General features: G+C 38.9%; 2 protein-coding genes and 4 pseudogenes across 7 annotated transcripts; 3 read left to right on the top strand and 3 right to left on the bottom strand.

Annotated features, from left to right (window-relative positions):
* The first annotated feature begins 39,412 nt into the window (after window positions 1-39,412).
* Window positions 39,413-699,811, top strand: CPQ (carboxypeptidase Q). 2 transcript variants are annotated; one of them, XR_013994760.1, is made up of 9 exons: window positions 39,422-39,571; window positions 223,241-223,703; window positions 284,568-284,775; window positions 372,624-372,831; window positions 484,867-484,978; window positions 519,927-520,018; window positions 583,103-583,304; window positions 641,150-641,226; window positions 698,948-699,468. XR_013994760.1 is itself a non-coding variant. In XM_081070557.1 (8 exons), the coding sequence occupies exons 2-8, from the start codon at window positions 223,274-223,276 to the stop codon at window positions 699,109-699,111; spliced, it is 1,416 nt and encodes a 471-aa protein (XP_080926683.1). In that variant the 5' UTR covers window positions 39,413-39,571; window positions 223,241-223,273; the 3' UTR covers window positions 699,112-699,811. The 2 variants fall into 2 exon arrangements, 1 of the variants encoding a protein (XP_080926683.1); XM_081070557.1 differs by lacking the exon at window positions 641,150-641,226 and having other exon boundaries at window positions 39,413-39,571; window positions 698,948-699,811.
* Window positions 188,604-189,446, bottom strand: LOC308506544 (large ribosomal subunit protein uL10-like; annotated as a pseudogene). Its single transcript has one exon. The product of its transcript is annotated as a large ribosomal subunit protein uL10-like (transcript).
* Window positions 414,246-416,724, bottom strand: LOC308506627 (UDP-GalNAc:beta-1,3-N-acetylgalactosaminyltransferase 1-like; annotated as a pseudogene). Its single transcript has 3 exons — window positions 416,100-416,724; window positions 415,416-415,570; window positions 414,246-414,536 (listed from the first exon to the last, which is right to left on the bottom strand). The product of its transcript is annotated as a UDP-GalNAc:beta-1,3-N-acetylgalactosaminyltransferase 1-like (transcript).
* An 87,820-nt stretch (window positions 699,812-787,631) lies between the features above and the next one.
* LOC308506543 (large ribosomal subunit protein eL18-like) lies at window positions 787,632-789,506 on the top strand (annotated as a pseudogene). The gene is made up of 2 exons: window positions 787,632-788,223; window positions 789,471-789,506. The product of its transcript is annotated as a large ribosomal subunit protein eL18-like (transcript).
* A 41,517-nt stretch (window positions 789,507-831,023) lies between these two features.
* TSPYL5 (TSPY like 5) lies at window positions 831,024-835,175 on the bottom strand. Its single transcript, XM_081070645.1, has 2 exons — window positions 832,837-835,175; window positions 831,024-832,007 (listed from the first exon to the last, which is right to left on the bottom strand). Exon 1 carries the CDS (start codon window positions 835,055-835,057, stop codon window positions 833,810-833,812), a length of 1,248 nt encoding a protein of 415 aa, XP_080926771.1. The 5' UTR covers window positions 835,058-835,175; the 3' UTR covers window positions 831,024-832,007; window positions 832,837-833,809.
* Window positions 835,176-951,654: 116,479 nt separating this feature from the next.
* On the top strand, window positions 951,655-952,518 carry LOC308506637 (large ribosomal subunit protein eL6-like; annotated as a pseudogene). Its single transcript has one exon. The product of its transcript is annotated as a large ribosomal subunit protein eL6-like (transcript).
* The last annotated feature ends 54,940 nt before the right edge of the window (window positions 952,519-1,007,458 follow it).

Here is a 1,007,458-nt window from a genome sequence, read left to right as displayed (position 1 = left end):
ATTCTTTGGGGATTCTTTTCTCATTTTGCTCTTCTGACTGGGTGGGTTCTGCTACCTTGTCTTTCAAATTGCTGATTCAATTTTCTTCATTTAATCTGCTCTTAATTCCTTCTAGTGCATTCTTCATTTCAATTGTTGTATTCTTCACTTCTGACTGGCTCTTTTTTATAGTTTCTGTTTTTTTGTTTTTTTTGTTTTGTTTTGCTTGTTATTTCCTTGTTGAAATTCTCCTAAATTCCCTGAGCATTCTTATAACCATTGTTTTGAACTCTGTTTCTGGTAGGTTGCTTACCTCCGTTTTGTATAGTTCTTTTTCTGGATTTTGCTCATTTTCTTTCATTTGGGACACATTTCTTTGTTTCCTCATTTTTGGCTTCCTTTCTGTGTTTGTTTCTATGTATTAGATAGATCTGCTATGTCTTTCAGTCTTGGCCAGGTTGTCTTATATAGTAGTTGTCCTGTGGGGCCCAGTGAAGCAGTCTCTATGTTCACCTGAGCTGGGTGCTCCAGGAGTGTCCCTTTTGTGGGTCCTGTGTGCCATCCTGTTATAGTTGAGCCTTGAGTGCTATTGGTATGTCAGTGGCTGGGATTAACCCTCAGGGTAATTGGCTGTGGGATTTGGCCACGTCCACAGCTTATGGGGTGCTTACCACATGGTACAGGATTTGCCTCAGCAGGCTCTGGTGCCTATTGAGACCACCTTTTGTGTGTGACACTTGTGGGGTAATTAGGCTGTGTTCTACTGTGGTTTGAAGCCAACCTCCAAGAATGTTGTTCTGGGGCCTCTTGCAAGGGGCTCTGGTGCAGGCCAAGGTCACCTACTGCCTGTGACCAGCCACGGACTAACTGGTAGGAGCTATAAAGCGATCCACCATTGTTCACTGCCTGTGCTAAACCATAGAGGTGTGGGAGAGGCCTCATTGTCGACCAAGGTCAGCTGCCACCAGTATCAGGCCTAGGGTTACTTTCCAAAAAGCCAGGACACCCAGAGGTCTACTGCCATCTGCTGGCTCCCTTAAGGTTCAGCCACAGATAAAATCTTGTGTGGTATGCAAGTTGGGTGAGGCAGGGTCTCAGGGAGCCACTAGAGTGGGAAGAGTTGTGGATACCAAGTTAATATAGATTCTGGTTTGGTGCCAGTGTTGGTCCTGGAACGCATCAGCAAAAGTCTGAGAGCACGTCAAGGCCAGTTGCTGCGTGATTGGGACCTGCTGGATTCTAGTAGTTTTCCAAGAAAGAGTGAGATGTGGGTGGGGCTGGCTTCTCATGAGAAAGTGCCTTCAGTAGTGCGTGAGTTGTGTGAGGCGGGGTCCCAGCTAAGTCAGCAGGACAGATGAGCATTGCTCATCAGGCCAATCAGATTCAGATTTGGCCTGTGGGAGGAGGGCTTAAAACAGGCAAGATGGCACCCACCTGATGGCTGCACAGAAACAGGATCCCCCACTGGCAAAATGCCAACTCTCTTCCAGTTCTTTTCCCACAGCCTCACACCTCAGTCTTCTCCCTCCCTACCATACGTGTTCGGGGCTACCGAATCACCGTCCCTCCACTGGAGCCCAAGTTGAACAAGTGCCTGTGAACAAGTGCCTGTGAACAAGTGAGTCTATGGGCTGGCCATTTAGGAGGACATCTGGGTTTCCAACAGCTTTCCATCCCACCTGAACAGTTTGAATCCCCACTGTTTTTCACAGCCAGTTGTTGTGGGAGCTCTTCTTCCCAGCACCAGTACTCTGGGCTGGGGAACTCAGTGTGGGAAGCTGTGGTCCCTCACTCCTCCAGGAAGCCCCTCCATGGCTGAGATATCCCTCTTGATTCTCAACTGCCACAGGGAGGTTTGGGTCCTATTCCACTTGGTTCCTATTCCACTTGGTTCCTATTCTACTTGGTTCCTATTCCAAGTTTCTGCCTTTTCTACCAGTCTCAAGGTAGCTTCTTTATATTTTCAGTTGTAGGACTTCTGCTCAGCTAGACTTCAGATGGTTCTCCAGTTTGATTATTCTATAATTTTGTTGTAATTTTAATGTATTTATGGAAGGATGCAGGCACAGTGTTTATCTATTTTGCCATTGTGTTCCTTTTACCTCAGGATTTCTTTGGTCTCTTTTGGTATGGAATATTTTTCAATCTTTTCTTGATTTTCATGACCTTGACATTTGTTCAGATTAGAGGACAGTTATTTTGTAGAATGCCCCCCCATTTAGATTTGTCTGATGTGTTTTCATAACTAGATTCAGTCTATGCATTTTTTTCAGAAATATCACAGAACTGATGCTTATTCTTCCTGTTGCATTCCATTAAGTGGCATAAGATTTAGATTTGTCCTATTACTCATAATGTTAACATTGACCATTGACTAAGGTAATGTCTGCCCAGTCATTTTTCCCTTTTGTAATTAGTAAGTACCTTATGGGGAAGTACTTTAAAACTATAAATATTTTATGATTTCAATTTGTTATTTATTTATTTATTTATTTATTTATTTATTTATTTATTTACATCAGTATAGAATCATAGATTTTTATTTTTTAATGGGTTATAGTCTGTTGTTATATTTATTTTCATGCTTATATTGTTCCATACTTGGCTAGTGAGAGTCCCTTCAAATTGGTGTCTGTGTCCTTTTGATGTGACATGTTTCTAAATTCTTTAATCTATTTTTTACTTTCTGGTACAAAGGAGGTCTCAGGCTTATCTTGTACTTTTCCTAGCCACTGCTCTGGAATCAGCCATTTATCAGAGGATCCCTGATGTCTTTTACTGGAGAACAGTATTTAGAAACCAAAATCTAGGCACTCAGTATGCTTATTGCTATTGGAGTATCACTGCTCCCAGATCCTCTCTGTGCATAGAGTAGGGAATGTGCATATATGTATGTGTACGAGGTCAGATAATTAAGTTCACGAACTTGTTGCAACAATGTTGCTAACCTTTTTTTTGATATCAGAGTGATTATTCATTATGAATTTGTACCAACTGAACAAATAGTTAACCAAGTTAACTATTTGAAAGTGCTGAAAAGGCTGCATGAAAAAGTTAGACAATCTAAACTTTTCGCCAACAATTCATGGCTCTTGCATCACGACAATGCACCAGCTCACATGGCACTGTCTGTGAGGGAGTTTTTAGCCCATAAACAAATAACTGTATTGGAACACCCTCCCTACTCACCTGACTTGGCACCCAATGACTCCTTTCTTTACCCGAAGACAAAAGAAATATTGAAAGGAAGACATTTTGATAACATTCAGGACATCAAAGGTAATATGAGGACAGCTCTGATGGCCATTCCAGAAAAAGAATTCCAAACTTGCTTTGAAGGGAGGGCTAGGTACTGGCATCAGTGCATAGCTTCCCAAGGGGAGTACTTCAAAGGTGACCATAGTGATATTTGGCACTTTTTCTAGGATGAGTTCGCAAACTTAATTGACCTTGTACACTTTTATATTTATTTTTCTATTATCTATCGTCTATCTATGTATCTATGTACCTATCTATGTATCTATGTATCTATGTATCCATCTAGCTAGCCATCCATCTACCTTCTATCTTAATAACTATGTGTTTACACCATCATCTCCAATTCTAATCTAACACCATAGGGTTCATTCTAGTTTTCCCCATTCCATATTTGTAATTTACTTCTCCGACAAGGAAACACCTAGCTCTCATTGTCCTGAATATAATCAGTCACTTCTATGAAGCCAATCTCCCATCTTCCCTCTTCACACCATTTGGGCTTCAACACCCCACACTAGACAAACCTACCATGTGGATGCCCTATTCACCCAATTCAAGCTCTGTCACTTCATACAACCCCACGCTTCTATGTGGGTATCCTCCTTACCACACTGGGGAGCTAACACATCATGCCAGTGCCACCCCACACCTCTATCTTCTGACACCATGCTGAGCCACCAGCTATATGGATTTCTTCCTCATTCTGCTCAGACTTCAATGTCTTATACTGAGTTGCACCCCTGTGGGGAAAAGATATCCTCTTCACCCTGCTCCTGCTATGACACCACACAAAGTGTTGTCCTGCTACATGGAGACTCACCTCACCCTACTTAGCTTTCGTCTCCTCACACCAGGCTCCCTATCTACAGAAATGCCTTCCTCACCCTTCTAAAGCCAGGCTACCCTGTGCTAGGTTCAGCCCTTTTGTGGATACACACTCAGGCTTCAGCATCCCATTGTTGGCCACTGCAACTTACCGCCCACGCCTCACACACACACACACACACACACACACACACACCCTTTACTTGATCAGCTCCATCTAATGACTTTTGCACAAATTGTTCAGGAAGGAAAGAAGAAAGGAGAAAAGCAGAAGAGGAAGAGGAGGGGTCATAACTGACTCTGCAGAAAAAGAATACTGGTGCTTTACCACTAACCTCTCCCACCAATGACTGAGACCCAGGTTCATTCTTTAGTTGCTAGCTGAATAACAAAGTGCTTAGTGGTAATTCCACAAATACCATGGGTTTCTTTTCTATGGATATCTCTTTTTGAGAGAGAGCCAGAAAGAGATTTCTGTTGTTCTTTCCCAAAGGATTTGGTAAGGAGAGAAGCCAGTTTGCTAATAAGTAGTAGGGGACTGCATTAGTTTCCAATGACTTCTATAACAAAGTACCAGAGACTAGGTGTCGCATCCCGCACAACATGGGCAGTGAGGGTGCGAGAAGGGATGGTTTGGGTTAAGGTTTTAAGAAAGAAACAAACAGAGACTTAATGCAGTTAAATCTCTCCGAAGGCCAGGGGTCTCTCAGTCTCAGAGGACTGGAGCCCAGAATAAAGCCGACTGGAGGCTTTTATTGATGAGTATGCGAGGGAGTAACAGTGTTTTATGGCATGGACTGTGAGACTTTCTTATCATAGAAACATCCCAAGCCAATTATTTTAATCTTTAAACAGCCGAAGTACAAGGTCCCACAATATCTTACCTAAGGTATATATCTTCTCAATGTCAAGTCTTTCATATATTAGAGATAACTGGTCTTTGTTCTCCTCATTATTTTTCTAAGTGACAGCTGTGAGGGAAAAGCCAGAGCCGGCAACAGACTTTCCCAAGCAGGGGCCAGAGGAGGCAAGGCTCCTTCCCATATTTGTCTAAGGCAGCTCATTGGGGGTCCCCACTCGTTCCGCCTGGCTTAGGTTGTATCTCCCGTGAGATAGCTTACCCGTCTTTGACTGCAAACCATCTTTTGGGGACCAGACAGAAAGACATAAGGTGTAAGCACGAGGATGGAACAGAGTCCCAGAAAGGCACAATCTCACAAACTCTTCTTTCCTTAAGGAAAGACATGGAGGAACAGTTGGCTAGGCTGTTGTGCGACTACAACTAGGTAGCTTAAAGAACAGATATTTATTTTCTCACAGTTCCTGTAGGCTAGAAGTTCAAAATCAAGGTGTCTTTGAGGGCTGGTTTCTTCTGAGGCCTCTCTTCTTATCTGTAGATGGCTGTCATCTCCCTTGTGTTAACATTATCCTCCCTCTGTGTATTTGTGTTCTAAACTCTTCTTCCAATAAGGACACCAGTCATGTTGGATTAGGGCCCACCCTAATGACCTCATTTTAACTTAATTACGTCTTTAAAGATTCTGTCTCCAAATATGGTCTCATTCTAAGGTACTGGGGATTAGGACTTCAACATGTGAATTTTGAGGAGGCACAATTGAGTCCATAATAGGAACATACTCCTATAAGGCTGAAAGTCTTACATTCTTCTTTGTGTGGCCAGAGTGCCTTATGCAATATAGATTTTTTAAACACATCCTTATTTGAACGACTAACCTTTTAATAAAAGCGTATTTTTCTTATTTTTTTTCTATCAAAAATTCCTATTACCAAATCTGGGGAAAATAGTCAAATATTTGGTGGGCTATAGAGAAGGTTTTGTCCTTTGAGTTTCCTGAATAACATAAATTAAAGCCTATGGCAACAACATCAAAAGAAAGTGAACAGGTATTAAAGGTACCTGGAAGATTTTCTATAAGGCCTATTGAAGGAGACAAAATTATTCAGTGGTTCTTACTTATGAAGAGATGTCTGGCTTAAAGGTCCTGGGCTGGGTGCAGAAGATGGAGACACTGGCCCATGGGATAAAAAGTGTGCAGTCCAGAGTTTTTGAAGGAACCACATTCAGTGTGATACCTGAAATAGAAGCCTAGGCTTGATGTACCATGAAGTGTGAATCCAAAGAGATCCAAGCACCCGATCACAGGACAGAAGTAGAGATAAAAAACCAGAACAAGAGGGTTTAGTGTGGAAAGTACAAACTGGAACCTGAATCAATTTTCTAAACCACAGGCACATAAAAGTAAGAGCTGTTTATAGGTACTCAACAATCTTAGCCATACTGATGAAGGAGTTCTTAGGGTAGCCAAACCAAGTCAGGTACTCTGTCAATCAGGACTCTCTTGAAAAGCAAATAATGGAAACTCTAACTCAAATAAGCTTAAATAAAAAGGGAATTTATTGGCACATGTAGCTGAAAGGGGCAAATCTAGCTTCAGTCACAGCTGGGTGTTTGGGTTCAAATGGTATCAGTACTTTCCATCTTATGTCTGCTCAACTCTGCCTCTCTCTTTGGTTTGGCTATACTTTTCACCACATATGACCTTTCTAGGGTTAGCAAAAATGTTTTCAGATAGGACAACTTCCACTTTTCTTCATCTGTCCAGAAAAATTCACTCTTTCTCTTCCAGTGTCCCTATTAAATTTTAAGATAGACTCTTCATCATTTTGAGCTATATCCATTCAACAACCAATCAGATGGTCAGGGAGATGGCATACTCTGAGTGGTCATTCTGCATCTGGTGGCAGGTAAGCACAACTGTACCAGATTAATGTGGAAAAGGAGAGCACAGGACCCCTAAAAGGGCAGCAAAGTAATGTTAACAGGAAAAGGGAGAATGGATACATGGTAGGCAAAACTGTGCATCTATCACAGACACGTATATAAAAGCCAGGGAGTGGACACACTTTACCTTCCCAGGACATCTACTATCCTGAAATACTCTGTGTGCTAGATTATCCCTAACATGAAGGAGAATAACCTGAAAGGCTAGGTCTGAAGACTCCATCAGACATTCTAGTTTCTTAATGTGTATGGCACTGGCCTCCTTCTGAGTCAGGACCTGTCTCTGCTTGCTAAAGCAATGTCTACTCTATGATCCACTTTTGTGTGTCATTTTAGTGTCCCATAAGAGATCAGTAAGCAGTTAGCTTGACTGTAACATATGTAGTAGGCAAGATGCATCTAGGCTCAGCCAAGTAAAGAAATGAATCTTTAGCTCTCTGGTGAGAAGTCTACTGCCATAGAGACCTAGTGACTGTTTCTGTCTTTAGTAGAAAATTTATGATCTACTCACAAATAAGCGGGAAATATCAGCTTGTTTCTGACTGCATTGCCTCCCACCCTCCCTCTTTTCCTTCTTTCCTTCCTTCTTCCTTCCTTCTTTCCTTCCTTCCTTCCTTCCTTCCTTCCTTCCTTCCTTCCTTCCTTCCTCCTTTCCCTCCTTCCTTCCTTCCATCATCTATCTATCTATCTATCTATCTATCTATCTATCTATCTATCTATCTATCTATCTATAATCTGTCATCTATCTAGCTATCATCTATCTATATCTATCATCTATCTATCTGTTCTATCATCTATCCATCTTCTATCATCTATGACACTTATATAGCATTCACTATGTTTCAGGTACCATTTTAAGTGCTTCTTACAAATATCAATTCCTTTATTCCACATAACCTTCATATCCTAACTGTTTCATTTGTGTCCCAGTTGAGAAGAGAGGTTTTCTTCTGCAGATTTATGAAAGTATACAAACTGATCCTGAAGATTTGGAAAGTCAAAGCAATCAATAATTAAAACTAATGAAAAGAAAGTTAGCTCAGAACAGATCAAGGTTACCAGCCCCATCCCAAAAAGGAAAGAAAATGTTAAATAAGTATTCACTGAAGTACAGTTAGCCCTCACTTAACATTGTCTATAGGTTCTTGGAACTGTGGCAAAACAATGTATAATGAAACCAACTTTAGCATAGGCTAATTGACATAAACAAGAATTATGTTCCTGTGGTATCTCATCAATGTTATAATGAGATGATGTTGAATGAAAAAGCATTTGAGGACCTGCTGTATTTAGTCCCTGAGTTTTTTGAAAATTATAATTTAAGATACTCTTCTGGATTACTTTAATGTGAGATAAATAAATGGAATTCAATCAAAGTTATTAAGGGTATTTTATGTACTAGATACTATGCCAAAGATATTTTACTTATTTGTCCTCAGTGAATGAGACACAGTACTTGCTATCATAAAACTTACCGTGTAGTGAATGATCAAATATGGCAGACTGATAATTACTTCCCTGTTTATGCTATTCTTCTTCCTATTCGTAATAAAACACTCAAAATCTTTAGCTGTACATATGGCTGCTAAGCTAGCAACTACTTTCCCCAGAAACTTTTTGATAAGATTTAGTTATGAAATTATGTTTTGGTCAATTAGGTGTGAGAAGGAGTAATGCATGTAATTCACAGGTTATATTGTTTAAAGAATCTCCATTTTTTTCACTTCTTTTTTCTTCCATCCTATAGATTGGAATGTTCAGATATGGTGCTGGGTCCAGCTTCTACCACAAGACAAGAACCACATTCTAGAAGCCTATCTCACCTGGGGTTCCTGTAAGAGTTAAGTCTTACAAATAATGGTTTAAGTAACTCTTATCTCCATTATTGCAAAGAAGGTACAAAGCTATGCTATTCTAGAAACACAGGAGAAAAGTTAATTTATTACCAGGATAGATATTTTAAAGCATTAAAGCTTATTTCTCTCAAAAGAAACCTCCACTGAGAAGGGCTGTTTGGGAACGCTGGGGAAGAAGATAGAAGGATCCTGGATTCTTGGATATCTACATGGACCACAGCCTCCGACCCATTCTAGACTGCCTGCCTATCTCTGAACTATATGAAAGAGAAGTTGATGTCAATATTATTGGAACCATTATGTTTTGTGATGTCTTTTATATAGCAGCTTAGCCTTTAGCCTATTTGATTTATACCAATAGGGCTAAGAGCATTGCCACAGGACTCAAGAGGCTTGGATTCAAAGAGCTGTGTGATGTTGGGCCAGTTGGTATCAATCTGAGAAGATAAATACGAGCACTTTTGGTATTGTCTTTGGCACATTCCTTCAGCCAAGGGAGGCCATGTGGACAGAGCAGCTGCTGCAGATTCAGGGAGAACAACTCAAAGAAATGCCAAGAGGTACTTTTTTCCATTTGCCTCCCATTCAGCTTTCTCCTAGACCTTTCTAAGGTAAATAACCCTCTTATTCATGAACCAAACATTCAAGCTGCCAGGAAATAGATGTGTAAAAGAACTGTCAGACCAAATACATATTAGCAAATTGCTGAGTTTTTTTTCTGGGAGATACATCTCTTCCCAAAGACAAATAGCTATATTGTAGTTGCCAGCAGAAGAGGTGGTGTTAATAGGCATTTTAGGGGAATGCTGTATTCTGGGTTCTACTAGATTTTTATATCTCTCCAACATGGTGACTTTGCAGCACCAAAGTCCAACCACTGAGCATCCTCCTAATAGTTCTTATTAATAGAATCATGGTACAGGAACTATACCTAGTACTCCTAACATTGGTGCCCAAAGTACAAAACCCATGGACAGTATCATATGCAATTCGTGTAGTCACTTGCAAGGTGGGGGAGGTATCAGTCTAGATTTTATAAATGAGAAAACCGATGTATGGAGAATTTCATATAACTTGTGGAAGGCCAAAGAGCTATTAAGTGACAGTGTGTCTGGCTCCACAATTGGCATTCTATTATACTATGCCGCCTCTAAGTACAGTTGACTTTTGAACAACTCGGGGTTAGGGGTGCTAACCTCCTGCACAGTCAAAAATCTGCACATAACTACAGTTGGCTCTCCACATACAAGATTCCCAACCATGAAGAACATGGTTGGTTCCCGTCTTTGAACAACGTAGATTTGAACCATGTGGATCCATAGAATTGGACTGATGCAGTTCAAACCTGTGTTGTTCAAGGGTCAACAATAGTGAGTAAAAATGACCTCTGTGGTAGATTGAATTGTTGACCCCAATTTTTCACCTCTCCCTGTATCTATACTCTTTACAAATGAGTTCTAGTTTCTCTCAGTAGAGGTATAATTTACTTCCCAGTCTTTTACTTTGGCCCAGACTTGGTTTGGCCAGTTGAATGTGGAGGGTGATCACTTTGTGCCTGTTTTGAGACTAGGCTTTAAGAGACATCACAATTTCTGCCTGCTCTTTGGGGCTATTGCCATTGCCATGGGAAGAAGATGTGCTGGATGGTAAACTGCACCAAGGAGGTTAGTAAGAAGCTTCCTTAGGTAGTGCTCCCCCTTTATCCTGGTCCCCAGAATGAATACACATGGAGCAGATCTGAACCCAACCTAAAGCAAGGAATTAAGCCCAGATTGACTTGCAGATTAAAACAGAGCAACCATCCAAGCCCAGCCTAGAACTGATCTGGCTAAGCTGCAGACATGTGAGGAAGAATAAATCACTATTTAAGATGCTAAGATGGTTATTATGCATCAACAGCGGACTGAAACAATCTCTTAGAACACTTTTAGCCACTATGCAGATATCATAGCCTTATCCTGAAATTGGGATGAGAGATATCGTTATTCTGCTCATAATTCTTTAATGGTTCCCTGTAGCTTTTATTATGAGGTCCACATTCTATCTGATTCTAAACGGTCTTTGAACTGGTCTTTGCCTAACTGTCCACTTCATCTCCTCCTCTACACACTCATTACTTTGGATCATCATATAGGTCATGCTGCTTCACTCCTCCAAGCCTTTGTGAACTCAGTTATCTTTTCTTAAAATGTCTTGCTTCCTCTTCTGAATAATTCTAATCATTGTTCAAGATGAAGCTAAAACATCGCCTCTTCTAGGAAGCTTTCTCTGCCTTCCAGTGGGATTTAAATGCCCCCTAAATATGCTTACCTTTCATCTTGCCCTTATTTTGCTACGTTTAAACCATCTGTTTATATGTTTGTCTCTTTCACATGCCTCTAATCTCCTCAACAGCAGAGAGAGTGTTTCATTTATTTTTGATTCTTGGATTCCAGCTCAATACCAGGCACAAGACAAACCCCATAGGAAATGGCTTCTAGACAAAAGCATGAGATATCAAGCAATTACTTTAAACCTTCCCAAACTAAGAAATCCATTGTATCTTTTTTTGACTCTAAGAAGCTCTTTTCTCTCAATAAGAGAAGGGTTTTAACTGTGCATGGTTCCCAACTCCATCTTCTTGCCTACCAACTAACTACTTACAGTATATATATGTATATATATAAATGTTAATGTTAATTGTGGTAAAATAGACATACCATGGAATGTATCATCTTAACCATTTGAAGTGTACACAGTTCAGTGGCATTAAGTACATTCATGTTGTTTTACTACTATCATCACTATCCATCCGCAAAATTCTTTTCATCTTGCAAAACTGTTTGTACCCATTAAATCAAAACTTCCCATTCTCCCTTAACCTCTATCCCAACCCCTGGAAACCACCACTCTACTTTCTGTCTCTGTGAGTTTGATTATTCTAGGTACTTCACACGAATGGAATCATGCAGTACTTTTCCTTTTATAACTGGCTTTTCTTTACTTTTTTTTTTACTTTTAAAATTAGTTTCAGGTGCACAAAACAATGTGATAGCTAGACATTTATCATATATATACCTCACACAGTGACAGCCCCCCTCCCCTCATCCACTACCCTTCTGACATCACACACTGGCTTTTCTTAGCATATGTCCTCAAGTTTCATCCATGTAGCATATATCAAAATTTTCTTCCTTTCTAAGGAAGCCTGAATAATATTTTATTTTCTGCATATACCATATTTATTTATTCATTTGTTAATGACCACAATTTGGTTGATTCCATCTTTTGACTATTGTGAATAATGCAACTATGAACATGTGTGCACAAATGTCTGCTTTCAATTGTTTTGGATAGAAACTGCAGGAGAGGAAGAAAATATTTTTCCTCTACCCTCCTAGGTGGCTGGGGCCCTGAAAATTAAACAAGAGGCAGGTTAACAGGAGAAATAGTTTATTATGTATGCATACAGAAGACTTCCTAGAAAAGAAATGAAGACCCAAAGGAGTGGTTAGATTTGGGGTTTGTATACCATTTTAACAAAGAACAATATTCATGAATAATTGACAAGACAGAGGAAGAGAGGTTTAGGATTTTAGGGGCAGAAAATTGTAGGAAGCTAAATATATGGGGTAAACTAATGGAAAATAAGGGTTATTTTAGTAAGTATAGTCTGTGCAGGTTCACCTCAGCACCATCTCCATTTCTGGTGATGAAGGTTATTTTCCTTCTCCTGGTACAGAAGAGCACTGAGGGAAACCTTCACAAAGGGAAATCTATACTTCACCTTGAGGCAAAAAAGGTGAAGGTAGAGAGCTTTTTCCTATATTGGTTGTTCTAATTGCATTCAGCTCAAAATAATCCTTATGCCAAAGTGGCATATGTTGAAGAGGCATATTCTGATCCCCTACAGTACCCAGAAGTGGAATTACTGGATCATGTGGTAATTCTTCTTTTATTGAAGAACCTCCATACTGTTTTCCATAATGGCCATATCATTATATTCCCTCAAACAGTGCATAGAAATTTCCATTTCTCTACATCCTTGCTAAAATTAGCTTTTTTCTTTTTCTTTCTTTTTTTATTCTTTTCAATATTTTATTAAATATTTTTTAACAATTCTGTATTACATCATCTATAAATCCCATTGTGTGTTCACCACCCAGAGTGAGTTCTCCTTCCCTCACCATATATTTGATCCCCCTTACCCTCATCTCCCACCCCCCACCCCCCTTACTCTCTGGTAGCCACCAAACTACTGTCTGTGTCTATGAGTTTTTGTTTCTCATTTGTCTTATTCTTTTGTTGTTTTTGGTTTATATATCACATATCAGTGAAATCATAGGATTCTCTGCTTTTTCTGTCTGACTTATTTCGCTTAGCATTATACTCTCAAGATCCATTTATGTTGTCACAAATGTTCCTATATCATCTTTCCTTAATGCCATTGTGTATATATACCACAACTTTTTTATCCATTCATCTATCGAAAGACATTTTGGTTGTTTCCATGTCTTGGCCACCGTAAACAAACTTTTTTTTTTTTTTTTAATAGTAGTCATCCTAATGGGTGTGAGGTGGTTGCTACTGTTTTAAGTGAGATCTTATTTGGATTTATGACATATTGTTCATAGAGAATTTTGAAAGGAAGGAGAAGAGTATTGAAAACACACATTTGTTTGTCCAACCAGGGCCTAATTGGAATCACTTGCAGAGGGTATAATGAAATCATACAATATGCTTAAAATAAACTAACAAAAGACCTGTCACAGTTTGGGTTTCCCAGGAAGCAGACTCTATGACAGAAGTTACCATGCAGAAAAACTTTAGGGGAGTGCTAGAGGAGTCAACAACTACGGCAAGGAAGGACAGGGGAGAAAGCAGGATTAGATAGAAGCTAACCCTGTGGGAAGCTCGGAAGCTAGGATGGCTCTTCCACGTAGTCCTCCTTTGAGATGCAGTCTTGAGAGGGGCAACTGTTTTCAAAATGTGTATTTAATTTTGTTGAAGGTGACATCTACTTGTTCCAGAACCCAAGGGACTATGTTGTGATTCTTTCATTGGGACTTGCCATGAATTTTCTATGGTGTATTTTCCCACCACTGATAAATCTAATATCAGAGGGTCTGCCTGGCTTTGTGGCCAAACTTCAGAGTAATGTTCCAAGCACTCTGGGTCTTATGAAGAGTCTTTTCCTTCTGTGAACACACTCAAACCTGGCAGGGTTTCCTGACCCTCAGTATATAAGTTAGAGAATCTCCAGGTGTGAAATACTGACTCAAGAAAGAAAAGAGGCTTATCAAGCATTGTGCTTTCTTCTTTGTTGTGGGGGATGCAAGATACAATAATTTGCCTTTTACTTTAAAGAAAAATTTCATGCCCTAGACCACTGATGACTAAACATCTTACTGATGTAGTGGATCCCTTCATCTTTGTTGGGTTTATTGCCCACTATCTGCAGCTCATGTGCCTAACAGTATTGCTACCTCTGTAAGTCGTTTTTTCGCTCACTCACTCTAATTAGCATCATGTAATTGATATACTGGACCAGTGTAATATTCTATGAGATATCCAGCTGGCCCCGATCTTTTTGGACTACATTATGAGAGAGGGTGGTATAATTAACATGGCCCTGAGGTTAGACTGTCCATTCCAAGTGAATGTCACTTGTTTCTTTTTTTTCAATATTTTAAAATTTTTTTTAGTCACAGTTGACATACAATATTACATTAGTTTCAGGTGTACAACATAGTGATTAGACATTTATATAACTTACAAAGTGAACACCCGGATAAATCTAATACCCATCTGACACCATACATAGTTATTATATTATAGATTACATTCCTTATGCTATACTTTATATCCCCATGACTATTTTGTAACTAACAATTTGTACAGCTTAATACCTTTTTCACTCAACTTCCCAACCCCCTCCCAGCTGGCCACCATGAAAAAGTTCTCTGCATCTATCAGTTTTTGTTTCATTTTGTTTTTTAGATTCCACATATAAATGAACTCATATGGTATTTCTCTTTCTTTGTCTGATTTATTTCACTTAGTGTAATACCTTCTAGCTCTATCCATGTTGTTGCAGATGGCAAGACTTCATTCTTTTTTTATGGCTGAGTAATATTCCATTGTACCATCTCTTCCCTATTCATTCATCCATTGATGGACACCAAGGTTGCCACCTTATCTTGGCTACTGTAAATAATGCTGCAATGAACATATGGATGCACATGTCCCTTTGAGGTAGTGTTTTGGGTTTCTTCAAATAAATACCCAGAAGTGGAATAACTGGGTTCTTTGTCTCTTGTTATAGCCTTTGTTTTAAAGTCTGTTTTGTCTGGTATAACTTCTGCTACTCCAGCATTTATTTATTTATTTTTACATTTCCCTTTTCATGAAATACCTTTTTCCACCCCTTTACTTTCAGTCTGTATGTGTCTGTCAATCTCGAGTGAGTCACTTGCCGGCCTTTATAAAGGTCTTATTTTCTTATCCAGTCAGCCACCCTATGTCTTTTTTTTTTTATTAGTTTCAGGTGTACAAAACAATGTAAAACCATGTTTCCCTGAAAATAAGACCTAGCCGGACAATCAGCTCTAATGTGTCTTTTGAAGCAAATATTAACATAAGACGCAGTCTTTTTTTACTATAAGACCAGGTCTTATATAATATAATATAACATAACATAATATAACATAATATAAAACCGGATATAATATAATATAATATAATATAATAAATATAATATAATATAATATAATATAATATAATATAATATAATATAATATAATATAATATAATATAATATAATATAATAAATATAATATAATACCGGTCTTACATTAATTTTTGCTCCAAAAGATGCCTTAGAGCTGATTGTCCAGATAGGTCTTGTTTTCGGGGAAGCACGGTGTGTATATATATATATATGTGTGTATACACACACACACACACACACACACACACACACACACACACATATAAAACCACAGGCGACACCCATCACTATTCAGCTTCAGCTTCAGATGCACACCGCAATAGTCCGACACCTTCACTGTCCATGAAGTGGTCTCCCCAATAAGACAAGTGTCTATCAGATACACTACAAAATCTTTCCAACATTACTGATTATACTCCCCAAACTGTCTTTTGTATCCTGGTGGCAATTTTGTGATTACCGACTATGTCTTCTAATCCCCTCACCCTCTTCCCCATCCCCATCTCCTCCCATCTAACACCCTCAGTTTTTTCTCTATATCTCTGATTAGTTTGTTCATCTATTCTATTCTTTAGATCCCACATATATGTGACATCATATGATATTTGTCTTTCTCCATCTGACTTATTTCACTTAGCATAATGTTCTCTAAGTCCATCCATATTGTTGCAAATGGTAAGATTTCATTCTTCTTTATGGACAAGTAATACTCCATTATATAAATGCACCACAATTTCTTAATCCAGTCATCTACCAATGGGCATTTCAGTTGTTTCCATGTCTTGGCTATTGTGAATAGCACTGCAGTAAACATAGGGGTGCATAAATTTTTTCAATTAGCATTTTGGATTACTCTGGATAGATACCTAAGAGTGGAATTGCTGTCATAAGGTAGTTCCATTTCTAGTTTTTTGGGATACTACCTCCATACTGATAACCCTAGTGGCTGCACTAATCTGCAATCCCACCAGCAGTGCACAAGGGATTCCTTTTCTCCATATCCTCACCAGCACTTTTTGTTTGTTGATTTATTGATGATAGTCATTCTGGATTGAGGTGGTATCTCATTGTGGCTTTTATTTGCATTTCTCTAATGATTAGTGATGTTGAGCATCTTTTCATAGGTTTCTTTGCCATCTCTATGTCCTCTTTAAAAAAATTGTGGTATATATACACAATGAAGTACTATTCGGCATTAAGGAAAGATGATATAGGAATATTTGTGACAACATGGATGGATTTTGAGAGTATAATGCTAAGCGAAATAAGTCAGACAGAAAAAGCAGAGAACCCTATGATTTCACTGATATGTGGTATATAAACCCAAAACAACAAAAGAACAAGACAAACAAATGAGAAACAAAAACTCATAGACACAGACAATAGTTTAGTGGTTACCAGAGGGTAAGGGGGTGAGGGGAGGGAGATGAGGGTAACGGGGATCAAATACATGCTGATGAAATTATAGGGTTCTCTGCTTTTTCTGTCTGCCTTATTTCACTTAGCATTATACTCTCAAGATCCATCCATGTTGTCACAAATGCTCCTATATCATCTTTCCTTAACGCCGAATAGTATTCCATTGTGTATATATACCACAACTTATGTGGTATATAAACCAAAAACAACAAAAGAACAAGACAAACAAATGAGAAACAAATACTCATAGACACAGACTGTAATTTAGTGGTTACCAGAGGGTAAGGGGGTGGGGGGTGGGAGATGAGGGTAAGGGGGATCAAATATATGGTGATGGAAGGAGAACTGACTCTGGGTGGTGAACACACAGTGGGATTTATAGATGATGTAATACAGAATTGTACACCTGAAATCTATGTAAATTTACTAACAAATGTCACCCCAATAAATTTAATAAAAAAAATATATATATATGGTGATGGAAGGAGAACTGACTCTGGGTGGTGAACACACAATGGGATTTATAGATGATGTAATACAGAAATGTACACCTGAAATTATGTAATTTCATTAACAATTGTCACCCCTATAAATTAATTAATTAAATAAATAAATAAATAAATAAATGTCTCTTCATGTCCTCTGCCTATTTTTTAATTGGGTTGTTTGCTTTTGTGGTGTTGAGTTAAATGAGTTTTTTTAAAATAAATTTTGGATATTAACCCCTTATCAGATGTATTATTGACAAATATCTTCTCCCATTCAGTAGGATACCTTTTTGTTTTATGGATGGTTTCCTTTGCTATGAAAAAGCTTTTTAGTTTCATGTAATCTCATATGTTTATTTTTTCTGTCACTTTCCTTGCCCTAGTGGATATATCAGTGAAAATATTACTAAGGATAATGTCTGCAAATTTACTGCCTATATTTCTTCTGGGACTTATATGGTTTCAAATCTTATTTTAAGTCTTTAATCCATTTTGAATTTATTCTGATATATGGTATAAAGAGGTGGTCCAGATTCATTTTTTCGCATGTGTGTATCCAGGTTTCCCAGCACCATTTATTGAATAGACTGTCTGTACCTTAACGTAAATTCTTGCTTCCATTGTTGTAGATTAAATGATCATATAGGCATGGATTTATTTCTGGGCTCTCTATTCTGTTCTATTGATCTATGTGTCTGTTTTTATGCCAGGATCATTCTGTTTTAATTACTATAGCCTTGTAGTATGATTTGATGCCAGGTATCGTGATACCTCCCACTTTGTTCTTATTTCTCAAGATTGCCGTGGCTTTTAGGGGTCTTTTATGGTTCCATATAAATTTTAAAAATATATGTTCTATTTCTGTGAAAAGTGTCCTTGGTAGTTTGATAGGGAGTGCGTTGAATCTCTATATTGCCTTAGGCACTTGGATACTTTAACTATATTAATTCTTCCCATTCATGAGCATGGTATGTGTTTCCATCTATTTGTATCTTTTTTAATTTATCTTTTCAGTGTCTTATAATTTTCTGAGTACAGGCCTTTTACTTCTTTGGTTAAATTTATTCCTAAGTATTTTGTAATTTTTGAAGCAATTGTAAATGGGTCTGTTTTCTTAATTTCTCCTTCTGATAGTTTATTATTGGTATATACAAATGCAGCTGATTTCTGAATATTAATTTTGCATCCTGCTACTTTGCAAAATTCATTTATCAGTTATAATAGTTTTTTGGTGGAGTCTTTGGGTTCTCTAAATATAGTATCATGTCATCTGCACATAATGACAATTTTACTTCCTCCTTACTGATTTGGATGCCTTTTATTTCTTTTTCTTGTCTGATTGCTGTGGATAGAACTATGAGCAACCTTGTCTTGTTCCTGATCTTAAGGGGAATAATTTTAGCTTTTTCCCATTGAGTATGATGTTAGCTGTGGGTTTATCATATATGGCCTCTATTATGTTGAGATATGATCCCTCTATTCCTGCTTTGCTAAGAGTTTTTTTTTTTATCATAAATAGCTGTTGGATTTTGTCAAATGCTTTTTCTGCATCTTTTGATATGACCATATGATTTTTATTTTTCATTTTTTTAATGTGGTGTATCGCATTAATTGATTTGTGTATATTCAACCAACTTTGCACACCAGGAATGAATCCCACTTGATTGTGCTGTATGATCTTTTTAATGTATTGCTGATTTCTGTTTGCTTATATTTTGTTGAGGATTTTTGCATCTATGTTCATTAGTGATATTGGCCTGTAGTTTTCCTTTTTGTAATATCCTCATCTTATTTTGTGATCAGAGTGATTGTGGCCTTGTAAAGAGTTTGCGAGACTTCCCTCCTTCTGGATTTTTTTGGAATACTTTGAGGACAATAGCTGATAATTCTTTCTGAATGCTTTTAAAATTCACCTGTAAAGCCATCTGGTCCAGGGCTTTTTTTGGAGGGAGACTGTTGATTACTGATTCAATTTCACTGGTAGTAGTCAGTTTTCAGACTTTCCGTTTCTTCTTGAGTTAGCCTTGGAAGGTTGTATGCTTCTAGAAAATTATGCATTTCTTCCAGATTGTCTTATGTTGGCATATAATTGCTCATAGCATTTTCTTAATCTTTTTTGTATTTCTGTGCTGTCTGTTGTCACTTCTCCTCTTTCACTTCTGATTTTATTAATTTGGGTCCTCTTTTTTTTTATGAGTCTGACTAAAGGTTTTTCGAGTTTGTTTAACTTCTCAAAAATCAGCTCTTTTTTTCATTGATCTTTTGTATTGGGTTTCTTTCTTTTCTTTCTTTCTTTCTTTCTTTCTTACTTTTTTTTGTCTCTATTTCATTGACTTCCACTTTGATTTTTATTATCTCCTTCATTTACTCCTTTGGGCTTATTTTGCTGTTATTTTCCATTTCATTTAAGTGTAAGGATAAACTGTTGATTTGAGATTTTTCTTGTTTTTTTAGGTAGGCCTGCATTGCTATGAATTTCCCTCTTAAGAGTGCTTTTGCTGCATCCCAAAGATTTTGGGTCATTGTGTTTTCATTTTCGTTTGTCTCAAGGTATCTTTTGATTTCTTCCTTTGTTGGCCCATTATTTATTAACATGTCATTCAGCCTCCATGCATTTATGTGTCTTTAATTTTTTTTGTTGTAATTGATTTCTAATTTCATAGCACGGTAGTCAGAGAAGACGCTTGATATGATTTACATTTTCTTAAATTTATTGAGACTTGTTTTGTGGCCTGACATATGGTCTACCTTGGAAAATGTTCTATGTGCACTTGAGAAGAATGTATATTCTACAGTTTTGGGGTGAAATGCTCTAAAATATTGAGTAAATCCAACAGCTCCAACGTGTCATTTAAGGCTGCTGTTTCCATATTGATTTTCTATCTGGAGAATTTGTCCCTTGTTGTCAGTGATGTGGTGAAGTCCCCTACTATGATAGTGTTATTATTGGTCTCTGTGGTTATGTCAGTCAATATCTTTTTTATATATTTAAGTGCTCCTATGTTGGGTGTATAGATGTTTACGAGGGTTATGTCCTCTTGTTGGATCAGTCCCTTTATTATTACGTAGTGCCCATTTTTGTCTTTTACTATATTCTTCATTTTAAAGTCTATTTTGCCAGATATAAGTATTGCTACTCTAGGTTTTTTCACATTTCCATTTGTATGAAATATCTTACTTCATCCCTTTACTTTCAGCCTGTGTGTGTCTTCTGGTCTGAGGTGAGTCTGTTGTATATAGCATATGCAAGGGTCTTGTTTTCTTATCCTCTCAGCCATCCTATGTCTTTTGATGGGAACATTTAATCTATTTACATTTAAAGTGAACATTAATAGGTACATAGTCATTGTCATCTTGTTATTCATATTTCTGGTCTTCATTAGTTAGATTGTTTTCATTTTTCTTCTGCTTAAAGAAGCCATTTTAACATTTCCTGCAATGCCTCCTTTTTGGTAATGAATTCCTTTAGCTTATTTTTTTCTGGAAAGCTCTTTATAACTCCTCAATTTTAAATGATAGCCTTGCTGGATAAAGAAATCTAGGTTGTAGGCTTTTGTATTTCATCACTTTGAATACCTCCTGCCACTCCCTTCTGGCCTGAAAAGTTTCTATAGAAAAGTCAGCTAATAGTCTTATGGGAGCACCCTTGTAAGTAACTCACAGTTTGTCTCTTGCTGCTTTTAGGATTCTCTCTTTGTCTTTAACTTTTGCCATTTTAACTACAATGTGTCTTGGTGTGGGGCTGTTTGGGTTCATCTTGGTTGGAACTCTCTGCATTTCCTGGCCTTGTATGTCGATTTCCTTCACTAAGTTAGGGAAGTTTTCAGTCATTATTTCTTCAAATATGTTCTCGATTCCTGTTCCCTTTCTTCTCCATTGTATTCCTATGATGCGCATATTGTTGTGCTTGATGTTATCCTACAGGTCTCTTAAACTATTTTCATGTTTTTCATTCTTTTTGTTGTTGTTGTAGCACTTGGGTGATCTCTGCTATCTTGTCTTCTAAATCACTGATTTGATCCTTTGCTTCATCTAACCTGCTGGTAATTGCTTCGTGTGTGTTCTTTATTTCAGTTATTGTATTCTTTAGTTTTAACTGCTTGCTTTTTATGACTTCTCTCTCCTTCTTTTTGTTCTCACTAAGTTCCTTAAACATTCTTATCATTAGTTGGTCTAAACTCTGTTTCTAATGGGTTGGTTAACTCTATTTCACTTAGTTCAAATTCTGGAGATTTTTTCAGTTCCTTTATTTGGGACATACTTCTTTGATTCTGCATTTTGGCTGACTCTCTGTGTTTGCTTCAATGTACTAGGTAGAAGCCTTAGGTTTCTCAATCTTTGCAGGGTGGACTTATGTAGTACGTGTCCTTTATATTTGAATTGCACAGTCTCTCTATTCTCCTGTGTGTGTGTGTTCCAGAGATGTCCCTTGTGTTGTGTGTATTTTCCTGTTGAAGTTGAGCTTTAATTGCTTTTGGCTCATCAGTTGGTGGGATTGACTCCTAGGCTGACTAGCTGTGAGAATTGGCTATGCCCACAGTATATGAGCTGCTGTTTGATGATTGACCCCTCAGATGAGGTTTAGCCCCTATGGGCTCTTGTGCCTGTAGAAAATTCCCTTTGGATGTGTCACTTATAAGTCAAACCCGGTAATGCTGTGGTTTGTTCTGGAGTTGGTTCTGGGTGTGTTGTTTCTTGTGTCTCTTAGGCTTGGTCCTGGTGCAAGGCGATTTCAGAATAAAACAAATCAACAAGCACAGCAACAACAGCAAAAACAAAATACACTCATGTAAAAACAACCAACTACCAACACTCAACACAAACAAAAATATCAAAAACATAAAGAAACAAAAGAAAAGAAAGAAAACAAAAAAATAGCAAAGCCCCCCCTGCAAAAAAAATCAGTACAGAAAAATGAGGAAAAATAGAGCGAGGAAAATAAAAAAGAAGAGATAGAGAAAGGGGAAAATGTGTGTGTGTGTGTGTGTGTGTGTGTGTGTGTATGTATACTAAAAATGATAATAACACTAAAATAAAACAAAACAAACAAAAAACTCAGTACCAGTCTTGGCTTAAACCCACCAAGCTATCTCCAGGTTATCCTCTGCTATACAAAAACTCCTCTGAGTCTTGTGGAGGCAGAGCCAGCCACCTGGCACTCAGAGTGACACTGACAATGCAATTCTAGATGAGTGGGGCTATGGGGTGTGCTTGGTAGGTTTTACAAAGCCAGTGCAGTTTCTGCTGTAGCCTGCACAAACGCACGCTGAGAGCACCACAACCAGTCATCGGGAGGTGGGCTTCTTCTCTGTGCACAGGTCTCCTGGGTCTTACGGTACCTCTTCCGTTAGGAGGTGTGGAAGGTGTGAGATTTCTGAGCTGCTGAAAGCCCAGAGCTGCCTCCGCCCCCTGCTGCTGACCCCTGCGTGTGTCTCAGCTGCCCAGAAAAGGTGGGGGCTGGTTAGGCTGGTGTCTTCGTCTCTCTGCTCAGCCGCTTCCTTAGGTTGTAGGTGCAAATAGGCTTTTTCTAGTTCTTGAGAGCTACAGCTCCTCTGTAGTCTGACACTACTCCTTTCTTTGTTCAAGTACTAGCCTAAGACTCAGGAAAGGCTGGGGTAGGGTTGCGGTAGGAGAGTGGGGGAGGGGTCTGGGTATGGAGTTTGCTTTCTGTCTAATCAAGAATGCCCAGCCGCAGTTCTGAGCTGAGGTTTCTGCCTCGAATGCTGGGCACTGCAGTCCTCTATGCTTATCTCTTGGCAGGACTGTTGGGTGCAGGGAGAGAGCCCACTGCCTGGCTGTTGCAATCTCTGGTCTGCATCCTGGGACCCTCAGTCCCTGCAGCCCCAGATGCGGGCCAATCTCCACACCTGTCCCTTCCCTCTTCCCACGCTCGCCTGGCTTGCCCACCTTCAGGTAATCCTCCTGCGAGTCTCTTAGCTGTTCTGTGTGATGAGCAGAGAATCCTTTGATGAGTTGTAGATGTTCAATTTGGTAACTTCCAGGGGAGAACTCAAGAAGCCCACCTCACTGTCCCACCCTTTGTCTTTTGATTGGAGCATTAAATCCATTTATATTGCAAGTAATTGTCGATGGATATGTAGTTATTGCCATTTTATTATTCATATTTAAAAAAATCTCTTCTCCTCCTTCTCCTTCTCCTTCTCCTTCTCCTTCTCCTTCTCCTTCTCCTTCTCCTTCTCCTTCTCCTTCTCCTTCTCCTTCTCCTTCTCCTTCTCCTTCTCCTTCTCCTTCTCCTTCTCTTTCTTCTTCTTCTTCAAGTCCCTTTAACATTCCTTGTAAAACTGGTTTGGTTGTGATGAATTCCTTTACCTTTCTCTTGTCTAGGGATCTCTTTATCTGTCCTTTGATTCCAAATGATAATTTGCTGAGTAGGGTAATCTTGGTTGTAGGTCCGTGCTTTTCTGCACATTGAGTATTTCGTGCCAATCCTTCTGGCCTGCAAAGTTTTTATTGCAAAATTGGCTGATGATCTTATGGGACTTCCTTGTAGGCAATTAACTGCTTTTCTCTTGCTGCTTTTAAGATTCTCCCTTTGTCTTTAATCTTTGGCATTTTAATTATGATATGTCTTGGTGTAGGCCTCTTTGGGTTCATCTTGTTTGGGACTCTCTGAGCCTCCTGGGCTTCTATTCACCAGATTAGGAAAGTTTTCCATCATTATTTCCTCAAATAGGTTTTCAATTCCTTGCTCTCTCTTCTTTTGGTATCCTTATAGTATACTTGATGTTGTCCCAGAGGCCCCTTAAACTGTCCTCATTTATTTATTTTTATTCTTTTTTTTCTTTTTGCTGTTCTGATTGGGTATTTTCTGATACCTTATCTTCCAAATCGCTGATTTGATCCTCTGCTTCATCTATCCAACTGCTGATTCCTTCTAATGTAGTTTTCACTGCAGTTATTGTATTCTTTATTTTTGATTACTTCTTTTTTATATTTTTGTCTCCATTTTTATGTTTCCCATATTTTTGTTGACATTCTCACTGAGATCACTGAGCATTCTTATAACCAGTGTTTTGAACTTCGTGTCTGGTATGTTGCTTGTCTCCACTTTTTTTAGTTCTTTTTCTGGAGCTTTGTTCTAATCTTTCATTTGGGACATGTTTCTTTGTTTCCTCATTTTGGCTCCCTCCTGTTTTTGTTTCTATGTATTAGGTAGGACTCTTATCTCTCCTGGTCTCGGTAGAGTGCCTTTATGTAGTATGTGTCCTTTGGGGCCCAGTGGTGCAGTCTATTTGGTCACCTGAGCCAGGTGTGGCTTGTGTGGGTTGTGTGTTCCCTTCTGTTGTGGTTGAGCCTTGATTTCTGTTGGCTCATCAATGGGAAGCTGATTGATTGTAAGGAATTGTCATGACTACAGTGGTGGAGCTATTGTTCAGGGGCTAACCCTATGGAGCAGGGTTCTGGTACCTGCCCAGTCTGCCTTTTGGGTGTGTTGTTTGTAGAGGTAGTTGAGTGGTGCTCTGATGTGGTCGAAGTGGGCCATTGGTTGTGCCGTTTCTGGGGCCTCTAGGGAGGGGCTTTGTTGCAGACCAAGTGCAGCTGCTGCTTATGCTCTGCCCAGGACCTTGGTATGAGCTACACAGTGATCTGCAGATGGTTGCCACTTGTGCTGGGCTTGGAGGTGCCTTGGATAGGCTAAGCTGTGAACTGAGGCTAGATGCCATTAGTGCCAGACTTGGGCCTACTTAGCAATATGTACAAGGCACACTGAGGCCAGATGCTTCTTGTTTGGAATTTGTGAACCTTTGAGAGATTTTATGAAAGTCTGCAGCATAAGCTAAGAGAGGACATTTATATGGAAAAGCCACTGCAAATGGCTTGGGTGGGCAAGGAATTAAGGTGGGGTGCGGTCTCAGGGAATCATCAGGGTGGGATGAATGTTGTTAGCCAGGTTAATGGAGACTAATATGGTATCAGCCTTCACCTGCAGGCTGAGTGAGGGGAGGGCTCAACAAAGGAACAGTGGCTTCTGCCAGTACTTTTATCTGGGAGAAAGCTTCTCCACCAGCTCTCACCCTAAGGCCAGACAATTCAGTTCTTCCCTGTATGTCCCTGGCACCTTTTGAGCTGCTGCCCCAGTGCTGGAAATCAGAGTGAATGAGACCGTCAGTGAGTAAGTCCATATGCAGGCCCCTTAAAAGGAATGCCTGGGAGGCTAGCAGTCCTCTGTCTCACTCATCCACAATCTCCACTGGTTTTCACAGCCAGAAGCTTGGGGACTTCTCTTCCTAGCACTGGAACCCTGGGGTGGGAAGCCTGGTGTGGGACTGGAACTCCTCACTCCTCACGAGGGACCTCTGCAGTCAAAATATTTCTCCTGATTTTTAACTGCCACATGTGGGTGTGGGACCAGACTTTTCCATGTCTCTGCCTCTCTTATCATTCTCAAGGTAGCTTCTTCTGTATGTCCTTAGTTGTAGGACTTTTGTACAGCTAGATTTCAGGTCATTTTCAATGATGGTTGTTCTGAAGCTTATTTGTAATTTTGTTGTGGTCTGTGAGGAGGTGAACACAGTGTTTATCTCTTCTACCATCTTGACTGGATGCCCTGAATGTGACTTATTTATTATCCTCCTTTCTAATGGGGATGGAAGAGAATATATTTATCAAATTAACGGCAGTGTACAATGTGCCCGAGGTCATGTTACTTTGCTCTGGCAAGGGTACCACATGGAAGAGCAACCTCCATTGGGACTACTGTTTGGCTGAAATGGTAATAATACACACCCATATTCTGCCTATATTTAATTATTGAGGGGACCAGTCTGGTAAATTAAGTGGAGATGGGGACCACCACCTCTGCCTCCTATAGATCTTTAAGTGTCACTCTGACCTTATTGCCACAATTTTTACATTATGATAATTGTAGCCACATTTAATCACCACTGGTCTCTATTATTATCTTGGGATTCTATCATTCCTCTTAGGGAGCTCAGGTCTCTAACAACACCTCCTACCATCAGCTCTGGCCCACAGAGCGTAGTTACTTCTGAGCTTCTTGTGAGAGTGCCTCTCTAATCAGTGCATCCTGATTGCTTTGGTAAATGGTTGGTTGGTGGGCTTTCCAGCTTTAGGTAGCCTATCTTGTATGTGTACCTCTCTGAGCTTTTGATCCCTTCCTCAACTTTCTGCCTTGACAGTTCTAGCATTTTTACTTGTTTTAGTGAGGGGCACCACTTTTTCCAAGATACCCAAATTGCTAACTTAGCAACATATTCATATTATCTCTTAAGATTCTTGCCAGGTATGAATTTCTGTACTGTGGCAAGAGTTACCATGTTGACAAACACTCCTTTATTCATCTCTATATTTACCCTCCTTGATCTTGCACCTTTAGGGACAGTCCCATAATATTTTCTGAATTCATACTGGTACATATTAGCCAGATCTTGTACAATGTTAGGTTACAATTTCTTATTCCCTTATAAGGCCAAGAACAGCCCCAAACAGAGTCCTGACCTTTGCATAGCAGACCATCCCAGATTGAGAATTTTACCTTTTTGGAAGAATATCTATGAAATGATTAAGGAGGGTCATCTGCTTTCTCTGCTTGTCTGTACAGTAGATGAATGTCTCCTTATATACCAACAAAGGAGCTCTCTGGCTTTCATATTTACCTTTTGATTATACATTAATCATTCTCAACCACTGTCTATTGTCTTAGACAATAGCACACTGATTCCAGTGTGCTTACAATTTCTTTCCTGTTTCTCTAATGCATCACATCCATGTTTTGTACTAAAAATTAAGGAAGAACTCAATGAATAACCCAACCTGCTACAAATGAGATTCTGGAAGAAGGCTAACAGCTGCGGGCTAATTCTCTGCCAGAAGTACTCCCAGAATTTAGTGAAATGAAGGTACAGAGGCATGAAGTGCTGGAGTATGGTGGAGGACTACAAGCAGTTTAGAATTGAAGTTAGAGCTGGAACCACGAAGTTAATACTTACTTTTAGAGTCAGAGGCCATGTCTTCTAAGAGTTAGTCTAGTTATTATCCTAGTATAATAAGCAATTTCTGTGAAAGTCAGATAAGGCAACTAGATTCCTTGCTTACATTGGGGGAAAGCCATGTGCTGTCCTCTTCTGATTCCTAATACCAACATCCCTTATCACAGGAACAGGACAGAGAGGTACTGAATAGGGGCCCTGGCAGAATACTCACAGCCTAGGCTTTATTCCAACAATTGGAAGATCTTTCAGCACCAGTTACTGATGCTTCATTGGTGTCCTCTCCTCCCTCACACTCTCATGCTCAAAGGTTCCTGTACCAGGCAACCTTTCGTGGAAATAAGAACAGTGTCAATGACTAGTGATTGCTCCCATCATCATCTCTCTTCTAAGAGGCAGATGATGCAAGGAAGCTTTACCTTCCATTTCAAGTATTGTCACCACCCACGTTTCAGCAAATATTCAACTTTATTTAGGGAATTAATCCAACTTACTAGTCTACTCGAGGAGGTAAATATTTTCAATTTAAAAGTAATAAAAATTATTTCTAGAAAATCTGGAAATTCCAAACAGGGGAAAAGAATAAATAAATACATTCATCCCATCACACAGAGAGACAACCACTGTTACATTTTGATATGTTTAATTCCCATGCTTTTCATTTCTTTTCTTTTTTACACATATAAAATCATATAGAACATTTTTCCTTCTTTAGACTTTAATTTTAATTTTATAAAAGAAACATTTTTCACTGCTTTAATCCTTGTGAACATAATATTAAGTGGACTATTACACAGCAATGAATATATTGCATAGTTAATCAATTCTTATTTTGGGGTAGATATGTATGACAAATACATATACAGTAAGCTATCGATAGGTTCTTGGAAACTATGATTTTAAGTGAAATGATATATAAAACAAAACCAACTTTCACCATAGGTTAATTTATATAAAAAAGAGTTAAGTTTCTACAGCATATTTCTGGTCACAAAAACATCACCAAACTTCTAAACAAAGACACCAAACTTCTAAACAAAGACTCCAAACACTTCTAATATTAAACATTGAAATAAATGTGAGTTATATTTAAGAAACATTAATAAAAACAGGTAAGATAATTGTTTTCTAACCTGCTTAATTGTTTTCCAGTTCAGGGTTGTGTCTGGAGCCAATTCCAGCAGCTCAGGGCACCAGGGAAAACCCTGGACTAGACGCCCTTCCATCACAGGGCACACTTACATACACACATCCACATCCACACCCACACCCAGAATGGGACAATGCAGACACACTAATTCACCTTACATGCACATCTTTGGGATGTGAGAGGAAACCAGAATTCCCAGAGAAAACCCATGCAAACATGGAGAGAATGTACAAACTCCACCGGTAGAGGCTCCACCTAGGAATCGATTCACCCTCCCCCCATGAACATTAACATGAAATGACTTTGAATGAAATGATGTTGTTGAAGGACTTGCTGTATTTATATAATTAAAACACTGTAAATATGACCCTGTATTAAGCTTTTTAATTTAAAATTATATGCTAACTTTTTTCATGTCATGAAAAATTATTTGTAAGCCTAATTTTTTTTTTTAATTAATTTTATTGGGGTGACAATTGTTAGTAAATTCACACAGATTTCAGGTGTACAACTCTGCACTACATTGTCTATAAATCCCACTGTGTGTTCACCACCCAGAGTCAGTTCTCCTTCCATCACCATATACTCAATCCCCCCCACCCCCATCACCCACCCCCCACCCCCCCACCCTCTGGCAACCACCAAACCATTGTGTCCATGAGTTTTTGTTTCTCATCTGTCCGTCCTGTTCTTTTTGGTTTATATACCACATATCAGTGAAATCATAGGGTTCTCTGCTTTTTCTGTCTGACTTGTTTCACTTAGCATTATTCTCTCGCGATCCATCCATGTTGTCACAAATGTTCCTATATCATCTTTCCTTAACGCCGAATAGTATTCCATTGTGTATATGTACCACAACTTCTTTATCCATTCATCTATCGAAGGACATTTTGGTTGTTTCCATGTCTTGGCCACCGTAAACAAAGCTGCAATGAACATTGTGTAAGCCTAATTTTTAATTGCTGCATATTTCACTATGTGGATGTACCAAAACTTATGAACCACTATAGTATTGTCATCTGATGTATTATTAGTATTTTGCTATACTAAATGAATCTCCTGTATATATTCTTACATTTCCTTAGAATAGATTTCAGTAAGTGCATTACTGGGTACAAGAGTATGACAGACTGCTAGCTATACAGCAAACCTATTGTTCCTTCTTCCTCGGCACACAACTAGACTACATTTCTCACCCCCTCTCACTCCCCCTGCAATGAAGTTTGTCAAAATAGCTGAGTTCTAGTCAGGGGAATGTGAGCCACTTCCAGGTCTGTCCTACTTCCAGGTCTGTCTATACTCTTTCTACTTCTGTGGAATGACCCTGGACTTCTCTATTGAATCTGGCTAAGGATCCATTAATTTCTAGGTTCCTGAATGATTTTTTAGAGCATCTTTCTTCTCTCTCTCTCTCTCTCTCTCTCTCTCTCTCTCTCTCTCTCTCTCACACACACACACACACACACACACACACACACACACACACACACACCTGAGACCTGAAACAGTACAGGAATATCATATGAACAAGAAATAAACTTCTCTTTTGTTTGAACCATTATAATACATTTTAGGGATAATGTTTCAGCAGCTACTGTTATCACAACTAATAAAAGATACACATTTTAAAATACCTTTGTAAATTCTGTTATTTTTGTACTTATTTTTAAACTGCTGTCTAGAAAGGTACTGCTAATGTATATTCTCACCTGCAATGTATGTGAAAGCCCACATCACTGTAAGCATTAAAAATACATTTGCTATCTTGAATGAAAAGATTTATCATCATTAATTTTGCATGTTTTGATTACTAGTGAAGTTGAATATTTTTCTATTTCAAGTCATTTGAATTTCACGATGCTTTCCAAATATGGAAGTTGTATAATTTTTTAAAAACCACTCAAATGTATCTTTCCTCTGTGATACATTTCATTGTTTTAATCTACATATTTATAAACAATTTGAAATTAATTCTATTGACCTGAAGAAGCAGGTTTAATTTTTTGGCTAATATTTTAGAGGATCCCAAGCTATCACCATATTTTAAAGTTATAGTAGAACTGCCTGACCAATGAAACCAAGAAAATAAACTGGATTTGGTCCTGCAATTCTGGGAAAACTAAATTGTTAATCAGATAATTACAGAATAGAACAATCAAAACAAATATCAAGCAATTCCTTTGAAATATTGGTGTTGGAAAACAAGGCCACCACCTGGTATATTCTGTATTTATTTGGTTTTGGGGAGTGTAATTTGGCTGCAATTCACTATAATTAGGAACAGTATAATAATGGAGTTTAGCTCAACTCATATATTGGCTTTGACTTAACATGACATGTTACCATATTGGGTTTCTTTCATGAGCTGAACATTTTATTTCAAATATGGTCTCTACCCTAGTGCTAGTCTCTGATGGGAGGGAATGGATGGTGACCAGGATTCTGGAAGTATAACCCATTCCTTATACTTACTTTGACCTCTCTGTTCTTATGTGGCTCTGCAAGTCACCTTTACCTTACCCTCCTGGTTATCTTGGCCAGCTTGGTCTCAACTATTATTAGAACTTACAATACAAATATTTATTGAGTGGCTACTATGTGTCAGACACTGTTCTAGGTGTTGGGAATACAGCAGATAAAAAAGGAGGAAAGAAAAAAATCCCTGCCCTTGAGGAACTTTCAGACAGTACAAATACAATAAATACATAGGTCTGAAAATTAAGTTTGTGAACTTGTTGCGATGATGCTGTTAAACTTTTTTGATATCAGAGGGGTTATTCATTATGAATTGTACCAACTGGACAAACAGTTAACCAAGTTTACTATTTGGAAGTGCTCAAAAGGCTGTATGAAAATATTAGACGACCTGAACTTTTAGCCAATAATTCATGGCTCTTGTATCAAGACAATGCACCAGCTCACAAAAAGTGCCTGTGAAGGAGTTTTTAGCCAGTAAACAAATAACTATTGGAACACCCTCCCTACTCACCTGACCTGGCCCCCAGTGACTTCTTTCTTTACCCAAAGATAAGGAATATTGAAAAGAAGACATTTTGATGACATTCAGGATATCAAGGGTAATATGAGGACAGCTCTGATGGCCATTCCAGAAAAAAAAGTTCCAAAATTGCTTTGAATGGTAGACTAGGCAATGGAATCAGTGCATAGCTTCCCAAAGGGAATACTTCGAAGGTAACCATAATGATATTCAGCAATGAGGTATGTAGCACTTTTTCTAGGATGAGTTCGCGAACTTAATTGTCAAACTTCATAATTACTATTGCATAGTGTGTTGGAAAATGTTAAGTGGTATGGAAACAGAATTAGAGTAGGGTGAAGGTGATTAAGAGTTTTAGGGTGGGGAGGAGCTGGTTGCAGTATTAAACAGCTCGTCAGGTTTAGTCTCATGGAGAAAATAAGATTTGAGTAAAAACTTAAAAGAAGTGAAAAAGAAGAGTTGATCAAGTTGATATGTAGGGAAGAGAAGCCAAGCAGCAGGTAAAAGCAGATTTGAATAAGTTTGTGATGTCTGTTAGATATCCAAATGGAGAAATTAAGTTAGCAGTTGGCTATACAAACTGAACATGAGGATGGAGGATATTTTAACCGGTTTAAAATATATTATCAGTACTCTATGAATGCCGCCTAAGCCCTAAAAATCTGGTAAGTTTTTATTTTCGTCATTTTAAAATGCTATGTATAGCACTAATTACAATAGCCACAAACGATAATTCCCAAATGTCTATCAACAGAATGGATAAATATATTGTGGTACGTATATGCAAATAATAGAATACTATATAGCAATGAGAATGAATGAATCATGGCTATGCACAATAATATGAATGAATCTCTCAAACATATTTAAATTTTTAATTTGGGGAAAAACATGTAACAAAATTTATTAAGTGTATATTTTTAAGAGTATGGACCATACTCTTAAGTATAGTCACATTGTTATACAACAGATCTTCAGACCTTTTCAACCTGCAAAACTGAAAAACTATACCCATTAAACGACAACTCTCCATTTCCCCCTTCTATTGACCCTAGGCAACCATCATTCTACTTTCTGTTTCTATGAATTTGACAATTTTAGATACCTCATATAAGTGGAGTCACACTGTTTTTGGTTTCTTGTGATTGGCTTATTTTACTTAGCATAATGTCCTCAAGGTTTATCTACGTTGTAGTATATGACAGGATTTCTTTCCCTTTTGAGGCTAAATAATATCCATATTTTGTTTATCAATTCATTCATTGATGGCCATTTGGGTTGTTTCCACCTCTTGGCTCTTGTGAACAATGCTGTTATGAACATGACTGTGTAAATACCTCTTCAAGACTCTGCTTTCAATTCTTTTTGATTTATACCCAGAAGTGAGATATCTGGATCTTATGGTAACTCTATTTTCACTTTTTTTGAGAAACCACCATACTGTTTTTTTATAGTGACTGCACCATTTTACATTCCCACAAATAGTGCACAAAAGTTGCAATTTCTTTATATCCTTACCAACACTTACTTTCTGTTTGTTTTTTTTTTTCCAATAGTACCTATCCTAATGGGTGTGAGGTGGTATCTTGTGGGTTTGGTTTGCATTTTTAAAATGATTAGTAATGCTGAGCATCTTTTCATATGCTCATCAGTCATTTGCATATTACATTTGGAGAAATATTTCTGCAAGTCCTTTGTCCATTTTGCTTTTACCAGTTATTTGTGTTTTTGCTATTGTTGTTGTTGAGTTGTAGTTCTTTATATGTTTTAGATATTAGCCCCATATCAGATATATGATTTGCAAACATTTTCTCCCATTCTTCAGAAATTTTCACTTTGTTGATTGTGTCTTTTTATGCACAGTTTTTATTTTGATGAAGTCCAGTTCATCTATTTTTGCTTTAGTTGCCTGTGCTTTTGGTGTCATACCCAAGAAATCATTGCCAAACCCAATACCATGAAGCCTTTTTTCTGTTTTCTTCTAGGCATTTTATAACTTTAGGTCTTATATTTAGGTGTTTAATCCATTTTCAGTTAATTTTTGTATTTGGTATAAGGTATAGGTCCAATTTTATTCTTTTGCATATGGATGTCCAGTTTTCCCAACCTAATTTGTTGAAGAGAATTTCCTTTTATCACTGAGTGGTCTTGGCATCCTTGTCAAAGATCACTTCACTATATGCATCAAAGTTTATTTCTGGGATCTTTACTCTATTCCATTGGTCTATGTGTCTGTCAATGTGATCAAACATATTTTTAATAAAAGAAGCCAGACAGAAAATAATATAAAATGTATGATTTCATTTATATAACATTTAGAAAATAATTAAAACTAATCTGTTTTGGTAGAACAAACTAATCTGTTTGTTAGGCTAGGGGATATCCTTGTGGGTGTAGGTGGTTGAAAGGGGATAGGTCAGGGGCTTTTGGTGGTACTGGTAATACTGTTTCTTGGTCTGTGTGCTTATTATACAGGTGGGTTCACTTTGAGTTATACAGATATTTAGCATTCATGCTATCAGAATCTTTATAGTATTTAATGTAATCTGAATCAAAAACTGTTGCATAGAAATAGAGAAATATGATCAAAATTCACTGATCCTATATTGCCTTTAATTACTATGACATGTGTGTTTTCTCATCTATAATTCATAGAAACTACCTCATAGAGTCATGTGAGAATTAAATTGCATTAACTCCGTGCTTACTATATAGTTAGTATCAAGAAATGTTAGCTATTAGTAACATCGAATACCACTAAGTAACATTTATTCAGTACAAAGCTTGAGTGCAAGGCTTGCTAGGAATTTTTATAAAGTTTATTCAGTTTAATCCTTAGGTTTTATTATTTCCCATTTTATAGATAAGAAAATTATGCTTAGGTCAAATGACTAGTCCATGTCTACACAGCTAATAAACAGCAGAGCCAGACTTTAACTACTATTATAGATCATGTAAACCCATAGTCTTCAAACGTTTTTGCTAATATATTCTCGAGAACATTAAAAAAAAATGCTTCTATAATTGTCAATGTAAATTTAATAGTTGCAAAGAATAAAAGTTCCAGCATGTTGTAAATATTGGCATGTCAAAATACAACTATTGTATCACTCTTCCAAATGTATCCAATGAGATTTTATATTCCAAAATGAACACTCAACATGATGTGATTAAAAAATACTTGAAAAAACTCATAGTGGTGAAAAATACTGCACTGTTCCTTTCCTTCTGTGAAGTTATTTTTCCATTCCAATGCCTCTCATCCAGGATTTTATCCTTCTGGGTTTTAGGCTTCATTATATTTTGTTGATTGCCCTACCATACTTCTCCACAATAAAACATACATGTGTAAATTTAATTTTTAAAAATTTCCTGTTAAAAGTTTTCTCCAATTTATTATTTACTAGTAGTACATAATTTATTAAAACATTAATATATGACACATTTAATAAATAATTATTGAACATAAATGTAAAATATTAGAAACGAATTTTCATGAGATAAATGGGGGGTCACATTTATGGAATGCTGATTAAACAAATTATCAAAATGTCCTTTGGTTTGGTTTCTGCGTCATCTTTCCCTTCAGGGCATTGCGTTTTAGAGAGGTGAGGGACGTGTGAGAGGAATTCTTTCATTTGGAAAGTAGAATAAAGGCAATTAATTATAAAAGACACCTTTCAAGTAAATCAATTTTTGAAGGAGGCAATATGACCTTTGAGGTTCTGGATCTTGAAACTGGTGCCTTAAAATTCTCTGTGCCTGTCTGCCTCTTGGAAAGTCCGTGAGCATGAAGATAATCACACTGCAGTTTATGCCTGTTGTCCTGGTGTAATTATTAACAGCACCCCTGTCACTCTCTAAGTATGACAGTTTGGATTTGGATGATATTATTGGTCACTCCATCAAGTATCCCTTCTGATTCCCCGAGGGAGCACATATTCAGGTTTGAAGAGCACTTTTCAAAGGGGTGCCTGATTTATTTCCTATTTTTTTGCCTACTAAATTTTTAAAATATTTATTATTTACCTGTTCTGTGCCACACACTATAAATTTGACATGTATTATCTCATTTTATCATCAGAATTATCGTGTGAGGTGTTTTTATCGAACCCGCCTGCCCCTTTTATAACAGATAAGAAAACTGAAAACTGCTAGAAAGTGGCTAAACCAGACCCAAGCCCTGGCCTCCCTGTTTCTAAAGCCTGTGCTTACAATCAAGTCCCCATTGGGTCTCCAGGGCAGGGCACTGCCTTGTGTTGGTTTCATTCCCTGAGGTGTGAGATCCCACCTCCTGAAACTAGGGTCTTAGTTTAAGGCCTGCTCACTGCCAGACTGCCATTTTGCTCAAATCTCCCTGTGAAACACCTACCAGGCTCCCTTTCACAGTTGTCTGTACTTTCTCTTCATCTCTGTCTTGGTTCTGTTCACCAGCATTTCCTTTCTAAGTAGCAGCACAGTGCCCAATCCATTGGGCAAAGGCAGCCAGACCAAACTCTCCAAAATGCTAATTTCACCATGTTCCTCACCTACTTAAGCCAGTCCAGTGCTTCCCCTAGGATAAAGTCTGAACCTCTTATCAAGATTAACAGGGCTCTTCTTTTCAAATGTACACATTAGTCCTATTGACTTTCTCCTCTTCCTTCTCCAACCCCCACAGGCCTCAGCAATTGTTTGTCCCACACATCTGTACTTCCCAAATCAGTCTTCTATTGAAACTGCAGATCTGAGCTTAGATCTTTGGGCTGCTTGCCTGGGCTTTGTGTGCCAGTCTCTGCCCCACTAACTTTGGTGCCCTTCCAGCAGTGTGCTGGAGCCAGCTGGTATAGGCTTTCAAAGCCGATTGCTCACATCACATCCCAACTCCAGCATTGCATGACTTCGTGTTGGCATTTCAAATCTGGCCATCGTGGAAGTATTTACATCACAGAAATTGGCAAATGGTACAAATGAGGGCTTAAAAACAAAACAAACACACAAAAGAAACTGGCTGGTAAACATTTACCAGCACAACACTGTGCCTGCTCTTCTTATACTTTCACAACCTCTGAACACCATTTATTTCTACATTCATTCAATGAATGTTTACTCACCACCTACTAAATGTCAGATACTGTTCTAGTTGCTGGGGATATAAAGGTGGGCAAATAAGATAGTCCCTGTCATCATGAGCTTATGTGTTGAAAGGGGGAACTTACTATAGTAAGTTCACATAAATATTCACACACATAAAATATAAAATTATAATTATGTTAAGAACTGAAAATTCTTTTAATGGGATATTTGTTCTCGTCTAGGAAGGTTTTCCTGAGCTAATATCTAAAAGGTAATTTTGGGTTGAAGAAGGAACAAGGTGAGGGAAGAGCATTGTAGGCCAAGGGACTGACATGTACTGTTGTCAGAGGGAGCATGGCTCTCATGAGCAAGGGAAAAAAGAGTGGCTAGAAGGGAGCCAGGAAGTGTGGTGGGAGATGCAGCTGCAGAATTAAGGCAATACAGAGTTTTATATTCCCTGCAAAGGAGTTTCACCTTTATCCTAAGAGCAGTGGAAACTCATTGAAGTGTCCTCAGCAGGAAGAGCACATGGTGTAAGGGAAATCAGCACAGAATGGTAGTTCAGAAATCAACTCTAGAGCCAGGTTGCCTGGCTTGGAATGCTAACTCTGCGACTTACTAGCATCTTACTAGTAACTTCTCTGTTCCTCAGTTTCCTCATGGGTTAAATGGCGATAAAATAATACCTACTCTAAAGGGCTGTTTAGGAGATTTTAAAGGCTAAACCTTAAACTTGAACCTTAAAGGAGGTTCAAGTGCTTAGAACAGCACTTGGCACATCATAAATGCTATGGAAGTGTTTGTTCAATTAAATAAATGAAAACATCTTTGGTAAGATAACTGGATATAGCAGGTGGCCTGTTTTCTAATAGGAGATGCAGACATAATCATAACGTAACATGACGTAAGAACAAAAGATAGTGAACACAAGACGAGGGTGAGGTTGGTTTCTAGTGGTTATTATGAGCAGAGTTCAGGGCATAAAGGCTGTTGCAGTTGGACAGAGTAGCACTAAGAGCTGTGGAGATACACAAATGCCATTATAGTCAGAAGCCTAAAGTCTAGTGTAGAAAACAGACATGAATGAAAACCAATGGGGAAAAAAATCTTGTGGTGGAGGTACAAGTAAGAGGTAATTAGTGTCCACTAGAAAGCAAATGGGGAGGCTTCATGGAGGAGGGCCCATCATCACGGTTGACTGCATGAGTTCTGGAAGCAGGCTGGCTCAATTAAGAATGCAAACTTTGTACCTCACTAGTTATGTGATTTGAGTTCTCTGATCCTCTATGTCCTCTTCTGTAAAGTGGAAATAATAATAACAACAATGACAACACCTGGCTCATAGTGTTGACAAGAATTCACAGTTAAAGCATGTAGTTCTAGTATAAATCATTCAATAAATTTTAAGCTATTATTTTTAGTACATTATGAGTTGAACCTTCAGTGAGAAGAACTTTGATCAGCACTAAAGGAATACCATGAGAAAAGCCACAGAAGTTGAAAAGCATTAGATACACTTAAAGAACATCAAGTCAGTGACACTTAAAGTATGGATATGAATGCCAATCTATGAACTGTTTTCACTGGTCCATGACTGAGGTAAAATTTGAAATTTTGAAAGGAAAACAAAAATAAATTGACAAAGTTTTTCTTGTATACTAGAAATAAAAACTACGGTTTGTAGATTATTTTTTTCTAGCAAGTTTTTGATTGTAGCTTACAGAAATAATAGTCCATGACAGAATGGAAATAAGAAAAACTTGTCCTTTATCCCAGATAGTTTGAGAAAAAAGTAATTCAGTGGAGGTGGATAGCACCACAGAGATGATCCTGGAAAGGTGGGACAGGATCACATTGCGAGGAGCTTAGGAATCTTGATATCTCACAGTTCATACTTTATTCGTGGGCAACAAGGTTAATAAAAGTTTAGTGAGACTGTTAACTGTAGGTTATGTGTATGTAAATAAATGAACATTGCACGTTTTGTATTATTTCCCCCAGTGAGCATGTGTAGCTGCTGTTTTTTAAATTAAAAGGTTTTCTTTTTCTTTTCTTTTTTCTGGTTCAGAAGAGAGACCTGAATTGTTCTGCGTTTCACAAAGATAACTGTTTGTATTTGATAAGAGTGTGGTTAAACAAAGGAATTCAAACTTATCAAAACATAAAACATTGAAAATACGTGAGCACACTCTGTGACCAGCAATGCGTGTGACTTGTTGAGATAAGCTACAGCGGGTAATCAGATGAGTCTCCTTTCTTCTTGGGCACCCTCATGTAATTAATGCATAAACTAAAGAAAAATGACTCTTCCTGGTCTCCCAGTTTGGGTCATCTCCGCCTTTCATCATCATGGCCTAACAATCCTGCACCCACTGGATGGGAAAATAGCGGTTTAATAATTGCTTACCCGTGGGCGGCGTTTGACAGCTCACAAAGCTTGGAGTTTCCAGACACCGTTAGCCAGACTTATGGAGGACCAAAACTTTCCCGTTTTCCTTTCAGCTTTATAACCCCTTGCTTCTCTACCTGCAGGGACACTCATTAAAGCACACAATATCTCTGCCAAGGCTTTCGCCCGCCTTGAGGCTGCAGCTTCTGGAACGCACCGCGGCCCAGAAGCCCAGGCCATGCGGACCCGCAACGGTATGAGGAGTACCTTTAGACCCTATATAAAGAGCAAGGTCAAGGGGCTCAGAACCTCGGGGGTGACACTAAATTTTCCACTGGGGGCGGGAACCCAGAAGGTGAGGAGCCATCCGGTCCTCTGAGTCCCGGCTAGGACCCACGGGCATGCTGGAGGTGGCTCCCCGACCCCTCCCGCCTGGTAGGTCTGGCATGCCCTCAACACCCCCGCCCCGCCCCAGGCGCCCAGGCACGCCCCTCCCGGCGTCCCGCGTCCCGCCCTCCGGCCCGCGGCGCTGGGAGCAGGGCGGCGGTCGCCAGGCTACGTGAAGGACCTTAGCCACGTTGGGGGTGTGGCCGCCGCCACCTGCAGGCTGGGCTGCCTGCACCAGGGCACCGCCTCTTCCTCCGCCGCATCCCGAGGAGCCGGACCAGGTTCGTTTGCCGCCGGCCGGGTTGTGCCCGCTGGCGGCTGGGCCGAAACCCTGGCTCCTCCTGGCGGGCGGGCTGAGGCGGGTGCCGGCCCCAGGGATGGACTTCCGAAGTTGCTCATTCTTGGGAATCACTGACGGGTGGGGCTGGAAGGCCATTGGAAGATGGGCGCCTGCGGCTTCCGTGAGCCGGGAGGCACGGGGCCCAGTACTGGGGAAGTTGCGTGCGGGCATTGGGATGGAGGAGGAGGCTGCAGAACCGCAGCGAGCGGGGCCTGGGTTGTTCCTTCGGCCCGGCCGCCGCCTATTCCTCGTCGTCTCCCAGGTCCAGCTCCAAGCCGCCAAGGAGAGTCCCTCTCCCCGCCTCTGGAACAAATTCCTAGTCCCCCCCCCCCCCCCCGGCTTTATCGAGGGCTCCTTTGAGGTCCCCCCCCCCCCCCCCCCGCTTTTTAGTTTGTACTTTCACTTTTACATGAACGTCTAGGCTCCACTCAGACTCAGGTACTCGGAAGTACTCAATAAGTAACTGAAGAATGAGTGAGTACCTGTGAAGTACAGCTGGTGAATTAAGGAATGAGGCAGTGAATGTGTACATATGAAGTAGAGCTGAGTGAAGGAATACCTGTATGGATGTAAATACATACGAAATGAAGGCAGTGGAGACATAGGTTTACAATTTTTATCTTCTGGTAGATAGTTTCCAAAAAGTTATAAATGTACTTTTGTAAACGAAGGCATTCTATGGTGGCTACTTAAAAGGAGTTCTAGGCTATGCTGTTCTCATAATAATCACAGAAGCACCCCATCATATTTCCACTTAGGGTACATTTTCGTATGTATTCCTTAAAACAAAATATGCCTAGGCATTTTCTTGCTTGTGTTTTGTTTCCTATTTCAGACTTTTGGAGAATCATTGATGCCATAATATTTAACATATTTCTGAAAAATAAGGGTGAATCTAAAGGTAGAACCACATGGCTGTGTTTAAGTAACTTGTTTGTAAAACCAGACATTTCTCTTGAACTCAGGATTGTGGAGAATCTTGTTTGTGTTCCTGAGACAGGTACTGGCTGATTTGTGGGTGACTGAAGAAGGCTGATTATAGACCGGACAGGAAAATAGAGACATTTGTGTGTGGATGCTTTGAAGTTACATAGGTTGAGACTGCTTTGATACAATTGGTCATTGCATCAGTTCTAGGTTTCCAGACCCAGGTTTCAGAAAGGCTGGATGACTTTGGACTTGTCACTTGATCTCTTTAGTTCTCCGTTTCTTAATCTCCAAAATGAGAGAGGTGATGTGGGACTTCTTCCTGAGACAGATTCTAGGATTCCCACCCCCCTAAAAGATTTTTATTACAATATAGCTAACATACAATATTATATTAGTTTCAGGTGTACACAGTTGTTATTAAACATTTATATATCTAAAGAAGTGATCACTATAAGTCCAGCAACAATCTGACACCTTACTCTGCTATCACAATATTACTGACTATATTCCCTATGCTGTACATTACCATGACTTACTTGTTTTATACCTGGAAATTTGAACCTCTTACTCCCTTTCACCTTCCCTCCCCCACTTTAAATTTTAATTATGGTTGACATTCACTATTATTTTATGTTAATTTTAGGTGTAGAACATAGTGGTTAGACATTTATATAATTCAAGAAGTGATTCCCCTGACTAGTCTAGTACCGACCTGACACTATACATAGTTATTACCATATTATTGACTATATCCCTTATGCTTTATTTTCCTGTGACTGTTTTATAACTACCAATTTGTACTTCTTAATACCTTCATCTTTTTACCCTGTCATCCAACCCCCCCTCCCAGCTATCACCCCAACAAATCCAGTACCCTTCTGACACCATACATAGTTGTTACAGTATTATTGACTGTATTCCTTATGCTATACCCTATGTCCTCATGACGACTTTGTAACAACCAATTTGTACTTCTTCATCGCTTCCCCTTTTTCACCCATTCCCAACCCTGCTCCTGTCTGGCAACCATCAAAATGTTCAAATGTTCTCTGTTTCTATGAGTTAGTTTCTGTTTTTTTTTTTTTTTTTGGTTGTTGTTGTTTATTTTTTTCTTTAGCTTCAACATATAAGTGAAATCACATTGCATCTGTCTTTCACTGCCTGACGTACTTCAATCAGCACAATACCCTTCAGGTCCGTCCATACTGCTACAGATGATGAGAACCCATTCCCTTCCCTGGCCAAACAATATGCCACTGTATATATGTACCACCTCCTCTTTATCCCTTCATCCATCAACAGATACCCAGGCTGCCTCTACATCTTTGCCATTGTAAACAATGCTGCAGTGAGCACATGGGTGCACTTGTTCCTTTGAAGTAGTGTTTTCGTTTTTTTCGGATAATTACTTAGAAGGGGTATTACTGGGTCCTTTGTCACTTTTTATAGACTTTGTTTTAAATTCTGTTTTGTCAGCTGCAAGTATTGCTACCACAGATTTTTTGTTTTTTAATTTCCATTTTCATGAAATATGTTTTTCTCATCCCTTTACTTTAAGTCTGTGTGTGTCTTGATCTGAAGCGAGTCTCCTGTAGGCAGCATATGCAAGGGTCTTGTTTTCTTATCTATTAAGCCATCCTGTCTTTTGACTGGAGCATTTAATCCATTTGCATTGAAAGTAATGAAAGTAATTGTTGATAGATATGTAGTTGTTGCCATTTTATTATTCATATTTTTGACTTTTCTTTTTTTTTTTTTTTTTTTTTTTTTTTTTTTGGTCTTAAAAAAGTCCCTCTTACATTCCTTGTAATACTGGTTTGGTGGTGATGAACTCTTTTAGCTTTTTCTTGTCTGGGGAGCTCTTTATCTGTCCTTTGATTTTAAATGATAGCTTTGCAGGTAGAGTAATCTTGGTTATAGGTCCTTGATTTTCATCACATTGAATATTTTGTGCCAGTCCCTTCTAGCTTTCCAAGTTTCTGTTGGGAAATCAGCTGATAATCTTATGGGAGCTCCCTTGCATGTAACGGCTTTCCTCTTGCTGCTTTTAAGATTCTCTCTTTGTTTTTACACTATGGCATTTTAATTATGATGTATCTTGGTGTGGACCTCTTTTGGTTCATTTTGTTTGGGACTCTGTGCTTCCTGGGCTTGTATGTCTATTTCATTCACTGGATTAGGGAAGTTTGCTGTCATTATTTCTTCAAATAGGTTTTCAATTCCTTGCTCTCTTCTCCTTATGGTACCCCATATGATGCAAACATCAGTACACTTGAGGGTGTCCCGGAGGCCTCTTAAACTCTCCTCTGTTTTGTTTTTTTGATTCTTCTTTCTTTTTCTGTTCTGATTTGGTGTTTTTTGCTACTTTGTCTTCTAAATCACTGATTCGATCCTCTGCTTCATCTAATGTACTGTTGATTCAGTCTAATGTATTCTTCATTTCAGTTAGTGTAGTCTTTATTTCTGACTGGTTCTTTTTTATGTTTTTTATCTCCATTTTTATGTTTCCTCTCTCTTTGTCGACGTTCTCCCTGAGATCACTGAGCATCCTTATAACCGAACATCCTTATATCTGGTAGATTGCTCATCTCCATTTTGTTTAGTTCTCCTTCTGGAGCTTTGTTCTGTTCTTTTATTGGAATATGTTTCCTTGTCTACCCATTTTGGCTGCCTCCTTGTGTTTTTTTCTATGCTGGGCTGCTATGACTTCCGGTCTTAATAGAGTGGTGTTATGTAGTAGGTGTCCTGTGGGACCCAGTGGTGCAGTCTCCCTGGTGACCAGAGCTGGGTGCTCCAGGTGTGTCACTAGTGTGGGTTGTCTGTCCCTGTTGTAGGTGAGACTTGATGCCTTTTGCACGTCAATGAGAGGGATTGATCCTCAGGCCGATTAGTTGTGAGGACTGGCTGTGAGTATAGTAGATGAGCTGGTGTTCAGGGGCTGACCCAGAGCAGGGTTCTCTTTGGGTGTGTTGTTTTTGGAAGTGGCAGGGTGATGCTCCTTCCCTGTCTGAAGTTGTCTAGTGGGCCTGCCAGCCCCAGGGTCTCCTGGTAAGGCACCTGCTGCAGGCCAAATCAGCTGCCGTCTGTGCCCTGCCTGGGGCCCTCTGACTTGAGCCAGAAAGCAATTCAGAGATGGCTGCTTCCCATGCTGTGCTTGAAAGGCCAACCCAGGAACGAAGTCTGACTATTGCTAGTGTCGGGCTTAGGGCTACTCAGCCAAAGGTACGCGACATGCTAAAAGCCAGGTGTTGCATTTTTGGGTTTTGTGAACCTTTGAGAGATTTTAGGAAAGTTTGCAGCATGAGCCAAGGCAGGCCACTTATACAGAAAAGCCACTAAAAACGTCTTGGGTGTGCCAATTACTATGGTGGGACAGAGAAAGGTGATAGTTTGCTGGAGATCTAGATATGGTGTCTGCCTGCCTCTGTATGCAAGGCGGGGGGGGCTCAACAAAGAAACAATTGCTTTTGCCAGCTCCTCCATCTGGGAGATAGCTGCCCCTCCAGGCCTCACATTGAACCTAGGCAATTCAGTTCCTCCTTGTATGTACCTGGTGCTTTTCAAACTGCTGCCCCAACACTGACGCTCAGAGCAAGTGATTTCATCAGTGAGTAAGTCTGTGCCTGGTTCCTTTAAGAGGAGTGTCTAAGATTGCACCCACCTATGGCTCACTCAGCCATAATCTCTGCTGGTTTTCACATCCAGAAGTTATGGGGACTTCTCTCCCTGGCACTGAAACCGTGGGCTGCGGAGGGGCTGGAACCCCTTGTTCCTTTGGGGAGGGGACCTCCACATCTGAGATATCCCTCCCGATTTTTACTGGACACATGAGGGTGTGGAAGCAGCCTGTTCCACATCTCTGCTCCTCCTACCAGTCTTGAGGTAGCTTCTTCTGTATATCCGTAGTTGTAGGGCTTCATTTCAGCTGGATTCCAGGCAATTCTCAATAATGGTTCTTCTGTGGTTTAGTTGCAATTGATGTGGTCCTGAGAAGAGGTGAGCACAGTGTTTACCTACTCTACCATCTTGACTGGAAATTAGGATTCTCTTTTATTAGGGGTACAAGGTAAAATTGTAGGTGATTAAATGGAATTCTACTTACTTCCGTTGTTCTGCTTGGGATTCTGTAGAATCTTGTCCCTCTTTTCTTCTCTGCAAATTGCAGTTCATTCCTGTTCCTTTCTACATCTGCTTCAACAGATCTGGGAGCTCAAGATAAGAATAATAGACTCTGGGCTGGGAGGAGAAAAGAGGGCAAGATTTTACTGTGCATTACCACAGACTCCTGGGTCTAACTTGTTAATGATACAACCTAGCCTGACAATACCATATATTTCCATTATATTCAGGGAATTATATCACTATTAATTTGCATTTGAGATTAGTTATAGATCATAACATTTTTGAGCTGAAAAAGTCATTTTCTCTACATATTAAAATACATTTTGTATGCTACATTTAACAACACAAAGTCCCAAACATTTAAGTAAAATAAAATTAATGTTACCTACTTCAAGTCTTTTGGGAGACAAGTTGCCAAACGTGATACTGGGTGAAACAAAACTGTCTTGAACTCTTTTCCTTAAGACCCTCTTATGGGGTCATGTGTTGTTCATACATGGAATGTAACAGTTGATATTTATGGGGCACTGTGCACCAAGCACTGTCATATTTAATTTTTTTACTTATATTGCCCCATTTAATCCTTAATGTAAACCAAGGAGGTAGATGCTATTGTAATTCCTATTTAACCTACCTAAATAGAAACAGTGCTTGAAAAATGGGTAAGTATTCAGAACACAGGAAGATGGAGGCAGGGTTTTTCCCAGAAATAGACAATCCAGGTATAATCTGTGTGATGTTGGGGAATATGATCTCTGTTTGTACTCCAGAGTGTATACAGAGTGTGCAAAAAAAGTGTACACATTTTAAGAAATGAAAAAACTATTAATATATACCGATAATAAAAGATGAATACAAGTCATGTTGGACTTCTGCAGTTACAAGAGGTTCTCAAAGCATCCAGACACTTCTGATTGTGGCGAAGTACTGTTGAGCAACGTTGACCAAAGTGTTAATATCTCTTAAAATGTGTATACATTTGTTTGGCACCCTAGGTATATGAACTCTGGGGCATTGTGGGTAAGTGAATTTAGGATGGGAGCCCAGGGGTGGAGTGATTAAGATCAAACTACAGAGAATTGGTTCTTATGTCATTTTGAAAATTATTGCATTCCACTGGGACTCGGGTAGACTCTGATACTTTGACCTAGATGCACATGCATGCTAATTTGAAATGTGTTCAGATTTACCAATTTAAGTAGTATAAAATGGGTGACATCAAGAGCTGTCATTAATATGCGGCACTTAAGGGCTGTGAACTATGAGTACCAAGCAGTGTTGTTTCTTGGGCTAGCTAGCTTTGTGTCCATGGTATGGCACTGCCCTGCCCCCATTCCCCCAACCTCTTTTTTTCTTTTATAAGAACAACAGCTCCTAATGCAGACAAGGTACATTGCTGGCATCCCTGTAATGCAGGGACAAGAATGCAAGACGCATTCCCAGGACCTTTATAGTTAATTGACAAGAGCCAAAAGAGAGGCCCATAAAATAAGTGGAAAATTATTTTGTTTCTTCTTTGTCAGTCAAGTTTAGCCTTGTGGAAGGCAGAGACCAGTTGTGGCCGCCTGAAAAACTGAAACCTGATGCCAATTTGACTTAGTTCAGGAGGCTGAAACTTTGTGCCCTGAAGGCTGTTGTGATGGAATAGACCTTCTCATTGCTCACAATATTATGAAAAAAACATTAAAGCAACATTTTTTATTACTTGCCCTGGAGCCAGAGCTTTAAATGTACTTTCTTTCCCCCCATACCCTCCCTAAACCACTTAGCTTTTAAAAACAAACAACACATTCATGTATTTGCTATAGTCAGATTATTAGTCCTTTTTCTTTATTTCTGTACCCTGTTTCTTTAATGCAGCAAAGAAATTGGACTTGTGTGCTTTTAGGTCTCTGGACTTTTTTTTTAGTTATTTTATTCAGCACATAGTAATTTCAGTAACCATTTATTGATTGTGTACTCTGTGCCGGATAAAGGTGAATGAGATAGTGAGTGTAAGTAGGAAAGGAAGGTGACCCATCCATAAATAATGGTACCATAGGATGATGTGGAAATAGTGGCTAATCATTCTCCCAGGAAAGAAGTATGGTTAGAGCTGAGAAAGATTTCACAAAGAAGGTGAATTTTGAACTGAATTTGGAAGCCTGAAAACCAAGGGAGAGAGAAGGGTGTTTCAAGTAAGGAGAACTACATGGGCAAGGAAAAGGAGGTGAGTGTGAGTGTGACACTCCCAGGAAGAAACAGGGCTTTAGTGTGGCTGCAGTAGAGAGATCTTGTGAGGCTGGGGCCAGAGAATGAAGGTCCTGGAATGCCATGTTATTTAGACTTTATGACAGTGCATAATCTTTTTTAAAATGAGTTTCTTTAAGCTGCATTTTTAAAACAAGATGCTATGTTGGATTTTATTTAGGAAATAGCTCCACAAATAATGTTTTGGAGGAACTGGAGAGGGAAAAGCCAGGATGCCAGAAGAAAATGAGACTGCTATTTCTGTAGCCCAAATGAAGTAGGATAAAGGTCTAAACTAACACAGGTTTGAGAGATACTCAGAAAATAGAGAGGATAGGATTTAATGACTAGCTGAATGTAGGAAATAAGGTTGAAAATAATTTTGAGATTTTGGAATTGCTTGACTAGGTGAATAGAGATGCCACTAAATGAGAATAACACATATAAGATGCAGAAGAAGTTTTGAGAGAGAGATAGTAGAGTAACTGTGGAACATCTAGGGGAGATTTCCAGGATACAGCTTGACTGTAGCTGTACTGTGACATCATACAGTCAACACCTGCCAAAGGTTCTGACATGTCCTCAGTCTAAAAGGATAAATCAATTCCACAAATCACTTAAAAAGAAGGAAAAATGCCACTTTAGACTTGATTAAAGACATCACATCATATTTCAGGTACGTTTCTTTTCTTTACATCTAATTGTTATGTAAATTCCAGTGAAAGAAAAAAGGATAGACACGCAAACAATAAGGCGCTATCATAAGCCACCAAGAGAAACCAAAATAGAGCAATATAGATGGGAGTGGTTGAAAGAAACAAAGAAGAGGCGATGGCAGCAGTGTAGCAGAGAGGACTGATGGCTTGAAGACACAGGTACAAGCAGATGTGGAATACAGAGAAGAAATTTGAGCTGGCTCTTCCAAATAACTATAGTAAGAATATCACAAGCTTTGATTTCTCATCTTATTCAACGTGTCAGGAAGAGACGCTAGGAGATTGTTCTGAAATACTGGACAGAGGGTTTGATGTTATTTTGCAGAGAAAGTTGGGAGACTTTGAACCATGGGGTAAAAAACAGGTAGAGTAAGGTTCAATGAAAAGGATAATGATCAGAAAAAATTTTCAGAACACTTACCGGATTCTATGACAAATAGTTGTTAACAAAGAAGGTGTTCTGTTAGCGTTGTGTCACTGGACTTGCTTGGAAAAAAGAATTTATCAGCATAGCACCTTATATTTAAAAATAATTTTTTTTATATTTTCTTGATAAGTTATATTGCACTTTTTTTTTATTGGGGAAGGGGAACAGGACTTTATTGGGGAACAGTGTGTACTTCCAGGACTTTTTTTTTTTCCCAAGTCAAGTTCTTGTCCTTTCAATCTTAGTTGTGGAGGGTGCCGTTCAGCTCCAGGTCCAGTTGCCGTTGCTAGTTGCAGGGGGCGCAGCCCACCATCCCTTGCGGGAGTCGAACTGGCAACCTTGTGGTTTAGAGGACGTGCTCCAACCAACTGGGCCATCTGGAAGCTCAGTGGCAGCTCAGCTCAAGGTGCCATGTTCAATCTTTAGTTGCAGGTGGCACTGCCCACCATCCTTTGCGGGAGTCGAGGAATCGAACTGGCAACCTTGTGGTTGAGAGCTCACTGTCCCATGTGGATATCAAACTGGCAGCCTTCGGAGTTAGGAGCACGGAGCTCCAACCGCCTGAGCCACAGGGCTGGCCCCGAAAAGAATTTTTACATTTGATAATTACATACCCCTCAGCAGTAGGTGCATCCAGTCACTATTTTCGTTCTTTTATAAACTAAAAATCTGGGTATTTAGGAGCCTGAGTTTGCCTCAGATCCCATGGCTGGCAATTCTTTGAGTCCACTACTCTGTTTATTGTATCAGAGCCTTGTTTTGCCTTGGAACCTTGGCCTTTTATAGTGTACTCCTCCCGCCGCCAACCGTGTCACATTATGTGCAAGTAAATTGGATAATATTTGAAAGCAACAAAGCCAAGATCTCCAGGGAAAGAGGCAGTGATGGAAAGAATGCTTAGCACCAACTCTGCTGTGTGCAGTGGGGATGGTTATGAAGCGTTGCATATAGATAATATCTGTGGAAATCAAATGACACTTTCAATACAATAGAAGCATGTACAATGTAAAACAATCTTATGATTAAATCTTCTATGAGGCATTTATCCCCTATTTATAAAATAAACTTAATCACTCCTTTATATATTGTCTGGATAAACTTAGATTTTTAAATATGGGGTTTTCTTAAAGCAAGATATATTTGCAGTAAGCTACATCTATATTGATTATGTTATATGAATACTTTTTGAACTTGAGTATCAAATCTGAAGATGGGGATCTGGAGCTGGATCCCCAAATCATTAGAGACCATTAAAAGATATTGAACATAATGATTTGTAGTTAAATCCGTCTAGCTATCTTTACTACTTACGAAGCATCTATAAGTTGGACATTGGGTGATACGAAGCTCAGCTGGGAAATGGAGAGACAAACCTCCACACTAGTACAGCCCCTGGCCTATGGGTGGGTCTGATCGTGGAACCCACAAAAGGTAGTGATGAATGTAAACTCATCAACAGAGTGGGTAGGGGGTATAGAACCCAGAAACTTATAGGCCTTGAGTTCCAGATTGTTATTAAAATGAAACCAAGTATAATGAAAAGTGAAGTATTATTATGCTAGACCAAGTTATTTTGTATTGGTAAAAGATAAAATCTATAAGGAAGACAGGACAGTTGTGACTTTTTATGGGCCAAGCATTTAAAAATTCTTATCCTCAAAATATATAAAGGAAATGGTCAGAAATGTGACAAAATGACCAAAACAATTGGTAGGAGACCTTAAGATCTGTTGTTTACATGACAAATCAAATAGACAAAAGCCAAATGGTAATATACAAAAGACAAATGGTAAGATTTGAATAACTAATGAGGTTGAATAATATAATTCATAAGGGTGAACAGGGATATAGAACATTTCAAAAACATGTTTAATACTAATCAAATTATTACATATGAATATATATTTTTACAATGTATCTATATGTATATATACAGTATATGTTTGTATATGTGTGTGTATGTACACACACATCCACACAAAATCAATTATTGGTAGAAAATTTATTTCTTCCTTGGAACATTTATGAAAGATTGTGAAAAACAAGTCAAATGAAGACTTCAGCGAATTCCAGAGTCCTTCTGGTCTTGTGCCTCAGTCCTCTGGTTTAGCTCACATTTTTAGTTAGCTTTGTAATAGGTTGAAATAATAAAAAGAAAACATCCTCTCTTTTTCATGATGCTTTCAAGCCACTCATATAATTCATCTCCCACATTCAGATGCATGTGTCCTTTTTGTGCCTAGAATATCATTTTGAGATTCTTTTACTATTATCAAAATACTCTGGATCTATGTTATCTGTGACTAATTTGAAGGTACATTTGTTACATTTGATTAAATGTTGTAAATCATTAATGCCATATGTATTTTATTGCAAAATTTACTGTCCAAACATCTGGCTGTTCTTTTATAAAGATTTTCTTTTTATTAACTTTTCTGAGCTAAAGCTTAAAGAAAACTGGTGGCCATAGGAAGACTAGAGAATGAATGGAGGATCACAAACCCTAATTAAGTTATTTGAGAAGCAGAGGGCAAGTCATGGAATTCATCACTGCTGACTCCATTACACTACCTACTCAGTTCAAATTTTAGGGTTTACCACTTAAACTAATCAACCACTAGCACTCTCTGTTCTTTATAGTTTAATGGTTAAGAATATGGGCTTTGAAGCCAGTTTGCTGGGCACAAATCTCAACTCTGCCACCAACACCTGAGTAACCTTGGATCTGTTACATGTCCTTTCTATGCCTCAGTCTCTTCATCTGTGAAATGAGGATAATAATTATAACTGGCTGTGATAGGCAGAATAATGTCCTCTCCCAAAGATATCCATGCCTTAATACCTGGAACCTGTGAATATGATAGGTTATGTGGCTGGCAAAGGAGAATTAAGGTTGCAGGTGGAATTAAGTTTGCTAATTATCTGATCTTAAAGTAGGGAGATTATCCTGGTTTTTCTGGGTGGGTCCAATTAACAGTGGAAGAGGGGGAACAGAAGAGGAGTCAGAGAGTTAGGGAGATGTGACCATGGAAGAATGGCAAAAGAATGCAGTGTTGCCAGCTTTGAAGATGGAGGAAGGAGGCTGTGAGACAAGGAATGTGGGTAGTCGCTAGAAGCTGGAAAAGGCAAAAAGTCTCCCTTTGGAGCTTCCAGAAAGGAATGCAGCCCTGCCAACAATTTGATTTTACCTGGTAGGGCTAGTTTTGGACTTCTGATCTACAGAACTGTAAGATAATAAATAAGATAATATTATAAGTAAGATAATAAATTTGTTTTGTTTAAGCCACCCAATTTGTGGTAATTTGTTCTAGCTGCCATAGAAAACTAATATGTCGTCCTGTGGGTTTGTTGTTGGGGTAAAGAAATGTGGGCATTTGGGATAGGCCTGCTGCATGCTCAGTGCTCAGTCAGTAACAGCCACTATTGTTATTCATTGGTACTTTAATTTCCCTCCTGTCTTTGCCCCTTTTTCATAGTTGTTTTGTGATTACCCGAAATTGTGCCCCAACACTATGACCCCAGGAGTTTCTCACTCTCATGGTAGTCCATACTCAGTCTCCAGCAATTTGTCAAATAGCCACGTAACTATTCCTACTAGTTTATGGCTCCAGAAGCATCTGCACAAGGTAAGCAGACCTGTGCTGTGACTCTGGATTTGCCTATCTCTCCAGATTTTAGCATGGTGGTTTGCTCTATACGCGCAGTTCTCGGCTGAGTCCAAGGAAAGTTGTTTGTTTTCAGTTTGTTCAGTTGTATTTGTTGTGATAAGGACAGGAGTGATGACGTCCAAGCTTCTTACATGTTTGGGCTGAAATTGGAAGTGAGGGCAATGCTGTTACTACTCTATGGCTTTAAGGACTACCTCTATACTCAAGAGCTCTTCATCTCTACACTTGACTTCTTTCTGATGTTTATTTTCTGGTTTTCAATTCATCAGTTTGATTCACAGACATGCTTTTTCTGTGTTTTGTGTTTTTGATTAATAGCACTCAATCTATGGGATAGTGTAACAGATAATGTGATGTGTTTGAATTATGTGGTTCAAGACAGGCTCAAAATTGGGAGGCTATCCTTAACTCTACCGTTTTCCTCATCCTCCAAAATTACTGTTACCAAGTGCTGTTGTGTCTACTTGTGACAGCTCCTGAATTTTTCTGTTTTTTTTTTCCCTCTTCATCCATTCTCTCATTGTCCTAGTCATACCCCTTATTGTCTTCTGCCTTGGTAGGCAGAATCTTTTAAACTACTTCATCCTCCACACTGACTCAAGAGTTTGGTCATAGACTGGATCATATTATTTCTCTTCTCAAAAGATCTGCATTTTAAGAATTCTGGAATAAAGTCTATAAACTCCTAATATGGCATTTGAGGTTCTTAATGATCTGGCATTAAAATATATATCTAGGAGCATTCCTTGTACATTCACTTACTGTATTCATTTACTAGGGCTGCCATAACAAAGTACCACAGACTGTGCATCTTAAATAACAGAAATTTATTTTCTCAGTTCTGAAGGCTGGAAGTCCAAAATCAAGGTGTCAGCAGCCTTGGTTTCTTCTGAGGTCTCCTTTTTTGTCTTGCGGATGGTCATCTTGTTGCTTTCTCACATGGTCATTTTTCTGTTCACACACATTCCTAGTGTCTCTGTGTTCAAATTTCCTCTTCTTATAAGGACACTAGTCAGATTGTATTAGGGTTTACCCTAACACCCTCATTTAACTTAATTATATCTTTCAAAAGGCCCTATCTTTGCATATAGTCACATTTCAAGGTACTGAGGGTTAGGACTTCAACACATGAATTTTTGGAGTGTGGGACTCAATTCAGCCCATGACACTGACTATATCCCTCATGTATTCCTTATGTGTGTATCATATCACATCATGAGTGCACATTTAATCTGGGAAGGTTTTAAAAATACTGATTCCTGGTCCCACCCAGCTCTGTAGGTTGTGAGTCACTAAGTCTGAAATGGTACTGGACATATATTTGGTTGTGTGTGTGTGTGTGTGTGTGTGTGTGTGTGTGTGTTTAAATTTCTCCTTAGTGCTTTATAAAACCTCAGCTTACCTAGACGTCTTACCATTTCTGGGAAACATTTTATAAATGTTTATACCTTTGCTCATGGTTGTTCTTTCACTAGAAATACCCTTACCACCATACAGCTATGAAAGTTTGTCTATCCTGCAAGGCAGAGCTGAAGTACCATCTTCTCTGTTATTTCTTCCTTATTCTCTCCTGTGATAATCCTGCAGGGCTTTATCCTTGTTGTGTTATAAGTACCTGAGAATTTATTTCCTTCTGTTTTGTATGATAGTCATTTGCCTTCCTCTTTCACTGTTTTTTGAGTCCAAAGATGACATATTCTTTATCTCTGTATATCTGAAACAGTTACAATTGCTCTGAGCATAGGAGGTAATCAATCTGTTTATAATATGAATAAATTAATGAATTTACTAATTCATGCTAGTAATCATCTTATGACTTTTTATACAGAGGAGCCCATTGGATAAAAAAGCTTATCAAATATAAAACAAGTGGCAGAATTTTTATTCTTGTATTAAATATACTTAACATGATACATGAGCAATGTTTCTAATGTGTATTTCCAATTTAGGACTTTGAATATTTAAAAATTTCTCTTGAAGAGGGTATTTGATATGAGGAAGAAGATATAGTGAAGGCATCATATCAATTTGTGGTAATGGCATCTATTGTTTTTTTTTTTTTTGCATCGCATTTTTCAAAGCAGAGTATGGTCCAGTACTTAAAGTTGAATGGATTCCCCATTGTCTATTTGTGGTATATCCTTGATACCCTCCCATTAAAAGTACTTCCTTATATCTGGAATGTTAAGGTGGGCTTGTCTGATAGTGAGGTAGTAAGCTGTATTTTGCTGGGTCAATGAATAGCCCAGGAAATAACCCAATGAATAACCCAAGAATAACCCAATTCTCAATTATATCAGCTAAGGTGTAGTTTCTGGGCAGGGATCTAGAGTACGGCATTTGCTTTTTGTGAGTTTTCCAAAAACTACTAAAATTTCAACCCTACACTGTCTAGAGATGGAGTAATTACCTCTGAAATAATTTCTCCAAAGCCCTTTCTGAACCATGGCAGGCAGTAACAGAGATTGGCAGGGAAAGGACTGACATCTACTCATGGGGGAAGAAGGACTCTGCTTTGAAAACACATATGAGTCTTTAGATGTGGAAATTTACAAGGCTCAGAGAGCCCTGGAACAATATTTAGAGCCCAGCAGAATAGTGGGAGGCTGTGTGATGGCTTGGCATTGGAGCCTGTCTGGCACGAACTACACTGTAAACAGCTCTTCAAACATTTGCATCTGCATACATGATATTAGATTCTCAAAATTTCCAATTAAACACTTGTCAGTGGAAGAAATGTTTGTTTCCTCAGCTGACCTGGTATCAGCTTGGCCTTTGTGATAGGGAAGCAGTTTCAGCTGATACTGTTGTATGCTCTTCGTTTGTGGACCCGATCTTGTCCTTCTTGTGCAGAGAGAATTCTTCTTGGAAGCCACAGAGACTGTGCCAAGCTGTGGACCATGGGATTAGGTTAGGTAACTAAAGAAAAATATCCAGGCTGTGAGCACTTTTCAAACCCAAGAAAGCCTATTCCAGGCTTTAGTTTATTTTTTACAGTTTTAAACTCTTAGCGCTTAAAAATTATAAAAGTGATAGCAGCCAAGAAAAAGTGAAAAAGGCTGCACTGATGTATTTTTGAAAATAAAATTCTTGTAAGGACTGAATTCATTTTTCAACATTTGAACAAACATATATTGAACCAGTGTTAGTAGTGCTGTTTGTGTACAGTGTATGTGTGTCCCTATCTTTGTTGACTGACACAGAAATACTCAATTATAAGTCACTGTGATTGGTACAACAATGAAGCGTTTAGACATGATATACTCATAGAAACATAGAGGAAGAGAGGAAGGAAATAAGGGAGAAGAATCCAGTTTAGATTATTCTTTGGAAAAGTTCTAGTGTATGAGGAAGTAGAAAGCTGTGTGACCTTGAGTAAATTTTGCAATTCTGCTAGCCTGAGTTTCCCAATCCATTAAATAGGGCATATAATAATAGGAACATCAAAGTTTATTGTCAAGATTAAATAAAATGATCTATGTAAACTGCTTACAATAGCACTTGCCACGTTGTAAATGCTCAGCAAATGTTAGCAGGAGGGTTAAGCATTCCTCTGGTGAAGAAAAGGAGCCAAAGAGAGGGAAAAAAATTAGATAATCGGTACAGTATGGGTAGAAAATTTGGCTTTGGAAAGGAGGGTGAGCAATTCTTTCACCGGGGCATGAGCTGAGAAGGACTGTATAGATAAAGGTATAGAAAAGTTTTGAGGTTAGGATGAAGAAAGCCAAGGCCACAATATTGGTCACAATATTTTCTCCTCACTTATGTAGATGAGAAGAGCTTTTGCTGAGCATGAGGGGTGTAGGGGTGGGATTTGGGGCTTAAGGAGAGTGGAAAAACTGTAGCAGCTGCTCTGGGAAATTTGATAGGGGTCAGCTGAAGATAAATGTAAGGGTTGCCGAGCAATGCAGAGGACCCAGCTGAGATCAGACAGCTTCAGTTTATGGTGAAGACATTTGGGATGATTATATAAATGTTGTTGGTGGTATTATGCACCCTGGAGCAAGGACAGAAAATTCAAAATTAGTTTTGAGGAATAGGCAAGTAGGTAATGAGGAAAGGCAAAAGGTTTTTAGTGTGCTAATGAAAGCATTATTGGATCATTAACTACTAAGTAAGGTCGTGAGCCATGATTAATTTGAAATGGTGAACTGGTTGGATAGATGTACAGACAGACTGGAGATGACGAGTTGTGTTAGTCAGTTTGGGCTGCTATAACAAAATGCCACAGACTGGGTGACTTACAAACAACAAATTTATTTCTCATAGTTCTGGAGGCTGGAAGTCTGAGATCATGGTGCCAGCATGGTCGGATTCTGGTGAGGATCCTCTTCTGGGTTTGTAGATTGCCATCTTCTCATATCTTCACCTGGCCAAAAAACGAGGGTGCAAGAGCTCTCTATTGTTCCTTTTATAAGGGCACTAATCCCATTCATGAGGGCTCCACCTTTATGACCTAATTACCTCCCAAAAGCCCCACTTCCTAATACCATCACATTAGGGTTAGCATTTCAACATAAGAATTTGGGTTGGGGGGATACATTCTGTCTATTGCAGGAGGCTCTTCATTTAGACATCCAACGTCAGTCTAGCTGCTACTCTGTGCCACATGGGTTGAGTGATAGGGATACAAGGATGAAGGAAACACGATTTATTTTAAAAGCTCAAAGCATTTCTTGAGTTCCTGCTATATACTGGGCAGATCATTCATATGATATCAATCTTTTCCTTGAAAAGCTTTAAGCCTAGTGACTTAATATGGATAATTTAGATTCTGACTGTGGTAAACTTTGAAGGAGGTAAGCAGAGGGTGCTAGGAAATGGAAGAGGACATTGTGGGGACAAAGCCCCAGAAAGCAGTTTCCAGGCTCTCGGCCTCACATAGAAAGGTGCTGGCTCAGGTAGTAAATGGCCATCAACTGTGATCAGATGGCAATCAACTATGGCTAGTTGGCCGTCAGCTGTAACCAGTGAGCCATTGGCCACTAATGTAACTACTGTGGCTACGCTCACAGGAAGAATGGGGGCTAGCAAGAAGATGGTGGCTGGCAAGCGTGGACTGCTGTTAGGATGGTGGATTGCAGATTATGTAGATCCTTGTGGGGACAGAGCCCCAGAAAGTGGTTTCCAGGCTCTCGGCCTCATGTGGAGAGGTGCTGGCTCAGATAGTGGATGGCTGTCAGCTGTGGCTGGTTGGCTATCAGCTGTAGCCATTAAGCCATTGGTCACTGATATAACTGCCTTGGCTACCGAGGGGAGCCGAGGAGAGTGAAGGAGGAGACTGAAGGAGAGTAAGGAGAGTCGAGGACAGTTTGTCGGTTGGCAGCAAAGCGGACGGCAGATAGCACGTCGTGTAAACGCAGCCTCCAGTGAGACCATAGTGGTATGACTCCCCTACCTATGGCTCCGTGGGTGTTCCTTTTTGTCCTCACCATGCTCTGCGTTCTTATGTGGGGAGCGGGAGCAGAGACCCCGCAGGCTGCCCCGCCGGACACCCCGCACGACACATGGCGTAGTCGGCAGGATATGGTGTCGGCTGAAACTCTAAGGAATATACTGGAGCAGTTTACACGTATAAAAGCTCAGTTTCGTAAGCAGCCTACAGTCCCAGCCAAAACCTACCAAAGCATGGTGGAGCGGTTTGTGCGTGTGAGAGCCCAGCTTCGGGAGGCCCATGAGAAGCAACACCGGGAACGGGAGGCGCGGTCTGCCTGGGAGACTCAAGCCTCCAGCTGGCACACCACCATCTTGGCCATGGAAGGCGTTGTCCTTATTTTGGTGATCTGCTGCGGCCTTAGGCTCCGAGGCTTGTGGACATCTTCCGCGGAGGCCTCCACCCACTCAGACACCTGGCACGATGAGCAAGACTCCGACCAGGTAGGAATGGAGTCTGACTCTGGGCAGGAAGACGTGTGGCCCCCGCACAGTGTGTGGTGCTCGGTGGCCACTGTTCTCAGGAGTTGGACTCCCAATGAGGGGTGGGAGGACATGGACGGCTCTCCGGCCAGCATGGAGAGGGCCCTGCAAGCTCTGACTGAGCAGTTGCCAGAGGAGGAGAAGGCTACAGCTGGGCACGTGGGCTGGATGTTCCTCAGGGCCTAGAGTCTTAACACGGAAAATGCGCTTAATGAAATGGCCTAGGTGCCAGACCAGGTGTCCCGGTTGGAGGCGCTGGAAGAAGCCCGGGTCCGCCTGTTAGAAGAGAGGCCCCACAGTGGAGACAATGTAGCTCCCAACCCCCAAGCCCGGCCAATCTTGAAGCAAAGGGTAAAACGTGAGCAACCTTTGGGCCCTGGGGGCGTTGCTGCCGGCAACCCAGCTGTAACTGAGTTCACAACCTATACCCCTTACACTCCCACTGAGTTGCAGGAGCTGGGGGGGCGGTGCCGACAGCGCCCTGGAGAGCCAGTCTTGGCTTGGCTACTACGTTTATGGGATGAGGGAGCAGACAACATTCTCTGCTCCCCAGGCGAGATGGAAAAGCTAGCCTTTGTGACAGTGCATCCATCCCTGCGACAGAGGTTACAGAACTGCCATAGGTTGACCCACGACCAGGGCAACCACTCTCTAATGGAGTGGCTCACTGCTGCAGTACGCACAGTATGGGGACAGGCTAGTGAACTGCCAGGTGCTGTGAGTGAATGGCATTCATACACAGATCTCATGCAAATTGTCCGTGAAATGGGTATGAGAAATGCTATTTTTAACCTTAACATGCAGGGGCCGGATGACGAGCTTTTTACAGCCAGCATGAGAGATCTGGTTTTGGATACTGCACCTGAGAGTGCTTTTGGATCCTCGGTTGCTATTCTAACACCTTATGTAGGGCGACGGATCCATGAAGTTACAACTGCCATGGCCACCCTAGGGGATGTTGAAAGCCGGAGGCGAAGAAAGTTAAGACAGGAGGTCCGCACAGTTGAGACCTGGAAGCCCAAACCAAAGGTAAAGGGACAAGGTCGCGGGCCTCAGAGAGTAACACGTGCACAGATGTGGCGTGATCTCCTAGCAGCAGGGGTTGATCAGGAGAAAATAGACCAACAACCCAATGCACTGCTGCTGGAACTTTGGAAACAGCTGCGTCCAGAACAGCAATTCCGAAGCCAAAAGGAGAAGTCTGGGAAAGCACGACCCGTGTCCCTCCAAGACTTCATGCAGCCGCTTGAGGACGACTCCATTCAGCTTGATTAGGGGCGGGGCCAAGGTACCCGGTCTGAGGGGCGAGCAGGGACCGGAGGCCCCATGTGGAACTGTCCATACATTGGTCCCCTTCTAATGTGCAGAGGGTTTTGGCCCTAGTTGACACTGGTGCAGACTGCAGTCTTGTCTATGGGAACCCAGAAATGTTCCCTGGACCAGCAATCTGCATTGATGGCTATGGGGGAAAGACTGTGACTGTGAAAGCCGTTTCCTTGCCACTGGGTATAGGAAGGCTTCCCCCTCGTACCTACAAGGTTTATGTCTCCCCCGTTCCGGAGTATATTCTAGGGGTGGATGTGCTACATGGCCTCAGCTTACAGACGTCGGTAGGAGAGTTCCGTCTCCGGATCCCGGTGGTGAAAGCGGTAACATGCGGGCATGCTCACCACCCTCCTCAAGTGTTGCCACAGCCCTGGCGCGTGGTTACAGTGCGACAGTACCGCCTGCCAAGAGGGCAGGAGGAGATTGGTCGCACAATAATGGAATTGGAGAAGGCACATATTATGAGGCCAATGCACAGTCCTTTTAACTCCCCAGTATGGCCTGTCAAGAAGCCAGATGGGACCTGGCGAATGACTGTGGACTATAGGGAGTTAAATAAAGTGACACCACCCTTGCACGCTGCAGTGCCTTCAGTACATGATTTAATGGATTGTCTGACTGTCAGCCTGGGGACATATCACTATGTAGTGGACTTGGCCAATGCCTTTTTCTCCATTGACATTGCACCCGAGTGTCAAGAGCAGTTTGCTTTTACTTGGGACGGGTGGCAGTGGACTTTTCAAGTCCTTCCACAAGGATACTTGCACAGTCCTACTATCTGCCACGGGCTCGTGGCCCAGGATTTGGCACAGTGGGATCACCCGTCCTCTGTGGCCTTGTTTCATTATGTCGATGATATTCTATTAACATCAGATTCTCTTCCTGATTTAGAGAAAGCAGCTCCCTCTCTTCTCCACCACCTGAAGTCACGCGGCTGGGTGGTGAATGAGGAAAAGGTCCAAGGCCCTGGCTTAGCCGTCAAATTTTTGGGTGTTGTGTGGTCGGGCAAGACAAAGGTTATACCCGAGGCAATTATTGATAAGATACAAGCCTTTCCCCGACCAAGGTCTTCCAACTGCAGACATATTTGGGTCTGCTAGGATATTGGCGGGCGTTTGTACCCCACATGGCGCAAATGGCAAGGCCCTTGTACAACATGATTAAAAAGGGGACCTCATGGGATTGGACAGAGGCTATAGAGCAAGCCTTCGTTGCCACGAAACGGGCAGTGCAGCAGGCACAGGCTCTGCAAGTACTGGACCCTGGCCGCCCATTTGAACTTGATGTTCACGTAACCCAAGAGGGGTACGGATGGGGCCTCTGGCAACAGCAGGAGCGTCTACGTTTGCCAGTGGGATTTTGGTCCCAATTATGAAAAGGAGCGGAGGTCCGCTACTCTCTGATAGAGAAACAGCTGGCCGCTGTGTACGCAGCCCTAGTGGCCACAGAAGCCATTATAGGAACGGCACGGGTAGTGGTTTGAACAACCTATCCTGTCCAGGGCTGGGTGCGTACGTGGACCCAGGGACCAAAAACGCGGGTGGCACAGACCATGACCCTCGCCAAGTGGGGTGCCTACTTGGAGCAACGTAGCACCCTTAGCTCAAGCCCTTTGAGCACAGAGCTACAACAGGTCGTGGGGCCTGTAGAGCTTGTAGCCCAGGCTGAGCCAAGCGCTCTGCCTAGAGGGGAGGACTTGGAGCCCTCACCCTACAAAGAAGGACAATCCTCAGTACCTGAGGATGCCTGGTTTACTGATGGTTCTAGCCGAAGGGCTGCAGCTGTTTGGACGGCTATTGGTGTGCAGCCCAAAACAGACACCATTTGGTTTGATACTGGGATAGGCCAGAGTAGCCAATGGGCTGAATTACGGGCTGTGTGGATGGTAATCAGCCATGAGCCTGGGCCCCTGGTTATTTGTACTGACAGCTGGGCGGTGTTCCGGGGCCTAACGTTGTGGTTCCCTACATGGAAACACCAAAACTGGTTGGTAGGACACCGTCTACTGTGGGGTCAAGCCATGTGGCAGGACCTCTGGGACCTAGGGCAGAGAAAGGAGGTAACCCTAATACATGTCACAGGTCACTCCCCTTTAGTGTCCCCAGGTAATGATGAAGCAGATGCCCTAGCACGGGTCCGATGGTTAGAACGGGCTCCTGCCACTGATGTGGCCCATTGGCTGGACAGGAAATTGCAGCACGCTGGAAGCCGAACCATGTGGCAGGTGAGCAGACGCTGGGGTCTGCCTTTGAAATGGCAGGAGATAGCAGATGCCTGTTATGACTGTGCCGTCTGTGCCCAGGACAGTCCCCAAAGGCGGAGGCTCCCCTGGGAGACACAGCAGATAACGCGAGGGAGGGTGCCCCTCACTCGCTGGCAAGTGGATTACATTGGACCCCTGCCTAAGGCCCACAATGCAATATACGCATTTACAGCAGTGGACACTGCTACGGGATTGATGTTTGCTTGGCCATGTCCGGCCGCGGATCAGCGGCATACAGTCGTCGCTCTTACACGGTTGTGCGCCCTTTATGGGTGCCCCCAAGTCATTGAAAGTGACAGGGGTACCCATTTTACGGGGCAAGAGGTGCAGTGCTGGGCTGCCAGGATGGACATGCAATGGTTGTTTCATGCTACGTATAACCCACAAGCAGCTGGCATGATTGAACGTTATAATGGCCTTTTCAAGCAAGGTCTCTGGGTGTCAAAACACCCTCCCACGATGCGTGACTGGGCCTCGCGTCTATGGGATGTCCTGAGAGTCCTGAATGAGAGACCACGGAAGGGAGGACCGGCACCAGTAGAAACTCTGCTACATCGAACGGCCGCTCCCATTCAATTACAAGTTACCACCAGTGAGACTCTGTTAAAGCCAGGCTATGGCAGAAATGGAAACATTTTGCTGCCAGCACCCACATGCTTGAAAGCAGGGGAACGGCAGCAATGGACTTGGCCCTGGCAAGTCAAAAGCCCCCACTGTCGATGGTTGGGCCTGATAGCCCTATGGGGGGCCGGTTTGACTCATGATTTGCAAGTGATGCCAGGGGTGGTGGCTGAGTGGCCACCGCAAGTGACTGTAGTATACAGAGGTCCCGATACCGGGATGATTTTGCAGGGAACCTATGTGCTCTCACTATGGCCTATTATGGGGTCCCCTGTACTGTTACATGTTGAAACTATGCAAGGGACCCCAAGCACTGCCATAAAAGTCTGGTACCACAAACCGGGAAAGGTGCCAGTGGCAGCGACCCTCCTTTCCCAGGACAAAAAGCTAGTGTGTATCCTCCCAGATGGAAGGGATTTGCCATTATTGGTTCCTAAGACTACCGTTTCTTTTCGTCCATAGGTGTCAATAGTCTAATATGGCACAGGGACCCTCGCAGAAGACGCTTGGTGTGTAGATTATGAGGCGAGAACCTGTGGGGGTGGAGTTTGGGGAAAGAGCCCCAGAAAGCAGTTTCCAGGCTCTCGGCCTCATGTGGAGAGGTGCTGGCGCAGATAGTGGATGGCCGTCAGCTGTGGCTGGTTGGCCATCAGCTGTAGCCATTAAGCCATTGGTCACTGATGTAACTGCCTTGGCTACGGAGGGGAGCCGAGGAGAGTGAAGGAGGAGACTGAAGGAGAGTAAGGAGAGTCGAGGACAGTTGGTCGGTTGGCAGCAAAGCGGACAGCAGATGGCACGTCGTGTAAACGCAGCCTCCAGTGAGACCATTGTGGTATGACTTCCCTCCCTATGGCTCCGTGGGTGTTCCTTTTTGTTCTCACCATGCTCTGCGTTCTTATGTGGGGAGTGGGAACAGAGACCCCGCAGGCCGCCCCACCGGACACCCTGCACGACAATCCTGCTTCCTGTGTCTCCAGCCCAGACGCCAGCGAGAATATATTGGTTTGACTTCCCTATCTATGGTTCCGTGGGTGTTCCTGTTTGGCCTCACCGTGTCTTGCATTCTTATGTGGGGAGCGGGAGCTGAGACCCCGCAGGCTGCCCCTCATGACAGACATTCATCACAACCTGTGAGAAGAGGACCCAGGTTAGGAAAAGTATCCTGGAAAAGACTGTGCCTGACTTGACTCAAGATGATTGTAGAAGAGTGGGGGTGTGGGCACAGAGCCCCAGAAAGCAGTTTCCAGGCTCTCGGCCGCACATAGAAAGGTGCTGGCTCAGATAGTAAATGGCCATCAACTGTGATTGGATGGCCATCAGCTGTAACCAGTGAGCCATTGGCCACTAATATAACTGTTGTGGCTACGCTAGCAGAAGAATGGGGGCTCGCAAGAAGATGGTGTTTGAGCCTGCAAGCGGTCCAGTGAGGGTTGCGAACATTGTGGCTCCTGCTCCCTGTGTCTCCAACCCAGCCACCAGCGAGAATATAGTAGTATGACTCCCCTATCTATGGCTCCGTGGGTGTTCCTTTTTGGCCTCACCATGTCCTGCGTTCTTATGTGGGGAGTAGGAGCTGAGATCCTCAGGCTGCTCCGCATGACAGGGGGTTAATGAATGGCAGAAAGGAAGAAGAAAAAACAGAGTGAGGGTGTGGGGACAGAGTCCCAGAGAGCAGTTTCCAGTCTCTTGGCCTCACGTGGAAAGGTGCTGGCTTGGTTATTAGATGGCCATCAGCTGTTACCGGTTAGCCATTAGCCACTGATATAACTGCCGTGGCTACGCTAGTGGGGTTGGTTGGTTGGCAGAGAAGCAATGCGCAGATAGCAGCTAGCAAGTGTAGTTAGCAAGTGGATTGTGAATCTTGTGGATCCTACTTCCTGTGTCACACCCGGCTGCCAGTGAGACTGGGGTGCAGGAAGACCCCTCATTGGGGTACTGGTTGATGTTTGCTTTTGTGTCTCGACCAGCCACCATCGAGAATATAGTGGTATGACTCCCCTACCTATGGCTCCGTTGTTCCATTTTGGCCTCACCATATCCTGCATTCTTGTGTGGGAAGCGGGAGTTGAAACCCAGAATGACAGAGGGGATTGATTTGGCCAGGGAAGATAAAAAAAGTTTTTAGAGAGAAGGTATGTAAGATTTTGACCACCAATTCCATCATGTATGGGTTTACCTTCGCACATCCAAGCAATTCTGACACCAGCTGGGTGTCTTACAATTCAACTCAATTCTGATACTATTGCTAAAAAACAAAATTCAACGAAGGAAATTTAAAAATCAAATTGGAGTTATTCAACCATTCATGAATTGGGCAGCATCCCATTTAGCAAATACAAAGAAGCTCTGAAGAGCTTCAGAAAAGGAAAGGCTTTTAAAGGCAGAAAAGGGGTGGCACAAAGATGTTGTTTAGCAAAGAGTAGATTGTTTCAGTCAAGGTCACTTTTTTCTGGGGGACAACAGAGGTCTATCAAGCAGATGACCTCACTAGTGCTGACCAGGAAGTTCCAGACTAAGATTATATTTCTGGGAGATGCTGCAGTTAGGTTAGGTATTAAGTCTTAGTTTGGTGATACATCTTAGCATAAGTGACTCCATTTGGGGATTGTAGTCTCTCTTTTTTAACACTGTTTACCCAGAGATAGCATCAGTTCCCACAGGTTGAAGGCTCCACCTGATGTCAATTACACATCCAGGTTATTACCTGTACTTCTGACTGACTGGCTGTAGACCAGAGGTTCCAACAACCCCCTTCTTGGATTTGATAATTTGCTCACAGAACTGAGAGAAAAATTTTGCTTATTAGATTACTGGTTTATAATGAAAGAATATAATGTAGGTACAGCCAGTTGGAAGAGATGCACAGGGCGAGGTATGGGGAAAGGGCGTGGAGCTGCCATGCCCTCTCAGAGAGCATCACTCTCCCTGCATCTCCATGTGTTTGCCAACCTTGTAACTCTCGGAATGATGTCCTTTTGGATTTTTATGTGGGTTTTGTTACATAGGCATGAATGATTAAATCATTGGCTGTTGGTGATTGAACTCAATCTCCAGGCCCACTTCCCTCCCTGGAGATTGGGGGGATAGCACTGAAAGCTTCCAAACCTCTAATCACAGGGTTGGTTCCTCTGGCAACCAGCCTCATCCTTAGCCATGGTCCCAAAATCACTTCGTTAATATAACAAAAGACATGTTTGTTGCTCTCATCACTTAGGAAAATTTCAAGGGTTTAAGGAGCTCTGTGCCACAAATGGGGATATATAGACCCACTTCATATTATGCCAGAGGTGCCAAAAATTGTATACACATTTTAAGCGATGGTATCTATGTATTTTCGAAGTTGAATTGACCTTGACACTTTTGATGAACACTGACTAGTAGAATATAACGTAAAATATAGCGTAGAATATAATGTAGTATATAACAATTTGAGTTACTGGTATATATTGAGCATTACAATTTTAATATTTTTTTTCGCTTTCTTAAAATGTGTATGCATCATTTTTTTGGCACCCTCTCTCTATATATTTTTGTTTGTTTGTTTCTGTTTTGTTTATTTTGTTCTTTAGATTCCACATGTAAATGAGATCACATTGTATCTGTCTTTCTCTGTCAGACATACTCTACTCAACACAATACCCTTCAGGTCCATCCATGCTGCTGCAGATGGCAAGAATCCATTCCCTTCCCTGCCAAGTAATATTCCATTGTAAATATGTAACACCTCCTCTTTATCCATTTGTTCGTTGGTGGACTTCCAGGCTGCCTCCACATCTTGGCCATTGTAAACAATGCTGCAATGAACATGTGGATGCACATGTCTCCATTGAAGTAGCATTTTGGGTTTCTTCAGATAAATACACAGATGAGGGATTTTACTGAGTCCTTTGTCTCATGTTTCAGCCTTTGTTTTAATGTCTATTTTGTCTATTATAAGTATTCCAGCTTTGTGTGTGTGTGTGTGTGCGTGTGTGTTTTGTTTCTATTTTCATGAAATGTCTTTATCCCATCCCTTTACTTTCAGCCTCTGTGGGTCTTTCAATCTGAAGTGAGTCCCTTATAGGCAGCATATGTAAGGGTCTTTTTTCTTACCCATTTAGCTAACCTACCTTTTGATTGGAGCATTTAATCCATTTACATTGAAAATAATTGTTGATAGATATGTAGTTATTGCCATTTTGTTATTCATATTTTTTATCTTTTTTTTTTCATCTTAAAGAAGTCCCTCTGCGATTCCTTGTAATTCTGATTTGGTGTTGATGAACCCCTTTAACTTTTTCTTGTGAGGGAAGCTTTTTATTTGTCTTTTGATTCTAAATGATAGCTTTCCTGGTTAGAGTAATCTTGGTTATAGGTCTTTTCTTTTCATCACTGAATATTTTGTGCCAGTCCCTTCTGACCTGCAAAATTTCTGTAGTCTTATTGGACCTCCCTGCTTTACTCTTGCTACGTTTTAGATTCTCTTTTTGTCTTTAAGCTTTGTCATTTTAATTATGTGTCTTGGTGTGGTCTTCTTTGGGTTCATTTTGTTTGGGCATCTTTGTGCCCGAAGCATGAGCAAAGACTGGTGTTTGTAAGCCAATGGAAGTGGCTTGTGTGTGTCTGAATGTTGGGTTCAGTCGGGTGTCAGAATCAGTGAATAAACTATATTAGTCATCTTGGTGGAGACTCAGGTCTGAATCTGCATGCCTGGCAGCAAAGAAACAATGGCTTCTACCAGCAACTCCATTCGGGAGAAAGCTGCCCCTCCAGACCTAACCCTGCAGCCAGAAAATTTAGTTCCTCCCGTATGTCCCTGGCACCTTTCAAGATGCTGCCCCTGTGCTGGAGCTCATAGTGAGTGAGTCTTTCAGTGAGTTAATTTCATGCACAGTCCCTATAATGATCACCTGGGACTACAGCTGCCTTCCATCTCACTCAGCCACAATCTCTGCTGGCTTCATAGCCAGAAGTTACAGGGACTTCTCTCCCTGGCACTGGAGCCCAGGGCTGGGGATCCAAGTATGAGTGGGACCTTTCACTTCTCTGGGGGAACCTTTGCAGCTGAGATACCCTCCCAATTTTTTTTTTTAATTTAAATTTATTTATTGGGGTGACAATTGTTAATGAAATTACATAATTTCAGGTGTACAATTCTGTATTACATCAACTATAAATCCCATTGTGTGTTCACAACCCAGGGTCAGTTCTCCTTCCATCACCATATATTTGATCCCCCTTACGCTCCTCCCCTTCCCCCCACCCCCCTTACACTCTGGTAACCACCAAACTATTGTCTGCGTCTATGAGTTTTTGTTTCTCATTTGTTTGTCTTGTTTTTGGTTTATATACCACATATCAGTGAAATCATAGGGTTTTCTGCTTTTTCTGTCTGACTTATTTCGCTTAGCATTATACTCTCAAGATCCATCCATGTTGTCACAAATGTTACTATATCATCTTTCCTTAACACCGAATAGTATTCCATTGGGTATATATACCACAACTTCTTTATTCATTCATCTATTGAAGGACATTTTGGTTGTTTCCGTGTCTTGGCCACCGTAAACAAAGCTGCAATGAACATTGGAGCACACATGTCTCTATAGAGAAATGCTTTCAAATTTTTTGGGTAGATACCCAGGAGAGCGATTGCTGGGTCATATGGTAATTCTATTCATAATTTCTTAAGGAACCTCCACACTGCCTTCCATAGTGGCTGCACCAGTCTGCATTCCCACCAACAGTGTATGAGGGTTCCTTTTTCTCCACAGCCTCTCCAACACTTGTTACTATTTGTCTTGTTGATGATAGCCATTCTGACTGGGGTGAGGTGATATCTCATTGTGGTTTTTATTTGCATTTCTCTGATGATTAGTGATGTTGAGCATTTTTTCATATGTCTATTTGCCATTTGTAAGTCCTGTTTGGAGAAATGTCTCTTCAGGTCCTCTGTCCATTTTTCAATTGGGTTGTTTGTTTTGTTGTTGTTGAGTTTCATGAGTTCCTTGTATATTTTGGATATTAGACCCTTAGCGGAGGAACTGTTTGCAAAAATCTTCTCCCATTCAGTCGGTTGCCTCTTTATTTTGTCGATGGTTTCTTGTGCTGTGCAGAAGCTCTTAAGTTTCATATAGTCCCATAAGTTTATTTTAGCTTTTACTTCCATTGCCTTTGGAGTCAAATTTATAAAATGCTCTTTGAATCCAAGGTCCATAAGATTAGTACCTATGTTTTCTTCTATGCAGTTTATTGTGTCAGGTCTTATGCTTAAATCTTGGATCCATTTTGAGTTAATTTTGGTACATGGTGACAGATAACAGTCCAGTTTCATTCTTTTGCACGTGGCTATCCAATTCTACCAGCACAATTTATTGAAGAGGCTGTCTTTCCTCCATTGTACGTTTTTAGCTTCTTTGTCAAAAATTATCTGTCCATATTTATGTGGTTTTATTTCTGGGTTCTCAGTTCTATTCCATTGGTCTATGTGTCTGTTTTTCTGCCAATACCATGCTGTTTTGATTATTGTAGCCCTGTAGTACAAGCTAAAGTCAGGCAGTGTGATACCTCCAGCATTGTTCTTTTTTCTTAAGATTGCTTTGGCTATTCGGGGTCTTTTGTGGTTCCAAACAAATCTGATGATTTTTGTTCTATTTTTTTAAAAAATGCCATTGGGATTTTGAAGGGGATTGCATTAAATTTGTATATTGCTTTGGGTAATATGGCCATTTTAACTATGTTGATTCTTCCAATCCATGAGCACGGAATATCTTTCCATTTCTTTGTGTCTTCTTCAATTTCTTTCAAAAATGTCTTATAGTTTTCAGCATATAAATCCTTCACATACTTGGTTAAGTTTATTCCTAGGTATTTTGTTCTTTTTGCTGCAATTGCAAAGGGAATCGGTCTTGTATTTCTTTTTCTGAGATTTCATTGTTAGTATATAGGAATGCAATGGACTTTTGTACGTTGATTTTGTAGCCAGCAACTTTACTATATTCGTTGATTGTTTCTAATAGCTTTTTGGTGGAATCTTTAGGGTTTTCTATATATAGCATCATGTCATCTGCAAAGAATGATATTTTAACTTCTTCATTCCCAATTTGGATGCCTTTTATTTCTTTCTCTTGCCTGATGGTTCTGGCAAGGACTTCCAACACTATGTTGAAAAGCAGAGGTGATAGGGGACAGCAGTGTCGTGTTCCTGAACGTAGAGCAAAGGGCTTCAGTTTTTCACCATTAATTATGAGATTAGCTGAGGGCTTGTCATAGATGGCCTTTATCATGTTAAGGTATTTTCCTTCTATACCTATTTTATTGAGTGTTTTAATCATAAATGGATGTTGTATCTTGTCAAATGCTTTTTCTGCATTAATTGATATAATGATATGATTTTTGTCCTTTATTTTGTTTATGTGCTGTATCACATTGATGGATTTGCGGATGTTGAACCATCCTTGTGCCCCAGGTATGAACCCCACTTGGTCATGATGAGTAATCTTTTTTTTAATTAAATTTATTGGGGTGACAATTGTTAGTAAATTTACATAGATTTCAGGTGTACAATTCTGTATTACATCGTCTGTAAATCCCATTGTGTGTTCACCACTCAGAGTCAGTTCTCCTTCCATCACCATATATTTGATCCCCTTTATTCTCATCACCCACCCCCGACCCCCTCACCCTCTGGTAACCACTAAATTATTGTGTGTGTCTATGAGTTTTTGTTTCTCATTTGTTTGTCTTGTTCTTTTTGGTTTATATACCACATATCAGTGAAATCATAGGGTTCTCTGCTTTGTCTGTCTGACTTATTTCACTTAGCATTATACTCTCAAGATCCATCCATGTTGTCACAAATGCTCCTATATCATCTTTCCTTAATGCGGAATAGTATTCCATTGTGTATATATACCACAACTTCTTTATCCATTCATCTATCGAAGGACATTTTGGTTTTTTCCGTGTCTTGGCCACCGTAAACAAAGCTGCAATGAACATTGGAGTACACGTGTCTCTATAGAGAAATGCTTTTATATTTTTGGGGTAGATACCCAGGAGAGCGATTGCTGGGTCATATGGTAATTCTATTCGTAATTTCTTGAGGAACCTCCACACTGCCTTCTATAGTGGCTGCACCAGTCTGCATTCCCACCAACAGTGTATGAGAGTTCCTTTTTCTCCACAGCCTCTCCAACACTTGTTACTATTTGTTTTGTTGATGAAAGCCATTCTGACTGGGGTGAGGTGATATCTCATTGTGGTTTTCATTTGCATTTCTCTGATGATTAGCTATGTTGAGCATTTTTTCATATGTCTATTTGCCATTTGTATATCCTTTTTGGAGAAATGTCTCCTCAGGTCCTCTGTCCATTTTTCAATTGGGTTGTTTGTTTTTTTGTTGTTGAGTTTCATGAGTTCCTTGTATATTTTGGATATTAGCCCCTTATCAGAGGAACTGTTTGCGAAAATCTTCTCCCATTCAGTTGGTTTCCTTATTATTTTGTCAATAGTTTCTTTTGCTGTGCAGAAGCTTTTCAGTTGCATATAATCCCATTCGTTTATTTTAGTTTTTACTTCCATTGCCTTTGGAGTCGAATTCATAAAATGCTCTTTGAACCCAAGGTCCATAAGTTTAGTACCTATGTTTTCTTCAATGCAGTTTATTGTGTCAGGTCTTATGCTTAAGTCTTTGATCCATTTTGAATTAATTTTGGTACATGGTGACAGATAGCAGTCCAGTTTCATTCTTTTGCACGTAGCTATCCAGTTCTGCCAGCACCATTTATTGAAGAGGCTGTCTTTCCTCCATTGTAAGTTTTTAGCTTCTTTGTCAAAAATTATCTGTCCATATTTATGTGGTTTTATTTCTGGGTTCTCAGTTCTATTCAATTGGTCTATGTGTCTGTTTTTCTGCCAATACCAAGCTGTTTTGATTATTGTAGCCCTGTAGTACAAGCAAAAATCAGGGAGTGTGATACCTCCAGTATTGTTCTTTTTTTTAAATATTGCTTTGGCTATTCGGGGTCTTTTTTGGTTCCAAACAAATCTGATGAGTTTTTGTTCTATTTCTTTAAAAAATGCCATTGGGATTTTAATGGGGATTGCATTAAATCTGTATATGGCTTTGGGTAATATGGTCATTTTAACTATGTTGAATCTTCCAATCCATGAGCACGGACTGTCTTTCCATTTCTTTGTGTCTTCTTCAATTTCTTTCAAAAATGTCTTATAGTTTTCAGCATATAAATCCTTCACATCCTTGGTTAAGTTTATTCCTAGGTATTTTATTCTTTTTGCTACAATTGCAAAAGGAATTGTTTTTTCTATCTGTATTTCTGAGATTTCATTGTTGGTATATAGGAAAGCAATGGACTTTTGTACGTTGATTTTGTAGCCAGCGACTTTACTGTATTCATTGATTGTTTCTAATAGCTTTTTGGTGGAGTCTTTAGGGTTTTCTATATATAGCATCATGTCATCTGCAAGGAGTGACAATTTAACTTCTTCATTTCTAATTTGGATGCCTTTCATTTCTTTCTCTTGCCTGATAGCTCTGGCGAGGACTTCCAACACTATGTTGAAAAGCAGAGGTGATAGGGGACAACCTTGTCGTTTTCCTGAACGTAGAGCAAAGGGCTTCAGCTTTTCACCATTAATTATGAGATTAGCTGAGGTCTTGTCGTATATGGCCTTTATTATGTTGAGGTATTTTCCTTCTATACCAATTTTAGTAAGTGTTTTAATCATAAATGGATGTTGTATCTTATCAAATGCTTTTTCTGCATCAATTGATAGAAATATATGATTTTTGTCCTTTATTTTGTTTATGTGATGTATCACATTGATGGATTTGCGAATGTTGAACCATCCTTGTGCCCCGGGGATGAACCCCACTTGGTCGTGATGAATAATCTTTTTAATGCATTGTTGTATTCGATTTGCTAAAATTTTGTTTAGGATTTTAGCATCTGTATTCATCAGAAATATAGGTCTGTAGTTTTCTTTTTTTGTGTTGTCCTTACCAGGTTTTGGTATCAGGGTAATGTTGGCCTCATAAAATGAGTTAGGGAGTACTTACTCTTCTTCAATTTTTTGGAAGAGTTTGAGCAGGATTGGTATTAGATCCTCTTTGAAGGTTTGGTAGAATTCACTGGTGAAGCCATCTGGTCCAGGACTTTTGATTTTGGGAAGGTTTTTGATGACTGATTCAATTTCGTTACTGGTGATCGGTCTGTTAAGATTTTCCAGTTCTTCATGATTCAACCTTGGAAGGCTATATGTTTCTAAGAACTTGTCCATTTCTTCTAGGTTATTAAATTTGGTGGCATATAGTCCTTCATAGTATTCTTGGATAATTCTTTGTATTTTTGTGGTGTCTGTGAAAACTTCCCCTTTTTCATTTCTGATTTTGTTAATTAGTGTCTTCTCTCTTTTTATCTTAGTGAGCCTAGCCAAGGGTTTGTCGATTTTGTTAATCTTTTCAAAGAACCAGCTTTTTGTCACATTAATTTTTTCTATTGTCTTTTTGTTCTCTATTTCATTTAGTCCTGCTCTGATTTTTGTTATTTCCTTTCTTCTGCTGACCTTGGGTTTCGCTTGTTCTTCTTTTTCTAGTTTTTTAAGGTGTAACATGAGGTTATTTATTTGGGATTTTTCTTGTTTCTTGAGATAGGCCTGTAATGATATAAATTTCCCTCTTAAAACTGCTTTCGCGGCATCCCGAAAATTTTGGTAGGATGTATTTTCATTGTCATTTGTTTCTATGTATCTTTTGAGCTCTCCTCTATTTTCTTCTTTGACCCAGTCGTTCTTTAAAAGTATGTTGTTTAATCTCCATGTATTTGCGTTTTTTCCTGCTTTCTTTTCGCAGTTGATATCCAATTTCAAATCCTTGTGATCAGAGAATATGCTTGGTATGATTTCAATCTTCTTAAATTTGCTGAGGCTGCTTTTATGCCCCATTATATGGTCTATCCTTGAGAATGTTTCATGTACACTTGAAAAGATTGTATAGTCTGATGTTTTAGGATGAAGTGCTCTATATATGTCAATGATGTCCATTTCATCTAATGTGTCATTTAGGGCCAAATTTCATTATTTATTATCTGTTTGGATGATCTGTCCATAGCTGTCAATGATGTATTTAAGTTTCCTAGTATAATTGCGTTTTAGTCAATTTATCCCTTTAGTTCTGTTAGTAGTTGCTTGGTATATTTTGGTGCTCCCTGATTGGGGGCATAAATATTGATGACTGTTATGTCTTCTTGTTGTATAGTCCCCTTTACCATTATGAAATGTCCATCTTTGTCTCTTGTTATCTTTTTCACCCTGAAGTCTGTTTCATCTGATATCATTATGGCTACACCTGATTTTCTCTGGGTACCATTTGCTTGGAGTGCCAATTTCCACCCTTTCACTTTGAGTCTATGCTTGTCCTTGTAGCTGAGATGTGTCTCTTGGAGACAGCATATGGTTTGATTTAGTTTTTGATGCAATCTGCTACTCTGTGCCTTTTTATTGGTGAGTGCAGTCCATTTACATTTAGGGTGATTATTGATATGTGAGGATTTCCTGTCATTCTATCTTTAGTTTTCTGGTAAGGCTGTGACTCTATTGTTTCTTTGCTTTTTTGTTGTTGTCTATTATTTCTGTGTGGTGGTATTCTATGATGTTTCTCTCTGTTTCTTTTTTTATTACTGTATATATTTCAGTTCTGGATTTTTTTTGAGTGGTTACCCTGAAGATTATGTAAAAGAAAGTTTGATATTTAGAGTGTTCCATTTTGTTCAGCACGCTTACTTTCTCCATTCCCATATTTTGGTTCAGGCCTTTACGCTCCCCCTTTTTATGTTTTGGTTGCCACAAATTGTCCCTGTTGATGGTGGTCGAATAGCCTCCTTTAGTATTTCTTGTATTGTAGGTCGTGTATTAGAAAATTCCCTCAGCTTCTGTATGTCTGGAAAGGTCTTTATTCCTCCTTCATATCTAAAGGATATCTTTGCTGCATATATTATTCTTGGCTCATGATTTCTCTCTTTCAATAGTTTCAATATTTGGTTCCACTCCCTCCAGGCTTGTAGAGTTTCTGCTGAAAAATCTGATGATAATCTAATGGGCTTTTCTTTGTAGGTTACTGTCTTCTTTTCCCTGGCTGCCTTGAGGATTCTTTCTTTGGTGTTAATTTTAGACAGCTTCAATACGATGTGCCTTGGAGAAGGCCTGTTGGATTGAGGTAATTAGGTGTTCTATTTGCTTCTTGGATTTGAGGATGCAGTTCTGTCCACAAATTTGGGAAGTTCTCGTTAACAATTTCTTTTAGTATATTCTCTGTTCTCTTCTCTCTTTCTTCTCTTTCTGGTATGCCCATTATTCTTATATTGCTCTTTCTGATGGAGTCAGAAAGTTTTTGTAGAGTTCTTTCATTTCTTTTAAGTCTCAAGTCTCTTTCTTTTTCCATCTGTGTAATTTCCAGGTTTCTATCTTCGATGTCACTGATTCTTTCCTCCATCTGGTCAACTCTACTACCTAAGTTGGTTATTTTATTCTTTATTTTTTCTATTGAGTTCTTAATCTCCAGAAATTCCATTTGGTTCTTTTTTAAAATTTCAATCTCTTTCGTAAAATGCTCGTGTTGTTCTTTGATTGCGTTTCTGAGTTCATTAAATTGCCTTTCTGTGTTTTCTTGCATCTTTTTGAGGTTTTTCAGAACTGCAATCTTGAATTCTCTATCATTTAAGTCACATATTTCCATATCTTTAAGTTCCTTTTCTGGAGACTTTTCACTTTTTCTCTGAGCTGTCTTGTTGCCTTGGTTATTCATGGCCATTACTGATTTGTTATTTCTCTTCCTAGACATCTACAGGAGTGGCTTCTGCTATAGGTTGATAGGAAGAGGTCTTTCTTTGGTTTCTAATACTTGTTGGTAGAATGTTTTATTTTCTCTCTGACTGCAGCCTATTTTTTTTTTTTCTCTCTGACATAGTAGTGCTACATTTTCTCTACACTTTTCCAGCTTCTCACACAAGGGAGGGATTCCCTGGGAGACGGGTTTCTCCTCTGTTAACAGTTCACCTGGGTCATAGGGCACCATGTCCCTGTGGGGGTGCGGAGAGCTTTTGAAGTTCCAAAGCTCTTTCTGCACCCAATTCAGAGCCGGTATGTTTCAGCAGTTCTGTTTACTCCTGCAGGGATCCGCCCAGATAGGTGGGGCCAGGGGTGTGGTGAGTTGTAAGAGGTGGCCCAGAGCAATGGCGGCGACCACCACCACAGCCAGTCCTGCTTCCACAGCTTTCTCCCCTTTGCCGGAACTAGTTGGGCTGCGAATCTGTTTCTGTGGTCCACAGTTCTCAGAACAGCAAAAATCCTGTCCTTTTGATCTGACTGCTACTTTATCGCTTCTAGCACCGGGCAGGTGGGGGTGGGGCGAACTCTGGGAGGGTAGGCAGGGGCGGCTAGTCTCAGTGCCTAAGTCTTCCATTCTCCGCTCAGCAGTGAGGGCTTAAACCACAGTTTTGAGCCTTCTTCCCTCAGTCTTTGCTCTGAGGTGTCTGCCGGGAGCGTTGGGTTCAGCCGTCTTCTGTGCTGTCCCCTTAGCCCTGTGTGCCGTAAGCGGAGCCCTAGCAGTCCGAGTCCTTTCCTCTCCCGCAGCTGCGGTAGTTCCGGGATGCAGCGAGCTCGGAGCCCTGAGCTAGGTCTGCGTCCTGCGCCCGCGAGGCTCCCTCCCTGCACTTCTCCCTTCCCTCCTCCCCCGCTCGCTCGATTCACCCACCTGGAGGTGAATTCAGTAGTGGACCTCTTCTTGCCTGTCTGCTGTGCAGGGAGTCCTTTGTGGAGTTATTGTTGTCCGATTAGTTGTAAATTCCAGGAGAGCTTTACAGAGGCTCATCTCATGCCGCCAGTTTGATCCGGAATCCCAATTTTTAATTGTCACACATGAGTTAGGGATTCACTTGTTTTGCGTTTCCACCTCTCCTATCAGTGTTGAGGTGGCTTCTTCTGTACATCCTTGGTTCAACTGGACTTCAAACAAGTTTGATTCAACTGGACTTCACACAAGTTTCAATGATGATGTTTTTTTATAGTTTAGTTGTAATTTTGATGTGGTTGTCAGAGGAGAGCACAGTGTTTACCTACTTCATCGTGTTGACTGGATCTATATTTCTAATTATAAATCACTGTATCACAAAATGATGCTGTTGCTAACTGAGAGCAATAAAGAAGACATGAATTGAAGTCATAAAGATTTTATTGGTAGGGACAACAGAAAGAAATGTAAGAGTATAGAATGATGAGATTTAGTGACAACAAATGAGAGTGAATAGATGATTTTATACTTTTAAGCCTGAATAATGGTGACAATTATGGTTTTATTAACAGAAAGAGGGAAATTCTCTTTTTGAATTGGAGACGATTTGGAGGAAGAGATGAGTTTAGAGATGTTGAATCAGAACATTTGGTTGTAAGTGAAAGTAATCCAAGTAAAATGAGATTAAACCAAAAGACAAAATATGTAAATTTCACAACTGGAAAGTTCAGAGATACAGTTGGCTTTTGGCAAGGCTGCATCCAGGGCTCAACTTATATGATATATGATATGATATGATGTGATATGAGCCCATCTCATTCCTTGTTGTTTGTATCTCTTGATTCAGCCTGTCTTCTTGGTTTTATTCTGCAGACAGACTCTTAGCATAGGGTATGCAAAATGGGTACCCAAAGCTCCAAGTTCACATCCTAGCAATCCCAGTGGAAAAGGTTTTATTCACAATATCCACGTTTTAGAGTTTACTTTATTATTATTCAGGTGTGGTGAGGCCAATAGATCAGGAAATGATTGCCACTGAAAAGATAGTGTTTTACTCACAGTTGCCAAGAGCCATGCCATGCAGAGCCACATGAGGAAGCATCAGGGTCAGCTAGGAGGCAGAAAGAGTGAGGGAAAAGCATAGGCAGACTTTATTGTAATTTTGGTGAGAAACAATGGGTGAGGCAAGGTAAGCAGTCAAATTTACCTCATTGGGGAAAAAATCACCCCACACCCTCTGAACACCCCTGCTATTTGAACATTACAAAGAGAAAGATTTGTATAAAGTACAAGGGTCAGTGTCAGAAGATCTACATTCAAGTCACTTCACATTCCTCTTCTGCATTTCATCAAGGATATTTGGTGGCTTAAATGAGAAAATGCATGTTTGAAAAAAAATCCTTTGTAAGTTGTAATATAATTCTGATGATGGTGATTTCTTTATTTCTCATTCTATACTGTATGAATTCTAAGTCTTTTTCCAAACTCGAATTTTCAGCCTTATCTTCTCTTTTTAAGTGAATTCCTCTCTGTCCTGTTTGTTTCTATTATGTCTTTGTGTACTGTTCCCAAACCTGAAATACCCTTCTCTGTTCTCCGCTGTCAACTAAATCTTAACCATCCTTCAAAGTCTGACTGAAGTGCTGCATCTTTTATGAAGTCCCTTTTATTTATTCATATCACCCATATTTTTTTACACTTCCTTTTTATTACTGATCATTTACTCTTTAATTTTTGCACATATATTAGTCTCCACAATGTATTTTATACTTTGAAGTCAGTAATTCTGACTTTTACTTCTTTTGTACTATACACAGTTCTAGGAATATAGGTTTAAATGAATAGTTGCTAATCAATTAATTGTCTATTGGGAAAAAGCACTGATATGAAATAATTTCACTTTGGATATACTTTGTGAGCTTTTCTTTTCCCCATGGAAAGAAATAATTGTTTGATTAGATTGAAATAATTATTTGATTAGATTGACAGGTGATGAAACAATTTAATTCAATTTTACAAACCTTTACTGATTTCTGGAACATACGCACAAGTGCTATTCATTTTTTCACTTATTCAGTTAACAAATATTTACTGAGTAGACACTATTTGCCCTACACTGTGAGTTATTGTAATAAACTCATCCTATTAGATATTCAGACATTGAGAATCCAAACATGAACATGACATGGCCCTCATCCTTAGTTTGCCTTACTTACATGACCAATGAATGACACCATTGGATGATTATAAGCTATTTTAGAAAAGTACATGATAATGCTGTGGATACACAAGAAAGAGTAATTCACCTGACTTGGATAATTCAGGAAAGGATTCTGAGGAGATAACATTTACGAAAAAAAGAAAGCATGAGAAGGTAGCATTGACACTCATACTTGCTTTGTGAAATTTTTGTCCTTTACACAGTGTTTTCAAAATTAACATCTGGAGAGTTTTATTTTTTGGCATGATGGAGTAGATATGCTTTTTCCTATTTATCCCACTAAGTACTATTAAAAACTCTTGACACAAATATGTGTCACATAAGAAGACTCTGAGAGGTGGAAAGAAGAAGGCAGATCACCTTGGGATCTTTGGACCTGAGTTCCATGTTTTTTTGTTTTTTGCCTCATATGTCTCAGATTTGAAGGTGAAGAAGGTGGCAACTTAGAAATGCTAATGAATACAGGCAAAAAAAAAATCCCCCCGTAGCCCACTCCGTCTAGCTAAAGGACCAGGAAAGAGATAGTCTAAGAAGACAGAAAACTTAGAAAGTAACCACTCTACTCCACTCAAACATTATAGAAAAAACTGTGGCCCCACTGTGACCGATGCCAACAAAAGACTGAGTGGGGTATTTTAGACTTCCACCCTCACAAGTCTCTAACAAGGTGTCTCAACATCCTGCCAGGGTCGTGTCAGAGAAGGGAGCCAGAACTTTCATGCCCACCAGCTGTTAATGATCCTCCTCACCCCAACCCCACGTGTGAAGTCAGTAGAGACTATGTGGGGAGCTTGGACTTGTGGTCCAATCAGTAATAATGCACCCTTTCCCTTCCCTGCAACCTTAGTGTCATAGGAGATCTAGTGGAGATTCAGGACTTTCACTGTTGCCAGCGGGAGACCATCCTGCTGCAGTGTCAGTGGAGATCACATGAGAGATCTGGAATTCTCACCCTCACTTGGAATTTATAAAGAGACCCTCCTCCTTGAGTATCAATGGAGGCCAAGTGGGGAACTAGGACTACTATCTCTACTGGCAGTGATGAGGCAGCAGCCTTCCCCACTTCTATTACAGTGGTATCAGGGAAAGCCAGTTAAACTAGAAGATTTAAATAAGATCAGGAGTCTCTTAACATACTTCAAAAACATCTCTTTTTCAATTGAAAATCACTTATCGTAACAGAAACCAGGGAGACCTCAAACTGAATGAAAGAAAAGACGATATATATCAATGCCAAGATGGCAGAGATTTTAAAATTATCTGACGGAATAAAACTTTAAAGCAATTAGATAAAAATGCTTTAATGAGCAATTACAAATATACTTGAAGCAAATGGGAAAAAAAATAGCCTCAGGAAAAAAATATAAAATCTCAGCAAAGAATTAGAAGATATAAAGAAGAAAATGGAAATTTTATAATTGAAAAATGCTATAAGCAAAATAAAAATCTCAGTGAATGGGTTCAACAGTAGAATGGAAGGGACTAAAGAATCAGTGAATTTGATAATATAGCAACAGAATTGCCCAGCCTGACCAACAGAGAACAAATAGACTGGAAAAACAATGAACAGAGCCTCAGAGAGACTATAAGAAAATATTTAACATTCATGTCATAAAAGTCTCAGAGGGAGAGTCCTAAGAGATCAAGGTTGGAAAAAACACTCAAAGAAATAATGGCCGAAAACTACCCAAATTTGATATGGTATATAAATCTACATATTTAAGAAACTGAGCAAAATACCAGCAAGATAAATTCAAAGAGATCTCTGCCAACACACATCATTATTAAACTTCTGAAAACTAAAGACAAAGGAAAAAATCTTGAAAGTAGCTGGAGAAAAATGACATGTTACCTACAGGAGAAAGTACAATTAGAATGAAAGTGGATTTCTCATTCAGAAACCATGGAGGCCAGAAGATGGTGGCACATTTTTCAAGTGCTGAAAGAAAATAACTATCAACCACAATCATATACCCAGCAAACATGTCCTCAGGGATAAAGGGGAAATCAAGACATTCTCAGAGAAAAGAAAACTTTTAAACAGTCTGTTTAGGGTAACCTAACAGGATGGCTAAAATTTCTCTGAACATTTCCTGAACATAAAAGAAATGATAAAAGAAGGAACCTTGAAACATTGGGAAGTAAAGAAAGAGCATGGTAAGCAAATATATTGGTAAATACAATTAACTTTCCTTTTACTCTTGAGTTTTTTAAATTGTGTTTGTTGGTTGAGGGGAAAATTATAATACTCTCTAAATGTAATTCTAAATGTATGTAGACAAAATATTTAAGGAAATTATATTGTAAATATGGAAGTGTTAAGGGTTGTAATAGGAGTTAAGGTTTCTACAAGTCACGCAAATTGGTTAAAATGATGACACCAGTAGACTGATGTTTTATACATAAATGAGTATATAAAAATTAACCCCTACAGCAACCACTAAAAATGCTATGCAAAGAGATATACTAAAAAGTATTATAGGTTAGTCAAAATGAATTATAAAAAAATGTTCAAGTAACTCACAGACAGGCAGGGAAAAAAGGTAGCAGTACAGGCAGGTTGAAAATAAAAGGATGAAAAAATAAGGAGTTGATTCTCATTATTTATGATAGCTATGTTCTATAGTCACCATGAACACTGTATTAGCAAATAGTGAATTGCTGCTCCTAGGGGAAATATAGGGTTAGATTCTTGTGAGCCTCTGTTCATATTTTATCAATTGTTCAATACATATTGTTTTATGTGTGTTTCTGTTTAAAGACACCTTATTGAGTATATATTGTTGATTCATTAACTTTGAACTGACTGCAGCAACACTATAACTCATGTCTAATCAAAGCTTGTCTAACACATGTTTTTTCCATAAGGCACATCACAGCCTTCTTGCACTTAGGAACACTAGACAGCACTTCAGCACTATACTTAAGGCCATTTTAAGCAATGAACTCACCTCCCAAAAGGCACCAAAATGAGAAAAATGTAGCACCAAATAGAATGTGAAAAGGATATTTGTTTACAGCTTGAGAGCTGAGATAAGAAGGCAGAAGATTGCCTTGTTCGACTTTAGGTAGGAATGTGTATGTTGGTCAACTCTCTATTTTTTTTTTCCTCTGTGCATGTCTACAAATGACCATAAATGACTGTAAAATTACCACAAGTATTGATTTTGGGGTTACAAATAAATTTTAGCAAGTAGGTGAATTAGCAAATATAAAACCCACAAATAATGAGAATTGATGAGATCATGTAAATATTAATCAAAGGAAAGAAAGCAGGAGTAGGTATATTAATATCAGAGTCAGTCTACTTCAGTGCAAAGAAAATTACCAGAGATAAAGACATTACATAATGATGAAAGGGTTAATCTATGAAGACATAGAAATGCTAAATATTTAGGCACCAAAAACAGCTTCAAAACCTGTGAAGCAAAAACTGATAAAAATGAAAAAAGAAAAAGACAAATTCAAGTTATAGTTGGAGACTTTAATATCTCTCTCTCAACAGTTGATAGAACAACTAGGCAGGTAATCAGCAAGGACATAGCAGAACTCAACAATACCACCAAACAAAAAGATCTAATAGAGATTTATAGAACACTTCACCCAACAACAGAATACACATTCTTTTCAAGTGCCCGTTGAATATTATATCAAGATAGATAACATCTTAGGCCATAAAATAAACCTCAACATTTTAAAAAGAATTGCTCTCAGACAAAGTGTGTTTGACCACAGTAGTATCAAACTGGAAATGAATCAAAGAAAGATAACAGGAAAAATCTACAAACGCTTGAAAACTAAACAACACATTTCTAAGTAATGCATAAAGAGCAAGTCTCAAAGGAAACAAAAAATACATTGAAGGAAATAAAAATGAACACAATGTCAAAATTGATGGGACACAGCTAAAATAGTGTTAAGAGGAAGATTTATAGCACTAAATGTATACATTGGAAAAGAGGAAAAATCTAATATCAGTCTAAATTTGCACTTGAAGAACCTATGAAAATAAAATCAAAACAAACCCAAAGCAAGCAGAAAGAAGGAAATAACAAAGATTAGAAACAAATGGAACTGAAAGCAGAAAAACAACAGAGAAACTCAATGAAACAGTTAATTTTTTGAAACAATTAATAAAATTGACAATTCTCTAGCAAGATTGACAAAGAAAATGAGAAGACACAAATACCAATATCATGAGTGAAACAAAATCACCAACTGCAGCCACCAAGAGGTTAATAAATGACTACTACAAACAACTCTACATACATAAATTTGACAGCATAGATGAAATAGACAAATTCCTTAAAAAACACAAACTAGTACAACTCACCCAATATGAAATAATTTGAAAAGTCATATAAGTATTAAGGAAATTGAATTTATAATTTAAAAACATCCAAAAAAGAAATCTCCAGCCCAGATGATTTCACTAGAGAATTCTACCAAATGTTTGAAGAAGAATTAACACCATTTCTGTATAATCTAATTCAGAAAAAAGAGGGGGAACATTTCCCAGTTCAGTTTATGAAGCTGATATTACTAATACCAAATGGCAAAAACAATACAAAAAATAAATAGAACTACAGACTAATGTTCCTCATGAATATAGACATAAAAATCCTTAACAAAATATTAGCAAATATAATTCAGCCATATAGAAAAAAGAACTGTATACTCAATATAGTAAAGAACTACTTGATTCAGGGAGTTTATTCCAGGATTGCAAGGTTGGTTTAATATTTGAAAATCACTCAGTATAATCCACCATATTAACAGACTAAAGGAGAAAAATCACATAATCATATCAACTGATGTGGTCAAAGCATTTGACAAAATTCAGCATCTTTCCATGGTTGAAATCTCAGAAAGATAGAAGCAGAGGGGAGCTTCCTCAATTTGATAAAGAGCATCTGCAAGAAACCTACAGCTAACATTTTACTTAATGGTGAAAAACTGAATGTTTTTCCCCTGAGTTCAGAATAAAGTGGGAATAATCAGTTTACTTGATTTCAAGCCTTATTATAGAGGTACAGTAATTTAGACTGTGTCGTATTGGTGGAGTGATAGACACATAGATAAATAGAGCAGAACAGGGAACAAGGAAATAGATATATGTAAATACACAAATGGACACTTTGGTCAACGTTGCTCAAGCAGCAATTTGCCATAATCAGAAGAGTCTGGATGCTGATGGTAACCACTTTGAACACCTCTTGTAATTGCAGAAGTCAAATGTGACTTCTTTTGTTCATCTTTTGTTACCAGTATATATTGAGCAATGCAATTTTAATACAGTTTTCCTTTTTAAAAATGTGTATACATTTTTTCGGCCCCATCTGTATGTCGACGGATTTTCCACAGAGGTGTCAAAGTAATGCAATGAAGGGATAGCCTTTCCAATAAATAAATGCTGAGCATTTGAGCACCATCAGTGATATATGAGCATTAACTCAAATCTCACACCTTATATGAAAATTAACTCAAAATAGAGCATGGCCTTAAATATAACATGTCAAACTACAAAACTTTTAGATAAAAACAGGAGAAAATCTTCAGTAACTAGGGCTAGGCAGTTTTTTAAAAATATATTTTTATTTTTCAATTACAGTTGACATACAATATGTATTAGTTTCAGTTGTATCACACAGTAATTAGACATTTATATAACTTCTGAAGCAATCACCCTGATAAATCCAGTACTCGTCTGCCACCATACATAGTTATAACACTACTGACTATATTCCCCATGCTATAATCCATATTTTGTAACTACCAATTTGTAACTCTTAATACCCTCCTCTCCCTTACCCATGCCCATAACCCCACGCCCCCCCAAATCTGTCAGTCATCAAAATGCTCTCTGTAGCTGAGCTTGTTTCTGTGTTTGTTCATTTATCCTGTTCTCTAGATTTCACATATAAATGAAATCATATGACATTTGTCTTTTTCTGTCTGACTTCACTCATCACAATGCCCTCTAGGTCCATCTATGTTGTTACAGATGGCAAGATTTTATTCTCATTTCTCTCTGAGTAACGTTCCATTATAAATATGTACCACCTCTTCTTTATCTATTCATCGATTGATGGACGCCCACGTTGCCTCCATATCTTGGCTATTGTTAATAATACTGAAAAGAACATACGAGTATGGATGTACATGTCCCTTTGAAGTAGTGTTTTGGATTTCTTTGCATAAATACCCAGAAGTAGGATTACTAGTCCTTCTTGGTCTCTTCTAACAGCCTTTGTTTTAAAGTCTATTTTGTCTGGTATAAGTATTACTACCCCAGGTCTGCTGTTTGTTTGTTTCCATTTTTGTGAAATATACTTTTCAACCCCTTTACTTTTAGTCTCTGTGTCTGTCGATCTGAAGTGAGTCTCTTGTAGGCAGCATATATAAGGGCTTTGTTTTCTTATTCTTCCAGCCACCCTATGTATTTTTTTCACCTTGAATTGATTTGATTTATTTTTTTATACTTTTCATTTATTTTGACATTCAGTAGTATTTTATATTAATTTCAGGTGTACAGCATAGTGGTTATACATTTATATAATTTAAGAAGTTGTCCCCCTCACTAGGCTTGTACTTACCTGGCATTATGCGTAGTTATTGCTATATTATTGATTATATTCTCTCTGTTTTACTTTACATCCCCATGACTGTTGTATAACTACCGACTTGTACTTCTTAATCCTTTCACCTTTTTCACCCTGCCATGCAAGTCCCCTCCCACCTATCACCCTGGTAAATCTGGTGTACATCTAACACAAAACATAGTTATTACAATATTATTGACTGTATTCCTTATGACATACCCTATATACGCATGACTACTGTGTAACAACTAATTTGTACTTCTTTTTTTTATTATTTTTATTTTTATTTATTTTTATTTTTATTATTTTTATTAGTTTCAGGTGTACAAGACAAGGTAAATACTTAGACGCCCACCATCTACATCCCTCACACTGTGAACCCCCCTCCCCCCACACACCATCCCTCCGACCTCACACCCGGCCATCACATCACACACATAAAATTATAGTTGACATTCATTAATGTTTAGCCTCTGGTGCACAACGCCACGATCAGGCATCCACACCATCCCTGAGGTGGTCTCCCAAATAGGACGCATGCCCATCGGATACCCAACAAAACCCCTACAACATTATTGAATAAGTTCCCCAAATTAATTTCCAGAAAACCCTGAGGCCATCTTGGGGCTACCAGCCGCCTCCCAATCCCTTCACCTTTCCCCGTATCCCCAACCCCCCCCCCACCCCCGCCCATCTAACAACTCTCGGTTTTTTCTTTGTGTCCTCAAAACTGTCTCTGATTAGTTCATTCACATATTCTTTTCTTTAGATTCCGCATATAAGTGAGATCATATGGTACTTGTCTTTCTCTTTCTGACTTATTTCACTTAACATAATGTTCTCTAGATCCATCCATGTTGTTGCAAATGATAAGATTTCTTTCTTCTTTATGGCTGCGTAATACTCCATTGTATAAATGTACCACAGTTTCTTAATCCAGTCATCTACCGATGGGCATTTCGGTTGTTTCCATATCTTGGCTATTGTGTAAAGTGCTGTAATAAACATAGGAGTGCATACTGATTTTTGAATTGGAGTTTTGGATTTCTCCGGGTAGATGCCTAGGAGTGGAATTACTGGATCATAGGGTAGTCCCATTTTCAGATTCTAATTTGTACTTCTTAATCCCTTCCAATTTTTCACTCCCCCACAAACTGTCTCCCATCTGGCAACCATGAAAATGTTCCCTGTATCTATGAATGTTTCTATTTTGTTTGTTTATTTCATTCTTTAAATTCCATATATAAATGAAATCACATTGCACATGTCTTTCTCAGTCAGACATACTCCACTCAGCGCAATACCCTCCAGGTCCATCCATGCCACCGCAAATGGCAAGAACCCATTTCCTTCCATGGCTGAGCAACATTCAATTGCATATTTGTACCTATTCTTTATTCATCCATCAATAGATACCCATGCTACCTCCACATCTTGGCCATTATAAACAATGCTGCAGTGAACATGTGGCTGCACTTGTTCACTCAAAATAGCATTTTGGGTTTCTTAAGATAAATACACAGAAGAGGGATTACTGGGTCCTTCTTCATCTTTTGCTTTAGCCTTTGTTTTAATGTCTATTTATTTTGGTATAAGTATTACTATGCAGCTTTGTTTGTTTCCATTTTCATGAAATATCTTTTCCCCATCCTTTACATTTAGCATGTTTGTGCCTTTTGATCTGAAGTGAGCTTTTGTAGGAAGCATATATAAGGGTCTTGTTCTCTTATCCATTCAGCCACCTTATCTTTTGATTGGAGCATTTAATCTATTTACATTGAAAGTAATTGTTGATAGGTATGTAATTATTTTCATTTTATTTATATTTTTGATCGTTTTTTTTTCCTGTCTTAAAGAAATCTCTCTAAAATTCCTTGTAATACTGGTTTGGTATTGATCAACTCCTTTAGCTTTTTTCTTGTGTGGGAATCTCTTTATCTGTCTTTCGATTCTAAATTATAGCTTTGCTGGGTAGAGTAATCTTGGTTGTAGGTCCTTGCTTTTCATCACATATTTTGTGCCAGTCCCTGCTGGCCTGCAAAGTTTCTGTTGAGAAATCAGCTGACAGTCTTGTGGGAGTTCTTTTGTAGGTAACTAATTCCTTTTCTCTTGCTGCTTTTAAGATTTTGTCTTTGTCTTTAAGCTTTGGCATTTTAATTATGATGTGTTGGTATAGACCTTTTTAGGTTCATCTTGTTTGAGGATCTCCAAGCACTTCCCAGGCTTGTATATCTATTTCCTTCCCCAGGATTGGGAAGTTTTCTGTCATTATTTTTTTAAATAGGTTTTTAATTCTCTCTTTTTCCCTTCTGGTATCCCTGTGATGCGAATGCTGGTACACTTGATGTTGTCCCAGAAGCCCCTTAAATGCTCCTCATTTTATTGGATTCCTTTTTTTTTTTTTTTTTTGCTGTTTTGATTAGGTGTTTTCTGCTACCTTATTTTCTAAGTCACTGATTTGATCCTTTGCTTTATCTAATCTATTGTTGATTCCCTCTAATGTAGTTTTTGTTTTAGTTATTATATTCTTTATTTCTGTCTGGTTCTTTTTTGTATTTTCTATCATCATTTTTTTTTAATTAATTTTATTGGGGTGACAATTGTTAGTAAATTTACATAGATTTCAGGTGTACAATTCTGTATTACATCGTCTATAAATCCCATTGTGTGTTCACCACCCAGAGTCAGTTCTCCTTCCATCACCATATATTTGATCCCCTTTACCCTCATCACCCACCCCCCACCCCCTTACCCTCTGGTAACCACTAAATTATTGTCTGTGTCTATGAGTTTTTGTTTCTCATTTGTTTGTCTTGTTCTTTTTGGTTTATATACCACATATCAGTGAAATCATAGGGTTCTCTGCTTTTTCTGTCTGACTTATTTCACTTAACATTATTCTCTCGAGATCCATCCATGTTGTCACAAATGCTCCTATATCATCTTTCCTTAACGCCGGATAGTATTCCATTGTGTATATGTACCACAACTTCTTTATCCATTCATCTATCGAAGGACATTTTGGTTGTTTCCATGTCTTGGCCACCGTAAACAAAGCTGCAATGAACACTGGCGTACACGTCTATCACCATTTTTATGCTTATCTCTTTCTTGAAATTTTCCCTGAGATCATTGAGTATCTTTATAACCAGTATTTAGAACTCTGCATCTGGTAGATGGCTTGTCACCATTTTGTTTAGTTCTTTTTCTGGAGGTTTGTGCTGCTTTTTTTATTAGGGACATATTTCTTTTTCTCCCCATTTTGGCTGCCTTCCTGTGTTTATTTCTATGTATTAGGTAGGGCTGTTGTGGCTCCCAGTCTTAGTACAGTGGCCTTATATAGTAGTTGTCCTGTGGAACCCTGTGGTGCAGTCTCCCTGGTCACTTGAGGTGGATGCTGGAGGTGTCTCCCTTGTGTGGGTGTGTCCCTCCTTTATAGTTGAGCCTTGGTTGCTGTTTGCATGTCAATGAGGGATTGACCTTCAGGTTGATTGGTTGTTAGGACTGGCCATGACTACAGTGGAAGAGCTGTGGTGCAAGGACAGAATCTACAGTGCAGGGTTCTCTTTAGCAGTTCACTGATGCATACCCAGTCGGCCCTTTAGGTGTACTTTAGTCTGCCTTGGAGGTGGCAGGGTGATGCTCTGGCTTGGTCTGAAACAGGCCACTAGGTGTGCCAGCTCTGGGACCCCTAGGCAGGAGACCTGCTGCTGCTGGCCAAGTTTAGCCAAAGCCTTTGTCCTGCTCTGGGCCATCTGGTATGAACCACAAAGCAACTGGCAGATGGCCTCTGCCTGCACTGGGTTTGGAGGTACCTCAAGAAACCAAACCTGTAACCAAGGTTGGCCATTGGTAGTGTTTGGCTAGGGGCTGCTCAGTCAGAGGTACAAGACACACCAAAGCCAGATGCTGCTTGTTTGGGTTTGGTGAACCTTTGAGAGAATTTAAGAAAGTCCACAGCATGAGCTAAGGCAGCTGTTTGTATGGAAAGCCCCTGGAAGTGGCTTGGGTTGGCCCCAAAGTTGGATGGAGCAGGGTCTCAGGGAATCACTAGGTTCAGATAGACGAAAAGTGATAGTTTGATGGAAACTCAGATATGGCACCTGCCAGTGCCTTTATGCAGAGAGCAGGAAGGCTCAGAAAGAAACAATGGCTTCTGCCAGTTCCTCTGTCCAGGAGAAAGCTGCCCCTTCTGCTATCACCCTGATGCTAGATAATTCAGTTCCTCTTGGTATGCTTCTGGTGTCTTTTGAGCTGCTGCCCCAGCACTGGAGCTCAGAGCCCGTGAATCCGTTAGTGTGTGCATGGGTTATTTAAGAGGAGCTCCAGGACTGTAGCCACCTTCATCTCACTCAACCACAGTCTTTGCTGGTTTTCACAGCCAGAAGTTGTGGGGACTTTTCTCCCCAGCACTAGAACCCTAGGCTGGGGACCCTGATGTGGGTCTGGGACCCCTCATTCCTCTGAGGGGGACTTCCATAGCTGAGATATCCTTCCCTGTTTTTAAGGGTCACATGCGGGTGTGGGACCCACCCATTCCGTGTCTCTGCCATACCTACCAGTCTTGAGGTGGCTTCTTCTGTGTGTCCGTAGTTGTAGGGCTTCAATTCAGCTAGACTTCAGGCACTTCTCAATGATGGCTGTTCTGTAGTTTAGTTATAATTGATGTGGTCCTGAGATGAGGTGAGCCCAGCGTTTACATATTTCACTGTCTTGTCCAGAAATCCATACCCTATGTGTTTGACTGGAGCATTTAATCCATTTACATTGAAAGTAATTGTTGATAGATATGTTGTTATTGCCATTTTTCAATTTATGTTTTTCATCTTTTTTTTTTCTTTCTCGCCTTAAGGAAGTCCTTTTAAGATTCTTTGCAATTATGGTTTGGTGTTGATGAAGTCTTTTAGCTTTTTTTTTTTTTTTTTTTTTTGGTGTGTGTGTGTGTGTTTGTGTCTGGGAAGCTCTTTCTGTCCTCAATTCTAAATGATTGGCTGGGTAGAATAATCTTGATTGTAGGTTTTTGCTTTTCATTACTTTGAATATTTTGTGCCAATCCCTTTTGACCTGTAAAATTTCTGTTGAGAAATGAGTTGACAGTGTATTGGATCTCCCTTGTAGGTAACTGACTTAAGTAGAGTTCTTATATTTGACACGAAGAACATGATCCTTAAAAAGGAAAAGTGATAAATTGGATTAAATCAAAATTCAAAACTTTTGCTTTGTGGAAGATCCTGTTAAAAGGATAAAAATACATGATACAAATTGAGAGAAAATATGTGCAAATTACATAGCTGACAAAGGACTAGTATCTAGAATATATAGTTTCAAAACTCAACAGTTAGAAAACAAACAATTTAATTAGAACTTGAAGAAAAGATAATGAGAAACATTTTACTGAATAAGATATACAGATGGCAAATAAGTACCTAGAAAAATGTGTATCATTTTCCACTTGGGAACTTCAAATTAAAACTATGAGATACAACTATATAGCTATCACAGTGCTAAAATTAAAAAAAAAATAGGCTAAAATAAAAAAAAATAGACAGTAACTGCTGGCAAGGGTGGGAGAACCTAGATCACTCATACATTGTTGGTGAGAGTGTAAAATGTCACAGCCACTCTGGAAAACAGTCTGGCAGTTTCTTTAAAAATTAAACATGCACTACCATGCAATCCAGCAATTGCATTCCTGAGCACTGATCCCAGAGAAGTGAAGACTTAGGTTCATACATAATGCTGTGCAACTTTACTTGTAATAGACGAAAACTGGAAACAACCAGATGCCTTTAATGGGTGGATGGTTAAAAAAATTTTGGTATGTCCATACTATGGAATACTACACAGCAATAAAAAGGAACAGACTATTGATATGGGAAATGACCTAGATGAGAAAAGCAAATTCTAAATGTTATATACTGTATGATTTTATTTATATAACATTCTTAAAGTGGCAAAATTATAGAAGTGGAGATGAGATTAGTGGTTGCTAGGATTTAAGGAGATGGTGGTGGTTGCAGAAGGTGGGAGGAGGTGTGGGTATAACAGAGCAGTATGAGGGGTTCTTGTGTTTGATGTAAATGTTCTGTATCTTAATTGTACCAATGTCAGTATCCTGGTTCTGACATTGTACTATAGTTTTGTAAGATGTTACATTGGGGAAAACTGGGTAAAGTGTACAGGGTATCTCTCTACATTCTTTCTCATAACTGCATGTGAATCTACAATTATCTCAAAATAGTGTAATTTAAAAAGCTTAGTATTCTTTAGTGTAACTTCCTTCCTGGTGTCTGATAATCAAATATTTTTTGTCAACCATTGATACACTGGTCTACAAATACTCATTCTGAATTCTGGCATTGCATTCAGCATTATTGTGGTTGGAAGTTAGGAATACAATTATAGAGGCATAAGGTTTAGAGTACATGCAAATTAAAGTGTGTATGTGTGTGTGTGAAAAGCATGTGGAAATATGTGTAAGGGGTGGACATAACTTTCTTTTAATATTTCTAATGTTTCATTGTGTATTATAGGACTATAGTGTAAAGTGGCATTTGTAATGGTATTCAACTCTTTACTTGCCAAGAAGAATATACTGTCAGGATATGTAGCTTCACTACACTACTAACCCTTTTATTGTCAAATTTATGTAAATTATGCAAAACAAAAGAAAAACAAATGGCATCGATAAGGTTTGGCAGCTGCCACAAGAAACCTATCAATTTGAGGTTTGTTTAATGGAGTACATTTAAATATTATTTAAAATAATTCTACTGCGTGGAATGAATGAAGAATCACATGACGAATCTTTAACTCATTTTCAAAAATTGGGAAAAAATTAAAATTTTTGCCAACTTTTTCTTGGTTTGTGTTTATAGAATATATGAAAGTTGAGCATTTTAGATTCTTTTCTAATTAGCAGTTAATTTGCCTGTAGAATCTCTTTGAAGAACTATTTTCACACCCAAGTTTTAACTAGAGTAATATAGTTCACTAATATGGTTTTCAGGGATCTGGCAGAAAAATAGAGTCTATCGGATTTAGGGGAAATAGATAAAGACTTCTTTTTTTATAGAATCAGGTAATTCTTTCTATACAGCATCCAATAGTAGCTTACTATGTAATAAAACCATAAAAGCAAAATGAAACTCTAAAAGCAAAAAAAGGCAAAAATGAAGCTTCATGGTCATCTCAGACCACTTGTGAAAGCTGCTATATATATTACAGATCACAAAGCAGGTTGTTAACAAATACTGGGTACCTTGACAGAGCTGCACCATTGTACCACTCCCATACCATCTGAATGGTGTCCTCTGGAGTCGTGTGGTACAGTTAGACCAGTTTGATGCAGCAGTGCTAGCACCCACCATGTGCCTAACACTGTTCCAGGTATTGTGTGTACAGCAGTGAACAAACCAGATGAAAATCCCTGCACTCATGGAATTTCCATTCTAGACTGGAAATATGGGCAACAAACTAAATGGGAAAGTTAATTTTATAGTATGTTTGGAAGTGACATATTGTATGCAGAAAAATAAAGCAAGGGAGGAGAAAAAGGACTGTTAGTGTGAGTAGAATTGTTACAACTTAAATATGGTGGTCAAGGAAAAATTGACTATGAAGTCAATTTTGCGCAAAGCTTTGAAGGCACTATGTTCCCTCTGAGTAAGAGTGTTGGAAGCAGAGGGAACAGTACAGAGGTTCAGAGTTGGGCACAATGCACTTCAGCAAGGAGGCCAGAACTACTGGAGTAGAGGGAGGGAGTAGTTGAGATGAGATATAAGTGTAGCAGGGGGCTTATGGGCCATCCTAAGGTTTTTGGCTCTTACTCTGGCAGAGGTGGTGAGCAAGTGGAGGGCTCTACACGGAGGAGCACATGATTTGACTGGATAGCTTTGGTATGGGTACTACATTGTCTCTCTAGTTAGGAAGGGGCACAAATACCATATTGAAGCAATTCCAGAAAATGCTAAATTGGGGGCTGCAACTGGGGAAAAAGGTGGTTAGAATGAAAAAGAAAACAAAACATCTTGATGAGACTTTTCTGTTACTTTTAAGAATGTGGAGATGAAGGAATGGGAGAAATAATCTTATAAAAATAAAAAGTCTTATTTTTAGTGAGACATCATCAAAATGGCAGCGTGAGGTGAGCCTCTGTAAATCTCCCCTGGAATTTACAACAAATGGAACAACTATAACTCCACAAAGGACACCCTGTACAGCAGATAGGCAAGACGAAGAGGCCCACTGCTAAATTCACACAAAGGTGGATGAATCACACGAGTGGGGAGGTGGGAAAGGAGAAGAGCGGAGATGGAGCTGCGTGGGCGCAGGACGCAGACCTAGCTCAGTGCTCCGTGCTTCATCCAGAAGTACCGCAGCTGTGGGAGAGGAAAGAACTCGGATGGCAAAGGCTCTGTTTATGGCCCATAGGGCTGAGGGGACAGCATTGGGACGGCTGAACCCAATGCTAACGGCAGAGACCTCGGAGAAAAGACTGAGGGAAGAAGACTGAAAATGGTGGTTTAAGCCTTCACTGCCGAGCAGACAATGGAAGCCTTAGGCACTGAGACTAGCCACCACTTCCCTACCTTCCCATAGCTCACCCTGCCCCCACCTGACTAGTGCTGGAAGCGGAACAGTAGCAATGTCAGATCAAAAGAACAGAATATTTGCTGTTCTGAGAACTGTGGTCTGCAGACAAAGAATCGCAGCCCAACTAGTTCCAGCAAAGGATGGAGCTGTGGAAGCAGGACTGGCTGTGGCGGTGGTCGCCGCCATTGCTCTGGGCCACCTCTCACAACTCACTCTGCCCCTATCCCCACCTATCTGGGTGGATCCCTGAAGGAGTAAACAGAGGAGTAAACAGAAATACATGGGCTCTGAATCTGGTGCAGGAAGAGCTTTGGAACTTCAAAAGCTCTCCTCCTACCCACATGGACACTGCGCCCTGTGACCCAGGCAAACTGTCAACAGAGGAGAAGACCGTCTCCCAGGGAATCCCCCCATTGTGTGAGAAGATGGAATAGTGCAGAGAAAACATAGCACTACAGTATCAGAGAGAAAAAAGGCTGTAGTCAGGGAGAAAATAAAACATTCTACCAACATATACTGGAAAAAAGGACTCTTCCTATCAACCTGTTGCAGAAGCCACTCCTGTAGACATCTAGGAAGAGAAATAATAAGTCAGTAATAGCCACGAATATCCAACGCAACAAGACAGCTCAGAAAGAAAGTGAAAAGTCTCCAGAAAGGGAACTTAAAGATATGGAAATATGTGACTTAAATGAGAGAGAATTCAAGATTGCAGTTCTTAAAAAACTGAATGAGATGCAAGAAAACATAGAAAGGCAGTTTAATGAACTCAGAAACACAATCAAAGAAGAACATGAGCATTTTACGAAAGAGATTGAAATTTTAAAAAAGAACCAAATAGAATTTCTGGAGATTAAGAACTCAATAGAAGAAATGAAGAATGAAATAGCCACCTTAGGTAGTAGAGTTGACCAGATGGAGGAAAGAATCAGTGACATCAAAGATAGAAACCTGGAAATGACACAGATGGAAGAAGAAAGACACTTGAGACTTAAAAGAAATTAAGAACTCTACAAGAACTTTCTGACTCCATCAGAAAGAGCAATATAAGAATAATGGGCATACCAGAAGGAGAAGAAAGAAAGAAGGGAACAGAGAATATATTCAAAGAAACAGTCGATGAGAACTTCCCAAACTTGTGGACAAAACTGAATCCTCGAATCCAAGAAGCAAATAGAACACCTAATTACCTCAATCCCAACAGGCATTCTCCAAGACACATTGTATAGAAGCTATGTAAAATCAATGACAAAGAATCATCAAGGCAGCCAGGGAAAAGAATACGGTAACCTACAAAAGAAACCCCATTAGATTATCATCAGATTTTTCAGCAGAAACTCTACAAGCCAGGAGGGAGTGGTACCAAATATTCAAACTATTGAAAGAGAAATTATGAGCCAAGAATAATATATCCAGCAAAGATATCCTTTAGATAATAAGGAGGAATAAAGACCTTTCCAGACATACAGAAGCTGAGGGAATTTTCTAATACACAATCTGCACTAAAAGAAATACTAAACAGGCTATTCGATTTCTTTTTTCTTTATGGCTGTGTAATATTCCATTGTATAAATGTACCACGGTTTCTTAATCCAGTCATCTACCGATGGGCATTTTGGTTGTTTCCATGTCTTGGCTATTGTTTATAGTGCTGCAATAAACATAGGAGTGCATACAGATTTTTGAATTGGAGTTTTGGATTTCTCCGGATAGATGTTTAGGAGTGGAATTATGGGATCATAGGGTAGTTCCATTTTCAGATTTCTGAGAAACCTCCATACTGTTTTCCATAGAGGCTGCACCAATCTGCAATCCCACCAACAGTGCACAAGCGTTCCCTTTTCTCCACATCCGCGTCAGCACTTGTTGTTTGTTGATTGATTTTTTACAACAATAATGTAAAGATTTTATAGGGTATCTGATGGACACGTGTCCCATTTGAGAGACCACCTAAGGGAAGATGTTGATGCTTGATCACTGTACTGTACACCTGAAGCTGAACAATAATGAATGCGAACTATAATTTTATATATATAATGTGATGGCGCTGTGCGATGTCGGAGGGATAGTAAATGGGGGGATGAGGGGATGGGGGTACACAGTGTGAGGGATATAAATGATGAACGTCTAAGTATTACCTTGTCTTGCGCACCTGAAACTAATAAAAAAGAAAAAAAAAGAGGCTGTTCAACCACCATCAACAGGGACAATTTATGGCAACCAAAACTTAAAAAGGGGGAGAGTAAGGCCTGAACTGCAATATAGGAATGGAGAAAGTAAGCGTGCTGAAGAAAATGGAATACTCTAGACATGAAACGTTCTTTTACATAAACTTAAGGGTCACCACTCAAAAAAAGTCCAGAACTGAAATATATACTGTAATAAAAGAAGAAACAGAGGGAAACATCATAGAATACCACCACACAGAAATAATACACAACAACAAAAAAGCAAAGAAACAATGGAGACACAGCCTTACCAGAAAACTAAAGGTAGAATGACAGGAAATTTTCACATATCAATAATCACCCTAAATGTAAATGGACTGAACTCACCAATAAAAAGGCACAGAGTAGCAGATTGGATCAAAAAACTAAATCCAACCATATGCTGTCTCCAAGAGACACATCTCAGCTACAAGGACAAGCATAGACTCAAAGTGAAAGGGTGGAAATTTGCACTCCAAGCAAATGGTATCAGGGGAAAAGCAGGTGTCGCCATACTGATATCAGCTGAAAGAGATTACAGGGTGAAAAAGGTAACAAGAGACAAAGATGGACATTTCATAATGGTAAAGGTGACTATACAACAAGAAGATATAATAGTCATCAATATTTATTTTCCTAGTCAGGGAGCACCCAAATATACCAAGCAACTACTAACAAAAGTAAAGGGAGAAATTGACCAAAACACAATTATATTAGGGGACTTCAATACATCATTGATAGCTATGGATAGATAATCCAAACAGAAAATAAACAACAAAATAGCAGCCCTAAATGACACATTAGATGAAATGGACATAATTGACATATATAGAGCACTTCATCCTAAAACATCAGACTATACATTTTTTTCTAGTGTACATGGAACATTCTCAAGTATAGTCCATATATTGGGACATAAAAGCAGCCTCAGCAAATTTAAGAAGATTGAAATCATACCAAGCACATTCTCTGATCACAAGGCTTTGAAATTGGACATCAACTGCAAAAAGAAAGCAGGAAAACCCACAAATACATGGAGATTAAAAAACATACTTTTAAAGAATGACCAGGTCAAAGAAGAAATTAGAGGAGAGATGAAAAGATACATAGAAACAAATGACCATGAAAATATATCCTACCAAAATTTTTGGGATGCAGCGAAATCAGTTTTAAGAGGGAAAGTTATATCATTACAGGCCTATCTTAAGAAACAAGAAAAACCCTCCCAAAATAACCTCGCATTACACCTTAAAGAACTAGAAAAAGAACCAATGAAACCCAAGGTCAGCAGAAGAAAGGAAATAACAAAAATCAAAGCAGAACTAAATGAAATTGAGACCAAAAATACATAGAAAAAATTAATGTGACAAAGAGCTGGTTCTTTGAAAAGATTAACAAAATTGACAAAACCTTGGCTAGGCTAAGATAAAAAGGAAGAAGACACCAATTAACAAAATCAGAAATGATAAAGGGGAAGTTATCACGGACACCACAGAAATACAAAGGATCATCCAAGAATACTATGAAGGACTTTTGCCACCAAATTCAATAACCTAAAAGCAATGGACAGGTTCTTAGAAACATATAGCCTTCCAAGGCAGAACCTTGAAGAACTGGAAAATCTAAACAGACCAGTCACCAGTAATGAAATTCAATCAGTCATCCAAAACCTTCCCAAAAGCAAAAGTCTGGGACCAGATGGCTTTATTTGTGAATTCTACCAAACCTTCAAAGAGGATCTAATACCAATCCTGCTCAAAGTCTTTCAAAAAATTGAAGAAAAGATAGTACTCCCCAACTCATTTTATGAGGGCGACATTACCCTGATACCAAACCTGGTAAGGACAACAGAAAAAAAGGAAATTACAGATTAATCTCTCTGATGAATACAGGTGCAAAAATCCTAAACAAAATTCTAGCAAATCGAATAGAACAATGCATTAAAAAGATTATTCACCACGACCAAGTGGGGTTCATCCCTGGGGCACAAGGATGGTTCAACATCCACAAATCCATCAATGTGATACATCACATAAACAAAATAAAAGACAAAAATCATATGATTCTATCAATTGATGCAGAAAAAGCATTTGACAAGATACAACATCCATTTATGATTAAAACACTTACTAAAATTGGTATAGAAGGAAAATACCTTAACATAATAAAGGCCATCTATGACAAGCCCTCAGCTAATCTCACAATTAATGGTGAAAAACTGAAGGCCTTTGCTCTACGTTCAAGAACACGACAGGGCTGTCTACTATCACCTCTGCTTTACAACATAGTGTTGGAAGTCTTTGCCAGAGTCATCAGGCAAGAGAAAGAAATAAAAGGCATCCAAATTGGGAATGAAGAAGTTAAATTGTCACTCTTTGAAGATGACTTGATGCTGTATTTAGAAAACCCTAAAGACTCCTCCAAAAAGCTATTAGAAACAATCAACGAATTACAGGAAAGTGGCCGGCTGCAAAATCAACATACAAAAGTCCATTGCATTCCTATACACTAACAATGAAATCTCACAATTCCTTTTGCAATTGCAGCAAAAAGAATAAAATACCTAGGAATAAACTTAACCAAAGATGTGAAGGACCTATATGCTGAAAACTATAAGACATTTTTTAAAAGAAACTGAAGAAGACACAAAGAAATGGAAAGACTTTCCATGCTCATGGAATGGAATAATCAGCATAGGTAAAGTGGCCATATTACCCAATGTAATATTTAATGGTATCCCCATCAAAATCCCGATGGCTTTTTTGAAAGAAACAGAACAAAAAAATCATCAGATTTGTTTGGAACCACAAAAGATCCTGAATAGCCAAAGCAATTTTAAGAATAAAGAACAATACTTGAGGTATCATACTCCCTGACTTTAGCTTATACTACAGGGCTACAATAATCAAAACAGCATTGTATTGGCAGAAAAACAGACACATAGAGCAATGGAATAGAATTGAGAACCCAGAAATAAAACCACATAAATATGGACAGATAATTTTTGACAAAGGAGCAAAAAACGTACAATGGAGAAAAGACAGACTCTTCAATAAATCGTGGCAGCAGAATTGGATTGCCACGTGCAAGAGAATGAAACTGGACTGCTATCTGTCACCATGTACCAAAATTAATTCAAAATGGATCAAAGACTTAAGCATAAGACCTGAAACTATCAACTGCATAGAAGAAAACATAGGTACTAAACTTATGGATCTTGGGTTCAAAGAGTGTTTTATGAATTTGACTCTAAAGGCAAGGGAAGTAAAAGCTAAAATAAATCAATGGTACTATATGAAACTTAAAAGCTTCTGCACAGTAAAAGATACCATTGACAAAATAAAGAGGCAACCAACTGAATAGGAGATTTTTGCAAAGAGTGCCTTTGATAAGGGGCTAATATCCAAAACGTACAAGGAACGCATGGAACTCAACAATGAAAAAACAAATAACCCAATTGAAAAATGGGCAGACGACCTGAATAGACATTTCTCCAAAGATGACTTACAAATGGCAAATAGACATGAAAAAATGCTCAACATCACTAATCATCAGAGAAATGCAAATAAAAACCACAATGAGATATCACCTCACCCCAGTCAGAATGGCTATCATCAACAAGACAAATAGTAACAAGTGTTGTAGAGGCTGTGGAGAAAAAGGAACCCTCATCCACTGTTGGTGGGAATGCAGACTGGTGCAGTCGCTATGGATCGCAGTGTGGAGTTTCCTCAAAAAATTACGAATAGAATTACCGTATGACCCAGCAATCCCTTTCTTGGGTATCTACCCCAAAAATCTGAAAACATTTATCCATAAAGACACGTGTGGTTCAATGTTCATTGCATCTTTATTTACGGTGGTCAAGACATGGAAACAACCAAAATGTCTTTCGATAGATGATTGGATAAAGAAGTTGTGGTATATATACACAATGGAATTCTATTTGGTGGTAAGAAAAGATGAAATAGGACCATTTGTGACAACGTGGATGGATCTTGAGATTATAATGCTAAGCAAAATAAGTCAGACAGAAAAAGAGAACCATATGATTTCACTGATATGTGGTATATAGACCAAAAACAACAAAAGCACAAGGCAAACAAATGAGAAACAAAAACTCATAGACACAGACAATAGTATAGTGCTTACCAGAGGGTTAGGGGGGTACAGGGTGAGAGACGAGGGGGAGGGAGTTGGGGGATGAGGGTAAGGGGGATCAAATGTTTGGTGATGGAAGGAGAACTGACTCTGGGTGAACACACAATGGGATTTATAGATGATGTAATACAGAATTATACACCTGATCTCTATGTAATTTTACTAACAATTGTCACCCCAATAAACTTAAAAAAAAAGTCTTATATTTAAAATCATTGTTGGACCCAAAACAATGAAAGTGATCATAGGAGATCTGTTTTATTAGGTAATGTAATACAGTAACCATTATCATGGTATCTTAAAATTTTAATCATTGCAATACAGCCAAAGCTGGCATTTCAACTTGGATTCCTCCCTGTGGAACAACCAGTTGCAAAGAGAAAAGATTTAGGAGATAAAGGGAGTCTGAGAAGTCTAAATGACTCAAATGCATGTAGTTTCTGATCTTTGTGTCCTTTCCCTAATGATGCTGTGTTTAAAACACTTTTGTGGGTTTATTGAGACTTTTAAATAAATATACTCATTTACATGTCATTAAAGTCAAATCTACGTGGCTGAATATTATAGTTTTGTAGTCTCTAATGTGTAAGACTTCATGACCTAAGTAAACTTTAATATTACTCTGAAGTAGTATTACTAAGGGTATAAGTCTCCTTAAGAAATGCTTGTGGAGACCTTAAAGTAATGAAAAAATATCCAACACACCTGACTAAGAATTATTATATTTGGTTCACATTTTTCTGGATAAAGGTTTATCAGCATGCTTTTTAAAGGCCCACATTTTCAGGTTGAATCTTGGTATAGCAGTTACAAAGAAGAAAGTCATATAAAACATGAAGAAAGTCTTTTTGTTTGTTTGTTTGTTTGTTTGAAGAAGACATTCTCTTTGTACCCAGATACAGCTACATCCCACAAAACTTTGGGAATCTTTGTGTTTTCTTTTTAGTAAAATAAGAAGTGCTTCAGAAAATCAATGTTTCTTTGCATACAAAGGTTGGAAAAAATCTTTGATGTTTGGTAACAGATTTTCTTAAGAACAGAAATTATTTAAAGGGGTTTACAAAAAAAAAGGTAATGTTAGCTTTTTTTTTACCCTGGAGATCATAATCACACTGAAAATTGAAACACTGATACCTTTAAAGGCAGAATATTTATCTTGCTTGTCCGAGCAACAAAACATGAATGCCCATAAGTGTGACACCCTTTTTGGAAGAATGGATACTAAGTACATATTTTTTGAGAATTTGATAAGATACATGAGTCAGATAAAAGAAAGCATATAAAATTTTTTTATCGGTTTTGAAGTAATACATGCAAATGGAACACCACTCAAAAAGAGTGTGTAATGAAAGTAAGTAAGTTTTCCTCTTCCTCCTTGCCCTAAGCTTCTGCGTTATTCTCCATGGAGCCACCCCCTGTGATCAGTGTTTGAGAGAGTGTATCCTTTCTTCTTTGTAATTAAATGGTAGGTTACTATATATGTACATTTGGTTCTGACCTTGTTTTGTTCATCTAACATTTCTTCTTGGAGGTTGTTCATATTTGTTCACAGAGAACGCTTCATTCTGTTTAATAGTTTATGTTCTGTCTTATGGATATACCATAATTTACTTAATCAGTCTGCTGTACCCAGGCAGTTAGGGTTTTCACACTTTTTGTTATTACAAACTAACAATGAATATCCCTGTATGTAGATCATTTTGTTTATCTTTAGGAAAATTTCTAGAACAGGAATTTTTGTGTTAGAAAGTATATGCATGTATATAGTCTGATCTCCATAGAAATTATATGCTCCTAGCGATAAAATGCTATTGTGCCTATTTCCCTATTCTCTTGTCACCACAGTGTGTACCAAACCTTAACGATCCTTAGCAATCTGATGGAAATAAGTGGCATCCTGTTTTTAGTATGCATTTCTATCAGGAATGATGTTGATCATCTTTTCCTGTGTTTAAGAGCCATTTGTATTTTTTGTGACCTGTGTGTTCCTATCTTTTTGTTTGTTTTTGAAAGCATTGGTCTTTTCTTATTGATTTGTGAGAGTTCATCATGAATTTATAAAGTTAACTCAGTGTTTTATGATATGTAAATGTTTTTTCTTAGTCATTTCTTGTTTTTGTTTTTTGCTATGAAGAATTTGTTTCTATTTTTATTGGTCAAATTTATCAGTCTTCTTTGGATTTTGAGTTGTGAGACATAACTAAAAAAATCTACAACCACTCTAAGACTATTTTTAAAACATCTTGTTTTAAGATGTTAATGGCTTTTATATTTAAATCTTTAATCTATCTGGGATTTATTTTGGCATTGGTGTGATGTAGGGATCTAATATAATTTTTCTCTCATTTAGCTGTCAGGCCCTTTTTAAAAATAATTATTTTTTAGTTATACTTGACATACAATATTAATTTCAGGTGTACAACATAGCAATTAGACATTTATATACCTCATGATGTGATTACCACAATATATCTAGTATACGTCAGGCACCATACATGGTTATTAGAATATTATTGACTGTATTCCCTATGTTGTACTTTACATCCCCCACAACTATTTTTTATAATGAGCAATTTGTACTTCTTAATCCCTTTCACCTTTTCACCCATCTTCTTAACCCACTTCCCATCAGGTAACCATCAGTTTGTTCTCTGTTTCTATGAGTTTTTGTTTGTTAACTTTGATTTTTTAGATTCCATATGTACATAAAATCATATGGTATTTGTCTTTCTCTGTCTGACTTATTTCACTTAGCATAATACCCTCTAGGTTTATCCATGTTATCGAAAATGGCATGATTTCATTCCCTGTCCCGACCTGCAGGATCGACAACGGAAGACCTGGGGGAGAAATAGGGGCTGGGGGAACAGGGGTACGCGAGAAATGGAGACAAGACAGGAATCTGATCAAGTCTCTCTTTATTGAAGGTAACAGCTTGTATATATAGATTTAGGCACATCAAAGAAACGCCTGGTCTCCCGATATGGGGACCGACCAATCAGAGGGTGCTTCGTCATTTCAGCATAGCGGGCGGGGAAATGGCGGGCTGGCTGAGAAATCGAAACTTAAACTTAAACAATAGAATGGAAACTTAAGCTTGGCCCAGGGGCAACCAGGTGCCAACATGTCCGGGCATGTCTGGGTGGGTCCGGGCAGGCCAGCCCCGGACAGGTCCTCCTTTTTTATTTTGTTTTGAGGAATAGAGAGATGGCCCCTCGGGGACTGCGTCTGTCTTAGGTTGCCAGGATGTGAGGTGAGCAGTGAGTCAACCATGACTTTTAGCATTTATGTGACCCTGTCACCAGACATCACCGTGAACCCGACTCCTGGTCTTACCCGTCGTTGACTGTCCAGTCCATCTCACAGGGGAAGGGGGTCTTATCATATATCATTCAATGACAAATATGAGCCACCCTTGTTTCTCATTTCCAAACGGTGGTAATGGACCTGTATGGGTTTGGCCTGGATGGCTTCAATCTGTTGTATAATGAAGGCTATAAATTTGTTAAATAAGAAAGGCCCAAGCGAGGCAATCAGCAATAGGGATAGTAACGGGCCCAAAAAGGGGAGGAGATATGGCAATAGTCCATTCAATCCCGTCCATAGTGGATTGGCAGCCAATTCTTTTCTTCTTCGCTCTAGGTCATCTTGCAGCTGTCTGATCTTGTCTCTGACGATCCCGGATTTATTCGCGTAGAAACAGCATTTCTCCTGTAATGCTAAACAGATGCCTCCCTGTTCGGCAGTTAATAGATCTAAACCCCTTCTATTTTGTAAGGTTACTTCTGCTAAGGAATCTACCTGGTCTTGAAGGTCCTGAATGGTACTAGATAAGGTCTGGATATCTGAGATAAGTTGTCTAGATATTTTGGTGTACTGGGTTAAGGAGACCCCCAGGCCAGCAGTCCCGGAGGCTACAGCTGTACTAACTCCCAGGCCTACAAGCAAGGGGATAATTTGTACTGCCCGTTTGGATCTCCCAAACATATGATCTATGGCTGGAATCGGGACTGGCTCTTCCCCAGGGATGATGTCTATGTCAGGTAGAAGGGAGGCTAATACACATAATCCTGTCCAGTTGCTAGGTAGCTGCGTATAAGCTCTATTATTTCCACAGACAAAAACTGAACCATTAGGAGCACACAAGGACATAGATATATTGATTGTTTTTATGCAGTTAGTGAAAGCTACGAACCCTACATCAAGCATAAAGGAATCATTAGAGGTGGGGGAACTAAAGCAAGTGGAGTTATAGAACTGGACTGGTTGGACTAAAAGAGGGGCAGTGAGCGGGCAACTGTCGTTTATGGAATAGTTTCCAGGGAGGCTGGGTATGGCAAGGGAAACAGGGTACCCCATCTGCATGCAAAGCCAGCACTCTTGTGCAAGGGCCAAATTAGAGGTGTTAAGCAGATTGTAAGTTGTAGTCACACAGCAACCTAGCAGTCTGTCCTCTCCAATCTTTCCTTAGGGAAAGGTGACCCTGTGGGATTGTCCCTCATTGGGGTTGAGTTTATGCTACCCTAAGTCTCCATGTTTGGTCCTTGTAAGCAGGGTCTGCAGTCAAAGACGGGTAAGATTTCTCACGGGAGAAACAACCTAAGCCAGACGGGACCCCCCTAGGACCCCCATGAGCTAATGTAAAGTTAGGAGGTAGCTGTGTCCCTCCTCTTCTGAGAAGCTGCTGACGCATGCCTCAACTGTTGTCCTTTACCCTCAGGTGTAATGGACCCATTAGAACAATAGCATCTCGCCCCTCCTGTTAGGCTCATGGCATAATCTTATCTTGTGAGACTTGTATGTACCACACCTTGGTCATTTGGGGGATGGTATGCATCAGTTGCTTTGGGACGATTATGGGATTTGGAATGAAGGATTATTGTGTGGTGTAAGAGTTTCGCAGACCCTGCCCCTTACCAGGGCTAAACCCCTGTGCTAGCATTTGTGCAGTAACAACTTCATTGGGGCTACACATCATAACTTTCATTTGGGAAAGCAAGTCTCTACCCCAGAGATTGACGGGCAGTTGAGGAATGATGAAGGGCTTTATGAGGCCTGAATTGCCTTCTCTATCCTTCCAAATGAGATATTTGGAGCTTTGTCGAGGATTGCTACTTTGTCCAATTCCTCTCAAATTAGTTAATGTCTCTGAGGTGGGCCAATGGGAGGGCCAATCCTCTGATCTAATAATAGTTACATCAGCCCCTGTGTCTATTAGACCAGTGAAGGGTTTATCATCTAGCCATAATATCAAAGAGGGCTTTTGACTTGTAATTCGTTGTACCCAATAGACATCAGATGACACAAAACTACCTGTTTCTCTTTTGGGCCGTTGGCTTTTGTGGGCCGTCTTGACCAAAGGCAACAAGACTAGCTGGGCAATTCTTTCCCCGCGTGGGATAGAGAGAATATTACTGTCAGCTTTAGCCATGATCTTAATTTCCCCAGTATAATCATTATCAATAACTCCTGGGTAAATTTGGAGGCCTCTCATGGTAACACTGCTCCTTCCTAGAATTAATCCAAATGTTTCAGGCGGTAAGGGGCCATATACGCCTGTGTTTAAGGCTTGTGTTCCCATTTCGGGGGTTAATACTGTGTGGGAGGTGGAACAGAGGTCCAGTCCTGCGCTCCCTGGGGTTGCTCTACTAAGTCCTGAAAAGGATTGTTGGGTGTTGCTGGAACAAAGCTGACTGCCCCATAAGCTTGTTTCGGGGCCTGAGGCTGGCCCCTCCTCCCGTTTCCCGACTGCTGTGGCAAAGGCTGACCTTGGGCGTCGGTCTTGGATTTACAATCTCGAGCCCAATGTTTTCCCCGCTTGCATCGGGGGCAGAGGCCAGGGAGCTTAGTGGGGGCCGTATCAGGGGAAGATCCATTGTTTGATGGGCATTCTTTAGAATAATGACCCAGTTTTGCACACTTGAAACAGCCTCTTTTAGTTTCTGTCTTATTTTTTATGTACTCTGTGACCGATTGGCCGCTAAATGCAGCTGCCATGGCAAGCCCTTGTTGGTAAGAAGGATCAATCTCAGAGCAAATACGAACAAACTCAGTTACATCAGTAGTTCTCTTTTTGAAAGGCCTGATAGCGGCTTGGCAAGCCGGGTTAGCATTTTCAAAAGCCAGCTCTCGGACCAAGTCCGTGGCGGCAGCGGTGGTGCCGAGGGACCGCTCTGCCGCAGTCTGTAATCTATCAACGAAATCGGAAAAGGCCTCGTTGGATCCCTGTCTAATCTTAACAAGAGAAACTCCAGTGTTCTCCTTGGAGGGGAGTTTTCTCCAGGCCCTCGTGGCTGCAGATGAGATTTGTGCAAAAAGCCCTGGGTCAGCCTGAAGCTGGGCATTCATGGTGGCATAAATTCCAGTACCAGTGAGCATTTCAAAAGTCCAGGGGGTGCCTGCCCTAGCATTGGCTCGGGCTAAATCTCGGCAAAGGTCTTGGAACTCTGTTCTCCACAGGAGGTGATCACCTCCAGCGAGCACAGCCTTTACTAAGGTCTGCCAATCTTGGGGGGTCAGCCATTGTTCAGCAATAGAGTCTAAAATGGTAAGGGTAAAAGGGGCACTGGCACCGTACTGAGAGACGGCTGATTTTAATTCCTTCAGGTGTTGGTAGTTATGTGGTTGGTGGTAGCGTTGGGGCTGTCCCTGAGCATCTTGAGCTTCAACAACCGGGTTGGCGTCGACGCCTCCCAGCGTGCAGGACTGTCTCTCAAAGATGTTCGAGACAGGGGCATCGGGTGTAGGGGGTACAAAAGGAGGCAGGATGGTGATGGCCTGATTACAGGCTGTAACCTGTCTAGCATTGTTATGATCTTTTAGATTCATCCCTCTCAGTTGTGCCACTAAGGACTGGCGCCTGGCTTGGAGGCGGACCCTTTCTTCCAAGGCTACAATCTGGGTTTTTAGATCTCGATTAGGATCCATCGGGGCCGCAGGCGGGGCGGAAGCCTCATTGTAGGAGGGAGGGCGGAGCGGCCAGTCAGGGTCATGATTTTTTGCTGCTCTATCAGCCAAATCATCCCAATGTACCTCAGAAGGGTCGGGATCTACCTCCCGTGCTAGGAATGTCTGAGGCGATTGCTTATCTCTCCTCTTCTCTTTATTTTGTTGTCTACGGATTTTTGTCTTATGGGAATGTCTCTTTTGTCTCTTTTCATCACCAGAAGAGGAGGAATCCTGTAAGTTTGTTTTAGTCTTGTATGCCCCTGACCTCTTTACTTCCTCCTCTGAATCATTAGCGATAGTCTTTAAAGGGGGGTAAAGTTTGGGTCTAACATCCACTGGCGGGGTATCTTTACTAGGAGGAGGGTTGGCTTTTGCCCCCTCTGTATCACTTTCTAAGGAGATCAGGTCTTCCTCGGCCTTGACCGAGGTTTCACCGGGATCGTTTCCGGGGTCCTCCTTTAGCAATTTTTCAGTGTGATGAATAGCGTTTTCAACCTCCGGACAACCTTCCCTTTTTCCTATCATTTCACTAATTAAATTCCAATATCAGAAGGCGATTACAGGAATTTTTTCAGGTCCAAAGACCTTATAATAATCATTGAGTGCATCCCCTACTCTCCTCCATCGTCTACAGTCAATGGTGCCTTCCTGAGGACACCAAGGGCATGTCTCCTTAACAAAGTCAAAAAGCTTAGAAAGATCCTGACTCTTAACCTTTACTCCTCGCGTCCTGAGCGCATTTTTAACTGCTTAACATAGACCTCATGATGACTTAATTCCTGTCCCATTTCGGACGCTTATCCTCTTACCTTCTGTCTCGGCGCGGCAGGCTCCCGCGGCGGCAGAACGGTTTACTTTCGATTCGCCGGCCTTGATGAGGCGTCCTCTTCCTCTAGGGATTTTCTCGTACCCAGGCCCCACGTTGGGCGCCAAGTTGTCCCGACATGCAGGATCGACAACGGAAGACCTGGGGGAGAAATAGGGGCTGGGGGAACAGGGGTACGCGAGAAATGGAGACAAGACAGGAATCTGATCAAGTCTCTCTTTATTGAAGGTAACACTTGTATATATAGATTTAGGCACATCAAAGAAACGCCTGGTCTCCCGATATGGGGACCGACCAATCAGAGGGTGCTTCGTCATTTCAGCATAGCGGGCGGGGAAATGGCGGGCTGGCTGAGAAATCGAAACTTAAACTTAAACAATAGAATCGAAACTTAAGCTTGGCCCAGGGGCAACCAGGTACAAACATGTCCGGGCATGTCTGGGCGGGTCCGGGCAGGCCAGCCCCGGACAATTCCCTTTTTGTAGGGCTGAGAAATAATCCATTGTATATATGTACCCATCTTCTTCAATCATTCATCTATCAGTGGATACCTAGGCTGCTTCCATTTCGTGGTTTTTGTAAATAATGCCGCAATGAACATAATGGTGCATACATCTTTTTGAGTTGGTGTTTTTGATTTTTTATTATTATTAATTTCAGGTGTACAAAACAAAGTAATAGTTAGACATTTACACCCCTCACAAAATGATAACTCCCCTCCCCAAATTTGCTACCTCTCTAACATCGTCCATAGCTGTTACAATTCCAATGACTCTATTCCCTATGCTGTACTCCACTTCCCGTGACTCTATGTGTATATACATACATACATACATACATACATCTATCTATCTATCTATCTATCTATCTATCTATCTATCTATCTATCTATCTATCTATCTTATTGATTATAAGTGTCTTATTGATTATATTCCCCAAACGGTCTTTCATATCCCTGTGGCAGTCTTGTGGTTACCAGTTGTGCTTTCTAATCCCCTTACCTTCTCCCTCATACCCATCCCCTGCCATCTAGCAACCCTCAGTTTTTCCTCTATGTCTCTGAGACTGTTTCTGATTAGTTTGTTCATTTATTCTATTCTTTAGATTCCACATATAAGTGAGATCATATGGTATTTGTCTTTCTCTGTCTGACTTATTTCACTTAGCATAATGTTCTCTAGGTCCCTCCTTATTATTGCAAATGGTAAGATTTCATTTTTCTTTGGGGCTGAGCAATACTCCCTTGTGTAAATATACCACAGTGTCTTAGTCCAGTCATCTAACAATGGGCATTTTGGTTGTTTCCATGTCTTGGCTATTGTGAGTAGTGCTACAATAAACATAGGGATGCATATATTTTTTCAAATTAGCATCTTGGATTTCTCTAGATAGATACCTAAGAGTGTAATTGCTTGGTCATAAGGTAGTTCCATTTCCAGTTTTTTGAGATACATCCATATTGATATCCATAGTGGCTGCACCAATCTGCAATCCCACCAGCAGCGCATGAGGGATCCCTTTTTTTCCACATCCTTACCAGCACTTGTTGTTTGTTGATTTAGTGATGCTAGCCATTCTGACCTTAGTGAGGTGATATCTCCTTGTGGCTTTTATTTGCATTTCTCTAATGCTTAGTGATGTTGAGCATTTTTTTCATGTCTGTTTGCTATATCCTCTTTAGAAAAATGTCTCTTCATGTTCTCTGCCCTTTTTTAAATTGGGTTATTTGTTTTTTGGTGTTGAGTTGAATGAGTTTTTTATAAATTTTGGATACTAACCCATTATCAGATGTATCATTGACAAATATCTTCTCCCATTCATGAGGATGTCTTTTTGTTTTATAGATGGTTTCTTTTGCTGTGAAGAAACTTTTTAGTTTGATGTAATCCCATCTGTTTTGTTTTTCTTTTGTTTCCATTGCCCGAGGGGATATATCAGTTAAAACACTACTAAGGGTAATGCAAATTTACTCTCTATATTTTCTTCCAGCAGTTTTATGGTTTCAGATCTTACATTTAAGTCTTTAATCCATTTTGGGTTTAGTCTCATATGTGGTATAAGGAGGTGGTCCAGCTTTGTTTTTTTGCATGTGTCTGTCCAGTTTTCCCAGTACCATTTATTGAACAGACTGTCTTTACCCAGTGTAAATTCTTGCTTCCATTGTCACAGATTAAATGACCATATAGACATGGATTTTTTTCTGTGCTCTCTCTTCTATTCAATTGATCTATGTGTCTGTTTTTATGCTAATACCATGCTGTTTTGATTACCACAACTTTGTATTATGATTTGATGTCAGATGATGACACCTCCCACTTTCTTCTTATTTCTCAAGATTGCCATGGCTATTTGGCATCTTTTATGGTTCCATACAAATTTTAGGATTATGTGGTCTATTTCTGTGAAAAATGTCCTTGGTAGTTTGATAGGGATTGTGTTGAATCTATATATTGCCTTAGGTAGTATGGACATTTTAACTATATTAATTCTTCCAATCCATGAGAATGGTATGTGTTTCCATTTTTTGTATCTGCTTTAATTTCTGTCTTCAGCGTCTTATAATTTTCTGAGTATAGGTCTTTTACTTCTTTGGTTAAATTTATTCCTAAGTGTTTTATTAGAGTTTTTGAAACAGTTGTAAATGGGACTATTTTCTTAATTTCTCCTTCTGATAGTTCTGATTGGTGTATATAAGTGCAGCTGATTTCTGAATATTAATTTTTTATCCTGCTACTTTGCTAAATTCATTTATCAGTTCTAATAGTTTTTTGATGGAGTCTTTGGGGTTCTCTATATAGTATCATGCTATCTGCATATAATGACAATTTTATTTACTTCCTACTAGATTCTATGGCTTTCATTTCTTTTTCTTGTGTGATTGCTGTGGCTAGAACTTCTAGAAATATGTTGAATAAAAATGGAGAAAGTGGGAAACGTTGTCTTGTTCCTGATCTTAAGGGGAATGGTTTTAGCTTTTCCCCATTGGGTATGATGTTATCTGTGGGTTTATCATATATGGCCTTTATTATGTTGAGATATGGTCCCTCTATTTCCACTTTGCAGGAGTTTTTATCATAAATGGTTGCTGTATTTGTCAAATGTTTTTTCTGCATCCATTGATATGACCATATGATTTTTATTTTTCGTTTTGTTAATGTGATGTATCACATTAATTGATTTACGGATATTCAGCCAACCTTGCATACCAAGAATGAATCCCACTTTGATTGTAGAGTATGGTCTTCTTAATGTATTGCTGAATTATGTTTGCTATTGTTTTGTTGCTGATTTTTTCATGTATGTTCATTAGGGTTATTGGCCTGCAGTTTTTTGTTTGTTTGTTTGTTTGTTGTTGTTTTTTTTGGTAATGTCTTTGTTTGATTTTAGGATCAGGGTGACAGTGACCTCATAAAATGAGTGGGAGCTTTCCCTCTTTCTGGATTTTTTGTAATTGCTTGAGGAAAATAGATGATAATTCTGTTTTGAATGTTTGATAAAATTCACCTATAAAGCCATCTGGTTCAGGGCTTTTGTTTGTTGAGGGCTTGTAGATTACTGATTCAATTTCACTGGTAGTAATCAGTCTATTCAGATTTTCTGTTTTTTGTTGAGTTCACTTTAGAAGATTGTATGCTTCTAGAAAATTATCTGTTTCTTCCAGATTGTCCAATTTGTTGGTGTATAGTTGTTCATGGTATTTTCTTAAAAGTTTTGTATTTCTGTGGTGTCTGTTGTCACTTCTCCTCTTTTATTTCTGATTTTATTAATTTGTGTCCTCTCTCTTTTTTTTAAATGAGTCTGGCTAAAGGTTTGTCTATTTTGTTTATCTTCTTCAAAAAGTAGCTCTTGGTTTCTTTGATCTATTTTTTGTCCTTTGGTCTCTATTTCATTGATTTCCTCTCTGATCTTTATTATCTCCTTCCTTGTACTCCCCTTGGGCTTGTTTTCTGCTCTATTTCCAGATTCCTTAAGTGTAAGGATAAACTGTTGATTTGAGATTTTTCTTATTTCTTTAGGTAGGCCTGCATTGCTATGAATTTCTCTCTTAGAACTGCTTTCACTACATCCCGTATATTTTGGGTCATTTTGTTTTAATTTTCTTTTGTCTCAAGGTACCTTTTTATTTCTTTCTCAATCTCATTGTTGACCCATTCATTATTTAGTAACATGTTTTTCAGTCTCCATGCATTTGTGTATCTTCGTGTTTTTTTTTTTTTTTTTTTTTGTAATCGATTTCTAATTTCATAGCACTGTGGTCAAAGAAGATGCTTGATATGATTTAAATTTTCTTAAGTTTATTGAGACTTGTTTTGTGGCCTGACATGTGGTCTATCTTGGAAAATGTTCCATGTGCATTCGGGAAGAATGTATATTCTACAGCTTTGGGTGAAATGCTTTAAAAATACCAACTAAATCCAACTGGTCTAATGTGTCATTTAAGGCTGCATCCTTCCATTTTCTGTCTGGAGGATCTGTCCCTCGTCAGGGGTGTGTTGAAGTCCCTACTATGATAGTATTACTGTTGATCTCTGTGTATATGTCAGTCAATATCTGTCTTATATATTTAGGTGCTCCTATGTTGGGTGCATAGATGTTTACTAGGGTTATATCCTCTTGTTGGATCGATTTATTGTTATGTAGTGCTTCTTTGTCTTTTATTATATTCTTTTAAAGTCTATTTTGTCAGATACAAGTATTGCTACTGTAGCTATTTTCTCATTTCCATTTGTATGAAATCTTACTCCATCCCTTTACTTTCAGCCTGTGTGTATCTTTTGATCTGAGGTGAGTATGTTGTATACAGCATATGCAAAGGTCTTGCTTTCTTATCCACTCAGCCATCCTATGTCTTTTGATTGGAGCACTTAATCCATTTACATTCAAAGTGATTATTGATAGGTACATAGTTATTGCCATTTTGTTATTTGTATTTCTGGTCTTCATTAGTTATATTGTTTTCATTTTTCTTCTGCTTAAAGAAGCCATTTTAACATTTCCTGCAATGCTGGCTTGGTGGTAATGAATTCCTTTAGCTTATTCTGTTCTGGGAAGGTCTTTATATCTCCTTGAATTTTAAATGATAGCCTTGCTGGATAAAGCAATCTAGGTTGTAGGCCTTTGTTTTTCATCACTTGAATACCTCCCACGTCTCCCTTCTGGCCTGCAAAATTTCTGTAGAAAAGTCAGCTGATAGTAACTCAGTGTCTGTCTCTTGCTACTTTTAGGATCCTCTTTGTCTTTAACCTTTGACATTTTAACTATAATGTGTCTTGGTGTGGGCCCGTTTGGGTTCATTTTGGTTGGAACTCTGCACTTCCTGGGCTTGTATGTCGATTTTTTTCACCAGATTAGGGAAGTTTTCAGTCATTGTTACTTCAAATATGTTTCTGATCCCTTGTTCCCTCTCTTCTCCTTCTAGTATTCCTATGATGTACATGTTGTTGCACTTGATGTTATCCCACAGGTCTCTTATACTATTTTCATTATTTTTTATTCTGTTTTCTTCTTGTTGTTGCACTTTGGTGATCTCTGCTATCTTGTCTTCTAAATTGCTGATTCCATCCTCTTATTCATCCAATCTGCTGGTAATTCCTTCGAGTATGTTCTTTATTTCAGTTATTGTATTCTTTAGTTCTAACTGGTTTTTTTTTTTATGATTTCTCTATCTTTCTTTTTTTCTCACTAAGTTCTTTAGACATTCTTGTCATCAGTGTTTTGTCTGGAGTTAGCCTCTGTGTGAGTTGATTCTTGTGCCTCTTGGGCTGAGCCCTTGTACGGGGTGATTTCAGAACAAAAAAAGCCAACAAGCACAACAACAACAACAACAAAACCATACACAAATATACTCACATGGGAAAACAATTGACAACTAATACTCAACACAAACAAAAGTATCAAAAATAGAAAAAAACAAAAGAAACAAAAGTTAGCAACAGCCCCCCTCCCCCAAATCAGTACAGAAAAATGGAAAGAATGAGGAAAAGTAGAGCGAGGAAAAGAAAAAAGAAAAGAAGGGAAAATGAAAGGGAGAAAAAATATATATCTAAAAATTATAACAACAGTAAAATGAAAAAACAACAAAAAAAATGCCAATGTTGGCTTAAGTCTATCAACATATGTCCTCTGCTGTACAAAAACTTTTCTGCGTCTTGTGGAGGGAGAACCAGCCACCTGGTGCTGAGAGTGACCCTGGCAATGCAGTCTAGTAGATGGGTGTGGTTGGTCATTTTTACAAAGTCAGTGCTTTTTTTAAAAATAAATGTTATTGAAGAATATTAGGGAACAGCGTGTTTCTCCAGGACCCATCAGCTCCAAATTGTTGTCTTTCAACCTAGTTGTAGAGGGCACAGTCCAGCCCAAGTCCAGTCGCCATTTTCACTCTTTAGTTGCAGGGGGTGCAGCCCACCATCCCATGTGGGAATTGAACCAGCATTGTTGTTGAGAGCTCATGCTCTAACCAGCCGAGCCATCTGGCCTCCCCTCCGGAAGCTCAGCAGCAGGTTGTTGTCTTCAGTCTAGTTGTGGAGGGCAAACCTCACTGGTCCATGTGGGAATCTAACCGATAACCCTGTTGTTCAGAGTTTGCGTTCTAACCAACTGAACCATTCGTCCTCCCCAGTCAGTGCTGTTTTTGCTCTTGTCTGCACAAGTGTGCACTGGCAGCACCATACCCAGCCACCGGGAGGTGGGCTTCTTCCCTGTGCACAGGTCTCCTGGCTGTTAGGGCACTTCTTCCGTAGGGGGCAGGGAAGAGGGGAGGGGAGTGGTGGAGGGCATAAGATTTCTGAGTTTTTGAAAGTAAGGGCTGCGTATGTCACCTGCAACTGACCCCTGCGTGTGTTTCAGCAGATGTAATTGCCCTGCCAGGAGCAGCCCAGAAAAGGTGGGGGCTGGGTAGGAAGTGCCTTTGACTCCCTGGGCAGCACAGCAGTGTCATACTATTCCCAGCCTCTTACCTACATCGCCACTGCAAAATGGATTTTTCTAGTTCTTGAGGGCTGCATCTCCTCTGTAATCTGACACTACTCATTTCTATTCAGGGACCAGCTTTAGACTCTGGAAGGGCGTGGGTCAGAGAGCTGTGGGAAAGTGGGGGTAGGGCCCTGGGTATGGAGTTTTCTCTGCTTTCTGTCTGACCCAGAGAGCTCAGCTGCAGTTCTCAGCTGAGGTCTCTGCCTCTAGTGCTGGGTATCGTCGTCCTATGTGCCTGGCTGTTGCAATTTCGGGTCTGTGACTGGGGCCCTGTGTCTCTGGCTGCAGGTCACGTTTAAACTCTTCTCACTTCCCTCTTTCCCCACTTGCCAGGTTTGCCCACCTTCAGGTAATCCTCATGCAAGTCTCTTAGCTGTTCTTTGTGATGAACAGAGACTACTTTGATGAGTTGTAGATGTTCAGTTTGTGATAACTTCCAGGGGAGAACTCAAGAAGCCTATCTCACTGTGGCCATTTCTATGATGTCCTGTGTTAACTTTCAATACTTTAATTATGATATGTCTTGGTGTGGGTATCTTTGAGTTCATCTTGTTTGGGACTCCCCGTGCTTCCAGGACTTGTATATGTATTTCTTTCACCAGGTTGGAGAAGTTATCAGTCATCTTTTCTTCAAATAGGTTTTCAATTCCTTGCTCTCTCTCTTCTCCTTCTGATATCCCTATGATGTGAATGTTGGTATGTTTGATGTTGTACCAGAGTCCCCTTAAACTATCCTCATTTTTTTTTTTTTTGATTCTTTTTGCTGTTCTGATTGGGTGTTTTCTTCAATCTTGTCTCCCAGATTGCTGACTTGTCTAATCTGCTCTTGATTTCCTTTCACGTTATTCATTTCAGTTATTGTATTCTTCATTTCTTACTGTTTCTTTTCTATGGTTTCTATCTCTTTGTTGACGTTCTTACTGAGTTCATCTATTTTTCTTCTAAGTTCATTAAGCCTCATAACCTGTATTGGGTAGGTACCCAATACTCTGTATTGGGTAGATTACTTATCTCCATTTCATTTAGTTTTTTTTTTTTTTTCTGGATTTTTTTTGTAGTCTTTCATTTGGGACATGTTTCTTTATCTTCTCTTTTGGCTAATTCCCTGTGTTCGTTTTTATGTATTAGGTATATCTGCTGTCTCTCAGTCTTGGCAGAGCGGCCTTATGTAGTAGTTGTGCTGTGAGGCTCAGTTGCATAGTCTCCCTGGTCACTTGCTCTAGGTGCTCTAGGTACCTTCTTTGTATTGTCTGTATTCTCCTGTTGTAGTTGAGCCTTGGTTGTTGTTGGCTCATCAGTGAATGGTATTTACCCTCAGGCTAACTGGCTGTGAAGGCTGGCCTTGACTACAGTGAACAAGCTGTTGTACAGGGGCTGGCAGAACCCATTGAGTTGAAGTTGCTTTAGCAGAGCTCTGGTGCCAGCTGAGTCCAGTCTTCAAGTGTGTTGTTTGTGAGGGTGATTGGGTGGTGCTCTCATGTGGTCTGAAGACTGCCACTGGGTGTGTTGGTTCTGGAGCCTCTTGGGAGGGGCTCCAGTGCAGGCCAAGTTCAGCTGCTCTTTGTGCTCAGCTTGGGGCTAACTGGTGGAAGCTACAAAGTGATCTGAGTTTAGTTGCCACTTGTGCTGGGCTTCGAGGTGCTTGGGAGGGGCTATGCTGTAAACAGAGGTTAGCTGCCTCTAGTCCTGGGCTTGGGACCTTTTGGTGTGCACCATAATGCGTGTTGAGGCCAGCCACCATTTGTGTAGGGCTAGAGGCCACTAAGTTGGAGCTACATTTTAAGCCAAGACTGGTACTGCTTGTGCTAGCTTGTGACCATTTGGTGGGAGTTACAATGCAAGTCAAGGTCAGCCATCACTTGTGCTGGGCTTGGGACTGCCTGACGGGACCTACAATGTACATTGATGCTGGGCACTGATGGAGTGGGATTTGTGGACCTTGAGGGGATTTGCAGTGTGAGCTGAGGTAAGTCCACTCATGTGGAGGAGCCCCTGGATGAGGCTCGGGCAGGGTGAGTGGTTTGAGTGGAGTGGTCTTTCAGGAATACTCCAGGTTGGGGTTAACTATGTTAGACAGGTTAATGGAGAGACAGATTTTGTACGCACCTGTGCTGGGCTGGCTGGGTGGAAGGAGAGCTCTACAAAGGAACAATGGAGCCTGGTAGTATTTTGGTTGACTGAAAGAATTCCCCTAATCCTTGCTTCTTTAGCTCTTGCATTAGGGTTAATCAATTTAGTTTGTACCTGTAAGTCCCAAGCACTTCTTGAGCTTCTGCCGCTGTGCTGCAGTTTAAAGAGAGTGAGTTTATGCATGGACCCTTTAAGAGCAGTATCTTGGTCTCCCACAGCCTTTGTCTTCTTGGGACATAATCCCCACTGGTTTTCAAAGCCAGACGTTAGGGAACTCTTCTTCCAGGCACAGGTGTCCCAGGCTTAGAAGCCTAGTGTAGGACTGGGGACCTCTCACTCCTCTGTGGGGGCCTCCATAGCCAACCTATCTCTCCTGTCTATTAATCACCACATCACGGGCATGGGACCTACCCGATCCATGTCTCTGCCCTTCCTACCTGTCTGAAGTGGCTTCTTCTTTATATCTTAAGTTATAGGGTTTGTGTTCAGCTAGACTTCAGGTGATTCTTAGTGATGATTGTTTTGTACTGTAGTTGTAATTTTGATGTGTTCATGGGAGGAAATGAGTTCATAGTTTACTTATTCTGCCATCTTGATGCCCTCTTGACCTAATTTAGATGATCTAACTCTCGTTTTGTTGTTTTTATATTACTTATTGAATATTTCACTGCTGTTCCATGGGATTCATATTCCATTGTCACATTTAAAATTTCTAAATGTACGAGGTCAGACAATTAAGTTCACAAATTCATCCTTAAAAAAGTACTACATACCTCCTTGCTAAATATCACTACTCTCACTTTGAAATACTCCCCCTGGGAAGCTATGCACCGATGCCAGCACCTAGTCCACCCTTCAAAGCAATCTTGGAACTCGTTCTCTGGAATAGCCATCAGAGCTGTTGTATTATCCTTAATGTCCTGAATGTCATAGAAACGTCTTCCTTTCAATATTTCCTTTATCTTCGGGTAAAGATAGAAGTTATTGGGGGCCAGATCAGGTGAGTAGGGAGGGTATTCAGTTATTTGTTTACTGGCTAAAAACTCCCGCACAACAGTGTTATGTGATCTGGTGCATTGTCGTGATGCAAGAGCCATGAATTGTGCGAAAAGTTCAGGTCGTCTAACATTTTCACACAGCCTTTTCAGCACTTGCAAATAGTAAACTAGGTTAACTGTTTGTCCAGTTGGTACAAATTTATAATGAATAATCCCTCTGATATATGAAAAAGTTACCAACATCATTTCAACAAGTTCACATACTTAATTGTCTAACCTCATATTTGAATTTATTTCCGGACTCTCTATTCTGTTTCATTGATTTTTTCCCTCTATTTACAAACCATTAACTTATCATTTAAAATATTTATATTTTTATATTAGGGTTTAATATTTTGCAGTGCTAATCCCTGATCATTTTCCTCCTTTTTCATAAGGTTCCTGGTTATTCTTATTTATCCTCTGAACTTCATAATCAATTTTTCTAGTTTCAAACAGTGGAAATGTATGTATATTTGTGACAGAGTGTGTGTGATCATGTTAAGTTTATTGAATACCTTAGGGAGGACTGAGATCTCAAATATGCTGAGGTTTCTTATTTATAAACATAATTCACCTTTTAATGTGTTCAATTCTAATGTGTCCTTCAATAACACTTAAAAATTTCCTTCATATAGATTGTTTGTGTTTCTTGTTTTTTACTTTTTTCTAGCTATTTTATAACTTTTGGTTAAATTCAATTTATTTTTCCTTTGTAGCTCATAGTGTTGTGTCTCTCTTTGTGTGTGTGTGTGTGTAGTCTATATATTATGTTTATATTTATCCGTTTTAGTGAATTTCCTTCTCTTATTGATAACAGTTTTCAGATGTTTTTCTTGCATTGTCCACGTATTTAATATTTTCTGAAAATAATGATAATTTACCTTATACTTCCAAATTTTATACTAAGTATGTTTTATTGTCTAATGTTATCCAGGACCTCCAAATTTTTTTTTTGTTAAACTTTATTGGGGTGACAATTGTTAGTAAAGTGACATAGATTTCAGGTGTGCAATTCTGTAATAAATCACCTATATCTCACATTATGTGTTCACAACCCAGAGTCAGTTCTTCTTCCATCACCATATATTTGACCCCATTTACCCTCTTCAAGGACCCTCCTCCCCACTAACCCTCTGGTAACCACTAAACTATTGTCTGTCTGTGAGTTTTTGTTTCTTCGTTTGTTTGTCTTGTTTTTTTGTTGTTTTCGGTTTTATATGCCGCATATCAGTAAAATCATATGGTTCTCTGCCTTTTCTGTCTGACTTATTTCGCTTAGCTTTATATTCTCAAGATCCATCCATGTTGTCGCAAATAGTACTGCTTCATCTTTTCTTATGGCAGAATAGTATTCCATTGTGTATACATACCACAACTTCTTTATCCAATCATCTATCGAAGGACACTTTGGTTGTTTCCATGTCTTGGCCACTATAAATAAAGCTGCAATGAACATTGGAGCACATATGTCTTTAAGGATAAATGTTTTCAGATTTTTTTGGTAGATACCCAGGAGAGGGATTGCTGGGTCATATGGTTATTCTATTATTAATTTTTTGAGGAACCTCCACATTGCCCTCCATAGGAGCTGCACCAATCTGCATTCCAACCAACAATGTATAAGGGTTCCTTTGTCTCTACAGGCTCTCCAAAACTTGTTATTGTTTGTCTTGTTTATGATAGCCATTCTAACTGGTGTTAGGTGATATCTCATTGTGATTTTTATTTGCATTTCTATGATGATTAGCTTTTTTGAGCATTTTTTCATATATCTATTTGCCATTTGCATGTCCTCTTTGGTGAAATGCCTCTTCAGTTCCTCTGCCCATTTTTTAATTGGATTGTTTGTTATTTTGTTGTTGACTAGTATGAGTTTCTTATATACTTTGGATATTAGCCTCTTATTGGAGGTGCAGTTTGCAAAAATGTTCTTCCATTTAGTTGTTTGCCTCTTTATTTTGTTGATGGTTTCTTTTTGCTGTGCAGAAGATTTTTAGGTTAATATAGTCCCATTCATTTATTTTAGCTTTTACTTCCCTTGCCTTTGGAGTCAAATTCATAAAACGCTCTTTGAACCTAAGGTCCATAAGTTTAGCACCTATGTTTTCTTCTATGCAGTTTATTGTTTCAGGTCTTATGTTTAGGTCTTTGATCCATTTTGAATTAATTTTGGTACATGGTGACATATAGCAGTCTAGTTTCATTCTTTTGCACGTGACTTTCCAATTCTCCCAGCACCATTTATTGAAGAGAATATATTTTCTCTATTTTATATTTTTTGCTTCTTTGTCAAATATTATCTTCCCATGTTTATGTGGACTTATTTCTGGGTTCTCAAATCTATTCCGTTGTTCTGTGTCTCTGTTTTACTGCAAACACCATACTGTTTTGATTATTGTTGCTCTGTAGTAGAAGCTGAAGTCTGGGAATTTGATACCTCCAGCATTGTTCTCTTTTCTTATGATTGTTTTGGCTGTTCAGGGTCTTTTGTGGTTCCATACAAATCTGATGATTTTTTTCTTTTTTGTTCTATTTCTTTAAAAAATGCCCTGGGGTTTTGATGGGAATTGGATTAAATCTGTATCTTGCTTTGGGTAATATGGCCATTGTACCTGTGTTGATTCTTCCAATCCATGAGCATAGAATGTCTTTCCATTTCTTTTTGTCTTCTTCAATTTCTTTCAAAAATGTCTTATAGTTTTCAGCATATAGATCTTTCGTATCCTTGGTTAAGTTTATTCCTAGGTATTTTATTCTTTTTGTTGCAATTGCAAAAAGAATTTTTTTTAATTTCTTTTTCTGAGATTTCATTGTTATTATATAGGAATGCAATGAAATTTTATACATTGATTTTGTAGGCAGCAACTTGACTGTATTCGTTTATTGTTTCTAATAGCTTTTTGGTGGAGTCTTTATGGTTTTCTATATATAGCATAATGTCATCTGCAAAGAGTGAAAATTTAACTTTTTCATTTCCTATTTGGATGCCTTTTATTTCTTTTTGTTACCTAATTGCTCTAGCTAGGACTTCCAACACTATGTTGAAAGTAGAGGTGATAGGTGACAGCACTGTCTTGTTCCTGAATGTAGAGCTTCAGTTTTTCACAGTTAATTATGATATTACCTAAGGGTTTGTCATATATAGCCTTTATTATGTTAAGGTATTTTCCTTCTATACCTATTTTATTAAGTGTCTCAATCATAAATGGATGTTGTATCTTGCCAAATGCTTTTTTCTGCAATAATTGATATAATCATATGATTTTTGTCCTTTATTTTGTTTATGTGGTGTATCACATTGATGGTTTTGCATATGTTGAACCATCCTTTTGCCGCTGGGATGAACCCCACTTAGTTGTGATGTACAATCTTTTTAATGCATTTTTACATTTAGTTTGCTAGAATTTTGTTTAGGATTTTTGCATCTGTTGTCATCAGAGATGTTGGTCTGTAATTTTCTTTTGTGTGTTCTCATGAGTTTTTGGTATCAGGGTAATGCTGGCCTCATAAAATGAGTTAGCTAGTATTGTCTCCTCTTCATTTCTTGCTAGAGTTTGAGTAGGACAAGTATTTGATCCTCTTTGAATGTTTGATAGAATTCACTATTGAAGCCATCTGGTCCCGGACTTTTGCTTTTAGGAAGGTTTCAGATGACTGATTCAATTTCCTTACTGGTAATTGGTCTATTTAGATTTTCCAGTTCTTCATGATTATTGTTGCTCTGTAGTAGAAGCTGCAATAATTAAGCCTCGGAAGGGTACATGTTTCTAAGAAATTGGCCGTTTCTTCCAGGTTATTGAATTTGGTGGTATACAGTCCTTCATAGTATTCCTGGATGATCCTTTGTGTTTCTGTGGCATCTGTGGTAACTTCCCTCATCATTTCTGATTTTGTTTATTTGTGTCTTTTCTCTTTTTATCTTTCTGAGTCTAGCCAAGGGTTTGTCAATTTTAGTAATCTTTTCAAAGAAGCCCTTTGTTGCATTAATTTTTTCTATTGTCTTTTTGTTCTCTATATCATTTAATTCTGCTCTGATTTTTATTATTTCCTTCCTTCTGGTTACTTTGGGTTTCATTTGTTCTTCTTTTTCTAGTTGTTTAAGGTGTAATGTAAGGTTATTTATCTGGGATTATCTTGTTTCTTGAGATAACCCTTTAAGGATATAAATATCCTCCTTAATACTGCTTTTGCTGCATCTCCAAAATTTTGGTAGGATGCATTTTCATTCGCATTTGTTTCTATGTATTTTTTTATCTCTCCTCTTGTTTCATTTTTTACCCAGTCGTTCTTTAAAGGTATGTTGTTTAATCTCCACATACTGTGTTTTTTTCCTGCTTTCTTTTTGCAGTTGATATCCAATTTCAAAGCCTTGTGATCAGAGAAAATGCTTGGCATGGTTTCCATCTAGTTAAATTTGCTGAGGCTAGTTTTATGTCCCAATATATGGTATATCCTTGAGAATGTTCCATGTGCACTAGAAAAGAATGTATAGTCTGATGTTCTAGGATGAATTGCGCTGTAAATGTCAATTATATCCATTTTATCTAATGTACCATTTAGGGCTGGTATTTCTTCATTTATTTTCTGTTTGGATGATCTATCCATAGCTGTCAATGATATATTTCGGTCTCCTACTATAATTATGTTTTGGTCATTTTCTCCCTTTAGTTCTGTTAGTAGTTGCTTGGTATATTTTGGTGCTCCCTAATTTGGGGCAGAAATATTAATGACTGTTATGTCCTCTCATTGTATAGTCCCCTTTATCATTATGAAATGTCCATCTTTGTTTCTTGTTATCTTTTTACCCTGAAGTCTGTTTCATCTGATATCAGTATGATACACCTGCTTTTCTCTGGATACCATTTGCTTGGAGTGTCAATTTCCACCCTTTCACTTTGAGTCTGTATTTGTCCTTGTAGCTGAGATATGTCTCTTGGAGGCAGCATACTATTGCGTTTAGTTTTTTGATCCATTCTGCAACTCTATGCCTTTTTATTGCTGAGTGCAGTCCATTTACATTTAAGGTGATTATTGATATATGAGGATTTTCTGTCATTCTGTCTTTGGTTTTCTGGTAAGACTGTGTCTCCATTGTTTATTTGCCTTTTTGTTGGTATTATTTCAATGTGGTGATATTCTATGAATTTTCTCTCTGTTTCTTTATGTTATATATTTGAGTTCTGGATCTTTTTGAATGGTTACCATTATGTTTATGTAAAAGAAAGTTTCATATTTAAAGTATTCCATTTTTTTCAGCATCCTTTCTCCATTCCCTTATTCCTGTTCAGCCCTCTACTCTCTCCCCTTTTATGTTTTTGTTGTCTCAGATTACCCTATTTATGCTGGTCAAAAAGCCTCCTTTAGTATTTCTCGTAGTGCAGGTTGTATGTTACAAAATTCCCTGAGATTTTGTATGTCTGGAAAGGTCTTTATTCCTCCTTCATATCTAAAGGATGTCTTTGCTGGATATATTATTCTTGGCTCATAATTTCTCTCTTTCAATAGTTTGAATATTTGGTTCCAATTCCTCTTGTCTTGTAGAGTTTCTGCTGAAAAATCTGATGATAATCTAATGGGCTTTCCTTTGTAGGTTACCGTCTTCTTTTCCCTGGCTGCCTTGAGGATTCTTTCTTTGTCGTTGATTTTAGACAGCTTCAATACAATGTGACTTGGAGAAGGCCTGTTGGGATTGAGGTAATTAGGTGTTCTATTTGCTTCTTTGATTCGAGGTTCCGGTTCTTTCCACAAGTTTGGGAAGTTCTCGTCGACTATTAGGTTGAATATACTCTGTTCCCTTTCTTCTTTCTTCTTCTGGTATATTCATTGTTCTTATATTGCTGTTTCTGATGGAGTCAGAAAGTCCTTGTGGAGTTCTTTCATTTCTTTTTAGTCTCAGTGTCTCTGTTCTTCCATCCATGTCATTTCCCAATTTCTGTCTTCGATATCACTGATTCTTTTCTCCTTCTGGTCAACTCTACTACCTAAGCTGACTATTATGTTCTTCTTTTCTTTTAATGAGTCATTCATCTCCAGAAATTCTATTTGGCTTTGTTTTTTCCCCCTTCTTCATCCTCCTCCTCCCACCCCCAATCTGGTTCAAGCTGTTGTTCCTCAGTCTAGTTGTGTGGGACACAGCTCCCTGGCCCATGCTGGTATTATGAACCTTGCACTCCCTCTGGCTGAGGCAGTCGGTCGGCCACTCGCAGCAACTCATGGCATCCCTTGCCGGCTGTATGCTGCTTACTGTGGCTGCTGCCCACTCACTCTGGACACCGGCTGCTCATGGCAGCACACGGTAGCCCATTTGCAGCACAGCTCCAGGAAGATCCGTTGTTAGACGTACAGGACACAGCTCCCTGGCCCATGTGGGAATCGAACTGGCGACCTTGGCGTTAGGAGCACGGTCCTCCAATCACCTGATTCCCCACCTGCCCTATTTGGTTCTTTTTAAAAATTTCAATCTCTTTGGTAAAATATTCAGTTCGTTCTTTTTTTCTTAAAGATTTTATTGGGGAAGGGAAACAGGACTTATTGGGGAACAGTGTGTATACTTCCAGGACTTTTTCCAAGTCAAGTTGTCTTTTCAATCTTAGTTGTGGAGGGCGCAGCTCAGCTCCAGGTCCAGTTGCCATTGTTAGTCGCAGGGAGCGCAGCCCACCATGTCTTGTGGGAGTCGAACTGGCAACCTTGTGGTTTAGAGGATGCGCTCCAACCAAGTGAGCCATCCAGGAGCTCAGTGGCAGCTCAGCTCAAGGTGCTGTTTTCTATCTTAGTTGCAGGGGGTGGAGCACACTATCTCTTGCAGGATTCGAGTTGTCGAACAGGCAACCTTGTGGTTGAGAGTCCACTGTCCCGTTTGGGAGTCTAACTGGCAGCCTTCGTCGTTAGGAATGAGGAGCTCCAACCGCCTGAGCCACTGGGCTGGCCCTTCATTTTGTTTTTTTATTGTGTTTCTGAGTTTATTAAACTGCCTGTCTGTGTTTTCTTCCATCTCATTGAGATTTTTAAGAACTGCAAACTTGAATTCTCTGTCATTTAAGTTACATATTTCCACGTTTTTAAGATTATTTTTTGGAGACTTTTCATTTTCTTTCTGATCTTTCTTGTTACGTTGGTCATCCATGGCAAATTAATGAGTTATTATTTCTCTTCCTAGGCATCTACAGGAAGATACAGGCATCTTCCTAGGCATTCTGCAACAGGTTAATAGGAAGAGGTCTTTCTTTTGTTTTTAGTAGGTGTTGGTAGAATGTTTTATTTTATTTCTGACTGCAGCCTTTTATTCTCTCTCACACTGTAGTGTTATATTTTCTCTGCACTGTTCCAGCTTCTCACACAATGGGGGGATTCCCTGGAAGGTGATCTTCTGCTCTGTGAACAGTTCGCCTGGATCACAGGGCACTCCTCCATTGGGGGATTTGCAGAGCTTCTGTTCCACATCCAGAGTTCCAGAGTTCTTCCTGCACCAGATTCAGAGCCTGTGTGTTTCAGTGGCTCTGTTTAGTACTGCAGGAATCAGCCCAGATAGGTGAGGACAGGGGTTGGGTGGGTTGTGAGAGATGGCCTAGAGCAATGGCTGCGACCACCACCACCGCCAGTCCTGCACCCTAGGCTCCCTCCCCTTCTACGGAAGGAACTACCCTGTTTCCCCAAAAATAAGACCTAGCTGGACCATGAGCTCTAATACGTCTTTTGGAGCAAAAATTAATGTAAGACCCGGTATTGTATTATATTATATTACATTACAGTATAGTACAGTATAGTATATTTTATATTATATTATGCCCGGTCTTATAATAAAATAAGACTGGGTTTTATTTTAATTTTTGCTCCAAAAGACGCCTTAGAACTGAATTATTTTCAGGGAAATACAATAGTTGGGCTCCAAGTCCATGGCTGCAGGCCACAATTCTCAGAACTGCAAATATTCTAATCTTTTGATCTGACTCTGCTACCATTCCACTTCTAGCACTGGGAGGGTGGAAATGGGGCCAGCTCTGGGAGGGTGGGGAGGGGGCGGCTATGCTCAATGCCTAAGCCTTCTATTCTCTGCTCGGCAGTGAGGACTTAAACCACAGTTTTACCCTTCTTCTATGCTCTGAAGTCTCCACTGTGAGCATTGGGTTAATCCGTGTTATATGCTGATCCCTCAGTCAGGACTGTGGGCCATAAGCAGAGCACTAGCAGTCTGATTTCTTCCCTCTCCCAGAGCTGCAGCAGTAGTTCTGGAATTCAGGGAGCTTGGAGCTCTGGGTCCAACACCTGCGTAGCCCGCATCTCCACACTTTCAGCTTCCCTCCTCCACCGCTTGCCCAATTTGCCACCTTTAGGTGATTTCAGTAGTGTGCCTCTTAGCTTTGCCTGTCTGCTGCGCAGGGAGTCCTTCGTGGAGTTATAGTTGTTCAATTTTTTGTAAATTCCAGGAGAGATTTCAAGAGGCTCACCTCATGCCACCATGTTTATAATGTAATGATCATCAAAAAAAATTGGATGACGGTCAGAGTGGATGCCCTTTTATTTGATGTGACTTTAATAAGAATATTAATAGTGTTTTCATTAAGTATGGTATGCTGGCTTTTGAGATGCAATAGAGATAGTTTATCATGTTAAGGGCGAATCTATCCTTTGCATAGTATACAATAAAAATTTTTGTGAAAAAATCTGTTAAAAGTTTTTGAAAGCTTTTTTATAATCTATGGAGATGGTCCAAAATTTTTGAATTTTTGAATTTTTGAATTTTTGAATGAAATTCATTTCATTTTCTTGGTTGTAGTTTTATTCTATGCTATCTTTATTGGGATTTTGTATTTTTATAAACATAATTTTGAGACTTTCCTTGTGTTTTATATGTGCTAAATCACTTTGAGTGTTATTGGTGTTGTTTGTTTATTAAGGATTTGTCAGGATTACCCTGTGAAACCAACTGTGTTTTGAACTATTTGGGTAGGAGTAAATGTTTGACAGTTTTTTCTAGTTTTTCTGTAGCCATTGGTCTTTTAAATTTTCAATTTCATCTGTGGTGAAGTTTCTTAGAAAATAATCCATTTCATCTTAGTTGTCAAATTTAGTCACATTGAATGAGCAAAGTGGTGTTTTATGATTTTTAAAATGTCTTCTATTTCTATGATTCCCCCAAACATTGTTTCTTTCCTCCTAATTAAAGAAATTAAACAAATTAGGCAAGTTAAACATTTTTTGTTCTATTCCCTCTGCTCCTCCAAGTAAGAAACATCTCTTGTATTTACTTATTAGTATTTATGTTCTGTTTTTATAATTCATTAATTTTAATTTTAATATTTATTAGTTTCTTACTTCTTTCCTTTCTTTTATTTTAACTTCTTGACATGAGTACTTAAATCATATCTTTCATTGTTCCTGTTGTCTTAATATTTTAAGCCATATCCTATCTCCTAGATAATATAGGTATCTTGTTTTTCTGTAGTTTTAAAAAATCTATATATTGCTTTTCTTCATCATTCTAGATATCGTGCATTTTGAGTTCTGATCTTATCACTGAGGCAAAAGTTAACAGAATTTAAAAATTACCTCATGGCAGAGATCTTTTGTCTTCTAATTTTGTTATTTTTAAGTTTTACTGCGTTATGATCACAGAAGTCTATATTTGAAATTTTCTTTGTTTCCAAATAGTCAGTTTTATGGGTTTACCAGGGGATCTTGGAAAGGTGTATTCTCAATTTTCAGAGTATATCACTTAGGAATACTTTAATTTATTTTCATTTTCTATATTCTGAGATATATTTTGTCTGCCTGTTCCATCACATACTGAAAAGAATTAAAATTTCATATTGCTCAGATTTTATTTTCTACTTTAAAATTTGATTTTTTTTGTAGCTTTTTCTTTATGAATAGTGATGCTATATTATTGGGTATCATAATAATCATTTTGGCTTCTACCCTTGAACATTATAAACTGGCTTTCTTTTTTCATTTAATGCATTTTGTGTTCAATTCATATGATATTAATATGAATCTTGTTTTTTCCCCATTAAATAGATATTTGGTTTTATTTTTATTTTTTTAAAATAACTTTTTAATTGCCATTACAGTTGACACATAATACCATAGTAGCTTCAGGTGCACAACATAGTGATCAGACACATGTATAACCCATGAAGTGATCACCCTGCAAATCCAGCACCCACCTGACACCACACACAGTTGCCACAATATCTTTGACTACATTCCCTGTGCTACACTTCACATTTCCATGACTATTCTGTTATTACCAGTTTGTCTTCCCAATCCCTTCCCCCTCTTTACCCATCCCCCACTCCCCCTCCTATCTGGGAACCATCAAAATGTTCTTTGTATCCATGAGTTTGTTTCTGTTTTGTTTGTTTATTTAGTCATGAACCTTTTTTTTTGGTTTGTTTTCTACTGTCTGTTACAGCCTTTGCACTTCCTTTTACTTTCAGCCTTCCTCAGTTAATTATAGAACCTAAGGTATTCCTCTTTTGTGCAGCAGCTAGTTGGATTTTGTTTTGAGATTCAGTCTTAGCATTCTATTTTAATAGGTATGTTTAGGCTATGGGTATTTATGGAAATAAATAGTTGGTTTCAGTTCAGTCATCATATCTTACTTCATTTTTGTTGTTAAATTGACAACATGGACTATATATTTCTTCTTTGTTAGCTGTATGTGTATTTTCTGATAATTTGGAAGCTATGAATTTTTTCTATCAGGTACCTTTATAACTATATCTTTATATAGTTATGTCTGCGAGGTTAGACAATTAAGTTCGTTAACTCATCCTAGAAAAAGTGCTACATACTTCATTGCTGAATATCACTACCATCACTTTCGAAGTACTTCCCTTGGGAAGCTATGCACTGACGCCAGCACCTAGTCCACCCTTCAAAGCCATCTTGGAACTCTTTTTCTGGAATGGCCATCAGAACTGTCATCATATTACCCTTGGTGACCTGAATGTCATCAAAATGTTGTCCTTTAAATGTATTTCCTTTATCTTTGGGTAAAGAAAGAAGTCGTTGGGTTGGGGCCAGATCAGGTGAGAAGAAAGGGTGTTCTAATACAGTTACTTGTTTACTGGCTAAAAACTCCCTCACAGACAGTGCGGTGGGAGCTGGTGCATTGTGGTTATACAAGAGCCATGAATTGTTGGTGAAAAGTTCAGGTTGTCTAACTTTTTCATGCAGCGTTTTCAGCACTTCCAAATAATAAACTTGGTTAACTATTTGTCCAGTTGTTACAAATTCATAATGAATAATCCCTCTGATACCAAAAAAAAAAAAAAAAATGTTGGCAACATGGTTGCAACAAGTTTGCAAACCTTATTTTCAGACCTGGTATTCCTTACTACGAGTACTGATGAACTCAGCAATTTCACTGCCCCTACCCCCAAATTGATGGTATTATATGTCTTTGTGTGTATTTCTTTGCATTTAAATACACATATAAATCTAATACTTGATTTATCAGTTTTAAATGATATCTTTTGGGCTCTAGTGTATCTGAATGTTTTCAGTAACAAGTAACTCAAAACCCATCTAATGGTTGCTTAATCAACAAAGACATTTGCTATCTCAATAATAAGAAGTTCAGAAGTAGGTAGTTCTAGGATTTCAACAACACCGTCTGGACCCAGGTTTTTCCATCCTTCCACTTTGCCATCCTCAGAATGTAGGATTTTATCTTCATGGTTCTTCTTAGTTGCATTTATAGAACTTGCTGTATAGCTGTGGCAAGAGACTGAATAAGTGCTGTTTTGTATTCTTATATTTTTTAATAAGGGCAAAGAAATAAATATCTTCTCATGTCTCACTGGCCAGAGTTTAATCAATTGTCCATGCTAAATCAGTTATCATTAAAAGAAATAGATTTACCAAAGTTGGCTTACACTGACCAAGCCCTCCTAGCTCTACCAACAAGGAAGGTTTGAGTAGGTCCCCCCTGGTATCTGCTACCCTACATCTATAAGTTGAGGAAATCAGCAGAACTATATTACCACCAACTTTCTTGTCCCCTTGCTCTCTCAACTTCTGTTAATTGTACATTGCTATATAGGGCTTAAAACATATTAGTTTTATCCTGTAACTATAATGTCTATATTTGTTTTGGTCTTAATATAGAGAATTCAGTAATACTATTAGTTATTTTGCCAGGGTATTTCATTCTTTTCTTGATTGGCTGAAGTTAATGTACTAGCAGTTTCTTCCAGGGATGGGTTGTGAGCTGTGGTTATACTCTAACAGTTTTATTGGATATAAAATACTTGGTCTTAATGTATTTCCTTGAGAATTTTTCTCAAAGAGAAAAAAATGGATTGAATCCTGTTCCATTGATTTGATTATGCTGTTGGGGGAAAAATATGGATTGAATCCTCTTCCATTGATTTGATTATGTTTGGGAACACTAATTATCCATATGTTTGATATCCATTTTTTTTTTAACTTTCATATTATCATTTTTTTTGCTATAATCATTTTTAACTAGATCACTTTTTATTCTGATCACTTTTCTCAATTGTGTCCTTAATAATCGTTACTTTGTTTTCAGCAGTATTTAGTCTCTTTGGGCTGTCTCTAATATGATCTTCATTTCTCTGATGATTTTGTTTTTATCTTCTGTTTATAAAACCTGCTAATAGATAAGTCATGTCTTTCTATTGCTTCACTTTATTTCACTTGAGCTCTTGTTAGTTGTTTACACTGAATTTTTGTTTTGTAGAGGCATTTGCTTATTTTTGTTTTGATGGCATTATATTTGGCCACAATTTTTATCTGTTCTGTGGCAGCATTTTTATTGATTTATTTATTTTTAAAATTAATTTCAGGTGCACAAGACAAAGTAATACTTAGAGGTTTATCATTTATGTCCCTCACACTGTGTGAACACCCCTCCCCCATCCACTATCCCTCTGACATCGCACAGAGCCATTACATTTCCACTGTCTCTATTCCTAATGCTGTACTTCGCTTCTTGTAAGTATATACATACATATATACATATACATATACGTATACATATAAAATTATAGTTGACATTCATTATTGTTCGGCTTCATCTTCAGGTGTACAGTGCGGTGATCAAGCATCTACATCATCCCTGAGGTGGTCTCCCAAATGAACGTGTCCATCGGGTACCCTACACAATCCTTACAACATATTGATTACATTCCCCAAATTAATTTTCAAAACCACGTGGCCATCTTGTGGTTACTCACTGTTTTCTAATCTCCTCATCTTTCCCTTTATCCCCAGCCCCCCTTCAATCTAGCAACTCTCACTTTTCCCTCTATGTCTCAAAAACTGTTTGTGATTAGCTCATTCACTTATTCTTTTCTTTAGATTCCACATATAAGTGAGATCATATGGTATTTGTCTTTCTCTGTCTGACTTGTTTCACTTAACATAATGTTCTCTAGGTCCATCCATGTTGTTGCAAATTGAAAGATTTCTTTCTTTTTTATGGCTGCATAATACTCCATTGTATAAATGTACCACAGTTTTTTAATCCAGTCATCTACCGATCGGCATTTTGGTTGTTTCCATGTCTTAGCTATTGTGTATACTGCTGCAATAAACATAGGAGTGCATAAAGATTTTTGAATTACAGTTTTGGATTTCTCCGGATAGATACCTAGGAGTGGAATTGCTGGATCATAAGGTAGTTCCATTTTCAAGTTTTTGAGATACCTCCATAGTGTTTTCATAGTGGCTGCACCAATCTGCAATCCCACCAACAGTGCACTAGCGTTCCCTTTTCTCCACATTCGCGGCAGCATTTGTTGTTTGTTGATTTCTTGATGATAGCCATTTTGACTGGGTTGAGGTGGTATCTCATTGTGGTTTTTGTTTGCATTTCTCTGAAGGTTAGTGAGGTTGAGCATTTCTTCATATGTCTGTTTGCCATATGTATATCCTGTTTAGAAAAATGTCTCTTCATGTCCTCTGCCCATTTTTTAATTGGGTTGTTTGTTTTTTGGAGTTGAGTGGAGTGAGTTTTTAATAGATTTGTGATATTAACCCTTTATCAGATATATCATTGGCAAATATCTTTTCCTATTCAGTAGGATCCCTTTTTATTTTATTGATGGTTTCCTTTGCTGTGAAAAAACTTTAGTTTGATGTAATCCCAAATGTTTATTTTTTCTCTTACTTCCCTTGCATGAGGGGATATATCAGTAAAAATCTTACTCCGGGTAATGTCTGTGAAGTTTCTTCCTATATTTTCTTCTAGGAATTTGATGGTTTCAGACATTACATTTAAGTCTTTAAGCCATTTTGAATTTATTTTTGTACATGGTGTAAGGAGGTGATCCAGCTTCATTTTTTTGCATGTGTCTGTCCAGGTTTCCCAGCACCATTTATTGAATAGACTGTCTTTAACCCACTGTACATTCTTGCTTCCATTGTCGTAAATTAAATGGCCATATAGGCATGGATATATTTCTGGACTCCCTATTCTGTTCCATTGATCTATGTGTCTGTTTTTATGCCAATACCATGCTGTTTCGATTACTGTAGCCTTGTAGTATAATTTGATGTCAGGTATCATTATACCTCCCACTTTGTTCTTATTTCTCAAGATTGCTGAGGCTATCCAGAGTTTTTTATGGTCACATATAAATTTTAGGATTATATGTTCTATTTCTGTGAAAAATGTCGTTGGTAGTTTGATAGGAATTGCGTTGAATATGTATATTGCCTTAGGCAGTATGGACATTTTAACTATATTAATTCTTCCTATCCATGAACATAGTATGTGTTTCCATCTATTTGTATCTTCTTTCACTTCTTTCTTCAGTGTCTTATAATTTTCTGAGTACAGATCTTTTACTTCTTTGGTTAAATTTATTCCCAGGTATTTTATAGTCTTTGGAGCAATTGTAAATTGGATTGTTTTTTAAATTTCTCCTTCTGATGTTTTATTATTGGTATGTACAAATGCAACTGATTTCTGAATATTAATTTTGTATCCTGCTACTTTACTACATTCATCTATCATCTCTAATAGTTTCTTGGTGGAGTCTTTAGGGTTTTCTATATATAGTATCATGTCACCTGCATATAATGACAATTTTACTTCCTCCTTACTGATTTGGATGCCTTTTATTTCTTCTTCTTGACTGATTGCTGTGGCTAGAACTTCTGGCACTAAGTTGAATACAAGTGGAGAAAGTGGGCAACCTTCCCTTGTTCCTGATCTTAAGGGGAATGGTTTTAACTTAACCCCATTGAGTATGATGTTAGCTGTGGGTTTATCATATATGACCTTTGTTATGTTGATATATCATCCCTCTATTCCCACTTGCTTAAGGGTTTTTATCATAAATAGCTGCTAGATTTTATCAAATGCTTTTTCTTCATCTGTTGATATGATCATGTGATTTATATTTTTTATTTTGTTAATGTGGTGTATCACATTAATTGATTTGCAGATGTTGAACCACCCTTGCATACAAGAGATGAATCCCACTTGATCATGGTGTATGATCTTTTTAATGTATTGCTGAATTCTGTTCGCTAATATTTTGTTGAGAATTTTTGCATCTACCTTTATTAGAGATATTGGCCTGTAGTTTTCCATTTTTATGGTGTCTTTGTCTGCTTTTGGGATCAGGGTGATAGTGGCTTCATAAAAAGTGTTTGGGAGCCGTCCCTCCTTTTGGATTTTTTGGAAGAGCTTGAGGTAAATAGGTGATAATTCTTTTTTGAATGTTTTGTAAAATTTACCTCGTTCAGGGCTTTTGTTTGTTGGTAGATTGTTGATTACTGCTTCAATTTCCTTGATGGTAATCAGACTGTTCAGGTTTTCTGTTTCTTCTTGAGTTAGCCTTGGAAGGTTGTATGCCGCTAGAAAATTGTCCATTTTTTCCAGATTGTCAAATTTGTTGACATATAGTTGCTCATAGTAATATCTTAAAATTTTTGTATTTCTGCGGTGTCTGTTGTCACTTCTCTTTCATTTCTGATTTTATTAATTTGGTTTCTCTCTCTCTTTTTTTAATGAGTCTGGCTAAAAGTTTGTCGACTTTGTTTATCTTTTCTAAGAACCAACTCTTGGATTCATTGATCTTTTGTATTGTTTTTCTGGTTTCTGTTTCATTTATTTCCGCTCTGATGTATATTATCTCCTTCCTTGTGCTCCCTTTGGGCTTATTTTGCTGTTCTTTTTCCAGATCCCTTAAGTGTGAAGATAAACTGTTGATTAGTGATGTTTCTTGTTTGTTTAGGTAGGCCTGCAATACTATGAATTTCCTTCTTAGGACTGCTTTCACGGCTTCCCATAGATTTTGGGTCATCGTGTTTTCATTTTCGTTTGTCTTGAGATATCTTTTGATTTATTCCTTGATCTCCTGGTTGACCCATTCATTATTTAGTAACATGTTATTCAGCCTCAATGAATTGGTGTGTCTTCCAGTTTATTTTCCTGTAGCTCATTTCTAATTTCATAGCACTGTGGTCAGAGAAGACAATTGGTATGATTTCAATTTTTGTTAAATTTATGAAGACTTGTTTTATGGCCTAACATATGGTCATCTTGGAAAATGTTCCATGTGCACTTGAGAAGAATGTGTATTGTGCAGCTTTGGGGTGAAGTGCTCGGAAAATATCGACTAAATCCGAGTGGTCCAACGTGTCATTTAAGGCTGTTGTTTACATATTGATTTTCTGTCTGGAAGACCTGTCCCTTGTTGTCAGAGATGTGTTGAAGTCCCCTGCTATGATAGTGTGACTGTTGATCTCTGTCTTTATGTCAGTCAGTATCTGTTTTATATATTTAGGTGCTCCTATGTTGGGTGCATAGATGTTTACTAGGGTTATGTCCTCTTGTCAGATCGATCCCTTTATTATTATATAGTGCCCATCTCTGTCTTTTAATATGTTCTTCATTTTAAAGTCTATTTTGTCAGGTATAAGTATTGCAACTCCAGCTTTTTTCTCATTTACATTTGCATGAAATACCTTACTTCAACCCTTCATTTTCAGCCTGTGTGTGTTTTGATCTGAGGTGAGTCTCTTGTATACAGCATATATAAGGGTCTTGCTTTCTTATTCACTCAGCCACCCTATGTCTCTTGATTGGAGCATTTAATCCATTTACTTTTAAAGTGATTATTGATAGGTACATAGTTATTGCCATTTTTAAGTTTTTAGTTAGATTGTTTTCGTCTTTCTTCTATTTACAGAAGTCCTTTTAGTATTTCTTGCAATGCTGGCTTGGTGGTAATAAATACTTTTGGCTTATTCTTTTCTGGGAAGCTCTTTATCTCTCCATCAACCTTAAATGATATTCTTGCTGGATAAAGCAATCTAGGTTTTAGGCCTTTGTTTTCCATCACTTTGAGTATCTCCTGCCACTCCCTCCTGGCCTTCAATGTTTCTGTAGAAAAGTCATTTGATAGTCTTGTGGGAGTGCCCTTGTATGTAACCCTCTGTCTTTCTCTTGCTGCTTTTAGGATTCTCTCTTTGTCTTTAACCTTTGCCATTTTAACTATAATGTGTCTTGGTGTGGACCTGTTTGAGTTTATCCTGGTTGGAATTCTCTTCACTTCCTGGGCTTGTATGTTGGTTGCCTTCATCATGTTAGGGAAATGTTCGGACATTATTATTTCAAATATGTTCTCAATCCCTTGCTTCCTCTCTTCACCTTCTGGTATTCCTATGATGCACATGTTGTTGCGCTTGATGTTATCCCAGAAGTCTCTTAAACCATCTTCATTGTTTTTTATTCTTTTTACTTTTTGTTGTTCTTTTTGGGTGATCTCTGCTAACTCGTCTTCTAAGTCTCTGATTCGATCCTCTGCTTCATGTAACCTGCTGGTAATTCCTTCAAGTGAGTTCTTAATTTCGGTAACTGTTTTCTTTAGTTCTAACTGGTTGTTCGTTATAATTTTTAATCCTTCTGTATGTCGTCTCTAAGCTTCTTAAACATTCTTATCATCAGAGTTCCGAGCTCTGTCTCTGATATGTTCGTTACCTCTGTTTCATTTGGTTCCATTTCTGAAGGTTTCTTGTGTTCTTTTATTTGGGACATGTTTCTTTGTTTCCCCATTCTGGCTGACTCTCTGTGTTTACTTCGATGTGTTAAGTAGATCCCCTAGAGTTGTTACTTCTTGCTGGGTTATCTTATGTACCATGTGTCCTTTATATTTGACTTGTACTACTTCTTTATTCTCCTCTGTGTGTGCTCCAGTGGTGACTTTTGTGTTGTGTATATTGACCTGTTAAAGAAGATCTTTAATTGCTTTTTGCTTGTGAGTAGGTGGTGTTTACTAGTTGTGCCTAGTTGTGAGACTTGGCTCTGCCAAATGCAGAGTGTTCTGCTGCGTGAGGGTTGACCACTTAAATGTGTTTTGGCCTCTATGGGCTCTCGTGCCTGTAGAGAATTCCCTCTGGGTGTGTCACTTGTAGGTCCAACCTGGTAGTACTCTGGTTTGGTTTGGCGTTGGCCTCTGGGTGTGTTGAATCTTGTGCCTCTTAAGCTGGGCCCTGGTAGGACAATTTCAGAACAAAGCAAATCACCAAGCATAGCAACAACAACAATGAAAAAATCAAATACATTCACATGTAAAAACCACCGACAACCTCCACTCAACGCAGGCAAAGATATCAAAGATATAAAGACAAAACACAAGAAAACAAAACAAAAAGTAGCGCCAGTCTTGGCTTAAGCCCACCAAGTAATCTCCAAGTTATCCTCTGCTGTACCAAAGAGTCCTCTGAGTACTGTGCAGACAGAGCCGGTCACCCGGTTCCCAGAGTGATGTTGAGACTGCAGATTTAGATACGTGGGGTGAGGGGCTGGATGGTAGTTTTTACAAAGTCAGTGGAGTTTCTGCCGTTGCCTGCACATATGCACACTGAGAGTAGCACCACCAGTCCTGTGTCCAGTTCTCCTGAGTCTTATGGTACTTCTTCCGTGTGTTTGTGTGTGTGTGTGTGTGTGTGGCAGGCGGGAGATTTCTGAGCTGCTGAAAGCCTAGAGCTGCATCTGCCGCTTACTGCTGATCCCTGGGAGTGCCACTGCAGTTGTAACTGTCCTGCTGTAGGCAAGCCAGTAAGGGTGGGGACTGGGGATGGAGGGGTCTTCTCTCTCCCAGCCAGCTGTATCACACTTCCCACAGGCCAGAAAAAGTGGTGTCTGGGGTTGGAGGAGTCTCTTCTTTCCTAGCCCAGGAAAAATCACACTCTTCCCAGCCTCTTCTCTGGGTCAGAGCTGCACGCTGGGTATTCCCAGATCCTGAGCACTACAGCGTCTCTGTAATCCGACACTACTTTTTTAGTTCAGGGTCCAGTTTAAGTCTCTGGAAGGGCGGGGTAGGATTGGCAGAGCGGGGGGGAGGAGCCCAGGTATGGAGTTTGTGTCCTCTGTCCGACCTAGGACCCAACTGGAGGTCTCAGCAGAGGTTATTGCCTCAAATGTGGGATATGCTGCCTTCTTGGCGGGAGACATCAGCTGTGGGACGCAGGGAAAGAGCCCACCTCCTGGCTCTTGTGTTCTCTGTTCCATCGTGGGATCCCCTGCGTGTCCGCAGCTGCCGGCCATGTTTCCACCGCAGGAGATGTGGGCCGTGTTTCCTGCATTTCCACTGCCACACATGTGGGCTGCGACTCTGCTTCCACAGATGCGGGCCCCGTCTCCATAGCCAAAGGTGTGGGCCAGGTCCCCACAGCCACAGATACAGACTGTGTTTCCACAGTTGCAAATGTGGACTGTGTTTCCACAGCTGCAGAGGTGGACCACGTTTCCACTCTGCTCTCTTCCCTCTTCCCCTGCTCGCCCAATTTGCCCACCTTCAAGTAATCCTTACACGAGTCTCTTAGCTGTTCTGTGTGATGAGCAGAAAGTCCTTTGATGGGTTATAGATGTCCTGTTTTTTATAAGATCCGGAGGAGAACTCAAAAAGTGCGCCCTGCTACTGCCATTCCTATGACATGACTATCTGTGGCAGTATTTTTTTATGCCACTTTTCTTTCTATTCCTTTTTTTTTTTTAATTTTTTTGTGGCTGGTATGTATTTTTCTTTTCTTAGTAGTCATCTTAAATGAAGCATGGTCCTTCTGGGTCAGCTCTTTGCACAAGATTTATTGGGGAGAGGAATCCATGCTGTGTTCCAGGCTAATAGCAATTGTCATTATAATATAGGGTTTTATATATGAGTATGATTTTTTAACTTTTACTTTCCTCCCCACACCTTTGCCTTAAGCTTTTTGACAATGTGGTATATAGATGTGATTTGTTATTTATTCCTAGCTACCTGCTTTCTTTTGTGCCAAGTTTGGTCCAGGATATCTCCTGCTGTCAGCTCATGCACCTACTATCATTATTCCAAGCATGGGGTGGTTAGTTTTTCCTGTCAGGCTGTGACACTTTGGAGAACTGTCTGCTGGTTTTCTGTTGGATCTATAGCGACAGGTGTTCTCTTTGGACATCTTTATGCAACTCCATTTGAGCTGTGACATAGGGCTTACATGTCTGATGCAAGGGGAATGATGTATGCTCTGTTCTTTTGGATGCTATAGTTGTTGACTTGTTTAGTCTTCTACGGTATCTCCTGGTAATAGTAGAAATTAGGAAAAGTCAACCTAGAATCCTCTCCCCATCTATGTTTTTGGAGCCACATTATGACTTTCTGTTTTCATGATATAAAGATAGGAATACATGTGTGGTCTTTTGTGAAACACAAAATATAATATTCTTTTAGCAACTGATACCCAAAATCTAGGAGGTAACCAGAATTACTTTAGGAATAGTTAGAAATAGTTTCTCCAAGACAAGATCCATGCGTAAGACATCTTTGTATGTCTAAAATGCTTAGCACAGTGTCTATTTTGTATATCACAGCCTCTAGTGGAATATTTTCCTAATGGAAGAATAAATATACAGAAGCTAGTTGTATCAATTTCCTAGGGTTGCTGTAACAAATTACCACAAAGTTGCTAACTTAAAAATCCAGATTTATTGCTTCACAGTCTTTGAGGACAGAAATTTGAAATCAAGGTGGTTGGCAGGGCTGTGCTCCCTCTGGAGGCTCTGGGGAGACTCCTCATGCCTCTGCCAGTTTCTAGTGGCTCTAGGCATTGCTTGGCTTGTGACTGCAGTCTCTACATTAGTCTTTGCACTGGCTTCTCCTGTGTTCTGTGTCTTCTCTTCTGTCTCATATAAGGATGTTTATCATTAAATTTTGTGACCACTGGGTAATCCAAGATGATTTCATCTCAAAATCCTTAATTATATTTACAAAGGTCCTTTTCGCAGTATGGTCCCACTCGTAGGTTCCAGGGTTAGGGTATGTACATAACTTTTGGGGGGCCACTATTCAACCGAATACACTGGTGTTTCTTGTTTTGTCACTTCCTTTCATGCATTCAACTGTTGTTTACACAGCACTGCCTTTGTGAATAACACAGTTCTAAGGTTTTCAGAGTATTGACTGTTACTACTAGTATTATTAGTATTACTTCTAGTATTACTAGTATTCCTCAAGATGTTTATAATTCAACTGAGGACTCAAGAACTACATTTGAGCAATAATAAAGATAGAACTAAAAATAAAGTGGAATCATTTTGATAACTAGCGTGAGAATTCCTTTGCTGGGAAGAATATCTTTCTTGAGAAGATGCTTTGATAGCTTGGATAGGAGTTAAACTCCAAGGCCTGACTGGTCATCAGGTTTCTGAAAGAAGGAACTTAAAAGGCTGGAGGGTCAAAGAGGGTCATTTACTGTGGTATGAGAGGTGGCTTTTAGGGAGAGGCAAGTCAAATGGGGATTTTTCATGTGAAATGCTGTGCTCTGTGTAATGAGACTCTTTGTTATTATTCTACAAATATCAGTAAAACCATAGAAATCACAATGGAAATTTATTGAGTGTATTTCCTTTGGAAACTGGTAAAAGAGCTGGACTTTATTAAAACACAACAACTACATATAATTAAATGCAAGACAGTGAAACTATTAATAAGTCCTACAGTTTTGGAGAAGGACAGGTTCTCTATGGCTGGAGTTGTCTCTGGGAAATGGATCTTAAGCTGAATTCTAAAGGCTGGATTTAATCTGATTGAGAAAAAGGGTATTCCCGCAGTGAGAATGACATTGGTAAAGGCAGAAATGTACCTAGGAAAAGCTTAATACACCAAGTGAATGGTCTGTTCTCTGGCTAGACTGCTGCAGTTTCCAGTCGAGGTGCAGTATTGCAGACTTACTTATAAGAGAATAATAGGACGATCCTGAATAAAGCTGTAGTTCCTAATAAAGGGTGAGCCTGTGAGTTTCTACCATACTCCACAGTTAGGACCACCATTCATTTTGTTGTGAGACTTGGCCTTAACAAGGTTAAAACAAGTGGGTTGAAGGTAGAAAGGAGACAGAGAAGAACTGGTTAATAATATAGAAAAGAGGCCACCCCAGTTGGAAGAACTAGGATAGATTGGTGTCATTGTGGCTAAAGGAGGAGAGTTTTTGAGAAGCATGGCTTGACCCATAAAACTACATAGCTGAGAGATGTCAAGGAGAAGGGCCCTTGGTAACTTGGAGTTCCTGATTTTTAATAACATATTTCAGCACTGTGGGTGTGTGATTTGGGGTAGAGCTTTGAAAGTCACAGAGCATTGAAGGAAGAAGAGGGTAGTGAGGAAATGGAGCTATTGAGAAGTGTGGTAGTGAATGGAAGGAAAGTAATGAATGGTATGTTGAGCAGGCAATCCAGTCAAGTAATGCCATTGGGGAAGATTTGTAACCACTGGGTGAGAGTGTGGAAGGCAGCAGTTTAGAGTCGGGGACTAGAGATGCAAGAGAGAGCAGGGCCCTGATATTGGAGAAGGGTCTGGACCAAGAGTGCAAGTGGGGATGATTTAACTGGGCAGAAGAGATATTCTTCCCCTGGATGTCTCCTTTAGTAGGTGGTTCTGTGAATGAGAATGCCAGAGAAGGAGAGAACAGAATCTTGACCTCTGAAAACCAGCAAAATATGGGCTCAGTGTATTCTGTGATCTGATGTACAGGAGAGGTTTAATCTTTTGGGAGATGTGAATTCTGGCAGAAAATAGAGACAGAGGAAGATATTAAGGGAAACTGTGGGTTGAATTTATTTGATTGCTGAAGTTTTGATGCAAGAATAATTGAACAAAGAAAAAACAAAACAAAAACAAAAAGAAAAACACACAACAAAAACATTTGCAGAAGGAGCAGGCAAAAAAAAAGTGCCATGAAAGGGATAGCAAACAAATATCTATGAGGGCCAGGATAACACAAATGAATGAAGAAGACTGGTAGTGAACTGGAAAGCATGTGCCCAGGCTAAAGGGGAAAGCCAAGCAAAGTGGGAAATCTGTTTTACATGAAACCTGCTGAATTAGCAATTACTTCAAATTAAAAAAAAAGCTGTACAGCTCAAACAGAAATGCTGTTGGCAATCTTTGGTCCCTGGGCCACTAGTTTGCCACTCCTGTTAAGTTAGGGCCGAGGAAGCTCTTTGTGTGGCCACTTTGACTTTTTGATGGCTGGCTTTTATTTGGGAATGCCACTTATGATGGACAATAGGAACATTCCTCTTCATCAGTTTCAATTTGAGTGATATTCTTCTGACTGCATTGACAAATTGATGACATTAAAATACAGTTTTCTCTGAGGCACTAGACTTTCAACATCTTTTGAAATAATCTGTAACCACAGCTTCATGTTTATATGCCAGTAAGTCCAACTAAAATTTTAAAGACATGGTACTTATGGAGCAATTGGACAGAATTTATGTTGTAATTAGTGAGTGGGGCTTTTCCTATTACCTTGGAACTGGTAAGTAGGGCCCAAGATGAGGACAAAAAGGCATAAAGCACTCCCTTCTTTAAAGTGAGCTGCAAATAACTGAGGCCAGACACACAGGGCTCAGTGAGAGGTGGCCAAACTGTTCTTACTATTCTCAATTATCACTCCATGCCTCCCCCATCCCTTCCCAACTGGTAAAAGAAGATATTGCTAGAGAGGAGAAAGAAGACGTTGTTAAAGTTGTGAGTTCCTGACCAAATGGCCAAATATTATAGTGGTTCCTTCCCTTCCATCTGTGCCTTTCTGCCTACCTCAAAGCACCCATGAAATGTGGACTATTGGTCAAGAGTTTGTGGTTGTCACAGGAAACTCACTCCTGTCTAGATATTGGGTGAGATGAGGTAGCAGAGGCCCTGCTTGGTGGTGTCATTAACATGGAGTGGAGCTAAGTGTGGTGAAGGAAGGAGAGACCCTGCATGAGTCTTTGAAGTATTAGGCTTATGTGAACTTGGAAATTGGTGCCTGCCTCTTGCTTGGCTGTGGTGGTCTACCAAAGCTAACAGAGAAGGGACCACAGACTAAGGTGTCTAAGAAAACAGAGGAAATCCCCACTCCACTCAGAAGGCCTGGAAGAGAGAGGATTTTCATGGTTCCTATAGCTCCACAGAAGAAGCATAGAGTGCTGAATGAGAAGCATGAGTTTTGGGACTAATGAGGTGACATCTAGTTAGGTGGTGCCCCATTTGGCAAGATGGTTGGGGGCATGGACCACTGGCAGAGACAACAGTTGCCCCCCTCTCTGAGGGCATTCTCAGTCATTGATGGAGAGGGAGTGAAGTAGAGCATTTCTCCAAGTAAAGCACATGCACCTTCTGGTAGAAACTGCCAAATTAGTGAAGACCGCCAGCCGCCAGGAGAGCCAGATCCAGCTATAGAGGAAACTCAGCTTCCTGCCTCTCATAGGCAGCTGGTCTGATAAGTCAACCTCTGCCACCTCTCAAATTTCACCCTCCCTGCCTCCAACACACTGTGGAATTAGGCCTAGAAGGTGGAGGAAGGAGGAGGGACACAGGACACTGAGTACTTCTCCTCTTTAATTGAAGAGGGGGTGGGGAGGACAGAAGACCAGACCAGGAGACAAGGGCCCCTGCTCCATCTAAACCCAAACCTGGAGCTTTGCTGGCCCTGCGTACACAGAAGGGGAAGAGCTTTAAACTGGACATGAAACTGGAATTTAAAAAATAAATAGATTTGAGTCTTAAATACTGGAGAGTTTCTTCTAATAACTGAAATCGATTGGAAAGTCATGGACCCTCTCCAGATATTATGAAGGGACGGTAAAGTATGATTCACTATAGCACAACTAGCAGGTAGGATTGGAGTAAATAAAACCATTTCAAGTTATCCATTGAGTGCAGACCATACAATTACCTGGTTATATACAATATAGTAGTAGAAAGAATATAGCTATTAAAGTCAAAATGACTTAGATTTGGTTCTTTGTTCAGCCACTTACTTTCCACATGAGTTTTCGCAAATTACTTTCCACATAGTTCCCTGAACTGTAAAATGGGGATGGGTTATAACATCAGCCTCCCAGGGATTAGGGGGAAGATTAAATGAAATAAATTATAGGAAGTGTGTAGTGTGATGCCTGCAGCATAGATCCTTGAAAGGGAGAGTGATGATTATTTTAACTGGAGACAGATTTGTTATATCAAGGACTAATGGCCATTATAGCTATCAAAAGTAGTTAGCAATAGTTAGATGTGTCGAATCAGATAAATAGTTGATGTTTTCTAAATCCCAAACTATCTTTTTCAATGAAGGCAGTAGTACATTTTCAAAGCATTTTTCTGCTTAATTTGGAAGTTTAAATGTATCTAACTGGAAGCTAATACTATGGAAACTGAAAAAGGGCAGCTTGTCCTAATCTGAAGGATGAGGAAGTTCCAAAGAGGAAATGTGAGTCATAGTTTCTGCCAACCTCAAAATGTGCCACACACAGTCACTGGGAAGACACTCTGAATGACATACTCTCGGCCTGTGAGTGTGTTCCTTGGCAACCTTGGCAGGAGAGCATTTTCAAGCTACCAGCTAAAGCCCTGCCACTTGGGGCTGGCTTGAGTGTCTCTGCTCCTGACTCCTTCCCTATCCCCAACCCAAGGAAGTTGTTTGTTCAATGGTCATTGTATTTCTTCCCTTCTACTCATGGGCTCTGGTCCAAACTTCCTGTCCACATCCTCCAGCTCAGACAAATACATGGGAGGTTTGCTTTGAGAAGGCCCGGCTTTGGCATTATTAGTTTCTCATATGGCTACTCATCTGTCTATTTTGTGTGGAGCCTCGCTTCTTTGGTGTCCCACTGAAAACTGAAGTCACGCTGGCAAGATGGCAACTGTCTAGTCTCTTGCTGGCATGGAAAAGGGCAGATGCAGAGCTCCAGAGTTAACAATAAGCCTCCAGAGTTAACAACCAGCCTGCGGATGGTTCGTTTGTCCTTGGAGGAGCTGTTGGGTATGCAGCAGGGAGGAGTGTTCATTCTAGAAGCCGTCTAGTCTGCACTTGAAGGAAGTGCCATCTTAATTCTGGATTGAGAGCTGCTTGCCTGTAGAGAAAACTTTGTCTCTAGGTCAGCAAAGTCTTTGAGGGAGGGGAATCTCCCAGCATCCTGTGTGGGCCTCCAGGGAGTCTGAGGCATAGGCAGAAGGAAGCAGTGAGAAGAAGAAAAGAGGTAGGAGGGGAAGGGAGAATAGAAAGAAAGGTGAATGAAAGCTATAGCTATTGATATCAAGTTTGTAGCCATCCATATTTTTACTGAAAGTGTAAGATAATTTCCCATTACTTTATATTTATTTGTTTATTTTGATAGCTAACACTTACTTAGTGCTTACTATATGCCAGGCACTACAGCAAACCCTTCATTTGTATTAACTCCTTTAATGTTTACTATAAATTTGGTATGTAATATTATCTTCATTTCAGAGAAAGGGAAACTGAGGCATGGAGCCATGAAGTAACTTTTCTAAGACCACACAGCTAATAAGTGGTAGAGCCAGGTGCAAACCCAAGAATTATATATTATCCTTTTTCTTTCCTTCCCTCCTTTCCCCTCCCCGCCTCTTTCTTTTCTCTTCACTCATACTGTAAACAAATATCATTTTTGTGGTCTACTTAGTGCCACATTTTTCACATTTTTCTGCTTTTTTGGGGGTCGATTACAGTGTTTAAAATGGCCCTCGAGTGTAGTGCTGAAGTGTTTTCTAGTGTTCCTAAGTGCGTGAAAAGCTGTGATGTCCCACACATAGAAAGTATATGTGTTAGATAAGCTTTGTTCAGCCATGAGTAATAATGTTGTTAGCTATGAGTTCAATGTCACTAAACAATAAATATTAAATATCATGCTTTAAAAGAAACACACATAAAACAAGTCGTATATTGGTAAGTTGACAAAAATGTAACTTAGAGGTTCACAGGAACCTAACACTGTGTTCCCCTAGGAGCCATGGTTCAGTATTCTCTAATTCAGTGTTTGTGGTGACTTTATATAGTGTAACTACCATGAATAATGAGACTTCACTATGTATCTTTCTCTGGCAAAGATGATAATAAATATCTCCTGCCATCTAAGTTTGCCTAGATATACAGCCATCTTCCTAAGCAGTGTGGTCATTTTGCTAAGCATTGCCACTACACAGATTTTATTTCCGCGGTTCAGAAAGTCCCATACACAATATCTTACATAGTGCCTGGCATGTAGTTAGTGCTCAGCAAATCTTATTGAATGAATGAATGAATGAATAAATGAATAATTTAATGCTTCAAACCTACAAGATAATCTAGTCTAGTTTCTGCATCTTAAGAAATACATGAATGGACCTGGGAATCAATATTTTCTTCCTTTTAAAGTAAGCCATAAGGCCTTTACAGCAAGCAAGTTTTTCTAAGTTCCCTTCTAGGTGATTATATACTATTTGTTGAACATTGGCTATTAGGATTTTCTGAATGGAATTTTACATAGTTTGCTGTATAAATTGTTTATTTCCCTTAGTCATCTCTCATAAGATTGGGGTCCATCTGCCTTGGATAAGAGTGCACTATTGACTTACCAATAGCACTTTAATAAACAAAGAGGTTATTGGCCACTTGTGTGGGTATCCTGTAGTCTGTTTGGCTATAGCGGGTTAAGAGGTCAAGAATCAAGTACTTAGATTATGTGAGGGGATTTTGATCCATGAAGGACCACATATATGTCCAGGGACCTATGGAAATGGATATATTTATAAAAAAATTATTAATCTATTCAAGTATTTTAAAGATGTACTGTTGATATAATTTGTAATATAAAAATGTGACTTCCCTGAGATTGCAGCTGTTCTTTTGCATATTGGAAAATCGTCCTATTTAGAAACCAACATCTTTCATACATTTATTCCTCAGATGTTCATTGAGAACCTGTTATATCCAGGCATTTGGGATATAGCATTAGACAAAGTCTCTACCCTTTGGAGCTTATATTCCTTCAGGAAAAGCAGACCCTGAATAATCCATCTATTGCAGTACTTTTTCCTTTTGCCCTGTTCTTGACCCAATCACTCTATATCACATTATCTGTTTTATTATCCTCATATTATTATCTGAAATTATTTTTCTTTTTTTTGGTCTATTTGCTTACTGTCTCTCCTTAGCCAAGTATTTCAAGTAATCCAAGTTACAAGAGAGCAGAGGTCTTGTTTGTCTTTCCTGTTGCTGAATCTCCATCACCTAGAATAGTGTTTGGTTCAATAGTAAATGCTTAATAAATGTTTGTTCTTATTTAATCTTATTGTGGTTATGCTATGAAGCATATTCCTAGAAATTTTTACTTAATGCAGAGAATCAGGAACGCATCTTTAAGGAAATACAGGTTGAGTTGAACTCTGAAGTAAAAAATTAATTTAAGGGGGAAAGAAGGGTATATTCCAGGCAGAAGGATTAGGACAAAGCATGGCATGTTTGGAGTGTGTGAAATGAAGTCAAACAGACAAAATGTGACAATTAAGTTTGCGAACTTGCTACCATGTGCTTATATTGGCAGCACTGTACAACTAGCTCAGTAAGGTTTCATAACATTGGTGCATTAGTGTCTCACAGCTGTGTTTGTGTGGATGTGAGGTGGTATCTTGCTGAGTGGTGTTCATTATTGTTGTTGTGGGTGTTTGTGTGCCGTCATGAGAATGTCTGAGTTTGAATTAGAGTAACGAACAAACATTAAATTTCTTGTTAAACTTGGCAAGAGTGGAAGTGAAATCAGGGTCATGTTACTCCAGGTTTATGGGGATCATGCCATGAAGAAAATGGCAGTATACAAATGGATTAAACATTTTTATGAGGAGAGAGAATGTGTCACTGATGAAGAGATATCAGGGCGACCAGTAACGAGCAGAACTGATGAAAATATTGCAAAAATTCGTTGAACTGTGCGTCAGAATTGTCAGCTGCCTGTAAGAAGCATAGCAGACCAAGTAAACATCAATATAGTAACAGTTAGGAAAATCTTAACTGAAACTCTTGGCATGAGAAAGATGTGTACAAAAATGGTCCCAAAGGACCTCTTGTATCATGACACTGTACCAGCTTACCACACTGTCTGTGAGGGAGTTTTTAGCCAGTAAAGAAATAACTATATTGGAACACCCTCCCTACTTATCTGATCTGGCCCCAATGACTTCTTTCTTTACCCGAAGATAAAGGAAATATTGAAAGGATGACATTCAGGACATTAAGTGTAGTACCATGATAGCTCTGATGGCCATTCCAGAAAAAGAGTTCCAAGATTGCATTGAAGTGTAGAACAGTGTAGGCGCTGGCATCAGTGCATAGCTTCCCAAGGGGAGTACTTCCATGTTGACTATAGTGTTATTCAACAGTGAGGTATGTAGCACTTTTTCTAGGATGAGTTCGCGAACTTAATTGCCAGACTTTGGTATCTCAGGTTCGGATAGGAGAGTGTCTGAGATGAGCCTATGAAGGGAGAGGGCAATCTATTCAGAAATGAAGAGGCTGTGTGCAGATATTTGGAGTTTTATCCTAATAGCAGTAGGAAGCAATTGAAGAACTGTAAACAGGAAATCAGTCTTGTTGCTCTACAGATTGAAGGGAGACAACTGAGTTTGACTATTTGTGGTCTTGAAGAGCAGGTGTTCAATTTTGGAAATCTTGAATTCGAAGTACCTGTAAAACATCCAGTTGGTGATGTCAAATAAATAATGGAATATACATATTTTCAGGTTCAGCAAAGAGGTTTTGGATGAATATACATATTTGAGTAACAGCATTTTAGATAGTATTTGAAGTCAAGGGCGTTGATTAATTTGTCTATGGAGAGAGTATAGAGTTATGAAAAAAAGAGGGTTTCATTCAGTCTGGGCCTTGAGGAACTTTAACTTTTAAGGACTTAAAGAAGGATGAATAGGGAAGACTCTTAGAAGTAGAAGGGGCTAAATTATATATGTATCTTTTCATGGCTTCTCTAAACAGTTCTGTTGTCAGTTGTCCAAAGATAGTTTCATTCACCGTGAGCCTACCTCCATAATTCATTATTTTAATCATTAATTTTCAACTTAATTTATCATACTTTAATCATTAACTTTCATGTCTGTTCCTTGTATTATCTTTGAGAGCAGAGACTTTATCTCTTACTTACCTTCGTGCGGAAAACCCTAGCACCTAGTACACTGACTGCTTAGTAGACATGGCATGTGTCTGTGTTTGAGTGGGCATAAAGAGTAAGAACAGAAAGCAGAGTTTTCCTCACATACTGTGTTTCCCTGAAAATAAGACCCAGTCTTACATTAATTTTTGCTCCAAAACACTCATTAGGGTTTATGTTCAGGGGATGTCATCCTGAAAAATCATGCTAGGACTTATTTTCCGTTTTGGTCTTATTTTCGGGGCAAACACGGTAGCTTCTCAGTGTGATAGACCATAGACACTTTTATTTTAAGCAATTTGTCTGTAATTGTGAAATGGTGACCTTCAGGTATCAGCAAGCAGATGGGAAACTTTCTGAAAGGCAAAGAGGAAGGAGTCCAAATTCTTCATGTTGCTGTCTTCGCATGGATTTGTTTCTACTTTAAGACCTGCAGCTGCTAGAAGTTAGTCTCAGAAGCTGCTGCAGTAGAAAATTTGGTATCCACCTCACCAGTTTGGAGCCTGACCTAATCAGGTCTACCAGTAAGCCTTTCCCTCTTTTTCCTCTCCATCTTTACTAGCTACTGCCACTTCCCCCTAACTTTATCTGAAACTTTCTTTTTTCCTTGCTGAATGAATCTCAGGAGCATGTTTCCCAATTATGTTCATTATTTTACTTAGGATTTAATAATATTTTCTATGATTAGCAACTCTTCTCCATTTTTCATTCTGAAATACATTATTCTATGTCATATAATTTTTGCCTTTGACAATGAAATTTCTATATTCTTTTTCATAATGGACCTAATGTAAGTAGTGTGTGAATCAGTGAGCCCTTCTCTCCTCCCTGTCATTCCTCATTTCTGCTGGATGCCTGTGCTAGTTACGCCTGTCATTCCCATGTTTGGAAATTGCTTCTTTTTTCTGGGCTGAAGCAAACAGCTGTAATGTTGAAGACTTGCTGTCATCTGGTGATCCAGTCTCGTTGTTTGGACTCTGCTTTAATTCATAATCTTTGCTGCCTGATTTTTTTTTTTTTAAGACTTACTGTTTGTTCTTGACCTGTGGAAGGAATTTTGTGTTTACTTGATCTGTGGAATTTTTCCTTCATACCCGGTTTTGAACCAATGACTGTCATTGTAAGTCAAGTATGTGTTCTTCAACCTGTATCTGTTATCTTTTTGTGCTGCTTGTTATACTTCTTATCTCCAGGTGACTTGGCTGACTGGGCATTTTGTTAGCTTTGGGGAAAAGCATCAACATGACTTGCATGGGGCAAGAGAAGAGTGGGGCTTAGCTCCTGAGAAGTTAAGGTCAGTGCCTAGAGTGTATCAGAGGTAGAGAATATAGGTGAAATATGGACTAAGTTGGAGAAAGACTTTCAACAAAATACATTTCACTGATTTCAAAAGAATATGAAGTTGGGTCTACATGAGTGAAGACCAGTTTTTAAAACATTTGAAGGCTCACATTTAAAATGACAGCTTAATGTTAAAATGAGAAGTTATGATTTATAAGCAGTAGTATAATTGTGAATAACATGACCTCATTCATTGACACTAACTGCATTACATCTTCAGGTTTCATTATATTAGTACTGTGAAGAAAACCCAGAAAAGTTATAGAGGAGGAAGGGATTTTGATTTTTTTTATATAATAGTTATTACATATTTTTACATTTTTTGTAAATTTTCAATTGCAGTAATGGTCTTGTTATTCAATTTTCCTATTTCTTACAACTATAACATTCTGGAATAGTCACAAGTGTAGGAGTGATAAAAACCTTTGAACTCAATGAAATACCTTCCACCAAGCCCACAGCTTGACTCAGTAAAACCAGAAAATTTTCTTTTTTATAATAGGCCCACACTACGGTTTCAAGCATAATTTTAAGAGACAAAGTCCCTGCTCTCAAGGACACAGAAGAAACAGACAAGAAAATTAATGATTAAAATATGATAAATTAAGTTGAATCCCATAATAGAGATAGGCTCAAGGTGGATGAAAATATCTTTGGGCAACTGACAACAGAACTGTTTAGAGAGACCTTAGAAATAAGCATAAATACTTTAGCCCCTTCTGCTTTTAAGATTCTTTCCTGTTCATCGTTCTTTATCAAGTTTTTAAAGGTTGAAGTTCCTCAAGTCTCAGACTGAATGAACCCCACTTTTTCCCCCTTAATTCTATACTCTCTCCCTAGACAATTTCTTCAATGCTCTTGACTTCAAATACCATCTGCAATACTGTCATCCAAATATGTATATGCATCTTAGACCTCTTCTCTGAACCCAAAAATATTTGTGTCCAATTGTTCATATCCTATAGGCCCAAAAACCATTTGTTTCAACTCTATCTATGGCATTTTATTTATTTTTTCCTGGAGACATATAGCTTTTACTTTTAATTTAGGAAAGAAAAAGAGGCTTATGTCTTTAAAGATAGCCCTGCACAAAGTTATAGGCCTTAAAGCATAATCGAAGAGTTCACTGCTGTCCGATAGAAATTTCTGTGATAATAGAAGTGTTTGTCTACATTGTCCAATATAATGACCGCTAGCCACAGGTGGCTATTGATCACTGGAAATGTGGCTATTGTGAAGAATCGAAGAATTGAATTTTGATTTTATTTTAATGAACTTAATAACATGTGGATAGTGGCTAATATATTAGAGAACACAGTTCTAGTTAATTGTATTAGCTTTCAATTATTGCTACTAAAAATTGCCATAAGCTTGGACCTTGGGTTCAAAGAGCATTTTATGAATTTGACTCCAAAGGCAATGGAAGTAAAAGCTAAAATAAACAAATGGGACTATATGAAACTTCAAAGTTTCTGCACAGCAAAAGAAACCATCGACAAAATAAAAAGGTAACCGACTGAATGGGAGAAGATTTTTGCAAACAGTTCCTCTGATAAGGGTCTAATATCCAAAATATACAAGGAACTCATGAAACTCAACAACAACAAAACAAACAACCCAATTGAAAAATGGGCAGAGGACCTGAAGAGACATTTCTCCAAAGAGGGCTTACAAATGACAAATAGAATATGACAAATATGAAAAAATGCTCAACATCACTAATCATCAGAGAAATGCAAATAAAAACCACAATGAGATATCACCTCACCCCAGTCAGAATGGCTATTGTCAACAAGACAAATAGCAACAAGTGTTGGAGAGGCTGTGGAGAAAAAGGAACCCTCATACACTGTTGGTGGGAATGCAGACTGGTGCAGCCACTATGGAATTTGAAATCATTTATCCATAAAGACATGTGTGCTCCAATGTTCATTGCAGCTTTGTTTACGGTGGCCAAGACACAGAAACAACCAAAATGTCCTTCAATAGATGAATGAATAAAGAAGTTGTGGTATATATACACAATGGAATACTATTCGGCGTTAAGGAAAGATGATATAGGAACATTTGTGACAACATGGATGGATCTTGAGAGTATAATGCTAAGCGAAATAAGTCAGACAGAAAAAGCAGAGAACCCTATGATTTCACTGATATGTGGTATATAAACCAAAAACAAGACAAACAAATGAGAAACAAAAACTCATAGACACAGATAATAGTTTAGTGGTTACCAGAGGGTAAGGGGGGTGGGGGGTGGGAGATTAGGGTAAGGGGGATCAAATATATGGTGATGGAAGGAGAACTGACTCTGGGTGGTGAACACACAATGGGATTTATAGATGATGTAATACAGAATTGTACACCTGAAATTATGTAATTTCATTAACAATTGTCATCCCAATAAATAAATTAAACAAAAAAAAAGAAAAGAAAAAGGTCTTTAACCTTTCATCATCTTAGAAATTTTCATTATCTCTTGATTTGTGGATTTTAGGCTTTTGAACATTTTGGGTACAGCCTTCCTGAAACAGAAAATCTTTGCTTTCCTTGGGATTATTTGGCACATTCTAAGGGTGGATGTGGTCAGTATCAAGTTGGGAAACCAAGAAAGTACTTCATACACCACAGAGTTTTCTCTGTTCTTAAGTCAGTATCACACAGATACTTTCTGAGCCAGCCCTGTTGGTCTGCCAGGTGTGAGATTATGAATGTGGTCTCTGAGACTGAGCTGGTGGACTTCATTAGAGCACAGGGCCATGTGTTTGATCCCTATACATATTTTTTAACTTACAGGGACTTCTGGCTGAGCCAGTATGATAAACGTATGGTCTAGGGCCCCAGGAGGATTGGATTAGAGAGTAAACAAATCTATCAACACTAAGAGAAAAAGGAACTCACAGCACACGTGCTGCTAGATGTGATAAGTGATGTCATCTCTGCATGGAATGAGCACCTATATTACCTACATGTAGTGAGAACATTTGTGTCACATGTAATCTTCCAACATATGTAGTACCAGGTACACAAGTTTTAAATGACAGAAATTGATGGGAAGAAATTGATAGGAAGCTCCTGGAGCTTGGGTCGACCTCTATGGGCAAATTGGAACTCTGTGGCTATGCTGAAGAGGTCTTGTGCAATTCCTTGTTAGGTGTGAAGCCTTGCACATGCACCCCAAGGCAATGCTCTCTTCTCATTCAGGATGTGTAAATTAAGGCAGGGAGAGTTGGGCGTGGGCCTAGGATTGTAGACAATTGTCCTATAGCTGTCTTACACACTGTATATTTGCACATCCTGTTTCACAGTTCCAGAGTTTTTTCCTATGTAAATCTTCATTATAGGAAGGATGGTATTTTCTAGCTGTACCAATTTTTCAAGAATGAGAATTTTTAAAATGACTTTTTATTATGAAAAATTTCAAATGAGAATATACTATATTCAAATGAGAATACACTATAATGAGAATATAATAATGGATATCCATATACACATCATTTGGTTTAATAATTTTAAAACTTTTGCCATATTTGCTTCATTATTTGTGTTTTTTGGCTAATGTTAAGTCACCCCTACGTATTTCTCTGAAAATATGACTATTTCATGCATCTGTATGTACTATTATAACTCCTACTAAAATGAGATTGTCAGTGGTGGCGAGACCTGTACACAGAGGGCCTCTGATAATGAAAGGAATAAACACAAAAGCAGTAGGAATATTCCATGTTTACGTGTCCTACTCCCTGCCAGAGCTGACAGATACAGACTCATGTGAACACATGGGGTCATAGTCCTTTTGGAAAGAACCAGGTAATTTTTTTCTTTTTGCTGGGCCATAGCACAGAGCTTAAGGATATAATAATCCTATCCGATATGTATTTTGAATAGTTAACCTGAATAAAACAAGTTAGAGCCAAGAAGCTGGAAAATGAAAGGAAACTAAAGCCATAAGAAGGTCATAGAAAAATCTCAGTGGCCTAACAGTTTGAGTTTTGTTCTCCTTTCTTGAAGTCTACCCCTCTCTCTTGGGGTAGGACCCAAGAGGACCCAAATTTGAAATAACATCTGTAGAGTCCCAAGTGTCTTGGGAGAAGCTGATGACAGACATTAGGAGATTAAATTTGGGAAGAAGAAGACAGCCAAAGAAGGAAGCTTAGTACAGGGAGGCAAACAATGAGAGTGTCCAGCTCATTTCTTTTCTCCTTCCCCCAAAAGACTGGTTGTCAGTGGGCCCATAAAATCTTTTCTTTGGAAGACTAACTCAAGAGTTAGCATTCTTAATCTGGAGCAGGGGTTCTGAAAACTTGAATGTACATAGGTCTCACCGGGAAGCTTTAAAAGCTACTGATTTCTGGGTCCCACCCTTAGAAATTCTGATGTAATTTGTCTCAGTTGAGGCATGGCAACAGGATTTTTAAAGACTATTCTAAAGTGATTTAAAGACTCATTTTCCAAGTGATTCTAATGTGCATGAAAGTTTGAGGCCCACTGATCTAGGGCAATTAACTGTATGTCCATTACCCCTTTTTTTTAAAACAAAGATGCAACCGAATGGGAGAAGATTTTTGCAAACAATGCCTCCAATAAGGGGCTAATATTCAAAATATACAAGGAACTCATACACCTCAACAACAAAAAAACAAACAATCCAATTAAAAAATGGGCAGAGGACCTGAATAGACATTTCTCCAAAGAGGACATACAAATGGCAAATGGACATATGAAAAAAATGCTCAACATCACTAATCATGAAAGAAATGCAAATAAAAACCACAATGAGATACCACCTCACCCCAGTTAGAATGGCTATCATCAACAAGACAAATAGTAACAAGTGTTGGAGAGGCTGTGGAGAAAAAGGAACCCTCATACACTTTTGGTGGGAATGCAGACTGGTGCAGCTGCTATGGAAGGCAGTGTGGAGATTCCTCAAAAAATTACGAATAGAATTACCATATGACCAAGCAATCCCTTTCCTGGGTATCTACCCAAAAAATCTGAAAACATTTATCCATAAATGTTTTTTATCCATAAATACATGTGCTCTGATGTTTGTTGCAGCATTATTTATGGTGTCCAAGACATGGAAACAAGCAAAGTGTCCTTTGATAGATGATTTGATAAAGAAGTGGTATATATACACAATGGAATATTATTCTGCCATAAATAAAAATGAAATAATGCCATTTGAGACAATATAGATGGATCTTGAGATTATAATGCTAAGCAAAATAAGTCAGACAGGAAAAGTAGAGAACCACATGATTTCACTGATATTTGGTATGTAAAACTGAAAACAACAGAAGAACAAGAAAAACAAATGAAAGAACAAAACTCGTAGATATAGACAATAGTTTAGTGGTTACCAGAGGGTAAGGAGGAGCAGGGTGGTAGATGAGGGTAAAGGGGATCAAATATATGGCGATGGAAAGAGAACTGACTCTGGATGGTTAACATATAATGTGATATATAGATGATGTATTACAGAATTGTACTCCTTAAGTCTATGTAACTTTGCTAATAATAGTCACCCAAATAAACTTTAATTAAAAAAATATGTGCATTCAACCTCCCACTCCCCACTCCTACCATGAAACCTTATGGAAGCCCAATGCATAAAAAAGGTAAAAGTGGAAATTCTTTAGTTAATGTAGTCCTGAAACCTTGTTCGTTGGGTACCATTTGCCACCTCCATTACCCATTTCTTTTACACTATTTCATTTCTTCCCTATAGCAGCATTTTCATTGAACTAGGCTCTGAAGAGGAGAAGTACTAGGAAAAAGTCACCAGTCTAGAGTTTACTGGGCTTTAACCATCTAGACCTGGATTTGAACCTTGGCTCTATCACTTAATTTAGTAACTGTGTGACTTATTACCTGACCCTTACTTACTGTATCTCTTAATTAGAGGTAAGCTATTTCACAAGTTGTAGGGAAGACTATAAAGTTGGATATATGTGTACTGTAAGCAGAGGTTACTTCCTTCAATAGTTGAGGCTTTCCTTGAGGCCACCATGAGCTTTCAGGTCTGGGATGGAATCAATTGTTTGTTTTAATCTGGGAACCTTTAGTTACCCTTGTATTGTAGGATAAACACAGATTCTCTCTACTCATGGTGGATCTAAAATTTTTGATTGACTTACAGCAGCATAGGAACAGATGGGGAAGGGGGAGGCACTATTCACTGCTAGTGATAAAGGAGAAGCCAGGAGCTTCCATGAAATGCCACAGGAAATTCTCCATACCTCAGATGCATTGTGATAATCAATGGAGAAGGAATGAGGCATAAGTCCATTTTCATGAGAATAACTATATAAAAGAGATATGAGGGTCCGTAACTGTGATGGTGGATAGGCTGGGCGTTGAGAAAGGAAGGAGTTCTCTGTGGACCAGAGGTGCAGGTTCATGACTGATGGAGGAATTCTTGATTTTTAAATTAATTTAAAAAGAGCAATGGAATTTTAACTAGGCATGAAAAAACATGAACATATTCTTTCCCATTTTGATATTCCAATATGGTTAAATAAACTCTCAGATAATGTAGAAACCTCACTTTTCCCCTTATGAATATTTCAGAGTGTTGCTAAAAAGTGAAATTGACTGATATGAATTTAACTACCTCCTTTGTCTTCCCATCCAGACATTAGGAAGTAGTGAAATGGCTAGAGGTGTTCAGGGAAATGACAAAAAAGAAGTCAGAGGCTTGGGCAATTACAAAGATGGATGATCTATAATTGAATAATGTTGAGTAGAATACGCAAATCAATAGTGTTTAAAATATGTTAAAAGAAGGAACTCATTTGAGTTTGGCCTTATCTCCAACTAGTGATTCATGTCTAAACCTGGTCATAGGTGGTATTTCTGTTTATCTTTCACAAAGCTGACATCAATTTCCACATCGTGTTTTCTGCATACCCCCAACCTCTACAGAATGAAAAATGCCTTTTAGTTTCTTCAACATTAATAATGAAGAAACTTCCAGAGAATTTTTTTTTTCCTGGAGTCAGTATAAATGGAGGAATAGCATCTAACGGTAAGTGTTTGGACCAGGTTAGGATGTTTGTTTGGTAGGCTCAGTGTGGATTATATTTAGGTTTTTAAAATCTTTTTTGAAATTTGAATATTTATTCACATATTATTATCCAAAATATGTGGGTTAGTTGCTACTCTACCTTAATGTAGTTGCTGTTTTAAAATTTTCCATTCTTAATAGAAGAGAAAAAAAACCCACAAAAACTTCCAAGAAGTAAAGAGTGAAAAATGTTTATTTGGAACAGTAAAATCTCTTTGTAATTAGAAATTAAGACCAAGGCAATTTCTGACAAAATCGTGATACTGTTTCTACGGCAACTTCTTTCTCATATTATCCTCCTGCTATCTGGAGCCTTCTCAAATCTCAATGGATGACTTCTGTTTGAAACCTACTTTAAAGATAGGACCTATTTATGTTTTACTTTAACATTGTTAAATTTCCTTTTTGTTATACCTCAGCATTTCCAGAACATTTAAAAGTCCCTCCCCTTTCTCCCAAAGCTAAGATATTGGTGACATCCCATTCCTGACTATTTGTGACTATTGTCTGTATTGGTAGAGAGGTGAAATTTCTGGAGTAAAGGGATTTCAATTGCTCACTTTTCATTCAATTAACAAATGACCTCATTTATTATTGTCCTGAATTTTCAGCTTGAGGTACATCTGTATTTCCCTTCCACCAGTCTTAACAATGTAAAATTTCAATCCATCATTACTTAATGAAGACATAGATAATAATGAATACATGGTTCAGTTATTTCTTAACACAGTCTTGTCCAATAGAAACATAATGTGAACTCTGTACCTAATTTTAAATTTTCTAGTAACCACATTAAAAAAATAAAAAGAAACAGGTGAAATACATTTTAGTAATATATTTTATTTAATATAATGTCAAAAATATTCTCTCCACATGTAATCAATATAAATAATTAATAAGATATCTTATATTCGTTATTTCTACACTTAGTCTTTGAAATCTAGACTGTATTTTACAATTACAGCATATCTCTATTTGGTGTAGCCACATTTTAAGTTGTCAGTAGCTAAGAGTGCTTAGTGACTACCATATTCATAGACTTAGAAAATTTCTGAGTAAGAAGAGTATAGAATTGTGAATTTATGCTTAGTTTTAACTAGACTGTCTTCTTTGTGAAAAATGTTTAAATCTAAACTAATGACTTTTCTCTCCATATCTCCTTCTGTAGTGTTGTTCAGTTGAGTAATTTGTCACTGACAGGTCTGCCATCTGTGGTCTTACAGGTAGCACACTGTACACCTTTAAGAGGTACTAATTTTAATGCACGTGACTGTGTGCAGCAGTACTGTTTCAATAATACTCCTAGATGTCCATGTCAGAAAGGCAGTTATTCATGATACTTTATCTCCTTTATCCCCATTCCCCATTTTTTCCAGTCCTGTCTTTCACTAAGTTCTGTTTCTACCACCAGAATATATCTAGAATAAGACCACATCTCTCAATCTCTACTACCATCTATAGAGAGCCTGGTACCACCTGGATTGCTGCAGTAGGCTCTAACCAGCTCCCTGTGTCTGCTGTGAGTGTTATTCAGTCCATTCTCCATGCTGCAACCTGCGTTGTAAAAGGGAAGTTCAAGTATGTCTCACTCCCAGTTAAAATCCTCTAATAACTTCCCATGCTTTTAGAATAAAGCCCGAAATGCTTTGATGGCCCACAAGGCCATTTGTGATCTGGCTCCTACCTATCTACTACATTTTCTGTCTTTATTTTGCCATGCTTCTCTCTCTTCCTGTATGAGAATTTTCAAACTCTCTTACTTTTCCCTCCAGTGCTTGTTGCCCTCTCTCTTTGCCTAGCTAACTTCTTTTTGCCATCCGGTTCAATATGACTTCCTCAGGAATGCCTTCCCTATCTTCCTTGACTCATGAGCTCCCATTTTATATGTTCTCATAGTACCACTGTGTCTCCTTCATAACACTTATCACGATTCTATTGATATGGTTATTTGTGTAGTTTTAATATAGGCCTTTGTCTTGACCAATGTTACCTTTATGAGAAAAGAGAACTGCATCTCCTTTGTTCATCACTTTTATCTGAAGTACTAACCCAGAGCCTGGCATGTAGTAGTAGTAAGCTCTCAGGAAATTCTAGCTGAATCTATAAATGCAAGTGCTCAGCCTATTGTTTCTAGCAGTTTGGTAGCTTCAGGAGGCTCCTCATGGTTGCAGAACTTCTTGATGGTATGAGTCAGTGTTCTAGCTTCTGTTTCAGTGTGGAGATTCTAGAGTGTATTCTTTACGAGGCTGTTTCTTTGACAGACGACTGATAAATGAGTCTGGGAAAGTTCCACTGGGCATTGAGGTGATGATCACAGTATCATCAACTTAGCTTTGTAAACTAAGCATACCCTTATCACCAACGTCCATTGGTCCTCATACCAGCACATGTGTTTGTAGAATTGCTAGGTCATAGGTAAGTGCATGCTCAAATTACTATATAATTCCAAATTGTTTTGCAAACTAGATATAACAGTTCACACTGTTGCCAAATAATGTAGGAATTCTTCTTTTGTTCTTTCTCACACTTATTATCAGACTTTTTCTGTTTTTGTCAGTATTATGGTGTGAATGGTATCTTGTGATTCCATTTATAATTCCCTGATGACTTTATAATTCCCTGATTACTAATGAAGTTCAGGATCTTTTAATTTTTTTTATTCACTATTCTTGTTTCTCTTTGTGTGGAATGACTTTCACTATTTTTCTATTGGATTGTTCATCTTTTCCTCATCAGTTCTTTGACATTTTTATGTATTCTAGATTCTAATCCTTTGTTAGTATTTATATTGCTAATATTTCTCCCAGTTTTTGGTTTTTTATCTGTCATTCAGTGGTCATTTTATGAAAAAATATTGTTAATTTTGATGTAGTAAATTAGTCAACATTTCCTTTTACGGTTCCTGCTTTTAAAAATCTCATTTAAATAAATTCTTCCCTAATCTAAAGTTATACATCTATCTCATGCTGCATTTCACAAATTTTGATCAGCATTATTTTTGCTATCTTTCTGTTATGTGTGTTTTCTAATTTTCATTCTTCTGAAAGCTGTGAGTAATTTAGAAGTGTTTTTGAATTTCAAATACATAATTTCCTTTTGTAGTTCTTCTGGCTGCTGATGTTAAATTTTACTATTAGTTGTCAGATAATATAGTGCATGAGGTAAGAGAACCTGAAATTTATTGAGATCTATTTTATCACCTGGAATGTGGTTAATTTTCATAAACCATGCATGCTTGAAAAGAATGTATATTTTCAAGTTGTTGGATTAATTGTTTTATGGATACACATCAGATCAAGTTTGTTGTATTGTTCAGATTTTTATATCATTACTGAATTTTGTTGTTGCTTGATATGTCAGTTTCTGAAGTGTAAATCTTACATTATTGTTTGGATTTGTTAATTTTTTTGTGGTTCAGATGTTTTTTGCTCTATATACTTTTGAATGCATGTTATTAACTGTGTATACATATAAAATTTGTTATATGTTCCTGGTGAATTGAGCCATTTTTGTAGTGATTCTCTTTATGTATAGTAATCCTTTTGTCTTTAAATCTATTTTGTCTGATAATGATGCTACTTTACCAGTTTTTTTGTCTAGTGTTTTCTTAATATAATTTTTTCATACATTTTATATTAAATTTTTGTGTGTTAAGCTTCAGATGTGTCCCTTGCAAATAGCAGAGTTGTATTTTATTTTTTAATCCAGTCTGACAATGTTTGTCTTGTAACCAGATAATGAAGTCCATTCACATTGATTGTGATTAATGTTATATTTGGATTTATTTTTTCCATCTTATAATGGTTTAGACTAAAGTGTTGATCTGGATTGTATCACATCCTTGGTTGATAGATGTCCCAGTCACTGAAACACCCAGTCACCTATTCAGAGCCTATTAGATTGGAGTATTTTTATGGTCTCAACAGCATAGTGGTTTAGGATTTTATGGTACCATAAAATGATTCAGGAACTGGAGATGGTTAGCTGGGTAAAGACAAGTGTCAGGAAGGAAAAGCGTTTATCATCATCATATATGTAAAGGACTATCACATGCATATAAAAAGGAATTAAAACATTAGTAGCAAATGACAGAGCTAGAACAAGTGAGTGGGATAATTTACCTAAGTTGCTCAGTTAACAAAGTATTCTTTGTTAGGTAAATTCTTTGTTACTTAGGTAAATTACTAAGTACTTTTCACATTTAACTTAATTCACACAACAAACCACTAAGGTAGGGGCTTATCCTCGTATTACAGGTAAGGAAACTGAGGCTCGGAGAACTTTAGGAAGATACGCAAGGTCAAATAACTGGTAAATGGCAGAATTGGAAATCAAACTCAATTCTGTATGACTAAAATCACTGAATTATGTTATAGGGAAGTGAATATCAAATAAAGAACTCTCTTTTAGTGAATTGATAAAAAATGTAATAAACTATCATTTGGGGTAGTGAACATCCCGTCTTTGGACATTTCCAAGCAGATATGAGTTGGTCATATATCAAGACTTTTATAGCGGGAGTTTTTTTGAGTGAGAAGTTGTACTTTAGATCGGATGCTTGGAATGGATGACCATTAAGTTCTGTTTCAGTTTCTATCACCTCACTGAAATTGTGCCAAAGCTTAACAAATATATGCCTTTCAAAACTCCCTACTTCTTGAAGTAGCCGCAATGTGAACTTATCCTTCTTCACTCAGCCTCCTTAGCTCACTGCAGTGCTCTATGATGTAGCAGGTGGGGGCTTAATAAAATGTTATTTGATGATGCCTTGATGAAAGTTGACTTGGCCTGTCTTAGATAGGAGAAAAACAAGTCATGTATATTTTATAGAGTGAAAATATAAATACAGTAAAAGATTTGTTAATCTGGAATGCTGGAGCCAAGAAATGCAAAGGCTGAGTGACTCCATTTAATGTCAACATGCTTCCTTACGTGAAAAGCTGTAACAACAAAGCCATACTAATTTTAAATGCAAACAATGTCTTTAAAATGAAATATTATTTTGTAGATAGATTTTAGTAACTAATGAGAATTCATTGGAGGAAAAATAAAGATCTGTCCTCTATGTCTTGCTTTGTTGGTATATTTGGCCTTGTGGAGGCCAAGAGCCCATAAGAAAAAAAAAAAAAATTCTGTCAGTAGTTTCATCAGGCTGGCCCCTGTATAGACTCTGCTTCTATCCACCTTTTCTTTACCCTTACTGCCAATTTATCAGTAACCACTTCCCCTTCTTTTAAAGCCCAGCCAAAAGCCCTTCTAGATGCATCTATTGACCTTTGTCTCTCCCTGTACCTGTACATTTCCAAGTATCCAGTAGTGGCAGCTAAAGTATACAAAAAAGGATTTTGCACATTCTTTACTTTTGAGTAATCATTTTAAAACTTATACAAGCAACTTCTCAACTAACTGCTTTCGATAACACATCTCTGAGGTAGGTAGGAAAGATTTCATTATAGCCTTTTAATGCACGAAGAAACAGATGCATAAGGAGGTTGTGAATTGCCAAGTAGTTAGTGGCAGAATTTTGGCATCTTTCAGCTTCACAGCTCTAGCAGACAAATGGTGTGTTCCAAAATAATTCCCACAAGTTTCTGACTCTTAGAGTTTAATTTGTGACGTGGCAATATCTGCAGTTTGGTGCATTTGTAATTGGCTGAGTTTGTCATGTTTATGGGCCAACCAGTGCTAGCCAAAGCCTAGTAGAATGTGAACAAACTTGAGGGCCTACTTCTGAGGTGAATGTGCTGTCTCTTGCAGAGGACTAAAAACCCCCAAGAAAAATCTTTGCTTTCAGTATTTGATCTTGTGTCCTATATATATTGGTTATTTTGGTTTTATCTAGTTGGCCAATGTTGACTCTGGGTTATTTTGGGCAATTCATCACTTTTATTTTCCTGCCTAAGCTTTCTCATCTGACAGTTGGGGGACATGCAACATATCAGTGATTCTCAAAATATGGTCTTTGGATCACATGTATCAAAATCACCAGGGACCTTGTTAAAAATCCAGATTCCTGGACTATCCAGGCATACAGAATTGGAATCTCTGGGGATGCGAATCAGTTATTTACTATTAACAAGCTGACCAAGTATGTGCACTAAAGTTTAAGAACCTCTGGATGAGGTAATCTCTCAGGTTCCTTCCACCTCTGACGTCCTATGAGTCTCTTATTGAGAAAACAAAGGAACACAACAATTATGGGTTTAATTTTAGAAGAGATTTCTTTATTCTTTTTGTGTATGTAAAACTTTTTTTTGACATACAAAAAGCTGTCCATGTTTAATGTATACAACTTGATGAGTTTGGAGATAAATATATACTTGTGAGAGCATCACCACAATCAATGCCGTAAACGTATTTATCTCCTCCAAAAACTTCCAACCTCCTCCCTGCCTCTCTCTTTTTCTTTCTTCTTTCTTTGTTTGTGATAATAACACTTAACATTAAATCTACCCTCTTAACAATTTTTTTTTTAAATTCAAGTTTATTGGGGTGACAATTGTTAGTAAAGTTACATAGATTTCAGGTGTAAAATTCTATAATACATTATCTACATCTCACACGGTGTGTTCACCACCCAGAGTCAGTTCTCTTTCAATCATCATATATTAGACCCTGTTTACCATCTTCTAGAGCTCCCTCTCCCCTTACCTTTTGGTAACTCCTAAACTATTGTCTATGTCTGTGAGTTTTTTTTTTTAATTAAATTTATTGGGGTGACAATTGTTAGTAAATTTACATAGATTTCAGGTGTACAATTCTGTATTACATCGTCTATAAATCCCATTGTGTGTTCACCACCCAGAGTCAGTTCTCCTTCCATCACCATATATTTGATCCCCTTTACCCTCATCACCCACCCCCCACCCCCTTACCCTCTGATAACCACTAAATTATTGTCTGTGTCTATGAGTTTTTGTTTCTCATTTGTTTGTCTTGTTCTTTGAGTTTTTGTTCCTTCATTTGTTTGTCTTGTTCTTTTGTTTTTTTTTTCAGTTTTATATACCACATATCAGTGAAATTATATGGTCTCTACATTTTCTTTTCTTTTTTATTTTTTCATTTTTTATTTTTTATTTTATTTTAGTTTACTTATTTTTTTAATTTTTTAATTTTTCAATTTTTTTATTTTTTATTATTATTATTTTTTAGTCTCTACATTTTCTGTCGGACTTATTTTGCTTAGCATTATAATCTCAAGATCCATCTATGTTGTCACAAGTGATACTATTTCATCTTTTCTTACCACCAAATAGTATTCCATTGTGTATATATACCACAACTTGTTTATCTGTTCATCTATTGAAGCATGTTTTGGTTTCCACGTCTTGGCCACCGTAAATAAAGCTGCAATGTACATTGGAGCACAAACGTCTTTATGGATAAATGTTTTCAGACTTTTTGGGTAGATACCCAGGAGCCCTCTGGGTATTGCTGGGTAATATGGTAATTCTACTGGTAATTTTTTGAGGAACCTCTACACTGCCTTCCATAGCGGCTGCACCAGTCTGCATTCCCACCAACAGTGTATGAGGGTTCCTTTTTCTCCACAGCCTCTCCAACACTTGTTATTTGTCTTGTTGGTGATAGCCATTCTAACTGGGGTGAGATGATATCTCATTGTGGTTTTTATTTGCATTTCTTTGATGATTAGTGATGTTGAACATTTTTTCATATGTCTATTTCTCATTTTTATGTCCTCTTTAGAGAAACGTCTCTTCAGGTCGTCTGCCTATGTTTCAATTGGGTTGTTTGTTTTTTTGTTGTTAAGTTGCATGTGTTCCTTGTATGTTTTGTATATTGGCCCCGTATCAGAGGCACTGTTTGCAAAAATCTTCTCCCATTCTGTTGGTTGCCTCTTTATTTTGTCGATGGTTTCTTTTGCTGTGCAGAAGCTTTTAAGTTTCACATAGTCCCATTCGTTTATTTCAGCTTTTACTTCCCTTGCCTTTGGAGTCAAATTCATGAAATGCTCTTTGAACCCAAGGTCCATAAGTTTAGTACCTATGTTTTCTTCTATGCAGTTTATTGTTCCAGGTCTTATGCTTAGGTCTTTGATCTATTTTGAATTAATTATGGCACATGGTGACAGCAGTCCAGTTTCATTCTTTTGCATGTGGCTTTCCAATTCTGCCAGCACCACTTATTGAAGAGGATGTCTTTTCTCCAATGTATGTTTTTTGCTTCTTTGTCAAAAATTATCTGTCCATATTTATGTGGGTTTATTTCTGGATTCACAATTTTATTCCATTGGTCTCTGTCTGTTTTTCTGCCAATATCATGCTGTTTAGGTTATTGTTGCCCTGTAGTATAAGCTAAAGTCAGGGAGTGTGATGCCTCCAGCATTGTTCCGTTTTCTTAGGATTGCTTTGGCTATTCGGGGTCTTTTGTGCTTCCAAACAAATCTGATGATTTTTTGTTCTATTTCTTTAAAAAATGCCATTGGGATTTTGATGGGGATTGCATTAAATCTGTATATTGCTTTGGGTAATACGGCCATTTTAACTATGTTGATTCTTCCAATCCATGAGCAAGGAATGTCTTTCCATTTCTTTGTGTCTTCTTCAATTTTTTTCAAAAATGTCTTACAGTTTTCAGCATATAGGTCTTTCACATCCTTGGTTAACTTTATTCTTAGGTATTTTATTCTTTTTGTTGCAATTGCAAACAGAATTGATTTTTAAATTTCTTTTCTGAGATTTCATTGTTAGTATATAGGAGTGCAATGGACTTTTGTATTTTGATTTTGTAGCCGGCAACTTGACTGTATTCGTTGACTGATTCTAACAGTTTTATGGCAGAGTCTTGAGGGTTTTCTATATATAGCATCATGTCATCTGCAAAGAGTGACAGTTTAACTTCTTCATTCTCAATTTGGATGCCTTTTATTTCTTTCTCTTGCTTGATTGTTCTGGCGAGGACTTCCAATACTATGTTGAAAAGCAGAGGTGATAGGGGACAGCCCTGTCGTGTTCCTGAACGTAGAGCAAAGGGCTTCAATTTTTCACCATTAATTATGAGGTTAGCTGAGCAGAGGTGATAGGGGATAGCCCTGTCGTGTTCCTGAATGTAGAGCAAAGGGCTTCAGTTTTTCACCATTCATTATGATACTAGGTGTTTGTCGTATATGACCTTTATTATGTTCAGGTATTTTCCTTCTATACCTATTTTGTTAAGTGTTTTAATCATAAATCGATGTTGTATCTTGTCAAATGCTTTTTCTGCATCAATTGATATACTCATGATTTTTGTTATTTATTTTGTTTATGCGATGTATCACATTGATGGATTTGTGTATGGTGAACCATCTTTGTGCCCCTGGGATGAACCCCAGCTGGTGATGATGTATAATCTTTTTAATGCATTATTGCATTCGATTTCCTAGAATTTTGTTTTGGATTTTTGCATCTGTATTCATCAGAGATATTGGTCTGTAATTTTTTTTTTTTTGTGTTGTCCTTACCAGGTTTTGGTATCAGGGTAATGTTGGCCTCATAAAATGAGTTAGGGAGTATTGTCTCTTCAATTTTTTGGAATTGTTTGAGTAGGACAGGTATTAGATCCTCTTTGAAGGTTTGGTAGAATTCACTAGTGAAGCCAGCTGGTTCTGGACTTTTGCTTTCGGGATGGTTTTGGATGACTGATTCAATTTCGTTACTGGTGATTGGTCTATTTAGATTTTCCAGTTCTTCGTGATTCAGCCTTGGAAGGCTATATGTTTCTGAGAACTTATCCAATTTTTTTAGGTTATTGAATTTGGTGGCATATAGTCCTTCATAGTATTCTTGGATTATCCTTTGTATTTCTGTGGCATCCTTGATAACTTCCCCTCTTTCATTTCTCATTTTGTTTATTTGTGTTTTTCTCTTTTTATCTTCATGAGTTTAGCCAACGGTTTGTGAATTTTATTAATCTTTTCAAACACCAGCTGTTTGTTGCATTAATTTTTCAATTGTCGTTTTGTTCTCTAACGACAACTAGATTTAGATTAAATGAAATCTAAATTGATTTCATTTAATTCTGCTCTGATTTTTGTTATTTCCTTTCTTCTGCTGACTTTGGGTTTCATTTGTTCTTCTTTTTCTAGTTCTTTAAGGTGTAACGTGAAGTATTTATCTGGGATTTTTCTTGAGATAGGCCTGTAATGATATAAATTTCCCTCTTAAAACTGCTTTCGTTGTATCCCCAAAATTTTGGTAGGATGTATTTTCATTGCCATTTGTTTTTATGTCTTTTAGTCTCTCCTCTCATTTATTCCTTGACTTGGTTGTTCTTTAAAAGTATGTTGTTTAATTTCCACGTATTTGTGGTTTTTCCTGCTTTCTTTTTGCAGTTGATATCCAATTTCAGCCTTGTGCCCAGAAAATATGCTTAGTATGATTTCAATCTTCTTAAATTTGCTGAGGGTATTTTTATGTCCAAATATATGGTCTATACTTGAGAATGTTCCATGTACACTAGAAAAAATGTATAGTCTGATGTTCTTGGATAATGTGCTTCATAAATGTCAGTTGTATCCATTTCATGTAATGTGGCATTTCTTTATTTATTTTCTGTTTGGATGATCTATCCATTGCTATCAATGATGTATTTAGGTCCTCTGCTATAATTGTGTTTTGGTCAATTTCTCCCTTTAGTTCTGTTAGTAGTTGCTTGGTATATTTCGATTCTCCCTTATTGGAGGCATAGATATTGATGACTGTTATGTCTTCTTCTTGTATAGACCCCTTTACCATTATGAAATGTTCATCTTTGTCTCTTAGTTACTTTTTTTATCCTGAAGTCTGTTTCATATGATATCAGTATACATACACCTGATTTTCTCTGGATACCGTTTTCTTGGAGTATCAATTTCCATCCTTTCACTTTGAGTCTATGTTTGTCCTTGTAGATGAGATGTGTCTCTTGGAGGCAGCATATGGCTGGGTTTTGTTTTTTGATCCAATCTGCTACTCTGTGCCTTTTTATTGATGAGTTCAGTCCATTTACATTTATGGTGATTATGGATATGTGATGATTTCCTGTCATGCTATCTTTCGTTTTCTGTTAAGGCTGTGTCTCCATTGTTTCTTTTCCATTTTGTGTTGTCTGTTATTTCTGTGTGGTGGTAATCTATGATTTTTCCCTCTGTTTCTTCTTTTATTGTGTTATATATTTCAGTTCTGATTTTTTTTTTGAGTGGTTACTCTCAAGTTTATCAAAAGAAAGTTTGATATTTAGAGTATTCCATTTTCTTCAGCATGCTTGCTTTTTCCATTTTCATATTCCAGTTCAGGTCTTTACTCTCCCCCTTTTTATGTTTCAGTTGCCACAAATTGTCCCTGTTGATGGTCGAATAGCCTCCTTTAGTATTTCTTGTAGTGAAGGTCGTGTATTAGAAAATTCCCTCAGCTTCTGTATGTCTGGAAAGGTCTTTATTCCTCCTTCATATCTAAAGGATATCTTTGATGGATGTGTTATTCTTGGCTCATAATTTCTCTTTTTCAATAGCTTGAATATTTGATTTCACTGCCTCCTGGCTTTTAGAGTTTCTGCTGAAAAATCTGATGATAATCTAATGGGCTTTCCTTTGTAGGTTACCATCTTCTTTTCCCTAGCTGCTTTAAGGATTCTTTCTTTGTCATTAATTTTTGACTGCTTCAGTACAAAGTACCTTGGAGAAGGCCTGTTGGGGTTGAGGTAACTGTTGTTCTATTTGTTTCTTGGATTTGAGGATCCAGTTCTTTCCACAAGTTTGGGAAATTCTCGTTGAATATTTGTTTAAATATACTCTCTGTTCCCTTCTCTCTTTCTTCTCCTTCTTGTATGCCCACTATTCTTTTTTCTTTCACTTTTTTTTATTAGTTTCAGGTGTGCAAAACAATGTAATAGTTAGGCATTCATTGTTATGTCTCTCACACAATGATAACTCCCTTCCCCCAATCTACCCCTCTGACATCGCATAGAACCATTACATTTCTACTCTCTCTATTCCTAATGCTGTATTCCACTTTTTGTAAATATATATATATAAAATTATAGTTGACATTCATTATTGTTCAGCTTCAGTTGTACAGTGCAGTGATCAGGCATCTACATCATCCCTGAGGTGGTGTCTTTAATGAGAGAAGTGTCCATCAGATACCCTATAAAATCTTTGCAACATATTGATTACATTCCCAAATTGACTTTCCTATCCCTGTGTCAATCTTGTGATTACCAATTGTGCTTTCTAATCTCCTTACTTACCCCCTTATCCCCCTTGCCAGCTAGCAACCCTCAGTTTTTCTTCTATGTCACTGAGACTGTTTCTGATTAGTTCGTTCATTCATTCTTTTTTTTAGATTCCAGATATAAGTCAGGTCATATGGTATTGGGTTTTTTTGTCTTTCCATTATTCTTATATTGCTCTTTCTGATGAAGTCAGGAAGTTCTTGTAGAGTTCTTTCATTTGTTTCAAGTCTCTACTCTCTTTCTTCTTCCATCCGTGTCATTTCCAGTTTTCTAGCTTTGATGTCACTGATTCTTTCCTCCATTTGTTCAACTATATTCTCTAAGCTGGCTATTTCATTCTTCAATTCTTCTATTTAGTTCTTAATCTCCAGAAATTCTATTTGGTTCTTTTTTAAAATTTCAATTTCTTTCGTAAAATGTTCTTCTTGTTCTTTGATTATGTTTCTGAGTTCATTAAACTGCCATTCTGTGTTTTCTTGCATTTTGTTGGGTTTTGAAGAACTGCAATCTTGAATTCTCTGTCATTTAAGTCACATATTTCCATATCTTTAAGTTCCTTTTTTGGAGACTTTTCACTTTCTTTCTGAGCTGTCTTGTTGCCTTGGTTATTCATGGCAATTACTGATTTATTATTTCTCTTGCTAGACATCTATAGAAGTGGGTTCTGCAATAGGTTGACAGAAAAAGGTCTTTCTTTTGTTTTCCAGTAGGTATTGGTCACATGTTTTATTTTCTCTCCAACTGCAGCCTTTTATTCTCTTGCACACTGTAGTGTTATTTTTATCTGCACTATTCCGGTTTCTCACACAATGGGGGTATTCCCTGGAAGGCGAGCTTCTCCTCTGTGAACAGATTACGTGGGTAATAGGGTGCCTCCTCCATGGGGGGCTGTGGAGAGGTTCTGAATTTCCAAACTGTTCTTGCACCAGATTCACAACTGTGTGTTTTATCAGCTCTGTTTACTCCTGCAGGCATCCTCCCAGATAGGTGGTGACAGGGGCAGTGTGGGTTGTGAGAAGAGGCCCAGAGCAATGGTGGCGACCACCACCACAGCCAGTCCTGCGACCACCACCACAGCCAGTCCTGCTTCCACGGCCCCTCCTCTTTCCTGGAACTAGTTGGGCTGGAAGTCCAAGTCTGCGGACCACAGTTCTCAGAACTGCAAATATTCTGTTGTTTTGTTCTGACACTGCTACTGTTCTGCTTCTACCTACTGGGCAGGTGGGGGCGGGGCGAGCTCTGGCCAGGTAGGGAGGGCGCGGCTAGGTTCAGGGCCTAAGGCTTCTATTCTCTGCTAGGCAGTGAGGGCTTAAACCACCATTTTCAGCCTTCTTCACTCAGTCTTTTCTCCGAGGTCTCTGCAGTGAGCGTTGTGTTCAGCCGTGTTATATACTGTTCCCTCAGCCCTGTGGGCCATAAGCAGAGCCCTAGTAGTCCGAGTTCTTCCCTCTCCTGCAGCTGCGGTAGTTCCGGGATGCAGCGAGCTTGGAGCACTGAGGTAGGTCTGCGTCATGCGCCCACGCATCCTGTCTCAGCACTTCTCCCTTCTCCCTTTGCCCACTTGCGCAATTTGCCCACCTTTAGATGTTTTCAGTAGTGCACCTCTTAGTCTTGCCTGTCTGTTGTTCAGGGAATCTTTTGTGGAGTTATAGTTGTTCAATTTATTGTAAATTCCAGGGCAGATTTCAAGAGGCTCACCTCATGCTGCCATTTTTATGACGTCCCAAAATTTTAAGTGTACAATACAGTATTGTTAACTATAGGCACTATGCTGTACAATAGCTCTCTAGAACTTACTCATCTTCCGTAACTGAAACTTTGTACCCTTTGACCAACACTGCCTCGTATCCCTCTCCTCCTAGTCCCTGGGGACAGAGGGACACCTGTCGGGACAGAGTCCCAGAGAGCAGTTTCCAGTCTCTTGGCCTCGCATGGGGGGTTGCTGGCTCGAGTGGTGGTTGGTTGTTGGCTGTTGCCAGTTGGCCAATTGGCTAATGATATAACTGCCATGAATGCGTTGGTTGGTTGGCTGGTTGGCAGGCAGAAAGTGGACGGCGGATTGTGGATCGTGTAGATCCTACTTCGTGTGTCTCGCCTGGCCGCTAGCTAGAATAAAGTGGTGTGACTCCCCTACCTATGGCTTCGTTGGTGTTGCTTTTTGGCCTCACCATATCCTGCGTTCTTATGTGGGGAGCTGGAGCTGAGACCCCACGTGACACCCTGCATGACACATGGCGCAGCGAGCAGGATTTGGTGTTGGCCAAAATTTTCTGTAAGGTAATGGAGCAGTTTATATGTATGAAAGCTCACTTTCAGAAGGCCTGTGAGGAGCTGTGTCGAGAATGGTAGGCGCAGTCTGCCTGGGAGACTCAAGCCTCCAGATCACACACCACCCTCTTGGCCATAGAAAGCGTCATCTTCCTCTTGGTAATCTGCTGCTGCTGTAGGCTCCAAGGGTTGCAGACATCTTCCACTGAGGCCTCCACCCGATTGGATGCCTGGCATGGCGAGCAGGATTCCGACAAGGTAGGAATGGCATCTGACTCTGGGCAAGAGGACAGGTGGCGCCCATACATTGTGTGGTATCCGGTATCCACTGTTCTCAGAAGTTGGATCCCTGAGGAGGGCTGGGAGGACATGGATGGCTCTCCGGCCATCATGGAGAGGGCCGTGCAGGTTCTAGCTGAGGGGTTGCCAGAGGAGATGAAAGGTACAGCCGGCCGTGTGGGATGGATTCTCTCTGCGTTGTGTAATAACATGGAGGACGGGCTTAATGAAATAGCTCATGTGCCAGACCAGCAGCCTGAGGGGGAAACTTGGGACCCTTGGTTGGAGGAGGTTCTCACCCAGATGCATCATAACTCGGAGGAAGTGATTGCTGGCAGACCCAGGTGCGGGTCCAGGTGTCCTGGTGGGAGGTGTTGGATTCTCGGGTCACCTCTTCGAGGAGAAGCCCCACTGTGGAGATTTCGACGCAGAGGTGGACAATGCGAGTGGAGACAACGTAGCTCCCAACACCCACGCCCGGCCCATCTTGAAGCAAAAGGTAAAGCATGTGCAACCTTTTGGCCCCGGGGGCATTGCTGCCAGTAACCCAGCTGTGACTGAGTTCACAACCTACACCCCTTACACTCCCACTGAGTTGCATGAGCTGGGGAGGCGGTGCCGACAGTGCCCTGGAGAGCCAGTCTTGGCCTGGCTACTACGTTTATGGGGTAAGGGGGCAGATAGCATTCTCTGCTACCCAAGAGAAATGGAAAAGCTAGCCTCCGTGATGGGGCATCTGTCTCTGTAACAAAGGTTACAGAATTGCCGTAGGTTGACCCAAGACCAGGGCAACCACACTCTAATGGAGAGGGTCACTGCTGCGGTTTGCACAGCATGGGGAGAGACTGGCGAGCTGCCAGACACTGTGAGTAAATGGCATTCGCATACTGAACTTAAATCATCCGTGAAATGGGTATGAGGCATGGTATGTTCAACCCTAATATGCAAGGGCTGGATGACGAATGTTTTACAACCAGCATGAGAGATCTGGTTTTGGATACTGCCGCGCAAGTGCTTTTGGTTCCTTGGTTGCCATTCTTATGCACTATGTGGGGCAGCAGATCCATGAAATTACAATTGCTGTGGCCACCCTATGGGATGTTGAAAGACGGCAACAAAGGAAGTTAAGACAGGAGGTCCGAGAAGTTAAGACATGGAAGCCCAAGTCAAAAGTAAAGGGGCGAGGTTGCGGGTCTCAGAGAGTAACACTCAGGCAGATGTGGTGTGATCTCGTGGCAGCAGGAGGGTTGATTGGGAAAATATAGACCGACAACCCAGTGCACTCTTGTTGGAACTTTGGAAACAGTTGCGTCCGGAACAGCAACATCGGCAAAGCCTAAAGGAGAAGTCTGGGAAAGCCCGACCCGTGTCCCTGCAGAACTTCATGCTGCTGCTTGAGGCCAACTTCTTTCAGCTCGATTAGGTGTGGGGCCAAGGTACCCGGTCAGAGGGGACAAGTGGGGACTGAAGGACCTATGTGGAACTGTCCATACATTGGTCATCTTCTAATGTGCAGAGGGTTTGGCCCTAGTTGACATGGGCACAGACTGCAGTCTTATTTATGAGAAACCCTGGCTGTGCCCAGGAAGTCTGGCTGTGCCCAGAAAGACTGGTGGTACCCTGAGAGCCCTGGTTGTGCCCAGGAAGTCTGGCTCTGCCCAGAAGGACTGGCGGTGCCCTGGAAGCTCTGGCTGTGCCCAGAAAGTAGGTAGACATCGAGGGATACCCCCTGGGACATTACTTGAACTGGACTGGGACCTTTTTTTTTTAGTTAGCTGGGTTCCTGGCACAGGGCCCCTCGCGGAATATACTAGTAGCGTAGATTGTGAGGCGAGACCCTGGAGGGGTAGAGTGTGGGGACAGAGTCCCAGAGAGCAGTTTCCAGGCTCTTGGCCTCATATAGGGGGTTGCTGGCTCGGATGGTGGTTGGCTGTTGGCTGTAGCCGGTTGGCCAATTGGCTGCTGATATACCTGCTGTGACTACGTTGCTTGGTTGACTGGTTGGCAGGCAGAAAAGTGGCAGTGGATTGCGGATCGTGTGGATCCTACTTTGTGTGTCTCGGCCAGCAACTAGCAAGAATATAGTAGTATGACTCCCTATCTATGACTCCATGGGTGTTCCTTTTTGGCCTCACCATATCCTGCATTCTCACGTGGGGAGTGGGAGCTGAGACCTTGCATGAGTCCCTGAATGAGTCCTCACCTCTCTACTCTCTGTTTCTGTGAGTTTCCCTATTTTAGAGTTCTTAAGGGGGATCGTGTAGTACAGTATTTTTTCTACCGTGTGTGGCTTATTTCATTTAGCATAATGTCTTTCAGTTTCATCCGTGTTGTCGCAAATGGCAGGATTTCCTTTTTTTAAAGCAGAATAATATTACACTGTATATAAATACTACATTTTCTTTCATTCTATCATTCATGTCTTGGCTATTGTCAGTAATGTTGCAATGAACATGGAAATGCAGCTATCTCTTCCTAATCCTCATTTCAATTCTATTGGATAAATACCCAGAAGTGTGATTGCTGGATCATATGATAATTCTATGCTTATTTTTTGGAGGAACCTCCATTCTGTTTTTCATAATGGCTTCCCCAATTTACATTCCCACCTAGAATGCACAAGAAAAGTTCTTTTCTCCACATGCTTGCCAACATTGGTTACCTTTCTCTTTTTGATAATAGCCATCCTAACAGGTATGAGGTGATATTTCATTTTGGTTTTGACATAGATTTCCTTGATGATTAGTGTTCCTGAGCACATTTTTATATACCTGTTAACTATACTGATTAATCGTCTTTGATATCAAAGACCCTACTTGTTTTAAATTTGCCAGAAATCAGCTAATTAGCATGTGATGACAATATACTGTTTTCATTATTTGTGTCTGCTTTGATTCTGTTTCTTTCTTGCATAACAGTAGCCTCCAGTCCCCTCTCAGTCAAGTCCATTTTTTTATGCTATCATTAGAGGTTTTTTTGGTGTGTGTCTATAAAACAACCAACACAAAGAAGTCCCTCATACAATTATTTATTTCTTTGCATTAGAAAACATTTAATTTCTCAGCATAGCTTCCTAGGCCTTTTCTAGTATTGCATCAGACCTTATCTTTGTAGTTTTTTGTCCGAAATTTTCACCCTCATCCATGCAGGAATCCTTTGTTTCTCAAACTAGTGTAGGTAGCTGATTACCTAGTCATTTTTTTTTTTTTTGGTAATGTGTAATAGCTTTATATTTTACATTATTGTTGGATCGAGGGACAATCTTATTTATGGAAATATGCTAAAATATAAAATTATAAGCATTTATTTATAAAGAAAATTACTGGATTGAATTTGGCTCTCCAAATTCGTTAATATTTTTTGGGAGTATTTTTACTGTTTGATACTTTTTGCTATTAAAAAATTAGAAAAAATGCTGAAGAAATATTTGTTCAAGAATAACTTAAAATTAAGAATGTTCTCTACACATATAACTTTAGATAAAAAGACTTGTTGCAACAGATTGCCATTCTATGATTTAAAGAGTAAAATACCTTGACTCTGTTTGTGGAACATCAGTGTTGTCTGTGAACAGTGGTGAGCATTAGGGCCTGTGTCCTTACGGTCTCTTTCTGGACTGCCTTTTGAAAGCTTATCTTCTTAAAGAACTCCTACTCATTGTTGAAGATCCAGTGGATTTGTTACCTTATCTGCAAAGCCTTCTCTGGCCCCTACAGATACTAACTAATTACTTTCTCTATATTTTCCATGTTACTTGGGATATTTATCTATACTTTTTTTGTAGTTTGTATTGAATTATTATTATCATTACTATTATTATTTTATTTCTGTGTTTCTTGCTAGGTTATATCTCATTCATTTTATATCTCAGTACCACTATGGGGTCTGGCACAAATTTGATGTTTAATAACTGATGTTCAATGAGAGTCTTGTTATGACTAAGATATTTGTTGCTCAAGAAACTTAGCCTTATTATTATGATTATCCTGGAACACAGGATCTTATGTGCACCCATTTAGTGATAAGAGACTTGCCAGGTGATTTGGCTTCTCTCGTTGCTCTGGGAAACAGTAGAACACTGCCTAGAGCAGTCAAAAAAATTTCATACATTGAGAGCTATGTGATAATGCCCATTTGAAAAGCTTGGAACTGTCTTTTTAGTTTACTAGACTTGTGTCTATCTCAAATATGGATTAGGGCCAGTGCTTTGATATCTCAATCAGCAATGATCAGAACTCAGACATTAATGATCTTTCATTCTGATCTAAAGATTGCTGAAATGATTTATCAGTAAACAACAAAGACCTAGGACTGGTTGTTAGAGGGAGGAAGAAACCTACAGCTTGGAAGGGGTCACTTTTGTCAGCGTGAACTCTGGCCTGTGAATGAGGCTTAGTTTAGGTCTAGTAAAGAACTTGAGAATGAGGGAAATGCAAGGACACTGTAGTCAAGAAGGTATTTCAATAGTAGGGTTTGCGGGGGTGGCCGGATGGCTCATTTGGTTAGAGTGTGAGCTCTCAACAACAAGGTTGCCAGTTCAATTCGCGTGAGGAATGGCAGGCTGTGCCCTCTGCAACTAAAGATTGAAAATGGCAACTGGACTTGGAGCTGAGCTGAGCCCTCCACAACTAGATTGAAGGACAACGACTTGGAGCTGATGGGCCCTGGAGAAACACACTGTTCTCCAATATTCCCCAATAAAATTAAAAAATATATATATTAGGGGTGCCTGGGGTGTGAACAAGCAGACTTTACACTGTTGGTGAGAATAGAAGTGTAAATTGGTAATGCCTTTCTAGAGGACAGTTTTGCAATGCTTATCAAAGTTCTTAAACGTGTTTCTACTTTCTTTTCTTATAAATTCCACTTCTGTTTTTTTTTTTAAATGAAATAATCTAACAAGTGTTCCAAGAGTTTTGTATAAAGATATTATTTTGGAACCAAACTGAAGGCCCCCTATAGGGAGCTGATCAAACAAATTGATTTCTCTATACAAAGTAATTTATATAGGTGTTCAAATGATGTAGAAATATATTTATGAAAAAGGAAAGAAGTAAGTGAAATATCACATTTAAAAACCGCTGTCTTCCTTCATACACTGTTGGTGGTATTGCACATTTGCACAGCCACTATGGAAAATAGTTTGGAGGTTCCTCAAAAATTAAAGATGGAACTGTCTTATGACCCAGCAATTCCACTTCTGGGTATTTATCCAAAGAAATCCAAAACACTAATTTGAAGTTATATGCACCCCTATGTTCACTGCAGCACTATTTACAATAGCCAAGATAAGGAATTAACCAAAATGCCCATCAGTAGACGAATGGATAAAGAAGTAGTACATACGTAATAGACTAATGGTTAAAGAAGAAGTAGTACATACATACAATGGAATATTACTCTGCCATAAAAAATGAAATCTTATCATTTGTGACAACATGAATGGATCTAGAGTGTATTATGCTAAGTGAAGTTAAGCCAAAGACAAATACCATATGATTTCACTTATATGTAGAATATAAAAATCAGAATAAACAAACAAAAACCCAAACAGAAAACAGACTCATAGATACAAAGAACAAACTGATGGTTATTCTCCAGATGGGAGGGGAGTTAGAGGGCTGAGTGAGAAAGGTGAAGGGAGTAAGAAGTCCAAATTGTTAGTTACAAAACAGTCATGGGGATGTAAAGTACAGCAGAGGGAATACTCATATAGTCAATAATATGGTATTAACTATGTATAGTGCCAGGTGGGTACTAGACTAGTTGGGGGATCACTGCATACATTATATAAATGCCTAAGCACTATGCTGTACACCTAAAACTAATATAAAATTGTATTTCAACTATAATAAAAAATTTAAAAATGGGAAAAAACTGTCTATGAGACCATAGGTATATTATGATGAATTTTTATAACATATATATTTATGTATATTGGTACCAAATTATCCATGGAGACTTTTTTTTTTTTGGCTGATTTTGCTGTTACAAGATGTTTCTAGAGAACATATCATACTTGAATTATAAAGATATAACATTTTATTTTTCAAAATTATTACCCATAGACAAGATAATTCCTTCAGATTTGTATTCTCCAGAGTGAATGAATAGTGCTTGGAATAGAGTAAATATATCATATGTTTTAGCAAACTAAATGACTGTGTGAATAGACAAATAACTTTATTCCCAACTTGGCATTATTAAGTAATACTGGGCGACTTTTCTGAATTTTATTCATTCATCTTCTTCCATTGGAACTGCTTCTGTGAGGTAGCTGATTTTTGATTCCTGAGATCACCCCTCATTCCCTCGTTTTCACTCTTCAGATACTAGCATATGAGGTTACATCCTTTCTGTGGTTGTGTCCCTTCCTTTGTCTTATTGCTGGTATATTTCTGGCTGCTTATTAATTACTTTTGTTCATTTCATTAAGGGTTTTGAAAGTCAGGTTTCATGATGCCATGTCATTCCATTATTTTATCCTGTCTTTTCAGTGTTATTAGGTTTAGAAAACTCTTCCCTCTAAAATTTGGCAAATATTTACCTATAGGCTTCAAAGTATATATTTTTGTGTGGTGTGAAGTGACACCATAAGTTGATTTTTTTCTTCCAAAATGCTTAGCCAGTTTTACATAAACCATTTATGGAGTAATCCATTTTTTTCATATTGATTTATGATGTATACTTTGTCATAAATTAAGTTACAGTATATGCAGGGGTCTATTTTTTAAATATAACTGTCTTCACACACAGTGTTTGCCACATACAATGCTTAACATTATACCAAAAATTTAAATTTATTTGGGAGTAATTTACATTTTCCACTAGAATTTAGTTTACTTCTTCAGGAGCGTATTTTATCTTTTTATTTGTTTGTTTTCTTCTCTGTTTCTTCTTTCAAGGTTTTGCTTCCATAATTTATAGTTTATAGCTATTGTAAAATAGCTTCCCCTCATTACATTTTCTTACTAGTTATTGCTAATATATGGATAACTGAATCTTGAATATTTCGTAATTATCCATTTTGTTGAGTGTTATTGTTTTTAATAGTTTTTTGGTTCTCATATTTTATGGAAAAACAATCATATCATCTTGTACAAATAATTATAATTTCCATCCTGTTGTTCAAATATTTATATATCTTGTTTCTTTTTTAGAATGTTAGTAATGATGTAGGACAGGCTTAACTTTTTCTTGATTTAAATGAGAGCAACTTTAATAATTTGCTCCTAAGAGGTATTGGCAATTGGTCTAAGAAAGATTAGGAAATATACTTTACTTTCTAGTTCACTAGTAGGTTTCAAAATAAAAAAAAAAGTGTTGAATTTTATCAAATGATCTTTTGTCCTTTTTTGATAATTATGTGTTCTTTTTTATTTTACGTAGTGATGCAGTGTGTTTTATTAATATGTTTTTTCTAATATTAAATAATCCTTTTATTCCTGAGGTATTCCCTACTTGATTATGCTGGTTTATTATTTTAATATACTTTTGACTTAATTTCACAGGTTCCTCATTTAGGATTGTATCCATGAATGAATCTTGTTTGGAGTACCATTTCTTGAAGTGTTTTCTAAGAAGGAATATTATGAGGAAAAAAATGGTTCCATGGTCAGATACATTTGAGAAAGGCATGTTAAAACGTTTAAACCAAATTCTTTGTTTCAGGTATCTCTGAGACATTAATATGCTAACATAGGCTTTAAATCTCTGAAAGAGTGTTTTCCAAACTAATCCAGACTACCCCCATCAGTCACCCAGAAAATGACACTAATTTCCACAGAAACCTCTTTGGAGAATACTAGTCATTGTCATATTTTGATATGAGTTATGTTAATGACAGAAAATGAACTGGGATAGCTTTTCATTATTTCATGTGCTCTGGAATAGATTTTACAATATCGATGTTAATCAGTTTCTTTCTCAAAAAGCCTATAGCATTGTCTGGGCCAGTTTTACACATCATCCCTTGATAACATTTGCAGTGTCTTCCATGGATATTCAGCACTCCTATTCCATTGAATTAATTTTATTAATTCATATTTCTAGAAAATTATTCATTTACTGAGATTTCTAAATTTGTTAAAATACAATTTTGGGTAGAATTCTCTTTAATTCTTAAGACATGTTTATTTACCTATTTTATAAATAAAACAAAAAGAAATGATCTATGCCAAATGATTGTAACACAGTGCATGGCACTTAGTAAATGGTGAGCTCTTTTATTTCTTTTATTTCCTACCTCCTTTCTAATTTTGTTTCTTTCCTTGTTATTTAGGTTTGTCAGAATTTGGTCAGTTTAAAACTCTTTTTCCAAATACCCACCGTTTCTACTTATCTATTTATCTACCTATCTATCCATCTAGTTATTTTATTGTTTTAAAATTCATTGGTTTTCTGCTTACATTATTTTATTCTTTCTGCTTTTCATGTTTTTTTTCTTTCTAGCTTCTTGAGTTGATTTAGTAGTTCATTTAAACAAAATTCTTCATTTAGTAATGAAAATATTTAAGTCTACTCATTTGAATTAAAAATAATTCTGTATTTTGTGGTCTGTTATGCACATGGTGCAACATTCAAGGTTTACAAAAGGGTTTACAGAGAAAAGCACATCCCTTCCTTTCCCTACCCCAGTCTTCTCCGCCTGAGGTAACTGCAATTCCCAGGTTCTTACAAAGCTACTCTAAGTGGATTTGGCTTTTGAGTATAGCTTTATGAGGAATGCATATATTAATACTTAGTTATTATTTTCATTAGGGTTAAATAGCTACTTTTAATTTAAATTTCTCATTTGATAAAATAATACAAGAGTGCTTTAAAAGTCTTTTTCATGGATATTAAATTATTTTGTTACTAATTTCTATTTTTATTGCATTGTGATTAGAGAATGTAGTCTATAATTTATAGTTTTGGAAAGTCCTGAGAGTCATCATGTGATCAGTTACCTGGTCTATAAATCCCATTGTGTGTTCACCACCCAGAGTCAGTTCTCCTTCCATCACCACATATTTGATCCCCCTTACCCTCACTTCCCTCCCCCCACCCCCTTACACTCTAGTAACAGGTAAACTATTGTCTGTGTCTATGAGTTTTTGTTTCTCATTTATTTGTCTTGGTCTTCTGTTGTTTTTGGTTTATATACCACAAATCAGTGAAATCATAGGGTTCTCTGCTTTTTCTGTCTGACTTATTGCGCTTAGAATTATACTCTCAAGATCCATCCATGTTGTCACAAATTTTCCTATATCATATTACTGCCGAATAGTATTCCATTGTGTATATATACCACAACTTCTTTATCCATTCATCTATCGAAGGACATTTTGGTTGTTTCCATGTCTTGGCCATAAACAAAGCTGCAATGAACATTGGAGCACACATGTCTTTATGTATAAATGTTTTCCAATTTTTTCAGTAGATACCCAGGAGAGGGATTGCTGGGTCATATGGTAATTCTATTCGTAATTTTTTGAGGAGACTCCACACTGCCTTCCATAGCGGCTGCTCCAGTCTGCATTCCCACCAACAGTGTATGAGGGTTCCTTTTTTTCCCACAGCCTCTCAAACACTTGTTACTATTTGTCTTGATGATAGCCATTCTAACTGGGGTGAGGTGATATCTCATTGTGGTTTTCATTTGCATTTCTCTGATGATTAGTGAAGTTGAGCATTTTTCCATATGTCTGTTTGCCATTTGTATGTCCTCTTTGGAGAAATGTCTCTTCAGGTCTTCTGCCCATTTTTCAATTGGGTTGTTTGTTTTTGTTGTTGTTGAGTTTCATGAGTTCCTTGTATATTTTGGATATTAGCCCCTTATTGGAGGCACTGTTTGCAAAAATCTTCTCCCATTCAGTGGGTTGCCTCTTTATTTTGTCGATGGTTTCTTTTGCTGTGCAGAAGCTTTTAAGTTTCATATAGTCCCATTTGTTTATTTTAGCTTTTACTTCCATTGCCTTTGGAGTCAAATTCATAAAATGTTCTTTGAACCCAAGGTCTATAAGTTTAGTACCTGTGTTTTCTTCTTTGCAGTTTATTGTGGCAAGTCTTATGCTTAAGTCTTTGATCCATTTTGAATTAATTTTGGTACATGGTGAAAGATAGCAGTCCAGTTTCATTCTTTTGCACGTGGCTATCCAATTCTACCAACACCATTTATTGAAGAGGCTGTCTTTCCTTCACTGTATGTTTTTAGCTTCTTTGTCAAAAATTATTTGTCCATATTTATGTGGTTTTATTTCTGCGTTCTCAATTCTATTCCATTGGTCTATGTTTCTGTTTTTCTGCCAATACCATGCTGTTTTGATTATTGTAGACCTGCAATACAAGCTAAAGTCAGGGAGTGCGATACCTCCAGTATTGTTCTTTTTTTGTAAGATTGCTTTGGCTATTCAGGGTCTTTTGTGCTTCCAAACAAATCTGATGATTTTTTGTTCTATTTCTTTAAACAATGCCATTGGGATTTTGATGGGGATTGCATTAAGGGATTGCATTAAATCTGTATATTGCTTTGGGTAATATGGCCATTTTAACTATGTTGATTCTTCCAATCCATGAGCATGGAATATCTTTCCGTTTCTTTGTGTCTTCTTCAATTTCTTTTAAAAATGTCTTATAGTTTTCAGCATATAGGTCCTTCACATCCTTGGTTAAGTTTATTCCTAGGTATTTTATTCTTTGTGCTGCAATTGCAAAAGGTATTGTTTTTTGTATTTCTTTTTCTGAGATTTTATTGTTAGTGTATAGGAATGCAATAGACTTTTGTATTTTAATTTTGTAGCCAGCAACTTTACTGTATTCATTGATTGTTTCTAATAGCTATTTGGTGGAGTCCTTAGGGTTTCCTGTATATAGCATCATGTCATCTGCAAAGAGTGACAATTTAACTTCTTCATTCCCAATTTGGATTCCTTTTATTTCTTTCTCTTGCCTGATTGCTCTGGAAGGACCTCCAACACTATGTTGAAAAGCAGAGGTGATAGGGGACAGCCCTGTCGTGTTCCTGAACGTAGAGCAACGGGCTTCAGTTTTCACCATTAATTATGAGATTAGCTGAGGGCTTGTCATAGATGGCCTTTATTATGTTTAGGTATTTTCCTTCTATACCTATTTTATTAAGTGTTTTAATCATAAATGGATGTTGTATCTTTTCAAATGCTTTTTCTGCATCAATTGATATAATCATATGATTTTTGTCCTTTATTTTGTTTCTGTGATGTATCACATTGATGGATTTGCAGATGTTGAACCATCCTTGTGCCCCGGGGATTAACTCTACTTGGTCGTTGTATTTCATTTCCTAGAATTTTGTTTAGGATTTTTGCATCAGTATTCATCAGAGATATTAGTCTGTAGTTTTCTTTTTTTTGTGTTGTTCTTACCAGGTTTTGGTATCTGGGTAATGTTGGCCTCATAAAATGAGTTAGGGAGTACTGTCTCTTTTTCAATTTTTTAGGAAGAATTTGAGCAGGATTGGTATTAGATCTTGTTTGAAGGTTTGGTAAAATTCACTAGTGAAGCCATCTGGTCCCGGACTTTTCTTTTGGGAAGGTTTTGGATGACTGATTCAATTTCTTTACTGGTGATCGGTCTGTTTAGATTTTCCAGTTCTTCATTGTTCAGCCTTGGAAGGTATATGTTTCTTAGAACTTGTCCATTTCTTCTAAGTTATTGAATTTGGTGGCATATAGTCCTTCATAGTATTTTTGCATATCCTTTGTATTTCTATATGTATGTTATAGAAATACATGTTATATAGAAAACTATGTATTTGTATATGTATGTTATTTCTATATGTATGTTATAAGTTATCATGTATGTCCGTGATAACTTTCCCTTTTTCATTTCTGATTTTGTTAGTGTCTTCTTTCTTTTTATCTTAGTGAGTCTAGCCAAGGGTTTGTTAATCAATTTTGTTAATCTTTTCAAAGAACCAGCTATTTGTCACATTAATTTTTTCTATTGTCTTTTTGTTCTCTATTTCATTTAATTCTGCTCTGGTTTTTGTTATTTCCTTTCTTCTGCTCACCTTGGGTTTCACTTGTTCTTCTTTTTCTAGTTCTTTAAGTGTAACATGAGGTTATTTATTTGGGATTTTTCTTGTTTCTTGAGATAGGCCTGTAATGATATAAATTTCCCTCTTAAAACTGCTTTAGCTACATCCCAAAAATTTTGGTAATTTGTATTTTCATTGTCATTTGTTTCTATGTATCTTTTGATCTCTCCTCTAATTTCTTCTTTGACCCAGTCGTTCTTGAAAAGTATGTTGTTTAATCTCCATGTATTTGTGTTTTTTCCTGCTTTCTTTTCACAGTTGATATCCAATTTCAAAGCCTTGTGATCAGAGAATATGCTTGGTATGATTTCAATCTTTTCAAATTTGCTGAGGCTGATTTTATGTCCCAATATATGGTCTATCCTTGAGAATGTTCCATGTACACTCGAAAAGAATGTATAGTCTGATATTTTAGGATGAAGTGCTCTATATATGTCAGGTATATCCATTTATCTAATGTCTCATTTAGGGCTGCTATTTCATTATTTATTTTCTGTTTGGATGATCTATCCATAGCTGTCAATGATGTATTTAAGTTCCGTAGTATAATTATGTTTTGGTCAATTTTCCCCTTTAGTTCTATTAGTAGTTCCTTGGTATATTTTGGTGCTCCGTAATTGGGAGCATAAATATTGATGATTCTTATGTCTTCTTGTTGTATAGTCCCCTTTTTCATTATGAAATGTCCATCTTTGTCTCTTGTTACCATTTTCACCCTTAAGTCTGTTTCATGTGATATCATTATGGCTACACCTGATTTTATCTGGGTACCATATGCTTGCAGTGTCAATTTCCACCCTTTTACTTTGAGTCTATGCTTGTCCTTGTAGCTGAGATGTGTCTCGTGGAGAGAGCATATGGTTGGGTTTAGTTTTCTGATCCAATCTGCTACTCTGTGCCTTTTTATTGGTGAGTTCAGTCCATTTACATTTAGGGTATTTATTGATACGAGATGATTTCCTGTCATTCTATGTTTAGTTTTCTGGTAAGGCTGTGTCTCCATTGTTTCTTTGTCTTTTTATTGTTGTCTATTATTTCTTTGTGGTGTTATTCTATGATGTTTCCCTCTGTTTCTTCTTTTATTACAATATATGTGTCAGTTCTGGATTTTTTTTGAGTGGTTACCCTTAAGTTTATGTAAAAGAAAATTTGATATTTGGAGTATTCCATTTTCTTCAGCACGCTTACTTTCTCAATTCCCATATTCCGGTTCAGGCCTTTACTCTCCACCTTTTTATATTGCCACAAATTATCCTTGTTGATGGTGGTCGAATAGCCTCCTTTAGTATTTCTTGTAGTGAAGGTTGTGCATTAGAAAAGTCCCTTATCTTCTGTATGTCCAGAAAGGTCTTTATTCCTCCTTCATATCTAAAGGATATCTTTGCTGGATATATTATTCTTGGCTCATAATTTCTCTCTTTCAATAGTTTGAATATTTGGTTCCACTCCTTCCTGGCTTGTAGAGTTTCTGCTGAATAATCTGCTGATAATCTAATGGGCTTTCCTTTGTAGGTTACCATCTTCTTTTTCCTGGCTGCCTTTAGAATTCTTTCTTTGTTGTTGATTTTAGACAGCTTCAATGCAATGTGCCTTGGAGAAGGCCTGTTTGGATTGAGGTAATTAGGTGTTCTATTTGCTTTTTGGATTCGAGGATCCAGTTCTGTCCACAAGTATGGGGAGTTTTCATCAACAATTTGTTTGAATATATTCTCTGTTCCCTTGTCTCTGTCTTCTCCTTCTGGTATGCCTATTATTTTTATATTGTTCTTTCTGATAGAGTCAGAAAGTTCTTGTGGCGTTCTTTCATTTCTTTTAAAACTCAAGTTTTTTTCTTCTTCCATCTGTGTAATTTCCAGGTTTCAATCTTTGATGTCACTGAATCTTTCCTCCATCCGGTTAGCTGTACTCCCTAAGCTGGTTATTTCATTCTTAATTTTTTCTATTGAGTCATTAATCTCCAGAAATTCCATTTTGTTCTTTTTTAAATTTTCAATCTCTTTCGTAAAATGCTCATGTTGTTCTTTGATTGTATTTCTGAGTTCATTAAATTGCTTTTTTGTGTTTTCTTGCATCTTGTTGAGTTTTTTCAGAACTGCAATCTTGAATTCTCTGTCATTAAGTCACAAATTTCCATATCTTTAAGTTCCTTTTCTGGAGACTTTTCACTTTCTTTCTGAACTGTGTTGTTGCGTTGGTTATTCATGGCAATTACTGATTTATTATTTCTCTTCCTAGATATCTACAGGAGTGGTTTCTGCAACAGGTTTATAAGCAGAGGTGTTTCTTTTGTTTTCCAATACTTATTGGTAGAATGTTTTATTTTCTCTCCGACTGCAGCCTTTTTTTTTCCTCTCTCACACAATAGTCCTATGTTTTCTCTGCATTATTCCAGCTTCTTACACAATTGGGGGATTCCCTGGGAGACAGTCTTCTCCTCTGTTGACAGTTCGCCTGCGTCACAGGGTGCAGTGTCCCTGTGGGTATGCGGAGAGCTTTTGCAATTCCAAAGCTCTTCCTGCACCAGATTCAGAGCCAGTATGTTTCAGCAGTTCTGTTTACTCCTGCAGGGATTTTCCCAGATAGGTGGGGCCAGGGTGGGGTGAGTTGTGAGAGGTGGCCCAGAGCAATGGCGGAGACCACCACCACAGTCGTCCCGCTTCCAGAGCTCCCTTCCTTTTGCCAGAACTAGTTAGGATGCGAATCTATGTTTGTGGTCCACAGTTTTCAGAACAGCAAATATTCTGTTCTTTTGATATGACACTGCCACTGTTTCGCTTCTAGCACCGGGCAGGTGGGGGCGGGGCGAGCTCTGGAAGGGTAGGTAGGGGGCAGCTAATCTCAGTGCCTAAGGCTTCCCTTTTCTGCTCAGCAGTGAGGGCTTAAACCACCGTTTTCAGCCTTCTTCTCTCAGTCTTTTCTTTGAGGTCTCTGCCGTGAGCGTTGGGTTCAGCCGTGTTATATGCTGCCCCCTCAGCCCTGTGGGCCATAAGCAGAGCCCTAGCTTTCCGAGTTCTTCCCTCTCCCGCAGCTGTGGTAGTTGCGGGATGCAGCGAGCTTAGAGCACTGAGCTAGGTTCGTCCTGCTCCCCTGAGGCTCCGTCTCTGCACTTCTCCCTTCCTTCCTTCCCTGTTGCGAGTCTCCCACCTTTAGGTGAATTCAGTAGTGGCCCTGTTCGTCTTGCCTGTCTGCTGTGCAGGGAGTCCTTTGTGGAATTATTGTTGTTTGATTAGTTGTAAATTCCAGGGTAGCTTTAGAGAGGCTCACCTCACGCTGCCATTTTGATGAAGTCTCCATTTTTATTTTTTTAACTGTAGATATGTAGTGTATTGATTCTTCAATATGAAAATTATTTATACCACTCTTACCTCTCCTCAAATCCTTCCCAATTTTAATTTTTTTGGTAATCATTATAATTAAAAAAAAATTTTTAAACTTCAGCTTCTTGATTTATCAGCTTTAAACATTCTTGAATCTTTGTTTTTTAAGATGCGGAAATGAATTTACCAGTTTAACATTCTTCTTTCCTCTTTTTCTTTACACATTTACCAAAGTGATGACTATGTTTCACTTTTATTTGGGGAAGGTTTAGAGATTCTGTCTTTAATTATAATAAATCTTTCATACTTTGTCTGTGGGTTGACTTTGAAAGTTAAAAGCTGGTAATATTTGAATATAATAGTAATGTAAATATTCACTGTGTATTAGGTAGGAATATTGAATACATAGAAAAGGCAATGCAATTCAACATCTGTGCCCCTTTAAGGGGAATGTTCCAAAGGTCAAGGCTAAATGAATTATTTCTCTTTTAATATTCCATCTATTACTCAGACTCATGCTGTTATTTGACTTGTTTCATATTGGCACCATTCTTGGAAATCGTTTTTCTTTCTGGAGTTTTGAATATTCTTTTTTCTTGACACAAGAAACAAATGCCTTTCTACCATATTACCAATATTTTGTAACTGTTAGTCACAGTGTTTGTTAAATACTTTATTATGTATTGACCTATTTCTAGGTCTGTCTATAGTTGCCATCGTGTGATTTCCTTTTTTTAGTTTTATTAAGTTTATTGGGGTGACATTGGTTAATAAAATTATATAGGTTTTCAGTGTACAATTCTATAATATATCTTGTATATATTGCATTGTGTGTTCATCACCCATTGTCAGATGTTCTTTTGTCAGAATACATTTAACCCCCTTTACCCTTTTTTACCTTTCCTTCCCTCTTTCCTTATAGTAACTGCCATACTGTTATATGTGTCTGTGAGTTTTTGTCTTATTCATTTGTTACTTTCAGTTTTATATCCCACATGAGTGAAATCATGTGATTCTCAACTTTTTCCATCTGACTTAATTTTGCTTAGCATGGTATTCTCAACCTCCATCCATGACGTCACAAATGACAGTATTTCATCTTTTCTTATGGCTGAGTAGTATTCTATTGGATATGTCACATCTTCTTTATCCAGTCATCTATTGAAGGACATTTTGGATATTTCCATGTCTTGGCCACTGTGAATAATGCAGTGAACATAAGGATACATACATCTTTATGGATTAATGTTTTCAAATTTGGGGGGTAGATACCCAGAAGAAGGATTGCTGGTTTCCCCAAAAATAACCTGGGTCTTATATTAAGTTTTGCTCCAAAAGATGCATTAGAGTTTATGTTCATGGGATGTCATCCTGAAAAATCATGCTATGCTTATTTTCCGGTTAGGTCTTACTTTCGGGGAAACATGGTAATTCTATTCTTAATTTTTTGACGAACCTCCATACTGTTTTCCACAGTGGCTATACCAATTTATTAGGTTGGTACAAAAGTAATTGCGATTTAAAGATTAAAAACAGTTGGAAAAACCACAACTACTTTGCACCTACCTAATACATTTCCACCAGCAGTGTATGAGGGTTCCTTTTTCTCCACAGCCTCTCCAACACTTGTTATTACTTGTCTTGTTGACAATAGCCATTCTAACAGGTTTGAAGTGGTGTCTCATTGTGGTTTTGATTTCCGTTTCCCTAATAGTGAAGTTAAGCATATTTTTATATTACCTGTTGGCCGGTAGTATGTCCTCTTGGGAGACATACAAATGTCCATTTAGGTCCTCTGCCCATTTTTTAAATTGGATTGTTTTTGGTTGTTAAGTTGTATGGGTTCTTTATATTTTGGATAGCCCCTTATCAGAGGTGTTTGCAAATATCTTCTTGCATTCGGTTGTTTGCCTCTTTGTTTTGTTGATGGTTTCTTTTGCTGTGCAGAAGCTTTTTAGTCTGCTGTAGTCCCATTCATTTATTTTTGCTTTTACTTCCCTTGCCTTTGAGGTCAAATTCATAAAATCCTTTCTAAGACAAAGGTCCATAAGTTTTGTACCTGTTTTCTTCTTTGTATTTTATTGTTTCAGGTCTTATGTTTAGGTCTTTGATCCATTTTGAGTGGATTTTTTGTGTATCGTGACAGATAGCAGTCTAGTTTCTTTCTTTTGTATGTGGCTTTCCAATTTTCCCAGCACCATTTATTGAAGAGGATTTCTTCTCTCCGTTATATTCTTTTGGCTCCTTTGTTGAAAATTATCTGCCCATATACATAGGGATTTATTTCTGGGTTCTCAATTCTGTTCCATTGGTGCAATCAGTCTCCACAGATAACAGCAGTACCTGCTTGTATCCACTGATGATAGAATGAGGTACTGATTCAACAGTTTGGTAGTCAATCTGCAGATATATGCTGGCAACATTGCACACACCCCCCAGGAAGCAGGAATGCAAAGTTTTTTCTGTGATGTCAAGCACTTCCAGGCTGTAGATGCTGCCATTGTTAAACACCTGCTGGATGATCAACCCAAAGGAGAAGGGGAAGATGTTCAGCATGTTCAACAGTGTGGCTTCGCTGGCTCCCACTTTGTCATCAGTCTTAATCAACTGCTCATCACTCAGGATTTCAATGGTGTCTTTAGAGCTTTTAGTGGTGATGCCTCAAGCCTGGAAGAAGGAGGTCTTCTTGGGCCCCAGACCAGTGTTCTGGGCTGGCACAGTGACTTCACAAGGGGCAGTGGCACCAGCATGGACAACAGTTGGCACCTTATTGTCCAGCAGCATGTCTCTGATCTCAATGAGGTCCTCTTTTGTGAACACAAAGCCCACACTTCCCCAGATATGAGGCAGTGGTTTCTCGAGAGCTGGGTTATATTCCAGATACCCTTGCATGGCTTTGCACATCATGGTGTTCTTGCTCATCAGCACCACTGCCTTCTCACAGAGGGACATGTAGATCTGCTGCATCTGCTTGGAGTCCACATTGTCGGCTCCCTCAATGAAGCATTGTGGATAATCATCCAGAAGTTGGATGATCTTAAGGAAGTAGTTGGATTTCAGGTCAGCCTGTCTTCCCTGGGCATCATCGCAGTGCATCAGGGATTGCCATGCAGGGTTTAAAGATGATGTCTCTCTTACAATGTTGCCTGGCTAGAGGCTCCTCTATCTTCTAAATTACCGATTTGATCCATGTTTCATCTAATCTACTGTTGATTCCCTGTAATGTGTTCTTCATTTCTGTTATTATATTCTTTATTTCTGACTTCTCTTTTTTATGTTTTCTATCTCCATTTGTATGTTTCCTATCTCCATTTGTATGTTTCCTATTTCTTTGTTGAAGTTCTTCCTGAGGTTGTCAAACATCCTTATAACCAGTGTTCGGAACTTTGCATCTGGTAGATTACTTGTCTCCATTTTGTTTAGTTATTTTTCTGGAGTTTTCTTCTGTTCTTTTATTTGGCACATTTTTCTTAGTCTCCACATTTTTGCTGCCTCCCTGTGTTTGTTTCTGTGTGTTATTAGGTAGGGCTGCTATGTTTCCCAGTCTTAGTAGAGTGGCCTTATGTAGTAAGTGTGCTGTGGGGCTCAGTGACGCAATCACCTGGTCACTTGAGCCATGCATCATTCCCGGTGTGTCACTTGTGTGGGTTGTGTGTGTCCTCCTTCTGATCTTTGATTGCTACTTGCACAGCAATGGGATGATAGATTCTCAGACTCACTGGTTTTGAGGACTGGCTTTGACTACAGTGGAGGAGTTGTGGTGCAGGATTGACCCTACAGAGCTGAATCTATCGCAATATGGCTCTGGTACCTGTCCAATTTGCCCCTTGGGTGTGTCATTCTTGGAGGCAGCTGGATGATGCTCTGGCTCATTTCAAAGCTGTCCACTAGGTGTGCCAGCCTCAGGGTCACCTGAGAGGGGACCCATTGCAGGTCAAATTCAGCCACAGCTTGTGCCCCACCTGGGGCCACCCTGCAGGAGCCACAAAGCAAGTCACAGATGGCTGCTGCCTGTGCCATGCTTGGAAGTGCCTCAAGAGGCCAAGATGCGAACCAAGGCCAGCTGCCGCTAGTGCTGGGCTTAGGGCTGCTTAGCCAGAGGTACGGGACAGGCTCAAGCCAGATTTTTCTTCTCTGTGTTCAGCATACTTTTGAGAGACCCTAGGAAAGTCTGCAACATGAGTCAAGGCAGGTCGTTTATATGAAAAACCACTGGAAGGGGCTTGGGGTACCTGAAAGTTGGGTGGGGCAGGGTCTTGAATCACCACGGTGTGGCGAACAATCAGCGTTAGCCAGCTTGATGGAGATTCACATAAGGCAACTGCCTATGTCTGCACAGTGGAAAGGGGGAGGGCTAAACAAAGAAACAATGGCTTCTGTCAGCTCCTCCGTCCAGGAGAAAGCTGCCACTTCATCCCTTGTCCTGAAGCCAAACAATTTGGTTCTGCCCCCATATGTCCCTATCGCCTCTCCAGCTGCTGCCCCAGCGCTAGAGCTCAGAGCCAGTGATTCCATTGGTAAGTCTGGTGTGGTCCCTTTAAGAGGAGTGCCTGGAACTGTAGCCACCCTCCGTCTCACTCAGCCACAGTCTCCTCTGGTTTTCACAACCAGAAATTATAGAGATTTCACTGGAATCCTGTGCCAGGAAGGGGTTTGGAGCCATCGCTCCTCTGCATGGGACTTCCACAACCGAGATACTCTTCCACATGGATATAGGACCAGCCTGTTCCACCTCTCTGCCCCTCCTGTCAGTCTCGATGTCGCTTCTTCTGCATGTCCTTAGTTGTAGTGCTTCAGTTCAGCAATATTTCAGGCGATTCTCAATGATGGTTGTTGTGTAGTTTAGTTGTAATTTTGATGTGGTCATGAGAGAAGGTAAGCACAGCATTTACCTACTGTACCATCTTGACCGGATCCTGTGGTTTAGTGTGTGTGTGTGTGTGTGTGTGTGTGTGTGTGTGTGTGTGTTTTATAATGTGTGTACAGTTATGTACAGTTAGCCTGGCACCATGTTAAGAAGTCCAACCATTAGCCTATTACTAAATTTTGATGAGCTAGGTATCTCAGGTAGGTTTGTTTTTTTTTTTAATTATTATTTTGCTTTTCATGTTTTGTGTTTATTTTTGTGTTTTTAATTCATCCTCAGGGATTGAATTTTTTCCCATTTAATTCATCTTGAGTTTTCTCCTAATCTTTTTACCCCCCAACTCCTTTATCTGTCTCCTTAATGCTTCCACATCCTAGTTTACTACTTGCATTGATAATTATCTCAGGTACTGTCTCACCAATTAGACCATGAGCTACTTCCTTGAAGGTGAGATCTAAATCTTAACTCTTTGTATTCCCCATACAGTAGATATTCAATACATATGTATTGATAAGCTGCTCAGCTTCATGAAGGGGATAGGATTGAGCTCCTAGTCCTCTTTCTTCCACCAGTGCTAAACCCTGAAAAAGAAACGTCTGAGTAATACTGAGGGTGCCAAAAAATATATAGACATGACTTGTGTTCATCTTGTGTTATTGATATGTATTGAGTGTTACAATTTTAGTACAGTTTTTTCCTTTCTTAAAATGTGTATACATGTTTTTTGGCACCCTCTGTATTTTCTAACGAGAATTTGGAACCCAGACACATGCTATGGAGGCTTCATCTCCTTGCTTCCTGCTCTCTTGGTGGGGGAAATAATGTGCTGCCTAGTCTTCTCTCCTGGGACCAAGACAGTAAGTATGCTGCTCCACGGCTCTCTGCAGGATGGGCTTACTCACCTTGCTCCATCCCTGTCCTACCTTTAATCTGCCTTCCGGGGGTGCAAATTTTTCTCTTGTCTCCTTTCTTCCTTTTCTCTGAAACATCCAGTGAAAGATGAGATTTTAGTATTAGGAAAATGGGCTGTTGAATTCCAAAGTCAGAAATAGAACACATAAATATGTATGAAGCATTGAATCTCTTCTTTGAAGTGTGATTTCTTGACTGATGGATGTTTCTGGGTTCATTTTTTCTTTTGTGCTAAGTCCTATGCAGACCGACTTGCTTTTTGGATGAACTTGATAACCTTATGATTATCATCCATTAGCATTTCTATAACATTTGTATTATAATAATAACATCTTCTAAAAGTTGTACACCATATTTTTCACAGGGTGCTTTGCACCCATTATTTTATTTAATACTCCCAATAATGCTGTGAAGAATGTTGAGTCTATTATCATTCCTATTTTATAGATGAGGAGACTGAGGTGCAAAACATTTAAGTGACTTGTCCAAAGTTATTCAGTGAGTAAGGCAGCATGGTGACCAGGAGCCATGTATTTGCTAGTTTAGCAAGGCCATGGTGTCTATCACTGTTAGTAACAGGAAATGATCACTAATACTGAGTCTTTATAACATACCACCTACTGTGTTGGCTTCTTTATATACATTTTGTCATTTGAAACTCTTCATAACCCTGCAGTGCGGACCACTACTATTATTCCCAGAATCACACAAGGAAACTGCAGTTTAGAGAGGTTAGGTAACTTAGTCACGGTCACACAGCTACCGTGTTTCCCCAAAAATAAGACTGGGTCTTATATTAACATTTGCTTCAAAAGATGCATTAGGGCTTATGTTCAGGGGATGTCATCCTAAAAATCATGCTAGGGCTTCTCTTCCTGTTAGGTCTTATTTTCGGGGAAACATGATAGTACTGGTAAAGTTGCGGTTTGAAATCAAGTTTCCCTGATTTCATAATCTGAACTCATGGCCACTAAACTTTTCTGCACCTTGTTTAGGAAGATGTTCAACACAGCTGAACACAGCCTTTTAAAAGGCTATTCTGTTTCTTATGCTTTCCTGAGCTGTGATTATAAACTCTATTCTCCTCCCTATGACCCCTACAGATCTGGGGTCTGTTGTCAGGGGTAGAATTGGGAGCTTCATGGATAAGAAGGGCACAGAAAGTGAAGGGAATTAACTTTTACTGAGCACCTATTATATGCCCCATCGGGGGCTGTTTAAAACCTGTATCACAAGAACTCCATAAGTCTGGTATTATTGTTCCCACTTTATGGAGAAAGAAACACAGGTTCAGAGAGGTGAAGAAATTTACACAAGCTCATAAGTGGACAAATTGGGACCTTTACTCAGGTCTGTCAGTGGAGATGTTTTAAGGATGGATGAGAAGAACTGTTTCTCAGAGGCATAAAGAGGACTTTACCCAATAGAGATGAATTTAGCCCCTCATGGTTATAAGGCATTATAATTGATATCCTGGAGCCACATAAAGTGTGTTATGAAGGAACTCATAAGAACATCTAAAGAGAAGAAAAGCTGTGGTAAATTTTAGGCTTATATCATGGTGCCAGCAGGCCTTTGACTGAAATACATAGGAACTGGGACTTAACCCGCAAAAACACATTGGTAAGCATCATAATGACATACACATTTAGGAAAATGATGTTTTTAATTTTAAATGCTATGCAACCTTGCCTTATATAGTCAGTGCTGGGAAATTGTGGTGTACCAGGAAATAATTTGCATTTTAGCCTTAGGGCAAAAATATGGAACTTGTAATTATGTCAGAGAGAAGCAAAATCTTCTAAGAAGAAAAACTAAAGCTATAAAAATCTCAGGATATATGTCAATTAAATCATTGTGTGGCTGAGCAGTTTGCCTTAAACTTCATAGGGAATAGGCAGCTATTAATGACTCAGGTGAAAACCTCCCTCTGAATCTTCAATGATGTATTGCCAAAGTGCAGAAATTGTGAATGGCAAGCATTTTTCCATTACTCCTGAGACCTTCCTGGTCTGAGGCAGTTTTCTCAGCAAGGAACACTGGCCCGGCTGGAGTTTTGGCTCATGGGAAGGAATATACATGCACAAGCAGCCTGAAGTCTGTGATGCTGATCAGATGCAGATAACTGCCATACAGATAAGCTGCCTCACGGATGCAACTTCACCACCTCCGGGGGCCAGGGCTTTTTGTACCTGCAATTCAGTACCCTTCATTTTCCTCCCCTGGCGAGCTTTGATTGACTCCTACAATGGGGACACCCCTGTAGGGTCTATGGAGTGACCAGAGGAGTGATCGCCCTACCCCAGAGAATTGAAGTGGAAAGGTATAAAGGAGAGTTTGGAGAATTTTCCTGTTTTCTTTGCCCTTCCTCTCCCTAAGAGAGGTCGATTACAGCCGTAGTTCAAAGAACTGGCTCTGTAGTCACAGACCTGGGTGCAAATCATGGCTCTGTCCCTCATTTACTGTATGACATTGACCATGTTGTTTAGCCTCAGTAAGCCTCTTTTCCATCTATTAATATAACACTGCACTAATGATACCTAGGTCACAGAGTTGTTGTGAGAATTAAATGTGATAATGTGATATTAAATCCTTATGACCTAATAAAGATATTATAACTGTTACCTCTACTAATAGCATCAAACCTTGGGCCTAATCAGGGCGCAGTCTCTTCACTGTTTATGTGACATTAATATGTTCATAACCACTATGCTATTCTGTCCCTCGTCTAAATGAGGCTAAGTTAATTAGCTTATTTAACCCTTAAACAAATAGAAGTTATCAGCTGCAAACCCAGGGTGCCTCTTGCTTGATAGCAGCGAAGGCACGTGTGTGTCTGGAAGAGGGGGCTTGCTAAAAATCTTTGTTCATAGCTGTGTTATCATACTGTCACATGCTGGTGTGGCTTTATAGGAAATGTATCCTAGATGTTTATTATGCATTGTTTTTAGCTATAGTTTACTTTTCTAAAAAAATAGGAATTCCATTTTTTTGAATTGACAGTTCTTTCATGCAAGTGGTTCATGTCCACAGGAAGTCCAGGTTCTTATCATTCATTTATGTTTGGTTTTGAGACACTGTGTGTGAGGTGTCCTTTAACATTGGAACTCTAAATTAGAGCATGAACTTGGGGGTCAGAACTGGGCTCAGATGCCAGCTGTGATGTGTACCGGCTGGGAGACCTTTAGTTTCCTCATGTGTGAATGTAAATGATGCCTACCTCATGGGATTAAAGGAGAAAAAAATATAAGAAAGTATCTATCACACTGTGTAACACATAACAGACTCAATAAAAGTTTGTGGTTATTATTTTGGGCAGCTACAAGCATTCTGTTAATAAAATCTAGTAGTTTCCACTTTCTATTTGGTACCCTGTATTCTACAGAGACATCTTAGAGGTAAGAAAGGAAGGTGATGGGAGGACTAAGGTAACAGTACCCAGGGTCCCTGCCCCCTTCAGAGAAGTTCTGCTTGTATCTGTTCTCTACATAGGTGCTCTGCATAAGATTTTTTTTAAAAAAGGAAACAATGCTTAAAATGTGATTGAAGTCCAAATTATCAATTTTTCATTTATGAATCATACTTTTAGTGTTGTATCTAAGAAATCTTTGCATAACCCAAGGTCATAAAGGTTTTCTTGTAGAAGTTTTTCTATAATTTAAGTTATAAGTGTAAGTCTATGATCCATTTTTAGTCAATTTTTGTGTATGGTGAGATTTATGGTGTTTTAGTTTGTTAGGGCTGTTATAACAAAGCACCACAGACTGTGTGACTTAAACAACAGAAATATTTGCTCACAATTATGGAGGCTAGAGGTCCAAGGTTGGGGTAGTGACAGGGTTGGCTTTTTCTGAGGCTTTTCTCATTGTCTTGTCAATGGCTGTCTTTTGCCTGTGTCTTCATGTGATCTTCCCTCTGTGCATATCTGTGTTCTAATCTTTTTTTCTTATAAGGACACCAGTCATGTTGGATTAGGGTCCATCCTAATGATTTATTTTTTAACTTAACCACATCTTTAATGACCCCATCTCTAAACAACAGTCACTTTCTGAAATACTGGGAGTTAGGACTTCAACTGGATATTTTGGGCATATATTTGAGCCCATAACATATGGATTAAAGTGTTTTTGTTTTGTTTTCTTTTTCCCCATATGGATATCCTATTGTTTTAATACCATGTGGTGAAAACAACCTTTCTCCACTGAATTGCCTTTATACTTTTGTTGAAAAGCCACTGCCCATATAAATGTGAGTGAATTTCTGAACTCTACTCTCTTCCACTGATCTATTGTTTTCTGTCTTTATTCCATTACCAGATTGTCTTAATTACTTTAGTTTTTATAATAAGTTTTGGAAAAAATTGATAAGTTGGATTTCTTCAAAATTAAAAACTTCTTCTCTTCAAACAATTCATAAGAGAATGAAAGGACAAGCTGCAGATGGGGTGATACACATATTTGCAAATCATAGATCTGATACAGGACTTAACATCTAGAATATGTGAAAAACTCTAGGATCTAAGCAGTAAGAAAATAACCCAGTAAAGAAACAGGTAAACAAATTGAATAGATATGTCACCAGAAAAGACATGTGGATGGCAAATAAGCACGTGAAAATATACTTAACACAATCAGTCATTGTGAAGTGTAAAATAAAACCGTAATGTGACACCATTATACCTATTGTGTTACACCTATTAGGAACATAAAAAGACTGATTGTATCAAGTGTTGGTGAGGATATGGAGGAAACAGGACGCTGATATACTATTGGTGGGAAAATAAAGTGGTACAACTACTTTGGAAAATAATTTGGCAGTTTTTTAAAAAGTTAAACATACACTTATCAAATGGTCCAGCCATTCTATTACTAGAGTATAGGTCCATACAAGGAACTGTACACAGATGTTTATAGTAGTTTTATTTGTCATAGCCCTAAACCGGAGACAACCCAAATATCTATCAGCAGGTGTATGGATAGATTAACTGTGGCATATCCATATAATGAAAAACTACTCAGCAATAAAAAGGAATGAACTGTTGTTATATGTTACAACATGGCTGAATCTCAAAATAATTATGCTGGGCCATAGAAGAATACATACTGTATGATTCCATTTATATAAAATTCTAGGACATGCAAACTAATGTATAATAATAGAAAGCGGATCAATGGTTTCCTTGGGCCAGGGGTAGGAGTAAGGGATTATGATGGGGCATGCAGGAACTTTTGGGAGTGATTTATATGTTCATTATATTCATTGTAATGATGGTCTCATGGATGTAAACATATGTCAAAACATCAACTTGTACATTTTAAGTATGTGTAATACGTATATTATATGTTAATTAAGCCTCAGTAGAGCTGCTAAAATGTGATTAAAATCATTTAGACTAATGGCATGAAGAATCAAAAGAATACAATGGGAAAAAAAAAAAACAAGAGTATTAGCCATCAGCTTTCAGGTCTATTAGAATTGTTATTATTCCCAGTAGCATTCAAGTGACTATTTTTCCTGTATACTCTATAAAATATCCAATCCAAGTAGTCAGGAGAGTGAGAGGAGACCTTACAGTGTTATTAACCCTAAAATACAGCATGGAATCACACCAATGCCAAGACAAATTGAGAAAGGTTGAGCTTTTTTCATAGAGTTCAGTACCTTTGAATTAAATGCAATGCTCAGCTTTGGCTCTGGTGGCTAGAGGCTACTTTTTTCAAGTCCACAATTTGCTACTCCCATTGGGTGTGGAATTCAGTAAAACCAACTTTTGCACATGCCTTTATTAAAGTCTGTCTGTACGTAGATGTGTTTGGAACACGAACAAAAAGTAACTAGAAGCAGATTTACTGCAGTCTGGACTTAGTTGTTTGGCTGACCTCTTTTTGCTGGTTTTCTGGGTTCGTTAGACTTTGCTAATTGATGGGGCTTCAGGGGTGATAGCCCAGCAGAGCCACCCTGCTTTAGGCATGGACTCAGTACAAACATTCCTGGTGGTCAAGTTTTGTATTTTCTTCTTTGGAAACAGGCATTGAAATAGGATTGCTGGAACAGTTGCATGGGTTCTGTGGTGCAGAAGGCATAATGACTTCCAAAAACATGGGCTAAGGTAATTTAGCTCTCTTTTTGTTCCAGTCTCTAAAAGAAATAACCCACCAAAGTTCAGAACATCTTAAACATTTTGAAGTGGTGACATTAAATGTAAATAATTGGTGTCTGTGGGACTCCAAGAGTGAAAGCAGGGCTTACTAATGTTTCTCATTACTACATAGAACAGAACCTGGAAAAAAACCTATAGTCAGACATAAGCATTTCCATCTAATATTCATTTTCAACCTGGGAATAGCAAATACTACAGTGCTGTATAGTCACTTGCATTTAAACACCCTATTTTACAATTCGTAACCACGTTCCACATTGTAGCATTAGTACCATAGAGATGACACAGTAAGAGCTTGAAAGTAGGACATGTTTAGTTTTCATAGCTACTCTTTTTCATTTTGCTAAGCACTTGGTTAAGTTAAAATTCCAAACAGTATTATTCAGAGACAGCACAGAATGGTAGGCTCTCATTTCTGGCCCAGCATTCCTCAAGCACATATACACAAGACGTTGTATTTAACACTGAGGGATACTGAAGAGATAGCCTCTGCCTTCAGTCTAGAGCTGGAGACGGAGAGATAAGCAGGCAATTATAATGCAGAGAGATATGTACTGTGTTTCCCCAAAAATAAGACCTAGCTGGACAATCAGCTCTAACGTGACTTTTGGAGCAAAAATTATTATAAAACCCGTTCTTATTTCACTGTAATATAAGACTGGGTCTAATATAGTATAATGTAATGTAATGTAATATAATGTAATATAATATAAGACTGGGTCTTATATAAGACCGGGTATAATATAATATAATACCGGGTCTTATATTATTTTTTGCTCCAAAAGACGCATTAGGGCTGCTTGTCCAGCTAGCTCTTATTTTCGGGGAAACATGGTGCTATGAAGAAAGTACTTAGAACAGAGCGGTACTAGGACCTATAGGATCACCTAACCCAAACTATGCGGAAGGAAAGGCTCTTACGACCCAGGTGACAATGAGCAAATTATTTACGTTCTCTGAGCCTCCATTTTGGCAGTAATCATAACCTGCAATGAATGGTTGCATATAAGGATTAAATCAGATGACATATATGAGACTACACAGCCCAGTCACTTGCTAGGGCAATGGTCAATACTGGTTTTCTTCCTTCCTTTTTCTTTTCTTCCTGACTCCATCAAGTGAGGAATGTAACTTCTGTAGTAGACTACACAGAGGTAATGTCCAGAGGGTTTTCAAGTGTCATCTCTGTCACTTGTTGTTTATTTTCCTGCTTCCATTTTATTCTGGTCTTCTCCTTCTGAAGCCTCTCTGGGCTGTGCTCTGGGCTGGGCTGTACAGATGAGGTGTTTCATGTCCTGCCTGTGACACTTCACTGGGGAAAGGGGCCAGCCTCTGAGCAAGTTATGGAGGCAGAGGAAAATGGGAGACAAAGGCAGCCCCGCAGAGCTGTGTTCAGCAGAACACCAGTGGCCCTGTGTGTGTGTGTGGGGGAGCAGTCAGCAGCCATCATCTGCTGTCACATCCATATGTGTGCATGTGCACGCCTGTGTGTGTGCGTGTATGTGCGTGTGTGTGTAGCGGTGAGAGAGTGCGTTAGTAATACAGAGGAGAGAAGAGACGACAAATAGAGGAAAATCACCTTCAAGTATAACTCAAGTTTATTCTATATCAATGTATCTTGCAAGTAATACAGTCTTCCTAAGCTGGGCCAGGTCTTCACTGCTATAAAAGAGCATGGTGCAACTGCTTTTGGGGGACCTTCTGACTGTTCTTGGGGGATTTTCTGACTGGTCAGCAGACATTTCCAACACAGGAAGGCAATGCAGAGAAGTGCAACAAGCTAGGCTTTTGCTTTTGGCCCCTCTGTATTTCCTTTTGTTAATTTTTTTGTGCTCTATTCCCTTCTTGAGACGACTTTGAGTTTTCTAAACCCAAATCACCTTCTCAGGTTGCAAATCCACCTAATCTTCAGACATTTTTTTTTTTTCTGCACAGCTGTCACAACAAACTTCCCCTCATCTGCTACTAAATGTATCAGTCACTGGTGTGCAGGCTGCGAGTTGCGACTCATGGGGGGGGGAGAGGGGGGAGAGTGTTCCAGTAGAAACTGATGTTATCCAAAACTTCTCATCTGTTTTCAAAGGGTACAATTTCCTGCATTCTCTGGAGGGAAATCAAACACACTGCGTTTAGGAAATAGGCCCGATGCTTCACAGATTTAGTAGACCTCTAGGCAATTATGGGGTAGTTCTTCCCACTTCAGTGTTTCCTCACCTCATTTCCCATAAACATGATTTGAGTGACCTGACAATTGGCTTTTCATCTTTTGAGTGAGATATCAGGAACTAAATCAACAAAAATTGAGATAAGTGGAGGTGCCTCTTATTCTCTCTCCTCCACCCAACCCTTTTTCTTTAGTATCTTCCCTGATGTAAACAGATCTCAGTTCCTTTTTTGCTTCTGCAGTCTCTATCTGGGATCTAAGAATCTTTTTCTTAAAGTCTGTCTTCATAATCCTTTAAATTATATGCCTAGTCTTCTGATTAATGTGATTCTCTTTAAAAATTAGTTTTTTGGATTTAGAAATTGCTCATTAAGAAAAATCACTCTCAACTGTTTTCCAATGCCTCTTTTGTATTTCTTTTCCCCTCCCTTCTCACCTCTGGACTGGGATATATTTTCCACCATGGTCTTTCTTCCACACTCTAAACTCATCTCTCTCCAGTGTCTCTCCAATTCCTTTAAAATTTTTTAACTTGCCTTTTGATTTCCTGCTTTCAAACATCTGCTGTATTACCTTGCTTTCTCCACTTCCTAGAAAACTTGTTTTATGATCTTTCTCCCCAGGATTATTTTGCTGGCTGTACACTGATTTGGTGCTACAGTGGTTTTATTTTACATTCACTGATTAAGCACTTTGAATAATTGTTTTAGCTCCATTACTGTGAATCTATTTGGCTGGACTCTTTTGCTACGTTTGATTAATGTCTGACCTCTGGGACAGAGAGGAATCAGCACATTAATTTCCCCTTGACACCTTTGAGAAGAGCTCTTTTTCCTGTGCAAGGGCCTGAAGCAACAGATGTTGTGTGCTCCCATTGCAGGAGGGAGACCACACTGTTGCAAAGCAAGTAAGTGTGTGCTCTCAGCCAGTGTTTGCTAATGTGCTGTGTGGCAAAGAGCAAATGTTAGGATTTGTGGAAAAATGTACCCGCATATCAGATTTTAAAACTGAATGGTGAATCTCGGTTGAGTTAACAGTATGTAGCTAGATGGTATTTTCTTTTTAAGTTCATGAACCTTAACAGCATTTTCATATATGTCTTTTACAAGTTTAAGAGCAAATTTTTCAGTAAGTAACTTGCTAAACGGACTTGCCTGGCTTGGGCTATAAGGAGAACTGTGTTTGCAGCAAGATTCATTGAAGGTCTTTCTGCTTTTGTGTTTATGGGATGGGGGAGCCTGGCTTAGGTGAGGGAAACTGAAAGGCATGTTCCAAAGCAAATTACTAATATCTCTACCAGAGTGTTCTTTGGAATTTGTTATTAACCATTTCAGGGGAAGATACATGGGAGAAGTATGCTGTTTAGCAATAAAAACACATTAGTACAGTCAGCTTACTGTAACCCTATATTGGTGAATGGTAATTAAATCTATATATCTCTGGAAGTCTCTGGAAGACTTCTGCGCTTTGTCTGACTCGAGGAAGTATTCTCTCTCCATATTCTCTCTCCTGCCTCTGGAAGAGGCTGCTGTGCCTTGTAATAGCTTTTTAATATCACCAGATTGAAGACAAATGCTTCACTGGTTTTACTGGCAGAAATAAAACACTTCCTATTACTCTTATGTTGGGCATCCAAGTCTTGGAAAATTAGGACTTTACGAGGCTACAGTCCCATCTCCTTTCATCCCCTTTCTTAGTTTCTCTTAGACTGTAGGACCTCAAAGTTGCTAATATCAGGGTTATCCACTTTGTATGTAGCTCCAAAGAGTGTAAACTGCATTCTTCATGACTTATCTGTACTTTTATTGACTGTATGAGCTTGGTGTGGCTGCTAATTGCAGGTGTGTGGCCATGTGACAAAGTCACAGATCATAGACCCCTGTTCTCAAGATCATCTATCCTCGTGGTCAGCCTGGCATCCTCAGAGAACCAAGGGACAGAGAGCTATGTCATATCCTGTTTGAATTTCAGTGCAGATTTTGCAAGGCAAAAATACAAAGTTTGTCCTAGGGTTCACGGTTGATTTCATTTATGAGAATTTTAATCATATTATTTCACTTAAGCAGTGTATAAGGGAGTTTCATATTTACTTCTCTCTGTCCCATCACGATGTAGGTCAAAAGTTAGTTACAATTAGCTGTATGACAAAGATGTCTACTTTTGAGCAGTAGGAATTTAAGTTTCATTGTTATAGACACTCAGGAAACTTCAAAGGGATAAAGAAATCCAGAAAAAGGATTAGTAAAGTGAACCTAATTAATTTTCTTAGGAGGCAAACTCAAAACTGCTCACTAGTAAACAGTAAAATGTCAGGGACACAAAATCAGGCAGCCACTGCTGATGAGGTAAGGAGGGATAAGAGAGAGAAGGTCACTTGACATTTGTAGAGTGGAGCCATGATTCGGTGTGAGGAGAGGGGTTTCCTGGTGGGCCACTCCCAGAAGATTGTCACCCCTACACCTCCCAACCCAGAGTTCCTGGGATTCCCTCTGGGAAAGGGAGTGCCACTCAGTGTACCATTTGCCCTGCTCTCATCAACTCGTGAATCTGATGTCCCTGTATGAACTCCCAGAACCAGTGGGAGAAGAGTGGGAAAAATCATGCACTGGCTTCTTTCCCAGCTGTTAGGATTTCTCTCTCTTCCTTAAGTCATCCTCCCTTGTCCTTACAATGCCTATACCTTATTCAGGGTGACATGTTAAGTGGCAAAGACATTTGAAATAAAGCCTCCTTTTCATGGCTATTAGGAAAAATAATGGTGAAGCTGTTGGATACAGGTGAATCTTACTCAAGACGGTAGGAGAGATGGGCCTGGGGCACTCATTTCCCTATCTTGGAGTCTGATTCTAACAAACAGAACCAGTTCTGGTTTACTTCTGTGTCATTTTTTTCCAGAAGTATAAATATTAACAATATATTTTTAAAATGTTTGAAGTTTAAATGAAGTCAGGTAGGTAGGACTTATTTTTCTTTTTAGTGTCTTATTTTAAAACAATTACAGATTCACAGGATGTTGCAAAAATAATACAGAGAATCTGTTGTGTCCTTTACTCAGCTTCCCCCAATGGTAGCATCTATATAACTATAGTATACCAAAACCAGGAAATTGCCATTGGTATAATCTACAGACTTTATTCAGAATTCACCTGTTTTTATTTTCTAAGGATTTTAAACACTATGGCACTTTGCTAAAATAGCAAGTAGAATTGAAGTTGCAGTGGGAGAAGAGGTTCTTGCCTGGTCTTTTCCTTTTTTTTCTGTCTTGCCCTCCTGTCCCCCATTGTGTGAAAATAGATGCTAGAAAAGTTATATCAACAAATACAGTCTGAATGCTTAATCTGATAAACAGAACACAGGTTGCAAGGAGAACATGAATGCCATTGAGGAGAAATGGTCCTATATCTGGGAATTAATCTACTTAAACAGAAAAGTTCAGCTCAAGATAGTATATATTTACTGAGCACATGTAATATATTCAGCACTTTTCTTTGAATTATATAGAGAAGAGAGCTACTCTGTAGTCTGGCCAACCATGTGGAGTCTTGGAGTCTTCCAAAACTAATTCAAAAATCACCTCCTATATTTCCTACCTATGTTCATTCAGTACCTACTAAATGCCGGATCAATGCTGGGTCCTAGAGGTTCAAACTAGATCCTACGATTTCAAAGATGGATTCTACACCGTCCTTGCCCATGTTGAGTTTATAGTTTAGTGGGAGAGATTGATATTTTTAATATAAATATTTTGAAGAAAGATAACCACTGTAGCAAAGAGATTATATAGGAGAAGACAAGCCTAGAGTCAGGGAGATGAACTAGGAGATCGCTGTGGTTGTTCAGGTTGAGGTAATAGGGCCAGAAACCAACGTGATAAAAAAGATTTCCAGGGGAAAGATGGGTTTGAGAGCTTTTTAGGAGTTAAATTTGATAGTACTTAGTGATTAAGTGGCAGAAGGGTTAAAAGAGAGTGAGATGTCCCAAATGGTCAAGATGATGGAGTGGTGTAAACACTATACACCAAGAGTGAGGAGTTCAGGGAGAAGAGCAGACTCTGGAGGAAAAGTCATGAAAGGGTTTGGATATGTTGAGTTTGAGGTGTCTATAGGCATCCAAACTAAGAGAGCTTGTTTTAACCTCTTGATGATCTCATGCTGTAGATGGTAAGTGAAGTCTTGGGGTGAATGAAATTGCCAGTTACAATGTGTACGGGTAGTAGAAGAGGGTCAAGGAGACAGCCCTAGGAAATAGTAAACTTTAAAGGGTAGATGGAGGAAATGGACCCTACAAAAAAGATTGGGAAAGAGAGCAGTGATGTAGGTAGAAGAGTTTGGAATAGGAGAGACTGTCTATAATGTTAAATGTTTGAGATGTCAAGTATGATAGGAAATGAAATGGTTTTATTGGATTTAGAAACAAGGCATCCTTTATGACCTTTGTGAGTTCAATTTCAGTTGGCTGGTAGGAGGAGATAAAATGAAAGATTGTGTATTAATTTTTATATATGAACCAATTAAGAGTTTGGTATAAGGTGATAAATCAAGTTTTAACATGGGGTGTAAAGAAAAGTGTGACTGATATTAAATATTTAAGAAAATCCATAGTAGAATATTCGAGTTGAAATGCAACCCCTTATTTTACACACAAAGAGAGACTTGAAATATTGTTCAAGGTCTTGCATCTGGAGAGGCAGAGCCAGGACCAAGTCCTAGGTTTCTTGACTCCTTTATGAAAGGATCTTCTGAATATGCTATAGTTAAAAGGAACAAACTAATGTCTGATACAGCAGAAGTAATCATTCAAGTGATGAATCAACACTGCATACCTCTGTTGTGAAATGTAACTACTTGTTTGATGAATTAATTCATTTATTCTATAAATATTTATTGATAAGTATTGTGCTATTTGCTTAGCATACCAAACAAAACACATTCCTTGTAGAGAACATGTTGAATTTTATAAAAGTAAAATATTATCGCTATTAAGTGATTAATAGCAGGGTGACAGACACAAAAACATGTAGCATACAGTACAGTATTGAAAAGGCAGCAAATAGTTCTGCATAGGAGTTGGAAACAAATGAACTGGAATACATCATGATTTTGACTTCTCCAAATGGAGAAAGAATGAGAGGGCATTTTTTTGGGGGCGGGGGGGCAGAGGGAACAGCATGAGCAAAATTAGAGAGGGAGAAGTGTTCTATAACTTTAAGGACTGATAAACAGATTGTTGGGGCTGCAATGTAAAGTTAGGGGAACAACATAGAATGATTTGGAAGACTAGAAAGACAAACCTCATGGATTAGAAGAATCAACATAGTTCAAATGGCCATATTACCCAAAGCAATATACAAATTTAATGCAATCCCCATCAAAAATCTCAATGGCATTTTTTAAAGAAGTATAACAAAAAATCATCAGATTTGTTTCAAACCACAAAAGACCCCGAATAGCCAAAGCAATCTTAAGAAAAAAGAACAATACTGGAGGCATCACACTCCCTGACTTTAGCTTGTACTACAGGGCTACAATAATCAAAACAGCATGGTATTGGCAGAAAAACAGACACATAGACCAATGGAATAGAATTGAGAACCCAGAAATAAAACCACATAAATATGGACAGATAATTTTTGACAAAGAAACAAAAATGGAGATAAGACAGCCTCTTCAATAAATGGTGCTGGCAGAATTGGATAGCTACGTGCAAAAGAATGAAACTGGACTGTTATCTGCCACCATGTACCAAATTAATTCAAAATGGATCAAAGACTTAAGCATAAGACCTGACACAATAAACTGCATAGAAGAAAACATAGGTGCTAAATTTATGGACCTTGGGTTCAAAGAGCATTTCATGAATTTGACTCCAAAGGCAAGGGAAGTAAAAGCTAAAATAAACGAATCGGACTATATGAAACTTAAAAGCTTCTGCACAGCAAAAGAAACCATCGACAAAATAAAGCGGCAACCAACTGAATGGGAGAAGATTTTTGCAAACAGTGCCTCTGATAAAGGGCTAATATCCAAAGTATACAAGGAACTCATACAACTCAACAACAACAAAAAAAACAACCCAATTGAAAAAATGGGCAGAGGACCTGAAGAGACATTTCTCCAAAGAGGACATACAAATGGCAAATAGACATATGAAAAAATGCTGAACATCACTAATCATCAGAGCAATGCAAATAAAAACCACAATGAGATATCACCTCACTCCAGTCAGAATGGCTATCATTAACAAGACAAATAGTAACAAGTGTTGGAGAGGCTGTGGAGAAAAAGGAACCCTCATACACTGTTGGTGGGAATGCGGACTGGTGCAGCCACTATAGAAGGCAGTGTGGAGGTTCCTCAAAAAATTACGAATAGAATTACCATATGACCCAGCAATCCCTCTCCTGGGTAACTACCCCAAAAATCTGAAAACATTTATCCATAAAGACACGTGTGCTCCAATGTTCATTGCAGCTCTATTTACAGTGGCCAAGACATGGAAACAACCAAATGTCCTTTGATAGATGAATGGATAAAGAAGTTGTATATATACACAATGGAATACTATTTGGCGGTAAGAAAAGATGAAATAGGACCATTTGTGACAACATGGGTGGATCTTGAGAGTATAATGCTAGGCGAAATAAGTCAGACAGAAAAAGCAGAGAACCCTATGATTTCACTGATATGTGGTATATAAACCAAAAACAAGACAAACAAATGAGAAACAAAAGCTCATAGACACAGACAATAGTTTAGTGGTTACCAGAGGGTAAGGTGGGAGATGAGGGTAAGAGGGATCAAATATATGGTGATGGAAGGAGAACTAACTCTGGGTGGTGAACACACAATGGGATTTATAGATGGTGTAATACAGAATTGTACACCTGAAATCTATGTAATTTTACTAACAATTGTCACCCCAATAAACTTTAAAAAAAAAAAAGGTAACGCCAAACCCATAACACTGATAGTAAACAGTGAGCAAACATGTTTTAGGCAAAGAAGTAATTTTATTTGGGTTTAAGATAATCTGGGGGCAATTTGGAAGATGGATTGGACGTGGACCTGAAATTAGGGCAGGGAGATATGTGAGGAAGTGTTTCAAATGAAGGATGTGAGGTTCTGAGCTAGGGAAGTAATGATAAGGGTGAAGAGGAGGGAAGTGAGTCAAGAAAGAATTTGGAGGTGGAATTACAGGCACGATTTGCCAACTAACTGTTCACCTGTTCTCCCTGAGGGAGATGAAAGAATTCAATAACACACTGTAATTTCTAACTTACTAATGCGGTTAGAGGGGTGAGGATGGGGGACAAAGGAAAAGCAGGTTTGAAAGGAAGATTTTGAGTTTGATGTTGGATATTTAGAATTTAAGTGCATGTGGGAAGTCCGTGTCGACCTTATGCCAAATCCTAGGCCTTGCTTATTGTGTTAATTAGAATAAACAATAGATGTAATTATGGATCCCCGGGAAGCCCCTAAAGTTTTATAGTAAAGCAGTTGGAAATGTATTCACAGCTGCAAAGAACAGAAAATCCCACTAACAGTGACAGAAACAAATGGAGTTTATTTTTCTCACATATCAGACAAGTTGGCAGTGCTGGTATCGGTTCAGTTGCTCAGTGATGTCAGGACCAGTTCTCTTGGACTTGCCCTTGTGGTTTCAAAGTAGCTGATGCAGATCTAGAATTGTGACCACTTTCTCCTCAGCTGCTTCTGGATCTCTTTGGGTAGAACTGTGTTACAGGGCCTCCCCTGTCTGGAAGGTTGGCTGGAAGAATAAGGAAGAGAATTGCTAAATTACCTTAAATCACTAGTTCCCCACTGTATTAGATGCAATGACTCTTTAAAAAATTATAATGCTGGCTTTATTATCCTGAATTAAGCATCATAGATAATCTGCTGATATATATTTTCAAATAAATCAGTCTGCTATCCTAATTGCAATGTAAAGGAGGAATTAAAGGAAAGTAATTTTTAACAAAGTATGTATTTCAAAATGTAAATTCCAAGGCGTGACTGGACTAGATGACATAAGGAAGTACTCAGATGCTTGCATGGTGGAAGTGACAGCAACAAATGCAGACCGCCCCGAGGGTGTGGTGATGGTGTTTCCAGTACCAGAGGCAGCATAGTCATTGGTGTTTTACTGCAATGATGACCAGCTTTTGGTAAAGTTTGGAATAAAATTATAGCACAGTCCTTCCTTGATGGACATGGTAGTTTGTTTAAAAAGTCAACATACATTAAAGGTGTACAAAACCCATATATATATATATATATATATATATATATATATATATATATATATATATATATATATTCAGGTACAATAGAGTTAGGTTCAAAGCTCAGATAATAGATTTTTAATACTTAAAAAAGCAGTGTGGAATGTAGGAGAGTTCTTTGTATACAGGATTGTCCCCCACATAGCAGTATGGCTAGGGTCCCTGGCCAACTAATTATTAGTAGGACCACATACTCTTATGACAACCAAAAATATCCCCCACCTCCATTCAAAATGCCTCCCGGGGTAGTACCATCCATGTTGACAACAATAGACTTAAGTTAGTGGGGCTGGACACTTTGCTCTCCAAACAAAATTGGGGTTTGCTTAGCAAGAAAAAGAGAAAATGGATATTGAGTAGTAGGAACTGAGTATTGCTTATTTTTGTATCTTCTCCAAATTCTTGCAGTTTTTGGTATATAGTAAGTTCTCAATGAGCTTTCTTGAACAACTGAATGAATAAGTGGAATATTAGCTATGGAAAATAGAAGCCCAGTATTATTTGAACTTTGAATTGAATACGGAAGCAAATCTTCATTAAGGCCGTTAAGGGCTAATTATTATAAATCCAGGAACATTAGCAGGAGTTGGGAAGTGAACTTCAGTTTTAGGTCTCTGTTAGGATTTAGCATTTCTGGTCTTTTTATTTGTTACACGCTCTAGACAGAAGACTAAGAGTTAAATTTATGTCAGTAAATCCTGTTGAGCAATGGAAGAAGGTTTAGGAGAAATATTTAAGTTTTCATGTAAGTGGTATATTTAATCTTAAGAAGAAAAAGTGACACAATAAAAAGTCAGTAAGAATTTCAGTTCCTAAATCTTATTCCTTCTGTTTTTCAGCACATTCTCTTTTCATTTTGTCCTTTTCCACTTCACTTACCCTATTCATTTTGGCCATTCTATCATAGCCTGAGACATTTCAAACAATAATATTTAGGAAAAATATTTAGAAATAGAAGCAAATGGTTTTGCTTTGTTTCCTCAAAATATAAAGCTATTATTAGAGAGAATATAATTCACAGTAGGAGAAAAGTTGGTTTTGCTTTAGTTTGCTTCCAGATTTAAGTAGAAAAAAATAAAAATAACATTGTATGAAGAATTTTATCTCTTTTTGTGAAAAAGATAATCTGGACTGTGAAGACAATATATGAAAAGCAAATCTTTTTTAAATAGTGTTCCAAAGTTGCCTTTGAATATATACGTTTCTGAATTCAAAGGCATGATATAGCCTGGGTTTTAAAAATAGTTGTTTAACATTTTGAAGAGTATAACATTTAATATTTCCATATTTCCAGTTTGAATTCAAGTAAAGGAACAATGACTTCAACCTTTTGTGTGTAAGAATAGAGTATTTTGAAAAAATGTTGCACCATTTAAGTTTAAACATTTCAAATGTCCTTTAATTGCTCAAGAGTATAGATTTTTATTTTTTGTCAATTGGTTTATTAGTATTTTAGGAATTTTAAACAGAAGATTTTAAGTATCTTTGTAAATTAATTGCTTGACTAAGTATCTTTTGTAAGCATGGGTTATTTTTCCCTCTATGCAAATTCCAAGGAATAACCAGATATGTAATAAGTAGTGGCTTGTTTGGAGATTTTGAGGTACTTCATTTGCTGTCCTTGTCCTGATGTGGCATCTGGGTGAATTCTCTGTGCTAGGGAGATGGTGTAGTAAAGATCAGAAAGAAGCTTTTTTTTATACCTTTCCTGGCTGCATGAGGGGTGGTAAACGTTCCTTGTATCCCCTGTTACAGCACCTTAGGGCATTTTGTACTACTATATATGGTGTATTCATATTTCACACACTAGAGCTTTTCAGTCCAAACTTGGAGAATAATTTCTTCCTATTATTGTGTATCTTCCACCATTTCCCCCCATTTCCCATCCAACTACTTTCTGTTTTCTCCAGAGGCTATGTTTTGTTAAACCCCTATGTGTTTGCATGAGTTGTTTTTCTCTGTTAGGTTACCTTTTCTTCAGTGCCATGCCCACGTTCTTCACATGCCCAGCGGTAAATTACTGCTTATGTTTCACATCTCAGCTCCAGCATAAGTCCTCCCCTCTGCTCTCACAGAGCCTTGTAACTACCTCAGTTATAGAGGCTGGTACTTTATCTGTGTTCCTATTATACTTGGCAGCTCTTTGAGGGTGTAGTTCTTATCCTATACATTTGTGTCTTCAGTGCTTAGTATATGCTCTTAACTTTTTGTTAAATGAATGGAGAGATGAAGTTATGACCCAAAACAAAACATCTTTTACAATTAATAAAGAGGAAATGTTTGAGATGCATAATACCATTTGTCTTTGTTGATAACCATAGAATTATTTGTTCTCTTTGCAGACTATAGAAAAACAGTACTGTAGCTTGCTTCCTTTTATTTGACTGAAATGGCTGTAAGGGGACATTTGTATTTCTGAGCTATAGCAGATTAACAGTCTTTCAGATTTGCAAGCCTCCTGGTGATCCCATAGGGAACTTTACTTGGGTCAGTGTGGTGCCAATGTTTTGGGGTTGATTGAAAAGAGTTCAGCTTCTAATGACTGTGTCATTCATGATTTTATTCAATCCTCTCTTTTTTTAGGTAAATTTTTTGCAGGTTTATCACTCACTGTTAAAATTGTACATTTTGATTTCCCCAAAATTAGTTCTGATCTACTACGTAGGTACCAGTATGAGAGTATTTGGTAGTAAATCTGTATTCATCTTATCCAAACCCTTTTTGCTTTTATATACCAAGATATTTCTACTTTTGGCCTATGTCTTTTCACACTGAGGAGGGCTAGTGTTTTTAGTCCTTTTATACAAATAAACTGGTGCCTTTGGTCATCCTTCTTATTTGGATTGACTCCAGGTCTAGAAGGAATTTTTTCATGTATGGTCACCCTAAATTTGTGAATTAGGAGATAATTTCTTCAAGTTGTCCTTAATTATTGGCCTCTGTTTGGCCTTACTCTGTCTGTATACTTCACTATTTTAATTTTTATAAAAGATCTCTATTTCTTGTTAGGAATGTACAAATTATATATCAGATTATATCCCTGTTTCTAAATTACATATTATATTGTACAGTGTTTTTAAGTGAAATGTGATATAGCAATATTTTGTTCCATTTTGTTGCCTCTCCAAATACAAACTCATAGTAATAATTATTATTTTTTACTAATAATGAAAACATCCTAGTTGGGCTAATGTACCTTTCTAAAAATAACAATAATAAAAGATTATTGTAGTACTCGGTTGAAGATATATATAATTATGCATTCTAACCAAGAATTACATCAGTAATTTTCAAGGTTTTTAAAGATTTTTTATTAAAAATGTAGCTAACATACAATATTGTATTAGTCTCAGGGGTACACCGTAGTTATTAAACATTTATATACCTTAAGAAGTGATCGCCATGATAAGTCCAACAACCATCTAATACCGTACTATGCTATCACAATATTATTGATTATATTCCCCATGCTGTACATTACATCCCCATGACTTGTTTGTTTTATACCTGGAAATTTGTACCTCTTATTCCCCTTCCCCCCTTTAAATGTACTAATTATATTCAATGTTATTTTATATTAATTATAGGTGTGCAGCGCAGTGGTTTGACATTTATATAATTTAAGAAGTGATCCTCCTGACTAGTCTAGTACCCACCTGCCACTGTACATAGTTATTACCATTTTATTAACTATATTCCCTATGCTTTACTTTATATTCCTATGACTATTTTGTAACTACAGATTTGAATTTTTTAATCCCTTTACCTTTTTTACTCTGCCCGATACCCCTCCCATCTATCACCCCAATAAATCTGGTACCCACCTGACCCTATTCATAGTTATTATAGTATTATTGACTATATTCCTTATGCTATATCCTACATCCCCATAACTATTTTGGAACAACCAATTTGTACTTCTTAATCCCTTCTCCTTCTTTACCCACACCTGCAATACCCCCTCCCATCTGGCAACCATAAAAATGTTTTCTGTATCTATGTGTTTGTTTCTGTTTTGTTTGTTAACTCTGTTCTTAGATTCCACATTTAAGCAAAATCACATTGCATTTTTCTTTCTTTAGCTGATATACTCCACTCAGCACAAACACCCTCCAGATCCATTCATGCCACCATATATGGCAAAAACCCATTCCCTTCCATTGCATAGCAATATTCCTTTGTATATATGTACCACCTCCTCTTTATCCATTCATCCATCAACTCAGGCTGCCTCCATATCTTCGCTATTGTAAATAATGCTGCAATGAACATATGGATATACCCGTCCCCATGAAGTAGTGTTTTGGATTTCTTTGGAAAAATACCCAGAAGTGGGATGCTGGGTCCTTTGTTTCTCTTACAGGCTTTGTTTTAAAGTTTATTTTCTCTTGTATAAGTATTGATACCCCAGCTTTTTGTTTTGTTTTTGTTTGTTTTCATTTCCATTTTCATGAAATATCTTTTTTCATCCCTTTACTTTCTGTCTGTGTGTCTTTCAGTCTGAAGCGAATATCCTGTAGGCACTATATGTAAAGGTTTTGTTTTCTTATGCATTCAACCCTCCTATGTCATTTGATTGGACTGTTTAATCCATTTACATTGAAATTAATTTTGATAGCTATGTAATTATTGCCATTTTATTATTCATAATTTTGATTTTTTTTCTATCTTAACAATGTCCCTCTAACATTCCTTGTATTACTGGTTTGGTGGTGATGAACTTCTTTAGCTTTTTCTTGCCTGGGATGCTCTTTATCTGTTCTCAATTTAAAATGATAGCTTTGCTGGGTAGAGTAATCTTGATTGTAGATCCTTGCTTTTCATCACATTGAATACTTCCTGCTAGTCCCTTTTGGCCCACAAAGTTTCTGTTGAGAAATCAGCTGACAGTCTTATGGGAACTCTCTTATAAGTTATTAGTTGCCTTTCTCTTGCTGCTTTTAGGATTCTCTGTAGTTAACTTTTGCCATTTTAATTATAATGTGTCTAGATGTGGGCCTATTTGGGTTCATCCTATTTGGGACTGTCTGCACTTTCTGGACCTGTATGTCTAATGCCTTCTCCAGGTTCGGAAAGTTTTCCATCATTATTTTATCACATAGATTCTCAATCCCTTGCTTTCTCACTTCTCCTTCTGGTACCTCTATGATGGGAATGCTGTTATGCTTAATGTTGTCCCAGAAGTCGCTTAAACTATCCTCATTTTTTAAAAATTGTTTTTTCTTTTTGCTGTTTCAATTGGTTGTTTTCTGCTACTTGTCTTCCAAGTCACTGATTCAGTCCTCTGCTTCATCTAGTCTGCTGGTGATTCCTTTTAGTACATTCTTCATTTCAGTTGTTGTATTCTTCACTTCTCACTGGTTCTTTTTTATGGTTTATATGTCTTTATTTTATGCTTGCTGTCTCTTTGTTGAAGTTCTCAGTAGGTTCCTTGAGCATCTTTATAACCATTTTTTTGAACTCTGTGTCTGGTAGGTTGCCTGCCTCCATTTTGTTTAGTTCTTTTTCTGGAGTTTTCTCCTGTTCTTTATTTGGGACTTTTTTTAAAACAATAAATTTTATTAGGGAATATTGGGGAATAGTGCATTTCTCCAGGGCCCAGCAACTTCAAGTCGTTGTCCTTCAATCAAGTTGTGGAGGGCGCAGCTCATCTCCAAGTCCAGTTGCTGTTTTCAATCTTTAATTTCGGGGAGTGCAGCCCACCATCCCAGGTGGGAATTGAACTGGCAACCTTGTTGATGAGAACTCGTGCTCTAAGCAAGTGAGCCATCCAGCTGTTCTTCCGGCAGTTCAGCGGCAGCTCGTTGTCTTCAATCTAGTTGTGGAGGGTGCAGCTCACTGGCTCATGTGGGAATTGAACCGGCAACCCTGTTGCTCAGAGCTCATGCTCTAACCAACTGAGCCATCCAGCTGCCCTGGGATGTATTTTTTTGTTTCCTCATTTTGGCTGCCGCTCTGTGTTTGTTTCTACGTATTAGGTAGATCTGCTACATCTCCCAGTCTCAGCCATGCAAGCTTATGCAGTAGGTGCCCTGTGGTGCCTTAGTCACCTTCTCTAGGTTCTCCAGGAGTGACCCTTGCCTGGGTTGTGTGTGCCCTTCTGTTATAGTTTAGCCTTGATTGTTACTGGATGTCAGTAGGTGGGATTGACCTTCAGACTGACTGGCTGTGGATGTTTGGCCACATCCACAGCGTATGGGCTGCTGTAGAGGACTCTTGTGTGTATTACCACCCAAGTGGGCTTTGGTGCCTGTTGAGACTGTCCTTTGTGTGTGCCACTTGTGGGGCTAATTGGGTGGTACTCTGCTGTGGTCTGAAGCCAACCTCTAAGTGTGTTGGCACTGGGGCCTCTTGGGAGGGACTCTGGTCTCGGGCCAGGTCACCCACTGTCTGTGACTGGCTAGGGACTACCTGGTAGGAGCAATGTGATCTGTGGTTGGTCACTGCCTGTGCTGGACCTGGAGGCACTTTGGAGAGTCCATGGTGTGAACTGAGGATGGCTGCCACCAGTACCGGACCTGACATAGCTCTGCAAAAAGCCAGGACACCCTGCGGCCTGCTGCCACTTTCTGTCTCCGTTTAGGTTCAGCCTCTGATAAAGCCTTTTGTGGTATGCAAGTTTTATGAGGTGGGGTCTCAGTGAGTCATCAGAGTGGGACAAGTTGTGTTCACCAGGTTAATATAGATTTTGGTTTGGTGCCAGGGCTGAGCCTGGAGCTACTCAGATAAAGCCTCAGAGCACGCTGAGGCCAGTCACCATCTGCTTAGGGCCACTGGATTCTGATAGTTTCCGAAGATAGAGTGCAATGCCGGTGGGACTGGCTGGCCTCCGAAAAAGTACCTCTGGTGTTGGGGGAGTTGGGTAGGGTGGGGTCTCACGAAGGCAGTAGGGTAGAGTAATGGAGCTCACCAGACCAACTCAGATTCATATTTGGCCACGGGCATTGAGGAGGGCTTAACACAGGAAAAATGGCTCCCACCTGTGGGCTGCACAGGAGAAGGTCCCCACACAGAGAAAATGGTGACTGTCCTTCAGTCCTTACCTGAATCCACACTTTTAAATCTCCCCCATATGTCTCTGATACCCCTCAAGTCACCATCCCTTTGCCAGAGCCCAAGGTGAGTGCCTGCAAGTGAGTGAATTAATGTGCAGGTTGTTTAAGAGGATGTCTGGGCTCCCCATAGCCCTCCTTTCCACCCAGATGGTCGGAATCCCCACTGTTTTTCACAGCCAGATATTGTGGTGGCTCCTCTTCCTAGCACCAGTATTCTGGGCTGGGGAACCTGGTGTGGGGCTGGGCTCCCTTATTTTTCCAACGGGAACTGCTGCAGCTGAGATATCCTTCCCAGTTCTCAATTGCCACAGGGAGGTTTGGAGTCAGCTCATTCTGCATCTCTGCCCCTCTTTCCAGTCTCAGTGTGGCTTCTCCTTTATATCTTGAGTTATAAAAGTTATGTTCATCTAGACTTCAGATGGTTCTCCAGGTTGATTTTTCCATAATTTAGTTGTAATTTTCATATGTTCATGAAAGGTGGCAGACACAATATTGATCTACTGTTAATCCTCCAGGAAGTCTTGCTAGTTGCTCCAGTTACCTGATTGATTGTAGTTGCTGATTTATCTGCTGCCTGGGAATCACAACAAAGGCCTTGATTAACTGTTTAAAAAGCAAGGGTATGGACTAGGATCCCTAAGCTTTCTTGTATCTCCACAATGCTGTCATTGTATGATTCTAATCCATCACTACAAATGTATTGTGAAATAATGAATGTTTACAGAATGCTTAGACAATTTTTAATGAGAAGTAGATACTTGTGGTTAGTTTTAATTAAAAGATGGCTTATTCACTTTTTTTTTGTCTCAACAGTACATTGGAAAAATGTACTTTCAAGAATAAATTGCAATCTTGTGAAATATTGATTGAGTAATAAAATTTAGCTTAAAAAAACAAGCATTATTATGGTGACTGTGGAAACCAAGAACTGATGCATGTATATAGTTATAATAAAAAGGAAAACAGCAGTAATGTGGATTTTTCATAATTAAAAAATATTTTAAATATAGTAGCAGGTGTTTGTTCCTAAAGCTTTTTGTGAAGGAGGCAAGACAAGTACTCTCATACAGTAAGGAAACTAATTCCTAGAGAGTTTAAAGGCTCATTCACTCCTTAAAAATATGTTGAGTGCCTGTATATGGGTACAGTGATTAAAGACACATGATAATTTACTCTATTTGACTTTGAGAAAATGTATTAGTTGATAATATATTAATTATGGTAGAAACACAGACAATCATGCACAGAAGTTTGGGGTATTTGAAGAGGCTCCATCAGAAAAATTGATTTTTAAGTATTCTCATTAAAGAAGGAATGTAGTGATTTGCCAGAAGAAGAGGAATAGGATAAACAGAAGAGCTTTGCAGTAAAAGAAAATGAACATATGTAGAGACTCAGTTATGAAAGAGCCTGGGTATCTGAATAATAGTGTCAAATTCAATACACCTAAAGCATTACTGTCCAATACAAGTATAAATATGTAAGTTAAAACTTTCTACTAGCCATATTAAAAAGTGAAAAGAAACAGGTGAAATTCATAATAATATGTTTTATTTAATTCAATATACTTGAAATATTTATGTTGTTTTTCATACTTAAATGTGTAGTATTTGATATTAAAGATCAAATCAGATATATACTTTACAGTTACAGAACCTCTCAATTTGGACTAGCCACATTTCAAGTGATTGGTATCTAGTGTGTGTGTGTGTGTGTGTGAGAGAGAGAGAGAGAGAGAGAGAGAGAGAGAGAGAGAGGGGGGGGGGGGGAGGGAGGATGAGAGAGAGAGAGTATAAGAATATATGCACCCTAGAAGGGTAGATGGAGAGATGATGTTGAAATAGTTGTTGGAAACATATTTTTTGAACCTCTAATACCCCTTCACCTCCGCCCCATTTTTAACTTTTCAATTACAGTTGACACTCAGTATTTTATATTAATTGCAGATGTACAACATAGCGGTTAGACATTTATATCATTAAAGAAGTGATCCCCCTGGCTAATCTAGTACCCACCTGGCACTATACGTGCTTATTACCATATGATTGACTATATTCCCTATGTTTTACTTTACATCCCCATGACTATTTTGTAACTACTAATTTCTGTTTCTTAATCCCTTCACCTTTTTCACCCTGTCCCCAATGCCCCTCCCATCTATCACCCCAATAAATCTAGTACCCATCTGACAGCATACATAGTTACTACAATATTATTGGCTATAGTCCTTACATTATACCACATCCTCATAACTACTGTGTAACGACCGATTTATACTTTTTATTCCCTTCTCCTTTTTCACAAACACTCCCAACCCCTCCCATCTGGCGACCATCAAGTGTTCTCTGTATCTATGAGTTTGTTTCTGTTTTGTTGTTTATTTGTTCCTTAGATTCCACATGTAAGTGAAATCACATTGCATGTGACTTTTTCTCTCTGACATACTCCACTTATCTTAATGCCTTCCAGGTCCATCCATGCTGTAGTGATGGCAAAAACCATTTTTTTCCCAGGCTGAGCAATATTCCATTGTATATATGTACCAGCTCCTCTTTATCCATTCATCTTTCGATGGACACCCAGGCTGCCTGTCCATCTTGGCCATTGGAAACAGTGCTACAAGGAACATAAGGATGCACACTTCCCCTCAAAATAGCATTTTGGGTTTTTCTGGATAAATACTTCAAAGGGGGATTACTGGGTCCTTTTTGTCTCTTGTGATAGCCTTTGTTTTAAAATCATTTTGTCTGGTATAAATATTGCTCTTACAACTTTTTGTTTATTTGTTTGTTTCATTTTCATGAAATATCTTTTTCCATCCCTTTATTTTGAGTCTGTGTGTGTCTTTCAATCTGAAGTGAGTCTCTTGTAGGCAGCATATGTGGGTCTTGTTTTCTTATGCATTTAGCCACCCTATCTTTTGATTGGAGCATTTAATACATTTACATTGAAAGTAATTGTTGATACCTATGTAATTATTTGATTTTTTTTTTCATCTTAAAGAAATCCCTCTAAGATTCCTTGTAATACTGTTTTGGTAGTGATGAACTCTTTTAGCTTTTTCTTGTCTGGAAAGCTCTTTATCCTTTGATTCTAAATGATAGCTTTTCTGGGTCACATAATCTTGGTTGTAGTTCCAAGCTTTTCATCACTTTAAATATTTTCTGACAATTCCTTCTGGCCTGCAAAATTTTTGTTGAGAAATCAGGTGGTTGTAGGTCCATGCTTTTCATCACTTCAAACATTTCCTGCCAATTCTTTCTAGCCTGCAAAATTTCTGTTGAGAAATGGTCTTAATGGGAGCTCCCTTGTAGGTAACTAACTGCTTTTCTCTTGCTGCTTTTAGGATTCTGTCTTTAAGCATTGGCATTTTAATTATAATGTGTCTTTGTGTGGGCCTCCTCATCTTGTTTGGAACTCTTTGTGCTCCCAGGGCTTGTATGTCTATTTCCTTCACCAGGTTAGGAAAGTTTGCTGTCATTAGTGCTTCAAACAGGTTTTCAAGTCCTTGCTCTCTCTGTTCTCTTTCTGGTACCTGTATGATGCGGATGTTGGTATGCTTCATATTGTCCCAGAGGCTGCCTAAACCATCCCCATATTTTTGGATTCCTTTTTTAACCCTGTTTTATTTGGGTGTTTTCTGCTACCTTATCTTCTAAATCACTGATTCAGTTCTCTGCTTCATCTAATCTACTATTGATTCCCTTGGAAGTATTCATCATTTCAGTTACTGTATTCTTTATTTCTGACTGGTTCTTTTTTATGTTTTCTGTATCCAATTTTATGTTTCCTATCTCTTTGTTGAAGTTTTCCCTGAGATCACTGAGCATCTTCATAACCAGTGTTTTGAACTCTGCGTCTAGTCTAGTAGATTGCTTGTCTCCATTGTGTTTAGTTCTTTTTCTGGAGATTTTTTCTGTTTCGTTTTTTGGTCGGGGGAGGGAGGATGGACAAGTTTCTTTGTCTCCTCATTTTGGCTGCTTCTGTATGTTTGTTTCTATGTATTAGGTAGGGGTGCTATGACTCCCGGTCTTAGTAGAGTGGCCTTATGTCTTAGGTGTCTTGTGGGTCCAAGTAGCACAGTCTCTCTGGTCACCATAGCTGGGTGCTCCAGGTGTATTGCTTGCATGGGTTGCGTGTGCCCTCCTGTTGTAGTTAAACCTTGTTTGCTGTTTGCATGTCAGTGAGAAGGATTGACCCTGAGGATGACTGGTTGTGAGGACTGGCTGTGACTACAGTGGAGGAGTTGTTGTTCAGGGGCTGAGCCTAGGGAGCAGGATTTGCTGTAACATTGTTCTGATTTTTCTTTTTTTTAATTTATTGGGGTGACAATTGTAAGTGAAATTACATAGATTTCAGGTGTAAAATTCTGTATTACATCATCTATAAATCCCATTGTGTGTTCACCACCCAGAGTCAGTTCTGCTTCCATCACCATATATTTGATCCCCCTTACCCTCATCTCCCTCCCCCCACCCGTCTTACCCTCTGGTAACCACTAAACTATTGTCTGTGTTTATGAGCTTTTGTTTCTCATTTGTTTGTCTTGTTCTCCTGTTGTTTTTGGTTTATATACCACATATCAGCAAAACCATAGGGTTCTCCGCCTTTTCTGTCTGACTTATTTCGCTTAGCATTATATTCTCAACATTCATCCATATTGTTACAAATGTTCCTATATCATCTTTTCTTACCGCCAAATAGTATTCCATAGTGTATATATACCACAACTTCTTTATCCATTCATCTATCGAAGGACACTTTGGTTGTTTCCATTTCTTGGCCACCGTAAACAAAGCTGCAATGAACACTGGAGCATACGTGTCTTTATGTATAAATGTTTTCAAATTTTTTAGGTAGATACCCAGGAGAGGGATTGCGGGTCATATGGTAATTCAATTTGTAATTTTTTGAGGAACCTCCACACTGTCTTCCATAACGGCTACACCAGTCTGCATTCCCACCAACAGTGTATGAGGGTTCTTTTTTTTTCCACAGTCTCTCCAACACTTGTTACTATTTGTCTTGTTGATGATAGCCATTCTGACTGGGGTGAGGTGATATCTCATTGTGGTTTTTATTTGCATTTCTCTGATGATTAGTGATGTTGAGCATTTTTTCATATGTCTATTTCCAATTTGTATGTCCTCTTTGGAGAAATGTCTCTTCAGGTCCTCTGCCCATTTTTCAATTGGGTTGTTTGTTTTTCTGTTGTTGAGCTTCATGAGTTCCTTGTATATTTTGGATATTAGCCCCTTATCAGAGGCACTGTTTGCAAAAAGCTTCCCTCATTAAGTCAGTTGCCTCTTTATTTTGTCAATAGTTTCTTTTGCTGTGCAGAAGCTTTTAAGTTTCATATTGTCCGATTCGTTTATTTTAGCTTTTACTTCAATTGCCTTTGGAGTGAAAGTCATAAAATGCTCTTTGAACCCAAGGTCCATAAGTTTAGTACCTATGTTTTCTTCTATGCAGTTTATTGTGTCACTTCTAATGCTTAAGTCTTTGATCCATTTTGAATTAATTTTGGTACATGGTGACAGATAGCAGTCCAGTTTCATTCTTTTGCATGTGACTATCCAATTCTGCCAGCACCATTTATTGAAGAGGCTGTCTTTCCTCCATTGTATGTTTTTAGCTTCTTTGTCAAAAATTATCTGTCCATATTTATGTGGTTTTATTTCTGCATTCTCAATTCTATTCCATTGGTCTATGTGTCTGTTTTTCTGCCAATACCATGCTGTTTTGATTATTGTAGCCCTGCAGTATAAGCTAAAGTCAGGGAGTGTGATACCTCCAGTATTGTTCTTTTTTCTTAAGATTGCTTTGGCTATTCGGGGTCTTTTGTGGTTTGAAACAAATCTGATGATTTTTTGTTCTATTTCTTTAAAAAATGCCATTGGGATTTTGATGGGGATTGCTTTAAATCTGTATATTGCTTTGGGTAATATGGCCATTTTAACTATGTTGTTTCTTCCAATCCATGAGCACGGAATGTCTTTCCATTCCTTTGTGCCTTCTTCAGTTTCTTTCTTTCATTCTTGTAGTTTTTAGCATAGAGGTGCTTCTCATCCTGGGTTAAGTTTATTCCGAGGTATTTTATTCTTTTTGCTGCAATTGCAAAGGGAATTGTTTTTTGTATTTCTTTTTCTGAGATTTCATTGTTAGTATATAGGAATGCAATGGACTTTTGTACATTGATTTTGTAGCCAGCAACTTTACTGTATTCGTTGATTGTTTCTAATAGCTTTTTGGTGGAGTCTTTATGGTTTTCTATATATAGCATCATGTCATCTGCAAAGAGTGATAATTTAACTTCTTCATTCCCAATTTGGATGCCTTTTATTTCTTTCTCTTGCCTGATTGCTCTGGCAAGGACTTCCAACACGATGTTGAAAAGCAGAGGTGATAGGGGACAGCTCTGTCGTGTTCCTGAACGTAGAGCAAAGGGCTTCAGTTTTTCACCATTAATTATGAGATTAGCTGATGGCTTGTTTTATATGGCCTTTATTAAGATTGACACAATTTTTTTAATTGTTGGGCTTAACCAATGTATAGTTATTTTGTTATTGTCCATAGAGGTGTCTAAACAAGTGGTATCCAGTAGAACTTTTTATGGTGATAGAACTGTTGTGTCTGTGCTGCCCAGTATAATAGCCACTAACCACAGGTTGTTATATGCATTTGAAATAAAACTAGTATGACTGAGAAATCAAATATTTAATTTAAGTTATTAAAGCAGAAATAGCCGCATGGGACTATTCACTACTCTGTTGTACAAAACTGGATATATTTACTCTTAATGTCTGTATTTATCTATTGAAGACTAGTGAAAAATAGTAGTGGACTGACTTTTGTCCACAAACCATACTTTGAGTAGCACTGTTTAGAGCATGGACTCTAGAGTTAAAAAAACCTTTGTGTGTTTGGCAAGTTACTTAATCTCTTGCTACTCCAGGATCCTCATTTGTAAAATAAAAGTAATAATAGAGTTGTTGTGAAGAATAAATGTGGAGGGGGTGGTTAGGGAAAGCACCAAAAAAAGGTGACATCAAAAAGGGCCTCAAAGTATGAGTTCCATAGGCAAAGAGGTTAGCATACCATTGAAACCCATGTGGATTATACTCTGTGTAGAGGGAGGGGCAGCAGATAACTGTCCTAGCCCTATCATTGCTTCCACTACTGCTACCACTATTTCTCTCTTTTTCCTAGCTATCTTCTTATTTTAATTTTTTAGCATATTTTAAACAAAATTACAGGGTAACATGATTTTATGGTTTTAATAAATGCTGCCTTATTAATAAGGCCAATCGTTGTATCTTTATTTATTCATTTTTGGGATTTATGTTTCCTGAATTTGATGGTAGGAGTTAGGCAGTAAGAAGGGAATGGGAATCCTGTTTAAAAAGGAATCCCTGGGTTATGGGCTGATAATTGTGAGATTCTTTCCCCCTAAAATGTGTTTCTTATTTACATAGATTATTGCAGGAAGAAAACAAGCTGGAAAAAAAATGAGGTTCCTTCTCTATGCATTTGTTGGTGTTCACCTTTTATCTCTAAACTCTGGCAAAGCTATATACAGGAATGACATGTCTCAGAGGACTTTTCAAGAAATAAAAGAAGAAATAGCCCACTATGGAGATGTTGCTAAAGCAATCATAAACCTTGCTGTTTATGGTAAAGCCCAGAACAGATCCTATGAGCGACTGGCACTTCTGGTTGATACTGTTGGGCCCAGATTAAGTGGCTCCAAGAGCCTAAAAAAAGCCATCCAAATCATGTACCAAAACCTGAAGCATGATGGGCTGGAGAATGTTCACCTGGAACCAGTCAAAATACCCCATTGGGAAAGGGGAGAAGAATCTGCTGTGATGCTAGAGCCGAGAATGCACAAGATGGCTATTTTGGGTCTTGGCAGCAGCATTGGCACTCCCCCAGAAGGTATCGTTTGTCTTTTTAAGTCAATTTGCTGTGTACTTTATAAAACTAATGTCATGTGACGTAATGTATTATGGCATGCATGATTCATGTTATAATTTGGACGATAACAAGGAAAATGTAATCGTTTCCCATTGCATTGGCTTAATGAATTCTCTACTGTTATACTTTTTCTTCCTTTTTCCTGCCTCACTTTCTTCTGTATATTTTCTTAAAGAAAGGTGATTGTGTAGAGTCACTTTTGAAATGAAGAATATACAGTTATTAGTCCATGAAACTTATCAGTCCTATCACTTTATAATTTCTATTTATTATAACATTAGTATTATTCTGTAGAAAATTGAGATATATGTTAATAGGATAGAAAAAAATGACTTCTTCCAAGTGGCCTCACTGTGCAGAATTTCATAGAATTAATGAAATAGGGATCAGAGCCTTGAATTAAATTGAGTTAATTTATTTTTTTTACAGAACTTGAGGCCCTAATGCCAGGAATTATCCAGGGTGGAGTTCTACTTTTACTTATCAGCATTCTGGCTTATCTTCATTAGATGATATAAATGCATAGATCAGAGATATATAACCAGTCAAGAGTGAACTACCAGTCAGTCTTTAATGTATTCATGTAGTATTTTCCTATGGCAGAGGAACTAGTTTATAGAGACTAGTTGACCTTCTCTAAAACGTTTTTAGAAATATTTATCTAATGCCAAGAGAAAGACCTGGTAGAGAAGTAAATGATTAGTTTTTTTAAACAAAAATATCTTTATTGAGATATAATTCACATACTATAATATCCACTCATTTAAAATATACAATGGTCCACAATGTAATTGTAGACCATTTTCATCAGCCCCAAAAGAAACCTGTACTCATTAACAGTTACCTCCTCTATCTCCCTCCTAAAACCTGGCAAATACTAATTTGCTTTCTGTCTTTATGGATTTCCCTATTCTGGATATTTCACATGAGTGGAATAATATAGTATGTGCTTTTTTGTGGCAGGTTTCTTTCATGTAGCATAATGTTTTTCAGGTTTATCCATGTTCTAGCATGTATCAGTAGTTAACTCATTTTTATTGCTGAGTAACATTCCATTTTATGGATATACCACATTTTATTTATGCATTCATCAATTGATGGACATTTGGTTTTTTCTGCCTTTTGGCTTTTTATGACTAATGCTGTTATAAACATTCATGCATGTTTTTGTATGGACATGTGTTTTCATTTCTCTGGTGTATGTACCAAGGTGTAGAATTGCTGGGTTATATGAGAACTCAATGTTTAACTTCTCTAGGTCCTGCCAAACTGTTTTCCAGAGGGTCTGTACTGTACCATTTCACATTTTCACTATGTATTCTAATTTTTTGCAATTTAGTGCTTGCCAACACTAATTATGATCAGTCTTTTAAGTTATAGCTGTCCTACTGGGTGTGAAATGATATCTCATTGTGGTTTTGATTTGCATTTCACTAATGACTAAAGGATGTTGAATATCCTTTCATATTCTTATTTGTATATCTTCTTTGGAAAAGTGTGTATGCAAATCCTTTGCCCAATTTTTATTATTATGGGCTATTTGAATTTTTATTATAGAGTTGTAAAAGCTCTTCATGTGTTCTGGATGCACATCCCTTATCAGATATATAATTTACTAATGTTGTCTCCTATTCTATGGTTTGACATTTCATTTTCTTGATTGTAATATTTACGGCAGAAGAGTCTTTATTCAATTTAGTACAATGTATCTAAATTTTCTTTTGTTGCTTGTGCTTTTGATATTATAGCTAAGAAACCATTGCCTAAACCAAGGTCACAAAGATTTATTCCTATATTTTACTCTAAGAGTTTTATAGCTTTAGCTCTTATGTTTAGGTCTCTGAATTAATTTTGTATATTGTGTGTGAGGTAGGAATCTATCTTCCTTTTTTTTTTTTTTTTGCATGTGGTTCTTTAGTTGTCTCAACATCATCTGTTGAAAAGACTATTCTTCCCCCATTAAATTTGGTGTATTATATTGATTTTCGGGTATTAAATCAACCTTGCATTCCTGGTGTACATTCGATTTAGTTGTGGTGTATAACCTTTTTTTTATCTGTTACTGAATTCAGTTTGCTAGTATTTTGTTGAGTAGTTTTATACCTGTATTCATAAGGTATATTGGTCTGTAGTTTTATTTTTTTGTGACGTCTTTGGTTTGGCATCATGACAATTCTGGCCTCAAAGAATCAGTCAGAAACTTAACCTGTTTTTTTTTTTTTTTTTTTTTTCCCTTTGGAAAGGTTTGTGAAAGATTGGTATTAATTCTTTATGTTTTTGGTGTACAGAACCAGTGAAGCCATCTGGTCCTTGGCTTTTCTTTGTGGTAAGATTGTTCACTATTAATTCAATATCTTTCCTTATTATAGATCTATTAATACTTTCTATTTCTTCTTGAGTCAATTATAGTAGTTTCTATCTTTCTAGGAATTTATTCATTTTATCTAAGTTATGTAATGTGTTGGCATACAGTTATTTGTAGTATACCCTTATAATTGCTTTTATTTTTGTGAGGATAGGTATCCAAGATCCCAGTTACTGTTTGATGTCACTTGCTTTCAATCTGAATATCTCCCTTTCACTTTTTTTTTTTTTTAATCAAAGCAGGTCTGCTAGCAGAAAATTCTCTAAGCTTCTTCTATCTTTATTTCTTTATTTAATCTTCATTTTTGAAACAGTCTTACTGGATATGAGATTCGTGGTTGGGAGTTTTTTACTTTTTGACACTGAATTTGTCATCCCACTGTCAAACGGCCTTCATTGTTTCTGATGAGAAATCAGCTATAAATGTTATTGGGATTTCTTTGTATTTAATGGGTCATTTTGCTCTTACTGATTTCAAAATTTTTTCTTTATTTTTGGTTTTCAGCATTTTGACTCTGATGTAGCTAGGTGTGGATCTCTTTGCTTTTATCCTGCTTGCAGGTTTTTGAGCTTTATAGATGTATAGATTAATGTTTTTCATTGATTTGTGAAGTTTTCAGCTATTATTTCTATGAATATTATTTCTGCCCCCCCCCCCGTTTTTTTCTCTTTCTGGTACTTCTATTAAGAGTATTTTGGTGCACTGAATGGTGTCCTACATTTCTCTCAGGCTCTGCTCACTTGTTTTCCTTTCCCTCCTCCTCTGTTCTTCGGATTGTATATAACCTGTATCAATCTATCATCAAGTTCATAGATTATTTCTTCTGCTAGCTCAGATATACTACTGAGCCCCTCTGCTGAATTTTTTTCTTTTCAATTATTATTCTTTTCAATTCCAGAATATCCATTTGGTTCATTTTTATAATTTCTATCTCTTTATTGATAGTCTCTATTTGATGAGGCATTGTCATCATACCTTCCTTTAAGTATGGGTTCCTTTAGTCCCGTGAACATAATATAACAGCTGCTTCCAAGTCTTTGTCTGGTATGTCATATAGCTGGGCCCCCCAAAGCCAGTTTTTATTGCCTGCTTTTTTCGTATGTATGAGTCACACTTTCTTGTTTCAGAATTTTTTTTTTTTCCTGAAAACTGAAGATTTTAAATAATATGTCCTAGCAACTCTGGATACTGATTTTTCTCCACTCCCCTCCCAGACCCACTGGAGGGTGATACTATTTCTGTTCTTTATTTTATCCTTTATTTGTTTAATGACTTGGTTGTGTTAACTTTGTGAAGTCTATTTATTTCTCCAACCATGTACAAATTCTGATGTTCCTGTTCGGAGTGTTTTTATTTTCCCTGATTTTTACTTTTAGTCTGGCTCCTTAGGAGTCACCCCCACGTCTGCATAAGCCACGTATTGGTGAACAGTTGTGCTTAGGTTCCTTTAGCCAAATATTTTACTCTTTACTGTTTGGTGTTTATGTGGCTTGGGGCTGTTATTAAAACTTGGGGAGTTTATGTTTTTGCCCCAAGATCAGCCAGAGCTTAGTAGCTTGGAAGTTTCTTCTCCAATCAGTCTTGAGAGGGCATGGCCTTGGGCATGCACATGGCCTCTGGCCTGCTAGGATGCATGTGATTTTGTTATTAAGCCTTACTTAATAATAATTTCCCCAAATCAGAATAGCTTATGTTTCAGCCAGTGTTTGGTTAGAGGTTGTGCTTAAGCCTCTTTTGTTAGTAAGCCTTCTGCCTTTTGTTGATGTGTCTGTGTACAGCTTGGGGAGTGTTTGCAAGTTTGACCCAAGTTCTGTTTTTATTGTTCCCAAATCGGAACATGTACATAGCCTTTCGAACCACCAGGTTTTACTGTGATACCAGGGTGGATTTTCTTGTTTGTTTCTTTCCCGGGTTCTTTCTGTTAAACTTCTGAATGCTCTGCTATTTTGCTTATTACTAGCAGTATCGTGAAGCTACCAGTACCCACTTAATTGCTTTCTATCAAGTTCTCCATTGTTTTCGACAGTACTATTATGTGTGGAATTCTCTGTGTTTAGCTCCAAATAAAGTTACCCTGGGTAAGAATTGAAAAGCTCTTCATCCTCCTCATTTGCTTCTTCCCTGGGAGAACCTCTGTGCTACTGTCCAGGAGATAGCCACAGTGATAGTGGCCTGCTTCTGCAAGAGTGATATCTCTAGCGGGTGCTAGACAGAGAGGGTGGTAGTTCCTGGTCTCCTTAGCTTGCCTCTCCCTGTATGGAACTCCCCCTGTGAGTAAGCTGAGACAGGAGTGTTCAAAATCCTAGTATTCTTGGTGGCTTGGGGTAATATTTTCATCATATGGGTAGGGCTGGGTAGAGGAATGGGGCCTTATTCCACTTGCAGTAGAGTGCCCATAAACAGTTTTTATAACATAACATGGGGGTGGGAATGGGAGAAGGAAGCAGGCCATGGCCCAAATGTTACAGACTCTCATTATTCTAATTCAGATTTAGTAGGTTTTCGTGAATAAGTATTTCTCCATTTATATGCCCTTAGGACAATTGTTTATTTATTTATTTAGCTTTTTTTAAATTAAAGTTTATTGGGGTGACAATTGTTAGTAAAGTTACATGGATTTCAAGTATACAATTCTGTATTACATCATCTATATATCATGTTGTGTGTTCACCACCCAGAGTCAGATCTCCTTCCATCACCATATGTTTTATCCCTTTTACCCTCATCTACTACCCTCCTCCCTGCTTACCCTCTGGTAACCACTAAAGTATTGTCTGTGTCTATGAGTTTTTGTTTTTTTCATTTGTATGTCTTGTTCCTTTGTTGTTTTCAGGTTTATATACCACATGTCAGTGAAATCATATGGTTCTCGACTTTATCTATCTGACTTATTTCGCTTAGCATAATAATCTCAAGATCTATCCGTGTCCCTTTTGCAAATGGCACTATTTCATATGACCCAGCAATCCCTCTCCTGGGTATCTACCCCAAAAAATCTGAAAACATTTATCCATAAAGATATATGTGCTCCACTGTTCATTGCAGCTTTATTTATGGTGGCCAAGACATTGAAACAACCAGTGTCCTTTGATAGATGAATGGATAAAGAAGATGTGATATATATATATATATATATATATATATATATATATATATATATATATATATGCACATAGACATGCACAATGGAGTACTATTCTGCCCCTAGGACAATTTTGAGAGACTTTTAAGTGATTTTTTAAAAAATATTTTTTCCTAGTTAAGTATTTTGTAGGGGAGAAGATCTGCCAAGTTTCTCACTCCACCATTCTGTAAGTACTACTGCGATGGCCACTTTTGATCTCTCTGAGGCTGCATGAATAGGTGGTAGAGTCCTCTCAGGTATTAGGGAATCCCTTAGTCTGGGTTCTCTAGTGTCAACCAAGAGTTTTGTTCAATTGCCTTCTGTTATGCACTAATCTGTGTTAGGCATCAGCTTATATGATTCTTATTTTTCTTTTGAAGCCTTCCCAACTATCTTGAGGTCTAGCTTTTTTTTTTTCCTTTTTTCCAGATGTGAAAACCAAACTCCAAGAGATTAGGTAGTTGCACAACTAGTAAGAGGCCAAGTTGCTAAGTTCAGGCATGGACAATTATCAAATTCCAGAGTTTGTATTTTAGTCATTAAACTATATTGCCTTACGTATAAATATTTCAACATTATTTGCATTTCTAAGATTTTCCTTTTTAGACATTTGACTGAAGCAGATCTGTCTCAAAATCTGCTAATACCTGTAATGTGATGGCAGAATATATTGGTGTTTGTACCTTCTTTTTGGACATTTTCCCATTTCGTTCTTATCCTCATTTCCTGTTCTGTACCTGGGCCTGCTCTCCCTGGCTATCTGCCTGGTATTGAAAACTAAGCCAAGTTACTGATTGCTCCTGGGGCCTCAAAACTTAGGGCAAGAGAATTTTACTCACTGGAATCTATTGTGGTATTCCAAGGCTCACTTTCACCCCATTCTTCATTCCCTGGGGCTCAAAGGAGATAAACAGTTGTCTGGCAACTGGACTATTTTAAGCTATGAGGTAACTGGAGAGTTAGGCTGGACCATGTGTGGAAAAATTGTCACGGGAGATAATGTGAAGTCAGCATAATGGGACTTCTAGATGTAGGTAGTATGCAGCAGAGTTCATCTCCCAGGAAACTCATGTTGTATCCTTGATTTAGCTACCTATAAATGTTAGTTGTGTGACCTTGGTCTAGTCATTTAATCTCTATGGACCTTAATTTTGTTACCTGAAAAATGAGAGATGGCTGGAATATGAATCTGTAAGGTCTCTTCTTTATTGGAAAGGCTCTGATCTTTATGAGAATCCATATGGGATGAGTGAAGCTAGAGTTTGCGAGAGCAGGATTCTCCCAGGCATATGCTATGGAGCAGATTATATAATCAGAGATGATTTTTTTTAACTTTCCAATTCTAGACTTGAGTATTATAGTATCTGTTAGTTTATTTGTGTGTCAAAGTTAGGGTTCTGTGAGCTGTCTGAAGAGTTCAAAGAAGACAGATATACAAATGGCCAAATAAGATGAATGCTGAGCAAAACTTAATCTTAGAAGTAAGACAAGACAAAGTATAAACTCTAGTCAATCCTGAGATAACACAGCAGACATCAGATTTAAATGGACCAAGTGAAAGAATGAGAATCAGCAGCCAAATCCAAGAGAGGCTGACATGGGCAAGAAAGAACAACTTGGGCAGGATGTTCTTGCTCTTCTCAGTATACATAACTCTGTGGGTCTTCTCTGAACCAAACATAGCAAATCATCGAGTACTTGTCAATTCTCTATGGAGACTGACATCTCTATGCAGGTATTGAGCTTTCTCAAAATATTATGTTACCAACTCTGTGTTTTCTATTAGTGTGGGAGCTCCTGAAGGACTGGACTGAATCTTACTCATCTGTCTATCCTCAGCACCTAGCACTATACTCAGTATGGAGTAGTTACTCATTCAATGTTTGAGGAAAAGAACAGTATATTTTTTAAGGTAGCCCTTTCCTTAACATATTAGTTACTTGAATTAATGGAAAAACAGTTCTTCCTTCTACATATAAATGATGATTGTTGACCCGTTGTTGACCCATCGTCTTTTGCTTAGGTTTTTTTTCTGATTATAAAAGTAATACCTACTCATCATAGAAAACATGTACATGAATATAAAAACAATAAAAACCATCTGTCATCTTTTCCTGCAGAGTCATTGCTAATATTTGAATTCTTCCTACTGATATTTCCATATGCATGTATATTTTTATTTACAAATTTGAGATCACACTGCATATATTTGTGTCCTTTTATGCCATATATCATGAACATTTACCACATACTAATAAATATCCTTTGAAATAAAATTTGATGGTTACAAAATTCAAATATACAATAATTAATATAACCGAAGCCCTGTTATTGGACTCTAGATTATTTCGATTCTTCCTTTTTTTTTCTTCTATTTAAAATAATATGGCTATAAAAATTCTATAATACAGAAGTAAGAATGGATTTTTAAAGGAGAGTTTTTATATTTTTTGTAAATATTAGAAAAGGAGGAATGATTGGGATATTCTAAGAAGTCTTAAAAGAATTGCAAAAGATAATTTTGAAACTGCTCATATAGATAAAAAATATGCCAATAAAATTTTTAGAAACTCTCTTTTCTCTCTTAATATTTTTATTTGCTTAAGATATTAATGCAGAGGAGTGACGTCATAGGAATGGCGGCAGCGGGGCACATTTTATGAGTTCTCCTCCAGATCTTATTACAAACGGGACATATAACCCATCAAACAACTCTTTGCTCATCACGCAGAACAGCTAAGAGACTCCTAAGAGACTCGTGGAAGGATTACTTGAAGGTGCGCAAATTGGGAGAGCAGGGGAAGAAGGAAGGGAGCGGAGTGGAAACGTGCAGTCTTGTGGTGGAATCAGGCTGGCGGCGGCTGTGGCAGCAGCGGTAAACCACAGCTCTAAAGTCACAGGGAGATATAGAACACCGAGGAGTCCTTTGCTCATCACGCAGAACAGCGTGGAGGAATTACCTGAAGGTGCACGCTGATTGCGAGCAGGGGAGGAGGCAGGACAGCGAAGTGGAAGCGTGCTCCCCCCCCCACGGCGGAGCCGAGGCCGGCCAGGGACCACTGCCGCGACTCCCAGGAGGGAGCGGAGACTCGTGGAAGGTTTGCTTTGGGGTGCGCTAGTTGGGCAAGCTGGGGAGGAGCGAGGAGGGCAAGAGGAAACGCGCCGCTCTCCCCACCCCCCACGGTAGAGCTGCGGCCATGCAGCATGCCCACACAGCAGCGGCTGGCAGCACCCGGGGCTCTAGAGTCCCACGGGAGCCAAGGGTGCAGCGGAGAGTTCAGGGTCCAGGAGGTGGGCTCCTTCCCTGCGTCCCACAGCTGATCGCTCCCGCCGGGGCGGGCAGCTCGTGGGCCCTAGGGCAGACAAAGAACTCAGACGCCACACCTGGGCCCCTTACCCCACTTTTTGAATCCTCCCCCTGCCCTTCCAGAGACTTAAAATTACCCCTGAACTGAGGAGTAGTGTCAGATTACAGAGAGACATCTGTGCTCAGGCACTGGGAATATTGGCAGCCAGCTCTGACCTTTGAAAGACTCTGGGAGGAAGAGATTTTCGCTGGACTAGGAGAGAGGAGACTCCCACACCCCCAGCCACCACCTTTTCGGGCCTACGGGAGGAGTGTGACATGGCTGGCCTGGGAGAGAGAAGACACCTCCATCCCCAGCCCCCACCCTCTCTGGCTGGCCTGGGGCGGGGCAAGGGCAACCGCGGAAGCACTCCCTGAGTTCAGCAGTAAGCAGCAGACGCAGCTCCCTGCTTTCAGCAGCTTAGAGATCTCCCGCCCACCCCCTCCCACACACCTACGGAAGGAGGGCCCTAAGACTCAGGAGTACTGGGCACAGGGCTGGTAGAGCTACTCTCAGCGTGCATTTGTGCAGGAAAGGACAGAAACTGCACGGTCTCTCTGAAAACTGTCATCCAGACCCCTCAGCCCCTCGCATTTAAATCTACACTCCCAAATTCACTCTGGACACCAGGTGACCAGCGCTGCCTATGCAATAAGCAGGGAACTCTTTGTCACAGCGGAGGACCACCAGGAGATTACTTGGTGGGCTTAAGCCAAGACTGGTGCTGCTTTCTGTTTTGCTTTGCTTGGTGGTTTTTTTTTTCCTGCTTGTTGTGATTTGCTTTGTTCTGCCTTTATTTCTTTGATATCTTTGCCTATGTTGAGTGGGGATTGTCGGTTGTATTTTACATGTGAATGTACTTGATTTGTTTTCTTTGTTGTTGTTGTTGTTGTTGTACGTGGTAACTTGATTTGTGCTGAAATTGCCCTAACAGGGCCCAGCTTAAGAGGCACAAGATTCAACATATCCAGAAGCCAACTCTGGACCAAACCAGAGTACTACTGGGTTTGACCTACAAGTCACACACCCAGAGGGAATTCTCTGAGGCACCAGAGCCCATAGAGACCAAACCTCATTTAAGTGGCCAACCCTCACCCAGCAGAACATCCTGTGGTGGGCAGAGCCAAGTCTCACAACTAGACAGCCTAGAAGTTAAACCCACCTACTCACAAGCAAAAAGCAATTAAAGTTCTTCTTGAACAGGACAATATACTAAACACACGAGCCACCTGTGGAGCACATGCAGAGGAGAACAACGAAGTAGTCCAAGTCAAATATAAAGGACACATGCTACATAAGATAACCCAGCAAGAACTAAGAGATCTAGGGGATCTTCCTAATACATCAAAGCAAACACAGAGAGTCAGTCAGAATGGGGAAACAAAGAAACATGTCCCAAATAAAAGAACAGAAGAAACCTCCACAACTGGAACCAAATGAAGCAGAGGTAACCAAACTTTCAGAGACAGAGTTCAAAACACTGGTGATAAGAATGTTTAAGGAGCTTAGAGAAGATATAAAGAAGGATATAGAAATCATAAAGAACAACCAGTTAGAACTAAAAAAGGATGTAGAAATCTTAACGAACAATCAGCTAGAACTAAAGAACACAATTACCGAAATTAAGAACTCACTTGAAGGAATGACCAGCAGGTTAGAGGAAGCAGAGGATCGAATCAGCGTCTTAGAAGACAAGTTAGCAGAGATCACTCAAACTGAACAACAGAAAGAAAAAAGAATAAAAAACAATGAAAATGGGTTAAGAGACCTCTGGGATAACATCAAGCGCAACAACATGCGCATCATAGGAATATCAAAAGGCGAAGAGAGGAAGCAAGGGATTGAGAACATATTTGAGGTAATAATGTCTGAAAACTTCCGTAACCTGATGAAAGAAATCAACATACAAGCCCAGGAAGTGCAGAGAGTTCCAACCAGGATAAACCCAAACAGGCCCACACCAAGACACATTATAGTTAAAATGGCAAAGCTTAAAGACAAAGAGAGAATCTTAAAAGCAGCAAGAGAAAGGCAGAAGGTTACATACAAGGGAACTCCCATAAGACTATCAAATGACTTTTCTACAGAAACATTGAAGGCCAGGAGGGAGTGGCAGGAGATACTCAAAGTGATGGAACACAAAGGCCTACAACCTAGATTGCTTTATCCAGCAAGGCTATCATTTAAAGTTGATGGAGAGATAAAGAGCTTCCCAGAAAAGAATAAACTGAAGGAATTTATTACCACCAAGCCAGCATTGCAAGAAATACTAAAAGGACTTCTGTAAATAGAAGAAAGATGAAAACAATTTACTACAAATTTAAAAATGGCAATAACTATGTACCTATCAATAATCACTTTAAATGTAAATGGATTAAATGCTCCAATCAAGAGACATAGGGTGGCCGAGTGGATAAGGAAGCAAGACCCTTGTATATGCTGTATACAAGAGACTCATTTCAGATCAAAAGACACACACAGGCTGAAAGTGAAGGGTTGGAGTAAGATATCTCATGCAAATGGAAGCGAAAAAAAAGCTAGAGTTGCAATACTTATATCTGACAAAATAGACTTTAAAATGAAGAACATATTAAAAGACAAAGATGGGCACTATATAATAATAAAGGGATCAATCCGACAAGAGGACATAGCCCTAGTAAACATCTATGCACCCAACATAGGAGCACCTAAATATATAAAACAGATATTGACTGACCTAAAGACAGAGATCAACAGCAACACTATCATAGTAGGGGACTTCAACACACCTCTGACAACAAGGGACAGGTCCTCCAGACAGAAAATCAATATGGAAACAACAGCCTTAAATGATACTTTGGAGCAGTTGGATTTAGTTGATATTTTCAGAGCATTTCACCCCAATGCGGCAGAATACACGTTCTTCTCAAGTGCACATGGAACATTTTCCAAGATGTGTCATATGTTAGGACACAAAACAAGACTTGATAAATTAAAGAAAATTGAAATCCTACCAATTGTCTTCTCTGACCACAGTGCTATGAAATTAGAAATGAACTACAGGAAAAAAAACCCAGGAAGACACACCAATTCATGGAGGCTGAATAATATGTTACTAAATAATGAATGGGTCAAGCAGCAGATCAAAGAAGAAATCAAAAGATATCTAGAGACAAATGAGAATGAGAACACGACGACCCAAAATCTATGGGATGCTGCGAAAGCAGTCCTAAGAGGGAAGTTCATAGCACTGCAGGCCTACCTAAAGAAACAAGAAACATCACTAATTGACAGTTTATCTTCACACTTAAGGGATCTGGAAAAAGAACAGTAAAATAAGCCCAAAGGGAGCACAAGGAAGGAGATTATAAGGATCAGAGCAGAAATAAATGAAATAGAAACCAGAAAAATAACACAAAAGATCAATGAATCCAAGAGTTGGTTCTTAGAGCAGATAAACAAAATTGACAAACCTTTAGCCAGACTCATTAAAAAAAGACAGAGAGGACCCAAATTAATAAAATCAGAAATGAGGGGGTGGGGGGTGGGTGATGAGGGTAAGGGGGATCAAATATATGGTGATGGAAGGAGAACTGACTCTGGGTGGTGAACACACAATGGGATTTATAGACAATGCAATACAGAATTGTACACCTGAAATCTATGTAAATTTACTAACAATTGTCACCCCAATAAATTTAAAAAAATAAATCAATAAATAAAATCAGAAATGAAAGAGGAGAAGTGACAACAGACACCACAGAAATACAAAATATTTTAAGAAATTACTATGAACAACTATATGATAACAAATTTGACAATCTGGAAGAAATGGACAATTTTCTAGAGGCGCACAACCTTCCAAGGCTAAGTCAAGAAGAAACAGAAAGCCTGAACAGTCTGATTACCACCAGGGAAATTGAATCAGTAATCAATAATCTCCCAACAAACGAAAGCCCTGGACCAGATGTCTTTAAGGTGAATTTTCAAAACTTTCAAAACGTTCAAAAAAGAATTATCAGGGGGGTTCACGGTGTGATGGATGTAAAAATAATATAAAATAAAATAAAACTATAAAATAAAAAAGAATTATCACCTATTCTCCTCAAGCTCTTCCAAAAAATCCAGAAGGAAGGAAGACCCTCAAACACTTTTTACGAAGTCATTATCACCCTGATCTCAAAATCAGACAAAGACACCACAAAAAAAGAAAACTACAGGCCGATATCTCTAATGAACATAGATGCAAAAATTCTCAACAAAATATTAGCGAACAGAATTCAGCAATACATTAAAAAGATCATACACCATGATCAAGTGGGATTCATCCCTGGTATGCAGGGGTGGTTCAACATCCGCAAATCAATTAATGTGATACACCACATTAACAAAATGAAAAATAAAAATCACATGATCATATCAATAGATGCAGAAAAAGCATTTGATGAAATACAGCAACGTTTTATGATAAAAACCCTTAAGAAAGTGAGAATAGAGTGATCATATCTTAACATAATAAAGGCCATATATGACAAACCCACATCTACCATCATACTCAATGGGGAAAAGCTAAAACCATTCCCTCTAAGATCAGGAAGAAGACAAGGTTGCCCACTTTCTCCACTTCTATTCAACATAGTGCTGGAAGTTCTAGCCACAGCAATCAGACAAGAGAAAGAAATAAAAGGCATCCAAATTGGTAAGGAGGAAGTAAAATTATCACTATATGCAGACAATATGATACTATATATAGAGAACCCTAAAGAGTCCACCAAGAAACTGTTAGAACTGATAGATGAATTTAGTAAAGTACCAGAATATAAAATTAATATTTGGAAATCAGTTGCATTTGTATACACCAATGATAAAATATCAGAAGGAGAAATTAAGAAAACAATTCCATTTACAATTGCTCCAAAGGCTATAAAATATCTGGGAATAAATCTAACCAAAGATGTAAAAGATCTGTACTCAGAAAATTATACGACACTGAAGAAAGAAATGAAAGAAGACATAAATAGATGGAAACACGTTTCATGTTCATGGATAGAAAGAATTAACATAGCTAAAATGTCCATACTGCCTAAGGCAATATACATATTCAACGCAATTCCTATCAAACTACCAACGACGTTTTTCACAGAAATAGAACATATAATCCTGAAATTTATGTGGGACCATAAAAGACCCCTGATAGCCTCAGCAATCTTGAGAAATAAGAACAAAGTGGGAGGTATAACGATACCTGATTTCAAACTATACTGCAAGGCTACAGTAATCAAAACAGCATGGTACTGGCATAAAAATAGACACATAGATCAATGGAACAGAATAGAGAGTCCAGACGTAAATCCATGCCTATATGCCCATCTAATCTACGACAATGGAAGGAAGAATGTGCGATGGGGTAAAGACAGTCTGTTCAATAAGTGCTGTTGGGAAACCTGGACAGACACATGCAAGAAAATGAAGCTAGACCACCTCCTTACACCATATACAAAAATAAATTCAAAATGGCTTAAAGACTTAAATGTAAGATCTGAAACCATAAAATATCTTGAAGAAAATATAGGAAGAAACTTCATGGACATTACCCGGAGTAAGATTTTCACTGATATATCCCATTGCGCGAGGGAAATAAGAGAAAAAATAAACATGTGGGATTACATCAAACTAAAAAGTTTTTTCACAGCAAAGGAAACCATCAATAAAACAAAACGGGATCCTACTGAATGGGAAAAGATATTTGCCAATGATATATCTGATAAGAGATTAATATCACAAATCTATAAAAAACTTACTCAACTGAACTCCAAAAAAACAAACAACCCAATTAAAAAATGGGCAGAGGACTTGAGGAGACATTTTTCTAAAAAGGACATACAGAAGGCAAGAAGACATATGAAGAAATGCTCAACCTCACTAACCATCAGAGAAATGCAAATAAAAACCACAATGAGATACCACCTCACTCCAGTCAAAATGGCTATCATCAATGAATCAACAAACAACAAATGCTGGCGCGGATGTGGAGAAAAGGGAACACTAGTGCACTGTTGGTGGGATTGCAGATTAGTGCAGCCACTATGGAAAACAGTATGGAGGTATCTCAGGAATCTGAAAATGGAACTACCCTATGATCCAGCAATTGCACTCCTAGGCATCTACCCGGAGAAATCCAAAACTCCAATTCAAAAATCTGTATGCACTTCTATTTTTATTGCAGCACTTTACACAGTAGCTAAGACATGGAAACAACCAAAATGCCCATCGGTAGATGACTGGATTAAGAAGCGGTGGTACATTTATACAATGGAGTATTACGCAGCCATAAAGAAGAAAGAAATCTTATCATTTGCAACAACATGGATGTATCTAGAGAACATTATGTTAAGTGAAATAAGTCAGAAAGAGAAAGACAAGTACCATATGATCTCACTTATATGCGGAATCTAAAGAAAAGAATATGTGAATGAACTAATCAGAAACAGTTTTGGGGACACAAAGAAAAAACCGAGAGTTGTTAGATTGGCGGGGGTGGGGGTTGGGGATAAGGGGAAAGGTGAAGGGATTAGGAAGCAGCTGGTAACCACAAGATGGCCTCAGGGTTTTTTGAAAATTAATTTGGGGAACTTATTCAATAATGTTGTAAAGATTTTGTTGGGTATCTGATGGACATGCGTCCTGTTTGGGAGACCACCTCAAAGATACTGTGGATGCCTGATCATGGCATTGTACACCAGAAGCTAAACATTAATGAATGCCAACTATTATTTTATATATATAATATGATGGCTCGTTGTGAGGTCGGAGGGATAGTGGATGGGGTAAGGGGGTTCACAGTGTGAGGGATATAAATGATGAACGTCTACGTATTACCTTCTCTTGTACATCTGAAACTGAAAAAAAAAGATATTAATGCAGTAGAATATATAGCATTATATATAATATAAATTATTTATAATAGAAATTATACATAATATAAATTTACAATATAAATTATAATACAATGTAAAAGTATAATATAATATATTTAATGAAAAATTTAATGTAAATTGATAATTTAGGCACTTGATACACTTCATTAAATTGCTCTCCAGAAAAATTGTACACATATACTCTCCTATCAGCAGTACATCTTAATGTTCTAATCGCTGTCTCTTCATCTGCATTGGGTGCTTTTCCTAATCTTTGCCAATGCGATGGGCTAAAAGTAATATTTTACTATTATTTTACTTTCTATTCATTTGTTTATTGGTGAGGTTCATTTGTTTATTTTCATGTGTTTATTGGTTACTTGTATTTTATTTCTTTAAATTATCTGTGAATATTTCTTGGTCATTTTTTCTATAGATGCTTTAATGATTTTCTAATTGATATGTAGGAGTTCATTACATAGTAAAGATATAAATTATTTGATTGTCATTTGATTCTTATTGAGATGGTTTGTACTAATCCATCTCTTCCTTTTTTATTTCTTTTTAAGAGACCATTTATTTCTCATTTTTGAGGAGGACTGGCTGGCTATGGAGTACAGTTAAAAGATGGTAAAACAGCAAAGTTGATTAATGTATGCTCCCTCTGCTCTATCAGAGTGCTCTAAGAAACTAACCTCTTTAGCTCAGTTTACACATACTTTGGAACATCAGCATCATGTTCCATGGTTTGCAGATTTGTTGGTGACTTGCTTTTGAAACTGCACTTAACAAATTGAAGTCCCAGTCTAGCTAGACTTGGATCTTGAGCTCTGGGTTCTGATTGGTACTGCTGTGGTTCACATGAAAGTTTGTATACTTCATGGCTATTCCTTATGGAAACAATTGCATCTGATTGCATCAGAATTAAGAATTTGTATTCCATGAAGGATACCATGAACAAAGCTGTTAGACAGATCGCAACTGAGAGAAGATATTAACACTTTTTTTGTCCAAAATTGTTATGACAATTGTTAGTAAAATTACATAGATTTCAGGTGTACAATTATGTATTACATGAAACTTTTGACAATCATGGACACATAAATACTTCCTTTCTGATTAATTTATATTTTCAAATTTTTCTATAGACATGAATAAAAACCAGCACTTATCTTCAGTAAGAACTCTTTTTTTCTGAAAAGAAAGAATTTTTTAATGAATTATACATGTTCCCCTGTATTTTTTTATTCTCTTTTCTTAAACATTTTTCTAACCGTAATTTTACTAACAATTGTCACTCTAATAAATTTTTAAAAAGTTTCAGATACTGCTCTATGCCCATAAATGAATAAAAAGATTATTAAAAAGTGAAAAAAATTGTTATGAGATTAATATGTAGGTTGTGAACTACTGGCAATTAACAAGAAAAAGGCAGTAACCCTAATAGAAAAATGGACAAAGGCTCTGAATAAGCAATTGAAAGGAGAGGGAGCCTAAAAGCTAACAATTTTATAGAGAGCTCAACTCATTAGCTATCAGAACAGTGCAAATTTTAAAAATAATGAGGTAATTTCACAGCAGGAGTGTAAAATGTGTTGGTGGGGCTGTGAGGACATAGGAACTCTCATGTATTGATTGATGGGCCTGAAGCATGGTGTACCATTCTGGAGAGCAAGCTGGTAGTAGTTAGCCAACAGATAGATAGATAGATAGATAGATAGATAGATAGATAGATAGATAGATAGATAGATAGATAATAGATAGATTAGATTAATAGATAGATAGATAGATAGGTAGATAGGTAGATGATAGGTAGGTAGGTAGATAGATAGATAGATAGATAGATAGATAGATAGATAGATAGATAGATAGATGATATATTTTTATACTTAATGACCCAGTAATTCACTTCCTTGATATATTTCCCAAATAAATTTTCACACAAGTCCCTAAAGGTACATATACAAGGATGATTACGTATTGTAACCTTGTTTGTAAGGTCCACCTGGAGATTCATCACTGGGAGAATAGACATGTAAAATGTGTTAGATGCCCCCTGGGAATGTTATAGAGAAATTGGAAGTGACTAATATATGTATAGCAACCTGAATGGATCTTACATACATAAAACTGGGTAAAAAAAGGGAAAAATTGAATGGTGTGCATGATACAATTGCATGCATCTAAATACAATTTTACATACACATAGAATAATATTTAATATTTTACAAGGTAACAGATAAACAGAAAACATCTTAGAATGGTTGCCTATTTAGGACACGAGGTGGAGGTGGGAATGAGGAATGGGAATAAAAAAATAAAGTTTAGAAACAAGGAAATAAAAGAGATTTGCCTTGAATATGCCAATGATGATGATATATTGTGAACTGAGGAGTATAATTAACCCAGCACTCTGCATCTGATATTAAAAGCAAAAATATACTTGCCTGACATGAGTCATGAAGTTAAGGTAGGTATTTCAGTCATTTGCCATTTTCTCCAAGAGGGACTTCTTGGAGAAACCATTTCTCTCTTACTTTTTAAACATTATCCATTTCCCTCCTCACCCATAATCTTATGTCATTCACTTAAATTTATGCTTATACAGTGTAAGATCTTTACTTTTTACTTTTATGTTTTTAGTTTTCATGTAATACATATCTTTATCATTGTTGTCTTAGTTTCAAGGCTCCTGAAGGCAGGGATGATCTCTGTTTTCATTTGCTTTGCGTAGCCTTTAGTATAGGCAGACCTTTAGATCACATTAATGATAACCCAAGTTTATTTTTATGGAAAAATCAGAAAGAGGTTTTTGTTTTTATTTGTTTGAAATTCTAGCAGTATGAATAATGTCCCTGGAGACTTGATGATGACATAATGCAGGTTAGTAGTACCCAGGTATCCTTTTTAAACACCCTTATCTACCTCACATTTCATTTCTTCCTTCCCTTTGGTAAATCTTTCTGACTCCTTTTTCCTAGCAGAAAGTATCATTGGTTAATAACTATTGGTTTTTAATAACTGATGTTGAGGGTGAATCTAAGAAATATGTTCAGTAATCAAAAGTTTATAATTAGTATTAAACTTAATTACGTAAAACTAGGAAATGTAGGTATTTCTTCTCAATAGTTGTAATTCTCTATATATCTGTATTTTTTCTCTTTGTATCTGCCTTTGTTATTTACTCTGCTTCATCTCTCTGTGTCTCTGCTATTCTCTGTAGTCATCTCTTTATTTTACTCTTTCTTTTTCTCTCTTTCTTTGTTTTGGACTCTTTGTTCTCATTTTTCTTTCCCACCTCCTAGTTTCTAGTTTATAGCCTCACCAATAGGGTAGTTTAAGGCTGATGTATTTGCAGCCATCTTATTGCTCCAGATTTAATTGGAACTCATTTTTCTTAGTCTGTAAAAGTCCTCTTTGACAGTCTCATTGTATTCTTAGAATTGCAGTCATTTGAAGCAGCTGGTTAGTACATATTTTGTACTCTTACAGCAGTAAAGAAAAATTTTATGATGCATTTCACATTGAAAGTGGTTCCTAAGAGTAAGTGCCATTTTGATGGTTCTTGGGGAAATGCATCAATAGTATCAATCAGCTGAAGGGACTTTGATTTCTTCAGGGGCTGAGGGGACTCAATAGGCCAAGGCCTTATGGGACTCCTTACATTCTTTATATATTTTGTCATGAAAAACTGCATGTAAATTTTCCAGGAAGTATCAGAACTTTATATCATCAAATTGAAACATTTTTCTGAGGGGAAAAATAGAGAAAATTTGCCTTCTTTAGAAGTGATGGCTTAGAGGTTTTAGATCAATTACTTATAACAATACATTGGAGACTCAAGGCCTGATTAACAGTGGGTCATAAATAAACTACTGGAACTAGATGATATCTACCCAGTATTTTTGAAGGAATTTGAAGGTAAAATTGTCAAATCTTGGTTAAACTGTATTAAACACTTGTTATTTGCTATTAAGCCCAAGAATTATCAGATTTTTCTTGGGACCACTTTCCATAGGAATTCGTCCAAGAAGACCTTAAGAAGTACATTTTATTGGTGATCATTACTTATTTATTTCATACCATATATATGACAAAGTAATGTGTAGGGCATTTCTGAAAGGTACATATATATGATATGTTGGAGGGAAGATGATGTATGAATAGTGGCAGAAACCTAAGATAGGGCCAGATCAGATTTATGGTCAGCGGGAACTATTGCACACTTATAAATAGGGTAATTTTCAGATAAACATTTTTCAGAAAACGTTCTCTTGGCTCTGTGACAAATGGATGGAAAGGAGAGAGTTCAGATTTGAGGGACAAATAGTTTGGACAAATGGCCTTAGAAATGGGGAACTGAATATTATTAAAGATCAATTACCACATTTGGATGAAGAATAGGAGGAATCAAAGATTACAAAGCTTTCCAGTTTGGGTTAGTAGAAAAACCATAACAATATCATAGAGAGAAAGAGGAGGGCTGGGAAGGGAAGTTGGCCGAAGATAGTGGATAATTGGGTTAGTTTTTAATATACTGACCTTTTGAGGTTGATTCCATAGAAAGCAGTAATGTCCTTTTGTACAAGATCCCCAAATGCCACAAAGTGACAACAGTGGACCACGGTGGTCGCTGAGCCCACCCATGTGGCATTTCTTATAATATTCTATTAAATTCTGCAAACTACTGAATCCTCTGTTGATACTGCTACAACAGTGATTCTCGTTTACTTATCTGTGTACTGTGAGCTTACTTTAGACAAGGGCTGCCTATAATCTGTCTCTTCAGTTCCTAAGGTAGCTCTTACTGGCCATTGCATTGACATCCACTTTATGCACAGCACAGGGTTAGGTGGTGATGGTACACTGATGAATAAAACAAGGAGGAAGCACTGGCGTAAGTAAGATAGGAACATGCAGAAGAGGGGGATTAATTCTCCCTAGGGATTGAACAAGCCTTCAGAGTGACATGACTTTGAAGAATGAAGGATTCACTGGGGCTAAGCGGGGAGAAAGTGTATTCTTAGCACAGGAAAGAAGAACAAAGACATGAGGCTGTGAAAGTGTTAGATGTACTTGCCCAATGACTGGAGGAGCAGGTTCACAGTGAGAAGGAAGTAAGTGGATGGTGATAAGACTGGAAAGGTACAAGGTAGACTGTGAAACACCTGGCTAAGGCCAACTTATGTATTCTTACATTGCTTAGGACAAATTATTTCTAGACTGAGGGTAGAAGGTTAGGGAGATTAAATGGCAAGCTAATTTGGTATCTTTCCGTAGAAGCATAGACAACTAGGAGTAAAGAGTTTTGAATGTTAATCTTTGCTACTAACTAATGTAACTAGGACAAAGTTATAAAAATACTTTGAATTATCTGGGATCAGTTTTCTTTGGTATTTATAAATATTGTTAGTGGTAGCATAATTTATTTTTGAGATGAGAATTCCTGAGTAGTTTTTTTTGTTTGTTTGTTTTTTGTTTTTGTAAGAGATGTAGTTTTCTGATTTTTGAAAATATGATAAACCAAATAATAGCTTATACTTTCTTGATCCATCAGGATTAATGAAATAATTTCCAGTCTTCACAGGCAACTGTTAACCTCACTGCCTACTAATGGCCCCCTCCTCTATGCTTCCATTTTGTAAGTTTATTTGTCAGTCTTACTGTGACTCAAATGACTTTAAAGCTAATGTGGCTTTTAGTAACAGAACTAATCGTTTATGAAATGTGGTTTTTTGTTTGTTTGTTTTTTTTATTGTGCTGCTCAGAAACTTACTTTTCAAGTATATTTTCTCTACTTAATTCGGGGGAACTTGGCACAAAACATTAAATACTTTGTTTTCTGAGGAGGCTCTTGGCTCTCTCTGTTTAGAAAACAGGACATTTATCCTCAGACTGCACTTATGCATTATTTTCATCTTGACAAGCATTTATTAAGCACTTATTTGTGGGCACTATGGGTGACATACCTGGTCAGAACAAACACTAAATAACTAAAGATGTGCAAGTAGAAAGTGTAAGTTACATACAATCTTTTAAAACAAGATTTTCCTGATTATAAAAGCAATACGTTACTTTTCAAATGTATAAATTTGAAAAACAAAGAAAAGCACAAGTAGGAAAATAAAATCTTACTTCTCAGAAGTAAGAACTGTGAACATTTTGGTTTATATGTATACTCTATTTGTTGCTCTGCATTTGAATGTTTGTATGCATTTACAGTGTATTGTGAACATTTTCCTCTTTTTAGTGAGAGTACAGTATTACTGTTGAGGACCTGCTTTGAGGTTCAATCCTGAGCCAATCGCTAATTGGCATTGTGACCATTCTCAAATTATTTAATCTTTTGAAGGTTCTGTTTTGTTTTCAGCAAAATGGGGATAATAATAGTGTTTGCCTCATAGAGTTAGAGTCACGGCAAAATGAGACAATGCACTTAAAGCATTCAGGGCCTGGCACATAGCAATTTATTATATGAGTCCTTCATTATTGGACATTTCATTTCTATTTTTTTTTCCTGCTATGTAATGCTTGCCATGCACAGTTGGCGCCGTTAGATTTGTTACCACTCAGTTATTGATCTGTGTGTTCAAGTCAATTATAAAAAAGAATTGCTGAGCGAGATTCTTACCCAATTGTCCCATGTGGAAAGTTTTCCATTGACTTCTCTCAGTTGTTTCCTTCATATAGATTTGGTTGCATCAAAAGACTTCACCTGGCTGCTGTGACGTCATCTGTAGTGATAAAACTCTCTCATTTGCCCTCCACAATAGGACTTTGTAGGAATGAAACCAGGCTGGTAACAGAGATGCACATGACCTTCTGGGTGGGTCTAGAGACTGGATCTGAGTCACCTTTGGCAATGGGGTCAGCCATAGGATTTTATATGAGTGGCCACCATAGACCTTTTAAGTAGGGTACTGAAGTCTGGGGATGGAACCCAGTTGGGATTTAGAGTGAGGAGTCAGAGTATCACCATCGTGAGGGGGGAAGGATGAGGAGATGAAACTCACACAGCTTTAATGAATTTTGCTGCTGTTTTAGCTGACTCAGCAGCACGTTTTTCTTCTTGTGTCTTGGTGATGTCTTAGAGCCCTCATGCTACTCCTCCCCCCACCCCAACTTACGTATTTGTTGAAAATGTAATAAAATGATATAATATTTAAATTTAACAAAACTTGAAAAGTTTGAATTTGGCAAAATGCTCTGGAGCAGCAGAAACTCTAAGTGCCACCAGGAGTATTGGTTGCTACTACAACCACTTTTTAGAGAGCTGCTATGCAACTGAGCATATCCTGATTCTAGGCACACTCCCTAAAGAAACTCTCACACAGTACTTAAGGAGATCTGTACAAGAATGTTTATTGCAGTGTTGTTTGTAATATAAGAAATTATTATTACAGGAGAGTGGATAAATTGGAGCAGGTTTATACAATGGAATACTAGAAAGCAGTTAAAATGGATGAACTGGAATTACATCTATCAGCCTGAATTAATTTAACAATAATGCTGAATTTTGAGAAAATGAGTTAAGGAATTATAGGTACATATCATACAATTTATGTGAGATTAAAAAACATGCAAATAATGCTATGCTTATACATTCATAGCTAATGAAGTTCTAAACAATGCACAGTTTGAATACAACATTTAGATAATAAGTATTATCTCTGGAGAAAAATGAATGAGATGGGAGAGATAAAACATCACAAATTTACATTCTATGCATATATATTTAAGGAAAAAAGAACTGAAGCAAAGATGGCAAACTGTTGATATATTTCATTGTTTATTAAAATGGGAGAAGAGGGCAGAGAAAATTAATATATGATCACAATAAAGAAATTCTAGCAACAGAAGGGAAAGTAAGTCTTTATTGCACCCCTGATCCCTGGTCCCTGTTCCATGTGCCAGAGGAAACCACTCTTAGCAACTCCCCATGAATCCTTCCCATGACGATCCATGATATGGAAGCATCTCGTATATTCATTCCTTTTCTACCTGCACAGTTAATGCTCTTTGCTCTTTTCACTGAGCTATATCTATCTTGGTGATCATTCATTTTACAATTTTTGATAATGTCTTTTCAAGAAACTTCTGCTTCATGAGGGTGAATACAACCGTAGTTTCTTTAAAGCTCGATTTTGGAATTACTGATCTAGAATACACAGGATCAGTTTTAGATACTAAATTGTAAAGATAGATTGTGCTCAGACCGAGACCAACCTTGAAAACAGAGTATTCAGGTTTGAAAGGCTCTTTTCCCATTGCAATTTGTCAGATAGTTGAGTAAATTAAGCTTGGGACCAGAGATAATGTCAGAGTGAACACATGTGAGGGATTTACACCCTCAAAGGAAAGTGCTCTTTTTATGGACTCTGGCAAAGCTGGGATTCGGGGCCCTTGCTACTTTCACAAGTCACTCTGCTGCGACCATGACTGCATCTTGGGGTTGCTGTTGAATCCAGATAATGTTAGTTTTGTCTTCATTTGTATTCTATTCAGTTTTACCAAACTAAAGGTTTATTAGTTAATGATTTTTAGGAAGGTGGGTAAGATTGTGACAGTATCACTGTATTTTATGAAAATGGAGGCAAAGCTCCTTTTAAATTACCTAAATGTTTTTTTTGTTGTTGGTTTTTTTTTTGAGCTGAAGAAAGAAAAATAAATTTCATGAAGTAGTGAAGTGGGACTTGGTAATTGAACTGTGGCTGCTGCAGGTGTCTGGCCTGGCTCTGGGAGAGTTTGTTGTGGGATCACAATGAGCCTGGATACACAGGGCATGGAAAGTCCCTGATCCTCATCATCACAGAGTTTGGTTTACAGCCTCCCCTTTCAAAGATGGAGGCTGCTGGCATTTTTGATGTTTTTTATTCTTGCCCCTCCTTAGAGAGAGAAATCCAATGTAATTTTGCTAAAACTCTCTAGAGCTAAATTTGGGAGCATCAGAGGACAAACTCTTCATGCAAGGTCTGTGGGAGGAAAGGTACCCTCGTTATCAATCTAATTGTAGTTCAATATTTCCAACATTTACCTGTTTACTCCTTCCTGGTGCCCATAAGACGTGGAAAAGACAGGAGCTTAGAACTTCTTGGTAGGAGTTCTTTGTCCTTATGCTTTTCCAGAGTTTCATGGTGGTCAAAATTCTTAACTTCTTTGAGTCTCAGTTTTCTTGTCTTCAAATGGGGTTAGTACTACCTACTTCAAAAATGATATTCTAAATATCTGAGAGCCAGTGTGGCCTGGCCTTTGGCCGGATACACGCCATACGTGTAAGGTTGCCCCTGATACTTACCAGCTGAATGTCAATCAGGAGTATGTTATGGAATTGTTGTAAAGGTAAAATAGGACCATGCATGGAATGTGCTTTGAAAACTGCAAGTGAAATCTGTACTATTAATGCAAAATACATGCATTGGGCAGGACATTTGATAAGTGCTTTGGGCTGTTTGAGCAAAAGATTCTTTAATGAAAATAAACAATTATTACCCCACAGTTTCAACTTATTTAAAAATCCGTTTCCTACAAAGTTAAACATATGGTTATTATACAACCCAGCAATTCCACTCCTAGGTATTTACCCAAGAGAAATGAAAACAAATGCCCACTCAAAGGCTTATATGTGAATATTCATTGTAGTTTTATTCATAATAGCTAAAAGCTGTCATTGGTTCACATATCCATTACCTGATGAATGGATAAATTATACTGTGATGCATCCATATAGTGGAATACTACGCAGCAATACAAAGGAATGGAAGAATGATGGACATCACAACACAGATGAATCTCAAAAGCATTATGCTGAGTGAAAGAAGACATTGCATACCATATTATTCCATTTAAATAAAATTCTATTAAAGGCAAAAATTTAGTGACAGAAGGAAGATCTGTGGTGGACAGGAGCCAGAGATGAGAGAAGGGGTTGGTTGCAAGGGATTGAGGCATGAGGGAACTTTTTGAATTGATGGAAATACTCTATATCTTGATTGTGGTGGTTGTTACATGACTATATGTATTTATCAAAACTTATTGAATCATCTACTGAAAATTGATCGATTTTATTGTATGTAAACTATACTTAAATAAAAAGCTGATTAAAAATTGAAGTAGGTAAAAATAGTTTGTTTTTGAAAAAATAGAAAATGTGATATTGAAAGAGAAAGGAGAAACATTCTATTGCAAATCAAAATTGAACCGCTTTATAGTTTATATATTTCAGTTTCAGCTTTTAAGTAATAAATTTTTCAGCCTCATCTCTTGCATTGATCATTAGTCTCTAGTAACTTGCTAAGAAGTTCCCCATGCCCACTGTATTGTTTCTCTCTGTGCTGTCATTTGCTTATGCTGAACACTTGCCTGGAGTAGCTCTTTCCCCTTTCCTCCACTGGGACTCCCACTTCTCTCCTTTTCCTGGCTAACTCCTACTTACCCTTGAAGATTCAGTTTGGAATTCACCTTCTCCAGGAGACATTCCTTGATTTCTCCTCACCCCTGCACATTGGGACACCATTGGGTATCCCCGTCTGCTATCTTAATCATTCCATTTGCCAGATTACATCATAATTCACTCTATGGGTTTGTCTTCCCTGAAAGACAGTAATCTTTTAGAGTTTAGGTACCAGGTTTTACACACATTTTAACCCCATTGCCCAGCATGTTGCTGATGGTCAATAAATGTTTGAGAATGAATGAATGGGAGTATCTCAGGGTATTGTGGTAAGGAAGTGTGAGACTGTGAGAAAAATGGAAAAGAAGGAAGCTCTTACTGAGTCTCAATCTTTCAGTGGTTAGAGTAACTTTGTTTAATAAGTTACTTTTTGTTTAATAAGTTGTTTAATGTGTAGGCCTCAGCTTTCTCCCATAGAAAATGAGGGACAGAGTCTTATCTACTGGATAGGATCACTATGAGACATGAGTGAGAGGATGAATGTAAAAGTACATAAAAACACAGTTTGAACGTCTGAGACATTATTATATCATTGGAAGAGTGTACTTTCTCAGATCTGTGATATAGTGATGCAAAACCAAACCAAATAGGTAAGGTTTGTTTACCTTCAACTGTTTAAGCATAGCCTCAGTATTACATCAATACATTCACTTGCCTTTTTGTGGCATTTATTAGAACTTCCTCTGCTTGTGAGAGACATCTTCAGTTTTATCAAATTCATTCACCCTGTTATTTCTCACTGAAGCAACTGCCAAACCATTCTGTGAAATTTTTGAAAACTTGATCTTAGCTTATTTATCTTTGGGTCCTCTACAGAACTCAATAGACAGCAGTGCACCCAGAAATGTTAAAATGACAAACCAAGGAGTTTAACATAGAGGTCTAAAGAAATTTTACCCAGTTTTCTTTTCTTTATTTCAAAATAAAATTGTAATTACATTTCATTTTTAGAGTCTGTTCAAATAATTTTGGGTCACTACAGAATCCTTCCAAGTTTAAGCTAATAAAAATGTCCTGGATCTTTGGAAGCCTGCTGATGTCTTCATTTGGAATTTTGTAAGATGGAAGAATTCAACTGTATCTAAGATCCATTTCCAAAAGTCTTAAAGTCTGAACTACAGCATATTATCTATGTGGCATCCTTCTAGCATTTCATAGACATTTTCATTAAAAAAAAATAGTGTTTTACCTTGATTATAGAAAGAATGGGGACTACACCTTTTTAGTTAAGAAATCAAACACTAGGCCTTTGATCCACTCTAATTGGCTAGATTCATTATTATTTTTAGTTTTTACTACCCTTATTGGTATTGTTTGGAATAGAATGGGAGAAAATCTAATTAGGTATGTAAATTTTGAGATATATTTAGAATTCATCAAAATAACATTGTAGGTAATACGACTTTTTAGACATAGGATAAAAAATAAGTGAAATTGACAAGAATATATGAAAGATACTGAAATAATTCACTGGCATAGTGTGTTATACAAATATTTAAATTTATAAGATAGAATTACAATAGAAAGCAAAAAAGTCTCTATATTATACTTATTTTTAATAAATGAACTGTTTCAAGGTGATTTAAACCTATGATCTAATCTTAGTATAACTGCTATCGAAGTGAGCACCTATGATCTAATCTTGGTAAGCACTTTAAAATAATTTACTTTGTAATATACTTTGAAAACAGAAAGTGTGAAATCTCCAGCCTTATTCTTTTTTCTTTGGGTTGCTTTGGCTAATCAGGATCTTTTGTGATTCCATACAAATCTGATGATTATTTGTTCTATTTATTTAATTAATGCCATTGGGATTTTGGTGGGGATTGCATAAAGACTGCATATTGCTTTGGGTAATATGGCCATTTTAACTATGTTGATTCATCCAATTCATGAACATGGGATATCTTCAAAACAGCATAGTGCTGACAGAAAAACAGACACACAGACCAATGGAACAGAATTGAGAATATAGAAAGAAACCCACACATATACGGGAACATAATTTTTGACAAAGGAGCCAAAGACATACAATGGAGAAAAGAAAGCCTCTTTAATAAATGGTGCTGGGAAATTAGAAAGCCGCATAAAAAAATGAAACTAGACTACTATTATGTTACCATACACTAAAATTAACTCAAAATGCATCAAAGACCTAAATATAATACCTGACATAATAAAATACAGAAAAGAAAACCTAGGTACTAAACTTATGGACCTTGGTCTTAGAGAGGATTTTATGAATTTGACTTCAAAGTCAAGAGAAGTGAAAGCAAAAATAAATGAATGAGACTATATCAAACTACAAAGCTTCTGCATAGCAAAAGAAACCATCAACAAAACAAAGAGGCAACCAACTGAAAGGGAGAAGATAATTACAAATCACACCTCTGATAAGGCACTAATATCCAAAATATATAAAGAACTCATCCAATTTAACAACAAGAAAACAAATAATCTAATTGAAAAATGGGCAGAGAACCTGAACAGACACTTCTCCCAAGAAGATATATAAACAGCCAACAGATGTATGAAAAGATGTACAATGTCACTAGCTGTTAGGGAAGTACAAATCAAAACGACAGTGAGATACCACGTCACACCTGTTAGAATGACTATTATCAACAAGACAAGTAATAACAAGAGTTGGAGAGGCTGTGGAGAAAAAGGAACCCACATACACTGCTGGTGGAAATGTAAATTGGTGCAGCCTCTATGAGGAAAACACTATGGAAGTTCCTCAAAAAATTAAGACTAGAATTACCGTACAACCCAGCAATTCCTCTTCTGGGTATCTACCACAAAATCTGAAAACTTTTATCCATGAAGATAAATGTACCCCTATGTTCATTGCAGCATTATTCATGGTGGCCAAGACATGGAAACAACCAAAGTGTCCTTCAATAGATGATTGGATAAATAAGATACTGTACAGCTGTACACCTGAAGCTGAAGTAGAATAACATTGAATGTCAACTGTAATGGAATGGGTATGTGTGTGTCTCTGTGTGTGTATGATGTAAAGTACAGCATAGGGAATGCAGTCAATGGTATTGTAATAGCTATATAAGTTGTCAGAGAGGTAGTAGACTGGGGCGGGGGTTATCACTTTGTGAGGAGTGTAAATGTCTAATCATTATATTGTTTTGTACATCTGAAACTAATATTAAAAAATAAAATTAAAAAAAGATAAAAGAAAACAAAATTGTTAGGAATTATTTAAAAAAGATGATGTGGTACATACATACAATGGAATATTACTCAGCTGTAAGAAAAGATGATATACTGCCATTTGCGACAACATTGATGGATCTTGAGATTATTATGAAATAAGTTAGACAGAAAAAGTTGAGAGCCATATAGTTTCATTCATATATGGTATATAAAACTGAAAGTAACAAATGAACAAGACAAACAGAAACTCATAGACACAGACAACAGTTTAGTGGTTGCCAGGGGGTAAGGGGGGAGGTGGGGCAGATGTAGAAGAGGATAAAGGGGGACCAAATAAATGGTGATGTAAGCAGAACTGACTCTGGGTGGTGAACACACAATGCAATAAGTAGATGATGTATTATAGAGTTATACGCTTGAAATCTATATAATTTTATTAACCAATGTCACCCCAGTAAATTTAATTAAAAAATAAACAAATATGCTTTAAAACAAAAACAAAAACACTTATCAAAGAGGAAAAAATAAAATAATTTGCTGTCTAGTTGATTTAACCTTTCAAATATGCCAAGGGCCACTAATTTCTTGCAGCATTTATAGATAATTATCCAAATATGTGTTTGGTTAGGATTTGAAAATATTTGGGGAATAAAATCAGTACTTGTGCTTATTTACTTTTCATAAGTCCTAGTTCCCTTGAGTTACTGTATAAATTGGAGGAAATGGAAAGAAAGAGGAACCTGAATATAAACCAAATGTTTATTTATGGGCTTTATTTAGAAATCTATATTAGTGACTCAGATAGTTGGGATATTAATCCAATAATTCCTTATTTTTGTAGATTATTGTTTTCATGTAACGTTATATAGTCTTATGAGGCAATTCTCTTTGGAGTATCCAAAGAAAAATACTACATTTTCTCCAAAGGGGTTCTTTTCAATATTGAAATGTAGCAATGTTTGCATTTAGGAACACTATTTCAGTATACCTTTTTTTTTTTTTCTTTTGCACAGGCATTTTCCTGTTTATACTCTTCCCTTTTCCAAAAAAAAAAAGAAAAAAGAAAAAGAAAAAAGAAACCAACATCATTAGTTCTCAGAAATTTGTATGCTTTCCAGATGGTTTGTCATCCTTACTGGGTTATATGCCATAGCAAAGATGTTTTCCAGCAATTCATCTTTAATTACATTTAAATTTACGTTAATTTTTAAAAGTATTAAAAGCCTCTTCAAAAATGATGTCCCTATTTGCTAAACTTCATGTATTAATTTATAGATGTTTACTGAAAGAAATGTGGTTAGTTCATGTCTCTTGCCTCATGTATAATAAAAAAACTTTTGAAAGTAATCGCTGTAAAATATTGCTTGGGGAATCAAAATGTTACTGTGATTGGAAGGTGCTATTTTTGCACTTAGGTAGACTGTTCTGAATGTCTCAGGTGTAAACATAAAACTGGATAAGGATAGTTGAGGTCAGAGAATGCTAGAGTGGTTAGAAGAGATCCTTAGATAATGAAGTCCTTGAGAACAGAAATGGGGTGTTTTTGATCTGTCGTAAAATCCTTAAGTGCCTGTACAGCATTGTTCACACTGTAGGAAAGGATGGTGTTGCTACTAGCATAGCCAAGAGACAAATCAGAGGTTGATCGTAGAAAATGCTAAGTCTCTCTTAAGGTTTTCCTCTCAAGCTGAGCTGGCTGGTGCCTCGTTTTCTGACCATATGTTATTTCTTCTCTTTATAAAAAAGGAACATACTCATTTGAAACAAAGCTAAAATGTTTGGGCCCTCAACTCAAATCAGTGAGACTTCTTCCTGTGATTTTCATCCTGTGGTGTTAACTCCAAAGGATGTGGTTATAAAATAAACTGTGATTTTATTTTGTTCATCTCCTACTTATAAATCTCTAGTGTTTTCCCCTTCTCCACAGTGATGATAGGAAAATGTCCAAACACTTCAGTGTAGGTGGCAGGTGGAGGCCTTCTAGAATTTTTTTCCAATCTTAGCACAACTTTTACCACCTTCCAACTTAAACATCAGTGTATCTCAATCATTCTTCTATCTACTCAACAGATACTCTAGGCAGGAGAAAATAAGCTAAGCCTGGATGGGGGTGAGGCCTGGTAAAGCTAACAGAAATAAGCACCCAGATCATTAAGTTCAGGGGGGCATGGAGAACTGTGATGCTGCCCACACTGATAAACTTTCCAAGGTGAGGGAACAATGATTGTCTAAGTGACTGTGTTCAGGGAGTATGATATTTCTTGATGCCAAGATGTCATTTTACTTATAGATCAGGACATATGAGGTATGACTTAAAAAATACGGTGAATGTTTAAATTAAAAAAAAATTATTGCAGTAAGACACATTGCCTTTAATCCACCTCAAAACACTCCCTCTCATTTCAAACACACTTATCCCATCATTCTTGCCACTTTCTGAAACAGTTCTGGAAGTCCTCTTTCGTGAGTGTCTTTAGTTGCACCGTCGTTGCTGTCTCGATGTCCTGAATAGATTCAAAATATTTTACTTTCATAGTCCTTTTGACTTTGGGGAAAATCCAGAAGTCGCACAGTGCCATACCTGTTGAATAAGGTGGATGAGAACACACTGTAATGTTTTTATTTGACAGGAATCGCCATACCAGAAGTGATAATGTGACACAGAGCCTTTCCGTTGTAATCACAAAATGTGATGAATGCTGCTGCTGAGTGCCATCCATTGGAAAGGCAGGGGGTCTTCAATACAGGAAGTGGTGTGTCGAACCTTAGAAACAGTGTGTGACAAGTTTCAACTTGTTTGGTGCAGTTAGTTGGGTGTGAGCTACGATTGAGAGAAGGTGTGTTTTAAAGTGTGACATAAATCATCCTCCATCATGACAATGCTCCATGTCACACCTCACTTCTAGTATACATAAATTTCTGTCAAATAAAAACATTATGGTGTGTCCTTATCCACTTTATTCACCAGATCTGACACTGTGTGACTTCTGGCTCTTCCCCAAAGTCAAAATAATTCAGGACATGGAGGCATCTACAACAGTCCAACTAAAGACACTCACGAAAGAGGACTTCCAGAACTGCTTCAGAAAGTGGCAAGAATGATGGGATAAGTGTGTTTGAAGCGAGGGGGGATAATTTGAGGGATTAATGGCAATGTGTCTTTTACTATTAATATATTTTTTTAATTTAAACATTCACTATTATTTAATCACACCTCATAGTCTGTGTGCTGATGATGTATTAGATTCCAGAAGGAGGAGCCAATCCCAAAGACAGGTAGGAATTAGGTGAGGAACTTTAGTCTGGTGTTCAGGGCTGTACTTGAGTCCTTGAGGAAATTACCATGAAAACCGGGGCCTGAGGGATATGCAGTGAGACTGGCCTTAGTAGGTAAGGGATGGAGTGGGAGTAGGTAGGAAGATGGCAGCACACTCTGGTGCCTAGAACTCTTATTACCCCTGGCATATCAGACAGCAGATAAAATGCATCATACTATCCCAGAGATTTCTCTGGCATACTGCAAGGTCCCTGGGTAGGGCAGAGGCCATAGGTGGCTGGCTTTGAATTTTGACAGAAGGACAGGGCAAGTTCTTTAGGGACTGACATCCACCTGCTCTGGATTCTTTTAGTATTATAGCAGGCCTCTTTATGATATATGAGTAGGCATATACTACATATGATTAATTATTTCTTCATTTTCCAGTTAATTCATGTACTTCAGACTAAGAAATGTCTCATATTTATTCTCTTTAGGTCTCACCCAAGTAGTAAGTACTTCTTGAATGAATAACACATTTTTGGGCATTATTCTGTATACTTACCCTAAATCAAGGGTGAGACCAAACAATAAACCCAATGTCATTTAAATTAGTTTTTAATGGACAAAATGAATCTATTAGCTTCCTTAAGCTCTATCTCCACCACACCTAATTGAATACAAAACCGCAGGGGCTCTTTATCACTTAGATTGGGGATTATGAGTGCTGTGAAGGCAACTGTTTTTTTTTTTTTTTTCCTGATTATTTTGGAAACAACATATTTTCACTAGAAAGACTAGAAACTTGAAAGCCAAAGGCTTTTGGTATAAAACTGGGAAGGGATTCTGAATAGATACATGCTCCAGGGGAGCTTTCATTCCAAACTAGGAAATTCAGGCTATAGAAGGAAGCAATCTATTCATTTTGGTAAAATTACGTACTAGGGCTGTCTAAGGGTTAATGCATGAAATATGTTAATCTGGATCTAGATATTTGCATTTCTCTAAATGTTGCCCTCAGCATATGAATTTTTTCAATAAATGATTTTTGAATTTCTTCTATCATTTTTTCATTCATTGAATAGAATTATTGAACATGGCAGTTAGGTGCAGGTGTTGTTGATACTGAAATGAGTAATACACAGTTTCTGACATCAGAGGCTTACTGTTCTCACTGGCATCATGTGATGCACTAGGGAATACAAAGACGAATCCTTAGCACCTGATGCATGTATTAAAAAATAGTGATATATTCATACAGTAGAATATTATTTGGCAGTAAAAAAGAATGAAATATTGATGCATTCTAAAATGCATGAGCTTCATGCATTTGGATGAGCTTCAAAAGCATTAGGACAAATGGAAAAAGCCTGTCACAAAAGGCTGCATGTTGTATTATTCCATTTATATAAAATGTCCAGAATAGGCAGATCCATACAGATAGAAAGTAAATTAGTAGTTGCTAGAGACAGGGTGCATGTGGGTTGGGAATGACTGACTGCTAATGGTATGGTATCTCTCTTAGGGGTGATGAAATGTTCCAAAATTTATTGTGATGATGGTTACATAGCTCTGTGAACCTATTAAAAACCATTGAATGGCACTGGCGACTGGCCAAATAATTCTCCAGATAATCCACCAAAAGAAAATGGTTTATTCGGGGGGAAAAAGAAAAAGAAACAGAACCAAAGAGTGCGTGCACACTGTACTGGCCGATCTTGCCCTCCGGTCACCCACGTGGGAAGAAGAAGCGAGCCCAACATGGCTCCCCCCTTTTTATGCATTCCTCCCCTGGAGGTTACCATAGAGTTCAACAGGAAATCAAGACTAGAGAGTTAACAAGGGCCCAGCTACACCCATAGTCCTCCCAGCTCTATGGTTAAGCATCTTAAGATGTCAGTTTACTTTCAACAGTACACTTTAAATGGATAAAATTTATGTTAAGTGAATTTAATCTCAAAGCTGTTATTGAGAGAGAGAGACAGAGAGAGAGGGAGAGAGAGAGAGAGAGAGAGAGAGAGAGAGAGAGAGAGAGAGAGAGAGAGAGAACGAGAGACGAGAGAAATGGAAGGAGTAAATGAGTAGATAGATCTTTCCAAAAATTTGCCAGTGAGGGAAAGTAGAAAAATGGAAAGGTGATAAAGGAATTATTTCTATATTGATTATCTAATTTACACAATAAGTATACATTTTCATCTTCACAACATTGTTGTGAATTTATTATGTAGTGAACATATGAAAATTGAAGAGCTTAAGTGACTTGCCAATGAACGTACAGCCTAACACGAAGCGGAATGGGTAATTAAACTTAGTTTTCAGGAAGAAGAGCACAAGTTGAACGGTTGACTCAGAAAAGAGGGATGTATGCCTCCTGAGATTGAAGGGAAGGCAGAAAAAAGATGAAGATAGAGATACTTTGAATTGTCTGAATCCAGAAAATTTTATAGTCTGAACCACATTTACAGTACCGTTTACTTTTTTTGTAGTTTAATAATGTATTCATTTGTAGAGTAATGTATTTGTAGACTACTTAAGTACTTACATTTTGAATTCCTTGAGGACAGGGCAATGTTTGCGTCGTTCAGATCCTTCCCAGTACATTTGGGGTCTTGATTGCCCATTTGCCTTTATTGGGAAACTGTATTCTCAGGAAAATCTGAGCTCATTAGCCACCAACCAGTAGAAATATTATGGTCATGGATTCGGACATGTGTCCTTGTTAGTCTTAATTTTGTAAGAGGGTATCAACTGTCTTGTCAATATGTATTGCCCTGCCTTGAACTGACAGCATGGAACACACATTCACTCCAGATTTTTGATTGAGAATCCATTCTTTAATTCTTGGATTTTAAATTTTCATCAAAACTTTCTTTCCTTTCTCTCATTGTACTCTCTTTCTGTCCTCACATGAAATCACTCAGCAAAACCTACTCATTCTATTTCTAAAATGTATTTTAAATTTATCCACTTCTTTTTTCTCTACTATGAAATCAGGCCAGGCTACCATCATCTTTGTCCAAGCCTTTCCTTTCAACTGGTCTCACCCCTTCGAGTCTGTCTCTCACTACAAGAGCTATATTCTGCATGTGAAAATTCTATCATATACATCCCTCCAGGTCCTCCTGCCTAGAAAAATTATCATCACATAGAGATATTTTTAAAATACATGAAAATAACTCATTCAGCAAATGTTTGAGGGCCATCTATTTGCCACACATTGTTCTTCCATTGACCACAGAAGAAATTCTAACTCTTTACCATGACCCACAAGGCCCTGTGTGATGTGGTCCTTGCCTTTTCTTCAGATTTTATCTCACGCTCCTCTTTACCCTTTCCCACTACATTTCAGCCCCTATGATCTTCCGTCAGTTTCTAGAAGGGGCCTTAGAGCCTTTGGAAGGAGGACTCTTGTCTCTACTTTTCTTGGTGAGTTTAAGGAGTTTAAGGAGGTTAAGCTCTTTAGCATAATCCTTTAGTTCTCAGTTTGAATGTCTCTTCAGAGAGATCTTTTCTGATCACCAAGTCCAAAGGAGGCTTCTGTCCCCCTCATTCTTCTGTTAGCTAAGAATGACAGAAAACCCCAAATAGTAGTGGCTTAAGAAAGATAAAAGTTTCAATCTCTATCTTGTAAACTTCAACATAGGTTAGGAACCCAGATTCCTATCCACATGTTACTTTCCAACTCTACTTCATGGCAAGATGGCATGTTCCACCTCCATTTGAGTTACTAGGACGGAGTCAAGGGGAGGATTAACTAACATGCTCACACCTAGCAACAGAGAAAATGAGGTCTGTTTCTTTTTTCCCCTTGGTAGTCATGTTCCCAGAAATATTAAAAGGTTCTATTACTGGAGGAAATGGAGAAATAGACATGGGGGCAAAGGAACAATGACCCTACATATACTTGTGGTAGAAGTAGACTCTTGTCTGTTATTATAGCACATGAATGTTCTTTATGATGACCCACAAAATAACTTACTTGTAGGAAATTTGTGCTTCTCCTGAGCAAATGGTTGTTTTCCTTTTGCGGACACTGAATTTTATGCCTAATTATGTTTCACTCTTTGCTTCATTATGTTTTCACTACAAACTCAGGCAGTTTATAGCCACACTTATGATCCTTCCTGACTATTGAATAAACCCACAAACTTTATGATATGTATTTTTTTCTATAGTAGTAGCCCTGGCATTATTTTATTTTACTATTCCATTTTCTCTACTTTCTCCATTTATTTCTATTTTTCAAATGTATTTTTACAAGGCTCCTTAAATTCTTTTGGTAGTAAAGCAGGAAACAAATAAGTAAAATACAATTACGAATAAATAAATACCCTGTATTTAATGAGGATAATAAAAGTACCTACATCATAGAACTGTGGAGAGAATCAAGAATTAATAAAAGAATTGTAGAACCATGTCTGGCACATTGTAAGAACCATATAAATATTAGCTCAGAATTCTTATATCTAAATTTTCAGTGATATGACCATCAAGTAAGCCTGCTTGAAGAGACAGTCTATGCACACTCTCAAAATAGGTTAAATGAAGAGGGAAAAATAAAATTATATATTTAAGAGCTACTCATCTGTGCTGCAGATTATCATCTCTGTAGCAGCTAGCAAATACATTGTGATGTGAAAGATAATATGCTAAAAATCTTAGCAGAGATGACCTCTAAGTCATTTCTTATGTCCAGGCATCATGTAGATACAAACATATGGATGACTAACTGGATGAGGACTCAAGCACCAAACGGACTGTTGCTCTCTTTCTACTTTTTTCCATGTTAGGGTTCAGATAGGTCTGGCTTTGAATCTCAGATCTCCAATTAACCAAACTCTGTGACCAGGTCAAATCTCAGTTTTCACCTCAGTAATCAGGGACAGCAGTACCTACCACATAGAGACATAAGCGTTACATGAAATAATGCATGTGAAGAGCTTTGCAAGATGCCTTGCCAGGGTATGTATGAGTATATAACAGTTATTTCTGTTATCATTAATTTCATGTGTATCTTTTGAACTGAATCCATTTTTTTGGATTTCTATTAAATATAAACAGATCACATATTGTTTTTCTTTAAATATTTGAAAACCCTCCCTACAATCTGATGGAAAGCCTGCAAATGCTTAAATTTTTACTTTTCCATCATGAAGTTGTATAGAATAGTGACTTCTCAGATATGGTTCAAGGATCATAAATGGTCTACATGGATTCTTAGGAACCATGCAAGCTATGGGCTCCTGTTGCATTAATGTTTCAATTGCCATAGCATTTCTGCTTAAGTTTCTGATATGGATTAATAAACTATTAATGGTGTTAGATGGATGCCTGGTTTTCATTAATTGGCAGCTCTTCAGAAGCTCATCAAAAACTTCCCATTCATTTTGTTGAGTTCAAGTGGTTGGGGATGAATGACCAGATAGGCTCTTTACTCTGCCAAAGTGGATCATGAAAAATATGGTCAATTTAATTAAACTCAGCAAACATATTGAATTCAGCATATGGGAAAAGCATGGTGCTACATATTGTGGCAATATCAAGAGACCTAGCCTATGATGGTCATCTGTTGTTTGCTAAACAGCATCCATTTCCCCTTTATCGGGGAGTACGTGGCCTTTACCCACTCCCAGCCATATAGTTTGTGTGGGAGTGGCTCCCTACCCAGATGTGCGTCTTGCTTGGCATAAGGTAGTCAGCATATCCCATCCCCAAAACCATTGAGTTGGGTTCAGAGTGAGCATATAACCCCTGAGTCTTAAACAGACTTGTTACCTGGGGTTTCTGGGAAAATGAAGTTTCCTCGGTCTTTCCCATGGTAACTGGTAGAAGAGATACTCTCTCTTTTCCTGGAGAGTATAATAAGGATGTGAGGTCTGGGAGAACCTAGAGCTGTGAAGGGGCAGAGCACAACCCAGATGCTGAAGATGAAGGAGGGCAGTACCAGGAGCCAGGACCTATATGAGGTCAGCCCTACTATGAGCCAATACATTTCCTTAAGCCAACTGGAAATTTCTTGAAGCCAATTGGGGTTTTTCATCAATTACAAGTATGGGAATTCACATGTTCTTTGGCCTCAGCAATTAGGAAAAAAGATTCATGATAGCTGCAATTCAAGTGTTAACTGTTGTTCTGGAATACTGATTCATAATTCTAATAAAATTTGGTCCAGGGATTGAAATTATTATGGAAACAAAATTGACCAATGACAAGTATTTATTGACATGCCTTGAGAGGAGGGAGGGACCATATCTGTCTTATTTACTGTTGGGTTTTCTAGGACCATTCCTAGCACATACTTAAACTCTCAATATATGTTGATTGAGTATGTGAGCTCAACCCTATGCTAGGTTCTGTTTCCCACATATAGGAGACCTTCCCTATTGGGGCTTTCTTGATTATAGACTTTACTGGCCACAACCTTTTTCTTTTGTATATAAATTAATAAAATTTATTTTTAGAGCAGTTTTAAGTTCACAGCAAAATTGAGGAGAAAGTACAGAGAATTCGCAGATATCACTCCCCCTACACAAGGATAAGCTCCCCCACTGTCAACATCCCTCACCACAGTGTTACATTTGTTACAATTGACAGACCTACATTGACACATCATTATCATTGAACCTCATAGTTCAGGTTGGGGTTTACTATTGTGTTGTACATTCTATGGGTTTTGACAAATGTATAATGACAATATCTACCATTATAGTATCTTACAGAATAGTTTCACTGCCCTAAACATCTTCTGTATTTTGCCTTTTCATCCCTCTCTCTCCCCAACTCTTGGCAGCCACTTATCTTTTTACTGTCTCCATAGTTTTGCCTTTCCTGAATGTTGTACACTATACAGTCTTTTTAGATTGGCGTCTTTCACTTAGTAATACGTATTCATTTAAGTTTCCTCCATGTCTTTTCATGGCTTGACAGCCCATTTCTTTTTAATACTGAATTATATTGCATTGTCTGTAAGTACCACAATTTATTTATCCACTTACCTACTGAAGGAAATCTTTGCTGTTTCCAAGTTTTAACAGTTATGAATAAAGCTGCTATAAACATCTGTGTGCAGATTTTTGTGTGGACATATGTTTTTAAATCCTTTGGGTCAATACCAACAGGTGCAATTGTTGGATCATATGGTTAAGAGTATGTTTAGTTCTGTAAGAAACTGCCAAACTACTTTCCAAAGTGGCTGTCCCCTTTAGCAATTAATGAAAGTTCCTGTTGTTCTACATCCTTGCCAGTATTTGGTGTTGTCATTGTTTTGAATGTGGACCATTATAATAGGTGTGTAACGCTATATCCTTTTAATTTGTAATTCCCTGATGATATATGATGTTAAACATCTTACTTGCCATCTGTATATCTTCTTTAGTGAGGTGTCTGTTCAAGTCTTTGGCACATTTTTTTAAATTATGTTGTTGAACAACCTATATATTTTTTAAGTTGCAAAATAAGTTGTGTGTGTTTGTTGTAGCATTCCTCTGTGCCTTGTACACACGAAGACAAGATATAGGATATATGAAAAGTATAGCACTCTCACTTCTCAATTGACTCAAATGAAGTGAATTTTTAAAATATTTCAAACTTGGAGAAAAGTATTATATGCTCAGATTTTATAATTCTGAAATTTGGGACATATCAGCTTCATACACACAGACACATACACATTCACATAATTTTAAAAATAAATAAATAATCTGTTATCATATAGTTGAAGCTCTCTTTGTACTCACCAATTCCTTTTTGTTTCCATTCTGCCCCAAGGTAATAACTATGCTGAAGTTGGTGTTTATTTCTCCCCTGCATGCATTTACACTTTTATTTTGTATGTATGTATCACAACCTGTATATAGGATAGTATGATGTGTTTTTAAATACCACATTAATGGAAAAAATAATTCTGAAAAACACTACTTTTTGAAAACTCTCTTTGTGATTTATCCATGTTGATACATGTGGATCTAGTTCATTTCAACAGCTGTATTCTTTTGAATGAATATATAATAATTTACATGTCCTTGTCCTATTGATGGGCACTTTTGTCCATTGTTTATGTTTTGATTAAGTTTTTTACACTTTTAGTTGATTAAAAACCATGCTAAAATATTTTTGTATGTTTCTACAGTATACATGTGTGAAAGTTTCTCTGATTTCTCTGAAGTAATACTTTAGTGTGGAATTGTTAAATTGTTGGGTATTAGGATATCTTGAGCTTTACTTGTAATTGCTAAATTTTTCTATGGCATGTTTCTACCAATTTACACTACGATTAGCAATATATTAGGATTGTTGTTCCAAATCCTTGCCATCCATTAGTATTGTCAGACTTTTAAATTTTTCCTCTATTTAAGGGATGTGAAATATTATCTGTTTGTGGAATAATTAGAGGCTGAATACCTTTTTATTTACTGGTCTTTTAGGTTCTAATTCTATACATTGCCTGTTTATATTTGACCATTTTTTTGTTGGATTGTTTGTCTTTTTCTTACAGATTTCCTTACATAGTTTGGAAACAAATTCTTTATTAGTTGTATAAAGAGCAAATATACTTTCCCAGCCTATGGTACCTTAACTTTGTTTATTAGGTGTTTTTCTTTAAAATTTTTTTAAAAATTATTTTCAGGAGTACAGAACAACACAGTGATTAGACATTTATATACCTCACAAAGTGATAACCCCAATGTCTATTACCCATCTGACATTGTACATACTTATTAGAATATTATTGACTACCTTCCCTATGCTGTACTATATATCCCATGATTAGTTTGTTAATTATAGTTGGCATTCAGTATTGTTTTGTATTAGTTTCAGGTGTAGAGCATAGTGGTTAGACATTTATATAATTTATGAAGTGATTTCCCTAAGTCTAGTACCCATCTGACACTATATATAGTTTTTACAATATTATTGACTATATTCCTCATACTGTACTTTACATCCCAATGACTGTTTTGTAACTACCAATTTGTTACTTCTTAATCCCTTCATCTTTCTGACCCAGCCTCCCTAACCATCCCTCCCCCACTCCATCTGGTAACCATCAGTTTCTTTTTGTATCTATGGCTCTTTTTCTGTTTCTGTTTTATTTATTGATTTATTTTGTTCTTTAGATTCCACATATAAGTGAGATCAAAGGATATTATCTTTCTCTGTCTGACTTATTTCACTAACCATAATACCCTCTATGTTCATCCATGTTGCATAAATGGAAAGATTTCATTCTTTTTCATAGCAGAGTAATATTCCATTGTATATGTGGACCACCTTTCCTTTATCTAGTTGGTTTTTGATGGGCATTTTGGTTGTTTCCATATCTTTGCTATTGTAAATACTGCTACAGTGAACAAAGGGGTGCATATATGTTTTCAAATTATTGTTTGGGTTTCTTTGGTAAATTCCCAGGAGTGGAATTGCTGGGTCATAAAGTAGTTATATTTTTAATTTTTTAAAGAACCTCCATATTGTTTTCCATAATGACTGCACAAATTTACAATCCCACCAAGTGTATAAGGGTTCTCTTTTCTCCACATCCTTGCCCACACTTGTTGTTTGTTGATTTCTTGATAATGACCATTCTGACAGGTGTGAGGTGATATCTCATTGTGCTTTTAATTTGCATTTCTGTGATGATTAGAGATGCTGAGCATCTTTTCATATGTATTTTGGAAATCTGTATGTCATCTTTGGAAAAATGTTTATTCAGGTCCTCTGTCGATTTTTAAGTTGAATTTTTGTTTGTTTGTTTGTTTTTTGTTGAACTCTGTGAGTTTTGTAATAGATTTTGGACATTAAACCCTTATTAGATGTATCATTGGCGAATATCTTCTCCCATGTAGTAAGATGTCTTTTTGTTTTCTTGATGGTGTCTTTTGCTGTGCAAAACCTTTTTAGTTTGATGTAGTCACATTTGTTTATTTTTTCCTTTGGTTTCCCTTGCCATTATTACTGATGTATCAGTAATACTATTACTAAGGGTAATGTCTGAGAGTTTACTTCCTGCGTTTTCTTCTAAGAGTTTTATGGTTTCTGGTCTTACATTTAAGTCTTTAATCCCTTTTGAGTTTATTCTTTCATTTGGAGAAAGAAGGAGGTCCAGTTTTATTTTCTGTATGTATCTGTCCAGTTTTCCCAGCACTGTTTATTGAGTAGACTATTTTTACCCCAATGTATATTCTTGCTTTTTTTTTTTTGTCATAGATTAAGTGACCATATAGGCACGGATTTATTTCTGGTTCTCTATTCGTTCCATTAGTCTCTGTGTCTGTTTTTATGCCAATACCATGCTGTTTTGATTACTATGGCTTTGTAGTATAGTTTGACATCAAGTATTGTGATACCTACAGCTTTGTTCCTCATTCTCAAGATAGCTGTGGCTATTCAGGGTCTTTTATAGTTCCATATAAATTTTAGGATTTTTTTTTTTCAGTTCTGTGAAAAAATGCCATTGGTATTTTGATAGGGATTGCATTGAATCTATAGATTGCTTTGGGTAGTATGGACATTTTAATTATATTAATTCTTCCTATCCATGAGCATGGTATATGTTTCCATATATTTGTATCTTCTGTAATTTCTCTCTTCAATGTCTTATAATTTTCTGAGTACAGGTTTTTTACTTCCTTGGTTAAATGTATTCCTAGGTATTTTCTTTTTATGAAATTGTACATGGAATTGTTTTCTTAATGTCTTTTTCTAATAGTTTCTAATTGTTTTCTTAGTTTCACTTTATGATAGGTGTATAAAATGCAACCAATTTCTGGATATTAATTTTGTATCCTGCTATTTTAATAAATTCATTTATCAGTTCTAATAGTTGTTTGGTGGAATCTTTGGGCTTCTCTATATAAATAGTATCATGTCACCTGCAAATAATGACAGTTTTACTTCTTTCTTTCCAATTTGGATGCCCTTCCTTCCTTCCTTCCTCCCTCCCTCCTTCCCTCCCTCCCTCCCTTCCTTCCTTCCTTCCTTCCTTCCTTGTTTAATTGCTGTGGCTAGGACTTCCACTATATTATGTTGAGTAAAAGTGATGAAAGTGGACATCTTTATCTTGTTCTTGAACTTATGGGGAATGCTTTTAGCTTTTCCCTGTTGAGTATGATGTTAGCTGTGAGTTTGGCATATATGACCTTTATTATGTTGAGGTATGTTCCCTCTAATACCACTTTGATGAGAATTTTTATCCTAAGTGGATACTGGATTTTGTTAAGCGTTTTTTCTACATCTACTGATATGAATATAAAAATCATATGATTTTTATTTTTCATGTTTATGTGATGTATCATGTTAATTGATTTGCAGATATTGAGCCAACCCTGCATCCCAGGAGTAAATTGCACTTGATCGTGGTGTGTGATCTTTTTAATGTATTGCTGAATTTGGTTTGCTAATATATATTTTTTTAATTTAAATTTATTTATTGGGGTGACAATTGTTAATGAAATTACATAATTTCAGGTGTACAATTCTGTATTACATCAACTATAAATCCCATTGTGTGTTCACCACCCAGAGTCAGTTCTCCTTCCATCACAATATATTTGATGGTTTGCTAATATTTTGTTGAGGATTTTTACATCTATGTTCGTCAGGGTTGTCGGCTTATAGTTTTCTTTTTTTGAAATATCTTTGTCTGGTTTTGGAGTCAGGGTAATGATGACCTCAAACAATGAGCTTGGCAAACTCCCCTTATGTTCAATTTTTTTGGAATAGTTTGAGAAGAATAGGTGTTAAATTTTTTTTTTTTTGAATGTTTGGAAAAATTCACCTGTAAGACTGTCTGGTTCAGAACTTTTGTTTTTTTGAGCTTGTTGATTGCTGATTTGATTTCATTAGTAGTAATTGGCTGGCTCAGATTTTCTTTTCTTTTTGGAAGAATTATACGTTTCTAGGCATTTATGTATTTCTTCCAGATTGTCTAATTTGTTGGCATATAATTACTCATAGTATCTTCTTAATTATTTTTTTGTAGTTTTGTCGTGTCCATTGTCACCCTCTTTCATTTTTTATTTTATTTGTGTCCTCTCTCTGTTTTCTTTGTGGAGTCGGTTAATGATTAATCAATTATGTTTATCTTTTCAAAGAACCAGTTCTTGGATTCATTGTTTTTTTGTACTTTTATTTAGCCTCTATTTCATTTAATTTTGCTTTGCTTCTTATTATTTCCTTCTTTCTACTCACTTTGGAGTTTGTTAGCTATTCTTTTTCCAGTTTCCTTAGGTGTGAAGTTAGGTTGTTTATTTTAGATATATATATATTTTTTTTTATTTGAGGTAGGCCAGCATTGCTATGAATTTTCATCTTAGGACTGCTTTTGCTGTGTTCCATAGATTTGGGGTCATTGTGTTTTCATTTTCATTTGTCTCAAGGTATCTTTTGATTTCTTCCTTGATGTCCTTGTTAACCCATTCATTGTTTAATAGCATGTTATTTAGCCTCCATTTGTTTGTGTGTTTTTCAAGTTTTTTTTAAATTGATTTCTATTTTCATATCATTTTGGTCAGAGAAGATGCTTGATATGATTTCATCTTCTTAAATTTATTGACACTTGTTTTGTGGTTTAACATATGGCCTGTCTTTGACAGTGTTCCATGTGCGCCTGAAAAGAATGTATATACTGCTGCTTTGGGGTGAAATGCTCTAAAAACATTAATTAAATCCATCTGATCTAGTGTGTTATTTAAGGCTGCTGTTTCCTTGTTGATTTTCTGTCTGGAAGATGTGTCCATTGGTGTCAATAGGGTGTTAAAGTTTGCTACTATGATTGTGTTATTGTTAATCTCTGTCTTTATGTCAGTCAATATTTGTTTTATATATTTAGGTGTTCCTGTTTGGGTACATGGATGTTTACTAATGTTATGTGCTCTTGTTGGATTGATCCCTTTATCATTATGTTATGTCATTCTTTGTCTCTTATTATAGTCTTTGTTTTGAAGTCTATTTTGTCTTATGTAAGTATTGCTACCCCAGTTTTTTTGTTTGTTTGTTCCCTTTGGTGTGAAATATGTTTTTTCATCCCTTTACTTTCAGTCTATGTGTGTCTTTTCATCTGAGGTGGGTCTCTTATAGACAGCATATGCATGGGCCTTGCTTTCTTATTCATTCAGCTACCCTATGTCTTTTGATTGGCTCGTTTAATCCATTTACATTTAAAGTGATTATTGATAGGTACATAGTTATTGCCATTTTATCATTCATATTATTGATCTTCGTTTCTTTGTTTGCTTTTGCCCTTCTTCTTCAAGAAGTGTCTTTCACTTTTCTTGTAATACTGGCTTGGTGGTAATGAATTCCCTTAGCTTTTTTTCCTGGGAAGCTATTTATCTCCCCTTCAAATTTAAGTGATAGCCTTGCTGAGTAGAGTAGTCTTAGATGTAGACACTTGCTTTTCATCACTGAATATTTCCTACCACTCCCTTCTGTCCTGCACAGTTTTTGTTGAGAAATCAGCTGATAGTCTTACGGGAGCTCCCTTGTAGGTTACTATTTGTCTTTATCTTTGTCTTTTAGGATTCTCTTTGTCTTTAAGCTTTGAAATTTTAATTATGATGTGTCTTGGTGTGGGCCTATTTGGGTTCATCTTGTTTGGCCTCTACATTTCCTGGGCTTACATATCTATTTTCTTCACCAGATAAGGGAAGTTTTCAGTCATTATTTCTTCAAATAGATTCCTGATCCCTTGCTTCCTATCTTCTCCTTCTGGTACTCCTGTGATGTGAATGTTGGTGTGCTTGATGTTGTCCCAGTGGTTCCTTAAACAATCTTTTTTTTAAAATTCTTATTTCTTTTTGCTGTTCTGATTGGTTGTATTCTGCTACTTTGTCTTCTAAATTGCTGATTCAGTACTCTGCTTGATCTAATCTGTTGTTGATTCCTTCTAATGTATTCTTTATTTCAGTTATTGTATTCTTTATTTATGGTTTCTGTGTTCTTCTTTATGCTTACTATCTCTTTGTTGAAGTTCTCACTAAGTTCCTTAAGCATTCTTATAACCAGTGTTTTAAATTCTGTCTCTGGTAGGTTAGTTGCCTCTGTTTCTTTCTTTCTTTTTTTCCCCCCTGGAGTTTTCTCTCTTTTCTAATTTTTTAAATTTTTATTTGCAACATGTTTTTTTTGTTTTCTCATTCTGGCTGCCTCTCTATGTTTGCTTCTATGTATTAGGTAGATTTCCTATGTTTCTCAGCCTTTGCTGTGTGGCCTTATTTAGCAGGTGTCCTGTGCAGTACAGTGGCACAGTCTCTGATCTCTTGTGTGTGTGTGTTTCAGGAGTATTTCTTGTGTGTTGTGTGTATTCTGTTGTAGTTGAGCCTTAATTGCTTTTGGCATGTCAGTTGGTGGGATTGTCTCTCAGGCTTACTGGCTATGAGGGTTGCCTCTGCTGACAGTGTATGAGCTGCTGTGTGGAAGCTGACCTTTCAGAGGGAGGTTTGCCCAAGTGGGCTCTTGTTCCTATTGGTACCACCCTTTTGGAGTGTCACTTGTGGGGCTAATGGCATAGTGCTCTGATGTGGCCTGAGGCCAGCTTCTGGGTGTGCTGTTGTTTGTGCCTCTTGTGAGGGTTTCTATTGTAGATCAATTTACCCTTGCCTGTGACTGGCCCAAAGCTACCTGGTAGGAGCTACAAAGCTATATGCAATTGTTGCTGGCTATGTTGGACCTGGAGGTGTTTGGGGGTGGCCTCACTGTAAACCGAGGCTGGCTGCCACCAGTATTGGGTCTGTGGCAGCTTCTCCAAAGGCCCAGGGTCCCCCGAGGCCTGTTGCCACCTCCCAGCTACCTGTAGGGCTCAGCCGCTGAAAGAACCTCCTTCGGTGTGCCATCCAGGTTGGTTGACCTGGTGTTGAATGTGCCCCCCCCCACACGATGCCATATGAATTGGTGGTGGCGGTGTCCCAAAGAATCATGGATGTGGTTGATGGTTTTCCCAAGTTAATGCAGATTAATTTCTTGGGCCAGTATTGAGCCTATGGCTACCCTGCAAAACACCCTGAGAATGCCTCGCCTAGCCACTGCTCACCTTGGGCTCACAGATCTTCGAGAGCTGCCTGAGAAAGGTTGCAGTGTGAGCAGGGTCTGACTGCCTACCACCAAAAGTTTCCCAGGCCGCCACGGGTTGTCTGCTGCTGTACAAGCCTCCAGCAGCTGGGGTGTGGGCCTGACCACCTAGGGGCTGAGAGGGCCACTAGCTTGGCGGGGCATGGTCCCAGGGAGTCACGGGATATGACTGGTGATTTTTACAAAGTTAATGCAGATTCAGCTCTTGCATCAATGCCAAGCCTGTGGCCACACCACAAAATGCCCTGAGAATACCCCTTTCAACCACTGCTCACCTCGGTCCCACAGAGCCACCCAAGGAGTGCTACAGCGCAAGTTAGTACTGACTATCCACCACTGAAAGGTTCCCAGGCTGCCATGGGTTGCTTGCTGATGTATAAGCCTTCCACAACTTGCAGAGCAAGGCTGGCCACCCAGGAGCTAAGGGCAATGCCACACTACCTGGGTGGAGTGGGGTCCAAGGGAGTCACCGAGGTTGTGCAATCACATGTGGATTTTACCAGACCAATGTGGTCTCTGATTTAGTCCTGTGGGGGTGGGTTCCACACAGGAAAGATGGCACCCTCCTGTATGTAGGTTACAGGTGAGGCAGACTACACACAGTGATAATGGTGGCTGTCCCTCTAGTCCTTGCCTGTCAGCCACACAACTCAGTCTTTCCCTGTATGTATGTTTCTGATGCCTCTCAAATCACTGTCTCTCCGCCAGAGCCCAGCGTGAGTGCCTGTGAGCTAGTGAGTCTGTGTGTGTGCCCTTTAAAAGGACATCTGGGTTTCCAGCTGCCTTCTCTCTCACCAGGAAGGACAGACAGAATCCTCATTGATTTTCACTGCCAGATGTTGTGGGGACTCCTTTTTCTGGTACAGGACCCCCTGGGCTGGGGCATCCAGTGTGGGGCTGGGATCCCTCACTCTTCAGGGTGGACCTCTGCTGTCAAGGTGTCCCTCCTGGTGCTCAACCACTACTTATGAGTTTGGGGTCAGCTCGTTTCACATCTCCGCCCCTCCTACAAGTCTCTATGGGACCTCTTCTTTATATCCTTAGTGATTTGGATTCTGGTCACCTAGTCTTTAGATGATTCTCGAGGTTGATTGTTCCATAATTTAACTGTAATTTTAATGTGATCCTGGGAGGCAGATGGCATGGAGGTTACCTATTCCTCCACCTTGGACCTTCTCTCCTATTAGGTGTTTTTCCAACAGAGTTTTTATATTATTATATTTCACTGTAGTCAAATTTAACAAACTTTTCATTGTGGTTTGCATTTTTTAAAGGAATTATATTTCCTACTCTGATGTTATAAATATCTTTTACTATAGTTTCTTCTAAAACTTTTTTATATTGTTGTAAAAAACAGCTATCGTAAAATTTACCACCTTAACCATTTTTAAGTGTACAGTTCAGTAGTGGTAAGTGTATTCCCATTATTATGAAATGGCTCTCCAGAACTTTTTATCTTGCAAATCTGAAAAACTATACCCATTAAACAACTCTCCATTTTTTTCTTCCCCCATCAACCCCTGATAACCACTATTCTATTTTCCGTTTCGATGAATTTAACTACCTAAGTTGCCGCATATAAGTGGAATCATACTGTATTTGTCTTTTTGTTATGATTTTATTTCATTTAGTGTAATGTTCATCCATGTAGCCTGTGATAGGATTTCCTTCCTTTTTAAATCTGAATAATATTCCATTGTATGTATATACCACATTTTGTTTATTCATTCATCGATTGATGGATATTTGGGTTGCTTTCACCTCTTGGCTATTGTGATTTACTGCTGTTATGAACATGATGTGCAAATATCTCTTCAAGACTTTGGTTTCAATTCTTCTGAATATATACCTAGACATGGATTTTTAGATTATATGGTAGTTCTATTTTTAATTTTTTGAGGAATCACCATGCTGTTTTGTATTTTGGTTGTAGCATTTTACATTCCCACCAATAGTGTACAAGTGTTCCAGTTTCTTCACGTACTTACTAACACTTGTTATCTTCTTCTTCTTTTTTTTTAATACTGTGTTTTCCCCAAAATAAGACCTAACTGGAAAATAAACCTAGCATGATTTTCCAAGATGACATCCCCTGAATGTAAGCCCTAATTCATCTTTTGAAGCAAAAATTAATATAAGAGCCAGTCTTATTTTTGGAGAAACACGGCAGTAGCCATACTCATGGGTATGAGGTAATAACTCATTGTGGTTTTGTCTATTCAAATTTTTTGACCATTTTAAAATCAGGTTATTTGATTTTCTCCTTGTTGTTGAGTGCAGGAATTCTTTATATATTCTAGATATTAACTTTTTATGAGATATATGATTTGCAAATATATTCTCCCATTCTGTAGTTTGCCTTTTCACTCTCTTGATTATGACCTTGATGCACAGAAGCTTTGAAATCTGATGTAGTCCCAGTAGTCTGCTTTTGCTTTTGTTGCCTGTACTTTTTGTGTCATATCTTAGAAATCATTGCTGCGTCCAGTGCAGTGAAGCTTTCCCTCTATGTTATCTTCTAGAAGTTTTATAATTTTAGGTCTTTAATCCATTCTGAGTTAATTTTTGCATGTGATGTAATATAAAGATCCAATTTCTCTTTTACATGTGAATATCTGGTTATCCTAACACCATTTGTTGAAGTGGTCTTTGCATGCTTTTCAATGGTCATTTAACCATACACACAAGGGTTGTTTTTTTGGTGTTTTTTTTTTCCTGGGCTGTCTATTCTATTCCATTGCTCTATTTGTCTGTCTTTATGCCAGTACCACACTGTTTTTATTACAGTTGTTTTGTAATATGTTTTGAAATCAGAAAGTTTGAATTCCCCAGCTTTGTTTTTCTTTTTCTTTTGTTTTCCTTTTTGGCACTGGGGGTGCCAAAAAATGCACACATTTTAAGAGATGTTATCTATGTATTCCTTTTCAAAGTTGAATTGAATTATGGTAGCAATGTGTAGTATGATATTTCCTCAAAAGATGGCTTTAATCAAGTGAATGCTAGCATCATTCATTGTATTTCAATTTTAATAACAGTTTTTTCATTTCCTACAATGTGTATACACTTTTTTGACACCATGTATATAATTTTAATGCTCAACATATACCAATAAGAAAAGATGAATACAAGTCATGTTTGACTTCTGCAATTACAAGTGGTGCTCCAAGTTGTTATCATCAATGTCCAGACACTTCTAATTATGGGAAACTACTGCTTGAGCATAGATAACATCTCTTAAAGTGTGTATACATTTTTTTGGCACCCCCAGGATGTGTGTGTGTGCACACGCGCATACCTTGAGGTTCCAAATTCATTTGGAACCTTGGGGTTCCAAATGAATTTTAGGATGAACTTTTAAATTTCTGCAAAAAAAAAAATGCTATTGAGATTTTGATAGTGATTGTGTTGAATTTGAAAAAAAACATACAAGTGCATGGTGACTTAAGTTAAATGGGATAAGTCTATGTGGGATGGGATGAAAAGAGTATAGATTTGGAGTCAGTCTGACCTAGATTCAAATCTTAACATTGCTATGTTCTAGTTTGGTAATATATTTGAACCTTCGTCTACCTTCCTGAAACTTCTCATTTTCTCATCTATTATGTGGTTAATGTCATTATGCTTAAATCTCTCCTGCTTAAGCTGTGGCCTTCAATTGTAACTGTAATGGGACTGACATTGATATTTGGATTTATGGCCTCCCAGCCAATGGACTTTAATAAATGTCATGCAGGAAATTTTCATATACGAGTAAGTCAAATAGTTCTGATATTTCTATCATGTCTCTAGAATCTTCTTCTAGTGGCAAATTGCTATGTCAGACTGAATCATGAAACTGAGCCAGGTTTCTTTTATTTTTGAGAGCAGAAATCTGTTTTGTTACAGTATTTTTCCCCCAAGTTTTACTTCTCTAAGAAGAGTATAGGACAGTTAACATTTCAAAACATAGCTAAATAAAAAAGCCCATTTTGGAATGCCAAGCTGTCATAGAATTATGTGATATAACACTATAATAACATTATTTTGTACTTCTATACAAAAATATGCATACCAGTTTCTGTCATTTTGCCCTTGGTTTTTGAAGATAGAATTTAGAGTGAAAATGAATTTAGATATGAAATACTGAAATCTACTGAAGTGTATAAAATTACTTAACAGTACAACAGGGATTCTTGTTTCTTTTAGGAGTGACATCAGGTGGGTTAGCTAACTGAACCTGCCAGGACTGTATTTTAATGATCTCTAGAGTATACCTTCTATTTAAAATTACTTGTAATTTAGTCTTCATGTATTACATCACTGGCACTTGCTAAATTCTTCTTCAGATTTGTTTGTTTTCTACTGTTTGGTGTTGGTCATTTGATCACTTTGATGTGTGATGGGGGAAGAAAGTAGTTACCTAATTTTCCCTGAGCAATATTTCCCAAGGTATTAAATAAATTTATTCTATATCTTATCTGTCATCAGCTACAGATTGTGAAATGCTCTGATAGAAACTTTACATTCAGGGTTTCTACATTAGTAAGTTCTCACTGGTAACAAACGACCCCCAGAATCTCTGTGATATGCAACAACTAAAATTTATTTCTTGTTCTCTTTATATATATGTATGTGACCATACACCTGCCCATTCGCATTTCCTGTGTATAAAGTTGGTAGTATCTTTGCTTCTGCCTCGGGTATCTTTTTCACTCCAGGATCCAGTTTGAAGGAGAAGTCCCCATCTGGAACATGTTATTCTTGTTTGAAGGAAAAGGGCTCTTAAAGTTTCTACTCAGCTGTGACCATACACCCTGCCCATTAATATTTCATTGGCCAGAGCAAATATCTTGGCTAAGCCCTGTGTCAGTGTCTTTTGGGAGAAACACTGCAGTTTATAAGGCAATTGATGGGCATGTGTCATTCTCTTTTAGAGAAGGGGCAGAGGAAGAATAGAATGTAACATGAGTGTAATTTTAGATAGGGCCACTGGAATCTTTTTCTAGTCTCATGCTTCTCCAAAAAGTCCCTTCCCTGCTTCTCTCACCCATTTCTCCATCACTCCTTCTGTACCCTTTGCTGCCAAGCAGAGCCATGAAACCTACTCAGCTTCTCTGCCAGTCTGAGGTGGGAATATTTGTGATATAGTGCCTAAATTATTGCTTTAGCCAAAACTGACAAGAACTCATACAGCCTATGTAGCTGTCTGATGTGATCAAGAATAGCTGTGCTCTGAGTCAAGTAGGCTCCATATATACTGAAATCATACGCTCTGTTTTTTGTTTTACTCCTGGTAATTAGTTTGAAGTGAAGTTTTAAGTAAATCAGATAAGTACTGCTTATACCTAGTCAATATATGTCCAAAACCTCACTCTTATTTTCTTATACCTTCCTCTTATTATCTTATAATGTTTTATACCACACAGAACAATTTTTACGTCTATCATCTCATCTGATGCTCACAAGAATCCTGGTGGTGTCAATATTATCTTGATTCTCATTTTACAGGCTAGGAAAAGTTGAGCAACTTATTCAGGATCAAAGGCTGGTGAGCTTCATAGCCTGTATTCAAGCCAGGGTACATACTTATGGACAATTCTTGTTACTGATAAAGAAGTACCCTGTTTTAAAAGCATATTTTAAAGACTGCATAATGTAACATAGTCAATACTTTGTTCAATGTTTTAGAGTAAGATCCTTGTCTCACTGATAGGATTCACCTCAAAATTTTAAAAAATTTCAATGATCTGTTTACTAAATTTCAGTTTGCACACAACTTTCCCCAGGAAAACAATCATTACATGGATTGGGCAGTATGGTTAGTGGAGTGCAAAACTCCCTGAGGCCAGTTTCCTCAAAGCAGCGTTGCAGCAGATGGTATCCCCTCCATACTGTTGCTAAGTGGTCCACTGCCCTGCCCTCGTCCAAGCCACTCTCACCTCTCATCCAGAATATGGCAGTAGTCTCCTGAATAGCCTTCCATACCTTTTCTTACCTCCTCCACACCTATCATCATGCTAAGCCTAGTGATACTTCCAACATGTAAATCTGAATTTGCCTGACTTCTCTGTCCCCACCCAGATTCCTTAATGCAGCTACAAGGCCCCCAAATGATCTTGCCCTGCAAACTGCCAGCCTGTCATGCCATCCTGTCTCCTAGTCGTTGCTACTTGAATCTCAGTCCTCTCTTCTCCTCCTAGCCTTCCTGCCAATGTCCACAGATCTATTCGCCTTCATTGTACAGATTCTACCTTTTCAGCAAAGCCAGTCATGACCCCCAGACCATGATAATTAGTGCTGTTTTAGTCAGCTGCAACCAGAAACTCACCTCTGTACCCCGCCATCACTAAGACCTGTGGATTTTACTCCTGAAATACCACTGGAAGCTGACTGAGGTACATAGTACCTTCCGGCTGCTTACTTTAGCAGATGTACTAGATGACAGTGGTTTTTATGAAAGCCTTTACTTACCCACCCACACTAGTCACCATTACAAGGAACCACCCAGCATTTGGGGAGAAAGCAACCATGGTCAAAAACAATTATGTTTCAAAGTAACTATGTTTCAAACAATGCACCTCATGTTTTAGAGTATCAAAACTCTCTGTGATCATTGCAGAATTAATCAGGGTGCCCTAAAGTGTGACCACCTCTCGTGCTGTGCCCTTATCAGTGGAAGAAGCTTGGATTCTAAGTGATCAGATTGCTGTAGGTGGTCTGTGCTTGTGCGTGTTGCTGATGTGCGTTGCTGAGTCGGGTCTTGTATACCCTGAGTGTCTGACATCACATGGCGAGTTAAACATACTAGTCCTATGCTAGGCACCTCTCCATTATACAACCAAGTGTATAAATTCTGTATTTTAGAAGTCATAGTAGACAAGTTTCTTTGCTTGTGGCTCATCCTCAGGTATCAGTACGGCAAGTTGGCTTGTGCCATGCTGTTCTGTCAGAGCTGCCCCTCTAGAGATGATGATCATTTACTGAGCCCATGGAGGCTGATGAAGTTGGGTCTGGGTTTGCTCGCAAGGCTGGCAGACGAAGTTTAATTTGAGCCAGAACTCAGGAGACAGTTGGAGATAATGATCTCGTACCCCCAGCTATCATTTGAAATGGGCTTTGCCTTTTGCTCTTCTAACTTGCACTCAACTATTAGCTGACTTGAACATTTTTTTCCTGAAAACTGTTTCAAGGAGACTGTTCTCTTTGCTTTCTTGGAATTAGTAGAATGAGGATAGAGGTCCATAAAAATTAGAAGATTTTAGAGTGTCCCCTTGACTGTTTTGGGGCCTGGCAGGAAGCATCTTATTCACTGTAAATAAACAGATGTTTCATCTATTTTTGTTTTCCCTTTTTTGTTCTTTACCTGGGAATGCTCTTTTCTTCATTTTCTAGACTATTGAAATTTTGTAAGGCCCACTCAAAGTTTTATCTTGTAGGAAATTTCCTAGACTTCCCCCAGTTGGAGTTAGTATGGATTTAAGTCATTATTTTGTGAAATTTTGCTTTTTAGTTTAGCACTTGTGACATTCTGTGCTCTTTTTAAAGTTATTGCTTATCTATTTTTTCTCCCCCAGATTATACCAATTTAGGGATAGGACTAGAATTTACTCAAATTTGTATTGTCCCCAATGCCCAGCACAGTCTTGTCCAGTAGGAAGGCTGTAAATTTGTTGAATTAATTTCAATCTCTAAGACTTGTTCTTTCATGAAAAGTATGTTGCACAATCAAAATATTCTCCATAAACAAATGGATGCTCTGAAAGGACTGCTGTGATGTTCTTTTATCTGCCTTTCCATGAATTTTCAATCTCCTTACCACTTCAGGCCAAAACATTGAGTTTTCAAGAACAACTCTTTTCCTTTCTCCACAACTGAGTTCAGGAAAAACCAGTCATTTTATTAGTCATATTGTATAATGCACTAGGTATAAGATTACATGTTAAGGGTTAGAAGCTAGGCTTCCTTTTGAGTGGGGCTGGAGTATTTACTGTTTGGGTGTTAAGTCTTCTGAAATTATAATAATCAATTTCCTAAAACATACCACATTGAATTGAGCCCCAGAGACATGTTTTTCTGTCTTTTCCTTTCAATAGCAGAAAACACAAAATTTTCACTTCTCGAACTTCCTATTCTTAACTGTTTTGGGGAGGAATCAAGTCAGAAGACACTGAGCTTGGAGTCTCTGTCAAATTCTCCATAGGATAAATGACCTGAGCCAGTACCAGAGACATCAGCATCTGTTGTCTCTGCAAGGAGACTGCAGTAGTAATTATGCACAGGGTTGCTTAAAAATAAATTGATCAATTTTGAAAATTAGGTGTGGAGAATAAAAAGGAACCTGATGATTTTTATGCTATTTTTATGATATAATCAGCTGTAGCCAAGAGAGTCACTTTATAATAGGAATTTTCTTCAGAATTAACTACCATAATCCTTTGCGTTTTCTTCAGAATTAACTACCATAATCCTTTGCATTACTCTAAGAGAGTCTGAAGACTCTTGTCCTGGAGTGAAGCACCCTTCCTAGCTCCCCTATTAATGGATTGGGACCTAGTATGATAATAGCATCCTGATTTATGAGCAGGATCCTGGGTAGACTCAGAAGATAATTGATAACTTAGGTGGACTTTTATATACCTATTTACTTTTCCTTTTAATCCTCTTAAATGAAAATACTCTTCTTTTCATATATTTTACATTTGTGAGGAAGATAGTAATGCATTTAATAGGAGCATGACCCTTAGATTCAGACAACCAATAATTCAAATCTGGGCTTCAGCACCTACTAGTTGTATAAATTTATTTCTCTGCATCTCAGTATCCTCCTAATAACTAATTTGTAGAGTTGCTGTGAACATTAGTGTAAAAATTAGGTACTCAGATACAGTTATTGTTACTATTATCATCAGTTATTCTGACATAATACACAGAAATACACAATTTCCTTAGAAGTTCACATTTTTGGAGGATGACCAGGAATGGGTTTATTATTATACTTTTATTCTTTTGATTTCTTTTTTTTTCTTTCATTCATTCGTTCAGTATATGCATGTGTGCCTATGAGTGTGTGTGTGTGTGTGTGTGTGTGTGTGTGTGTGTGTGTGTGAATTTCACACGTTATGTTTCAGGCATCATTTCAGGCACTTTGGTACCTGAAATTGGTACTTTGGTACATTAAGGAATAAAACAGACAAACATTTCCACTGCCCACAGAACTTACATTATTGTAGTGGCTACAGCTGGAAGCTGATAAATTATGTGAAAAAATTAAGCAAGATAAGAGGGATGAAGGTTGGGAGTGGGTTGCAATTATAAATAGTGAGATCAGGGCAGACCTTACAGTGAATATGACACTGGTTTTGAGTTCTTAGAGGTTCTCATGTACTATCTTTTAAAATGGGAGAATGTGAAGAAGGGAGGTGAGAGTAGAGAAAAGAATAGGAGCCCGCTGATTTGAAGGATAGCATGAGTATTTTCTTTGTGTAACGTGTCAAAACACAAACTGATATAAAGAGGGATGTTTTCCAGATGGCCTAGTTTTATTTTATTCAATTGGAGCAAAATATCTTTCATAAGTGTTTGTACATACCCTGCCTTTTCAAACAGGATACTGAAGAAGTTCACCTGGTCTGTGACCACTGTGGGAGGTCATCTCCATGACTCTCCTGTCTGTTATGGGACTGTCCTGAAGCAAAGCCCTGAAGGCAGGCAGAGATGCGTTCAGCTATTTGTGTAACTAACAGCTGAGCTTACAGTTCGTTGTGAGATCTACATATCATGTTTCCCCAAAAATAAGACCTAGCCGGACAATCAGCTTTAATCTGTCTTTTAGAGCAAAAATTAATATAAGACCTGGTGTTATGTTGTGTTGTGTTGTGTTGTGTTGTGTTGTGTTGTGATGTGATGTGATATGATGTTATATACCTGGTCAGGTCTTATATTAATTTTTGCTCCAAAAGACGCATTAGAGCTGATTATCCAGCTAAGTTTTATTTTGGGGGAAACACGGTAGTAGCCACTACACACATATAGTTACTCAAATTTAAATATAAAGCAACTAAAATAAATGACATTAAAAATTCAGTTTCTTAGTTGCATCAGTCACATCTGAGGTTCTCAATAGCCACATGTATCTAATGGCTACTGTGTTAGCACAGCTGGGACATTTCCAGCATTGTAGAAAATCCTATTATTAATAGTATATGTTGTTTTACATATTATTTTTGGTGGTATTGCTATAGTTCCAAACGTTTCTCTTTCTTTAGATTTGTTGTTTCTCATAGTTTATAGGTTTAAATACTTGATTTAGAATTTTGTGTAAAGTAAGAGTAACTAGGTTCTAAGAGAGAGCAAAAGAGCTTTCTTATGTTCAGGTAGCTGAGTTTTCATACTTGGAGTTTGTATTCTGACTGCCCCAAGGCCTTTCTTGCCTGGTTATTGCTGTGTAGCTGTGTTCTGGGGGGTAAGAGAATCAAACTTCTAAGTTATTGTGGAAAATCGTTATCAAACTTTAAAGGTAAAATTGTACTTTTATGGAAATGTTTAGTTCCAGTCAGTGGTCCCTTATTTGGAGCAGTGCCATTGAAGGAGTATTTATTAACTGACTGCTGCATATATGCCAAGCACTGGATTAGGCCTGGGAGATAGAAACAAAAGTGAACTTAGCCCCAAACCCTGAGGAGATTACAGTTTAGGTAGTTGAAAGAGTCATAAATAGGTAGAGTTTCACTGTCCAGTGCCTCGGTATGCTCAGGACACTCCCGCAGTCCAGAGTAGGTGGTGCCTGAGCCAGTCTTCCTGTATGTGGTGAAGAGAGGATGAGACAAGAAGCCAGAGGCCAGGGAATACTCCCTAAAGACATCCTGAGGAATAAATAGATGTTTGTCACATGATGAAATTGGGAAAATGGAGTACACAAGACATGCTGTACCATAGAATGAACAAGGACACTGAGGAGTGAACTTGCATGGTAAGAGTGGCAACCTTTAACTTTACTATTGATGAGCATTTAAAAGCAAAGGGAGACTATGTCTGTAGAGATAGACAATCTTTGACTGGCACGTGTAAGCTTCTCAGCAGATGTAGATGAGGGGCAGGGGGATGGTGACAGGGGCTGATCTGATTTTTCAGCAGTTCACTCTGGCGGTTTTGTTTAATTTGAGACACCTAGGCTAGACACAGGGGCACCATTGGTGGTGGGTTGCTGGAGGAGGAGGGATTCATAGCAGTCCACAAGAGAGATAATAAGGCCTTATGTGAGAGGGTATATGGGGTGGAGCAGGCAACCTGGGATCAATCAGTATTTAAGAGATAAAATTATTAGTATTTGAGGATCGACTAGACACAGGGGATAAAGGAGACACAGGAATCAGAGGTGACTCTAAGCTTTCAGGAAAACAGATTAATTTGAACTCTTCTTCCAAGTTCATGGTGATAGGTTTTGACTTACAGCTGCTACTAGTGATTTTCATTGGCAGCTGTGGTGTCTAGGTTAGGTTTTGGCTCTTTAGGACTTCATCACTCTCTCATTTGTTAAAAGAACTTGAAGCATTTACTATAGAGAAGTACCATCCTTGCATAACTAATTTTGCAGTGGCCTATGAAAATTTATAGAAATTTGGCTTCATTTCTAGCGGCTCCATCCAGATGCCAAATTACCCACTGCTGGGACATCCCTTAGGTGAACCACAGAATCTGTTTTTTATTAGAAACAGCTGAAAACCATCAACAAAATTCCTGTAGTATGCCAACAATAATGCCAGTCAAATTTCAAGATAACTCTAGGTTTCAGAAAGTGAAAGATTCTCAAAACCCGTCTAGCTGAACACTTATTTGTATTTTTATACATGTTTATCACATGAAAAAGCTAGTGGCTTCCTTACTTTCCATAATTGTACATTGCTTTTCTTAGATACACATTAAATTCTGAGTTCTGAATGTTGTAGAGACATACTTATAGAGCTTTAGTCAAATCACTTTAAAGTAAAAGTATAAATTCAGTCTGGGTGGTGGAACCAAAAGTAGGAAAGGAGCCAGCCGAAAAGTCCATTATGATGGGGTCCATGTTGAAAGCGAGACTTCTTTTATAACTGCAGCATATTTTAAAAGGATTTTCTAAGTAACAGTTAATATTTTAATGACATCTGTTAAGCTTCCAGAAAAACCCAGTTCCCTAGATTTGCAAGATTAAGGAAGGATGCCAAATATATGTTGATACTTTGGTTTTTATTGACACATTTCACTCCTGCATGCCTAAAGCCACAGAACAGTAGGCGCCTGCCACTTTCTTTAGATTGTTATATTTAGCCACTGCATCTGGCCTTTGTTGCTAAATATTATTATTTTTTGTTACTCTATCTGCTCCATAAAATTGGATCTTCAGTGGTGTGGCCAGACCTGTGAAACCCTGTTCCCTAATCAGGAAGATCTGGGCAAGTGTTGCAATGTGAGCACAGATGACATGTCTCTTCTAAGTGAGACAATAGGGTTATAGGACAATTACACAACATCTTTAAAATTTTATCTGAAAAATAGTAATGTGTTTGGCGATGAAAAAGTACTGTAAATCAAGAAGCATGGTAAGTTTCCACATCCTTTAAGAATGTTTTGTACAAAGAAGGAAAGAACACAGGCTGACTTTTTGCGGTTCCTGAGAGAGGTTACACTATTTATTAAAAGTTAATGAAGATCGTTGGTTTCTAAGAACGTTCTTCATGAACGGCCATTCTTTGTATGATGTCAGTGAAGGTTGTTTAGCAACATGTCAAAATAGTTTTATGAAAAAATAAATATGTGTTTAATTAATCACAAGGGGAACTTCCCAAAATGCATTTTCTTTATAAACAGTGTTATTCTGTGAAATTCATGACTTCTTAGAGTGGGAAAGAAGGGGGAAAAAACTCTTTTCAAGCCATTTGTGATTTAATGCCAGCTGGTCAAATTAGTTGAAAAAGGCTATGAGTCTTATATTAGATTATTTTGAATGCCTTTTCTCTGTCTTGGGAAACTAGCTAACCTCCACAATTTTTCTCCCATGGCAAATGGCTCTAAAACTTTGATCTGTTCAAACCAGTTTCCCAGATGTAGTGGATAGATCATATGTGACCTTTTATGTGCCAACTCAACCTCGCTGATTGGAAACCGTAAGTTAATTTTGTATGACTTTTATTTCTAGGCATTACAGCAGAAGTTCTGGTGGTGACCTCTTTTGATGAACTGCAGAGAAGGGCCCCAGAAGCAAGAGGGAAGATTGTTGTTTATAATCAACCTTATACCAACTATTCCCAGATGGTGCAATACCGAGTCCAGGGGGCAGTAGAAGCTGCCAAAGTGGGAGCTTTGGCGTCCCTCATTCGATCAGTGGCTTCTTTCTCCATCTACAGGTTAGTCATAATGTTCATTTGAAATCTTTTTCAAAACACAGTGTTTTCCATGAAAGAGAAGCCCTTATGAAATAAAAACAAAGCATCCAAATGAAAATCTTATTGCTCATGAAATTTTCCCCTGCTCCACATTTGGTCTTTTCTTTGTAGTATCTTCTTTGGCCTTTTCAGAATTCCAAGCATCATTTGTGCATTCCTTTAAAAAGCTTTCCACATATGTGGTGATCCCATAACATTCCTTATATAACCAATATGTTATGTATTTTCATTGGCAGGAGAACTAAATGCATGTCTGTGTGTCATCAGAGATTCTTAATGACTTCAGAAAAAGCCAGGATTTTTCCATTGTTGCTAGAGAAGTGAAATAAAAATAAAGTGGGTAACATGGTGAGTAGCATCTGTGGTGTAGTGGAGAGAGTTGAGGAAGCAGAGGATCTTGGATATAGAGCTGGTTTTGCGCCCCAACGGCAGTGTGGCCTTGGGAATGTTCTTAAACAATCTGGGCTTTAATACTCTCTTTATTGATTGGTGATGATGAAGAGTAATAAATTTACAAAATTATTTAAGAATACATGAGGTAAACTTATAAAAGTTACTTGGTTATCTATAAAAGTCTATATAAATGTTTGGTGGTATTATTTGAGGGCAACATAACTTTTGTCTTTTGTAGTTCTGATTAAGGTAATTAAATGCAAAGTGCTTTGTTGACCCTTAGTCTTAGAATGAAATTCAACATTGCAGTGGATAAAAGGTCTAAAAATTGATCTGCAGACTTTTGGCCTAGTTTAATAGCTACATATGGTAGTGTCACACATTAAGGATAATATGTTTGAGAAATGTGCATAAAAGAACCAACATTTTAGCCTTGTAGCCTGGTCTCTCTCAGATTAAAAAAAGTAAAAATAGTTGCAAATAGGGGTTACTTGAGTCTCAAAACTAGATCTTTATTATAGTATCTATTGTAAAAGAAAGTTTATTTATTCTGCACAATTGCTATTTGGAGCTGGAGACACAGCTACTTGATCTTAATTAGTACCCTACACCTTGAAAATAAGATAACTGAGGAGGAGACACCAGTAACTAGGAAACCAAGTACAAAGGGAACAGAGAAAAAAGGAAAGGGACTTTTCTTTTACAGGGGGATAAGATATCTTCCCAGAGAAGGAAGATGGGACATGTTAAGATCACTTGTTAGAGAAAAAAATTATGAGAGAAAAACTAGTTCCACTGATGTCAGAGTGCTAAAAATAATGTCCTTTGTAGAGTCTTTAAAGGTTTGGTGACCAGTGAAATAATGATTGGGCCATATTCTTTTGGATAGTTAATCTTCCCAGGAGGGAAGTCCTAAAATGACTAGCTTACTTCCCAGAATACCTCAGTTACCCCTTAGAATAACATATGCAGCGAGCTGTGGCTATTCACCATGATTTTACTGGTCATGAGACCTAAATTATGGAGCTAGTCTGTTGCTTTGTGAAACTGGGTGACTGCCAGAAATATTTATTTAAGAACTACTACTCATAAGACTAACAAATTCCCAGATGACTTAATGCACTGCAGTCTGCAGGGTTAATTGGCATTTTTTTTTCTTTCCGGTGTAATGAAGACATCTGGAAACCCAGGCTGTAACCTAGGAGCCTGAGAAGAATTTTATCCAGCATAGGACTGAGAAATCTGTTGTTAGCCTCTAAGATTGGGGTTAGCAACTTACAGTGTGTATTAAAAAGACATTTTTCTTAATATTTCTAGGTCTAGATTGATTATATGTTTTTCTTGATTTTATAGCCAACCATATTTCATTGGAGTCTTAACTTTTATAACTTTTATAACTCCATAATTTCAACGTTTATAAATACATAACAACCATAGTACTTAGAATCTTTCACATATGTCATCTTATTTGTTCTGACAATAACCTAATGGACCAAGCAGGAGGGGCATTATTATCCCCATTTTATAGGTAGGGAAATAAAAGTTCAGAGAATTCAGCATATTTATGTCTGTCTTGTATCTTGAAAAATAAAAACCAAAATGAAACAAATTCTGTCTCTTTTTCCACTTGTAACTAATTATTTCTTAGAGCCAATTTTCCTTAAAGAATATTTTATATTCCTATCTCTAGTTTTTCACCTCTCTTTCACTCTGCTGACCATATTAACCTGGCTTTTGCCAGTACTGAAATGGAAATTGCTAAAGCCACAAATAGTTGCCTAGTTGTCAAATGTAATGGACATTTTTCAGACCATCATCTTTCTTTACCTCTCTGAAGCATTCGTAAGTACTGACTGCTTTTTCAATATTTCTTCTCTTTGGCTTCTATGACTTCTTTCTCATATGCATATTCTCTCTCTCTTTCCCTTTATTCCCACTTTCTCACTTTCCCTCTTCCCCATTTCTCTGGCTACTCACTCTGGAATATTCTACCTGAGCAATCTCATCATGCTTGTGGCTTCAGCAACCATGTATACTGTGACACTTTCCAAACCCACCTCTCTTATCCATACCACTGCCTGGAGCTCCAGGCCCAATGTCCAACTACCTGCTGATTTTTTCTTTTGGATGTTCCATAGCTATCTCAGTTTCAGTTTTTTCAAAATCACGTTCATTCTTTCATACCTTTCTATCTCTGAAGAGAATGCCATCTTTCTGCCTTTGAAGTTAGATGCTCCTTGATTACTTTTTTCTTCCCTAATCCATTATTTCTAGTAGTTACTATGTTTTATAGGTTCTGCTATTTATCAGTCATTTCAATAAATACATACATATTTAACAGCTACATTTCCCAACATCACTCTACAGTCCAGTAGTCAGGAATCACTAACACTTTCCCAGTGTACCACTTTCCTTAAAATTTCATGACTTTGCATGTGCTTTTTCCTCTACAAACTTCTATTTTCTTTCTTACTGTCTCACATTTTCCTTCAAGATTCACCTTAAGTGTCTCTTCCTTTGTGGAGCCCTCCAGCCCAGATGAGCTACCTCTTTCTGAAATTCCCATGTCATCTTGTGCTTACTCTGTATCATAATGTCTTAGAGGTAGTTTGGGCTCATGTATTGGTAGTGTAGCCAACTTGTCATAACAAACACTTCATATCTTGGTCACTTATCATAATATGAGTCAATTTCTTGTTCACATAATAGGTTCAAGAGATTGGTCAGCAGATGGTCTTCTGCTGCTTTCCATCTTGTGGTTCTATCACCTCTAAGATCTCAGAATCCTGTACATCCAGCTGGCAAATAAGGAGATAGAGAAAATTCATGATTTAAAGGGAGGTTTTCAATGGCCACATCTGGATATGGCATACCTCACTTCTACTCACGTCTCACTGGACAGAATGTAGTTTTGTGGAGGCTGAGAAATTTGTTCTATCTTTATGCCTATGGTGAAAGGTAAATGAGTTTACCGTTCTAGTTTGCCCCAATTGCCTTACTCCACACTAGACTGTAAGTTTCAGAAAGACATGGATTGTATTTTTACCTCTGCATCCCCATAATCTAGTATAGTGAGTTGCATAATATTCCCTCAGGAATTATCTATTGAGGGAATGAACTTGTCTAAGGTTGTATAGTTAATCATAGCAGGTCTCTTAGAACAAACTGATTTCAAGTGCTTTATGACCAAACTTTATGGTCTCTGTATAGTAAGCTCAAAACAACTTGAACTTTTGGGGTACTTTGCTCTGTTTTGGGAGGAAAATATCAATGTGTCCAATATGCAAGATTGTATCTTTTCTGCCACAACATTCATGAACAATGATATTTTGAGTTTGCTGATTGAATAAAACAGGTAATCTTTTTTTTTTTTTTTAGTAAATATTTATTGAGAGCTTACTAGTTGCTCAGAAGTTGCCAGTTACTAGGGTTACTAAGATGAATTCGACCTTTTTTTTCCTTTTTTTTTTTTTTTTTTGGTTTTGTCTCTCAGGAATATTCTGTCTGGCTAAAAGAGAGGAGAGTAAGCTTGAAATAAAAAAGACTAGTGTAATATATTTTCTATTTAGCGCTAAATGCGTGATGGGGGAAACAGATGCAAAAAGGAATTTAACACTTATTAAGTACCTACTTTGTACTGTGCTCTGAAGGCTTAAATAGTTTGTTTCAATTAATTCTTTGTGCTACCAAAAGAAGTGGATATTGGCATCTCTCTTACTGAACGAGAAACAGGTTCAGAATGGTTAAATAGCTAGTTAAATAGCATGGCTAAGGAAGAACTGGAATTCATACTCTGAGTCTCTGGTTCTAAGTACTGTGCACTTTAGATTATACCTGGAGAGCTGATGCTATGGAAGTCTAGAAGAGATAGTAGGAGTCTGATTAGGGCTGGCTTCATTGAGATGTGGGTTTTGGGTGTACTCAATCTAAGAGTTGAACCTGAACGAGAGAAGGGATGTGGAAAGACATTCTATACCAGATCAAGGCAAGAAGGTAGGAGTGCATGATGCACTTGGGTAATACACATGTAGACCAGTTTGGCTGGAGCCAGAAGGTCTCACAGGAGATCATTTTGGGGATATGAAGAACTTAAAGTACTAGACTGGGGAGGAGTTTTTAAGTTTAATGTGGAGGAAATGGGGAATCACTGAATGTGTTAGAGGTGTGGGGGATGATATTTTAGAGTGTTTCTCCAAGTGTGGTCTCTGGAACACCATCATCAACCTCATCTGGGAGCTTGTTGATATGCAATTTATCAGGCCCCATCTGAGACCCATTAAATTAAAAAAATGCTTGGGTATGGGGTTGTGGTTTAACCAGCCCTTCGGGTGATTTTGTGACAAGTTAAAATTTGGGAACTACTGTTTTAGAAAAATTAATCTAGTGACTGTATATAGTATGCTTTGAGGAGGAAAGACAGGACACTGGTCCAATAATATAGATGTAGCAATAGATGCAGCAATAGATGATTGCAGTGTTGCAGTGAGATGCAAAGGGACAGCAGGAGGGTAACAGGATTCATTTGAAGGGGGAAGGAGCAGGAGTCACAGTTTACAGGAAGGCAGGGATCAAAAATGATGGGATGAATCTGCATTAAAAATGATGAATTTTACATAAAAATAAGAGTGGATTCAGTGGAGTGGATTAGTCACCAAGTTTTTTTGTTGACAGGATGCATCTTCTCTAGGCTGTCTCAGTTTCCCAATTTCCCTCCACCCAGCATGGGGACTGAACAATGATGAGAAATAGATGGGCTCAGGGGAGGGAGCTGATTTGGAGGCAACATGATCAATCTGGTTTTTAGACATTTTGAGTTTGAGGTGACTAAGAAACAGCCCCATTAATCTGGTTTTTATATTTTGTAAGAAAAACAGTTAAGCATATCCATTTCTCTATTATCCACTTTTTGGATCACCCAAGGCAATTTAAAATTCTAGTCTGGCTTCCTTGCAATGCAGTCCACCTTGGGAGTTCTGCCTCCTGCTTTCTCAACATGCAAGCTCAAGAATGCAAAGTAATTTCTATATTAGCCCAAGAAAAATATAATTCGGAAAGTGATTCTAAAGAGACCAAATTGTCTATTGTACTCCCATTGCCAAATATACATTTTTTTCTAGTTGTTTTCTCCATTGCCCCAGATAATTGAACACAGACTAAGTTTTAATCAGCGAAGGAAGCAAAAGGCTGTCCCTTCACTTTACTGTGAAAATTACATCACTACACTGGGAAGAATTCATTGAGGTGTGAATGAGTTGTTGATACAACTTGGCTTTGTAAATACTACTGGGTTATGTTTTCTATCATTTGGCCTTTGTGTACTGTATTGAGAGAGTATTGCAGAGAGGAGGAGGAAGAGAAGCAATGAAGTGTGGATATGACTAAAATCTGATTAAACATTCAGCTTCAAAGAGAGATGAGTGAATACAGGTGATGTTTATGGAGTGTCAGTGAGGGAGAATGTTATACCATCTGAAGAGAGTACTGTATAAAAGTATACAAATCAATCCCTACAATGATAATTAATACAGTTGATAAATGATATAACTGAAGCACGGGTTGGGCTACACCATAGAGTTAAATAGCTTCAAAGAGGGCTCTGATTAAAGACATTACAATTTATAAAACATTCTTCATCTTTAGAAAGCATCTTGATGTAATTTAACCTGAACATTTTTGTAATCAGAAGGCCAGCTTAAAACATTCAGAGCAGAGATGAAATGTCTTAAGGGGTCTATTTTGGATGATTTTTGAAAGCCAATTGTCAGAGAGTGAAAAAGCTGTCCCACTCCCATTGTTTGTTAATGGGAGAAAATTACTGCTGCTACTTCACACTTTGTCTAGGATTTTGATGGACTGGTGTTATGCTTCTTCAGTGGGACCTTAGCATAATTAGTAATCAAGCTTGATTTTAATTGTTTTGAAATATTGTTGCACTGGGCGAGTTGGGGAGCATATGTGTCTGCTGGTGATTACAAAATAAGGGAAATACCACAGTGACTCAAAACGGTGCAGCTGGGTCAGGCTCGATTAGTAGGTTCTTTTCCTTCCTTGTTTTGTTTTTGCTGAATTCACTCCGAGGCTCCTAACAGATGCACAGTAATCAAGCAGAATGCCAATTCTCATCATTTAGGCAGGTGGAGGGCCACTGTGCTCCCAGGGGGGAAACCAGAGAAGACTAACACTGACCAGTGCAATTTCCATTCTCATCATCCTCTTCTTTCTCTCCTCTCTGGTTTTGGAAAGGCAGATTGTTTATAGACGGCCTTGGTTAGCAGTTCCAAAATGTCCTTTAATCACTAAATTGTTATTATTGCTTCAGGTAGTGTGACAGCCATAGCACTTCACAGTAGATAGGGTCAGGCAGTGTACTCCAGAGCCCCACGGCTGGAGTCGGTGCCTGGGCTTAGTTCAGCCACCTGCCAGATGTGTGTCCTTGGCAAACTGCATAAACTCTCTGGGCCTCAGCTTGATCTGTACAATGGGGGAAATAATTGTACCTTCTTCTTGGTGTTTTGTGAGGATGAAATGAGATATTATTGCCTGACATATAGTGTTACATGTAAAGTGGTATTATTATATAGTTTTGCTAATGTGACGGGATATACTTATTGAATAAAAGAGGAAGGAAGGGAAAGAAGCATGGAGTGAAGGTGGGAGGGAAGGAGAAAGAAAAGAAGAAGGCAGAAAGGAAGGAAGGAAGGAAGGAAGACAGAGAAAGACAAGCTTAATTTACTTAATACTAGTATTGGAACTGCAGCTATCTGGTTGGGAGACAACCCCTAACATCATATTGCCATTTTGATCTTCATCTCTTCAGTTTGCCACTCTGTTGGGGTTATATGTTTACTAGTCTGTTTCTCTCTCTGGATTGGAAGTTCTCCTGTACAAATACTGTGTGTTTTATTTATCTTGTTGTCGCCAGGATTGTGCACAATGCCTGACACATAGTCATACTGGAATGAATGAGTAAAAAGAGTTTAGAGGCAGCCAATCTGGTTTTCATAACATGTAAACTCAAGGTGTTAACCATTTCAAATTCATAGAAGTTTAATAATAATATAGTTGATGAGGTGACTCACCTTTTGAATTGCTACTTATCAAAAATGGAATCTGTGGAGTCTGAGAGAAGACTATATAGTTATGTAAATTTTGGTAAAATATTGCAAACTGCCTATTACTATGGTGCTTTGTGAGGCTGCTATAATTAATGGTCTGTTTGCTTTCCTAGTACGGACTGTCATTTTTCATCTACTTATAACCTTGATATAAAAATTTGTTCTTGGCTGCTATTTTGCATTCATAATTTAAAAATGTATATGAATGTTCACCTTCTGTTTTCCAGCTCTCTGATTATCAAAAGCAAAAGCTTAAGAATCATATCAGTGTGACATGTTTTTCTGAATCTTTCTCTACTGGTAAAAAGAAATAAATGCATTTTGAATTCAGGTTTCAGGATTATGTTGTTTTCTTATGCAGTGCCCTTTGAAAAATATCTAGTATAGCATATGAACCAAAATAATTTTGAGTAGCCTCAAATAGTCTTTTACTATTACATGTGCCCTCTCTCTCTCTCTCTCTCTCTCTCTCTCTCTCTTTCTCTTTCTCTCTGTCTCTCTCTCTCTGTCTCTCTCATCAAAGCTAAAGATGACTCTTGCTAAAGTCCTCTTGCATCCAGATGACGCTTCGGCTTCTTTAGCCCCCTGGAGAAAGTACCAAACAAGAAGGTACTACCAGGAAGATTTGGAGACTTACAAAGGTGATAAAATATAGAGTAGGATTGGTAATCATACAGACTTGGATCAAATGCAGGCTCTGCTACTTAGAGGTTGAGTGACCCTATGAACATCACTTAACCACTCTGTCTGTTTCATCTGTAACATGGGGATAAAACGTTTTACCTCATAGAGTTGTTGAGAGAATTAAATGAGATTAAGCACTAGCCATAGAACCTGATGCATGCAAAGCAATCAATAAATTATAACTGACCTCTTATTTTGATCATGGTCATTAATTGTCATCACCCTCATTAGATAATGGTAAGACTAAGCAGATAGGTTGATATGAAGTGACCTATCTTAAAAAACAGCAGCTGCAGAACTCTCCTCAGTGTGGGCTCCAGAGACCTTGGTTTTGTTTACCTCCTGGTTTCAGGAGCCCACTCTTGTAGTCTCCCTCAGTCTTTGGCTTAAAACTCTTCCCTGTCTTTTCCACCCTCTCTTGCCTTAAGTTGGATGCTTGATAATGTTCTTGCATGTCATGCCAAGGATGTGGTGACTCAGACCGGTGATCAGTAGCCTGCTGATCAAGATGCAGCAAATGTTCTAGTTTAAAGACCATCCAAGCTGTTTTCCACCTCACCAACCTCTCTGTCTAGAATGCTGTTTCCCCAGCTTTTTGTATGGCTGACTCCCTTTCAATCTTCAGATCTCAACTGAAAGTCTTTTTTTTTTTTTTTGGAATGTCCTTCCTGACTATCCTGAGTAGAACTCTCCCTCAAATTCTCTTACATAGCACCTTCTCTGTATGCGCAGAGTCCTAATAACATTTGGTAATGCCTTTCTATCTGCCACCTCTCTATCTACTTGTTTAGTATGTTTCTCTCTATGAGAAGATAAACTCCATAAGGACTGGCCCCTGTCTTTCCTGTACATTATATTCTCAGTATACAGTAAAGTGCAGGGCACACGGCAGCTGCTCAAGAGATATTCGTTGAATGAATAACTATTTAAAAAAATCATCTAAGGTCAAAAGGAGAGAGAATCAACTGTAAATAGATGTATACTGAATCATATCTATTGTTGAAGCCGCATTCTAAAACATCATAGATTTTTTTCTGCCAACTCATTTTTTTTTGAAAAATATCAATCTGTGGTAAAGTTGAAAGAATATTAAATGATTCATATATTCTTTAGAAGAAATTGCATAACTTTTTCCGGAGAGGTGATATCATTTTACTTTGCCACTAGCCATGTGAGAGGGCTCAGGCTGCTCCACATTTTCACTAAAATTTGATATTGTCAATCTGTTTAATTTTAGCCATTCTGGTGGGTTTGTATTGGTATCTCATCAAAGTGCTGATTTGTACTTCCCTAATGACTAATGTTGAGTACCCTTTCATCTGATGGGTCATTTCTGAATCTTCCTTTGTTAAGAGTCTTCTTAAGTCTTTGCCCATTTTATAATTGGGTTATTTTAAAATTATTGTGTAGTAGGAATTCTTCATATATTCTAGATAGAAGTTCATTGTCAGATACATGTTTTGCAAATATTTTCTCCCAGTTCGTGTCTTGACTATCTTTGATGAGAAGAAGTTATAAATTTCCAATTGATGAATTCCAATTTATCAATTTCTATTTGCTTTCTGTGTCCACTCATATACCCTTCATCTACATTCAGTGTTAACATTTTGTGCTCTCTCTCTCTCTCTCTCTCATTTTTTGAATCATGTAAAAGTAAGGTAGGTACAGCCATGAAGACACTTTACCCATAAATATATTAGCATGTATTTCATAGAAACAAAGACCTTTTCTAACATAATACAATACCATTCTCATACCTATAAAATTTAGCGTTGTCATATAAATGTACATAATGTAAAGTCTATCCATAGTCAGATTTCTTCATTTGTTCCCTACTCTCAATAATATCCCTGCTTTTTTAAAAAATTTCAGAATCCAGTCAAGAACATATGTGTCATATATCTTTAGTCTCCTTTAATCTGGAATTGTTCCCTAGCCTTTTAAATATTTTATTACACATATTTTTGAAGGCTACAGGGCAGCTGTATTGCACAATGTCCTTCAGTTTGGAGTTGGTATTTCCTTATTATTAAATTCAGATTAAATACTTAGGCAAGAATTCTGTATGGATAATGTTGTGTCCCACCTATTGCATTATATAAGGAAGCAAATAATATCAGTTATTCTTATTAGTGAGGCTAAATTTCATCATGCTTCTCAAGGCAGTCTCTCTGGATTTCTTCATTGGAAAGTTACCTTTGTAGGTGAATACAGTGTAATTATGGTGAGATGCTTTGAAACTTTGTGAATCTTATTTTCCCCAATAAAATTTCACCAAATTAAAATTTAACATGTGTTGATGATCCTTGCCTGAATTAATCATTCCATTGCTGGTTGTAAATGTTTTTCTAATTTAATCATTCTTATTACATCTATTAACAGCACACTTTTATTAAAAAAAAAGCTTCTATCCTTCTTCCTTTATTATTGTTTCATGAATTTTTAAAAGTGTATGTATTAAAATTGATTACTGTCGTGGTTTTTGATAAAGCATCAAAAATTTCAAAGTGCTTAATAAGTGTCATGCTAGCATTTTATGATAAGCTTGAACATTTGAAGCATTGAAAGAAATCCACTTTTTTTTTTTATCCAAAGGAATCCAAACTACCCCAGGTAAGTCAACTAATTAGAGGGATGTAATCAATTCCATTTCCTCTGATCTTTTTCATTAACAGCATGAGCTTTGGAGTAATAATTCCTGAGGTTATTTTCAGAGTTTACCATTACCAATGTAATACATTACATATGCAAATGAAAATCCTTTACCCATACATAATTGCTATTAATTTTTAATATAAATGAGCAAAAAATCTCAAATCCAGCAATTGCTTCTGAATTTCTTGTTGTTTTTTTTTTTTTCATTTTTTTTTTTTTTTTTTTTTTTTTTTTTTTTTTTTTTTTTTTGCTATCCATTGCTATGTTGAGGAGTATAGTTTCAAAGAGCCCTTTCCAGGAGAAATAAGTGTCTCTCTGTGGGTTTGCAGAGGCCTACAAGTATGTTTCTGTTGGGGAGAGGAGTCGGGGTCGGAAAGTTTATCTAGTATCTATGGTATAGTAAAGGAAACTATAAATTATCCACCTACTCCAACTTCCCCACATCATCAGTGATTGTGAAGGAGTAACCAGCCTTGGTTAGTGAGTCAGTGGTAATAGTTTAATAGCTCAGTGACTATCAGTTGCTATCCTGGTTGCTGCTCTATAAATTAAATATTTGACATTTAGGAGAAGAATCGAAAGTCTTTTAATTAAAATTTATTGGGGTGACAATGGTAAATAAAACTATATAGGTTTCAAGTGTACAATTCTATAATATAATACATCATCTATATATTGTATTATGTGTTCACCAAACAGAGTCAGTTCTCCTTCCATCACCATATATTTGACCGAACCTAATTTTTTGAACATATTCAAACTTTATTCATTCAGTAAACATTTATTAAGTGTCTTATATTCCAGGCCAGGGGAGGTCCCAAGTTCTGTAGGACTAGGCATGTATATAATTTTGGGACCGCTTTAACAAAATGACTACAAAGTTGCAATCACAAATATAGACATAAAATCAACATTTACTTAGAAAAGAAATTATAACAAATTAAAATTTTAAGTTGCCAAATACTGTAAACATTATAAAATACACAAAAAATATCCTAATATTTTCATTAAATAATTACCTGGCAAACTTCTATTTTCTTATTTAAAGAGTTTTTATTAAAATATAGCTAACATATAGTATTATATTAGTTTCAGGGGTATATCATAGTTATTCAAGATTTATTTACCTAAAGAAGTGATCACCATGATAAGTTCAGCAATCATCTGACACCATACTGTGCTATCACAATATTATTGACTATATTACCCATGCTGTACATTACACATCCATGACTTACTTGTTTTATACCTGGAAAATTGAACCTCTTATTTCCCTTCACCTTTTTTTCCTCCTTTAAAACATCTTAAATTACAAGTTGACATTCAATATTATTTTATATTACTTTTAGGTGTACAGCATAGTGGTTAGACATTTATATAATTTTAAGAAGTGATCCCCCTGACTAGTCTAATACACACCTGGCACTATGCATAGCTATTATTATATTACTGACTATATTCCCTATACCTTGTATCCCCATGACTATTTTGTAACCACTTTGTTATTCTTAATCCTTTCAACTTTTTTCACCCTGCTCCCAACCACCCTCCCATCTATCACCTTGATAAATCTACTACTAAGCAGTTATGCATGTTGGGTACCATGCATAATTATTAAACCATTTTTTAAAATTTTTATTGGGGAATATTGGGGAACAGTGTGTTTTTCCAGGACCCATCAGCTCCAAGTCAAGTCGTCAAGTCGTTGTTTTCAATCTAGTTGTGGAGATCGAACTGATGACCTTGGTGTTATGAGCACTGTTCTCTAACCAACTGAGCCAACCAGCCACCCCAAGTTTATTTATTTATTTATTTTTTATTGGGGAAGGGGAACAGGACTTTATTGGGGAACAGTGTGTACTTCCAGGACTTTTTCCAAGTCAGGTTGTTGTCCTTTCAGTCTTAGATGTGGAGGGCACAGCCCACTATCCCTTGTGGGAGTCGAACTGGCAACCTTGCGGAGCCTGTGCGCCAACCAACTGAGCTATCTGGCCACCCAAAACATTATTGACTATATATTTTTATGCTATATCCCAGATTCCCATGACTACTGTGTAACAACCAATTTTTACTTTCTAATCCCGTTCCCTTTTTAACCCATTTCCCAACCCTGCTTCCATCTGACAACCATCAAAAAGTTTTCTGTATTTATGAGTTTGTTTCTGTTCTGTTCATTTATTTTGTTATTTAGATTCTGCATTTAAGTGAAATCACATTGCCTCTGTCTTTCTCCGTGTGACATACTCCACTCAGCACAATACCCTTCAGTTTCATCCATGCCACCGCAGATGGCAAGAACTCATTTCCTTCCATGGCTGAGAAATATTCCATTGTGTATATGTACCACCTTTTCTTTATTCATTCATCCATCCATCAACAGACTCTCAGGCTGTCTGTATATCTTGATCATTGTAAACAATGCTGCAATGAACGATCTGAATGCACAAATCTCCCTGAAATAGTGTTTTGGATATCTTCAGATAAATACCTAGAAGTGGGATTACTGGGAATTCTCTTTGTGTCTTGTTATAACCTTTGTTTTAAAGTTTGTTTTATCTGGTGTAAGTATTGCTACCCCAACTTTTTATTGTTGTTTCCATTTTTATAAAATATATTTTTCCATCCCTTTTTTTTCAGTCTGTGTGTGTCTTCGATCTGAAGTAAATCTCTTTTAGGCAGCATATGTAAGTGTCTTGTTTTGGTATCCATTTGAGCCACTGTGTCTTTTGATTGGAGCATTTAATCTGTTTATATTGAAAGTGACTGTTGATAGATATGTAGTATTGCCATTTTATTATTTATCTATTTTATCTTTGTTGTTGTTGTTGTTAAAGAAGTCCCTCTAACATTCCTTGTAATATGGTTTGGTGTTGATGAACTCCTTTAGCTTTTTCTTGTCTGGGAAGCTCTTTATCTGTCTCTTGACGCTAAATGATAACTTTGCTGGGTAGAGTAATCTTGGTTGTAGGTCCTCCCTTTCATTTTTTTGAATATTTCATGCTAGTTTTTTCCAGCCTGCAAAGTTTCTGTTGAGAAATCAGCTGACAGTTGTGAGAGCTCCCTTGTGCAAGGTGATGAATTTCTTTTCTCTTGCTGCTTTTAAGATTCTCCCTTTGTCTTTAATCTTTGGCATTTTAATTATGATGTGTCTTGGTGTGGACCTCTTTGGATTTATCTTGTTTGTAACTGTCTTTGCTTCCTGGGCTTGTATGTCTGTTTCCTTCACCAGATTAGGGAAGTTTTCTGTCATTATTTCATCTACATTTTCAATTCTTTCTCTCTCCTTTTTCTTCCTGGTACCCCTCTGATTCAAACGTTGGTATGCTTGATGTTGTCCCAGAGGCCCCTTAAACTATCCTCAGGTTTTTGGATTATTTTTTTTCTTTTTGCTTTTCTGATTGGGTGTTTTCTGCTATCTTTATTTCCAAATGGCTGATTTGATCCTTTGCTTCATCTAATCTATTGATTCCCTCTAATATGTTTTTCATTACATTTATTGTGCTATTTTCCTTCTGACTGGTTCTCTTTTCTGTTTTCTATTTCCATTGTTATGTTTCCTATCTCTTTGTTGTAGTTATCCCTCAGATCATTGAGCATCCTTATAATCAGTGTTCTGAACTCTGTATCCAGTAGATTGCTTGTCTCCATTTTGTTTAGTTCTTTCTCTGGAGCTCTGTTCTGATCTTTCATTTGAGGCATGTTTCTTTGTTTTCTCATTTTGGCTGACTCTCAGTGTTTGTTTCTATGTATTAGGTTGAGCTGCTATGTTTCCCAGTTTTGGTGGAGTGGCCTTGTGCAGCAGATGTCCTATGGGGCTGAATGGCGCAGTTTCCCTGGTCACTTTATCCAGGTGCTCCAGGGGTGTCCCTTATGTGTGTTGCGTGTGCCCTCTTGTTTGTAGATGAGCCTTTGTTGCTGTTTGCACGTCAGTAGAACGGATTGACACTCTGGCAAACTGGTTATGAAGACTGGCGATGACTATAGTGGAGGAGCTATTGTGTACGAGTGACTCTATTGAGCAGGATTTGCTTTAGCAGAGCTCTGCCCAGTCTACTCTTTGGGTGTATCTTCCTTGGAGGTGGCCAGGTGTTGCTCTGGCTTGGTCTGAAGCTGGCCATCAGGAGAGCCAGCCCCTGTTGCCTCCTGGGAGGGACCTGCCACATGCCAAGTTCAGCAGCAGCCTGTGACCTGCTATAGATCACCTGGCATGAGCTGTAAAGCAATCCACAGATGGCCACCACCCTCATTGAGCTTGGAGGTGCCTCAAGGGGCCAAGCTCTGAACCGAGGCCCACCACCACTAGTGCTAGGCTTGCGGTTGCTCAGCTAGAGGTTTGGGACACGTTGAAGCCAGGTGCTGCTTGTTTGAATTTTATCAACCTTTGAGAGATTTTAGGAAAACAGTGGCATGACACAAGACAGGCCATATGTATGGAGAAGTCACTGGAAGTGTTTTTTTGTGCCCAAATGTTCGGTTGGGCAGAGTCTCAGGGAATCACTAGGGCCAGGCAATCAATGTTAGACAGGAGGATGGAGACTCAGATATGGCAGCCACTTGCGTCTGCACATCAGCAAGTGGTGGGCTCCACAGAGCAACAGTGGATTTTGCCAGCACTTCTGTCTGAGAGAAAGCTGTCCCTCCAGCCCTTGCTTTGAAGCCAGAGAACTCAGTTCCTCTCCATAATTCCCTGGAGTCATTTGAGCTGCCGTCCTAGTGCTGGGGCTCGAACGAGTAAGTCCGTCATTGAGTAAGTTTGTGTCTGGGCCCTTTAAGAGAAATGCCTGGGATTCTGTCTGCTTTTGGTCTCACTCAGCCGCAATCTCCACTGGTTTTCACAGCCAGAAGTTATGGGGATTTTTTTTTTATTTTCCTATCACTAGAACTCCAGGCTGGGGAGCCTGATGTGGGGCCTGGACACCTCACTCCTCTGAAGGGGACCTCTGCAGCTGAGATATATCTCCCAAATTTTAACAGTTACATACAGGTGTGGGATCAGTCCAGTGTGTGTTTCTGTTCCTCCTACCAGTCTTTAGGTGGCTTCCTCGGTACGTTCTTAGTTGTAGAGATTTGGTTCATCTAGACTTCACGTGATTCTCAGTGATAGTTGTTCTGCAGTGTATTTGCAATTTTGATGTGGTAATGAGAAACAGCAAGCACAGTTTTTACCTACTCTGCCATTTTGACCAGAAAATCCTATATTTTTTCTACATTTTTTTTGCTTGCATATGTTGATGGAAATTTAGTTTTTATTATTGATGGTTTGGGAAAGTTTATTTCAGCTTTACAGCATTTTATTGGTAATATCAATATTTATTTTTAAAACTGCTAAATTTTGGAAAGATGCTGTCGAGTTTCTTTCACATAGGAATTATATGATTTTTGGATATTATGAATTTTCTTGTAAAATGACAATGAATTGATAACGTTTGAAAATGTTGCCTATATTCTCTTTAGTGGCATATCATGACTCTGTTACCTTCATATTTGTTAGTATTTTGTGTTAAATCAATAAGAAATTTCAATCTTTTTCCAAGGTAATTTACTCTTTATTATTTGTATTATTAAATAATCTAAGATGCTATTCATTATGAATACTCCAAGCACATCTTTTTCTCTCCATAAACTGTGGTCATGTATTTTTTTTCCTTCTGCTGTTGCCACATTGATTAGGGCAATATGTGCTATATATGTCAACATGTGATCCAATATGCTGATACAAGTAAAACCTGTGACTTCATACTATGTGCACTTGCTATTTGGAGTACAATTACAGGTTTGTGTCCTAAAAACACAGGGTTTCTGATAAAATTCATTTTGTATGACTTCCTCAAGAAAGACAAATAAAACACAAAATTAGAAGGTGTGTTCATAATGGAATACTCTGAATATTTGAGTCTATCCTGGACAAAAGAGAAGTTTCATTTTAAGTAGGTATGTATTAGAGTTGAATTCTTTTTTTTATTTTTATTAAAGTTTATGGAAGTGACAATTGTTAGTAAAGTTACAAAAATTTCAGGGTGTACAATTCTGTATTACATTCTCCATAAATCCCATTGTGTGTTCACCACCCAGAATCAGTTCTCCTTACATCACCATATATTTGATCCCCTTTACCCTCATCTACCACCCCTAAACTAAACTAGACACCCCTAAACATATACTGTGTCTATGAGTTTTTGTTTCTCATTTTTTTGTCTTCTTCTTTTGTTGTTTTTGGTTTATATATGACATATCAGTGAATCATATGGTTCTCTGCTTTTTCTGTCTGACTTATTTCGCTTAGTATTATACTCTCAAGATCCATCCATGTTGTCACAAATGTTCCTATATCATCTTTTCTTACCGCCGAATAGTATTCCATTGTGTATATATACCACAACTTCTTTATCCATTCATCTATCGAAGGACATTTTGGTTTCCATGTCTTGGCCATCGTAAACAAAGCTGCAATGACCATTGGAGCACACGTGTCTTTATGTATAAATGTTTTCAGATTTTTTTGGGTAGATACCCAGGAGACGGAATGCTGGGTCATGTGGTGATTCTATTCGTAATCTTTTGAGGAACCCCCACACTGCCTTCCAAGGCGGCTGCATCATTCTGCATTCCCACCAAGAGTGTATGGAGGGTTCCTTTTTCTCCACAGCCTCTCCAACACTTCTTATTTGTCTTGTTGATGGTAGCCATTGTAATCGGGGTGAGGTGACATCTCATTGTGGTTTTTATTTGCTTTTCTCTGATGATTAGTGATGTGGAACATTTTTTCATATATGTATTTGCCATTTCGATGTCCACTTTGGAGATATATCTCTTCAGGTCCTCTGCCCATTTTTCAATTGGGTGTTTGTTTTTTTGTTGTTGAGCTTCATGAGTTCCTTGTATATTTTGGATATTAGCCCCTTATTGGGGGTGCTGTTTGCAAAAATATTTTCCCATTCATAAATAAAAACCCTCATCTCCCACCCCCCACCCCTCTTACCCTTTGGTAGCCACTAAACTATTGTCTGTGTCTATGAGTTTTTGTTTCTCATTTGTTTGTCTTGTTTTTGGTTTATATACCACATATCAGTGAAATCATAGGGTTCTCTGCTTTTTCTGTCTGAATTATTTTGCTTAGCATTATACTCTCAAGATCCATCCATGTTGTCACAAATGTTCCTGTATCATCTTTCCTTAATGCCGAATAGTATTCCATTGTGTATATATACCACAACTTCTTTATCTATTCATCTATCGAAGGACATTTTGGTGGTTTCCATGTCTTGGCCACCGTAAACAAAGCTGCAATGAACATTGGAGCACACATGTCTTTATGTATAAATGATTTCAAATTCTTTGCATAGATACCCAGGAGAGAGATTGCTGGGTCATGTGGTAATTCTATTTGTAATTTTTTGAGGAACCTCCACACTGCCTTCCATAGCAGCTGCACCAGTCTGCATTCCCACCAACAGTGTATGAGGGTTCCTTTTTCTCCACAGCCTCTCCAACACTTGTTGCTATTTGTCTTGTTGACAATAGCCATTCTGACTGGGGTGAGGTGATATCTCATTGTGGTTCTTATTTGCATTTCTCTGATGATTATGATGTTGAGCATTTTTTCATATGTCTATTTGCCATTTGTAAGTCCTCTATGGAGAAATGTCTCTTCAGGTCCTCTGCCCATTTTTCAATTGGGTTATTTGTTTTGTTGTTGCTAAGTTTCATGAGTTCCTTGTATATTTTGGATACTAGACCCTTATCGGAGGAACTGTTTGCAAAAATCTTCTCCCATTCAGTCGGTTGCCTCTTTATTTTGTCTATGGTTTCCTTTGCTGTGCAGAAACTTTTAAGTTTCATATAGTCCCATTTGTTTATTTTAGCTTTTACTTCCATTGCCTTTGGAGTCGAATTCATAAAATGTTCTTTGAACCCAAGGTCCATAAGTTTAGTACCTATGTTTTCTTCTATGCAGTTTATTGTGTCAGGTCTTATGCTTAAGTCTTTGATCCATTTTGAATTAATTTTGGTACATGGTGACAGATAGCAGTCCAGTTTCATTCTTTTGCATGTGACTATCCAATTCTGCCAGCACCATTTTTTGAAGAGGCTGTCTTTCCTCCATTGTATGTTTTTAGCTTCTTTGTCAAAAATTATCTGTCCATATTTATGTGGTTTTATTTCTGGGTTCTTAATTCTATTCCATTGGTCTATGTGTCTGTTTTTCTGTGAATACCATGCTGTTTTGTTTATCGTATCCCTATAGTATAAGGTAAAGTCAGGGAGTGTGATACCTCTAGCATTGTTCATTTCTTAAGATTGCTTTGGCTATTCGGGGTCTTTTGCGGTTCCAAACAAATCTGATGATTTTTTGTTCTATTTCTTTAAAAAATGCCATTGGGATTTTGATGGGGATTGCATTGAATCTGTATATTGCTTTGGGTAATATGACCATTTTAACTATGTTGATTCTTCCAATCCATGAGCACGGAATATCTTTCGATTTCTTTGTGTCATCTTCAATTTCTTTCAAAAATGTTTCATAGTTTTCAGCATATAAATCCTTCACATCCTTGGTTAAGTTTATTCCAAGGTATTTTATTCTTTTTTGCTGCAATTGCAAAGGGAATTGTTTTTTGTATTTCTTTTTCTGAGATTTCATTGTTAGTATATAGGAATGCAATTGACTTTTGTACGTTTATTTTGTAGGCAGCAACTTTACTGTATTCATTGATTGTTTCTAAGAGCTTTTTGGTGGAGTCTTTAGGGTTTTCTATATATGGCATCATGTCATCTGCAAAGAGTGATATTTTAACTTCTTCATTCCCAATTTGGATGCCTTTTCTTTCTTTCTCTTGCCTGACGGCTCTGGCAAGGACTTCCAACACTATGTTGAAAAGCAGAGGTGATAGGGGACAGCCCTGTCGTGTTCCTCAACGTAGAGCAACGGACTTCAGTTTTCACCATTAATTATGAGATTAGCTGAGGGCTTGTCATAGATGGCCTTATTATGTTAAGGTATTTTCCTTCTATACCTATTTTATTAAGTGTTTTATTCATAAATGGATGTTGTATCTTGTCAAATGCTTGTACTGCATCAATTGAAATAATCATATGATTCTTGTCCTTCATTTGGTTTATGTGATGTATTACATTGTTGGATTTGCCGATGTTGAACCATCCTTGTGCCTCAGGGATGAACCCCACTTGGTCATGACGATAAATCATTTTAATGCATTGTTTTATTCGATTTCCTAAAATTTTTAAAGGATTTTTGCATCAGTATTCATCAGAGATATAGGTCTGTAGTTTTCTTTTTCTGTGTTGTCCTTACCAGGTTTTGGTATCAGGGTAATGTTGGGCTCATAAAATGAGATAGGGAGTACTGACTCTCTTCAATTTTTTGGAAGAGTTTGAGCAGGCTTGGTATTAGATCCTGCTTGAAGGTTTGGTAGCATTCACTAGTGAAGCCATCTGGTCCCGGACTTTTGCTTTTGGGAAGGTTTTGGATTACTGATTCAATTTCTTTACTGGTCATTGGTCTGTTTAGATTTTCAGTTCTTCATGGTTAAGCCTTGGAAGGCTATATGTTTCTAAGAACTTGTCCATTTCTTCTAGGTTATTGAATTTGGTGGCATATAGTCCTTCATAGTATTCTTTAATGATCCTTTGTATTTCTGTGGTGTCCGTGATAACTTCCCCTTTCTCATTTCTGATTTTGTTTATTAGTGTCTTCTCTCTTTTTATCTTAGTAAGTCTAGCCAAGGGTTTGTCGATTTTATTAATTTTTTCAAAGAACCAGCTCTTTGTCACATTAATTTTTTCAATTGACTTTTTGTTCTCTATTTCATTGAGCTCTGTTTTGATATTTTTTATTTCCTTTCTTCTGCTGACCTTGGGTTTCGCTTGTTCTTCTTTTTCTAGTTCTTTGAGGTGTAACATGAGGTTATTTATTTGGGATTATTCTTGTTTTTTGAGATAGGCCTGTAATGATATAAATTTCCCTCTTAAAACTGCTTTCGCCGCATCCCAAAAATTTTGGTAGGATGTATTTTCATTGTCATTTGTTTCTATATATCTTTTGATCTCTCCTCTAATTTTTCTTTGACCCAGTCGTTCTTTCAAAGTATGTTGTTTAATCTCCATGTATTTGTGTTTCTTTTTGCTTTTTTTTCGCAGTTGATATCTGATTTCAAAGCCTTGTGATCAGAGAATATGCTTGCTATGATTTCAATCTTCTTAAATTTGCTGAGGCTGATTTTGTGTCCCAATATATGGTCTATCCTTGAGAATGTTCCATGTACACTCGAAAAGAATGTACAGTCTGATATTTTAGGATGAAGTGCTCTATATATGTCAATGATGTCCATTTCATCTAATGTGTCATTCAGGGCTGCTATTTCGTTATTTATTTTCTGTTTGGATGATCTATCCATAGCTCTCAATGATGTATTTAAGTTCCGTAGTATAATTGTGTTTTGGTCAATTTCTCCCTTTAGTTGTATTAGTAGTTGCTTGGTATATTTTGGTGCTCCATGATAGGGGGCATAAATATTGATGACTGTTATGTCTTCTTGTTGTATAATCCCCTTTACCATGGTAAAATGTCCATCTTTTTCTCTTGTTATCTTTTTCACCCTGAAGTCTGTTTCATCTGATAGCATTATGGCTACACCTGATTTTCTCTGGGTACCATTTGCTTGGAGTGTCAATTTCCACCCTTTCACTTTGAGTCTATGCTTGTCCTTGTAGCTGAGATGTGTCTCTTGAAGACAGCATATGGTTGGGTTTAGTTTTTTGATCCAATCTGCTGCTCTGTGCCTTTTTATTGGTGAGTTCAGTTTATTTACATTTAGGGTGATTATTGATATATGAGGATTTCCTGTCATTCTATCTTTAGTTTTCTGGTAAGGCTGTGACTCCATTGTTTCTTTGCCTTTTTGTTGTTGTCTATTATTTCTGTGTGGTGGAATTCTATGATGTTTCCCTCTGTTTCTTCTTTTATTACAGTATATAGTTCAGTTCTGGATGTGTTGAGTGGTTACCCTTAAGTTTATGTAAAAGAAAGTTTGATATTTAGAGTATTCCATTTTCTTCAGCACGCTTACTTTCTCTATTCCCATATTCCGGTTCAGGCCTTTAAGCTTTCCCTTTTTATGTTTCGGTTGCCACAAATTTTCCCTGTTGATGGTGGTCGAATAACCTTTTTTAGCATTTCTTCTGTTGCAAGTCGTGTATTAGAAAATTCCCTCAGCTTCTGTATGTCTGGAAAGGTCTTTATTCCTCCTTCATATCTAAAGGATATCTTTGCTACATATACTATTTCTCTCTTTCCATAGTTTGAATATTTGGTTCCACTCCCTCCTGGCTTGTAGAGTTTCTGCTGAAAAATCTGGTGATAATCTAATGGGCTTTCCTTTGTAGGTTATCGTCTTCTTTTCACTGGCTGCCTTGAGGATTCTTTCTTTGGTGTTAATTTTAGACAGCTTTAATACAATGTGTTCTGGAGAAGGCCTGTTGGGATTGAGGTAATTAGGTGTTCTATTTGCTTCTTGGATTCGAGGATCCAGTTCTGTCCACAAGTTTGGGAATTTCTCATCGACAATTTGTTTGAATATATTCTCTGTTCCCTTCTCTCTTTCTTCTCCTTCTGGTATGCCCATTATTCTTATATTGCTCTTTCTGGTAGAGTCAGAAAGTTCTTGTAGAGTTCTTTCATTTGTTTTAAATCTGAAGTTTCTTAGTTCTTCCATCTGTGTAATTTCCAGGTTTCTATCTTCGATGTCACTGATTCTTTCCTCCATCTGGTCAACTCTACTACCTAAGCTGGTTATTTAATTCTTAATTTCTTCTATTGAGTTTTTAATCTTCAGAAATTCCATTTGGTTCTATTTCAAAATTTCAATCTCTTTCGTAAAATGCTCATGTTGTTCTTTGATTGTGTTTCTGAGTTCATTAAACTGCCTTTTTTGTGTTTTCTTACATCTTGTTGAGTTTTTTCAGAACTGCAATCTTGAATTCTCTGTCATGTAAGTCACATATTTCCATGTCTTTAAGTTCCTTTTCTGGAGACTTTTCACTTTCTTTCTGCGCTGTCTTGTTGCCTTGGTTATTCATGGCAATTACTGATTTATGATTTCTCTTCATAGACATCTACAGGAGTGGCTTCTGCAACAGGTTGATAGGAAGAGGTCTTTCTTTTGTTTTCCAGTACTTGTTGGAAGAATGTTTTATTTTCTCTCTGACTGCAGCCTTTTTTTTTTTCTCTCTGACACAGTAGTGCTATATTTTCTCTGCACTATTCCAGCTTCTCACACAATGGGGGGGTTCCCTGGGAGAGGGGCCTCTCCTCTGTTAACAGTTCACCTAGGTGATAGGGCACCACGTCCCCTGGGGGTGAGGAGAGCTTTTGAAGTTCCAAAGCTCTTTCTGCACCCCATTCAGAGGCCGTGTGTTTCAACAGTTCTGTTTACTCCTGCAGGGATCCGCCCAGATAGGTGGGGCCAGTGGCAGGGTGAGTTGTGAGAGGTGGCCCAGAGCAACGGTGGCGACCACCACCACAGCCAGTCCTGCTTCCACAGCTCCCTTCCCTTTGCCGGAACTAGTTGGGCTGCAAATCTGTGTCTGCGGTCCACAGTTCTCAGAACAGCAACGATCCTGTCCTTTTGATCTGACACTCCTACTGTTCTACTTCTAGCGCTGGGCAGGTGGGGGCGGGGTGAGCTCTTGGCGGGTAGGGAGGGGCGGCTAGTCTCAGTGCCTAAGGCTTCCGTTCTCTGCTGGGCAGTGAGGGCTTAAACCACAGTTTTCAGCCTTCTTCCCTCAGTCTTTGCTCCGAGGTCTCTGCTGTGAGTGTTGGGTTCAGCCGTGTTATATGCTGCCCCACTCAGCCCTATGGGCCGTAAGTGGAGCCCTAGCAGTCCGAGTTCTTCCCTCTCCCGCAGCTGCGGTACTTCCGGGATACAGTGAGCTCGGAGCACTGAGCCAGGTCTGCGTCCAGCGCCCGCGTGGCTCCGTCCCGCACTTCTCCCTTTCCCTCCTTTCTCGCTTGGGCGATTGGCCCACCTGGAGGTGAATTCAGTAGTGGACCTCTTCATCTTGCCTGTCTGCTGGGCGGGGAGTACTTTGTGGAGTTATTGTTGTCCTATTAGTTGTAAATTCCAGGAGAGCTTTACAGAGGCTCACCTCACTCCGCCATTTTGATCCGGAAGTCTTTCACATCCTTTAAGTTTATTTCTAGGTATTTTATTCTTTTTGTTCCAATTGCAAATGGAATTTTTATTTTTATTTCTTTTTCTGGGATTTCATTGTTAGTATATAGGAGTGCTTGTTAGTAAATAGAAATGCAATGGACTTTTGCACGTTGATTTTGTAGCCAGCAACTTTACTGTATTCGCTGATTCTTTCTAATAGCTTTTTGGTGAAGCTTTAGGGTTTTCTATGTATAGCATCGTGTCATCTGCAAAGAGTGACAATTTAACTTCTTCGTTTCCAATTTGGATGACTTTTATTTCTTTCTCTTGCCTGATGGCTCTGGGGAGTACTTTTAACACTGTGAAAAACAGAGTTGATAGGGGACAGCCCTGTCTTGTTCCTGAATGTAGAGCAAAAGGCTTCAGTTTTTCACAATTAATTATGAGATTAGCTAAGAGTTTGTCATATATGGCCTTTATTATGTTAAGGTTTTTTCCTCCTATACCTATTTCATTAAGTGTTTTAATCATAAATGGATGTTGTATCTTGTCAAATGCTTTTTCTGCATCAATTGATATAATCGCATAATTTTTATCTTTTATTTTGTTTACGTGATGTAACACATTGATGGCATTGTGTATGTTGAACCATCCTTGTGCCCCTGGGATAAACCCACTTGGTCGTGATGAAAAATCTTTTTATTGCTTTGTTGCATTGGATTTTCTAGAATTTTGTGTAGAATTTTTGCCTCTGTATTCATGAAAGATAATGGTGTGTAGTTTTCTTTTTTTGTGTTACCAGATTTTGGTATCAGGGTAATGTTGGCCTCATAAATTGAGTTAGGAAATACTGTGTCTTCTTCATTTTTTTGGAAGAGTTTGAGCAGGACAAGATCCTCTTTGAAGGTTTAGTAGAATTCACTAGTGAAGCCATCTGGTCCGAGACTTTTGCTTTTGGGAAGGTTTTGGATGACTGATTCAATTTTCTTACTGGTGATTGGTGTATTTAGATTTTGCAGTTCTTGATGATTCAGCCTACGAAGGCTCAATGTTTCTAAGAACTTGTGCAATTTGTCCAGATTATTGAATTTGGTGGCATGTAGTTCTTCATAGTATTCTTGGAAGAACCTTTGCATTTCTGTGGCATCCGTGATAACTTCCCCTTTTTTATCTGATTTTGTTTACTAGTGTCTTCTCTATTTTTATCTTAGTGAGTGTAGCCAAGAGTTGTCAATTTTGTTAATCTTTTCAAAGAACCAGCTCTTTCTCACATGAATTTTTTTCTGTTGTCTTTTTGTTCTCTATTTCATTTAGTTCTGCTCTGATTTTTATCATTTCCTTTCTTCTGCTTATCTTGGGTTTCATTTGTTCTTCTTTTTCTGGTCCTTTAAGGTGTAACGTGAGATTGTTTATTTGGGATTTTTCTTGTTTTTTGTAGATAGGCCTTTAATTACATAAGTTTTCTTCTTAAAATTGCTTTTGCTGCATCCCCAAAATTTTGGTAGGATGTATTTTCATTCTCATTTGTTTCTGTGTATCTTTTGATGTGTCCTCTTATTTCTTCTTTGACCCTGTCATTCTTTAAAAGTATGTTGTTTAATTTCCACATATTTGAGATTTCTCCTGCTTTTTTTTTTTTTTTCAGTTGATATCCAATGTCAAAGCCTTGTGATTAGAGTATGCTTGGTATGATTTCAATCTTCTTAAATTTGCTGAGGCTAATTTTATGTCCCAATATATGGTCTATCCTTGAGAATTTTCCATGTACATTAGAAAAAAATGTATAATCTGATGTTTTAGGATGAAGTGCTCTATATATGTCAATAATGTCCATTTTATCTAGTGTGTCATTTAGGTCTGCTATTTCTTTACTTCTGTTTGGATGATGTATCCATAACTGTCAATGATGTATTTAGGTCCACTAGTATAATTGTGTTTTGGTCAAATTCTCCTTCTAGTTCTGTTAGTAGTTGCTTGGTATATTTTTGTGCTCCTTGATTGGGGGCATAAATATTGATGAGTGTAATGTCTTCTTGTTGTATAATCCCGTTTGCCAACATGAAATGTGCATCATTGTCTTTTGTTACGTTTTACACTTTGAAGTCTGTTTCATCTGATATCTGTAGGGCTACACCTGATTTTCTCTGGATACCTTTCGCTTGGAGTGTCCATTTCCACCCTTTCTTTTTGAGTCTATGTTTGTCCTTGTAGATGAGATGTGCCTCTTAGAGGCAGCATATGATTGGATTTAGTTTTTTTATCCAATCTGCTACTCTGCTTTTTTATTGGTGAGATCAGTCCATTTACATTTAGGGTGATTATTGATATGTGAGGATCTCCTATCTTTTTATCATTAGTTTTCCAGTAGGACTGTGTCTCCATTGTTTCTTTGCCTTTTTGTTGTTGTCTGTTATTTCTGTGTGGTGGTATTCTATGATATTTCCCTCTATTTCTTCTTTTATTACAGTACATATTTCAGTTCTGGATTTTTTTTGAGTGGTTACCATTAAGTTTTTGTAAAAGAAAGTTTGATATTTCGAGTATTCTATTTTCTTCTGCATGCTTACTTTCTCCATTTCCATATTCCAGTTCAGGCCTTTACTCTCCCACTTTTAGGTTTTGGTTGCCACAAATTATCCCTGTTGATGGTGGTAAAATAGCCTTATTTAATATTTCTTGTAGTGCAGGTCATGTGTTAGAAAATTTCCACAGCTTCTGTATATCTGGAAAGGTCTGTATTCCTCCTTCATATTTGAACGATTTCTTTGCTGGATTTGTTATTCTTGTCTCATAATTTCTCTCTTTCAATAGTTTGAATATTTTCTTCCCCTCCACCCTGGCCCGTAGAATTTCTGCTAAAAAATCTGATGATATTCTAATGGTGTTTCCATTGTAGGTTACTGTCTTCTTTTTCCTGGCTGCCTTGAGGATTCTTTCTTTGTAGTGGATTTTTGACAATACAGTGATTAGATATCCTTTTTGATTCTTGGATTCGAGGATCCAGTTCTTTCCACAAGTGTGGGAAGTTCTCATTGACAACTTGTTTGAATATATTCTCTGTACCCTTCTCTCTTTCTTCTCCTTCTGGTATGCCCCCTATTATATTGCTCATTCTGATGGAATCAGAAAATTCTTGTAGAGTTTTTTTATTTCTTTTAATTCTCTAGCTTCTTCCACCTGTATCATTTCCAGATTTCTATCTTCGATGTCACTGATTCTTTCCTCTATCTGGTCAACTCTACTACCTAAGCTGGCCATTTCTTTCTTCATTTCTCTTATTGAGTTCTTAATCTCCAGAAATTATATTTGGTACTTTTAAAAATTTCAGTCTCTTTGGTAAAATATTCATTTTTTTCTTTTATTGTGTTTCTGAGTTCATTAAACTGCCTTTCTCTGTTTTTTTGCATCTCATTGAGTTTTTAAAGAACTGCAATCTGGGGGTCTCTGTTATTTAAGTCATATATTTTCATAATTTTAAGTTAATTTTCTGGAGACTTCATTTTCTTTCTGAGCTGTCTTGTTGCGTTGGTTATTCATGGCAATTAATGATTTATTATTTCTCTTGCTAGACATCTCTAGGAGTGGGTTCTGCAACATGTTGATAGGAAGAGGTCTTTCTTTTGTTTTCCAGTCAGTGTTGGTATAATGTTTTATTTTTTCTCCTAATGCAGGCTTTTATTTTCTCTCACACTGTAGTGCTGTTTTCTTTGCACTACTCTGGATTCTCACACAATGGAGGGATTCTCTGGAAGGCAGGCTTCTCCTCTGTGAACAGTTGGTCTTGGTCATATTGCACCACCTCTGCAGGTCGATGTGGAGAGCTTCTGATGTTCCAAAGCTCTTCCTGCCCCAGATCAGAGCCTGTGTGCTTCAACAGCTCTGTTTACTGCTGCAGGGATACACCTTGATAGGTGGGGACAGGGGCAGGGTGGGTTGTGAGAGGTGGACAGAGCAATGGCAGCGACCATCACCACAGCCAGTCCTGCTTCCACAGCTCCCTCACCTTTGCTGGAACTAGTTGGGCTGTGAATCTGTGTCTGCAGACCACAGTTCTCAGAAGTGCAAATAATCTGTTGTTTTGATCTGACACTGCTACTGTTTAGCTTCTAGCACTGGGCAGGTGGGGATGGGGCGAGCACTGGGAGGGTTGGGAGGGGCGGCTAGTCTCAGTGCCTAAGGTTTCCGTTCTGTGCTCGGTACTGATGGCTGAAACCATCGTTTTCAACCTTCTTCCCTCAGTCTTTCCTCCGAGGTCTCTGCCATGAGCATTGTGTTCAGCTGTGTTATATGCTGTCCCCTCAGCCCTGTGGGCCATAAACGGAGCCCTAGCAGTCCAAGTTCTTCCCTCTCCCACAGCTGTGATAGTTACGGGATGCAGCGAGCTCAGAGCACTGAGGTAATCTGCATCCTGTGCCCGCTCGGCGCCATCTTCACACTTTTGCCTTCCCTCCTACCATGCTTGTCCAATTTGCCCACCTTTAGATGATTTCAGTAGTGAGTCTCTTCATCTTGCCTGTCTGCTGCACATGGAGTCCTTTTCAGAGTTATAGTTGTTCAATTTGTTGTAAATTCCAGGGGAGATTTCCAGAGGCTCACTTCACACCACCATTTTATGATGTCTGCTGAATTCTTTAATTTTACATATGTGATAATTGGAAGATATTTTTCTAATTAATTCCTTCTGAATATTTACCACTATCACCATATTTTCATTGCTAGGCTTGGTAGGATTTATTCTTAGCCAATATGACCTCTTGCCATGTCTCCTTGTGTTATGACACTAGTAGTCTGGCGAGCCATTCCTATACCAGGATGAAAAGAGGGCTGTGAATCATCTAAAAACGTCTTGGTAGATCCAAAGTAATGTATCTGCAAATCAATTTCCTCTTAGCTGCATCCTCAGAATGCTTGTATTCATTCCCTATGTTGTCTAGTATCATGGGAAGTATGATAGAAAGGAAGTCAGAGTGGATTAAGAGTTAACACCTGTAAAGTGCATGGATGAGTGCTGTGCTCATAAGGCATTTGTAGATTTTAACTGATAACACCATCCTCATCCTCCCCATCATCACTATATATATTTTAGTGGACTTTTCAGTTTTTGGTGGTTTGGCACTTGGAATTTTTTGTAAGCAACTTCTTCCTATTTCTACTTCCTTTCCCTTCTAGAAGCTAGATTTCAAAAGCATTAGAGCTGGATGAACCCTGAGAGGATATCTGTTTCACCCCTTCATTTTACAAATGTAGAACTTGGGGCTGAAGGTTACTTAGCTAGCTAATAGCTGAACAAGGATACATATCTTTCACCTCCTGATACCATGATTCTTTTCTTTCATGTCTCATGGGTAGATCTCTATCAGACTATACTCAGCCTCCCAAGATTAATTGTAAAATAAAATAGATTGATTTAATCTCTGTGGACCCCTCCCCTCTAAAAATTGCTATTTTTAAGAGTTAGAATCCTCGGTGCACTTCCACAATGCTGCATAACATTGTTGCTTTGCTCATTTTAGTAGGACTTTTATCCTACCAAATGTGTTCGTGACCTACCATGTCATGAACACTCTCACAGGAAATGAAAACTCGTCTTGTGAAGAGGTAGGCTTTCCACATGCTCTGTGTTTTTCTTTCCTCATCAGGGAACGAGTCTATATGTCAGCTGCCTGGCCTTCTTCTGAGGCTTAGTTTTTAATTTCCAGGGAGGCAAGGCCGATTAAATGCCATCTCTTCTGCCGCTAAGAAAAGAAGCTGCAAACTAGATCTTCATTGCTTACCTGACTCACATTGCTTAGCACCAGCTGTATCCATAACACCATGGTGTATTGAAAATACTGTTCTGTTGGAATAATTTTTTAAAGGGATGCTCATGAATACCCCAAATAGGCATTGTGATGTTATATCAATTTATCTTTAATTGGATTTATTTCCCTGAGAAAATTTGTTTATGGATATATGCCTAAATACTGCCCATTACTGATCTAGATTTTTCTGCTGTAAGTTCTAGGAGTCTCTTAATTTAAAGAGGGAAAGAGAAAAGAGCTAACATATATTCAGCAGCTTTTGAGTATTGGGTGCTTTATAAATATCATCTCAATTGAATCTTTACAAGAGCCTTGGGAGGCAGGGAGCTTTAAACACATTTTGCAATTTATAACCTAATCAAGATTGTATCCTAGGACATTTTGAAAAAGGTTTTTTGATAACTAAACTTGAAATAAAGAATAAAATATTCCCAGAAAAGGGTTTTCATAAAGTCATTTTAATAAATGTTGTAAGACCAAAGCACCGTGTTCCAATTGAGCAGACTAGGTTTAGAGAATGAAAGTATGAAAACTACCAACAAATGCACTAACATCAGTACTATCAACATTGGACAGATTTGAGGAGACCTCTGCAATCTTGGGCCCTTGGCTTAGGAAGATGGATTTTGAAGGACATCTTTAATTATTTTTCTGTGAGGCCCACTTGTTTCCTATCCTTCCCTCTTGTCCCCTTCCTTCTCTTTATTCAGTACCTTCCTGTGGCAAATAACAGTTAACAAATCAGATTTCTTCCAACTTGAAAGGCAAAGGCACAGGTAGTACCCTCCTGGCAACTCTGTATGATATCTCTCCTTCCAGAGATTTGCCCTATGGCAGCTTCAATCCATTATCATCATGTTTTGTGCCCATGTTGGCAGCTCCCCAAGACTTTGAGTAGAAAATACAGATCTGCAGATATGCTAACAGCAAAATCAAGACTTAGTTAATGAAATCACTCCTCCACTTGCCCTTGCCTGATACTGCATCCTGTTCCAGAGGGGATGGAAAAAGCATTGGTCATGCTGTCAAAAGTGGATCAGATTTCTCAACTGCTATTTCTTTCTTTCTTAACTAAAAACAGACCACACACAACAAACAGACAAAAATGACACTAGGCTAAAGTGAAGGTAGTTTGTACTATTTTCATATTTCATGTGTTCAATCATATTTGTCTCAGCAAATATGATTGGAAGTAACGCTTCTGCTTTTCTCACCTTCTGTCATTACATTTATAGGTGAAGATAAAAATACACTGACCTCCAGGAAAGAGTTCCTTCTGCTTTGCACATACCACATCTTCTTGCCTTTTCCTTGTTCCTGCTTACCTCTCACTCCTTGTCTCTCTCTCTGCCTGCCTCCCTCTTTCAATTTAGGGCTTAGATAAATCTTTCACTCTTCTTTTGACAGGTGTCACATAGACAATATGAGCTCATTTAAGCTGAATTGTCTGGAGAAAACTAAATTTGTTCAGGAGAACAGCAATTTGGATGACAAGTTCCAGGACACACCAGATGGCACGACTAGAGAAACTCTTATCAGACACCCAGCTCACCTTGCAGGTGGCCTGTCTGTCTCTCTCTCCCATATTCTTATTTGTTCATGGTTGACCCAAATGGAAACCTTGAAATACAAATGAAATTCTTCTTGGAAGTTGTCAAGAAAAGTAGTTGATAGTGATTCAGCATAATATGCCTACATCCTCCCCAAAATATAGCCAGTACTTATTTATCATTATTTATGCTTATCACTGATGCTTCCCAGATGCTTTTGGGCTCATATTTGAGGAAGCCTCTATGTTGAGCCCTGCTAGTTATTTAATAAACAATTCTGTTACCTAAGCTGCAAAAATTTTACATTTTGGACAATCCCCAGTCCTGGCTAAACTTTAGCTATTTTTGCCAAGATGTGACTGAAGTGTCCTTAAACAGTCTTCCTCATTTGCCACACACTACCATTAATTTTGTTGGCTCTCACTTGCCGGAAAGAGAATCTATTGCTGTAAATGTCATGGGAAGGTATTTAATGGAAGGTGAGATTCTTTTTGGTCCATGTAAAACGTTCTAAAATTCAAGGCCAAGGCACTGTGGCAGGCTCTAATCTATGAATCATTATATTCTTAAAATTCCCTGAGAACAGGAAGAGAGAGGTCAACCTTTAGAGACAAAGGCAGAATTTCTCCTATGAACACTGGTATTTCGAGTGACATTTGCTGTTTACTTATATTTCCAGTGAAATTCTTTCGTTCAGTCTTTTACTCTGCTGTTACTGGTCAAGTAACAGACCTCTGAAAGAGCAATACAAGTTGACCTTTAAGGCACACAAACAGAGCAGATGGTTTTAATGCTGGGCATCGATTATTATTATTTTTGGTCAATATTTGGCTCATATGAGAACCTTTAGTTTTCCAGACTGTAAGCTTTGCCTCTGAATTTACATGTTTTGGAACATTTGATATTGGTAATTCATTGATGAAACTTATTCATGAAAAAAGTTTATTATGCATGGATAAATAATGTACCAAATAGTTACAATACACATTTTTCTTTATTATTTAATTTTGTACTAAGTAATAGATGTGCTTGGTATTAGGGATCTCATAGTTGGCGCAAAATAAATTGATGGCAATGTATGAGAGTTCTTGGGAAAGAGGCTTTTGAGCAGAGGTAAAAACTATTGCAAAAACTCAGCAGGAAAAGCCATTTGGCCTCTTTTAGACACTGAACATAAGCCAATGTGGCTAGAACAGAGGAAACAAAGGAGAGAGAGATAGGAAATGTCTGGCAGAGAGGTCAATAAGGCCACATCTTCAGGAAAGGTCATATAAGCTCTAGTTTGGAGTTTGCGTTTTACCCTGGAAGAAATGGGTTTTAAGCAGAAGGGTGATTATATCTGATTTGTGCTTTAAGAAATCACTGACCACTCTGTGAGGCATAGATTGTGGGGTACAGGAATCGAATTAAGACCAGACATTTAGAACGCTGTTGCAAGAATCCAAGTGAGAATTAATGATACCTGGCGTATAGGCATAGCAGTGGAGATTGTATGCAATAGTAAGATTTGGCTGTTTTATAGACAAAGCCTTTAGGACTTGCTAATGGAGTGGATATGGGAGGTGAGGGGATACAAAGGATTCAAGGGTGACTGCTAGGATTCACTGTTTTTCTTTTTTTTTTATTAGTTTCAGGTGCACAAGACAAAGTAATACTTAGACGATCATCATTTATATCCCTCACACTGTGTGAACCTTTCTCCCCCCATCAACTATCTCTCTGACATCATACAGAGTAATCACATTTCCACTGTCTCTATTCCTAATGCTGTACTCCGCTTCTTGTAAGTATATACATACATACATATACATACATACATACATATATATGTATATATATATGTGTGTGTGTGTATATATATATATATATATATGTATAATTATAGTTGGCATTCATTATTGTTCGGCTTCAGCTTCATGTGTACAGTGCGGTTATCATTCCTGAGGTGGTCTCCCATATGGGACAACTGTCCATCGGGTACCCTACAAAATCTTTATAAAATTATTGATTATGTTCCCCAAATTAGTACTCAAAACCCCGTGGCCATCTTGTGGTAACCGACTGTTTTCTAATCCCCTCACCTTCCTTCCCCCTTATCGCCAGCCCCCTCTCATCTGGCAACCCTCAGTTTTTCCTCTATGTCTCAAAAACTGTTTCTGATTACTTCATTTACTTATTCTTTTCTTTAGATTCCAGTGAGATCATATGATATTTGCCTTTCTCTGTCTGACTTATTTCACTTAACATAATGTTCTCTAGGTCTATCCATGTTGTAGCAAATGTTAAGATTTCTTTCTTCTTTATGGCTGCTTGATACTCCATTGTATAAATGTACCACAGTTTCTTAATCCAGTCATCTACCCATGGGCATTTCGGTTGTTTAAATGTCTTGGTTATTGTGTATACTGCTGCAATAAACATAGGAGTGCATAAAGATTTTAGAATTAGAGTTTTGGATTTCTCCGGATAGATACCTAGGAGTGGAATAGCTGGATCATAGGTAGTTCCATTTTCAGATTTTTGAGATACCTCCATAGTGTTTTCCATAGTGGCTGCACAAATCTGCAATCCCACCAACAGTACACAAGCATTCCCATTTCTCCACATTCGCGGCAGCATTTGTTGTTTGTTGATATCTTAATGATACCCATTTTGACTGGGTTGAGGTGGTATCTCATTGTGGTTTTTGTTTGCATTTCTCTGAAGGTTAGTGAGGTTGAGCATTTCTTCATATGTCTGTTTGCCATCTGTATATCCTGTTTAGAAAAATGTCTCTTCATGTCCTCTGCCCATTTTTTAATTGGGTTGTTTGTTTTTTTGGAGTTGAGTTGAGTGAGTTTTTTATAGATTTGTGATATTAACCCCTTATCAGATATATCATTGGCAAATATCTTTTCCCATTCAGTAGCATCCCTTTTTGTTTTATTGATGGTTTCCTTTGCTGTGAAAAAACTTTAGTTTGATGTAATCCCACATGTTTATTTTTTCTCTTACTTCCCTCACGCGAGGAAATATATCAGTAAAAATATTACAGTGGGTAAATCTGTGAAGTCTTCCTATATTTTCTTCTAGGAATTTTATGGTTTCAGGTCTTACACTTAAGTCTTTAAGCCATTTTGAATTTATTTTTGTATATGGTGTAAGGAGGTGATCCAGCTTCATTTTTTTGCATGTGTCTGTCCAGGTTTCCCAGCACCATTTCTTGAATAAACTGTCTTTACCCCATCACACATTTTTGCTTCCATTGTCATAGATTAAAAGGCCATATAGACATGGATTTATTTCTGGACTCTCTATTCTGTTCCATTGATCTATGTGTCTGTTTTTATGCAAGTGCCATGCTGTTTTGATTACTGTAGCCTTGTAGTATAATTTGAAGTCAGGTATTGTTATACCTCCCATTTTGTTCTTATTTCTCAAGACTGCTGAGACTATCCGGGGTTTTTTATGGTCCCATATAAATTTTAGGATTATACGTTCTATTTCGGTGAAAAACGTCGTTGGTAGTTTGATAGGAATTGCGTTGAATCTGTATATTGCCTTAGGCAGTATGGATATTTTAGCTATATTAATTCTTCCTATCCATGAACATGGTATGTGTTTTCATCTATTTGTATCTTCTTTCACTTCTTTCTTATAATTTTCTGAGTACAGATCTTTTACTTCTGTGGTTAAATTTATTCCCAGGTATTTTATACTCTTTGGAGCAATAGTAAATGGGATTTTTTTTTTAATTTCTCCTTCTGACATTTTATCATTGGTATATACAAATGCAACTGATTTCTGAATATTAATTTTGTATCCTGCTACTTTACTAAATTTATCTATCAGCTCTAACAGTTTCTTGGGGGAGTCTTTAGGGTTGTCTATATATAGTATCACGTCATCTGCATATAATGACAATTTTACTTCCTCCTTATCCATTTGGACACTTTTTATTTATTTTTCTTGTCTGATTGCTGTGGCTAGAACTTCCTGCACTATGTTGAATAGAAGTGGAGAAAGTGGGCAACCTTGCCTTGTTCCTGGTCTTAAGGGAAATGGTTTTAGCTTTTCCCCATTGAGTATGATGTTAGCTGTGGGTTTATCTTATCTAGCCTTTATTATGTTGAGATATGATCCCTCTATTTCCACTTTCTTAAGGGTTTTTATCATAAATGGCTGCTGGATTTTATCAAATGCTTTTTCTGCATCTATTGATATGATCATGTGATTTTTATTTTTCATTTTGTTAATGTGGTGTATCGCATTAATTGATTTGCGGATGTTGAACCACCCTTGCATACCAAGGATGAATCCCACTTGATCATGGTGTGTGATCTTTTTAATGTATTGCTGAATTCTGTTCGCTAATATTTTGTTGAGGATTTTTGCATCTATGTTCATTAGAAATATCGACCTGCAGTTTTCTTTTTTTGTAGTGTGTCTGATTTGTGGATCAGGGTGATAGTGGCTTCTTAAAAAGTGTTTGGGAGTCTTCCCTCCTTCTGGATTTTTTTGGAAGAGTTTGAGGGGAATAGGTGATAATTCTTATTTAAACGTTTTGTAAAATTCACCTGTAAAGCCATTTGGTCCAAGGTTTTTGTTTGTTGGGAGATTGTTGATTACTAATTCAACTTCCCTGGTGGTAATCAGTCTATTCAGGTTTTCTGTGTCTTCTTGAGTTAGCCTTAGAAGGTTGTACGTCTCTAGAAAATTGTCCATTTTTTCCAGATTGTCAAATTTGTTGGCATATACTTGCTCATAGTAATTTCTTAAAAATTTTTGTATTTCTGCCGTGTCTGTTGTCACTTCTCTTTCATTTCTGATTTTATTAATTTGTCCTCTCTCTCTTTTTTTTAACGAGCCTGGCTAAAGGTTTGTCAATTTTTTTTATCTTCTCTAAGAACAAACTCTTGGATTCATTGGTTTTTTGTATTGCTTTTCTGGTTAATATTTCATTTATTTTCGCTCTGATCTTTATTATCTCCTTCCTTGTACTCCCTTTGGGCTTATGTTGCTGTTCTTTTTCCAGATCCCTTAAGTGTGAATATAAACTGTTGATTAGTGATGTTTCTTGTTTCTTTAGGTAGGCCTGCAATGCTATGAATTTTCCTCTTAGGACTGCTTTGCGGCATCCCATAGATTTGGGGTCGTCATGTTTTTATTTTCATTTGTCTCGAGATATCTTTTGATTTCTTTCTTGATCTCCTGTTTGACCCATTCATTATTTAGTAACATGTTATTCAGCCTCTATGTATTGGTGTGTCTTCTAGTTTTTTTTTCCTGTAGTTCATTTCTAATTTCATAGCACTGTGGTCAGAGAAGACAATTGGTATGATTTCAATTTTTCTTAAATTTATCAAGACTTGTTTTGTGGCCTAACATATGATCTATCTTGGAAAATGTTCCATGTGCACTTGAGAAGAACGTGTATTCTGCAGCTTTGGGGTGAAATGCTCTGAAAATATCGATTAAATCCAGCTGATCCAATGTATCATTTAAGGCTGTTGTTTCCATATTGATTTTCTGTCTGGAAGACCTGTCCCTGGTAGTCAGAGGTGTGTTGAAGTCCCCTACTATGATAGTGTTACTGTTGATCTCTGTTTTTAGGTCAGTCAATATCGGTTTTATATATTTAGGTGCTCCTATGTTGGGTGCATAGATGTTTACTAGGGTTATGTCCTCTTGTTGGATTGATCCCTTTATTATTATATATTGCCCACTTTTGTCTTTTAATATGTTTTTATTTTAAAGTCTATTTTGTCAGATATAAGTATTGCAACTCTAGCTTTTTTCTCATTTGCATTTGCATGAAATATCTTACTCTAACCCTTCACTTTCAGCCTGTGTGTGTCTTTTGATCTGAGGTGAATCTCTAGTATACAGCATATACAAGGGTCTTGCTTCCTTATCCACTCAGCCACCCTATGTCTCTTGATTGGAGCATTTAATCCGTTTACATTTAAAATGATTATTGATAGGTACATAGTTATTTCCATTTTTTAAATTTATAGTTAGATTGTTTTCATCTTTCTTCTATTTACTGAAGTCCTTCTAGTATTTCTTGCAATGCTGGCTTGATGGTAATAAATACCTTTAGCTTATTCTTTTCTGGGAAGCTCTTTATCTCTCCATCAACCTTAAATGATATCCTTGCTGGATAAAGCAATCTAGGTTGTAGGCCTTTGTTTTCCATCACTTTGAGTATCTCCTGCCACTTCCTCCTGGCCTTCAATGTTTCTGTAGAAAAGTCATTTGATAGTCTAATGGGAGTCCCCTTGTATGTAACCCTCTGTCTTTCTCTTGCTGCTTTTAGGATATTCTCTTTGTCTTTAATTTTTGCCACTTTAACTATAATGTGTCTTGGTATGGACCTGTTTGTGTTTATCTAGTTGGAACTCTTTGCACTTTCTGGGCTTGTATGTTGGACGCCTTCATCAGGTTAGGGAAGTTTTCGGAGATTATTACTTCAAATATGTTCTCAATTCCTTGCTTCCTCTCTTCATCTTCTGGTATTCCTATGATGCGTATGTTGTTGCACTTCATGTTATCCCAGACGTCTCTTAAACCATCTTCATTGTTTTTTATTCTTTTTTCTTTCTGTTGTTCTGTTTGGGTGATCTCTGCTTACTTGTCTTCTAAGTTGCTGATTCAATCCTCTGTTTCATCTAACCTGCTGTTAACTCCTTCAAGTGAGTTCTTTATTTCAGTAATTGTGTTCTTTAGTTCTAACTGGTTGTTCATTATGATTTCTACATCCTTCTTTATGTCATCTCTAAGCTCCTTAAAGATTCTTATCACCAGTGTTCTGAACTCTGTCTCTGATAGGTTGGTTACCTCTGTTTCATTTGGTTCCAGAAGTGGAGGTTTCTTCTGTTGTTTTATTTGGGACATGTTTCTTTGTTTCCCCATTCTGGCTGACTCTCTGTGTTTGCTTCGATGTATTATGTAGATCCCCTAGAGTTGTTAGTTCTTCCTTGGTTGCCTTATGTAGTATGTGTCCTTTATATTTGACTTGCACTACTTCCTTCTCCTCTGTGTATGCTCCAAAGGTGACTTTTGTGTTTTGTGTATTGTCCTGTTAAAGAAGATCTTTAATTGCTTTTTGCTTGTGAGTAGGTGGGGTTAACTCCTAGGCTGAGTAGTTGTGAGACTTGGCTCTCCCCACTGCAGGTTGTTCTGCTGTGTGAGGGTTCACCACTTAAATGTGGTTTGGCCTCTGTGGGCTCTTGTGTCTTCAGAGAATTTCCTCTGGGTGTGTCACTTGTAGGTCAAACCTGATAGTACTCTGATTTGTTCTGGAGTGGGCCTCTGGGTGTTTTGAATCTTGTGCCTCTTAAGCTGGGCCCCGGTATGGCAATTTAAGAACAACACAAAACACCATGCACAACAACAACAAAGAAAAATATCAAATACATTCACATGTAAAAATAACCGACAACCCACACTCAACACAGGCAAAGATATCAAAGATATAAAGACAAAACAAAACAAAACAAAACAAAAAAAGCATCGCCAGTCTTGGCTTCAGTCCACCTAGTAATCTCCAGGTTGTCCTCTGCAGTTCCAAATAATCCTCTGTGTATTGTGCAGGCAGAACAGGTCACCTGGTGCCCAGAGTGACGTTGGGACTGCAGATTTAGATGCGTGGGGCTGAGGGGTCTGGATGGTAGTTTCTACAAAGTCAGTGCAGTTTCTGCTCTTGTCTGCACATATGCTCACTGAGAGTAGTACCACCAGCCCTGTGTCCAGTTCTCCTGTATCTTAGAGGACTTTGTGTGTGTGTGTGTGTGTGTGTGTGTGTGTGTGTGTGTGTGTGTGTATGTGTGTCAGGCGGGAGATTTCTGAGCTTCTGAAAGCCTAGAGCTGCATCTGCCGCTTACTGCTGATCCCAGGGAGTGCCACTGCAGTTGTAATTGTCCTGCTGTAGGCAAGCCAGTAAGGGTGGGGACTGGGGATGGAGGGGGTTTTCTCTCTCCCAGCCCAGCTGTATCGCACTTCCCACAGGCCAGAAAACGTGGTGACTGGGGGTGGAGGAGTCTCTTCTCTTCTAGTCCAGCAAAAAATCACACTCTTCCCAGCCTCTATCCTGGATCAGAGTTGCACGCCCGTCTTCCCAGAGCCTGAGCACTAAGGTTTCTCTGTAATCTGACACTACTCCTCAGTTCAGGGGACAGTGTAAGTCTCTGGAAGGATGGGAGTAGGATTGGAGAGGGGGGAAGGGGCCCAGGTATGGAGTTTGTGTCCTTCTTCCAACCTAGGGCCCAACTGGAGGTCTCAGCGGAGGTTATTGCCTCAAATGCTGGATATGCTGCCCCCCTCAGCGGGAGAGATCAGCTGTGGGACGCAGGGAAAGAGCCCACCTCTTGGCTTTTGTGTTCTCTGTTCTGTCCTGGGATCCCCTGCGTCTCTGCAGCTGCGGATTCCGGCCGCGTTTCCACAGCCACAGATGCGGTCCCTGTCTCCACTCCGCTCCCTTCCCTCTTTCCCTGCTCGCCCAATTTGCCCACCTTCAAGTAATTCTTGCATGAGTCTCTTAACTGTTCTTTGTGATGAGCAGAGAATCATTTGATGTGTTATAGATGTCCCGTTTGTGATAAAATCCGGAGGAGAACTCAAAAAGTGCGCCCCTCTGCCGCCATTCCTGTGGAGCCTCCTTAGGATTTATTTCAATTGCACTTATTTTTATTTGATATTATCTTGCTTATTTATTTGTATAGTTCTTTGCTGTCCATTTTCTCTCATCATGTTATAGGCACAGCAAAAGGTGGAACCGAGTTTAACTTATCAGACACTAAGGATAAGGCTATTCCTCAGTACCTAAAACAGAGTTTGGTAACTTGAATGCATGTGTATATAAATATTTATTGCATACTTGGCATGGACCAGGTCTATTCTAAGGCTGAGATACAGAGGAGAACAAGACAGAAACAATCACTACCGACATGCAACCTGCATTCTGGTGGAGGATATGGATAATAAATACATGGTCTGACAATGAAGTTTGGAAACTCATTCTAGAAAAAGTGCTACATACCTCACTGCTATATCACAACCATCACCTTCGAAGTATTCCCCTTGGAAAGCTATGCATGGATGTCAGCACCTAGTCCACCCTTCAAAGCAATTTTGGAACTCTTTTTCTGGAATGGCTTTCATAGCTGTCATTGTATTACCCTTGATGTCCTGTATGTCATCAAAATGTCTTCATTTCAATAATTCCTATTATCTTCTAGTAAAGAAAGAAGTCGTTGGAGGCCAGATCAGGTGAGTAGGGAGGGTGTTCCCGTATAGTTACTTGTTTACTGGCTAAAAACTCCCTCACAGACAGTGTCATGTAAGCTGGTGCATTGTTGTGATGCAAGAGCTGTGAATTCTTGGTGAAAAGTTCAGGTCATTTTCATCTAACTTTTTCATGCAGCCTTTTCAGTACTTCCAAATGGTAAGCTTGGTTAAGTGTTTGTCCAGTTGTTTCAAATTCATAGTGAATAATCCTTCTGATATCAAAAAAGTTTAGCAACATCAATTTGACTCTTGATTTGGATTGACAGAACTTTTTTGGTTGTGGAGAATTGGGTGACTTCCATTGTGCACTTTGATGCTTTGTTTTAGGGTCTTATTGGTACACGCACATTTCATCACCAGTGATAACATGGCCCAAAACATCATCTTGCCTCTCCAAAAGGACTTGGGAAACTTTGACTCTCCTTTTTTTTTTGTTCATCTGTGAGCTCCTTCGGGACCATTTTTGCACACACCTTTCTCATGTCAAGATTTTCAGTTAAGATTTTCCTGTTTCTCTGTCAATGTTTACTTGGTCTGCTATGCTTCTCACAGTTGGCCGACGATTTTGATGCACCATTCGATGACTTTTTCCAATGTTTTCATCAGTTCTGCTAGTTACTGGCCGCCGTGAGCTCTCTTCATCAATGATGTGTTCTCTCCCCTCAGAAAAATGTTTAATCCATTTGTACACTGCCACTTTCTTCATGGCATTATCCCCATAAACCTGGAGTAACATGACCCTGATTTCACTTCCACTCTTGCCAAGTTTAACAAGAAATTTAATGTTTGTTTGTTGCTCTAATTCAAGCTCAGACATTCTCATGATGGCACACAAAAAAATGCAACAGTAATGAATGCCACTCAGCAAGACACCGCCACAAGTCGACATGAACATGGCTGCGAGACACTGATATACCAAGGTTATGAAACCTTACCAAGCTGTTTGTACAGTGCTGCCTATAAGTGCACGGTTGCACGTTTACGAACTTAATTATCAGACCTCATACATAAACCGAATTGTTTCAGATTTTGATAATTGTTGTGTTAAAAAAAATAGAGTGGTTAAGGAAACATCTTTTCTCTACTTGTTCTGTTGTTCTACATGTGTTCATTAGATCATAACTTCCATGAAAGCAAGGACTAGGTCCTATATTTTTTGTGTAATGCTAAGCAGATGATGGTATGTACCCAGGAAATACAAAAGGATTGGTCTCACCCAGAAGCCATGTTTGGTTTCTGGTGACTCTTAGTCACCTGGTTTGTAATCTGTGCAAGGTAACTTGCTAGGGAAATTAGCTAAACCCCTCCTTTCTCATGTAGGTTTGAATTGCCTAGACCCCACGACTTCTGCCTGGATAGGCCTGTAATTTAGCTGCTCCCCTGGCTTTGTTAATAGGCATGGGCAGTCCACCTATGGATTTAACCAGCTGCACACAGCCTTGCTGAAAATTTAACAGCAAATAGTGCTTGAAGATCAGTAGGGAAGAAATAAATATGTAGAAGTAGTGTAATATTGGATGTCAACTGTAATTGAAAAATTAAAAAAAAAGAAAACAAAAAATAGGTTACAAAACTTTAAAAAATAAATAAATAAGATAAACTTAGGCCAATGGAGTTTCAGAAAGCAACGCCCAGAGGGATCTGAGAAGCATCTGAATGTTTATTAAAAAACAAAAAAATGAAAAACACCTACTCCTCCTCTGCTTAAGGAACATATTTAGACCTCGTCTTACAATGTCATTTCTTCTGTGGCATCTGCTCCAAACAGACGATTTTCAAAAGACCTTTGTTTGCCCTTAAGTAGTCTTTTCCTCAGATAAAAATGCACAATCAGGGGAAATTTTTCACTGGGTTGTTGGTCAGCTATCAAAATGAAAAATGAGAAATGAAAAATCTACCCTGACTGGAGTAAGTGTGGAATGCTCTGGTAGCATAGCATTTTTCAGGTGTCCTTTTGTAAACTATTATACACATTTTAGCCGGAGCAGACTTTTGGGTTGTCCTGTAGTGACTAAATATTTATTATATGCTTCCTGTATGCTGGTCCTCCACTGGGCACTGTTCGTCAAGACTTGCCTGCTTGTTACTTTTCTTGCACGCTAGTTGCTTTTCTTGTCCCTGTGTTCCCCATAACTCAAGATTACAGACCCATTTAGCACCTTTAGATGGAAAGGGAAAGCAAGGCTGATCAGAAAGGCAGACAGGGAAGAGATGAGTCATGCTGTGGAAAACTGAGTTTCGCATAATGCTAAACAGACAGTAGATACTTAATTCATAATTCAGAACCAATTTTTTTATTTCTTTGGGGTTTTTTTGTTTTTTTCTTTTTTCTTTTTTCTTTTTTTTAATTTATTGGGGTCACATTTATTAGTAAAATTACATAGATTTCAGGTGTACAATTCTGTATTACATCATCTATAAATCTCATTGCGTGTTCACCACCCAGAATCAGTTCTCCTTTCATCACCATATATTTAATCCCCCTTACCCTCATCTCCTACCCTCGATCCCCCTTAACCTCTGGTAAGCACTAAACTATTGTCTGTGTCTATGAGTTTTTGTTTCTCATTTGTTTGTCTTGTTCTTTTGTTGTTTTTGGTTTATATACCACATATCAGTGAAATCATATGATTCTCTGCTTTTTCTGTCTGACTTATTTCACTTAGCATTATACTCTCAAGATCAATCCATGCTGTCAAAAACGTTCCTATATCATCAATTCTTACCGCCGAATAGTATTCCACTGTGTATATATACCACAACTTTTTTATCCATTCATCTATCGAAAGACATTTTGGTTGTTTCCATGTCTTGGACACCATAAACAAAGCTGCAATGAACATTGGAACACACGTGTCTTTATGGATAAATGTTTTCAGATTTTTTGCGTAGATACCCAGGAAAGGGATTGCTGGGTCATGTGGTAATTCTATTCGTAATTTTTTGAGGAACCTCCACATTGCCTTCCATAACAGCTGCACCAGTCTGCATTCCCACCAACAGTGTATGAGGGTTCCTTTATCTCCACAGCCTCTCCAACACTTGTTACTATTTGTCTTGTTGATGATAGCCATTCTGACTGGGATAAGGTGATATCTCACTGTGGTTTTCATTTGCATTTCTCTGATGATTAGTGATGTTGAGCATTTTTTCATATGTCTATTTGCCGTTTGTATGTCCTCTTTGGAGAAATGTCTCTTCAGATCCTCTGCCCATTTTTCAATTGGGTTATTTGTTTTTTTGTTGTTGAGCTTCATGAGTTCGTTGTATATTTTGGATATTAGACCCTTATCGGAGGCACTGTTTGCAAAAATCTTCTCCCATTCAGTTGGTTGCCGCTTTATTTTGTCGATGGTTTCTTTTGCTGTGCAGAAGCTTTTAAGTTTCATATAGTCCCATTCGTTTATTTTAGCTTTTACTTCCATTGCCTTTGGAGTTGAATTCACAAAATGTTCTTTGAACCCAAGGTCCATAAGTTTAGTACCTATGTTTTCTTCTATGCAGTTTATTGTGTCAGGTCTTATGCTTAAGTCTTTGATCCATTTTGAATTAATTTTGGTACATTGTGACAGATGACAGTCCAGTTTCATTCTTTTGCACGTGGCTATCCAATTCTCCCAGCATCATTTATTGAAGAGTCTGTCTTTCCTCCATTGTATGTTTTTAGCTTCTTTGTCAAAAATTATCTGTCCATATTTATGTGGTTTTATTTCTGGGTTCTCAATTCTATTCCATTGGTCTATGTTTCTGTTTTTCTGACAATACCATGCTGTTTTGATTATTTTAGCCCTGTAGTATAAGCTAAACTCAGGGTGTGCGATACCTTCAGTTTTGTTCTTTTTTCTTAAGATTGCTTTGGCTATTCGGGGTCTTTTGTGGTTCGAAACAAATCTGATGATTTTTTGTTCTATTTCTTTAAAAAAATGCCATTGGGATTTTGTTGGGATTGCATTAAATCTGTATATTCCTTTGAGTAATATGACCATTTTAACTAAGTTGATTCTAACAATCCATGAGCATGGAATGTCTTTCCATTTCTTTGTTTCTTCTTCAATTTCTCTAAAAAATGTCTTATAGTTTTCAGCATATAGGTCCTTCACATCCTTGGTTAAGTTTATTCCTAGGTATTTTATTTTTTATGCTGCAATTGCAAAAGGAATTGTTTTTGTATTTCTTTACATGAGTTTTCATTGTTAGTATATAGGAATGCAGTGGACTTTGTACGTTGATTTTGTAGCCAGCAGCTTTACTGTAGTCTTTGATTATTTCTAATAGCTTTTTGGTGGAGTGTTTAGGGTTTTCTATATAGCATCATGTCATTTGCAAAGAGTGATAATTTAACTTCTTCATTCCCAATTTAGATGCATTTTATTTCTTTCTCTTGCCTGATTGCTCTGACAAGGACTTCCAACACTATGTTGAAAATCAGAGGTGATAGATTACAGCCCTTTTGTGTTCCTGAATGTAGAGCAAAGGGCTTCAGTTTTTCACCATTAATTATGCGATTAGCTGAAGGCTTATTATATATGGCCTTTATTATGTTAGGGTATTTTCCTTCTAAACGTATTTTATTAAGTGTTTTAATCATAAAGGGATGTTGTGTCTTGTCGAATGCCTTTTCTGCATCTGTTAATATAATCATATGATTTTTGTCCTCTATATCGTTAATGTGATATATCACATTGATGGATTTGCAGATGTTGAACCATCCTTGTGCCACGGGGAAGAACCCCACTTGGTCGTGGTGAATAATCTTTTTAATGCATTGTTGTATTCGATTTGCTAGAATTTTGTTTAGGATTTTTGCATCTGTATTCATCAGAGAAATAGGTCTGTAGTTTTCTTTTTTTTGTGTTTTCCTTACCAGGTTTTGGTATCAAGGTAATGTTGGCCTCATAAAATGACTTAGGGAATATTGTCTCTTCCTCAATTTTTTGGAAGAATTTGAGCAGGATTGGTATTAGATCCTCTTTGAAGGTTTGGTAGAATTCACTAGTGAAGCCATCTGGTCCAGCCCTTTTGCTTTTGGGAAGGTTTTGGGTGACTGATTCAATTTATTACTGGTGATCGGTCTGTTTAGATTTTCCAGTTCTTCATGGTTAAGCCTTGGAAGGCTATATGTTTCTAAGAACTTGTCCATTTCTTCTAGGTTATTGAATTTGGTGGCATATAGTCCTTCGTAGTATTCTTGGATGATCCTTTGTATTTCTGTGGTTTCCGTGATATCTTCCCCTTTTTCATTTCTGATTTTGTTAATTAGTATCTTCTATCTTCTTATCTTAGTGAGTCTAGCCAAGGGTTTGTCAATTTTGTTAATCTTTTCAAAGAACCAGCTCTTTGTCACATTAAGTTTTTCTATTGTCTTTTCTCTATTTCATTTAGTTCTGCTCTGATTTTTGTTATTTCCTTTCTTCTCCTATCTTGGGTTTCACCTGTTCTTCTTTTTCTAGTTCTTTAAGATGAAACGTGAGGTTATTTATTTGGGATTTTTCTTGTTTCTTGAAATAGGCCTGTAATGATATAAATTTTCCTCTTAAAATTGCTTTTGCTGCATCCCCAAAATTTTGGTAGGATGTATTTTCATTGTCATTTGTTTCTATGCATTTTTTGATCTCTCCTCTTAATTTCTTCTTTGACCCAGTCATTCTTTAAAAGTATGTTGTTTAATCTCAATGTATTTGTGTTTTTTCCTGCTTTCTTTTTGCAGTTGATATCCAGTTTCAAAGCCTTGTGATCAGAGAATATGCTTGGTATGATTTCAATCTTCTTTAATTTGCTGAGGCTGATTTTGTGTCCGAATATATGGTCTATCCTTGAGAATGTTCCATGTACACTCGAAAAGAATGTATAGTCTGATGTTTTAAGATGAAGTGCTCTATAGAAGTCATTTATGTCCATTGCATCTATGTGTCATTTACGGCTGCTATTTCGTTATTTATTTTCTGTTTGGATGATCTATCCATAGCTGTCAATGATGTATTTAAGTCCCCTGGTATAATTGTGTTTTGGTCAATTTCTCTCTTTAGGTCTGTTAGTAGTTGTTTGGTATATTTCGGTGCCTCCTGATTGGGCGCATAAATATTGATGACTGTTATGTCTTCTTGTTGTATATCCCCTTTACTATTATGAGTTGTCCCTTTTTGTCTCTTTTTATTTTTTTCACTCTGAAGTCTGTTTCATCTGATATCATTATGGCTACACCTGATTTTCTCTGGGTACCATTTGCTTGGAGTGTCAATTTCCACCCTTTCACTTTGAGTCTATGCTTGTCCTTGTAGCTGAGATGTCTCTCTTGGAGACATAGTTGAATTTAGTTTTTTGATCCAATCTGCTACTTTTTATTGATGAGTTCAGTCCATTTACATTTAGGGTGATTATTGATATGTGAGGATTTCCTGTCATTCTATCTTTAGTTTTCTGGTAAGGCTGTGTCTGCATTGTTTCTTTGCTTTTTTGTTGTTGTCTATTATTTCTTTGTGGTGGTATTCTATGATGTTTCCCTCTGTTTCTTCTTTTATTACAGTATATATTTCAGTTCTGGATATTTTTTTTTTTGAGTTGTTACCCTTGAGTTTATGTAAAAGAAAGTTTGATATTTAGAGTATTTCATTTTGTTCAGCTTGCTTCCGTTCTCCATTCCCATATTCCGGTTCAGGCCTTTACTCTCACCTTTTTATGTTGCCAAAAATTGTCTCTGTTGATGTTGGTCGAATAGCCTCCTTTAGTATTTCTTGTAGGCAGGTCGTGTATTAGAAAATTCCCTCAGCTTCTGTATGTCTGGAAAGGTCTTTATTCCTCCTTCATATCTAAAGGATCTCTTTGCTGGATATATTATTCTAGGCTCATAATTTCTCTCTTTCAATAGTGTGAATATTTGGTTCCACTACCTCCTGGCTTGTAGAGTTTCTGCTGAGAAATCTTATGATAATCTAATGGGCTTTCCTTTGCCGGTTACCATCTTCTTTTCCCTGGCTGCCTTGAGTATTCTTTCTTTGTATTTGATTTTAGACAGCTTCAATACAATGTGCCTTGGAGAAGGCCTGTTGGGATTGAGGTAATTAGGTGTCTGTTTGCTTCTTGGATTCGAAGATCCAGTTCTGTCCAGAAGTATGGGAAGTTCTCATCAACAATTTGTTTGAATATATTTTCTGTACCCTTCTCTTTTTCTTCTCATTCTGGTATGCCCATTGTTCTTATGTGGCTCTTTCTGATCAAGTCAGAAAGTTCTTGTAGAGTTCTTTCATTTCTTTTACGTCTCAAGTCTCTTTCTTCTTCCATTTGTGTAATTTCCAGGTTTTTATCTTCGATGTCACTGATTCTTTCCTCCATCTGGTCAACCCTACTACCTAAGCTGGTTGTTTCATTCTTCATTTCTTGTATGGAGTTTTTAAGTTCCAGAAATTCCATTTGGTTCCTTTTTAAAATTTCAGTCTCTTTCGTAAAATGCTCATGTTGTTCTTTGATTGCATTTCTGAGTTCATTAAATTGTCTTTCTGTGTTTCTTGCATCTCGTTGAGTTTTTTCAGAACTGCAATCTTGAATTCTCTGTCATTTATGTCACAGATTTCCATATCTTTAAGTTCGTTTTCTAGACACTTTTCTCTGAGCTGCCTTGTTGCCTTGGTTATTCATGGCAATTACTATTTATTATTTCTCTGCCTAGACATCTACGGGAGTGGCTTCTGCAACAGGTTGATAGTAAGAGGTGTTTTTTTTTGTTTTTCAGTAGTTGTTGGTAGAATATTTTATTTTTTCTCTGACTGCAACCTTATTTTTCCTCTTTCACACAGTAGCACTATGTTTTGTCTGCACTATTCCAGCTTCTCACACAATGGGGGGATTCCCTGTGAGACGGGCTTCTCCTCTCTTCACAGTTTACCTGGCTTATAGGGCACTGTGTCCCTGTGGGGATGCAGAGAGCTTTTGAAGTTCCAAAGCTCTTCCTGCACCAGATTCAGAGCCTGTATGTTTCAGCAGTTCTGTTTACTCCTTGTGGGGATAGAGCGCCAGAAAGCAGTTTCCAGGCTCTTGGGTTCACATAGAAAGGTGCTGGCTTGTGTAATAAATGGCCATCAACTGTGATCAGATGGCAATCAGCTGTTGCTAGTGTGCCGTCAGCTGTATCCTGTTAGCCATTGGCCACTAATATAACTGCTGTGGCTACGCTAGCAGATAGAATGGGGCCTAGCAAGAGCTGATTGCAGAGAGGCGGATGCCGCTGGTGAGAATATAGTGATATGACTCCCCTACTTATCGCTCCTTGGGTGTTTCTTTTTGGCCTCACCATGTCCTGCATTCTTATGTGGGGAGTGGGACCAGAGTGCCTGTCACCCCACATGACACATGGCGCAGCGAGCATGGTCTCCCGCCTGAGACCCCGCAGGCCGCCCTGGGCAACACTCCTGCAGGGATCCGCCCAGATTGGTGGGGCCAGGGGCATGTTGAGTTGTGAGAGGTGGCTCAGAGCAATGGCGGCGACCACCACCACAGCCGGTCTGGCTTCCACAGCTCCCTCACCTTTGCTGGAACTAGTTGGGCTACGAATCTTTGTCTGCCGTCCACAGTTCTCAGAACAGCAAATAATGTGTTCTTTTTTCTGACACTTCTACTGTTCCGTTTCCAGCACTGGTCAGGTGGGGGTGGGGCAAGCTCTGGGAGGGTAGGAAGAGGGCGGCTAGTCTCAGTGCCTAAGGCTTCCGTTCTCTGCTCGGCAGTGAGGGCTTAAACCACCATTTTCAGCTTTTTTCTCTCAGTCTTTTCTCCGAGGTCTCTTTCGTGAGCGTTGGTTTCAGCCGTGTTATATGCTGTCCCCTCAGCCCTGTGGGCCATCAGCGGAGCCCTAGCAGTCCGAGTTCTTCTCTCTTCCGCAGCTGCGGTAGTTCCGGGATGCAGCGAGTTCGGAGCACTGAGCTAGGTCTGCGTCCTGGGCCCGCGCAGCTCTGTCTCAGCACTTCTACCTTACCTCCTACCCCGCTCGCGCTATTCTCCCACCTTTAGGTGAATTCAATAGTGGGCCTCTTCATCTTGCCTGTCTGCTGTGCAGGGAGTCCTTTGTGGAGTTATTGTTGTTCAATTAGTTGTAAATTCCAGGACAGCTTTACAGAGGCTCACCTGATGCCGCCATTTTGATGACGTCTCCGATTTTTTTCAATGAATGGTGCCCTGCAATGTGAATGTCTGTTTTCTTGCTGATAAGCACTACAGTCAGAAATCACTTGTATTTGGCTTAGATCATAAACAAGTGTAGAGCACGAACCATGTGTTCTACATGGTGAACTCTGTTAGGAATGAGGCAGGATTCTGTTATCCACTTGACACTGTTCTTTGAGGCCTTGGTGTTGAGTGCAGATGAGATGTGGACATGAAGACTGTATTTCAAGGAAGATTGTGCTAAGGTTAATAAAAAAAAATAGGAAGTCTTGTGAGAACACAGGGGAGGGAGATATGAATACTTCTCGGAGGAATCCAGGCCTTACTGGGGTTCCTTCTACACACTTTTCTTCAGTTTTGAATTTTAAGTATACCCTTGGACTATTAGTTTTCTCTAGCTTGTATCAGGCCTCATCACATGTACTTCTGTGTTTGCTTTTTATATTTTTATTTTTTTTAGTTTTTAGATGTACAAAGCAACATAGTCATTAGACGTGTATTTACCTGACAAACTGATAACCCCAAGAAGTCTATTACCCATCTGACAGTGTACATGGTTATTATAGTATTATTGACTATATTCCCTATGCTGTACTTTATGTGTCCATGACTATTTTTTAAATTATACGTGAACTTCAGTATAATTTTATATTAGCTTCAGGTGTACAGTGTAGTGGTTATACATTTGTATGATTTATGAAGTGATCCCCCTAATAAGTCTATTACCCATTTGACACTAAATATCGTTTTTAAAATATTATTGACTATATTCCTCACATTCCCATGACTATTTTGTACCTACCAATTTCTACTTCTTAATCCCTTCACCTTTTCACTCATCACCCCAAAACTCCTCCCATCTAGTAACCATCAGTTTGTTCTCTGTATCTATGGATCTGTTTCTGTGTTTACCTTTATCAGATAATCGTCTATCTACTTTTGACTTTAACCTTTGTTTCCAATTCCTTGCTTAACTTCTGAGTTCTTTGCATAGCAGTGTCAGATATCCTGAACGTTACTCCTTTTTCTACCCAAATGAAAATCACTAATGCAAAATTGTATTAACAAAATGGATATGACTGAAATCACCACTGCTGGGTTAATAAGATGAGAGCTCTCATTCCCTTTACTCCTACCAGCTCTTTTCTGTTATCTTGTCAAGGTAAATAGGTCACTAGCTCACAAATTTCCCAGTGCTTTCTTTCCTGTGATGCAGAAAGCTATGTGTACCTCTCTACTTCCAAGGTGACTTTACTTATGAGCTAGTTTTGAGAATTAATTACTTTAAAAATTAAGATGAGTTGAACAATACAGATAAATATTTCCCTTGGTTACCCATACCAGTGTATTCCATTCAGTATCCTTAGATATACTCACCAATATGAGTTTAATGTATATATATTCTTCCAGATTTTCTCTCCATCCATTGATGTATGTATGTATGCTATATATGTATGTAGTTTTTTCCCTAAAAACTCAGTTCAGGAACATTTTTATATCAGTACGTATAGCACTAACTCACTTGTTTTATTTTTTGTTTTTGTCATTTATGTTTTTCTAACTCTTTGTATGCTTAATAATTTTTGTTTCTTGGTCAGATGTTGCTTAGAAAGCTATAGAGGATTTCTGATAGACAAATCAAGTTTACGGACTGATCACCTTAGTTCAACCGCACACTAAGTAGCATCAGGACAGGTTACAATTTGGGTAAGACTTAGACTACATCTGCTTCTCCCTATTTCTGGAACATGGCCCTGCAGGGCTTTCAGATAAAAGACTGGTAGATCTTTGAACCCTTAGCACTGAGTGCATACAGAACATCTGGTTTGATTTTGATAGATTTTGGCTTAGCTCTTTAGTTTTCTGCCCTGTGCATCTTCAGAACTTGACAAATAACATGACAGAGAGACCAACTGAGGTCAAGGCGCCGCACATCTCCACTTTTGTCCCTGAAGTCTAAATGGCTGCCAGAGGATCTGCTTGTTTTTCAGCCCCAGCAGCTGTCCTCTACTGGGCCAATCCTCATTCTATCCTCTAGATCCTCTAGAGTGAACTAGCTTAGAGGAGGCAAATGTCTCCCTGCATATACTTAGGTCACCTCTGAAATCCTTTCTTTCTGGATTTTTCTTTGTTTAGTTCTCCTTGCTTCAGTAGCTCTGTAATATTTTTAAATATATGAATTTTATAATTTATTTGATTTTTGTTCTTGTTTATAGTGGGAATGTTGGCCTGACAAGAACAATTCATTATTCTCAGAAGTAGAAATTCTCCCCTTTTTTGTCTCCTGCAGATTATTTCATTGCATGACATGCTATCTTCTGTAGTTGATTTAGCCATCTCCCTATTTATGGACATGTTGGTATTTCCAATTTTTCATTGTTACAAGCTTACAATTAAAATTCAAGTGTATGCATCTTTGTGTACTTATTTATGTATGATATTTACTAATGTCTGGAATTTTTGGGTTGAAAAATATGGACTTTTAATTTTAGTAGAGATTGCTAAATTGTTCTCCAAAATGATTAAAATTTGAATCTTGGGGTTGAGGCTTCCTTTTACTTAGAACAATACTTTTTAGGTCCACGTCTGATCGAGTAGCTTGGACCTAGAACCAAATAGTTCTATTGGGAACATGGAGAGGCCTATTGACTGTTTCAGAGACACTGAAAAAACTGAGGTCTGAGTTGCCCATGCCACTCTGACCCTGATGCTCTCCTGAGGGTAATTCAGTATTTTTACAATGTGTTAGGGGATCATGCAGTGGATTACAAAAGTTCAACACATTCTCTAAGACACCAGTGGAGTGACATAAGCACTGAGGAGACATTCAGTAGAAAAAGGCAAATCACCTAGCATAGCACATTTTCAATACAGACAATTTCCCAGTTGAAAGCTTAGCTGTTATTATCCTGAGAGAATGCTGGCCACTGCTTCAAAGCTGTGGGGACTGCTCTTTATTCATAACAGTGATTGTCCCATGTGCTTACCATAAAATCAACCTTTTTAGTTCCTCAGTGTATTTGAATAGTTTCTCAGATTCCCTCAAATACCTTGGCTCAGTAGCAGTCCCTTTCCTTGCCAGGGAATGGTGAGTGAGAAGGTAGCTTTTTCTAGGCATTTGTTGGTATCAAGCGGTGGGAAGAGTTGGAACTGGTGAACATGGGGATGTGCAAATGTGTTACATCTATAGGAAACTCCTCCAGTTCATGGGGTAGATCTGCTGGTATAGTTATCTTGGGTCTCCTTTCACTCCAGGGTAGAATTAAGCTTTTGTCTAAATAGGTAGGAGGTAAGGTAGTCTATGGCCTCTGGATACTTAAGCTAAAATTCTAAAGGAAAATTTGTTTATTTTTCCTTTGCCATACCTTAGCTTTAAGCAGCATTCATATACTCTCTTGTATTGAAACAAGAAGCTGTACTGCTTATTTTCAAAACCAGTAAATGGATTTTCAATGTAAGTTTCCTGATAATAAATGTTGATTTATTCTGAATTGTAATTTAGTGATATCAGTTTAATACTTTGAAATATAGTGTGGGAGGTTCAGAAATAAAGCAATCTCTATTCTGGACTCATTCATTTATTCACTCTTCATTAAGCAGTTGTTAAGTCACTACTTAGCATCAAACATTGGGCTTTGCATTGGTGATAGAAAAATGAATAAGACTGTGATAGTTTTGTTGGTACCATGTCGTCTAGCTTTAATTCTAAGCCAGCATGAGCACTTTTGGATATAGAAAATGGGAACCAAATAAAAATACTCCAGTTAGGAGCAAAACTGTATGGCCAGTTGTGTAAGAAAGTGCTAGGATTTTTACCAGTAATTTAGAACCTTATGACTAAAACTAAGCAGAAAATTGGGAAGAACCATGAAAGGGACAAGAAGTTAATGGAATGGTGACAGAGCTGAGAGGACAGAATTTGAACAGGAGGAGGAAAAGCAACAAGGGTTGAGGAAGGTTATTTAGGTCACTAAGTTTATAAGATTTTCTATTTCCCAATCAGTACGTTGTGACACTAAAGACATAAGGATATGATGAGGATATCACTGGGTGTGATAAATTCTTCATATTCTCACTTCCCTTTGCTAATTCTGGCATCAGAGTTGTTACAAAGAACATGCTCAACAGTGTACGGAGATACATCTTAAAGAGGTGTGCCTGGTCTTAGGCAAACTCTACATGTTTAAATTCACATTTTTTCACTAACAAAATTTTGAAGATTACTCAGAATGCCTGGCACTCAGGGCTACTTACACATATTATGGTAAGTAGTTAGGCTGTCTCAGTGTTGGGTAACAGTATTAGTTAAAACCAGAAAAAACAGTCAAATTTTGGTCAAATTTTGGTTGATCTTAAGGAACTACTTTACATATAGGCATTAGAAAACTACTGAAAGTTTTTGACTAGGGAGTGATGTGATTAAAATTTAGAATTGGAAATTTTATTTCGAATTGGAAATCTAGTGCTGATGCTAGATTTATTGTAGAGATAAAATATAAAAGATTAGAACAATTAGACATAGAGAATAGTCATTGCTGGTCTCACCTGAGTCTCTGTTCTTTCCCCTTTCACAGTAATAAAAACCCTGACTTTTAGCTGTTAACATGGCCATCTAAAATAAAGAGTATATTTCTCAACTTTTTTTGTAGCGAGGTATGGCTATGTGACTATGCTTTGACCAGAAGTATCATGCAGTAGCATGTGAAAAAGATGGCTGGCACACATCCTTTTCTTCCATGCCTTCTTCTATCTTGCTACATAGATAATTGGTCATCTTCGTCTAGTTCTAGCTGCTCATTTGGATCCTGGGAATAGTGGAAGCGTGAACTAGAAGAAGCCTGAGTCCCAGAAGACTTCATGGAGCAGATAGTTCTTTAGTCTCGGTCTGATAAAACAGACCGATAAGAACTGTTTTATCAGACCGAGACTAAATTCCATAAGACTTACACATGAGGGAGGATTAAATGACCTTGTTGAAGCCACTGAGATTTTTAGATTCTGTTATTTGCAGCAGAATCTAATCCTAGCCAACTCAGATGGAGGGAATAAAATGAATAGTTTAGTTTCTAGTGTTTCAAGCCAATAACAGTTATAGGAATGTAAAGGAAACATATTTGGAACAGGGGAAGGATGATGCCTTCGGTTTGGGATCCAGTCCAGGTGATGTCAGATAATTGAAACCAATGTTAGGAGCCTGGAATAGAGGTCAGAGTTGGAGAAATAGACTTGGAATGGGAAGCAGACCTCTCAAGAGCTCTGATAATTGTCTATATGGGAAGGGATAAAATTTCCATGGGAGAAGAGTGTAGAAAGAGGGTAAAATATCTGCAAAAAACTAAAAAAAAAAAAACTAAAGCCTGATTTTTTGGGAAACTCGCTGTTCATAGAGGGGGAGGAGGCAATAGAGACAGCGAAGTTGGGTAGGAAGAGATGCATGACAATGGTAAGGGTTAAAGGGACGAAGAGTTGAAACTGAAATGATAAAGCTTATTTCTTTTGTGCATGGCAGAAAATGTGGGAGAGGAAAGGGAATTCCCAGGTTTCTGGGTGATTATATGTGTTTGTTAATGAATAAAATGCTATTTTGTTGAATGTTTCAGGGAGGACTTTGATTCCAGCTTATAGAATTGTTCCTGCTTTTAATACTTAGTTACAGCATTGCTAGGCTCTTCTCAGGTGAGCTACTACATACCATAGTGTCTCAGTGACACAATTGCCAAGGTATTCCACAGAGAATAAAAAGTGTAGTTGGAAAGTCATTTAATGGCTTATAAAACTGTGAGCAGATGATCATGCTGCTTAAGCAGCAAACTGTGAAGACTGAGAAATCATGAACAGTTTTGCTGTTGGCATCAAATAAAACTAATATCAAACTAGATTTATAATAGTAATGTTATAAAAACATACATACTTATTATTGATCTTCATGATAACAGGTCATGTAGTAACTGGCTATAACTGGTAATAGCCAGTATTACTTTTACCTGGGCCCATAGTAGACATTTGTGGCATAGCTTTAAGAAGAAAAATATTGAGAAATATAAGAGAAAGGATGATTTGGGCCAAAGGGAAGGTTGGCAGGAGGTGGACACTGTTCCTCTTCTACTTCCTAACTAGCTTGTTCTAATGCTAGAGGACAAGAGTGACTTGCCCCCACACAAACCAACCTAAGGACCTAGTGTGTCTACCTGCATTAGTCCCTACTCTCCAGGGCCAGCAAATCTGCCAATTATATTCTCTCAGTTGGAGAGAGTGAAAGATATTGTCATCAGTTTCCCTGATTTCCTGAAAGTTCTTCAAGACTTTATGCATGGACCCACCTGAAGCTTTTCTGCCTCCCCATCAGAAGAGAAGGAGACTGCAGACTATAGAAACTTCAGAAATCATGATTGTCTGCACTAAACAGGGGCAGGTCTGTGTTCATAAAGATACAGGAATCTTGCACAAGATGTTAAGCAGCAATATACAAGAAAGCTACATGTTTCATGTTTTCAAAGATGAAACAATGCAGAATGCAGGACTATAAGAAACCCAAAGGGTCACAAACCATGATAAAAAAATATCATATTTGCTGCCATACCTTCCAAACCCAGAAGAATGCCTCAATAAATTTTTGTTAAATGACTTTTGAATAAATATTTTTATTTCAGGAATATTTAAACCTGCATCCTAAATCTGCTTGTCCTGTGTATTTTCAAACATAAAGAAATGAGCACCAATAGCAAATTGGAGGGATAAGACAGTGAGAAGAGTGAGAGAAAGCATGTCTCTCTTGTAAACTATTCATTGTAGGTATTGGCAAAATCTTGGTTCAAATTTCAGTTTATTTAATCACCACTTGTATGTCATGGGGTAAATTACTTAAATTTGAGTCAGCCTGTCTTAATTTTTTAAATCTGGGTAATAATATCTACCTCATATAATTGTTGTGAAAAGTAAATAAAATTTATGAGAACTTGCTTAGTAAATTCTAAGTGACAATTCAAATGCATGATGCTATTATTGATACTAATAGTGATAGTAATAAAATAATGACAATTGCAGTACTGTTAAGAAGTGGAATCTGTGGAGGAAGTCATGAGAGGAATGTTTGTGTAGAATGTATGGGCTTTGGGCCTCTGGATATGTAGGAAGGCTCCAAAAAGTAGAAAGATAATGATGGTTATATTTTAAAATTACAGTGTGTCACACATTTTCTGTAAGGTATTCTGAAGACTCACCAACACTCTTAGCTAGATGTGATCTCCGTTTTACAGATGAGAAATCTGAGGCTAAGCCTGATTATAAATGCTGCTCTAGGTTATTCTTTGTTAATGTCAAAGCTGGATTTGATCCCTTGTCTCTGGCTCATATGATGACACTGTCTCTCCAGGATTCAATATAGAATCAGCAGTTCCCTGAATGACAGCTGCTTTCCATCCAGTTTGAATACTTCAAATGGCTGGCTCTGTTACTCAACAAGACCCTGTGAGTTTGGAGTAGAGAGGCTCATGTTGAAAGTAAGCTACCATGGTGAGCTGGCTCTGTCTTGGAGCAGAAGAACAGAGATGGAGGCTTTGCTAGGTCTGACTTAGCTTTGAGTAGCACATAAATGATATGCTAAGATACCTAGGTATCTCTTGTCTTGACAAGTACATGCAGGGGAGCCCAGCAGGACCCTTCCTGCTATTTGTGGTCGATATGTTACCCTGTGGAAGCTGACCATTTGTTGAATTTCTATTCCACTCAACTTCAGTTCATTTGACTTTGGAGCTGTTGCAACATACCCTTGCCTCTTAAACTGAGCTTTCTCTAGAGTTGCTGTGTGACTTATTCTTTGTCAGACTTTGTTAGAAATTCAGATGATATTGATTTTAAATAGACCTATGGGGTTTGAGAATAGTTAGCACAGATGAGAAGGAGAGGTTAAATTTTTTCCTAAACTCGAACCATCATTATTAAATTCATTAACCCTAATGATGAACATAATCATGGAAAAATAATCTAAATCTCATTCATTCACTCATTCATTCATCTATCAAACATGTATTAAAAGCCCTACTGTGTTTTAGGTTGCACACTTCGTGCTAACCATATAGAGATACATGTATAAACAATGCCTGTCCTAGAGAGTGGAGTGGAGAGCCTGAGGGTGGCATTCAGGTAAATCTGGAACACAAATGCTCAACAAGCTTTTGCAAAAATGTGAATTTCTTTTTTCTTAGAGGATAAGAATTGCATTTGTTTTGTTCATAGATGTAAACTACCTCCATTGCCTTAGCACAGAATCTGGTTTAGCTAAGTGCTCAAGACATTTTGTTAATTGACTTAATATTTCTAATATTGTATTATTATAATGTGACATTATGTTATGAATATTTCTAATTACATGATCTAGTGGCCAGAATAAGTTAATTTAACTCATGGGTACTTTTTACTCCCTTTAGTGAGCTACAAATTTTTGGTTGCCGAAGTCAACTTGCTAACCAAATGTTTAAATTCTGGTAATTAATGACTGCGTTTAATCACAGGTTTTATGAATGATTCATTTTTAATAAAAGCAGAAGGCTCATGAGAAACTCAGCAAATTTGTAAACAGTTTTAAGACATTATGGCAGATTGCTTAGGAATATTTCCCAGCAAACGAGACCTATTAGATTATATCATATTCTTGCAAAGTGAGTAGGAAAATAACTTTAAAACATATATCTATTTTGTTATTTAAAAACATAAATTACCTGAAAAGGGATCAGATTATGAGGAATTGATTATAGATATTTGCTGGCATTTCTTTTATTTATTTATTTAAGTATTTATTTATTTATTTATTTATTTATATAAAATTATAGTTGGCATTCATTATTGTTTAGCTTCCGGTGTACAGTGCCGTGATCAGGCATCTACAGCATCCCTGAGGTGGTCTCCCAAATGCGACACGTGTCCTTCGGATACCCTACAAAATCTTTACAACATTATTAATTACATTCCCCAAATTAATTTTCAAAAACCCTGAGGCCATTTTGTGGTTACCCACTGTTTTCTAATCCCCTCACCTTCCCCCTTATCCCCATCCCCCCACCCATCTAAAAACCCTCAGATTTTCCTCTTTGTCCCCAAAACTGTTTCTGATTAGTTCATTCACTTATTCTTTTCTTTAGATTCCGCATGTAAGTGAGATCATATGGTACTTGTCTTTCTCTTTCTGACTTTTTTCACTTAACATAATGTTCTCTAGATCCATCCATGTTGTTGCAAATGATAAGATTTCTTTCTTCTTTATGGCTGCGTAATAATCCATTGTATAAATGTACCACAGTTTCTTAATCCAGTTATCTACTGATGGGCATTTCAGTTGTTTCCATATCTTGGCTATTGTGTATAGTGATGCAATAAACATAAAAGTGCATACAGATTTTTGAATTGGAGTTTTGGATTTCTCCGGATAGATGCCTAGGAGTGGAATTACTGGATCATACTGTAGTTCCATTTTCAGATTTCTGAGATACCTCCGTACTGTTTTCCATACTGGCTGCACCAATCTGCAATCGCACCAACAGTGCACAAGCATTCCCTTTTCTCCACATGCCCGCCAGCACTTGTTTGCTGATTTCTTGATGATAGCCATTTTGACTGGGGTGAGGTGGTATCTCTTTGTGGTTTTTATTTGCATTTCTCTGATGGTTAGTGAGGTTGAGCATTTCTTCATATGTCTGTTTGCCATTTGTATGTCCTTTTTAGAAAAATCTCTCCTCAAGTCCTCTACCCATTTTTTAATTGGGTTGTTTGTTTTTTTGGAGTTGAGTTGGGTGAGTTTTTTATAGATTTGTGATATTAACCCCTTATCAGATATATCATTGGCAAATATCTTTTCCTATTCATTTTTGTTTTATTGATGGTTTCCTTGCTGTGAAAAATGTTTTAGTTTGATGTAATCTCACATGTTTATTTTTTCTCTTACTTCCCTCGTGCGAGGGGATATATCAGTAAAAATCTTACTCCTGGTAATGTCTGTGAAGTTTCTTCCTATATTTTCTTCTAGGTATTTTATGGTTTCAGATCTTACATTTAAGTCTTTAAGCCATTTTGAATTTAGTTTTGTACATGGTGTAAGGGAGTGGTCCAGCTTCATTTTCTTGCATGTGTCTGTCCAGGTTTCCCACCACCATTTATTGAATAGACTGTCTTTACCCCATCATACATCCTTGCTTCCATTGTCATAGATTAAAAGGCCATATAGGCATGGATTTATTTCTGGACTCTCTATTCTGTTCCATTGATCTATGTGTCTATCTTTATGCAAGTACCATGCTGTTTTGATTACTGTAGCCTTATAGTATAATTTGAAATCAGGTATCGTTATACCTCCCGCTTTGTTCTTATTTCTCAAGATTGCTGAGGCTATCCAGGGTCTTTTGTGGTCCCATGTATATTTTAGGATTATATGTTCCATTTCTGTGTAAAACGCCGAAGGTAGTTTGATAGGAATTGCGTTGAATATGTATACTGCCTTAGGCAGTATGGACATTTTAACTATATTAATTCTTCCTATCTATGATCATGGAATGTGTTTCGATCTATTTATGTCTTCTTTCATTTCTTTCTTCAGTGTCTTATAATTTTCTGACTACAGATCTTTTACTTTGTTGGTTAAATTTATTCCCAGGTATTTTATAGTCTTTGGAGCAATTGTAAATGGAATTGTTTTTTTAATTTCACCTTCTGATATTTTATCATTGGTATATAAGAATGCAAGTGATTCTGAATATTAGTTTTGTATCCTGCTACTTTACTAAATTCATCTATCTGCTCTAACAGTTTCTTGGGGGAGTCTTTAGGGTTCTCTATATATAGTATCATGTCATTTGCATATAATGACAATTTTACTTCCTCCTTACCGATTTGGACACCTTTTATTTATTTTTCTTGTCAGATTGCTGTGGCAAGAACTTCCAGCACTATGTTGAATAGAAGTGGAGATAGTGGGCAACCTTGCCTTGTTCCTGATATTAGGGGGAATGGTTTTAGCTTTTCTCCATTGTGTATGATGTTAACTGTGGGTTTATCCTATCTGGCCTTTATTATGTTGAGATATGATCCCTCTATTCCCACTTTTTTAAGGGTTTTTATCATAAATGGTTGCTGCATTTTATCAAATACTTTTTCTGCATCTATTGATATGATCATGTGATTTTTATTTTTCATTTTGTTAATGTGGTGTATCACATTAATTCATTTGAGGATGTTGAACCACCCTTGCATACCAGGGATGAATCCCACTTGATCATGGTGTATGATCTTTTTAATGTATTGCTGAATTCTGTTAGCTAATATTTTGTTGAGGATTTTTGCATCTATGTTCATTAGAGATATCGGCCTGTAGTTTTCTTTTCTTGTGGTGTCTTTGTCTGCTTTTGGGATCAGGGTGATAATGGCTTCGTATAAAGTGTTTGGGAGTCTTCCCTCCTGGATTTTTTGGAAGAGCTTGAGGAGAATAGGTGATAATTCTTTTTTGAACGTTTTGAAAAATTCACCTGTAAAGCCATGTGGTCCAGGGCTTTTGTTTGTTGGGAGATTGTTGATTACTGAATCAATTCCCTGGTGGTAATCAGTCTATTCAGGTTTTCTGTTTCTTCTTGAGTTAGCCTTGGAAGGTTGAATGCCTCTAGAAAATTGTCCATTTCTTGGAGATTGTCAATTTGTTGCCATATAGTTGCTCATAGTAGTTTTTAAAATTTTTTGTATTTCTGTGGTGTCTGTTGTCACTTCTCTTTCATGTCTGATTTTATTAATTTGGGTCCTCTCTCTCCTTTTTTTAATGAGTCTGGCTAAAAGTTTGTCAATTTTGTTTATCTGCTCTAAGAACCAACTCTTGGATTCATTGATCTTTTGTATTATTTTTCTGGTTTCTATTTCATTTATTTCTGTTCTGATCTTTATTATCGCCTTCCTTGTGCTCCCCTTGGGCTTATTTTGCTGTTCTTTTTCCAGATCCCTTAAGTGTGAAGATAAACTGTCAATTAGTGATGTTTCTTGTTTCTTTAGGTAGGCCTGCAATGCTATGAATTTTCCTCTTAGGACTGCTTTCGCAGCATCCCATAGATTTTGGGTCATCATGTTCTCATTCTCATTTGTCTCAAGATATCTTTTGATTTCTTCCTTGATCTCCTGCTTGAACCATCCATTATTTAGTAATAAGTTATTCAGCCTCTATGAATTGGTGTGTCTTCCTGGTTTTTTTCCCTGTAGTTCATTTCTAATTTCATAGCGCTGTGGTCAGAGAAGACAATTGGTATGACTTCAATTTTCTTAAATTTATCAAGACTTGTTTTGTGGCCTAACATATGATCTATCTTGGAAAATGTTCCATGTGTGCTTGAGAAGAATGTATATTCTGCTGCATTGGGGTGAAATGCTCTGAAAATATCGATTCAATCCAAGTGGTCCAATGTATCAATTAAGGCTGTTGTTTCCATATTGATTTTCTGTCTGGAAGACCTGTCCCTGGTAGTCAGAGGTGTGTTGAAGTCCCCTACTATGATAGTGTTACTGTTGATCTCTGTCTTTATGTCAGTCAGTACCTGTTTTATATATTTAGGCGCTCCTATGTTAGGTGCATAGATGTTTACTAGGGTTATGTCCTCTTGTCAGACCGATCCCTTTATTATTATATAGTGCCCATCTTTGTCTTTTAATATGTTCTTCCTTTTAAAGTCTATTTTGTCAGATATAAGTATTGCAACTCCAGCTTTTTTCTCATTTCCATTTGCATGAAATATCTTACTCTAACCCTTCACTTTCAGCCTGTGTGTGTCTTTTGATCTGAGGTGAGTCTCTAGTATACAGCATATACAAGGGTCTTGTGTCCTTATCCACTCAGCCAGCCTGTGTCTCTTGATTGGCCATTTAATCGTTTACTTTTAAAGTGATTATTGATAGATACATAGTTATTGCCATTTTTTAAATTTGTAGTTAGTTTGTTTTCATCTTTCTTCTATTTACAGAGGTCCTTTTAGTATTTCTTGCAATGCTGGATTGGTGGTAATAAATTCCTTCAGTTTATTCTTTTCTGGGAAGCTCTTTATCTCTCCATCAATCTTAAATGATAGCCTTGCTGGATAAAGCAATCTAGGTTGTAGGCCTTTGTTTTTCATCACTTTGAGTATCTCCTGCCACTCCCTCCTGGCCTTCAATGTTTCTGTAGAAAAGTCTTTTGATAGTCTTATGGGAGTTCCCTTCTATGTAACCCTCTGTCTTTCTCTTGCTGCTTTTAGGATTCTCTCTTTGTCTTTAAGCTTTGCCATTTTAACTATAATGTGTCTTGGTGTGGGCCTGTTTGGGTTTATCCTGTTTGGAACTCTCTGCACTTCCTGGGTTTGTATGTTGGTTTCCTTCATCAGGTTAGGGTAGTTTTCGGACATTATTACTTCAAATATATTCTCAATCCCTTGCTTCCTCTCTTCACCTTCTGGTGTTTCTATGATGCGCATGTTGTTGCGCTTGATGTTTTCCCAGAGGTCTCTTAAACTATCTTCATTGTTTTTTATTCTTTTTTCTTTCTGTTGTTCTGTTTGGGTGATCTCTGCTAATTTGTCTTCTAAGTCGCTGATTCGATCCTCTGCTTCATCTAACCTGCTGGTAATTCCTTCAAGTGAGTTCTTTATTTCATTAATTGTGTTCTTTAGTTCTAACTGGTTGTTCGTTATGATTTCTACATTTTTCTTTGTCTTCTCTAAGCTCCTTAAACATTCTTATCACCAGTGTTCTGAACTCTGTCTCTGATAGGTTGGTTACCTCTGCTTCATTTGATTCGGTTGTGGAGGTTTCTTCTGTTCTGTTATTTGGGACATGTTTCTTTGTCTCCCCATTCTGACCTACTCTCTGTGTTGCTTTGATGTATTAGGTAGATGCCCTAGAGTTGTTAGTTCTTGCTTGATTATCTTTATGTAGTATGTGTCCTTTATATTTGATTTGCACTACTTGTTTCTTCTCCTCTGCGTGTGCTCCAAAGGTGACTCTTGTGTCGTGTATATTGTCCTGTTCAAGAAGAACTTTAATTGCTTTTTGCTTGTGAGTAAGTGGGTTCAACTCCTAGGCTGACTAGTTGTGAGACCTGGCTCTGCCCACCGCAGTGTGTTCTGCTGGATGAGGGTTGACCACTTAAATGACTTCTATGGGCTCTTGTGTCTGCAGAGAATTTCTTTTGGGTGTGTTACTTGTTGGTCAAACCCAGTAGTACTCTGGTTTGGTCTGGAGTTGGATTCTGGATGTTGAATCTTGTGCCTCTTACGCTTGGCCCTGGTAGGGCAGTTTCAGAACAAAGCAAACCACCAAGCACAACAACAACAAGAAGAAAGAAAAAAAATCAAGTAAATTCACATGTTAAAACAACCGACAACCCTCATGCAACACAGGCAAAGGTATCAAAGAAATAAAGACAAAGCAAAGCAAAGCAAAACAAACAAACAAGCAAAAACAAAACAAAAAATAAAAAAACGAACAAAACAAAACAAAACAAAAAGAAAAAGAGAAAAAAAAAAGATAGAAAAAAAAAACAAAAAACAAAGCAAAACAAGAACCAGCACCAGTCTTGGCTTAAGCCCACCAAGTAATCTCCATGTTGTCCTCTGCTGTGTCAAAGAGTCTCCTGCCTATTGTGCAGGCAGCACCGTTCACCTGGTGTCCAGAGTAAATTTGGGACTGTAGATATAAATGCGAAAGGCTGAGGGGTCTGGATGTCAGGTTTTAGAGAGTAAGTGCAGTTTCTGCCCTCGTCGCATATATGCACGCTGAGAGTAGCACCACCAGCCCTGTGAGCAGTACTCCTGAGACTTACGACACTTTTCCGTGTGTGGGGGGGGGGGTGGGGCGGGCAGGAAATTTTTGAGTTGATGAAAGCCAGAAGCTGCCTCTGCCGCTTACTGCTGGTCTCCGAGAGTCCCTTTGCAGTTGCACTTGCCCCGGCCCATGCCAGCCAGAAAGGGTGGGGGCTGGGGATGTTGGAGTCTCCTCTCTCCTCTCCAGTGAAAATCCCACTCCTTCCAGACTCTTCTGTGGGTCAGAGCTGGCTGCCAATCTTCCCAGAGCCTGAGCACTGAGGCTCCTTGGTAATCTGACACTACTCCTCAGTTCAGGGGTCAGTTTAAGTCTCTGGAAGGACTGGGGTAGGATTGGAAGAGCGGGGTGAGGGGCCCAGGTGTGGAGTCTGTGTTCTTTGTCTGCCCTAGGGCCCACCAGCTGCCCACCCCAGGGGGCGAGATCAGCCGTGGTACGCAGGGAAGGAGCCCACCTCCTGGCTTTTGTGTTCTCTGTTCCGCCCTGGGCTCCCGCACTGCTGCTACTGTCGGCGATGGAGGGTCACAGCTCTACCGTGGGTGAGAGGCGCGCAGTGCGTTTCCTCTCGCCCTCCTTTCTCCTCCCTTGCTCGCCCAATTAGCGCACCCCTAAGAAAACCTTCCACAAGTCTCTTAGCTGTTCTCCTGGCTTCTGTGCTCTCCGTTCTGCCCTGGACTCGTGTGTCACTGGAGCTGTGGGTGCTTCCCCGCGGGTGCTTCCCCGCTGCTGCTTCCCCGCTGCTGCTGTTGTCAGCGCGCTGCCAGTCTGCGACTTTACTGGGGAAGTGCGCCTCTCCACCGGTGGAGTGCGCGTCTCCACGTCGTGCCCCTCTCTCCTCCCCCGCTCGCCCAACTAGCGTACCCCTAAGCAAACCTTCCACCAGTCTCTTAGCTGTTCTCCTGGCTCTTGTGTTCTCCGTTCAGCCCTGGGTCCCATGGATCCCTGGAGCTGCGGGCACCACAGGGCCGCAGCTCCGCTGTGGGTGGGGGGGCGCGTTTCCACTTCACTGTCCTGCTTCTTCCCCTGCTCGCAATTAGCACGCACCTTCAAGTAATTGTTCCACGAGTCTCCCAGCTGTTCTGTGTGATGAGCAAAGAACTCCTCGATGGGTTATATGTCCCATTTGCAACAATATCCGGAGGAGAACTCAGAAAGTGCCTTCCGCTGCCGCCATTTCTATCCGGGAGACATCTCTTGATGACAGAGCTCTGGATGCCCTAAGGGACAACAGTGTTAAATATATGTAGTCTTGGGTGGTCACTTAGCTCAGTTGGGTAGAGTGTGGTGCTAATAACACCAAAGTTACTGGTTCAATCCTCACATGGTCCACTGTGAGCTGCGCCCTCTTGTGGGGAAACAGTCAGGTCTCGGCATTTCTTTTATGATTCAAAATAGTAATATATGTTAATTTCTCACATAGTTCTTTCTAAAAGCAGAAATAATGGTTTCTATTTGTTTACTAATTTTTTTATAGTTGATTTGCATCTATTTTTTGACAATTTTAGTAACCCCTCCCTTTGAAAATTCAAACTCTATATTTAAGGCTATACTTCAACATAGTGTTTATGAAATGAATTAAATCCTATGGAATGTTCCAGTGCAATCTGAAACCACAGCAAGTACCAAAGGTTTTATGTTTGAAAAGTATTTTAATCAGTGATGAATTTGGAATTATTGCCAGCTGATTCCTGAATCTTTAAGCATAGGCCTTATGAACACATTATCCAGATGTTTATAAAATGCCATTTTACTAATGTCCTGTTTATACTTTGACTTTGTGATTTAAAAAAAATACATTTGCCTACTTCAAAGTATCAGATGAAAGTGTTTTACAGCAACTAAATATTATACTTGAGCTGCTCAACAGCCCTTCATTCCTACCCCTTCTGCCTTAAAGGGACCTATTCCTATCATCACTTATTTTCCCCATGGCATACAACAAGAAATCAGCCTGTTTTGTGGAATTTTGTGTGAACATTAAGTCCTTGGTAATGCTTCTTATACCTCAACTAGCTGTACTATTTTCCGTAAAATGTATTCTCTCTTTGAAAGAAAATTTTAATTTTTAAAATTTCTTAAGCCAGATTATTAATTGAAACTATGAAAAATGAATGAAGGAACACTCACTAATTCCCCAAAACTCAGAGGAGAATCTAATCCTTGGAGAAATCTGTCTGCTTAACTCCTTACTATTAATCAGTTTAAGATGACTTGGAAAGGTATATTGGAAGAAAAAAATAAAAAAAAAAGAGTTGAATAAGGCAATATTAAAGCTGACATTTTATATTCAGGTTGGGAGAGTAAAAAAATCACTTTTATCTTTTCATCTATTTTTGAGTCATTTTTATTGAATAAATTTACACATATACTATTGGGGTTGGAGAATACGAGGTATGATCAACTAATACAGTGAATGTTTAAATTAAAAAAATTATCACAGTTAAAGACACATTGCCATTAACCCCCCTTGAAATACGTCCCCTAGCTTCAAACAAACTTATTCCATTGTTCTTGTCACTTTCTGAAGCAGTTCTGGAAGTCCTGTTTTGTGAGTGTCCTTACTTCATTCTCCATCATAACAATGTTCTGTGTCACACATCACTTCTGGTATGGCAATTTCTGTCAAATAAAAACATTATGGTGTGTCCTCATCTGCCTTATTCACTGGATCTGGCACTGTGAAATTTCTGACTCTTCCCCAAAGTCACAATGACCATGAAAGAAAAATGTTTTGAATTTATTCAAGACACCAAGGCAGCCATGACAGTGCAACTAAGGACACTCACAAAAGAGGACTTCCAGAACTGCTTCAGAAAGTGGCAAAAATGATGGGACAACTGTGTTTGAAGCAAGGGAGATTGTTTTGAGGGGGGGTTAATGGCAATGTGTCTTTTAGTGTAATACATTTTTAAAATGTAAACATTCATGTTATTTTTTAATCACACCTTGTATGTACAATTTGAAGCATGTTTTAACCATATACTTGTGTCTTTAAATATCCTTCAAAATATGGTGTTTAATGGCTGCTGAGTTATTTGTGATGACTTTACCATCCTTTATTTGTTTTTTCCTCTCTTTATGATGCCAAGTCTCAGTCCCACGGTGATTTGCATTCACCCTTTGTCTTTCCTGAGTCCCTCTTGGCTCTCTGTGGTATTCATTAGTGCTGCTCACCAGATAGTTCTGTCTCTTTACCTTCTTCACATGAAATATCACTGTATTTCCTGGCCCCATTGGGTTTTGGTGAGACCATGTTACTTTCTCTAGCCAATGAAATGTGAACTGAGCATTTAATTATTGATTAAAGAGATCTGCCAGAATACTTTTTCCTCTTCTATAGTAACTGGCAGTTTTCCATTGTGGCTGCTCCATTAGCCTGGATCCCAGAGAGAGGGTGAGTCCAAGGTGAACACTCAGAAAATCTTGAATGGATAGGTAACATGAGCAGAAAATAAATTTTATTATTTGAGGAGTTTTGGTCAAATATGGCAACATAGGCTCCTAAATTCACCTTCTCCCACATATACATCAAATCAACAGCTACACATGGTGCGGTTCTCTCTGAAAGAAATCTCGTAGTTCAGCAACTCCTACATATCAAACAAACAAGTAAATACCCACTCTGAAATGGATAAGAAAAGCTGAGGCACACTCTGGGCAGCTGGCACCCAAAGGACAAACCCCCTCACTGCTTGCTGGCCAGGAGGGCTTGCTTTTCCTGGTTCCACAGAACTCTGGCAAACAAAGAAATAGTTCTTAACCAGTGATTTCCCCAGAGCTGAGTCCAGAAGGAGCAGACACAAACATCCATCTACCAGTCTGTCCCTGAAAGAAGTCTATTTGCACACTTCAAAAGCTACTGTCTGAGGGCCTGAATTTCAATCAGCCTTCATGTAGGTGAAGGTTGAGATCATTCCTTTGGGAAAATAACAGGTCTTGGCACAGCTTCAATTACTGGGAGCCATTATGAGCAAAGATAGCAGCTTGAACATTCACAAAACTTTGAGACACAACCAAGAGCTTGTGCCAGGCTAAATGATAAGGCTCATCACCTACATGAGAACTCTTTCAAGACTGGGAGAGGTGGATGCACAGAAACCTACAAAGAAAGTCAAGGACAATGAATAAATAGAGGAATATATTCCAAACAAACAACAAGATAAAACCCCAGAAACAGGCCTTAATGAAATGGAGATAAGTAATTTACCTGATCAAGAGATGTAAGCAGTGGTCATGAAGATGTACTCCAAGGTCAAGAGAGCAATCCATGAACAGGAAGAATTTCAAGAAATAGAGAATATAAGAAAGTATAAAACAGATATCATGGAAATGAAGAATACAATAACTGCACTTAAATTTCCAAGAGGGACTCAACAGAGAAGTGGATCAAGCAGAAGAAAGGATCAGCGAACTTGAAGACAGAGCAGTAGAATTTATCCAATCAGCAGCAAAAAGAAGAGTGAAAAAGAGTGAACATAGCTTCAGGGACTTATGAGACACTATCAAGAGGACCAATATTCATTCACCTTACAGGGTTCCAGAAGGAGAAGAAAGAAAGAAAAAGGCAGAAAGCTCATTTGAAAAAATAATGGCTAAACATTTCCCTAACCTGGTGAAAGAAACAGACACCCAGATCCTGGAAACCCAGAGAGTTGCTCTGCAGAAGATAAATTCAAAGAGACCCACACTAGAACACATTATAATTAAACTAAAAAATTAAAGACAAAGAGAGAATCTTAAAAGCAGCAAGAGAAAAACAACTTGTTATGTACAAGGGAACCCCCATAAGACTAACGGCAAATTTTTTAGCAGAAACTTTGCAGGCCAGAAGGGAGTAGCATGATGTATTCAAAGTGTAGAAAGAAAGAAAAACTACCAGCCAAGAATACTCTACCTGGCAAAATTGTCCTTCAGGACTGACATTTACTAGAGAAGCAAAAGCTGAAGGAATTCATCACCACAAGATCAGCCTGACAAGAAATGTTAAAGGGAATTCTTCAAGCCAAAATGAAAAGATGCTAATTAGTTACAGGAAAACATATGAAAGTATAAATCTCACTGGTAAAGATACATATATTAAATTTAGAAGACTTCAGTGTTGTAATGGTGGGCAAATCACTTACAAGTCTAGTTAAATAAAGTTTAAAAGACAAAAAGTAGTAAAAATAACTATCAGTACAATAATTGGTTAATGGATACACAGATAAAAAGATGTGAATTGTGACATCAAAAACAAAATGGGGACGGGGAAATGTAGAGCTTTAGTATGTGCTTGAAGTTAAGCTATTATTAGATTAAAATAGAGTGTTACCAATATAATATGTTTTATGTTAGCCTCATGGTACCAGAAAACAAAAAACTTACAGTGGATACACAAAATATAGCAAGGATTCTCAGCATACCACTACTGGAAATCATCAAATTATAAAGGAAGAAAGGAATAAAGGAATTACAAAACAGCCAGAAAATAATCCACAAAATGGCCATAATAAGTCTGTACCTATCAATAATTACTTTAAATGTAAATGGACTACATTCTCGAATCAAAAGACATAAAGTAGCTGAATGGATTAAAAAAAAGAAGAAGAAGAAAAAATAAGACCAAACAAACTATACACTGCCTACAAGAGACTCACTTTAGCTTTAAGGACAAGCACAGACTGAAAGTTAAGGGGTAGAAAAACATATTCCACATAAATGGAAACCAAAAGAAATGAGAAGTAGCACTACTAATATCAGACAAAATAGACTTTAAGCCAAAGACTATAATAAGAGACAAAGAGAGTCATTATATAATCATAAAGGGACCAATCCAGCAAGAAGATATAAAATTTGTAAATATTTATGCACACAACATAGAAGCACATACATAGATAGAGCAAATATTAACAATCCTGAAAGGAGAAATAGGTACATGAAAAGGTGCCAACAGGTACATGAAAAGCACTCAACATCAGGGAAATACACATCAAAATCTCAATGAGATGCCACTTCACACCTGTTAGAATGGCTATCATCAAACAGAGAAGAGATAACGAGCATTCATGAGGTTGTGGAGAAAGGGAATCATTATTCACTGTTGGTGGGAACATAAATTGGTGCAGCTACTGTGGATAACAGTATGGAGGTTCCTCAAAAAATCAAAATATCTTTCATATGATCCAGCAATACCACTTCTAGTTATATATCCAAAGGAAATGAAAACAGTATATTGAAGAGATATCTGCACTCCCATGCTCATTGCAGAATTATTCACAAAAACCAAAACATGGAAACAAACTGTGTGTCTGTCAACAGATGAATGAATACAAATATTTAGGTACACACACACACACACACACACACACACGACTTTTCAGCCCTGAAAAAAAAGGAAATCATGCCATTTACAACAACATTAATGGACCTTGAGGGCATTATGCTAAGCGAAATAAGCGAGAGAGAGAGAGAGAGAGAGAGAGAGAGAGAGAGAGAGAGAGAGAGAGAAAGACAAATACTACATGGTATCACTTACATATACAATCTTAAAGAAAAGAAAAAGCTTAATTGATAAGATAAAGTGATTGTCAGGGTCTGGATGGGTGAGGGTGTTTGGGAATAAGGAGAGATTGGTAACAGGTTTCAAATAAATGTTCAGCTGTAAAATAAATAAGGTCGGAGGATCTAATGTATAGCATGGTGACTATAGTTGATAGCATTGTATTTTATAACTGAAATTTGCTGAGAGTAGAACTTAAATGTTCTCACCAAAATAAATAAAGAAATAAAAAGATAAATATAAGGTGTGGATTAAATAGATGGGGGAATCCTTTCACAATGTACGAGTATATCAAATCATCTCAATGTACACCTTAAATATCTTAAATTTTATGTCAATTATATCTCAGTAAAGTTGAAATTAAAGAAACCTTTATTTTTTAATGAATAGAATCTTAGGGGCTATTTGTTATCATATAACAATATAATATAACTTAGTTATAATATATAATATATAACTAAGTTATATATAACTAATATATAACTAATAACTAAGTTATATTATGTAATAATATAACTTAGCCTATCTTGACTAATACACCGATCATGTGTTTAGATTGGGAATCTGGCTTAGACCTGGTGATCATCAAGAGGGTTCATGCTTACCTTCATTTTTATGAATTATGTGCAGGTCAGTGTACACACCTTCAGATTATCAAACAATTGGGGAACATTTTCCCCTACACATCTGTTTTCATAGTGTTACTTTAGCTGACTTCAGGCATATGTGTTCAATAATTCAGATCACATATAAATATTAGCATTCAGACCTTCATTCTCACAATATTTGATTAGCCTTGGCCATATTTTTATGTTGCTCTGGAAAATATCACTAACAACTGTAAGATAAATATTTTTTAAGTCTAAATTTTGTAGTTGAATGAGAAAGGTCAAAAGTAAAAATTCTGTCATTTCCCCTGCCATCTAAATGTATTTCTATTATTGTATATTTCCTTCTATTCCTTGTTCATGAAACTTTATTTTACTTGTCACAGTTTACATAGAACTTGGCATTTTCTCTATATCAAAAATTTTCATGTTGTTTTATAGACTTCATAATTAACATTTTAATGACTGCAAAATATTCCATTGAAATTGAACACCATAATTTATATTGCAATTTCCTTATTACTGAGCTTTTGTGTTGATGCTATTTTCAAAAAGAAATTCTGTTGGAATAAATAATTTTAAACAAATATGCTAGAACATACACATTATTGTGTTAATACATTCCAAGTGTAAACACATATTCTAGCACAGGAGCCATTGATGCAAACATGTCTGATACTTCTCTTTTGAAATTGCCTTTAAATCCAATTAGGCATACATTAAAAAGCATAATTATCATTTTATAACATATCGTGTTTGGACCCCAAACCATTAATTTATTTTGTTCATAATATTTTGGCTATTTCCCAAAATCAGTTCTAATTTTAAATTACCAAATTTTGCCTCCATTTAGACCATTTGGAAGACTGCCAAATGTTCAGAAGGCAATTGTAGAGAAAAAAGTTCCAAAAATGTTTAGAGCAATGGGCAATTACTGCTATAACTCTGCAGTCTCCCACAGTGATAACTTTGGAGGGATAACACTCCTTTTGTTGTATGAGTTTGAATAGGTTTGTTACTATATTCATTAAATCTATATGTCTATAGTCACACTTTGCATAAGACTAATAGTGTTCCAAGTAAATGTTGGTTCCTTGAGAGCAGGGACTGATTCTTCCACAGCACCTCTACTTGTATCTGCACATAACACATAACTGTGTTACTTTGTGATTGAGTCTCTAGAAATGAATACTGTGGTAAGATTGCATTTCTTCTATTGACCTATCTTTGCGTAAACACTTTCTTCTGTTGAAGGCTTGAACTCCCCAAAACTCGAGACCAACAATATCCACATCACCTGAGAATTTGCTAAAAACATGTATTCCCTGGTTCCATCCTGAACCTACTGAATCAGAAATTCTGGATATTGGGTTCAGAGATCTGTGTTTCAGTAAGCCCTTGTGTGATTCTGACACATAATACATAATCAATAAATAGTAAAGTTTGCCTTGGAAAAACTGAAAATAAAGTTCAAGGAAATACTATGATGAGAGAAAGATGGTCTCAGAGATGCATATTAGTAAAACTCAATAAATATTTTCTGACCACCTACTATGGATCAGAAATTGTAACACTGGGTACAGAAAAGCAAACAAGGTGATGTCTTTGTTCTTATGGAGCTGACGGTCTAGAAGAGATAAAGATGTGCACTGGGCATAAAATGTGTAAATAAATGCAGTGCTTTGTGAAATTTCAATGTAGAAGTACATGCAAAATATGGGTGGTGATGATGGTAATTACCATTTATATGAGGTCTGACAATTAAGTTTGCGAACTCATCCTAGAAAAAGTGCTACATACTTCATTGCTGAATATCACTACAGTCACCTTCAAAGTACTCCCCTTGGGAAGCTAGGCACCGACCCCAGCACCTAGTCCACCCTTCAAAGCAATTTTGGAACTCTTTTTCTGAATGGCCATCAGAGCTGTCGTCGTATTACTCTTGATGTCCTGAATGTCATAAAAATGTCTTCCTTTCAGTATTTCTTTTATCGTCGGGTAAAGATAGAAGTCATTGGAGGCCAGATCAGGTGAGTAGGGAGGGTGTTCCAATACAGTTATTTGTTTACTGGCTAAAAACTCCCTCACAGACAGTGCCATGTGAGCTGGTGCATTATCAGGATGCAGGAGCCATGAATTGTTGGCGAAAAGTTCAGGTCATCTAACTTTTTCACGCAGCCTTTTGAGCACTTCCAAATAGTAATCTTGGTTAACTGTTTATCCAGTTGGTACAAATTCATGAATAATCCCTGTGATATCATAAAAGGTTAGCAACATCATTGCAACAAGTTCGCGAACCTAATTGTCAGACCTTGTAAGCCACATGTTATCTGTCAGGCATAGTACGAGTGCTTTCCATTACAGTATATCGTTTCGTTCAGTCTGCGCATCAGAAGGAATATATTAATAAAAGATTAAAAGCTGCTGTATGTCATTGTGGTTTTTATTTGCATTTCTCTGATGGTTAGTGAGGTTGAGCATTTCTTCATATGTCTTCTTGCCTTCTGTATGTCCTTTTTAGAGAAATGTCTCCCCAAGTCCTCTGCCCATTTTTTACTTGGGTTGTTTGTTTTTTTGGAGTTGAGTTGAGTAAGTTTTTATAGATTTGTGATATTAATCCCTTATCAGATATATCATTGGCAAATATCTTTTCCCATACAGTAGGATCCCTTTTTGTTTTATTGATGGTTTCCTTTGCTGTGAAAAAACTTTTTAGTTTGATGTAATCCCACATGTTTATTTTTTCTCTTACTTCCCTCGCGCGAGGGGATATATCAGTGAAAATCTTACTCCGGGTAATGTCCATGAAGTTTCTTCCTATATTTTCTTCTAGATATTTTATGGTTTCAGATCTTACATTTAAGTCTTTAAGCCATTTTGAATTTGTTTTTGTATATGGTGTAAGGAGGTGGTCCAGCTTCATTTTCTTGCATGTGTCTGTCCAGGTTTCCCAACACCACTTATTGAACAGGCTGTCTTTACCCCATCGTACATTCTTGCTTCCATTGTCGTAGATTAGATGGGCATATAGGCATGGATTTACATCTGGACTCTCTATTCTGTTCCATTGATCTATGTATCTATTTTTATGCCAGTACCATGTTGTTTTGATTACTGTAGCCTTGTAGTATAGTTTGAAATCAGGTATCGTTATACCTCACACCTCAGGGATACTGTGGATACCTGATCATGGCATTGTACACCAGAAGCTAAACATTAATGAATGCCAACTATAATTTTATATATATAATGTGATGGTTCAGTGTGAGGTCAGAGGGATAGTGGATGGGGGGAGAGGGGTTCACAGTATGAGGGATATAAATGATGAACGTCTAAGTATTACCTTGTTTTGTACACCTGAAACTAATAAATAAAAAAAAATAAATTAATTAATTAAAAAATAAATAAATAAATACTACTGCAAAAAAATAAATAAATAAATAAATATTGATTGTTTATGCAAAAAAAAAAAAAAGCTGCTGTATGGCTTGAATTTGTTCCCTTGAGCCTGGCAAGAATGAAAGCTTGGTCTCAGAGCTCACTATTTCTTTCCCAGAGCACTGGAGCTATTTACGAACTCTGTGTTTGTTAGTTCACCACAGAAATGGGTATACGGGCATCTATCTCCGAAGTGATACACAGATTAAATAAAGTGATGTATAAAATTGCTTAACTCAGTATATGTCTTAATATTAAACAAATTAGTACTTACATTTGTTGCTATTAATAGTAATCATCATCACCTCCATTATCAAGATCATCTTCATTGTTACTAGCGTGGTGAGTAGCAATATAATATAGAGTCTATACAAGTTAAGAGAATGGACTGAAGTGAGACTTCCAGCAGTTAATTCTGGCTTTGTCAGCTTCTAGCTGTTAGACCATGGGTTTACCCTCTCTGTGTTTCAATTTCCTCATCTGTAAAGCAAGGACAATAAGAATCTGGCAAAGAAATTAATACATGTAAAACACTCAGAACATTGCCAGCTCTGTGACAAATGCTCAGTAAGTCAAGCTATTGTTATTATTTATTTCTTTGGAATGTTACATGGACTACTCTGTCAGAGTTTAACCTCTCTTTCTGGTGTGTTGTGATTCTGATAGAAGTGTTTATGCTTTCAGAGTCCATGGAACAAGAATATCACCTTTCCTCAAATCTGTAGGGTTCAAAGCTTCACCACTTATTTGAGTAAAGGCCTTTCCATGGTGCCTAAAAATAAGGGGAAAAAGCTGATATCACGGTAAAGCTTGAAAAAGCCAAAGAGAGGAAAATTTTAAATCAAAGTGTAGGGCATCCACTTTTATTTCATGGAAATGTATTATTTAAGGAAACTTACTGATAATAATGCACAGATACTGTTTGTAGACATTGTTGTCCTCCTCTGAAGCAACTGAGTGCTGATTTCCTAGCTGTGCCAGCAGTCTTTTCAGAATTAATTCTGTGCCCCTCTCTATCATTGTGGGAAAGAGATCTCATATATGACTTTTCTGAAGATTAAAAGACTAAAAACATGGACATGTTGCTTCAGAGGCTGAGAAGGTGTACACAAATGTGAATAAAGAGTTAAAACACTGCCAGATATACAGGAAGAGTCCTTGAACACAAATGAAATTGACATCAAGAAAATATTAGCTTTGTAATTCTGCCTAGATGGCACATTGATGGACTGGCACTACAGAAAGATTCAACTGTAAGTATTTCATGTAATTGATGGTGGAAAAAAAGTTTCAACAGACATTTTTCAATAAATTTGCCACAGGTGCTCAAATGCCTGTGACCTAGAATTTCAAGGATTCAAACTATTACTGTTATAGCTTCAGGCTTTGCTTCCAGGTTATTTTACATACTGTGGCACTGACTTCTAAGAATTTAATTCTGTTAATTGATAATGCTACAGGTCACATGATTATAGTCTTACAGGATGACTATAGTTTCTCAAAGAATCAAATGAATATTAGCTCAATTTACATCACTCCAAATTCATGTTCAGTCTTTACTATGTGCATACTGTTATTTTACCTTAACATTATTTTATTTTAACTTAACATTATTTCATCTCCATGTTTCCATATATTGCTGTTGGCCATTAACTTGTCATGTAAGTCTTTAATTTGCTTGCTAACTCTCCCAAAGTCCTCTGCTGAATTGTTTCTAGAATTTCATATTTATACCCAGAGATGCAGGGAACATCTTAAATTGTTTTTTTCTTATTTTATAATATTGCTAAGGAGTTTGTTCTCCAAAGCAAACAAACCAAAGTAAGATTTCTTATAATTCTTGCTACATATTGAGAGATCACACTCTAGAAATATCAAGCTAATTTATAGTACCATCAGCGGGGGATATATGCATACTTTTCCCCATAGTTTACACAATATTGGATTTTCTTTAGCTTATGTATGTAATGGCTTTCCAAAGTACAAATAGCATGAAATTTACCATCTTAACCGTTTGAAGTGTACAGTTCAGTGGTATTAAATTCATTCATAATGTTATGCAACCATCAGAACCATCCATCTCCATAACTCTTCATCTTGTAAAACTGAAACTTTATATCCATTAAACAATATCTCCTTATTTTCCCCTCCCCCAACCCCTGAAACCACCATTCTGCTTTTTATATCTATGATTTTGACTACTCATATAAGTGGAATCACACGGTATTTGTTTTTGTGATTGCCTTATTTCACTTAGCTTAATACTCTTAATGTTCATCCATGTTGTAGCATGTGTCAGAATTTCTTTTTAGGTTAACTAATATTACATTGTATTTGTATATCACATTTTGCTTATCCATTCACCTATTAACAAACACTAAGATGAATGATGAACACATTTTAGCTATTGTGAATAATGTTGCAACGAACATGGACGTACAAATACCTCTTTGAGACCCTGTTTTAATTATTTGGGCTATGTGCCCTGAAATAAAATTGCCAGATATATGGTAATTCTATTTTTAAGTTTCTGAGGAACCACCATACTGTTTTCCAAAGAGGCTGTACCATTCTATGTTCCCAGCAACAGTGCACTAGTGTTGCAATTTTTCCATGTCTTTGCCAATACGTGTTATTTTCTGGTTTTTGATAGTAGACATTCTAATTGGTGTGAGGTGGTACCTCATTGTACTTGGTTGGCATTTTCCTAATAATTAGTGATACTGAGCATCTTTTCATGTGCTTATTAACCATTTGTATGTCTTTGTTGAAATGTCTATTGAAGTCCTTTGCCCATCTTTGAATTGGGTTGTTTGGTTTGTTGCATTTTTGTAGTTCTCTATTCGGGATATTAATCTCTTATCAGATATAATTTACAAACATTTTCTTCTATTTTGCCTATTGCCTTTTTGACTGTTGGTGTTGTCTTTTTATGCACACAATTTTCTAATATTTGTGAAGTCTAATTTGTCTTTTTATCTTTTGTTGTCTATATCTTTGGTATCATATCTAAGAAATCATTTCCAAATTCAATGTCATGAAGTTTTTCTCTGTTTTCTTCTAAAAGTTTTATAGTTTTAGGTCTTAGATTTAAGTCTTGGATCAATTTGAGTTAATTTTTATGTGTGATATTAGGTAACTTCATTTTTTGCATGTGGAAATCTAGTTTTCCTAGCACCATTTGTTAAAAAGTCTGCCCTTTACCCATTTAATGGTCTTTGCTCTCTTATCAAAAATGCCACATATGTGAGGGTTTATTTCTGGGCTCTCTATTCTATTCCACTGGTCTACATGTCTGTCTTTATGCAAGTGTAATACTGCTTTGATTGTGGTAGCTTTGCATTAAATTTTCAAAACAGGAAATGTGTGTCTTCCAACTTTGTTTTTCTTCTTCAAGATAGTTTTGGCTATTCAGAGTCTCTTGAGATGCCATATAAATTTTAGGATGTTTTTTTCTATTTTTGCAAAGAATATCCTTGGAATTTTGATAGGTATTGCATTCAATCTGCAGATCTCTTTGGGTAATAGTATTGACATCTTAACAATAGTAAGTCTTCTAATCTGTGAACATGGAATGTGTTTCCACTTATTTATGTTTTCTTTAATTGCTTTTAACAATGTTTTGTAGTTTTCATTGTAGAATTCTTTCACCTCTTTTGGTAAGTCCTAAGTGTTTTATTCTTTTTGATGTTATTGCAAGCGGAATTGTTTTTGTAATTTCCTTTTAGATTGTTCACTGTGTATAGAAATGCAACTGATTTTATTATTGGCTTTATGTCCTGCTACTTTTCTGAATTCATGTATTAGTTCTAACAGTGTGTGTGTGTGTGTGTGTGTGTGTGTGTGTGTGTGTGTGTGTAAAATCTTAGGATTTTCTACGTATACTATCCTATCACCTATGAACAGAGATGATTTTACTTCTTCCTTTCTAACTCAGATGTCTTTTATTTCTTTTCCTTGCCTGATTGCTCTGGCTAGAACTTCCAGTGCGTGAATAGAAGCTGCAAAACTGAGCATCCTTGGCTTGTTCCTGATCTTAGAGGAAAAGCTTTTACTTTTTCACCAGTGAGAATAATGTTTGCTATATGACGTTTCGGTTTTTCATATGTGGCTTTTTTTTCATATATGGCTTTGTTTATGTTGAGGTAGTTTACTTGTATTCCTACTTTGTTTTTGTCATGAAAGGGTCTTGAAATTTTTCACATATTTTTCGTCAGTTGTTAAATTGATCACATGGTTTTATCCCTTCATTCTGTTCATGTGGTATATTACATTGATTAATTTTTGTATGCTGAACCATTCTTGAATCCGAGGAATAAATCTAACTTGGTCGTGCTATATAATTCTTTTAATGCACTGCTGAGTTTTTTGTTTCTTTGTTTTTTGCTAGTATTGATTTTTTTCATCAATGTTCATAAAGTATAGTGATCTGTAGTTTTCTTTTCTTGTAGTGTCTTTCCCTGGCTTTGGTATCAGGATAATGCTGACTTCATAGAATGAGTTAGAAAGTATTCCCTCCTCTTCAGTTGTAAAAAGTTTGAGAATGATTTGTGGTATTCTTCTTTAAATGTTTGGCAGAGTTCACCATTTGAAGCAATTAGCTCCAGAGATTTTATTCATTGGGCAATTTTTGATTACTGATTCAATTTCCCAGGTTAGTAATAGATGTATTCAGATTTTCTATTTCTATTTCTATTAATTGTTTAGTCTTTTTAGGTTTTACGCTTCTAGAAATTTTTTCATTTTTTTCTAGATTATCCAATTTGTTAGCATATTATTGTTCATAATACTCTCTTATGATTCCTTTTATTTCTGTGGCATCGGTAAAATCCCCACATTCTGACTTCAGTAATTTAAATCTTCTCTGTTTATATCTTAGTCCATCTAGTTAAAAGTTTGTCAGTTCTGTTGATCTTTCAAGGAATAAACTTTTGGTTTCATTAACTTTCTCTGTTGCTTTTCTATTCTCTGTTTCAGTTAACTTTGCTGTAATAATTATTTCCTTTCTTCCAGTTTAGTTTGTTTTTCTGTTTCTAGTGCCTTAAGTTGTAAAGTTAGATAGTTGATTTGAGATTTTCCCTGTTTTTTAATGTAAGTATTTATAGCTATAAATTCCCCCCTTAGCATTCTTTTGCTGTGTTTCTTAAGTTTTGGTATGTTGTGTTTTTGTCTTTATTCCTCTCTATATATGTTATAATTTCCCCTGTGATTTCTTTTTCGATCCAATGGTTGGTTGAGAGTATGCTGTTTAATTTCCATAAATTTGTGAATTTTCAAGTTTGCCTTCTGCTATTTATTTCTAACTTTGTTTTGATGTGGTCAGGGAAGATATTTTGTGTGACACATATTTTTTAAAAAAAAACTATTGAGATTTACTTCGTGGGCTAACATATTATCTATCCTGGAAAACATTCCATGTGAACTTGAGAAGTATGTGTATATTGTTATTGAATAGAGTGGTCTATATATGTCTGTTAGATCTAGTTGGGTTATTGTGTGAAGTCCTCTGTTTCCTTGCTTATCTTCTTCTGTCTGATTCTTCTATTCATTATTGAGAGTTGACTATTGAAGTCTCAACTTATTACTGTAGAACTGTTTCTACATTCAATTCTGTCATTTTTGCTTCAAATATTGAAGGTCTGTCATTAGGTATATAAATGTTTATTATTGTTGTATCTTGCTGTATCAATTCTTTTTTTTTTTTAAATAATGTTCTTTTCTGTATCTTGTAACCTTTATTTATTTAAAGTCTATTTTACCTGACACTAGTATAGTCACCACTGGTTCTCTTATGGTTACTATTTGCATGGAATATCTTTTTCCATTCTTTCACTTTCAATATGTTTGTGTCTTTGGCTTTAAAATGAACCTCTTGCAGATAGTACATACTTGGATCATTTAAAAAATCCACTCTGTCTTTTGATTAGAGGGTTTAATCCATTTACATTTGAAGTAATTATTGATAAGTAAGGATGTACTTCTGTCATTTTGCTGTTTGTTTTCTTTATTCTTTTTAGCTTTTAGACAGAGACTAACAATTCTTTTTAGTTTAGAAAGAGACAGCAGCATGATTCAAGATTCTATGTTAGTAAAGGGAAAGGCATCTTCTAAGAATGGTAAGAAGTCAGCGTGGGTGGAGTATATTTGGGTTTATCAGGGAGAGTGGTAAGAGATGAAAAATAATGAAAAAATAAATTTACAAAGATTTTTATGTACTATACTTAGATTTGAAACTTACTTTTTTGCTGTACAAAGATCTCTGTATTGGATGGGCTGGAAATTCTATTGCTAACATTGTTTTAATAAGCTATATTGGGACAGTTACAAACTGTATTCTTATCTTGATCCTTAAAGGAGAGTGAATCAATATTTTACAAAATGTATTTCTCAGATAAGTCTATGAGAAGATAAAAATGTTCCATGAAAAAGAGTTCTATGGTCAATTAAGTTTGGGAAATGCTTAGTCAAGCATATTTCTTAACCGTATTACTTATCAAGCTTACCATAGGCTAATGTGCTCATGACTTCTCAAAATGGCAAAATAGTGCCCAATGTTTCACAACTTCATTTAACCATGGCAACTTCTCCCCTCTTTACAAGGCTTCTGAGGCCTAATATTCTGTGGAACACCCATTGAAAACATGGTTCTATTGTTTTTCTTTCAGTATTTAACTATTGCTTCTTTTTAAAAATATTTTCTTTGTGTCAAGGAAGAAAACCATAGTTTTTACAGAATTTTAATCATTCCTGTGTCTTTATTTTGTTTCTCCTCAGATAATGTATCCTGTCTGGTTCATTTAGGCTGTTATAATAAAAATACCATAGCCTGGGTGACTTATAAACAACAAACACTTATTTCTCACAGTTCTGGAGGCTGTTGGGACGTCCAAGATCAAGGTGCTGGCAGATTTGATGTCTGTTGAGAACTTGTTTTGTAAACTGCTGTCTTTTCACGGTAACCCCACATGGTGGAAGTGTGAGGGATCTCTTTGGGGCTTTTTTATAAGGGTACCAGTCCTACTCAAGAGGGCTCTGCTTTCATGACCTAATCCCTTTCTGAAGGCCCCACCTCCTACCCTCACCTTAGCGGTTAGGACTCCAACATATGAATTGGGTTGGGGGGCAGCGGGTGATAGCTGTGCGGTGAACGTACACAGTCAATCTATACCTAGTGCCATGTTTTATATGTTCAGTTCTGTTCTAACAGAAGGATGTTGGGGCTCTGAAGTTAATGACAAATGGCATAATTGAACAGAGTTAATAATAGAAATTTAGTATATTTTTCAGTGGAAAGACAGTGATGGGGTTACATGATATTTAAATACCGTTCAGTCCAATTAATGAGAATTGTTTTGCATTGGGGCTTAAACTGAGAACAATATTCAGTGGTTAATGTTACCATCTTCATTTAAAAAATGATTTTAATGTTCTTCCATATCTCCATTATCATCTTTATTAGATAAATTATCCATTTTAACAAATTTGTATCCCAAGTTAAGTTTTCATCTTGCTTAATACATAAACACATCTTTCTTTTAAAAATTGTAAACATTAGAGGACAAAATAAGAAAAAAAACAAATTAAAATGAAATAAGTATAAGCTAGCAGAAATTGTAACTTATACAGAAGAGCGAAATCAAAAAGGGATAAAGAGACCAAATATATTTTGTGATGTTTACTTTAGGTTACAAAATATATAATTATAACAAAACTGGTATTTATGTAGTATTTTTTTAGATGAGAAAATACTAAGTATAAAATTTTTTTTTAGTCATTTTAATTCTTTTTTAAAATTTATTTCACAGATAGTTGCCTCTTTATATCTTTCAACCTTCTTCACACTATTGTGTTGTAGAGAAAAAAAGCCAAAAGTCCTTCCTGTATGCTGTGGATGTTAAAAATCACAGAGTTTTATTCCTCTAAGCATTTTGACCGTCTTCCTTTTTTCTCACACGCCTGTGGAGATGGCTGGGTCCTTCTATTTTGGAAGAAGGTATATCTGATACTATGCTTGTAATAGTCTACCTACTGAGATCTGTAGGTGAAGGTAAGGTATTAAATATGTTGGTTGAGTTTTGTTCACGTAGAGTCTTTCATTATGGAATAGAATTCAAGAATTTGACTTTTTCCTGTCTCCTCTGCTATTTCAACTGAATCATAGAAATTGGGAATGAAATTTAGTCCTACTTTTTCTCTCTTGATCAGGTTTTTTTTTCACCTGTGGGAGTTGAAAATATCTGAGTGTTTTCCTTTGGTGAAATTTGATGTAAATGAATCCTTTTGCTTTTGTTTTGTTAATGATAGTATAAATATGTGCGATAAATTTACTCTTAAGGAGGTATATCTAAAAGAATTAAAGTCAATTTTAATTTTTCTGGGAGTTATTTTCAAACTGATTTTTAAAGCAAACAAACCTTTCTAATAAACAGAATAAGTGATCTTTTAAACTTACTAATAAAGAAGTTAAAAAAAAAAACCCTCATAGAAATAAGACTATAACTTCAAAAACTCATAATTCTTACAACAGTTCCCACCTCCAGATAAATGATTTGCAAATATTTTCTCCCTTTCTATGCATTGTCTTTTCACCTTGGTGGTGTCTTTTGAAATACAAAAGTTTACAGTTTTGATGTTTCAATTTATCTATTTTTTTCTTTTGTTGCATATGATTTTGGCGATATATCTAGGAAGGAATTTCTTTTTTTGTTGTTGTTGGAAAAGGGAAAAGTATTTTAATAGCTTTTTTAGATAATTATGAATATTCTTTGATACTACACTAAAATTTGATAAGTGGTAGTTTCTTTTTTTTTAATTAAATTTATTAGGGTGACAATTGTTAGTAACTTTACATAGATTTCAGATGTACAATTCTGTATTACACCGTCTATAAATCCCATTGTGTGTTCACCACCCAGAGTCAGTTCTCCTTCCATCACCATATATTTGATCCCCTTTACCCTCATCACCCACCCCCCACCCCCTTACCCTCTGGTAACCACTAAATTATTGTCCGTGTCTATGAGTTTTTGTTTCTCATTTGTTTGTCTTGTTTTTTTTGGTTTATATACCACATATCAGTGAAATCATAGGGTTCTCTGCTTTTTCTGTCTGACTTATTTCACTTAGCATAGGAAGGAATTTCTTTATCCAAGGTCATGAAGTTTTACAGTTTAACTCTTATATTTAGGTCTATGAATTATTTAGGTTTATTTTGAATTAATTTTTGTATATGCTGTAATGTAAGGGTAAACCTTTATTCTTTTGCATGTGGATATCTGGTTGGCCCCAGCAACATGTGTTGAAAATATTTTTCTACCCCATTGAACTTTTTTGACACTCTTGTTGAAATGAATTGATCATTCGTATAAAGGTTTATTTCTGCACTCTCAGTTTTATTTTATTGATCAATATGGCTATCCTTATACCAGTATCACTCTCTGTTGATTACTATAGAATTGTAGTAAGTTTTGATATTTGGAAGTGTGAGTCAGCCAACTTTGTTTTTGATTGATTTTTGCATGTCAAATGTTGCATTTCTAGGATAAATCTCACTTTGTCATGGTGTATAACCCTTTTTATATGTTCATATGTTGCAGGTTTCAGTTTGCTTGTATTTTGTTAAGGATTTTTTGTATTTATATTCATAAGAGATGTTGGTCTATTGTTTTCTTGTGATGTCTTTTGTCTGGTTTTGATATCATCAATAGTGGCCTTGTAGAAAGAGTTGGTAAGTGTTCCCTCCTCTTGTGTTTTGCGGAAGACTTTCTGAAGAAGTGGTATTAATCTTTAAGTGTGCTTATTTTGATTATTTATGGCTTCCTTTATAGTTTACCCTTTGCTATTGTTAAAATGCAGGTGGGGCTTGTCAGTGGTGGCAGGAAGGTAGTATTTATGCTAATCATTCCCTGTAGGACAATTGACAATGAAAGTGCAAGACTCCAAATAAAACTGTCAAATCTTCATTCTGCCCACTTCTACTAAACAGTGCTGGATACTCCACCACTGGGGAACATGCTTAATTGAAGAAACAAATTACAAGGCTTTTATATCTTGAATTCAGAATCACAGTTGGAGGATGCCTTTCAATAACATTTTCCTCATTGGAGCCATGGGTACATGCCTGGTTCACTGCCCTCACTTTAAGAACCCTTGCCTGAAACTTATTAGTACATATTTTTTTAGAAAAATTATTTAAAGAGACTATTAAGAAGTGTTATACTGATCTCCTCTTGAGTGAGAGAGTCTGAGAACAAGGAGAGTTTGTTGAATCTTAGACATCACGTAAGGTAATATGAATAATAAATATTTAGATTGTCTTTCTACATGTTTTAAGGTACTTTTGGTCATGAATCACTCAACCAACTCAGTGGGAAAAATTAGCACTGAAGAAATAATAACAACTAATGTTTACTAAATAATTACTATGTGCAAAACACTGTTTTAAATCCTTTACATATACTATCTCTTTTATTCCTCAGAGTAGTCATATGAGGTCAATACTGATGTTATTCTCTACTTTACAGATATGGAAACTCAGAAACAGAGAAGTAATCTAAGTTGCTTGGTGTCATACAGATAGAGAATGGTAGAGCCAGGATTTGACCTAGGTTAAGTGACTCCATAGCCTGCCCTGAACCAGAAGTTAGATTGGGCACATTCCAGAGCAGGGGTTTAGATACAGGGTTTCTGTATTACAAATTTTGAGTTTATAAGTCATTTGTCTCTCTCTTAATGAAGAATAACATGTTCAGTAAACATTTAATAAATATTCATAAAAGGTGTACTCAGATGGTACTAAGGACTTGAGATTAGACAGTCTCTGCAGGGTTTATGTAATAAGCAAGTTAATAAAATAAAGTTTTAGCACTTATTGAGTGCTTGCTGTGTTCCAGAGTAAGTGATTTACTTGTATAAATTAATTGAATCTGTAAAATGACTCTATGGAATAGTTATTACTGTTATGATCACCTCAATTTATAGGTGAAGCCACTGAAGCAAAGATGTATAACTTGTCCAACATCAATTAGCAATAAGTGGCAGAGCCCAGATTTGAACCCATACGATTTTGCTCCTGAGTCTGTTCATAATCATTTCGCTCTGCAGTATCTCTACTAAGGACTTACATGACATATGGTCACAACAATACAGTCACACCAAGCAAGCAATAATAATAATGGTCATTGTGTTTATGCATGTGGAGGTTGGAGTCACTTCTATAGAAGAGAAATGTGTTGTGGCTGAAAGGAGAAAAACTTTCCTGTAAATATGAGACAATTTGAAACAAATATGGAAATATGAAAATAAAAATTAATTTTAAAAGGGAAGCTATTAGCTTGTGTCTTGGCAGAAGATGGGACTAAACCGATAGGATGTGTGTGCAATCAGAAGCTGTGCCTGCATGTTTCTGAGGGAGCTGAGGGTTCGGAGTTGCATCAAAAGGGTTAAAAGGGACAGTTTCAAAGAGCAATTTTAGAAAATGGGTTTGATAAACTCAATTAGCACATGGAGGTTGAATCAACAGTAGATTAATATAAACTTCAATTATAAATGTTTCTAGTAATGTAAGAAGCATCTGGAAAGTAGTAGGAAAAGAGTTGACAAGTTGGGGTACTATTTCTCCTTCAGTGCCAAAATTTTTATAACTTTCTTTTTCTTATAGTAGTACAAAGAGGGACCTGGATTTATTCAGCACTTTTCTTTATGGGAACACAAACATTTTCCATTGTCCTACAGTTTTCCTGCAGAGTTTTCTACCACCATTTCAAGGCTACATATTTGGACCTCTGTGTTTGGGTGAGAAGAGAGTATACCCAGAGCCAGTTAGTGACCAGAGAGCTGGGTCCATCTGGGCCAGCTTTCTTCCAGAAGTGTATGCTTCTGATCTGCAGCCTTGATGGACTTCAGAGCTCCCTTTGTCTTCTCGAACCAACGTGTTCACCTCTTGGTCATAAATGCACTCTTAATGTTCTTCCAAGTTTGAGGCAACTTTAAAGGATCATCCAAATTATCGAAATAGATTTCATGCAATATTTTCAATATGATGATTATTTATTTTTTTAATTAAAGTTTATTGGGGTGACAATTGTTGGTAAAGTTACATAGATTTCAGGTGTACAATTCTGTAATACATCATCTATAAATCCCATTGTGTGTTCACTCCCCAGAGTCAGTTCTCCTTCCATCACCATATATTTGATCCCCCTTACCCTCATCTCCCACCCCCCACCCCCTTACCCTCTGGTAACCACTAAACTATTGTCTGTGTCTATGAGTTTTTGTTTCTCATTTGTTTGTCTTGTTCTTTTGTTGATTTTGGTTTATATACCACATATCAGTAAAAACATATGGTTCTCTGCTTTTTCTGTCTGACTTGTTTTGCTTAGCATTATAATCTCAAGATCCATCCATGTTGTCATATGATGATTATTAATTGAACTTTCCAAGTTGTTTTTGCCAAAAAGAAAAGTTATGTTCATATCAAAAGCGAATAAAACAATATTCCCTGCTTGTCCTATTCCTCATATGTGAACAAGTTCAGTGGAAGTCAAATGTCAAATACAGACACTTCAATAAACACTTGTGGTTTAGTTCTACTTTTAAGGTAACCTGGTGGCTTATTTTCTCAAGTCCTCACACAGGTGTTCAGGAATACCGGGACGGTGTGCCAAAGATCCCAACAGCCTGTATTACAGTGGAAGATGCAGAAATGATATCAAGAATGGTTTCTCGTGGGAGCCGAATTGTCATTCAGCTGAAGATGGGGGCAAAGAACTACCCAGATGTTGACTCCTTCAACACTGTAGCAGAGATCATTGGTAGCAAGTATCCGGAGCAGGTGAGTGAATGAGGCGATAGGTTGTCTAGGAATAGGAAGTGTGGTCAAGAGAGAACATGAGTCTGCAGAGATGGTCCTTGTGGACTCAACAATGGCAGACACTCCAAATATATTTTTTCTCATCAAAAGTTTGAGTATATTGATTGAAGAAAAGTGGGACTAATTCATGTGTGGAATGGGGTTCCATGGTGTAGAAATTCAACCTCTGAAGAGCTGAGGACAATATTTGTATGTATGTGCTGTATTTATTCCATTTGGAGCCAGCTTGGCATTTAAGATTATACCAATAGTTAAGATTGTACTAATCGTTATTGTGCTTATTATGTGAATTATCTTATTTGATCCTTTCAAAGCTCAGTGAAGTAGGATCTATTTTCTTTTACAGGTGAAATTAGCATAGTGGGAAACTCACTTGCCTAAGGTCCACACAACCAGTAAGTGGCTGAGAAGGGACCCAAACCCAGGACCTTATGAATAGTAAACTGAGCTTTAAACCACAGTTTATGGGTAATTTCCAGAGACTTTTTTTTTTTAGACAAGTTTGAAAATCACATAGTTCTAGAGGCAGGTCTAGCTGAAGGTTAAATAATTTTGTCAGGTTACTTATTTTCTGAGTCTCAGAGAAAACATATCTGCATGAAAAGAGATGGTATTTATAACTAACAGGATTATTATGGGGACTACATTAGATAATGCAAATCAAATAGCCTAGTATACTGATGATCACAGGCTCTCACTGAATGTGAGTTTACTTCATATGACATTAAGTGGTCAAAAAACAGTTTTTATAAGGTTTCTGGTGAAAATTTACATTATAAGTAGTTATTGAAATTCTGAAAATAGCTTAATATTTTAAACTTATTACATAAAATAGCTTATTTTAATAAGTTAAAATAAAGTTATTCAGGAATATCAGACTTATATTTTGTTTAAGGAGATCAATGAGAGGGAGATAAAAGCAAATAGTGATGGAGTTTGGTGATGGAGAAACAAACCTTCTGCACATGTCTTGACTCAGGACCTCTCCAATACTTGTTTTATGTTTAAGGCCCTTTTCTCCTTTTCCACATTACCGGCTTCCAGGACCTGGGCATGCATGCATCAACCTCGGGGTGGTAGTTACAGGGATAATGGAAAAGCAAAATGTCAGTAGACCCATAGGGATTCAGATAGCTTCAGATATTGAGAAAACAAACAAACAAGCCCAGGCCCCTGTCCCTTTAGGAAACTGATAAGAACAGAAGAGCTAAGAGTCTATATTCCAGATACTGAATAATCAGACACCTTGAAGTGTAATCTTCAGGTAGTAGTTCCAGGATAAAGTGTTGCCATCTTTGGGTTGCTAGTCCAGGATGGGAGGGGTTAGGATTATATATTATCCATTTTCTCGGTGAGCAGGCAGTTTCTCGCTCCAAGGTTGTATGGCAGGGTGAGTGTGAGTCACTAGGAGCCTTAGTTGGAGGTAGTGGGAGGTATCGTGGTCTGAGGCTAAAACACTGAGGCAGAGGCATTCTCAGGACTGCAGCAGCCAGAGGGCTCAGACAGCTTTGGAGGGCTACTGGTGTCTTCCTGCTGAGAACCCGTGGATCTGCTCCTTAGCCCAGCCTGATTTTTAAAAAATAATTAGCTTTACTGAGGTATAATCTACATAATGTTAACTTACCAAATTTAAGTGTACAATATGATGAGTTTTGAAAAATGTATAGTTATGTCACCACTTACCGCAATCATAATCTAGACTATTTCCATCACCCCAGACATTCCCTTGTGCCCCTTTGCAGTCTATCTCTTCCTTCACTCCCCAACCCCCTGGTAACTGCTGATCTTCTTTCTGGAGCTATAGTTTTTTCTTCTCTAGAATTTAATATAACTGGAATCATAGAATGTGTAGACTTTTGTGTTTGGCTTTTTGATTCAGTGTAATGCTTTCTTGAGGTTTATCCATGTTGTGTCAGTTGTTCATTCCTTATAGTGCTAAGTAATATTTCACTATACGAATACACCACAATTTATTTATTCGACAGTTGTTGGACATTTGGGTGGTTTCTAGTTTTTGACTATTATGAATAAAGCTCAATGAATATTCTTGTGCAAGCCCCTCTGTGGACATATGTGTTCATTTCTCTTCGGATAAATGACTAGGAATGAAATTGCTGGGCTAGCGTAAATTTTAAACACTGTGATCTCTGTCAAGATGCTCCAGTCTCTATTCTGTGGCAGTAGCACCTTGTTGAAGTCGGGAGAGTCCAGAGGGGTCCTAGGACTGAGGATTAAACTTTTACCTCTACCGTAGCGTTACAAAAGTTAGGCATAAATACCTTGTTACCAAGATGTAAACAGTAGTAGATTAACGAAAGTTCTCTCACAATGAAGTGACAGCATTATGTCGAGAGAAGGAATATAGATGAGTCCAGTGAAATGAAGTCCGTGTGGCTGTGTTTTGGGGGGACTCTGTCTTACAGCCTGCCTAGAACCACAAGGGATTTCCATACAGTGAAGATATGTGGCAAGCGTGTGTTCCCCCCTCTAGATGTTAGGTGACTTAATGAACTGAGTAAGCACACTCCATCCCTCATAAATGCCATGTCTCCTGTACAGCCCCCTCTAGTAACCCTCCCCTCATCCCAACACTTTATGACATTATTATGGTGTCATCTCCCACCAGACCTTGCAAATACCCTGGGAAGATGCTCTGTTTATTTCTGTTCTTTTTTTCTTTTTTCAGTAATTCCTGTCTCAGGGCTTGGCATGCAGAAACTTCTGAACACATTTTGTTCAGTAAAATGAAGAGAAGAAGTAAAGGAGAGGATGGTTGTAGGATTTTCTTTATCTTGATTCTCTTTAAGTTAGAAGTTTTCCTGCCCATTTAGAACAATGATTGTCCATTGGCATATTGGACCTGGCCCCTAAATGCAGCTCTATATGTCCAACACTGAACAGCTCAACTCCTTCACACCTGACTCCTCACCTTAATTACTAGTCTCTGTTAAGGGAACCACAACTACCTATCAGCAGTTAGGAAACTTCTAATTGTATTTCATTCTGTCCTCTTTAATCACTGTCCTACAGCCAGGTGCTACATCCTATTTAGTCCACTTTCAGCTGGACTAAAAAAATATACATATTAAAAAAAAATCTGTTACAGGCTTACCTTTACTGCTATTATTGTCCTAATTCAGGCCCTTGCTATTTCCCTCCTGATTATTTTTCTTCTGATCTCCCCTGCTTCTGTATTTTTGCAGTGCATCTCAGAGTTATCTTTTAAAACACTGATCTCCACATAGTGTTCCCCTGCTATCAAGCCCCTTCTCCTGTTTCCTATAGGATAAAGGTTATGATAGAGTAAAAAAAAGTCGAGAACCATATGACTTCACTGCTATGTGGTATATAAAATTGAAAGCAACAAAGGAACAAGACAAATTAAGAAAAAAGAACTCATAGACAAGGACAATAGCTCATTGGTTACCAGAGGGTAAGGGGGGGGATGTTTGATGAGGGTAAAGGGGGTCAAATATTATATATGGTGATGAAAGGAGAACTGACTTTGGGTAATAAACATACAATGTGATATATAGATGATGTATTACAAAATTGTACACTTGAAACCTACGTAATTTTACTAATCATTGTCACCCCAATAAATTTTGATTAAAAAAAGATTATGATAAAGATAAATGTTGGGGTAAGTTATAAGAAGTAAGCAAAAGACAGAGGAAGAGAGAGGGGAGTTTGGGAGGTTAAATGGGATTCATAAATTAACATATAAGCAGAAAACGAGAGTGGAGAAAGAGGGAAAGGAAATGTCTGATGGAGATTCAGATACTAAGAAACAATCTTTCATTGGCTGATAAGGGAGTTCAACTCTCCTAAATTCTGACAAACTTTTTAAAAATCATTCAACTTTATTTTTAATTATCAGTAATGCTGACAGTGACGTAACATTGGTTTTGACAGTTTAGGTTGACTAACTTACCCCTGACACATCCTTGCTACTTTGCTCCATACCATACTAAAGAGTAGTGCTAAATAATGCTGAGCAATTTAGTTGCAGTGGAAACCATCTCTGAAAAGGAAGAGGTTATATTGAAATTATCATCTGCCTGAAAGTCGAACATCCTAGGTGACTTGCAGGTGGGCTAATGTAGTGTCTGATCAACACTCTTCCAACTAACACCCAGCACCACCCCTTACAGCTAATTCATTATCCATGGAAACACCTTAATGAAAGGAAAGCAATTAGCACAGAAAGAATCCTTTTGATTTAGTCTAAGAACTGTGGACAAGGTGTGGTGAATTTCAGCTCTGGAAAAGTATATGTGATTGATGAAGCATTAACACATTTCAGAATCCTACTTCACAATCAAGCCATAACCTGGACTGAATTAACCACTTTAGAAATGCCAATAATACAAAAACTTTATTGGTTTCAATATGTGAAAATGGTAGAGTAAGGGGTATTATACACATTTATCCTACCCTTTTCCTAAAGAACCCACAGTGGCATGTTTTGGCTCCTCTAAGCCTCAATTCTCCACTTTGACCTCTTCGGAAACTGCTCCTTTGTGATTTGGGCATATTCTAGGGGGTTCACCAGACCTTGAACACTTTGAGGGGATGCATTTCATTGTGAGAAAGCAGTCCTCTGGTTGCTCTGACATTAGACCTCTAAACTCCTTTCTCTCAGCTTTATCCCTAGGAAACCATCACATCTTTGAGGCCCATGGTTGAGGATGAGTCTGAGAGCGTGAGAAGGAGAGCTCTTTGACTTCTGAGATGATGGTCCCTGGTGTTAAAATAGCAATATTATTTCTACTGCCATTTATGAAGGAACTAATTTGCATTGGCAAATTCATAGGAAACATGTTGCCATCCATGAATAGGTTTTATTTTGTATTAAATCGATAGAGGTTAGCTAACACTTAAAATAGTCTTAAACAGAGGCAGAGACAAAGAGGTAAAGGTCATTGCAGTCTGGTATCAATTGCCTGAACTTCAGATGAGGAAACTGAATCCATGACTGACTTGTCTCAGGGGGCACAACAAATACATGAGAGTAACATATTTAAAATGTGACTCCAGATTTCCTGACTCCCTTTTTTTTTTTTCCACCGCAAAGATATTGCATTATGCCTGGGCATACCTTAGCTGGGTACTGTCTAAATCTGATGGATGTCAGTTAATTCAGGATAAAGGCAGTGCCATCCCGACCAAGTCATTACGTAGGAGAAACTGTGTCTTACTTTCATGCTTTTTCTCCTGACATCTCTTTCTTAGGCACAAAGAGCTCTCATTGTGTCAGATTTCCCTTAGAGCTCTCATGAGGATTGTCACCTGGGAAACCCACCTGTGCCTTGCTCTGTTTCTTCTATGCATCCTCAATCAATTCTTTCTCAAGTCTCATTCCTTTTCAGCTTTTTGTCACTTTGGAAGAGGATCTGATGGATGAAACACTTTTGTGGTACAAATGACTCTTTATGATGCCTTAGTCCCCTATGGCCCTGTTCATACTCTCAGTCTCACAAATCAGATAATCAGCTACTTTTGTTTTAGCAGAGAACCACTGACAAAGCAAAAATAGATATACTACCAATCACATCATTAAAATAAATCAAAACCTTTTTATTTTGAAATAATTGTAGACTCACAAGAAGTTGCAAAAACAGTGCCAAGAGTTTGGGTGTACCCTTTGACCAGATTCCCCAATAATAACATCTTATGTAACCATGGTGTTATTATTTCCTGAAGAGGAAACTGGTGAGAAGATACTCCTGAGAGTGCATTGCTTTCTCGTGAAGCAGGAGATGCCTTGCAGACATCCTCTATGTAGCACCATTGTAGGGAGGACCTTGTCCTGACATTACCACAAATAGTCATTTCCAAGGCTTAGTTTATGATGCTTTCAGCATATTCCACTCAAACAAACAAATAAACACAGGAGGGTTGTGCTAAAATTGACCTGACAAGAGGGCAAGTTATCTGAAATTGGAGGTTTCGTACACCTGTGGGAGAGATGTACTAATAAGATCTCTCGTGATAGCAGATTCCCCAATGTTGACTCTTGGGGCTGGCTCATTTCATTTGCTCCTCAGTGATTTCCTATACCTTATTCTGAGACTTGCTTAGTAAATGGAAGATTTAAAAAATCTTAACGTATTCAAGAATTCTTATGAGGGATTTGCGTGGAAAAGAAAATTGTTTTGGATTTTGTCTTTGGGTTGGTAATATCCAAACCCATTTTGATAAAGCCCTGATGAGTGGAATTGTTTTTTTATACATCCCTTTTTTCCTACTGCAGTTATTTTCATGGCTTTAAAAAACAATTTCAGTTTTATATGCCAGTATTATTTCAAATATAATGCAGCTCTTACACAGGCTAGTGGGAAACAATGAAATGAAAGCTCTAGTTTGTTAACTGAACAGTTCATTTTTTTCTTTTTCTTCTTTCTTTTTTTTAGTGTGGGGCAGGGTTTCTCAACATTATCATTATTGACATTTGGGTCAAATAATTGTAGTGGGGATCAGTCCTTTGTATTGTAGAATATTTAGAAGCATACTCCCTCGTCCCCTACAAAAATATCTCCAGACATTGCCAAATGTCTATGACAAAAGTCACCCCAGATTGAGAGACACTGGTGTGGAGCAGTGGAAAGAACACTGGATGGGTTTTGCTAGGTCTTGGTTCTGGTTTTATTTCTGTCACAAATAAGCCGAGTGACCTTGGGCAACTTAATCCTTCAATTAGAGAATGGGGAACTTTGTCTGAAAAAGCTAGAAGGTGATTTCCAACCCCAAAATTCCATTATTTAAAAAAAAATGCTTGAAGATTATCATCAGACTGGTGGTATACACACTGTGTATATGCTATTAGATCGTATCAAGACTTAGTAGGAACTCTTTCATTATTTCAGAGAGTAGGTAGTTTTGGTAGATGTTTGTGTTTGTTTTTGTTTGTTTTCAGATTCTTTGTGAAAATACAATTAGGAGCTCTTCCATTGAAAAAGTTAAATACATTCCTTTTTTTTTTTTTCGGTGGTACTCCTAGTTTTTAATGTGCTAATGTGCACTTTTTTTAATTTATTGGGGTGACAATTGTTTTTTTTTTGTTTTTTTTTTTTTTTTTTTTTTTTGTTATAATTAATTTATTTATTAGTTTCAGGTGTACAAAACAAGGCAATACCCAGACGTTCATCATCTACATCCCCCACACTGCGAACCCCCCTCCCCCCATCCACCATCCCTCCGACCCCACACTGAACCATCACATTATATATATAAAATTATAGTTGGCATTCATTAATGTTTAGCTTCTGATGTACAATGCCATGATCAGGTATCCACAGTATCCCTGAGGTGGTCTCCCAAATAGGACGCATGTCCATCGGATACCCAACAAAATCTTTACAACATTATAGAATACCTTCCCCAAATTAATTTTCAAAAGAAAAACCCTGAGGCCATCTTGTGGTTACCAGCTGCTTCCAAATCCCTTCACCTTTCCCCTTATCCCCAACCCCCTCCCACACACCCATCTAACCACTCTCGGTTTTTTCTCTGCGTCCCCAAAACTGACTCTGATTAGTTCATTCACATAGTCTTTTCTTTAGATTCCATATATAAGTGAGATCATATGGTACTTGTCTTTCTCTTTCTGACTTATTTCACTTAACATAATGTTCTCTAGATCCATCCATGTTGCTGCAAATGATAAGATTTCTTTCTTCTTTATGGCTGCGTAATACTCCATTGTATAAATGTACCACAGCTTCTTAATCCAGTCATCTACCGATGGGCATTTTGGTTGTTTCCATATCTTGGCTATTGTGTAAAGTGCTGCAATAAACATAGGAGTGCATACAGATTTTTGAATTGGAGTTTTGGATTTCTCCGGGTAGATGCCTAGGAGTGGAATTACTGGATCATAGGGTAGTTCCATTTTCAGATTCCTGAGATACCTCCATACTGTTTTCCATAGTGGCTGCACTAATCTGCAGTCCCACCAACAGTGCACTAGCGTTCCCTTTTCTCCACATCCGCGCCAGCATTTGTTGTTTGTTGATTTATTGATAATAGCCATTTTGACTGGAGTGAGGTGGTATCTCATTGTGGTTTTTATTTGCATTTCTCTGATGGTTAGTGAGGTTGAGCATTTCTTCATATGTCTTCTTGCCTTCTGTATGTCCTTCTTAGAGAAATGTCTCCCCAAGTCCTCTGCCCATTTTTTAATTGGGTTGTTTGTTTTTTTGGAGTTGAGTTGAGTAAGTTTTTTATAGATTTGTGATATTAATCCCTTATCAGATATATCATTGGCAAATATCTTTTCCCATACAGTAGGATCCCTTTTTGTTTTATTGATGGTTTCCTTTGCTGTGAAAAAACTTTTTAGTTTGATGTAATCCCACATGTTTATTTTTTCTCTTACTTCGCTCGCGCGAGGGGATATATCAGTGAAAATCTTACTCCGGGTAATGTCCATGAAGTTTCTTCCTATATTTTCTTCTAGATATTTTATGGTTTCAGATCTTACATTTAAGTCTTTAAGCCATTTTGAATTTGTTTTTGTATATGGTGTAAGGAGGTGGTCCAGCTTCATTTTCTTGCATGTGTCCGTCCAGGTTTCCCAACACCACTTATTGAACAGACTATCTTTACCCCATCGTACATTCTTGCTTCCATTGTCGTAGATTAGATGGGCATATAGGCATGGATTTATGTCTGGACTCTCTATTCTGTTCCATTGATCTATGTATCTATTTTTATGCCAGTACCATGTTGTTTTGATTACTGTAGCCTTGTAGTATAGTTTGAAATCAGGTATCGTTATACCTCCCACTTTGTTCTTATTTCTCAAGATTGCTGAGGCTATCCGGGGTCTTTTATGGTCCCATATAAATTTTAGGATTATATGTTCTATTTCTGTGAAAAACGTCGTTGGTAGTTTGATAGGAATTGCGTTGAATATGTATATTGCCTTAGGCAGTATGGACATTTTAATTATATTAATTCTTCCTATCCATGAACATGGAATGTGTTTCCATCTATTTATGTCTTCTTTCATTTCTTTCTTCAGTGTTGTATAATTTTCTGAGTACAGATCCTTTACATCTTTGGTTAGATTTATTCCCAGATATTTTATAGTCTTTGGAGCAATTGTAAATGGAATTGTTTTTTTAATTTCTCCTTCTGCTATTTTATCATTGGTATATACAAATGCAACTGATTTCCGAATATTAATTTTATATTGGGGTGACAATTGTTAATAATATTACATAATTTCAGGTATACAATTCTGTATTACATCATCTATAAATCCCATTGTGTGTTCACCACCCAGAGTCAGTTCTCCTTCCATCACCGTGTATTTGATCCCCCTTACCCTAATCTCCCACCCCGCAAACCCCTTACCCTCTCGTAACCACTAAATTACTGTCTGTGTCTATGAGTTTTTGTTTCTCATTTGTTTGTCTTGTTCTTTTGTTGTTTTTGGTTTATATACCACATATCAGTGAAATCATAGGGTTCTCTGCTTTTTCTGTCTTATTTCGCTTAGCATTGTACTCTCAAGATCCATCCATGTTGTCACAAATGTTCCTATATCATCTTTCCTTACCGCCGAATAGTATTCCATTGTTTATATATACCACAACTTCTTTATCCATTCATCCATCGAAGGACATTTTGGTTGTTTCCATGTCTTGGCCACCGTAAACAAAGCTGCAATGAACATTTGAGCACACGTGTCTTTATGTATAAATGATTTCAAATTTTTTGGGTAGATACCCAGGAGAGGGATTGCTGGGTCATATGGTAATTCTATTTGTAATTTTTTGAGGAACCTCCACACTGCCTTCCATAGCGGCTGCACCAGTCTGCATTCCCACCAACAGTGTATGAGGGTCGCTTTTTCTCCACAGTCTCTCCAACACTTGTTACTGTTTGTCTTGTTGATGATAGACATTCTGACTGGGGTGAGGTGATATCTCATTGTGGTTTTTATTTGCATTTCTCTGATGATTAGTGATGCTGAGCATTTTTTCATAAGTCTATTTGCCATTTGTATGTCCTCTTTAGAGAAATGTCTCTTCAGGTCCTCTGCCCATTTTTCAATTGGGTTGTTTGTTTTTTTGGTGTTGAGTTTCATGAGTTCCTTGTGTAATTTGGATATTAGACCCTTATCGGAGGAACTGTTTGCAAAAATCTTCTGTGATTAAGTCGGTTGCCTCTTTATTTGGTCGATGGTTTCTTTTGCTGTGCAGAAACTTTTAAGTTTCATATAGTCCCATTTGTTTATTTTAGCTTTTACTTCCATTGCCTTTGGAGTCAAATTCATAAAATGCTGTTTGAACCCAAGGTCCATAAGTTTAGTACCTATGTTTTCTTCTATGCAGTTTATTGTGTCAGGTCTTATGCTTAAGTCTTTGATCCACTTTGAATTAATTTTGGTACATGGTGATAGATAACAGTCCAGTTTCATTCTTTTGCACGTGGCTATCCAATTCTCCCAGCACTATTTATTGAAGAGGCTGTCTTTCCTCCATTGTATGTTTTTAGCTTTTTTGTCAAAAATTATCTGTCCATATATATGCGATTTTATTTCTGGGTTCTCAATTCTATTCCATTGGTCTATGTGTCTGTTTTTCTGCCAATACCATGCTATTTTGATTATTGTAGCCCTGTAGTACAATTTAAAGTCGGGGAGTGGAATACATCCAGTATTGTTCTTTTTTCTTAAGATTGCTTTGGCTATTCGAGGTCTGTTGTGATTCCAAACATATCTGACGATTTTTTGTTCTATTTCTTTAAAAATGCCATTGGGAATTTGATGGGGATTGTATTAAATCTGTATACTGCTTTAGGTAATATTGCGTTTGAACTATGTTGATTCTTCCATTCCATGAGCACGGAATGTCCTTACGTTTCTTTTTGTCTTCTTCAATTTCTTTCAAAAATGTCTTACAGTTTTCAGCATATAAATCCTTCACATCCTTGGTTAAGTTTATTCCTAGGTATTTTATTCTTTTTGCTGCAATTGCAAATGGAATTGTTTTTTGTATTTATTTTTCTGAGATTTCATTGTTAGTATATAGGAATGCAATGGACTTTTGTACGTTGATTTTGTAGCCAGCAACGTTACTGTATTCGTTGATTGTTTCTAACTTTTTGGTGGAGTCTTTAGGGTTTTCTATATATAGCATCATGTCATCTGCAAAGAGTGATATTTTAACTTCTTCTTTCCCAATTTGGATGCCTTTTATTTCTTTTTCTTGCCTGATGGCTCTGGCAAGGACTTCCAACACTATGTTGAAAAGCAGAGGTGATAGGGGACAGCCCTGTAGTGTTCCTTAACGTAGAGCTAAGGGCTTTAGTTTTTCACCATTAATTATGAGATTAGCTGAGGGCTTGTAATATATGGCCTTTATTATGTTAAGATATTTTCCTTCTATACCTATTTTATTAAGTGTTTTAATCATAAATGGATGTTGTGTCCTGTCAAATGCTTTTTCTGCATCAATTGATATAATCATATGATTTTTGTCCTTTATTTTGTTTATGTGATGTATCTGCACTGGGAATTTTTAAGAGGTAGTTTTGCAATATTCCCAAAGCTTTTTGAGAAACAGTAGGATAGAGGCATAAGATCCATTGGGTAGCCTATGTTTGGATGGTTTTTATATATATATTTTTTCAACTATTCATTTATTCAACAAACATTTATTGAGTATCTGGTATGTGTCAGGCATGACGGTTGTAGCTAGCCTTGGGTGGTCGGTATAGGATTGTACTGAGTTAGAAGCATAACCTATATAATTCAAATTCCACCTCTTCCATTTTGTTAGTAGGTTATTTTTCCTCTCTGACCCTCATTAAAAATCAGCCTTCTCTGGAAAGGGAGAGTTCATGCAAAAAAAAGCAAGGAAGTGAGAATGAGATGGAGTACATCAGGAAGGACAGACTATGGAGGGCCTGGCAGGCCATGTGAATGCTTGCAGCTCTGTTCTGCTGGCAGTAGGGAGTCACTGAAGGATTTTAGCAGTAGATTTGCTAAAGACTGAAATCCAGTCAGGAGATAAAAGGACTTGAACTGAGATAATTGAAATAGTCAGGTGGAAAAGAGGACAAGGGTTCAGGAAATATTTAGGAAATAAAATTGGCAGGAGTTGTTAAAGTTGAGGATATAGGAGAAAAAGAAGTAAAAGTGCAGTTTGGGTGGGTAGGAAAACTCAATTCATTAATTCTACAAGAATTTATTGAGTTTCTGCTATATTTGGGATATATCAAATTGCCCTCACAGCATTTGGGGTTTCATGGTAGAGATGGAAAAGTATTATAGATATGTAACTGCAGTAGAAGATGATAAGTGCCATAACATGGCAGCTACATGGTGTGAAGGGGGCTCATTTCAGGGGCACCGTCCTGATCAAGGACTCCAGGGAAGACTTTAGGGACCAATCCAACTTATTTCTCCAGCATGAGTAGTTAACCATGAAGAGTTAACCATGCTAAAGGTTATGGAGATGGGGTTGGTATGGGAAATTATCCAAGCAGATGGAGTAGTGTATATGAAAGCCCAAAGAGTAGTATTATATATTTTTTTAAGGAACGTGATGTAACCTCCTATAATTACTGAATCCAATGCACCCTGTTTTCATGGAGTTATGCTGTAAAATAACCTTAAAAAAGGACATCTATTTCATGTAAATATGTTTTTAAAAATAAATTATTGAAAAGCTCAGCAGTCCCTTTGGAAATGACTCTAATGTTGATGCTGTTGAGACCCTTGTTGAAGAAATGAACAAAACCTGATTGACCTGGTGGACAAACTCCTTCCACACATAATTGAATAGTCAGAGGCTGTGCAACAAATGCAGCTTTGCCTTTCATTGGAATATGATATGTAAAGCCTTCTTAATGGGTACAGCAAGTTATTCTGCCTGGGTGGGAGACTTTTTACTAACTTAAGCAGCTGTTTAAACTTTCATAAGCAAAGTAATTATTAAATCTTTCATGAACATATTGGTTGGAACATTTGTTCACATCTTAACCTTGAGTTGGAAAATTTGGGAGGGTTGGATTAAAGAGTTTTAAGCTGGCAAATTTTATTCTTTTCTCTTTCTTATTATAAACTTTTTATGGCTTAGAACTAGCCATTCTAAATCATGGAAGGAAAAATACATGTGTGGCAAGTATGAGACATTTCATTGTTTATTTTTCAAATTTCTGAAATGTGCTCGTAGCTCTGGGCTCATAAAGACAAAACATGGAAATAGCTCAAGCCAGACAGGCTGTTTTAGATAGATAGCCACCCAGGTAGGCAAGGCAAATCTTGGAAAGCACTCTCTACTATGCTCAATAATTCATGATAGTGTGCCAAAACTGGACTTGCAAACAGGAGGCTGCCATCTTTCATAGGTTTGAACAGCTTCTCCTAATTAATAATGGAGTGAGTTTATACTAATCACAATCATAAGATGAATAATAATCCACATTTATAGAGTGCTTACTATGTGATGGGAAGTATTCTAAATGCTTATCATACATTTTCTCCTTTAATCTTTACTTTGACCTTGTCAAATAAGTAGTGCTGTCATCCCCATGTTACAGATGAAGAAACTAAGGTTTGTGTCACAAATTTCTCAAAACTTCTAGGTGGAAGATCTAGGAGTTAAACTTAAGTTTGTCCTATCCCAGGACCTGTACTCTATACCAATTCATTATCCTGTACTTCTTAGTCCCTTTCTATTCTAGTTATTGAAATACTGCTTCCTTAAGAGTTTCCTGTTTTACCCTAAATGTAAAGAAAACCAGGACAACTGTCAGTGTCATAATCAACAGCAACAAATACTTATTGAATATCTACTATGTGTAGAACTCTGTTACAAGCTTGGGAAATATTCTGAGGCAAAGAGGAGAGATGACAAAGGGGCCCTGGCATGGTAGCTAAATAAAGTAGGCAGTGAATTCTGGAACTCAGGCTCTACAGCCTTGTAGCAAGGCCTGTAGCACTGCATGCTGGCTGACCCAGTGCTGACGTATCGCGTAGTACTTTCAGTTTGCAGTGTACTCTCACCTATATTATCCCATTTAATCCTGACAGCAAGGCTGATTATTACAATTTCTACTTAAAGTTGAGGAAGCTGAGATTTAGAGTAAATGACTAAACCCTCCACACATCTAATAAGTGGGAGATGAAATTCAAAGTTTGATTCCTCTGTAACTTGCTATAGTCACTGCCCAGAATCTACAGTTTAATATGGCATAAAGTAAATGCTTTATGAATGTCATAAAAAACACTCTAGATCCATCCATGTTGTTGCAAATGATAAGATTTCTTTTTTCTTTATGGCTGCGTAGTACTCCATTGTATAAATGTACCACAGCTTCTTAATCCAGTCATCGACTGATGGGCATTTCGGTTGTTTCCATATCTTGGCTATTGTGTAAAGTGCTGCAATAAACATAGGAGTGCATACAGATTTTTGAATTGGAGTTTTGGATTTCTCCGGGTAGATGCCTAGGAGTGGAATTACTGGATCATAGGGTAGTTCTATCTTCAGATTCCTGAGATACCTCCATACTGTTTTCCATAGTGGCTGCACTAATCTGCAATCCCACCAACAGTGCACTAGCGTTCCCTTTTCTCCACATCCCCGCCAGCATTTGTTATTTGTTGATTTATTTTATTGATGATAGCCATTCTAGAGAACATTATGTTAAGTGAAATAAGTCAGAAAGAGAAAGACAAGTACCATATGATCTCACTTATATGCGGAATCTAAAGAAAAGAATATGTGTATGAACTAATCAGAAACAGTTTTGGGGACACAAAAAACCGAGAGTTGTTAGATGGGCAGGGGGGAGGGGGTTGGGGATGGGAGGAAGGGTGAAGGGATTGGGGGGCGGCTGGTGAGCATAGAATGGCCTCAGGGTTTTTTGAGAATTACTTTGGGGAACTTATTCAATAGTGTTTGGGGATTTTGTTGGGTGCCCTATGGACATGTGTCCTGTTTGGGAGACCACCTCAGGGATGCTGTGGATGCCTGGTCATGGCATTGTACACCAGAGGCTGGACATTCATGAATGCCAACTATAATTTTATGTGTATAATGTGATGGCTCAGTGTGAGGTTGGGGTGGTGGTGGATGGGGGGAGGGGGGTTCACGGTGTGAGGGATGTAAAAATAAAATAAAATAAAAGAAAATAAAACTATAAAAAAAACAATCTAAACATGAAATTGTTTAATTAAATAATCACAATGTAATGTAATAAGAGCAATTGTGTCCACAAATTCTGTGATCTCCTTTTAAAAGATGGGGCTGAATCTCCTTTCCTACCTGTAACCTATACTTAGTGATTTACTTCTAATGATTAGAATGTGACAAAAATGATGGTATGTGATACCTGAGATTAGAACATAAAAAGCAATGTGGCTTCCTCCTTGCTCTTTCTCTTGGGTTACTCACTCTGGGAAAAGCAGGCTGCCATATTGTGAGGATCCTCAAGCAGCCCTATGGAGAGGTCCACATGGTGAGGGACTGAGGCCTTCTGTTATCAGCCCATAAGTGGACCAATAACTCCAGTCGAGTCTTCAGATGACTGCAACCCTAGCCAACATCGTGACCACAACCTTGTAAGAGATCTTGAACCAGAACCACGCAACTAAACTGCTTCCAAATTCTCTACCCACAAAAACTATGTGAGGTAATAAATATGTATTGTTTTGAGCCACTAAGTTTTGGAGTAAACAAATACAGCAATCAAAGAGTAGAAGATACACAATAAGGAATAATTATATCTAAACTCTCAGGAAAGCTGGCTACTGAAAGATGGGAGCAATGAGTAGGACTTTAGTAGATGGACAAAGAATTTATTAGGGGGTATTTTGGGCAAAGAGAAAAGTGTGTGCGAAAAAGTACAAAATTGTGCAACAGCAAGGTACGTTTTAGAAACTGTAAATAAAGGATAAGACAACTCACAGTCAAAAACCATAGCATTTAGGGTATGAGAATCTTCTAAGAACTTACTATATTATATGACAATGTAGCCACTAATGAGCCTAAGAGTGACCTGAGGCTGCACGACATTAAGTTCCATATGGATTATTTAAGAAGATAGGAAAGCAATTAAAATATTGAAATATATAGTTTAAAAATTAAAACAGAAATGTAGTGTATAAATCCTACTGAAAGGGAAGTCCAGGCTATCCAAAATAGCCACCTCCTTATGTTGTTACTTCACTAAAATGTCTGGGTCTGTGTTTTGAAAACTTTAAGCTTAAATGTAAGGCCAAGCTAATGAAGAACACCTGGATTTTCTCCAGGATTTCACTCTCCCACTTCTGCTACAACAATCAGGTAGAAATTAACATTTTATAACCAATTATGTGTTTTGCTTGGCATCATGCTAACTGACTGAATTTTTTAAAAAGTCAATTGCCCAAATTGACTTGTTAGTCTATGCCATATCTCATTCACTGACTATTTATTGAGTGCCAGCCATGTGTTACCCACTGTGACAGGCCCATAAAACCAACCTTCCTATTTGCGTTGCAAAAATCTCTCTGCATCCCAGGTCCAGCTCCACTGGTCTCTAGAGTTAATAGCAGCTCCTGGTAGAAAGACTACATTTATTGTTTAAGTTGGGTTTTAATATAAAATTAATACTTACTCATCTGGAAAATAGAAAAAAATGAAAAGAATTTTTACTCAGAAATACTTTAACTCAAGACAATTGCTGTTAACATCTTGCTGCATTTCCTTCCCTGCATTTTCTTCTATGAATATTTTAATATAATTATGTTTTGAAGATAGTGTCAGATCTAATTTTTGTTTAACATCAGGAAAAATAGCCTTTGGAATATAAATTTGAAATCTTTAAGTTATTCTAACAAGTGGATATTCTATAATTTACTTAACCTTTATTAGATCTTTTGATTATACACGAATCTTTCAGTAAAATGTTGTTATATATAAATAAACATTCAGCTAGGGAATTTTCAAGTTGTCTTTTGAACTGTTTATGGCCTTTGCTAAGATGGGGTAATTTCAAATAATAATCAAAGGGAAGCTCAGGAAGAGGTTAACATGGTTTCTCTCCCTGGCAACAGAACTGACTTTGGAAAGTTCTAAAATGACTATGTGGCCACATGCCGAATGTGCCGTCATTGTCATGCTCTTAGTTAAATTAAACATGAATGATTGGATGAAGAACATTATTATTCTGTGCACATTCTTGACTCTTAATTTAAGGTTAAACTAACTTAAATTAATGTCATGTGAATTTTTAGCAGCAATTATGGCCAGTTAATGCATGTTCTTTCTTAGTTATGCCTCATCTCTTTGCAAAATTACAATATTTCATCCCGAATTTATTCTGATCAGATTTGTAAGTAGCACTTTCTGCTCTTTTCTCTCAGTGTTTATATCAGAAAATTTTTGAGTTTATACTATAAACTATCATTTGCCTATTTTCATAATCCAAAAAAATTGGCCTGGATGTGAGAGCACAAGATTCAGTACAAATCAGGGTACTGGATCCAGTCCTTTCTTTATTCTTCAGGGGATAGTGTATGGACAATAGAGATGCCACCTTAACATCTCTCTTCCAGTCTTTCCTCTCCCCATTCGTCTGGTATACCACTACCCAACCAATATTCCTTAAGTAAACTTCTATGTAGAATTATGCCTCTATCAAGCTTCTATTTAAAAACAGTCGATGGAGATAGCAGAGTTGCGCAGTGGAAGTGTGCTGGGCCCATAAAAACAGTCAATGGCTCCCCACTTCCTATAAGATAATAATCAATACTCCTTAAATCTGGCCCTTAAAGCCCTGCATCTACAAGATATTATACAAACCATATCTTTTCCCACAGGTCATCTGTATTCTAGAAACCCAGAATATTCTCTGTTCTACTTCCCTGTCTCCGTTTTCCCCATACCAATCGCTTTCGGTATCCATCTGCTGAAATCTTACCTACTCATTCTTTGTTCATTTATTCACTGTGTAATTGAATGATTAAATGACGTGATTTGTTTACTAAATATTTACTCAGCATCAGTTGCATGCCAGATGCTGATCAAATGCCACCTCTTCCAAGGAGCCTTTCCTAACCACCTCAGCCGTATGTATTTTTTCTCTCTTCAGAGCTTCCATTGGTCTTTTTTATGCTTCTCTTTTGTCACAAATCTGTGCACCACTGATGTATATTAGTAGGTACTCAAAAATGGTTTTTGAATTAAAATTTTAAAGTGAATGAATGAATAGATGAACGAACTAATGAATAAAAGGAATTTTTTCTTTCTCTACCAGGAGAAGCTAATGAAAATAAAACGGTTAAACTAGAATAAAACGAAATGGTTAATAAAATAAAATGGTTAAACTAGAATAGAAATTTAAGATTATTATGGGTTTTGAGTCTATGAAACAAACCTCAACGTGATTTCCGTATAGGATCATCCCAACAGAGAAGGGAATGTGTGGAATCCCCATATTCTGATTTCCAGATCAATGCTTGCTTTCTTTTTTTTTAGCATGCTATCACATTGTACACTCTCTAGATATTGAAATCAAAGAGAGTATTACACTTTGTCATTGCTTTTCATTATAAGATATAGTGTTTTAAGGATATCACTAAATAGAAAAATTCTACTTTCAGAGTGCCAGTAACCTATTTTAGCATTCAAAAGGCAAATATATTAACATGAGGGGTGATAAAACACAGCAGATTAAGTAATTTTGAAAACTACTTATTTTGAATAATACATAAGAGCTAGGGATCTTGATTCCCAATAGAAGTGAGCCTTCAGTGCAATAATCATAACCATCAGCTTGTGTTGACCACGTGTCAGGAATTTTATTTTCTACTTTCTTGTTTAATCTTCCAAACAACTCTATGAATCAGGTAGTTTTATTTTCCTAATTTTACAGATGGTCAATTAGAAGTTTAGAGAAATTAGGTGATTTGTCCATGCCTACTGGACTGATAAATGTGAGGGGTGGGCAGGTTAAACCTTGTAATTCAGTCTCCGAAGCCCATGAGTTTAAGCTCTGTGCTCTTATTCAATCTTTGTGCTCTTCTTTATCTACTTGTGAGGTTAGAAAGTATGTGGTCTTTGACAGTGACACTACGTTGCAGATCCTCTCTGTTACCTCAAATAATTCTGGTTTACATAGTTGTTTCTGACTGGCTCTATAAATGATGAATAAGACTTTGGGGTCGATTTTTTTCTTTTTTTTTTTTTTTTTTGCAGGAAACTGTTGAAAGCACAGAAAGGGTGAATCTCAAAAATTGTGCTCTTTTGAGTTGTTAGAGGTTCCATTTTAATCTGTATACCATTCTGTACCAGAGTAAGTATGACTCTCCTTCATACTTTGAAGGATCATCATTCCTTCAAAATCTGGAGTTACTTTGAGTTCTGTTTCTTATATTTAGGGCAACAAAGTGAATATATATATATATATATATATATATATATATATATATATATATATGTATATGTTTTTGTCTGCCCAGGATCCCATCCTTTGGGAATGGTCCCTTTCCCAATATTTGTGCTTCTGGTGGACTGCCAACTCCCACTACTAAGAACTGGAATCTTGAGCAGAGACACACATGGACAGAAGATGTTGGGGCTGCGTCATCCATGATGTTGCCCTGTGCTGTTCAGGATCTCTGAGCCTCAGTTTTCCTCAGCTTTGGCTCAGAGTTGTTATTCATGAATGAAAGTTAAATCATGCTTTGAGATTAGTAGTACTGGGGAACAATTCTTTTTTTTCCCCAGAAAGAAAGGAAAGCAAAAAATGACTCTTTCTACTGAGGAGGCAACAAATACAGAATTATTTATGGTACTTGAGAAGAACATCCAACCATTCAAAGGATGAAGCAGCAAAAAATAATCAGGGTAATTGTGAACTGTGGGATGATGCACTGTTGCTTTGTTATAATACTGCTATTAAAACTTACAATACTTCATTCTTTAAAAATTCAATGATATGAAAGAAACTCAGGCCACTTGGGGGTAGAGTTTTGTAGGGGGGCATAGAGGGAGTAAGAAGGATAGTAGTCTATGAATGAGTAGCCATTCAGCCATCCAGTGGCTAATGCCTCTTTTAATGAGTAGAGTTATGGTGCAGCTCCAGCATTTTAATAAATGTTCTACTGTGGATGGTGAGAACTTCAACAGTGAAACAGCACATATTGGATTTGATAATAAGAATATAGAGAATTATAAATGAGATGTCCAGGAGGCATCTGTGTTAAGGAAACCTAGGATCAAACTTTCTATATATCAACCAATGAAAGGTTGTGGGCAAAATTGAGATGCTGTGGTGGAAAAAGAAAGGATCCTGCTGACTGGTAGGACACCGATGTGAAGTGATGGGGGGAGTTTGATCAAGCATGTATCTTTGATATTTAATGTAGGGGCTTGGAGAGAGTATTAGAAGCCATAGGTAGAGCTAGATACCTACTTAAAATGTGACTTTTTGTTCTATTATTTCAAGTTTGAACAATTGCTAATTTACCAGCAATTGCACAAAAAGTAGGTCATATGGAATTTGGAATGTATTTCCACATAGATATGAGGCTGAAAATAACTGTTTAAGTTATCTTCTAGCTTTAGCTTTCCCAAAATAAGGTAAGAGGGTAAGGAAAAGTAAGTATGAGGGGCACATGGTGATGGAGGAAGAGACTCTCCTCTATCATCGTGAGACTTTGAGCCAACTCTTGGCAAAAAAAAAAAAAAAAAAAAAAAAAAAAGGAATGAAAAAGACGATGTTGTCTCTGATGGCCCCCTTTTGTGTCCTCTTCTTTCAGTTCCTGATACCCTTGCTCCCTAAGAGAATCCTCTTATTGCAAAACAACCTGATGAGATAGGTATTATCCCAATGATATAACTGAGAAAAATGAGGCTCAGAGAGGTTTGTGTAACTTACTCATGTCCATATAATAAGTAAATGGGAAAAGTCAGTTTCATGATCAAGTATGTCTGTCTCTAATACTTATGAACTCTTAACATTTTTGGTTTGCAACATCTGAGTTAATAGTACCACCACTAACAAAATAAAGGAATATAGAATAAGGGTTGCAGTGGGGTGTGGACAAAGGAAAGGTGAGCTTGGTTTTGATATGTTGATTTTGTGCTACCTTGGGAGAGAGGTATGTCCAGCTTTCTGATCACAAGAGGAATCTTGTTTTTTTTGCCCAGTAGTGGAGATGGTACACTTCGAATGTTTCATTTGCAGCAAAGAACAGTGGAAGATAAATAGGTGGATACATAGACAGATAAAGGCAGCTAATAAGCCAGGTAGGTAGGTAAGTAGGTAAGAAGATAGATGTTTGATGGTAAGTTGTGTGTTCAGAAGTTGGGAAATGTCTGCAGTCACTAGTCAGTATTCCTATTGCTTAGCAACTTTATTTCCTCATGTAGCTATGACAAATAGAACTTTCGTATTTATTTTTGTGCCTAAGGGCTGATCGTGCTGCCTATGAATGATGCATAAGTGACAATTGTATTATGAGCATTACTCTGTCTCTTGAAATCGTAGAATCTCAAGGTTGGATGAGAACTTAATATTCTCTCTGGGATTTGCTCTATATTTAGAATTTGTTTTACACCTTCATGAGGTACTTATTGATACATCTCTGTCCTTTAGATTGCCTCCCTATATGAAATATTTTGTGATAAAATATTCCTACCTGAAGTGGATACTTTTACCAGTTGTTCTTAGTTCTACCCATAGTAGACAAATCCAATTATCTCTTCCACATGAGAGCTCATCTCACTTTTGTAAACAGCCTCTATGTTTCACTTGATGTTTTCTTTACGGAGCTGAATTTCTCCTCCATCTCTTCAGTGTTGTTGTTGTTGTTGTTGTTGTTGTTGTTGTTGTTTTTAAGGGACATATTTCTTCAGGGAAGGACTTGTTGGCGGCCCAGGTTCTGGAAATGTGCTCAGTAGATGGCCTCCAGTGTCATTTCCTTTGGGGATTGTTTCACTGGCAGAGAGCCACTAATCCAAAGTCACACCCTGTCACAGTGTGGTCCACATCCAATGACTGATTGATTTTGGGATATAAAAGCCCAGTTATTTCAGTCCAAAATGTGACAACTCTGACAAGCCATTTTAGGTATAGAGCTGCCAGTGGGTCAACTGAGGTCATTGTTGGACTGCATTACAACTTGACTTCTCCTTCTCTTCTTTTCTGTGTCCTTCCCTTCCCTTTCTCAGGTGTTCATCCCAAGGGCATAAACCTTCTGCATGTGAAACTCTGGTGCAGTATGCTTTTCTATGCAGCCCAATCTCTAATGCATGGCTTCAAGTCTTCACATGAACCATTCCAATTTGTATATGGACTTATGCACTTTGATAGGGCTTCTGGAGTAGATGGATGCCTGGGGATAATCTCCTATATGATCAGAATACATTTGGCTTTGAAGAATATTTTAAATTAAGTTCATTGCTATTAATTTAATGTGTAAAGCTGATGTAATAAGAAATTTTTCAGTGGAGTCTTCTTAGATTAGGTTCCCCCTGAAAAGCAGAACCTGAAGCAGAGATTACCTGTAAGTAGTTTATTTTGAGAAATTATCCCAAGGAACAGAAGTGGAAGACTGAAAACAACAAAGGATGGAAAGCTAATCCAAGGGCTCATTATTGAGCTACTCACCACTATGGGCAACTAGAGTGAACTCCCACTGCAACCCACTGAGGAGCCAGGTAGAGTTGTCTGCCAGAAAATGAAAGAGGAGAGTATTTATCTACCAGCTCCTGATTCCATTGGTAAAGACGCCCCAGGAGGTGTTAACTCCCATGCACTTCCAGGTATATGTGTGCCTTAGAACAGTTGAATGAATACCTGCCACCTACCCATGAGCAGGCACAGAAAGCTCCAGGCAGAAAGTGAGAGATGTCAGATGCATCTGAGGCAAGATGTTGTCAAGTTACACCTGTGCACAACTGATTACTGCAGCAATTGTGAAATTAAAAAGTTGGACCAAGAAGATGGAGGACAGGGCACAAGAGGGGACCAATACAGGGTGATAGCCACAAACGATCGCATTGTGTTTTTGAGACTTCATTTGTGTATGGATTTTATGAAGTACAGAGTTCATTGGACTGGATTTTCTCCTAACAAATCCATAGAACTATTACCAGCCTTCTCTTTTCTGATCATAAGAGGTAGAGAAACTTTGTGATGAGTTGGAAGTAGTGAAGTAGTATGCCCACTCACGAATAAAATACTTATCTTGGTTAGACTTATCGGCAGTAAAATATCACAAAAAGTAATTGAAGAAAACACTAGATAAAGACACATGCTTGTGCTTTTCTACCAATAGTGGAAACTTACTGCCAAGTATTTTGATAATGATTTGTTTAAGAGTTCCTTTAATGTCTTTGATTTAGCTGCTCTGTGTCCACTGCATTTTGAATGTCACAGAGATTTGACTCTGGTGGTTTTAAACCATGTAGCAATAAATTTAACCATTTATTTTGAAATTAGGGTAAGGAGTAAAGGAATTGGGAGGTAGCTTGGAACGCAAATGAAAGATGAGCTTTCATTGTACAGATTAAGGCACTGTTTTAGCACCATATCCTGTATAGGTATTACTGTTCCTATGTGTGAATTAGCTCCTAGTGACTCCACTCTGAAATTGTTAAGCATAGTAATCTCCATCGCTTCATAGCCATAATTTTTCATTGGCAGCTTCCTAATGAACTCATCTTTGGGGTGGCAAGTGACAGAGCTATGAACTTTCTTGAAGAGATTTGAGATACATAGTCAGACAGACAATTAGCATTTTTATTTACTTTGGGAGAGCTTTGGAGTCCCAAGACCCGCCTCAGATTGTCCTGGTAGCACTTGCACTGTCTTACAAAACATATTAATAATTCCATACTTGTCATCCCAGGAATTTGGCAGTAACAGGAATCAGCAGACCAGGATTGAGAGGTTGGTGACAAAGGAGTGGGCTAGTGAGAGCTATTTATCGACAAGATGAGATATTCAGGATATGGAAAGAGGAAGGTCAGTTAAGGCAAAGAGGGATAGACTGGGTTAAGTTCATGAAACTCATCTCAGAATCAGGAAGCTAATTAGGAGACTGAGTAGAAAGGAAGAGGTGGGGCCCAACCCAGAGAGCCTAGGAAATCAGATGTCAGAGTATAGAATAGATGTCTAGTAATAGCAAATATGTATTACGTCACTTACTACATGTCAGGTGCTGTTCTAATCATTTTGTGTGTACAAGTAATTTCACTTTCACAATAGTCTGTGAGGTAGGTGCAGTTATCAAACTTATTTAGCAAACGACGTAACTGAGGCATAAGAGGTCAGATAACTTGTCCAATGTCACATAATTCTTAAGGGGTTGAGCTTGGCTTCACCCCAGGTAGTCTTTTTTCAAAGTTCATGCTCTTCTGAATATTGGTTATCACTTACATACTGGCCTCTGAGCAGAAGTTTCTTATGTGTTATAAATTTCCTTCAGGAGAGGCCAAGACTGGTTCAGCATATGTGGGGGGAGGGAAGGAGATGGGTGTATCGGGCATACATTTTATATGCCTCTTCAGATACATTTGGGCAACTGCATCTTGCACACTGCCCAGGAACCCACTTGGTCACCTGCCCTCAGAGAGCTAAGCAATTGCCCTTGCTGGTCACTGTGCTGTTGGCCACTCAGTCCCCTGCTTGCAGTTTCTCATGCTGCTACTTTAGGACTTGGATGAGATACCAAACTTGGGGACTAGGATGAGGCCCCCATGATCATTGGAAAAAGATGGATGATACAATATGGAAATGCAGGAGAATGAACTCCCTGTGGGGTAAAATTCAGCCAGAGGAAAGCAGGGGACAGGAGGGAAGTAACCGGATAAATTCCCTCATCTTCTTCTGTCCCATCAACAACTCTAAGGCATAAATTTTATTTCTAGCACATTCAGAAAAGTCTCCTGTGTCAAGTGAATTCACCTGCTTAATGACCTGTTGTGTCTTTCTGTGGCTTATCTTGAAGGCAGCATAGTCATGCTTCACTTGGTATGACTTCACTTCCTTGATGTCCTTCCTAATCCCCCTTTCCTTCTTTCTAACCCTTGCTCCTCTAGGTCCCTCAGACCCCCACCCATCCCAAATCATTAAAGCCAAGCTAAGAAAGTGGGCCTGGGCTAAAAGTGGAAACTAAAAGAGGAGTGGGCAACGTCTCAGCAATACTTCATTGTTCAGTGATAAAAAGGACACTGTTTTTTTTGAAAAACACATTTAGAATATAGTGGAAGCTGATATTATGACTAACAGGTAAGTTTCAGTACTTAATAAGAACTTACTTTTACCACAGTGTGAGCACTTACAGAGGATAAGGGAATTTTAGGAGTGAAGAACATTGCCAGGGTACTTTCTCCCTTATTAGGTTTGTTGGGATCATGTTTGCTTCACTGGCTGTTAAACGCCTGCCTCCTCCACTTCTTCATGTTAACAATAGCAAAAATAGCCACCATTTTCTAAATACCTAAGTATTTGCCTGACGCCACACTAAACGGTATATAATTTCTCCTCGGCTCCTTTGAGGTAGAAAACTGAGACTCAGAAATGACTGTTGAACAGCTAATGAGTGCTAGAGCCAGAATTTAAACCCAGGTCTGCCAAACTGTGAATTCTGTACTCATGACTGATAGCTTCTGCCGTCTTCTGCAAAGTTTCTTATCACAGAACTTATTTGGAGCAGGGAAAAGTCACATAGAGAGAAAATATGGTACAAAAACATCTTATTCCCTTGGATCTGACTTGCTCCAAAAGTAACTTCTGATGGAGTAAGCTATTGGTATTTAAAGTGTCCTTGCCTCAATCAATTAATGTATACACCACATTAACAACATGGAAAAATAAAAATCATATGGTCATATCAATAGATGAAGAAAAAGCATTTGACAAAATCCAGCAGCAATTTATGATAAAAACTCTTAAGAAAGTGAGAATAGAGGGATCGTATCTTAACATAATAAAGGCCACATATGATAAACCCACAGCTAACATCATACTCAATGGGGAAAAGCTAACACTGTTCCCCTTAAGATCAAGAACAAGATAAGGTTGCCCAATTTCTCCACTTATTCAACATAGTTCTGGAAGTTCTAGCCAAAGAAATCAGACAAGAAAAAGAAATAAAAGGCATCCAAATTGGTAAGGAGGAAGTAAAACTGTCATTATATACTGATTACATGATACTATATATACCCCAAAAGAAAACCCCAAAGAAAACCCCAAAGACTGCATCAAAAATCTATTAGAACTGATAAATGAATTTAGTAAAGTATCAGAATACAAAATTGCTATTCAGAAATCAGTTGCATTTGTATATACCAATAATAAATTATCAGAAGGAGAAATTAAGAAAACAGTCCCATTTACAATTGCTTCAAAAACTATAAAATATTTAGGAATAAATTTACCAAAGAAGTAAAAGACCTGTACTCAGAAAATTATAAGACACTGAAGAGAAAAATTAAAGAGGATACAAATAGATGGAAACATATACCATGCTCATGGATAAGAAGAAATAATATAGTTAAAATGTCTATACTACCTAAGGCAATATATAGATTCAACACAATTCCTATCAAACTACCAAGGACGTTTTTCACAGAAATAGAACGTATAATCCTAAAATGTATATGGGACCATAAAAGACGACAAATAGCCTTGGCAGTCTTGAGAAATAAGAACAAAGTGGGAGGTATAATAATACCTGACTTCAAATTATACTACAAGGCTACAGGAATCAAAACAGCGCGGTACTGGCATAAAAACAGACACATAGATAAATGGAACAGAATAGGGAGCCCAGAAATAAATCTATGCCTATATGACCTATTACAATGGAAGCAAGAATTTGCTTTAGGGTAAAGACAGTCTGTTCAATAAATGGTGCTGGGAAACCTGGAAAGACACATGCAAAAAAATGAAGCTGGATCATCTCCTTACACCATATACAAGAATAAATTCAAAATGCATTAAAGACTTATATGTAAGACCTGAAACCATAAAATTCCTAGAAGAAAATATAGGAAGTAAATTTGCAGACATTATCCTTAGTAATATTTTTACTGATATTTCCCCTAGGGAAGGTGAATAAGAGAAAAAAAAAACATGGGATTACATCAAACTAAAAAGTTTTTTTCACAGCAAAGGAAACCATCCATAAAACAAAAACACATCCTACTGAATGGAAGAAGATATTTGTCAATGATACATCTGAGAAGGAGTTAATATACAAAATTTATAAAAAAGTCATTCAACTCAACACCAAAAAACAACCCAATTAAAAAATGGGCAGAGAACATGAAGAGACATTTTTCTAAAGAGGACATAGAGAAGGCAAACAGACATATGAAAAAATGCTCAACCTCACTAATCATTAGAGAAATGCAAATAAAACCACAATGTGATACTACCTCACTCCAGTCAGAATGGCTATCATCAATAAATCAACAAACAACAAGTGCTGGTGAGGATGTGGAGAAAAGGGATCCCTCGTGCACTGCTGGTGGGATTGCAGATTGGTGCAGCCACTATGGATATCAGTATAGAGGTATCTCAAAAGACTGGAAATGGAACTACCTTATGACCCAGCAATTCCACTCTTAGGTGTCTATCCAGAGAAATCCAAAATGATAATTCGAAAAAATGCATGCCACCCCTATGTTTATTGCAACGCTATTCACAATAACCAGGACATGGAAACAACCGAAATGCCCATCGGTAGATGACTGGATTAAGAAACTGTGGTACATTCATACAATGGAGTATTACTTGGCCATAAAGAAGAATGAAATCTTACCATTTGCAACGATATGGATGGACCTAAAGAACATTGCTAAGTGAAATAAGTCAGACAGAGAAAGACAAATACCATATGATCTCACTTATATGTGGAATCTAAAGAAAAGAATAAATGAAGAAACTAATTAGAAATAGTCTCAGAGATATAGAGGAAAAACTGAGGCTTGCTAGATGGGAGGGGTTGAGGGAGAAGGTGAGGGGATTAGAAAGCACAATCGGTAACCATAAGATTGCCACAGGGATATGAAAGACAGTCTGGGGAATATAATCAATGTTGTAAGGATTTTGTAGGTTATTTGATGGACAATTGTCTTATTAGGGAGACCATTTCATGGATGGTGTAGGTGCCTGACCACTGCAGTATACACCTGAAGCTGAAGCTGAAGCTGAATAATAATGAACGTCAACTATAATTTAAAATATATGTAGTCACAGGATGTGGAGTACAGCATAGGGAATAGAGTCAATTAAACTATAACAGCTATATACGATGTCAGAGGGACAGTAGATTGGGGAATGAGGGTTATCACTTTGTGAGGGGTGTAAATGTCTAACTACATTGTTTTGTACACCTAAAACTAATTATAAAGAAATTTTTAAAATTAAAAAAAAATAAAGTGTCCTTGCCTCATTGCAAGAAGTGTTCATTTCTGGGTAGCAGACTTTGGATACTTCTCAAGGCAGAAATACTTCCCACTATAAAATGGTAAATGGGCCCTCTGGCTCCTTGATCATGCTTTTATGTGTTGGATTGGCATGAATCAGTCCTCTGAGTCTGCCTGACATAGCCAAACGCTGCACATGGTGATCTTGTGGAGGTCACATAATCCACAGCAGCCAGCAGACTTCCTACTCAATACCATCCTTGATAGTTAGCCTTAGAGGACCCAATTTTTCTTTAAAATTATTTATTTCAATCTAACACTAATCTCCTAACTTTCCCTTCTCAGTACATCATCAAGAGTTTTGTGTTCATGCATAAATGGGACCACATTTGCCATGGAAGGAAGCTGTGGTCCAGGTGACCCACGCAAAGGAGAATATAATTAGCATTTCATATTTGACTTTGAGATGTCACATAGCACTCTTTGCCCTCCTGGTAATGTTTCTGTTGTTGTTGTTCAGTTTTCCTTTGTTTCTGTTATTGTTGTTGTTTAAATGTTGGAGACAAAAGACCCTTGTTGAAAGTCATGAGATCTGGGACCTGACTGCAGTTTTGGCTTACCAGCTGGGTGTGACTTTAACCTGTCATGTAGTCCTTTGGAGAGTCAGTTCATTCTCCTGCAAAATGGGAGAGTTGGTGATATTATCTCTTCCCAAACCATGCTGACTATTAAATTACCACAAATGCTTTTTTTAGAAGGGCCCCATCTTAGACCTATTAACCACAATTCAGGTAAAGGAAAGAGAAAGTAAGGTGGTGAAGGAGCAGAGAGGCCCAGAATCCACAATTGCGATCAACTCCCCGGGTCATTCTGATGCACAGTTTAGGAACCATTTTATGGTTTAATAGTACTGCCAGTACTATTTGCATTGTGTGAACTCCATGGGTACTGTTCATCCAAATGAATTCATCCAAATGGAATATGAATTGTGCCTCTTGGAGTTGTGCAACACAGCAACACTGTGTGAGCTGATTTCTGCAGAGTCATTTCCAAGTATGCATATTCTTTGATTTTAGGACAGTACTGTGAAGTGAGGTGCTGAGTGGACAGTGGCCCAGAGGCATGTGGTTAAGGGTGCAGGCACAACAGCTGTAACAATAGGACAGGAAACTGGAAGGCAGCTTAAGAACAGCTAATGAACTTTGACTCACAGAAGCTGGTTATCAGATTGTCTCCCAGATTATAGCTGGTGCCCATCTGAGAAGAGCAATGGGTCTGTGAAGAAAGCAAAACATCAAAGGTGGTTTGGCCTAAACTGTGGGCCTTGGGTCAGGGTTCCCCAGTGCTGGCTGAGGAAGAAAAGCAGGACTTTCTTCCAACTAAGACAAGCTTGTAGTTGCCAACCAATTGCTCTGCTTTGGGACTTCTTTGGCTTTGTTTTCTCTTTATACATTGTGAATCTTCTTTTGAAAAAAATAATCTAAGTGGAGAAAATATAAAAATTCTGAGTAGCACCATTTGCAAAAAAAAAAATAAATAAATAAATAATAATCTAGTCTTTTTGAAACCAAATCAAAGGAAAGAAAAAAAATTGTTTTCATGCTAAAGCCTGTATAGAAATATCACAGTAGCTTCCAGAAGCCAGATTATGTTGGTAAAAGGCTAGGAAAAGAATTGGGGGCACCAGGGCAGATAAAAGGTTAAAATTCTGGGGTAAGAGACTTGGGATGCAGTTGTGATTAGATTAAAATTTATAAATGATTTTTCTCGTAAGCTAATGATTTGTTGCTGAGCTGGCTTGAGGTATGTCCATTGTCTAGGACAGTACTTTGCTTAATTTTCATGAGAATTAGCTGAGGCACTTGTCAAAAATACAGATTCCTGCCAGGCCCCTAGCCAGTTCTGATTCCCTGGGTGTGGAGGGGACACCCGGACTCAGTATTTTACGTGGGCATCCAGGGATCAGACTGTGAGAATGCGGTCCTAGACAATGCAAGGAAGGGTGGTGAGCTTTGTCCCAGAACAGAGCCTTGCATTCCTTGAGAATTATATTAACTCTCCTGAGCCTTTGTTTCCCTTCATGTAATATGAATAGTGATACTTTCCCCTACCAAAATCATAAGTCTTAGCAAAACATATCAGAATAAACTGGATAAGAGAGATGGTGCTAATTACTTAGAATAGACATCTATGTGACTAAGAGTCTATGTCATGTGCCTGTGTAGACCCACCCCACCCCTATATATGTATATATATATATACATATATATATAGTACCTTTTATATGCATATTCCTATGCTAAATATACATGTGTGTATATATATATATATATATATATATATATATATATATATATATATACACACACATGTCTGACTGAGTTTGCTCAGGAACCTTTGAAAGATTTCTAGTATATCAAAATGACAGAACTTCTATTAGTTATGTTTCTGTGCCTACTAGAAAATAGGATCTGCCAAACTAATGAAGAAGGAGAATTTGCCAAGGCAGATTGATAGAGGGAGCTTAGTAGATGAGGAAAACAAATACTGGCCAATGAATTATATTCATAGTATATTTTGTTCCTATTTGGGGAATGTATTAGTTAAAATCTAGCAGCTATAACAAAGAGACTCAACAATATAGTGGCTCAAATAACAAAGAAGCTTATTCATTGCTTATGTAGCAGGCTTGCTATGAATGCTCCATATTTGTCGAGTGGCTCAGCTCCCCATGGACATTCAGGGTACAGTTTCCTTCTATCTTGTTGCTCTGTTATTACCCAGGATAATAACATCATCTGCATCACAGAAGCTGGCTTGGTAAAGAGAAGGAGAACATGAAACATCTTGAGTCTCAGACCTGGAAGTGGCACATATCTCTTTCATTCATAAGCCACTGATGAGCTTAAAACCACCACCATGCCTAAGTGAAAGGCACACTGGGAAAGTAGCCTAGCTGAGTATCAATAAACCCAGCTATGCCTCTATTAATAATGTCATGAAAGAAGAGGAGAACAGAATTGGTGACTAACTAGCAGTCTCCATCACAGAAAAGGTATACAGAATTTTGAAAGCAGAGCCAATCACTTGTTTAAATGGCTTCACTAATTAGCTAGAGCATAGCCATACTACTGTGCTGTGGAGTATCCTGTTTCCTTTGATGTGCTGTTTCCAGTCTGTCTCAAGCCTCATTCCTAGTATCCAGCTAAGCCTCTGCATTATTCTGGGCAATGTGGATGGGCATTCTCCTTTCTCAGTTATAGGGTTTTTCTCCTGTGTCCTGTGCAGGTCATGAGAAAAGACTTGTTGAATCCTGTCCTACAGTTAATAAATGTGCTGTTGGTTGGAAAATGTTGGCAAAAGCGTTTGTATGAATTGCCTTTCATTTGCTTTTCTGACAAAAAAAAAGAGTCTGATAATGACTCTAAAGTGTGACTATTGTCACATAATGGGAGGCTTTGAAAATTAAGTACATTTTCTTAAGGATCATCCAGGCAGAAAATGACTTCACAGACTTTCAACATTTTTACTAATGGTTCTAAGGGCTCTACCTGTCCCTGCACTCTCTTTATTTTATACTACCTCCCTATTTAATCTCTCTGTCTCTCTCTCTCTGTCTCTCTCTCTGTCTCTCTCTCTCTCTCTCTCTCTCTCTCTCTCTCTCTCTCTCTCTCTCTCTCTCTCTCAAGTTGGGGAGAGAGTGTTCCACCACGACAATGTATTTCTGAATTCTTAAAGCTTTTTTCTCATTATTTTGGGATGTATAGCACTGTTTATAATGGAAAGGTCTTATAATTATCTCCCTTAGCATGCTCTAAAGGTGAAGCCACGTTGTTTCCATGTTTCTGAAACTAGTGACTTAGAATGGATGTTGGCACTGTTAAGGAGGCTGGAAACAAACTGATATGAGTGAGAGCTAGTGTCTGGATGGGTACATTGGTTTAGAGAGTGACCTCCCCACCGTGGGAACTGGATCCCTATGAGACTGCAGTGTGACTCCAGTGAGATGAAATTACTTCAGAAAAGAATCTGGAGGCAGATTGAGGGCTGAGACATTGTTCAGGAAGCTCAGATTACTAAAGGCAAAAACATTCATGTGTATGAGTGGGGGAATAGGAGACAGATTACTTTCTTAACTAGTTGAAATTGTTATTAAAGTTTGTCTTACTGGAAAAATTATACAGCCATTTCTTTTCAGTTTTATACATACACATACCACATGTATACATGTATTTTGGGGGAGGGGTGTTTTGTTTTGTTTTTATGTCACAATCTAATAGCCTCTTACATTCTCCAGGAGATCTAGGCTGCCGGCCATGTTCCCACAGTATTCTGGAATTCTTCCCTTTACCCTTAGCCTGCCCCATCACCCAAGCAGTTTTAGTGATTCTCAGGTTCCTCACCGCATTTCCATAGTGTGGTGAATGTTCTATCTTGGATTTCATGTTTTGCCACTTGTGATGACAATTTATAATAAAAATAAAACCAAGATGTGCTCCATTTTGTGTCCAGCTAGGAAAGTGTCTGGGGCCTGCCTGTAATATGCAATGTGCCCTCAGTGAGGGGACAGCTGTGATGTGAATGGATTTGTGAGAAAAAAATGGCCTTTATTTCTCTTCCTCTTTTCTCATGGATATAAAACTTTGTTATGGTAAACTAAACCTATGATATCATGTGCAACTGCTGGCATTCTAGATAGTTTTAATGGCCACTCCTCATTGCTTAATACTAAGCATTACCATCTGTTTCTTAATTATAAATGCAACAGGAATTCACAATTACATCAGTAACAATGGAAATAAAATGGAGTTAGAGACCTTGTACTTAATACAAGGCAGCTTTCCTTTAATGCTTTCCTTCTGTCACAGGCACTGGTCAGAAAGGAGAATTCCTCAGTGGTTTTCTCCCTCTCTTCTCCATGTACTTACCATGCGAGTATCGTGCTATAGATTCAGCAGTTTTGAGAGAGAGAAAGAGAGCGAGCGAGCTGGGTTTTTCTGTCAATGGAGCAGGATATGTGGGCAGATCTTTCTCAAAGTATTGGGAGCCAGTTGTGATTGTCTTGCTGTTTTGGCCTGTGTTTTTGTGAGAAGAGAGATGAATTACAATAGCCCAGTGACATGAGTCTGGTCCATCCCCCAGAGAAGAGTTGGGAGTGAAAATCTAAGGAACTTTGATCAGCCCATTAGAAGCTAGTCTGCCTGTCTCTGAAAAACAAGGGAACATTTGTGGAGGGAGGTATATAGAAAATAAAGATATTAAACTCTGCATTACTTAGGCTTTTATTTTTCATTAAGTTGAAAAACATATCAAATTTTAGACTTGTATTTTAGAATTAAAAGAAATCCTCAGAAATCATCTAGCTCAAAGGCATGGTCACTCTTCTTCCTTTGTGTGGTACTTAACCAGGTTGAGCATAAGCTTTGGAGTCAGCAGAACAGGGTTTGAATTTTGAGCCACCACTGTGTGCTGTGTGTTTGGGTGTCTTAGCTCTCCCCATCTGTCACAGTGGATATCAGAATGCTTCTTGTGAAGCGTACTGTTCGGATTAAATAAGAGAGGACATATAAATCCTAACCCATTGGGTGGCCAATGGTTTCTTGCCTTCTTTCCATTCACATTTATGATAGATGAAAAAATATTGGTCCAAAGAGATTAAATACGTTGCCCAATATTGTACATCTAGTTAATGACAGACTTGGAACTGAAAGTCATAGTATTTTCTAAGACCAATATATCCCAAGACTTTTTCTTACTAAGGTATATCTAGACTGATTGCTCCCTTTTTCTATCCTTTTCACCCATTGTACATTTGTATAATTCTTTTAATCTGTAAAGTACTTTTTAAAATGTAGATTCTCATTTAATATGGAGTTGGTGAAATAGTGTTATAATCGTATCATTACTCTTATTTTACAGTTGGGGAAACTGAAACTTGGAAAGGCCAAGTATCTTGTTGAGGTTACACTAAAGATTGAGTGAGCACTTGAACCTGGGTCTGAGAAACTCAACGTGTGGGCTTCCTTTTGTTCTAAGTAGACTCTCACTGTTACACTAGCACATGTAAGAGAGGACTGAGAGATGAAACAAATAGGAATTAGTCTTATTATCTCTAAATTAGTAGGTATAGTTAGGGCTTTTTAGAATGAGGATGCTCCAAGAAGAACAAAACCATTTCCTTGAATTATAGTCATATTTTAGTGAGCCATGTGCCTTCTAGCCACCAGAAGGACCCCGTGGGCAAGTAAAGAGGTAGAGCAAGAGACAAAGGTTTCTACTGGAAATAGTTACAAAACCAAACCAAACTAAAACAAAACGTACAAGACAACACCAGAAAAAGCCTTTGCTCCAGCTGTGAATGACTAGTTTGCTACTTCAAAAATGCAGTTCATAGATGAGATCATCTAAGTCATTTCTTCCTGCCAAGTTCAAGTTCAGGCCAGTAGGGGTTAAGCCGGCACATGTTCTCAATAGGCATCTGAGGGCTCAGTGAGAGAAAAGTCTATGGATCTTGTGCTTGCCTTTTTGTCCCAGTGCCCTATACAAATGACGAGCCCTCTTTGCATTTGCCCACGTGTTTTGTCAGTGCCTTATAGTAGGGTTAACAAATCTTGGTGATAATAGCGTCACGATGCATTTCACTTACATCCAGTCTCTCCTGTGTAATGCCCACGCTCTTCCTGTCATGCTGTCACTGAGACATCCAGGCCCACAATGTAATAAGCAGGCTTACTGAAAAGCAGTCATTTCTGGCAATAAAATGAAATCTTTTAATCTCAGAAATCCTCCTATTCACCATGTGTAGAACCATATACATTTAAAAAATGTAAATATTGGCATTCTGAGGTTTTCCTACATAACCTGATTTAGTCTGATTTTCCCATGATTTCTGCTGTTTCTGTGGGAATTCTACTGAATGCAGGTTTAGAAAGCAGCACAGGGGCAGCGTTATTCAGAAGGTAACCACGTGGGCTGTATAGTCAGGACTCTGGGGTTGAGTCCTGACTCTGCAGCTGAATGGTGTGACCTCATATCAGTACTCTGAGCCTCACCTTCCCCATCTGTAAAGTAACAGTAATGGTACCCACCCACTGGCTGGTGCTGTGAGGATCAAGTGAGCTGCTGTATGCAAAGTGCTACATAATTCAAGAACATCATTTTGTCTGATCTTGCTCCCCAGAACCAGATGAGCGATTCATTTTTGATATTTTTTCCTCATTAGGAAGCTTTTGCTAGACAAAGGTCTGTCAGGATTCTTTTAACATATGAAATGCATTCATTTTATGGAAAGAGAAAAAAATAGTATTATAAAGCTTTGTACTTTAGAAGTCAAGTCTTATAACATCAGTGGGTTTTCACTTCAGGTTACTTTCATTTCTTTTCCTTTCACTGAGAGCAAGGCAGCCAGAAAGGCATTCTTTCTGTTATCCTTCATATGAATGTGAAAATACCCTCTGTGTGCCAAGTGCATCTCTGTGAGGATGTTGTTTGTTTTAATCTGGCCTTTTAATGTGAGAAAACTCTCAAAGTTTCAGCATAATAATAATGACTAAAAATGCTTATTAAAAAGTGCATTAAAAGATAAGGCAATTTTTGAGGACTCAGGGGCATATAAACAGGTTATTTTTTCATAATTGTATTAAATCAGGCCTGCGCTAGACTAAATGCGTGACTTTATATAGGTTTTTTTTAGAGTTTTATAGGCATAATGCTAAAATAAAGGAATGTGAATCTCTCTTGCCAGTTCTTTGAAGGAAACAGTAGAATCTGACCTACATCTAAGGAGTATTAAGAGAAACAACCCAGTTATATTGCTGCAGGCTTAGAATCTTTAAATAGTCTCAAAGATCAAATCTGCGCTAGCTGCATAGAATGCTTCCACATGCTCTCCTTTGAAATCTTCTCTTTTTATCTGTAAATGGGGCTGTCGTGAACCCAGAGTGAGGAAAAGCAGAAGTGCAGGAGCACTTTGATGAAGGCCATGTGCAGGAGGGGCCACGCAGACAACTCAGCTGATGGTCACATCCCGGACCCCACGAGCCGGGACCGTGTGTTGCTCCTGTGCTTTCTATTGCTCCTGTGCTCCCACCAAACCACAAGCCCCTGTGGGCTGATAAGCATATACCCTACTTCTCTTAGAAATGAGAGGCTTCAGAAATGATAAGCTTAGGGAAAAAGAACCGTTACTCTTTGATATGAAGAGGGTTCTGTATTAAACCCTTTGATTCAACTAAATATGCGGAAGCATTGAGCGAGGCAGTCAGGCACCACATGAAGCTCCAGATGACCTTACATGTGGCCGGCTGTCCACAGTGCCGGTGGGGCTGGTGGCATGTTAACAAATGCTTATAACACATATGGTCCCTTGCTTTTTGCTCCCGAAGTCTTGCTGATCCAATCACAGCATCCTTATGATGTTTCCAGGAAAGCATATATCTGACTGCTCTCACGTTGTGAACTCCACGTGCTTCCCCAGCACAAGGTGGTGGATAGTCCATTCCAAACAAAAATAAGGGGCAGGGAGCTTTGCGGTAACCCTGCTCTTGCAAGGCGAAGGGGCCTTGCAAGAGTGAAGGTGTATGAGATGTTTGAAGATAAAGTTAATAGATTAGACTGTCCTCTATAAGTTCAGTGTTTTGGAACCCCATTCATCAGAAGCTTTCAAGCTTTATGGGATAATACTTTCCAATTCCCTTTCTAACCAAGACTCCAAGTTGTGATTTCCAGATGGAGAGTAAATTGTTTGTATTTTGTAAATGTTCTATTTCTCATCTCACAGGAGAATTCCTTACCAGCTGAAATTTCAAAGAGGCAATTTAGGGAAGTTGTTACGGTTGTCTAGCTATTTATAAATTATTGTTATCAGTCCAAAGTTTTGCTGATTGCTGAAAGTTTTACAAAAAAAGAAACAATATTATGGTCATTTACTTCTCAACTATTACTTTGCTGTTTGTATACCCACATGATTCCCTGAAACACAACTGAAAAGAAATTGCAAAATTATGTTTCCTAATCACATGTTAGGTTTACAAATGGTTATAAATGACTTTTACAGAGAATAATTCCTGTCTACTTCATTGTGTTCAAGCTTTTCTACAATATTGTGCCACATGTGTGTTGGGGGATTGTGGTGGTAAGTTGGGTACATAGCCAAAACAAATTTAGTTGTTTTTCAATAGACAAATTATATTAGCACTACTTATACTTTCATTTATAAATTAATTTTATGAACATTTATTGAGTACCTTTACGTCATAAGGAAACTTCACCTCTTTTGGGCTTGAAGTTTTTGTTTTTTGTTTTGATTCGTTTTTTGAAAGGAGACATCATCCCAAGGACTTTACAGATATACAAAGGCAGCGATAGTTACAACAACCTAGATATGAGAAAAAGTTTTGATTCATTCCTTGAATGCCTCCATCACAGAGGTGTTTATAGCAATGTTAGCAAGATTGTGAAAGGACAAGAACAAGGCCCTGTGCGGAGCTCTGGGAATCCTCCGTGGCATTTTTAGCAAGTATTGGTGGTAGGAACTTAATAGATATGAAGACTGTGAGGTTTTCATATCTATCCTTTGAGCAGATTTAGGAAATACAATTCATTTGTGCTCAGAAATCTGAAATACAGTATTCTTAATAGTAATTTTCCTTGAAGCTTTGGTATTTTCCTTTCCATTAAGCTTCTTAGTTTTCGATGAGGAGAATATAGCCCTGGTCCTGATTTGTCATTTTGGGATGATTTATCTTAAAATTATAGTGAGGAATTTTTTGTCAGAATTCCACCGTTCCACCAGCTAATTTCAAGCTGGTTTGCTGACTCCAACTAGCCATACATGGTCCCCAGTATATAGAATAGGAAGTGACATGCTAATATGCCAGGAATGAGGCGATTGCTCGGATAGACTAACACTTGGCAGTTTGAAGGAATTTGTTGATATAAACCTAAATCATAAGTTAGAGACTGACTTGTGACATACATTTCTGCCAGTTATGGCCCATTGTGCCATCAAAAATGGGAAAAAATACTTACTGCAGTTGGCTCTTTGGCATTGAAATCACTGAAGGAATAATCAGAAGGAAATCTTCTAAGTTATAAGAAAAGATGGAATGTGACACAGGATGGTGATTTCTTGTGTTATCTGCTTTACCTGCCTCACTTGACATGAAAGAGGAGAGGCACTAGAGAGCCAGGGAACTACTGAATAGTCCTTAGCACTCACGTTCTCAGTGACAACTGATGCCTGCAAAAGTTCTTTCCGTCTTGCCACTGCAATGGCCTACTTTTTTTTTTTAAAGAGTTGGGGCCTTAAGAAGGCTCTTTTTCAGTATCTGTCCTGTGGAGACAGTCTCCCTGAAGTGTCTATACCTTCCTCTTCTAGGAGCATGCATGGTGTATACCTAGAAGTCTGCAGCAGCAATGCTGAACACCAGAGGAACTATAGCTAATCATTGGAAGCATGCCTACAACTGAACGCATTTTTTTGTTTTTTGTTCATGGATTTGTGCATATTCTAAAAAAAAAAAAAAATGTACTCTAAAAATAAGATTTGCAAAAGAAGAAATAAGAAAAACACACATCATAAACGAAGACCAAATGGACTACTCTCTTCATTGATGCATTGTGTCATTTGAATTTCTCCATACTTATTTCTTATTGACTGCTCCTCTCCCAGAGGAACTCAATTGTCCTCCATTATGGAGCTCATACTATTGAGGAGAGGTTTTGAAGATTCGTTCTTGAGGTTCCCACTTCTCTGCTTTGTAACTTGTCACCTCAGTCCTCTATTTCTGGATGCTTGGGTCCAAATATCTTGCTTGTCTCAACCTTCCCTTTGGATTGACTGTAAGTTCCTTGAAGGGACAGCTATATTGACAGCTGATGTTTTAGCTTGTCCAGCGTCTGCTTCCTCTTCTGCAAATAACACCTTAGTTACTAGGGTGAACTTACTCTCCCATTTTGTCGCAGGCTAGGTAGCATAAAATTAAGATATTCTGTTCTATTCTGCCTGGAGGTGGTCGCATGATTCAAATGAGGACGCCCAGGCTTTCTATCTCTGTGCTGAGAGTTTGAGCTTTGAACAGATTCCCTTAAGAATGGAAAAGTGCTAGAGCTGATTGCTTTCAAGGGAGTTCTCTGAAGAGAAAACAGGAAATCCTCTTGCCTGCCTTTAAGCTGCCTGCTTCCCATCATTTATGAAGCCTCATTGGGTAGCTCTTTATTGGAAAGACATGCAGCAGCTCCCTAGATTCCATGAGCTGCCCCATATATTTCCAATAAAGCCCTTTATTTTGTCCCAGCTGGCCAAAATTGGTTGTTGTTTGCTGATAAAATATCCTAATACACACTCGATCTTCTAGTGCCCATTTATGTGTTGTGATGGTACACAGCATGTTGAAAGCATAGTGAAGGTTGTTACCTACAGCTCAGAAAGTCCTAGAATCCAAAGGGATCATGGATGTGAAATAAACCAAAGAATATTCTCCCTTACACCACTTCATTTCTCCCAAGAGTTTTAGAAACTTGTGAGTTTAAAATGGAGAATTGGAGCAGAAATTATGGAAATTTATGACCATTATCTTTTTTTAAAGTAAGCTGTTTAAAATTTCAGAACAGTTTTAAATTTTCAGAATTATTATGAAAATAGTGTGCACTTCCCATATAGCCTACACCCAGTTTCCCTATTATTAGCATTTTACACTAGTGTGGTACATTTGTCACAGTTGATCAGTCAGTATTTTTTTTTATCAGTCAGTATTGATCTATGCATTATTTAGATTTCTTCAGTTTTTCCCTAATACCCCTTTTCTGTTCTAAGATCTGATCCAGGAATCCACACTACATTTATTTTATTATTATTATTTTTTCTCTTTATTCTCAAATTGATTGTTAATGAGAAGATACATGGAGCAGATTAATAATGTAACTCCAATCTTTCGTCTTCTCTTTCCAACTCAGGTACTGGAATATGACACTTTTTTCATTATATTCTGGCCATCAGATTCTCTCTCTCTCTTCTTTTGTGCCTTTAGAGTTCTTCCTAAAAGGAAACATACTCCTGGCATTCTATATTATTTCTAATTCCCAGGTGGAAAATGAGATGATGAAGTGACATCTATGAACATTGGAGAGTATATTTTTAAAAACAAGACAGTAATTCACACCTTTCTTTAATTCTTCTCTATATTACCATGACAAAATATTTATCAAAGTCAGAGATTACTGATATACAATAATGACCATTGACTGCATTAATGGAGCTATCAATAATAAACTCATCAGTGAAGTAACTGGAAAAAAGTTCAAATATAAAGGGTGATTCACTGTTCTGTTTATACAATATTGAAACAACCATTACATTCAAATACCCGGAGAGTTCTAAGCAATATTAAATAATAATTGATAACTCTGAAATACTGCAAAATCTTGAAGTACCCTCTGAATGACCAAAAACAGATGAAATCAGATGACATTTTTTTAGTATAACTCTAGTTTAGGTTTTTAGTTTGTTAGTTTGTTTGTTTGTTTGCACAGAACCATATATTTTTTAAAATTGTTAATCCATGTAAGAGATACACAAAACCCTTAACTGACTAGACTGTTCAATAAATAGAGATAGCACCACACTGCTTTGTGATGGACTAATGAGCTTATAATTCAATAAACCCTTTTAAGAAGTTCTAGTCTAAAGAATGACGTGTTCAAATTGTTTGTTCCTATTATTAACAAAACCCTCTGACTCCTTTATAAGATGTTTAATTCCTCTGGATATCATCTTTAAAGGGCTTGATTTGATTTCTGTCAAAATATTTCACAAGTAAAGTGCAACCCTGCAGTCTCTAGTCTATGGGTTCTTCATGAGTTTCAGTTCAGGGTAAGCCAGTACAGTGACCTTCCCACGAGTTCTTCATGAGATTTTACAGTACCAACTCCAGTACTTTCTACAAAGTATCCTGTCCTCTAGGTTTTTAGTAGAATGTCAAATTAATAATGGCATGTGGTGTTTCTTAGCATAAACTGCCAAAATGTGCTAATTTCCTTGGAAGAAAAGCCATGGCTACAATTACATGTCTGAGTTGACAGACATCCAAATGGATCCTTTATAAAAAGAAAAGGATTGTGTCTTCTGGAATGTGAATGTCTACTTTTAATAAATTCAAACACACTCCAACATAAATATCTTCAAATCTGATGGGTTTTACGTGGTTCATCATTTCATAAGATATTGGCACCAAGTCTCTGGACATTATGAGGTGTGATAAAAAAATATGGTGACTAATTAAATAAAAGAAATTTATTACAATAAAAGACACATTGCTATTAATTCCCTTCAAAATACTCCCCCTCACTTCGAACACGCTTATCCCATTGTTATCGCCACTTTCTGAAGCAGTTCTGGAAGTCCTCTTATGTGAGTATCTTTAGTTGTGCTATGGTGGCTGTCTCCATGTCCTGAATCATTTTGACTTTGGGAAAAAGCCAGAAGTCAAATGGTGCCAGATCCTGTGAAGAAGGTGGATGAGGACACACCATAATGTTTTTATTTGACAGAAATTGCTGTACCAGAAGCCATGTGTGACACAGAGCTTTTCCAACGTGATCAGAAAAGATGATGAATGCTGCTGTCCAGTGCCATCCAACAGAAAAGGCAGGGATCTTCAATACGGTAAGCTGCACATTGAAACTTAGTAACAGGATGTGACATGTTTCAACTTGTTCGGTGGAGTCAGCCAGGTGTGAACTACTTTTGAGAGAAGGTGTGTTTTAAAGTGTGCCGTAAATCATCCTCCATCATGACAACGCTCCATGTCACACATGGCTTCTAGTGCCCATTCTGGTATACAGCAATTTCTGTCAAATAAAAATATTATGATGTATCCTCATCCACCTTAGTCACCAGATTTGGCACTGTGTGACTTCTGGCTCTTCCCCAAAGTCAAAATGTTTGAGGACATGGAGGCAGCCATGACAGCACAACTAAAGATACAAAGGAAGACTTTCAGAACTGCTTGAGAAGGTGGCAGAAACACCAGGACAAGTGTGTTCAAAGTGTGTGTGGGGGGGTATTTTGAGAGGGATTAAAGGCAATATGTCTTTTACTGTAATAATATTTTTTTATTTAAACAATCACCATGTTGTTTGATCACACATCACATATAATCCAATCCACTGCAGTAGAGAGGAAACACCTTGAAGAGATACTCCTGGTATGAAATATGGTTTTTTTGGTAAAATCCTCTATAAAAATAATTATCAATAAGAGGATAACCTGTGAAAAACTTTTCTGAGTGGTTTAAATTTAAAAGTTACTTCATTAGGGGCCGGCCCGGTGGCTCAGGCGGTTGGAGCTCCGTGCTCCTAACACCAAAGGCTGCCGGTTCGATTCCCACATGGGCCAGTGGGCTCTCAACCATAAGGTTGCCAGTTCAATTCCTCGAGTCCCACAAGGGATGGTGGCCTGCGCCCCCTGCAACTAAGATTGAACATGGCACCTAGAGCTGAGCTGCCGCTGAGCTCCCAGATGGCTCAGTTGGTTGGAGCGCGTCCTCTCAACCACAAGGTTGCCAGTTCGACTCCCCCAAGGGATGGTGGGCTGCGCCCCCTGCAACTAGCAACAGCAACTGGACCTGGAGCTGAGCTGCGCCCTCCACAACTAAGATTGAAAGGACAACAACTTGACTTGGAAAAAGTCATGGAAGTCCCTGTTCCCCAATAAAGTCCTATTCCCTTTTCCCAATAAAATATTTTAAAAATTAATTAATTTAATAAATACATAAATAAATAAATAAAAGGTTAAAAATAATTGCAAAAACCGCAATTATAAGAAAAAAAAGATACTTCATTAAAGTGCCAGTATTGATGACAACATCAGTGTCTGTCTGTCTTCATGATGTACTTGGTGTGGGGAGTTAACCCACCTGGATGCCATAATTGTTTTCAAGGTCAGGTTGTTATATGTGTCTAAAAAATCTTGTCATATTATAGTATGTCACCGTATAGGAGGTATTCATCTTCTAAAGACAATGCCAACACTTTTTCTTCCCTTTCAACTTGTTGGTCTAATAATAAATATGTAAGAACCTCATATCTCCACCAAGACTTTTTTCCACCCCAAATAACTCTAAGGGCCTGTCTGCCTTTAATATCTGGTGTGTGAGATCACCAGGATGACAAGAAATGGCTTTTGATGAGAGCAGTTTGAATGCTCTCAAAGTGTGAAGCAAAATTGTCTGTGAATTGGCTCATACTCATAGAAGTACATCCAGTTTACACGTTCTGTCACATTGTTGTGCCACAGGCTGAGGTGCCACATCAGGAAGAGACTCAAGATGGACAGCAGCAGGAGGCTCCATTTGAGGGACCTCAGTGACATCCTACTTGGGAGGGTGGTCCAGAGAGCCAGGGCCATCCATAGCAGCTCAGAAGCATGTGAGGCTCAGGTCCTCCTTCTTGATTTATTTCTTCTCAGTGAATGAAAGATGTTCAGTTTTACCAGTTGAACATTCAGTAGTAAGGAGCAGTCCAAAATTATGCTTTAAATTTCTCTGCTCTGCGGGGGTGAGGGGGGACAGGGGAGGCATGTCTGAGAGAGCACCATGACAGAGCAGCCTGTGGGTAGAGGCAACAGGATGGCCAGGTCCAGAGAAATTAGGAAAACTGTAGGATTTCAGATGAGAGTAAAGCACTAGCTGAAGTTCTTTGTTGATTTCTGTATTCCATGCTTTAATTGAAACAGATTTGCTGGGAACTTCCTGGGCACAAGCAGCCAGCTCCAATTAGGACAGTGGCAAATCCCCAGCCCGCCACCCCACCCATGGCTGATCAGAGCCCTCTCCACACTACATTTTGAAGTCTCATCTCTTAGACTCCTCTTGATGTGATGGCTTCTTAGACTTTCCTTGTTTTTGATACCTTTTACAGTTTTAATGAGTAATGATCAGGTATTTTATAGACTGTCCTTCAATTGGAATTTGTCTGATTTTTTTATAATGTTTAGACTGTGATGCTGTGTTTTGGGGAGAAAGACTTCAGAGGCAAAGTGCCCCTCTCATCACATCATTTCAAGGGTACCTACCAACAACATGACATCACTATTGATATTGACCTTGAAAAACTGGTTCAGGTAGTGTTTGTTAGTTTTTTTCACTTTAAAGTTATTTTTTTCCTCCCTTTATATACTGTATTCTTTGGAAGGAAGTCACTATGTACAGCCCTCGCTTAAAGAGTAGGGAGTTATGATCCATCTCCTTTGGGGTGCAGTACCTATATAAATTATTTGCAGTTCTTCTACACAGGACATTTGACTGTTTCCCCTATTATCTATCCATCTGTCTATTAAATAATTTATTTATATTAATAAGGATACATGGATATTTACTCTATACTTTGGGTTGTAATCTAATACTGCTTTATTTTGTTCCTCAAATTGTTCTAGCTTTGGCCATTGGGAGCTCTTCCAGTTGGTTCCTGGGTCTCTTTAATATACTGCCGTGTGTGTGTGTGTGTGTGTGTGTGTGTGTGTGTGTGTGTGTGTGTGTGTGCGTGCGCGCACTAACTTGCTTTCCAGCATTGCAAGATGTTCCAGGGTTATCTTGCATATTTCCTGCTCTAGTTCTAGTATCAGCATTTTTCCACAGAGCCCTAGTTCTTTTTACTGGAGAATGGCATTAAAAAACAAGATCTGGCACTAAGTATGCTTGTTACTACTGGGTGTCATTGTTTCTAGGTCCTCCTCCCTGCTGACAGCAATGAGATATATGTTTGTGTACTAACCCATTTGTATACACATATCTGTAAATATTGCTATATGTAACCATATGTATCTATATTAAGGTAAACATGAATTCATGCTGATGTCTCCAGCTCTAATCCTTCATCACATTCTAGCCTTGTCCTCTTGCTAGTCTGTAACTTCTCACCCTGACAATGAGAAACCTGCCTTCTGCAACCCACCATCCATTTACTTAAGTGTTCAGTTCCAGTATACATGTATTGCTGTTGCAGCATTGTTTCCTGTGGGGAAAAACTTTTTACAACTAGAGTACAGTGCTTACAGTACAGTTAATTTTACCTTTAGCTTTATGGTTCCTCTCATTTCCACAGTTACTTAGATGAGCACTTTATTCCCCTACCTTCTGCAGTGGGATTCCTTCATACCATTATCTTTTAAAAATTATGTTTAATATATATCCTTGGGATAAAAACAGAGCTAAAGGTGTCAAATAGTGCTGAAAGACTTATATTAAAAAATAGAAGTCCCATTCTCTTACTCTCATTCCATCCTGCCCTGTTTCCCAAGAGCAACACTTTTAACTGTGAGCTGTTTATATCTAGGTATCTAACTAATGTACTTTATAATTATCTCTTGAGACATTAATTCTAAACATTATCCATTGATTCCCTATTATTGTAGATAAGGATTTAGCTTTATTTCACCTCTTTCTCCTGACTCATTTTTTTCAAACAGTTATTTCACCATTTTTAAATTAAATCAGTATTCAGTGTTTACATTATTTATTTTCTTGTTAATTTTTTAAAATCCTGGAATGAATAATTACTTTATTCTTTGTACCTGTTGCTGTCTCTCATCCTACAACATTTTTTCCCACATGATCAAACTTATTAGATAATTTTCAATTCTCTTACCTCTCATTCTCACATAGGATCCTCTCTTTTCTGGGGTACTTCATTAAGGATAAATATACAGAGCCAGGAATCAGGCTGTTGATCTCTGGGAACTGTATGGAAAGGGAGACAGGGTGTCATTGTTTTATATGCAGGCTTTCACCTAATCTCCCTGTTCTCACACTGGTGTCTTACCTTACCTTCCATGGTGCCCAAGTCACTGAGTCCCAAGCCTTTCTGAGTCGACTTCTATGAGACTATCTTCTTATTTGCTGGGAGAATGTGGGTTGCAGTCCTTGAGTGGGCATGAAGGAAGGAGGGCCCTGGGGTGTATGTGCTTTTCATAAATACCGGGGGTTCCAAACAAATGTATACAAGTGGACACTTTGGTCAACGTTGCTCAAGCAGTAGTTTGCCATAATTAGAAGTGTCTGGACGCTGACGGTAACCACTTCGACCACCTCTTGTAATTGGAGAAGTCAAACGTGACTTGTATTCATCTTTTGTTCTTGGCTTATATTGAGTATTACAATTTTAATACAGTTTTATTTCTTAAAATGTTTATACATTTCTTTGGCACCCTCTGTAGTTTCAAGCAAACAAGGTATTTCAAACAAACTTTCTGCTTTCAGCCCTATGTCTGATCCTTGCTTCAGAGGAGCCTGGTAACTAATTCCTGTAACTTCCTTAGGTTCTCTGCAGCCATGCAGCTAGCTTGTTTGTCTTAGGTGTACTGACTACATGCATATAGGTTCCTCTTGCTTTACTCTGCCAAGGCAATAAGAATACCTATATCTGTTTCGCACCTTAACTTAATGTGGTTCAGGGTTATTGACCAAATGGGTATGTCACCTGAGCCTCAGCATCTCTAGTTTAAAGTTGGGATGAGAACAATATATACATTATTGGGTTGTATGAGGATAAAACAAGATAATATATAACACTTAGCATAATACCTGGCATGTGGTAATTTTTCAGTAAACATTACCTGCATTTATTATTATCTATCATGACAGTTAACATAATGCCAAGCAAGTATTTGATAGTTATCTAAAATAACTTGAAAAGGTTTAATGAAAAACAGTTCAGGGTGGGGGTTGAGAATTGGGCATAGAAAATTTAGCAATCTAAGGAAACAGTGATACTTTCTTCACTGAGTCCTATTAAATTGAAAAATTGTGTTCTGGCTGCCAAGGAAAAGAGCAGCTATAGGAATCATTTCTTATGATCTAAAGTCCATTAGCTACTCCATTTAGCTGTTAATGTTGTGAGGCCATTGGTGTAAATAAATGTGTTATTTGGTAATGGACTTGTTTTCTTAACAATTATATCGTTCTCTCCAAATGCTATAATTTAGCTCTGGCATTCTGCTAATTAGTCAGCAGATCAGTCTTCAGCATTGTTTCAATATCTCATTCCCTCACCACATTTTTATATTAAAATTTACAGTTAGTTGGTGTTATTGGCTGAATTCTGTTCCACTCAAAAGGATACATTGAAGCCCTAACTCCCAGTACCTCAGAAGGTGACTGTATTTGGAGATAAGGCCATTAAAGATCTGATTAAGTTAAAATGAGACCCTTAGGGTGAGCCCTAATCTAATATGACTAATGTCCTTGTAAGAAGAAGAAATTTGGGCACATAGAGAGACACCAGGGGTGAACGTGCACAGGGGAACAACCATGTGAGGAGACAGAGAGGAGGTGATGGACCATCTTCAAGCCAAGGAGATTGGCCTCAGGAGAAACCAAACCTGTTGGCATCTTGATCTTAAGCTTGCAGCCTCCAGAATTATGACATAATACATTTCTGTTATTTAAGCCACCTAGTCTGTGTTAGTTTTGTTTTTGATGGCAGTCTGAGCAAACTAATACAATTGGCATTGAGGAGCAAAATTCACTCTGGAATTTCTGGTTTTGTTTTGCTGTAGCCTATGAAGCACTTATCACATACATCATTTGCATCTCACCCAGCCCTGGAAAGTTAAGTATTAACTTCATTTTACAGATGAAGCAACTAAGTTCTCAGAGTCTATACAAACACATAGCTGCTCAGGAGGCAGGTGGAATTTGAAGCCAGGCTATTGGATATAAATCTCCTTTTCTGTTCACTTTACCAATGTGTCTTCTACTTATCTCTCCTCATTACCATGAATGTGGAATATGAACCTATTTTTTCCTAGTATAGTCTCTGCACTTGATTTATTGTAAGATAATTTTGACAGGTTACCACTGGTGACTGGATTTCTGCCTAATACTGGGATGAAGAAAACAGCAAACTTGACAAATCTGAAACGAGAGTATTTTTATTTATTATTCAGGTTCCAGAATCTAATGCCTCCCGATTTCTGTCATTGTTCCACTGAAAGTGAAGAATGGAATATTGATATACCTATTGTTTTTTTTCTGCTTTTAAGCCAGTCCATGTGGTTAGATCAACATTTAGTTGTTCATTCATTCCACAAATATGTACTGAGCACCTGTTAGGACTCCTGAGTTTGGATATCAGTTTTTGAGTTTAGAGTTAACGTGTTCAGCATGGAGAGATGTGGCTGAACAGAAACTGTTGGCTCTTGTGAGAGGGAGGCCTCTCCTTTCCATGAGATTATACTGTAACTTCTTTGCTGTATTGAAAATGTACTTTTCCTGACCCCCAATTTAAACTTCTAATGTTCTCCTTCATTCCCAGAAATATTTCTATATAAATTTGAAAAATCTTACCTCAAAATAATGTGTAAGCAGTCTGATATTATTAGTCCTGTATAACCTTAGTTTGTTGTTATAGTCATAATTAAAGTTATATCTGTTAATACGAGGAAGTGTTTGGGGGAACAAAGTATATAGGCAGGGAGGGGACATTTAAGTAACAACTTTGATTTGGGATTTCTTCCCTAATATTTTTAGACTACAGTTTAAAGATGTTTATATGTATTATATATATATTTTAACCAAAACTTATTTTAAATCATCTTTTTAAATAAAATTAGATTTTTGAATTTCAGAAACCTTTAAACCTTTGTTATTCTTGTGTGACAGCTCAGAGTATGTAACGTTGATTCTCTGGCCATCTAACCAGAAAGATGTTTCCTAAGTATGATCAACATTGGAATTGGTCTAGAGCCAATATTTATAAACAGTAACTATGACAGCCTGTTCTTCCTAACCAGGCTCAAACCTTAATAGTTTCCCAACTGTCTGTTCTACAAGATGACATAAATAGAGGGTTTGGGCGGGGAAAGTTTGTATGATAACCAAAATACTTTTTGCAAACAGAGTCTTTAAACCTGTTTGTTCAACAGCATGTGATTCGGACGGTGGGAGTTCATCAGACAGCAAAGATTAACCCACTAATTTGTTTCTCTTTTTTTTCTTTTGGAAGGGGATAGACTGCTGTGAATTCCATGTACTCAGCCTGAGCTGCCAAATGGGATTGGAAACTCTTTGACTAACTGGTGGTCAAAACAAGAGCCTGGGCTAATTCACGGTCTTCTTGTTCTTTATGACCTATGTGACAGAGTTTTGTTTTTTAAAAAGAAGCAAAAATATAACTTTCAAATCAATGTCTCTCTGAACCCCAAAGGCTTTTAAATATTTGATCCTTTTCTGATGGAGTAGAACGATGCTACTCATTTGTAACAATTTTAATCAAATTCCTTATAGTTATCTCTATCTGCAATACAGAAACTCTTCTTAAGTGAATATTTAACACAGATCATAATACGCTTGAAAGGCTAGTTTTTTTCTGATGAGGGCATCCATGGTTGAGTTTGATTAGACCACCATGATGTGTAGAGGGCCGTGTCCAAGGCAGGGTCAGAACAGTCCTCTGGTGCTCGATTGGGTGGTGTATCCCCTAAGATTAGCTAACCTTCAAAATTGAGTTAGTGACAGGATTATGCAGTTAAGACCATTCCTTGACATATACCATGCCCCTCAGTCCGTTTCTATATGTCTGAGAATGAGCCTCTAACAGAAGAGTTCCTCTTTCCTTGTGCCTGAAGTAAGTAGAAAGTAGTAGGCTGCCAACTGTTTGAGTGTTATCTCACGAGCCTTTGTCACTGGATGCTGAGGCCATCTTAGCCTGGACTCAGTGGCTGGGTTAAGGATTTCTCAGTCAAGATCATATGAGGCCTATTAGTGGCATGGGGCACACTTAACCAGGTTGACATTCTGATATTCTTTCTTCCCTTGGCTCCTATACTATTCTTGCTTGATATTTTTTATATCATCTCTCTGGAAATCAGAATTCTAACCTGGAGATTAAAAAGTAATACAATGAACTGAAATTGTTAAGATTTTGATGCAAAGAAGTATTACAGTAAACAGTATAATATATGAACTTGAATCATCAATGGCTTTACAGTTAAACACATAGTATGTGCTTGTTCCCCATAAAATACCTCCTTTTCATTCCTATATGGGCATGGCTCTTCCATCAGAATCACTCAATTGGATCCTAGAATCTGACCAATGGGAACAATTCAGTCTCCTTCAACTCCTGTGTCTTGCTTTTTCTCAAGTTTTATTATTTCCCATGGCTCCAGTATTAATCTTATTATTTTATCTATTGTCCCCAGTAACACACTCTTGTTTATCTGTCCATCCACTTATCTATCTATCCATTGATCCACCCATCATTTATTGAGCAACTGCTATGTGTATGCAAGGCATATTCTCAAAGCATCATTATTTCCCTGGCCAAACTAGAAAGATAATGAAAGATTAGATGCTCTGTTCTTAGTTGATTCTTCAAAAGTGAAGTAGACCCTATAACAAAGAGCTAGTTGCAGGCAGCTTATTTGATAGGTGATTTCAAGAAGCCAAAATGAAGTAAAGAGGGAGAAGGAAGGGGAAACAAGCACAATAAAGGATGCATTAAGATGTGGGTAATTGCTATGGGCAATTGGGCTCAGTCCTGTTGGGGATTTTTTGAGAAACTTTGTAGAATATGCTTCAGAACTGTCCCACTACAGGACAGGAAAGCTGAGATGTTTATCCATTGATTCTTGTCCTCATTGTTTGAAAGTTACCCTGGGAGCATTAAATTCCTGGAATTTTCCAGATTCCCTCCTAGCAGGCTTTTAGTGCTAGAGAAAGCCCTCAGGCAGGAAAGCAGAGGACAGGAGCACAAATAGGATCCTTCCACCAAGGCTGCAGGTAAATTCCGGTGGGCCCAGAGGGTGGGGTACCCACAGCTTGTGCTTCAACTTCCGTGGCCATCCCAACTGCCTTAAATGGAAATGCATGAGTTTTCCATTTTCAAGTAAAGTTTACCACAGTGGGCATTTACTCTATTTCATGTGTGGAAACAGCACTATGTTTAGAATTGGACTTAATTCCTGAATATATATAGCTTCCATTTTCTCTACAATCCCTTTTCGGCAGATTTATGCAGACAAGAAAAATATTGCAACCAAAAGCACCACTGCAAATTTCCCTGTACTGACATTAATCATGCTCATTTGATTTATTATCTATCATTTGAAAAGAATATTTTGCAACTCTTGTGCAATGATTTTTTTTTTTACAAATCATTACAAAGAATGATTACTTCCATGTAGCATAACTCTTCTAATGGCTAATGCAGTTTGCTTTATCACCCATTCACTCCCTAATTATAATGTGTTAGTAAGCAGACACTATATACATGGAAAGTTGGGAGAAAAATATTTGATTTAGCCCATCTTTCAGACAAGAGCAAATGGGTATAAAACCAGACTAGATACAGTGACTGATTATTGAGTGCTTGATTTGGTGGGCTTAATTTACACTATTAAATTGATTTAAAAATAAAGAAACTTCTGTAGTTATTAATACTTTCAAGTGTCAAAATTTGAATGTCATCGACTCTGGGTCCTTTGAAAAGATTTTTACGAACCCTTATAATTGAATTGAACTTTTTCCTTTTTGAAAATCAGCCATCCACCCTTTTGTGTAACCCCTTCTACTCTACACATCGCTAGACCAAGGACAAAAGTGTCTATGAGTCACAAATATATGGGAAATATTTATTGAATGCATGGAATAAATTGGGATGTATATCTAAGAACAAATATCCCTAAACTGTAACAAAAATCAGTAAATTAATTTTATTTGGGGGTTCATTCATGGATGTTCTATAATACATGTTTATCACACACACCAGGCTATGACAAGAATGTCTCTCTTTCTCTCTGTTCAAATCTTGTCCAGTCTTTCAGGCTCAGGCATAATTTCTCCTTCTTTAATGAAGTTTCCCCAGTTTCTTCCAATTCACTGCTTCTTATATTTGGCTACAGTTGGGGAGCTGTTAAAAATATGTTTGCCCAGGCTACACCCCAGATGATTTAAATTGGAGCCTCTGGGGATGGAATTCAGGCTTTTGCATTTGTAAAAGCTCAGATGTTACAACATGCAGCTAAGGTTGAGAACCACAACACTACCTGGTGAAGACCCAGAAAAATTTGATTACACCTCTTAAAGACAGTTGTAGTTGGCCTTGTACTCTAGTCAGGTATTCTGAAGATTGAGTAGCCGAACCACCCTTCCAGTTCCCAGATACCTCTTAAAATATTCTGGTTGTCCTCCTTGAATATATCCCCAGTGATGTGGAACTCATTCCCCAATGCAGGCTAGTCCAGCTTTGGGAACTTCTGAATAGTGTAGATCCAAGATGTCTCTTTGTAGGTTCAACCAGTTCTTCCTACTTCTATCACTTTAGGGGGAGAAAAGACCTCCCAAGAAGTTTTTTTTAATGTGTGAATGATCCATTCGTTCATTCAAAAAAAAAAAAAAAAGTTAAGGAATGCCTACTATGTATTGAGCACTAGACCACCTCATTGGGAATAAAAGTACAGATTCCTAAGAGGGTTTGAAAGTCAGTCCTCATCTCTATAAAAATAAATTATCTTGTCTTTTTTGTATTTTTTTTAATCTGCCACATTTTTTACATAAAAGATTACCTAAGCTGGAACAGTAAAAGACTAAACAAATGGGCTTAAGCTACAACATGAGAAATTTATGTAGCAGAGTTATGACTATAAAATTTTGGGAACAGTTTTCTGAATAAATTTGTGGAATCTTTCCTTGAAACTTTAAATATGACATTTTTCATATGACTCCATGTATATACTGCCTTGAGGGAAAAGCACAATGTCCTGAGTTACTTCTCAGACTTCTGAATCTGTAAGACCCTGGGGAAGCCAGAGTGAATGATTAAGATAACTTGTTTGACTTCCTGGTAATTTGGTGGAGGGGAAGATGAAAAAGTTGCTTCCCCTCCTGTTGTTCCCCACTCCACAAGCAGCTTCCAGGAGGATCTTGGTCCAGCCATGCTTGATCATGTCAGTTCCCTAAAATTGAAGGTTTTGCTGGGAAACAAAGCAAAGTAAGGACAGATCTAGGTCACCTGGGCCTTATTTAGCTTTGCAAGGCTTCTTCAAGGAGAGGGAAAGCAGGGCTGCAGAACCAACTGCAGAGCGTCAGGAGCACCATTCCGTTGTTGGCTCCCGAGGGTTTGCATTCATAGACTTCACAAACTTCACAAGGAATGGTGACCCCTGAGTAGCCTGATGAGGTGGGCCCAGCCCCAGGGCACAAGGAGATGAGCATCTTATAAAGGAACTGGTGCTGCGAAGTGCTGAATACTCTATACTGTCATATCAGAGGGAAAGTAAGGGGTCCTAAGGACTCTTTCCTGCGAACTAGAATGTACTCCAACTGTGAAACTCATCAGTCATTTTATACTCCAGAAACCAAGCTAGCTAAGATGTTTCCCCCATCCTCTCTTATCTGCTTATACACCATGTCCTACTTTTCTTTCAATAAACCCAGCCTTGAGAAGATCAGAATTCCTAGTTCTAATCTGTTTATCAGTGCAGCGAAATTTACACTTTGGTGATTAATTCTGGTTTATTCCTCCACCTGTGGTATACATTGTGCTGAGAAGCGATTGTGCTTTCTCCCAGTTGCATCAGCCTTAAAGCAGGCAAGATCACTGAAAATATGCAGGGCCAGGCCAGCAAATCCTGTACCGCTCAAGCTCATCATGGTGTTTTACAACTAACCAATTATTCACTTCATTTTATGGGCTGACTATGCCCATCCGCAGGAAACATTTTCTAATATCATAGGACAGAGAGTGAGGGGAAAGTGCTCCTTCCATTTCAAACCCTGGGGCATTTATGCACTAACCTTCCTCCTTTGTGTTTTTCAGGAGTATGTACACCAAAGCAATTCAATTAAATGGAGTTAACATTGGCATAATAGCATAAATCAAATGTAAGGAAAGTTAATATTAAAGGGTTACAGTTCCTTTCTTATGAGCTATTGGTGTCTGTCTACTTTGAATTAAGAATAAGCCAAAAATTAGGCCTTAGTGTAAGAGAAGATTGCAAGAGATTTGAGGTAGAGAGATACCGACCTTGTGTTGAGCAGCAGATAGGCAGCCTTGTGATTTGTTGGGATGCACGTTTATCAGATGTTTGTCTTCTTGCCGCTGGCTACAGGCCTTTTAATCAAATTCTGTACCCATAGTATTCTGAATAGGAAAACACGATTAAGCAGTTTACCTTTGTGCTCAACAGTTCCAGAACAGAAAGCAAACATCCTAATGTTTAGACTGCACCCACCCAGGCTGCGCTCTGAAGAGCCACCAGATTCTCCACATCACTGACTCTCCCGTTGAACAGCAGAGGTCTTTTCACTTGTTCATGGACTAAAGGCTGTGCAAGATGAGCTTCCGAAGTTCAGAGCCTGACAAAGGGAAATTATGCTCCAAATCTGAGGGAGGCAAATCAGAAGAAACAATTTGCTTTAATTTGGGTCTGATTTTAATGTGAGGAGTCCAGGGCCTGAAGGCTTTCTGCTGGGTCTGAAAACAGCAAAACCCGAACGCCTCCACCCAGGTCACTTTTAAGAAATTGTTAAATATTTAAAACTTGTACTTTTATCATAATTTGTTTCCACTGAGAAGATGCTCTCCCCTGCAATGTCATTTTTGCACATGACTTCCTAATGAACTGTTAGCAAGCATTTATATTAAGAGTTTGTACAGGCTTTTGAATGATGGAAGATCATTCTGATTTAAATGAATAATAGTTTAAAATTCCAGATATTTTGCTCAGCTTGTCTGTGTATTTAGCCATGCTATATTGTAAAGAATTTATGCTCATGAATTTAACTTACTTTATGAGATTAAACAAAAAAACGCTCATCTTTCTATGCTTTCTTATATGCTTCCCCAAATACAAGTTTCTCAGTTCCGATCCTGGAGAGTTGGAATGCTGTCCCCTCTTGTAACTCCTCTTTGACTTAATTTCAGATATCCAATTGGATATTTCTACAGTTTCCTTTAGCATAGTTCAAATCATGGCTTCTGACTAATTCTGACTGCCCCTCTGAAGCATGCTTAATTTTTCCTATATCTCTCCTTACACCATAGAGTTTGGGTTGACACTATACTCTCTTATTTTCAGGAGTGTGTATGTAACCACACAAATAAGTTATACTCAGATACAGTTATTCGTGCTTGCTTCCAACTAGAAGCATCCACTGAAAAATGTAGGTAGAAAATTCAGTAGGTATGTGTTTCAGAGGCACAGTTTCTTTACAAATTGTTATGCTTTGAAAGTAACCTTTTTTGTGTGATGAGAACTCAAGGGGAACTGCGTTCAGGTCAGGAGGTATATCAAGAAATACCCCCAGCTGTAACAGTCAAAAACCAACAGGGAAGAAGCTTCTCCTTTCTGAACTTCACTATTAGGAGGTCAAGAGGGAGGTATAGGTTTCCTGAGATGTATTCAGAAACTATAAGGGTTTCTATGACAACAGAAATGAACATGGAAAATATGGTGCCATCTTCTTGCCTTAAGATTCCTGTTTCACATGAGACCAAGATCAAGGAATCAAATACTAAAGAGAAAGTCACAGAACAAAGAGGGACACATGTTTCTTTTAGCCTAGCAGATGACTAGCAACTGGAACTCCTTAGATCTTCACTGGATGAGGAATTGAGAACTGTTAAAAAATTTCTTTTTTTCTAGAGCAATTTTTTTGGAGATATTGAAATGTTAATCTTATTCATGTATGCAGAGATTGTTTGAAATCGAGAATTTATCTCACTTGCCAGCTCCCCTCGAGAATGAAGTCCATAGAATTGTTTAGAAGTTGGATTCTTTTGCTATCTGTTTCTAAAGAATAAGTCAACCCCTCACAAACACTATTACCAAAAAGTTCTATCTCTGGCATTGAGGATGCCAGAGATATTCTTTGGAGATTTTTTGTTTTAAACCACCTGTTTTACTGGAGACATAAATTGCACTCACCTATTTCCCAGTGGCTAGATGGAAAACCTTTACTGCCCCCTGGTTCTCCCAGTAATAACTTTTCTGGTCTGTAAAATGCAGAGGACAATGCCAGTTATCTTCACAAGAGCACCAATAGAAGTGACATTTGCCTGCATGGCAAAAGGGTAGGAATGGAGATAGTTAAAACTGGCTGGACTCCAAGATACAGAAATAATTCTGCTGGGAAATTGAAATGTCAGACAGATTTATATCTCCTTGGACTTGGGTCTGTCCACACTGCCAGGAGGAGAGAGTTGTCTGTCCTACATATTCAAGAGCAAAGATGGGCATCAGTGTGCTAAGTCTTACAACTTTCCTTTGTATCAGCCCCTTGGCAGGTGGTTCCTAAGCACGTGCTAAACATGCAGGCAGAGGGACAAGATGAAACCCAAGAGTGTTCTTCTCTCACTCTTCTGTCAGTGGCTGTATACACACCAAAGGCCATACTGACCTTTCATCAGACACACATATAGTCCTCTGGCCACTCTTTCCCTCTTATCCATAAATGATTTATTGAAGCAAAGATCATATTATTGGATAGGAGGTTACTGGCTTTCAGTTATGGAGTATTCTGTGGATCAAGGCTACTCACTAAAGTTCAGCAGAAATAAAAGAATAAATAAATGATAGATAGATAGATAGATAGATAGATGATAGATAGATAGATGATAGATAGATAGATAGATAGATAGATAGATAGATAGATAGATAAAGTTCAGCAGAGATGTTCTGACCCTTTTTGCATTAAAGCCATAATAGATTCAAACACGAAATAAATAAAATGGTTTCATTTCCAGCTTCCATTCTTTTTACTTCTCTTTAACTTTTCTATTGTGCCTGAAAGGACAAGTATGTCTTCTGCTTATCAAAAGAAGCTTGGCGAAAATGAAATTTTAGTCCTTTAGTTTTATGGTAGCCCTGGAGAAATTTCCGTACTGTTTCCACACACCCGTGTTTGTTTTTATTATGTCCCCACTCTTTCTTTTCCTTCTGTTTTATTTACCAACCAGGAAAGCGAACTCTTCTGTGCTCTATACAGCTCCTGTGATTATCCTAAGCTGGGTGAAGATTGACCTTCAGAGAAGCAGTAGACATGGCAGGAAGGGTGCATATGAGGCTGTCACAAGCTTAGATTACTTCTTTATGTTCTCCCTTTCTTTTCCTGGAGTCCCTACCTTAGGCATCTGCAAATATCCCATAGCTTGGCATAGTTGAGTAACAAGACAGTGGTCTGGGTATCTTAAACTTTGGGCCAACTTCTTTCCTCTCTACCCTGACCCCACACACCCCATTTCTCCTAACTCCAAAAAGAGTTCTGTGAGCAAAATTGATCCAAATAGTAGGAGCTCGTTAGGTAGCACTGAGAAGAGGTACTAGATTGCATTTGGTAGGCTGACAGGTTTGAGCAGACCAAGGTCTTCCTGGTGCTAGTTTAGTCCTATTGTCTTGAATGATAGTTATGCATCTCTGTGGACACTTTCCCTCTAGCCAATCAGTAACTGTCCAGGGAAAACTTCACATCTTTTATTCTAGATTTTCTATCAATCCCTAACTTATCTCAATTTTTCTTGCCTTGTTATTTTTTAATTAAAACTGTTTTAAAAGTACTAGAAAACCACACACACACACACACACACACACACACACACAAAACCACACACACAGAAAAAGCATATATATTCATTACCTAAATTGAACAGATATTTACTCTTAGCTATATTTGCTTCAGATACATACTTAGTAAAAGAAGGAAGGAAAAAAGAAAAGAAGGAAAGAAGGCAAACAAAATAATACAGACATATAAGGAGGATTCCAGTCAAGATGTTAGAGTAGGTAAATGCTGTGCTCACCTCCTCCCATGACCACATTAAAATTACAACTAAATTATAGAAAAGTCAACCTGGAGAACCATCTGAAGACTAGCTGAACAGAAGTCCTATAACTAAGAATATAAAGAAGAAGCCACATGGAGACTGGGAGGAGGTGTGGAGGTGCAAAATGGGCTAGTCCCACACCCATGTTTGGTGGTCAAGAATTAGGAGGTATATTTCAGCTGCAGAGGTCCCTCCTGAAGAGCGAGGGGTCCAACCCCCACAACTGGCTTCCAGCCTGTAGTACCAATGCCAGAAAGAGGAGCCCCCATGACATCTGGCTGTGAAAAATCAGGAGGGATTCTGTCAGTCTGGGTGAGATAGAAGGCTGTGGGAAACTCAGGCATTTTTCTTAAAGGGCTGGTACACTGACTCTCACTCCCAGGCACTCACCCTGGGCTCTGGCAAAAGGACAGTGGCTTGGGAGGAGACAGAGACATAGGGAGAGACTGAGTTGAGTGGCTTCAGGGCAAGGCCTAGAGGGACATTTACCATTGTCCCTGGGTTGAGCTCTCCTCCTGTGTAACCTATGGGAAGACACCATCTTTCCTTTGTTGAGCCCTCCCCCACACAGCCAAATCTGAATCTTTATTGGCCTGGTGAAATCCACCCTGGCTCCACCCTGCTGACTCCCTGGGACTCCACCAAACCAAAATCATTCATTGCTGCAGCTTTTTAGTTGCAGGCAGGCAGCTGGAGTTAGTCCTTACTGCAGACTTACTTGGACAGCTCTCAGGGGTCTACAGGCCCCAGGCGGGTGGTGACTGGTTTCAGTATGCTCTGAACATTTTGAATGTTACTGGGCTCAGCACTGGTGCCAAATCTGAATCTGCACTCACCTGGCGAACACCAATCATCCTACCCTGATGACTCCCTGAGACTCTGGTCATCCCAACTCATGCACCACTGGAGGCTTTTTCAGAGGTTGATGGGCAGCCAGTGTTAGCCCATGCTGTAGACTTTCTTGGGCCCCAGACAGGGGAAGCTAGCCTCAGTGCCAGGAGCCTTCTACTGAGTAAATCTGAATCTGCATTAACCTGGTAAGCATCACTCACCCCAGCCTGGTCATGCCCTGATAACCCACCTCATCCAACTCAGCTACCATCCCAGGCTCTTTCAGTGGCTGAGCCTTATGGGCAGCCAGCAGGCAGCAGCAAGCCTCTGGATGCTCTGGGAGTTTTGCTGAGCTGCTTCAGACATGGTATACGTGGCAACTGGCTTTGGATTGCAGTGTGGACCCTCCCACATGGCTTCAGGTCCACACAGGCAGCCACTAACCTCAGATCGCTCTGTAGCTCCTACCAGGTAGCCCTGGGCTGGTCACAGGCAGTGGTTGACCTTAGCCTATACAGTAGCTCCTCCCAAGATGTCCCAAAACCAACACACACAGTGGCTGGCTTCAGACCATAACAAAGCACCACCTGATTAGCCCCACAAGCAGAACACGCAAAGGGTGGTCTCAGCTGGCACCAGAGCCTGCTGGGGCAAATCACTGCTCCATGTATTCATCCCCACACAGCAGCTCATATGCTGTGGTCATAGGCAATCCTCACAACCAGTAAGCCTGAGGGTTAATCTCACCCACTGATGTGCCAACAGCAATCAAAGCTCATCTACAACAGTAGGGCATATACAACCCACACAAGGGACATCCCTGGAGCATGCAACCAAGGTAACCAGGGAGACTATGCCACTGGGCTCCATAGGACACCTACTACATAAGGCCATACTGCAAAAACTGGGAGACGTAGCACATCCACCTAATACATAGAAACAAACATAGTGGCAGCCAAAATGAGGAAACAAAGACGCATGTCCCAAATGAAGGAACAGGAAAAAACTCCAGAAAAAGAACTAAATGAAATGGAGGCAAGAAATCTATCAGAAACAGGGTTCAAAACAATGGTTATAAGGATGCTTAAGTAACTTAGTGAGAACTTCAACGAAGAGACAGTAAGCATAAAAAAGATATAGAAACATAAAAAAGTCAGAAATGAAGAATACAATAACTGAAATGAAGAATACACTAGAAGGAATCAAAAGCAGATTTTACTCAAGATTTTTAGTTCAAGATTTTAAAGCTTTAAAAAAAGACTTATTCATGTTGATGTATCTAACTCTAGTTCATCAATTTTAACCATATGAACCAATGAGAGTTTGCTAAATGTTATTGTTACACTAAATACCACCTTATTATGCAAAGATGATTATGTTCTTTCCCTACTCTTCACAACCTGGTCCCAAACTGCCTTTCCTGTCATCATGAATTTCTATCTTGGTCCAGTTCCCCATTGGTCCTGATTTTCAAAAGAACCATTGGTTTATGTGATAAACTGATTGTGCTTTGACCTTCATGACACAAATGGCCTTATGAGCAACCTCTTTCAGGTCAGGGAGTTCATGTGAGATATCAGGTTTTGTTTGTTCACCATTATCTTTCTAGCATCTAGGAGAGAGCTTGATTCTTAGTAGATATGTAATAAATACTTGAATGTCTATGTGTGTGAAATTGATGTCTGTGGAATAAGGGTTTAATGCTGTTATTCAGAATGCATATAAAAAGAAATTAAGACCTTTCCTAAAATGTTCACTTCACCCTTCACCAACAATTGCTAGATTGTTCTACAAGAATTACTACGAGTTTAGAGATCATTTTTGCCAACTCTTTCAGATTGTAGACCACTTTGCATGGCTCAGGAAGGACCACTGGATATTTCCAAAGAGCTACCAAAAGCTCTTACCATTGGGAACTGGTGATTTGAAAGGTCCAGTGCAATGCGATATATAGATGATGTATTATAGAATTGTACACTTGAAGCCTATGTAATTATACTAACCGTTGTCACCCCAATAAATTGAATAAAAGAAAGAAAAAGGCCTAGCAGATGTTACACTCCTTTGCCATCTCTCTCTTCGAGTAGCTTTGATTTGGCTTTGACTAGTTCCTAGCAATGTCATAAATACCAGATTTGGTGAGAAAAAGCCAAGTGTGTAGCTGCAATCAAAGGGAGACAATTTTCCCCTGCTGTTCTTGGCAAGCCAGAGCCAGTTTGTTCTGGCTCCGCCTGGAAGTGGATGCACCCTCCTGTACTGAATAGCTGGAGGGGCCAGGTTAAAATGGAAAGTGCTTCAGTAACATCAGCAAAGGCTTCTTGTGGGCTTTTGTCAAACTTTTGCATTCAACAATTCTTTCCTGAATAAGCAATTGACAAGGAATTGTCCCTGGCCCCTACTGGCTTCTAATTCAGTGGAGGAGACAGAAAGCTGAGATTTTCAAAAGGTAGCTAAATGCTAAAGCAAGGAGTGGTGGTCGAGAAGCACTTAGGAGAGCATTAAGCTATTCTGGGGAAGAGTGGTCAGCAAAGGCTTCCAGTGGCTTCATCTGTAAAGTGAGATTGATACCCCATTGCAAGGTTGAGAGAATTTAAGGTAATGTTTTCAAATTGCCTGCTCCTTGCTAAAATTACTATCCTTAGAAACAGTGATAATGATGTGGTATTGGTGGCACTGATGATGATGGTGAAGGAAAAAATGACGTCACAACTAGATAGCCCTAATTTCAAATCCTAGCTCTTCCTGTTCTTAGCCCTGTGAACTTGACTCAGCCTCTCTGTGACTCATTATAAAAAGGGACTGGTGATGTGTATCTTCACAAGGGTTGTAATGATTATAGAACATGTTCACAAGGAACCTAACAGAGTGCCTACACATAGGAGACACTCAATACAAAGTTGGGGAGGGGTATTGAAATGAACATTAAGTAAAAAGGCAACGGGAGCATAAAGAGAAGGTAGCAGCAAGTGTCACTAGTGGTTATGGAGGGAAGAATTCTGGATGTGGAGTCTGGGGACCTAAGTTCTCACTCAACTGTCAGTGAGGAGCTTGGGCCATGTTCTTTCTAGCATCCACTGGGATCTCCCATTAGTGTAGAGAGGCCCATCCATGAATTAGGTAATTTTTAAGTGAGAGGAACACATAACAAATGACCGAGGATTAAGGACAACAAAGATCACTGTGTAATGCAGTGACATGAGAAGGTCTCGTGGAGGAGAAGGGCTACTGACTGGGTTCTGAAGGTCAGATAGGTTTACACAAAAAGAGCTAAGTGAAGAGGACATTCCAAGCAGGGTCAAGTGACACATTAAGTGTGTCAGCCACTTCCTTCATCTCCTCACCTCTGGGACAGACTTGCTCTTGAAGGAGAATGGATAATACAAAGGTCTTGACTTTGGCTCAGAAGTTTGTTTCTTTGATAGGGCTGGTTATGGAAAAATTATCAAGTCACTGACATTCAACTACATAATTATTTATTTTCCTGTCACCAATCCACCTTCCTTTGCCTGTGCATTTCTGTCAGCCCATCTAAACAAGGCCTTCATTCCCACCCCACTTTGCAAGCCTGCAAAATATGCCTTTTATAGCATACTTTTTCTAGTTCTCTCCACTCTCAAAAGCATATCTCTATTCATAGTATGCCAAAGCTTAAAGGGAGCCCGGTGTTCATTATTATAACCCCCTCCCCCTTATTTTATTAGGAAGGGTCATGCCCACAGTTAAGCATTTAGGGACAGAGTCAGACCCTTGTGATCTATAGTTATGTATTTTTCTTCCACTATGCATCTTGCATTTTTCTCCACCGTGCATTCTGATTAGGGCACCAATACCTGTGTATTAATCAAACTCTTGGGGTTTTAATTTTCAGAAACTTAGTAAAACTCATTTAATAAGGGATGAAATGTCTTGGCAATGTAATTGAAGAGTTTCAGTAGGACTGACCAGGTTTCTAGAAGATGTCAGGTGTTTACTTCTTCACAAGGCTCTACTTTTCTCACTATGACTCTATTCTCAGACAAACTGCCTACAAATGATGTCCAAAAGACCTTAATAGCCCCAGGCTTCTATCCTACCATCTTAGCATCCCAAGAGAAATGAAGAAATTTTTCTGACCAAAGTCCTAGATAGGACTTTCATTAGTTTGACTTGAGTCATTTACCTACTTTGATTGTGGTGTGCATGTATGTATGGGGGTCTGGGGGTAGTTCTGTGATTATCCAGGACTAGGAAGGGTGCCCACTACCAGAACCAGAGATCATGGTCATTCTCACTCAAAACATAACTGAGAGTGGAGAAGAAGTGGTTCCCAAGAGGAAACCAGGTTTCTGTTTTCAAAAGAAAGGGAAATGGATGCTGAGCTAGTATGTATGCCCCTACCCACAAATCAGCTTCACACAACCAACCACAAGCTGATAACAGTTTAAGGTATTTTATCTCTCATAGTGTTTGCCTCTAGTGAAGGATTGTCTGCCTCTTGTGAAGGATTGTTTGCCTTTTGTGAAGGTATGTTTTAAAGTGTATAATATGGGAATTTTGTATACCATGGTAAGGCCAGTAAGGCACTTAGAGAGAGTAGAAATTTTGGATTTTAGGATTTTTCAGGCTCTCCCAAATCATAGCACAAAGTAATTGTCTACTCTGTCCATTTATAAATCTTATCCTTATGGTAGCACAGAAAATCAATGTACTTCTGATGTAAAGGTTGCCAATGGTTAACCACATATAAATAATTGAAAGTTAATGCTAATTAACTGTCTTCGCAACTGTGCATCCCAATTTTCCCACCTCTTTTTTTTAAATCACTTATTGCTTACCTCACTCATGAGCATAATCAATGTCTTATGAGCCCAAGTCAAGTAGTGAACATCAGATAAGAAATTATAATTTTGTGTGTTGGTTGTATTCTTTCTCTCCTTTTCATGGCTTCTGTGTGTAGTTCTCATGTGGTTGGAGAAAACTTGGGGCTTGTTTAAGACTGAAGTGCTTGCATTCTCTCACCCTGATGCAGTGTGGCGATGGGGTACAGTGGGTATGTGCTAGAAAAAGGCAAGGGTGTTGAGGGCCAATTTGAAGGTAGCATTATTCAATGTGGTGAGACTAATGCAGTTATTTCTGGACTGAATTGAATGGAATTTTTGCCTAAGTTTTTTTAGAAATCATTTCAAGTCTCTTTTAATTCACAGTGTTCTCTTATATGATAACTGACTCATTTGCCTAATGATTTCATTGTGTTTTAAAAAAGGAACAACACCAAACTTTCATTATTTACTTTCCCTGATGCTTTTCAAATACCACCGAATTCTGTAAAGCCATCAGAAAGAGAGAGGGGGCCAACATTAGACATTCATTTTCGTTATTTTGGCAAAGAATTCTTGAAATATTTCAGCACAGAGCAATCAGTGCTAGTCTCTGATAGCTGTGCCTAATGCTAATTAACTCACTCACAAAATCCCTTGCCTGACAACAATTAGTAGAAATATACAGAAATATGTACATACTCCAAAGAATTCAGAGAAACCTTAGGAAAGTATTTAAAAACATTTAGAAATATCAGAAGTTTGAGAAACAAAATATTCCTACATATAAGCACAGGGAGCGGGAATGGGCTATGGTCTGTTTTTTTTTGTTTAGTTGTTTGCTTTTGTGTTCTCACCATTATATCACTGGCTGCTAACACAGTGAGTGGTGGAGAGGAGTTTCCCAGTTCGTATCTGTTGCACAGTGACTTCACCTTTACACAGGTTCTTGAATACCCATGGCTTTAAAGGTCATTAGAATAAGCAAAACAGGGTGATTTATTTTGTATTGTCATATCTACAGACCCAGCAGCTTGTGGTTTCCTTCCTTCCTTTTTTCCTTCTTCACTTCTTCTCTTCCTTCATCCTTTCTTTGTTTTTTTCCAATATGTAATGAACCCCTACTCTATGTCAATGATTCTTATGATACAGATTTAGCCTTAACCCCTGTCCTCAAAGAGCTTACAGTTAAGTGAGCTTACAGTTTAGTAACACGCAATTAAATGGGAGATGTCAATGTAGCATGAAAAGCATTATGACAGAGGAGGTACACGGTGTCTGTGGATCATTTAAGAAGAGCACTTAATGAAAGACTCAGGGAATCAGGAAAGGCTTCTCAGAGAAAGTGACATCTACTCTGAGTTTTGAATGACAATTTGAATTAGCCAGACCTGGTTTAATCTCCCTACTGGGGTGAGAGATGTCCATCTTCAGCTTCACAAGCTCAGGCAGAGATGAGTTCAGCAGTCACAGCCTGGTACCAGAGGGTTTGATCATGGAGTTCTTAGTCCAGAAAAGCATCTAGACCCTGGGTATCAAGAGGGGAAATAGTAGTACTGGAAGTCTGTCACACCTTAGGCCATGCCCAGAAACAGTACAGGCCAGGAAGGAGGCTGACAGCGCCCAGTTGTTACCTGCATCTGTAGTGGTGGGGGAGGAGGGCTATCTTTACCCACACCTCGAGGAAGCCTCTATTGAGCTCTTCTAGAAGGTCTTTCCCTCCATGGAAGCTAACCTTGCTTCTGAGAAATGCTGTAAGTCTAAGGTTCACTGGAGTACAGTGTCAGCATTCCTTCTCAGCACCTACTGTGTAGCTGGCATTGTGCTATACATGAGGAAAGAGAAGTATTAGGTGGGTAAAAAAAAAATAATTGCGACATAAAAGTTTAAAACTAATTGCAAAATTCACAATTACTTTTGCATCAACCAATAAAATGATCTGGTTTGTACCTTAATTAAACTGCCCCAGCTGTACATTTTATTTTTTCAAGTACTTTTAAATCTGTTTTGCCCAAATAATACATGAATACTTGTCTTTTATAAAGAAGTTATACAATACAGACACATAAAAGCCAAAACATTAGTATTCCCTTTTTCCCCTAATACTAGCCTAGCTTCTTTCATTAGTGTCAATCACTGGTAACCTTTCTTGTGCATATTTCTAGTCCTTTTGCTATGCTTGTATATCTATCTATAATTGTATGAGTTGGGGTCCCCGCAGGAAACAGGTGGTGCATTCAAATTAGGATAATTTAAGTTGAGTTAAATAAAGGACTAGTTACAAGGTGTGGGGTGGATGGAAGAAAAACACAGGAGATAATGTTTACAACCCCTCAACCTGAGAGGGCATGGAGAGAGAGTGATCATGGGAATCTGGACACAGTGAAGGTGCTAGGATTAGAGGGAAAGGAAACACTAATGTTTGGGCCTTTACATTTTTTATTGTATAACTTCTAAGAGGCAAGTATTCATGTATTATTTGGAACAAACAAATTTAAGAGTACTTGAAAAACATTTAATGGCACTGAGACCTTTGCTGGAGGGGTGCACCTAGTCCTCAGGGACTACAGAAAGGTAGCTGGGAATGAGCACACTGACCTTCTTTTCCCTCGCTCCACTCTCCTGCTGAAACTCCTTATTGATTGAACCCTACAGGAAGCCAGGGTGCAGAACAACTTATCGATGCAATCCTTATAGATCAGCATCCTTGGCCAGAGAGCAGGATGGAGGGTGGATTGGACGGGCAAACAGAAGGTATCCAGTACAAATATATATTTATTATAGAGTTGACGAGCTTTTACTTTCTCTCTCTTTTTTTTTAATTTATTGGGGTGACAATTGTTACTGAAATTACATAGATTTCAGGTGTACAATTCTGTATTACATCATCTATAAATCTCACTGTGTGTTCACCACCCAGAGTCAGTTCTCCTTCCATCACCATATATTTGATCCCCCTGACCCTCATCTTCATCCCCCCACCCCTCTGAACTTTTTGTAACCACTAAACTATTGTCTGTGTCTATGAGTTTTTGTTTCTCATTTGTTTGTCTTGTTCTTTTGTTGTTTTTGGTTTATATACCACATATCAGTGAAATCATAGGGTTCTCTGTTTTGTTTGTCTGTCTTATTTCGCTTAGTATTATACTCTCAAGATCCATCCATGTTGTCACAAATGATCCTATATCATCTTTTCTTACCACTGAATTGTATTCCATTGTGTATATATACCAAAACATCTTTATGCATTCATCTGTCGAAGGACATTTTGGTTGTTTCCATGTCTTGGCCACCGTAAACAAAGCTGCAATGAACATTGGAGCACACGTGTCTTTATGTATAAATGTTCTCAAATTTTTTGGGTAGATACCCAGAAGAGGGATTGCTGGGTCATGTGGTAATTCTATTTGTAATTTTTTGAGAAACCTCCACACTGCCTTCCATAAGGGCTGAACAAGTCTGCATTCCCACGAACAGTGTATGAGGGTTCCTTTATCTCCACAGCCTCTCCACACTTCTTGCTATTTGTCTTGTTGATGATAGCCATTCTTACTGGGGAGAGGTGATATCTCATTGTGGTTTTATTGGCATTTCTCTGATGATTAGTGATGTTGAGCATTTTTTCATAAATCTATTTGCCATTTGTATGTCCTCCTTGGAGAAATGTCTCTTGAAGTCCTCTGCCCATATTTCAATTGGGTTGTTTGTTTTTGTGTTGTTGAGCTTCATGACTTCCTTGTATATTTTGGATAATAGCTCCTTATCGGAGGCACTGTTTGCAAAAATCTTCTCCCATTCAGTCGGTTGCCTCTTTATTTTGTTGATGGTTTCTTTTGCTGTGCAGAAGCTTTTAAGTTTCACATAGTCCAATTTGTTTATTTTTGCTTTTACTTCCATTGCCTTTGGAGTCAAATTCATAAAACGTTCTTTGACCCAATATCTATAAGTTTAGTACCTATGTTTTCTTCTCTGCAATTTATTGTGTCAGGTCTTATGCTTAAGTCTTTGATCCATTTTGAATTAATTTTAGTACATGGTGACAGATAGCAGTCCAGTTTCATTCTTTTGCACGTGGCTATACAATTCTCCCAGCACCATTTATTGAATGTCTTCTCTCCATTGTATGTTTTTAGCTTCTTTGTCAAATATTATCTGTCCATATTTATGTGGTTTATTTCTGGGTTCTCAATTCTATTCCATTGGTCTATGTGTCTGTTTTTCTGCCAATACCATGCTGTTTTGATTATTGTAGCCCTGTAGTACAAGCTAAAGTCAAGGAGTGCGATACCTCCAGTATTGTTCTTTCTTCTTAAGATTGCTTGGGCTATCCGGGGTCTTTTTTGTTTTTTTCTATTAAATATATTGGGGTGACAATTGTTAGTAAATTTACATAGATTTCAGGTGTACAATTCTGTATTACATCATGTATAAATCCCATTGTGTGTTCACCACCCAGAGTCAGTTCTCCTTCCAACACCATATATTAGATCCCCCTTACCTTCATCACCCACCCCCCACCCCCTTACCCTCTGGTAACCACTAAATTATTGTCTGTATCCGGGTTCTTTTGTGGTTCCAAACAAATCTGATGATTTTTTGTTCTATTTCTTTAAAAAATGCCATTGGGATTTTAATGGGGATTGCATTAAATCTGCATATTGCTTTGGGTAATATGGCCATTTTAACGATGTTGATTCTTCCAATACATGAGCACGGAATGTCTTACCATTTCTTTCTGTCTTCTTCAATTTCTTTCAAAAATGTCTTATAGATTTCAGCATATAGGTCCTTCACATTCTTGGTTAAGTTTATTCCTAGGTATTTTATTCTTTTTGCTGCAATTGCAAAGGGAATTGTTTTTTGTATTTCTTTTTCTGAGATTTCATTGTTAGTATTAGGAATGCAATGAACTTTTGTACGTTGATTTTGTAGCCAGCAACTTTACTGTATTTGTTGATTGTTTCTAACAGCTTTTTGGTGGAGTCTTTAGGGTTTTCTATATATAGCATCATGTCATCTGCGAAGAGTGATAATTTAACTTCTTCATTCCCAATTTGGATGCCTTTTATTTCTTTCTCTTGTCTGATTGCTCTAGCAAGGACTTCCAACACTGTGTTCAAAAGCAGAGGTGATAGGGGACAGCCCTGTCGTGTTCCTGAACGTAGAGCAAAGGGCTTCAATTTTTCAACATTAATTATGAGGTTAGCTGAGGGCTTGCAATAAATGGCCTTTATTATGTTAAGGTATTTTGCTTCTATATCTATTTTATTAAGTGTTTTAATCATAAATGGATGTTGTATTTTGTCAAATGCTTTTACTGCATCAATTGAAATAATCATATGATTCTTGTCCTTCATTTGGTTTATGTGATGTATCACATTGATGGATTTGCGGATATTGAAACATCCTTGTGCCCCCGGGATGAACACCACTTGGTCGTGATGAATAATCTTCTTAATGCATTGTTGTATTCGATTTCCTAGAATTTTGTTTAGGATTTTTGCATCAGTATTCATCAGAGATATTGGTCTGTAATTTTCTTTTTTTGTGTTGTCCTTACCAGGACAACTTACCAGGTTTTGTTATCAGGGTAATGTTGGCCTCATAAAATGAGTTAGGGAATACTGTCTCTTCTTCAATTTTTGGAAGAGTTTGATCAGGATTGGTACTAGATCCTGTTTGAAGGTTTTGTAGAATTCACTAGTGAAGCCATCTTGTCCCGGACTTTTGCTATTGGGATGGTTTTGGATGACTGATTCAATTTCATTACTTGTGATTGGTCTGTTTAGATTTTTCAGTTATTCATGGTTCAGCCTTGGAAGGTTATATGTTTCTAAGAACTTGTCCATTTCTTCTAGGTTATTGAATTTGGTGGCATATAGTCCTTCATAGTATTCTTGCATGATCCTTTGTATTTCTGTTGTGTCCATGATAACTTCCCCTTTTTCATTTCTGATTTTGTTAATTAGTGTCTTCTCTCTTTTTTTCTTAGTGAGTCTAGCCAAAGGTTTGTCGACTTAGTTAATCTTTTCAAAGAACCAATCTTTGTCACATTAATTTTTTTCTATTGTCTTTTTGTTCTCTATTTCATTTAGTTCTGCTCTGATTTTTGTTATTTCTTTTCTTCTGCTGACTTGGGTTTCACTTGTTCTTCTTTTTTAGTTCTTTATGGTGTAACATGAGATTATTTATTTGGGATTTTTCTTGTTTCTTGAGATAGGCCTGTAATGACATAAATTTCCCTCTTAAAACTGCTTTCACTACTTCCCAAAAATTTTGGTAGGATGTATTTTCATTGTCATTTGTTTCTATGTATCTTTTGATCTCTCCTCTAATTTGTTCTTTGACCCAGTTGTTCTTGAGAAGTATGTTGTTTAATCTCCATGTGTTTTTTCTTTCCTGCTTTCTTTTCGCGGTTGATAACCAATTTCAAAGCCTTGTGATTAGAGAATATGCTTGGTATGATCTCAGTCTTCTTAAATTTGCTGAGGCTGATTTTATGTCCCAATATATGGTCTATTCTTGAGACTGTTCCATGTACACTCGAAAAGAATGTATAGTCTGATGTTTTAGGATGAAGTGCTCTATATATGTCAATGATGTCCATTTCATCTAATGTGTCATTTAGCGCTGCTATTTCATTATTTATTTTCTGTTTGGATGATCTATCCATAGCTCTCAATGATGTATTTAAGTCCCCTAGTATAATTGTGTTTTGGTCAATTTCTCCCTTTAGTTGTATTAGTAGTTGCTTGGTATATTTCGGTGCTCCCTGATTGGGGGCATAAATATTGATGACTGTTATGTCTTCTTGTTGTATAGTCCCCGTTACCATGGTAAAATGTCCATCTTTGTCTCTTGTTACCTTTTACACCCTGAAGTCTGTTTCATCTGCTATCATTATGGCTACACCTGATTTTCTCTGGGTACCATTTGCTTGGAGTGTCAATTTCCACCCTTTCACTTTAGGTCTATGCTTGTCCTTGTAGGTGAGATGTGTCTCTTGGAGACAGCATATGGTTGGGTTTAGTTTTTTGATCCAATCTGATACTGTGTGCCTTTTTATTGGTGAGATCAGTCCGTTTACATTTATGGTGATTATTGATACGTGAGAATTTCCTGTCATTCTACCTTTAGTTTTCTGGTAAGGCTGTGTCTCCATTGTTTCTTTGTCTTTTTGTTGTTGTCTGTTACTTCTGTGTGGTGGTATTCTATGATGTTTCCCTCTGTTTCTTCTTTTATTACAGTATATATTTCAGTTCTGCATTTTTTTTTGAGTGGTTACCCTTAAGTTTATATATAAAAAAGTTTGATATTTAGAGTATTCCATTTTCTTCAGCATGCTTACTTTCTCTATTGCCATATTCCAGTTCAGGCCTTTACTCTCTCCCTTTTTATGTTGCTACAAATTGTCCATGTTGATGTTGGTCAAATAGCCTCCTTTAGTATTTCTTGTAATGCAGGTCGTGTATTAGAAAATTTCCTCAGCTTCTATATGTCTGGAAAGGTCTTTATTCCTCCTTCATATCTAAAGGATATCTTTGCTGAATATATTATTCTTGGCTCATAATTTCTCTCTTTCAATAGTTTGAATATTTGGTTCCACTCCCTCCTGGCTTGTAGAGTTTCTGCTGAAAAATCTGATGATAATCTAATGGGCTTTCCTTTGTAGGTTACCGTCTTCTTTTCTCTGGCTGCCTTGAGGATTCTTTCTTTGTATTTGATTTTAGACAGCTTCAATACAATGTGCCTTGGAGAAGGCCTGTTGGGATTGAGGTAATTAGGTGTTCTATTTGCTTCTTGGATTTGAGGATCCAGTTGTGTCCACAAGTTTGGGAAGTTCTCATCAACAATTTGTTTGAATATATTCTCTGTTCCCTTCTCTTTTTCTTCTCCTTCTGGTATGCCCATTATTCTTATATTGCTCTTTCTGATGGAATCAGAAAGTTCTTGTAAGTCTCGAATCTCTTTCTTCTTCCCTTCGTGTAAATTCCAGTTTTCTATCTTTGATGTCACTGATTCTTTCCTCCATATGGTCAACTCTATTACCTAAACTGGCTATTTAATTCTTAATTTCTTCTATTGAGTTCTAATCTCCAGAAATTCTATTTGGTTCTTTTTTAAAATTTCAATCTTTTTTGTAACATCCTCAGGTTGTTTTTTGATTGTGTTTCTGAGTTCATTAAACTGCCTTTCTTTGTTTTCTTGCTTCTCGTTGAGTTTTTTTCAAAACTGCAATCTTGAATTCTCTGTCATTTAAGTCACATATTTCTATATCTCTAAGTTCCTTTTCTGGATATGTTTCACTTTCTTTCTATCTGTCTTGTTGCCTTGGTTATTCATGGCAATTACTGATTTATTATTTCTCTTCCTAGACATCTACAGGAGTGGCTCTGCCACAGGTTGTTAGGAAGAGGTCTTTCTTTTGTTTTCCTATACTTGGTAGAATGTTTTATTTTTCTCTCCAACTGCAGCCTTTTTTTTTCTCTCTTACACAGTAGTGCTATGTTTTCTCTGCACTATTCCAGCTTCTCACACAATGAGGGGATTCCCTGGGAAATGGGCTTCTCCTCTGTTAACAGTTCGCCTGGGTTATAGGGCACCACGTTCCTGTGAGGATACCAAGAGCTTTTGAAGTTCCAAAGCTCTTTCTGCACCAGATTTAGAGCCCGTATGTTTCAGCAGTTCTGTTTAGTCTTGCAGGGATCTGCCCAGATAGGTGGGTCCAGGGGCGGGGTGAGTTGTGAGGGGTGGCCCAGAGCAATGGCGTCGAACACCACCACAGCCGGTCCTGCTTCCACTGCTCCCTCCCCTTTGTTGGAACTTGTTGGGCTGTGAATCTGTGTCTGTGGTCCACAGTTCTCAGAACAGCAAATTTTCTGTTCTTTTGTTCTGACGCTGCTACTTTCTGCTTCTAGAACTGGGCAAGTGGGGGTGGGCCAAGCTCTGGGAGGGTAGGAGGGGACGTCTAGTGTCAGTGCCTAAGGCTTCTGTTCTCTGCGGCAGTGAGGGTTTAAACCACCATTTTCAGCCTTCTTCCTTCAATCTGTTCTCCGAGGTCTCTGCCTTGAACTTTGGGTTCAGCCGTGTTTTACATGTTGCCCCCTCAGCCCTGTGGGCCATAAGCGGAGCCCTAGCAGTCCCAGTTCTTCCTTCTCCTGCAGCTGTGGTAGTTCCGGGAGGCAGCGAGCTTGGAGCACTGAGCCAGGTCTGGTTCCTGTGCCCACCCGGCACCGTCTCTGCACTTCTCCCTTCCCTCCTCTTCAGCTGGTGCGATTCTCCCACCTTTAGGTGAATTCAGTAGTGGGCCTGTTCATCTTGCCTGTCTGCTGTGCAGGGAGTCCTTTGTGGAGTTGTTGTTGTTTGATTAGTTGTAAATTCCAGGGGAGCTTTACAGAGGCTCCTCACGCTGCCATTTTGATGATGTCTCGCTTTTAGTTTCTTTGATTACTTGTTGCAGGAATGGGATTACTCATATAAAATGTATTGTTCTGTGTCTTGAGTTTTTGTTAACCTAAACAATTTGTCCTGAGTGCTTTTCCTATCAGTACATATGGACCTAATTATTTTAATGAATTTGTAGTATTTCATCATACGATATATCAGAATTTGAATTGTTTTGTATATTTATCCATTGATATGTACAACAAAATATGTATCATCTATGTAAATGATGAAGCCTAATAATGAAACAATCATCTGTAAATTCACCTCTCAACTTAAGATCACTGATCTCATGATTCTAACTTGTGGTTCTCTCCTATGCAGTCTCCCTGTGTCCCCTCATCCTGCATTGCTACTCTGAATTTTTTGTGTTAATCCCTTTATTTTTTGAAAAAGTTTTTCAACATATGTATGTATCACTAAATAATACATTACATAGTATTGCTTTTTGAAAGTTTTATAAAACTGCTATTTTAACTGTATATAGTTTTCTATAATTTGCTTTTTTTAAAAAAACATAGCATCCATTCTGCTGTGTGCAGCTGTGTTTCACTTATTTTCACATTTTATAATACACCATTGTATGACTCTGCCACAACTTACCTACATATATGACTGTTGATGGACTTTTGGGTTGTTTCCAATTTTTGCCTCAAACAGTGCTGCTTATGAACATTTTTTGTCCATGTTTCCTGGCACACATGCAAGAGTTGCTCTAGGGCATATACCTAGTAGTAGAATTTCTGGGCCGTAGGGTTTACACATATTTGTCTTTGCTAGGTAATATCAAATTATTTTCAACGGGTTTGTGCCAATTTACATTCCCACCAGAAGTACGTAAGTGTTCTTGTTGTTCCCTGTCTTCCTCAATGCTTGGTATTTTCGGATGTCTTAATTTTTTACCACTAATATTCTCTTCAGGGATGTCAAGTAAAAGCTTAATGAGAGTCTGACTCTATTATCATAATAAATATTTTTATCCAGGCTATCCTAGAAAATGAATTTGACTTTCCTCAGTAAAAATTGTTTTTCCTTTCCTGCCCTATTTAATTTGCCTCATTGTTCCCTGACTGTGACCTATTTCAAATATATTTAAAGGTAGTTAGTACATGGAAAACAAATCTGCCAAATGGGTCTTTAAATTCTTTCCAATTCTAAAATGAATGTGATTCTGATAGGGCTCCACTTGTGAATTGTGGTTCATCAAGGAGAAGGTTAGGGCTGGTCCCTTATGGAGAAGTTAGCTTACAAAGAAGAGAAAACCAGCAGGTCTCCATGGCCCCTTTTTACCAAACTACAGACCACTGGATTATGTGCTTTTTGGAGGGAATTGTGTTGCCCTCCATCTCTCCTCCCATCCATCTTTCTTTTCCTTCTTTTTAAATGCATTCATTCACTGACTAGCTAAAAAGCTAGTGGAGAAGACAAATGAATTATTACTGTATAGCTTGAAAATGGGATGATGCAGAATGGACAAATGGATTCTGGAAAGCAGAGGAGAAAACTTTACCTCTGTATTTCTTGAGTTCACCTCAGTTCCTGGGATGGGGCAGGCTGTACTGAGTATAGGTTGGTCCAAAAGTAATTGCGGTTTAACAGGTTAAAAATAATTGCAAAAACCACAATTACTTTTGCACCAACCTAATTATTTGATGAATGAATGAATGAATGAATGAATGAATATTATGTAAAGTTTTCAGTCCTTAACTCGTTTAGTAGGAAGTGTATACAGAGTTGAATTCCCCTTAATTAGTTCACATTTTATTATTGAGCTTCTTTGGACTTCTTTTATATTTGGACTATATTTGGACTTTCTTTATTACTGGTTTTCTTTGATAAAGTAATACTCAGAGCCCCTTGTATGATCTCTTGATTGATTCCTTCAGTAGATGTAAAACATTCTATCAATTTATTTTACTTAAAAATACTTTTTGCATTCTTTCAAGCACTTCATCTTCTTTCCCAAATCATGGGAACTGGCATTAGCTGCTTATAATGAGCCAGCATGCTTTTCCCCGTTCCATACAAGTAAGAGCTTGTTATCACCCAGTGTTTCTCTGACCTAGAAAAGCTGAGAAATTCACATTAATGAAAACACAGGGACTTACAAAATTGCTCTCAGCCTTCTCTCATAGAAGCATGGCTGGCACTTGGTAATTAGCTGGATGAAATGTGAGTAATGGATGGAGGCTGGTGCTGCTGCAGATAGGGTTATGTAACTGAAATCAGGAAGCACACTTAGTGGTAGGGAAGAACTGCTTTTAACGAGCTGCTGGGATTCGCTGAACTTGTGCTGGCCTTGCACTTTAACTATTATAACCTTGATATCTTTCTCATTTGTACACTTTATTTGCATTCCAGAGCTCAGCTGAATTTGCCTGGGTCCCTCATTTCTTTAATCTTTTGTCTGGCTAGCTTGCATGTAAATCAGTTTCAGCCGTTTAGCTGCTCATATATTGCCCCAGTTCATACTCTGTAAAGAGCTCTTTCTTTGTAGGCTTCTGTCCAAAGCATGGATAATATAGTTGCTATTAGTAGTGAATTGTTATTGAGCATCAGGATGAGGCTGAGTAGATGGAGCAATTGAGATGATTCAGATCTGAGGATTTCCCTCTAGCATGCTGTGGGACACTGGAGAATTTTCCAAGTGACTCTAGGTCCTCTGTTCTAGTCTTGCCAGAGGTGATGTTTTCCTTTCCCTACTAGGGATATTACAAGCATAACTGAGAACCATAATTCTAAAACTACTGGATTGAAAGTTTGTAATACTATTCTGTACCCTTGACCAGTAACGGGGTAAGCACACTTTCACATCTTTACATATGCTGTGCCTCAGTATGTCCTCTTTGCAGGCCTATGCATCAAATATAATGATTTTCATTTTTTTAAATACAGAAATGCAAGAAGACTGAACTGATAAAAGGATAAAATAAGACAGGTATGTCATGCAGGGTGTCATGCGGGGTCTCTTGTCCCGCTCCCCACACAAGAACACAGGATATAATGAGGCCCAAAAGGAACACCCACAGAGCCATAGGTAGGGGAGTCACACCACTATAGTCTCAGTGGAGGCTGGATCCACACGACGTGCGACCTGCTGTCCGCTTTTCTGCCAAGCGACCGACTTCCCATTTGCTAGCTGCAATCCGCCTCTCTGCAATCCGCAATCGACACTCCACCACTTGCTAGCTCAGCCACTATCTTCTTGCTAGCCCCCATTTTTCTGCTAGCGTAGCCATGGCAGTTATATTAGTGCCCAGTGGCTCAATGGTTACAGGTGACAGCCAACTAGCCACAGCTGATGACCAACCAATCACAGTTGACGGCCATTTACTACCTGAGCCAGCACCTTTCCACGTGAGGTCGAGAGCCTGGAAACTGCACTCCTGGCTCTGTCCCCACAAGGTAACATTGAAAGAGGAAGATGTTTAGTCATTCAAGCTACAATTGAACTATTGAATTTCTTTAATGGTGATGTATGTGCTAGAATGCTTTATTATCATTATCCTTATCCTTTCTTCTTTTTCTTTTCTCTGGAGAAGATTAACATATTCTGCAATGTCTAAATAACTGAGAGGGGTATATACTGATTTATAATTTAGAGAAACAATTTGGCTAATCTTGTTAGCAGAGCCTGAAATAACATTGTCATTCAAAGACGGCCTAACTTGATTTCACAAGTAAACCATGAAAAGCAATTATCTGGTACATTTTCTATATGCTGTTCTCTTTTTTCATCCTCATAAGGCAGGGATTAAGTTGGTGTTTTGCAAACCTATTGTTTTAGCCTAAACCTCTATAGTTAAAAATAGAAAATTTTAAATTTCCATTTAAAAAATTTTGAATTTTCACTTAAAAGAATTTAAATTAAATTTAAAAATTTAAATTTTTAATTTTAAAAATTGTAAATTATCAAATTTTCAAATGGAAATTTGATAATCTTTCCAGAGCCATGTTAAAGAAGGAATCCTATAAAGGCAGTATTATTGGAGCTGAGTTCTCAGGGTGGCCAGCTCTGCCCAGTTGCTTCCTTTGGCCCCAGCATGATTTATAGAGTTGGATTCTGCATTTGAGGCTGGGGTAGGGTGCAGGGATGAAGCAAATGAAAGGGACCCATAGGGTGTAGGAGAGGTAAGCCAGAGATCAACCAACCCATGGCTCTTGTATCTGACACAAAAGATCCATGACCAAAAACACAGTCCCATACCTTGAGGTGAATTTCCCAGAATGGTTCTCAAAATTCAGCATGCGTAGAAATCATCTGGGTGGTTAATAAAAATGTAGATTCCTGGGACCCATGCTGAGATTCAGATTCAGTAGATCTGGGGTGGGATCCAGAAATGTGCATTTGTACAGATGTTGCAGATGATTCTGATGCTAGTGGTCTGTGGAGGAAACTTGACGAAACAACAACTGGTCACCTTTTTCCTTTGGCGCTTTGCCTCTGCTCCAGAAAGTGACTTTGAATATAACTTTTAATGTCACCACTTGGAGCTGGAATTCCTGTGTTGTACTTTAATCTAACCTGTTTGAACTCTACCTGAGAGGTATATTACTTACCGGAGATCTGGCTTTCTGGAAGGCTCCCACTGGACACATTTAATGTCCAGTGGCTTGAATGATAGAAAGCTGGAGTTAGCCACTAGCCTTCCAGACCTACTCAAATCCTCTTCCTTTGGTACGCTTTCTAGCACTCCAAAGTACAATAGATATAGTCTTAAGCTGGAATTTTAGATAGGAGAGCTGAACAACTTGGAAGTAAATTATCAAGAATTTGAAAGATTCCTCTATATCATGGTGGGATCTATTTTCATAAATCTAGATAAACTGAAATAATACAAATAATGTATAATTGGACCAGGCCTTGTCCTATCTGATTTACATAATTATTAGTATTCTACTTCCATAGGTAAGAAACCAAGATATAGGAAAGTTAAGTAACTTGCACAACTAGAAAATTAGTAGTCTGGACATCTTGGTTTATATAAATTAAGAGAAACCATTAAAGGAACTAGAAATCTGCAGAAGACTTTAAACAAGGAAGGAAATAAAGACATGAAGGTCATTTTAGGGGTGTAGTAACACCACTTCTGAGAAGTTAGGTTTTTTGTTTAAAAATTTTCAGAAATGTAGCTAGGCACATTCAGAAATGTAGCTACAGCCTTTAATGCACATTGGGGTTAATTCCAGGACTTTTATTGTCACTCAGGATTTGACAGTGTAATAGTTATTTGTGTCACTAAACGTTTTAGGCTAGAAGGTTTTATACATTAGTAGCTGTTAATGATCTTATTGCAGAAATTACTGTCACAATTATGGAAGTTCTAATTTAACTGACATTGATCAGAATATGTTTCTGGCATGGTCAAGAAGTTTTTCCCGATTCAAGTAACTTTATAAAGAATACTGAAAGACTGGCTTCAATTTCTCTGGAGTTATAGAGCCCTTCTGTTATGTTAGTCCTGACAGAATCCTTTTTGAGGATTTTTTTTCAGTGTTCTAGAAAGAAAAGATAAGAAGACAACTGACATTGCTTATTGCTGAATTCCAGAATCTCGTCTATGTTATAAATGACCTCTGGCCCCACCAGCCAAGAGTGCAAAGGTAGTCTGATTAACGTTTATGCCCACTTTTGTATCCTATGGCCCTTGCTTGAAGAGCTCAGGTTCCCAGGCATCCCTACAAAGTTCCCCTAGGCGGTTCTCAGATTTCCCAGTGGAGTCTGTCCTGTTCTCAGTCCTAAGTTTGTTCTGTCTCCTTATTAATATATCCTTAGATAATAAAAGCTTGAATATATAATCAGTGATTTTAAGGAACACAGACCATGCTATGCATTTTTTTTTCTGAGAAGTGGTTTTATGAAAAAAAAAAAGAACGGGTACAAAGTTTCCTCTTTTAAAGGTGTGGAATTTTTCATATGTCACCCAGCTGTAACCTTTGAAGGTTTAATGAAATCGGCAAATACAGTCCAATGTACAAGAGTGGATATGAATCAAGTCTATTATTGTTGAACAAATGGCATTAATTTCCAGTGCACATGTGGACCTGAGTTTTAAAATATTTGTTTGAAAAATGTCAAGCTGCTCGTTGTTTGAGAATATTTTACCAGCTTGCCAGTATACTCTTTTTAAACAGTTGTACTTCTAAAAGGCTACAGTGTTTGCATATTTCCTCTTCAACTTTAAAAATTCATCTAGTGGCATGCGTAGTGGAGAAATACCTCAAATTCCTCTTTTTAATGGTTTGCATTTTTTAAAGGTATAAAAATATTCTTCATTTTCAGCAGTAATTTTAGGCTAAGAGACGCACTTGATACCCCAATGCTTGTCATGCTGTCACAGGGTGGAGAAGTTCTATTCAATGACTCCCAGAGGTTAGCATAGAATTAAATTGCTTAAAGCTGATGGAGAAGCCTACGTCTCCTATGTTTAGTGTCAGCCCCAGGACAGGGCTCAAGGGAGAATGGACGTTTGTTGAGTACTCTAAGACACTGGAAACTGGAGAAATGAGCAAGGCTCCCATTGTCCATGCCCTCCTAGAGGTCATGGTTGCACTCTATCAAGGGTCAGTTTGGGCAGAGTTATAAATGTCTCCAAAGTGGATATGGGGAGATCCATGAGGATGTTGGGAATAATATGAAACTGAGGTTTGCCTCATTTTAAATTTCTATTTTTGTGAATGTTTCATGTTGGTGTTCTGAAGCATTTTTTGGTAATAGACTTTATTATTTTGTACACATACACAGATCTGCTTCAGGACACTCTGCTCTCTTCCAGTGATCTTAGCTGATATCTGTAAGAAAGATTGACAACTATAGTTTAAAAATCTAATCTATCTAATCAGGAAATTGATTTAATCAGAACAGTCTGTTTGCTTGAGCACATTTTTTTTTTTACAGATGAAAGAGTACCCAGCAGCATGGTTATTTTTTGCACTTATATCCAATTTAGCACCTCTTTCAAGTTAGATTTGAAATTGGAGGAACTTACCATACATTTCTGTAAGACACTCTCTGTTATGATGGTACGATATTCCATTTTTTTACTAAAACACAAAAGACACCCCTCCTCATTATCTTGTTTACTTGTTCCCATTTCATCCTAGTTGGTCTATGTGACTTCCTTTAATTTGTTTCCACATGCTCCTAAACTGTGACCTCTTCTTGAAGGTTTCCACATGGATTTTCCCCTGAGTTTGCTCTCTGCCCATCCCTCATGACCTGTGAATTGTAGTCAGTCAGGTGACTTCCCGGTGACTTGCCTTGAGCAGTGGCTGCTCATTTCATGCACTGCAGTCCTGGGGGCATGCTGGCCAGCTGATGCTACTAGTGCCACAGACTGCTCCCATCATATCTGCTTTCCATGATGTTGGCTTTCCAACTTACTGTGTGAAAAGATCTATCCCTTGGTTATCCACCTTCTCCTCTGTTTGATCCTATGTTCAGTGCTCATCCCTTCCCCGATTTTCCCTAGTAGAGTTTTTCCAAAAAATGATCTTCCCCCTTGGGTTCTTTTCTACAGGACTTCTCTGACAATTAGACATTTGCATTACTTTCATTTCCAAAACAAAATTATTTAATGATTGTCTATTATTAGAAGAATAATTCTAGAAAATCACATCTTAGTTTGCTATATTGACTCTTTCTTGGGACTTCTAAATCTAACTTAGTACATTTCACCTCTTGAAAGGGAATTATTATCAGCATTTCCAAACAGATCTATTTGTGAGCATTTAGTAATTTTTTTAGTTTCCTAAATTAGCATGCCATCCATAATTTTTAAATTCAAATGAAACCAGTATTTCTGGTACTTCAAATATTTCCTAAATGAGGTTACCTGATTCACTGTTCTACTTAATACTAACATTGTTTTGAAGAAAAGCTTAAGGTCTCAAATTCATTCTGACCCCTGGGCCTTTGCACCAGCTGTTTTCCCCTTTGGCTGGATTTCTCTTTCCCAAATCTTCACATGCCAGCTCTTGTCATTTAGGTCTCAACTCAAACTTTACTTTCTTGAAGAGGCCCTTTTTCTGGCTACTGAGCCTCTCATCATTCTGTCAGGACATTTGATTTGAGTTTTTCATAGCATGTGTCTGGAGTTCTCTTTGTTCACTTGCTCATTAACTGTCCTCCAACCAGAATGTAAGTTCAGAAGAAAAGATGCCTTGTGCATCAAGATCATTGTTCTGTCCCCAACACATACACAGTATGGTGTCTAGCACACAGTGGTTTGATAAAGGCTTAAAATGCTTGCTGAATGCGTGGATAAAACATTTTGTAAATTCTGGGTAAAGTAAGGTTAGACAGCTTTTTCTAAATTAGGCTATATTAGTATAACATTTTCCAAATATATTTCTCTGAATACATATATATAATATTTATATATAAAATATTTATATATATAAAATTTACTCTATATATAGTAGGACAATTAAGTTCGCGAACTCATCCTAGAAAAAGTGCTACATACCTCATTGCTGGATATTACTGCTGTCATCTTCAAAGTACTCCCTTTGGAAACCTATGCACTGACTCCAGCACCTAGTCCACCCTTCAAAGCAATTTTGTAACTCTTCTTCTGGAATGGCCACCAGAGCTGTTGTCGTATTACCCTTGATGTCCTGAATGTCATCAAAATGTCTTTCTTTCAATATTTCCTTTATCTTTGGATAAAGAAAGAAGTCATTTGGAGCCAGATCAGGTGAGTAGGGAGGGTGTTCCAATACAGTTATTTGTTTACTGGCTAAAAACTCCCTCACAGACAGTGCCGTGTGAGCTGGTGCATTGTCATGATGCAAGAGCCATGAATTGTTGGCAAAAGTTCAAGTTGTCTAACTTTTTCGTGCAGCCTTTTCAGCACTTCCAAATAGTAAATTTGGTTATCTGTTTGTCCAATTGGTACAAATTTGTAATGAATAATCCCTTTGATATCAAAAAAAAATTAGCAACATTGTTGCAATAAGTTTGGGAACTTAATTGACCATGTGTATGTCTGGAGAGAGAGAGAGAGAGAGAGAGAGAGAGAGAGAGAGAGAGAGAGAGAGAGAGAGAAGTGGAGGAGTATAGAAGAGCTGGGATATGCCCAAATTAACCTAGGATATAGTGAGTTACTGCAAGCATACAAGGGCATGGGTGATAAGGGTGATAACAGGTGACAGGTACATAATATTTTCAGACTTATGTTAATTAATGGTCCTTATACTTTTAAGACTGCATTATAGAGTAGGCTTAAGGAAGAACCAAGATGAACTCCAGAGGGTGTAGGAGACCCCTCCCTTCCCTGTCCCCTGTTCTGTGTATCCCATACTTATCACTATCCAATGCAACTCAGCTCTCTTGAGTAGGTTTTGGAGCCAAGCCGGGTCAAAGGTAAGCTTCTCTCATGTCTGATTATCCATGTTAGTTTGATTTAGGAGATGATTTTGGTATAGTTATTTGTAACATTGGTAGCAGAGTTGCTTTCTCTTGACATATGTGGCATGAGTCCCAACCGCTCTATACAGGAAGAATTCCTGAGACTGCTTTTCTCAGGAGAAGCTTATGAGCAGGACAGGCACTTACCGCTTCAGGCACCTGTGTGGTACAGAAGGCATAGTGGAACACAGTCTTCTATTCTGTTTTATTGTTGTTTTTGTTTTTAAGATTGTCAAATGTTTCACTGAGAGTGCAATAGAATATATATATCTATATATGTATATATAGATATATAGATATATATAAATTAAAAATAAGTAAATTGTGGTGCTAGGGTGCAGTGACATTAGGCTTTATAGATATGGGTAGTGAACTAGGAGTAAATGAATGTGTTTATTTTATGCTGAGCATAATTCTTTAATATTTAGGCAGTAAGCTGGAGTTAATCATTCAAAATGCCATGTTTACATAAACAATCTACAGAACCCTCTTGTGTATAATCAGAATTGTTGTGGATTTTATTTTTTCATAGAGAATCAGTAACTATAGTTCAAATTTTGGGCCAAACATAAGATATTGTTTGTTGTTATGTTTGCTTTTTTAAGAATGACAAATTCACCTTATGATGGTAGATTATATAGATTAACTGCAATCATAAGCCCACTTTTTACCTTTATTGTGTTTGTTTTCTAATTTTATCTATTAAAATTAGAGAAGCTTTTGCCACATTTTAAATTATTTGTTTAATAATTCTGCTTTGTATGCATAAATAAAATTGATCTAAAGTTTACTGTCCTTGTCTTGTTATGATCTCGAAGTAATACCTTGTGGGGACAGAGCCCCAGAAAGCAGTTTCCAGGCTCTCGGCCTCATGTGGAGAGGTGCTGGCTCAGATAGTGGATGGCCGTCAGCTGTGGCTGGTTGGCTATCAGCTGTAGCCATTAAGCCATTGGTCACTGATATAACTGCCTTGGCTACGGAGGGGAGCCGAGGAGAGTGAAGGAGGAGACTGCAGGAGAGTAAGGAGAGTCGAGGACAGTTGGTCGGTTGGCAGCAAAGCGGACAGCAGGTCGCACGTCGTGTAAACCCAGCCTCCAGTGAGACGATAGTGGTATGACTTCCCTACCTATGGCTCCGTGGGTGTTCCTTCTTGGCCTCACCATGTCCTGCGTTCTTATGTGGGGAGTGGGAGCAGAGACCCCGCAGGCCGTCTTGCCGGACACCCCGCACGACATAACTTAATAAACAAGTTGGCTTAGTTTGAGGATTCCTTTAAACTGGATAAAACTGACTTGTAAAACCTTTTGAGTCTAGTAGCTTAGTTTTTGTGTCTGTCAGAAGGAGAGAGAGTACTTTCTGATTTTTTTATCGAATTTCATAATCTTTATTGATTTTCCAAGTTTTCTATTTCTTCTTAAGTCAATTTTGGTAATTTTTCCTTTTCCTAGAAAATTATTCCTTTGATCACCCTAAGCATAATTTTAAAAAATGGTATAGTTTCTCCATAATATTAATTTAATCTGGAGTGGAGTTTTTATTGAAGTTGTTGATTTTGTTGATATTTTTAGCACGTTATATTTTAATGTGTTTTGGAATTTTGGTTTGCTGACTCATTTTGAGTAGGATGTTTTAAAATTAAGTTTGTGTTACTGTTTGTATCGTTTTCTCTCCCTCAGGGCTCACTCTTCTCTCTCTAGAGATTTTGTGATTGCTTCCACCTGGCCTGCAACACTGCCAATCCAGAACCAGGTTTCTTATGTTGTATCAGACACCCTTGCCAATGGTGAAAACGAGGTTCACATGTTCTCCTACAAAGCCAGTGGGGTGGCTTGCTTTAGTGCCTGGTGTTGATCCACGTCTGTCCATTTCTCCTCTACAGGCTCAAAATTTTTATCAAGCTGTACCTCTTGGCATGTGTTTTTCTTTTCAGCTTCCTCTCATGAGCCCAACTCCCTTCCTTACTTTCACACAGTTAACCTGGCTTGAGTCTCCACATCTCCAGTGAAGCAGTTTTAGATTCTTTTACCTGTAGAACAGAATGCCCAGAAGTCAGTGCTGGCTTGTAGATCTGGAGTCCTGCAGGTCTCATGACTTCAGATCCCCTCACTGCTTTGTTATTCAAATACTTTTCTAGGCCACAGAGATGTTTATCTGGCTTTTGGAGCCAAACCATTTCACTTTCACTTTTTATATTTCATCTACAATCGCCACATGTTTGGAATAGAGGAGGCTCATAAAGATGTGAATTTGCTGTACCATGTTGATCAGAAATTTCATTATTGACTTCTAAGCATATTTTATTTCTGGTCCCAATTTCTAGCTCTATATGGTTCTAACCTTTGAAGAACACATTAAAAGGTTAATCTGTTTTAAAGGTACTCCTTGTTAATGTTCATTACTGACAGAGAGTTACATTATACAGTAGTCAAGAATAAACTTCTTTAATGGGTTTATTGACTACAATTTTAAAGGTCAAAGAAATTAATGGGAATTTGTTTTAATTGTGCATTGATCACAAAAAGGGACTAAACTAGCTTGATTCTAAGTCGCATCTTATTACTAACTGTTTTGCTGCGACATTCGGATGTGTTTTCCTGTGGCTTGCATTATCAACAACAAAGATGTTTTGTACACCATATTTTGTAACATTTTGTAATAAATTTTTTGTCATCAATGCCATTAGATTCTAATTTATCTATACCTAAATCTACTTATTGCCACTTAGTATGTTTTGTCTTTCTTGCTAAAATTTAATGTAATGGTAAATGTATTACCATATAACAAAGGTTTAAAATAAAAATAATGTCATTTATGTACAAAGCAGCTCAAAATGTTATTAAATGCATAAAAACAGTCAAAATATCAACTTTTTATTTTTTGTGGATTTGACACATTTTGAAAAAAAAAGACTTGAACTCAATTAACACAGTGAAAGAGCTAAACAGAAACAAATCAGCTTAATTTGTTGACTCGTGACTATAAGTTATGCAGGGGGTCATGCGGGGTCTCTGGTCCCACTCTCCACATAAGAACGCAGGATATGGTGAGGCCAAAAAGGAACACCCACAGAGCCATAGATAGGGGAGTCTTGCTATAGTCTTGCTGGCGGCTGGGTTGGAGACACAGGAAGCAAGAGCCACTTCTCTCTGCCAACCAACCTCACTTGCTAGCTGCAATCTGCCATGCTGACTGCAATCCATTCTTGCTAGCTCAGCCACCATCTTCTTGCTAGCCCCCATTTTCTGCTAGCATAGCCACGGCAGTTATATTAGTGGCCAATGGCTCACTGGTTACAGCTGATGGCCAGCTAGCCACAGCTGATGGCCATCCAATCACAGTTGATGGCCATTTACTACCAGAGTGAGCACCTTTCCACGTGAGGGCGAGAGCCTGGAAACTGCACTCCTGACTCTGTCCCCACTCTGTATTTCAAGTCTTGTGAGAAATATATCTAAAGGTAATAAAAATGTCTCCGCCATTAGGAATCTTCCAGTCTAGTGTTTCTAGATGAGGGTCGGGGACGGAAAGCATACTCCTCCTCTCTCCCTAATAGAAGTACATCAAAACAGGGATGGGAGGCTTTGTATTTTGAAACTCTGCAAACGATCTCTCCTCAGACCCGTACCACCAGGGGAGTATATTCTTTGCCCCCCAACTGTTTGAGAATTACCCACAGAGAAAGCCACTTCTACTAAGAACATATACTATATCCACTGGGCATTCTGATCACAATCAGACATGTAATTAAATGCCAAAATAGATTAGGAAACTAGATGGTCTGACTGAGCCTACTCTGGATGCCAGGCAATTGTGTTAGGCCCTTTCCTTGCAATTGCTGTACATCACCATTGTGGACAGTGTTAATGTCCTGTTCATGTCCATTTTGATACATGGAAATGGGAGCTCAAAAAGCCCAAGCAGCTTGCTGAAGATTCCTGGTGAATGGAAGGAATAGAGTTCAAATCCTGGCCTGTCTGCCTCTAAAGTCCATGGTGTTAACCACTATGTTGCAAGATGAAGGGAAAGATAAGCTTGAAACATACCTACCCTATTGCAGTTTATTTTAGGAACATATGGAGATCAAAATTCCTAAGTTGTTAGAGTTGAAAGAGATAAAAAAATGCCCCTTTGATAGGCCATTTCGTTTTTTCTTTGATCATTAAATAATGATACACTTAAATGTGCCTACAATAGCATGAAAAAAATTGATATCTGCCCTTTATCATCCAACTCCCTATTCTTGGAAATCTTTACATACCTTTTGTACAGAGATTTTGCTCAAATGTGATGTCTGGATGTGCATTTTGTGCCTGATTTAAGCTTCTCATTTCTTTGAAATATGCTGGACTTCTGATGCTTTCTCCAAGGCTCTATTCTGGACTATCTCCCTATATTCGTGGCACTCCTAAGGAGTAAGTCATTCTGTGGCCAGTCTTGCCAACCATGTAAATTCAGTTGGCAGTGGAATCCTTCATTAGGTTAGCATTTATCAGGACTAAACTCACCTCAGGTGCATGGGAAGCTTCAGTTCAAACACCTGAATTCATTTTCACCCAGCGCTACCTAATTACTTAGTAACTGCAGAGATATTTAGAGAGGGCTGCGTGTTTGTGATTGCTTAACTATTATTTTCCCCTTTGTAACCCATTATTGAAAACGTTACTTAGCTATTATTTAATGGCATATGGATGTTTTCAAATGGAATAAGTTCGTACTGCTTTAAGTTTGGCTCAGCAAACAACATTTTAAAAATATTTGTCATATTTCTAAATAGCAAGTGCTTGTGATTAATTCTCCCTCTAATTCAAACTGGCAGTGAGTGCATGGTACCCTGAGCCTATGCCTGGTGAAGTAGTCTGTGGAATCTACTTATACTCTCCAACTTCCTAAATGAGTCTTTCCTAAAAAGAATTGTTTGTAATGTTTGAGGTCATGTTAAACTAATTATGATATAATCATTAACAGCAAACATTTAAGGAGTTCATGCTCCGTGCCAGGGTTTATGACAGTGATGAATATGTTATGTCATCTCATTTAATTCTCACAACACACTTTAAAAGCAGGTTTGTATTGTTATTCCTACTTTAAAGATAGGGAAACAGGTCTAGAGAAGCCAAATAACTTGTCCATGTCAAACAGATAGGGATAAATTGTTGAAAAAGCTCATTAGACTATGTATGTAGGCAAAAAGTAGCAGTTTAATTGTTAGAATAGTCCAGTAAAACGTAAGGCTTTATGTGATCAAAAGGAGGCTGTGCACCGTGTTTTATGAAGCAGGTAGAGGGATATGACAGAAAGAATCTTTGACTCTGGGTCAGAAGCTCTAGGGTCTATTTTCAGGCCCTGCCATTTGGGCAAATCACTTCTGTATGTAAAAGAAGAGTGTCGGCCATAATCTCTAATTATGATTTTAGTTGGGTGTGAATGTAGCTGCCTGAAAAGGATTCCAGAGGCATTGGAGATTTCTTAATTTATGTAATCCTGTACAATTAAAGAGATCAAGTAAATTCTGGGAACTCTCTTGAAAGTTGTTATAGTTTCTATATACTACATAAAAACATTATAGCATCTATACATTACAAGTTTTATTGCTACTTCTACAAAATCTAGTGGAATTGGAGAAAGTTCAGAAGAAATCATCAAAATAGTATGATGAGACTATTACAATGAGTGTAGCAATCTTCACCCTAGATAAAGGGATAAAAAGCCTCATTTAGAAATGTCTACAAAGTCATGGTTTTTATGTACTATGTACTCAAGAAGATTATCTTGGGTCAGATAGAGGGAGGTACCACGTGGTGGATAATAACTATGGAATTTTTTACCTTTGGATGTAAAATATAAAAATAACTTTGAGAACACTTAAGCAAATACAGAAATGATGGTCCATCGTGAATTATCAAAGGAAACAATAGGTGTGGAGTTTACATCTGAAGGGAGTATTAACAGTGATCATAATTGTCATGCGCTCCCACAATTTGCCCCTGGGTTCCAATGGAAGTTGATGTAGCATGGCTTCAATTCAAGAAGGCCAATTTTAAGTCATGAGAAGTTCTGCTTAGTGTGACAGATTTCCTTAAGAATAAATTACTAGTAAAATGATTAATTTTGGGGGTCCAGTTAAGGAAAAATACGTGATAATAGAAATTTATAGTAGAAAAATAATACTAGCATCCCAGGAAAACATTAACAGTTCCTTCTCACTGAATAATGGCCAAAATAAGCCTACATTTCCTTTTAGAATCACAGAATCTTAGAGTCAACCATGCCCTTGGATTATCGAGCTCAGTGCCAGCTTGTACTCCCCAGATCAGGTCAGATACTCATTCTTTACCTAACAGATGTTCCTTCCATTTCTACTTGAATACTTCCAGTATTTGGCAGCTTACTTCTCTGAGGAATACTGTTCCCTTTCTGGACCTCTCAGATTTATTTTTGTGCTGACCTGAAATCTACCTGCATATACCCTCTACTCACTGGCCTGGTGACACCCAAGGGCAAGTTTACACCTCTTGTATACAAAACATCTAGCCCTTTGCAGCCCTCTCTTCTCCAGGGTTACATATGCAGTTGCTCTTCAAACAATGCTATTTCCAGACTCTAAAATCCTGACAGCTCTTCTTTGATCATAGCCTATATTCCAGAAGGTCTCCTTAGGTATCTGAATGGAAAAAAAAGAAGGAAAAAAGTGTTTGATAAATTAAAGTGGAAGTATTACTTCACATGATCAGAATCCCATATTTCTATCAACAAACCCTAAAATTTTATTAACTTTTCCCATAACTGAAACATGCTGTTAGTTCAATATGCTTAGGCCCACCTGAGTTTTCTTTTGCCCCCAGATGCCCCAGATGTTGCCTGCTATCAACCCACCATACACACTACATCGTGTACTGTGTACCTTCTGAATTATCCCTGCTGAATTATCTTGTTGGCTATTATTTCTGCTTCAGGATATTTTGGAACCTTGATTGTTTGGTCCAACATATTAATGATTCATCATATATTTTTATCATCTTAAAATTCATAAGCATGTCTCCAAGGTAATGGAAATGTTGAACAAGAGTGAATCAGTGATAAGTTAAGCAAGTACTTACATTGAGAATTTAGTGAGAAATATAATTTAGTGAGAATTGTACTTTGATACTTGTACTTCTTTAATCTTGCTCTACTTCTATAGCCTGTTAAATATACTGTTTATGTTAATGATGCAAGTTAAATTAATAAACATTTGTTTTTCTTAGCATTTTTTGTTCTTCAGAAAATGCAATATTAGGGAGAAAATAGTCTTCCTTCTTCCTTCGCTCCTTTCCTCCCTCCTTTCTTCCTTCCTTCTCTCTCACACAACACACTCTCTCCCTCTCTCTCTTTTCTTTCCTTCCTTCCTTCCTTCCTTCCTTCCTTCCTTCCTTCCTTCCTTCCTTCCTTCCTTCCTTCCTTCCTTCCTACCGTCCTACCGTCCTAGCGCGCTCTCTCTCTCTCTCTCTCTCTCTCTCTCTCTCTCTCTCTCTCTCTCTCTCTCTCTCTCTCTCAGGTTTCTCAAGTTGTGTGATTAACTATTCAAAGCACATGGCTACAACTAACATTTAACTGATAAGACTATAATTTCATGACAAGTCAAAATACTTAGGGGAACCTCATGAGTGTTGACATTAAAAATTAGAAGCACACGATGTGACAATAATGTCACAATATCCATTGATGAAGAAAGTGAGCACTCTTTCTTCATGATGTTCTTTTAATTAATTGCATTTTGGAGAGAGAAAAGCTAAACTATTCATTCTCTTTTGTGGTCTCTGTTAAGTTTTGAAAATTACCTTGTATTTTCATTATGTTCTTTTTTTAACAGTCATTCCTCATGGGCTCTCAGTCTCTTGGGCCAATTTTTATTCCTTTCTGTCCAGAAGATCTGCCTTTACCAAACATTATGACATTATACTTAAAGTTCACTTTTAAGAGGAAGAAGATAAGTTTTCTGTTCTGTGCAAAACATGAGCATGCTTCAGGTTTGCTTTGGACTTAGAAGAAATCACTTTCAGACTATTCTTGTTGAGTTGTGCTGCACAAAAATTGCGAGGTTAATCAAGCTTTTAGCTATTGGTTCTCATGAGACTAAAATTGTTACTTCTGTTTTTCATGAAGATATATTATTTGACTGTGAATATTGAAGTTAAGCTTAAATTTAATATACTTTCAATGTTAAGGAAGAGTTTTTCATTTGCGGTATACATACATAATATCCCCTCTTTCCCTGGCTCTTGTAGCATTTATGTTAGGTACGATACTAGTTAAGATGTCTATTCTGGCTTTTTATTTTCTAAAACATGTAAATTCTCATTAAAGAATAAGACAGAATCAGGGTTTAGGGGCAAAATAGTATTCTTTCATAATGGATTCAGGAAAATGAAATGTTCAATGTTTGCTACACCCCCTTGCTAAATCAAAATATACCAATGGAAATTTGACATGTTCCTAGAGTCTGAACATAGAAATTAACAACTGAAACGAACTAGCTGATAGTATGTGTTGTCAAATATGAGGAGAATATTAAAGACTAGGAAGTACTATACTTGGATAGCAAGCCTGCCTCTTGTGCAGACATGGAGCCTTTCCAAGTAAGCTTGACTTCTTGACATTGTCCTGAAGCTGAAAATTAGATCAGTAAAAATTCCCTATGAGGGTTGTCTAAATATTATTTGACTGTCTTTTGTTTAAGCTATAATTTATGCATCAAAATTAATGTTGTCTTCAAGTGTTGCCATCATAGGAAGCCATGCTGTTACCCCAAAGCTCATTGCCAAGTCTTGGGAACTGGGATGCTTGAATTCTGACTCCCATTACCACTGTGGTACAGAGAGATGACATGCAGTATACAACAGAATAACCTGGAGGTTTGCGTTAGAAGTACTTTAGGTAACTTTCATTTAAACTACACAGGCTATCATGGCTGGGTAGTAATTCTCAAAGACTCCTTCCCACTTCTCCGTTTACTTAGTCTTAGTAACGTCCATGATGATATCATACTAGTGCACATCAGAACATGGACATAAGCCTGGATTCACATCTTGACCTGGGTTTACTTTCTCTTTCCTTCCTCTGCCTTTTCCAAAGGTGCTTTCCAATCCTCCTCTCTTCTACTCTGCCTTCTACTTCACCTTCTCTTTTTGTGCTAGTCATCATTTTGCTTCCATCTTTCTCTGCTTCCTTCCATCTCTCCCTCCCTCCCTTTCTTTCTTAATCAGTCACAATCTAAGTAACTAAAAATTCCCCATCATCAAAACAAATTTCTATTAACGAAAAGCTATAGAGAAGTAAATCTATATAGTAATCCCTGCTAATTTGACTTTCTCTTTGTGGAAAAGGGTGGTAGAGGAGGAATTATCATACAGTTTCCCAGGGACTGTGCTTCTCAAAGTGACAACACTTATTTGAATAGGTAAACCCTGGTCTGTTGTTTAGTTTTTTTTCTCATGACAGCCTTTGGAGGCTGCAGAATAAGGTAGACAGGAGCTTTCAGCTGATCTTGCTGAGTGACTTCTACAGAGAACATTCAGAAGATCAGAGGTTAAATGATTGAGAAAGTTTACACAATGGATAGACAAACAAGTATCAAAAGGAGTACTCTAAGCTGTGTGTGGCTCCTGGGATTTTAGAAACCATTAGGGGCCAAGAAGAATTCTTTAGCGTATAAACCTAAATGTCATAAAAATAAATTTTTAAAACTTTCTTTAGGTAGAAAGCACCTTGACCCCCATTTTTCTATAATGAAAGATTGATGTACTTCTATTGTCTTGTCTAAATTGAACCATGAAAAAGTCTGTAGAGTACCAAATGCTTCTATTCTTTTTTTTTTGTTTTAATCTTACACATTATACATAACAAAAGCCTGGAACATAGCGGTGAGTGAATGGTTGTAAGAAAAGAGAAGTTGCAGCTGTGTACTGTACCATGGTTGGACTTAACCATAGAAAAGATGATCATTATTGAGACAGAAGTTCCCTAAGCTCTCTGTCTCTCTTCCCTTCCCTGAGGAAGTTAAAATACAATGTTGTAATTCAACTCTTCTGTTTCTTCCATCCTCTCAAGTGAGACAACTTATTCTGTGGTTGTTTAGGCCAAAGGAGAAGGAATTCAGGAGCATGGTTCTTTCCCTTATAATAATATCATCTCTAGTTGCAACCACTCATGACTTCTGGATTAAACCCAAATGCCTCTAGTTATTCAGAATGATTTCCTTCCATAGACATTCTCTGCTATGACCCTATCCACAAATCAAAGTTTAATAAATTTCAACCATTTCTGCCAAATACATTGTATCATATTATTTTCTTTTTTTTTTTAATTTATTGGGGTGACAATTGTTAGTGAAATTACATAGATTTCAGGTGTACAATCCTGTATTACATCATCTATAAATCCCACTGTGTGTTCACCACCCAGAGTCAGTTCTCCTTCTATCACCATATATTTGATCCCCCTTACCCTCATCTCCCACCCCCACCCCCCTTACCCTCTGGTAACCACTAAACTATTGTCTGGGTCTATGAGTTCTTGTTTCTCATTTGTTTGTCTTGTTCTTTTGTTGTTTTTGGTTTATATACCACATATCAGTGAAATCATAGGGTTCTCTGCTTTTTCTGTCTGACTTGTTTCACTTAGCATTATACTCTCAAGATCCATCCATGTTGTCACAAATGTTCCTATATCATCTTTCCTTACCGCCGAATAGTATTCCATTGTGTATATGTACCACAACTTCTTTATCCATTCATCTATCGAAGGACATTTTGGTTGTTTCCATGTCTTCGCCACCGTAAACAAAGCTGTAATGAACATTGGAGCACACGTGTCTTTATGTATAAATGATTTCAACTTTTTAAGGTAGATAGCCGGGAGAGGGATTGCTGGGTCATATGGTAATTTTATTCGTAGTTTTTTGAGGCACCTCCACACTGCCTTCCATAACAGCTGCACCAGTCTGCATTCCCACCAACAGTGTATGAGGGTTCCTTTTTCTCCACAGCCTCTCCAACACTTGTCGCTATTTGTATTGTTGATGATAGCCATTCTGACTGGGATGAGGTGATATCTCATTGTGGTTTTTATTTGATTTCTCTGATGATTATGATGTTGAGCATTTTTTCATATGTCTATTTGCCATTTGTATGTCCTCTTTGGAGAAATGTCTCTTCAGGTCCTCTGCCCATTTTTCAATTGGGTTGTTTGTTTTTTTGTTGTTGAGTTTCATGAGTTCCTTGTATATTTTGAACATTAGCCCCTTATTGGAGGCACTGTTTGCAAAAATCTTCTCCCATTCAGTTGGTCACCTCTTTATTTTGTCGATGGTTTCTTTTGCTGTGCAGAAGGTTTTAGGTTTCATGTAGTCCCATTCGTTTATTTTAGCTTTTACTTCCATTTCCTTTGGAGTCAAATTCATAAAATGCTCTTTGAACCCAAGGTCCATAAGTTTAGTACCTATGTTTTCTTCTATGCAGTTCATTGTGTCAGGTCTTATGCTTAAGTCTTTGATCCATTTTGAATTAATTTTAGTACATGGTGACAGATAGCAGTCCAGTTTTATTCTTCTGCACGTGGCTATCAAATTCTCCCAGCACCATTTATTGAAGAGGCTGTCTTTCTTCCATTGTATGTTTTTAGCTTCTTTGTCAAAAATTATCTGTCTGTAATCATATTTTATAAATCTACTTAACAATTGGTTTTTGTGAGTCACAAAGTAGACACTTCTTGTTTTATCCTTAGATATCTGCCCAATAATATACTCAGAAAATTCAGTCAGAAACAATATGACCTTCCTTTTGTGAAGCCAATCTGAGTGCCCTGCACAAGTAAGAGGGGACAGTCTGGAAGTGGAAACAGCTCCTTTCAGGAGCAGCTGTGGTGATGTGTGAGCATTTGGACAGGTGGCCCATTTTGTTGTGAAAGAAGTCTGTATCCCACAAGCTATCCACACCCAACAGTTTCACTAAACAAAGCTTGATCATAAGAAGTCAAGGGGAGCTCAGATTTTTGCTCTGTTGTCTCTGAACACATCCCGTGTGTCAGAAGCCTAGCTTTATTCTGTAGAACACCTAGTGCATTCATTGGGGAGGACAATATTTGTTCAAACCTAGTCCTTTTTGTCTGTGCTGGGCAATAGCACAAAATATTCAGTAAGTGTCCTCTGAAAGCCAAGGCTTTGTCTTCGACAGGGATTATTACAAAAGCATGAATTTCTTGAGAAGTTCCTTCCCACCTGTGTTTAGAATCTAAATTGTGGGAACATCTTGGCAGCCAAAGTATCTGGGAGATGCTCAGAGAAAAGTTTTTTGAGGTGTGGAGACTTTTTAAAGGACAGTTTCTCTCTTTAAAGTGGTTAGAATAGAAGAAGAATTCTTGAAAACAATCAGGAATATTGGACTAGATGGAACCTTGAAAGATTTTATTTATCCTATCTATGTTAGCTTTCCATCTAAGACCTAAGAACGTATCCTATTTTAGAAACCCTCCGGAACAGAATTTTCCATAACCTTTCTCTTGTTAGCCCTTTTTTTTAACTTCTACAAAAGCCTTCCATCAGAAAATTTTCAGTTATTTATATGACTCTAATGCTCACTGCTGCAGCCCAAACCTGGTTCCTTTGCTTCATCATCTGGTTTTCAAACCCACTACAGAGGGGCTCATCATAGCTGAAGCCCATTATTACATCACTTCTTGGCTTCTTCTCTGAGGTTAAATAATGAAAGGCTTTCCCCTCCTCTTTTTGTAGGTCATATTTTTCAACTATTCAATGATTTTTGTTGTTGAAAATGTGAATGGGGATTTCCTGTGTCTGGAAACACATTAGGTCTTGAACTTTATAGTCTTAATGCTCCTCCTACTACCTCTTAAAGTACCCCAGATAAAATGAGACTAAGAGAACGAAGCAGCTGCAGACAAAACAAAACATCTCAAAAGCAAAAATAGGTAAATAAATAAATAGATAAATAAATAAATAAAAACAAACACTGGGTACTTGTCTTTCTGGTTTTTATTTTTAATCAAGCAAGGCATTTATAAAATGAAACATGCTTCAAAGTTGACTGGGCAACTCATTTATTAAGGATGGATCAGCAAGTACTTGTTCACATTGAGATAAATAGTCATACAACTCACAATTTAAAATGCAGAATGTTAAAACTAGGCATGCAAAGAGCCTAAGTATGACCCAAAAGTGTGTGTGTGTGTGTGTGTGTGTGTCTACCTGTGTGTGTGTGTGACTTCTAGTTACCATGGGCCTTTAGAAACCATTGAACCATTATAGCAATAGCTTTCAAAATGCTGCTAGATACAACTACTTCAGATTTTACAATTAGATTCATCTCTAGTTGGTTTTTAAGTGGGGTAAAATATTTTTCAGTTTTCAGTTAACAAGATTATGATCAGAAGTAAATGTAGACATTCTGCATATTTTTTCTTTGCTTTGCAACAGTTGAAATAGGGTGAGATAAATCTGACCTTTAATGTTTGTTTGAACTCACTTATAAAACTATCTGAGCCCCATGCCTTTCAAAGATGTCTTTGATAGCTCTTGGTTTTGTTTAATATAGCACTCATGCAAAAGACTTTATTTTACATGTATATAAAATGTAAAGAGCAACAATGAAAGGATTACACATATTCTTACCATTCAGTTACACAGGTAGAATACTACCAGTGCCTTGGAAGTGCACTGTGTGCCTCTCTCTCATTATCTCCTCCTTTCTGCAGTATCTGATATAAACACTATCCTCCATCTGATATAAACACTCTCCTAATTTGGGTTTACCATTACTTTGTTTTTCTTCATTATTTTACCATATTTTTTTGCATTGCTAAAGATTGTATTAGTTCAACTGAATTTTGAAATTTATATTATATTACCATACTCTTCTGTTTCTTTTGATTTTCTTTTTTCTGTTTTTGCTTTTTCTTCCATATTTTTGTTTTGACATTCATTTATATTGATATATGTAGCTGTAGGTCATTTTCACTATTTTATAACATTCCATTGTATGACTACACTACAATTTATTGATGCATTGTACTGCTGATGGGTCAGGCCTAGTTTGAGATCTTATGATTGCTAGGATCAGGCATAGTTTGAGGTCTTATCATTGCTTCCATATGCCCTTTTTGATACATGTCTCCAAGGACTCAAGTGCTATAATTCCTTTCTCTATATATATATCTAAACAGGAATTGTTGGACTGTGAGATGCACAGGAGTTCAAATTAAAAGGATATGCCCAATTATTTTCCTAAATAATTTCAAAATGTTTTGCTCCTACCAGCAGTGGATAAGAATTCCTGTTACTTCCTCTTTATCCATTCATCCATTCACAGATACCCAGGCTGTCTCCACATCTTGGCTGTTGTAAACAATGCTGCAATGAATATATGGATGCAATTGTCCCCTTGATGTAGCAATTTGGGGTTCTTCAAATAAATTCCCAGAAGTGGGATTACTGGGTCCTCCTTTATCTCTTGTTATAGCCTTTGTTTGAAAAGTCTATTTTGTCTGGTATAAGTATTGCTACCTCTACTTTTTTGTTTGTTTCCATTTTCATGAAATGTCTTTTTCCCATCTCTTTACTTTCAGTCTGTGTGGGCTTTTAGATCTGAAGTGAGTCTCTTGTAGGCTCACGTCAGCATATGTAAGGGTCTTGTTTTTCTTATCTATTCAGCCCTCTTATGTCTTTTGACTGGAGTATTTAATCCATTTACACTGAAACTAATTGGTGATAGGGGGATCCAAGATGCTGGAATAGATAAACATTGTGCTTCCCTCATCTTGTGAATACATCAAAATTACAGCTAAATTGTAGAACAATCAACCTAGAAAACCATCTTAAGTCTAGCTGAACAGAAGTTTTATAACCACGGACATAAAGAAGAAGCCACATCATGACTGGTAGAAGGGGTGGAGACTCAAAATGGACTGGCCTCAAACCTCCAAGCATGGCAGATGAAAATTGAGAAGGCTATATCAGCTAAGAGATTTCCCATAGAGGAGCAAGGGACTCCAGCCTCACACCAGGCTTACCAGCCAGGAGTACTTGTATCGGGAAGAGGAGCCCCCACAACATTAATTGTGAAAAACAGTGGAAAATCTGACCGTCTGGGTGGGATGGAAGGCTGTGGGAAACCCAGAAGTCCTCTTAAAGGGCACACACAGGCACTCACCTGGGTCTCCAGCAGAAGGACAGTGACTCGAGAGGCATCAGAGGCGTATGGGGAAAGACTGAGTTTGTGGCTTCAGAATGAGGACTGGAGAGACGGTTGCCATTTTACCTGTGTGGGGCCCTTCTCCTGTGCAGCCAGAAAGTGGAGGTCATCTTCCTTGTGTTGAGCCCCTCCCACATACCCATGGCCAAATCTGAATTTCAATTGGTCTGGTGAGCTCCACTTGCTCCACCCTGGAAACTCACTGAGACCCCAGCACAACCAACTCCCTAGCACAAAAAGCCTGATCAGCAGCAACCATATGGGCACCAGCAGCTGGCAGCAGGCCTTGGAGTGTCCTGGCTTTTTTGCAGAAGTACCCCAGAACTGGCACTGGTGGCAGCCATCCTTCATTCACAGCATGGTGTCTCCCATGAACCTCCAGGTGCAGCAAAAGCAACAACCAACCATGGATCAGTTTGTAGCTCCTACCAGGTAGTCCCTGGCCAGTTACAAGCAGTGGCTCCCCTGGGTCTGTACCAGAGCCCCTCCCAAGAGTCCCCAGAACCACCATAATTGATGGTTGGCTTCAGACCACAGTAGAGCACCATCCAATTAGCCCCCACAGGTCTCAACAAGCACTGGAGCCCCCTGGGGCAAATCCCATTTCGTGTTGTAGTCCCCTATACTACAGCCATAAGCTGGGGATGTGGCCAAACACCACAGACAGTCATCCTGAGGGTCAATCTCACCTTCTGATGTGCCAATAGCAATTTGAAGGCTCAAATGTAACAAAAGGGTACACACAACCCACACAAGGGATGCTCCTGGAGCACCCAGTGCAGGTGACACAAGCAACTGTACCACTGGGCCCCACAGGACACCTACTACATAAAACCATTCTACTAAAACTGGGCGTCATAGCAGCCCTACCTAATACACAAAGCAGCCAAAATGAGGAAACACGGAAATACATCCTAAATGAAGGAACAGGAGAACACTCCAGAAAGAGAACTAAATGAGAGGGAGGCAAACAACCTACCAGAGACAGAGTTCCAAATACTGGTTATAAGGATGCTCAAGGGACTTAGTGAGAATTTGAACAAAGATATTGCAAGCAGATTTAAAAAAAAAATAAAAAAGACGTAGAAACCATAAAAAAAGAACTAGTCTGAAGTAAAGAATACAATAACAGAACTGAAGAATACACTAGAAGGAATCACCAGCAGACTAGATGAAGTAGAGGATTAAACCAGTAATTTGGAAGACAAAGTAGAAGGAATCACCCAATCGGAACAGCAAAAGGAAAAAAAGAAAAAAATGGGGATAGTTTTTTAAGAGAACTTTGTGACAATATCAAGCGTTACAATATTCACATCATAGGGGTACCAAGATAAGAGAGAAAGCAAGAGATTGAGAACCTATTTGAAGAAATAATGACAGAAAACTTTCCTAACCTGGTGAAGGAAAGAGACACACAAGCCCAGGAAGCACAGAGAGTCCCAAACAAGATGAACACAAACAGTCCTCACCAAGACACATTATAATTAAAATGGCAAAGATTAAATACAAAGAGAGAATCCTAAAAGCAGCAAGAGGAAGGTAACTAGTAACTTATAAGGGAGCTCCCATAAGATTGTCAGCTAATTTCTCAACAGAAACTTTTCAGGACAGAGGGATTGCAGGAAATATTCAAAGTGATGAAAAGTCAGGATCTAAACCAAGATTATTCTACCCAGCAAAGCTATCATTTAAAATTGAGAAACAGATAAAGAGCTTCCCAGACAAACAAACAAAAAACCTAAAGGCATTCATCACCACCTAACCAGTACTACAAGGAATCTTAGAGGGACTTTTTTAACATAAAAAAATATGAATAATAAAGTGACAGTAACTATATAGATATCAATTCCTTTAAGTGTAAATGGATTAAATGCTCCAATCAAAAATATAGGGTGGCTGAATGATTAAGAAAACAAGACCCTTACATATGCTGCCTACAAGAGACTCACTTTAGATTGAAAGACACACAAGACTGAAAGTAAAGGGATGGAAAAAGTTACTTCATGAAAATGGGAAAAAAAGAAAAAAGAAAAACTGGGGTTGTAATAATTATCTCAGAGAAAATAGACTTTAAAACAAAGTATATAACAAAAGACAAGGAAGGACCTGATAATCCAACTTTTGGGTATTTATCTGAACAAACCCAAAATGCTAATTTGAGGACACGTGTGCATCCATATGTTCATTGCAGCATTGTTTACAATAGCCAAGATGTGGAGGCTAGGTGTCCATTGATGGATGAATTAATAAAGAGGATCTGGTACATATAAACAATGGAATATTTCTCAGTTATGGAAGGGAATGGGCTTTTGCCATCTGTGGTGGCGTGAATGGATCAGGAGGGTATTGTGCTGAGTGGAGTATGTCAGACAGAAAGACAGATGCAATGTGATTTTGCTTACATGTGGAATCTAAAGAACAAAACAAACAAACAAACAAAACAGAAACACTCTCACAGATACAGAGAACATTTTGATGGCTGCTAGATGGGGGTGGGGTTGCAAAATGGGTTGAAAATGGGGAGGCGACAAAGAAGTACAAATTGGGTGTTACAAAGTAATAATGCTGATGTAAGGTATAGCATAAGAAATATAGTCAGTACTATTGTAATAACTATGTGTGATGTCAGATGGATACTACATTTATCAGGATGATTGATGAGGGGGGAGTTGAGGGCAGGATAAAAGAGGTAAAGGGATTAAAAGTATAAATTGGTAGTTACAAAATAGTCATGTGGATGAAAGCAAAATATAGGGTATATAGTCAATAACATGGTAATAACTATGTATAGTGCCAGGAGGGTACTAGACTAGTCAGAAAACACTTCTTAAATTTTACAAATGTCTAACCACTATGCTTTACACCTGAAATTAATATAAAGTAATATTGGATGTTAACTGTAATTGAAAAATTTTTAAAGGGAGGTAAAGATGAAGGGGAATAAGAGGTTCAACTTTCCAGGTATGAAACAAATAAGTTATGGGGATGTAATGTACAGCACGGGGAATAGGGCCAATAATATTGTAATAGCAAAGTATGGTGTGAGATGTTGGTTGGACTAATAGTGATCCTGTCTTTAGATATATAGGTGTTGAACAACTCTGATGTATACCTGAAACTGATAAAATGTTGTATGTTAGCTATATTTTTTAATAAAAATATTTAAAAAACAAAGTAATTGTTGACAGATATGTAGTTATTGCCATTTTATTATTCATATTTTTTATCTTTTTCTTTTTGTCTTAAAGAAGCCACTCTAAGATTCCTTGTAATACTGGTTTGGTGGTGATGAATTCCTTTAGCCTTTTGTCTGTGAAGCTATTTATCTTTCCTTCAATTCTAAACAATAGCTTTACTAGGTAGAGTAATCTTGGTTGTAGTTCCTTGTTTTTCCTCATTTTGAATATTTCCTGCCAATCCCTTCTGGCCTGCAAAGTTTCTGTTGAGAAGTCAGCTGACAGTCTTATGGGGGCTCCCGTGTAGGAAATTAACTGCTTTTCTCTTGCTGCTTTTAAGATTCTCTCTTTGTCTTTAACCTTTCACATTTTAATTATGATATGTCTTGGTGTTGGCCTCTTTGTGTTCATCTTGTTTGGGACTTTCTTCCCTTCCTGGGCTTGTATCTCTATTTTTTTGCCAGGTTAGGGAAGTTTTCTGTCATTGTTTCTTCAAATAAATTTTCAATTCCTTGCTCTCTCTCTTTTCTTTCTGGTATCCCTAAGATGTAGATGTTGGTATGCTTGATGTTGTCCCAGAGTCCCCTTAAAATATCTTCATTGTATTTTATTCTTTTTTTGTGTGTGCTATTCTCATTTGGTGTTTTCTACTACCTTATTTTCCAGATTCAGTCCTCTGCTTCATCTAATCTAGTGTTGATTCCATCTAATATATTCTTCATTTCAGTTATTGTATTCTATATTTCTGTCTGGTTCTTTCTTGTGTTTTCTATATCCATTTTTATGTTTTCCATTCCTTTGTTGAAATTCTTCCTGAGATCACTGAGCATCCTTATAACCAATGTTCTGAACTCAGCATCTGATAGATTGCTTGTCTCTATTTTGTTTACTTTTTTCCTGGAGCTTTATCCTGTTCTTTTATTTGGGAAAGATTTCTTTGTCTCCCTATTTTGTCTGCCAACCTGTGTTTGTTTCTATGTATTAGTAAGGTTGCTATGTAGTAGGTGTCATGTGGGGCCCAGTGGTGCAGTCTCTTTTGTCATCAGAGCTAGGTGTACCCGGTATGACCCTTGTGTGGGTTATGTGTGTGTTTCTGTTATATTTAAGCCTTGGTTACTCTTTGCACATCAATGAGGGATTGACCTTCATGCTTATTGGTTTTGAGGACTGTCTGTGATTACAGTGGAGGAGGTGTTGTGCACAGGCTGACCCTAAAGAGCAGTGTTCTGCTTAGCGGACCTCTAGTCTGCCCTTTGAGTGTATCATCCATAGAGGTGGCTGCATGATGGTCTGGCTTTTTTGAAGCTGGCCACCAGGCATGCCAGCCTTGGCACCTCCTGAGAGGTGACCTGCCTCAGGCCAAGTTTCACTGCATTCTGTAGTCTGCTTGGGGCCACCTTGTATGAGTCACAAAGAAATCTGCAGATGGCTGCCACCTGCATTGGGCTTGAAGGTACCTCACGAGGCCAATCTGTAAACCAAGGTTGGCTGTCCCTAGTGCCTGACTTAGAGCTTCTCAGCTGGAGTTATGGGAGACACTGAAGCCAGATGCTGCTTGTTTGGGTTTTGTGAACATTTGAGAGAATTTATGAAAACTTGTAGCATGAGCTTAGACAGGTTGTTCATATGGAAAAGTCACTGGAAGCTGCTTGGGTGTGCCTGAAAATTGGGTGGGACAGGGTCTCAGAGAATCACTAGGGCAAGGCAGACAAAAGGTGATAGCCAGTTTCATGGAGACTCAGATGTGGTGCCTGCCTACATCTGCAAGCCCCCAGAGAGGGAGGGCTCAACAAAGAAACAATAGTCTCTGCCATCTTTTCCTTCTGGAATTAAGCTGCCCTTCCAGCCCTCACCCTGAAGCTAGACAATTCACATTTTCCCCGAATGTTCCTGACACCTTTTGAGCTTCTGCCCCAGCACTGGAGCTCAGACAGAGTGACTCTGTCAGCAAGCAAGTCCATGCATGGGCATTTTAAGAGCAGCGCTTAGGACTGTAGCTGCCTTCCAGCTCACTCAGCTATAATCTCTGCTGTTTTTCACAGCCAGAAGTTTTGGGGACTTCTCTCCCCAACACTGAAATCCCGGGCTAGGGATTTTGGTGTGAGACAGGGACACCCCTCATTTCTCAGGGGTGACCTCTTCAGCCAAGATATCACTCCCTATTTTTGATGGTCACACGTGGGACCACCCTGTTCCAGGTCTTCACCCCTCCTTCCAGCCTCAAGGTAGCTTCTTCTGTGTGTCCATAGTTGTAGGGCTTTGGTTCAGCTAGACTTCAGGAGATTCTCAATGATGGTTGTTCTGTGATTTAGTTGTAATTGATGTGGTCCTGAGAGGAGGTGAGCACAGCATTTTCCTATTCTGCCATGCTATTTATGTCTTTTTTTCCCTTTACCTTTGAGTTGCTTGTTTTTCCTTTTTGATTAGTAGGAATTCTTTATATATTTTGAATATAAACCATTTTTGAGGTATATATCATATATATATCTGCTATATATGTATATATATATATATATATATCTGCTATATATATATATATTTCTTCCAATTTATAAAAACTCTCATGCTAAAATTTCTCTTGATGAACATAAACTCTCCATTTTCTTATAGTTGAATTTATACTTTTCTTCATTCTTTGCATTTTTAATGTTTTGTTTAAAAAATCTTTCCCTCTTCCAAAGATATAAAAGTATCTGTCTTTATTTTCTTTGAAAAGTTTTACTTTTTGACTTCTTTTAAAAATTCAGTGCATCTATAAATACTTGTATTTTTCATTTTTAGTATTTCCATTTGACTTTTTTAATATAGTCTCCACCTCTCCAGTGAAGTTCCCCATCTTTTTTATTGGATCCTTTAATCATAGTTTTTTTTTTTAAGTCCTTGTTTGATAGTTTAAATATATGGACCATATTTTGTTTGGAGCTGTTGAATACTCTATTTTCTAAAAATTAATTTTTTGTTGTTGTTTCTTATTTTATTACTGATAATTTTTGATTGCATGATGGATTTCATTTGTAAGAGAACATTTGAGTCTAAAGTGAATAGTATGTATGTTCAAAAATGAGAATGCCCCTTTTACTGTCAAGCCATTCACTGAGTTTATGTATTCAGAATTGAGCTAGGTTTTAATTTTATTGTTTCTATTTTATCTTTGGTGTCCACATACCTCAGATTTCTTCAGCAGTAGGCTGCCGTTACTCCATTTTTAATATAGGGGTTGGGTTGTGGGAGGACTTTTCTCAGTGTCTTGCTTTCAGAAGGTTCTCTATGTCCACATGACAGCCGATGTCTCTGTGCCCTTGTCCTTGCCTTGCTATGAACTGTTACTGTTCTGTTTGTTATCACTAGAAGCTCCTGGTGGGCACAAGGTTGTTTCTTTGTTTCTTTTTCTTTTTATTTTATTTTTTTATTTATTAGTTTCAGGTGTACAAGACAAGGTAATACTTAGATGTTCATCATTTATATCCCTCACACTGTGAACCCCCCTCCCCCCATCCACTATCCCTCCGACCTCACACTGAACCATCACATTATATATATAAAATTATAGTTGGCATTCATTAATGTTTAGCTTCTGGTGTACAATGCCATGATCAGGTATCCACAGTATCCCTGAGGTGGTCACCCAAATAGGACGCATGTCCATCGGATACCCAACAAAATCTTTACAACATTATTGAATACCTTCCCCAAATTAATTTTCAAAAAAACCCTGAGGCCAGCTTGTGGTTACCAGCTCCTTCCAAATCCCTTCACCTTTCCCCTTATCCCCAACCTACCCCCCACACAACCATCTAACAACTATCGGTTTTTTCTTTGTGTCCCCAAAACTGTTTCTGATTAGTTCATTCACATAGTCTTTTCTTTAGATTCCATATATAAGTGAGATCATATGGTACTTGTCTTTCTCTTTCTGACTTATTTCACTTAACATAATGTTCTCTAGATCCATCCATGTTGCTGCAAATGATAAGATTTCTTTCTTATTTATGGCTGTGTAATACTCCATTGTATAAATGTACCACAGCTTCTTAATCCAGTCATCTACCGATGGGCATTTCGGTTGTTTCCATATCTTGGCTATTGTGTAAAGTGCTGCAATAAACGTAGGAGTGCATACAGATTTTTGAATTGGAGTTTTGGATTTCTCTGGATAGATGCCTAGGAGTGGAATTACTGGATCATAGGGTAGTTCCATTTTCAGATTTCTGAGATACCTCCATACCGTTTTCCATAGAGGCTGCACCAATCTGCAATCCCACCAACAGTGCACTAGCGTTCCCTTTTCTCCACATCCACGCCAGCATTTGTTGTTTGTTGATTTATTGATGATAGCCATTTTGACTGGAGTGAGGTTGTATCTCATTGTGGTTTTTATTTGCATTTCTCTGATGGTTAGTGAGGTTGAGCATTTCTTCATATGTCTTCTTGCCTTCTGTATGTCCTTTTTAGAAAAATGTCTCCTCACGTCCTCTGCCCATTTTTTAATTGGGTTGTTTGTTTTTTTGGAGTTGAGTTGAGTAAGTTTTTTATAGATTTGTGATATTAATCCCTTATCAGATATATCATTGGCAAATATCTTTTCCCATACAGTAGGATCTCTTTTTGTTTTATTGATGGTTTCCTTTGCTGTGAAAAAACTTTTTAGTTTGATGTAATCCCACATGTTTATTTTTTCTCTTACTTCCCTCACGCGAGGGGATATATCAGTGAAAATCTTACTCTGGGTAATGTCCATGAAGTTTCTTCCTATATTTTCTTCTAGATATTTTATGGTTTCAGATCTTACATTTAAGTCTTTAAGCCATTTTGAATTTGTTTTTGTATATGGTGTAAGGAGGTGGTCCAGCTTCATTTTCTTGCATGTGTCTGTCCAGGTTTCCCAACACCACTTATTGAACAGACTGTCTTTACCCCATCGTACATTCTTGCTTCCATTGTCGTAGATTAGATGGGCATATAGGCATGGATTTACGTCTGGACTCTCTATTCTGTTCCATTGATCTATGTGTCTATTTTTATGCCAGTACCATGCTGTTTTGATTACTGTAGCCTTGTAGTATAGTTTGAAATCAGGTATCGTTATACCTCCCACTTTGTTCTTATTTCTCAATATTGCTGAGGCTATCCGGGGTCTTTTATGGTCCCATATAAATTTTAGGATTATATGTTCTATTTCTGTGAAAAACGTCGTTGGTAGTTTGATAGGAATTGCGTTGAATATGTATATTGCCTTAGGCAGTATGGACATTTTAACTATATTAATTCTTCCTATCCATGAACATGGAATGTGTTTCCATCTATTTATGTCTTCTTTCATTTCTTTCTTCAGTGTTGTATAATTTTCTGAGTACAGATCTTTTACATCTTTGGTTAGATTTATTCCCAGATATTTTATAGTCTTTGGAGCAATTGTAAATGGAATTGTTTTTTTAATTTCTCCTTCTGCTATTTTATCATTGGTATATACAAATGCAACTGATTTCCGAAAATTAATTTTATATCCTGCTACTTTACTAAATTAATCTATCAGTTCTAATAGTTTCTTGGTGGAGTCTTTAGGGTTCTCTATATATAGTATCATATCATCTGCATATAATGATAATTTTACTTCCTCCTTACCAATTTGGATGCCTTTTATTTCTTTCTCTTGTCTGATTGCTGTGGCTAGAACTTCCAGGACTATGTTGAATAGAAGTGGAGAAAGTGGGCAAACTTGTCTTGTTCCTCATCTTAGGGGAAATGGTTTTAGCTTTTCCCCATTGAGTATGATGTTAGCTGTGGGTTTGTCATATATGGCCTTTATTATGTTAAGATATGATCCCTCTATTCCCACTGTCTTGAGGGTTTTTATCATAAAAGGTTGCTGTATTTTATCAAATGCTTTTTCTGCATCTATTGATATGATCATGTGATTTTTATTTTTCATTTTGTTAATGTGGTGTATCACATTAATTGATTTGCGGATGTTGAACCACCCCTGCATACCAGGGATGAATCCCACTTGATCATGGTGTATGATCTTTTTAATGTATTGCTGAATTCTGTTTGCTAATATTTTGTTGAGAATTTTTGCATCTATGTTCATTAGAGATATCGGCCTGTAGTTTTCTTTTTTTGTGGTGTCTTTGTCTGCTTTGGGATCAGGGTGATAGTGGCTTCGTAAAAAGTGTTTGGGAGTCTTCCTTCCTTCTGGATTTTTTGGAAGAGCTTGAGGAGAATAGGTGATAATTCTTTTTTGAACGTTTTGAAAAATTCACCTGTAAAGCCATCTGGTCCAGGGTTTTTGTTTGAGGGAGATTATTGATTACTGATTCAATTTCCCTGGTGGTAATCAGACTGTTCAGGCTTTCTGTTTCTTCTTAAGTTAGCCTTGGAAGGTTGTGCGCCTCTAGAAAATTGTCCATTTCTTCAAGGTTGTCAAATTTGTTGGCATATAGTTGCTCATAGTAATTTCTTAAAATTTTTTGTATTTCTGTGGTGTCTGTTGTCACTTCTCCTCTTTCATTTCTGATTTTATTAATTTGGGTCCTCTCTCTCCTTACAAGGTTGTTTCTTGACTCTCCTGCCCCTTAGTCTTAGTCAGACTCTGTGTGCTGAGCTCACGGGTGGGGCTTTCTTGACATTTCTGCGCCTCCTCCTGTGGAAGCCAAATTCTGTCATGTATCATGGGGTTGAGTATTCCACCCTTCACCCAGTGGCAGCAGAACTCTGCTTTACATTGGTGCAGGACTTGAGGTGTGAGCAGAGCTCTCCGCAGAAGCACATGTGTTATTCCTATTGTCAGTGCAGAGTGGGAGTACCATTTTTCACCCCTTTCCCTGTATTCAGTGACCTTTGCCTGGGACTGCCTTGTGGTACAGTTTTCTGCTCTCCTACAGGGGCAAATGGCTTCTGCTTCCTGTGAAAGAAGGGTCCCGGAAGCAGGTATTGTGTGCTGCCTGCCTCCCAATAGCACTGGTCACCATCTGCACTCCTGCACCACTGAGGCAGGCTCTTGCAGGGCTTATGCCCTGCTCCTGATATTTCTTGTGTACACTTAATGGAGGCCTGTGGAAAAGATCTGGAAAATGGGTACCTATGTGGGAACTTCTCAGGGATTCTAAACTCTCATGTGAAACCACATTCACTGTTTAAGAATTTGTTAGCATTTCAGTTGTCTTCTTCATTCCTGCTTTTATGATTATTACTTCATTGTCACTGCTAAAGGCAAACTAATTCATGTGTTCAATCTCTTGTTAGATGAGCTTGTTATCTTCTGGAATTCAGTTCCTCTGGCTGAATAACAATCTCAGATCTCTGACAGGTCAAATGGAAGTTATGATTATACAAATTATCCAGGTTTCTCTCATTGATAGAGTGGGGACAAAATTCTCCTATGGCTATCTATATTTTAAGAGAAAGAAAACAGACTGATTTTTTTCTCTCTCTGCTACCACCACTCTCTGTCCTCTTTCTCTGCCCTTTTTTTTAACGTCGCTTAAAACTGTCATTACATTGTATTTATTTATTGTCCATCTCTCTCACCAGAATGTAAATTTCATTAAGGCAAAATATTTGCTTGTTTCGTTCGTTTCTGTATCTCTAGCACATAGTAAGAACTCGGTAAAAATTGTTGAATAAATGCATGCATGAATGCCAAAGATCATGAAGTTTTCTCCAGGATCTTGCGTTAGCTTGTTTTCATAAGAATGCACTTCCTGTGAGACTGGTCAGTGCTCTCCTGCCTCAGGGAGCAGGAGAAATGAGGTAGGTAGGTAGATGAGTCAGGTAGATGAGTGGGTGCACCACTTCTCTATTGGTTCTAGGCCATATTATTTCTCTAGGGGCTCCACATCTGGCAAGAGAGGCAGTGAAGGGACTGTGCATTTTCCTGTGTTTTATCAGGTGAGTCTTTTTCATGAACTTCATTTTACTATATCTTTGGGTAGTCTTTTGTTGTTTTGATTGCTTAAATCAGATCCAAATGTATTATAATTAATGTTCTGACATAAGACATAGTGAGTTTGTATGTTATGTTATTCTTTGTGAGGCCGCATTAAGGCATGGCAGCCAGACATCATATTGAATAAAACCTTGTGCGCTAATATTTTCTAAGTATATGTAGAAGCCCTTATGGTTAGGAAAATTCAACTTCATTAAAAATTCTACTGAATTAGAAGCAGCTTTTTGTCATCACTTAGTTTTTAAATCAATTAATATTGAAATTTAAACTACCATCTCATGGCAGCACCCAATTTTTTTTCTAATTAAAAAAAATACATTAAAACAAGCTCTTATAATCCAAATGGTTTGTAATCATTCTTCCATAGCACTGTGCTAAAAACCTTGTCCTGTGGGATATCCTTTAATTTCCTATTATTCAAAATCATTTTCCCCAACTTTTAAATATTAGTTTAAGTAATAATTCTGGATTGGAGAATAGAGACGTTTCCTACAACGTGAAGAAATATGATTGTAATACAACCTCAGTATTCTGAAGGAAGTCTGAAAGATTAAATAATAGCTGCCTTGATTTAGTTACTCTTATTTGTTATCTGAGAAAAAGTTCATTAAAACATATTTTAACATATTTTATCCACTGGAGCATTAACTTCATTGGGAAAATGGTTCTGAGGGTGGTGAGAATGTTCATTAATTGGCTTGTTCATTCCACATGGCATTACACCACTTTCTGAATCAATTTCCTGCTATTGCAATATGTTTTCTTTCTTTTTTTCTTATTTCCTTAGAAACAGTCCATTTGGGTTGATTACAGGGCCATTTGTTAGTCTGGAGCATTGTACTTGTTTGTGAATACAATGAAGTCACAGCAGGCTGGGTCTGTCTGTGATACAGAGTCAATGGGAGATGCTGCAGCTGCTCAGGGAAGCAGGCAGTGCAAGGGGTCATTTTGATATTTCAGACCAAAATCCTGCTTTCCCAAAGTCATGGATATTTTCATTTTAGTCATCAAGAAGATTTGTTTAACTTTCATTTGCTTACTACATGTTGTACGTGGAGTATCTGTTGAACTTTTTAAAAAAACTTTTTATTAAAGTGTAATATTCTAAGAGAAAGTATACAAATCTTAAGTGTACAACAAGTTTAACTTTTACAAACTGAGCACTCCTGTGCAACCAGTACCCAGATCAGGAACCAGAACATGACCAGTACCCCAGAAGTTCCCCTTGTGTCCCCTTCCTGTCACTAAGCCTCCTCACCATGGGTAACCATTCTCCTGTTTTGCTTGTTTTCATATTTTATACAAATGGAATTATACACTATGTATTGTTTTGGGTCTGACTTCTTTCATTCTTCATTACGTTTATGAGATTCATCTCCATTTATCATGTGTTTGGTCATTCTTATTGCTGTGCAATGTTGCATTGATAGATACAACATAATTTATGCATTCTGCTATTAACAGGCATTTAAAGTTTCCTTTTTGGGAGGGGAATGGGGGCTATTATGAATATTCTAAGAATATCCTAGTCCATCTCTTTTGGTGAAATATACATACACACATACATTTCTGTTGGATATTTAACTAAGAGTGGAATTGCTAGGTCACATGGTGCGTATGTTCGGATTTAGTAAATAAGCTACTTTTTTGCAGTATGGTTGTAAGTACTTACACCAGCAATGTATGAGGATTCCAGTTGTGCTACTTCCTCTCCATTATTTGACATTTTCTGCCTTTTTCTTCTTCTCTATTCCAGTGGATATGTATTGAATGTGGTTTAATTTATATTTCCTTGATGATACTGAATCTGAGCAACTTTTCATATGATTATTAGTAATTTGTATGTTTACTTTTGTGAATTGTTTGTTCAAGTATTTTGTCCATTTTCTATCAGTTTACTCTCTTTTGGTTACTGTTTCATAGTAATTTTATATAATTTGGATATGGATCCTTTGTTGCATATATGTATCGGAAATATTTTCTCCTCCTCTGTAGGTTACCTTTTCACTCTTGCAATAGGATCTTTTTAATATTTTAAAAGTCTAATTTATTATTTTCTTTCATGGTTTGTACTTTTTGTATTCAGTTTAAGAAATATTTGTCTACTCTAAGTTAACAAAGCTGTTCTATGCGTTCCTCTAACATCTTTAGATTTACAATTCATCTGACTTGATATTAATATATTGTATGATATAGAGATGAGGATACATTCTTCCATGTGGATATCCTGTTAACCCAACATCATTTTACGTAGTTTTAAGCTTGCTTCAAATATGTCCATAAAATTTAGTTCTGTTGAAATATTTTTCATATTTTCCTGGAGAGACTTCTAATGATTTTTGAAAAATATTTAAATGTATTATGATTTAAAACTTATATAATCTATAGATTTATTTCAGACTAACGTAAATTGAAAGATTTTTTATAAGTTCTGTTAATTACAATCTAGTTTGTAACTCTAGCAATTTACTTATTCAACACCAGAGTGATTTATCATGCACAAAGCACGTCATATTTTTTAAAAATAAATTATTTTTACTTTTTCACTTGAGTTCAATTCAACATAATGTTTATTATGTGTTTGCTAGAATTTGGGACAGTTTACAATATGGTTGACGTTTTGAGCTTCGTTTTTATGTCATAATAAAGTTGTGAAACATCTGTCAGTAATAAACCAATTTTTTATTATTCAAAATTATATTAATAAAGAAAAGTATACAGTGAGAACTTTTATTACTATTAGAATGACCTTACACCCTTATGTGTAAAGCCTCTATACTAAGTTTTCCACTAATAATGACACAGATCTTTTAAGGCATAAAAATAGAAAAGAAAATACTCAAGTTTCATTTCTGTATTTCGAACGCCTATGAATCTTCCCTTTGATGTCGTTTCTGCTTAGTTTTATTTATTTTCTCTTTTTTTATTTGTTCTAGATTGTACTAGTCAGTGGACATCTGGACAGCTGGGATGTTGGGCAGGGTGCCATGGATGATGGTGGTGGAGCCTTTATATCATGGGAAGCACTCTCACTTATCAAAGATCTTGGTAAATATTTAGAAAGTTGTTAACCAATGTATGAGGGTCTCAGTACTGACATGTTTAACTCAACACAAAATGCTCAACTGATTAGTTACTGTTGTATGTTCAAAGATTCTCCTGAGGTTTATGCTTTTTGTCTGTTCATTCCCAGAAAAGAGCTAATTTGCCCCCTTATAGAAAGAAATTTTTATTCAAATGTCTGCCAGACGGCCAGAGTATCCAATATGATCAGCCCAGTGGAGAAAATAAACAAGCAAATAAAACCATAGCAACTGCAACCATGGCAGCTAACGACTATATAAGGAAACTTTGACCAAATACAAAGAAAAATCAGCAGCTCCCCCTACTTCCTTTTCCTTGTTCACCTTTTTTTTAATTGCATTTTTTATATCCCCCACCCTCTTCCCCCCATTGGCAACTATCAAATTGTTCTCTATATTTACAGTTCTGTTTCTGTTTTATTTTGTTTCATGCAGTTGTAAATGGAATTGTTTTCCTAATTTCTCTTTCTGATAGTTTGTTGTTGTATATAAAAAGGCAACCAATTTTTGAATAGTAACTTTGTATCTTGCTACTTTACTGGATTCATTGATCAGTTTTAATAGCTTTTTGGTGGAGTCTTTAGGAATATATATATATTATATGGTATAATATCGTCTGCAAATAATGTCAGTTTTACTTCTTCCAATTTGGATGTCTTCTATTTATTTTTTCTTATCTGATTGCTGTGGCTAAGATTTCCAATAATATGTTGAATAGAAGTGACAACAGTGGCATCCTCGTTCCTGATCTTAGAGAAAATGCTTTCAGTTTTTCACAATTAAGTATGATATTATCTGGGTTTGTCATATATGGCTTTTATTATGTTGAGATATATTCCTTCTATACCCACTTTATTGAGAGTTTTTATCATATAAAGATATTGAATTTTATCACATGTTCTTTCTTTACCTATTGAGATGATCATATGGTTTTTATCCTTTATTCTGTTAATGTATTGTATCACATTGATTGATTTATGTTTGTTGAACCATCTTTGCCACCCTGGAATGAATCCAACTTGGTCATGGTGTATAATCCTTTTTTTTTTTTTTTTTTTTTTTTTTTATTAATTAATTTATTTATTAGTTTCAGGTGTACAAAACAAGGTAATACTTAGACGTTCATCATTTATATCCCTCATACTGTGAACCCCCCTCCCCCCATCCACTATCCCTCCGACCTCACACTGAACCATCACATTATATATATAAAATTATAGTTGGCATTCATTAATGTTTAGCTTCTGATGTACAATGCCATGATCAGGTATCCACAGTATCCCTGAGGTGGTCTCCCAAATAGGACGCATGTCCATCGGATACCCAACAAAATCTTTACAACATTATAGAATACCTTCCCCAAATTAATTTTCAAAAGAAAAACCCTGAGGCCATCTTGTGGTTACCAGCTGCTTCCAAATCCCTTCACCTTTCCCCTTATCCCCAACCCCCTCCCACACACCCATCTAACCACTCTCGGTTTTTTCTCTGCGTCCCCAAAACTGACTCTGATTAGTTCATTCACATAGTCTTTTCTTTAGATTCCATATATAAGTGAGATCATATGGTACTTGTCTTTCTCTTTCTGACTTATTTCACTTAACATAATGTTCTCTAGATCCATCCATGTTGCTGCAAATGATAAGATGTCTTTCTTCTTTATGGCTGCGTAATACTCCATTGTATAAATGTACCACAGCTTCTTAATCCAGTCATCTACCGATGGGCATTTTGGTTGTTTCCATATCTTGGCTATTGTGTAAAGTGCTGCAATAAACATAGGAGTGCATACAGATTTTTGAATTGGAGTTTTGGATTTCTCCGGGTAGATGCCTAGGAGTGGAATTACTGGATCATAGGGTAGTTCCATTTTCAGATTCCTGAGATACCTCCATACTGTTTTCCATAGTGGCTGCACTAATCTGCAGTCCCACCAACAGTGCACTAGCGTTCCCTTTCTCCACATCCGCGCCAGCATTTGTTGTTTGTTGATTTATTGATAATAGCCATTTTGACTGGAGTGAGGTGGTGTCTCATTGTGGTTTTTATTTGCATTTCTCTGATGGTTAGTGAGGTTGAGCATTTCTTCATATGTCTTCTTGCCTTCTGTATGTCCTTTTTAGAAAAATGTCTCCTCACGTCCTCTGCCCATTTTTTAATTGGGTTGTTTGTTTTTTTGGAGTTGAGTTGAGTAAGTTTTTTATAGATTTGTGATATTAATCCCTTATCAGATATATCATTGGCAAATATCTTTTCCCATACAGTAGGATCCCTTTTTGTTTTATTGATGGTTTCCTTTGCTGTGAAAAAACTTTTTAGTTTGATGTAATCCCACGTTTATTTTTTCTCTTACTTCCCTCGCGCGAGGGGATATATCAGTGAAAATCTTACTCCGGGTAATGTCCATGAAGTTTCTTCCTACATTTTCTTCTAGATATTTTATGGTTTCAGATCTTACATTTAAGTCTTTAAGCCATTTTGAACTTGTTTTTGTATATGGGGTAAGGAGGTGGTCCAGCTTCATTTTCTTGCATGTGTCTGTCCAGGTTTCCCAACACCACTTATTGAACAGACTGTCTTTACCCCATCGTACATTCTCGCTTCCATTGTCGTAGATTAGATGGGCATATAGGCATGGATTTACTTGTGGACTCTCTATTCTGTTCCATTGATCTATGTGTCTATTTTTATGCCAGTACCATGCTGTTTTGATTACTGTAGCCTTGTAGTATAGTTTGAAATCAGGTATCGTTATACCTCCCACTTTGTTCTTATTTCTCAAGATTGCTGAGGCTATCCGGGGTCTTTTATGGTCCCATATAAATTTTAGGATTATATGTTCTATTTCTGTGAAAAACGTCGTTGGTAGTTTGATAGGAATTGCGTTGAATATGTATATTGCCTTAGGCAGTATGGACATTTTAACTATATTAATTCTTCCTATCCATGAACATGGAATGTGTTTCCATCTATTTATGTCTTCTTTCATTTCTTTCTTCAGTGTTGTATAATTTTCTGAGTACAGATCTTTTACATCTTTGGTTAGATTTATTCCCAGATATTTTATAGTCTTTGGAGCAATTGTAAATGGAATTGTTTTTTTAATTTCTCCTTCTGCTATTTTATCATTGGTATATACAAATGCAACTGATTTCCGAATATTAATTTTATATCCTGCTACTTTACTAAATTCATCTATCAGCTCTAATAGTTTCTTGGTGGAGTCTTTAGGGTTCTCTATATATAGTATCATATCATCTGCATATAATGATAATTTTACTTCCTCCTTACCAATTTGGATGCCTTTTATTTCTTTCTCTTGTCTGATTGCTGTGGCTAGAACTTCCAGCACTATGTTGAATAGAAGTGGAGAAAGTGGGCAACCTTGTCTTGTTCCTGATCTTAGGGGGAATGGTTTTAGCTTTTCCCCATTGAGTATGATGTTAGATGTGGGTTTGTCATATATGGCCTTTATTATGTTAAGATATGATCACTCTATTCCCACTGTCTTGAGGGTTTTTATCATAAAAGGTTGCTGTATTTTATCAAATGCTTTTTCTGCATCTATTGATATGATCATGTGATTTTTATTTTTCATTTTGTTAATGTGGTGTATCACATTAATTGATTTGTGGATGTTGAACCACCCCTGCATACCAGGGATGAATCCCACTTGATCATGGTGTATGATCTTTTTAATGTATTGCTGAATTCTGTTCGCTAACATTTTGTTGAGAATTTTTGCATCTATGTTCATTAGAGATATTGGCCTGTAGTTTTCTTTTTTTGTGGTGTCTTTGTCTGCTTTTGGGATCAGGGTGATAGTGTTTTCGTAAAAAGTGTTTGGGAGTCTTCCTTCCTTCTGGATTTTTTGGAAGAGCTTGAGGAGAATAGATGATAATTCTTTTTTGAACGTTTTCAAAAATTCACCTGTAAAGCCATCTGGTCCAGGGCTTTTTGTTTGTTGGGAGATTATTGATTACTGATTCAATTTCCCTGGTGGTAATCAGACTGTTCAGGCTTTCTCTTTCTTCTTGAGTTAGCCTTGGAAGGTTGTGCGCCTTTAGAAAATTGTCCATTTCTTTAAGGTTGTCAAATTTGTTGGCATATACTTGCTCATAGTAATTTCTTAAAATTTTTTGTATTTCTGTGGTGTCTGTTGTCACTTCTCCTCTTTCATTTCTGATTTTATTAATTTGGGTCCTCTCTCTCCTTTTTTGAATGAGTCTGGCTAAATGTTTGTCAATTTTGTTTATCTTCTCTAAGAACCAACTCTTGGATTCATTGATCTTTTGTATTGTTTTTCTGGTTTCTATTTCATTTATTTCTGCTCTGATCCTTATTATCTCCTTCCTTGTGCTCCCTTTGGGTTTATTTTGCTGTTCTTTTTCCAGATATCTTAAGTGTGAAGATAAACTGTCAATTAGTGATGTTTCTTGTTTCTTTAGGTAGGCCTGCAGTGCTATGAACTTCCCTCTTAGGACTGCTTTCGCAGCATCCCATAGATTTTGTGTCGTCGTGTTCTCATTCTCATTTGTCTCAAGATATCTTTTGATTTCTTCTTTGATCTGCTGCTTGACCCATTCATTGTTTAGCAACATATTATTCAGCCTCCATGAATTGTTGTACCTTCCTGGTTTTTTTCCCCTGTAGTTCATTTCTAATTTCATAGCACTGTGGTCAGAGAAGACAATTGGTATGATTTCAATTTTCTTAAATTTATCAAGGCTTGTTTTGTGTCCTAACATATGATCTATCTTAGAAAATGTTCCATGTGCACTTGAGAAGAACGTGTATTCTGCAGCATTGGGGTGAAATGCTCTGAAATATCAATTAAATCCAACTGCCTCAAAGTATCATTTAAGGCTGTTGTTTCCATATGGATTTTCTGTCTGGAGGACCTGTCCCTTGTTGTCAGAGGTGTGTTGAAGTCCCCTACTATGATAGTGTTGCTGTTGATCTCTGTCTTTATGTCCATCAGTACCTGTTTTATATATTTAGGTGCTCCTATGTTAGGTGCATAGATGTTTACTAGGGTTATGTCCTCTTGTCGGATTGATCCCTTTATTATTATATAGTGCCCATCTTTGTCTTTTAATATGTTCTTCATTTTAAAGTCTATTTTGTCAGATATAAGTATTGCAACTCCAGCTTTTTTTTTGCTTCCATTTGCATGAAATATGTTACTCCAACCCTTCACTTTCAGCCTGTGTGTGTCTTTTGATCTGAAATGAGTCTCTTGTATACAGCATATACAAGGGTCTTGCTTCCTTATCCACTCAGCCACCCTATGTCTCTTGATTGGAGCGTTTAATCCATTTACATTTAAAGTGATTATTGATAGGTACATAGTTATTGCCATTTTTAAATTTGTAGTAAATTGTTTTCATCTTTCTTCTATTTACAGAAGTCCTTTTAGTATTTCTTGTAATGCTGGCTTGGTTGTAATAAATTCTTTCAGTTTGTTCTTTTCTAGGAAGCTCTTTATCTCTCCATCAACTTTAAATGATAGCCTTGCTGGATAAAGCAATCTAGGTTGTAGGCCTTTGTGTTCCATCACTTTGAGTATCTCCTGCCACTCCCTCCTGGCCTTCAATGTTTCTGTAGAAAAGTCATTTGATAGTCTTATGGGAGTTCCCTTGTATGTAACCTTCTGCCTTTCTCTTGCTGCTTTCAAGATTCTCTCTTTGTCTTTAAGCTTTGCCATTTTAACTATAATGTGTCTTGGTGTGGGCCTGTTTGGGTTTATCCTGGTTGGAACTCTCTGCACTTCCTGGGCTTTTATGTTGGTTTCCTTTATCAGGTTAGGGAAGTTTTCGGACATTATTACCTCAAATATGTTCTCAATCCCTTGCTTCTTCTCTTCGCCTTTTGGTATTCCTATGATGCGCATGTTGTTGCGCTTGATGTTATCCCAGAGGTCTCTTAACCCATCTTCATTGTTTTTTATTCTTTTTTCTTTCTGTTGTTCAGTTTGAGTGATCTCTGCTAACTTGTCTTCTAAGTCGCTGATTCGATCCTCTGCTTCATCTAACCTGCTGGTCATTCCTTCAAGTGAGTTCTTAATTTCGGTAATTGTGTTCTTTAGTTCTAGCTGGTTGTTCGTTAAGATTTCTACATCCTTTTTTAGTTCTAACTGGTTGTTCTTTATGATTTCTATATCCTTCTTTATGTCTTCTCTAAGGTCCTTAAACATTCTTATCACCAGTGTCCTGAACTCTGTCTCTGACATGTTGGTTACCTCTGCTTCATTTGGTTCCAGTTGTGGAGGTTTCTTCTGTTCTTTTATTTGGGACATGTTTCTTTGTCTCCCCATTCTGACTGACTCTCTGTGCTTGCTTTGAAGTAGTAGGAAGATCCCCTAGAGCTCTTAGTTCTTGCTGGGTTATTTTATGTATTATGTGTCCTTTATATTTGACTTGGACTACTTCGTTCTTCTCTGCATGTGCTCCACAGGTGGTTTGTGTGTTTAGTATATCATCCTGTTCAAGCAGAACTTTAATTGCTTTTTGCTTGTGAGTAGGTGGGTTTAACTTCTAGGCTGTCTAGTTGTGAAACTTGGCTCTGCCCACCGCAGGGTGTTCTGCTGGGTGAGGGTTGGCCACTTAAATGAGGTTTGGCCTCTATGGGCTCTTGTGCCTTCAGAGAATTCCCTCTGGGTGTTTGACCTGTAGGTCAAACCCGGTAGTACTCTGGTTTGGTCCAGAGTTGGCTTCTGGATATGTTGAATCTTGTGCCTCTTAAGCTGGACCCTGTTAGGGCAGTTTCAGCACAAATCAAGTTACCAAGTACAACAACAACAACAACAACAAAGAAAACAAATCAAGTACATTCACATGTAAAATACAACCGAATATCCCCACTCAACATAGGCAAAGATATCAAAGAAATAAAGACAGAACAAAGCAAATCACAACAAGCAGAAAGACAAAAAGAAGAAGACAAGAAAGAAAGAAAAAAAAGAAAAAGAAAAGAAAAGAAAAACAGAGAAAGAAAGAAAAAAAGAAAAAGAAAAGAAAAGAAAAAACGAGAAAAAAAGAAAAAAAAAGAAAACACACACACACACACACACACACACACACACACACACACACACACACAAAAGAAAAACCACAAAGCAAAACAAAACAGAAAGCAGCACCAGTCTTCGCTTAAGCCCACCAAGTAATCTCCAGGTTGTCCTCTGCTGTGCCAAAGAGTTCCCTGCCTAGTGCGCAGGCAGCGCTAGTCACCTGGTGCCCAGAGTGAGTTTGGGAGTGTAGATTTAAATGCGAGGGGCTGAGGGGTCTGGATGACAGTTTTCAGAGAGACCGTGCAGTTTCTGTCCTTTCCTGCACAAATGCACGCTGAGAGTAGCTCCACCAGCCCTGTGCCCAGTACTCCTGAGTCTTAGGGTCCTCCTTCCGTGGGTGTGTGGGAGGGGGCGGGCGGGAGATCTCTAAGCTGCTGAAAGCCGGGAGCTGTGTCTGCTGCTTACTGCTGAACTCAGGGAGTGCTTCCGTGGTTGCCCTTGCCCCGCTCCAGGCCAGCCAGAGAGGGTGGGGGCTGGGGATGGAGGGGTCTTCTCCCTCCCAGGCCAGCCACGTCACACTCCTCCCGCAGGCCTGAAAAGGTGGTGGCTGGAGGTGTGGGAGTCTCTTCTCTCCTCGTCCAGTGAAAATCCCCTCCTCCCAGCCTCTTCCGAAGGTCAGAGCTGGCTGCCAATCTTCCCAGCGCCTGAGCACAGACGCCCGTCTGTAATCTAACACTACTCTTCAGTTCAGGGGTCAGTTTAAGTCTCTGGAAGGGCGGGGGGAGGATTCGAAAAGCGCGGTGAGGGGCCCTGGTGTGGCGTCTGAGTTCTTTGTCTGCCCTAGGGCCCACGAGCTGCCCGCCCCGGCGGGAGCGATCAGCTGTGGGACGCAGGGAAAGAGCCCACCTCCTGGACCCTACGCTCTCCGCTGCACCCTGAGCTCCCGTGGGACTCTAGCGCCCCGGGTGCTGCCTGCCGCTGTTCCTGTGTGCACGCTCCTCTTGCCCTCCTTGCTCCTCCTCCGCTCGCCCAACTAGCGCACCTCAAAGCAAACCTTCCGTAAGTCTCCGCTCAGTCCTGGGAGCCGCGCCGCGCAGCGGTTGTTGTACGGCCTGGGCTCCACTGTGGGCGGGTTAGTGTTTTCACTTCGCGCCCCTCTCTCCTCCCCCGCTTGCCTAACTAGCGCACTCCAAAGCAAACCTTCCACGAATCTGCGCTCAGTCGTCCTGGGTGCCGCAGCAGCGGTTGCCGCTGTCCTCGGCTCCGCGTGGGTGGGGGTGGGGGGGCGCGCTTCCACTTCGCTGTCCTGCCTCCTCCCCTGCTTGCAATCCGCGCACACCTTCAGGAAATTCCTCCACGAGTCTCCCCGCTGTTCTGCGTGTTCTATATCTCCCTGTGTCTTTAGAGCTGTGGTTTACCGCCGCTGCCGCAGCCGCCGCCGGCCTGATTCCACCACGAGACCGCGCGTTTCCACTCTGCTCCCTTCCTTCTTCCCCTGCTCGCCCAATTTGCGCACCTTCAAGTAATCCTTCCACGAGTGTCTTAGGAGTCTCTTAGCTGTTCTGCGTGATGAGCAAAGAGTTGTTTGATGGGTTCTATGTCCCGTTTGTAATAAGATCCGGAGGAGAACTCAGAAAATGTGCCCCGCTGCCGCCATTCCTATCTGTCCCCCCATATGGTCTTTATTATGTTGTGATGTGTTCCTTTATTCCCACTTTCTTGAAAATTTTTATTATGAGTGGATGTTGGACTTTGTCAGGTGCTTTTGATATGACCATATGGTTTTTATATTTCATTGTGTTTATGTGGTGATCATGTTAATTGATTTGCAGATATTGAACCAACTTTGCATACCAGGAATGAATCCCACTGGATCGTGGTGTATGATCTTTTTAATGTATAGCTAAATTCGGTTTCCTAATATTTTATTGAGGAGTTTTGCATCTATCAGCCTATAGTGTTTCAGCCTATGCTGTTTGTTTGTTTGTTTGTTTCCTAATGTCTCTGTCTGGTTTTGGAATCAGCGTAATGGCAGCCTTGTAAAATCAGCTTGAGAGCCTTCCCTCCTCCTGGATTGTTGGAATAGTTTGAGGAGAATAGGTGTTAATTCCCTTTTGAATGTTTGGTAACATTCACCTTTGAAGCCATCTGGTGGAGGAGCTTGTTGATTTCTGATTCAATTTTGTTGGTAGTAATCGGTCAGTTCAGATTATCTGTTTCTTCTTTATTCAGCCTTGGAAGATTATATGCTTCTAGGAATGTATCCATTTCTTCCAAATTACCTAATCTGTTGGTGTACAGTTGCTTGTAGTAATTTCTTAAGTTTTGTTGTATTTCTGTGGTTTCAGTTGTCACTTCTCCTCTTTCATTTCTGATTTTATTTATTTGGATCCTCTTTTTTTCTTGATGAGTCTTGTTAAAGTTTTGAAAATTTTTTTTTATCTTTTAAAAAAAACAGTTCTTGGTTTCATTGATCTTTTGTATTGATGTATTTTGTTTGTTTGTTTGCTTGCTTTTGTTTCTATTTTGCTTACTTCTGCTCTGATCTTTATTATTTCCTTCCTTTTATTCTGGGCATATTTTGCTTTCTTTTTCCAGTTCCCTTAGGTATAAAGATAGGCTGTTGATTTTAGATTTTTCTTGTTTGTTCAGGTCAGCCTGCATTGTTATGAATTTCTCTCTTAGAACTGAGTCAAAATCTTAGGACTCTATAGATTTTGGGTCATTGTGTTTTCATATTCATGTGTCTCAATGTATCTTTTTATTTCTTCCTTGATCTCATTTTTGACCCATTCATTATTTAGTCTCCATGTTTTTGTGTGTTTTTCAGTTTTTTTCTTGTAACTGATTTCTAGTTTCTTACCACTGTGGTCAGAGAAAGATGCTTGATATGATTTCAATCTTCTGAAATTTACTGAGACTTGTTTTGTGGCCTAACATGTTGTCTATCTTGGAAAATGTTCCATGTGCACTTGAAAACAGTGTATATTCTGCAGCTTTGGGGTGAAATACTCTAAAAATATCAACTAAATCCATCCATTCTAATGCTTTCGTTGCTTTTCTGTCTAGAAGATCTCTCCATTGGCGTATGTAGAGTGTTAAAGTCCCCCACTATGATTGTATTACTGTTCATCTCGTCTTTATGTCTGTCAATATTTGTTTTATATATTTTGGTGCACCTACATTGGGTGTATAGATGTTTACTAGAGTTGTGTCCTCTTGTTGGATTGGTCCCTTTATTATTATGTAATGTTCTTCATTGTCTCTTATTAGAGTCTTCATTTTAAAGTCTATTTTGTGTGATATAAGTATTGCTACCCCAGAATTTTTCTCATTTCCATTTTCATAAAATATCTTTTTCTACCCCTTTACTTTCAGTCTTTGTGTTTCTTTCAATCTGAGGTGAGTCTATTGAAGACAGCATATGTATGGGTCTTGTTTTCTTATCTACTCAGCTGTCCTATGTCTTTTGATTGGAGCATTTAATCCATTTACATTTAAAGTGATTATTGATAGGTACATAGGTATTGCCATTTTATTATTCATATTTTTTATCTTTATTAGTTTGTTTGTATTCTCCTTTCTTCTGCTTCAAGAAGTCCTTTTAACATTTCCTGTAATACTGGCTTTGTGGTAATGAATTCCTTTAGCTTTTGCTTATCTGGGAAGCTCTAGCCCTCCTTCATTTTTAAATGACAGCATTGCTGGGTAGAGTAGTCTTTGGTTGTAGGCCTTTGTTTTTGATCACTTTGAATATTTCCTGCTGCTGCCTTCTGGCCTGCAAATTTTCTGTTGAGAAATCCACTGATAGTCTTATGGGATCTCTTTTGTAAGTACTATTTGTCTTTCTCGTGCTGCTATTAGGATTCTCTCTTTGTTTTTAACCTTTGCCATTTTAATTATGATGTGCCTTGTGGGTCTGTTTGGGTTCATCTTGTTTGGGACTCTCTGGGCTTCCTGAGCTTGTATGTCTATTTCCTTCACCAGGTTAGGGAAGTTTTTGGTCATTATTTCTTCAAATAGGTTCTTGATCCCTTGTGTCCTCTCTTTTCCTTCTGGTACTTTTATGATGAGAATGTTATTATGCTTGATGTTGTCCCATAAGTCCCTTAAACTAATTTCATTGTTTTTTTATTCTTTTTTTTTCTTCCAATTGGGTGTATTCTGCCACATTTTCTTCTAAATCGCTGATTCAACCCTCTTCTTTATCTAATCTGCTGGCGATTCCTTCTAGAGTAGTCTTCATTTCAGTTATTATAAATGTCTATAAAAGAATCTTTTCTGACTTGTTCTTTTTTATGGTTCTTATGTCCTTCTTTATGCTTCCTATCTCTTTGTTGAAATTCTCATTAAGCTCCTTAAGAATCTTATAATCAGTGTTTTAAACTCTGTCTCTGATAGGTTGGCTGCCTCTGTTTTATTTACTTCCACTTCTGGAGGTTTGTGCTGTTCTTTTACTTGGAACATGTTTTTGTGTTTCTTCTTCCTGGCTGCTGCTCTGTATTTGCTTCTATGTATTATTAGGTAGATCTCCTATGTCTCTCAGTCTTTGCTTGGTGGTCTTATGTAGTATGTGTACTATGTAGTCCTATTATACAGTCTCCCTAATCTCTTGCATGTGTGTTCCAGGAATGCCCCTTGTGTGTTGTGTGTGTTGTCATTTTGTAGTTGAGCCTTGATTGCTTTTGGAGTGTCAGTGGGTAGGATTGACTCCCAGACTGACTAAATGTGAGAGTTGGCTTGCCCACAGTGTATGCGCTTCTGAGTGAGGGCTGACTCCTCAGAGGAGGGTTCACTCCTGCAGGCTCTTGTGCATTTTGAGAAACCCCCCCTTTGGGTGTGCCACTTGTAGGACTAATCAGCTAATGCTCTGGTATGGTCTGAAGTTGGTCTCTGGGTGTGTTGTTTCTCGTGTCTCTTGGGAGGGACTCCTGTGCAGGGCAATTTCAGCCTTGCCTGTTACCAGCCCACAGCTACCTGATAAGAGCTATATATGGTTGGCTATACATGGTTACAAAGCTGTACATGGTTGGCTGTGCTAGACCTGGAGACATGTGTGGGTGGCTTCACTGTGAACTGAAGTTGGCTGCCACCAATAATGGGCTAGAGTCAGCTTAACAAATGTCCGAGGGCCTCCTAGGCCTAGTGCCACCCACCAGCTGCCCGTAAGGTCCAGCCATTGAAAGAGGCTCCTTAAGAATGGGTGCCAGGCTGGTTGACCCAGTGTTGAGAGTGCCGTCCATGATGAAGCATTAGCTTGGTGGGGTAGAGTTCAAGGGAGTCACTGAGGAGTGGCTGGTGGTTTTTATGAAGTTACTGCATATTCAGTTCTTACACCAGTGCCTACCCTGTGACCACTTTGCACAGTGCCCCCAAGAACACTGCAGCCAGCCACTGCCTCAGGCTTGCAAATTCCTAAGAGCTGCCCCAGAGTGGCTGCCGTGCAGGTTTTAGGTCACTGTCCACCACCAAAATCTCCCAGGGCCATTGTGGATTGTCCAGTGCTGTAAAATGCCTCTGAAGCTTTGGTGTGGGGCCAGCCTCCCAGGAGCCCAGATGCCCCTGGCAATGCAGCTCCTGGTGGGTGGGACAGCGTTCCAAGGAGCTAAGGGGCTAAGTGGTTTCTACAAAGTCAATGCAGTCTCGGTTCCCACACCAATGCTAGGCCTGTGACTACCCTACAAAAGTGCCCCAAGAACACTATGGTCAGCCACCGCCCATATCAGGCCCTCAGGTTCCTGAGAGCTGCCCAAGAGATGCTGCAGCACAGGTCTTAGGTTACTGCCTTCCAGCAAATGTTTCCTCTGCCCACTTCAAACAGATTTCTGCAGCCTGTGGAGTAGGGCCAGCAGCCTAGAAGTCAAAAGTTTCCTGGTATGTAGCACCAGCTCTGTATGTGGGGGCAGGAAGGAGGGCAAAGACCAAGGGCATCACCAAGGCAGTGCACACACATGGATTCCACCAGATCAATGTGTTCCCGAACGTGTCCCTTTGTGGGAGGGATTTATACTAAAAGATGGTGCCCTCATGTAGGTCACACATGTGTCAGTCTCCTCACAAGGACAAAATGGCTCCATCCAGCTCCCACACCGAAGCCATACAACTCAGTTCTTCCCTATACATCCCTGGGCCTTGCGAACTGCTGCCTCTCCACCAGAGACTAGGTGAATGCCCACAAGCAAGTGGGTGTATGTGGCAATTCTACAAGACAGCATCTGGGTTTCCAGTCACTTTCTTCCCGATTAGGAAGGGCAGACAGAGTCCTCACTGATTTTCACCACCAGATGTCATGGGAACTTCTCTTCTGGAAGGGCACAGGACACCTGGACTGGGGATCTCAGCGTGGGGCTGGGACCCCTTCCTCTTCAGGGTGGTACCTCTGCCACCGAGGTGTCCCTCCTGGCGTTAAACCACCATCTGTGGGTTTGAGGTCAGCCCATTTCACATTTCTGCCTCTCCTACCAGTCTTGATATGGCCTCTTCTTTATAGACTTAGTTTTAAGAGTTCTGTTCAGCTAGTCTTCAGGTGATTCTTGAGGTTAATTGTTCTATAATTTATTCATAGTTTTGGTGTGATCCTGGGGTGCAGTAGGCAGCGTTTACCTAATCTGCCATCTTGGACTTTTGTATTGTATTTTTGATCATTTTGTATGGATTGATTTAAAATCTGTTAGAATAACCAGCAAAGGCAACTTCTCCTAAACTAACATTCAAGAGTGTGAAGTAGATGGCAAGAAAAGTTTTATCATAGCTTAGATCCTGAACTATGCTAAGTAGCTTTTTCACAGTCTTTGACATGTTAACTGTATATAAATGATACTAATTACAAAGGAACCTTACCTCTTCGTTGAAGAGATTATCAGTTTAATGGAGTGAAATCTAAATATGTGAGTGTGAACATACAGAGTTGTGCTTTCACTTTTTTGTTCTAAATGTTAAATGTTAGCTTATAGTCCTTCAGGACTAATCTCCCCATTCCAGAGGTACATATACTCCATGTGTGCACACATTGCTGCACTGAGTAATGGGGAAGTTAAAATAAAAAAGATCTTTGCCTATTTCACACAGTCCATAAAACGTGTTGACAATAACCACTAGTATCCCAGGTACCCTCTGCAGTTTAGAGTCTTGAATACTTTCCCGAAAAATGTATGGTGAGGGAAGCAAAGTCTAATATGAATAAGTCTGACAGTGCCCTAATAGAGGACTTTTAGTTTCAGGCAGCTGAGTCTGTCAACTGGTCTGAAATCTTGTATTGGTGGTTTTTTGAGAAGTTATTTGTGGTTGTCATAAAAACGACTCAGAATTTCATTAAAAGCAAGGAAGCAGTTTTGAAGCAAAGAAGACCATTGCACTTTGCATAAGGGATAGAAGTGGGATCGAATATGGATGAAGAATATAAAAACTGAATTGCCTTTTCTGAATTCCTTCCCATGTACCTGTTTTGCTATTCCTTGGATTACCCAAACCTGACCCCCCAAAAAGGTGTCTGGAGCTTGAATCCAGCAGACACTTTCATAGGGGCCTATTATGCCACTACACCTGTTATGGTGAGTAAATAGGATGGCAGGGAATTGCTCTGTATACAAAAGGTGCAAGAGAAATAAAACTGATGCAAAGCACATTTGTCACCTTCTAAATATTTGTTCTATTTGAAAAATTCCAGCTCTGATTTCTTAGTCCAAATTTCAGTTCAGCTAATTCTATCCTACTATGTAAGTTGGTTATTATTGTGTGTCTCCCTTTCTTACAATCCGTAAGAACGAACATGAAAAAGTAATAAAAACAAAATAAAAGTATAAATACAGCAGCTGGATCACTGATGTCTTATGTCAACAACCTTGCTGGCAGCCCAGGAGGACCCAGGTGCACAGGGAACAGACTTATCTGGTCACAGAGCAGCAGGGCCTAAAAAATTGACAGGCTCTGAGGGAGCCTTTTGTTACCTCTCTTCTATAACATGTTGCTGGCTCATTCTCCTGTGAGCAATAGTTGAAACTTGTTCTACTAAATAGAGTACATGAGGGGCACAGATTTTTATTTATTGATTTTTATTTATTTATTTATTTATTTGTTTGTTTGTTTGTTTATTTAGTTTAGCAACCTAAGTTTATTAGGAAAAAAAAGCCACTACAAAATATCAGGAAAGAATGAAAAATTCTTTATGAAGAAACGTAAAAAAAAAAAAAAAACAGAGGAAAGCATATTCAGCCTCAGTCATTAAAAAGCACACTCCTGCTCCCAATCCTGCCTCTCCCCTGCCAAAATTTACTTGTTTGAAGAGTTTCTTCTGTAGAACTCCACACAGGCCCCAAGTATACCAATGTCTTTAACAGCTGGTTCTAGAATGAGAGGGGCTTCTATTAAGAGACAGAATCCTCCATTTCATTTGGAGTTTCACACAACAGTTTTCTGTGTGGCTTGATTTTTGGCATCAGACTGTTTTAACAGAAGCTGTGTGGTGTTTCTTCAGCCAGATCTTTGAGTGCTGGTGTCTTCCCATGATGCCCTTGGCAGCTGATGAAAGCAGGCCCACCCTGCAGAAATATCACAAGGTGCTGCCTACAATGAAATGACACACACATGCAAATGCCACTGAGAACTTGTTTGCCTTCTAAATCATATTTTATTTTCCATAATAGACTGTTTTCAAAACTGACCATGTCTGTAGCCTGGTAATGGGCAATAATGATTAATATACCAAATGGGAGTAATTATGGGGGCTTTTTGACATTGCCCTTAGAAAAATCCTTTGCTTACTCAGAAGACAAAGAATTATTTCTAAAATGACAAGTGTGTGTAAATTTTCAAAGTGGATTGTGATTTCTCCGAAAAACACAGGCAGCCAGAACACAGTTATGCTTTACAGTCTAAGGTAATCTAATTCTTGAAATAAACTTTATTCTGAGCAGTGGCATTCATTTTCTAAATAGGAGGGGAAATTGTTATTGCTTATAATAAAGAACAGGCTGTTTTTCTTATATGAGAACCTCCAGGGGACGAAACAATAGTTTTAATACTACAAAGGAGTGGGCTGTGAAACACTGGGGTAAGTCTTATTTATTCAACATTTAATGCCCATGGTCTGTTAGGCATGAAGAGATTCAGTCTGGTACTGTTATTTAATGCTGGAACAGTAAAATAGTCCAGCTAAGATTAGAATAGGCAGTTGACTCAAAATACCTCAGGTTTAAGACTCAAAAATGAATAAATCAACATTGTGACCATACAGAACATTTGAACATACTCACATGTATGGTGGAGGTGGTGGGGTATTGACCACCATCCTTTCTCTTTAAGTCTTTGTGACGTTCAAGCCTTTGAGGAAATGGCCTAACATCTCTTTTAAAAAAAACAACAACAAACAAACAAACAAAAAAACCTCTTTAATACCAGTTGTGATTTGAAGAATTTAAGACAAAATTATTTTCTCAGAACAATTTGATATTTTATATTACTGACCCCCCTGTACACAGAAATATATTTAAGCAGCATGGTGGTGAGTCAAGCCAAGGATTGTCGAGAAGCTGGGATTGGTAGCCCAGTAAACTCTATAATAATGTGTCGATGTATGCTTGGACACTTTAGGCTCTATGTACAAGTGTGTCTCAACCTGTGGCCAAGACGAATCCAGTACCAGGAGAATAGCTCTTCCATCAGACTAGGTTCCTCACTTTTCATTTTTATGACTGGCCGAGAATGTACTTTTCTTATTGGAGTCTTATGAGTTTGTATCTGTTGGTATCGTATTATCATCTTCATCAGATGCCTATGCCTGCCTCCTACAGGACTAATCTCCCAGTGAGTCAGCCCCAGCCTGCTGGGCTGACCGAGGAGACCCATGTGCAGGAGTATAGGCTTAAACCATGGGTTTCTGGATCAAATGGATCTGGGTTCAAGTTTTGCTTCTGCTCATATTATATATGTGACCATGAATGAGTTGCTTTACCTTCCTAAGCCTCAGTTCTCTGATCTGTAAAATAGGAAAAATAATAATACCTACATCCTTGTGTTTCAGTGAGGAGCAGTTGCGAAAAATTAAAGGAACTAATGTACATAAAGTGTTTAATGTATTGCCTTAGCCCATAATAGGTACTCACTAATACTAGCTTCCTTTTTACTTTACCTCGTGAGCAAACATCTCTATTCTCTAATTAGTGTTCTGTTCACATCAGTTGTCAAGTCAGCATGACTCCACAGAAGTCTGTTTTGTATTTCTCACATGACTCCTTCTTCACATGCTGATCTGTTTGGCTGAGGTGTGGGCTGCATACTGTCCTTTTCATGTCCCCTGGCTTTGGAGATCATCCGGTCCTATGCACAACACGTGTTTACCCTCCAAAGTGGAACCCTCCCACTTACTCTGCATTGGCCGTCTCTGCACAGCTGAGTGCATAGGTCCTGGCAGATCAGCCCCTGGCCACTTGCTCTGCACTTGTGCCAGCCCTGTGCTAGTCTCTAGCAACTACAGTGCACGTTCTGATGCCTTAGAGAACCAGGCCAGACGGACACCTTCATATCCGGATTCTTGGATTCTATGTTTGACAGGTTCCAGCATTCCTTCTACTTTGTTCTAGATACTTTCCACCTCATTTCCTCCATGTCACATCTGATTTTTCCATATCGCAGAGGGTGGGTGCAGGCCCGAAGTCATGAGTGTAGTTTGCTGAGAGCTGCCCCCACCAGAGTGGTGTTGAGAGGAGGTGCAGGAAGAAACAGAGTAAGGTGTCCACATCTTTTCTTGAATATATGACAGTGCCATTTATGGTCACCCATTTTTACTTAATGAATAATTTGTCTACTGGGAAAAAAAAGTTTTTATTCTGTATATTCTTTAAAAGGAAGCACAGGTTACCATGTGGCTTTCACCATTTAAAATGGGAAATATCTGCATTTAAAATATCTGTATCATCTATATTCTAGTCATTTTGCTCTCAGGATTTTCTTAATTCTCAATTAATTTCCTTTCTTCCTTCTTTCCTTCTTCCCTTCTTTCCTTCCTTCCTTCCATCACTCATCGATTCATTAAGCTAGATGAGGGAATAAGCCCTGCTGAATTATAACAGAAGGGTGAGACTTTTATCAGAGTGCTGTGCACGGCATATAATGGGAGCATGGGGATGGTGGTTCCTCCAGGTCTGCAGCTCACAATGTGATTTGTATAATTTCTGTGATTTTTTCAAGTAGCAAGCTGGTGGTATTTGATTCACTGTGTTATGCTTTCTGTCTGCCTTTATACTGCTCTTCTTCCCTGTACTTTGTGTCTGTCTCAGTCCTCATTTTCCTGGGGAAGATTGCACTGGAAATCTGAGGAGGAGTTAGAAGGTGAGGTCCTATTGGAAATGAATAGAAAGACTTGAAAACAGGCCCTGTCCTCCACTGTAATGATGCCTGGTGACTTAACATGGATGACTCCATACATGGCTGACTTAAGAATACATTAGCAGCTCAGTTACTTCTTTACTGTTATTGAAGCCCAGCCTCCACGGTCTACCTATGCGTTTTAGTGCATGTCCTAAATTGATTTTTGTCATTTATGTGTCAGAGAATGTTCTCAACATAAAGGGGCCTGAGTCAGGGTAGTCCAGTTGAAAAGGCGTGGACATGGGGGTAAAAAAAAAATCTGGATTTATATCTAGCCTCTAGCACTTACTAGCTTTGTAACATTGTGTGAATAATCACTTACATTTTTTAACCCATTCTTTCCTTATCTGTACCTTGGGGATAATACCCTCAGGTATTACAATACTCTCAGTATTATGGGATTATTGTAAAAATTAAGTGATCTAATGTCTAGCAAGAATTCAGCATAGTGTCTGGCATAATGATAAGTACCCAGTAAATACTGCTTCCTTCTCTCCCCCGCCTCACCTCCCAACCAGTTAGCCAGCTGTCTCTAACACAGCATCAGTGGGACTGTAAATACTTTCATTATTATGTAATTGCCCTCCACCAATCTGCTGCTTGATCACCGTTCTGCCCTCCCTCCCGAGTTATTCCTAAACTCAATTACGACTCTCCCTCTGGTATAATCTCCCTCTCTGTAGAAAACAGTGAAAACTTGATGTTTAAAAAATCATTTTTCCATAGAAAACTTAAAACGCCTGCAATGTTTTCGTGAATTTTTATTTTACAACAGGATTTATTGTTAACACAAAAATGAATGTATTTATGTTTGGAGCTTATTTTTCTCAATAATCTTGACAGTAATATTTTCCTGATTTTTGTGTACAGAGAATGTATTTTGTTGATTTGTCCAAGTGGATGCAAGGCTTATAATTTTTTCGATTATTTGAAAATTTCTGGAGCTCGGTTCTCAGAATACAGTGAGTCTTTAGCAACCCTTCTGTCTCCCACTTATTTCAAGTTAGTGATGATTTTCAGGCCCAGTAGTTCAAGACTTTTGTCATTCCTGTTGCTATAAATCTGGACATTCCAGTGTTGTTCAGCTTCTAGATGCCTTATGGTCTGATTGCTTATCTCCATCAGCTTAGAAAAGGTCCTTCTTTACATTGGTTCCAGATCTCACCCCTACTGCCCAACACATTTACTCAACCAACTGTTTATAGGCCATATTCTTGTCACTTTGTCTCTTTGAAATTGGATACTTTTAGATGGAATTTGGAGGTGCTAATGTGAACCTCTGAGTAATAGGGACATATACAATAGCTTTAATCGACAAACTTCTTACTCTTTTTGTCTTTTAGATATAATTTCCATAAGTCCAAAAAGCATGACTATCTTCTTCAACCATAAATCCTGCAGTCCCTAGACTAGGAATAGTTGTTGAATGAATGAGTCTGATATTTCAAGTACCTCTGATTGGGCCATTATCTTTAGGATTTCTGCACAGTTAGTACAAATCAGTATTTGTGATTTATATGTTCACTCCTCTTATTACAGAATTTTAGTTTCTTTTTATGGAATAGAATTCTTAAATCTATGCTTCTACATCCAAAGATGGACAATGATGTTGTATTTTAATCAGCATTAAATGCGGCAATTGAACATAAATAAGTTAGAACAGGACAGGAAATAATGTTCTTGAAATGTTAGCATTTACATAAAAGGAAAAAAAATCTAGTAGGTTGATTTTAAGATTTGAGGACAGGGGTCCTGGGAAAAGTTCTGAGAATGGAGGCATCACATTCCTTCCCACACTAAGCACATAACTCTGCATGGGTTTGGTTTCATTTCAAAAGTGAAGTGTTCACAGACTCTGAACATACCCCTCTAAGTTAGACCCTAGGAGGGCAGCAGATGAACTTGGGGAGTCTTTCTAAGATGACTATCCCCTCAGGTTTGAGGTAAATTTTTATAAGCTCCTATTAATACTTTTAACAAACTATATAAAATTTCTCCCTTACCTTAACAGCTTTTATAAATAAGATGTGACATAATAACCTGAAAAAGCAAAAGCTCCATAAGGTCAGATAATCCATTACCTTGGCAATGTAAGGTTTATACATTTTGAAGCATTGAAATTATCTGGAGAATACAAATGTGTCACATACTTTCTATAATTGAAGAATGAAAATGTTTGAGATAAACAGTACTTTTCCTGAAAGGCCAAAAACTTCTTTTGAGAAAATGCCTCTTCCATATTCATATGGGTAGGGTTCAGTATTTGCAGAGTCATCAGTTATAATACTCTGGATCTAACAGAGATTTGAAGATGCCAGCCTATTTCTATGTTCCCCACCTACCCAAGCCCAGCCTTGTTTCCAGGCTTTATTCTCCCTTAGAATACAACTGATAATTGATTTCGTATTTTAAAATATCCTCTGCCCAAAAGTTCTTTTTAGAAATCTATATCTGTTTTGTTGCAACTTAAAATAATTTCTATTCAGTGTGCTAATCCATTCATTAACAAATATGTACAGGGCTCTTTGATTTACCAGGAGCTGCATGTGGAAACCAAAAGCAAAAAGTACATTATTCATGAGTAATCATCAAATGGGTAGAACACAAAATAACATCTTTGATGTTCAGAGGAAGGAGAGAGTAGAGAAGGAGGAATTGAAATTTGGTTTTATAAAATGTTTGGAATATGGGTAAGTCAAGAGAAAAATGAAGGGCAAGTGGTATGGCATGAATGGTGTGAGGAAAAGCACAGAGATAGAAAGAAAATGAAGAGACCAATTTACCTGGAAATGAGGCTTTGAGAAGGGGTGTAGTTGGAGGCAAGTCTGGAGGAGCAGATTGGAACCAGTCTGCAAAGGGCATCGAATGACATACTAAGGAGGATGGACTTTATGCTATAGACCAGTGGCCTCCAAAGCCAGGCACTTAGGAATATCATTTGGATACAAGAAAATATTTATTCTTTTCAAAATTCTTTACAAATTTTGCATATATATATATATAAAACTAATTTTATACACAAGAAAAATATTTTTAAAACGTTGATAACAGCTTCTCCATCATAACCCTAAAAGGGAGCCCTGAAAGAGTTAATGGAGCAGTGTAATGATAACACCTGAATTATAACACAATTTATGTTTCGTATCTGCTTTTTGGCATTGAAAAGGGATCCCAGAAATTTTCTCATCTCAGTTGCTTGTTGGAGATGTATTACTTTCTGATAACCATTGATTCAAGTACAAATACATTCATTCTTCCTCACACAATGTGATCTTCACAAGAAATAAAATTTAAAGAACCATATTGGTGAATGTGAATTTGTATGAGAAGCCTTGGTACTTGTACTTGATTTACCATCATTTTGTTAAAAATTGTACTGTTTAAGTCTCCCCATTTAATGTTTTTGCAACTTAGAACTCATAATGAAAGTGTGATTCAGAGAGTTCAAATCTATCATTAACCAGGCTTCTCAATTTCTTCTTGCAGATAAAAAACACTCTAAATAATGGTAGGGAAGAAGAAATAGTATGTTTTAAAATGCCAACTAGATCAAACTTCTGATCCCTACATGAAACTAACATTATCTTCAAAATGTGTTGATGAAAGAACCCTACTATCAGGCAATTTAAATAAGAAAAACAAATTAACATATTTTAATTCTAGTCAGGCATCAAATATAAACTTAACATTTGTCTCAAGCAAGCTAAAAAAAGATTACAGATTGAGAGTGCATGTGTATGTGTGTATTTATTTTGACTGAAAATGAGTAGAATGTAGTGTAGAAAAATAAATATAGGATATTGGCACACATCAAAAAAAGGAAATAAGATTAAAAGTTCCACATTAAGTAGAAGTGAATATTCTTAAAAATTGCTGTTGGGAATATAAGTTGGTAACCTTTCTTTAGGGCATAAATAACATGTTTCAAGAGCCTGAAAAATGTTCATACTATTTTTTTAAAGGACAAGTTTGTTTTTATTTTTATTATATTAGGAATTTTTTAAAAATTTATATTGGACAATATTGGGGAACAGTGTGTTTTTCCAGGACCCATCAGATCCAAGTCAACTCGTTGTTTTCAATCTAGTTGAAGAGGGCGCAGCTCACTGGCCCTTGTGGGGATCGAAACTGCGACCTTGATGTTATGAGCATTATACTCTAACCAACTGAGCCAACCAGCTGCCCATGTTTATACTATTTAAAAATCTTAAATGTCCAATAATAAGGGAATGGCAAAAGCAAAAAATCATTTTCTTGAAGATTATTGATTATAATAGATAAAGGCTATCTATACCGTGAAAAAAAAAACAGTGTAAAACTATACATAAAATGTCACTGTGTGTGTATATATATATGTATATGTATATGTATATACATATACACACACAAATATATGCATGCATAAATTATAAGGAAATATAATAATATGCTTATAGGTTGTTTTTGCTTCCTAATTTTGTATAGTTTTCCTCAGTTTTCAATTTTATAATGATATATATATTATTTTCATAGTCAGAAAAAATATCAAAGTAAAAAATTATAGAGAGCAGTCAGAGTTTAAAATGCAAATACCTATACTTAATACAATTAGCTGATGGAAAGATTTCTGTGAGCATAATATAATATTTAATGACTTGATCAACAAGAGTTGTTGATGTACTCAACTTTGACTAGACTCGTCTATGCTACAAAAGTAGGTACATATAATAGCAACTGAAGCAAAATGCTGAAGTTAAAGCACATCTAATTATCTAGGCTATTGGGATGTTTTCACCTATGTTATTTGGTCTTTAGTTTCACAAAAAGAGCATATCTTGCCAACTTTCTGAACTGATAAGGCACTAATATGTTTTAGATTAAATGAAAAGGCCATAACTTTTATTTATACTTATGTGAATATATTCAGTCAGTCAGTCAGACATCAATAAACATTTACTCAGCACTTATAAAATGTCAGGTACTAGGCCAGGATTATGAAAAAGAGAAATGACTAAGTCTCAGAAAATTAATGGTCTAGTGGGGAGATCAACATTTAAGTGTGGTTGAAAATGAAAATAGAGGTATGTATGAAGTTCTAGAGTAAAGGCTACACTGAGAAAAGGGTAGCCAACTTCACCATAAAGTTGGGAAAACCTTCCCAGAGTAACTGATGTTAGAGATGGGCTTTGTTGAGTGAATAGGAGTTTGCTAGGTGGAAAAGGTGAAGGGACATTCTAAATAGGAAGAAGAGCAAATACAAAGGACCAAAACACTGAGGTAGCATAGCATGTTCAGGGACTGGTAGGAAATGTAATATGGCGGGAGCTTAGGATGGGAGGCAGAAGCAGGATATAAGAATAGAAAACTAGGTTAGGACCAGAAATGGCCTTCACATGCTGGTAGTCACAGGGTTTCTACTTTAGCAAAGATTAATTGTGATCTGTCTGGCTAATAGAATCCTAATCATTATAATAAGGTAAGACTGTTCCCTTTGAATTATTGAAATTATAACTGCTATGACCTATTCCACAAATGCAGGCAATACATACGATCACATCTGTTTAATTACTTTATAGTTAATCATCCAAGCTTCCACTGGCCTTGGCCTTATGAACAGGATATCTATTATCTCCTCTTGAGGTCCCTCCCACTGCCTCTGAATTATCCAGGAATCCTGGAACTTTACTCAGGCTGAATAGGTCAGTCCTCATCCAGAAACCTGTAGCTGGATCCCTAAGTCACAGTGGTGCCCATTTGGGGCAACAAGGTCACAAATCCCTTTGTTTACTTTCTCTTCTTCAACTATTGTTCTCTAAATCATAAACTCTGTACCAGGGTGTCTGGATCTAGAGGAGTTTCTGGAGTTGGCCACATGATATGCTGAAATTAGCCCTTCTCCTAGAATCTTAGGCCACTCTGTTGAGCTCAGGTCAATAGCCCAGACTCCCCTTCATCAGGGTCACATTATTTTAGTGGTTTCCAGTACCCTCCCTGTCTGTTACCTTAGTCATTGTCACCCTCACCCAACATTTCTCTCATTTCCAGCCCTCAATCCAAGGAAGCAAGGGGAGTGCCTTCCTTCTAGAAGGCACTGGACTCCTTTTACACACTGATTTGCCTCCTGCCCACTGATTCACCTTTTGTCCAGATTGTGTCTTCAGATGGCCTAAGAGGTAGCAGCTTATGAGATTGAGTTTAAAAAAAGTTTGTTGCCCTGCCACAGTGACCCACTGTGACCTACAACTGTCTAATAACTTTATATGTATATAACTAAGAAAGATACCAAAAGATCCAAGAGAGTGGAGTAGATCAATGCTGTTCTTGCCTCCTTCCATGACCACCTTAAAATTACAGCTAAATTATAGAACAATCAACCTGGAGAACCATCTGAAGTCTAGATGAACATAAGTCCTATAAGTAAAGATATAGAGAGGAAGCCACCTCAAGACTGGTAGGAGGGGCAGAGACACAAAATAGGATGTCCCCATACCTGGGTGTGGCAGTTGAGAATCAGGAGGGATGTCTCAGTCACTGAGGTTCCCCCAAAGGATCAAGGGACCCTAGCTACACACTGAACTTCCCAGTCGAGAGTACCAGTGCCAGCAAGAGGATCCTCCACAACATCTGTGAAAAACAGTGGGGATTCCAACCGTCCCAGTAAGATGGAAGGATGTAGGAAACCCAGACATCCTTTTAAAGTACCTGCACACAGATTCACCCTTAGGAACTCACTCTGGGTTCCAACGGAGGGACAGTGACTCAGGGGGCATAGAAACATACAGGGAGAGACTGAGTTGTGTTGCTCAGAGCAAGGACTTGGAGGGACAGTTGCCATTTTCCCTGTGTGGGGTCCTTCTCACTTGCAGCCAGTAGGCAGATGCCATCTTTCCTGTGGTAAAACCTCCCTCTCACTGCCAAATCTGAATCTGAATTGACCTGGTGAACTCCCCTTACTCCACCCTGGTGACTTGCTGGGACCCTGCCCCACCCAAATCATGAAATGCCTAAAGAAATATCCCAGCCATCACCACATTGCACTCTTTCTTGAATAACTCTGACTCTAGGGTCTGAGGTGGGTGGTCACTGGCCTCTGTGTGTTCTGAGACTTTGCTAAGTAGCTCCAAGCTGAGCACTGGCACCAAACCATAATCTACATTAATCTGGTGACCACCACTTGTCCCACCCTGCTGATTCCCTGAGACCCCTGCATGACTGACTTCACATACTGCACAAGGCTCTATCAGCAACTGAGTCTTATGGGAGTCCACAGGTGGCAGCAGACCTCAAGGTGTCCTAAGATTTTTGCTGAGTTACCCCAGGCTTGGTACTTGTGGCCGCTGTCCTTGTTTCCCAGCATGGCCTCTACCACATGTCCAAATCCAGCACAGGTAATGACCAACCATGGATCGCCTTGTAGCTCCTACCAGATAGTCCCCGGCTGGTTACAACAGTGGCTGATCTTGGCCTGCCCGGAGCTCCTCTGTAGAGGCCCCACAACCAATGTACCTGGAAGTCAGCTTCAGACCACAGCAGAGAACTACCCAGTTAACCCCACAAGTGGCACACACAAAGGACAGTCTAAGCAGACATCAGAGCCCACAGAGTAAGCCCACCGCACAACATCCTATAAGCCCTGCATGTGGCCAAACCCAACAGCCAGTCAGCATGAGGGCCACTCCCACCCACTGATGTGTTAGTAACAATCAAAGATCAACTATAACAGAAGGGCATACACAGCCCACACTAGGGCCACTCCTGGAGCACCCAGCACAGGAAAACAGGGAGAGTACCCCTCTGAGCCCTACAGTGGACATACTACATAAGTCCACCTGGTCAAGACTGGGAGATGTAGCAGATCACCTATTACATAGAAACAAACACTGAGAGGCAGGCAAAATTCGGAAACAAAGAATTATTACAATAACTGAAATGAAGAATGCACTATTAGGAAAAAACAACAGAACAGATGAAACAGAGGATCAAATCAGTGACTTGGAAGACAAGGTAGCAGGAAACACCCAATCAGAACAGCAAAAAGAAAAAAGAATCCAAAAAAATGAGGACAGTTTAAGAGATCTCTTGGACATCAAGTGTAACAATATTCGCATCATAGGGTACCAGAAGGAGAAAAAAGAAAGCAAAGGATTGAGAACCTACTTGAAGAAATAATGACTGAAAACTTTCCTAATCTGGAGAAGGAAATAGACATACAAGAAGTGCAGAGAGTCCCAAAAAAGACGAAACCAAAAGGTCCCACATCAAGACACATTATAATTAAAATGGCGAAGGTTAAGAACAAAGAGAGAATCCTGAAAGCAACAAGAGAAAGGCAACTAGTTACTTACAAGGGAGCTTTCATAAGATTGCCATCTGATTTCTCAGCAGAAACTTTGCAGATACGAAGGGATTGGCATGAATTATTCAAAGTGATGAAAAGCAAGCACCTACAACCAATGCTACTCTATCCAGCAAGGCTATCATTTAAAATTGAGAGAGAGATAAATAGCTTCCCAGATAAGAAAAAGCAAAATGAGTTCATACCACCAAATAAAGAAATGTTAAAAGGACTTCTTTAAGAAGAAGGGGACAGGGGGAGAGAACATAAAGATGAATAACAAAATGGCAATAACTATGTATCTATCAACAATTACTTTAAATGTAAATGGGTTAAATGCTGCAATCAAAAGACATAGGGTAGCTGAATGAATAAGAAAACAAGACTCATGCATATGCTGTCTACAAGAGACCCAATTCAGATAGAAAGATACACATTGACTGAAAGTAAAGGGGTGGAAAAAGATATTTCACATGAATGAAAAAAAAAAAAGTAGGGTAGTAATACTTATAACAGACAAAATAGACTTTAAAACAATAGCTATAATAAGAGACAAAGAGGGATATTACACATTCATAAAGTGATCAATACAGCATGAGGATATAAACCTTGTAAACATTTATGCACCAAATATAGGAGCACCTAAATATATAAAGCAAACGTTTACCAACAAAAAGGGATAGATTGACAGTAATACAATCATAGTAGGGGACTTTAACATCTCATTGACAACAATAGAGCGATCTTCCAGACAGAAATCAACAAGGAAACAGTGCCCTTAAGTGACACACTAGACAAGATGGACTTAATTGATATTTTTAGAGTATTTCACACCAAAGCATCAGAACATACACTCTTTTCAAGTGTACATGGAACATTTTCCAAGATACTCTATATGGTAGGCAACAAAGCAAGTCTCAATAAAATTAAGAAGATTAAAATAATATCAAGTGTGTTTTCTGACCACAATAGTATGAAGCTAATTATCAATTACAAGAAAAAAAATTGAAAAACATACAAATTAAGCTAAACAACGTGCTACTAAATAATTAATGGGCTAACAATGAGATCAAGGAAAAATCGAAAGATACCTTGAGACAAATAAAAATGAAAATATTATGAGCAAAAATATTGGGATACAGCAAAAGTAGTCTAAGAAGGAAATTCATAGCAATACAGGCCTACTTCAAGAAACAAAATGAATCCCAAATTAATAATCTAACTTTACACCTAAAGGAACTAGAAAAAGAACAGCAAACAAAGCCCAAAGTGAGTAGAAGAAAGAAAATAACAAAGATCACAGCAGAAATAAGTGAAATAGAGTCTAAGAAAACAACACAAAAGCTCAATGAAACCAAGAGCTGATTATTTGAAAAGATATTTTTCAAAAAAATTGATATTCCTTTAACCAGACTCATCCAGAAAGAGAGAGGACCCAAATAAATAAAATCAGAAATTTAAGAGGAAAAGTGGCAACTGACACCACAGAAATACAAAGGATTATGAGAAAATATTATGAACAATTATGTGTGAGAAAGTTGGACAATCTGGAAGAAATTGATGAATTCCTAGAAACATAAAAACTTCCAAGACAGAATCAAGAAGAAACAGAAAATCTTGACAAACTGATTACTACTAATGAAATTGAATCAATAATCAAAAAACTCCCAACAAACAAAAGTCCTGTACTGGATGGTTTCATAGGTGAATTTTACCAAACAGTCAAAGAATTAACATCTATTCTTCTCAAACTATTCAAAATATTCAAGAGACGGGAAAGCTCCCAAACTCATTTTATGATGCCACACGTACCCTGATTCCCAAACCATAAAAAGACATTACAAAAAATGGAAATTATAGGCCAGTATCCCTGATGAACATAGGTACAAAAATCCTCAACAAAATGTTAACAAACCATATTCAGCAATACATTAAAAATATCATACACCATGATCAAGTGGGATTTATTCCTGGGATGAAAGAAAGGGTTGATTCAATATTTGAAAATCAATTAACATGATACACCACGTTAAAGAAAATGAAAGATAAAAATAATATGATCATATCAATAGATGCTGAAATAGCATTTGACAAAATCCAGCATAGATTTATGATAAAAACTCTCAGCAAAGTCATAATAGAGGGAACATATCTTAACATAATAAATGTCATGTATAACAAACCCACAACTAACATCATACTCAACCTGGAAAAGCTCAAATTGTTCTCCTTAAGATCAGGAAGAAGACAAGAATGTCCACTTTCACCACTTTTATTCAACATAGTATTGGAAGCTCTAGCCACAGCAATCAGACAAGAAAAATAAAAAATAAAAAAGCATTCAAACTGGAAAAGAAGTAAAACTCTCATTATTTACAGATGACATGATACTATATATAAAGAATCCAAAAGATTCCACAAAAGCTATTAGAACTGATAAATTAATTAAGTAAAGTAGCAGGATACAGAGTTAATATTCAGAAATTGGTTGAATTTTTATACACCAATAATGAATTGTCAGAAAGAGAAATTAAGAGAACAATCTCATTTACAATTGTATGGAGAAAAAAAAACAAACCCTGGGAATAAATTTAACCAAGACTGTAAAAGACCTGTACTCAGAAAACTGTAAGACTCTGAAGAAAGAAATTGAAGAAGATACAAATAAATGGAAGTATATACCACACTCATAAATAGGAAGAATTAACATCATTAAAATCTCAATACTGCACAAAGCAATCTATAGATTCAGTGCTGTCCTATAAAAATACCAGTGGAATTTATCACAGAACTAGAATAAATAATCTTTAAATTTATATGAAATCACAAAAGACCCGAATAGAAACATCCATCTTGAGAAAGAACAAAATTGGATGTATCATGCTGCTTGATATCAAACTATACTGTGAGGCCATAGTAATCAGAACACCGTGGTACTGGCATAAAAACTGACATATAGGTTAATGAACCCAGAAATAAACCCATGCCTATATCTTGACCAAGGAGACAAGAATATATAGTAGGGTAAAGACAGTTTATTCAAAAAATGATGTTGGAAAAACTGGACAAATGCATGGAATAAAATTAAACTGAACCACCTTCTTACACCATATATAAGAATAAACTCAAAATGGATTAAAGACTTAAATATATGACCCCCAAACCATAAAACTCCTAGAAGAAAACATTGGTAGTAAACTCCCTGACACTGTTCTTGATAATATTTTTTCTAATATATCTCTTTTGGAAATAAAAGAAACAATAAACAAATGAAACTACATCAAACTAAAAAGGTTTTGCACAGCAAAGGAAACCACTAACAAAACAAAAAGACAGCCTACTGAATGGGAGAAGACATTAGCCAATGATACATCTGATAAGGAGTTACTATCCATAATTTATAAAGAACTCACACAGCTCAACACTGAAAAAAACGAAAAACCCAATTTAAAAAAAAGGCAGAGGACCTGAATAGACATTTCCTCAAAAAGGACATACACAATAGACATATGAAATGACGCTCAACGTCACTAATCATCAGAGAAATGCAAATTAAAATCACTTTACACCTGTCAGAATGTCTATCATCAATAAATCAGCAAACAACAAGTGTTGGCGAGGATATGGAGAAAGGGGAATGGTGGGATTGCAAATTAGTGCAGCTACTATGGAAAATGGCTTGGAGGTTCCTCAAAAAATTAAGGATTACCTTATAACCCAGCAATTCCACTTCTGGGTATTTATCTGAAGAAATCCAAAACACTAATTCAAAAATATATACGAGGTAGGACAATTAAGTTCACAAACTCATCCTAGAAAAATTGCTACATACCTCATTCTGAATATCACTACGTTCAACTTCCAAGTGCTCCCTTTGGGTAGCCATGCACCAACACAAGCACCTAATCCACACTTCAAAGCAATTTTGGAACTCTTTTTTTCTGGAATGGCCATCAGAGCTGTCTTCATGTGACCCTTGATGTCCTGAATGTCATCAAAATGTCTTCCTTTCAATATTTCCTTTATCTTTTGGTAAAGAAAGGAGTCATTGGGGGCCACATCAGGTGAGTATGGAGGGTGTCCCAATACAGATATTTGTTTACTGGCTTAAAAACTCCCTCACAGACAGTGCCGTGTGAGCTGGTGCATTGTCGTGATGCAAGAGCCATGAAGTGTTGGCAAAAAGTTCAGGTCATCTAACTTATTCATGCAGTGTTTTCAGCACTTCCAAATAGTAAACTTTGTTAACTGTTTGTCCAGTTGGCACAAATTCATAATAAATAATCCCTCTGATATCAAAAAAAGTTTAGCAACATCGCTGCAACAAGTTCACGAACATAACTGTTCGACCTTGTATGACCCCCTATGTTTATTGTAACACTATTTACAATAGCCAAGATATGGAAGCAACCCAAGTATCTATCAGTAGACAACTGGATAAAGAAGAGGCAGTCCATATACACAACGGAATATTACTTGGCCATATAAAAAAGAATGAAATCTTAGCATTTGCAACAACATGGATCGGCCTAGCGGGTATTATGCTAAGTGAAATAAGTCAGACTGAGCAAGACAAATACCCTATGATCTCACTTACATGCGAAATGTAAAGAATAAAATAAATGAACAAACAAAACAGAAACAGACTCATAGACACAGAAAAAACTAATGGTTTCCTGGGGTTGATTGGCTGAGTAAAACAGTTTAATGAATATTGCTAAGTGTAGTAAGTCAGACATAGAAAGACAAATTTCACCTAAGTTCACTTATAAGTGGGATCTAAAGAACAAAATGAAGTAATGAAACAGAAAGAAACTCGTGGATGCAAAGAATATTTTGATTGTTGCCAGATGGGATGGGGCTTGGGAAGTGGGTGAAAAAGGGGAAGGGATTAAGAAGTACAAATTGGTCGTTATACAGTAGTGATGGGGATGTAGCGTATACTATAAGGAATATAGTCAACAATATTGTAATAACTACGTATGGTGGCAGATGGTGGTACTAGATTTATCAGGGTGATAGATGGAAGGAGAGTTGGGAACAGGGTGAAAAAGGTGAACGGATTAAGAAATACAAATTGGTAGTTACAAAATAGTGATGGGGATGTAAAGTAAAGCATAGGGAATATAGTCAGTAATATGGTGATAACTATACATATCGTACAAGGTGGGTACTAGACTATTTAGGCGGATCACTTCTTAATATTTTGTCTAACCACTATGCTGTACACCTGAAATTAATATAAAACGGTATCAAATGTCAACTGTAATTGAAAAGTTAAAAATGGGTGAGGAGAAGTGATGAGCAATAAGAGGTTCAATTTTTCAGGTATAAAACAATTAAGTCTGGGGGATGTAATATAGAACATAAGGAATATAGTCAATAATATTGTGATAGCCTGGTATTATGTCAGATGGTTGCTAGACTTATCATGGTGATCACATCTTTAGGTATATAAATTATAAGTGTTGATTGACTACGATGTACACTGGAGACTAATATAATATTGTATGTTAGCTATATTTTAATAAAAATCTTTAAAAAAAACACAAATTGGTAGTTAAAAAATACTCATGGGGATGTAAAGTACAGCATAGAGAATACATTCAATAAAAATATATATAAAAAATAAAAAAAGAAAGCTACTAGATGATTCTTCTAAGGACAATTTTCTTCAAAGTAATTTTCTGTTTCTGCCTATAAAAAGAAGTAGCAATTACTTCTGTAAAATAATTAATGTTTGTCTAACCATGCCCCCTATTTTTAAAAAGTATGAAAATGTGTTTATATATTAAGTGACAAATTATGTAACTTGACCAAGGTGGAAATAGTTCTCAACCCCCAAATCCATGTGTTAACCACTATGCTTACTGCCTCGTCTCATTCAGTTTATATGCTAATATGTTATTATTTATTCTATAACTCCGCTACTACACTTATATTCATCAAATTTATTGCAGGAATAGAAATCTCTAAGTGTAGGCACTCTCTTTTGAACTGTTGATAAAAGAGAGCTGGACAATAAGTGGATTTATGAACTATCACATTTATATGGAAAATGAATATATTTACTTGAATACCTTTGGAAAAACTTCTTCTCCGAATACTCAGATGCCCCTTCTCTCTAGGAGTAAAAGTGTGTGCTCTATGCCTAGATGTTTATTATGTAGTTTTATAGTTCATTCATCAAATGTCTATTACATGCCAGGCCCAGGATTGTCTTGCATACATTATCACATCTCATTTAATCCTCACAGCCACCCTGTGAAAACAGTTATGGAATAGGCATAGCGTATTCTTTCCACTTTTCAGAATTGGAGGCTGAAGTTCAGGTAGATCAATTTCCCAGTGGTTACACAGCAGGTGCCTGAAGAAAGCAGGTCACGCCAGATCTGTCTGCCTTTTTCAACTTAGAACAGCTTGCCTGGGAGTGAACTAGCTGAAGAGTTTTAGGTGAGACTAGGAAAGTTGAGATGAGACTAGGAAAGTTGTGGGGAGCTTTCAATTTTATTCTAAGTGAGACACCAAGCTTTGGATTCATTTATTCATTCAGTACCTATTGATTGGGCACCTAATGTATGCTGAACAGTCTAGGCACTGGTGGCACAACAGCAAATCAAAAAGCACAGACCCCCTGCCTTCCAGAAGCTTACATTCAGGCTATTGAAGGTTTTGAGCAGAGAAATGACAAGGTTTAAGTTCACCTAGGGTCCTACTGGCTACAGTGTGGAGCATCACCTGCAGAGGGGTGAGGACTGTGGCAGGGAGAGCTATTAGGAGGACTGCAACAATCCAGACCAAAGAGTAGTGGGGCTTGGACCAGAGTCACAGCCGGGAGAAGCCTGATTCTAGATAGACTTAGAAGAAACCACCAATGGAATTTACTGAGCAACTGGATGTGGAAATGGCTCATCCAGGCTTTAATTGGAATTCAAGTCAGCCTGCATCCTAAACCTGTGCTTTTTTAATTTTGTTAAAATGCTCAAGTATAAAGTGGCTTCACAACAATATCCAATTTAGTGGAAAACAGATCCTTTTCAGCTCCTTAGCACTAGGCTAATGAAATAAGAATACTTGTTGGTGCCAAAGGAAGCAAGACAGAGCTCCATTTTCCAGGAACATTTACTCTCCAGGCTGCTGTCAATCAGCCTGCTCCCTGGAAGGCCACTTGCTTGCGTGGCAGCACCTGTGTGATTATATTGGCAATTTGCAGTGTGTCCATCTCAGAGCTACTCAAAGCCTTTCCCTATAGCTCCCCTGGGGAGAGGTAGGAGGATAGATCCTCTTAATAAGATTTAGGCACAGCTTTATGTTTTCCTGCCTGTATTATTTCTCTGTGTGTTATTTCTCTGAAACAATATTATGAGGTCCAAATCAGAACAGGTTTTAATTCTTGGTCACAAAGTGGGACTTTTCGTGTATTGTGGTCCCATTTTTTAAAGTTTGAGTAACACAGCTTCCTTGTAGTTACTTTTACCAAGCAGACATTGTCACTCAAAAATGGTTCTACATATGTCATCTCTACCAGTAACTTTAATAACTCCATGATAGAAATTTGTACTTCCCAAGTCAATCAAATTGCCACCGAGCTGTTTATACAGCAATAAGGTGAATAAAATGTCATCTTCTTTCCGTTAATTTTCATTGACCTTAAGCGACTGACCTTGTATTTCTATGTAGGAGAAGAAATTGACCATGAGTAAACATAAACGTTGCATCTGCTTCTCAGTCTTTATTCTACTGAAGATAGCATGGGCAGCTGGCTATACTTGTGGATTTAGAGGAAGAAGCAATGACCTATGCATCTTATCTTAAAGTAAAGCCAAATGATTTGGTTTCAATTAATCACTGGAAGGCCCCGTGAACTGCCTAGGTTCCTCCTAACTGCATCTTCTGTACATATCTAACATCCCACTGAACTTGGCCACCCATTGGGTCTTGTGGGGCAGGTTGTCTAGTAAGAGTTATGATTACAGGCTCTCACTTCATGGCCTACAGGTAGCATTTGTACAACCACATTAACCTGCCCTGGAGATCAGGTCTGAGGGTATTCATTTGCTGTGTCAGCCACACTCTGAATCAGGTAGCTACACCAGCAAAAGATGAATATGTATTTCTCTGGTTCCCTCCCGCCTCCAAAATGCAGATGAGGGGCTTTGCCATTTTTTTTTTAAATTAAAATCAACTGAAGAATTACTTATTTTATTTTATTATTTTTCTCAGGGCTGCGTCCAAAGAGGACTCTACGTTTAGTGCTCTGGACTGCAGAGGAACAAGGTGGAATCGGTGCTTTCCAGTATTATCAGTTACACAAGGTGAGAAAACAGCCATGGATTGCTGGGCATTTGCACATGTGCTGTCCGTGTAAATTCTGTCTTTTGTCCTGAAGACACTCAACAATGGTTTGTGGTAGGCTGACCCCAGCAAACGCCCCTTGGAAAAGTCTTCCTCATCCAGCCCCATAGAGGAGAATGCACTGGTGAGCTGACAGTGCTGTGGTGTGGAGCCAAGGGCTTCTCTCTTTCTCCATCCGTCTGTGACCTTAGAAAATGCCCCACTGCCACACTGCCACTTTCTTAAAAGCTCTCTCATTCTGGTACACTCATGTATGCTAGAGAAGTAATAATAGGTAAACATTCCCTCTCCCCACGGAGTCTACTTGCATACTTCGATGCCTTAAGCCCTCCTGGGAGAACTGGTGTTTAAGAACCAAGGCCTGAGGTCTTGAGTCAGCCAGGAGCATTGATAATAGTGGCCGGAATGGCAGCAGCCAGAGGTCCCAGAGCTGGGCATGTGGAGGATTGCTTGGTTTGACAATGACTATAATAAGACAAAAGTGAAGCTTGAAGCAAGAAGGTGATAGTAGAAGATCATAATTAGAAATATGAGACCACATTTAAGATGGGGACAGGGATATTAATGTCAACAACAACCTTTCAGAGAGGAGAAAGTATACAAGCTCAAAAACACTCTGGATCAAATCCAGTGTTGGTTCAAGGAGGATTCCCAAGTCAGTAGGTGTGCTGCGGAGCAGCAGTAGTTGGGCTGAGGAGTGGGGTCTCGTCACGTGCTGCTGCTGCTGCATCTCCAGATTAGAAGGAAAAGATCTTGCAAGCTTAAATTATGAAAATCTGCCTGATCACTGCACTGTCCACCTGAAGTTGAAGCTGAACAATAATGAATGCCAAGTATAATAATATATGTATATATATATATATGTATATATATATATATATATATGTATGTGTATACTTACAAGAAGCAGAGTACAGCATTAGGAATAGAGAAAGTGGAAATGTAATGGCTCTGTGCAATGTCAGAGAAATAGTGGATAGGGGGAAGGAGATTCACACAGTGTGAGGGATATAAATGATAAACATCTGATCAAAATGGCAGCAAAAGGTGAACCTCTGTAAAGCTCCCCTGGAATTTACAACAAATCGGACAACAATAAGTCCACAAAGGACTCCCTGCACAGCAGACAGGCAAGACGAAGAGGCCCATTACTGAATTCACATCCAAATGGGTGAATCGCGCAAGCCTGGGAGAAGGGAGAGGAGAACTGCGGAGAGGGAGCCCCGCGGGCGCAGGACGCAGACCTAGCTCACTGCTCAGAGCTCCTGCTCCCAGAAGTACCGCAGCTGCGGGAGAGGGAAGGACTCGGACTGCTAAGGCTCCGCTTACAGCCCATAGGACTGAGGGGGCAGCATATGACACGGCTGAACCCAACGCTCGCTCACGGCAGACCTCGGAGCAAAGACTGAGGGAAGAGGGCTGAAATCAGTGGTTTAAGCCCTCAAGCGGAGCGGAGAATGGAAGCCTTAGGCACGGAGACTAGCCACCCCCTCCATACCCTCCCAGAGCTCACCCCAACCCCCACCTGCCCGGTTCTAGAAGCAATAAAGTAGCAGTGTCAGATCAAAGGATAGAATATATGCTGCTCTGTAAACTGTGGACCGCAGACACAGATTCACAGCTCAAATAGTTCCAGCAAAGAGGAGGGAGCTGTGGAGCAGGACTGGCTGTGGTGGTGGTCGCTGCCATTGCTCTGGGCCACCTCTCACAACTCACCCCCCCCCTGGCCCCACCTATCTGGGAGGATCCCTACAGGAGTAAAGAGAACTGCTGAAACATTCGGGCTCTGAATCTGGTGCAGAAAGAGCTTTGGAACTTCAAAAGCACTTCGCATACTTATCAACCTGTTGCAGAAGCCACTCCCGTAGATGTCTAGGAAGAGAAATAGTAAATCAGTGATTACCATGAATAACCAAGGCAACAAGATAGCTCAGTAAGAAAGTGAAAAGTCTCCAGAAAAGGTACTTAAAGATATGGAAATATGTGACTTAAATGACAGAGAATTCAAGATTGCAATCCTGAAAAAAACTGAACGAGATGCAAGAAAACACAGAAAAGCAGTTTAATGAACTCAGAAACACAATCAAAGAACACCATGAGCATTTTACAAAAGAGATTGAAATTTTGAAAAGAACCAAATAGAATTTCTGGAGATTAAGAACTCAGTAGAAGAAATTTACAATAAAATATCCAGCTTAGGTAGTAGAATTGACCAGACGGAGGAAAGAATCAGTGACATCGAAGATAGGAACCTGGAATTTACAGAGATGGAAGAAGGAAGAGACTTGAGACTTAAAAGAAATGAAAGAACTCTACAAGAACTTTCTGACTCTATCAGAAAGAGCAATATAAGAATAATGGGCATACCAGAAGAAGAAGAAAGAGAGAAGGTAACAGAGAATATATTCAAACAATTCGTCGACGACAACTTCCCAAACTTGTGGAAAGAACTGGATCCTCGAATCCAAGAAGCAAATAGAAAACTTAATTACCTCAATCCCAAAAGGCCTTCACCAAGGCTCATTGTATTGAAGCTGTCTAAAATCAATGACAAAGAAAGAACCCTCAAGGCAGCCAGGGAAAAGAAGACGGTAACTTACAAAGGAAAACCCATTAGATTATCATCAGATTTTTCAGCAGAATCTCTACAAGCCAGGAGGGAATGGAACCAAATATTCAAACTATTGAAAGAGAGAAATTATGAGCCAAGAATAATATATCCAGCAAAGATCTCTTTAGATATGAAGGAGGAATAAAGACCTTTCCAGACACACAGAAGCTGATGGAATTGTCTAATACATGACCTGCACTACAAGAAATACTAAAGGAGGCTATTAGACCACCATCCACAGGGACAACTTCTGGCAAACAAAACATAAAAAGGGGGAGAGTAGAGGCCTGAACTGAAATATGGGAATAGAGAAAGTAAGTGTGCTGAAGAAACTGGAATACTCTAAATATCAAACTTTCTTTTACATAAACTTAAGGGTAACCACTCAAAAAAAATCCAGAACTGAAATATATACTGTAATAAAAGAAGAAACAGAGGGAAACATCATAGAATACCACCACACAGAAATAACAGACAACAACAAAAAGGCAAAGAAACAATGGAGACACAGCCTTACCAGAAAACTAAAGACAGAATGACAGGAAATCCTCACATATCAATAGTCACCCTAAATGTAAATGGACTGAACTCACCAATAAAGAGACACAGAGTAGCAGATTGGATCAAAAAACTAAACCCAACCATATCCTGTCTCCAAGCTACACATCTCAGCTACAAGAACAAGCATAGACTCAAAGTTAAAGGGTGGAAATTGACACTCCAAGCAAATGGTACCCAGAGAAAATCAGGTGAAGCCTTAATGATTTCCTATGAAACAGACTTCAGGGTGGTAAAGATAATAAGAGACAAAGATGGACGTTTCATAATGGTAAAGGGGACTATACAACAAGAAGACGTTAGTTATCAATATTTATGCCCCCAAACAGGGAGCACCAAAATATACCAAACAACTACTAACAGAACTAAAGGGAGAAATTGACCAAACCACAATTATACTAGGGGACTTAAATACATAATTGACAGCTATGGATAGATCATCCAAACAGAAGATAAATAACAAAATAGCAGCCTTAAATGGCACATTAGATGAAATGGACATAATTGACATATAGAGCACTTCATCCTAAAACATCAGACTATACATTCTTTTCGAGTGTACATGGAACATTCTCAAGGATAGACCATATATTGGGACATAAAATCAGCCTCAGCAAATTTAAGAAGACTGAGATCATACCAAGCATATTCTCTGATCACAAGGCTTTGAAATTGGTTATCAACTGTGAAAAGAAAGCAGGAAAAATCACAAATACATGGAGATTAAACAACATACTTTTAAAGAACGACTGGGTCAAATAAGAAATTAGAGGAGAGATCAAAGATACATAGATAAATATGACAAGGGAAATACATCCTACCAAAATATTTCAGATGCCGCGAAAGCAGTTTTAAGAGGGAAATTTATATCACTACAGGCGTATCTCAAGAAACAAGAAAAATCCCAAAAATAACCTCATGTTACATCTTAAAGAACTAGAAAAAGAAGAACAAGCGAAACCCAAGGTCAGCAGAAGAAAGGAGATAACAAAAATCAGAGCAGAACTAAATTAAATAGAGAACAAAGAGAATTGAAAATATTAATGTGGAGGAACTGAAAAAAAATGGCGGCATGAGGTGAGCCTCTGTAACGCTCCCCTGGAATTTACAACGAATCAGACAACAATAACTCCACAAAGGACTCCCTGCACAGCAGACAGGCACGACGAAGAGGCCGACTACTGAATTCACCTCCAGGTGGGTGAATCGCGCGAGCGGGGGAGGAGGGAGAGGAGAACTGCGGAGACGGAGCCGCGCGGGCGCAGGACACAGACCTAGCTCAGTGCTCGGAGCCCGCTGCTCCCGGATCTTCCGCAGCTGCGGGAGAGGGAAGGACTCGGACTGCTAGGGCTCCGCTTACGGCCCACAGGGCTGAGGGGGCAGCATACAAAACCGCTGAACCCAACGCTCGCTCACGGCAGACCTCGGAGCAAAGACTGAGGGAAGAGGGCTGAAATCGGTGGTTTAAGCCCTCACTGCCGAGCGGAGAACGGAAGCCTTAGGCACGGAGACTAGCCGCCCCCTCCCTACCCTCCCAGAGCTCGCCCCGCCCCCACCTGCCCGGTGCTAGAAGCGATAAAGTAGCAGTGTCGGATCAAAGCACAGAATATTTGCTGCTCTGAGAACTGTGGACCGCAGACACAGATACGCAGCTCAACTAGTTCCGGCAAAGCGGAGGGAGCTGTGGAAGCAGGACTGGCTGTGGTGGTGGTCGCCGCCATTGCTCTGGGCCACCTCTCACAACTCACCCCGCCCCTGGCCCCACCTATCTGGGCGGATCCCTGCAGGAGTAAACAGAACTGCTGAAACAAACGGGCTCTGAATCTGGTGCAGAAAGAGATTTGGAACTCCAAAAGCTCTTCGCATACCTATCAACCTGTTGCAGAAGACACTCCTGTAGATGTCTAGGAAGAGAAATAGTAAATCAGTGATTGCCATGAATAACCAAGGCAACAAGATAGCTCAGAATGAAAGTGAAAAGTCTCCAGAAAAGGAACTTAGAGATATGGACCTTTGTGATTTAAATGACAGAGAATTCAAGATCGCAATTCTGAAAAAACTGAACGAGATGCAAGAAAACACAGAAAGGCAGTTTAATGAACTCAGAAACAAAATCAAAGAACACCATGAGCATTTTACAAAAGAGATTGAAATCTTGAAAAAGAACCAAATACAATTTCTGGAGATTAAGAACTCAATAGAAGAAATTAACAATAAAATATCCAGCTTAGGTAGTAGAGTTGACCAGATGGAGGAAAGAATCAGTGACATCGAAGATAGGAACCTGGAATTTACACAGAGGGAAGAAAAAAGAGACTTGAGACTTAAAAGAAATGAAAGAACTCTACAAGAACTTTCTGACTCCATCAGAAAGAGCAATATAAGAATAATGGGCATACCAGAAGGAGAAGAAAGAGGAAAGGGAACAGAGAATATATTCAAACAAATCGTCGAGGAGAACTTCCCAAACTTGTGGACAGAACTGGATCCTCGAATCCAAGAAGCAAATAGAACACCTAATTACCTCAATCCCAACAGGCCTTCACCAAGGCACATTGTATTGAAGCTGTCTAAAATCAATGACAAAGAAAGAATCCTCAAGACAGCCAGGGAAAAGAAGACGGTAACTTACAAAGGAAAGCCCATTAGATTATCATCAGATTTTTCAGCAGAAACTCTACAAGCTAGGAGGGAATGGAACCAAATATTCAAACTATTCAAAGAGAGAAATCATGAGCCAAGAATAATATATCCAGCAAAGATCTCTTTCAGATATGAAGGAGGAATAAAGACCTTTCCAGACATCCAGAAGCTGAGGGAATTTTCTAATACACGACCTGCACTACAAGAAATACTAAAGGAGGCTATTAGACCACCATCAACAGGGACAACTTGTGGCAACAGAAACATAAAAAGGGGGAGCGTAAAGGCCTGAACTGGAATATGGGAATAGAGAAAGTAAGCGTGCTGAAGAAACTGGAATACTCTAAATATCAAACTTTCTTTTACATAAACTTAAGGGTAACCACTCAAAAAAAATCCAGAACTGAAATATATACTGTAAAAAAAGAAGAAACAGAGGGAAACATCATAGAATACCACCACACAGAAATAACAGACAACAACAAAAAGGCAAAGAAACAATGGAGACACAGCCTTACCAGAAAACTAAAGACAGAATGACAGGAAATCCTCACATATCAATAGTCACCCTAAATGTAAATGGACTGAACTCACCAATAAAGAGACACAGAGTAGCAGATTGGATCAAAAAACTAAACCCAACCATATGCTTCCTACAAGAGACACATCTCAGCTACAAGGACAAGCATAGACTCAAAGTTAAAGGGTGGAAATTGACACTCCAAGCAAATGGTACCCAGAAAAAATCAGGTGTAGCCATAATGATTTCCGATGAAACAGACTTCAGGGTGAAAAAGATAACAAGAGACAAAGATGGACATTTCATAATGGTAAAGGGGACTATACAACAAGAAGAAATAACAGTCATCAATATTTATGCCCCCAATCAGGGAGCACCGAAATATACCAAGCAACTACTAACGGAACTAAAGGGAGAAATTGACCAAAACACAATTATACTAGGGGACTTAAATACATCATTGACAGCTATGGATAGATCATCCAAACAGAAGATAAATAACAAAATCGCAGCCCTAAATGACACATTAGATGAATTGGACATAATTGACATATATAGAGCACTTCATCCTAAAACATCAGACTATACATTCTTTTCTAGTGTACATGGAACATTCTCAAGGATAGACCATATATTGGGACACAAAATCAGCCTCAGCAAATTTAAGAAGATTGAAATCATACCAAGCATATTCTCTGATCACAAAGCTTTGAAATTGGATATCAACTGCAAAAAGAAAGCAGGAAAAAACACAAATACATGGAGATTAAACAACATACTTTTAAAGAACGACTGGGTCAAAGAAGAAATTAGAGGAGAGCTCAAAAGATACATAGAAACAAATGACAATGAAAATACATCCTACGAAAAATTTTTGGGATGCCGGAAGGCAGTTTTAAGAGGGAAATTTATATCATTACAGGCCTATCTCAAGAAACAAGTAAAATCCCAAATAAATAACCTCATGTTACACCTTAAAAAACTAGAAAAAGAAGAACAAGCGAAACCCAAGGTCAGCAGAAGAAAGGAAATAACAAAACTCAGAGCAGAACTAAATGAAATAGAGAACAAAAAGACAATAGAAAAAATTAATGTGACAAAAAGCTGGTTCTTTGAAAAGATTAACAAAATCGACAAACCCTTGGCTAGACTCACTAAGATAAAAAGAGAGAAGACACTAATTAACAAAATCAGAAATGAAAAAGGGGAAGTTATCACGGACACCACAGAAATACAAAGGATTATCCAAGAATACTATGAAAGACTATATGCCGCCAAATTTAATAACTTAGAAGAAATGGACACGTTCCTAGAAACATATAGCCTTCCAAGGCTGAATCATGAAGAACTGGAAAATCTTAACAGGCCGATCACCAGTAACGAAATTGAATCAGTCATCAAAAACCTTCCCAAAATCAAAAGTCCTGGACCAGATGGCTTCACCAGTGAATTCTACCAAACCTTCAAAGAGGATCTAATACCAATCCTGCTCAAACTCTTCCAAAAAATTGAAGAAGAGTCAGTACTCCCTAACTCATTTTATGAGGCCAACATTACCCTGATACCAAAACCTGGTAAGGACAACACAAAAAAAGAAAACTACAGACCTATATCTCTGATGAATACAGATGCTAAAATCCTATACAAATTTCTAGCAAATCGAATACAACAATGCATTAAAAAGATTATTCATCACGACCAAGTGGGGTTCATCCCCGGGGCACAAGTATGGTTCAACATTCGCAAATCCATTATTGTGATACATCACATAAACAAAATAAAGGACAAAAATCATATGATTCTATCAATTGATGCAGAAAAAGCATTTGATAAGATACAACATCCATTTATGATTAAAACACTTCCTAAAATTGGTATAGAAGGAAAATACCTTAACATAATAAAAGCCATCTATGACAAGCCCTCAGCTAATCTCATAATTAATGGTGAAAAACTGAAGCCCATTGCTGTACGTTCAGGAACACGACAAGGTTGTTCCCTATCAACTCTGCTTTTCAACATACTGTTGGAAGTCCTTGCCAGAGCAATCAGGCAAGAGAAAGACGTAAAAGGCATCTAAAGTGGGAATGAAGAAGTTAAATTATCACTCTTTGCAGATGATATGAGGTTATATATAGAAAACCCTAAAGACTCCACCAAAAAGCTGTTAGAAACAATCAACAAATACAGTAAAGTTGCTGGCTACAAAATCAACGTACACAAGTCCATTGCATTCCTACATACTAACAATGAAATCTCAGAAAAAGAAATACAAAAAACAATTCCCTTTGCAATTGCAACAAAAAGAATAAAATACCTAGGAATAAACTTAATGACGGATGTGAAGGATTTATATGCTGAAAATTGTAAGACATTTTTGAAAGAAATGGAAGAAGGCAAAAAGAAATTTAAGCACATTCCGTGCTCATGGAATGGAAGAATCAACATAGTTCAAATGGCAATATTACCTAAAGCAGTATACAGATTTAATGCAATCCCCATCAAATTCCCAGTGGCATTTTTTAAAGAAATAGAACAAAAAATCGTCAGATATGTTTGGAATCACAACAGACCTCGAATAGCCAAAGCAATCTTAAGAAAAAAGAACAATACTGGATGTATTCCACTCCCCGACTTTAAATTGTACTACAGGGCTACAATAATCAAAATAGCATGGTATTGGCAGAAAAACAGACACATAGACCAATGGAATAGAATTGAGAACCCAGAAATGAAATCGCATAAATATGGACAGATAATTTTTGACAAAAAAGCTAAAAACATACAATGGAGGAAAGACAGCCTCTTCAATAAATGGTACTGGTAGAATTGCATAGCCACGTGCAAAAGAATGAAACTGGATTGCTGTCATCTGTCACCATGTACCAATATTAATTCAAAGTGGATCAAAGACTTAAGCATAAGACCTGACACAATAAACTGCATGGAAGAAAACATAGGTACTAAACTTATGGATCTTGGGTTCAAAGAGCATTTTATGAATTTGACTCCAAAGGCAATGGAAGTAAAAACTAAAATAAATGAATGGGATTATATGAAACAGAAAAGCTTCTGCACAGCTAAAGAAACTATTGACAAAATAAAGAGGCAACCAACTGAATGGGAGAAGATGTTTGCAAACAGTGCCTCTGATAAGGGGCTAATATGCAAAATATACAAGGAACTCATGAAACTCAACAGCAAAAAACCAAACAATCCCATTGAAAAATGGGCAGAGGACCTGAAGAGACATTTCTCCAAAGAGGACATACAAATGGCAAATAGACATATGAAAAAATGCTCAGCATCATTAAGCATCAGAGAAATGCAAATAAAAACCACAAAGATATATCACCTCACCCCAGTCAGAATGGCTTTCATCAACAAGACAAATAGTAACAAGTGTTGGGGAGGCTGTGGAGAAAAGGAACCCTCATGCACTTTTGGTGGGAATGCATACTGGTGCAGCCGCTATGGAAGGCAGTGTGGAGGGTCCTCAAGAAATTACGAATAGAATTACCATATGACCTGCAATCCCTCTCCTGGGTATCTACCCAAAAAAATCTGAAAACATTTATCCATAAGGACACGTGTGCTCCAATGTTCCTTGCAGCTTTGTTTACGGTGGCCAAGACAAGGAAACAACCAAAATGTCCTTCGATAGATGAATGGATAAAGAAGTTGTGGTATATATACACAATGGAATACTATTTGGCGCTAAGAAAAGATGATATGGGAATATTTGTGACAACATGGATAGATCTTGAGAATATAATGCTAAGCGAAATAAGTCGTCCAGAAAAAGCCGAGAACCCTATGATTTCACTGATATGTGGTATATAAACCAAAAACAACAAAAGAACAAGACAAACAAATGAGAACCAAAAACTCATAGACACAGACAATAGTTTAGTGGTTACCAGAGGGTAAGTGGGGTGGGGGGTGGGAGATGAGGGTAAGGGGGATCAAATATATGGTGATGGAAGGCGAACTGACTCTGGGTGGTGAACACACAATGGGATTTATAGATGATGTAATACATAATTGTACACCTGAAATCTATGTAATTTCACTAACAGTTGTCACCCCAGTAAATTAAAAAAATAAGAAAGAACAACAACAAAAAAAAACGTCATAAACCCTGACTTCTTGGAAACTGCAACCTAAAGAAGGACACCAATGACTGAACTTCGATTATAAAGTGTTCTGTTAAAAAATAAAGTATGGTGGCAGAGACAGGAACCTCCCCTAACCTGGCCTTGGGAAGTCATCATCATAGGCTACATAGAAGAAATGACACCTAAGTGGAGACCTGAAGACTGAATGCAAGTAAGCTAAGGAAGAGGATTTGGCAGGGAGGTGGTAAGTACTTCGTAGCAAGAACTGTACGTGTAAAGGCTGGAGGTGAAGAGAGCACAGCACACTGAAGAGACTGGAGTGACTGGTGCATAAATTATAAGATACATCATGCTAGGAGCATAGAGTAGAGAGGTGAACAAGAACATATAAATCATGTTTATAAATTTGTACTTCATCCTGATGCAAGAAGAATAACTGAATTATTTTTAAGGAGGAACTTTTAGATTCTATACATCTTGGACCCTATAAAAAACAAAATACCCAAAGAATTGTTTTGCAGCATGTTTATTCTCAATCTATTGTACTCCAAGAAAAAATACATTGCAATTAAACTGCAATGGATCAGGCTTGAAATTTAGTCAACAACTGAATTTTTATAGATGTGAAGAAAGAATGTTTATTTCTCTATAAGTTTTTGAAATTCATAGTAGCCTACTAAAATATATGGGTGAAATCAGAGATGACTTGATTTTAAAATGCCCAGAGATTGGACACTTTTAAAGGACTTATTCTGTATTCTTATGATTAGCATATTGATAGAAGCATTGTCATGAGCATAATTATTTCTGCCGTGGCTGACTTTAACTTTAAGTGAATATAATAAGCAAGTCACAAACCAGGGAGGACAAATCAGATTGTCTTAGACTTCTCTATAGATTTATTTAAAGTTAGAAAATAGTCAATGTCCAATTTACTACAGTCACAACACAGAGAGCCTCTGTTCTAAATAAGGTATGATAACTGCTGAAACAAATAAGCCATAAATTTTCAGTGGTTTAATATCATATATTTTTTTTTTCTCACTTAACATCTAGTCTGCAGGAGGGCTCTGTTTCACATAGCCATTCAGAGATCCAGGTTGATAGACTCTTCAGCAACATGGCTTTTAATATGGCCTTGAGCATCAATATGCAGCTGTTAGTCAGGGAGAGAGTGGGAGGTTTTCATGGGACACTTCTGGAGGTGGACATGGAGAGACAAAGAGAGAGTTTATGTTTGCTGAGCTGAAGTCTGAAAGGAACTTCATCTACCATTAACCATGGTTATCTCTAAGAAAAAACTAGGATTAGGTGAATACAGTGAGTTATGTAACTGTATTGTATTAATTTTCATGAAATAAAAATATTTTTATAGTGAAAAGAAAAATTGAAAGAACAGGGACATCAGTAAGCATTTATTTGACAAAAGTTTTTTATTTCATTTTAAAGAGAATGTTCTATCTTATAAATCACAAATGGCAGGGAAAGGAATATATCCTTCCCTCTCCAACAAATACTCACCAAAGCACTTAAAGTACAAGCATAGAACTGTTACCACATCTGAGTTTTTCAGGCCTTCATTTTGCCTTCTCTCTTCAAATAAGAAACTAGGACTGGCCCTAGTTTGGGTGATTGGAGTGCAGCACTCCTAACGCAGAGGTTGCCGGTTCGATTCCCACATGAGCCAGTGAGCTGCGCCCTCTACAACTAAGATTGTGAAAAACAGCTCTCTCTGGATCTGGGCTGCCAGTGAGCAGCCGGAAGTTGGTGTGTGCTGCTGTGGGCTGCTGTGGGCTGCTGTGTGCTGTCATGAGCAGCCAATGGCCAGCGTGAGTGGGCAGCAGCCAGTGTGAGTGGCGGGCAGCAGCCAGTGTGAGTGGCGGGCAGCCATCATGAGCGGCCCGCAGCCAAGAGCTGCTGTCAGCTGCTGTGAGCAGCCGATGGTTGAGTGGCGACTGACTGCTTGGTGGGGGGAGCACAAGACTCACAATACCAGCATGGGCCAGGGAGCTATGTCCTACACTAGACTGAGAAACAACGGCTTGAACCAGAGTGGTGGCCAGGGAGGCAGAAAACGGGGGGGAAAGAAAAAAGAAAAAGAAAAGAAACTAAACACACAACCGGCCATCAGGAGAACTGGTTCTAGTCTTCATTCTGCCACTAACTTGATATTAGGCATCAACAGTGAGGTCCCTCAGCCTCTCAAAGACTCATTTTTCTCATCTCAACTTACTAAAGTTTGTGTCCCCCTCTCAACCCTCACAATGCAGAGAGAATCCCAGGTAATCATTATGCTTTACTCTATTGAAAACATAAGTTGTAATATTAATTACAATTAAAATGTGCAGTTAAAAATGCTATTCTAAGTTGTAGTATGATTGTCTGTGAGAAAACAAAGGCAGTATTATCTTCAGCAGTACAGCTATAGATCAGTAAACTACTATTATTGAAAATTTACTCTATAATAGCCACTCCAGCCTGAAAGAAGTTCAATCCATGATCTCTGTCACATTTGTTCCTCCTTCTCTAGTCATTATTTCTATTAATAACATCATCATCCTCCCCACCGCCATATATCAAAATGTTGCTGACATTCTTCCTCCATTCTCTTCTTTGTGCCCCACATCTAATAAACAGTAAAGTGCTATTGATTCTATATTCTATCACTTTAGATGTATCCTTCACTTCAAGGTTCGCTGTTGTTTCTCTAATTCAGGCTTTGCATGATACCCACCATATCAAGTTAATCTTCCTGAAGCCCAGCTCAAACCCAATACACTCTCTGCCCCCAAGCGCATTCAGTTGTTTTCCAGCACTAATACAATCTAGTTCAAACTCCTTAGCTTCTTGGCCCTTGTGGTCCCCCATGCCATGATTTCTCACTATTCTCCTCCATGTCCTCTAGTCTGATAAAAATGAGGAGCTCTTTACACATCACACATTAGCCATTTTTGTGTGTCATTAATCAGACCGTTTCTTTTCCTTGAATTCCCTTCCTTCCCATCTCTGCATATTCTTCAAAGATGAAATCAAATGCCTTCTTTCCCATAGAACATTCTCTGACTAACTCTCCAAACCCTGATTAAACATAATCTCCCTATCCTTGAAACTAATGTAATAACTTATCTAGGCATTTCTAAGGATGTGGAACACTTTCTGATTTATAGGAAGGAAGGAAAGATGGAAGGAAGAAAGGAAGGAAGGAAGGAAGGAAGGAAAGAAGGAAGGAAGTGAGGAAGGGAGGGAGGTAAAAGAGGTATGGAGGGGAAGAAGGGAGGGAGTGAAGGGAAGGGAAGACGGGCAGAGGAAGAAGGAAGGAAAGCTGAAAAAAAAAGAAATTACAGTATTTGGCCATAAGGACCTTGCATTCTACTTAAAATTTAACTTTAAACACACAAACTTAACTTTAAACATAAGAAATTTAGTATAGTAAGTAATATATAATGAGGTTCTAAATTATTTCCTAAAAGTGTCTTGCTTTTGTGAAAGACTATCATTGACAGGATAAGAGTAGTGCAAATGCTTAATACAATAAATGTAAAGGAGTTAGAAAAGGGATAAATGGCTATGACATGTTAGTCATGAGGAAAGGTCAGGATCTAATCCTTGAGGGATAAGTGGAATTCAGAGAGTAATCAGGAACGGAGAAAAGGGAAAGATACTCTCCTTCATATTGATGAGAACTGAGTCCCAAGGTATGCCTTTTGCATCAGCATGGGTGATACCAAACAGGAAAAGGACTTCTACTTGGGGTGGACTTATTTTTGTGATTTTAAAAATAAAATATTTGAACTTTTAAAATAAAAGTGAAAGGCGTGGAGGGGAGTCATTGTATGGTGACGGATGGTAACTAAACTGGAGATGATCACTTTGTAGTGTACACAGATGTCAAATTATGTTGTACACCTGAAATTAATATAATAGAAAATACATAAATAAGAAAACTCTGCGAGTATTTTTATGGTACTGTTGTGGTTATTAGCTATCTATACCAGGGATAATTAAGTTATAGCCTATGTACCAAATCCAGCTGGCTACCTGTTTATGTACAGACCTCAAGCTTAGAATGATTTTTACATTTTCACTGACTTTGAGACAAAGATTGTATGTCACCTGCAAAACCTAAAATATTACATATCAGACGTTTTACAGAAAAAATTTGCTGATCCTTAATGTATGTGATAAAAATCATAAAATATTTTTATTGTTATTTTCATACAATAATTTCTTTATTGATGAGATCATATGGTATTTGTTTTTCTCAGTCTGACTTACTTTACTCAGCATAATACCTTCTAGGTCCATCCACTTTTTTGCAGATGGCAAGATTTCATTCTTTTTTTATGTCCGAGTAATGTTTCATTGTATATATGTACCACTTCTTTTTATCTGTTCATCTATTGATGGACATTTATGTTGCTTCCATATAATGGCTACTGTAAATAATGCTGCAATGAACATATAGATACATATGTTTGAATTAGTGTTTGGGGTTTCTTCGGGTAAATACCCAGAAGTGGGATTACTGGGTCTCTCTTTGTCTCTTGCTATAGCCTTTGTTTTAAAGTCTATTTTGTCCGGTATAAGTATTGCTACTCTAGATTTTTTTAAATTTCCTTTTTTCATGAAATATCTGTTTCTATCTCTTTACTTTCAGTCTGTGTGTCTTTTGATCTGAAATGAGTTTGTTGTAGACAGCATATGTAAGGGTATTCTTTTCTTATCCTTTCAGCGACCTTATGTTCTGTGATTGGAGCATTCAATCCATTTACATTTAAAGTAATTGTTGATAGATATGAAGTTATTGCCATGTTATCATTCATATTTCTTATCTCTTTTTTTTCTTCTTAAAGAAATCCCTTTAACAGTTCTTGTAATACTGGTTTGGTGGTGATGAACTTCTTTAGCTTTTCCCTGTTTGAGAGGCTCTTTATATGTCCTTTGATTCTAAATGACAGCTTTGCTGGGTGGAGTAATCTTAGTTGTAGGTCTTGCTTTTATTACTGTGTATATTCCATGCCAATCCGTTTTGGTCTGTAACGTTTCTGTTGAGAAATCAGCTGACTGTATTATGGGAGCTCCATTGTAGGAAACTAACTGCTTTTCTCTTGCTGTTTTTAAGATTCTTTCTTTATCTTTAATTATGGCATATTAATTATGATGTGTCCTGGTGTGTGCTTCTTTGGGTTAGTCTTGTTTGGGACTCTCTGCTCTTCCTGTACTTCTATGTCTATTTTCTTTGCCAGGTGGGGGAAGTTTTCTGTCATATTTTCTTCAAATAGATTTGCAATTCCTTGCTCTCTTTTCTTTTTCTCTACCCCTATGATGCAAGTGTTGTTACATTTGATGTTGTTCCAGAAGCCCCTTAAATTATCCTCATTTTTTTATTATTTTTTTGTTGTTGTTGATGTTCTGGTTGGGTATTTTCTGCTACCTGTCTTCCAAATTACTGAGTGAATCCTCTGCTTGATCTATTGGTTCCTTCTAGCATATTCTTCATTTCAGTTATTGTATTCTTCATTTCTCACTGGTTCTTTTTTATTTTTCTGTGCCATTGTTGTTTCCTATCTCTTTGTTGAAATTCTCACTGAGATCACTGTTTTGAAGTCTGCATCTGGTAGATTGCTTATCTCCATTTTGTTTAGTTCTTTTTCTGTAGCTTTGTTCTTATCTCTCACTTGGGACATTTTTTTTGTCTCCTCATTTTGGCTGCTTCTGTATGTTTATTTTTATATATTGGATAGACTATGTCTCCTGGTCTTGACAGAGTGGACTTATGTGGTAGGTATCCTGTGAGGCCCAGTGGCACAGTCTCCCTGGTCACCTGAGATGGGTGCTCCAGGTGTGTCCCTTGTGTGCGTTGTGTGCCTTCCTGTTTTAGTTGACCATTGGTTGCTGTTTGCATGTCAATGGGAGGGATTGACTAATTGGTTGTAAGGACTAGCTATGACTACTGTGGAGGAGCTGTTGTGCAGGGGCAGATCCTACAGAGCAGGATGTGCTTGAGTGTCTCTGGTGCCTGCCCAGTCTGCCCTCTGGATATGTTGTTTGTAGAGGTGGTTTGGTGGTGCTCTGATGTGGTCTGAAGCTGGCTACTGGTTATGTTGCTTCTGGGTTTGGAAGTGTCTCTGGTGCAGACGAAGGTCAGCCATTGCCTATGTTCTTCCAGGGGCCACTTTCTATGAGGTACAATGTGATCTGCAGATGGTTGCCACCTGCACTGGTCTTGGAAGTGCCTGCGAGAGGCTGAGTAGTGAATTGAAGCCGGATGCCCCCAGTGCCAGGCTTGGGGTTCCTTAGCAAGAGGTGCGGGCACACTAAGGTAGATGCTGCTGGTTTAGGATTACTGAATCTTTGAGAGGTTTTAAGACATTCTATAGCATGAGCCAAGACAGGCCATTTGTATCAAAAAGCCACTGGAAGCAGCTTGGGAGGGCCCACAAGTTGGTTGAGGCAGGGTCTCAGGGAATCATCAGGGAGACGCGAACAGTATTAGCTAGGTTGATGAAGACTTAGATATGGTGGCTACCTGTTTAGGCTCACTGGGTTGGGGGAGGGCTCAATGCAAGGACAGTGGCTTCTGCCAGAACTTCTGTCTGAAAGAAAGCTGTCACTCCAGCCCTCTCATTGAAGCCAGACAATTCAGTTCACTTCATCCCTGTATATCCCTAGCACTTTTCAAACTTCTGCCCCAGCACTGGAGCTCAGAATGAGTGAGTGCATCATCCTGTAACTCTGTACATGGGTTTTTTAAGAAGGATGCCTAGCACGCCAGTGGCCCTCCATCTCACTCAGCCACCACAATCTCCCCTGATTTTCACAGACATAAGTTGTGGGGACTTCTCTTCAAGGCACTGGTGTTGGATTGGGACTGCTTACTCCTCAAAGGGATATCCTTCTGATTTTTAACCACCATGTGTAGGTGTGGGACCAGCCCTTTCTGTGTCTCTGCCTGCCCTACCAGTCTTGGTATGGCCTCTTTCTTATATCCTTAGTTATAGGAGTTCTGTTCACCTAATTTTCAGATGATTCTTCTTCAATTTAGAAGAAATTGTAGGTTGATTGTTCTACAATTTAGTTTAAATTTTGATGTGATCCTGGGAGGCAAAGCATTTATCTAATCTGCCATCTTGGACCTTCCTTAACTCCAGTACATTCTTATTTAGTAGAGTTTAATAGTAAAGTTGGTTATACTTATATAGCTTAAGTTATGGAGAAAAACATTATGTAGAAAATTACTATTTCTTCTTTTTGTTGTGCTGAGTGTATCCTTTCTTCCCTTGAAGAATCTCTTCAACAGTGAAAGTTCTATAAAGGCTATTTTGATTAACTCAGATAGCTAAACTTTTGTGAAAATAAAATTAACATTAGCACTTATTATCCTTTTCTTAGTAAATATATCTTTATTTACAGTTTACTTTTATTAATATATTCATAGAAAACATAAAAGTAAAGTGATTAAAAATTGTATGGTAAAACTTATTCCCAACTAATTTTCAAAATTTTATTTAGATTACTAGCAACCCTGACTTTGTAATTATGAAATGTTATTATAATAATTGTTCACCTTCCTTAATTGTTGTGAAATATGAGGCTATTTGTGGTTTTTGTATAAGTTTTGCAACTTATGTGCATCTTTATTATGTCTAAAATACTCTTTCCAAGAAACACTTTTTCTTAAAAAGGTTTATAAGTATTTTGGTTGCAGTTACAAAGTAAAATAATTCAAACAGGGAATACTGAGTTTTTCACTAATTTTGAAATCAACTAGAATAGAAGTCATTCCTGGGGTTGTTCGATCATGTCCTTAACAATTCATACCAGAAAGTTCCATAAAGGAAGTGTATTCATTTTTCTCATATTTAAAAATATACTACTTACATATTTTGACAAGTTGTAAAACTTTCCTAGTTATAAAATTCTTTACACTGATTCTTTTTCTTCACATTGGCACATAAACTTGAGAATTATTTATATGTATATTGTTTGTGCTTATTGTTTGTTAGAAACTACCAAAGAAGTAGGAGACTATCACCAATGCTTATGGGTCAGGGACCACAAAATAAGGTCCTTTTTGCCCAGTGTTGTTCACACCAATAGAATGAGACTATCTTTGGTAAAGCAAAGCAGAAACTTAATTTTTAGATCAAAGAATGGAGAAGGACTAACTTCCACTCTAAAGATACTTTCTCTCTGATTTGAGGAAATTAGGAGAGTCTTAAAGGATTTATGGAAGGTAGGTAGGTTCAGGAGTAGGGATTTCCAAGAAAAAGGTAGAGAGTTCTGTGAGTTGTGATGGAACATGTGCAGTGTCTAAACCTGGAACATATTCTACTTGGAACATTCCTGGCTATACATTGCATGACTCATTTTAGTGTTAAGTCTCCACCCCTGGACATTATTTTTAGTATGCTAATGGAGGAAAGTTCATCAAAAGGTCACTTGGGAAGGGGCTTAGGGCACCATCTTGGATCTTCCAGTGCAAAGTGGTTTCTTAGCTGTGGTCCTTGAGTCTCTTATCTGATCCTTGCTGGCAGGATTAGCTCACTATGGAATTTCTGCCATTTCCTGACAAGTTCATCCTCTTTCGTCAGGGGATGCAGTGGAGAATGAGAGAAGACAAGAAAGTTTATAGAAGTTTAAGGATTAGCTAGTAATATGGTGGCACAACCCAGTGATAAGATTGTACCAATTTACATTCCCACTAGCAACATAATCAGAGTCCTCATTGCTCCCCATCCTTCCCAATACATTGTATTGCTAGACTTTTTATTTCTGGCCATTCTTGTGGGAGCAATATCATCATATTTTTCAAGGTACTCTCTTGAAGTTTCACAAAAATTATGCCTCCACTTCTAATGGTCATCATTCTTTTCTCTTTCTTGCTTTATTGCCTTAAAACCACCACCTTCATTCTGTGTTCTGCTTTATAATTTAATGAAGACTGAAGGCTATTTTACCCTGCATGAGGGTGGGGCTGTTAATGGTTAGATTGACCTTATTTCAATATGGAGGAACATTTTGGAAGAGCAGGATATAGAAATGCCATCCTGCTCATAACCACAGCTGACTTCCTGGAGCAGACTTTACATGGAGGCCGGGGGCTATTGGAACTCAGCCTAAGTAGAGAGTGATCCCCAAAAGGATTTGGAGAAGGAGATTTCTCTTATGACCAGAGAAGAGATTATTCTAGAAAGGGGGCTGGTGGGAAGGTGACAAAAAATGCCTTTGTGTTATTCTTTATTGATGAAATTATTTTATAAATATATGAGTTCTTGAATTCAACTTACATTCACTAACAAGGAAATGTCACCACATATAGGAGGATATTATTGTGCTCTAGTGATTTTTAAGATTTTACTTATCTGAGCAGAATTTAACTTTGGAATTAAAAAAATACTATAAATGATTTTATTGAATTTTCAAATCAGTGAATAAAATGAGTGTTGTCCAGATGCCATTTGTATAATCTGCTTTTCATGGGAACAATGTTACTTTCTTCTCTACTCTTGGAAAGAGAGCAGGGTGTCATTTCTCATGTCCTAAAATGTATAAAGGAGGAAAAACAACCTAGAATAGTTTCAACTGGATTGCTAGCATTTTTTCATCTTTTCCATTTTACGCAAAATTATGATCTGGCATAATTATAACAAGTAAGGTAATCTGGCCTTGAGAAAGCCTTATTACACAAGGTAATCAAATAAAATAGATTGATATGTTCTATCTGGCATGAAAAATATTTTAACCTTTTCCTGATTTATTGAACAAACTACTGGCAATTGAATTTCAGGGATTATGAACACTACTGTTTTCTGGTAGCCATTAATAAAGGCAATATTATAAATAGGCTTTATTAAATGAAGGATGGAATGTATGATCACTCTAAATACATCCATTTACCCTAACTTTAGCCAACTCTAAAACAGAAAAATTTTAAGTGAATATGTATGATATTTTGTCAGAATTTCTTGTGTTGCCATGCCGAGGAACAAAATTTCTCTTTACTTACGTAAATATAAAAAAATTGTAGCTTTTTTTAGTAGTGAAGTTCTTGCCAACTCCCCAACCCACATTAGGTTCATGCTTCACTCTGGAAAAAAAAAAAAAAAAAGGAAAAAAAGGAGTATTTTAGAAATGTTGTGAGAGAGACTTCTTTATGTTATCGGGGTAAACGGTTTTCTTAGGCATTTTTATTTCACCAACCCATTGCCTCTTCATAATGTTAATTTAGCTGTAGTGACACTGCTAGAGTGAGAACAGTTTTGTACTCATCTGCAGCTCTAGTTATAAAAATAATAGCCCTGAAATATTCATTCAGCATAATATGTCTGGACTATGTCTCCAGAGCTGCCTTATATTGTTGATATTCCTTGCAGTATAGATGCACTAATCAGAGGTTATTGTCTCAGTCATCACTGCTGGGCTTTTATGTATGCTGTGTTTTTCTGTCAGTGCCTAGATATTTGCATTAGTCTGTCAAGCACATCACAAAATTCATTTAAATTTTATTTATCTCAGTGTATTCTTGGTCTGGAGCCCCTTGTAGTTCCATCATTCACATAATTTCTACAGCACACCTGGGAGCTCTTTGGGGTTTTATTAGAATTTGTGGGCTTATTGGGTTTTTTTGTTTTGTGTTGTTTTTTTCTTTTTAAGAAAGGGCTGTCTTTTACATTTGTTTGCTTTCTCCTGTGTAGAATTCCATTATGAATATCAGACTTCAGAATCATCTGTATGTAGGGAATACATTTTATATATATATAAATGTTTATATATATAAATACATTTATATATATATATATATATATATATATATATATATATATATATTTCTGCATAGGCTCATATATATATATTTATATATAATATATAAATATTTTTATAAATATATATATAAATTTATATATATGTATATATACACATATTATATATACATATATATATATATATATATATATACATACATATACATATATATACATGAGCCTATGCAGAGATAGCCCTTGGATTTTAGGATAATCACATCTTGCCACCTTGTGAATGAACATGAGTAGACTCTGACTCACCTCTTTCCTTTATCTCTCTTTAGAAGGGGTCCTTCTTAACTTGTTTTATTATTATTTTTCCACATAAGAGAAAGTAAATCATTTAAAAGAAAAAGACTGGCTGTAACAAGTAGAATGGAATATTCCATGTTCCTAAGATGGCGAGACCTTGCCTACAGTTGTGGGGCAATATTTATCATATAATGCCTTATGGTTTCAGATCATAGTGATGTTTGGCTTGAGTGTTGGTTGCAACCCAATACATGTAAAGAACAATGTCTCAACTTCTATTCTACTATTACTAATCCAAATAAGACAACTGCCTTTCAAGTTTGGATCTGAGAACATAGTGCCAAAGCACTGAGGTTTATTGGGAATTATTGTAGTTAGCATCTTGTCTCATTTATTCTCTATTCCTGAACCCATGAAGAAGAACTTCAGTTTATATACATCCTGTTTTACCACCTTACTACAGGGTACCTATGAGGCACAAATAATTTCTGTCTCAGTGCCTCCCTATTATTAACCAGGTTATGATCTGGCATGGAAGGACCCATAGCATATTTAGTTCATGAAATTTTTAAGGAAATCAGGTTGGCACACCAAGATACACAAATCTGAATTGAGGTGTCATAACTTAGGCTTATAAGTGACCTACATGGGTCAGAGCCTTTGGGGCAAAATTGTCCCATCATGTGCACTTGGGCCTTACTAAATTACAGAGTCAGCAAACCATTTTTGAATCACCAACACTATTATAATTTGCCTAAGACTGGCTTTTTTCCTCCATCTTCTAAATGAGGGATTGGAAAACTTTTTTTTTTAAGTTCAAAATAATAAATATTTTAGGCCTTCAGGCCATATGTTCTTCCTTCTCAACTCTATCATTGTAGTGCAAAAGTAGAGACAATACTATACAGATTTTTTCACTCTGGCCATAGTTTGCTGACTCCTGTTTCAAATCCTTATTGGGAAGAAGTTTAGAGAACTGTCTTCTGAAGTCTTTTCCAATCTCACAGTCACACCTTTTGATGGGAGAGGTTGATAGCACATAGTGGAATTCTATCATTTAGAGTGTCTTTTGTCAAACATTTAGCTGTGTCACGGTAGGCTTAATACAAATGTTGTTAATAAACTCAGCACTTGAGAGATTATAATTGTTTCGTCTTAAGTGTTGGCCAACAGAACACACTATTCCCAGGTAAGTCTGTTGCCTTAATTTTAGCCCAGTCATAGCCAGAGGCTCACAGGTATGTGCAACAGAGGACTCAACCCAGAGCAGTGGTGAACAAGTTATTGTCTCCCTATGAGACTTCTTTCTCATAGAGCAAGACAGATGCAAGAAAGCACAAGAAGTTCACTGAAACGAACATAGTACACACTTGAAAGGGGAGTGTGGGTGAACTCAGAGAGTAAGTCATGCTGAGAAAGTCCCAACATAGTTATTTATCCCCTTAGGGGCTGAAATTGGTGACATCCCATTGATGTGCCTCATCAGTTTCGTCCCAGTAGGTATGATCCTCAGCTTTCCTGTTTTTCTTCCTTATTTGGTTCCTCCAGAACTCTCATGGCTCCCGATGCATGATGGAAGTTGTAGTAACCGCAATGTCAGTGACATTATAATTAAAGGTCAGGTCCTGATCAGAGGGATTCGCTGACCTGTATGATGCTGGTTTGTTTTTCTCCAGCTGCAGGTATTGGATACAGTCACTTGTTACTTGTATAACCAGTGAGGCACCTCAGGTTGTATCCTAGAGGGGGTGATTAATTTCCTAGGCTACTTATCCTGCCTCCCAGTGAGCTACAAAACAGGCATAGTAACCTGCTTGGAGGAAGGGGTTAACATCCTTTCCCAATATTTCTTAAAGCAGTAATAATATTTTAAAATATATTTAAAATATATTTAAAAATATATTTTAAAGAGCATATATATTTTTAAAGTCTATACATATTGAAGGGTCTTTTAAAGAAATGAACACTCCAATACAACTTGGCAACTTTCATACTAATTCTTAATACTTGTCATTCGCCATTTAACCACGTTCTAGTTTTATTCATAGATTTGCCTACAGTATTTCTTTTTTAGACCTGAATTGTTTTCTGGGAGAAAGGCTTTTCTCAGGAGACGCTAAGAACATCATGTCCTTCGATAATTGGTAGCCCTGCTGGAAGATCGTTTCCTACTTCTGACTGCTGTGGTTTTTGTGTATTTCTGCTAGACTAATACATAACCATCAAAGAAAGAATGGTCTGTTGAAGATAGCTTGAGGAATGAGGGGGCAGAATAAAACTAGCCGGGTTTCCGACAAGGTCAATGCTAGAAAGCAGCTACTGGGTGGTGAGCTTGCTTTGTGCTCTGAGAAGCAGTGTCCAGAAGCCAGAATAGGTAGTACTAAAACTGTATTACTTTCAGGGCCGAAAATCAAAAAAGGAACTGAAAAGCAGAATTGTGGGACTCATTTGTGAGTACAACTTGAGTACGTTTCAGTCTTTCTCTCTGGAACTCGTCCTAATAGGCAATTCCTGTAAGTATTAACTCAAGTCCTGTAGTGTCTTAAATGTCCCACTTGTTTCCTGATAGAGTTGATCTTGGTCTGGCTTTCTAACTTCCTTATCAATTAGGACACATTCCTTTTGACTCATCTACTTATGTGAAAAACATAAAGGCATATTTTTTTCTTAACCAAAAAATTAGAACTTTTACTCTTTATTTTCTATCAGAAAATCTCACTCTTATATGCCCTTATTAAATGCTTGTCCTACATTTACAATTATTTATTCTAGAAGCTGAGGTGACCCGTAGTAACCAGCAGTTCCTCTAAACTTTCAGAGTTCTCTTAATGGAGAGTTCTCAGAATCAATTTCCAAAGAGGTTTTATACCCCACAGAGCAAAACATATAAATAACAATTCAAATTTTAAAAGCTTAAAAAGGCTTTCAACAAAGGTTTAAACTGGTTTTATAATGTGAGTTATTTTGAGATTATACAGAATTTCCATTACTAGTTAAAATAGGAGTATAGTTTGCTTTTATATATTTCTATAGCTTAATTTAATAAAACTCATCCAATGAAAGGCACCATTCCATGAAAACAGAGGCAATACTATGTAAATACTTATGTGTTTCAGGAAGCTCTCCAGGTATTAACTGAAGGCTGGGAGAATGTATGGCATGCATCCTTCCCCGCTCACTGACATAACTAGATGACATTTTCCCCCTCCAAAACTCTGGAAAATAGTTCATTATGCCCCACAGAGCCAAATGGGAGGCAATCAAACTATTTCGTCATTTGAATTAAGAAAGGTCAAATGGAAGAAAATGTAATAGGAGATAGAGGGAAAAGTGCTTTGTAAAAATTGTCCATTTTTCCATGTAAGGGAAAATAATTTGTTCTTTTCAATAGATGTGAAAATCCAGTACTAGAAATATTTTGTGTACAATTATAAAAGGAAAAGAAACCATCAAGAATTAGATGAAATATTGCCATTTGTGACAACATGGATGGATCTTGAGATTATAATGCTAAGTAAAGTAAGTCAAACAGAAAAAGTTGAGAACAATATGACTTCACTCATATGTGGGATATAAAACTGAAAGCAACAAAGGAACAAGACAAGCAAATAAAGAAACAAAAACTCATATACACACAATTTAGTGGTTACCAGAGGGAAAGGGGGGAGGGGGTGGTAGAATAGGGTAAAGGAGGCCAAATATATTGTAATGGAAGGAGAACTGACTCTGGGTGGTGAGCACAGAATGAAATACATACACTTGAAACCTATGTAGTTTTGTTGACTACAATAAATTTTAATAAAATTTTGACCAATAAATTTTAATAAAAAAAGAAAAAAATATTTTGAAAGTTCCCATTTCCCAAAACAAATACGTAACAAGTTCTTATTATTTATAGGATGTCATTGTAATCTCTTGCATCAATATAATCATTTACAAATAAGAGTACTCTTTCATAGACATTGATAATAGTAATGGCCCTGGTCATTGTCAGGCCACATACTGTTTTCCTTATTTTATACATAAAAGAAAGAGGCTCAGAGAGGTAAAGAATGCACTCAAGGTTGCACAGCATAGCTAAGAGGTACACAGGCTGAGCTTGAACCTAGCTTTTCTGTCTCTGACTTCAGCCATAATGAAGTCTATGATCATGTACTTCTCTGCCACTCATCTTAAATATAGCATTTACCTGATTTTGTACAGTTGACCCTTGAACAATATAGGGGTTAGGGGCACTGACCCCAACGCAGTCGAAAATCTACATATACTTTTGACTCTGCCAAAACTTATCTACTAATAGTCTACTGTTGGCTGGAAGCCTTACCAATAACATAAACAGTCAATTAACACATATTTTGTATGTTACATGTCTTATATATTCTATTCCTACAAAAAAGTGAGCTAGAGAATAGAAAATGTTATTAATAAAATTATATGGAATAGAAAATACATTTAAAGTATTTATTGAAAAAAAATTATATTTATGTAGACCTACACTGCTTAAAGCATGTTAAGGGTTGACTGGATACACATCTATCCACTTGTCATAGTGTGAAGTACATGCATACCAATAAATGCAGTAATACATGAAAGGATGAATGGAGAAGTCACTTCAAAGTGCTTAGCTTAAAACACATATAGCACAGAATCATATTCTACAACATTTTGGAGGATAGGGACAAGGGATAATGTATAATCATGTAGACATCAGCTGTCACCAATAAATCTTAGAGTTTTATATATGCATTTTTCTCTAGTGAGTATAAATATATATGTGTGTGTGTATGTGTGTGTCTACACACCCACCCCCACACACACACACACGCGCGCACACACACACACACACACACACATATATTTGTTCATGAAGTTAACTCTCTAAATCCTGCTATAGTAATAAAAAAAAATTGTCTTCACTGTAATTGTCTCTTAGTTTGAGGCATTTTCTAAGTAAAGTTTTAGCTGGACAGTAGATAAAATCAGAAAACATTCGAAAAGAACTTTTAGTGATATGAAACTCCTTTGCACACGAATAAATGTTAAGATCATCCCACTATTTAAAAGATTGTCTTCAGACCAGAGGCTTCCCAGATAGCACTTTAGGGCATACCCCCCTGCCTCTAATCTTAAAAGAAAAATGAGAACAAAACTTGAGTCTTTCTTTGAGAGATGGGAATAGTATATGTATTAATCTGTTTACATTTTTTCTGCATCTGTGGTGCTTAGACACCTAGGAAAATATATCAGGACCAGCCACAAATCGAGTCCAGCTTCCCTCTTCTAGGGTAACTCTGCCTGATATACCAAGAACAGGGATACACCAGGATGGAGCCCTTCTTTTGCTATTTTTAATGATTTCCAAGGACAGAGATTTCACCTGTGTCAATTTTTTTTAACAGTATCAGACAATGGTATATCCCAGGCCATGTCCACTTAGCAATGTCTTACTTTAAGAATGCCACTTTGGTTCCGGATCAAAATGGCGGCATGAGGTGAGCCTCTGTAGGCTCTCCTGGAATTTACACCTAATCGGACAACAATAACTCAACAAAGGACTCCCTGCACAGCAGATAGGCAAGATGAACAGGGCCACTACTGAATTCACCTCCAGGAGGAAATACTTGAAGGTGCGCGCTGATTGCGAGCAGAGGAGGAGGCATGACAGCGAAGTGGAAGCTCGCCACCCCCCCACGGCAAGCCCAGGCTGGACAGCAACCGCTGCGCTGCGGAGCTCCCAGGATGGAGTGGAGACTCATGAAAGGTTTGCTTTGGGGTGCACTAGTTGGGCGAGCGGGGAAGAAGCGAGGAGGACAAGAGGAAACGCACCGCAGCCAGCTCTGACCTTTGGAAGAGGCTGGGAGGAGGGGATTTTTGCTGGACGAGGAGAGAGGAGACTCCCACACCCCCAGCCACCACCTTTTCTGGCCTGCGGGAGGAGTGTGACATGGCTGGCCTGGGAGAGAGAAGACCCCTCCATCCCCAGCCCCCACCCTTTCTGGCTGGCCTGGGCGGGGCAAGTGCAACCGCAGAAGCACTCCCTGAGTTCAGCAGTAAGCGGCAGGCGCAGCTCCCGGCTTTCAGCAGCTTAGAGATCTCCCGCCCGCCCCATCCCACACACCCACGGAAGGAGTGCCCTTAGACTCAGGAGTACTGGGCACAGGGCTGGTGGAGCTACTCTCAGCGTGCATTTGTGCAGAAAAGGACAGAAACTGCACGGTCTCTCTGCAAACTGTCATCCAGACCCCTCAACCCCTCGCATTTAAATCTACACTCCCAAATTCACTCTGGGCACCAGGTGACCAGCGCTGCCTGCTCAATAGGCAGAGAACTCTTTGGCACAGTGGAGGACAACCTGGAGATTACTTGGTGGGCTTAAGCCAAGACTGGTGCTGCTTTCTGTTTTGCTTTGCTTGGTGTTCTTTTTTTTTTTCTGCTTGTTGTGATTTGCATTGTTCTGTCTTTATTTCTTTGATATCTTTGCCTATGTTAAGTGGGGATTGTCGGTTGTATTTTACATGTGAATGTACTTGATTTGTTTCTTTGTTGTTGTTGTTGTTGTACTTGGTAACTTGATTTGTGCTGAAACTGCCCTAACAGGGCCCAGCTTAAGAGGCACAAGATTCAACATATCCAGAAGCCAGCACTGGGCCAAACCAGAGTACTACCGGGTTTGACCTACAAGTCACACACCCAGAGGGAATTCTCTGAAGGCACAAGAGCCCATAGAGGCCAAACCTCATTTAAGTGGCCGACCCTCACCCAGCAGAACACCTGCGGTGGGCAGAGCCAAGTCTCACAACTAGACAGCCTAGGAGTTAAACCCACCTACTCACAAACAAAAAGCAATTAAAGTTCTTCTTGAACAGGACAATATACTAAACACACGAGCCACCTGTGGAGCACATGCAGAGGAGAAGAACGAAATAGTCCAAGTCAAATATAAAGGACACATACTACATAAGATAACCCAGCAAGAACTAAGAGCTCTAAAAGATCTTCCTAATACATCAAAGCAAACACAGAGAGTCAGTCAGAATGGGGAGACAAAGAAAGATGTCCCAAATAAAAGAACAGAAGAAACCTCCACAACTGGAACCAAATGAAGCAGAGGTAACCAACCTGTCAGAGACAGAGTTCAGAACACTGGTGATAAGAATGTTTAAGGAGCTTAGAGAAGACATAAAGAATGATATAGAAATCATAAAGAACAACCAGTTAGAACTAAAAAAGGATGTAGAAATCTTAACGAACAATCAGCTAGAACTAAAGAACACAATTACCGAAATAAAGAACTCACTTGAAGGAATGACCAGCAGGTTAGAGGAAGCAGAGGATCGAATCAGCGTCTTAGAAGACAAGTTAGCAGAGATCACTCAAACTGAACAACAGAAAGAAAAAAGAATAAAAAACATGAAGATGGGTTGAGAGACCTCTGGGATAACATCAAGCGCAACAACATGTGCATCATAGGAATACCAGAAGGCAAAGAGAGGAAGCAAGGGATTGAGAACATATTTGAGGTAATAATGTCCGAAAACTTCCCTAACCTGATGAAGGAAACCAACATACAAGCCCAGGAAGTGCAGAGAGTTCCAACCAGGATAAACCCAAACAGGCCCATACTAAGACACATTATAGTTAAAATGGCATAGCTTAAAGACAAAGAGAGAATCTTAAAAGCAGCAAGAGAAAGGCAGAAGGTTACATACAAGGGAACTCCCATAAGACTATCAAATGACTTTTCTACAGAAACATTGAAGGCCAGGAGGGAGTGGCAGGAGATACTCAAAGTGATGGAACACAAAGGCCTACAACCTAGATTGCTTTATCCAGCAAGGCTATCAATTAAAGTTGATGGAGAGATAAAGAGCTTCCCAGAAAAGAACAAACTGAAAGAATTTATTACAACCAAGCCAGCATTGCAAGAAATACTAAAAGAACTTTTGTAAATAGAAGAAAGATGAAAACAATTTACTACAAATTTAAATATGGCAATAACTATGTACCTATCAATAATCACTTTAAATATAAACAGATTAAATGCTCCAATCAAGAGACATAGGGTGGCTGAGTGGATAAGGAAGCAAGACCCTTGTATATGCTGTATACAAGAGACTCATTTCAGACCAAAAGACACACACAGGCTGAAAGTGAAGAGTTGGAGTAACATATTTCATGCAAATGGAAGCAAAAAAAAAGCTGGAGTTGCAATACTTATATCTGACAAAATAGACTTTAAAATGAAGAACATATTAAAAGACAAAGATGGGCACTACATAATAATAAAGGGATCAATCTGACAAGAGGACATAACCCTAGTAAACATCTATGCACCTAACATAGGAGCACCTAAATATATAAAACAGGTACTGATGGACATAAAGACAGAGATCAACAGCAACACTATCATAGTAGGGGATTTCAACACACCTCTGACAACAAGGGACAGGTCCTCCAGACAGAAAATCAATATGGAAACAACAGCCTTAAATGATACTTTGGACCACTTGGATTTAATCGATATTTTCAGAGCATTTCACCCCAATGCTGCAGAATACACGTTCTTCTCAAGTGCACATGGAACATTTTCCAAGATAGATCATATGTTAGGCCACAAAACAAGCCTTGATAAATTTAAGAAAATTGAAATCATATCAATTGTCTTCTCTGACCACAGTGCTATAAAATTAGAAATGAACTACAGGGAAAAAAAAAACCAGGAAGACACACCAATTCATGGAAGCTGAATAACATGTTACTAAATAATGAATGGGTCAAGCAGCAGATCAAAGAAGAAATCAAAAGATATCTCAGGACAAATGAGAATGAGAACACGACGACCCAAAATCTATGGGATGCCGTGAAAGCAGTCCTAAGAGGGAAGTTCATAGCACTGCAGGCCTACCTAAAGAAACAAGAAACATCACTAATTGACAGTTTAGCTTCATACTTCAGGGATCTGGAAAAAGAACAGCAAAATAAGCCCAAAGGGAGCACAAGGAAGGAGATAATAAGGATCAGAGCAGAAATAAATGAAATAGGAACCAGAAAAACAATAAAAAAGATCAATGATTCGAAGAGTTGGTTGTTAGAGAAAATAAACAAAATTGACAAACCTTTAGCCAGATTCATTAAAAAAAGGAGAGAGTACCCAAATTAATAAAATCAGAAATGTAAGAGGAGAAGTGACAACAGACACCACAGAAATACAAAAAATTTTAAGAAATTACTATGAGCAACTATATGCCAACAAATTTGACAATCTGGAAGAAATGGACAATTTTCTAAAGGCGCACAACCTTCCAAGGCTAACTCAAGAAGAAAGAGAAAGCCTGAACAGTCTGATTACCACCAGGGAAATTGAATCAGTAATCATTAATCTCCCAACAAACAAAAGCCCTGGACCAGATGGCTTTACAGGGGAATTTTTGAAAACGTTCAAAAAGAATTATCACCTATTCTCCTCAAGCTCTTCCAAAAAATCCAGAAGGAAGGAAGACTCCCAAACACTTTTTACGAAGCCACTATCACCCTGATCCCGAAAGCAGACAAAGACACCACAAAAAAAGAAAACTACAGGCCGATATCTCTTATGAACATAGATGCAAAAATTCTCAACAAAATGTTAGCGAACAGAATTCAGCAATACATTAAAAAGATCATACACCATGATCAAGTGGGATTCATCCCTGGTATGCAGGGGTGGTTCAACATGCGCAAATCAATTAATGTGATACACCACATTAACAAAATGAAAAATAAAAATTACATGATCATATCAATAGATGCAGAAAAAGCATTTGATAAAATACAGCAACCTTTTATGATAAAAACCCTTAAGAAAGTGGGAATAAAGGGATCATATCTTAACATAATAAAGGCCATATATGACAAACCCACATCTAACATCATACTCAATGGGGAAAAGCTAAAACCATTCCCCCTAAGATCAGGAACAAGACAAGGTTGCCCACTTTCTCCACTTCTATTCAACATAGTGCTTGAAGTTCTAGCCACAGCAATCAGACAAGAGAAAGAAATAAGAAATGAACTACAGGAAAAAGAAACAGGCATCCAAATTGGTAAGGAGGAAGTAAAATTATCATTATATGCAGGTGATATGATACTATATAGAGAGAACCCTAAAGACTCCACCAAGAAACTATTAGAACTGATAGATGAATTTTGTAAAGTAGCAGGATATAAAATTAATATTCGGAAATCAGTTGCATTTGTATATACCAATGATAAAATATCAGAAGGAGAAATTAAAAAAAACAATTCCATTTAAAATTGCTCCAAACACTATAAAATATCTGGGAATAAATCTAACCAAAGATGTAAAAGATCTATACTCAGAAAATTATACAACACTGAAGAAAAAAATGAAAGAAGACATAAATAGATGGAAACACATTCCATGTTCATGGATAGGAAGAATTTATATAGTTAAAATGTCCATACTGCCTAAGGCAATATACAGATTCAACGCAATTCCTATCAAACTACCAACAATGTTTTTCACAGAAATAGAACATATAATCCTAAAATTTATATGGGAACATAAAAGACCCCGAATAGCCTCAGCAATCTTGGGAAATACGAACAAAGTGGGAGGTATAACGATACCTGATTTCAAACTATACTACAAGGCTACAGTAATCAAAACAGCATGGTACTGGCATAAAAATAGACACATAGATTAATGGAACAGAATAGAGAGTCCAGAAGTAAATCCATGCCTATATGCCCATCTAATCTACGACAATGGAAGCAAGAATGTACGATGGAGTAAAGACAGCCTGTTCAATAAATGTGGTTGGGAAACCTGGACAGACACATGCAAGAAAATGAAGCTGGACCACCTCTTTAACACCATATACAAAAATAAATTCAAAATGGCTTACAGACTTAAATGTAAGATCTGAAACCATAAAATATCTGGAAGAAAATATAGGAAGAAACTTCATGGACATTACCTGGAGTAAGATTTTGACTGATATATCGCCTCACGCGAGGGAAGTAAGAGAAAAAATAAACATGTGGGATTACATCAAACTAAAAAGTTTTTTCACAGCAAAGGAAACCATCAATAAAACAAAAAGGGATCCTACTGAATGGGAAAAGATATTTGCCAATGATATATCTGATAAGGGATTAATATCACAAATCCATGAAAAACTTACTCAACTCAACTCCAAAAAAACAAACAACCCAATTAAAAAATGGGCAGAGGACTTGAGGAGACATTTTTCTAAAAAGGACATACAGAAGGCAAGAAGACATGACGAAATGCTCACACTCACTAACCATCAGAGAAATGCAAATAAAAAGCAAAATGAGATACCACCTCACTCCAGTCAAAATGGCTATCATCAATAAGTCAACAAACAACAAATGCTGGCGCGGATGTGGAGAAAATGGAACGCTAGTGCACTGTTGGTGGGATTGCAGATTAGTGCAGCCACTATGGAAAACAGTATGGAGGTATCTCAGGAATCTGAAAATCGAACTACCCTATGATCCAGTAATTCCACCCCTAGGCATCTACCCGGAGAAATCCAAACCTCCAATTCAAAAATCAGTATGCACTCCTACGTTTATTGCAGCACTTTACACAATAGCCAAGATATGGAAACAACCGAAATGCCCATCGGTAGATGACTGGATTAAGAAGCTGTGGTACATTTATACAATGGAGTATTACGCAGCCATAAAGAAGAAAGAAATCTTATCATTTGCAACAACATGGATGGGTCTAGAGAACATTATGTTAAGTGAAATAAGTCAGAAAGAGAAACACAAGTACCATATGATCTCACTGATATGCGGAATCTAAAGAAAAGAATATGTGAATGAACTAATCAGAAACAGTTTTGGGGACACAGAAAAAACGGAGAGTTGTTAGATGGGCAGGGGTGGGTTGGGGATAAGGGGAAAGGTGAAAGGATTAGGAAGCATCTGGTAACCACAAGATGGCCTCAGGGTTTTTTGAAAATTAATTTGGGGAAGGTATTCAATAATGTTGTAAAGATTTTGTTGGGTATCCGATGGACATGCGTTTTATTTGGGAGACCACCTCAGGGATACTGTGGATGTCTGATCATGGCATTGTACACCAGAAGCTAAACATTAATGAGTGCCAACTATAATTTTATATATATAATGTGATGGCTTAGTGTGAGGTCGGAGGGATAGTGAATGGGGGGAGGGGGTTTCACAGTGTGAGGGACATAAATGATGAACGTCTAAGTGTTACCTTGTCTTGTACACCTGAAAGTAATAAATTTAAAAAAAAATTTAAAAATGCCACTTTGAATACTGAAGGAACAATTATAAAAGGTGAGGTTTCCAAACATCAGTGTACCTTAATCCTACGTGCCTTAGTATTTTTTGTGTGAAACCAGGTGTATGAACTGTGAATTGCAAAAGAGATATTTAAACATTATTTGCAATCTAAACTCAAAGAAAAAATGATTTAACACTTTTTTTATTTCTTTTTTGTTTATTTTTAAGAAAGTGGACTCTAATTTAGTCATTCCTTGGTGGTATGATAAAACAATTTATAACCTTTAACGTGTTCTTTTCTTCATAATTGAGAGCTCAGTTTGTAAGTTTGTAAGTACTTTAATTGGTAAAATGTTTCCTTCTATGCAGTTTATTGTGTCAGATCTTATGCTTAAGTCTTTGATCCACTTTGAATTAATTATGGTACATGGTGATACATAGAGGTCCAGTTTCATTCTTTTGCACGTGGCTATCCAGTTCTCCCAGCACCATTTATTGAAGAGGCTGTCTTTTCTCCATTGTCTGTGTTTAGCTTGTTTGTCAAAACTTATCTGTCCATATTTATGTGGTTTTATTTCTGGATTCTCAATTCTATTCCATTGGTCTATGTGTCTGTTTTTCTGCCAATACCATGCTGTTTTGATTATTGTAGCCCTGTAGTACAATTTAGTTAGGGAATGCAATACCTCCAGTATTGTTCTTTTTTCTTAAGATTGCTTTGGCTATTCGGAGTCTTTTGTGGATCCAAACAAATCTGACGATTGTTTGTTCTATTTCTTTAAAAAATGCCATTGGGATTTTGATGAGGATTGCATTAAATATGTATACTGCTTTATGTAATATGGCATTTCAACTATGTTGATTCTTCCAATCCATGAGCATGGAATGTCTTTCCATTTTTTTGTGTCTTCTTCAATTTCTTTCAAAAATGTCTTATACTTTTCAGCATATAAATCCTTCACATCCTTGGTTAAGTTTATTTCTAGGTATTTTATTCTTTTTGCTACAATTAGAAACGGAATTGTTTACAGTATTTCTTTTTCTGAGATTTCATTGTTAGTATATAGGAATGCAATGGACTTTTGTATGTTGATTTGCAGCCAGCAACTTTACTGTATTCGTTGATTATTTCTAATAGCTTTTTGGTAGAGTCTTTAGGGTTTTTTATATATAGCCTCATATCATCTGCAAAGAGTGATAATTTAACTTCTTCATTCCGAATTTGGATGCCTTTTATTTATTTCTCTTACCTGATTGCTCCGGTAAAGACTTCCAACACTATGTTGAAAAGCAGAGGTAATAGGGGATAGTCCTGTCGTGTTCCTGAATGTAGAGCAAAGGGCTTCAGTTTTCACCATTAATTATGAGATTAGCTGAAGGCTTCTCATATATGGCGTTTATTATGTTAAGGTATTTTCCTTCTATACCAATGTTATTAAGTGTTTTAATCATAAATGGATGTTGTATCTTGTCAAATGCTTTTTCTGCATCAATTGATAGAATCATATGATTTTTGTCCTTTATTTTGTTTATGTGATGTATCACATTGATGTATTTGCGGATGTTGAACCATCCTTGTGCCCCGGGAATGAACCCCACTTGGTGGTGATGAATAATCTTTTTAATGCATTGTTGTATTCGATTTGCTAGACTTTTGTTTAGTATTTTTGCATCAGTATTCATCAGAGATATTGGTCTGTAGTTTTCTTTTTTTGTGTTATCCTTACGAGGTTTTGGTATCAGGGTAATGTTGGCCTCATAAAATGAGTTAGAGAGTACTTTCTCTTCTTCAATTTTTTGGAAGAGTTTGAGCAGGATTGGTATTAGATCCTCTTTGAAGGTTTGGTAGAATTCACTAGTGAAGCCATCTGGTCTCAGACTTTTGCTTTTGGGAAGGTTTTGGATGACTGATTTAATTTCATTACTGATGATCAGTCTGTTTAGATTTTCCAGTTCTTCATGGTTCAGCCTTGGAAGGCTATATGTTTCTAAGAACTTGTCCATTTCTTCTAGGTTATTGAATTTGGTGGCATATAGTCCTTCATAGTATTCTTGGATGATCCTTTGTATTTCTGTGGTGTCCGTGATAACTTCTCCTTTTTCATTTCTGATTGTGTTAATTAGTGTCCTCTCTCTTTTTATCTTAGTGAGTCTAGCCAAGGGTTTGTCAATTTTGTTAATCTTTTCAGAGAACCAGATCTTTGTCACATTAATTTTTTTCTATTGTCATTTTGTGCTCTATTTCACTTCTTTCTACTCTGATTTTTGTTATTTCCTTTCTTCTGATGACCTTGGGTTTCACTTGTTCTTCTTTTTCTAGTTCTTTATGGTGTAACATGTGGTTATTATTTGGGATTTTTCTTATTTCTTGAGATAGGCCTGTAATGATATAAATTTCCCTCTTAAAACTGCTTTCACTGCATCCCCAAAATTTTGGTAGGATGTATTTTCGTTGTCATTTGTCTCTTTGTATCTTTTGATCCCTCCTCAAATTTCTTCTTTCACCCAGTCGTTCTTTAAAAGGATGTTGTTTAATCTCCATGTGTTTGTGTGTTTTCCTGCTTTCTTTTCGCAGTTGATATCCAATTTCAAAGCCTTGTGATCAGAGAATGCTTGGTATGATTTCAATCTTTTTAAATTTGTTTAGGCTGATTGTATGTCCCAATATATGGTCTATCCTTGAGACTGTTCCAGGTACACTCGAAAAGAATGTATAGTCTGATGTTTTAGGATGAAGTACTCTATATATGACAGTTATGTCCATTTCATCTAAGGTGTCATTTGGGGCATCTATTTTGTTATTTATTTTCTGTTTGGATGATCTATCTATAGCTGCAATGATGTATCTAAGTCCCCTAGTATAATTGTATTTGGTCAATTTCTCCTTTAAGTTCTGTTAGTAGTTGCTTAGTATATTTCGGTGCTCCCTGATTGGGGGCATAAATATTGATGACTTTTATGTCTTCTTGTTGTTTAGTCCCCTTTATCATTATAAAAGTCCACCTTGTCCCGTATTATCTTTTCACCCTGAAGTCTGTTTCATCTGATATCATTATGGTTCACCTGATTTTGTCTGGGTACCATTTGCTTGGAGTGTCAATTTCCACCCTTTCACTTTGAGTCTATGCTTGTCCTTGTAGCTGAGATGTGTTTCTTGGAGACAGCATATGGTTGGGTTTAGTTTTTTGATCCAATCTTCTACTCTGCCTTTTTACTGATGAGTTCAGTCCATTTACATTTAGGGTGATTATTGATATGTGAGGATTTCCTGTCATTCTATCTTTAGTTTTCTGGTAAGGCTGTGTCTCCATTGTTTCTTTGCCTTTTTGTTGTTGTCTATTATTTCTGTGTGGTGGTATTCTATGATGTTTCCCTCTGTTTTTTCTTTTATTACAGTACATATTTCAGTTCTGGATTTTTTTTTGAGTGGCTACCCTTAAGTTTATGTAAAAGAAATTTTGATATTTAGAGTATTTCATTTTCTTCAGCACGCTTACTTTCTCCAATCCCATATTCCGGTTCAGGCCTTTACTCTCCCCCTTTTTATGTGTCACTTGCCACAAATTGTCCCTGTTGATGTGGTCGAATAGCCTCCTTTAGTATTTCTTCTGGCAGGTAGTGTATTAGAAATTCCCTCAACTTCTGTATGTCTGGAAAGGTCTCTATTCCTCCTTCATATCTAAAGGATACCTTTGCTGGATATATTATACTTGGCTTATAATTCCTCTCTTTCAATAGTTTGAATATTTGGTTCCACTCCCTCCTGGCTTGTAGAGTTTCTGCTGAAAATCTGATAATAATCTAATGGGCTTTCCTTTGTAGGTTACCGTCTTCTTTTCCCTTGCTGCCTCGAGGGTTCTTTCTTTGTCGTTGATTTTAGACAGCTTCAATACAATGTGCCTTGGAGAAGGCCTGTTGGGATTGAGGTAATTAGGTGTTGTATTTGCCACTTGGATTCGAGGATCCAGTTCTGTCCACAAGTTTGGGAAGTTCTCATCAACAGTTTATTTAAATATATTCTCTTTTCCTTCTCTCTTTCTTCTCCTTCTGGTATGCCCATTATTCTTGTATTGCTCTTTCTGATGGAGTCAGAATGTTCTTGTAGAGTTCTTTCATTTCTTTTAAGTCTCAAGTCTCTTCTTCCATCTGCGTAATTTCCAGGTTTCTATCTTTGATGTCAATGATTCTTTCTCCATCTGGTCAACTCTACTACCTAAGCTGGTTATTTAATTCTTAATTTCTTTTACTGAGTTCTTAATCTCCAGAAATTCTCTTTGGTTCTTTTTTTAAAATTTCAATGTCTTTTGTAAAATACTCATGTTGTTCGTTGATTGTGTTTCTGAGTTCATTAAACTGCCTTTCTGTGTTTTCTAGCATCTCGTTGAGTTTTTTCAGAACTGCAATCTTGAATTCTCTGTCATGTAAGTCAATTATTTCCATATCTTTAAGTTCCTTTTTCGAGACGTTTCACTTTCTTTCTGAGCTGTCTTGTTGCCTTGGTTATTCATGGCAATCACTGATGTATTATTTCTCTTCCTAGACATCTACAGGAGTGGCTTCTGCAACAAGTTGATAGGAAAAGGTCTTTCTTTTGTTTTCCAGTATTTGTTGGTAGAATGTTTTATTTTCTCTCCAACTGCAGCTTTTTTTTTTTCCCTCTCTTACACGGTAGTGCTATGTTTTCTCTGCACTATTCAAGCTTGTCACACAATGAGGGGATTTCCTCAGAGACGGGCTTCTCCTCTGTTAATAGTTCATCTGGGTCACAGGGCTCAGTGTCAGTGTGGGTATGCGGAGAACTTTTCAAGATCCAAAGGTCTTCCTGCACCAGATTCAGAGCCCGTATGTTTCAGCAGTTCTGTTTACTCCTGCAGGGATCCGCCCACATAGGTCAGTTCAGGGGCAGGGTGAGTTGTGAGAGGTGGCCTAGAGCAATGGTGGCAACCACCACCACATCCTGTCCTGCTTCCACAGCTCCCTCCCCTTTGCCGGAACTAGTTGGGCTACGAATCTGTGTCTGCGGTCCACAGTTCTTAGAACAGCAAATATTCTGTTCAAAAGAACAGATCTGACACTGCTACTGTTCCATTTCTAGCACTGGGCAGGTGGGGGTGGGGCGAGCTCTGGGAGTGTAGGGAGGGGGCGTCTAGAGTCTGTGCCTAAGGCTTTCATTCTTTGCTCGGCAGTGAGGGCTTAAACCACCATTTTCAGCCTTCTCTTCCCTCAGTCTTTTCTCCATAGTCTAATCTGTGAGTGTTGGGTTCAGCCATGTTATATGCTGCCCCCTCAGCCCTGCGGCCATAAGCGGAGCCCTAGCAGTCCAAGTTCTTCCCTCTCCTGCAGCTGCGGTAGTTCCGGGATGCAGCGAGCTCGGAGCACTGAGCTAGGTCTGCATCCTGCTTCCTGTGGCCACGGGGCCCCGTCTCAGCACTTCTCTCTACCCTCCTCCCCTGCTCGCGCGATTCTCCCACCTTTAGACGAACAGTAGTGGGCCTGTTCGTCTTGCCTGTCTGCTGTGCAGGGAGTCCTTTGTGGAGTTGTTGTTGTTCGATTAGTTGTAAATTCCAGGGGAGCTTTACAGAGGCTCACTTCACACAGCCATTTTGATGATGTCCGAATCCTATACCTCTTTTCTGAAACATGCTTCAAGTATTTGATGGGTTAGTAATGGTGAAAGAAACTTCCTTTTACTTTTAAAAAACAGAACCATTCACACTTTTTCAGCTGGAACAACAAAATGTCAAATACTGTAATCTCAAATTTAAACTAGAAAATAATGGTGAAGCCTGAGGGAGGGGAGAGGAGAAACTTAAGAGTGACTTCGTGAGATTGGTTGGAAGAGATTCAATCTCTACTTTTTTGGTTTAAGGATTATGAAATATAAGGAGTGTGATTAGAATTAATAAAGCTTTTCAGGAAAAATGAAACTACATTAAATGTATAGCTTTTTAACTGACACTAAGCATAAAACACCTCACTCTTTGATTGTTTGAATGAAAGTCCATTCGAGTCTAAAGATCACTGAATGCCTTCTGGTCATTAGTAGTGAGGCCTCAGCGAAAGTGTGAAAGGCACATTGTGTAACCCGTGCTTTTTGTTTTGACAAGGAGCTAAAGATGCATCATTAGTGTTGACAGCCTGAATATGAGGCATATTGAATACAGGTTCTCCTCTGCATTCCAACTTGGCTAAGTTTCTTTTTGTCATTTTATTTTTAATTTTACTTTTTCTAAAAGCCATACAGCTTCTCCTTCTGCAAGTCTAAGGAAGCTTTCCACAAATGTTTAGTACCCAATGGAGACCTCCGTGATGCATTTTTGGTTACAGTAGTCTTTGCTAACCTTGAACACTCTGGGATCTATTAGGAAGATCTGGCTAATTTTGCTTCCTTTGATTGTGTTGACTCACATGTGGAAATCCACCTTCTGTGTGCAACAAAACTTTATGAATAATGTTAATCAATAATCAGGGACTCCAATTTAAAAGTTAGTGGTCTATGTTGATATTAATGTAAATAACTGAGATGTAAAATGGATTACCAGAGGCCCTTTCTGTGTGATGAAGTTTGCACATGGACAAGCAGTGACAACTATTACGAGGTGTGATCAAAAGATACGGCAAATGTTTACATTTTAAAAAGTTATTACAGTAAAAGATACATTGTCATTAATCACCCTCAAAATACTCCTCCTTGCTTCGAACACACTTATCCCATCATTCTTGCCACTTTCTGAAGCAGTTCTGGAAGTCCTCTTTCATGAGTGTCTTTACTTCATCCTCCTTCATGGCAACACTCCATGTCACACATCGCTTCTGGTATACAGCGATTTCTGTCAAATAAAAACATTACAGTTTATCCTCATTCACCTTATTCACCAGATCTGACACCATGTGACTTCTGGCTCTTCTCCAAAGTGCAAATCACCATGAAAGGAAAACGTTTTGAATCGATTCAGGACATCAAGGCAGCCACAACAGTGCAACTAAAGACACTCACTCATGAAAGAGAACTTCCAGAAAGAGAAGTCCAGAAAGAGGACTTCCACTTCAGGAAGTGGCAAGAATGATGGGATAAGTGTGTTTGAAGCAAGGGAGTATTTTGAGGGGGATTAATGACAATGTATCTTTTACTGTAATAATTTTTTTTTTTAAGTTAAACATTCACCATAATTTTTTATCACACCTCATATATGGCACCATTTGTTTCTTTGCCTGCTATTTGACAAGTATCTTATGGAATATATCAATAGCAAGATTCATTCTGATTTCCAAAATGCTAAAGTAGGAGAAAATTATGATTCTTATAATCAGGGAAATTTGGTGTTTTGAATTTTACAGTGGCAGAAATAGGAGATATTAATAAAAGAAATCAGAAGAGTAATATTTAAGTAGCTTATTGGTTCCTGATTTAACCTGCAGTAGTTCAGTTTCTGTACATTGTTCTGCCATAATTATTGATCTTTCACTCTCAAAAATGTCCTGGCTTGAGTGATAATTTATATGGCCATTCTACTTATTATCCACTCTTGTTGGTGATAATAACATTAAATCATAGGAGAACTGAATAGTTTGATATATAATGTAACTTTGAATACATATAATAATTTCATATAATCCTCAGAAAAACCCTACTAATAAGTCTTTCCTTTGGTCCTGAAACTCACTAAGATTAAATGTTCTGCTAAGGTCATTTAGCTATTATGTGACAGAATCAGGACTCCAATCCAAATTTCCAGAGCATACTTATTCTAGTGGGCTTAGTAATAATCATAATAGGATGATTATCATGATCATCACCATTATTACTGTAATAATGAAGCTACCACTTACCTAGGAGGGGTTTGTAACCATTATTTGTGCCATGGACCACTTTTGCAGTCTGGTAAAGCCTATGGACATCTTCTCAAATAATATTTCTGAATGCATAAAATAAAATGCATAGTATTATAAGATTATTTTTATTAAAATATAGTTTCAAAATTTTAAAACTAAATACGTGATATAATCGTATGCTTTTAAAAAATTCATAAAATAATAAGACCCTGTAGTATTATCTAATTATTACTATAATTTCAAAATAGTAATTAACATAAAGGTTATTTTGAGATTTCTACAACAAATCTAATGTGACATGAAAATATCTGTGATTTCTATTGGCAATGAAGCAACAAGTTCTGCTAATGTTACAGTGGTTTGTTACTTACATTCATAACTGAAGGCAATTCTAAATTTCATTTAGAGGTTAATGAAAATAAAAACATATTTTTTTTTCCAATTCAAGTTCACAGACCACCTCCAAGTCTATGAACCCTAAGGGATGCCAAGATTAAGAACTCCTGCCTTAGAGTAAATCTGAAAAATAACTATTATTATCCCCATATTACAAATGAATAACTGAGGCCCAGAGTAATTAAGTAACTTTCCTAATATTTTTCACCTAATAGCCAAGAAGTGTGTCAAATGACACACTTCTGTACATCACCTCCTCTAACTCCCCAGTGGCAGTCACTATTAAAGTGGGAATTGCAGTATCTACCCCACTCTGAGATTGACAACCCCCTCAGAATTGTTACCTGAATCACCTGTATGTCCTTCACACACCAATGAAACCCTTGATGAAGAATGCAGATATCCAGAGAGAAATTTGGGGAGAGGTCTGTGTGCCTGACTGTGTTGAGCCTTTCTAGTGTTCAGTATCTCCTAAGTGGCCCTCAGGTGGCTTCCCAGAATGACCATCATTTCCAACATGTTTGCTGTTTTCTACAGTAGCTATTTTCTTCTTCTACCTTTCAGTGATTACTGCTGCTTATTAGTATTCTCAGATGAGGGAAATTGTTTTTCTACACATCCGTTAGCTCAATACAGGTACCTGTTTGTATTTTTTTTCTGTAATCGCCAAATTCCTTAGCCTTCTTTTATCTAAACTATACCTATTAAGTTATCTTAACTCTTCGCAAAGCTAAATTGCCTCCTCTGTTTATTATTGTCCTTCATTTTGTCTTATTACTTTAAAATTTACAAAGTGTGGGAAGCAGTTATTAACACTCTCAATAGTCCCAGGATGAATTTATTAGTTTCTGTAACTGAGTCTTACTGATTACACCATGTATTATTAGCCTCATATACTAACTATTGCATAACAAACCTTAGGGTTTTATTTTGAAAAAACCTGAAACATATGTAACTTTGCTAACAATTGTCACCCCAATAAACTTTAATTTAAAAAATTAAAAATAAAAATAAATTTAAAAAATAATCAATTTTATACTTCTTTTAAAATGCCCACTTGGCAGTTCAGTTGTTATTGTTCACCCCTTCCCCTATGAATGATGGCCATTTTATTTTGGCAAGTCTCACATGTTGAGGGTTCTCATATTTGATGGCAAAATAATGACAATGGGCTCTGCCAAGGATGCATTCAGCTCTGTTTTGACCTAAGGAGACAACTTTGCTGTAGCTTCCAGAATAAGAGTATCTTATTATCCCATTATTGAAGGAACCTTATAAGTTTTACTTATATTTAGATAATTAAAGGCCTTTTTTTTCTATCATTCTATATAGCCTTCTTGGAAGTATTTGTTTTTAGCATTTATAGTGGGTGTTGTAAAAATGTGTACATTTTTAAGAACTTTATAAAATATGCACTAAAGTTTCAGTTTGTATAGTTGTTGAACCCTGTGCTTTCTTGAGAAGATTAAAAAAAGATTGTGAAAAATTGATGTCTTATCACCAACACCAGCTACAACATCATCATCATCGTTATCTTCACCACTATCACTGTCATCTCAAATAGCACCTAGTTACATCCTTGCAGATGGATATATATAGATATATAGATATATAGATATATATATAGATATAGATAGATAGATAGATAGATATATCTATATAGATATAGATATATATATATATAGATATATATATATATATCTATATCTATATAGATATATCTATCTATCTATCTATCTATCTATATATATATATATATATATAGAGAGAGAGAGAGAGAGAGAGAGAGAGAGAGAGAGAGAGAAAATAAGACAGGGAACAGAGATAGGGTATGCGGGGAGGGAGTGTTTTGAATTTTTGTTGGGTGGGGGGCAAATAAGACTTCACTGGGGTGATAAGGTTTGAGTAAAGACCTGAAGAAGATAGTTACATGGATGTCTGGAAGAGAACATTCTAGACAAAGTCGAGTTGCTGTGAAGGTACTGAAGGTGAGTGTGCTTGGCATTCAGGAAATAGCAAGGGAGCCAATGTGCCTGAAGTGCGGTAGTGAAGGAAAAGTAGTAGGACAAGGGGTCATCAATATAAAAGAGTCCAGATCAAGTCAGGTCTCATGGGCCACTTTCTCTGAGTGAGACTGGAACTCCTGGCACCATTGGAAGCATTTGAGCAGAGGACTAACATGATCTGAATTAACTATCTGAAATCAGAAGTTGGTTTGAGAATAGACTTAAAGGGGAGTAGAACTGGCAATAACTCAAGTGAAAGATGAGGCCACAGGCCTCCTCCATCCCAACCTCGTGTGCCTCACTCAAAGTCCTTATCTCTGAGCCGTTTTCTCCCTGCTCCTGATGTCTCTCTCTGACCTTTCTTTCCGCTATGGCTGTTGTAGCCATCAGGCCCTAAATGTCATTGAATGCATCACTAATCCATTCAACAAATCAATTGATTTTATTTGATGGGATGGTTTTGTAGCTAACTTGTTCAGCCTTCTTTTAGATTCAATTCAATATTCTATAGACAACTTGAGGTTTCTTTAATCATAAAACCAAATAATTAGTAACTCCTGACCCCAGATTCTTCCTGGCCAAGAATATCCTTTTCCATTCTTTTGGTAAAGAATTCAACTGAGCAAATATGTCATTTTACCAGATACTAAGGTGCTTGTTGAAAACAGTTTTGGCTTTACTCATGTATGTACTTCTGAACCCACTTCAGCAGAGGAGAGATGACAAATCAGACTCTTTAACTTTTTTAATGATAAAATTCCAACTTTCCCACATACCCAGGTTATATATAAAAACATAAATTTCCTCTGAATCAATCTTATAGAATGTTAACTCATGCAACAAATATTTAGTGAGTGCTTGTTACATATTCTCAGTGGTGTTCCAGGCACCCTGTCATTAGGGAGGTCCCTGTTATTAGGGAGTCTACATGCTTCTAAATATCACATAGGATATTCTTATGCTAAAAAAAAAGTATTGATCTAAACTTCAAATTGAACTGGGCATCCTGCATGTTATCTAGTTACTGAGTCTGTGGTCATCTAGCAGTTTGACTGGGCTGGATGGTCAAAGATGGTTGCACCTATATGTATGGAATACATATATGTATGGGCTGGCAGTCAGCTGGGCTGCTCTACCCATGTGGTACTCCAACCTCAAGGAGGCTAGCGCAGGCTTCCTTACATATCAGTCTTAGAGCAGTAAAATAACAAGGTGACAGCTCTAGGGCTTCTTGTGGCCCATGCTCTGATATCACATATGGTCACTTTTTCCAGGGTCTCTTGGTTAAAGAAAGTCACAGGGCCAAATTCAGAGGGTGGGGAAAGAGATTGCACCTTGTGGTGAAAGGATTGGCAAATTCACATTGCAAAGGGGCATACATACAGGGAAGGGAGGGCTTATAGACATTAAATTATCTATGACAATAATAAACACAACAGAAAAGTCCCTACAGTCAGGAACAATATATTCTTCCAGGGGAAACAGATAATAAAAATAAACACTTGTTTTTGATACACAGGAGAAAACTAAAACAGAATACGGGGCTTAGGGAGTACTATTCGGAGTTTTGGGAGAAGTCTTCTTTTATTTAAGGTGATCAGGAAGAATACCCTAAGAAGAGGATATTTCAGCAGAGCCCTGAGGCAGTGAGAGATATCCAGAGGAAGACTGTAACAGAGGAAGTAGCAAGTGCAAAACCTCCAGGACCCAAGCATTACTGAGGAATTGAAGGTAGTCGGAACAGTGAAAGTGAAGTTGATATTAGTAAGAAATGAGGTCAGAGAAGCTATGGAAGGTCAGGCCCTATATCTACAGCCTCACAGGTGAATATAAGGTCTTTGCTTTTTAGCCTGAATGAGATGAAAGCAATGTAGAGGGTTCAAAAAGAGGAGCAGCATTATTTGACTTAGATTTTTGAACAGGATTACTATGGCCTCTGTGTAGAGAATAGGCTGAAGTATGGCAAGGGTTGAAATGGAGACAATTAGGAAGCTATTGCAGTACTGCAGGCAAGGGATGACAGTAGTTTGGGCCAGGTGAGAACATGAGTTGCTGCGAAGTTTTTGGAGAGTACATCTATTTGAAAATCAAGCCAACAGGATTTGCTGAAAGATTGCATTGTGGTTGTAAAAACAAGAAAGGAGTCAAGAATTTGGGGCTCCCAAAATGTTTAGACTCAGCAACTGTAAGGGTGGATTTGCTATTTACTGAATAAGACCCTCAGGTAGAAGAAGACAATGTGATGACAGAAGCAGGAAGAGAAAAGGGACTATGATGAAGAGCCATGAGCCAAAGAATGGGGGAAGCTTCTAAAAACCAGGAAAGGCAAGGAAACCTATTCTCTCTTAGACCCTCCAGAGGGAACTTGCTCTGCCAACACCTTGATTTTAGTCCTGTAAGACTCATTTCAGTCTTCTGACCTCCAGAACTATAAGAATACATTTGTGTTGTTTGAAGCCACTAAATTTGTGGTAATTTGTCACAGCAATAGGAAACTAATACACTATAAGATATTTAAGTGGAAATGCTGAGTAGTGTTGGATATGAGTCTGGAGTTCAGGAAAGGGGCATGGAAATATGGATGGGAACTCATAGATTTATTCAAAACCATAGGATAGATGAAAGCACCAATAGAGAGTGAGGATAGAGGAAAGAAGAGGCCTTAGATTGTTTTGACCACCCCAACATCAGGTATATAAGAACCCTAACCAAGGAAAATGAGAAGGAGAATCCAGTGAGGCATGAGGAAAACCAACAGTGTGAGGTCCCAGAAGCCAATGGAAGAAAGTGTAGAATGCAGCTCCATCAAATATTTGCCAATTAATGCTCATTAGTGATCTCAATCTTGAATTTTTTGCGAATTTCTACAAAAATCTGAGAGGGACAATTGATATTTAAGAGTGGGATACTCTATAGATCATGTTTATTTTTATTCTTTTAGAGATTGCCTAAGCTCTGGTCCTATCTTGGAAAGCTACATATGTCGACAACATTATTTGGATGTTTAGAATAGTATCATTTATTCATTTGACAAGTATGAGCAAATGCTTCTTGGCTAGGCCCTGGGGATACACTAATGAACTAACAAGACCTCTGTTCTCATTGGAGAACTTCCGATGGAGGACATTCACTCAGGCAAAACATTGCCTCTCTAGCAATCTCTCCCCACTTTTCCAGTAGTTGCCCCCACCCCTTCTTTTGACATGTCTCTTTCATGAAATGCATCACATTTAATATAACAGCCAGTTACTACCTCTGCTGTTAAACTCTGCCCTTTCACAAGGAACCAGTCCTATGTTCATCCTCTTTATGTACAAATGCCATCATAGGTAGGTTGGCAGTATGGTTTATTCTTTTTTTTTTTTTGAGGACTATGTAGTTTATTTTTTTATTTTTCAACCACAGTTGACATTTAATATTATTTTATATTAGTTCAGGTGTACATCATACTGGTTAGACATTTATATAATTTATGAAGTGATTCCCACTGATTAGTCTAGTACCCACCTGGTACCATACGTGGACCTGAATAGATATCTCCAAAGAGGACATATCGATGGCCAATAGTATGGTTTATAATTAAAACCAAGAAACATTTATGAGAGAAAGGAGGCACTCGTAATGGCCATCCCAAGACAAAGGATATAAACCAGCACTGCCCAGGATAATCAGGGACAAATTGTCATCCTATTCCTCTGTTTCTATTTCAATAACTGTTGAATAAATACAGTTTACTTCCTGAAGAAACAAATGTATTTACTGAAATATGACTTAATATTTTGTTTTTTGCTTTAATTGAGTATCAATATGTAGAAAATAGTATTAGGAAAAGTAGGGGTTTCTGCTTCTTTTGTTATTGGAGACTCTCTCCATTATTTTGTTCAATGTTCCTCATATAAAGAACCACATAACAATGCCTCTTCAAATTGAATTCTGGGAGAATTGTTGTTTTTTTTCAGGAAGCTGGTCATATGGTATGCTTTCTTTTCCTTGGTATTGAGAGCTATGTGATACATCAATCTTTCCTCTTACCTGACAGCCTGTGCTATCAGGTGGAGCTAACTTATATCCTCAAGTTGCTGTTGGGGTATCATGTTAAATTTCCTGGTGTGCCTTTCTTTTTCCTCAAACATTTATTGATCACCTACTATGTGCTGAGCTCTGTTATTTAAGCTGGCGATATGACAGAGAGACACACAGATTTGACGACTGCCTTCACAGCATTTTCTTGGTTCTTGAGAGTTTATATGCTTTCAAAATATGATATGAAAGATCTTTTCTTACAGGATGGCTTGAATTCTTTCAAGAGCAAGGTAGGGATAAAAAAACAGATTGAATAAAGTGCAACAACCTAGCATATTAAATAAGGGTGTGGTGTGTTAGACATGGGATGCTAGGGGAGAGATAGAGCATGAAATCACTTGAGTAGACCAAGAGCCTTGAAACTCATACATGTGTATTATTGTTTTTCATGATGTTTTATTCCCACTATTGTTTCGGAGAGAGAAGAAGGAAAGGCATACTGAAGAAAATAAAATCACTTCTAAAACTGCGCTTAGAATCTTTACAAATGTCAGTAAAGAGTACTTGATCAAGTAAAGCAAATGGGGATATTGCCATAATCCAAAAATGCTATAAGTGCTTGTCTGTAGGCAGGCTATAAAGAAAAAGAATTAATTATTGTAATTTAATAGGATATGCCCTAGGATTGAGTGAATATTTCAGTTTTCAACTATAGAGTAGCCTATTTTTGCAGGACAAGAAAATAAGTACTGTATTTTTAAAACAAATAACCTGACCACTGTACTTGTAAGATGAACTCAGCCGTCTGTTATAACCTTAGAAAGGGACTTAAAGAAGTTGCTGTAGTCTTCCTAGACAAGACAATGAGATTAGAAGTAAGCCACTGTCTTGGCTGGTAAAACAGCCCCACCAAAAACAAGAAACATGTCTTTATGCTTATTTAGAATGTAACAGTGGCAAAGAAGAAGATAGACTGGCATGAGGGGGAGAGGGTTGAGATGACAGAGAATGAAAACGGCAGAGAAGGCTGCTTACACAAAGCTAGCGGTACTGCAGATTTCTACAACTGCAATATTGAAATGCATATGAAACTAGTACCATGAAAATTAGACCAATGAAATACATTGAAGGAAGCAAAATTTAACTGTGGAACCGTTGAGTCCAACTGATTTTAACTATTGATTATGTTACTTCAAAATGCGAGCATAAAATGAAAACAGACATTAACTTGTCATATAAACCTTTTTAAAGTTTATCTACCAAATACCTTTGATAGAGTGTTCCTTTTTTCCTAAAAAAAAAAAATGTGAATGCAGTCATATTTCTTAGATAATATAAATAAAATTCTTATTTCTTTTGTTTAAAATATATTGGGGTGACAATTGTTAGTGAAATTACATAGATTTCAGGTGTACAATTCTGTATTACATCATCTATAAATCCCATTGTGTGTTCACCACCCAGAGTCAGTTCTCCTTCCATCACTATATATTTGATCCCCCTTACCCTCATCTCCCACCTCCATCACCCTTACCCTCTAGTAACCACTAAACTATTCTCTGTGTCTATGAGTTTTTGTTTCTCATTTGTTTGTCTTGTTCTTTTGTTGTTTTTGGTTTATATACCACATATCAGTGAAATCATAGGGTTCTCTGCTTTTTCTGTCTGACTTATTTCACTTAGCATTATACTCTCAAGATCCATCCATGTTGTCACAAATGTTCCTATATCGTCTTTTCTTACCGCCGAATAGTATTCCATCGTATATATATACCACACCTTCTTTATCTATTCATCTATTGAAGGACATTTTGGTTGTTTCCATGTCTTGGCCACGTAAAAAAGCTGCAGTGTACATTGGAGCACACGTGTCTTTATGGATAAATGTTTTCAGATTTCTTGGGTAGATACACAGGAGAGGGATTGCTGGGTCATATGGTAATTCTATTCGTGATTTTTTGAGGAAACTCCAGAATGCCTTCCATAGTGGCTGCATCAGTCTGCATTCCCACCAACAGTGAATGAGGGTTCCTTTTTCTCCACAGCCTCTCCGACACTTGTTACTGTTTGTCTTGTTGATGATAGCCATTCTGACTGGGGTGAGGTGATATCTCATTGTGGTTTTTATTTGCATTTCTCTGATGCTTAGTGATGCTGAGCAGTTTTTCATATGTCTATTTGCCATTTGTATGTCCTCTTTGCAGAAATATCTCTTCAGATCCTCTGCCCAATTTTCAATTGGGTTGTTTGTTCTTTGTTGTTGAGTTTCATGAGTTCCTTGTATATTTTAGATATCAGCCCCTTATCGGAGGCACTGTTTGCAAAAACCTTCTCCCATTCAGTTAGTTGCCTCTTTATTTTGTCGATGGTTTCTTTTGCTGTGCAGAAACTTTTAAGTTTCATATAGTCTCATTCATTTATTTTAGCTTTTACTTCCATTGCCTTTGGTGTAAAATTCATAAAGTGCTCTTTGAACCCAATGTCCATAAGTTTTCTTCTATGCAGTTTATTGTGGCAGATCTTATGCGTAAGTCTCTGATCCATTTTGAATTAATTTTGGTACATGGTGACAGATAACAGTCCAGTTTCATTCTTTTGCACGTGGCTATCTAATTCTCCCAGCACCATTTATTGAAGAGGCTGTCTTTTCTCCATTGCATGTTTTCAGCTTCTTTGTCAAAAAAATCTGTCCATATTAATGAGGTTTTATTTCTGGGTTCTCAATTCTATTCCATTGGTCTATGTGTCTGTTTATCTGCCAATGATATGCTTTTTTGATTATTGTAGCCCTGCAGTACAAGCTAAAGTCAGGGAGTGCAATACCTCCAGTATTGTTCTTTTTTCTTAAGATTGCTTTTGTTATTCGGGGTCTTTTATGATTCCAAACAAATCTGATTTTATTTTTTTGTTCTATTTCTTTAAAAAATTATATTGGGATTTTGATGGGGATTGCATTAAATCTGTATATTTCTTTGGGTAATATGGCATTTTAACTATGTTGATTCTTCCAATCCATGAACACGGAATGTCTTACCGTTTCTTTGTGTCTTCTTCAGTTTCTTTTAAAAATGTCTTATACTTTTCAGCATATAGGTCTTTCACATCCTTAGATAAGTTTATTCCTAGGTATTTTATTCTTTTTGCTGCAATAGCAAAAGACATTGTTTTTGTATTTCTTTTTCTGAGATTTCATTGTTTATATATACGAATGCAATGGACTATTCTGGTTCAGGCCTTTACTCTCCCCCTTTTTATGTTTTGGTTGCCACAAATTGTCCCTGTTGATGTGGTTGAATAGCCTCCTGTAGTATTTCTTGTAGTTTAGGTCGTGTATTAGAAATTTCCCTCAGCTACTGTATGTCTGGAAAGATCTTTATTCCTCCTTCATATCTAAAGGATATCTTTGCTGGATATATTATTCTTGGCTCATAATTTCTCTCTTTCAATAGTTTGAATATTTGGTTCCACTCCCTCCTGGCTTGTAGAGTTTCTGCTGAAAAATCTGATGATAATCTAATGGGCTTTCCTTTGTAGGTTACCTTCTTCTTTTCCCTGGCTGCCTTGAGGATTCTTTCTTTGTCATTGATTTTAGACAGCTTCAATACAATGTGCGTTGGAGAAGGCCTGTTGGGATTGAGGTAATTAGGTGTTCTATTTGCTTCTTGGATTCAAGGATACAGTTCTGTGCACAAGTTCGGGAAGTTTTCATCAACAATTTGTTTGAATGTATTCTCTGTTTCCTTCTCTGTTTCTTCTCCTTCTGGTATGCCCATTATTCTTATATTGCTCTTTCTGATGGAGTAGAAAGTTCTTGTAGAGTTCTTTCATTTCTTGTAAGTCTCAAATCTCTTTCTTCTTCCATTTGTGTAAATTCCAGGTTTCTATCTTCGATGTCACTGATTCTTTCCTCCATCTGGTCAACTCTGTTACCTAAACTGGCTATTTCATTCTTAATTTCTTCTATTGAGTTCTTAATCTCCAGAAATTCTATTTGGTTCTTTTTGAAAATTTCAATCTCTTTTGTAACATGCTCATGTTGTTCTTTGATTATTTTTCTGAGTTCATTAAATTGCCTTTCTTTGTTTTCTTGCAATTTGTTGAGTTTTTTCAGAACTGCAATCTTGACTTTTCTGTCATTTAAGTCACATATTTCCATATCTTTATGTTCCTTTTCTGGAGACTTTTCACTTTCTTTCTGAGCAGTCTTGTGCCTTGGTTATTAATGTCAATTAATGATTTATTATTTCTCTTCCTAGACATCACAGGAGTGGCTACTGCAACAGGTTGAAAGGAAGAGGTCTTTCTTTTGTTTTCCAGTACTTGTTGATAGAATGTTTTATTTTCTCTCCGACTATAGCCTTTTTCTCTCTCTCTTACACAGTAATGCTATGTTTTCTCTGCACTCTTCCAGCTTCTCACACAATGGGGGGATTCCCTGGGAGATGGCTTCTCCTCTGTTAATAGTTCGCCTGGGTCACAGGGAGCTGTGTCTGTGTGGGTATGCGGAGAGCTTTTGAAGTTCCAAAGCTCTTCCTGCACCAGATTCAGAGCCTATGTGTTTCAGCAGTTATGTTTACTCCTGCAGGGATCTGCCCAGATAGGTGGGGCCAGGGATGGGGTGAGTTGTGAGAGGTGGCCCAGAGCAATGATGGCGACCACCACCACAGCCAGTCCTGCTTCCACAGCTCCCTCCCCTTTGCTGGAACTAGTTGGGCTGCGAATCTGTGTCTGCGGTCCACAGTTCTCAGAACAGCAAATATTCTGTTCTTTTGATCTGACACTGCTACTGTTACGCCTCTAGCACCGGGCAGTTGAGGGCGGAGTGATTCTCCCAGAGGGTACGGAAGGGGCGGCTAGTCTCAGTGCGTAAGCCTTCCGTTCTCCTCTCGGCAGTGAGGGCTTATACCACTGTTTTTAGCCTTCTTCCTCAGTCAGTTCTCCAAGGTCTCTGCCATGAGTGTTGGGTTCAGCCGTGTTCTGCCCCCTCAGCCCTGTGAGCCATAAATGGAGCCCTAGCAGTCCGAGTTCTTCCGTCTTCCACAGCTGCTCTAGTTTTGAGATGCAGCGAGCTCGGAGCACTGAGCTAGGTCTGCGTCCTGTGCCTGCTGGTCTCCATCTCCGCACTTCTCCCTTCCCTCTTCCCCTGCTCGTGAGATTCGCCCACCTTTAGGTGAATTCAGTAGTGGGCCTCTTGGTCTTGCCTGTCTGTTGTGCAGGGAGTGTTTTGTGGAGTTATAGTTGTTCGATTAGTTATAAATTCCAGGGGAGATTTACAGCGGTTCACCTCTCGCTGCCATTTTGATGAGGTCTCCCCAATTCTTACTTCTTCTAAGCCTATGTTTATGCCACATTGTCAGCCTCTGGCTCACTAGCATTTCCATAGTGACATTTATAGAGGGATCATGTGTTTTCAGTAAGTTTAAGAGCTATCTATGGATTTTAACAGGCTCAATGGGAGAATTCACTGAGATTCAGAGTGCTTTGGATAACACTGTAAAAATTGGATTGCCTGAAAACACAGGTTCACCTAACAACAGAATCCTTCTGTACACACAAAGAGAATGATAGGGCTGGTAAGAGATCTCCAGAAGTCATTTATTTTGTTTCCATCTCTAGGCAGAATGGTGGTACACTTTAATAGGTGTCTGCAATTTTAGTACTAAAGTAACTTATCCAAGAATGCCCATTTCCTCAAGCTGCAGCCAGTTTAGTTGTCAAATAAAAATAACTTATGGCTCTCCACTTTGTCATCATCCCTTTCCTGGCTCTCCCTTGGGGACCCAAGGGTGTTCAAAACTGAAGGAGGGAGACTTTCAGAAATAAAAGTCTGAGCTCCAGGGTACACCTGACCAGAAACTAAAACCTATTCTTAGCTTTGCACAGCATGCATATTCCTCTTCACCTATTACCTAATCGTGATAGTTATTTGCACTGAAGCTCTGTAACGCTCCACCCCAGCTTCATTCCTTGAACTAGGAAATCCAGGGTCATTGGCACAGCTGGAGGAAATAATTGCAACTACTCAGCCCATGGTACCATTAGATGATTTGCTTCTGAGAACTTGTTTTGAGTCCACCACCTGACCAAACAGCATCACCACCATCATCTGTAAAATATTACATTTACTGGGGCTGGACAGTGTTCCCGTGACTGATTGCCCAGTGTCAGGCGGAGTTTACTTCTTTGAAGGTTGAATTGAGGAGGCTACATGATTAATTCAAATAATTAGGAGTCTCTTTTTCTCTTCCTTTGATTTTGGGACTGCAATGTCATTTAGATCAAAACCAAAGATCTGTCACCTAGGTTATGAGAAAATAAAACTTTAAAACAAAGAGGAAGCCAAATTTGGAGGAAGAGGAGATGTTTAATTTGGGTCTATATTTCTGAAGAAGAATTGCCTGGAATTAAAAGCAAACAACACAAACATCATCTTTGTGTTTATACTAGGGAATAAGCATTTTAAAACATGCAGTATGTATTTTAAGAACTTTGCTTCTGTTTAATCTTGCCCAAAGAATGCTAATGGTTAACAAATTGTTCTTTGGCAAAGTGAACTGACCTTTAAAAAAAGAAAATAAGTGTAATAGGATGTGGTTCTAGCACAAAACAGTATGAATGCTCAACTTTGAGCAGATATTAACTAATCCAGTGATCCCAACAGAGGAGGTTACCTGGAAGCATTTCTCTACAATGCATTATGTACATGACTTGGCAATGAAAGACAATTCCCATGGCTCCTAATAAAGCAATGTGTCTCTTTATTGAGAGAGCAAAGTGGGGTTTATCTTTGAGCTGCTCAGCCTCCTCATCAATAAGCCTCAGCTTGTCTCAACTGGTGCTGCTTATTTCAGCAATAAAGCATTCACTCTCTAGAAGGAGGTTTCTTCCTACACCCTGTAAACAGGAGAACAAATGTCTTGTTATGTGCTAAAATGGGTTGAGTGAAGCAACCATGGATCTGCTCCACAGTCACTAGCTATAATCAGCTTTTCAAGTCTACACTGAGTGTTTCCTCAACAACTCATGGCATAGTAAGGAACATGGATGTTTATGACAACACGTTTCTGAGAAGCAGCTGTGGGGACAGAGCCCCAGAGAACAGTTTCAAGGCTCTCAGCCTCACATGGAGGGGTGTTGGCTCGGGTAGTAGATGGTCATCAGCTGTGACTAGTTGGCCATCATCTGTTACTGGTTAGCCATTAGCCACTGATATAACTGCCATGGCTAAGCTGGCAAGGGGTCAAATATGGATTGCGGATTGCAGAGGCGGATTGCAGTTAGTAAATGAGGTTGGTTGGCAGAGACAAGTGGATGGCGGGTTGCGGATCATGTGACTCCTTGTGGGGACAAAACCCAAAAAAACAGTTTCCAGGCTCTCGGCCTCACAATAGAAAGGTGCTGGCTCGGGTAGTAAATGGCCATCAACTGTGATCAGATGGCCAGCAGCTGTGGCTAGTTGGCCGTCAGCTGTAACCCGTAGGCCATTGGCCACTAATATAACATCTGTGGCTATGCTAGCAGAAAGGAATGGGGGCTAGCAAGAAGATGGTGGCTGGCAAGCGCGGACTGCTGTTAGGCAGATTATGTAGATCCTGCTTCCTGTGTCTCCAGCCCAGCCACCAGCGAGAATATATTGGTTTGACTCCCCTACTTATGGCTCCGTGGGTGTTCCTTTTTGGCCTTACCGTGTCCTGCGTTCTTATGAGGGGAGTGGGAGAAGAGGCCCCGCCGGACGCCCTGCACGACAAATGGCGCAGCAAGCAGGGTTCCCTGCGTGACACTCCTGCTTCCTGTATCTCCAACCCAGCTGCTAGCGAGAATATAGTGGTATGACTCCCCTATCTATGGCTCCGTGGGTGTTCCTTTTTGGCCTCACCCTATCCTGCGTTCTTATGCAGGGAGCGGGACTAGACACCCCGCATGCACCCTGCATGACACAGCAGGTCTAGGAGCCCAATGACCCAGCTTATTTATTCCAGTTTCTTTGTTCAGGGATGTTTTATTTTCCCAACTTCTTTGTCATGTGGTAATAATTAAACAATGACTACCCATAAATGAGGAGGAAAAAGCAGTGTCATGGACGGTGGGTGGTTTGTTTTCTTATTCTTTATTGAAAACATACGGAGATGTTTATATACAAATAGAAAATAATAGAATGCTGCCATCACATTAACAGTAGCTAATAAAATTCTACATGAATAGAAATCAAACATGTCTCTACCTACACCAGAATTCCGGTTTACTGACATCTGCACATCCTGTCTAATTCGGCTTGAAAAGATGTTTTATTATTTCAGGCTTATTATTCCTAGTTGGAAGGAAATTATAGAGCAATAGAGACCCCACATGACAATTAGCAAAGGCAATAAATTCTGTGCAAGTAGACCTTGTGTTATGATCATAAAAAAGCTTCAACTTTATATATTTGTGTAACTACAGTCTCTGTGTTTTACATTAAAAGTGAGGACTTGTGGTCTGACACATGGAACTAAGCTTCCAGAGACAGGGCAATGGTGGGGAGGGGTGCAGAGCACAGGCAGGTAGGGCCAGACCTCTGCATTTGAGTTCTGGCTGCCCCATTTACTAACTAGGTAACCCTGGGAAAGCTAGTTAACCTGAGTAAACCTAGTTGCTTCACCCATAAAGCGATAAATATAACAGCACTTACAGAATGTGAGCATATTTGGGGTAAGCTATAAAGCATTTCACACAGCATCTGGCGTGCAGGAAGCACCACAAAACGCTGCCTATCATCATTACAAGCAACTAGCGGAATGGTTTAAATGGAGACCAACCTTGAAAATTTGAGAGGTACAGATACTTGGTGGTAAGACCCCAAACAACAACTGTTTATCAAGTGTTAATTATGTGCCAGGCTTTACAATGCATTCTTTCTTACCACTCCATGAACTGGCTGCCATTATCACAACCACTTCATGGAGGAAGAACTGAGAGGTTACCCAGACTGGCCAAAGCCACAAAGCCAATGACTGGTAAATCTGAGGGTCAAATGCAGTCTGAATAATTCCAAACCTCAAACTTTTCATCTCTCCGCTAAACTGGCTGCCACATATGATTATATAACACACGGCACTTTTCAAAGCTCCTTTATCTATGTTATTCTCTGTTCCTATCACCATCCTGTGACATTGCACGGGCATTCACAAACTGTGGAGTCCCCTGTCCCTAGGACATCCATTCATTTGCAGTTGAAGAGGGCCAAGAAGCCCTTAATGCATATTTTATTAGGCACACTGGCAAGTTCAACTCACACAATCACTTTCATTTTGGCCTACAAAAGTCTTTTCTTTGAAGGCCTTCAAAGTTCCATATGCACAGGCTCATTATTCAAGCTTTGGAAAAGAGCATTTGTCCCAACTTACAGATGAAGAAGCTAAAGGCCAAGGTAACATGACATGGGGACAGAGGGAGAAAGCCAGTCATCTTCCTCAGGAGCCAGCATGTCAGTTGCTGAGTCCGCAATAGAATAGAGCTGGCCTAGCACATGTCCACCTCACTACTCATTAGTGTTGGGTCTGACAGCCAAACTGCTACCTTGCTCCACTTTTAATAGTACGTAATAAGGAGCACTTTGCTTAATTTTCTTGTTGGAAGGATGGGCTCTGTCTGCAGTATAGGCACTCTCACATATAAGATTACCTAATTCTGTTTTCATTTGCCTATAGGTTGTGTCATGCAGGGGACCCTGCTCGCTGCACCATGTGTAGTGCGGGGTGGCCTGCAGGGCCTCAGCTCCCGCTCTCCACATAAGAACGCAGGATATGGCCAAGTCCACTACATAGTGATATGTCCCCAGGCTGATAGTCAGATGATCCATTAAATCATGTACTGAAGGCACTGCAGCGTGCAAGGGTGGTGTCACCTTATTTAACTCCCTATCGTCCACAGTCATTCTCCAGGTCCCATCTGGCTTCTTGACAGGCCATACTGGGGAGTTAAAGGGACTGTGCGTTGGCCTCACAATATGTGCCTTCTCCAATTCCAATATTGTACGACCAATCTCCTCCTGCCCTCCTGGCAGGCGGTACTGTCACACTGTAACCACGTGCCGGGGCTGTGGCAACACTTGAGGAGGGTGGTGAGCATGCCCGTGTGTCACCGCTTTCACCACCTGGATCCAGAGACAGAACTCTCCTATCGACGTCTGTAAGCTGAGGCCATGTAGCACGGCCACCCCTAGAATATTCTCTGGAACGGGGGAGACATAAACCTTGTAGGTATGAGGGGGAAGCCTTCCTATACCCTGTGGTAAGGAAACAGCTTTTATAATCACAGTCTTTCCCCCATAGCCATCAATGCAGATTGCTGGTCTGGGAAACAGTTCTGGGTTCTCATAAACAAGACTGCAGTCTGTGCCAGTGTCAACTTGCGCCAAAACTCTAGTTGGCCTCTGCACATTAGAAGGGGACCAATGTATGGACAGTTCCACGTGGGGCCTCTGATCCCTGCTCGTCCCCTCTAACTGGGTACCTTGGCCCCACCCCTAATCAAGCTGAAAGGAGTCGGCCTCAAGCAGCCTCATGAAGTCCTGGAGGGACACAAGTTGTGCTTTCCCAGATTTCTCCTTTAGGCTTCTCCAGAATTGCTGTTCTGGACACAACTGTTTCCAGAGTTCCAACAACAGTGCATTGGGTTGTCGGTCTGTTTTCTCCCAATTGACCCCTGCTGCATGAGATCACGCCACATCCGACCTCACCTCTTTACTTTTGATTTTGTCTTCCGGGTCTCAACTGCTCGGACCTCCTGTCTTAACTTCTTTCGCCTCCAGCTTTCAACATCCCCTAGGGTGGCCATGGCAGTTGTAACTTCATGGATCCGCCGCCCCACATAAGGTGTTAGAATAGCAACCAAGGATCCAAAAGCACTCTCAGGTGCAGTATCCAAAACCAGATCTCTCATGCTGGCTGTAAAAAGCTTGTCATCCGGCCCCTGCATATTAGGGTTGAAAATAGCATGTCTCATACCCATTTCACGGATGATTTGAGTAAGTTCTGTATATGACTGACATTGACTCACAGTGTCTGGCAGCTCGCCAGCCTGTCCCCATACTGTGCATACCGCAGCAGTGAGCCACTCCATTAGAGAGTGGTTGCCCTGGCTGTGGGCCAACCTATGGCAGTTCTGTAACCTTTGTCACAGGGATGGTTGCAGTGTCATGAAGGCTAGCTTTTCCATCTCACCTGAGGAGCAGAGAATGTTGTCTGCTCCCTCATCCCATTAACGTAGTAGCCAAGCCAAGACTGGCTCTCGAGGGTGCTGTGGGCACCGCCTCCCCAGCTCCTGCAACTCAGTGGGAGTGTAAGGGGTGTAGGTTTTGAAGTCAGTCACAGCTGGGTTGCCTGCAACAACGCCCCCGAGACCCAAAGGTTGCTCACGTTTTACCCTTTGCTTCAAGATTGGCTGGGCTTGGGTGTTGGGAGCTACATTGTCTCCACTTGCTTCCTCCACCTCTGCCTCAGATTCTCCATCTTGGGGCCCCTCTTCTAACAGGCGGACCCAAGCTTCCAGCACTTCCAACCGGGACACCTGGTCCGGCCCCTGGGTCATTTCATTAAGCGCACTTTCCGTGTTGAGACTCAAGGCCATGAGGAACTTCCAGCCCACGTGGCCGTCTGTAGCCTTCTCCTCCTACGGCAACCGCTCAGCCAGAGCCTGCAGGGCCCTCTCCACTCTGGCCAGAGAGCCATCCATGTCCTCCCATCCCTCCTTGGGGGTCCAACTCCTGAGAACAGTGGCCACCGGACACCACACACTGTGTGGGGGCCACACGTCCTCCTGCCCAGAGTCAGACTCCATTCCTACCTGGTCGGAATCTTGCTCGCTGTGCCAGGTGTCTGAGTGGGTGGAGGCCTCCGTGTAAGATGTCTGCAACTCTAGGAGCCCACGGCAGCAGCAGATCACCAAAAGGAAGACGACATTTGCTCTGGCCAACAGGGCAGCGTGCCATCTGGAGGTTTGAGTCTCCCAGGCAGACCACGCCTCCTGTTCCTGGTGTCGCTCCTCACGGGCCACCTGAAGCTGAGCTTTTACACGCACAAACTGCTCCACCATCCTTCAGTAGGCCTTGGCCAGCACCACACCCTGCTTGCTGCGCCATTTTTCATGCAGGGGACCCTGCTCTCTGTGCCATGTGTCATGCAGGGTGTCATGCATGGTCTCTAGTCCCGCTGTGGGGACAAAACCCCAAAAAACAGTTTCCAGGCTCTCGGCCTCACATAGAAAGGTGCTGGCTCGGGTAGTAAATGGCCATCAACTGTGATCAGATGCCAGCAGCTGTGGCTAGTTGGCTGTCAGCTGTAACCCGTAGGCCATTGGCCACTAATATAACGGCTGTGGCTACGCTAGCAGGAATAGAAATGGGGGCTAGCAAGAAGATGGTGGCTGGCAAGCGTGGACTGCTGTTAGGCAGATTATGTAGATCCTGCTCCCTGTGTCTCCAGCCCAGACGCCAGCGAGAATATATTGGTTTGACTCCCCTACTTATGGCTCCATGGGTGTTCCTTTTTGGCCTTACCGTGTCCTGCGTTCTTGGGCGGGGAGTGGGAGCTGAGACCCTGCACGACACCCTCTCCTCACATAAGAATGCAGGATGTGGTAAGGTCAAAAAGGAACATCCAGGGAGCCATAGATAGGGGAGTCATACCACTATTTTCTTGCTGGTGGCTAGGTTGGAGACACAGGAAGCAGGAGCCACACGATCCGCAACCTGCCATCCACTTCTGTCTGCCAACCAACCTCACTTGCTAGCTGCAATCCTCCTCTCTGCAATCCACAATCCACACTCCACCACTTGCTAGCTCAGCCACCATCTTCTTGCTAGCCCCCATTGTTTGCTAATGTAGCCATGGCAGTTATATTAGTGGCCAATGGCTCACTGGTTACAGCTGACGGCCAACTACCCACAGCTGATGGCCATCCAATCACAGTTGATGGCCATTTACTACCTGAGCCAGCACCTTTCCATGTGAGGCCGAGAGCCTGGAAACTGCACTCTTGGCTCTGTCCCCACAGTTGTGATGTTTCTATTCTCCTCTTTACAGGGGAGAGAGAGAGCTTGGGGTCGGGGAAGGGTTAGGACATGTCAACCTGCTGACCTGGCATCAAGGTGCTAGTTAAATGAGCCCTGTATATAAGGCATTAATGCAAATATTTTGCTTTTTTAAAAAATTTTATTGGGTAACAGTGTGTTTTTTCAAGGACCCATTAGTTCCAAGTCAAGTCGTTGTCCTTCAGTCTAGTTGTGGTGGGCACAGCTCAGCTGCAAGTCCTGTCACCATTTTCAGTCTAGTTGCAGGGGGCACAGCCCACCATCCCATGTGGGAATAGAATCAGCAACCTTGTTAAGAGCTCGTGCTCTGACCAACTGTGCCATCCAGCTGTCCAATTTTGCATATTATTAATGATGCTTCCATTGAGGAGTAGCCACAGTGGCAAACTGAGGTGGCACTTTTTATTATAAATGCCTTGGGTCTTTCTCTGAAAATCACCATGAAGACAGAAATTCCTTAAATGTGAAAGTGGAAATATAAGCAAACTTCTGCTTTGTTAACTTCTTCATCATTAACAGCAGCAAAATATTGTTATTCCAGGGCCATCCTGTTCAGTGCTGTTAATGTTGACAACATCCTGCTCTGGAACTCAGCACTGCTTTTGCCCTTGTGACAACACTACACTCCATGGGAATAGTTAGGAAATCATTGTATTAGAATCTGTTTTAGAAAAAAAATTATGCAACCCTCAAATTGTCATGTAAGTGAAAAAGTCATTCTAATTTAGAACAAGTGTTACTTATCACTCTATCTCATTCTGGTGATGGCAGTGTGGAGTTTTGGAAAGCATGGGATTTCAGACCCAGTTCTACCATTTGCCAACTGTGTGACTTTGAGCAAATCACTTGACCCCTCTGATCCTCAGTTCCTTTTCTATAAAATAGCATCAACCATAAAGCTGCTTTGTGTACTTTATGGGCTATGGAAGAAGATCAAAGGAGATTACGAATGTGAAAGCTCTCTGGAAACACTGTACAAATGTTATTATTGATTTTTGCTAAGTAAATAATGAGGAACAAATACAGTACCATCCAAGAAGCTTGGGAATAACTTAACCGAGTAGTTGTTGATAGTAGTTGGTCAGTCTTGAAGAAGTGGATGGCTCCTTACAAGCAGATGGCCAAGGCAGTTTGAAAGACCTTAGACTTGCAAGTCTTAGGTCAATGTGGCAATTTAGCTGTACAACCTGGTAAGAGCTTCTTATATTATAAGCTCTTACAGTGATGATATTGGCTACATGAAATCACTGTGTGCTTTTTTACCAGACTTTATTTGGAAAGAGTTTGCAAACTAGCAGTCTGGCAGAGTTGCCAGGGTTTGGAGTGCTAGTGTTGCACACCAGAAAGAGCACTGTTTCATGTGTTGTTCTGTTACCTGCCTCCCTGGAGATGGAACAATAACAACATCAGAAACCCAGGACAAACTTGTTAGTTTGATGCCTTTAAGATTGAGCAGAACTCACAATTATAGTAAGATGGAATATCTGTTTAGAGGAAAGAGGTACAGAGAAATCAGTCCACAAAGCATACCTTCTTTTTTTTTTTTTAACATCTGGATATCCCCCGCCGTACAGAAGGATTTGCATCCTGGTACGCAGTAGGCACTTAAGAAAATTGGTTCAAAGACTATTAATGGCTAGTAGCAATAATTGAATACTTTTAATATGGGGCTTTGTATTTCTTTTCATTACATTTTTTAATCCTCCCAAGTCAACTCGAATTTGGCAAATCCCAGGATGAAAAATTGTGCATCTCAGAACAATTAGGTAATAGGCAGACCAGACCCTAAGTCAGTCAGAGTAACATGTGTTTTGGCAAGAACTGGTGAAGAGATGAAGTATTTGATTATTGTTGTTTATAGTTCCCAAGGAGAAAGCAAAGAAGCAACAGAAATAAACCAAACACTTTTCTCTTTTGTTTAGGCAAATTCTTCCAAATATAGCCTCGTGATGGAATCTGACTCAGGAACCTTCTTCCCCTCTGGGCTGCAATTCACTGGCAGTGAAAAGGCCAGGGCCATCATGAAGGAGGTCATGAACCTGCTGCAGCCCATCAACATCACACAGATCTTTAGTGATGGAGAAGGGACAGACATCAACTTCTGGATCCAAGCTGGAGTGCCTGGTAAGACCAAAAGATAAAATTTGGGTTCCTTATATGTTGCTACCAATTTAAAACAGTTTCTATTCTTGCATGCCACAGTGAATATTGATAGGCCAATCAATGCATGGAAACCCTAAGCTTTTGTCTATAAGGTATACTCTGATGATTTCCAAACTTGGGATAATAACACTCATTTGTATTTGGTATTTGATTGCCCATTTGTCTTCTCTTTCTAAATTCTAAGGTCTCATTCCCAGAGATTCTGATTTAATGATTCTGGGACTGGGCCTAGAAATTTCTCTCTCTCTCTCTCTCTCTCTCTTTTTTTAATGGGTATCTTTGGTGATTGTAGTACAAGTAAACTCACGATCAAAATTTGAGAAATAGATTAGAAGGCAATTATTACAACTAATATAATTCCAGTTCTAGTCCTGTGCTAGGAAATCTTTTCTGACTCAAAGAATCCCCTACCTAAATACAGCGATGTCTGAAATTTTACCATTAGAGATTTGTTCTTTGAGGGTAGGATACTTCCTGATAATCACTTTTTTTAATGCAAAGACTCATGTAAGAGTTCAGACATAAACTAATTTACCCTGATCAGTGATTTATAAGGTTGGTATTTTTAAGACAAGGGATGAAATAATGTAATAGGAGTAGGCCTGGGGAGGTTACAGGTTAGAAAGTGGAACAACCTTAAAGACAAACTATACTTTTTCACAAACTTCTCCTAGACTGGCCATGTGAAAGGGTTGTGGGTGATATTCAGCATCTATGACCTGAGTTTGTTCCCTCAACACCATTATATCCATAACCAAAAACATTGTTAAAGGATCCATTTGCAAATTGTTCTGTATTTGTGTTATGCAAATAGGATATTCAGCTTTCGAAAAGTTTTAATATTACTGTTTACAGAACCATTTCTGTGGCTACAAAGCACTTCGCAGGTTTAAAAAGAAGTCTCTAGTTGTTTCAATCTAGTTGTGGAGGGCACTGGTCACAGTCACCCCGGCGGGGATTGAACCGGCAACTGTGTTGTTACCAGCATCGTGCTCTAACCAACTGAGCTAACCAGCCACCCCCAATTCTAGCTTTTCTATCTTCAGCCTGCAAAATAGATTTCACCAATAGCATTCTACATGGATTTGAGATTTTTTTACAGTCTTACTCTTGATATAGTGTACATTTTTAAAACATTTTAGATTTTAAGGTTTATAATAATTTTACTTAACTAAAAACTAGAAAGAGCTTTCCTGTATTCTAATATAAAGAACCAAACTCTCCAGTGGTTTGTGTATATTTTAGCCATATTTTGAAATATCTTAAAACATTTCCATTTATAGTGCCGTGCAACATGTGGACAGATCTGAGACTTTCTACATATGTCATGGTCCAGGTATAGGGGGAGAGAGTTTGCCCCTTATGTTGTATGGAATGATTTATTTGAATTTTAGATTTTTTCCTGATCCTTACATTTTTCATTTAATGTTTTTGGACTACAGTTGACCTCGGGTAACTTAAACCATAGAAAGTAAAACTGGATGAAAGGGGACTACTGTATGTCTTGCTTTTGTTGCATTGGATAATTGAGAATTGGCTTTAGCTTTATTCTTTCCATGTAGCTACTCCATAAGAATGGTTCTGTTTGGAATTAACAAGTTGGTTTGATTGTCTTCACTAAGGTAAGGCCTTTCCCTCTTGCCACAATGAAGAGGGGGAATTTGAGCCCCATTATGGTGACTTAAAAATTAATACAAATTACCATTTATTGAGCTCCTATTTACTAGACAGGCAGGCTTTTTGCAGACACTGTCTTTTTTTATCAGTACAACCATCCTAAGAATTAGGTAAGATTATCCCTATTTTGCAGATGAAGAAACAGACTCAGAAGGACTAAATGACTTGCCCAGGGCTATCCTGCTCTTAAATGCAGATGTCACCCTGAGAACAGGCCCCTTTGGTTTCAAGGCTGGTGGCCTTTTTCCCACAATATACAACAAAGGGAAGTCTGGAATGCTGAGATAGTTTCCAAATCTATGACAGTGTCTGAAATGTTTATCTTACTCATTTCTTGCTTATGCAAAGGATTTCGGTTCATTCCTGCTCCAGAATAACTTATCCCTGGGGAAAGGAGTTTGTTATTGTAAATAACTACTTATTTCTTCTCACATTCTTTGTTCTATTCCCCCCTCTACCTCTGTCACTCAGGAAAGTTTATATAAATAAAGTCGGTGGTTCATTTACACTGCAACTAGTTTCCTGGAATTCTTTTTTTATTTTCTTTAAAGTATTGTAAGATTGAACCAAATTATTGCTGTTTTCCCTATTACTCTTGAGCTGTCTTTTGATATTTCAAGTTTGGGCTATTTCTCAAGAAATAATGGAACTACTTATGTTATAATTCTTGTCACCTATTGAAAATTTAGGAACATTAGGAAAATATGAAGAACCATAGTTAATCCGAAAAAAGAAAATACACATATACCAATATGTACCCTGTATTCTTGAAGATATGGCAAATTATAATGAATTAAACCTAAAGATAGGATTCAAAATACTAATTAAGTTATGATTTAAATAATTGCTTATGTAACTTTTGAAAAATTTAAGAGAAATATTTCCAAACTCCATCTTTCCTTTCTTGTTTCTCTTTTCCTTTCCTTTTTTCCATTGATTAAATAAATATTAAACCCCTACCATGGCCTATCAAATTTCTGTAGTCTGATGACTAGGCCCCAATTATTTTAATGTTCCATGTATACTCAATATTGAAATGCTAATTAAAAGTACAGATAGAATTAAAAGTCAACATTATTTTTATTCATTATCGAAGCTAAATACATTAATTTATGAAAGGATCATCTTTGAGGAGAAAATATGATGCCCTTTATCTATTAATAGATGATGTCCATAATGGACAGGATGATTATCAACATAAATATAAGGCTTTATGGGAGGAATATTTTTTAAAAATAGGTATCTTAGATGTATTTTCCACATAAACGCTCTGTTCCAGATGTTCCAGATGTCTTTATACTCCAGCCTCCTCTCCTTTTTACCTCCTTTCATACTCCTTCCTGTTCTTCCCGTCTAAATCCTAGTTGCTCTTTAAGTCTCACACTAATATGTTTATTAGTGTCCATGAATTCTTTCTTAACAGCCCCTGATATTCTATTGCTTTTCTAAATGTCTAAAACACTTCTACAGTGTGCAATCTGGCCCTTGTAATTTTATACTAACATGTTTCTTGGATCACTAGGAGTTTATGTACATCCTGCTTCCAATACCCAGTGATCAATTTTTTATTTCTTTTTCTTTATTTTTTGCATTTTTGTTAAATTTATTGGGGTGACATTGGTAAGTAAAATCATATAGGCTTCAAGTGTACAATTCTATAATACATTATCTATATATTGCATCATGTGGTAACCACCCCTAGTCAGTCCTCCTTCCATCACCATATATTTGCCCCCTTTACCCTCTTCTACCACCTTCTTCCTTCCTTACCCTCTGGTAACCACTAAACTGTTGTCTGTGAATATGATTTTTTGTTTGTTTGTATATTTGTTTGTCTTGTTCATTGGTTGCTTTCAGTTTTATATCCCACATATGAATGAAGTCGTATGGTTCTTGACTTTTTCTGTCTAACTCACCTAGCATAATAATCTCAAGATTTATCCATGTTGTCGCAAATGGCACTATTTCATCTTTTCTTCTGGCCAACAAACATTCCGTTGTATATATGTACCTCATCTTCTTTTTCCAGGCATCTGTCGAAGGACATTTGGGTTATTTCCAGGTCTTGGACACTGTGAATAATGTTGTAATGAATATAGGGGTGCATATATCTTTATGGATAATTTCTTTTCAGATTTTTTTGGTAGATACACAAAAGAGGAATTGCTGTGTCATATGGTAATTCTATTCTTAATATTTGATGAACTTCCATACTGTTTTTCATAGTGGTTGTACTAATTAACATTTCCACCATCAGTGATCAATTCTTTGAGATTAAGGTCAATGGTTTCTACTTCTTTCCCTCATCTGTATCTCTTAGTTTGATTTTGGAAAACATTTACATTCTTTTAAATCTGACATAAGAGAAGAAACAAAAATATAGAAATAACTATTTTCTCAAAAAGCTTTGGGTCCCTCAGCTTAAGAGTATAGAGAAAATAAAGGATGCTGAGAAAAGAGACATAAAGATAGAAAAAATATTGAAAGAATGATACAAATTAGGGAGGCTAGAGCAATTAGCATTATTTCTCTTAACGGAGTAAAGACCGAGATATATTAAATAATATCTTCTAGTACTTTAATGATTCTTGTACATAAAATGGTAAACAGTTGTTCCCTGCCTCTTTCAAAGACAATACAACAGCATGCTTAAAGTAGTCTCTGAGTGATTTGGGTTAGTTTCTATTCACTCAGATAGTGGAGAGGCTTTAAGTCTTAAATTTTTGCCTAATTTTCCAATTATGGGCTCCTGGTTAGAATGAGAGGAGTCTGTTTCATTCTGAGTGTGTCAGTAATGAGATAAAATCCATGGTTCTCAGATGTCCTTAAATACAACTTTCTTGAACATCTTTAAGAAACTCTTCTATAAAATATACATTAATGGAAAAAAAATTAGATACTCTCTTACTGTGACCTAATCCCTATAGGGATGAGGTTCATCTCTATTCATATCTACCAATAAGAGTTACCTCTTCTGCTTCAGAATCTGAGAGCCCACCTTTTCCTGATATTGTTGGCATATAGTAGACAGTGTGCTGAAAAGAATTAAGAGGCTTTGAGTGTGCGTTCTAGCTTCACAACTTCTAACTTCATGTGCTATCTTTCTTTAGGCCTCAATCATTTATTACTGTGTTTCCCCAAAAATAAGACCTAGCCAGACAATCAGCTCTAATGTGTCTTTTAGAACAAAAATTAATAAAAGACCCGGTATGTTATGTTATGTTATGTTATGTTATGTTATGTTATGTTATGTTATGTTATGTTATGTTATGTTATGTTATATAAGACCCGGTCTTACATTGTAGTAAAATAAGACCAGGTCTTATATTAATTTTTGCTCCAAAATATGCATTAGAGCTGATTGTCCGCCTAGGTCTTATTTTCTGGGAAACACGGTATTAAGCATCCTTATTAATCATCTACTGTAGGGCAAAAAGGAATCAGTAGTACAGAAGATAGACAGGATCCTTATCTTCATAGACTATACAGTTTAGTGAGTGACACTTGGTTATTTCATCTGCAAAATGGATATGGTAGCCTATATGCCATCATTTCCATAAAGTCCCCACTTATGTTCTTCCTCTTCTGTCCATTTTCTCCTTGACCGCTACCACCATCCAAAAACAGCATAATCATCTAGGACATAAAAGATTGTCTCCAAATCCAGTTTATTCAAAATCCCTTCTATTTTTTTTTTGGGGGGGGTGTAACTATTCTTTTTTTTTAAAATTTATTTATTGGGGTGACAATTGTTAATGAAATACATTATTTCAGGTGTACAATTCTGTATTACATCATCTATAAATCCCATTGTGTGTTCACCACCCAGAGTCAGTTCTCCTTCCATCAGCACATATTTGATCCCCTTACCATCATCTCCCTTCCCCCAACCACCTTACACTCTGATAACCACTAAACTATTGTCTGTGTCTATAAATTTTTGTTTCTCATTTGTTTGTCTTGTTCTTTTGTTGTTTTGTGTTTATATACCACATATCAGTGAATTCATAGGGTTCTCTGCTTTTTCCGTCTGACTTATTTCGCTTAGCATTATACTCTCAAGATCCATCCATGTTGTCACAAATGTTCCTATATCATCTTTTCTTAACGCCGAATAGTATTCCATTGTGTACATATACCACAACTTCTTTATCCATTCATCTATCGAAGGACATTTGGTTGTTTCCATGTCTTGGCCACCGTAAACAAAACTGCAATGAACACTGGAGCACACGTGTCTTTATGTATAAATGATTTCAAATTCTTTGGGTAGATACCCAGGAGAGGGATTGCTGAGTCCTATGGTAATTCTATTTGTAATTTTTTGAGGAACCTCCACACTGCCTTCCATAGCGGCTGCACCAGTCTGCATTCCCACCAACAGTGCATGAGGGTTCCTTTTGCTCCACAGCCTCTCCAACACTTGTCGCTATTTGCATTGTTGATGATAGCCATTCTGACTGGGATGAGGTGATATCTCATTGGGGTTTTTATTTGGTTTCTCTGATGATTATGATGTTGAGCATTTTTTCATATGTCTATTTGCCATTTGTATGTCCTCTTTGGAGAAATGTCTCTTCAGGTCCTCTGCCCATTTTTCAATTGGGTTGTTTGTTTTTTTGTTGTTGAGTTTCATGACTTCCTTGTATATTTTGGATATTAGACCCTTATTGGAGGAACTGTTTGTAAAAATCTTCTCCCATTCAGTCGGTTGCCTCTTTATTTTGTCGATGGTTTCTTTTGCTGTGCAGAAACTTTTAAGTTTCATATAGACCCATTTGTTTATTTTAGCTTTTACTTCCATTGCCTTTGGAGTCAAATTCATAAAATGCTCTTTGAACCCAAGATCCATAAGTTTAGTACCTATGTATTCTTCTATGCAGTTTATTGTGTCGGGTCTTATGCTTAAGTCTTTGATCCATTTTGAATTAATTTTGGTACATGGTGATAGATAACAGTCCAGTTTCATTCTTTTGCACGTGGCTATCCAATTCTCCCAGCACAGTTTATTGAAGAGGTTGTCTTTCCTCCATTGTATGTGTTTAGCTTCTTTATCAAAAATTATCTGTCCATATTTATGTGGTTTTATTTCTGGGTTCTCAATTCTATTCCATTGGTCTATGTGTCTGTTTTTCTGCAATACCATGCTGTTTTGACAGGTAGCTTGTACCTGTAGTACAAGCTAAAGTCAGGCAGTGTGATACCTCCAGCACTGTTCTTTTTTCTTATTATTGCTTTGGCTATTCGGGGTCTTTTGTGGTTCCAAACAAATCTGATGATTTTTTGTTCTATTTCTTTAAAAAATGCCACTGGGATTTTGATGGGGATTGCATTAAATCTGTATATTGCTATGGGTAATATGACCATTTTAACTATGTTGATTCTTCCAATCCATGAGCATGGCATGTCTTTCCATTTCTTTGTGGCATCTTCAATTTCTTTCAAAAATATCTTATAGTTTTCAGCATATAAATCCTTCACATCCTTGGTTAAGTTTATTCCTAGGTATTTTATTCTTTTTGCTGCAATTGCAAAGGGAATTGTTTTTTGTATTTCTTTTTGTGAGATGTCATTGTTAGTATATAGGATGTAATGGACTTTTGTATGTTGATTTGTAGCCAGCAACTTTACTGTATTCATTGATTGTTTCTAACAGCTTTTTGGTGGAGTCTTTAGGGTTTTCTATATATAGCATCATGTCATCTGCAAAGAGTGATATTTTAACTTCTTCATTCCGAATTTGGATGCCTTTTATTTCTTTCTCTTGCCTGATGGCTCTGACAAGGACTTCCAACACTATGTTGAAAAGCAGAGGTGATAGGGGACACCCCTGTCGTGTTCCTGAACGTAGAGCAAAGGGCTTTGGTTTTTCACCATTAATTATGAGATTAGCTGAGGGCTTGTAATGTATGGCCTTATTATGTTAAGGTATTTTCCTTCTATACCTATTTTATTAACAGTTTTAATCATAAATGGATGTTGTATCTTGTCAAATGCTTTTTCTGCATCAATTGATATAATCATATGAGTTTTGTCCTTCATTTTTTTATGTGATGTATCGCATTGATGGATTTGCGGATGTTGAACCATCCTTGTGCCCCAGGGATGAACCCCACTTGGTCATGATGAATAATCTTTTCAATGCATTGTTGTATTTGATTTGCTAAAATTTTGTTTAGGATTTTTGCATCAGTATTCATCAGAGATATAGGTCTGTAGTTTTCTTTTTTTGTGTTGTCCTTACTAGGTTTTGGTATCAGGGTAATGTTGGCCTCATAAAATGAGAGAGGGAGTACTGTCTCTTCTTCAATTTTTTGGAAGAGTTTGAGCAGCATTGGTATTAGATCCTCTTTGAAGGTTTGAAGAATTCACTAGTGAAGCCATCTGGTCCCGGACTTTTGGTTTTGGGAAGGTTTTGGATGACTGATTCCATTTCTTTATTGGTGATCGGTCTGTTTAGATTTTTCAGTTCTTCATGGTTCCGCCTTGGAAGGCTATAGGTTTCTAAGAACTTGTCCATTTCTTCTAAGTTATTAAATTTGGTGGCATATAGTCCTTCACAGTATTCTTGAATGATCCTTTGTATGTCTGTGGTGTCCGTGATAACTTCCCCTTTCTCATTTCTGATTTTATTAATTAGTGTCTTCTCTCTTTTTATCTTAGTGATTCTAGCCAAGGGTTTGTCGATTTTATTAATTTTTTCAAAGAACAAGCTCTTTGTCACATTATTTTTTTCTTTTTATTTTTGTTTACTATTTCATTAAGCTCTGCTCTGATTTTCGTCCTTTCCTTTCTTCTGCTGATCTTGGGTTTCACTTGTTCTTCTTTTTCAAGTTCCTTGAAGTGTAACATGAGGTTATTTATTTGGGATTATTCTTGTTTCTTGAGATAGGCCTGTAATCATATAAATTTCCCTCTTAAACCTGCTTTCACCGCATACCAAAAATTTTGGTAGGATGTATTTTCATTGTCATTTGTTTCTATATATCTTTAGATCTCTCCTCTAATTTCTTCTTTGACCCAGTCGTTCTTTAAAAGTATGTTGTTTAATCTCCATGTATTTGTGTTTTTTCCTGCTTTCTTTTCACAGTTGATATCCAATTTCAAAGCCTTGTGATCAGAGAATATGCTTGGTATGATTTCAATCTTCTTAAATTTGCTGAATCTGCTTTTATGCCCCAATATATGGTCTATCTTTGAGAATGTTCCATGTACACTCGAAAAGAATGTATAGTCTGATGTTTTAGGATGAAGTGCTCTATATATGTCAATGAAGTCCATTTCATTTAATGTGTCATTTAGGGCTGCTATTTCGTTATTTATTTTCTGTTTGGATGATCTACCCATAGCTGTCAATGAAGTATTTAAGTCCCCTAGTATAATTGTATTTTGGTCAATTTCTCCCTTTAGTTCTGTTAGTAGCTGCTTGGTATATTTTGGTGCTCCCTGATTGGGGGATAAATATTGATGACTGTTATGTCTTCTTGTTGTATAGTCCTCTTTACCATTATGAAATGTCCATCTTTGTCTCTTGTTATCTTTTTCACCCTGAAGTCTGTTTCATCTAATATCATTATGGCTGCACCTGATCTTCTCTTTGTATCATTTGCTTGGAGTGTCAATTTCCACTCTTTCACTTTGAGTCTATGCCTGTCCTTGTAGCCCGAGATGTGTCTCTTGGAGACAGCATATGGTGGGGTTTAGCTTTTTTATCTAATCTACTACTCGGTGCCTTTTTATTGGTGAGTTCAGTCCATTTACATTTAGGGTGATTATTGATATGTGAGGATTTCCTGTCATTCTATCTTTAGTTTTCTGGTAAGGCTGTGTCACCATTGTTTCTTTGCACTTTTGTTGTTGTCTATTTTTTCTTTGTGGTGGTATTCTATGATGTTTCCCTCTGTTTCTTCTTTTATTACAGTATATATTTCAGTTCTGGATTTTTCTTGAATGGTTACCCTTAAGATTATGTAAAAGAAAGTTTGATATTTAGAGTATTCCATTTTCTTGAGCACACTTACTTTCTCCATTCCCATATTCCAGTTCAGGCCTTTACGCTCCCTCTTTTTATGTTTTGGTTGCCACAAATTGTCCCTGTTGATGGTGGTTGAATATCCTCCTTTAGTATTTCTTGTAGTGCAGGTCGTGTATCAGAAAATTTCTTCAGCTTCTGTATGTCTGGAAAGGTCTTTATTCCTCCTTTATATCTAAAGGATATCTTTGCTGGATATATTATTCTTGGCTCATGATTTCTCTCTTTCAATAGTTTGAATATTTGGTTCCACTCCCTCCTGGCTTGTAGAGTTTCTGCTGAAAAATCTGCTGATAATCTAATTGGCTTTCCTTTGTAGGTTACCGTCTTCTTTTCCCTGGCTGTCTTGAGGATTCTTTCTTTGGTGTTAATTTTAGATAGCTTCAATACAATGTGCCTTGGAGAAGGCCTGTTGGGATTGAGGTAATTAGGTGTTCTATTTGCTTCTTGGATTCGAGGATCCAGTTCTGTCCACAAATTTGGGAAGTTCTCATTAACAATTTCTTTGAGTATATTCTCTGTTCCCTTTTCTCTTTCTTCTTCTTCTGGTATGCCCATTATTCTTATATTGCTCTTTCTGATATAGTCAGAAAGTTCTTGTAGATTTCTTTCATTTCATTTAAGTCTCAAGTCTCTTTCTTCTTCCATCTGTGTAATTTCCAGGTTTCTATCTTCGATGTCACTGATTCTTTCCTCCATCTGATCAACTGTACTATCTAAGCTGGTTATTTCATTCTTCATTTCTTCTAGTGAGTTCTTAATCTCTAGAAATTCCATTTGTTTTTTTTTTTTTATAATTTCAATCTCTTTGTAAAATGCTCATGTTGTTCTTTGATTGCATTTCTGAGTTCATTAAATTGACTTTCTGTGTTTTCTTGCATCTCTTTGAGTTTTTTCAGAACTGCAATCTTGAATTCTCTATCATTTAAGTCACATATTTCTATATCTTTAAGTTCCTTTTCTGGAAATTTTTCACTTTCTTTCTGAGCTGTCTTGTTGCCTTGGTTATTCATGGCAATTACTGATTTATTATTTCTCTTCTTAGACATCTACAGGAGTGGCTTCTGCAACAGGTTGCTAGGAAGAGGTCTTTCTTTTGTTTTCCATACTTGTTGGAAGAATGTTTTATTTTCTCTCTGACTGCATCCTTTTTTCTTTTCTCTCTGACACAGTAGTGCTATATTTTCTCAGCACTTTTCCAGCTTCTCACACAATGGGGGATTCCCTGGGAGACGAGCCTCTCTGTTAACAGTTCACCTGGGTCATAGGGTGCCACGTCCCTGAGGGGGTGCAGAGAGCTTTTGAAGTTCCAAAGCTCTTTCTGCACCTGATTCAGAGCCTGTATGTTTCAGCAGTTCTGTTTACTCCTGCAGGGATCCGCCCAGATAGGTGGGGTCAGGGGCGGGGAAAGTTGTGAGATGTTGCCCAGAGCAATGGCGGCGACCACCACCACAGCCGGTCCTGCTTCCACAGCTCCCTCCCCTTTGCTGGAACTAGTTGGACTGCGAATCTGTTTCTGCAGTCCAAAGTTCTCAGAACTCAAAACTCCTGTTCTTTTGATCTGACACTGCTACTTTATCGCTTCTAGCACCGGGCAGGTGGGGATGGGGCGAGCTCTAGGAGGGTATGGAGGGGCGGCTAGTCTCAGTGCCTAAGGCTTCCGTTCTCCACTCTGCAGTGAGGGCTTAAACCACAGTTTTCAGCCTTCTTCCCTCAGTCTTTGCTCCGAGGTCTCTGCAGTGAGCATTAGGTTCAGCCGTGTTATATGCTGCCCCCTCAGCCCTGTGGGCCGTAAGCGGAGCCCTAGCAGTCCGAGTTCTTCCCTCTCCCACAGCTGCGGTAGTTACGGGATGCAGCGAGCTCAGAGCACTGAGCTAGGTCTGCGTCCTGCGCCCGTGCGGCTCCATCCCTGCACGTCTCCGTGTCTGTACTTCTCCCTTCCCTCCTCCCCCGCTCGTGCGATTCGCCCACCTGGAGGTGAATTCAGTAGTGGCCCTGTTCGTCTTGCCTGTCTGTTGTGCAGGGAGTCCTTTGTGGAGTTATTATTGTCCGATTAGTTGTAAATTCCAGGAGAGCTTTACAGAGGCTCACCTCACGCCACCATTTTGATTGTACTGTCCAAAATCCCTTCTATTTCTTAAACCTATCCCCACGTCCCACACCTACCCCCTACCACCCCCGACTTTGTCTTCTTAGTGTTCACTGATTTCTACAGCAGCCTCTTACTAACATCCCTGTTAAGCCATATTTAGGACAGGAGCAGAAACCTTATCTTTTATTTTATATTTTATTTTTTATTTTATTTTTACATCCCTCACACCGTGAACCCCCCTACCTCCATCCACCACCATCCTGACCTCACACCGAGCCATCACATTATACACATAAAATTATAGTTGGCATTCATTAATGTCCAGTCTCTGGTGTACAATGCCATGACCAGGCATCCACAGCATCCCTGAGGTGGTGTCCCAGACAGGACACATGTCCATCGGACACCCAACAAAATCCCCAAACACTATTGAATAAGTTCCCCAAAGTAATTCTCAAAAAACCCTGAGGCCATCCTGTGGTCACCAGCCACCCCCCAATCCCTTCACCCTTCCCCCCATCCCCAACCTCTCCCCCCCGCCCATCTAACAACTCTCGGTTTTTTGTGTCCCCAAAACTGTTTCTGATTAGTTCATACACATATTCTTTTCTTTAGATTCCGCATATAAGTGAGATCATATGGTACTTGTCTTTCTCTTTCTGACTTATTTCACTTAACATAAAGTTCTCTAGATCCATCCATGTTGTTGCAAATGATAAGATTTCTTTTTTCTTTATGGCTGCGTAGTACTTCATTGTATAAATGTACCACAGCTTCTTAATCCAGTCATCTACCGATGGGCATTTCGGTTGTTTCCATATCTTGGCTATTGTGTAAAGTGCTGCAATAAACATAGGAATGCATACAGATTTTTGAATTGGAGTTTTGGATTTCTCCAGGTAGATGCCTAGGAGTGGAATTACTGGATCATAGGGTAGTCCTATCTTCAGATTCCTGAGATACCTCCATACTGTTTTCCATAGTGGCTGCACTAATCTGCAATCCCACCAACAGTGCACTAGCGTCTCCTTTTCTCCACATCCCCGCCAGCATTTGTTGTTTGTTGATTTATTGATGATAGCCATTTTGACTGGGGTGAGGTGGTATCTCATTTTGCTTTTTATTTGCATTTCTCTGATGGTTAGTGAGGTTGAGCATTTCTTCATATGTCTTCTTGCCTTCTGTATGTCCTTTTTAGAAAAATGTCTCCTCAAGTCCTCTGCCCATTTTTTAATTGGGTTGTTTGTTTTTTTGGAGTTGAGTTGAGTAAGTTTTTTATAGATTTGTGATATTAATCCCTTATCAGATATATCATTGGCAAATATCTTTTCCCATTCAGTAGGATCCCTTTTTGTTTTATTGATGGTTTCCTTTGCTGTGAAAAAACTTTTTAGTTTGATGTAATCCCACATGTTTATTTTTTCTCTTACTTCCCTCGCGCAAGGGGATATATCAGTGAAAATCTTACTCCGGGTAATGTCCATGAAGTTTCTTCCTATATTTTCTTCTAGATATTTTATGGTTTCAGATCTTACATTTAAGTCTTTAAGCCATTTCGAATTTATTTTTGTATATGGTGTGAGGAGGTGGTCCAGCTTCATTTTCTTGCATGTGTCCCTCCAGGCAGAAACCTTATATTAAAAGCCATGTCGTCTTGATCCTGTCTTGTTTTATCTCCTAGGGGTTTGGATGGTGCGAAGGTGACCTGGGGCCAGGGTGTGGTCATCCTCTAAAACCCTTTGTCAATGAAAAACCCCTGAAGCATTGAAAGGGGATCAGCCTCCTTTACCCTCCAATAAAACTCCATACCCTTCTTTACTCGGGGAGGTTATGGTCTTTTCTAGCCTGAGCTCCCACAGCTCAAATACGCCAAATAAATTCTAATAGACAAATCTTGGTCTCCCACCACTCATTCCTTTGGCCATGCCTAACAATCCCAACCTACATTTTTAGTCCCCTTTCACCTAACTGGCTCACTGCTACCACACTGAACTTTCCAAAATGAAAATCAGTCTATCAATTGGGATGCTTTGGGCTGCAAAATAAAACAGTAGAACCAACTCAGAAGGGAAGTAAGGGGATTTTTTTTTTTAAAAAAAGAACTCTGAAGTGGGTGGTTACAGAATGCTTAACTTAGTCATCCACCACATCAAGGCCCTTTGTTCCTTACATCTTTCCACTTTTCTATCCTCAGCATGTTGACTTTCGTCTTCAGGCTTTTTTCTTCATGATCCCAAGATGGCTGCAGTTGTTTTAAGCAACAAATTTTCACACATTGCTCAATAGCAGAAGAAAGAATGTCCATAATAGGCATCCCTTTTAAGAGTGAGAGACTCTTTTCCAGAAGCCCCTCAGTCTCACCGGCCAGAATTGTGACACATGCCTGTGGCTAAATCAGTCAGTGACAATGCAGTGGAATTACCAATATTTGGTTATACTGGTCAAATTGTACTTCCTTGTCCTAGGGTAGGGCTGTCTGCATTGAAAAATGTAGCCTCCTGATGTATGAGCAAAAATTGGGATTCTTTAGGAAGAGGAGGAGGATTTTCACTGGGAAAGCAACTAAGAGTAGCTGCAATAACTGATCATCTTCCTCAGTTGAAATCCTTCATTTTCTCCCCATTGTCTTCAGAGTGTCATGCCTTTACTTAGCATGGATTCAAGTCTCTTCTTGTTCTTCCCTCTGGCTGGTATGCAGTCCCTTCTCTCATGGCTCCTCCACTCCTTTCTATCCATTTCTCATTCATACAGGTCTAGTTGAAGTCCCTGATACACCCTGTGTTCTCACACTTCTTTGCCATCAGACCTGCCTTATTCTGTGCTCTTCACCAGGTAATTCCTACTTATCCATGATTCAGCTTTTTGTTTTTCTCCTCTCACAAATCTTCTTTGATCTCTACCAGTCTGGGTGAGAGAAGTATCCGTTGCCTATGCCCACAACGCCCAGCGCTCACCTCTTCTGCTCACCACTTAAACTTTTCTTATAATTGTGATTGATTGTGAATTCCTCAATATTCCTAGTGCCTGAGAAGAAGTGCCTGACCCTTGATAAAATGCCCATGAATCAAATGCTAAATAAGTAAGATCTAGATTTTTAAGAAGAGTAAGATAATGTGAGAGTGGTGAGCACACAATGTGACGTATAGATGATGTATTTATAGAAATGTACACTTGAAACCTATGGAATTTTACTAACCATTGTCATCCCAATAAGTTTAATTTTTAAAAAAAGATAATGTAAGAGAGGTTTGTAAGCAGTAATGCCATAACCATAGTTAAGATTACTTTAGTAGTAACTGCTTCATTGAACTCTCCTCTTTCCTTACATATTGAATTGTTTTTAAAATCACATGTTTATTCCTTTCATCTTTTCTATAATAGTTCAGGCTCTATACTAAAAGTACCAAATATACAAATTACTCAGAATTTCACATCTTTTCTTTCTTGCTTATTTCTGTCCAATACCTCATGGCATTAAGCAGAACTAAATCAAAACTTTCCATTTCTATATTTCCAAAGACCTTCTAAAATATTCCAAAAGAAAACATCAGGACACAAGTAGGAATGGAAATATAAAGTAAATTGAAGGTTCAGCCTCTGGACCCAGGACTCATACATTTTCCAATCACGAGACGGAATAGTGCAGCCCAGCAGTTCTATGTTCTCTGTTGTCCCTAATAAAAAGGTGACTCCTTTATGGTGAAAGCACTCTGTGCCAGTGATGTTTGGAGAGATCGATGCTGCATAGGAAGCAGACCTCACCCCACTGGAAACATGGAAAAGGCACTCTCTGGTTTGTGACCATAGCCCTCATTTAAATAGGCAGATATTTTCATTCATCTAACAAGCATATCTTGAGTGCCTACTATAAACCAGGCATTCTAGACAGTGAAAATAGAATATGAAAAAGACTTTCCATGTCTCTGCTCAGGTGGAGTTTACAGTTAGTGGGGGAGGGAAAGAGGGCAGTAGGAGGAGACAGACTGTAACAAAGAAATCAAGAATGGAGAAAAACATTCGAGAGTGATAAAGTCTATCCTGGGAGTTATAGGGGGTGGCTGCCTCTTACCTCTTTAACTTGAGTAAGTCAGCAATCTTGCTTTAATATTCCTTGACTGCTATGTGCTAGATAGATATGTATAATAACCACATCAATATCACACTACTGAAAATTACTCATCAGAACAGCTGATAAGCTGCTTCTGTTCTTCCCCCTTGCAGTAGACCTGCTTCAGATGGACAGAAGCCATTAAGTATCTTTAGCAAAGCATCCCTGGCTCAGGTCCTATAGTATAACTATAGCCCAGAAGGAAAAGGCATTGCTTATGCCATTGAGCAGTAAGTTTTGCAATGCCTTATGAAGTCTCTTCAATTATTTCCTTGAACAGTGATTTAAAGCACACACTTTTAAAGTTAATGTACTTTGTATTTTATCTTCTTAAATTGGATCGAGGACCAAGAGAGTTATTTTATTCATGCTTATATACCCACAACACTCATTATTACCTGGTACACAATAGGTATCCAGTAAATATTTGCTGATTACAACAAGTATTGATTTGAAGATGAACACAAAAAAAGTTAAGTAACAATATAAAGGAAGTTTCCGGTATAATATCAAGATAAATAACACATGCAGAATAACTGCTGGAGCTCATAGAATGGAAGACAGAAGAGATGGAAGACATGAACCTGAGCTGGGATTTAGTGACATCATATCAGAATGGAAAAAATGGGTAGAGAAGGGCATTCTTGGTGACAGAAATAATATAAACAAAGGCAGATGTCCCTATTGGGGATGGTTAGGAGAGTGACTTCACTGGGTTGAGGGCTCACCTTGGAGAATAGTGGGTGGGAAGAATACTTGAGTTTCTTTCAGCCAGATGAAGAAGAGCCATAAATTTCAGGTAGAAAACTCTTGTAGTTAATGCAAAGTCACCCGAAGTCTTCAGCAGAAGAAATTGATCAGAGGAGTATTTTAGGGAGGGAGTCCATGAAACTCCTGCCAAGGGATATCCCATTACACAAATGGACGAGGTTCACAGTAAAAGGACCTAGAGTGAAAAGGGAGCTTGAGGAAGTGGCACAGCGTTAGAAACAATTATTTTAGAAAATCAGAGGCTAACACTAAATTATTGCTCTATTTTCTGCACTTATAAAGACCCCCAAAAATCTATGACTTAATATCTCTATCTACTATTTCCCATGCCTTCTGACAATGTAGCCTAGAAAAGTTTCACTTCTCTAACTGCCCCTTTCAGGATCTCAAGGTTAGTTCCGCATTTGACTTTCCATCATTTCACTTAATATTTTACAAATATATATAAATTACGGAGGATACAGAAATAAGATATGGCCTCTTTCCCCCAGGAGCTCACAATCTAAGACTGTAATTTGGTTGACTTACAAATCATGAAAACAAAAAGAAAAACTTCATCATGAAAAACTAAATACAGCTATATTGAAATTTCTAAGAAACAAATCTAAAAATTACATGACAGCCAGTAGAGTGCATGGAAGCAGTATTTCAAACTATGTTTCCTCATGTCAGTTATGTGAACTTTGTCCATACTTACTTTAAGTGATTAGAGACTGTAAATTCAATATAGCGTGTCATATTATATGATTTTTTAAATGTATTGGGGTTACAATTATTAGTGAAATTACTTAGATTTCAGGTGTACAATTCTGCATTACATCATCTTATAAATCCCATTGTGTGTTCACCATGCAAACTCAGTTCTCCTTCCATCAACCATATATTTGATCCCCCTTCCCTCATCTCCCACCCCACACACCCTTTACCTACTGGTAATCACTAAACTATTATCTGTGTCTATAAGTTTTTGTTTCTCATTTGTTTGTCTTGTTCTTTTGTTGTTTTGGGTTTATATACCACATATCAGTGAAATCATAGAGTTCTCTGCTTTTTCTGTCTGACTTATTTCGCTTACATTATACTCTCAAGATCCATCCATGTTGTCACAAATGTTCCTATATCATCTTTCCTTACCGTCGAATAGTATTCCATTGTGTATATATACCACAACTTCTTTATCCATTCACCTATCGAAGGACATTTTGGTTGTTTCCATGTCTTGGCCACCGTAAAGAAAGCTGCAATGAATATTGGAGCACACGTGTCTTTATGGATAATGTTTTCAGATTTTTTGGATAGATACCCAGCAGAGAGATTGCTGGGTCATATGGTAATTCTATTCGTAATTTTTTGAGGAACCTCCACACTGCCTTCCATAACGGCTGCACCAGTCTGCATTCCCACCAACAGTGTATGAGGGTTCTTTTTTCTCCACAGCCTCTCCAACACTTGTAACTATTTGTCTTGTTGATGAAAGCCATTCTGACTGAGGTGAGGTGATATCTCATTGTGGTTTTTCTTTGCATTTCTCTGACGATTAGCGATGTTTAGCATTTTTTCATATGTCTATTTTCCATTTCTATATCCTCTTTGGAGAAATGTCTCTTCAGGTCCTTTGCCCATTTTTCAATGGGTTTTCTTTTTTTGTTGTTGAACTTCATGAGTTCTTTGTATATTTTGGATATTAGCCCCTTATCGGAGGCACTTTTTGCAAAAATCTTCTCCCATTCAGTTGGTTGCCTCTTTAGTTTGGCAATGGTTTCTTTCAATGTGCAGAAGCTTTTAAGTATCATATATAGTCCCATTTGTTTATTTTAGCTTTTACTTCCAATGCCTTTGGAGTCAAATTCATAAAATGCTCTTTGAACCCAAGGTCCATAAGTTTAGTACCTATGATTTCTTCTATGCAGTTTATTTTGTCAGGTCTTATGCTTAAGTCTTTGATCCATTTTGAATTAATTTTGGTACATCGTGACAGATAGCAGTCCAGTTTCATTCTTTTGCATGTGGCTATCCAATTCTGCCAGCACCGTTTATTGAAGAGGCTATCTTTCCTGCATTGTATGTTGTAGCTTCTTTGTCAAAAATTATCTGTCCATATTTATGTGGTTTTATTTCTGTGTTCTCAATTCGATTCCATTGGTCTATGTGTCTGTTTTTCTGCCAGTAACATGCTGTTTCGATTATTGTAGCCCTGTAGTACAAGGTAAAGTCAAAGAGTGCGATACCTCCAGTATTGTTCTTTTTTCTTAAGATTGTTTTGGCTATTCAGGGTTTTTGTGGTTGCAAACAAATCTGATGATTTTTTGTTCTATTTCTTTAAAAAATGCCACTGGGATTTTGATGGGGATTGCATTAAATCTGTATACTGCTTTGGGTAATAATGCCAATTTAACTATGTTGATTCTTCCAATCCATGAGCATGTCTTTCCATTTCTTTGTGGCATCTTCAATTTCTTTCAAAAATGTCTTATAGTTTTCAGCATATAGATCCTTCACATCCTTGGTTAAGTTTCTTCCTAGATATTTTATTCTTTTTGCTGCAATTGCAAAGGGAATTGTTTTCTGTATTTCTTTTTCTGAGATTTCATTGTCAGTGTATAGGAATGCAATGGACTTTTGTACGTTGATTTTGTAGCCAGCAACTTTACAGTATTCGTTGACTGTTTCTAACAGGTTTTTCGTGGAATCTTTAGGGTTTTCTATATATAGCATCATGTCATCTGCAAAGAGTGACAATTTAACTTCTTCATTCCCAATTTGGATGCCTTTTATTTCTTTCTCTTGCCTGATTGCTCTGACAAGGACTTCCAACACTATGTTGAAAAGCAGAGGTGATAGGGGACAACCCTGTCGTGTTCCTGAACGTAGAGCAAAGGGCTTCAGTTTTTCACCATTAATTATGAGATTAGCTGAGGGCTTGTCATGTATGGTCTATATTATGTTAAGGTATTTTCCTTCTATACCTATTTTATTAAGTGTTTAATCATAAATGGATTTTGTATCTTGTCAAATGCTTTTTCTGCATCAATTGATATAATCATATGATTTTTGTCCTTTATTTTGTTTATGTGATGTATCACATTGATCTATTTGCAGATGTTGAACCATCCTTGTGCCCGGGGGATGAACCCCACTTGGTCGTGATGAATAATCTTTTTAATGCATTGCTGTATTCGATTTGCTAGAATTTTGTTTAGGATTTTTGCATCAGTATTCATCAGAGATATTGGTCTGTTGTTTTCTTTTTTTGTGTTGTCCTTACCAGGTTTTGGTATCAGGGTAATGTTGGCCTCATAAAATGAGTTAGGGAGTACTGTCTCTTCTTCAATTTTTTGGAAGAGTTTGAGCAGAGTGGTATTAGATCCTCTTTGAAGGTTTCGTGAAATTCACTAGTGAAGCCATCTTGTCCCGGACTTTTGCTTTTGGGAAGCTTTTGGATGACTGATTCAATTTCGTTCCTGGTGATCGGTCTGTTTAGATTTTCCCGTTCTTCATGGTTCAGCATTGGAAGGTTATATGTTTCTAAGAACTTGTTTATTTCTTCTAGGTTATTGAGTTTAGTGGTATATATTCCTTCATAGTATTCTTGCATGATCCTTTGTATTTCTGTGGTATCCGTGATAACTTCTCCTTTTTCATTTCTGAATTTGTTAATTAGTGTCCTCTCTCTTTTTATCTATTGAGTCTAGCCAAGGGTTTGTCAATTTTGTTACTGTTTTCAAAAACTAGCTCTTTGTCACATTAATTTTTTCTATTGTATTTTTGTTCTCGATTTCATTTATATCTGCTCTGATTTTTGTTATTTCCTTTCTTCTGCTGACCTTAGGTTTCTTCTGCTAACCTTAGGTTTCACTTGTTCTTCTTTGTCTAGTTCTTTAAGGTGTAACATGAGGTTATTTATTTAGGATTTTTCTTGTTTCTTGATATAGGCCTGTAATGATATAAATTTCCCTCTTAAAACTGCTTTCACTGCATCCCAAAAATTTTGTTAGGATGTATTTTCAATGTCATTTGTTTCTATGTATCTTTTAATCTCTCCTCAAATTTCTTTTTTCACCCAGTCATTCTTTAAATATATGTTGTTTAATCTCCATGTATTTGTGTTTTTTCCTGGTTTCTTTTCGCAGTTGATATCCAATTTCAAAGCCTTGTGATCAGAGAATATGCGTGGTATGATTTCAATCTTCTTAAATTTGCTGAGGCTCATTTTATGTACCAATATGTTGTATCCTTGAGAATGATCCATGTACACTCGAAAAGAATGTATATTGTGATGTTATAGCGTGAAGTGCTCTATATATGTCAATTATGTCCATTTCATCTAATGTGTCATTTAGGGCTGCTATTTCGTTATTTATTTTCTGTTTGGATGATCTATCCATAGATGTCAATGATGTGTTTACGTCCCCTAGTATAATTTGTTTTGGTCAATTTCTCCATTTAGTTCCGTTAGTAGTTGCTTGGTATATTTTGGTGCTCCCTGATGGAGAGATAAATATTGATGACTGTTATGTCTTCTTGTATAGTCCCCTTTACCATTATGAAATGTCCATCTTTGTCTCTTGTTGTCTTTTTCACCCTGAAGTCTGTTTCATCTGATGTCATTATGGCTACACCTGATTTTGTCTGGGTACCATTTGCTTGGAGTGTCAATTTCCACCCTTTCACTTTAGGTCTATGCTTGTCCTTGTAGCTTAGATGTGTCTCTTAGAGACAGCATATGGTTGGGTTTAGTTTTTTGATCCAATCTGCTACTCAGTGCCTTTTTATTGGTGAGTTCAGTCCATTGACATTTAGCGTGATTATTGATACATGACGGTTTCCTGTCATTCTATCTTTAGTTTTCTGGTAAGGCTGTGTCTCCATTGTTTCTTTGCCTTTTTGTTGTTGTCTATTATTTCTGTGTGATGGTATTGTATGATGTTTTGCTCTGTTTCTTCTTTTATTACAGTATGTATTTATGTTCTGGATTTTTTCTTTTTTTTGAGTGGTTACCTTTAACTTTATGTAAAAGAAAGTTTGATATTTAGAGTATTCCAGTTTCCTCAGCACGCTTACTTTCTCTATTCCCATATTCCAGTTCAGGCCTTTACTCTCCCCCTTTTTGTGTTTTGTTTGCCACAAATTGTCCGTGTTGATGGTGGTCGAATAGCCTCCTTTTGTATTTCTTATCGTGCAGGTCATGTATTAGAAAATTCCCTCAGCTCTGTATGTCTGGAAAGGTCTTTATTCCTCCTTCATACCTAAAGGATGTCTTTGCTGGATATATCATTCTTGGCCCACAATTTCTCTCTTTCAATAGTTTGAATATTTGGTTCCACTCCCTCCTGGCTTGTAGAGCTTCTGCTGAAAAATCTCATGATGATCGAATGGGCTTTCCTTTGTATGTTACCGTCTTTCCCCAGGCTGCCTTGAGGATTCTTTCTTTGTCGTTGATTTAGACAGCTTCAATAACATGTGCCTTGGAGAAGGCCTGTTGGGATTGAGGTAATTAGGTGTTCTATTTGCTTCTTGGATTCGAGGATCCACTTCTGTCCACAAGTTTGGGAAGTTCTCATCGACAATTTGTTTGAATATATTTTCTGTTCCCTTCTCTCTTTCTTTTCCTTCTGGTATGCCCATTATTCTTACTGCTCTTTCTGATGGAGTCAGAAAGTTCTTGTAGAGTTCTTTTATTTCTTTTAAGTCGCAGTCTCTTTCTTCTTTCCTCTGTGTAATTTCCAGGTTTCTATCTTCGATGTCACTGATTCTTTCCTCCATCTGATCAACTCTACTACCTAAGCTGGTTATTTCATTCTTCATTTCTTCTATTGAGTTCTTAATCTCCAGAGATTCTATTTGGTTCTTTTTAAAAATTTCAATCTCTTTCGTTAAATGCTCATGGTGTTCTTTGATTGTGTTTCTGAGTTCATTAAACTGCCTTTCTGTGTTTTCTTGCATCTCGTTGAGTTTTTTCAGAACTGCAATCTTGAATTCTCTGTCATTTAAGTCACATATTTCCATATCTTTAACTTTTTTTTCTGGAGACTTTTTACTTTCTTTCTGAGCTGTCTTGTTGCCTTGGTTTTCATGGCAATCACTGATTTACTGTTTCTCTTCCTAGACATCTACTGGAGTGGCTTCTGCAACAGGTTGATAGGAAGAGGTCTTTCTTTTGTTTTCCACTACTTGCTGGTATAATGTTTTATTTTTTCTCTGACTGCAGCCTTTTTTTTTCCCTCTCTCATATGTAGTGCTATGTTTTCTCTGCACTATTCCTGCTTCTCCACAATGGGGGGGGGGGATTCATTGGGAGAAAGGCTTCTCCTCTTGTAATAGTTCACCTAGGTCACAGGTCGCAGTTTCCGTGTTGTTATTTGGAGAGCTTTTGAAGTTCCAAGTCTCTTTCTGCACCAGATTCAGAGCCCATATGTTTCAGCATATGTTTCCTATTTATGTTAGCAATCATTGAAAATTATTGCCTGTATACTTCATTTCACTAGAGATTGCAAAATGGTATCCTTGCTTATTAGTTGAAATAATTCTATAAAACAGAACTTTCTCTTCATTGACTATTTGGTTATCATGGGGTATTTTTGCAGAAGAAAAGCAGAAGGAATTTTTCATTCTTTCCCTTTGTTTACTTATTTTGAAACTTATTAGTTAGTTCCCAGTACCCTCCAAACTGACTAATTGGCTTGCTTTTTTTTTACTATCATTATTTACTGATGGACTTAAATATATTTGATGTGCTTCATTCTGTTGCAGTAATTATTCTTATTAATGCTCAAATTGTCCCATGATTAGCTAGTGAGAGCCCCTTTAAGCTGGTTCCTAAGTCCTTTTGATATGACTCTCATAATCATTGGCAGTGTCCTTGCTTTCTGGACATGTGACAAAATGTCCAAGCCATCTTATACATTTACTGTCCCAGATATGGAATCAGCTATTTCTCTAAAGAGCCAAGTTTCGTCTACTAGGTCATGGTATAACAAGGCCACAGTCTGAATATTAAGTATGCTCATTGCTACTGGGTTGGTCATTGTTTCTAGGTCTTTTCAGTGGATAGAATTAGGAAATGGTATTTTTTTTCCTGTAAAGAAGAATTTAATTAATAAGTATGGGATTATGGAAACTGCAGGGAAAAAAATCAAAATTCAGGAGATTTTGGTAAAATTGACTTCGGATTGGGTAAGGACTTTTTAAATATAGAAATGAGTTATACGTCACTTGTATACAATAGACTCCTTAGTTTGGGTAATTTCATTGGCTTAAGAGCCTCCCTTAGCTCAGGATTAAAATTCAAAAATGACCACTTAACCTGATCTTCTTGTACATTCCCACCATGGAGATTTCTAATACAGTAAATTAAGTCTCCCTATTATCCCATTTTCATAAGAAAGTGTGAGATTACATAACTCATGGTAACTAAACTTTCCATTATAATACGCCATTTGCTGTCTTAATTGTCCTTCCAATTTATAATGCATAAATCAAATATGGTAGAGCTCTATGAAATCTATTAGTTACAGTGGTTATGGCTCTTTCAAAATCTGAGGGAGCTGTTGCCTATAATAGGATTAGTTATTGGGTGCTTTCTCAGTGTTCTTTCTTTTCTTTATTTCTTTATTTTTCATGGTAATGGCTGAAATAGTATCCTCGCAGGTGAGACAACAGAATGTTACATAGAGATAAGGCGTGGCCTTCATCAACACCCCCAACTATCCAGTTATGGAAGGTTTAAACCTAGATGAAAATGTTTGCTGGACACATCATCATCACAAAAGTCACATTGTTGGGGCCGGCCCGGTGGCTCAGGTGGTTGGAGCTCCATGCTCCTAACTCCGAAGGCTGCTGGTTCGATTCCCACATGGGCCACTGGGCTCTCAACCACAAGGTTGTTGGTTGGACTCCCACAAGGCATGGTGGGCTGCGCCCCCTGCAACTAACAATGACCTGGCGCTGAGCTGCGCCCTCCACAACTAAGACTGAAAGGGCAACAACTTGACTTGGAAAAAAGTCCTGGAAGTACATACTGTCCCTCAATAAAGTCCTGTTCCCCTTACCCAATAAAATCTTAAAAAAAAAAAAAGTCACATTGTTTGCAGAAATAGTTCATTAATTATTGTTGATGTCCTGTTTAAAGAATTAAGGCACTATTGGATATCATTTTAATATCTTTAATTGGTGCTATACTGCAAAGTGTAGTACAGAAATAGAGCCATTGTCTAGAGGGGCCAGTGATTCCACACTCACTATTCCTGACAGAAGATTTTATCTGAAATACCATGATAATTGTAGTCACTTGGCATATTAGTGAGCTTCAATTGTCCCACCTTAAGTTTTAATTTTTCATTTTATGCTAGTGTAGACTGAGCCAAAGCCCATATAAACCCAAGATATGTTTTTAGATTACAGTTGTGGTTCACACCCTTGACTGCACTTTAAAATCACCTGGGTAGGTTTTGAAAATGTATCCACACTGGGACCCCATTCTTAAATATTCAGATTTAGTTGGTCTGGCTGTAGGGCCACAATAGTTGCACCGTCCAGGGAGTGCCATTTACTGAGTACCCCAACCTCCTAGAGCGCAAGTCCATTGTATCCAATGTGAATGATGCCTGCTGTACTTGTGCAAATTTAGAGGCCTAGAGAGAGGGCCTAAGCACACCTGTTTTCAGAAGCTCCCCAAGTGATTCCAGTATGCAGCCATTTTAAGGCAGAGGCACACTTTGGAGATACTGCGGGTTGAGTTCCAGACCACCACAATACAGCAGTGATCACAATAAAGTGAGTTGTAATCTTTTTGCTGGGGGAGGGTCTTACCTCTCCCAGGGTGTGAAAAACCCAATTTCTGTGAAGCACAATAAAGCAAAGTGCAATGAAACAAAGTATGCCGGTATGAAATAACTTAGACATTAAGAGTGTAGATTTAGGAACCATGGAGAAATGGATTCAAAGTCTCACTCTACTACTCTCTAGCTGTATGACCTTAGGAAAGTCGTTTAACTTCTCGGATCCTCAAGTTATTCATAAATAAAAGGATAATACCTACCTCATGTGATTATATTGAAGATAAAATAATAATATGTGAAATGCTTGGCACAAAGTTAATGCTCAAGAAGCCATTATATTATTTCAGATATTAAAGCAAGATTTCTGTATTAGTCCAGAGTCCTTCAGTACTGACAGAAATCCAACTTAGATGACCTGAAGAAAAAATGGGGAATTTAAGCAAGCCATAACAATGTAGGGTTGGATTTGGTCTCATGGATTCTGGCATTTGAATGCTATTATGACACATATTCTATCTCTCTGGTGCTTATTCCAACTTCCTTTATGGTGCCTTCATTCTCTCAAGCCAGCTGTCTCCTCAGATGCTAAACTATGACCATAGATAGCTCAAGACTTACATCTTTACAGCCTCCTAAACACAGAAGAGCCAAGTATTCATCATATCCAACTCAGTTGGGAAAATCACAGCCTCCTATGTCCATCCCTGTGGTCAAGATGTGTAGTTCTTAAATAGGGAAGAAAGAATAATGTGTAGATGAACATGGTAACCATCTTTATTTTCACTTTTGAGACCTGATTCATATAAAATACATAAAACCCCTTCCATACTAGTATCTATTAGCAGATAAAGAAGTATAAAGGTAATTTCCCGGAAGCAATAAAGAAATACCTTGAATTTAAAACACCTAGTTTCTCTGTTCTTCATGACCTGTATTTGAGGTCTGACAATTAAGTTCGTGAACACATCCTAAAAGAAGTGCAACATACCTCATTGCTGAATATCACTATGGTCACCTTCGAAGTACTCCCCTTGGGAAGCTGTACACTGATGCCAGTGCCTAGTGCACCCTTCAAAGCAATTTTGGAACTCTCTTTTTCTGGAATGGCCATTAAAGCTGTCGTCGTATTACCTTTGATGTCCTGAATGTCATCAAAATGTCTTCCTTTCAATGTTTCCTTTATTTTTGGATAAAGAAAGAAGTTATTGGGGGCCAGATCAGGTGAGTAGAAAGGGTGTTCCAATACAGTTATTTGTTTACTGGCTAAAAACTCCCTTACAGACAGTGCTGTGTGAGCTGATGCATTGTCATGATGCAAGAGCCACGTATTATTGGAGAAAATTTCAGGTCGTTTTCATCTAATTTTTTCACACAGCCTTTTCAGCACTTCCAAATAGCAAACTTGGTTAACTGTCTAGTTGGTACAAATTCATAATGAATAATTTCTCTGATATCAAGAAGGGTTAGCAATATTGTTTTGATTCTTGATTTGGACTGATGGAGCTTTTTTGGTTGTGGAGAATTGTCTGACTTCCATTGTGCACTTCAATGCTTTGTTTCAGGGTCATATTGGTAAACCCATGTTTCATTAACAGTGATAACACGCCCAAAACATCATCTTGCCTCTCCAAAAGGTCTTGACAAACTTGGACTCTTCTTTGCTTTTGTTCATCGGTGAGCTCCTTTGGAACCATTTTTACACACACCTTTCTCATGCCAAGATTTTCAGTTAAGGTTTTCCTAACTGTTTCTCTCTTGATGTTTACTTGGTTTGCTATGCTTCTCACAGTCAGCTGATGATTTTGATACACAATTTGACGAATGTTTGCAATATTTTCATCAGTTCTGCTTGTTATTGGCCACCCTGACCTCTCTTCATGAGTGACATGCTCTCGCCCCTCAGAAAAATGTTTAATCCATTTGTACACTGCCATTTTCTTCATGGCATTATCCCCATAAACTTGGACTAACATGTCCCTGATTTCACTTCCACTCTTGCCAGTTTAACAATAAATTTAATGTTTGTTCTAATTCAAGCTCAGACAGTCTCACAATGGTACACAAAAACATACAACAACAATAATGAACACCACTCAGCAAGACTCCACCACACGTTAACACGAACACAGCTGTGAGACACTGATATACCAACATTAGGAAGTGTTACTGAGCTGTTTGTACAGTGCTGCCAATGTAAGCACACGGTGGCAAGTTCACAAATTTGATTGGCAGACCTCATATAATAATCACCCCTAAGATGAGTTTAGGACAACAAAAAAATTCCTTGCCCACTCTGGTCCAGTTTACCTGAGACATTCATGTGCACAGGCAGATGAGGAGTTGGATAAGTTGAGGTCACACTTCCAGCAACTGGCATTATCTAATCTGCTTTATGTAATATCACCCACTCCCACCCCACAGTGTCTCTGTATCTATACAAGTGGGAAAGCTTAAGAGAGTTATTTATGGGAACACACTCTACAGCATCTCTACTGTGTATGCAGAGGAGATGCATACTGTCTACATTTTTTATGCATACTGTTTTAATATCACTGTCTGGAATGAGGCTTCATGTCAACAAAGAATACCTGGTCAGTCCATAGTACATAATAGAATAAGGCAATGAGGAAAAACAATCACGAAAGGCCCAGACACCCTTTAACAGCCACTTACCTAACACTTGTGGTGAAGAGGCAGCAGTGTCGTGAAAGAGGAACAGGATTTATTGCTTTATAGCAATGTGCTTTAGACAAGCCATCTAACTTTTGGAGCTTCAGTGTCCTGATCTGTAAAATGAGGGCAATAATATTTCACAGGAGTATTGTGGAAATTGAATATATTTGATAAGTGATAATGTATTCAAAAGTCAATTACGCTCTATACCATTGACCTTCAATAAGTGCTTGCAAGGTTTTGAGAATAGTTCTGTATTTAAAGAAATTACTGAAGAGGACTTTGCTATAATATGCATTCATGTATTTAGATACAGTAGAGAGGATGACTGGGCATGTACTTGAATATACTAGGAAATGCTGCAAAAGTATTTTTGGTATTCACTGACCTTTGTGTCTTAACACACACACTTTGTGGTTACATAAATGAGTGATGAAGCTGCTGCCATTCACTTCACATCACCCTGCTACTTTAATAGTTCAGTGGCATTATTTAGAAAAGCACCTGATTCACTTCACCATAACAGAGTACAACACTTCAGAGAAGGAAGCAATGAAGAAAAAAGTCAAATATTAATAGCCTTACTAGCACTTCTATGTCAAATGATGATTTTGGAGATTTTGAGGTCTCTTTGCATTTTTTATTCACCCACAGTAAACTGATTATGGCTTGATAAGAATTGATGGGAGGATTGTATGAGTGTATGTATAAAAGCTAACTGGCTTATGGCCAAGAACACAGGTGGCACTCTAGCTGATTCCCATGGGCAACATCAAGTTCTAGATTATATATCATGGACTGACCAGGTATTCTCTCTTGGCATGGAGTCTCATCCCAGACAGTGATATTAAGATAGTATGCATTAAAAATATAGATAGTATGCATCTCCTCTGACCTGAAAATGAGGAATTACCTTTGTGAGCCTCTTCTGGTGTTAAGACTCTACAACCGAAAGCCCATCTTGTTCCAGAAATGAAAATTTATTTTTATATAAAATGGGTGTTTTGAATGAAGAAGCAGTCTACTCATGAACCTTTTAGGAGCAAGAGATGAAATAGCATAGAATTGTCTATATCAAATGAAAACAAATAAAGGTCAACTATGGATTTTAAATTGTTTAAAAGATAGGTACTTAAACATCACTAAAATATAGGAAGCAAATTGATGAGAATATTTTGGTATTGAAAGAGTACATTTTCTTAATTTTTTTTTTAATATCTGATCTTGGTACCAATTTTATTTCAATTTCTGCTAATATTACCACATAACTGCCTGATTTATACAGTTTAAATATCCCATGGCAACATGATCTTATGCTTTTCTCTTTCATTTCCTTCCTACCCTCTCCTATTTTTTTCTTGAGAGAATCAGAAAAAGGTTTTCTGTTTCTCAACTGTTGAATCTATTTACTAAAATTTGAACTAAACAGTTTAGCACAATTAAGCAGGGTGCCTCATTCATCAAACCTTTAGTTTTCTAAGACTCCCATCCTGTCAGTCACCAAAAGCATGTGTTAAGTGGAAGCTGTGTTGCTAATCTGTCAGCATGCCACATCTGTTGACAATTACAGAGACACATATGATGCCATTCATATCATGGCATGTGCTTCCCTGTGCCTTGGCTCACAAGCCCTCAGAGACATTTACAAAATGTATGCTTTTTAACTGTCCTGGAACTAAAGAGTCTAATTTTTCCTGAGAATGAGTTTATGTACCTTAGAAAGGACCTAGTCATTCCCTTTGCTTTCCCTTATTATGTGGCGTGTGTGTGTTTCCACCAAAGAAGAACCATGCCAGGTGATGAGCATAAAGACTTTCTTTTAAATATCCATCAACTTTGTAAATTGCTGCTTTTATTTTTTATTCACTCTTCTTGTAAATTACGGCTTTTAATTTTATTCATTCTTTTGTTAATAGCATATTTCTTGGCTTCTCAGGGATTTCTAATTTCATTTCCTCATGTTCTTAGTCACGATTTGGGTCAGATTTTTTTTTAATATGATTTATGTAATTATAAGTCACAGGGATCCTCTCTGGATTTACGTCCTCTTTATTTTGGATCTCTTCCTAACCTGTAAGCATATCGTGTTTTTCATTCTATAAATCATATTATTCAGAAAGTACACAGAACCTAGAAAAGCACAACTGATTCTAAAAGTCATCTATGCAGGTATTTTGTTTCTCTAATCTTAACACCTGGAATTTATGGCAATATCCAAAATATTGACCTTTTTTTCGTGCTCTCATTCAAATATTTAACATTGGGTATCCATAACCCTAATAACAATTTGTTTTTCATTTAAAAGAGAGGTAGTGCTTTTGGACATTGTGAGTATCTCTTACTAATGTTACAAACAATCACATGAATTCTAGTAGAAGAGCAACCTGAAGGAGTTATTTAATGGCCAAAAGAAGAACTATGAGGGAAAGAAGTTGAGACCGAGGTTAAATTCAATGGTACTTTCATACGTGGTGGTTAATGGTGTTTCCATTGTTAAAATATCTGAATGAATTACCACCATATAAGAGAAAAGGGGAAATGACCTACAAATTCTTTAGTGTTTATTGAAGAGGAGAAGCTTGAGGAGTTTTTTTTTTTTAATTAAATGTATTGGGGTGACAATTGTTAGTAAATTTACATAGATTTCAGGTGTACAATTCTGTATTACATCATCCATAAATCCCATTGTGTGTTCACCACACAGAGTCAGTTCTCCTTCCATAGCCATATATTTGATCCCCCTTACCTTCATTACCCACCCCCCACCCCCTTACCCTCTGGTAACCACTAAATTATTGTCTGTGTCTATGAGTTTTTCTTTCTCATTTGTTTGTCTTGTTCTTTTGTTGTTTTTGGTTTATATACCACATATCAGTGAAATCATAGGGTTCTCTGCTTTTTCTGTCTGACTTATTTCACTTAGCATTATACTCTCAAGATCCATCCATGTTGTCACAAATGCTCCTATATCATCTTTCGTTAATGCCGAATAGTATTCCATCGTATATATATATATACCACAACTTCTTTATCCATTCTTCTATCGAAGGACATTTTGGTTGTTTCCATGTCTTGGCCACCGTAAACAAAGCTGCAATGAACATTGGAGTACACGTGTCTTTATAGAGAAATGTTTTCAGATTTTTTGCGTAGATACCCAGGAGAGCGATTGCTGGGTCATATGGTAATTCTATTCGTCATTTCTTGAGAAACCTCCACACTGCCTTCCATAGGAGCTGCACCAGTCTGCATTCCCACCAACAGTGTATGAGGGTTCCTTTTTCTCCACAGCCTCCCCAACACTTGTTACTATTTGTCTTGTTGATGAAAGCCATTCTGACTGGGGTGAGGTGATATCTCATTGTGGTTTTCATTTGCATTTCTCTGATGATTAGTGATGTTGAGCACTTTTTCATATGTCTATTTGCCATTTGTATATGCTCTTTGGAGAAATGTCTCTTCTGGTCTTCTGTCCATTTTTCAATTGGGTTGTTTGTTTTTTTTGTTGTTGAGTTTCCCCTGAATAGCCAAAGCAATATTTAAAAAAAAGAACAATACTGGATGGAGGTATCACACTCCCTGATTTTTGCCCTTACTACAGGGCTACAATAATTAAAACAGCTTGGTATTGGCAGAAAAACAGACACATAGACCAATGGAATAGAATTGAGAACCCAGAAATAAAACCACATAAATATGGACAGATAATTTTTGACAAATAAGCTTAAAACATACAATGGAGGAAAGACAGCCTCTTCAATAAATGGTGCTGGCAGAATTGGATAGCCACATGCAAAAGAATGAAACTGGACTGCTATCTGTCACCATGTACCAAAATTAATTCAAAATGGATCAAAGACTTAAGCATAAGACCTGACACAATAAACTGCATAGAAGAAAACATAGGTACTAAACTTATGGACCTTGGGTTCAAAGAGCATTTTATGAATTTGACTCCAAAGGCAATGGAAAATAAAAGCTAAAATAAACGAATGGGATTATATGAAACTGAAAATCTTCTGTACAGCAAAAGAAACTATTGACAAAATAATGAGGCAACCAACTGATTGGGAGAAGATTTTTGCAAACAGGGCCTCTGATAAGGGGCTAATATCCAAAATATACAAGGAACTCATGAAGCTTGAGGAGTTTTGAGAATTAATTCTACAGAAGAGAGGAAGCTGTTAGGTCCTCAGCTATTACACCCTTCAAACAGGGAAAACAGGATTCATGAGCGTGCCTCTTCTCTGCATTGAATTTTGCACCAATTTGATGTTAAACTCAAGGATAAGTGAAGGAAGCAATTTTAATTGCTTGGTACTTTAAAAAACAGCCTGCTTCACTGTTCAATGGGTTAGAAATATTTTGAAAATCTAATTACATTTTGAGCGATGCAAATTTACCTGTAATATATTTTTGCTGTACACCCAAATAATTTGTCATTTAAATGCAACTATAGAATGCTCAGAGGGGAAAGGGAAGCTAATGTTTATTGAGGACCTACATTGTGCCAAATGTACTTGTCGTGCAGGGTCTCAGCTCCCACTCCCCGCCCAAGAACGCAGGACACGGTAAGGCCAAAAAGGAACACCCACGGAGCCATAGATAGGGGAGTCAAACCAATATATTCTCGCTGGCGGCTGGGCTGGAGACACAGGAAGCAGGATCTACATAATCTGCCTAACAGCAGTCCACGCTTGCCAGCCACCATCTTCTTGCTAGCCCCCATTCCCCTTTCTGCTAGCGTAGCCACAGCCGTTATATTAGTGGCCAATGGCCTACGGGTTACAGCTGACGGCCAACTAGCCACAGCTGCTGGCCATCTGATCACAGTTGATGGCCATTTACTACCCGAGCCAGCACCTTTCTATGTGAGGCCGAGAGCCTGGAAACTGTTTTTTGGGGTTTTGTCCACACACTCCACCCCTACAGGGTCTCGCCTCACAATCTACGCAACAAGCGTCTTCTGCGAGGGGCCCTGTGCAAGGAGCCTGGAGGTGAATGCACTATCCTGAACACAGCCAGGCTTTCTGGGCACAGCCAGGGTTTCTCAGGGCACCACCAGTACTTCTGGGCACAGCCAGACATCCTGGGCTTCTTAGGGTACCACCAGTCTCCCCGGGCACAGCCAGAGTTTCTCAGGGCACTGCCACTCTCTCTGGACACAGCCAGACTTCCTGGACTCAGCCAGGGCCTCAGGGCACTGCCACTCTCTCTGGGCACAGCCAGACTTCCTGGACACAGCCAGGGCCTCTCAGGGCACTGCCACTCTCTGGACACAGCCAGACTTCCTGGACACAGCCAGGGCTCTCAGGGCACTGCCACTCTCTCTCTGTGCCTCTCGGGGTACCGTGCTGGAACAACAGCGGCTCACATCAAGGTGCTTACATATTATCAATGGCGGCCAGTCAAGACACAAAAGCAAACATCAACCAGTCCCACTACATGATGGTATGTTCCCAAACAGTCAAGCGTCCATTAAATTAGGGATAGAAGGCAATTCCCCATAGTCCATAGTCATTCGCCAGTGTTGTCCTGGGGGTGAGGGATGACCTTGACCTCACCCTCATCTCCCAAGGAGGACTCAGCAAGCGTTTCCTCCTGGGACTAAAAGTCCTGCATCCGGGCTGCCTCAGCAAGCAGTTCCCAGCCCACAGGGCAGCAACAACCTTCGCTTTCTCCGCTTTCTCCGGCCTCTGCTGGTTGGGGAACCATCCACTTCTTTCCACCCCTCCATGGGAATCGAGCTCTCCGGCAGCTGCTCCTCCTGGTCTTCCTCAGACTGAGCTTTCATACGCACAAACTGCTCCACTGCCCTTCGGAAAGCTTTGGCCAGCACCGTATCCTGCCGACTACGCCATGTGTCGCGCAGGGAACCCTGCTCGCTGCGCCATTTGTCGTGCAGGGTCTCAGCTCCCACTCCCCGCCCAAGAACGCAGGACACGGTAAGGCCAAAAAGGAACACCCACGGAGCCATAGATAGGGGAGTCAAACCAATATATTCTCGCTGGCGGCTGGGCTGGAGACACAGGAAGCAGGATCTACATAATCTGCCTAACAGCAGTCCACGCTTGCCAGCCACCATCTTCTTGCTAGCCCCCATTCCCCTTTCTGCTAGCGTAGCCACAGCCGTTATATTAGTGGCCAATGGCCTACGGGTTACAGCTGACGGCCAACTAGCCACAGCTGCTGGCCATCTGATCACAGTTGATGGCCATTTACTACCCGAGCCAGCACCTTTCTATGTGAGGCCGAGAGCCTGGAAACTGTTTTTTGGGGTTTTGTCCACACAGTACTACATTCATTCTTTCATCTATTCCTCTTAATATCCATTGTGAGTAGATATTGCTGTTTCTGCTATACACATGAGGAAACTGAGGCTAACACCGGCTAGGAGCACTTACCAAACTGGTATGAGGTGCAGTGCCATTGAAAAGCAGCTCTGATTGCAAAGCCTGTTCTCCTTCTCTGCTGTCTTTACAGCCCCAAGATTATGTTGAAAACAGTGAAGAGTGGCAGCTTCTTTGTTCACATAGGCTCTGCAATCAGTGCAGCCTGATCCACCAAAGACACACACTCAGCCTGACACACACAAATCCACTTGAGGCCTGATTTATCTGGATTTGTGTCTAAATTATCCAATATATCAAATAATGCTAGATCCTCTCTTCAGTTTCTCCTTTGTAGCCAGCTTAAAATGTCTCAAAATTCTGGTTGTCCCAGAGGAATACTAAGAATGTTGTCTTATGTTAATCAAATATATGCTGTGCTATCTCGTATTAATTAAATTTATGCTACTTAAATCAAGAATACTTCAGATTGGCTTTTGAAGCGTGCTCTGCCTCTGCCCTGGGAAGAGCCCATTTGGAAATTCTCCTACACAAATGGAAAGAAAGTTATCACCAAGTATTGTTCAGAACCCTTTCAACTAATCCCCAAACATAAGAGGAATCTAGCTTCTATGGAAATTTTTAATAAACCTCATTATTTGACAATTAGTCAAATGTCTAGAATCCAGCATTCCTTTATTATTTATTTTTCCACTTATGGTTATGTTTTAAAGCTCTTTTGATGTTGTTCACCCCCCAGGTGGTTGTAAATGACCATAACTGCTAATAGGCTGGCTTCCACAGGCTCCTGCTAACAACGGCCTCATAAATATTCAACAGGGGCATTCTGTGGGAAGGGCTGGGGAATTAGGTGACCTGCCAAGTCTCTCCACATCTAATATCTATGATAATGGCTGCAAATTACACAGGACAGAAGAAATGGCCTTGCACTGTGAAAAAAAAAAAATGAAGGAGAAACAAGACAGCCTGTGGCTCCTGGCTGGGCAGTCAGCTGCCTCGCTGAGTACTCCTCTCCCAAGTCCTGGCAACTGAGGTCATGTTCTTTCACCCCTTCCCAAGGAGCAGTCCTTCCTCAGCAAGTCCCCACCACCCCAAAGAATACTGGGATCTTCTCTTTATTTTAATCTTTTGTTATAATGGTATTAGCATTACATCTTGAATAGTAAATTAAGAAATCCAAAACAGAATTTTGAATTTAAAAAGCTTTTTCCACTAGGAATCCAGCTGCGTTAATTTTGTGGACTGAAGGTAACCTAAATTAGCCACATTTGTGTATTCGTTACCTCATTCTAATCCCCACCATCACAAATGCAAAAGCTGTCATTAATTTGAGAAATGACAAGAACTGGGATTTCTCAATATGAGTATTGAAAGATTAATTTGAAAAGATCTCACTAAAAACACAAAAGGTTATTGCTAACATGGGATAGTTTATATTCATAGTCTGTACCGGGTTTTAAAAATGCCTTTTAGCAGTACCTGGTTTAAGAAGAAATTATATAATTAGATCACTTGATCAAATTTTAAACTGTTATTGTTTTAAACAGTTATTATTTTGTTCTGGTGATATACAAGCACAGTTTATAAAACATTGGAAACTTCTTTTGTCATCAAAGGATATTTGACTTCTAGTTATTAAGCATTCTACATCCAAGAAGAATTTAAAAGCAAAGAGGAAGAAGAGAGAAAATGAGTTATTTTTGTACCCGTTTCCTCATAATATGATTTCAAAACAGGAAGTACTGGGCCGGCCCAGAGGTCCGGGGCTCAGGTGGTTGGAGTGCTGTGCTCCTAACGCCAAGGGTAGCGGGTTCAATTCCCACATGGGCCAGGGAGCTGCGCCCTCTACAGCTAAGATTGTTAACAATGGCTGGACCTGGAGCTGGGCTGCTGCCCACGACTTACTGCCTCAGCCAGGTCGAACACAAGGCTCATAATAACATGGGCCAGACAGCTGTGTCCTACGCTACTAGATTGAGAAAAAATGGCTTGACCAGGAGTAGGGGGGCGGGAATTAAAAAAAAAAAAACACAGGAAGTACTTACTTCGGCAATGTTTCACAAGTTGTGTTTGCCCTAAAAATAATTGTTGGTTAAGAAAAAATGGTTAAGAAAAAATGGTAGTGATGAAAACAGTGGTAAAAAATTTAATCAGTGCTAATAAATCTCATGTAAGTATAGTTCATTTTCACCAAACTAGTTGCCAAGCTGGGGTAAAAATGTAAATACTGCATCTTTGATCACTAGACTTTTAATTTTATAAATAGCTATATACCTTGATTTATACATCTGTAGCACATTTTAAACATCTGTGTTCAAGACGATCATTTGGAAACAAAGAAGCTAAAAGGTTCATGGCTTCTTTTAATACCCATTGTTTAATTCTATATACTGCATTCAAGTCCCAAATGAGACTTTTATAAAGAGAAATTTTACACACTTTGCTTACCTTATTAAAAACTGTATAACCTAGAATGGCTTCTAAAAGACCAAAATGTGATGTTACTGTGAGTTTTCAGATGTTTGCTGAAGAACTAAAACTTATCAGTTTCAAGTCAATGAGAACAATTGAAGTTAAGTGCTAGAGGCTGAGTGCTTCTCTTAGTCCGGTTACCAGAGAACCCCGTTACTCCCTTGTGTTGTCTTTATCAGTCAGAAATTTTTGCATTCAGAACAGAGGGCCTAGTTAAAAAAAAATGCTACTTTAGGGTAACAAACTGATTTGTAACATTATGTTTTTATCGAACTTGGTTAATTTTAGCTATGGATAGCTTAAAAGAACACCTTGATTTAAACTACTACAAATAGGAAGAAAAACAATAAATTGCCTATAGTTCAGCTATAATATAAAATGTAAAGTCCAAGCTATGCTTGAAATAACTTTTATAGATGACCCTTTTATTTAAAAATTAATAATAATTTATAATACCACTCCCCAAATACCTCGTGTGGGGACAAAACCCCCAAAAAACAGTTTCCAGGCTCTCGGCCTTACATAGAAAGGTGCTGGCTCGGGTAGTAAATGGCCATCAACTGTGATCAGATGGCCAGCAGCTGTGGCTAGTTGGCCGTCAGCTGTAACCCGTAGGCCATTGGCCACTAATATAACGGCTGTGGCTATGCTAGCAAGGAATGGAATGGGGGCTAGCGAGAAGATGGTGGCTGGCAAGCGCGGACTGCTGTTAGGCAGATTATGTAGATCCTGCTTCCTGTGTCTCCAGCCCAGCCGCCAGCGAGAATATATTGGTTTGACTCCCCTACTTATGGCTCCGTGGGTGTTCCTTTTTGGCCTTACCGTGTCCTGCGTTCTTGGGCGGGGAGCGGGAGCTGAGACCCTGCACGACAAATGGCGCAGCGAGCAGGGTCTCCTGCACGACACATGGCGTAGTCGGCAGGATACGGTGCTGGCCAAAGCTTTCCGAAGGGCAGTGGAGCAGTTTGTGCGTATGAAAGCTCAGTCTGCGGAAGACCAGGAGGAGCAGCTGCCAGAGAGCTCGATTCCCGTGGAGGGGTGGAAAGATGTGGATGGTTCCCCAACCAGCAGAGGCCGGAGAAAGCGGAGAAAGCGGAGGTTGTTGCTGCCCTGTGGGCTGGGAACTGCTTGCTGAGGCAGCCTGGATGCGGGACTTGTCCCAGGAGGAAACGCTTGCTGAGTCCTCCGTGGGAGATGAGGGTGAGGTCAAGGTCATCCCTTACCCCAGGACAGCCCTGGCGAATGACTATGGACTATGGGGAATTGCCTTCCATCCCTAATTTATTGGACGCTTGACTGTTTGGGAACATACCACCATGTAGTGGGACTGGCGAGAATGTTTGCTTTTGTGTCTTGACTGGCCGCCATTGATAATATGTAAGCACCTTGATGTGAGCTGCTGTTGTTCCAGCACAGTACCCCGAGAAGCCCAGAGAGAGAGTGGCAGTGCCCTGAGAGCCCTGGCTGTGTCCAGGAAGTCTGGCTGTGCCCAGAGAGAGTGGCAGTGCCCTGAGAGGCCCTGGTTGTGTCCAGGAAGTCTGGCTGTGTCCAGAGAGAGTGGCCGTGCCCTGAGAAACTCTGGCTGTGCCCGGGGAGACTGATGGTACCCTAAGAAGCCCAGGAAGTCTGGCTGTGCCCAGAAGTACTGTGGTGGTGCCCTGAGAAAACCTGGCTGTGCCCGGGGAAACAGGTGGTACCCTAAGAAGCCCAGGATGTCTGGCTGTGACCAGAAGTACTGTGGTGGTCCCCTGAGAAAACCTGGCTGTGCCCGGGGAGACTGGTGGTACCTTAAGAAGCCCAGGAAGTCTGGCTGTGCCCAGAAGTACTGGTGGTGCCCTGAGAAACCCTGGCTGTGCCCAGAGAGCCTGGCTGTGTTCAGGATAGTGCATTCACCTTCAGGCTCCTTGCACAGGGCCCCTGGCAGAAGACGCTTGTCGCGTAGATTGTGAGGCGAGACCCTGTAGGGGTGGAGTGTGGGGACAAAACCCCCAAAAAACAGTTTCCAGGCTCTCGGCCTCACATAGAAAGGTGCTGGCTCGGGTAGTAAATGGCCATCAACTGTGATCAGATGGCCAGCAGCTGTGGCTAGTTGGCCGTCAGCTGTAACCCGTAGGCCATTGGCCACTAATATAACGGCTGTGGCTATGCTAGCAAGGAATGGAATGGGGGCTAGCGAGAAGATGGTGGCTGGCAAGCGCGGACTGCTGTTAGGCAGATTATGTAGATCCTGCTTCCTGTGTCTCCAGCCCAGCCGCCAGCGAGAATATATTGGTTTGACTCCCCTACTTATGGCTCCGTGGGTGTTCCTTTTTGGCCTTACCGTGTCCTGCGTTCTTGGGTGGGGAGCGGGAGCTGAGACCCTGCACGACAAATGGCGCAGCGAGCAGGGTCCCCTGCATGACACCTCGGCAGCCATTTTTATTAAGAAAATTGCATTGCTTCTATCTCCCCCACTGTGTGTTTCCTTTTTTCCCAAAAGCAGAGGTCTAGAAGTTATTATAATGCTCTAAAATATAGTCCACAGTCTCCACTTCAATCAAGACCAGACCTAAGGCCACAGATTCTGCTAGCATAAGAATAGTCTGCTAGTTCCTTTTCATCTGCTATTAGTACAGGATCCCTCCCTTTTTATGAGCATCAGAACAGCAGCTGTTACAAGATGATCTAAAAAAACTCTGAACCCTTTTCTTATGGAGATCTGTTTATTTTGTGATCAATACAAACTAAGAGGGCCCCTTCTGAAATGTTTGCTTGGTGATCCTAAATAGAACATTTGCTACTTTTTCCTTCTCAACACTATCCCTTATGTGCATTGAACTCAACTTAGGGTGGGGGTTAGGGGGTTGATCCCTTCTTTAACTTTGAGTGGCCTTTTGGAAACACTTAACTTACCCTGGACCAGTAGTATTCAAACAATGTAATTAAGAATCTCTTGTAAAACTTGTTGAAAGTGCAGATTCCTGAGGCTCATACCCAGAAACACTAATGAAGTAAGTCTGGGGTGGGACCCAGAATCTTCATTTTTCTTAAGTTTCCCTGGTGGTTAAGATACGGGTTGTCGGGGAACGATCTTTGAGGGACAAGATGAGTTCTGAGTCCTTGCTCTTGTGCTCACACAGCAATTGTAACCACCGAAGAACTGCATGATCTCTAGGCAGTGTTTTCCCAGGTTTAGCCCTGTTATCAGGTTCAGAACCAAAGGGATCACAACTAGGCTACTTGGCATGAACAGCAGTTTGGTGGGTACTGAGAGTGCTCTGGCGTGGGAAGACCTGGGTGAGTTCCAGGCCCCTGCTGATGAAGTTTTGGCAATGCTGAGTGAATTACCACAACTCAGTTTCCTAGTGTATGAATGGAGATATTCATGTTTGCCTTCTACCCACATAATACCAATGCTCTGACAAATGGTGAGGTACAACTTATAAAAATAAACTAATTTCTACACTGTAGTGTAGTTACATAAGTAGCAGATTTCCAGAAACCAAACACCCAGAGAAAACCCAGCATTTTCCTTACGTTTTATAATAATTTTCCTCAGTTTTAGATGATGGTTTGTAAAACCACTTTCTCGGAGACTTTCTCTATAGTGTTCTACTTTACCTTCATCCTGTCTCAATTCATTTCCATAAAGATTTTGAGATCCCACATTACATGTCACATTTCTAAACCCCCTTCTAAGTGGTGCCCTTGGAAATCTTACAGTTCCCACACTCAGAACCTAGGAGGTCAACCATATTTGACTCATTGAAAATAACAAACAGCTGCTGAACTAGCCTGGGATATTGTATGGGATAAAAGTCAGGTTCAACCACAAAAGCCTTTCAATCATGAGTCAGTGTATGTGTGCCTCAATATAAGACTACTTGCAAGAGAGAAGTTGCTGAGTGGGGGAAAGCTCTCAAGTGGTTCTTTGGAATTGGAATTGTTGAAAGGATGTGTCCTTGCCTACCCTCATTAGAGAAAGCTCTCTCATTGTGTTACCCACCTCATCCTTTCCAAACACTAGGTGAGCTTCCCATCAGAGCAGTATGGCAAGAGTCCCTGTAACCTCTGCTTTATCGAAGACCAGGAAGATGCCTGTGGTTGAACAACGCAGGTTGACTATGCACTGCAGTGAGGGAGGACACACACCATGAGGAATCATGAGGCATCTCAGTCAAAGGGTGTTAGAAAGGACCTGGAGGATTTGGGTTTTGGTTAGGGGAGGGTTTAGGGAGGGTCTAAGGAAGGAGAAGTTTACTCTAGATTCAGTGCTTTCTGGAAGGGGGACAATTCTATGACTGAGTATCTTAATACATCTTATCTGTAAGGAGGGCAGACCAGATGAAGACTAAAGTTGTAATGGGTAAAGAAGCAGCAGCCACTCATATTACTCAGAAAAGGGGGATGTTTAGTATTTTATGGTTTGCACAGTGACTTTGTTTTAGTCTGGGCTTACACAAAATTATGAAATGGCTTGTTTTGGCTCACTTCATCACAGTCACAAAATGCCCTTGTCTGATGCTAGTGTTCTCTGAGATTCATTATGTGTCAGCAGGAGAACAAGATGGCCTGACTTCTTTAACATACCTGACACCTACCTATAAGTGTCAGGAGCTGCCTTCTTTTTCATATCAATGTCCTTGTACTATAGTATCTGTTTTAGAGTAGTATGATATTTGAGTGTGTTATGAACATTTCAGATTCTGTTTGCCGTTATTTTAATCTTCAGTTTTGCCATTGTTTGTCTATGATCAGTTTATTTGATCTCGAGTTGCATTTTCCTAGCATTTAGAAACTTACACATTAGGGACATGTAGGAATTGTAAGAAAAGTGAAGAGAGGCTCCTCCACATGAAGCAGTGGGCCAGCAGGGAAATTATCAGGAAGAGCAAGGTGAATGAAATGGTTACCAAAGTCTACTCAAGTGAGGGATGGATGAATGGATGGATGGATATAAAATGTCAGGCCCATCTGAACTTCTTACCACACCAGATAAGCTGCAATGGTCCTGAATACCTCTAGTACAAATAAACAACAAAGCACATGATTTCTACTATTTTATTATATATGTATGTATATATTCATGTATGTACATACTCATACATATGTATGTATTACACCTCATATTGATGCATAATACTGCAATTATGGGCTGCTAAAATTATGGAGGAAAAGAGCAAATGTTCCAGAAAGTTTTCTTCATAACTAAGGGGAAAATAGGTAAGATGAAAACTCGGTAGAAAACTATGTGCAACATTTAGTTTTAAACCCATTACCTTTGAAATCTGTCAGAAATCTCTTGTCAACTGTGGTTATTCTTAGAATCACAAGGTTTAAAACCTATGAAATATTCCTTTTCATGTAAACATAGAATGGAATCAGAGGGGTTGGGGGCATACCTTCCTTTTTCAACAGGTACTTCTGCAGAAACAGTAGTGAGAAATCCTTCCTTAAGAGGTGTGGGAAAGAACCCAGCTGAGCCACATGAGTGGCACAGATAATGGTAGAGATTGGATTCATACTTCATCCTTCTTAACCTGGGCAGAGAGGACAGTGGCCCCTCTTACTTTCTGTATTCTTTGTAAGGACTAAGCCTACTGAGAGGTTAAACCACCAATTAGAATATGAAGTCTTGATGAGACGCCATCAAAATGGCGGCGTGAGGTGAGCCTCTGTAAAGCTTCCCTGGAATTTACAACTAATCAAACAACAATAACTCTACAAAGGACTCCCTGCACAGAAGACAGGCAAGGTGAACAGGTCCACTACTGAATTCACCTAAAGGTGGGAGAATCGAGGGAGCAGGGGAGGCGTGAAGGGAGAAGTGCGGAAACAGAGCCAGCGGGTGCAGGACGCAGACCTAGCTCAGTGCTCTGAGCTCGTTGCATCCCAGAACTACCGCAGCTGCCGGAGAGTGAAGAACTCAGATTGCTAGGGCTCCACTTATGGCCCACAGGGCTGAGGGGACAGCATATAACACAGCTGAACCCAACTCTCATGGCAGAGACCTTGGTGAAAAGACTGAGGGAAAAAGGCAGAAAACGGTGGTTTAAGACCTCACTGCCCCGAGCAGAGAATGAAGCCTTAGGCACTGAGACTGCCGCCCCCTCCCTACCGACCCAGGGCTCGACCTGCTCTCACCTGCTCGGTGCGAGAAGCAGAACAGAAGCAGTGTCAGATCAAAAGAACAGAATATTTGCTGTTCTGAGAACTGTGAACCACAGACACAGATTCGCAGCCCAACTAATTTCGGCAAAGAATGGGGAGCTGTGGAAGCTGGACTGTCTGTGGTGGTGGTCGCCGCCATGGCTCTGGGACACCTCTCACAACTCACCCTGCCCCTGGCCACACCTATCTGTGTGGATCCCTGCAGGAAAAGAACTGCTGGAACATACGGGCTCTGAACCTGGTACAGGAAGAGCTTTGGAATTTCAAAAGCTCTCTGCATCCCCACAGGGACAAGAGGCCCTATGACCAAGGTGAACTGTTTTAGAGGAGAAGTCCTTCACCCAGGGAATCCCCCCATTGCGTGAGAAGCTGAATAGTGCAGAGAAAACATAGCACTACTGTGTGAGAGAGGAAAAAAAGGCTGCAGTTGCAGAGAAAATAAAACATTCTACCAACGAGTACTGGAAAACAAAAGAAAGACATCTTCTTATCAACCTGTTGCAGAAGACACTCCTGTAGATGTCTATGAAGAGAAATCATAAATCAGTAATTGTCATGAATAACCAAGGCAACAAGACAGCGCAGAAAGAAAGTGAAAAGTCTCCAGAAAAGGAACTTAAAGACATGGAAATATGTGACTTACATGACAGAAAATTCAAGATTGCAGTTCTGAAAAAACTCAACAAGATGTAAGAAAACACAAAAAGGCAGTTTAATGAACTCAGAAACACAATCAAAGAACAACATGAGCATTTAACGAAAGAGATTGAAATTTTTAAAAAGAACCAAATGGAATTTCTGGAGATTAAAAACTCAATAGAAGAAATGAAGAATGAAATAACCAGCTTAGGTAGTAGAGTTGACCAGATGGAGGAAAGAATCAGTGACATCGAAGATAGAAACCTGGAAATTACACAGATGGAAGAACTAAGAGACTTGAGATTTAAAACAAATGAAAGAACTCTACAGTAACTTTCTGACTCTATCAGAAAGAGCAATATAAGAATAATGGACATACCAGAAGGAGAAGAAAGAGAGAAGGGAACAGAGAATATATTCAAACAAATTGTCGATGAGAACTTCCCAAACTTGTGGACAGAACTGGATCCTCGAATCCAAGAAGCAAATAGAACATCTAATTACCTCAATCCCAACAGGCCGCCTCCAAAACACATTGTATTGAAGCTGTCTAAAATTAACACCAAAGAAAGAATCCTCAAGGCAGCCAGGGAAAAGAAGATGGTAACCTACAAAGGAAAGCCCATTCAATCATCATGAGATTTTTCAGCAGAAACTCTACAAGCCAGGAGGGAGTAGAACCAAATATTCAAACTATTGAAAGAGAGAAATTATGAGCCAAGACTAATATATCCAGCAAAGATATCCTTTAGATATGAAGGAGGAATAAAGACCTTTCCAGGCATACAGAAGCAGAGGGAATTCTCTAATACATAACCTGCATTACAAGAAATACTAAAGAAGGCTATTCGATCACAATCAACAGGGACAATTAGTGGCAACATAAAAAGGGGGAGAGTAAAGGCCTAAACCGGAATATGGGAATGGAAAAGTAAGCGTGCAGAAGAAAATGGAATACTCTAAATATCAAACTTTCTTTTACATAAACTTAAGGGTAACCACTAAAAAAAATCCAGAACTGAAATATATACTGTAATAAAAGAAGAAACAGAGGGAAACATCATAGAATACCACCACACAGAAATAATAGACAACAACAAAAAGGCAAAGAAACAATGGACACACAGCCTTCCCAGAAAATTAAAGATAGAATGACAGGAAATCCTTATGCATTAATAAACACCCTAATGTAAATGGACTGAACTCACCAATAAAAAGGCACCGAGTAGCAGATTGGATCATAAAAGTAAACCCAACCATATGCTGTCTCTAAGAGACACATCTAAGCTACAAGGACAAGCATAGACTCAAAGTAAAAGGGTGGAAATTGACACTCCAAGCAAATGGTACCCAGAGAAAATCAGGTGTAGCCATAAAGATATAAGATAAAACAGACTTAAGATGAAACAGATAAAAAGAGACAAAGATGGACATTCCATAATGGTAAGGGAGACAATACAACAAGAAGACATAACAGTCCTCAATATTTATTTCCCCATCAGGGAGCACAAAATATACCAAGCAACTACTAACAGAACTAAATGGAGAAATTGACCAAAATAAATTATACTAGGGGACTTAAATACATCATTGACAGCTATGGATAGATCATTCAAAAGAAAATAAATAACGAAATAGCAGCCCTAAATGACACATTAGATGAAAAGGACATAATTGACATATATAGAGCCCTGCATCCTAAAACGTCAGACTATACATTCTTTCGACTGTACCTGGAACATTCTCAAGGATAAACTATATATTGGGACATAAAATCAGCCTTAGCAAATTTAAGAAATATTGAAATCATACCAAGCATATTCTCTGATCATAAGGCTTTGAAATTGGATATCAACTGCAAAAAGAAAGCAGGAAAAAACACAAATACATGGAGATTAAACAACATACTTTTAAAGAATGACTGGGTCAAAGAAGAAATTAGAGGAGAGATCAAAAGATACATAGAAACAAATGACAATGAAAATACATCCTACCAAAATTTGGGGGATGCAGCTAAAGCACTTTTCAGAGGAAAATTTATGTCATTACAGGCCTATCTCAAGAAACAAGAAAAATCCCAAATAAATAACTTCATGTTACGCCTTCAAGAACTAGAAAAAGAAGAACAAGTGAAACCCAAAGTCAACAGAAGAAAGGAAAGAACAAAAATCAGGGCAGAACTAAATGAAATAGTGAACAAAAAGACAACAGGAAAAATTAATGTGACAAAGAGCTGGTTCTTTGAAAAGAGTAACAAAATTGACAAACCCTTGGCTAGACTCACTGAGATAAGAAGAGAGAAACACTAATTAACAAAATCAGAAATGAAAAAGGGGAAGTTATCCCGGACACCACAGAAATACAAAGGATCATGCAAGAATACCATGAAGGGCTATATGCCACCAAATTCAATAACCTAGAAGAAATGGACAAGTTCTTAGAAACATATAACCTTCCAAGGCTGAACCATGAAGAACTGGAAAATCTAAACAGACCGATCACCAGTAACAAAATTGAATCAGTCATCCAAAACCTTCCCAAAAGCAAAACTCCAGGACCAGATGGCTTCACTAGTGAATTCTACGAAATTTCAAACAGGATCTAATACCCATCCTGCTCAAACTCATCCAAAAAATTGAAGAAGAGACAGTACTCCCTGACTCATTTTATGAGGCCAATATTAACCTGATACCAAAACCTGGTAAGGACAACACAAAAAAAGAAAACTACAGACCAATATCTCTGATGAATACTGATGCAAAATTCCTAAATAAAATTCTAGCAAATCGAATACAACAATGCATTAAAAAGATTATTCACCACGACCAAGTGGGGTTCATCTTCTGGGCACAAGGATGGTTCAACATTCGCAAATACACCAATGTGATACATCAGATAAACAACATAAAGGACAAAAATCATATGATTATATCAATTGATGCAGAAAAGGCATTTGACAAGATACAACATCCATTTTTGATTAAAACACTTAATAAAATAGGTATAAAAGGAAAATACCTTAACATAATAAAGGCCATACATGACAAGCCCTCAGCTAATCTCATAATTAATGGTGAAAAACTGAAGCCCCTTGCTCTACATTCAGGAACACGACAGGGATGTCCCCTATCACCACTGCTTTTCAACATAGTGTTGGAAGTCCTTGTAGGAGCAATCAGGCAAGAGAAAGAAATAAAAGGAATCCAAATTGGGAATGAAGAAGTTAAATTGTCACTCTTTGCAGATGACATGATGCTATATATAGAAAACCCTAAAGACTCCACCAAAAAGCTGTTAGAAACAATCAATGAATACAGTAAAGTTGCTGGCTACAAAATCAACGTACAAAAGTCCATTGCATTCCTATATACTAACAATGAACTCTCAGATAAAAGAAATACAAAAAACAATTTCCTTTGCAATTGCAGCAAAAAGAATAAAATACCTAGGAAGAAACTTAACCAAGGATATGAAGGACCTATATGCTGAAAACTATAAGATATTTTTGAAGGAAATTGAAGAAGACACAAAGAAATAGAAAGACATTCCATGCTCATAGATTGGAAGAATCAACATAGTTAAAATGGCCATATTACCCAAAGCAATATACAGATTTAATGCAATCCCTATCAAAATCCCAATGGCAGTTTTTAAAGAAATAGAACAAAAAATCTTCAGATTTGTTTGCAACCACAAAAGACCCCGAATAGCCAAAGCAATCTTAAGAAAAAAGAACAATACTGGAGGTATCGCACTCCCTGACTTTAGCTTGTACTACAGAGCTACAATAATCAAAACAGCATGGTATTGGCAGAAAAACTGACACGTAGATCAATGGAATAGAATTGAGAACCCAGAAATAAAACCACATAAATATGGACAGATAATTTTTGACAAACAAGCTAAACACAGACAATGGAGGAAAGACAGCCTCTTTAATAAATGGTGCTGGGAGAACTGGATAGCCCATGCAAAAGAATGAAACTGGACTGCTATCTGTCACCATGTACCAAAATTAATTCAAAATAGATCTAAGACTTAAGCATAAGACCTGACACATTAAACTGCATAGAAGAAAACATAGGTACTAAACTTATGGACCTTGGGTTCAAAGAGCGTTTTATGAATTTGACTCCAAAGGCATTGGAAGTAAAAGCTAAAATAAACAAATGGGACTATATGAAACTTAAAAGCTTCCGTACAGCAAAAGATACCATCAACAAAATAAAGAGGCAACCAACTGAATGGGAGAAGATTTTTGGAAACAGTGCCTCCCATCAGGGGCTAATGTTCAAAATATACAAGGAATTCGTGAAACTCAACAACAAAAAACAAACAACCCAATTGAAAAATGGACAGAGGACCTGAAGAGACGTCTCTCCAAAGAGGATATACAAATGGCAAATAGACATATGAAAAAATGCTCAACATCACTAATCATCAGAGAAATGCAAAGAAAAAACACAATGAGATATCACCTCACCTCAGTCAGAATGGCTATCATCAACAAGACAAATAGTTACAAGTGTTGGAGAGGCTGTGGAGAAAAAGGAACCCTCATACACTGTTGGTGGGAATGCAGACTGGTGCAGCCGTTATGGAAGGCAGTGTGGAGGTTCCTCAAGAAATTACGAATAGAATTACCATATGACCCAGCAATCTCTCTCCTGGGTGTCTACCCAAAACATCTGACAACATTTATCCATAAAGACACGTGTGCTCCAATGTATACTGCAGCTTTGTTTATGGTAGCCAAGACATGGAAACAACCAAAATGTCCTTCGATCGGTGAATGGATATAGAAGTTATGGCATATGTACACAATGGAATACTATTCCGTGATAAGAAAAGATGATATAGGAACATTTGTGACAACATGGATGGATCTTGAGAGTATAATGCTACGTTAAATGTCAGACAGAAAAAGCAGAGAACCCTATGATTTCACTGATATGTGGTATATAAACCCAAAACAACAAAAGAACAAGACAAACAAATGAGAAACAAAAACTCATAGACACAGACAATAGTTTAGTGGTTACCAGAGGGTAAGGTGGGGTCGGGGGTGGAAGATGAGGGTAAGGGGGATCAAATGTATGGTGATGGAAGGAGAACTGACCCTGTGTGGTGAACCCACAATGGGATTTATAGATGATATAATACAGAATTATACACCTGAAATCTAAGTAATTTTACTAACAAATGTCACCCCATAAATAAATTTAAAAAAAAAGAATATGAAGTCTTTTAAGGAAACCATTTACCTACTATCTTTTTGCCTTAAATCTTGTGATTGCCAGTACCAGATTCTCTGCCACCATAATGTATGAGGCTTCACCCACAAAGGTATGGAATGCCCTTGTTAAGTGCCTGCTTTTCCTTTAGGGGTATGTGAAAGCTTCCTTGCTCCTTTTTCTGTTTTCTTTCCTCCCCTCCCCCCCCAGAATGAGCATTCTGAGAACAAAACTCTCCTCTGATAACTTTCACAAAATACTATTTTGCTTGGCTCTCTCAGGATTAAGAATTGGACACATAGTTTTCCATTCATTTCTCAAGTGTCAAGAGAGAATTGAGTTTAAAGTCTCTAATTCCCTTGCAAGTTACACTGTCTATCTAGATGAATTAATATTCAACACAGGTTTGGGGAAATCTCAGATGATTTGCAGGTTTCAAATTGTTCAGGCGCATAATGAAATCTCAGGCTGAGGAAATCGCTAAACAGTTCATGAACATGAGCTTTTTTCCCAGATGTCTATACATCTTGGATCAATTCATTCATCTGCCTTCTTTGCCTCATCTATACTGGACAACCAAGAGCTACTTGAGAAAATCACATCTACACTAACTTGGTGCCACTGCAAATTTATGACTTCCAACCATAGCTAGAACCTCAGTGATGCCTCATACTCCTGCTACATGTCTTCAGTCAGTTATTCTGCCAAACTGTCATCACTGATCCATTCTCCTAGTCTCCATTTCCTCCCTAACCCAGCAAAGGGCAGTCCATTATCCATACATTCCCACTTGTTCTTTTGTATACAATAGGATTTGCATCCCTTTTCTTATCCAAGACTCTGTTTTGGATCTTTTACACTTCTACCCCTCAGGCACTTCAAACTGATGATTATTTCTGTCCTATAGCTTCAATTTTCTCTCTTCTCCAATGTTTTCCCTTCAGAATATAAAATATTCTCAAGTCTTTTCCATTTTTTTTTAAATATAAACACCTTCACACAACTCCATGGCCCTCCAGCTCTTTCTTTTTCTTCTCCTTCCTTCTCCTCCTCCTCTTCTTCTTCTCTTCCTCCTCCTACTCCTTTTCCTCTTCCTCCTTCTCTCCCTCCTCTTCCTCCTCTTCGTCCCACTCCTGCATCCACTCTTGTCTCTTCCCATTTTTCACACGGCAGTCTGAATTTCACCTGAAGCAATCCACTAAGACTACACTTCCAAGGACTCAATCGTTCTCCTTTAGGCCAAATTGAATGGGCCTATTCTAGTCCTTTCCTTACTTGATTTTTCTGAAACATTGGCACAGTTGACCACCACCCCCATCTTGAAACTCTTTACTTCCTTAGCTTTTGTGCACTTCTCTTCCCTGGTTTTGCACCTCCCTTTTCCCCATTCTTTTTCAGGTTCCTCTCCTTATACTGGTCTCTTAAGAGTTAGTATGTGCTACAGTCTCATTTTTGGACTCTTATTCATTTCACTGCTTCTAGAAGATAACTACAGATTCCTAAATCTAATCCCCACGTGTTGAAATCCATGTGGCCAACATTACTACTGTACTTGGATGCCCTATAGGTACTTAAACTGGACATGCCTGAATTTCTATTTCATTCTCTCTTCAACCCATCTGTGGGAACAGCAAATTATCATTCTGGTCATTTAAAGCTGAAAGCTTTGCATTAACTTAGACCTCTCTTCCTCATTCAGCCTTCTCCATTCAATCAAGCCCAAAGATATGCCAATTCTACCTTCTAAATGAAGACTCTCTATTCATTATGTTGTTGCTTTAGTTAAGGCACTCAAAATTTCTCATTACTACGTTGTTTCTAGTTACCTTTCTGAAATGTAGCTTCCCATTTCTTTCTAGGCAAATTCTTGAGCAGCATATAAGGTACTTTATACCTGACACCTGCCAAACTCTCCAACCTGGTCTGTTAACCAGTTTTCTACATGAATCTTCACTCTGCTCATAACATCCCACTAGAAGTTCCTTTAAAACATCAAATTCCCCTTTTTCTATGTTTTCCTTATGCTTCTTCCATTCTAATCCTCCTACTTATCTTTTAAGGCTCATCTGTTACCTAATAACATCTTCAAACACTTACTAAAGAAGTGTTAGCAATCATTATTATTTCTGTTTTTGTTATTATGCCTCTTTTAGTGTGTATCTCTCCTCTGCCGTCTCATAGTAAACCTACAGCATAGCATCGATCATACTATTACATACATATAGTAATTGGCTCCTTGTTTTTATCATCACCTAGTTCTGAACTTCAACCATTTTACTTTAATCACTTACATTACTTGCTTGGACCCCAAAGCTGTTTGGGTTTGTTATCCCCGTTTAAAATACAGTGGTACCTCGGTTTTCGAAGCTTTCCGTTGACTAACATTTCAGTTTACGAACGCTGTAAATTTTATGGATCTGTGGTATCATTAGATAGTAAATTTCATGCTAAATTTGCAGTTTTGGGGGTGATTTTAATGGTCTGGAATGGATTAATCCATTTTGCATTACTTTCTATGAGGAAACCAAGCCTCGTTTTCAAACATTTCAGAATTGAAATGGTTTTATGGAACGAATTATGTTCGAAAACCAAGGTACCACTGTAACAAAGATTATCAACAATTTTCTAATGAAACTGTATTATGGTGGTCTTGGTAATGGTGGTAATTACATTTATTGAGTTCTTACTATATGCTAGGCAATTTCTAAATGTTTTACATATATAATCTTATTATAAATCTCATGTAATGGGTGAGAAAACCAAAAATAAGAGAGGTAAATACCTTAGCCAAGTCATGCAGCTTATAAGTAGTGGAGTCCAGATCTGACCACATGCAGTAGTAGTCCAGAGCACAGAAAGGACAGGGAAAATGTTTTCCATACCCTGATACTAATCTTAGTGCATCCTATAACTCTAAGAGAGAGAGAGAGAGAGAGAGAGAGAGAGAGAGAGAGAGAGAGAGAGAGAGCCCAGAAAGGCAATTCAAAATATTTATCATACACCTACTTTGTGATTGAATTGGGTTTTTGAATAAAATACAGTTCTTCCCTAAAGTTTACCACCTAAAAAGGGAAATAAGATAGGAACATACCTCAATAATTAGGCAAAATATTATAAATAGCACTAGTAGAACTTACAAGAGCTATTGAATTTGAAAAGAAAGAAAGTTAAGGGCCAGCCCGGTGGCTCAGGTGGTGGATGGCCAGCGTGAGCGGCCGGCAGCCAGCCAGAGCTGCCATGAGTTTCTGTGAGCAGTTGACCGGCAACTGACTGCCTCAGCCAGGGGGAGCAAAAGGCTCATAATACCAGCATGGGCCAGGGAGCTGTGTCCTACACAACTAGACTGAGAAACAGTGGCTTGAACCAGAGGGGTCGGGGGTGGGGGAGAGGCAGAAGGTGGGGGGGGGAAGAAAGAAAGAAAGTTAAATCTGGTTGAGACTCCAGCAGTAGCCAGCTGTCTGGACAGAACCATTCCTGTGATGGTGTTACACTGCTGGGAGAGTAATGTCATGTCTTCTTCCTCCAGTTGCCTCCATCACTGTTCTGGTGGTGTCTGGCACTGGTGACGGCAGAACTGTGCTTCCTTGAGAGTGTGCTAAGCGTTCGCTTTAGCTGCTTCTAGTCTGGAAGCAGACACACAGTAAAGAAAAAATCTGGTCTAAAAAAACTCAAAAAGTCTTTTTGGAGGAGGTTTCATTTGATATGTGCCTGAGTAATTGAGCCTAATGGGTGAAGATGGCCACGGGATGAAGAGTGGATGGGATTTAAAGGGTAGTTGTAGGGAATACAACAACAACCTTTTATTACCTTGCTGTATGGCAAAAATATAAAAGAGGCAGAATAGAGGATTGTACTCACTCATACCTCAGAATTCCTTGATTGCTGCCAGGCAGGCATGATGGAAGTTCACCATAGGCTTCCCCCCTAAAACTCAGTAATTCCTTTATTAGTTAGTGCCTTTTATCTGTACCTACTTCGCTGGGCAGAGTTGAGGGTTTTTTTTGAATGGTAGCTTAATATCCCAGGAGAGAATTGAGTTATCCTGAGGCCTCATATTTGAACAGCGTGGTTCTAGACTGGAGAAAGTTCCATCGACTTATGTTGCTCCTGCCCAGAAAGCAGCTCAGTAAGCTTGGCTCTTCTACACTGTGGATTTGTCAAGAGACTGCAAGTACTTTTATTCAATGAGTTTGTTTTTTTTTTTTAGTAAAGAACTATTTTTTGGATGCACTTTCTTAGGGAAAATAACTAATGATCATAAGCAACATGAAGTTTGTGAGGGCCAATTCTGACATGACTACTCGATGAATATGTCAACCTTAGACTCTCTTCTTTTAATTTATGAGTACACAAAGAATCATTTTGAAATGCTTGGCTTACTATTTATTTGATCACTTGCCTATGGAAAATGCTTTGTAAATTGTTTTATGTACATATTCAGTGTACAGATTCCGTGTACATGTGTAGAAATATATTCTCATATACATGATTGTAACACCCATTTTTTAGCCCTACTCTCTGTCAGGAATGAGAGGACTCAAGGTTCCAATGACTGACAATGGCCTCTGTATTAGTCAAAGTAAGTAATGCTGGCATAAAACAACCCCCTCTCGGTGGAGTAACAAACATGTAGTTCTCACTCATATCATCATCCAGTGGGGATCACAGTTTGGGAAGAGATGTTGTGCACCATACAGTTATTCAGGTACCCAGACTCCTTCCTTCTACTGGCCTTGCTGTGTCCTAAGGCCTCAGACCCTTGAAGTCTTCTGCTGAAATCTCTGCATCTTGTCAAACAGACAAAGAGGGAGAGAGGAAAGGAGATAGAGGGAGGGAAGAAGGGAAGGGGGTGCAGATTGAGAGAGAGAAATGGGAACATGAGAGATTACAAGAGAGTTTTTTGAAGCCAGACCTGGACATAACAAACCTGACCTCTGCCAAAATCCCATTGGCCATAACAAGTTACATCTAGGTACAAGGAAGTTATGAAATATAGCCTTCCTGTGTATCTAGAGGGAAAAGAAATGGATGGTAAAAAAGAAATGATTTGGTAAACACATAGCAATGTCTGTATCATAGCCTTTATCTTCTTCATTATGCCAATTATTCTGAGTATTTTGAAAGTTTCAAAGCTCCCCTAACCCCACTCCTATCTCTCAGATATCAATGGAGTTTCGTAATAGGTTGGTGGAGAGAGCTGGGAATACACAAATAATACAGTCTTCCCAACATTGCACTACCCACTTTTTCCTTGATCATGGCTTTCTGCAGCTGCTTCCTATTTAGTTCAGTTAAAAAGCGTAATTGAGGACCTACCATGAGCCAATCACTATCCTACATCCTGGGGAATTAAGAACAAACAAGACAGTCTCTACTCTCAAAATGCTCAGTCTAGTGGGGCGCCAGCCCTACTGTATTATGTCCTAACATCAACTCTAAAAGGCTTTCTCCAATGTATTTCTCCTTCTCAAACTTCTTGTAGGTTCTTCAGAAAGAAGGCATATTGCTCTCTCCACACCAGCTCTAGACAACAGCTCTCTTACAGAAGCCCGACTTGTTCCTCCAGGGACACTCTGTGTCTACAAAAACTTTCTACAAACATCCCTAGAATTAATTTTGAGAAATAAGTCTATTTAGCATAACTCAGTGTCATACCCCTGCTGATTACTAAGATTCTCTAGATTGTGTCCTAAGACATGACACAAATTCACTGTGTTCCCTGATCCAAGGTGAGCTCTCATACTATGTGAGTGACCGAGCTGTCCTAGGTATTGCATCACGTGCCTCTAGAGGACATTGGATCTTAGGTAGCTAGAAGAATTGGAGATAGTTCCAAGTTCCCCTTCATGTGTCTTCCCATAAGGAAAAGAGGGTATTTATGCAAAGCAGGTCTCAGAAACAGCTACTGTTATGCCATGATTTCTCAAGGGAGACATACATGTGAATTAAATTATATAAAAAGTCTGTGTGTGTGTGTGTGTGTGTGTGTGTGTGTACAAAATTCAGGGAGAAATTTTGTGGGGAAAACTGCCTTAGGCCTATTTAATTTAAGTTTAATTTAACACAGCAACCAAGTATTTTTTAACATTCAAGATGCCAAATTTCCCAAAATGAATTCTTTGGAAGAAGTCCTAAACTCCCTCTCTGATCACTTCCTATCTAACTTGCGAGGGAAGGGTGTTTTGTTTGAGTGGGTTCAACTCCACTGTTGTTCATTTTGGTTATAGTAAAACGTCTTAAAATGTGTTTTTCTGAGCAAGTGGTTTCTCCCCTTAGTGCTAAATTCTCACCATTCCTGAAGTATTGTAAGAGCAACTTTAGTTGTCCTCAAGGAAAACAACAAAGGAAGGAAAAACATGTTAAAGAGCACAATAATTCAAAACCTCTTAAATTGTTCCCAAGTGTGATAAGACTTTCTGGTCCTATCTCTGAGAAATCAATATTTTGGATCTTGTTTTAGCATGCACAGGAAATCAGTCTCCTGTAGTTCCTCCTTATAATTCCTTTACATGTTCCCTCCTAGAGAACTCCTAAAGTATCTTACTCAATAGTAATGTAGATTCCCAGAGTTAGAAAATTATGGGTGAATGGAGTAAGCTGGTATATCAAGTAAGTTTACTTGCCTTGTCCCGTGGCATTAGCTAGCTATACTGAACCAGCAGGACAACCTCTTTATTAATTTAGTGATAAAGTATACAGCCGTGAAATTACACTGCTCCTTCATAAACAGAAAATATACCAGCACAGTTACTATTGTAAAGGAGCTTAAAATCCAGATGTGGACACTTGCAGCAGGAGCCCCAGCTGTAATGTAAACTCCACAAGAGACAGCTGTATCCACTGCTGTATCCCCAGTGCCTGAATAGGTCTTGGCATATGATAGACCCTCAAGAATTATTTGTTGAATGAATGGAGATCAAACAGCATAAAGGAATTTATCATCAGGTACTAAAAATGTAAGATTGGAAGGCGTTCAGCAACAATAGTGAACATGGATGAAGATGGTAGAGTAAAGCAGAGCCATGAAGAGTTACAGACTTTAGAGAAGTGGAGGAGAGAGAAGTGGGCAGACCAGACAGGGAAAAGAGAGACAGAATAGAGGAGGGAATTGCCATGGCGCAGTGAGGAAATGGGCTTCACTCAAGTCAGAGGAGTCACATGGGGATGTAATAGAAACCAGGCAGATCAGCATGGGAGTATGGACTTAGGCATAACATCTGGGTTTGTGTCCTAGCTCTACCACTTATTCATGACCTATTTTAGCCTCATTTAGTATCTATATGGGAATAACACCATAGGACATTTATTAAATAGAAATCAAGAAGATATGAGTGATGAAAAAGTTGTAAACTTTAGCTGCTTAGAAGATGGTATTATTATTGCTATTATTGATGAAAACAATGTTCTGGGTGGCCTTTTGCTTCTACTGGTTTTCTCAGAGGGAAAATGGTTCATAGAATGACCCTAGGATGTATGTCTGGGAAGAAATAGTTAAAAAATGAAATCTAATGATTTCAAAACAGGATAAGCGAGAAAATTCTTTTAAGATTCCTAAGTAAGTGTTATAAGTGATATTGAAGTTAAATTTGTGTAATTAATTTAATTTTCTACGAATTGAATACACATTAATTTCACAAAGTTATTATGTGTAAAGATTCATTCATTCACTGAGTCAGTTAAATGAGCCACATTTGTATTGTTTAAGAATGTTAGACAAAGCTTTATTGTTTTTAATGATTCTCGGCCAGTATAATATTTCTTATCTTCAGAGAACTTGACAAACATTGATTTAAACTTCTTTTCAAATATATTCTCAAATTAAAGTTATTATTTCTAAGTATGCCTAGGAGCAAAAAGTAAGATTTGCTGGGTATCAGTTAAAGAAACTATTGAAGAAGCTGAAGTGAAAACTGCATATTCATGGAGTAGAGATAGTTTCAGCGATGATGGCATTGTCTTAAGACAAATGTAGACAGTATGTTCTGCTCATAGTTGATCAGACTGTATAGATGGTTTCAGCAAATGAACAGAACTCCTACCAACTTCCCTATTCTGAGCCCAAAACAGATATTACAAATCAATCACACATTCATTTAGCTAGTCATTCTCTTTGCCATATAGAGTTCTAGAAGCCAGTACCAGTAGGTCAGAGTTGGCATAGGCAAAATAAAATCTGCCTACTATCCTAAAGGATGTCTCTACAAAGTTCAAACAAAGAAAACCCTTTGTCACTGTTTATGGCCTGCAATGTGTAAGTGCATATAATTCAAATACATAGATACAGGACTTATATGAAAGTAACGTCTCAATCCCCCTTCCCATGTATTGCTTTCTTCATTTATTTGGCCCTTCGTTATTGATTCATTTGACTGGTGGGTGAAATCTCTCTCTCTCTCTCTCTCACCTTACATTGGGTGCTAATGGGAGAGAACAAGATATATCAGATCTACTTCCTGCTCTGGACAAGTACACAGTATGGTATCGTGAGGGAGGTAAGATCTAGCTATATGAACCAGTCAAATCCTGCTGCTTTTAAAAATGAATGTGATCATTTGAGCTTTCTATTTGTTTTAAAAATGAAAACGCACACAAACTGAAAAACAAAGTTAAAAGGAATCGTTTATTCCTGATATCAAGATAGCTCCTGGGGGAATTTCTTGTTGGCTTAATTGTAATACTACAAGCTATTAGGTGGGTGCAAAAGTTATTGCAGTTTAAAAAGTTAAAAATAATTGCAAAACCACAATTACTTTTCACCAACCTAATAGAAGGTAAGAAGACTTTAGAAACCAAAACACCTAATTACTAAATTACTCCCATCCAACCCGCAGTACTGTTTGGATGAAGCCGCCCTTTCCCAGAAACATAGAGGGGAACTGGAGAAGAGGCTCTGTGACAGGAAAATCAGGTGAGGACCAGAGTGATTTGAGTTCAGCAGGGATGAATTCACAGTTCTACTCTGTAACCCGGTGGCTGGCTGGGTTACCTTGGGAAAATTACACGCTTGCCTTAGGTTGTATTCCCCCCAAAACATTCTCTGAAACAAGGATTTAAGGCAGGGAGTTTATTTGAAAGGTGATCCCAGGAAGCACTGATAGGGAGTGAGGAAATGAGTCAGAGAATGGAAGGAGGCTAAGAAGCACTATATAATTGAGCAGGTTACTGCTGTGGGCCACTGGGTGACCTCTGGAATCTGGAAGACAGTGTAGAACACACCTCAGGTACCCAACCTGAGGAGAGAAAGCTTTCATCATTGGCCAACGGCTGATCCCATGGACATTATTTCCAGCATTTCCAGCCTGCTCTGCTCTCTGGGAGAGTGCAGTAGGATGCCCATGTCTAGTGAGGAAGTTGAGTGCCATGGGGCTGGCTGTGAGTGGGGCACTGACAGCATCTGCTGGTATGACCTCTCTGAACTTCAGTCCCTCTGAAAACCAAGGACAATAGTATTCATTTTACAGGGACTTTGTGAAAATTAGTGATCACATATTAAAGCACCTAGTAAAAAACAAATAATAACTGGCTTGATAACTGGTAGCTCTTAAAGAATGATATCAAAGATTTCCCTTTAGTTTCTGCTTATGAAATTCGTTTATACTTGGGAAGGTCACTTGACATTTCTGAGCCCCCATTTTTTTAACTCTAAAATCAGTGATGAGGGCAAACCAAACCATCTCATTGCATATTGCATATTCCCAGGACTAATAATCTGATTGTTCATAGTCTGGTTTCCCATGTCCTTTGGCACTAGAAATCCCTCTGGTCTCTATGCTGGTGACTGTGAACTTACTTGGGCTGATATGATCATGTGTGTCTCCTAGGTTATTTTTGATAAATCATGGTAGCTCCTGAAGAAGTTTGGAGGTAAGGGTTTTCTACTTACCTGACAACTACATTATTAACTTATAATGAACAAAAATCTTAAGCCAGTACTGTCACATATAAAGCATTCTTTCAGTAGACATGTTATTAGCAAGAAGACACACACATGCCATTCATGTGACCTGTTCTATCAACTTAATCACGTTCCAGCTCCTTATTTTTAAGTGCTGTAACCCCCATCTTGCACAAAACATTCACTGAATGTCATCATAAAGATTCCAGGGGCAGCATTTCATCACCTTTGTGGCTAGCATCAGTGATCCAGGATCATCCAGTGATCCTGTCTGGGCATGGGAGTACTTAGGGATTTAGCCTAGCTTTAGCATCATGAATGAGGCTAACGGCCATAGGCCTAATTGGATTCCTATGCCCTTGTGGAACAAACATGAGGAGTATCTCTGAACTATTTCTGCTAATCCACATATAAATATAAGGAATACCTCCAATTTCACTAATGAGAGCCCATTTCTAACATTCATCATGCTACAAAACAGACTACTAATTACATCAATAAAAAAAAGAAAACATTTCTGACTTTCAGTATGTTAATTGGCAAAGCATAGCTTGTGAATTAAGATACAGAAAACAGAAACCTGTGGTAGCTAATTGGAAAGACCACCCCTGCATTGTCCTTTCTTAATTAGCATGCAGACAGCACCCAGGTTTATAGCTTAACCTAAGTAACGGCCGCATAGTATCAACCCGCACATGCAGATGCATTTTTTTAATTGTCGTAAATTATACGTAACATAAAACTTATCATTTTAACCATTTTTTACTGTTCTGTGGCATGAAGTACATTCACATTGTTGTCTGTTACCACCATCCATCTCCAGAACTTTTTTAGCTCCGCAAACTGAAACTCTGAACTCTGTACCGATAAAACAAGAATAATAATTTCCCTTCTCCCCTCTCCCCTCTCTGTCTCCATGAATTTGACTTTTCTAGGTCCGTCATATGAGCGGAATCATACAATATTTTTCCTTTTGTGACTGACTTATTTTACTTAGCATATTGTCTTCAAAGATCATTCATGTTTTAGCATGTGTCAGAATTTCATTTCTTTTTAAGGCTGAAGTATATTCCATTGTGTGTATAAAACATATTTTGTTTATCCATCAGTGGGCATTTGAGTTGGTTCCATGTTTTGGCTACTGTTAATAATGCTGCTATGAACATTGGTGCACAAATATATGCTGAAGTATTTTTAAGTAAATTACAGACATAGCCATCTTGTAGTTTTAGTAGGAATCTAAGGAACTCAGCAGGTAATACAAGCAGAATATTGCCTAATCCTTAGTGTTATTACAGTGCAGAAACGCACTTGTAACTTCTTTGATACCTTAGTACAACTGAAAACACTGCTCTTACAGATCTTCAAAATAAGATTTTGGAAGGAGACAGTTTAAAACTCTTGATTTGTTATCATAAGATTGATTTTATATTTCATCTCCAAAATAGCTTTTGAAATATCACTCAACCTGTAGTTTTTTAATTTCCTATACAGTGCTTTCATTCTAAAATCACATAAATTTACATAGCTCTTTGGTAATTCTGTGTGATTTCCAGATGCAGTAGTATAAAATATTATATTCTGTGACCTCAACCTTTTGATCAGTGAATGCTGAAATGTACCCTCACCTCCCACACCAGTGGAATGGTGCAATACTTCATAGATTTATATTAACGTCCCTCTGCAAGACCACGATTATACAGAGGCTCTGCCCTGAATTATGATGATGGCCACAAATGAACATAGTGCTTACATATTGGCAGAGATAGGAGGGTTTGGATTCTGTGCAGGAGGGATTGTTTGTGTGAGCATATATGTTTGAAAATCAGGAAAATCAAGGACCAGGTACTGTACTTACTTATACTAGATACCTGCCAGAAAACATCTGACTAGACTTCTGGACCTGTTATCCATTAATCTGTTTATCCTTGATATGCTGGGAAACAGATGGGTTTCCTAAATGATGAGTTCTTGTGTCATGTCCCTGTTGCTTCCAGTGATAGACTGCAAGGCCTTGGAAAAGTCAACCTTGGACTTTGATGGTACATTTATTAACACATTTTTATTGAGCACCTACTCTGTCAGGCACTCTGCCAGAGACTTAGGAGACTTGGTGAGTGAATCAAAGTTCCTTGCTCTCATGGAGCTCAGATTCTAAAGCTGTTCCTGATACGGTAGCTCCTAGCCACCTGTGGCTATTCAAATTAAAATGTAAATTTAAATTAATTAAAACTAAAATTAAAAATTCATTTCTTCAGTTGCACTAGCCACATTTGAAGTACTTAATAGCCACCTGTGACTGGTGGCTACTATACTGGACAACAAAGATATAGAGCAATTCCATCATCACAAAAAGTTCTATTGGATGATGATATAGGAAATACATAATAAATAAGTAAACTATAGAGTGATAAAAGGTAATAAGTGCTATGGAAAAGAGAAAAGTAGAGATGTGTAAGGGGAATTAGGAGAGCTGGAAGTGGTTGGAGAGAAGTTTTAGTATTAACATGGTGGTCAGGGTAACTGTTTCTGAGAGGTGAGATTTAAATAAACTTGAAGGAAATGAGGATGTTAGCTAAGCAGATACATTCTACAGTAACAGGTGGGAAGGCAGAGTACGTGGGTGCTGATGTTGGTGAGGAAGATATGGTGGTCGGAGGGTGTGCAAGTTCTCATTTATTAGACTCATTTCCAGAGGATCCCTGAATACGAATGCCTTGCCAGAATGCTCTTTCAGGTCAAGTTTGACTTTTTTGATTAATGTAATTTCTTTTTTTTTTAATTTATTTATTTTTTTAATTAAATTTATTTCGATTTAAGGATTCATTGATGATTCAGTTTTTAAAATCTATTCAATACTTATATTCCACATTGTATAACTCTTTCACTTTCACAATTTCTCCATGAAGAAAACAAGGTGCAGAGGGGCAATATATTGTCAAGAGATACACAATCAGTAAGTGATAGAAACAATTCTGTTGCCATTTCCTTCTGACTCATGATACCAAGAAACTCCCACTAGATGTTTGAATATACACGGTCTGACAATTAAGTTCATGAACTTGTTGCAACATGTTGCTAATCATTTTTAATGTCAGAGGGATTATTCATTATGAATTTGTACCAACTGGACAAACAAACAGTTAGCCAAGCTTGCTATTTGGAAGTGCTGAAAAGGCTTCATGAAAAAGTTTGACGACCTGAACTTTTCACCAACAATTCAGGGCTCTTGCATCACGACAATGCACCAGCTCACATAGCACTGTCTATGAGGGAGTTTTTAGCCAGTAAACAAATAACTGTATTGGAACATCCCCCCACACACACACACTCACCTCATCTGGCCCTCGATGACTTCTTTCTTTACCTGAAGATAAAGGAAATATTGAAAGGAAGACATTTTGATGACATTCAGGACATCAAGGGTAATACGATGACAACTCTGATGGTCGTTCCAGAAAAAGAGCTCCAAAATTGCTTTGAAGGGTGGACTAGGTGCTGGCATCGGTGCATAGCTTCCCAAGGGAAGTACTTCGAAGGTGACTGTAGTGATATTCAGCAATGAGGTATGTAGCACTTTTTCTAGGATGAGTTTGGAAATTTAATTGTTCGACCTTATATTTCTTTTTTTTCACATTTTCTTTTCTATTAGTTTCAGGTGTACAAAACAATGTAATAGTTAGACATTTACACCCTCACAAAGTAATAACCCCACTCCCCCTCTTATTAGGGAGTCCACTTCATGGGTGATGTAGATGCCCAACCTCATATTCCTTGATATAGGATTCTGGGAGTTCTCTAATTAGAATTCTGATTTTAAAAGCTTAAAGCAATTATTTCAATAAAGAAATCAATAAAAAAAACTAAAAATATAAATAAAAACAAGCTACTTTCTTTTCATAAATTTTATTTTTTGAGTGTCAAAACGTGTGATTTCTTTTCAGATACTGAAATCTATGACCTTTTATGCCCTTTGTCTAATGCAATAACTTTCTGAATAGTCAAGTGATTTTAGCAATATCTTCTGTGCCACCCCAGTTTTACCCCAATTGGAAGGAAGGATTTGGGGAGGGATAGTAGAATGAAGAACTGAAGTAAGGCTCCTCATTTGTAAAAGGAAAATAAAACCCACTTTTGTGTTACTCATAGAGAATTGATTAAGATCAACTTTAAAACATACCCTGAAGCATTTTCAACTTAATAGACTAAAAGAAGTTACATATAGCCAATAACATAGTATTTAAAATAGTATTTTGTAACCAAAGTTCAGGTCAACTTCTAGTTCACCTAGGGAAAGAGTAAAACTTTTAAGAGGTGACACTCCACCACATTTTCTCAAAGACTTCAGCCTTTGCCTCATCCTCTCTCCCTACACATCTTCTGCCTTCATCCTTAGTGATTCCAACTTCCAATGCTGAATGTCATCACCATTCAACCAACCCATCCATCAGCATGCCTTGGAACTCATCATTCAAGAACTGCTCTCCTCCAAACATCTTGATCCATAAAACCACCTTCACTGATCAACACTGCCTTATACGTATCACATTTCTTATGCCTCCTGAACCTGCCCCTTTTCCTCCTGACTCCCAAATTCTTCACCCTTTCATAATCTCCATTGGCTCTGCCCTTTTACATCCCCACATCTAGCCATGACCCATTTCAAGTGCATTCTCAATAGCTACTATACCCTTTTATTCTCCATACCTTGCCAGTCCCCAGCCTAGGCAATTATTTCCATTATAAATCCATGCTATTTCACTCTCAGAATTTTTCCATCCATGTCAGGAAAACCCTCTTTCAAACTCTCTATAGCACCTTGTTCAGAACCATTTGCAATTCCTCCAGTCTCAGCCTGGCTTCTTTGTCATTTTCATTGAAGGTTTGTCCTCTCTCTGTATTCAGATGTTAGAGGACATCCATCATGAGCTCTCATGATTTTCTTTCCCCCACCATTCACAATTTCACTCAGTTCTCCATCTTCTCTTCTCACAGAGAGGACACATGTTACTCCTCATTTCTAAGGGTGAACCATCCATGTTTACCAGAACCTTCTTCTGTGAATGATCGCCTCTCTTCAATGATTCTGCCTTTTGACCTACAAACGTGCTACAAATAAACAAAAATTCCATAGGCTTTTTAATTCCTATAAATGAATTTTCTATTTCCCTTCTTTTTCTTGGTGAATTTTATAGGATACATAATCAGTGGTTTTGTTCCTACCACCCCATCCACTGTGATGACCTGGACTACCTTTCTGGCCTCAACTCCCACGCCCGAAATAGCCCTTCCTGAGACCCACAATACACTTTCCCAACCCCCTACCTTTTATCTTCCTGTTTCATCTCCCTGAATTGCCTTTCCCCCGCCATTCATTAAAGGTCACTTTGAAGTCTGCTCAAGACAGCATTTCCATGAAGCCATGCTGTCCTTTAGCCAATATCTTTTTTTTTCCAGTTCTTTACTGAGATGTAATTGACATAGAGTAAAATGCACCCAGCTTGATAAGTTTTAATAATCATCTACACCTGTGTCACCACCACCCAAATTAAGATATAACATTTCCATCTCAGACAAGTGTCCTCGTCCTCCTTTCGAGTCAACCCCCAACCTTCCCTCATCTCCAAAGGGGATGATTTCTATCACCAGAGTTTAGTTTTGCCCATGCTTGAACTTCATATAAATGGAATAACACAGAGTACTGTGTCATATTTCTTTCGCACTACATCCTGTTATTGAGATTCATCCACGTTGTTGCATTTGTCAATAGTTCATTCTTTTTGATTGCTGAGTACATTCCATTATATGAATAGGCCACAATTTCTTTATTCATTTTCTTATTAAATTTACGTTTAGCTTTTGTTCAGTTCTTTGGGCATTTATGCTTAAAGTTACTATGTACATTCTTATTCAAATTTTATGTGGCTATATGTTTTATTTCTTTTCTTGGGAAAACATCTAGGAGTGGAATTACTGGGTCGGAGGTAGATGTATGTTTAACTTTGTAACAAGCTGCCAAACTGTTTTCCAAACTGGTTTTACATTCCCAACAGCAGTATATGAGAGTTCCAGTTGTTCCACATCAATTTGTTTCCTTACTTTTGTGTCCTTATTCATGCTTTCCTTCGACATGTTGCCCTGCATTGTTAGAGCATCTTATCTCTACTAGAGCAAGATTTCAATTGTGCCTTAGTCATCTTTGCACAGCCACAGTCAAGCCTTCTTCAGAACTGGCTCTCTCTAAATCTATACAAAACAGAACAAAATGGAGCCCAGTGAAGGAGCTAGGGACTCTGAGAATTTTGTACAGACAGCCCAGTGGCCCAACAAAATCAATATGATCTAACTCTCCCGGCAGTGTATTACAATATTGCAGCCTGGATGCAGGGCTCATATGGCCATTTGCTACAGTCTTGAGGAAAGGCTTTTTACCAGATTCATAGCAGCAAGTGATACCAATTATTGGATTTCTTTCCCAACATAAAAAAAAAAAATAGCTATTTGTAGCCTTTTGAAGCTGGGTAAATGAGCCATTGATCTTACCTGTGGAACACCACAGGGTATTTTTGTTCTGTCTTAACTTTCAATATTCTCTTACGGAAGTGCACCTCTCCAGCTCAGCTGGTCTAATCATTATTCCCTGGGCATATCCTGTTTATATCCTCTTCTGTGCCTTTTCCCACAGTATGGGGAAAACTCTTACTTGGCTTGCCCTCCCTTTTTTCATCTTAGAAACTAGATCTTGAAGGTCTGGCACAAATGCCAGTATCTCTATGAAACTTTCCCAGCTGCTTCATCCTTCAGTAATTATTCTCTCCTATGAATAATTTTAACCTTCCCAGGATAGGATGATGGCCCCCATCCTAGTTTCCAGGGCTCCTGGGTTAATAAAGGCATCCCAGGGCAAAAGCGAGCTCCCTAAATGATAAGTGTACCCCAGATATCTGTGGCCATATTCCAAAGGGCCAGCTGCTATGCAGAACCTCTCCTTTGACATCTCTTGCTCAAAAAGCCACTCTACTTCTAGCCAGCACTGTCTGCCTCCTGCCATCATCTTGAATTAATAAATTGCTTCAGACTATGTTTCATCACTCACCAGTCAGCGTAGAGCTTGAGTTGCATTCAAGATCACATACTAAAGCATTCAGTCCTCTGGGTATGTGAGAAAGCACTGAATAATATGGCTCTACCTAAGATTGCCAATACAGGCTGCTCATTTTCCAAGGGAGACATAGAAATAGTCAGCTTAAATTTGGCAAATATCTTGAACAACGCAAGAGAGAGAGCCTAACAACCCTGTATGTTTTCTTTGCTCTGTTCTCTGTTGCTCTCTCTCAAAACAAACAACCATCTTGTCTGTTCCCTCACACACTCCAGGCATTTAGTTATCCCAGATGTCCTCCTGAAAGGCAGCCTGGAAAACAGAGTCTTCTCCTTCAATTCACATTGTCTACACTGGATTCCAAAGAAATCCTTCATACTTATTACTGGGAAATGAGAGCTGGAGTGTGTAGTGATGTTACCTTCCCATGCTTCCTTAGTTGCCCTTTTGGTTGCCCACCAGGTTATAGTACTCCATTTTTCTCCTCACCTTCTAGTCCCTACAAAATATGCTTATTCATTCAAAAATATTTCATTCCTTTTTTGAATTTTTGAATTCTTTCACTAGACACTATGGTAGAAGTTAGAAGTCCAGCAATAGTCAAGATAGAAACTGTGCTTACTTTTGGAGCTTACGTTTACTAGGATATATAGATACACAAGTAGACAACCACAGAACTGTGTCCTGACTGCCATATATATTATTAAAAGTACAGGGGGCTGTAGGGACACATGGGAGGAGCACTGAGTCTGGTCTCAGGAAGTCTGGGAAGGCTTCAAAGAAGAGGTGGCATTTAAGCTAGTAAGAGTTACCCAGAAGTGAGTGCAAATATTTGAGGGTGGGGGCTTCACATAAAGGACATGTGTGGGAACACCCAGAAACTAGAAGTGTGGCACAATAAGGTACAGAAAGAAGTATGGTGTGTTTGGAAAGCAGAATGTAAGAGAGACTGATGAAAAATTAAGCTAAAAGATAAGCAAGGGCAGTATTATAATGTGCCTTTCATGTAAATTCTAATAAGCAGAAGGGACTTCTTGTAGCAAAGGGGAGCCATTCCAAAACTTAGGTAAGGAAGTGAGAGGACACCTTTTGTGTCAGGAAAGGTCACTCTGGCAGTAGCTTTGATAGCATGATTGGAAGGGCAAAGATGGAACAGGGAGAAAGACCAGACAAGAGATGATGACAGCCTCAAGAAGGAGCATGGCAGGATGGATGGAGAAGATGGAGAAGACTAATGATGGCATAGCCTGGTGATAAGATGTGAGAGTTGAGGAAGAGGGAAGGGTAAAGGATGAGGACAAGTTTCAGGCTTGGATTATAGTGGTGCATTCACAGAGGCAGAGAACATAAGAGTTTCAGGTTAGGGTTCAGAGACAAGACATCCTTTAGGTAGTTTGATATGCATCTGGGCCTCAGAAGTGGCCTGGGCTAGAGGGGGTATAAATCATCAGAACTCAACGGTCATGCTCACACAAGAGTCAGTTAGACAGCCTAGAAGAAGTGGAGGACTGAGGATACTAAGAGAAACATATAGAGAAGACTGAAAAGGGGCCTCCAAGAAATGGGGCAAACCAGGAGAAGGGAATCACTGTGACAGGTGCCAAGGGTAGTCTTTCATGAACAGATGATCAACCAGGTCCAATATCCCAGAAAGTCACTATATATTCATTGAATGTTACAACCAGAAAGGTGAGTTGGGCAAGTGCAGTTTCAGAGGAAGAGTGGAAGTGACATAGATTGAAAGGTTAGTGGGAAATGAGGAAATAAAGATGGCAAGAAAAGGAAATCACTCAAGAGATTTGGCTTTAAAGGAAAGAGACAGAACAATAGCTAGAGGAGAGTATAGGGTAAAGAATTTTAAAATATATTTTACAATGAGGTAGAGAGGTGAATAAATGAAATCTCTGGTGGGAAGCAGTTGCAGGAAATAAAGCAAATAACAGGTGAAAGAACATAAGCACTATATTTTCTTGATAACAAAAAGTTATCTGATGGTGGGCTGAATCCTCAATTTGCAAAAGGGATAGCAAATTGAGTTCCTTGTGGTAGAAGCAGGTCCATTCCCAGCTGAGGGTGGCCTTGAACAAGTAACCTCATTTCTCTACCCGAAGTGAACATAATCACACCCACCTCTAGATTATTCTGCAATTTAATAAGCCTTATGAAGGTCGGACAATTAAGTGCACAAACTCATCCTAGAAAAAGTGCTACATACCTTATTGCTGAATATCACTACAGTCACCTTTGAAGTACTCCCCTTGAGAAACTATGCACCAACGCCAGCACCTAGTCCACCCTTCAAAGCAATTTTGGAACTCTTTTTCTGGACTGGACATCAGAGCTGTCCTCGTATTACCCTTGATGTCCTGAATGTCATCAAAATGTCTTCTTTTCAATATTTCCTTTATCTTCGGGGAAAGAAGGAAGTCATCGGGGGCCAGATCAGGTGAGTAGGGAGGGTGTTCCAATACGGTTCTTTGTTTACTGGCTAAAAACTCCCTCACAGACAGTGTCATGTGAGCTGGTGCATTGTCGTGATGCAAGAGCCATGAATTGTTGGCGAAAAGTCGAGGTCATCTAACTTCTTCCTGCAGCCTTTTTAGCACTTCCAAATAGCAAACTTGGTTAACTGTTTGTCCAGTTGGTACAAATTCATAATGAATCATCCCTCCGATATCAAAAAAGTTTAGCAAACGTTGCAACAAAGTTCACAAACTTAATTGTCAAACCAATGCCTGGCACACAGTAGCAAGTGCTTAATAGATGTTAGCTATAATTATCTGCTGAAGTTGAAAGTTCCAAGAAAATAGCTTATCTTGCCACTTCCCACCCAGGCTGCGAAATATACTGAAAAACATGTCTTTTTACCATTGTTTTCTAAATTGTTGAAAATCAGACCTGTTGTCTAGAGCTGGACCCATTCTGTCTGCAGAAACGCTTAAAGTTTGTATTGCTTGGCTGCTGCGGAGGTAATAGAAGTGTCCGTCACGAAATCAGTAAGCACATAGCTGAGAGAAGTCTCTTTGGGGTTCCTACTCTGTTTGATTCAAAAGCCTTTCCTCTGGTTTTCTAGTGAAATTTCTCTATTTTCAGGAGGGGTGCCAAATGATGGGGCTTTCACAAAACTCCCAAACCCAGGCACCAGATTTGTGTAATTGCAGTGGTGGGGATTTGAATTGTCTTTTGAAGATGACCCATAATCTTTGTCTGTCAAATCATCTGCATGTTTGTGGAATTCATATTGTAGGGAATGAAGAATGTGAGAGTATATTTCAAAGTAGCTGGTCGGTGATCCACAAGTGTTGAAAGGTAGTTTCCTGGAAGATACTGAGACTAGATTGTGTTCTCCTAAGGTAGCATGACAGAGTGGAAGCCCTACAGGATTTGCCCTCAAATTTTGGCTCTCTTAGAGACGTCATCAAAATGGCGGCATAAGGTGAGCCTCTGTAAAGCTCCCCTGGAATTTACAACTAATCAAACAACAATAACTCCATAAATAACTCCCTGCACAGCAGACAGTCAAGACGAAGAGGCCCACTACTGAATTCACCTCCAGGTGGGCGAATCACGCCAGCAGGGGAGGAGGGAAGGGAGAAGTGTGGAGACAGAGCCAATCGAGCGCAGGATGCAGACCTAGCTCAGACTCCGAGCTCGCTGCATCCAGGAACTAGCGCAGCTGCGGGAGAGGGAAGAACTCAGACTGCTAGGGATCCGTTCAAGGCCCACAGGGCTGAGGGGACAGCATATAACACGGCTGAACCCAACGCTCATGGCAGAGACCTCAGAGAAAAAACTGAGTGCAGAAGGCTCAAAACGATGGTTTAAGCTCTCACTGCCAAGCACAGAACGGAAGCCTGAGGATCTAGATGAGCCGCCCTCTCCCTACTCTCCCAGAGCTCGCCCCACCCCCACCTGCTTGGTGCCAGAAGTGGAACAGTAGGAGTGCCAGATCAAAAGAACAGAATATTTGCTGTTCTGAGAACTGTAGACAGAAGACACAGATTCACAGCCCAACTAGATCTGGCAAAGGGGAGAGAGCTGTGAAAGCAGGCCAAGTTGTGGTGGTGGTCTCCGCCATTGCTCTGGGCCACCTCTCACAACTCACCCCACCCCTGGCCCCACCTACCTGGGAGAATCCCTACAGGAGTAAACAGAACTGCTGAAATATACTGGCTCTGAATCTGGTGCAGGAAAAGCTTTGGAATTGCAAAAGCTCTCCGCATACCCTCAGGACACTGCACCCTGTGACCCAGGTGAACTATTAACAGAGGAGAAGCCCATCTCCCAGGGAATCCCCCCATTGTGTGAGAAGCTGGAAACTGCAGAGAAAACATAGCACTACCATGTGAGAGAGACAAAAAGGCTGCAGTTGGAGAGAAAATAAAACATTCTACCAACAAGTACTGGAAAACAAAAGAAAGACCTCTTCCTATCAACCTGTTGCAGAAGCCACTCCTGTAGATGTCTAGGAAGAGAAATAATAAATCAGTAATTGCCGTGAATAACCAAGGCAACAAGACAGCTCAGAAAGAAAGTGAAAAGTCTCCAGAAAAGAAATTTAAAGATATGGAAAAATGTGACTGTCGTGCAGGGCATACGGCGGGGCGGCCTGCGAGGTCTCTGCTTCCGCTCCCCACATAAGAACGCAGGACATGGTGAGGCCAAAAAGGAACACCCACGGAGCCATAGGTAGGGAAGTCATACCACTATGGTCTCACTGGAGGCTGGGTTTACACAACATGCAACATGCTGTCCGCTTTGCTGCCAACCGACCAACTCTCCTCGACTCTCCTTCACTCACCTTCAGTCTCCTCCTTCACTCTCCTCGGCTCTCCTCCGTTGCTGCGGCAGTTATATCAGTGGCCAATCCCTTAATGGCTACGCTGATGACCAAACAGCCACAGCTGACGGCCATCCACTATCCGAGCCAGCACCTCTCCACATGAGGCCGAGAGCCTGGAAACTGCTTTCTGGGGCTCTGTCCCCACAGTGACTTAAATGACAGAAAATTCAAGATTGCAGTTCTGAAAAAACTCAACAAGATGCAAGAAAACACAGAGAGGCAGCTTATTGAACTCAGAAAAACAATAAAAGAACAACATGAGCATTTTACAAAAGACAATTGAAATTTAAAAAAAAAAACCCAATAGAATTTCTGGAGATTAAGAACTCAAGAAAATTAAGAATGAAATAACCAGCTTAGGTAGTAGAGTTGACCAGATGGGGTAAGAATTAGTGACATCGAAGATAGAAACCTAGAAATTACACAGATGGAAGAAGAAAGAGACTTGAGACTTAAAAAAATTGAAAGAACTCTACAAGAACATTCTGACTCTATCAGAAAGAGCAATATAAGAATAATGGGCATACCAGAAGGAGAAGAAAGAGAGAAGGGAACAGAGAATATATTCAAACAAATTGTCAATGAGAACTTCCTAAACTTGTGTACGGAACTGGATCCTCAAATCCAAGAAGCAAATAGAACACCTAATTACCTCAAACCCAAAAGGCCTTCTCCGAGGCACATTGTATTGAAGCTGTCTAAAATCAACGACAAAGAAAGTATCCTCGAGACAGCCAGGGAAAAGAAGATGGTAACCTACAAAGGAAAGCCCATTAGATTATCATCAGATTTTTCAGCAGAAACTCTACAAGCCAGGAGGCAGTGGAACCAAATATTCAAACTATTGAAAGAGAGAAATTATGAGCCAAGAATAATATACCCAGCAAAGATATCCTTCAGATATGAAGGAGGAATAGAGACCTTTCCAGACATACAGAAGCTAAGGGAATTTTCTAATACACGACCTACTACAAGAAATACAAAAAAAGTCTATTCGACCACCATCAAAAAAGACAATTTGTGGCAACCGAAACATTAAAAGGGGGAGAGTAAAGGTTTAAACCGGAATATGGGAATGGAGAAAGTAAGCGTGCTGAAGAAAAAGGAATACTTTAAAAATCAAACTTTCTTTTACATAAACTTAAGGGTAACCACTCAAGAAAAATCCAGAACTGAAATATATACTATAATAAAAAAAGAAACGGAGGGAAACATCATAGAATACCACCACACAGAAGTAATAGACAACAACAAAAAGGCAAAGAAACAATGGACACGCAGCCTTACCATAAAACAAAAGATAGAATGACAGGAAATCCTCACATATCAATAATCACCCTAAGTGTAAATGGACTGAACTCAATGATAAAAAGGCACAGAGTGGCAGATAGGATCAAAAAACAAAACCGAATCATATGCTGTCTCCAAGAGACACATCTCAGCTACAAGGACAAGCTTAGACTCAAAGTGAAAGGGTGGAAATTGACACTCCAACCAAATGGTACCAAAAGAAAATTAGGTATAGCCATAATGATATCAGATGACACAGACTTCAGGGTGAAAAAGATAATAAGAGACAAAGATGGATATTTCATAACGGTAAAGGGGACTATACAACAAGAAGACATAACAGTCATCAATATTTATGCCCCCAATTAGGGAGCAACGAAATATACCAAGCAACTACTGACAGAACTAAAGGGAGAAATTGACCAAAACACAATTACACTAGGGGACTTAAATACATCATTGACAGCTATGGATAGATCATCCAAACAGAAAATAAATAACAAAATAGCAGCCCTAAATGAACATTAGATGAAATGGACATAATTCACATATATAGAGCACTTCATCCTAAAACATCAGACTATACATTCTTTTCTAGTGTACATGGAACATTCTCAAGGATAGACCATATATTGGGACATAAAATAAGCCTCAGAAAATTTAAGAAGATTGAAATAATACTAAGCATATTCTCTGATCACAAGGCTTTGAAACTGGATATCAACTGCAAAAAGAAAGCAGGAAAAAACACAAATACATGGAGATTAAACAACATACTTTTAAAGAATGACTGGGTCAAAGAAGAAATTAGAGGAGAGATCAAAAGATACATAGAAACAAATGACAATGAAAATACATCCTACCAAAATTTGGGGGATGCAGCTAAAGCACTTTTAAGAGGAAAATTTATATCATTACAGGCTTATCTCAAGAAACAAGAAAAATCCCAACTAAATAACTTCATGTTACGCCTTCAAGAACTAGAAAAAGAAGAACAAGTGAAACCCAAGAACAGCAGAAGAAAGGAAAGAACAAAAATCAGGGCAGAACTAAATGAAATAGTGAACAAAAAGACAACAGGAAAAATTAATGTGACAAAGAGCTGGTTCTTTGAAAAGAGTAACAAAATTGACAAACCCTTGGCTAGACTCACTGAGATAAAAAGAGAGAAACACTAATTAACAAAAACAGAAATGAAAAAGGGGAAGTTATGCCGGACACCACAGAAATACAAAGGATCATGCAAGAATACTATGGAGGGCTATATGCCACCAAATTCAATAACCTAGAAGAAATGGACAAGTTCTTAGAAACATATAGCCTTCCAAGGCTGAATCATGAAGAACTGGAAAATCTTAACAGGCCGATCACCAGTAACAAAATTGAATCAGTCATCAAAAACCTTCCCAAAATCAAAAGTCCAGGCCCAGATGGCTTCACCAGTGAATTCTACCAAACCTTCAAAGAGGATCTAATACCAATCCTGCTCAAACTCTTCCAAAAAATTGAAGAAGAGTCAGTGCTCCCTAACTCATTTTATGAGGCCAACATTACCCTGATACCAAAACCTGGTAAGGACAACACAAAAAAAGAAAACTACAGACCTATATCTCTGATGAATACAGATGCTAAAATCCTAAACAAAATTCTAGCAAATCGAATACAACAATGCATTAAAAAGATTATTCATCACGACCAAGTGGGGTTCATCCCCGTGGCACATGGATGGTTCAACATTCGCAAATCCATCAATGTGATACATCACATAAACAAAATAAAGGACAAAAATCATATGATTCTATCAATTGATGCAGAAAAAGCATTTGATAAGATACAACATCCATTTATGATTAAAACACTTACTAAAATTGGTATAGAAGGAAAATACCTCAACATAATAAAGGCCATATACGACAAGCCCTCAGCTAATCTCATAATTAATGGTGCAAAGCTGAAGCCCTTTGCTCTACGTTCAGGAACACGACAAGGTTGTCCCCTATCACCTCTGCTTTTCAACATAGTGTTGGAAGTCCTCGCCAGAGCTATCAGGAAAGAGAAAGAAATAAAAGGCATCCAAATTGGGAATGAAGAAGTTAAATTGTCACTCTTTGCAGATGACATGATGCTATATATAGAAAACCCTAAAGACTCCACCGAAAAGCTATTAGAAACAATCAATGAATACAGTAAAGTTGCTGGCTACAAAATCAACGTACAAAAGTCCATTGCTTTCCTATATACCAACAATGAAATCTCAGAAAAAGAGATAGAAAAAACAATTCCTTTTGCAATTGCAGCAAAAAGAATAAAATACCTAGGAATAAACTTAACCAAGGATGTGAAGGATTTATATGCTGAAAACTATAAGACATTTTTGAAAGAAATTGAAGAAGACACAAAGAAATGGAAAGACATTCCGTGCTCATGGATTGGAAGAATCAACATAGTTAAAATGGCCATATTACCCAAAGCCATATACAGATTTAATGCAATCCCCATTAAAATCCCAATGGCATTTTTTAAAGAAATAGAACAAAAAATCATCAGATTTGTTTGGAACTACAAAAGATCCTGAATAGCCAAAGCAATATTTAAAAAAAAGAACAATACTGGAGGTATCACACTCCCTGATTTTTCCTTGTACTACAGGGCTACAATAATCAAAACAGCTTGGTATTGGCGGAAAAACAGACACATAGACCAATGGAATAGAATTGAGAATCCAGAAATAAAACCACATAAATGCGGACAGATAATTTTTGACAAAGAAGCTAAAAACATACAATGGAGGAACGACAGCCTCTTCAATAAATGGTGCTGGCAGAATTGGATAGCCACGTGCAAAAGAATGAAACTGGACTGCTATCTGTCACCATGTACCAAAATTAATTCAAAATGGATCAAAGACTTAAGCATAAGACCTGACACAATAAACTGCATAGAAGAAAACATAGGCACTAAACTTATGGACCTTGGGTTCAAAGAGTATTTTATGAATTTGACTCCAAAGGCATTGGAAGTAAAAGCAAAAATAAACAAATGGGACTATATGAAACTTAAAAGCTTCTGCACAGCAAAAGAAACCATCGACAAAATAAAGAGCCAACCAACTGAATGGGATAAGGTTTTTGCAAACAGTGCCTCTGATAAGGGGCTAATGTTCAAAATATACAAGGAACTCATGCAACTCAACAACAAAAAAACAAACAACCCAATTGAAATATGGGCAGAGGACCTGAAGAGACATTTCTCCAAAGAGGACATACAAATGGCAAATAGATATATGAAAAAATGCTCAACATCGTTAATCATCAGAGAAATGCAAAGAAAATCCACAATGAGATATCACCTCATCCCAGTCAGAATGGCTATCCTCAACAAGACGAATAGTAACAAGTGTTGGAGAGGCTGTGGAGAATAAGGAACCTTCATACACTGTTGGTGGGTATGCAGACTGGTGCAGCCATTATGGAAGGCAGTGTGGAGGTTCCTCACAAAATTATGAATAGAATTACCATATGACTCCGTAATCCCTCTCCTGTGTATCTACCCAAAAAATCTGACAACATTTATCCATAAAGACACGTGTGCTCCAATGTTCGTTGCAGCTGTGTTTACGGTAGCGAAGACATGGAAACAACCAAAATGTTCTTTGGTAGATGAATAGATAAAGAAGTTGTGGTATGTATACACAATGGAATACTATTCGGTGGTAATAAAATATGATATAGGAACATTAGTGACAACATGGATGGATCTTGAGAGTATGATGCTAAGCGAAATAAGTCAGACAGAAAAAGCAGAGAACCCTATGATTTCACTGATATGTGGTATATAAACCAAAAACAAGAAAAGATCAAGACAAACAAATGAGAAACAAAAACTCATAGACACAGACAATAGTTTAGTGGTTACCAGAGGGTAAGGGGTGTGAGGGGTGGTAGATGAGGGTAAGGGGGATCAAATATATGGTGGTGGAAGGAGAACTGACTCTGTGTGGTGAACACACAATGGGATTTATAGATGATGTAATACAAAATTGTACACCTGAAATCTGTGTAATTTTACTAACAATTGTCACCCCAATAAATTAAGAAAAAAATTGGCTCTCTTGTTTAGCAGCTGTAGGAACTTGGGCTAATTTACATGTCTAATTTTTTTTTTACAATTTCATATTTTTTATTACTAGTTTCTTGTGTACAAAACAACATAATGTTTACACATTTACATACCTAACAACGTGACAACCCCAAATCTACTTCCCATCTGACACCATACATAGCTATTACGTATCATTGACTATATTCCCTTTGCTGTACTTTACATCCTGTGACCATATATATATACATATATACATATATATGTGTATATATATATATGTACTTATATATATACATGTATATATATGAATTATAGTTGACATTCAGTATTAGTTTATGTTAGTTTCATGTGTACAGCGCAGTAGTTAGGTATATATATAATTTATGAACTGATCCCCCTGATAAGTCTAGTACCCATCTGATACCATACATAGTTTTCACATTATTGACTATTTTCCCCATACTTTATTTCACATCCCCATGACTATTTTGTGACTACCAATTTGTACTTCCTAATCCCTTCATCTTTCTCACCCATTCCCCAAATGCCCCTCCCATCTAGGAACCATCAATTTGTTCTCTGTATGTATGAGTCTAGTTCTGTTTTGTTTATTCTGTTCTTTAGATTCCACATATAAATGAGATCATACGGTATTTGTCTTTCTCAGTCTGACTTATTTAACTTAGCATAATATCCTCTACTCCATCCCTGTTGTTGCAAATGGTAAGATTTCATTCATTTTTATGGCAGAGTAATACTCCATTATATAAATGTACCACAATTTCTTTATCCAATTGTCTGTTTATGGGCATCTCGGTTTTGTCCATATCTTGGCTATTGTGAGTAGCTCTGCAATAAAAAAAAAAAAGGGTGCACATATTTTTTTGAATTAGTGTTTTGGATTTCTTTGGATAAATACCCAGAAGTGGAATTGCTGGGTCATAAAGTAGTTCTATTTTTAATTTCTTGAGGAACCGCCATACTGTTTTCCATAGTGGCTGCACCAATTTGCAATCCCATACATATCTTCTTGAGCCTTTTTTCTCATCTGTAAATGAAGCCTGATAATACCCATGGCATTCATATGTTTTAGGGATTAAATGACAATATATGTGGTAGTGCTTAGCACACAGTAGGCATTCAGTGTTTTTTCTTCTCCTGTCTCTGTTTCCCTGATTTTTACTACTAGGTAACCATGTTTACTCTCACAGATCTGATCTTCTTTTTCACATCAAGTCAACATGCCATGTATTTAGTCACACCTCCTCTTGATGCATTAAACTCACTCATGGAAGTCACACTGTTATTTACTCTCTCTCCACTGTTTTGATAGACACCAGCAGATTTCTGTGTGGCTGCAATAGAGATGTTATTAACAGTCGTCAGTACTGAAATGATGTATTCCTTCATTCTTCAATGAAATGTCTGCAGGTATTTTCTTTCCCTGGTTGAACATTTTGCAGTCTCCTTTAAAAACAATGCCCTCATCTTGTTTCCTCTCTCTGACCTGCCTCTTCTCCTCCTTCCCTACCTCCCAAACACCATCTTGTTTCCCTGTATTGTTTGCTTAATGGACACTTTAATGAGTGTAGCATTTCCATTTTGAAATGCACAGAGGACAAGACACAAACGGGATTTCTTCCTGGACAGTTTCCATCCCCCCTCCTTGTTGACAGTTTTCTCCCTCTTTCCCATCCTGCAACACAACTCAAGTTTGCTGAACCGAAAGTAGAGAAAGAAGGTATGAAAGAAGAGGCAATCTGCTTTCTCATTGTTTTAGGAAGAGCTTATTAGCGACCTGTTCACTAGAAGAGACCAAGTGCTCTAAATATATTCCGGTGCGTCTTCTGTTTCCACTGAAGCCCAAGGTCCTGAGTATACAATGTATGACAGAATCTAATTACCAAGATAATTATTGTTACTACACTGCCCAACTGTTGTGTTCTGTAATCAAAAGCTATATTGGCAGGTGTGAGTCTGTGCCTGCTGATAACTCAGAGAAGCAACTGAAGGCTTTCAACCTGAAGCAATTTTACTCTAGCTAGTGGGCCTGTGTTGCTCTGATTTTATGTTAGAATGTTTGGGGATCTGGAGAATTTACCAGAACACTCTGACCAATGCGCAGACATCAATCACCCTATAGGAATATCCTCACCTAACTCAGGTATTCCTGTTTTGAAACTGGATTTCATAGCTCTTTCAAAAAGCTCTGTTCTCTTTAAATAGTTCTCTTTTAATAGTTCTCTTTAAATAGAATTTGTTCTCTTTAAATAGTTGATCAGTACCTGACTTCCACAGCCATCATTTGGCATTCAATGAGGAGAAATTGATTTTTTTTTTTGGCATGCACAGGCTGTATACATTTGGTGAGTACAGTGTGTTCTAAGCTGGATATAGGTACATATTCATACCCCTTGCCACCTACTTCATATTCATTCTGGCATAGAGCTATAGACTGGCTTTCTTTTCCCTATTTCAATCAGCTCTGGTTAATTTATGCCTTTACCTGTCTGCCATAGCACACTAAGAAAATGGAATTTCCATTTTAAAAATCAGGTTTATTAAAAATTAAGCAACATGGTGATAATTGGCTTTTTAAAATGCTTAAAGAAATTCCAAGTGGAAAACAAGGAACACGTTGCAAAACAGGAAGAGAAGTTAGGTAATAAAGACACGGACGACTAAAAGAAGATAGTAAAATAGTAAAGAAAAGTAGATGAGGTTGACAGGAAATAAATTGGAAAGGGATAAAGGGTCAAGGAAGAAGCAGAAGTGGAAAAAGGAGACAGGAAAAGAAATGATGCAGATTTGAGTAATGGACTCAATGAAGGAAATAGAAAAAGTGAAGGCCAAAGTAAGAATCATGGAGAAAAAAATCAGAGACATCCAGGTGTGGGGACAGAGTCCCAGAGAGCAGTTTCCATGCTCTCGGCCTCATGTCTAAAGGTGCTGGCTGGGGTAGTAGATAGCCATCAGCTGTGACTAGTTGGCCATAGACTGTTACTGGTTAGCCACTGGCCACTAGTGTAACTGCTGTGGCTACGCTAGGGGGTTGGTTAGTTGGTTGACAGAGAAGTGGACTGTGGATTGCAGCTAGCAAGTGTGGTTAGAAGTGTGGATGGTGGACTGCAGATCATGTTGATCCTGCTTCCTGTGTCTCACCCGGGCACCAGTGAGATGGTGGTGCAGGAAGACCCCTCATTGGGGTACTGGTGGATGTTTGCTTTTGTGTCTCGACCAGCAGCCGGTAAGAATATAGTAGTACGACTCCTCTATCTATGGCTCCGTTGGTGTTCCTTTTTGGCCTCACCATATCCTGCATTCTTTTTTCTTTTTTAAACAAGCTAATGCTATCCTTTTTTTTTTTTTTTCTTAATTGAGGAAGGGGAACAGGACTTTATTGTGGAACAGTGTGTACTTCCAGGACTTTTTTTTTCCAAGTCAAGTTGTTGTCCTTTCAATCTTAATTGTGGAGAGTGCCGTTCAGCTTCAAGTTGTCCTTTCAGTCTTAGTTGTGGAGGGCGCAGCTCAGCTCCAGGTCCAGTTGCCGTTGCTAGTTGCAGGGGGCACAGTCCACCATCCCTTGCTGGAGTCAAATCGGCAACCTTGTGGTTGAGAACCTGTGCTCCAACTAATTGAGCCATCTGGGAGCTCAGAGGCAGCTCAGCTCAAGGTGACATATTCAATCTTAGTTGCAGGGGGCGCTGCCCACCATCCCTTGCAGGACTCGAGTTATTGGACTGGCAGCCTTGTGGTTGAGAGCCCACTGGCCCATGTGGGAATCGAACCGGCAGCCTTCGGAGTTAGGAGCATGGAGCTCTAACTGCCTGAGCCACCGGGCTGGCCCCATATCCTGCATTCTTATGCGGGAAGCGGGACCAGAGACCCTGCATGATGCCAGGGCTCAAGAATTGCAGGTTACTTGTGGCCTGGGAGAACATAGAGAGGGGCTAGCTCCGTCCCTAACGAAGTTACAATCTGAATTCCTTAGGACAGTCTGACAGTCAGGGAGACCTACCATCCCTGCATATCCTAATTAAGACTCTGAAATAAGAGCCAGCCAGACATAATACTGGGTCTGGCCAGCCTGCAGTGGCAACCAATTCACTGATGCATATTTAAAGTGAATTTTCTAACCGAGGTCTTAAATAAACAGTCACCAGATGGAACTGAAAATTAGAATAAGGCTTTCAGTGGTGTTTCTATAGGAAAAGTCTGAAAACCGTTCACGTTGCTTTTTCCAAAGGTTTTAGTCATTTGCCGTTTTTAACCCTGGTTCGTGTGTTCACAAGTGTTCCATAGCTGGACGGTGTGAATCCTTCTAGTATTTACTTTTGACATTCTGCAGGGCAGGGAGAATGGCTGACACCTGTAGTGGAGACAAAGCCCCTTAGAGGAACTTTAACTCTGTTAGTAACAAAGGAACCTTTAAGGTGCTTGGGTGCTAATGGGACCACCAGAAGCTCCTTTTCCCAAATCTGGGAAACCCAAAGCAGGTCTTAGCCAACCAAACTTGGAAAACCAGAGTTGTCAGAGGAAGGTAGAAATGGCAGGAGGCCTAAAAGAAATCTCAGGAAGATGTCATTTGGCCTATGTCCTCAGATCCACAGTCTGGAAACTTGGCACCACCTCCTGGGCTTGGTGTGGATCCTGTGCTGGCAACTGGATGCTCTGTTGAGTCTAGGAATTGATAATCACCAGCAGCTTGTGGAGAGTTTTCCATGTTGAGCAGATGGCTTTTGTTACAGTTGGAGCGAAAAGCCTTCTTTGTTTACATGTTTCTTAGGGGAAGTGACAGATTACACTATTTTTACCAATGAGTGGGAAGTGCAGCAATAATAATCCAGACAGATTTATATTTGTCAATGAGCTGTTCTTTCATATGTACACTATGATATTTTGACATAGTTAGGTTTGATTTTTCTACAAAACCATAAGGCTTTACCATCCTCAAGTGTTGCTAAGAAGCTGGCCAGCCAGCCCTCCTGTTCTTGTCCACAGGCCCCAGTACCTGCTGCAGATGAGGATCACCACCTCCAGGCATGCAGAGTTATGATTATTGGCCAATTCATTCACGCATATTATGCAGCACTCAGGTGATGGACTCATCATGGTTTTCCTGGGCCTTTTCTGATCTCAGCACTGAAAGCCCTAGATGCCAGAAATTCCCTGAGTCTCAGGCAAACCAGGACAATTGGTGACCCTGTCATCTATCATGTTCTCATAGAACTAGAACAGACCCTTAAAATCAGGATGATTCCTACCAGTTCATTTTAAAGTGCTAGTTAAAACCGAGGAATCCTCTTTATCAGTTTATTTTCCTTCTGATGCACATATTCCCTGGATTGGAGGATATCTCCTCCTCCAGTTAAGTACTATGATGGAAGATATAATTGTCAGACTGCATTAGAGAACAAAATTAAACAAAAGGCACTGCAATGTACCAATAAGAGTTGCATAATCCAGACTTGGATTTGAAAATTATGTAGTCAAAACACAAAGTGAATAAAAAAATCATTCTGCATCTGGATACTGTTTGGTACAATAAAGAGATCATTTATAAAATGGTATCATTACAGGAGGTTTAAGGACTTAAATACAGTGGACATACTATTTAGTTATATTATTCTATCTAGTTACATGTTTTTTTCTGGAAAGTGTTCACAATAATGTGACGACATAGACGGCCAGCCTGCAAGTCAACAGATGGTGGTTCTAGTCCCGGCTCAGTCACTATCATACCATTGACTCCAGACAAGTAATTCAACCTCTCCAGGTCCTAACATTTCCTCATCTGAAAATGAAAGTAAGAATTTCTGACACGACAGTTAGCAGAGGAGAAGTATTAGAAGTCAAGAGACTCATGCTGCAGTCTTCACACTTCATTTATAACCACGTTGCCTTGGACAAGTGAGTTAGCCTCTCAGTTTCCTCATGTAAAATGTAAAAGTCCGAGAGAGAGAGAGAGAGAGAGAGAGAGAGAGAGAGAGAGAAAATCATCATAACCAGCTGTGCTCACTCATTTACATTTACACACTACGGTTGCTTTCATGCTACAACAGCGAAGTTGAAGACTTGTATTGCAACAGAGATTGTATAGCCCACCAAATCTAAGATATTTAGTCTCTAGAGCCCCTTACAAAATACTCCGCTGACTCTGATCTACAGAAAGTTGTAAGATTGGTGTTCTAAGGTGCGCGATTCTCTTAGGTTCTGTGTCACTGTATGGTCTCAAACAAATGATTTACTCTGTCTGGTTCTCTGGTTCTTATACTCTAATAAGAGGGGAATACAAATACAGCTTCTGTGGGCACAGAGTCAGGAGTGCAGTTTCCAGGCTCTCGGCCTCACGTGGAAAGGTGCTGGCTCAGGTAGTAAATGGCCAGCAACTGTGATTGCATGGCCATCAGCTGTGGCTCATTGGTCGTCAGCTGTAACCAGTGAGCCATTGGCCACTAATATAACTGTCATGACTATGCTAGCAGCAAAATGGGGGCTAGCAAGGGTGGATTGTGGATTGCAGATTGCAGAGAAGCAGATGCCTCCAGCAAGAATATAGTGGTATGACTCCCCTATCTGTGGCTCCGTGGGTGTTCCTTTTTGGCCTCACCATGTCCTGCATTCTTATGTGGGGAGCGGGACCAGAGACCCCACATGATACACGTGCGGGAGACCCTGCTTGCAGCACCATTTGTCATGCGAGGCGGCCTGCGGGGCCTCTAGTCCCACTTCCCACAAAAGAATGCAGGATATGGTGAGGCCAAAATGGAACACGCACGGAGCCATAGGTAGGGGAGTCATACTATTATAGTCTCACTGGAGGCTGGAGTCACACGACCTGCAACCTGCTGTCCGCTTCTCTTCTGCCACCCAACCGACTGACCAACTAACGCAGCCACGGGCAGTTATATCAGGGGCTAATTGGCTAACTAGTAACAGCTGATGGTCAATTAGCCACAGCTGACGGCCATCTACTACCCGAGCCAACACCTTTCCACATGAGGCCGAGAGCCTGGAAAGTGCTCTCTGGGACTCTGTCCCCACAACACCCTGCATGACAGCTTCTTTCCTCACAGAAATTGTGTTAAAATACTTAAGAAAACATAAGTATTGACCTTTTCTGAAGGAAAGATGACTTAAATTCAAAGAATTACTCATGAGGTGGACTCCATTAGATGATTAAGAAATGATAGCTGGTGTGTTATTATTCTATGATGTTAGCTCTCTCATGTACATCAGTGGGGGGTTACTTAGATCAGTAATAGCATATGGACCCCTGCACCATGGTACTACCTCAAAAGTTAAAGTAATACACCAGAATCGAATTTAACTACAGTATCCAGTCAGGAGAGTGAGTTTTAATTGTTTCTTTATCCCTTTATCCTCTGAAGATTATCATTAAACATTTCTAAGACATGAACTTCAGATCATGCCAACAACTCTGCTGGGGTCACCTGACAGCTGACCATTTTAATCCAGGACCAAGAGAGAGGGACCCTCAGGACCACAAGGGAGGACTACTCCCAATACAGAAGAACAGTGGTAGTGGAAGCACATGGGGTCGTTTGCAGAGCAAATGCCAAAGATATTTGTTTATGTTAAAACTTTTGTTGTTATTTGGCTCTTAGACACGTGACTGATATCCAGGCTGGTTACACACATATACAAGTGATTAACAAACCTTGCCTAACACATGTAAATGTTGGAACCTCCTGGTTCCCCAGAACTCCCTCAAAGGAACATCCTTCCTAAAGGAACATCTCTTTTATGTTTGAAAGCAGCCATCTAAGGAGACAAAACCCGGTCTTTGAAAGTAACATTGGCCTAGGTGCAGCCCATTTACAGACCCTACATACGAAACTCCAGATTTATGGCATAGATAAATTAATGAGCAATCATTTGTTCTATAAAAGGAATCTTCACTTTATAAGCAGATTTGTTGCCATGTTCCTTTACTGATCTATTGCCACTAGTGCAGTTCCAATAAAATCTCATTGTTAGAAATGCAGCACACATGTGCTTTTTCATTGCTAACCTGGACAGAAAAATGAAGATCAGGGTGCACTTATGCTCCCCTTAGATCTTAAGATGTGGCTTTTGTCAGGCTTTTTTGTTCTCAGACTTGGCGCCTAATGTTACTTGTTACTTATGATTGACTGAGAGAGATGGGATATATCTTTAATATAACAACAATGAAACACTATTATGTGATTTCATTCACTAACTCAGTCTGATTATCTGCATGAGATTTCAAAAAAACGAAAGATCAGTTATACAGGAATAAGCTAACTGGCCTTTTGATGATGAGTCGTAATAATATTAACAATAACTACCATACTGAGCATTATCAGATACCAAGAGTATTCTAACTCATTAGCTCATTGAAACTCAAACAAACCTAAAAGCTAGCTACAATTATGATTGTTCCTATATTATAAATTGGAAAATTAAGGCACAAAGAAGTAAAATTCCTTCCCCACATCACAAGCTGGCACATGCACGGTCACGATTCAAACTTAGTGAGGCTGGCTCTATAAGTTGTGCTATTAACCACTGTGCTATATTGACAGGTAAAGCAACTGTCAGGTGCTGAAATGTAGCACCAAGACTACCATATGACATATTTTCTACCTTGTAGAAGCTAATAATATCTGCTTCAGGCCATAAGAAAGAAACTGGTGTGAGACTTTTCTTTTCTTACGAAAAAAAGAAAAGAGAAGAGAAGAGAAGAGAAGAGAAGAGAAGAGAAGAGAAGAGAAGAGAAGAGAAGAGAAGAGAAGAGAAGAGAAGAGTAAAGAAAAGAAACCTAGACAAGATATATCAAGCAACTAATTCATCTATTGGGCAACAGAAAGGTGAGGACTGTGATCCCTGAGATAAAGAAAACAAAAGACCCCAATGATTGCCCCAGTTTTCTGCCTAGAGGTATATTTCAGGGCATGGCATAGCATAGTAGTCTCACCCAATCACAGAGACAGAGATTAGAGTTCAGGGAATTTGATGCAGCTATGTTTTGAAAGACAAAGTAACAGAAGGGAGGGAGCCACCCAGAAAAATATCTTCAGACCTCTGCATAAGGGTACCCTCAAGCCTTTTGCTGCATACTAAGCTGAGCATGTATAGGGTAAAATTCCACAAGTCTCAGCAAAGACCAGCTGTCAGGGAGCTGAAGGCTGAACAATTCTCAGAGTCCACAGGGCTAGGAAAATTTTGAATTCTGATGAGCAAAAATGGAACAAACTTGTTGAGTATGTGGTACATTCATGGAAACCACAGAAGGGTCTCACTTTAAATACAGGGCTAAACTAGCCCTAGAATCAAGAAAACTAGACTCCTCTGAGCAAACTTAAAAACAAACCTTGAAAGGATCAAGCACATTTGTAACTGTGAAAACAATATTCAACAGTCTTTAAAGGAAGCAAGAAAATCCAGACAACAGTGTAAAATTTACAAGGCCTACCATCCAATCAAAGATTTATTAGACGTATAAAGAAGCAAGAAAATGTGACCCATAACAAGAAGGATATTCAGTCAAGAGAAACAGGCCCAGGAGTGATAATGATGATGAAATTGGCAGACAAGAAATATAAACAGCTATTATAAATATATTCAAGAATTTAAAGGAAATCAAAAACATAACGAGAGGTGAAACTATGAAAAAAATTGAATTCTAAAACTGAAAAGTACAATATATGAAATAAAAAATTCACAAAATGGCTCCACAGCAGATTGGATACTGTCAAATAAAAAATCAGTGAATTTGAAAACATAATGATAGAGCCCATCCAAACTGAAGACAGAAAAAAAAAAAAAAGATTGATAAAAATGAACAGTGTCTCAGTGACAGTGACCTATGGGATAATATCAAGTAGACTAACATGTATAAATGAAGTCCCAGAAAATGGCAGAGTAATGGCTGAAGAAAACAATCAAAGAATTAATGACTAAAGTTTTTCAAAATGCAATCACTACAAACTCATATATCCAAAAGCTCAATAAAACCCAAGAAGGATAAATAACAAGAAAATCATTATAATCAACTTGCTGAAAACCAGCAATAAAAAAAAAATCTTAAAAGTTTCTGAGAGAAGAAACACATTACATAAAAGGGAAAATAATAGGAATGATCACTGATTTGGGGGGTAAATTTATTTTCTCAAAGAAGACAATGGATAACATCTTTAAAGTGCTCAAACAAAAGCCTGCCAACCTAGAACTCTATAATAAGAAAAGAATCCTTCAAAAATGAGGATGGAATTAATTAATTTTCAGAAAAAATTGGTGAGCAAATTCTTTCCCAGGAGACCTGTGCTACAAGAAATGTTAAAGAAAGTATATCAAACTGAAATAAAATGATACCAAATGGAAATTCAGATTTGCACAAAAGAGAAGAGTGTGTAAATAGTAAATATATGAGTAAGTAGAAAAGTCCTTTCTGTTTTAAAATTATCTTTACAAGATAATTGACTGTTTAAAGCAAAACTAATAATGATATATTGTGGGGTTTATCAATATGAGGAAGTAAAATGTATGAAAGCAATAGCACAAAGGACAGGAAAGAAGAAATATAGGTATACTGTTATAAGATTCTTGAATATATGAAGTACTCTCTGAATGAATACTGTAATAAGTTAAAATGCATGTTGTAAATTCTACATCAACCATTAAAAAAATAAAAGGGAGGTATAACTAATAATCCATAGAGGAGATAAAGTTGACTTTTTAAAAAGTGTATTGGGCTGACATTGGTTAGTAAAATTATATATGTTTCTGCTTGAAGACTCATCGGAGATCCTAACTTGGAGTTTGTTGCCATGCCTGCCCTGGCCCCACCAAAGGTTGTCATGGATCCCACATTGGCAGCACAGTAGGAGCATGGTCTAGAGGTTGCTCAGACAACTGCTTTCCTGGATGAGGATGACGACCTGTGAAAGTGAAGCTGGGGCCCAGCATCAGAAGTCTAGTTGTATAGGCAACTGTCCTGTAATGTCAGTGGTGCAGCGTGTTTGACGTTTTATTACATAGCGAAGCAGAACATGTGCTTAATCTTTGGGATGCTGAAGGAGATTTTGGGCTTATGAATGAGTGTGGCAGTTAAAAATACCTTCCTTTTTTGGACCTGCATATTTAGCTGTTTTGGAACACAGTTGGTTCCTTATTGAGTTTCAAATATAAGACTGCTACAGTCACATCACAATATTCAGTGGGGGGATCTTGTTTGTTACTGTCATTCCCATTCCTTTTCATTTAGAATCAGAATAAAGTTGTATTTCAAATATCTAAAAAAAAATTATATAGGTTTCAAATGTACAATTCTATAATATGTTCTCTCTATATTGCATTGTATGTTCACCACCCATACTCAGTTCTCCTTCCATCACCATATATTTGACACCCTTTACCCTCTTCTACCACTCCCCACTTTCCCTTTGATAACCATTAAACTGTTGTCTGTGTCTTTGAGTTTTTGTTTCTTTCTTTGTCTTCTTCATTTGTTGCTTTCAATTTTATATCCCACATATGAGTGAAGACATATAGTTCTCGACTTTTTCTTTCTGGTTTATTTCACTTAGTATGATAATCTCAAGATCCATCCATGTTGTCACAAATGTCAGTATTTCATCTTTTCTTATGGTCAAGTAATATTCCATTGTGTATTTGTACCACATCTTCTTTATCCAATCATTTATGGAAGGACACTTTGGTTGTTTCCATGTCTTGGCCACCATTAATAATACTGCAGTGAACATAGGGGTACATATATATTTATGGATAAATGTTTTCAGATTTTGGGGATAGATACCCAGAAGAGGGATTGCTGGGTCGTATGGTACTTCTGTTCTTAATTTTTTGAGGAACTTCTACATTGTTTTCCATAGTGGTTGTACCAATTTACATTCCCTTACATTCCCACCAGCAATGTGTGAGGGTTCCTTTTTCCCCACAGCCTCTCCAACACTTGTTATTATTTGTCTTGTTGATGTATCATCAGTCTAACAGGTGTGAGGTGTTATCTTATTGTGGTTTTGATTTTAATTTCCCTAACAGCTAGTGACGTTGAGCACTTTTTCATATATCTGTTGGCTGTTTGTATGTCTTCTTGGGAGAACTGTCTGTTTACGTGCTCTGCCCATTTTTTAATTGGATTGTTTGTTTTTTTGTTGTTGAGTTGTATGAGTTCTTTATATATTTTGGATATTAGCCCTTTATCAGAAGTGTTGTTTGCAAATACCTTCTCGTACTCAGTTGGTTGCCTCTTTGTTTTGTTGATGGTTTCTTTTGCAGTGCAGAAGCTTCTTAGTTTGCTATAATCCCATTCATTTATTTGTGCTTTTATTTTTCTTGCCTTTGAAATCAAATTCATAAAATCTCTGAACCTATGGTCACTGAGTTTAGTACCTATGCTTACGTCTAAGCACTTCATTGTTTCAAATCTAATGTTTTGGACTTTGATCCATTTTAAGTTTATTTTGGTATACAGTGACAGCAGTATAGCTTCATATTTTTTTGCACATGGCTTTCCAATTTTCCCAGCACCACTTATTGAAGAGGCTTTCTTTTCTCCACTGTATGGTTTTAGCTCCTTTGTTGAAGTTATTTGCCCATATATATGTGGGTTTATTTCTGGGTTCTCAATTCTATTCCATTGGTCTATGTGTCTTTTTTATTGTTGATATCATGCAATTTTGATTATTGTCACTTTGTAGTATAAATTGAAGTCAGGGAATGTGGCACCTCCATCTGTGTTCTTTTTTTCTTAGGATTGCATTGGCTATTCAGAGTCTTTTGTGATTCCATACAAATCTCTGATGGTTATTTCTTCAGAAAATGCCATTGGGATAAAATGGACTTTTAAAAAATTCAATTATATAAGAGAAAGGAAAGAAAGGAGGAATAGAACAAAACAATAAATGAAACAAATAGCAAAATGGTAAACTGAAACTCAAGCATCTTAATAGTTACCTTAAGCATAAATGGACTAAACACTCCATTAAAAGACAGAGATTATCAAACTGAATAAAAAAGTGAGACTCAATTACATGTTATTTACCAAAACACACTTTAACTATAAAGACAAAAGTGGGTTAGAATATATGGATAAAAGATATAAGCAAGTTATGAACATATGAAAACTACAAGAATTGTACTATATATAAAAGTAGGCATCAAAATGAAGAATATTATTATAGAGGAGAAGGGACATTTTATAATAATAAAATAGTCTATTCATAAGTAAGACATAGAAATCTTAAATGTGAATGCACTCAATTACAGAGCTTCAAAAATACTTGAAGAAAAACTGACATAATTGAAAGAATAGACAAATACATAGTTGTGGTTGGAGATTTTAACATTCGTTTCCAGTAATTGGTAAAACAAGTAGATAGGAAGTCAGTATGGATATGGAAGACTTAGACTACACAATCAACCCATTTGTCAAATTGATATTATAGAATACTGTGTTCAACAATAGCAGAATGTACATTTTTTAAAGTGCATGTTATAGCATATGCTTGGTCATAAAAACACTCAATGAATTTAAAAGGATTTAAATCATATGAAGTATGTTTGCTGACCACCATGGAGTTAAATAAGCCAAAAGTAGTAATTTAGAAAATTGCCAAATATGTGAAAATTAAACAGCACATATAGGTCAAAGAAGAAATTGCAAAGAAAATTAGAAATTATTTTGAATCTTCTTGATAATAAAAATGCAATATGTCAGAATGTATGGGATGAAGCTATAGTCATGCTTAGATGAAAATTTAGAGTTTCAAATGCTTATATGAGAAAAAAAGGAAGTTCTAAAATCAATGATCTACTGGTAGCTTTCACATTAAGAAGCTAAAAAAAAAAAAAAAAAAAAAAAAAAAAAGAATAAATTAACCAAGTAAGTAGAAGGAAGGAAATAAGAAAGAGTAGAAACAACAAACCATAGAGAAAACCAATGAATTTTAAAACTGGCATTATGAAAACAATTATAAAATTGATAAACTTCTACCATATTGATCAATAAAAAAGAGATGATGCAAATTGTCAATATCAGGAGCGAATAGGGCACATCACTACAGATTATGTCATTGAAAAGATAATAAGGGACTATTATGAACAAACATATGCCAATACATTTGACAACTTAGATGACACAGACATTCCTTGAAAGACACAAATTACCAAAATTTATTCAAGAAGAAATTAAAAGACCTAAATAGCCCTATAAATCAAATGAATTGAATTCATAAATTAAAACCTTTACTCAATGTAAACTCCAAGCCCAGGTGGTTTTCTAGGCTTTTTTTAAGGAATAAATAATATCAATATTATACCAACTTTAAAAAAACAGAGGAGGAGGGAAAAAATCCCAGTTTATTTTATGTGGCCAATATAACACTGAAACCAAAACAAGATAAAGATATTGTAAGAAAACTACAGATTGAAATCCCTAATGAGCATAGATACAAAATGTTTAACAAAACATTAGCAAATTTAATTCAGCAACATGTAAACAGCATAATACACTATGTCTAAGTGGTATTTATTGTAGGAATTTAAGGTTGGTTTAATATTTAAAAATCAATCAATACAATTTATTACATTAACAGAATAGAAAAGAAAAATATAATTTCAGGAGATGCACAAACAGCATTGAACAAAATTCAATACCCATTCATGATTTTAAAAAATAAATAAAAATCTCTTGGCAAATTAAGAATAGTAGGGAACTTCCTCAATCTGATCAAAGGCAGGTATGAAAAACCTACAGCCAACATAATATTTAATGATGAAAGTGAATGCTTTCCTCCTAAGACGAGGAGTAAGGCAAGAATTCCCATTCTCACTACTTCTGTTCAACATCATACTGCAGGTTCCACCTAGCACAACTAGGCAAGGAAAAGAAATAAAAAGCTACAGATTAGAAAGGAAGAAGCAAAATTATTGTTATGAGTAAATAACATGATTTATGTACAAAGGAAATCCTAAGAATATTACAAAAATATCAGTAAATTTAGCAAGGTTACAATATATAAACATCAATTGTATTTCTATATACTAACAACAACTAGAAAATAAAATGTAAAAGAATAGCAACAAAGAACATGAAATACTCAGGAATAGATTTAACAAAATACATGTAAGCTATATATGCTGAAAGTTACAAAACATTTATCAGAGAGTTTAAAGGAAACCTAGATAAATGAAGAGATATAGTGGTTATGAATTAAAGACTCAATATTGTTAAAATGTTAATTCTTCCCCAAATTGCTCACTTTAGCAGCACATAATGCTAAAATTCTCCCCCAAGTGGATACATAGTATCTATGCAATTGCAATGAAAATGTCCATGAAACTTTACAAAATGATAAACTAATTCTAAAATCTATTTGGAAATGTGATGGGCCTAGAATATTCAGAACAATTTTGAAAATACTTAACCATGTGATTTTGAAACATCTACAATCAAAGCAGTGTGGTATATTGGCATAACAATAGACAAATAGATCAAAAGAACAGAGTAGGGAATCAAAAATAGATCTATACATATATAGTCACATAATTTTTATAAAAGTGCGAGGTTATTTAATGAAGAAAGAATAGTCTTTAAGACAAATAGTAATGAAACAAAAAAGTATCCTTAGGGGGAAAAAAATAAATCTTAACCCTTACCTCCCACCATACATAAAAATTAACTAAAAATGGATCATAAACCTAAATGTAAAATCTAAAACTACGGGAATTCTAGAAGAAAATATAGGAGAAAAATCTTTGACCTCAGGTTAGGCAAAGATTTCTTAGAATACAGAAAAATTAACTCTAAACAAAATATTGATAAATTGGACTTCATCAAAATTAAAAATGTCTGTCTTTGGAAGACATCATTAAGAAAAGGAAGAAGGTAAGCCATAGATGAGAAAATGCTCATAATACATATATCTGACAAAGAAATTGTAATTCAATAAAAATGGGCAAAATATTCTAACACTACGTTCACAAAGATACATGAATGTCCAATAATTACATGAAAAGATGCTTGACATTATTAGTCATAATGGAAATGCAAATTAAAACCAAGATGAGACATTGTCACACACTCACTAAAATGGCAACAGAAAAAAACAACAACCTATACAGCAGTATGAGTGAGTTCCAGAATCATTATGCTAAGTGAAGGAAGCCAAACACAAAACATTACATACTGTATAATCCCATTCATGTGAAAGTCTAGGAAAGGCAAATCTAAACTACAGCAATAAGAGGCAAATCAGTGGTTGCCTAAGGCTGAGGGTGGGAAGGAATGGACATAAAGGGCACAAGGGAACTATTTTAGGAATGATGAAAATGTTCTACATCTTGATTGCTATAGTTATACATGTGTACATTTGTCAAAACTTGATTGATATACACTTAAAATGGGTACATTTTATAATATGTGAATTATGTATAAAAGGTAATGGTTTTTCACATAAGCAATATTTGCACTTACTGTTATCTAGCTCTTTCCCATGGCTATACGGTACTATGAATTCCTTTAGTTAATCTAAGAATTTGGAGACTAACATGGGTGGTCTAATTGAGCATCACAATTGCAATTGACCTTTCTGTCCCCTGAGCTCTTATCGAACTTTGGACCTTATGTTCTATCTCTTGTTGTGCACATCCTAGTGCCCCTAGTTGGGCCTCCTCAAGGTCCGAAGCTTGGTACTGTTGTCACAGTTCTTTAAAACTTACCTCTCAGCTCATGTTAAATGATGCATCACTGGAGAGCAATTGGGATGGGAAGTCCTGAGTTTCCTGTCAATAGAGATGTTCAGGAGAAGACTGAACAGCCCTTTATTAGGAATGTTATAAAGTGATTCAAACGTTAGATGATGGTTGGACTAGAGAAGTTCTTTCCCATCTCTGATTTCTGTGAAAGGAAAGCTTCCAAGGGGATAAGATATTTCTCCCCAAAGAGAAATGACCCAAATAGTTAGGAGGGACAGTAGCCATTCTGACAATCCAATGACTACAGACAGAGTGGGGTTTACCAGCAGAGTGGGATTAGTTGTCTATTACCAAGCATGTGAGGTTGAATTAGAAGCAAGGGAAGAATATAATTTTGAAAATATACAAGTCAGACATTCTATTATAAAATCTAATAGAAGGAATTTCAAAAAGCAAAGGTTCATGTAAGAAGTCCCCTTGAAAGAAAAGATGGGTGGTGATGTGGGCATGAGTCACCTGAGAATGGCAGATTCATAGAATTGCCCTTTCACTCCACTCTGTGAGGCCAAGACTCCCCACTCCTGTGGCCTTCGTCTTTAAGGTGAAGGGAGGAATTTAGTACAAGGTCAAAAGGTCTACAGATTCACCCACCAGACTCTTTTGCATATAATCATCATCATGACATTTAAGCCTAAATTCACTCATCTGTAAAATGAGGGTGGTGATAATTATAGAATAACTGAGGATTTGATAAGACAATGCATGTCAAATGTTTAGTTAAGGCCATGGCACATAGTAAATCCCAACTATTGTCCCGACCCGCGGGACACTACACGAGGGACCCCGAAGCACCTAGAAGGGAGGAAAATGGGAGACACAAAGACCGGAGACAAGACAGTAGTTCTGATCAAGTCTCTCTTTATTCCAGCTCAATCATGGGTTATATACATTTTTTTGCTGGGTGGAGGGGCATTAACGTAAGCATGGTTGCCGCAGGCTAACGGTCTTAAGCCATCTGGACATACCCTACAGAATGTGGGTGTTATCTAAAGACCCAAGTAACTTCCTCTATCTCATGCTTCTCAGTCATGTGATGGTGCCTTACAGGCACCCACCCTCTACAAACTATGATCATGATTAATTTTTTTTTACCTTTTCCATCATTAAACAATATGTCCTTGTACATAACCAGTACTCCAGAGGCAGTAAGTAGGAGTGTTATTTCACAGTCTCGTTACCATGCCATGTCCAACAACCTGTGCTGTTCTCTAACATGCTCATATAAACAATCTTTACTGCATTAAAATCAGAAACTTGAGGAAAATGGAGCTTTTCCTTGTTAAGCTTCATCTGTGCAGTCCCAAGGAGTTTTGTATGTGATTTTTTTTTAATTTTTTTTTATTTTCCAGTCAAATTCATTTCCACAGAAATGTACTCTGGATTGAAAGTTCCATGAAATTCCATGAGAGCAGACACCTGTAAGTTAGGCCCAAGGCCTAGCTAGGTACTTAGCATTTAGTAGGAGCTCAATAGATTTTAGGTGAATAAATATGATCTCTTTTCCAAAAGTCTTATATACAGGTCATGTTTGACAGAATCTCTAGTGGCTGCATTGCTATGCAGCAATGAGTGCAAGGTTAATGCATTGCAAACATAGCTGTGATCATCCTAAGTAATCATTTAACCTATTTACAGCAACTGGAAGATTATTTCTCAGCTGTATGAAAATAAATAAGAAATAATTCATGCTTCATGTTCCATGTCATTCATGTTGAGGTCTTCTTACTGATTTAATTAGTTAGTAAAGGGCAGTTTACTTTCCTTTTCACCTTTTTTCAAAAATTCTAAAGGCTTCAAGAAAAATGACTCAGGAAGTGAAACAGCAGAGCTCCTGGTGTTATTTATAAACTCTGTGCTGGAAACTATTTCAGGGTATGTAGCAGCAAATCTCAAGCACCATTTACTTTACCCCATAATTCTGTAGTTTGAGTATAAATGATGGAACAGCTAATGACATGTTACCCCACAAAGTAACATTAGCTCTTTTATCATCATCAGGCTTTTTTTTTCTTTTTTTTTAAAGAACACACAGACTTGTGTAAATTGCAGTTTATCTCACCACAAAAGCATTTAATCAAATGTACTGCAATTATATTTTGGGTGACAACTGAGAATAATCACTGTTTCTTCATTACAAGGATTGTCAAAAAAAATTGCATTAATGAGGGTCAACCATAATAGCATTGGGAATTTAGCTATATTTAAATGTTAAATTTGCATCTCAGCCTTGTCCATTCCCTATAAATGGATTGCCACGGGCCAGGATCTTTTCATGAGCGTTGGCATTTAGTGGATATTTCTTGAACTGATGTTTTAGTTTAAGTGAAATGTGTTTGCATTAAAAGCATATTTATTTCCCAGGCTCTTTCTTATACATTAGTTTCCTTTGTTTGGGCATTCACAAAGCCTTTCATGTTTAGCTTATTTTTCTCTTGCTGCATAATGATTTTTAGGTCATATTTTAGAAAATTTGTGTAAAAACAAAACAAAAGAAAACAAAAAAACCCACATCCCCTTAGCAGATAGTCAATTAAAGGGGCTGCATTTAGCTGCCAAGTGGGAACCTGCCAGGTGACTAAGAAAGAAAAAGGCTATTTGCATAAATAAAATGAAAGCATATTAGAATAATTGAGCCAACATTCACTAGATTTTTCACCATTGTCAACGTCTAACTTTGCTCCATCTTCAATTGGGTGCACCCTCTCAAAATAGTCTCATTTCTCTTTGTAACCCAGTGTGGTTTAGTCAGCTGTGAATTATACTAGATCCCTTCAAATGGACAATTTTTAACCTGTTCAACTTATGGAGGGAGTTGGGGGATAATGGAGTTCCATCGTAAAACTGGGAGAGCCTTTCAGGTTCTTAAGATTATCCAAATGATACCAGACGTCAGGTGGACCTCCTGGTAGAGAAATATTTATTGTTTCTGTTCAATGTCTCATAGCCAGTTGGTTCCCTCCCCTTCAGTCCTACAGCAACTCAACCTTTTTGACTGTCAGTATAGTTTAATCAAAGTTTCATTGAATAGGTAAAACCCCTCCCTTCTTTTTGTTTACAACATTCGTTTATCTTTTTAAAGATTGTAAAAACAAGCCAAAGCTTCCTCTTACAAAAACCATGATCTCTTTCCCCTTATTAACTATGTATTTAAGTGCTTAATAACCAAACTTAGACTTTATAATCCATTAATGCCTGGCCATGTGGAAGCAAGAATCACTAGTCAGAGGTCAGAGGCCTTGTGACCTCTCTCATGAATGAACATATTCCTATCACCAGTTGGCTTCCACTACCAGAATCATTTAACAGTGGGTGACAAAATTGGGACTCCAGTTCTACCATGTCACCCAGGCATTCCTGCAATACTTCTGCTAAACAGCCTTGCAGAATTATCACTACTTAGTATGGGAAGTAGGTCTAGAACAGCATGTCCATGTAATACATCCAATTGGTCAAATCCTTTGCATTTGCTTGCCAAAAGAATGGGAGATGGCAAGCAGATACAAAGGTTTATATCTGTTAACACCTGCCTTTTACTGCACAACAATTTTGTAACTTTTTTTGTATATGTAGGCAGAAATCAAAATCTGTCAATTTGAACACAATTATAGAAAAACCATGGTGACTTTAAGGCTTTCCACACTGAAAACAATCTTCCCACTCTTTTGAAGTCAAAGACCCACATGCATTGAATATTCTCACAGTGTGCTGTGTCAGAAACAATTTTTACTGATGTTTTCTTAGTGAGCATCATCTCCCAGGTGTGGTGAGAACTGCAGAAAGGCATTTACAAGGAGTCACACTGGCTCAGATAGGTGGGAACTTTATTGACATCAGGCCATAAAAGAAGAGTAGGCAATTAGTTCTGTATGGACAAAGGGAGAGTAATAAATTGAGGCTGATATACAAACGTGAGTAAGATTCAAAATTACCCCTCTCGGAAAAAGTGTCAATATCAGTTTGTGTTGCAAAACCAGGTGGAAGGAGAGAGTGGTATGGGTGTTTCTCTATAGCTCCATATGAAACTATGAATACACATGTACACACATGAAATTATGAATTCAAAGATAAGGGCCTACCGCTTATGAATGTGATTGTTCTTTTAAGGTGTGTAGCTGGATGGTAGTAAATTATAATTTTCTAAAACGTAAAATCATGACTCCTATGTGAAAGGTGTGAGTCAGGCCAGGAGAGAAATAAGATATTCAGGGGCAGGTAGGTGTTGACAACAAGCCCAGTATTATACATATATATTTATATTTATATTTACACATGTGTCTCTATGTATGTGTATAAAATTTATACTTATCCTCCTCCCAATCCTTCTCATACTTGGAGAATATGCACTCCCATACAGGAAGAAGGCAGAAGGCAGAAGGCCAGCCCTCTGTTGGTGGCCAGTTTTCTGTGTTCTTGTTTATTTGTGTAATCCTGGATAAAATCGTAGAGTGTGGCTTTGTGAATCACTTCACTTTTGAGAAGAAACATAAATGTGATTGTTCTTTAAAGTTTGTAGGTGAGAAGTATTAAATTATAATTTTCTAGAAGGTAAAATCATGATTTTCATGCAAATATAAAATGAACACATTGCATAATTTATTCAATTAATTAATTAATGACAGAATCAGTAAGACATTAACACCAACTTACAGAGCATTTGAGAAACTAAGTTTAATAAAGAAATATTAGGATAAAATTGCTAGGTTAGATAGAAGCTGGTTAATGTCTTAGAAGCCAACTAACCTTTGGGATTATCTATTCAATGGGACAGAAATCCCTTTCATCTCTGCTAAACAAAAATCTATGGACTGACATGTTACATCACTAAGTCTGGGACCTTTAATCAATAGTAAGCTGTGAGTCAATCTAAGTACATTCTCCTAGAAATCATTGAGTGGACTTTGCAACTAAATGACATTGAAAAGATGTGCTGCCGAACTTTTTGCATTATTTCAAGCTGTAGATAATTTCCATACCAGTGGTGAAAGTTGTAGGACGTTATTGCATAATATATCATAGAGCATTTCGATCTCAGCTTATATATGAAATATCCCGTGTTTTTGGTAAAGAGAACCTACTTGTCATTCTCCAAGGCAGGAGCATAGAGTAGAATCCCCAGACAGTAGGATTCACTTACCAAAAGTTGCTGTAGGGAAGGAGAATGAAGCCTGTGTTCATCTTTCCTTTTGTCCCATTAGATATTTAATAATTCTTTCATTTATTCCTTCAGTGATTCCACAGATATTTATTAAGCACCTACTATGTAGCAGGCAGTGGGGACTGGGGTGACAAAGACAAAGTCCTTGCCTTTATGGAGCTTACATTCTAATGGGAAAGACAGGCAGCAAATAATAAAAGCATTACAAGAATAATATAATTTTAGGTAGTGGATACTGCAAAGAAAAAGAAAAAAAAAGCAGTATAAGTGGGATAACAAGTGATCAGAGAAAAGGAGGGGGTTTTAGATAGAATGGCCATGAACTCCCAGGAGGATTGGCAGACCCTGCAGAGTGTTGCCTCGCAAGAGCAGGGATGGGGCTCTGCTGTTCATCTTTTGAGAGATAGTCCCAGGCTTCCTGAGCCCACTCTATAAACATAATCCAAGACTTTACTGTGTTTCATGGCCGAAGATGCCTCCAACTCAAATTTTCATCTCCTTGTCATGAGGTAGAAAAGGGGATAGAGGACCAGAGCAGCAAATGGTTTTCCATTGAGGATAAAGTGCTTACAGATTTCCTGGGATAGGGCAGTGAGAGAAGGTACAGAAAACTGGTTAGGAGTATTGTTTTTAGATCAGAGACACCTGGGTTGGACTCCTGTCTCTACAACTTTAGACAAGTTAAATCTATTTTCCATTTTTTAATAACATGTGATCACTTTCCCATGGGGTCATGGGGAGAATTGAATAAAATAATCTTCAGAAAGTCATAGGCACACAGGAAGCACTCAACAAAATAGTATTCTTCTTGTTATTCCCACATTTGGATAGTCTGTAGTACCATCTTCAAGTAGCAGTGATGAATTAGTCTTACTACTGCCATACAGTTCTTCAACTTTATGGAAAGATGAATCATTATCACAGAGCTTAGGTACATGAGAACTGGAGGTCCTCGAGGTATGTTGGTGTTGACCTAAACTATGTAGTAAAAGTTATCCCAGCAAATTATCCTACTCCAAGTTTTCCAAAGAGTTAGTAGGTGCAGAGGCTTAGTGACACACCTGAAACTTTTTAACACAGGCCTGAAGATTCTTGGGTAGGTTGAGAGTTTTGAAATGAAAATTATAATACTTTTCATGGAATTTTCATCAGGGATTTTTTTTTCATTTCCTGTCCTATCCTTTGTTTTACTATTTATTTTCTTTCCCTCTTAAAACTTGATTTCTCCTCTGGAGAACTATGAGTTACGAAGCTATTAATTAGCTATTTCTCACTCTAATTTTCAAAGAGATTTAATACAGTAGGGATAAAACGGCCCCTTTTGAAAAGAGAGATTAAATATCTACAAATATCATGAATTTATTTTCTAGTTGTTTTGGTAATGATGTTTTTTCATTTTATAATTTTGCTGAAAGAAATAATAATTTTAATTAAATTTTAAATATATTTTTTAGATTTTATAGATTCTAGGGAGACTAAATTATCCTACAGGGTATAAGTTAAGACCATAATGTTCTTCTGTAACTCCATAATTATTATGATCAGGGGAATGTCTGTAATACATTCCATTGCAATTAAATTGCATACCTCAGACTGTTCAAGATCTGTTTATAAAGGAGAAATGGCTTTTCCACAGCTGCCTGCCTGTGAGTGCATTCTTCATGCAACACTGCAGCAGCCAATGTATGCACTGAAATAATAGACTTCAAACTTTCAAAGCTTTCAAATGTCTGCTAAAAACTTCACATAATACAAATTGCTTAATTTGTGTACAGGAAAACCCACTAATTACAAATGAATGAGAGTCAACCTACAATAATGGGGCTATGAGAATCCCTTATGTATGCACCCATCCATCTCTCCAGGAATTAGCAGGTATTCAGTCTTGTTCTCATGTGCCACACCGACCACTGTCAGTACTGGGATCTGTCTGTGAAGACTGGAATCTGCCGAGAACAACATGGGGCAGGTTGGATATTTCTTACAATGTTCATTGGACCATCGTCACCCAGTCACACAGCTGGAAAATATTTTCTGAAGTGAATATTTACAAAAAAGATTTAGAGAGGAGAGGGAAGAAGGGGGAAGGAAAGGAGGAGAAGGAAAAATAATCCAAACCAGGGTCAAAACGAGGTCATACGCAATCATCAGAACTTTGATTTGTTAAATTAGAATTTTAAGTCTTTCAAGTCAAAATTAATTAATTGATCATGCTGTTATGGATATGTTGGGTCACCCTTGTGGTTATATATCATCTATAATAAAGTATTAATTGAGTACCTGTATCCTCACCAGCATCTTGAATGTTGAGTAACATTAGCTCTATTTCATGAGTGAGGAAAATAACTCTAAATTGCCTTCTATAATTTGCCCAAAGTCACCTAGTTATTTAGAAAGAGAGTTTGAATTTGAACCCAGTTCTATCTTCTCTTAGTTGTATTTCCCTGCCGAGGTCCAACTTCTTCTTGGTTGACATGCTAAGGATATGTCTTCACATCCTTAAATTCTAAACTTCCCTAAGAAATAATTTTCTAACACTGAACTGCTCTAATAAAGCTGTAGTTTTGTTTCCAGAGGGTAAATTTGGGCCTTCAGAGCAGGCTTCTTCTTGCCAACTTTCTATTTCTAAAACGCATTTGATGATTCCCTGTTCAGAGCTCATAAACCTGTCAAAAGACCCTGTTCAGTTTATCCCTAGAGATAATTGACATTTACCCTACTCTAGATGTCAGGTACTCTCAGAAATTGAAATGCAGGCTCTCCCTCAGTGCTGGTCTTTTAGATCAGTAGCTGTCAATGCTAAAATGTCTCCTAGGAATCACAAAGAAAAAGCTGCAAAGCAGCCGATAGGCCCACCCTTGTATCTCCTTCAGTTATCAGCATTCTCATTGGTGATGTCAAACTTTCTGGAGTTGTTTTGGTTTTGTAATATATTCACAGGAATTTAGATGATGTCTGAGGAAATGTCTTCCTTAAGTCACTAATTCTAAGGGGAAGCAGCCAAATTCCCACCAATCTGGCAGTCAAGTTCTTTTAGTCTAAGACAGAAAGGAAATTTCAGAGGCCTGGAGAGAGCATGCACAAATATTTCTTGCCTTTATTTTTTCAATATGGAATTTGGAGACTTTTCTGTCAGTCACCAGACAGTGTCTTTAGGAAGCTTGGAATGGGAGGAAAATAGCGAGCTGCATTCTGTCTGCTGGAATGAAATGTCCTTTCCTGTTTCTGACGTCCACAATTCTGATTCATCTTCCATTCTCTCTCGGTGACTTCCGAGATTCTTCAAACTCCTTGATTTTATCCTTAATTTGTACATGAATTTGACACCCACCTGTTACTCTCTGATCCAGAAAGCATATGCTCCCCACCAGCTTCAACTAATTCTAAAATGTCATGGTTTCTGTTTAAATGCTTCCAGTCACTACCAAAAGAAAATACATAGATTTGTCTCCCCTGGTTGATTGCTGTGAGCTCATGGTATAGTCTTCCAGTTTTAAAAAGGATTTTTGGCCTTTCCATTGGGAAGTTTGGTTATAGTCATTAATATGCTTTCCAGAGAATTTTAGAGGTTGGAATGTCATCATTTGGTCTTGGTCTTTGTCACCTGTACCCCAGACTATCTTCCCCAGCTGTCTCCTCATATCCATGGTCATTCACACAAATCCACTTCCACATTTTTCTGGAGCATTTCCCTAAGGAGCAGGTCCAGTCTCCCCACCTTCCTGCCTATTGGCTCCCAAGAGCTCCCCAGTTACATTTAGTCTGTTTTCAGCCTTATATTTAGGACCTTCCAAAGTTGTTTGCCAACTTTAACTGCCAGTAATTAATCCAAGTAACCCCCTATATCACCCAAACTGGAATACTCACATACACAATTCACCTGGAATGTCTGTGCCCCATCTCGGTCTGTTGCTATCCTAAGTACTTGTGCTGGATATTTTCTTTTACCATTCCATATCATTCCTTCCCATTCCCTACCCAATACAGTGCCCCTGGAGGCTACCTATTATAGACTGCATTAACAAATCAGCCTTGACCTCTGGTTTATGATTGGATTTGGCCAAAGGGAGGCCCCATAGGAGAAGGGAGGCACAGCAGGGGACTGATGATTCCCTGGCTTCTTTAAACACACAGGTTCTCTGGTTGCCCTCTCCCACAGCTGCAGCTCTAGCTGCTTTCTTCTTTGCCTTTTAGATCTACCAGTGATAATGGCTGTACTTGTTGCTTGCCCAGGGGCACTTCAGCATTCCTTACTGCTTTTATTTAACTCTGACTACTCTTTGTAAATAATTCTCTCATTAAATTCTCGAAATTACTTTCCTGTAGTGTTCCATCTGTTTACTACAAGTACTCTGACTGATATAGTACCCTCAAGGACCAATTTATTCATAAAATTTGCTGATTTCATTCATTCACTCAACAAATACATTCATTCAAATACATTCATTCACTCAGCAAATACATTCATCTTCTATTTGCTGCTACGTTATAGGCATTGGTGACAAAATGGAGAACAAAACACTGACCTTGCCTTCAGGGAATTTGCAACATAGTAGAAAAAACAGAATTGAAACAATCAATTATACCAAAGGATGGTGAAGATTATGATAAGAGAAGTATGGAGAGCACACAGCAAGGAAACCTAGTCCAGGGGTCTAACTACATGAGCTATGCACCATTCTTTTTTGGCCTTCCCTGATAGCACTCAGTATATTCTGACTGTGGTATTACTGCTGTGGACACATTTTCTCTGCCTCTACTGCAGAATAAGCTTCTGAGAGTAGAGTCTTTTTCACCTTTATATCCACCTCAGTCTTTAGCCTACTGCCTCAAATATTGTAGGAACTCAAGTATTTACCCAACTGAATTGAATTGAACCTTCTGAACATTTGTGGACCTTGGCTCTGGCCCACACACTGAAGGTTTTATGTTATCAGGCTGAGTGATGGTGAGATCCCATTGTTTCTGAGCTACTGGGCTAACATAAAATATATTTTACTTATTTAGAAAGAAAAATCAGTGAAGAACAAGAACCCTCCTCAACATGTGTGAAGGGTTTGACAGTATTGGTAGCTTAATACACCCTGTTTTGGATATTTGCTGACAGCCATTGGAGCCATTAATTGTCACAGTTGACAGTTGAGCTTTACATTACACTTCCTTTATGCCCAATGGCTATGTTATGTTTAATAGCACTATGGCTGAACTTATGTGTGAATATTTAACACATTCATAGTGTTAAATATAAATGAATGGCGGTAAATCCAAATTCTGCTCCAGAGCAAGGATTTTGGGGGATAGGTAGGGGAAAACCTTGGCACAAAGTTTTTAAAACTTGGGTTGGGGTAGAGGAAATTTAGACAGCATCCTGAGGCAACAAAGGGCTCAGGAACAGTGAAGTATCTAATGCACAGAACAGGAAGTAGAGGATTGGGAGAAGAGAGCTCTGGCAATTTGGTAGACCAGAAATTCATAGATATACTAATCCCATGGCTTAGCAGGAGGCAAAGTAAGAGAATTCCTTAGAGGTGAAATATGATAATATGAGAATCTATAGGGAAAAGAAAATTTTGGAGCCTAAAATTTGTCTGAGGTTCTCAGCCAGTCCCTGTTTCATTAGAGTGCAGGTTTTAATGAACAGTGAACAGTGAGTGCATGTGGGACAGGAGACAAAACATGGGGCCCTAGTGTCCTTATATAGGATATTGATTAACTTTAGATTTATTAAGATAAATATATGAACTATGATTTCTAAAGTCTCTACTGGTAGAATTAGAACAACGTGTGTAAGTTTCAAACTCGTAGAGCGGGGGGAGAAAAAGAAATGAGAGGAGGAAAAAAGAATCAAATTAAAAAAGGCAAGAAAGACGGGAAAAAAAACCTAGAAAACAAAATGAACAAATCAAAAGCAAAAACTAATGAATCGAATTTAATAATAATCACTATCTACATAAATTATGTATATTCTCCAGTTAAAAATCAAAGATTTTTAGACTAGATTTTTAAACTTCAATTTTAAACTATTTATAAGAGAAACCCCTAAAAACTTAAGGACAGAGGAAGACTGCAACTAAAATGATGAGTAAAGACATACTAGGTTAAACAGGAGTTGCTGTATTGAATATTAGGAAAAACTGGGCTTCAAGACAAAAAGCATTACTACAAATGAAGAGGAAGACTACATGTTAATAAAGATGTTCAATTTACCAGGAAGATATAATTCTAAATTTATGTGCCCCTAATAGCATAACTTTGAAATATGTAAAAAAGAAGTTGTCAGAACTGTAAGAAAAATAAACACAACCAAAACCACGGAGGGACATTTTCATACATCTCTTTCAAAATTAATAGATCAAATAGACAATAAATCTATAAGGAGTTAAAAGATTTAAAGAACACAATTAACAAGCTTGATCTAATGGACATATGCAATACACTGAAAACACATTCTTTTCAACACGTGGAACATTTATAATAATAAATCATACAAAAGGCCAAACAAAATTCCAAGAATCTATATCATACAGCCCACATTCTCTAACAGTTAAATTAGAAATCAACAATGAAAAAATAACTAGGGAAGCCCCATGCTTTGGGGCCGGCCTGGTGGCTCAGGTGGTTAGAGCTCTGTGCTCCTAACTCTGAAGGCTGCCAGTTCGATTCCCACATGGGCCAGTGGGCTCTCAACCACAAGGTTGCCAGTTCTATTCCTCGAGTCCCACAAGGGATGGTGGGCAGTGCCCCCTGCAACTAAGATGGAACACGGCACCTTGAGCTGAGCTGCCACTGAGCTCCCGAATGGTTCAGTTGGTTGGAGTGCGTCCTCTCAACCACAAGGTTGCATGTTCGACTCCCGCAAGGGATGGTGGGCTGTGCCCCCTGCAACTAGCAACGGCAACCTGACCTGGAACTGAGCTGCGCCCTCCACAACTAAGACTGAAAGGACAACAACTTGAAGCTGAATGGCACCACAACTAAGATTGAAAGGACAACAACTTGACTTGCAAAAAAGTCCTGGAAATACACACTGTTCCCCAATAAAGAACTGTTCCCCTTCCCCAATAAAATCTTTAAAAAAAGAAAAGAAAAGAAAAAATGAATTTACCTAAATGTTAATAATTTGGAGAAGTGACTTAGTCATTAAGCTCATTAAAAAAACACATTCTAACACATGAATCAAAGATAACAATCAAAGTAGGAATTAGTAAATATTTAAAACTGAATGATTGTGAAAATACTCATCAGAACTGGCAGTATATCGATAGTTAAGCTGTATCGAGGGGAAGATTGTAGCTTTATTTCTTATGCTAAAGATAAAGAAAGTCTGCAAAGTAATAGACTGAGCATTCACCTCAGGAAGTTAGAAAAGTGAATAAACCCAAAGAAAGAAGGAGGGAAATAATAGAAATACAAGTACAAATCAATGAGAGAAAAACTACTATACAGTAGAAAGTATTAAAAAAAATTGACTTCTTTTTTTGTGCAAAAGACTAATACACCTGACAAACTACTGGCAAGATTGATGAACAAAAAGAAGAAACTAGTAGCCAATATTGGGAATGAAAAGAGCATCCCTATAGATGCCGCAGACATTAAAAAATGATAAAAACAAGTTATTATTTACCACTTTTTGATGATTATTTTGAATATTTGAGCAGAACACAAATTCCTAGAAATATATACTCACAACCTGAATTCAAGAAGAAATACAAAACTTGAATAAGCCAATAACCAGAAAAGATATTGAATCATTAGTTAAAATTTTTACCATAAAGAAAGCATCAGACTTAGATGATTTTGTAAGTTCTACAAAATAACCGGTAAATGAATCATTCTAATTTCATACAAACTATTCCAGAATGTAGGAAGATAAATGGACACTTGGCATTTTATAAATCAGATATCTTTAAAGCTAAAAATGGATAGCTACAAACAGAAAATGCTCTTTTTAAAAAAATTTATAATTTACAGTTAGCAATAAAAAGTATAAGCCATGGAGGCAAGAAAAGTAACAAAAGGTATGCAAAACTATATTATAAAACTTTAAAGACATTATAAAAAATTTAAATAAATAGAAACACTTATCAACACACCATTTTCATGAATAAGAACATCCTAATTAAATGTGAGTTTTCCCCAAATTGAGATTAACATAATTCCCATCAAAATCCAAAAATATTTTTGTAATATTTTAAAATGATTGTAAACTTTCTAGAAGAGCAAGTGGTCAAGAATAATAAGGTCCTTCTTCTGAAGAAGGAAGAGGAGAAAGTAAGGGAACTTGCCCTGTCTGGAAACAAGGATTAGAAAGCAACAGGAATTAAAATACTGTGGTATTCCCACAGGAATAGACAAATAGACCAGTGGAACGGAATTAGAAAGCTCCAAAATACACCCACACATATAAGGAAACTTGATATATGGCAAAATTGACACTGCAGATCAGTGGAAAAGGAGGATGTACTAAGTCAATAAATTTTGCTGAGACAAATGACAAATAAAAATAAAGCCTACTGTACACAAAAATCAATTTCAATTCTAAATGGATGAAGAATTTAAAAATGAAAGTCACAACTTTAAAAGTTTTAGTACATCAGAGAGCATTTTTATGATATTAGAGTAGGGAAGGATTTCTTAAACAAGATGTAAAAAGTAAAAATCATAAAAAGTTCATAAATTCAACTGTATCAAAGTAAGAATGGCTGCAATAAACATAGGAGTGCATACAGATTTTTGAATTGGAGTTTTGGATTTCTCCGGGTAGATGCCTAGGAGTGGAATTACTGGATCATAGGGTAGTTCCATTTTCAGATTCCTGAGATACCTCCATACTGTTTTCCATAGTGGCTGCACTAATCTGCAGTCCCACCAACAGTGCACTAGCGTTCCCTTTTCTCCACATCCGCGCCAGCATTTGTTGTTTGTTGATTTATTGATAATAGCCATTTTGACTGGAGTGAGGTGGTATCTCATTGTGGTTTTTATTTGCATTTCTCTGATGGTTAGTGAGGTTGAGCATTTCTTCATATGTCTTCTTGCCTTCTGTATGTCCTTCTTAGAGGGGGTTGGGGATAAGGGGAAAGGTGAAGGGATTTGGAAGCAGCTGGTAACCACAAGATGGCCTCAGGGTTTTTCTTTTGAAAATTAATTTGGGGAAGGTATTCTATAATGTTGTAAAGATTTTGTTGGGTATCCGATGGACATGCGTCCTATTTGGGAGACCACCTCAGGGATACTGTGGATACCTGATCATGGCATTGTACATCAGAAGCTAAACATTAATGAATGCCAACTATAATTTTATATATATAATGTGATGGTTCAGTGTGAGGTCGGAGGGATAGTGGATGGGGGGAGGGGGGTTCACAGTATGAGGGATATAAATGATGAACGTCTAAGTATTACCTTGTTTTGTACACCTGAAACTAATAAATAAATTAATTAATAAAAAAAAAAAAAAAAAAAAGTAAGAATGGCTATTCATCAAAACACATAATAAACAGAAAAGAGAGCCACAAATTTGGATATGATGTATACACACTACCAACAAAAGATTAGTATCTAAAATATATCAAGAACTACAAAACAGTAAGAAAAGACAAACAAATCAATTGAAAAATCAGCAAAAGGCACAAGTAGGCATTTCACAAAAGAGAAAACACAAATGACAGAAAAATACATATATGAAAACATGTCCAATCCCATCAATAATTTTAAAAATTAAAATTAAAGCCATAGTGAGATGTTATTTCACACCCACCAGATTAGCAAAAATTTGCTTGACAATACCCAGTGCCAGAGAGAATGTAAAGCAAGAGAATGTCTCTTATAGTGACAGTAGAAATATACATTGAAAAGGAAAACATTTTGGAATTGCCTGATAAATTTAATACACTCATACTCTATAACTCAGCAATTTCAGTCCTACATTTAGACCCTAGAGAATGCTGATAGTATGTAACAGAAAACTGTTATTTGAGTACAAAAAGCAAGTCACACAGACTCACAATAGGATGGTGACCTCTGAAAGGAGGAATGTATCTATCTACAAGTGGTGGAAAGGAGGCTGGTGAGCATAGCTCATAAAATAGGTTTCAAAGGGACTGATAGTCTCTTGCAATGAATTCTGGACATATGTATAGTTTTTATATTGTCACCCTTGATAATACACATTTATATTCTCTACAATCTTATGTATGTATGGTATATTTCACAATAAAACAGTAAGTATTCAAACAAATAAATAAGGCAATAGACTAAACAACTACGGTGGAATCCATAAAATGGGCCCAGTAGGTTCTGAAGAATGGATGTGACACAATGAAGGGTCCCTGAGTCTCTGATCCATGACTGAAATTATTATAGAGAAAAACTTCACTAGAGTGAGAAGAAAGCTTTTAAGTGGACGAGAGACTCCTTCTGGTGACCTTGGAGGTTGCCAGGGAATTTCATGTGAAGTAAATGAACAATTTGAGGGGGAAAATTAGTAAAGGAGCATTGACCTCCCTTTGTATACAGGAAGATACATAATTGGCACTCTTGCAGATACAAAAAAAGATACTGTCTTCTTTTATAAATATGAAGACATTTCTATCAGCTACTTAAACAAATAAAGGTTTATTTTAGCTCTTTTAGCAGGAAGTTCAGAAGTAGGAGGTGCAGAGCTTGTTCATTGAGTTAGCAATATTTTCAAAATCCAAGCTCCTTCTGTCTTTCCACTCTGACATTTTTAGTGTGTGGGCTTTTTGTCCCATATAGCTTCAAACTTCTCATCTATCTATTTTATTTATTTATTTATTGGGGTGACAATTGTTAGTAAAATTACATAGATTTCAGGTGTACAATTCTGTATTACATCATTTATAAATCCCATTGTGGGATCACCACCCAGAGTCAGTTCTGTTTCCATCACCATATATTTGATCCCCCTTACCCTCATTACCCATCGCCACCTCCCTTACCCTCTGGTAACCACTAAACTATTATCTGCGTCTATGAGTTTTTGTTTCTCATTTGTTTGTCTTGTTCTTTTGTTGTTTTGAGTTTATATCAGTGTAATGATATGGTTCTCTGCTTTTTCTGTCTGACTTATTTCACTTAGCATCATACTCTCAAGACCCATCCATGTTGTCACAAATATTCCTGTATCATCTTTTCTTACCACCGAATAGTATTCCATTGTGTGTATATACCACAACTTTTTTATCCATTCATCTATCGAAGGACATTTTGGTTGTTTCCATGTCTTGGCCACCGTAAACAAAGCTGCAACGAACATTGGAGCACACGTGTCTTTATAGATAAATGTTTTCAGATTTTTTGGGTAGATACCCAGGAGAAGGATTGCTAGGTCGTATGGTAATTCTATTCATAATTTTTTGAGGAACCTCCACACTGCCTTCCATAGCGGCTGCACCAGTCTGCATTCCTACCAACAGTGTATGAGGGTTCCTTTTTCTCCATAGCCTCTCCAACACGTGTTGCTGTTTGTCTTGTTGATGAAAGCCATTCTGACTGGAGTGAGGTGATATCTCCTTGTGGTTTTTCTTTGCATTTCTCTGATGATTAGTGATGGTTAGCATTTTTTCATATGTCTATTTGCCATTTGTATGTCCTCTTTGAAAAACTGTCTCTTCAGGAACTCTGCCCATTTTTCAATTGGGTTGTTTGGTTTTTTTGTTGTTGAGTTTCATGAGTTCCTTATGCATTTTGCATACAAACACCTTATCGGAGGCACTGTTTGCAAAAACCTTCTCCCATTCAGTTGGTTGCCTCTTTATTTTGTCGATGGTTTCTTTTGCTGTGCAGAAGCTTCTAAGTTTCATATAATCCCATTCATTTATTTTAGCTTTTACTTCCATTGCCTTTGGAGTCAGAGTCATAAAATGCTCCTTGAACCCAAGATCTATAACTTTAGTACCTATGTTTTCTTCTATACAGTTTATTGTGTCAGGTCTTGTGCTTAAGTATTTAATCCATTTTGAATTAATTTGCTACATGATGACAGATAGCAGTCTAGTTTCATTCTTTTTCACATGGCTATCCAATTCTCCCAGCACCATTTATTGAAGAGACTGTCTTTCCTCCATTGTATGTGTTTAGCTTCTTTGTCAAAAATTATCTTTCCATATTTACGTGGTTTTATTTCTGGGTTCTCAATTCTATTCCATTGGTCTATGTGTCTGTTTTTCTGCCAATACCATGCTGTTTTGATTATTGTAGCCCTGTACTACAAGCTAAAGTCAGGGAGTGTGATGCCTCCAGTATTGTTCTTTTTTTTAATATTGCTTTGGCTATTCGGGGTCTTTTGTGGTTCTAAACAAATCTGATGATTATTTGTTCTATTTCTTTTAAAAATGCCATTGGGATTTTGATGGGGATTGCATTAAATCTGTATATTGCTTAGGGTAATATGGCCATTTTAACTATGTTGATTCTTCCAATCCATGAGCACGGAATGTCTTTCCATTTCTTTGTTTCTTCTTCAACTTCTTTCAAAAATGTTTTATAGTTTTCAGCATATAAATCCTTCACATCCTTGGTTAAGTTTATTCCTAGGTATTTTATTCTTTTTGCTGCAATTGCAAAAGGGATTGTTTTTTCTATTTCTTTTTAGGAGATTTTGTTGTTATTACATAGGAATGCAATGGACTTTTGTACGTTGATTTTGTAGCCAGCAACTTTACTGTATTCGTTGATTGTTTCTAGTAGCTTTTTGGTGGAGTCTTCAGGGTTTTCTATATATAGCATGTAGTCTGCAAAAAGTGATAATTTAACGTCTTCATTCCCAATGTAGATGCGTTTTATTTCTTTCTGTTGTCTGATTGCTCTGGCAAGGATTTCCGACACTATGTTGAAAAGCAGAGGTGATAGGGGACAGCCCTGTCGTGTTCCTGAACGTAGAGCAAAGGGCTTCAGTTTTTCACCATTAATTTTTGAGATTAGCTGAGGGCTTGTCTTATATGGCCTTTATCATGTTAAGATATTTTCCTTCTATACAATTTTATTAAGTGTTTTAATCATAAATGGATGTTTTAGCTTGTCAAATGCTTTTTCTGCATCAATAGATATAATCATATGATTTTTGTCCTTTATTTTCTTTATGTGATGTATCACATTGATAATTTGCGGATGTTGAACCATCCTTGTGCCATGGGGATGAACCCCACTTGATTGTGATGAATAATCTTTTTAATGCATTGTTGTATTCGATTTGCTAGAATTTTGTTTAGGATTTTTGCATCTGTATTCATCAGAGATATTGGTCTGTAGTTTTCTTTTTTTGTGTTGTCTTTACCAGGTTTTGTTATCAGGGTAATGTTGGCCTCATAAAATGAGTTAGAGAGTACTGTCTCTTCTTCAATTTTTTGGAAGAGCTTGAGCAGGATTGGTATTAGATCCTCTTTGAAGGTTTGGTAGCATTCACTAGTGAAGCCATCTAGTCCCGGACTTTTGCTTTGAGAAGGTTTTTGATGACTGATTTAATTTCGTTACTGGTGATCGGTCTGTTTAGATTTTCCAGTTCTTCATGGTTCAGTCTTGGAAGGCTATATGTTTCTAAGCACTTGTCCATTTCTCTAGGTTATTGAATTTGGTGGCATATAGTCCTTCATAGTACTCTTGGATGATCTTTTGTATTTCTGTGGCTTCCATGATACCTTCCCCTTTTTTCATTTCTTATTTTGTTAATTAGTGTCTTCTGTCTTTTTATCTTAGTGAGCCTAGCCAGGGATTTATCAATTTTGTTACTCTTTTCAAAGAACTAGCTCTTTGTCACATTAATTTTTCCTATTGTCTTTTTATTCTCTATTTCATTTAGTTCTGCTCTGATTTTTGTTATTTCCTTTATTCTGCTGACCTTGGGTTTCACTTGTTCTTCTTTTTCTAGTTCTTGAAGGTGTAACATGAGGTTATTTATTTGGGATTTTTCTTATTTCTTGAGATAGGCCTGTAATGATATAAATTTCCCTCGTAAAACTGCTTTCGCTGCATCCCAAAAATTTTGGTAGGATGTATTTTCATTATCATTTGTTTCTATGTATCTTTTGATCTGTCCTCTAATTTCTTCTTTGACCCAGTCATTCTTTAAAAGTATGTTCTTTAATATCCATGTATTTGTGTTTTTCCTGCTTTCTTTTGCAGTTGATATCCAGTTTCAAAGCCTTGTGTTCAGAGAATATGCTTGGTATGATTTCAATGTCTTAAATTTGCTGAGGCTGATTTTATGTCCGAATATATGGTCTATCCTTGAGACTGTTCCATGTACACTAGAAAAGAATGTAAAGTCTGATGTTTTAGGATGAAGAGCTCTATATATGTCAATTATGTCCATTTCATTTAATGTGTCGTTTAGGGTTGCTATTTCGTTATTTATTTTTTGTTTGGATGATCTATTCATAGCGGTTATTGATGTATTTATGTCCCCTAGTACAATTGTGTTCTGGTCAATTTCTCCACTTAGTTCTGTTAGTAGTTTCTTGCTATATTTCAGTGCTCCCTGAATGGGGGCATAAATATTGATGACTGTTATGTCTTCTTGTTGTATAGTCCCCTTTACCATTATGAAATGTCCATCTTTGTCTCTTGTTATCTTTTTCACCCTGAAGTCTTTTTCATCTGATATCATTATGGCTACACCTGATTTTCTCTTAGTATCATTGCTTGGAGTGTCAATTTCCACTCTTTCACTTTGAGTCTACGCTCGTCCTTGTAGCTGAAAATTGTCTCTTGGAGACAGCATATGGTGGGGTTTAGCTTTTTGATCCAATTTGCTACTGTGTGCCTTTTTATTGGTGAGTTCAGTCCATTTACCTTTAGGGTGATTATTGATATGTGAGGATTTCCTGTCATTCTATCTTTAGTTTTCTGGTAAAGCTGTGTCTCCATTGTTTCTTTGCCTTTTTGTTGTTGTCTATTATTTCTGTGTGGTTGTATCTATGATGTTTCCCTCTGTTTCTTCTTTTATTACAGTATATATTTCAGTTCTGGATCTTTTTTTGAGTGGTTACCCTTAAGTTTATGTAAAAGAAAGTTCGATATTTAAAGTATTCCATTTTCTTCAGCATGCTTACTTTCTCCATTCCCATATTCCAGTTCTGGCCTTTACTCTCCCCCTTTTTATGTTTTGGTTGCCACAAATTGTCCCTGTTGATGGTGGTCGAATAGCCTCCTTTAGTATTTCTTGTATTGCAGGTCATGTATTAGAAAATTTCTTCAGCTTCTGTATGTCTGGAACGGTCTTTATTCCTCTTTCATATCTAAAGGAGTTCTTTGCTGGGTATATTATTCTTGGCTCATAATTTCTCTCTTTCAATAATTTTTCTTTTGAATATTTGGTTCCACTCCCTCCTGGCTTGTAGAGTTTCTGCTGAGAAATCTGATGATAATCGAATGGGCTTTCCTTTGTAGGTTACCGTCTTCTTTTCCCTGGCTGCTTTGAGAATTCTTTCTTTGTCATTGATTTTAGACAGCTTCAATACAATGTTTCTTGGAGAAGGCCTGTGGGATTGAGGTAATTATGTGTTCTATTTGCTTCTTGGATTTGAGGATCCAGTTCTGTCCACAAGTTTGGGCAATTCTCATCAACAATTTGTTTGAATATATTCTCTGTTCCCTTCTCGCTTTCTTCTCCTTCTGGTATGCCCATTATTCTTATATTGCTCTTTCTGATTGAGTCAGAAAGTTCTTGTAGAGTTCTTTCATTTATTTTAACTCACCAGTCTCCTTCTTCTTCCATCTGTGTAATTTCCAGGTTTCTATCTTCGATGTCACCGATTCTTTCCTCCATCTGGTCAACTCTACTACCTAAGCTGATTATTTCATTCTTGATATCTACTATTGAGTTCTTAATCTCCAGAAATTCCATTTGGTTCTATTTTAAAATTCCAATCTCTTTTGTAAAATGCTCATGTTGTTCTTCGATTGTGTTTCTGAGTTCATTAAACTACCTTTCTGTGTTTTCTTGCATCTTGTTGAGTTTTTTTCAGAATTGCAATCTTGAATTCTCTGTCTTTTATGTCACATATTTTCATATCTTTAAGTTCCTTTTCTGGAGACTTTTCACTTTCTTTCTGAACTGTCTTGTTGCGTTGGTTATTCATGGCAATTAGTGATTTGTTATTGCTTTTCCTAGACATCTACAGGAGTGGCTTCTGCAAGGTTGGTAGGATGAGGTCTTTCTTTTGTTTTCCAGTACTCGTTGGTAGAATGTTTTATTTTTTCTTTGCATGCAGGCCTTTATTTGTCTCTCACACGGTAGTGCTATGTTTTTTCTGCACTATTCCACCTTCTCACACAATGGGGGGATTCCCTGGGAGACAGGCTTCTCCTCTATTAATAGTTTGCCTGGGTCACAGGGCGCAGTGTCCATGTGGGTATGCAGAGAGCTTTTTAAGTTCCAAAGCTTTTCCTGCACCAGATTCAGAGCCCGTATGTTTCAGCAGTTCTGTTTACTCCTGTAGGGATCCACCCAGTAGGTCGGGCCACGGGTGGGGTGAGTTGTGCGAGGTGGCCCAGAGAATGGTGGCAACCACCACAGCCTGTCCTGCTTTCTCATTTTTCTCCCCTTTCCCAGAACTAGTTGGGCTGGAAATGTATGTCTGCGTCAGCAGTTCTCAGAACAGCAAATATTCTGTTCTTTTGATCTGACACTGCTACTGTTCCACTTCTAGCACCAAGCTGGTGGGGGCAGGGCGAGCTCTGGGAGAGTAGGGAGGGGGTGGCTAGTCTATTGCCTAAGGGTTCCAGTCTCTGCTCGGCAGTGAGAGCTTAAACCACCATTTTCAACCTTCTTCCCTTAGTCTTTGCTCCGAGGTCTCTGCCATGAGCGTTGGGTTCAGCCGTGTTATATGCTGCCCCCTCAGCCCTGTGGGCCATAAGTGGAGCCCTAGCAGTCCGAGTTTTTCCGTCTCCCACAGCTGCAGTAGCTTCTGGATGCAGTGAGCTGGGAGCACTGAGCTAGGTCTGCGTCCTGCGCCCGTGAGGCTCCGTCTCTGCACATCTCCCTTCCCTCCTCCCCTGCTCGCACGATTCACCCACCTTTAGGTGTATTCAGTAGTGGGCCTGTTCGTCTTGCCTGTCTGCTGTGCAGGGAGTCCTTTGTGGAGTGTTTGTTGTTTGATTAGGTGTAAATTCCAGGGTAGATTTACAGAAGCTCACCTCAAGCTACCTTTTTAGCAGCAGCTTTTTCTTCTCATCTATCTTTAATGTGTCGTTAGGGTATTCTCCTTAGTTTTTTGTCAGTAAAGACTTACATAGAACTCTCTCACGGCCTGCCACTCATATACTATTAGTCAGAATGGTGTCACATGGCCATTCCTTGGTGCAAGAGAGGCTGGGACAGTAACTATTCTGCCCTTGTGGCCTATATAGTAGGAGCAGGAAAGAATGAAGTCGAAATGAGTGACAATGATTTCTGAGCAACTATTCAGCAGTGTTTGTCAAAATACTTCATTAAGAATTCTTCCTCTTTTCTTCCCAGGAGCCAGTCTACTTGATGACTTATATAAGTATTTCTCCTTCCATCACTCCCATGGAGACACCATTACTGTCATGGATCCAAAGCAGATGAATGTTGCTGCCGCTCTTTGGGCTGTTGTCTCTTACGTCGTTGCAGACATGGAAGAAATGTTGCCCAGATCCTAAAGGAAAAAGAAAGAAAGCACTTTTGCCATTTCTGGCCAGAAATCCTGGGTCTTCACCTTCAGGAAACCCTTCTTCACCTAACAATTTCATCTGATGCATTTTCTAAGCACATACTTTTTCACACTATCTATTATTATCATCTTTCTTGATAGTTTCCAAATTCTTTGTAGATTAAGGAATGATTTCAATCCCCACATAGAATCAATATACAGTAGGAATCATAGTGGGGGCATTTCTTTATACCACCTCTATAAAAAATATTGTTACTATTTTGAAAGTAAATACTGGGTAAATCTTTGGAAGATCTCCAATTTTTATCTGTGTATTTATGAACATTAAATCAAATATAGTGACACTAATTTCGGTTTTATGTTTTTTATTGAAAGAGTAGAGGAATGCACAATTATAGAACAGTCTTAGTTGAATGTACGGAGGCATTTGGCTTTATAATTTGTACTTTTATTAGGATTTTTAAACTAAGTTGGAATTTTCAATTAAAAGTAAAAAAGGATGTCACCATTTAGGGGGGGAAAAAATCAAGTGTCGGCTGGTTAGCTCAGTTTATTAGAGCAGGATGCTCTTAACAACAATGTTGCCTTTTAGATCACCACGTGGGCCACTGTGAGCTGCACTCTCCACAACTAGATTGAAATAACTACTTGACTTGGAGCTGATGGGTCCTGGAAAAACACACTTAAGTAAATAAAATTTTTTAAAAAATCAAGTATGTTTGCCATATTAAACAAGAGTACTAAGGTCTATCAGCAGATAAATGATAATACTATTTTACATTAATGTTTTGTATATTTCATATAATATTTTATGAAGTTGGGGCTTATTCACATTTTGCTGATAAAAGTATTGAGACTCAGAGAAACTAAATAATTTTTACAAGTTCCTTTAGAGTAAAAATGTTGATCTCCATCCACTCTGGGGACAATCTCTACTATTCTTCTACACTCAATGTACAGTATTTAATAAGAAATTATAAGGTACACCCAAAAATGCAATAAATAAATAAATAATAAACTCATTGTCAAGAATTAAAGCAATTAAGAGAGCTAGACTGAGATAAGCTAGATGTTGGAACTATCAGATTGGGACTTTAACATAATTATGATTAATATGTTAAAAGACCTGGTGGGAAAAGTAGACAACATACATGAAGAGAAGGAGATTTTTAATAGAGAGATGAAAACTTTAGAGTCAAATGCAAATGCTAAAATATAAAACATCAGAGATGAGGAACTTCCTTGTTGGCTTATCAGCAGAACAGAAAAAGTTTCAGGAAAGAATCAGTGAACTTGGAAACAGGTCCATAAAAATTATCCAAACTAAAACACTAAAAAAAGAAAGAGCAAAGGAAAACAAACACAAAAGTGGCTCATCTAAGAGTTGTGAGCTAACATATATGTGGTCTAATATACATGTAACTAGATATCAAGTGATCTAATATACATGTAATTGAATTCCCAGAAGAAAAAGATAAGTATCAGTTTTATTAATGGTAATTATTAAAAGGGTTGAAGGACACTGTAAAGTTTTTCATTTCAGGCAAGGCCGCAGACAAATACTGAGTGATCCTTATACTGCAAACTAAAAACATTAAATAACATCTTAGAAACACTTTCTTAAACATAAGAACTAACAGGTTCAAAGTAAAGAATATTAGACAGGAAAAAACTAAGTGGAGGCATGAAGAGAGTGCACAACATCAAACCATCTTTCTCTTTGAAAAAATTTGCAGAATGTAAATTTAAATCCAATTTTCACAGCCTTTTAGGGCCCAGGGGACTATAGACAAATCTCAGAGCCTGACACATTAGGGATACTACAGGACCCCAATAAAATTGGGACCCCCAAAAGTATACCTCAATAAATGGTGAAATGAAAAATAAGTTGGAGGACCACAAGGGAAGATACCATTATTGAATAAGTGCTGAGTGGAAGGTTCAAAGAAATTAGCACAGGTAACATTACAAGAAATATATACTCACAGTTAAAAGTGAAAAAATAAAAAGAAAAAACAGGACCCGTAGCATTCTGAGCTAGAGCAAACCAAAAAAGAAAATAGCAGAAATAACCCACAACTGCCCTCTGATATTGGAATTTTTAGATCGAGAGTTTTTTAAAACAATGTCCATGATTTTGGACATTGAAACTAAAAGAAGGAATTGAAAATAAAATAGAGGGACTGGCCCGGTGGCTCAGGCAGTTCGAGCTCTGTGCTCCTGACTCCGAAGGCTGCAGGTTTTATTCCCACATGGGCCAGTGGGCTCTCAATCACAAGGTTGCCAGTTCGATTCCTTGAGTCCTGCAAGGGATGGTGGGCTGCGCCCCCTGCAACTGGCAATGGCAACTGGGCCTGGAACTAGCTGTGCCATCCACAACTAAGACTGAAAGGACAACAACTTGAAACTGAACGGCACCTTCCACAACTAAGATTGAGGGGACAACAACTTGACTTGGAAAAAAGGCCTGGAAGCACACACTGTTCCCCAATAAAGTCCTGTTCCTCTTCCCCAACAAAATCTTTTAAACACAAAAATAGAGAGCAAAATACTATAAAAATTGGACAAGCGTATTGTAAAAAGAACGAAACATAAATTCTAGAAATGTAAACTATATTAAGTGAAATTTAAAAATTAGAGAACCAGGGGCTGGCCCGGTGGCTCAGGTGGTTGGAGCTTCGTGCTCCTAACTCAGAATGCTGCTGGTTCGATTCCCACATGGGCCAGTGGGCTCTCAACCACAAGGTTGTTGCCAGTTCAATTCCTGGAGTCCCGCAAGGGATGGTGGGCAGTGCCCCCTGCAACTAAGATTGAACACGGCACCTTGAGCTGAGCTGCCGCTGAGCTCCCAGATGGCTCAGTTGGTTGGAATGTGTCCTCTCAACCACAAGGTTGCCGGTTCGACTCCCGCAAGGGACGGTGGGCTGTGCCCCCTGCAACTGGCAAGGGCAACTGGACTTGGAGCTGAGCTGTGCCCGCCGCAACTAAGACTGAAAGGACAACAACTTGAAGCTTAATGGCACCCTCCACAACTAAGATTGAGGGGACAACAACTGACTTGGCAAAAAGTCCTGGAAGTACACACTGTTCCCCAATAAAGTCCTGTTTCCCTTCCCCAATAAAAAATATTTAAAAAATACAAAAAATAAAAATTAGAGAACCAGTTTAACTGCAGATGAGAGAATTCATGAACTGAAAGATAATAGTGAAAAAATTAATGAGCATTTAGCACAGAAAGGAAAATCTGAATGAGAGGTTAAGAAATATGAAAGAGTTATATCATCTGATACAGTTTAGTCAGAATTCCAAAAAGAGAAATTGGAACAAAAAATTATCTAAAGAAATCATCAATGAAAACTTTCCAGAAATAATAAAATTTCTGATAAGACAATTATCAACATGATAAGACAATTATCAACCTAAAAATTCCATGCTCAGCAAAAATGTCTTTCAAGAACAAGAAAAAAATGATATTTTCAGAAAAACAAAAACTGCTAGCAGAACTTTACTAAAGGAAATCTGTAAATGTTAATTAAAAAGTTAAATGATCCTAGAGTTAAGACTAATAGACAAGAAGCAATGAAGAGCCTCGCTTTAGGAAAAATCTGTGTGTGACCTTTCAGGCCCAGCTACAGGCAATTACAAAGGCTTTGCCTGGCAGGCCTCATGAGGAAAAGCTCTCCTCCCCACACCAGGCTTGCTGAGCAGCCAGTACAATATAGTTTTCCAGAGGCAGTTTCAGTCAAAGACTCAGGCCCTTTGGGTCAACTAGTCATACACATATCTGCATTCCATCACTGTATACTTGATCCCATTTACCCTCATCTACCAATCTCTCTCCCCCCTTACCCTCTGGTAACCACAAAACTATTGTCTGTGTCTATGAGTTTTTGTTTCTTCGTTTGTTTGTCTTGTTCCTTTGTTGTTTTCAGTTTTATTGCTAACTGTAGGCTTTGCTAAGTTAAATATGAATGTTAAATTTTCTAAGGTAGCCTTAAAAAATAGAAGCTGAGTATGACAATAAAACACCCCTCCCCCCAAAAAATAATGGAATGAGAAAAAAAGCTCAACAAATTCGATACTATATTCAGCAACCACAATGGCAAATATAACTTTTTAAAAACTCTCATAAGTTTGGAAAATAAGAAATGACTTAATAAAATGAAGAAATGACCACTACATAGCCCATGTATCGCAGAAGAAATTATAATTGAAATTAAAACATTTCTACAACTGAATAATAATACATTAAAAAAGAAAACCCACAATGAACAAAGACCACATCTATATCAAGACTTGCAGAATAAAGGTAAGCAATTCCTTCAGGAGGCAAATTTAAAGTTCAAAATGCTAAAAATAAAGAGGCAAAATAATTAACTAACTAATTACAGAGGAAAAAAGAATAGCAGAATAAACCCAAAGAAAAAATTAGGAAATAAATAATAAATGTGAGTACAAATCAGTGAAATAGACAATAAGTATTTATTAGGATAACAAAGCCAAGAGTTGGTTTTTTGAAAATACTAATAAAAGTACATATGAAAAACTTTACATGAATAATTTGGAGCCTTGAACAAATGGACCTATTTCTAGAAAAATGTAAATTACCTAAGTTAGTTGATGAATAAACTGCATGTTTTAATAACCCTAGAAACATTAAGTATATTGAATCACTAGTTTAAAATGTCCTTTTCTCCCCAATTTTTTGGCCCAGACAGTTTTATAAGCATGTTCTACCAAACTTTGCATAAATAAATAATTTCAATTTTACAAAATTATTCCAGAGTATAGAAGAAGGCTTAATTCTCAACTCATTTTATGAGGCTAGTATAATCTTGACTCTAAAAATCTGATTAAAGACAGTATGGAAAAAAAAATCATAGGCCAGTTCACTCAGGATCATAGACGAAAATAACGTACGCAAAATATTAACAACTGTATTACTGAATAAAAGAAGAATACATGATGACAAATTTGAATTTATGCCAGATATGCAAGATTGGCTCATCATTACATGTCAACTAATATAATTCACCACATTAACAAATAAAAGGGGGAAAATTATCATCATCTCTAGATGCAGAAAAAGTGTCATATAAAATCCAAAATCCATTTAAGTTAAAAACTGAAGAGGACATCTTTAACCTGATTTTTAAAATGTACAAAAAAGTAATGTCATACATGAAATACTAAACATGTTTTCTTTAAGATAAGAAATAAGATAATGGAACTACTTTCATTCAATAGTGCCTTGATGTCTTAGCCACTATAGAAAGGTGGGGGTGGGAGAAGTATAGGAAGTGAAAAGGAAAAAAGAAAACTGTTTTTATTTGTAGATAAATATGATTGCCTATGTAGAAAATTCAAAAGAATCTACAAAAATAATCAGAATTAAAAACAGTTTAGCAAGTTTGCTTAAGAAATCAATAAATATAGTGAGAAGCATTTCTATACAAATACTTAGAAAATACAACCAAAAAGATAACATTTACATTAGAATCAAATAATATAAAATGTCTAAAAATAAATTTTACAATAAGATGTGCAAGATTATAAAACTTTATTGAACTATATTAAGGTAGAACTAAATAATTGGAAAAATTTGTCATGTTCATGTTTTGGAAGACTCAATAATAACGATGTCCATTCTCCCCAAATTTATCTGTAGCGTCAATACAATCTCAATTAAAATTTCACACTGGGATTTTTGGTGTTTGCATTCTCAATTTTAATTTGTTTAATATGTCAAACTGATTCTAAAATGTAGTTGAATGAAAGGACTAACAACACTAGCCAATTATTTCTAAAAAGAGAAATTAAGGTAGGGATCATACTAACCAGTAATATGATTGCCAAATATTTTCTATTTTCTTTCCAGGAAAGATTGCACTTGACACTTTGTATTTGGTAATACCATGTGCTTTTGCCAAAGAAATATGAGCATAAGTGGTTACTTCTGGGTGGAAACTTTAAGGCCCAGTGTATGATATGCCACACTCTCTCTTTTTCCCTATCATGGCAAATGACAGTGTTCCAGATTCTGCTTGTTCCAGGAGTCTATATCCAGAGTGATAACCAGGCATGGCAAAACTTCCAGTCCACCCATAGTACACACAAAGCATGACCAAGAAATAAATTAGTATTAAGCCATTGATAATTCTGTGGGAGATTTGTTAGCACAGCCGATTCTGACTAGTTTTATCTTACCTTGCCAGATACTGACTTATTATCAACCTGTAGTATTTAAGATAGCACAGCTTTAGTACAAGGACAGATAAATAGACCAGTGGGACACAGTAGAATCCCGATCCAGACCTGCACACACACGAAGACTTAATTTATGGCCAGGTTGGTATAGAAGATCAGCGAACAAAAAGTAGACATTTCAATAAACACAGAACAATTATCTGTAAGTAAACAATGATATTCGACTCATACGTCCTCTATAGTAAAATCTTTTGTTGGAAACAGTTTGAAAACAAGTAATTTAATTACTTCCCTAATTTAAGGGCACAGTTCCCTGAAGCCTATCTGAAAGCACCAAGAACAATGCCCAATACATAGTAGGTCCATCATAAATGTCCTCTGATTGCAAAATGTAGGCTATTTCTATCTTTCAGCAAATCCGTTTCTCAGTTTCCATTTATCCCTTCTTCTCGTCCTTGACGTAATGATAGAAACAAGATGAAAATTCCCAGCATGGAGTCTTGTCAAGAGAGAGTTAACCTGAGTGCCAGCAGAAAAGTCCTGGAATTCTCTCAAGAGAGAATAATAGGCTTAAGCAAGAAAAATGGACACTGCCAAAGATGGAGGTCTTCATCAAAGTTGTGCTTTAGGTGGTACCATTTGTATCCTATAGTCACAAAAGGAGACAAGTAGCCTAAATGGAGGCTTGAATTGGAAGACACCACACAGTAACCCACATAGGCAACAATTCCTATTATAATGGCCCTGAAGAGATTGAGTAATGTTGGCCATGCTGCTTACCAGAGGATGTCTTCCAACTCAATCCAAAATCCAGTCACTACCAAGTTCATGCTGTATTGAGAAACGTAGCCCATTCAGATTATTTAAACAAGCTCTGTGAGGTAGAACTACAGCAGCATTTAGTCTAGGGTTAATTTTGCCCACCTCCTGAGGCTAACCCCTCTGAGTACTTGATAATCCATAAATTATAAAGTCTTCCTCTCTAACTGGGGGCAAACTATTTTTTTTTTCCTGTTTGAGCTCTTAGTACTGTTTCTCCTAGTCTTTTTAGCTGGTTCTTTTCCCGCCCTCTGACAGTTTCTTCCAACACATGAATTGATCAGGACTCAGCTGAAGACTTAGGAGTGGAGGGAGCCTCTACAGATCTCTGGCATTTTTGCTCTGTGAAGCTCTCTCCTCTCTAAGACTGTGTCTCATGAATTCTAGCTGCCTTGGCTTCCCTGGGCATTAAGATTCCTCTCTTCAACTCATGGTGGTTACTGGGTTCTGTCTAGGTTTCCCTTCCCTGAACTGCAACTGGAAACTCTCTCAAGGCAGCAAGCTAAGGCCATCAAAGAGCTTACTTCCTTTGTTTTCTGTCTCTTAGGCACCATTGTCCTTTATTTCTTGAAACTGTTGTTTCATACATTTTATTTGGATTTTTAAGTGTTTCATACATAAAGACAAGTCTGACCCCTGTTACTCCTAATTGGTCAGAAATGTATGTCATCACTAATTTTTGTCCAAAGTATACACCCATATTCTTTTAACATTTGCACACTTTGAATCATTCTTTTCACACTACCTGATTCCAACTGGGACTGTAGATTCTAAGAGATTTTATGAAGTGTCCAAAGACTAAGCTAAAATTGATGGTATCTATGAATCATCAGAGTCCAAGGATAATCTATTGTTTATCTGGTAATCATTCTTATTTTCAACAAAGGATATATGTTTTATATTTAGGTCTAAAAACTCATGGGTGTGTTGGTTACATCTTTGTTTTTTCCTAAAATGGGACATTTATGTCCTATTGGACCAATTTCTTCCATTTCCTTTAAGATCCGTGCAGAGGGCTTCCTCAATAGGACCACAGCCACACTCAGGACCTCCACCGCCTTCGTCTTGGAGCTATGGTGCTTTCTGCTTCTCAGCCCTCAGCAACATCTTTAGATCGCCCCTACAGATTGTGGAGCCCAAAGTAAGTTCCATTTTGTATTCTCCACTCATTGCCACTACTACCCTCCCCACTCACTCCAGTTTTAAACTTCAAAGCAACTTTGAAAGAGAAAAATCTGTCACAAGGTTGTGTTCTGGATTCTAATTCCCACCATCTGGCAGTCATTTTTCTCTCCCACCAACTGCCTTCTGAGTCACTACACCTGCCTATTCCTTCTAGGAAACTAAATCTTACCTCCATCCCCACCTTCTGCACAGGGTTTGGGATTGTACCCCCTTTACCTATATCCTAGAAGGGGTTCTAAGGAAATGAATCTTATTTCATCTATTTGACTTTCCCCATAAGGTTGTCTATTTCCCTGGGGAAAAAAAATAGAGAGGGGGTTGTCAAATCAGAGAAGACAGCACCCTTTTCTTAACTGGGTCTTTTAATGCTGCCTTACTGGAGGCGTATTTAGGAGCTGAGTCAGGAGAAAATATGAATATGTACAAGTCAGGGAGTGTGTTGGTGAGCATGCGTATCAATAGCACTAAGAGTAGGAGACAAATGGAGAAGTGCATGGGAGTTGGGAAAATAGAAGGGTAGAAGGAGGAATATGAAGAAAGGGATCTATAGAGTTTTTCTCATGACAATTCTATGTGCACATCATAATTGCTTAAGTCTACCAGCTACCTCTGGAGCCTCACACATGCTATAGCTATAGGCATTTTTAAGCACAATTCTCTTATTTTCCACAAATCATTGTAAAAGGAACTGTTTGTCTGCTAAGAAATGACGTATCACTTGAGTGGTGGCCTATTTCCTGTGCATGCAGTAGCTTTCCAATTTGACTATAAGGTCAAGTTCCTTTTCTGATTAATTTGCCTGAGTAGATTAAGTGCAAATGGAGAAGAGAAACCCATTTAAATATTGTATAATATGTAAAGGGTAAATTTTGTAACAAGGAGGGGATTCGTGGGAAAGGAGGTTGATTGTTGATTTTGCCCTTCACATTGTTCAGATGTGGTTTTGACGGTTCTGGTGTGTGTGTGAATGATCTGGAGTTTTAAGTTTCCTGAGTGTTCTACCTTCTTCACAGTAATTACACAAATGACACCAAGAGTGTTTTGACAATCCTCACACTTCTATACTGCATGCATTTGTGACCAAGCAGTCCTGTTTGCTCAGTATGCTCCCTTCATAATAATTTGAGATGCTTCCCATTTATCTTGAATAAATATCAAACAGATCTTGATATCTATATCTGTCTCATGAAATATACATCCTCTCTAACTGTGCCCAAATGATTAATTTACTGCTATTTGATGATTAGCATAAAAATCTCATCACAACATGAGACAGAAATGTTATCACTAATTGCCATTTGAAGTGAAGAATGTTTTTTGCATAGAAATTAATGATGCATGCTTACTTCTCAATTCTCTGTTAAACCAGAAAACCTAAGACTGTTTTTGGAACAGAGAAATTACCTTTGAAGTTTTATTTTCTTTTCTCTACCTTAAATGATTCACAATTCAACAAAGGAATGGTGTAATGGAGCTTCGTACACAAAATGGCGTAGGTGAACTCAGCTCTCCTCTGATCAAGTCTTCCAACAAAAACCTTTTCCTTGGTCATTAGGGCCTCCCTGTGGCCCTGAAACTTGTTAAATAAACATTCTTGTATTTGCAGCATATCCTAAGAGTGCTCAAGTCCTTAATATCATTGGTGGCCATTATAGGTTCCTCAAGCAAATATACAACTACATAGGAGCTTGATGGTACCTCAGAAATAGGGTTTCCGATACTACCAACCAACGGGCGGAAATTCTCGCCTGTTCTCAGGAATGTTTTTAGCTTTCCCATTCCCAAATCCTGAGAAAAGATGGTTGGGAAATCGGGAAAATTGGCTCCTTGAACCCAGGTAGTTGGTACTATCGGCCATCACTTTGTGGAAATGATTCATTGTGGAGAACAGAAAACAGTTTATCTCTCGGGATTTGGGTACGGAAAGCAAAATAATTTTCTGAGAACGGGTTGGAATTCCCACCTGGAAATGCTATTCAGAAAGACTTGTTCTGTTTTCCAGGTTTAAAGAACATTTACCTGTGCCTTAGATCTTGATTTTAAAGTCACTTCCTAGTCCAATTATTAATAGTTATCTTAATTATAAGTACCAACCAGTCAATCCAGAGATTGTAATGGAAAGTGAATTATCCCGAGCTCTAAGTAGCCATCTAAAGCATCATCACCATTATCACTAATACCCATCCTGGACCAATTATGCTGCTACAAATTTTGAACTATGCATTTTTTCATTTAATCCTCACCTGATGTAATGAGATAAGTCCTATTTTAATCCCCATTTTAGAGACGAAAAAGCCTGGATATACAGCTCATAAACAACTTTTCCAAGGTCACAGAGCTGATAAAATGTGACTGGAATCTAGAAAATTCAAACTCAAATGTCCCGCTGAGACAAACATTAAGTCTCTGACTAATCTTCACCATGTGGATAGATCCAGTCTAACTGGTGCATTTTTATTTCAAGGAATAGAAAGTGAAGTTTGAACAGTGCCATGCTTTGGCCCAAGGAAGAGGGGCCTTGTGCTCTTGGAGGTTCCCACGTATCACACACTCCAAAAATAAATTTATTAAGGGAATTATGGGTGCTTCTGTCACCAGGAATCTGGTGTTCAGGACTCGCACAGACGGCTCAAGACTCAAAGCATGCACGATCAGGCTAATATTTAGGCTCCAAAGAAACACTCCTCAGGTCCTGCCTTTGAGAGAAAACTGCCTTGGAGCATGAAGAAGATCTGAGGAGTAAAACTACTCAAAGAAAAGAAAAATTCATTAACTTGTCAAATCTTTCCTCTCAGAGAGCATAAATGCGATAGATTCTTGCATAATGAGGTATTGTTTCCCAGAATTGTTGAGCATCTATTTTCTTAATTCTCATCAAGTTCCACTTTGTGGTTCTGAAGATACTTATGAATAGGCATGGTATTCACAACAGTTGTATGCATACATGGTAGCATATTGCATTATTTAATATTTGTGATATTAAACAATTTGTATTCCTCATAGATTTAAGTATCTGTTGGTCTAGGCATAGCAGCTTTGAAATTTAATATCCATAACTTAAATTGGCAAATAGATGGGCATTTCATGCTAGAATTGCAAATAGTTTTGCAATCTTTGTGAAATTAATATTTAACAAACATTTTAAAATTTAAATAAAAAATGTTCACTTTGATTAAATATTTTATTGAAAAATTGTATATTCATTAATTCTGTTATATTTCTCTTTAAGTCAACAGTTAATTGCTAATTATTTTTAATTGTAAAATGCACATAACATAAAATTTACCGTCTTAATCATTTTTAAGTGTACAATAGTTCAGTGACATTAAGTACATCCACATTTTTGTGCAACCATCACCACCATCCATCTCCAGAACTCTTTTCATCTTGCAAAACCAAAACTCTAATTAATTGATAAACCCTAATTAAGCAATAACACCGCATTACCTTCTGCCCCCAGCCCTTAGCAACCATCCTTCTACTTTCTGTCTCTGTGAATCTGACTACTCTAAGCACTTTATGTGAATGAAATCATACAGTATTTGTCCTGTGACTGGCATTTCACTTAGTATAATGGTCTCAAGGTTTGTCTGTGCTGTAGGATATCAGAATTTCCTTCCTTTTTAAAACTCAATAATACTTCATTGTATATTTTTACACTTTGTTTATCCATTCATCCATCGATGTTGATGGACACTTGAGTTGTTTCCACCCCTTCACTATTGTGAATAATGCTGCTGTGAACATGGAAATACAAATATCCCTTTCAAACACTGCTTATACCCAGAAGTTGGATTGCTGGATGATATGGTAATTCTATTTTTAATTTGTTTGAGAAACTGCAATACTGTATTCCACAGTGGCTGCACCATTTTACATTTCCACCAACAGGGCACAAAAGAGTTTTGATTCTCCACATTCTCACCAACACTTGTTATTTGCTGGTGTTTTTTTTTTTTTCCAGTAGCCATCTTATTGTGATTTTAATTGGCATTTCCTTAATTATTAGTGATACTGAGCATCTTTTCACATGTTTGTCATTTGTATATCTTCTTTGGAGAAATATCTATTCCAGCTTTTTGCCCATTTTTGAATTGGGCTGTTTGATTTTGTTGTTTAGTTGTAAGAATTCTTTTTGATATATTCTAGATGTCAGCCCCATATCAGAGGCATGATTTGTATATACTTTCTCCCATTCCATGACTTATCTTTTTGCACTATTGATTATGTCCTTTGATGCAAATACTTTTTATATTTTGATGTAGTCCAGTTTATGTTTTCTTTTGTTACCTGTTCCTCTCATGTCTTATTCAAGAAATCATTGCCAAATCCAATCATTAAGCTTTCCCCCTATGTTTTCTTTGAAGAGTTTAGCTCTTACATGTAGGTCTTTTATATCATTAATATTTATATAATAGTATAAGGTAAGGATCCAACTTCATTCTTTTGAGTGTGGATATATAATTTTTTAACTACATTTGTTGAATTGACGATTTTCCTTCCATTGCATAGTCTTGGCATCTGTTGTCATGCAGCAGCCTACCCACCTGTCCCCTCGTACCTACTCCTAAAGAAAGGAGAGTCTGTGAGACTGATCCTTTCAGGGACTTTGCTTTACCTTTGTGCTTACACCCTATGTCTCCCTGTTTGGCCCCAAAGGATGGCTGGTTAGTCAATGACAGGTAAGATTCCTCAAGGGAGGAACAACCTAAGCCAGGCACAGTTGCATAGGGGCCATTCTGCCTCTGTGGCTATATTCCTTCCCACAACCTGTTTGGGAAGACATTCAATGGTGTGATAACATCAGTTCTCCATCTATTCATACCAGTAAGTTTCAGCATAAAGGTTTTGTCCCTTGGGGAGGTATATACAACAATTACTAAGATATCCTGGGACTTTCGGTTCTGGCTGCTTGCAGGCAAGCGTGGTTGGTTTGAATCAGTTTCCTAGTATAATGTATGAAATTCAAAGACCGTGGAGAAAACAATGTTACTTTCTTGTTCAATGTTGATTTCTTGGTACATCAATAAAAACCGCAAGGTGGCACGATTCGGGGCTCTCAGTCCTTTGAGGCTGTGAAACCTTTAGCCCCTAGTGCATAAATCTCTTGAATTCTGTTTCTTAACCCTTCGCCACCCTTTCTCGTTCTCTCACTGCCCGTGTAGTGCTGGACGCGACAGGCATCCTTGTCAAAAATCATTTGAACATATATAATGGAGGTTTATTCTAGCTTCTCTATTCCATTAAGCTATATGTCTATCTTTATGATAGTACCACACTGTTTTGTTTATGACAATATTATAATAAGGTTTGAAATCAGTAAGTATAAGATCTTTAACATTTTTCTTTTTCAAGATTTTTTGACTATTCTGGGTCCCTTGAGATTTCATATGAATTTTAGGGTGAATTTTTCTATTTATGTGAAAAACACTACTGGAATTTTGAGAGAGATTATATTGACTCTGTAGGTCACTTTCCATAGTGTTGACATTTTTGCAATATTAAGTCTTCCAGTCCACAAATAATGGGTGTTATTTTAGGTCAGGCTGCTATAACAAAATAACATAGACTAGATAGTTTAAACAGGCATTTATTTTTCACAGTTTTGGGTCCTGAGAAGTGTAAGATCAACGTGACGGCAGATGCAGATTCGGTTCTTGGTGAGGATCCTGTTCCTGTCTTGTATATAGATCCCTTTGTGATGTGTGTTCCCATGGTCTTTCCTTAATGTATGTTGATGAAGAGAAATTGTTTCTTTTCCTCTTTTTATAGGACAACTAATTTTATTTTGAGGCCCTCACCCTCATGACCTAGCCTAACCCTATTTATTTTCCAAAGGCCCCACCTCCAAATACCATCACGTTGGAGAGTAGGGCTTCAATATATAAATTGGGGGAACATAAACAATCAGTCCATCACAGATAGGTTTATATTTATTTATGTCTTCAATTTCAGCAACAGTTTGTAGTTTTCAGTATACAAGTCTTTCATCTCCTTGGTTAAGTGTATTCCTTAGTATTTTATTATTTTTGATGCTATTGTAAATGGAATTGTTTTCTTAATGTCCTTTTCAAATTGTTCATTCTTAGTGTACAGAAATGCAGCTGACTTTTATGTGTTGATTTTGTATCCTGCAACTTTGTTGAATTCCTTTATTAGTTCTAACAGTTTATTTGTGAAATCTTTAGGGTTTTCTACATATAAGATCATGTCATCTGTAAACAGATAATTGTACTTCTTCCTTTCCAATTTGGATGGCTTTTTTTTCTTGGCTAGTTGCTCTGGCTTCAACAGTTAATTTTGAATATTGTAGAAGAAAAATAACTTCTTTTGAAAACACAAAATATTTTCAATTGTTTACATTTAGTTTAATTTACACTTGTACTAAATATATTCAAATTTTCAATACTTTGAATACAAATACATTTTTTAGTCCTTTAGAAGATTACTGTCAACAGAAGACAAATTATGTTGAAATCTGGACTATAAGAACACCATTTATGATTTTGCTGAATTGAAAACAAGAAAAATAAAGTTTATGGAGTACATATATAATAAATTATGAATTACATATGTCTTTATTATGCTTCCAAACATTACTGCCCCAATGTAGAACACCTAGGCATGGTCAATAATAATTAAATTCAACTACCTTTGATATTTTTTCTGACTTTTAGTCATTATGGATGTATATTTGTCAAAGCAGGATGCTAGTACACATTTAGTTTAACATTTTGTTAGTTTTTCCTTATAACTTAAATATTTAGGTATATTTCAAGGTTCTTTCTGACAATCAGGAAGCCCAAAATAGCCAACTCAGGCTGGCCTGCAGCTCTGTGCTCTCCCTGCCCAGAATTATACTAACATTAGGGAGAGGTTGGTTTTAAAGTGCAAATCCAGTAGACTTCTCATCTAGAGAAGTTACTCTAATGAGATAATCCCCTTCCTACTCTGCAGCCAGGATGATATTTACACATTATAAATCTGATCATGTATTCCCCTACCTGGAGCCCTTCGGTAGCCTCTCTTTGCACTTGGGATGAAGTTCATAATATGGAAAGCTCTGCATGTTCTAGGCCTGTCTTCTTTTCTAGTCTTTATTTATATACATTCCTCCTCTCTTCATTCTAGCCACACTGGCTATTGTTCTAGTTCTTCCAACATATTCCTCCCCCCAGCACTGCCACCTTGTCCTAAGACCCATGCACATGTGGTTCCTTCTCCTTATAACGTTCTTCCCTTACCCTTTTCTTTGTCTCGTTAACTTCTGCCTGTCCATTGGTCTCATCCCCTAAATCCATTCCTCCAGGAAGCCTCCTTTGAGTCTTTGGACTAGATAGATCCCAATAATAACAAAAGTAATCATTATTTTTATGGTCATGAATAAATACTAGCATCTATTGTTTGCTCTCCACCAGGTAGAGAGGTAAGTACATGTATTAACTCTTTATTCTCTCAAAAGCCCTCCCTCCATTTTTACAAATAAAGAAGTCAAGATTTAGACAAGTTAATTCACTTGCCCATAAACACGTTATTAGTAAGAGGTGGAGCCAAGCCAAGATTTTAATTAAGGCTACCTAACTCCAGAGGCTATGTATTTAGCCTCAATGACACATTGGTTTTCTCTGTTAAGGGCCCTCATTCGTAATTTGTTCATTCATTCCACATGTTTATTAAATTTCTACCATGTGTTAGGCATTGCAAGGCACTAGGGGTACAATGGTAAGCAGTAAGACAGATAAGGTCCCTATACTCTAGGAAATTTGTTCTAGTGGAAGAACAAGACCATAAAAAGTAACAACAACAACAACAAAAACTAACAAGATAATTCCTATGGTAGAACTGAACAGGTTCTGTGATAGAGAGTGGTAGCAGAGGCTTCCTATTGACAGGATGGGCTCAGATGGTCTCTCTAAAGAGGGAACATTTGAGCTGAGTCCTGAGGGATGATGGTGCAGAGAGAGGTTGTCCTTCAAAATCCATTCTACCTTTTTAAAGGTAAAAGAGCCCCTAAATTTTAGCTGGATTATGTTCTACCATCCAACTTGTAATTAGTTATAGCCATGTGACTACGTTCTGGCTAATGGGTTATAACTGGAAGTAGGATGAGAAACTCCCAGGATATCTCCTTAAGGGGAACTAGGGGAATGGGCACGCTCTACTCCTATCTTCTTTCCCATTGGAAGATTGAAGCAGCCACAGCTGACTTGGACCATGAAGCCAACTTGGGAATGGAACTCACATAGAGTAGAGAAGCAAAAGGAAGGAGTATGGGTTCCTGTTACTGTGGAGTACCATATCAGTCTGGACTGACTCCCTCGGATAAACTGTATTGAAGTCATTCTTTCTACTGAAGAGCAACTGGACTTCTTTATGATTCTGAAGAATTAATACTACTACTTGTACAGTGCAGACTACAAGCTTCATGCACAAACTTTCAGCCACAGCAGTGATTGACTAAACATCCTCAGGAAGTCATTATAGACCACTTTGGCTGCCTCTGACTCCTCCTAATCACAGGAAATGGCCGTTTCCCTTTTTCTCTGGATGCCTTTGAAAGGCGTTTGGAAGGTGTTTAGCATGCAGGAAAGGACACTCACTTGATCATATGGCAAATGCCAAACTGACAGATAAAAACCACCAAAATGCAGATCTCTGAGAATTTCTCTATAACATATTAGCAATTTCACAAACACATTCAAAAGCTCAGATAAAGCTTTTGATGTTCCTGATCTTTGCACTTGCAAATGGTGGCTGAACAAACAGAAATTATCAGTCTTCTTTGAAACCCTCTGACTTCCAAAGGTCAGGGAAGGTTTTCTGTTTGTTCATTCTTCCAGAGATGATTTCACATTATCCTCTAGGTTCTTTTGCTCTAAGAAATTTAAATCTATCATTTGTTGGTTTGATATGCAAGTTTGAATCCCAATAGAGATTTTGCCAACTTTTTTAAAGACTGAAAATGATTATTTTTTAAATAGTTGTATAAACATTCTATTAAGAAATGGTAAATAGAACTTACGAGTATGGAGGTAACTATGAGTAATGGCAGGAACTGATTCTCTTAACAACATATGTAAGGCTCATGAAATCCCAAATGTGCTATTACTCCAGAAATTTCTGTGTAAAATCCAGGGTGCTGAGGTTGATACATTATCATTTGTGTGAAATGAAGGTTGATCATAACTGTAGGAGATATATGACTTTGTACTTGTTTTTCAACAATTTCTAACTCAGTAATAAGGACCGAGGTTGACTGTCACTCTTCATGGTGTGAAAGATACTGTGGGAGTTACCACTTGTGGAGATGACCTAAAAGGATGAGCTTTGGGGCCTTCACTGTCATTATGACCGTCTTAATCAAGATTCTATAGGTAAGTGACAGAAATACATTTAAACTGATTTCAGTTTTAAAAAAAAGGTGATGGAATGGAAAAATACTGAAGTATCATGTGAACTCAAGGTCTCTGGTATAGCAAGGCTTCTAGAATTGAACCAGAGACTGATTTTTGCTCAGCAGTGCTTCCCAACCTTTTAACCTCACAAAAGTTATAATATTTCTATGGCCCATGGGGATAAAATAATGAGGCTGCTCCATGCAATTGAAAGTGACTTACTCCTTGGCATACTGATCAGCCACCCATATACTGCCTTTTAGTTTCCCAATTCCCAAGTTCTTAGGAAACAATCATGGTCAGTATTTGTTGAACCCCTGTTGTGTGGCAGGTACTGTTCTGAACACTATACATGCATTTCATTCTTTTATTAAATCTTCACACTATCCTATAAGGCAGGTATTATATTTTCCCATTTTACAGACAAGAAAACCTAGGTGTTAATACTTAGGAGCTAAACTATGTATCTAAGATGAAGTAGATGGTGATGGAGACAAGGTTTGAATCTATTTTGCTTCCAGTTTTCCCTTTACCCTCAGCTATAGTGCCTCTATTGGACACTAAAGTTCTCTGTAAAAGGAAGTGAACTGCTTGGCCAGGCTTGAGTTAGGTGCCCAATCCTGAACCAATTAACAATAAGAAGGGGGTGGGATCACACTGTAGAAAACAACTTGATCCTCCTGCTACACTCTGTGGAAGGAGGGAGGAAGGGGCAAATCTTAGCAAAGAAGCACTTGGCAGACACTCATAAAAGTCATCTTCCTCTTCCCCCTCCTCCTTTCTCATGGTCCAAGGTTGACTTCATTATTCTCTGCACTTCACAGCACACTATCACCATTATGCATCTCTTGCTTTATGTATGTTATCTTATACCTCTTTTCCATTCCCATTCTCCTCTCCATCCCCAAAGCCAACCATTCTACTATGTTTGATAGGAATCATTTTATTTTCTTTATATGTGTCCTTATATAATGTGTATTGTTTTGTGTTCATGCATTTTTAATTTACATGTATGACATTGGACTATAGGTCCCCTCTGTCTCCCTTTTGCTACTCAGTCTTATGTTCATAAGATCTCTCCATGTTGTCATGTTGCTAGCCCATTACTTCTGACCACAGCATATACTCCATGATGTGCCTACACCACATTTTACTTTCCCCCCAACCCATGTCTTGTCCAATCATGGACTAGTGGGTTCTACGAATCACCTCACACAACTTGGGAGTCTCCTCATCTGGAAACGCCCTTCAAAGCCTGGTGGAGTGTGCTCCCACAGTCTTCTGGGTTTGCCTCCATCAGGACAGAGACCACAGAGCAGCTTGGTTAAAAATGCAGGGTCATAGCCAGGCTGCTTAGACTCAGAATCCTGTCTGTTCTACTTGCAGCTAAACCATATAGCCTCTGGGTGCCTCCACTTCCTTGTCTGCAAAATGTTAACCGCAACTACTCAAGGGGTTGCAATGAAGATTAAAGGAGAAAAATCTATGAAAAGTGCTAAAACCATTGCCTGGTAAAAATTAAGTGTTATTTGTATCTATTATAATAGCATTTGTTACATGTATTGGAAGGGTCTGTTTACCTATCTCCACCACCATATATTATGAAATCTTTGAATCCAAGGACTTTGACTTTTCCATCTGTGTGTTTCGGAGCCCCACACATTACAAGAATCCAGTGTATGCTGTTGAATGATGCTCTCTTACTCACCCTCTGGTTTCACATGGCTGCAGGATTTGTATCTAGAAACTAACTGGGTTGAAGAGAGGCTCAGATAGAATAGCCTAGAGATGTAGCCTTAGAAGGGAGAACTTTCCTGGAGCTATAATGCTGTGCAATAGAAAATGCAGCATCAGCTACCACATATAGCCAGGAAGGTCAACAGCTCACCTCCAGAGGACATCCTTACACATGCAGCTGTATGATCTTGGCTGGACCATGGCCAGGAGCCAGCTCATGGCTATATGCCAACAGTTTCTGGCTTCATGTGTGTTCGCCTCAGTGTCCTCATCAGTTAAACAGGAATAATAGCATCTACCTCACAGGGTTGTCCTGAGCATTATGTATAATTATCAATTGCTTAGGATGGTGGCTGGCATGGCCTCAACTGACAATAAATGTTAGCTCTTCTTATTATGATTATCACCAAACTGATTACTCTTAAACAAATAGAGTTGGAACACGTCACACTCATTTTCTTTCTTGTTTCAGGACCTTTGAATTTTTGTTTGTTCATTTGTAAGTTTGTTTTTGTTTTTATTTATTTATTTGGCATTCTTATGGAAATTATTTCTCAGCAGGTTTTCTGTTGGAAGATTCTAACCCTTTTACCTTAGCCTCAATATATGTGCCCCTGAATTCACAGGTGGACAGTATAGCTTATCTATCTTTGAAAGCTTCCTAAGGACAATACCACTCTCAGGTTGGAAGTTCTCTGAAATCCCAGCTTCCAGCAACCTATAGTCAGATATTCCCAGGAATACAAGAGGCACAATTACAGAATACACTTAAATGGGAATAAACTTGATTCTTTTGGTTTAAAATAAATAAAGGGGAAGAAAATGAGGAAATCAAACACAAGTCCAGTGGGACTACCCTCAGAGTAATAAGGCCTTTCCCATTAGCTTTCTAAGCAACTTTCAGACTGCTGCTGTGCTGCAGAAAGACTCTTTAAAAACTGCTTTGGTTTCATACGTGGAAAGAAGCCCTCAGGATGAATTACTGGCTGCCCTACATTAGAGACCTAGCTGTAAGAACCATTAGCTATAAAAAGAGAGGTTAATTATGAGGAGAAATCCATGGCCTAAACTGAGGAAGTTGTAGTGACTCCCCATGAGGGGGCTAATCAGAAAGCCACGTTTGGTGGCCACAGCCCCCTCCTCTTACTGGGGAGTCTTATACCATGTGCAGTGTTTGGGCTTGTGTGGGGAGGCCTATTTGTGTTTGAGTTCATTAGCTGTGGGGATTATTGCCCATGGGTATCATTAACTAGTGACGGGAAAGAAGCAGGAGCAAGATGAGCTGATGAGAGTCAGCAAAATTTCTCGTTCTATAAAACTAGGATCTTGGTGAAACCTCAAATAGACTTTGCCCAGGGCCAGCTCCCTGATTCGTTGGGATTAGAAAGTAGGTGTAGACAGCATTTTATCATTTCTTATTCCCTACTCTCATCCATTTCTGATGATTCTGCATTTAGCTGTGCCTTAAAACACACTCACATAAGAAGCACTTATTTCCAAGACACTGCATGAGACTTTCTGGAGTAGCTTGCCTGATAGTGTATTTAGAGGCTACCATTTCATGTACATGGAGACAATATTCCACCCGACATGTCCTGCCTTCATCATTTGTTGTGCTGGGTAGAGAGAGGTGACACATTTGTCAGCTTCCGCAGAGATATGTCACAGGAGCAAACAATACCAATGCTTACGACCACCCTGGTTTGTTCTGAATTAGGAACAATAATACATTGTATATAAGTGTCATAGGGAGGAGGAGAAAGAATACAGTAGGATAGAGAGGAGAGGAAACATAAGAAAGCAGATTCCTGAGTCCCAGCAAACTAGGAAGGAGGTACATGTATATCTTCACCATTTTTCAGAGGAGTAAATGGAGGCACAAAGGAACTTGTGTGGGGTCAGGCACTTTGCCAGTGGTGAAGCCAGAATTCAAGAGCAGCTGGAAGATCTCACAGTCTTAACCACTCTACTTGGCTGCTTTGGTTCTGAAATTGGTTTGTTTTGGTCTCAGGGCCTGGCACAGAGTAGACCGAATTATTTCATTTGCAAGTGACAGAAATCCAGCTCAAAATGTCTTATGTGAAGAGGGAAATTTATACACTCACACACCTGGAAATTTCAGAGGATAGAATTTGAAACAGCTGGACTCAGGAGCTCAACCAAGCTGCCAGTACTTGGCTGCCCCCTCATCACCTCTCAGTTCCATTTCTTCTCTACTGACCTCACTCTTCCATCATGGCTGTGGGCAACTCCAAGGTGACATTCCTATAGCTTGGCAATATCAGCTATGTGAGAGATTCCCTGTCCCAAGAGTTCTAACCACAGACCAAGGAGTTAGACTGACTCTGATTTGCCCAATTAATCCAGTCACTGAGGCAGTGACCAGACCTAGATCACGTACCTACCCTTGCTACTGGGGTCAAGTCTCACTTGAACTAAATGGATTAAAAACGAATGAAGGGCTTTTCCTCCAAAATAAAAAAGGGATTATTGCCAAAACAAGAGGGAACAACTCTGGGAACAACCAATATTCTTACAGGTTTTAGCAAATGCATGAATATTGGATAGATAGTTGGATGAGTGCATGGATGGGTGAATGAATGGATGTGAAAATGCAATACCCAAGGCAAGGGGCTCTATGATGAGAAACTTAAAAGGAAATACTTTTTTACATATCCGAACAGTAAGAGAAGTTAGCAATACCTTTAGTTCTTTTCCACAAAAGAGACACCAGGAAATTTGAGGGAGGTAGGTGGAGGAAAACTACTGAAAAATAGGTACAGGAAACAAAGAATGGGAACATAGGGAGGAATTTCTCTAACAGAGACAATTACAGTTTTAATAGGACATTTGCCTCAAATCGTGTGGTTCTCTGGTTGCTGCTTTTATTGAAATATCTCCTTTTCTTGATGCAATAAGAAGACTGCAATTGTCATGGTCAATTACAGTCCAGTGCACAAAGTCACATGTCCCATCTGGAGAGACCAGTCATCTCAACTGGCACAAGCCAGCAGGATCCTCAGGAAACATGAGCTCACTCCACAGGGCTTCTCAGATGCTCTTTAACTTCCAAACTCAAGCCTTTCCTTTAGGTTGCTCCCTGGTTTTCAGCCTTATTCATGTCCTCTTAAGACTGCCCTTTCGTAAGTTGATTTTCAGAATGGGATTTGGCAGGGCAAATGGAACCCCAGTTGGGAGAGTACATCTACCCTGCAGAGAAGGTTATGAAAAAGGACAGGATGATGGATTTCAGCAGCAGGTTCAGAGAGAGAAAAAAAGAACCATGCACACACTCACGTAAGCACCTTGAACTGCTTTCATGCACAGCTTGAGTTCAGCGAGCCCTCAGCATATTTCAGCCCCAAACTCCTGTCTTATTTTATTTTTCAGTGTGCGCTCCATTTCAGGGAAAATGTAATCTGCATTTTTTAAATTTTTCTGCACTTCAATTTTGCCCTTAAGATTTATTAACCCATCTTTTCTTCATTAACTCATATGGCTGCTTCAGTCTTCTATGGCTAAACAGCGTTTATGTCTTTTGTGTTTAAACCAAGGATTTGTGGGGATTTTTTTTTTTTTTGCCTCCAAGAGACCGAAGTTCCTTTTTCAACATAGTAGTTTCTAAGTGTCATGGGCACTCGGGCTGCCAGGCTAGAGACCTCAAGTCCAAGGCACCTTTTGAGGTATTATATTCATCATTTTACCTCTGGTAGTGGGGGAGCTCGATTGCCATCTAGGACCTAACATTCTAACTGTGATGGCCATCTCAAGCCAATGGGGGTTGAATGTAAGAAAATGTGATTATAGAATGTGATTCACCAACCTAAAGTTATGCCAAAACTGAAATCTGAGGGAAGAAAGGGCAAAGTGGGGTCACCTTTCCAAACTGGGCTAAAGGAGCCACAAAGGAAGAGGGCTGTTTTTCTAACTACCTCAGACAAAGGAATAGAAATCCTGCAGCAGTCGCGGTGTCACCTCCCAGATACCTGGAGGAAATGAAGACTCAGCCCACCCTCCTGATTTCATCTGTGAGGACCCTGAGTGCAGTGAGGTTGAGGCCCTTGGCCAGTGGGGTTAGGAGCCCAGAAGTTAGGTCTCCTCCGTCCAACACACTTTTGGCTTCTGGGGAATGGCAGGTTTAAGGGCTCCCAGGCTAGCCAAGCACATTTCGCTGAAGTGTTTCTGCTTTTCTCCAATTCATGAAGTGTCTACCCTAGCCATACATTAGAATCAGTGTAGAAAGCTAAACAAACAAACAAACAAACAATAAAAAAACCCAGAACAGAACAAAACAGAACAAAAACTTGAAGGTCTGGTTTCACCCAGGCCACTTAAATCAGGCTCCCAGAAGGTAAGTTATGGATATCGGTATTTTTAATATCTCCCTAGATGATTTTCATGTACAGATAGTTTGAGAACCAAAGTATTTATCTTGGCTGGGATGGATCTACCTGAATGTGTTGTCAGCTAAACTGAACCAAGAAAATATGATGATAGTGGCAGGGTGGGGCTGGGGTATGTACTAATGTCAGGTACGGATGGAGGGAAAACATGGCTCCCAAAGCTGTGGAAGGAGCTTGACCCTCTGGGAGCAAGAGAAGAGGACACAACACAAAGGTGTCTAAAAGGTATCTTCCACCCTTGAAAGACAGCTTCTTCCTCCTGCCTTCTGGTGGGCTAGATTCTCAGCACAGATAATTCCAAGTCTGCCCTTTGCCAGCACTTCCGGCTGTTAAGGTATTCTTCAAGATTTTCTGCCTCATCCCACTTTATTACCAATCTATCACCACTAGTTTTAGTTTTGAACAGATAATAATTAATGGCAACAAAGACTTTCTGGCCTACAAATTTAATATAAATAAGGTTGAAATACTGTCTTGATGACAGAAGAAAGAAGCTACTCCTTAAAATTTGCCATGCAAACAGTCTGCTATGTTCATAATTGTGCCTTATCACATGCAAATCAGGGAGGTGATGTGATACGTGATCTTAATTGGAACTTTTAGGAAAGTACGAGTTTGCAAACTTGTTGCAATGATGCTGTTAAACTTTTTGTGATATCAGAGGGATTATTCATTATGAATTTGTACCAACTGGACAAACAGTTAACCAAGTTTACTATTTGGAAGTGCTGAAAGGCTGCATGAAAAAGTTAGATGACCTGAACTAATTCATGGCTCTTGCATCACGACAATGCACCAGCTCACATGGCACTGTCTGTGAGGGAGTTTTTAACCAGTAAACAAATAACTGTATTGGAACACCCTCCGTACTCACCTGATCTGGCCCCCAATGACTTCTTGCTTTACCTGAAGATAAAGGAAATATTGAAAGGAAGACATTTTGATGACATTCAGGACATCAAGGGTAATATGATGACAACTCTGATGGTCGTTCCAGAAAAAGAGTCCCAAGATTGCTTTGAAGTGTGGACTAGGTGCTGGCATCGGTGCCTAGCTTCCCAAGGGGAGTACTTCAAAGGTGACTGTAGTGATATTCAGCAATGAGGTAGGTAGCACTTTTTCCAGGATGAATTTGAGAACTTAATTATCAGACCCATATGTCACATCTAAACTTACTTCTACCCCAATCACCTTAATACATAAGGTCAAGCTAATATTTTTTGACTGCCTAACTATATTTCTTCTTTCCTCTCCCACCCCCCCCTCCATATCCATTTCATTTGGACTCAACTCTCATAGTCCAAGTGTTATTACTAACAATTCATCTGACTTTTTAAAATAAATTATTAAAAAGGAGATAATTTCTCACATACAGAAACAGATAACCTACTTCCCCAGATTTGATAAATTTCAGTGCATAACTTAGTCTTAGAAAAAATGAAGCCAGTAGCTCAGACTGGTGACGAAGTGAGAGGGTAGCTGGGCAGACTGGTTAAAGACAAAAACTTTGCCAAGAAAGAGGATTGGAGGACTGAAAGCAGGAAATGACATGTGATTTAAATTAATACTTCATCTTATTATTTTATAAGTTAGGATTTAAATTCTATTCATGATGCTCTTTAAAAAGAGGAAATTGTCAGATCCCAAAAAACCAGGTGTCTTCAGGCAGGAAGCTGTTCAGTTATAGAGAGAAATCAGGAGCTGCCATTTCATTTCCAAATATTCTCTTCTACAAATGGAGCTGTCCACACTTTACCAAGCATCTTACCAGCAAGAGAAGAATTTGTGAGAAAAGTCAAAATTTGACTAGTACCATTCCTTTATCCATAAATGACTAAATGATATCAACTTTTTCTTCATTATATAACTGGATAAACTTTAAGAATTATGCTCAGCTGAATCTCAGCTGCCGTTGGCCTCCTGGCTTCTGCCTATGACTTGCAAAGCTTTGCCATTGAAAGGTTCTGGCTGACCTTAGGCAAGTCATATCACTTTGCTAGCCTCACTTCCCTTTTCTGTACAAGGAGCGAGACAGCTCTGAGGCCCCTCCACTCTGCCTTCTTAGAGTTCTAAGCCCCCACTTTTAATGTGTTTCCGTTTAAGTGACTGATCTGTGATAGATCCAGAGGAGGGAATCCTCTGGACCCTCTCCTGCCCTCCTGTCCAGAAGTGGCATCACATCAGCTGCTTCCTCTACATATAATACCTGTTGCATCCATTAAGGATTTGCTACTTGCCTATTTCCCTAGTTGGGTACTGTGCTTTGCCTTCCTTTTGGGCCTCTCATTATAATTATCTTTTCCTCCCCACACACAACTGTAGCAATCACTCATTTGCTTGATAAACCTCCATTGAGCACTTCCACAAACATGGCATGGCAAGGCCCTCATCTCCGACCTTCACAGAAGGGAAAGATAGTGACCAAAGGCTGGAATGCAAGCTCCAAAGTTCAGAAGAAAATGAACTCACACAACCTAAGAATTTTCCCTGGGAAGCAAACAGGACGTGCTAGGAAAGGGGTCAGAGAAGCTCACTGAAATAACCTCAGGACAGCGTTACATAAAAAGGTTCCAGAAGCGCTGTCTGGCTTTGTTCTGTCTCAGCTTTGGTTTTTTACCTCTGGTAAAACCGGGAGGCTTGTAAAACCAGATTTCAAAGCAATTGTCACTTTTTGCCTCCAAGAAACAAGCCTCTAGACTACCATAGATAGAAACATTTTTCCACAAAGATTTACCTTCTAGGTAAAAGGGAAGGAAATGAGATATAATAGGCTTTTCTGAAAGGAAGAGTGGAGAGAAGGAGGAGGGACAGCTAGCAGGATAATAATCAACCACAATAAATGAAGATTGGACCCTACACATGTAGACCTGCATCTAGAACACAAAATGATTAGTTCCCACACAGACTTCTTCACAAATCTTCACAAATAGTTAAACTGGAAAGGGAGGAAGCAAACAAATTTCATTTTGATATTTGCAAGAAACATCTGAATTTGGGCTGGCGATGGAGACTTCTAGGGTGAGAAGTGATGCCTTGGACAATTATAGTTCCCACTCGTGCCCGTCATACAAGCATATTGTTTTCCTGTCCAGCCTGAAGCAATGACTGGTGTGTTGCTGTCCATTCTGTTCATGTCTGCAAACTTCCCTGAACACTGCTGAACACTGCTTCCTGCTTCTTTGGGGTATGTTCTTTGCACTGTGTTTATACTGTCCTGTCTCGTCCCAGGCGACAAGAGTTGTGGGAAGTGAGGAGGGCGGCACAAGGTTAAGAAAGACAATAGACAAGAATAGAGTGCAAGCAGGGCCAAGGGACTGCAGCCTCAAGGACTGAGCCCCTAATCGGCCAACACATGGCTTTTATTAGTTAGATGTGGAAGTAAAAAAAGTAAAGCTTGTCAATCTCAAGATTTGTGAATCCCACACATTACAATAGGTAACTGATTTAAGCCAATCACCCTTGCCTGCAGGCAGCTGAACCATAAGTCTCAGGATGTATGTACTTCCCCAAGGGACAAAACCTTTATGCATATGAATAGATGAAGAGCACATGATTGAGTCACTTCCCCTGCAGGTTTGTGGGAAGGAATGCAGCCACAGAGGCAGAGGCTCTCCTTAGCCAGGGGAAAGGTGGGAGGCTGTGCCCACCTCTATAGACCCGTGAGTTCCCCAAATGGTCCCCACATGGCTGTGTCTGGCTTGGATTGCCCGCCCGCGATGGGGAGTTGTACCTGTCTTTGACAAGCCAGCCATATTTTTGGGGCCAAACAGGGAGACATAAGGTATAAGCACAAAGGTGAAGCAAAGTCCCTGAAAGGATCCATCTCACAGACTCTCCTTTCTTTAGGGGCAGGTACAAGGAGACAAATAGGTAGGCTGCTGCGTGGCAACACTGTCCGATGATATGTGGACCACTGGTGTCCAGCTCACTGGGTAGTTTCGTAAAATGCAGAATCTTGTCCCCACCCAGAACCTCTGACTTTGAATCTGTGTCTGAAATTACCTTTTTATTTATATATTTAATTCTTTGTCTGTTTTGTTCACTGCTATATCATCAGCTCTCAGAAAAGTCCTAGTAACACAGTAGGTACTCAATAAATATGTGTTGAACAAATGAATGAATCAGCATATTGTGTGCCCTTGGCCATGGTGGTTGTTTTAGGAAACATGACCAACATGATCCAAGCCATTCAAGTTCTAAAACTTTTGTTGGGAATAAGAATTTCTTTTATTGCTGGGATCAATAAAAGAACTATGGATTATTTTTCCTGAGAATAAACCTAACAAAGGGGAATGTGGAGCCAAGGCATTTAATGAAAGAAACTAGGTCCCAATGACACTAACCCTCTGGGTCCAGCTGTGATCTTGTCTGTGATGAGAGACAATAAATTCCTGTCTGCTGAAGCCATGCTGATGTGGTCTCCGTCACTAATGGCTGACCAATCCCTGACTTCCACACTTCACTGCTGTTTTGCCATCAGGACCCACATGCTCAGCTTTTTAAAAGCACAGGCTGTGTCTTTCATTGTTGCTATATCTCTCCTGCTCATACTCTCTGCTCTTGGGACTTTAAGGCAAGACTGGTCGTTCTTTGCTTCTTTGTAATTATTATAATTATTGTGAAAAGTTTATTTTTGAAAATGACTTAAGAATGTTCAAGCCCTTTTGTATCTATTATTTCATTTGATCTTCTCAATAACCCATAAGTCAGCAGTGGTGGTATAGTCCTCCTCCAATTTAGAGATGGGAAAACTGACGCTGAGGAGATTCAGGAGCTAGTCCTAGGGTCAGATGGTTAATGCCACAGCAGGGCCCACCAGGATTCTAACCCAAGTACTCTGATCACAAAGACTTCACTTTCTCACATCATCTTTATGGCTTCTTTTTATGAAAAAATAATAGACCTAAAGTTCAGTGAGTTTTTCCTAAAATATCCATAAACTTCAGCCATGAAGGACACTTAAGATTCGCTAGGTCTTGCCAGGCCCCACCAGTGGATTCTGAACATGGATAATATCTCCAACAGGATGATGTGCAGGCCCAGGGCACTCACTGGTGCTTCCAAATAACATATGGTGGGAAATCAGGTATGTTCATGTCAATGGCAACTTCCCAGCCAATTTCCTGGTACACATGGTGTGCATCAGAATTACAAGTTTGGGATGGAGACCAAACTCTTAATGTGTTTAGCAGAGAAATGACACGTTTTGGGAATTGGGCCCAAACAACATCCTGAGGCACAAGAGATGATTCTGCCTTGAGACACCAGTCCCCTTCACAAATACCTGACACTCACTCTTCAGAAGCTGGTGTTGACTTAACCCTAGCCATATATACACACACACTTATTATCTATTTATTAGTTTTTTTAATTGTGCCCTTTATGAAATGACAGATGCAAGCCCAGGAATAAGACATCAATAAAAAGCAAATATAAATATGATACTAATTAAAACTGTAGCAAGATAAAAAAGATCAGCCGAAAACCACCACCTTCAGATGAAGAAACAGTTCAAAGACACAAGTTAGAATATAAAGGTTGGCAAAAAGAGTTCGTACTTTAAAGGATTAAGAATTCAAAGTCGACAAGAGGGGAAAAAATGGTGGCGTGAGGTGACCCTCTGTAGTGCTCCCCTGGAATTTACAACAAATAGGACAACAATAACTCCACAAAGGACTCCCTGCACAGCAGACAGGCAAGACGAAGAGGCCCACTACTGAATTCACCTCCAGGTGTTTGAATCGCATGAGCGGGGGAGGAGGGAGAAGAGAACTGAGGAGACCGAGCCCTGCGGGCTCAGGACACAGACCTAGCTCAGTGCCCCGAGCTCGCTGCTCCCGGAACTACCGCAGCTGCAGGAGAGGGAAGAACTCGGACAGTTAGGGCTCCGCTTATGGCCCACAGGGCTGAGGGGGCAGCATATAAATCTGCTGAACGCAACGCTCACGGCAGACACCTCGGAGAAAAGACTGAGGGAAGAAGGCTGAAAATGGTGGTTTAAGCCCTCACTGCCGAGCGAAGAATGGAAGCCTTAGGCACGGAGACTAGCCGCCCCCTCCTTACCCTCCCAGAGCTCGCCCCGCCCCCACCTGCCTGGTGCTGGAAGCAATAAAGTAGCAGTGTCAGATCAAAGGACAGAATATTTGCTGCTCTGAGAACTGTGGATCGCACACACAGATTCACAGCTCAACCAGTTCCAGCAAAGGGGAGGGAGCTGTGGAAGCAGGATTGCCAGTGGTGGTGGTCGCCACCATTGCTCTGGGCCACCTCTCACAACTCACCCCGCCCCTGGCCCCACCTATCTGGGCGGATCCCTGCAAGAGTAAACAGAACTGCTGAAACATAAGGGGTCTGAATCTGGTGCAAAAAGAGCTTTAGAACTTCAAAAGCTCTTCGCATACCTATCAAACTGTTGCAGAAGCCACTCCTGTAGATGTCTAGGAAGAGACATAATAAATCAGTGATTGCCATGAATAACCAAGGCAACAAGACAGCTCAGAAAGAAAGTGAAAAGTCTCCAGAAAAGGAACTTAGAGAAATGGAAATATGTAATTTAAATGACAGAGAATTCAAGATTGCAATTCTGAAAAAACAGAACCAGATGCAAGAAAACACAGAAAGGCAGTTTAATGAACTCAGAAACACAATCAAAGAACACCATGAGCATTTTACAAAAGAGATTGAAATTTTAAAAAAAAATGGAATTTCTGGAGGTTAAGAACTCAATAGAAGAAATTAACAATAAAATATCCAGCTTAGGTAGTAGAGTTGACCAAATGGAGGAAAGAATCAGTGACATCAAAGATAGGATCCTGGAATTTACATAGATGAAAGAAGAAAGAGAATTCACTTAAAAGAAATGAAAGAACTCTACAAGAACTTTCTGACTCCATCAGAAAGAGCAATATAAGAATAATGGGCATACCAGAAGGAGAAGAAACAGAGAAGGGAACAGAGAATACATTCAAACAAATCGTCGATGAGAACTTCCCAAACTTGTGGACACAACTGGATCCTCGAATCCAAGAAGCAAATAGAACACATAATTACCTCAATCCCCACAGGCCTTCTCCAACACACATTGTATTGAAACTGTCTAAAATCAATGACAAAGAAAGAATCCTCAAGACAGCCAGGGAAAAGAAGACAGTAACTTACAAAGGAAAGCCCATTAGATTATCATCAGATTTTTCAGCAGAAACTCTACAAGCTAGGAGGGAATGGAACCAAATATTCAAACTATGGAAACAGAGAAATTATGAACCAAGAATAATATATCAAGCAAAGATCTGCTTTAGATATGAAGGAGGAATAAAGACTTTTCCAGACATCCAGAAGCTGAGGGAATTTTCTAATACACGACCTGCACTGCAAGAAATACTAAAGGAGGCTATTCGACCACCATCAACAGGGACAATTTGTGGCAACCAAAACATAAAAAGGGGGAGAGTAAAGGCCTGAACTGGAATATGGGAATAGAGAAAGTAAGTGTGCTGGAGAAACTGGAATACTCTAAATATCAAACTTTCTTTTACATAAACTTAAGGGTAACCACTCAAAAAACACCCAGAACTGAAATATGTACTGTAATAAAAGAAGAAACAGAGGGAAACATCATAGAATACCACCACACAGAAATAATAGACAACAACAAAAAGGCAAAGAAACAATGGAGACACAGCCTTACCAGAAAACTAAAGATAGAATGACAGGAAATCCTCACATATCAATAATCACCCTAAATGTAAATGGACTGAAATCAACAATAAAGAGACACAGAGTAGGAGATTGGATCAAAAAACTAAACCCAACCATATGCTGTCTACAAGAGACATATCTCAGCTACAAGGACAAGCATAGACTCAAAGTGAAAGGGTGGAAATTGACACTCCAGGCAAATGGTACCCAGAGAAAATCAGGTGTAGCCATAATGATTTCCGATGAAACAGACTTCAGGGTGAAAAAGATAACAAGAGACAAAGATGGACATTTCACAATGGTAAAGGGGACTATACAACAAGAAGACATAACAGTCATCAATATTTATGCCCCCAATTAGGGAGCAACGAAATATACCAAGCAACTACTAACAGAACTAAAGGGAGAAATTGACCAAAACACAATTATACTAGGGGACTTAAATACATCATTGACAGCTATAGATAGATTATCCAAACAGAAGATAAATAACGAAATAGCAGCCCTAATTGACACATTGATGAAATGGACATAATTGACATATATAGAGCACTTCATCCTAAAACATCAGACTATACATTCTTTTCGAGTGGACATGGATCATTCTCAAGGATAGACCATATATTGGGACATAAAATCAGCCTCAGCAAATTGAAGAAGATTGAAATCATACCAAGCATATTCTCTGATCACAAGGCTTTGAAATTGGATATCAACTGCAAAAAGAAAGCAGGAAAAAACACAAATACATGGAGATTAAACAACATACTTTTAAAGAACGACTGGGTCAAAGAAGAAATTAGAGAGATCAAAAGATACATAGAAACAAAAGACAATGAAAATACATCCTACCAAACTTTTTGGGATGCAGCGAGAGCAGTTTTATGAGGGAAATTTATATCACTACAGGCCTATCTCAAAAAGCAAGAAAAATCCCAAATAAATAACCTCATGTTACACCTTAAAGAACTAGAAAAAGAAGAACAAATGAAACCCAAGGTCGGCAGAAGAAAGGAGATAACAAAAATCAGAGCAGAACTAAATGAAATAGACAACAAAAAGACAAGAGAAAAAATTAATGTGACAAAGAGATGGTTCTTTGAAAAGATTAACAAAATTGACAAACCCTTGGCTAGACTCACTAAGATAAAAAGAGAGAAGACACTAATTAAAAAAATCAGAAATGAAAAAGGGAAAGTTATCAGGGACACCACAGAAATACAAAGGATTATCCAAGAATACTATGAAGGACCATATGCCACCAAATTCAATAACTTAGAAGAAATGGACAAGTTCTTAGACACATATAGCCTTCCAAGGCTGAATCATGAAGAACTGAAAAATCTAAACAGGCCGATCACCAGTAATGAAATTGAATCAGTCATCTAAAACCTTTCCAAAATCTAAAGTCCTGGACCAGATGGCTTCACTAGTGAATTCTACAAAACCTTCAAAGAGGATCTAATACCAATCCTGCTCAAACTCTTCCAAAAAATTGAAGAAGAGTCAGTACTCCCTAACTCATTTTATGAGGCCAACATTACCCTGATACCAAAACCTGGTAAGGACAACACAAAAAAAGAAAACTACAGACCAATATCTCTGATGAATACAGATGCAAAAATCCTAAACAAAATTCTAGCAAATCAAATACAACAATGCATTAAAAAGATTATTCATCACGACCAAGTGGGGTTCATCCCCAGGGCACAAGGATGGTTCAACATTCGCAAATCCATCAATGTGATACATCACATAAACAAAATAAAGGACAAAAATCATATGATTATATCAATTGATGCACAAAAAGCCTTTGATAAGATACAACATCCATTTATGATTAAAACACTTACTAAAATTGGTATAGAAGGAAAATACCTCAACATAATAAAGGCTGTATACGACAAGCCCTTAGCTAATCTCATAATTAATGGTGAAAAGCTGAAGCCCTTTGCTCTACGTTCAGGAACACGACAAGGTTGTCCCCTATCACCTCTGCTTTTCAACATAGTGTTGGAAGTCCTCGCCAGAGCTATCAGGCAAGAGAAAGAAATAAAAGGCATCCAAATTGGGAATGAAGAAGTTAAATTGTCACTCTTTGCAGATGACATGATGCTATATATAGAAAACCCTAAAGAGTCCACCAAAAAGCTATTAGAAACAATCAACGAATACAGTAAAGTTGCTGGCTACAAAAGCAACGTACAAAAGTCCATTGCTTTCCTATATACCAACAATGAAATCTCAGAAAAAGAAATAGAAAAAACAATTCCTTTTGCAATTGCAGCAAAAAGAATAAAATACCTAGGAATAAACTTAACCAAGGATGTGAAGGACCTATATGCTGAAAAGTATAAGACATTTTTGAAAGAAATTGAAGAAGACACAAAGAAATGGAAAGACATTCCGTGCTCATGGATTGGAAGAATCAACATAGTTAAAATGGCCATATTACCCAAAGCAATATACAGATTTAATGCAATCCCCATCAAAATCCCAATGGCATTTTTTAAAGAAATAGAACAAAAAATCATCAGATTTGTTTGGAACCACAAAAGACCCCGAATAGCCAAACCAATATTTAAAAAAAAGAACAATACTGGAGGTATCACACTCCCTTATTTTTGCTTGTACTACAGGGCTACAATAATCAAAACAGCTTGGTATTGGCGGAAAAACAGACACATAGATCAATGGAATAGAATTGAGAACCCAGAAATAAAACCACATAAATATAGACAGACAGCGTCTTCAATAAATGATGCTGGCAGAATTGGATAGCTCCGTGCAAAAGAATGAAACTGGACTGCTATCTGTCACCATGTACCAAAATTAATTCAAAATGGATCAAAGACTTAAGCATAAGACCTGACACAATAAACTGCATAGAAGAAAACATAGGTAGTAAACTTATGGATCTTGGGTTCAAAGAGCATTTTATGAATTTGATTCCAAAGGCAATGGAAGTAAAAACTAAAATAAACGAATGGGATTATATGAAACTGAAAAGCTTCTGCACAGCAAAAGAAACTATTGACAAAATAATGAGGCAACCAATTGAATGGGAGAAGATTTTTGCAAACAGTTCCTCTGATAAGGGGCTAATATCCAAAATATATCCAAAATATACAAGGAACTCATGAAACTCAACAACAAAAAAACAAACAACCCAATTGAAAAATGGACAGAGGATTTGAAGAGTCATTTCTCCAAAGAGGATATACAAATGGCAAATAGACATATGAAAAAATGCTCAACATCGCTAATCATCAGAGAAATGCAAATGAAAACCACAATGAGATTTCACCTCACCCCAGTCAGAATGGCTTTTATCAATAAGACAAATAGTAACAAGTGTTAGAGAGGCTGTGGAGAAAAAGGAACCCTCATACACTGTTGGTGGGAATGCAGACTGGTGCAGCAGCTATGGAAGGCAGTGTGGAGGTTTCTCAAGAAATTACGAATAGAATTACCATATGACCCAGCAATCGCTCTCCTGGGTATCTACCCAAAAAATCTGAAACCATTTCTCTATAAAGACTCGTGTACTCCAATGTTCATTGCAGCTTTGTTTACGGTGGCCAAAACATGGAAACAAACAAAATGTCCTTCGATAGATGAATGGATAAAGAAGTTGTGGTATATATACACAATGGAATACTATTTGGCAGTAAGAAAAGATAATATAGGAACATTTGTGACAACATGGATGGATCTTGAGAGTATAATGCTAAGTGAAATAAGTGAGACAGAAAAAGCAGAGAACCCTATGATTTCACTGATATGTGGTATATAAACCAAAAACAACAAAAGAACAAGACAAACAAATGAGAAAGAAAAACTCATAGACACAGACAATAATTTAGTGGTTACCAGAGGGTAAGGGGGTGGGGGTGGGTGATGAGGGTAAGCGGGATCAAATATATGGTGGTGGAAGAAGAACTGACTCTGGGTGGTGAACACACAATGGGATTTATAGATGATGTAATACAGAATTGTACACCTGAAATCTATGTAAATTTACTAACAATTTTCTCCCCAATAAATTTAATATATAAAAAAGGAAACAACTGAAGAAAAAAAAAAAAGAATTCAGCGTCCTTCATGGATTTGAAACTTGTCATTGTCATTGGAATCGGAGTCATATTTATAAAATATACCTTGAAAGTTATTAATAGTAGTAGTATTAATGATAATGATAAATGTTATCTGAGATAAACAATAAATAATGATCTGTAGTTAGCAAAAAACTCACTCTCCACATATAACCTCCTGTGACAGAACAGTCCTGATAAAAACATGGGACTCATCACAGGTAGTTCAAGGATAATCTCATGTATTTTCAGCTGATGTTCCAAATCATAGGCTCTCAGAAAGGGAAGGAATCATTGAGTCCAACTAGATTGTCTATGGATGATAACAATAGCCAAAGTTCATTGATCCAGGTCCAGTGCTACGTACTCTATACTCATTATCTCATTTAATTCTCATCCCCAATTTACTGATGAAGAAACTGAGTCTTAGCAAGATTAAGCCACTTACTCATAGTTACTCAACTAGCAAGGAGAGAGCCAGGCTATGTGGTACAGAGATTGGTACTATTATAGCTCAAGATACCCAGCTGGTCCAATCTTACACAACCCCACAGTTTTTACTAGTAGAGAACCAAAGCAATGACAGATTTTCTGCCTTGAAGGCACAGGGTCCAAAAGAAGACAAATGGGAGATAGAAGACCTATATTAACTAGCTGTTTGAACTTGTGAAAATCAAATGCTCACGGTCTCATTTTCACCTTCTGTAAAACAAGACGTTTAGACTAAATACTGTTTAAAGAATCATGCAACTCTAACATTCAATGATACCATGAACTATATCATGTCTGGTGATAAGGAAGTATGACGGGGAGGGAAATTTTGCTATTAACACAAAGAAGAGAGGAATGACCATACCCACTTTAGCATTCTAGAGAAGCAGCAGAATTCTTCCTGGGAAAGTTTAGAAATGCACATTATTGAGACTTTGGTTTTTAGCTTATTTCTTATAAAACAGTTTTATAAGTCTTCTGGTGCCCATAATTAAGTGAACACAGCACTTTAGAATCCTTCTCAACATAATGCCCCAGGCAGCTACCAATAAATGATCAAAGTAGACACGCAAGATAAAATGCATTGTATATCTCTCGCATTGAAGAATTATTTTTTTTAAGTGTATGCTTTACAGACGTCTCACAGTCATACTGTAGTGGTCAGTGGTAGGTGAATTGCAGCCTCTTGGACAAGTGCAAGGCCTGCTAAATGCATTTACCAGGGACAAGATTAATAGGAAACTGAGATAGCCCAAGCTCCTGTCATCAGTTAGACCTGGCAGTCACATTCATACTCTCAGAGCTTAACATCTCTGAGGATAAGAATCACTCTGTTCACTTTCTGCCAGGAGAGAGGAAGAGCGGCTTCTCAGTGAGAGGACACACCAGACCATGGGGATTCTCTCTGGGATAATGGCAGCTGCTCTCAGAATGCCAACTCCCACAGAGCTCACAGAAAAAGCATAGCAATTCTCATGCACATGAAAGCACCCCCGTCAATCTCTTTCACTTCTTTTTCCTTTGGGAGTGAAAATGACCCTGTGGAATCAGGGAAGCAAGCTGTAAACAATGGTTGAAAGGAGAAATGGACGATGAGAGAGTGTATGGGCAGGCTCCTGGCTGCTGGGCTTTCCAGTTCTGCCTGGTTCAGTAAACTCCAATTCTCTACTCACAGGTACCTCCAGATGGGGATATGTGTCCTCCCAGATTCTACTTCTACCACACTGGACCTTCCTAAGCTTACTGCCTTTTTTCTGTGAAAAGTTGAATGATACAGCCACAGCTGAATAAAAACACAGCTTTCTTCTCAAAAACCAAGCATATTCATCCGGCACTTTGATTCTCTGTGTTTGTGCTCAATGAGAAAAGGAAAGACTATCTCTCAGAATCCCATCAATGGTCAGTCAAAACATGTACACTGAGTAGCCATTGAATGCTAGGTACAGGGGATGTGAGCAACTTACATCTACAATGACCGTTTTTCCAAATAAAGTAACATTTACGAGTTCCAGGAATCAGGACCTTATTAATATCTTTGAGGGGTCACTGTCCGGTCTCTTACAGCTCAACTCTTCTGGGCTGGGCTGATGCCTTGACTTTATATCATTTCCTGGATAACAGTGAAAATCAGAGACCCTCTTATAGGAAGAGAAGTTGTACCTGAGAGAGCCCACTCCAAGATCCAATGGGTGAATGGGGCATGTTTGCTGAATGGAGACACACCCAGCCCTGCACAATACTGACTCTTGTCTGGACTCATTCTTCTAGAGGAATGGGTGGAGAGAAGAATGCAGTCGACCCCAGCAGAAGTTTATACTGGCCCAGGAATTCATTTGGGAAACACAGTCTCACTACTAGACCACTTAACAGGAAGATTCAGGGTTTTTTTTTAATCCCCTAATTGTGGAGTTTTCCAGGCCAACAAAAGCAGCTTAACTTTTTCGACACAGCAAACTTCTCCCATGTCCAGGTCCACTTGCAAAAAGGAGAAGAACATCTATCTTCATATCTACCAGCATGATATTTGGCATGAAAACATGGAGTACTTGAATTATTGAACCTAACTGAGAATATCCTTTTCAAGGAAATGGGCAAACAGGCAAGAAAATTCCAGACTTCATCTTTCTTGCTCTGGTCCTCACAATGACACCTTAAATCTCCCGTGAACTTCTCTATAGTTGTCCTTCTCCTTCTCTACAGCTTTAATCTTTCTTTCTCTTCTCTCCCACCGAACCCCTGCCCCTTCTTGTTTAGCCAAGGGTATGTGTTCATGTATAACCATAACCCTTACGTCTTCACTTCCAAGATGACGCTTCAGAGGGTGTACTGCCATAGATGCTGTCAGTGCCCTGGCCACATCCTCTAGACATTCACCATTGCCATACGTGCCAGCTCAACTCCAAGTTCCAGTGAGCACCTGTGACACTTGGTCCAAGAGCTGTCTCTGACTGCTAAAGCCCCCTGTACCTACTGTGCCCATGGAAGCCCCTAGAAGTCAATGGGAAAAGGCCCTTGATCAACCATGAGAGGTGGTGAACAAACACTCCAGCTCCCTCTCTCCTTGGGCAGGATAACACCAAGGCTCACATTCTACACTGGTGCCCAGCATTCCTGGTGAGCTTGTTCACAGTGGTAACTTGCTTGATGATGTCCCTTTATTTGGCTGCCTTTCCATCTTAGTCTCATTTCCCCACTCCCTTAATTGCTCCTTGTAGTCACCTCTCAAAAAAGCTACTTGCACTCAAATTCTTGTGTCAGATTCTGCTTCTGGGAGAAGCCCAAGCTAAGACATCCCCTTGTCATCAATTTAGAACTGACTGTGCTCTCCACATGCCCATGGGCATGATGCCTTGGAGAAGCGAACTTTCCTATACGCTATTACAGATGCACATCCTGAAATCTGGTCCCTTTGACAATGGATGTAGGCCCACATTTCCTTACTATTCTCTGTCAGAAAATACTGATCCTCCTGCTTGCTTATTATCTCATTTTTACACCATAGGTTAGTTTCTCCCACAACAAACACCCACAGACTTCCTTTCAGAGTCTATTCCTAGGCCACCTTATGGTAAACCTCAAGTTTTTCTTGCTAGTTTGCTTGTTCCTCATTTTTCACCCATTCCCCCCACCCCGTTCTCTCCCTCTCTCTGTTTTTGACCTCTAGAACAATTCAAGTTGATCGCTTGACCTCCTTCCTCTACTGTGAAGCCAAACACAGGCAGATGGCTCTCCTAGGAAACCTTCCATCATCACTTGCCACCACTGCAACTGTCAAACTGGGCTTCCTGAATCCACCCTTTCCAAAGCTGTTATTATTTATCTTTGTTGTTGACTTTCTTCTATTTAATTGACATCGTTTTAATGCAGACAGCCTTGAAGTATGTCTAGGCTGGCTCGGCCTCATTGACTTGCATGTCATTTCTAGCAGTGACAAGACCCCTGTGTCAGCTTTGCCCCAAAGTGACATATGACCTCAGTAATTATTGCTCCACTATTGGGTGTCTCTCACCGTGTGCGGCCATTGACCTGGACAGTAGTAATGTTTGCTCATGTGATTAAAAAACCAAAACCAAATATAAATAGTTATTTTAGTTGCTGGTCATTTCATCAAACTTTCTCAGTGTCACCCCAACAGAACCCAAATTTCTGGAAATACCTTTGACCTAGGTTTTAAAAATTGAAGTCACTGTTCAACACAGTCCCCACTTTTCCAGGTCTTCTTTTCTGCTACCTCATGAGTTTCTAAATGATTACATGATTGGCGGTGATGGGAAACCACGAATGCCAATGCAAAACTTCTGAGCTTTGAAATCACATAATCCTAGGCTATATCTTAGTTTTACCACAGCATGTAACCCTAGACAAGTTAAGTAGCTACTCTGAATCTCTTTCCTCAACTGTAAAATAGGGATAATAAAATCTACCTTGCAGTGTTGAGTGAAGATTAAAGGAGATAAAGTGTTATCTTCTTTATGGGTCACTTACGGGGAAGAGTGTAGTGTTGAAACCTTTCATTATGACTTCTTGAAATTCTGATAATGTATATGGAGAACCTAACACATGCAGGCACATAGTCGACATTCAATAAATACACACATTTAACAGGAGAAAAGCTAAAGCAAACCAGCACACCTCCAGATTTTATCTTTGACAAAACATTATTCTAGATCAGGGGTCAGCAAAATGGCCTATGGGATAAATATAGTCCACTACCTATTTTTAAAGGATTTTTTTCCTCACATTTAAAAGAAATTAAAAGAAGGATATTTTTGTGACAGGTGAAAATTGTATAAAATTGAAATGTCAGTGTCCATAGTAAAATTTTATTGGAATTCAGCCAAGCCCATTCATGTATGTATTGTTTATGACTGCTTTCATGCTACAAAGGTAAAGTCACTGCAACAGAGACAATATGTGAAACAAAGCCTAAAATATTTTCTATCTAGCCCTTTAAAGAAAACGTTTTCCAGCCCTGGATCTAGATCAATATTTTATTTAAGCTATTATAACTCTAAAGAATGTCTTCAGGTTACCTTATGTAATGGAGTTTTTAGAAAGCTTAAACCTTCTACAGAAAAAACCAGGTCAATAGTAAGGTCAGATGCTGGCATAAAGCAGCCTACTACCCTTGAACTGATGTCCCCATGCACACGGATGAGGTTCCACATGCTGTGGACATAAGGAGAACAGCATGAGGAAGCACAAAACAAGAGAAGAAATCTCGAGGCCTAAATTAGATTTGAAAATCTGTCTTGGAAATTCCAGATCTTTCAAAAGCCTCTGCTACTTCATTTCTTTACCTCCCTACTGTTTATTGAGTCCTATGTACTAAGTATCACTTAAATACACTTGTCTCCTTAAATCTTCTTAACAGACCTATGAGGTCAGTATCATTATCTCCATTTTAGGGGTGAATAATCTGAGGTTGAGAGAGGTTAAAAAATATGTCCAAGGTCACCCAGCTAAGAAGTGTGGAGTTAAGATTTTAAATTGAGTTTTTCTGATTTCAAGAGTCCTTGATCCAACCCATTACATTCTACTACCTCACATATGAATTTCATTCTAAGAAATGAGGGGAAAACATACATTTTTAGGTAAAGTCTGAGCTTTCATCTGTTCTTCACTTTACCACAAGTATGGAGTGGGAAGAAGTTCCACTGCTGTGGGAACTTCATTCCAGTTGGATAATCACACCTAAAAGGGTAGATAACTTAAATGGACTTTTATTTCACATCTACCAGTGTGTGCTCTATCTCCTGAGATGTCCAGTGTCTGACTTCTCACACACTTGGGATTTGGAAACAAACCTGAAAATGAGTGGCTCAGTGACCCTCCAATACATTTGACTGTGATGAGACTTTTCCCTAGAGATACCACCAAACAGTGAAAAGCATCACCAAGACGTGATTGCCATGTGGGAATTTCTGATTAAATGAGAGGACATATTAAGAGACCAGTCGCACTGTGTGGGAAGCAGTGCTGATCTGGGTGTCCTGTTGGAGCAGGCCCTGCTCTGCCTGCCTGAGAACGTGGGAAGCTAGCCTGGAGTGGGAGATGGATGGGCCCGGAGGCGAGGGCAGACGGATCCGCCCAATATTCCTACAAAGAATCTGAAATGAGACACTGAGTTTTATGAAGAAAATTATTGTTCTTAAACAGCAATTTAAAGCAAGATTCTGGGTCCTTAGAACATCCCTATAAGAATTCTGTTTAAAAACACTAAAAGTCATCTTTTAGTACAAATGCTCCAAAACATTATATTAAAATTTTGAAGTGTAAAAACTAAACAGCATATTTAAGGTTATAAAATGTTATTTCAATAAAAAATAGGAAAAATGTAATCTGTTTCTCAGATCTTATTTCAAACCATACTAACTCCAAAATCAGTCATTAAAATAAGAGTAAAGAAAATGAAACAGTTTCTATGGAATTTACATAATAAATGTTTCTTTTGGGAAAAATGAAGTATAGAACCACATACTGTTTTAGGGAAGGGCTTAATCTATTTTTTTTAAAGAAGTAGCATAAAATATATGTCAAACACAATTATCCCCCCCAAAAAAAAAGACACACACACACACAAAACCCTACAAGACAAATAATTAGCTAAAAGTAATAGCTACAGGATGGTGGTCTATGCCTAATGGCCATTGTGAATTCTAATCACAGACCAGGTAGAGGGCAGTTTCCTTCGGTGAGGCTTTTTGGAGCTGTCAGGAAAACAGACCAAGCTGACAGAGGGCAGAGGGACTGGATGGAGGAAGGAGCCGGGGGCGCTAGAGTCTGGAAAACCAAACATGAAAATATACAAGACCACATTAAGAACCCCACCTGTGAGTCGTGAGTGACTGTCCAGGATAATTAAATATGCTGCACCTGAGGGCAATTCTCCAATGCTGGGAATGGGTTATGTGCCCATTCTCAGTAACTCAATTCTAACACCCATTCTTGAGCACTTTCTATTTTCTGGCGCCACGCTCAGCAGAAGGTATGCAGAGATAAGTAAGAGTATCATGTAGCATAGCGTAGGTGCTCAACAAATGTTTATTGGATGGATGGATGGATGGATGGATGGATGGATGGATGGATGAAGATAATCTCTGCCCTCAGCAGTTTCACACTATAATAGAGACACGAGCATGGAAAATTTAGTGCTAGAAGAGCAAAGGTATAAAATGAGAGCCATACAGAAACAAAGAGTGAGTAATTACTTCTATTTAGGTGAGTCAAGGGTATTGGGTCTGAATTTTGAAAATGAGTAGTAGTTTTCCAGTTCTAACCCAAGTAGAGAAAACACTATCTGCAAAAGCATAGAGGTATAAAATAGGATGATGCACTTGGGGAACTGTAGTTGTTCAACATGGCTAGAGAGGTGAGTATGGTAATTGGGATCCCTGTGGTCTAGCGGGGAGTGCCAAGACTGATAAGATCAGGGATTAGATCATGGAAGGCTTTCTGTGTTATCCCAAGCAGCATGAATTATCAGAATGAGAAGTAGAATTCAGGTATAACCATCCAATAAGATTTGAGTAGGTACACACACCCAAACACCTCTCTCATTTCAGACCAAAAGAACCTGGTCACATGTCATAACTAAGTTGCCTATACCCTCTGGGAGCTCAAAAATGGGAAACCCCAGCTGTCCTCTGGCTCCCCGTGTCACTAGAATGTCTGTGTGCAGTGCTGGTTGGCACTCAGAAGTGCCACCCTCTTTCTTCATGCTGGCTCCATATTTCCTCTCACATTCAGTCTTGCCTCAAGACGCAGGCCAAAAGGAAATAAACTGTTGCAGTTGGCCCTTTTCCCAGAGAAATTATATTTAGCCCCAGAAGCAGTAGGCTTCAAAATGGTCGTCTGGGCTAAAAATGGCCATCCAGAAGGAGCTAAATGTAGACAGTGATCTGAGGATGAGGAACAGACCACTTAGAGTAAATGATTATTGTGTGCTTCAAAAGGTCTGTTCTCAAGTCCTCATGGGCTGTGCCAAATTAAAACAGATGGGCACATGACATCCTACCATGAGAGGCAACAATAAAAGGGACTTTTCTGTATGGCCTTAAGCCCAGAGCCAAGGCCAGTCAGGGCAAATGTTGTCTGGTTCCAAAATTGAGCTCCATAACACAGATAGCATTTACTGTGTCATAATATACGTGCTTTTTAGGGCAAAGGACATGAGCAGGCATTATGCAATGGGAGTAATAAAAATGGCAAGCATGTGTTTTTTAAAGTTCAACCTTTGCAAGAAAATGAAATACATAAAATGATACCATTTTAAAGAACATTTTAAAAATAATTATAGAGAATATTAGTGAAGGTTTGAAAAGTAGGTACTCCCAACAATGCCAGTAAGAATAGAAATGGATTTACCTATTCAAAGTTTTGTCTTGGGAAGATCACTTTGATCACAAAAGGCAAAATGAATTGAAAGGGGCAGAACTCAAGGCAAGGAGACCACTTGGGAGAAAGACTACAGACAGAGGGGAGATGGCCTGAATAGTGTAGTGGCAGCAGGAGGGAGACAGAAAACAAAATAGTCAGAATTCACAAGTCTTGGGAATTGATTGGACTGAGTAACTAGGTAGACAACACTATTTACTAAAATAAGAGTCATAATCATTATCACCATCACCACCATCACTAACCTTTATAGACCACTGAGTATGCAGAAGGTATTGTTCTTGGCACTTTACAAAATATATTTAATTCTCAAAACAGCTCTATGAGGTAGTCTTGCCCTCTGTTGCAGATAAGGAAGCTAATACACAAGAACTGAAAACCTGCCCAAGGGACATACATTGAGATAATTCTCTTCACCTTTATTTATGGTGAAGCAATTGCGGTTTCAGACCATGAATTTTAAATCATAACTAGGCTCAAACACATCGAAATAGGAACCATTACAATCAACACATTTTTGCCAATGTTAAAGAAAATTGTTTATTCCTGTAATGTAAAAATCCATGCTTTGGGATTTGACGAACTCTTGGAAAGCATTTTCTGCATCCGGCTGGTTGTGGAAGCGTTTTCCTTGCAAAAAGTTGTCAAGATGCTTGAAGAAGTAGTAGTCGGTTGGTGAGAGATCAAGTGAATATGATGGATGAGACAAAACTTCGTAGCCCAATTCGTTCAACTTTTGAAGTGTTGGTTGTGCGACGTGCAGTCCAGTGTTGTCGTGGAGAAGAATTGGGCCCTTTCTGTTGACCAATGCCGGACGCAGGCATTGCAGCTATGGGTGCATCTCATCGATTTGCTGAGCATATTTCTCAGATGTAATGGTTTCGCTGGGATTCAGAAAGCTGTAGTGGATCTGTGGTGGAGCTGTAGTGGATGTGGTGGCAGCAGACCATGAAACAGTGACCATGACCTTTTTTGGTGCAAGTTTGGCTTTGGGAAGTGCTTTGGAGCTTTTTTTCAGTTCAACCACTGAGCTGGTCATTGCCGGTTGTCGTATAAAATCCACTTTTCATCACACGTCACAATCCAATCAAGAAACGGTTCATTGTTGTTCCATAGAAAAAGAGAAGAATAACACTTCAAAACAACGATTTTGATTTTTGGTCAGCTCATGAGGCACCCACTTATTGAGCTTTTTCACCTTTCCAATTTGCTTCAAATGCCAAACGGCCATAGAATGGTCGAAGTTGAGTTCTTCAGCAACTTCTCCTGTAGTTGTAAGAAGATCAGCTTCAATGATTGCTCTCAACAGAAGTTCTTGTTCCTTTTTGGCCTCACCATATCCTGTGTTCTTGTGCGGGGAATGGGAGCTGAGTCCCTGCATTACAGCCACCAACTGACAACGTCCTGGGAAGGCACAGTGTCACGCAGGGTGATATGTGGGGTCTCAGCTCCCACTCCCCACATAAGAACGCAGGATATGGTGAGGCCTAAAAGGAACACTAATGGAGCCATAGATAGGGGAATCATACCACTACATTCTCGCTGGTGGCTGAATTGGAGACTCATGGAGAAAACATCCGCTAATACCCCAACAAGGGGTCTTCCTGTACCCCAGTCTCGCTGGCAGCCGGGCAAGAAACACGAAGTAGGATCCACACGATCCACAATCCACTGTCCACTTTTCTGCCTGCCAACCATTCAACCAACACAGTCACGGCAGTTATATCAGTGATTAATTGGCTAACTGATTACAGCTGATGGCCAACCAGTCACAGCTGATGGCCATCTACTACCTGAGCCAGCACCTTTCCATGTGAGGCCGAGAGCCTCGAGACTGCTCTCTGGGACTCTGTCCCCACACTCCACCCCTACAGGGTCTCGCCTCACAATCTAGGCAACAAGCATCTTCCACGAGTGGCCCTGTGTCAGGAACCCAGCTCACGAGAAAAAGTTTCAGTCCAGTTCAAGTAATGTCCCAGGGAGTGTCCCTCGATGTCCACCTACTTTCTGGACACAGCCAGACTTCCTGGGCACAGTCAACGTTTCCATAAACAAGACTGCAGTCTGCGTCGGTGTCAACTAGGGCCAAAACCCTCTGCACATTAGAAGGGGACCAATGTATGGACAGTTCCACATGGGGCCTCCTGTCCCTGCTCATCCCCTCTGACCAGGTACCTTGGCCCCACCACTAATCAAGCTGAACGGAGTCACCCTCAAGCTGCTGCATGAAGTGCTGGAGGGACACGGGTAGCACTTTCCTGGACTTCTCCTTTAGGCTTTGCCAGAATTGCTGTTCCGAGCGCAACTGTTTCCAAAGTTCCAACAACAGTGCTTTTGGGTTGTTGGTTTATTTTTCTGCGATCAACCCCTGCTGCCTCGAGATCACACCACATCTGCATGCATGTTACTCTCTCAGGCCTGGGAACTCACCCCCTTACTTTTGGCTTGGGCTTCCAGGTCTTAACTTCTCGGACCTCCTGTCTTAACTTCCTTTGCCACCAGCTTTCAACACACGCCAGGGTGGCCATGGCAATTGTAATTTGATGGATCCGCCACCCCACGTAGGGCATAAGAATGGCAACCAAGCATCCAAAAGCACTTGCAGGAGCAGTATCCAAAACCAGATCTCTCATGTTGGTTGTAAAATGCTCGTCATCGGCCCCTGCATATTAGGGTTGAAAATAGCATGTCTCATACCCATTTCACGGATGATTTGAGTAAATTCCGTATGTGACTGCCATTTACTCAGTGTCTGGCAGCTCGCCAGCCTGTCCCCATACTGTGCATACCGCAGCAGTGAGCCTCTCCATTAGAGTGTGGTTGCCCTGGTCTTGGGCCAACCTATGGCAATTCTGTAACCTTTGTCACAGGGACAGATGCATCATCACGGAGGCTAGCTTTTCCATCTCGCCTGGGGAAGAGAATGCTGTCGGCCCTCTCATCCCATAAATGTAGTAGCCAGGCCGAGATTGGCTCTCCAGGGTGCTGTTGGCGCCACCTCCCCAGCTCATGCAACTCAGTGGGAGTGTAAGGGGTGTAGGTTGTGAACTCAGTCACAGCTGGGTTGCCAGGAGCAGTGACCCTGGGGCCCAAATGTTGTTCATGCTTTACCTTTTGCTTCAAATGGGCCGGGCATGGGTGTCGGGAGCTACATTGTCTCCATTCGCATCGTCTACCTCTGCCTCAGAGTCTCCACTGTGGGGATCATCCTCTAACAGGTGGACCCCAGCTTCCAGCACCTCCCCCCGGGGCTGCTGGTCCTGCATCTGAGCTGTTTCATTAAGCACTTCCTCCATGTTATGACACAATGCGGTGAGGAACATCCAGCCCACATGATTGGCTGTACCCTTCATCTCCTCTGGCAGCTGCTCAGCTAGAACCTGCAGGGCCCTCTCCACACTGGCCAGAGAGCCATCCATGCCTTTCCAACCCTCCTTGGAGGTCCAGCTCCTGAGAACAGTGGCCACCGGACACCATACACTGTGTGGGGCCACATGTCTTCCTGCCCAAAGGCAGACACTATTTCTACCTGGCCAGAATCCTGCTCGCTGTGTCAGTGTGGTGACAGAGTCCCAGGAGCAGTTTCCAGGCTCTCGGCCTCCCGTGGAAAGGTGCTGGCTCGGGTAGTAGATGACCATCAGCTGTGGCTAATTGACCGTGAGCTGTAACCAGTTAGCCAATTAGCCCCTGATATAACTGCCGTAGCTGCAGTGGAGAGTCGAGTCGAGAGTGAGTCAAGTCGGTTGGTTGGCAAGCAGAAAAGCGGACAGCAGGTTGCAGGTCGTGTGACTCCAGCCTCCAGTGAGACTATAGTGGTACAACTCCCCTACCTATGGCTCTGTGGGCGTTCCTTTTTGGCTTAGCATATCCTGCGTTCTTATGTGGGGAGCGGGGCTAGAGACCCCGCAGGCTGCCCCACACGACAAATGGCGCAGCGAGCAGGGTCTCCCGTATGACAGCTAGGCATCTGATTCAGTGGAGGACTCAGTGCAAGATGTCCACAACCCTCGGAGCCTACAGCAGCAGCGGATTACCAAAAGGAAGGCGACGGCTTCTATGGCCAAGAGGGTGGTGTGCCATCTGGAGGCTCTAGTCTCCCAGGCAGATCGCGCCTCCTGTTCCCAGCGCAGCTCCTCATGGGTCTTCTGAAACTGAGCTTTCACATGTATAAAAACTGCTCTATTACCCCTCTGGGCATCCTGGCCGGCACCATACCCTGCTCACTGCACCATGTGTCATGCAGGGTGATAGGTGGGGTCTCAGCTCCTGCTCCCCACATAAGAACACAGGATATGGTGAGGCCAAAAAGGAACAGCAATGGACCCATAGATAAAGGAGTCACACTACTATATTCTTGCTGGTGGCTGAAATGGAGACACACCGAGCAAACATCCACCAGTACCCCAACAAGGGGTCCTCCTGTACCCCAGTCTCACTGGCAGCCGGGTGAGACACACGAAGTAGGATCCACACGATTTGCAATCTGTCATCTGCTTTTCTGCCAACCAACCAACCAACGCAGTCATGGCAGTTATATCAGTGGCTAATGGCTAACTGGTTACAACTGATGGCTAACTACTAGTCACAGCTGATGGCCATCTACTACCAGAGCCAGCATCTTTCCACGTGAGGATGAGAGCCTGGAAACTGCTCTCTGGGACTCTGTCCCCACACACAGCTTTCCTGTTCCATGTCTCAATGGAGAGAGGTCAATCCCAATCCCGCTGGCTAGCTGACCCTAACTCAGCTGAGCCTCCTTAGGAAGACCAAGATCACAGAACTTTATTAGCAAGTGCCAGAAACGTTCTTGATAAATGGGCTTTTATACAGGATGGAATACAGAAATGTCCTGTCAGTAAATGTGGGGACAGAACCCCAGAAAGCAGTTTCCAGGCTCTCGGCCTCACATAGAAAGGTGCTGGTTCAGGTAGTAAATGGCCATCAACTGTGATTGGATGGCCGTCAGCTGTGGCTACTTGGCCATCAGCTGTAACCAGTGAGACATTGGCCACTAATATAACTACTGTGGCTACGCTAGCAGAAAAAATGGGGGCTAGCAAGAAGATGGTGGTTGGCAAGCGCAGACTGCTGTTAGGATGGCGGGTTACAGATTATGTGTCTCTGCAGATTATGTGTCCTGTGTCTCCAGCCCAGCCGCCAGCGAGAATATATTGGTTTGACTCCCCTATCTATGGCTCCGTGGGTGTTCCTTTTTGGCCTCACCATATCCTGCGTTCCTATGTGGGGAGCAGGACCAGAGACCCCGCCTGACACCCGGCGCGACAGTAAAGTTCTGGATATATCCAACCACCCCATGATATACATCACACCGAGATGCAGCCCCTTCCGGTCTCTAGCAGCCCAGGTCTGCATGCTGTCTCATGCAGGGAGAACATGCAAGTGGATGGGAGGTGGGGGACGGTATGAGGAATCATTCACCAAAAGCAGTAACTGGAGGAAAGAATCCAATAACACAAGAGAGTGATAAGAATCCAAATAAGATGGGAACTTTGTCACTTCATTTTTCAAGAGTGATGTTGTGAAATCTCTGTGGCCTCAGAGCTCGGTTATCCAGGGCTCAGTGGGTATTTGTTTCATAACCTGAGAGCAAAAGGTCTCAGTTGAGTCAGATTGTAATTGAGTACCACCAGGGGTGCTGCCAGCAGCTCATCAAACAAAAGTATCAGAAGCTCTCTGAGTCTGGAATGCACAGGTGAAATCCACGGGGCCATGGCCCCACTGGAGAAGACAATGATTATCAGTCAATCTGACCTAGGCAGGATTGTGCTAGGGCAGAGGAAGCCACAGCTCACCGCTAAGGGAACTGATGCCGAAGCCAGCACATGTGGGTGGGCACTACCCATGTTTGCTGATGTAGCCCTTCTGCCTGCCAACTCCCTTCCCACCTGTGCAGCCGTAGTTCACAGACACACCTATTTCAAAGTCTTGGCAGGCCAGCCTTGCTTCTTAGCATAAGATAGTGTCCGGGCACAGTTAAAGGGTCACCACTTGACTGTAACCATCAGTTTCCTTCAAATACAACAGTCAAGCACTTTGAGAGGATGCAGCACATGGAGCATCTTCTCCCTCCATCTGGAATAAGAACTGTTATTCACTAGGACTTATCCAGAGCCAAACACCTTCATTAAGCCACACAGGGATCCTATGAGGTATGTTCACTCTCATTTTGCAAATGAGAGTTGAGGCTCAGAGAGGTTAAGTTGCTAGCAAAAGGCAACCCAGCAAGTAAGTATCAGAGTGGAGGTTCCCACTCAAGTTGTCAGTCACTAAGGCAGACAGTGCTCTTTCCACTACACCTGCTGTCCCTTTAAAGCATGGACAAGCATTTCTCAGTGGAGACTCTACTGGGACTCTGGCAGGATAATTTGTCCTTAATGGTATTACACATGCATTAGCATTCTGACCTGCATCCCAAGTGCATGTAGTATCCTCCTGTCATTGTGACAACCCAAATCACCCCACACGTTTCCAACATCTCCATGTGGTCCACTGGTGCCAAAAACATCTGTAGTGCAATAAAATATTTTAGTGAAAATAAAATACTTCATGTGCTGTGTGATTTTAAATACATGTATATTCCAAGTTAATGGATTGCATACGTAAATAGACTTATATCTTAGAGTTTGTATAATCAAATTGGCAAAAAACAAAACACTTTTGGGGAAATCTTCTCATTGAAGAAATGGAACATTGCTTTATTGTCTAATAAAGCAAAACAAAAAGTCTCTTCAGTAACTTGGTCAACAACAAGAATGCATTGAGTGCCTATCTGGATATTGTGGGGGCTACTAGAAGGAAAGCAAGACCCCTCCTGTCCAGGAGTTTGCATTGTAAGTCGGGAGGCCACACACATGCGTGGGAAACTATCAGACTACAGGAGATAGTGGGATGGGGAGGGCGAGTCTTCTGTGGTACTGGCATGGCCCTCTTGTGAAAGGATGTTCTCTAAATTCAGCTCCACTGTGTCTTGAACTTAGAAAGATACTGTGTCCAAAGACACCTGTCAACAGGAACCACAGACAGGGCTAAAGGAGCAAATTAACCCAGAAGTGCCCTGTCTTGCCAGCACGGTCCCCAGAAAAATGAGGAGTTGATGCAGTCTCTACCAAGCCAGTGCCTGGTGGGCAAAGCAAGGGATCATAGGGAGCGCCCCCACACCCTGAATTGGGACCCCTGTCTGTTATGCTGTCAGGCCCCAGCCATCTTTTAGTTTCCTTCTGAGATCATGAGGTCCTCCCCAGGGCCAGATTCCAGTGCTCTTCAGGCAGTTTGACAGTGCCAGGTGCTTTGTGCCACAGCTCCTGGCACACCTGTGGCTGTGTGAATGCTGCAGAAAAAGCCAAGTGCCCTAAGCTGCAAATCAGCTGTGTCTTTTGCCTATACCCACAGAGCACCCTGATTAGGCTCTCAGGTCCCTGCCATTGGCCCTCTAACACAATGCTTCATCATGAGCTCACCATCTTGGCACAAGCATGGCTGGTGCAGTCAGAGCCAAATACGTGGGCAGAGTAGGCAGAAACAAATTTGTTTTACAGCCACTACCTTGAATGTGACACTCATCCCTTTTCCAAAATGTGCACTGTTGGCAACTTCTATCTGTAATTCATAGGAATCTATCTGGCAAATCAGATGCTGACATGTTTATCTTGTTAGCTGTCAAGATGAGTAAGTATGCATGTTGAATGCCATCATTCAGCCTAAACCAAGAAATGCTACTACTCAAGAAATCTGACAAAACAAATACATTCCCTAACCTGATTTGTCAGACTTTTTATATTAATCCTTTGTTCAAAGTTTGTCCTAATTGACCTTAAACAGACTTATGATAACCCAGGGACATAGAAACCTCAAGTCGTCACGTGACCCACATAGTAAAGCCATGAGCTGCAGAAATGTGTGATGGGGCAGCTATGCAACCTGCCTCCATGTATTTGACTTGTCTTTCAGTGTCTAATTATCTTGCAGGAGACACTGAGGAGAGTGAGGTAATTGCCACATTCTTTATTATTATTAAGTTTACTAGGGTAACATTGTTAATAAAATTATGAATGTTTCAAGTATACAATTCTATAATACATCATCTGTATATTGCATTGTGTGCTCACCACTCAACATCAAATCTCCTTCTGTCAGCATACATTTGATCCCCTTTACCTCTTCTACTGCCTCCTACTCCCCTTTCCCTCTTGTAACCACCGAATTGTTGTCTATATCTATGAGTTTTTGTTTGTCTTGTTCATTTGTTGCTTTCAGTTTTATATCCCACATATGAGTGAAATCATATGCTTCTTGGCTTTTTCCTTCTGACTTATTTTGCTTCGCATGATATTCTTAAGATCCAGAATTGCCACATTCTTAATAGTCCTGCCCACCTTTCCAGACAGCCAATGCAAAGCCCTGAAGTGCGTTCAAACAAGTAGGAAATGATAAGAATATGGATTCTATGGATAACAAAATGTCGGGGTTTTAAAGGACTTCAGAGTAGAGAAATGAATTAAACTGCCCCTCCACTTCTCTGTCAGATCAGCTCAGGTCTAGCCCAAAGCAGCAGATTAATTGTAGTTTCACCTGTGACAGTTTAGGAGTCCCTAAAAGAGAAGGCAAACCACCCCTAACCCCACCTCCCCCATAGCCTAAAAGGACTGCTGTTCTGAGGGACAATCCCTCTGAGTGGGCCCAGGAGCCCAGGAATTTGCATTTGTTAAAGCTGCCCAGAGTGGGCCTGTCATGCAGGGGGTTGTCATGTGGGGTCTCTAGTCCTGCTTCCTGCATAAGAACGCAGGATATGGTGAAGCCAAAAAGGAACACCCATGGAACCATAGATAGGGGCGTCACACTACTATAGTCTCACTGGAGGCTCGATCCACATGACCTGCAACCTGCTGTCCGCTTCTCTGCCTGCCAACCAACCGACTGATCAACTAACACAGCCGCGGCAGTTATATCAGTGGCTAATTGGATAACTGGCTATAGCTGATGGTCAATTAGCCATAACTGATGGCCATCTACTACCCGAGTCAGCACCTCTCCACGTGAGGCCGAGAGCCTGGAAACTGCTCTCTGGGACTTTGTCCCCACACCAACGGAGCTATAGCTAGGGGAGTCATACATCTATATTCTTGCTGGCGGCTGGGTTGGAGACATAGGAAGCAGGACCCACACGATCCACAACCCGCTGTCCACTTGTCTCTGGCAACCAACCTCACTTGCTAACTGCAATCCACCTCTCTGCAATCTGCAATCCACACTCCGCCATCATGCTTGCTAGCTCAGCCACTATCTTCTTGCTAGCCCCCTTTCTCTGCTAGCATAGCCATGGCAGTTATATTAGTGGCCAATGGCTCACTGGTTACAGCTGATGGCCAACTAACCACAGTTGATGGCCATTTATTACCCGAGTGAGAACCTTTCCACGTGAGGGCAAGAACCTGGAAACTGCACTCCTGGCTCTGTCCCCACAAGGCCCTAATGTGTAGACTTAAAGTCCCCCCACACCAGTGGCAGGTGAATTTCTGGTCTTGGGCTCAGAGACGTGGAGTCAAATTCAGAAAGAGCAAATCGTTAAAAGCATAATTAAAACATTAAAAGCATAATTTTATTTTCTCCAAAGCCTCCATTTTATCTTTAAATTTGTCAAATATTCACATCATGTGCTTGCTCTCTTAAAATAATCACAATTCAAAATTTCCCAACTCTTGAGTAAAACTGATTTTCCAGAACAAATGTACCCAGTTTATACTGTGGTCTTATGTCCTAATAATAACTAGAATTTCTGAGGAACGTTCTAAGAGCTTTACCTATCCCAATTCACTTAACTCTCACAATTGCTCCATGAGGGCATATCATAATCTGTGTTTTGCAGATGAGGAAGCTGAGGCTTTGGGAGGTTACATGAAATCTCAGACAGTGAGAAAGAAGCAGAGTTGAGGATTGTGTTTAGTTTTGTCTGACTCCAAAACTGTCATGCTTGATCATTAAGATTTACTGCCTTCCAGCATAAGAAGCACAGTCCAGGCTATAGGCTGTTTTCTTCCTGACTAAGGATGGACTTCCAGTAACAATCTCTTAAAAATGACAATAATAACAGCAATAACAAACAATGGTGTGTGCAAGGGCACACACTGAGTGTGTGGAGGGCCTGACACCCAGCTATCCTTCCTCCCAGTCAGGCCCCACCCCAGCCATCCCCAAAAAAGAAGATTGGAGAAGCTCAGTGTGACAAGTGCACATGAGAGCCAAGGCCACCAAACCCCAGCCTTCCTTCCCAGAGCCTGTCAGAGGGCCTGTCAGGAAGTTCACTATGAGAGGGGCCCACCAGAACTATATCAGCAGAGAGCACAGCTGCAGGCCTGAGGGTCTGCACCTGGAAGCCACCATGCACCCTCGGTCTGCTTCTGCATCTGAAAATGTGTATAGTTTCAAATGGCATGCCTCAAAGGTAGTTTCAGTGCCTGCCTGCACCAAACACTTTTCCTCAAATTATACTTCTGTCATGCATGGTGTCATGCGGGGTCTCAGCTCCAGTTCCTGCATAAGAATGCAGGATATGGTAAGGCCAAAAAGGAACACTCACAGAGCCATAGATAGGGGAATCATACCACTATATTCTCTCTGGTAGCTGGGTTAGAGATACAGGAAGCAGGAGCCACACGATCCATAACCTGCCGTCCGTTTTTCTGCCAACCAACCTCACTTGCTAGTTGCAATCCCCCATGCTAACTTCAATCTGTACTTGCTAGCTTAGCCACGGCAGTTATATCTGTGGGTAATGGCTAACCGGTGATGGCCAACTAGTCACAGCTGATAGATAGCCATCTACTACCTGAGCCAGCACCTTTCCACGTGAGGTCGAGAGCCTAGAAACTGCTCTCCTGGTTCTGTCCCCACAACTTTGCAGGTTACTTCTGAGGAAATAATGTCTGAGTAAAACTGATTTTACTGAAGTTCATCTGGTCCCCCTGAAGAAAGGAGGCACCATACAGGCCCTTCCCAAGACACTGACTTGAACGTGTAATTCAGAAGACAACATGAGAGAGTGTGGGGACAGAGCCAGGAGTGCAGTTTCCAGGCTCTCGGCCTCACATGGAAAGGTGCTGGCTCAGGTAGTAAATGGCCATCAACTGTGATTGGATGGCCATCAGCTGTGACTAGTTGGCCATCAGCTGTAACCAGTTAGCCATTAACCACTAATATATCTGCCATAGCTGAGCTAGCAGGCACGGATTGCGGATGACACACTTAGCAAGTGGGGTTAGCAGGCGCGGATGGCAGCTTGAGGATCATGTGGATCCTACTTCCTGTGTCTCGCCCAGCTGCCAGCGAGACTGGGCTACAGGAAGAAACCTCTTTGGGTACTGGCGGACGTTTGCTTTTGTGTCTTGACCAGCTGCCATGGAGAATATAGTGGTATGACTCCCCTATCTATGGCTCCATCGTTGTTCCTTTTTGGCCTCACCTTATCCTGCGTTCTTGTGCGGGAAGCGGGAGCTGAGTCCCTGCATGACAGAGAAGAAAGTTAACCAAGATAGAGTCTAGTAAAATGAAATATATGTCCCTTGATTTAGGCTGCAACTTTGCTATTCATTCTTTCTTTCATTCTTGGGCTATTTATTGAGCACCTACTAGGTGCCATGCACTGTGGTGGATGCTGTGTAGACACAGACACACAGGACATAACCCCTGCTTTTATGACTTCAAAGTCAAATAGAGAAAAGGGACATAAATATCTACCTACACTTAAGTGTCAAAGATAAGAACTAATAATCACACGGCAATAAACAATAAGAGCTAGCAGTTACTGAGCACTTGCTACGAGCCAGGTGGTGTCTGTATTAAACAACTGTCATGGAGTAATGTGTTTTAAATGGACGAAACCCTTTGGGTAGGTCCACTAAGCATCCCATTTTATAGATGAGGGTACTGAGGCTTAGTAATATTAAGCCATGTGCCTAACATCATGCACCTGGGGCATTTCAGGCTAAGCTCCTCAGTATTTGATTCAGGGATACCTGATTCCAGAGCCTTGACCTAAAGGGGCCTGGGCTCCATCCTAACCTGGCCAAACTGCAGCCGTAGAACAGTGTCTGCCTCACAGGATTGCTGTGAGGCATCAGCCATGAACATGAAGTTCTCTGTGTTCTGTGCGAGCAGGTCTGGACTAAGTGTCTCTTTGTCTATCTGTGGGTCAGGTTGATAGGCCATCACGCAAGGCTTTAGACAGGTGAACTTTAATAAGATTCCGAACGATCTGTACATGTTTACCAGATAATGTGTTGCAGGGGTTGGGGAGAGAAGAACACAGATATTCTGGACAGTGGGAGCAACATGAATAAAGGTAGAAGCAGTTTTGTACATCTGGAGGCTAGCAAGGGCCTGGGGCACAGGGAATAAAAAGAAGAGACCCAAGAGGTGGGTAGGGCCAGACCTGGAGACCATTGATGTCATGTTACCAAATTGCACTTGACTCTGAAGGTAGCAGAATGTGCTATGGAAATGTCACTACAACAATATGGAAAGTGGATTAGAGGAGAGACCTGAGTGGCAGCAAAAAACCCAGTTAGAAAACTGACACATTGTAATGAAAGAGACATTCATTCATTTGTTTATTCATTCAGTCAGTCAGCCAGTCAATCCCCAAATATTTAAAGATTATCTATATAGCAGTTCTCAAAGTATGATCTAGGGGGAGCCTAGGGAGGTCCCAAGACCCTTTTAGAGGTATCCAAGGGGTCAAAACTATGTTCATAATACTACTAAGACATTATTTGTCTCTTCCACCCTCATTCTCTCACACATGTCCTGTGGAGGTTTCCAGAAGCTGCATGACTAAGGCTAGCACAACAGACTGAAGGCACGAGCAGATGTGAAATCCTTTTATTAAATCAGACATAAAGATCTTTGCAAAATGGTAAGACCAGGCCATTCTCTTCATTAAATAGTTTTGGTCTGGGAAAATATAGTCATTTTTCATAAAAATCGGTTATGTTAACTTGTAATGGGTTTATTTTTTTAATTGATGAAAATATTTTTAAACTAAATATTTTTAAATTTTCTGCTTTAGTTCTCAATATGGTAAATATTAGCAAATATAACCCATTTTCAAGAGTGTAGAAGGGTCCTGAGAGTAAATAGTTGGAGAACCACTGGTCTAGCAGCAGGTGGTGTCCAAGACACTAGAATAAAACAATAGACAGCCCTTCGTCCCTGCCCTCAAGAGGCCGTCATTCTAGTCAGGTGAGATAAATGTATTAATAGAGACAGTCATTTCAGCAGGTGGTGATGGGACTCGGAAGAGCATAGAGCAAGGTAATGGATGGAGAGTGGTGGGTGGTGAGGTGGCTCTGCCACATTTGTGCCTGGGCAGCAAATCCCTGGTCCTCACTGTCTTCCCTCGTTCTCACTGAATACCACTGTCCCCAAGGACACCATGTCCTCCAAGGGTCTCTCACATGATGCCACTTGTCCCTCCCACAACCGTTGTGGCACAATCAGCCCTGGATGGAGCTGGGAAAGGGGTTCTTTCGTGCTTAGGATTGCCTCCTCCAGTTCTTCTCCCTCCCTCCTGCTTGGGCATTGATATTTTGCTTAAAAGCTTCCCAGAGCAAACTAAGAATTACTTCCCTGGACACTCATACCATTCATCTCATAGATGAATCTTTCACACACTTCCCTCCTCAAATACCTCTTCCCTATCCTCACTTATGGATTCCTAATCCACTGAGTAAATTGAAATAATCCAAAAAGAAATTGTGCATTCTCTCCTCACCCCATGTACCCCCACAGCATGGTTTCCCAGATGCTCGAGATCCCTCCCCCACCCAACCAAGATTACTGTGAATGATCCTCCTGCTCCTGAGACCTGTGCCCTCCTGGGCACCCCTTCTGGCCTGCTCAAGGCCACATCCTCCAGGAGTTGGCTCATTGCTCTCCTGCATCACTCATTTTTCACTCTTCACTGGAAGTTTCCCATTAGCACCCAAATATAATTTCTCCCATTAAAAAAAAAAAGCACCCTTTATCCACATCCCTCTCTATTACCCCATTTCTCTGCTCTCTGTTTTACAGCAAAATTCTTTAGAAATATCTCTACTGGCTGTCTCCAATTCCTCCCTTCTCATTCATTCTTCCCAAACTGTCTTTTGTATCCATGGCAATCTTGTGATTACCAATTTATGCTTTTAGGCCCCGCACCTTCTCCCTCATCCCCACCCACTTTCATCTAGCAACACGCAGTTTTCCCTCTATATCTCTGAGACTATTTCTGATTAGTTTGATCATTTATTCTATTCTTTAGATTCCATATATAAGTGAGTTCATGTGGTATTTGTCTTTCTCCGTCTGACTTATTTCACTTAGCATAATGTTCTCTAGGTCCACCCATATCGTTGCAAATGGTAAGATTTCATTCTTTTTTATGGCTGAGTAACACTCCATTGTATAAATGTACCAATTTCTTTTTTTTTTTTTTTTTTTTTTTTTTTTTATTAATTTTATTGGGGTGACAATTGTTAGTAAATTTACATAGATTTCAGGTGTACAATTCTGTATTACATCGTCTATAAATCCCTTTGTGTGTTCACCACGCAGAGTCAGTTCTCCTTTCATCACCATATATTTGATCCCCTTTACCCTCATCACCCACCCCCCACCCCCTTACCCTCTGGTAACCACTAAATTATTGTCTGTGTCTATGAGTTTTTGTTTCTCATTTGTTTGTCTTGTTCTTTTTGGTTTATATACCACATATCAGTGAAATCATAGGGTTCTCTGCTTTTTCTGTCTGACTTGTTTCACTTAGCATTATTCTCTCGAGATCCATCCATGTTGTCACAAATGTTCCTATATCATCTTTCCTTAACGCCGAATAGTATTCCATTGTGTATATGTACCACAACTTCTTTATCCATTCATCTATCGAAGGACATTTTGGTTGTTTCCATGTCTTGGCCACCGTAAACAAAGCTGCAATGAACATTGGCGTACACGTGTCTCTATAGAGAAATGCTTTTATATTTTTGGGGTAGATACCCAGGAGAGCGATTGCTGGGTCATATGGTAATTCTATTCGTAATTTCTTGAGGAACCTCCACACTGCCTTCCATAGCGGCTGCACCAGTCTGCATTCCCACCAACAGTGTATGAGAGTTCCTTTTTCTCCACAGCCTCTCCAACACTTGTTACTATTTGTTTTGTTGATGAAAGCCATTCTGACTGGGGTAAGGTGATATCTCATTGTGGTTTTCATTTGCATTTCTCTGATGATTAGCGATGTTGAGCATTTTTTCATATGTCTATTTGCCATTTGTATATCCTCTTTGGAGAAATGTCTCTTCAGGTCCTCTGTCCATTTTTCAATTGGGTTGTTTGTTTTTTTGTTGTTGAGTTTCATGAGTTCCTTGTATATTTTGGATATTAGCCCCTTATCAGAGGAACTGTTTGCGAAAATCTTCTCCCATTCAGTTGGTTGCCTCATTATTTTGTCAATAGTTTCTTTTGCTGTGCAGAAGCTTTTCAGTTTCATATAATCCCATTTGTTTATTTTAGTTTTTACTTCCATTGCCTTTGGAGTCAAATTCATAAAATGCTCTTTGAACCCAAGGTCCATAAGTTTAGTACCTATGTTTTCTTCAATGCAGTTTATTGTGTCAGGTCTTATGCTTAAGTCTTTGATCCATTTTGAATTAATTTTGGTACATGGTGACAGATAGCAGTCCAGTTTCATTCTTTTGCACGTAGCTATCCAATTCTGCCAGCACCATTTATTGAAGAGGCTGTCTTTCGTCCATTGTATGTTTTTAGCTTCTTTGTCGAAAATTATCTGTCCATATTTATGTGGTTTTATTTCTGGGTTCTCAATTCTATTCCATTGGTCTATGTGTCTGTTTTTCCGCCAATACCAAGCTGTTTTGATTATTGTAGCCCTGTAGTACAAGGAAAAATCAGGGAGTGTGATACCTCCAGTATTGTTCTTTTTTTTTAATATTGCTTTGGCTATTCGGGGTCTTTTGTGGTTCCAAACAAATCTGATGATTTTTTGTTCTATTTCTTTAAAAAATGTCATTGGGATTTTAATGGGGATTGCATTAAATCTGTATATGGCTTTGGGTAATATGGCCATTTTAACTATGTTGATTCTTCCAATCCATGAGCACGGAATGTCTTTCCATTTCTTTGTGTCTTCTTCAATTTCTTTCAAAAATGTCTTATAGTTTTCAGCATATAAATCCTTCACATCCTTGGTTAAGTTTATTCCTAGGTATTTTATTCTTTTTGCTGCAATTGCAAAAGGAATTGTTTTTTCTATCTCTTTTTCTGAGATTTCATTGTTGGTATATAGGAAAGCAATGGACTTTTGTACGTTGATTTTGTAGCCAGCAACTTTACTATATTCATTGATTGTTTCTAATAGCTTTTTGGTGGAGTCTTTAGGGTTTTCTATATATAGCATCATGTCATCTGCAAAGAGTGACAATTTAACTTCATCCATTTATGATTAAAACACTTACTAAAATTGGTATAGAAGGAAAATACCTCAACATAATAAAGGCCATATACGACAAGCCCTCAGCTAACCTCATAATTAATGGTGAAAAGCTGAAGCCCTTTGCTCTACGTTCAGGAACACGACAAGGTTGTCCCCTATCACCTCTGCTTTTCAACATAGTGTTGGAAGTCCTCGCCAGAGCTATCAGGCAAGAGAAAGAAATAAAAGGCATCCAAAATGTACCAATTTCTTAATCCAGTCGTCTACCGATGGGCATTTCAATTGTTTCCATATCTTGGCTATTGTGTACAGTGCTGCAATAAACATAGGGGTGCATATATTTTTTCGAATTAGCATTTTGGATTTCTCTGGATAGATAGGTAAGAGTGGAATTGCTGGGTCATACGGTAATTAATTCAATTTCCAGTTTTTTGAGATACCTCCATACTGATTTCCATAGTGGCTGCACCAATCTACAATCCCACCAACAATGCACAAGGGTTCCCTTTTCTCCACATCCGTGCCAGCACTTGTTGTTTGCTGATTTATTGATGCTAGCCATTCTGAGTGGAGTGAGGTGGTATCTCATTGTGGTTTTTATTTGCATTTCTCTAATGATCAGTGAGGTTAAGAATTTTTTCATATGTCTGTTGGCCATCCGTATGTCCTCTTTAGAAAAATGCCTCATCATGTCCTCTGCCAATTTTTTAATTGGGTTGTTTGGTTTTTTGGTGTTGAATTAAATGAGTTCTTTTTGTAAATTTTGGATATTAACCCCTTGTCAGATGTATTGTTGTTGACAAATGTCTTCTCCCATTCAGTAGGCTGCCTTTTTGTTTTATTGATGGTTTCCTTTGCTGTGAAAAAAAAAACATTTTAATTTGATGTAATCCCATATGTTTATTTTTTGTCTTACTTCCCTTGCCCAAGGGGATATATCAGCAAAAATATTACTAAGGGTAATGTATGCAAATTTACTTCCTGTATTTCTTCTAGGAGTTTGATGGTTTCAGATCTTACATTTAAGTCTTTAATCTGTTTTGAATTCATTCTTGTATATGGCATAAGGAGGTGGTCCTTCTCATTCATTCTTGAACCCACTTCAGTCATGTGTCTCCCACCATCCCACTGAAACTGTTTCCTAATGACATCTAAGTCTCTCAATCAGTCCATGTTTGGTCCTCATCTTGTCTGACCCCTCCTTAGCTTTCCCCCCAGATGATCATGTTCTCCTCTTTCAGCATGTTTTCCCCTGACTTCCAGAACACCACACTTTCTGGGTTCTCCTTTTTTCATTCTTGGTCTCTTGCTGGTTCCTCTTTATGTCCCTGAATGACGTTAGTGTTCCAGGGTTCAGGCATCAGACCTTTTCTTTTCTCTCAATGACAGTCACTCCGTGGATGACTTCAGTGAGTCCCAATGTTTTAAACACTATATGTGTACTGCTGACTTCCAAACTTATATCCCCTGCCTGGACCGCTCTTCCCTTAACTATAGATTCATAAGTCCAACTGTCTGATAGCCTTCTCACACTTCATCCAGAACTGAACTCCTACTAACACGTTCCAAAACCTATTCCTTCCAATGTCTTTCTCTCATGTCCAGAAATGGCAACTCCACTTTTCCAGCACTCAGAGCTTGGATTGACCTTGAATCCCACCCAGGGAGGTTGGGCTATTAGGCAGGCACAGAGAAGAGGGAGACTTAAATTTCATCAAGCCCGAGAGAGGGGGAGGCAAGAAGGATAAGATGTTCCCACAGACTTTAAGCTAGAGAAAGGAACTGAGAACACAAAGAAATTGGTGGGAACTGAAAAACTAGCTGGGTCCATGGATTGGCAGTCCCCATGGAGCCAAGGATTTTGGGGGAGTAAACGAGATAATTGTCTGAATAAGATACTTGAGAACAAGATCTCAACTATTGCACCTTTCATTTTTGTGGTGCCACTCACAACCGCATGGCCATGGGAGCAAGGCATTGAGGTGGGGTGGAGAAAGGAATCACTACAATGAGGCAGTCAGCATCCTGAGTGGCCAAGGATCATTTCTCTGGATGTTGAAGTTTATTACCAACTACATCTCAAAGAAAATATTTCAAGTTTATCACTGTCTTTATTCAGTGTCCCAACAGTCTTAGATAAGCCTCCCCAAGTCTCCTCCGAACTCCTGCAATTGAAAAAGGAATATTATTTAATTTATTAACCCCATGCATTAATTATTCATTCATCATTTATGTGCCAGGTGTAGCAGGTAGGCATGCAAAACGCCACTTTCAATGCTCATGACAATTGCTGAAATGGACACAATGCAGGGTGCACAGAATTTCTGCTGTTTCCTGCCATGTTTTTCTCTCTGTTTGAAATAATAAAAGCTAAGATCTGCAGAGCACTTAGTAATATGCCAAGAACCATGCACAATTTAATTTTCCTTAGAACTGAATGTGATAGCCTCAGTTTCCTAATCTAAAAGATTATTGAAGAGTCTTAACTTGCTAGGCATAAACATAAAACAATTTTGTTTCTTCAGTAACTGCAGGCAACTAAACTCTGCCACTTTTAGCCATTATGTTGTTTGTTTCCTGAAGTAGGACTTGATGCCATCTCATATTTGTTTCATAGTTCTCCTGCCGGCCCTCCAGTGTTGACTGGATTTCTAGTTCCCATGATCTGGACCATGAGCAGGGGTGAGTCAGGATCAGCTTTCTCATGATTCTCCCTCTGCTGTGGCTTTTAAGTACTCATCTTATGGTGTTTGGCAGGGAGGAGGAAGGTGGACACACCTCCTTATTCAAGTGCACTCAGACTATTCAATGATTTTATTAACTGGGTTATTTCTTTACAAGCATGTCCCAACCCTATTACAGAGAAGCTGGAGAGCCCCTGGGGTTAGTGCACATGGGAAGTTCCCATCTTATACAGAAGTATATATACAAATAGATAATGCAAAATTGCCAGTAATTAATGAGTATTCCAGGAAAAGATTTCATGTTCAAATATGTTTGGGAAATGCTAGGTTATAAAAAGTTAACCTCTTTCTTCAATCAGGACCTTGAGGAGTCCTTAATATGCTAATATGTGACTCTCCAAGATGAGTATCAGTAATAATCTCTCTTCCTACCCACCCAACACCTGACTTATACCACCTGTTCCTCCTTTTCTGCTGAAGGATATTTAGAATTCCTAAAGGATTTGTATTTTGTTTTTATGCGAAACATGAGTCAAAGGCATCATCTTGTGACTTATAAGTTTGTGCCAGCTTGGCTTTCAGATGCTGACATGCCCCTAAATGTCACTGCATGTATATTAAAACACCCAGCTTCTCCACAGGACCTCTGGGATCTTTTATCAGAGCCCTTTACAGGGGAAAACAGGCACAGGAAATAGACTACCGTGGTGTTGCATGGCAGTCACGTAGGAGACCAGCTGTTCCTCTCGATTCTGAGTGCAGCCCCAAATAAATGAGGCTCATATGCCTCCTAGCTAAGCAGTGGAGTCGCTCATTTAGCATGGCGGACTGTTGAGAATGCAGACACTTTGAGCTCACCCTTCTGCCCCTACCACTTCGGAGAAGAGAGGGGCCCAAGGAGATGATGTGGCTTTCCCAAGATCACAGAGCCAATGGTCTTCTCATTAAAACAGAAGTTTCAGTTTGGGTTCAAATTATAACTCAAATACTCTTCATTATGAGGTGCTGCATTTTTTTCTAATTGCTTCAGAAATAAATATATGCAGTCTGGAGTCCTAGTTGGTGAGAGAGGATGAAAAGGAGGGGACAAAGGCAGTCGTCATTTGCCATTAGGATGGTACATGATCCCTAGGCAAAGGCAAAGTTGATGTGCTTTCTCCTAAAGTCCTCAGCTGCACTCACTCCCGCCTTTCTCTTGATCCGGAGATTTGCTTGAAAAGCTAGGATTGGCAACCACCAAGGATTTGGGACAGACTCTTCCCAGGTCCCTGGAGCCTGTCATCCATTTCCTAAACTCCTGCAGAGAGCAGTATTCACACCAGCAGTGACTCAGGAGAAGGAGCTTGTGGACACCTCTCACCGTGCTCCGAGGTTCTTCCTTCCCGGGAGCCCAGCTAAGGCCCTTCCGGTTTGGGGATATTTGTATTAAACTTGGGACTCTGCTTGGGGGATAGAATCACCACCTGATACTCTACCTGGAAAGGCTCATAGTCCCGAGAAGGAGAGTGAGACAGTGTAATGAACCTGTTCTTCATCCTCCTCACAGCACCCATGCACCTTCCCTAACAGCACCATGATTTCCTTCCAGTTTGGGTCTTAGTGGGAAAGTAAATCTAGGCACCTTCCCTCTGAAAAGAGAAATCAAAACTTCCTTTCCCCAGAGCCTCCCTCAGTGCCCCAATATCACTGGGACCAGGCAGGACCAAGCTCAGAAAATAAATGCTTTCCTCCACTTGTGAGTCTTGAGTGGGTATCCCAGCAGCTGTGATGTCAGAGTCCCTTATCCCCAGGGTGGTACCCTGAGAACACAGACCTGCTAAAATTTGACTCCAGGGGCTTCCCTTTTCTAGCCCCCCAGGGCCATCTTGCCTCCTGTCTATTTCCCACCTGGTGTTTCAGCAGTGCTGTGGATTCTGAGTGCCTAACCTACTTCCCAATAAACCCTTTTCTCCTGGCTAATCGAGTCACTGTCACTTGGGATAGAGGAACCCTAAAGGATACAAATTTGTACAAATAATCAGATGTGGTAAATGCTAAAGGTATTGCCAAGAGCCTCTGAGAGAGAAAAATGTGTGCTGGGGGCTAGTGGGGAGTGGTAGGGGCCAAGGTCCAGGAAGCTTGCAGTAGGTTCTGCAAGTGTCCTAGGAGCCACCTCTGCTGCTGCTTCTGTATGATAGCCACAATCAGCTCTTTCCCCCCGCCTCCTGAGGTTCTTCCCCAGAACTGAGATCCAACCCCCACAATGCAGCTGCACAAAATCTGCACCCATCCCTTTCCTCCACCTTTGGGCAGGTATCCTGGGAAAAGGAGTGGGATTCTCAGTGGTGACAATGAAGCCCAGGAGGGCACCGGAGTGTTCTGCAGCCTTGGATTCTCATAAGCATCTCTCCTGAGTTCTATGTCCAAACCTTCCACTGAACACGCCTTCGGGCCATGGCAACTTTGGGTTCTAGTATCTTCCACCCCTCCCCCGACCCAGCTTGCTGAAAAACTCCCTTCTTCATGTTTACCATTCTCTATTTCACACAGGGCCATATTGTTCCACATTTAAGTTTTATGCTTTCTTGGGGACTATGCTTGTAATGCTCAGTATTAGTAATTTCCATAGAGATTTGGGCAAAACAACAAATCCAAATAAATTAACTCTGACAAAACTCTGGTCCAAAAAAACAGGGAAGAGGGCCAATCACATATTACAGTCCTCAAACCCAAAGCTCACAACTTCTGAAGCATTCCCCAGCATCAGGGACAAAGGTGAGACAAGCCTGATCCTCCCTCACGCATGCCTCCTTAATGAGGCCATTGGAAATAAGGTCTGGGAAGGATTTGTTCAAGATTTGAGCTGCTGCTCCTAGACAAAGAGTGATTTGGGGGAAAAACATTATAATACAATTGTGATGAATATCTCTTTTCAATCGAAGATTTACAAAACATTAAACACTATCCACAGACAGCTGTAGATGAAATCCCTAGAGGAAGACAACTGAGATTCTTTTCAATCTGAGTTTTCTCCTTGTTATACTGGAAACATCTTCTTCCACTTGGGATGTTGTATTTGAGGTTTGGCAAGGAGGTGGCATTTCCTTAAAAGGGAAATTAAGTACATATTTTGGTGGCTAGGGCTCAGGTAGCCCATGTTCCCAGAGGAAACAAAAGTCTTTGAAAGGAATGTTTGCCTCATTCAGTATAAATAATGTTGATTTGTTTATGTCTTAACCTCTGTTTGGTGATTAATGAGCAAAAATATATCTTCTGAGACTTGGAGCACACTGGATCCCTTTTTGTGGGCCACACTGGGGTAAATAAAGATGAAAAGAAGAGAGAACCATTGTGACGCAGATCAAACACAGTGTTCTTAACTCAATCTGAAGTTGGGATGACCCAGGCTGTTCCCAGGGAAAATGCCAGCGATTTCATTGGTATTTTTCTTTCTTTTTCTGCTTGTAAATCATAACTCCTGGAAATTTTAAATTACTCCTTAGTGTTTAAAAAAGTAAGTAATTATGTTTAGTATGCACATTGCATGATATGGTAGAATTAAGGGGTCAGTCAAGTTCCTTGACCTGATATGAGAACCAGCTCCAGGAGTTACTGGCTTTTGGATCTTGGGAAAGCCGTTTCTAAATCTCAGTTACTACAGGTGTGAAGGGAGCTGATAAAACCAACCTCACCTCCTAGGGCTACTAAGCAGATCAAAAAAATGGATTAAAAGTGCTTTGGGAATTGCAAATCTTGTCAGAATTGTAAGAGAGAGTAGGATAAAGAAGCCAAGGTTTAGTGTGTACCCAGTGTGTACCAGGCACTGTGTAAATTGACTCGCAGTAGCGCTCTCTACACCTCCAATCTTGCAACCCCAACCCTAGTCCATCCTGCAGCGGTAGCCAAAATGATATAAATCAGATTATGTCATTCCCAGCTTTAAAATGTTTCCCCATGGCACTTAAAATACAGTAGTCCCGCTTATCCATGGGGAGTACGTTCCAAGATCCCCAGTGGATGTCTGAAACTGCAGATAGCACCAAACACTACATACATACACTGTTTTTTTTTTCCCTATACCCACATACCTATGATAAAATTTAATTTATAAATTAGGCACAGTAAGAGATTAACAACAATAAATAATAATAAAATGAATAATTATAACTATATACTGTAATAAAAGTTATGTGGATGCTCTCTCTCTCTCTCTCTCTCTCTCTCTCTCTCTCTCTCTCTCTCTCTCTCTCTCTCTCACACACACACACACACAACTGATCTGATGGCTCCTAAGTGACTAATGGGCAAGGATCATAAGCAGCATGGATACAATGGACAAAGGAGTCATTCACATCCAGGGCAGGACGGAGCAGAACAGCAAGAGATTTCATTACGTTACTCAGAATAGTGTATAATTTAAAACTTATAAGTTGTTTATTTCTGGAATTTTCCACTTAATATTTTAAGACTGTGAATGACTGTGGGCAACTGAAGCCACAAAAAAATAAAAGCTGTGGATCAGGGGGCACTACTGCAGTATCCAAACTCCTTGCAATGGCCTAGGAGGCCTTGCCTGATCTGGCTCCTTCTCCTTCTCCAGGCACAGTGCCCACTACTCTGTGCCTAGCCCTCGTCTTTGTCACACTAGTCTTCCTTCAGTTCTTTGGCCATACTCAGCTTCTTTCTGTCTCAGGGTCTTTGCACATGTCGATTCTTCCTCCTCTCTTCACCTGACCAATCCTTTTCAGTTTACATGTCATTTCCTCCCTCTCAGCCAGGACTGCCATATTGACCAGCTAGATTATGCAATACACAACTGCAGGGGACACCCTTCACATAGACTACAGTTTGCACAATAGCAAATGGAGACCCTGTTCTTAGCCTCCACTACTCCTATTATAGTATAGTTGACTTGCACTGCACTTTTCCTTCACAGCAATTTGTACATTTATAATCAACTCTTTGTTAAATGTCATTTTTTTCTACTAGACCATCAGGGTTGGGACCATGACTTTCCTGTTCACCTTGGAATCCTTAGCTTCTAGAATTGTACCTGCACACAGAAGGTAAATATACATGGACTGACATTCCATGAAGTATAAATGAGTGCCTGTCATGCTGTCTATGCTGTCTCAATCTAATGTCACTCAATAAACTTGAGCATTGAGGTTTGAAAATGTCTCAGCACCTGGCAATTGTCCATCTCCATCCCCAGTGCCAGCATGGACCTGGAAGCAAAGAACTCCATATATGCCACAGGCCAGGTTCAGAGGATCCCAGTGGAAGAAGGACATGGGGCCGCTGGGAACTGAGCCCTGCCTTATGCTGTGAAGAGACACATCCCTGCCTGCTAGAAGTATTTACCTTCTCTCTCAAGAAATGAATTATTCCAAGGAAAAGTATATAAGAGCACAGTCTGAAATTCTATCTGAATTTTAATCCTGCCCTATCAGTCTAGCTGATAATTACTGGCAAGTCATTGTAAAATGTGCTATCCTTTATCCTTGCTAGGATATTTTTAAATTAAGCAAAGCACTTTATGAGTGCTAAAGGAAGGCTGAGTGCTAAAGAATGGCTCTAACAATGTTATGTAGCATTATTATTTACAGTTGATTATAAACCTCTTGAAGAATGTATTTACCATTGCTTCCCTCTCACCTGGGTCTTAAGCTCCAGCTGTCTTTAGGCATGACTTGTTGATTAACTAATCACAAAAGAGGAACAGGAGATAATGCTCACTCTATTTTGCATGATATTAAAATAAATAACACTAGCAAACTCAGCACTGTTGTTTGGTGAGCCCTCCTTCATTCATTGATTCTTAGAGCAACCGTTTATCAAATGCCTTCTCCTCACCAGAGACTGTGTTATGTGCTGGAAAGCAAGTGTTTCCTGCCTTTCAGGACCTCACCACCTAGTGCAGGTGGTGGGGGAAGAGAATGACCCAACATGAAAGCAAATGGGAAGTCTATTCTGATGGAGGGAAGAAAAGTGTCCATGGCAGCATGGTGGGAAGCCGGATCAACTCTGTCTAGAAGAGATGATTCTCAGGGATACCTTGCAAGGCCACCTTGGGTCTTGCAGGATGCAGAGAAATATCTGCAAGGGAAGGGAAGGGGAGATGGCTTCCTGGAGCTGTTCCTCCACTGTGGAAACTGTGGGGACAAAACCCCAAAAAACAGTTTCCAGGCTCTCGGCCTCACATAGAAAGGTGCTGGCTCGGGTAGTAAATGGCCATCAACTGTGATCAGATGGCCAGCAGCTGTGGCTAGTTGGCCGTCAGCTGTAACCTGTAGGCCATTGGCCACTAATATAACGGCTGTGGCTACCCTAGCAGAGGGGAATGGGGGCTAGCAAGAAGATGGTGGCTGGCAAGCGCGGACTGCTGTTAGGCAGATTATGTAGATCCTGCTCCCTGTGTCTCCAGCCCAGACGCCAGCGAGAATATATTGGTTTGACTCCCCTACTTATGGATCCATGGGTGTTCCTTTTTGGCCTTACCGTGTCCTGCGTTCTTGGGTGGGGAGTGGGAGCTGAGACCCTGCACGACAGAAACCAATTGGATCCCTTTTATTTTCAGTTATCTGCTTTAAGACTGTTAGTTTTCCATCATCAGCCAGGAAGGAGAACAAATAGGGGAACTGTGGTGTCTTGCAGGGCAGCCTGCAGGGTCTCAACTCCCACTCCCCACAAAAGAACGCAGGACATGGTGAGGCCAAAAAGGAACACCCACGGAGCCATAGATAGGGGAGTCATACCACTATCGTCTGGCTGGCAGCTGGGTTAGAGACACAGGAAGCAGGAGCCACATGATCCGCAACCTGCCGTCCACTTCTCTCTGCCAACCAACCTCACTTGCTAGCTGCAATCTGCCTCTCTGCAATCCGCAATCCACACTCCGCCGCTTGCTAGCTCAGCCACCATCTTCTTGCTAGCCCCCATTTTCTGCTAGCGTAGCCATGGCAGTTATATTAGAGGCCAATGGCTCACTGGTTACAGCTGACAGCCAACTAGCCACAGCTGTGGCCATCCCATCACAGTTGATGGCCATTTACTACCTGAGCCAGCACCTTTCCACGTGAGGCCGAGAGCCTGGAAACTGCACTCCTGGCTCTGTGCCCACATGTGGGCAGGGCACCAGCGCCTCCTGGTCTCTGGGGCTGAGGCTCTCCCAGGGGGGCTTGCTGGTTGGATGCCTGTGGACAACAACGTGACTCCAAATTCCCATTGAATATGTGGGGTTTGGGAAGGGGCACTTTGCCCAATGCATTTTTCTTCAATTTTTGTAAACTTGTGTATTTCAGACAAAATATCATTCATTCTTGGGTTTCTGAACTGTTTGCTTTCCTCAAAGCGTCATTCTTTATTCAAGATAGAAGAAGCCCCTATAAGCCCTTTTTATATTCCCCCAAAAGACTGGATTTTGGAATGCTCGAAGAGTGGATTGTTGAATCCCTGAAGACTGTGGTCTTCAGATCTAAACCTGGAAAAGCAGAGAAAGTTTGAGTTAGACCATTCCGACTTCTGCCACCTGGGCATTCCTGGGACTGGCACTGATTGGGGGCTCCTGTGTACCATGGTCCTGCTGTTACCATCACACCTGGCCAGAGTCAGGGGCTGGCTTTTTGTTGACCTACTGTAGCTCTGTGGCACTTTGGAGGGGCTGGATGTGTCAGGAAATATTTTAATAAGATCTCTGGAAGGAAGATGAGAGTCAAGGAAACAAACACAATAGGTTAATATTTCACATTAGAAATATGCAGAACCTTGGGGATGTAGGAAAAAGACAAGAAGGAAGACCAGAGCAGGAAAGGTGAGGATTAAACAATATGGAGGTGGCCAAGAAACTTTAGAAACACGATTGCATGATACTGTGTCGTAAGTCATTTTTTTTTTTTGCCTCCATTATACTTTTATTTATTTTTTTTCATAAATTTATTTATTTATTAGTTTCAGGTGTACAAAACAAGGTAATACTTAGACGTTCATCATCCATATCCCTCACACTGTGAACCCCCCTCCCCCCATCCACCATCCCTCCGACCCCACACCGAACCATCACATTATATATATAAAATTATAGTTGGCATTCATTAATGTCCAGCCTCTGGTGTCCAATGCCATGATCAGGTATCCACAGCATCCCTGAGGTGGTCTCCCAAACAGGACGCATGCCCATCGGATACCCAACAAAATCTCCACAACATTATAGAATACCTTCCCCAAATTAATTTTCAAAAAAAAACAAAAAAACCCTGAGGCCATCTTGTGGTCACCAGCTGCCTCCAAATCCCTTCACCTTTCCCCTTATCCCCAACCCCCTCCCACACACCCATCTAACCACTCTCGGTTTTTTCTCTGCGTCCCCAAAACTGTCTCTGATTAGTTCATTCGCATAGTCTTTTCTTTAGATTCCATATATAAGTGAGATCATATGGTACTTGTCTTTCTCTTTCTGTCGTAAGTCATTTTTGATGCTACAGTGTTATTCCTCTCATCTTGCCAAAACATCAGTGAAGTCACACTCAAAAGTGCTCATGTGAGAGGCTTGTTTGGGGAAAGATAACGAAAATGACTGAGTTGAACATTTGGGTTGAACATGGGTGGTAAGACAATGGTTGAACTGACTAATTTAGTGGAGGCAGGTGCTCACAATCTAAGGTGACCTCAAGGCTGTGAGTTGCTCAGAAATTCCCATGAGAAATTCCACGATCTGAATGCAGACTGGTGCAGCCGCTATGGAAGGCATTGTGGAGGTTCCACAAGAAATTACAAATAGAATTACCATATGACCCAGCAATCCCTCTCCTGGGTATCTACCCAAAGAATTTGAAATCATTTACACATAAAGACACGTGTGCTCCAATGTTCACTGCAGCTTTGTTTACGGTGGCCAAGACATGGAAACAAACAAAATGTCCTGCGATAGATGAATGGATAAAGAAGTTGTGGTATATATACACAATGGAATACTATTCGCCATTAAGGAAAGATGATATAGGAACATTTGTGACAACATGGATGGATCTTGAGAGTATAATGCTAAGCGAAATAAGTCAGACAGAAAAAGCAGAGAACCCTATGAATTCACTGATATGTGGTATATAAACCAAAAACAACAAAAGAACAAGACAAACAAATGAGAAACAAAAACTCATAGACACAGACAATAATTTAGTGGTTACCAGAGGGTAAGGGGGGTGGGGGGAGGGAGATGAGGGTAAGGGGGATCAAATATATGGTGATGGAAGGAGAACTGACTCTGGGTGGTAAACACACAACGGGATTTATAGATGATGTAATACAGAATTGTACACCTGAAATTATGTAATTTCATTAACAACTGTCACCCCAATAAATAAATTTAAAAAAAAAAAGAAATTCCACCATCTGTAGATTAAGGATTTGAACAGTCTCATATAGCCCTCATGGGGCAAAGATACTCCAGCTAACGTCTATAATTTACATTTTTATTATCTCCTTTGATCATGCAAAATATAGATATCATTATCCTCATCTTTCAAAAGAAAAGGCCAAGAGAGAATAAATGATTTCCCTAAGTCCCATACCTAATAAGTAACAAATCCAGAATTTGAACCCAAGTCTTCAGCTACACTTTTGCTTAATATTTCCCCTTGAAATTATTACAAATGCCCTGGAAGTTTCAAAACTAGTACACAGAAGCCCAACTTCCCCAACTTCTGCTGCAATTCGTTCTCCCCATCACCATGAAACTAGGGATAAAGAACTGGATGGTAGAGACCGGAGTTTTGTGCTAGAGCAGGACTTTTAGTTTTACAGAGCAGCAGGCTTTCTTGAGGGGAATGAGAAAGAATCGTAAAAAGAGTTCAGCCTGAAGAAATTCAAGTCCTGGGACAGTGGTTTACAGCTCTGGCTGCCTATTCGAATCACCTGGTGGGCTTTTAAATACAAGTGCCTACCCCCCAAGCCTTACAGGTTCTAATCTAATCCATAAGGTCTGGGGCTTAAGTATCTGTATTTCTCCAAGCCCCTTGGGAGGGTTCTAATATGCAGGCAGGGCTGAGAATGGTTGCTGTAACTCTACACCATAGGTATCGATACACTATGAAGTGAGCCCGCCTTCATCAGACCCCAATGTCAAGCTACCCTCCTTCATGGACCCCATCACTGAGAGGCCTGAGATACCTGTAAGAGGAGCCTGTAAATGGAGAGGCGGGGGTAACCTGGCAGGAATGATTTCTCTGTTGTGTTTACTGCAGAGCTTTGTGGTCCTGCCACTCAGAGCTGTGCTTCCCTTTCTGAAATAGTAAATCAGCTCCAGGCACATCAAAAGAGATTATCATTCCTTTTTTTATCACCACTCTGTTTTCCAATTCATCTAAAAGAACAGGTCCACTTATCTCCAGAATGCTTTCCCAGAAAGCTCAGTAGCCTGCCGTGTGAGGTCACTTGTCCACAATTTGCATCCATCACACCTTGTAAGGAAATGGGGGAGAAATTGGCTTGCTTTGTTTTACAGCACTGGGAAAACAGATTTCTTCTTAAGCTTCACACAATAAATTGTATTAAATCCTTTCAGCAGGGTTTCCATGGCTATGTGAAAGCAAAATCATACAGTAATTGTTTTAAATAATACAGGAAGGCAACCTGGAGAGTACATCTTAATTTTTGTCATCTGTGCGATATTTCTGTTGTACGGAAATGTTCCCAAGGCAGAAGACAGGTTTCTGCATTCAGTGGGAGTCACTTGCCAAATGTAGTGCAAGGTCAAATACAGACTGGAATAAACAGAACTACTGAATCCCTCAGCCGCTGCTCTGGCCATGTGAGCCCTGGGGCTGGTTTGCTTATTTTAAGTGGGAATTCGGATGGTATTTCTCTCTTGCTACTTGAGCACTAAAACTCACCCTCCCACTGCATAAGCCTGGCTCTTGCTTCCCAGAGCCTCCATAGGGACAGAAAGTTGAGGGTATACCCCAAACAAAGGTGACACTTGACAACATCCCTTAATATCAAGTTGTCCCCTAGTACCTGCAGGGTTATGCCCTTCCAGTAGTCTCAGCCCAGCATCCACTAAAAAATGTCATGGATAAGAGTCAGTCTTCAAACCTGACCATCCTAGGTTCAGGTTCAAGCCCCATCAACCAGGCTGTTGCAAATTGCCTCAACTCTGAGATTCCATTTCTTCATCTATAAAATAATGATACTTACACACTGGAGGTTCAAATGAGGTCATACATGTAAGATGCTTGTCCTAGTTTGTGACAAAGCATTAGGGCTCAATAAATGGTATTAGCTATTTTTTTATTACCATTATCATAATTTTTTTTTTTTTGGCTATAGAAGAGTCCTTCTCATAATAATATGAATCTGAGGACTGTTGTCTGCCTGATTGGTATCCAGGTAAAATTCAACAGTCATGACTGAGTCTCTTCCAGATGTCAGAGAGCTTGCTAGGTGTTGGAAAATGAGGAAAGAAGATCTGGTTCCTGCCCTCCAGGGATTCTCACACCAGAACTGGTTCCCTCACCAACGGATGCTGATGAACATGACACTGAGATAGTGCTTGGACCTGACTACTGCTCCACATTGTGTTATTACTCCAACAAGAAGTCAATTCCTAACTCAGGCTAAACAATCAGTTGAGAAGGAAGAAGAGAGCTCTGTACTGTCACTGACAGAAATGTCATCGTGTGTTCTTATCCCACGTAGGCAACTCAGCTTCCAAGTAGGAATATAAGGAAGTTCCTCAGCCAAGCCCCACAGAGAGCAGGGCATACTTTACCCTGGGTCTTGTCCTTCGACCACAGCTTATTTGATGAGAACCTCATGTGAGTGGACATTGGGGGAGGTGACAGAAAGGAAAAAGTGGGAGTGGGGAGACATAGTTTCACCAAGTATGTTTGAGATCACTTGGCAGACAAGCCAACATTGGAAGGAAAAGGACATTGGCTCTAATCACTGTCTGCCATTTTGAACTCTGTGAAAGTTTATTTTAGCTTTTTTTTAAAAAAATATTTAGAACATAACATGGTCAATAAATAGTAACAGAATACATAAAGAAAAAGATTTGCCCACACAGAAGTCATTTTTGGAGCCAAAACTAAGGCATAGTTGAGATGCTTCGCTTTACATCTATGCCTGTGAGAGATTCTTCCTCTCTGCAGGCCCCATGGGAGGCTTGGAACAGACCCATCAGATTCCAGAGGCTGAGCCCCAGAAGGGGCCAGTCTATGGCCCCCAGGAGGCCAGTGGGCCTTATTCTTCTTTGGTGCCTTTGGTTTCTTTGTGGCCTACAACTCACTCTTTCAATCCTGAGCCTGTCCTGTTTTCTAGATAGCTTATGCTCCACTCACTGCTCCTTTTAGAACTTTGTCACAAGGTTGTGCAGATTTGATGCCATGATTGGGGCCTCTTCTGTGCTCTCTCATCACCTATACTGTGGTATTTCCCCTCTGGTTATACTCCCTGTTTACTTGTATGACTCCCCCACTGGATTATGAGCCCCTTGGGGAGAAACTGTCTCTTATACACCATGGGTCTCCAGAGCATTGCACAGAGTCTGAGTACATATTTATTTATGCAATAAATAGTTGTTGAATGAGTGAATGTCTACATGAATGAATGAATGATCACACATGCTTAAACACATCAGTATGATGATGGATTGAACATCAGTATGATGTTCCTTTAGATCTGTCTCCTGGAGTCCAGCCTTTTTAAGCTTGCCTTAATCCACTCTGAAATTCTAGCACCACCACCACACCCCACCCCCACCCCCACATACACACTGGGCAACAGCACCATCCTAGTCCTCCGGGGGACTTTAGAGCCCTCTTCCTCTTCTCTACACTAGGAAGACCACAGATCTGCTGTGACAAAGCCAGATCTGCTCAACTGCTCATTTATGAATCAGGCCTGCTCAGCTCATGTGGTGGTGGTAAGAGCCACCTATGGAATTATAACAGTCACATTTTCAAAAGCTAAGTGGTTATATTTCTTCTGACCCCCAAATTTCTTTGGAACTTTCCTTCAGTGACTCAAAATCCTCTCTTGGCTTGCAGAATAAATGGAAAGCAAATGCAAAGATGTTAATGACCTAATCTTTCTGTCTGATTATTAGAAAAGACCAAAAGACCAGACTCTTAAATTGATTCATCCCACGCGCCCCAAGCTCCTTATCTACTTTTTGGAAAAAAGCAGAGGACTCACACTGATTTATCAACTATAGTAGTTATGTATTGACCTATTCATTAAGAACCTGTCACTCTGCTTGTTGCTTTTATACATTATCTCTAAACACATTAAGTAGGTCCTGTTATGATTCTCACTTTACAGATGAGGGAAATGAAGCTTAGAGATTTTAGGTGATTTGTCCACAGTCACATAGCTAATAAATGAGGGACTCGAGATTTGAAAACATGAGTGTTTAGCTTTGTCTGATTATCTATTGCTACATAACAAACCACCTCCAAAATTTAATGACTTAAAATAACAATTTACTATTATCTCTAATCGTTTTGTGGGTTGACAGGGCTTCAGTGGGAAGTTTTCACTTATGGTCTCTCATGTGGTTGCAGTGAGATCGTGGCGGGATCTGCAGTCATCTGAAGGCTCAAGTGGGCTGGATGTCCAAGATGACAACTCATATGGCTAGTAGTCAATATTGGCTGTGGGCTGGGAGCTCTTCTGGAGCTACTGATTAAGCATGTATATGTGGTCTCTATGTGGTTTCAGCTTCTCACAGAATGGCAGTAGATTCTGAAAATCAGTGCTGTAAGAGTAAATGTTCCAAGACACCCAGGCCGGAACATCAAGGCTTCTTATGCTCCAACCTCAGAAGTCCCAGGACTTAAATTCCTATATACTCTATTGGTCAAACAATTCATTAAGGACAGCTCAGATTTGAGAGGAGGGAGATTAGACACTACCTCTCGATAGGAAAAGGTTCAAAGAATTTGCAGTCATCTTTAAGCTGTCACAATCTGCTCTCTGGTCACATTATTGTTTACATTCTTCCCACAAGAAAATTGCATGCATCTTCTCCTAAGACCCAAAATTCTCATTCCATTATAGCATCAGCTCAGGCTAGAGGACCAGGATTTTATTACCTAAATCATGTTCCGATGCAGATAAAGTTCCCTGAGTAATTCCCTGAGTATAATTCCTCTTAATCTGAAGATCTGGGAAATGAAGGGATCCATTATCTGTCCCATTCCCACATATGTACAACATATAATGTGACACAGGGATAAGACAACTTCACTAAAATTCTCTTTCAAAAAGGGGAGAAATGAGAGGCATATAGCAGTCACTGACCCATAGCAATTCTGAAATCCAGCCAGGAGCATGTTGCCAGATACTTGATTAGTGAGTGCCCAGTCCTGCTTCCCAGATGTGATTTTCTGTGGCTCTTGGCTCCACCCACTGAGGGTTTGATTCTGTGCTCTGAATCATTCTTCCTTTTTCATAAGAAATGGCAATGTTTGCAGCTTAACAGCCTTCTTACACATAGAAGGCTCTTTGTATTTTGAACTGTCTCTATCGTTTTTAGTCCCAGCTGATGATGCTACCACACGCACAGTACTCTTAAATGTTCGTGAGCTTCTTAAGGACAGTTTTGGGTTCACTCTGCCAGTCAAAATACACAGCCACAAATCTCTTTGAGGTGGGACCCTTTCTGCCTTGGACTGAGTCAGCTGCTGTGGAACAATGCCCTTCAAATTCCTTCAAAACTTTTCTGTCTAGTTAAGAGGGTGTATTAGGCACACTTTTAAAACTTTCTAAAAACACAACAAGTATCTTATAGCCATACCTTCAAGAAGATCAGTACCCATCAGATCATGTGTTACTTTGAGAACCTTTTTCTAACTAAGAAGCCTGGGAATGAGAAACAGCTTTATTTCTAAACACAGAAAGTCTGTTTCTTTATATTTCATCTAAGTTTGCTTGAAATGGAATAGGTCAGTTTTTGGCTCATCTCTCTTATTAGACCTGCTTCAAAGAACCAAGTAGGCACTTACAACATTCTGACTACAATTCTTCATAGCCAAATCTACTATTTCATAGATACATTTTATGTTTTTCACATTACAACAAACAACAGTATACTAAATTATCCATCATAACAAAACAAGGAATGCCCTTTTTCAGCCCCCAATAACAATTTCCTCCTTTTCCTTCATAATTTTCATTCATAATTCATAATTTCATTCATAATTTTCTCAAGGACGTCCTGGCTTTTTCTTGCTGCTTGACTCCAAAAGTAATGTCTCATGATTTAATTTTTAGAATGGCAGCATTCCACTTCTAGCTACCAATTTCTATTCTGATTATCTATTGCTGCATAGCATACAAATAATAAATTGTCATTTTAAGCCACCAAAACTTAGTGGCTTAAAATGACAATTTATTGTTTCTCATGGCTTTATGGGTTAACTGAACTCAGCTGGGTGGTTCTCACTTGTGGTTTCTCATACAACTGTAGTCAGATGTCATTTAGGGTTGCAGTTATCAAAAGGCTTGGCTGTGGGAAATTCACGATGGCTCACACAAATAGCTGGCAACTGATGCTAGCTGTGGGCTGGGAGCTCAATTGGAATGTCTACATATGGCCAGGTTTCTGGCAACATAGCACCGGGTTCTGAGAAGGAGCATTCTGAGAGTGAGTATTCCAGGAGCTGCAGACAGAAACTGCAATGCTTCTTATGATCTGATTTCAAAAGTCCCAGAACATCATGTTCACTATATTTTATGAGCCTAGCAAGACACTATGGCCAGCTCAGATTCCAAGTGAGAGGAACTGGATCTGATCTCTCAATAGAGGGGAGTCAAAGAATTTGTAACCATATTTAATTTGCCACAAAGCTCCTTATCTCTAAAATTTGTGTCCACCCTAGAGACGTCATCAAAACAGCGGCATGAGATGAGCCTCTGTAAATCTCCTCTGGAATTTAAAACTAATCGAACAACTATAGCTCCACAAAGGGCTCCCTGTACAGCAGACAGGCAAGACGAAGAGTCCCACTACTGAATTCACCTAAAGGTGGATGAATCCCGAGAGTGGGGGAGGAGGGAAGGGAGAAGTGCGGAAACGGAGCAGCGTGGGCGCAGGACGCAGACCTAGCTCAGTGCGCCGAGCTCCCTGCATCCCGAAACTACTGAAGCTGTGGGAGAGGGAAGAGCATGGACTGCTAGGGCTTCGGTTATGGCCCACAGGGCAGAGGGGGCAGCATATAAATCTGCTGAACCCAACACTCAGGGCAGAGACCTCAGAGAAAAGACTGAGGGAAGAAGGCTGAAAACAGTGGTTTAAGCCCTCACTGCCGAGCAGAGAATGGAAGCCTTAGGCACTGAGAGTAGCTGCCCCTTCCCTACCCTCCCAGAGCTCGCCCCGCCCCCACCTGCCCGGTGCTAGAAGCAGAACAGTAGCAGTGTCAAATCAAAAGAACAGAATATTTGTTCTGAGAACTGTGGTCCGCAGATACAGATTCGCAGGCCAACTAGTTCTGGCAAAGGGGAGGGAGCGGTGGAAGCAGGACCAGCTGTGGTGGTGGTCGCCGCCATTGCTCTGGGCCACCTCTCACAACTCACATCCACCTATCTAGGTGGATCCATGCAGAAGTAAAGAGAATTGCTGAAACATACGGGCTCTGAATCTAGTGCAGAAAGAGCTTTGGAAGTTCAAAAGCTCTCCGCATACCCACACAGACACTGCACCTTGTGACCCAGGCAAACTATTAACAGAGGAGAAGCCTGTCACCCAAGGAACCCCCTACTTTGTGAGAAACTGTAATAGTGCAGAGAAAACATAGCACTACCGTGTGAGAGAGAAAAAAAGGCTGCAGTCGAGAGAAAATAAAACATACTACCAATAAGTACTGGAAAACAAAAGAAAGACCTCGTCCTATCAACCTGTTGCAGAAGCCACTCCTGTAGATGTCTAGGAAGAGAAATAATGAATCAGTAATTGCCATGAATAACCAAGACAACAAGATAGTTCAAAAAGAAAGTGAAAAATCTCCAGAAAAGGAACTTAAAGATATGGAAATATGTGGCTTAAATTACAGAGAATTCAAGATTGCAGTTCTGAAAAAACTCAATGAGATGCAAGAAAACACACAAAGGCAGTTTAATGAACTCAGAAATGCAATCAAAGAACACCATGAGCATTTTACGAAAGAGATTGAAATTTTAAAAAACAACCAAATAGAATTTCTGGAGATTAAGAACTCAATAGAAGAAATTAAGAATGAAATAACCAACTTAAATAGTAGAGTTGACCAAATGGAGGAAAGAATCAGTGATATCGAAGATAGAAACCTGGAAATTAAACAGATGGAAGAAGAAAGAGACTTGAGACTTAAAAGAAATGAAAAAAACTTGACAAGAACTTTCTGATTCCACCAGAAAGAGCAATATAAGAATAATAGGCATACCAGAAGGAGAAGAAACAGAGAAGGGAACAGAGAATATATTCAAAAAAATTGTCGATGAGAACTTCCCAAACTGTGTACACAACTGGATCCTCGAATCCAAGAAGCAAATAGAACACCTAATTACCTCAATCCCCACAGGCCTTCTCCAACACACATTGTATTGAAAATGTCTAAAATCAATGACAAAGAAAGAATTCTCAAGGCAGCCAGGGAAAAGAAGACGGTAACCTACAAAGGAAAGCCCATTAGATTATCATCAGATTTTTCAGCAGAAACTCTACAAGCCAGGAGGGAGTAGAACCAAATATTCAAACTATTGAAAGAGAGAAATAATGAGCCAACAATAATATATCCAGCAAAGATCTCCTTTAGATATGAAGGAGGAATAAAGACCTTTCCAGACACACAGAAGCCGAAGGAATTTTCTAATACTCGACCTGCACTACAAGAAATACTAAAGGAGGCTATTCGACCACCACCAACAGGGACAATTTGTGGCAACCAAAACATAAAAAGGGGGAGAGTAAAGGCCTGAACCGGAATATGGGAATTGAGAAAGTAAGCGTGCTGAAGAAAATGTAATACTCTATATATCAAACTTTCTTTTACATAAACTTAAGGGTAACCACTCAAAAAAAATCCAGAACTGAAATATATACTGTAATAAAAGAAGAAACAGAGGGAAACATCATAGAATACCACCACACAGAAATAACAGACAACAACAAAAAGGCAAAGAAACTAAAAGATAGAACCAGAAAACTAAAGATAGAATGACAGGATATCCTCACATACCACTAATCGCCCTAAATGTAAATGGACTCAGCTCACCAATTAAAAGGCACAGAGTAGCAGATTGGATCAAAAAACTAAACCCAACCATATGCTGTCTCCAAGAGACACATCTCAGCTACAAGGACAAGCATAGACTCAAAGTAGAAGAGTAGAAATTGACACTCCAAGCAAATGGTATCCAGAGAAAATCAGGGGTAGCCATAACGAAATCAGATGAAAACAGACTTCAGGATGAAAAAGATAACAAGAGACAAAGATGCACATTTCATAATGGTAAAGGGGACTATACAACAAGAAGACATAACAGTCATCAATATTTATGCCCCCAATCAGAGAGCACCGAAATATAAGCAACTACTAACAGAACTAAAGGGAGAAATTGACCAAAACACAATTATACGAGGGGACTTAAATAAGGGTGAAAACAGAAACACATGGAGATTAAACTACATAGTTTTAAAGAACGATTGGGTCAAGAAGAAATTAGAGGAGAGATCACAAAATACATAGAAACAAATGACAATGAAAATACATCCTACCAAAATTTTTGGGATGCAGCGAAAGCAGTTTTATAAGGGAAATTTATATCATTACAGGCCTATTTCAATAAACAAGAAAAATCCCAAATAAATAACCTCATGTTACAACTTAAAGAACTAGAAAAAGAAGAACAAGTGAGACCCAAGGTCAGCAGAAGAAAGGAAATAACAAAAATCAGAGCAGAACTAAATGAAATAGATAACAAAAAGACAAGAGAAAAAATTAATTGACAAAGAGCTGGTTCTTTGAAAAGATTAAGAACATTGACAAACCCTTGGCTAGACTCAGTAAGATAAGAAGAGAGAAGACACTAATTAACAAAATCAGAAAAGAAACGGGGGAAGTTGTCACGGACACCACAGAAATACAAAGTATCATCCAAGAATACTATGAAGGACTATATGCCAACAAATTCAATAACCTAGAAGAAATGGACAAGTTCTTAGAAACATATAGCCTTCCAAGGTTGAACCATGGAAAATTGGAATATCTAAACAGACCGATCACCAGAAACGAAATTGAATCAGTCATCAAAAACCTTCCCAAAAGAAAAAGTCCAGGACCAGATGGATTCAGTAGTGAATTCTACCAAACCTTCAAACAGGAACTAATACCAATCCTGCTCAAACTCTTCCAAAAATTTGAAGAAAAGACAGTACTCCCTAACTCATTTTATGAGGCCAGCATTACCCTGATACCAAAACCTGGTAAGGACAACACAAAAAAAGAAAACGACAGACCAATATCTCTGATGAATACTGATGCAAAAATTCTAAACAAAATACTAGCAAATGGAAAACAACAATGCATTAAAAAGATTATTCATCACGACCAAGTGGGGTTCATCCCCGGGGCACAAGGATGTTTCAACATTCGCAAATCCATCAATGTGATACATCACATAAACAAAATAAAGGACAAAAATCATATGATTACATCAATTGATGCAGAAAAAGCATTTGACAAGATACAACATCCATTTATGATTAAAACACTTACTAAAATTGGTATAGAAGGAAAATACCTTAACATAATAAAGGCCGTACATGACAAGCTCTCAGCTAATCTCATAATTAATGGTGAAAAACTGAAGCCCTTTGCTCTACGTTCAGGAACACCACAGGGCTGTCCCCTATCACCTCTGCTTTTCAACATAGTGTTGGAAGTCCTTGCCAGAGCAATCAGGCAAGAGAAAGAAATAAAAGGCATCCAAATTGGAAGTGAAGAAGTTAACTTTTCACTCTTTGCAGATGACATAATGCTATATATAGAAAACCCTAAAGACTCCACCAAAAAGCTATTAGAAACAATCAACGAATACTGTAAAGTTGCTGGCTACAAAATCAACGTACAAAAGTCCATTGCATTCCTATACACTAACAATGAAATCTCAGAAAAAGAAATACAAAAAACAATTCCCTTTACAATTGCAGCAAAAAGAATAAAATACCTAGGAATAAACTTAACCAAGGATGTGAAGGATTTATATGCTGAAAACTATAAGACATTTTTGAAGGAAACTGAAGAAAACACAAAGAAATGGAAAGACATTCCCTGCTCATGGATTGAAGAATCACCATAGTTAAAATGGCCATATTACCAGATTTAATATACAGATTTAATGCAATATACAGATTTAATGCAATCTCCATCAAAATCCCAATGGTACTTTTTAAAGAAATAGAACAAAAATCATCAGATTTCTTTGGAACCACAAAAGACCCCGAATAGCAAAAGCAATCTTAAGAAAAAAGAACAATACTGGAGGTATTGCACTGCCTGACTTTGGCTTGTACTACAGGGCTACAATAATCAAAACAGCATGGTATTGGCAGAAAAACAGACACATAGACCAATGGAATAGAATTGAGAACCCAGAAATAAAACCACATAAATATGGACAGATAATTTTTGACAAACAAGCTAAACACATACAATGGAAGAAAGACAGCCTCTTCAATAAATGGTGCTGGGAGAATTGGATAGCCATGTGCAAAAGAATGAAACTGGACTGCTATCTGTCACCATGTACCAAAATTAATTCAAAATGGATCAAAGACTTAAGCATAAGACCTGACACAATAAACTGCATGGAAGAAAACGTAGGTACTAAACTTATGGACCTTGGGTTCAAAGAGCATTTTATGAATTTGACTCTAAAGCCAATGGAAGTAAAAGCTAAAATAAATGAATGGGACTATATGAAAGTTAAAAGCTTCTGCACAGCAAAAGAAACCATCAACAAAAATAAAGAGGCAACCAACTGAACGGGAGAAGATTTTTGCAAACAGTGCCTCCAATAAGGGGCTCATACCCAAAATATACAAGGAACTCGTGAAACTCAACAACAAAAAAAACAAACAACCTAATTGAAAAATGCGCAGAGGACCTGAAGAGACATTTCTCCAAAGAGGACATACAAATGGCAAATAGACATTTGAAAATATTCCCCAAAATTTACTAGCCAGTCATCATCTGCTTTGTTCCTGACTAGAGTATAATCAAATTTGTAGGAAAAACACATCAGAACCTAAGGCAGTTCCTACAGAGTTGGGCTTGATGGAATATTTAAACATCTGTTGTCAATAAATACAAGTATTTTTGGTAAAAAAAAAAAAAATGCTCAACATCACTAATCATCAGAGAAACTCAAATAAAAACCACAATGAGATATCACCTCACCCCAGTTAGAATGGCTATCACCAACAAGAGAAATAGTAACAAGTGTTGGAGAGGCTGTGGAGAAAAAGGAACCCTCATACACTGTTGGTGGGAATGCAGACTGGTGCAGCAGCTATGGAAGGTAGTGTGGAGTTTCCTCAAAAAAATTATGAATAGAATTACCATATGACCCAGCAATCCCTCTCCTGGGTATCTACCCCCAAAATCTGAAAACATTTATACATAAAGACACGTGTGTTCCAATGTTCATTGCAGTTTTGTTTATGGTGGCCAACATGGAAACAACCAAAATGTTCTTTGATAGATGAATGGATAAAGAAGTGTCGTATATATAAACAATGGAATACTATTCAGCGGTAAGAAAAGATGATAATAGGAACATTTGTGACGACATGGATGGATCTTGAGAGTATGATGCTAAGCGAAATCAGTCAGACAGAAAAAGCAGAGAACCATGATTTCACTGATATGTGGTATATAAACCAAAAACAAGAAGAGAACAAGACAAACAAATGCGAAACAAAAACTCATAGACACAGACAATAGTTTAGTGGTTACCAGAGGGTAAGGGGGTTTGGGGGTGGGAGATGAGGGTAAGAGGGATCAAGTATATGGTGATGGAAGGAGAGCTGACTCTGGGTGTTGCAGATGATGTGGTGCAGAGTTGTACACCTGAAATCTATGTAATTTTACTAACAATTGTCACCCCAATAAATTAAAAAATATGTGCCCCCTCATTAAAAGTAATAGCCTATGAAAATTATGGGTCAGCTCTGCATACCTGGTAATTCATTCCTCTAAACATTGACATTGACCCTGCTCCCAAGGCCATATTGTTGTCCTTCATGTTACAAAAATATATTTACATCCTAGAAATACATGGACTCGATTTGCCATTCATCTGAGCTTGATATCTGCAAAACATCTGTTAACTTTGACACGAGAATGCCAAAATGGACAATGTCTGTCAAACAGTCACCCATGGGGAATCCGAATCAGGAATATTGCTTTTCTTTAGACAGTTTCTCCAGGAATAATTAGGGTGAGTAATCTGAAGCAAAGAGGAAAATGCCCAGATCAAACACATTTACAACCTTTATTTAATCACCATTGCTAAGTGGCAGACCACGGTATAGGTCTATGTCCAATTATGCACCTTATACACCATCCATTTTGATGGTTAATAGCTTTCGGCCTTGTTTTGCTGTTTTCATCCTTCAGAGTGGCTATCTTGTGTGGGTTTAAGTGAGTGATCATTTCCCACTTATGTTTCCTCTGCTTCTGTATAAAGAAAGGCATGACAGGAAGGATGAGATTGTTGGAGAGGAATATAAGAGGGATAGAATGCAACAAGGGCCTCTGCAATTTTCTAAGTATGTTGAAGGATAAGAGAATATACCCTATGCTGCTTAAACAACCTTTGGCAGTATCAGCTGAGAAGCAGTACAGCTTGGTGAAAAAGGGCACAAGCTCTAGAGTCGGATGGCATGGATTCAGTCCCAGGTCCCTCCACTTAGTATGCCACATGGACAAGTTATTTTCCCTCTGTGAGCCTCATTTCCTCAGTTCTCAATACTTATTTTACTTTTTCTAGTAGTATCATGTGATTGCTTCATCACTCCCTCCTTCTGGAAACACCCAAAGAATGAATGAGCAGTTAAAGGGAGTTGACTTAAGACTTGATTGATTGGGGGACACATCTGAGGAGGTGACATTTAAGCTGAGCCTTCAATGACAAAAAGAGCCAGCAGGCTTGGTTGGAATAGTCATGGCAAGTGTCTTCATTTCCTGTGGCTGCTGTAACAAATTACCACAAATTGAGTGGCTTGAAACAACAGAAATGTATTCTCTCACACTTCTGGAAGCCAGAAGTCCATAATCAAGGTGGCAGGACCATACTCCCTCTGAAAGCTCTAAGGGCGAATTTGTCCATTGACTCTTCCAGCTTCTGGTGGCTCCAGCATTCTTTGGCTTGTGGCCACATCACTCCAATCTCTACCACCATGATCACGTTACCTCCTCCTTTTCTCTATGTATCTTCTTTTCTGTATGTCTGTCCTATAAGACTGCATGTGATTGCATTTAAGTCCCACCTGGATAATCAAGGATAATTTCTTTCTGTCTGGATCCTTAATTTAATCACATATTTTTGCCTTATAAAGTAATACTCACATTTTTTTCCCATTTAAGGTAATATTTACAGGTCCCAGGGATTAGTATGCAGATATACCTTTTGGGAGCCACCATTCAACCCACTACAGTGTGGTTAAAGAATAAGCAAAAAGACTGGGTAGGACCTTTCAGTCTAGTAAGGGGTATAGCTAGGAACAAGAAGCCATGGGCAGTCTCAGGCAGGGTACTTGTACTAAGGTATGTGTTATAATGATCACTCTTGCTGCTCTGTGAAGAATGAGTTTGGGGGGAGAGCAAATAGAGTGGCAGCAGAAAAACCAGTTTAGGAGCTATAGTCAATCTGAAAACTTAAGTATGGGATGAATTTGCCATTCTCAAAGTGGACTACAGGAAAATAATTCTTTGTCAAAACCTGTAACACTATATTACTGCTAAGAACAATCTTTTGACAAAGCAAATCTAATTCTAAATGTAAAACATGACTGTGTCCTAGTTCCACTTTATTTTACCTTAAATCCAAATAATTTACTTCTACTGTTAACTGAAATGAACTCATGCTCTCTCTGCCATAGCATTTGGGGACTTCTTCCCTTATACTGATGATGTGGTTTTAGGGTCAGGAACTTGGAGTCTCCTTAAGAAGAAGCTAGAACATTTGCTTAACTAAAGTCAGAAAGAACAATCTCACATGAGCTATACTACAGTGAAAATATTTGCAATGGAGTAGGTAAGCAACAGACTGAATACCCCATCACACACACACCCTGCAGGCTTCTCTTCAGTCCTTGCAGCCAACTCAGTTGGTGGGTCCACTAGCTTACAGATCTTAGAAATGAACATTCTGCAGAGATGAGACTGAGCATTTTTGTGATTAAAAAGGACAATTTTTAGGCCAAAATTGTCCCTTTTATGCATAGAGCACAGATCTCTGATGTCTTAACCAGGTCCATGTGATTTCATGTGCTTAAACTAGCCTTAAAGTTCTATTTTAAAAACAAATTTTAGTTCTACTAGCAGTTATTCCTGTGACTGCCCTCTGGCTTTGTGTTGCCTCCTAGGGAAAAGGGAGAGAAGGGGGAGAAGGGAGAGAAGACCAACATTTATTGGAGACCTACTCTCCATACTTTCATACGTGCCCCTGGGGCAGAGACTGCTGGCTGTTCCCAATATTTGTTCTTTCCCCCTACCTCCCAGTAACGGGACCCTTGGTTTTTAACTGGGCTAGCATTGCCAGATAAAATATAGGACTCTCAGATAAATTTGAATTCCAGATAAACAGTAAAAATTTTCTTATTAGGAGTATTACCTCAAATTCTGAATGAGACATACTAAAAAATTATTATTTATCCAAAATTCTAATTTTACTGGGTATCCTGAATTTTTTGCTGTTAAATCTGGCACTGGACTTCCCTGAATAAAGATGGTATTTCTTAGTTTCCCTTCAAGTTAGGTGAGACCATGTGACAAAATTCTGGCCAAAGGGATATAAATAAAAATATTTTTAAAAGGAAGTAATGTGTGCCTCTCTCTTTCTGCTTCCTGCCTGCCTGCTGAAATGTGAAGGCAATGCTCAGGCTCCAGCAGCCATTTTGGACTGTGAAGTGATCTGAAACATGGAAGCCACTCAGCTACAAGCTAGAAGGAGCCTGGTACCTAGAATATAAGCAAGAAATAATCTTCTTATTTGAGTCACTGCTGTTTTGTTTTATTTGGGGTTTTTGTTTGTTGTTTTGCTACTTGTAGCTGAAACTAATAATAACTAACACACTATGTCATCTAATTTTCACTCAACCTTAAAATAAGATATATTAGTTCTTGCCAGACCAGTGGAGCAGGAAGGGCGGTCATGAGAGTCAACATCCGTCACAACAAAGACTGAAAGTTCGGCGCCAGGAGTCCAAGAGCCAGGGCATCTACATAAGGCTGCTGGTCAAGCTATACAGGTTTCTGGCCAGCCAACCAACTTCACCTTCAACCAGGTGGTGCTGAAGAGATTGTTCGTGAGTCGGACCAGCTGGCCACCTTTGTCCCTTTCCCGGATGATCCGGAAGATGACGCTTCCTGGCCGAGAGGGCAAAACTGTTGTCGTTGTAGGGACCATAACCAGGAGGTCCCCAAACTGAAAGTGTGTGCACTTTGTGTGGGCAGCCGTGCCCGGAGCTGCATCCTCAAGGCCGGGGGCCTTCAACCGGCTGGCTCTGGACTCCCCCAAGGGCTGTGGCACTGTTCTGCTCTCTGGTCCTCACAAGGGCCGAAAGGTATACAGGCATTTTGGCATGGCCCCTGTAATCCTGCACAGCCACGCCAAACCCTATGTGTGCTCCAAGGGCCGGAAGTTCGAGCATGCTAGAGGCCAAAGGGCCAGCCTGACTACAAAAACTAACCCCAGATCCTGCCTTGTTATTAAAAAGCTTTTAGATGCTGACAAATATATATATGTATTTATATTTGTATATATGTATATTTATATATATAAATATATATATTTGTATATATGTATATTGTATATGTATATTTATATACGTGTGTGTGTGTGTGTGTGTGTGTGTGTATTCCACATTTTGGCAAATAGAATCCTGAGGTTGGGAGAAATTAAGCAGCTCAGCCAAGGTGGTCACGTAGTAATTGCTGAACTAAGTTTTAAAACCTAGTGTATCTGAATGTTACCTTGAGCTCTTATTTTTCTGTACCACAATACTTCTCTAGGTGGGAATTTTTTAAATCAAATTTCTAAGGTTTTGCTTTGCATGTCTGGTATCTAAAGTATTTAGCTTTCTCCCTCATCACAAATACAGAATATAGACCTTTCTGGCATCTGTTAGTGTTATATGATCTAGACCTTCATCTTTATATCTAATATTTGAGAGAGCTGCACCAAAGGACACAGTATTTATTTATTTCCTTTAGGGTCTCTAAAGAAATTTATCTGGTCTGTATTTTAATAGTTCCCTGCAAAATGTCTTAACTGAGTTATGATTCAATAGGAAGTCTTCAGCGTTTATACAGAATCAGTATTAAAAGGCCTATTTGAAGAATGGTTCTGTGTCTATTGGAACATATTGTGTTACTTTCTGTTCCTTGTAAAATACAATTTTCATGCAATACATTTCACCTAGAATTTACTGCCAGAAGAAAACTTAAAAACGTCTATTCAGGCACAATTCTGTTTTTGTGTGTTTGTTTGTTTTGTTTTGATTTTTTTGCCGAACATGATGAAAATAAGGGTCTAACAATTATTCTTTTGCTTTGGAGCTAAATCTCATGCTCATTTTCAAATCGTTCAACAAGCCCAAATACCAAAATATTTACGTTTTTTCTTTCTTTGTTTATCTATTTTTTTCTGTTTCTCTAAGATTTGTTCTTTCTTATTTCTAAATTATCCATTTTAGGTTATATTTTTATCATTATTGACCACGTAAAATCTGCCTTCATTTATTTAACAAATATTTATTCATCGCCTCCCTTGCATACAGCACTTGCCTGGAAGGAAATAGGCTATAGGCTATAAATTCCTGAGTCTTTGCTTATAACTAAAGATCATTACTTTCTTTTGAAAGGGTTTCACAAACCTCTACCAAATAATCTGCTCCAGAACTTAGGTGAAGATCAAAATTCATCCCAGTATTTCCTAAAATTCATTTTTTTTCCTGTTTTGAAAATTGAGATATTTGCTCCATTATTCTAGAAGAAATGTGGCAGCCACAAATTTCAGGCCCATTAATAGGACAAATCCTAGAGAAAATTGTAAAGAAAGCAACATTTTGGTAGCAGCCTTTCTGCTCCTTTCTCTTTTTGCCATGTGGCCCTTCTCTGGGTTCCCAAACGCTGATTACTTATGGGCCCTCTTCTCACCTGCTTCCAGTTACCAACATCCTTCTCAAAGGACACCACATACATTATTTTTATCTCTTTTTGAACATCACCTTTTTCTCTCCCTGGGGACAATGGAATCTTTGCCCTTATAACAAATTAGGGAACAAAAGGCTTTATCCTCATTAAAGGAAATGTATACACTAGTGAACAGGTCCAAAAAATGTGCAAAGTAAGCCCTGAGGGCCTTGGAGAAAGCAAGAGATCAAGGGAGGCCTTCCTGGTGTCTGAAATGAGGCCAGGGAGTCAGGCATCCTGGAAGCCTGTGTTGTCCTGCCCACGGATGTGCCTGGCAGGTTCATGTGTTCATGGTGATGTAGCCTGATTGGTCAAATAGTACTGAGCTTTCCGAGAGTAGAAAAACAACCAAAAAGACAAATTGAGTCTTTTGCTAGGCCAGGGAGATGGTATTGAAAATTTTATTTTTGACTCCCGCCCCTAGTGAACCTGCATTTTCTGCTATTTTAAGCTGAAAGGAGAGACCAGGAACAATCTATATTCTTGAAGCTTGCTCCTGGTGTCAGGCCTCGTAGGGATCTGCTTGACCTCTCCATAAGTTCACTGCCCTCATTTGGTGCTTCCCCTTAGCCCACATTCTCTTCATGGAAGATGGAACTTGGCACTGTCCCCTCCTAGCCTCACAAGGGTAGCCCACCTGCAGCGACATGCAATGGTTTATAAAGCATGTTCACCAACTCTGTGAGGAAGGTGTATAAGCTCTGCTTGACTGTTGAGGAAACAAGTTCAGATAATATGACTAAGTGGCCTAAGGTGAAAAACAGCAGAGTTGGGACTAAAAGACCATAGCTTTAATCCCAGACAAGAGTTATTTTCAGTTTTCTTCAGCTAACCGTGTTTGCTGGGAGCCAAGCAGATTGGCTTCCTCTCATAAACCTGGCCCTGGCAGATCCTTACCTCGTCCCCTTTCCTTCCCCCGGGTGCTTTGCTCAATCTTCTCATGTCCTGGCTAGCAGTTTGTGGAACTCACTGACTAGGCTGTGAGTTTGTCAGTAGTGGGGACTGTCTCGTTCAACACTGAGTACCTCATGCCTCACATGATAAGTGAATAATAAATAATAAATTAATGAATGAACTTGGGGCTAGGCCCTCAGTGCTGTCTCACAAACATGCTAAGAGCACTTTGGTCCTTGTTGCACCCTGAATAGAAAAAGCAACAAAATCTTTTTCTTGGCAACATTATCTCTACTGCTATATTCATTGTATAAATTAGCAGGCTTTGGACGCTGTGGGATATTTTAGTGGGAAAGATTTAAGACAGTGGAATAATGTCTGCCTAATCAAGTCCACATCGGAAAAATCAAACAAACTAGAATATTAGTTTTTTTTTCTGTTTTTGTCTTAACAGATTTGGAACTGTGGTCAGTGGAAACAGCATAGTTTGCAATAAAAATATTCCTGGCTAGCCAAGTGATACATCGGGCCAGTCACGATGAGGGAGAGAATGAACTCTTTCATTCCTCAGCAGCCTAGGAGAAGGCCTCTGGGTGGGTCTGCCCCTGAAAATGTTTGTGAAGTGTCATTCGAGTAACTCTAGCAGAGCTGGGATGATGAATTTCATAACTGAAATCAGGAACCTTGTCCAGAATAAAGTTTGGATGTTTTTATGAAATCATGGAACGGAAGAGATCCTAAGTGAGGATAATTAATCTACCCCTCCACTGTTCTGCAGGACAACACTGAAATTATCCTACAAATTTTGCTATTTTTTTTTAAATCTCCAGAATAGGAAACTCTTAAAGCCTCCCTGGATAATCCCTTTAAATACTTCACAATCTTCATAGGAAGAAAAGTTTTCTTCTTTCTAACCCAAATCACCCTTGCTGAAATTCAAATTCATTTCTCCTTGTTTAGGGATCAGGCCAAGGATTTAATGCCTTGACCAATTTTCATCAATACATAAAACAAACTTACTGGTATTTAAAAAGATTTTCTGAAGTATATTTATTAGCACTCTTTGTTGCAAGTTCCAAATACCCAAAACAATGAAGATCATTTAAGCTGAGGATGCACGGTCTAGGAATGGAGTCCCATAAACAGCTAACTAGGACATGAGAATTGTGAGCAAAACACTGGGAGAGTGAAGGGGGTGGAGCTAAGGACCTTTGATCCCCACAAATGGAAAGTACAGACATAAGTTGAATGTTGACACACAAATAATGTCAGTGAGGGCTTGGATTCTTTTTTCTATTCTACTTTCCACAGGGTCAGAGTCATCTGAAAGTTATTTTTCTCATGGTAGCAAAATAGCTGCAACAGTTTCAGGCCTCACATCCTTATACCACACAAACTCTCCCAAGCAACAGTCCTGAAATCCCCTTTGATGAGACCAGCTTGGGTCAGATGCCCATGCTTGAACCAGGAAGTTAAATGTACAAATTGGCTTGATTTCATCAGTGTCTACCCCTGGACCTGGGTGGTCAACTTCCCAGAAATATTCAGGCTTTGTGGGGAAGGAGAATAAAATGGAACGTAAATCTCAGTACTATTAGGGAGAGAAAAGGTGGGCAATTGGATGTTGGGTAATTGTGAAAACAAAAATTCCCCAAGGTTAAAAAAGGTGATATGATTTTTCGCATCTAAGAAATCTCCTCAGACCTGTGGCTTGTCCACTTAGAGACAGAGTTTTATAATCCCCACAGACCAGTGTCTTCCACACTTCCCTGATGATGAGAATCGTGGCGTCCAGCAGGACGAGGGTTGTGGGGAGCAAGGAGGGCGGCGCAGGGTGAAGAAAAGACAGTAGCTGTGAATAGAGTTAAAGTGTGAGGACCAAGGGACCGGCAGCCTCAAAGACTGGGTTGGGGTACCTAATCGGGCCAACGTATTAGCTTTTATTAGTTAGATGGGGAAGCAAAGGAAATAAAGCTTGTCAATCTCAAGATCTGTGAATTCCATACACTATAATAGAAAACTGATTCAAGCCAATCACCCTGGCCTGCAGGCAGCTGCACCATAAGTCTCAGGATAAGTACTTCCCCAAGGGACAAAACCTATATGCATATGAATAGATGGAGAGCACATCATTTAATCTCTTTCCCTGCAGGTTTTGGGAAGGAATACAGCCACAGAGGCAGAGGCTTTCCTTAGCTTGGGGAAGGTGGAGGGCTGTGCCCACCTATAGGAACCCTGTGGGTTCTCCTGTTGGTCCCCACTCAACTGCACCTGGCTTGAGTTGTCCCCCACGTGGGGAATCTTACTCATCATTGGCTGACCAGCCATCTTTTTGGGGCCAAACAGGGAGACTGGAGGTGCAAACACAAAGTTAAGCAAAGTCCCTGAAAGGATCCATCGCACAGACGTTCCTTTCTTTGGGGGAAGGTACAAGGAGACAAACGGTTAGGCTGCTGCATGGTGACAGAGAATCATCTGGGGCTATTAAAGATGCAGGCCCTCAGGTTCCTCCCCTGGAGCTTCTATCCCATAGGTCTCGAGTGGGGACTGAGGATTTTAATTGAACACATTCTCCAGATGATGCTTTGAGACCAGCCCACACCCACAACCAATCCTGCACATGCTCATTCTGCTCCTAAACGCAGGGCCGTGCACTGCTGTTGCAAAGATCTTTAAGATGAGGGACATGCTCTAATTATAACAGTTCAGTAACATCCATTAGACTTTGGAAAGGTATTTCTGGACCTGGTCGTTGTGAGTATTGGTCATGAGTCTGTGGGTGATAAAGAAAATAATTGCTAACTGTTGTTGAGCACGAAGTCTGTGAAGGATGCTGAGCTAAGCACTTTGCATGAATTTTTCTCCTGTAAATGATGCATCTCCTTCTGTAGAGAATTTTCAGATAAAGCAGAGACCACCATCCTTCTAAAACATTCTTATTAAGAATTAAGGCACCTTTAGAATATAGAAAAATTGGGATCCCTACATAATAACAGTTTTATTTAGTATCTGTTGTATGAGAAAATACATACTATCAAGAACTCACTATTTTGTCAACATTTCTTTGGTTTAAGTTACATTGATCAATTTTTAATGTACTGGAAGGATTCCTGGGATCCAAGTCCGAGAAGCATCCAACTCTCTGGGAGGAGAAAGCTGGACCTGGAGAGTGGTTGGGATCCAGCTGTGGCTGCCTCAATTTTTGCGTCTCTCTGTTTGTTTGCAACACTTCTCCCCCAAAATACCCACTTTCCACACGTAAAACAGGAAGATGATGTTGCCCAATAGTCCCCAGTTCATAGCACCTCTGGACCAGTCACTTGCACCCAAAGGCTATCTTTGAATCCTAATTTCAAGTTCTAAAAGGGAGAACTCTGATCACCTAAAGCATAGGCCAGGCATCCACCCAGGTCCAATTAGCTGGGAAGAAGAGGGCTCAGGTGTTACAAACAAGGGCCAGGGGCCAATTTCTACTGGGAGGAGAAACTTAATCCTCAGAAAAAAGTCCTTGGAGGCTGAGAGATGCCCTACAAAAGGCTGTTCATACAACTGCTATGAATTCTGTAGCTCTTAAATGAATTTTAATTTTTCTTCTTCCTAGAGGCATCTGGAAACATTTGAAAAATAGTGTGATGCACTCATGACTGCCTAGACCTCCTGCAATAACCCCTCAGTCCTCCTTGGTCCAAGGCCAGCATGTGGGAGCCCAGAGCTTTAGAAAATGAGGAATAAACAGGATGATTCTTGGGAGTACTTGACCTCTCTGGTCACATCCCCAGGACTTTCCCAAGGGCCACCCCTTTTCCCCCTGAACTGCCTCAGAGCCTGCCTGGCCATGGGCTTCGTGGCCAGTTGTAACATTTCAGCCTTCGATGGCAGCAGACTGCCCACTTCCTGGCAGCTCCACGCTGCAGGAGACTAATAAAATGAGCTCTGATGAATGGATGGCTCTGCAGTAATATTGAACTCACAGATTTATTCTTGTCGATAATTTGAGTGGAGTAGACCAAAGGGACTTTTAGCAGTATAACTAGGAGATAAAATTCTGATGAATGAAGCATTTACCTTGTTGCTTAAGGAATAGTGCATAATTAAGAGGGTTGTTGACCCTAATTGAAATGATGTTGCCAAGGTGAACCAAATTGCAGTTCTGGACCAGAGAGAGTTTCTTGCCAACAGCAGGCTCTTCTTTCTGTAAGCAGAAGAGCTAACTTTGGTTTGGCAAAGTTAGAAATGAGCTTTGCTAATGGGGCTTTTAAATTGGATATAGAGCTAGATCGAAAGAGTGCTATATGTTAGATTCCTAATAAGTGGAAGGGACCAAGACAGAATCAGGGGACCTGTGCATTCCAGGCCTCCATTCAGGATCTACTGTCACTCTAATGGCTGCCCAGGCCAGAGGAAGAATTTCCAGAGAATGTAAGCACCAAAAAATTGGTGCCACCACAATATGTAATTTAAATATAGTAAATATAGTAGTAAACCTTAAAATTAATTCAAGGAATTCTAATGATGTTCTGATTTTTTTTCTACTATGCTAACTTCAATGCATCTTTTAGAAATATCTAATTCCTTCTAAAAAACGATATTTTAGTTCCCGTCTTGGGAAACCAGCACTGTGACTGAGTGAGAGAAGGAGCCAGGACTGGCAACCAGCACAGCTGGGTCCTAGCATGGCTCTGCTTCTCAAGCATCTGTGGGACCTTGGGCAAGTCACTTAACCTTTACAGGTCTCACAAAGGTCATCTAAAAGATGAGGGTTCCTCACCAGGCAGCTGTGAGGATCAAAGGAAACATCAATGGCGCTTCATAAACTTTGAAACACTGTACAGATACATAGAGAGGGCCCTGTTATCTGAATACTCATTACGCAAGTGCCTGAAACACAGAGTGGCTCCAAAAAACAAAAGGTTTTATATCACAAAAATATTCACTGCTAAAGTACAGTACTTAAAAAACTGGTTCCTATTCCAAACCTCCTTACAATTAATATAAGCATCCCTTCCTACCAGAAGAGGGAGGTCTGCCCCTTCCTGATGGTCTGATGCCCACTATATCTGACCATATTTGCAAAAGCAGTGCAAATGGATGGCAAAATAAAATTGCAAACCTTGCAATAAATGAGAGATTTCATGAGATTAATGAAAGTGATATTGGAGACTGCTCAATTCAGTCAGTTAAGCCACTGACCAAAGAGTATGGACAGAGGTAGCCAGTTACCTAATAGAGAAAAAAAGAGGAAGGCTAGTGATGTTTCAAAGAAAACCATTTGAAAAGCAAGGGGCTCTTAGCAAAAATGATTTTTAAACAAAACAAAATAAAAACCTCAAGTATTCTGCAAAAATTACTTCTTTTTTTTTGGACTGTGCTACAAACATTAAATGTGAAGAATTTAGTATCAGGTACACATGTAATTTTTTGGAAATTTTTCACATATAAAGAAATGTTATGGGTAATAGACTTATTGGGGTTATCACTTTGTGAGGTATATAAATATTTAATCACTATGTTGTTTTATACACCTGAAACTAATTTTAAAAATGTGATTAATTCTTTAAAAATTAGCTGAGAGTTGGTATTGTGACCTAAAGTTTGTTCAACAGAAAATAAATTTATTTTTATAAAAGTTTTTATAAAGTATTTAATTTTCTAGACAAAATCACAAACAATGGTTTAGTTGTGTTTGGGGCTTTTGTTTTGTTTTGTTTTGTTTACTATTTACCATGATCTTTTGGGCAATGTTTTAAGTGGATCACTTTCAAGTAGTATTTTTTTTTCTTCTCATATCAAGGATCTCAGATAAAGAAGATTTTTATAATTTTTGAATTATTGCTAATTTTATTTTTCCCAGGCTCCCTCAATGGAAACGATGTTGACAGTGTCAAGCCCAGGGGAGGGAAAGCAATGAGCTTTTAAGCTCTTTGGAAATGACAAGGCCCAAGGTTCTTTCAGAGATAAAGACAAAATGGTTTGGAAACAAGCCACTGAGTAGGGAGACCAATTTTCTGGGCAGCATTGATGCTGCATGCCAGACAGGTGCAGAAAGCACTTGGAGAGGACATGGCAGGGACCGGCTGTGAGGAGTGAATGCCTCAGGCTCTGTACGCGCAGACCACCAGGCTAGACTTGGCTACTCCAGCTGGCCTGGCAAATGCATGCCATGTCCTCTCCAGTGGCTCCATTGGCCCCTCCCCAAACTGAAGAGGACCAAACATCAACAAAAGAGTTGGGGTTTCAGGACACTCTTGGTGACCCTTCATTGAGGACTTAACTTGGATGCACTCAGCAGTGCTCCTTGGAAACAATAAGGCCCTACCTGACCAGCAGGTTGAGGAATTCAACAGATTGGTCCTTGGTACTTTATCCCTGCAGGTCCTAGGCCACCAATCAGAAAAGATATGCAGGCTGAAGGTATAATTTCAGGGTGCTGCTAGGTGAACCCAAGTTCAAATCACAATTCTATTGTCTTGCTAGTGGTGTAACCTCAGGCAAATTACTTAATCTGTTTAAACTTCAATTTTTCTTCCGTGAAATGGGAAGAGTGTTGCTAATAGGTCTATTCCCCGAGAGGAAGATTTATGTGCAGGTGATTTATTTAGGACATGCTCCCACCAAGGGAGATGGGGAAGCAGGCAGGGATGGGAAAAGTCCAAGCAAGATAGTTTCACAGGCTGATCGTCCAGGGCACTTGGGTCCCAACTTTCACAAGTGAGCTGGGCTTTCGTGCTTCTGTACTGGTCACTCACTGACTGACGGCCTTGGGGTGCAGTAAACTCCAGATACTCAGTCTCTGCATTGCGGGCAAAGTGGCCCCAGGAGCCCTCAGGCAGACCTCTGACAAGAGTCACAGGTGCCAGCTATTGGAAGCATCGCTATAGTAAGAGACCCAAGGATCTGGTGCAGAGGGGGCAGGGGATTTGTGCCCAGTCCTGTTGTTGTTGTTGCCGCTGTGGTTGTAGTTATAACAATATGATTGTCATTCTCTTAGGCACTCTGCCAGGGAATCTGCACGATGAGCTGCAGCTGAGGACCTGGAGGTCAAGGCCCCCATGCGGGTAAACAATCCATTCTAATGCACATGAAAGGACACTAACATTTATTGAGCACTTACTGTTCAAATGTCAGGCACTGTGCTGAGCGCTTTACATGAACTGTTTCCTCTACTCCTTGTAACAGCCCAATCTGGTAAGATTAGTATCTTCATTTTTGTGGCTATGGAAATAAGATTCAGAAAATCAAAATAAATCGTCCATTGTCACACAGTAAAAAGCAATGAAGCCGAGACTCAAATGCAGTCATGTTTAGGTTCTAAAGCAATATTCTTTCCACCTAAGCATCAAAGGCTGCTCCTAGTACGTGACACGGCAGAGCCTGCCTGCCCAATATATTCTGAGTGGCAAATGTGCCCAGCTAGAATAATACATATCTCAGCTTCTCTTGCAACTAAGGATGACCAGTAAAATAAACGAAGTCATTGTTTGAGGCTCCTTTAAATGAAATGGATTGCATCAAGAGGAGTTCTTTTCATTCTTCCCCATTCTTTCTTCTCCTGCTTAGAACACAGGTGTGATGGCTGGTGCTCTATAAACCAGGTTAGGACATGGAAGCTCGAGGCCTATAGACAAGCTCTGAATTTCTTCTGGTTATATGGACTTATTTTATATGAGAGAAAATAAACCTCCATATTATTGAAGCCACTTTTATTTCTGTTTCTAGCAGTTGGATCTAATTCTAACAGATACAGATCATACGACATTTATGAGCATTTTCAAGCAAGACTTTACGATCTTGAATCATAGTAAACTACCCACTTGCCCCTTCCTCCATCCTAGGAAAATGGTACGCATCTTTATGCTAAACAGTTGAACCCATAAAGTTCCAACACTTTGCTTTCTAAACATCAACAGACAATGTCAGATAAACTGCAGGCAGCCTGAAGTTCCAGAATTTCCAGGGTAGGTATGATTTCTTACTTTTTGAAACTGGGCACATGCTGAGAGACAAAAAGCCCTGACCTGACAGGTTCTTGGAAACCCTGGAATCACTACCACTATCACTTAGGTTTCTGTGCCTCTGCACATATTACTCTTTTTTGATCTCCGACAGAAGTTGCAACTGGCTTCTCCCCAGGAAAGCAATAGTGTTTTCCTCTATATCTTGCAGTCCCCTATACTTCCCACCATTCATCAGCTTGTTTCTCTGATTGCAGTCCCAGGAAACAGAGCATGACTGAAGACATGACAATGACTTCAATCTATATTCTGCTGCTTGCAGGAAGAGTTGATCAGAAGCTTCAGTCAATAGTGGCACCTCCTTGGTCTCAAGCACAGCAGAAGGCTTACATCATCAGGGATAGTTTGTTAAAGCAAATTTCACATGCAACTGATTCCATCACCTTGGGACACAGTGGTGGAATAAATAATCACCGTACACATTTTGTTAGCTATGCCTTGTTAGAGAAGGATGTTTGGAAACGGCACCCTGAAGGCTACTTATCTGTCAACGCTCCTTTTAAGCATGGTAAGCGCTCCAGATTGGCTTTTCTAAAAAATTAGTTGTTGCCATGGCCATGTCCAACTTCTCCTGGTTACTAGTGTTGTGGGAGCCAAGGGAGGGATATAAAGGCCTGAGCTCACGTTCAGAACTTGCAGCTTCAAGTGATGGAGGAAAGCAAGGAAGAAGTTTCTTTGAAGAATGAAAGATGGATCAGAATTCTTCCAAAGAAGGTTCTTGACTTCAGCAGGACACAATTCCAGCTCAAATCACCGTGTATTTCTATACCTTTCTTCTCTATGTCTTACCTCCCTTACTCTTTAGGACACATTTGACTAACTCTCCTGGGACCATCTCAATACAACAAAAATACATTGGTGGAAAATGGCTCTGCCCTCAATGGGCCAAACTGAGTCAAAGGTAGAGTTCCTCTTAATTGTCTCCAAGCAGGTCTCTGCCTGGGGACCTCCCTTAGGGACCCTGGCCCTGCTCCACCACTTGAGGTCAGGGACTGGTCACTGAGCTCTCCATTCCCCAGGCACAATACTGCATTCGGTACACAGTAGGTACTCAATACACAAATTAAATTAAAATGGAATGTCGCACCCTCAGTTTGGGCTTCTTTTAACTGTGCATAGTTCCTCTGACATGAGAACCACCTGGCAGGCCCTCAAACACACATTCTAATCTATCCTCACTGTATCAGGACAGGAGCTTTCCAACTAACATTAGCAAAAGGTGAAGGACAGAATGGAAACTATTAATGATATTGGTACTAGGCAACAGGACTAAGATCTCCTTTATGGCCTGGTGAGTTATAACCTCATAATAGTCCTGTCAGGGGATAACGAGGAATATCAATACCATGTTATTGGTAAGAAAGACACAGAGAGGTTTCTTGATCCAAGGTTTCATATGCCATCCAAACATACAGATTCTCATGGATTTTGAAAATCCACATTTATCATAAAGGCAAGGTTAAGAAATGCTAATTTGCTTCACAAAGGGATTCCTTTACATTTCCTTAAAATTGTCAGCTGTCTTGATGCTCATAAAATGCAACTGTTAAAAAAAAAATTATATACAACTTTCAGTATCATATTTGGTCCACGAAGCAAGGCTTGTGTGTCCAATGGAGCCCGGCCCTAGTCAATCTGTATCCTGGAGGTTGGAATATAATTCTTTCTCAAACATTTCCTCATTCTACAAGTTGATTGTTCTATAATTTAGTTGTAATTTTGATGTGTTCATGGGGTGAGATAAGCACAGCATTTATGTATTCTGCCATCTTGGATCTCCTTTTCTGCAAAATTTTGGTTTCAACTTTATATACAGTTATACATCCATGTGTATGTGTGTTTGTGTGTAAACTGTGTACTTGGTTGTAATGTGAAGTGTATTTCTTAACAAGAAGTGTTTGTTGGAAAGTTTGAAAACCACTGCTTTAGGGCACCTAACAATACCTAGGAAAGGCATTGCGAGGTGCTCTCCAAAATGGTTTTCCCCACTTATATTCAGCAAGGAGTAAGAAGTTATTTTGCTCCACATTCTCACCTATAGTAGGTTTTTCTCATGGGATGTTAAATATTATCATAGATATATAAAAAAAACACTAATATGTGCAGTTTGATGAATAATAAATAGCATTTGCACTCATATTCCCACTCCCCACACTATTCAATAGGCTGTCACTCGTACCTTAGAAGCCTCTTGAGTGTTCCTTCCTATGGGCGTTCTCCCTTCTCCTCCCCTCAGGTGTAATCACTGTGCAGAGCTTTGTATTAATCATCCTGTTGTTTTACTTTGTACTTTTCCACCTGTGTTTGTAACCATAAATTATATATTGTTTATATTAATGGTTAAAAAAAAAAAAAAACATTTCCAAATAGGAGACTGGGGTTCATTAATGTGTCATCAAAGGGTCTTTGGCCTGGTTCCTTTAGGTCAAGGGTGTCCAAACTTTTTTTAACGTTTTTCACCAAGGGCCATATGCGGTAAAATACACAAACAGTCGGGCCACTCACTCGAGGTGAAGTACATATTGCCTCACCTGGTTTATTTAAGTAAACTAAATACATTTTTGGAATTTGCTGCGGGCCAATAAAAAATGGATTGCGAGCCGCAGTTGGACCATGGGCCGTAGTTTGGACACCCCTACTTTAGGTGAAAAACAAGGGACACGAGTCCTAAGCCCTAGTGGAAATGGCCCTGCCTTCAATGAACTGAACTTAGCCGCAGTGGTGAGGCTAAGTTGAATAACTATTGGCTATTTTATTCATCCTTCTAGGCCTTCTTTCTCCAAAGGGGAAATAAAATGAGAGATTAGATAAGACAATTCCATGTTCTTATCCCAATATTCTAGGATTCTAAATCAGGAGAAGCAGAGATGGAGGGGTGGGTGAGGTTAGAGTGGGCTGGAACAGTAAGCTGGTACAAGAACGAAGAGGAGGAAGATCTTTTATTCAAATTCCCACCCATGCTCAACAAGTGACTGCAAGATTATCCTAAGAACACACTGGCCAAATGCATTCCATCCAAACTTTCCTTGAATTTGAGGAGGGTGGTGTTTGTGAAGGATCCATTTCTCAGTATCCACCAGGGAAGTTATTCCCTTAATAGTCTGGCTTCTAAAGCATTAAGGTGAGAGGTTCCTGGTTTAGGTGAACCAGCACCGAGGCCGGGAATCCAGAGAACTTTCAAGTTCTCTCTAAAAGTGGAGTTGTACTAATTAATTGTTTTCTCCAGAGGCCAACCTGCCAGCATTCAACAGGATGCACAATGACAGTGTGCAGTGCTTGGAGAGCACGGATCGACCGAGATAGCCCTTCACTTACACTCTCTCTCCTTCCAAAACAAAGGCAGTAAGTTTCTGGATGTGTTCATGAGGGAGAAGGCCCTGTAAGGAAAGCTTCTACGAAGTAAGTAATGGCTGGTGACAGAAGGGGCTCTGGGGATTCCTAAAAACTAGTGCTCCCTGCATTTCAATCTGTCTGCTCAGCCCAGGGCCATTTGCCCAGAACTATTCAGCTTCTCTAGGAAGAGAGAGCTGTGTCTTCACCAAGCCTCCACGCCCCAATCCTCCAAGGAAGGACGAAGATGTGATGGTTTGTGTGGGGCTCAGCCTGGGGGTTTCCTTTCTCCAAAGGAGCTCTCTTTCCTTCTCCCTGTGATGACTATACATCCATTACATCTTGAGGAGGATCCCATTGAACGGAATGCAGGAAGAACAATCCCCATGGTTCCATCTGCTTTTCATGTGTCTTTGAATCCAAGGGATGTGGTAGGGCCACCATGTTGCACAACTCCAAAGGGCTCCATTCACACAAAGGCCCCAGGATATATTATTAGGTTGGTGCAAAAGTAATTGAGGTTTGAAAGGTTAAAAATAATTGTAATTACTTCTACACCAACCTAATAGTTTAGGGGTTTTATTTTTAAGCCCCCTTGGCAACTAGTACATCATTGAACCACAACCTACATTTTTAATCTTAAAATCTAGCTCCGTTTGTTACCTGTGTAGTGTACTCAATATTTTTTTCTGCTCAAATTCTAATAATATTATATACAGTTCTTGTTTACTAGACCACACCAGCCTCAAGAAAAAGTCAAACCCTTGGGCTAATGAACAAGGTCACTAGCTCCAGACCCCTCCCAATTTTGTTAACAGGATAACTACCTTACCTCACCTTCAAGTCATATCTCCATCCCCACTCATGTCACATGAAGACCTTTGTAGGCCCTAGACCACCCCTATATCATGTGAAATATATTAAAACACCCACAGCTTTCATGCATGCATGGATGGATGGATGGATGGATGGATGGATGGATGGATGGACAGACATACAGATAGATAGATATAGTTTATATATATTTATATTATATATTTTATATTGTTTTGCTATAAATATTTTGAAAGGATGTTTAATTTTCATAAATTTGAGTTTTTGAATAAATTGTTTCATTTTTATGATCCAAGCTTTTTTATATTTATATATAACTAAAGAGACATATAGATAATCCATTATTAGATGAACTAATATTACATTTTATATACAATTATTCATTTTAACTTTGAACTTTCTCTATATATTTATAGCTAATAAATATTTCTACAAGACCTGAAAAGCTGATAGGCCTAGATATGGGGACTAATGTATAAACAGCCTTGTACTTCTCCCCCATCCCCACACTACCCCAACCAGCCCTAAATGCCTTTCTAATGGATCCAAGTAAATTCTGCTCCCATATCCTGGCTATTAGGTAGATATTGCTGCTGGATCCATATTTCTGCTTTGCTGGGTTCTGTGATTACCTGATATGACCACACCCCAAAGAGTTGCTGCTCTTCATTTTCTTTTAAGAATTAAGGCTTCCTCTTATGGAGAGTTTATATTAAGTTCCCTAAACATTGGGCCACAAGGTTACTCCTGTGGCTTCTCCCTGTGCCACTCTCCTCCCTGCTGAGAACCTGTGTCTCAAGAGGGACACCAACACTTGACTCTCCCCTGCATTGGGGTGAATTCCAAACTCCCTAGGGCACTCTTCATCTAGGGTTTCCAGGCGGGAATTCCCACCCATTCTCAGGAATTTTTTTTGCTTTCTCGTTCTCGAATCCTGAAATATAAACTGTTTTCTATTCTCCACGATGAATCGTTTCCACAAAGTGACGGCCGATACTACTAACCACCTGAGTTCAAGGAGCCGATTTTCCCGGTTTCCTGGCCAACTTTTCTCAGGATTTGGGAACAAGAAAGCAAAAAAAAATTCCTGAGAACTGGTGGGAATTCCCGCCTGGAAACCCTACCTTCACCTCCTCACCTTGCATCATAAGTACGCCCACTGTCTTAGGGTCTGACTAAATCCCAATGCACTTATTCTTCTAAGGATCTTAGAAATCTATCTCAGCATCCCAGAATGACCCACAGTACATTTTGATGCCATTTTATATTCTTCAAAGAATTCTTATGAAAGATAAAAATGGTTTGATTCAGAAAGATGTTCTGATCTGAAGACATTTCTACTCCTAAGAATACTACCATTTAAACCACAATTATAGGAGTGACGTCATAGGAATGGCGGCAGCGGGGCACATTTTCTGAGTTCTCCTCCGGATTTTATTACAAACGGGACATATAATCCATCAAACAACTCTTCGCTCATCACGCAGAACAGCTAAGAGACTCCTAAGAGACTCGTGTAAGGATTACTTGAAGGTGCGCAAATTGGGCGAGCAGGGGAAGAAAGAAGGGAGCGGAGAGGAAACGCGCGGTCTCGCGGTGGAATCAAGCCGGCAGCGGCGGCTGCGGCGGTAAACCGCAGCTCTAAAGACACAGGGAGATATAGAACACACAGAACAGCGGGGAGACTCGTGGAGGAATTTACCTGAAGGTGTGCGCGGATTGCAAGCAGGGGAGGAGGCAGGACAGCGAAGTGGAAGCGCGCCCCCCCACCCCCACCCCCGCGGAGCCGAGGCCAGCGGCAACCGCCGCCGCGGCGCCAGGACGACGGAGCGCAGACTCGTGGAAGGTTTGCTTTGGAGTGCGCTAGTTAGGCAAGCGGGGGAGGAGAGAGGGGCACAAAGTGAAAACACTAACCCCCCCACAGTGGAGCCCAGGCCTTACAACAACCGCTGCACGGCGCGCGGCTCCCAGGACTGAGCGGAGACTCACGGAAGGTTTGCTTTGAGGTGCACTAGCTGGGCGAGCGGGGGAGGAGAGTGCCCACAGGAGCAGCGGAAGGAAGCACCGGGGCTCTAGAGTCCCACGGGAGCCCAGGGTGCAGCGGAGAGCATAGGGTCCAGGAGGTGGGCTCTTTCCCTGCATCCCACAGCTGATCGCTCCCTCCGGGGCGGGCAGCTCGTGGGCCCTAGGGCAGACAAAGAACTCAGACGCCACACCTGGGCCCCTCACCGCGCTTTTCGAATCCTCCCCCCGCCCTTCCAGAGACGTAAACTACCCCTAAACTGAGGAGCAGTGTCAGATTACAGAGGGGCGTCTGCGCTCAGGCGCTGGGAAGATTGGCAGCCGGCTCTGACCTTCGGAAGAGGCTGGGAGGAGGGGATTTTCGCTGGACGAGGAGAGAGGAGACTCCCACACCCCCAGCCACCACCTTTTCAGGCCTGCGGGAGGAGTGTTAGTGGCTGGCCTGGGAGGGAGGAGACCCCTCCATCCCCAGGCCCCACCCTTTCTGGCTGGCCTGGGGCGGGGCAAGGGCAACCGCGGAAGCACTCCCTGAGTTCAGCAGTAAGCGGCAGGCGCAGCTCCCGGCTTTCAGCAGCTTAGAGATCTCCCGCCCGCCCCCTCCCACTCACCCATGGAAGGAGGGCCCTAAGACTCAGGAGTACTGGGCACAGGGCTGGTGGAGCTACTCTCAGCGTGCATTTGTGCAGGAAAGGACAGAAACTGCATGGTCTCTCTGAAAACTGTCATCCAGACCCCTCAGCCCCTCGCATTTAAATCTACACTCCCAAATTCACTCTGGGCACCAGGTGACTAGCGATGCCTGCGCACTAGGCAGGGAACTCTTTGGCACAGCGGAGGACGACCTGGAGATCACCTGGTGGGCTTAAGCCAAGACTGGTGCTGCTTTCTGTTTTGCTTTGCTTGGTGGTTTTTATTTTTTTTATTTTTTATGTTTTATTATTATTATCTTTTTTAATTTTTATTTTTATTTTTTTATTTTATTTTATTTTATTTATTTTTTTTTTGCTTTTGTTTTTGTTTTTGTTTTGTTTTGTTTTGTTTTGCTTTGTTTTTCTCTTTTTTCCTTTCTTTTCTTTTTCTTTTTTTTTCTTTCTTTCTCTTCTTTTTTTTTCTTTCTTTTTTCTGCTTGTTGTGATTTGCTTTGTTCTGTCTTTATTTCTTTGATATCTTTGCCTATGTTGAGTGGGGATTGTCGGTTGTATTTTACATGTGAATGTACTTGATTTGTTTTCTTTGTTGTTATTGTTGTTGTTGTACTTGGTAACTTTATTTGTGCTGAAACTGCCCTACCAGGGCCCAGCTTAAGAGGCACAAGATTCAACATATCCAGAAGCCAACTCTGGACCAAACCAGAGTACTACCGGGTTTGACCTACAAGTCACCCATGGAAGGAGGGCCCTAAGACTCAGGAGTACTGGGCACAGGGCTGGTGGAGCTACTCTCAGCGTGCATTTGTGCAGGAAAGGACAGAAACTGCATGGTCTCTCTGAAAACTGTCATACAGACCCCTCAGCCCCTCGCATTTAAACCTACACTCCCAAATTCACTCTGGGCACCAGGTGACTAGCGCTGCCTGTGCACTAGGCAGGGAACTCTTTGGCACAGCGGAGGACAACCTGGAGATTACCTGGTGGGCTTAAGCCAAGACTAATGCTGCTTTCTGTTTTGCTTTGCTTGGTGATTTTTTTTTGTTTGTTTTGTTTTGTTTTTGTTTTCGTTTTTGTTTTGTTTTTTTGTTTTTTTTGCTTTTGTTTTTGTTTTTGTTTTGTTTTGTGTTGTTTTGCTTTGTTTTTCTCTTTTTTCCTTTCTTTTCTTTTTCTTTTTTTTCTTTCTTTCTCTTCTTTTTTTCTTTTTTCTGCTTGTTGTGATTTGCTTTGTTCTGTCTTTATTTCTTTGATATCTTTGCCTATGTTGAGGGGGGATTGTCGGTTGTATTTTATTTGTGAATGTACTTGATTTGTTTTCTTTGTTGTTGTTGTGGTTGTTGTACTTGGTAACTTTATTTGTGCTGAAACTGCCCTACCAGGGCCCAGCTTAAGAGGCAAGATTCAACATATCCAGAAGCCAACTCTGGACCAAACCAGAGTACTACCGGGTTTGACCTACAAGTCACCCATGGAAGGAGGGCCCTAAGACTCAGGAGTACTGAGCACAGGGCTGGTGGAGCTACTCTCAGCGTGCATTTGTGCAGGAAAGGACAGAAACTGCATGGTCTCTCTGAAAACTGTCACCCAGACCCCTCAGCCCCTCGCATTTAAATCTACACTCCCAAATTCACTCTGGGCACCAGGTGACCAGCGCTGCCTGCGCAATAGGCAGGGAAGTCTTTGGCACAGCGGAGGACAACCTGGAGATTACTTGGTGGGCTTAAGCCAAGACTGGTTCTGCTGTCTGTTTTGCTTTGCTTGGTGCTTTTTATTTTTTTTTATTTTTTTTATTTTTTTTTTCTGCTTGTTGTGATTTGCTTTGTTCTGTCATTATTTCTTTGATATCTTTGCCTATGTTGAGGGGGGATTGTTGGTTGTATTTTACATGTGAATGTACTTGATCTGTTTTCTTGGTTGTTGTGGTTGTTGTTGTTGTACTTGGTAACTTGATTTGTGCAGAAACTGCCCTACCAGGGCCCAGCTTAAGAGGCACAAGATTCAACATATCCAGAAGCCAACTCTGGACCAAACCAGAGTACTACCGAGTTTGACCTACAAGTCACACACCCAGAGGGAATTCTCTGAAGGCACAAGAGCCCATAGAGGCCAAACCTCATTTAAGTGGCTAACCCTCACCCAGCAGAACACCCTGTGGTGAGCAGAGCCAAGTTTCACAACTAGACGGCCTAGGAGTTAAACCCACCTACTCACAAGCAAAAAGCAATTAAAGTTCTTCTTGAACAGGACGATATCCTAAACACACGAGCCACCTGTGGAGCACATGCAGAGAAGAACGAAGTAGTCAGGGTCAAATATAAAGGACACATACTACATAAGATAACCCAGCAAGAACTAAGAGCTCTAGGGGATCTTCCTAATACATCAAAGCAAACACAGAGAGTCAGTCGGAATGGGGAGACAAAGAAACATGTCCCAAATAAAAGAACAGAAGAAACCTCCACAACTGGAACCAAATGAAGCAGAGGTAACCAACATGTCAGAGACAGAGTTCAGAACACTGGTGATAAGAATGTTTAAGGAGCTTAGAGAAGACATAAAGAAGGATATAGAAATCATAAAGAACAACCAGTTAGAGCTAAAAAAGGATGTAGAAATCTTAACGAACAACCAGCTAGAACTAAAGAACACAATTACCAAAATTAAGAACTCACTTGAAGGAATGACCAGCAGGTTAGATGAAGCAGAGGATCGAATCAGCGACTTAGAAGACAAGTTAGCAGAGATCACTCAAACTGAACAACAGAAAGAAAAAAGAATAAAAAACAATGAAGATGGGTTAAGAGACCTCTGGGATAACATCAAGCGCAACAACATGCGCATCATAGGAATACCAGAAGGCGAAGAGAAGAAGCAAGGGATTGAGAACATATTTGAGGTAATAATGTCCGAAAACTTCCCTAACCTGATGAAGGAAACCAACATACAAGCCCAGGAAGTGCAGAGAGTTCCAACCAGGATAAACCCAAACAGGCCCACACCAAGACACATTATAGTTAAAATGGCAAAGCTTAAAGACAAAGAGAGAATCTTGAAAGCAGCAAGAGAAAGGCAGAAGGTTACATACAAGGGAACTCCCATAAGACTATCAAATGACTTTTCTACAGAAACATTGAAGGCAAGGAGGGAGTGGCAGGAGATACTCAAAGTGATGGAACACAAAGGCCTACAACCTAGATTGCTTTATCCAGCAAGGCTATCATTTAAAGTTGATGGAGAGATAAAGAGCTTCCCAGAAAAGAACAAACTGAAAGAATTTATGACAACCAAGCCAGCATTGTAAGAAATACTAAAAGGACTTCTGTAAATAGAAGAAAGATGAAAACAATTTACTACAAATCTAAAAATGGCAATAACTATGTACCTATCAATAATCACTTTAAATGTAAATGGATTAAACGCTCCAATCAAGAGACATAGGGTGGCTGAGTGGATAAGGAAACAAGACCCTTGTATATGCTGTATACAAGAGACTCATTTCAGATCAAAAGACACACACAGGCTGAAAGTGAAGGGTTGGAGTAACATATTTCATGCAAATGGAAGCAAAAAAAAAGCTGGAGTTGCCATACTTATATCTGACAAAATAGGCTTTAAAATGAAAAACATATTAAAAGACAAAGATGGGCACTATATAATAATAAAGGGATCAATCCGACAAGAGGACATAACCCTAGTAAACATCTATGCACCTAACATAGGAGCACCTAAATATATAAAACAGGTACTGATGGACATAAAGACAGAGATCAACAGCAACACTATCATAGTAGGGGACTTCAACACACCTCTGACAACAAGGGACAGGTCCTCCAGACAGAAAATCAATATGGAAACAACAGCCTTAAATGATACTTTGGAGCAGTTGGATTTAATTGATATTTTCAGAGCATTTCACCCCAATGCTGCAGAATACACGTTCTTCTCAAGTGCACATGGAACATTTTCTAAGATAGATCATATGTTAGGACACAAGACAAGCCTCGATAAATTTAAGAAAATTGAAATCATACCAATTGTCTTCTCTGACCACAGTGCTATGAAATTAGAAATGAACTACAGGAGAAATTAACCAGGAAGATACACCAATTCATGGAGGCTGAATAACATGTTGCTAAATAATGAATGGGTCAAGCAGCAGAACAAAGAAGAAATCAAAAGATATCTTGAGACAAATGAGAATGAGAACACGACGACCCAAAATCTATGGGATGCTGCGAAAGCAGTCCTAAGAGGGAAGTTCATAGCACTGCAGGCCTACCTAAAGAAACAAGAAACATCACTAATTGACAGTTTATCTTCACACTTAAGGGATCTGGAAAAAGAACAGCAAAATAAACCCAAAGGGAGCACAAGGAAGGAGATAATAAGGATCAGAGCAGAAATAAATGAAATAGAAACCAGAAAAACAATACAAAAGATCAATGAATCCAAGAGTTGGTTCTTAGAGAAGATAAACAAAATTGACAAACCTTTAGCCAGACTCATTCAAAATAGGAGAGAGAGGACCCAAATTAATAAAATCAGAAATGAAAGAGAAGAAGTGACAACAGACACCACAGAAATACAAAAAATTGTAAGAAATTACTATGAGCAACTATATGCCAACAAATTTGACAACCTTGAAGAAATGGATAATTTTCTAGAGGCGCACAACCTTCCAAGGCTAACTCAAGAAGAAACAGAAAGCCTGAACAGTCTGATTACCACCAGTGAAATTGAATCAGTAATCAATAATCTCCCAACAAACAAAAGCCCTGGACCAGATGGCTTTACAGGTGAATTTTTCAAAACGTTCAAAAAAGAATTATCACCTATTCTCCTCAAGCTCTTCCAAAAAATCCAGAAGGAAGGAAGACTCCCAAACACTTTTTACGAAGCCACTATCACCCTGATCCCAAAAGCAGACAAAGACACCACAAAGAAAGAAAACTACAGGCCGATATCTCTAATGAACATAGATGCAAAAATTCTCAACAAATTATTAGCAAACAGAATTCAGCAATACATTAAAAAGATCATACACCATGATCAAGTGGGATTCATCCCTGGTATGCAGGGGTGGTTCAACATCCGCAAATCAATTAGTGTGATACACCACATTAACAAAATGAAAAATAAAAATCACATGATCATATCAATAGATGCAGAAAAAGCATTTGATAAAATACAGCAACCTTTTATGATAAAAACCCTTAAGAAAGTGGGAATAGAGGGATCATATCTTAACATAATAAAGGCCATATATGACAAACCCACAGCTAACATCATACTCAATGGGGAAAAGCTAAAACCATTCCCCCTAAGATCAGGAACAAGACAAGGTTGCCCACTTTCTCCACTTCTATTCAACATAGTACTGGAAGTTCTAGCCACAGCAATCAGACAAGAGAAAGAAATAAAAGGCATCCAAATTGGTAAGGAGGAAGTAAAATTATCATTATACGCAGATGATATGATACTATATATAGAGAACCCTAAAGACTCCACCAAGAAACTATTAGAACTGATAGATGAATTTAGTAAAGTAGCAGGATATAAAATTAATATTCGGAAATCAGTTGCATTTGTATATACCAATGATAAAATAGCAGAAGGAGAAATTAAAAAAACAATTCCATTTACAATTGCTCCAAAGACTATAAAATATCTGGGAATAAATCTAACCAAAGATGTAAAGGATCTGTACTCAGAAAATTATACAACACTGAAGAAAGAAATGAAAGAAGACATAAATAGATGGAAACACATTCCATGTTCATGGATAGGAAGAATTAATATAGTTAAAATGTCCATACTGCCTAAGGCAATATACATATTCAACGCAATTCCTATCAAACTACCAACGACGTTTTTCACAGAAATAGAACATATAATCCTAAAATTTATATGGGACCATAAAAGACCCCGGATAGCCTCAGCAATCTTGAGAAATAAGAACAAAGTGGGAGGTATAACGATACCTGATTTCAAACTATACTACAAGGCTACAGTAATCAAAACAACATGGTACTGGCATAAAAATAGATACATAGATCAATGGAACAGAATAGAGAGTCCAGATGTAAATCCATGCCTATATGCCCATCTAATCTACGACAATGGAAGCAAGAATGTACGATGGGGTAAAGACAGTCTGTTCAATAAGTGGTGTTGGGAAACCTGGACAGACACATGCAAGAAAATGAAGCTGGACCACCTCCTTACACCATATACAAAAACAAATTCAAAATGGCTTAAAGACTTAAATGTAAGATCTGAAACCATAAAATATCTAGAAGAAAATATAGGAAGAAACTTCATGGACATTACCCGGAGTAAGATTTTCACTGATATATCCCCTCGCGTGAGCGAAGTAAGAGAAAAAATAAACATGTGGGATTACATCAAACTAAAAAGTTTTTTCACAGCAAAGGAAACCATCAATAAAACAAAAAGGGATCCTACTGTATGGGAAAAGATATTTGCCAATGATATATCTGATAAGGGATTAATATCACAAATCTATAAAAAACTTACTCAACTCAACTCCAAAAAAACAAACAACCCAATTAAAAAATGGGCAGAGGACTTGGGGAGACATTTCTCTAAAAAGGACATACAGAAGGCAAGAAGACATATGAAGAAATGCTCAACCTCACTAACCATCAGAGAAATGCAAATAAAAACCACAATGAGATACCACCTCACTCCAGTCAAAATGGCTATTATCAATAAATCAACAAACAACAAATGCTGGCGCGGATGTGGAGAAAAGGGAACGCTAGTGCACTGTTGGTGGGACTGCAGATTAGTGCAGCCACTATGGAAAACAGTATGGAGGTATCTCAGGAATCTGAAAATGGAACTACCCTATGATCCAGTAATTCCACTCCTAGGCATCTACCCGGAGAAATCCAAAACTCCAATTCAAAAATCTGTATGCACTCCTATGTTTATTGCAGCACTTTACACAATAGCCAAGATATGGAAACAACCAAAATGCCCATCGGTAGATGACTGGATTAAGAAGCTGTGGTACATTTATACAATGGAGTATTACGCAGCCATAAAGTAGAAAGAAATCTTATCATTTGCAGCAACATGGATGGACCTAGAGAACATTATGTTAAGTGAAATAAGTCAGAAAGAGAAAGACAAGTACCATATGATCTCACTTATATATGGAATCTAAAGAAAAGACTATGTGAATGAACTAATCAGAGACAGTTTTGGGGACGCAGAGAAAAAACCGAGAGTGGTTAGATGGGTGTGTGGGAGGGGGTTGGGGATAAGGGGAAAGGTGAAGGGATTTGGAAGCAGCTGGTAACCACAAGACGGCCTCAGGGTTTTTTTGAAAATTAATTTGGGGAAGGTATTCTATAATGTTGTAAAGATTTTGTTGGGTATCCGATGGACATGCGTCCTATTTGGGAGACCACCTCAGGGATACTGTGGATACCTGATCATGGCATTGTACACCAGAAGCTAAACATTAATGAATGCCAACTATAATTTTATATATATAATGTGATGGTTCAGTGTGAGGTCGGAGGGATAGTGGATGGGGGGGGGGGATTCACAGTGTGAGGGATGTGGATGATGAACGTCTAAGTATTGCCTTGTTTTGTACACCTGAAACTAATAAATAAATAAATTAAATAAAAGAATAAATAAATAAACCACAATTATATCATCATGGAAAGTATTTTCTGGAACAAAAACTCCACTAAGTCAATTTAATACCTTGATCAATTTTTTTAAATTGCCCAGTTAAATCCTAATTCTTTCCATTTTCATTTGTATTACATTTCACAGAAGTTATTTACATTGGAATCTTTCACATGCAAATTTTAAAGCTTTGACCCATCTCTCAGTGTGCTTTGTTTACATTAAACATTTTCATTGTAAGTTTTGCCTTGAACACTTACTTTATAGGTATTACCTCTACAAAGTTCAATGTTCCTGAGTCAGGCTTCACATTGTACAGATTTTAAACACTATTGGCTTTAATTTCTGTTGATTATTTCCACCAGTGATATTCATTATGAGCTGTCTAGAACAGAGTCATATCTCTTTCTTAGCAAAGCCACAGACTGTGGTGGGCTCATGCCCTTCCATCTTCCAGAGCAGGCATAGGGTTTAGCGCTGTACAGTGAGTAGGCAAGGCATGAGCTCTGGAATCAGATTGTCTGGCTTAAACTAAGAAAATTATTTAATCTCTCATTTTTCCCATTTATAAAATGGGGTGAATGTTAGTACCTAAACAACAGGGTTCTTGTGGAGATGAAAGCATAATACATTTGAAGTGCTTCACACAGTACGTGGCATGGAGACACCACATAAGAATTGACAGTTCTTGTCATTACTCCAATTGCCTTAAAAACTTCATCTATTACTATAATAACAAACCATCCCAAAACCTAATCGCTTAAAATAATAGCAATTTATGGATGAGTAATATTCCACTGTATGTATATACCACAATTTATTTATCCATTCATCCATTGATGCACAATCCATTTAGGTTGTTTTCACCTTTTTGCTATTACGAATAATGCTGCAAAGAATATCCCTGTACAACTACTTGCTTTAGTACAAAAAGGAGTGAAGTACTGAGACCAGTTACAACATGGATGAGTATGGAAAACATTATCATAAATGAAAGAAACCATAAAAAAAGAAGTCACAAAAGGTCTGTATCTGTAGAGACAGAAAGCAGCTTGTTGGTTGCCAGGAGCTAAAGGGAGATGAGATGGGGAGTGACTGTTTAATGGATATAGCATTTGCTTCTGGGGTAATGAAAATGTTTGGAACTAGAAAGAGGTGATGGTTGCACATCATGAATGTAGTAAATGCCACTGAACTGTACACTTATTTTAGGCTAATTTATTGTTATGTGAATTTCACCTCAATTAAAAATAACAGCAACTGAATATTTCTCTTGATTCTGTCGGTCAGCTGGCTTTGCTGGCTTCCCCTAGGTTCCATTCAGCAGGAGGGTTGGCTGGGAGGGTGGGGCCCCTCTTTTCACCTGGTCTTTCATTCTCAAGGAATCCAAACCTCAGCAAATCCCAGGGCTCCAGCACGTATTCTGTTTGTGTTACATTAGCTAATGTCCCATTGGTCAAAACAAGTCACCTGGCCATGACCAGAGCCAGTGTGAGAGACAAACTACAAAAGGATGTGACCACCAGGAGGCATGATTTATTAAGGCCATCCTTGGGACAACCTTCCACAGCCCTCATTCTAATTATCTACTGCAACTCAGACTTGCGACTGAAATGCCTCTTAGATCCTGAGTGATAGAATAGAAAGCTGGGACCCTTTATGCTGCATGGCTTTAGAACAGGGAAATGTAAGCTTTAAATATATTCAGAGATCTCAGAATGGAATGAGTCTCAGCTTCCTTCCCACCCACAACTGCACACCCTCCCATGAAGGCAGATAGAAAATTGCCCCTGAAGAGGCAAGTGGAAAGCAAAAGGGAGCTCATGGCAGATGCCCTGGACTGATCTGCAGCAAGAGCCCTTTAGCAATGGAGTTTAGAGCAAGAGCTCTGTCGGAGGGTGGGGCTCACAGGGCAACCAGGCACTGCCAAGACCACACTCCCCAAGAGGGGTCACTCCTGGGCTGGGCCCTCGTCTTCAAATAAACAGCTTCGCAGCACTGCCCGGGACTAGGGCCACAGAGCCAGGAGCTGCCAAACTTTCCATTAGAAAGCCCTCATTTTTCATGCTGAAATGTAGCTTTCAGGGTTTATTCTAAGTTGAGACTTTTCAGTGTAATTTTGGGAGCCAATTTAATTTACTTTTCATTGATTTAGATTCTCCAGGGATGAAGAACTCCCTGACCCACCCATCCCCTCCATACACACCCTTCCCAAAATAACCAAAACAAAACCCCTAGTGGTTGAAAATAGTTTTAATTTTTGTTTTGGACTTCTTAAATTTTCTTTTGTGCAATGGAAATTGGAATAAAACTTAAGAGAACAAATAGTTCCTCTAGGTTGGACTGGAGCCTGGCGGGCTTTATGATTTAGAAATGTGTGTGTGGGTAGGGAAGGAGGGTGAGGGAATGATCTCACAATGGCCTTCACACAGGGCAGGAAACAGGACACAAACTCTGCCCTAGCCATAGGCAGCTGAGCTCCCCCCAGAAGGCTGAAGGACCTACAGGGGTTGTCCTGTAATACCATTTATGGTTCTCCAGTTCACACCTACCGACCACCACCTCAGCATGAGGAGGAAAAGGAGCTTTCTCTGTCAAAGGCCTCAGTCCTGACACCCAGGCGTCGCCCACTGGCCCTGCGTTCTCCCTCAGCATCACATCATCATCACATCATCCTACACCTGTCCTCACACAGCTGGCTCAAGGACAGAGCAAAGCGTGACCACAGATGAAGGAAATAGAGGCATTCACACATCCAAGATAACTGTGCAATCCCCTGGGTCCCCCGCCTGGGACAGAAGAGGCTCCCCTTTCTGAATGGTTGCTGCTGCCTCCACTGTAAACCCTCATCCTTAGAGCAAAGCTTCCCTCCTCCCTGTGGCCTAGGGCTATGTAGGTATGTCCTCCGGACTCCTTTTGATTGCTGAAGGGGCAAACATCCTCCTCGCTGGCTCCCAAGGCTCCCCTTGTACCAGTGGCTGAAATTATCTAGACTTCACCTACCCCAAGCGGTCAGCCCCGTGCCCCGTCTACATCCCGCCTCCTTTTATCTTAGTCCCACGTTTGGAGCAACTCATCTATAATTCTCTTCCCTCTCTTGCCTCCTCCCTCACCACAGCCCAGCCCAGAGGGAAGAGCGCACCACTCCCACCAGGTGGAGTCCACCTCTTTCTCTGACTGACGTTGCTGTAGTAAGTTTGTGTGGAACACTTCTCCTGAACAGTCTTTTCCACGTTGTTATGAATTCATTCTAATTCTGTTCTGCTCTGTATCCTAAGGTAAACCCTGCTATCCCTGAGCCTCAGGGACTTCACCTGTGTGGCAGTCTTACATCCATTCCTTAACTGGCACTGTCCAGAGTTGGAAGACACCCACCTGCTTGTGTGTTCCGCTACCACCTGCCATCACGAGGGGCAACCAGTAATGGTTTATCTGCTAAAGAACAGACCCATTGTGAACAGAAGACAAGAGGGAGCTACAGAAAGGTAAGCCCCAGAGTGGGAGCCATGAGGAGGATGAAGGGCAGGCCACTGGCCTGGGGAGGCAGACTGAAAACCTCCTTAACCTCTCTAAGGTAGACGGAAAGTCCCATGGCTCCCAGGAAATCCCATATCCCTTCCCCAGACTCTGAGGCACAAACCTTTATCACCCGGCTCTGAACGGCTTCAGATGAAAGGCACTGAGCCTCTGCTTCTGAAGGAGCCCTCTTCATCTGTCAGAAGCAGCCACCAGCCTCACATGATCACAGTCAGCTTCACTGTCTGGATTATCCATAGCCAAGAGGCACATCAGAAAATGCAGAGAACCTATCAAGACCTCGAGAGATAACAATAAAAACAAGGCTTGATGCCTTGAGAGCCTAAAGCAATGTGGGTTCTATGTCACATTCAAGTTGCAACCAAAGTTCTATCGTATAAAGACAGTCATACTGTGAAGGCAAGGTAGGGAGTTAGTACTTGATCCTTGTACCGTGTTTCCCCGAAAATAAGACCTAGCCTGACAATCAGCTGTAACGTGTCTTTTGGAGCAAAAATTACTATAAGACCCGGTCTTGTTTTACTATAAGACCGGGTATAATATAATAATATAATATCGTTATAATATAATACCGGGTCGTATATTAATTTTTGCTCCAAAAGACACATTACAGCTGATTGTCAGGCTAGGTCATATTTTCAGAGAAACACGGTAAATAGCAGTATGTTTTTGTTCTTGCCCTTCCCACTTCCTCGTTAACAAGGATGACCCAGAAATGGACTGCTGTTCAGTAGGCACCTATTGTTTTAGCCTGCCCAACATTCATCCCTGCTTCCTCTAGGACTGGCACCCTGATTTCCTTTCATTTGGAAAAATCATCCCTTCCTTGGTGTCATTCCTTGCAGCTCGGATGGGGCTGACCCTATTCCAGGCTCCAGGGCTGGGCATTCAGCCAGTGCTTAGCAGTTGGCTATAGTGTGCATAATGAGCTATAGTGTGCATAATGCACCAAGAGTCAACCCCAGGACTTTTTTTGGAACTGGAAAGGAACTGTTTTTCTTCATTGGGGTTGCTGAAAGGGTAAGATTTGTGGGTATAGAGCATCAAGTAGCAGACTTACCACCAGGATGGAAGAACCTGCCTGAAAATACATTTAATACAGAGGAAAGCTGACGGGCTCACCATCTGAGCCCCTGCATCAAGCCCTATCTGAGGTCCAGATCACCCCTGGATTTTTCAGTAATTTTTATTATATTTTTATTCTGTTAATTTGAGTCTTGTTTTTTATGACTTCCACCTAATTCAGAACTTTTGTCTCTATTTCTCTATTTTACAAATAATAAAACTGGAGCTTAGTGAAGGCAAACAACCTACTAAGGTGGCACACACTCAGAGTTTGCACATGAACCAGATATGCTTTATTCCAAGTCTTAGCTGCCATACTCTATCACCTCCCATTATATTCCTTTCCCCAACTCTCTAGGTCCCAGACCTAACTTTGGTAAACATTTAGCAGTCAACCCTTCTGGAACATTCGACATCACGACCACGTATCCCAAACCAGTGACTCTAGCCAGCCTTTCTTAAACTATATTCCACACCCACTGCTCTCTTAGCTCCAACTGGAGTTCCAGTTTTGGTTTTGAAAACCACTGTTTTCAAATGCAGAGCTCAAGTCAGCTATAAGGTGAACATGTTCTGCAGTGTGCATCTTAGCCTTTTCCTTTCGTCAAGAGACCCACATTTTCTTCAATTGCTTGTTGGCCAGAAGCTACTGGAGCACTGAGGGCAGAGAACTATCCATGGATGACTGTTCGGCAAAACAATCTCCTTTTAGATTGCTGTGAGTCACCATGGCTTCAGCTCAATTAGGGTTGAGGAGCATTTAAAATGCCCAACAAGGTGGGATAAGGTGGCAAAAGCCTTACACCCCACTGTAATTAGAACTGTCCCTGAAAAGAGCCTGAGAAATGCCCTGCTGATCTTCCCAACCCCCAACCAAAAAGAGGCTGGAACAAATAAGGTAAGCTTTTCTAGGAGGATCATATAACAAAAGTCCAAAAATAAAAAGGTGGGAGGGTGGTCTCTCAAATGGTGATGTTAGGAAAGTCATTGGGTGACAGGGAAAGTTCTCCAGCTGGAAGCCTAAAGAAATGAGAGTTGTATTTTTTATCACCATTTATAATCAAAAGACAACTACTCCTAACCAATTTATTATAAAATCAACACATAATTATCAGCAAAGTATGTGTTTGTGTTTAATCTGTTCAAAGGATTACTCTAGGAACCTGAGTCCAGATTGAGAAGATTACCTTTAATCAGAGGCCAAATTAAAGTTTTCCCTGCTGCTGTGGCCTTTTGCTGAGCAGTATTCAAATGCCTCTAATGTAACCGTTGAAATGAATGTTCATGCTTAATTTGAATATTGCTTAGATCCACAGGGAACCCCTACAAAAGGAAAATAAAACAACAACATAAAATGTCGACCTTACATAGCAAAGCTACCAGAACTGATACTTAAGTTTATGACTGGTTTAGCTCTCTTGTCAAAAAAGCAAATATTTTTTCTAGAAGACTGGCAACATTGTATTTAACACCTAAAAATAATTTTCTTAGCCAAAAATATCCACAAATCATTGAAAAATTTATGTATTTTCTTTGGAAGGAAATAATAAAAACCAGCAGAGAATACAAAAATAAATCCTGCTGGTTGAAAAAGGATGGAGTTTAAAAGTACTTCCATCCAATTATGCATATGACAAAGAAACACAAAATACTTTCAAGAAGAATCTGCTGAATTGCCCACTAACACAGAGATATGCTAGCTGTTGTTAAATTTTTGATTCATGTTTTTGTTTAATTGTTCACTGCTATTTAACTCCTCTAGATTATAAAATACAGGTAAGCCTGTATCCTATGGTTCTTTAAACCCACCATAGTGCCTAATTCACACCTGGGATCAGAGAGGTTACTAATCAAGTATACTATCTAAATCTACAAATAGTGAATGTCCTCAGTTATCCCAAGTATTCCATTCCAGCTCTAGTGGTCACAGAGCCTGATGAGCCCTTGACTTTAGTGTCATGTGGCAAGTCCTACCCAACAGCCATACTCCCTTCCTCCTTGCAGGCAATGTACCCAGCCCCGGGGAATTACCATGTTTCCCCGAAAATAAGACCTAGCCAGATAATCAGCTCTAATGCATCTTTTGGAGCAAAAATTAATATAAGACTCGGCCTTATTTTATAGTAATATAAGACTGGGTCTTATAATATAATAAATACAATATAATGTAATGTAATGTAATATAATGTAATATAATACTGGGTCTTATATTAACTTTTGCTCCAAAAGACGCGTTAGAGCTGATTGTCCAGCTAGGTCTTACTTTCGGGGAAACACAGTAGTCCTGGTTGGTCTAAGCTATGCATGGCAGTAACATTTGCCTTTGCCAAGAATTGGTCTAAGACAAGGGTGTCCAAACTGCGGCCCACGGGCCAACTGCGGCCCGCAATCCATTTTTTTGTTGGCCCACAGCAAATTCCAAAAATATATTTAGTTTACTTAAATAAACCAGGTGAGGCAATATGTACTTCACCTCGAGTGAGTGGCCCGGCTGTTTGTGTATTTTACCGCATATGGCCCTTGGCAAAAAACATTGAAAAAAGTTTGGACACCCCTGGTCTAAGAGGACACACACACACACACACACACACACACACACACACACACTAACTTGGCCAATGAGATGAATGAGATGTGAAGGAAGTACACTAAACTTCAGAAAGCATTTTCTTCCCTGGTAAGAGAGAGAGGGCTGTACAGAAGCCCCTGTTTGGCCCCTTTCCTACTTTCCTATTTTGGACACTGTCTTTGAGACTATGATGCCTGGAACTGAAGCAATCATCTTGAGACCACGAGACAAGTTTGAAGACAAAAGTCCTTGCTGAGTCTATGCCAAGGATATTAGAAGAACTAGAATGATGGAAAGAATCTGGAGACTTGATAAAACAACTGAACAGCTAAACTAATTGTGGATTCACTTGCCTCCACATTCTTTATTATTGGAACAACAGCAGTCCTTACTCTTAGGCCCTATTTACTCAGAGTTTCTGTTACTTGCAGCTAAAAGCATTTTAATTGATTCATATCATTCTCATTAAAATTAGGAGTAATTATATTTCCTTTCTTCTAGGAGGGGAAGTATGGTATAATGAAAACAGGTTTTGTAACCAGACATTCCCCTCAGTCAGAATTCTGGCTGAGTAACCCTGGGCAAGTTTCTTAACTTTTAGAGTTTCGGTATCATTAACTGTTAAATGTGGATAACAAGACTTCATAAGCTTATTATTATAAAAAATGAAATTAAAAAAATATTTTCCATGTAAATCACTTAGTCTGGTTGGTATGCAGTAGGTGCCCAATAAGTGTAAACTGCCTTGCTTCCTTTCTCTCCACGTGATTCCTGTGTGAAGTAGAAGTTTCAGTGAATTTTTATAAATAGGGAAGCACACCCCTATGGAAATGTCAAGAAAATTATTTTCACCGTGTCTTTTATTCGGAGACAAATAGCAGTGATAGGGATGTCTATCTGTGTGGGAGGCTGCAGCTCAAAGAACAGCTTACGGCAGCAGGCCTAGTCATGTTGTCTGTACACAAACAAATCCCCTCATTTAGTAGCTGCGATGGCCTTTTGTTGAGCCTTCTGCCATCTGTAACTCAGCCTCCCTGTCAGACCATGAAACCATCTGCTCAGGGGCTCGAGAGAGGCCCCCTTCTTCTGAGCTGCTTCAGGCCAGAAGTCTCTGTTCCCCACCAGCTACGTATAGCTGGGAGCCTTCAAAATGTGGGCTCAACTGCTCAGTGAGCGCACTTGCCCTGCCAGCCTCAATGTGCTGTGGGCCTGGTGACAAGCAGCAGGCAGTCTGCAGGCTGTCCCAAAGCTGACTTGTTGGCCACTGTCACACCCTCCCTGGACACACACCCAGGTGTACTACCACACACACATACATACTGACAAAAAGAAAACAAAATAAAACCTTGCATACGCACCTCCTCCCTAATGAGAGGGTACACTGGCAGCCATCCTCTGGAAGCATATCTTTAGCCACACATCCTTTTACCTCCCTTCTGAAGTTAGGAGATAATGTTAGTCTAACTCACCAACTCATACTGCAAATCCCAGCCTGAGAAACAGGGCGGAATAGTGGTCAAGGGCCTCTATCCCAGATCTGGGAATTACAATTTATATAACTGAACAAGTTACCTACACTCTCGTGTTCTTTTATCTCATATGGAAAATAAAGATAACAATACAATTATTGTGATGATATGGTTAAATGTGCTTAGCATTTTGTTTGGCTTGTGGTATGTGCTCAATAAAATGATCTCTCCAAGTCCCAATGCATACTTAGGCAGAGACAGCTCATCCTGCCACAGGACAGCTCCAAGGTATGGCCCATGCTACCTGCCATCTTGACAGGTCATAGCTCATAAGACTAACACTTCCACCAGTCCAAAATATTGGTCAAATACTTCCTGTGTGTATGCACTTGGGATTCAACAGTGCACAAAGATCCTTGAGAGCTTATAGTCCAGAGGAAGAAACAAACTCAGAGGCAAAACCATAGACATGAAGAGGGAGCTGTGAGAAGGAATAGAGTGAGCAGTGAGGGTGGGAGTATCATTTTATCAGTGAGTCAGATAAGCCCACTTGCTGAGAATGACATGTAATTTGTAAGAGCTCAGTGTTCCTCACATAAATGCTAGTTGGATGAATAAATCCTCCCCAAGCCAAAGGGAGCACTGCTGGGAAGATGGGTTTTCAGGGTGGAAGATAAAGTGCTCTCACAATGACACACCAGACCCTACAACCTCACTTCCTAAGGGACAATCTGTTCTGTGATCATAATCTTCTCCACAATGTTACTGAGTTTCAAAGGCCTGGTCTTGCCGCTTTACCCCCCTAAGTGTTCAGAATTTTCTCATAATGTATCTGGTGACGTAGCACTAGGCAATGTAGCACTGGGCTTTGATAGCCATATTTTCTCATTAATCCTGGAATTTGGGCTATTTACTATTGAAGCTCAAGGTTAAGTTTTCCTTAGATACATTCACTATGTTCCATTCTGCAGGTTTAATCTTGTCCAGCTTACTTTTCAGTGAAGTAACAGTTCTCAGAATGGAAGATAAAGAGCTCTGGCAATGACGAAAAAAAAAAAAATCTCTTTTAGAAATTGCCTTTGTTCTAACCTGATTTTTTGAAGTCGTTTAAATTCAAGGGGCCTCTTCAGATATCTCAGCCTATATATACATAACCATATACAAAGAGAGAGAAAGATCCCCTGGAAAGTCATTGCCAGAATCCCATCCGCTTTTTCTTGTTTTCGATTATAGACTCGTGTGCCGGGAAAGATTACTGAAGCACAGCATACATGGTACATTTCCAACATTCTTCATTTGCTTTCTTGCTCACTTCCATTTTCCTACTTGACTTCCAATACCTTGCAGAACAATTTGGTGCCATTAAGTATTTTGCCTGAGGCTTTGTGCAGGTAATAGCTTCCCTCCCCACCATCCTTTAATCCATTTGTACTAGGGTCATGCTTCTCCCACACTTGAAATCATTCCCATTCTCTACTCCTGGGCACTTGTAACCTCTTTGTAGTTTGTCAGCGATGCTTTCATGAATCTTTAGAGATCATTCATCTGCTCACTTGTTCAGTGCTTAAAGAGTACCTACAATGTGTAAGCTCTGAGTACAGGAATGGGAAAATGATTAAGACATGTGCTCATTATTCTGCAGCCTCAAGAATCTCAGTCTCTGGTGGGAACAGAGAGTAAACAGACAAGAACAAGTCACTATGTTAGGTACTGTGAAGTATGGATGAAATATTGTGGAAATAAAGAGAAGGGAGGGACTAATTCAGCCTTAAAAGAATAATAACTACAGCACAGAACAAGGATATCTGATCTGTATCTGAGCACCTAAGAGGAACTATAAGGGCTTTCTCGTTGAGCAAACAGCTTGTGCAAATGTGAGAAGCTCAGTGGGTAACCAGAGACCCAGCAGTGGCTCACAGTGGCTTGAGCACAGGACACGGCGGGCATTGGGAGGAAATCGAGAACAAAGATTAGAGGAGTCTAGTAAAAGTTACTTAGCAGCAAAATGCAGGCCAATTGAGCAGCCAAAAGAAAGAGAACTGTAACTGACTGTGTAACATTAAATAAAAACCCACAAGCCCACAGTGATAGTAAGGAGACAAGAAGAAAAACATCCTTATTTAAGACATTAGAGATGATTATTACACCAACTTCTGATGTTGAAAATTGGTAATTAAAGGAAACAAGTTAAGCATTTATACTGCCTTTCCAGAAGAAAGTATAGTTCATGGCCAGATAAATATGTAAAAGAAATGCCAAGATTAGAAAGTCACTATTTTGTAACCCACAGTGAAATAACTGATTTGAGCAAATATCATCAATGGCTACTGGAAGCTTGGGATGAAAAGTTTAAAGCAACAGGATATTCTCACAGTGACAAAGTACCATCTCAGAGTTTATCAGCTAATTGGAAGGGAAAAACAAATCTTCACAAAGGAGCGATCTAGTGTTCACCATCTTAATCAAGACTCAAACTAATACTGTACAACAGTGGGACAAACTATCCTTGTGCCTCCTGAGGTGATGCATGTGAAGTACACAGCCTCGTTTGTGTAGTATTCTTGCCAAAGGTGTTTCACTCTAAACATCATTTTACAAGAAATACAGGAGACAGAGGAAAAAGTTAAATTACACCAAGAAGAAGCAATCAGACAAATCCAGAACATGGGATATCCTATAATTGGCCTAACTTCTTCAGAAAGTCAATGGGAGAAAAAAGGAAGGGGATTATTTTTGTTTTAAAAAGACTAAAGGGATCACAATTAAATGTAATGCCTGAATATTATTAGATCTTGATTTTAAAACTAATTTGAGACCCCATGACCTTTACCCCCACACAAAAAAAATAACTAATATGATAAGATAATCTCGGGTACAATGGAGAAATCTAAATATGGACTGTATACTGATGATAATTGGGAATTGTGATTTTCTGCAGTCTGATAACTGTCTTGTGATTATGTAGGAAAGTACCCTTTTTTATGAGATGCATGCTAAGTATTTAGGGGTCAAGCATCAAGCAACTTATTTTCAAATGGTTCAGCAATACATACACACACACACACACACACACACACACACAAAGTTAATCATTGAACTTAAATGGTAGGTATACAGGTGATCACTGTACTTTTCTGTCAACTTTTATGCATATTTGAAATTTTTCAGAATAAAGTTTGAGAGAAAAAAAAATGTAGGATCAGATAATGAAGGGACTGTTATGAGCTTCTTAGGATTTTGGACCTTACTCCGGAAGGTTTTGAACTGACGATTGATATGATCAAATTTACATTTTAGAAAGATTATTGATGCATGCAGGCAACTAGCATTTATTGACCACCTACATCAAATGTTAAGTGAACACTTAGCTAGGGGCTATGGGAGACAGGAAAATCAGAAAGGCATTGCCTAGCCAGAAAAGCATTTACCATGTAATAGAGGAGATGAGGCACAAAACATGGAGCACAGGTAGAGTTTCGTCAGAGGTGACTGGGAGCCAGGACACGGGAAGTGCCTCCACGTATTATGTAGTATTCCATAACCAACATAGCCACACATCACCCCAGAAAAGACGAAGCTACAGTGTGGGGACAAAACCCCAAAAAGCAGTTTCCAGGCTCTCGGCCTCACATAGAAAGGTGCTGGCTCGGGTAGTAAATGGCCATCAACTGTGATCAGATGCCAGCAGCTGTGGCTAGTTGGCCGTCAGCTGTAACCCGTAGGCCATTGGCCACTAATATAATGGCTGTGGCTACGCTAGCAGAAAAGGAATGGGGGCTAGCAAGAAGATGGTGGCTGGCAAGCGCGGACTGCTGTTAGGCAGATTATGTAGATCCTGCTTCCTGTGTCTCCAGCCCAGCCGCCAGCGAGAATATATTGGTTTGACTCCCCTACTTATGGCTCCATGGGTGTTCCTTTTTGGCCTTACCGTGTCCTGCGTTCTTGGGCGGGGAGTGGGAGCTGAGACCCTGCACGACAAATGGCGCAGCGAGCAGGGTCCCCTGCGTGACACATGGCGTAGTCGGCAGGATACGGTGCTGGCCAAAGCTTTCCGAAGGGCAGTGGAGCAGTTTGTGCGTATGAAAGCTCAGTCTGAGGAAGACCAGGAGGAGCAGCTGCCGGAGAGCTCGATTCCCGTGGAGGGGTGGGAAGACGTGGATGGTTCCCCAACCAGCAGAGGCCGGAGAAAGCGGAGAAAGCGAAGGTTGTTGCCGCCCTGTGGGCTGGGAACTGCTTGCTGAGGCAGCCCGGATGCAGGACTTTTAGTCCCAGGAGGAAACGCTTGCTGAGTCCTCCGTGGGAGATGAGGGTGAGGTCAAGGTCATCCCTCACCCCCAGGACAGCCCTGGCGAATGACTATGGACTATGGGGAATTGCCTTCTATCCCTAATTTAATGGACGCTTGACTGTTTGGGAACATACCACCATGTAGTGGGACTGGCGAGAATGTTTGCTTTTGTGTCTTGACTGGCCGCCATTGATAATATGTAAGCACCTTGATGTGAGCCGCTGTTGTTCCAGCACAGTACCCCGAGAGGCCCAGAGAGAGTGGCAGTGCCCTGAGGCCCTGGCTGTGTCCAGGAAGTCTGGCTGTGTCCAGAGAGAGTGGCAGTGCCCTGAGGCCCTGGCTGTGTCCAGGAAGTCTGGCTGTGTCCAGAGAGAGTGGCAGTGCCCTGAGGCCCTGGCTGTGTCCAGGAAGTCTGGCTGTGTCCAGAGAGTGGCAGTGCCCTGAGAGGCCCTGGCTGTGTCCAGGAAGTCTGGCTGTGCCCAGAGAGAGTGGCAGTGCCCTGAGGCCCTGGCTGAGTCCAGGAAGTCTGGCTGTGTCCAGAGAGAGTGGCAGTGCCCTGAGAAACTCTGGCTGTGCCCGGGGAGACAGGTGGTACCCTAAGAAGCCCAGGAAGTCTGGCTGTGACCAGAAGTACTGTGGTGGTCCCCTGAGAAAACCTGGCTGTGCCCGGGGAGACAGGTGGTACCCTAAGAAGCCCAGGATGTCTGGCTGTGCCCAGAAGTACTGTGGTGGTGCCCTGAGAAACCCTGGCTGTGCCCAGAGAGCCTGGCTGTGTTCAGGATAGTGCATTCACCTCCAGGCTCCTTGCACAGGGCCCCTCGCAGAAGACGCTTGTCGCGTAGATTGTGAGGCGAGACCCTGTAGGGGTGGAGTGTGGGGACAAAACCCCAAAAAGCAGTTTCCAGGCTCTCGGCCTCACATAGAAAGGTGCTGGCTCGGGTAGTAAATGGCCATCAACTGTGATCAGATGCCAGCAGCTGTGGCTAGTTGGCCGTCAGCTGTAACCCGTAGGCCATTGGCCACTAATATAATGGCTGTGGCTACGCTAGCAGAAAAGGAATGGGGGCTAGCAAGAAGATGGTGGCTGGCAAGCGCGGACTGCTGTTAGGCAGATTATGTAGATCCTGCTTCCTGTGTCTCCAGCCCAGCCGCCAGCGAGAATATATTGGTTTGACTCCCCTACTTATGGCTCCATGGGTGTTCCTTTTTGGCCTTACCGTGTCCTGCGTTCTTGGGCGGGGAGTGGGAGCTGAGACCCTGCACGACATACAGTGACTAAAGTCCCCATCAGCTCTAGATTCTTGGTCTCTCCTTATTCCTCTATGGCAGAAACCTACTCCCACGAGAGATGCTCAAAAGTGCTAGATTTCCTTGGAAGGTGCGAGTGTGACCCATTTTTGGCCCAAGGGACCTGACTCAGGTCTCCTGAAACCCACCAGGGACTACTGACAAAGATTTTCTTCTCTGATGAGGACAGAGACATGTGAAAAGATCCCCTCCCCCTCCTGCCTGCCTGCAGCTGAGTGAGGAGGATGTGATGCTTACAGCTGGGAACCATGAGGAGAAAGCCAAGAGAAGAGAAGCAGAGAGGTGGAATCAGAACCTTAATACCAATGAGCCACTGAAACAAGCCTATAACTTCTTATCACGAGACTTCTTGTTATGGAAGAAAAATTACCTTTTTTCCAAATCATTCATATTTAGATGTTAATACTTATCGGCAAAAACCTCCTCACTCAGCCTCCATCTGCAGTCATATGTGTCTAAAACCAACCCTGACCTTAGCATAAGGCAGTTAAAAGGAAGCCTCAGCTACCATTCTGAGTCACCCATTGAATCAGTCCTGCTGCTAATTGAGCTCTGACAGCAGGCTGCCGTTTGGGATGATCAATTCTGATTGGCAGTGACTGACTAGTGTGTTGTGCTGAGGCTCCTGATGCACGGTGAGAGGGTTAAGTACAGGCTCTCTGGAAAGAAGTGCCACATACCTGCTTGGGCTTCATGTTCACCCTCACATGTGTGGATGGAGTTTGGAATCAGAAGACCTGAGTTTGAGTCCTGGCTCTACTGCTTACTGGTTTTGTGCTTTTGGTCATCATTTAACCTCTTTGAGCCTTTTTATGAGACAGTTGTTATAACTGAGATAATGTAAAATAATGTGCTCTGTAAACCATGAAGTGTCACACAGCTGGGAGCTATTTTGTCTTATATTTGTCAAACCTCAACTGAGGGTCACATTGATAGGAGACAGAGACAGGAAGGAATTCAAGGTCCCAGGCTAGGAGAGTCAGTAACTGAACACCTGCTATGGGGTACAGAAGCAGAACTAACCCAAGGTCAGAGTATCAGGTGAAAGCAAATCAGGAGAAGTGAGCTGTGAGCCTGAATGGTGAAATCCAGTTGCAGAAGATTCCAAAAGAAGTGAAGATGCTGAGGACAAAGAGAAATAGAAATCATAGACTGGATGGCCTGGGCTCTCTCTCCCCGCCCCCCACCTCTTTTTTGTGTGTGTGCTGTCCCAAAACCTGAAGCAGATGGCCCCACCCATCTGTAACAGGGGCTCTCCAAGACTAAGGATCTCAAAGGGTAAGAGGGCAGAAGGAGTTTCCCAAATCTTCAGAGGGGCAAATAAGGGCAAAGTTCCCTCCTGAGGTGAGGCCACCTCAGGGCAGTGTGCCTCTTTCTGTTGTTGCAAATCAGGGCAACAGACCAGAGAGAGGAAGTGTGAGGACAGAGCCCCAGAAAGCAGTTTCCAGGCTCTCGGCCTCATGTGGAGAGGTGCTGGCTCGGATGGTGGATGGCCATCAGCTGTGGCTGGTTGGCCATCAGCTGTAGCCATTAAGCCATTGGTCACTGATATAACTGCCGCGGCTACGGAGGGGAGCCGAGGAGAGTGAAGGAGACTGAAGGAGAGTAAGGAGAGTCGAGGAGGGTTGGTCGGTTGGCAGCAAAGCGGACAGCAGGTCGCACGTCGTGTAAACCCAGCCTCCAGTGAGACCATAGTGGTATGACTTCCCTCCCTATAGCTCCGTGGGTGTTCCTTTTTGGCCTCACCATGTCCTGCGTTCTTATGTGGGGAGCCGGAGCAGAGACCCCGCAGGACGCCCCGCAGGCCGTCCCTTCGGACACCCCGCACGACAGGAAGCTCAAAGTGTAAGGAGGGGCAGTCACAAGTTGACAGGCTTCCAGTAAGCTAAGAAAAGCAAGCTCATTTTTTTCCCTCTCCACCCTCACCTGTGGCATAGCACAAGCCCACCACACTTCCAAAATAGCCCGGTAAGTAACAAGAAACCAGAAGGCCTTTTGTAATAAAACCCAAATTTGAGAAAAGGGTCGAGGACTCAGCATAACAAGTATTACTCCAAGAAGCCCTCATTCTCCAGGTTATTAAAAGCCTAATTGCCTTGTGGAGTCTGATCTAGAGGCCAAAGGATGAAAAGAGGCTTTCATTAACCCTCATGTGGACCTAAAACACTCACCAGCCCCATGTAGGAAAAAGAAACTGACAATCCCAGGGAAAAGATGAGAAGAGGTTGAAACCTAGGAGGAGGGCAGAATTCAAAAGTGTTTGTAACTGTATCTTTAATGCACATTCAGCAGGCAATAAATGAATGAGCCCATGGGGAGCTGGTAAATCCCAGATCAGACAGGTTCTCCAAGGAACTGAAGAGAAGGGGGGGCTGGGAAACGGAGGCTCTGCTGCAGGGAAGCAAGTGGGTGAGCTGAATTGGGCAGAGAGCACTTCCAGATTCATTACCCCAGTGGACTCTGCATGAATCCTGAGAGCTTCTCAAGCCTGAAGAAGAGGCTCTCTCCATACCCTTTTGTACTCCACATATTGCTAACAGCAGGGCTCTGGGTGTTTAAATGTTTTTTTGCGTGTTTTTTTTTTTTTTCTCGAAACCATTCAACATTGGGAGATTCTATATGAAGATCCTGATTCCCCCCATTCCTCTTTTAAGACATAGCAACACTAGGCTTACATTACCCCCAGGTACACCACCATCTAGCATTGCAGAACATCCAAATTTACATGTAACCTCAACCTCTTTCCACTGCTCCCAGACACACAGGGAGGAAACCAAGAAACTAACCCTGCTGATACCTCCATCTCAGACTTACAGTCTCCCAAACTGAGGAAATAAATATAATACATTTCTATTGTTTAAGCCATCCAGTCTGTGGTACTTTGTTATGGAAACCCTAACAAGTTAATGCATGTCCTTATGAAACAAATTTGGTCTTTATAAATTTAATTATCAACATAGCCCTGAGGCATCTGAATATAAATTATGTTTAAATTCATTCAAAATTTGAGCACCTACTATGTCCTGAACACTGCACATTTATTGATTCAAGTCCTTCATCATGTAAACCGATTTTATTCTCTTGTCATTTAACAACCCACTTCTATCTTTTTCCACCCATTCTCTGCTGGGCCGCTTTATGTGGCATTTGGTTGTCCTGATGTGGCTGCTGCTTCTCCTGATCAAAGGAAAATGGTCATGGTCCTTGTTATAGACGTGTTATGAACAACATCAGGGTTAGTTCTCGACTCTGCCTAGATATCAGAATCACCTGGGATGTTTTAAAAATAATATACCTAAACTAACCCCTTCTTTCCTACCCCCTCAATTCTGATTTAGTTGGTATTTGTGTGGAACTCCAGCAGTATATTTCTTTAAGCTTCCCAGAGAATTGTAATGTGAAGCCAGAGCTGAGTACCATTCCTCTAGTCTGAGCCGGACTTGAAGATCACCTTCCTTCCTACAGTTCACAAAACACCAGCTCTGGTATCACCTTTTGTTAGAAATGCAGAATCTCAGGTTCCACTCCAGAGTACTGAAATCAAAATTCAGTACTTCAACAGAATTTTAACAAGATTCCCCCTACAAATAAGATGTACTAAAAAAATTGAGAAGCACTGGATTTCCACTAGAATCACCCGGAAAGCTTATGGGAAAAAAAAGACTACCTGGCTTCCTGCCAGAATCACAGAATCTCAATCTCTGGTAAAGGTCTGGAAATCACAATTTTATATATTGTCATACAGCTAGTCGTACAAGGGCCCAAGGCTTAGGAATCCCTCATTGAGGCCAATGTACACACATCCCCTCAACTACCCAGCCTCTAAGTCTTTTTCGAAAATAAAATATAACAGAGATACAGGCTTTTATTTTTTCCTCATGCATGAAAGCTTACAACTATTTATACTCTTTAGGAACAAAGAAATAATTGCATTATTACCAGGCTGTCAAATTAGCAAGTAAAACAACCGGTTATCGATTATTATTGGGAGGTTATTTTCACAGAACACAGCAACAATTTCTAAATTATTCCAAGACCAGAGCTATATTATGAAACCAGGACAAGCTGAAAACAATTCTAACAGTCACGTGAGTCTCCATCTTACACAAGAGGAAAAGACTGATATTCTGGTAAAGAGTCTCAAGTAAGCACCGTATTCTATTGGTCTTCAAAAGAGTTTACAACAGAACAGTCACTCTCTCCTTTTGTGGATGCAGGAGTCTCTTTCTGAGACTCCCTGTTAATTCCGAAGACTTCCATTTCTAAGGCCTATCTCTGGAACTTCATTAGTTAACATTAGGAGCAAAAAACAGACCTGATGCAATAATGATAGTGTACCCCACCACTACCACCACCAAAACGGAGTCTCAATCTCCTAGTCACAGTTGAACTGGTGCAGTGTCTTGGACTTTCAATAAACAATACAGGTGGCAAGAAAGAGATACAGATGAAACCAAGTTGATCACAATTAATAAATGATGTAGCTAGGTTATAGGCACAAAGGGTCCAGGGACCATCCTCTTCACTTCTGCGCATGTCTGAAAATGTCCATAATGAAGAGCAAAAAGTGAAAAGAAAAAAAAAAAGGCAGCCCTTAAAGTTCTATTTTCCCATTAGGCAAAAATGAGGAATGTGGTAGAGGCAAAATAAGCAGCGTATAGCATTAATCTTCCACATACATAAGGCCATACCTAGAACAAAAGAAAAAGAATCCAAAATAACATCATTCCATTTTTGGTTTGTTTCTCTTATTTATAAAACACACTAATAATGAAATAGAGATTGGACAAAACTCTGGGCATATCCTAATCTAGACAAAATTCTGGGCATACCCTCTCCTTTTGTGGATGCACTCTGTTACTCTGTATTCGCCTGCAACCCCTTTAATTCTCACATCCCCACCCACAGGAGTCCTTCCATGTCACCTCCATCACCGAGATAGGCATATTCTACCTGAGGCTTCTCAAGCCATTTCCACCTACTTTTCCAGACCCATTCCACACCAAACTTATTTCTGTACTACACTTTTGCTCTAACTCCCTTGCCTAGCACACCCTCTCTACAACTGTGAGTCAAGTCCTCCCCAGTCCTTTGGGATCTCAGAATGAGGTCTTCCATAAGGAAAGGAAAGTTAGGGGGAGGACAAATATAGATACAGTCCTACTTCCCCATCTTCAGGGATGAGAGGGGGAAATAAAACACAAAGCAAGCTTGGGTAGGGAGGGCCCAGCTCAGCTTTTATACCCCAAGGAAATGAGTCTTGGAGATCCAGAACAGATTCTGCCCACCCTTGTCCCCAAACTCCAGGAGAAAACCTTGTGATGCCCCATACTGGAGACTTTAAAGACTATTCCTATGGGTGTTCAAAGGTAGAAGCAAAGAAGGAAAAGCGAGTAAAGATGTATCGAGTTGTGAGATGTAGACACAGGCTCACATTATCAGAACACCTCTTCCCCAGAAACCCCACTATTCCACTCTGGTCATGTGTGAGGAAGGGATAAAAAGAGTTGAGAAAAGTACCTGCAATCTATGTGGTTCTAGCCCCCACCATCATCTGGAGCCATAGCATGATGACAGTGATCACATGTCCATGCATACCAGGCCACCCATCAGTCTGGCAGGCAATAGGGTTCCTGGAAAGCTGGGGAGAGTAGATGTGTGTCTCATACACTGGCAGGAGGCCTGGGTCCACAGCGCAGTTCTTGAGGTCCTTGTTGAACAGGAAGCCAATTGGGGCCAACAGCAACCTAGACAAAACTCAATGGTCTGATGGTGATGGGGCACAGTGCAGAGCTTGGTGAAGGTTCACCAGTAGAAGGGCCCAGAGGCAGGAAGAGATGCATGATGGTATAGAACACATGGCATACTGCTCTCACCCTTAACCTCATCCACGCACAGCAGTCAAGCACCATTCTGCTGTATGTCCTGCAGGGTAGTATGGACCCCTGGTCAGAGATCCAGTAGGAGGGACCTTGGCCAGTGACCCCAAGTTACTGAACAATCAGTTCTGGCTGATGGCTGTTACCATGTGCACTAGCTTCATTTGCAGTAGCAACAGAAAATCTTGTCATACATGGCATGCATGACCAGCATGAACACGAAGCCCACCAAGTCAATGGCCCTAAAGGAGCAGAGCTTAAGGATGCATTAGTCCTCTTGGAGAATGACTCATGAGTGTCCATTTTAAAGACAGGTGGGAAAGCCCCGAACCAACAACAAAGTCCAGGCATGTAGATAAAGGCAGCACACATCTGAAGCATGTGTTCGTAACATATAAACAGTAGGAGTGGATCACATAATATGTGACACTAGTAAAAAAACAAGGCCATGGGAAAGCAAAAGAACATGATCATACATGTCATATTCTTGTAACTGAAATTCAGATGGGACAGAATGCACAGCAGTCAACATGAAGAGAGGAGGCAGACAGCCAAACACATGTGGTCATCCAGGCACCAGTCCACAAGGAGGTAGTAGCAAGACTTGTGCAAGATCAGCTGGATTTGTTTACCCCAGGCTCAGGGGTCTCCACTGGCTGTCTTGCTGGGCCCTGCCTGCCCTCCTTTCCTTTCTCTACACGGGCCCCTTCACTCATAAGGTAGTACTGCAGGGGATTGGGCCACAGTTCCTCATTAATTATCTCGACAATCTTGTCAGACTCAATGGAGCTGTGGTTTGAAAACCACCCAAAGAAGCTACGGCTGTTGTCTGAGTTCCCCTGGCTTAGGGACTGGAGATCGTGCCCTGGGAGCCACTGGATTGGAGTAGAACGAGACACCACCTGACCTGAAGGACCACACCCATATTCCTTGATGAGCACCTTATTTTGAAAATAGGGATTGCGCCTGAAGTAGAATTTGATTTTGTAGCCCAATCTGGCGAGGCCAAGCTCTTCCACCTCTAAGCTGTTCAAGTAACTGAGTACTTCTTTATCTTGGTTGTTCAGAAAGGATGACAGCTGAGGGTGGTTCTGAAAAGCTTGCCCCCAGAAGCCCGGGATATTCTGGATAAGGAGGTTCCTACGCTCTAGGTGGTGCAGTCGCAGCTGCCCAAACTTGCGGGAGAGCCTAAGGTAGGCCCTGTCTGCTTGGGCATTCATGGTCTCCAGCTTCAGCTGGACGGTCTCCAGTGTATCCATGCTGCCATCCGACGCCAGGGGCCCTGAGCCTGCATCCTTTTCCACCTCATTTTCCTCTACCACTGGGACGGACATACACTCCCCAGAGGTCCCTTTCTTCGGCTTCCCACCAGCTTTGGCCTGAGACACCTTCCCCATGGTGCTACAGGTTTCTGGGGCCTTCTTCCCAGCAGGCCCACGCCGATTTCCAACGCGGGGGCCATTTTTCGGCCTTCCCACAGTTCCCACGGTTCCTACGAAGACAGTGTCTGTCGCCAGTCGCTCCGAGAGGGACGTGGCCTTTCCCAGGCCGAGCCTGGTCTCAGCCCGCCCGCGATCCCCTGCCGCTCGGGCCCGGAGCGCGAGGCCACAATCCAGAGGGAGCCGGCAGGCAGCCTCTTCCCCCGCGCGGAAGAGCGGCACCGGCGCAGCGGTTTCCAGGCTACCCCAACCCTCGCCAGCCTGCACCTGTGCTGCCGTGGTTTCCTCCTCCAGCCTCTGGAACTGCGGAGGATTCGGCTCACGCGGGGCGTCATCAGGAGTTGTGCGGACTCGGGCTTTGGCACGGCCTTTTCCCCGGCTTTTGGCGCGGGAGGACTTTCTACCCCGACTTCGGCCGCTCATGGTGGTAGCCAGCCGGACTTCAAAGGCACACTCCAACCAGGTTGCCTGTGGCGCCAGCTCGCGGTCCCAAGTGAGCGGTACTCTCCATGGCAACCACGTCGTCACGACTGTACGACTGTACCGCGGAGCGAGGACGGGCTGCGCACAGTGATTGGCTCTGCCATCGCAGCTGCGCAGGAGAGGACCGTCAGGTACGCCCTTCTTCCTCTCTCTTCCTAACTCACTTTGCTTTAGAAAGGGATGTGCTTCTCTTTAATTTCTTTTCTTTGGTCTCTGTTGTGCCCTCGGGGGTCTCCAGAACATGTGTAATACATCATACAAGACAACCTGAAGGCAGCCCCCCATTATCTCGTCTATCTCCCCGTTATCTACTTTCTAAACTAAACATCTTCAGTTCCTTCAATTATTTCCTGTGACATCTATCATGGTGAAACTGCTATTGGCCTCAGTGTCTCATCTTTGAAAGCCTTTGCGGAGGGATTTGCCCTGGTACCTTAACTCCAAGGGCATAAAAAGGTGAGTACTATAATGCCAGGGCACAAAGCGATTTGGTGCGTGGTGGGATGTTAATAGTAATTATAAAAATAATAGCAGCTAGTATTTTGTGAGTCTCATTATGTATTAGGCACTTTGCTACGTAAGTGCTTTATATGCATTATCTCAATATATTAAGGACATACTGTTATCATTCTCAGTTTCCACAGGAGAAAACTGTGGCCCAGGGACTCCAAGGAACATTTCTGAGATTACACAATAAGGGATGGAAGCACAGTTCAAACCCCAGCCTACCTTAGCTGACTCATAACCTATGCTTCATATATTCACAAGTCCTTTCAGGCCCGCTCAGTTGTCAGTTACCTTGCTAGCTCTTAAGAACACCAGCCTTGCCTGTTAAACAGGCATCAGCAGAGCACTTCTGTCTGGGAGCATCACCCAAGCCCTCTAGCTGCCTCAGGCCTAGTTTACAGAGCTGAGCTATCACTCAAAGTATAGGGCTAGGAGTGAAAGCCACAAATCAGAACTCCTGTTATTGTAGTGAGACAGGAATGTGGTCAGAGTTTAATTATCATTGAAGGAGCAGAGTAGGGTTTCCCAGGTTGAAGTTCAGAAGCAGAGCCTCCATAGTGGTGGTGAGGAGGCACTAGAAACTTTTTAGAACCTGCATGGAAACAGCCAGACAACCCATCGCATATTCCTGGAGGGAACCCTAGACCATGCTCTTACTAGCCAGGTGATAGGACCATGAAATAGGCCAGTGGTGAGACCATGACCTATATAAAAGTGTGAACAAAAGCCTTTTGATGTTATCCTTTCAGTCTCAAAGGGAACGAGAAGTTCCTTGCAACCAGCTAATGCAGAGGTAAGCCCCAAAGCCCCTGGGAGCTCAGTACATCTTACTCTCATTACTCATGTATGTTGTAGACCAGTAGCCTGGCATCATCTGCATGCTTGTTTAAAATGCAGAATTTCAGGCCCCATCCCAAACCTGCTGATCAGAATTTCAATTTTAACAAGGTTTCAGGTGATTTGTATACACATTAAAGTTGATGTATAGGAGACAAGGAAAAGGAGTGATTATTTTGATATATGCAGGCCTTACATTAAGACAGGCTAACTTTCTCGAAGGCTGTGTAGTATAGCCTGGTGAGGCTTGCAAGGCTCTACCTGATGTAGCAAGTTCCACCCCCACCTCTACCCAACTTACTTCTCTGACCTCATCTTCTCTCTCCCACCGCTCCAACAACGTCGTTGCTGTTCCTCAAACTCACTAGGTAAGCTCCTACCTCAGGGCCTTTGCACTGGCTCTTCCTTCTGCCTTAAGTGCTCTTCACGCAGATGTAGTCAGTCATCTTGGCTGGCTCCCTTCACACTTTGCTTAAATGTTACCTTCTCAGTGACCATCCTATTCAAAATTACCACCCATCCTTAGCCCTCTTACCCTGCTCTAATTTTTCTTTTTTCCATAGAACTTAGCACCTTTCAGTATACTATACCAATTATTTATTTTATTGTTTAATTGTCTCTCCTCTCTAGAATGTCAGTTCCATGAGGGCAGGGATCTTTGTTTTATTCATATGTACCCACAACAATGTCTGATACATGAAAAGCACTTAATAAATTGGTGAAAGAACCAATCAAACCAGAATTTTCGAAAATGGGTTTATAAGTTAATTGTTTGAAATTCAGAATGCCCCTTTTTCCCCACAGGAACAATGTTATAGACGAAGGTTATATAATCAGATCAACACTGGAAACCTATTAAAAAACACATAATTTAACCAAAAAGTTATATTTTGTTATGGGTACCATTCAAAGACAGTCTTTATGTGAAACTCCGGAGTGATAAGTTAAAAAATTAAGTTAGGGGAATTCATATTTGACTAAAAAGGGATTAATCCAAGGATTACCTTAAGTTCCTGTTGAAGGCCCTTTCATATTCACTTCTTCCCCAAGTCCTTCCATGATCATCCCAGACCATAATAAGCAGCCCTGTCCTTGATCTCATGGAGAATTTCTTAACTGTAATATTCATTTTGGCAATTATACATGCAGTTTTGTGCCAGTCCTTTTATAGAATTGCTTCTGAAGGTGGATAACCACAATCTGGAATTCTCTGTAAACCTCAGAAAAATTTACAAATCAGCTGAAGCAACCACCATCTCTCTATAAAATGCAGCAATGATGGGCTGGCCCACTTCTCAGAGTACTCACAGCTTGACCAACCTTTGTTGTCAAGAGCCTTAATCCAGCATCGGCATCACTTAACACCCAGGGCTAAACCACTGCAGGATTAATGTAGGCTGGGCCACTGCAAATGATGTTTATTATATAATCTGCCGTAAGCCTTTTTTTATCATGTCAAAAAGATAAGCATCAAGTGAAAGGAAATAAATATGAGACTAACACCTTATATAAAGATACTTCTCTTGATGTAGGTCACCCAGCCCCCATGGCTTCTATATTTCAGAGACTGATCTGTGCTGCTCAAGTGAACTGTTGGTTTTCTTCTCAGGCATTGTTTAACTTTATACTGGACTGTAGCTTGGGTTCCCATTGAGATAGTAAACTATATAAAGGTAGAGACTATCTCTTTTTTATCCCCTGAAGCATCTAGCATGGGCCTTGCACATTTTAGTAATTATAATCAAAGTTCACATTTGTTTTGTACCTTATACAGTGCCATGTTCTAATTCACTTAATCCCCACAACCACTCCATGGGGCAGGTGCAGTTAAGATGAGGTTACTGCTATACAAAAAGGTTCAGTACCTTGCCCATGGTCACACAGCTAATGAATGGTTTTAGCCCAGGCAATCTGACTCCAGCACCCATATTCTTAACTACTACTCCATGATATAATTTTTTATTTGTTTCATATATATATATGTGTGTATGTGTATATATATATATATACATACATACATACATATATATATGTTCTTATATATGTTATATATACGTTCTATATTACATATAGATATATATATGTTACATATATATGTTGTTCTATATATATGTTGTTCATATAAATATATATATATATATATATATATATATATATATATATATCTTTCAGGTGTACAAAGCAATGTAATAGTTAGACATTTACACCCCTCACAAAGTGATACACCCCATAAATGAAATTATTTTTTGAGAGATTGAAATATCAAACTCTCTAGGAGGTAAAAATACCTTTCACTTTCAAAAACCATATATATAATTATACATAGACATGCATACACTTACACATTTATACATACATATATACATACATACATCACTTAGTCATGAATCATTTTTCTATGGGTTATACACCAACCATCGCAACACTCAACATAAGTGAGTTTAGTTTCAACAGTCCATATTGGGAATAAAGCATCTTCATTTGCACTGCATTTGACATAAGCACTCTGTGAATATTATGAAAAAAACACAAGTTTACAATCATGAACTCAGAAATTTGGGAGTGTTTTGACCTTTTCCCAATAATTAGGAGCTTAACCCCATGATAACATAAGCATTTAATTAATTATTTTAGATGTGATATTTCATCATTAGCAAATATTTATCAAATACTCATACAACACTTTTCAAAATATTAGAATAACTAGTCCTCACTTTTGTTCTCTGAAAATTGTATTTCCTCCATTTCTTTTAGGGTCTGTTTCCTTGAATCGTAGAAATTAACAAGCTGGGAAAAAGACATTCCAGTCATCCAACTTATTCCCCATCCAAGAAAACAATATTTCCCACAGTTTTTCTGGTACAGCTTTAAGATCCTAGACTTGGCATTTTTAGCCACAGGCTTTGTCTTTCCCCAAGGAGATAGTTCAGTCTATTAGATGGCAGTGAATATTGCTTACTACATGGAATTTTGCCAACTTACCTTCCAGGTTCTGGAGGATCATGGGAAAGAAAGGGATTTCATAGGGAATATTTTCAAAGCCAAGGAGTGAGAGAAAAATCAACCTCCTATGGTAAATTTCAAAAACTATTTGAACTTAGCATCTTGAGAAATGTGCCTTGCTTCTTCCCAGCTTCCCACCAAAAGGGCAAAATTTTATGGTAGACCACCTAAGTCATTCAGTTCATACCATATAAGTAGCTGTAAAGTGTTTTAAAATATGACAGCTGTATTCTTCCTTCTTGGCATTTACTTTTTATCTTACAATATTTTCACCATTAAAATTAGATCTTTAACCTGAGGCTTTTGTCCTAGAGAAGGGAAAATACCCAAGAACCCAGCAGAATTCAGCAAATCAAAGTCTTCACTTTGAATTTCAAAATAGGCTCTTGAGAGGGGAAGATACAATAGCATTGAAAGAGAAAAAAAAAATAACTCTTCAAAGGCAAATCCTGGAGCACTAAGAGCATAGAGTTTATAACATAAGCCATAGAGGAAGAAAAACATGTGATGGTATACAAGCCATATCTCCACCACACAAAGGGGAGATAAGAACCTTTTCTGGGCTGGGGTTAAAGAGCTTGGAGAAAATTTAGAGAGTGTATACCATGTTTCCCCAAAAATAAGACCTAGCCAGACCATTAGCTCTAATGCGTCTTTTGGAGCAAAAATTAATATAAGACCCAGTCTTATTTTAATATAAGACCTGATCTATAATATAATATAATATAATACCCAGTCTTATATTAATTTTTGCTCCAAAAGACGCATTAGAGCTGATGGTACACTAGGTCTTATTTTCAGGGAAACACGGTAGTTGGTTCAGGATCTCAAGAAAGGGATTCTCACAGTCATCCCTCCAGGGGTCAGAATCCTTGGGGAATTGGTAGAGACCATCCTCCCTGGAAAAGGTAGAGATCTGAGAGTAGGGAGGACTAGTTTCCAACTTGAAAACTGGAAGTCAGAAAAGAAATCCTCTCAGAGGGTCTCATTCCATGTATCACAGGGCAGCCAGGAGAGTACAAAAGTATGTGCAGGATAAGTGTTGCCAAAGGAAATTCTGAAATAGCCTTTCCCATCTTCCATCTTCCTTACTCGCAATCTCTTATGGCCCTAAAATGGAGTGCAAGAACAACCATTCATTCCCCGTATCTAGTAGAGAGAGGCAAGGAAGTTGGCTAAGAGCATTTCGGGGATCCAAATGGGCCTTATATTGTCAGCAAAAAAGATACAGAATAAAGGACTTGATAACCAGAAACTGTGGAGGACTCGGTATATGAGTGGACACAATGGGACTAGAGGCAGATTCCAAATGCCAGGCAGGTCCAGCTAAGCCTCAGCAGAGGCCAGCATAGACAGAAAACAAGATTCACACCAGACCCTCCTCCATCAGTGAGAAGATGGAGAACCCTTAGCCCTGGAGAGATGAGAAAAGGAACAGAGAACATGCTAAATTATTAAGTATTTACCTATAAGAAACTGAAATTTTCAGTGTTCACTTACCAAGTTACTTGGAATGCCATGTTTAAATTCATCTGAACTTTGTAAATTGCTGCAACTATGAAAGTAGTCACTACAGTAGTATTACCTAGACCAGACCCAACATTTAATGGGTTTAGCCATGCAATACCAAAACTGAAGAAACGAGACAGGTTACCTTAAAACTCCTTAGAAGATAAGTGACATTGATAGTTTTAGGGGAAAAAATGAGGTATTAAAAGAAAGCCTCATAAAACATGGTTTTGAGTGCAAAAATCAAATCCATGAAATTCTAGTCATGAAATATGAACATTTTCACTACACTTCAGTAAAGGGACTTCTAAACCAAAACTAAGTGCTCTCTAAGAAGAGTTTTCTATTGATTGGTTATGGGTTGAATTTAGAAATTTGGGTGTATCCCAATGAATGCAGTTATTACTTTTAATATATCATATACTTGATACCATATACTTGATAATTTATCATATACTTGACTTCTTCTCTGGTTGAGTTGCATATGCAAGCCTTTGTCTCCAACCAGATTAGAAACTCTGGGACTTACAATGGCTGAACTTGCCTTATATATAAGCTGCATAATGTTTACCCCCTGAATTAACCATAGCCATTTCTGTACCAAACAACCCTTATCAGTTTCCAAACCAAAAACAAGCTGTCCTCAGTCAGCACCACCATGTGTTGCCTAGTGCAGAGACCCTTAGGATGCAAGGTCTCTCTCTTCCCTCCCATCTCTTTTTATGCCACTCAGAAATGTTTTAATCATATCATACCTATCATTTTTATTATCATTATTATTTCCTTTCCTATATGTACACACAATACAATATCTTTACTCCTTCTCTTCTTTCCCAACAACACATTAATAGTACAGAAATTTTCTAAAGAAAGAAGTGAGGTTGGAAATTTTCACTTGGAAGATTAATTGGGAGGAAAGATCCCAACAGGGATATGAATCTTGGGACATCCCATATAAAAGTCATTGAAAAAGGGTAACATGGAAAAAGAAACTGGAATCACCTTCATTTCGTATAATCTAAGAACCTGCATGGATTATACCAGGTCCTGGATTGAAGAAGGCCAAGATCTTCATGGAGGATGACCACAGTCTACATGGAGTTAGGGTCCTGGCATGGGGGTGGGGAAGTGAATCCTCTCATATCACCCAGCACATCTCAGACACCCGCCAGGTGATTATAGTGGTGAAAGAAACCAATGAGAAGACTCTCTTGTCAAATAAGTCACCAGTTTTCATGAAAGTAGGTATTTTCATCAAAGATATGGGGAAAATGAACAAAAATTAAATTGAATTTTTAATTAATGGGTAGACATCTTGCAGTTAAAATGTTCAATTATATATTACAATCAATTACTATCCATAAGTTTTATCGTACCATTTCCTTTTACCTGTAATTTGACTGAAGATACTGCTTGCCGTGTGGAATGTCCAGTTTGGTTATTCTTTCTGTGTAATATCTGATCGCAATGAGACATTTTTAAAAGCACTTAAATATTAATAGTCAAGAAAAAGAACAAAGGAAAGTTAAGGGCTGGAAAATTTTAAAAAGCAAAATAGTCAGGTGCCCAAATGCATCCCATTCCATTGTGTCTCCTATACTTGCTAGAGGCTAGCCACAGACTTGATTCTGAGCTTGATGCATCAGTGCAAAGAGAGAAATCACATGTGGTATAATGTTTATAATGTTTGTCATATTTTTTAAAATAAGGTTTTCAGAGAAAACATTTATTTTCATTACTGAATCCAAAAATGAGTATCAGGATTGAAAGTGCCAGTTGTATCCTGACCCTGAATCCAACATCATGGGCATCTCCTATCCCACACACTTTATAGGCTGGTGAGCAAGACAGAAAGCCACTTTGTAAAAGCACTTGCATGATGGTTCAGTTCCAAAGCTAGAATGGCTTAATCCAAAGAGTTTGTAGAATTTAGAGGAGAAGGTGGACATATATCCCGAAGTCAGCCTCTGTAAGTATGGCCTCTCTTGATTGACATTGTGCCAGGAGCCTGGATATTGTCTGTGGTAGACGACGACATGTGAGCAACAGACTGGTTAATTTCATTCTGTTCCTGCTACCAAATGTGTACAGGTCTTTCCTGAGAGCCATGCCCTCCTCTCCCTTTCCTTCATCTCTTTTTTTTTGTCTCTCAATATCATTTCTTTGCTTCCCCCAAAGACTTACGTATTTAGAGAAACCATTCCAGTATATTTAAAAACAACTTTCCCACTTTAAGTCCTCCCCCATTCACACAGACTAAGCTGAGTCCCTATGGAGTTAAGCTGTGTTTTCCTCTCAGAGTGACTCTGTACCTCAGTTTATCCATAGTGTCAGAGGTGGTTGTTCAGGTCAGAGTTCAGGTACAGAATCAGGCAAGTGGTATAAGTAAATGAAGCAGGCCCAGTGCACATCCTTAGAGAATTGAAGAGGGCTCATCTCAGGCTGGCACTTGCCACTCAACTCCAGTTGACTATAGCCATAGAAAAATCTGTATTTTTATGTGAAATTTTTCACTTTAAAAACTTTGTGAGAACCAAACAAAACAATCCTGCTTATGGGCTGCACTTTGCAACCCCTGTTCTGCATCGTTTTTTTAAAACAGTTTTTAAATGAGATTATGAATTACTGTCTGGAAGTCATATGAATTCCTCCAAAGAAGAGAGATTTTTGTGCCTGTCACTCAAGAAGAGCCTTTGAAAATAAAGAGCGGTAATATGACTCAAGGTAGGACTCTACTGGCTGTTAAGGCAGGTGAGGAATTTATGGCAGCTAGGAAACATCTGTCACTCAAAATGGGCACAAGTAAGGAATGATGATTTGTTAAGCAAGATTTTTATCCTTTTTCATTTTGAACGTCAAAATGATGATGGTTTTTAACTGGTTTTGTTTTTTTCATACATAAGACTCTGTGCTACCTCTGATTTCTTAACATGTGTAATGTAGACTCCAAAAACATTTTCATCTCCCTATAATATTAAGGATTTTCAAGACCTACTCAGAGACACATCCATACTGCTGGCTGTTCCCAGCAGCCAAATCTGCAAATCTTGACTGAGTGACTAACACACTTCTGACATAAATGGTAGACTTGAGTGACTAACTATGCCTTTCTAGATTATTTTTTCCTCCCCTTCTTAATATCCACATAATTGATCAGGTGGGCCATGTGGCCCCTCTGATTCACACATTAAGACAGTTAGGGCACCACCCAGGTAATTGCTCAAGCTGGCTTTTTTTTTTTTTTTTCCTAAGCAAAAGCCAACTCCATCTGGTCTTGGGTATGACTGAATACTAATTGATACAATATCCTGATAAAAATGGGTGTAACCATATTTAGACAAAATATTCAGTAAAAGTTAATTATATGACAGTAAGTTTTCCACTGAAGAATCTGGACTGAAATGTGATAGTAAAAATCTAACACGAGAACAGTGAGTATATCGTGTGTACTCAAATTTTACACGTACTCTGAGAGGGGGATGTTGGTCACTGGCGAGTAATTAGACACCCCTTTTCAAGGACCAGATATCAAGGAGAGGAAGAGTTTGGATACTTACAGCGCCTCACAGCTATGAGCTCTAAAATATGGGGGGAGAAAAGACTTAGAAATACAAGACCAAAGGAAAAATGAAAGATTTCTTTTCTGGGACCAGGACTTAAAGAGGATGTCCCTCCCATGCTACATCCCTCTTTTAATAGGAGAAAATAACTAGAGCTAAAGACCATATCATGCTTGAAGAGATTTCTGGATGATGCCCACAGTATGAGATCTGTGAGTTAGGAGCCAATGGGAAACAAAGCAAGTAGCAGTTTGAACATGGATGTATTATATTGTTTAGAACAGAAAGAGAATATTTACAATTTTGTGGCTAAATATATGACCTATAGTTGGAGGGGCCAGGAGATTTCTGCTTCCCTATATGATGTGTTCTCTTAACTCCAAGCCCACTCCCACCCCCTGCTGGAGCAGTGGAGGAGCTAAGAACCATAGCAGCAAGAATGGTACTGGAAATGTCCACACAAGGGACACTGCTGGAGTTTGTAACCCAGGTGACCAGGGAGACTGTGCCACTGGGTCCCACAGGACACCTACCAAATAAGGCCACCTTGACAAGACTGGCAGACATACCAGCTCTACCTAATACATAGAAACAAACACAAGTAGGCAGCCAAAATGAAGAGATAAAGAAACATGTCCCAAATGAAAGAACAGGACAAAACTCCAGAAACATAAACAATGGAGACAAGCTATCTATCAGATACAGAATTCAAAACACTGGTTTTAAGGATGCTTGAGGAACTTAGAACTTCAACACAGAGATAGTCAGCATAAAAAGAAACCATAAAAGTAAGCACATAGAAACCATACAAAAAAGAACCAGTCAGAAATGAAAAGTACAATAAATAAAATGAAGAATACACTAGAAGGAAACAAAAGCAAGATTAAATGAAGCAGAGGATTGAATTGGAAGACAAGGTAGCAGAAAACAACCAATTGGAACAGCAAAAAGAAAAGGAATTTTTTTTTAAGGTAGTTGAAAGGACCTCTGGGACAACATCAAGTGTAACAACATTCATATCATAGGGGTACAAGGAGAAGAGAGAGAACAAGGAATTGAGCACCTATTTGAAGAGATAATGACTGAAAATTTCCCTAACCTCATGAAAGAAATAGACATACAAGCCCCAGGAAGTGCTGAGAGTTCCAAACAAGATGAACTCAAACAGGCCCATTCTAAGACAAATCATAATTAAAATGCCAAAGGTTAAAGACAAAGAGTTTTTGGTTTTTTTTAAGGTGCTCACATGCAACTCACTTTATTTTTTTTTTCTCAATGAGGAATATTTTATTTTATTTTATTTTTTACTTATTTATTAATTTATTAGTTTCAGGTGTACAAGACAAGGTAATACTTAGACGTTCATCATTTATATCCCTCACACTGTGAACCCCCCTCCCCCCATCCACTATCCCTCCGACCTCACACTGAACCATCACATTATATATATAAAATTATAGTTGGCATTCATTAATGTTTAGCTTCTGGTGTACAATGCCATGATCAGGTATCCACAGTATCCCTGAGGTGGTCTCCCAAATAGGACGCATGTCCATCGGATACCCAACAAAATCTTTACAACATTATTGAATACCTTCCCCAAATTAATTTTCAAAAAAAAACCCTGAGGCCATCTTGTGGTTACCAGCTGCTTCCAAATCCCTTCACCTTTCCCCTTATCCCCAACCCCCCCCACACCCATCTAACAACTCTCGGTTTTTTCTTTGTGTCCCCAAAACTGTTTCTGATTAGTTCATTCACATAGTCTTTTCTTTAGATTCCATATATTAGTGAGATCATATGGTACTTGTCTTTCTCTTTCTGACTTATTTCACTTAACATAATGTTCTCTAGATCCATCCATGTTGCTGCAAATGATAAGATTTCTTTCTTCTTTATGGCTGCGTAATACATTTTTTAATTGGGTTGTTTGTTTTTTTGGAGTTGAGTTGAGTAAGTTTTTTATAGATTTGTGATATTAATCCCTTATCAGATATATCATTGGCAAATATCTTTTCCCATACAGTAGGATCCCATTTTGTTTTATTGATGGTTTTCTTTGCTGTGAAAAAACTTTTTAGTTTGATGTAATCCCACATGTTTATTTTTTCTCTTACTTCCCTCGCGCGAGGGGATATATCAGTGAAAATCTTACTCCGGGTAATGTCCATGAAGTTTCTTCCTATATTTTCTTCTAGATATTTTATGGTTTCAGATTTTACATTTAAGTCTTTAAGCCATTTTGAATTTGTTTTTGTATATGGTGTAAGGAGGTGGTCCAGCTTCATTTTCTTGCATGTGTCTGTCCAGGTTTCCCAACACCACTTATTGAACAGACTGTCTTTACCCCATCGTACATTCTTGCTTCCATTGTCGTAGATTAGATGGGCATATAGGCATGGATTTACATCTGGACTCTCTAGTCTGTTCCATTGATCTATGTGTCTATTTTTATGCCAGTACCATGCTGTTTTGATTACTGTAGCCTTGTAGTATAGTTTGAAATCAGGTATCGTTATACCTCCCCCTTTGTTCTTATTTCTCAAGATTGCTGAGGCTATCCGGGGTCTTTTATGGTCCCATATAAATTTTAGGATTATATGTTCTATTTCTGTGAAAAACGTCGTTGGTAGTTTGATAGGAATTGCGTTGAATATGTATATTGCCTTAGGCAGTATGGACATTTTAACTATATTAATTCTTCCTATCCATGAACGTGGAATGTGTTTCTATCTCTTTATGTCTTCTTTCATTTCTTTCTTCAGTGTTGTATAATTTTCTGAGTACAGATCTTTTACATCTTTGGTTAGATTTATTCCCAGATATTTTATAGTCTTTGGAGCAATTGTAAATGGAATTGTTTTTTTAATTTCTCCTTCTGATATTTTATCATTGGTATATACAAATGCAACTGATTTCCGAACATTAATTTTATATCCTGCCACTTTACTAAATTCATCTATCAGTTCTAATAATTTCTTGGTGGAGTCTTTAGGGTTCTCTATATATAGTATCATATCATCTGCATATAATGATAATTTTACTTCCTCCTTACCAATTTGGATGCCTTTTATTTCGACAAAGAGAATCTTAAAAGCAGCACGAGAAAGCCAATTCCTCTGTTTCCCCCAAAATAAGACCTACCCGGAAAATAAGCCCCAATTAAGACTGTCAGCAAGACAAGACACATTTAGTACATTATGACGATGTTCCAGAAGAAGATGACATGACTGTATTTGAATAAACGTAGATTGTTGTACAGGACATCCCCTGAAAATATGCCCTAATGCATCTTTTGGAGCAAAAATTAATATAACACCCAGTCTTATTTTTAGGGAAATACGGTATAAGACTCGGTCTTATTTTCAGGGAATCACAGTATTACCTATGAGGGAACTCCCATAAGACTATCAGCTGATTTCTCAACATAAACTTTGCAGGCCAGAAAGAATTGGCATGAAATTTTCAAAGTGATGAAAAGCAAGGATCTACAACCAGGACTACCTTGCAAGGCTGTCACTTAAAATTCAAGAAGAGATAAAGAGCTTCCCAGGTAAGAAAAAGCTAATGGAGATCATCACCACCAAATCAATATTACAAGAAATGTTAAAGGGACTTCTCTAAGGAGAAGAGAGAAAAGAAAAAGAACATAAATGTGAATAATAAAGTGGTAATAGCTACATACCTATCAATAATTACTTTAAATGTAAATGGATTAAATGCTCCAATCAAAAGACATAGGGTAGCTACTGGATAAGAAAACAAGACCTATACATATGCTGTCCACAGGAAACCACTTCCAATCAAAAGACACACAGAAACAGAAAGTAAAGGGATGGAAAAGGTATTTCATGCAAATGGAAATGAGGGGGAAAAAAACCTGGGGTAGCAATACTTATGAGTATATCAGACAAAATAGACTTTAAAACAACTATAATAAGAGACAAGGACATTTCATAATGATAAAGGGATCAATCCAACAAGAGGATATAAACCTTATACACATTTATGCACCCAACATAGCAGCACCTAAATACATATGTATTGACTGAATTAAAGGTCAGTATTTAGGTCTAAACAGAAAATCAACAAGGAAACAGCAGCCTTAAATGACACATTGGGTGAAATGGAATTAATTGGTGTTTTTAGAGATAAAATACTTGTACTCAAAGTTAGAAGACATTGAAGAAAGAAATTGAAGAAGATAAAAATAAATGGAAGCATGTACCATGCTCATGGATAGGAAGACTTAACATCGTTAAAATGTTTATAGTACCCAAAGCTATCTATTGATTCAGTGCAATTCCTATCAAATTACCAATGGCATTTTTCACAGAACTAAAACAAATAATTCTAAAATTTATATGGCACCACAAAAGAACTTGAATAGCCACAGCAGTCTTCAGAAAGAACAAAGTTGGATGTATCATGCTATGTGATATCAAACTATACTACAAAGCTATAGTAATCAAAACAGCATGGTACTTGCATAAAAACAGACACAAAGATCAATAGAACATTACAGATAGCCCAGAAATAAACTCACACCTAAAAGGTCAATTAACCTATGACAAAGGAGGCAAGAATATACAATGGGGTAAAGGCACTCTATAAAAATAATTGTGTTGGGAAAACTGGACAGATAATGCAAACAAACAAACAAAAAAAACTAGACCACCTTCTTACACTATGCAAGAATAAACTCAAAATAGATTAAAGTCTTAAGTGTAAGACCCAAAACCATAAAACTCCCAGAAGAAAACATACGCAGTAAACTCTCTGACATTTCTCTTAGTATTATTTTTTTAAGATTTTTATTATAGCTAATATACAATATTATATTAGTTTCAGATGTACATCATAGTTATTCAGCAGTACCAACCTGGCACTTTGCAGAGTTATTACCACATTATTGATTATATTTCCTATGCAAAAGAAGTGATCACCATGATAAGTCCAGCAACCATTGACACTGTACCACATTATCACAATATTATTGACTATATTTCTATGTTGTATATTACATCCCCAAGACTTGTTTGTTTTATATCTGGAAATTTGAACCTCTGATTCTTTTTTATCTTCTTCCCCCTTTTAATTTTTCAATTCGAGTTGACATTCAATATTATTTTATACTAGTTTCATGTGTACAGCATAGTTGTTAGACATTTATATAATTTAGGAAGTGATACCCTGACTAGTAGCCACCTGGCACTATACATATTATTACCATATTATTGATTATATTTCCATACTTTATATCCCAGGACTATTTTGTAACTACCAATTTGTATTTCTTAATCCATTCACCTTTTTTACCCTGTCCCCAACCTCCCATATATTACCCCAATAGATCTAGCACCCATCTGACACCATACATAGTTATTACAATATTATTGACTATATTCCTTATGCTATGCCCTACATCCTCATGACTACTATGTAACAACCAATTTGTACTTCTTAATCCCTTCCCCTTTCCACCTACTCCCAATCCTCCTCCCATCTGGCAACCATCAAAATGTTCTCTGTATCTAAGAGTTTGTTTCTGTTTCATTAGTTTATTTTGTTCTTTAGATTCCATTTATAAGTGAAATCATACGATATTTGTCTTTTGTTGTCTGATTTACTACACTCAGCACAATACCCTCTAGATCCATCCATGTTGTCACCGATGGCAAGATTTCATTCTTTTTTAAAGCTGAGTAATAGTTCACTGTATATATGTACCACTCTTCTTTATCCATTCATCCATTCAGGAACACCCAGGTTGCCTTCATATCTTGGCTTATGTAAATAATGCTGCAATGAACATATGGATGAGCACCTCTCCTTGAAGTAGCACTTTGCGTGTGTTCAGATAAATACCCAGAAGTGGGATTACTAGGTCCATCTTTGTCTCTTGTTATAGTCTTTATTTTAAAGTCTATTTTGTCTGGTATAAGTATTGCTACTTCAGATTTTTGTTTGTTTCCATTTTCATGAAATATCTTTTTCCACCCCTTTATTTTCAGTCTGTGTGTGTCTTTTGATCTGAAGTGAGTCTGTTGTAGGTGGCATATGTAAGGGTCTTGTTTTCTTATCTATTCAGCTCCCCTATCTTTTGATTGGAGCATTTAATCGATTTCCATTGAAAGTAATTGTTGATAGGTGTGTAGTTATTGCCATTTTATTCATATTTTTTATTTTATTTTTTCATCTTAAAGAAGTCCCTCCAAGATTCCTTGTAATACTGGTTTGGTGGTGATGAACTCCTTTAGCTTTTTCTTGTCTGGGGATTTCTTTCTCCATTGTTCAATTTTAAATTATAGCTTTCCTGGGTAATCTTGGTTGTAGATCCTTGGTTTTCATCACATTGAATATTTTGTGCCAATCCCTTCTGGCCTGTAAAGTTTCTGTTGAGAAATCAACTGATAGTCTTATGGGAGCCTTTCTCTTGCTGCTTTTAAGATTCTCTCTTTCACTTTAACCTTTGGCATTTTAATTATGATGTGTCTTGGTGTTGGCCTGTTTAGGTTCATCTTGTTTGGGACTCTGTGCTTTTGGGCTTGTTTATTTATTTTCTTTGCCAGGTTAGGGAAGTTTTCTGTCATTACGTCTTCAGATAGGTTTTCATTTCATTGCTCTCTCTCTTCTCCCTTTGGTGCCCCTAAAATGTGAATGTTGTTATGCTTGAGAGTGTCTCAGAAGCCCCTTACACTCTCAAATCCACCTCAAAATTTTGGATTCCTTTTTCTTTTTCCTGTTCTGATTGGGTGCTTTCTCCTACCTTATCTTTTAAATCACTGATTGATCCTCTGCTTCTTCTAATCTGTTGATTCCGTGTAATATAGTCTTCATTTCCGTTATTGTATTCTTTATTTCTGACTGGTTATTAATTATTTTCTATCTTCATTTTTATGTTTCCTGTGTCTTCCTTGAAGTTCTCCCTGAGATCATTGGGCATCCTTATAACCAATGTTTGGAACTCTGTGTCTGGTAGGTTGTCTCCATTTTTATTTAGTTCTTTTTCTGGAGCTTTGTTCTGTTCTTTTATTTGGGACATGTTTCTCTGTCTCCCCATTTTTGTTTATATGTATTATGTAGTGCTGTTGTGTCTTCCTGTCTTAATAGAGTGGCCTTATACAGTAGGTGTGCTGTGGGGCACAGTGGCATATCTTTCTGGTCACTTGAGCTGTGCACTCCAGGTGTGTCTATGGTGTAGGTTGTGTGTGTCCTCCTCTTGTAGTTGAGCTATTTGCACATCAGTGGGAGGGATTGACCCTCAGGCTCACTGGTTGTGAGGCCTGGCCTTGACTACAGTTTGAGGAGCTATGGTGCAGGGGCTGACCCTACAAAGCAGGATTTGCCTCAGCAGGGCTCTGGTGCCTGCCCAATCTGCCCCTTGAGTGTGTTGTCCTTGGAGGCAGCTCAGCAGGGCTCTGGTGCCTGCCCAATCTGCCCCTTGAGTGTGTTGTCCTTGGAGGCAGCTGGGTGATGCTCCAACTTGTTTCAAAGCTAGCCACTGGGGGCACCATCCCCAAGGTCACCTGGGCGGGGACCCACTATAGATCAAGTTCAGCCACATCCTATGCCCTACCCCATCCACCCAGCAGTAGCCAAAAGAAACTCTCAGATGGCCACCTCTCATGCTGTGTTTGGAAGTACCTTGAGAGGCCAAGCCGTGAGCCAAGGCCAGCTGTCAGTAGTGTCTGGCTTAGGGCTGCTCAGCCAGAGGTACAAGACACGCTCAAGCCAGATGCTGTATGTCTGGGTTTGGCAAACCTTTGAGAGACCCTAGGAAAGTCTGCAGCATGAGCAGTTTGCACAAAAAAAGCCACTTGCAAAAAAAGCGGCTTGGATGTGACCAAAAGTTGGGAGGGCAGGATCTCAAATCACTAGGGTGCGGTGAACAAATGGTGTTAGCCAGCTTGATGTAGACTCAGATAGGGCGGCCACCTGCATCTGCAAGCCAGGAAGGGGGAGGGCTCAATAAACACACAATGGCTTCTGACAGCCCCTCCATCCAGGCAAAAGCTTCCCCTACAGCCCCTGTCCTGAAGCCAAACAACTCAGTTCCCCCTATTTGTCCCTGTCGCCTCTCCAGCTGTGCCCCAGTGCTGGAGTTCAGAGACAGTGATTCCATCAGTGAGTAATCCTGTACGTGGTCCTTTTAAGAGGCATGCCTATAGTGCAGCTGCCCTCCGTCTCACTCAATCATAATCTCCACTGGTTTTCACAGCCTGACATTATGGGGTCTTCTCTCCCCAGCAGTGGAATCCTGGGTTGGGGAAGGGCTGGGACCCCTTGCTTCTCTGAAGGGACCTCACAGCCGAGATATCCCTTCTTTTTTAATGGTCACACATGGGTGTTGGACCAGCCTGTTTCACGTCTTTGCCCCTCCTACCAGTCTCAAGGTGGCTTCTGTGTGTCCTTAGTTGTAGGGCTTTGGTTCATCCAGATTTTAGGTGATTCTCGATGGTTGTTTTGTAGCTGAGTTGTAATTTTGATGTGGTCGTGAGAGAAGTTAAGCACAATGTTTACCTACTGCACCATCTTGACTGGAAATGAATCAGTAATATTTTTAATGATATATCTGCTTGGGAAAGGGAAACAGAAAATAAACAAATGGGACTGCATCAAACTAAACAATTTTTGCACAACAAAGGAAATCATCAACAAAATGAAAAGACAACCTCTTGAATACGAGAAGATATTTGCCAATGATAGATCCAATAAGGGGTTAATATTCCAAAATTTATAAAGAACTCATGCAACTTAACACCAAAAACAATAACAATAACAACAATACTACTAATCAATTAAATAGACAGAGGTCCTGCATAGACATTTCTCCAAAGAGGACATGCAGATGGCCAATAGACATATGAAAAGATGCTCAGCATCACTAATCAGAGAAATGTAAATTAAAACCACAATGAGATATCACTTCACACCTGTCAGAATGCCTTTCATCAATAAATCCACACACAAAAAAAAAAGTGTTGGCTAGGATGTGGAGAAAAGGGAACCCTCGTGAAAAACCACTGTTGGTAGGATGGCAAATTGGTGCAGCCACTATAAAAAACAGTATTGACATTCCTCAGAAAAATTAAAAATAGAACTACCATATGACCCAGCAATTCCACTTCTAGGTGTTTATCCAAAGAAATCCAAAATACTAATTTGAAAAGATATATACATTCCTATGTTCATTGCAGCATTATTTACAATAGCCAAGATATGCAAGCCCATCAGTAGACAATTGGGTGAAGAAGAGGTGGTACATATATACAATGGAGTAGAACTCTGCCATAAAAAAGAAGGAAATCTTACCATTTGCAACAACATGGGTAGACCAATAGGGTATTAAGCTAAGTGAAATAAGTTAAATAGAAAGAAAAATACCATATGATCTCACATATATGGAATCTAAACAACAAAATAAACAAAACAGAAACAGACTCATAGATATAGAAAACAATTGATGGTTGCCAGATGGGAGGGGGTTTGGGGGTCTTGGTGAAAGGTGAAGTGATTAAGAAGACCAAATTGGTAGTTACAAACAGTCATGGGGATGTAAAGTACAGCATAGGGAATATAGTCAATAATATTGTAATAGCTATGTAAAGTGCCAGGTGAGTACTAGACTAATCGGAGGTATCACTTTGTAAAATATATAAGTTTTTAACCACTATACTGTACACCTGAAACTAATATAAAATATTATTGAATATCAATTATAATTGAAAAGTTAAATAAAGGGGGAAAGGTGAAAGGGAATAAGATGTTCTAATTTCCAGTTATAAAATAATTAAGTTGTGGTGATGTAATGTACAGCATAGGAATATAGTCAATAATATTGTAATAACATTATATAGTGTCAGATGGTTACTAAACTTACCATTATGATTACTTCTTTAGGTATATAAAGGTTGAATAACTATAATGTATATCTGAAACTAATATAATATTGTATGTTAGCTATATTTTAATAAAATTTTTTAAAATAAAAAAATATACTTACATATGATCCAATCATTCTACTCTAGCTTTTACCCAAAAGAACAGAAACTACACATTCATGCAGATACTTGTGCACAAATATTCATGGCAGCTTTATTTGTAATAGCCAAACACTGGAAACAATTCAAATATCCACCAAAAACACAGTACGTACTGCATAATTCCATTTATATAAAATTCTTAAAAATGAAAATTATTGTGGTGAAAAGATAATCAAAGTTTGCCTGGGAAGGGGGCGTCAGGGATTGGGGAGGGATTACAAAGGAATATGAGGAAACTTTGAGGGGGTGAAGGATATGTTCATGATCTTGACTACAGTGATAGTTTTATGGATATATATATTTGTGTCAAAACCTTTCAGATGGTACACTTTAAGTGTGTGTTAATTTTTGTCAACATGTCAATTATACTTCAATACAAAATGCCAAAAATAAAATTATTTAAATAAAAAGAATTATGCTGGCATAATTTATGTTTATCTAAGGGCCCAATGTTCTGATCTTAAGTTTATCATTCAGTAGTGAGTGGAAAATAATTACAAACCACTCCTAAACTACACACAGTCAACAATGTAAAATGTCACTTTTAAATTAAAACAGAACATTTCTCTTATGATTTTGAGATTATGTATGTGGGATGGGATAGGGTGGGATACTGGAAGGTGGGGTAGGGAATTGGCAGGAAAGAGTGGCCACAGGTAGGGGCCTAATTTATGATCAGCATGCATTGGGATCTAAAGAAATCCTACCCAGACTTTTATGATTTTGAACTCAAAGAACAAGAACACCTGTTGACAAGAAGCACTAGTGCTGAAGTAAGAGAAAACGAAATTGGGACCTTAATTAGATTTCTATTGCTGCTATAACAAATTACCACAGATTTAATGGCTTAACACAACATAAATGTATTATTTTATAGTTCTGGATGTCAAAAGTCCCAAATGGTCACAATGGACTAAAATCCAGGTGTTGGAGATCTGTGTTCTGATGGAGGTTCCAGACGAGAATCTATTCCAGTGGTTTCTCTACCTTCCAGAGGCTGTCTCCGCGCCAGCAATTGTATCATTCCTAACTCTGCTTCCAGACTCACATCTCTCACTGACTCTCCAGCCTTCCTCTTTCATTTATATTATTACATCAGCCCTGTCCAGATTACCCGAGATAAATTCCCATCTCAAAATTCTTAATCACATTTGCAAAATCTCTCTTGCGACATAAGGTAATATATTGACAGGTTCTGAGGATTAGGATTTGGACATCTTTAGGGGCCATTATTCTGCTTAACATAGGACCAGAAACTACTGAGTGTTATTTCTAAAAGATGTGCTAAAAGATTTATAATCATTTGTTATGCTTCATAATTATTCATGTCTTTCATACATGCCCATCTTTTAATTCTATGCCCTAAATGTATTTTATAATAATCAGTAGCATTTATTGTTTTATAAGTGCTAAGTAATTTACTTGCATTTTCATATTTAATCATTTCAACAATCCAGTGAGATGAGTGCCATCATCATCCCCATTTCATAAATGAGCAAAATGAGCCTTAGAGAAATTAAGTAAGTTAAGGTTATATAGCTGAAATTCAAAGCTAGGTATGTCTTGCTCCTAACCCATAAGAAACAACTCTAATAGTCTGAGGCTTATGTCAACAAAGGTGTGTTTCTTGCTCATGGCCACATCCACTACATATCTATCTTGGGTGTCCTGTGTCTTCACATTCTCATGAATTCTCATTCTCATGAATCTGAGAGCCACATTCTCATGAATCTGAGAGCCAGACTGAAGAAGCATCCCCTAGGTGGGGTACTGTCCTTCTCAGATACTGCCCTTTGTTAGAAGAGAGGAAGGAGAAATATGATAGAACCTCACATAAGCTTTCAGAGTGTTATCTAGGAAGTGATATGCATCACTCTTCCTCACATTTCATTGGCCAAAGCAAATCAGCAACTAAGCCTGACATCCATGTAGCCAGGAGATACTAATCTATCACCAAATAGGGTAGCAAATATTTGGAAAGAATAAGACAATCTATAACAGCTTTAAGTATGATGCTGTACCTCTCATTTAAGATAAGAGGAAAAGCAATACTTTATCTATCCAAAGAGTCAGGATGATGTGTGACCTCCCCTGGTAGCACAGCACTCATCTCTGGACCGCCTAGACTTCTGGTCTACATATAAGAAGTCACGTGTATGGAAGGAAATTCTGAGATATTGAACTTTGTCTTCATCCATGTACCCAAAGTGTCTACCACTCCACCTTAGGGAGAAAGTTATGCCACCTGAAGATAGCTATGTGGTACTAGGAGTTACGAATTTTTCTTCAAGGGGAATTTCTTCCAACTCATAGGACTCTAGATTGATGCAGACCTTCCCCAAAGTAGCAGGTAAAAAAGAGTGGGGTTGTCTCCAAAAGTCCTGTCTAGTCCAAAGACTTCCTAGGATTCTAGTCCAGGTGAAGAAGTATACTCTTCTCTGAGGACAGTTCTGAGGACCCAAGGATTGGGAGTGATGATTGAATCTTGTGCAATGGTCCTCAAAGTGTGTTCCACAGAGCTCTTGAGTTTCCATAAAGTTGTCTCAGAAATGGCCAGACAGAGGGACACACACCCATATATTCTCTTACTCTCATTCCTGGGGGTTGGCACACAAGCTAAGGCTAGGATATGAAATGGGGCTTTCAGTAATGAGACTCAAGGTGAAAGGAGAGAAGAGTTCCTTTTGATATAATGATACACAGAAAATCTCCTAAGGCAGGCTCCTTTTTTTGTAATCTGCAAGATTTGTGTGCTAAATATTTGTTTCACCTGTTCGTACTGTGCCATACCTATTCAGAAAAGATGGAACTGAATGACTGGCCATCACTGCAGGAAGCTAAGGAGAACATAAAAGGGAGGAGAGATGGAGAAAGTTAAAGAGACAGTCCAGGAGAGGAACAAATAAGAGAAGGTGTTAAGGGGGAGGTTTGTTCTCTGTGCCACCAAGAAGGGTAGCCATGTGGCCGAGCCCCGTGACTTGAGGTGAGAATGGTTGAATGTTGGAAAGGCACACCTCCATACCCCCACCTCTGTTTGAGCTCTGTGGGATCCAGTGTGCTCTGGAATGGCTGCCAGTAAGACTGTTTAACAAAACACTCTTATTATATCACTTCCTTTCACAGCAGTAGTGAATGCACATACATAAAAGGTTTCCACTTAAGATTTAGTTTGAATTTTTAAAACAAAAGCTTGAAATCCCACAATTTAACCCAATCTTCCAATTTTATGGAAAAGGAAATGGGTGCTCAGATGAAAAGGCTTGCCTAAGGTCATGAAGAGAACTAGTAGGAAGTTGGAACTAGAATTAGGACTTTGGCCCCCAGTCCAGTGTCCCGCCCCTACAGCTCTACATTCCTCAGATTCTGGACTACCATCACTGCGCTCACAGCCTCATCTGTTAACTGGGTAACCTCGCTTGCTATTCACTTATGGAGGAGGCTGAGTTGGCAGCAGCACCACTGTAGTGCAGGGGACACTGCTCGCTGTGCCATTTGTCGTGCAGGGTCTCCGCTCCCGCTCCCCACATAAGAACGCAGGACATGGTGAGGCTAAAAAGGAACACCCATGGAGCTATAAGTAGGGGAGTCATATCACTATATTCTCACCGGTGGCATCTGTCTCTGCAATCCACTCTTGCTAGCCCCATTCTTTTCTGCTAGCGTAGCCACAGCAGTTATATTAGTGGCCAATGGCTTACGGGTTACAGCTGACGGCCAACTAGCCACAGCTGATGGCCATCCGATCACAGTTGATGGCCATGTACTACCCGAGCCAGCACCTTTCTATGTGAGGCCGAGAGCCTGGAAACTGCTTTTTGGGGCTTTGTCCCCACAACCACCCTGCTTTGAAAGGAACCAAACCCTCTTCCAGTGTTACTAGGACCATCTAAAAGCCACAGCTTGGGAGAGTGAGCTTCTGGCTCCACCTGGGTTCCCATCACCCTCAGACCTCTTCCTTTGGCCTCGCTTTGTTTTCCTTTGAAACGCCTCTCTGGCCTGTCAGGATGATGCAGCCCGTTAGCTAGCTGCCAGTTGGATTTTATGTGGGGTTGCCACGTTGCAGCAACAGGATTGTGTCGTGGCCCAGATGCTTCAGCAGAAATAAATAGCACATCTGGGACCTGGAAGGGGTCCAGCTGCATATTACAGAAAAAGCTGGAGTGGAAACAGAGCCAAATGATACACAGCTGGAAACTTAAGTTAGGAGTGAGGTGGGGAAGCAATTCAAGAAGAGAAGAAGAAAGAAATGAAAAGGGAGGAAGAAAGATCAAACCATAGATTACTGTTATCTGGAAGGCTCTGAATTTTAATAGCTGAGAAACAGACCCATGCTTTACAGAACAGTTGAATTAAGAGCATTCCTCCAAAAATGATAGTTTATAATAATTTACCCCACTGAAGAAAGGCTGAGCAGGGCTGGGAAGCTTGACTCCTGGACATCTGGCTGCCTTGGATGTGTCAGTTTGGTCACCTCCTAGCTATTCGAATCTATAAATGGCCTCATGGTGAGCAGGGTGAAGGAGTTCAGCCCTGCACTGGTGAGAACCGCGGGCTCCCTGCCCAGGATCACCCGATGTTTGGAAAGCTTAGTGAGTTCCCGGGCTCCTGGGCAGCCTCGTCTGAGCAAGCCTGTAGTGAACATGCAGAGAATTAAAGAGGAGGATGGGGAGGAGGAGGTGGGTGTACAGAGATGTCACTCTCTCCCAACCTTAAGGCCCCAGGCAGATGATTCACCCAGATGAATCAGCAGTGGCTGCAAAGGGGGCTGCTCACACCCACACCCCTGCCAGGCACTAAAAGCTACAATGACATCAGCAAGCAGAGGAGAAGTTTAAGTGAAAGGGAAATTAGGGCAAAAGGAAGATAGAAAGAGGAGAAATCCATCCCTCTCCCTCTTAATGGAAATCAAATGCATGATTACCTTCTTAATGGGTGGCTTGATTTAATCTGGGTTAAAAATACCTCAGATTAAACCATCATTAAGAGATGCCAGAATATAAGCTTTCTAAGCAAATCACAGTATTGCAGGGCTAAAGTGATTGAACCATATCACAAGGACTAATCTTGGATACTAAATTCTCAGTTGGTGGGTTCCCAGCATCCCAGTGGAAGGGAGAAACCAGGCGACCTTCACAATATCATTTATAGTGATTCTGAAATATTTAAATAGATCAAACCATAGATGTTTAAATAACACATACTTAGGGAGTATGGCTGGAAACCGATATGATGCAGTTATGGATCTATGCATAATTTTAAAACCTTTGTTAATTCATTAAAGTAATATTTATTGAGTGCTTTCTAAGAACCAGGTATTGTGCCAGAAGTTGGGGATAAATTGCTGAGTGAAACCCCGCCCCTACCCTCAGGGAGTTTATAGTCCAGCAACCAGAGTTCCTACAACCATTGTGACAGTGAAAACACAGCTGTGAATTCTGTTCAAAATTAGTTTCTTGGAGCACCAATCAATTCCATGGTAAGAGAAAAGGCTACATCATTCTGAGAATATCCCACGCCTCAAAATAAAAACAGAATTGTATTTAGAAAAACCTTAATATTGTGGCATGTCAAGAACACAGAAACTGCATAGAGGGAGGTAAGCCAGAATTCTTCCTGTAGCCCGATAATTAATTTGTGGCTTAAAATCTCTTACAGAAGACTCCAAACCAAAGTGGTATTTTAGGGAAGAAGACAAATTGGGGAGGTTCAATTTAATGGAAGACATGTTCCTTAGAAGCATCTCATAAATCAAAATCCACACAATTCAAGATCAGTCCTGACCATGGATAGTTTGGGGGAGAAGGGGACAATAGCAGAAATAACAATTTGTCCTGCTGCTGCTTTGAAATTAGATGATTCTTGTCTCATTCTGTTTTGGTTTAGTTTGGGGGCCCCCTAGATCTTTCCCCACCCTGATCCCTGAAGAAAGTGTATCTATATGGACTACATCAACAACTCTCCTTGCCCTTTGGCTTGCCGGTAGGTTCCACCAATGGGCAGCACCCACAAGAAATCAGGAGCATAGAGGAAAGAGGTTGGGTCATCTACTCCCAGGGTTACCTCTGCTAGGCTGCCCTGGGTCAGCAGTGTCCCTCCACCAAAGACCCCCAGCTCTACACAGCTGCCCTCCCAAGGGGTTCAGTAACTGCTCACTCCCTTGTCCCTTTGGGTCTAGAGGGGAGATTTGTACTATTCTTTGCAGTTTCCCTATACTCTACCCACAGCTTTGTAAATAGTCCTTTCATCCAATTTAAGTGTGCCATTTATTTCCTGCTGGGACTATGACAAATAGGGGAATTTGAATTATCTCAAATGTTATACCTAAAGGGGGGCTTTATTATTATTTTCATATTCCACAATTTCAAATTTGCTTGGTTCAAATTTGCATGAAAAAGCAATAAATTTCAAGAGCTCTATAGGCCCATCTGCATCCATAATGGAATAGAAAATCAAGGTTTACAATAACCTGCCTTAGATTTCCTTCTCTGGCTTAAAATATTTTCCTTTATGACTTTGGGAATGTTCCTTCTTGCTTTACTTTTAGCTTTAATAGTAGACGTTAGGTGGTGCAATAACAATTGCTTCTGTCCTAGCTTCATTAACTCCTCAGGAAAAAGATGAACAGACTTTATGGTCAGTGCATTAAGGCAATCATACCGCTGCCTTCCTAGTCATTGGAATTCCATTCCCAGGCAGCAGTAATCTCTGAAATATTCAGAAACGGGCATGTGATAGTTCCTTGTCTTCCACAACAGCACAAGCGTTTGGTTTTTGTTTTACTTGATTTTTTAATTCCAGCCCCTCTTGCAGTAGTAGACCGTTTGGCTTCCCGGAAGCCAAAAGCAGACAGTTTGGCTGTGGGGCAAATGGATGTCTGTCATGGACAGGACTCATTATTTCACCATTCCCACCTTCACCTCCATCCACTCATTCATACTCATTGGTGTCATTTCCACTTCATCACTTGCAAGGAAACACGTTCTGGAAGCATAGTGGGAAAGGGCAGCAAGCAATTTCCTGAGATTCATGTCCAAGGAATATTAATTTAAATGAAAAGGCAGGGATGTGATCTGACTTCTAAGGAGCAGACAACGTAGTGCCCAGGCTGAGAGCACTGACGTTTTAAATCCTGGTTTCACCTCCCATTAGCTGAAAAACACGAACTAGTTGCTTAACCTTTCTAATACTTATTTCCCTATCAATTTCCCTGTGGATTTTATCAATACCTACCTCAATGGTTGTTATGGAAATTAAATGAAACAATAGCAGTAAAGCTCTTCTCACAGTGTGTGGCATGGTGAGCACTCAGTAAATGGTAGCTAGTATCAGTGAGCTCCTTGGTGCTTTTTCTATTGTTTGAACTTCTTCAGATTCAGGACACATTCCACCTTCCATTGCATGGCTGCAAACATGTAGAAACAGATAGAATTTCCCCCTAGTTGGTATGTCTAGATTTGGTAATCACAGTGGTTACATCTTCCTGTCCTACACAGATCTCAGATGTATAAACCCACCATCATAAAAAAGAGCAGTGTCATAAGCGCACAAAGTTTTTCCTTTTTCACAGCAATATTTTTTTCAGGGTGAAGATTTAAGATGAGCTGGGCTTCTCTGATGCCTCCCCAAACGATGAAAAGCCAGAGAAACACCATTCAGACCATTAAGCTAGGTCGCACCTAACCCTTCCTACTTTCCTGTCTACCTACTACTGTTCTATTAGAATCATTTTTATTATTTACCCCTTGTGTCTCCAAAAGCTATGAAATTTAAATCTTTTATGATTGAAGAATTTTAAGCAAAGGTTGTTTAGATTTGGATCTTCATAACAGCATTCTAGGAGCCATAGAAAGGATAGGGAGGGAGAGTATAACTAGCCCAGTGCTTCTTGAATATTAAAGTGAATTTGCTCACCTGGTGGTCTTGTGAAAACGCACATTGTTATTTATAAGAAGCCTGGGCTAGGACCTGAGATTCTGCAGTGCTCATCAGTGCTGCTGTTCCAGGGGCCTTACTGTGAGCACCAAGAAGCCACTTAGTCCAATCTCTGAGAGTCCACGTTATGACGACGGACCCTGTCCATATGCTGTCTTGCTCGGTACAAATCCTAGCACTGTGTCCAGTATGATTAGCAGGTTTAGTAATTGCTTTCTGACAACGCTGATGTTGATTGATGACAATGAAAATATAAAGAGAAATTAAATTGAAAATGTGCCTCTACCTGAAGAGACATTTCTCCAAAGAGGATATACAAATGGCAAATAGACATATGAAAAAATGCTCAACATCGCTAATCATCAGAGAAATGCAAATGAAAACCACAATGAGATTTCACCTCACCCCAGTCAGAATGGCTTTCATCAACAAAACAAATAGTAACAAGTGTTGGAGAGGCTGTGGAGAAAAAGGAACTCTCATACACTGTTGGTGGGAATGCAGACTGGTGCAGCCGCTATGGAAGGCAGTGTGGAGGTTCCTCAAGAAATTACGAATAGAATTACCATATGACCCAGCAATCGCTCTCCTGGGTATCTACCCCAAAAATATAAAAGCATGTCTCTATAGAGACACGTGTACTCCAATGTTCATTGCAGCTTTGTTTACGGTGGCCAAGACATGGAAACAACCAAAATGTCCTTCGATAGATGAATGGATAAAGAAGTTGTGGTACATATACACAATGGAATACTATTCGGCGTTAAGGAAAGATGATATAGGAGCATTTGTGACAACAAGGATGGATCTCGAGAGAATAATGCTAAGTGAAATAAGTCAGACAGAAAAAGCAGAGAACCCTATGATTTCACTGATATGTGGTATATAAACCAAAAAGAACAAGACAAACAAATGAGAAACAAAAACTCATAGACACAGACAATAATTTAGTGGTTACCAGAGGGTAAGGGGGTGGGGGGTGGGTGATGAGGGTAAAGGGGATCAAATATATGGTGATGGAAGGAGAACTGACTCTGGGTGGTGAACACGCAATGGGATTTATAGACGATGTAATACAGAATTGTACACCTGAAATCTATGTAAATTTACTAACAATTGTCACCCCAATAAAATTAATAAAAAAAAAAATGTGCCTCTAAGATTTTCAAATGCTTGGTTTTTGTTTGAGAGTGTAGAAAAACAACCCGAGGTTTACCAATCTTACTTTAGGTTTTGCTATCCAACAATTTCAGGCTGTTGTTTTTTTAAGTGATTTTTTTTAGTTTAATGAAATAATGGGTCAATTCCATGAAAAAAATACATGTCACCATGGTTCTATAATAGTGTTGACAGATCAATCCAACGCCCCTTGTAAAGAAGGACTGTGTCAGAATGGTAAATGTCATTTTGTTTAGTCACCTCTTCCCTGGTCTGCTATAAAGCAAAGCCATTGGGGCTGCACCCCCTGTTCTCTGTCACTCACACGTCTCTAAGACACTCAAAGACAAATATCGTGTTACCCCGAAAATAAGACGTAGCCAGATAATCAGCTCAAGTGTGTCTTTTGAAGCAAAAATTAATATAAGACCCGGTCTTATTTTATTATAACATAAGACTAGGTCTTTCATATAACATAACATAACATATAACATAACATAACACCGGGTCTTATATTAATTTTTGCTCCGAAAGATGCTTTAGAGTTGATTGTCCGGCTAGGTCTTATTTTCGGGGAAAGAAAGCAGTTTGCTTGTTTAGACAAGGAATGACTGACCTTCCTCTTGAAGAGACCTTCCTTCTTTGAGATCAGAGGTTTTCAAAATGAGGTCCGTGGACCAGCAGCATCAACACCACCTTGGTAGAAATGCAAATTCGCAGACCATACCCCAGACTTACTGATTCAGATTCTGGCTGTAACCCAGCCCTCTAGGTGGAGTGACCCACCTAATGATTTGCCCTCCCCAAAGTATGTATGTCTAATTGGTGGGTCTGGAGAAAGGAATTGAGCATTTTGGGCTCAGTCTCTCCTGGAATCTCTGGTTCTGTTCTTCCTTCCCACAGAGAGGGTGCACTCTGCTTGCTTTCACATGCGGGGAGCAGTCTGCCCCTGTGGGAGAGGACTATGCCTTCCCAGCTTTGCCCAAGGGTGGGGGAGTTTAATTCTCAAAAAAGTACGAGGAGGTCCACGGTGACAGAACATCTGAGCCACCTCTCCAGTCAGCATTGTCAGTGATAAAGCTGTTATTTGATCTCCATTTCTTGGTTTCCTGTGTCTTATTTTTCAAAGAACCCTAAATTTGGAGGGGGGAAAAGAGATGTTCTTTAGTGAACCTCTTAAACTTCAATATATTATTACATGAATAAGAAACCATGAGAAATAATAACAGTTAACATGACTTACTGTGTTCCTGCCAAAATTCTATGCCTTTTCCAGGTATTAATTCCTTTGAATCCTCACAATTTTCTAAGAAAGGCACAATTATTACCACACCCTCTTACAGATGAGGAAACTGTAGCAGGGAATAGTGGTTAAATAACTTGTCCAATTTCACAGCCTGGAAGTGTGGGAACTGCAACTCAAACCCAGGCAGTCTGGTTCCAGGGTCCTCGCTGTTATATTCATAAGGATTGCTACTTGGGGAGAAAATAATCCATGAAATGATTGAAGCTGAGAAAGCTCAATTGGATGCTAGAAGCTTTGGGCTTTGCAAGTGCTTGAGTAAGTACAGAATGTGCAAGATGCATGTTTTTAAATTGGAAATTAACAGCACACTTTATTGTTGCTGGGGGACTATCTCTGAAGTGTATTAGCTTTCTACTGCTATGTAAAATATTAACACAAATTTAGCAATTTGAAACAACAAACATTTATCATCTCACTGTTTTCAGGACTCGAGCTCAGCACCTCTTAACATCCTAGAGGACGTCCTAGAGCCATAACCAAGGTGTCGGCTAGAGCTGTGGTGTCATGGGAGGCCTGAGGTCATCTTTCAAGCTCACGTGCCTGTTGACAGTACTCAGATCCTTGTGGTTGTAGGACTGAGGCCATGGCTCCCATCTATGCAGAGGCCTCTCCATAGACAGTTCAAAACGTGGCTGTTTGCTTCTCCTAGGTTAGCAGGGGAATCTCTTGCTCTTGAGGTTTTCACTTAAATCTAGCCCACCCAGGATAATCTCCCGTTTGGTTAAACTCAACTAATTAGGAACCCAATCATAGCAGTGACATCCACTCATAGTCACAGGTCCTGCCCATACCCAAGGGGAGAAGACTATACAGAGTGTATATACCAGAGGGCAAGAATTTTCAGTGCAGAATCTTAGAATTCTGCCTACCAAAATAAACAGTGACTATCATGGCTTCTGAGGCTGACCTTGGTCTGACCCTTCTGGAGCCCTTTATGTCTGAGTAGGCATGACTGCAGCATGAATTTGATTTTAGGAAAAATTGAACAGTTTAGACCTTGTTAAAGCTAATCCTAAAATTGGCTTTTTAGACATTGGGTAGGAAATTTTTTTTCCTGCTTGGATTACATTTCTTAGACATTTCTATAGTCCAGGCCTTTAAATTACAAAGGCAGATAAAGTTCTTCTTGGCTGCATAGCAACAGTGTGAGTTTCTTGCCAAACCTAGGCAGGCAGTGCTAGATCAACTATTCAACATTCTGTTTCTTTCTGTGTTCTTAGGAACTGCATTCAGGCCCCGGGAAGAGAAATGTGGAAATAGGTGGCTGATCCACAGATGCAAGTAACCCCCAACCAGCAGGCCTCAAGTTTGTCCTGAATTTGTTAACTATATAAATTCTGCCCTAGCTTTACATTTTAGGGTCACTAACATTGATGGCATTCCCAAAGGGTGGTAGATTTCACTTATGAATATATCAAAAAAGGAATAGAGCAATTGTTTTATAAAGAGTATTCCATCTTATTAGGTTTACATAAAGAAAACAAATAAAACACCTCCCACCCTCAAGAAAGCTCAGTGAAAGTATTATTAACCCAAAAGCTAAGAAGGCAATTTAGAAGACCTAAGCCTAAAACAGTGCATGTGGAAGCAGGTTTTCTCAGAAATTCACTTTGGAACCGGATTGCTGTCAAAATACACTACTGTTTTATTATCTAAATGTGGGCAGAGAGAGAATGAAAGACAAATAAAACAAGATGGTTTGATTAAGCAGGAGGAAGAGAAAGATTTCCTGAGGAGAAAGATTGGCGTTTTAGATCATGGAAAAGTGCCCGGGATAAACTGGATGGCATTCTGATAAAGGAGAAATCAAAAGTTCCTCTGTTGCCCTCTTCCTCACAGTCTCTACTGTCTCTATGGCATTAAATATAGAGTTATAGAGATAAAATGTGGCCAGGGATACCTGTGCTAAAGATGATCATTTGATTATGTTTCTCTAGAAGATGATAATTTTCTCTAGAAGAAAATAACTGATAATCTTGGGTATTTTATTAATTCGTTGAATTTATTAAACTAAGAGACTTTGGGTTGGATTAATTCACTTCAAAGGCACCAACGGAATCATACAACTTACACTTGAAGGAACCCACCTACACCCAGGCTCTCAGAATCCTTCTGGTCCAGCCTGAATCAAACATACCTGACCAGCATAGCTCCCGCCATGGTACCAAAGATGCCCCAGCAAACATACAAAGCACATTTGTCTTGATCCCTTCTTGCTTTACAACTCTCCTTCCCGACCCCCTGTTCCCACCACTTTCTACTGCCCCTATTTCCCCAAGGCTCCCCCACTGCAGTGCCCCTCCCTCTTTCTTTCCCTTCTCTGTGCTGTCCAATGTGGTAGCCACATGTGGCTATTGGACACTTGAAATGCAGCTCGTCTGAATTGAGCTTTACTATTAGATTAAAATACACACTGGATTTTGAAGACTTAGCATGAAAAAAATTTATAATAATTCACTAATTTGTTTTGGTTACATGTTGAAATGGTAATATTTTTGATATATTGGGTTAAATATAATATTTTAAAATTAATTTCACCTTTTTTTTTTACCTCTCTCAGTGTGGCTCCTAGGTTTTTAAAATTACATATGTTGTTCACATTATATTTCTAATACAAGTCTAGAGCCCTGAGCCTCAGGCATCTCACTGCACCCTCTCCTACATCTGGTCTGCAAAAGCACCCAAACTAACCTAACTTTCCTTCATCTGAATAAGCATAGATTACAGTGTTCTTAGTTGTAGAATTATTTTATAGATGAACCATCCTATTATGGTGTTAATGGTTGACTATGCCTAGTGTTGGCTCTTCACATGTACTTACTGAACACCCACACAGGTATGGACTACACTTGGGCCAAGGGAGCACACTAAGGAAGCATCAAAAAAGCCCTGCCATCCAGTAGCCAACTATCTAATTGGGTATCATTATTTAATCAGAGTAATCTGAAATACTGACATATCTTCCCCTAAAGGAATGAATCAAATAGGAACTCTAGGCACAATGGCAGAATAATGGAAATTATTTGTATTATGGTTATAAAGAAAGTTTCATGGAGCCTTTCAATTCATACCACATATGTCTATGTACTTACAGCCCACTGCATTCTTAAGCAGTTGGAGGAATTTATTTATTTATTTAATTTTGTCTCTGACAAGAATTACAGGCAAACCTTGGCGATATCGTGGGTTTGGTTCCAGACCACCACAATAAAGCGAGTATCACAATAAAATGAGTCGTAATCTTTTTGCTAGTGGAGGTCTTGTCCTCAATTTGTTAAAACACAATATCTGTGATAGTGCAATAAAGCAAAGAGCAATAAAACGAGGTATGTCTATATAGAGAAATTGCATTTGTCTTGTGGATAACATCATGAAAAAAAAGTAGGTTACTTGAGCCACATTAGAAAAATAAAAACAAAATGTCAAAATACCTTCTACTTTGTCTCTTCCCTCTGAAGAGACAGGAGTCTGGGGGCTGTGACTTGAATGGTCCACCCTGTAATTTTCTCTCCATTTCTGCTCACAGAAAAATCAGGGCAAAACCAATTAAACAGGAGCCCCACTCAGGGAGGAAATACATTCTGAGAAAACGGTTCTTCTTTCTCTTTCCTCCTTTCATTGAGGAAGTCTATCACGTCAGTTCAATAGTCCAAGGATAATTTCATTTATAAATCACACACTTTGACTACACAGTTTTTAGTACAAATTAGGAATGGGACTTAGTTTCAATTCTCTTTCCTTTGAATTTGATTGTTTTAAGAGTTATGTCCTCCCTGAAGCATTCAGTATTTGAAGCCCAAGCATTTTCTGTTTACTACTATCTACAGATTTCTCTTTTGGATATAAATATCCCTAATAGATCAAATGTTTGGGGCTTCAAATGTTTATGTTTAACCCAAAATGTTTATTTCCTTTCTCTTTCTACAGACACTATAGTCATTTTCTTTTCCAGCCCTTTTTATCTCAAAGAAAAACAAGTTTTATTATTTGAAAGTATATCTCATGCCATAAACGCAGGTCAATATTAAGAGAAGAGTGTAATCACACAGATCAGTATCAGACTCAAAATGAAGGATTTAGAGTACAGAAAGATGAGACCTTAACAATCAGAGTATTAATTGCAAAAACAAAGAAAGAAAGAAATCAGAGGCCAAGTTTTGGTGTGGTTCTCTTATTTATTGGGATTTACACACTGGGTCAGGGTTCCCTCCATCCAGGAGCAGAAAGGACTTTGTCTACCTTCAGCTGCTGTAGTAGTAAGTTGAGTCCCAGATTCTGATTATAATTAATCATTGATTTATTTTCCATTTCATGACAGACGTTCCTAGCCCTGAACACACTCCCGCTTTCTTATGTCTCCTTGTGTTTATGGTCCATACTCTTCTCTCTGCCGAATATGCTTCTCACATTGCCACCACCCTTTTGCCCTTGCCTTCCTCATCCATGCCTGCCAACCTACATTTCCTTCTATCTCCCTACTCAAACAGAACCTCTCTGAGGAGCCTTCCCTGACCCACCTTCCAATCACTCACACCCTAACCCACAGGCAGACAGAAATGCGCCCTCCTATTGCCCTGTGTACAGACCCCACTGCAGCACTTCTCACTGGTTTGATTTCTTGCCTGTAGGTCTGCCTCCTCCCTGGATGGTAAACTCTTGAGGTGAGGAATTGGTTCTTGTTTATCAATGACTTATCACTGCACGAGGAACTAGAAATACTCAGTCAATATTTTTAAAGGAATGAATTCAACATTTAATTAATACTTCCTTATATGCTCAGAACTATGATAAGTACTAAGGGCATTCAAGAATGCGATTAGACAAAACGTCTTCCCTATGGAATCCAGAATCTGGAGAATGTGTACACAGCCAGCATCATAACAGAACAGGTGATGTTAAATTCTAGAGTGGGAGGGAAAGTGCTCCAGGAGTTGAAAGCTGGGATCCTACAGTGGCCTGGAATAACAGCCAAAGCACAATGTGAAGGTTCTTTCATTCGTTCAATAAATATTTATCATGGTCCAGATGCTGATTTAGGGGCTGAGGATACATCAGAGAATGAAACAGACAAAATTCCCTGCCCTCATGAAGCTTCCTTTCTATTAGGGAGAGACAGACCATCTGCCTCCAAGAAAGCATATGCCAGCCCAATAAGGGGAACAGAGACACTGGATTTTATTAATCTGCTTCATCTGCTGCTTGTGCAATCGTATGAGCCAGCTGGCCTGTTCAGTCGACAAAAAAAAAAAAAATAGGAAAACTTGTTTGTAAATACCTGTTGTGCCCACTCCATTTGGAATTATTCTTGATTCATTCACATTCCCAAACAGCTACTTCCCACTCCAACACTCCTTTCCTTCTCCAGTGAGTTGCCCAGGTGACCAGTCTGCCCAATGGGGTGTGGGCTGCACTTTGGTCACTGGTCTTCATTTACAGTTTCTAGGCTCTGTGGTTTTGATGATAAAGTAAGAAGTTGGATGTGGTGTGATGTTGTGGCAGGCCTCTGGCTTCTCACTTTTTTCAACTTATTTTTTAGCATCCTAGTGATCACTGCTGAGTACACCAAGTTAAATAAACCACTCATTCATTCAACAGATAATTTAATGAGCACCTACTGGAGTCCAGACAGTAAGTTTGTCATTGGAGATCCAATAGTGAGCAAAACGGATGAGGTCCCTGCCCCCACGGAGCTTGCAGTGTAGTAGGTGGGTCAGAAGTAAACAAGAAAACAAACATCAGTCAACTCATCACACAAATGATAGCTCCCTGGCCCCTGAGAAGCCTCAACAAGGAACACTAGAATAATAGAGCCAGAAGAGAGGTCTCCCTCAACTTGCTCTTTACAAACCCCTTTACACATCTTACAGCTTCCACTCCCCTCATAGAAGACCAGCTGCATTTCTTCCCATCAAGAGCTGAATCCTTTATCTGTGTCTCAGTCTCAATCTCTTCTTTCTCCCTGAAGATGGGATGCCTTATTCTAGCCTCCTTCTTCCAATATATAAGCCTTCCTCCTACTCAAAGCTGAGTTTGCCAAAGAGTAGTCTGTAGCCATGGTTCTCTAATTCTGATACACAATAGAATCACGTGGGGGGGAACTTTAATACTCCCCATGGCCAGGACAGTCCCTAGACCAATTAAATTAAACTTGCCAAGGCTGAGACATGGAATTCCAAAGTGCAGCCAAGTTTGGGAACCCATGATTTATATGTCTGTCTTCATTTCCTTACCTCCCATTCCCTCCTCACCATAGCGCAAACCTGTTTCTATAGTCACCACTCCCCTGAAACTATTTTGTTAAACGTGGTTATGAGTTCCCTCTTGAAAAATCCCCTGGATTTTTCTCAGTGTCCATCTTAGTTGGCATTTCTCTGGAATGTGACAGTACTGACTCTCCTCTTCTTGAAACAATTTATCTTTTCTTTCATTGCACTATTTTCCCTTGGTTTTTCTATTTCACTGGTCAATGCCTCTTTGCTTTCTTTGCCCCACTTTTTCTTACTTTTTCCACTTTTTTGCTTCTAAAGTTTGGGTATTTCCAGAGACAGCCTTCTTATTTCAGTCTATTCATTGTACCTGGATAGCATCTCTCTGCTGAGGACCCCCAGATCTCTCCAAGTGAGGCCTCTCCTTAGAGCACTTGTCTTCAGTCCTACATGTGTATCTTCCCACTAGAAATCCCTTCTTGATGGTCCTTCAGAATTTTCAAATGTAATGCATTCAATTTAAATTTATTATCACTGTGCACTTCAATCCCATCTCATGCTTACCAGCTATTTCCCCCAGCCTCAGAACCACCTTGTTTATTTCCTATCTCCCTAGATACCCACCAGAAACCCAAGAGTTGGTCTTCATCTCCCTATATCTTCCTTGCCACATTCAGTCAGCCTTCAAGACCTGTGGAGTCTGCCTCCCTAACATCTTCCAAGCCTACCCCTCCTCTGCATCCCCTTCACCATGACCCTTTCCATTTCTTGTCAGGATTATCCTACGTGCTCTGTTTCATCCCAAACCCCCGATCTGTCCTCTCTGTGGCCGTTACAATAGGCAAATCTAAGAGATTATTTTAGGATACAATTAAGCTGCTTCTCATGGCATACAAGGCCCTGCATTTCTCTCTAGCCCCATCTCTTGGTTAACTATGCTGAAGTACTTGTAGTAGTTCCCCAAATGTACTACTGTCAGTCTGGCTTAGTGCCTTTGTACATGTATCCGCCAAGAACATCCTTCACTCACTTCTCTGTCTTGTTAAGTCTTCCACAGTCTTCCACACTCAGCTTAGAACTTCGTTCAAGAAGAATTTTGCATTGGTTTGTATGTTTTCAGCTTCAACTAACAAAATATTAAACTAGATATTTAATATAGTATAATATAGATATTTATTATCTAGTAAGAAATGCACAGATAATAGTTCCAGCCAATTCTGGAACTAGTTAAGTTAGCAGCTAGATGATGTCTGAGCTCTAAGCTGCCTTTTCTTTGTCTTGCTTTCCCCATATGGTCTGAAAATGCATGCTGTCATGCGGGAGACCCTGCTCGCTGCGCAATTTGTTGTGCGGGCCAGCCTGTGGGGCCTCTAGTCCCGCTCCCCACATAAGAACACAGGATATGGGTAGATCAAAAAGGAACACCCACGGAGCCATAGATAGGGGAGTCATACCACTATAGTCTCACTTGAGGCACTAGAGTTTCACTGAAGGCTGGAGTCACACGACCTGCAACCTGCTGTCTGCTTCTCTGCCTGCCAACCGACCCACTTGACTGACCAACCAGTGCAGCCATGGCAGTTATATCAGTGGCTAATTGACTAACTGGTTACAGTTGATGGCCAACTAGCCACAGCTGACAGCCATCTAATACCCAAGCCAGCACCTTTCCATGTGAGGCCAGAGCCTGGAAACTGCTCTCTGGGACTCTGTCCCCACACATGCTTTGACTCTAAACCGCAGATCTGCACAAAACCACATCCAAAAGTGGAAAGAAATAAGGGCTTCCCCTTGGATAGCTCTCTTTTTCATCAAGAAGAAAATCTTTCCCAGCAGACTTCCCCTCTGTTCCCATTAGGTAGGTCTGGGTCACTAGCTCACCCTAGACCAATCACTGGCAAAGGGAGAAGGATTACTGTGGTTTACCTATGACTGAAGGAGAAGCTCGTCGTATTTGAGTGCATTCTGCCTCATACAGAACAAAAATATGATTCTGTTGGCAAGGAGGAATTCGGGAATGGTGGTTGGGTAGGCTACCTACAATTTAGGCCATATGGCCTCACCTATTGTCACCACTCCCTCACCAGAATGAATTAGGTGCTTTTCAAGTACTCTGTCATCATGCTTTCCAAACTACATTGTAATGTTGATTTCCTTATCTGTCTCCTTACACTGACCTCCATACAGTCAGGCCTTGTTTTATCTTTGATTCCTCAACACCTAACAACAGCCTATTATAGCAGGTACTCAATACAAATTGTTTGAATTATTGATTAATTAATTAATTAGTAAAATGCCCAGGACACTTTTCACGTAGTCTAGAACTATAGTTGCATTGGTTCTAATAATTTGACCCATCTACATAGTGATAGAAAAAAATCGACTGATATATGACCAGTTTGTGCTATTTGCTCCCTGCAATTTCTATTGTCTGATTGTTTTTGTGACTCAGCCTTATGGTTAGTTACCTTCTGCAGCAGCAACCAAATGACTACATGTCTCCTGGATCCCAAAAGGACCATGCTGGGGTTGAGCTCTTCTTTTTCTATTGCTCCCTCAGTGTTCTGTCAAGCCAGCATAGATCAACACCATCTATCAATTTCTGATCTTTGAGGTGAAACTTCAAAGGCAGGGTTTCTTTTTCTGAGTCAAGTTGACCTATAACTTTCATCTTCTTGATACTAACTCTCCCTTTGTGGAACTGCATCATCTCTGCAAAGTGGCCAACAGTTTCTCATCCAGTGCCTTAGCAAATATTTATTGAGGGAGTTAGTAAATGAATCATTTAGCTGACTCTATGTAATCTTCAAAAACAGTCAGCAGACAGGAGTTCTTGTTTAAAAGATATGTGCCACAGCTGAAACATCTTTAAAAATAATCAGATTAGCAGCTTTTATCAATGTTGACATTCTGTTCTCAAACTAATTACCTGCTTATGTAACTGACCTTATTAAGGCCTGCTGACACCTTCTTATCTTTGGAAACCGAAATCAAACCCAAGTACAATTTATGATCTTGCCAGGTTTAAAAAGTAACATTTTGATGTGGCCAGAATTCCCTGTTGAATTAAGAAATCCAACTCTAATCTTCATAGGAAAAAAGAGGAAGTGAGTCAAATCAAGTGAATAATGATATAATGGTATTGATTAATTTATGTGTGAAAATAAAAATAGAAGCGTTGACTGAAGTACAAGCTGCTAATTTTCTAACATGGGATAAGCATTAACTAACTGGTTGATGGAAATTTTATTGTTGACATCTATATGGAAGATGGTTCCTTAGCAAACCAAACTACTACAGAGCAATGTTGATTTCCCACGTGAAATTAAGCATTATCCCTGTAGCAGAAATCATAGCCAGCACTCTGGAACACAGTCAGCACAGTTGAAACATCAAATAAACTGTTTTATTAAAAGTTAGGGTCCATGAAAACAAAGTCATGGAATCATGCCCCAGACTGGCAGGCAGGAGTCTATCTTGGGCAGAACTTGTCAGAGGATCAATAAGACCAAAATGCAATCTAGCTATTAGGTGTGGTAATCCCTGCTGGAACAGGCACAACTTCAACAATTCAGCAATCAGAAATGGGACTCATTTGCCCCAAGATGTAAACCAACCTATGAAACAAAGAAACAGAACTACCAGCAAACATTGCCTATCACAACAAACCAAAGACAAGCCCTGGCTCAGTAAGCCCTACACTCCTAGACAGCAGAAACAGCTAGATGGTGATAATGTTATTCAGAAATTATATTGAGGTTTGGGCTGACTCTGAAATGCATGTTCATAAAAATTTCAAGTGAAGATTAGCTTTAGAACTCATTTAATATTATACAAACTTTATTTAACTGAAGAAGAAATCAAGTTTAAAGACAGGAAGGGACTTGCCTAATCTCATACAGCTATCTCTGGGAGAATTAGGACTGGACCCATGGACCCTTTTCTCCAACGTAAGTCTCTTCCCACTTTAACTCTATGCCATAAAGCCTCTAACACATTGCACGGCCTGCAGTTGGCTTTCAATAAAACTTGATAAACAAATCATGTCAATCATGATTATGTATTAGCATGGGCAGACCCCAGTTATGGGGCGCTTAACACATAATTTGGAAAGAGGGCCTTCTGTAAGAAAAATGAGAAATATAAAATTTGGTACAAAAGTAGTTCTTTATACTAAGAGGAGAAAGTATAACAAATTACAAATATAACAAAGTTGACTAAAAGCAAAAATATTTCAAAATCCATAAATATAACATTCTTATTAAACAATTGCCTGGCAGATCTCTATAATGCTTTCTTCCCCCACAGGTTTTGGCTCCATACTCTGTGATTAATTCTTTATAAAATAACAATTGTGTGATCTGTTCTGGAGAGAAAATAGAAAATTTAATCTTCTAGCAAAGAAAGAAGTTGTTTTGTATTAATAATAGTTTGAAAAGTTATTGGCTTCACAATTTATTAGTGGTTTTGCGTTTTTAAAGTTGTCAAATCTCGGAAAATTTCTATCTAGTTGCTTTCATAGTTAGCTGTAGGATTTCAGGGCATTTCTTGGCTAATCTTAATACTTTTAGAATTCATGACACACATTCACCAGAAAAAAAATGTACTTTGAAATGGCTGTTGTATTGTAATGAGCTAACATAATTGTACAACAAATTACTCTTATGCTACATAACAGTTCAAAGATGAATATGTGTAGGAGTTTTGTCCAGGGCAACACTTATTTCTCCAGGCTGTTTCTTGCATGCTGTTTCTTCCAGAACCACCAGACTTCATCAGTACAAGAGATATTAGATTCACTAAAACATGATCTAATATGCATGCAAAAAACATGCAGCTTTACATTCAGAATGGACTCACCAGTTTGTGAGTCCAATTGCTACAGGTTTGTGTTCTCAAACACAAAAATTCAGATTAAATTCTTTTATGAGACTCCCATCACAATATAAAAATGTAAGGAGTGTTTATCACTGTATACACTACATTATTGAAGTATATTTCTGACAGAAGAGTCCTTCCATTTTGACAAAGAGTTGGTATGAGCACCAGATTTTCCAATTGCACTTTACACATCTGGTGATTCAAAGAATCCTTCACAGACTAGTATGTGGATATAACTTCCCCCCTAGTTTCAGGATTGGGCACCAAAGGACACATATAATACAGTGTGACCTCTGGCCCTGCAACTTCATGGCACTTTGCTGAGTTGACATGGTGAGTGGGAGGAGAAATGTGAGAGCTAGTAATAACTTCACTATACACATAAGTGACTGAAAACTACGTACATATATCTCACTAAACCAAACTAAATGTATCTCCAAATTTATATCCTCTTAGCAGAATGTCAAAAAGTTCATGGCTATATGAAGTCCCATGACCTAAAGGAAAGTTAGAAAGGAAAAAGACAGTGCCCTTAGTTGATTGTGGTTAAAATATCATTTTGAAAATTTTACAAAAACTTATAATCATGTGAACACAAAGCTGGAGACCCTCCCATGCCCTTGGAATGGGCCTCATTTATGACGGACCCTTAAAGCTTAACCTTTATGAGTTTCATGGTCCTTGTGTCACCTGCATACTGGCCTTTCTGTCATCCCTGTGCAAAGACTGGGAGATAATCAGCAAGGTCATTATTAAGGATAAGGATTGACCATATGGTCTGATGGAAAGTGTATTAGTTTCGTAGGGTTGCTTTAACAAAGTACCACAAACTAAATGCTATAAAACAACAGAAATTTATTGTCTCACGGTTCTGGCGGCTGGCAGTCTGAAATCAAGGTGTCAGCAGTACCATGTTCTCTCCAGTGGCTCTAGGGAAGAATCCTTCCTAGCCTGTTCCAGCTTTTAGGAGTTCCCAGAAATCCTTGGCATGCTTGACTTATAGATGTCTCACTCTAGTCTCTGCCTCTGATATTGCATGGCCTGGGTGTGTGTCTGTCTCTGTGTCCTTTCTCCTCTTCATATAAGGACACCAGTCATATTAGATTAGGGGCCCAGCATAATCCAGCATGACTTTATTTTAAAAATTACACTTGCAACAATCTTAATTTTAAATAAAGTTACCTTCTGAGGTACTGAGATTTAGAACTTCAACGTACTTTTTTTTGCATGACACAATCAACCCATAACAGAAAGGAAACAATACAGATGCTCCTCAACTTACAAAGTCCTGATAAACCTGGTGTAAATTGAAAATATAATCAGTAATAAATGCATTGAACACATCTATGAATATCACAGCTTAGCCTAGCCTACCTTAAATGTGCTCAGAACACAATATCCAAAAAAACGTGTGCAGCACTACACTGTAGAGTATCTGTCGTTTACGCCCCTGATTGCATGCCTGGCTGGGAGATGTGGCTCACTGCTGCTGCCCAGCATCATGATAGAGTTTTGTACTGCATACTGCTAGCCCAGGAAAAGATCAAAATTTAAAATTTGAAATGGGTTTTTTACTGAATGCATATCGCTTTTGTAGCGTGGTAAATTCGAAAAATAGTAAGTCAAACTATCATAAGTCTGTACTCTTCTCACTATGCATTAACTAGCTATATGAGCCTAAGCAATTCAATCTTATTATTCAACAACCATCAGTTAGTCCCAAGTGTGTGCTGGGGACACCAGAAGAGCATGATCAGGCAGCCACTCTTGGAGAGCTCCCAGTCTGGGAGAGAGACAATGAACTAACAATACAATGCAGGATGGCATTTGCTGTACTGGAGGCAGGTGTGCATGGTGAGAACGGCCCACTAAAGACAGAGCCTGCAAGCATGAGTGCTTGAGAGATTCTGCAGAATGTGGCCCATTTGTACTGATTCTTTAAGAATGGCCAGAATTCACCAAATGGACAATAGAGAGGAAGAAATTCCAGGCAGGAGTAATAGTGCATGAAAAGGCTTGGGTTAATGGGAAATAACGCATTCAGGGAGAATTTTGTGTAATTTTATACGGTTAGAAGCAAAGCGGTATTTGACAAAATGACAGATTAGGCCAGAAATGTTGGGGGAGCCAGGTCAGGAAAGGCTTATAAACTATGATAAACTATTGCATAGAGAGAGAATGGGAGGGGTACTGAAAAGAAAATAACTTGATTGGGTTCACATTTCAGAAAGATTGCTGTGGCATCAGTGTGGAGAGTAGACTAGGCAGAAAAGGAAAGTGGGATGGGCACACTCTCTGAGACCCTTTTGGGGATATGTAGGTTCACATCTTCTGTAATCTCAATGATCCTTGAAAGCTGTGGGACTGGGCACAAAGAAGGGAAGGAACTCCCACAGCTCATCAGCAGCAGGCTGATACATGCATGGTCCATGGGCTCCAACCGTGACTGTAGCCCAGGAGGAGGCAAGCAGCGCCCGAGCTAAGGCAGGATGAAGCATGACGAGGGCAGAACAGATTCAGAGGATGCTTCCCATATAGGTGTGGAGGTTGAGAGAGCAGGGAGAAGTCCATTGCTTCTTACTTGCTTATCTGTCATGACAGGATAATAGTCCCTGCAGCCTCAAGTCGAGTGATGGACCAAATCACTTTGAAGAGATGAAAATGCACAGGACCACCTGAGCATCACCACGAAAAAGGACCTGATCGTTTTTTTTCTCTTTAGCCTCTTCCTCCAGAATCCTCACAGCCAAATAAAACCAAACCAGATCATCCCAGGGATCAGCCAGGGAAAGAAAGATGAGGGCAGGAAGTAGTCAAGTGTCTTGGAAGCAGAGGGGAGTGTGTGTGTGTGTGTGTGTGTGTGTGTGTGTGTGTGTACACGTGAACCAGAGTTAAGAAAGTCTTTCTCTTGGTTTTTCTTTTCCTTTCCTTTCCTTACCTTTTTTTTCCTTTTATTCTTTTCTCTTTTCCTTTCTTTTCTTTTCCTTTCTGGGGCATTCTCTCAAAGACCTTGAGTGAAGGCAGTATCTTCCCATACACTAGTCTGAATGTGAAGGATCAGGCTACACAACTGCACACAGCAGGGAGGACTTTGGGCAAGTGAACATTTGTTGGATGGGTGGATGAATGAATGAAGCAGAACCCAGTTATAAGAATAGAAACAGTGTCAGGGACAGACTAATTGAAATGGCTGACTTCATGTGAGGGCTGGAGTCCTAAACTGGTTCTCTTTATGGCCTTTTACATCTAGATTGGTCCAAGAGCAGGGACGCCAAATAGGTTTTCTCCCAAATAACAGTCCGAGGCCATGGCGCTTAGCTGCCTGGAACACTGAGGATTCTAAGGCTGCAGCTATCTGGGCTTAGCAGAAATGAGGGTGGCAATCCACTAGTGATGTCTATCTTGGGTAGGAAAGTGGGAAGTAGTGGCAGGCATATATGCAGTCTTTCTCCTAGAAAATGTTGTGGGGCTGACACTGCTGGTGGGTCAAATCATGTCAGCTGTGGAAGGAAATAAGCCACAGAGGCTGGAAGAAGGCAGGACCTGACAGTAATATTTTTGAAATGCCATTTTCTGCCTGTGCTGACTGTGATTACACTAAGGCTGACAGTTGTGTGATTGAATGCACTGAGATGATTAGTCTGAATGGGCTTTGGGCTCCTGGCTTTTTTCCCCGTTGATTTTCAATGGGTAATAATAACACGCTTGTAACTTCTACATAGGAAAAGGATTCAAAGGCGCTGGAGGACTTTCATGCCCTTAACCAGGTTTGTGTTCCCCCTTGACAATCACCACATTTCACTAAATTAGTACTTGTGCTAGCCCCCTTTTCATTCCTGAAGTATGATTTCTTTTCAACGGATGGCTTGAAGCAAAGCACCTGGAGCCTGATAAAGCCTGATCTGACAGTAATTGAAGGTAAAGACTAAGCCTTCAAGTTTTGAAGCTCGTTGCAAATTATTCAGCCTTGTTATAGCAAGCCATAAGGCTAAGGGGTCTGCTATTAACATAAAGTGTCTCTTCCAAAATCATTTTCTATTTGTCCAAGACTGAGCATCTCTTTCTCTATTAGAAAGGAAAGAGCCACTTTCCTCCAGCCAGATTTAACGTCTGGATGCTGTCTAATATTCTGTAAAGTCTTGGGATTTGAATAGCTCAGAGGCTGAAATAACACAATATAAAAGAGCTATTTAACTTCTCAAGGCTGTCCTCCAAATCCTGGCAGCCTTTCCAGCCAGATTTCAGTGTTATTTGCAACCTTTTAATGTATACAATGGCTAGGCTTGAGGATTCTGTCACCCTTGGTGACACCAACGGTGCTAACTGCTAATATGACACCCTGACCCAAGCTGGTGTGTGTGTGCGTGTGTGTGCGTGTGTGCGTGTGTGTGTGTGTGTGTGTGTGTCCAAATCCGTATCCATTTTTAGGTTTTTTAACTATCTTTCAACACATTTTTATTTTCCACTAAATCTTTGTATATACCAGAGATGCCAAAAAAATGTGCACATTTTAAGAGATGTTATCTATGTATTACTTTTCAAAGTTGAATTGAATTATGGTAGCAATGTGTGGTATGATGTTCACTCAAAAGATGGCATTAATCAAATGAATGCTAGCGTCATTCATTGTATTACAATTTAAATACAGTTTATTCCTTTCTTAAAATGCGTATACATTTTTTTTGACACCCTCTGTAGTTTTTGGATTTATTACTAGGTACCTCTTATTTTGGATTGCTGTTATGATTTCCTTATCTCATTTTTTAAAATGTATTGCTGATTGATATAAATTCAATTGCTTTTTTGTTCTTATTCTTGCTTTTGTTGGTTGTTTATCCAACCACTTTGCTAAACTTTCTTATTAACTCTAATAATTTATCTGTAGATTTCTCTGAGTTTTCTATGTAGACAATATTATATTCTGTTAGAATAACTCTTAGGATCCATCCATGTCGATCTTATTTCTTTCCTTTACTGAACTAGTTAGGACCACTACTACCACATGACATAGAAGTGGAGTTGGTAAGCCCTTGTCATGCGGGGCGGCCTGCCGGGTCTCTGCTCCCACTCCCCACATAAGAATGCAGGATGTGGCTAGGCCAAAAAGGAACACCCACGGAGCCATAGGTAGGGGAGTCACACCACTATAGTCTCACTGGAGGGCTGGATTCACATGACGTGCGACCTGCTGTCCGCTTTTCTGCCAACTGACCTACTCTCCTCGACTCCACTCCCCAGCTCAGCTGCTGCAGTTATATTAGTGGCCAATGGCTCAAGGGTTACAGCTACTATCTATCTGAGTCAGCACCTTTCCACGTGAGGCCGAGAGCCTAGAAACTGCTCTTTGGGGCTCTGTCCCCACACTCCACCCCTACAGGATCTTGCCTCACAATCTACGCAACAAGCATTTTCCGCGAGGGTCCCTGCTCCATATTAGCCTATCAGCACCTACGGACGAAAAGAAACAGCAGTCTTAGGAACCAACAATGGCAAATGCCTTCCATCTGGGAGAATACATGCTAGCTTTTTGTCCTGGGAAAGGAGGGTCGCTGCCACTGGCACCTTTCCCGGTTTGTGGTACCAGACCTTTATGGCAGTGCTTGGGATCCCTTGCATAGTTTCAGGGGAACTTGCATATTACAGGGGACCCCGTAATAGGCCATAGTGAGAGCACATAGATTCCCTGCAAAATCATCCTGGTATTAGGACTTCCGTATACTACAGTCACTTGTGGTGGCCACTCAGCCACCACCCCTGGCGTCACTTGCAAATCATGAGTCAAACCGGCCTCCCATGGGGCTATCAGGCCCAACCACTGACAATGGGGGCTTTTGACCTGCCAGGGCCAAGTCCATTGCTGTCGTTCCCCTGCTTTCAAGCATGTGGGTGCTGGCAGCAAAATGTTTCCATTCCTGCCGTAGCCTGGCTTTAACAGAGTCTCACTTGTGGTAACTTGTAATTGAATGGGAACGTCTATTTGATGTAGCAGAGCTTCTACTGGTGCGGGCCCTCCCTTCCGTGGTCTCTCATTCAGGACTCTCAGGACGTCCCATAGACATGAGGCTGTGTTTTGACACCCGGAGACCTTGCTTCAAAAAGGTGTTTTGACACCCGGAGACCTTGCTTCAAAAGTCCGTTGTAGCATTCAATCATGCCAGCTGCTTGTGAGTTATACGGAGCATGAAACAACCATTGCACGTCCATCCTGGCAGCCCAGCGCTGTACTTCTTGCCTCATAAAATGGGTACCCCTGTCACTTTTAATGACTTGGGGGTGACCATAGAGGGCGCACAGCCATGTAAGAGCGACAACTGTATGCCGCTGATTCGCAGCCGGACACAGCCAAGCAAACATCAACCCTGTAGCAGTGTCCACTGTTGTGAACGCATTCATAGCATTGCGGGCCTTAGGCAGGGGTCCAATGTAATCCACTTCCAGCGAGTGAGGGGCACCCTCCCTCGCATAATCTGCTATGTCTCCCAGGGGAGCCTCCGCCTTTGGGAGCTGTCCTGGGCACAGATGGCACAGTCATAGCAGGCATCTGCTATCTCCTGCCACTTCAAAGGCAGATCCCAGCGTCTGCTCACTGGCCACATGGTTCGGCTTCCAGTGTGCTGCAATTTCCTATGCAGCCAATGGGCCACATCAGTGGCAGGAGACCGTTCTAACCATCGATAAACCAGGCATCCTCAGGTACTGGGGACTGTCCTTCTTTGTAGGGCGAGGGCTCCAAGTCCTCCCCTCTAGGCAGAGCGCTTGGCTCAGCCTGGGCTACAAGCTCCACAGGCCCCAGGACCTTTTGTAGCTCTGTGCTCAAAGGGCTTGAACTAAGGGTGCTATGTTGCTCCAAGTAGGCACCCCACTTGGTGAGGGTGGTGGTCTGTGCCACTCCCATTTTGGGTCCCTGGGTCGACGTACGGACCCACCTCTTGACGGGATAGGTTGTTTGAACCAATACCTTGCCGTTCCTGTGATGGCTTCTGTGGCCACTAGGGCTGCGTACACAGCAGCCAGCTCTTTCTCTATTAGAGAGTAGCGGACCTCCACTCCCTTCCATAATTGGGACCAAAATCCCACTGGCAACCGGAGACGCTCTTGCCCGTTGCCAGAGGCCCCATCCGTACCCCTCTTGGGTTATGTGAACATCAAGTTCAAATGGGCAGCCAGGGTCCACTACTTGCAGAGCCTGTGCCTGCTGCACTGCCCGTTTTGTGGCAACAAAGCCTTGCTCTATAGCCTCTGTCCAATCCCATGAAGCCCCCTTTTTTTATCATGTTATACAAGGGTCTTGTCGTTTGTGCTAAATGGGGTACAAACGCCCGCCAATATCCTAGCAGACCCAGATACATCTGCAGTTGGGAGACCTTGGTCGGTCGGGGAAAGGCTTGTATCTTATCAATAATCGCCTCAGGTATGACCTTTGTCTTACCCAACTACACAACACCCAAAAACTTGACGGATAAGCCAGGGCCTTGGACCTTTTCCTCATTCACCACCCAGCCTCGTGACTTCAGGTGGTGGAGAAGAGAGGGAGCTGTTTGCTCCAAATTAGAAAGAGAATCTGATGTTAATAGAATATCATCGACATAATGAAACAAGGCCACAGAGGACGGGTGATCACACTGTCCCAAATCCTGGGCCACGAGCCCGTGGCAGATAGTGGGGCTGTGCAAGTATCCTTGCGGAAGGACTTGAAAAGTCCACTGCCGCCTGTCCCAAGTAAAAGCAAACTGCTTTTGACACTCGGGTGCAATGTCAATGGAGAAAAAAGCATTGGCCAAGTTCACTACATAGTGATATGTCCCCACGCAGACAGTCAGACGATCCATCAAATCATGTATTGAAGGCACTGAAGCATGCAAGAGTGGCGTCACCTTATTTAACTCCCTATAATCCACAGTCATTTGCCAGGTCCCATCTGGCTGCTTGACAGGACATACTGGGGAGTTAAAGGGACTGTGCATTGGCCTCACAATATGTGCCTTCTCCAATTCCAATATTGTACAACCAATCTCCTTCTGCCCTCCTGGCAGGTGGTACTGTCGCACTGTAACTACGTGCCAGGGCTATGGCAACACTTGAGGAAGGTGGTGAGCATGACCGAGTGTCACCGCTTTCACCACCCGGATCCGGAGACGGAACTCTCCTACCGATGTCTGTAAGCTGAGGCCATGTAGCACGTCCACCCCTAGAATATACTCCAACACGGGAGAGACATAAACCTTGTAGGTACGAGGGGGAAGCCTTCCTATACCCAGTGGCAAGGAAACGGCTTTCACAGTCACAGTCTTTCCCCCGTAGTCATCAATGCAGATTGCTGGTCTGGGGATCAGTTTTGGGTTCCCATAAACAAGACTGCAGTCTGTGCCAGTGTCAACTAGGGCCAAAACCCTCTGCACATTAGAAGGGGACCAATGTATGGACAGTTCCACGTGGGGCCTCTGGTCCCTGCTCATCCCCTCTGATGGAATACCTTGGCCCCACCCCTAATCAAGCTGAAAGGAGTTGGCCTCAAGAGGCCGCATGAAGTCCTGGAGGGACACAGGTCGCGCTTTCCCAGACTTCTCTTTTAGGCTTCTCTGAAATTGCTGTTCCAGACGCAACTGTTTCCAAAGTTCCAGCAGGAGTGCATTGAGTTTTCGGTCTATTTTATTCCGATCGACCCCTGCTGCCACGAGATCACACCACATCTGTGCGCGTGTTACTCTCTGAGGCCTGCAATCTCGCCCCTTTACTTTTGATTTGGGCTTCCAGGTCTCAACTGCGCGGACCTCCTGTCTTAACTTCCTTTGCCTCTAGCTTTCAACATTCTCTAGGGTGGCCATGGCAGTTGTAACTTCATGGATCCATCGCCCCACATAGGGTGTAAGAATGGCAACCAAGGATCCAAAAGCACTCACAGGTGCAGTATCCAAAACCAGATCTCTCATGCTGGCTGTAAAAAGCTTGTCATCCGGCCCCTGCATATTAAAGTTGAAAATTGCATGTCTCATACCCATTTCACGGATGATTTGAGTAAGTTCCGTATATGACTGCCCTTGACTCACAGTGTCTGGCAGCTCGCCAGCCTGTCCCCATACTGTGCGTACCGCAGCCGTGAGCCACTCCATTAGAGAATCTTTGCCCTGGCCGTGGGCCAACCTATGGCAGTTCTGTAACCTTTGTCACAGGGATGGTTGCAGTGTCATGAAGGCTAGCTTTTCCATCTTGCCTGGGGAGCAGAGAATGTTGTCTGTTCCCTCATCCCATAAACATAGTAGCCAAGCCGAGACTGGCTCTCCAGTGCTCTGTCTGTAACGCACCCCCAGCTCCTGCAACTCAGTGGGAGTGTAAGGGGTGTAGTTTGTGAACTCAGTCACAGCTGGGTTGCCTGCAGCAACGCCCCCCCCCCCAGAGGTTGCTCACCTTTTACCCTTTGCTTCAACAATGGCCGGGCTTGAGGGTTGGGAGCTACATTGTCTCCACTCGCTGCCTCCGCCTCTGCCTCCGAGTCTGCACTGTGGGGCCCCTCTTCTAACAGGCAGACCGAGCTTCCAGCGCTTCCAACCGGGACACCTGGTCCGGCACCTGAGCCATTTCATTAAGCACATTTTCCGTGTTGAGACTCAAGGCCATGAGGAACATCCAGCCCACGCGGCCGGCTGTAGCCTTCTCCTCTGGCAACAGCTCAGCCAGAGCCTGCAGGGCCCTCTCCACACTGGCCAGAGAGCCATCCATGTCCTCCCACCCCTCCTTGGGGGTCCAACTCCTGAGAACAGTGGACACCACACACTGTGTGGGGGCCACACGTCCTCCTGCCCAGAGTCAGACTCCATTCCTACCTGGTCGGAATCTTGCTCACTGTACCAGATGTCTGAGTGGGTGGCCTCCGTGTAAGATGTTCGCAACCCTCAGAGCTTAAAGCCGCAGCAGATCACCAAAATGAAGGCAACGCCTTTCATGGCCAAGAGGGTGGTGTGCCAGCTGGAGGCTTGAGTCTCCCAGGCAGACCACGCCTCCCGTTCCCGGTGTCGCTCCTCATGGGCCTCCCGAAGCTGGGCTCTCACACGCACAAACCGCTCCACCATGCTTTGGTAGGTTTTGGCCGGCACCGTACCCTGCTTACGAAACTGAGCTTTTATATGTATAAACTGCTCCAGTACATTATAGAAAGTTTTGGCCGACACCACACCCTGCTGGCTGCGTCATTTGTCATGCGGGGCGCCTGCAGGGTCTCTGCTCCCGCTCCCCACATAAGAATGCAGGATGTGGCTAGGCCAAAAAGGAACACCCACGGAGCCATAGATAGGGGAGTCACACCACTATAGTCTCACTGGAGGCTGGATTCACACGACCTGCGACCTGCTGTCCGCTTTTCTGCCAACTGACCTACTCTCCTCGACTCCACTCCCCAACTCAGCCACGGAAGTTATATTAGTGGCCAATGGCTCAAGGGTTACAGCTGACGGCCAACTAGCCACAGCTGACGGCCATCTACTACCTGAGCCAGCACCTTTCCACGTGAGTACGACAGCCTAGAAACTGCTCTCTGGGGCTCTGTCCCCACAGCCCTCTAGTCTTATTCCTGATATTAAAGGGACTGTTTTCAATACTTCTTCATTACTTATGATGTTTGCTGTTGGAGTGCTTTTGGTAGATTCTTTTGAAGTCAGTGTAGTCTCTTATTGATAATATCTAATGTTTCCTCCTATTGTGAATATCTAATGTTCAACCATACCTAATATATTATTAAACACATATAATTTGTATGTTCATTTCAATTATTATATTTACAATTTTGAGTTCTACTTTATTATTTCATATTTGCTTGCCTGTTCTTTATAGATGCTTTACAATGCTCTTATTTTCAAGCTTTTCTTATGTTAATTATAATTAAGAGTATCTAGAGTATTTATAGGTCTGTTTCTGAAATCTGTTTCATCTGCTGGTACTTTGTCTCCTTGTGATTTATTTACTATAAGCTGCTCTTTTTTTTTCTTGGCAATTTATCTCTTGTTCAAGGCCTGGGAAAATGGGTTCCTCCAGAGATGATTTACATTGGCTTTTACCAATGCTCCTGGAGGCACTGCCATTTTAAGTCTAACTTTAAATGAAATTTTTCATTCAGTGTTTTTTTAGTTGCCAATTCTATGTAAATTCAGGCTTCAAATTAGCATGAGGTACAGCTTATGACTAAAAATTCTGAAAGGACTTCTTTTTCCTCTAGTTTGCACCAAGTCTTGAGACAAGTAATTTCCTCTGCAGTCTCAGATAAGAGGAAAGAAGAGACCAGAGCATTAGTTCCCCACCATATCCTTACCCTGAGTTTTCGCCTCTTTTTCTTATGAGTCTATGAAAAAACTAAGATTAAGTTCACCAGGATCAGCAACTCTACATAAAACATCATACACCTCTTGTCATTCCGTGCTTTTACAAGTTACTGTATTGTATTCCTTAAGAGGTGAGGGAATGTCTGCTATTACCTTTTTTTTTTTGCATTTTTTATTAATTAAATTTATTGGGGTGACAATTGTTAGTAAATTTACATAGATTTCAGGTGTACAATTCTGTATTACATCGTCTATAAATCCCATTATGTTATCACCACCCAGAGTCAGTTCTCCTTCCATCACCATATATTTGATCCCCTTTACCCTCATCACCCACCACCCACCCCCTTACCCTCTGGTAACCACTAAATTATTGTCTGTGTCTATGAGTTTTTCTTTCTCATTTGTTTGTCTTGTTCTTTTTGGTTTATATACCACATATCGGTGAAATCATAGTGTTCTCTGCTTTGTCTGTCTGACTTATTTCACTTAGCATTATACTCTCAAGATCCATCCATGTTGCCACAAATGCTCCTATATCATCTTTCCTTAACGCGGAATAGTATTCCATTGTGTATATATACCACAACTTCTTTATCCATTCATCTATTGAAGGACATTTTGGTTGTTTCCATGTCTTGGCCACCGTAAACAAAGCTACAATGAACATTGGAGTACACGTGTCTCTATAGAGAAATGCTTTCAAATTTTTTGGGTAGATACCCAGGAGAGCGATTGCTGGGTCATATGGTAATTCTATTCGTAATTTCTTGAGGAACCTCCACACTGCCTTCCATAGCTGCTGCACCAGTCTGCATTCCCACCAACAGTGTATGAGGGTTCCTTTTTCTCCACAGCCTCTCCAACACTTGTTACTATTTGTCTTATTGATGAAAGCCATTCTGACTGGGGTGAGGTGAAAGCTCATTGTGGTTTTCATTTGCATTTCTCTGATGATTAGCCACGTTGAGCATTTTTTCATATGTCTATTTGCCATTGGTATATCCACTTTGGAGAAATGTCTCTTCAGGTCCTCTATCCATTTTTAAATTGGGTTGTTTGTTTTTTTGTTGTTGAGTTTCATGAGTTCCTTGTATATTTTGGATATTAGCTCCTTATCAGAGGCACAGTTTGCAAAAATCTTCTCGCATTCAGTTGGTTGCCTCATTATTTTGTCAATAGTTTCTTTTGCTGTGCAGAAGCTTTTAAGTTTCATATAATCCCATTCATTTATTTTAGTTTTTAATTCCATTGCCTTTGGAATCAAATTCATAAAATGCTCTTTGAACCCAAGGTCCATAAGTTTAGTACCTATGTTTTCTTCGATGCAGTTTATTGTGTCAGGTCTTATGCTTAAGTCTTTGATCCATTTTGAATTAATTTTGGTACATGGTGACAGATAGCAGTCCAGTTTCATTCTTTTGCACGTAGCTATCCAATTCTGCCAGCACCATTTATTGAAGAGGCTGTCTTTCCTCCATTGTATGTTTTTAGCTTCTTTGTCAAAAATTATCTGTCCATATTTAATGTGGTTTTATTTCTGGGTTCTCAATTCTATTCCATTGGTCTATGTGTCTGTTTTTCCGCCAATACCAAGCTGTTTTGATTATTGTAGCCCTGTAGTACAAGCAAAAATCAGGGAGTGTGATACCTCCAGTATTGTTCTTTTTTTTAAATATTGCTTTGGCTATTCGGGGTCTTTTGTGGTTCCAAACAAATCTGATGATTTTTTGTTCTATTTCTTTAAAAAATGCCATTGGGATTTTGATGGGGATTGCATTAAATCTGTATATGGCTTTGGGTAATATGGCCATTTTAACTATGTTGATTCTTCCAAATCATGAGCACGGATGTCTTTCCATTTCTTTGTGTCTTCTTCAATTTCTTTCAAAAATGTCTTATAGTTTTAAGCATATAAATCCTTCACATCCTTGGTTAAGTTTATTCCTAGGTATTTTATTCTTTTTGCTGCAATTGCAAAAGGAATTGTTTTTTCTATCTCCTTTTCTGAGATTTCATTGTTGGTATATAGGAAAGCAATGGACTTTTGTACGTTGATTTTGTAGCAAGCAACTTTACTGTATTCATTGATTGTTTCTAATAGCTTTTTGGTGGAGTCTTTAGGGTTTTCTATATATAGCATCATGTCATCTGCAAAGAGTGACAATTTAACTTCTTCATTCCCAATTTGGATGCCTTTTATTTCTTTCTCTTGCCTGATAGCTCTGGGGAGGACTTCCAACACTATGTTGAAAAGCAGAGGTGATAGGGGACAACCTTGTCGTGTTCCTGAACGTAGAGCAAAGGGCTTCAGCTTTCCACCATTAATTATGAGATTAGCTGAGGGCTTGTCGTATATGGCCTTTATTATGTTGAGGTATTTTCCTTCTATACCAATTTTAGTAAGTGTTTTAATCATAAATGGATGTTGTATCTTATCAATTGCTTTTTCTGCATCAATTGATAGAATCATATGATTTTTGTCCTTTATTTTGTGTATGTGATGTATCACATTGATGGATTTGCGAATGTTGAACCATCCTTGTGCCCCAGGGATGAACCCCACTTGGTCATGATGAATAATCTTTTTAATGCATTGTTGTATTCGATTTGCTAGAATTTTGTTTAGGATTTTAGCATCTGTATTCATCAGAGATGCAGGTCTGTAGCTTTCTTTTTTTGTGTTGTTCTTATCAGGTTTTGGTATCAGGGTAATGTTGGCCTCATAGAATGAGTTAGGGAGTACTGACTCTTCTTCAATTTTTTGGAAGAGTTTGAGCAGGATTGGTATTAGATCCTCTTTGAAGGTTTGGTAGAATTCACTGGTGAAGCCGTCTGGTCCAGGACTTTTGATTTTGGGGAGGTTTTTGATGACTGATTCAATTTCGTTACTGGTGATCGGCCTGTTAAGATTTTCCAGTTCTTCATGATTCAGCCTTGGAAGGCTATATGTTTCTAAGAACTTGTCCATTTCTTCTAAGTTATTGAATTTGGTGGCATATAGTCCTTCATAGTATTCTTGGATAATCCTTTGTATTTCTGTGGTGTCCGTGATAACTTCCCCTTTTACATTTCTGATTTTGTTAATTAGTGTCTTCTCTCTTTTTATCTTAGTGAGTCTAGCCAAGGGTTTGTCAATTTTGTTAATCTTTTCAAAGAGCCAGCTCTTTGTCACATTAATTTTTTCTATTGTCTTTTTGTTCTCTATTTCATTTAGTTCTGCTCTGATTTTTGTTATTTCCTTTCTTCTGCTGACCTTGGGTTTCGCTTGTTCTTCTTTTTCTAGTTTTTTAAGGTGTAACATGAGGTTATTTATTTGGGATTTTTCTTGTTTCTTGAGATAGGCCTGTAATGATATAAATTTCCCTCTTAAAACTGCTTTCGCGGCATCCCAAAAATTTTGGTAGGATGTATTTTCATTGTCATTTGTTTGTATGTATCTTTTGAGCTCTCCTCTAATTTCTTCTTTAACCCAATCATTCTTTAAAAGTATGTTGTTTAATCTCCATGTATTTGTGTTTTTTCCTGCTTTCTTTTTGCAGTTGATATCCAATTTCAAACCTTTGTGATCAGAGAATATGCTTGGTATGATTTCAATCTTCTTCAATTTGCTGAGGCTGATATTGTGTCCCAATATATGGTCTATCCTTGAGAATGTTCCATGTACACTAGAAAAGAATGTATAGTCTGATGTTTTAGGATGAAGTGCTGTATAAATGTCAATTATGTCCATTTCATCTAATGTGTCATTTAGGGCTGCGATTTTGTTATTTATCTTCTGTTTGGATGATCTATCCATAGCTGTCAATGATGTATTTAAGTCCCCTAGTATAATTGTGTTTTGGTCAATTTCTCCCTTTAGTTCTGTTAGTAGTTGCTTGGTATATTTCAGTGCTGCTTGGGGGCATAAATATTGATGACTGTTATGTCTTCTTGTTGTATAGTCCCCTTTACCATTGTGAAATGTCCATCTTTGTCTCTTGTTATCTTTTTCACCCTGAAGTCTGTTTCATCGGAAATCATTATGGCTACACCTGATTTTCTCTGGGTACCATTTGCCTGGAGTGTCAATTTCCACCCTTTCACTTTGAGTCTATGCTTGTCCTTGTAGCTGAGGTATGTCTCTTGTAGACAGTATATGGTTGGGTTTAGTTTTTTGATCCAATCTCCTACTCTGTGTCTCTTTATTGTTGATTTCAATCCATTTACATTTAGGGTGATTATTGATATGTGAGGATTTCCTGTCATTCTATCTTTAGTTTTCTGGTAAGGCTGTGTCTCCATTGTTTCTTTGCCTTTTTGTTGTTGTCTATTATTTCTGTGTGGTGGTATTCTATGATGTTTCCCTCTGTTTCTTCTTTTATTACAGTACATATTTCAGTTCTGGGTGTTTTTTGAGTGGTTACCCTTAAGTTTATGTAAAAGAAAGTTTGATATTTAGAGTATTCCAGTTTCTCCAGCACACTTACTTTCTCTATTCCCATATTCCAGGTCAGGCCTTTACGCTCCCCCTTTTTATGTTTCGGTTGCCACAAGTTGTCCCTGTTGATGGTGGTCTAATAGCCTCCTTTAGTATTTCTTGTGGTGCAGGTTGCGTATTAGAAAATTCCCTCAGCTTCTGGATGTCTGGAAAGGTCTTTATTCCTCCTCATATCTAAAGGAGATCTTTGCTGGATATATTATTCTTGGCTCATAATTTCTCTCTTTCAATAGTTTGAATATTTGGTTCCATTCCATCCTGGCTTTTAGAGTTTCTGCTGAAAAATCTGATGATAATCTAATGGGCTTTTTTTTGTAAGTTACCGTCTTCTTTTCCCTGGCTGCCTTGAGGATTCTTTCTTTGTCATTGATTTTAGACAGCTTCAATACAATGTGCCTTGGTGAAGGCCTGTTGGGATTGAGGTAATTAGGTGTTCTATTTGCTTCTTTGATTCGAGAATCCAGTTCTTTCCACAAGTTTGGGAAGTTCTCATCGATGATATGTTTGAACATATTCTCTGTTCCCTTCCCTCTTTCTTCTCCTTCTGGTATGCCCATTATTCTTATATTGCTCTTTCTGATGGAGTCAGAAAGCTCTTATAAAGTTCTTTCATTTCTTTTAAGACTCAAATCTCTTTCTTCTTCCATCTGTGTAAATTCCAGGTTCCAATCTTCGATGTCACTGATTCTTTCCTCCATCTGGTCAACTCTACTACCTAAGCTGGATATTTTATTGTTAATTTCTTCTATTGAGTTCTTAATCTCCAGAAATTCTATTTGGTTCTTTTTCAAAATTTCAATCTCTTTTGTAAAATGCTCATGGTGTTCTTTGATTGTGTTTCTGGGTTCATTAAACTGCCTTTCTGTGTTTTCTTGCATCTCGTTCAGTTTTTTCAGAATTGCAATCTTGAATTCTCTGTCATTTAAATCACATATTTTCATATCTCTAAGTTCCTTTTCTGGAGACTTTTCACTTTCTTTCTGAGCTATCTTGTTGCCTTGGTTATTCATGGCAATCACTGATTTACTATTTCTCTTCCTAGACATCTACAGGAGTGGCTTCTGCAACAGGTTGATAGGTATGCGAAGAGCTTTTGAAGTTTCAAAGCTCTTTCAGCACCAGATTCAGAGCCCGTATGTTTCAGCAGTTCTGTTTACTCCTGCAGGGATCCGCCCAGATAGGTGGGGCCAGGGGCAAGGTGAGTTGTGTGAGGTGGCCCAGAGCAATGGCGGCGGCCACCACCACAGCCAGTCCTGCTTCCACAGCTCCCTCCCCTTTGCCAGAACTAGTTGAGCTGCGAATCTGTGTCTGCGGTCCACAGTTCTCAGAGCAGCAAATATTCTGTCCTTGATCTGACAATGCTACTTTATCGCTTCTAGCACCGGGCAGGTGGGGGCGGGGCGAGCTCTGGGAGGGTAGGGAGGGGGCAGCTAGTCTCAGTGCCTAAGGCTTCCGTTCTCTGCTGGGCAGTGAGGGCTTAAACCGCCGATTTCAGCCCTCTTCCCTCAGTCTGTGCTGCCGGGAGCGTTGGGTTCAGCCGTGCTGTATGCTGCCCCCTCTGCCCTGTGGGCCGTAAGCGGAGCCCTAGCAGTCCGAGTCCTTCCCTCTCCCGCAGCTGCGGAAGATCCGGGAGCAGCGGGCTCCAAGCACTGAGCTAGGTCTGTGTCCTGCGCTCGCGCGGCTCCGTCTCTGCACTTTTCCTCTCCCTCCTCTCCCGCTCACGCCATTCACCCACCTGGAGGTGAATTCAGTAGTGGGCCTCTTCGTCGTGCCTGTCTGCTGTGCAAGGAGTCCTTTGTGGAGTTATTGTTGTCCGATTCGTTGTAAAGTCCAGGGGAGCGTTACAGAGGCTCACCTCACGCCGCCATTTTGATTCGGAATTAATATTTTATCTGCTATTATCTCTTTAGTTTAGTGATTTGACTCAGATTCAAAGATAGTATACCCATTTCAATAATCAAACCACCACTTCAAAACAATTAGGTACCAATGGAAGTTGGGTGTGGGAGAATATTGCGTGATACAGGCAATGTGCTTGGTAATCATAGAAGAGAAAAGCTTAGACTTTAGCTATCTGAAGTAAAGGCTCTTTATTTTATAAATCAAAAAATTAATCATCAGAGATGCAATGTCATATAATAGATCACACAGCTAATAAATGTCATAGAGCCAGAGATAATCTAACTTCCACCTTAGCATTTTTCCCTCTTAAACCAGTGTCTCCCAAACTGTACTATATGGAATAATAGTTTCACCATGAGTTCCTCCCCAAAGTGTTCTTTGATCAAATATATTAGATTGGTGCAAAAGTAATTGTGGTTTTTGCAATTAGTTTTAACCTTTTAAACAACAATTGTTTTCGCACCAACCTAATATTTAGGGAATTCGACATACTGTTATTCTCTCTTGAAGACTTAAAAAGTATATAACACATCCAAGGCTCAGAGACATTGTGAAGGAAAGAATTCTGTTTAACTATCACTTCCAAAATAATTTAACCGAAAAATTCATTTTCTACAGAACACTTGTTAAAACTGCACAGAGCATTTGTGTTCCCCAAAGTGATTTAGGAAATGGTTTCCGATGAAAAGTTATCCCTGCCATTTTCTTACCGTGTTTCCCCAACAATAAGACCTAGCCAGACAATCAGCTCTAATACATCTTTTGGAGCAAAAATTAATATAAGACCCAGTCGTATTTTACTATAATATCAGACCGGGTCTGATGTAATATAATATAATATAATATAATATAATGTAATGTAATGTAATGTAATGTAATGTAATGTAATATAATATAATACCAGGTATAATATAATATAATACAATATTATATAATATAAGACTGGGTCGTATATTAATTTTTGCTCCAAAAGACTCATTAGAGTTAATTGTCCAGTTAGGTCTTATTTTCGGGGAGACACGGTAGTAGCATAAAACTTTGTGCAACCATTACATCCCCAAAGCAAATCCTGTTGCACATACTGCTTTATTACATTTTAAGTTGTCATGCCTGGAAGCATGCATCAAAAATTTATCTCTCATCATTGATTTGAACCTGCAATTATATAAATTTAAAAAATCTTAACCTTTGAAAAATGGATTAGAGAGGACTTTCACTTCCAACTATGATGGAGTGTCCTTTATCAGACCACTCCTCCTGCTTTAAACAATTATAAATGCTTAATAAAATATTTTCAAAACAGCTGCTTAAAGATATTGTCAATCAATCAAGACAGCCAAAAGTTGATGGGCTAAGACCCCAAAGAGAGGAGGGGACTTCAGTGAGCCTGACCTTCTCCACTGCCAATTTGTAAATAAAGTAGGGTCAAGAGGACAAGCAGAAAGTAGTTTCTCAGAGCTTTTGGTAATTTCATAGGGCTACAGAAATAAAAGTTGGAGTTTTAGGTTACCAGTAAATCAGAAGCTGAAGTCTTACGATTCTGGCGAAAAGAAAACTACAGATAAGTGGGCCCAATATTCCTCATTGAGGAATTTGTGGTTTTCAATTTATACAATACACAAAGCAACAGCTAAGCAGAATCTTTAGGATGCTCACACTTCTGGGGAACAAATGCTATAGGTGTTAGTGTTATCAGATGTAGACTTTAAAATAACTATGTTCAATACTTTCAAGATAATAAATTACAGCAGACTGCCTAATAGAATCAAATGGAAGCCAGAAGGTAATGCAAAGACATCTTAAAAATGCCAAATGAAACCTATGTAACTTTACTAACAATTATTATCTCCAATAAACTTTAATGAAAAAAAAAACCTACCAAATGAAAATAACTGCCAAAATCCAGCGAAAATATCCTTCAAAAATGAAAGCAAAATATGAACATTTTTGGCAGAGAAAGAGCAAGAGAGAAACTGTTGTCACAAGACCACTCTAAAAGAAATACTAAAGAGAATTCTTGAGCAGAGGAAAATTATACTAGATTGAACATGTAAATACAGGAAAGACTGAATATCAATGGAAAGAGTAATTATATGGATAAATATAAATAAACATTGACTGGAAAAAAGCAATAATAATAATGCCTTGTTCAGTTTTAAATATATGTATAATTAAAATGCATTAAAATATGAAAAGTAGGAAGGGTTAAAAATAATTAGTACTAAATTTCCTGTATTCTCTGAAAAGTGATAAAAAGTAATTTAGAATATGAGCTAATAAATCAAGATAATTTGTTGCAATCTATAAGGTAATTATTAATAGAATAATGAAAATACATAGCTAATAAGAAATAAAATAATTTTAAAATATACCTGGTTAGGCCATAGGTAAATAAGAAAGAAAATAAAAAGGGAACATATAACATATGAGACAAATAGAAAAAAATAGTAAGATATACAGGACAAATAATACAAATATATGAATAATCACATTAATTGTGAATATATGAAATGTTTTATTTAAAAACTTGTCAGACTGTATTGTAAAAAAAATACATGCTGATGACAAGAGATACACATTAAGTGGAGGAATAATTTTGAGAGTAAAAGTACAGAAGAAGATATACCATGCAAACACTCAACTATAAATAAACAAATAAATGAAGCACATGTAGCTTTCTTAATGTCTAACAATGTTAAACTTTAAGGCAAAAAGATTATCAGAGGTAAACAGTGACATTTTATAATAATAAAATTGTCAGTCCCTCTGGGTTGTGAACACACAATGTGACGACATATAGATGATGTATTACAGAATTGTATACTTGAAACCTATGTAACTTTACTAACAATTGTCACCCCAATAAACTTTAATTTTAAAAAATTGTGAATCCACTAAAAAGTATAACAATTCTAAATGTATATGCATCTAATAACATAGCCTCAAAATAAAGAAAGCAAAATTTAAAAACCTAAAAGATAAATAGAAAAATTTACAATCACAGTGATATTTTAATACACCCCTTCTAGTAATTCATAGAACAAACATACAATGAATCAGTAAAGACATGAAAGTTTTGAACAACACAATTAACTAATCTGACTTAAATGTCACATATAGAACACCCCAACATTTCACACTATTCTTATTTTTCAAGGGCATATGGAACATTTACCCAAATTGATGTAAGCTAGGCTGAAAGGCAAGTTCAATAAATTTTGAAGAATTGAAATTATACAGAATATATTTTCTAACTGAAGCACAAGCAAGTAATAAATCAATAAAAAATATAATTAGAATATCTCTAGATATTTAGAAATTTAAAAAGTATTTCTAAATAGCCCATCAGGTCCAAGAGAAATAAACATGGAAATTGGAAAATAACTTTTAACTGATTAATAATCAAAATACAGTATATCAAAACTTGTGAGATGCAGCTAAAGCTGTGTTTACAGAGAAACATATAGTCTTAAATGCATGTATTGGAAAAGAAGAAAGGCTGAAATTTAATGATCTAAATATCCATCTCAAGAATTTTCTTGAAGTCATAAGGAGCAGAAGTTAATGAAATAGAAAACAAACATACGATAGAGAAAACTTACAGAAACAAAAGTTGATTCTTTGAATATAACTTTATAAACTCTATAAACCTATAGCAATGTTGAAAGGGGAAAAAAAGAAAACAGAAATCACCAATATCAACAATGAAAAGAGAGACATCATTACAGATCTTATAGAGATATTTAAAAGGTAATGAGAGTATATTATGAAAAAATTTATGCCAGTACAAGTGGAAATCTGGATGAAATGGACAAAGTCCTTGAAAATTTTAACTTACTAACTTACCCAAAAAGAAATAAAAGAATAGAAATAAATGGCCCTATATTTATTAAAGAAATTGAGTCCACAATAAAACCCTTCAACTAAAACACACACACACACACACACACACACACACACACACACACACATGCCCAGTGGCTTCACCAATAAATATTTCTAATCATTTAATAAATAAAATTAATGTGATAGATACTGTTTCAGATAATAAAAAAGAAAAAGTAGTATACATAGCACAACCTGTGTCATGAGGCCAGGATGACAGAAAACTGACAGAAAACAATTAGAGACAAAAGTCACTCTCATAACATAGACATAATGTTAGCAAATCCATGTTAGTAAATGTTAGCAAATGTTTAGCAATAGGTAAAATGTATAATACAATATAATCAAGTCAGATTTACTTCAGGATTGGAAGGTTGATTTCACATTCCAAATGAATCCTTGTCATTCACTATACTGACAGAATAAAGGAGAAAATTTATATGTTCATTTCAATTGATTCAGAGAAATAATTGACTAAAAATCAATACTCATTCACTACAAAAACTCAATAACTAGGCATAGATGTGAATTTTCTATAAAGTGAATTTATCTGATAAAGGTATATACAAAAAGCCTACAGCTAGTATCATCATTGTTTTTAGATTATTAACCTATTTGATGATTGAGAAGCTTCAAATACATCACTCTTTACCTCACTTTGTGTTTCTGGGGGCTGGACTCTGCAAATCACAGTTTTCGCTTTGCCAGCAAGATCCCTCTTAGGCTCTTCCAACAGATGGCATGAGAGAGAGGCTGCAAGGCTGGAGGAGAAAGGGTCTTTCTACTTCATTTCTTCCTGTTTCTGTTTGTATTAATGCATCTGAAGTTCTTCATCCTGGTGGTGACATTTGTTTCTAATAGCCACACTTGTTTCCAGTTTGCAGTATTTTCCTGCTTCCAGAATCTGTCTTGCCAAGCCTCCACAGAGATAACAATACCAGCCCTGAAGTTAAGTTGTCCCTTCCTCGCAGGTCTAAATACCAGATCCAAGGGGCCCTATTCGAGATTGTCAAGCAATGTCCTGTCTCTAGGGATCTACAATCCAAATCCCTGGAGACCATCACCTAAGATTTTAAGTTTTACTAATAGAAACCTCTTCCATTTCTTTTTTCAGCTCCAGGGTAGTAGCTGCTTCTTGTGGTTATAATCTCTTTGATACCTAGTGTCTTCTCTGCCTTTTCTCCAAAATATGAGTGCCAATTCTTTAAATTAAATTCTCTTTCTTAAAATAACTGGTATGGTTTCTGTATTCTAACTGACCCTGACTGATATAATACTTAATGGTAAAATACTAAAATCTTCTCCCCAAGACTGGGAATTAGCCGGGATACCTGCTGACATCCCATCTACAAAACATTATACTGGAGGACCTAACTGGTGCAGTAAGAGAAGAAAAAGAAATAAAAGGCGTAAGAACTAGAAAAGGAGGAATAAAAGTATTTTGACAATATGATTGCATACATAGAAAATGCAAAAGGATGTACATATAAAATATCAAAATGAATGAATGGATTTAGCCATATTGCTAGATGAATATATCAAGGTCAATATTTTTAAAATTATATTGCCTAACACAGGCAACAAATAATTAGAAAATGGAATTTTTAAAAAGATAACTCTCAAAATAGTATCCAAGTCATTCAGTATCTATAAATTTAACAAAGAATGTACAAAGTATTACTGACAAAAAAACTTTGAAGACCTAAACAAACTGAGGGATTCCTATCCACTGACCAGGAATACTTACTTTATAGTCATACTGCTGTGGGTAGAAAATAAACTTCTATTGTACTATGCGAATGGAATTTAGGAATATATTTGTTAGAGTAGCCAGAGGTATTCTAATTTAAATGTTTGGGTGAAAATGCATGTCAATATGACACAATTTTCCCAAAGATCAATTAATTAAGTGTATAACCCCTAAAAATGAGGTTTTTATTAGGTTCCATTTCAGAGTTTTAATTGAAAATTAGCCTTTCTTTTTTCTGCTTTCACCCTGCCCATTTCAGAAGCCAAGAGGCTTTCCTGTTTGTTAGGCCAAAGTGGTCCCAAGACCATTCCCATGCCAAGGCAGGAAACACTGGGAAGAACATCTCTCTCATCATCTTTCTGTCTTTAATCTCTAATACAGTCCTATTAAAAGGTAAAGTACCAGAGATAAATCTGCCACCCCTGCTCACTGGTACTACTTAGAATATCTGCTCTAACCTCAGCTTCTGGTGAATGTGCAAGCTGATAGGTGTGATCCTTACCCTTTCTTAAGCTATGTGGGTATACGACACAAATCTAGCTGATTTATTTGATTTATCAGATTCTAGGACTGGAAGATCATTTGCATCCATTTTAAACCACAATCATGCTGATAAGTAAATAAGAAAACTGGTCTATTAAGAAGGCAGGGAGCAGTCCTTATATCTGGAGAAAATCGGGGGCCAGGGAGCATTTGGAGAGAGAGAATATAAGAGACTACCTGACAGTTTTCCACTACCTTGGAAACCTAGGCATTCTTCCTACAAATGAGTACCATGAGATGCCTATAAGCTTCCAATAAATTCCTTTTTTTATTAGATTCAGGTGCACAAAACAATGCAATAAACGTTTACACCCCTTACAAAGTGATAACCCATCACCCCCAGTCTACTACTCTTCTGACATCGTATACAGCTGTTACAATTCCACTGACTCTATTCTCTATGCTGTACTCCACATCCTGTGACTGTATATACATATATTAAATTATAGTTGTCACTCAGTATTCAACTTCGGCTTCAGGTGTACATTGCAGTGGTCAGGCATCTACACCATCCATGAACTGGTCTCCCTAATCAGACAAATGCCCATCTGACACCCTACAAAATCTTTACAACATTTTGATTATATTTCCCACACTGGCTTTCTTATCCCAGTGGCAATCTTGTGGTTACCGATTGTACTTTCTAATCCCCTCACCTTTTCCCTCATCCCCACCACTCTTCCAATCTAGCAACCTTCAGTTTTTTTCTCTATATCTCTGAGACTGTTTCTGTTTAGTTTGCTCGTTTATTCTGTTTTTTAGATTCCACATATAAGTGAGATTATATGGTATTAGTTTTTCTCCATCTGATTTATTTCACTTAGCATAATGTTCTCTAGATCCCTCCATATCGTTGCAAATGGTAAGATTTCATTCTTTTCATTTCTTTATATGGTATTAGTCTTTCTCCATCTGATTTATTTCACTTAGCATAATGTTCTCTAGATCCCTCCATATCATTGCAAATGGTAAGATTTCATTCTTTATGGCCACGTGATACTCCATTGTATAAACGTACCACAGTTTCTTAATCCAGTTGTCTACCAATGGACATTTGAGTTGTTTCCATGTTTGGCTATTGTGAATAGCACTGCAATAAACAGAGGTGCATATATTTTTTTGAATTAGCATTTTGGATTTCTCTAGATAGATACCTAAGAATGGAATTGCTGGGTCATAAGGTAGTTCCATTTCCAGTTTTTTGAGATAACTCCATATTGATTTCCAGAGTGGCTGCACCAATCTGCAATCCCACCAACAGTGCATGAAGGTTCCCTTTTCTTCATATCCTCACCAGCACTTGTTGTTTGTTTATTTATTGATGATAGCTATTTTGACTGGAGTAAGGTAAATAAATTCCTTCTTATTTACACTAATTTGAGTTAGCTTCTGTTGTTTGTAACAAATAAGCCCTGATCGAGATAGAGAGTGTTATGACAGTATATGGCCAGGAATCTGAAGAAGAGGTGAGTGCTGTACTCCCTCAATTAACCTTCTGACAAAGAATAACTCACAAAATATTAAAAACCTAATTTTTGTATAGATAGGTATGTAACACATGTCAGAGTTTTATTCAGTTCATTAATGAGGGAACCAGGAGAATGACAATGCTGGATCAAAAGAGAATATGAGAAAATAGGACTTCAGTAGTCAGTTCAGGAAAAAAAGAGTGCTGAGGTAAGATTGCAAATTCAGATACAAAACTGGTTAATATCCAGGAGAATAGTAAAACCATAATATTGAGGGATGTTTTCTCTAATGGACGGAAAATAAAATCATTACTATCTTACTAGTTTTGTAAAAGATCTGAGCCCAAACCAATGTTAGAAACTCTGTTGCATTCCCCTAGAGTGACAGGATCCTTAGACAAGCTTCTCTAGATCAATGCTTCTCATACTGTACAAAAATACAGATTTCTGCATCCTGCTCCCAGAAATTCTGATTCAGTAGGTCTCAAGCTGGGCCTGAGAATTTGCACTTTAACAAGTTTCCATGTGTCAGCAGTGTCACTTTGAGTAACATGGCCTTAGAAAACACTGAAAAGTCATAGAGTAATCCTTTTGCATATTTCCAAGTTTTGAATAATTTTCCTTAAACCTTTACTCAAAGTCCCCAAAGGAGAGCTAAGCCTCCAGATAAAGAAAAGCAAAGTAAGGCAAATAACACTTTACTCTTGGCTAAGATAGAGTTCAAAACTGAGTGAAGGACTTAGATGAACAAAGCTAGAAAATATGGAGGAGTCTTTTATTCCTATGCAAAGTAGGTCTCAGTAGCACATGTCTCTGGTCTTATCATTGAAATGCAAGGAATAGCTTATTCATGCCAACAGCAGCCAGTGACAGAAGAGAAACTAAAGGAGAGAGAAAGCAAATTCCTTCCAAAATTGGGAACCACGCTGGTCTAGGATGCCTTCCAGGAGACCTTAGCTTGGTGCCCCAGAAGAGAAGAGAACTTCCACATAGGAGGAGAGAAAAGACAAGATAATCAGGCCTTCTCCCAAGGAAGCAGTCCTGACACTTTTTACTATTCTGATTTCAAGGGATAAGTTTGTCAGATAAATTACAGGACACTTGACTAAATCTGAATTTCAGATAAACAATGAATAATTTTTAAAATGTCTCAAATATTGCATGTGACATACATACACTAAAAAAAAAGCATTGCTTATCTGATATTCAAATTTAACTGGGCATCCTGTATTTTTATTTAGTATTATAATAATACCAATTTTATATGGCTATTGTGAGAATTAAGTGAGATTATGAATATAAAGTATTCAAAACATAGAAAACATTTAATACATGTTAGTTATTAACATCTTTCCAGTTGTACAGAAGCTAAGTCTTGGAGAGAGAAAGTAATCTACCAATACTGGACAGAAGGTGATATGAGTTGAATTGTGTGACTCCTCAAATTCACATATTGAAGCCCTAACTTCCAGTACCTCAGAATATGACTATATTTGGAGATAGAGCCTTTAAAGATTAGGATAAAATGGGGCTGTTAGGGTGGGTCCTTATCCAATGTGGCTGGGATCTTTATAAAAAGAGAAAATTTGGACACAAAGAGAAACTAAGGATTTGTGCATACAGAAGAAAGAACATGTGAGGACACAGAGAGAAGGTAGCTATCTGTAAGCCAAGGAAGGCCTCAGGAGAAATCAATACTGCTGAAACCTTGGTCTTGGATTTCTAGCCTCCAGAATTGTGAGAAAAATAGATTTCTGGACAGATGTCATCAAAATGGCGGCATAAGATGAGCCTCTGGAAATCTCCCCTGGAATTTACAACAAACTGAAAAACTATAACTCCACAAAAGACTCGCTGCACAGCAGACAGGCAAGATGAAGAGTCTCACTACTGAATTCACCTAAAGGTGGGCAAATTGCATGAGCAGGGGAGGAGGTAAGGAAGAAGTGCAGAGACGGAGACGCGCAGGCACAGGACGCAGACCTAACTCAGTGCCAAGAGCTCGCTGCATCTGGGAACTACCGCAGCTGCAGGAAAGGGAAGAACTCGGAATGCCAGGGCTCTGATTATGGCCCACAAGGGCTGAGCAGACAACAAATACAACAGCTGAACCCAATGTTCACGGCAGAGACCTTGGAGCAAAGAATGAGGGAAGAAGGCTGAAAACGGTGGTTTAGCCCTCACGGCCACAGAGAATGGAAGCCTTAGGCACTGAGACTAGCCACTCGCTCCCTACCGTCCCAGAGCTTGCCCCACCCTCACTTAATCAGGGCTAGAAGCAAAACAGTAGCAGTGTCAGAACAAAAGAACAGAATATTTGAATTTCTGAGAACTGTGGTCTGCAAACATAGAATCGCAGCCCCAACTAGTTCTGGCAAAGGGGAAGGAGCTGTGGAAGCAGGACTGGCTGTGGTGGTAGTTGCTGCATTGCTCTGAGCCAATTCTCACAACTCACCCACCCCTGTCCCCACCTCCTAGGCAGATGCCTGCAGGTGTAAACAGAGCTGCTAAAACACACGGGCTATGAATCTGGTGCAGGAAGAGCTCTGGAACTCCAAAAGCTCTCCACATCCCCACACGGATGCGGCGCCCTATGACCCAGGTGAAATGTTCACAGAGGAGAAGCCCACCTTCCAGGGAATTCCCCCATTGTGTGAGAAGCTGGAATAGTGCAGAGAAAACATAACACTACAGTGTGAGAAAGAAAAAGAGGTTACACTCAGGAGGAAAATAAAACATTCTACAAACATGTACTGGTAAACAAAAGACTTCTTTCTGTCAATCTGTTGCAGAACCCACTCCTGTACATGTCAAGGAAGAGAAATAATAAATCATTAATTGCCATGAAAAACCAAGGTATCAAGACACCTCAGAAAGAATGTGAAAAGTCTCAAGAAAATGAACTTAAAGATATGGAAATATGTGACTTAAATGACAGAGAATTCCAGGTTGCAATTCTGAAAAAACTCAACGAGATGCAAAAAAACACAAAAAGGCAGTTTAATAAACTCAGAAACACAATCAAAGAACACCATGAGCATTTTACGAAAGAGATTGAAATTTTAAAAGAGAACCAAATAGAATTTCTGGAGATTAAGAACTAAATAGAAAAAAAAAGAAGAATGAAATATCCATTTTAGGTAGTACAGTTGACCAGATGGAGGAAAGAATCAGTGACATCGAAGACAGAAACCTGGAAATAACATGGATGGAAGAAGAAAGAGATCTGAGACTTAAAAGAAATGAAAGAACTCTACAAGAACTTCCTGACTCCATCAGAGAGCAATACAAGAATAACAGGCATACCAGAAGGAGAAGAAAGAGACAAAAAAACAGAGAGCATATTCAAACATACAGTTGATAAGAACTTCCCAAAGTTGTGGAACGAACTGGATCCTCAAATCCAAAAAGCAAATAGAAGACCTAATCACCTCAAGCCTAACAAGTTTTCTCCAAGGCACATAGTATTGAAACTGTCAAACATCAACAACAAAGAGAGAAAGTCCTCAAGGCAGTCAAGGAAAAGAAGACGGAAACTTACAAAGGAAAGCCCACTAGATTATCATCAGATATCTCAGCAGAAATTCTACAAGCTAGGAGGGAGTGGAACCAAATATTTAAACCATTGAAGAAGAGAAATTATGAGCCAGGAATAATATACCCAGCAAAGATATCCTTTAGATATGAAGGAGGAATAAAGACCTTTACAGACATACAGAAGCTGAGGAAATTTTCTAATACATGACCTCCACTACAAGAAATACTAAAGGAGGCTATTCGACCACCATCAACAGGGACAATTTGTGGCAACCAAAACATAAAAAGGGAGAGAATAAAGGCCTGAACCAGAATATGGGAATGGAGAAAGTAAGCATGCTGAAGAAAATGGAATACTCTAAATATCAAACTTTCTTTTACATAAGAAAAAAAATAATCCAGAACTGAAATATATATTGTAATAAAAGAAGAAACAGAGGGAAACATCATAGAATACGACCACACAGAAATAATAGACAACAACAAAAAGGCAAAGAAACAATAGAGACACAGTCTTACCAGAAAACTAAAGATAGAATAACAGGAAATCTTCACATATCAATAATCATCCTAAATGTAAATGGACTGAACTCACCAATAAAAAGGCACAGAGTAGCGGATTAGAGCAAAAAACTAAACCCAACCATATGCTGTCTCCAAGAGACACATCTCCAAGCAAATGGTACCCAGAGAAAATCAGGTGTAGCCATAATGATTTCCGATGAAACAGACTTCAGGGTGAAAAAGATAACAAGAGACAAAGATGGACATTTCATAATGGTAAAGGGGACTATACAACAAGAATACATAACAGTCATCAATATTTATGCCCCCAATCAGGGAGCATCGAAATATACCAAGCAATTCCTAACAGAACTAAAGGGAGAAATTGACAAAAACACAATTATACTAGGGGACTTAAATACATCATTGAGAGCTATGGATAGATCATCCAAACAGAAAATAAATAATGAAATAGCAGCTTTAAATGACACATTATATGAAATGGACATAACTGACATATATAGGGCACTTCATCCTAAAACATCAGACTATACATTTTTCCTACCGTACATGGAACATTCTCAAAGATAGACCATATATTGGGACATAAAACTAACCTCAGCAAATTTAGGAAGATTGAATTCATACCAACCACATTCTCCAATCACAAGGCTTTGAAATTGGATATCAACTGAAAAAAAGAAAGCAGGAAAAACCACAAATATATTGAGATTAAACAATATACTTTTAAAGAACGACTGGGTCAAAAAAGAAATTAGAGGAGAGATCAAAAGATACATAGAAACAAATGACAATGAAAATACATCTTACCAAAATGTTTGGGATGCAGTGAAAGCAGTGTTAAGAAGGAAATTTATATCATTACAGGCCTATCTCAAACAACAAGAAAAACCCCAAATAAATGACCTCACGTTACACCTTAAAGAACTAGAAAAAGAAGAACAAATGAAACCCAAGGTCAGCAGGAAAAATAAGAAAAATCAGAGCAGAACTAAATGAAATAGAGACAAAAAGACAAAAATTTAATGTGACAAACAGCTGGTTCTTCGAAAAGATTAACAAAATTGACAAACCCTTGGCTAGGCTCACTAAGATAAAAAGAGAGAAGACACTAATTAACAAAATCAGAAATGAAAAAGGGGAAGTTACCACGGACACCACGGAAATACAAAGGATCATGCAAGAATACTATGAAGGACTATATGCCACCAAATTCAATAACCTAGAAGAAATGGACGAGTTCTTAGAAACATATAGCCTTCCAAGGCTGAACCATGAACAACTGGAAAATCTAAACAGAGCAATCACCAGTAACGAAATTAAATCAGTCATCCAAAACCTTCCCAAAAGCATAAGTCCTGGACCAGATGGCTTCACTAGTGAATTCTACCAAACCTTTAAAGATGATCTAATACCAATCCTGCTCAACTCTTCCAAAAATTGAAGAAGAGACAGTACTCTCTAACTCATTCTATAAGGCCAACATTACCCTGATACAAATACCTGGTAAGAACAACACAAAAAGAACTACAGACCAATATCTCTGAAAAATGCAGATGCAAAAATCCTAAACACAATTTTAGCTAATTGAATGCAACAATGCATTTAAAAGATTGTTCATCACGACTGAGTAGGGTTCACCCCACGGGCACAAGGATGGTTCAAGATAACTCAAATCTATCAATGTGATATGTCACATAAACAAAATAAAGGACAAAAACCATATGATTATATCAATGGATGCAGAAAAAGCATTTGACAAGATACAACATCCATTTATGATTAAAACATTTAATAAAATAGGTATAGAAGGAAAATATCTTAACATAATAAAGGCCATATATGACAAGCTCTCAGCTAATCTCATAATTAACAGTGAAAAACTGAAGCCCTTTGCTCTACATTCAGGAACACAACAGGCTGTCCCCTATCACCTCTGCTTTTCAACATGGAAGTCCTTGCCAGAGCAATCAGAAAAGAGAAAGAAATAAAAGGCATCCAAATTGGGAATGAAGAAGTTAAATTGTCACTCTTTGCAGATGACATGATGCTATATATAGAAAACCCTAAAGACTCCACCAAAAAGCTGTTAGAAACAATCAAGGAATACAGTAAAGTTGCCGGCAACAAAATCAACGTACAAAAGCCCATTGCATTCCTATATACTAGCAATGAAATCTCAAAAAAAGAAATTAAAAAAAATTCCTTTTGTCATTGCAGCAAAAAGAATAAAATACCTAGGAATAAACTTAACCAAGGATGTGAAAAGACCTATAGGCTGAAACCTATGACATTTTTAAAAGACATTGAAGAAGACACAAAGAAATGAAAAGACATTCCGTGCTCATGGATTGGAAGAATCAACATAGTTAAAATGGCCATATTACCCAAAGCAATACACAGATTTAATGCAATCTCCATCAAAATCCTGATGGCATTTTTTAAAGAAATAGAACAAATAATCATCAGATTTGTTTGGAACCTCAAAAAACCCTGAATAGCCAAAGCAGTCTTAAGAAAAAGAACAATGCTGGAGGTATCAGACTCACCAACTTTAGCTTGTTCCACAGGGCAACAATAATCAAAACGGCATGATATTGGCAGAAAAACAGACATGTAAACCAATGGAAAAGAATTGAGAACCCAGAAATAAAACCACATAAATATGACAGATAATTTTTGACAAAGAAGCAAAAAACATACAATGGAGAAAAGATAGCCTCTTTGATAAATGGTTTCGGCAGAATTGGAAAGCCACTTGCAAAAGTATGAAACTGGACTGCTATCTGTCACCACATACCAAAATTAATTCAAAATGGATCAAAGACTTAAGCATCAGACCTGAAACAATAAACTGCATTGAAGAAAACATAGGTACTAAACTTATGGACCTTGTGTTCAAAGAGCATTTTATGAATTTGACTCCAAAGGCAATGGAAGTAAAAGCTAAAATAAACGAATGGGACTATATGAAACTTAAAAGCTTCTGCACAGCAAAAGAAACCATTGACAAAATAAAGAGACAATCAACTGAATGGGAGAAGGTTTTTGCAAACAATTCCTCCAATAAGGGGCTAATATCCAACATATACAAGGAACTCATGAAACTCAACAACAAAAAAACAAACAACCCAAATGAAAAATGGGCAGAGGACCTGAAGAGACACTTCTCCAAAGAGGACATACAAATGGCAAATAGACATGTAAAAATGCTCAACATCACTAATCATCAGAGAAATGCAAATAAAAACCACAATGAGAAATCACCTCACCCCAGTGAGAATGGCTATCATCAACAAGACAAATAGTAACAAGTGTTGGAGAGGCTGTGGAGAAAAAGGAACACTTATCCACTGTTGGTGGGAATGCAGACTGGTGCAGCTGTTATGGAAGGCAGTGTGGAGGTTCCTCAAAAAATTATGAATAGAATTACCATTTGACCCAGCAATCCCTGCCCTGGGTATATACCCAAAACATCTGAAAACATTTGTACATGAAGACACGCGTGGTCCAATGTTCATTGCAGCTTTATTTACGGTGGCCAAGACATGGAAAGAACCAAAATGTCCTTCCATAGATGAATGGATAAAGAAGTTGTGGTATATATACACAATGGAATACTATTCGGCGGTAAGAAAAGATGATATAGGACCATTTGTGACAACATGGATGGATCTTGAGATATTGCTAAGCGAAATAAGTCAGATAGAAAAAGCAGAGAACCATATGATTTCACTTTATGTGTCATATAAGCCAAAAACAACAAAAGAAGAAGACAAACAAATGTGAAACAAAAACTCATAGACACAGACAATAGTTTAGTGATTACCAGAGGGTAAGGGGGTTGGGGGATGGGAGATGAGGGTAAGGGGGATCAGATATATGGTGATGGAAGGAGAACTGACTCTGGGTGGTGAACACACAATATGATACATAGATTATGTAATACAGAATTGTACACCTGAAATCTATGTAATTTCACTAACAATTGTCACCCCAATAAATTAAAAAAAAATAAATAGAATTAAAAAAAAATACTCTACACCCTCCCTCAGCTACGTCACTTCCCTGTCCCCATGTTACTACAGTGTGTTTCATGTGAAATTATGCTCACTAGGCCAGATCCCCATCAGGCGGGACTCGGACACCGGCCAGTAAGGACTTTTACTGTGCGTCTGTCCACCACGCTATCATGTAGTGTCATGAAAGGAAGGAAGGAAGGAAGGAAGGAAGGAAGGAAGGAAGGAAGGAAGGAAGGAAGGAAGGAAGGAAGGAAGGAAGGAAGGAAGGATAAAAAGGGGGAAGGAAGGGGGGAAGTAGAGGGGAAATAAGGAAGGAGACAAGAAGGAAGGAAGGAAGAGGAAGGAAGGAAGGAAAGAAAGAAGGAAGGAGGGAGGGAGGGAGGGAGGGAGAGAGAGAAAGAGAGAGAGAGAGAGAGAGAGAGAGAGAGAGAGAGAGAGAGAGAGAGAAAGGAAAGAAAGAAAGAAAGAAAGAAAGAAAGAAAGAAAGAAAGAAAGAAAGAAAGAAAGAAAGAAAGAAAGAAAGAAAGAAAGAAAGAAAGAAAGAAAGAAAGAAAGAAAAGAAAAGAAAATCATCAAAAAAAGGACAGGTGTTCAGTGCCCACATATTTTAGCAAATAAATAACAGTTTTAAAATAAGGCATTATGTGCGAGCCAACACCATTTGGTTGCCCTTATGTCAGAGACATTGGTGGATTTCTTTCTTTTCTTTTTTGTAAATCAGTACTTGTATGTCACAGACAGCTTAGTGCTCTAAGGAGAAATTAAGGCTTTCTTCTTTTTTGTGTTCTCCTGAAACAGCTCAAATGTGTCAGCTTCTAAAATTGTTTTCCCTTGAGGTGTAAGATATTTTTTCTTAATTCCATTAAAAAATCCCTATACCTTGAAAAAAAAATACTCTACAGAATTGGACACCTGAAATTATGTAATTTCATTAACAATTGTCACCCCAATTAATAAATTAAAAAAAAAACCTCATAGACACAGACAATAGTTTAGTAGTTACCAGAGGGTAAGGGGCGAGGGGGTGGCTGATGAGAGTAAAGGGGATCAAATATATGGTAATGGAAGGAGAACTGACTGAGTGGTAAACACACAATGAGATTTATAAATGATGTAATACAGAATTGTACACCTGAAATCTATGTAACTTTACTAACAATTGTCACTCCAATAAACTTTAATTTAAAAAACAAAAAACAAAAGAAAAATACATTTCTGTTGTTTAAGCCACCTAGTCTGTGGTATTTTGTTATGACAGCCGTAGCTAACTAATAGAACAGGTAATGGACCCAGCTGACGTTCAAACTCCAAGTGGTTGGGCACCAAAGTTTAAGCAGTAATTAATCACTAGATAAGACCACCTAAAATGTAAAGTCAACATGATTCATCTTAACATCTAGAGTGAACTGTCAATTGTAACAATAAATCTGTCTTGATTCCACCATCCCCAATCTCTACACACCACTATCTCTTCCAAGGCTCACACTCAGCTTCCTGATTGATTCTCTAATCTGGATCATCCACTACCTCACCGTCCACCTTCCTGAACATTCCTAGTTGCTGAAAACCACTTGCTGATAATGACTGGTGTTATTGTCTGATGGTTCCCAGTTCACAGAGTAGTACTCAGTTAACAGTCACTGTGCATCTGCTGTGGTGTTGAATGAGAATGGGAATGACTGAGTGAATGGTGCCCACTGGGCTCTTGCTCTCAGACTTCTCCAGTCTCTGCCTATCCTCATGCCTAAACTGCCATGTGGTTCCTACCAGCCCCATCAGGATGAAAGGTCTATGACTGGGCCTTATTTTTTAGAGAACACTCTGAGCTTTGTGACTCTGTGTCACAGAGTTTCTCATAGGGTTGCTCAGTTTTCTTTTTATAAGATTGGAAGCAACAACATGGAGTGGTCTTCCCTAGCCTTACCAATACAAATATGCCTGAAGTACATCGATGAAACATTTCCAATTAAAGTTGTAAATAAAAGTCTCAATAGAATGTCGGATGCTTTCACTTCTTGAATTACAAACCAGAGTAAAAAGCTAAAACTGGAATAGAAAGTAGCAAATTGTTTAGCTCTGTTAGAGGGAAAGTTATTATCCAGGAGAACAGCCTTTTGGCTGCTAACTGCCAGAACAGCCTTTTGGCTATTACGGGTTTCATTGTGTCCCTTCCAAGATATGTTAAAGTCCTGACCTCTGGTACCTCAGAGTTTGACCTTATTTGGAAATAGAGTCATTACAGATGTACTTAATTAAGTTGAGATGAGGTCATCCTGGAGTAGGGTGAGCCCTTATTTCAATACGACCAGCGTCTTTATACAAGATCCGACAATTAAGTTTGTTAACTCATCCCAGAGAAAGTGCTACATACCTCATTGCTGAGTATCACTATGATCACCTTCAAAGTACTCCCCTTTGGAAGCTATGTACTGATGCTAGTGCCTAGTCCACCCTCCAAAGCAATTTTTGGGACTCCTTTTATGGAATGGCCGATAGCGCTTTCGTCATATTACCCTTGATGTCCTGAATGTCATCAAAATGTCTTCCTTTAATATTTCCTTTATCTTCAGGTAAAGAAAGAAGTCATTGGGGGCCAGATCAGGTGAGTAGGGAGAGTGTTCCAATACAGTTATTTGTTTACTGGCTAAAAACTCCCTCACAGACAGTGCTGTGTGAGCTGGTGCCTTGTCGTGATGCAAGAATCATGAATTATTGGTGAAAAGTTCAGGTTGTCTAACTTTTTCATGCAGCCTTTTCAGCACTTCCAAATAGTAAACTTGATTAACTATTTGTCCAGTGGGTACAGATTCATAATGAATAATACCTCTGATATCAAAAAAGGTTAGCAACATCATTGCAATGAGTTTGCGAATGTAATTATCAGAACTTGTATAAAGAGAAGAGACAGAAACACACAAGATGAATGCCATGTAATAACAGAAAATGATATTGAAGTTATGTAACTACTAGCTAAGAAATGCCAAGCATTGATGGCTACCCCAGAAGCTATGAAGAGGCAAGGAAGGATTCTACCCAGAGTCTCAGAAGGAGCACGAACTACTTACACCTTGATTTTCAACTTCTGGCCCCCAGAACTGTGAGACAATAAATTCTTTTGTTTTAAGCCATACAGTTTGTGCTCTTTTGTTATGGGAGCCATAGGAAACTAAGACAGTACCCCCTTTGCTTTCCTGAGCATCTCAAGATTCTATTGATCAGACTTCATAAAGGACACAGACAGACAGCTCATTTCTGCTCCACGATGTCTGAAGTCTCACGTGGGATAACCTGAATGGCTGTGAGCAGGAACGTCTGAGAGGCTAACTAGCCTTTCTCTCTCTCTCTCTCTCTGTCACGCAGGGAACCCTGCTCGCTGCGCCATTTGTTGTGCAGGGTCTCAGCTCCCACTCCCCGCCCAAGAACGCAGGACACGGTAAGGCCAAAAAGGAACACCCATGGAGCCATAAGTAGGGGAGTCAAACCAATATATTCTCGCTGGCGGCTGGGCTGGAGACACAGGAAGCAGGATCTACATAATCTGCCTAACAGCAGTCCGCACTTGTCAGCCACCATCTTCTTGCTAGCCCCCATTCTCCTCTCTGCTAGCGTAGCCACAGCAGTTATATTAGTGGCCAATGGCTTACGGGTTACAGCTGACGGCCAACTAGCCACAGCTGCTGGCATCTGATCACAGTTGATGGCCATTTACTACCCGAGCCAGCACCTTTCTATGTGAGGCCGAGAGCCTGGAAACTGTTTTTTTGGGGTTTTGTCCCCACACTCCACCCCTACAGGGTCTCGCCTCACAATCTACGCGACAAGCGTCTTCTGCGAGGGTCCCTGTGCGAGGAGCCTGGATGTGAATGCAATATCCTGGACACAGCCAGGCTCTCTGAGCACAGCCAGGGTTTCTCAGGGCACCACCACAGTACTTCTGGGCACAGCCAGACTTCCTGGGCTTCTTAGGGTACCACCAGTCTCCCCGGGCACAGCCAGGTTTCTCAGGGCACCACCACAGTACTTCTGGTCACAGCCAGACTTCCTGGGCTTCTTAGGGTACCACCTGTCTCCCCGGGCACAACCAGAGTTTCTCAGAGCACTGCCACTCTCTCTGGACATAGCCAGACTTCCTGGACACAGCCAGGGCCTCAGGGCACTGCCACTCTCTCTGGGCACAGCCAGACTTCCTGGACACAGCCAGGGCCTCTCAGGGCACTGCCACTCTCTCTGGGCACAGCCAGACTTCCTGGACACAGCCAGGGCCTCACATCAAGGTGCTTACATATTATCTAATGGCGGCCAGTCAAGACACAAAAGCAAACATCAAACCAGTCCCACTACATGGTGGTATGTTCCCAAACAGTCAAGCGTCCATTAAATTAGGGATAGAAGGCAATTCCCCATAGTCCATAGTCATTCGCCAGGGCTGTCCTGGGGGTGAGGGATGACCTTGACCTCACCCTCATCTCCCACGGAGGACTCAGCATGCATTTCCTCCTGGGACAAGTCCCGCATCCGGGCTGCCTCAGCAAGCAGTTCCCAGCCCACAGGGCGGCAACAACCTTCGCTTTCTCCGCTTTCTCCGGCCTCTGCTGGTTGGGGAACCAGCCACCTCTTTCCACCCCTCCACGGGAATCGAGCTCTCCAGCAGCTGCTCCTCCTGGTCTTCCGCAGACTGAGCTTTCATACGCACAAACTGCTCCACTGCCCTTCGGAAAGCTTTGGCCAGCACCGTATCCTGCCGACTACGCCATGTGTCATGCAGGGAACCCTGCTCGCTGCGCCATTTGTCGTGCAGGGTCTCAGCTCCCACTCCCCGCCCAAGAACGCAGGACACGGTAAGGCCAAAAAGGAACACCCATGGAGCCATAAGTAGGGGAGTCAAACCAATATATTCTCGCTGGCGGCTGGGCTGGAGACACAGGAAGCAGGATCTACATAATCTGCCTAACAGCAGTCCGCACTTGTCAGCCACCATCTTCTTGCTAGCCCCCATTCTCCTCTCTGCTAGCGTAGCCACAGCAGTTATATTAGTGGCCAATGGCTTACGGGTTACAGCTGACGGCCAACTAGCCACAGCTGCTGGCATCTGATCACAGTTGATGGCCATTTACTACCCGAGCCAGCACCTTTCTATGTGAGGCCGAGAGCCTGGAAACTGTTTTTTTGGGGTTTTGTCCCCACACTCTCTCTCTCTCTCTCTCTCCTTTCTCCTCCTCTTGTTACTCCTCCTCTTCCTCCTTTCTCACACAGTTTCTCCATGTTGCTTGCTTGGACTTCCTCATAGCATGGTGATTTCAGGATAGTCAAAACACCCTTAGGTAGCTCAAGACTCCAACAGAGTGTATTCTGAGAGACCAAGTTGGAAGCTGCTCATAAAAGCTCAGAACTGGCATAGTACCAGAACTGCCACATTCTACTGGTCAAAACAGTCACAGGCCACCCCCAGATTCAAGAGAAGAAAAAGTCTCCCCCTCCCTCAAAAGGAGGAATGTAAAATAATTTATAGCCATCTTTAATCTGCATGCATTCTGTGTTTTATATAATTCTAGAACATGTATGGACAAAGAGAACTTACTTCTTATGACCGCTGTGTCTGACCTCAAACACCTATGGGGAAAGTCTGATATGAGCAGGTGTTGAATGTGAGGGGGACACAATCTCCTCCGATGGACCCCCTGTCTTTTCCACTGGTCTGAACTTCACACAGCACCAGAAAAAGTCAAAACAATCTAGAAAATCAAAATGCAAACACAAAAAGAAATTAAGTTCTTATTTCAAACTTGTAAATTATGTGGTGTGAGCTCAAGAAACACTGCAGAACCTGGAGTAGGATGGACAGCAGAGACCAGCATTCACCTCTTATTTGGAGGAGTATCATTTTACTCCTGATAAGTGAAAAACCTTCCCAAACAGGATGTGCTGTTTTATCTTCACCTGTGCTTCCTTTGTAAGTGGACAGGGAAGGAATAAAAGGAGGAGCAGGGACAGGAAGAGGTGGGAGACTCTAATCCATCTTCTTGCACTCAAACTATGAGGTCAGGTATGCATGGATTTTAATCCGAACTCTGCCCCTTCCCTGTTGTGTCACTGTGGGGACAGAGTCCCAAAGAGCAGTTTCCAGGTTCTTGACCTCACATGGAAAGGTGCTGGCTGGGTTATTAGATGGCCATCAGCTGCAATCAGATGCCCATCAACTGTGGCTGGGTGGCCATGAGCTGTTACCTGTTAGCAATTAGCCACTAATATAACTGCCTGTGGCTACACTAAGTGACTACACTAATGGGTTGGTTGGTTGGTTGGTTAGTTGGTTGGCAGAGAAGCAAACGGCAGATTGTAGCTAGCAAGTGGGGTTAACAAGCGTGGATGGTGGATTGCAGATCGTGTGGATCCTACTTCCTGTGTGTGAGGACAGAGCCAGGAGTGCAGTTTCCAAGCTCTCTGCCTCATGTGGAAAGATGCTCACCCAGGTAGTAAATGGCCATCAAATGGGATTGGATGGCCATCAGCTGTGGCTAGTTGGCCATCAGCTGTAACCAGTAAGCCATTGGTCACTAATATAACCGCTGTGGCTACACTAGCAGCAAATGGGGGCTAGCAAGAAGATGGTGGCTGAGCTAGCAAGTGATGGAGTGTGGATTATGGATTGCAGAGAGGCAGACTGCAGTTAGCAAGTGAGGTTTGTTGGCAGAGAGAAGTGGACGGCAAGTTGCAGATAGTGTAGCTCCTGCTTCCTGTGTCTCTAACCCAGCCGCCAGCAAGAATATAGTGGTATGACTCCCCCATCTATGACTCCGTGGGTGTTCCGTTTTGGCCTCACCATATCCTGTCTTCTTATGTGGGGAGCAAGACCAGAGACCCCACAGGCCACCCCACGTGAAAAATGGCACAGTGAGCAGGGTATGGTGCTGGCCAAAGCTCTCTGAAGTGCAGTAGAGAAGTTTGTGCATGAGTCTGAGGAAGACCAGGAGGAGCAGCTGCTGGAGAACTGGACCTCCGTGGAGGGGTGGGAAGACATGGACGGTTCCCCAACCAGCATAGGCCGGAGAAAGCTATGGTCATTGTGGCCCGTGGCCTGGGAAGTTCTTGCAGCCGGTATGTGGGACTTGTCCCAGGAGGAAAAGCTTGCTGAGTCCTTCGTGGGAGATGAGGGTGAGGTCGTCATCCCTCACCCCCAAGACAGCCCTGGAGAATGACTATAAACTATGGGGAATTGCCTTCCATCCCTAATTTAATGGACCGCTTGACTGTTTGCTTGGGAACATACCATCACATAGTGGAACTGGCAGATGTTTGCTTTTGTGTCTCGACCAGCAGCCATGGAGAATATATGAGAAAGACTGGCTGTGTCCAAGAAGTCTGGCTGTGCCCAGAGAGAGTGGCAGTGCCCTGAGAAACCCTGGCTGTGTCTGGGGAGACTGGTGGTATCCTAAGAAGCCCAGGAAGTCTGGCCATGCCCAGAAGTACTGGTGGTGCCCTGGGAAACGCTGGCTCTGCCCAGAGAGCCTGGCTGTGTCCAGAATATTGCATTCACCTCCAGGCTCCTCACACAGGGCCCCTCGCGGAAGACGCTTGTCGCCTAGATTGTGAGGCGAGACCCTGTAGGAGTGGAGTGTGGGGACAGAGCCAGGAGTGCAGTTTCCAGGCTCTTGGCCTCACGTGGAAAGGTGCTGGCTCAGGTAGTAAACGGGCATCAACTGTGATGGGATGGCCATCAGCTGTGGCTAGTTGGCGTCAGCTGTAACCAGTGAGCCATTGACCACTAATATAACTGCTGTGGCTATGCTAGCAGCAAATGGGGGCTAGCAAGAAGATGGTGGCTGAGCTAGGAAGCGGCAGAGTGTGGATTACAGATTGCAGAGAGGCGGATTGCAGTTAGCAAGTGAGGTTGGTTGGCAGAGAGAAGTGGACGGCAGGTTGTGGATAGTGTGGTTCCTGCTTCCTGTATCTCCAACCCAGCCGCCAGTGAGAATATATTGGTTTGACCCCCCTATCTATGGCTCCGTGGGTGTTCCTTTTTGGCCTCACAATATCCTGTGTTTTTGTGTGGGGAGCGGGAGCTGAGACCCTGCAGGCAGCCCCGCATGACAATGGCAATAGCAGATCACTTTGGGTGTTGGAATTATAGGAGCTTTATATTTTCTAATTCTATCTAAAATGAGAATGCATTAATTTTTCTAATCAGAAAAAAATTAAATTAGTTTTTAAAGTTAATCGATGTCCTTTTGGGATTCCCTTTAGCTTACGCTGGTTAAAACTCTTCTTATTTCTCACATTTTTTTGCCCAGAGAAGGTACAGCTGTACAGGCTCTATGCACCCATACCAGTGGGTCCCAACAGCCCATTCTTGAATGGCATCTGTGGGGATAGAGCCCCAGAAAGCAGTTTCCAGGCTCTCGGCCTCATGTGGAGTTAACAAGCGTGGATGGTGGATTGCAGATCGTGTGGATCCTACTTCCTATGTGTGAGGACAGAGCCAGGAGTGCAGTTTAGTGGATGGCCGTCAGCTGTGGCTGGTTGGCCATCAGCTGTAGCCATTAAGCCATTGGTCACTGATATAACTGCCTTGGCTACAGAGGGGAGCCGAGGAGAGTGAAGGAGGAGACTGAAGGAGAGTAAGGAGAGTCGAGGACAGTTGGTCGGTTGGCAGCAAAGCGGACAGCAGGTCGCACGTCGTGTAAACGCAGCCTCCAGTGAGACCATAGTGGTATGACTTCCCTACCTATGGCTCTGTGGGTGTTCCTTTTTAGCCTCACCATGTCCTGCATTCTTATGTGGGGAGTGGGAGCAGAGAGCCCCGCAGGCCGCCCCGCCGGACACCCCGCACGACAGCATCCACAGCTTCCTAGGAGCCTGGAAGCTACAGAGAATGAAACACCCCCTCCCACCCTGATGCATTCGACATTTGTCCACAGCTTCTCTAGACACCAGTCAGAAACATGGGCTGCAGACTGCCTTGGTTACCATCAAATGTTGAGCAAGAACACTTGGCTGTAGCCAGAGCCAGCACTAGGGTGGGGTGGGTGAGATGCTTTGGCACAAAACGCAAGGAGGTGCCAACCGTGCACTTTCTTCATGACGCTGAGAGAAAGTGCTCCTTACATTTTGCACTTCATTCACCCCACCCTCTTGCCAGTTGTGATCCCAACATCATGATGTCCTGAAAGACAGCCAAGACCCCAATCAGTTCCTACCCCACTCCTCCCCAAGCCTTGAAGGAGAAAAAGTGTTTATCAGACAAGTCCTTGTGGTGGAGCTGCTGCCTAATGGAAAAGCTACAGTCCAAAAACCTGAGGTTGTATGCGCTGGAAGGCACAGGTCAGCCTTGGGCTCTGACCCACATGGAGACAGTGCTGTCCTATCTTGTCCAGCTCCTGGGGTTATGGTGCCCCCTGGCATGGTCAGCCTGTCTCCCAGACTGCACAGTTGCATACCCTTTCTCCACCCATGATGTTCTGCAAGGGTTCTTCTGGGGCCAAAGCAAATAGCTCTCCTTGCCAGGAGCTGAGCTCATCGAAATGACGTTACTCACAAAGGGGTGCTGGGCCTCTATTAGTACTGACCTTCTCTTCCCATTTGTGTACAGGACCCTCCCCTCTCTCAACTACACCCAGATCTGTGATATCATTATTTCCTCCAGAACATCAAAAACTAACCCTCACTCCAGTTGCAGGTCTCCTCTGCCTGCCAGGACAGCAGCCCCCCTTCAGGAAGCCTCAGGCCCCAGAGCAGTCTTTCTGGCTTCTTCTGTGGCCTTTTTGGTTTGTGGAGGTCAGTATAATTTTTAGTGTTGAAAGCAGTGGATGATTAATTTCTGCTAGTGATTTTCTGCCTTGCCCCCTAGAAACCTTTCAGTAACTCCAACCACAATTTCACATTAAATGATTCAGTGCTTCATTCATTTGCCTGAGGAATTCTCTGCCTAGTTTATCTGTGTGGCTCACTGAGACCTCCCTTTATTCTTACCTTGTTTCCCTCTCTTCTTTTCTGACATTTAGTGTTTCTGAGCCTTCTTGTCTGTCCTCCAGCACTGCCCATGTCCCTGCCCATGTCCCACCTGCAACCCCCACCTTCTGGAGTCAAAACAGACTGGCAATAATAAAGCATGCATTTGGCATGCTTTATGAATCCCTGTCAATAACTAGCAATTTAACAGGTGTCACTTTTAGTGAAGATCATCTTTACCAATTCTGCTTCTTCCAGCTGGGCTCTCTGAATGGCCATTGGTGTCATTCTTCCTGTCATATCTCTGGGCTTGTTCACCTCACTTAGCACTGAATGACACCTGGGTCTCAGAAAACAGACCCAGGTATATCCTGAGGCTTCTTATGTCTTGGCCAAACTGAAGGATTCCCCACAGTTTCCATGTATCTTTGGTGTTAGCACTAAGAATGCAGACCTTTAGCTTGCGTTCACTCCCACATTTTGTCTCACTTAACCATGAAACAACACAGTACATTCCTGCCTCCCCTTCCTTTGGCAGTTGCCATGTTTTGGGAGCCAGCATTACTGTCTGAAGAGTCATCTCTTTCTCTCACACAGACCCCCAGGTACTGAAAGACAATATCTGCACTGGTTAATTCACAGAGAGTTAGCACCTGATATCAATACTTTATCCTGACTCTTGGGCCAGTCTGAGTCAAAGTCTTTCTTTCTACTTGTTTGTGTTTATCCATACAGCAAAGGGAAACCTGATGAGTAAAGGGGAACCTGAAAGTATATTCAAAGCTCCAAGGATTGCCTTGTACCCCCAGCATAAGAAAAAGTGATTCGTGACACAGATGTTAAAAAGCATGTCCTAAGTTGGTATCTGGCCAAAGACTATCAATGTTATTATGAGATAATTATCTTATTGGTAATTTAAGATTGGTGGTGTATTTGGTTTCATGAAATGCAAATCAAGATGAGCAGTTTCTAAATTACTGTCCCCCAGTAAACAAACTCATGTTTCGAAAAAATTAAAGGTGATTTGTGTGGATGAAGAAATGTCCCTAGGCAGGAAAGAATAAACCATGCTCATATGGCACTGAATAAGTGGTTAGAAAGGACCAAATCTATTTGGAGCAATGACTGCATAGAATCCACTGATGTCAGACTTTGCCTGAAGCAGCTGCATGAAATGGAATTTTCACCCTACCAATGTTTGACTCTGGCTCATTAAAAACATGACTCATTTTGCCTCTCTGTACCTCTTCTTCTAAGTTCTGCTTACTTGGCCCACTCTAGATGATTCAACATTCATTGCTCTACCAGTTTGTTTCAAAAATATTTACTGAGAACCTATTCCATTCATAGCACTATGTTGGGTCTGGCAGAAATGCAGACGTGCAAAAGCTAGTGTGTACTCTCCAGATATTAGAGTAACCAGGGAGATACACAAGTGCACAATAACTAAAAGGTAAGAAAAAAAGGTTATCATTGTTATTAAAGAGATAGAAGAAAGAACATAAGAAGGAATTAACCCTGACTTGATAGTGTTTATTTTGACCTAAGTCTTGTTCAAGTTAGTTGCCTAACAGGGGCATTGTGCTTTTCCAAGAGGGAGTTATCATTTGCTATTTCCCCACCTTGTGTTCATGTCGCACGGTGCCTTCATTTATAGCAACCTGGTGACCATCTCCCTGAACTCAATTTCTAAAATGCTAGGAAACGACATCTATTGTGCAGAGGGAAGATGTGTTTGGAAAGGGAGGTTGGGGTGAGATGGGAAGAGACCTGGAAATTACCTGCTCCAGTTGTCTTAGCCTTCTTCTCTGTGAGTTTCTGAGGCAGAAATGCTTGCTTGTTTAGGGCCTGCTGACGTATTTCACATTAGGCAGAAAACATGGTTATTTGGGGTTTAACCCAGCTTGAATACAGATGGAGAGCCCTCTTGAGAACCTTTGTTTTCTTTAGCTTACCCACATGTCAATAGGCACAAAACAAATGTTTGGAGCCAATCAACAATGCATTCATAAAAGCAAAACTACCAGGTCCCTACTGCTAAAGAATTCATCTGTAAAGGACACATTTCCCATTTGCAAATCCAAACATGCCAATCACAAAGGTAAATAAAAACAGTTCAAAGGAAAAACAAAGCATTCTAGCCCTTTGAAAAAGAATACATGTTCCATATAATAATAAAGTAAAATTTGTCAGAATGTTGCTTTTTATATGAAATTAGTTCATGAATTTTGTTTACAATCCAAACACATTTTGAAAATCAGGCATGTTGTGTCAAAATATGTCTGATTAATAGTCCACTTGAAAGAATGCTGGGCGTAAGGCTGGTTTCCACCAACATTCCTAATAGCAAATATCTGTATCGTGTTTTGCAGTTTACAAAGTACTTTTGTATTTATGACTTTGCTTAACACTTACAATGATCTGGTTAGGAAGTTAGGACTATTATTCCCACTTGATACCTGAGAAAACTGAGGCTGGAGAAATTGTGACTTGCTGCCTGAGTGCAGCAAGCACAGCTGAGTGTCTGCTCTTGAACATCAGACTTGACCCTGACACTGAGCTCCAGCATGCTTTTCACTCTCCCCTGCTATCTCCTGGGACAAGTGCCAGCTGCTTAAAGTACCAGACATCCTGGTGGGGCAAGGAATCTCTCAACCCTCTCATTAATTCAATTATTTACTCATTTAGCAAACCCTGAACGTTGCTAGGCACGGGAGATAAAGTGGTGACACAAGATACTCATCCCCACCCTCATCCAATTCAAACCCAATTGGAGAAGACACAGTAAACAAACATGAGTAGTAGAGTGTGGTTATGCTATGACAGGGCAGCCATGGAGTCACTGCCCTCCCTAAACTCAATGTCCCTGTTGTGTGTGCCATTGAACTCTCCCTGGGCTTTGTTGCCTCTATATGATAATAACAACAACCATTCACTAAGTGCTCATTATGTGCCAGGCACTACTATGGGCCAGGCACTGCATTTTGCTTAGATACATTATCTCATTGCGTTCTTGCTGTAATTCCTACAAGGAGGTATTAGGATGCCATTTTATAGAGGAGGACACTGGAACTCAGAGCAATTGAGTAATTTGCTGTATTTGTTTTGTATTGCCAAATAAAAAGTTCCTCCAAAACTTACTGGCTTAAAACAACATTTTTTAAAAGATATTATTGAGGAAGGGGAACAGGACTTTATTGGGGAACAGTGTGTACTTCCAGGACTTTTTCCAAGTCAAGTTGTTGTCCTTTTAGTCTTAGTTGTGGAGGGCGCAGCTCAGCTCCAGGTCCAGTTGCCATTGTTAGTTGCTGGAGGCGCAGCCCACCATTCCTTGCAGGAGGCCAACCGGCAACCTTGTGGTTGCAAGGATGTGCTCCAACCAACTGAGCCATCCGTGAGCTCAGCGGCAGCTCAGCTCAAGGTGCCATGTTCAATCTTAGTTGCAGGGGGCGGAGCCCACCATCCCTTGCGGGAGTCGAGGAATCAAGCCAGCAACCTTGTGGTTGAGAGCCCACTGGTCCTTGTGGGAATTGAACCGGCAGCCTTCGGCATTGGGACCATGGAGCCCCAACCACCTGAGCCACTGGGCCGGTCCAATTTTATTTTTTTTTTGAGGTTGGAATATTTATTAAAGCTTTGTTTTTTAATATGATTTATTAAATTTTAAGTTTTTGTAATTTAAAATGGCTGTATTTAACAATTGGCTCACAAAATTCCTGAACATTTAACAATTGGCTCTTCTGAGCTGGTACAAGCCGTCTCCAGCTTCCATGGGAGGGCAATTGCAGGCATGTAAAATTACTCCTGCCATTGTGATTACAAAATGAAATGTGAACATCCTGCGACAAGTTTGGTGATTAGGAACAAAAGAATGAGAGTGAGTTACATTTTCAATAGCTTTTTCCCAAATAAAATGAGTTTAGGGGCAGTTCAACAATGGGATTATCTGGCACTTTTAAGAAGGCTTAAAAATAAAAGACTCTAAATTTTTTTTTAATTGAGATGTAATTGACACAAAGCACTGTATAAATTTAAGGTGTACAGCATAATTATTTGACTTACATATATTGTGAAATGATGGCCACAATAAGCTTAGTTAACACCCATCATCTCCTAAAGAGAGAAGAGAAAACAGCCTTTATTATCTTACAGTTGTTGTGGGTCAGATCTCAGCACAGCTTAGCAGGGATCCTTTGGCTGAGGGTCTCTCACAGGCTGCAACTAAGGTGTCAGCTGGAACCACCATCATGTCAAGGCTCCCCAAGGAAGGATCTGCTTTTGAGTTCACTCACATGGCTGTTGGAGAATCTAGTTCCCCGTGGGCCATTGGTCTGAGGGCCCTAGTTCCACCCCACTTGGCTGAAGTCTGCCCTCAGTCCCTTGTTACATGAGCCTCTTTGTAGGGCAGCTCACAACATGCAAACTTGCTTCATTAGAGTCAGAGAGACAGAGAGAATGTAGTGTGTAAGCAAGACAGAACTCACAGACTTTTACAACCTAACCTCCAAAGTGGCATCCCGTCACTTTCGCCAGATTCTATTCATTAGAGTCCCTAGGTCCAGCCTACACACACACAAAAGGAGGGTTTTACAAAAAGGAATAAATATCAGGAAGTGGGATCACTGGAAGCCATTTTAGAAGCAGCCTACCACACTTGCCAATAGCTAATTTATAGTGTATCCCAAACTCAAATCCATGTCTGTCTGACTTGTAGCATCCATGCTCAATACACCACCTGGCATAACCACACACATGTCAAACATGTACACAGTTAATCATATTGCAGTTTCCAAAGCATTAGTACACATGTGATTTGTTTCATTCAAGATATTAATACATACAAGCAGATATTTTAATTCTCATTTTATAAAAGAGAAAACTGAAATTCATAGAGCATAAATGACTCATGGATTTGTGTAAGTCATTGTAATTTTTAGTGCTGATGTTTAATGACACTTTAGTGTTGGAGCCTAAATAATTTTTTAAGCTCACCCCAGTGGAGCCTGGATGCAGGTTTTCTGCCTCCAAGAAGCCCGATGCCTCGAGTATCCAAATCACTGATTTCCACCTGTTTTCTATTTCTATGAAGCCCTCATATGTAGTTTGTAATCCCCATTCATCTGTGGGAGGCAGTGTCAGATGATTATAAAGCCTCTAAATCCCATCAGAGGGGACCTCAGGCCCCCACAGCTTCCCAGTGTGATTGCAGTTCCAAGGCCACCATCATGATAAGATTGGGGATGAGGTGAGAGGAGGAGCTCCAAAAATTTTGCGATGAGCCCTGTACATTGGATATACATCTCACTGTCCAGCCCATGGGTCACAGGTGGCTTTTGCAAAGAGTTAGAAGTGAAAACTGTCCACCCAATATTCAAAGTGAGCACCAATCTGACTTTAATTCTTTTGTAGATAGCTTTGGCCCTTATTCCTCTTGAGTCCCCAATCACAAACAATCATTAAGAAAGCCCAAGTAGCTTTTAGATATATCCCATTTCCTAGTCAACATAACAGCTTCTTTACTGAGTGGTTTCCCTATTTCTAGTCTCTATCCTCTAAATCCATTCTCCATGGCCTCCAGAGTGAGATTTCTAAACTCAGATGTGATCTTAAAAATTTCCAGCTTAAAACTTTCAATGCATTTCCATTGCTCTCCATGTAAAGCAATATTCCTTATCAAAAAAGACAAAGCCCTGCTGATCTGGCCCCTCTTCTTTCCTTGTCAGCCTTGGCTCTCACTATCTTCCGGACATCATTTTTGCTCCAGCAACAGTGACCTGGCATAGCCAGTGTCTGTCATGTAACATGCACTCTCTCATTTTCTGACTATTCCTGCCCCCGCCCCCTTTTGCCCTTTACCTGGTGAAAGACTTCCAGCCATCCCTCATATTCCCATTCTTCATGAAAGCTTTCCCTGACTGCTTCCTAGTCTTCATTTGGTATCCTTCCTTTGTCATCCCATGGACTGTCTTGTGCCACATGTGTTGTTACCGTGAGGTCAGTGCCAGGAGGACAGAGGCTAGATTTGCTTTGTCTTATATCCACTGTGGCCAGCATAGCCTCAGGACCATACTAATGACTTAGTAAAAATTTGTTAAATGAATGAGTGAATTAATGCCACCGCTGCTCTCATGTTCCTGGGCTTAAGACTTCTAGTTGCTTATCATTAACCCGCAAGTCACTGAGCTTCTTTTGGTCTTGATGGCTCCAGAGAGATTGGCCAGTCATTGGTGGAGACCTTGCACAACTTGAGGCAACCTATTCATCCATTTGCTCTGTCAACAAACATTTGTGCCACACATATCCTGGGTGCTGGAACAAAGTAAAAAGTGAGTTAAGCATATAAAATCCTGACCAAAATGAGCTCTCAGTCGGGTATCTGGAGCTTATACTGTTTCAGAGAGTTCCTTGGGGGAATAATATACTCATGTTTATAAAGTACCTTAATAAAGATACTACCTTAGTATTACTGTCCTTTCTCAAATACATTTGATTTTTAGTCACTGTAATATTACCAGCCAAATCTAGAATATTTTAATCATCTATGGTTCCATTTTGTTTTATTGTTTAAGTTTTGGGGTATGTGGCCAGTAGCTAGCAATAACCCCTCTCAATTGATGAAAACTCCACACCAGCTACAATATTAGAATTGTTTTTGAGATGGTAATAATTTTAGGAGTTACTGTTAAAAAGTAATATAGGTCAGTAATATAGTCAGTAATATACTTTAACATTTTATGACCCTTTCTCAGTTCTCTTCTAGTTAAAACATAAAAAATAAAAAAACATTACTCTCTGAGGCTTGGGGTTTCTGAACTTCCACAGGGATTTCAGCCATCATTATTAGAGTTTGTGCAGTTAATTCTCTAGGCTGCCTTAGCCAATGGGAGCAGATGACATGGCCCAGCAGGATGACACTGACTTTCTCTCCTCCAAGAGATACATTAATTTATTCATGTATTAAGTCTCTCACTAATTCTAATACTAATGATAGTATGGCATTGATTCATTATCTACTATATGCCAGGCACTATGTTAAAAAGCTTTCCATTTGCTACCTGGAAGAGCCTTAGAAAATTATTACTTTCATTATCCTGTTTTACAGATGAGAATGCTGAGATTAAGGAAGGTCAGATAAGTTTACACAAGTCTTTACACAAGTTTACACAAGTCAGATAAGTTTACACAAGGTCACTTTACACAAGTTTACTTTACACAAGTTTACTTTACACAAGTTACTTTACACAAGTTTACACAAGTCAGATAAGTTTACACATGGTCACACAAGTCTTAAGTGGCAGGGGAGAAATTCAACCACAGATCATTCTGACAAAAGCTCATGCACCTTTCTCAACTTCCTTAATTCCAGAAATATCTGAGGTGATTTAGAAAAACATATTCAGTTGTGTACTGAATATATACTGATAACAAATTGGTGAAGTAAAAAAATAAAGAGGACATTTAAGGTAAAAGCAAATAAGATGAAGTTGGAATTAGCATACAAAATATATACCCATAGAGTCCTGTGTACTTTGGAGAAGAAAGCAGCAAATCTGATTCTACATTTCTTAGTCAAAGAGGGAAATGTTTTCATTTACGTCCTTTACAGTATTCATAAAATCAAAAACAAACTAGGTGCTTGGGGGAAAATAATCTCTATCCTGATACTGAGACTTCAGAAAATTTCTCTTGAGCCTCTTAAAAAGGATTGTGTGACGTAATGATAGACAGACTGTCACCCTCAACAGCAACCCTGCAGGAAATTTGGCAATGGTTCTGTAAGGCCGTTTCACAGATCCATTTATAACACATCTCAGCATAGTGAACGATTTCACATCAAAGCCCAGGTGAAAAGAGCTGAACCCAGATTTTATAGCTTTCCAATGGCCCAGCTGAATCCCAGGAAGCAGAGCTCCAGAAACACATTTTCTAACACCAAGTGTGCAGGCATCCTATGGCACAAGCTAGAGATTGGCCTGTGTCCTTCCATAGGGTGTCTACTTATTGACAACCTTCTATGAAGAAAAAGAAGTGTTTCAAGGTCAGGAACCTGGTACATGTGCTCCATCCCACTTCTATGCAGACACAGAAAGAGCTTCTGAGCAGGGCTCACATTTCCACACAAAACAATTCTGGTGCCATCCAGATTCCACAACATCCCTGGGGAAATGGAGGGAAGTTACTAATATTATGGTTACCAGGGGAGGGTCCATAATATCCCACATTCCTCCTCTCTCTAACCCTCCTATGTTTGGTGGGCTTTTAGGGGACAATATATATGGCTAAGCAGAGATATGGTAAATCAGTCTATTTTGCAAGTATCTAGTAGCTTTAGTATAGGAGGCTGAATAGTGGCTCCCCAAAGATGTCAGTACATAATCCCTGGAGCCTGTGAATGTTACTGACAATGGTTTACTCTTTGCAGATGTGACTACATTAAAGATCTTAAGATGGGAAGAGTACTGGAGATTATCAAGAGGGACCCTAAATGTATCACAATACCCTTATAAGGGAGAGGCAGAGGGAGGCTTGACAAAAAAGAAAAGGTGATGTGACCACGGAGGCAGAGATTGAGGTGATACAGTCACAAACCAAGGAACACCAGCAGCCACCAGAAGCTGGAAGAGACAAGGAAGAGATTCTGACCTAGAGCCTCTGGAGGGACCATGACCTGGCAGACACCTTCACTCAGCACAATGATACTGATTTCATACTCCTAGTCTTCAGAAATATGAAAGAATACATTTCTGTTGTTTTAATCCACCAAGTTTCTGGTAATTTATTAAGCAGTCACAGGAAACTAATATACCTAGTAAGAGCTTTAGGGGAAGGAGATAGGGGCTAATTATAGAAATAAAGTTTGAGAACTTGGGCCCAGAACCCAGTACCTCTCCGATTTTAAGCATGCCCAAGACATTGGCTGCCAGATTCCATGAAAACCAGCGTCTCTCCCACCATTAAAACTCATACTTCTTCGGAGCCCCATCAGTCCAAGTGGAGGATGAATATTTCTGAATTCAGGTCGGATTTACGATAAAAATGGCGGCATGAGGTGAGCCTCTGGAAATCTCCCCTGGAATTTACAACAAATTGAAAAACTATAACTCTACAAAGGACTCCCTACACAGCAAACAGGCAAGAAAAAGAGGCTCACTACTGAATTCACCTAAAGGTGGGCAAATTGTGCGAGCAAAGGAAGAGGGAAGGGAGAAGTATGGAGACAGAGCCGCGCGGGTGCAGGATGCAGACCTAGCTCAGTGCTCCAAGCTCGTTGCATCCCAGAACTACCGCAGTTGCGAGGGGGGGAAGAACTCGGACTGCTAGGGCTCTGCTTATGGCCCACAGGGCTGAAGGGGTAGCATATAACATGGCTGAACCCAATACTCACGGCATAGACCTCAAAGAAAAGACTTAGGGAACAAGGCTGAAAATGGTGGTTTAAGCCCTCAATGCCAAGCAGAGAACGGAAGCCTTAGGCAATGAGACTAGCTGCCCCCTCCCTCTCCTCCCAGAGCTCACCTCGCCCCCACCTGCACAGTGCTAGAAGCGGAAAAATAGCAGTGTCAGATCAAAAGAACAGAATATTTGCAGTTCTGAGAACTGTGGTAAGCAGACACAGATTTGCAGCCCAACTAGTTCCAGCAAATTGGACGGAGCTGGGGAAGCATGACCGGCTGTGGTGGTGGTTGCGGTCAGTGCTCTGGGCCACGTCTCACAACACACCCTGCCCCTCTCCCCACCTATCTGGGTGGATCTCTGCAGGAGTAAACACAACTGCTGAAACACATGAGCTCTGAATCTGGTGCAGGAAGACCTTTGGAACTTCAAAAGTTCCCTGAATGCCCACAGGGAAGCAGTGCCCTATGACGCAGGTGAACTGTTCACAGAGGAGAAGCTCACCTTTCAGGGAATCCCCCCATTGTGTGAGAAGCTAGAATAGTGCAGAGAAACATAATACTACCATGTGAGAGAGAAAAAAAGGCTACAGTCAGAGAGAAAATAAAATATTCTACAAACATGCACTAGAAAACAAAAGAAAAACCTCTTCCTATCAACCTGTTGCAGAACCACTCCTGTAGATGTCTAGGAAGACAAATAATAAATCATTAATTGCCATGAATAACCAAGGCAACAAGACAGCTCAGAAAGAACGTGAAAAGTCTCCAGAAAATGAACTTAAAGATATGGAAATATGTGACTTAAATGACAGAGAATTCAAGATTGCAGTTCTGAAAAAACTCAACGAGATGCAAGAAAACACAGAAAGGCAGTTTAATGAACTCAGAAACACAATGAAAGAACAACATGAGCATTTTATGAAAGAGATTGAAATTTTAAAAGAGAACCAAATAGAATTTCTGGAGATTAAGAACTAAATAGAAAAAATGAAGAATGAAATAGCCAGCTTAGGTATTAGAGTTGACCATATGGAGGAAAGAATCAGTGACATCAAAGACAGAAACCTGGAAATAACATGGATGGAAGAAGAAAGAGACTTGAGACTTACAAGAAATGAAAGAACTCTACAAACACTTCCTGGCTCCATCAGAAAGAGCAAGATAAGAATAACGGGCATACCAGAAGGAGAAGAAAGGGAGAAGGGAACAGACAGTATATTTAAACTTCCCAACTTGTGGAAAGAATTGGATCCTTGGACCCAAGAAGCAAATAGAACACCTAATTACCTCAATCCCAACATGCCTTCTCCAAGGCACACTGTACTGAAGTTGTCAAAAATTAAACCAAAGAAAGAATCCTCAAGGCAGCCAGGGAAAAGAAGACAGTAACCTACAAAGGAAAGACCATTAGATTCTCATCAGATTTTTCAGCAGAAACTCTACAAGCCAGGAGGGAATGGAATCAAATATTCAAACTATTAAAAGAAAGAATTTATGAGCCAAGGATAATATATCCAGCAAAGATATCCTTTGGATATGAAGGAGGAATAAGACCTTTCCAGACATACAGAAGCTGAGGGAATTTTCTAGCACACAACCTGCCCTACAAGAAATACAGAAGGAGGCCATCGACCTGAAACAAAAAATCAAAAGAATACAAAACTATGAGTAGTAATACAAACAGACAGATGTAGGAAATGGCAACCCCTACACCAAGTAAAACACTAAACACTTAAACATAACATACAGGGTAAAGAAGGAAACAAAAACAAAAATAAAAGAAGAGGAAGAAGACAACTTGGTACTGCAACTCACAGCATAAATAGGAATAATTTATGACAACAAAAACAAAACAAGAGAAAGTAAAGGTATGCACCGACACAAGGGAATGGAGAAAGTAAGCATACTGAAGAAAATGGAATACTCTAAATATAAAACTTTCTTTTACATAAACTTAATGGTAACCACTCAAAAAAAAAATCCAAAACTGAAATACATAACATAAGAAAAGAGGAAATATAGGGGAAAATCATAGAATACCATCACACTGAAATAATACACATCAACAAAATGGCAAAGAAACAATGAAGACACCATCCTACCAGATAACGAGAGATAGAATGATAGGAAATCCTCATATATCAATAATCACCAATGGACTGAACTCACCAATAAACAGGCACAGAGTAGCACAGTAAATAAAAACACTAAACCCAACCATATGCTGCCTCCAAGAGACACATCTCAGCAACAAGGACAAACATAGACTTAAAGTGAAAGGGTGGAAATTAACAGTCCAAGCAAATGGTACCCAGAGAAAATCAGGTGTAGTCATACTGATATCAGATGAAACAGACTTCAGGATATAAAAGGTAACAAGAGAGAAAGATGGACATTTCATAATGATAAAGGGGACTACACTAATAGAAGACATAACAGTCATCAATATGTATGCCCCCAATCAGGGAGCACTGAAATATACAAAGCAACTACTAACAGAACTAAAGGGAGTAATTGACCAAACACAATTATAGTAGGGGACCTAAATACATCGACAGCTATGAGTAGATCATCCAAACAGAAAATAAATAAAGAAATATCAGCCCTAAATGACACATTAGATGAAATGGACATAATTGACATTTATAGAGCACTTCATCCTAAAACGTCAGACTATACATTCTTTTCTAGTGTACATGGAACATTCTCAAGGATAAACCATATATTGGGACATAAAACTAGACTCAGCAAATTTAAGAAGATTGAAATCATCCCAAGCATATTCTCTGATCACAAGTCTTTGAATTTGTATATTAACTGCAAAAAGAAAGCAGGAAAAACCATAATATGTGGAGATCAAACAACATACTTTTAAAGAATGACTGGGTCAAAGAAGAAATTAGAGGAGAGATCAAAAAATACATAGAAACAAATGAGAATGAAAATACATCCTACCAAAATTTTGAGGATGCAGTGAAAGCAGTTTTTTTTTTTTTACTTTTTTTTTTGTTTGTTTGTTTTTTTCATATTATTTTCTTTTTTTTTTTTTAATTTTTATTTATTAGTTTCAGGTGTACAAGACAAGGTAATACTTAGATGTTCATCATTTATATCCCTCACACTGTGAACCCCCCGCCCCCCATCCACTATCCCTCCGACCTCACACTGAACCATCACATTATATATATAAAATTATAGTTGGCATTCATTAATGTTTAGCTTCTGGTGTACAATGCCATGATCAGGTGTCCACAGTATCCCTGAGGTGGTCTCCCAAATAGGACGCATGCCCATCGGATACCCAACAAAATCTTTACAACATTATTGAATACCTTCCACAAATTAATTTTCAAAAAAACCCTGAGGCCAGCTTGTGGTTACCAGCTCCTTCCAAATCCCTTCACCTTTCCCCTTATCCCCAACCTCCCCCCCCCACACCCATCTAACAACTCTCGGTTTTTTCTTTGTGTCCCCAAAACTGTTTCTGATTAGTTCATTCACATAGTCTTTTCTTTAGATTCCATATATAAGTGAGATCATGTGGTACTTGTCTTTCTCTTTCTGACTTATTTCACTTAACATAATGTTCTCTAGATCCATCCATGTTGCTGCAAATGATAAGATTTCTTTCTTCTTTATGGCTGCGTAATACTCCATTGTATAAATGTACCACAGCTTCTTAATCCAGTCATCTACCGATGGGCATTTCGGTTGTGAAAGCAGTTTTAAGAGGGAAATTTATATCATTACAGGCCTATCTCAAGAAACAAGAAAAATCCCAGATAAATAATCTCACATTACACCTTAAAGAACTAGAAAAAGAAAAACAAATGAAACCCAAAGTCAGCAGAAGGAAGGAAATAATATAAATTACAGCAGAACAAAATGGAATAGAGAACAAAAAGACATTAGAAAAAAATTAATGCAACAAAGAGCTGGTTCTTTGAAAAGATTGATAAAATTGACAAACCCTTGGCTAGATTCACTAAGATAAAAACAGAAAAGACACAGACAAAATCAGAAATGAAAGAGGGGAAGTTACCACGGATGCCACAGAAACACAAGGATCATCCAAGAATACTATGAAGGACTATATGCCACCAAATTCAATAACCTAGAACAAATCGACATGGTCTTAGAAATATATAGCCTTCCTAGGCTAAATCACAAAGAACTGGAAAATCTAAATAGACTGATCAACAGTAAGAAAATTGAATCAGTCATCCGAAACCTTCCCAAAAGCAAAAGTCCGGGATCTGCTGGCTTCACTAGTGAATTGCACCAAACATTCAAAGAGGATCAAATTAGGACCTGTTCTACTCAAACTCTTCTACTCAAAAACTTGAAGAAGAGACAATACTCCCTAACTCATTTTATGAGGCCAACAGTACCCTGATGTCAAAACCTGGTAAGAGTAACTGTCATGCGGGAGACACTGCTCATTGCGCCATGTGTCATGCGGGATGTCAGGAAGGGCGTCCTGTGGGGTCTCAGCTCCCACTCCCCATATAAGAATGCAGGATGTGGCTAGGCCAAAAAGGAACACCCACGGAGCCACAGGTAGGGAAGTCATACCACTACAGTCTCGCTGGCGGCTGGGTTGGAGACACAGGAAGCAGGAGCCACATGATCTGCAACCCGCCTGTCATGCAGGGTGTCATGCAGAGTCTCAGCTCCCGCTCCCCACATAAGAACTCAGGACATGGTGAGGCCAAACAGGAATACCCACGGAGCCATAGGTAGGGGAGCCATACCATTATACTCTCGCTGGTTTGGAGACCCAGGAAGCAGGAGCCACAGAATCCGCAATCCACACTCTACCACACTCTGCCACTTGCTAGTTCAGCCACCATCGTCTTGCTAGCCCCCCATTTTCTGCTAGCATAGACATGGCAGTTATATTAGTGGCCAATGGCTCACTGGTTACAGCTGACGGCCAACTACTCACAGCTGATGGCCATCCAATCACAGTTGATGGCCATTTATTACCTGAGTGAGCACCTTTCCACATGAGGCCAAGAGCCTGGAAACTGTACTCCTGGCTCTGTCCCCACAATGCCATCTGCTTTTTGGCCAACAAACCAACCCCACTTGCTAGCTACAATCGCTCTGCTAACAGCAATCTGCGCTTGCTAGCTCAGCCATCTTCTTGCTAGCCCCCATTTTCTGCTAGTGTAGCCACAGCTGTTATATTAGTGGCCAATAGCTCACTGGTTACAGCTGACAGCCAACTAGCCACAGCTGATGGCCATCCAATCACAGTTGAAGGCCATTTACTACCTGAGCCAGCACCTTTCCTCGTGAGGCCAAGAGCCTGGAAACTGCACTCTGGGACTCTGTCCCCACCGTAACACAAAAAAAGAAAATTACAGACCAATACCGCTGATGAATACAGATGCAAAAACCTAAATAAAATGCTAGCTAATCGAATGCAACAATGCATTAAAAAGATTATTCATCACAACCAAGTGGGGTTCATCCCAGGGGCACAAGGATGGTAAATAAATAATACATAAATCAATCAATGTGATACACCACTAAGTGAATAAAGGACAAAATCATATGATTATATCAATAAATGCAGAAAAAGTGTTTGACAAGATGCAACATCCATTTATAATTAAAACAATTAATAAAATGGGTATAGAAGGAAAATACCTGAACATAATAAAAGGCCATATATAACAAACCCTCAGCTAATCTCATAATTAATTGTGAAAAACTGAAGCACTTTGCTCTATGTTCAGGAACATGACAGGGCTGCCCCCTATCACCTCTTCTTTTCAACATAGTGTTGGAAGTCCTTGCCAGAGCAATCAGGCAAGAGAAAAAAATAAAAGGTATCCAAATCAGGAATGAAGAAGTTTAAATTGTCACTTTTGCAGATGACATGATGCTATATATAGAAAACCCTAAAAGTCCACCAAAAGGTTATTAGAAACAACAAACAAATACAGTAAAGTTGCTGGCTACAAAATCAATGTACAATAGTCTATTGCATTCCTATATACCAACAATAAAATCTCAGAAAAAGAAGTAAAAACAAATTCCTCTTGCAACATTGCAACAAAAAGAATAAAATACCTATGAATAAACTTAATCAAGGATGTGAAAAACTTATATTCTGAAAGCTATAAGACATTTTTTAAAAGAAATTGAAGAAGACACAAGAAATGGAAAGACATTCCGTGTTCATGGGTTGGAAAAATCAACATAGTTAAAATTGCCATATTACCCAAAGCAATATATAGATTTAATGCAATCCCCATCAAAATCCCAATGGCATTTTTTAAAGAAATAGAACAAAAAAACACACAACCGTTTTGTATGGAACCACAAAAGACCCCAAATAGCCAAAGCAATCTTAAGAAAAAAGAACAATGCTGGAGGTATCACACTCTCTGACTTCAGTTTGTACTACAACAATAGTCAAAACAGTATGGCATTGGCAGAAAAACAGACTCACAGACCAATGGAATAGAATTGAGAACCCAGAAATAAGTTCACATAAATATAGACAGATAATTTTTGACAAAGAAAACAAAAACATACATTGGAGAAAAGACAACCTCTTCAATAAATTGTGCTGGGAGAATTGGAAAGTCACAGGAAAAAGAATGATACTAGATTGCTATCTGTCACCGTGTACCAAAATTAACTCAAAATGCATCAAAGATCTAAACATAAGACCTGAAACAATAAAATGCGTAGAAGAAAACTTAGGTGCTAAACTTATGGACCTTGGGTTCAAAGAGCATTTTATGAATTTGACCCCAAAGGCAAGGGAAGTAAAAGCTAAAATAAATGAATGGGACAATATCAAATTAAAAAGCTTCCACACAGCAGAAAAAAAAACACCCACTAAATAAAGAGGCACCCAACTGAAAGAGAGATTTTTGCAAACAACTCCTCTGATAAGGGGCTAATATCCAAACTATATAAGGAACTCATTGAACTCAACAACAACAAAACAACAAACAATCCAATTAAAAAATGGTCAGAGAACCTGAATAAACATTTCTCCAAAGAAGACATACAAATGGCCAATAGACATATGAAAAAATGTTCAACATCACTAATCATCAGAAAAATGCAAATAAAAACCACAATGAGACATCACCTCACCCCAGTCAGAATGGCTATCATCAACAAGACAAATAATAACAAGTGTTGGAGAAGCTGTGGAGAAAAAGGAACCCTCAATACACTGTTAGTGGGAATGCAGACTGATGCAGCCGTTATGGAAGGCAGTGTGGAGGTTCCTCAGAAAATTAAGAATAGAATTACTATATGACCCAGCAATCCCTTTCCTGGGTATCTACCCCAAAACTCTGAAATCATTTATCCATAAAGATATATGCTCCACTGTTCACTGCAACTTTATTTATGGTGGCCAAGACCTGGAAACAACCAAAGTGTCCTTCGATAGATGATTGGATAAAGAAGTTGTGGTATTACAAATGCTGGCAGGGATGTGGAGAAAAGGGAACGCTAGTGCACTGTTGGTGGGATTGCAGATTAGTGCAGCCACTATGGAAAACAGTATGGAGGTATCTCAGGAATCTGAAGATAGAACTACCCTATGATCCAGTAATTCCACTCCTAGGCATCTACCCGGAGAAATCCAAAACTCCAATTCAAAAATCTGTATGCACTCCTATGTTTATTGCAGCACTTTACACAATAGCCAAGATATGGAAACAACCGAAATGCCCATCGGTCGATGACTGGATTAAGAAGCTGTGGTACATTTATACAATGGAGTATTACGCAGCCATAAAGAAAAAAGAAATCTTATCATTTGCAACAACATGGATGGATCTAGAGAACATTATGTTAAGTGAAATAAGTCATAAAGAGAAAGACAAGTACCATATGATCTCACTTATATGCGGAATCTAAAGAAAAGAATATGTGTATGAACTAATCAGAAACAGTTTTGGGGACACAAAAAACCGAGAGTTGTTAGATGGGAGGGGGGAGGGGTTGGGGATGGGGGGAAGGGTGAAGGGATTGGGGGGCGGCTGGTGACCACAGGATGGCCTCAGGGTTTTTTGAGAATTACTTTGGGGAACTTATTCAATAGTGTTTGGGGATTTTGTTGGGTGTCCGATGGACATGTGTCCTGTTTGGGAGACCACCTCAGGGATGCTGTGGATGCCTGGTCATGGCATTGTACACCAGAGACTGGACATTAATGAATGCCAACTATAATTTTATGTGTATAATGTGATGGCTCGGTGTGAGGTCGGGGTGGTGGTGGATGGGGGGAGAGGGGTTCACGGTGTGAGGGATGTAAAAATAAAATAAAATAAAATAAAATAAAACTAAAAAAAAAAAAAAAGAAGTTGTGGTATTTATACACAATGGAATACTATTTGGCCATAAGAAAAGATGAAATAGTACCATTTGCAACAACATGGATGGATCTTGAGATTATTGTGCTGAACAAAACAAGTCAGACAGACAGTGTCAAGAACCATATGATTCCACTGATATGTGGTATATAAAACTGAAAACAGCAAAAGAATATGACAAACAAATGAAGAAACAAAAACTCATAGACACAGACAATAAATTAGTGGTTACCAGAGAGTAAGGGAAAAGGGGGGTAGTAGATGTGGGTAAAGGGGATCCAATACATATGGTGATGACTCGGGAGAACTGACTCGGGGTGGTAAACTCACAATGTGATACATAGATGATGTGTTACAGAATTGTACACCTGAAATCTATGTAACTTTACTAACAATTGTCACCCCAATAAACTTTAATTTAAAAAAAACATAACAGACATTCACACCCCTCACAAAGTGATAATCCCCTTCCCCCAATCTTCTACCCCTTTGATATAGCTGTTACAATACCATAGACTATCTTCCTTATACTATACCCCACATCCCATGGCTATACACACACACACACACACACACACACACACACTCACACACATATATACATATATATATTTAATCATAGTTGACGTACAATATTATTCTACTTCAGCTTCAGGTGTACAGCACATTGGTTATACATCTACACAGTCTATGAAGTGATCTCTCTGGTAAGTGATCCCCCATCTGGCACCTTACATAATCTTTACAACATTGTTGATTATGTTTTCCATACTGTATTTCATATCCCCATGACTATATTGTGTCTACTAATTTGCACTGTCTAATCCCTTCACCTTCTCCCCATACCCTGCCCCCTCCCATCTAGCAACCAACAGGTTTTTTTTTCTATATCTCTGAATCTATTTCTGTTTAGTTTGCTTATTTATTCTGTTCTTTAGATTCCACACATAAGGGAGATCATGTGATATTTGTCTTTCTGTCTGATTTGTTTCACTTAGCATAATGTTCTCAAGTTCCATCCATGTTGTTGCAAAAGGTAAGATTTCATTCTTTTTTATGGCCGAGTAATACTCCGTTGTATAAGTTCACCACAGTTTCTTTATCCAATCATCGTCACTAATCATTAGAGAAATGCAAATAAAAACCACAATGAGATACCACCTAACTCCTGTCAGAATGGCAATCATCAATAAATCAACAAGTGCTGGTGAAGATGTGGAGAAAAGGGAACCCTCGTTCACTATTGGTGGAATTGCAGATTGGTGCAGCCATTATGGAAAACAGTATGGAAGTACCTCAAAAAATTGAAAATGGAAATACCTTATGACCCAACAATTCCACTCCTGGGTTTCTTTCCAAAGAAATCCAAAACACTAATTGGAAAAAATATATGCACTGCTACGTTTATTGCAGCACTATTCACAATAGCCAAGGTATGGAAACAACCGAAATGCCCACTGATAAACAATTTGGTGAAGAATATTTTTAAAAGACCAGACTAAATAGATATCCATGTTCCTGAACTGAAATATTTATTATTATAAAGATCCCAACTCCCTCCAAGTTACATATAATTGCAATCAAAATTCCAAAAGGATTTTTATGCTATTTAACAAACTGGTTCTAAAATTTCATCTGCAATATAAACACATTAGAATATGCAAGTGAGAGATCAAAAAAAATGGCGGCGTGAGGTGAGCCTCTGTAACGCTCCCCTGGAATTTACAACGAATCGGACAACAATAACTCCACAAAGGACTCCTTGCACAGCAGACAGGCAAGACGAAGAGGCCGACTACTGAATTCACCTCCAGGTGGGTGAATCGCGCGAGCGGGGGACGAGGGAGAGGAGAAGTGCAAAGACTGAGCCGCGCAGGCGCAGGACACAGACCTAGCTCAGTGCTCGGAGCCCGCTGCTCCCGGATCTTCCGCAGCTGCGGGAGAGGGAAGGATTTGGACTGCTAGGGCTTCACTTACGGCCCACAGGGCTGAGGGGGCAGCATACAAAACCGCTGAACACAACGCTCGCTCACGGCAGACCTCGGAGCAAAGACTGAGGGAAGAGGGCTGAAATCGGCGGTTTAAGCCCTCACTGCTGAGCGGAGAACGGAAGCCTTAGGCACGGAGACTAGCCTCCCCCTCCCTACCCTCCCAGAGCTCGCCCCGCCCCCACCTGCCCAGTGCTAGAAGCGATAAAGTAGCAGTGTCGGATCAAAGGACAGAATATTTGCTGCTCTGAGAACTGTGGACCGCAGACACAGATTCGCAGCTCAACTAGTTCCGGCAAAGGGGAGGGAGCTGTGGAAGCAGGACTGGCTGTGGGGGTGGTCGCCGCCATTGCTCTGGGCCACCTCTCACAACTCACCCCGCCCCTGGCCCCACCTATCTGGGCGGATCCCTGCAGGAGTAAACAGAACTGCTGAAACAAACGGGCTCTGAATCTGGTGCAGAAAGAGCTTTGGAACTCCAAAAGCTCTTCGCATACCTATCAACCTGTTGCAGAAGACACTCCTGTAGATGTCTAGGAAGAGAAATAGTAACTCAGTGATTGCCATGAATAACCAAGGCAAAAAGATAGCTCAGAAAGAAAGTGAAAAGTCTCCAGAAAAGGAACTTAGAGATATGGACCTTTGTGATTTAAATGACAGAGAATTCAAGATCGCAATTCTGAAAAAACTGAACGAGATGCAAGAAAACACAGAAAGGCAGTTTAATGAACTCAGAAACACAATCAAAGAACACCATGAGCATTTTACAAAAGAGATTGAAATCTTGAAAAAGAACCAAATAGAATTTCTGGAGATTAAGAACTCAATAGAAGAAATTAACAATAAAATATCCAGCTTAGGTAGTAGAGTTGACCAGATGGAGGAAAGAATCAGTAATATCGAAGATAGGAACCTGGAATTTACACAGAGGGAAGAAGAAAGAGACTTGAGACTTAAAAGAAATGAAAGAACTCTACAAGAACTTTCTGACTCCATCAGAAAGAGCAATATAAGAATAATGGGCATACCAGAAGGAGAAGAAAGAGGGAAGGGAACAGAGAATATATTCAAACAAATCGTCGATGAGAACTTCACAAACTTGTGGAATGAACTGGAGCCTCGAATCCAAGAAGCAAATAGAACACCTAATTACCTCAATCCCAACAGGCCTTCACCAAGGCACATTGTATTGAAGCTGTCTAAAATCAATGACAAAGAAAGAATCCTCAAGGCAGCCAGGGAAAAGAAGACGGTAACTTACAAAGGAAAGCCCATTAGATAATCATCAGATTTTTCAGCAGAAACTCTACAAGCTAGGAGGGAATGGAACCAAATACTCAAACTATTGAAAGAGAGAAATCATGAGCCAAGAATAATATATCCAGCAAAGATCTCTTTTAGATATGAAGGAGAAATAAAGACCTTTCCAGACATCCAGAAACTAAGGGAATTTTCTAATACACAACCTGCACTACAAGAAATACTAAAGGAGGCTATTAGACCACCATCAACAGGGACAACTTGTGGCAACCGAAACATAAAAAGGGGGAGCGTAAAGACCTGAACTGGAATATGGGAATAGAGAAAGTAAGCGTACTGAAGAAACTGGAATACTCTAAATATCAAACTTTCTTTTACATAAACTCAAGGGTAACCACTCAAAAAACACCCAAATCTGAAATATATACTGTAATAAAAGAAGAAACAGAGGGAAACATCATAGAATACCACCACACAGGAATAACAGACAAAAACAAAAAGGCAAAGAAACAATGGAGACACAGCCTTACCAGAAAACTAAAGACAGAATGACAGGAAATCCTCACATATCAATAATCACCCTAAATGTAAATGGACTGAACTCACCAATAAAGAGATACAGAGTAGCAGATTGGATCAAAAAACTAAACCCAACCATATGCTGCCTACAAGAGACACATCTCAGCTACAAGGACAAGCATAGACTCAAAGTGAAAGGGTGGAAATTGACACTCCAAGCAAATGGTACCCAGAGAAAATCAGGTGTAGCCATAATGATTTCCGATGAAACAGACTTCAGGGTGAAAAAGATAACCAGAGACAAAGATGGACATTTCATAATGGTAAAAGAGACTATACAAGAAGAAGACATAACAGTCATCAATATTTATGCCCCCAATCAGGGAGCACCGAAATATACCAAGCAACTACTAACAGAACTAAAGGGAGAAATTGACCAAAACACAATTATACTAGGGGACTTAAATACATCATTGACAGCTATGGATAGATCATCCAAACAGAAGATAAATAACGAAATCGCAGCCCTAAATGACACATTAGATGAATTGGACATAATTGACATATATAGAGCACTTCATCCTAAAACATCAGACTATACATTCTTTTCTAGTGTACATGGAACATTCTCAAGGATAGACCATATATTGGGACACAAAATCAGCCTCAGCAAATTGAAGAAGATTGAAATCATACCAAGCATATTCTCTGATCACAAAGCTTTGAAATTGGATATCAACTGCAAAAAGAAAGCAGGAAAAAACACAAATACATGGAGATTAAACAACATACTTTTAAAGAACGACTGGGTCAAAGAAGAAATTGGAGGAGAGCTCAAAAGATACATAGAAACAAATGACAATGAAAATACATCCTACCAAAATTTTTGGGATGCCGCAAAAGCAGTTTTAAGAGGGAAATTTATATCATTACAGGCCTATCTCAAGAAACAAGAAAAATCCCAAATAAATAACCTCATGTTACACCTTAAAGAACTAGAAAAAGAAGAACAAGCGAAACCCAAGGTCAGCAGAAGAAAGGAAATAACAAAAATCAGAGCAGAACTAAATGAAATAGAGAACAAAAAGACAATAGAAAAAATTAATGTGACAAAAAGCTGGTTCTTTGAAAAGATTAACAAAATCGACAAACCTTTGGCTAGACTCACTAAGATAAAAAGAGAGAAGACACTAATTAACAAAATCAGAAATGAAAAAGGGGAAGTTATCACGGACACCACAGAAATACAAAGGATTATCCAAGAATACTATGAAGGACTATATGCCACCAAATTTAATAACTTAGAAGAAATGGACAAGTTCTTAGAAACATATAGCCTTCCAAGGCTGAATCATGAAGAACTGGAAAATCTTAACAGGCCGATCACCAGTAACGAAATTGAATCAGTCATCAAAAACCTTCCCAAAATCAAAAGTCCTGAACCAGATGGCTTCACCAGTGAATTCTACCAAACCTTCAAAGAGGATCTAATACCAATCCTGCTCAAACTCTTCCAAAAAATTGAAGAACAGTCAGTACTCCCTAACTCATTTTATGAGGCCAACATTACCCTGATACCAATACCTGGTAAGGACAACACAAAAAAAGAAAGCTACACACCTATATCTCTGATGAATACAGATGCTAAAATCCTAAACAAAATTCTAGCAAATCGAATACAACAATGCATTAAAAAGATTATTCATCACGACCAAGTGGGGTTCATCCCCGGGGCACAAGGATGGTTCAACATTCGCAAATCCATCAATGTGATACATCACATAAACAAAATAAAGGACAAAAATCATATGATTCTATCAATTGATGCAGAAAAAGCATTTGATAAGATACAACATCCATTTATGATTAAAACACTTACTAAAATTGGTATAGAAGGAAAATACCTCAACATAATAAAGGCCATATACGACAAGCCCTCAGTTAACCTCATAATTAATGGTGAAAAGCTGAAGCCCTTTGCTCTACGTTCAGGAACACGACAAGGTTGTCCCCTATCACCTCTGCTTTTCAACATAGTGTTGGAAGTCCTCGCCAGAGCTATCAGGCAAGAGAAAGAAATAAAAGGCATCCAAATTGGGAATGAAGAAGTTAAATTGTCACTCTTTGCAGATGACATGATGCTATATATAGAAAACCCTAAAGACTCCACCAAAAAGCTATTAGAAACAATCAATGAATATAGTAAAGTTGCTGGCTACAAAATCAACGTACAAAAGTCCATTGCTTTCTTATATACCAACAATGAAATCTCAGAAAAAGAGATAGAAAAAACAATTCCTTTTGCAATTGCAGCAAAAAGAATAAAATACCTAGGAATTAACTTAACCAAGGATGTGAAGGATTTATATGCTGAAAACTATAAGACATTTTTGAAAGAAATTGAAGAAGACACAAAGAAATTGAAAGACATTCCGTACTCATGGATTGGAAGAATCAACATAGTTAAAATGGCCATATTACCCAAAGCCATATACAGATTTAATGCAATCCCCATTAAAATCCCAATGGCATTTTTAAAGAAATAGAACAAAAAATCATCAGATTTTTTTGGAACCACAAAAGACCCCGAATAGCCAAAGCAATATTAAAAAAAAGAACAATACTGGAGGTATCACACTCCCTGATTTTTGCTTGTACTACAGGGCTACAATAATCAAAACAGCTTGGTATTGGTGGAAAAACAGACACATAGACCAATGGAATAGAATTGAGAACCCAGAAATAAAACCACATAAATATGGACAGATAATTTTTGACAAAGAAGCTAAAAACATACAATGGAGAAAAGACAGCCTCTTCAATAAATGGTGCTGGCAGAATTGGATAGCTACGTGCAAAAGAATGAAACTGGACTGCTATCTGTCACCATGTACCAAAATTAATTCAAAATGGATCAAAGACTTAAGCATAAGACCTGACACAATAAACTGCATTGAAGAAAACATAGGTACTAAACTTATGGACCTTCGGTTCAAAGAGCATTTTATGAATTTGACTCCAAAGGCAGTGGAAGTAAAAACTAAAATAAACAAATGGGATTATATGAAACTGAAAAGCTTCTGCACAGCAAAAGAAACTATTGACAAAATAATGAGGCAACCAACTGAATGGGAGAAGATTTTCGCAAACAGTTCCTATGATAAGGGGCTAATATCCAACATATACAAGGAACTCATGAAACTCAACAACAAAAAAAAACAAACAACCCAATTGAAAAATGGACAGAGGACCTGAAGAGACATTTCTCCAAAGAGGATATACAAATGGCAAATAGACATATGAAAAAATGCTCAACATCGCTAATCATCAGAGAAATGCAAATGAAAACCACAATGAGATATCACCTCACCCCGGTCAGAATGGCTTTCATCAACAAAACAAATAGTAACAAGTGTTGGAGAGGCTGTGGAGAAAAAGGAACTCTCATACACTGTTGGTGGGAATGCAGACTGGTGCAGCCGCTATGGAAGGCAGTGTGGAGGTTCCTCAAGAAATTACGAATAGAATTACCATGTGACCCAGCAATCGCTCTCCTGGGTATCTACCCCAAAAATATAAAAGCATTTCTCTATAGAGACACGTGTACTTCAATGTTCATTGCAGCTTTGTTTACGGTGGCCAAGACATGGAAACAACCAAAATGTCTTTCGATAGATGAATGGATAAAGAAGTTGTGGTACATATACACAATGGAATACTATTCGGCGTTAAGGAAAGATGATATAGGAGCATTTGTGACAACATGGATGGATCTCGAGAGAATAATGCTAAGTGAAATAAGTCAGACAGAAAAAGCAGAGAACCCTATGATTTCACTGATATGTGGTATATAAACCAAAAAGAACAAGACAAACAAATGAGAAACAAAAACTCATAGACACAGACAATAATTTAGTGGTTACCAGAGGGTAAGGAAGTGGGGGTTGGGTGATGAGGGTAAAGGGGATCAAATATATGGTGATGGAAGGAGAACTGACTCTGGGTGGTGAACACGCAATGGGAATTATAGACGATGTAATACAGAATTGTACACCTGAAATCTATGTAAATTTACTAACAATTGTCACCCCAATAAAATTAATTATAAAAAAAAAAAGAATATGCAAGTAAATTTTGAAAAAGAACAATGAAGGGGGACATGCTCTACCAGCAACAAAACATGCTATGTATAAAAATAAAATAACCTAAAATAAGGTATTGGAGCAAGAGTAGATAATTAGATCAAAGAAAGAAAACAGACAGTGTAGATACAGTCTAATGTACACATGGAAATTTAGTATATAATAAACGGCTATGTTTTTCTAAATCTTTGGTGAAATAAAAATGGTATGTAACTACTCATACAAAATACTTGTGTTCCTATATAATACCATGTATAAAATTAAATCTAGATGTATTCAAGAATTAAACATAGCAAACAAAACTATAAAATTATTTGGAAAAAATAGTGGAAAACTCAAAAGCCATAAAGGAAGAAATTGAAATAGTGAATACATAAAATTTTTTAATTGTGATGGGATAAGAGATGTCATAGAAAAGGTTAAAATCTAATGGAAATTTTCGAAAAAAAATGCATTTGCAAAAAACTCAATGAGATGCAAGAAAACACAGAAAGGCAGTTTAATGAACTCAGAAACACCATCAAAAAACACCATGAGCATTTAACGAAAGAGATTGAAATTTTAAAAAAAGAACCAAATAGAATCTCTGGAGATTAAGAACTCAATAGAAGAAATGAAGAATGAAATAACCAGCTTAGGTAGTAGAGTTGACCAGATGGAGGAAAGAATCAGTGACATCGAAGATAGAAACCTGGAAATTACACAGATGAAAGAAGAAAGAGACCTGAGACTTAAAAGAAATGAAAGAACTCTACAAGAACGTTCTGACTTCATCAGAAAGAGCAATATATGAATAATGGGCATACCAGAAGGAAAAGAAAGAGAGAAGGGAACAGAGAATATATTCAAACAAATCGTCGATGAGAACTTCACAAACTTGTGGAATGAACTGGAGCCTCGAATCCAAGAAGCAAATAGAACACCTAATTACCTCAATCCCAACGGGCCTTCTCCAAGACACATTGTATTGAAGCTGTCTAAAATCAACGACAAAGAAAGAATTTTCAAGGCAGCCAGGGAAAAGAAGATGGTAACCTACAAAAAAAAAGCCCATTATATTATCATCAGAATTTTCAGCAGAAACTCTACAAGCCAGGAGTCAGTGGAACCAAATATTCAAACTACAGGAATAGAGAAATTATGAACCAAGAATAATATAACCAGCAAAGATATCCTTTAGATATGAAGGAGGAATAAAGACCTTTCCAGACATACAGAAGCTGAGGAAATTTTCTAGTACACGACCTGCACTACAAGAAATACTAAAGGAGGCTATTCGACCACCATCAACAGGGACAATTTGTGGCAACCAAAACATAAAAAGGGTGAGAGTAAAGGCCTGAACCAGAATATGTGAATAGAGAAAGTAAGCGTGCTGAGGAAACTGGAATACTCTAAATATCAAATTTTCTTTTACATAAACTTAAGGGTAACCACTCAAAAAAACATCCAGAACTGAAATATATACTGTAATAAAAGAAGAAACAGAGGCAAACATCATAGAATACCACCACACAGAAAAAACAGACAACAAAAAGGCAAAGAAACAATGGAGACACAGCCTTACCAGGAAACTAAAGATAGAATGACAAGAAATCCTCACATATCTATAATCTCCCTAAATGTAAATGGACTGAAATCAACAATAAAAAGGCACAGAGCTGCAGATTGGATCAAAAAACTAAACCCAACCATATGCTGTCTCCAAGAGACACATCTCAGCTACAAGGACAAGCATAGACTCAAAGTGAAAGGGTGGAAATTGACACTCCAAGCAAATGGTACCCAGAGAAAATCAAGTGTAGCCATAATGATATCAGATGAAACAGACTTCAGGGTGCAAATGATAGCAAGAGACAAAGATGGACATATCATAATAGTAAAGGGGACTATACAACAAGACATAACAGTCATCAATACTTATGCCCCAATCACGGAGCACCAAAATATGCCAAGCAACTACTAACAGAACCAAAGGGAGAAATTGACCAAAACACAATAATACTAGGAAACTTAAAGACATCATTGACAGCTATGGATAGATCATCCAAGCTAAAAATAAATAACGATATAGCAGCCCTAAATGACACATTAGATGAAATGGACATAATTGACATATATAGAGCACTTCATCCTAAAACGTCAGACTATACATTCTTTTCCAGTGTACATGGAACATTGTCAAGGATAGACCATATATTGGGACATAAAATCAGCCCCAGCAAATTTAACAACATTGAAGCATATTCTCTGATCACAAGGCTTTGGAATTGGATATAAACTGCAAAAAGAAAGCAGGAAGAAACACAAATACATGGAGATTAAACAACATACTTTTAAAGAACGACTGGATCAAAGAAGAAATTAGAGGAGATATCAAAAGATACATAGAAACAAATGACAATGAAAATATATCCTACCAAAATTTTTGGATTGCAGTGCAAGCGGTTTTAATAGGGAAATTTATATCATTACAGTCCTATCTCAAGAAACAAGAAAAATCCCAAATAAGTAACCTCATGTTACACATTAAAGAACTAGAAAAAGTAGAACAAATGAAACCCAAGGTCAGCAGAAGAAAGGAAATAACAAAAATCAGAGCAGAACTAAATGAAATAGAGAACAAAAAGACAATGGAAAAAGTATATGTGACCAAGAGCTTGTTCTTTGAAATCATTAAGAAAATTGACAAACCCTAGGCCAGATTCACGAAGATAAAAAGATAGAAGACACTAATTAACAAAATCAGAAACGAATAAGGGGAAATTATCATGGACACCACAGAAATACAAGGGATCATCCAAGAATAGTATGAAGGACTATATGCCACCAAATTCAATAACTTAGAAGAAATGGACAAGTTCTTAGAAACATATAGCCTTCCAGGGCTGAACCATGAAGAACTGGAAAATCTAAACAGACTGATCACCAGTAACAAAATTGAATCAGTCATCCAAAACCTTCCCAAAAGCAAAAGTCCAGGACCAGATGGCTGCGCTAGGAATCCTACCAAACCTTCAAAAAGGATCTAATACCAACCCTTCGCAAACTCTTCCAAAAAATTGAAGAAGAGACAGTACTCCCTAAAACATTTTATGAGGCCAGCATTACATTGACACCAAAACCTGGTAAGGACAACACAAAAAAAGAAAAGTACAGACAAATATCTCTGATGAATACTGATGCAAATATCCTAAACAAAATTCTAGCAAATCAAATACAACAATACATCAGAAAGTTATTCATCACGACCAAGTGGGGTTCATCCCCGGGGCACAAGGATGGATCAACATTTGCAAATCCATCAATATGATACATCACATAAACAAAATAAAGGACAAAAATCATATGATTATATCAATCGATGCAGGAAAAGCATTTGACAAGATACAACAACCATTTATGATTAAAACACTTAATAAAATAGTTATAGAAGGAAAATACCTTAACATAATAAAGGCCATCTATGACAAGCCATCAGCTAATCTCATAATTAATGGTGAAAAACTGAAGCCCTTTGCTCTACGTTCTGGAACACGACAGGGCTGTCCCTATCACCTCTGCTTTTCAACATAGGGTTGGAAGTCTTTGCCAGAGCTATCAGGCAAGAGAAAGAAATAAAAGGCATCCAAATTGGGAATGAAGAAGTTAAATTATCACTCTTTGCAGATGACATGATACTATATGTAGAAAACCCTAAAGAGTCCACCAAAAAGTTGTTAGAAATAATCAATGAATACAGTAGAGTTGCTGGCTCATAATCAATATACAAAAGTCCATTGTTTCCTATATACTAACAATCAAATCTCAGATAAAGAAATACAAAAAACAATTCCTTTTGCAATTGCAGCAAAAAAGAATAAAATACATAGGAATAAACTTAACCAAGTATGTGAAAGACCTATATGCTGAAAACTATAAGACATTATTGAAAGAAACTGAGGAAGACACAAAGAAATGGAAAGACATTCTGTGCTCATGGATTGGAAGAATCAACATAGTTACAATGACCACATTACCCAAAGCAATATACGGATTTAATGCAATCCCCATCAAAATCCCAATAGCATTTTTTAAAGAAATAGAACAAAAAATCATCAGATTTGTTTGGAACCACAAAAGACCCCAAATAGCCAAATCAATCTTAAGAAAAAAGAACAATGCTGGAGGTATCACACTTCTTGACTTTAGCTTGTACTACAGGACTACAATAATCAAAACAGCATGGTATTGGCCGAAAAACAGACACATAGACGAATAGAATAGAATTGAGAACTCAGAAATAAAACCACATAAATATGGACAGATAATTTTTGACAAAGAAGGTAAAAACATACAATGGAGGAAAGACATCGTCTTCAATAAATGGTGCTAGGAGAATTGGATACCCACGTGCAAAAGAATGAAACTAGACTGCTATCTGTCACCATATACCAAAATTAATTCAAAATGGATCAAAGACTTAAGCATAAGACCTGACACAAAAAACTGCATAAAAGAAAACATGGGTACTAAACTTATGGACCTGGGGTTCAAAGAGCATTTTATGAATTTGACTCCAATGCAATGGAAGTAAAAGCTAAAATAATCTAATGGGATTATATGAAACTTAGAAGCCTCTGCTCGGCAAAAGAAACCATCGACAAAATAAAGAGGCAACCAACTGAATGCGAGAAGATTTTTGCAAACAGTGCCTCTGTTAAGGGGCTAACATCCAAATATACAAGAAACTCATGAAACTCAACAACAACAAAAAAAACAACCCAATTGAAAAATGGGCAGATGACTTGAAGAGACATTTCTCCAAAGAAGACATACAAATGGCAAATAGACATATGAAAAAATGCTCAACATCACTAATCATCAGAGAAATGCAAAGAAAAACCACAATGAGATATCACCTCACCCCAGTTAGAATGGCTGTCATCAACAGGACAAATAGTCACAGTGTTGGAGAGGCTGTGGAGAAAAAGGAACCCTTATCCACTGTTGGTGGGAATGCAGATTGGTGTAGCCGTTATGAAAGGCAGTGTGGAGGTTCCTCAAAAAATTACGAATATAATTACCATATGACCCAGCAATCGCTCTTCTGGGTATCTACCCAAAAAATCTGAAAACATTTATACATAAAAACACATGTGTTCCAATGTTCATTGCAGCTTTATTTACGGTGGCCAAGACATGAAAACAACCAAAATGTCCTTCGATAGATGAATGGATAAAGAAGTTGTGATATATATACCATAGAATACAATTCGGCCATAAGAAAAGATGGTATAGGAACACTTGTGACAACATGGATGGATCTTGAGAGTATAATGCTAAGTAAAGTAAGTCAGACAGAAAAAGCAGAGAACCATATGATTTCACTGACATGTGGTATATAAACCAAAAACAACAAAAGAACAAGACAAACAAATGAGAAACAAAATCTCATAGACACAGACAATAGTTTAGTGGTTACCAGAGGTTAAAGCGGGGGGGGGGGGGAGATGAGGGTTAGGGGGTCAAATAAATGTGATGGAAGGAGAACTGACTCTGGGTGGTGAACACACAATGGGATTTATAGATGATGTAATGCAGAATTGTAATCCTGAAATCTATGTAATTTTACTAACAATTGTCACCCAATAAATTAAAAATATATCTAGACTGTACAAAGAGATTCTACAAATCAGTAAGATAACAGTCTAGTTTTCTTAAAAATAGGACAAGGGATATAAACAGGCCCTTCACAGAAAAATAAATACAAATGCCCAATTAAAGATGAAAGATGATAAAACTCGGTAATTAAAACAACCATAAGATATTTTTATCCATCATATTGACACAAATTTTAAGTATGAAAATTCAGTCCTGGTAAAAGGTTATGAAAAAGAGCACTCTCATATACTTGTATGGAATGATAAATTAGTAACACCTTTTCATATCAAAATTAAAATACACCTACTGTTCTACCCAGCATTTCCAATTATAGGCATCTACCTGAGAGACACGCCCACATGTGTGCGCAAAGATATATGTTCACTGCATCATGATATATATTAGAAAAATTGGGGGGGAAACAAATTTCCAGTAAAAGGGATATGAGTGAATAATTTGTGGAAGGGTAATATAAATAGCAAGGTTTCTAGACCAACTTATGCACTAAAAACAACTATAATGCTGGGGGGAAATGCTAAAAATAACATAAAGGCAAAGAAAGCTGAAAAACAATTAAGAAATATTAAAGACAGATCATGAATGAGGATGGGAACCTGGAAAAGTAAGCAGAGCACAGAAGCTGGCTTTCACCTTGGGGGCGTTTGTCAAACTTAGTGTACTTGTATTTCATTTTTATAGTCTGAGGAAAGCCAAAACCCACCAAAAGTAGGAACACTAATAGAAAATTCTCATCTCATAAAGCTAGGGCCCCAAAAGTCTATACTCTCAAAAAAGGGGGAAAAAAATTTGTAAGTTAAATCCACATGCCATTCCTCACACCAATTTATCGACCAAATTCAGTATCTGATGTGGTCTAAAAAGTTCTCAAAAAAAAGTATTTACTCTTTCCCAACTTGCAAGATGGTGGGTGAAAAGGCTGGGAAGCCAGACACTAAAGAGAAGAAACCTGAAGCCAAGAAGACTGATGCTGGTGGCAAGGTTAAGAAGGCTAAACTCAAGGTCAAAACGCCTAAGAAGGGGAAGCTGCACTGCAGCCGAAACCCTGTCCTGGTCAGAGGAATCGGCAGGTATTCCCGATCAGCTATGTATTCCCGAAAGGCCATGTACAAGAGGAAGTACTCAGCAGCTAAATCCAGGATTGCAAAGAAAAAGGAGAAGGTTCTTGCTACTGTCACAAAACCAGTTGGTGGCGACAAAAATGGTGGCACCCGAGTGGTTAAACTTTGCAAAACGCCTAGATACTATCCTACTGAAGATGTGCCCCGAAAGCTGTTGAGCCATGGCAAGAAACCCTTCAGTCAGCACGTGAGAAAACTGCGGGCCAGCATCACTCCCGGGACCATTCTGATCATCCTCACTGGGTGCCATAGAGGCAAGAGGGTGGTTTTCCTGAAGCAGCTGAGCAGTGGCTTGCTACTTGTGACTGGACCTCTGTCCCTCAATTGAATTCCTCTGCGTAGAACACACCAGAAATTTGTCATCGCCACCTCCACCAAAATTGATATCAATGGTGTGAAAATCCCCAAACATCTCACTGACACTTACTTCAAAAAGAAGAAGCTGCGTAAGCCCAGGCAGCAGGAAGGGGAGATCTTCAACACAGAGAAAGAGAAATATGAAATTACAGAGCAGTGCAAAATTGATCAGAAAGCCGTGGACTCGCAAATTCTGCCAAAAATCAAAGCTGTTCCTCAGCTCCAGGGCTACCTCCGCTCTGTGTTTGCTCTCACAAATGGGGTTTATCCTCACAAACTGGTGTTCTAAATTAATTAAGAAGAACCTAATTAAATGCCTGAACCGTTAAAAAAAAAAAGTATTTAGTTTAAGGTGGTTCTGAACTTGTTGTCCTTTCAGATGCTTTCCAAAGACAAATATTCAGAAGAATTCACCTCTATTCCTGCGTCAGGAATTGACACACACACCTACTCACACACACACAAATGAAAATATATGGTCTTTTTTCAATAAAAATTCACTAATCACACAAGAAATTCTTTCACCAAGATTGAGAGGCAGCTTAAACAATGGAAAACAAAAGCAGACCCCAAAGGAATTTAGATACAGGAATTATCAGTCAGAAAATAAAAAATATCTATGCTAAGTATAACCATAGAAAGAAAATAGAAGATTGAAAAATCTGTGCAGTAAATAAGAAACTATTTAAGAAAAAAAAAAGACTAAGAAGATTTTTCCAAAACTAAACAATATATCTAGGTATGAAAAATATCATAATTAACTCAATAGGTAGATTAAACAGCAGAACAAATTCAACAAAAAAGACAATAAACTGGAAGATAGACTTAAAAAATATTCAGAATCATGAAGTAAAGAGAGAAAATATATGGAAAAGATAAACAAGTTAGTAAGAGACATGGAGGCTAGATTCAATATATATCTAATTGGAGTTTCAGAAGGAGAGGAGGGAAAGGTTAGCAGAGGAAATATTTCAGAAAATAATGGCCAAGAATTTTTCTATAGTATTAAGAAGACACCAATCTATAGACTCAAGATACACAAAGATTCTGAAACAGAATTTCAAAAATTTTAAAAATACACACACACACCCACTCACACACATGCACACACACACACACACACACACACATGCGTATATGGGCAAACTGTGGAACACGAGGGTCTCTATGTTAAAAAGATAGATTACTACCCTATTAGTTGGGCTGAGAGCTGAAATGCCAACAATCACCATGAAAGCCAGAAAGTCAGTCTTCAACAAAATGAGAGAAAATCACTGCCAAACCAGAATTTAATACCCAGAAAAAAATATTTTATAATACATCCACACTATGAATTATATGTGTATTTTAAAAGAATATGGTAGATCTATATGTGCTGAAAAGAAAATTTTCTCTAAAGCATGGGGAAAAACTTGTTACAGAGAATACTCATAGTGTATTTCAATGTATTCAAAATATAAACTGTGTATGTCTACCTATGGCATAAATATATCAAAGTAAAGGGAAATATTTGGAAGGATCCTTAAGTGGTGAATATACCCTTGGGGGGTGATTTATCTGATTATTGAATTAGGAAAATCACAAAGTAACATATGTGGATATGCCTGGGTTCTTTTTTTTTTTTTTTTGCTCTAATGTTTACACCCAGCAGCTGCAGGACACATTGCTTCTTCCCTCCTCCAGGCAACAAGCACTAGGCCAGACTCTGCCTCATACTAGTGACAGAGTCATGGGCCTGCCAATGGCCAGCAGCTCCATCTCTACCTGGATGGACAAGTTTTGCTCAAGGTGGGAAGAAGCACATTACCACCTATGTTGACCTGGACTCCAAAAAGCACCTTCTTCTTCTTCTTCTTCTTTTTTTTATTGGTTTCAGGTGTACAAAGCAACATAACAGTTTGACATTTATACCCTTCACAAAGTGATAACCCACTCCCCAAGCTACTACCCTTCTGACATCTCATATAGCTGTTACAATATCATCGACTATCTTCCCTATGTTGTACTCCTCATCCCATGACTATATATACTTACATATTTAGTTACAGTTCACATTCAATATTATTCTACTTCAGCTCTTCAGGTGTATAGAGCATTGGTCAGGCATCTACACAGTCTATGATGTGATGCCCCTGATAAGTCCAGTGCCCATCTGACACCTAACGTGATGTTTACAACATTATTGATTATATTCCCTATACTGCATTAACTATCAATTTGTATTTCTTAATGCCTTCACCTTTTTCATCCTGCCCCCAACCCCATTCCTATCCATCACCCTGATAGATCTAGTACCTATCTGGCACCATACCTAGTTATTACAATATTGTTGACTATATTCCTTATGCTATACCCTACATCCCCATGACTACTGTATAACACCTAATTTGTTCTTCTTAATCCCTTCCCCTTTCACCCGTCCTTAACCCCCCTCCCACCTTAAAGAAGTCCGTCTAGGAGTCCTTGTAATACTGGTTTGGTGGTGATGAACTCCTTTAGCTTTTTCTTGTCTGGAAAGCTCCTTATCTATCCTTCAATTCTAAATTACAGCCTTGCTGGGTAGAACAATCTTGGTTGTATGTCATTGCTTTTCATCACTTGGAATATTTCCCACCACTCTCTTCTAGCTTGCAATGTTTCAAATAGCACTTTCCAGTCCTGTTTCGACAGAGATAAATTTCATATTTTGATCCCAATCTAACTTCTGTGCCTTTTTCTCAATAGGTTCAGCAATTGAATTGGGGTGGATGAGAATAACTGGCCACTTCAAAACTCCAAGAGTGAGAATACATTTATGTATTAACTCAGAGAGTCCATACCCATAGCATAATTTCAAAACATGGAAAGCCTAAGTTCTTTACATTGAAAAAATAAAAAAGCAGATCCCCTTCAATTCAATTCAGTTCCACACCCAGATATTAAGCACCTACTATATGCAAGCAAAGCACAACTTTGGGTAGATACTCGAATGAGTAAGACATGGTCCAACCTTAAAGGAGTGGGGAAAGGAAGGCATGCAGCAAACAAACTAATGCAAAACAAAAAGAAATCGAAAGTTCAAACAGAGGCAGAATCCAAGCTTTTTGGGAGCTAAGAGACTGGTCAATTCATCCCACTTTGAGGGAATCTAAGCAGACTTCACAAAAAAGAAGATATCTGAGATCATTGGAAAGATGAGTAAAACTGATGGAGTAGAAGATCAGAGAAAATAGTAGGTGCAAAAACATAAGGCAGGAAAATGCATTGCAGGTATGTAGAACTGTGAGTTGCATAACACAATTGGAACAAAATAGAATGGGAAAGAAATGGAAGTGGAAAAAGGGGATTGTAGTAAGGTTAACAGAGGGGATGAAGGCAGGACTCAAGAATGTATCATGTTATAGGCAGTGGAGAGCCATTGTTGATTTTTGCATGTGGTGTGACATGATCAGATCTGTGCTCCAGAAAAACAACTCTGGTGTGAAGGATGGAATAAAAAAAAGAAGAGAAGGCATCTATTTAGGAATTTACTTTAATAATGATCCATGTAAGAGACATACAAGGTCTGAGTGTGGCATTCTCACAGTTAAATGTAAAGGAAATTGAGGATGAAGGCAGAACTAAGGGCAACATGTTAGATGTGGGGACAGAGAACTAGTTCAGGCTCTAGAAGCAGCTTGAAGGAGAGAAAAAAAGTCCTCTCCAGGTGCAGCATGGTCACCCAGGAACAAGAAACAGTGCCAGGAACCCAGCAGCCTACAGGAAACCTGGTTTCTGGAGTAGGCTGCAAATAAAATGTCACCACAGACCAAGTGAAACCTCAGGAAAGTCGCAAAGTGGCCCTGAAGTCCAGGAGTAAACCCAAGTGGCCTACTTTTTAATTTTTTCTTTATTAAACAGAAGACCTCTGGTGCTATGGCACTGGTACAGGGTTTCCATCTATCCCCGAGGCCTCAGTAGGTCGAACAGGCTCCTGCTTACTGGCAGGTCCTGAAGTTGAGGAATGAGCCTGGGGCACAGCTGGGACACAGCACCCCTCCCTCCTGAACCACATCAGACAAAGTGAGAGGACCAAGAGACCTCCTCCTGGGGAGGTCTGCAATCTTTGGCAGTTTCTGGCCACATGGATAATCTGGGACCAGACAAACCAAAACAACATGGTCTGATCCTCCTGATTTTTCTTCAGTTTAATTGTTATTAAGTCTGGATAAAACAAACCATGTTGAGGTATCTGCAAGATCTCCAAAATGTCCATGCCGAGGGTCTCCCTTCAAAGCATCCCCAAAAGAGGCTTCTTTGGCTTATTTGATCTCTCCAAAGGATTTTAATTACACAAAGATCTGAATCACTTGATTAATTTTTAACATGCATTAGAAGCTGTTTATTTCTATCAAGCAAAAATACATTTCAGAAGCCCGAAAAGCCACTACCTTTACAATTTACCACCATCATTTTATCACCATTATCTGTAGGGCCCCCAACTCCAAGTTTTAAGGTAGGAGCTTCAAAAAGATAAGCACCGTTCTCATATTTCTATGGCTGCCACACCAAGAACCAGCCTCAAAAATTCCCCCACTCCCTGGTCCTTGGACCCTCCCTCTACTGAGCACCCCACCCACAGATGAGCTGGGAAGTGGCCAGACCACAGCTGGGAAGGTTGGCTATATATGCCTGACATTGGCAGCTGGAGATGGTGTGTACTGTTCAGGAAACCTGTGTTATAATAGCCTTAGTGTCAGAGGAGAACATGCCAGCCGAGGGCTGAACAAAGGGTTGCTTGTATGAGCTGGTGTTTGCTGCTGCTTTTGTTAGCAGCTGCCCCTGGCCATCAGGTCCTCCAGCTCTCACTCCATCCCCTTCTCTTTTCTCCTAAGGACTGCTTTAATGTTACCCAAGATACCAGTGCCTCTTTCAGATTCCGACTGTTCTTAGTGTCAGGGCTGCATGATCATACCTAGGACCACAAAGAACCACCACTACAGCAATGTAAATAGAGAAGCTCATATTTACTGAGCACTTACTATGTGTGTGCTAGACATGCGTTTGCTCATGGAATTCTCACCACAACCCTAGGAAGTAGATCTCATACTTTTCAAATGTTATACATGAGGAAACTGAGGCTTAGAGCCCTCCATTAATGTGCAATTCAGTTCCACAACCAGATACTAAGCACCTACTATATGCAAGAAAAGCACTACTTTTGGTCAATACTCAAATGAGTCAGACAAGGTCCAACATTAATAGAGGCTCGAGCCCAGGCCTGCTCACTTCAGTCCTTGAGCTCATAACTGCTACTCTATACTCCAGAATTCACTGAGCTTCACAGTCCTCGACTCACACTTTCTAATCTATTTACCAAGTCTCAGGAGAGGCAAAGGAAAAACAAAGGCTACCTTCCTATTGGTATTGAGATTCCTTAAACTTTGGCCCTGGTACAAATTTGGGGGAAATATGGACTAGACTGCGTCACTGAGCCAGAGACCAAAATTATCAGGAGAGGGTTAGAATAATGGACAGAATCTAACAAGATGGAGTTCCACAAGGACAAAGCCCTACACAAGACTTCAAAATACCATATTGATAAATCCGGATGCTGACAAGAACATAACATGAGAAGCACCCAAGTCAATACTGGTGCTTGAAACAAGACTGATAATTATGGTGCTAATCAGTAACTTCTATTGCACATGTACTAGATATCATCCATGTGCTAAGTGATTTCCTTGTACTACCTAATCCGATCCCCATTTAAAATAAATATATAACCTGTGAAGTTAAGGTCATTAGTATTGCCAGTTTACACAAAAGAAAAACTGAAGATCTGAAAGTTCTTAAAATAATTTCCCACGATATCCTCACTAGTAAGTGGCAGAGCCAGAATTAGAACCATGTAACCCAATTTAAATTCTGCTCTGGCACCCTCTGAGCTTTACAGATGTTCATGAGATAACCTGGTGCAATCATAGACTGCATGCGCTGTAGTTTCTAGAATGAGGAAAGTGTGCCCCACACTGTTGTGTGCCACACCAGGCCACACAGAATGTTACAGCATCCAGGCCAGGAGGCCATGCTTTAAAGTAAAGACCAGCAAGTCAGGCGCTCAATCAGAGGAAAATAGTGTGAATGGCCAAGGAACTTGAACCACATCCCATGAGGAAAAGTTAAAGGAGTTGGCCATGTTTCCCTGAATAAAATACTTCTGCATATTCTTCAAATACCATAAGGGCTTATTAGTGGAAAGAGACAGTATGTAATTTTGATGGCCTCAGGGGTTGAATCTAACTCCAAGGCAAAAGATATAGGGAAATAGCCTTCAGCTCAGCAGTCTGTCAGCTCTGGTGAAAGTGGGAGGGACAGGAAAGCTTCACTGGAGGGGCTTTCACAGGCTGGACCATTATATGGTAGTCATGGGGGTCCCAAGTAGCACAAGAGCAGCTGGATAAGGTACAGTAATGATTCCCCCATCTTTGAGAATGGTCTGCCCCTACCTCTTCACTCTCAGAGACAGTGCATCTATAACCATTCTGTATTGTCTGAGCCCTCCCTCAGCCCTCGCTCCCACCCCAACCACAGATGATAAGAGTAGGGGAAGGTGCCCGATACAAACAAAACCACCAGATGCCCGATCTTGGGAATATGGGCTTGGAAATGGACAGTAGTGGACATCAAGTTGCTGATCCTGTCTTGTGTAAGTTTGGGAGGTTTAGGGTAGCCATGTTCAGCCAAGTGGTCAGAGGAGCAAAGAAATCTGTCTGCAGGAACAAACAAGGACAAACAATAAGAAGAATCTTCCAGTTCTGTGTGCCAGGCACTGTCTGAGATACAGTGCTCCCCTGCCCCTGTAGCATTTTATAAAATATTCCCCAGGGAGCCTTGGCACTTGTAACTAAAAGAATCCTGATTCCCTTCACAGGGTCTGTGACTATAGCACCTGTTTCAATGCAGCCCTTTGAAGTTGGTTCCTGAACAACGGTAAACGTACTGAGATAAGATCCTGAAATATTAATCTTGGGGCTTTTTCTATCTTCCCTCACTTGCTGACCTTAAAGGGAGCAAAAGACCCTAAATGGAGCAGAACTCTACGTCTGTGCCATCACAAAGATTAGAGAGAGCCTCTTTCCCTAATCAGGCATGAGCATCTACAGGTCCTTAAGCCGCAGGGACACAGAGAAAAGGAAACAGGTAATATTCACACATTTCCACTTCCAAGTTAGACTCTTCAAATGAAATCAAAAGACAAAGCCCTGAGCGGAAGAGAACATACACAGAGTTCATGCTATAATAGAGACTGAAAAGTAATGAAATGGAAAGGGCAACCAAACAGCCTTCCCCATTCTCTGAGAAATAAGGCGAAGGTCACTGGGACAGGGAGAAAAGACTAGCATGGTGAGCCCATGACCTTGGGGGGCTTCTGTGGCCAGAGACGAGAGCTGGTGCAAAGGTCCAAGAATTTCTTTCAGAAAGGGAAGTATGTGTTGAGACACATATGAGGCCCTAGTGAGCCAATGGAGTCCTGTAGATCATCCCAACCCTTCATGGGAACAGCTCGGTGCAGAGGCTGTGTCCACCAATCACTGGGGATCCAAGGTCTTGCATCAACAGCGGCCTGCACATCCCCTGACTCACCCGGCAGCCTGTGCTACAAGACTTTGTAAGCCCCCTTCACAGCTACCCCATACAGCCACTCTCTTATCAACTATCCTGAATGCTCTAATTACCTTAAAACAGAATATGGGGCACTAGCCCTAGAGGAGGTGTGTGTGTAAGCAAATGCCCTAGCACCTGGGCTGGGTGGTACAGCCAGTGGGGAGCCCCACCCCCAACCCCAGTGCACACTATTCAACAGGTTCCAGTGACTGGAATTGGAGACCATTTGGGCTTTATCTCTGGGAAAGATCACAAAGGAAGAACCTTGGAGGGTGTGGGGACTGTGGGAACAAAGCCCCAAAAAGCAGTTTCCAGGCTCTCGGCCTCACATAGAAAGGTGCTGGCTCGGGTAGTAAATGGCCATCAACTGTGATCAGATGGCCATCAGCTGTGGCTAGTTGGCCATCAGCTGTAACCCATAAGCCATTGGCCACTAATATAACTGCTGTGGCTACGCTAGCAGAGAGAAGATGGGGGCTAGCAAGAAGATGGTGGCTGGCAAGCGCGGACTGCTGTTAAGATGGCGGGTTGCAAATTATGTAGATCCTGCTTCCTGTGTCTCCAGCCCAGCCTCCAGCAAGAATATATTGGTTTGACTCCCCTAATTATGGCTCCGTGGGTGTTCCTGTTTGGCCTCACTACGTCCTGCGTTCTTATGTGGGGAGCGGGAGCAGAGACCCCGCATGACAAATGGCGCCACGAGCAGGGTCCCCTGCGTGACAGGTACTGAGGAAAACAATGACATGAAGTCAACTGCCCATTTTTGTATTCATGAATAATGTACAAAAATCAGTCATTTGAAATCTGATTTACGTGTCTTGGGGTTTAGGCATCTAAAGATATTCTACCAAATCTCAAGAACAAGTTGAAAAACAATGGCTAAATTGTTAATTTTATTAAAGAAACTACACTGAATAGCTAATTTTAAAATATTCAGAGATTATAGATATTCACTTACTGAATCATCTGAAAGTTTATTGGTTGTTACAAGGGAAAGTGTTAGCAGGACATGTGAACTCCAGAATGAGATGCACAGTTTTTTAATCGAGAAGTAGTATCATTTGGAAATTTTTTCAAAGATGATGTTTGTTAATAAATTGGGTATTTTTCATTGACATTTTCGTTATTCTTAATAAACTAAATTTAAAACCATAGAGGAAAATAAACAAGGTACTCACAATACCGAGTGGTTTCAAAAGATATTATTCACCTAGTAAGTAAAGCTTAAGTAATCACCTACTCTACTAAGAGTTCCCAATAGTGTTACAATGTATCAAAGAGAATATTGCTAATGAGCACAGAACAAATGAAATAAAATTAGAGATATTGTTGCAACTCCCTTCTGCACAAAGCTTTTTTTTAATTTATTGGGGTGACAATTGTTAGTAAAATTACATAGATTTCAGGTGTACAATTCTGTATTGCGTCATCTATAAATCCCATTGTGTATTCACCACCCAGAGTCAGTTCTCCTTCCATCACCATATATTTGGCCCCCATTCCTCTTATCTCCCACCTCCCACTCCCCTTAACCTCTGGTAAGCACTAAACTATTGTCTGTGTCTATGAGATTTTGTTTCTCATTTGTTTGTCTTGTTCTTTTTTTGTTTTTGGTTTATATACCACATATCAGTGAAATCATAGGGTTCTCTGCTTTTTCTGTCTGACTTATTTCACTTAGCATCATACTCTCAAGATCCATCATGTTGTCACAAATGTTCCTATATCGTCTTTTCTTACCGCCGAATAGTATTCCATCATGTACATACACCACTCTTCTTTATCCATTCATCTATCGAAGGACATTTTAGTTGTGTCCATGTCTTGACCACCGTAAACAAAGCTGCAATGAACATTGCAGCACACGTGTCTTTATGGACAAATGTTTTCAGATTTTTTGGGTAGATACCCAAAAAAGGGATTGCTAGGTCATATGGTAATTCTATTCGTAATATTTTCAGGAACCTCCACACTGCCTTCCATAACGGATGCACCAGTCTGCATTCCCACCAACAGTGGATGAGGGTTCCTTTTCCTTCATAGCCTCTCCAACACTTGTTACTATTTGTCTTGTTGATGACAGCCATTCTGACTGGGGTGAGGTGATATCTCATTGTGGTTTTTATTTGCATTTCTCTGATGATTAGTGATGTTGAGCAATTTTTCATATGTCTATTTGTTATTTGTATGTCCTCTTTGGAGAAATGTCTCTTCAGGTCGTCTGCCCATTTTTCAATTGGGTTGTTTGTTTTTTTGTTGTTGAGTTGCATGAGTTCCTTGTATATTTTGGGTATGAGCCCCTTATCGGAGGCACTGGTTGAAAAAACTTCTCCCATTCAGTTGGTTGCCTCTTTATTTTGTCAATGGTTTTTTTTGCTGTGCAGAAGCTTTCAAGTTTCATATAGTCCCATTTATTTTAGCTTTTACTTCCTTTGCCTCTGAAGTCAAATTCATAAAATGCTCTTTGAATCCAAGGTCCAAAGTTTAGTACCTATGTTTTCTTCTATGCAATTTATTGTGTCAGGTCTTATGCTTAAGTCATTGGTCCATTTTGAATTAATTTTGGTACATGGTGACAGATAGCAGTCCAGTTTCATTCTTTTGCATGTGGGTATCCAATTCTCCCAGCACCATTTATTGAAGACGATGTCTTTCCTCCATTGTATGTTTTTACCTTCTTTGTCAAAAATTATCTGTCCATATTTATGTGATTTTATTTCTGAGTTCTCAATTCTATTCCATTGGTCTGTGTCTGTTTTACTGCCAATACCATGCTGTTTTGATTATTGTAGCCCTGTAGTACAAGCTAAAGTCGGGGAGTGTGACACCTCCACAATTGTAATTTTTTCTTAAGATTGATTTGGCTATTCGGGGTCTTTTGTGGTTCCAAACAAATCTGATGATTTTTTGTTCTATTTCTTTAAAAAATTCCATTGGGATTTTGATGGGGATTGCATTAAATCTGTATATTGCTTTGAGTAAAATGGCCATTTTAACTATGTTGATTCTTCCAATCCATGAGCACGGAATATCTTTCCATTTCTTTGTGTCTTCTTCAATTTCTTTTAAAAATGTCTTACAGTTTTCAGCATATAGGTCTTTCACATCCTTAGTTAAGTTTATTCCTGGGTATTTTATTCTTTTTGCTGAAATTGCAAAAGGAATTGTTTTTCGTATTTCTTTTTCTGAGATTTCATTGTAAGTATGTAGGAATGCAACGGCCTTTTCTACGTTGATTTTGTAGCCAGCAACTTTCCTATATTCGATGATTGTTTCTAACAGCTTTTTGGTGGAGTCTTTAGGATTTTCTATATATAGCATCATGTCATCTGCAAAGAGTGACAATTTACCTTCTTCATTCCCAATTTGGATGCCTTTTATTTCTTTCTCTTGCCTGATTGCTCTGGCAAGGACTTCCAACACTATGTTGAAAAGCAGAGGTGATAGGGACAGCCCTGTCGTGTTTTGAACATAGAGCAAAGGGCTTCAGTTTTTCACCATTAATTACGAGATTACCTGAGGGTTTGTCATATATGGCCTTTATTATGTTAAGGTATTTTCCTTCTATACCTATTTTATTAAGTGTTTTAATCATAAATGGATGTTTTATTTTGTCAAATGTCTTTTCTGCATCAATTGATATAATCATATGATTTTTGTCCTTTATTTTGTTTATGTGATGTACCACATTGATAGATTTGCATATGTTGAACCACCTTGTGTCCCTGGGATGAAACCCACTTGGTCATGATGAATAATACTTTTACTGCATTGTTGCGTTCGATTTGCTAGAATTTTGTTTAGGATTTTTGCGTCTGTATTCATCAGAGATATTGGTCTGTAGTTCTTTTGCGTTGTCCTTACCAGGTTTGGATATCAGGGTAATGTTGGCCTCATAGAAAGAGTTAGGGAGTACTGTCTCTTCTTCAATTTTTTAGAAGAGTTTGAACAGGATTTGTATTAGATCCTCTTTGAAGGTTTGGTAGAATTCACTAGTGAAGCCATCTGGTCCCGGACTTTTGATTTTGGGAATGTTTAGGATGACTGATTCAATTTCATTACTGGTGATCAGTCTGTTTAGATTTTCCAGTTCTTCATGGTTCAGCCTTGGAAGACTATATGTTTCTAGAACTTGTCCATTTCTTCTAGGTTATTGAATTTGGTGTCCTATAGTCCTTCATAGTATTCTTGGATGATCCTTTGTATTTCTGTGGCATCCATAATAACTTCCCCTTTTTCATTTCTGATTTTTTTAATTAGTGTCTTCTCTCTTTTTATCTTAGTGAGTCTAGTCAAGGGTTTGTCAATTTTGTTAATCTTTTCAAAGAACCAGCTCTTTGTCACATTAATTTTTTCTATTGTCTTTTTGTTCTCTATTTCATTTAGTTCTGCTCTGGTTTTTATCTCCTTTCTTCTGCTGACCTTGGGTTTCATTTGTTCTTCTTTTTCTAGTCCTTTAAGGTGTAACATGAGGTTATTTATTTGGGATTTTTTTTGTTTCTTGAGATAGGCCTGTAATGATATAAATTTTCCTCTTAACACGGCTTTCACTGCATCCAAAACATTTTGGTAAGATGTATTTTCATTCTCATTTGTTTCTATGTATTTTTTGATCTCTCCTCTAACTTCTTCTTTGATCCAGTTGTTCTTTAAAAGTATGTTGTTTAATCTCCATGTGTTTGTGGTTTTTCCTGCTTTCTTTTTGCAGTTGACATCCAATTTCAAAGCCTTGTGATCAGAGAATATGCTTGGTATTATTTCAATCTTCTTCTATTTGCTGAGGCTAGTTTAATGTCTCGATGGTCTATCCTTGAGAATGTTCCATGTACACTAGATAAAAATTTATAGTCTGATGTTTTAGGATAAAGTGTTTATAAGTGTCAATTATGTCCATTTCATCTAATGTGTCATTTAGGGCTGATATTTATTTATTTGTTTTCTGTTTGGATGATCTATCCATAGCTGTCAATGATGTATTTAGGTTTCCTAGCATAACTGTATTTCGGTTAATTTCTCCGTTTAGTTCTGTTAGTAGTTGCTTGGTATATTTCAGTGCTCCCTAATTGGAGGCAATAATACTGATGATTGTTATATCTTCTTGTTGTATAGTCCCCTTTATCATTATGAAATGTCCATCTTTCTCTCTTGTTATCTTTTTCACCCTGAAGTCTGTTTCATTTGATATTAGTAGAGCTACACCTGATTTTCTCTGGATGCCATTTGCTTGGAGTGTCAATTTCCACCCTTTCACTTTGAGACTATGCTTGCCCTTGTAGCTGAGATGTGTCTCTTGGAGACAGCATATGAGTGGGTTTAGTTTTTTGATCCAATCTGCTGCTCTGTGCCATTTTATTGGTGAGTTCAGTCCATTTACATTTAGGGAGATTATAGATATGTGAGGATTTCTTGTCACTCTGTCTTTAGTTTTCTGGTAAGACTGTGTCTCCATTGTTTCTTTGCCTATTTGTTGTTGTCTTTTATTTCTGTGTGGTGGTATTCTATGATGTTTCCCTCTGTTTCTTCTTTTATTACAGTATGTTTTTTAGTTCTGGATTTTTTTTGAGTGGTTAACCTTAAGTTTACGTAAAAGAAAGTTTGATATTTAGAGTATTCCATATTCTTCAGCATGCCTAGTTTCTCCATTCCCATATTCCGGTTCATACCTTTACACTCTCCCTTTTTATATTTTGGTTGTCTCAAATTGTCCCTGTTGATGGTGGTTGAATAGCCTCTTTTGGTATATCTTGTAGTGCAGGTCATGTATTAGAAAATTCCCTCAGCTTCTGTATGTCTGGAAAGGTCTTTATTCCTCCTCATATCTAAAGGATATCTTTGCTGGGTATATTATTCTTGGCTCATAATTTCTCTCTTTCAATAGTTTGAATATTTGGTTCCACTGCCTCCTGGTTTGTAGAGTTTCCGCTGATAAATCTGATGATAATCTAGTGAGCTTTCCTCTGTAGGTTGCCGTCTTCTTTTCCCTGGCTGCCTTGAGGATTCTTTCTTTGTCGTTGATTTTTGACAGCATCAATACAATGTGCCTTGGAGAAAGCATGTTGGGATTGAGGTAATTAGGTGTTCTATTTGCTTCTTGGAGTTGATGATCCAGTACTTTCCACAAGTTTGAGAAGTTCTCATCAACAATTTGTTTGAATATACTCTGTGGTCCCTTCTCTCTTTCTTCTCTTCCTGGTGTGCCCATTATTCTTACTTGCTTTTTCTGATGGAATCAGAAAGCTCTTGTAGGGTTCTTTCATTTCTTTTAAGTTTCAAGTCTCTCTCTCTTCTTCCATCCGTGTCATTTCCAGGTTTCTATCTTTGATGTCACTGATTCTTTCCTCTATCTGGTCAACTCTACTACCTAAGCTAGTTATTTCATTCTTCATTTCTTCTATTGAGTTGTTAATCTCCAGAAATTCTATTTGGTTCTTTTTTAAAATTTCAATCTCTTTGGTAAAATGTTCATGTTGTTCTTTGATTGTGTTTCTGCATTCATTAAACTGCCTTTCTGTATTTTCTTGTAGCTCATTAAGCTTTTTCAGAACTGCAATCTTGAATTCTCTGTCATTTTAGTCACATATTTCCATGTTTTTAAGTTCATTTTCTGGAGACTTTTCACTTTCTTTCTGAGCTGCCTTGTTGCCTTGGTTATCATGGCAATTAATGCTTTATTATTTCACTTCCTAGACATCTACAGGAGTGGGTTCTGCAACAGGTTGATAGGAAGAAGTCTTTTGTTTTTCTGTACTTGTGTGTAGAATGTTTTATTTTCTCTCCGACTGTAGCCTTTTTTTCTCTCTCATACTATAGTGTTATGTTTTCTCTGCACTATTCCAGCTTCTCACACAATGGGGGGATTCCCCGGAAGGTGGGCTTCTCCTCTGTTAACAGTTCTCCTGGGTTATAGGGCACCGTGTCCCTCTGGGGATGTGCAGAACTTTTGAAGTTCCAAAGCTCTTCCTGCACCAGATTCAGAGCCCGTGTGTTTCATCAGTTCTGTTTATTCCTTTAGGGATCTGCCCAGATAGTTGGGGACGGGGTGGGGGGGGGGGCGTGAGCTTTGAGAAATGTCCCAGAGCAATGGCACTGTCACCACCACAGCCAGTCCTGCTTCCACATTTCCCTCGCCTTTGCCAGAACTAATGGGCTCCGAATCTCTGTCTGAAACTACAGTTCCCAGAACTGCAAATATTCTGTTCTTTTCATTGACACTACTACTGTTCCACTTCTAGCACTGTGCAGGTGGGGGCGGGGTGAGCTCTGGGAGGGTAGAGAAGGAGCGGTAAGTCTCAATGCCTAAGGCTTCTGCTCTCTAAAGCAGTGAGGGCTTACATCAGTGTTTTCAGCCTTCTTCCCTCAGTCTTTGCTCCAAGGTCTCTGCCGTGAGCATTTGGTTCAGCCATGTTATATGCTGTCCCCTCAGCCCTGTGGGCCAAAGCGGAGCCCTAGCAGTCTGAATTCTTCTCTCTCCCGCAGCTGAAGTAGTTCGGGATGCAGCAAGCTCGGAGCACTGAGCTAGGTCTGCGTCCTGTGCCTGCATGGCCCCATCTCTGCACTTCTCCCTTCCCTCTTCGCCTGCTCACTCAATTTGCCCACCTTTAGGCGAATTCAATAGTGAGCCTCTTTGTCTTGCATGTCTGCTGTGCAGGGAGTCCTTTATGGAGTTATAGTTGTTGAATTTGTTGTAAATTCCAGGGTAGATTTCCAGAGGCTTGCCTCATACTGCCATTTTGATGACGTCTCTTGTTCCTAGTCTTTAGGGGAATGCTTTCTGCGTTTCTCCATTGAGTATTATGTTAGCTGTGGGTTTGTCATATATGGCCTCTATTACCACTTTGGTGAGAATTTTTATCATAAATGAATTCTGAATTTTGTCAAATGCTTTTTCTGCATCTATTGATATGACCATATGGTTTTTATTTTTCATTTTTTATGTGGTATATCACATTAATTGGTTTGTGGATATTGAACCAACTTTGCATACCAGGAATGAATCCCACTTGATTATGATGTATGATCTTTTTAATATACTGTTGAACTCAGTTTGCTAATATTTTGTTGAGGATTTTTGTGTCTATATTCATTAGGGACATCGGCCAGTAGTTTTTTTTGTTTGTTTTGTTTTGTTTTGTTTTGTTTTTTCTGTAATGTCTTTGTCTTGTTTGGGAATCAGGGTGATGGTGCCCTCATAAAATGAGCTTGGGAGCCTTCCTTACTCCTGGATTTTTTGAATAGTTTGAGAATAGATGTTAAATTTGTTTTGAATGTTTGATAAAATTCACCTGTGAAGCCATCTGGTCTAGGACTTTTGTTTGTTGGGAGCTAGTTGATTACTGATGCAATTTCTTTACTAGTAATTGGTGTCAGTAGTCCCTCTTAGAACTGCTTTCACTGTATCCCATAGATTTGGGGTCATTGTGTTTTCATTTTCATTTGTCTCGAAGTAACTTTTGTATTCTTCCTGATCTCACTGTTGACTCATTCATTATTTAGTAGCATGTTATTTAGTCTCTATGTTTGTGTGATGTTCAGGTTTGTTTTTTTTTTATTGATTTCTAATTTTATGCCACTTTAGTCAGAGAAGACACTTGATACGATTTCAATCTTAAATTTATTGAGATTTTTTTTATGGCCTAAAATGTATCTTGGAAAATGTTCCATGTACACTTGAAAAGAATGTATATTCTGCTGCTTTGGGGGGAAATACTCTAAAAAATGTCAATTAAATCTATCTGATAGTGTGTCACTTAAAGTCACTCTTTCTGTGTTGATTTTCTGTCTGGAGGATCTGTCCCTTGCTGTCAGTGGTGTGTTAAAGTCCCCTACAATGATTATGTTACTGTTGATCTCTGCCTTTACATCTGTCAATGTTTTTCTTATACAAGGGATGCCAAAAAACATATACACATGACTTGTATTTATCTTTTGTTATCAGTATATATTGAGTATTACAATTTTAATAGTTTTTTTCTTACTTTAAATGTGTATACAATTTTTTTGGCACCCTCTGTATATTTAGGTGCTCCTATGTTGAGTGCATAGATGTTTATTAGGATTATGTCCTCTTGTTGGATTTATCTCATTATTATGTAATATCCTTCTTTGTCTCTTATTAGAGTCTTCATCTTAAAGTCTATTTTCTCTGATGTAAGTATTGCTACCCCAGCTTTTTTCTCATTTCCATTTTCATGAAATATCTTTTTCCACCCCTTTGTTTCAGTCTTTGTATTTATTTAGATCTGAGGTGGGTCTGTTGAAGATAGTATATACATGGGTCTTGTTTTCTTATCCACTCAACTACCCTCTCTTTTTATTGGAGCATTCAATCCCTTTACTTGTGAAGTGATTATTGATAAGTATATAGTTATTGCCATTTTACTATTCATATGTTTTATCTTCATTGGTTAGTTTTTCTCCTTTTGCTTAAAGAAGTCCTTTTAACATTTCCTGTAATACTGGCTTTGTGTAATGAATTCCTTTAGATTTTCTTATCTGGGAAGCTCTTTATCTCTCCTTCAATTTTAAATGATAGCATTGCTGGATTGAGTAGTCTTAGTTGTAGGCCCTTGTTTTTCATCACTTTGAATATTTCTTGCCACTCTCTTCTGCCCTGCAAAATTTCTGTTGAGAAATCCACTGATAGTCTTATGGGAGCTCCCTTGTAAGTAACTAGTTGACTCTCTCTTGCTGCTTTTAGCATTCCCTCTTTGGTTTTAATCTTTGCCATGTCAATTATGATGTGTCCTGGTGTGGGTCTGTCTGGGTTCATTTTATTTGGGACTCTCTGTGCTTTCTGGGTTTGTATGTATGTTTCCTTCACTATGTTAGGGAAGTTTTCAGTCATTAATTCTTCAAGTAGGTTCTTGATCCCTTGTTTTCTCTCTTCTCCTGATCACTGAGACCTGATCAGTGGTTTTTACAAAGTTAACGCAAATTCAGTTCTTAGGCCAGTGCCTGGCCTATAACCACCTTGCACATCACCCCAAGAACATTGCAGCCAGCCACCATCTCAGGTCACAAACTCCTGAGAGCTACCCCCGAGTGGCTGCAGTGCAGTTTCTTGGTCACTATTTACCACCAAAAGCTCCCCAGGCCATTGTGTATTGTCTGCTGCAGTGAAGACCTCTGCAGCTTGTGGGCAGCATCAGCCACCCAGGCACCCAGAGTGTTCCTGGCAATGCAGCACTAGGTGGGCAGGGCAGGGTTCCAGGGAGCTAAGGGGGTATTGTCCATGGTTTCTAAAGTCAGTGCAACCTTGGCTCTCACACCAGTGCTGGGCCCACGACCACCCATCAAAAATGCCCTGAGAACACTACAGCCAGCCACCACCTGTCTACATTGCAACACAGGTCTTGAGTTACAGCCCACCAGCAAACATTTCCCAATCCACCACAGGCCTTCCACCTGCTTCAAACAGGCTTCTGTAGCCTGTGGGGTAGAGCCAGCAGCCCAGCAGTCAATAGTTTCCAGGCAATGTAGCACCGGCTATGCAGAGGGTGGGGACTCAGGGTGTCACCAAGGCAGTGCGCAGGTGTGGATTCCACCAGACTTGGCCCTTTGGGGGAGGTCTTAATCCTTAAAAGATGGCATTTTCCTGTAAACCATGTGTGCATTAGGCTCCAGACAAGAACACCAATGGCTCCTGTCCCTCCACCCCATGCTGAAGTTACACAATTCAGCCCTTCCCCATGTTTCCTTGGTCCTCCCAAGCTGCCACCCCTCCGCCAGAGACCAGGTGAGTGCCTGCAAGTGAGCAAGTCCATCTGCCAATTCTACAAGAGGGTATCTGGGTTTCCAGTTGCCTTCCACCCCCCCAGGAATCCTTGCTGATTTTCACTGCCAGATGCTGTGGGAACTCCTTTTCCCGGCACAGGACCCCTGGGCTGGGAAGTCTAACATGGGCCTGTGGGGACCCTCCCTCTTCGAGAGTACCTCTGCCACCAAGATGCGCCTCCTGGCATTCAATCTCTCTCTGTGGGTTTGGGGTCAACCCATTTTTTGTCCCCACCACTCCTACCAGTCTCAATGTGGCCTCTTTTTTATAGCATATTCAGCTAGTCTTCAGATGATTCTTAAGATTGACTGTTCTATAATTTATTTGTAATTTTGGTGTGATCCTGGAATGCAGTAAGCCTAGCATTTACCAAATCCACCATCTTGGACCTATGTATCTCAACTACATTCTTTAATCACTACCATTTTCACTCACCACCTACACATTTATGTTTTTGTCAATTTTTTCTTTTATGTGTGTGCATTTGTGTGTATCCCTTAATTTACTATTGTGATTACACACGATTGTCCTACTTCTGCCTTTTAACAAAGGTTTAGTGTACTAGCTTTAGTGTTGGTCGATCCGCTGCTTTTATTATGTATTTGCATTTGTCATTGATAATTTTTTTCTTTGTGATATTTTCTTATTCATATTTTTTGTTTTATTTTCTTCTACTTAAAGAAGCCCCTTTAACATTTCTTGTAAGCTGGTTTGGTGATGATGAACTCCTTTAGTTTTTTTTCTTGTCTGGGAAGTTCTTTTTATGTCTTTTGATTTTAAATGATAGCTATGTTGGGTAGATTATTCTTGGTTGTAGTTTCTTGCACACATATGCCTTCTGGCCTGCAAAGTTTCTATAAAGAAATAAGCTTAAAATCTTATATGAGCTCAGTTGTAGGCAACTAATTGCCTTTTTCTTGCTGGTTTAAGATTCTGTCTTTGTCTTTAACCTTTGGCATTTTAATTATGATGTGTCTTGGTGTTGGCCTCTTTGGGTTCATTTTTTTGGGACTCTCTGTGCCTTCTGGAATTTGTATGTCTATCCTTCATCAGGTTAGAGAACTTTTCAGTCATTATTTCTTCAAATGGGTTTTCAATCCCTTGCTATGTCTCTTCTACTTTTGGTACTCTTATAATGCAAATGTCATTATGCTTGATGTTGTCCCAGAGGCCCCTTAAACTGTCCATATTTTTTTTTCTTTTTGCTGTTTCAATTGGGTAGTTTCCAATACCTTGTCTTCCAAATCACTGATTCGATCCTCTGTTTCATCTAATCTGTTGTTGATTCTATCTAATGTTTTCTTCATTTCAGTTGTAGCCCTCATTTCTGACAGGTTCTTTTTTATGTTTTCCATCTCCTTTTTTATGTTTCCTTGCTCTTTATTGAAGTTATCACTGAGATCATGTATTCTTCCCTTAAGTTCATTGAGCATCCTTATAACCAGTGTTTTGAACTCTGTATCTGGTAGACTTCTTGCCTCGATTTTGTTAATTTCTTTTCTGGAGTTTTGTCTTGTTCTTTCATTTGGTACATGTTTCTTTGTTTCTTCATTTTGGCTGCCTCCTATGTTTGTTTCTACATGTTAGGTAGATCTGCTATGTCTCCCAGTCTTGGCAAAGTGGCCTTATTCAGTAGGTGTCATGTGGGGCCCAGTGGTGCAGTTGCCCTAGACACCTGAGCCGGGTGCTCCAGGGGTGACCCTTGTGTGGGTTGTGTATGCTTTCCTGTTATAACTGAACCTTGATTGCTGCTGGTACATCAGTGGGTGGAATTTACCCTCGGGCTGACTGGCTGTGAGGACTCATCATGATTTCAGTGATCAACCTGCTGTGCATGGGCTGACCCCACAGGGCGTAATTTGCTTTAATGGGGCTCAGGTGCTTTCTGAGTCCACCCTTTGGTTGTGTCTTTTTGGTACTAATTGGGTGGTGCTCTGGTGTTGTGTAAAGCTGGCCACCTATTGTATTGGTTCTGGGGCCTCTTGCAGGAGGGCTCTGGGGGAGGCCAAGGTCAGCTACTACCTTTGTCCAGTCTGGGATCAATTGGTAGGAGCTGCAAAGTGATCTTTTGTTGGTAGCTCCTGTTCTGGGCTTGGAAGCACCCAGGAATGTTTATCTTGTGAACCAAGGTCAGCTGCCACTAGTGCCAGGCTTGGAGCTGCTTAGCAAAAGGCATGGGTCACACTTGTTTGGGGTTTATGGCTCTTTGCATGCCGAGAGCAGCAACTGTTTGTTTGGGACTTGTGGTCCTTTAAGAGGTTTTAGGAAAGTCTAAAGCACAGACCCAGGCTGGCTCCTTGTGTGGGTTAGCCTCCAAGAGGTTCTAGCCAGGCATGTGAATTGAGTGGAGCAGGGTCTCAGAGATTCACCAGGGTGGGAGGACATCAGTGTTTGTTTGGTTAATGGAGACTCAGACTTGGCACTAGCCTGCACCTGTAGGCTGTGTGATGGGAGGGCTCAACAAAGAAACAGTGGCATCCACCAGCACCTGAGAAAGCTGCTCCTCCAGTCCTCTCCCTGAAACCAGACAATTCACTTCCTCCCTGTATGTCTCTGTCACATTTCTATCTGAGGTCCCCTCTCTGGAGATTAGGGCAAGTGTTTCTGAACAAGTTAGTCTGTCCTCGGGCCCTTTAAGAGACACTTGAGTCTCTAGCCACCCTCCACCCCACCTGGACTGAGTCCCTGCTGATTTTCATGACCAGTTGTTGTAGAGATTCCTCTTCCTGGTACTAGTGCTCTGGACTAGGGAACCTGGTGTGGGGCTGGGACCCCTTGATCCTCAGGGGGTCCTCTGTAGCTGAGATAGCCCAACCAATTCTTAACTGCCACATGTGGGTGTGGGACCAGCCAGTTTTGCATCTCTGCCCCTCCTACCAGTTTTGATGTGACTTCTTTATATCCTTAGTTATAGGAGTTCCAATCAACTAGTCTTCAGATGGTTCTCAGAGATGGTTGTTCTATAATTTAGCTGTAATTTTGATGTAGTCATTGGAAGGAGGCAAGCACAGCATTTCTTACTCTGCCATCTTGACCAAGAGTTTTAAAGTCTCCACTGATGACTCTAAGTGAACTGAAGATCAAGCACCAGAGACTCAGGAAAATATCATCTACCTTAAGAGGAGGGAGGGCAACATGAACAAGGACATGCTCTTTATATCCTTGTCTTTAGTTATCAATTCCCACTGCTATTTGGGTGAACTAAGAGTTAAGAACCAGGAAGTAGGGACCTCTGAGAGAAAGAATGATAAACAAACCCAGCAACGATGAACTAAACCACAAAAGCCAACATTGTGGCTCACCCTTTGTGGGGATATTCTGTCAGGAAGCCAAGGTACTAGGTTATAAGACTTCAGGACTAAGCTCCAGGAGAAGTAATATTTGTATCCAGAAGGGTCAGAAATCTTTAAGGGGAGAGAACTCTGTGCATCTATTCACTCATTCTACTAAAAGGAGTCCAAACTAGGAGACAGAACTATTTCCCATAATGAGAGCAGGAGGCTCTAAAGAAAACAATAAGCAGGAAATTCTGGAAACTGATGAACCAGTGTGTTTGTTTATATTTTGCCCCTGAAACAGGGAGATCTTCAAATGTCTCCTCTGCTCAAAATGTCTGTTTTCCACATATCCCACCAGTGAGTAAAAGGAAAAAGAAAATGGAATTTTTAAGAAGTACAGGCCATAAAGCCCTGTAGGTCAAATGCCCCCTTTGCCTGCTGCCAGATATTTTCCTTTCATATAGTTAAAGCAGTTTGGAATGAAAACACTGACCTATACAGGTCACTTTATGGTTAATATTCCCACAGGCTACTTTGTTGGAATAATTTTGCCGTCATTTGGGAGCCATATTTTCTAGGCCAGCACTGAATTAATTTAAAATAAATGACCACTTCAGTGTATTTGTTCCATATAAGATGGGGACTAATTTCAAGGGAAAGGTAGATTCTTAACAGAGCAGTACAACATATACTGATATGACACCTATTTTATACAAAAATTCTGGGCTTTATTCAAATGTATCATTAAGTTGCAAATATTTGTTGGGAGCGAGTTTTGCCCTATAAACAATCTAGCTTGTGAAGGCCTTCGAGAATTTTCTTGATTTGAAAATGCATTTAATGATCTGTAAAGGGCAAAAGGAAAATGCCAAAATCCACTACAAATAATAATTCCCTTGTTCAACATGGAGAAATAATAACATATCGGTAATCGTTAGGCTTTATGTTTATCTAGACTCTTTCCCCGGTGAGGTTGCATAATTCTACAGCAATGTAGAGAATCAATCACCTTTGAATAGTCTTTCCCTAAGTTAGCTGTTGAACAAACAGCGGGGGAAGGGAAGATTTCTGTGTTTACACATCTCTCCTCCTGACTCTTGGCTCATTCTTCCATTTTCCTATTTTTCTGACATCTTGTTAGATTCCAACTAGATATGGCAAAACAACATTTCAAAACAACATTATTTCTAAATTGATTCTTGCATGTAACAAATAGGCACTGGCTCTTATTACTGTAAGAGAAAATCTCAGAATAATCTTTGATTGAGTTCATATATTTACATTGAAACTGCAAACAACCAAAAGATTCCATTGTCGGATCTGATCCTGACCTCTTTAGTGCCCTGAGAGTGATGAGATCTCTAAAGTACCAGTTCCCCCATTCACCCTACAAGGCCACGTCTCTGAAGCAATCTAGTTTGGCTAAATGCAAATCAGTGCAGTAGAGCTTTTTATTGTCTTCCCTCATTTGATTTGTCACTGACTTTTGTCATTTCTCTGTGACATTGGCAAAAATCTTCCCTTTCTTCCACATTCAATTCTATACTTCCAGTTGGGAAGGTAAGTGGACCCATATCTACCTACCAAGACATGTGAGAGGCCTGAGTAGTCAATAATTTGATGATCCTTCAAACCAATACCCTTTAAACATTCATTCATGTATTTTATGTAAATAAAGAGAAACACATTTTCTATTAATAAAAACTGTATACTTTTCTAATATCAAAAATGAGAGATTAATTACTATGGTCTTCAAAACCAGAAAACACCTCAGAAGCAAATTGAACCATGTAAAAATGTAGACAATAAAATAAATCACTCTAAAATAAATTACTTATTTCCAATAAACAGTACCACATCATGTATTATTGAGTTTCAAAATAGCCAATTGCTATAAATGCCAGCTTTCCACAACTGTCCACAAGAGCTGGCCTCAGGTAGAACATGTAATTCACACATACGTGTTGCAAAGATACTCCAAGATGGCAATGCAGAGTGTGTCTTTAATTTCTACTCTAGTTTGCCTATTTTAGTGGGAGCAGAATCAGTTTACATTTGGCCAATTATGGAAGGCATCATATGGAAAACTGAGTTACTCTGCCCCATATTTCCAGGTTGTTATCATTTTAGATTGGCACCAGGGCAGCTTCTCAGTCAACAACTCCCTAAATCTAGTGGTGCCGAGTCCAAGTTCTGTTCATCTACCGTGAGGACTATTACTGATTTCTTGTCATTCCCTTCCATTACTGAATGGAAGTTCCTGCCTCCATTTTCTTTCCCTTCAAATAAATTCCAATTAATCTGTAAAAACCTTGTCCTGACTGTCATTCAGTCTGAAATCCAAAATGGGCTTCCTTGTGCTTCATACAGTTTGTGAGGAAAGGGCTGATGAAGAAAACCCAGCTCCCTGGACCAATGCACCTGCCCATACCTATGTGGCATTTCTGAGAATGTGCAGCCTGAGATCCCAGTGCTACAAGAAATGGGAACTAGCAACCACTGGAGGCTACGCACTGACTCCATCGCACCCCTCCAGGGCTTAGTGTGAGACCTTTGTCACCGCAAGGAATCTGTTTCAGTAGAAATGAGTGCTGCTAGAGCCCTACCCTCCAAAATAAAAAGAGGGAGAATTAAACTAATGAGATAATAATTTCATCCATCATATGTGCAACTTGGGAGGAGAAGAAATGAACTCTTCCTTTTAAAAGTGAGGCAAATCCATGAAAGGCTTCTCTGGGATGAACCTACTTAAAAATAGGTCACTTGCCTCAGAAACACAGGCAAAGATTGTGCTGCACAAATCCCCAAGAGCATGCATACTGGTCAGAACAGCACAAAGAAAACTGAGACCTAATCCTGCCTCTGATAACTGACTGATCACCCATGGGCAGCATGATTGGCCTCCTTGAGTCAGCCTCCTCATCTGTAACATAGGAGGAAAACTTTCGGTCATCTCTCAAACATGTACTTTGAAATATCAGGTAAAAAATACATAGATATATAGATATCATTATATCATTTTATATTTATATGTATATATATATATATATATATATATATATATATATATATATATATCATCAACCAACTCTGTTTCCCACAACCCACAACATTTAATTGGTACATCACTAAGTGAACTAAATTAATTCTCATTCAATCTAATCACTCTAAGAAAAAATAATGCACGTTTAATGCAAAGAGAAACACCAAAGCTAGCAATTCTACTAAAAAGGGGAAAAAATGTTTTTATAATACCAAAACACCTTTGCAAGAAAACAGTGACAAAGCTATCAACTTTCTTATTTATTGACTTAAAATCTCTACCCAATTCACTGTCATTGCCTTTGTTAAGGGAGGTTCTGAAACTGCTCAAATGTAAATTGGGTAAAGAACCATTTCTCTGCCTGCTTCTCCTCCTTCCCAATTTAATCAGACATTGGTCTCACTGCCCACTGCACACCCGCTGCTGAGACATCCTTTCTCTGGAGAGCCCCCCTTTTCTCTCTGTCCCTACTTTTCTGTGGTTTAGGGAAGGATAGACAGCCATAGAGCATGGCTCCATCAAGCCAAACCTGCCTCTGCCTGCCTCCTGCCCACTGCTCTCCCTGTGCCCAACACTGGAAGGAAGATTTTCCAGCCTGCTTTGTCTGACCAGAAGATCAGTCATTGGGCCATGTTTTTTACTGGGGACCTGGGAGATAGGGAATTTTCATTGTGCTTTAAAAGCAAGCAACCTTAGCCCTTGTTCCCTCTCTTTCATAGGCCCTGCTTCTGGCTACTATGTGCTCATAGGGCCTAGGCAAGGGCTGGGCGCTCAGGGCACACCAACCATCCTCACTCTCTTCTAGACTGAGAGTCTGGGTAGATTACAAGACCCCCAGCATCCAACAGAGGCCTCAAAATCATTCCCTCATTGTGAGTGTGTGTGTGTGTGTGTGTGTCCCCACATACCTATTCTCTTCCATCCTTTTCAAACTCACTGTTACTTGCCCCAAAACAGCCATCAGTGTCATACTGCATTTTTCTGTTCTCTGGGGACAAGAGGTTTAGCAGAGTAGTTATGAGATTAGGCCCTGCCACTTACCAGTTTTGTGGGCTTGACAATATATTCACTTTGCCTCAATTTCCTCATCTTAAAAACTGTCATTGTCACCACCTCATCTAGAATGCAGTGTCCTATCTAACACATAATAAGTATTCCATAAATGTTAGCTCTCATTATCCTTAGTAATACTCTTATGATTCTCTTTATGTCCATGTGGTTGGGTAGGCAAGATGTCTCATGTCCCCTAAGAGCAGCTTCCCTCTCTTTTCTATCTCATCCCTGCATGCAGCTGGGTGACAGGTAAACCACGGTCTGCTCTAAGGCCAACACACAATCAATCCCTCTCTCCCCTAAACTTCCCTCCTCCATGCAGCAGCCAGGGTCTGAATTTGGGGATAAACAGAGAATAGCACCATTTTGCCCCAAGCCAAAATGGCATGATCCCACCCAGACTTTCCCAAGCTTCCTCTTGGGCTTCAGCTGGCACCTATTAATGAAGAGGTTCTTTATTCTCATTCATCTATTTTTCTCTCAGAAATTCTTTGTGTGCCAGGGTCAGGAACCATTATTGGAAGGAAAATTTGGCCATTCCTCAGTTTTAGTCATAAAATCATCAAAAAGGCAACAAGTCCACAGCTTTGTCCGCCATGGGCCAGGCTCTTGGGAACTTTTCTAGATACGGAGGGCACAAAGATGAACCAGGTTCATCCCTGCTTCTAAGGAGCTAATTATCTAGCAGGTAAGATAATTTCTCTGCAAAGTGTTTCTCTAATTTTAGCAAGAATCAGAATTTCCTGGAGGGCTTGTTAAAACACTGATGTCAGAGCCCAACCTCATCCGTGAAGATTCAGCAGGTCAAGGGACTGAAAATTTATATTTCTAAGCAGCTTTCAGATAATGGTGGTGGTGCCGCAATGGGAACCACAGCCAGAACCACCGCTCTACTATGGTACGGGCAGGCACAGAACACCAGGGGAACGCAGATAGTTCCAATGTGTTTGGGATATTTCTACAGTGCTACAGTCCCACAGAATGCTGTGGGAGTACAGATAAGTGCACTGAAATTATCCTCAGACTAAGGAATATTTCCTGGAGGACATGGTCTGCACAAGGTCATGAATGCTAGGTACGGATTAACCAACCTTGAGTCTGGTGCTCAGGAGAATGATCTAGGCTAGAACTGCAGGCTTAATAGTCATTGATCATCAGAATCCCTTGGAATATGGGAGCACATGGTTCACTGCACTTTAAGAAAGTCTAAGTCCGGACGTCATAGGAATGGCAGCAGTGAGGGGCACTTTTTGAGTTCTCCTCCGAATCTTATCACAAACGGGATATCTATAACCCATCAAAAGACTCTCTGCTCATCATGCAGAACAGCTAAGAGACTCGTGCAAGGATTACTTGAAGATGGACAAATTCGGCGAGCAGGGGAAGACGAAAGGGAGCGGAGTGGCAATGCGCCCGCATCTGCGACTGTGGAGACACCGCACGCATCTGCAGCTGTGGAGACGCAGCCGGCATCCACAGCTGCAGAGATGCAGGGGATCCCAGGACGAAACATAGAACACAAAAGCCAGGAGGTGGGCTCTTTCCCTGTGTCCCACAGCTGATCTCTCTTGCCGAGGGGGCAGCATATCCAGCATTTGAGGCAATAACCTTAGCTGAGACCTCCAGCTGGGCTCTAGGTCAGACAAAGGACACAAATTCCATAAATGGGCTCCTCCCCCCACTCTTCCAACCCTACTCCCGCCCTTCCAGAGACTTAAACTGGCACCTGAACTGAGGAGTAGTGTCAGATTACAGAGGAGCCATAGTGCTCAGGCTCTGGGAAGACCAGTGTGCAGCTCTGACCCAGAAAAGAGGCTGGAAGAGTGTGATTTTTGCTGGGCTACGAGAAAAGAGATGCCTCCACTCCTGGCCACCATCTTTTTTGGCCTGCAGGAAGAGTGTGACACAGCTGGGCTGGGAGAGAGAAGACAGCTCCATCCCCAGCCCCCACCCTTTCTGGCCTGCCTAGTGCAGGGCAATTAAAAGTGAGGAGGCACTCGCAGGGATCAGCAGTAGGTGGCAGATTCATCTCTGGGATTTCAGCAGCTCAGAAGTCTCCCGCCCACCACACACACACACACACACACACACACACACACACACACGGAAGAAGTGCCCTAACACTCAGGAGAACTAGACACAGGGCGAGTGGTGCAACTCTCAATGCACATATGTGCAGGCAAGGGCAGAAACTGCACTGACTTTGTTGAAACTACCATCCAGACCCCTCAGCCCCACACATCTAAATCTGCAATCCCAACATCACTCTGGGCACCAGGTGACCGGCTCTGCCTGCACAATACACAGAAGACTCTTTGGTATAGCAGAGGACAACCTGGAGATTACTTGGTGGGCTTAAGCCAGAACTGGCAATGCTTTTCTTGTTGTTTTGTTTTGTTTTCTCTTTATATGTTTGATAACTTTGCCTGTGTTAAGTGTGGGTTGTCAGTTGTTTTTACATGTGAATGTATTTGATTTTTTCTTTGTTGTTGTTGTTGTTGTTGTGCTTGGTGATTTGCTTTGTTTGAAATTGTCCTACCAGGGCCCAGGTTAAGAAGCACAAGATTCAACACACCCAGAGGCCAACTCCAGACCAAACCAGAGTACTACCGGGTTTGACCTACAAGTCACACACCCAGAGGGAATTCTCTACAGGCACAAGAGCCTATAGAGGCCAAACCACATTTAAGTGATCAACCTTCACCCAGCAGAACACCCTGCAGTGGGCAGAGCCAAGTCTCACAACTAGTCAGCCTAGAAGTTAAACGCACCTACTCGTAAGTGAAAAGCAATTAAAGATCTTCTTGAACAGGACAATATACACAACACAAAAGTCACCTTTGAAGCACATGCAGAGGAGAAGAAAGTAGAGCAAGTCAAATATAAAGGACACATACTACATAAGATAACCCAGCATGAACTAACAACTCTACAAGATCTACCTAATACATTGAAGCAAACACGGAGAGTCAGTCAGAATGGGGAAACAAAGAAACATGTCCCAAATAAAAGAACAGAAGAAACCTCCAGAAATGGAACCAAATGAAACAGAGGAAACCAACCAATCAGACACAGAGTTCAGAACACTGATGATAAGAATGTTTAAGAAGATTAGAGATGACATAAAGAGGGATATAGAAATCATAATGAATAACCAGTTAAAACTAAAGAACACAATTACTGAAATAAAGAACTCAATTGAAGGAATTAACAGCAGGTTAGATAAAGCAGAGATTCGAAACAGCGACTTAGAAGACAAGTTAGCAGAGATCACCAAAACAGAACAACAGAAAGAAAAAAGAATAAAAAGCAATGAGGATGGTTTAAGATACCTCTGGGATAACATCAAGTGCAACAGCATGTGAATCACAGGAATACCAGAAGGTGAAGAGAGGAAGCAAAGGATTGAGAACATATTTGAGGTAATAATATCCGAAAACTTCCCTAACCTGATGAAGGAAACCAACAAACAAGCCCAGGAAGTGCAGAGAGTTCCAACCAGGATAAACCAAAACAGATCCACACCAAGACACATTGTAGTAAAAATGGCAAAGCTTAAAGACAAAGAGAGAATCCTAAAAGCAGCAAGAGAAAGACAGAGGGTTACATACAAGGGAACTCCCATAAGACTATCAAATAATTTTTCTACAGAAACACTGCAAGCCAGGAGGGAGTCGCAGGAGATACTCAAAGTGATGGAACACAAAGGCCTACAACCTAGATTGCTTTATCCAGCAAGGCTGTCATTTAAAGTTGATGGAGAGATAAAGAGCTTCCCAGAAAAGAATACGCGAAAAGAATTTATTACCACCAAGTCAGCATTGCAAGAAATATTAGGAGGATTTCTGTAAACAAAATAAATATGAAAACAATCTAACTACAAATTTAAAAAAATGGCAATAACAATGCACCTATCAATAATCACTTTAAATGTAAATGGGTTAAATGCTCTAATCAAGAGACATAGGGTGGCTGAGTGTATAAGAAAGCAAGACCCTTGTATATGCTGTATACAAGAGACTCACCTCAGATCAAAAGACACACACAGGCTGAAAGTGAAGGGTTGGAGTAAGATATATCACGCAAATGGAAGTGAAAAAAAAGCTGGAGTTGCAATACTTATATCTGACAAAATAGACTTTAAAATGAAGAATATATTAAAAGACAAAGATAGGCACTATATAATAATAAAGGGATTGATCTGACAGGAGGACATAACCCTAGGTAACATCTATGCACCCAACATAGCAGACCTAAATATATAAAACAGATATTGACTGACATAAAGACACAGATCAACAGTAACACTATCATAGTCGGGGACTTCAACACACTTCTGACAACAAGGGACAGGTCTTCCAGACAGAAAATCTATCTGGAAACAACGGCCTTAAATGACACAGTGGACCACTTGGATTTAATTGATATTTTCAGAGCATTTCACCCCAAACTACACAATACATGTTCTTCTCAAGCACATATGGAACATTTTCCAAGATAGACGCCATGATAGGCCACAAAACAAGTCTTGATAAATGTAAGAAAATTGAAATCATACCAATTGTCTTCTCTGACCACAGTGCTATGAAATTAGAAATGAACTACAGGAAAAAAACCAGAAGACACACCAATTCATGGAGGCTGAATAGCATGTTACTAAATAATGAATGGGTCAACCATGAGATCAAGGAAGAAATCAAAAGATATCTCAAGACAAACGAAATGAAAACCCGATGACCCAAAGTCTATGGGATGCAGCGAAAGCAGTCCTAAGAGGGAAATTCATAGCATTGCTGGCCTACCTAAAAAAACATGAATAATCCCTAATTAAGAGTGTATCTTCACACTTAAGGGATCTGGAAAAAGAACAGCAAAATAAGCCCAAAGGGAGTACAAGGAAGGAGATAATAAAGATCAGAGCAGAAATAAATGAAATGGAAACCAGGAAAACAATACAAAACATCAATGAATCCAAGAGTTGGTTCTTAGAGAAGATAAACAAAATAGACAAACCTTTAGACAGACTCATTTAAAAAAAAGAGAGAGAGGACCCAAATTTATAAAATCAGAAATAGAAGAGAAGTGACAACAGATACCACAGAAATAAAAAAATAAAAAAAAATTTAAGAAATTACTATGAGCAACTATATGCCAACAAATTTGACAATCTGGAAGAAATGGACAATTTTCAAGGCTAACTCAAGAAGAAACAGAAAACCTGAATAGACTGATTACCACCAGGGAAATTGAATCAGTAATCAACAATCTCCCAACAAACAAAAGCCCTGGACCAGATGGCTTTACAGGTGAATTTTACAAAACGTTCAAAAAAGAATTATCACCTATTCTCCTCAAGCTCTTCCAAAAAATCCAGAAGGAAGGAAGATTCCCAAACACTTTTTACGAAGCCACTATCACCCTGATCCCAAAATCAGAAAAAGACACCACAAAAAAAGAAAACTACAGTCTAATATCTCTAATGAACATAGATACAAAAATCCTCAACAAAATATCAGCGAACAGAATTCAGCAACACATTAAAAAGATCATACACCATGATCAAGTGGGATTCATCCCTGGTATGCAAGGGTGGTTCAACATCCACAAATCAGTTAATGTGATACACCACATTAACAAAATGAAAATAAAAATCACATTATCATATCAATTGATGCAGAAAAAGCATTTGATAAAATACAGCAACCTTTTATGATAAAACCCTTAAGAAAGTGGGAATAGAGGGGTCATATCTTAACATAATAAAGGCCATATATGATAAACCCACAGCTAACATCATACTCAATGGGGAAAAGCTAAAACCGTTCCCCTTAAGATCAGGAACAAGGCAAGGTTGCCCACTTTCTCCACTTCTATTCAACATAGTGCTGGAAGTTCTAGACACAGCAATCAGACAAGAAAAAGAAACAAAAGGATCCAAATCAGTAAGGAGGAAGTAAAATTGTCATTATATGCAGATGACATGATACTATATAGAGAGAACCCTAAAGACTCCACCAAGAAGCTATTAGTGCTGATAGATGAATTTAGTAAAGTAGCATAATACAAAACTAATATTTAGAAATCAGTTGCATTTCTATATATGAATAATAAAACATCAGAAGGAGAAATTTTAAAAAAAAGCAATCCTATTTTCAATTGCTTCAAAGACTATGAAATACTTGGGAATAAATTTAACCAAAGAAGTAAAAGATCTGTACGCAGAAAATTATAAGACACTGAAGAAAGAAATGAAAGAATATATAAATAGGTGAAAACACATACCATGTTCATGGATAGGAAGAATTAATATAGTTAAAATGTCCATACTGCCTAAGGCAATATACATATTCAACGTAATTCCTAACACACTACCAACAATGTTTTTCACAGAAGTGGAACATATAATCCTAAACTTTATATGGGACCATGAAAGACCCCGGATACCCTCAGCAATCTTGAGAAATAAGAACAAATTAGGAGGTATAACGATACTTGTCATCATATTATACTACAAGGCTACAGTAATCAAAACAGCATGGTACTGGCATAAGAAGACACATAGATCAATGGAATGGAATAGAGAGTCCAGAAATAAATCCATGCCTATATGGCCATTTAATCTACGACAATGGTAGCAAGAATGTACGTTGGGGTAAAGACAGTCTATTCAATAAATAGTGCTGGGAAACCTGGACAGACACACGCAAAAAAAAAATGAAGCTGGACCACCTCCTTACACCATATACAAAAATAAATTCAAAATGGCTTAAAGACTTAAATGTAAGATCTGAAACCATAAAATTCCTAGAAGAAAATATAGGAAGAAACTTCACAGACATTCACAGGAGTAAGATTTTCAGTGATATATCCCCTCACACAAGGGAAGTAAGAGAAAAAATAAACATGTGGGATTACATCAAACTAAAAAGGTTTTTCACAGCAAAGGAAACCATCAATAAAACAAAAAGGCATCCTACTGAATGGGAAAAGATATTTGCCAATGACATATATGATAAGGGGTTAATATCACAAATTTATAAAAAACTCACTCAACTCAACTCCAAAAAAACAAACAACCCAATTAAAAACTGGGCAAAGGACATGAAGAGACATTTTTCTAAATAGGACATACAGATGACAAACAGACAAATGAAAAAATGCTCAACCTCACTAACCATCAGAGAAATGCAAATAAAAACCACAATGAGATACCACCTCACCCCAGTGAAAATGGCTATCATCAATAAATCAACAAACAACAAGTGCTGGCACGGATGTGGAGAAAAGGGAACCCTTGTGCAGTGTTGGTGGGATTGCAGATTGGTGCAGCCACTATGGACAACAGTATGGAGGTATATCAAAAATCTGAAAATGGAACTACCTTATGATCCAGCAATTCCACTCCTAGGTATCTATCCAGAGAAATCCAAAATTCAAAAACTTTATGCACTCCTATGTTTATTGCAGCACTAAACACAATAGCCAAGACATGGAAACAACCGAAATGACCATTGGTAGACGACTGGATTAAGAAACTGTAATACATTTATACAATGGGGTATTATGCAGCCATAAAGAAGAAAGAAATCTTACCATTTGCAACAACATGGATGGACCTAGAGAACATTATCTTAAGTGAAATAAGTCAGACAGAGAAAGACAAATACCATATGATCTCACTTATATGTGGAATCTAAAGAAAAGAATAAGTGAATGAACTAATCAGAAAAAGTTTTGGAGACATAGAGTACAAACTGAGGGTTGCTAAATGGTAGGGGGGTGGCATAAGGGGGAAGGTGAGGGGATTAGAAAACAGTCAGTAACCACAAATTGGCCATGGGGTTTTGAAAATTAATTTGGGGAATGTAGTTAATAATGTTGTAAAGATTTTGTTGGGTATACGATAGACACTTGTCTCATTAGGGAGACCACCTCAAAGATGATGTAGATGCCTGATCAGTGCATTGTACACCTGAAGCTGAAGCTGAACAATAATGAATATCAACTAAACGTTTGTGTGTGTGTGTGTGTGTGTGTGTGTGTGTGTGTGTGTGTGTGTGTACTTATAAGAAGCAGAGTGCAGCACTAGGAATAGAGACAGTGGAAATGTAATGGCTCTAAGCGATGTCAGAGGGATAGTGGATGGGCGAGGGGGTTCACACAGTGTGAGGGATATAAATAATAAACGTCTAAGTATTACTTTGTCTTGTACACCTGATACTAATTTTAAAAATGGAGAAAAAGAAAAAAAGAGTACAAAGATTTAAAAAAAAAGAAGAAAAAAGAAAGCCTAAGTCCAATGCTGGTTGTGTTGTGAGCAGACCAGGAAGCAGCAGGACGGAGCTTAGCTACTCCCGGGTGTGTTGAGCCTTCTCAGATCCAGGGGCCCCTTGAAATATTACTTTGTGAGGATGAAATGAGGCAAGGTATATACAGTCATCCCGTAGTATTTGTGGGGAATTTTTCCAGCACCCCACAGATACCAAACTCCAAGAATACTCAGTCCTTTATATAAAATGGCATAGTGTTTGCATATAACCTATGCACACCCTCCTCTATGTTTTAAATCATCTCTAGATTACTTACCACACCTAATGCAACGTAAATAGTTGTTATACTGTTTTCAGTACAGACACAACCACCATAGGACTAATTACATAGCACTTGTTTGCAACATCATATTTTTCTTTTCAAATATTTTAATTCTTGAATCCACAGAGGCAGAACCCACTGATATGGAAAGCCAACTGTATAGCCGTTAGGGCAATTAGTATCAAATCAACAAACATTCATTTTTTGGGGCCAGTTCTCCCTATCCACTCTAAGCCATCCTAGAGGGACTCAATTAGTGAAATGGACAAAGCTCAGCTTTTTGCCTCTGCCCAGTATAGTCCTTTTCTGGGAGATCCTAGTATCTACAATTGCCTCAAAGTGTTTTACCTGGCTCTTGAGCTACAAATTTCTATCATCCCAAGACTATTGTGTACCTATATATTGGACTAACTGCCTTTTCTCTTGATTCATTCTTTCTTTGTCCTCCTGGATCTTGCCCTCCTTGTCTTAACAGCCAACTAGTCCCCATTTTCTCTCTCAGAAACTGCACTCTACTCTTCCCTTAGAGGGTGCATAGGGAAGGGCCATAACAATACATCCAGGGAAAAGGTTGGCAGTTTTGGGGAGAGGAGTTGTGTTGTGTTGTGAGCAGACCAGGAAGCAGCAGGACGGAGCTTAGCTACTCCCGGGTGTGTTGAGCCTTCTCAGATCCAGGGGCCCCTTGAAATATTGAAATATTACTTTGTGAGGATGAAATATTACTTTGTGTGGCTGTGTGGGTGCCACAAGAGTCCTGGAAGATCTGAGAAAATTTCAGTTACCTGTGAGAACAGGACACTTTGTGGTTGGCAATTTTTTCCTAAAAAGTTTCACATCCTTCCCTGAAGATTGGTTACAGTGCCAAATAAATCAGCAAGTCCATCACCCTATCTCCTTGTGGGACATGTTTTTCCCCCAATATCTGTGAGCAATCTCATCAAATCAGCACTCGAAAAGCTCTGAGACTGAATATCCCTGCACTACAGCGTTAATGAGTAGCAGAAATATAATTAACAATGAATCAAACAAAGCACTTGAGAAAGATGTGACATTTACAGGAACATTTACATTTTTGTTCTAAAATATTATTTTAAAACTTCACACTATATCTCAAATATAGTTCAGGGTGAAATTAAATACCACATTTAATATTTAATTCAGTATCATATGTTTTGTTAAACCTTGCATTCTTGAAATGTCTGAGTTTGCACTGGAATTGAGGCAGGAAAGGAGGCTCAGAAGAGGAAAATATATACATATATCAAATATGTCGTCAGTCATTATGTGTATGAGAAACCAAAGCTAGTGTGAGTGGATTAGATGACCCAAATGCTTTGACTGGACACACTGCCCTGAGGATAACACACAGTTCCTAAGAAGGACTGAAACACAGAAAATCTCATCTCCTTGACAATAATATGGCTGAGGATCTTGACTAGTCAGTCAACTGCTTCTAATCTACCCTTCCTTATAACTCATTACTTTCTTTCCTAAACATACAATGTGCTAGGCTGCCTTCTCTGGGGTGGAGGAAAATTAAAGTGAATGTCATAAAATATAGAGCTGACATAAAAATGGAGATGGAAACCATGAAAAAGAACCAGTCAGAAATAAAGGATACAATAATGGAAATGAAATATATTACAGGGAATAAACAGTAGATTAGATGAAGCAGAGGATCCAACCAGTGATGTAGAAGATGAGGTAGCAGAAAACACCCAACCAGAACAGGAAAAAGAAAAAAAGAATCCAAAAAAATTGAGGAGAGCTTAAGGAGCCTCCTGGACAATATCAAGCATACCAACATTCACATTATAGGGGTACTAGAAGGATAAGAGAGAGAGAGCAAGGAATTGCAAACCTATTTGAAGAAATAATGACAGAAAACTCCCCTAATCTGGTGAAGGAAATGGACATAGAAGCCCAGGAAGCACAGAGAGTCCCAAACAAGATAAACCCAAAGAGGCCCACACCAAGACACATCATAATTAAAATGCCAAAGCTTAAAGACAAAGAGAATCTTAAAAGCAGCAAGAGAAAAGCAATTAGTTACCTAAAAGGGAGCCCCATAGACTGCCAGCTGATTTCTCAGTATAAACTTTGAAGGCAAGAAGGGAGTGGTGGGAAATATTCCAAGTGATGAAAAGCAACAACATACAACCAAGATTGCTCTAAATGACAGCAAGGCTGTCATTTAGAATTGAAGGACAGATAAGGAGCTTCCCAGACAAGAAAAAGCTGAAGGAGTTCATCACCACCAAACCAGTATTACAAGGGCTCTTAGAGGGACTTCTTTAAGATGGGAGGGTTAAGGACAGGTGAAAGGGGAAGGGATTAAGAAGAACAAATTGGGTGTTATGCAGTAATTGTGGGGATGTAAGTTATAGCATAAGGAATATAGTCAACAATAATTTAATAACTAGGTATAGTGCCAGATATGTACTAGATTTATCGGGATGACAGATGGGAATAGGGTTGAGGTCAGGATGAAAAAGGTGAAGGCATTAAGAAATGTAAATTGATAGTTAACACAGTATAGAAAATATAATCAACAATGTTGTAAAAACCATGTAAGGTGCCAGATGGGCACTGGACTTATCAGGAGGATCATGTCGTAGTCTGTGTAGATGCTTGACCAATGTGCTATACACTTGAAGAGCTGAAGTAGAATAACATTGAACATCAACTATAACTAAATATATAGGTATATATAGTCACGGGATGTGGAGTACAACATAGGGAAGGTAGTCAATGGTATTGTAACAGCTATATAAAATGTCAAGGGGGTAGTAGATTGGAGGGTGGGTTATCACTTTATGAAGGGTTTAAATGTCTAACTATTACATTGCTTTGTACACCTGAAACTAATACAAAAAATATATTCTAAAAAAAATCAATAGTATTTCCATGTACTAGTGATAAATACACGGACAATGAAATTTATAATACCCTTTAGAATTTTTCAAAACCCAATAAAATACTTAGCTATAAATCTAACAAACATTAACAAGCCTTTATGTCTTACAGCTGCATGCGGATCTATAATTATCTCAAAATAAAAGGTTTAATAAAAAATAAATAAATAAAATTAAATAAATTGATTAAATAAATAAATAAATAAATAAATAAATAAATAAATAAATAAAATATAGAGCTGAGCCACTCTTCTCAATAGATCCAAAAGGATCATTGATTAGGGAGTTCCTACAGAGACAAGTGGGGGGCAAACCCAGCAAGGAATGGTATAGGACTCAGAGCCCTGACTAGAAGTTCTCCCTGGGTTTTAATGCCTTTCACATTTCTCTCTTCCCTTTGAATTTTTGACTTAAGCAAAGCAACTGATACACACAATTTAGAACCCTATTTCTTTTTTTGTAGGAGACACTTTGAATATATAGACATAACTAATGTCTTATTTTAAATAAATTTTTCCAGTGAATTATGCCTGAAGCATGGGGATGTCCCCTTTTTAGAATCTTGAATTACAGAGTGTGGCTATCATTTTGTTCTTCTCAGTGGAATAGTTTGTTTCTGATGTGTTTATCTCCCTCACTTAATTGAGGTGTCCAGCAAAACCAAGGGTGGGTACCTGTGTTATAGTGACCCCCTGTACTGTTTGGTTTTCTTGTGTTCCATTTCTACTTGACTATGTTATATACTCAAATTAGATTACTTTTAACAAAAAGATGGCAATTAAGTTATTATGTTGCATTCAAGTTTTCTTCCCAATCCTGCTTCCTGGAGCCAAGTACCTCTGGAAGAATTTTTAAATAATATTTAAGACTCTGAGGGTTGCATGTGACAGAAACCCAGAATAACACTGGTTTAAACAAGAAGGAAATATATTTCACTCTCATATGAAATTTGCCCTCAACTATATGACCCTGGTGATTTCATGAAGTCCTCATTCCAGCAAGCAGGAAAGGGAAAAAGAGGGACTGTCCTTCTGTCCAAGGTTTATGACCTAGAAATGTCACAAAACACTTTGCTTATATCTCATAGGCCAGGATTTAGAGACATAGCTACACATGGCTGCAAGAGACTCTGGGGAAGTACAGTCTTTAGTTTGGGATAGCTTGCCTGATAAGGTATCTGCAGGCTACCATTACATAAAGATAATTTCTCACACGACAGTGATGAAGTCAAAACAATTTTTTACTTTGGACCAGATTCTCCCATTGAACTGGGATTTGAGAACAGTACTCCTTTTATTTAACAACTCCTGTGAACACCATATGCATAATATTTGATGCTCCATATTTTTTAATCTGGATTTCTTGATCCAAGGAAAAGTCTGTATACAGAATGGAGTACATAAAGGAATTATTCAGATAATTCAAGGCAAAAAACATCAATTTCTTGGAAATGAGACTTCTCATTTGGGTGGGGGTTAGGGCTTGAATCACAAGGACCCTCTGTGTGAGGAATCTGAAGTGTTGAGAAGTGTTAAATGCAAGTCTTTCTTTGACCAGAGACATCTATTTCAAGGAGCTGGGCAGTTTCGGCAGTTGCCTGATCAATGCTATATGTGGGGAGAAGAAAATGCTGGTCACATTGTGGATTCTTAAGTTGTTGTTTGGTACGTTTAGAAAGAAAAGACAGCAATTTGTCAAAAGTCACAATCTTGACATTAGCCTTCTTAGGTCCCTACGTTGGGCAAACATGCTGTATGTCATTCACTGTAGCAAGGCTGCTGCTGTTAATTGTATACACTTAGACAGGGACTTGTTTCATTTTTTTTATTAGTTTCAGGTGCACAAAACAAAGTAATACTTAGACATTTATCATTTATATCCCTCACACTGTGTCAACCCCACAACCCCATCCAGTATCCCTCTGACATCGCACACAGCCATTACATTTCCACTCTCTCTATTCCTAATGCTGTACTCTGCTTCTTGTAATATATATATATATATATATATATATATATATATATATATATATATATATATATATATATATATGTGTGTGTGTGTGTGTGTGTGTGTGTGTGTAGTTGACCTTCATTATTATTCAGCTTCAGCTTCAGGTTCACAGTGCAATGATCAGGCATCTACATCATCCCTGAGGTGGTCTCCCTAATGAGACAATTGTCCATCAGATACCCGACAAAATCTTTACAACATTATTGATTACATTCCCCAAATTAATTTTTGTAACACCGTGACAATCTTCTGGTTACTGACTGCTTTCTAATCCCCTCACCTTCCCCCTTACCCCACCCCCCCCATTGTAGCAATCCTCAGTTTTTCCTCTATATCTCCAAAACTTTTTCTGATTAGTTCATTCACTTATTCTTTTCTTTAGATTCCACATATAAGTGAGATCATATGGTATTAGTCTTTCTCTGTCTGACTTATTTCACTTAAGATAATGTTCTCTAGGTCCATCCATGTTGTTGCAAATGGTAAGATTTCTTTCTTCTTTATGGCTGCATAATACTCCATTGTATAAATGTATCACAGTTTCTTAATCCAGTCGTCTACCAATGGTCATTTCGGTTGTTTCCATGTCTTGGCTATTGTGTATAGTGCTGCAATAAACATAGGAGTGCATAAAGTTTTTTGAATTTTGGATTTCTCTGGATAGATACCTAGGAGTGGAATTGCTGGATCATAATGTAGTTCCATTTTCAGATTTTTGATATACCTCCATACTGTTGTCCATAGTGGCTGCACCAATCTGCAATCCCACCAACACTGCACAAGGGTTCCCTTTTCTCCACATCCGTGCCAGCACTTGTTGTTTGTTGATTTATTGATGATAGCCATTTTCACTGGGGTGAGGTGGTATCTCATTGTGGTTTTTATTTGCATTTCTCTGATGGTTAGTGAGGTTGAGCATTTTTTCATTTGTCTGTTTGTCATCTGTATGTCCTATTTAGAAAAATGTCTCTTCATGTCCTTTGCCCAGTTTTTAATTGGGTTGTTTGTTTTTTTGGAGTTGAGTTGAGTGAGTTTTTTATAAATTTGTGATATTAACCCCTTATCAGATATATCATTGGCAAATATCTTTTCCCATTCAGTAGGATGCGTTTTTGTTTTATTGATGGTTTCCTTTGCTGTGAAAAATCTTTTTAGTTTGATGTAATCCCACATATTTATTTTTTCTCTTACTTCCCTTGTGCGAGGGGATATATCACTGAAAATCTTACTCCTGTGATTGTCTGTGAAGTTTCTTCCTATATTTTCTTCTAGGAATTTTATGGTTTCAGATCTTACATTGAAGTCTTTAAGCCATTTTGAATTTGTTTTTGTATATGGTGTAAGGAGGTGGTCCAGCTTCATTTTTCTTTTGCATATGTCTGTCCAGGTTTCCCAGCACTATTTATTGAATAGACTGTCTTTACCCCAACGTACATTCTTGCTTCCATTGTCATAGATTAAATGGCTATATAGGCATGGATTTATTTCCGGATTCTTTATTCTGTTCCATTGATCTATGTGTCTGTTTTTATGCCAGTACCATGCTGTTTTGATTACTGTAGCCTTGTAGTATAATACGATGTCAGGTATCATTATACCTCCCACTTTGTTCTTATTTCTCAAGATTGCTGAGGCTATCCAGGATCTTTTACGGTTCCATATAAATTCTGGAATTATATGTTCCACTTTTGTGAAAACCGTCTTTGGTAGTTTGATAGGAATTGCGTTCAATACGTATATTGCCTTAGGCAGTATGGACATTTTAACTATATTAATTCTTCCTATCCATGAACATGGTATGTATTTCCATCTATTTGTATCTTCTTTCATTTCTTTCTTCAGTGTCTTATAATTTTCTGAGTACAGATCTTTTACTTCTTTGGTTAAATTTATTCCCAGGTATTTTATAGTCTTTGAAGCAATTGAAAATAGGATTGCTTTTTTTTTTTTAGTTTCTCCTTCTGATGTTTTATTATTGGTATATACAAATGCAACTGATTTCTGAATATTAATTTTGCATCATACTACTGTACTAAATTCATCTATCCACTCTAATAATTTCTTGGTGGAGTCTTTAGGGTTCTCTCTATATAGTATCATGTCATCTGCATATAATGACAATTTTACTTCCTCCTTACTGATTTGGATGCCTTTTATTTCTTTTTCTTGTCTGATTGCTGTGGCTAGAACTTCTGGCACTATGTTGAATAGAAGTGGAGAAAGTGGGCAACCTTGCCTTGTTCCCAACTTAATGGGAATAGTTTTAGCTTTTTCCCATTGAGGATGATGTTATCTGTGGGTTTGTCATATATGGCCTTTATTATGTTGAGATATGATCCCTCTATTCCCACTTTCTTAAGGGTTTTTATCATATATTGCTGCTGGATTTTATCAAATGCTTTTTCTGCATCTATTGATATGATCATGTGATTTTTATTTTTCATTTTGTTAATGTGGTGTATCACATTAATTGATTTGCGGATGTTGAACCACCCTTTCATACCAGGGATGAATCCCACTTGATCATGGTGTAGGATCTTTTTAATATATTGCTGAATTCTGTTCGCTAATATTTTGTTGAGGATTTTTGCATCTATATTCATTAGAGATATCGACCTGTAGTTTTCTTTTTTTGTGGTTTCTTGGTCTGATTTTGGGATCAGGGTGATAGTGGCTTCATAAAAAGTGTTTGGAGTCTCCCCTCCTTCTGGATTTTTTGGAAGAGCTTGAGGAGAATAGGTGATAATTCTTTATTGAATGTTTTGAAAAATTCACCTGTAAAGGCATCTGGTCCAGGGCTTTTGTTTGTTGGGAAGTTGTTGATTACTGATTCAATTTCCCTGGTGGTAATCAGTCTATTCAGGTTTTCTGTTTCTTTTTGAGATAGCCTTGGAAGGTTGTACGCCTCTAGAAAATTGTCCATTTCTTCCAGTTTTTAAAATTTGTTGGCATATAGTTGCTCATAGTAGTTTCTTAAAATTTCTGTATTTCTGTGGTTTAAGGCTGATGTTTCCATATTGATTTTCTGTCTGGTGGACCTGTCCCTTGTTGTCAGAGTTGTGTTGCAGTCTTCTACTATGATAGTGTTACTGTTGATCTGTCTTTATGTCCATCAGTACCTGTTTTATATATTTACGTGCTCCTATGTTAGGTGCATAGATGTTTACTAGGGTTATGTCCTCTTGTCAGATTGATCCCTTTATTATTATATAGTGCCCATCTTTGTCTTAATATGTTCTTCATTTTAAAGTTTATTTTGTCAGATATAAGTATTGCAACTCCAGCTTCTTTCTCGCTTCCATTTGCATGAAATATCTTACTCCAACCCTTCACTTTTAGCCTGTGTGTGTCTTTTGATCTGAGATGAGTCTCTTGTATACAGCATATACAAGGGTCTTGCTTCCTTATCCACTCAGCCACCCTATGTCTCTTGATTGGAGCATTTAATCTGTTTACCTTTAAAGTGATTATTGATAGGTACATAGTTATTGCCATTTTTAAATTTGTAGTAAATTGTTTTCATCTTTCTTCTATTTACAGAAGTCCTTTTAGTATTTCTTGCAAAGCTGACTTGGTGGTAATAAATTCCTTCAGTTTGTTCTTTTCTGTGAAGCTCTTTATCCCTCCATCAACTTTAAATGATAGCCTTGCTGGATAAAGCAATCTAGGTTGTAGGCCTTTGTGTTCCATTACTTTGAGTATCTCCTGCCACTCCCTCCTGGCCCTCAATGTTTCTGTAAAAAAGTTATTTGATAGTAATGATATGATATGTAACCCTCTGTCTTTCTCATGCTGTTTTTAGGATTCTCTCTTTGTCTTTAAGCTTTGCCATTTTAACTATAATGTGTCTTGGTGTGGACTTATTTGGGTTTATCCTGGTTGGAACTCTCTGCACTTCCTGGGCTTGTTTGTTGGTTTCCTTCATCAGGTTAGGAAAGTTTTCGGACATTATTACCTCAAATATGTTCTCAATCCTTTGCTTCCTCTCTTCGCCTTCCGGTATTCCTACAATGTGCATGTTGTTGCGCTTGATGTTATCCCAGAGGTCTCTTAAACCATCTTCATTGTTTTTTATTCTTTTTTCTTTCTGTTGTTCAGTTTGGATCATCTCTGTTAACTTGTCTTCTAAGTCGTTGATTTGATCCTCTGCTTCATCTAACCTGCTGGTAATTCCTTCAAGTGAGTTCTTAATTTCGGTCATTTTGTTCTTTAGTTCTAACTGGTTGTTCGTTATGATTTCTACATCGTTCTTTCGTTCTAACTAGTTGTTCGTTATGATTCCTACATCCTTCTTTATGTCTTCTGTAAACTCCTTAAACATTCTTATCACCAGTGTTCTGAACTCTGTCTCTGAAAGGTTGGTTACCTCTGCTTCATTTGGTTCCAGTTGTGGGGGTTTCTTCTGTTCTTTTATGTGGGACATGTTTCTTTGTCTCCCCATTCTGACTGACTCTCTATGTTTGCTTTGATGTATTAGGAGGATTCCCTAGAGTTCTTAGTTCTTGCTGGGTTCTCTTATGTAGTATGTGTCCTTTATATTTGACTTGCACTACTTCGTTCTTCTCCTCTGCGTGTTCTCCAAAGTTTTCTCTTGTGTTGTGTATATTGTCCTGTTCAAAAAGAACTTTAATTTCTTTTTGCTTGTGAGTAGGTGGATTTAACTCCTCAGCTGACTAGTTGTGAGACTTGGCTCTGCCCACCGCAGGGTGTTCTGCTGGGTGAGGGTTGACCACGTAAATGAGGTTTGGCCTCTATGGGCTCTTGTGCCTTCAGAGAATTCCCTCTGGTTGTATGACTTGTAGGTCAAACCCAGTAGTAGTCTGGTTTGGTCTAGAGTTGGCTTCTGGATATGTTGAATCTTGTTCCTCTTAAGCTGGGCCCTGGTAGGGCAGTTTCAGAACAAAGCAAATTACCAAGTACAACAACAACAACAAAGAAAATACATCAAGTACATTCACATGTGAAAAACAACTGACAACCCCCACTCAACACAGGCAAAGATATCAAAGAAATAAAGGCAAAACAAAACAAACAAACCAACAACAACAACAACAAAAAACAAAGCAAAAAAAAAAAAAAGAAAAGAAAGAAACAAAAAGAGAAAAAAAAGGGGGGGTGAATAAACAAAACAAAGCAAAAAAAGAAACAGCACCAGTCTTGGCTTAAGCCCACCAAGTAAAATCTAGGTTGTCCTCTGCTGTGCCAAAGAGTCCCCTGCCTATGGCACAGGCTGCGCCGGTCACCTGGTACCCAGAGTGAATTTGGAACTGTAGATTTAAATGCGAGGGGCTGAGGTTTCTGGATGACAGTTTTTAGAGAGTCAGTGCAGTTTCTGCCCTTGCCTGCACATATGCACACTGAGAGTAGCACCACCAGCCCTGTATCCAGTACTCCTGAGACTTAGGACACTTCGTCCGTGTGTGTGAGGCAGGGGGGGTCAGGTAGGAGGTTTTTGAGCTGCTGAAAGCCAGAAGCTGCCTCTGCCACTTACTGCTGATCTCAGGGAGTGCCTCCACAGTTGCACTTGCCCCGCCCCAGGCCAGCCAGAAAGGGTGGGGCCTGGGGATGGAGGGTCTTCTCTCTCCCAGGCCAGCCGGGTCACACTCCTCCCGCAGGCCTGAAAACGTGGTGGCTGGGGGTGGAGGAGTCTCCCCTCTCCTGGTCCAGCGAAAATCCCACTCATCCCAGCCTCTTCCGTGGGTCAGAGATGGCTGCCAATCTTCCCAGAGCCTGAGCACAGAAGTTTCTCTGTAATCTGACACTACTCCTCAGTTCAGGGGTCAGTTTAAGTCTCTAGAATGGCAGGAGTAGGATTGGAAGAGAGGGGTGAGGGGCCCAGGTGTGGAGTCTGTGTTCTTTGCTGCCCTAGGGCCCACCAGCTGCCCGCCCCCATGGGAGAGATCACCTGTGGGACGCAGGGAAAGAGCCCACCTCCTGGATTTTGTGTTCTCTGTTCCACCCTGGGCTCCCCCGCTGCTGCTGTCACTGTGCTGTAGGGCCGTGGCTCTACTGTGGGGGGGGGGGGAAGCACGCCGCGTGTTTCCTCTCGCGCTCCTCCCTTGCTAGTCCAATTAGTGCACCCCTAAGCAAACCTTCCACAAGTCTCTTAGCTGTTCCCCTGGCTTTTGTATTCTCCGTTCCACCCTGGGACCTGCGCGTCCCTGGATCTCTAGTAACATGTTATTCAGCCTACATGAATTGGTGTGTCTTCTGGTTTTTTTCCTGTAGTTCATTTCTAATTTCATAGCACTGTGGTCAAAGAAGACAATTGGTATGATTTCAATTTTCTTACATTTATCAAGACTTGTTTTGTGGCCTATCATGGCGTCTATCTTGGAAAATGTTCCATATGTGCTTGAGAAGAACGTGTATTGTGCAGTTTGGGGTGAAATGCTCTGAAAATATCAATTAAACCCAAGTGGTCCACTGTGTCATTTAAGGCCGTTGTTTCCAGATAGATTTTCTGTCTGGAAGACCTGTCCCTTGTTGTCAGAAGTGTGTTGAAGTCCCCTACTATGATAGTGTTACTGTTGATCTGTGTCTTTATGTCAGTCAATATCTGTTTTATATATTTAGGTCTGCTATGTTGGGTGCATAGATGTTACCTAGGGTTATGTCCTCCTGTCAGATCAATCCCTTTATTATTATATAGTGCCTATCTTTGTCTTTTAATATATTCTTCATTTTAAAGTCTATTTTGTCAGATATAAGTATTGCAACTCCAGCTTTTTTTTCACTTCCATTTGCGTGATATATCTTACTCCAACCCTTCACTTTCAGCCTGTGTGTGTCTTTTGATCTGAGGTGAGTCTCTTGTATACAGCATATACAAGGGTCTTGCTTTCTTATACACTCAGCCACCCTATGTCTCTTGATTGGAGCATTTAACCCATTTACATTTAAAGTGATTATTGATAGGTGCATTGTTATTGCCATTTTTTTAATTTGTAGTTAGATTGTTTTCATATTTATTTTGTTTACAGAAATTCTCTTAATATTTCTTGCAATGCTGACTTGGTGGTAATAAATTCTTTTAGCTTATTCTTTTCTGGGAAGCTCTTTATCTCTCCATCAACTTTAAATGACAGCCTTGCTGGATAAAACAATCTAGGTTGTAGGCCTTTGTGTTCCATCACTTTGAGTATCTCCTGCCACTCCCTCCTGGCTTGCAGTGTTTCTGTAGAAAAACTATTTGATAGTTTTATGGGAGTTCCCTTGTACATAACCCTCTGTCTTTCTCTTGTTGCTTTTAGGATTCTCTCTTTGTCTTTAAGCTTTGCCATTTTAACTATAATGTGTCTTGGTGTGGATCTGTTTTGGTTTATCATGGTTGGAACTCTCTGCACTTCCTGGGCTTATATGTCAGTTTCCTTCACCAGGTTAGGGATTTTTTGGACATTATTACTTCAAATATGTTCTCAATCCCTTGCTTCCTCTCTTCACCTTCTGGTACTCCTATGATGGGCATGTTGTTGCACTTGATGTTATCACAGAGATCTCTTAAACCATCTTCATTGTTTTTTATTCTTTTTTCTTTTTGTTGTTCCGTTTCGGTGATCTCTGCTAACTTGCCTTCTAAGTCGCTGATTCGATCCTCTGCTTCATGTAACCTGCTGTTATTTCCTTCAAGTGAATTCTTTATTTCAGTAATTGTTTTTTTAGTTCTAACTGGTTGTTCATTATAATTTCTCTGTCCTTCTTTATGTAGTCTCTAAGCTCTTTAAACATTCTTATCAGTGTTCTGAACTGTTAGACAGGGACTTAGACTTTTGAATTTCACCCTCAATTTAGGAAAAGATATGGAAAAGGGAAATGTTGGGCACCTTGACAGCTGATTTTTTTCTGTGTCTTGGCAGAAATTATTAAAGCAGCGGTTCCTAATTCTCCCTGTATATTGGATTCACCAGAGGAAAATTTGAAATAGTCATGTCCAGCCCCAGTCCCAAGGATTCTATTAGGTTGGTAAAAAAGTAATTGTGGCTTTTGCCATTAGTTGTAACCAGTTAAACTGCAATTATTTTGCACCAAACTAATAATTCACTTGTCCTGCGGTGGGGCCAAAAGATCACCATTTTTAAAACTTCCTTGAGTGATTCTAATGTGCAGCCAGCGTTGAGAATCAATAATCTTAGGAACCTCCACTCTATTTTTTAAGTGAGCTCTAATCCAGTCCAATCATTACAGGATTGTGCAATTCAGATTAAGAGATTTCAAATGGACTGAGAAAGACGCACCTTTGCTTTCAATAGTGTAGCCGGTTATCACACACCCTCAGCTCTGATGTTGAGCCCTGGGAAAGTGTAGATATAATAAATAAAGGAAAAAATAACAAAAGGATAAGATTACCTTTGGTCAAGCATTTTTTTTCCTGTTTTTTGTTTGTTTGTTTGTTTTCGGTGCTTTTCTTTTTTCTTTTTTTTTTTTTTTTTTTTTTTTTGTACAAGGAATCTACTTAAAGCACCACAAAAGATGTGGGTTTAATAAAACCCTACATAAAGACCTGAAATAGATGTGGAAAATGAGATGATTCTAGGAACCAACTCTGTCAGTTTCCCTAAGAGCCTAATATTGAAGACTGCCTACAATGTTGCTTGAACTACTTACCTTTCCATCTTGCTTCTCACTCCTTCCCTACAGTAACCCCACACTCTAGTCAAGCTAGACCATTCTGTTCCCAGTGTCCCAACTTCTCCATGGAGTCGTTTTCATTTCCCCTAGTAGGATCTGATTTAGGCCTCCTTTTAATCCAATAGTATATCTTTATTATGACACAAGGTATAGTAGTTATAGTCTATCTTATTCTACATTTGACCCTCAAACAACATGGGTTTGAACTGCATGTCTCCATATATACGTGGATTTTTTTCAGTAACTATACTGGAAACTTTTTTGGAGATTTGCAACAATTTGATAAAACTTGCAAACTACATAACCTAGATATATAAAAAAAAGATCAAGAAAAAGTTAGGTATGCCATGAATGCATAAAATATATGTATATAGATGTCTATTTTATCATCTATTAGCATAAAATATATGCAAATCTATTATAAAAAGTTAAAATTTATCAAAACACACACATACGCAAGGACCATACATGGTGCCATTGACAGTCAAGAGAAATATAAACAAATGTAAAGACGCAGGATTAAATCATAAGTGCATAAAATTAACTGTAGTACAAACTATACTCCTGCAATAACTTCATAGCCACCTCCTCTTGCTATTTCAGTGAGCTCAAGAGTTGCAAAAATGTTACACATGGATTTTTTATGGCTCAGGGGTCAGTGCCCCCAACCCCTGTATTGTTCAAAGATTGCTAGACTTGTATTGTAGTGTTTTCTTCCCAATAGTATAAAAGCATCTTGCAAACAAACCCTGTGTCTTACTCATCTTGCATCCCTATAGTTCATAACATGGTGCTTTCCATGTGATTGGCTTTCAGCAAATATTTACTGAATAAAAGCTTCTCTAGATGGTTCTTTCATTTAGTGTGTTTGTCCCAGGAAAAGGTACTTCATTCCTATTTCCTGATTCTGAGCTGTGAGAGCCTTAGTAACTCACTTAGGTTCTTTGAATAAAGGTTCTTCTTGGCCTGCCCATAATAAGAGAAATCACTCTAGCCATGCCACCTATTACTTATTTAGTAGTACAGCAGTGTAGAATTCTAAATGGCTCTCTTCCAGCTACAGTGAGGCACTTGATATTTCAGAATAAAATAAATATCCCTTTTAGCAAAGAAAAAAAAATCCCAAAGTCCCTCTTTAAAAGCCCTGGGATTATTGGGAGGAAAAAGAAATTAAAGAAAAAGAATGGAGATGGGTGAGGTTCAGTGCTGAACACTGAAAGAAAGCTGTTCCAATGACAATAGAGTTTTTAAGTGGTTATGGCAAAGGAAAGAATGTTTTCCAGATGGCAAGAAGTTTTACAGTAAAACAAAACTCCCAAACTCCAGGGAGGCACAGGCCTCTGATTTGAGCTTCAGGGAAGAGGCAGCATAGGCAAAGTATTTACTCCTAACACATTCTTGTTTTTTAAACTTTAAAAAGCAACCCAATCAGAGTGAAAAAGGTGAAGGCATTAAGAAGTACAAATTTGTAGTTATAAATCAGTCACAGGGATGTAAAGTATTACATAGGGAATATAGTCAATAATATTGTAATAACTATGTATGGTGTCAGAAGGGTACTAAATTTATCGGGGTGATAGCTGGGAAGGGGTTGGGAAGCATGGTGAAAAGGGGAAAGGCATTAAAAAATACAAATTGGTCGTTACAAAATAGTCACAGAGATGTAAAGTAAAGCATAGGGAATAATATGGTAAGAACTATGTATAGTGCCAGGTGAGTACTAGATTAGTCAGGAGGATCACTTCTTAAATTATATAAATGTCTAACTACTATGCTGTACACCTGCAATTAATATAAAATAATACTGAGTGTCAGTTGTAATTGAAATTTTTAAAAAGGGGGAAAGGTGAAGGGGAATAAGAGGTCCAAATTTCCAAGTATAAAACATACAAGTCATGGGAATGTAATGTACAGCTTGGGGAATATAGTCAATAATATTATGATAGCATGGTACAGTGTCAGATGGTTGCTAGACTTATCATGGTGATCACTTCTTTAGATGTATAAATGTTGAATAACTATTGTGTATACCTGAACTATATGTTAGTTATATTTTCCTAAAAATCTTAAAAAAAGAAAAAGAAAAAAAAAGAAAAGCCAGACAAATTGCAGTCCTGGACGTCATCAAAACGGCGAAGGTGAGGTGAGCCTCTGGAAATCTCCCCTAGAATTTACAACAAATTAAACAACTATAACTCCACAAAGGACTCCCTGTGCAGCAGACAGGCAAGACGAAGAGTCTCACTACTGAGTTCACCTAAAATTACAAATTGCGCAATCAAGGGAGGGGGGAAGAGAGAAGTGCAGAGACGGGCAGTGCTGGCGCAGGATGCAGACATAGCTCAGCGCTCCGAGCTCGCTGCATCCTGGAACTGACGCAGCTGCAGGAGAAGGAAGAACTCGAACTGTTAGGGCTCTGTTTATGGCGCATAGGGCTGAGGGGACAGCATATAACATGGCTGAACCCAACGTTCACGGCAGAGACCTCAGAGCAAAGCCTGAGGGAAGAAGGCTAAAAAAGGTGGTTTAAGCCCTCACTGCCACAGAGAATGGAAGCCTTAGGCATTGAGACTAGCCAGCCCCTCCATACCTTCCCAGAGCTTGCCCCGCCCCAACTTGACTAGTGCTAGAAGCAGAACAGTAGCAGTGTCAAATCAAAAGAACAGAATATTTGCAGTTCTGAGAACTGTGGTCCGCAAACACAGAATTGCAGCCCAACTAGTTCTGGAAAAGAGGAGGGAGCTGTGGAAGCAGGACTGGCTGTGGGGGGGGGGGTCACTGCCATTGCTCGGGGCCAATTCTCACATCTCACCCTGCCTCGGTTGCCACCTATCTGGGCGGATCCCTGCAGGAGTAAACAGAACTGCTGAAACACAGGGGCTCAGAATCTGGTGCAAGAAGAGCTTTGGAACTTCAAAAGCTCTCTGCATCCCCACAGGCACATGGCACCCTAGGACCCAGGCGAACTGTTCACAGAGGAGAAGCCTGCCTACCGGGAATCCCACCATTGTATGAGAAGCTAGAATAGTGCAGAGAAAACAACACTACAGTGTAAGAGAGATAAAAAGTCAGAGAGAAAATAAAACATTCTACCAACACCTACTGGAAAACAAAAGAAAGACCTCTTCCTATCAACCTGTTGCAGAACCCACTCCTGTTGATGTCTGTGAAGAGAAATAATAAATCATTAATTGCCATGAAAAACCAAGGCAACAAGACAGCTCACAAAGAAAGCGAAAAGTCTCCAGAAAATAAACTTAAAGATATGGAAATATGTGACTTAAATGACAGAGAATTCAAGATTGCAGTTCTGAAAAAAACTCAGCAAGATGCAAGAAAACACAGAAAGACAGTTTAATGAATGCAGAAACACAATCAAAGAACAACATGAATATTTTACCAAAGAGATTGAAATTTAAAAAAAAAGAACCAAATAGAATTTCTGGAGATTAAGAACTCATATGGAAGAAATAAAAAATGAAATAGCCATCTTAGGTAGTAGAGTTGACCAGATGGAGAAAAGAATCAGTGACATAGAAAATAGAAACCAGGAAATGACATGGATGGAAGAAGAAAGAGACTTTAGACTTAAAAGAAATGAAAGAACTCTACAAGAACTTTCTGACTCCATCATAAAGAGCAATATAAGAATAATGGGCATATCAGAAGGAGAAGAAAGAGAGAAGGGAACAGAGAGTATATTCAAACAAATAGTCAATGAGAATTTCCCAAACCTGTAGAAAGAACTGAATTCTAGGTTCCAAGAAGCAAATAGAACACCTAATTACCTCAATCCTAACAGGCCTTCTCCAAGGCACACAGTATTGAAGCTGTCAAAAATCAACGACAAAGACAGAATCCTCAAGGAAGCCAGGGAAAAAAAGACAGTAACCTATAATGGAAAGCCCACTAGATTATCATCAGATATCTCAGTGGAAACTACAAACCAGGAGGGAGTAGAACCAAATATTCAAGCTATTGAAAGAAAGAAATTATGAGCCAAGAGTAATATATCAAGCAAAGATATCCTTTAGATATGAAGGAGGAATTAAGACCTTTCTAGGAATACAGAAGCTGAGGGAAATTTCTGATACACGACCTGTAGTAAAGAAATACTAAAAGAGGCTATTCGACTGCCATCAATAGGGACAATTTGTGGCAACCAAAACATAAAAAGCGAGAGAGTAAAGGCCTGAACCAGAATATGAGAATGGAGAAAGTTAGCATGCTGAAAAAAATGGAATACTCTAAATATCAAACTTTCTTTTACATAAACTTAAGGGTAACCACTCAAAATAAATCCAGAACTGAAATATATATTGTAATACCAGAAGAAACAGAGGGAAACATCATAGAATACCACCACACAGAAATAATAGACAACAACAAAAAGGCAAAGAAACAATAGAGACACAATCTTACCAGAAAACTAAAGACAAACTGATAAGAAATTCTCACATATCGTGAGGAATATAAATGATGAACGTCTAAGTATTACCTTGTCTTGTGCATCTGAAACTAATAAAAAAATACATATATTAGACTGAACTGAACACACACACACACAAGAATAAACATAAGTTGTCAGCAGTAAATAAAAATAATAATAATAATAATAATAATAATAATAATAATAATAAAATCACCCTAAATGTAAATGGATTGAACTCACCAATAAAAAGGCACAGAGTAGCAGATTGGATCAAAAAACGAAACCCAACCCTATGCTGTCTTTAATAGACGCATCTCAGCTAGAAGGACAGGCATAGACTCAAAGAGAAAGGGTGAAAATTGACACTCCAAGCAAATGGTATCCAAAGAAAATCAGGTGTGGCCAAACTGATATCAGATGAAACAGACTTCAGTGTGAAAAAGGTAACAAAGAGAAAGATAGACATTTCATAATGGTAAAGGGGACCATATAACAAGGAGACATAACAGTTATTAATATTTATGCCCCCAATCAGGGAGCACCAAAATATACCAGGCAACAACTAACAGAACTGAAGGGAGAAATTGACCAAAACACAATTATACTAGGGGACCTAAATGCACCATTGACAGCTATGGATAGATCATCCAAACAGAAAATAAATAAATAAATATCAGCCCTAAATGACATATTTGATGAAATGGACATAATTGATATTAATAAAGCACTTCATTCTAAAACATCGAACTATACATTCTTTTCGAGTGTACATGGAACATTATCAAGGATAGACCATATATTGGCACATAAAATCAGCCTCAGCAAATTGAAGAAGATTGAAATCATACCAAGCATATTCTCTGATCACAAAGCTTTGAAATTGGATATCAACTGCAAAACAAAAGGAGGGAAAACCACAAATACGTGGAGATTAAAAAACATACTTTTAAAGAACGACCAGGTCAAAGAAGAAATTAAAGGAGAGATCAAAAGATACATAGAAACAAATAAGAATGAAAATACATCCTAACAAAATTTTTGGGATGCAACGGAAGCAGTGTTAAGAGGACAATTTATATCATTACAGGCCTATCTCAAGAAACAAGAAAAACCCCAAATAAATAACCTCACGTTACACCTTAAAGAACTAGAAAAAGAAGAACAAATGAAATCCAAGGTCAGCAGAAGAAAAGAAATAACAAAAATCAGAGCAGCACTAAATGAAATAGAGAATAAAAAGACAATAGAAAAAATTAATGTGACAAAGAGCTGGATCTTTGAAAAGATTAACAAAATTGACAACCCTTGGCTAGACTCACTAAGATAAAAAGAGACAAGACACTAATAAACAAAATCAGAAATGAAAAAGGGGAAGCTATCACGGATGCTGCAGAAATACAAAGGATCATCCAAGAATACTATGAAGAACTATATGCCACCAAATTCAAAAACCTAAGAAATGAACAAAATTTTAGAAACATATAGCCTTCCAAGGCTGAATCATTAACAACTGGAAGATCTAAACAGACCCTTCACAAGCAACGGAATTGAATCAGTCATCCAAAACCTTCCCAAAAGCAAAAGTCCTGGACCAGATGGCTTCACTAGTGAATTCTACCAAACCTTCAAAGAGGATCTAATACCAGCCCTGCTCAAACTGTTCCCAAAAATTGAAGAATAGACAGTACTCCCTAACTCATTTTATGAGGCCAACATTCCCCTGATACCCAAACCTGGTAAGGACAACACAAAAAAAGAAAACTACAGATCAATATCTCTGATTAATACAGATGCAAAAATTTTAAACAAAATTCTAGCATTAAAAAGGTTATTTACCACGACCAAGTGGGGTTCATCCCAGGGGCACAAGGATGGTTCCACATACGCAAATCCATGAATGTGATACATCACATAAACAAAATAAAGGACAAAAATCATATGATTATATCAATTGATTCAGAAAAAGTGTTTGAAAAGATACAACGTCCATTTATAATTAAAACACAGTTAAACAGGTATAGAATGAAAATACCTTAACATAATAAAGGCCATATATGACAAACCCTCAGCTAATCTCATAATTAATGGTGAAAAACTGAAGCCTTTTGATCTACATTCAGGAACACGACAGGGCTGTCCACTATCACCTCTGCTTTTCAACATAGTGTTGGAAGTCCTCACCAGAGCAATCAGGCAAGAGAAAGAAATAAAAGGCATCCAAATTGGGAATGAAGAAATTAAACTGTCATTCTTTGCAGATGACCTGATGCTATATTTAGAAAACCCTATTGACTCCACCAAAAAGCTATTAGAAACAATCAACAAATACAGTACAGTTGCCGGCTACAAAATCAACATACAAAAGTCCATTGCATTCCTATATACTAACAATGAAATCTCAGAAAAAGAAATAAAAAACAATCCCTTTTGCAATTGCAGCAAAAAGAATAAAATACCTAGGAATAAACTTAACCAAGGATGTGAAAGACCTATGTGCTGAAAACTATAAAACATTTTTAAAAGAAATTGAAGAAGACAAAAAGAAATGAAAAGACATTCCATGCTCATGGATAGGAAGAATCAACATAGTTAAAATGGCCGTTTTACCCAAAGCAATATACAGATTTAATGCAATCCCTATCAAAATCCCAATGGCATTTTTTAAAGAAATAGAACAAAAAAATCATCAGATTTGTTTGGAACCACAAAAGAACCCGAATAGCCAAAGCGATCTTAACAAAAAATTACAATGCTGGAAGTATCACACTCCCTGACTTTAGCTTGTAGTACAGGGCAACAATAATCAAAACTGCATGGTATTGGCAGAAAAACAGACACATAGACCAATAGAATAGAATTGAGAACCAAGAAATAA

This window comes from Rhinolophus hipposideros, assembly GCF_964194185.1.
Source record: "Rhinolophus hipposideros genome assembly, chromosome: 13".
In the NCBI taxonomy this organism is placed as follows: domain Eukaryota; kingdom Metazoa; phylum Chordata; class Mammalia; order Chiroptera; family Rhinolophidae; genus Rhinolophus; species Rhinolophus hipposideros.
The sequence above is the reverse complement of the archived record's forward strand: the minus strand, read 5'-3'. Positions and strand labels throughout refer to the sequence as shown.

Excerpts from the sequence above, each read along its gene's own strand:
- CPQ (XM_081070557.1), top strand. The coding sequence starts at position 223,274 with ATGAGGTTCCTTCTCTATGCATTTGTTGGTGTTCACCTTTTATCTCTA. Across the intron at positions 520,019-583,102 it reads AGTATTATCAGTTACACAAG|GCAAATTCTTCCAAATATAG; the intron begins GTGAGAAAACAG and ends TCTTTTGTTTAG. Across the intron at positions 583,305-698,947 it reads GATCCAAGCTGGAGTGCCTG|GAGCCAGTCTACTTGATGAC; the intron begins GTAAGACCAAAA and ends TTTTCTTCCCAG.
- TSPYL5 (XM_081070645.1), bottom strand. The coding sequence starts at position 835,057 with ATGAGCGGCCGAAGTCGGGGTAGAAAGTCCTCCCGCGCCAAAAGCCGG.